The 933,079-nt window shown below is 37.6% G+C and overlaps 4 protein-coding genes and 1 non-coding gene across 7 annotated transcripts; 3 read left to right on the forward strand and 2 right to left on the reverse strand.

Annotated features, from left to right (window-relative positions):
* Positions 1 to 5,926: 5,926 nt before the first annotated feature.
* Positions 5,927 to 35,227, reverse strand: GPR180 (G protein-coupled receptor 180). 3 transcript variants are annotated; one of them, XR_004980568.1, is made up of 10 exons: positions 35,077 to 35,227; positions 32,544 to 32,702; positions 29,378 to 29,572; positions 25,782 to 25,962; positions 25,535 to 25,584; positions 21,808 to 21,965; positions 15,413 to 15,604; positions 14,997 to 15,074; positions 8,120 to 13,323; positions 5,927 to 8,030 (listed from the first exon to the last, which is right to left on the reverse strand). XR_004980568.1 is itself a non-coding variant. In XM_036387253.1 (9 exons), the coding sequence occupies exons 1-9, from the start codon at positions 35,222 to 35,224 to the stop codon at positions 13,165 to 13,167; spliced, it is 1,320 nt and encodes a 439-aa protein (XP_036243146.1). In that variant the 5' UTR covers positions 35,225 to 35,227; the 3' UTR covers positions 5,927 to 13,164. The 3 variants fall into 3 exon arrangements, 2 of the variants coding, with proteins under 2 accessions (XP_036243146.1, XP_036243157.1); XM_036387253.1 differs by having other exon boundaries at positions 5,927 to 13,323; XM_036387264.1 differs by lacking the exon at positions 15,413 to 15,604 and having other exon boundaries at positions 5,927 to 13,323.
* Positions 35,228 to 35,503: 276 nt separating this feature from the next.
* On the forward strand, positions 35,504 to 50,202 carry TGDS (TDP-glucose 4,6-dehydratase). The gene is made up of 12 exons (XM_036389543.2): positions 35,504 to 35,771; positions 37,233 to 37,299; positions 37,690 to 37,758; positions 38,982 to 39,072; positions 40,043 to 40,185; positions 41,674 to 41,772; positions 42,614 to 42,673; positions 44,290 to 44,333; positions 44,609 to 44,774; positions 45,326 to 45,384; positions 47,283 to 47,380; positions 47,754 to 50,202. The coding sequence occupies exons 1-12, from the start codon at positions 35,695 to 35,697 to the stop codon at positions 47,852 to 47,854; spliced, it is 1,074 nt and encodes a 357-aa protein (XP_036245436.1). The 5' UTR covers positions 35,504 to 35,694; the 3' UTR covers positions 47,855 to 50,202.
* A 3,204-nt stretch (positions 50,203 to 53,406) lies between these two features.
* TRNAF-GAA (transfer RNA phenylalanine (anticodon GAA)) lies at positions 53,407 to 53,479 on the forward strand. Its single transcript has one exon. It is a non-coding gene; the product is annotated as a tRNA-Phe (tRNA).
* Positions 53,480 to 64,463: 10,984 nt separating this feature from the next.
* Positions 64,464 to 84,077, forward strand: DCT (dopachrome tautomerase). Its single transcript, XM_036383779.2, has 8 exons — positions 64,464 to 64,932; positions 72,909 to 73,208; positions 74,617 to 74,717; positions 75,774 to 75,940; positions 77,565 to 77,744; positions 77,850 to 77,985; positions 80,045 to 80,246; positions 82,803 to 84,077. The coding sequence occupies exons 1-8, from the start codon at positions 64,632 to 64,634 to the stop codon at positions 82,982 to 82,984; spliced, it is 1,569 nt and encodes a 522-aa protein (XP_036239672.1). The 5' UTR covers positions 64,464 to 64,631; the 3' UTR covers positions 82,985 to 84,077.
* An 18,443-nt stretch (positions 84,078 to 102,520) lies between these two features.
* On the reverse strand, positions 102,521 to 825,122 carry GPC6 (glypican 6). The gene is made up of 10 exons (XM_054518587.1): positions 824,713 to 825,122; positions 605,668 to 605,826; positions 433,020 to 433,411; positions 304,469 to 304,634; positions 174,830 to 174,960; positions 166,916 to 167,059; positions 162,640 to 162,669; positions 117,242 to 117,378; positions 108,149 to 108,324; positions 102,521 to 107,715 (listed from the first exon to the last, which is right to left on the reverse strand). Exons 1-10 carry the CDS (start codon positions 825,098 to 825,100, stop codon positions 107,513 to 107,515), a joined length of 1,926 nt encoding a protein of 641 aa, XP_054374562.1. The 5' UTR covers positions 825,101 to 825,122; the 3' UTR covers positions 102,521 to 107,512.
* Positions 825,123 to 933,079: the final 107,957 nt, after the last annotated feature.

Genomic DNA, 933,079 nt, shown 5'->3' on the forward strand with positions numbered 1-933,079 from the left:
CCTGTTTATTTGGCATTAATTCTATTCCCTCTTATTTTTGGTGATCACATTCATCACTGACATCAACAAAGGAGGGAAAAGTTTAAGCAGTTACAATATGCAGCACTCCTCTCAGGACTCCATGTGGGTGCCAGTGTCCGTCCATGTGCTGTATCTCCCCTGGGCAAGCCTACATTTGCATGGAGTTGTGGATTACGGCTGGAAATAGGCCTGATTTTTGGAACTGTGTTCAAGATCTGTCCAAAACGTTCCCTTGAATTGGAAGACTCATCTCTATGTCTGATTCATAGGATTGAGCTGGTGTTAGTCTTTCCCTCTGGAATCGCCAGACTGGGTTTTCCTTCTTTACCCAACTGCCTATTTCCATAATAAAGGGCTGTGAGACCATCTTCCCTCAGCCAGATTTTCCTGAATTTGTCCAAAGAGATGAGCCGTTTTCAGGAGGGGACCACCAGAGAGCCCTACACAAGCACACTGTCAGAGAGTGCAACCTCTTCTCCATTACAAAACCAGCCTGAAAATCAAGAGATATCCATGAGATGAAAAATCTGAGAGAGATGGAAGAAGAAACACTCTATCAGCAGTGATCTGGTAGAATGTGATTTTTTAAAAATGGATTGTTTTAGAGTTTGATCATTCTGACAGACGAGCTAGGGATGAGATTTTCATCAAAACTAGTTTGGGGATGATGTTCTCACGAGTTATACGAGGAAATAAGTGCGTGGGGATGTTGCCCCCGTGGGATGGCTGGCAGCACCTGGGCAGCGAAAGAGCCGGGCTTCACAGCGCACAGAATCAGCCTGCGTCTGCTCAGCCCTAACCCCAAGTGTCCGCTCGGCTCCCCGCGCTGCGGAGAGCGCTGACTCCCGGGAAGCTGGCAGTGCAAGGCACACCGCGGGCAGAGGGAGCGCCGGGGGCGAGGAGGCAGCCCCGCAGGTGGAGCACTCAGCCGCGCTGTTCAGAGCTCAGTCCCAGGGCTCGGGAGCTCAGCCCAGCCGGGAGATGCCGAGGGTGGGGGGCGGAGGGGCCGGGTACCAGCGCCCCGGCCAGGACCGGCCCCGGCGGCCGCCGCCCGTGTCCGCTGCAGCCGGACCAGGGGGAGCCTGCTCCGGGCTTATCCCGAGCCTCACACCGGCTTCGCGGCCCAAATGCGGGTTTCAGTGCGTCTGGGGACACGCTTTCAAAAGGGGTGTGTGTGTGGACACGGATGTCTGGGATGAGACTCCTGTGCTCACTCCCTCCCTTCCCCCGTTCCTGCAGAACTGAGGCAGAGCCGTCAAAGGGCTCGCTGGTCCAGCCCCCTCGCCCCCCGCCTCCCGATGTGCTGATCGGGCCGCGCAGGCTGCGCGCCCCACCGCCTTCCTGCGCGGCTGCTGCACCAGCCCTGCCACGGAGAGTTTCCACGGGCAGAGAGGTTCACAGTGTAATGAACAGCTTTATCGTCGCTGGTATCTTTACAACTGCTTAGATGACTTTTTAATTGTGGCTTAATGCATTTAATTATGACAACTCTTCCCCATTTTCAAGTATGATGTATTAATATTACAGATCATTAACATTGCTAAATTACTGTAATGACACAGAGTCCTCAGTGTCCCAGTTAGACAGAAAAAAGACCCGCTCTTCTCATTTGGCTCTTTTGTTATTTGCCTTATAGGAAATTCATGCACGATTCTTGAGTCTTTAAAGCATGTAGGAGAAGCTGCTGCTCCTGCTGCTGCACCCTCCTTCTTAAATTATTGATAGAGAAAATCTCCCATGTAAAACTTCCCGAGCCCGAGACACAGCACAGGAGCTAATATTGTCTTTCTAATATCCACTTCATCAATGTAAAAGTTAGAAAGCCTCGGCTCTTGAGCGAGTCCCCCCCCCTCCCCTCCTTCATAATTAGAGCAGACCGTATTTAACATCTGCAAAATAGTCATGCTTATAAGGAATGAGAAATGCGAGATGTTCCATTCTGTTTGCAATGGTTAGACCGTTTTAATCTCTTAACTTCAATATATGTCCTCTAGCAGGCTATACTTCTTGGATTTCATTTTTAGATCCTTAAGGCTGCATATATCTGTCAAACAGACATAATGAATTTAAAGTGCTAATGCCTAGAAGACCAGAAAAAACATTGAAATATATCCTCGGATGATTAAATTACCACCTCTAGCTACTTTACCTCCTTATGTCCAAACAGATTTCCCTTTTTACTTACCAAGTACCGGATCTGGGAGATGTGGAAGATGTAATTTCATGGTAAAAAAAAAAAAAAAAGAAAGGGAAATGGAAAAAAAAATAACCCAAGCAACCAACCCAACCCCAAACCAACCCATGCACGGATCTTTAGACAAGCAGTTTTTGGATTTGGTTGTTTTGGGGTTTTTTTCTTTCTTTCTTTTTGGTTTTTTTTTTTTTTTTTTTGTTTTTTTTTTTTTTGTTTGTTTTTACATCGTTTCAGATATGTGCTTGTAAGATAGGACTTGCCACTGACTGGAGGTATTTTTCAATTGCACCCGAGCTCCAGGGGAAGCCTGGGGTGGGAGCCCGTGGCTTTGCAGCGCTCACCTAAAGGCTGGGCAAGGCGGGGGGATGAGGTGCGGCCGCGTCCGACGGCGGCGGGAGCGGCGGCTCTCCCTGCCCTGCCCTGCCCTGCCCTGCCCTGCCCTGCCCTGCAGCGCTGCCCCTCCCCGGGGCTGCCCCTGCTCCCCCGCCGCCGCTGCCGAGCGGGGCGGCCCCGGGGGGGTTTGGTGAGGGGACGTGGGGGCGATCCCGGCCCCGAGGGTGCCGCGCATCTGCGAGGGACCGGCGAGTGTGGGGAGAGCGGGGACACAGGGAAGGCGAGCAGATTTGTCGCGCTTTGAAATGAAACGTTATAATCCCTCCAACAATCCTGTTGACTGTGAGCTGTAGCGCCGGGAGTACAACACGGCGGAAGAGAAAAAAAAAAAAAAAAAAAAAAAAAGATACATTGTTGGATAAACAGCTCCTTATAGGTAAAAACTGAATGGGCCAAATAGATGAATAAGGCGACACAATGGAAAGTGGGGGGGTGGTGAAAGGAAACGAGTCGGTGGCAGTGGAAGAAAAAGGTAAAAGTGAACCGAGGAGACAAAAGGAGAGAAAAGAAAAAAATGTAGATGAGTGAGACAAAAAAGCAAAGAGAAAAAGAAAAGAGAACAAGAGGGGGAAAGAAGTAATATTTTCCTTGATAAAAATGCACAAAAGGGAAGATGAACTTTGTTCTTTTTCTCTTTCTACTCTCCTCTCTCTTTCTGCTTTTCGCCTCGCAGCACGCCAGCCTAAGCTGAGAGCTGTAATGTCATTAAATTGCAAATGCTTTTTCATTTCCGACACACACTGTTTACTTATCTGGCAAAAACATATGTTGGAAGGAATCCGTTAAATTCTGCCCATTGCCTTGGGTAAAAGTGCAATGGAAACGGACCCACTGAGCTTCTTCTTTCTTCTTCTTTTAGCACTTCCCTTATCTACAAGACTGCTTCGCAGAAAACTGGCTAGTTCAATGAAAAATGAAGATACAGCAGGAGATTAGAGAAGAACACTGAGCAAAAAATTCCTGGAGAGAGGGTCACTCCATTGCAAATGATTTCACTCCTCTAGATCTGCATAAATTACTATTTTTAAGGCATCTCCAAAGTCTGTATATTTTTCTCACTCTGTCAAACATTTAATTTCACGCCCCGTGTTCTGAATATGCTAAAATGCATATCTCTGATGCACCTTTAAGCCAGAAAAACGAATGCAAAATTGAAGATAAAATGATGTGATTTGCACTACAAGCCTATTACTTGAGGTATTTACATATAGTTTACCTCTGCAGTTCTGAGAATGATTTATTAAAAAAAAAATCTGGATTAAGCTCGTATAAATATGTATAAATCTTTGTTTAGAAAATAGATTTTGCAGCTGTTGTGTCAAAAAGTTCTTTAAGATTCTGTGAAGAATTTTCCTTTCAGCATGCTTTAAAAAAGAGGGGGAAAGGACAGTATTTGACATCCTGCTTTGGCAGGAAGGAAAACACACACCACACATACACACACACACACGCACAGAGACACACGTTCAGACGTTCAGGATTTTTCTAAGGACTCGTTTTGTTTGTTGTTTTTGTTGGTGGTGTTTTATTTTTCCCTATTTCACACTTATCTTCCTAAACTTCTCTGCTCACATCCTCTCCCCCTCACTCGGTGTCAGCCGCGCTCTGGGTTTTCCCGAGCTTGTGAAATAGCGGGTCAGGTGTACAGAAATAATCGTAAGCTGGGAAAAAAAAAAAAAAAAAAAGAAGAAGAAAAAAAAAAGAGAATAAGAAGAGAGATGAATCATAAATCATCCCTGGCCCGAAGCGGAGGAGCGGACGCCGGGCAGGCTGCTCGCCCAGCCCGGCCGTGCCGTGTCCCGCCGGGGCCGGGGCCGGGGCCGCTCGCAGCCGCTTCCCCGGGCCTGCGGCCGCGGCCCAAGTGCCCCCCCTGGCGGCGCCGCCCCGCTCGGCTCGGCTCGGCTCGGCCCCGCTCGGCTCGGCTCGGCACGGCTCGGCTCGGCACGGCACGGCCCGGCCCGGCACGGCACGGCCCGGCCCGGCACGGCTCGGCACGGCCCGGCACGGCTCGGCTCGGCACGGCCCGGCTCGGCTCGGCTCGGCTCGGCTCGGCTCGGCTCGGCTCGGCTCGGCTCGGCACGGCACGGCTCGGCTCGGCTCGGCACGGCACGGCACGGCACGGCCCGGCCCGGCACGGTACGGCACGGCACGGCACGGCTCGGCACGGCCCGGCCCGGCCCGGCTCGGCCCGGCCCGGCCCGGCCCGGCCCGGCACGGAACGGCTCGGCTCGGCCCGGCACGGCACGGCTCGGCACGGCACGGCACGGCTCGGCTCGGCACGGCTCCCGCTCCGCGCCCCGCCGAGCCCCGGGGACTCCCCCCGCAGCCGGCGGAGAGGCTTCCTTTGGCGGGGGCTTTCTTCCTCACCGGGGGAAGCTGTAGCTACAGAGCCGGCGCTGAGGAGAGGTGTGGGTGCTCACGGGCCCTGCACGACCACAGCCGTGCTCCCTGGAATTAACCTGGAGAGACTTCTAAGGCAGCTTTTCAGCCTCGACGCCGCTCGCATTTCTTTCCCTCTGGAACAGCAACAGCCGTGACTGGGGGTGAGGTGTGTGAGGAGTGAGGGTGTTTGCTTGGGAAAGCCTCGTACTCGACAGGGAAGAAGAGACTTTCCAGATAACTCCAAGGTTAATTTAAGACTTGGCCACGAAATCTAGACTTTGAATAATACATGAATTGCAACAATTCCACCAGGATATGGTGACCGGGAAGCGGTTTCTTCCTGCCCTGGTTCTATCATCCTATTTTCATCTCCAGAGCAGAAGCCCTAGGTTTGCTGCTTCCCCCAGCACAGAACTTAAAAAGTCACAACAGTGACATCTGCTCACATGCATACCGCTGCACATTCTGGTCTCTGTAACTCACCTCAGAGATAAGAAACTGAAACTCACTGTCTACATATCTCAAACTCAGTAGTAGAAAAAGCTTGCTTTTCTTTTTCTTTGAAGGTTACCAACCCTTCTGCTAAGTGCACGGCCATTCCCCCCTTGGAAATACTTGGGGCTGACGGCAGCTCTCAGCTCCTCTCCTGCCCCTGAGTAAAAGCTTCATGTTTTGTCCACTGTCAGGGCTGGGATGACTCAGGCTATTGACAGTGCCAGCACAGGTCACTGACCTGGAGGGATGGAGACCAGGTTTGAGCTCATCCCTTGCCCCCACAAAAGCAGGAAGCAGGGAAAAACCAACCATATTCAATTCTTGAGAAGCAGCAACAATCCTCCTGTAGCAATGCCATCAGTGACAATTGCACAGCAGTGAAGGGTCATGAAGGCCATTGCTTCACATTTGAACAGGAAAAAAGTGAAGACATGAGGGAAATTCAGGGTCTTGAGAAGCACTTTATTTTAGACAGCAAAGATCCATCTCACAGATTTCTCAGAAACAGGTCTGTTAAATATCACGTATATGGCACTCAAATCCAGCTACTTGTAAGAGGCAGAAAGATGAAACCAAGATGTAGAGGACAACCAAGTCTCACATGCCATGTAACTCTTTAAATACATTGAGGTGGATGGAAGCAGGGTATCCCTGCTTGTCCTTCTGCAACAGCCATTTGTGTGAGGGACATCTAGGTAGTGACCCCTCTTCAGACAGGGCTGCTTTGCTGAAGGTCCACAGGCTCAGTAGTCCTGAAATCGTGTGAAATCCTGTAGCCCATAACCTCCATTCCACACCACTCTTGCAGAAGGAATTTATTAATTTCTAACTTCCCAGCATATTCTGCTCTTTGTGTGTCAGGATTTTGGGTCTGTATCATCATTTCTGTATCAAGATGAGTGTTCTGAAGGTCTTAATCCTCACGAAATCAAGTGGAAGAGCTACAGCTTCTCAGGGCAGTGATGGCAATAAGTAAAGTTTCTGTCATTTGAAGTTGCAGTTATTTTGGTGAAATCCCTCACCAGGGATGCTGCCTTTTGTGTGAAGGAACAGACACACAGTAATGTGTGCACTGAAGGGACAGCTGCACATGTGCATGTGGAGGAGCTTTCAGGGACCCAAGCAGCTCTACAGACAGGACAGGCAAGGGATCAGATCATGGCACCAAACAAACATTTGCAAAAGTGTTGTATTTCTCAGAGACCTGAAAAGCCACAAACAGCCCTAGGGACTCCAAGGGGACACATCAGTGATGGAGTGACAGATGGTCCATCTTCTCCTACCAGTTTGCTAATGAAAAGAGGGTGATGGGAATTACAGATAATCCTGATGATACCCAGTTTAAGGCACAGTACTACCCCATCCCTCACCATGTGGAAGATCAATGCTTTGTTAATCTGGGGAGTTTGTCACCACTAGCTTGGTCTTCTAGGGGTCAGCAGAGGCTTCCTACCCTTGGCTTGAAGGCTAGAGATGAGCAGCTACCATAGCTCTAGATGATGAAATGTTTTGAAAGTATCTACTGATGCTGCTCACCTTTTCTATCTTGCAAAATAGTAATTGTAACCCTTCCCGAAATTCCTCCAAACTTCCTGGCCTGGCACTAGCTCCAAGCAATTTTAGTTCCTTTCTATGGAAAAGGAGCAATGCAGCCCCATCACTGGGAACTTGCCACGTTTTACACCAAAGTCATTTACCGTGCTGTGCTTCGATACAGCACTATCTGAATGTAGACATTAATATCCTTGATCCAACTGAATCCTGTGTAGTCTATCACAGGAATACATATCTGAGCTCTGGTACTGCACTGCCATATGCAGCGTAGGGAACCTTCCATATGGTTTCTGAAAAGTGGTTACAGCACACGTGCACCAGGCGCTTTTCAAAGTAAAACAGATCTGTTCATTTTTATTTTCAAAATACCAAAGCAGTAAAATCATGTAATTGAGTAATCACTTGCCAAATTTCCTTTTCTAATCTAATCTATTTTGAGTTACATCAGAGCCAAAATGCAAATTAAACTGGTAAGGTTCCAAGGTTTTTTTTTCCCCTTCCCTTTCAGAAAACACAATTTAAGGTAATCATAAGTAAAGAAATTTTAAAACCCCATTTGTTTTGTATGCTGTAAACTTTGGAAAACATGTTTCAGCCTGAAATAAATTTTCATAGGTAATAGGTTACATAGAAGTCTTATGTAAATTTTGATCTCTTCTTAACAACTCCAATGTTCATTTTATAAAATTTGATTTGAAAATAATGCCATTGTTTTAAAAGAGGCTGGAAGGGTGAGAAACTAAGCAAAAAATAGTATACATTAACAAGGTGCACATACACTCTTCTAGCTGTGGCTACTGTATTGAAGAAGGAGAGATTACTGAGATACCTTGTTTTCAGAGTCCAGTCATTCAGTTTTTGGAGGGAGTTGTTGCAGGAGCATTAGAAGCCACATTTGCTCACCAGGCAGGACAAACTCAGGAGCACTTGACCACAGGGTGAGACAGATCCTCCCCATCCCACCAGAGCCTCCTGAAGTCAAGCATCCCAGCTGAAAGATAAAGGCAACCTTCCAGAGCACCCGCTGCTGGAAACCTTTGCTCTTTGGGTTGCAGGTGTTTGGATTGAGTCTCTCCTTACCCATGGCAGACCTTGTGAAAAGCCATGTGACATCCTTGGTTGCCTTCTTCCACACTGTTACCATCTGCTGAAAAAAATGGCACCCACTCCAGTCGTGTCTGTTTTCACGATTTTTCTCTCCTGAAAAATACTTCCTTAAACTGGGGGCTGCTTGTGACACCTCCCAGCTCCTTTTTAAGGCTGCGAAGGCACAACTTCAAGTTAAAATACTTTAAAGCAGCTGAACAGTCTTCCTTTTGCTGGAACCACTCTACCCCTAATGACACACTCCTGTTGAAAGACAGTGGTCAAGGGCAGGGACAGTCCAACCCTCAGCATGCAAAATGCAGCAGGAGACCTAGAGAAGAGAGATGAATTAAAAGGCTGACAGCCTATGAAAGACTGACCAACCTTGCAGCCAGACTTCTAAAGGGTTTCTGGCCACTCTTCAATGTGCCTTTCCGCCCCCATCTCCAGCAGTGTCACCAGCACTCAACAAAGTTTGTTGAACCTGGTTTGCTGAGCTAAAACCACTGAGAACGAAATTGTTTTTTCTTTGGCTGCTGCTAAAGGCTGAATTGTTAACCAGTTTAACTCCTCGATTCCTCACTCAAACTGTGAGGTGACAGCCAGTGTCAGTTCAAGGGAAGCGAGAGCAGTGTGTAGCCAGGGGAACAGGGACACTATTTTTAACAGCTAATAGCCCAAATTAGCTGCAATGTCAAACCACACCCTCAGGTCTCTGATGGCTATGGAGACTAGAAAGATGGCACAGAGGGCAAAGGAGAGACAGGAAAAGCGCGAAATCAAAACAGGCCAGGAATAAAGAGGATACACACACACTACATGCAAAGCAGGGGCTGGACTGTGAGTGTTGATCGTGGGAACAGATGGAGAGATAGAGAGAGAAATGACACCCATTACACTCAAAATCATATGTATGAGAGAGGGGGAGAGGGGAGGGCAGGGAGAGCACAGTGGGAGAGAGAATTCACAAGGCAGGAAATAGATTTGCAGAAAATAATAGTTTAAGGAAAACTGGAATCGGAACTTAGCGTTCACTGGAAAACCACAGCCTGGTCAGATCAGTGCAGTTAGAAAAGAAGGATCCTTTGAAAACCAGCTCAGTAGTTTCTCTTTTCGTGTTTGACATCTGGAAGGAGAACCTGCTCTTTGTACACTGCATAGTCACACAAAGAGTTAAAAGGTATAGCCTAACATCAGTGTTGGCTAGCCCCATACATTTATTCTATCAATTAGAGGCAGGACATTGCACAGAATAAACTAAAACCAAATCAAATAAAGCATTCTTCCAGTTCTGTAGAGGACTAAGATGCAAACAAAAAGATCTTCATACTTCCATGGCTTTCCACTGGCACAGGAACCAGAAAGAAATATTCATTTAGATCTGGCTATAAACGTTTATCTTGTGTGGGAGGTCTTAGTATTGTAATATGTATTAGAAACTTGGTATTTTTCCAATCAAGTCTTTCCACTTCCATTTACATATATTTAATTGTAAATATTCATTTTCCTACCTGAAGCACTTTAAATAAATATACAATAAACACAGTCTAGGTGGAAGGGGAGTGAATAACTGAGGAGCCTTGTGATGGGGCCCAGAACTGCTCCAGTCTCCCCTGCTGGTGAGGAGCAATACAGGAAGATCCCTCCTGAGAGCTTGTGGGGGGGCTTGTAGATCGAGGTGGTGATCTCACCCTTTTGTCTACTGCACTGAGATCCTCCCTCCCAACCAGTAAATCACAGCTGACACAAACTGGCATCTGCAGAGATGGTGATGGCTGGCCAAGTGATGCCCTCTCACACAGAGAAGTGGATTTCTTCAGAGCACAACCAACTTCAGTTTGCAGTCTTGTCAATACACACTCCTATTTTGCAAGCACTGAAACACACAGGCCATAGAATGGGCAGACACTGTAACCCCAACTGTATTTAAAACAGAACTGCACAATGCACAGAAATTCTCAGGTGAGATGTTGTCCTCTGACCTCCACAGCGCTGCTCACCATGGTCAGCAGGGGCACTGCTGCCTTCAGGGGGACCCTGCTTCAGCCCCACGCAGCAGTGAGGTGTCAGGGAGCCTGGAACTGCTGAAGCTCTCCCTGAACATTCCCCACGTGCATGGCAGCAGGCACAAACCCACACCTCGTACACACTGGGGCTACGGGCGCACCGGAGGAGTGCTTCTGTCCCCTACTGTCACCTAATGCAGTCCTGATGTAGGGTGCAGCACCAGCTGATGCACACAAAAGCCTCAGTGTGTGACAGAAAATTAGTATTTTTTTTGGGGGGGTAACAGAAAGCACATTTTAGAAGTTTTCAAGTTGAGATGCACAGATTGAGGACAACTGGAAGAAGGCTGGAAGCTGTTTTTTCAAGATGAAGTTATGAAATCAAATTGATAGAATGGGTAACAGTGTGGATAAGCAGGAAAAAAGCAAGGTCTTATCAGCTGTTCTCCCAGGAGATGTAAGTTAGAAAGAAGAGAGAGACTTTTACATACTTGAACCACTCCTCAGGCACGATCAGAGGCAGTAAGTTACAACACAGAGTACAGGTTAAGTATGAAGCTTTGTCCATTAGTCATACTTGAAGATTTCCTACCTCCCCAAGATATCCTGTACCATATAAACTGAATATTACCGCAGTCATAGTGACATACTGCTACAGTGTGCATTTATTATTTAATAATAAATTTAAGATTATTTAAAGAGACCCTTTGTGCCACTTCCCCTGAGAAAGTGATACTTCATTGCTACAGTACATTAATAGCAAAATTAAAATTTATTTCCAAGTAACTGGATCCAATGCCAAACTAAGAAACTGTTGACCTATGGGGCAATGTGGGAAAGATGCAAAAGACACCACCTTATGTTTCATGCCTATACTAATGAACCATGATTTGTTGTGGGGTATATCTATAAAGTGAAAAGAAGGTAAATGGCATCATAATACTGACCAAGCCAAGTCAGAAGAACTACAGGAAGTAAGACAGTACTTCTGGAGAACAAAACAAGTGGAGTGCCTCTTCTGAAAGTCACATAGAGGTTTTTTTGCATAGATTAAAACTTTTATCATGATGGATCATAAACTGTAAAGCAGTACTTGTGTCTATCAGAAAATTCTATTTTATGTGTGAATTTGAAGTCTTATACATGAGGACAGATAGAACTCTTTTACTACATTATTGGAGACTTATCAAAACCAGGATGGTTTTTTCTTGAGAAGATGAAAAGTACAGAGATAAGCAAGGAAATAAAGACTGAAGTTTTAACCAATAATATTTTTGTGTGGTTATCAGAGGAATGTAATAATTAATCTTTTAATCATTCTAAAGATGGTGTGAAATCATAATATCTCATCTTTTCCAGCCTCAACCTGCCATTCTTGATCTGAATTACAAACAATAAGAAAGGAGATGATTTAATGAGCAACTTTGTCATGTTGCCATTTTGCCTTAGTCAAAGGCGAATATCTAGTTTTGCCTCTAAACTAAAATGGAACAGACTTATGTTTCAACTATGCTCACAACAGGCAAAGATAAATGGAAAACTTAGGGCTATTTTAAAGATAGAACCAGTGTCTTCACGTTTTCACAGAGACATAATCAAATGCACACTGTTAAGAAGAAGCAAACATTGATTTACTAGAAAATAAAATCCATTTTGTGAAGAAACACACATGTATGAAGTTTAAACTAAGCTAAATCCAAAATGAAAAATTTCACTCACAATGGCAATAGGTATGTTCTTATTATGAAAGAAAAAAAGTGTCAGCATGATTTAATCATACTCTATAAATAGGCACTTCAATAAAGTATATATTTACACTGGCTTTCTGGATGCTAGGGCATCACAAAGTAGAATGGCTTTATTACAATGGATGGAAGATGGCAACTACTTAGAACCCGGTGCCAACATGGATTATAACAAATCCAGTGAGTATTTTGTTTTTCAATTATTCATAGAAAATTTAATCCTGATTAAGTATCCTTGGGCAGGAATTCATGGGTAGTTGATGACTGAAACCAACATTTATTTGAAATGCTTCTGTTAATTTAATCTGTGTATATGGCTTAATTATGATTGAATCCTCAATGTAACAGAAATGAATTATATCAGGATTAAAATTCTAGTACCACATCACCCATTCCATTTTCTTTGCCTTTTTTTTCTCCTTTAAAAGATGCAAGGCTGCTGTTTTAATTACCTTTATGTTGCTATGTATTCCAAGCCTCAAAAACTGTTCAGACCTTGATTACTGGATGGAATTTTTAGTTACATTTACTTTTTTTTTTTTAAAAAGGAAGACATAAACCCTATTTACATTCCCATTAGGATTTTAACCAGTATGAACATTAGATGCAAAAAAGGCTTTTCTTTTACACCCATGATAAAGGAAGGTTTCTTGCAGTCAGTTGTGAACACTTTACATATGTTTTCTAGATGATTCTCCCTCCTTTCTTTCCCTATCTTTTACACTGATACATAAAATGCATTTTCTCTAAAGCACGAAAACAAAAAAAACCCTTTTACTCATCGTTATGCATCACACCAATTTCACAACTGGCCTATTTTAAACTTGTTTGAGCATGTAGATGTTTTAGGAACTCAATTTTATAAGACCTTCAAACCTAGTACTGACACAAAGTAATGGCATTTTTTGTTGAGCACGTAGATGTTTTAGGAAATCCATTTTATAAGACCTTCAAACCTAGTACTGACACAAAGTAATGGCATTTTTCCTGTCCGTGAATGGGAGAGAAAAGATTCATTGTACTCTTCTGTGATACAACTCAGCACCACTTGTTAAACAGTATCTATAAAACTCTTCAATATTTTTCAATACTCTTCAGTATTCAACTCCACAGTATTTTTAAACACATAAATCTAGGAATCTTGTCAAACCAAAGGTCTGTGAAGTGCTTTGATATTATCACTCAGTTTTCCAGTGAAACCAATGTATCATATACACTTGTGACAAAATACCTGCATATTCAAGTCATTATTGCACATTTATTATGTAATGTATTCTTCCTAAACATCTCAGAAGTGATGTCGATTTTTATGTCCAGAGGATATTGTTAGCGGCAATGTCACTGATGACAGTGAAGATACTTCCCAATATAGACTATGAGATAGAAAAAGTCTGTAGAGGATAACCATGGAGATGCATTGACAGAGGATAACACCTATGGTAATAATCTAGAGACAAAAAAAAAGAGAGAGAAAGAAATAGTAAGTAAAAAGAACTCTCTCACTAGCAAGCCACAATAAATTTCTATCAGCATGAGTGCTCGAAGTTTAACTTTAAACCCTTTAACACTGCTGCAGTTACAAAAGATTTGAACATGCATTTCAAGTCCAGGAATCAGACTCTCACACCTGGGTGTTTTTAAATCAGTGGATAGCCCTGGGCAAGTCACATAACCCTTCTGGCAGTCTCTGTTCTGGGGAATTTCAGACTTTCAATTCACCACCCATGCAGTTTCACAAGCAGAGGTGATGTTTAGATATTCTATTCTTACAACAAACAGACTGGGGGGGGGGGGGGGGAGAAAGCTTGGAAACACTTTGCACTAGCAAAATCATGGAGCTGAGGATAGTGATTTGTCAGTCTCACTTAGCCAGATCTCTTTCAGTTCAAGTCTCTTCATCTGCAAAAGCTGTCTAAGGCTGTATTTATCAAATGCCTAAAGGTGTAACTTGTTTCTGAGAAAGCACAAGTCTTCAGTTTATGTGCAGGCAATCCTTTAAAATGCATGTTTTTCTTAAATAAGTATGGTAGTTATTGATTGTGCATTTTATTGTATTGAGGTGCATTTGAAGAAGCAAACACAGCTGAATTATCATAGTGTAGGAATTGCAGCTGCACATAATGGTTAAAGTTGCTCAAATGCAAGAGCAGAGCAATTGTAGTCTACCTTTAGTAAGCTCAAAATACTGCAAAAATACTACCTTAATGATACATCTGGAGACTGTCCTCCTGCCCTGAGGATGTTTTCATCAAGCAAAACAAAAAGTCTCTTTATTAGTAACTCTAGAGGAATCAATTTTTTTGCCTAGATTTCCTTTTTTTTTTTGGTAAATCAAACACAGAATTTAATTTATTATTTATATTTAATAAAACCTTTTTCTTTCCCTTACATATCCTCTACACAAATAAAAGCTCATTTTCTGAATATATTTGCATACAAATGCACAGATGGTTATAAGCATAAAGAAAAGAAGCAAACCCTATGCTGGAAGGAGGTAGTCAATCACCTGAGAACAGTGGTGCACATCATCTGAACATGGCAGGCTGCACACACAGAGTTCTCCACTTCCCAATACACTTAAGCAACCGAGAAACTCTGCAAGTCCACCTTTGTTTTCACCTGCTTAGAGCTTACAAACCAAACAACATATTTGGACAGACTACTTGATCTAAGGAATACAGTTCAGCTACAGGTTCCTTGACCTATTTAGCCACATAAAGCTTTTAAAGAATGAAGACTAAAAAGCAAACAACAAAAAAAATCCACTGATTTATCTTTCTACTCCCTTTGTTAAAAGAATCTCCAAGGTGTTTTTAATTAAAAGCAAACAAGCAAACAATAAAACAAAACACCCCCTCCACATTTTCCTTTGACTTTGTAACAATCTCCCCCTCTCCCTCCCTTAACCCAGAAATGATTACCCTTAGATGATTCGAGCCCTGTATGCCTTTGTAAAATATGACTCACATTAGCATCAATGAGAGCTGTGTGACTAAGACTTTTCAAGTTGCTTTGGGGTCACAGGATTAACAGCCTAAGAGCATGAGTTTGCTAACAAACATTAAACATGAAGAACAACTACTATTCAAATTTCATCTCTTTTATCTTGCCTGTACATACCTTTTCTCTTTGATATTCTCTGAATATTACAGCAATGGTTGCAAGACATGGGTGGCACAGAAACCAGAGAATGCAGGCCTAAAAAAGAAGATGAGTGTAAGCTGTAAAATGACTACATGCCAGCTTAGAAGAAAGAGATGACAGTTACAGGAACTACATCTGTCTATTTTATGAACCCATTGTTTAATTTTCAATCAACATAACGAAAACCACACAATGAAAGGTGGGATTTCTGTTTTAAAAAGCTCTAAACTCCCTGTCAAATTAAAATGCCTGCTTCAGAGTATGATGACAGGGTGCAATGTAATCAAGTCAGACACTTTCTTATGGAGGGAAAGAGTTTAGTACTTCAGTCAACTGCATGCCACGATTGTATTTACAGACGAAGGGATCAGTTTGCTTGATGTAACCCATACTTTGGCAAAGGTGATGTAGAACTCCCTTTTCAGTGTGCTTCTCTCCACTGTGATAATCTGGTACAGCCCAGCAGCCAGGGACAGAGCTAGGCAGACTCTGAGGCCAATGAGCAGCCCGCTCGCCAAGCCATGGTGTGAATGGTAGCTGTGGTGATTTGTATCTTCAAACTGCTCCCAAATTAACAAAAAGCTCTGAAAAGGAACAACAGCAAAGTGCACTTAGAGTAAACCAGCTTACATTAACTCTCAACTAACCTTCCTGTCACAGATTAAGTTATCTGGTAATGCTCCAGTCTACTTGTTAGGGACTGCCATCCTAAGCAAAAAAATCCAACAAACCCTAGTCTGAAATGCTTTTTGCTGTGACCTATTACTCCAACTGCAACTGGCAGGAACAGAGCTCTCACTTCTTGGATTCTGTAACTTTTAGAAATCTTGACAAGTTAAAGTCTCCTCTAATGTGGAGAGAGGGAATGTAGCACCTTAGAAAAAAAATGTGAAATAATCACCTGCACACTCATCCTACTCTGCAGGAAGACCACTGAAATGATTTCACAGAGCTACAGGAGGTGTCTCCTTTCACTTGTGATCCACAACCTGTAAAGCTTGTTTCAAAGGCAGGCGACTACGCCTTTTCTTTCAAAATCCTAACAGGATTCACTTTTCTTTTCAAAGATGGGGAAGTAAGAGGGTGGTGCTGCTGCCCCTTTTATACAATAGCCTTAAGGCTCAAGCATTCACCCAGGTTGAACTTGGATCTCCCACAATTCCCTTCTTTGCCTAAAGGATATCCAATTCATATCTCCCACCTCCTTGGAGAGTGCTGCAACTGCCAGGCTATAGGGTGTTCTTGGGTGGGCCACTCTCCACCCCTTCTATTGAAGCTGTGCCATTGTGGAGAAAAGAATTCAGCATCAGCTAGGTCAGAAACTGTGAGCGAGCCTGACTCTGCAAACACCTGGCTCAGAAACCTCCTAGGGTCTAGGAAAGGGAGTGTCACAGGCACCAAATGCCATTCCAACATCTGGCCGAGCACTCCAGCCAACAGATAACTACATAAAAGATAGTAACCCCCTTCTTAACTCCCAGCATTGTATCCATCTGCTGTGGAATCCAATTTTCTGGGAGCACTGTGAGAAACAATATTGATATTCTCCAAGGAAAAACAGACTAACAAGCACCTAGTTTCTGGATTTTAGTTGTGAAGAAGGCCCCAACCAGCTGCATAAAAAAATGTGTCTTGCTGAAGAACACCTTTTCAGGACTTTGGGAATGCTAACATTATAAATTAGAATACACAAAGTTTAGACTCTCAGAGCATCATGTAGCAGCTGAATGGCATTTCATAACTTGAATATACACTGGAATCCAGTCCACCTACTGCACATATCTAACTTGCACTGAGGCTTCAGGTGCCTAATAAAGCAGGGTTTTAAAAGAAAAGTAGGCAAATTTGATGAGTGAAGTAGCTCTGAAGGCCTTCAGAAGCAGACATTGTATGGCTCAATTTAGAAATATAAATTAGTCAAATTCCTTTCTGAACACATTCAAAGGCTTTCTCACTACATAAAGACAAAAAGGTTCCTAATATTAACTTTTTAAAAAATGTGTAATCGACCTGAGCCTCCCAAAGGTGGGTGGCCTTGAGTCTCATCAGTTGAGTACTAGAATAATTTGTGCCAAGAATATCCTCAGAGTACTCTCCTCCTTTCCCCCTCCCTTACCTAAGGGGGACACAGCCCTGTCATTTCACAGCTGCTCTCACTTCAGTCACTCCTCAACCACCTGGATGGAAAATGGAAGGATGGGAGAGGGACAGACATAAAGCATGCATGTTTTCAACATCACGGACTACTAGCACACAATGTAACCAACAGGCTTTGAATGTTCTAAGCATAATGATCAGAAAAAGAGTGATTTCAAGCAAACATCTTCAAATGATCAAGTTACTTGACTGAGAATTCTGTCAAAGAGTAAGACTGAAGTAAGGCTAAACTGCTCCTGAATCCCTGAGATACAGCACAGTGTTTGGTAACGTTGTGTCTACAGCACTAGTTTTGGCATGAAATCGATGAATTCCTATCACAGAAGTTATTTCAGTCCAGTTAGAACATGCTTAGACAACGAACAACGGTTCTACCAGTTACAGAATCACTGCAGTTTTGTGAGCATTTTCCCTTTTGATATTTACATTTGGGAACAGCCAAAATATTTAACTTCCCTGGACTGTACATATTCTGCTTGAGAAAATAAAAGGCTCCCTGAACTTATGTATAGAATCTTCCTGACTCAAGCATCTGGGCGGAAGCCATCAGTAAAGGCTGATGGAGACAGAACTGTGATACTGCTCTAAAAAAGTATCACTGGAATCTACCTTACCTTAAAAGCCAGAGCTCATGAAGGCCTGAATATTCCTTAGTCTACACCAAGAGTAACAGCAAAGAAAAAAGGCACTTTCATGGGAAGATGACAAAGAGCTGGAGTAAAGGGATCATGAGAACAAAGCCCAAGTCCTCATAGGATAATAGTGGCTGAGAGCAGAGTGTGTTCTGGACCAGCCCTTTAAAGAGTGTAAACAACACAACATCAGTTGATCAAAGGCTGTGTATGGTGACAGGAATGTGAGATCACAGAAGTCCAGTTTCCTTCAGCTTCATTAGATTTTTCCAAAATAAGCAGAAGGCAGAGGTGTTAGAGGCAGAGATGGAACTGTCAGTGCAGCACAGTGTAAACTTGGACAAAGTAAATGTGTCATTGCCCCTTCTATGAGCTGGGGCTGTTCTCACTTACCTGGGAAAAGCAGGATCCCATAGAAAACTGTGCGTTCAAGTGTTTCTAGGGATAAATGGACTAGGCGATCTATTTGCAATGAAGAAAAACCTTCATACACAAGCATGATGTTGAAGTTAAAATCTCTTTGGTTGTGAAATAAAAAAAAAAATAATTAAAATTTGAGAAATCGAGGTCAAGGAGCCCTAAGGTCCCTTACCTTGACCACAGAAAGGCAAGTATCAGCTCACTTAGCTGCAATATCAGGAACAAACTTAAAAACACCAGACATCAACCTGCTGAAGTAGACATCAGAGACCTCTTTTGTTGGCAGTGAGCAGAATTATGTTTGAGGTCTGAGAAGAAATCAGGAGGGACAATTCTAATTCTTATCCAGAAGAACAACTGTGCTTAGGCTGTAGACAAAAGAACTGGATGACAGAGGAAGCTAAAGAGCTGACTCACACTATGCTATGTCCAATATTAAAGTCACTGCTTCTTCATAAGATGAAACAGAATGACCATCTCCTTGTTTACATAACACACTGTTCAAAATGCCTGACTTTACCTGTATATAATCCTGACCTATCCTGGCTCACAGGGGACATGAACCACTGTCCAGTACTGGCCTTCCTCTTCAAATACTAGAGGAATGGTGGCCACAGATATCATCCTGATGTTCCAGATATACAAGCAGAACCTCCACATCCATATGAAGAAGAACTCTTCCTTTATGTCATGAGAAAACAATTATGGTAGAACTCCTCCTTCCCTTCATGATGCCAACACTGACTTTATGACAAGCCGAGATAAGGTATCAATCTCCAGCAAAGACAGGTTCTCATGGGACAGATCACCCCTGAGAGGCAAGGGGAAGGGGGAAGCAAAAGGGAAATTAGAAGGAGCAGCAAGGCAAACTAGCTGTTTCCAACCATATCTAGTATACTGAGTTATCAGACGTCATGCAATGCAGTACAGCAAAAAATGGTTTAGATCTAATGTCAGAGGCAGAGCTCATTCTGAGCACACCTACGAACCCCTGTGTAGGGTGATGTCTAATGCAGTAAGATTCTATGCCATTTTGATCAGGTTCAGAGCAATCAGCTATCTTTCCAGAATCATTGCCTACAGTCTGATCAGCCTTGAAAGTTGAAACTACTCAGGTCTATGTGATGGGAAGGGCCTGCCATCAATAAAGTTCTGTACCAGGTTTGTGATTCAGCAGCAGAAAGTGGAATTTTTAATGAATGCACAGCAGCCTGGGAATCTTTTATTCTGTGGCTGAAATAAAGAACAAGTTAAGGCAAAGGGAGATGCTAAATGGCAGACTTGTCCCTCCTTTGAGATGTTGCCTCTTTGCAGCTGCAAAGACCACAAGACATTTGCTGACTAGGAGGCTGTGTCCACCTGACACTGAAGGCAACCCATGAACATAGTCCAGGAAATTGCTAGTGCTTCTGAAAGAACAATAAGAAAAAACCCATAGCATCAGTACCAAGAGGAGAAAAACCCCTGAAAATCTGCTGAGCAATTTGAACTAGTAGTAGGCAAACAGGCTCAGATAGCTTGCTAATCAAAACTGCATTTAAGTTGAAGAACAACATGTTTTCTCAGGCTGTCCACTTTCTTGACTTCCCTGAAGATGAGACGAGGACAGGTATGGGAGAATGTCAGTAAAACTAACATGGTGCAACCTCTATCTGCTGCACTAGGTTAATGCACATAGTTTCCAGCAGCCTCCACAGCAAGTCCTCAGAACAACTCTGATTATCCACATGAAGTTTGTCCAATCTCTGGCATAAGAGGAAGCTGGTTCTCCTATAAGAATCTCTGGGAAAGATCAGAACAGGAAGAAGGTTATTCCAAGTTTTTAGCCATTAAAAGGGCCAATTGAATGTTTATAGCAGGTCAAACACCCATGTCAATTTAGACAGACCAGTGAAAAACTGTCTAAATCCTGTTTCCCTGAGCCCAACAACTGCACTCTGTAATTAGGAGAACAAATCTGACAGAAGGTGTATTTTGTATGTACTGAACCATGAGATGGAAAATATCCTCTCCAGAAGGGATACTCTTGGTGTGAGGGAAATTTTGCTGGAGACGGTAAACACTGATATGGAGGTGCAAAACTACTTAGGCAATGACATATTCCAATATCCAGATTGTGTTCTGACAAGACTCCTGCCAACCTGACAATCCCAATGGTACAGAAGGAGATGTGGTAGAACTGTGCCTTACTTGTGAAAAGTAAGACAGACAACTGTGTGCTAATGCAGCTCCAGTGCTGCTCCAAGAACCAAAAAATGTCTAATGGACCAGTCTTTGGGGAAGCAGCTCACATGTATGATGCCTGCCCCACTTTTACCATAAGTAACAACCAAAATAAGATCAAGCTGATTATACTGTCTTTTCTATGTATAGTAAAGGGAAACAACAGTGAAAAAAAGTTTCCAGTCTCAAGCAGCAGAGTACTAACATACCCATACATATGCACAAGTGCAGAATGAAATTAAATACTTTAGAAGTCTTCTTTACTACCAGCATGTAAAATTTCTGGTGCTGGATAGGTTCATTCCACCTTACTTTGACACCCATCTTTAAATTTCAACAGTCCCATTGACCTTAACAGCCTTTGGTTTATATTCTTAATTAGCAAGAAATGCCAGCTGCCAGCTACTCTTAATGTTCTAGAAGTCCACTTATTTAGTTTAGAAGCAGCACTAATTACAGATACTACCCAAATGGCACAAAAATCTTCAGTATAATCTCTTCCTCATTACTGTCTCCAGTTTCTCCCTGCTCTTCTCTTTCTCAATGGTTTTCAGATTCTCGTCTTTATGATGTGATTTAAAAAAATTTGTTTACAAAAGGCACCACCAGGGTTGAATGATTTCCATTACAATTTACTTTTAACTTACTGGTTTACTTAACTTTCTAATTTATACTAATGGAAAATATTTGAATGAAATTATGTGTCAGACCATTTGTATATTTGCAAGACTAATCCTGCACATGAACCTTTCAAGAATTCCCTTCCTTTTATTGATTGAAAGGACCATTAGACATTCTATTTGAGTGCTTCCAAAAGGAGGGCACTGATGATTTCCGTGGTTTCATGACAAAGACTTTGTCACAGCAACTTTTTTTGTCCTTCCTCCCATGCTGCTGGTTGTCAACCTGCATAATGTAGTTCACAATGCCTCAGCTGTACTGATTATAACTATTTATAGGACCACATTGCAAATCAGATCAATAAAATGACTGTGTAAAAAAATTTTTTTTTACTTTTTTATTTCAGTCTAGGTTGTTCCAGTAATCTGGTTCACAGTATAATGCTACAAACAATTGGCACAATCAGGAGTTTGGGAAACTGTGGGAACTTCTTAAGTGGTTTTACTGCTAGACAAAAACATACTGTGGAGCTACATCTTAAATTGTTCAAGTAAAGAGAAGGTGGTGTTACCTATTAGACATACTGGGTGCACATTATGCTGTGGGCTTTTTTCCAGTCTTGATACTCCTCCCTCCCTCATAAAATTAAAATATTGAAATTATTTGGTTCACAGTTCTGTCATACTTAATAGCAGCTGTATACTTCAGTGTAAGAAAGAATATGAAATGCAAACCTGTGTAACAACAACTACTACAGCAATGCCGGTAGACGCTGGACTGGAATCCCACTGAAGAGGTCTGCCATGAGATTTCTTCATTCTGCCTATTGTCCAACCCATACACAGACTCAACAATAAGTACAGCATCTGTATCTGTGAGATTATGTCACACACTATTGAAAACAAAAGGAAAATGAATAAAATTATAACCAAAATAAAGTTTTGGTTTTTTTTCCTATATCAAAGAGAAATGTTCTCTATACCCGCAAATGAAAGATGGATGCTTATGCCTCTGTATCACTTTTAATTTTGATGAGTTAGATTAGATGAGGTTGCTTTGCCACAAAATCTGGCTATTTTGTGGAGTTTTCAGTGACCAACAGATCACTATCAAGCTTTCCTGCAGTTATGCTGCAGATCTGCAACAACATAGGCACAGTGCCATGTCTTTCCAAATCCCACTCTTGTGTCAGAGTAGTCTGGGCTCAGGAGTCCATCTGCATAAATAGACTTATAAATGCTAAAGAACTAAAATCATATGTATGTTAATCATAGTGCAAATATGCAACATGATGAAATGAACTCCTTTCTTCACTCTGAAGAACTTTTGTTCAAAAATCAGATAGTTACATTGTACTTTGAATTAATTGCACTTTGTCTAGAGGATGTAGTAGCTTCCAGAAGAGAGCACAAATATTTAGGACAAATTCCACTCTGAGATACTTAAAGGGGAAAATATAATGAATAACCCTAACACAAACTTCATTTAGATCAACAACTTGTCTGTATTTCATTTTATTAAATGCAAAGTACCTTTACCTCATTTTGCTATGTCCATTTTTACCTCTGTTTGGGAACAATTAACACATACTCCATAAAGTTACATTCTTAATCAGTGTCTCAAACTTGTGTTTAAAGCTGCATCAGAATAAAGAAAACTTTAAGCTAGGATATATTAAAGCCTTTATTTGTAGGCTTGCTGCAGCACTACTGACAGTAGAAAAACCTGAAGATTCCTTTCTGGGTAATTGTTAGCTTTAGACCTAGTAAGTTTTTGACTTAATGAACAATTTTAAAGATGGTGTTGGGATCTGACTCATTGTACTCGCATAGTAGAGACGTAAAAGAAAAATAGATTCTTACACTATGTATACTGTAAATTTGGTTCAGAAGCTAGAGATGGGGCACTACACACAGCAATGCTTTCTTTTTTGCTTCATTAATGTTTTAGTTCACTTAAATTTGTTCCTTATTTGTAATTTTCACTTACACTATCAGGTACAAGAATAATATTTCTGTCACAAAAAAAGAAAAGCTCTACTTTTAGACAACTGGACTGTATTAAAAAAGATAAATACTACATTTACTGAAGATATTGGCACAGGAAATGTTGCTACTGTACAGAAATTAATATGGATACAAGGGAAGCATATCAAAAGAAGATCATCTACAATATTTCCCTGACATCCAGCAATACTAGCAAAATAAAGAGTATAAATCAGACTTCAGAATGTAATTCCTGGGATATGCTTGGTATTCTCAGAGTTTACATGCTTAAATGTTTCTTAATGTATTAAGACACCTTTGCTATTTAAGATCTGTCAAGAACTTTTAGTAAATACAAAATTGGAAATTCTTTAATAAAATCAACCAGCACTGATTTTGGGCAAAAAAATGATCATGGAGTTATTTTCCAGTGCTATCTTATTGAGACAGTACTCACTAGAAAAAAAAATTGCTATATGAACCAAAGGCATGCCAAACCAGTGTCACAAATCTAAACTAGAAAAATGACTGAATAATTCTGTGTGTTCTAGGGAGCATTTTCTTTTCTGTCATTCCTTACGATAAGCTGCCCTATTATAGCCAGACATCATCTCTCCATCATATCATGGATATAGCTACTGCTCTGCTTCAGTGTGGTAGCAATTCAAGTGGATTCTCACATAAATTTGTGTAAGACAAAAATCCACAACCAGCTTTAATCTTTGCCATCCTATACATTGTGCTGGAAAGAAAAAGGGTAAGAAAAATTTTAAAGATTCGAATAATCTCACAATATTCAATGTCAGTGTAAAGTCACATTACTGAGCTGATACCAATTGTCTGATTTCATCACAGTTCACCTTTTTTGACTATTCAACAGACACAATAATGGTCTTTGACTCCTCACATTTTATTTTTACCAAAAGTTAAAACAACAGCATTTGCAATGCTTCTGAGTGCCAGCATTATTTGTGTGATTTATGAGATTGGACTAGGTGGTTAATTAGACTGAGGATCAGCTCTTTATACATGGCAAAGACTACATCATACTAGGAAAAAATAATTGCTTGAGATGGTACCTGAACAGGTTTTTAGAAAGATATTCTGGCCAAACTGCAATTAATAGAAATTTTAACATTGATTTTTAACTCAAATTTCTGCTCCCATATAGGAAAAATGGTATCATCTTTCTCCTTCAAACTATACTACTTGCCATCAGCCATTCTTCAGAACTGTAATTGCTACTGAAGCTTTCCACATTTTTATTACTTCAGCTCTCTTACTGTTTTGGAAACCACCAACATCAGAGACAGTAAGAAAGTAGAAACTTTCCTAGCTGAATTTAAGAAATTCAGCTACTGATTCAAAAATAATATTCATTATAATCTTATATAAATAAAAGTGGGATTTTTGACTACAACACATATACAAAAAAAAAAAAAAGAAATCTAACATGAAGCAATTCTCTCAAGTTCTGGCTGGATAGTTAACACTGAGGTGGAGTTATGACTACCTTCATATTCTCCATTTTATTTCATTTCATTTCATTTCATGAGATGAGAAGGAATGTTTAATTACACAGCTGCTGGAGTGGCTGCAAGGAGCTGCCAGCTCAAATGGTTAAAACAAGAAAGAGGCAATTATTGTGGTGCCAGGTGCCATCAAGAGGCTGATAATTCCAACTGCAGCCTTCTGAATGAACTCTGCAAAGGGGAATATTTCTCTGTATAGGCTGTTACTCCCAACACTATCACACTACTGCAGCGCTACTTTCTTGGAGTGCTTTAAGCCAGTCAAAAGGAAATGTATTTACTTGGAATGAACCCCCAATTCTTCAAAGGTGAACTGCAGGACAAAAACCCCCAAACTATCCAACAACAATGGAGAATGAAGAATGGAACAAGATTAAGTTAGTGCATTTTTGAAAGGTATGCTACAGGAATTTAGTTCCAGTGAGAACTTGGAATCTATATAGAGTGGAGAAAAATGCTTTGTTAGCATCAAACATTCACATAAGCATTTTTTGCATCATGATAATCATAAGATTTGTGCTGTAAAATACTTTTCCGTTTAATAATTGTTGAATTTGTCAATGAAATAACAAATTCTATAAAATATGATTAAGCTTCCTAAAAAGCTTGGCTTTCTAGATCTAACTCAACAAAACTCTTCAATGTACTGAAAGACCTGCTCAGGTGATATTCATGTCTTTAAGTGCTTGTAGTAAGGAATCTAGAGACAAAAAAACCGTTTGAAAAATTTGAAAAATCCTAAACAATATCACAGATGTGTAACTTCAAATACAGTTATTGTAAACACATAAACATTTTTTTTTTCTGAAGGAGCAATTTTTAGTATTTTATATTGAAAATCAAACGATGTGATCCAATATCATAGTATAGTCCAGCAACAGCATTTGCTATGTATTATACAGATTCAAGGGTAGGAATATGTAAGAAACAGAGGACAGACTCACATTCTGCCAGACTTCCCATAAAAGGAGCTCCTATCCCATCTCTAGAATAACTGAAACAAGAACAAAAAGATTGCATTTTTAAGTGGGTGTGTCTTAAATGGGTGTTCTCTCTCACAAGTACATTTAGATAATGACGCAGTTCAAAAGTCAGTCCTGTATTTTGCCACAATCCCTCCCAGGCAAATCATGTACTGATCTTCACAACACATTGCTCTTAAAGACTGAAAGCAGAAAGAATCAAAGGTACCTTGAGAAATGCAGGTAGTTGGCAAATGCTGAACCAGCCTGCAACAGTAATGCAATTGTCAACACCTTTAATACACCATGCATAGGTCCACGCTTCCTAATTGTTTGCCACAGGGATTGTGCATATATGCATGCAGTTATGAAGTATGCTAGGACAAGCAGGAAAAAGAATTCATGTAATCCTGTGGAAAAAAAAATACAGCTTAGTTTTACAAAGAAACGTTGCTACTAGGAGCAAATAACTAAAAAAAAAAAAAAAATCCAAAACAGTGGGTTTTCTTTAATACAATCATTGGGAAATACTTAACAACTGCTACCCAAAAGTGATAGTACACATAAAAGGTCTAAATCCTAGTCAATTTTATCCAAGAAAATCAGCGAATTTTATCAAAGAACTGATTATTATTTGATCTGGCAAAGTGTTTTTAATCAACAATACCTTTTCTGAGCAGAGAGGTTTGCAGCAATTACCAGACTAGTATAAAGTGCACAGTTTCTTGATACACACAAAACAATTGTAGCTCATTTGTTCAGTAAGTAACATCATTTATTAAAGGACTCCTTCTGCTTGTTTGTTTGATTCCATAAAGGCACAATCTGAGGTGAGAGAAACCCCAAACAGACTTCTGTTTAATCTTTCTAACCACTGGGTGTCACCCTTCCTCCACATAAAGCCACTTAAGAAGCACAGCTGATCAAGTCTGAAAACCTGAGATAAAGTAGCACAGAAAACTTGAGATAAAGTAGCACAGAAAAAACTTGAGATAAAGTAGCACAGAAAACAGTAATTCGTTCTTAGCATGCATTTTTTGCACTTGTCTAAAAAAAAATTCCCCCAATTTTTTTAGATTATTTATAAAACTGAAGTCCTCTAATTTTCAGTCTGGCAGTAGTCTGGTAGAATGCTTCCCTTAAGACCTGGAAATCTTTTCTATTGTCAGTAAGCGTGGCAACCCATCAGGAGCTCCCAAAGGGTCAAAGCCAGTGAGATATAAGCAAAAACAGGTTAGCAAACACTTCTCTCAGAAAACTTTTTTTTCATTCTCTAACCTTCTTTGAAATTTAGTGGTGCCCATAGAATCAGATTCTAAAAAAAGCTTTTTCTCCAGCAGCAAAATAACTCTGGTAAAAGCTCCCAGCCACCTCCCCCGAGAGATTGGGAAGAGCAAGTATACACATTTCAATATCTGAGCTGAAAAACATTAGAACTGGATGAGTTCTGAATAGTAGCTAGCATTATAGCTTCTGTGACTGAAATGAAGCATTTTGGACATACACACAGGAAAATGGGAGAAAAAGAGCTTAAGGTAATTAAGAGGATTAAAAATTCCAGGCCACTCTGCTTCTCTTGTACACCAATATATGAGCATGAATTATCAATGACAAATCCATCTATGTGGTATAGATCAAATCCTTCTTTCTGCTTCAGAAGATACCCACTGAAGTTGGCAAAGACCATGTAAGTAAAAGTTATTTCTCACCGTGAGGAGTGAGAACCCTTGGAAAATTCTTTAGGAAAATCAACTAGCTTTTAACAGACACTAAGCATTTATGATAGAACACTCCTTCCAACCATAGAGAGAGTGTAGATTATTGGTTTGAGACCAAAAGGCTTAGGAGAAAGCTGCACTGAAAACCCACAATAAAAAATACAATTTTCAACCTATCTCCTCTAAGTTTCCTGACTTTCAAGGAACCTAGCTGACAGACAAAGTAAAATATTACATGAAATATCTTACTTCAAAGCTCTTCAAAATGCCACCTGTTCATCTGCCTTTAGAAACCCTGGATTCCACTGACACAATGTCTTATGTAGAAGGCCCTACCATATAAAATAAGACTATTTGCCAGGGATTAGAAGTCAGGCCCCCTCATCTCTGAACACAAATGTCTTAATCACAAGCCTTAAGTTCTCTCTCATGCTTTCCTTCTTATTAATTTAATTTTTGAGATGTTCTGTGCCAGGCCACAGCCTAAAGTAATTCAAGTGAAGGAAGACCTAATTAAAACTTTCTGCAATTACAGAATTTTTAGTTGCCTGCATGAAATATGCAAGAAACGAAGCTGGATCTTCTCTCTGATACCCTCTCATTCTAAGTTTCTGTGGAAAAATGGCAAAGATTATTTCCCAGAAATGCATTAATTTAAATTAAAAAAGAGAAAAACAGAGAGATGAAATGCTCCTCAGCTCTTTGAAAATAGACCAGTGCACATAGCTTCAGGATTCATGGCAACAATGCAGGTTTTAATTCTGAATTAACAGAAGTGTTCTTCTGCAACTCTGAAAGACATGGCATGTACAGCTCACCTTGCTTCCTACTTGTTAGATTGAAATACATACATCCAGCACATTTACACACCTCCTTACTCAGCACATAAACTATTCAGAGTTCTGCTTCCCAGTGCTCAGTCTTCCTACAAAATTAATACAGAACTGAGATGCCTCTGTAGGAGGTCTCCACATCACTTTAGTGTGCCATATGATGCCATGTAGCTGCTTTGCCCCTTGACTTAGCAATTACTCCTTTAGCTATTACTCCTCTTTGAGAGTAAGTAAATTAACCTAGAATTCACTTCTGAAGGCCAAATTCACCAAATAAAAACTAGAAAGTTTATAGAACTTAAGAAGTTAAAGAGAGAGGTTAAGTCTGATTATGAGCCTTGAAATCCAGATTAATAATGTGCTACTTTCTTGCAGATTCTGCTAAATATTCCAGGGAATATTTTCTTCCTTTCAAAAACGGATCTGCATTTGTTGCCTCTATATTCTCTTGAGGTCATGAGTGTCAGCAGGGCATTTGATTCTGAGCACAGCAATTAGGCTCATCCTTGGTATATTCAGGTTTTAGGCCTATCCTTGGTATATTCAGGTTCTCTCTGTATAGGAAGGCAGACTAAGCCTTCAGAGCCCTTTCCTCACAACAGACCCAGGTGAGTGACATGTTGATGAGGCCTCAACATCTCAAAGAGCAGTGATGCTACTCACTGCAACCAAGAATACATTAAGCTGGATTGTCCAAAGCATACAATTTTATACAGGCATTTCTTTGGCTGCTGTCTTGAGTTTTTCTTTGGATGCTTAATGATTTAAAATTACATTTCTTAATTATAACAAAATCAGGCCTGACAAAGCTAATATTCAGCCTGTGACTAAGATACTTATAAAGATCTAAACACTGAACTGAAATTGTACTGGCAAAATGTTTTACCATGCATGTACTCTTGTTGCAGAGAATCAAGTTTCACACATTTAAGGAATTTCACTAATTAATTAAAATCAGGTATTAAGTTTACATTCAAGTGGAAGATTACAATTTCAACATGCTCAAAATACCTATCAGCAAGGATTTAACACTGACTTTCCTTGTGCATCTACACTTCTAGTTAGGCAAGTTTTGCAAAGTCAATCTGGGGAAAAGAAAGGATTTTTCTGTGATGACAGAAAACGAACTCAAGTTTACTCTTCCTACAAAACCAGAATATGAAATAAAAGAGGCTCTGCTATCCACTCCCCATACTCTTCCAAGCACAGTAAGTACTGATTTGAGTTATCAGATCCTTAACTTATAAATCTAATTTTAAGAAAAAAAATCTTACCAGATTCCCCTGCGCTAAAGTGATCTAATGGATTCCCTTCTGCATCTGGGTTTAGTAAGACCATTTCAAACTGAATATCCTCGGATTCAGAATAATTCTCTTCGCAGGTAAACTTGTCTACATAAAACACATACCATGTTTCCGGATAAGGAATCTGGGACACTGTCAGATTTTGCTCTGTGTGGTTCACAGTCACTTTGGAAGAAAGCACAAAAAAACAAAAATAGGAGTAAATACTTGATTAGTTTGGCTTTAGAAAACACATGTTTGAATGAAGATAAAACTTAAATCCACAGCATCATATAGAGGTTATAAACTACACACAGTAGAAAACACAGTGAGTTTTGAAAGCTATCCATAACACCAGAGAGCAGACCTCCAACTTCAGCTTTTGTTTCAAGTAGGTGCGGGCAAGGATTGGGGAGGACACTGCATCCCACCTTTCAGCTCTGCTGGGAGGGTTCCCTCCTTCTAGAAGCCAGAAAGGGCAAACTATGTTCTTGGCTTAGCATTTTCCATCCTCTAGTTCTGTACTGACAGGATTAGCTGTTCTCTACTACTCACCAGGTACTTCTGCAGCATGAAAAATACCTTTATGAAATTTATTTGAGTTTGCTTTTGAAGAGATTTACAACATCAAACAGGAACAGCTGCATGTGAGCTCAGTAAACAATACCATGGCATGCTTAAAAGGTGCAAATCAGTATTATTTCACAGGATCTTCCCCAAACTGTAATATACTCAATTTCAAATGACAGCTGAGGTCTGAAACCATTGTGTAATCAAACTACCCATTTCAAATCAGATTACATTTAAAAATGACTACATAAGATACTCATGTTTCATCTTCTTGCTGTCTTACCACTATTTTTGCCTAAAAACAACAGTCAACCAAGCACAGTCTCTTCAAAACAAACTCTTGATGCACATGAAACCTGTGGCTCCCTATGTTTGGCTGAAACTGCAAGAAACAAAAGTACTGTCACACTGGCTACTGAACTTGAGGGCTAATCAGCTCAATCATTTCTCTGCAGGAGAAATAACAACAACAGAATAATTCACCTTAACAGATAAAAATGACAATGGCTAAGGATGAAGAAAAAATATAATTAAAAATCCACAAAACACTTTTTTTTTTGTGAAGGGCCTTTCTAAATAAGAGCTGCAAACATAGAACCTCATTTTCCCTAAATATTTTGTAGACAAAATTTAGAACAAGTTTTTAACTTGAAGCCAACCTGTAAAAAACTTCAATGTAATTCCAATAAATGTGTTTCAACTACAAGAAGTTATTTTCTGTTCTCTTCAGGTATGAACTGAGCAACATTAGAATCCAGGAAGAATTGTAGTGTATGTGTCCTTGCAGCAACTGTCATGAGGTACAGATTTGGATGACACACAAACCAGTATTGCATATGGTGCTTAATCCAAATGAGAGGCAAACTGTGGCTGACAGGAGTGGCTTTATTCCCCATGTCACCTCTCAGCTGAGTTCTGACACTGTTGTTTGTACCAGGAGTATGGGATTACACAGTGTGTTTAATCAGTTCCCTCTCAATCTGTAAGCAGACTCAGAGGTAGAAAAGCAACTGATATTGTCCAAGATCAGCAAAGAAATCCAACTCACCCTGTGGTCACACAACTCCTAACGGAGCAGAAAACAGTGAGTACACTACTGGGACAAGTCAGGAACAACAGACCAACTGCCAGTTATTCCAGCAGCACTTCTGTCCAGCTCTGGTGAAGGGTAAGGAAACCACATCCCTACAAGTGACATCTGTGTAAGGTTTCATTATGACAAATGATCGATCTGTTACTCTTGGGATTCTGACTGCACATAGGAAATGTATTTAAAAGAGAAGCTTAAGTCAGTTAAAACACATTTGAATGGAGAGTCTAACACTAATTTACCTTCTTAGAGGAAAATTTATGCTTTGAGTACCACTACGATAAACAAATGATGCAAAAATTATTTGTCTGTCTTCTAGTTACATAACTCAATGCTTCAGTGTTTTACTATTCTTTCACATTTAGATGGATACTCAAGTTAAGTTTTATCTTGATTAGCTCACCTTTAATACTGTATTAAAAATTTTCTAGCATGTTTTATACATCGAAGCATGACAGATTTGTGCTGCCATGAAAATATAATTTTATTTTTGTTTTCTCTGCTTTGAAAAATGCCATTTCCATGGAACTGGAGAATGGGAGCCTCCTAACAAGTGAGAAATGTTCCTTTGTAAACAAGAGACAAAAAGACAATCCACATATTCTATACTGGTATAACTCTTAGCTCAAACATTAAAAACAGCTGAATGTGAGATTCAGTAACAAATATCAAGTTATAAAAGTAAAGGGTGAAATAGCATTAAGGAGGGAAGTTATAAAGTAAGGTAGTATGATGCAGATTAATTTTTGTAGAGAATAAAGACTTATTATGAGGTAGTGAAAGAGAAGGTTTACAGGTACAAAATTACCCTTTTACTTCGTACTTGGCCTACACACTCCCACCTTACAAGCATTTGTTTCAGAAGTTTAGAGGCAACTGCAGCAGGTTCCATCACTTTGCCTCTAGTTTGTTTTTCATTCCACTGCAATGAAAGTCACAATTCAAACACAAACGAGTCACAACTCAAACAAGTCAAACATCTGACTGTCCCAAACATCAAGCTTCTTTAGTTCTTCAGTTTCTTAGTACAAGGGTATTCTTTGCAAATTCTCTCTCATACCCAAGATAATCTATTTTATGGAAATTTTGAGATTAAAAAAACCAAACAAAAAGACATTTATTCCAAGCAGAGCTAAAAAAATTCTCTGTACTGAATGACTAAATGAAAACTTCAGTCAAGTATGTACCCTTTCTGAGTTGTGAACGTGTGAAAGCACGAACTGGAATGGTCATGAAGTTTGGCTGTTTCCACTAAAGCCATTGTTTGTCACAGATTTCATTTTCCAGTAGCACATTAAATCATAACTCGCAAACAAATTCTTCTGAAGGGATACAAAGAAAGAAATTTTATTTCCTTGTAGTATTTTTAATTGTAGAAGACCAAAGTCGTGGTTGATGCAAAGCTTAAATTCACTGAAATGAATATTCTAAACACATAGATAACAGAGTTCTAAATACACAGTAATGCTGTAAGGAGAAAAAAACCCAGTAACTCACTTGTCAGCTGAGCTTTAGAGAACTTCTCTGTACAGCTGTGGTCTTGGACACTGTTATCCAGCTTCTGCCATTCCTGTGCTTGAAAGAGGTGAAGTCTAGCTGCTTTTGCCACAGCTACTGCTACATTCTTGATTCTGACACACAGAACAGCATGGTCACCTTAATATTTAAAAAACAAAATCAACTATTCTGCCTTGATGTCAGTTACAAGCAAACAGTATGGCACAGATTTTTCTTGTACTTAGCTGCAACACACCTTCAAATTATCCTTAATTTTTTACCACTACTTCCTGCTAGAAGTATTTATGGTCTTTCAGGAACAATTTCTATGTCCTTCATTAAGAAATCAGTGAATGTACAATTGTCTATGATGGTACTTAAACAAACCTTAACTATAGCATAAGTGTCATTAACCTTCGCTACTACAAACAGCCTTCACTGCCTCCTCTTTTTTAAAACAGACTTCCAGATGTTTTTCCCTTCCTCCCTCCCACCCCAAATTTTATTGTTTTCAAGTTCAAGACAGTGCCTCAATAGTCTCAATATCTTATTCAAAGTCTAGTAGTTTATGATCTCTGTGGCATGACTATGAGCATCGCAGGGTAGCTCTTAAGTCTAACACCAGAAGAACTTACGTGAATGGACTTTCATATTATGGGTGGATTCCAGCTAAAATATTAATTATAGATGACAGATTGATGCAAAGAAAACCAAACTTCAAAAGTGTTCTCTAATGTGTCAGTCTACCTGTAGAATCAGAGAATGGCAGAATGGCCTGGGTTGGAAGGGACTTGAAAGACTACTTAGCTTCCAACCCCTCTGCTGTGGACAGGGACACTTTGCACTAGACCAGGTTGCACAAAGACCCATCCAGCCTGTCTTCAAAAACTTCCAGGGATGGGGCATCCACAACACCTCTGGGTAATCTGTTCCAGTGCCTCACCACCCTCACCGTAAATATTTTATATCGAATCTAATCCTACTTTTTTTTTTTTTCAGTCTGAAACCATTCTTCCTTGTCTTGACACTATAGGCTGCATCTTGACACACAGAAATATTTTAGCCCTTTTAGAACTAGCTCATTAGACAAAATTTATCTTGCCTGAGTAATTCCACAACCTTCAAACTTGTTGTCATAATTTCTTTCATATACTAAAATATGAAAGAAGACTAGAGTCATAGACTTTTTTAACCTAGGAGTATCCTAAATTAAAAGGTAGAATTTGATGGAGAAGAAAAGTCAGTAAAATGTTAAATGAACTACAGTTTAGCTAAGATTTTGAAATATTAACAGAAGGTTCTAAAGAAACCTTCACTGAGACCCAAAATAGTTGTTGGTATTCGTGCAGGAAGAGAAGTATTTCTATGCAAATATGCAACATCAATTTATACAATTATATCTGAACACCTACACCACTCATCTTCAATTTTGACAGTCTTTTCTCAGATTTAAACAGTGCAGTTTTTTCCTTCAGATCTATTTAGAGCACTCGTACAGTTAGCTTATGACAGTGACTTGAAAGCAGTTAATTAGCACTGTCCTAGAAGTTATCTCCACCCTATCCATCATTCCTCATTCAGTACTGGAAGATCATGCTCCAACTCTCTTTTGCTTATGTCACGTTCTCCAGTTTCCCGTTAGATTTTGAAGCATGTGCAGAACTGTTCTGCCACGAAGCTCAATGGGAAAGAAAAACAGCCTAAGCTACTGAAATGCTGAGCACAAAGGAAAAAAAGCAGGCTGACCAGCACAGCCTGGCTGGACATGGCACTTGTCATGGCTACACACATCTCTTTATGTAAAGTAAAACTTCTCTGGCAAGCACAGCGGGCCACTGCTAGGGCTCTTTCAGCAGGATAGTGGTCAGGAATTATTACTAAGTAATTACTGATTAACAGTCAGAAATTATGACTAACAAGGAGTTTTTAACACAGGAAAGAAAAGCCATTGGGAATAACCAGGCGAGAATTTTACATCCTGATGCGCGGTGTCACCAAGCCCACACGGCGACGTGAAGACTGCCATTTGGGGCAGTCCCCAGGGGAAAGGAGCGATGCGTGTGGCACCGAGAGCGCCTCTGCTCTCCGGGACAGCCGGCTGGGAGTGTCCGCACGGGCTGGGGACACGAAGGGAGGGAGGCACAGCGCTGCTCTGCTCCGCTCCGAGAGCCACAGCGGGGAGGGGCCGCTGCCAACTGCTGCGCCCGGGGCCGCCCCGCCGCGCTCCGGCCACGTCCTGCTGCCGGCCGGGACCCCCGGCCCCGCCGCGGCGCTGCCCGGACAGCGGATGGGACCTGTTGCACGTCCCGCAGAGGCGGAGAGAGAAGGAGGAAAAGAGGGAAGGAGAGGGAGAGAAGCAGGGGAGGACGGAGAGCTGGCAGGGGCTGACCCCGCTCCGCACCTCGCGGCCCCTCCGGCCCCCACAGGTCCCCCCGCGCCCCAACGGCTCCTGACAGCCTCCCCCTTCCCCACGGCGCCGCTCCAGGACGGCACAGCCGCGGCTGCCCCGCTCTCCCGCCCTCGGGGCACCCACCGTGGAACTGGAAGTGCGCCACGGGCCGCCACGGCTCCCGGCGGGCGGCGGCGCTGGCGAAGCCGCCCCGCAGCGTCTTGCCCGCGGCGAGGCCCCAGCAGCAGCAGCCGGCGGCGGCGCTGAGCAGCCACAGCAGCCGCCACCGCATCCCCGGAGCCGCCGGACGCCGGGATCCTCCTTCCCCCCTCCCGCGCGGCCCCGCCGCGTCACGTGACGGCCCCCACCGCCTTAGGCGCCAGCGGCGAGAGAGCCAATGAGGGGGCGCGCCCGCCCCTGGGGGCGAGACCGAGCGCCAGGCCCCGCCCCTGCGGCAACGTGTCCCGTTGCCAGGTCCGGCCGTAAGTTGAAAGGGCCAGAGTCGTAAAAGAGGCAGTCGGTTGCCGCTGAATGCGGAGGGGAGTATTGGTCTTTTTCAGATGCCGTGCCCTCCCCGCTGTCAGTGGCCTCCCAGAGGGTGACAGCTCCGCTCTTGGGGCCGCGCGGGGAGCGAGGAAGGCGATCTTCTAATGAGCCTCTTGCAGGCGCTGCGACTCTGCCTGTGAAACCCACGGGCGCGTGCCGCTGACGCGCAGCCGTAGGGGACAGGTAGTGAGGGGCCGGTGCCGTAAAGCGCGGACGATGTCGGGGCGGGCGGGCCCCGCGGCGCCGCCGCCGTTTGAGAAGCGGGTCCTGGTGACGGGCGGCGCCGGCTTCATGTGAGTGAACCCGCGGGGCCGGAGCGGGGGGCCCGCCGGCCTCCTCTCCGGGGCCACGGACGAGACATGGCGGGCGGGGGTCCCGCGGTGCTGCCGTCCTTTGTCCATCCCGGGCCGGTTCCTCGGCGCCGCTTGCTCGGGCCGCGCTCACTCGGGGGCCGCTGGTGGCTCTCCCGTGTCTGGGTTCGGAGGTGGTGAGTGCCGGGGGGAGAGCTGGGAGCCTGCCCTCGCCGGCCTTCGCTGCGCCTGGCCAGGAGGGGAAGGAGGGACCGCCTGGCGCTGGCGGTCGGTGCTCGGCCTCGGCCGGGACGGGGCTGCCCAGAGGAAGGCAGCGGAGCTGGGGAAAGGCCTGGAGCACAGACCTTACGGGGAGCGGCTGAGGGAGCTGGGGTTGTTTTGCCTGGAGCCTCAGGCGAAACAATCTTATCGTCTCTGCAACTCCCTGAAAGAGAGGTGTAGCCAGGTGGGGTTCAGCCTTATTTCTCAGGCAGCAAATAGACAGGACGAGAGGACACAGTCTAAGCTGAGCCTGCGGAGGTTTAGGGTGGACGCTAGAAAGAATTTATTCATAGAAAAGATGATTGCATATTGGAATAGGCTACCCAGGGAGGTCAGGAGTCACTGTCCTGCAGGTGTTCAGGAAACGACTGGACATGGGGCTTAATGCCGTGGTCTGGTTAACAAGGGGTTAACCCTTGTGTTTGGTCGTAAGTTGGACTCGATCATCTCGGGTCTTTTCCAGCCTAATGGATTCTTCGGGTTGAAGGTGGCAGGGCTTCGAGCCAGCTGCTATCTCCCGTATCAACCCCCAGTGCTGTGGGCTCAGTTTGAGTCAGAGAAGGGTCTGGCCCGAATTAAGCTTGAGCCCCTCACTGTGTGGAAGCTGTGAGAGGGTAAAATTTCTGTGTATGAATAACCCTGAACTAACCTGAACTCTCAGAATGAGTTTCATGTACCACAAGACCGTGCCAAAGGGGCAGTGCCACCTGGTTGTCTGGTTGTCACTTACACCTAGCAGCAGTGTCAGAGACGTGAGTGTGGCAGTCGCTGTCGTGGGTTAGGAGCGTTGACTGTTTGGTTTTCCCTGATACCTAATATGTACGCTTTAGATTGCAAAAATATTTTACAGTGGCAACTGAATATGCCTATAACAGGTTTTTTTGGTTTTTTTTATGTGACTGTGGGCAGTGCTGATTTCTTTCATTACAGGATGAACTTTTGTTCTGATTTTTAGTTTCTTAACCTTACATATAGAAAATTAGGATAATGTATAGAATATATATTAGAATAACGTTGATGTGTTAAAATATCTTTGAATTTTTCTTCCATTTGTCTTGAATATATCCCCTTCTTCCCCCTAAGACTTTTGAAAATGCTGAATTTATTTTGTATTTTTTCATCTCTTTAATACCTTAAAGCCAAGTTTATAACTGTAAAATATGTTTTTCTTCTATCCTGCAGTGCTTCACATGTAGTTGTCTCCCTTGTGAAAAACTATCCAAACTATCTGATTATAAATCTGGATAAGGTAATAATACCTTGTTTTCTTTCTTGATATGGACAACTTGTTTTAAATGATTTATCATGTAATCTATAATATGTTGAAATTTATATGGCTTATTGTTAGTTACTAATTTTTGTTTGATTTTCCATTTGTTTCTGTGCACAAAAAAACAGTCAAGTGGTGTTCAGAAAAAGAACAAGACTTCAAGCTCTAAACATCTGTTTAAGAATTTTTGCAGTTAGGGTTTCTTTTGAAGATTTGTGCTTTTAAAGCTTCTCATCTGCTTGTGAAGTAGATTTTTTTAAAATAAGTTTTCACTTTATTCTTAGACTTTCCAGTGGTTAGGTTGGGTTTGAGTAGCCTTTTTGCTTCCATGAAGCCCACTTACTGATGTTGTGTGGTATTTCTCTTTAGCTCGACTACTGTGCAAGCTTGAAGAATCTTGAAACTGTCTCTGGGAAGGAAAACTACAAGTTTATCCAGGTGATAGAACCTTTCCTTCCACAAAATGTGACTTTTTACAGATTTTTGGTGTACTGCTTTCACAGTTTTGTCTTCAGACAGGAGATGGATTTTGATTTATTGTTCAGATCAATATTTGGGCTTGTATGCTGAGGTTCCTCCTGTCTACAAAAGGCAGTGCTGATGCTCATCTCTCTGTCTTGGGGTCTGCCAAGGTTGCAGGACATCTGAGAAATGCTTATAGCTCAGTTTGCTGAAACAGCACCTTTCTCAGATGTAGTAGGTGTCAACTTGCCTTTTTCCTTAGATTTAGGTGAGGCTGGAAGCTGAATTTGCCCTGATCTGTTGGTGACCCCCCCCCCCCGATCTGTTGGCTGTTTATGTTTTTGTGCACCACCTCTTTATTTCAGTATGGGGGTTATGATCACAGCTTAACATCCAGCTGGTATGCAACCAAGCAGTTTACACTGACAGGAAAAAATGTGCTGGAAAGATAATTTCCAATGTGCAGCCCTTATAATTAGAACTGTAACATTGGTCCTGACCTTAGGAGACAGCAAGAAGGATGTGTTCTCTAGTGGTACTGTAGAAAGGAAGTCTGTTTTGGAAGTAGAACAGTAAGTTTAGAAAATTTGACTCAGGGACTGTATGAAACATATGTTTTAATCACAATTTCTGGTGCTGTTCAGCGTGCATGTACTAAGCTTGAATTTCATTAAAAAAAATCAGTAACTAGCCATTTAGTTCAAAATAATGTCTCTTAAAAAATATGTCAAAAAATAAATCACCCAAATAAACAGCAAACAGCAAAGCCCTTGCAAGACATAATCTAATCCCCCTTAGTGGGAATCTGCTTCTCAGATGTTGCAGTACCACTAGATGTCCCTGCCAGCTTGCCAGACTGGGAACTCTTACTTGCTCTGGAAACTTGGAATTTCAGCCTCAGTGCTTGAGCTCCACGCTGTACTTTTGTTTTGTGTATTTTTGACACATTGCTATTTCTAATGTTAATAGTAATATAAATTCTGAATAAGTTTCATTTAGGATTTTTTAAAAAATGGGTGAAATTTTATGTATGGTCTTATTTTAGACATGGCATTGATAAGTGGCCCAGAACTCAGTTGATAGTGCTGTTTATATCCTGTGTTCCCTTTGTAATGGTTTCTTATGTGACACTTGGTATAAAGGGAAGCTGACTATTTTCTATCAAAAATAATTTGCCTTTTCTTTTCTTTCCTGTTTAGGGGGATATTTGTGAACCTGATTTTATAAAGCAGCTCTTTGAAACTGAGAAAATAGATATAGTGCTTCATTTTGCAGCTCAAACACATGTAGGTGAGCATTGCTGCATGTTTTGGTATTGTTTTCCATGGCTATACCTGCTTGAAATATGTGCCAGCATACCTTTTGTCTTTTGTCTTCATATAAATCAAGGATCCAATTTGTCTCTACAAATCACATGACTGAGCATCTGGTGTCCTTTTTAACTCAGAGGGATTCACAGCCTTGATTTAAAAAGTTCTTAATCTAACTGTTGTCTTGTTTTCATTGCATATAAATGGCAATATACCTTTTTGTCTGCATTACATTTTTAAATTCTATCTAGACTGACATGTAGCTGACAATGTACTGAGGGAGTCATAAAGACAGTGGAGTGGGGCTTTGTACATAGTCTGAAGTTTTTACCTAATTGGCTCCAATGTCACATGAAGAAACAGTGTGAAAGCTGAAGGATTAGGCATAAATGCCACTGGAATCTTGTCTCCGTGCTAAAAAGAGAGAATGAATTATAAAGTGCATATTTCAGATGGCTGCTTTTCAGTATCACTGTTAGTAAGAGCAATCCCCACCATACTCCTTCCATCATGAGAAGAAATCCTCAAAGAATTCTCCAGGAAAGTACTTCTTGAAATTGTCAGATTTGATAGGCACAAAGTCATTAGGTCAGGGGAACAGTTGTGAGAATCAAAACAGCTGCTGATGAGTTATTAGTCATGGGTCCATATTACTGCATCTTGCAGCTGTCTTTGAATGACACTTTCCTTACTGTACTTAGCCAATGCTATTTTAGATGAAAAAAATCCATAACCAGCAAGCTTTTGCTCATGATTCCAGCCTCTTGTTGAGAACAAGGATTTTTGTCTTCAAGTAAGTGTAGAAGGGGCCTTCATTTAATAAGGACCTTGCTGTCTGACAGGTCTATATTGCAGCCTTCAAGTGGAACCTATAGCCCTGTCTTGCTAAATTTAATTTATAGCCCTTGTCTTGTAAATTTAATCAGAATTGTCTGTATTTTTTAATGTAGATCTTTCATTTTGGCATGCCCTGGAATTCACCTACGTGAATGTTTATGGCACCAATGTGCTGGTTGCTGCTGCACATGAAGCCAATGTGGAGAAATTTGTCTATGTTAGTACAGATGAAGTATATGGAGGTAGCACTGATGAGGTGAGTTTAAAAATGCATGAGGATTTTTCCAGTTTACCTGCTTTTAATAGTGAAAACAAAGTTGAGTCTAACTTTCCTTGGCCTCTGTAAATGTTTGACTTTTAAGTAAGCACTGGTAACTTCTAGAAAGCTGAGTACCAAAATTGTCCTGTTTTTTTTTTTTTTTTTTTTTTTGGTTTTGGTTTTTTTCATAGCTTGTTTTATATTGAGTGTTTATTGTGAGATTTGGGTCATGAATGGTGTCACTGCTCAGAGATAGTATCAAAGGAGTGTATTGTACAGGTTTTGTCCTGGAGCATTCATGAGACTTCAGTAATGTGCACAGCTTAACAGGTGGGGAACTGCTTTATATTCTAGCTAAGATATTAACAGAGGTGTAGGCAGTGACAGTTCAAATAGAAAACAATTCCTGTATTACTGTAATAAATATTCAGATGTTTCTTGTTGTTATGTGCACATCTTTGATTTTTGAGAATTTATACCTGACCTTAATTCAGGAAATGTAATTTAGCTCAGTAAAAAGGCAAATTATGCATATTCATCTTTTTAAAGGCATAAATAAAGTCAAGGAGCCTTTTGCCATAGTCTCTGGAAATATTAATGGACTTCAGAAGAGTTCTATGCATTTCCTTATTATCACAGTGTCTTTATCAGTTCCTTCAACACAGCTTCCATCTGTAGGCTTTTGTGACACCTAAGGGTGATATTTTCTTGTGTGTAGACCCGTGGCTTGGCTGATACCTTCAAGTGAATTTTTTCTGTCTCTGGGCCTTGAAAAGAGAACTTTAATCTTTTTTTTTCTTCTCTTTGTGAATCACACTAGAAGTTCTTGTAGAGGTTTGTTTTGAGGGGAGGAAGGCCATTTCATTTCAGAGGCAAAGGTCGGACAAGAACAGAGAGTGTTTTAATCACGTTAAGGTGATTGTTACCACTCACACCTTGGGTAGTATCCCTCCTTCTTTGGGTTTGTTTTTTTCTCTCTTCAAGTGAGAATAGATTAAAGTGTCAGGATAGTCTGGAAGATACCTGTGCTGGAACTGGTCAGAATTGTTGAAGCCTTGCTTTGGAAGCTTTTGGGTTGCAATTCTATATTTTTTACAGAAATAAAGTTACACAAAAATTTAAGAAAAGACCCCTTTTATTTAGGGCTGAAAGGTGAATTTGCTAATGGTGGCCTAATTGCTCTCTGAGGCAATATGAACCTGAAAAATATTAAGCCTGTCTAGCAACAGTGATTATTTAATAAGATAAAAATCTGAGGACCTGCTGCTGTGAGGTAACTCTGTTACAAGTATAAAAATATTACTGCTGGTACTCTGTCTGTCTCCTGTGTTCAGTAAATAGACTTTTTTGTTATGGTCTTCTGTTGTAAGGGGACTTTATTAGGCTGATGTGCTTGGATATTTATGGATTTTTATTTCTTTTGTAACTTTAAGGCTTATCTGGGCAAAAGAAATTGAGCAATGCAAATTTTTCTTTTCATTTTAGGAATTTGATGAATCCTCACCAAAACGTCCAACAAATCCCTATGCCTCCTCTAAAGCAGCTGCAGAGTGTTTTGTTCAGTCTTACTGGGAAAGGTACCAAGTAAGTCCATGGAAGCTTCAAAAATTCTGAAGCCTGTAATTTAGTGTCTGTATTTTGTATGTAAGAGTATAAAAGAAAAATCAGTACTAGTCCTCACAGTGCCACCTCTTTCCTTATTGTTAGTCTTGTAGTTCAGATGTGTTAGAGAATCTCCATCAATAAGTTATGAAGATACACTGCAAGACAGTGGGGACAGATCAAATGTTTTTAAGTTTTGTTTTTTAAATCTGAACTGTAATATCTAAAAATGTGCTTTGATAAAATGGTCAAAGAGAACATTAGGAATTTAAAAAATCAGTGCTAAGCTTGCAGGAATACCAAAGTATTACACATGCATAAATCAAATTTCATCAAGACTAGGCTTATGGTTAAAGCAAAAAAAAAACAAAACAAGAGAAATCGCTTCTAGTCAGATTGTTAAGCAAACACATTTATCCACATTTTGGATATTTTAGACTTCTATTCTTGATATAGGATGTTTTTGCTCTAAAGTGAACAAGAACAGGATGTTAATGACCTGTGAAACATACTGGAATAAGTAGGAGTAAGCCAGTCTTCAGTCAACCAGATACACATATGCAATGTCCTGCGGTGGTTCCAGAGCTAGAGAGATTTCAAACATTTGTCACTGGTGGTGCTCCTGACAGGCTGAGAAGGCTGGAGGCCTTTGCCTCTTCGACAGAAATACAGAAAGCTTAGTTCACTAATGTTTGTAAGGGCTTGCAGATTTTTGTGCAAGCACTGTGCATATGTTGGTTTGTTTATTGATCAGCAGGAAGGTACAGATTTTTACTGGTATATGCTTTCTTATGTAATCACATGTATGTTTAATGCTCTCCAGTTCCCAGTTGTCATCACACGGAGCAGTAATGTTTATGGACCACATCAGTATCCAGAAAAAGTAAGTTAAACTGTGCTTTACTCTGAGCTTCAGTGTACCAGAATTCAGGGTTGCAGTGATGTTACTTTTTTCTCATGTGCATGGGATGAAAAAGTGTGTCGAAGAGTGCTTTGAAAAAAAGCACTCTTGGAATTAATGTTATTATGTATTTTGAACTTGCACTAATGTGTCTTACCCTGAACACATATTTTTTGGTTGTTGATAAAACTTCAATTAGAGACTTGTAGTTTAAATTAATTTTATGACAGCAACTTTGTTTTGTAATTTTTCTATTTTTCGAAGGATATTTTGACAGAGTTCCCCTACAAATTACATAAACTCATGTCATGTTCTGTAATTGTGAGTGTTCAATAAGTAAGGGAAACATTTCAAAAAGTAAACTGAGAATACAATGTCTGGTATAGAAAGGGATGTTCCAACCTGCACAGAAAATAAGTAAGATGGAACTATAACATTCAGATATAAGGTGAGAAGTAGTGTAAAGTGATTTGTCTTTGCCTGTTTTCATACAGACCTTGCAGGATAACTATTTAAAGCAGTTATTTGTGAGAAGGAATTGCCTTCTTACATCAATACCTGAATCTGCTTGGTTAGTGAATGGAAATACACTGTTGAAAGTAATCATCACATGTACTCTTTGCAGTTTGGAACTGGTGGAAAATGTAGCTATGTTTTACAGTTCTGTGGAGCTGTTTTTGAATTTAAATTACTTTTTACCTTTTGTGTTTTTTTTTTTTTTTTTTTTTCCCCAAATACATTTATTTTCACCTGCATTATTGCAGGTGGATAAGCAATGGCTTTTAGAGTGCATTTTTCATTGATCTGTGTCTTGCTACAGGTTGCATGATTGTTGGGGGTATCTTAAGGGATGTATTTGCTAGCTTTTGACTTACCTATATTTTTCTTTGCATAGCAAATTGTAGTTACTGCTAAAAACACAGCACTAGGCTACATGAACTTTTAGTTTTATCTAGTATTCTGCTCCTGTCTTTAGAGCAGGAAGCTAAATTTAGGTAATTTGAGTACTTTTCTAATGGCTTCAGTTTAGGGACTTTAATAGTGGGGGTGACTGTTCTGAAGTATCTGGGGCATTATGAATGGACCTAAGCTTTTAGATTAACATAATGTAAATCTTTGTGCAGTGAGCACACTGTCACTTGATTTGTGTTTATCTGTTGTCTGGTTGTCTTAAAATTCTCTGCTGATTCTCTTCCAAATTTAACTATTTTTACAACTCTTTGTTTCTAGAATTACTGCAGTTTGTTGGATGTTTAAACCTTGTTCCGAACTGTTGGTAATAATATTTCTAGTTTGTAATTCACTGCCATGTGCAAAAGTAATGGAAACTTTTTTATTTTTGAAAAACTGTTACATTTGTAACAGCCAGAAAGATAAGGCTTACAATACAGTAAAGGCATGTACTCTTACAAACCAAAATCCTTGCAATTTCTAGGCTTGATATATTCTTTCATTATATTTAATAAAACTTAGAAGTATTTAAAGAATCTTATTAAAATACTTAACGCTTCATAACCATTGAAGTTCCTTATTCTTTGTAGAATAACAGCTTGTAAAATAGTGGAGTAATTTTTTTTTGTTGTTGTTCAATTCCTTAGGTTATTCCAAAGTTTATATCTTTGTTGCAACAGAACAGAAAATGGTAGGTAACTCACATTTTTCGGTAGTATTTCTGCTATAAAACTGTAATTGCAGTTATAAATACGTATTAGTTTGTAAAATGATAACTACAAAACAAAGTTCTGAATCACTTATTTTAATAGCAGGATTTCCTTAAAGTAAAGGATTGTTTGCATGTCAGCTACTTAAGGTACCTTCAGGCACCATCTAACAGCAAAACTGCTAAAAACAGTCCAGTAAATCGAATGTGTCTATTTGAGAACTAAAAAACTTCTTTTGTCTTTTTCTTGTCTTAAGCTGTATTCATGGTTCTGGACTTCAGAGAAGGAATTTCCTTTATGCAACTGATGTGGTAGAAGCATTCCTTACTGTCCTGAAGGAGGGGAAACCAGGTGAAATTTATAACATTGGAACTAACTTTGAGATGTCCATTGCCCAGCTTGCTAAGGAGCTAATCCATTTAGTGAGTAAAGAGTTCTGATGCTTTTTGTTACTGGTTTTCATTGCACATATAAATAATTACACAGACCTTCTGTAGCTCTGAAAGAGCTTAGACTTGTGGTGGCTGTTGGATGATCCTTGCAGCAGAATGATGTGCTACCCTTTCTGTGGCAGCTGGACTGTGTAAGTTTGCAGTATGGGCTATCCTGTGCTGGGCTGCTCTATCAGTTATCCTGACTGGCATCATGATTAATTACCCATTTTTTTCCATGCTGACTGCTTTAATTTTAGTCTGAGAATGTGGCACTATTAAAATCTAACAGTTTGATTATGGATGTTCTGGCAGTGCTCTGAATGAAGGAGATAGGTTGGAGATGTTCAAGATAATTTTGATAATTTTGGTGGTTTGAAGACTCAGCATTCAAAAGACCATTTCTGTTTGTGGTTTATATTTTTTTATTTGGTGGGAGTTTTAAGTAAGATTTAAGTTTGTTAAGAAAAAAACTGGTTTTTAAATATATGTTTAGATAGCACAAGATGTATGGGAGTGAAACTTGTTTTTCTTCTTGACAGATAAAGAAGACCAGTTCAGAGTCTGAAATGGAACACTGGATGGATTATGTCAAAGACAGGTGAGAAATGTGGAGGACATGCAGGAGGAGCTGCTCGTGCAGGATAGTTTTGTCCTGCAGGTTTTCTGAGACTCATAACCAACTAGTTTTTTGTGGAAGTGTTTCTGCTCTAAAGGAGGGAACACTTTTTAGGGAGTAAGAGCTGTTTTGCTTCCTTAATTTTTTCTTTTTTTTTCTAGTGGATTTGATATCTATGATCAGGATTCTGTATAGAAAACAGGACTTCCATTTATTATTTGGATCTGTAGGTCAGAATGAATGTCTTGAAGGGGAGCATGTAATGCTAATATGTCTTCAAATATACTTCATACTTGCCATTACTGAAGTCTGCTCTGGGAAGAGGAACAGTTTTACAGAGCAACTAAATCTTTCCTTAACTGTAGCTTGGACAGTTTATTCAGTGTACTTTTTATTCAGCATCACTGAGTGAGATGAATTCCATCGTCTGTTGCCTAGCCTTAGTATTTTGGCATTAATGTGACTAATTCAGACTTAGATGTACTTTGTAGTAAGACTCAGTCTCCACGGGCAGAAATATGTGCCTGTGGAGTGTAGTTAACTTTAGATTTCTATCTTAAGCTGAAGCTGCTATCTCAAAAGTAGATGTAAAGCTCTAAGGTACCAAAGTTAGGGCAGTGGAAAAATGGGTAGCTTTCATAGATATGCTTTTGCTGTGTGTTTCCATCCTTAATTTCAGGCTTGGTTTGGCTCTGCTCTTTTATATCCATTTCTTTTCTGCAGAAACAATGAGTCTCTGCTTACTTTAGATATCACTCTCTCCAGAGTGATTAGAAATGATGTGTCTACTGATAGCAGTTAAGTATTATGGCCTTTAGAATTCTTACTTTCTGATCACAGTTAGATTGTTATCATGGCAACTGAAGTGTCTTTAAAAATGTGCTAGCTTTTGTTTTTAAAAGGAAATGTTCTTCAGAATCCTATCTCAATGTATTACAGGACTTTAAACAAATTGCCTTTGGCTCACATGATGTGAGTGTTTAGGAGTTCTCAGTGTAATTAATTTTGAGATGTTTCTTCGCGTGTATTGGGCCTTGTCTGCTAATGTTTAAACATAAATGGGCTTGGGAAAACTAACCACATGGGAATACATGTTTCAGGAGTGTGGAGGTCTTATCAAAAATTGTTAATATACCTAATTTATGACTATATAATTCTATAATGAGTGACTTAAAGGTCATGGGGGTTACTTGCTATGGAAAAATTAATTCTGCTTCTGCTTCAGATTAGCATGTTATAGTAAAAGTGATAAATGCTCAGTTTGTGCCTGCACATGTACCTTGACTATTCAATATGCCAGTGCCAGTAGTGCAGGATGCTAGACTGGGCTACCTATCTGCCAGACTGTGGAAGTGAAAATTTCTGCCATGCTTAAATATCAGATGTATCTTTCTGTGTTGAATCTTTCAGCTTGGGATTCTACATATTCAGTATTACTAAGTTGATGTAGTTAATGAGCCACTGCAATGATGCCCCTTTGAAAGCCTGTGTGTTTTAAATCTGAAGTATGTGTAAATTTCTGGGTTTTCAGGATAAAAAACATGAATGCTAATATTAGAAAATGGTGGCTCTGTGTTGCAAATGCACTGATTTGTGCAAATGCGTTGGCAGTGATTTTTGTGTTCATTTTTGTGCCAGTAAAATACTTATTAATATTTATTCTAGTCCATTTCAAGTAGTTGACTGTACAAACTGAATTGTGTTGTTGTAGCTGCACTCAGCTGCCACATATTTTTTGAAGGCAATGCAACCTGTTTATGTTGATGGGAATTTTCAAAATTGAAGCATATCTAATATTCCTTGGGAGACAGTGTAGGTACTGCATCTCTAATTGAGGAAGCAGTATAATCAGATTCTGTGTGCATTTTATACTTTATCAGGCCTACAAATGACCTCAGATATCCAATGAGTTCAGAAAAAATGCACAGCTTAGGCTGGAGACCCAAAGTGCCTTGGAAAGAAGGAATAACGAAAACAAGTAAGACTGATGACTTTTACATTGATTTAGGAGTGATGGGAGGAGGGAGAGGGAAAAGGGGGGAAATGGGTATATAGCTTAGTTAATGAGAAGCTGAAGAGATTGAATATAACTCTTGAATTTTACATAAAATTGGCTGCTTTCTAAATAGTGAATTTGCATGACGTAAAAGAAAAAAGATAATCACTTTTTAGTGCTAGAATAAGTCTTGCAAAAAGAACTTTAAAAGTTTAAACTAGATTTTTTGTAATATTATGGGCTAAAATCTTCCATAAAGAACAATTAGCATGTTGTTAGTCGTATATTTGTGGAATATTTGGATTTCTCTGTTGTCTCTGGTCAGCTTGACTCATCAACATTCTTCCCATATTAGTTGAATGGTACAGAGAAAATTTCCACAACTGGAAAAACTCGGAGAAAGCTTTGGAGCCCTTTCCTGTGACAGACCCCTTTGCCCAGCTCAGTGGTCCATAGCATGGCACAGAACCTGAAGGAGTTTCTTCTACCTCATATGGTCTTTTCTTCAAAGCCTGCAATGAAGTGGCCACACTGGACTCTTAATGTATTCAAGATACATGAACCATGATGAGTAAAGAACCACAGTATGGCACAACTTTGGAATGGTTTCAGCACTTTATAAGTTGACCCTCTTAGTTTCAGCTTTCGGTGCAATACTCTATTCTCACTAGGTATTGATTTTAAAAAACTGTATGGAGTGAAGAATATTTATAATGTTATAAATTAATGTACTGAAGTAAAATCTGCCGTATTAAGAATAATTGTGATTGCAGCTTTTGAGACTTGGAGTTAAATTTGTTTTAGTACTGGAATTATTAATCTGTATTAGTTTGTTTTTACAGTGTAATAAATATAATTTTTTGTCACTTCAAAGAATTTGGTTTTATTTTTAATCAAGGGGAGAAATTACATATTTTTTGGAGACTATAAATTGACAAAATCTGGACACAGCACCTGTATGGTTCCGTCCATTTCTCTGCTGTTGCACTTTTAGCTTTTGAAGTTGACTGATTAAACTTACCTACACTATAACTTTAAATGCCCCTTTTAAGGGGAACAAGGGGGGAATGATGTCAAGAAGTAGCAGGTGCTCTCACTGAGATTTCCAGAAGTATTTCCTTAAACTTTGTACTCCTTTTACTGTATTACTGTCCATTACATGTTAACTCCTTTTTCTTAGCTGTAATTGTAACAAACTTGAAATACTGGAACACAGTTAACATTCCAATGATTTTATTTCCTGTGATATGAAGGCTACTTATGGAGAAAATTTTTTAAAACTCTTCTTTTTCTGTAAATTGTGGGTTGGCAGACCTTAATGCAGTGTATCAGCATTTTTTCTGTAATAAACATTTTAAAGATAAAACAGTATTTGAGTTTTAATATAAAATTTGGAAAAAAACCTGTAATTCTAGAATATGTCAATGAATCTTGTTCAAAGTTGATTTAATAATAAATATTATGGTGTATCTGGTTTCTCCTAATTAAGAAGAACATGCTGAAAAAGTAGATGGTGGGTTTTTTAAAAAAATATTTCTTAGCTCTTCCTCTATCCAGAAAAATTACCTTCACTTTTTTGTCTTTGAGATAATCTGACAAACATAAAAAGGACCACTGTTCTTGGTTTTGTCACTTCAGCTTCTGTAGTTGGCCCAGTCCCTGATCCTGTGTGGCCCCTGGGCAGAGCTGCAAGTGGCACAGGACTGGGATGCTGTGGTGTACTCAGAAAAAGCTGTGACTCCTAAAGGGTCTCAGAAACTGAGAATTAGCTCCTGAAACACAAGTGTTCCCAACTTCATCACGCCTTGTGGTGCACGGTGCTGTTGATAAAGTGCCACTTGTTGTTGGCAAGAGTCACTCTAAAAGAAGGCTAACCAGGAAGTTTCTAGGCTTACTCCAGTGCCAAGTATGGGTTTTAAAGTCTAGGGGCCTGTTATTGAAGGTGAGTTTTCTGTTACACAGTGGGATAATAATAGTAGAATTGTGTGGCAGTTACTGATGCTTGATTTGGAAGTAAAAGCCTCCATTTGGGACAGATAGAAGATACAGGATTTCATATGTAATGATCTGTTGCATACTTGGCTTACCAGATGTGCTTTTATGGATGAATCACTGTCAAATGCATGTTGCTGACTACATTCAAAGATTTCCTTAATTTTTGTACTTTTCTTGATCTATGACTTCCTTACAAAGTGCATCCTTCCTTATGATATCCATCTTACTGTTCTGTATTTTGTAAAAGTCAGTACCAGAAATAGCTAAAGTGCTGGAAATATCTGTCTTAGCTGTATTTGTCATTGCTGTGACAGCTGCTTTGGGTGGGTTGCATGAAAATATGTGTCTTTCACATCTCCTTATACTGGAATACTGGCTGTGTTGTGTTTTTAAGAGTAGAGATTACAGATAACTAAAATCTTACTATTTTAAACATGCATAAACCTTAACTTAAAAATATTTTAAACCTTTGAAAATAGGTCCAGTGTCTTGGAACATTAAAACCAGTGTTATCAGAAATACACAGAAGAAAGCAGTAAGGAGTGATTGGTTTATTGAACAGAACTTTTGAAGGTTGTTCTTAATGTATAGATGCTGAAGATGCAAGCATTGATATTTATAAGACTATCAGAAGAAGTGATATTACCTGGGGTGGATTTTCAATAGGGTCTATTAATTTTTTAGTGAAAGCTGTTCTAGTTTATTTAAATGTTTTTGAAGATTTAACTCATCCAATGGTTTGAGATTTTTGTCTTTGTGTTACTACTTGTATATATATATAAATAAATGCACATTTTAAAATACTGAAATGTATGTATTTAAGAAATGTAGGAGGCTTTTGCTTTGAGCTACTTTGATGTACAGCAGATTTTCTTAGCAGCTGAGTGATGTGGTAGGAGCATTTCTTTCACAAGGGAAAGTATTTTCTGTTATAGAAAACAGCTTATTTTGCCGTTGGCCTTCTGGCTTCTGTAGGAAGAAAAGGACAAAGGATCAACTAGTGAACTGTCAGTGTGGAGAAGCGTGATGCTTTCAGGTTTTGTTTCTCACTGATTTTACTGGGAAGCATTTCTGCAGAAGGCAGAGGTAGTGATGTAAAATACTGTGAACACTGTGAACACTGTAACCTTTCAGTCTACTCTTTTAAGGTTTGTGTCACAGAGCATAGTGAGGCCACACCAGTAAGAAAAATAAATGGAGTAAAGATGTATTTTACTTAACTGCTAAAACTTTCTAAGGGAGAAGGGCTGGACTTTGGCAGAGGTTTGGATTCAGGTTCTATCAGGAACTTGGGTGGTTTGCATCTCTTTTTGGGATTACTGTTCTTAATTGGATCATATCTTTGGGAAGCAGCTCCTGAAATCCCTTGTGCATTGGGGAAAACCAAGATTGCTACTCACTGTCTTGGTGTACCACAGCTGCCATTCAGTGCATCCCTTGCCAGCAGCAAGTGAAAGGATTTGGAAGATACCACAGTCATATTTCCTGGAAAAATCTCTTTGCCTAGCATCTTGCTCCTGGGAAGCTGAGAAGCCTCAGAGAAAAATGAAAACAGTAATTATCTGATTTGCTTCTGCTGTGTTTTGCTGCTTTGGAATGTGTTTGGAGATTGTTTACCAACAGGTGGTTGTTTCATTGGTTTCTGGTGTGAGTGTTTTCACTCATTGGCCAGTTGGGGCCAAGCTATGTCAGACTCTGGAGAGAGAGTCACGAGATTCATTAGTATCTTTTTAGCCTTCTGTCTGCATCCTTTCTGTATTCTTTAGTATAGTTTAGTATAGTGTTCTTTAATATAATATAGTATCATAAAATAATAAATTAGCCTTCTGAGAACATGGAGTCAGATTCATCATTTCCTTCCTGCCACGAGGGTCTCAAAAATACAACAGGAAGATACTGAAGTGGGCAGCTGAGGCAGGGCCATCTGCACTCACAGAATCAGAGTGATTCAGCCAGGAAAGGACCTTAAAGATCACCTAGTTCAAGCCCCCTGCCATGTGCAGGGACAGAGAACCCCATCCAACCTGGCCTTGAGCACTGCCAGGGATGGGGCAGGCACAGCTTACCCTGCCAGCTGTGGCCTGTGGCATTTGTGGTGTGTGTGTATCAGCTCCACTTTATGCAAGAAAGAGAGCTTTTACTTTCTCCAAGGCTTTCTCTGGTCTGAACTCAGCACTTGCTTAAATTTGTGTGCTGCTTGCATTAAGGGGTGTCAGCTGTGGTTTAGGCTAGTTTCCACTGTCCTAAGATGATGGACTGAAAATACGTTTGGTTTGTCACCCTCTACTTTCTTTGATGTAGGAGAAAGACTGTGGGTAAAAAATGTGGGGGTTTTTTTTCTTGGTTTGTGGGTTTTTTGACTCAGAATGCTCCATTTGGCTGAAACTGTGTTCTTCTGCTCATTAGGCAGGCATGAAATGCAAATATCTCTCTACACAAGGAGAAACTTAATACAAACCCCCTCACCAAATTCTGATAGGGGAAAAGTTGACTCTTATTAAATATGCTGTATCTGAGACTGAATTGTCTTTAATTGTGTTTTGCATTACCTTTAGTTTTTGGTTTTATTCCCATTGTCATTTCCATTTCATCTGGCAAAACAGAGATTTCTAAAAATAAGAATCAGAATAACCCATTGCTCCCTAGTACCTCTGATTGTTGTGGTAATGTATGAAAACTCTTAAGTCAATAGTGTTTTGACTTCTGTGCATGCCGTGACACATGTGGAGTTTATCTGCACCAGAGATCACAGATTGTGTTAGCTGCATCAGTAGGAGACATTCTTGTTAAGGGATTATGTTCATCATTTCTCAGCAAAACAATCATTGCCAGTGGCAATGGAAAATCATGAGAAGATGAGATTTTGTATCAGTATGTTGTTCACACACCTCTTAAACACAAGTGTGGGTGGATTTTTTTAACTTCTCCCTGACTGAATTTATTTTTGTGAAGAGTTTTTGTTTTCAGTCGCTAAACTGCTCGCTCAGTCCTCAGCCTTTGTACTTCTGAAAGCAGGTATTTGACTCCTGGAAACTTACCAGCTCCTGAAGAACCCACAAATATGGGACAACGTGAGGAAAAATACACTCTGAAAATAAAAGGAAACAGGGTGATTTATGTTACCACATATTCACATGACTGGCTTGGGCTGAGACTGCTTCTTCCCCCCTTGAAAAAGGAGGGGTTTGTTAAATTCCTCTAGTACTATGGAAGACAGTCTTGGTGTTTTTACTAACAGGAGGGAGCAGCAGTGGACAATTTTGCAAAGCAGCTTCTCTCCCCTCACAGTGTGCAGGAAGTGTGAGTAGGAGAAGCCCTCACAGGTGGCTTTTCCTACACCATGGGCTGTGCAAATCAGCACAAACTTGAGATGTCAGTGCCCACCACAGGCACTAACATGGGCACTCTGATGCATCCTATACCTTTTCCCTGTAGCCACAGGTGTGTGTTACCTGTTGAAATCAATGCATAATCCACAACGTGAATGTAGACTATTTTTTCTTCTTACACCACTTAGTCAGGATTTTTGATTTATGTGGACACAGGGAGCTTCTCCAGTGGAAGACCACGGACACAAGAAGGTGCAGGTGCCCTTCCTGTTCATGTATTTTTGTGACACCATCATCTTTGCACATATTTTTTCAGGCATTAAAATAGAATCCCTGAAAACTGAAGGTAAAATGTTGCCAATTCCATGCTCCTGAGTCCCACATGATGTTCTAGTTCCTGTTACCACCCGCAATAATCCACGGAGCCACTGCCAAAACACCTTCATTCTAACGTGTGCATTATGCATAGATATTTGTATATACACAATTTTGTGTTACTGCAGCTTTGTCTTTGGCTTACGGCGTAATTTTGTTTGCGGGGACCCGTCATTGATTCGTTTGCGGCATCTAGCGTCGCAGGACCGATAACAACCATTTTATTTAGACTATAAACTACGAGCGACTGGGTGACGGGTGTGGAGAAATAGATTAGTATTATCTCACCGCAAAGGGGCGACCACGGCAGCCGAAATAGCTCAGTTGGGAGAGCGTTAGACTGAAGATCTAAAGGTCCCTGGTTCGATCCCGGGTTTCGGCAGAGCCGTTTTCCTCTTTTCCTCGCCCTCCCGGGAGGCGGCGAGCGGATCCCGCTGCCGGCCCGGCCCGCGGGCTCCGAGCGCCCCGGGGCTTGGGCAGCACCTGGGAATTGCCTGCGGGCTCGTACCCACAGCGTCGCTCCTGGCGCAGCGTGCCCTGCCTTCCCGTTTCCCTTTTCGCCTCCTCTAAGTTCAAGCTTTTTATCTAGGGTGGAGGAAACGAAAGCAGCGAGCTTCCTTCCTGCTCCCTCTCTGCCCTTCCCTCCCTCAGGGCGGCAGGGACGGGAGAAGGGAAAGTGAAACTGCGTGATGAGGAGCGGGGTGAGCGGGAGGGAAGGGGCAGAGGGGGAAAGAGCGGCTCGAGGGGACTGGGACGGGGACAGAACGATTAGAGGTTGCTTCTTGCCAAAATCTGAAGCGCACTTCAAAACTTCCCGGACCTCACTGTTCCTCTACTCTCAATAGATGGCTGAAACTATTTTACTTCACAAAAAGTGTGAAAAGGGCATATTATATGGCTCTACGCAGATATTTACTGTATGTATTATGTTGTATTGATTAGTAGTGCTGTATTAACATTTTAATAGTATGGTAAATGTAGTTTTGCAGTTAAAATGTAACTTTTGAAATTAAAATAGGAACTATGAATGTGGGATATTTTTTTAAAGAGGGGAATGAGGTATTAGCAGCCACAGGACACCAAAATCTTTCAGAGAAAAAGAATTTACTGCTCCCTTATCAGAAGAAATGAACTTTTCCCACCTCACTCAGCCCTGAGACGCCGTTAGGATTAAGAGGAAGAAGTTGACACTGACCAGACAGAGTCATTTGTTTGAATGGAATTTATGCATCATGTATGAGATATATGAATATGCAACAGGCTATTGCTTTTAAGGGTTAATCCTCTGTTAATGTGTGTCCTTTTTCATGTGTCCTTTTTCGTGTGTCCTTTTCTGCCCAGAAAAAGGTAGCCGGACATCTGTAACTCTTTGTTTCTATTATCTCATATTGTCCTAATACAAATTGTCCAAATTTTTATTACTCTAATTGTATTACTATTTTTATAACCATTTCATTACTATTAAACTTTTAAAATTTTAAAAACAAGTGATTGGTGTTTTTCACAATATGTATTATGTTGTATTGAGTAGTAGTGCTGTATTAACGTTTTAATAGTATGGTAAATTTAGTTTTGTAGTTAAAATGTAACTTTTGTAGTCAAAATAGAAACTATGGATGTGGGATTTTTTTTAAAGAAAGGACTGAGGTACTTGCATCAGGTAGCAGCCACAGGACACCTAAATCTTTCAGAGAAAAGGAATTTATTGCTCCCTTATCAGAAGAAATGAACTTCTTCCAGCCTTGCTCTGCCATGAAGACACCGTCAGGATTAAGAGGAAGAAGTTGACACTGATGGAATCCTTTGTTTGAATGGAATTTATGCACCATGTATGAAGTATACGAATATGCAACAGGCTGTTGTTTTTAAGGGCTAAAACACTCTGTTAATGAGTGTCCTTTTTAGGGCTTATTTTGTCCAGAAAGAGGTACTCGGACTGTCCATAACTCTTTGTTCTTATTGTCTCATATTGTCCTAAATTCTAATTGTCCAAATTTTTATTACTCTCATTATATTACTCTTTTTGTAACCACTTTATTACTATTAAACTTTTAAAATTTTAAAGATTGGCGTTTTTCACAAGGCCAATGAATAACTTTGAGGCCAGGAAAGCTGGTGATTAATGTCACCTCGTCTTTACCATTCATCTGTTTCTTCCTGATCCTTTCTTTACATGTAAATTGAGAAAAATAATTTGGATTTGCTGAAGCATATTTTTAAGGAGAGTGTCTGGTTTTGATTTGAAGACATGAAGAGGCGGACAGTTCATTGGTTGTCTTTGGTAATTTGTTGCAATTTTTTCAAATATATACCTTTAATCTGGACCTACCCTTTGTTAAACCTTTTCTCTGCTAGATCAGAGACCTTTCTTGGTACCTGGCATTTGGTCATTACAAAACTGTCAAGTCAGCACCCACGTTTGTATTGGTAAGCTAAAGAAATTAAATTTTTTCTGTCTTTAAGACATTTTTTCCTGCCTTTGGTTTATTTTTTCTGGTGACCTTTTTAGTATGCTGACACCAGAACATGAATATACATGTTTTAATACGCTGACACCAGAATATACAGAGAAAGGACTTTCAATATTGATGTCACCAGTGCAAAACACAGCAGCAAAGCATCTCCTTTACTTCTCTGTTCAGCATCTTTCATCTCTTCATGAGAAGGTGTCACTGGTCCTTTTCTAATCACAGCATCACAACAAGCACTGGTATTGAATTACTTGTCCAATACAAGGAGCACTTGCTGCAGATGAATATCTAATTAGTACAAAGCAAGGGTAGTGTTACTTAGTTCCTTACTGATAAGACATGTAAGGGGTAGTATAACTGTTTATATTACTATTTTTCCTAAAGGATTTTTAAGGGTTTGAAATAACATTAAGACTGCACACTGAGTACTTGAGTACTCAAGGATGGAAGGAAATGTTAAGTAGCTTTTTTTTTGGCCAAAAGTGTTCAATTATTCATCAAAGACTTTTATAGTGCTTTGGGGAAGAGTTAGGGAGGTATTAATTTCCTGCAGATATGTGATCAAAGAAGCAAACCCAGAGAAGGGCTGTTTACTTTTTGGCCTTTCCACACTGCTGAATAAAGGAGAGTCATGGTGCAAGCTTGGGTGTCAGACCTCTGACTCTCTGCTTGGCTTGTGCACTGGCACCCTGAGGGACAGCTCAGGGTCATTTGCTATGAAGGGACTGCTTTTATGCAGTGGTCTGGCTGTAACCTCCCATGCTGCTCTGGAGGTTTGGTCTCCTCTGCTTCTGAGTTCCTCGAGGGCCAGGAAGGGTGTGGGTCTGATTTTTAGCAGGAGTACCCAGGCACAAGAATCTATGACAAATATGTGTTATGTTAGTGTCTGAAAATTCTATTTTATTGATAAAGATAATATTACCTGTAATGGCAATTCCAATCTCAGAGCTTTTGTGATGTTAAACAGAAATTTTGTGGAGCACTGAAATATTAATGGTGGTAGCCATGGGGAAGGGGGGAAGAAAATCTTGTTTTTTGTTTGGTGTGGGATTTAGGTTGCACACACTGAGTAAGGCCTGAAGTGAAAGAAGAGGATAAAATTAAGAGATAACCCCAATTCTGGAACTTTTTAACTCCTGTCTGTTTGATTTTGCGGGCTTGATGCAGATTTCTAATGTGATTTGGCAGGTTCTGTGAAAATAACCTCAAGTGTTGCTTTATTGCTTGTCACAGAATATTCAGGCAGTTTTTCATTCAGCTGTACCTTCTTTACACAATCTTTTTTTGCTGCACTCTGGGCCTCTTCTTGCCAGCAAACATTTCCATTTATTTTTCTATCAGCTTCTTCCCTCAAGATGAACCCCCTGCTAGGACACAAATACAGGCTGTCTGAGTAGGCCTTTATGATTTAGTCACAAAGTTCCTTCTCTGCAACTGGGAAGCTTCTCTGCTCCTACAGATAAATTCACATATGCTTTTTTAAATGTCCACCTAATACTGAAGTTAATACCTGGCAGGGATTCAGAGGAAAAAAACCTTTTCATGTGCTTTCAGCCTTAGGCAAAGATTCAAAATCTGGTGGATTTGGTTCATGGGCTTTTTCCATGGCCATCCTTGCCTCCTGTTTCAAGTGCATGAAAACTGGAGCAGAAGGAGAGGATCAGAGAGAGGCACACCCCACCTCCTGGCTCTGCTGCAGTCATGGAACATGACAAATAATGGAGAAGCTCAAAGCTTTACTGTGAAATACCTCTATTTGGAATTTCTGACAGTGGTGGGACAAAGTTGCTGTGCCTGGTGTTGTCCATAGGCTCAAGTTCAGATGTTTCTTGTGTGAAGTGCTCCTCCTTTTCCTCCATGTCCCCCTGTAGAGCTGCACATCTACATAATTTAAAAAGTCTCCTCCTTGTCCCTGAAGGAATTTCTGCACTTTATAGTTGTTACTGTCTTGTCTACCTCTCAGCAGTAAAATTTCCTTCTCTTTGTATTAAAAATTGGGTTTGTTTGCTAGAAAAGATTTGTTTCTGTCTCTTGACTGAAAGATTTCTGACTTTGTCTCCTTCACTGTTTACAGATATCTGGTAAATCTCATTTAGTTACATAATGGGACAGATACAAGGGGTTTAGAAAACATGAGTCAGGAGTCACATTTAGGTTTTTTATGTATTTAATGACAAATCTTAGTTATAGTCTATTTGGTTTCTGATCCTGTAGAAGAGCTAGAATGGTGCTTTTCAATTATCTGGGAAATAAATGCAGTAAAAAGGCAACAAAAATTTTCAGCTGATGATGCATTTCTAGAATCCAATAGTTTACATTCAAGTCTTTTATTTCCCCTGTCCCCCTGTGAGCGAGCAGAATAGGATATCTGTTTATCTTGTTTGAGTTCTGCTCAGGAACCTCATTTGATCTCATTCCTAGGGAGTTTTGGGCTGTGATTGTTTTTTTTTTCCTCCTCCTTTTTAATTTTTTTTTCTCAGTGATCTATTCCAGAGTTCCTACTTTATGCTTTTCTAATAATGTAGGACTCTTATTCCATTATATGTAGAACTATTGAATTTATGGTACAGTTACCAAGGCAAATTCGGGATGCCTAAAGCTTAGCCTTCAGTCTAGCTAAGATCATCAATGCTGCCTTTATCCCTCAGTGAACCCCAGGGGGAACATTATATTTTTTGTTTAAATGTACATACATCCTCTTGCTTAGAGCAAGGGAGCATTCATTACTTTGTTCACAATGGTCTTGGAATTTAGACCACATGACATGAGGGATGAATATATTTTGTTCCATTTTATATTTTCTGTTGGGATAAGTAGTAGCATTAGTATTTTGAATAAAAATGGTGAGAGAAGAATGTCTTCTGGATCAAGCTCTGGGAAGTTGAATGTAAGGTTCCGAAACAAACTACACTGTGACTATAATTTCAGATATTATTTCAAATACTTGTCCTATCTTTCAGTTTTTTAAAAATAAGGTACAGTCAGATCTGGATTTCTTTCTTCATATTTCTTCCCCTGTGACAGGGACAGTTTGTTTCATAGCTGAATTATTGAGACAAGAGACTCTGTCCTACCTATTTCACTTCACATTTTTGTAAACTGGCAGAGATCTGCTCTGTGTAGATCAGGCCCTCCCCTACCACAGCCATTTAGTGACATTCATTTGATATCAGTGACATTTAGAATTTCAGTGACTGTCTGAAGTCAAACTAGTCACCCTTACCTCCTTTTAATATCAAGGTAGAGAAATTGGGACAGAAGACCTTGCCAAGATGCCTGCCTGATAATGGGGTGTGCTGTTCCCTGGAGGTGCTTCTTTCCCTTCATAGAGTACTGGTGAATATCAGGGTAACTGAGATTTAGTTCTCTTACCTTCCAGATTCTGTCTTTCTTAAGTGAATCATGCTTTGTATTCTATGTCTGCCTTTATAGTAAGCCGAGGATAGAATCTTATTAAATAATTCTGAAGGTAAAACTGTCTTTGGATAGGTGGTCGCCACAGCAACAGTTTGATCTGCCAGTCAGCATTGTTTTAATCTAAATTATAAATGGTTTAAGCTTATATCCATGTTCCTACATAATATGGGCACTGGAAAAAGTGGGCTTGTTTAGTTAGGAAGTGACAGAGTACTGAGTCCCATAAACCAAATGATGATACTCAGTCACGATCACTGAAGAAGTTTCTCAGACATCTTGAACGAGGGAGTAGGATGAAAGAAAGATCTTACAAAAGAAATGAAAGTGCGCTCAATCTTTATCTCAGAGAGAAATGAATAAAACCGCAGTAAGGCAACACCTGACTTAAAAGTGTAAAAATGTGTCTGCAAATAATGTTTATTTAAGGCTGTGGAGAGATCTGGCAAAGTTGACACAACTTTGACAAAGTTGACAAAGTTGACATGTGCTGTACCAAAGCAGTTTATGAGTGTAGGACTTTCTATTCAAGTTGTGCAGGGTACATGCTTCAGCTGGCATGTGTCCTTGGGGAGAGGAGAAGCAAAGTGCCAACAAATTCGGAGCTCTGGAACTGTGTGTGTCTTTAAATAATGAGGAATTCCCACTGCAGTCAGATCCTGACCTCTGGGAGGCAAGTTCAGCTGGACCACAAGGCCTGGTGAGGAATCCATGAAGAATCTGGGGGGAATTCCTCTGTCTAAATGTAGCCCTCTCATGCATATTGTTCTTCTCGGAGTTGCTTTTCTCTTCTAACATGTGAACATGTTGTTCCATATAAATAATTTAAACCATATACGTTGGTTTTCAGGAAAATAATTCCGTGCATTAGAAAAGGACTGGATAAATAACTTAAATATGAGAAGCCAGGAGATGATGAGACTGTTCATAGCTCATAGAAGAGGGTTTCTATGCAATGGCAGGATCATGAGATCCTCAGAGCTGTTCTGACATTCCAGACTTTGACCTCATTCTCCCACATACCAGACAGGGAGACAAAGGGTAAGGTGGTGACAGGGCAGTAGCTTTTGTTGAGAGATCCCAAAGACATACATTTGCTAGGAGATTGGGGAAACCTAGAACATGAACAGGTGTCTGAAAACCTCTGCGACAGGTTTCCTTATAAAATGATCTTTCTTCTTGTTATCTCTAGAGTCATTATGAATTGTCATGTAATTTATTTACTCTTCTGTTGATATACTGGTTTCCATGCCAGTTTATATGTAGAATATTTTATTTTGACCAAAATTCTTTCCAAAATTCCAAAGGCCAAATACTTTTCTGGCTTGATACTAATCTGTGCTTGAGTACAGTAGAAGGAGCCTGAGAAACAATAGTGTCATTGAGGAAAAAAAAAGTGAACTTGCTGCCTACTTACTACTCAGGAATCCTGTATTACTTGTGTGAATTGTGTTTAGTGATTTCTTTGCCTGTAGTTTTGAGTATTCTTTTTCTTTATTCCCTCTCTTGCCACAAAAATATGTGAATGTATTTGTCCCAGAAATGTGTTGGCATATGGATAAACTTCTTTGCCAGCCTTTGATGACAGGCTGAGAAGTTTTCTGTGGGGGATCACCCTATGCATGAATCCAAACTACAAGGTAGCTGAAATACTGTTTTCCTGTACTTTCAGAGTAAATCCTAAAAACTGTAATTAAAAATTGAACACAGTTTCAGATGTGCCAGCCTTATCCAGTAGCTCAGATGTGTGGTGTGTTGGGTTGACTCTCACTGGATGCCAGACAGCCTCCAAAGCCACTCTGTCACTGCCCTCCTCAGCTGCATAGGGGAGAGAGAATATAGAGAAAGGCTTGTGGGTTGAGATAAGGGCAGGGAGAGATCATTCAGCAATTCCTATCATGGGCACAACAGACTCAGGGAAATTAGTATAATTTAGTACCAGTCAAATCAGATTGGGGCAATGAGAAATAAAATCTTAAAAACACTTTCTCCTCACAACACTTCCCCCTTCCTGGGGGGAAATAAAATCTTAAAAACACTTCCCCCTTCCTGGGCTTAACATCACTCCAATTTCTCCACCTTCTCCCCACCAGCAGTGCAGAGAGACAGTGAATGGGAGCTGTGGTTAGTCTATCATGTCTCTTCTGTTCCCTCCTCCTCAGCAGGAGAACTCCTCACAGTATACCCCTGCTTCTCTGCCTGGGGGGGTCCCACAGGAGACAGTCCTCCATGAATTTCTCCTGTATGAGTCCTTCCCACAGGTGCAGTCATGCAGGAACAGACTGCTCCACTGGGGGTTCCTGCAGGGTCACAGGTCCTGCCAGCAGCCCTGCTACAGCACAGCCTCCTCTCTGCACAGGTCCTGCCAGGACCCTCCTTCCCAAAGGATCACAGCCTCCTTCAGGCATCCACCTGCTCTGGTGTGGAGCTCTCCCCAGGCTGCTGGTGGGTCTCTGGTCCCCTGTAGACCTCCATGGGCTGCAGGGTCCCAGCTGCCTCACCATGGGCTGCACCAGGGGCTGCAGGGGAATCTCTGCTCTTGTACCTGCAACACCTCCTTCCCCTCCTTCTTCTCTGACCCTGGAGTCTGCAGGGCTTTCCCTCTGACATATTTTCTCTCCTCTCTCTGTCTGCAGTTGCCATTATGCAGTAATTTCTTTTCCCCTTTTAAATCTGTTATCCCCAAAGTGCTGCCACTTTCACTGATGGGCTCAGCGTTGGAGCCAACTGGCTTTGGCTCTCTTGGACATGGGGGAAATTTCTAGAAGAAATTTTTAGAAGAAATTTCTCACAGAAACCACTCCTGTAGCTCCCCATCTGCCAAACTGTGGCATGCTAGCCCAGTGCTTGTGGATAAGGCAGTGCAATCACAGTTTGGTTAATTAGCATGGCTCATGTGCTCAGATTGGCTGCCTGAAAAGTCCTTTGATGGTTCAGGGCAGTAGTACCAACACACAGCATGACCCATTTTTCAAGGCATAGTGAAACTCTGTAGTAAATAGAAAGCCATTCAGGTTACTAATTTGTAAACTGGTATAGTGCTGATTCTGTGCAGCCCCAAAAACAGCTCCTTTATTTAAGTGTGATTGCGTGGGAAAAACAGAGGAACTTCTCAGTAGTGACACACTGAAGAATGGACAGTGCCTGCTGTTTTCCAGTGATTAGTAGAAATACAATTGTCTTTTTGTAATTTTGTTCAGTGTGTTCCTCATGGCGTGTCATGCAGCAGCAGAAACCACCATTGCTGGCGACGCAGTGACGCCGGGATGTGGGATCTGTGCATCCTCCTTCTGTTTGTCTGGGTGTTCCCCCTCAGCCAGGGAAGACACTCCTAAAATGCTAATGCATTACTGAGGGCAAGAGACTGCTGCTACATCTGTGCCAGGACTGCATGCTCCCAGTGTTGTAGAATTATGTGGTTGTGACGGAGGGGAGTAATCATAATAAAATCTACACATGTGCCACTCTTCTACTCTCAGTTTTATTTTCCCTGCACACTAAGTAATTTCCATCATCCTCTACCTGCTGTTCCTTTTCCACACTACAACTTCTCTAAAAACAGCAGATTTCTCCTTCCTTATGTACTACATTAGAAACCTATTTTCTTGCCTTACCTTATCTTGCCTGCCTCAGTACCTCACCTTTCTCTGTGCTTACTCTTTCTGTCTCATATAGGGTTTCAAATAGATGTAGAAACCTTCCTATCAGTGTCTGAATTGAACCAGCTTTGATTAAAATTGTTGCTTGGACACATATTTTGCATATAGACCCACCAGTTCAGGGGTTTGATTGGTTAGCTGAATGCTATCTGTGTATTTTGAGTTTGTTTTGGTGATGCTGATAAGTGAGCGTTCACTTTAATTGCTTTCAGATATTATGTGGGTAACTTTGGTACAAGACCTTGTCTGATAGATTCAAAGACAGATCCTTCACACAGAAGAGAGATGCATTTTGGTGCTGAGAGGGATGGGGAGGAGTGTCTTTCAGAGGGATTTTGAGCCAGTTCTTTCATTTATAACTCCTGAGCTTCTTCAAGATATTTTTTCAGCAGCTATTCATACTTTCTGTCTTTTTCACATGTTGTGTCAAGAGCAGCAGAAAAAAGCCAGTTCCAGGTAAATTGAATCCAAAGTGAGGTGAGTTGAAACCCATTTCAGAATACATGGTATTGCTAACATGCTTTATGCCTCCATAAATGAGGTAGAATCATATTTCAGTTTGTCTGTCAAACAGTAAGTTTTTCATATAAAGATCTGAGAACCTAAAAGTGCTGATGACAGTGTTCATGGTGTGGATGAACTCTTTAGCTACATGCTGGCAATAATTTGCTGCATTGATGAAAAACTTCTTGTGGCAGAATGGTTGAACATCCATGGAAGTATTGAATACCACAGACACAACAACCATGGCTTTTTTCATTATATATGCTTATAAAAATGGCTAAACAACAGAGCCAGGGAAGGTGGAGGGGGAAGGAAGTGAAAGCTTTCAGTGAAGCAGGGGAAGTTGCCAGTTTTTATTTAGTATGGTGGATCTGAACTAATAGCTATTGCTTCAGACTCACAGAATCACTTATCACTACTTTATTTTGTTTATTAATTTTATTGCTGTAGGAGTTGCATTAAGAGCAAGAACTGCTGCACACTAGGAGCCTTTTGAGGATATTTTTGTCGGTGTACTGAACAGAACCACTGAAGTGCATGTCTGGTGTGTGTATTGATCTCAGAGACTGGCTCCTGCCAGGTGGGTAATAAATGTTCAGCTGTGACAGTTCTGAAAGTCTAACAGCCAGACCACCTCTACAACAACCTCTGGTGTAATGATGGGGAAAGGATTACAGAGCAAATAAGGACCATTCACTCTTTAAAACAATTAAATAATTAATTTTGCATGCAAAAAGGCTATTAGGAAGCAAACCCTTCCCCACTTGCCACTCAGATGTTTTTAGTGCAAGCAGTGAAGTTCAGTAGTTGGCAGGTGGAATCTCCATCCCAAATTTACCACAAATTACCACATTTATTAATTTTTGTTAATGGTGCATCTCTATCCTCTGTGCTTCCAGTTAGTTTTCCACTGCTACTGCTTTAATGGAAAGTATTATCTTGCAGTGAATGAAATAAAAGAGAAGAGGTTTCCTCTTTTATTTATCATCTGTTTACTGGGTTTTGATTAAAAGAATAAATGTGTTTCTCCAGCCACCTCAGCTAAAACAAGACCATCAATTTCTCAAAGCTCATAAAAGACTTGGAGAAATGAATCTGAGGCATTCACTCTCCTGACAAGCTGCCAGAACCTTGCTTTCACACTGGCATCTTTTCTGCCCTTGATGTCATGTGCAAAACACGAGGATTTGTGCCGTGCTAATCCCTCTAATGAGGGCTTCTCCCAACCTCTATATAAACCCTGCTCAAAGCTGTGGCTGCTGGGCAGGCACCACAGAGTCAAAGCACCCGTTTTTTGAGCTGCATTTGAGGCAATTAGAGGCTGGGATTAAACAAACACCCAGCACCAGCATCCTCAGCAGCAAGGGTTATTATCCTGGTTGGCTGGGGCATGGAGCTGTGGTGAGGCCAGGTTGTCCCACAGTGCACATCTCCCTGCTCTTTGCAGTCAGGTCCAGCAGGGAGGCACAGCCTGCACTCAGCAGTAATGGGAGCCCTGAGGTGGCTTTTCTGGGCTGGGCTGGGCTACCTGAGCTGCTGCTGTCCCCCACAGGCACAGGCACAGTTTCCCCGTGCCTGCATGACGGTGGAAGCCCTTCGCCTGAAACGCTGCTGCCCGCCCTTGGGGACAGAGCCAGGCAATATCTGCGGGTCCCTGCAGGGCAGGGGACAGTGTGAGGGGGTGCAGGCAGACACTCAGCCCTGGAGTGGCCCCTACACTCTCCAAAATGTGGATGACCGTGAACGGTGGCCCCTCAAGTTCTTCAACCGCAGCTGTCACTGCACAGGTGAGATGGGTGCTGGGGGGAGGGGATGGGGCTGGAGGGGCCTGCTAACCTTGCTCCAAAGGCCAGAGACATCCCTGGTGGTATAAGGCATCAAGAAGGCTTCAAATATTACTATTATCTGAAAAGTTCTTCCATTTTCATGATACTGTTAGTACTTCTTCAGAGCATCAGGGTCAAAGAAGTGTTTTCTCTCATGTGAACTTTTTGTGTTTTCCTCTTTGCCCATGGAGTTGTCCCTGTAGCCAGCAATCCCCTTTCTCCACAGGGTTTTGGACCCTTCAGTGCTACTTTCAAACCTCTATCACTGCTACTCACAGTGCACCTGGATCAGCATGCATTGTTTGAAGATTTATTCCTCATGGACAAATACTTTGCAGCATGACATAGCCCTGTGCACTAAGTCTCCCCATGTCAGGCCAGGGTGTTTCCAAGTTTGTTAACTAAATTTATGTCTTACACTGATCCAAAATGTGTCAGTACAACAACCAAAGAGGCCATTCCATCCTTTTCCTCCTCATCTCCAGCTGCTGCTTCTCACTGTGACTTACACAAGCTCCTGGGTTTGAGTGCTGGAGGTGAAACGGATCTAGGAGGAGATGTGCTTGAAGGCCACCCTGGCCAAAGGGATAAGGTTCTAATGAAACCAATTCCCTAATGCTGGCAGGAGGCAGTGAGCAGGAAGGTGAGCTCAGGGCACAATAAGGTGACAGGACCCTTTCTCAGCAACAGCCCTGGCTGAAGGGGGGTTAAATTGAGCAGGAACTGCAGCCTCAGCCCAGACTTCTGTGCAGGGCTGGCAGGAGATGGCACCACTAGTAGGACAAAAGGCACATCCCAGGCACTGAAGTTTCTTTCTAGGCACATTTCAAATGAAACCTGGAATTTCTTGTTGAAAACATCAATTTGTTTGAGTTTTTTAACATGAGAAGAATAAAGGCTTTGCATCAGCCTGATCCTTAGAATGAGCTGCACTGTTTTCTCTAAAATGTATAGTTTGTCTCACACTACCAAGAAAGCCCAGTTTTTCAATCTGGGAAGGCAGCACTGCGTAGAATTTCAGCTGAAGAGGTTAAATTTTCCAGTGCAGTTATCAACTGGAAAGAGAGGTAGTGGCAGATGACTTAAATGGATACAAGGTGTTAGCAAAACTTCTCAAAATAATAACAGTAGACTTAATAGTATACATCAATTTTTATCTCTTTCTTTGACTGGATTTCAAATGCTTGTATGAGAGGACTTTTCAAGATGGTTTGCAAAAAAAAGAAATTGGATGCCCATTTTTTTTCTTAAAGGTTCTTATATACTTCCAAAACTTAATTAAGGTGTCACATACAGACACAGATCCTGGGTCACAAGAACACTGGAGCACATTGGCATGCACCAATATTTACATAGTTGAAGCCATTAGAGCATCAAAACCTGGGAGAAAATTGAAGAGCAGCAGAGACAGACATGCCCTGCACAGGCAGACATCAATTTGCTTGTCCATGTAGAGATAAGCACTGGTATTTGATATTTGCAGGACTGGATTCCAAGTTATGTGAGCAGAATGTAGTGTCCTTTCCTTCAGCTTTGCTTCTTCTGAGCTGGCTGCTCCCCTTGGCTCCTCAAATCCCTTGGATTCCTCTTTCTCCTTGCAGTTTTTTTAAAATCTAAATATACCAGTGATAAAACAGTAAGAGAAATGTATCCTTAAGCATGATTTTCATAAAGTTTTCCTGGGCTGTACTCTGCTTGATGCTGTACACAAAACCATTTCTGGGAGAATGCTAAGAAGTTCACGGGGATTTGAATTAGATCTGATACTTTTACAATGCTGGTGATTGTGTCTCCTTGTCTATTAGGGGTTTTTTGTGTTTCTTTTCCACTTGGTTTAATACACTGGTGGCTGTCTTACAGCACACCAGCTGTAAGTGGCATGACATGTGGTATTTATTAGGCATCCAGAGCTATGCTACCTGTGTAACGTAATGCTAGATAACACGGGGTAATAGAAATTAAATATGGCCATTCAAAGGGACATGGAACAGCACACATCTCTGCTATTACGGTGTCTTATTTTCCAAGCTGCAAACTGCCTGCCTGGAATAGTTCCTGGATTGTGCAGACTCCAACCCTACCAACCCTACCCTCTTTCTAGCACTTTATAAACAATATGAACTAAACAATATAAACTCTTGTGTTCCATCTTTATAGTTTAGAATGATAAGCTGTGGGAAATCCAACAACCATGTAGCTGATTATTTGGTTAGACAGTGCCAACTGAACTTGTCACATAGCTGATGGCTATATGGTAAGGAAACTGGAGGAATGGTGAGGGACAGGGGCTGAGAGTTTCCAATGGTGGGATTCTGGAGTTTTCACAATAAATTTTGCTTTTTGCTAAAATCTTAGTATCTATGGAGAAAAGAAACAGAAAATGTTTCCATTTGTAGAAGCCGTTCACTGAGGAAAAATACCTTAACATCAAATTTATCCAGGTCTGGGTACTGAATATTTATGGAACCCCCCTTCCTCCCAAACAGCTTAACAAGCCAAAAAGAAAAAAGAAAACCCCAAACACAAATATGGATGAATGGCTCTAATGGGATCAGATTTTCCCCCTCATTTTTAGGCTTCAGCAGAAAATATGCATGAGTTTTTCTTTAATTGAGGACAAATAGAACAGGATTAGAACAAAAGAAAGCTCCAGCTTTGCTTCCCACTTTTTGTGCCCTGGGCCGTGGTCAACAAGCAATTGCAGGTTTGTTGTCAGGATGCTTCACATTTCCTTCAATGTGCTGTTGCAGCAAAAATATAATCTCTGTAAAAAAATATGGGGTTATGGCATGAACGTAGTTGGAAGGTAGCAAAGAGTTTTTAGTTCTTGACTAATTTCAGTTTTGAATACATTGAATGTGTTCTACAATTGGTTTGGGTGCCCCTCATGTTATTCAATTTATATAATTCTTAAACTGAAACGACCTGACAGATCCTGACAGTGTGCAGTATGTGTGAAGGGGAATATGCTAATTTGTTTTCAAGAAGGTGTACGTGTTGAATTAGACCAAGTGATGGATATGTGAGTCCAACCTTGAATATTGGGACTTGTAGTTGTTTACACAACAAAGCAGTGTTTCAGTGAGATAGTTAGTTTAGAAGAAAACTATTTTAGAAGACTTGTGAATTAAATGCTATTTTGTGTTCTAATCGATAACATTGTACTGCTGGGGTAGCAGTAGATAGATATGCAGATCTGGTATAGCGTTTTAAAAACTCAGTACAGAAGACTATTGTGAAAAACCACTGCAGTCAGTCATGTGGTGGCTAGTACAGATTGTGACTGTGATTAAACAATGACGTAGTTTGAGTTCACTGAGGAATTAAACATAATTATAATTCTTTTTTTCTGCTTCCACTTTCTAAGGTTTACATATGGGCATGTGCTGAACATTACTCTGTTTTTTAATAGAAGTTTTTTGAGAAAAAAAATAAAATCCTTTTGAATTCCTGTGCAATATATTCAAGCGGGGGACAGATGATTTAACATCTGTTCTTTAGCTGTAATCAAATTATCAGTAATGCCATGTAGCTGGTATGATGGCTACCCCATGAGGTAAAAACTGGGCTTTTGAAGTGATTACAAAATACATTTAATTTGTTTGTTGTAGGGTAATTTGCCTGTAGGGTAATACTAAATTATAGCCATACCTTGATGACCCTATTAAATCCAGTGTAGGTACAGATCTTCCACATTCTACAGCCTGTGAGGGTGTCCAAATGAAGAGCTAGAAAAGAGAGAAGAGCTAACCATTTGTCCCACATGTTAGCAGTCCTGATCCCAGCCTTAAGAAATTGCAGTATGCAGGTGTTTCAAAACTAATGTAACTCCTGTTTTAATGCAATAGCTAAAGAAATCTGAAAGGGAGTCCTTTCTCCCCATCCCATAAATGATGGCATTAAAACTGGTCTCTATAGAAAGAAGAGGCATGGCAGCTGCCTGGGTGTCATCTTGGTGAACTAAAACAAGGCAGAAGATGGCAAGTGTTGAGTGGGTGCATTTTTACTGAAAAAAATTACACTAAGTTGATGGAGTTATTAATTTGTGTTATGCTTGGTGACTGAAGGCCACCCACATGTTATGGCCACTAAGAGGGAGAAAATCCATGAGTTCAGGCAACCCCCAGGCTTGAGAAGCAGCTACAGTGGTGTGTGATGACTGGTGTTAGCATGCAACAGTGATGTGTATGAGAGCACATAGCGAGTGTCAGGTCATAAGTATTTTTTTTTTCTCAGTACCATGCCCATGGATTGACCCACTGGGAGAAGTAGTGAGGCCATAGTGCCTACAGAAACAGTCTTGATTGAGAAAGAACACTTTAAGTGTTGCTGAGATTGGGTGCAGAAGAAGGCAGCTCCCCAGGCATGTGATCCCATCTCCAGACATAAGGGTTAATGGAGAATACACAGATGATATTTTGACAGTGGACATTCCTGGAAACAGTGGAACAAGCTGGGAGCATCCAATAGTGATATGATCTCCTTCCTGTGTACCAGAATGACCTCCCAGACTATATTCTCTGGAAACCACAAGAGATGATAAGAATCTCTGTTGTCCCTGGCAGAGCCTCAGGAGGGTTGTGCACTGAGTTCCAATGTGTTAATCACTGAAGGTGAAAAGATGCTAAGGCATGAATCCTTGCGTGTTCCTAGAGTTCCTGTGTGCAAAAGGATCTTGAAAGGGTCTCACTGCCTTACTGAAAATATCTACTGTGCACTATATCCTGCTATCAGGAGGTTATTTTTCCTGCTCTCATAGAGCTGTACCATTGAAGTCCACCATCACTAGCATAGCAGACAGGGAAGTTAAGCTGTAAGAGACCAGCATTTCACAATGCTGTCATGTGGGAAGTGCACATGGCAGTAAATGAACTTTCTGGAAACAGTAATGCATAATTTCCAGGTCAGTGGCCTGGTAGAGTGCTTTAGAAACAAATGTTGAAAAAGTGGTTTGGGTGGGTCATAAAAAAAGCTGGGTCTGATCACTGCAGTAATTTCTCTTTGAATTATGGGAAATCCCACAGACCTCCATCATTTTCTTGCCATTTTAGCTGCTGCATAGCGGCAGTCCTGTGATGCATGGAGCATGTTGAAAGAAAATGACAAAAAGCAAGTTTTGATATAATGAAGTTTTGTGGTTTTGTGTGTTTCTGACAATGGAACGTTGCCAAATAGACCTGAGGACGTGACAAAAATGTTCGACACAATTGGCAGAGATATTGCAGTGTGAAATACCACTTTGCCTGGAAGTTGTCTCCTGTTTGCAAGTCTCCACTGCAGTCCTCCTCACTCAGTAAAAGCTCATGTCCCATTGAAAAGTGATTAGGGAAGTGATGGAATTCCTTCATCTATAGGATGGTTAAGGGAGAAAATCCTGCAGAGCAATTGGATATAATTAGCACCTGCCCAAGGGAAACAGGTGACAAGTCATTGGTCCACCTGGCTCCAGATAGAGTTGGAAAAAAGCTTTCTTTCCATGAAGATAACTCATGATTTCAGGCCTTTGCAAATTTCTTCTCAGAGCCTGAGGAGGTGCATGGAGTATACCTAAAATATAGATATTGTCTAATAAAATTATTTCAGGCATCAAGACCTGCAGATTCAAAGGGCCCTTCCTGAAAGAGGAATAGGCACCATCAGAGCCTCAACAAGTGACTGAGAGTGTCTTGTTCTGGTACCAACCCATACAGCACAGACCTGGTCCTGCACTGCCTCTAGTTCTGTTAGTGATGTATTTCAATGTGTTGCTTATCCAGCATTGTGACTAGAGGGGTCCCTTAAATGACTGGAGGAATAACTGCCAGTCTCCAAAGAGGTTGTTGGCAGATCTTTTCATGGTTAATTCCTGCTTTTTCCTCCTTCTCTTAAGGATTGAATTGTACCCAAGTGTGAGGGGTCAACAGGTGCGTTCCAGAAGTTCATGGTCCATGACTGAAACTTGAGCAGTATACATGGCCTAATTCAGCAATGTTGCAATATATTCTTGATATTTGTCATCTGGTCAGTTCAGGCTGGAGTATGTGATGGGCCCTAATAGCTAGGCTGAGTCATGAAGAATGAACAAGACACAGATGGAGGAGTACACTGAATTGATAACAGTAATTGTGCTGTTCTGATGGGACCCTGAGGATACTGTTATCAAATAAATCTGTTCACTGCCTCCCCCCCCCCCCGCCAATCCATACAATCCACACAATCCACACAACTATAACCTACTTGCTTCTCCTGGTGTATGTCTTCATCCCCTTTAGCCAGTACAGACACCTGGATTTTAGTGCCTTCCCTCATAGCTGGAATATGGCAGCTGAACCCAGCTGCTTCGACTTGCTTCATGACAAAATGTAAGCCATATATCTGGAAATTGCCCTCATGGGATGCCATTGGGATGTGCATGATCCAAAACCTCATTGAATCCTTCATGCTTGTGGTCCCTAAACTGAGCACTGATCCTCAGCTTCATGACGACATGTAAACTTAGAGATCTCAGGGGCTCTGAAGACAACATGTAAACTTAGAGATCTCAGGGGCTCTGAAGCAACCATAACCAACCTACACTTGGTCCAAACTCTGCAGTAAGAGTCCCTACATATTCTTGGCAGGTCTCACAGGAGTCTGCCACAGATGTTTACATTTCAGCAGCTCTTACCCTAAAAGTTAGACATAAGCTCCAGAGCCGTGTTGGTAACAGCCCTTGTAACCTTGAATTTGGTAATAAGCCCTGTAGCCCCCAACAATCTGAAATCTCGCTTTAATGTTAATTGTTGTTCTGGTCATAGGCTCAAGCCTACGGCCTGGGGACATCTGCCCATCTGGGAACATTTCATAAGATACTTCCTCATCCCATGTTAGTCCAGCAGTAGTATGTGTGGTGAGCAGTGAGATTCTGTGGCATTTTGGAAAGCAGTTGTCATGGTTGTTGTGGAATGAGTGTGTGGGGAGTTGGAGGGGAGGTTGAGAACAGGTTAAGGAGTCAGTGGAGATTTTTGATAGCAGTGTGGAGATCCCAGAGGAACCCTGTTGCCATCTGCTCCCCCCGTCCCTGGCAGCATTGCTCTGTGTCCCACACTGCTGCAGCCTGCCAGCACACGGGCAGGGGGTAGGTGTGTACTGTGGGAATGGCTGGTCGTTCCCTGGCTCCCCTAGAAACAGGGGAGCAAGATCCAGTAGGGCCTTTCTGCTGCTGCCAGCTGTCTGCCCCAGCATGCAAGAGGCCAAACTTAAAGCAAGCTCTGCTTTCCTGGGCTCTCCCATCTCATCAGAGAGTCTGAGCTAATATCCTAGAGCAGACCTGATTACTTGCCTTAGGAGTGATGCCAGCAGGGAATGACAGTACTGCAGTACTTCACAGGCTGTTATTGCAGCACTATTTAATAATGCTTAAAGTGTGACCAGCAGCAACCCTGGCGCTTTTCTTGGTTCGTGTTGGGCCCCAGATACACTGTTAAGAGGCACTAGCTTCACATAAGTTTTGTTCTTAAGAGAACTGTTTTGTTTAGGGATTTTTTTCTGTGCTTAAGGATCCATGTGAACTGACCCTGTTTTGGGTTTGATCCCGGGAGTAGAGGAGTACTTGAGAGCCAGTCGAGCAAAGCACTTCATCACAGGCTTAACCTCAATTGCTCAGCTCTCTGTTCAGCGAGAGTCCTCACGTGCCTGAGGGCTTTGCAGAGCTCTGAGCACCTCAGGGCGTCAAGCCCATTACCCAGCACTTCCCCAACTGGCTGACTGTGATTCTTGGCCCTGCAGTGGCTCTGGGAATCGAGCCAGTCATCCTTCTGGTTAGTCAATTGGCAAAGCTGCAAGTCTGCTCAGCTGCTGTCCTTTCCAGGAACTGGCATCTCTGGGGAAGAAGAGCACTAATTCTTCATTCTTCTACCTTGCACTGTTAGTTTTCTCTGATTCTAAATGTCATGACTGATTGTTCCCTCTTGATCCAGGAAACTTTGGTGGGTACAACTGTGGTGAATGCAAGTTTGGCTGGACCGGCCCCGAATGCAACAGGAGGAAGCCAGCAGTTGTCAGGAAGGACATCCACTCCCTGACAGCAGAGGAGAGAGAGCAGTTCTTTGATGCTCTAGACCGTGCCAAGACAACCATTCACCCGGACTATGTCATTGCGACTCAGCACTGGAGAAGTCTGCTTGGTCCAAGTGGAGATGAACCACAGATTGCCAACTGCAGTATCTATAACTACTTTGTTTGGCTTCATTACTACTCAGTCAGAGACACGCTCTTGGGTGAGTGCTTTTCTTTTCCAATGGGCTCTGCAGGTAAAGAAAAGGGTGAAAATGCCACTGCTGGACAAGGGTCCCAGTAGCAGGCACAGAACTGTGGAGTGAAACAGTGGATGGTGAGAAGCTGGTGGCCATCAGTACTCAAGGGAGGTGTCCTTTGGACCTCCATGGTCTGCTCCCCACACCCCCTGGCTGCTGGAGCACATCAGTTGCACTCCTGGTGCATCTTCAGTCTGACAGGGAGCAATGCAGAGTCTTCACTTGAGTGAACTGAAGTGTGGTCTGGCAGTGACTGACTTCAAAAAGATGTTCCCAGTCCATAGGACAAGGTAGGAAAGGGGGTCTGCAGTGGTGAAGGCACAGGCCATGCAGAGATATTTGGGACCAGAGTGCTAATGCTTTCAGTGGCTTTCAGCAAGTCACCAAGTCCCCACCAAGGGTGGGATTTGCCTGACTAACCACAGTCACCTTTAAAACCTAGCTTAGAGGTTTGGGTATCTAACCCCATGCTTGCTCCCAAATTCAGATTCCTTGGCCTCACTGCTTTTCTAGACAGAAGTACCTATACCAGCCCCATTTCACAAAGCCTGCCTGTAGGAGGTCCACCAACCAGTATGGCTTTTGTACCTGGCAGCCCCATGTGCGAGCTGAACAGCCCATATTTATCTCCTTGCTGGAGGGGGACTGCTGCTCTGCAGTGGGTATCATTCAGTTTGCCCTTCTGACACAGCTCCCTTTTGCAGGGCTGAAGGAAGCAGCCTCTGGCCTAGCAAGAGCAAAGGTTCTTCAGGAGACAGGACAGAGATGCGGAAAGGGGAAACTTCTAGTGCTACTGCAGTAGTAAATAAATGCATATTTGGGTTGAAGGTTTCTACAGTGATAAAGAAATCCATATGTGGTTTGAAGCCTCTCACCTCTCACCCAGCAAAAGCACTATGCAAGAAATAACAAGCAGAATTTGAAGAAATTTGGCAAAGGATTCTGGATTACTATTGGCATGGAAAATGCTGGGGTTCTCTTGGTAGATACATGGTGTAGGTCTTGCATGGTGTAAGTCTTGCAGCTGAGCAAGAGAATGAGGTAATGCACCTATTAGCAAGGAGATAGGGTTTTAGAAAGTACAATGGCTTTTAAAAATCAAAATCCACCAAAGTAAGAAGAAATCTTCACAATATCCAGCTTTTTAGGGAATGTGAAATTTTGATAAGCATTGAAGCAAATATCCACAGAGGAGTTTGTTTCACTTGTCCCAAGTAAGCTTATGTTCCAAGTAGCTTCTGATGTGTTCTCTCTTTTTAAAGATGCAGAGCTGAAGGTTCTTGTTTAACTCCACTCCAAGCTGGAAGGAAGTGCTGTCTTTCTCTCCAGCCTTGTTTGATGCCTAAATGCTTGTTTTGTCTTCCCTTTGTAGGTCCCGGCCGCCCCTTCAAAGGTATTGATTTCTCCCACCAAGGACCTGCCTTTGTTACTTGGCATAGGTACCACTTGCTGTGGCTGGAGAGGGAACTGCAGGTTAGTTGAACAGCCTTTTCTTTTCCTTGCACAGCTTCTTCCTTTTCTCTGTCACTTTGTTGAGCCAGCAAGGGTAAGCTACCTCCTAGGACATTTTCCCACCCAGACTCCCAGGAGTATTTGCTCATTGATCATTTTTTTGTTTTAAGTTAAATTAGTGCTTTTTGAGTGCTGAGGACTGAATGGTTTCTTACCATGAACAGTGATGTGTTATATTGGAGATTTTTTCCCTTTATCTCCACAACAGAGGATAGAAGTTGTGAAGTAATTGTATTTATTAGTAAAATTGAACTACACGTTCACGTAAAACTTGGTAGCAGATATTGTTGGCTGATGTTGAAGATGCTGTTCCTATGAAACCAGCTCTAAATATTACTCCCTTTAAATATGACATATTGTACATTTAATACATACATATATTTAGCAATATGCCTTTTAAACAAATATATGTTAACATGCCCGAGAGTCAGTTACAGAAGCATAGACTCATTTCCATTTGCATGACTTCTATATTGGCAGTGTTGCTGTATTTCAGCCTTACAGATCTCTAATGAAAACGGTTGCTTATCAAAATAGCTGCAGGATCTTGCTAGTGTGAAATTGTATCTGGCAAGCAAGCACAATCAAATGCACTGTACTCCCCTATTAAGAGAAGTTCAGATTCCTCCCCAGGGCCAGTTTTCTGGAACGAAAGCCAACCACACGCACAATTTTACCCATTACCCACTTACATCACTCAAAGCCTCTTGCTCAAGGCTCAATTCATTTCTGCTCCTGCTCTCCTGCCTGGTCTCTGAGTTGGCAGAAAGCCTAACATGGCCAAAAGAAGTGCAGTCTCACAGTAGGGAAACTAGTGATAGTGTCTTTGCTTAGATTGATTTAATGCCACAATCTTTTGGAAGGAGTTGGAGCGACACTGTGAAACGCAGGTAGTTGAAATGCAGAATGAAAAGCTGAATATTCAGTGAAATGTCCAGTCAAAGAGCTTGAAGGAGTCCCTTTCTTTCTCTTCCCTTTGGAGCTGATTCCCAACTAACGCATTTCTGTCCATTGCAGCGCCTGATGGGCAACGAGTCCTTTGCGCTGCCCTACTGGAACTTTGCCACGGGCAGGAGCGAGTGTGACATCTGCACGGACCAGCTCTTCGGGGCATCCCGGCCCGACGACCCCGGCCTGATCAACCTGAGCTCCAGGTTCTCCCGGTGGCAAGTAGTTTGTAACAGGTAGGAGGGCACCCAGGGCAAGCTCACATGTGGACAAAACCTTGCTGTCATTCAGCATCGACAGCATGGGCTGCTCTCTCTCTGTTTGAGTGAGTGGCAGGAAAGGAGCCAAGACCATCTTCTTTAAAACTGGAAATTGCCATCAGTTTATGTGTAGATGGTTCTGTGTAAACTTTCTCATATTGTGGAAGTGTATTTTTTAAAGATGACTCTTCTAGTACAGGATTTTTGATTTAGCCAATTTATGGCTGCCAGAGTCTGAAGAGTTTCCCAATTGGCAAGTATCTTTCTAAAAAAGAAATGCCTGTGTGTTGTTTCTCTATAACATACACCCAACTGATCTCAGCAGCAGAAAAACAAAATTGTTTTGGCATACAGGAAGCTAGAGATAGGCTGCAAAGTCTGCTACCTTGTTTTGGATGAGGCTTTAACCCTGATATATTTAATGCAGTTTGGGGATTGACTTTGAAATATCTGAGATTTCACATGAAAAACAGCACAGAGCCAGCCAGGAGCTTGCTGCCAGCTCCCTGTGGGAATGTGCTGACTTGTGTGAGAGCAGGGCTTTGACAGGGGATTCAGATGCAGGATCCGGGTGCTGTGACATAAAATGCTGTTGGTTACAATACTCATACATCATTCTTCTCTCAGCGCAGGGGCCGTGTGCAGTTAGTCAGACAGAGGTACTAAAAGCTCAGGGTTTTTCAAAATAGTCTTTTTTTCTGGATACCTAAAGAGATATTTGAAATTCCAGCTTTAGGCACCAGCTAGATTTAAGTCTTTCCCCTACTTTTTCCTCAAAGATAGATAGGGCTTTGGATTTTTCCTTGAAAACTTGAAGTGACTAAACTTTGGTCTCACCAAGGTTAAACTGAGAAGAGCTTTTGTTCAAAAGTTTCTGAAAATGCTGTTTAATTTCACACTGAATAGAGCAGATTTTTTTGTTTCACCAGTGTTACACTGTTTTTCTTCTTCTCTCTTTCTCTCCCTGGTATAAGGGATTTACTCCCCATTAGTTACTGGGTAACCCCTGCACCAGCAGGTTGTCCTGGAAGGCCCTGAAAAAAGAGGATGCAATGCATTGCTCTTGCTTGTCTTCTAAAGTGGATGAGAGATGGCAAGTGCGAATCTGTTTTCTATAATTTCTTGCATTTTCTGAGCTCATATTTCCCACAATTTTTTCCCTTTTTGTTAAGAGTTAAAAAAAATTAGTTTATAATCAAGAGTGAAAGTTTGTCAATTCAAAATTGAAGACTCTGTTTTACATTACCTGACAAAAACTTCTTCCGAAGCCCTTGGGAGGGTACAAGGCACGATCGGAGTTGTGCTTGCTTTTTCTAAAGCATCCTCTCTCTGTGGACAATGAACCTGGAAAATCTTGGTCTAAATGACTGATGGTCCACAGAGGATGCAGGGCCACAGAAAGCCATGTCATAGTGACAATTGTGAAATAAATTCATCTCCCAGGCTGTGGGAGGTGAACTGAGCTGCTCCAGGAGGTGTCCATCCCAAACCACTGCTCTCTCACATGTATAGCAGAGACTTCTTTGTACTGCATGAGAAAAAGCCAACAAACAAGTGCTCACCTTCTTCTGATTTGTGCTTCTGCCTGTTCCACGCTCAGTTTGGATGACTACAACCGCCTGGTCACGCTGTGCAATGGCACTGACGAGGGGCCCCTGCGGCGGAGGCCGCCCCGCGGCTCCAGTGAGCAGCTCCCCACTGTGGAAGATGTCAGGAGGTGCCTTTCCCTGCAGGAGTTTGACAGACCCCCCTTTTTCCGCAATTCCAGTTTCAGTTTCAGGTTTGTTCTTTGGCTCTTCTAGAGCTGGCTCGGTCACTGGTTTTCTTTATGAGCACATTTGTCAGCAAAATGTGGTTACTTGATGGTGCTTTTACCCATCCGCAGGAATGCGCTGGAGGGTTTTGATAAACCAGATGGAGCCCTTGACTCGCCGATGCTGAGCCTTCATAACTTGGTTCACTCTTTCCTGAATGGGACCAGTGCTCTCCCTCATGCAGCTGCCAATGATCCCATCTTTGTGGTATGTCTTTTACCCCCAGCGTGATTGACAATAACTGAGGCTCAAAGGCACCTTTCTCACAAGAGATTTGCAGAACAAGTAAAGTGAATTCCCTAAGAAACAGTTCTTTAAATAGAAAAGGAGGAACCCTTTATCTTTTATTGAACACTGCCACACCTGCATAAATGTTGAATTAAAAAGAAAAAAGATCTCAGGGTAATTTGTAAAATATAAAATAAGATTCTAGGGAGAAGAGCTGCTATTCCAAGTTATGCTGCCTTGAATAATTTCATTAGGTGGTATCTAAATCTAATGGCTTATATCAGACAACATCAAAACCTTATTTTACAGCAACAAGGTAAGGTGAAACTGGGGATAGTTATTTTAAAGCAGTAGATTGAGTGGTATGTTTCTTTGTTTTAAATTTTACAAGCTAAAAGGAAATCCATCTAATGTCAGGGTATCTTAAGAAATAGAAAGAATATGATTTCAATGGTGCATTGGAATAGTGCTGCACTGCCATGAGCAGCACAAACACCATTGTGCAAATGCCATTGTGCAAAAGCCAGTAGTTAACTCTGCTTATACATCTTTCTCCCCTAGTAAATGAATGCAAATTTATTCTCCTCTTTGTTAGATTAAACCACAGTGTTTACATTACATTTAAAAATTCTTTACATATTATACCTATATATTATGTAGATACACTTCTTTCTTACTTTTAAGTTTTCAACCTTTTTTTTGAGAAATTAGTCCACATACTTTTATAGTGGTTCTTGAGATTGTTTCCTTAATAATTATTTAATTCCTGCATTAGTTTTTTTCTTACACAGTGAAGAAAAATTCATTTCACTATGCTGTAATTTTGTACAAAATATTATTTTTACAGGATAGTTTCCAAATTTTTTCCAGGGTTGTAATTAAAAAAAAACATGAGTACATCAGAAATTAGTTTCAGACATTTGTAATAGTTGTCTGAAACAGCTTTCCTGTGTAAGTTAATTTTAGATCTATAAACTCACCTGATCAAAGTCATGGGCACCTGGAGATGTGGAGCTGGTGGCACATGCTCTAGAATGAGCATGATGGAGTCAACTTTCCTGCAACTTTCCATACTTGTTCAGAGATCAGAAGGATTAAAATAATGTTGAAAGGCACATTCACCTGAATGAGCTCAGTGGCTCCTCACTTGTGATGATTAACCTGCCCATTTGATGTCAGCTGATATTGAGATATCATCCCAATATTACCGGATGGAACGTGCCTGGGCTTGTCTGGCTCTTGCTGCTTGGCCACAGGCAGCAACTGAGATGGTTTTCACTTCAGAGACACCTTTGGCTGGCTGGATGTAGCAGCTGGGTGCTTGGAACAGGTCCAGGCATGCAGGAACCTCTGGTGGAAAGGCTTTAGGTGATGGTGAAGGGAAAAGGAGACAGATTCCGCTGGAGGGTTTATTCCAGAGCTTTATTCCAGGGTCACAGATCTCTGAATCTTGCAATAGCTCCAACAGAACCACAAACCGCATGGTCCTGTGTCTTTTAAGCCCAGGGAGAGGGGGAGGGAAGGGGTAGGTATGTCACCAACCAGGTAGGAGGGGGAAGGCTCAGGGGGCAGGTGACACTTGGATAACCCAATGCCCCCCAGGGCTGAGAGGCATCTTTTGAACTTCGCCAATCACACGACGGCCTTGCTGGAATGCCCAGATTGACAGACAGCTCTCAGCAGGAGGCAAGGGGAGGAGAAGGGAGAAGGTATTGGCACACCTGGGAAAGGGACTGGGATAGCTAAAACAGGATATTGCATCACACTGCAACAAGCTGGTGTTAAACTGTCTGGTGAAAGGTCTTATTGAGAACAAGCAGCAACAAGGGTGTATAAAGCAAAATGTCCCATGCAGAAGATTGGTTTAGTCTTCTCATAAGATTTCCTGATTTCCTATTCTGTGAATCCCATAAACTAGATTACCCTCTTCTCTCTCTTTCAAAAGCTCCAGCCACCTTGTGTGTTTGTTGCATGTTTTAAAGGTGGTTGATTTCCAAAAGAGCTTAATAAATGCGTGTGCCCATGCCTGGATTTGCAGGTTCTTCACTCCTTTACTGATGCCATCTTTGATGAGTGGATGAAGCGTTTCAAGCCCCCTGACAACGCTTGGCCCAAGGAGCTGGCTCCCATCGGGCACAACCGGCTGTATAACATGGTCCCTTTTTTCCCCCCGGTGACCAACGACGAGCTCTTCCAAACTGCGGAGCAGCTCGGCTACACCTACGCCATCGACCTGCCAGGTATGTCCCAGGATGCTGCTCCTGACCAAGTGATGAGGCAGCTCATATTTGCCATGGCACAGGCATATATAAAATAAGGAACCTGTCCTGGTTTAGGGCAAATTTGGGAGAAAGCCTCCAAGGGGGGCCCCTCCAGAAAGCAAACCCACACGGCTCCTCCCCCCCATCGGTTCGGGAAAGATTCCTCAGAGGGAAGTGGAAAGAACCTGTTTATTTAACAGGCACAGCACCCTCCAGTACACAACATGAACAATACCGGATGGCAACACTCTTTCACCGCTCTGAAGTGATGACAGATTCAGAAAGTCTCTCTTGGCGGTGGTCGCTCTGTTCTCAGTCCCTCCGGCGCTGGGGCAGCTGCTGCAGCCACAAGGTGCAAACTCTCGGTGTTCCCAGGTCGCAGTCTGGAGCAGGTTCGAGTAGTTCCAAAAAAGGGAAAGGAAAAACAGTCCAGGGAAAAATTCGGACTGCTTAGCTAAACTAACTAATGAGCAGAAACAAAAAGCAAGAGGAAAGCAGGAGCAAAGCAGAAGCAAGAGCAAGAGCGAAGCGAAAAGCCAAGCAAAATGCAAAAGCTGCACTATGTACTGCCCTGTCTGTGTCCCCCCAGCCATGCGGGAGCAGGCTGATAACAAAACAAGACATTCACTCTTCAGAGCCAGTCTTGAAGGCACAGAACATAATATCCAGCATAAGCAGAACACATGAATGGGGATACAAGCATCATAACGTCACCCTAGGACAGAACCTTTCACGAAAACACACAGGTCTATTCACCTGCTCACTTCCCAACATTAATATTTGGGTACCTGGAGAGATGTACCCAAAGGTGTTTTTTGTTGTAAACCTCCAATTTTAAAGATTTTCCATGACCATAGCTGGGCTGTTCCTTAGTGTTTGTCTATTAATTTGAAATTACCCTTGACACAAATTAGACAAAGACAAAATAGTAAAAAAGCAAAGTATTTATGCAGAAAATCCAAATTTTGCAACAAGATATTAAAATATTTGTAAAAGGCAGAAGAGTAAGATCTGTGTGAAAACCATGCTTCAGCTGCTTTTCCAAAGATTAAATCTGAGTAATTTCTTTCTCCATTTCAGTATTACTTTGAGGGCATAAGGTGCTTATCTAACCTGTGTGGGCAGGAATTTCTTCTAAATGCTTACCATACATCTCTGTTTTTAATCTGTGGAGACTGTTTAAAGGTCTATAGATTGCAAAAGATTGAAACCCTTGCCCTCAGGCTGCATTCATGCAGGGGATCCCTGATTTGTGGAGGCATGCTAGCTGCTTCTGCAGTGCTTTTCTCTGGGGCATCGCCATTTCCCTTCCCCTCTTATGGAGCTTATGGAGTTTTCCTCCCTTTGTATTACTGTCCCCCTCTCCTGCTTTGCAAATGTGGATGCCCCTTTGGCATGAGGCACCCAGAGAGTAACATGGGTGGCTTGTGACTCTGTTGCTTCTGACTCACACCTAAATAAATTTTTAGCTCTTTGTGAAGGAGTGTATCTATCCCTGTCTGCATGGCCTATGTTCAGACAATACAGCTTCTACATCCAAATCCTTCTCTTTCTGCCAAAAGAATAACTTATTAATTGTACTTCAGGTAATCACAATGGAAATAAACATATATTTATACATTGCTGGTTCTTATTTGAAAGGTGATAAAGCAGTAAGCAATCAATTTTGGGAATTTACTAATTTTTGTAATGATTGCACTCGACCTTTTTGAAGACTGCAGATTGAGGCACAAGACTTTTAGTTGCTTTTATAGTCAGTATGACATCTCCCTTAGCCATCTGGCTCCTCTAACTCATATATCTAGATAACTTTTAAATGTGTGCAGTCCTATTCAGAGATTTTTTTTTTTTTTTGGTGATTGTTTCTTCAAACGTGATTATTGCCATCTCAGTATATGTAGCATTCTTCAGAAAAGGAGGGCAGGAAATTTTTACTTCTGAAAGCACAGATGAAAACACAAACATTTAGTCAAGTGGAGCAATGTTATTATAGGAATAAGCAATATTATCTTTGAAGATAATGGTTCCTCAGAAGTGGTTCAAAATCAGCAGATGCAATCTGGAGCTGGTCAGCAGAAGTACACTAAGTAGTGGTTTCAGTTAAAAGTTTGACAGTAGGCTGCTTTGTGGTCTTTAAGAAAATTTGAGGGTTTTCTGTTGACCAAAATAGCTTAGAAGCAGCTGTCTTGAAATGTCACAAGAGAGAATTGCTTAGTTCATTCATAATTTTGGCCAAATTAGATGGAAGAACAGTCTTTTTGTCTTGTCAATGTTAATCTTTTCCATTCCCAACACTTAAATTTGTAGAAATTGTTGAAGTTTAAATTCAGCTGTAGCCTTCTCTGGCAGGAAGCATCTCCAGCTCTAGTATGTGTCTCAGTTATGTGGTGTGTTACGAATTTTGCCTGTGGCCAGTAGGTCACTAAGCTGCGCAAGTAATTGTAATTATCAGCATGTAGGAATTATTATGTCTTTTGTGTAGTTTGCAAAATTGAATTATGTACTGTCCTCACTTCAGTTGTTTCATATTTCCAGGTTCCCTTGACGAAACCCAAGCATGGGCTGTCATGGTTGGATCCACAATTGGAGGAGCACTTATAGCTCTGGCTGTGCTTGTTCTGCTGCTTGTGCTTTTCCAGCACCGAAGGCACAGAAGAGGTTTTGAACCCCTGATGAATGTGAGCTTCAGCCCCAAGAAGTACATGGGAGAGGCCTAGTGCCCTCACTTTCTTTGCTTGCTCTTGTAGGAAGCGACCTTGATCGCCTTACTGGAATCTTAGCTGAGACTTTATCACACACTCCTTTGGCAGCTGACTAAATTGTTCTCATTCAGGTTTTTCCCGTTATCTTGTGAATTCTAATGCATGAAGTCTCTGGGTACATATGAGAAAGGCCCAAGTCAGGCTGGATTTTTTCTCATTACTAAATGTTATCTGGAGTGTGTGACACTTGTAAATAATCCTCTAGAGATTTAGATCAAGACAGTTGAGAATCCAAATAGGAGAAAACCAACTTGAATAACCAAGATAATTTTTCACCTCAAGGTGTCCTTGATTTCATTTAGCAGCATTAGGATGTGCTGAAAGTTAATAATTCTACATGTATATTTGAATAATACATTATTTTACAGTTATCAATAAATATTCTGAATAACATAGTCTTGTTTTAAGGTTCAAAATGTTTCATTTGACAAAATACTATAGGAACTCCCTGGTTACAGTTTATTTCAGAAACATGATAAATTCTGTATGTTATTTCCAATAAAGTTGATGACAGCAATAGGTAAACTCCAAAACTCCAACTCCTAAAATTTAAGATCAGGAGTTCCTTGACACCTAGATAAACACTTGTGTTTTACCTCTGTGTTAGGGACCTTGGACAGAAGTTGATAGTGGGACTTAACTTTTTTGTCTCTGATGCACTGTTCTATGAATCTAGACATAAACTTCCAAATTTCCAAAGTCTAGGATGCAGGAATCAAGGTAACAAGACTAAGATGCCTTGCATTACTCAGGTGTGCAGATGGGGAATCAGGTTTGGATGTGGCAGTTGCTAGATCACATCCTATTCCTTTATACATTCCCTATAAATTTCTTTATTTAGACAGAGATTTGAAGCCCATTTGTGTGGTTCTCCAGTGTTATCTTGCAACAGGTCTTTTTACATAAAAATGACATCTTAACAGATCCTGTCATCTTTGGTGCTTGATATATTACATTAATGGAGTATTCAGACTTTGTGTATTGTGGGGTCTTGAGTCTTATAAAACCTTTGCTTTTTTAGCCTTTAATAAAAAAATTCAGTTAGTAACATTTTCTGGCATTCCTTTTAGGCTGCTAAATACTGCCTATGTGGACTAGAAAGAAGATGGTTTTCGCATATACTTAGCTTTGAATATGTGTAACTCACAAAACTTACTTCTAAAATGCAGAATTTTTGGGTCAAACAAAGCTGTGATTTGCTCACTACACACTCAGCCTTTGCTCCATCAGGGGGACAGCAGTCTGCTGCCATTTCTTCTGTTTTGTGGTGCCTTTGGGGGATCCAGTGCACTTGTTCCTGGATTATGTCCAAGACATCAAGGGTTGAAGCACTTTTTGTACAGCAGCACAGCTCATTACCTTGGTTCCCAACTCAGGCTGCCTTTTGGGGGTTTTGTATTTAGGGACTGGTGTTATCTGATGCTGAAGACAACAGATGAGGTCTCCAGAGATCTAACTTACACATGAGTTACATTAGTTGACCCTGATGTGTGTCAGAAGGTAGCTAGGTCTGAGATCTCCTGTGCCTTTCTCAGGGAGCTGTCAGCTGTTTTCCAGCACTACAAGGGTGTTCATATAGAATCACAGAACACTTTGGGTTCAGATCCTCTAGTCCAGCTCCTCTGCAGTGAGCAGGAACATCTTTAGATTAGGTTGCTTAGAGTCCTATTTAACTCAACCTTGAATGTTCGCAGGGACGGGGCATTCACCACCTCTCTGGGCAACCTGTGACAGTGTTTCACCATCCCCATTGTAATAACTTGTATTCCTTATCTCCAGTCTAAATCTACCCTCTTTTAGTTTGAAACCATTACCCCTTGTCCTATTGCAACAGGTCCCATTAAAAAATTTTGTCCCCATCTTTTTTATAAGCCCTGTTTGAGTATTGAAGGACTGCAGCAAGGTCTCCCTGGAGCCTTCTCTTCTCCAAGCTGGACAACCTAGAACATGCGCCAGTTCATGATAAACACTAATTTAGAAAGCTGCTGTTGGATGGAGATGGGCACATTTTTGTCCTTCATGGGATTTGGATGCCAAAATTTAGGAGGCACTCTCGACTGCTATTTCAATGGTGGTTGGGAATTTTCCTTGGGCTCAGAGGGTGCCCAACCACTTCATCAGCTTGGAGGTTTGGATGTTGCTGTCCCAAGGTTTGCTTTGCAAGCTGCCCTGTTTATGGGACAGTGGCAGTGGGGTAGGGGAAGGAAAGAAAGAGGGAGAAATGTAAAAAATGTAGCACAGCAGCTAACTTGTTAAAACAGATTTTGCCTAAGAGCCTGTGGGTAAAGCAAAGGAGAGTTGTTCCTGTCTCACAAGTAAACTGAGTGGAAAGGTATTTTCCTTTCCAGAAGAAGAGCAATGAGGGCATTAGATTGATGCTATGCACATAACAATTCCTAGGATCAAAGACCCATGCATTCCTCTTTTCAATGGCTGGAGCTTAGTTTGGTAATTAGGGCTTTAAAAATGCGAGGGGACTTAACAGCTGCTTATGAAAATCTGCAGCTGTATCGAGAGCACAACCTGCCCTCTCGTGGCTTACTGGAATATTACTGGTGACACCAGAAAGCTCTTTTTCTCACTCTTAAAAAAGTACAGTATTGTTCTAGCAACCAAGAAGAGTTGTGTCTTTGGTGAGGAAAGAAGCACAGGACAACTTTGTATGACGTGCTTAAAAAGAAAGGAAACCGAACACGGGCACTTTAAAGAACTGATGGAAGAAATCCTGCAGCCAAGTCTGACTGTAAAGCTTGGTATTACATGTTTTGATATTCCATTCATCCCAAACAACACAAGATGCATTTCTTATTGCTGTTTTATGCAGGTGTTATTAAATATCTGCCATCTCTATGTTGTCCTGAGGCTGCTGGGGTGGGATGAGGAGGGATGCTCAAAAGCTCCCACATATGCCTAAACTGATGGAAAGAATGTGAAAACACAGTATCCCAAATCTCCACAGAGCCCAGTACACCCTGGCATTTTCATCCTACAAATCAGTGCAAAGCATAATCTCAGCTGGTGCCCATGGACCACCTCTGCCTTCACATTTCCCCTTCACATTGATAATTACACAGCCACCCAGTCCAGCCCAGGGAGAAAGATGAAGGATCAGCACATCTGTCTTTGTGTGCTTTTTTACTCAAGGCACTTAGCTAACAGATGGGAGGTGCACTGCTGAATGGCTTCAAGCTGAGATGGGTGTAATCATCATCACCCCTTCCCCCTCTAAAATAATTCCTACTGAATTGCTGCTTTTTTCTGAGAAAATGCACACAGGAGCTACAAATGAGATGTTTGAACTCTGAGAAGTACTCAAAACCATCCCTTCCTCAGCCTTTTTTGTTAGCTAGACCCATGCAGCTTTCAGGTTTGTATGTAGGGCTTTTGAGTGGATCATCTTTCTGAGGAGTTGAATGCTCTCTGGTCACTACTTAATTGCTCTCTCACCTGGCTGAACTGGATCTGTGGGCAGCTAATGCCTCTTTCTGAGCCACTCAGTAGATTAGGTGCCTAAACTTTGACACTGTGGTGAGCTGATGAAAGCCCCAGCATCTCAATCAGTCGTGGCCTCTGCTTTTGTGAAAATTATTATCATGAAAATATTCTTAAGGGATTAGTGAGACCCTGTTTTCTGAACAAAACTAAATCTCATTCCTGCCTATTTAGCTAAATACTCGAAATGGAATTTGTTCCAATTTTGTCCTGATTTAGGAAAGAAGTGATGTAAAGCTACCATGTCTCATGGCTATTACTGTAAAATTTTAAGTTGCAATACCATTACTGACTTTCTTTTGGGGCATACACATGTCTATGCTTGTGATGGCAGAAAAGAAAAAGAAAAGAAACAGATTGAAAGACTATCAGCTAAATTTAGTAGGGAAGGTATACACTTACAGAACTAGGCATGTAGGCTGATAGCTACCAGGAAGGAAACTTTTTTTCCTGAAATATTGGCTGTGCCCTGTTGTGCAGTGATGTGCCCTGCACACAGGTGCCTGCAGTGAGTCAGGTTATGAACAAAGCTGTGTCTATGATCCTGCTCTGCTTCAGTGCTCCTGCAGCTGAGAGATAGCAGATATTCATTATCCAGGGCTTTTTACTGAAACTAGGCTTTCCAAGACCTGGGTGGTCAGACCAATGCTGCACATCTTCTTTTACACACCAGCCCCTTCCTTGTGAAGGGGCATTCACCTTCTCTTCCGTGGATAACAAAAGTACCTCTACACAAATCAGGATAACATATAAACCATTGCACTGTATAGATCCAAAATCATGCTCCAAGACCAACAGGATATGGATGAAACATGAAAAGAAAGCTCCAGGTATTCACCAAACTGCAGAATCTGCAGGTTATTTTTCCTCTCCTGATCTTCTTCATGAATCCTGTCTGCACTTATGATGATGTTACCATTGCCATGTGTTCCCACTTCAAAGGTCTCATTTGTCCTTGAGCCAGGACAGATAGGTTTTGAAGGATAGTGGCAAAGCTATTAAATCTGACTGTGAGAGTGAGAAACCTCAACACACCAAGCTTTTCAGTAGAGACCAAATAAGCAGTCAGGTCTCTTCCACATCACATAATCCATCCCTGTTTGTCTCTACTCCCTTCACTGCCTTGTTCTCTCTGGCCTCTTGACAAACTGATGAACCCTGGAACAACTTCAACAGGCAGGAGGGAAAGAAAGTATGGGTGGACTGTAGCCATTGCCCTTGGCAGCACTTCCAAGTGCCTGAATAAAGGAGGAAGTCACTTGGTCTCCAACCCTTATCTCTGTCCTCAGGCTTTCTCACAGATTAGATTAAAAAGACCCTTTCCAGCACCATCGTTTTGCCTGTCATGGATCTCCTTTTGTGGCTCCTGATTTTCTGTCACTGTGTAGCAGAGAGCTCAGCTGTCTATTCTGGAAATGGTGAGTTGTGTTATGTGGATTTATGACTGGGAGACAAATGCTTAAATGTTCAGTGGTAAAGCCACAAAACCTCCCTGGCAGCTTCCTTCACTGGGTGATTTCATTGCTGCATCCAGGCTGCTTCCAAGCCTGTTTTCCTGCCATCCATCTCGGTTTGGTCTATTCTCCCTTACCAGATTTTTTTATTTCTGTCTTAGAAGAAGGTCTCCTGAGATTTCTTTCATTTTTTTCCCCTTCTACTTGAAAACTTGTTTTCAGTGGCTTTGTATTTATGTGGAGGCATCATTGTTCAAGTATCTGTAAAAGTTTCACAGTTTCCTCCTCTGCCTGAGTGAACTGAAAAGCTGCTAAACATGTTAAACGCTCAGAAGCTGTTCTTGTCAGCAATAAGGCTGGTGACTGGCTTTGTTGGGTCTAGGTGCCACCAATTCCAGCTAGAGCCTGAAGTGCTTATTAAACCTTCTTCACTGGGTTTCTTTTTCATTTTTACCAGAGACTTCCAAACTCCAGCCCAGTTTGTATGAGCAACTTTTTTCACTCTCTTTCATGCTGCCATCCTGTGGTCAGTAGCTGCTCGGGATGGAGAGACCTTGCCAGAGAGCTGCTTCTTCCCATGGTGCTGCAGTGGGCTGTGCAGGGCCAGGGCATTCCAGGAGAGCCAGGGCATTCCAGGAGAGCCAGGGCACTGCCAGGAGAGCTGCTGTGCTCAGCCCTTGCAGAGGCACACCAAATATACTCGCAGTCCTCGGGACTGATGTCAACAGCCGGGTACATGGTTGGCAGGTGCTCTCACTGGTGCCCTTGGCATGGCTGTCTGGCAGAGCTGTAGTCCTAGGTTGACTATACTTTTATACCCAATTGTCTTGTTCTGTTTATGCTGAATAATAAGTTTTGCAGCTTTAAGACTTGTTCCAGAGAGTGAAGGGGGGAGAAGTGCACACTTTGTTTTCAGACACTGCACTCACTTCTCCACATTCTAGCTCCTGGACTGTGTTGTCTGCAGATGGACAGACAGCGGGACAGAGCTCTCCTTTTGTTTTAGTTAGTTTAGCTAGCTGAGGCAAAGAAGTTCCCTGGACTGTGGGTTTTTTGTCCTTTCCCCTTTTCTTTGGACCTGTTTAAACCTGCTCTGGACTGAACACCCAGGGGAGCACCGACAGCTCCACCTGTGGCCCACTGGGCCGGGCCTGGGCCACAACATTTCCAGCACTGGAGGGACTGATCAGAGACTGAGTGAGAGAGCTGCAACTCAAAGAAGAGACTTTCTGAGTTTGTCATCTCTTTTAGAGCAGCAAAGAGTTTTATTGTTTAATATTGTTTAGGTTTTATTGTTTAATAAACAATTTTTTCCCACTTTTCTCCAAAGAAGTATTTTCTCCTGGACCAGTTAAGGGGAGGGGCCTGATTGAATCTGCTTTCCTAAAAAAGCCCCTTTAAAAGTTCACTCCAAAATTTGCCCTGAACCAAAACAAATACAGCTGTGAACCAACAGCTCCACTGAGAGCAGCTCCAGGGCTGTTGGGATGCGTGTCACATCCCAAGGCGGCCTCATGTCCTCCCCAAGGCTGGGATGGAGCCTGGGTGAGCTGCAGCAAGGCTGCCTCCCCTGCAGATCTGCGCACCTGCCAAACTCATGGATTTAGAATTCAGCTCAGGGCTTTGAAAAATACCACTTGTGAAGGCAAAGCACAATCCTTCCTGAGGAAAGAAGAAGCTGGATTTTTTTAACAGAAGGAAAAGCTCTTGTTTTACTCCAACATTTTCCACATGTAATCTTAGGATAAGTTGATTTTGCAAAAGCAATGAGAGCATTTGTTTTAATATGGAATTTTTTGTTTTTAAGTCAACCCTCCAAAAAAAATATTTAATCAGGGACATGACACATATAGAGAGAGATTACAGAGCTCAGTGCTCATTTACACTATGTGTATCTGCTGGTAAGAAAAAAAGTATACCCTGGTGGCTGTGCTAGGACAGACAAACATAAAGATAAAAGGTATATTTCTACTTAAAATTGAAAAGGGAGGGAAAAAAATGGTACTTTTCGTTTCAGTCTTGAATATATCTAAATTTTTAAGCTTCATCTGGGGATTGCTAGTTGTGCTTTTGTGATGTATACTTAATTGTGTTATTCAGACAGATGAAATTGTGTCAGCTCATCACAACAGCCTGTCTCATGCCCATTTTTGCTTTAGTTGCTGTCAGTCTCTCAATATTGGTATGGTTTTTATCTGGAAAACACATCTCTAGTAGCACTTCACAAAATTACTCTCTATCTTTTCTCTAATATTCCATGATTTATTTCATTCGGACACAAGGAAGGGGCAGGTTTTACACAGCAAAGTGAATGGCAATGGGAATTTATCGAGCAACAAATGACTACTTGGAATATTGCCTTTGCCTGAAAAGTGTCAGTAAATTCAATTTGCAGCCAGGGAATGTCACACTTTTTTCCTTCCACATTTCATGGAATGTGTAGTGGAGATGCCTGCCCTGGAATAGAATGCCTTAGTTTTCAGTTATGCCTGTGGCATGGTTTAGGATCTTTGCAATTGTTTCAGGGAGGAGTCCCTCAAATATTTCAGGGAACAACAGCTGGGGAAAGAAAAAATCCAATCCTGAATTTCCAGCAAATTTGCATTTCAGTGCAAGATTGTCCCAGTTCTGTTTTCTGCTGGGAGGTGCCCAGAGATTTCACTTCTCTTTGTTCCTCTAGAGATTTCTCCAGTCTCCCTCCTCTCTTCCACATTGCTTGCCTTGTTCTTTGGCTCTTGCTTCCTTGCTTGTCAGATATATCTATTTCACCCTCCTCTAACTTATCCATTAATATTCATTCCATTGGGGGAAAGTAGAATGATGCTTAAACCTAGGCTGTATTTTAAAGAAGCCTCATAAACTGAGTAGCACAAATAGTTTTCCCATGTACTAACCATTTGTATTGTGTATACTCTGTTGTTTTAAGTATAGTCAGGGCTACAGTTGAAAGACAAAAGTTTTAGAAGTCTAATAAAGAGTGTGTGAAAAGTTTCTCTATAATTTTTTGATTGCTTTGAATTAATTAATATCTCTATCAAAACTAAATAAATGCATTATTGAAGAAAATAATTAACCAGAACAAAGAGAAACTTCATCACAAAAATTAAAATCAGGAGCCAGACTAGGCGTCTTTATCTGTTTCACTCTAAGGATATTTTTACTGATACTCACCTCAAATCTTTCCTCTTAATTCCATTATTCTGTAGCTCTTGGACTTCTTTAATTTTACTCTCCTCTTTCTCCCACACTCCTTATCTCATAAAATAATTTATTTGAAGTGACTATAAGTATCAAAGATGTCTCCTTGCAGTAGGCTGGTCTCTTCTCCAAGCCCCTCTGCATCCTCACGCTCCCTCACTGCCCTGTCCCCAGAGCTGCTGCCTGCATGGGCTGCCCAGCCCTCTGCTCCCTCCTGTGGGCTGGGCTTGGGCAGGTGAAGCTGATGGCAGAAGTGAGCATCATCCATCACACGAGCTGCTCAAAAATGGGCCATCATCCCTCTCTTTGTAAGACAACTTCATTCCTCATGCAGATCCCAATCCCAGGGGAGCTGTTTTGCATTTACCTCATACTGCAAGAACTCAACACCTGCACATTCTTTATATTAGATGGGAATCTGTATCTGATGGCTCTCTGGTATGCCTAAGCTTAGCAATGCATCAGAAAACATTTTCTTAGGCCACAGTTTTCCTTGGATTAACTTCAACTGTTTGGATTTATTAATGTTTGCCATAGACAGTACCCAGTCATCCAGGTAAATGAATATGCATTCCACAGATGCAAATGTAATATTAGGTTCAATAGTGTATTATACCAGGAGATAAATTTGCTAATAAATTCAGCAAAGCCTCAGAATTTAATATATCACTATAATTTCAGTGCTAAGGCTGGTGTTCAAATATCATCTCTAAATTGTAATAGAATGGACCAGAACTCTTACTTGACATTCAAATAAAAACATCTGTTGTTTTCAAACAGTTAGATGGTTGTATTTTCACTTTTAAAAATACTTTCTCACATTCCATTCTCCTTGAATTTTATTTGCATTCTGATGAGACAAAAGAATCAAAATAGACTTGCAATGTTTCATACAGTTATGAAACAAGTATCAGAAGTTTGGCAGAGAAAATGGTTGTGATAGTATTTCTAGACTAAAGGATTCAGTGCTGTTTGATTAGGCAGGTAAATTTTGACACTTAACAGAATCAAATCCCTGGCAATTCACATTTTCATTCTGTTCCAGAAGGATTTAAAATGAAGCACTATTAATTAACAGAATCTTCTCATAGGTGCACAGGAAAGGAATAATAATTAAAATATGTTATTAGTTGTCAGATAGATTTTCCATGATTCACAGAAGACTCTATGCACTGCTTCAGGTAATGCCTCTTCAAAGAAGTACCAGAATTTTAAATTGTTGATTTCACGAAACTCTTCTATGACAAGCGATTGTTTTTACCTTGTCAGGAAACATGCACAGTAAGGTTTGTTTTGTGTTAATAAGCTAAAGAATACTACAAAATTATTAGAAGCTGGAAATCATTCTTCAGCCTTCTTTAGAGGCTGAACACCATAAAGTATTTTTTTTCCTTCTTGAAATTGCAATGTTTTGGTTTAGGATGGGGAACACAGCAGTCCACTCTAAAGAAAGGAGTACATTTCCAAGCTTACCCGAACAATTTCTTCACAGAATCATTTTTAAAATGAGCTGGTTTCTCTCAGTTCAATGATAGACACGGCCAGAAGGTGTCAGGCTTCCCCTGTCTTGGAGAGCTGGTGTGGGTACCAGAGGCAGGTGCCGCAGTGCCACTGGAGATGCTTGGTGTGCCCTGCACTGGCTCCAGCTGCTATGCCAGGAAGCCACGGATTTCCTGCTGCTCTGTGTATTTGCCAGCTACACACAGATATCCTGAATGCAAGCTATGACTCAATGAACCTCACAAAAGTGTCCAGTGCTCTTCAATATATCCTAGAAATTCCAAGGCAGTGCGACTAGAAGATGTAAACACAGGAAGCTGAACCAAACCCTACCGTACCCAGAATGGCAATATTGCCTGTATTTAAGCAACTAAACCCCTTCTCAGGGTGAGATTTAGTTTGCCCAAATCTAGGTTTTTACCAGGTTAGAGTGGGATTCAGCTCACCTGAATTTAGGAAATTGGTTCTCTTGCTTAAACACAGGCCTTTAGTTTCATTCAAGGTCCATGAGACCATCCCATCTGGACAACTAATTGCTGGTCTGGAAGGATGCAGGGCTCTGCAGGTCCTATCATGTCTGCTGGCCCTGGGCAGATGCCTTGGCTGACTTAAACTCTTTCAAGTTTAATATGTAGGTTTAATATGTAAGTTTAATACTGTTTCAAGCAATATGTAGGCATCTGAACAACCCCCTTAAACTTGAAACCTGATCAACAGAAGAATTTTAAAGAGGCTGTACTGACACTCTGAAAACCTAGTATGAAATCTTAGACTCCATTGAATGCATTAGAACAAGCCAAACTAAAAAGGAGAAAGAGACCCCTCTAACTTGCCAGATCCCACATTTCTTAGACACCAAGATCGATTTACATTTTAAGACTCTTGGATCATGGGCAGTCCAATCCAAAAAAAAAAAAAAAGGAAAAAAGGTCTTCAACTATTTAACTATTTCAATAAAATACTGCCATTACATTAGCTCCTAATATAATTGACTTAGAACTAGAACTAATAAGTAAGTAAAAATAACAATCAAGTATAATTTTTAGAAGTGTTTTATGGGTAGATATATAAAGATCTTACCTTTTGCAAAAGATTAAATAAAGGACTCCTACCTGAAATTTATCCTTAGATGTCATGACTTTGGACACTTCCATGATATTTTTCACTTTTCTGACAGATTTTAGGGGAATATGACTGGCACATATGCAGCTGAAAAAAGAATGCTGTAGAATGAAGTCCTCATTAAGTTATTTTAAAGATTCATTTAACCTCATGATTCTCCAAAAGCTGACAATCATAGGATTAACACTGCTGGTCTGCAGAGAGCACTTTTCATTTTGCAGACAAGAAACCACAAGACATGAGGCAGGTTTTTACTTCAGATATTTATTGTAGTCCATCAGAGAATATCAAATACCTGTTTTTAAACCACCAATATACATTGCCTCCCTAGTGTGAGTGAAGGGTGATGGGAATGAGAAGAACTGATGAACATGATTTAGATTTAACAAAACTTGGATAAAAATGAACTGGACAATTTTAAGTCAGAACAGTTATAGTTTTATTCTTTATATGGGAAAGCAATCTAACAAAACCAATATCATAAAAATAACTAGAATGAATAAGGCATGTCAAAGTCTTCACTGAGGTGTCAAGTAGATATATACATACAGTACTGAATATTAAGTAACAGTGTAAAAGATAGTCCCACACTTTATTTCTGTTGTAATTATGAACTAGTAAGTGTCACCAGTGTTGTCTGAGAGATAGACACTGAGGATATAAACACAGATTTAAATGGTTAGTATCAAACTTGTTAGATGTGCTTTTCCTGGTACTGGAGCCAATGGCAAACTCTCACTAGCTTCACTGGGAGGAGGACCAGAGAGGCTGGGGAAGGTGTTTCTGATCCTCCATTGCATAGTCCTCACACAGCATAAATTACATTGTCCAGGTCGCTGGAAAACTTCTAAACTTTGAATTTAAATGAGTTACATTGGGAAGTCTTAATCCATACACTTAGTTACCTCACCAAAAATAATTACTGGTCACCTATATCTTAATACTTGGATTAATGGTCTGAGTGCAAACCACTTCCGATGGCATTGTGCACCTATTGAAAGGTTTCTAAGCTGAAGATGGCAATGAATCAGTCACAGAGCTTGTCATGCTGTGATGCCAGACCAAGAATACCCTTAATTGTCAGCAGAGAAAAGTCAGAGCAATTTACAGTATATATAGTTACAGCAGGTGGAAAGACTGTGTTTCCCTGTTTCTGTCTGTTGATTGTGTAGACAGTTGAAATCTCATGGCTCTGGGAAGCAGAGAGTTTGACTCTCTCTACTACATCTCACAGTAATTGTAGTACCTATAGAATACCTGTAGTAAATGGTCTGCAAGTGACTTTGTGTGTTGCATCAATAAGACTTCCCTCATGAGCAATCTGGTATTTTGTAGCTGAGTTATTCCTCTCTCTGCACAGAGAGTTAGTGAATCGTGAGTTCTATGTTTTAATGCTTTGCCAGTTACGGCAAGATTCATATAAAGGTCAATATATCTTCTTGTTTAACTCAGAAAATCTATTTATTTCTTATTATGAAGACAATTGGAAAAACTGTGTTTTCTGACATTTTTAACAAAATGTTTTAGTAGAGATTCATTGATAAGGAGTTTGCTGTGATTTTGAAAAGAATATAATTTCAATCCAACAATCAGAAGTGAATTCTCATGTAATAATCAGAATTTTATGTAATGGTGTCTTAACAAAAGAAAACTCTGGCTGGTAGTCAGTGACAATCAATTAGACTTTCCAACAAGCCATTGCAAATTTAAAATATGCACATGAATAAACAGTAGAATAACACTATGAGAGAAATAACTTGCCTTATGCTGTCACCAATGGAAATACATATTCATTAATATATGTATACTATGAAGCAGAGAAACTAACAAGGTAAAATCTGTCTGAAAAGCATTATGTGGATAATGTTTGCAGGCAAAAGGCAGGGCAAATAAAATTAATCTTTAAGAATGCTAGTTATTGTTTCAGTCTGTTACTGAATATTACAATCCTATTCCAGCTCTCAGATGTTCTAAGCATGAAAAAAGGAGTTTTCAGTAGGCAGCAAAAGAAGAATTGATTCAGAAAATAAAATGTATGACTTTTTCAAATGCCTTTGTCTACTAACATAATATTGCACCAGGCAAAATTACCTCAGCTGAGCAGTGAGGTCTTCTAATGTCTATATTTCAGGAAGATGCAATACAGAAAATGAGTTTAATAGAAGGACATTCATTATCTGGTAGTAATTTTAAGGTATATGAAAAAAGCAGGTGCAGCTCTACATATATATGTATATGTATATATGCATATAAATGACTGTTAATACAAACCTGCAAAGAAAATATCCCTCAAACTTTTCTTACTAATGAACAGAAACACAGCGGTTTATGTTTTAACTGTTCTGTGATTTCCAAATATCATCTTTGACATGAAAAACTGTGAGAGAAACAAGCTTAAGAAACATGGAATTCATTATAAATCCTGAGGGAAGAAATGGTATTTACATTACTGATCATTGTTTTGTGAAAAGCACATTAGCTGTTGTGCACTGGACTTAGTAAAGACTCGGGGGGAAATGGAAAAGCTATGGGCTGAGCAGCACCGTCTGAGATTGCCTGGAAAATGTCAAACACTTCCCTTCTTTTTATCCACAGGGAAATCTGAATGCATTTCTACTAATCAAAATTTCCTGGAGGAAAGTATGTGGAGAAGAAAGAAATGAAAAAGACCCAATTGCTGTAGGGTAATCCATTGGGTATTGTGTCATGTCATTCCTGGGTGATGGACAGTGGCAATATGATTATAAAGCTGTAATTCAGTTAAGGGGGGCCAGATGATATCATTAGAAGTTAGAGCCACTTTCCATGCATTATGAATTCACTTTTTAAAAAAATCCCACCAACTAGGATGATGGTTTTGATCACCAGAATTTTACCCAACTCGTTTTTAAAGAATATACTTCCACAAATGTAGAAAAGTCATTGTTTAACAATAATTGAAGCCTGAAAGGAAGGAAGTAAGGGTTCTGAAAAGCTTGGCGAGCTTCTACAGGGTTTTTTTGTGTGCACAAATAGAAACCAAGGAATAATGAAATTTGTATCAGTAAAGCCCCCAAATACCATCTAGGTCGCTGTTTTTATCTGGAAAATTGTGGGTTTTATCTGTTCCTTACTAGTAGCAGCAGATGTTGCCAAATTAACTTCTGCAGGCTCACTCTTTTCCAGTTATTTCAGAAAATTTTATCAACACTTATAGAGACAGAAGTTATAAACACATTTAAAGCACAGCTCCCTGACTGGGATTCTTCTCATTAGGTCTATGTCAAGTATTGTGGTAAAAGGAGCCTTTCCAATACTCTTTTATAGCATATATGTGTGTATATGCATACATAAATGTGCATACAGGGAGAGAGATGCATCCTCACATGCACTGTGTGCATATGCCATTCTCAGAAACGCAAAAGGAAAACAAGAGCAGGAGGCCTAGAATATTGGACTGAAATGGGTGCTTCACAGCTAGGGCTTTTGGTTTCTGCCACATTTCAAGTACCAACCCCCCAAGAAGTATTCTGGGGAAGGAAAAATAATTTCTTCATTTGGAGTCTCAAGAGATGGACGGAGATACAGATGAAGCTGTGCTTAATTATTGTTCAGCTTTTAATGAGTTATTTCTGTCATACCACTCAGCTATTTTTTAAGAAGTGTGTTAGTGGTTTGTCAGCATTAACCTGTAGGTATTAAGCTTGCTTTCTCTACCGACCTCTTAGATGTGTATTTTCCTTTCACTGATGCAGTAAGGGCTGAGACTGACAAACAACTAAGTGCATTAATGATTCAACCCAAGGGTTGTTTTTATCACAGTTCCTCACTCTTTGAGGCACTGCATTAATTTGCTTCCTGTCCTTTGGCTATGTGCATCATAATCTTTGCTAACTGTCTGAGCTGGCTTTAGCCCTGTGCACTGCCTTTACCAGCCTTGCAAAGACATCTGGGGACTTCAGAAAAGACCTGCGTAAGCTCCATCCCTTGTGCATATGTGCATTGAAGGCAGTCTCCTTTCCTGCTTGAATCTAGGATATTTGACTGATTCCAATGTCTTACAAATAAGAATACAAACACAGCAGTGTCAGGCAGCATTCAGAACAACAAATGCATGTTGGTTGTATGTCTGGTTACACCAGGGTTGGTTTGGCCCAGAAACAAAGTCATTGTACTGTGACTTCTCCAGGTGGAATTCCTCTCCAGGCTACTCACTCCAGCCCTGGTGTGAAGAAGAGGCATCATTGGGCCAACAAAAAAAAAAAAAGCACAGAGAAGGTCTGGGTGAAGTTTGGACCTCTTGTCTCACTAGTGGCATCTACCTCCAGGCACTTAAGTGAGATTTCTCCATGACAAACCTTGTCATCCCAGGCAGCCTGTGCTGGGAAGGGAGGTAAACCCCTTCCCAGGTGTGGAGGTGCCCATCTCTGCTGACTGACTAGAGATCTACAAAGACAATGTGCTCCCTGAAGTGCTTGGTGGAATGGTCTGAGGCCCTAAGTCACAGCTGATTTTCATGAAGCCAGGTGGCATGAGAGATAAAAGAGTCAGTTGCAAAGGACTGAGAGAAGGTAGGCATTGCCCACCAGGAAGGTCTTGGTGCTCTTGGCACTGTCACCACTTCTTGTTTCCAAGCTCTCAGTCTACAAGTGGACTGAAAGGGCATTCACAGCTAGTAAAGCAGAGCTTTCATTGTCTCTCTGTTATAGTTAGTAATCATAAGGCTGTATATCATTGCAGTGGAAAGAAAAGCCTAGTGTTGCATCCGAAGTGTTCACTATAAAAGGCTATATACGAAATAAATTCAATTGCGTTAGCCCTACGTAAAGTGATTTAAGGCATTTTGCACCAAAAATATCAGGTTCTGTGAAACCTATTTCACAAATGTATCAAAACGATTGTATATATTTTTCTATTTCTATTTCTCTGGTACAATACTTCTCTGAAGTTACAAAGCCATAAAGAATCTTTCCCTTAAAAGTTCAAACCCTGCCTTGATATACTGCTTATATATATACACACATACACTGCCATATGCTGCTAAATATTCTATCTTTGTAAGTAGTGCTTGGAGATGGGAGAACTTGGGATTTTTCTTTAACTTTCATTTTGATTGGAAACCCCCAGATCTGAAGCTACTATTTAGTTTTAGGTATGAGCTATAAACTAGTTTTGGGTTTTTGTTGTGCCAGATTAAGCTGAAATGTTAGAACCAGATCAGTAGAAAAGCAGGTTTAAAGTTTAATAATATCTTTTCAACCCAATCTCATTTCTAAAACTAATTTATTCTAAACTTGATTTGCATTCATATATCATCCCTGTAAATTCACATTTAGCTATGTTAAATACTAATCTAGAAATACAGCATAAAAACCAGAGCTAACAATTTGCATGCTTTCAAGCAATGTTCATATGTCTGGAGTCATAAGAGTTTAAGAAACATGTATAAATGTCAATTGATACCCAAGCCAAGAAATCTGAGCTACTTAAACAACACCTTTTCTTTGAATTTGAGAAATGTAACAAAATTGCTAGTGGAAATTAAATGATGTTGCTCATCAGCCAAAAAAAGTTACCTGGGGGGAGTCTGTCTATAAATGTCCATCAATTGATTTAGTTTGACTTCCCTGAACATCTGAATGTGAATTCCTCATTTGTAGATTTGTGTTCAGATTAGGCAGAAATTGAAAAGAAGCATCAGAATACTTCAGAGATGCTAATGCTCCCTTCTCCCCACTCAAGTACACTCACATATTCACAAATTATTTACAAAATATTATTGGAGCCTCAAACTCAACTAATAGCATGAAGCTGAAATCTGAAGAACTCTGACTACTCTTTGGGCAAATTTTTGAGACTGATAATCACTCTGTAGCTCTTAAAAAAACCTCTAAGATCAACCAACTGCTTAAAAATCTTCTGTGTGATCTAAAGACTGAAAAATTTATCTGTAGTTACATTACATGTCTACAATGTAATATACATGTAGCCGATGTGTGAAGTAAATGAAATTAAGCCCACAATGTTAAAATAAAATAAAATGAAATAAAAAGAATACCCAACACCAGACTTCAAAAGAATCAATTACAGAAGCAATATGAATTGTTTCCAGAAGTTGTTGCCTATTCAGTTAATCTTGCTATAGAAAATCCACAAGTTCTTTGGCATTGGCCTCCTAGCTCATCAGCTTACCAGACAATACCAAAACAGAAATTTCAGGCTATAGTTATAAGAAAGGAGTAGAATTTTGCCACAGCTGAATGAATAACCCAAAATATAGTCCATAAGCTCTAATTCTAGATGGAAGAAAGAGCAGGATTTATGTCAGATAATCCGGAATATACATCCACATAAGCATGTTTAGAATAGAGAATAAAAGCTAAAGGTGGGGTTTGATAAAGCCCAATAGAAACCTCCCAAACAAGTGCACCAAATCTCCCTGTTGCTACTTCCTCTCTCTGAACATAGAAGCTGTAGCTGCTACCAAAGGCACAGAAATCTGGTGAAGTGAGATAAAAAATCCAGTGAGCTAAAAATGACAGAAAAGACAGTTTAGCCTGGAGAAGAAAATTGTTATAGCCAACACTGGTGACTCAAAGACAGATAGGACATGTGGCACACAGGAAGCAGTAGTTAGAATTATTTATCATCAGGGAACATGAAGGCAATTTTTTTTTTTTAATGTACTGGCTGAAATGATGAAAAATTTATTTTGAAAGGTTTTCAAGGCCAGGATGATACTTTGAGGTGAGGAGTGAGAAGAGGAGGGATGAGAAGGAGCACTGTCCACCTGTAACCCGGTATTTGGGGTATTTAGTGGAACCTGGGAGACCTCTAAGAAATGTTGAGGGTTAATGGAGTTTGGGCTTTCTCCAAAGCCTTGTCTGAGTGTCATTTTCAGGCTGGAGAAGAAAACTCCTTAGATGCATAGTGAAATTGAGTAATTTTTATGATACATGTGAACAACTTTTGTACCTAAATAAAACTTTTTAAAAAAGGAAAACTGGTTAATGGAGTTTGGGCTTTCTCCAAAGCCTTGTCTGAGTGTCATTTTCAGGCTGGAGAAGAAAACTCCTTAGATGCATAGTGAAATTGAGTAATTTTTATGATACATGTGAACAACTTTTGTACCTAAATAAAACTTTTTAAAAATGAAAACCGGACTATTGACACACAGAAATCTGTTTTAGGCAGTAGGCTCTTCCTCAGACTCTGAAAGATAGAGAATTAGACAGTCTACCAGGAACATAAGAGAGAGAGAAATAAACTTTGCAGCAGACTACCAAAGCACTGCTGACTTGTGAAGCAATATTTATGCCTTTGCTAGGTCCATGAGTAGATAGCTACAATCAGACTACACTGAAAATTCATGGACAGTAGGTTGGAAAGAAGAGCTGGACAGATGTGAGCAGCTCCAGCTGTCCCTCACCTGATTTTATTGTAAATCCCCCACAGTCATATATATCTGCTGGGTCTCACTGTTGGAGTCACTCTGCCCTGACTCATTCCTCAGCTGTCCTTCTATTCATCTGGGAAAAACAAACTCTGTTGTTGGCAGGGACAACTTGCTTACCCAGGAGGCTCCCTGCCTCAGACAATCTGTGTGGGGGCTCAGGAGATCCCTGGAGAGCTACAAAAGAGCTGCAGGAGATGATAGAAGGAGAGTTGTCTAAATGGCTAGCTTCCCACTTTGGAGAAATCAAATTTCTTTCTAACTTCCTCAATGCTTGGAACTGAAAGCCACATATTCTGCATTATTTTCATGGAAGAAAATCATACTGATTTATGTTTTAGTGGGAGTAGATTTGTCTTCTCTGGAAATTTGACTTTAAAACATCTTCAGAAATGCTGACAGATGGATCTCCGCTATAGCTAAGATAAATAGTCGACATTCTTTACATCTTTTTTGGTAATGATAAATGGACACACTCTTTCCCTATTCCCTCTCAGGAAAAAGACAACTCCTCTTAGTAATACAGCTGTTCTGAATTTAATAAACAAACTACACACCAGATGCTGCTAACTGCTTTAAGTATTATACCACACAGATTTCTTGGTGGCAGAATAAAGGAGGAAAAGGAAGAAGGTTTTTTTATCAGTGTGAGACAAAAGCCTTTCATGTGTACTATATTGTTAATTATCAATGCTATATAATTAAATATGAAGGTGAAATAAGACTTGATTGAAATACCGACCCAATTTCTTGAAATTACTTGATTTAACTGTGTAGACTTTAAGCTATGGACAAACATTTCTTGAACTCCTGGAAAATCCAGAGACCTCGGCTGTGGGGGAACCAGGTGGAAAGACTGCAACTGCTTTGGAGTAAAGGTTGAAAACTTGCAGGTGACAATGCTAACGTCACTTCTTTTATAGACGGTGTTGTTGTTTTATTAAGAGTCAGAAATAAACCACATATGAACAGCTTCCAGAAAAAAGGGACATATTTTTTTCTCCCTGATTGTAGTCAAAATCCTTGTTAATGACAAAGCTCCCATTTGCTTTGTCATGGAACCAGGATTTCACACAGGTGCCATGCACAAGTCTGGTTATGACCTCATATGATGCACAGAATCATCAACTATATACTCAGCTTAGTAGAAAAACTAAGTAGATCCTGTAAGTGCGCACTTCATGTTACATTGGCAAATTACCTTCAGGTGATTGGTTGTTTGTACTGGTCAGCAGATTTGAATTGGACAGATTGTTGCAAAATGTTCAGACTAAATTAATTTGAGACCATCACTCTTGTCTGATGTTGGAACTTTATTTTAAAAATCAAAGCTTTTCATTCTCCATTGTATCTCCTACACTGTTTAACAGAGGAGGAAATTGTTACTATCATAACATTTATGCTTCACACACCCTGTTACCATGGTTGTCTGGTCTTTATCATTATCTTATCCAAAAAGGGTCATAATTACACATATTAATATGACCCTCACAGTCCCTCTGAGTAGTTGTAATGAAAACATTGCATGTTCAGTGCATCACCTGCCCTATTTTTCTTGAAAGTAGGCATTGCTGAGTCTATTATGTTTTGACAACATAATCTCAGTACTGACACTAAGACTTAGCCTTTGACTGCTGAATTTCCCTTAAAAATTATGTTTTTTTCAATTTTATGTAACATTCCACTATTGTTAACTCTATCCATTCACCTCTAGCAGGTTTGAACGTTTGTGGGTTAATATAGTAAACATAGTTCTGTGGTCTTTAAAATGTGGATTTCTTCTAAATACCCATAATGAAATCTATAGAAACCTGCATAATTGTTCTAAAATTTTCTGTATTCAGTTCTAATGGGTTATCTTTGGAAACAAATTAAAAACAAAAAACACAACATGCATCAGTGCTGTAATTTATTTTTTATGTTGAAATAATAAAAGTTTCAGTGAATAAGTATAGTTACATTTAATAATCATTCAAAATCAGTTAGTAAACTGAAGGCAACTGCTGCCTGCTGAGACACTGCACAGAGTCCACCTCCCAAGAACAGCTCCAGCTCATAGAATCACAGAATCACAGAATGGGTCAGGTTGGAAGGGACCACAGAGGGTCATCTGGTCCAACCTCCCTTCTCAAGCAGGGTCATCCTAGAGCACATGGCACAGGATTGTGTCCAGATGGTTCCTGAATATCTCCTGTGAGGGAGACTCCACAGCCTCTCTGAGCAATCTGTGCCAGTGCTCAGCCGCATGCACAGTAAAGCCATTTTGCATGGAAGCAGCTCAGACTGGTTCACACATCTGTGGGGATCATTCTCACTAAAAGTCCCACAGAACTGGGATGATTTGTGCATCTGAGACTCAGATTTTCAGAGCTTTCCATGGACAGAGGTCTATGATGCCTCTAAGGGAACTGGGAGAGATCAACCCTTACCAGAGCACGGAGGCACAGTTTCCTTTCCTCTTCCTCTTTTGCAGGAAATCTCTATTCTCTTTTTTCAATTTTTTCTGATTGTCTTTTTTTGAAATGCCTAAGTTTGGCCAGAGTCCAGGTAGTCTGCACTGCATTTACACTACTATGTACTGAGTCATCAGTAGAAAAATCTGCAGTACAATGAACATGAAAAATTTGGGGATGATGCAAAAACAATTCAGTTAATATCAAAAAGATAAAGCCTCACAGGGGTCTACAGCAACGGTTATGTAATTAATTGCATTTAATTTTTTATTAGCCTCCACTTTAAAAGAACATTACATGTGAAGAACTTCTAGATTGTGAAGCATAGAGGGCTTACACAATCAAAGGACATTTCCTTAGGACTTAGCTCCTTTTTCTTGAACATGTAATTGTCTTCTTTATAATTTCTTATTTTATCTGCTGCTAACAGAAGAGAAATATTAAAATTGTGGCACACCAAAAAATTACCTCAGAAGAAGAGCTATTGGATGCAAAGGATGTGCGAATAGAATAATTGGAAATTATGTAGATTCTCACATTTATGAACATGAATGCTTTTTCTTTTCTCTCCTTCATTCCCAATTTAATTTTCTCTGTAGATTTAATAGCTCTCTTAATCTCAGAAAAATGCAATGTATGAAGAGCGTATTCAACCTTTAGGGACTATTAAAGAAATGTATACACAGTAACTTCACGCAAAGGCATCTCCATCTCCTGACAAAATATCACCATGCATAGTAACAAAATAAGAGGAGAAATAATATGGAAGACAAAAATTTCTGGCAGAACTCCTGCAAGAATCACATTTTGGCAAAGATTAAGCTGGTGTGTTGTTTAAGTGGCAGTTTACAATACCCAGTTCAAGAGGAGCAGGGCAAGCTCCTCCAGTGATGAGCACCTTCAGTGAACCCCTGAAGGGGGTTCTTTCTTACTCCTTGTCCAAAACGATTCAACTTACTCCTTGTCCAAAAGTCCATGGAGGTGTGCAAATAGAGGAGAGCACCCTGGACACACACCTTGGCTGCACCAGCTGAAAACAGTCTTCAGATCCCATACATGTGTGCAAGGCTAACACAAAAACCTGATGAGTCCATCAGCTCCTTCACTAGCAGAGTGGAGCAAGTACAGCAGAGGACTTGCATCAGAGGGCTTGGACACTTTTGCCTGTCAATAAGCTTTCAGATCCAGAATAATCAGATGGATATAGAATCAGTTTACCACCAAATAAACACACAACCAGAGAAATCAAAATCAAACTTCTCCTGAAAGAAAGTTGCTGAGGATGTAGGGAGGATATGGAGATTGGTAGAAAGAGACAGATCAGGGGAGATTTTTAAAGGATTCTCCTTGTAGAAAACTGCATGTGCAAGTTCAGAAAGAAAATAAAAGCAAAGACCTTCTGCTTGATACGTGCTGTATCAGGGCAAAAGAAAAAGCCTATGAGAATTGGCTTAAACTTCCTGGACACAGTACAAGCTCAATTAGAAGACCTGCTCCTGGGGGAACATTTGGAGAAGTGGGAAGCATTGCTATGGCCATGTAAGACCCATGTGATCTGCACACTTAGATAGTGACATACTAATCGGGGCCCAGAAGAACAGACCACCTGTCAGGGCCAGGCTGGATGGGGCCCTGAGCAACTTTATCTGGTGAATGGCATCCCTGCCCATGGCAAGGGGGGAAGGAACTAGATGATCTTTAAGGTCCCTTCCAACTCAGACCATTCCATGATTCTATGATTCTATGATGCTATCTATCATTATGTTTCAAAGTAAACAAATGGGGAAAAAAAGGAATTGAATACAAGTGGCTCAAAACTTATGCTTTTTGCTATTAGACATACTATATAAATAGATTGTAAATACTTTTTTTGGTAAAAGTGCTTAAGTATACTTTATTCTAACGTGCTGTGTGTTTTCTATTTTAAATTCATGCCTAAATCAATAGCTAATTATAATTTGACAAGAGAAAGCGATTGCAATGGATATGATCTACCTGCTCTGCTGCTAAATTGGAATGTGGTTGGCTGGCTTTACAGTGTTACCACAATTTGTGTATACCATTTCCAGAGTCAACGTAAGAATCAGGAAATAAATTTATGGCAAATAATTTCAACACCACACAGAATTGCCCAAAAATCCTTTGTCTGTGGTTGATAAAACAAGGAAGATTTTGATGTCTAATTGTTGACACACATTGGTCCAGGATTTAAACAGCTTCCATCTTGGCTTTTATGACCAGATGCAAATTAGGGAAATTCTATCCCAGACCATAACCATTTAGACTATGATTATTAAAGCAATGTATCCTTGAAGAATCTGAAGTACAATTACCATCACAATTAACATCCATGTCCTTCTCTAGGCCTATCATACAAACTCACATGCTCCCCCCTGCCCCCTCCACCAAATACACACATATGAGAGAGGTTTTCTTCACCAACCTGCAAACTTTTTAGGAAATGGACAACTGGATATGTAAAAAATTCTCTTCTTTGATTTTCATGCTCACCAGTCATTAAAGGGTTACTTTTCAGAGCAGCAAAAAAAGAAGAGTTGGTTGACCAAACATTTTTTTTCCTTATAAAGAAGTGTCAACCCTGAGCTCGTAATTAAGAAGTTAAAATCTGTGATTTATATATATTTATATATATAAAAATAGATGATCATACTAAGACTAAAAAAGTGAAAGAAATCTCCATGTCAGTACTATATATTTGCTTGATCTGAAATTTTGTAGAAGAAATCCTTGCGACACTGAAATTAACTGATATGAAGGATGTAATTAGGTGTGAAACACGCTATTGATCCGGTTGCTGTTAGTCTGTTAGAGGATTGCTGTCTTGGTAGGGTAATGGACATAGTAGCAAAAAGTTCTAATCGATGTCAGAACAGGAACAAAAGGAAAAAGATTACATCACAAGAGATTATTTTCTGTCTGAACCCGTCAGGGGTCAAGAGAGTTGTTTAACATTACCATCATGGCTGGTGAGCTCACAGGGGTGAGCTAAGAGGAAAACTGTGACAATTCTATAACATGGATAAATCCTAAAAGAAACTAGGTGAAATCGTGCTACTACTCATATTTTTACTGGGCAATAAGATTCAAATCCTAAGCAACTGTAACATGACATTCTGAAGCTAGTGGAGCTACTACCATACTAAAAGATAAACTTATTTTTCAGCTTCTCTACCTTCATACCAATTTGATGTGGTTGGCATATGGAGTGCAAGACATTCACTGCTGAGACATACTTTTTTAGTGTTGGGGAAACAAAAAAATCCAGCCTTCCTCCCTATAACAGTGATCATTCTGATGACCTGAATCATCCTACAGAAGTTCCTAAAGGAAACCTGGCTGTCAGTGAAGAATGGTTGCATTTTTTTTGTTCCTTTCTTGTCTTTTTTTTGTTTTGTTGATATTCTGTTGAAATGCAGCAGCCTTGAGTCAGGCTTGATTCAGAAAGAAAACTTTCTTGGTTTCTTCCTCTGTCTTTTTTCTCACTGGGGAAAAACACATACTGTAGATCTTTTTTCCCTTTTGCAGCATAAAAGGAAATGAAGCTCAGAAAGTCTCCTGTAGTAAAGGATTGAGAAAGAATTCTCTCAAGAGTGGATATTGTCTTCAGAGATATCTGAAAAAAGCAGGAAGCAGTTCAGTCTGGCACCTGGTACTCTTTGGGAAAACTAAAATGGGAAGCAGGTTGCAATAACTGCCATCTTGTAGAAAACTGCAAGTGTTTGTGGCATGGTCCATTGTCCAAGAGTATAAGAAAAGAAGAAAGTAGGCTGTTTTTGTAGCTAAAACACAGTTTCTCTGACTAGATCCAGGATTATCTCCACTGTCCCTGCAGTAGGAGGCTGAGGAAGATGAGGAGCAATGTCTGCAGTGAGCAGCCAGGCTGTGTGGCTGAAGCCTCCACCTCCCTCCTGTCCGAGTCAACAGGCGGCGCTTCAGTGGTGACAAAGTCAAACTCGGTGGGGCAGATGTCGTCTGTGCAGCCACTCCCGCTGCCTGAGCCACTGGTTTCGTCACCTGGCACAAAGGAGGGAGGGAAACAGCGTGAGTGATACAGCTTACAGCTTTCATCCCTTTTCTCCCTTCCACTTGGCACCCCAGTGGGGATGAACACATTGGGAATGAGGAAGTGTTGGTGGTGCTAAATTTCACTCAGTAAAGCTTCCAAATGAAACCCACTGTGACTTAATTAGGTGATTAAGTGCTCTTCTGAAAAAGGATCAGACTGCTGGCATTATGGAAAGCCTTCAGTGTCTGGATGTATTAAACATGAAGATAAGCAAGAGAAGCAAAAGAAACAATTATATAACTGGAATTTCATGGAACAGAAAAAGACTTTTTATGTTGTCAGCAGCGCAGAGCACAAAGACCACAAAGTCATTGCAGCAGAGCCAATTTATAAATGGGTTCCAAAATTACAGCTATGTAATGACAGTTAATGGTTTCTTACTCGTGTCCTGGAAGTTGACATCATTCCCATTGTAGGCGTTCTTCAGTTTGTTAGTCATGACACGTAAGGCCATGATTTGCTGTCGAATGAAGGTGTCTGGCCTTGTGATGTCCACATCTACTTCTGGATTGTTGATCTGGTTGGTCAAGCCATCGTTCATAATCTCAGGCAAGTATCTAGGCAGCAGAATGAAAGATTAGTGTGAGGCACAGTAATTCCAGAAATAAAACACTGTGCAGTAAATGATGTGCTAAGAAATTCAATGTGCAGTTCTTAAACAGATCCATTAAAATGCTTTAAAAATATAGTTTTTAATTTTACTGACTCCAAAGGATCTGTTTAGTAGAACAGCTGCATGGGGAGCAGAAAGGATTTAGGTTTTTCAACCTCCTAACTCTCCATATACTCCCCAGCAAGAGCAGTGACTGTGTGAACTACGGAAAAGGTTCACAAGACAGCAGTAAGTCACCACATATTCATATAGTCTGCTGACATGAATGGCTGCACACTAAATTAAGCATCTAACAGTGCATTCTGCTGTTTTTATTTCTTTCTACTTAAAAAATATGAAGTCCTTTGTTGTATATAGCATATTTGTTGTTCTGAGACAGTTTAGAAGCCTATCTTGAGGTATTATGGCTTTCCTAGTTTAAAAGAGCACTTAATTTTCTACTTCAATTCTTCCTTGCATCTCTTTTTTAGACCACCATGAACAACATCTCCAGCCTACACGACATCCAGGCCCATAAAAAGCATTATAATTTTACCAAACTCCAGTATTCTCTTTCATTTGGTCATTATTCCTTTAAACCAGGCTATGCTTTCATGTCTCATGTACTTTGTGCATAACATTTAGGGTATGGCATTTCCTATCCATCCACAAATCTGAATCTTTTATTCAGGCTCTTACCTTAGAATTTCTTGATTACTGCAGCATTCCTTTCTCTGACCTTGAATAATGCAGTCTTAGGCTGCTTGCAGGCAGCAAGTGCAAGTGTGCTTTTGCACATCTTTCCCCTACAAAAAACAGCCCATGCCTCCAATCATCCTACAGTAAAAATCTCCATTACCCTTTGTTAAAGATGCACTCTTTGTCCCCTGCTGTTCTTTGTCCTCAGGAAGCTCTCCTTGTAGGCTTTTTCAAAGCTACATTTTTTCCTGCTTCGAATTTCTGTCAAAAATTATCAGTGCATTTTATAGCTGCCAGGTTGAAAAAAGGTTGACATTATTTCTCTATGCTGGCATGGCACCCTGAGAAAATAGTGCATCACAGCTTCCCTCTCCTCTCTTGTCTGCCTTTCCTACTATCTTTCTCTCATATTTAGGCTGCAAGGGATTTGGGGCAGATCTACCCTTTGTTTATGTTCTTTATAAGGATATGATCTATTTTGTAATTAGTTTGCATACCAGGCTGTCCTACTGATGTTTGTGGGAGTCCTTGTGTGCTTGTGTGCTCAGACAATAAGTAATGATAGCACAGTCTAGCCTACTAAAGACAAACTTTCATGATGTCTGGTACCAAATATAGTTTGAGAGAATTTCACATCACTCTCACTTGTGCATGCCCAATTCTCTACCAGCACTGAAGTTTGGCGTTGATGACAGCATTGTTCATATTGGTCTGGAAAAATAAATATCTCTGGAAAATAAATATCTCTGGAAAATAAAGGTGAAAGTAAAGGAGATGAAAGGACTTTATCTGTTGAAGTCATGGTGAAGGGAAAAGAAGCTCTGCATTGCTTCTGGAGGCTCACAGGACAAGCACACTTTGCTGCACCAAGGAAGGGCTCAGTCTCAGCGTAATAGGTCCTCGCTTTGCAAGATGAGACTCAATTGCCACCAGTGGCCTTTGAAGGCATACATGAGAATAATCCTGGGGGTGTGTGAAATCAAAGAACCAAACATGATTGCCAAAATACCCAGCCTCAAGCTGCATATCCTGCTGTTTCACTGGTACCATGATGAGAAATTACATTGCTATGGGGATCCCATCCAGACTTCTGCAGTCAGATTTACTGTGGTGAGAACACAGAGCTACCTCCCCCAGTATGGAAGACTGCAGGCCATGGTGTTATGAATCACTAAAGACAGAATAGGAAATAATTCTGCAGAGCTGCCTGGAGGCAGTAGGATGGAGACCTTGGCAGGCAGGGATGCTTTGGACTGCAAAGGAACAGCATCTCCATCTGTCACACGTCTCTACCAATGAAAGGGCTGCTGTAGATAAATTACTCAGCCTAGTAGTAAATCAGCAATTTCAAGGTGCAGTTGATTAAAAAAGCAAGAATGTAAGAATTGAACTACTGCCTCAGACAGGATGATTGTCTTGCTCCGTATCCTCTCCATGACAATGGCCATAGCTGTTAGCAGCTACAAGTGATCTGAAATTGCTAAATATTCATGCGGATTGATTTCCTTGTTTATGAAGGGTTAGCAGCCCTTTATTGCAAGCTGTCCATGAGAAGCTAAGGATAGCTCTGAAGGGCAGCTCACAGCCTTTCTTTGACTGATTTCTTTCTGATTTCGTTTTGTCTTACCATCAGCAATAAAGGAAGAATGCACTGACTTAAAGCAATTAGAGAGTGCTCTAGTGGGTGCATTTCATGGGGGTTTGTATTTTGCACTGTGACTAGTGTGCATCTGATGCCCTTCTCAGGATTGTTTAACTTACATAGGGCAGCCCATTCAGTGATTTTGCCTCACACCCTGCCACACACCCTGCTTTATCTGCCCAGGATCTGGTGACCCCTAAAGCATTCCTGGCAAGTGTACCTCACTTAGGTGTGTAAGGGACACATACTTGGTGTAGGTCACAAGAAATCCATAGCCTTAACTCTGCCTAACAGTTAGTTGAATGCTTAAATTCCCTTGGCATTTAGGACATAATAGCAAAAGAATTAGAAAGGCTGAAAATTAATCTTTAGGTTTACACACATACCAAATCTTGTGTGTTCAAATGCAAGTGTCTGGGCATAAGCAGAGTCCCACTCTCACCAGATCTAGCCACCACCGGATCCAGTCACAGCTAGTCAGGAGTGTATTCATCAGTGGAGCAGGGACAGCTGTTAGAGTCCCATGAGCCTTTGGCCAAATGACTAGTTCATTATGTTTCATCTGCTGGGATTTCCTTGCATAAACATAGACAGCTGGTGCCATTTGAATGCTCTTAGTTATTCCTCCTCTTCTTGTCACTAGCTCTGAAAGGTGAGCTCTGAAAGGTGAGGCTTTCTGGATCATATCTGCAGGCTTTAGGGGGAGGTCCTGTACATCTGGGGCATCTAAAGTTATAGTGTGTGTCTTTCTTAGGGCAGCTGAATTGAGTCTTGAATGCCACTTCAGCCACTAGGATGTGGGCTGCTTGGTGTCCTGCTGCCACTCCAGTAGGGTTTGAATATCCACTAGGTCCAGGGTCTAAATTCCCAGTTCCATGAAGGTGTCATGACTACTTACACCATCTTACATAGCAGTAGGTAAGTGTATTCAGGCAGTGGAAAACTGCCTCTTTGAGTACACTGACAGGATACTGGGCGTCTTTTCAGGCATATTAACATTGGTGCTTTTAAAAATGCTCAAGCAGTTTTAGCCCAGGCTCTGGTCCAGAGGGGAGGCAGTGTCCTGTGTCACACTCATCCCAGACAGCCCAAAGAATCTCCAGTGATACTACAACTGCTTGGGCAGCACACCCCTATTGTCTCACCCATACTGAGGTACCTGAATTTACATGTTTGAATGTGTAGCTGAATTCTGCCCTCATTACTGAACTAGTTCACCTGCTTCTTTGCAGGTGGAGGGGAAAGACAGAAAAGCCTCTATTGAATGAAATATCTTCAAATAATTTTCCTTTCTTTAAAGGACTGATGCAGATATGAGAACAGGCAGCCCAAGGTGTTTTGTGAGTGGCAGCCTCGGAGAGGCAGCCCAACACATGTTCTGACAAAAACATTTTCATGGATGTGGGGGAGGGTTGAGTCACACCGAATAGGAAGCCATGTCTTGGGACCATGATTTGACAGAAGATTTGTTGCTGGCTGGGCAAAGTTGTTGAACACAGCTGCTTTTGTTGCAGTTCCATAAGTTGAGACACCCTTGTGAATTTTAAGCTTTGCTGCTGCTTCTGCTCTCCTTAATGATCTCTTTGTAGGCTTGGCCATTACAAGAACTGTATGCCCATTATAAATGAAGAGAAGTGCCAACCTGAATCAGTGTCTGTTCTTTCCATCCTCCTTGCAAAGGAAAAAAAAAGAAAAAAAAAAACAACAAAAGAGAAGCAAGCTTTCTTAGCCCTCTGAGTATAGAGAAGCTGAACAATACTGTTTGTTTTGTGGTGTTTGCTCCTTGCTCAGCTATGTCAGGATTTTAGTGTAATTTACGTTGTTTTCTAAAATATTAATGCTTTCTGTTCCTCTTAGCCTTTCCACAGGTTCTTGCTTGTCTCAGCAGACACAGCAAAGATGTCTTTTGGCACATTATAGCCAAGTACCACAAAGCCTATTTAAAACCACTTCTCTTTTCCCACTCTTTTATTTTTTTTAATAACCTGTTAATGTTCCATGGTGTCTGCTTCCTTTTCAAGTCTAAAAATGATTGATGAATCAATCACATATATAAAGCATGTAGAGTTGTCACCCCATCCCCCCAAATAAAAAAAAAAAAGAGAGAAAAAAGAAAAAAGAAAGGAGGAATCTGATTTTTAAAAAGAATCTGTCTTTAAGGGCAACATTCTCCATACTTTGCTGCCACAGCAGCTGCTTACAGTACAACTGGGGCATGCCACCTAGGCAGTGCTGGAGTTATTCCAGGTGCACAGAATTGTAGGCAATAGAATACAAAATACAGCACAGGCTTACTCAGGCTGGGCTGGGTTTAGTCAGTCACATCTGGTCCAGAAAGATAAGTGCAGTGGAAAATTGGCTTGTTTGGCTAACTAGTTCACCTCATCTGATGCTGTTTGCTCAGGAGGTAATCCCCATAGGATGTTTTCAGTTTGGTTTTCCCCCTCCATCTTGGAGAAAAGCTTGGGCAGACACAAGGAGAGGGAGAAAATCCTCACTGCCAGTTTTTTTGAAGATATAAAAATAAATTAGAGCATCAATTAAGAATAAGCAGTTTTCACATTTAGTGAGAAGTGGTTTATTCCGCCTTTCGCTAGTGGGGCTAAACAGTCATCTATGCCTTCATCCAGCTAAAGGACACTCAACTCATTGCCACTTTGCTGGACAGCAGTGAGCAACTTTCTCAGGGCAAACACTGATCTGGTGAGTCTTTCTTCCCACTGAATTTCACCAGAAATTAAAAGCTCTCTGCCACAGAAGTAGACACTCCCACATTTGTGGCAGGAGAAGAGAATGTCAGGACAGGTGAGAATCTATCCTGTGCTTGCTTTGGTGACATACCTTGTAGTTTTGAGTTCGATATTGAAAATTATAGTGTTCAATTTTCCTTTTATTCCTTAACTTTGTCTAGGTTTTTCTGTTTGTTTTATTTTTCTGTCTCATATATAATTCTATTTCTTCTTCTGTTTGGAGGAGTGATAGGTTCCTTGTGGAAAGGAATGCAGGTCTCATCTATTCCAAGGATTACAGCTTTTCAGAGCTAAGACATATTATTTAGTCTATAGCCCTGGTGAGCATGAGCACAATCTCTCAGATGCTTTGGTTGGAATGAGCTGGCTGAGTTGGTTGGAGCAATTCAAAGTTTTTCTCCTTAGCATCAGAGGGTTCCAGATTTGGTTGCTGTTTTTACTTCAGTAAAAGTCATATATTCAAGGATTAATACCTTGGACTTGGTTAAGTCCTAAAACCTGATTTTCCATCATTCTTGGGAAAATTTCTTAATTCTAATGAATACCTATTAGTGAAGTTGCCATCAGCTGTTGTTAAGAATTTAATTGCATGTAGGGAGGGAGGTAAATTTTCAAAGTTTGATCTTAATGCTGTTTTTTAGATCCTAAATAGCTTTCAGAAATCTGTCTCTGCACATCTGGTAGAAGATGTTAATTCTTTAAACATAAAATTATGTTCACGTTCTTTTGTGAATACAAATATGATGGAGAAATCCTGCTGGGCATCTCTCTAAAAGGCACTCTGTCTGAAGTAGCTATTATTATTACCTTTAATATGGATTTTTCAAAAAAGAGAGATTAATCCATCTAATAAATATTTTCCCATTTCCACAGCACTTGGTTTCTACGTGATGTGACCTGATTAAAACCATTATTTGTACAGGATCAGCACTGAGCCAAGTGCACCCTTCCAGAACACCAAATGGATGGCTCTGTTATGCCATGATTACTTGTGAATTGGCGACCTTCAGTTGGTGACCTGGTGTCACTGTAAATTAATCATGGCAGCAAAGTGATATTTAGGGAGTGTAATAACCACAAATGACCTTGGTGTAATGCCGCTCTCAGGAGAAAGCCAAGCTCTTATTCTCTGTGCTCTCAGGTTTGTAACTCTTTTCCCCTGTAAAAGTAGCATCAAAAGGTGATGTGTAAAGTGAAACATAAGGTATAATGTCTCTCTGGCAATTCAAATTTTCCAATTCTTTATTCCAAAACAGGATTCGATTAAAACCCCAGCAATAATTTCCTTTCCCAATGGTAGCCAACACCGTGTTGTCTTCTTACTTACAGCACTAATGTCTAGGAAGATAGGAAGTGGCTAAGTTTCCTTTTTTTCTCATCACAGGCTTTTGTCATATTCTCTGGAATTCAACATGCAGCTCCTCATATAGCACAGGGTGCTTGTGACAGCTGACACAGTGAACACAGATAGATATATAGATATATAGATATATATATATGAATACTGGCCAGATTTTGCTATGCTCGTTCTTGTGAGGTAGTATTTGATAGTATTTGATATCAGATACTAATCAGTCTGATCAAGGAAACCTCTTTTTTTTTTTCTGCTGCAGTAAAAGTATTTGTCCACTGGCCAAGAGGTGATTTTGCATTTAGAGCTATTTATTTTCAATATTGTTTTTAAGACTATTTCATATCCAGCCATGGCATTCTGGGGTGTTTCTCAGATTTATTACTATTGCCTCCACCTGAAGCATTTATTGAATTCTGTTACAAAGACTATGACTATACATTTCCTTTGTGAATGGATATTAACAGAAACTGGGCAGAGGAGCAGTGGCTGGACTTGCTGAAATGGTATCTTCAGGTGATATTTTGAAGCTGCCACTCTACATCCAGTGAAACATCTGTGTTCAATTACCAAGGAGATTATTAACAGAGGACTGCTCTTCTCTCTCCAGAACATTAATCTCAGAAGGCATAATGAAGAAACCCAGGCTTCTCATAAGATAAATTCTGCAAAAGAAGGGTGAAAAACTGTATGCATAAAATGTACCTCCTTAACTCCCAACAAATGTGGAAGCTGTGCCAAACCTTCAGTGCAGGAGCAGGAGAGAGCTGCCAAGTATTTGCCAGATGTGGTACAGACACTAGTGTTAAGCATGGAAACCAGGAGGAATAGATAGATATTAAGGGATTTGGCTGCTCTTTTGTAGAAAGAGTAGCATATATCTCTTACTGATGCATGCACCCTGATGTGGCTCATGGCATTTAGCTGGCATGCCTTGAAACTCTGCTTAACTGCTGGCAGTGCACAGGCCTGAGCTCATGTCTTTCAAAGCTTATTACAAGAAGGGATAAAATAGAGAAAGAGAAACCACATATATTTGTTTCTCTTTTCACACTATTCCTTTATGATGAGTCCTGTAATATCCAGACACTCCTCCTAGTACTTCTCTGAATCCCCAGGGGCTTTCTCTGGATCTGGGACTTAGCAACTAAGCAGTGGCTCATGTTTCTGGGTAGATTTGTTCACATGCATCCATAAGTGGATTCAAAGGGCTAGCAGTATCCCAAACAAACCCCTTCTCCTGTCTACAAAATGAATTCCTTTGAAGGCTATGCAGTAAGGCAAGGAAAAAATGGTGTGCATTCAGTGTGAAACATCCTCCTGTAAACTGTGCTCCTTATCAAAATGATCAGATGATGAGATGGTGAGGTGGGTGCAATCTATTTATGCATCTGTCCATCCATACATCTTTCTAAAATGACACTGAGCACATTTCTAAGTTTTTTTCCTATGTTGTCTTACATTCACCGTTTTTATATTTTACATGCTTGTCTCATTTTTTTCTATTGTTTGTTTAATTTGTAGGTTGTTTTATCTTTTTGTGTCATTTTTATATTCTGTCTTCATATGTATCTTCAGGCAAAAGGAAATGAAAGATTCCAGTCCCTGAGTGCCAGAATGTGTCACTTCTCTCGAGATTCAGCTGTCACCAGACACTCAAACCTCTCTGCTCCCCATGTTTACCCAAAAGCACAGGATACTGCTGCACACCTGAAACCATGCCCCTGGCATGGTCCCTGAGCCAATTCCTCCCCCTCTCAGCAGGGATAATCACATCCTCTTCTCTGTCAGCTGATGAATCCACACTGGGACTTTTGGAGACACCTGCTCTGCTGCAGCCAGGGCCAAGTAAACTTCAAAATTAAAACTCACAGAATACTCATCACAAACATGGGCAGATGATCACAGTTATCTCTGAAGAGGTAACATAAGGTCAAATCTCCTACACAAGATAAGTAGGAATGCTACATTTATTCTCTAGTGGTGATTTTTCATTTTTTGCCTCCCCCCCAGTAAATAGCCCTAAGCTTTGCCAGCCAATAGCAAGCAGAGTTGAAATTCCAATTTCTATTTCATCCCAGTATGGTATCCCGAGAGTACAATTGCTTCACAAGCTGTCAGTCCCAACACAGGGATGCTAAATGGACCTAAAGAGCTCTTTGAAATCTCAGTATAAATTATCCTTCTGGAGCTGAACCAATGCACATTTTCTGCCTTCACATGCTGACCCTCTGTGCACATTTACCCAGACTCACACTCTGGCTTTAATGGCATTTTGACAATAAGTAATCTTGGCTACAAGGGGCGCGTGGACAATGACTTATTCTCGCCATTTCTGTTTCACCCTCGTAAACAGTTTTGTGAAAGACCCCCAGTTTCATGAATGCTTCAGGCCAGGTGGGGATTTGGGCTGGGTGGGGTGGAGAGGGGTCCACCTCACCTCGCCTTGGTGTGGCCATTCCAGCAGTCCTCCTCGACGGACGGACCCGCTGTCACCCGCTCATCCTTGCAGATTGTGTAGGGCAGTGTTGACCAGAACTTTTTAGAGAGCTTTAGCTTTTCTTTAATGTCTGTTACCTGATTAAGAGACAACGAGAGGGAAAACAGATTAAAAAAACATCAGCCACACTAATTATAATGTTAAACAATACATTGTATAAATTTGTAATGGTGATGATGGTGAAGGTTAAAAAATCTAAGGTGCTAAAACTTAATTTCCTTGTGTTTAAAAACAAGACACCCAGCATTTGAGTTCAGAACATACAAACAATCAAAGTCACCTTTTTCCACAGGCAAGACATTAACAAAAGCATGTTGCATCTTGCACTTCCTAGTTTCCATTTATCTAAGATTTTCTAAATATACACCTTTTTAAGAATTAATATGCCTCACAGTCTGCTGAATATGAATTCAGTTAAATAGTGTACATCAGATAAACCCACCAGCTTGGTCATGTCTTAGAAAAATATTATATAGACAGCTACATGTGCAGGTTCTAAAAAATGGTGCAGTGCTGAGCTGATGTTGAACTGATTTAGGATACACGGGCTGAATACATTGCAGTACATTTGGATCTCAGTTACAGTGAGAAGTCATGCAGAGGCTATATTCATCCTTGCTATTATGTGTAGCTAAATATCTGTAGCTGAATACAGAATCCACATGCAAGAAATGTTGGGACAGTATTGAAATGGTTTCTTTACCTTATGAATTCCTTGAACAATATTTTAATTTGGCATGATTCACGTGGCAAGCAGGAACAAACTGAATTTCCAGCATCAACTTAATAAATAAATGCTCTGACTAAAATGTTATCAGTTCTTGTTTTGTGTATGGTACACTAGAGTGGGGAAATCGACAAGAATAGATAAAAAAAACAACAAAGGACAGACTACAAAGGATGAATGCCGCCACTGTGTGTCTTATGGAAACAGATGCATTTCACATTAAGTTGCAATAGGATTTAGGGGAGCTTGTAGAATAGCTTTTAAAGGAAATCACTAAGCTTTGTTCTTTAAAAAACCAAGAAATAAAAGCTCTCCATTCCTCCATTCACTTTTGAAATTGTCTTTTGGCTTGTTGAGGTACAATATTTTACTTGGCTATTTATCTCTTTTATCTTTTTTTCTCAGGACATGATAGCTCTCCTTAGAAATGGCCTACGCTGCTGTGCCATGCTTAAACTCTGCAGAATGTCACTTTATAAGTCAGGAGATAGAAACAGCTGAGGATGTTATTTCAGAAGCACGGTCTGAATTTTCATCCACAAAAGATAAGTAGGACAGTATTTTTCTGTATGGGTTGTTGACAGTGTTTCTTGCCATGATAGACACCTTATAAATCTCCTCCACACCCCTTGCCAAGCCCTAGTTGCTTTGTTTTCACATGAGATACTAGTGGCATTTGCAAGCCTTTAAAGTCTCAATAGGGGAGCCCTGTCAAGCCAAAAATTAAATTCCAGTTTACAGGCTGTGAGCAAGGCTTTGGCAGAAGTGGAGATGGTCTCAGGGTGCCTGCCCTTTCTGATATCTTTGGTCCATAGGACCAGGGTTTTTGGGGAGATAGCAATCCCTCTCCTTCCCTTTCTGCCCATGCTTAGGGTAAAAACCCCACGGTCTCTACTGGGAGAGAGAGAGTTAACCAGCACAATCAACTCAGTTAAACTGCCCATTGTTCATGGTGTGTAAATTCCTGCTTGGACACAGTGAGAATAGAGGAATTTTATAGGAAGTGTAAGGAATAAAGATTATAGCGTGGAGGACCCATTAATATGAGTTTGCTAAACATGAAAGTCAAAGGGATAGATTTTCTTATTATTGCTTGTGCCTGGCTGACTATTTACAGGAGTAATCTGATTGATATTGGTTGTGAGTAATTAGCTTTCAGAGCAGTAACTTCATTGCTTGCTGGGAGTTATGTAAAGCTATTCAAAACTCATGTGTTTGGAGTTACATCCAGATTTTGCCCATATTCAAATTAGAGCTGGGGCTCTAGGACTTGCAGACTTCTGTTTTCAACAAGTGATTCAACACCTATTGGAAAGTGATTTTCCCCCTGATCCTTGTAAGGGCCGTAATTCGGAGCAGAAGCCATTCATTTTCATAGAACCCAGTAAAAGGATGTAGAGAGATTCTCACAGCTCACATGCTGCACATGCTCTCCAGATACTCCCTGAAAATCAAAATGAGGACTCCCATTCCCCAGTCTCTTCTGAAGATACTAAATGGTGTCTGCATACGCTATATTAGATAAAAATCATTAAACTTCCTAATGGATTTTCTTTTTAATTTGTGTTAAGGAGGTACACCTGATAAAGCAAGATGGTCTTACTTTACTCAGGATCATTGGTAAATGACAACTAATTAAATCTCAGAGGCATCCTTCTGAAGTGTTATTCCCATTTTAGGGCCTGGGGGGAAGCAGACATTTACATGACTCACAAAAGGCAGTAATAGTAAAAATTACTACAGCTTAGGGAAATGTTACCATTTACAGCCTCTCAAGATGCCTTCGATTCAGGTGGATTCTAAAATTTTTTTATGTCCTTCAGATGTTTCCCTTCACAGCTATCTCTCACCTCACACCTTCCTATTGCTTTATTTCACCATGGAGCTTTACACAACTTGTGTGGACTCAGTCTCTGGAGTCTTGCCCTTTCCTGCTATCTGACCAGACCTCTGTTAATCGTCAGTTTTTAGCACTGGAGTTTTCACATCTGTCTAACTGGTTCCTTGAACCTCATCCTGAAACTTTCTGGAAGTGCAGTGTGGGATCTGATGGCTTTGCTAAAGGAATTCTGAACACTGATTGATTCGCCTCCTCTTTTAGGGAGTAGCCTGATGGCCTGGTATTAATCTGTGAGATGAATATTTGGGCAGGCAATGACCTTGGAGTACTTTAATGTAACTTTAAATGCAGAATAGAATTAAGACATGCAATGCCAGCCATGACATGTTAAACTTTTGCCTGTGGGTTTCAGAGTTTTCTGGGATCTTGTCAAGCATGACCACAGAAATTCCCTTATTAGTCCCCATGGTTACACATGTTCCTCTGTACATTGTTTTGATTGCCACCAGCATTTAAAAACTATGCAAAAGATGTACAGACCCTTGAAAATGAGATAGAACCCACTAAAGACTCAGTTAGCATTGCTTGCTTGTGATTTATGAAGTCAGACTACCGTATTCCCTAGTGACCTGTGGCCTTGTAAATGATTCCTCGGTATTTCCCATTCTTTGAATTAAAGATTAACTTTCAAGCTTGGTTAGACTTCTGTGGAAACATTTAAATATGAGATATATGCAGTTTTGATATTTTACATATTTTCTTTCCACTTGCTCTAGCAGAGATTTATAGGGATTAAGACAGCTGGATATCTTTGGCTGTAGCTAGCCTGATTTTCCCTAGTTATCTTCCTGACATAGCCCTGATATTATATTGAAATACCCTTTTTTCAGCTACTTTGGAGGTATGAAACTTGTTCTGAATCACAATACTTTCTCATAAGAAAAAAGATATAGCAAGAAACACACAAAAAGTTAAATTTTTAATTTATTCAGAACATAAAAACTGGATATTTAAATGCTTTGTCTTGATCGATAATTGCTAACAGAAGAAAGGCATTAATGTGTGAGAAAAGTTAAGTATTTGCATAATTTGCAAAGAGAAACTCATATCCAGAGTTACAGGAATGGTCTAGCTACACACCCTACACTGAGAAATGCAGTTTATTTCGTATTTCTGCCACTGACTTACGCAACCAAGTCCGTCACTTGTCATGGAATTCCCCAGCAGAACTTGGAAAGGCACCCATGAGCTCAGTTCCAGGCCTATCAGCATGGGCTCAGCTATAAGGTGAATAAAGCTGACCCACGTTTCTGTCTTTACTCACCTTGCATGCCAAAGTCATGAAGTGAGCTAAAAGCAAACCTGTCGCTTTAGTAGGAATCAGACCATACATTCCTTGCTTTATTTCAGGACATTTGGGTAAAATGAGAATTCAAACTAAGTTTTGAATATACCATGTAAAAATAAAAGTGTGCTGAATATCAGTTTCATAAGGCATGAAAGATTGCACAAAGACCCTTGCTTGTGAACAAGGCAGACAATTGCCAATGGAATCACTTTGGCTTAATTTCTGATGGAAGAATGCTTCTTTGGCAGTGTGATAAAGTATGCTGAAAAGCAATTGGGGACAAAAAGCAAATTTTAAATGTGGAGTCCCTAAAATAATTTTTAAAAAGTAAATTCCTTTTTTTTTTCTTTTCATCCTGCTCTGCCAAATCTTCCCCTGTCAAGACCATCTCATATTCCTTCCAGATTTATCATCCCCACCCATATAATTCCTACTTTCAAGGATAAAGGACTATCAGAAGATGCTAAAATCATGTTCAAAGATGGTGAAATGCACACAAACCTGATGTAGGTTCAATGCAATAAATGAAATAAAATAATATGGAGTCTTTATGTTAAGAAGAAATGTTTCCCATTAACCTCTCTTTCTTCTTCCTGATGTTTTTGAATTGCATTTTTCCTTGTTTATTCTGCAATTTGGAAAGACTTTCCTTTTGAAGAGAAAGCAGAAAATTCAGCCTGCCTTTCTGTCAACACCTTCTCCCTGTGGATGCTCAGAGACGTCTTGATACAACATCCATTGTGAATTAAGCCTTTATGCCCTGGAAAAATGCACAAATGTTTCTGGTTGCTCCCTGGAAGTTGCTTCTCTGGGGTACCAGGGTGCCACGCCAGCTGTTGGCTGTGGGTTGTATGTGGCAGCAAAGACACTTGGCAGATGTTTTGAGTGGCTGCTTGGGATGAGGTGCTGTAATTTCAGGCACTTCAGGCCGTGTATGTAAAGTATATTCTAACAGTGTGTCACACTGACAGAACAGCTACAGACAGCAAGTGGAAAGAGGTCTGACATTTTGTTTCAGAGAACAGACATGAAAGCAGCCATCATGAGCCATGTTCGTGTCTGTTCAGTTTCTTTAGTCACAGACTCCTTTGCCCTTTCATTCACAAGCAGCATTTAACTAATGCCACTTTTTCATGCTACATTATTTTCCAGTGAAAAACCAGACAAGCTTTTTGTTTGCCTGCTGCTTGCTTTGCCCTAGGAGTGTCTAAGACACCCAGCCAGGCACTCAGCACCTTTGCAGTCCTTATTAAAAGTAATGTAGACCTTGTATAATGGTGGGCAGCTGGATAATGGATTTGTGGATATGGTGCTTGATTACCTGAACTGCATGTGGAATTGTGAGAGCCATGCCCTTCATCATGGGGGCAGCAGAAAACTGTGCCAGACTTTCATACATCGATTTATGTCCATCGGGATTTAACCTGAAAGCATTGTAAGACTAACAGCCAACAATTTGTTTAAAAGGACTAATCTAGCAAGAACATATTATATACTGTTTCCAACAAAGTTGTTATGTTTGTATGTCTGCTGCACCTGTGTGTCACAGTCAGGGCAAAAATCACATGTCACAAGCAGCATAGTGTAAGACAGCTGGGTATTTTAACTGACACACAATTTTCCTTGAAAAATGGGCTTAATGAAAAGCAGTTAACTAAGTTTTAGGGACTGTCCCCCAAGAAAGATGTGTCTCCTGTGTGTCTTTTGTTACTTCTCTCATCTTCATATAGATATCTCCGAGGCACTAGGCATTTATGTATGAGCAACTGAACTGGGCTCCCTCTATCTCATCCAGCTATTTAGCTATTTAGAGGATCTCTCTCAGACATTTTATTAAAAGCACCTTCATTTCTCCACTGATTAGATATAGGGAGCTTAGGCACATAGTTTTGTTTAGAATGGCTCATTAGGTGCCCCAAATTTCAATGTACACTAGGTACCTCAGTGAGGGTGACTTGCTTCGATTATAAAACAAACGAAGTAGAACTTTATTTGCTCTACATGGAAATTTTTCTTTTCATACATTATACATTTCCATACTTTCTCACACAAAATAAATTTAAATGCCAAGCAGTTGCCAAACCGCCATGCACTTGAAGGTGGATTATTTCCAGTTTTTTAAAAAGTGAGGCATGTGTGCCACATGGACTCAAGCAGGATCTGAGCATCGCGTAGCCCCAGCTGCCAGGGAGCACCCTGGGTTTGGGGGGCCCTCGAGATGGCAGTGTTGCTCAGTGTTGACGCTGCTGCCAGCCCCCCTCAGCACGCCCGCTGTGTTTCCCAGAGAATAAGACCGTAGATTGTTCCGCTGAATATAAAACTGACAACCCTATTATTTTAAACTCAAAAGTGACAGGCTGTTATTTTAATGAGGTCTGCCAGTGCCAAGGTTAACCAAAGCTTTATTTTCCCTACAAAACATTAAGGCTGCGGTTCTAAAAAGGGGGCTGCAAAATTTTATGGTTATTGATACTTTCTCAGGGCAGAGAAGTTCTGAGAATTTCACCCAGGTCTTCTTGCTCAATAAATGCTTTTTGTTTTCCACCCTTTTTTTTCCCCCCTGACTTTGTGACTTGAAATGGTCCGGAGCTTTACCAATAACTGCCTGCTCATGATTCATGTTTCTGAATCTGCAGAAAAGCAGATGACAGCTCTTCTAATCAAGAACTAATGCAGAATCCCAGTTATGAAGCACAAATGAGTGCCTGGGTAATTTGTGAAATAAAACAAATGAGCCAGGTGACTTTACAAAGCAAGACTTTTCTCATCAGAGCATTTTAAAGTAAAATGAAAGGAGTTTTTGCTGTCATTTCCTCTGAGTGCTATCACCTCTCTGACAAGAAAAAAGTTCAGGCCTTTAATAACAGTAAAGAAAGGCTATTAACATTACCAAATTCTCAGAAATAACACACATATAAGTTCAGAGAGTTAGGGTGCATTCAGCTTCCACACTAATACTCCTACACTTATGTATCTACATTCATGTCACAATCCCCAGAAACCCAACACAGACTCACTCAAGTTTCTAGTGCCATTTGAGACACATGCAGCAACCTGGGCAAGTCCCTGCAACTTGTGATTTATATGTGACCGCCCAGGGTGCTGTCTTGGACGCCCTAGCTGAATTTTATTTCATTGAGCTTTGACCTGAAACAGGCATTTTAAAACAATCCAGGTTGCCTACTGCATGTTTTTCAGGAAAATAATTTGCGGGTCTGCATGAGAGCTGACATTATCTTGCAGAAGGCTCCTTTCCATCTGTGGCCCAGAAATGCTGGTGTCACATCTCAGGTTTGCTGGCTCCAGGGGCAGGTGCCATTGCTCATGTAAGGGCTAATCACTGCTCAGAGCTGACAGCCTGGCGCTCCAAAAGAGTACAAGCAAACAGGCTTTGCCTTTGGCATTGCTGCCTTTCTGTGTCTTAACCCTCACCTGGGGATCCTACCTTCAGCAGTCTCCACAGCCTGCAGAGAGAGCAACGTTGTCTCACATCTTCAAATGGACCTTTATATTTTAATACAACATGGACATTTTTGCTTACAGCCAGGTAGAGCCTGACACAAAACTCCTGCCACATTCAACATTCATTTTGGCTGGGGAGAGATGAAGGGCAGAAGTCTGTCCAATGGTGGAGCAACCTGGCCCAAATGTCCTTTCCATAAATGTGTCCTCCTTTCCATAAATTCCACTTAAATTCCTTTCCATAATTTCCATTTGAACTCTGCACTTTGATCCCCAGTAAATAAAAATATTGCTTTTGGAAGGTAGAAGGTACTGGAAGTATCAGTGCCCTGAATGGAAATCTGTAGGACCTGAAGCAGCTTTCTTCTTCCCTGCAATACCTAGGAGTAGCACTAAAAAGCTGGTCTATAAATCTGATTCAAGCAAATCCAAAGCACTCGGAGGAATCAGCTTTTTATTGCAGATAAGTATTAAAGTAGCAACAGAAATATGTTGGAATCTTAAAGATAAAATGCCAGAAGCTTTTCTGTGGCAAGGCTAAGCCGTTAAGCACTGATTCTTTCTGAACAGTCCTTCATCTCTCCAAGCAAAAATGTTAATAACTAATGTAAACAATTACCAATAGAGTATTTCAAGCTTACATAGACTTTCATTTGTACTGGAAATGTTCATCTGGTACCTGAAGTGTCTGTTGCTTCTCTTAAAACTCAAGAGTTTAAAAGGAACTGCATGTGTTACAGCAGAAAAATAATTGAAGCCTCCTAAGAGCCGTGAGAAGTGTACGATTTCAAAGGGCAGCCAGAGCTGGGATATATCCTTTCATAACAGAGCAAGGATAATTGTACTTCATACTTGAAGTAGCCTTACATTTAACTTCACTTCTAGTATAGTTACTTCTTGACATAGCTCCTTTGCTTTCCAAACTGAAGAAGTTCTCAGAGGACTCTCAATGATTCAAGGCCAAACTTTTCAGGCCCTCTTATCCCAGGGGATCCCCAGGTCCCACAGACTCAGCCTGAGGGAGAGTAGCTGAAGAGAGCAAGGCATTAGAACAGTAGAGTGCTCTTCTCCACATCATAATCTAGATTAATAATGTTCCCATTATTATTGTTCTATGGGAACACTCCAAACTTACAGCCAGCCGTATCATGCAAACTCCTGCTTGTTCCAACATCACTATTTATTCCATCCAAAATTAATGCCTGATAGATTTCCCTTCCCTAACACTTCTGGTTGCCAGTCATTCTCTTCTGGAGCTGGAGCTTGGTTTCAATGGCCTGGATATTTTCCTTCTGGATTATTTTAATCCAAATACATACAAATCCGCATTATTACAAGTGGTGAATACATACAGTCAGGAAAAAATTAAAAGTCAGCATAGAGGCTTTGTGATATTGCAATTGCTCACTGTAGGAATGTGTAATTTTGTATTTTTCTGCCAAATTTTCTTCCTAGACTCTCCAAGGAAAATGCCACAATTTCGTTTTCAGAATTGTTTCAGGGATGAGAAAGATATCAACAAATTGGTGTTAAAACACATGCAATATAAATTGTTAAAACATCTAAGTGAAAATCACAAAATATTGAGAATGAAAAAGGTAATGTTTTCAGAGACACAAAGTTATGTAAAAAGATATTTCTAGCAGGGCCAGTGGGCTCAGCAGGGAAAGTGCTTATCGGGAAAACAATCGGAGTCAGAGAGAGCCTGGCAGTGTCAATCTGCTGTGTCATACACTAATGGCTTTCACTGCCTTCCTACTGAGCAGGGGAGCTGAGGTGGCCTTGCACTCTCTTGTCCTTTCACGATAGGGTTAAGTACCCCAATTACTGGATCCTCACAAAACAACTGCACACAGCTCCTCAGGGCTGCCCGGGACCCAGGCAGGTGCAGACCGGCGATGGAGAGGTTGGGTGTGGGTCCAGCTGCTGCTGGTGTTCAAGAAACACTCCAAAAGAGGGACAAAATTTAAGTCCAGATTGAAGTATAGCAAAGTAATGGGGTGTTCTCATAAGATTTTATCCTAAAGCAGCAAAAATATTATGAGACTAATCAACTCCCTGTTTTGTGCCACAGCTGGGTGTCAAGTCATGAATTTAGATACTCTTTAAAATTGGTGCTCAATCTAATCCTGAATCAGGAAATGGACGCCTTCTTTGGTTCTCTTTGAAGCAGATATGTTTTTCTGGAGTCCTCAGTCTGAGCCCTGTGACTGGGTGAGCAGTATGAATTCAAGGTGCACAGCTCACCTCTGCCATAAATTCAATACACTGCAAAAACCATTTGTGAAATCTAATCTGGACAATTTAAAGAGCAAACACTGATGGATAAGAATGAGCACAGTTTCCAGCACTTGAGACATACTGTGTGAATTTGAATGAGCTCTCTGTCCCAAAGAGTTTTTATTCCAAATAGAAAAATGAAGAGAAGAAAAAGAAGACCCCATATAGATGAAAAATAATCATATACCAAGCAAATTACTTGAAATCAGAGAGTTACTGGATAAGCAAAGCATTTCCCTGCATCTCTAGTACCTTCCTGATGATGAAAACTCTATTTTCCCTTCCTGAATTCTACATCAGGTAAAAACATCTCCTCACTTCTCCCAACACATCTACTAACAGCAGTGATAATATAGCACAATTCAAGCTCTATGTAAATCAAGCAGGTAAACACAGCATGCAATTAGGCTTGGTGTTACTGCTTGAGTATCTGTTGTGACTCTTGGGCAGGCTTTGTAGCTTGCCATCCATCTCCATGCTGCTGGCATCTGGGAACTCCAGTGTCACCGCACTGCTGAGGGGGACATACCTTCTGGATGCTGCCAAGGGAAGAGGCCCAAGTTAAGAAGAAGCTGTGCATCTGTGTATGTAAACTTGATTTTGGTGGGTTTTTTTTCTCCTTTCCACATGTACAGACCTTCTTTCTGTGCCTTTCCTCCCTCCCTTTAGTGCAAATGCAAGAGGCCCCAGCATCACAGAGGCTGTAGGGGGAAGACAGGCTGTGTGGTTCTGCCAGGACAAGGATGCTGTCACTGGGATATTTCCAAATAAAAATGGAAAATGGGAATGCATCTGTTTTGCATCTTCTGCTGTGGGCTGTGAGGGCAGGGTGGGTGGTGAAAGGAAAGCTACAGGACTCAAAGCAATCAATTTGCAATGGATATCTAGTGAGTCACTTCACAAAGAGCAGTAAAATATTCTCGTCTCATTCTTCCCTGGAAGCCCAGGCAATCCCGCCTGTTCTTCCCAGCTGTCTCTGAGAACAAACAGGTACAGCCGAGCTGCAGAGCTGCCTGGAGCTGGCAGGCAGCCTCCTGCCAGTTAGTGCTCCTGATGGAAGCAAGGAGTTGGACAGAAGATCGATGCTTGCTCCTCACACACAGGAGCTTAAAAGCAGCCCAGCTCCTGTGCCAGCCCCCGCTGGTTATTTGTTTGGCTTTTTTTTCAAAGTAACTACCCCACCTTTGTCTGCTGGTGCTTTTCAGCCACACCAGCTGTTTGGGGATCATGGTCAGGAGTCTATCATAAAAATAATGACATTATAAAAGTAATGACTGCTGTGGTTTATTTGCCTCCAAAATCGAGAAGCTTTGAAATCCATGTTTCAGGGAGTTTAGTAATAGTCACAAAAACTGGAAAATTTGATTTGTTTTACTATAAGAGTGAAGACTGCAGGTTTTAAGAAAAGCAGTTTCAGAGGATTGGGAGTGAAAAATCTAGAAAATTTGCAACTTTGTCTATAAAAATAACTCCAGAGTTCTTCACAGTGTAGAAAAAACTCAAAATGGAAAAAAAGAATATGCACCCTCACAAAGTGTAGTGTCATAAGGGAGCTAAAGATAATAATAGAAGCATTCATATTTTCTGTCTATTTTAGTTATTTTCCAGTCAGGGGCTCTTCAGCAGACAGAAGAGATTACTCTCACTGAGTCAAAGCTACCATTGATACCAAATGCATAAAATATAGGCCACTGCCTGAAGAAGATTTTCAAGATCCCATAAGGATTTTGAGCTTCACAAACTCTCACTTCTTATCCTCTTAATTGGAGTATTTCAAGAATGTCATTTGAAAAGCTGGGATTTGGTGACTTGGAGTAGAAAAGGATCAGGAAGGTAGTGGCACAATGTACAAGGATCCTAGTTACCCTCTAGGAGTTGATACAAGTGTGTGAGGAAAGGCCAAGCCTTGCCATCTCTGAACTACCTGTGAGAGTAGAGACACAAGCCCGACAGAGAAGAAATACGATTTTTGGCAAGGGAGAGGAAAAATTTCCCTTCTAAAATATTTTCCTCAAAGGGTTCAGAGCAGTTTGACAAGTTAAACTATAAGGAAAAATTATGAGGATTTACCTAAAGTAAAAAACTCACTTAATTGTTTTAAGCATCAAATCATTCCACGGTGGGGATTATGTTATAATTTATAACACATTTTTGAGTCACTGCAAATTTATTTCAGTACTTCCTTGAAAATTCCCTGACAGTAATTTATGCAGGCCAAAGTCATATTCTGTCAATTATGTCTCAAACTATCATATATCATCTGTTCATCAAAGCCACATCTACCCTGTGTAGACACAGGGAATTTGAAAAAAAAAAAAAAGAAAAGAAAAAAATATAATAGATGAACAGAATTATTTTATAATGAATAAGATAACACTTGGGATAAAAAAGGAAAGAAACAGATGAAAATGGGTTTCAGACAGACTGTTCCACTGCTATTCACTGCTCTTACAACTTTGCATACATGAACAGCAGTTTTCTTGAGGGGACCTGGTGTTTGTGGAGGAAAGGGAGCAAATGTACAATTGCTTTCAAATGTACAAATTCTCAGAGAGGAGTGGCTTGAAAAATTTAAAATCCCTGTAGAAAGAAACAGCCCAGCACCAGTCTTTCTTTATTTAATTGCTATGTACAACGGAATAAAGAACACGAAGCAATTGCGGTGTTCAGGGGAAAAAATAAAAGAGAAATTATACTTATTAGCATGCCTTTTATTCTGCACTGTTAACATCTTGCTGTTGTGTAAAAAGATTGCCACAAGGAAGAACAAGATGCAGGAGAAGTACAGAATTCTAATTGAGTTTTCCATGCTAAACAAAATACCACGATGATTGCTCATTCATTTGGCATTCCTGCTCTCGCTGAGTCAGCACTCTGAATGGCAACATCCATCTGTGCCTGACCTATGGGTCATTTGCCAGCAGAGCAAACAATTGTTGACTGCCCTGCTCTAAATATCAAGCAAGCAGCTTCATTCTCTCTGGTTCACATCCTGAGCCACAAATGGGCACATATGAGGAGGGCAAGTTATTCAGCAGCTATGAGAAGGGGCGATAAGGTTCAACTTTTTTTTTTTTGTCACAGTGGTAATAACTTGCACTGGAATATAATGAAAAATTCATTACTTCTTATTTTACTGGGATAATTTTTTCCTTTTGATTTTTCAATTTTATCTCTATCTCATTTTCTTCTTCCTTTGTGCAGCACAGTATCTCCTCTTCTGCTGTCTCAGTTGACTCTGTCTGTCCTGTGTGGTTGGGATAACCAGGAGGTTGTGGTCTGGTAACCAGCTCCCAGGGATGTGATAGCTCCAGCTTTGGTCTGTGAACACCTGAGGGAGACGTGAGTAAACCCTTGCAGGCATGAGAGGTGGCTTAAGAGACTCTTCCTTGGCACTCCACACTACAGGCCTGCCAGTGTGAGCATAGCTAAAGAGCAGGTGATGTGTTGGGACAAAGCATGTAGGGCTGTGCAATGTACACATGGGCTTCTGTTGGGCTGTTTTGCCAAGCATACCCATTTTTAGGACCAGCAGATCATTCCATGTGTGTACATATTAATATACTCCCCTGTACTTAACTGCAACTGCATGCTGAAGTAATCTAAGTCAGATACTACAGGAAAATAATTCCATCCAGTCTTCATATCCTGATTTCCTCTCCCAGAAACCAGGAATTACAAAAGTTTTGGGAGGTGTATATTTGGAGATGGTGCCAAGCCAGAGGTGTTAGATGCCCAGTGTGAGCATCCAGAGCAGATGGATGCTATTGTTTAGCCTTGTCCTGCGAAGGCTGTGTGTGAGGCAACCCACTTTTAGGTATGTCAAGTCAGCAAGCAAGAGGTTAAAGCATATTAAAAAAGGTTTCCCTAGAAACTAAAGTTGCCTGTAGTCATAGAGCAGATGTACTTCTTTGGAGCAGCTGTAAATCCTTTGAGTACCCTAATAAATACACTGCACATTCATTGGAACAATGTGCCCAATGGATTTAAACTGCATCTTATCACTTTTTCCTGAAAATAATTATCACACCTATTAGAGGCTATATTTGGGATTTTTACCCTTTTACATATATCTGCTTTCCTCTCTCTAGACAGATATTCTGCCATGAAGGATGTGTGCATTTGCAGCCTGATTTTCTCCCCAAAGAACAGAAATAACCCTATGACTATACACTGGGGCACTGCTTACAGTTAAATCAAGGTGCCCTTGAATATGGCTGGAAGCTACAGGCACTGAAAATCCTACTTTTAAACTCTTCCAGGAGCAACACAAACCTTGGTCTACAAAATAAATTTTCTGTCTCTTTTCATATCAATCCATTGGATGATCATGATGTAATAATGAAAAAGTGGTTGAACGAGAATTTCAGAGCAGCATAATCTTGGTGATATTTCTGTTAACTGCTTTTCCAAAATACTTTATTAGTCACAGTTGCTACTTCTGAATGACTTTCTGAGAAACATCTTCACTGCAAAACAAAGCCCAATGAAAGCTCCATACTTCAATATTTTTAAAGGCTTGACAAGCTAGCCTAGTTCAGTGATGCTGCCTAGCTCGGATTCAGATTCTTGGGACAGTTTGTAGATAATTTAATTTTTCCATCTGAATCAAACAACAGTCAGGTATCAGTGCTAGGATCTTTTTTCTCTGAAATTCAAAAGCAATGCAGGAAGTAGAAAAAAAAGTAAAAACCATTTAAAAAAAGTAGAAACAATTAAAAAAAGTAAAAAACAGATTGAACAACCTCCCATAAGGATAGCATAGATTTTTAAAAAATCCGTGTAGTCTTTCTAAAAAATCAGAGTATTCTTACTAAAAAGAGAAACAAGGTGTTATAATACTAGGGATGGGGCAAAGAATGCACAGGGTCAGCTCCAAGCGAGTCCAGCAGGCAAACTGTAAATAAATTCAAATAAAGAAAGAAAGATGTGCCTGATAACTCTATGAATAGAATTAAAAATTCCTTTTGATGAACGTACAGTGGATATGTGTAATCCTATGCAATGGAGAACAAAATTATTTTGTGCAGACTAAATTCATAGCATGCTGAAATCATTCTTCCTTGCATGAATTTGACTCCAAACACCAAGAGTTGGTCTTGCTTGAATATGATGAGTGGTAGCTTGCATTACAGCTCAGACCAGATGTTATTTTCATCATAAACATAATTTTCCCAATACAATACTAGGAGCAGATAGCTCTGGTTGTCCTTAGGGACAACAAGCTAAGCTGCTTTTTCTCAGCAGACAGATGATTCCTAGGTGTTTACCTCAGCAAAGAAAAAGTACTTTTCAAAAAAATAGTAGTAATCCAGAGTTGGGGATTACAGCATCCTCGAAAACCCAAGAGATATTTCCTCATAACAACCAAAATATTCACAATGGATACTGACATCCTGCAGATGTGTGGATAAGATGCCTCACATAGAAAAGTAATGACACTGTGAAAGGCACAAATACTCAGGTTTGTGGGAAGCTGGCAGTACAGTAGTTACAAAATGATCTGTGTATTCACTTGTGAAAAGAAAACTTGTTTATGAGCAGCAAAGCCATATGAAAGCATGGCTCCTCTACCAGCAGTGATATTCATGAAGTGTATTTTGAGCTGATATGGAAATACATCAGATATAAATTACCTATGATTTTCAGTGTTTAAAATTTTAAAAATGACAGCAAATGTAAGGCATATTCCCCCTTCCTCCTCCCCTTAGAAGTCAAAGCAAAAGTACTAATGTCTTTCTAATGAACACTGCTTTGTTTATCCAGAATCCAAATAACAACACATGTAGGCTGAGAGTCAGCATAACCCACAGCATGGCAAGAAACTTAAATCAAAACTGATATTAAATCAATGTCCTGATGATTTGCTTCCCCAGAGCACTCTCACTCCCACAACAGGAAGGCTGCTGAAAATTAAAGTAGTGGTGCATCATAATGCTCATTTAGATTAGCTTTATTGGAGCCAGGAACAGATTTTAGCCAGTATTAAGTGCTTAATTCTCACTGACTCTAGTTTTTGAGGGGCATACACATTATCCACAGACCATCTACTCTCCATGAGATGTAGGTTACTGTCACTATAGGACACAAAAGAACACACGCTCACACTGTTCTCAAGGTGGAAGAGAAAAAAAGGCTGTTTATTTTCTGACTCCAACATTTATAGTTTTCCAAAAGTGACAGTGGATTGGAGGGTGACAGTGGCACCTCTCCAATGCCACTGGTTAAACTAACAGTTTATCAACTTTTTCTTCTTCTATAAAGGAATGCAAAACAATGAGTTATTTACAGAAAATGTGTGAGAAAATTCACTACAAGAATGTCAACATCAGAAAGCTTAGAAAATCTTAAGAACTCAGAGTGACAGGTTACATCAATGAGTACACCAGCCTCACACATCTTGGGCAGGAGTGCTGTTTAACATAGTGCTTTATATGGTCTGCTAAGGGAGCTGACATGCTAAGTTCCAGGAAGACTGAGCAGAGTTGTTCATCTCATCCCTTCTATTGAACCTGGGCACAGTCCAGGATAAAATAATACCAAAATTTCAAGCACACTATAATGGATATTTCTCTTATATTTAAAAAGTTACGAAGGTGTGTGTAAGCATACATTTTTAAACCTAGTATCAATAACACAGACCGGTAGCCACTGAAGATAGATCTACATTACTTCATAAAGATAAGAAATGGCCCAAACATGGGACCTCAGGCAGTTCATGGTGCTAAATTGTTAACACGTTCCCTGGAACTGTGCTCAATCACCCCAAATGCTATCTCCATTGCAATGTCCTGCCATGGCTTGGTGGAGAGATCATTCCAGAGATGGCTCCCAGCAGGCAATGCACATGAGACTGCATATTTATGATGCTCTGTGCTCTGTACAGCTCTCTAATGATATCCTGGCAGGCTTTGCCTTCTCTTGCACAATTATAAATCTTTCCTGCCACGTTCAAGGGTGCAGTGACACATAGCCCAGTTCAGTGCTGCCACATGGATGGATCATGCACAGCTCTCACAATTATTTCACATTGTTTGAATTGGTCACACACACACACAGACAATCAGTATTTTCTAAAACTACAACAACACAATGCCTGACCCACAAGAGGTCTGGGACCAAGAGGTGTGGTCTGTGGGTGCAGGGAGTTTGCTTGTGTGGAAATGAGTCCTCATCAGTCTGAACAAGGCACAGTTTACACTGCATAGCCTCAAAATGCCAGGATCATATCCTAGCCTGTTCTCTATTTAGTGGCATCAATATACCCTTACAGGCAGCCCAGGTTGATATTTGCAATACAAATGGAAACTCCTCTGCCCAAACTTGGTGGATGTGTTCCAGTTGGTGGATGTGATCCAGTTGCCCAAATGTTGCCATTGCTGTAGGAGATGCTCAGAGAACGCTACCTGGATATCAGCTGTGGTTTCAGAAGGGTGCATGACTGCTGTCACACAGAAGCACTGCTGTGACACCTACCTTGTGCCACATGCAGGTGTCTCACATGATCTACATAATTTCAAATGGCAGTAGGTACCACATGTAAGCAAATGCATTGAGCTCTGACAGTGAAAAAGTTAGCTGCAATCTAAATGCTCAAATGTCTGATACCTATGTATCTCATGCTTGTCTGATGCTGATGAACAGCATCTAGGAAGTAACTCTAGGAAGTAACTAGGAAGTAGCTTTGCCAGTAACTCAGAAGAAATGGCTGGGTACAGACTACAGATGGACACAAGTAGGAAAGCTGGAACTATGAAGTTCACAGAGAGTTGGAAATTGAAAATGGTAAAAATATCATGCTTATTTAAGGCAAATTGGGATGAAAACTTAATTGCTGGTATATTTTAAATTTGAAAGGCTAGTGGTGAGTGGCTAGTGAGCTGAATGTATTTAGCATTTTTATTTGTCCTTTGAGGTTTACACTTAGACCACAAGAAATTCAAAACTGTGACTTCATGCTCTGAAATCTACTGAATCTTCATTGTGACTCACTCAAAACCTAAGAAAATGAATGGAAATTTTTATATTGACCTCACTGAACTTAATGTTAGGTTCTAGGCTCTAAGTTTCTTTTTCTGTGTACAGTTTGATTTGTGAACATTATGCCCAGGTTTGTTTTAAGAGGGTGTCTGAATTAATGTGCTATGTCCACATTTGCACGCTTTGGATGAAGGAGCAGAGACTTCCTGCAAAATCACTGTAACAGTCAGTGATCAATCCTGCTGAAAAACAAGGCCATTTGCTGAAAAAGCTGAGTATAGTGTTATTAGCCTAATTGTGGGCTCTAGTAAAGGAATGTGGTGTCTTGTATTAATATGTACTCTGCACCTCCTGTTTACCTGGAGCAAGAGTTCGTTAGTTTGCTCACTGATTCCGAACTCCATTAACATCACTCCAGAAAAGACAGTCCAATCTAGCTAGAATGAGTTAAAATAAATAGGCAAATAAAAAGATGCTTGCTATATCCTTATATGGGTATAGTTTCATTGTCTTCAATGAAAGTGCTGTTCCAAGCATCATGAGACCCACAGAAATTCCTGTGGCAGTACAGGCAGCCACAGGAAGGGACCACACATCTGGTGTCACTGCTATGAAACAGCAGGCTGTCCTTTTTACAGAATGCCATTTATAGTTCAAAGCTCCTCATGGAGGGCTCAATGCTTTAAATACTTATGACTGATGCCATAATGGCAGAGTCAATAATATCTAAATGACCTCATCTTAGTGTTCCTCGGAACTGAAGGCATTCCAAAATGACAGGTACCATAAAGCTACAATTTGTCAAAAATGGACAATATAATTTTTATGCTATACTTCTGTATCTTTTCTGCCTATCATTAGTTCTAATAGAATAGACATTACTGATGATGCATTCACAATTTAGTAACGTATTTCATCTGCCTTCCAAACCCTAACAAATAAGAAACTTTATTGGCAAGCTTTAATATTCTTTAATTACAACACTGAAACCATCAGTGTTTCACTGATAAACAGTTAAAGAAACTTGAATTTTTCACTCTTCACTCTCGCTGTGCTGTATTTGTCCATACTTCATGTAAAGGGGTGATAGTAAAGTATATGGAATCTGCTTCCAAGGATTGTTCAAGTGCTCAAGCTCTCAGTTCATCAAGTGCAAACCAAGCTGTTTTGGCACAGAGACCACCAACCAATGAACAGCTGGAAACTGAAAGGAGGGTAAGTCACCTTAAATGCTAACTAACTGGGACTATGGGAGATTTCTAATCACTGAACTTCACAGCCAGGCTCATTCACACTCCCACACTTTATCCCAAGACATCTTAATGCATTTCCTTCGTGCTACAGAGTTCATCAAGGAGGATGTTCGTGTATTAGGATGGATGACAGGTGATGGATAAGCCCCTTCTAGGAAGATGGGAGGTTTCAGTCTCATCAGCCGGGGAAAGGAATTAAACCTGGACTTTCCATGTGCCTGTGAATGCTGTCATAATGAGCTTTGTCACACTTGAGGTCCATTTTGGAAGACAACCTCTGCTAGTGGTTCAAGGTGATGCTATGGTGAACATATATAAATTTATGATCCAGGTTATATGTGGAGGTGCTTCCTGGTGCTGATGGGTAAAACACCAAATATATCAAGGAAGTCAAGATCTAAAATATTAGCCTGCCTAAGAAATGACTGACTATTTCTAGCTAGTGGCTCCCAGATATTTTCAGTCAACAATCACTGCTAAAGTTTACTTTCCCATGGGTAATTTTTAGAAACAAATTACTGAAAAAATTCTAAATGAATTTTTTTAATATGTTTCCGAGACCAAGCTTGCAGACTGTTGGTAAAAGTTCTGGAACTTATGTTACATCTCACAGTGAGGTACAAATCTGTTTCCAGATATAAGTAATGCTAATGCCTGACTCAAAGATTTGGATTCAGCTCTGGGCTCACTCAGTGTGTCCACTCTTTTTGCATCTAGCTCTACAAGAGCTGATTCAAAATTCACTGGCAGATTGCTATTGGCACTCGGCCATGTCCTAATGAACAGATAGATACACAGAGCCCCCAAACTGTCATTCAAGTTGTATCACTGGTGTTTACATTGAGCAGTACTGATGAGGTAAATTACAAAAAGGATAAACATTTAATTTTAGAAAATGAAGACTTTAATACCTCATTTTTTTGAGAAGAGAAGAAAGAATAGAAATTGAGAGAGAGAAGGGACATAACCTCAGTAAAAGAGAAGGTTCAGCCAAGAGTCAAAAGAGGGAAGTGATTTGGTTTTAAAATCTCTAAAAGGCATTGGAGCAAAGCTTAATCCTTGGACACTATGCATATATTAACCTCTACAAAGACTTTGATCAAACCCTTAAATGTCATCAGCCCCCTTTCTGTTTCTTCCGGGCCATATAACATCACACACATCACGAGAATTGACCTTTATTGTTTGCAGGCATGCCTGAGGATATTTACATCATCCACACACAGCCCAGAAATACCAGTCTCTGTTCCTTACAAGATCTAAATAACTCACAGTGCATGGAAAGCAGAATTGCATACCCATACAATAATTTGGATTAAAAGGGACTCCTGGAGGTCATCTCGTTCACTCCTGCCACCTCTTCTTCACATTCCCATTTAGTTCAAAGCAGAGAGAACTTCAAAGATGGCTCTATCTCCAAGTCAGATCAGGTTGCTCAGGGCCTTGCCTACATCAGGTTTTGAATATCTCCAAAGAGGGAGGTACCACAAGTCTTTCAACAGTCTGTTCTGATACTCAGTCAACTTCACTGCACCAAAAAAAAAAAATCCTAAAATCTAATTGGATTGTCCTGTACTGCTGCTTGTGTCCACTACTTCTCATTCTTTGGCCATGGAGCTACAATGAGGATATAGCTCCATATTCTTACTAACCTTTCATGAGGTAGTTGAAGGCAGCAGTATGATTCTGTCTTTGCTTCCACTTCTTCAACCTGAATAATGCTTCTCTCCTTTCCTTGTATGCCATGTGCTCCAGCCCCCTGACAACCTTGCAGTTAGAATTAGTTGGAAGTTTGTATGGGAACTCCCCTCTTTCCTATGGCAGTGAAAACAGCAGTCATTGAATGGATTGCTAATTGGACAGAGAACCCATTTGGCTGGACATGTGAGAGACTTATAATTTGTATTTTCCCTCCTTTTAATTATAAGGAAAGGCATTACTGTGAGAAATTTTGTGAGTGTGTGTATGTGAAGGAAAACAGATAACAAGATACTCTGAGGAATGGCTTAATTTCAAGCAAAGCCAGCCTCAAATTGCATTCCCTAACTTTTCATAAAACTAGGTTTTGAACTACACAGATTATCATTGGTTTAAAACACAGCAATTTTTTTGAAAAACAGGAGAGGAAGTAAACTTATGATGTTCACAGTCTTGCAGACAACTGTACATAAACTCATAAAACATAAACATTGAAAAATTATATATATATATATATATATATATATATATATTTGTATTTATATATACATATATGTGTTTTTATATATAAAAATACCTGGGTCTTTCTGTTGCACCAGCAAAATATATATGGGGATCAAGCATTAAAGACCAGTGTAGTCATCCATATGTAGGCATATCTTTTTCTTATTCAGACTATTCTTTGAAAGCCTTAAAAATAGTATTTGGCAGTTCTCCCCACCCCAGACAATAACATTAGAGTCAGGTGAAGATGAAATGGTAACAAAGACAGCTAACATTTTTTTTCTGAATATTTTTTGCCTGATGTTTGACTCCTTTTGTGAAGAAGCAAGAGACTGAGAAAATAGCTCCTCTGCCACCTTTCATGTCAGCATGAAGAGTGATATAATCGAAGTGATAGCTAATGGTCAGAATCCTTTAAATAGCTCTGTCAGGCGTGCTTGAGCTATCTGACTGATTTTTATTTTGGCTTTTTGACTCATTTGTCCATAATGGTTTGCTTTTGCATCCAGGAGGAATGTGATGCTCAATTAGGACTCAATCATGTGGTGCACTGAGAGGAAAGTTACGTGTTCAGTAATTGAAGGTCTTTGACATGTGTTACCTCTGTGTGCATTTTGCTCAGCACAAAGGAGTGCAAATGTGCTTGCCCGTGGGAGATGTGTCCCAGCAGTGCCTGCTGGTCAGGGGAGAGTGACAGCAGCATCATCTACTAAGAGCAGTGAGTGAAGCAGGTTTCTTGTTCCTTTTGTTTTAAGACAAAACAATTTGAATGAGAGCTGGCTCCCTTGCATTTCTGTTTGGAAGCAGAGAAGGTGTATTTAGGGATCCCACAGAACCCACTGAAGGGTCAGGCACATTGTAGGCAAGATGGTTTAGAGCTACACAATGGAGGAAACAGCTGTTTTCTTCCATTATTTTTTCTCAGAGCCCTCAGCAGTATGAAATTCCTGGGGATGCAGATATGAATTGACCTGGCCATCATTACAAAGGTGTTCTGTGTCTGATGCCCCCCTGAGCAAAATCTGACACATCTTGTTTGTGCTGCCTACTGAGGGGTTTGTGGGTAGACATCCTTTCCTCTGAAAAAAGAAACAGAATAATCAAAATTCAGAGCTTCCACTCACAACCTGTGGAGAAAATGCTTTTAGAGATTTCCAGCTGCTGTTCTGTGCAGGCAGAACGGGCATCACTGATAGAGTGTTCCTAGAGCATGTACTGATATCAAAGCACGGGCTTCAGCGTGAAGCTGAAGGAGGGTGTTTTGGTTTTGCTTTTGTCCATGACTATGTTGTTTTTGATGGACAAGTTGGGAAAGCTGCTTGTGCTAGATATTGAAATGCTGCTGTGGGGAATTTGTGCTCTTTCATATGTCCAACCAGTTGGGTTCTCTATCTTGGTAGCAACAGATTCATTCACCTGATGTAGGCAAGGCCCTGAGCAACCTGATCTGACTTGGAGATAGAGCCATCTTTGAAGTTCTCTCTGCTTTGAACTAAATGGGAATGTGAAGAAGAGGTGGCAGGAGTGAACGAGATGACCTCCAGGGTCCCTTTTAATCCATGGGTATGCAATTCTGCTTTCCATGCACTGTGAGTTATTTAGATCTTGTAAGGAACAGAGACTGGTATTTCTGGGCTGTGTGTGGATGATGTAAATATCCTCGGGCATGCCTGCAAACAATAAAGGTCAATTCTCGTGATGTGTGTGATGTTATATGGCCCGGAAGAAACAGAAAGGGGGCTGATGACATTTAAGGGTTTGATCAAAGTCTTTGTAGAGGTTAATATATGCATAGTGTCCAAGGATTAAGCTTTGCTCCAATGCCTTTTAGAGTTTTGCACACTTTTCACTTACCATGAGGGAAAAGTTTGAAGTAATCTGCTTGTTGATTGCTCATGGTCCTTACAATGACTCTTTTAGATGCTAAACCAATTCCAAGTCTTAGGAAATACAGGTGGGCCACAAGCACCAGCTGATACATGTGTAGATGTTGGCACAAATTTATATCTATTTAAAAATGTCTACCTTTGAGGACAAGAGCTCCAAACTAAACTTCCTAAGCTAATAGAAAAATTACTTAGTGCTTAGTCATAATCTCATACAGTTAAGGTACTTAGTGTCTGAAATATAAAATAGACTCCTCTCTTTATTTCTGTGGAGAAGAATATTGGATAGAATTGATCACAGGAGCATATGAGAAGGATATAGTTCCACTATATTCTTTTAGAGAAAGACCACACTCTCCATGTGTGGAAAACTAAAATGGCCATACAAAAATTAAGGGAATAACTATTACCTGATATTGCTTTCTAAAATTGGATGCAAGCATACTTACTATGGAGTGAAAACACAGGGAATGGAAAGTGTATCTCAGAAATGTTTTGACAATTTCTTTTTGACAAAATTCTGAAGGGATTCTGAGAAAAAGGAGGTTCAGTACACAAATTTACAGTGCCAAAAAGCTGATTAAACATTAAAGACTATGTAGCCATGGTGATGATAAAAAATATGGTATGGAAGGAGTGCACTGGGTTTATATGTACTGCTGGAGTCATACCATGCTTTAATCTTCTTTGACATGGGAATAATAATACTGTAATAATCATCATCTTGTCTTTTGTAACTAGAAGTTAAATTTGAAAAGAAATAAAAAAATAATTTATTCTCTGTGTTTCAACTCCATATATGAATTAAATAAATTTCATGTGTGTTGATAATGTTTTCTGGAAAATTCTATACCCAGATGCTTTACAGACATGAAAAGTTGAGAATTTTCTATTCTCTGTGTAAGCTACTTCTTGAGGCCTGGGAAGAGTGAAGAGAATGAGTGGGCAGCATTTCTTGCAGGGATTGGAGAGAGTTCTCTGAGCAGTGTTAGTGCATCTGTGGACTTCTAACTGGACAAGACAAGGTGTGTTGGTACTTTAGTGACAATTGAGGTATTTAGGGGATGAAAGAGAGCCACAGCCCATGCATTTAGAAACATTGGCAGTCAGGCCAAGAAAAATTACCCCTAATATCTGCCATACCCTGCATTAATCGGTGGGATGAGACTGTCCTTGTTAGAAGGGTGCACAGTTTGCTGCTTTTTTATTTTTATTAAGAGGGGCAAGGGAAATTTCTCTTTTGTTGCAAAGCTTATATGAAAATCCTGTTGCAAAATATTCCATTCTAAAAGAACTGAAGCCCTGTGGGGAGGTTGGTGGACAAAGGTAGCTCAGCAGGGCAGTGGCTGTGGCCAGCAGATTGTATAGCAAACACAGCTGGTGACAGCAGCTATAAAAAATAAATCCAGCTCAAATCTGCAATATTTATTCTTCTATGATGTATCTGAGATTGTCTGTCTGTGTAAGTGCAGTGTTAGAACAAGGAGGGGGTTAAGAACTGGGAAAAAAATATCTCTGGTAGAAGAAGTCCGTCATGCCATGCAGACGCCTTGATGCCACGTGTCCTGAGGAGCGGCTCAGGCAGAAGCCTCCCAAAACACTCTGCTCTCTGCATGGGGGTGGTTGCACTGCAGCTGGATGGGAGTCCTCCTGCCTCTCCTGAAACGTGCTGCCAGCCTGCCTGGGAAGGAGTAACTTTGCCCTGGTTACCTGTGTATGTTACTGGCATGATGGATCTCCACACATTGCTTGGTGTTTTTCACAACATTAAGCATCGTGCTCAGTTCTGATGACAAATCCTCAAAATGAAGATCACCGATCCTCTCTGAGGTTTACAATGATAAATGATTTGCAGTCCATTCCCTTTCTCTTAAAGCACTAATAATGGACCTTTTTTGTCAGCTGCTGTCAAATATATTTTTAAAAATTTAAAAATTACTGCTGGCACCACCCTAAATACCTAAAGATAAAATGTGTGATAAGTGTCAGTGGTTCCCATCACTCCCTCAAACCCTTTGAATACAGAGATTACTTTCTACTTGCAGAAAAAATTCTTAATTACACTCCTTTAGCCCTCATTTTCTTTTCAGAAGACAGAGTTATGATGACCTTCTCTTCTTGCAAGGCTGCTATATAAACCTGGAGTCTTCATTCATATTTAGCTGAGAGGATTTTCATCTAGTACTGTGCAACAAATCAAAAACCTGCAGCAACCTGAAGATATTTTACAGTCAATCTAGTAAGACTCTGCAGTTTTCATAGGGAGTAGTAATATATGACCTAGACAAGACCCAGACAAGGGCTTGTGAGAAAGACTGTGCAGCTTTAAAATTATTGCTTTGGATGTAGGAAAGAAATATGGATAATCTCTGCCATCCCCTGACCCAGGGTAGTCTTCTGAGAGATAAGTATACAGCTGGAGACAAAAAACATCTGGGAGTTGGCAGCTTTTGCAGCTGGGTCATACCACTTGAAGCCGAGACTTAAGCTGATGTATATATGAATAAAACTTTTGAACATTGCCTTGAGTGGAGATAAGGGGATGACTTGTTCTCCCTCCTGGGACAAGTGATTTTACATCTTTCCAGAAGAGAAGTGTTTGGAGACAGTGTTTACTTTTTAGGCTCCAAATGACCAAAATGGTTTAAGCAGTAAATCCTTGAAGAAATCAAGAGACGGTTTTGCATGGTTCCGAGCATGCTGTACTTGGAAGAGAAATTTATTTGTGAGAAATTTACCTCACTTCCCAGAGGTTCTCTGTTCTCTGTTTTAGACTTTTACACAGAGGAAAGTTGACTCCATGGAGTCTGTGTGACATACAGGCTGATAACCTGTCATTATCATTTGGCTGATAACCAAAATAAGCTGTGAGATATGGTACAACCACCGTGCAGAGCTGTATGTTTTGCATTTACATCCCTTCTGCTGCTAATAGCTGAATGGAAAGTGGGTCCTGGGCCTGGAGTTAGGCTGTGAGGGAGAGCAATCTTCACCAAGCTACTAATCTCTCTTCTGTTACTTAGTACAGCTATCCAGGAATAATAGAATCATAGAATCATGGAGTGGTTTGCGTTGACAGGGACCTTAAAGATCATTTTGTTCCAACCTTCTGCCATTGGCAGGGACACCTTCCACTAGACCAGGTTGCCCAAAGCCCCATCCAGCCTGGCCTTGGATGCTTCCAGGGATCGGATGTCAACAGCTTCTCTGGGCAACATCTTCCAGGGTTTCATCACCCTCACAGTGAAGAATTTCTTCTTAACATCCAATCTAAATTTTTCCTCTTTTAATTTAAAACTGTTCTCCCTTATCCTATCAAAATCTGCCTACATAAAGAATTGCTCTCTTTTTCTAAATTAAGAAATAATTCAAGACCTGCTTGAAAAGAGGCATAGTCACCCCAAAAGAGTTTTTACAGGCATCTGGGTGAGAACTAGTGTGGCTGTTTCTAGCGTAGCATTACCAAGTGTTGCACTTCAGAAAGCGCGACAGAGATGGACTGGTTGGAGTACGCAGCTCAGCAAAGCCAGGTGTGTCTAAAAGGCTACCCTAAAATCCACACTGTGGAAAGTGGGGCCCCCTGAACCTAGCCAGCTAGAAATGTGGGTACAGTGGGTATGTGCCCTGCTCTGCAAAGCAGTGGTTGAACCATTGTTAATATATTTATAGCCATTGTTAGTATTTATTATATACTGAGGTGTGTAGTTCCTATGGCAAGGTGGCACGTTTTTTTTCAAACAGAAACAGTGGACTCAAGTGTATATGTCTCCCCTCAGAAGGCAGTTTGGCTACTGCCATGATTTAATCCCAGCTGGCAATGAAGTACCATGCAGCTGCTCTCTCACCTCCCCCCTGCCCTTCTCCTGGTAGGATGGGAGACAAAATTGGAAAAAGGTAAAGCCCATGGTTTGAAGTAAGAACAGTTTAATATGTCAACAACAACAACAACAACAACAACAACAACAACAACAACAACAATAATAATAATAATAATTAAAAATGATGATGATGAAAAAAAAAAGGAAAGAGAGAAATAAAACCCAAGAGAAATGAGTGATGTACAGTGCAATTGTGCACCACCCACTGACCCATGCCCACCTGATCCCTGAGCAGTAATCAGCCCCTTCCAGCCAACTCCCCCCATTCTACATACTGAACATGATGTTCTGTGGTACAGAATAGCCCTTTGGCCAGAGCAGGTCACCAGTCAATGCACTTTCACCACTTCCTCAGCACACATAATTCTAAGTTTCTTCAGCTTTGCCTCCTTTTTTTCCTCCTTGACTCATCACCAGGATCCAGCTGCTTGAAGGCTTGGAAGTTTGGTGTTTCTGTGACATAATTTACAAGTACCTGAATCCTCTACTGGAATCAGCCCATGGGGATCACTGAGCAAATGACTTTTTCAAATGGCCTCTGATTTCCCTGCACTTAGTTGGTATTCCTATATGCCCACAACACTGCAGGCACTTTGTATAAAATTAGGTCATAAATAAAGCCTGAAAAAACATCTCTTTAATAGTGACATCATAAAGTTCTGTGGTTATTGCTTCTCAGTGGTTTCAAAGTCAAATTTGCTTTCTATATAAATAAAATGGTGTGAGATTTTTAGCTAATTAGCAGCCCTCCCTTGAAACGTGAAAGTCAAGCACTTTATTTCTAACTTGGGGATTATTTCCTGCTCTGAATAAATTGCATTACAGGCACAATAAAGAAACAACTGAGCTAGCTCAAAATGGGACTGGGGGAGTTGGTGCCTGCACACAGCATGTTGATGAAACTTTCCATATCTGTCCCATTGGCTCTAGCTGGTGCAACGAGCTAACTAACAGAGCACCCCCATGGGCAGGGCTGCTGAAGACGATTAGCTGCCTGCAGATGTGTTACACATCACCTGAGACAACTTGGGCAAACTGCAAAGTTCAGGTGAGATGCTGATCAAATATTAGATCAGCATCAAAACTGAAGGATGTGACTGTGCTCTGGGACGTGGCAGGTGGCCATTTGGGTGTGATATAAGACCTTAAGAATCTCCTGCATGCCTAGTTTGCAATTACAGCCCCAAATAACATAGCCATCTTTGCCTGTAAAGGCAAACACAACCTCTCCATCTTAAAAAAACTCGCCACGCACCTTTGTCAGCTCAAGACTGGATTATTGTAGTGTACTCTATTTAGAGTGAAATATAGAATTCACTTGAAAAATGGAGTAAGTATAGAATATAACCATAGCCTCACTGCTTACCAAGCTGAATGTTATGCCAAGAATGCATTACATGTTGCTTTGGGGTTTGCTGTACTATTATACTAGCAGTGAGCCTTTTATCAAGATCTATTCCAAATTTTATCCATTCTGCTGGAAGGAATATTTTTTCTTTTCTGAATTAACAGCCCTGGATTTGTTGATGTTAAGGCAGACAGAACACAGTCTTAACCTCTTGTCAAAGAACTTTCTCTCTTTGCCCTGGATTTTTCTAGAGATGAAAAAAGGCTAGAAAATGACAGAGGGAGAATATGACTCTTTCTAGAAAAGATCTCAAGAGTTTGATGCTGATGCATGTGGCAGAAACTACCTGCATCTGTTTTACACAGCACTTGGGGCAGGGTTTCCCATGGTCTGTATGTTACATACACTGAGGAGTGCCAGGGATATGGGAAAAGTATTCTGAGGGTAATACTGGCATAGCAGATGATAAGATGGAGTAGGAAAAGTATGCTGGATTGGGAGGCCAAAGGTAGATGGACTTTGTGCCTCATGTGCTGGCTTTGGGGAATGGTTCCTAATATCCTTCAGGCTATGTCCATGTCTTGGAGGATATTTATAGGTGTGGGCCAAAACTGTGATGGGGAGTGAATCAACCACCATCAGCTGATGAATCAGCCATCAGAGTGAACAACCCTTGGTCCAGCCCTTGATCACACTCAGCCTTTTTTTGTTCAGTGATCCAAGTAGACTCATCAGTTCCATATTCAGAAAAAGACATAAATCCTCAGTTACACCTCATGATTGGTGTGTGATGGCTAACTTTTCTTGCAACAGCAGCTGGACTTTTCTGACTTTTTCCTGCTATCTCCTTAGGTCTCTTAAGCCATTCCTTTGCAAGATAGTCTCACATTTTTTAGGTCTGGCAGGTAGTCATTGCTCCCATACACATGACCTTGTATCTGGCTCTATCAAAATATGTTTTATCTAAATGGACTAAAATCATAGGTGATTTAGATCACTGTCTTGGGCTGTCCTATGCTGTCAAATATGTATTATGGGACCAGTCTGTAAAGCAAAGCTCATATTGAATTTTACCAACATAAACACTGAATTCTACAAGATCTATAACTGGTTTTCACAGAGTTGCACAGGAACACATGGTTACATAGAAGAGCACAGTTGCTTGGTAAAATGGTGATTCCCTCTATTTGCTGAAATCAGTAAACCAGCTAGTCAGTCCAAATACTTATTTTTGAAATTACAGGAAGTGCTTATATATCTTGAAAAATCTGTCTCCATTCTAGAGGTTTTTAATATGTTTTCTCCATGTTTTGTAAAGGAAGATTTTAAGTCAGGATGCTGTATGTTGTCACTTAAAATAACAGGGATGCATTACTAAGCTAGATTACAGAACTGATCTTTGTGAAAAACAAGAGCAGACAGAGATGTTCTGAGTTGTCATCTGCAAACTGTTGTCTTCACAGCAACAGTTCTCATGTTTTGGGTTTTTTATAGGCAGCTGTACAAGATTTTTACATTTTCTACAAGACTGATCTTGAACAGTAAGTTCTATATAGGAATTCTGACTATTTAAGCAGCTATATGCTTAAAAGAAATGGTGTCAAACTGTTGCCATACTTCTTTTCCTGAAGTAATTTTTAGTGGAACAGTAATTTCTAGTATATATTTTAAAGTCAAATCAGCCTCTGTCAATAACCCTTTTGTGTTGCTAATTTTATATGCTTAATATTGTAATTTTATTCTCTCTTCCATGTCAATGCTATTTTGATTTACATAATTGAGCTATCTTTTCAGAAATAATTTAATTTTATTTGTTATTTTAGCAGTCAAAGCTCTTAGTTGTCTACCTTACCTTGGGAAAAAATTTTCCATACTTTCACAAGCTCACATTTACTTTTCTCACTCATTGTCTGATGACCTACTGCATGCTCTTCAGTCCTTTTGTATAACTGGGCTAAATCTGATTTTTCAAAATCACCAGATACCTGCATTTTTGTCCCTCAGCAATTTTATTTTCCAATCCTACACTATCCCCACTAGAGAGTTCATTTCTGCTCTTCCCCCATTTCACTGCATCTGTGAACTGAGGTGTCTGGACACTGCCTTCATCTACAGATGATTGTTTTGTTGGATATTTTTTACTTGCTTTTTTTTTTTTTTGTTTTTTTTTTTTTTTAAGGAAAAAAATACAGGACAGAGAAAGAATCACTGGGCCATGAGGGATCAAATAAAACTCTTTACCACTACTACTTTCTGGGGCCTAGCCTGGTAGTTCTTTTCTTCAGTAAGTTAAGAGTGCCAGGAACATCCCTGGAGACACTGAGGATTGATTGTCCATACAGATAGAGTGTGAGATCAGTCAAAGAAACAGTTTTGGCATGGGCCAGCTCTCCAGACCAATTTTTTGGCATGGTTTGGGAATTGTTGTAGGCTGGGTATCATGCTGAGAAACAGTTTTCATGAGGCCACCAAGCTTGGCCAGATTTAACACCATGATTGTTCCAAGTTGTTGTCTCATTACATTTCTACTGGGATCTTCCTGAGTCAGGAAGTCTGTGATTCCATCTCAGACTATGGAAAGAGCTGCCCTGTTGGTGACATCCATACCATGGGCAAGTTACCTAATTGTGAATTTGTGTTACCTAATGTGTGAATTTACAATTCACACATCAAACTGGACACACCAAAACCAGGCCCTGCACAATACATGCTTGGCTACAGCAGTGCTGTCTAACAGAAAACATCAACAGCATCAAGTATGTTCCTCCAGGAGACACAAAAGCTATAAATGAGAAAAAAAGTTACACAGAAAGCCCTTATTTGGAGAGGATTGAATGAGAAAGAGGATGGACAAGGACCACAGCTACATCATGGCAGTCAGAGATCCTTGAGATCACTCCAACCAGGCTCATTATAGACCTGGTGGATGGATGGCAGAGACACGTCAATTGAATGAATTAGTCCTGTGGAGAGGCAGGTCAAGGGCTGCAGAATGGTGCTAAAATATCTTTATTGCTTCCAGTGAGCTGGCAGCTTCTCATGCTGTGGCATGGTGAGTGGCAGGGTTACACCAGCTCACCCAGAGCTGGCTTCTGACTTTTTAGGCTGTGTTACTGCAGAGCACAGAGCTGACCTGTAACACATTTTTACTTGTAAAGTTCAAAACAGGAGGGAAAAGAGCAGTGATATCTCCCTGAGAGATCAGAAACCATTAAAGATTTTGCATAAAGAGAGGAGAAAAAAAAAGACCTGAAAGAGATGGCAATTTGCCAATAGGTTACTCATGGACAGTAATAACAAGTGGACCCACAGGACTAAAACAGCAGCCACAGGATGAAGTCTTGTCACAGAAAGACTCTGCTTCCCTCAGATGAAACCTCAGGCTTCTTCCCCTCTCCTACACTGTTCATGTCTATTTTAATTTCAATAAAGTATCATGGAAGTGTACTGGAAATTAGCCTGTCTCACTGTCCCCAGCTCTCTGTGTTTTACAGTACAAAGTGCTGTGCAAACTCCCGAGGCACACAACTCTCCTGCTTGTTTTGTTTTGTTCCCCAGCATTTGTAAGCCTCTTGCTTAGCTGGTGGCCACAGGCTCCCCCAGCCACCATTTGGGAACACTCACCCTGAAGGATGACACCTGCTTGCCTCCAGAACCTAGGGTTATCCTGGTGTGTCGAGGCAACAGCTCCTGGTGCAGTTTTTATGAAAGACTGTGAATTCTGAGACTCGAGCTCGCAGCCTGCGAATGCGGCGTGTTGTGGCTGAGCACTGACAATGAGATGATGCACAGCTTTGGCCTTAAGTGAGATTTATAGCTAGGGCTGTTCATGATGCAAAGAATCTGTCACTGTCAAAAGAAAGAGAGAAAACAGGCTCTGTTCATTTTAAACAGTTAATTGCAGAGGTTGTTCTCAATTGAATAGAGGAACAGGCATGGGATGTTAAAAAATTTCTTTTCTGGGTGCTCAAAACTTCTATGTTTAGACTGTGAAGTTTTCGGTCTGCAAGTTCTGAAAAACTCAGTTATATGAACATATGTTGTCCTTATATGATACAAATATATCTGTGCTTTTATCACATGAAAACATTCAGATAAAGACTTTCCAGATGCTCCCAATGCCTTGGATTTAACCTAATATCTTTCCTAAAAATAATACTCCAGCCTAGCTGTGATACATTGCCAATGAACAGCTTGTATAAATCTCTCAATAGTGATCTCACAGAAAAAAATATTTCAGTTTTTATTGATTTAAGTAGACATCAACTTAATTCTATAGGAGGGAACACATTGAATATGCTCTTTCTTTGGAAAGAGATGTCCAAGAGATAACACACTTTCTAACTTGCAATAAATGTTATTTACCCATAATCGTTCACTTTTTTGCTCAATTCAATGTAATTTCCTGGGCAAAATCCCCAATTTTTAGACAACGGTTTTGGACAAAAATGTATTGAGGCAGTTTGAATGTAAATGTTTTGTGTGTGAGAAAATGTACATGTGTGGTAAAATAAAGTTAAGTTGGATTTAATCACAGTACTTTTAGTACATCACTTATGCCAATCAGGAAATCTAAAGTTCTACTAACATAGAAATACCAGCATTGCTTTTGTTCCATGACAGGTGGCACAGAAAATAAATGCTTTTGTTTAAAATATGATTTGCACCATTTTCCTTTTGCACAAATTAGCTAAGGTCTGTAAATGAGAAAAAATGGATTTTATTTTCACCAGATTCACAATCCATGAAAAAGTTACTGCCACATAGCAGTGTAAGAAATCAACCTATTTCTGTGTCAGCCTGCTGCTCATACACAGAGAGTTCCTATGTAAGTGAAGGCTGTTCATAGTGTGAAACCCAGGAGCACCATGAGCTGGCAGCTGAGAAGCCTTGTGCTTCAGAAAAACAATAACAAGAAAATGTTGTTGAATTTCTCAAGGTGTGTGGTGAATAACAGCACACAGTGCTTCTTTTCTTGGGGGAATACAAGTGGATTCTGAGTTGTCATGCCCCAGCAGAGATATAATTGCTATAATTCATTAGAGAGGCTAATTTCCATTTTTCATTACTGGAGCAAAACTTCATAAACTGTGTTGAATGGAATCGGAGCTTTTATTTCCTGAGGCTGCATATGTAATCATTTTAATTCAAACAACCAGTCGAACCAGCCTATGCTGGTCATTACATCTCCTGTCTTCCTGTCATTTTGTAGTTTAATTTCTCCATCAACTCATGCCTAGTTCTACATGTTCTTTCAATTTCTCTGTCTTGAGGCATACAGCAAAGCAAACTTATTGGTGGTGGTTATTTTGCACAGTTTCTACAGTCTCGCTTTCAGAATAGACCAACATCTAACATTGATCTTACATTATTTATGTTTCAGCTGTGCAAAGAGAATACTTTTACACTGGGAATGACTTTAAACTATGTCCTATTTTAAGACAAACCTATTTATTTTCCTTGTGCCCTTGCCCCATTTGCTGATCAAAGCCACTTACATCTAAACAAGTTTTGTTTCTTACCTCTGCTTTGCCTGTCTTATTTTATTCTACAGTACAACAGCATGTGAAGATGAATTTATAACTCAGCTACTATATGCATGGCTTCATCCTGTGATGGAAAAGCCAAAGAGTTAGACCTCCACTGTAGGTTACAGAGGAAAGGAAATCTGTGTCACAAGAGTTACCAAAAAATAAGACAAACCCAAACCCCAAGCCACCAATAAAATCCCTGAAGGAGCCTTAAATCATTAAAATCCAGGGGAACTTTACCGTTCTGACTACAATTTCTTTAAGAATTACAATATGCACGAAGGCAATCTGAAAAACAGCAGAAATCAAGAAGAACCAGAAAGGTGAAAAGCAGTGGACTGCTCTCGGGGCAATCCTGCAGTTGGTCTCTAAATGGGAGTGACATTCTCCAGGATTCTTGCTTGGACTATGCAGACCTACAGATGTGTTCCAGCTTCTGCAGTGCTATGCACCAAAGCAAGGAGATTCCCAGTGAAGATTATTTTTTAAAGCTGCACTTTAAAGAACCACCCCAAAACCAGAGTACTTCATGTTTCTGAACCTTTGAAAGCTGTAAAATATAGCTGCAATTCTATTTCAACCTCAGATAGCAGGCTATGTCAGGAGCTTGCTTTACTTCATTTATTTGCTTATTTATTTGTAGTCCTGACCAAACCCAGATAAACAGGAAACAAAAAAGAACTGTCTGCCTTACTCATATCCCCTGCCTGTTTTCAAAGAAAATGTGGTTTGATAGCCAAGGGTTGGGGTGGTTGGCATCTGAATTAATTTCTGACTCAAGTTCTTGTTGCCAAAGCTGCGTGTTTGTACAACGATTAGATAATAGACCCTCTTGTCAGGAATCCTAGAAACAATTGTATCCATAAAAATAAATAAGAAAAAAGCAGCATGATTTTTTTGAATGTGCAAAATAGTTTAATTCAATGAGGTGTGGGAGAAAAGGTAAAATTACTTTTCATTTTATCTGAACAGGATTACCCATCCTCCTTTTTTGCTCTTATGCTTCTTGGGTTCAATTATTTTCAGAAGATATAACTTGCCTCACATCATCCCACAGATGGCTTCCAGCCCTTTAAGAAATGTACTATGCAAGCCAAATCTCTGTGATGTTTACACTTCCTTTCAAGGTGGTTTTAGCAATTTTTATCTCATTTATTTTCCTACTTAGAAAAACCTGGCAAACTATCAAAAGGAAAATGTGCAGATGAGTGCTCTTCATGGAAACTAGATGGATGCTTAGTAACAAGTGGACCCACAGGGACAAAACAGCAGGTTCCCAAGGTTCCCAAGGTTCCCAAGCCAGGCTAACCTTGGGTTTTCTGATTAGCTTGTTGAAATTCAAATTCATCTGATGCCTGTGGATCCTTTCAGGACTAGTACCTCTTCTGATGAAGAGTGAAGTTATCTCAAGCTGTCTTGTGCTATGCACCCCAAAGGCTAAAAGCTGGTGACTGTGTTGGTGAAAAGCACCTCTTGGCTTTTCTTCTATACGGATAAGCCTACACAAGGCTCATGATTTTGGCCTCCCTCCCCTGATTTTGCAGTGCAGGTTAACAGCTTGCTGCCCTAGTAGCAGCCAGCATAGCATGCTCCACACTTAAAATTGTGGGATATGTTTACCAGGCTTCAGTGCTTCTGCTGCCATCCCTTATGGTATAGACCAGCAGGTGCAGGGCACTGAACACTGTCTTGTGCTGTCCATACTGTCATGGCCTTTCATACATGAAGCCTACAGGCAAATTAAAAATTCTATGTACAGGGAAAAAGTAAAAAATTTACTGCATGCCCTCTTTGGCTGCTGGGAATAGGAGAGGAGAGCACACTTTGTGTTTCCAAGCAAAAGTCTCGAGTTTTAGTGTTCATGTACCTGAGCATGCAGCCAAATTCCTGACCATCTTGAACCTCTCAGCCTGCATGTTCACACATGGAGAAACGGCTTCTCCCTAGTATCCCCCTTCTCTCTCCAGTGCACCCTTGGTGGAAAATGCAGCATCTTTCTCTGTTGTCATAGTCCATGAAACAAGTTTTGCTCCCCACACTGGCCTATGAAAATCATACTGCTTTTCTCCTTCACAAATGACCCCCCAGGCATAGACAGGTACTGTAAAAGAAAAACAGGTAGGTTCCTTCAGGTTATAAATGATGGCATATGAAAGATGACTAGGACAATTTGATTTTCTTTTGCTGGGCTCCCCCTGGAAGACTGAGTGGAGAAGACAAATAGCTGTGACTAAGTTAATATGACAGTAGTCATATAAGGGATGGAGCAAACCATATGGAATATCAGAACCTTATTTAAATGAACATACTTTCTGAACCAGAATAATATTTTAACATTATGAATAGAAATTTAAAACACTTCTTGTTGTGCCTCATAACCCCATTTTTCTCTGTAATTCCTTTATAGCAACATATGCCTACAATTTCTATCTGAGAGACCCTTGCACCCTTGCCCTATTTACCTCTAGCTGAACATCAATCTGACTTTTAATATCTGCCTAAAGATCCATAGTTTGGAGTCTTTGCTCCATCTGGTTTCTGATAACAGGCAAAGCTTGATTAACAAATCCTGGTAAGTTACTATGGCAACTTCCACCACTGCAGCAAGAATTAACAGGTATGTTCTTATCATTGCTCTTTTCCCCCAACTATGCAATTTAATCCATTAAAATTAAATGATAAATTGTGCAAATAAAGTCTGAGCCTTGGACTCCTTGCTGGAAATTAGTCATTGGTCTCGATCATAGTGTGAGTATTACTTTCTTTGTTAGAAAACACTTCAGCAAGCCTACAGCTAGAGGAGTAAGGTCTCAAAATCAGATAGCATTGCATTCAGAAGTGCAATAAATCCTAAAGAAAACCTTAATGTTAATCCTGCTATGTGTCACTACTAATAGTGGAAAAGGATTCCCAGTTCCCAGTTCCTTTAGGGAATGGCTACCTGAATAAGTGCAAAACAAATTCAGAGGTTCTAAGCAGCAGACACTCTGGTGCTTCAAATGGGGAAAAAAAAATTGAGGTGTGCGTGTAAAGTCAGCTGTGTGATCACCATGCAGCATCAGAACCCTTCCTGAAAGCCTGATAAGCTCACTTGCATTTGTTGGAGAGCTTCCAGAGTGAGTGTGGGCTCTTTTCTGGGTGCAAAATTCAACAACTGGCTTGTGTCCTTAGCATCCCCTGAGTACCTCTAGAGGATGGCTCATAGCCTGTAGTGAGAGTCTGGTTTTGGTCACTCTGGTCTAGGAGGCCAGAGTTAAATTTTGGGTGGTTATAAGACATAAATGTCTTGCTCAGATCTTCCTTTTACAATGATGCTCTTCTAATCTCTGATTTTCAAAAGTGAATGGCTGAGAGCAGAGAGAGTGTTATAGCATGAGAATGAGTGGCCTTGAAGTGATTATGGTGCCTTTGCCATGGGGACACATTAAGGAACAAATGACATTGAAGAATATGTCCCTATATATCACTAACTATTTTCTAGATTTCTTAAAGCGTGTTTGCCAGCCATATTATTTCACATTTTAGCACAGAAATAAATCAACATTACAACCTGTGGAAAATAGGATTTCTTAAAAGTACTTCCACAACTAGCTTGAGAATTCCAGAGGTTTTGTCCCAGAACATTACCAAGTCAATTTTCAGCTAGTCACATTCCCAAGTGAGCTGCATGTTTTATAGGCAGTACTTTTTCTCCAATCCATCTTTCCCCTGTATGTCTATATCCGGCTGATTTCATGATAAAAGAGATTTTTAAGGGTTCCGGTTTTGCCACATTGATTTTTATCAAGCAAGGGGTGACTTGATAAAAGTATGATGAATCTAGGCCTCTCTCTGCAGACAGAAAAGAGCTGGGTTATCCATTTTCCATTTAACAATGAAGGTCTTTACCTAGGAGTACTAAAGTTGGACTGAGAATAAGAATCTGGATGGGATTGAGACAGGCTCTGTCCTCTTTTCTTTCCCAGCTATGTAAGCATTATAATCTGGGACACATGGGTTGGGTTGCAGCTAAAAACAGCCATGGTTTTCTATAGTAGAGGAAATGTATTAGAATATCTGTATAGAGGCTTTGCCCCAGAGGTCCTGGTTGCCCTTGATGGGCTGCAGCTGCGATGTCCTTAATTGGGCTGCAGCTGTAACCAATGAAGATAACTGGGATAAAAGGGGGTGGGTTAGCCAGTCAGGGAGAGCCTTGGAGGAGCCCTGGCCTGAAAAGAAGAAAGCATGCAGAAGAAGGAAACTGTGAAGATCTGCAGCTATGAGAATACACCAATGAGGTATGGACTTTAGAAATCTAATAACAACAATATAGGACTCTAGAAAAATAACAGAAGAACAACAGTTTTCCAGTCCCATCACTACATGTGAAAATTCTCTGTACCTGACAAAGAGGAGGATATTCCCAGTCTCTGGGAGTCTTGCACCCTGGACAGTATTCCATCTCTACTGCTCTGCACTTGGAGATTGCCTGAGCATAAGTGATAAGGGGAAGACTATGTACACTTTCTCCTCTTTCTCGTGTGAGGCAAACAGGTTACATTTCAGATTTTGCTAACTTGGTATTAGGAATATCACATTTACAGAGATAGCTGTTTTTTTTTTTTTCTGGCTCACTCCATTCCCATGGTGCAAGTGAATGATTAAAAAAAAACATAGAGAGGCAATGAGGAATGCCTGGGAATCCTGAATCTTTGTCTTCAGAAGAAAAGTTTTGAAGATAGAGCTCATTAAAGTGGTCAAGACAGGAACTGAGTTTTAATATGTGTTCAATGCTGAGCACAGTGTGACCCCTTGTTGCCAAACCAAATCAAGTAGAAATACTACCAAGGGGTATGATAGTAATTTCCTAGTCTATCCAGACCATGAGTTCCAGAAAGAAGAATCTGTGAATGAAATTCATCTGACATGATGTCATTGTTCCTGTCTAAGCTACAAACTCTTCCTCTGCAGACAATGGTGAGAAGCAGGAGCTGAAGAGTACAAGTGCTACTTAATTGAACAAAGATTTTTAAAGTAGCTCAGTTCAACTGTGCCCTGAAAGTGCCTATTTCTCTCAGCTGACACCGAAGGATACATTATCTGTCTGGTTCTGGGGTTAGATACCCCCATTTGGTCAACTGGATTTTTTCTGGATGAGGGAATAAGAGTTGAAAAGATTTTAGTGTACAAATTATTTCTAATATTATAAATATTCCCTGATGTTTTAATGTAAAAATTACTTCTAATACTATAAATGTTCTCTGATTTTTTAAGCCCATTAGCATTCATTGTGAGATCACAGAAATGGAAGTTTTTCACAGGTTCATTTATTATGCAGTGACTTTTTCCCTCTAAATGACTGATGCTTTTTTCAGCAGAATAAATACATTACTCAAATTCCAGTTATTTCTCCATATATATCACACTTTAATATAGGAGCACTGTAGGTATGTTATATTAAAAACACAATGCACTTTAAGCAATTAGCTTTTTACTTTACTTTCTCTAGCAGTTACTTAGGTAACATAGTTATTATGTACTGGATATTTTTATGGCCTTGAATGCGTCAAGAGAAAAACAACTTTCATTCTGGTCTGTTTTCATTTGCGTTCCTACATAGCATTTATGCTGTCCAAATATATAATAGGAAAGGAAAAGTCTCAGCACTTAAAGCAAAGGCAATTATCCTGGTGGCTGTTAAGAACTGGTTGAGTATCAGCAGTGTGGTTTGCTCCCATACAAATGAACAGTAATGTCAGCTGTCCATCAGGACCTGGCAGTGCTTTAGTCTTGCCTGAACTGAAATCCATCAGTATGGGTGTTGACAGGTCAGCTGGGTGTCTAAGAACACACCACAGATGGTGGAGACCTGGAGTTGAGGTTCAGCTGCCTGCAGAACAATATCCACTTCTTTGGAAACCTTCCCTCTCTTCCAGAGCTGATGTCAAATAGGTCCTGCACCATACCTGAGACCCTCATGTGAAGTTTCTCTCTGAAAAGGCTGTGACTTCTTAGGCAGTGGCATCTAGACATTATTCAAGTTTCCAGGTGTCTCATTTTGGTCTAATTTAAGATCTTATGAGTAGCTCCCAGCTCCCTCATTTAATATAGATACAAATGAATTTAATCCCATCTTGGAATCCTCTAGAGCATCTAGAAGATGGAAGAACTTCTGTAAGGCCTTTATCACATCTCTTAGCAGAATACTAGATAGTTCAGGGCATGTCACTTATCATGACACTTGTGTTTCAGCCAATGGCTTCTGCCTGTTACTGACCTCCTTGACTAGCTCTCCACTGCTACCATGGAAGATTAACAAATCCAGCTCCGTGGACTCCCTGTATTAGAGACACTGAGTCAGACAGAGTGAAGTCCATTTCTTTTGTACCAGAAATAACATTTACATGACATACATTCAGTACAGAAGCAGCGAGACCCAAGAAAACCAGAAAGACATGTACATGATGGTAATTTATGATTGCTGCCACCAGATCACAAAGCTACTGGAACAGGGTGAAATTGTGAGCTTCTACTGAGTCCCCAGTTGACCACATCTAAGTTCTTAATTCTAATAGTCTTAGTCACTTTCACTTTGGTGTAGGCCTGTTTGGGGAGAAGTCAGGTATTGACTGCTCAGAAGGAGCTAGATTATCTCAGTTTTAGCCCTCTAACCTAAATATCTTGTCAAGACTAAAGTTCTTCATAGCTGATAGAGGAACATTGGTGCTTCCACAGAGCTATTCATGCAATCTTTGGCAGATATCTACTTTAGACCGGGATTTACCCTCTGAAAATACCTGTTTTCTTAACCAGCTGTGCAAGGAGTCCATACTACTCAATCCTAATGCTGTAGGAGGAGTTTTTTGTTACTGTGTACCTCAGTACTTGGCAGCATCCAGAAGAGGATCTTTTGAAGTGTTTTGCAGTTATTCTTCCATTTTCCATGTTGACTAAGTATCTGAATACATAAATATAAATATCTAGCTACTCATTTTGCCCTCATGTGGACCTGTGAGGTTGCTAGGGTCTACACCCAGAGCTAGGATCCAGAAAATGCTGTTGGGTTTGCTCAGAGATACACAGTCTTAGGCTTGTCCTCTGTTAATGATGGATACAATTTGATGTGATGCTTTTCTCTTCCCCAGTATTATTAATCATCTTGACTTTGCCATCAAATATCTGTAGCTATCCACTCAAGATTTACTGCATTATAGAAGCTCTGCATAATTGAAGCATCCTGTATTGCTATCCCACCAACCTAAACTGATACATTGATATGATTGAGGGATGGTAAATATTGAAGGATGATAAGAACAGGAAAAAAAAATACAGGCAGTCTTTCCTAATGTAAAATATTTGGTTTTGACTAAAGAAGGGTCACAAAAGGGTCACCATTTGTAATGAAGATAAACCTTATTTTACTTCTTTTAGTCACTGTAATACATGTAAAAGTCCATTAAGTGTCATTTTCTGTCTATTGCCATCAAAGAAAAACATATGAGATCTTTAGTTTGGGAAATCAGTTTCAGTCTGCTGTAACCTACTATTTGTTCCAAGTGGAGTCCAGCACTGTGCACTCCTGTTATGAGTTCACAATATATCCATGTGCTGCAGTCTAACAAAATAAAATAATCTGTAAAGGCTGGAGAACACTCATTGCCAGCAATGCATAAAAAATATTTTTCTTTGTAGAGTGAGATTCACTATTTGCAACTAATTTAGAAATTACCAAAGTTTTAATTTCTCTCTTGGCATCTACACTTGTACACAACTGATTTTGTTGCAGAAAGACATTTTATGTTCTCTAGTCTCTTGCACAAAAAAGGACCCTCTAATTCTCTAGTGGTAGATGAACAGATGATATACCACAAATCCATTTTTTATGAAAACTTAGAACTGGTTGGCTGCACTCATTTTAGCAATGCAAGAATTCAGTACAGTGTAGCACCTTCCAGGGTGGCAGGCAGTTGTCGCTGCTACAGTGATATTTCTTGGAAGCATCTAAATGAGCATGGTTTATGCACTGCAAGTGGGGACACAAGCCCTGCTACTAATTTTTAAACCATATTTTTTTCCTAATGTGATATCAAAACATGAAATGCAGAAGATATATATAGTTCTATCTTTATCATGAACAAGAACATTAAGAATTGACTTTTCCTTCTGCACAGACACGTGAAATGAAATGTGATCTGTCTTCCAGCTGAAAGAGCAGTGCAAATGTATTTCCTGCTCAGATTATTCTTCCAGAGGCTGGCAATATAAACTTTCTGTATATTAGAAAAAATCCCATGTCTTTACTGAGTAGAAGCTAAAATGTCAAATGGAAGGAAGTAGATTTCAATCCAGATTTACAAGGTGAAATTTCCATTCAATAGAAGTTGTGCAGCCTTCAAATTGACAATTTTCATTTGAGTCTAGCTATCCTTCTAGGTACCTGATGATACCATGGCAATGAGTATGATTAGCAGTATGATAAGAGCTATGTATCAATATATCTTACAGCCCAAAATCTCCTTTGTGCACACCTGATTCATAGAGCCTAGCTCCAACCCCAAGATTTATGGTCACATTTAGACATCTACAAACTGCATCTCTGAATTAATCATCCCAATTTTATTTATCCTCAGCGGGGAGAAGGGGGTAATTCAGATTCTTGTCTTCTCCAAATGAGTATTTGTAGCAAGCTCTGGAGGTACTATCTCTATCATTAGTAAAGGAATGAAGTGATAGCTCAGACTTCAATTGTAACACTAGAAACATGAAAAGCTAGGACAAATAAATCCCACTTCATGTTAATCTGGTTTGATATGGCGCAGATGTTCAAACTTTAGCCTAGATATCTTACTTTTCTTTACCCTAACACCAAGTTCAGCAATCACATAGTAGTTTTTCAATGTACAGCAAGTGAAGACCCATAACTGTGCCATTTCTTCATCTTACTGTTTGCTGAAAGTCTGGTGATTAGGAGTGGATTTTATCTACAGGTTTTTTATTCCTCACCTCTCTAACTATGGTGATACATAGTACCATTCACACCCCCTATGACTTTCCTGGAAATGAGACGGTGACTCCCAAAGGGTCTTCATACCCATCAGGTAAAGGAAGTTCAACGAGTACTAAAAAGTCCATTTTAGAAGATGATCATGCAAGCACTGTGTTCCATGAGACAACACTCTTCAGGCAAGATAGAAACTGCCTGGCAGTCAAGATTAGTGAATTTTCTTTGATAACTAATTAATGTAGACATCTGTGGATCCTGTCACTGTTGGGGATGGCCTTTCCTTGCCCATGCTGGTCAGGGTCTGAGCAGCAGGCAGACCCATTCCACCTGAGGACAGAGGCAACCACTGTAACAAAGCTCTGTCTTAGCAACCACCTCACGCACGTTCGGAATGCAATGTGTCGGATACAGCAGCATGCACAGCCATTCACCTGGGGGACGGAATAATATCACCATTTTTAAAAACAGGACTCTGTCAGGTCTCCCAGGAGGGTTCTGACAACCACAATCATTCATCCACCTTTGCCACCTGGAACTGGTATTAACCATGAGGGAAAAAAATGATTGCACAGATTTAAACTTAGATATTGCTGCAAGACAGAAACTGAGATGAAGCAAAACTTGATATTAAGCAAACACTTATTTTGCAGAATCAATCAAAGCCTAAATCTAACACCAAATGACCACAATGAATGTGGTAAAACATATTTATTCCTTTTGCATATTGCATCCAAACAGCTAATAAGAAACAGGACTCTGTCTAAACATGCAAAATGTAAAACTGGAGGAGCTGTACACTTCAGGAATCATCTGCTGATTAACATCACGCAGGGTTATCAAATCCAACAGCACAGCGTCTAAGGGTTTTGGGATAGTAGCCTGTGGGAAGCCATTAGGCTTCTAAAACACTTGTGTGAGCCTGTCATCTTCAGCCTTAAGAGTGTGACCCAAAACTCCAGAGTTATGATGTATTGTACAGGCTCACTGTTTGTATCTCATGGCCTCAGTATGCAGATGATACTTGGAAAATTAACCTCAGAACTTTAAACCCTTTAAGACTTATACCTTCTGGATTTTATTCTAGGGTCTTTTGAGGAAAAAAAATCTTGAGGCTAAACATCCTATCCCAGGAAAATTGTGCTATCATGGCATATATTTAACGGTTCAAGACTGTGGACCAAACAGAGTCTAACAAAACTGAAATGAAATTTCACTTTTAGGAATTCCCTACAGGATTCCCTGGCCAATTCAGATCAATGTCTGATTTGTCTACAGTGCTGTTACTTTTAGTCTTTTATAGTTAAAATGCAAAGCAGATTATGTATTTTTAAGTAATATTTTCTATTTCATAAAGTTTTGGAGCAGTGGGAAAAGGTTGCTCACAACTGATTTGTTAGATTACATCACATTTTTTCACTGTAACAAAAACCATAGCACAGTGGAATAAAAAAGTTAAAAAGAGACTCAAAGTACATCAGAATTTATTCCTAAAAAGGGTAGTTCAGGGTATCTTCCTCGTGGCAATTGAGACTTTATCTGCTTTTACTTTAAGGAAATCAGAAGGGACTCTAAAAGGACATTTTCTCACAAAGTGTGACACAGTATATTCCCCTCCCCAGGGTAAAGAGCATAAAAGGTGCTCTTTCTCAGATGGGGTGCATGCTCATCCACTAATCTATGCAGCCACTGTACTGTGTGTGCATGCAAATCACCCATGTATGCCACAGCCAATTTCTCAGTTGCCTGTCTCCACAGTATGCATGTGCATTATGTATTATATGTTTAAGAGTGCATCAACTCCCTGGTGAAAAATCAAGAAAACTTCCGTGTCCTCGTGAAAGAAAATGTGGAATTATTTTATACACGTCCAGCCAGGTCAGGCTGCAGTATGTTCTCGGGAGAAATTCCAGCTGAATTAAGACAGCACTGCTGTACAGTGATGTGGTGGATACAGAGGGACTGGGGACAGCTCAAACATAGGAAGCAGCATGGCTGTATCAGCATGGTGCTCTCTGTAGACTAATTAGTCCTGCTAAGAAGCTGGACTATTAAGTCCATGCTAAATGCAAATCCGCGCCTTCCCCTTGGGCTGTGCTGAATGAGCTCTGCTGAGGAAGGCTTTTCTGTCTGGAACTGGGGACCTCTAACAGCCACAAAAACTTATGAAGCTGTAAAGCATGAGGAGATTGGCCAGTAAGACAGGGGCATTTTCAGGGAGAGAGCCCAGGAAGGCCTGGGAGCTCATTTCCTTGCTCCAAGCACAGGACTCAGAGCTGAATGCTACTGCAGTGTCTGCATTGCTCTACATGCCCTTGTGGGGTTTGAGGCTATGGGGATGCTTACACCAGTTTTTAGTTCACTGGAGGAATACATGGCTCCTTTCTGGGGAGGAGGCATCATCCTTGAGGTGAGAGAAAAACACTGGAAGGCAGCAGCAGCTCTGGGCACTCGGCAAAATGAAATTAGAATGCAAAATTACAGAAAGAACTGCTAGTATTTTAGCCTACAAGACAAACACACAAAGTAAAGATGGTGAAGATGAAACTTAAACAAGTGTTTTGTCCATCATTGTACAAAGACAAATGGGAATGAAGTGAAGAATAAGAATACCAAAGCTTACACCATGTTGCATTGTCCTCCAGATAGTCCTCTGGGAAGCAAGAGGGAAACAGATTCAGGGAACAGAAAAACAAAACAGAACAAAACAAAATAAACCACAGGTTATACCAAACAGGCAACCACAGAGAAGATAACGAGTCTTTATAAGCAGTTGATTTTAAATGAGAAACTTTAGATTATGCTCTACAGAATCAGGTGTTAAAATTATGTAATTTTTGACAATTTAAAGAATTTAGTGATCTTCAGGTATACTTGCTAGATGCCTGGACTGAGATTGTCACTTTTTGGCACTTTTTAATACAGGGATAAGGAAAGATTTCTCTGAGCTGTTCAAATGTATACTTTAGGAGGAGATGAATTGTGCTTTAGAAATATGTGATCTCAAATCAGTTGCCTAAACCCATGCTTAGATAACAGAACTAAGGCCTTTGTTTCTCTCTGTCAACAGTCAAAATGACAGTCATCTGGACTCAAATCAAGGCAGCTGGTTCTAAGTATCTGCACTATGGAATTCTACACTGAATCAGAAAAGTCCTCATTTTTGCTGCTGTTACAGCCAGTATAAGGTGGAATACAGCTATTGAAATGTAGGCAGAGCAAGTCTATTTAGCACCTCTGAGATATTCCATTTAACTTCCAACCTGGTCTCCTGTAACCTTGCTTTCACCTTTGGATGTCTTGGAGAGCACAGGCATCTCAAAGAGCATTAGGTGACTATGTTTATGTAGCTGAATTTCACAGGGTGCAACCTGCAGAGAAAGCTGGGGCTCAGTTCTGCTCTCCCACTTGGATGCCTCATAGTGAACATCCTCTAGGGTGTTCTATCCAGACTTCAGATGCCAATCCAGGGGAGCATAAGCATCTCAAATTACTGTTCTAGCTTCCTGCTCAGTTAGATGACTCAAATACTCCGAGGTATTTCAGTCTTGTCTATCTACATGTGCATATTCCAACTGAGTCTTTTATTTCCCAGTCTTTGAGAGAGGTCAGTGACAGATGGGGTGAATCACTCTCCAAAGATGTGTGTCTCTCTCCATTGGCTTCTGAAAGAGCCTGACTTTAGGCCCAGTGCTGTGAAGATGTCACTGAATTGTCAGAGCATAAGTGTCTTGAATTGCTTCTGCAGTATATTCAAGCCAGCTCCCCTCTGCTGCTCCAGAAGTGTGCTGGTCTCCTTGAGTCCCCTGCTGGTCCCATATTTCAGATACTCTAGGATGTCTCAGATGCTGCTTTTCATCCATGCTGAGACAAGTCTCCCAAGCTCTACATAGCTTCCTAAATACATCAGATACTTTAAAACCACATATATCACAGCTTTTGGGGGATATTTCGATTTTTCCACATTTCTTAAAATTAATTTTGATCTATTTCTTATTTGTTAAGCCTTATTTGTTACAGCTATGACAATAACAAAGAGAAATCACTTTCCCTCCTTTTGAAATGGAATAGCTGGGTTAATAGCATGAGCTCAGGCAAGGATGAAGGAGCACTTTTTCAGATGGGCTGAGTACCTGGTGGTTTCAGTGTAGGCTTCTTATGAGGGATGCTTTGTGCAACCTACCTGATAAAATATGCCCAACTGAATTAAGCTTATAAGCTTATAAGGAGATATGAGCGGGGCTAAAACAGAATTCAGTTCAGATATGCTGCATGTTTGTATAATATTGAGATGCAGAGGAAATATTTTCTAAACTTGGTTTCTTGTGCTGTCAAAGACAGATGAAAGCAGAATAGTTTGTCACTTCTTTTGAGGTTTTTTTAACTGTATGTTTGGACTTTATGTTGACAGTTTAAAGTCAAGTGGTCTGACAGTGTTTCATGAATACACACTCCAGAACAGACTTCTAAAAGCATTAAAGTAACACTGAACAGTCTTCTGAATCACAAGAAAAAACTTGTTTCTTATACCTGTAACAATCAAAATGGTCTTTAAGTGTTTGAAAATACCATCAAAGTAATAATATTGCAGTGTATTTATATGAAGTAAGCAACAGCAAATGATCAGTGGGTAGAGGAGAAAACTGCTGTGCATGGGATCCTCCTTACACCCTGTTGACAATGCAAGGATTAGGAGTATCCAAATGAAGCTGGTCCTCCAAGCCCTGGCTACAGTTAGTGAAGAGAGATATGTCATTCAGGGAATGATTCAGCACATGGAAAGCTGAGGTTCCAACACAGGTTAAATAGTGTTTCTGCGAGGCAGGAGTGTAGCATTTATATCCTTCTGGATAAAATTACCCAAGATGGTGTGAGAAGCAGGCAGTGACCTTTCCTGAGAGCTGCTAAGGGATTACAGCTCTGAAATAAGGCCGTCTGCTCTAATCCACATAAACTACCTTTCCTAGCTCTACTGAGATCAGCAGCCATCTCTGAATTGAGAGATGGCTGGTCCCAGCCCAGAAGGAGACAACACATTCATCACTGACATTTCAAGATGGATTTGATACCAGCACTCATCATTAACAGACCATAAATAGTAATTATTTTAGATACCACCAGCAAGAACAGGAAATAGGAATTTGATTTGAACATTTTTTAAATGAACAGCAGCAATGCTGAACTCCTTGTTTTTTTTTCCTGAAATAATGCATGAACAAGACTAGTTAAATCATATGGAGATAAGTTCCCCTTTTAAAGTCTAGAAGTCATAAAGAATTATCTGTATTGGCAACTTTCATTAATTTCAGCCTTTAAAGGCTGGCAGCATAGGACACATCTCTGCTTTATTCAGTGTGCTGTTCAGTATTTTGCAAGTTAGTATCTTAAAAAGGATATTAATGTGTTCAGAAGTATCTTCTTATGTCAATATGTAATGCATCTTAAACCTTCCTTATTCATTACAAAAATGCTTGAACTGTTTTTACATCATCAGACTAATCCAAGCTGAGCTGTGCTTCCAGCCCCTTCCTTTTTATGCTCTTTCTCCCATTTCAGCTGTTTGCAACCTTAAGATTAGACAAAGCATGATTGAAACCTAAAGGCTTTGGTGACCTTTCACTTCACCTTGGCCAATTCTACATTAAGATCCAGGCCTCTGCTCCAAGCAATGCAGAAGGACTGGTTCTCTGAATCTAAAGTGAATGGGTAAAATTAAGATTCTGTCTAATATAGATTGAGTATTGCTAGTCAGATTTTTAGCCTGAGATGTTGCACTGCACTATGATCCTGCTGTGGTTGGATCTACAATGGATGTAAGCATCTTCTCTGTTTCTCCTTTTAGTATAACCAGGCTACAGTATTTCCAGAAGTGCAGAGAACTAACAAATGTTGCTTTTTGCTGCAGGGTAATCCCAAGTCTTGATTAGAAATGGCATGTTATTTTCCTATTGGGTTGCCATGAAAATGGACAGAATAGAGTACATAGAGTACAACATAGACAGAAGTGATTGGAAAGACTTGGGACTGGGAAGAACTACTGTGACATCCCATGAATTTGATAAATGGCGGCGTCAAGAAGATACCTGGGTCTTCATTTGCATTGGTAAATTTGGGTGCTCTCTTTGGCAAGACAGACCAGTGCTCTGCAAGTGTGCAGCAATCAGCTGAGGAGGGCATGTGGTACAGCCTTTTTTAAATCAGAAGCTCTTCAGTTTTGCTCATCGGTTTTACCTACAGATTTCTGGGATGGTACTAATTATCCCTCTATAAATCTATAGATGTATAAATAGCAGGAACATTGAAGTCTGAAATGTGAATCCAATGATTGGTTGTAAAGAAAATAATCTTATGTTGAAGTATTGTTTTTCCAAAATGATTGAATAAGTAAAGCAAGATTAACGATCACTGAGGTTTTAACTGATTAAGTCAATTGTTGAGATGGATGGAAATAAAGCAGTGGTAATTTTATAATTAAGTAAAGAAGTGAAACAAATTGAGGTGCCTTTGGAAGGGTGTAAGTTAAAGAACTAGGTGATAAAAATGGCCTTAATACATGACTTTTTTTATAAGACAAAAAATATAAAATACTCTTGTAGATGACTTTTGATACATAATTTATACTGCAAAGTACCTGCAAAGGCTTATGTGGTTTCTGGCCTGTAGGAAAGAATTTATTCTCTCCTAACAAGTCTAACACATAAAAACTGAGCCATATTGCTCTCCTACAATGAAATTCCATACCGTTTCCAGTGGAGAAAAAAACTTTACTGAATGCTGGAACAGCTGGCAAAGAAATTATAAAGTGTGATTATAAAATTATTAAATCAGGAGATGACCATCTTCTAGTATATAGTCAAGCCTTTTGTACTAATCTGAAAATGGAATATATTTTGCCTTACCAGCCTATCCAAACTTGTGCCAGCAGCAGTTGTAGGTCTCTCCTCTGGGATATATGGTCTAAACCGGGTATTGAAGTTTTCAGGGACAGAACGGGAAGATCTCAGGGCAGGTGCTGGTTTAGGTTGGCCACATCCTTGGAAAACCTGAAGAAAGACATTCTTGGTTATATGTTGGTTAAATGAGAATCATAAAAAAAGGAAAGCTGATATTTTGTAGCCTCTTTATTATTTTTTTTGTACACTCAAAACAAGACTTAATTGACATTTTTATACTACCGAATTGAGTGCTTGGCCTGCATCAAAACTCAGGTTAATAATTTAGCATTATTAATCACTTGGTGAAGGTATGGAAACATATAGGGACCTTAAAACCCCCTTAATTTAAGAAGGTGATTATTATGAGAAATTAACATCTGAAAGCATCTTAATTGCTGTCTTCCCAGGAAGAGAAATACACAAAAGGGTGTCCTTTGTGGCAGGACATAGTTGATAACTGTTTTCAGTTTTGTTAAAATGCAGTATTTACCCAGAATCACAGGGCATACATAATCCCTACCTACAGCTCTTTGTACCTTGCAATCTTATTTGTAGTCTTAGAGAAAAGTCAATGATGAAATAGTTTTGTAACTTGGATAACTTTCTTATTCCCTCCCAATCTCTCCCTAGAAGGGTGAGGCAGACTGAGTGGGCGACAGTGATAATTATTTTCTGCTAGTGTGTTTGTTTTCTGGGTATAGAAAATAATGTTCGCAGTTATGAAATTTTTCATATACTTCCATCTGGAAAAAAGTTTCAATGTTGTGTATCTGGTAGGTACTAAAGGACACAGAAGGCTACTGGATATCAAGCATATTTCCCAGAGGCATTTTCACACAAGCTGCACATCTGAAAAAAGGTAGAAAATCACTGAGTTAAAATTTTCAAGCGCTCTCATGAAGTAGAATCCTAGTGTTTGCCTTCACACCAACTTTTTCAGTTTTAGAATCCCCCTTCTGGTTTTGTGACCATTGTATTTTGACTATTTCAACATTTTGCCTCCATTCAAAAGAAGATGAATTAAATGTCGGAATTTCTCATAAGTTATATTATACAAAACTCTTATGCCATACACAGACTGTTTGAATGAGCTTTGTGGGGCTGAAAACTGTGCAAATGCTGTGTTTTGGTTGTAGGACCAAATTATTCCTTTTTGTGTGGCTATGTTGGTTTCTGTGGCCAGGTTTTGGTAGTGGGGGGACTACAGGGGTGGTTTCTGTGAGAAGCTGCAGCAGCTTCCCCCATGTCCAGCAGAGCCAATGAGAGCCAGCTCCAGCACAGCTCTGCTGGCCAAGGCTGGGCCAGTCAGAAATGACAGTAATGCCTCTGTGATAACATTGTTAAGAAGGAAAATAAAGTCATTGTGCAGATGAAATTGTGGCCAGGGAAGAGGAGGGTGAGAACATGTGAGAGGAAGAACTCTGCAGACACCAAGGTCAGTGCAGAAGGAGGGGCAGGAGGTGCTGCAGGTGCCAGAGCTGAGATTCCCCTGCAGCCCCTGGTGCAGCCAGCCCATGGTGCGGCAGCTGCGTCCCTGCAGCCCATGGAGGTCCCTGGGGATACAGAGATCCACCCTCAGCCCATGGAGGACACCCACACCAGGGCAGGTGTGTGCCTGGGAGGATGCTGTGACCCCGTGGGAGGCCTGTGCTGGGGCAGGGTCCTGCAGACCCGTGGAGAGAGGAGCCCACACACTGGAGCAGGTTTGCTGGCAGGACTTGTGACCCTGTGAAGGGACCCACATGGAGCAGGCTGTGCCTGAAGGACTGCACCCCATGGGAGAGGGACCCAAGTCCATGGTGCAACTTCTGTTTCTCTCAGGATACATTAAATTGGCTCTCAGTTCGGTTTCCTGATGTTAATTTAGAGGCCCCAAATGATTCAAAGTTTGCTGAAATAAGCTGATTAATACTAAATATATGTCCAGTCATCAGGTCTGCTTTGGCTTAAAGTCCAGCAAGTCAGCTGTTGTATGGCCATTGGGATTTTTAATTTATGAGTGGAATAATGTTTGGTCTGGTTTGAGAATATCTGTTTTAAGAGTTTCAAGCCTCCCTAGTCCTGAGGACTATTGGACAGTAAATTAATTTAATCAACCAAGAAAAAAGATTTTAGCTTGTAAAGCTCTAAACCTTTCATCAGGAAAGAATCTTATTTTTCTTCTATAAAGAAAATTCAACTACGATTAATATTCAAGATTTGTACATGATTGTGTAGTACAATTTAAAGGGTGAAATCTGTACTTTAAGAGCGTGAATTATACTTACAAAAGTTTACTTAAGTGTCTTCTGACTCGAGATAAGTTATGCACTGAAAACATAAATGGTTTTTAGATATCTATGAAATCCCATTTACTCAATTAAGCAACTGGGTATTTTCCTATGAAGCAAGTGACAATTATACAAAACATACAACCAGATTCTCAGGAGAAAGGAAAGTGAGGGAATGTCTCCTTAAAAGTCCCAGTGTGTGATTGTTAAGCTACTTGTATGGCCATGTGGTGCTACTGCAAGTCTACATAATTTATATAACATCTTTCTTATGATGTACTGAAAAGAACCCAGCAGAGACTTTGTGGCATTTATCTTCATACAAATAGTTTCAGCAAGTGGCTTTATACAAACAAATTTACATACAGTCAGACAATAATAGAGATGGAAACTAGACAGTAATATTTACATGACAGAAAAAGAAATAACTTGCTTTTTAAATGACCTAACAGAAATGCAGTAAGGATACAATATTCAGTAACTGAATTTTGAGTGCAAAAGAGACATTTTAAAATTTGCATCCTGGTATTGACAGAACACAAAATGTAAAGATGATAACTGATATTCACAAATGCTTCCTAAGAAGAAGCACATGAAATACTTTTTTTACAATGCTACTGAGAGGTATTGAACAATTTTGGGGAATATATTCAGGTGTTTCATTACACATGCTGTGAATTGGTAGCATAAACCCACTCTCTAAAAAATTGGTGCAGTCCATTTAATCTGAATTTTGAGAATAGATTCCATTTGAAATTTAGAAAGATGACTTTAGTTGTCATCATATATGTGTCTACATTTAAGCTATACATCTAAGATAGGGGAGATCAAAACTTCCTTCTGTTTCTCTCTCATCAGCATCTACAGTCATTTGGGATGTTCTGGGATATCTAAGACACCTGTTATGATTTTATAACACAAAACCATTCCCCTCTGAACTACCATTAAAGCTCAAATGGACCAAATCTCTATGGTCAGGGATATGAACCAAGCCGTGAGAACAAGTCAACAGAGCCAGTGAAGAATTACATCTCTTGAGCTGACTAAATGGAAGTATCTACTTCAGGACTAGGATGTAGATACTGTAGAAAAAAGAGCCCTTTTCCCAGGAGAATTTGAAGTTTTGAATTTTTGCAGAAGATGAATTTTGTTCTCTGTGAAACCTTGGGTCATACTGTTATTTAGCCATGTGCTAGTGCTCAGTGTTTCCAGTTGAGTGTCTCTATATGATTCTGCTCCATTGACTCTTCAAATAGAATAGCATTGATTTTTTTACCTGAAATGCCATTATATTTTTCCTGCACAGAGCTCTGGAAAGAACACAGATAAATGAAGCAGTTTTCTTAGTATGAAACTTGTGGACTATTTTAAGAAGAACCTTGGATGTAGTTCTGTGAAGATATCCTCCTTATAAATAATGCATAGGTAGTCTGCTATGTCATGGAGCTCATTCATCCATTTAGCTGAAGTAATTGCCGAGAAGGAACATATATTTATAGGTTAAAATGGCACATCCATCAACTCAGATAAAAGTAGATTTAAGACTTACTAAGGAGAAACTCACTTATGGGATAGACTATATGAAAGTGGAAAAATATTGTCATGGCAGCCAAATTACTCTTTCAGCAGTCTAACATACTTGTATAGGACTAGACTGTTGCAGAAAATAGTTCAATATGTTGTTTTTTGAGCAGCAATGGAGACATGATTATGCTGATGCAACCAGATTAGGAAATTTCTCCATTGTGAAAAAAATTGGATGTTATAACATCTTTTGTGCTGTTTTTTGAGTTTTCCTCCACTTGTGAAGGAGCAATCTCTGCAGATATCAACTAGTAAACATTAATGTTTTTAAAATGGAGCAGATGTAGCATTTACTTTTTGACTTGAAGCAGGAACCGAAGGTGTTCGTACTGACAGCCTTGTGGGAAGATTGTGAAGGCTCTCAAAACATGCTTGTGTTGGCCAAGATTGAAGTGAGTATTTATATGTTATGACTCTGAATATGACTACCTGAATTACCTCAGGGAGAATGAGAATGACAATGAGAATAAGGTAAATGTATGCTATGACTAAGTCTTGGATATGAGCTGAACCTTGGGAAACAATGCACAAAATGTAAAAATTTTGCCTGAGAAATAATCAACATGTTGCTGAGCACTGAATTTGGCACTATGTTGTTCAAATACCAAAAAAGTGTCACTGGAGAATTACAAACAGATTTCAATAAAGACGACACCCTGTCTCAGCTACTATAAGCAGAAATCCAAGGTAAATCTACTGCACCATGACTTCTGCCAGAGGCAACTTTCAGGGAACATTAATCTGGGTAGACCCAGCCTGCAAGGTCTATTCTTAAAAGGTGCTGATGTCTTGGGAGGCATCTCAGGCAGCCCAGGCTGATTGTTTTGCACTCTCTCTGCTGTGGTTTGTGGAAGGAACTCTGTAAGAATGGCTGCAAGTGTTAGATGACGAATCTATGGAAACTGGTTTTGATGATCAGCAGTCCTTGTCTTCTCTTAGAGGAGGGAAAGTTTGGGCATATTCAGAGTACATAGATCCTTCCAGCAGCCTTGGAGTGTGACTTTCTATACCACTGCTCTTTTTTGACAAGCATCTCCAGTTGTCACAGTTGTCAGGAATGGGACTTTCCCTAAGGCAAAATAAGGACCTTGTGTGGCTGTCATTAAGGGACATGACAGGTGTGCAAGGTGAGCAGCCAAGAAGCCTAGAGATTTGTGGTCAGACTTCCTGGACAGCCAGTGCTGAATATGAAAAAGACTAAGAAAACAGAGAAAGATTACAGCCTCAGCATGAATTGGAGGATTTTAACATAACACTAGCACATGTTTAATGTGAAATGTGCTAGAAGAATTGACTGTAATCATCACACAAACAAGAAAAGCTAATGACCTAGGAACAGAGATGCTCCATTTTATGCAGTGAGAGATACTGGAATGTGTCTGAGTCTGAATGTCCTTGGTCAGCAAGACAAAGATAGAAGAGGTACATGTGGTATCTCTTTAATTCTCTGTCTCACTATTGATGCGCACCTATCAAAAGAGGAAGACAGAGGGTTTGTGTCTTCTAAGGAAATGAAAGACAAGGAGTGAACTCAAGCAATAAGCCTTGACTTTCTGCACTGATTAATTGTTAAGTCATTGGCTTTTTCTTGGGCTTTTGGAATAGGGCAATTTTATATCACTATATGAAACAGGAACGCTGGATTTTGGATTAAATAAATGGGTCTTCTGCCTACAAAGAGGATGAAGTAATTGAGAGCTCCTTGAGAAGAAATATTTTGTTTTCATATTTTAAACTCCTTTTAAAAGAAAAAACAACATTATATAACATGGCAGAAATATCTACTGAATACAGCATAGATTCTTCCCCCAGACTCAACCAGATTTTTAGATTGAAAAAGCTTCATGAAGTGGTGAAAAACAATCTACGTGTGGGTGTTGCAGGCATAAAATTATTAGTGCATCATCATTTTTCCACTGTAAAAAGGCACTGACTGACTTGTGGAAAAATAGCTATGATTCCTAGTCACCACATTTTTCAGTAGGTACAGTCGAATAAAAGGTACAAAATTGTCTGAAGAATGAGAAAATACAAAAGATCATGATTCCAACACACTGCTTGAAGCTTTCTGAGTGGCATCTCAGATTAATCGATGAGAGTGGTTTTTCTCCCACATTAGGTTTGCAGTTGCATTCCGTGCACCCCACTACATCTCGTGAGGTGTCTGTCATTTCCCCTGAAGCTCTAAGTGGTCAGTTTGTATAAGGGGGAAAAATTAGATGACAGAAGATGGATCAAAGTCTGCTTGTATATCATCTTTGCAAGTCTGACCTGGCATAGAAGAGGACAGCACTATACCCAAAGCCTTTGCCTTTTTATAAAAGGGTAAAGCATTTCCATGTTACATGAAAAAAGATGGCTGTAACCTAGGAGATCAAGAAAATCACATTTCACAGGAATAATCATCTACAGAGAACATACAAAGGTCCCTCAAGGATAGACAGCTCTATTATCTATGAAAATATAATGAAATAAATTTTGCTGATATAATTTCTTTTCTGTTCTACAAGATTAAAAAAATATTATCTAAGGTTTCTCTTAGAGGAAAAACTATTGCATTGCAAATGGCATTGCTATTAATCTTTACAGCAAATAAAATATTTGTGAGGGACAGGAGAAACAGTCTGCTCTGCTATGAACAAATAGTGAGATGAGCTCATGTCAAAACATCACTGGATTCTTGCAGGGGATGTAGCTTTCCAGCTAATGGAAAAACTGTGAAAACCAAACAGTAAAAAGTAAAAGGAAAATCAAAAGTAAAAAGGAAAACAAAATACACCTGGACCTGGGGTGAGTTTTAAGTGAAAATATTTTTTGTTTCTTTTTTGAGGTAAGAGCTGAGTTTGCTGAAGCTGACCTTTAATTCCCAAAATATTTGAGAGAATTTGGCTGTTAAACACCTTGATGACTGGTGCCAGAATAAAGTCTCATCCTGCAGGATGTAGACTGCTTTTAAAATCCAAGGAACTTCATGTAGGTTGAAAGCAAAAGGCATATTGAAGGAAACTCTTAGCAACCTGCAGCACTGGGGCCATAAAAAGCATCTAATTTTGGGTTGACAGGAAGAATGTAAACCTCAGGCTCCTGCTTTTTGTCCCCACTTTTTTTTTTTCCCCAGCTACAACAGCTTCCTTCCAAGCAATGGAAAATCACTGACTTAGATGGCAATCTGGCCAGCACCTGACTGGTGCTGTCAGCACCTGACTGGTCAGTCAGTTCACCTGACTGACTGACTGCTGGGAGTTAAATGGGAGGTAGAAGCTCCTAATGCAGATAGCTTGGCGAACTTTTGACTTTAGAATTTCAACCACAGTACACTGATGAATATTAAGGCAAAGCCATTAATTGTTGACTATTGGCTCAACAGCACCTGCTACTGAATTTGAAGGATCTTATTAACAGGGGGTTCGGAGGTGGTGGTGACCTGTGTGTACACACACATATTAAAAATGGAAAGGAGGCAGCCGGTATCATTAGCTCTGTTTATCTTTGTGTCAGAATCCAGACAAAACTCTATCAAACTGAGGTCTGGTAATCAGAGACCAGCCAATGTAGTATTTCCCTAGAGTGGCTATTAAAGGAGGTCAAATGGAACATTTTGTGTATTCACCTCAAACACATTGTGCTCAGTCTGACCTAGATAAATCAAAATGTGTTTGGAAGTTAATATGGAGAATCACAGATGAGACACGAGTGGAAGTTACCAAATATACTCCGCAGGATAATGCTTACAGAGTTACCACTGGCTTTCAGAACTGTCTATTTTCCTTAAATCTCTTACAGCTATTACTTTGAAGTTTAATAAATGGTAGCTTTCTCCCTTCCACTTCCTTTTGAAAAATTCAAGCTTTTTAACTAGTTTAACAAGGAATTCAAAGCCAGTCTGGTGAACTGTTGAACAATCAAAACTAATTTCTGGTGGTCTGGACAATCCTTCTTAAAGTCTAGACAGAAAAATTGGTGGAAATGTTTTTCCCCCCACTTGTGACATTCAATAACAGAGAAGGCACGACTGACACAGTACCTTTGCTGACACCTGCATGCTGTTCTCTTGCATGTTCATGATGGCTTCAGAAATCTTGACATCAATAGGATCCATGACTGATTCAATGTTGAATGGTCCCTCTAATCTCTCCGCTACCAGAAGCATAGCATCTGTTAAAACACAAAGCAGCCATTCCCTTAAAGAAGGGATACCTTTGGGGTCCTCAGGCAGAGCAGCACTGCCAGCTGTAGGTGCGGATACTGAGCACTTCTCAGCAGGAGTCTGGGGCAATGTGTGGCAGCAGCACTGTGAAGCCTGCAGGGCAGCTTCCCAGCTGTCAAAAATACCTTCCCCTACTGCTGCCACCACAGAAAGAAAAAGGAGTAAAGACTTTAAAAGTTAGATTAATATTAGTTGCCATAGCATTATCAAGCTTGGGGTAAAATTATTTTACACAGCTTCTTGAAGCAGCCAGTGCTTTGGAGTGTACTTATGTAATCTCCTTCCCAAGAAAAAGCAGGATGATAGAAATGAATCCTTGGGGTATGTTCTTAGAATTTGTGTGAGATGATGAAAATTTTGATATGATCTATTGGGGTGTTATAATTAAAGCAGCTGTTCTTTCTGACCTTAATGATCTCATTTTCTTGCAATATGAACAGCAGATGAATATTGGATTTCTGCCATAGTATATAGGTATAAACCATGTTTGCCTTGCTACATTTTCAAAACATGGCTGTAAGTTGTATGTAAGAGGATGTAATGACTGGACAACGGGTCATGGCTTTGAACTGAAAAATATATTGTTTGCATGTTTTGTATTAAAACTAAAAAGTTTGTTTAACTTCTGTTAGAGCCCCTCTGCAAAATAATTTAATCTTTTGATGTTCATTAACAAGTGAAAAGCAAGCAATTGAACAGAAATTCATGGCAATAATAAAGGTTTTGCCATGAATCAGGTACATTTGTCTATACACAGACAAAAATTTATCATAATTTATTTGGCAACAGCCATGTGATAAACTGGATTTACAGTATATCCTTTGAACAGCATATCAACAGGATCCTTGTCTCCCATGTTAGATTTAAAGTTTTCAGCAACTAATTAAATTTAAGCAGCTGATGCTTGTAACCTTAGCACAATAAACAAAAATCTTCACATGCTCTCTTCTTTATACATCAGACTTAAGCTCCAGAAAGTACCAAGCAGACTTCCTTCTGAAACAGACCCATGCCTGCTTTGCTGTTTTAAGCACCAGTCCCACAGCAGCTGTGTGGAGAAGGCATGGAGCTCTCCATAGATCTGATTGCAGTGCTTGTTAGCTTTACACTTGGGTGCAAGTCACAGAGGTTTGTTCCAAGATGTGGACATCTTCTCCTTCCCCATAAAAGTACAAGTGCAAGGAGGTGTGGGAAAAAGGGACTGGTCTCCCTCTAGCAGTCTAGACAAACACCTCCATGCACAGCCTCACCCAAGGACTGCATAAAGTTGTTTATATGCTGTCAGTGCATAACCAGAAATCCCACTGAAACTGGAATTGCTTGGCATGTAGCACCAAAGCACTTCTGCAAATTTACATCTAATAATTCACAGTACTTTTAGGCTGGAAAGAGTGTAATGCCAGTTATTTGGAGTGAGGTGTATAGCACTTGTTGCTAACTGTGAGAAATGCACAGATGATAGGAAATTGGTTTCAAGCAGAGGTGTTATTTTGCCTGCACCTTATTTTAAATTTCTGTACTTTATAGCCTTTCCAGTGGGAAGTGGAGAAAAATAGGAACTACCTCTGACAGAGAAAACAGTTTTCATATACACAAAGACACACACATCCATACACACATGCACACACACTTACAGATTACAGCAATAAGTTTGCAGTTTTTCCAAATGAAAAAAAAAAAAAGAGAATTTTTAAATATGGGCTCCTATGAAGTATTTTCTTCCTCGTGTTCAGAATGACTTGAATAAAACATTTATGATTTAGTACTTTGTGAGCAATGTGATCAGCTTAAATCGTAGGTGCCACAACCAGTACCAGGCCTTGTTAGGGCACAGGTCTTGGTGGCTGAATTTTGGTAGTTTACTTCAGGAATAGGGTTAAGATTAGGGTTACTGTGTAAAACAGTCAAAAGTATTTGTGTTTCTTTGTTTCTTGTTTCTTTTCTTTTCTTTTTTTTTTTTTTTTTTTTTTTTGGTTTGGTTTGGTTTGGTTTGGGTTTTTTTTGGTAGGAGTACACTACATTTACTACATTTTAAGCTAAGGACAGGTGCCTCTTTATATGAATCCACTTTATTTTGGCAACTGGAAGGTTGGAAAAATCTAGTGCTAAGCCCTAGTATGTGTTCAGGGACTGTGCTGAAGCAGAGTTCTGTAAATACATAATTGCTGGAGATCTCTTGTGGGAATGGGTGGTGGCTCCAGCCTATCTGCGGCTTCTTCTGATGGCATGGGGCAATAGCTCTGAATTAAACCTTGAAGTGAAATCTCAGCTATGTGGCAGAAAAGTGCATCACCTTTAACTGAACAAGAACCACAGTTTTAAGAACAGCCTTTCCTCAATGAAAGTGCCTTCAACTCCAAAATGAATAGCTCTAGGAGATGCAAACTAAAAATCTGTTCCTGGCCTAAACAGTTTTTATCTATGGGAAGATAGCCTTTAGCTAATCAGCTTCTATTTTCTGAACCTTAAGCCTATTCATAGACTTAGTCTTTATATATACATATATATACACACACATATATATCTGTATCTATATCATCTATATCATCTATCTATCTATATCTATATCCTATATCTATATCATCTATATCTATATCGTCTCTATCTATATATCTATATCTAATCTTTATCTATAATCTGTATCATCTATCTATTAGTCCTTGTTAAGGAAGAGGGCAAAGGCTGAGGAATGTGTATAATTCCTGGATGCAAAAAGTGAGCTTTTTGTTATGTTGAGTTCTTTGATATGGTATGGTAGAGGTCTGATGATGCTTTCAAAGCTGAGGTTCAAGTTAGCTTAGAGTCAAGTTTATATTTCAATCACATGGGCTATAGCTTTAAGCTATTGCTCTACATAAAGGAAAGGAAGAAAGTAAGAGAAAATAAAAGAAAACAAAATGAGAGAAAAATAATAAAACAGTAAATCCCTGCTTGTCCATATTCTTTAATTTCTGTCTCCTTCTCTGACTTGGAACGATTCTGGACCACTCCAGGTAGCTATTCCTATCTTAAGTCTATGGAGCAGTGAGAGGCTATGAGCCAACAGTGACATTTGACATTAGAGCCTTGTGATCTTTAATTATATCTTAAAGATATGCCTGGGGAGCAAGGGGTTAAGGGAAAAATAGAATTGGAAATATACACACCTTTATTGATGACAGGTACATCTTTATATCAGCAGTTTGTATTTTTGTTTTGGGGTTAGGATGTTTGGAGATAGGACTAATGCTGAAGTAGAGGCCTATACAGGGATATATTTGAAGAGGAAGAGTCTGAGAAACGGATTAAATTCTGTGACAAGAGATGCTTGAAGGGCTGAAGTAAAACAGGTTCCTCCTTCAACATTATTTCTGAGACTAACGCAAGTTATGCTTCCAGTTACTGCTCAGTTTAGGGATCAGCTCAGACTAGAAGTCTTGGACAATTGCACAGTGCAGATGAGTTCTTGCAGAAATGGAAATTTAATTAATATTTGAGGACTCATTTTTATTTCAGTTCCAGCAGCTTTGTGGGGCAATGGCTGACTTAGCAGTGACCAGGCTGCTGGGTTATTCTTGTCTCCTTCTGGTAGGAGTACTACAAGCTCAGTCTAGCAAAAGAGGATGAACAAGTGGCATTTCTATGAATGGCAAAATTATTTTCTTAGCCTCTTTCTGACTGGGCTCTTCCTTCTACCCTTTTTCTAACCATCATGCTGTTCCTGACTAAATCAAACATATCCAGATGACACCTGACAGCCACAGACTGAGAGAAGCCTGGAAGAACAAGGTAGTTTTATTATTGAATGTTATTAGTGAATGTTCAGGCCCCTTGGGAACAAACTCACTTGTGTATCTAACTAGCTTGATACTATAATTTTTTTGAGTTAGGCCTCAGATTTAAATTAAGACTGAATTTTTCATCCATAACATTGATTTCAAGGAAGAAATGCTGAACAGTGTTTAAGGTGAATTGCTCTCTTGGAAAATATTTCCTCAGGTCATTAGGTTGAGTTCTCTTTTTTGCCAATCCTAACTCTCACTACAGTGATAAACTTTATTATTCACTTGTACAGTTCCATATGAGCACATACATACCAGCTAGCCTGTGCAATTGAGTGAAAAGGAAGCTGTTAGGTTGAATACAGTGAAAATCAGATGAAATGTAATAAGCTGAGATTTATGACAGGGCAGTCAAAACATTTTAATGGTCCTCACCTAACTGTAGCTCTTCAAATCTCTAATCGTGCATCAACAAACACAACATTGCTGTCCCAAATACTTTTTTTTTTCCTTCTAAAAATGTTGTGAATATTATTACATGAGAAACTGGGAAGATTTCAATATGGCGTTCAGAAAATCTAGATGCTTTAGTCTTGAAATCCTAATTCTCAAGAACAGACCCTTGAACTGGACAAAAGCCTAGTTGAGTTCAGTGTAAATCTGAGTGGGCTTAATAATTTCTCAATCACCTCAAATAGTAGATATTGGGAACTTAAATATTGCTTGTCCTATAAAAAAATATGAAAACTGGGTGATCGACTCACCCGTATTTTATGTTGTTAATATACTTGGACTGTCTTTGTTCAATTACATATGTTCTTGATTTTTCCTCTTTTGTATTTTTTCAAATCTGCCTTCTTAGGTTCAGTATGTGTTCTTCATGTACTACAGCATCTGGCAAAAATCTGGCATCTAGCTGCCAGCTGGGGTGAGTGGATCAGGAGCTCGGTTTAGGTGAGTCATTCTCGTGCTGTGGGTTTGTCAGGGACTTGGAAACAATAGATGTGACTAATTGCTCGCTTGAGGACACAGGCTTGCCAATGGCCCTGAGAAAGTGCAGAGCAGATGGCACACCTGGGTCACCATCAGTGCTGCTGCTCTCAGCCTCTCCTGGATGCTGAAAACAAGAGTGGGGACCTTCCTGATGCAGTAACCCCCTAAAGTCTACTGAAGGCCTAGGGTGTGGTCCAAGGGCCCCCAAGTCTCTGCCAGATGAGCACAGCAGCTCTCTTTAACTGCTTTATATTCTGTTTTCCATATCAAGAAAAACCACAGGTATTTGTCAGCAGCTTTTAGAAGGACCTTGTTTCATTTTAAGCAGTATTTAAGAAAGAGATCCTGAAGAAATTTTTGGTTTGCTTTATTGTTTTTTTTTTTTTAGTGTTTATAGGTGCCATTTTAATGAGAAACACAGGAGAAAACTGGTCATCATGCTAAGTGATTTACTGTATAACTTAAACATTCAGAAGACCAGGTGTGAATTTCAAGATATGGAAATACTTTATGAGCCCTATGCATCTACAGGCAAAATAATGGATAGACTAACAATACAAATAGACAAGAATCTGCCTCTGTTTCCTTGTAAAAGCATCAAGCCACCCTCCTATAATCTTGATACCAAAAGTGATGTGTTCCTGTTTGTGTTATATTTCTTTCAGAGCAGTTTCCCAGAAAACTTCCTAGTGAATTGCAGATTGAAATAAAAGGAGTAGGGAAAATGAAACTGATGTATGAGACTTCTGACAAGTTATAGCCCCCTCTAAACTAGGCTGAAATACAAAGTTCTGGCAAGAACCATCAGTGCCTTCTTTTTCTTGCCCTCTTTCTAGCATCCAGAAAATGCAAAGAGGCTCTGATGGGGAAAATTTGGGAGGCTGATAAGGAAAGGCATTTTTAGGGTCTCTGTTAATTTGGCTGTGACATCAGTTTTTCCTTTCATGCACATTGTTGCTCTTCTACTTCAAAATTATCAGTGAGATTCCAGCAGTGGCTGAGCTTCCCCCAGGGGAATCCAAAAGAGAATCTATGGATGAAGTCTATAAATGTTGTTTCTTCATGGAAACAAAGAATGGTAAAATACTAAATTGCATGTCCTTCACAAAACTGTAAGGTATATTTTTTGGGGGGGAAAAAAAGGAGGAAGATCTTATTTTAAATTCCCCATTAAGAGTTCTCTATTTTTCTTCTAGACATATGGTCTTACACTTATCTATGGAGAACTGCAAAGTGCTTGTTCCCAAAGCTGCTGGTGAACAAAAGTAAGGACAAGTTTTTATTTGTGAAACTTCAAAGGATTTGTCTATGGACAGGACCATGGATTGCAGATTAAAAAGTTGTAAGCAGAGTGAGAAACCTCTTGCAGTTGACTGTGACCTTGAGAGTGGCAATGACTGTTTTGGGATAGGATATAATTGTTGATATGATGGGCTGCAAGGCAGGGATCATTTGGTAGCTTCCCAACCTTCTGACCAAGGGCAAGGGGAGGCAGGAGTCTGGATTGTATTTACTAGGTTGTGTAGGTAAAACTCAGTGAGTTTTCTATCATGACACTAAATATAAATAGTGGTCATAAAATCTTTAGAGCATTAGATGGTAAACTAATGAAACAAATTAAAAACTAAAAATTGAAAAGTGAAATATGGGTACATATTGACTTTTTACAAATATAATATCAGTGGAAATACATCCCTGTAATAATCTGCCAAAACTTTTACTGCTAGATTATGATTTACTAAAAAAATTCAAGAAGAGGAAAATAAATCTCTACCTCACATTTAAGGGAGATGATAAGAACTCTTCTCAGGAAAACAGAATAAGGCATGACAGAGATGCCAAAACTGCTGTTTTCCTTAGGGTTCACAGTCCCTTTTTCAAATTATTATTCATATTAGAATTCTATATGGTTCTATCCTGATGAGGCTAAACTGACACATTACAGATTTCCTGTCTGAATATCATCAAGCTCCACATACACTCCATACTATAGAATAATAACATTATAATTTTCTACATTCAGCTTTATTTTATTTTTTGTGGTTTTGTGGGTTTTTTGGTTTGTTTTTGTTTGTTCATTTTTGTTTTTTGTTTTCTTTTGTTTCATGGGAGAAGGCACTTTTCTTAAAATTCATGTTGCACTTGTGGAGAGGGAATTCAATATTTTTATTCGGCTATTCAGTTAACAATAACCAGTTAAGCTTCTCTCTGGAGATATGCAGGCAAATGACTTGTCAGTCCTTGCATGAGAAACTGCTGGATGTGGGGTAAGATTTTTCTGGAGGTGAAAATTATCAGCATACAAATCTGAAGCTGAACAAAACAGGGAGCAATGGGGAAAACATGTCTGGGGTGGGTTGTTTACAGGGAGAAAACAAGGGCAAAGAAAGATGGATTAAGGTGAGCTAAGGAACAAACATGGGAAAACAGGTGGAAGAGGGCATATGAAAGAGGCCATCTGGAAAAACTGCTGGTCAGCAAACTTGTCAGAGGCTTGATCACTGCAGTCTGCTATATATCCTTATTAAATTCTATTCCTCTATTAAACTCTTAACCATTTTCTGGTTGAGAATCACAGCATGGCTGTGCAGAATATTCTGTGTGTGTATGTGTGTGTGTGTGTGTGTGTGTGTGTGTAAAATGCAGCTAGCAAGGTTCAAGCCAATGTTCCTGTGAGTAGGAGACCAGCAGCAGGTAGGACCTCAGGTTTCTGCTGGGTTTAGTCTGGGTGCAGAGTCTGGACAGTCCTGAGGTCCAGCAGGCTATGGTTCAGGGGAGTTGGTTCAAGATGTGCGTGGGTGTATGAGTAAAGGGGCTGCATGCAGCTCCTAGATGAACTGCCACAGGGGCAGTCTGACAAAGATCCATTCACCCTCTTATCCCTTCTGAGCCTATCATTTCTGCAGATCATCCTTGAGCATGGAGTTCTTCAAAGGAGTAGTGCAGAAGGACGCACTCCTGAAGGTACACAGTACAACCAAGACATGGAAAACTCGACTTCAATTTCTTTTCCTGCTGTAAGCAGTCTCAAAATTTTACCTGCTGGAAAAACACCTTAACCACCTCTGCTATTCTAAAGTGCCCAATAGCTCTCTTTTTAAAGCTATTTCTATGGAATACTAAGCTATTCTGGACAGAAAGATTGGTATTTAAGGCACATAGTCAAGAAGGGGTGAATGCAGTTTTCTGGCTTATGCTTGAAGGGCTGATGTCTGAAGGATGATGTAATGAAATTATGTCCTAAGTTCTTTCAGGAGGGACTGGAATCCAGAATTAACCCTGCCAGGTTAATTACCAGCTAATTAAAAGGCAAACTTTATAAATTAGTGTAGAATATCAGATCTAGTTATTGATTATCTGTGTTTTAATTACCAGAATGTACAGATTTAAGAATTAAAATGTGGTTTTTGTTATTTCTGATCAGCTATGTAGCCATGTCAGTTCATGGCAGTATCGCTTACTCTTCCTTCAAAATAAAAAGGAAAAAAAGCATTGTCAACAGTATGAATAAACTAAAAGGATATTTTATTATTCCTGTTGGGATTGTGTCTAACTGTGTCTAAGGTAGAGCAGCTCAAGAAATTACAATAGATGTACGAAGAGCTATTGACACACAATTGCCATCTTTTTGCATCTGATAGAAACAAAATGACTTTTGTTGGGTGAACTGATGTTTTTGAGTATTTTACATACTATATGTTTTTCTTCCACGTATTGAAAAAAGGGCTTTGTAAGATTATTCTTCTTCTATGTCTTTCTATAACTTTGAGGAATTCTAAATAGTTTATACACTGTTATTAGATCATGTCTTATTTTTGTTCATGTGTGCAAAAATAAAATAGCAAAGACTAGGCAAAATGGTCATTTTTGTCTACTACTCTTATTCTTCCACCACCTATAGTAGCTGAATGCGATACATTCTTCTGAACTGGAATTTTAGCTAACATTATGTCTAAATGCTTGACATGCATCAATTAATAAAAAATAATACATTTCTAAAACCTTTGTCTTGTTGCTTTTTCCATATGCCAAGAGAGGTTTAAATGGTCTGTCAGTAGAAATGTTAGCAAATAAGGGAACCCCCACTGATGCCTGTATGCTACCTTCCATAGTTAATTTAAATTCGTATTAACATAGACTACTGTGCATAATTCTTTTAAGATAGGTGGAGTTTGAAACGCTGAAAAAAGTCCATCTTTCTGACTCTTTCTTGATGAGCTAGGCTGAAATGGTTGAAAAGAACAAATCATAGCCTGAAATCTCCTACTACATTGAAAGGTATCCTTAGTAAAAATCTCCTGGGTACATAGCGTGCATTATCTTTATACAGTCAAAGACATTAGAACCTCAAAGATCTTTTCAACCATTCCAAAGCCCATGCAGAGTTACAACCCTAGATATAAATTCCTGCGCATAAAATCCCCAGAGCTCTGTGCAGAAAAAAATTTAAAATACCTTTGCTATATTCTTCTGACTTTTTTTATGAAAGCTATTTCACTGTCTGCCATACATCACTATCAGAATATTTGTCCAGCTATGTGGTGTATTTTTTTTTGCTGCTTAATTTAACTCAACTATTTCTAATAAGCTGCTTCATATAACCTTAAACAGTTTGATTATTTTTCTTTGTTAAATCCCTCAGATATATGTAGATATTTATCATGTCTTTTAGTTGGTGCTTGGTAATATTTTCCATGCTAATTTTCTTATTCTGTTTTCACAAGTGATTTCCTCAGGTCTTTTCCTGTTTTCTTTATTTCCTTTAAAAGAATTCTCTAGTATTGTGGTGCCTAGAACTAATTAAACATTTAGAGTTGGATCTTATTCATGTTGTTTTGCAGAGGTCCTTTTTATTCCATATGTCTGACTCAGAACTAACTTCCTTGATTCCCTTGATGTATCTGATTTCCTTATCCCCTTCATCACAACTGATTTATAATTCTTATTTCCCATGTAAATCCTGACGCATTTTTCAAATGTCTCCTTATTCTCAGCCTTTACAGTGATTATAATTTCTACACTCTTTTTTATTTTCTTCCCCACTTCTAATTCTAAATTTTGTGCAGTAGAGATTTTTCCAACCTTTGATAGAATTTATGGTACCTTTTTTAACACATAATTAATGACCTGTCCATTGTCTCTTCTGGAAAATTGACACATATTTTACTTTTATAAAAAGTTTGTTTAAAAAACCTTCTAGTTATTTCAATAATAACTTCACCCTTTAAAAGTATCTTGTCTTAGCTTCTTATCATAGCATGGATTGGATTGGAAAGGACCTTAAAAATCATGAAATTGCAACCCCTTGACATAGGCAGGGACATCTTTCACTTGACCAGGTTGCTCAGAGCCCCATCCAGCCAGGCCTTGAACACTCCCAGGGATGGAACATCAACCATTTCTTTGGGCAAACTGTTCCAATGCCTCACCACCCTCACAGTAAAGAATTTTTTCCTAATATCTAATCTAAACCTACTTTCTCTTAGTTTGAAGCCACTTCCCCTTGTCCTGACTCTTCATGCTCTTGTAAAAAGTTTTTCTCCGCCTTTCATAATCTTTCTATTACTTAGTATGGTGGTATCTATGACTTTAATGTCTTCTGCAAAAATCCATTTTAAACCTATCAGGCTGATGTTCTTATTGGTAGTTTACTGCCTTATGGAAGGACATTGGTCATCATTCTGTTTTTTTCTTTTCTATGAATAATTTTTTCTGCTTCATAGTGTCTGTACAGCACTAGATGTAATGCATCTTCCGTGCTGCATTATCAATGAACTTTTAGCCATTTTTTGAGTTAAAAGGGTCCAGTGGATGACCAGCTAGATGATGAAAATTTTGGAGATAACTTTTGCTCCAGAGACATTTTTAACAGACTGCACAGGACCCCAACCCAAGACTTTCTTGTTGTTATCTTTTTAATAAAATGGGATTGGGGGTAAACAGTAAGGTGAAAATGGACACTAGTGTTACTGTTCAGGAGACTAAATATGAAGACTGACCTAGAAAATCAGAGAAGGACCTCATGATACTGAATGACTGAGCAATAAAATAGAATCAACTGATGAGTATAAGAAAACAAAAAAAATTTCCTAATATCTTTTAGGCAATGAAGGGTTTTGAGATGATCATTGTCACTCAAAACCAAGCTTTTCAGTTTATGCTACCAAACATTGTCTTAGCAATCATCAGAAAACCTCACACTGAATATTTGGAGAATAACTAGAGAAGGAAGAGAGCATCAAATAAAATAGGTTTATGGTTACAAATAAATCTACAATAAAATAACATCATGGATAGTGCATTTCAGAAGTGATAAATGAAAGCTTTAAGATATGACACGAACCATAATCTAACATCACACAGTCCTGAATCAGAAGAATTACCAGAGGATGCAACAGTGGCCAGCCAAATTGTTGGTGACATGAGGGTTTCTTGAGGTTCAGTGCTTATTCCAGTACAGGAAAAGAGATGTGGAATACAAAACTTGTGGATCACATTTTATTGATTTCTTGAAGTTACAATAATGATAATTTGTTAATTCCAAGTATATATGGCAAATTTTTTCAGTGTTATCATCTTTTCAGAGAATAACTGGATGATCCTCAGTTTCTTTGGTAAATTCAACCTTTATTTCCTTTGAATCAAAGAAAATCATTGCCTGTGTTTCATGTGGGAAGCCACAGTTGCTATTAAAGTCTGAAATACATACTTCCCAGGTACCAGTGCCAGGCTTTTGAATAGATATCCTACGAGTAACATCTTTCCTGCTACTTTGTCAGTAAGATGAGTTTATGCCTTTCCTTGCCATAAATAAACAATCAGCCTATGACCATCTTTGCTGGCATGAATCCATCCCAATGGAGCAGCTCTTAGGGAGGTGTCACACACAGTTGCACAGACAAAATTGATTTTTGCCTTTCATTTTATTGATTAATATGGAAATGTACTGTGGATATCTCATTGCATTTTAAAGCCTGCCACTATGCTGAGAATTTTGAGATGCCTAATAGCATTTTCTCCCAGCAAGTCTCAATGCAGCAAATAAAAACGGTGGGTTTTTTTCCCCCACTGATAAATGTTTGAATCCCAAATGATTGCATACATCAAGGCTGTCACAAATCAATGCTGTTGGCACGACTAATCTATTTATTGTTTTGACATTCCTCTTGAAAGGAAAGAGCAATTTCTCTATGTTTGCCTAGCTGCACTAACTATAATATTGGGATGGAACAGAACTAATCAATGGGATAGGGGCAACATTGTAAAAATCCTACACTCGAGCTTCTTAGTTCTTCCAAGCTATCTGTGTCCTGATCTTTTAGATGATTGGGAGATCAAGAGTAAAAATATTTGTCCAGTCTAGAGAAGGCCAAAGTACAATAAAAAGTCAATGTTCATCACAAGGCAACTTGTCTGATGTGCTGTAATCATCATAAATATTAATAATAATTCACAACAGTGTTTTGCGGAAAATAAAAAGTCTGTTCCCGCTAAAACTTTCACAGCAGAGAAAAAAAATGCTTTTAATAGAGGGTGAAAAATGAAAAAATGAAACATTTTCCACAGAAAGATTGCTGTCTGGCTGTACACTACTGAGGCTTCCAGGCCAGTAGCCAGGGAACCATTGTATTAATTGTCCCTCTAAAATTTTTGATTATCTAAAACGAACATTTCCCAAAAGCAAAAGTCAACAACAAAAAATTCATCCAACAGCTCCAGTTTCATCCAATGGGGATTTATGAATATGAATTAACTCTATTTCCCCATAAGACCGCTATATGCCATAAAAATGGACTACGAAATCTAAAGCGGTATAGGGATGTTTTGGGATAGACTTTCTATAACTTTGAATTTTAACCTGTTCTTTCCATTCTAAGCACTTAGTAGAACAGTCCTCCCTGGCTCCCTGAACACCAAATGTGAAGATGTAGTCAGCACTGGAGACCTCTGGAGAGATATTCCATCCTCCCACTTTATTTAGGGGTTAAGTTTGCTGTGAAATTTTCATAATGCATCCCCTCTTTGGGAGCTGCCTGGCTAAAGCAACAGCAACTTTGTGCATTCCAGCCTCTGCACTGCTCTGCCCCACACTCCTTTTCCAGCTGAGCTCCTCCTCTGCCACTGGTCTGTGCTGGAGACCAGCCTTCATGACATTCCTAATCTTTGCGTGCATCCACTGAACCCAGCTCCTCTTCTTACCAGAATAACAAATGTTGATGAAATTCTGCTATCACTTAGCCAGCTTTAGCCCTGGGACATGAACACTGATTTCATTGCATTTCTTCTTGGTCCTTCCAGACATAAGCAAGAACAGGGTGCAGATCCAGTAGCATGTTAAGGAAGAAATGTTAGTTTCTGTCCTATGCTATTGTACCCACAGTTTATTGCTGTAAAGAAATAACACTGACTTCAGATTTTCTGGATGTGATAGTGTAAAGCCAAATACATAAACACTCAATGCTACACATTTTAAAGAAGACATTAAGTTTACTATTAATACTTGTATCTGCTGAGAATAGGACATGACCCAAGGCCTAATAAAGTCACAAAGCATCTTTTCAACAATTTGTTTTGGAGAAGACTCTTCATGCCTGTTGTCATATTTTTATGAAAATATTAATTTTTTTCCAGTTGGCTGAGTGTATGGAAGGAAATAACTATTATTCCCATTTCTGCACTGTTATCCTGGACATTACTGTACAGAAATGAGCATGTTTTGGCATGACAGGACTAGGTGGTAATGAGGTTGATGATTTTGTTCCTATTAAACACAATAAGCCATGCCAATTTTGGCTCTGTTCAAAATATGGGTTAAAAAAAGGCAATGTTTGTATGTTTGTCAAAAGGAATAGGACAGTATCTATGGAGCAAATTGTTTTCCATGGTTTCAGAAGAGAAAAAAATGTGAGAAGACAGAAAAAAGAACAGCAAACACTCTTCTAAAAGTTGATACAGAAATGACTGCTTTCTTAAAATCCTGTTTACATGTATCATATTTTTCAAGAAAAAAATAGGAACAATGAAATCATCTGACAGTGATATATGCTGCACTGTACACTAGATTCTATCTGCTCTCTGGGGAAATCTTTTCACAGACACTTAACATTGCTGATATTCAGTAACTAAAAAAGGCCTTCAAAGTCAAGTGTGTTCTGCTTCAGTTAAAGGAAAATTTAAGATGCATTTTTTGTCCTCACTATTTCCCACATGCTCTATACAAAAAGATAAGAGCTGACAATATAAATAATGATGATTAACTTGGTAGTATCATGCTCCTCTACCAATCAGGAAGGAAAACCAAAAAGCTTTTATAATACTTACATCAGCCTAGAAACATCTGTTCACCTAAAGCAGGCAGATACCATTTATATATCCCAGCCTCAGGTGGGGTCTCTGCACTTGTGAGACCCAGCCTGGAGCTCTGCATCCAAATCTGGGGCTCCCAACATAAGGAAGGCCTGGGCCTGTTGGGGTGGGTGCAGATGAGAGCCATGAAGTTGAGGCTCATCTTGGAGAAGAGAAGGCTGCAGTTGGACCTTAGAGCAGCTTTCCAATACCTAAAGGGGCCTGCAAGAAAGCTGGAGAGGGAATTTTCACAAGGGGATGTCATGACTGGAAAAGGGGTCATGGCTTTGAACTGAACAAGAGTTGGTTTAGAATACAAATTAGGAAGAAATTTTTCCTATTAGGAAACAAGAGTAGTGAGGCACTGGAACATGTTGCTCAGAGGAGCTGTGGATGTTCCATTCCTGGAAGTGTTCAAGAGCAGGTTGGATGGGGCCCTGAGCACCCTGGTTAAGTGGGAGGTGGAACTAAGTGGTCTTTAAGGTCTCTTCCAAAACAAACCATTCTCTTATTCTATTATATTTTCTTTTGGAAAAGCAAGTTAGACAACTTTCCATTTCAAAAGCGAGTTGCACAAATGGAACTAGAACAAACCTGTCCTTTTGGTGATATTTACTCAAACCATGGAATAGAAATATTTACTTTGATTATTTCAAACATTTCTCTTTCTCTCTATGGAAACATAATAGACAATAAATTCAACTTACCCCTTTCCCTGACTTTATTGCTTAACTTTTTTTTATTTGTTTATTTTTTCTGCAAATGTTTGTGTGCTTAATGTTTGTTTGCTCAAATATCTGTAGAGGAACTCCCATTAATGAACAAATTATTGTGTCTGTGGTTCAGATGAGTTTGTTCAGCCTTGTCACGTGTCCAAGACCACAGTTTCTTGACGGAAATGAGACAGAAAAACTTTACTAAAAACATCAATAACTTAGATGTAAAAAAGAAAATATATGAAAAGACAGCCCTTTTTTGTTTGATAAGAATGAATCTCACTAATTTAAAATGGAAAAGGGTCTGGCAAAGAAAGAATATGAAACATTTCCATACCTCTACTACGCCTCTTACTACAAAGCTTTTCCTTCCTTAATTTGTGTTGGAAGGCTGGAATATCTAATCAAGGACTGGAAATACATTTGCTGTGAGCCAAGTGGCCAGTTACAAAAAAAAAAAAAAAAAAAGCCATGCCAGATGCCTATAACTCGTAGTTTCCTTTTAGTGTAAATGGTTCAGTAGAACTGAAAATTCTCTTCTGTTAATAAAAGCTGTTCTTTGAAATATGAATAAAGATTGCAGTCACAACGTGATCCTATACTTCTGGATAGCTGCCTGAAAGAACAACGAAGAACACAGGAGTGTTCTTGTGTCTCCTCAGGCACTTTCTCCTGTGCTTCTTTATCCTGGATGCATGAAAGAGTCTGGATATCTACATTGTGTAGTGAAAAAGAAGACTTGGACATGCATGGAGGAGGATAACTTCCAAGAGAGTTCAAAAATGAGAAAGCAGTGTCAGAAGACAGGCCAAATGTGCTGCTCAGCTCAGGATACAGGCATAAAACCCATTTGAGTCAACTGAAAAAGGTACTCTCCTCTACACCACTGAGGACAAAACTTTATCCTGCTCTGTGCCAGCACTGGTGCCCATGGAGTAGAGAGACAGATTCCGGGAGGGACGGAGGTGGTTGGAAACAATCTCGGGTTAATTTTCATCATGATGTGATCTGCTGCAGAGCAGACAAAAAGATGATGGGAATGGGAAGAAGCTTGCCTTACAAAAGGCAGCTTGCATTAGAGTGGCTTTTACTGTGTTCAGAGTGGTGCTGCCATCTCTGTCAGGTTCTCAGGTGGCTCCCACGAGCCCAGGGTTTGCAGGAAGAGGTGCCTGCCGGCCTGGGCTATGGGTGCACCCAGCAGCCGTGGGTTGGAAGGCTCTGACCATGTGACTGCTACTGATTTCCTCTGTAGCACCAAGCACAGCTCTGGAAAAGGATGTGCATGCTGTGAGGAGAAACATTTCCAGAAGATGTAGTGGGAACAGCATGCTGGAGAAAGGCGGCTGTGCTGAAGTTCTAATATAGAGGATTGCCATGGTGCTGGAAACAGCAGCCAAAGCCAGAACTGTTATAGCAATGTGAACCAGCTGCAAAACAGGAGCCACAGCAAAGGGTTGACAGAATGGCACCAGGACACTCTGAAAACAGTTCCAAGAAAAACTTCTAACCTGTTTCTCCTCAGCTGGGCCCTTCTTCTTCTCATCTGCTATTCTTAGACTTCTGTTTTTCTACAGTAACCACTGTGTGCTTTGAAAATGTTTAGGAAGTTTTGAATGCCACCACAGAACAATTTAAAAAGAAAATATGAGTAAAATGACATCTTGTTATGTTAAGACAAATATACGCCTTTCAGTAAATGCCAGATGTAAAAATTATTTGTTTTTAAAACAAAAATGTGCCCATAAATCTTTCTTGGTTTAAACAGTCAATGAGTTTTAGTTCTTTGTATTTTCTGAAGAAGCAGGAAAATATAACAATAAATGCTGATTGGAAAGGGCATTACAAGTTATGTACTAACTTATGTTCTTTTCAGCTCCCTAACTTCATTTGCTTGAGAAAATGGTGAGCAGGTTGTGATAGTAGATTGATGGTTTCTTCTAGATAACTAAAAAAAAATATTCTGCACCATAGGGGATGTCTGGAGGAATTTCTGTCCTGTCCACACTAAAGAACAAAACAATTATTTATTCATGGAGACATAGGCCATTAAAGGCATATTTATTCCTAAGTTTTTTTTAATGTTGTTGTTCAGTTAAAGATGGATTTTTTTTATCTTTATTGTCACTAATGATACATTTAAGGGTTTCTGATATGTGATTGCTTTGTAGAGCTTCATGCTGTTTGAAAGAATCTAATTTCTTAGATAAATACTGCCATTATGCAGTTATTTATCCCTTTGCCATTAGGGCATATTCCTTGATTAGTAGTTTCATGATTTGCTTACCAAAGAGATTGCACTGTGTTGTGCATGTTCTTGAGAATCAGATAAAATACCCTTGTTCACATTCAGCTTCATTGTTTCACACTCAGCTCTCCAGTTTAGACAAATCACTTCCTCACATTGTCCCTGAACTCTTAGATAAGTAATTAATAAAATAACTGGGAAAAATGGGTCTTTGTGTGCTTAGTATTTCTTTCCTTTCTCTCATAAGTACACAGTGTCAATCTCCAATTCCATCTTACCCAAAGCACTGCTTGATGGCATGGGAAATAAGATAATGATAGCCCAGTCTGAAGTGTACAGCACCTTGCCTCTTCCTACTGGCTTCCTGCAGCAAGCAGTGCACACATAGTTCAGGGAAAAGTGTATGATGGCAATTGCATTTCTAACTCTTGGGTCACACACTGAAAAAACTCATAGATATTACTGGAAGGTTTACAGTGCATTTAATTTTGTTTCAAAATTAACAGCAATTTCCTTCTCATCCCATTTCCCACCAGATATTATGTGCAAATTGGATGAGGTCACCAGAAAGACATTTTGCTTAACAAGAGTTTATCTGAGTTTGAGGCAAGAGAATAAATAGACACTTCTTCTTTTCCAGATTGGAAAAAAGTATAGGAGTCCACATATCCAAGGCTACTGAATTACTGGGTGAAAGTGTTTGTTTTCATAGCAAAAGACAGGTGTCCTTCAGTCCTTTAGCTTTCTATAAAATGCCTCTCTACAGGGCACCACAAGGCATGTGGATAGCACAACTTTGTCTGTTGCACATAAACCAAGAGAAAAGTTCATCCAAGAGAGGGAGGGAGGGCCACCCAGAGAGCCAGGTATCAGCTTCATCTCCCAGAAAAGAGTTATTCCACTCTTGCTAGTAATGTCTGCAAAGGAGCCAGAGATCTACTGGAAAATGAGTTCTCTCTACTGCAGAGAACTGCAGAGGACATGGATTAGGGCTGTGTTATGGGGATAAATGTCTTGCAGCTGTTAAGTAAAGCATCTCTCTAGCCAGAGCTGATGAATCCTGCAGCACAGAACTGCAGAACAGAGGGCTTTCCCCAAGTAATGATCCATCTGTCTTGTAACAGTTTTAAAAACTTAACACCTTTGTTTTAATGATTCTCTTATTTCATGTTGCATGCTGTCCATAATGCACTATTAATGGCACATGTCATGAGATCCTGCCTTCAGCTGTCATAATTTCTTTTAAAGAAAAAGATCAAAGAATTATAATTGCAAAGTCTACTTTGATTCATCTGTTACTTAAAATGCACAGTGAAGGGTGATAAAATAATTTCTTCTTTATACTGACTTTGGTGATACCTATTTTCATAATTTAGATTACTGAGGATTTGACTGCTTACAGTATTTCTGTAAAGAAGATTGGAGTTTTATCCACTTGGATGTAGATACACCTGTATTTTGTAGGGCTGTGCTTTATATGTGTACAACTGTTTACATACTCGTGTGCACACACACGTACATCTGCCAACATGTGCATGCAAATTTTAGAATTGAAAGTGCAAGTAAATAAACCCTTTAGACACACAGATGAATATCTGGCTGCAAAACCTAGGAACCATTTGCTAATTGCTAGTACCAAGCAACAGCAAATAAACTCAAAAGCTAAGTACATTTTATGAATTTTCACAGAAACTTCCAGCTCTCAAAAAGCCACTTAGTGGCTTTTTGTTGCTGTTCACAGTTTGGCTGGGATTTATTTAATGGAGGAAATATTATTCCATTCTTTTGTTAAATTTATAAGAGATGAAGGACAGGATGAGACAGATTTATCCACCTTAAATGTAATTGGCATATTTTGTGTGTTTGCAGGGTCTGATTATTTATGCTGCTTAAAACTGACCAGCACATGAGTCCAGCAAAGAAACTGAGTAGAGAAACGGGTTTTCATCCCTGGATAATTCAAGAATTTTGCAAATGTGCTTTTGGCTTGTACATTATTATGATTTACAACTACTACCCACAGAAAAGGGAAAACACTACAGAAAATAACGAGATGAATTATTTAATGATTTCAGCTTCATAATTTGCAAAATGGAGCAATTATCTGCTCTAGTTCCACACATTACAGAATGGGGCAGTGGGAAATCTCTCCAGCTGGATAGCAGAATATTCCCTTTCTCATAATGCAGAAGCCATATCTTGTCAACCCCCTGCCTAGAGCTGGGAGAACATGAGTTGCCTGATCCTGAGAACAAGCAAAAGCTGCACTGGTACTAAAATCTCCATGTAGGTAGCCTTGCAGGCCAGGGCTGAGCCAAATAATCCATGTGAGATTAATGAGCATCCTAGTAAAGGTGCATATATCCGCATGTTTTTGTGTGTTAATGAACCTAGTCCCGCACACATAAAGCAGAGTCCCACAGAATGAAACACACCCACATCCAAATTCTTAAAGCTGTAAAATGGAGATGAAATCATAGAATCATATGGCAGGGACCTCAAAAATGGTCAGGCCTAACCTTTCTCAGCAGTAGCACAATCTAAACCAGATGGCCCAGCATCCTATCCAGGTGAATCTTAAAAGTGTCCAGTGTTGGGAAATCCACCACTTCCCTGGGGAGATTTTTCTATGGCTGATTGTTCTCATTGTGAAAAACTCTCCTCTTGTGTTCACTCAGAATTTCCCCAGGAGAAATTTGTACCCATTATTCCTTGCCCTTTCCATGCAACTTTTTGTAAAAAGGGAGTCTATCTTCTTTGTATCCATCCCGTAAATATTGGAACATGGTGACAAGGTCTCCTCTAAGCCTTCTTTTCTCAAGGCTGAGCAAACCCAGTTCTCTAAGGCTTTTCTCATATGGTAGGCTTCCTATATGTGACACATCTGGTTAATTTTTTTTTTTTTTGACAAACTGGTTTGCCATAAGGGCTATTTTTGCCAACCATTTGGTTATTCAGTCCAGTTGGGAGCTGAACAACTCCTGCCCAATGTATAGCTCTCAAGAGACCATGTCCAAGTGTGTGTAAAAATTAAGCCTTTAAGTCATTATGGATGTTAATTAATAGCCATACTGTCAGGAAACGGAGGAGAAGTCCTCACCTAAGTTCTCCTGATCACAGAGGTTTACAGAATGTAGAGTTCTGCATTTTTTCCCCTTCAGTGCATTTTCAATGTAAAAAAAACCTCCGCAATGTAAGGGGTGAGCTGAGCAATGACAGCCTTTATGGCTGAGCTCTTGCGTGTGTCAGTGCATGCAGAACCTTGGACAGATGGGTGTGCATTTGCCTCCCACCAAGGCTGCAGAGGGGTTGCAGAGGTTGTTTTATGTGAATATTAGAACCCTAACTATATGCTACAACCTTGATTCAAAATGAGGTACAGGCCTGGTATATTGGAATAATTCCAGAAATTACTTCATTATTTTTAGAAAAGTTGGGGACAAAGTGTAATGCATCAATTCTGCCCATGAAAAACAATTTAGGGCCATGAGAGGGCTCATAGAGAGCAGCTTCAAGCACTGATGGATTGCTTGTGCATTATCCCTACTGATTACTGAACACTGCATCTGGATAAGTACTTTCACTTTGAAGATACAAGGTGGAGGCTTTGATCAAAATGAATTAAATGCTTACTCTGCAACCTTTTCCCAACTGCAGGCAGAATACAATGCATGCAGGAACTGGAATTGTGATCCATGTACAATGGGAATCAAGGGTTGAACTTGATAATGATATTTTCCAACCTAAATGATTCTGTTCTGTGAAGTCAAAAGTAAAACTGTGTAACCAACACAAATGTCAAACTGGTTCATTGGTAATGAGAGATTTAGTCTATTTGCACTTTAAAGTCACTAGTATTACATAAATATCAATTTTCTTCCAAGGCTGTGTTGGTGTAGGCACAGAGTAAGTTGGTTTCCTTAGCCATGAAATGAGAATTAGAGTCTTAGGGCAGTACAAGCTGCTGCTGGATATTTCTCTTTGATGTATCACCCTAGGAGCCAAGCTCAGAGGGGCATGCAAAAGGCAGGAGCCCTGGGCATTAGCTACCGGACTGTTGACACCCACTGACTGGAAAAGCAAGTGGCTTCCTGCTGGCAGTGGGAAATGTTGTGCATAAAGTTGCACATCTCTTTGTGGCCTCCTCTCCCTTACTGCTCTTCCCATGTGCATGAGGGCTGTGAGCTGTAACTGTGACTCTCCCGAGTGACTCACCAGCTGCCGTGAGACACCAGCCCTTCCCCAACAAGTGCTCAGGAGTTTCTTAGTGCTCCTCATGCACCTCATGCATGGCTGAGCCCCAGAAGCTCAAGCCCAGCTCCCCACATGACTGGAGTGACCCTTTATTGTGTGAGGCTGTAACTCAGAGCTGTCCCAGGGCCACCACCCACCACCCAGCACGGAGAGGTTGTGGGCAACTTCTGCAAGTCCCCATTCCAGGATGGCTGACATGCAGTGCCTCCCTGCACATCCCTGCTGAGTCCAAACCTGTTACAACCTCTTCCTCTTCCCATCTCATCTCTGCCTTTCTCTTCTGCTTTGATTTATCCTGCTCAAAGATTAGGCACTGAACTGAAGTACATGGGTTTAAAACTGGACTAAATCAGCAAGTGTATTAAAAGGTCACTGACACAAATGACTGTGTGGGGTTGTTTTCCTTTTATTTTAAGGGCATCATTGTGCACCTATGCTTGGCTGTAGAGATAAACCAAGTGCTATGCCTACTGAAGCTAAGTTAGCTAGATAGAAGTGCAGTGAGACTGCTGTGAGAATGGGCTGCTCAGCAAGGCAGTGGCAAGCAGTAATTCATCTGCCTTCTTGATTTTCCTCTGTTAAATGATCTCTTTAGGCTAATCTGTTGTGCAAATTGTCAAGTGAAACCCAAATTTGAAAACAACTTGTACCTTTCTCCTTTCATCAGGTTAGCTCCCTCTTAAAAAATGTTTTGCTTTTTTTATTCTTTAAGAAACAGCTCTTTTTGTGGAAGAGCTGCAGACACTGGGTTCCCAATAACTTCAGTTTTAACGCCCTTCCTTTTTCTCTGCTTCTATGATCTGTTACTTAAACATGGGCTAGGTTGAGAATAAAGAAAAAAATGTTGCAAACTAATTTTTTATGTACAACCCTGCTTTTCTGCTACAGATTCAGCTGCTTCCCGAAACTCTTTGAAAAAGCCTCTGCTTTTTTTTTGTTGTTGTCCCCATCATGAGAACAAATATCACATAGGATTACCTTATAAGAGTAAAATTGGCCTTTCTGGATACATTATTAGAATGATTGGTTTTGAAGGAGGATATACGAAGCAGAGGCTTTGCCTAGAAAAAATGGAAGGGTTGCAAGGGAATAAAGCACAAGGAGGCTTCTTTTCAAAATGGGTGCAAATTGTAGGAAACAATTTCTAAAAAAATAGATAAACTCACTCAGTAGTCCTTTGAAGAGTCTTAAATTTGCTCCATACTGCAATATAGAGGAGAGAGCTAGTAAGGGCTGTAAGGGCTATATCCAAGGTACCCAAGAAAAAAGCTCTAGAATGTGCAGCAGCAAACTTTGTTATTCATTTCAGTTGCTGTAAAATGGGCATGGAAATTGTTCCATTGCTGACTGAAGGCAATTTTGTTTGATCATACTTACTACATGCAATTTTGATACTCCTTTTCTTAGGCAATGAAATAAAGATATATGACAAATACTATAAAAAGACATAAGATTATATTCTAGGAAAAGAAAGTAAGAAGCCAAATCTCTTTAGCTCTTTTTAGTATTTGAATATTAAACTGCAACAATTTTAGTTTTGATTACATACAGGAAATGCCATCCTAAATTAGGTATCCAGTTTGAACAGAAAATTTTGTTGTACAGTGAAACAGTTCAAATTCAGTGGGTATATTTTTTCTGATGTTTTGGTGCAGATCAAGATGACTCCATTTAAGAACTCCTTGCCTGTCCTCACTTTGGTTCACTTTGCAGGGTGGGCTCAGGGACACACAAACTGGATCGCTTTGAGAGGCAGCAGTAGGGGAAGATGTACTTCAGGATCCCATTCCCTGCATTCCCAGCATCACTGGACACTGGTGCTGAGGACCAGGGCACAACTTTGAAATGTGCATGCTCTGAATGTAAGTGTCAGGCCCTCTGCACCAGCTGGTTTGCTTTGCAAAGCTCCTTCTATTGGTCCACACTCCTGGCTGATACAGAATGAACATTTTGTGCACAGGCTTTGGTCTTCAGTAAAAGATGAGGTGTGTCAGCAGAGACCTCTGGAAGGAGATCTCTGCCTGACTAAACCCAGATACCATAACCAGTCTGGCAAGATTTCTCCTGGGACGTTTTCAGAATCACATTTTTCACTACCTGGATCAGGAATATAACTGTTTATGCCCGGAGGTAAATCAATACCTAAAGTTTGGGTGCAAGTTGCAATGGAGTCCAACTTCCTTAGTGAGTGGTGGAAGCTTTTCTTTTGAACTCCCTTTAATCAATTAATTATTTTGAGCAGACATGATAATTAAAAAAATGAATATGTTGATTTGCCCACCAACTTTTCTTTTGGGCACAGCAGATCAATATTACTAGTGAGATTCTCCTCCTTTCAAAAGAAAAAACTAATGAACTAGAACTCCCTTTAGCATGTATTGATGATCATAAAATAAAACCCTTTTCAGAGGGTTTCACATCTTACTTTTAATTCATACTTAAGTTTTATCAAAAAGTTTTACACATACTGCCTTTTTAAAGCTGTCTTCAGATACTCTTCTGTTTTTCTGGTGTCCTACTTCCCTCTCTCTCCCTCTCCCTCTCCCTCTCCTTCTCTCTCTCTCTCTCTTATGTACATATAAATATTTTATGGAAAACAGATGGTCTGGTAAAGTTGCTATCCACTTAAAAAGGCAGAAGATGAAACAGAATGGATCATATTATTCCCTAACTTATGCTCATAAAACAATTCTATTAACATCAAAGAAGACACTCAAAGCTGTAGGATTTACCTCCACGTACTGAAGTGAGCTACCTACACAAAGCCTAAATCATAATTATTGTTCTAGGATGACAACTGTAGTTAACCAGGGAAACCTTGCAATAAGAAAACAATGTGCAGCCAAATGGTGTTTATACATGATCTAAGAAAATAAATATTGGCTGAAACGGACACTCCTCAGCCTGTTCATCAAGAGATGGTGACCTTTTATTCTGCATATTTAAAGGTCTTTCAAGTTGGTGAATCTTTGGAGTGCAGATCTGTTGATCTTCTGTCAGAGAATGATGGAGGCTTGGAAGGCAACTTTTAAACTCCTGGCATTTAAATAAAAAAATGATTAATCATAGTAAATGATCAAAGACCCATTTCTTTTCTTCATAAACAGTAAGTGTATCTCTTTGTTGGTTCTAATCTGAGGAGCTACCCTGAAGGTACTTTAGTCTCTCTTTTCTCTGTATGATACCAGCTGGACATGCCCTTAAAAACCTGGAGAATTTGAACAATTCACTGTGAGAGAGTGACCATCATGCCCTCTGAACATAGGGCAAGTAACAAGAAATCATGACTATAATAAATTAAGTCAGTATTTATTTCACGGTCAACTCAAATGTTGCTTAAATTTGAATTGTCCATCAACTGCCTATGTAGAAGTTCGTCACCAACATGCACTGATTAAGGGAAAGGATGATTATTACTTTCCACAAATAACTTCTCAGCAAGCCCTTATTTCAGCAAAGAGACAAATGCAAAGAACCTTTTCAAAGGACTGCTTTGAGCATGCCATTAGGAGCTGAATAAACTAATTTTTATCCTTTTAAACTTTTGGATGGAATAGTTTCTGAACTCTTGGGGGCTTTTCATGCTGATACTGGTTTTCTCCATTCATGGTGAAAAATGTATGGGATCCTACTACTGTAACTTCTCCTAAAATGAGGGAACTAATGTTATTTGTTTGTTTTCTGAGCTATTTATTGAACTGGCAAAGTGTACACTGCCAAAACCCTTTGTCCAATATGTATCAAGACTCAGTTCAGATTTTGAAAATATATATGATGCCTATTTCAGAATTTGATTCACATGTGCTCTTAACAATTTATAACAGTACTGGCCATACACCTGTCAAACAGCTGAGACCACACTTTAATCTGGTTGCAAGTTTTCTTTTGGAGTCTTCAGCAGATGTAGTTTTTCAACTTAAAATTTTACTCTTTAAAATACGTGGCTATATGCTATTATTTCCATTTTTATTTTGTAATTAAAGTATTTCTGATGAAAAAGTAACCTGCAAGCACTTTAAATTTGCTTTTTAACAGAAAAAAAAGTAATGTTTGCAATGTTTAAATCTGATTAATTTCATGCTGGTTTTTTGAATACATTGCACTAGTGGTCCTCAGACTCTTATAAGCTGGAAGTGTATAAAATTTTTAAAAACAGGGCTATTTTTCTGCAAAATATGGATTTTTGTGTCATTAAAAAATGCTTTACAAGCTCTCTGAGGTTACCACTGCTGGAAGAAGTCCTGTTGTTAATCTTAATGCCAATGAAAACATATTTAGAGACTCATAGCACTGACTTCTAGGATGGAGATTGTAAATGCAGATTTACATTGGATGATGTGATGGGAATTGGTGACATGTTTGTGTGCATGTATAACACCTAGGTTGGAAACTTATTTTATTTTAGTTGGAATGCAACCAAATAAAAAGGGAGAAATTTTGCTGGTTCCTGTTATAAGTTAAACTGAGGTCTAAACTAAACATTTTCTTATGAAAGAGGTTTTTGAAGGATGAATGGAGTAGTCAGTCCTCTATAAAAAAAGAGACTAATTTGAAATAAAACTGGTCTATCCATCCAAAGGAATCTGCCTGCACTAGAGATATTTTTCTGTCTTGAAAATGATGCTCTTTGAAGTTCTTCTGCACAAACTTATTTGAACTGCTTGGCTCTAGTTCCTCTCTGTGTACTCACTCCTAAGCAAAAATAGAAATTTTTATATGCATGTAATCACATTTTTCTACTGAAATATTTGCATGTGAATGGTTTTGACTCTTTCACTTTGAAATACACTTTTAAAAGTTCTTTTTTAATGAAAAGAAGCTTGCAAGGACTTCTTAGAACCAGCACTTTGTGAAAAGGATAGACCAACTTTACTTGAAAAAATAATGGTGAATTTACAATCATAAATAGGGGCACTTTCTTTGGCATCAATGATTGCTTATAAAATGTCAATATGACAAGAAGCACAATGGGATAACACCAAGAGCACCGGAGAAGAGACAAGTTTTGAACTAATATCAGAAACATGGTAAAAGGAGGTGAAGCAGAGGGCTGTTCTGCATGGTTGAAGAGGAAAAGTAGAAAGTTCTTACAACAGTTCCAGGCAGGCTATGTGAAAAGAGATCATTAATATTGGTTATGAATCTAATGAGTGGTTAAGATAGCTTGGATGGGACTTCCTAGGGTATGAAAACAAGGAAAACAATTCTAAGGAGAGATTTGGTGGGGGTCTCTTCTGACTGTGACAAGTAGTGAAGCAAGAACAGAAAAAAATTTCAGGGGTGAGTGCTCTAGTGTGTATACATTTATATCACAAACAAAGCAGCTGCAACTGTAGATATACCTCCAGAATTAAATCTGTCTCTGTTGAAACAAATAGCTAAACTCTGTTGTTTTCAAGCAAGCTAGTGTTTCATTTCTGGATAATATATGTGTGCAATAAAAGTAAAGAGATTGTTATCCATAGATCACAATTAACCACACAGGGCTATTTTTATTTATTTTGTGATTCTGTGTTTTGGGCCAGACAATCCAAGATAACTCCTAAAATACATTAAAAAAACCCAAAACCTCAAAAGTAAATGAGAATATTCTTTATCCTGTAGCCCCTGCTTGTATTATGAGGTTAAAAACTACTACCTAAAATAATATAATATTTTGTTTATCTTGCAGTTTAATTATCAAAAGCTATTTAAAAATCCTTCCACTACAAATGTTAAGTAACATAACAGTATGCATTTTATAAGAGCAAGATAAGCAAAACTAAAAGATAAATGATGACACTGAGTACAGCTTTTTAATTACCAAATGTCTTTTAAGCTGTCCTTTGTTTCTTTTATTGGGAAGTTCATAACAAAAACAAATCAAAAACTAAGATTAAAAAATTCATTGCATATAATACATTTAAAATATATTGCTCCTATAATTTCCTTCCACATTATTTTTTCTATGATTTGAAAAATCCAACATTTTAGGTTGAAGGACAAACTCTATAGACTCATATATATTAAAATAATAATAACACATTCACATATTTCTTACTAGACATGTGCTTAAAAGCTTTCTCAAATATTCTTTTTTTTTAATGGCAAAACTGAAGCAGAGTATTTGTACATTAGAACTTGAAAAATTGTTAGGGTTTATTTTCTTTTAAAATCTTGTTTCCCTGTCTCTTAAATTGTCAACTAAATCATGTACATTTTAAAAGTCTTAGACTACTACTATTGAAGCTACCTGTCTCAATTACTGCCTTCTTCACATTTGACTGGAAGGTAGCTGTTACATTCAGAGGACATTCATGCTAATTAAAGGAGAAGAGAAGAAAACAAATTTGATTTTAATAGCATCTAGGTAATTGAAAGTTAAATGTCCAATAAATGTCATCAATAGCCTGGCTAAACAAAACTTTTACATAAGTTAAAGGTGTTTTCTTTGAGGACATAATTCACATTTCAATGTCAGCATGCTTGTCCAGCTGGGATACCTCCTCTTTCATATTTTCTTTGCAGATGTCATGTTAAAAGGCAGATGAAATATGGTCATCTTAAAAATTGCAGGCTCAGGTATATTCTTTGTTGTTACTGAGCTTGCTTTCCTACAGGAACACTTGAAACGACTTGGTTCACAAACTCCTCATCAAATCTTCCCTTTTTAAAAGTAAGTGCCTTAAGTGTTTTATAAAGCTGGTCTTTTTGACTGTGGCAAGGTTTTAAAGACAATACAGGAAATGTAGCTGAGGAATGGACGGAAGTACTAATCTTTCTTCCACTGGCTGTAAATCTGATCTGTATTTTACAGCTTTTTACTTCTGTACCAAAAAAACCCAACAAATCCACATTTAGAAAATATTGTCGATAGTAGAAACCCAAATGTTTTAGATATGCAGTAAAATTATAAACTAACAAAGAACAAAATATGCAAAATGAACATACAAATTTCATAATGTGAGATTTAGTGTCTTTCCTTACTTCTCAGCCTAAATCCTGTCCAATGTGCTTAAATTTATACTGACAAGAATGATGTGGTCCTTACATGGGTATAAAGACATTGCCAAATAAACAAAACAAAACAAACAACCCTGAAAACAAACAAACAATCCTGTTTAACTTGCATAATAGTATGAAAAAATAACAGGTCTTTCATTCTGGTGCCCATGAGAAGGAAGGTCATGTATGCTTGTGCCTCCTGGCTCCTTTTCAGAGATGTACCATTCAAAACTCCATGGACTTCTAATTTTTATGACTGAAAAATAAGCCTGGCATGAAATCAAAATGTTTCCCAAGTTTTGTATCTTGCTTCTGTAAGTCATTTGTCTCCCCTCTACTCCCTGGTTTACGTGGAATGGAAATCAAAGATGTGGTCAAATGAGGGTCATGGGGCATTGCCACAGGTCCCCAGTCTGAATGACAAAAGATCTGAAGCCATCTGTTTACAAAAGCATGGTCTGGATTTGTTGAAGGGCTGATCCACGAGGTGAAGCTGCCTTGTGTCTGTGTGCCACTGAAACTACTGAGAAAGTCCTTAGAGAGAACAAGGGAGGACATCTATTCTCCAAGAGGTATTTCAGCCAAATACCTTAAAAAGAGGACTTGGGGCTTTAATTTATTTCAACAGTTGCTAATGGAACTATGATGTTGTAATACTAACGTGGATGTCCATTTCATGGCACAAAGTACCAGAAGGAAACAAGAACCAGAAATATATGAAATTCTGTACTGCTTAATAGCTTTGGAAATTGTCCGGTATAACAACAGGGGATGCTGACAAAGCTGGTATTTTGCTTCACTTTTCATCACTTAGAAGAGCTCTCAGTTTTCAGACTAATTTGAGAACAACTCAGAAAACAGATAATTTAAAAGCTCTCCTCAGTGCACTGCACTCTTGACCCACAGCAGACTTCACTCTTCACTTCTACCCCTACTGTGCAGTAGTTTTATGCTCCATACCAACATTCACAAGAGCACAGGTTGACACCACTCTCATGTCTGCATGGAAAGTGGGATTTTGACCTCAGGTTTCTAGAGATGAAGAGTTAAAACACATTCCTCAACTCTATTTGTGACTTCCTACACCGTCTTTCTGACATAATTCAGAAAACCCTTAATGCTGAATTCCAGCTGGACTAAATCAATCCATAATTAATATTTTATGGGTTTACTTCACAGTTTGGTAATGCTATATTATTCTTCAAAGGAATAGGCTGTGGGGGCCTATTCTATACCTGAACACAAGGATTTACATTGTTGCCCCCCCCGCTATTATCAGTGGATGAAATCACATCTATTGAAATAATATCAAAATAGAAAATGGGGTGGGATATAATGGAGGAGAGTTACCAAAAATCATGCAAATGAAAGCTGATACAAAAATATTACTTTGTACTGTATATGACACATACATAATTGCTACACTGATTTATGTAGCATTAAATACATAAGCAGGTGGTTTAAGTTTTGTGGATGCTAATATAGTTTTAGGAGCTGTAAATGGCTGTATCAGGTCAGACAAAGGTTTACATAATTTAATAAGCTCTGACAGTGAGTAGCAGCAGATGGCTAGGAAAGCATGGAAGAGCAGGTCAGGCACATAGTGAGGAGCATCTTTTTATTTCCAAGCCCTTATCTGATTTTACTTTAATGTGTCTGCTTAGCCTCCTTTCTAAACTCATGTAAACTCTGGGAACCACACCACCATCTGGCACTAAGGTCTGAGGCTCAGCCATGACATGTGTGGACAAGCACACTTCTGCTGATTTGCAATCTGCTATCTGTTGATTTAATCAGATACTTATCACCTCTTGTACTATGAGAGACAGAAATAATTTCTCTGTGCACATTCCCCTTGCTCCTTGGGGTTTTATAGGTCACTGCAGTATCTCCCTGGAGACGTTTCTATTCCAAGATGAAATGTGTTGGTCCACAGAGTGATTCCTAGCATAGAAGAATTCCTTTTTCTCCTTGCTCTGTTCTGTATCATATTTAGTTTTACTAAAGCTTTTTCAAGATTGGGAAGCCCAAGCTTTACAGAGTATTTAACTAAGCTAGTATTTCAGCTTAGATGCAAAGCTGAGTGATAACTTCCAGGCTTCTGAACAAATATCTTCTTTAGAATAAACTGTGTAGAGACGCAGTGCAATTATTATTTTTTTTTTTTTGTATTTTGCCAGCATTATAGACCCCAGGGCCAATTTATGTGAACAGTCTGTACCTAAAGCATTTTGCTGCCTGTGTGGTGAATTATATGTTTCATAAAACACATCACACCTTCAATGTGGTTTCATATTTTATACTGTTGATGTTTTATTTAACTACATATTATCCCAAAGACTTTCTCCTGTGTGGAAGAACTCTTAGCACTGTCTGTTTATACTCTGAAAAGATGGTGTTATCTGAATTCAGAGGAGGGAGGTGACAGATTTGTTCAGGAAATGTATGGCTGTCACTCAGGATTTATTTTCAGATGATCTCTCATGTGACATTGGAAAACACATCTCATTTTTTGGGGTCATTTTGAACATGAAAAGGTGACAAAAAAACAACTATATTTGGTTCTTTTTGGTATGTAAATCTAGGGACAGTTAGCCTGAATGCTCTAAATAATCCCAGCGACAGCAAGAATACCATCAATTTGAATAAATAGCTTCTCATGGCATATGAAATCATATTTTCTTCAAGGAGATGCTGAGAGATTGCTTTGCAACTGATATGCTACCTTATATTACACCTTAAGATTTCCTTTGTCCAGTGCTTCTCTCACCTCACCTGCAACACCAACTTAAGACTGCACTGGAGAAGAACAAACCACAAAATTGTCTGGATCTGATAAAAACAGCGTAGGCAGGCTCCCCTTTTCCATGTAAATTTAAGTGATCATCCATTCTGCAGGAGTGATATTCCGCAGGAGTGAAATACACCACTTTCTCTCCAGTTACAGGAGCCTTCAGTTCAAACTGATTTTGATTTCAGTGCCACTCATTCACACCTTGTGTGCCCTCTGCCTCCTAGAGACTAGTACAGCCATGAGAACAGCCAGGCCATTTAGGCTGAAAACCCCTTGATTCAAGCACCAGGGAGTGGTGTCAGTGCCCAGCACTCTGACAGATCTCAGCTGATCTGAGAGCACTGGAGAGTGCAGCAATGATTAAACAAAAAAGAGGTTCAGCCTGCTTACATGGGGAGCAGAACAAGGGGGATGCATGCCACAGCCAGAGTGACCAAAGTCCCAGCCCTTGAACTGACTGAAGAAATAAATAGCAGCTATTTTTATTGCCTGAAGTTGGACAAACAATAGCAATGATGAACACCTTTGATACTTATACCTGCTTAAAAAAAAAGTTTAGGTCTGCTTTAGAGATTCTACTCCAAAATTGCCATGTAATAAAAAAGTGGCTATGAATTTTCAAAGTTTAATTTTTTTCAAGATGCATGTGCATCTTAAATTCCTATTTATTATTCATATAAAATGAAACCTTAAAATACCATTAAATGATGCTCAGTGGTAACAGACACAATTATGATTAACTGAGAATGATTTACCAACCAAGCTCCTCAGAATCTAATGCTTCACATTACCATATTTATTTACTTAAATTGAGCATTTATCTACTTGTTCTTAGCATTCAGCTACAGAAAAGTCAGAATATAAAATTGTGTTCCTTGAGTTTATCTACCAGTACAATTTAATTCTCAAAATAGCAGTTTTTCATTCTGGTTTGAAGAACTAGTCATTAGTTTTGTTTATGACGTTCCACATTCCGAGCAGAGGCCATCACAAAGTGCAGTGTTTGGATGCTGGTCCCAGCTGGACTGTGCTCAGGAGTACTTGAGTCAAGGCTTAATCTCCATATTATCAGGTTACTCCCTTGAAAATGAGATTCCTGCCTCCTGCCTCCATGGCAGGATGTCTTGTCATTCTGATGATATTTACTAGGATAATTTTACCAATACTTTTCCTTTCATGGATGCTCTTATTTCTGGGTAATATCTGAATTTCTCCCACTTGGTGAGTTATGCTCTTTCTACAATGGCAGGATAATTATGCTTCTACATTTCACCACAGAAGCAAAATGCTAAGCTTCATTAAAAGTCTCCAATAAGTAAGGGTTATTATCTTTGCATGAATTTTTAAGAGGCAGTGAGATGTATCTGTATTTATCTAAGAAAAAAAGAAAAGACAATAAAACTTTTCAGACTTGTCTCTTTTTTGTAATAAAGCACTCTTACCACTCCAGTGACTATACAAATTGAACAAGTAACTTGAAACAGGTGTCCCAGAGTACCATAGTAGAAGACAGTGTAATTATCCTTGTTCTTCCTAAGGCCCTATATTAAATGAAAAGTCCTCATCAAGTCAGTGAAAGATATTTTTTTCTGTCCTAGGTTTGCATAAATCACAGAGAATTTGTGAAATGTTTGGGGGTCTTAAATATCTCTGAATGACACTTGGGCTACAAATGCAACAAAAAAGGTCCAAGGGTGGTCCTAGTAGAAGAGGTCCAGCCTATGATCTGGTTCCTTCAAAAAGAAGGAATTCTAAATTTGGCTGATTGAATGTTATAGTTTGAAAATTTTCAGGACTTTGCATAGATTTAAGTAATACTTAAGAACAAATCCTGTCAAAGTAATTTCAGCAGACCCTATCTGCGTGTCTGAAATCTTCCATTAGAATTCAGCATGCATCATTTCTCCATGATGAACAGACAGTCTAACTTCCCAGACAGAAGGTTACCTTACAACCTTACTGTCAGTGAAGCTCTGCAGATTGAATTCTGACTGAATGCTCACACCTGGTAAGATGCATGGACTCATGCTGGGAAGCAATTAGCACACATATTCTCATTTGTTATTGTCTCTTTTATCCCCATTCATTACTGTTTTTATTCAATCAAGTATTAGGAGATTTTCTCAAAGATGAAAATTTTCTCTATGCTTATTTCCCTACAGACAGCAGTAACCTGTGTTTAGTTTCAGGAGAAATATGACATTTCTAAAACACAAATAAGATCTCCATGGTATTTTTGTATCATGGAAATGGTGAAAGTACATAGGCAAAAGTGCTTTCATATTATTCAAGAACCATCTACCTTCTTCTCCAACTGAGAAGAACTGGACAGACTTGAAGAGACAGTGCACGTTCAGCAGTTGACATTTGAAGGGTTTTCCATGCTTAATATAAAATTTCACTTTAGAGCACCCTAGAAAAGGCATTGCTTACTCTGACTTAAAAGCATTAAATACTCCATATATATACTCCATATATATTTTTTTCTGATACATATGAATACATATATGTGAAAAAAATTGCGATTTTCTTATAACAAATATTTAACATTTTATACATCTTTGAATGAGATACAAACAAATGCATACAAGATGGGGGGGAATAGTTACATTTATGCAGGAGATTAAGCTTTTTTACAGTTCTCACAATTAATATTTTAGGACTGTATCTTCATCTGCATTTGAAAAATCTAATTAAACACTTCTATAAAAAAATGACCAACATATCAAAATTCTTATGCTTTCATTCCCTGAAAGGCTATGTCCTGAAAGGAGGTGTCTGGCACACTGGTGTCACTGCAGAATTCACTGCCTCAATTGGAACTCTGCTCATGAATCTCATCAATAATGTTTTTGCATGTAATTTTATGTTTCCAGTTTTTTTTTTTATTTTATGAAAATTCTGAAGAAATTTTAATTGTAAAGATAGTATATTGAAATATGAATTGAATTTATATTAGGGGTTATAGGCTCAGAGCAAAATTTCCTAGCCATTTCAACAGAGATGTCCCGCATATATGTGTGTCATTGCAGAAAAATTCTGAAATAATTCATAATCTATAAGGTCCATGCAAACAATTAACCAAAATTCCTCTTTCCTCTCTTTCCCTTTAGAGGTCCACCTACATATCTATTTTTATCCTCTCTTCTGTAAAGAGTAATTTGCAAAGAGTGGGAGCCAAAACTCAGGCCATGTGAATTAAAAATCTGAATTCCTTAGACATACAGTTCACAAAGGAAATTTTGTGAATTTCCCAGCCAGCCTTCACAAATTTCATTTGTAGTGCTGAGCTCTTAGAACAGTGTGAAAGCAGATATATTAAAGGCAAACACTGACAATAATTTATTGCATTGTATAATTTATTTTCAAATATCAGACTTGAGCAGAATCAGCATAGAGTGAGCTAGTACAGACTAAATTTATCCAAAAAAAGCACAAGAAAACTAGAAAAAAATAAAATTTCTATGAGAATTCTTACTATGAGTATTTATACTTTCTATATTTATTTGTGCAACCATACACATTTTAACATCAAATGGCTTGGAAGCAAGACAGAGTCCTCTTTAAATGAAGTTCTATGGAATCATTTAGATTTGAAAAGCTCTCCAAGAGCTCAGATTAAACTGTTTACTCAGCACTGCCTAGTCCACCACTAAACCATTACCTTGAGTGCCACATCTACATGCACTTTAAATACTGAATTTTGATCAGGGATGGTGACTCCACCAGTTCCTACGGCTGCCTGTCCCAATGCCTGACAATCCTTTCAGTGAAGAATTTTTTCCTAATATCTTGAGGCAGTTTTCTCTCTCCTATCACTTGTAACTTGGCGGAAGAGTCTGACCCTCACCTCACTCACCCACCTTTCAGGTAGTTGTAGAGAATGACAAAATTCTCCTTCAGCCTTCTTTTCTTGATCTTAAACACACCCAGTTCCCTCAGCCACTCCTCACAGGACTAGTGCTTCAGACCCTTTATCAGCTTCATTGCCTTCTCAGGGCATTCTCCAGGCACCTCAATGCCCTTCTAGTGAGTGATCCAAAACTGGACACAGGACTCAGGGACGTGACCTCACCAGTGCCGAGTACAGAGGGAGAATCACTGCCCTGGTCCTGTTGGCCACACGGTTGCTGATATAGGCCAGGATGCCATTGGCCTTCTTGGCCACCAGGCCACACACTGGCTCATATTTGGCCACTGTTGACCAGGTCATTTTCTGCCAGGCGGCTTCCCAGCCACTCTTCCCCAAGCCTATAGGGCAGCATGGAGTTGTGATTCAAGGGCAGGACCTGGCACCTGGTCTTGTTGAACCTCATACATTTGGCTTGGGTAATTGATCCACTGTGTCCAGATCTCTCTGCAGAGCCTGCCTGCCGTCTAGAAGCTCGGCACTCCCACCTGGGGCCATCGCCAAACTCACTGAAGGAGCCATTGATCCCCTCATCCAGATAAGCACTAAGGACATTAAACAGGTCTGGCCCCAGTAGTGAGCCCCAGGAAACACCTCTGGTGACCAGCTGGATGTCACTCCAGTCACCACCACTCTTTGGGCCTGGCCGCACAGCCAGTTTTCAGCCCAGTGAACAGTGCACCCTTCCAAACCATGAACAGACAGTTCCCCAGGAGAATGCTGTGGGAGACTGTGTCAAAGGCTTTACCAAAGTTTGGGTAGATGACATGCACAGCTTTTCCCTCATCCACTCAGTGGCTCACCTTGCCATAGAAGGTGATCAGGTTGGTTAAGCAGGACCTGCCTTTCACATACCCATGCTGGCTGGGCCTGACCACCTGGTCATTCTGCATGTGCTGTGTGACAGCATTTAGAACAATCTGCTCCATGATCATCCCTGGCAGTTATGTTATGGTTACAACTTTGTGCTTAACAAGTTAAAGAATAGATGCTAGGTAGGCAGAAAATTTGCTTTCATACTAGTAAAGTTATAATCCCAATGAAATACAGAAAGCCACATTTTTTTCCTACAAGCAGTTAGCAAATTTCCTTTTCTTTCACACAGTACATAAAGCTAAGTCAAAATGGACACAAGATCAAAACATTGCTGACTTTTATTCAGAATTTGGTAGAACCTGAGGAAATCACCTCTTCTGAGCAGCACTTGTCATGCAGTGTCCATAAGCCCACCCACCCTGTGTTAAATGTAAAGCAGTATAGATTGTATATAACAATTCTGCTGTTCCTCTTTCCATTTTCCAAAGTGGTTCCTTATCGCATAAATGATATCATTGCCCAAGTGTTTCAAGAAGTTTAATTAAATGTATCACTTCCAATAAATTCCTTGGGCAAATGGTCTACCATAGGGGCACATAAAGAACGTGAACATTAATTGCATTTGAGATTAGCCTTGCTGAATTGAATTCTCACACACTGATACCCTTTCTGCTTTAGCCATAAATATCAGGCATTTCTACATCCAGCTATTGGCAGGTTTACTGTAAAGTAATATTCCCACTGGACTGAAAGTCTACACGGGAAAAAGTTTGCTATAGCAGAACTACCTGCTTACAAATTACCAGTGAGCCAGACAGTACCTCTCTTTTGGTACTCTTTACAAATGTGGCATTTCTATTCAATATCATTCCATTAACAACCTCTGTATCAGAGAATTGCACATGAAAAAAAAAAACAACCTATAGTTTTATAAACCATCAGAAGTCTCTGGGTAAAAATACCCCCACCAACAAAAAAAAAAAACAACCAAAAGAAAGCCAAAGCAAGGACACCCGGTGAAAAAATCCAATTTGCTGATAAATTAATTAAATTCCCTACTGACCTAACCCTGAGTGAACATGCCTCATGTGAGAGAGACTTAAAGACAAATTTGCTAATTAATGTTAATGCAGGGATTGGAACAATTAGAAGAATAGGTTCATAGCAGAACATCTCTCTTTTGCTCAGTTAGTACAAGCATGGTAACTAGATATTCACATTTGCAAGAGCTATTGTGAATTAAACAATTTCATTACATGCAACACAAGTAATAATATTGCAGTCCCCTTATGGAGGGAAATGTAAAACAAGTAAGGAATAGCTGTTCTTTCTGGGTTTATATGTAATTGTGTCCCAATATCCTGAGTATCACGGGAAAAACTTAAGGGATTAGTACTACTGTGGCATTTCAAATAGTCTAAAAGATTATCATGCCTGAACATCTTTTCAAGGCATATTCTGATAGAGACTTAACCATTTGTAACTAGTTGATTATTATAATTGTATTTCAGCGAATATAGTTGTAAAATAGAAAATTGGATAAACTCACCTGTATGATATTACAGACTAATGAGAGACGGGAAAGCTCCAGATGAAAAAAATTAAAAGTGGCTGAATTCCCTTTACCAGTGCTTATATTCACTGCTGTTAATTTTTACAATGAGATGAAGACTGCATACATGGTGGTTACCTGCCCGACTCCTTCCTAGTTTTGATAGATCTGTTTTAAAAATTAATTCTGAATGAAGTAAGATTCTTAGCCTACACAAGGGAATCTCACAAAATCAGTTATAATTTTATTGAGTACATTGGATTCTATATGAAAACTAACATAGTACAAAAGATGTTCGCCAGTTCCTGATGATTCTACCATTTTTATAAATTATTTCTTTAAGATTATGTACCATATATTTCTATTTTGCCACCATGCTATCTCTTAATTACTGATCAATATGACTCTAAATATAGAGCTACTCAAATGGTAGACTACAAGGAGCCATAATGGACTACTGGATAACTAATGTCTGTTTTAACAAGTCCATAACCATGTATTTGCTATAGGAGATACTTTACTATGGCTCCAAAGGAGCTATTACAAGCTATTGACTTTGAGCACATTCCTACCCATCTAATTATGTATTAATGTTACTGCTGTTACTGTCACAACAGAGAAAACTGAAGCGAGACAAAAAGTTAAGAAGTGAAGTAAATGCAAATTTATCTAGCATTGAAAATTCTAAAAGAAATGTTTCTTCTCTGCTGTTTACATGTTTCTTGGTAACAAACATAAAATTGGTGAGCAACTGAAAGGAAGGGGGACAAACATTAGAGCATTCTAACACTCAGTGGATTCAGTTTCCAGTAAGGTAGACAGCTGTTTTGTTTCATTCTGCATTCCTAAACAGAGGCATCACACAAATTTTTCTTTTTAATACTGAGATGAGTGAAAGGAGCAAGTTTGTTTTCTTCTTCCATCTGTGTACTGTTGCACTGATTTTCAAACTAAATCCTTACTGAGAAAGGAGATAAATTTATTTTGATTTATCTGGGCTCAATTTTCAGTAATATAAGAAAATTTGAAGCAAGGAAATTTTCATTTATTCAATTTTACAGTGAAGAATTTGCACAGCTTCAGTCCTGGCTGCATGTAAGAAGGAAAGAAATAGAAGAGGGACATAATGAAATCTAAAAGGGGAGCAAAGTTAAAATGAAGGAACAACTCTCTCCAGATGAGCTAAGTATTCCTTCCACCTCCCAAAAGACAGCAAGACTTGAGCTATACTCTCAGATTTCCTGCATTCAGGAGTTTGACTGTATTCACATTTATAAAAATTAAAACTACTGTCTAAGGCTGATAGTGGAAAAGACTGTGGATCTGAGTGTGTGATCAAAACCAAGCCAGAGACAGTAGCATTTTGGGAGACAGCCAGTTTCTAAGTCCTTCTCTACCCCCTTAAGATTCTCATAAGAAATCTTGTGACTATGTGTATGGTGATGAGGCAATCCATACCTTGACATCTTACTTTTCTAACACAAAGCAGATGTAACCAATAAAGTGGCCAAAAGAGAATATTTTTTCTGAATTCCAGTTGAAAACTTCATCAGAAGCCTGGAATGCTGAATACTCTTTCCTTTAAATAACCACCACCAAACATATAATTTTTTCCTCAGTAGTGCATGTAGTTTTCAGTACCTCTAAATCAAGCCCTTTCCCAAAAAATGCAACAGTCCATATGCAGCAGGGGAGGGAATAGAAAATAGAATTTTCTAGCAAAATTACTCCTGGACATGGTTTGCTATGGCCTCTGACCAAAGACTTCCTGAACTGAAAATGAATCACCCTGACAGTTGCAAAAAAAACTAAGCAATAGGGCTTAGAAATGTCCACAGAATACATATTCTCTCAAGGTGCATGATTCTAACCATTACCCAGAATCTTAGATGGAATCAGTCTCACCTAACTTCAGAAACCTGTAATGTAGTTGTTTAGAGCTGAGCTAAACTCTTAATCCAGGCAGTGTCTGCTGTCATTTGAGAGGAACAAGCACAATTCATTTGACTTATTTTATCCATCTTTACCAGAATGATCTATAATATAAATATGAAAAATAAGCCTAATGTGCCCAGTTTAGATATGTAGTAATCCACATTTAGTTTGATTAATTCCTCTTAAAACAAACTTTAAGGAGTAGAACAGGCCACAAGTTATATATCTGAAAGAACTACCAAAGGAACAGGTAAGATAGAGAGCTTGCCAAGTCTCCCTAGACAGCATCTCACCCTTAAGCACTAGAAGTTACAGCCCACAGATCATATTGTATAAAACCATAAAACTGAAACACACCCAACCACAGGATGTCTCAGAAATATCCTGAATAACCTGCCTTTCCCTCAAATCTAAGAGATTTAATGAACCAAAATTCCAGAAGAAATTTCTTAATTCACGAACTACTAGGATGTTAGTCCTCATATTAGTTGGAGTTGAAGGAGCATCTAGAGGTCATTAGGGCTAATTTAAGATACAGCAGACACTACTTCAAAAGTAGCTCAGGTTGCTTATGGACCAAGTCCAATTGAGTTCTGAATAGCCTGTCTGGGACATCTGTTCAAGTGAAAAGTCTGCTGCAGCTGCAAACATTACAAAATATGGTGAAACAGCGATAAGACTTCTGTTAGCAACAATATTCTGCAGACCTTCATTTGATAGGCAGCATTTAATGTGAGAAAGAAAGTATAAAACCCCAACACAAAATATACAAAAGAATATACAAAACCCCAACAATCTGTTAATACTGCCTTGGCATAGTTTTGTAAGTTACTTAATTTGATTCAACATGATAATATAATTAGCTTTTTCAGTTCTACTCATTAAAGGAAAAAGAGACAAAAAAGACAAAAAATTCCCTTAAAGAAACCTGTGGGCAAGAGATGCTAAAATCCTTTTTTAGATCATTTTGCTAAAATAATGGGTGTTACGGGTACTCAATTATGCCTAATTGATAAGTAGCTAGTGATAGCTAGGAGGTCAGGCAGATAGAGTCTGATGTCCCCAGCTCAGTTCTAAACCTACTGCTGTAGCTATATTTGATCTTTATTTCACAGAAGAAGAGTGCATTGCAAGTGAAAGAACAGGAAAGAATGAGGAATTGTGGTATAGCTGCATATCTGGAACAGCTTCAAAGAAATTACAGACACTGCAAACATAAAACCACTGACTGAATTAATTAACTAATGAAATTTCATTTCTCATTTCCCTCCTTTTGCATTGTAATACTGCATGCCCTTGAACTGCTACCTGTACTCACAAGTCTTTATTGCTGGAAAAATAAAAGAACGAGACACACAATCATGCACTTTCTATTATATATGTTATGGGGGATTCCAAATTATGCCAAATAGTCAGAATAGGGTTGGGAAAATGCTGCAAAAGCAACATACATATATATATATATATATATATATATATATATATATATATATGTATATATATATATCTAATTCAGTATCAGAAAATGTTTTTGCAGTATCATCAGAGCACTAGTCAAGCTAATGGGTACAGACACAGTTATATCTTCATCCTCTGTGGTAGAATGGTTCATTGCCTTCCACTATATATTTGGAAGAGAAAATTAGGGCAGTTAGGCATGGGTGTTCTAGGGTGGGTAATATCACCGGCAAACAAATCAAACCAAAAGGATTTGGCCCTCATTAAGACAACTGAACCTTGTAATTACCCCCTTCAGAAGAGTTAAATAAGGACACCAAATAGTGGTAGATGTCCATGTGCATCATTTCCCTCTCCTTTCAGCTCATAGGAAGCAGTTTGAGCAGTTAGAGCTTTATGGTGATGAGGCAGAGCGGAGCAGTCCTGCCTAGGCCAGAGCCTGTGACCCCCATTACACAGGAATGTGCGTGCGGTGAATATTACTAAAGCATACTGGGCTGCACAGGATCACCAGCAAATGGAGAGTAAATGACAAAATGAATATCCAGTCTGAGCTGAGAATCATACAAGTTTCTGTTTGAAGCAGTAGGAACTCAAAATCCCAAAGGAATTTGGAAAAAAGTTGCAGCAACTGAACTCAATAGAGGTTTAGCAAAACTAGTCAAGAAGTCAGCAGAAGTTCTTACAAATCAAATATTAAGGCTGCAACCACAGATTTATTTTTTAAAACCTTTCTTGTAATGCAAACCAAAGAACTCTTTTAAAGACACTTGCCTTCATATGTCTCCTTTCAAGTTCTTTTTCTGATCAAGTAAAATTCCAACACAAGGATTGTGTTGTAAGGTGTCCTATGGTAGTAAAGCAATTCATCAGAGCTGAATTTATAGTAAATCAAGGTTGCATGGTGTTCTGTTCTTCCAGATCACCAGGATATCAGTAACAGTATTGCCAGCGAGTGAAAAAGTGCTAAGAGCTATATATAAATGATACATTTCCCAGAGCTCATATGAATGTCATGACACCTTTGCTAGAGGAACTGCTAGGTTAAAAGTGGTCCTTTCCTCGTTGTCATACTCCTCTGAAAAATAATTGTCTGATGAGTCAAGATGGCTTTTTCTTATTACCCCTTCATTTAATTTTGTTTGTTTTCACAGAAATATTCCCAGTCAGTAGCAGCATTGTCTAAATACGAAGCTGCGTCATGCTGATGTCTTGTGCACAGGAATCCAAAGATTTTGCTTTTAGTGTCAGCATGCATAAAAAAGAGGATTTTCATTGCATTGAGCGATATTTCTTAAGTGGCTTTGCTCATTATTGCTTTAAAATAACTGCATCTTTTGTACATTAATGCTGAATATGAAAGTGTACCTTAGGCTGGGGTTTCACTGTGATTTTTTTCACCCCCTGCACTGAAATGCTGAGCAGTGCTTCATTTGCCAAAACCCAGATGCTTCTTCCTGCTCCCGTTGTAGCCAAACATTTGATTCGGGTGGGATTTTGCATCTGTTATACCAGTTATGGGAATTGCAGGAACTCATTAGCACTCAAGCCCTATGTCAGCAGACTTCCTCCGGGAAAGAGAGGAAAATGAGTGCCCCACAAATAATCCACAGCAGGAGGTTTCATACCTTCAAAGATATCAAGACAGGTATTTGTAGTTCTGTAGCTATTTCTAAAATATCTATGTTTTTTCTTCATAAATATGCTTAGATTACCTTCTGCCAACAAACAAGTCTGATCATTGACTTCATTGGGAATAGAAATATTGGAACATAAATCAGTAATTTATTTTTAGGGGATCTCTTAAGGATTTGATTTACTTTAACATGAGTAATCTGTACTGCAGACATCAAAAATAAACTTTGAAGGCTGCTCTTCAAAGTCACACCATATGTACTGGCAAAGCTCTACTTTTGTTTTTTATTTTTTATTGGCATTTTCACAGGACAACACCTTCACATAAGAATACATGCAACTCCTCTCCCTCTTGATAAGATTGGCTTGTTGGTAGAATGGATACTGTCCAGGAATTTAGTGCAGTTGAATGTTTGTTGCAACTTCATCACTTCTTTTCAGCACTGACTTATTTTTAACTAGCATGAAAAAATGAGTAGAGGAATATATTGTTTTGTTTAGTTTCTCCAAAATTTACTTAGGGCACAAAGGTGCTGCCATTTGGATGCTTTTATGTACAAATAACACATTTGTTGCCTCTTATGCTGAATAAACAAACCAAGGTCCTATGAAATGTCAGATATATTCTTAGCAACTGAGCCATTTCTCATAAAGGATCAGGGAATCTAAGCATTTTTTTTCTTATTTATAATTAGCAGCTTTGCCTTTCCAGTCAATCCTATTCTACATGTTAACATCCCAGATGTTCTCTTCTGTTTTTTATTGTCTTTTGCTTGACACATATGAGATAATTTTTAAAATTTTGGTGCCATATTCCCATAGAAACAGGAATTACATTGTTATTTATTGACTGTTTTTGAGAACAGTTGCCCAACCACCACCTCTTAAAAAGCAGCTGGCTAGTTATGTCAGACCAAGTAGGGATTGCCAGTGGGTACTGTGAGTTCCCTGCTCTGAGATGAAGGACATTGCAAAGCACTTAAATACACTGTTGAGAATAAATAGGACCACTGAGGAGTGAATGGTTGTTTTCATACACATACAGAAATTACATAAGTGAGTGATTGTGTAAAGCAGTTCTGCTGAGCAGGGAAGGCTGTTCAATAATAAGTCCAAGAATTATTTTCAGAACTTTGGTTGTTAAATGAGTGGCAGCGTTTGGCCAGATTGTTTTTGATTTGACAGTTGTGATAAAGAATCCATTTTGTTCCAGTCCTTGTAGCAAGTTTCTTCCACTTATCCCAACCCAAGAAACCACACAGAAAATGACCAGATATAATTCATACCATAGCCTATGAGACCAGAGGCTTCTTTAATTTCCAAAACCATCCTGCTTCATGTATTATTCCTGCAATTTAATGTAATGACTTTCTTAATGTCTCACTTGGATTCACTTCAGTAAAATGTCCTTTATCCTCCCTCCCCCCAGTTTCCTGCTTAGAAATTGCAGATTAATGAGAATTTACATGGATGAAATGAATTCTACTCCATCAACTCTCAGCTATTTGTGAGCGGTTTACAAGTTGTGGGTTAGCTGAACTGCAGATGCAGGGACACTGAGCTGGCTCCTTGGAGAGACAACTCCAGTCTGGCAAGAATTATATGCGACTATAGAGTGCTGTGGGATGGTGGCTTTACAGTTTGCAGGGTCAAGTTGGCCCAGAACCAGTTTACAGAGCCTAAATTAAAATCATTTGGCCTCCCTGCACCATGCAGAGTCAACCAAACATCTCTGCATGGAGCTGGTCCAAGCCTGGCATGGCTGACTTGGAGAGGAGGTAGAGTTTGATGGGCACTGCATTATAGCTCATAGAGTTTTATTTCTCCATGCCTCTGTGCTGCTTTCCAGCAGCGGTCCTGGTCCAAGGGATGATTGCTAAAATGGAGAAGTGGAACTGCTGTACAGAGCCAGCATGGATCCAGTGCCATGGCTGAACTGGTACACGCTCCTGGAGTGGGAGTCTGGGACAGAGACACCTGAAGGGCTCTGCTAAAGTCAGCTGTGGTCAACCTGCCTTGTTGGCTACACCAGACATGACACTGACTCTCTTTTATTGTTCAATTATTTTGTATATCTCAGGTATCCTCATCCTCATTACTTGTGGTCAGCTGATAAATTCCTTTCTGAAATAAAGCTGGGTTTTGGGGATACTTATCAACTAACATTTGGGGAAGAGATGCTTTTTCTGAGTAAAAACTCCAATTTTCCACTTTCTGGGACATTGAAACAGCAGTGAGTGGGACCAGCCAGCACAGTAAGGGCTACCTCAAAGGTTTCCTTTATGCTTTCCTGCAAATTGGGAAAAATCTGCGGACCCTGTCAGACAAATTGCGCCAAGGAATTTAAGGGGAGGCTGCTTGTTACCACAGACCAAAGGCATCCAGACTTTGTTCAATAGACAGTGATATTTCTTGCCTAGGAATAGCTGTCTAGCACAGGGGTAACTTGAGGATGATTGCATAAAACCTCTGGCTTCAGGGGAACTAGCCATTACTGGTCTGGGGTCTACAAAGGGAGCCTCCTCATCCCCAGCTCCACAGAGGGCAGTCTGTATTCCTCTGCCCCCATTATGTATTTGCTCAAGAGACATTAAAATATCTCTAAATTATACTGTTAGTTTTTGAAAATAAGTTTAAAATGTTTTTGAAGAGAAGCATATGACAGGTGGTCTTTAATTTATAGTGTTTCTGGAGCTAAATGGGTCATGCCAGAGCAGACCCAGAGAAAGTGGAATACAACCTGCTCTTGCTGACTGCCAATGAGCATTACTGCCCATTTAGGAGTGCCAGAACAAAAGAGAAACTAAGTTATTACATGCATGTACTTGAAAAGAATCTTAAAGGTTACATCTTACTGCATGAAACTCTTTTATCAAACTCCACATGGACAGCTGTATGCTAATTCTTGAACATTTGTGCTGGGAGACTTCTTCTCATACCTCGTTTTTCTAATGTTGTCAGTTTTCTGATAGAATCTTTGGTGCACTGAAATGTTGAGAGAGCATTAAAAACCACCAGTTTATTCAAAACTAGGTTTGCAAAATTCAGTCACTGAATGATGGATCCTACATGAGTGCTGAAAAAGCTAAATGACATATGTGAAGGGCAAAGTTTATGTGAAACAAAGTCTAACATTAATTTAAATGTTATTTTACTGTAACAGAGGCTGGAGTATCTATCCCGTGCATCCAGGGAGACAAGAAGCTTTGGGAATCTTGAATTCAACTGTAATGTTGAATTTTAGGTATTTCTGCAACACTGACCTCTCTACATATATCTTGAGAGATGAGATCTCAAATGTCCTGCATGACATTCTTTCTCTTTGTATGACATATGTGATCTTAGAAAATACCTCTTTAAGATAATCCCTTATTTTTCAATGGTTTTTTTGGAAAATTTTCTAATGCATTTGTTCATTATATATATATAGAAGGCTTTTTCCTTTGCCCTTCTTGTGGGTATATCTTAACTTTCCTTTGGAGTAAAACATATCCCTTGAAACTGATGCATCCTAGTGCAAAGAAGAGAGTTCTAGAAGCATTATCCATGCCTGATGAATTCAGGCTTGTGGAATTATCTGTTCTAGATTAAAGGAAATTCAGGGAAAACCCAAAATTAAATTAAGGGGTTTTCCTTATGGAAAACTGATTTATGACTGATTTTTCAGCCTTTTTCTTCCAGCTGTCAACAAAAACTAATTTATCCCTTCTCAGCTGACTGTGAAGAACTAGCAACATCAAAGTGAATATCTGCTAAAGGTACTCCTGGTGAAGAGAAGCATTTCTTTGTCTTAAGCGCTGGCCAGTATTTGTGCACTGCAAAGGGAGTACCAACATCTCTAGAAGAGCGCCAGCTCATAAATTCCAGAACCTCTTATTCTTTCAACAAAGGTATTCCAAAGCTATGAAGATGTGTAGCACCTTAGAGGAGAAAAGTATTTATACAGGGAAAGCTGCTAGGGGAAAATAATTCCAATTAATTCAGAGAGCTTTTTGGTTTTTCCCCAAATATTTTTTGTGAGTGCTTATTATCCAGAAGAGAATCCCAGGGAAAAGACTGTTTTATTTCATTTTCAATCAGACTGACAATCTTCTTTTCTGTTTGTGAATATGGTAATAATATATTTTCTCCTGTCATTGCAATGCTCTTTTCTAAGAAAGCAGTGGTAAACTTCATCTGAGGCATGTTAATGAAGTCCTTCAACAGAAGACAGACTTCATAGGAAATTCCCACCTCACCTGAATTCAGCTCTCAAAAACAAGAGGATGAAGAGCTATATAACCTTTTTTACTTTGTAATGTTTTATTGTTGAATTTTGCTTTCTAAAAATATAAGAGCATGACAAATATGAAAAAAACCCTCTTCCATGTGTGTAGTTTGTTCAGTTTGGCCATCAGGTTTCACTCACAAGGCTGCCCTAAAGATCTCTCTTCCTCCAAATATCCTCTTAAAAACATAATATGTTACCCCATTAGAACAATCTATAAATTATGTCCTTAACTACCTCCCATTGAAAAAATGGGGAGGAGTGAGGAGGCTCTCAGAGAGCCTGGGGGGTAGTTTAGAAGTATTTCTCTCTGCAATGAGGGATAGGAATTTCCATCTTCCACAGAGACTCTAAATTGCTTTAGTCTATTTGAACTACTGTTAATAGATTGAGTGCATAGAACGAAGTTGTCTAGAATGACTGGAGACAAATTGCACATTTCAGATTAAAAAAGAGTTTCCATCTCCACTTTGGGGTCAGTGAGGGGATGTGCCAGGGTGTGTAATCTCAAGGAGCTTCTTGCTGCATGCTGCTTATCCTCAGCTGCCTGGAAGAGGGTCACACTCTGGCTGGAAAGGAAGCTCCTTTGCTCTTTTGTCATTGGTCATATCTGACCTGCAGTCATTGCACATACACTTAAAATATTGTAAATTAGAGCCAGTCTTCAGCAGCAGGGAGCCCAGCACACGCTGATAGAATATTTTACTTTTCTTGATGGGTGGCTCTTCCGAGACCATTCCTATCTGTTCTACCTCAGCTAAACAGCTATCAGTGTCTGAGAAAATAGATATAAAATAGCTTAGTTAATTCCAAATTACCTGCAGACTGTGCAGGTAATTGGGAATTAAAAGGGAGTAAAAGCAGTTTATTAATGTAAATATATTTTCTTAAAAACTTCTCCAAACAACAAGCAACAATAGATTGGAAGAGAAGTAAGTCACTGAGAATTGCTATTGTGAGTCTCCTACGATATAAAGTTTTTCATAAAATTATGAGGCTGCACCTTAAAAGCAATTAATTTTGTCCTCTCTATTTGAATGAAGAGGAATTCCAGAATCTCATTGCTCTAATTTTGCAAAGTCTTTCTTTAAGTTCCAGAAAGAAACATTGTGCTGTTGTTGTTCTATTTCTAGAGCCCCTATACTGTTGTTATCAGATTTCTAAAATCCATACCCCCTCAGTATGTTCTTATGGCTGCAGATCTTCACAGCACAGACTCCTCCTTCTGCATCTTGTTCTCTCTCAGTTCAGGGCTCCTCCAAGGCTCTCCCTGACTGGCTAACCCACCCCCTTTTATCCCAGTTATCTTCATTGGTCACAGCTGCAGCCCAATTAAGGACATCACAGCTGCAGCCCATCAAGGACAACTAGGACATCCCAGGGTAAGCCTGTATACAGTTATTCAAGTACAATACATTTCCTTTACTATATTTCCCCCTTTTCTTTTACTTACAGAACCAGGTTTTACATACAATACTTCAAGTACAATACACACATATTTCTCCATGACTCAAAGGCCATGTACAACACACATAGCTCCTTGTTCAAAGGCCATACTCTTTCACAGCTCCTTGACTCAGAGGCTATGTTCTTTCACAGCTGTTGGCTGCTACAGCTCTTGGCTGTCTTATCTTCTACCAAATATCACCACAGCTCTTGGCTAGCTCATCTTCTGCTAGCTATCACATTGGGGCTACCAATTGTTGTTGTCAGATTTCTAGAGTCCATACCTCCTCGGTGCATTCTCATGGCTGCAGATCTTCACAGCACAGACTCCTTCTTCTGCATACTGTTCTCTCTCAGTTTAGGGCTCCTTCAAGGCTCTCCCCAACTGGCTAACCCACCCCCTTTTATCCCAGTTATCTTCATTGGTTACAGCTGCAGCCCAATTAAGGACACCACAGCTGCAGCCCATCAAGGACAACTGGGACCTCTGGGGCAAAGCCTCTATACAGATATTCAAGTACGGATATTCAAGTACAATACATTTCCTCTACTATATTTTGCCATTATCCTCCAACTTAAATTTCTATTTTCATTCCTTGTTCTTGTTTCTGAGATAATGTACTGCTTGGTTCTGGCTGGGATGGAGTTAATGTTCCTCAAAGTGGCCCATATGGTGATTCGTTTGGATTTGAGAGTGAAACAGTGCTGATAACACACCAGTGTTTTGGCTATTGCTGAACTGTGACTACATGGCATTTGGGCTTTCTCAGTTTCTTGTGCTGCCCCCTCAGTGAGAGGGCTGGGGTGGGCAAGGGGCTGGGATGGGACACAGCTGGGACATCAGACTCCAACTGACCAGAAAGATATTTCAGGCCCTGTAATGTAACACTCAGCAATAAAAGCTCAAGGAAATGAGAGGAAAGAGACATTCACAGTTGTGGCTTTTGTCTTCACAAGTAACCACTACCTATGCTGAGGGTTGACTTTCCTGGAAATGACCAACCTTCTTCCTCCTGGTGGGAAGCAGGGAATGAATAACTTATTTTGCATTGCTTCACATGCAGCTTTGCTTCCCCTATTAAACTGTTTTTATCTCCCCCCCCCCCCCCAGTTTTTCAGCTTTCCTTCCAATTCTCTTTCCATGAATGACTGGGTGGGTGCTCAGCTGCTGACCAATGTCATCCAAGTACCAAGACTGACAACGAAAGCATTTTCTTACTCTCTTCCAGGCCTGATTTTTGTAACTCTTCTTAGAGCTGGGACATATTCAGCCATTCTCTACATATTCCATTTTGGACCCTTTGTCCTGATGACAAACAGCATTTCTTTATTTATTTTATTTATTTTTTTACTAGTGAAAATATTTCCACTGATACACCACAGGGTACAGTTTTATTTTTCATTGCATTATATGAATCCTACTCAGTTTCTGATTGCTACTTCTTGTGACTGTGAATAATGCTAAGTATTTCTTCTCTGGGCAGCACAGCTCAAGGAAAGGGAAAACATTGATTGTTTATGTCATCAGAGGTGTGTTGACTCTACTAAAAGTCAAATAATTTACTACTGTTTTGTTTTATGCCAGCATGCACTTTGAAGGAAACATTGGTGCTTGCTGACATATTTTGAAAGAACTGAACAGTGAGGTCAGGATTCAAATCTCTGACACATCAGTGGTACTTTGGAGAGAGCCAAGCATGAACTCTTCAACCATGTGCTTCAGGTTTTTACCTGTCAGATTTTGTGAAAAATATTAAGCTTAGAGGGGATAACACAAATCTTATGGTGAAGGGAAAAGTGTCATGTGGCTACTATGAACCATAACAAACTCCAAAATAAATCATGGTTGCTTAGTCAGTGGGTCTGGACACTTGCTTGTCACAAAGAATTTGACCTGAGTATGTTGTCTCAAAAAATGTACAGCTGAGATACCTCTGACAAAATCTATATTTTTTGTCATACTTTCCCCATCCTTTCCCCTTTCTTAGTCCATAGAGAAAGACAGGCACTGCTAAAGCAGAGTTCATCTCACCTAATGTAAGTAATTAAAGTTGTCTCTTTTTCTTTTTTAGGGATACACGGTTAGTTCAGTCTCAAGATAAAACCTTGATTCAGCTCAAAATTCAGACATATATACATGTAGACACTTACATCCTAGACATTTAAGTTGTCTGAATCTGGAGCTCTTAATATTAGGTGGTATGAATAGTTCTTTTGGATTATTTTGCCACTTGGAAAGGGTTTTCTAAAGAGCCTCTATTTCCACCTTGCTTTTCTTCTAGTTTTTATTAGATAGTTTAATAAGGTTAATTCGGGGTGTTTTTCAGATCTGAGGATAAATCAGATTTTTTGGACATATTAACATGAAATGGTAAAGAAAAGACCAAGAGTAACAGACTCAAAATGAAAACATAAACTTGATTCCCCCTCTTTCTTCCTCCTGCTAGGGAGATTTCTGAGTTCTTGCTTCCTGGAACATAAATTTTTCTTGCCCTGTACTTTAGCTTTTTAATTACTTTTTATCAGGGATGAACAGAATTTCTGTTAAACTAAGATATTTTCTTACTTGGTTTAAAAAAAGAAAAAAAAAAGAAGGTCATATACCTGGGAAAATTACAGAAAGGCAGTTTATGGGCTGTAGCAAGTGAGAACTACTGGTGTAAAATGATTATCAATTACTCATTTTCAACCAGCTATCTCACTGGATCCATTCCACCTACTATATGTCGTGCATTTATCAACTTAATTCAGGCAGTTAGTCATTTGATTTTCTCATTTCATTATTCTATGTAGAGAGCAATTGTTTTTTGTAATTATGGTAATAAAACTATATTTAGATCTGATTTAACCTCCCACTCCTTTAGGCATCTCAGTAAGTATGTAAGCCGTGATCCTATTCTGTCTTCTCAGTACAGATGTTCCCTTTACACTTGGAGGAAGAAGAAATGGAGCTGTCAGGGAAATTTGGACAATAGGAGGCCACCATGAAACACTTAAACCAGGCAGGTTTGGTTTTGGCCATGATCATTACCAGAGAGAGACATAACTATACACTGTTTTGAATTCCAGTTCTGGAAAATATGGCACTTCTTGAAATTTATTTTAAATTTCCCTAGTTTTACTCCTTTTTCTAGGTTGAAACTTTGGAAGATTTGAGCTTTCACAACTTCTGATGTTAGTCAAAGTTACATAGAAAACATATATACAGTGAAACTCTGAGGATTTGTGTTATTTAACTGTAATTTTCTACTGTTATTTTTATGAGGATGTTGGGCCAAAAACCAGGATAGAAATCAATAATTGCAAGAGGTCAATCTCCTAGTAATGTACCTGCTACCTATAAATCTACCCACAAAATTGGCTGCTTAAATGGCTTAAATTTAAAAGAGAAATTTAGAACTAATTTTAGGATTCATAGAGTCCCTGGCAGTATGCTGACAAAGTATTGTAAACAACAAATATCAGAATTGCAGTCCTCTAGCATGAAAATTTCTGCTTTGAACCCAAAACATCTTTGACAGTTTTTGTTCTTTCTTTCAGCATCTTGCACTTAATATATCTCTCCCAGTAATTATTTTGTTCTTTATCTTCTGATTACTTTCAAATTAAGAGGTTTTTTTTTCCCCTGAAAAAAATGAACTCTTAAAATTTTTAATGGAAAATGAACTCTCAAAATTTGTTGAATGTGCTATTAGCTTCCTCCCTGACCTTTTGTTTTTCAGCTATATTCATTTCATACAGTCCCTTGGCTATTGCTAGAGTGTATATTTTCAGGTTTGGGCTTCTTTGCTCATCAACATTAGCCTTCTTTATTTCTGGTGTATTTTTAGCTAGATTACATGCACAACCCTTGGGCATACATTAATTTATCTTTGAATGTTTTCCATTTCCCTCTGTGTCCTTTATCTCTATTGATTTATCCTGCTTGATTTCATCCTGTGCTTTTACATTCTTCTGAAACTCACTCTTTGAAATTTAACATCCTTCTTTTTTTTTTTTCCTTTTGTGGTTTTACCTGTGTCCTAATTACCACTCTAATTAGGTTATGAACACAATGGCAAAGAGCCCTTGCACTTCTGCAATACTTTTATATTTACCACACACAGACCTAGCCAAAGATTGATTTTTTCTTCTAAATTCTTCCTTTTTCCCTACTGCATATATAGTCTAGTGCTGTGCTTTAACCACAGAATTAAACATCTCTTGATTTATTTATCTTATGCAATGAGCCTGAATGTACTAATTCATAACTTCTACAATTTGCTTTAGATAATGTAGTGTTTACAAGTCCTATATTTTGCTATAGGTTTTTTCAAATGACAACTATAAATTTATCTAGCTTTTATTTTTTTTCCTTTGGTTTCATTGTAAAATATAATAAATTACTTTTACTGTGACATTTTCAAACATAAAGTATGTTTGCAATTTATTAACAAAAATATTACAACCATATCTCCCTTAAAATATTTCTAGATGTTGAAGATTTTTAAAATTTGTCTTACATCGTTATTCAAAACCTGCTCTTTATTCCAAATGACACTTGCATGAAATTTTTCTCCTCTTATCCTCCTTTGACTTCCTAATTTATCTCAGTTTTTTTATACCAATCCTTTGTAGACTTTCCCATCATTCATCTGATCAATCTTTAACTAATTTTATCACATGCCTTGTTTATTTGCATGCGCCCAAAAGTCTTTGCCATGGCGAGAATGTCATTGTTATTGCCATGTACAGGCAAAATTAAAAATTTTCAGGAATATTCTGGGGTATTGTAGGGCTTTAAATAATGAATATTTAATCTGCAGTCACTTATACCACCATACCAGCAGGTAAATCCAAACACTTGATGCTTCTGTGCAAATTTGTCATAGAAGCATGGAATGATTTGGGCTGGAAGGGACCTCAGAGATCATCTAGTTATGCACAGGTAGAGCAAAAAAAAACAACAAAACCCTACAGTTTTCTGCCTTCATATTTGTTTCTGCCTCCTCATCTAAGGAACTTTCCCTTGCTTAAAGCAGATGGGTTCCACAAGCATACTGTTCTTGCTCTTCAGCTCCTTCCTGCTGTTATTTCAGGCTAATGCACTTCAACCACCCAGTTGTCAGTTCTTTCACCCATTACATCTTTGAAGACTGGAAAAGATTTAAAGAGACTGAATATTTTATAATTTCATATCTCAGTTATACTTATGACTGTGTGTCCAGAAAATGGTTCTGTTTATTGGAAAATTATCCTGTTGTATTTTTCTTCAGATTACTTTTTAGCCACCAAAACCTACAGATTCTGAGATAAATTGGATTGCCTTCTTCCCACAGACATCAGTTTAAACCTCACAGTTAATGATGCAGTAACTTCAAAACAGTTCACCTGAAACTTCATTGCTAACTTTACTTTGCAACAGCATTGAACTGAATTTCAGAAAATATTAGGAACAATTTGAAATCTTGTAGTCTCTTCATAACAAGACCAAATCCAGTCCTGTAGTAAAATATTTCTGTTTGTGCTTTTCAGTGACAGCCTTTTTGTCTTTATTTCCCTTTATTAATTTCTGCAGTAGGACTGGGCCTGCATGTGTGTGACTATGGCTATTCATGCAGTGACCTCCCCCAGGAAAGTAGGGTAACTCTGGGAGGTGAAGAGGGAAGAAAGCAGTATATACATGTGTGGCTTCCTCCTTGAAATCCTGCTCACAAAATTTGGATATATCATCTGTCCACACCACATTAGCTCACTCCATTTATGTTGTTGGTGCAGCTGTTTCTAAAGCACCATGTTCTAAAGCATTTATATCTCTTATAATTCAAGTGAGTTAGAATAACAGACATGTAACCTGCAGGAATTTTTGGCATGAATTTTTGGTCCACATAATGTTTCTTCTTGTATACAGTTGTGCTTATTTCTAGAAGGTTTTAATTCTTTATCTCTTCAGGTTTCCCTCCCAGCAGAGCACCTCTTTGACCATCACACTGACAGGGAGTTGCAAGTTTCTGCATGGCTTGGTATCTATTAAAATCTTTCCTCAGCATCTTCCCTCTTTTTCTGCTGCTCTGTCCTCTCTTACTAGCTCTAAACCCAGGAACTCTTGATCTTATTCTTACTCTACTCATCTTTTCCACATATCCTTGCTATGAAATGGTTGTTCTAGGCACCAGGGAATGTGATAACTCAGTTCACTAGCTCAAAAAACTATACTCCTGTCAGATACTTCAGTTAATGTAGATACTGTATGTATCCATATTTCTCTTTAACTGTCTTCCTTTAGAAATCAGCATAACCTGCCCTAGTTGCAAACTTTACATTTTACTAAGTCTAAAGATATACAGTTTGTCACATTTTACAACTCACTGGGTTGAAGTAAAAGAGGATGAACACAATATGAAGCAATCAAGGGCTTGTGAAGAGGGCCCTCATCACACCCAGTCAGACCCCTGGTGTAATCCAATTAAATTGAATAGTTCAAAGGAAACCCCAGAGGATTAAACACACTTACCCGAGCAAACCCATTTCCTACCACTTGAGGGGTATCACTCTGAAAACATGCATCTCATTAAGTTCCTAAAATGGCAATTAAGGCTAAAAGGTTAGAGAAAGATAATAAAGCATTATAGGGATTCAGCAAACTCTACCACCCTATACCTCCCTCTTCTCCCCAGTCAGTGCCAGCTGTTTTCTAATTAACCCAATGGTAGCAAGGTGTCCACAAGAGGATATCTGCTGATTAGCCAAAGAACTCTCTTTTCTCAATGCTATTAGGCCTGTGCCTCTAAAATCCCTGCTTTAGGAAAGTCTGCAGCCAGCACTAAAGTTGTGTCTATGCAATATGCTACCACAGTACCTGTACACAAGCAGATGTGCCCAAATTCAACTAAAGCAATCAGCTCATGCTGGGCAGTGATAGTTATGCAACTGAGATCAAGGCAATGCAGGAAAATCATCAATATTCTCTTTCCCATCCATTTCTCAGCTTGTATCCTCTCTTCTCATCTCCCAACATGTTTTTTAATTATTTTTCCAACATTGGAGTGTCAGTTAGATTCCTTAGGGAGAAGCTCCAGGGTGTCTGAAGAGCGCCTCAGCAGTCTGTCATCATCTAGTTCCTCACACTAAGCAGAATCAGTTGTCAGGAAATAATTTACAGATAAAAATGTTTGAAAATACAAGCCCTCCCCTGCCTTTACATTGAATTTAGAATTGTAGAATCATTGAACAGTTTGGGTTGGAAGAGACCTCAAAAATCATTTAGTTCCAACCTCCCTGCCATGGGCGGGGACATTTTTGACTAGAGTAGCTTGCTCAGAGCTCCATCCAACCTGGCTTTGAACACTTCCAGTGATGGAGAACTTTTGTAAGCTGGAGGAGCAGTCAACAGAAGGAGTAGAAGTTATCCTGGCAGAGAAACAGGTACTCTGGAAAACCATTCAGCAAAGCCAAGATCTGGACTGCCCACTGGAAGTACCCACAGTATGCATTGAATTGTTAGATTTTCCCCTTAGGGGTCTACAGTTAGGGGGAACAAAGCAATTTCAGAATATGGGCACTAAATCTGGTCTAGTAATGTGCCTTTTAAGACTTAGGTAAAGAAAATTCACATTTATATGAAAGGGAGAGAAACAGATTTGCCTAGCCTTGGTATATTAAGAGGCATATTGGTAAAACTAACAATAAGATTAATTTTGCCTCCCTTAACATTGTTTTTATTTCTGTGTGTTTCATGTCCTAAAAGTAATTTCCTTATGCTTTAGTAGAAGGGAACACAATCTTCAAAATTTTCTTCTATTATTACTGGAATACCTAAGCATATGTTAAGAATTTTTTTGAGCTGACATTGGCAGATGATCTTTCATCTGCAGTTTTAATAGTGAGTTTGAAAGAGCATTTCTTCACCCTGTCTGTAGTCTTATCTTCTAAGACACCTTCTGAAAATCTGCTCTGAAGCATAGGCAACCACTTTAAGAATAATAACAGAACTGCTTTGCGATGCTAAGTTGATTTGACTTTGTGCATTTGATTGTAACATCCCCTGAAATTTCATATGCCACTTCTCAAATAACATCTTTTTATTCCTTAGAAGTGCTATGACAAATCCTGACCTGACATCTTTGCAAAACATGGAATGCCAAAGTTGGTGCACGTAAGCCACCTGGAAATGACAGTGATAGAGAAGTCATTTAATGAAATGCTGAAACTTAGTCCTGCTATGAAATTTTCATTCACCTGACAGTGTTCAGGTGGCTGGATAGTGCAGTATCTTGCATTGCTTCAGTATACTCACAGAGAGCTCTAAAGTCGAAAGGTTTATGTTGCTGTACACGAGAAATTTTAAGTCAAGGTTTTGTAACACTAAAATTAAACACCAAAACAGTAGGGAAATCAATACACTGGTTTAAATGCAAAATTAATTAGGATGCAAAAAAGTTTAGGGTTTTTTTCCTTCCTAGTGATATTCATTATCTACAAATAATTTACTCTTTTCTATTTGCACACCATCAGAACTAAAATGATATGGTTTCTTCTATTTTCAGTGTGAAAATCAAGCTCCTATTGCTGCTAATGAGAGCTATAAATTAAACATAGATGATATTACATTTTTTAAAAAAATAGTCCTTGGTGCAGTATATTAATCTCTAGATTTAAAATTCAGGTACCTCAAGGCATAACTTCAGTTATGATCTCTGTCCAAGAAGGTAAAAAGCAGCACATCATAGATTACAAAGCTGGTGATCATTTACTTGAAGAACTGCAATTTTTCAAACTTGATGCCAAATGTAAATCCAGATATGTCTTTTAAGAGTGTGCATTTTTGGCAATGAAAAGGTTTTGTTGCACTAATAAGAATCCATATAACTCAACTTCCTCCTGTGCAAAAGTATACAGTGCACACATAATTTCTTTTCTGTTCTATAAAGGCTTGTTTTAAGGTTTTTCAGAGCAATGATATCTTTAAAAAGAGCAATTGCTTGTGTATACTGGTTACAAGGTCAAAACCAATCTGAAAAGTTGAAATTTTGTTTTTCCAACTTCTAGTTGGAAAAGTTCCAACTTCTAGTTTTGTTTTAGAAAACATTTGTAGTTTTCACAATTGATGTTTAATAATCACAATGCTACAACACATTTTGCCTAATTTTATAGACACTTCAAATGAAAATTTTATTAAGAAATTAAAAACATTTGAACTAGAAATATAAAATAAATAAGGCTATAAAAAGGATAATAAAGGAAGAGGAGAAACAAGTAGAGAAGCAATTCAGAAATGGACACTTCTATATAAATTTAAGCTTTAAATAAAATGATGCATACAAAGAAAGGTAGTTTGAGAAACACTTCAGAGAAAATAATTGTGTGGGTGCTGCAGACCCTAGTAAATAATGAGCTAAAAGATGGAACTACAGTTTTTCACCTAGTAAATAATGAGCTAAAAGATGGAACTACAGTTTTTCACGCAGTGCAATTGTAGAGATCAAATTTAAATATTTTCTTCACGAGTCATAAGATCAGTGAAGATGGTAAACTTGAATTAAACTTATGGAGGCATTTGACTTGATGTAACATGACACTTTAATTAAAAAATTGTTTCAAAGCTCTGCAAGGGCTATTTTAAAATTATTAAAGATGGCTAAATGACAGGTCTCAAAATGTCAATGTAAATTGAAAGTGTTCTTATTCATCATCAAATCCTTTCACTGAACTCACTTAAGGACTGTTTCTTGGCACTTGGATGCATCATGTATTTATTGAAGATCTTTAAGAAGCTTAAAAATTTTTACTGGTACTGTGGGAGGAAGACCAGAGGCAGGGTGAATGATAAAAAGGGGGAAGGCTAACTTCGAGATGAAGCCCCCCATCTGGGGCTTGTCACTCAGGCTAGAGCCACAGGGCAGGACATGCTATGGCACATCCCACAGTCTTGACCACCCAAGGCTAAGGACCTGCTCTGCCACCTGGAGAGCCTTTTCCTTCACTAAGGAGCTAAGCAGCAGAAGGGGAAAATTATTTTTCCTCCTGATCTGTTCAGTTAGGGTGTAAACCCACAGCTAGGATCAGGGAAAAGGTCCTAAAAGACATGGTTTAAATTAAATGTGTTTGTGTTTCCTGTACATTTCTCTGTAGGCTAGAATATTATTTTTCCTTTCCCAACATTTGTCCCCTGTAGAAGAAGTCTTAGAATGAACAGCAGCACTGGCCCAAAATAGAAGGGAAAGGATATATAGCTTTTCTCTTTTGGGAGCAGTCTACTTCATTTCAAATGCAGATGTATTTTAAATAGTATAATGGCCTATATAAGCATTTACAGCAGAACATTACTTCTGTGTTTTTTAATTTTCTGTTATTTGCAGTTGTGTGATTACATAAAAATAAATCCTAATGCTATGACTATAAATCAGCAAAGTTCAGTTTATGTGAATATCAATATTTAAAACTAGAGTTCAGCATATGATAGTTTTATTTTTTCAGCATTATGCAAGGTTCTCAAAAAGCCACGACACCTTTAATGAGAAAGCATTGTAGAGTGCCATTTTTTCAGATTCTTGTATTTACCAAAATCCCTTTAATCTCAACACAATCAGTAATGTTCTATATCTTATAAGACTTTTTTATTATTTTAAACTAAGTCAATAAATTATGGGAAGTTACAGACCAAAAAGGAGGCCTGATGAAAGCTGCAGCTGGAAGTACCCTTGAGCGTTCAAAACCAAAGAGATATCAATTAATGTCTATGACATTCTTTTTTCTTCCAAATTGCTACTGTCACTGTTCCCTTTCCAGTGTTTAGGAAGTCGTTAGGGAACATATTTATCACCAACAAACAATTTGTCAGGAATACTGTAAGAGAGAGGGTTTGTAACTAAAAACAGAGCAGAGACCACTACTGGAAATATGACTGACACTGTAAACACTTCTGTTCAACTTTACAATAGCATAAAAAATGTGTTAAACCTTCCCTCACTGCCTGTGGGAGCCAAGAAGGATTCTGATCTCCTTGGAAAGTCAAACTGCCTGTCCCAGCCATGCTGTCTGCCTCTGGATGCTCTGCAGGGATCAGGTGCCCAGGGAGCAGCGCTGTCACTCACCCCTCTCTGATCGCTCTGTGATTCTGTGCAATCAGTGGAAGAGAATTAAGAGAAAAGTATTAGCTAATTAACATATGGGCCACATCCCTTTCTTCTCTTATTACCAGACCCTCAAGAAATACTCCAGTTCAACTATTAAACCAGCTGATTTCTTTCCCTTTCATCACTTGGAGACTGATCTTTTTCAGTGGAAAACAGCTCTCAGGTGATATCTCAATTGTTCACAGGGCCAGCACAGCTCTGCTGCAGTGAGCACTTTACAATTCCCAACAATGAGAGTGTGGTCAGGTTAAAGTTGGATGAGTATGTCTGAAAATTATGAGTGCAGCAAAGCTTTATTATTTGCAGAAGTTCACAATTTTGTTCTCAGGATTGACAATTAAAAAAAACAAACAAAAAACAAAACAAAAAAAAAAGCCCCAAAAACCTGACTAACAATTTTCTTTTAGGAATGATACACACATGCTCTGCTAGAGTGACAGATGTAAGTGTGAAATTTATCAAGCAAAAAGCAAAATTCAGCAGTCACATTTATATAAAACATCAGTTTCGGTTTAAGCTCAATATTTACTTATAAGCTTGCTCAATAGCTTTATCGTTGGTAGTTTACTTTTAATTTAGAACTGTGTTACAGCAGCCTTCCAAATATTACTTCTAATAAATTGATACGTTTGTGTCAGGTAGAACTAGATTCTAAATAGCTTTCAAAATGTTTAGAATCTGCCTTTTGGATGCCAGACACTATGTGCCCAAGAAATGTAATGCTTCATATAATTGAAGAGCCTAGAATACGTACTGCATTAACATGAATTTTTACTGAAGTCACCATGTACCTAACCTTTTCATGACAATGATCACACAATAAATAAAGGCTCTGCAAAGCTAAAATTTAAATTTAGTTTTTTAGATGGAAAATGAATTTCTAAAATTCTGGTCTAAAAAACAACATCAGAACTGACTTCTTCCAAAAGACAAAGTAAAAATCTCTAGTTACTACAGTAAGGTGTTTTGAAATTTAGACACTTTGATCCTAAAGTTCTTGATCAAGTGAAAATTCTCACTTCTGACATATATGTAGACATATATGCAGACAGTCTGACATTGACTAGAATTACTTGGATGCTTAAATATCCTCAAGATTGGGTCCATCTCTTGTGAAATGGAGACCAAGCAGAGATTGCTATATGAAGATATATTTCAGTTACAAACTTAATTTTTTTCAACTGCTGACTTTCTTTATAGAAAGAAACATCCCCAAACTCTAAGAAATACCATTAAGAATTCAGTGTTTTAAAGTCTATTTAGATGGTAAATCAACCTCGGTTGTTTTTGCTCTGAATATTTGAGATGCATTACCTGAGGGGTTATTTTCTGTCTTTAGCAGCTGGATATATTTTAAAGTTATATTCATCTGTTATGAAGTGTAAATTCACACAGTTCAGAATCAGAATGCAGAAGATGATAACAAAGTGCTGCTTTAATAGATGATCCATAGGAATCCTAGTATCAACAGGCAGCTGTCACATTTGCATGCATTTCTCATCCCCTGCTTGGATCTGAGATGGATAGCTGCCAAAGAGAATAAATTTGCTTTTATTCTCATCTAAGACCTTCTCCTTGTTGGTAAATAATATATTTTCATCAGGAAAGCATGAATATGTAAAACCCCGGAAAAAGATAACATATGTATTTATATAATCACTCATAGCCAGGCCATATTACTGCAATAAATTATACTGTTTGGTGTAATAGTGAGAATAAAATGATGATCATAATGAACAGAGAGGCCATTATTATTACTGTTCTTACTGTTCTGGCACCACGTCCATATTATTCTCATTTCAGTCATATTTTTCTCAAGGCAGATGTTGTAAAAATCATAAACCTGATGATGCAGGTCAGGTTCTTGCATTTCAGAATGAACTTCAGAGAAAAACAAGACCAGGGGGTAATAAAACCAGCAGATGACCACTCTGCTTTCCCCTTCAAACACTAGGACAACCTGACTTGCAGCTCTTAACTGCCTTAGTGTTAAAGTGTTGTTGTAGTGACTGGGGTGGCATGTTCCAATGTCATGGAAGGACTGAGGATACCCTATATTCACAGATGTCTGCATCAAGCACGAAAATCTATATTTTTTTTTTGGATCCTTGATTAGAGTACTGCAACATTTTTCCAGGCTGTAGGAAAGACAACTTTGTTTTTCCTCTTACTTTCATTACTTCTTTACTACTCTTAGTATTTATAAAGAAACCTGCTCTGCTGCTAGCCCACACTGACATTATCCACCTGAAACTGGTCACAGAGTGAGAGACCAACAGAGACGAGCAGAGTCACGACTCCAAGGTTCCCTGTAAGGCTCATGTGTGCAGCTACTCTCACTGGCTTTGCTCCAATGAGAACCAAAGGCCTTCATAGTCTTGTGGTGAATTCACCCCTGAAAATTTTCAGTGAACAGCAGATATTTGACTCTCTGTATAAATTGTTCCTGATATAGTTCATACATTGGTTCAATGTGAGCCTTGAGCACTTTATCATTAAAAAAAATTGTCACTAAGAACTTAAAAACCTAAATAAAATATATCTGTACAGAGTTTACAATGCAAGCATCCAAATTTCCTTTACTAAGATCACCCACACATCCTACCAAACTTCTTTTAGATGGGAGGAGCTGTGAGCATATATCTATAAAAATGTATTTCAGGAATTTGTTATGCAGATAATAGTGTGCCCAAAAAGTAATTTCAAGGTATTTACCAAGGACACAAAGCATCACACCCTTCTACTTCCTATGTAACTGGAATGTAGATCTTATACTTATTGAGGCAGGGATTGTATCTTTATCCTCTTGATCTGCATATGAAATTGCATCTGTAGATGCTAGATGGTCTGACTGCAAATTTGGCTGTTTTAACACCTCACAAAGCATGGAAAGCAGAAAAGCACTGAGCATCCAACACTTATCCTAAGTCTTGTCTTGTGAACAGATAGCATCATGAGATAACTTCTGACTGCTATCCTCAGGCATAATTCCACCACTAATTATTTTTCTTATTACCAACACTTGCAATTAAAATCTTTGTAATTAGAACACCATGTTTTTATAAAATAATTTGCATTTGTTTAATTTCTCATTACTCTATTTATTATCTCTATTTTCACTCCCTCCCACAAATCACAATGAGATGATCTCAGAATGAATTTTCAGAAAAGTTTAACTGGTGCTTCACTTGAAACCAGTCCTGATGTGCTCCCAGGTCCCCAAGGACACCAATGATTTTCTTGTATGCTGTTGATGCCATCTGTTGAGTGCAGAGGTGCAGTCCATTGTAGCTGCCCATGCCATCTGCTTTGCACTCCTGACCTGCTCCATGTGACATGTTGGGCAGACAGCAGGCTAGCATGCTGAACTGCACTGCATGAGTATTCTTAGCTTCCCTTTTCAATATGCTTTCCCATCTCAGCAACACAAATTGTCTCAGGTGGCTGCAGTCAACTGGTGAATCCCAGCAGTGACCACTGAGCAATTTAGAATAATTGCTTTAGGACAAGTCATCACTTCTGAGATCTGCTGGGCTTCAACTGACTTAACAGGAAATATTTTTTTTTTTTTGCAAAATGTCAGCATATATGTAGATTTCATTTTCTGTGCCTAGTTGGCACCTAAACTTCACTCAGATTTTTATTCCTCCTGGATCATGTTGTGAATTTATTCCACCTGGATTCATAAAGCCCACCAAGGTTCAGTGTCTCTATCCTTCATGTCATTCCTTGCAGCCCTTCACAGACCAGACATATTTTCAGTATACAGCTGAACATTTTTTGTGCAGGACTATTTTTTTGAAGGACCATTTTTTTTTCAGCAAAGTACTGGCTCTTCACAGTTTTTTGTACTCAAACAATCTTATCATTTGATGATAGAAATTTATCCTTCATGTTTACTGTCAGTTTTACTACACTTAAAATTAATGTACCATCTGATGACTTTCAGCAACAAACTACCAGGCTTGTGACTGTGCAGCACACTGGGTGTCTGGTCATCCAGGAATTTAAAATTAGTTAATCATTCTCTGCACCCAAATTATATCCATGTTCTCTGTGTACCAAATCAAACACAACCTGGACACTTTGAATTCAGTGCAGATATCTCATAGCAGCCCACATGGAGACTGGCTTCATTTGGGACTTTTAGGCATGAGCAGATCTGTGCACATACAGCATAGTCCAGATTGACAGCACATGCACAGATGGTTTTATGGACACTTTGGATTCCTACCATTTTCTTCATTAGAATGTTGGCGTGTATAAACTGTTCTTATTATGGGAAAATACAGAACATAGCTGTCACACAAAGCTTCCCTGGCTCCAACAGCAAAGGATATCGACGAAGATTTTTTTAGGGCAATTGTATATTGTAATAGTAAAAAAAGAATCTTGGTTATAACAACTCTCCATGTGGTGTTGTGCATATTAAACTGTTTACTCTTTCTGGAAAGATTAACTTTAATGGTCTGAAATTGTGTCTGGTATAAAAACACCATCCTCTGCAAAAACATGAAGAATGGAGCAGAGGAGCAAGCAGTTCCAGGGGCAGATCCATCTCATTAGTCTTACTCACCCATCTATCTCCATTTACTGTGAAGGCATCCCAGGTGGACACCTTGAATTAAATATCCAGGTTTTAGATGGCTGAAGAAATTGAAGTAGATGAATCCTCCCCTAGGTGGTCATAGCCTTTGTTCAGCTCTGAGGCATAGGATGAAGAAACTAGAATCTGCCAGTCAAACAGTGGGTTAATTAGAGATCAGAGCTTTTACCCTTGGGATATTTGTTGTCCCCAAAAGTTCCTGCACTAGAGCAGAAGTCAGACCATTGATTGGCTCTGCAGCTGCTGTCAAAAGGTGCTGTGCACCATCTCTAAGGTAAAGTTCTCTTACACAAGCACTGTGCAACTGCAGTGCCTGTGCCTGTGCTCTTTTTCACATTATTAGTCTGAGCTGCTTCTTAAAAGGTATGTGGGAAATATACAGTGACTGACCCGTGAAGTTAATTAACTTTGCCAGTGATACCTGAAACTACCATCTTGTATTAGTTTGTTCTTCAGAAGGAACTGCATTAGACATTTTCCTCACTTGTTTGATTAAAAAAATCCTGCTATAAAGTGTAAACTAATACCTGCTGACCATCATGAATGAGCTATCACTTCTGCTTTTGCACTTGCTCTTCACTATTAAAGCAACTAGGCCTTTTTTTATCAGCTAGAAATTAAGCAGACCCCTTTGTGCATTTCTTTCTTAAATGTCTACAAAAGGCCTATGCCATACCTTCTTAGAGAAAAGCCCCACTGGACAGTTTAAACACTGTGTGGAGTGAAACAATCAGAAAAGATATGGGTAAGTTTTATTTTTCTCCCTCTGAGATACTTCAATGACAGTAGAAATACCTTCATTTTGAGCAAGCTTTTTCTTGTCATTCAAGGGCTTTTTGATTGAACAGGTCAAAACCTGTTGAAAAAAATGATTTCAGGCTTTTTATAGGACTCACTGAATTCAAATGAAAAGGCTTTCCTTAGTACATAAAACTGCCCAAACAACCAACCCCATAAGTTGCTGGAAAAAATATGGAATTTTCACAGCTAACCCAAGAAGACTGACAGCTGACAATCTTGCAGAGGTCAAATGCCAGATTATACCAGAGATTTATTAGGTGAGGGCTGAAAAGATGCTTCTTTTCAAAGATCTATTCTCATGGCATTAACTTATTGTTCTGTTTTTGCTGAATTGGGGAACTTGAAGAGACTCACTGCTTTTCTCTCCCAGGTCTTGCTCATCAGGCTATAGCTCCAAACTCCACCATCCAGAACCTGCCAGTGCCAACTCCTTGGTGTTAGGCACAGATCAGCGAGCTCTGCAGTAGGCAGTGGCAGTATGAAATGGGAGGAAATGTCAATCTTTCTGTTTAGAGTTGCTCTTTTTGAAGCCAATTCATTGGATGCATTGCTTGCTCAGATGTGAATAGACGAGCACATTTAAAGCCAGATGCCAGACATCTGTGCCTGTGCAATCCACCTGTCTCTGCTGCAGGAACAAGGATAATGGGAAAAACTACCAGACCTAGGAGCTGTTGCACTGAAAACGCAATCTCTGATGAAATGTACTAATTGAGTTGACTTTGGCTCTAGCAGGTCTAATGGTACAGTAAAAATTATATAGTTCAGTCATGAGAAAATAAATTTGCAAGAGATTTTGAGGAAATGCACCCACAGTCCTCTGTGTACTTGCAGGAGAGAATCTTCTGCAAAGTTCTGTGATAGGTGAGAATCTGTAAAAAGGTGTAGAGAGCAAAGATCCAGTTCTGATCTCCTCCTATTCTAACTGGGAAATGGTATAATTGTCAGATTTGCATATCTATTTTCAAATAATGACCAGTAGGGAGGCAACTGGGTGAACAAGGTATCTTGCAAATCATGCTATATCAGCTTTCAAAGACCTGGTGTTTCTACACTTAGTACGAAGGGAGTTATGCAGGCACTACTGCAGCTCAGAGAGCAGCATGAGAGATGCAGGCTGAAAAGATGCTGGCTCCTGCCAGAAAGTAGATTATCCTTATTTTACATACTCCTCTTCACAAACCACATCTTTTTGGCCTTTTTTTTTTCTTTCCCTGGTCAAGTAGGGCAATTCAGGAATGTGGTTTGGACCAAATGAATAATGAGAGCTGGGGAGGGAGAGAAGTGAAGGCAGAAGCACCTTCTGTGGCAATTGCCGCAGGAAACAAAATGACACTGAAGGGGTGATAAATAGCTTGTAGTAGTGGAGCTATCCCATGGCAGGATACAAATTGAGTGATTTTTGACAGCAGGGAGCTTGTGAGGTGTAACTTCCCCCTGGGGCAAGTGCCCTGCCATTAAACTGCAGGAACAGTGCAGGAATGTGCTGAGGCTCTCCCCTCAGCTGAACAAATGTTCTCACCTGAGTGAGAAAGTACTCCCACACAGGAAGCAAAGTGGTGGATGCACCAAGACATGAGCTAGCTTTCAATTCTTCTCAATAAGCATGGACAGAGAAGGAAAAATAGAAATGCTGAGCAGACATCACCTGAGTGAGATTGGAATCAGCTCCCTCTGTTGTGGAGGGACAGGAGTCAGGCAAAGAATGGGAACAGGAAAGCTAGTGCAGGCTGGAAATTTGTAGTAATACGTGAGATGTAGAGTGAGAGAAAAACAATCAAAATGGTGGTGCTGCCAGACCTGTGACCATTGGGAGGTGCATCTCTTGGCCACTGCTTGTAATGAAATAGCAAATGAAACCAACAGTACCTGTGTGTGCTGCTGTTAATGGGTGGTACTCAAAAACTGAGTCCACTTGCAATTATGGGCTTCCCAGAGTTGTCACTAGTCTGTACTATTTTTGCTCTGCTCAGCCCCAAGACACAAGCACTCATTGGTTTTCTATTTCTCAAGTACCTAAAAAAACACAGGCAAGCCAAAGCAATAATTTAGTTTATTATATGGCAAAGGTACACTAGTCACTTGGGTCCTCTCTAATCACCATCCTTGGCCGTATTTATCTCATTTTTGAGATATTTTTGAGATAAAAAAGATTGGATCCAATCTATAACAAATGTAGCACCATAGATCTTTGGGGAAAACAGATCCAGGAAGCCTTAATTTTCTTAAGTGCCCAGCTAAATGACCCTCAGATAACAGAGAAGATGTGCTGGGTGAACATTTTCCTTGGTCAGGGATAACAGTCTTGCCTTTCACACTGAACTTAGCAACTGTTCCTACCTTTTTGCATCCTTTCATCTGCCATGGTCCATTAAATGTGTACCCACCTGCCCTGCACAGACTCCTTTACTTCAAGCAGCAATGACAGCCATATATCATCCTCAGCAGAGAAACTTGTGCAGTGCCAGGCTGCAGGATAAGGGCAGTGGACTATGGATCAGATTTACAATCTGCTGCATTGATTTAGCATGCATGTATGTATTTATCTATCCATGTAACTACATAATAATGCACCCCACTTATTTTTCTTAATGGATCCAGAACATACTAATTTTATAACACATTTCTTTTTAAAGAAATGGATTCACAGCTCAAGTGTATTTGACAGACAGAAAAGTTTGGTATATTGCACACATATGAGAGCCCTTTACAGCCCAAGTCAATCTGGTGTAATCTCACAGCTGGCCATGCTTAGATCAGGAGGCTGGGCAAGACCTCTTGAGGTCCTTCCCAGTCTGGGTAATGCTGGGAAAGCAGCCAGACACAGTTCTTATCTTTCTTTCAATACCTCATTAATTTGACAAGGATAGATTATAATTTCTGCTTTTCAGTTTTACTATATGTGGTCATTGCCTGTCTTTGAATCAATCTTCACAACCCTGAGATAACAGCATCTCCAGTGAAAATGAACAAAACTATATTTGGGCATTCAAATGTGTCATTGTTCTTGTCCCAAGCAGGAAAAAAATGAACGTGGGTGAATAGTATTGTAAGTGATTTCAGTTTTCATGCAGGAGGATAAGTTTACTTAAGGATGCTTTTTTTTTTTTTGTATTTACAAGTATCTCAGTCTTTGATTTTGCTGCTGTGTGGAAGGTGATCAACTTTCTGGGAACATGGCTCATAGGTGGAGGTGTTGGAAGCTTTTAGAGCTTGGGCCTGTGTCCACCTCACACAAAGTTAGGTACCTAATTACAAGAAAATTGAGTTTGGCTGCCTGGATACCAAAGGGATTGGGAAGCAGCTCAGCTTGAGGTAGCAATATGGACAAAATTGTATCCTGGCAGAAGGTGCTGTCACAATCACCAGCATATCTGCTTACCATAGATCTGAACTGAAGGTGAGTATTTTTAATGTGACACAAGTAAGAGTAAGTAAATTTTCTCCTGAGCTACTGAAGTAAATTTAGAAACAAATTGTAAGTACATCATATAATAACACTGAATTAGTATGTTCATTTCACGGGCAGTTAACCTTTATGTCTCTTTAGTAATTGATTGCCTTAATACTTTGTTAATATTATTAGTTTCATTAGTTTATGATCTTTTTTCTTACCTTTGGTCTTTTATTACATTAGGTCTATAAATTTTCATAGAATTGATTAGTCACCAGAATGAAGTTGTTATGCTCTAACACCATTCTGTCCTTCATGGCAAGGAAACACTTTTTTGTTACATATCTCTCTTCACCAGGATAATTGAAATACAGTGATTAATAATTAAATTAGTATAGCTATGCTAGCTCTGCCAAAATATTATGATTTATAGTTTTGGTCAAAAACAAGAGTAAAACTAAGCTAATTTTTATAGCTTTGATATTAATGAATAATACTGCATTTTAATCTTTCCAGTAATGTGTCATGACCTCTAAGTATCTCAAATTATGCTACTTAATCATGTAGGAAGAAATGTTCAACTTAATGCCATATAACATATAATGTTCTAGACAAGGAAAGAGCAGGTCAGGCCAAGCATTTCATACTGTATGGTTGCATCAGAATTTGAAAGTGAGAGAAACCCTGCAAAGTATCTGTAAGGAAGAATTAGCTAATACAATTAGTTTCCCAAAGAAAATGTGACTTTTAAAGCATTTTGAGAGGTGACTGAAATAAAATTTTCACATAAAAAGAAAGGCCCAGTAAGGTCAGCAATCAGATCTATTTCAGTGGTTTCTTTGTCTGTTTGTTGCTGAATTTTTCATCATCCGAGGGGTCTGACTTGTTTAGTTGAATTTGGTTAACTGCCTTGACTCATTTACCATTGCTACTGTCTAATATTGCTCCTAAATTGCAAATGAGCTTGATTCCAACACCCCCTAAATTGAATGGAAATGTTCCCAGTGGCTCTGGCTGATGCTGGAGCAGTTCCATGGTTTCTATCGTTTATTAGGGCATTTTGTTTGGCATCATTTGACAAGCCTGTTTGTAAATTCACACCTTTTTTATCTGCCTTAGGTTTAGTACTCCAAAATTCTGTCATTACTAAGAAGCTTTCTTAAAATCTGTAGAAAGTTAGATTACTTGAAGATTAATAACACAACAGTCTTTAAAATATATTTGCACAGCAGAGCTAAATCTAGAACAATCTGCTAAGAATCAAATTTCAGAGCATTTCTTATTGACCTCTTCAGCTTCAGTGGACAATTTTCAAATCATCTCACATGATTTGAACTCAACTTTCTGCAGCAACTGGGTTCAGACTAGAATTGTGACTTGTTTGCATGTTAGTACGCTATTAGAATTATAGACTCACAAAATATCCTGAGTTGGAAGGGATCCACAAGGACCACTGAAATCCAACTCATGGCCCTGCACTCAACAGTCCTGAGTAACACCACACACGCAAAAAAATAGTTTTGCTGGTCATCAGAGAATGGTCACCAAGTCATATTAACTGGATTTTACTTGTTCTATATGAAATACAAATAATTTTGATGCTGGTTTTTCCTAGACCAATAAAAGAGATGTTTCTTGGATCCTCCTGGCAAAAAAATCTCTATTTTGTAAATGTACCCAGTCCAAGGAAATTTGTGCTAATGGCCAGTAAACATATTTGAAATATGACTTATTTAATTACCAAAATTAAGCCTATTTCTCCCATATGTCAGTAAAAGGAGCTGCTTTAAGAAAGTCAGATTCTATGTGTAACATAATGTAGACTCTGGTCCACAAAAATTAATTTAGAACAGTTTCTATACCGTTAGAAAGAAAAAAGCCTTAAATGTATGCATTGAGATGTTTGGACAGTGGCCAATATAATGCACAGTAGCTGTCAATATGTGCTGTAGTTAGGGAAAACTCTTTCAAGTTCATGTTCATAGAATAACAGTTTCACTCTGGGAGCTTAAGAAGCAATTCTACTCAGATGGGCTAAACTTATTTATACGAAGCTTTACTTTTTCATCTAGACAAAAGAGATATTAAACATTTCCAGATATTATTCGTGATGCTTCCTTTTTGTAGGGGGATAGAATATAAGAAAATAAATATAGTGTAGAAAGTAATCTCACCCTTAAGGAGTTGCAGCTGGGCCAATGATCAAAGATTAGGAACAGGCCTGACTTTAACAGGCCACAGCTGTAACCAATGAGAAGCAGAGTGCTATAAAAGAGTGGGGTGGGCTGGGTGAGAAGGGAACTGGAGTCAGTTGGCTGCTGTGAGAAGAAGGAGTCAGTGCTCTGAGGAGCAGCAGCCCATGAGAAAACCCCAAGAAGGTATGAAACTTTTGTGATAAGGAGGCAACCGTATGGAACCCCTGGAATAAGATGACAACACCTTTTCTCAAATTAAAAGTTTTTCTTGTGCAGATAAACTGATGCAATTTGGCATTAACTAATTTTAAAGTGAATGTAGAGAACTGGTGACCAAAATGGAATTGATTTCATCTACACTTCTTGTGGCTCTTCACTGACTTCAGTAGATTCACTTCTTGACTGTAAATAGTAGATCAAAGTCAGATTCAGAAATACAGTCTGTATTTCATTTGCTAATTTTCAAGGAAGAGGCTCACAAACTATTCATATAATTTACATAGTAAGAAAAGTATAAAATATTTAAACTTAGACATATGGATTTTCTTTTTTTCCTCGTTTCTATAAACATATAGAATGGGGTTATGGTTTTTAAAATAATTTTCAAATATGTTCCAATTTATCTATGCTGCATCTTATAGGATGGATGTCTGTACTTAGATCATAGTGATTTCTGAAAGAACAAGTAAGAAAATAGAAAGGAGGAATTATTTTTTAAGAAATGATAAAGCTTTTGTTAGTTTTGGAAATTATTTATTTTCATCTAGTTCACTCTTAGGAGCAGGTAAGAGATCTTAAACCTAAACTTCCTACAGTGACTTGGGAACAAGGCAGTTGTTGTCATTGGGAGCTGATTGGCAAGGACAGAGAAAATGAGAAGATGCTGGAGGAAATTGGGCTTTTCCAGATTAGAAATATATCTGTTATGGCTGGGTGTGGGGAAAGGGTGACTGATTGGTGTATGAAAAATCTCCTTTCAGAATCACCGACTGTCTTGTTTGAAGATGCAGCTTTCAGGCACTATTTTAATTACTTGTTGGTCCCTAGGGAAAAGGGCTTATATGTTGAGGAATACATCTGGTGCAGGTAGCTGGGCTTGCGAGCTGCACATTGAGAGGCAGGTTGAGTTCTGGGTGAGAGCCTGAGACAAGAGGCTGGGAGCTGCCAACTTTTGGGATAACAAAGGGCAGGAAGATGGGTGCTGCCAGCCAGGTGAATGGACACGGAGAGACACAGCAGGAGCCAAAACTTGGGAAGATGAATGAGAGCTGTGTGTGCTTGGACTTGGAGGGGATAAAAGACCACCAGGGGTCCCTTGATCAAGGTCCCTCCTTGGAGCCACCAGCTTGGGCTGTGTCTGTGTTAGTGTGCCAGGAGTAAATGGAATGAGACACCCAAGACAACATGGAAACCTGGTCTGACCCCTAGGTGAGTGAGGAGCCAAGCTGGGCTCCCATCAGATTGCTGGAGCTGCCTGCTGGCAAGGGGCTTCAGTCCCAGCAGTGGAAGTCTGGCCTTGGGGAGTGTGACTGGTGGGGAGCCCCTGGATGGTCAGAAGGGGAAGTTTCCCTAGTATATAGGTGTCTGGAGACACCTATAGTTGTACTAAAAACAGATGGTGAATGGCATGGAAATCTAGCCAAAAGTGTCAGGACTGCAGAGTTACACATATGTAGCCTTGAAGGTAGTCAAATACCCCAGAATTCTTGTGCCAAATTACCAGGTCCAAAAACATTAATCTAAGTGCTGCCGTGAACACATAGAGACAATAAACAGAGCCCTAACGTGTGAGTGAAGCCTGGTACAATACAGTTGAGTCTTGACATTTCTAGTGGCATTTATAAATTTTAGAAAAGGGCTTTTTGTCAAACATTGAAGTACATACATAAACCCAAAATAAGTTATCTGGGTTGATTTAGTATTAAAAAAAATCTTCAAGAAGACACTTAAAACAATTTAATGATGAAATCAGAAAGGTCAAAGGATATCCAGCAATAACATTTCAAGTCTTCACTGGTAATTTGTGGCATATTGTACAAATCTTCTCTGCTGCACTCTGCATATACACACATGTTCTGTAACATCTGGAGTAAAGCAGCTTTTGCTAGGAACATAGCAGCCAAGGGATTTCTGAGATAGCATAGTTTTGTATCTGACTAAGTGAATAATTTCTGCTTTCCAAAGGTGAAAACTAGGAATGATATTTAGTATTGACTAATCATTAAGTCCAATGTTCTATTTTTTGAGCATAATTACCAAAGTCAGTAGAAAACACTCCAACCATTGCAACTACTATTTGTACCAATTTATGTATGGATATTTATTTTATGATTCTGTGTTCTTGTGATTCAGCTATAGAAGACCAGAAGCCCTGAGCTGACACAGAGACATTTGACTGAATTAAGGCATCTTTTATGTTGAGTGACAGGACCTTCCCTGTGCAAACCTCTGCATTTTATAAGTTACACTTAAAAAAGCATGAGGATATCAAAGCAGAAAAAACACTCTAACTAGTCTCCCATTATTCTGTACAATGATGTATTTATTGTCCTAAGGGATATTACTGGTTACCGTACATTTTAGTGGTTGCAACAGATTTTCTTTATAATAAAAAATAGATTTTTCCATTACATCACTCTATAATAAGCTCTGAGAGTAGCTAAACTATGGTAACTTAAATTGAGATCCCTGTTGTCCTGGCTGTGTTATTGCTCATGATAGGCATTTATCTGATAGAGGTGTGTTCAGCTGGAAAAGCATTTCTCGGGCCACTGAATCCTTTCCTGTTGTCCGTGCTCCCCCAGCCCTGATTAAGATAATGCTGTAATATAACATCAACTTCCAAACCACAACATCACAACCCTTCCAAACACCCTATTATAAATCTATACAGTACGAGACAGCAGAAGCCACAAGCTATAATGAGCCATGGGGGAGCTCAAGGTCATCACCCATGTCTGAGAGGCCTTCAGTGTGAGACTCTTTGTTAGCTGACAGCAGTGGATTTGGGATAACACATCCCCTTGAGAAGGCAAGAAAGGAGATGAGTTCTCATTGTCTAATATAATCTTCTTTCCTCAGTCTGTTAACCTTAAAATTGGAAATAAGGCAAGGTGGCTTCAGACCAGGCTAGTTGTGAAAGGACACAGGGCAGTGGGCTGTGAGCAGACAGATGAGCTTCACCAGCTGGAGTCCAGTCAGAAAGGAAGTGCACTGGAAAATTCATTGCTTGACAGACTGCAAATTAATTAAATAGCAATGATGTGATCCAATTAAACCTTGTCCCTTGCATTCTGTCCAGACATTCATGTAACTGGGAAAATGAATTTAAAAAAAGAGAAGAGCTGTTAATCTAAATATAAATAATACAAAAAAAACCTATAAATAGAAAAGATGTCAGCATGACATTTCAGCTGAAAAAGGAATAGAAAAAGAGTACAAAGCAAGTCCTACATAATGACTTCTCAAAAGAAAACTAGTAGGAACCATAAAAGCAACTTCTTCACCAGGCTTCTTATCTGCTGTGACTGTCCAAACACTTTAGCTTGCATTTGAGAGTGTTGTCCAGCTCCAGTTTGCAGCCTTCCTTCTGTATATTTTTCTGCTAATGCATTCACATTTTCCTTCAGGATTTTTTTCCCCTTCATTATCAATACTAGTCTAAAGTTCTAAGAGCGTTTTTTTCCTTGGAAAAAAGCTGCTTGTGTATACTGGTTTAACTGGGTGGGTGGTTAAACACCATACAGCCACTCAATCACTTCTGCCCCCAAGTAGGACAGGGTAGAGAATGGGGACAGCAACACCAACAAAAAGTAAAACCTGCAGGTTGATATAACAACAGTTTAATAGGACAGAAACATGAGGGACAATAACATGAACACTAACGCTAATACTGCAAAATGAGTGATGTACAATGCAAGAGCATTGTCAGAAGAATTCCTGTGAAGAGAACTCACCATCTGCTCACTGATGCCCAGATTGCTCCTGAGCAGCTGCCACTGGCCTGCATTGTTATATATTGCAGAAGTCCCATACCATCTCAGCAAATTCTCATAGGCAGCTCCTTGCAGCACTGACTCCTCCTTCCTCACAACCAACAAACTCCAGCTCCCAACTCACCCACCTAACCCACTCTTTTTGTGGCACTTGTCTTCTTATTGGACACAACTGTAGCCTGTTAAGGGCAAGCCTGTTCCAAATCTTTGGTGATTAGTACAGCTGCAACTCCTCAGGGGTGAGATTGCCTTCTGCACTATTTTCTTACATTCTATCCCTCTACTGGCCTGCTTTCCCCAAGGTTATGTACTGACAGTGATAGGGGATATCTCTTTGGCCAGTTTGGGTCAGCTGTCCTGGCTGTGACCCCTCCCAGCTTGCTGTGCAGCCCCAGCCTGCTCCCTGGTGGGGTGGGAAGCTTTCATGTCCTACACTCTGTATAAGCACTGCTTAGCAACAGATAAAACATCCCTGTGTTATCAACATAATTTCCATCCTAAATCCAAAACACAACACTGTACTGGCTGCTAGGAAGAAAATTAGCTCTACTGCAGCTGAAACCAGGACATTGTCTCAGTTTGGGCGAGGGTGGATGTAACTTTCGGGAATATTCACATCAAGTGAATATTAGTGTTCAGTCCCTTTATCTTCCCACTGTCTGCTCTGGAACAAAAAGATACACCAAAAAAGCCTCTTAGATAAAAAGTCCTTCTGACTGTGCAATGAAATGCCACTACAATAGCCTGCAATCAGCACTGGTGAAAAAGAGGATCATCAATGCAGAAAAACAGAATCATTTTTTAATGATTTTTCTAAATCTGGATGCCTAAAGCAAAGGCTGAGTCCCAGTGATGCTAAGAGAAAACCTTCTCTTAATTTCAGGCAATGAGGAATGTGGATATACATCTGACCTTTCATATTCTTTAGGGAAGAAGAGTGCAGGATGCTACAAAAGGTGACAAACAAATAAAATCTGCTACTTAGATCCTGGAAAACAATAGCAGAAACTTTACAGAGGGTGTTAAGGTAGGGCTCCTGGGAGATCCTTCTGATTTTAACACTTATGTTAGGGAATAAGTCACTTTGGACGTGATTTTAAACCCATGTCTATTTAGTCAGCCAGCTCAGGACCCCGATGTATACAGTAGTTACACACACCAACAGAACTATGCTGACATAAATATCTCCCTTAACATAGATCTTAATCCACTAAAGCAGCAGGAATTTGTTGTAACTCAAGACAAAGACCCTGTTTTCACAACAGTTAAAGAGTTACATCTACTTTGATTCACCAAGGATTGAGAATGAAGCTTACTTTTTTTTTTATCAATCTGTGATTTTATTTTATATTAAGAAGTATTTGTTCATCAGAAAACGAACATACCTCTCTATACTTTGCATTTATTGTAGGGGCTGGAAGGCATGAGCACTTCAGTGAAAATCACTTCATTGAAGTAATCTAGCCTTTTAGGAACCAGCATAGTTTCTTATATGTGAGAGTCTCTGAAATGAAGAATAAAGTGTGTGGGGGAGGGGTGAAATAAAAATAAACAAAAGGAAAAAACACTGATGTTAGATTTGAAGTACAATTAAAGCATTTTTCAAATCTAGATTTTGTACTTAGCATGGTTCCAAGAAAAACACCAGAAAAATATTGCTCACAGGGAGGAATCGGGTAGCTGAGATGAGGAAGGGACATAATATGTATAGTCAAAGATAGATTGAGTGTTTTATCCTAAGGACATAAAGTTTTATAGTCTCCTAAATATCCCACTACACATTCTGATTTTGATGAGGCACTATTAAACACTATGGCAGGTGAAGACTTCTATCAATACATGGGTTAATCTGGCCCTTGGGATGTCTGAAGAATTCCTGTGGAGAGAACTACAGAACTACTCAAACTCATAGAGAACAATTTTAAAGGTTTAAACTGGATGTTAAAGATTTCTGAACTTGTTTGCTATCACCCAATAAAGTTGAAACAGAGAATTTAAATAACAGTTTGACAGAATACTGTTCTTTCTAATCATATACTGCAGGGGAAAATTCCCAGGTAGAAGCTGAACTGAATTTCAGGGATGATGAAAAGCATAGAAGACAGACTGTTCCAGAGGTGGACAGTGAGGTTTTTATAACCTTATCCATTAGTAATGACAAAATAATTCACCTTTAGTTTATATAGAGTTATTTAACTACAGAAGAAAGAACCCCTGTGTGCCTGCACAAGAATTAAAAAGTATTTTCCCCTGGACATAAAGGTGTGCCTATAAATACATATCTAATCTGCATACCTCTTTGCTCAGTAATAATACACTAAAAGATATAGCATAGAATATAGACATAATCTGTTCAATTATAATGACCTGATCAATGGGTTCTTCAGGGGAAATTCAGGAAAGCATTGAAAACTCATCACCTCAAACGAGTAAGTATAAAAGTTTCTTTCCACATCACTTCATCACACATGGTTGGAAATTTTACAGAGGAAAACTGAGTATTTTAAAGAGAATTCATGCTTTCATGCTTTATGAGAAATATTCTTTCTCACTTTTCAGTCAGAAGATAGAGTGCCATTTTCAGCCCAGTGGCTTATGAACCAATGGCAGAAAAGAATACATTATTTAAAAAAAATCACACTTTTATCAATACAAACAAAAGAGGTAAATTTTGTAAGTGAAAAAGTAGCAAATCTAGAATCTATGATTTCGCAATTCCCAAATATTGCATATTCCTATTTTTAAATTATCATCTTTCTTGAATGGTTTCAAACTGAGTAGACCTGAAGTAGGCAGTGTGGAAACCAGGCTGTTAAGCATGGCAGATCTCACACTGACAATATCTTTCCTCACATTCTTGGTCTGTACCACTCAGGCACATTCTTGGATGCCTTGGGTGGAATTTAAAGAGAAGTACATGTTTACAATGTAGACTGGCACTGATGCTATTAAAAAAAAAAAAAAAGAGTAGTAATTCTGTACCTCATTTTTGCAAAGCAAATGATCTTTGTACAGCACAGTTTACTTTCCTGAGTTGTGTTCTCTCACTGAGAGGCTCTCTGGCATCAAGGCTCCGGTGGTGCTGCAGTGAGCAGCTCACTGAGCATGGCAAATGCTGATGGAGTCAGGTCAAGGAACTGCCTGCTTGCCTCTCAGCTTTATGAGATGGACGGCTTGTGGACTGAGTCAAGGAGCACTGATGTAAATTGCCCATTTCCTTGCTAAATCTGGATAGATAGATGGTTTTTCTCTCTGGCAATAGCTGCCTTTCTGTGGAGTAGAGGCACTTGCAAGTAATTTCGTTCATGTGGAAATGTTTGCTGACCTCCGCTTCTGTGCAGAGTTACTGGAGAAAAGAGAAGGAGAATCATACCAGACTATGAAAGGCCCAGGTTGCTCAGAGAAGTTAGAAACTGCGGATTACCAGAACATTACATTTCTATGTGGATTTCAGAGAAGAAAAGAAAGTCCTATATTGTGCATGAGTAGACATGTTAGCATAAATGCACCATTTTTAAAAATAACACCACTGATATCCCAGAACAGGATGCACTAGTAGGAATTTAGCATTGCATTGAAGCACAAATACATTTAATAAACTCATCAGCAATAGCTATGTTTGGCTTCTTTGTAGTGAACATTTTAATGTATAGTTAAATTACTACTCACAGCCATAGAAAGAAACTCTATTATTTGATTTTTAGAGCCTTACTATAAATTGCTAGAGGTGAATTTTACACTAACACTATAAAAATAAAATGGAAAACCTCTAAAGTGCTACAATCCAGAAAATATATGCACTTTATCGCTGATCTCAAATGCAACTACAGATAATTTTAAACACATGGTAAGCTTCTCCTTAAGTACTTGTATTTTAGGGAGCGTAACTGCTCTAAATCTTAGTGTATTCACAGAGTAATTTTGCTTTGAACATTTCTGTAGGTAAACTTAGTGCTGCTGGTGGTATTTATTGAAGCTGGATTGTTTTACAATTTGCAACTCATTAATTCTGTATATAATTCGAAGCAAACAAGGAGATTCTTGTGTAGCTCTTTAACTCAACAGCAATACGTTACTATGAAATATCAGCTATCAACAGTTGTTTCATGAGTAGCAGAACTAATGAGGTCAGTGTGTCTGTCAGTCACTTTCTGGCATTTCTCTACACACCAGTGTGCCTCGTGGTGTGTTCCACACCCTCAGTCTCTGGCTCTCTTTTCCCTCCACCACCTGTCTACTGAATGGCATCGAAATGGTCAATGGATATTCCATCCAGATACTGCCGAGGGCTGACTCTGATCTGACAATATCCCAGGAAGAGCCCTTAAGGGAATAAGACATCATTAAGGTGAGCCAAAGTTTGTAGGTTTTTTCAAGTTTTAATTATGTAAGGAAAAATATAAAGTAGAAAGCAAGAATCAAATGACAGAACTGCAGAATAGCCCAGGCTGAAAGGGACATTGAAAGATCCTCTGGCCCAGCCTTTCATGGGAAGGGGAGCCTAGATGAGATTATCTAGCACCATCTCCCAAAATGTCTTGAAAACCTCCCTGACAAGGTTGTTCCAATGACTGATTGTTCTCAGTATGAAAATTTTGTTCTTACATGAAGACAAAACCCCTTCTAGTGCAACTTGTACACGCTTCTTGTCCTCTTCATGTGACTACTCATGAAAGGAAAATATCTGTCCTCTTTAGGGGAAGATTTTAGTTTAAGGTTACTTTTAAATGTTTGCAGTCATTATTATTAATTTGTTGCAGTTTTTATTTTGTTTGCAATTTGAAAGAAAAACTCCCTTTAGATCAGATTTCTGTCAGACATTTATCTTAATGAGTGAGTTAGAGATGCTATATCCTGATTTTCAGTTCATTCTTTGAGATACAATGTGCACATTAAAATGTGCATGATCAGTGAAACAGGAGAGCCTTCTAATTCCTTATGTGATAAAACTGTCCATTTTTTCCATGCCTACTACCTCCTTCTTATCCAAATCTTGGTGTACAGGCTGACATATCAATTCCCCATTCTAATATTTCTTTTATTCTGAAGATTAATTTTTTGGGCCATCTCATAATTTTCAAGATATCCTCAAATATTCCTTAATGAATTCTTTTTTTAAAGGTCAGCATGCCTCTTCTATTTATATTCAGTAGCACAGGACTATGAACTGGTTCTGTCAGTTTTGAACCTGTTCAAATATCAGGCTTCTGGCCATCCAGTCCTTACACAAGCATAATTTGATTTGAAAATTGAATGACAGAAAACAAAACCACAATTGAATGGAAACAGAAGTGAAAATTTAAAGGACCGTGAGTAATGCAAAGAAAGGAAAAATAATTGAATTCCAGTGAAGAACTTAAAATGCTTTTATTTTTAATAATTTTATCATGGCACTAATTTGAATGCCAGTAATTGCAAAAAAAAATTAAATTATGCAATAAATTAATAATAGTAATAACTTCAACACTACAGAGTGCAAAGAAATAATAGGGGAAAAAAGTCAACATGGGCTTCTTGGCCACCTTCTCTAAAGGGATTTGATAAAGAAAATGTTGGTGTAGGTAGGAAGACACAAATCATGCAGTCTAACTATATGTAGTGTTTTGAAAGAAATATTGATGTTATTACTTTCCTTTAAAAACATTTTTGAATGAGGACAGTATATACAGGTGGACTTCAGATACAGAGAGGGTATGAAGTATTAAAATAATAAAGTAATCCAATGAGAAAAAGCTGAAGAGAAATTGAGATAAACACATAATGCAGGAGGTTGACTACAAGCCACCTCTCAGCAGCAAACATCGAACACGCAGTCACACGTTCTATGTGCCACTTTTCTCTCCCTGGTACATGGGACAGCTCCTATCTTCTCCCAGTGATGGAGGGTGCAGTGACACAGCTCTGAGACGAGGCTTTTCCAGTGTGCATTGTAATGCAGCCAAAGGCAGATGTTGAAAATACAAGCAGGAAAGTATTTCCAGATGTCTTATTATGCTTTTCTGGGTTCAGTTCTCAGTCCCTGGTTTGTATCATCTTAGCCCCATAAAGTCTTCACTGGAGAGGAAACCAGTTGCTTACCAACATGCTTTAACCTAATTAGAAATGTTAAGATAGGTGGCAGCCTCGGCTGAAGGGATCCCAGTCTTGAGGGATATGGGCCAGGCGTAGAGTTAGAACCCTGATGTTTAGGAGACTGAGCTTTGAGTTGTTAAAGTAATTAGTGGATGAACTGTCCTGGGAATTTGCCTGCAGAATAAAGGAGATGAGCAGAGCTGTCAGCTCTTTAAGGATATTTTTCTTAGACTCACAATTCCCAAATGGAGGAAATCAGGAAAGGAAGGCAGAAGATCAGCGGGGCTGACAAAGGATTTCCTAGTCTAACTAAAGTGTAAGAAGTAGCCCTCTGGAGAAGGACTTGTGCATACTGGTAGGTGAAAAAGTGTGATGAGTCACAATATCCACTTGCAGCCCAGAAAAAACTGTTGCATAAAAAGTGTGGCTAACAGATTAAGGAAGGTGATTTTCCTCCTTTACTCTTCTCTTTTATACCCCATGTGGAATACTCTGGGGTTTTTTACTGTTTTTCTTCATCAGAACATGTGACTCTGCCAAAAAAATTCTTGTGAAGAATCAATTTGAGCAAATTCATTCAAGTGATTTCTTAGGTCAAGGGCAATTTTTTTTTTTGTCTACAACAGCAGAGGAAAAGAGAACTAATGTCTTCAGGCTCTGATATGTTTAGCTCCCCGACCTATGTGGTTATTTTGAGTTCTGCTCCCTTGCCCTCCTCTCTGTCACAACTCCTTAGATTCCTTATTACATCATCTGTGGTGTACAAACCCCTAACTTAATCGTACTGTAAATTTGGAAGCATTTTAGAAAAATGTGAAATATTTTTAGAATTTTTATACAATTTAATTGCATAGGAGGAATATTGTCTAAGTAATTGAAATACTGAAAACAGAAGAATAAATCATTAAAAGTATGAATAATCATGACTTGGTGCATTGCCAAATACTAATAGCTTTAGTGGCAATGACATATCTTGCATTAAACAAAAGTATAAATATATACTCAGTGGGCTCCCACTCTCAGTTAGATGCATAACTGTGAATTATAACATTAAACTACATGGCATGAACAATGAGTAGTCAAGACAACTTTTGGATATATTGTTTTCCAAGCAAAAAATAGAAGTGCTGCTGCTTTGTGCCTTTTACTTCAAATATCTTTTGATACTCTACATCTTACAGATATCGGAGTAAAAGCTAGTGGTAGAAACCAACACAAAATATTTTACACAAAAAAAACACAATAGCTCACAAGTTCAGAAAGCGAACTGTGGAGCACGGAAAATAAAGACGTTAAATTGAACAATTAACATGAGGAATAAGTTGTAGATCATCATTAGCAAAGACTTTGGAATGTTCTTGACTGAAGGTCATTATTTACTGTCAAAGATTCAATTCAATTTCAGCAAAATCACACACTGCTAACGAAACCTGAGGTTACAGCTGCCTCAAAAGGGAATCATTATTATCTTGATACTTTAATTAAAGGAAAGAATGGCTAAGGTTGTTAAATACTGCATTAGTAATTTCACTTTTCTTCTGGAATCTGATGCAAGTCCTAGAATGTAAATCTGGTTTGAAAAAGGGTAATATGCAAATTTGAAAAGCCTGAATCATATTTGAGTAACTGGGTATATATAAATTAGTTATTTCATAAACATTTTACAGAATCATAGGATCACCAAGACTGGGAGAGATCAAGATCATCAAGGCCAACCATTAACCCAGCACTACCTCTGTAACATCTAAAGCACCCAGTGCTGGACCCAGACACCTCTTAAACACCTCCAGGGATGGTGATTCCACAACCTCCCTGGGCAGCATATTCCAATGCCTGACCACCATAACAGTGAAATTTTTTTTCAAATATCTAATCTGAATGCCCACTGTCTCAGCTTAAGGCCGTTTCCTCCATTCCACTCACTGGAGACACTTCCATAAGATTCTGTCTCATAAGTCATTCTTTGGATGAATTTTTACATCATGATGAATTTTTTTTCTTAAATATGTGCTTCAGTTTACACAATTTCTAAGTAAAAAATACAATGCAGAACAGAAGTGCCAGCTGTGGCAATTTCGAATGCTTGAGTCTCATTTAAGAAAGCTAGTCCAAAGTTTAATAAAGGTATCTCTACAGTTGGGTCAGTCCCCAGGTTTTTTTAGTTTAAAGGTGACTTCCTGAAACTCAGAGACTAGTTGGGATTTGCAGATGTAATTTAAGATGGTCCCAAGTTTATTGCAACTAAATTTATGGAGTGAATTGTAACAAATTTGTAGGAACCTTCTGAATTCAGGAATACAGCCTAGAAACACATCTCTCTCTAGAGGTGACTCACATCTAAAAAAGACTCCTGACTGTCTGTTCAGAAGCCTCAACAAGTGTTGAATTATGCATAAATAAACATGTATCTTTGAAATTTTGTCTGATTCCTGCTAGATAGCTTTGGAAATACAGATTTGCTAGGCACAACAGGGGTTTGCAGTGCATTTGCTAAACAAAACTGGAAAACTGCAAGCTAAGGTAGAATGTTTGAAGATTGATTATCCTCAATTTTTGCTTCCTAAGGAAGTCTCTGATTAATTGCTATATTTTTTATTTAGCCTAATTTGTCCAAATTCAAATGCCAGATCACTGCAGTGGTCTACTTATTTAAGTAGAAAAGCAGTATATGAAACATCATTTCTGAATACAGAGGGGGTTAAGGTTCTCCAAGTGGATACACTAACTGATAGGGAAAAAAACCTTCAAAACCAAAAATTGAGAACTGTAATTACCTATGTATGTATTTTCATTATTATTTCTACTAAAGCTAGATTACAGTACACTCCTGTAAGTATACTTCCCCCTTCAGTTGGAGAGTACAGGGGAGAAACTACTGCTTGTTAAATTTGGGTTATTTCTAAGCAGGGCTGTTTTTGCTTTGAATAGTCATAAACCTCCAAGATTTCTGTATTCAGTAATGATAGTCAGAATCCACAAACCAAAGTGAAATATGATTCATTATAAGAAAACTAAAATGCTTCAACATACTTTACAAAAAGAATGTATCTTTTTGCTTTTCTTTTGCAATGTTGCATTCTTTTATGCAAAAGCATCCTGTGCAAATAGGTCCTGGTGTTGTTTTGTTGCCCCTTGCGATCTATTGCCTAATAGCATTTTGTATGTAGGCCTGCATAATCAAAAGCATAAAGAAATTAGAGTGCCAGAAGCTGGACTATTTTAACACTTTCTTCCAAAACTAATACACATAAAAATAAAATGGTCTAAAAACCCTGTTGAGCAATTAAAAGTCCAGCAATTCCATCAACATTTTCTATTATGTCATAGTTTGGTATTCCATATTCTTTTTGGCAAAATAGTCAATCCCTCATTTTTTTTAGAATTGATTTAAATGGTTGTGGCTCTCTGCAAGTAATGAATCTAACCAATGGATATTGGAGCACCTGGTCTACAGTCTTGGCTCAGCTGAAGTCAAAGGGAAAAGTTCCTTTCACCCAGTAGTTTTAGGATTTTACTCACAGTTTTTAGGCAAATGATGTTTGGATTATTTCATGACACTGCCGCACATCTATTAATTCTGCTTTTTAATGTGCTGTTATGGGTGCTTATGCTCTGGGACACAGACAGTGGGGAGGAAGAATTTCCTTTGCAGCAAGAAGCAAGGGATAAATCATGAAGAAAGCAGATGCAGGACAGGGGAAGGAAAAGGCTCATTTGGGGACCAAATGAATGAGTTGGAGTGGTTTGTGCAGGATTGTCTCCTATGGGAGGGACCTTGTGCTGGAGCAGGGAAAGAGGGTTAGGAGTCCTCCCCTTGTGGACAAATGAGTGGCGGAGACAATGGGTGATGAACTGATCACAACCTGCATTCCCCATACCTGTCAAGGAGTTTTCTGTAGATCATTTGGAAAGGATCACTTTTCATGGGTCTCAGGAGGCCCTGTTCTGCAAAGCTTTGCCTCAGCACAATGCCTTTGACACACAGATAGCTCTGCTGCTAGCAATATGACAGCTTGTGTGGGCTTCAGCATCCCATCACTGAGATTTCTATCAGGGAACAGGTAAATCTATAAGTAATCTTTGAAAAACCTCCCAGGCACTTCCAGCACATATAACTGAGAGACAGGAAAGATTTATTTAACATGATTGAAAATATGAAAGCTTTTTTTTTGTTCAAAGAAGTTGTGATAGCAATTTAAAAATTAAATAACTCTCATGCCCCAGAATGTTTATTGCTGAATTATCCTTTTAGGATTTTGCTGGATCCTGCTGAGCCATTTCTCTCTCTAAGAAGCAATTTCTTAAAGATTTCACCATTACCTTCTTGCTGTAACAAAAGTGTGTTTACTTTTTACAACTTGAAAAAGGTATGTATGTGTGGAACACCTACACATGTAGTGTTTTTCTTCTGGGCAGAGATTTGAAGTAGAGAGAAGGAACTCACTGCTTTCTTTCTAGTATGACATATTTACAGACTGGTTCTGTGAAGAGCAACAGCCTTTCACTAGGAAAGAGAAGTGCTGTTTTTAGGTGCTTTCTCAAAATCTCTCCACAGGTCATGTTTTTTAGCTGAAACTGCTGCACTTGCAGCACCTGGGGGATATGTGCCTGTGCACCTCTCTTTCTTTGCTGCTGATGTTTACTTTGCCCTTCAACTGAAGCCTGTCCATAACACTGCAGAGGGTCAGGCTGGTCACCCTTCTGCAAAGGACCAGTGTCTGAAGTCACGTGTGCTTCCCTATGGAACTGCTCAGGTGGATCCCAGGGGATTGCTGAGATGGGCAAGCACCTCTGGACATGCCTTTGTCCAACACCTGGCTCAGAGCAGGGTCAGCTGCAGCAGGCTGACCAGCATCTTGCCCCTGATGAGTTTTGAATATATCTCCATAGATAGAGACTGCCTCTCTGGATAACCTGTACCAGTCAGTGTTCTACCATTGCCATAGTAAATTATTTTCTTCCTATTCTTAAATGAATGGGCACCAGAGGGAAGAGCCTGGCTCCAATTTCTTAACTTCCCTCACTTTAGGGATTTATAGACACGGATGAGTTCTGCCCTGAGCTTTCTCTTCTCCAGGTTGAACAGTCTCAGTTCTCTCTCCTCTTCTCTCCTCATGTTCCAGACACTTAACCACCTTAGCATCCCTTTGCTCCAGTTTGTCCATGACTCCTGTACTCCACATGGCAGTCCCAGTGAACAGCAGCATCAGGTGGGGCTGACCCACACATGGACCAGCACAGACCCACCAGGAGCTGCCTCACTGTCCGCCCCTGGCGAGGGGTGCTACACCAATCCCTTCTCCTGGCTTATTTCCCTGGAGCAGCAGCCAGGGATGCTACACCAATCCCTTCTCCTGGCTTATTTCCCTGGAGCAGCAGCCAGGGCAAAGATCCCACACACTGTCTCTGATGAGTGCAAGCAATCAATCTGACTGTCTTGCAGTGCCTACAGTTCTCTCTTATGAGATTTTTTTTAAGCTCAAATGGCAGCCTTTCTATTTTGTTCCAAACAGCAATGGATCTGAACTGTGAAATCTGCCAAATTCTAAGCAGAATCCAAGCTACTTATCTTCAGACATTGCTCACTAAGGCCTTTCTTCATTTGTTTGACTTGGATCACTGACACATAATTTCAAGTCAAAAGCACTAAACTTTTGTTCAGCACATTGAGGGCTCATCCTGACCTAAGTAAGGCAAATTCTGAAGATTAATGGATTACACAAGTTTAGTTTGAGTTTTATTAGGCATTTCTTAACACTATCCTTCTTCAGCTACTCAGATACACTCTCAGAAGATATGGTAATTTGCCCTTCTGCTCAGGCATCCTTGCTGCAGATGTTTTGAGACTGACAAGTGCTTCTCAATATAGTCCCTCAAGACCCTGTAGGTTTAAACTGAATCTCAAAGGTAATTTTCAGTCTCCTAATTTATATATATGCTGAGTTCAAGTTCACTGTACATAATTATATTCAGCACCCTGCCACAAAAGGGAATCAACCCAGCCATACTCTGTTAACTTGCACTGCTTTATGCTCAACACACAAAATATGTTTTGTGGTATTTTACAGATGGAACATCTAGAAAAGGCAGCAGGAAACACTGGAAATGGCCAGTGACCCAAAATACCCTGGAGAGCTGAAGTGCAGAAAGCACTTGCATCCTTTTATCTTGGATAAATGCTTTCCAATTTCTTTGCTTTGATGATTTGGGATTTTGCCAATGTACAAGTTATGAGATCTAGTCATTTGTTTAATACTACTGTAAAAACTCGGTGGTTTTTTTTTATTACAATCTGGGAATGTAGAATTTTGTCATTTTCTGAAAAGTTCTTTATCACTCACCAGATTATATACAATGATGAGTCATTAACCTTAATGATCACCCTGTCGACATGGAAGACAAGGAGGCAAATTAAAGGTAGAAGAGTACTTTTTTCCCCTTCCCATTTTCTATAAAAGGGAACAAAAGGTAAAAAACATATTTTCTTTTTGGGGCAGCAAGACAAAGCAACAGCAAACTTTCTTTTTGGGGCAACAAGATAAAGCAACAAAGTAGGGAATTAGAAATTATTCACAGAAGGAAAAACAAAGGAGGCTTCTGCCAGGAATGGAGAATCTGTGCTTCATCAACCACAAGCCTCAGCCTTGGAAAGCCTCTGGCCTGTGGGAGCTCTGGGGCAGTACAGGGAACTCAGTACCTGAGCTCAAGCAGCAAAATGCAGGCAAGGTTTCTTACTTCATCTGGGCACTTTATCACTCACCCTGTCAAGCAAAAACCAGATCTGAATGCCCACTGATCTATGAGTGGTCAGCAATGCAGAGCAAGAGGCACAGATGTATAAAATCATGCACACTGGATTTCAGTGTGCTTTGCCACCATGTCAAGTGTCAGTCTGAAAACAAGGGCAGAAAATTGGGCTCTGCACACTCCTAAAATGCAGCCATAAGGGTGATTCCTGTCCCTTTTCATTTCAGCCTCCAGTTTAAATAAGCCATCTCCATCTTTGGGTGAAAAGCAGAATAACCCACCCAATTAAGAAATCACTGCCCCAGAGAACATGCAATCTGAAAGGTGAGAAATAAAAAGCAGCACCAACAGTGCTTCTACACTTTTGTAGAAGTTCCTAGTGCTGCTCATTGCTTCACATAGTTTCCTGCTGTTTCCATCCTGGCTTTATTAAAATGGACTAATTTCATATGGCAGACACATAGAATAATTTCCAATTATTATATTTCATTCCTATTTCATACTTTTCATTTTATAAAGGCACATTATGCATTTATACTTGATACCATTTTAATTAATAATTTTTCTATTTAATCTCCAGCTCTGTTGAAATTATTAATGGTAAAACAATTATGAATTAAAAGCCTGTGTGAAAGTAAGGAGATTTGAAGTTTTACTCAAAATTTGGTTTTCTTAAGCCTGGAATTAGCATTTTTTATTAGATAGTTATGTGGAGAATACATGGATAAGGAAAAGAGAAAAGCAGAATAAGCTAAGTGAGTGTGATTTAAAGTTATATGACAGGAAAGAAAAACAAAAAAGCCCTGCCAGAACAAATGGGAGCTTCAAACCCAAATGTTAGTTCCATATTACCACCAAAGCCAAACCGCAGAGGCAAATATTTTTTGTGCTGCCATTGCATTACATCTAGCAAAACATGCAGTACAAAAAACCACTCTTCCACTTAGGCCTGAATCCAAAAATGATACTGAGATGTTTGTATCTTGTTGAAATTAATGGTCCATTTAAATTGGAGGGAGGAGGAATCTCAAACCTGATGCAATGTTGAAGCACTATCCATAATGAGAGGTATCAGGCAGTTCAGACATTTAGCACATTGGCTGATGAGGAGTATTTTTCCATGTATCTTTTCCTGTATTCTCTGTATAGATAGTGGCATCCTGGGAGCCAGACACCTGAAAATCAGATATAATGATATTCCCTGCACTGAAGTTATTTGTGCAACTTAAATTTCATATGGTTGAGTGAAAAACACTGGGAATCCTAACCTGTGTGCTTTGGTAAGGCTCTCTGCTAGGTTTGCAAAATATGAAAATTACTTTTCCATGAATGGGAAGAACCCTTATTTAAAAACTGCAGGAGTAAGGCAACCTTTATGATGAAAATTAATAAAAAATTAATTAGAAAGGAAATTATCTCAAATGTGTTACTTTCCTTACTGAATACCAAGTTTGTATCAATCCTTCTACGCACAGACATAAGGAGCTCTGGAAAAAGAAAAAAAATAGATGAGGCATAATAGGGTGTTAAAATTGGAGCATTGCTTTCATACCCATGAGATTGCTTTTTCTTTAAAGTATTCCAATTATCCTGACAGTAAAAGAAAGAACAACTACATTAGTATCATATTATTTCCATAACAGCTATCTTCAGTCACTTCTGATCTGACAAATTTCTACATATATTGTGCCTAATAAGCTTGTTTTGTTTTTTTGCAACCCCCTTGATGAAGTGTAAATCACACCACAATTGTCTCACTGGAGGCTTGCTATATGCATCATCCTACACGCCCTGGTGCTGAGACAGAGCATGTGGTGAGGCTCCACTGTGGCAGCAGCTACCAGCCCATGATGCATTGAAACCCTCAGCTCCTCAATGCTAAAGTTCATTGTGTCCTAAATAGGAATTCTGTAATCTGAGCAAACAGAAGTCTCCTGCTCCTTCTGGTAGTGGTGCAGTATCAGCAATTAGCTGCTGAGCCCCCGACTGTATCCCAGAAGATGAGAAGAACAGCTGCTTTGGTACATTAATGGCCACTGGCATTATACAGTCTGTTTTTAATTTAGGCAGCATACTGTTCTTAATTCCCCTCCAAGAGACAGAGGAATCTACAAAAATCATCAAGAAAGTTCAGTCATCTTCATGAATGCTTGTAAGAAGGCTTTTTTTCACCTCATCAAACCCTACAAGGCATTTTCTGTGAGGAGTCTTCCCAAAGTTGCTGGTTTCTCCCCTAGAAAGCTGATTTTATAAAGATTCAGTCATTGGAATTGTACATGTCACAGTGTAAGAAGTTCTGGGTATATCTTCCAAAACAGTAGATTCCCAAAAGAATGACAGACAGTATCTATATGGAGTCATTATGTCAAAAGATTCTATTATTAATGAGGTAAAACTGATGTTGTGTAAAAATCGATACACACCGTTAAGGAGAGCTGTCTGGGCTTTCAGGGGTTATAAATTCACTTTTTTCAGCAAATGTAAATACAAGAGATATAAATATGCTAAGCAGTTGAAAATTCTTTGATGAAAGCTAAAACTAATTTGTGTGCTACATCATTCAGTCTTCTTGAATGCAATCTTACAAGCCATAGCAATCTTGACCGGAGTGTAAAGGTATCCAGTCACTGAAATGATCATTAAGCATTATCTCAAGAGGCAGTTCTGTTTGCTAGAATGATCTTTTTTAATTAGTGAATTACAGAACCGCATAAAAACCTTCAGCTGTCGTTGCCTTCTGCTTACACAACATCTTTCTGCTGCCTAAGAACTAAATTGCTCTGTAATTGTATCCTCCACTGCAAATAAGCAAAAATGTACTTCAGGAAAGCCCTAGTGGTTCTTAAGAGGGTCAAAATAAAGATAAAGAGCCAAACACCTTACAGATTAATATAACCAAGTTTTCTTTTCCATCTTTCAGAATCTCTTAATGGTAGGTTTTTGTTGAGAAAAATGATGGTTGTTGAAACCATGTGAGTCGTGTGAAATCAAAGTGGCCTTCACCAAACAAAATGTTTCCCCCACAAAACTACAGGTAAAAGTAATGCAAAAATCCCCAAAGTGTGGAAGATGGAGAAATGCTAATTCTGGCAAGGAATTGTGTATTTCTGCCTGATCAAGCACTAAACATAGACCAATATGTCTTAGTACTAGTAACATATTACAGCCAGAGTTTTGGGATGTGTTAGACTTGTCTGTGGTAGACTCCTCTTTTGTCTTGATTAATCATTGCTCAGTGTCAGAATGATTGATTCTTGTATTCTTGTTGTCAGATGAGAGAAAGAAGCTGGGGATATTTTACTAGTAATTATCCATCCAATTATTTACTAAATGGTTCAAAACTGTAATAAAAAAATAATAATAAAAAAAGTAACTTCCAGAATATAGCTTCTGTCTGTTGACCATGGAAGACACTGATATGGGAAAATTCTGGTTTTAGCAAGAGATTGTAACTAGCTATGATATCTAATGATTGTGAAAGGATGCATGAGATTTATAGGGTGAGGTTAGCAGCACCAGTTGAATAGGTGTAAATAGCCATCAGTGCCATTCTGTCCATTAGTGAGTGTGCAGCAAACAAAGGAGAACAAAATTTCCAGAATAGTCTTTAGATTAAGCAAGTCAGCACTCCTGACATATAGTTAGCCTGCAGATATGTAATAGGTGCTTAGCTCAATAGGTTATCTGAATGCAAACACCCCCCTGTAATCTTGCCTGCACTACTGACTGTACAAGTTTTGAGCAAAGCTGTGACAACATCAATACACAGATACCTGTTGCATCCAAAAAACAAATCCATGAACAAACCAACCAACCAACCCCACAACTCAGACAACCACCACTTTTTCCATCATTATCAATATACACATGCCTTAACTGAGAGAAAGTGAAGGAAAATCATTCACAGCAATTTTCTGCATTGCTTCAAAATAAATGCACAGTGACTTCAGAAAAAAAAAAATCATCACACCACAGAACAAAACAGCAAAGCTGATGAAATCAAGTAAGAAGCTGATAAAAAAGCACACGGTCCATAAAGCTTCCTGAGAAAAATCATGAGGGAAGAGGGAAGCAGAGCTCTAGCAGTGTAAGGGAGGAAGCTGAAGAGGCTGGGGGCATCTCACAGTTTTATCGTCTCAGTTTTTATTTCCTGGGACTGAGTGACAACTTAGAATGAGAAGTAAGCCCAAGAATGCCCCACAAGGACAGCGGTGCAGAGGTAATAACACCTTGAGCAAATGGCACTTTTCTTTGCAGCTTTGAACATTCCTCTGCCAAAGATATTTTAAAATGAATTGTGCTTTGTTTCATGAACTTAGAAATTCAGTGACTCCTTGCAGAATCTGGCAGCACTGGGATTAGGAGAAAAGGATCTCAGCTCACCTCATCTTGTCAATACCTGGAGTAAAAACATGCTCTTCCCTCTTCTGATCATCATTTTTTCTTTCATATTTTAATGAGTAATGACTACATGAAATTTTGAGGATGAAATGTAAACGATGTTCTAATAAAAACCATGTCACAGGTCAATAGCTTCATGGACATGGGGAAAAATAATGAATTGCTTGACTTCTAATATTTGGTTTAAACTAAATGAGGGCATTTCTGAGGTCAGTTAAATGATGCTGCATCTTCACCTCATGCATTTTTGAATTAATAGTTACATATCCTTTAGCACAAGAATTTTGAGACCAGCTCTTTTTTTCCATCTCAGATACTGTACTGTTATGAAGGGTAATGTAAAGGAAACATTTTTTGGTCTTCTCATCTATCAACAGCTGATGAAAATCCTTTAGAGGAAAACACAGCTTAACAGTGCAAGTTTTCATCTACTACTACCCCTTGCCCTCATTTTCAGGCCTTCAGAAATAATGAAGAAGAATGGGAAAATCAGTACATTTTCAGAATTAAAGGTTATGAAGATATTTTATATACACATGGCCTTAAAAGAGTTAGTGTTTGTTTACTGTTACAACAATAATTGTAACATTTTCCTCCTCTGTCCCAAGAACAGTTATGGTGTTATACAGGATTTCTTTTAAAGCTCATTGAATGCTGGGAAAACTGTAATAACTTCAGCAAATGATAAATCAGAGGAAAAGATTTCACTAGTGAACTGGACTTCAAAAAGCATTATCTTTCTCTTCTTTGTAGATTCTTTTCTGCAAATATCCATATAGTATCTCTCTAGCACAGGTTTGGTTGACATTTCCTCAAATAATCTAAATTTCACTACAGATATTATAAATAATTGGAAAAAAAAATATACTCCTGGGATAAAACAGGAATTTTCTTTACTGCAGAAGACAGTCCTTCTAAGAGAATCAAGATGATTAAAAACAGAATAGAAGCAATAGCCTTGGCCCCTACCAATTTAGTAGTATATCCTATCCAATAAATCCTACTTAAACTCAACTCGGACTAAATAAAAAAAAGTAAATAGTAGTTTAGGTCAGATATTTTAATGGAGCACTGCAATGATTAAACTTTAAAAGGTAATTATTTTTATTTTTATAGTAATAGGAATTGCATTTCTTATTTTATTACAGAAAGTAAAAAGAAACCTAAGAGACAAAGACATTACTTCCAACAGCTACTGTCCTGTGTCTGGAAAGAATCAGCATCCCATTAAGGCAATTACTGTTCTCATTTGGGATCCTGATAGGCTCCTAAATAGTCTGTCATTAAGATATACACAGCACATCTCTTTAATAAGATCTCTTGATTTGATGAAGCCCTTATTAATACCATCGAAGGTCCCAGAAGTACACCTCCAGTTTTTTGTGAGTGTTCTGTTCAAGATTACTCTGGTGTCATTGACACTGCTCTTGGTATAATTAGGCTTGTACATAGAGTCCTCTTTGGTTTTCAACACAGCTTAGCAGTAGTATGCATATACCAATGTGATGAAGCTCCATTTATAGGAGCAGCTTCTAGCATGACAAGAATATATTTCTTTTTTTTAATATTTCATATTTTAAGAAAAAATAGTGTAGGTTCTGCATGATTATCTAATGAGGAGAAATTTTATATAGTGTTTTTAATAGCAAAAGCATACCACACTTTAAAAAAGTCTATTCTAAAAAACCTTTTTTTCCAACAGCCATATCCTTTTGTTCCTACTTTTCTTCTGTTACATGATGATCACACTGCACTGATACTTTGTATTGAGAAGAATAAAATACACTATAAAATGCTCATTCATAGGCTGGAGTTAATTGTATTAAGAACAAGTGGATACCTCCTTTGCTGTCTGGTATGGGACAGATTCCATACAGTGATTAAGTGCTATATCCCAGATAAAATCCTATTAGCCTGAGTTGAAAATGATTGCTTGATTTGGAGGGGAGGGCAGGAAAATGGAAAAGCTTGAATGGAAAAACATATGCCATTTAGAGATGCTAACAAGAGAAGGATCCCTCTGATCAGTGCCACAGCTGTGATGCACAGAAGTGCTGAGCTGTCTGAAAGCTGTCAGAGGGATCTGACAGATGCCTTGAATATTGGTCTTTCTGGAAAATCAGACTGCTGATATAGGTAGTGGATGCATGCTTTGGTAGCTAAGCAAGCACCAAAATTTGCCCAGCCTTTCCATCCACATGAACTCATCACCTCTAGAATTCCTATCATTTAATTTCACATGTCCAACAAATCCTAAAAAGACTACTAAAAATTGCTTGTAGAGTATTGTTGAAAATCTGCCCATTTCTTTGTATATTTTAGCAAGGCTGGGACTGTTCTCAATACCTCTTTACCTCTTTATATTTGCTTTGTGATTCAAACTGTTATGTTATGTAAAGCTTAAAATGCCATTAAAAACCAGGGAGAACGTGTACGAATTTATAGAACCTCCATGCTGTTTGATGGCAAAATTCCTCTGGGAAAACACTAGAGAAAAAAGTGTCCATTTTAGGATAATTGCCATGGTCCAAGAAGATTTTATAGTAACAGTGATTTAAAAATGAATTAAAAGTTACAATGTATTCAATGCAATTTTAGACACCATTAGTCCAGACAGTATTTGTGGAGTTATGCATGAAAAGGTGTTATTTTCTTATTGCTTATAATTCAGAGGTACTTTTGCATGCACTGAAAATTTTCCATATCCTTTCCTTCCATTTTTTTTTTCACTTACAGAGAAGTTTTCCACCAAGAAGAAAAATGTAGACATGTGTCCAATATTTCATCAAAATACCTAACACAAGACACTTTTCTAATTCTCTTTGACATGTGCAGGGCATTTTTTCTGTTCACTCTGCATAGCTTCCAAAATGTTAAGACTAGTGCAAAAGTGACTAGGTAATTCAGAATGCAGAAAGACAACCTGCCAATCTGACACAAGTTAAACCTGGGAGAACTGTGCAAGTGTCACAGCCAGCACAGTTGACCCTCACTGCTGCAGCCAAGCAAATGCACTTCCTGGGCTCAGTGGTAATATCCCATTCCCATCAAGAGATCTTCTGGAAGACCAAGGGGACACCTCATAGCTGTCTACATCTTCCTCACAGAGGGGCTGGCACTGATCTCTGTGTGGTGACCAGTGACAGCACTGAGGGAATGGACTGAAATTGTGCCAGGAGAGGTTTAGGTTGGGTATCAGGAAAAAGTTTTTCATCCAGAGGGTGGTTGGGCACTGGAACAAGCTTCCCAGGGAAGTGGTCACAGCAACAATCGTGTTCAAAAAGCATTTGGACAATGCTTTCAGGCACATTGTGTGATTCTAGGGGCTGACCTGCTCTGGGTCAGGAGTTGGACTTTGTTGATCCTTGTGGGTCCCTTCCAACTCAGGACGTTCTACATGTCTCTGGTTCTATGATGCCATGATTAATTGCAAATGGATGTGACGGAAGTTTGCTTTGATTGCAAGGACAAGGACAAGTGGCATCTGCACTGTTGAAAGCACTATGAAGGATGGGTTTACATGATTTCACTAACCCTGAAGCAAGAAAATTATGCTAGATTTCCTGAGTTCCCAGAGAATGGATGCCTTAACTTTTTTTCTCAGCTCCCTAAGGGCTTCTCAAATGAAGTAAAATCCATTCAAATGCTTCATCTGGAAATCTGTTAGGGTAGCTTATTGTATATGAACTAGTTCAACTTTTGTGCAATTCAGTGCTATTTGTCTCCTGGAATTCTTTATTATTGTTAAGAATATTGCCACAATTTAGAATAAAAAATGAAAAAGAGAGAAGTGATCACAACTAGTAATAGAAGCAATCTTTGTGATGGAATTTTGTCTTCAGTAATTCATCTGCAAAATCTTGTACTACCTCAGGTTTGGATTGCTCGGTTACTTTAAAAACCCTCAAGTGCTTTGTGCTTTCCTGGCGCTGTGCTTTGTCTGAGCATTTGCTCTTTTGCTGTTCTGCTTCTGGGTTCTCCTTTCATTTCTATGTGCCATAACAGAACAGCATCAAAGATATGAAAAATTTTCATTTTTACATGAGGGTTCCAGTATCCACCTTTTCTTCCTCAATCAATGCAAAATTGTAAAAAAACAGCACCTGTGCTAGAAAAAAATGCCACCTCCAGTTGTTTCACTGTCTTGTTCCTTTAAATTATTGGATGATTTTCCAAGTTTCTTAAAGATATGTGTTTTACTTCTTCCAGTAATGCATGGACATAAAATTATATACAATCAAAGCATATGCAAAATAATATTTATATTGCTGCATACAGATTTCCTTTCCATTGCTGAAGTTGCAGATGGGACTGCAGGTACAGTCTGTTCTGACTCTTTAAGCAAATTAGTAATATAGTCTGCTACCAATTAGTCTCAGAAAAAGAGCTTTTCAAAGGAAAAAAAAGCAATGTAGGAGTTAAAGTGCTCGAGTGCTATCAGGAAATAGTAATAAATATATTGCTAATTTATTTAAATAGCTAAATGTTCTGAGTCAGGCTGAGATGGAGTTAACTTTCTTGGTAGCAGTCTTTTAAGATACTGCATTCCAGATTTGGGACTGAAACAGTGCTGATCCCAAACCACAGTTTTGGTTGTGGCTGAACAGCGCCTGCACACTGTGAGGCTTTCTCCACTGCTCAGTCTGTCCCTCAGTGAGGAGGCTGCAGGTGGGTAAGAGGCCAGGAGGCAACACAGCCAGGACAGCTGATTGGAACTGGCCAACGGGATATCCATTTCCATATTAATTGTGCTTGGCAATAAAACTGAGTGTGCTTATCTGCCATGGTGGCCATAGCTTGGAGACTGGATGGTACCAGGCTGCCCGTGGGGAGTGGTGACTGATTGTCATTGCAACAATTGTGGTGGATTTTTTATCTCTTTCCTTTACTTGTCTTTAATTTGACCCCAAAATTTTTTCCTTTTTTCTCTTCTGATTGTCTCTTCTGTCTCACTGTTGGAAAGGGAATGAGCTGCTATGTGGATGCTTGGCTGCCGGCTGGGATCAAATGACAACATAAATTAATATTAAACTAGGGATCCAATAAAGGAAAATCACCATTCTAAATGGAATCACAAAATTTCTTAAGGCATCTCTCTTTTTTTTTCAAATGTATTTGATCTGTAAATTTTAGGACTCTAGCAGTAAAATAAATACAGTTAAAACTCCTTCATCTTGAGAACGGTAAAGGAAATTATAAGTTCGGGTTCAGTTTGACAAAACATTCACAACTTGCAATACTGGATCTCTGAACTCACTTTTTAAAAATTAAAATGAGCATTTCTACATTAAATAAAAGCCCAACTGGGAAGAAATAATGAAGTGCTAACAGTATGCCTTTGAAAAGGATTAATTTACAGGTGAAAGGATAAATATGTATTAGAACTAAGGAAAGGGGATCAGCGATGGAAAGAGAAGTGTTGCCAAAGCTACACTTTGTTGCAATTATAGTAACCTAAGAGCTCTGTTCCCTTTAGTCCAATTCTTGGTGCTAGAGTTAGTTCATTATTACTGGAAAAATACACACTACACTTTCCAGTGTTATGAGTTGGTCTCATGTTACTAGGAACTCTATAAACATTGCAGCACTTCTAAAAATTTTGGGCTGTGCTTTTAAAGAAGGTTCTCTGTGTTGGTAGGAGGCCCTGAGCAAGTGCCAGTTTACAGTAGTGAAGCACCAAATGTTACCAGAGCTTTGATTTTGATTTCAACAGTTTTTCAAAATGCACTTTTGTTGTTGCCAGTACTCCTGCTTTTCCCAGCAATACAAAAACATTTATGACCACTGGCACTTCAATATAATGTGCATGGTCACAACTACAGGTTGGTTTAAGGAAAGTAGTGCTTGGCTACCAGCCTCTTTTCTAAGTTAAGAAACATGGTTTGCTTTCAGAGAACCTAGAAGAGTCAGGGCTCCTTCCTCCCATAGTAAAACTTTGTTTCCAGTTGGAAGTCGATTCATGCATTTTAACACCCATTTTAATCTGTGATGTCATTATACAGACATTTGCAACTGAAGAAAACATTCTTTGGACACACCTTGATTAAGATACAGGTCTATCACAATGGTTGCATTTAAGCAACTAAATATTAGAAACCTATTCCAAGGTCACTTGGAAAACCATGAGTGTTTTACAGACAGAGTAAGGATGGGGGAGTTTTCCACCAAAAAGCTTTTCTTTCTTCAGTTTTTCCATACTGAGAGAGTGCAAGAGCTTATCTTGGACAGTGCTCTTAATTTCTGTGACTATGACAGGAAATGTTTGCCAGGGATTGTAGGACAGTGGTTCCAAAACCCAGTGGTCCTTTCCACTATTGTATTTGAAATTAATTTTACGCATTTTACAGATATGAAAGGTGCACATGGAGACTGTTGTAGAACACCTGTAAGCAAAGTCAAGAGAGGAAAAAAAAAGAGAGAGAAAGCGAACATTCTGGATAGGATAGCAAATGGAGCACTAATAGTGATACAAAGGAGGTATGCAACATGGGCAGCACTAGAAAGCAGGGTTTACAGCCTTCCAAAGGAATGAAGACAAGTGAGTTGGAGAGGCTCTGTTTAAAGAAAAGAGCGGACTTATCTAACAAAATATTTCCTTAGTTTTAAACATAAAGGCCAGCTTTGTGACCTTGCTAGAAAGATATTTGTTTACTGCTCAGGTTAGAGAAAACAGCCTGGTGTAAGTTTTGCTTATACCATAATTTAATTTTACATTTCCTTCCTTATTCAGGAGGTATTATCAAGCATCTGCAGTATATAAGACATATTTGTAGCTGTCACACAAATGGCTGAAAAGGATAAATGAAAGTACATCATTGGCCTAAGTGTGATGTACTGACCCATGCTACACACCTGGAAAAAATGGTTGGCCTCCGTGCATTTACATGTGTGGATCTAAAATCTCTGCAACACTCTAAAGGCACGATTCTATGTTAATTTTCCGCTTTTGTAAGACTATGCTATAACGTTTTAAAGCTGCAAAGGCAAAACCTTGAAAACCAGGAAATTTTATAATTAAAATAACACATAAAACTTTAAATCTATTGCTGCCCTCTGTGTGCATGTGGTATGACCATTTTTAATGCCCACACATTCATTTCCCAAAGCAGCCTGCTTCATCTAATGTGCACAATGGATATTGCTCAAGATACTCAGGAAGTGGTTTAATATTTTTTGTGAAGTTATAAGTCAGCCTTTACAAGCTTTTCAGCCCATCACTCAAGAACCTGCAAGACTGTGACCAATCATTTCATCTCCAATATGACATTATGTATTTCACAGCTGGAAGAACAGAGACAAAGTCTTTGTGGGCAACATATGGGCTCAGCAGTAAATGAAGGGTTATAATTTAGGACCACCTGACTGCCAGGCATGTGTTCTGACATGATACATTTCTTTCAAATGTGATGAACAGAAGGATGTTCAGATCAGACTGTAAGCTTGCATCCTGTCTCTGACCTTGGGGAGCCAACAGGACAGTCTGTGAGGACAGGCAAAACCTGTAGTGATATAAATACATAGTCTCTGTAAATATTGTAATATTTTCTGGAGACTATTTCAGTCTTGAGTGATGTCTGATTCTGAGACTTCCTGATACAGGAGTGATGGGATTTTTTTACTTAATGGCTACCAGTTTTCTTCTATGAATTGATCCTGTGTGTTTTTTGATAACATACAATATCTCATGTCCTAGTAAAATGAGTTGAATTTGTGTATGATCTTTATTTCTGTTGTGGAGATATCAAAATAAGTAGTTGGGATCTGAAGACACAATGTGGAAACCTGAAAAAAATGCTGGCTTACAGAATTTCTGGACAGGATGATGGGGTAATTGCCACCTGCAGATAGATGAAATTTTTCAGTGAGCTTCCAGAGCTGAATGTGAAAAAAGACCTTGGTGAAACTGAGATTAAAATCTGTATTCACCACAAAACCATGGATGCTGAATCTTTTTTAAATCAGAAACTTGATTCACTGTTCTGGCAGCTTGCACAGGGAAAAGACAGATAAAGTTACTGGGATAGAAAGACCCACTTAAAAGGGGATCAACCTAGAACATACCCTTAATTTTTTATTTGCTGTTACTGCTTTCTGCCAATTGGTGCCTCTTTATCTGGGACCCTAAGGTCACTTTGAGTCTGGATGCTAGATATTAATATTCATTCACCATCACACCATGCTTTTTGTTGGGATTATTAGCCTGGACACAACTTTACTGAATACAAATTACTGCTGTTACACGAACACACAGCTACTGCATTTGAACTTGGCTGGTTAAATCCTACCAGAACAACTCTGATGCACCAAAATTTATGAATTAGTGCAATTATTGCAACATTAACATACTTAGCACACCTATTAAAAATGCTTCTTTCCTTTAAATTACTTGCTAAGATTTATTTTGAACCTTTTTTAACTGCTAAAGCAAATGAAGCAGGGTTGCTACAGGCTGTCCCTGGTCATATTGGCTCCCATACTCTGAACAACATGGGACTCTCCTCTGGAAAGGAGTTTGTGATGAAAAATTGTGGGAAAAATCAGATGGTGTGAATAATTTACATTCTGATGACAAGTGGCTTGATATTTCTCATTTTGCAATTTTCTAAATATCCTTTATGATTTTATATTTAGTTGCTTCTTTTTCAAATAAGAAGAAAAAAATGTGAATACAAACTCCTGTTCAACCACAACAGCATTCCATAGTGTGCTCATTAAAAGCGCCTGTAAAAAGACTGTAAAATATGAACATGCCACTATTGTATTTTCAGTATGACACACAATGACCTCCTCATCTTGTTGAAGAATTTCCTTTTGTGGAAAACTGCAATATGCAACAGTGTTTTTATTTTTGTGCAATGCTTACTTTGCTGAAAAAATAAGCAATGTAATAAGGGTTGATGTACCTAACACAATGGTTCCTGCCATGGGTTTTCAAACAAATGTGGTAATCCATGCTAATCTGGCTCAGTGCTTTGAAAACTCTTACATGGTTTTGTTACAGCCTGCTTGCCATCTCTGCTAGTATTACAAATACCCTCCACTGCATACATGTTTTTATTTTATTGCACCTTTAGGCAAATTTAAAGCAAATAAAAAGATATAATTATGTTTGATTAAGGTAGCTTGGTGGTATATTTGTGTCAACTAGTTCAGTGTCTATAATTCTTTGTTCTTTTGGTTTCATTGAATATGTACAAGGGATAAATAGATCTCGGAAGGTGTTTTGTACTCTGCTCTGGAGATCTACTTTGTTCAATTTAAAAGAAATGATTGCAGTGTTATAGAAAAAGAGGAGAGACATGAATACCTCTGGTGTGTGATTCCCCAAGACTTGAATTACTCCTCAGAGATGCCTATCTGTCTCCATTGATTATACAGAACATTGAGGAAAACAACATGCTAAAGTAGACTCATCAGCTTTATACCTACATTGGCTGTAGGTGCTGAGGTTGTGCTGCTGGTGCTGACAGTGGTGGCTCCCGTGGGAAGTGTCCAGGGGCTGCCCCATGCCAGAGACTGCTGGCTTCAACCAGACCACTGCAGGGCACAGCTGAACCCCTCAGCTGTGATTGCTGAACCTCGGGTAAGGCAGATTTAAGGAGGGCTAAAAGTGCCAGTTAGGCAAAGGAAAAAACAGCTCTGCAGAGGTCAAGGCCAGAAAAAGAGACTGGGAAGAATGTGCTCCAAGCATTGGGGCAAAGTCCCCTGCAGCCCACGGGGGACATCCACATTGGAGAAGGCTTTTTCTTGAAGGTCTGTATCTCATGAAGACTCCTCACTGGAGCAGGTAAACCACATGAAAGGGAGGTATGGGCAGATATCAAAACTTTGACGTGGAACATAGGCCCTCCCCACTCCTCCTGTGCTCCTTGGGGATGAGGGGAATAAAGGAGTTTGGAGTCTGGAGTGGAGCTGAATGTGGGAAAGTGGGGAAGAAATGTGTTGTTTAAATGTTTCTATTTGATTCTTTTCCAATCTATTTTAATTGTCAGTAACTTAAATTAATTTTCCACATAAGCAATATCCCTGTCTTTATCTTGATCCTTGAACTTTTGCTTCATATCATGAGTCCTGAAAAGGAGGGGGAGTGAGAAAGAGTCTGAGTGGGAGTCTGGCTCCTGGCTGAGTTTAACCCTCCATGGTCCCTAACCTTAAAAGGAATGATATCAAGTAGTAAATGGGAAGAGGACACATGCCAGCATCCATATTATGAAAAGTGTTTGGATAATTTTTCTGAAAAGAAAAACTCTGTGCCTAAGATGAAGGCATGCACTTAATTCACTATTATTTCTGATTCAACTACAGTTAGGAAATACAGCAATTCTTTACTTCTGCTAAGGCATTATTTTCCATTAATCCTATTTGCGTGACATCCCACTGAACATAAGATATGCCACAGTCCAAAGATGCAATATGAGTGTGCACAAAATCATAAAGCTAGAAGACTAACTTCATCAGTTCCTTGCTGTTTTAATTTTCTTGAAAAAACATTATTCTAACTACTAGTACATATACATGCTAGCAGAAGAAGAAATAAATGAGTTTGGGGCATGGTTGGGCACATTCTACTTAGATTACACACTAGCCTTGAAATCTGATGGTCTAAATAACTTAGACTGAGCCAGTAGGACAGCAAGGATCCCTAATGTAGCCACACACTTAAATGGAAGTATGAAAAGGCCAAAACAAGACCCTACTATAGTCTAGGTCACTGTTGCTCTCCAGGTTTCCAAATCAGCTGTGTCTCTTTTACCTTTAGTAATGATAAATGCAGTTCTACCAATATTTGTACAAGATAAAAGGCATAGAGTCTTTGGAACTGAGGTGTGCTAACAGATGCACAATTATTTTAGTTAGGTTTCTTTTCCTTAACTTTTCTTGATAACCTTGATGAAACATATTGCTGCTGCTCCATTCCTCTGATTGCCTGTCTTGTTAAGTATGTACTGAGTAACAAGTGACAGCACTAGCTAAGGTGCTTTGGGGTACGAACACACAAATAATGAAATAAGCCATTTTAAGTGTTCCAGAAATGGTTATTATCTTCACGTATTCACTTTTAATTAAAGATGCATCCACTTAGAAGGACATTCATCATCATGCTATTGGCAAGGAAATCTCTCATTGTGAAAACTCTACCCTTACAAATCAGTTCCTTCTGGTACAATTTGAGGAGAGGTAACTAGAAATGCATAGAAAATTAATTCATCAACGTGTGTAAAATTTAATTATTTCAAAAATTTCATCACTCCATATTGGGTTTATGCTGAAACTTCATGTCACTTTTCACCAAGAAAGAAAAAAAACAAAACCACCCTGTTATTAAGTGCCTCTACAAATGATGGACTTCAGTCCCTCATATCTGATGTAGTGTTCCTGAGAGAACACAGGCTGGTGAAGTTTAAAGCAAAGCTGCTTCTTCCCAGAAAACATTTCAGTTGTAATGAACTAACATACATTGATTAAAAAAACAATAAAAATAATTTCATTCAGTTCTCAAATGCATCTGTGGTAAATGAGGCAGTGGAGGGCTAAGAAGGACAGGATGGGGCTGCATGTGCTCTGCCACATCACAGATTCACTTTCTAGGGAAGGCAAGTTTTCTTCCTGCAGCCACTTCTGTGGCAGGGATGGAGAATCAAAGATCCTTGCCCCTCAGTATTTCCATAAGCCAAGCTTTAGATCAGCACTTCTAATGCCTTATCTTCCCAGGATCAGTTTTGCTGTGAGAATGGAAACAGGACTGCTAACATTTGAAATATTTTATTTTAAAATATGTAATCTATCTTCAATGCCATAAGGGTTTGTAGGAGAAGCAAGAGCAGATAAAATGCTTAAGACAGTCTACCTAAACATTTCACTCCATGCGAGGGCCAGACCGATCTTAGCTATTTGTACTCAGCTCTTCTTCCAGCTGACTTAATAGTGTGAAAAAGAAGTTTGCAGATTTTCTGTTGGAAAGTTTGCCGCCATTGTTAAGTTCCGCTGGCATTTGTCTCGTTAAGGTCACGCCACCCCTGTGCTTTACAGTGCATACAAGTGCAAGTATCAGCATAGGGCTGGAATCAGTAATGGAGCAGAGAGCCATAAAGGCTTTACTGCCACTACGTCACCTGTGAGTTATGCAGGTCATCCCAAACAAGTGGCAAAACAACTTTTACAGCAACGTGAGCTGCTGTATTTCAGTCATGCCACCCAGAGTGTATCTCTGCTACGTTAAAGAAAAAAATTTAGCAAGCTTTTAAAATAAAATGTTGTTATTGAAACTGCTTTTATGTGACCCTCCACCTGCAAAGTGAGTTGCCTTGCTTGCCCACAAATCCCAAAGATTTAGGGAACTCTCTGCCTGGGTTACGCTATGTACATATTTAGTGTATGTATTTAGTGAAACTGTAATGCTGTCTACTTCTGTATATGTTTGCTACCTTATCTTTGTTGCAGGGTTTAACTTTTAAGACATGTAATTATATATCCATGTTCATAATGACATAAAATCCCACTTCGATTCCTCACAAATCAAAATTACTTTTTCTGCCACACTGTTATTTGCGGTCAGGCTTTAAATTTCACTTGCTGCCTTAAGCTAAAATATATGTGAAAAGAGGTGCAAGGTCATCTACACAGGATATTAACATTTTTACAAAACAGGTACCATTTCTACCCATATCACACTATGCTTCCAGTCCTATGGTATTAATAAACCCTGCTTACACACTGTAGTCATATCAGAACCTATTAGAATGCCAAAGATCACTTATCCAAACAGGGCTTTTATGGTTAATCAGGAAATTTAGCATTGATTATACTGCATCTGCTTTTAAATAAAGCAAATGAAATTTGCCCACTTAAGAGTCATAATCAATCCCTTTGGGACACCGAGGGGAATTAGCATATTTAATTACCCTGCAATAGATTCTTCACTCAATATTTAAGACATATTGTATTGCTGCAAAAGGAGACCACCTGCTTTATGAACTGCACAGGAGACCTGGTGTGGCTGTGAGGAAGGAGACTACTTTTATTTCACACAGCTACAGGATGATGAACATTTTCTTCTACTTCTTCAAAATTAGAAAGGCAGATATATCACCTTAAGAAGAAGCTGAGAGTCTGTGGCACTGTCTGCACATCAGCTATGGTTTTTCATCCTGGCAGCAGCTCAGCTACCTTATAGAAGTGGAGGTGGTTCATGGCATCACAGCTCTGTAATGTGGGAGTGTGGGGATTCAGCCCATGGCCCTGATGCCTCTGGGTCTTGCTGCACTCCCTGCTCCTCCAGAGAGCTTTCAGTGTTGAGCCCTTGGTCATGGTCTTATTGCTCATTTCCCTCCGCCCAGTGGCTGATTAAAAATGAGGGAAACTGTCTTTTCCTCATCTACCCTCTGTAAAGAATTTCTTAAACAAGGAAAAGGGATTGGAGTTTTTGCTGGTGATTATTTCTGGATTATTAATTACCTTTAATTACCATGTAACACCAAGATTAAAATGCATTCTAAAACTTGACACTTCAACCTTATTAGCTTACTACAAGAGTATGGTAGTTTCTAACAATTCTATTTATCAAAGGTAAACCGCTTATTAAGACCTTCTAATTATTAAGGTAGTGTAATCAATCTTCAGTAAAATTCCATTAGAGAGAATAAGCCCTTGAGGAAACTGCTTGTGACTCTTATGAACTTGAGCAAGTCTGAAATGTATAAGAAATGTCTTTTCAGCCACCGTGAGTTTCCTATACTCAAATCTTCTATCTTGACTCCATAGAAAGAAAGGCTTTTGGCTGGTTGTTTATATGCTTCTGGAGTGCTCTAATCATCTTGTAAATGCTGCTGTTCTTATTATTCATTTTTTTGGTAAAAATTTTATTCCACAAGCAGATAATTCGATGTCAAGGAAGATAACTCATAATTGCATTGGAAAGCACAATCTTTCTCCCACACATTTACTGTATAAATAGTTTAGAATCTATTCTGCCTCTAATTTGCCTCTTTACTGCATCACCTGGGTATCATCCCCCTCACACTACCTAATCTGATTGTGTTTTCAGTATACAGATGGACTTTTTTACTTAGGTCATCCACAAATTCTGCAAAACCTTAATTTCATCCATATTTTGAGTTTTTCACATGTTCTACCCTGTATGGTCTATGTTGCTGGACTGGAAATCCTTTCCATCTGCAGGTGTGTGACTGACTAGCCAGACTGGGATGGGAGGCAACCTGGGCTTGCAGCATTGCCCCTCCTCACTCTCAGAGCCATGCAGAGCTCCGACCTGCCTCCCAGGCTCTGGGAGGTTGTCATTTGATTGTCTTTCCTATGTGAAAAGAAAGCAGCAGACTTTTGGCTCTTCAAAAAATTCTGTCTGGGAGAAGGAGCAGGAGTAACCTGTCCAGCCTACAAAAGATGGAAATAATCAGAGTTAACTCTGAACAAAGCAGTGAGTTCCTTTATCCCAGATGAACTGTGACCTTCAGAGTCACAGCTACTCCTTTAAAGATTTCTTCATCATGGTGACAAGTTATTCAACATTGAGCTAAATTTTTTGCATTTGATTTCTGGTTTTCTCCTATTATCTGAATCAGACTGTATTTCTTTCAGTTCACACTAACATTCACAGTCTGTCCTCATCCCTTTCTGCTAGCATTTACCAGAGCATTCTGCATTTTTCCATCTCATCAACTTTATACCTCTCTAAACCTCATCAGAATTTTTTCACCTTCATATATGTCTCCTAATAACCTGACTCAATTTATTCCTTATAATTTATCCAACAAATGAATGTTTGTTTAGTCACCCTCAAACTAACCTTCCAACAGCTTCCTGCAATTTTTGGTACATACACTTCAGCATTGTTAAGAAAATAAATGTTTTGGAAAAGTTGAATGTAAAATGATACAAAGGCACATTACTGTTTGTGCTTTCTACAACAAATTAAACATGAAAATTATCTTTCTTTTAGTGGTTCTTCTAATAAAATTTTACAGAATAAATCTCCTTCTTAAAGAAGAAATAGAAAATGAAAATATTTTCTAATTCTCTACTATCTTATTTTTCAGTTGACTTAAAAACGCATCAGAATTTTATGCAAAAACATCATCTACAAAAGCAACACATAGCAATCCTTTTCACTTGCTTCCATCACAGAAACCTGTTAATAAAAAACTTGTTAAACATTAGAAGGGGCTGCCAATAATGGGATTGTTTTTCAAGTTCTTCAAGAGAAATTCAAATTCTATTTTATTATGGATACCTTTGGCCTGTTGAGCCCCGGACACCTGGAAAAAATTGGAATATTTACTTACTCCCTAAGTAAATAGTACTTAGGGAGGGTATTCTGAACATAATGGTAAAATTTTGGAATATGAAAGGAGATTTGTTTATGCTTATGTGTTTTCATAATAGCTTAAGATTATTTCTACTATAGAGCTGGGCTTGTCTTCCTAGTGTATCTTTTAATTTGTTTAATTAGAAAACTATTATTGTAGTAGAGTAGTTTTTTATTTGAATGAAGTTAGTTCAAAGCAAATAAACTAAATAAGACACATATACATTAAAGGCAACACAAGAATTTCTGTTCTGATATAATCATAAATTCTTTGAGTCATCCTATACATTTTGGAACTGCATTTTACCTTCTATGGTATAGAATCTAACTCCAGTTAAAGCCAGCAACATTACATTGCAGATCTCATTAAGTAGGATCTCAGTACTGCATACAAATACTTGATAGATTTCTGCAGAGCCTTGCTTGGTACTTCCACACCTATTGCTACGGAAAGAAGCAATTAAGAAATCAGATGTATTGAATGAGAATTTTTAGCAAGGTACAAATAGGTAACCTTTTTACTTATTTTCCTTTCTTTTTTTTTACAGAAAAGCATGTGTTACAAACAGGAGTGAAAGGTTTCAGGACATTTAACAAAATAAAAGACCAAGGGTTATGATATTTTATCCTTTTGCATCCTCTGTCTTTATTTTATGAGCCCCAGCTGGTACCTGTGTTCTTTCCCACTGGCAAAGTGATGTATTCTTTCCCCAGCATACAGGCCTCTTCAGCTTTGTCATTCATATAAGTAAGGTTTTCTTATAAGCCATTTTCTGCCAAGTTAATACACCAAAGCTTTAAAGGTGGAATACAAGAGCTTTTTAAAATGTTTTAGGGTACCTTCTTTCATACTGTCAAGAGTAACTGCAATCCATTCAAGTCAAATGCTTCATATAAAAAGAAGCATTTACAGCAGTAGGGTTGTTACAGAAGCAGTTTATTTCTATAATGGCTTTGGCCCAGCCCTTTAGTTTTCAAGCATTTAACTCATAGACAGAAGTCTTAACTTTCTCCCTCCAAGCATAAGTGACAGTTTCTCATGTAATGGTCCTCAAAGCTTGAATGACTAGAAATACTTATTCAGGCCTTGTTATTTGCTTCTGACTTGCTTGTAATGACTTAGTATTGTGAAAATGCAATTAAGTGCTGTGACTTACTACAAAGTAATGGAACATACAATTGTCATGTGGCTTAATTTGACTGTGGAATATGGCCAGTGCCTGTAATGGATGCTATTATTCAGAGACAAACGTGGATGTAAAATCACAAAGTGAGGGTAATAACTGATAGTCAGAACATCCATTCTCAGGAATCAGATCAGAGAAATATTGCTATTATTATCCACTCAATTACATTAGGTTTTGAGCTGCTCTGTCTTGACAGGCAAGAGAGATCTAAATGCTGCCATTTTAACTGCAAGTATATTGCTTAAACGTGAGATGCTGGAGAGTCCCTGAGGCCGTGGGGCTGCAGCCAGTCTATGCAACGTCTCCATCTGGGACGGACTGCAGATATAAAGGTCTTTTCCCTAACTTCTGACTTTCTTAGGAAGGATGAAAGCACAAAGATGTATTCTGGCACCTTGGCAGAAGGCAGAACACACAGAGGTGTGCTGCAGAGCGCAGCTACCCACAGCATGGCCCTAGCTTTTGCCACTGCAAAAATGGGCCTGATTTGATAAAAACACTTAAGTTGCATATTGTTTTCATCCTCCTGTTTATATACTCTTTAAAATTTGAGTAAGATATTTGGTGACGGGGCAGAACTGTTTAGAAATTTCATGTGGGATACATGGTCTTGCTTTCCTTAAACCCATTTTGTGGAGTCTTCAGAAACAGCTGACAAAGCCCTGTTGTTCTCTTGACCAAGCATTGAAAAATTAAGTATGAATATTCTTGGTTTAAAACATAACTGTTTACGTGGTAATTTGGCTTCCGAACCATCTACATTTTGGGAGACATTTTGATCAAATTTATCTCTAGATAATTTGATTCATTACTGCATCTTTTGGCATTAACCTATTTCCTTTTAAATGAATTGTCATTTCACCTGTTTCAAAATGTAAAAGTTTGGGTTTCATTCTTTTTCCCCAAAGACATGTCAATTCAGTTGTATTTATTTGTTTTTTTTTAGTAAGCTCTGAGTATATACCAGAAGGGAAATACAGATCTGCATATCTACGCATAATTCTGACATCTTCAAGTCTTTTTATAAAAACACGAAGTTATATTTAAAAAAGGCATTTAAAATGAAAATATATCACTTTAGACAAAAAGTTTACAGTTTGCTTATCCACATTACAACCATTTCAGAGATCCCAAAATATTTATTTTCAATATTAAACTTCTTTTTATGGTCAATCCACTCTCTTTCAAAGCTGTACAGTTTGCACAACTAGTAAATTACTTTTCCATAATTGCTGTAATTGCAGTCCTCCTTGTGCTCACTCTTCTTTCAGAACTCTGCTACAGTTCAACATTCTGGTAACAGAAGACCTCATGTTTATTTAGGAGGTAACATAGAACATTGTAAACTAAAATATCTAATTGGGAAGCTCTCTGTAATTGATGAAATGTAATATTACTGCAATTTAAAAGGCTGTAGCATCATTTCAGTTGTACAAAAACCTCTTAAATACAGGGTATGGCTCAATGAAACCTTGAAACGTTAAAATTTTTCCTATTAAAAATCAGGCTGAAGTTGTGGCTTTAAAAAGTGAAGAGAAAATATGCTAATAGTATGGGAAAAAAGGCATCTAGTCTAGATAATTCCTACAGAACATGGGAAATCCCCTTTTCCTGCTTAAGCATCTGTGGAGAGATTGTTAATGTAACTACTCAGGAGTGCACATGGTCTGCTTTGGCAAGAAATTGTGCTTTATCTTTCTTGGGTAAGTTTCATTGAAAATGGTAATTCCTCATGTGTACAGATTCTTGTCATTGTGTTCCTGTTCTTCCTAATATCTATGCAAAGAACAACTCAGTTGTTTAGAGCATACCTATGAGGAAATAACATTTAATTACCCAAAATAGTAATAATATGGAAGATGGAGAGGACTTCTTCCTTCTAAGTTATAACCTTTTTTCTTGTGCATTTAATTATAGTTTTCATTTTCAGCTCCTTTAGCAATGCCTTCGCTCAGTTTTGCTGTCAGCACCAAACATCCAAACCTGCTATTAGGGTACTGAATTCCTTCCTAAAACACCTCAAAAACACAAGGAAAAAGGATTTTCTGCTGTGATGAGATGGGCTGAAGCTGCATATCACAGAGCTTTCTGCACTGTTGACCTGTATTCACAACTACTTTGCTATTTTTTCATTGATACAATGAAATGAAAATATATTAAAAATGGCATTAATTTCAGTATACCGATTAAAGCTGACCTTGTGTAATGAAGTGACACATTTACTGCAAGAAACCACACAGACTTTGATTGTGCATCATATTTCACCATGGTCTAATACCTTTTTACTATCTGCTTTTTTTATTTTCCTTTTCATTTTGTTACTGTTATTCATGCAGGAACCTTCTTAAAGAGAGATTTTGCCATCTCTATCAGCTTTCCTACATATCCCTGCTTAGCAGCCCACTGTTCTAAATTGCAGAAGAAAACTTTTTATGTTCTCATTTTCCGTTATTTTAATTGCTCTTTTTCTTACCTATTTCTTATTTATTTCCAGTTCATAAACATAATTAGGCCTTTAAGACATTTTGATTAAAGTCTTTAAAATATTTTTGTCCATAACATGTAGGAGGATGTAGTATACATCATATTTGCATCATTCAGTATAGTGAGAAGTCTTTAATAAGATCACTGGAAAATTAAAATAAAATCACAATTTCTTCATCCTAGAGCATGAAACAATACAAATAACGGAAATGTAAAAGCAGAAATATATACATAACTAATTTTCTCCTTTTTAAAAGGAAGCTGTGAACCAGTTATCTAAAAATTAATAAAACTAGAATAATGAAGTGGTATATATAGTGAACATTTAAAGTATTTGACAATTTATTTTCTCTAAGGAGATGAATGTTTTTCGCTATTGTGCTGCATATATTCTAATGAAGGACTAAAAGCAAACACTTCAGATGGAACAACAGGTTAGAGCTTTTACTACCTGGTAGTAAAAGTCTAGAAGGACATCTTACTCTCCTACCCCACACCTCATCTGGCTTCCCTGTTATGAGCACCCACAGCTTTTACTTTGGCCCTACCATGCCTTGGATGGTGATCAAAGGGGGCAATAAGCCAAGACAACTCAATGAACACACTGAGAACAAAACTGATTTAAAACAACAATAACAACAACAACAAAAAAACCAAAAAAACCAACCAACCAAACAAAAAAAAAAACCCCAAAAAACCCAACAAAAACCAAAAAACCAAAAAACCAAAAAACCAAAAAACCAAAAACAACAACAACAAAAAAAAAAAAAAACCAGAAAAAAAAAAGTGGCAGGCATGATTATTTTATGCTTGGGCACTAGTTCTGTTCAGAAAAACACCTTATCAGCATCCAAATGAGTGCAAAGGAATCAGTGCAAATATGCAGCCATATGGGGTCAAAGGGATGCAGAAGAAATAAATTAGAAGACACCTTTCCAGCAATGGTGACCATAGTCATCTCATGTAAAGTTAGGATTTGCATTTCTACTTGAGTCGTCCACTTCTTGAATGGATGCTGCTCTGGCTGAGAATTCCAAACAACCTTTCCCCTCACAGTTCATGTTCTACCAGGTCAGTAGGCTGAAGAGAGCTTAGGAAGCAGGTCAGCAGATTGGAAGGAGAAGGAACACATGGCTGGGAACGAGTTCTCTGATTTTGTCAGCTTCCAGCTCTTAGACTGGCTCTTCAGGACCCTTAAGGATGCTACTTCAAAATGCACCTAAAGATCTACTGATGAAGATGAAATTAGCATTCCACTTCTTGTCCTGAATTATTTCTTTCTGCCATAAGTTGATATAGTGGCATATGAGTTACCTCAGGAAGCTGAAGGCTATCCCAGTTGAAAGCCTATCCTAGTTTTGTGGCTGGGGTAGCTTCCTGCTGGTCCTGGTCCCAGTCAGCTCTCCCTAGGCTGGCTGCCCCACTGCTACTGGAAAAAGCACGGCAGAAACCCATGGCAGGGCCAGAAATGTGACTGACCTGTTCACGGCAGCTGCCCATAGTTTCATATCTCTGTAGCATCAAACTAATCTCTTAAATCACAACCTGGCTGATATTTCAATTGACATCACTGGCCTAGGGAGCTCCTTTTCTCTCCTTGACACTCTCTTCCCACCAGCTCATTCCCACCAGTCCCTGTTTGTTTCTGTGGAGGATCCCACGGTCAGGGCAGAGTGGTACAAACACAGCTGGCTGCCACATGGGGATTGCCTGGGCTGGCTTAAGCAGGATGGGTGCCAAATGTGAAAGCATGACCAGAGAGTGATTCCCAAATGTAGCTTGCTCACACACTGCCTTCACAGGACTAGAAGTGTTTTCTGTCACACTTTCCCACTCTGTGCCAGACCATATGCTTAGCAGAAAACAAGGCATCAGCCCCAGTCGCCCCTCCCATACAAGACAGTAGGAACAGCAGTGGCAGCTCCCTCCTCCTTCACCCAGCAGGAACCACAGATGGGGGCTTTCAGGCTCTCCTTGTCTCCTCTGAGGGAGCTCAGCTGTTAGTTTTCAGGTACTGTGTTGATTCCTGAGTATCAAAAGGTGACTGGGCTACAACTACACCTCATCCTAGTGAATCCCTGAGGAGGGATTCAGGAATCCCTGTTGTGAGGAAAAAGTATTATAAGTTTTAAAGTAAAAATCTAGGGGAGTTTTCATTTGCAACAAGGAGAGCAACAAGGCTGGTGAGGGTCTTGGAACACAAGCCCTGTGAGGAATGGCTGAGGGAGCTGGAGTTTGCTAGCCTGGAAAAAAGGAGACTCAGAGGTGACCTTATCACTCTCTACAACTCCCTGTAGAGAAAGGTGGCTGTAGTCAGCTGGGGTTGGTCTCTTTCACCAGGCAGCAGCTGACAGAACCAGAGGACACAGTCTCAAGCTGTGTCAAGGGAAATATAGGCTGGATATCAGGAAAAAGTTTTTCATGGAAAGAATCATAAAGTTCTGGAATGGTTTTCCAGGGGAGGTGGTGGAGTCACCATCCCTGGATGTGTTTAAAAAACGACTGGATGTGGCACCTGGTGCCATGGTTTAGTTGAGGTGTTAGGGCATAGGTTAGACTCGATGATCTTGGAGGTCTTCCAACCTAGTCCTTCTGTGAATTCTGTGAAATTAGGATAGCTAATACAAAACATTGAAAACACAGAGCATTTTATGTTGTTGTTTTATTATTTTTTGATATCTCCTAGCTCACCACACATCCCCTCCCTTGCCTTGGTGCCAGAACCTACTGGGTCACAGGGTGACACAAACCAGAGAACAAACTCAGCTAAGTACACTTATTGAAAAAGTAGAAAAGAAAGTATATGTTGTTTTATGGACATCAGCTTTCTGGCCTTCAGTGCTGGGACTGGAACACAGGAAAGTGCAGGGAAGACTGTCTGTCATCACTGTTTTCTGAAGCAGCATCATTAGGTCACCTAATAATGAAGCCACGCTTCAGGCAACAAACAGAATTTTGCATAAAGAGCATGTAAAAATGCACATCTACTCCAGTGCTTGGGTGCAGTCTTCATTGGTCAGAAGCTGCTCAGACCCCATGAGATCTGTATTGTTTTCTTCCTATGCTCTTTTGGATCCTGCTACAGATATCACGTACACAGTGAGTTTCTGCAGAGAAGAAAAGTAAGACAGCTGTCCTAGGTGAGAGCTTCCTAAAGACAAAATTACCCATAGCGATTAGAAAGTTCAGATAGTCATGATAATTTCTCTGAGTGCACATGGAAAATTATGGCCTTAAATGTATGAATTGAATAAGCCTTTTCAGATTGAATGTCATCAATATAGAGACAGAGTCTGAATCATTCTGGGAATTTTGAGATTCCTTAATAGCAGTTTATGAGAACATAAACTGCAAACTGTGATACTTAATCTCTTTCCAGGTTTATATTTGCAGGAATTGTACATATTGGAAATCAAAATGATTACGATTGTTATTCAACATCTCTTCTTGCTGTGTGTTTCTTTCCTTTAGAAAGTCAGTCTCTTTAGCAAGAGGAAATTCTGCTTGGAAATATCCATTCCAACTTTATAGATAATAGATGTGGCTGCACCATCAGTGAACTCAGGTTACAGGAACCCACTTGGGAGCTCAGGGAAATACAGATAGCAAGCTTAGGCTCAAATCAGTGCTACTGTTTTATATTGTAGTTAGGACGTAAACCAGATTTCAGTACCTAAACTAAATAAAACTCAAGTTGCACCTTAATTGCAGGAAAAACATGTGGCAAAGCATCCTATTGATATCTGTGTTTACTGTTCTTTTAGCATTAAAGCTTTTTTCGATGTGGCCTGAATTTTCAACTCATGCAAACTTGTCTTTTTCAGCAAGCTTTTTTGGGAATTGACATGTGTTGATAAAACAAGGTGCCATTCTCACTTGGCAAACAATCTTACACTTTATGTTCAAATAGTAGGAAGCGATGTGTGGCTCATCATGATATTCCCCGATGACAGCAATTCACCCCACAATTTGCTGCAATAGTTAGAAAATATATTGTGAGAATCCAAGCACTCAGTCTGATCATCCAGATGACTCTGTGAAAATTGTCTAGTTTACACATTAGAAAAACAGGATAAAACCTGTTTTACTGGCCAATGGTCAATTAAAGAAAAAATTGTGATTCCTGTTAATCCTGTGAACTATGATGACCTTTTTTTTCATCCATCTCCATTTCTTTCTTCTTCACTAAAAGATGACACATAGTACTTGCGGTGTCGATTCATTCTTTCTTTCAAACAATAGTTTTGTACAAAGATGTTTTGGTTGGAATGGTGCCCATTCATATTCTTGGCACTTCTCTCAAATGTATGAAGGCAGTTGCTCCATTTCCCCCAAATGAACAAACTACAGCTGCTATTCTTCAAGCATCAGCTTGCTGCCTCTGCTGAAATACAGTTTTTTAACATAAGAACATTTTAACATTTTAAAATTTTGTTACTTGAAATGTTGTGTAGTGCACTTCTGGGAGCTCACTCAGCTCTCATACCCTTTCATTCACTAAATAAGAAGTATAAATTAAATACATCCATGTATATAATGTGGAATAGCTCAACTCTGCACCTTTTCTCTTACCTTTCATAAAAAATTACATTAAATTCTCCTATTTATTCTTGAATGAGATCACCTGTAATTTTTTTTAATTTGGTGAGCTTGTTTAAATGCTTTAGAGAAATATTCAGTCATCCAATTGAAATCAAACAAAATAATATTTCTCTTCTCTGTATCTGTTTAAATTAGAGGAGTCTGACAGATAAACAAAGCTCTGAGTAGCTGTGGAATTCAGACTCAAAGGAATTTCAATAGCTACCCACTTTCCATTGAAAATATTGATATTTCATAACTAACCTATTTGCCTTGAATCCTAATCCTGTTCTGCAAGGTGTTCTATGGCAATATAATAGTTATTTATTCTATTAATTTCAATAGAATTTCAGTATGAAGTAATGAAAAGCAGAAACTGCACATCCAGTATCTACTAATTCAGTACCATTTTTACTTTTTTTTTTGCACTTTATATTTTTACAAGGATTGAAAAGCAATTTGGTCTACAGGAAAAGATAATTAGTTTTCTCATATTCGCATTAGGGATCTTCAGTGCTTGGAATAATACTTTTATGCCTGAAGGTCTTGCAGTCTACCTTGAGAAATACTCTGAACTTGAGGGAAACTTTTCAGAAAATCTACTTTCTCACCCTCAAAACATCCTCTCCTGAAACACAGTAAGTCAGAGATCTGACTTTCTTTTGTCTCTTTTGTAACAGCTCAGCATGTTTGTATGGGATATATTGAGAGTCAGTTTCCAAGAAAAAGATGTCAGCAAATAAACTGAACTGGAATACCAAAATAACACATGAGATAAGTGAAGACTCATTTTAGATGGAACTATTTATTTTGTATGGTATTCCCAGATCTCCCGAACTTGGGTCTAGATTTATAGAGAGGCATTCAAAAATTTGAACAAGAAAGACTTCTAGGAACACAGAGGTTTTGTGACCAACTTAAAAGCTGAAAGATGTATTACTCTTCCTCATAAATGCTTATTATTTTCATGCATAACAAATGTAATGTTATTCAGTTTAAACATTTGTTTCAGAAGACCACAGAGGTGAAAGTGACAACAAAATAGAATGCTTTTAGAAAAATAAGCCATGAATTGTGGCAAGTAGAAACACATTTCCTACAATGCTGATTAAGTTATACTACACAAATCCTGTGTGCAACATGCTTTGCATATTTATTTAGAACACTAAAAAAGTAAGAGGTAAACAAAACTGGCAAAAAAGCCCACAAACACCACCAATGAAACTGCATAGCTGGAAAGGACTGCATTCTTGTCACTTACAGAGCACTATAAAGCCACAAGACTACACAATTTGGACCATTTGGACCAAATAAGACAAGAAAATTAAATGAAATGAAAATTCAGTGTCAAATACTTTGGAAAAGGCTATTTGTAACCTGTTGCTTCCCTCTGAGATGTTTATTCTCCAGAGAGTGCAAGTTACATGGATTTGATGGTTTCCCTCCCTGTAAAGAGTAGCTCTCTATTGGCTGGGCCCTGTAGTCTGTTCTGCTTGGACAAGGCAAATTGGGAGAGAATCTGTGGTGTCTCCATGTCAGCTCTGACTGGACTCATGCTTGGGCTTAACATCACCGGATTTCAAACAAATGTGAATTCACCTATTATACAAGACTACCCTTACCCTATACATTGGACTTTATTCAGTAATTCTGCTTTAGAATGTAACTAGACCTATGTAACTAGATATTCCAACTAACAAATTTCTTTTTGTAAGGGGAGAGAATTCTTCTACATCTTGAAACTGATAGACTTGATGAGGAGCTTGGAGGTACTTTACAGAAAGAAAAATAAGTACTTGCTTTTCTCATCTCTCAGTAACAAGAAGCCTGACAAAATGAAGTAATTTCAGAATTATTTCCTTATCAATACATTCAGTATAAGCAGAATTAGATCTTCATGTATTTCTCACTGACATACTTCCATTAGCAAATTATTTGCATCAGTTAAAGTTCTACCACACTGTCCTTCCGGATTTTGACCTGAGTAATTTGTAATCCTTTTATTATGCTTTTATAGAAAAGTTTGATTACAATGGAAATTTCAGAGGCTTCTTAAAATGACTTGCATATTACTATAATTTTGCTTATTTTTAATTTTTAAAATATTAATTTATTTTTACACTCTTCAAAACACACATCAGTTGGACAACTAGGCTCTGCATGTATTTTTCTAGCAGTTGCATTTGAAAAAAACCAAACCACCAAATATACACTTGTATCAATGAAAGACTGAAAGATACTGTAAGAATATTAATAGTATATGGAGAAGAAAAGCAAACTAAATATTATGAGATGCCTCAAAACTATCTAATAATTTGAAAGTGATTTATCTGGGTGCAGTCAACTCAAAATGAGAACATCAGTAATTAATATCTAGAATAGAAGATTTCTGTATTACTGAAATGTCTTTTTAGCCATCAGTGTAACTTGGAGCAGCCATCTCTTATTTATTACATGGAAATATTTTCCTGACAGAAAGTCTCCCAGGAAAAATTTGAAAGAAAACACAAATATTTTATCTTCTAATTTTTATGAAAAGCTAACCAAATAGTAAATGCAGTTCAAAGAGGAGAACCTGATTTAAACTATATTTTCAGCACTGCAGATGTTGGCAAAATTTCAACTGACAAAATATTAATGGATTAATTTTTAGTTTGTCATAAGAAATACATAAACCCCATATTTTGAGTGTACAAATGAAACATAAATCCCAAACTGTAGCTGTGTGTGACCAGAACTGTCACTCCTGTTCCTGCAGTAGAGAGAGTCTATATCCTGGTAATTTCCTTCTTTTCATCAATATACCAAAATAAGAAAGCTGAAGTATAGCTAAAGGCCAGTGGATCTGATTCTACAAGTTTTATCAAAAGAGCTAAATCTACTGGAAGACCTTTTGTATAATTTCATTTGTGAAATCCAAGCTAGAATCCTGTGAGTGCTCTATGTTTCATTGTCTCATGATCAGGATAATTTCTTGCCTTTTCAGCACTGTCCCTTCTCCTTGGTCCATCATTTGTTTTAGTGATGGTTTTCATCTTATTCTACAGTTGAATTAAGTGCAAGATGGTGTTGTAACTTATACACTGAGAGTGAAGACTGACCTTCATCTCATTTTCTAACATTACAGTGAGATGCATCGTTTAGTTGAAAAATTGGACTCTCTTCTGAGGTAAGCAACAAATATCCAGCAGAACCAAAATTCCATTCTTTATTTTTCAAGCTGCTAGTTTCTCCTTCATAAATGTATTTTAAGAGTTAACAAGGCAAGACAGATAAAAAGGCTCTTTGCTGCTGCAAATTGAAGTCTGATATTATGAAGGTGAGTTCCTACTGACATGGAAAGTTCTGGTGGCTAAATGAAAAATACATGTTATGGGAGTTTAAACTCCCATAGGTTAACTTGCAATATAAATGACATTAAGGAATGTTGAATGTTGTATTACAGGGCAGGTGACACTGAGTAACACAGGGAAATAAGAAATATAAGAGCAGAGTTTTTCACATTACTTTCTAAACACATTGAAATTTCCCAAATACATCAGAACACTTTTAGATTCCACTCTTGCAAAAATGCTCAATGAATTTTGGCCGTACCTGCTCTGTCATAGCATTCTGCATCAAACTACTTCTCTTGACTTTAGAAATGGCAAGATTTTCTGTTGATAAGGAAAAAAAAAAATCTATGTTTCTCCTAGTATTTCCTGCTTCTGATAAAACATTCTTTACATGAAAAAATGGAGGGTTAACCTATAACAAGAAGGGAATCCATAGGACCCTTATCAGAAAGAAATAATTACTTCCTGAATCTTTTGTTTTACTGAAATTCTAATCTCTCCAATGATTTCAAGTTTTTGCTCCACTAAATTTGGCACTGATATGGGCTACTACCTAGGGATCTTTATCACAGTCTCTTTGCCAAGTTCTGAGAAATTTATAGCTCAGCCAAACACTCTTCACCTTCTTCTACTAGCTTACCTTTAAAAAGTCTTTCCACAACAAGTAAAGTGACTGAGTCTAATCAATGCCCTTGTATATCTGTGTGGCTTCATTAGAAATAAAGAAAACATTTTGTTGACATTAAGGAACAAGAATATTTTTTTTACATTAAGAACATTAATCTTGTATTAATATTACATATTGTAATATATATGCATAATATGTATAATATGTATTATACATAAATATAGTATGTAATATTAATACAAGATTGTTGAGCAGGTTTTGCACATTGCTAATAATGTTTAGAGCTTTTGGAAGCTTAGGATAATATTTGCATAGCTCAAAAAAGTCCTGAAAAGCACTCAAAAAGTAAAGAAAATTCAATGATTTAGCCTGAGAGTGTCCACACATTTGAATTCTTTTAATGAGCTGAGTTTTGGGGTAATTTTTCATTTTCAAGAAAAATTGAAGCTTTCTCTGAAATTCAAGAACTAAAAAGCTTAAGAAACTGATACTAAGAAACCCCTAGACTTCTCATCAATGGAATCTGACAGAATGATTATAATCAAAGATCACTTTTTGTGTGCATGGGTTTATTGGTGTGCGCATTGTTAATTTGCAGCATTAAGGTTTATTTGTAAGGAGAAATTAAGGCTGGTTGCCAACACTACTTTATTTCTGTATTCCAAAAAGAAATCTCTGATTCTAAATGGATAATATGCTACCTCAGACATTATCATAAACAGATTAGCCCTCATAAAGCAATGGTTCAAAATTATAATACAAAGCAAATCAACGTCAGTTTTGCTTTGACATCATTGTGATACTGTATAAAAAACTCAGCAAAGCATTTTCAGATATAACCAAGTGTTTTGATAGTTACTTAAGAACAAATTTGCTCTGAGTTACATTTATCTCTCCATTACATTAGCCTGAATAATGGAGATTTGAATAATTTGACATTTGTTTCTAATATGAAGTTTAGAGAATCTGAAATAGTTAGTAAATTAATTTATCAGAAAAGGCATGTAATTCAAGATATTACATAGTTTCAAGTTTATTTTCAGCATATGAAAACTTTCTTATTTATGCAGTTTTCTAAAATGGATGCAGATCCAAAGATAAAATACTTTAAATGTATAAAATGGAGTCATGGTGCAACCAATAGTTTCCTCAGATTTTAAAGATTTAAGTAGAGCTAAATACAAGCAGAAAAAAATGCAAAAATATGGACAGAGAGATAAATTTTATTTCTACTAAAGTTGAAATAAAACTGTCAGTTCTCTTCTGGGCAACATTCTAATTATTGCACAATTATTTTTTTCTTTAAAAATAGGGGTGTTTGCCAAAAATAGAATTCAGAATATCTCAAGTTTATCAATACTGACCAAGTCAAATGGTGATTTAACCAAAGACATATTTTTAGAAATAACGTAATTTTCACCCTTGCTAGTGTAATACAGCATTGGCTCAAGTAAGCACAGCCAAAATAGCAAGTTCAAACCAATTGAAAGACTATTTAGTCCCACCTGCTTTGGGTAAAATGAAACTCTCATGTTCTTCATTTGGATTTGTAATCCTTAAAAAGAAAAAGAAAAAAGCACAACTGCATGGAGGCAGCTCTTTCAGGTAACTGAACTATAAAAGTACAGCCAAGTTCTGTAGTCTGGGTGTGCTCTTCATTTGTTTCATTTAAAGTCATATGCCAGAGAGACCCGCTGGCCCAAATCCCCCAAACCAGAAGGGAAACCAGATCAGGTAAGAGGCACAATATTCTCCAGCTGGTCCCTTGCCTGTGAAACAGGGAGATCAGCACAGTGAAGTGCCTGAGGGATATCCCAACAGGTAAACAGGGATTCAGCCCTTCATAAATGCCATTAATTGAGACATCAAATCCTCCACTGAAGAGAAAACTCTTTGAGGTGCTAATATGCATGGTAACCTAGGACAGAAATAGCAGCACTGTTTACTGCTCTCCTGGAAGCAAGGTGTCCTTTGGGAAGGCATAGCTATGGACTTGGAAAAGTATGAAATAATAGTCCCAGAACCACAGAGTATTTGAGCAATAAATAATGAACATATTTCCTGTTTCTAGATATATCTTATGCAACATCCCTTGGTTAATTCATAGCATTTTAATGGCAGTGGCAAAACAGCTTCCCCAGCACTTCCCGAATCTAAACAGAGAGAAACTTGCTGTTCTCTGCAACTTCCAAACTGTGCTCATGTGTACTAGACAGACATTTCCCTTTGATGTGAAATAATATGAAGGAGTTGGATATGAGGAATGAAAATGGAACTAAAGAGTCATCATTTGGGTCCAATGGTTTCATTAAAAAATCTTTTAAACTTTTTGACATTGCTGATCAGTCTTGCTATTTTCAAAAGAAGCTGTAGCATCTAAGTGCTGCAGTCAACATGGGGCCTGCTGAAAATGCTGAGTACGTGACTCTCATATCACTTCAAGTTTTGAGAAGCTTTTTCCTGCATGGGGAGAAATTATACAGTTCAAGAGAATTGTGTCTGCATGCCATAATTCTAGAATGGCTGAATTTGTTCCTGTATTTGTAGCTGATGTATGACATGATGGTGGGTGATGGGCACTAAAATCTTTTGTGCCTTAAAGAGGACGGCATAGTTAATCTCCATATGTGATTCCCACAAGACATGTCAAAGCTCACAGTCCCAAGAGATTTGCTGCTATCATTCAACTAAACATTTGCATTTTCAGAAATCCACAGTCCCTTTTTAGGAGCTGCAGTCTTCAGGAGTCACTCTGAGTGAAGCCATTAGCCCCCTTGCAGGATGCACCCCCAAGTAACAAGCTGTCACTGGCAAGAACAGGCCAGATAAGTCCCAGCTCTTTTGATCCAGTAACAGGAGCACAACCCCCATAGTCCTACAGGAGGGAATCTCTTTCTTCAGTGACACATCCTAAAGCAAACATACAGGGCAATGGATGCTGTGAATGCTTATAAGAATTTATATTGCCCCAGGGGGAGCACAGACATTTGGCAGGGTAAGTAGAGTTTAAGCAGCAGGGAAGTGCTGGTGCTTTTTGCATTCTGCTGGCAGTCCCACAACATCAGAGAGCTTCTCTCAGGCTGAATTCATTTCCATCTGAGGAATTACACACCCAGGTTGCCTATCCTTTATACTTCTGAGGTAAGAAAAGCAGTGGGAAATAAAAAGTTCTGTTCCCCTCTTCTACACATTATTTACCTTACTGAATGGTGATGTCCCCTTTATTTCAGGGGTGCTCCTGTACTCTAAGGGGCACTCTAAACTATCAGATCTTGGTATTGTATTTAAATTGTAGGCACTGATTATACTATTTTTGGAAAACAAGAGGAAAATATGGGATCATGGAGGTTACTGCTTACCAGAGAATTTAAAAAGTAAAATACTTTTAATTAGGCATTGTCAAGATGAATTCACTTTTCTTTTGTACAATTACATATCTTTAACCTGAGCTGACATAATTGTTAACAGGTGTTAAGCCTGTGTTTTTAATAGCAGTACAAATTCCTTCATGTTGCTACCTATGCACTATGGAGACTAATTGGCCTGAAGCACATGAAAAGATTTTCTCATAAAAAAGATTAGATTTACATCTGCAAATCTTGTTCTCAACCTCTGATCAACCAGATTTGCAGTTGTATAACATATCATACTCTACTCCTTGTCCCTTGTTTTTGTAAAAATAAGCTAAAGTAGGGAAAAATAATTCTGAACTAGGGGTCTCATTTTTTAATATATAATCACAATATGGCTTCACACCCTTTGAGCCATTCACCAAACCCTGACAGTTCAAGGGAAGTGTCCCTGATACTAAGGGAATAGATATTGGTGTATAACAGCTACTAGAGTCTGTAAAGAGAGGAGACTTAGAGAAACTATTACTTCTGCAAACTCTGGAGACACTCAAGTTGTTTTAAAAAGTGAGCAGAAAAGATGAAAGGCATTAGGTAAAGATAATTTTCCCTACTTTCATTCTGATAGTTGGCAAAGGTGGTTTCACTTAAGGCATCATGGTAACTTTGGCTCAGAAAGAAAACAAGGAAAGTTGGTTTTAGTCTAAAATTTTAAATACCTTTTAAGCATATAATAACTGAAAATAAGGCATTATACTCTGGGTTTGAGTTTTAGGCTGTCTTGGCCATGAATTCTATCAGTTTTTATATCAGCACAAGATGCAAATTACAAACTTTTAGTGTTTGTATTCAAGTGTCCATTCTACGCTCATCAAACTAAAATGGATGAATTTCTACCAGAAATTCTGAATTTGGGATAATGGCACCCCAGGGCTGCAGGAATCTTTTGCAGTGCTTCTCTGTGGAGGAAACAATAGAACTTATTTTTTCTCTCCAAGTCTTTGTGAAAGGCTAACATATAAAAAACAGCACAGTATACTTTCATAAGGATTAAGGAGGAGGGTGATAAAGAAAAGATATTCTAGTTCCACGTAACTAAAATTGATAAAACCTCTGATTTAGCTCTTACTTACCACGATTAAACCAGAACAAGACTTTTGCCTACTGAGCATTACAGCAGACTGACAGCCTTTGCTCTGTACTATGTAAAGATAAATAAAAGGGAAAGATGGAGCAGATTCTCCTGGAAATGGTGTTGAATCACATGGAGAACAAAGAGATAATTGGTGAGAGCCAGTATTGCTTTATGGAGGGCAAACATGCCTGATAAATTGGTAACCTGCTATGATGAGGCTACAGCATTGGGGGTTAGAGCAGAGCAACTGACAGCATCTGCATGGACTCATGGAGAGGGTTTGACACAGTCCTGCATGACATCCTTGTCTCCAAATTGGAGAGACATGGGTCTCATGGATGGACCACTCGGTGCAAAAAATAACTGGCTGGATGGCCACACACAGAGTTGTGCTCAATGCCTCATTGTCCATGTGGAGCCCAATGATGAGCGGTGTCCCTCAGTGGTCAGTACTGAGGGTATACTGAGGGTATACTGAGGTCAGTACTGGGCTGATACTGTTCAATTTCTTTGTAGGTGACAGGGACAGTGGGATTGAGTGTACCCCCAGCAAGTTTGATGATGACACCAAGCTTGTGTGCATGACAAGGCCAAGCTGGCACCAGTGTGGTGTGGTCAGCATGCTGGAGGGAAGGGCTGTGCCATCCAGGGGCTCAGAGGGGCCTTGACAAGTGGGTCTGCATGAACTTAATGAAATTCAGCAAGGCCAAGCACCAGGTTCTGCACCTGGATGGTGGCAGTGCCAGACACAACTACAGGTTGGCTGGAGATGTGATTGACAACAGCCCTGCAGAGAAGGACTTGGGGGTGCTGGTTGATGGAAACCTCAGCGTGATCCAGTGGAACCCTGGGCTGCATTAAAAGCAGCATGGTCAGCATGGCGAGGGAGGGGATTCTGCCCCTTCACTCTGCTCTTCTGAGACCCTACCTGGAGTGCTGCCTCCAGCTCTGGTGTCCCCAGCATGAGAACATGGAATGATTGGAGCAAATCCAGAGGACCACGAAGTTCATAAGAGGACTGGAGCACCTTCCCTACAAGGATAGGCTGAGTAAGTTGGGGCTGCTCAGCCTGGACATGAGAAGGCTGCTTTGAGACCTCATAAAAATCACAAGTAAATAGTTAAGGATTACCATTACACTGATTTTTCTCTGAACCAAAGTGAATCTTGAAGACAGTTAATCCTGTAATAAGCCATTAAAAAAGTCAAATCAGGGTAGCATCTTGAAGCATTAAAAGAAAATGTTTATCTTTGCACATGGAACAGAGAAAGCACAGGGACACAAGGACTTTTGTAAGCAGTAAATGAAATTGATTGCATATTTTTATCACTGAAACTTTCACTAGGAGTAAGTAGTTAAGGTTTCGTTGCATACTTTTTCTGAAAATAACCAAGGTGCTCTAAATGAGACTGCATGATGTACTCTTCCTCAGGAGAACTCCTAAGGTAAGTGTCTGAGTTATACTGATGGGAAGAAAAAAGGTATTCTTAAAGTACAACAAGAAGAATGCTAATTAGTAATGCAGAGCCATTGTAATGACAATAAGAGAAATAATTTTAACACTGTCAGGAGAATCTTTTGCTGAAGCCTTGCAGATATGATTTTCTCCTTTGGTGAAGCCTGGCAGGATGGGAGGCAGGAGGAGGTGTCTGGCTCTCAACTCTGCGGGCCTTGAATCCTGCAGTGTGAACACCCTGCATGCTGATCTGCCTTACTGCACAGTAGAGCTTATCAAATACACTCAGAGCAAAGCCACTTGCTCCCCACTCTAAGCAGAGGACATAAACTCTTGGCTCCTTTTCACAGGCAGGGATGCAGTCTCTGCTACTGCACAACTTCTCAAGTGTTTTCCACAATCTCCTGCCTCATAAAACATGGGGGTATGGTTGAGGCGAGTCTGATTTATCATTGAATAATTTGTAAGGAAAAAAAAAATAAAAATAGCCATGCAGTGTTAAACCTTCATGGATTGCATCTGATATACTGCTACACAGGCATTACACTGCATCACGAAGTACACCAACAAAGCATTTATCAATTACTTTGGATCTCCACAAAAAAAGCTCAGATACAGTAATTACTATGATTAAAACAACTATCTGGATTTTTATTCTTCTGTTGTGCTGAATTACTTCTATAAGGATTGTCATATTTGGCTCACAATCTTGCTAGATTTTCAGATTTAATATTGTCTATGTTTTTGTCTCAAGACAGAAGAAACTTAACTCTAAGGGCTAATTGTGAAAGAAATTCTCCAAAAAACAAGCGGGTTATGGCCACTTTGCTATCCTGAACCTGTAATTAAGGCAGCTGTCAGAATGAGATGCACTTGCTTCCATGGAAATGATCTTTTTGCAGCTGTTGATTCTGAAACTGAATGAGGATATGAAGAGAAAGTGTGGTGTCCGCTGAGGTGGGCTCATTCCTCAGCTGATATTTCTGCTGGAGAAAAAGAGCAGTTGAAGGGAAATAAATGACCAATTATAGGGAAAGCTAAGGTTAAGGAAAGTCAAAGAATCTCAAGATAGGAACAGGGACTTAAATACAGGTTAGCAAGAGAAAGAGGAGTAACAACAGTATTGCTAAAATTGGATGCCATTCCCTAAGATACAGGGGCTTTAAATTTTTGTAAGTGGGAATAATTTTATCCATCTCATCTGTTTTTGTGACAGAATGAACAGTGGGACGCCTGATTCTTACTGCTGTTAATTGGTATAGCTCCATGGAGAGAAGAATAATTTTGACTATATCTGTTGGGCCTTGAGAGAGAAAATCCCCTTTTCCCCACTCCACAGAATCAGTCAACTCCTCCCTGAGGCAATCTCCTTCCTCAGCAGTACAGTTCCTCTGCTCATGCATTTTATCTTGCATTTGCTAACTTTGCTTGAGACTGGTGCAAAGGAGATTATGATGGGTAACTGACAGGCAAAACATCAGAAGCAAGCTTTGCAAAATACACATTTTTAAAGTCAGTGTGGTGGGTTTGCTTTTAAATACCTCTTAAATATTTTATATAAATACCTGGAAGGTGCATTTTTTCATTACAGTTTTATAATTATAAAATGATATTAAAGACTGTCTTCCTTTCTCAGGCAAAATTCTGAGTTGCAGATGATCTGCTAGAATGAGATATGCAACATTTGGATTTTATCACACAGTAATATAGGCAACAAAATACAAAAAGCTTGTAATGAAACATTACACAAAAAGGACACAGACTTTAAGGTGACAAACCAGGAAATATACAATAAGCCATTCATGCTGCTGCAGCTGTTTCACCTCCTACCAATTTTCACAGTCTATAAAATCTTGGAAAGCACCAGATGTTTAGGGGAAGTTGTCCTACTCTCCCTAGCTTTGAAAGAAGAGGCAAGATTTATTAGTGCTATATATATGTGATTTCAGTCCTGACTTCTATATTTATAAACTAGGTGAAACACGCAACACATCCTGTTGTCAAACAGCTCATTTACTTTCCTCTGCTCCTCCTCACGTGCAGATCTTGCCTGTTGCTGGACCATTGCTGTAACTACAGAACAATTTCCGGACATGCAGTCCAAAACACTGGATTTACTTAGTTACTGGCAAACATATCTGAGAGTTTTCTCCTAGTACCAACTTCTATCAAAACAACCTTGCAATGCACAGATTATGAGCTAAGCAAAACTATCTTGTGTATGAATATGCACCAACATTTGGGATTCCTGCCTAGGCAGAGAATGTTAATGCACAAAATTATCTTTTTTTTCACTAGTGCATGGTTCCTAGTATTGGAACAGGGATAAAAACTGCTCATGCGTTATTTCCAATCTTTCATAGCTCAGCAGTGCTGTAAAATGCTGCTGTTCGTTTTAATTCAGTGAGTAGAAGTTTTGTTGTGTTTACCACTAAGGGAATTGCATGTGTTATTAGAAAGCCTCTGACAGCTGTCAGAGACAGAGACAACTTGCCTCATTTCAGTCTTTCATAAAGGAAGGACCCTCATCTTCAGCAAAGCTGTCAGAGGCCTGAAAAATGGGATAAAACAGAATACCTTTTCCAAACACATGAAAATCTTTGTATCTCCTCTATTTTCTTCCCCATAAAGTTACAGAGGGAAAGTTGTTTCATTAGGAGAAAGGGGAAATATAATTTGATGTATTTGTACTGTATACTGCCTTGTCATCACTGACCTGCAGGGATAATTGCATAGTAGCCTGCCTGACATGGTATTTAATAAATTAGCACTATGTTTTAACATAACATACAAGCTTTCATGCAGTTTTTATTTTCTGAGAGCAAGAACAATCAAAACCAAAGAGACATTGATGCAGACAAGGCTTTGCAGCAAAGATTCTGAAAGTCTGAATCTGTAAGCATTTCCACACTTTCCAACACGTCTCACCATGCCCAGGACTCTCACTGAATTTAAAGCACCAGAAAAGGAAATCTTCTCTCAACAGCTGAAACCTTAACTTCCAGCTTTTGATTTAAACTGGTACTTGTCTTAATAAAAACTCTCTTGTTTCTTTTAGTTCAAATGTTTTGGGTTTCTTTTCTTAAAAGCCTACATTATTAATTTTTTTAAATCAGAATTAGCGACATTTCAGCACTTGCTTATCATTCAGTGACAAGGGAAGTAGCTTGCAATGTCCTTAACAGGTTAGAATTGTTTTCCCATCAGCTCCTACTTAGCTTTCTTATTTAGAGTCTCCTTTTTACTCCAGTAATCCCACGGGTATTCCTCCATGCAGCACTGTTTCTGATGTCAACTCCTTTAACCAGCACGAGAGACTGGGAAGGTAAATGTATCAGCATCATTTGTTTAATATTGTTGTTTGCATGCTATTTTTATAGCATGCTCAATGCTCGTTTTCACTTTTCATACTCTGATTCATTTTTCATCCTGTTTTCTTCTCCCTATCCATCTTGCACTGCTGAGTAAAGCAAAAATCCATGAATGAGTCAGAGTCAAATTTTCAAAGTCACATTGGTCAGTGGGGTTTGAAATTAAGCAGAATGAGATTGCTTATGTTTTATCTTTCCAAAAATAGAAAATAAATTTCCTTTCTTTGACTGCAATAAAGTGTTATCACATTTTTTCCAGCTGCATTTATTTTTCCAAAATCCAGTCTAGACTATGACATACGCTAACTAACTGTTCCATTCCTTCCATATTATCATCAGCCTTGTCTAATTGTCATCCTATTCTATCACCAAAAGCAACTTAAAAGTAACATTTCTTGTTATATGTTATTCTTCTGGGAGGGTTTTTTTTTGGTTGTGGGATTTGGGCTTTTTTTTGTTGGTTGTTTTTTTGTTTTGCTTTGCTTTGCTACAGGACAGATGAATGGCTCTTTAAGGGACAATTCTTTCTTTCTTATTCTTCATTTATTTGAGTGAAAAATTATGTGAATAAATTGTGGGAGCAGTATTTCTTAAATATATATTCTACGCTCCATTCTAACGTGAGGTTGCATGTTTGGTACCTTCTATTCAGTACACTGGAAGTGAGACGTTAGCATATTTTAAGCAACAATGAGGAATTAATAATTTCTCATATATGTAACTTTTAAAGCTTTTTGACCATGTACTACCAGAATTAAGAACAGCAGCTGTTGTGATTTATGTTGACTGGATGTTATACAATGTTATTATCTTCTCAGCTTGCAAGGGCCTCGTTTTAAGTTGTAATACATACTATTTCTGCCATGTTAAGCTTGTTATCAAATCCTCAACCAAATCTTTCTCAACATTTCAAATAGCATGTAATAATTCAGCTCAGGAGCTGTAACACCACATCATTCCTTTGGAAATATGAAATGTGAAACGTGACTGGCTTAGGGCATGGTGAGCAGTCATTCCTTACTGCAAGCCATGAAGTTCAATTAGAAAGCGAGCTGCATCTGCAGTTGCTTCATTCTGAATATTGACCAACAGCGTCTTCTAACCTCACAGAACCCTGCAGAAATTTGATATTACCAGAGTTTCCTTGCACTAATATTGAAACTCTTCTTACCTATGAACAGATTCCACTCAGTATCCAAATCAGCCTGATTTGCTAGGCAGCCCTTCATTACATTGAGGCAATAGTTGTTGCAAGGTTTCACAGTGGGAAGTCCTCTGCAGTAAGGGCAGTACAACATCTTCATTAACGCCCGGATGCACCCTGGGGTGGGACTGACCTGCAGAGTTTAAGGCAGGGAAAGAAAAAGAAAAAGGAGGAAATCAATCTCCTGTTCTGTGAATCTCGGGGTGGCTGAGATTATGCCTCTCAAGCAGTAAATGCAGAAGGGGCAATTTGTGAAAAGAGCTCAACCCTTAATAAAGCCCTCCTATAGAGCTAATCAATTCCTGCCAATTATCTTCATTTAGCACAGCAGCGACTTTCAGGAATGCAAAAATCAACACTCCCCTACTGACAGCAGTGCTTGCCTCCCCAGCCCTCCCACACAAAATCTCCTGGAAAAGCAAAGGAAAAACATCCAGGGAATCAGCTGGGTAGTTAACTGACTGATCCTAGCATGGAGGATCCTGAGGAGGCTTCTCCCTCTTCGTATGTAAACTAGAACTGTCAGTCACACCAGCACTGGATTAAAATCTCCTCTTTATTAAAACACAGTAAATCCAGGATAATCTTGACAGTTTCTATAAATTTATTCTGAGCTACACGATGACAAAGGGATATCATTCCATTTTCAGACAAAAATAACCTTCTTTCTTCTCAGACAAATTCATAAAGAGATTAGACAGGGTTTGTTTGGGGTTTTTCTTTTTTTTTGTATGCTTTTGACATCTCAAGTGACAAAAAGCATTATAGACAATCTAACACATTTCAATTTTCACATCAGCATGGCACATGTCAGCACATGTGAACTTCTCTTCTGTATTTAATTTTCTAATCTCAGACTTTAAAAGTCATATGTACTAGTAAAATATACATTTTCAGGCCAGAGTTTCTAACATGGATTAAAATTGCACACTAGGTACTACTCACACTAGCATTTTGTCACGGTGCAGTGGAGCACAAGTATCTCATGCTGGATTGACAATCTAGAGCAATGACAAAGAGCTGCAGGTTCCCCAGTGATTTCAAAGTTCCTGGACAGGAGATTGCAAAGCAATGGCACTCCTTTCACTCAGCCTGTTGGTTTATGAATAAATGCATCTCTACTGATATGAATTTGAAGGGATTAAACTATTTTTCCATAATAATGGTAACTTGTGCTGAAAGCATGAATCTAACTTTGCACTACAGTGGTACAGGCTGAGCTGATTGATGTCACTCGTATTATCAGGATTGTACTAAAATTGTGTTTCTTTTCTTTTTCTCTGGAATTTGTTTCTCCCTTTTTGATGTTAAATCATTGATTTTTTGAGAACTATACAGAACATAGTCTTTACACAGGACATTTTTAAATTAAAATGGTTCTGAGATATAGCACATGCTTCTGAATATGCTCGGAAGGGATTTTTGCTTTGGTTTCCTAGGGACTAACTTCTGCACTTTACTAGCAGAACACTGATGGTATGTGTGAAGGTATATTTATCCATCCTTTTCCAATAGCTTTTGAACCATCAGCCAGTTTCAATCAAATTTAACTGAGCACTTCAGGTCTCAGAACATTAAGATCCTACATGTTTTTTCTTTTAAACAGACAGTTGAGAGAAAAAGAGGAGAGAGGCTCTATTATTGCCTTTATTGAGGAAAAGGGTGAAACATGAGGTCAACTCCTCATAGATATCAAAGAATCCACATTGAAAATGATGTTATGAATGACCCATTGGTTAGAAAAAGCACAAGGGGAAACTTCCTCATTGAACACCTTATTGAACAGCAGAAAATCCAAATTCAAAAAAAGGTGGACTTTATTATTTTCACTGCTCAGAACTACTTTTTAGAGTCACTTATCCAACTGCTGTATACCTCCAAACCTAGAACAGGTCAATTTTTACAAAAAGACTAGCACCATAGAAGGAAGAAAGCAGAATACTTATATTTACGGTCAAAAACAGAATCTTCAAATTTGCATTGAAATTGCTGCTTAAAGCCAGAGATATTTTCATTTGTGAGTATTGAGAGTTTTATCAGTTAGGTTCCTTTCATGCCTAAAGTTATGCTTCTTCCCTGTTCCAGTAGTCTTGTCAATGCCAAGTTATCAGCACCTAGTTGACCCCTAAATTCAGCTGGAATCCACATATTTTCCCATCCATACCTTCTCAAATCCACTTTGGTACTTGTGCTGACATATATCTATAAGATCTTCATCTTATACAAAAACTTCCTGTCAATCTAATTCTTGAAAAACACGTCTAAAAAAGAGAAGACAGTCCCTGTCTTTATATTATATATTACCTTTCTTATTTTGTCTTTATAGAGAGCAGATACTATCAATATTTATGTGAGCCTTATTTTATAGTGATTGTGCTTTACTCTGCCAGAGATCCAGATCATGTCCCAGATCTGCTTGGACAGGACCCTAAAGGCCAGTTAGAGCTATCTATTTATACAGGCCCTGTGAATCCTAAATTCTTGTCACATTACACAAGTCCTTTAACAGAGTACTCCTGGTCACACTTCCCTGTGAAGAAGTCAGGATAACTTCCAACCCCTCAAAAAGAATGAGCAGGACCCAGGTGTATCATATCTTGCCTGAGTGTCTTAATATATCAGACAAAATGGTGGCATCATTAACAGCATTTTACAAGAAAGCAAGGTGCTCTGCTTATGTTAGGAGTGAAGTAATACCTTTTTTAAGAGAAGCAGCCAAGAGGTGGGTCAAAGCAAAGAGCAGATGGAGAAGGTTTCTACAGAAGCCTCTGTCATGTTATTTATATCTGCATCTGACATATCTACGTCATCCTCTGACAAAGACTAGCACAAGCAGATCCTTGCTGATCAAGCTGGATGTTGCACAACTTGGTTTCAAAGTGTGCTATACTGGTGACATAAAATACAAGCACCGATGAATTGCTGTGCCTGCTGGCTTGCATTCACTTCCCTTACTGCTCACACCTTCTGCTTCAAGCTGGCCACATCCCATACTACCACATCGTATTGGCACTACACCTCCCCTGGGTTCCACTTAGTGCCTGAGTGACTAAAATACACAATTATTATCTTGGGTAGTTATTTTTCAGCTCAAAGTGTTCTGAATAATAGGAGTCAGTAGTGCAGGCAGTGGGAGTAAAAGGAAGCTAAATATAATCTTGTGTGTTTTGAAGTGAGACCGGAGGTTTCATAGGGCTTAGACTATGCTCTGCTCAGTGTTGAAAGAAGGGAGGGGGCCACAACAGGACAGGTTTATGCAGGTTTCTGGAGACAGTGTCTATCCTGCCTAAAGTGCATTGCAGGGGGAGAAAGGTGGAGAGGTCCAAAACACATCTGTGAAGAGGGCTAACAATTAAGCTGTGACTCAAGCAAGGGATGAGTCCCCTTCTCAATCCTACTCCATATTCACTTGTCACTTAGCAGTACTGGTGTGCCTTTAGGTATCCAAACTGTGGGTCAGAGAAATATTACCAATTGCACAGCTACTTTAGAAGTCTGAAGGCTAAAAGTTAAATGCTGTATAACAGCAGTTAAGTGCTTTTCTGAACCTAGTCTTCAGTGAGCAGCCAGATTTCAGCTCTGAGATTCAGCTGTTTTTTCTGTACCTTTGTTTTCAAAGAATACCGTTAGATCTTTTTCTTCCCTCAACAACAGCATATCTCTTGTGCAAAAAATAGTCACATTTTGGTATAAGTTTGTGATATCTTGGTAAGAACCAAAATATAAAAAGAATCCAACTTAGAGTGTGAGTATTTCAGAAAGCTATGAACTCCTGAAGTCTGGAGATATCACAGAAAGTTGATTTTGAACCACCTTCTTGCTGCTGGAAAATGCTATGAAATGCATTTTGAAAGCCAATTTCTCATTTCCATCTTAAAAGAAAATAATATTCAGAGCCTCTCACACTTAAGTACTGTTCTGCAGACCAGCCAAAAAGTAGATATTAATTTCATTCAGAGGTATTCAAAACCTCAAAACCTGCGTTTCCTGAGGAGAGGTGTTTCTCAGCTCAGGAGTTTCAACATTTTTTCTGTAATTAACATCTTTGCATGGGTACAACTTTGTTTTTTTTTCTTTTTTTTTCTTTTCAAACACGTTGCAATTGGCTCTACAATAATCGCAGCAGAGAAATTTGCATAGACTTCAAAGTTTAGAAATAACTGGTTCATACCTAAATCATACAAATCAGTTGGATCACACTGAATGACATAACTGGGGAAACTGCTATAGAGGAGTCATTCACTACTGCATGCTGTCTCCCTGACTGACTAGGACAGCTTCATTTTAGCATAAGCGTACGTGGAATACAGCACATCAGAAAAGTGCCTTTCTGAGCTTTGATTGAGCCTAGTAGCTTCAGGACATGTTACATTACTGCATTTTGTAACATTTTCTGACAGCTTCTGCTTTACCTAAATGCATGTTTTTGCATACATGCAAAACCCCCCAAAAGCAATATTCTTAAGGGCTTCATTACTGAACACTTGTTTTCCCCCTTCAGAAAGTCTAGGAGGAATATTATTTCATCTAGAAGAGAGATTTTGCAATGGTGAACTTGCAAATATAAATAATTGAGGAGAGAACTTATTTGGATAAAAGCCAGGAAATTTTACTCTCTTGTAACACTGCATTTGCAGACTGCTTTGTAATGTATTTGACCTGTTTTTATAATCAAAATCCTTGGCTTTGTCTAGTATACAAATATAAATCTTTTTTTCGATACAAAAAATCAGAGAAACTTATTAAACAACTGGTCACCTTTAGAAGGATCAAATATATTGAGACATGGTTTCTCTTTTATTTGTAGGAGATTTCTTACCAGAGTAGCTGGTATATGTTGTCTGGTAATAAGGTAGGGGTGTTCTTCCAAAGTTATATTGAATGTACCTAAACTCACAGAGTAAGTCCATACACCATACTTAGGTCCAAACCCTGTCATTTCTTGGCATAAAATAAAATTTGTCAAATATGAGCAAAATGAATCACTGCTGAGATCACATCAGGGAACATACATACTTCCTATGTTTCCTGTGCACCCAAAGGAACTCCTCCCACTTGAAATCATGGAGTCACTCTTTAGCATGAAGACCTTGTAGGGGAAACTGCTGGGAGGAACCAGCCGATCCAGCCAATTTGCCATGAAAATAGATATTCTTTAAAAATGGCTTTTTGAAGGAGAGGAGGATTAGATTTTATGCTTCACAAGCTCTACAAATGCATTTACATTCAAGCTGCTGGATTAAAATTGGAAATTTCTACTTCTTTCCCATTGGGTGTTCAAGATGAGGGTGAGGTATATTCCTGCAATCCCATGTAAACGGTCTGTAAGTGGAGACAATTTTGAAAGGAATCACTGTCTAACAACTAAGTGTTGGCTAAATCACCCAGCTTTCCTCTTAGCAAGCTGATGTATGTCCAGCAAAGGAATGGTGCTCACTGTCTGAGAAACTGAGGTACTGGCATCCTTGAATTATTTTTGGATCTCTGTATAGTCCATCTACTTAATGAGAGAAAAATGAATGTTTCCCAAGCATTATTTTATTCATGGCCTAAATATCTCAAGAGTTTATATAGGACTAGAATCACAGAATAACAGAACATGTTGAGTTGGAAAGGACCTTTCAGGATCACTGAGTCCAACTCCTGCACTGCACCATCCCAAGAGTCACACCTGAGAGCATTTTCCGAACACCTCTTGAGCTCTGTCAGGCTGGTGCTGTGACCACTCCCCTGGGGAGCCTGTTCCAGAGCCCAACCCTCTGGGGGCAGAACCTTTTTCTAATATCCAACCTAAACCTCCCCTGACACAACTCCAGGCCATTCCCTCAGTCCTGTCACTGGTCACCGCAGAGAAGAGATCAGTGTCTGCCCCTTCTCTTCCCCTCATGAGGAAGCTGTAACTGCAGTGGGGTCTCCCCTCAGCTCTCTCTCCTGGCTGAACAGACCAAGTGACCTCAGCTGCTCCTCATGTGGCTTCTCCTCCAGGCCCTTCAGTATCCTTGCACTATGAAATGCTTATGTATGAGGCCAGGTCAGAGAGTTTTAACTTGCATACATTTGAATGTCTTGACTAACTTCAAGAAGTCTCCTTACATTCTTTTACCAGAAAGTTAATCTGTAGAGAACTCCATAGTACAATTCTAGGGATTCCTGTCCCAAAATCCTCCACAGTTTAATTCTAGCATTACTATCAAATATTCTATTTAAAGATCAAAGGGGACATAAGGATTAGTTGTTCATGCTTGTGATTTCAGAAGAAAAGGAAGAAGAAAAAACATTTAATTAAGAATTGCATTCAATGTGCTAGTACTGAGGAAGTTTCTCCTGAGCACAAAACCTGTAATTTCTGACCACCAATTATAGCAATGATGTAACCAGGATCAGACTGAGATGTATCACAAAGCACAATTTATAGGGCATGCAAGATTATTAGAAACCTTTGGATCACACATCCTAAGAATTTTTTCTTTAATTTCATCTTTAATTTCATCTTTAATTAACTTCAGGACAATGACTAAACTTCAGCGCAATCAGTGACTATTTTTTGCCATATACCTTTGACATTTTCTTCTCCATATGTTACAATTACTCCCTATTGATTTTTTTGTTGTTGTTTATTTTTATTACTGGGAAAAGCGGGTAAAGCTTAGCTGGTAATGATGGTTTTGTTCCTTCTGCTCTTTCTTTTCTTCAGAGAAGATCTGCTCACTGTTGGATCCAAGTAATTAAATTTTCTTTTTGTCCATATTTTGTCTGTTTTCATGAACACTGTGTTATTGCTGATTTAATTTAACAGTCAAGGTATCAAGAAAGTTCTTTTCAGTGGATTTCAGCTGAAATTATGTCTGTATGTATCCAATTATAACTGCATAGAAATATTAACAAGATTTTGAATGCACTATTGAAGTACTTCTCATTGCTTCAGACTGGCTCATAGAAGCTAAGCTCAGTTCACTGCTTTCACAGATAGCATAATCTGATATAAAAATAGAAGTATTGCATCAGCCATACCTAGTTAGGAATTTATGTTGTAGAAGGTAAATTTGAGAATATTTGCTTATATTAACCAATCTAGTCTAGTCTAATACTAATCTCCTAAAGACAAAAATAGCTATCTTTTTAACAATTTCATCCCAGTTGACTGTAAGCTAGAAGAGCTGGTTTAAGTACTGCAGCTTTGTACTAGTACCTATGACTTTGTGCTTGAATTATATCAAACTGAAAATAAAAAACTACAGCCCTTTAAGCAGCTGCAAAATTCCCACAATCCTGGGATAGTACATCTTATTAATATGATGAGACAAAACATGGTCGTTTTAATTTTAATATATTAATATCCCACAAAATATTTTTCTAGCAAATGTATAATGTATAGTACAAGATGTTCATTAAATAATTAGAAAAAATTTAGGTCAATATAGTTGAACCCTAGATAAGTTTTATAATGTAACAATAAAAATGACACATTTACTACCTGATAACAAACCATGCAGCACTAAGAAAGAAGAGGAAGTTTTAGCCATTGTTATTGTCCAACTGAGATGTCCTTTGCCAGTATCCAAGGCTTTGAAATAATGAGAAACATGGCAACTATTTTTCTAAAGCCTGTTAAAATTAGAGGCATTTTTCTTACTTATTTTGTCATCTCAGTTGTGTTCCAATATGTGCATAATTCTGGAAGGTGTACTAATATTGCCCCTCTATTTAGCAGATGAGAAACCATAAAATATTACAAGGAATAAAGAAATTCCTTTATAAAGGGATTTAAGTATATAAACCCCTAAAAGTTATGCATCACAATTTTTGAGCACTACCTATGGGCATCACTCTTATCTATAATTTGCCTAAGTTATCACAACATGTAATTGTGAAAGTGGTCATATGAAAATAATGGCTGGAAGTCTCTAAAAGATTACAGCAGGAGGTTGAACATCAAATAATAAATAAAGGTTGGAGAGGTCAGTTGTGGAATTTCACAATTTCTCTACAGAAGTCAAGAGCAAAAAAAGACAAGGTCGAAATGTTCAGATGTTTACTTGGGTGAGACTGAAGCTCTATTTACAGAGAAAAAGAATAGCCTCCCCTATTTTTAGGAAATACTAGGAAATCTAGGAAAATTACTTATCAGATGATCTGAATACAGAAAATCTAAATTTAGAAAGCCTCTTGAAAAGCAGCAGTCACAAGATATTTTGTGTAAAGCTTATTTTTTAATCTCTTGATTCACTTCTGAATGACACTTTAAAGAATATTTTTACAAAATAAAATGTTTGAACACTCAGATATAAATATTAAAGTGTTCTTAAATCCTGTTTTACCTGTCAGAAACATAATTAAATTCAAACAAACTTGGTGGGAGTGAAAATTTATTTGACTTACAAACATGCAAGATGAGAAAATACTCCAGGATACAAGGATTTACATCCCATGAGGTATCACTGAGCTGAAAAATCTGCCCTGCAATTTTTGTGGAAGAATATTTATCTTTCTCATCTGTTTTTAGAGTAATCCCACATTAAACAGAAGTTGAGGTACAGATTCCATCTGTTGCTTTCCTAGAATTTTGAGGACAACACTAAGGTGAAAAATCTCAGAAATAATTTCTTCCATCCACTCCCAGAGGATGAAAGGTTTTCCAGTACACAGAAACAAAGAAGGAATCTCACAGCTGTTAGGCTTTCAAACCCCATCATTTCTTCTGGAATGTAAACTTTAAGACACTCTCTTAATAAAAAGTAGCTACTCTGCTTTCTTCTTAGAGCAAAAATATCTTAACTGCCTCTCACTTAAAAGAGAGTGGGCTCATTTCTTTCAGATTCCTGCTCCCTGTGAGGAAAAAAAAACCTGCTGTAGAGAAGTAGGTTAAGTATTGCCCAGGTACAAATCATAAATAGAAAGGGAAGTCCTTGATAATCTGGAAATCAAACCCCCAGATAAGCAGAAGGAAAAGCTCTGAGAGAAAGAGAACAGTCACAGCAGGAGATAATGATCAAATCGTGCACTTAGACGTTTTGTGCAGCAGTATGGGGATAAGAAAGTGATGTGAAGAATGGTCAAAGTCATCCTACTTGCAACACCCACGAAGTTTGAAATGCAGACTATATACCTGAGAGCATTCTTGCTGATTGCCTATGATTCACCATGCCAACCAAAAAAGCACCTGCGAAGAAAAGCAGTTCTCTCAGAGAGAGAGAGAGAGGCAAAACTGCTCTGATCACTCACAAGTACTCACAAGCACCTCTCCTTCACGGTCTACTGATGTGTGAATTGTTTCACTGACTTAAAAAGGGCATGAATCAGAGTGGTGGAAAGGGCTGTGGGATGTCTTATTTGTGCGGTGTCAGCAACAACACACTCATGAGAAAAAAATAAATGCATATATAATATTGGCAGTCTTGGCTGATGACAATTTATGCAATAATTCGAGGTGACAAGTGACAACAGATTGACCCAACTTGTTCCCGTTCCTTCCTGCTCTGAGAAACGTGGAGTCAAGATGCAAAAGACACTTTAAAGTTTATAGTAAGGTGGTCACTAAATAGTAATGTGATCACTATTGGAATTAGATGACAATGGCAATCTCTTAGAAACAGCAAGTAAGGATTTGTAGATTCCTTCCAGCTGTTTTCTCGTGTAATTAGTGAATTGTCTGGGCTGCATATTCACAGTGACAAAAGGTAGGAACTGGGTAGATCGGTACTAAAAGGAGGGTATTTTTGATAGAGAAAAAAAACCAACATGAGTAATGAAGCAGGAAAGTCCAAATTTGATGGCTTTGCCTACTTGTTAAGACTCATTATATTCTTATATTGAACATTTTTCATGTAAATTCAAATGGTAAAATTTCATTACTAGCCTGGGGCTACTGGGGAAAAGAGGCTAAGGAATATCCATAGAAATCAAACAAGATTTTTCAAGTTGCTCATGTTCTTGGTCCTGCTCCATGAAAATCAAAAGACCAAATAAAGAGTGCCCAGTTTTGAAACAAAACATTCACTCTGATTATTCCCAATAAGCTGGTCACACCGTGTCAGAGACAGGTTAGGTACAACACACAGTCATCAAGGCACGAAGGAATGAGAAACCTGCTTTAAAGAGGGACTGTTTTCTGAAGACTCTGCAGCCCAGTAAAAAGCAAGATGTCAATTTTCTGGGACCAAATAGAATATAATATTTTGCTTATTCTCCTTTTTAATGTTATGATGGGAATTAAGCACAAGATGGACCACAACAGACAGGACAGTAAAACAAATTCCATGTGAATCATAGGCAAGTACAGAAATATTTACAGATATGCAGAAATATTTAATGATTTTCTTGTGTTCTAAAGGGAAGAAGGATGTCAGATCTTGAAGGTATTCCAGCAAGGATCTAGTCAGATACCTTGCTATGTACCAATAATCAATCACAAAGTCTTGGTAATATACTCAGTGTAGCACAGAGGCAGCAATACTTTAAAAATAGTTCACCATCTATTTATAGGATCCATAAATTCCCACTGCATTCCGTGGGCCCAAGTCATGTGAGATCACCTGACAGCTCCATGTTAACATTTCCTCCTTATGGTCTTTCTAATATTCTTGTTAGGTTTTCAGAGAGCTACTTGTAAATATAAGTACCATATATAAAATATTTAGCAGATGCTCAAGTGCACCTTGGGATGATGACTATGGTGTGGAATGACCTGTTTATGGGATGTGTGCTCCCATTTCTGTTAAGTATCACACTTGTAGTTTTTAGAACTGCATAGCTGAGAGTAAATCTTCATCTCATAATTTTATTTTCTTTTATTTCCCTTTTAATCCCTTCCTCATAACTCCTTACCTATGGAAGAAAACATAAAAACAGAGGGATCCTCCCTAGTGTCTGTGTGTCCTACTTCCAAGACACTACAACAGAAACATAGGGAGATGATTAAAACAAGAATAGTTAGGAGAATAAATGTTTCTATGAACAATGATTCTTCTCAGAATTTTGTCTCTGAGTTGTACACTAGAGAAAAACATGGTCCAAAGTACTAGTACTGGATGACTACATGATAGGAAGTCAAGTATATAATTTCCCAGAGAATGTTTTGCATATTAAAACAAACTATTTGTGTGTAAAAGATTCAACTTTCCTCTTTCTTCATGCTCAGATCCACATAAACATAAGAAAACCTGAAATCATGTATGAAAAAACTAAAATTAGACACATTGTCTTTTCCCTGATAGAAGAAGGGTGAACTGCAGCAGCAAATTGCTTTTATGATACCTAGTATTATAATAATATACTTTGGATACTGTAATTTTTGGGAAACAATTCCAATGGAAAGTAAAGACATTGTAGCATCAGTTTGAAAGAAGCAAGTACCAAATAAGAGACAATTTGTCAAGTTTAAGCTGCTATTTGTTTTTGCCTGCAGGAAGCAGATCAAACCTAATGATTAAAATATATCTGACAATCAGATTTACTTTTTCTTTTATTTAGAGATGGACTGTATGTGAAATTTGCTATTAAATCTTCATTTAACTTACCCTGAATTTTAGGTTGATGTACAAACCAGAAAGAGTGTCTACAACCCTATGGAAATATTTTTAATATCCTGTTCCTCATAAATTCTCAGCAGGTAAGATGTTATTCAGTTAACTTTTTCCTTTACCCAAAACTGAGCAAGAAAAGTCATTTTGTGTAGGGCTGACTAGTATCTAAGAGGCAGCAGATCTATAAATTAGAAAAATAAAAGAAGATATTACGGAGGTAAACAATATAGCCTAAAATTATTTTCTTTTGCTTAGAAATTTTGCCAGAGTAATTTAAACCCCAGCAATTTCAGTTATCTCTATGAACTACTGTAATTGTATTGATTTACAGTTCTTACTTTCTCAGGTGAAGAAATCATTCTTTTATGCGTCATCTTTTAGATCTGTCAACAGCCCTTGGAAGTGCTGATATTATATCATCCTCAGTGCTCTGCAGTATTCACTGAAGCCCTGTCCCAGATGCACACTTCCCAGCTGTTGCCTTAGATCATGTGCATCATCTTTTCTTATCACTTTATTATCTGATACATCCCCAGCTTAATGATTTTATATTAAATGGATTTGGAAGACATGGGAAGGAGTAATAATTTCCTCCATCCACTCCATGCATCAGCCCAAAAGTGCGGTGCTTCCAGTTATTGTGGTCACATCGTGATTGCATGTGAGGATGGGATATCTATGCATAAACCCCCCTGTGTGCTTTCATCTTTTTTTTTAGGTGGATTCTGGATCTGTCATGTTTGCACAGATCCTCTGGTGATGAAGTCAGTGGCCACAATACCAGCCCTTGACTGAGGGCCTGATGCAGCCGCTGCAGTGATGCTCTCCATGGGGAAGGCTTGTACCTGGGAGTGCCCTTGTACCTGCTGGTGTCATTCTTCCCAGGTGACTGTCACACTCTTTCTAAAAAAAAAAATAGGGCAGTCTTGGTTGTACTGTTGACTGCACTGGTCTTAACACACCTGCAACTAGACCAAGGAAAGGATTTATGTATTTCTCCCTCAGCATACCAAGTTCTCCTTTAAGAAAGTGAAAGAAGCTCTACAGCTTGTAAAATAAGATGTCAGTCCTTGCTGGATGAAAAAAACCCATTCATCTTGAACCTCAAAGGACCACACAGATTGGAGTGAATAACAATTTGACCCATGTCTCTAAGTGAAAAATGACTGAATTTATTGCTGGCTAAGTCAGAAAACCCAGTAAAAGGAAAATATATCTAATGCTTTTTAATGGCTACCTGGCAGTAAATTTGTATTTAAGCTATTCCATTGTCATTTGTCTTTATTTGATTAAGCCACCTGATTTATTAAACATGCTGGAATACAATTTATGTACAGCAATATAATCCACCTAGTGGTCTGGTTTCCAGAACCACAGGGATAAACACTCTCAAACCATAAAGGCCCTCTCAGTGCCAGATATCCATTTATAATGCCTGCAGAATGATGTCTCTTCCTTATCATCTCCGGTATGGATGAACTGTCAGCTACTCTACCACAACCTCTTTCCAAACCTTTTAAAAGTATGGAAAGTCTGTCGTGTCCAAAACACAAAGGTATTTCACAAGATGGGAGAGATGCAATATTATTCAGTGCAGAAATATTATTCACCTTCAGTGAAGAAGACAACAGGAATACCACTGTGAAATCAGCACTGCTTTAAAGACAGCTTTGGCAAGTAACATTGGAACAAAAATGTACAAAACAATGTTGCAGAAATGCTCCCTTGTGCAAGATGACTTCAGGAAGTGGATTCGTACTATAAGCAGCCCTTTACAACCCATATATCTCATTCCCATTCCTATATCTTGTTCTACCTATTATACTCTTGGCTGGCTGTGTGGACACACAAAATGGTGAGATCAGTGACATTGCTGCTGCTAGAGATGGAACAAAAATACTGCTGGGCACCTATTACAATGAGAAAGAGTTCAAGAAATGAAAAAAAAAGACAAAAGAAAACACGCTTAGCCAAGACTGAAATCCTGAAGCACAGGAGTCAGCCTCTCTTCCCACTTCTCTCTCTCACCCTACAGTTGTCAAGGCCACTGAAAAGCAAGTTGAATCTGAAAAATTTCACTATAGCTGGATTTCTTCATTCAGAGGAAAAGTGCTAACAAAATGCTTTACATGTTATCACTCCAATTAAAGTCTATATATTCCCTCTGTAGTAGTTGAGAATGTGAAAATTTTAACACCATTGCTTATGAACATAGGTGCACAAGAGAGAAAAGAAATTTCTTCAATATTAACATAACATGATGGGCTTTAACATAATGATCTTGCTATATTATCATTTAATGGCCAATCACATGCTACTGAATGAGCAAGCAAACCTCTTATGCACTGCATTTTATTTGTTTATTTTTAGAATGCTTAAATACCAAGTGACAACTCAAGATGGTTACTAAAGGAAGCCATTTCATTAATTACTCCTCTAAGAAGCTGATTTTTCTCTTTCTCTCTCATAAGAGAAGTTTTAAAATGAGAATAATGTTCCAAATAGAAAAGTCCACAATATGAGCTAAGTAAGAGTTAGATATCTGACTTAGAGTACAGTACAGTCTTGCAGAGGCTGCATTTGTTTCGTTACATGTTTATCTTTTATGCTCTATAAAATATCTTGGTTTATATTCTTTTATTTAAAAAGAAAAAAATACAGTGTACAAAACAAAAAAGGACTTGTGGATATGAAGCTTTTTAAATATGGTGGGATACCATGAAAAGCAAATTAAATTCTGCAGATTGATTTTACTCATTGCTTTGATTGAAACTAAAAAAGTTAATTTTGCTCACTTTATCTGATTAATTGGAATTACCAGTTGGTCAAGGGAAGAGATTGTTCCTCTATAGTCTTAGTTGGTGCAGCCTCTCCTCAAATCCTGCGTGCAGTTTTGGGCACCATAATAAAAGAAATATATAGAGCTATTAGAGGGTGTCCACAGGAGGTGTCACAAAGATGGTGAAGGATCTAGAGGGGAAGCCATATGAGGAGCAGCTGAGGTCACTTGGGCTGTTCAGCCAGGAGGAGACTGAGGGGAGACCCCACTGCAGTTACAGCTTCCTCATGAGGGGAAGAGAAGGGGCAGACACTGATCTCTTCTCTGCGGTGACCAGTGACAGGACTGAGGGAATGGCCTGGAGTTGTGTCAGGGGAGGTTTAGGTTGGATATTAGAAAAAGGTTCTGCCCCCAGAGGGTTGGGCTCCGGAACAGGCTCCCCAGGGCAGTGGTCACAGCACCAGCCTGACAGAGCTCAAGAGGCTCTCAGGCACATGGTGTGATTCCTGGGTGGTTCTGTGTGAGATCATGAGCTGGATGTGATGGTCCTTGTGGGTCACCCAATATTCTTTGATTCTAAATCTCTCACCAACTCTTTTATGAAACTTAATTCCACTGAGCTGAGATTTGTTTCCTCAAAATGACTGTTTATTTAAGATTCTTGTTCTGAGCAGGACTGTGTTTTCACTGTATTATACAAGCACAGAAGTAAATACTTCCATGTTCTAAAAATGACAAGCATAATCCTGCATTTAAAATGTGAATTCTTCCCATTTTTACATGCTGCTTTTCAAACAGTAGCATTACAATGTCAACCAGTGACATTTTCATGGCATCATAAGGCTGGAAAAAATGTGTAAGAGTCCAACTATCAACATAGAACCATTGCAATTATTTTTCTCAATTGATGGGTTTTCAAATCTGTGTAATTTGATAAAAATGTGGGGCTTAGTCCACAAGACAAATTAAACCTGAATTAGTTACAAGTTTTATTACCACATATTTTCCAAACAGATCTGATTCAGAATCAAGAGAATTGAATATAAATATTTGATATTGATAATTCATAATATAAAATAGGAAAACAGTGCAATTTTGACTGTTCAGTGAATGTTGCTGCTATTCTGTGAATGCTTGAGTTTTCCCATATAGATTTTTATAGCAAAGCCTTGCTGTTGTATCTTAAGTCCCAATAAAGCAATTATTAGGTTCTTCTAGGTCCCAGTTAAGTTACTTCTTTTAGTATGAACAGTAAGTTTAGTTGTCTTCAAGAGATAGTGAAAGAAAATATTTTAAAACACTCAAGAAAAAAAGGAAAACCATTCAAACACTGATTTTTTTAAAAACAAATTTAGAGAAATTTTGCTTTCACAGTCTTCAGAGGCTTCTGTACCCAGATTTATTTAATATCAGAAACTGTTCTGAATAGAAGAATCAAAACATTCAGAAAATGACAGCATGTGAAGTACAATAAATGAAAATTTTATGGAGTGCTTATATTCATTCTCTACTTATTTATGGGCACAAAAGAAAAGTGAAGATGGAGCTGCCGACATCAAAATCAAGTGCAGTCTATTCTAGGAACCATTTATAGTGTAAGTAAAAGTATAATTAAATAATGACTTCATTTCAGCAGGATCCCATGATAAGAATCAATAGTCAGGCCACTGATCTTGCATTAATTTGGCCTTACATTGTCACTAAATCTTGTCACAGCCACACTTTCATGACACTCTGAATTAACCTCGACTATAACCTTCCCTTTAAAATAGGAGGTTTTTTTACCTTCACCTTTCCAAAGGCTTCAATGGCTGCTTCCTGGGATTAATGGTATGCAACAGAATTCACATTTACAAGACATGATATTACATTTTAAAAGGTGCAACAGATGTAACAAGCCTTGCCCAAAAGTATCTTCCACATAAAACCATTAAATGAAACTCTTACATGTTTAACTTATCTGAGCCTTTGCTGAAAAACAGTTTCCTTTTACTTTAAGCCTTGTGTATTCCTTGGAAGTAAATACTGCATTTTGATTACAGTCATAAATCCAAAAAAGTACTATTAGAAAAAAAACATACAGACACAGAGAAAATAAACAGAACACGACTAACATCCTGCAATATTACTTTCAAACTTGTGGCCCTGCTGGTGATGTGTATTTTTTTAACGTGCAAAGAACCTTCTGATCTTCTCCCAGTCAACGATCAGCACCTCCAATACAATTTCTTTTGCTTAGCTTGTATTTGCTGCCTAAGACTTTCTGCTCTTGCAAATAGAAAAGGCTTCCCACTCCTTACAACTCTTTACAGATTTACTAAAAAATGAAACACTCCAGAAAATTTTGTGGATACTTTATAGCTTTAAAAACCATATGAATGAGAGCATAAAGCAGCTCCCTGTTCAAATGATACAGTAGGATTTATGGAGAGACATCGTTTTCACTTCAGGGTTTGTTAGGAAATGTGAAGCCGCAATGAATCCTTACCATTCTGGAAATACAAAATGTGCTCTTTCAATCTTGTCTAAAGATTTCATATTATGTAACTTCTTCTCTGGTGATACTTCATTAAATCATAGAGAAAACTCAATGTCTGCCCTCTCTGAAAAAGTCAATACAATAACTGGATCTTTTCATAAAAAGAATCAGTTTCAGATTCTTTGCTTTCCTGGGGGATTAAAAGCACTCTGGCTTTTGAAGCTCAGTGTGCCCTTGTTCCGATATCCAAGGAAGGTCTTATCCTGTACGTCTTATCACACTCACCTTTAGCCTGATGCCAGAACTATTCTCTCAGATACTGGACTGTTTTCTGCCTTTGACTAAGCAATGGCATAGCCAGCTGACTACCAAAAAGGTGCCTTAGTGTTCAGACTCAACATTGTCCCTGAAGCTCAGCATTCAGACTCTGAAGGCAGTAGCAACAAAATAGAGACAAAAGGAAATTGGAGACCTTTGTATTTAATTGCTCTTTTATGGTCCTGTATCTACATGTTGTGAAACACAGAAGTGCAAAACCTTTTGATGTAATTTTTCACATCATAATATCCATCTCAAGGAACTCATGAATTTTTTTTAATGGCTTGGTTTGGATGGGACCTTTGGATGGGATAATCTGCTTCCAATCTCCCTGCCACGGGCAGGACACCTTCCACTACACCGGGTTGTTTAAAGTCCCATCCAGGCTTGCCTTGAACATTTTCAGTGATGCCGCACCCAGAAGTTCTCTGGCAAGCTCTCTGTTTCAGTGACTCACCACCCCTATAGCTCTTCCTTAGGTGTAATCTAAACCTACCCTTTTTCAGTTTAAAGCCAATTCCCTTGTGATATAACAGGCCCTTGGAAAAAGGCCTTTGCCAGCTTTTCTGTGAGTCCCTTTTCAGTACTGGAAGGCTGCCCAAAGTTCTCTTGGAGCCTTCTCTCCTCTGGAGTGAGCAACCTCAACTCTCTCAGCCTGCTCTCATATGGGAGGTGCTCCAGCCCTGTGGTCATCTCTGGACTTGCTTGAGCAGATCCACATCCTTCCTATGTTAGGACCTCCAAAACTGGACACAAGCCAGGTGTAGGACCTTTAGGCTGGCCATATTAAACTTCATGAAGTTCACACAGGCCCACTTCTCAAGCCGGTCAAGGTCCATCTGAATGGACCAGCATACTGACTGCACCACTCAGTCTGGTGTTTTAATACAAACTTCTAATCCACAGTACTATACTCCTTGTTAATTATATGTTTTGCTTTCCTGGATTCAAGATCATTCAGATATGAGAGGAAGCAACAGCTCAACCAGAAACTATACAAATATACAACATTCTTCTTTTTTTAGAAAATCTTTGACAGACAAATGTGCATTTACTTCTGTCTTAATCTTCATTCATATGGATTAATGCTTGGGTTTTTATGACCAAAGAAAAGGTTTATCTTTGTTACTTAGCTGGACAATGGTTCTATAATATTCAGTTTTAGAGGTTCAATAAAAGCATAATGGTGAGTAGTAAAGCTTAATCTACTCTACACCATTATCTAACATCCATATAAAAACATAAGAAAGCTTTAGGGAGAGTTTGAGTTGACAAGTCAGCTTTACAATGTGCTTTGTCCCTTTTCTCATTGCCAGACATCCAGAAAAGGACAGGCATTCTCAGTACTTAGCTGACATTCCATTCTTGTAATAGACCAGACAGGGCAACTAAATAAAGCAAAACCAGATGACATTGACATAATGTTAATAAACTGGAAGGCAATCTAGCAGCATTTTCATCTTCACAGCAGTCAGGGTATCCAGTAGCACCATGAAGAACCAAGCAGGAACCAAATGGATTTGTTGCCACTAAAGAAGTATCACAAGAGTGTTCCAGAAGGTGCATTGAATCCCATTTTCTTTTTAGTTTTTGACGTTATTGTATGGTAGAGAAAATACAGACAGGGGGGTGTACTTGTACACAGAACTGTGCTAAGACTTAAAGAAAAATATTCCCTGTTCCACAGTGGCAAACTAATTTTTTTTCTGTAAGCTAATGAGACAGAGCTAATATCTGCTTGTCCTTCATCCCGTAATACACTTATTATAAAACCACTATTCAAATTACAGTCACATCTTATTAGACAACAGATGGTCTTATCTAAATTGGTTGGTTAATTCAGGTTCATGATTTTGTATTAATAAAGTCACAACAATGAATCAAACCCTCCTAGAACTCTTCATGAAGTCAGCCATGTGTGGTAGCTATTCAGCAAGAAGCAACAAACTTGTGGAAAGGCCACTTGAGCCAAAGTTTCTTAGGAATCCTCATTATTGTGCCCTTCAAATGCATTTCTTCTACCACTGATAGGTACCAGAGTCTATTTCCCCATCATTATGTATAAATTAACTCCATGAAAAGCAGAAATAGGTAATTATAATAGGAAAACCTGTGAAACTGCCATGATGTTTGACTTTTGTTTTATAGAGAAGATTTATGCTCACAATAAAGATTTCCCATCAAACAAGCTTTTCTAAATATATAATAATTCTTCTGCTATAAACTTTCAGTTAACAAAATATTTTTAAAAAGATGAACAACAGACACCTCACCTCATACAATAATCTTCTGATTGTCATATGTGGAAGTTAAAAGTTTTTGCAACATCCTTTTATTTTAAATCTGAGCATATATGCGAAATTGAGCACAACAACTTATGCCTCATAAACTCTATTTTAAAATTCACATTCTTATCTCCATTATCCTTATTCTGCAAATACAAAACTGAACCACTCACTGAAGACAATATTGTGTAAATCTGCCCTTTTTCTGGTAACGTTAAGGAGGGGCCTAATTTCCAGTGTCTCACAAGCTCTCATTCCTGCAATGCCTTTTTGCCCGTGGTCTGAAGATCAGGTTCTGAAATAGTAGTACTGGCCTCGTCACAGGGCTTACATACCTCATAAGGGCTCCCTTATGAGAACAAGAGCCCTCCTGCAAGCTGACATCCAGTTTCCAGTGCCTGGAAGCTATTTAGGGAGAGGTTTCCCTCTCAAGCAAACACAGTAGCTGTATAAGCAGGCTAACCCACCACAACAGCAGATTAAAAAAAGCTGCAAACCCATGACAGCAAACCTAAGGCAAACACTGCCAGACAATGAAGTGTCCCAAATGCACAGCTGGCTCACTTTGTATGCAGCAGCCAGTGTCTGGTTTATGGCATGAATATTATGGCCATGCTCAAACAAGATCAGCAATAAGCCTGGACTTTTCACACCCAAACAAAAAAAAAAAAAAAAGAAAAAAAAAAGGACTAGTTCTTAATACAAGTCAATTTTTTATTTGTGCTTAGGGAGATCCCAGACAGACAGATTGTGCTCAGAACAATCTGCCCTGAGATCTCACTGTGGAAGTGTCAGAAGTTTGCTCTGGTGTCAATGGACTACTGTAAAGGAGCCCTTTCCCTAGGATTAACATGACCTGTTGCTGAAAGCCTGAGGTTGAACATACATAGAAGTTAATGGCAAGAGTGGTGATGCAACAGTTTTCATTGGGTCAGGAAAATAAAAAAGATGTGATTGAAATCACACCTTCAACATCCAGTAATATTTCTTGATTCAGAGATAAGCAACCTGGAAGCAAATGCAAAATCTAATTGAGAAATGCCAAGAGGAGAATTCGAAAAAATGCCTAACAGTTGATCCACCCAGAACTTCTGAGGACTACAAGTATTAGAATCCCAAGTGTCAATATCTTCCAAGCCATTAAACGTAACAGTTATGCTATACACACATACCAAAAATTGCATCTTCATAAGCATCCTATGCAGAACAAAACCAGCTGTAATGAAAGGGGATGCAGGTTTTGAAAGAGAGCTGCAGCCCTGCTGGTAACACTTGCATGCTACAGGTGTAACAGAAGTCCTCACTCTCACAGAAGATGTAAACCATCAGAAGCAGCAAAGAGGTTCTAAGAATGAAATCCTGAAACCCATGTGAATTTGAGAGGAAGACAGCACCTGGCTCCAAGGGCCAGACTGCCAGGTCCATTTGGAAATTCACCTAGGCTGTTAACAAAGAGCTCTGCAGTTAAATAATTGAAGCAGAAGCTCCTCTTGAAGAAAATGGGCATAGATCCTGAGTACTGAAAGAAGCAGTGCTGTTATTTCTTAAACTCACGAAGATGCACATTCTAATCACCTACACTACCCCCACTACTTCTTTTTTTTTTTGTGAAGATTACTGGTTTTCATTGACATGATGATTTATTTGCATTAGATTTCAGAAGCAAAGATGTCATGCGCATGAAAGAAAAAGGAATTTTGAGCCCACATGGTTCAATTTTTCATTTACATTAGACAATGCATATGACCTAATAAAGAAGATAAAAAGGCACATCTCTTTGTTGAGGTGAAATGCACTTACATTTCAAAGAGGAGAAAAAGGATTTGCAAATTTTGCACTTTGTCTGGAGGGTGCTACTGTATATATTTAGCTCATCTCATTTTACAGGACCATTTTTTTTTTTTGTTCTGGCATGATAACAATTCCCCTCTAGTGTTATTTAATTTAAATTTTATTTTCTTTACACTTGATGCCAAGTTTTGTGTTTTTCTGATTATCATCTGTAAATGATGAGGACAAGGTGGGTGTTAAGAGGAACAGATGATAAATTACAAGCTATCCATGAATTGCAACTCCTAATTTATGTGAAAATTGAGATAGGTATGTAGACCAAGGTTTAAAAGACAACAAAAATAACTATGAACTTGGAACAAAGTTGAGTCTTTTACTAATTTCAAACTGACCAGGCATCTAAAAAAATCCTACTAAGTAGCATGGAACAGACTGCTTAACCTCTGTGAAATCTAGGTAATTAAACTTAGGAATCCAAATTTGTGTTTAAGACCATCAGTCTCATATAATAAAACAGGAAACACACGAAGGTTTTCCAGTAAGCAGTTTTTACCCATTAGAAAAGACATTGACTGGTCTACAGAATTAAAAACAGGACTATCATTTAAAAGTGTGAAGAAATCAAAACAAAGAATGACATATAGAAAACCCCCCTAGACAGCTAAGAAAACACTTCATAGAAGTATCACATAAAGTTAGAGAAAGACTACCATAGTGTAAATGATTCTCTGCTGTTTTATCCTGTAAGTGTACAGTGTCCCATGCAATAGGCAAATGCAGCTTTAACAGAATCAACAGCCTTGAAAGCTTTTATACTTTTAGAATGCAATGAACTGCAATATAAAACAGGCTACTATAATGCACATGGGTAAAATATTTTTGAGTCATACAACCATTTATGGTGCCACAAATTTCATAAAAAAATTCCCTGAAAAATGAGAGAAATAGAGCAGTAGAGGAAGTGATTGCATATATAGGGGGTAAGTGACCAGTGACAGTAGTATGGTTATGTCTCAAGAAGGAAAAAAGTAGTTTCAGAGAAGTGAAACTGTTCCAGAGTTGTAGGGATGAGTAGTATGGCTGCAGTGTGTGAAGACCTATGGAGTTGGCTGTTTTTGTCTAGAACCTCTTTCTTCTCTTTGTTCAAATTAAAGAACCCCACCTCCCTCACCCACCCAAGTCCCTGAAACCAAGGGGATCTCCTGCAAAAAGCCCTCCTCAGGTTCTCCAGTGGAACCAAAACTTCCAAATGCTCTTTTTGACTACTCTTTCCTTGCTATTTGCACACATCTGTTGCACACATAAGGAGCTTTTGGGGTGAGGCATAGAAAGATTAGTGGTCTTTATGTTTTAAGGTGGCAGTGGGCCCTTTAGGCACCAGGCCTTAATCTACAAACATTTTTAGAATTACTTTCAAGCAGCTAAAACAAGTGTATGAAAACGCTTTTCCTGAGCACAATGAAATTAAATCCACATGACAAAATTATTGTGAACAGCTTTCTTCATATTTTGAATCCATCCTCTGATGCCACAATATCTCCTACCAAGCTTCTCTTATACAGATAAATTTACCTTGTATCTTTGCTTTTGTTACATGATTTTCCTACCCTTTTTAGAATTTCCTCATTCTGGCCAATACCTCATGTAAATAAGACACTTAATCAACTTTCTTAACTTCCAAGAACTCAATTTTTTAACATGTGTTTCTCTTATATTAATGCAGTTTTCATAACCTGTAATTTAATTTTTTAATTCAATGCTGGAAACATCTGTGATAACTCACTCAACATACATCATAACATGATATTATTAGTTTGAGGAAAAAGCAGAATGGTTGATCCATAACCTCATTTTTTGTCCCCCTGTGTCTTTTGAATGAAAAGCAATTAATCTTCAAATTAATGCATGTAACTTCATACATGTCACATGTAATATTGAAACATTAAATTAAAATCCTCTGCCATCCTTTCTTATTCTTGTCCTCTATCCTGAAGTTTGCTGATTTTATTATCCTTCCTCTAAAAGTGAAGATTTTAGAATAAAAGATGAAGTAATTAAATGAAATTAGGAATATTATAATAATTAAAAATAAGGTAACAATGTGAACATAATATGGAATGAACTCTCTCTTTCCCTTTTTTATGAGTTGAGTTACAAAAGACTGGTATGCCTTAGTTGATACTCCTCCTTAACAAAAGGGGAGTATCAGCTTGACAAAATTCTCCAAAGATTGACCATTTTAAAGACTAATCCAATGATCAGCTTCTTTTTTTTCTCATTCTTGTTTGATCTACAAGAAGCAAACACAAACTTCCTACAAGCAGCCCTGACATCTTGGGCTTAGGTAAGAAAACAAATACAATCTCATTTTCAATCTCCAGTGGGAAGGCAGACTAATAATGGCCATATTATGGTCCTGGTCCTGCAAAGCCTTTTCCCCACGCAGACACCACTGCAGGATCCTGGCTGGTGCTCACACCTTCAGGTGGCTGTTCAGTGGCCAATGTGAGAGAAGCAGACAGGTTAGTGGGTTCTGTCCCTCACACCACCACCATGTTTTGCACTGAGTGGTGTTCTGGCTGGCAAACTAACCTGAAAAGTCCTATTGTGGATGCTGAATCTGTTACCCATGCCAATCTCCAGAGAAAAATGCCAAACTGACAGATAAAAAGACTTTCGCTGCTGCCTTCATTCTCTGGCTAAACAGAGCATTTAGTTCACTGTGATATTAACATTGGCACTATTTGTAACTATGTAGTTCTTTAAATGCTTATAAAAGCTTTGTTAAAATTACATTGGTTGATCTTAGTCAAAAAATGGAAACAAACACAAGGTATATTCCATTCCTGGGGAAGAGTTATGTTGCACTGCAAAGAAAATATACCTGACACTAAGTAATTCTGAAGGGTTTTGCCTTTCTGTCCAAGAAGACAGACTGATGAGCTCTCTTCCACAACAGGAATGTAAGTCTGAATTGCACTGCATTAAATTACACTTGCTAAGATTATTGGAGAAACCACCTGAAAATGACTTACAACTCAATTTGTTGGGATAAAATGGCAAAGAATTCTGAGATAGTGAAATGAATCTTTCCTGCTTTGAAGTTTCTGGATAGTTTTTCACAATAACCATACAATTGAATAAAAGAAACAACAGATCAACCTTCTCCGTAGAGATTTACAGATAAATGTACTACTATCTTCTACTATTTACAAATTACGCAAAATATATAGGATAATTTATTGAAAAAATATTTTTTCAAGAAAACTTCTAAAGTTAAAAACCAAAAAACATTGACCATCTAGCCCATATTCTTGAGAATCCATATTTTTCTTTCCCTCAGTCCCAATCCACTTCATGACTCTTCTGCAGGAAGAATTGAATTCTTCATCATGTTTGGAAGGTTAGTACAAAGCTAGATAGGAAGTTTTAGTTAAGGTGAGAAGCAAAGCTTCCTTTTCTCAGTTATGTTTCTTACCTAGTTTTTATACCCTTTTGACAATTACAAAATAACTCATCTTTCTGCTTGAAATTTAGCTCTTTACATTAGCTATTTCTGTCTAACATAGTGAGTAAACTCATGTTCATTTAGCTTGTTCATTTCTTAAAATGAAATATTTTATATAATTTTATTGCTCACGAAATAGCTTTAATTTTAATATTTTTGCCAGGGAATTTGATTTGTTTGTGTGATTGCTCATTTTCCTTATGAGACCTTAGAAAATGACTTTTTGACTATGTTTTCAATGTCTATTAGCTCTAATTATTTCTCAGCCCTTCTCCCAGGCTAAAGACACGTACACATTTCACTAAGGCATAACACTGTCTCTGAGAAATGTTTGTAATAGAAGTGACTTGATTATCATAATAGTGTCCTCTGAAACATGAATGATTTTACCTGAATTTGCTCCTCCTTTTTCCTGTGTTCAGAAGACAATATTATGATGGTGGTTTTCATGTCCCTTGAACTATTAACCACCCATTAGATATAATTTATACTAACAAAATTTATTGGAAACCTCATTTTAGGAGCTCAGAGATAAGGAAGTTTCCAGAATGATCTCTATAGTCAAATTCCTCCTTTCCTTCCACTTTCCCCCAAAGAGGGGAAGCAAATGTCACTGTTTTTTTCAAGCAGACAGCAGCATTTTGGGACACTTTTTTCTTTGCTGTAATTGTGAGGGTATTTGTGTGCATTTTGTCTGCAGACAAAAGCACCTGAGTTTTACTCACTACCTGTGAAGGAAAAAGAGACAAAATGAATTCCCAATGACTTTGGATATTTCTAAGACACAGTCTGTTTGACTACAGGCCAGGGGATCATATCACCGTTATGATTAGTGCCCTTAGCTTAGGCAAAAAGAATCCAAATTGCTAGTTTCAGGTGCATAATTTCACTTTCACCAAGTTAAGTGATGATGATGATGAAAATGTGAAATGCCACATCCACCATGATGTCCATGCCAAGGCTGTGGGGACAAATCTGGAATATTGGAAAAGATCTGTTTGATGTTCATGAATGCCCAGGAACATACAGAGGGAAATAACTGAGATGTTTTGATGGCATGTCATGTAAAATAACCAGATAATAACAATCACTACCTTTTCCACATCAAAGAAATCAGTGTTTTTGTGGCAATCTTTGTTTCCCTCTTATTTAGCCATATTTTATTGGAATAGAATTCTAGCTATGCAATTAAGATAACTTGTTTTATCCATCAAAGTCTTTGTCCTTTTTACTCAAACTGACACAACTGAAAAAGTTCAAATAAGAATCACAAGAAAAAAATAATCAGCTTCTGCTCTCTGCAAAATAGAATACATACATTTGGATAAAAAATGTTTCTTCCCTACAGTGCAAAGCTATAAATGGCAAAGTCAGGTTGAACTGCAGAAAGAAAAGGCTTCTTTGCAAAAAAAACTCCAAACCAAACCCTAACTCAACCAAGCTAAACAACAAATACTTAAAACTGAAGGCAAGAAAAGGAAGTTTTATTTTTATGAAATATTAAGACTTGTTGCAGCAGCCTGGGCTTTCTTTTTGTGACACTGAAACAAAGACCTTTTTTGCCTGTGCACACAACACTTTTGCAGGCTGGTACATCATCACTGCTCCGTATGAATGCTTTCCTGATACAAACACGGCCTCGTGCTCCAAAGCTGCCATCTCCTGAAAGCAAATCATTCACTGCTTCCTAAAGGAGCATCAGGAGCTGTGAAATCAAATCAGACATAAAAAATGTGTATATTTTTCATTGCTCTAAACTGGAATGTGTTCTGCCATCTGAAATGTGAGTTTCTGGGCTCACATCGCAGGGTGAGGAAACCTGCATGTTGTTGTTTGGCACAGCAAAACAGAGAGAGACTGGCAGAAATAATAGCAAAGCAGTTAGGCATGACAATATCACCTGCTTTTTGTGCTAATCATACTAGAACTGCCAATTAAAACAATGTAAGGTAATGTTTAGATGTTGATACTAATTAGTGGCAGAAGAACTGAAAAGTAACCGCTTGTTATAAAGGTCAGCGTTATTGATATTTTGTTCTCTTCTTCCAAGGGTCAGAAGCTTCTTGACAGTAGTGCAGCATGGAGAATATTACATGCTGCTCTTAAGGAAACAACTTCTCATCCTATTTTTTCTATTTTAACCACATAAGTAGTGAAATTCACTACTACACTGTATCTGGAAGGTTGAAGTATGTTTACTTGGTAACAGAGCTTTGATTCTGTAGGACCTCAACTTTGGTCATGCTTTATGACCTTTAGAATGACTTCTAAAAAATTTTCTTCCTTTTTCTAATCAGGGTTGCCCTTCCAAAACAGAATCAGATTATAAGAAAAGTTAAGCAATATTAAACATGGTACTCTTAAGGGCAAACTTCTATAAACAAATTCTATGAATATATTGAAAGAAAAAATCTAATAGTTTCCAATTTTTTAGTTTCCACATAGAACAACCATTTCTATTCATATGTTGTTTTTGAAAAATCCAACTCACCCTTCAGACCACTCCAAATCAGAATGTAATCAGATTAAATTTCTATTGATGAAACCAAAAGAATTGTCAGCTTACACAACTTTGACTGCAAGGCTGCCATGGAAAGGAATAAAAAAAAAAAAAAGAATATTTATACTTAATGAAGTTTAAATGACAATGAAGACAAAGCTGAATAGGCTTCAATCAGAAGCAGTAATCCTAAGAGGGCCACCTGATGGTTACATTTAATATGCTAATGCTATTACAGTGCATGAAACTTTCTATTCTTCCCATAAAGGTCTTGTTAACAGTAATTAAATGTTAAGACATTCAGTCCCATAAAGAAAAGAGATATAGTGAATTTATTATCACTAGAATCAGTGGAAAACTTTTTTAAATTAGTATTTGAATAGCAAAAGATTGAATTCTTACTACTCAGGGACAACAAAGCTGATCAGGTCTCTGTTAAATTGAAGGCAATCATACTGTCTTCATTAGAACTGAAAACTTCAATATAAACCACTGGTTTTGCTACACAGCAGATGACAGGAGTTGATGCTCCACAGATGGCAGGAGTTCATACAAACCTCACCCCTTCCTACCCTCAGCACGTTTTACACCCAAGAGCAGTGAGTGACCTGTATTACCAACTTTGGAGATCTGCGCCTCAGCCCCCAGTGCTGGCCATCAGGAGGCCTCCTGACTGAGATATCACCTGGAATTACGTGAGCAGTAGGTCCTAAATGCTGAGAAAGCACTCCTTGAGTAGCCCAAAAAGGTGACTCACTGCAGAGTGTGCACTTCCACAGCAGGTTGGTCTGCATGAGATACAGGGCATGACTGTCCCCAGTATTATAACCCTGACACTTCCTCTCAAACTCTGACAGTTCATGGTTTTCAGTCCTGGAGGTCCCTGGCATTCTGTCAAAATGACAGGCATCACATTAGTGCAATAAGCTCTCCACTTGTAGAAAGAATATTTTGATAACCTCTTGCAAGTACTTACTTTTTTTTAATAGTTGAAGTAAATTCTTTACCAAGGGCAAGCACTGGAATTACGCAGCATGGTTTCCAATAAAGAATAACTGGATTCAGTCCATGAAACTAATTAAGATTGCCACAGCCTCTTTAGGATCCTAATGCTGGTTTTAATACTTGCTCATAGGATTTCAGAAAACATTCATTTGCAAAGACATTTATTTGCATATACAAATGTATATCAGCTAATTTAAACAAAGAAAGAAAAATGAGGTCCAGTTATTACTTAAACTAGGTAGAAACTTAAAAGCAAATTCATTCAGTTTAATATTTAATGAAGTCCCAAATCAAAACTGATGGGATAGGAATATAACTAGGAATAATAACCCATAAAGCGTGTCAAAGACTGCTATTCCTTAAAGTCTTGGCTCCAGTTCCATAGCATCTACCATTGTACAGAAGTACTTGTCAAATATTTGAAATGGAACTCCAAGAAATTACAAAGTGCTAGACAAATACCGCAGATTTAAAGTTTGCTGTGCATCAGTTCAAAAGCTCAACATATCAAATTCTGGTGATTGGAGGCAAACCCATTAAATAATGGATAGTGATATACAGTTTCAAATGCAAAAAGGAGGATACACCATGGGAAAACTGCTAAACATTAACTATATGGCATTTATTTCTATGTTTAACCCTTCTAACTCTAGCCAGTCACACAGAGTTTCTATTCTGTTAAGATGAACAACAGGAAGTTTTGGTCCATGGTTAAAAATGGGTCTGTTCCTTGTTTCCTCAAGCATTTCCAACTACCAACATGGTAATAAAGTTATTGTACTTAGGAACGGAGAAAAATGAACAAACACTGTTAAATTTTTGTGAATCAGTAGATAAATTTCATCAAATGCATCTTTCAATCAAACATGAACCAGTGTGAGTGATTGCCACTAAAATACAATTTCTTCACCTGACTTCCAATAGTAATGATAATCAAGATCTAATGAAACAAATGCCATCAATTCCATTGATCTACTTCTAAAATGATCTGAAATACTTGGTAACTTTATTTACAAAAGAGATGACATATCGTTTGTGCAATGAGAGGAGAGAAACCCTTCCTCCCCTTCCTTCCCACCCCATCTTACCCTTCAGCATTTAAACCTGGACAAAAAACTATGGCAGCTGTAACTACTGCACAGTTTGCAACCAGAAAAGGAGATAAAATATCTGCCAAGATTTTACAACATATGTTCCTTCCACTCCTGTAACAATTTCTGTATTCTCTTTTCTCATCTGTTTGCCAGACTCCAATATCCTATACCTGCAGTTATACCACCTCAGGTGGTATCAGTGCCACCTGATACCACCTTTAACCAGGAACTTGGCTAAATCTTGAGTGAAAGGAGGTGCATTATGTCATATGCTAATGTTTTCAAAGAGAGCAGCTGCAGACCTGTTGAACATACTAAGCTTCCTATAATGTATTCAATCAATTTTTTGTTTCAGGTTGGTAGAGATTTGATGGGAAAGGATTTAGAAACACTAAACCAGCACTTTTAGGTTAGCTGACTGGGAGTTATGGAGCAAGGTAGGAAAGCTGTCTCATTTTTGAGTTGGAGTTAAAATATCATCATGTATAACACAACGATGATTAATCATGAAAAGCCCAGAGATACTGATATATCTCTTAACATTAAATGCCTTCTTGTTCACCTTCAACAAATATTTTGTAGTACTATTCCCATTTATGGAAAACTGAAAGGATTTTAATCGCCTTTAGTTTTAGCATTTCTACCACTGTAGAACTTGTTTCTGGAAAAATACCACAAAAATGGCATTCTGTACAATTTCTGGACCGAGCTTTACAAGAGTTACTTTGAGAATCTCTAAGCAGAATATACTGGAAACAAAAAAATTAATTCATCTAGACTGAGACAGAATCTTGCACATGCTCTACAGCTTACCATTTTTCTAGGGCACTGAGAACTGCTCACTCTTCATGGAAAACCCAAGCAAAATAATTATTTTCTAATAGCAAGGAGCCTAAAAAAGGAAGGCGTGAAATTTACACTGCCAGTTTCTAGAAATGGTCTCCATATACAGCCTAACAAACTTTGCAAAATTAGCTGATGGTGAACCTTGTGCCATTTGACATAACCAGTCTCACCCTGATTGTTACAATGCTGCTGAGGAGGTGGGTGATAAGAAAGCCAGCAAGTTATTTCTTAAGTCTCAGCTTTCAAGTCTGGGAGGAAACATGTACGTGCACATTTTATACAAAACATGATAATTCAGAGGCTGCTAAACTTGTTTTAAAGCAAATATTTTCTCCTGGCTCAAGTCACATATTTGCTGACATGGAGATCTAGCACTCCTGCTTTGACTGTGTTCCAGGTCCAATACTAACACAACATCCTTTTAAGTGAAGATGAATGGAGCTAGAAGAGAAGGCGAACTAAAATTTTCCTTTTTAAGTGAATCCAGGCTGCCATATATCTTGGAAAAATACTGACTTCATTCTGTCTTGTGCCTCTGATCTTAGACCAAACTGATCAACAACACAGGAAATACCTGCTATATAGATGCACTTACTAACAGCAAAAAAAAGCACTTTTTTTTCCTTCATAATTTGTTTCACAATCTCCAAGCTAATAAATGAGACAGTAATTCCTCTCCCCTTTATATTTTTAATATTAAATAATAACCTTCTGACCCACATCCTACCCACAAAAAAATTGACCTGTGATGATAACCCACTGGCTACTCAGAAGTACTTTGTCAGTCTCCACAAATTGTGATACTTATGGCACCACCGTGTAATATAAAAATTCAAGCCACATTTCCTTTTAGGTTTTTTTCTCTCTAAAACCAAGGGAAATAGGAAATGCAAAAGAAAACTTCAGTCAGAATGATCAACATTTTGATGTCCTTAGAAAACCCAACTGATGTTTGAAAATAAATTTGAAAAAAAACTCCTGAAGCTGCTGTAGTCAATAACTCAAAATTTGTACAGGAGTTCTTCAGACATCTGAGAGATTTCTTAAACAGCTTTTATTAAAAATACATGAGTAGTTTAAAATAAACACCAAGAAATTTGAAAAATCCTCAAATTTGGAAATTACACTAATGCAAATGGTGTGCGCTCAGAGAAATAACTGCCTTTCACATTTGTAGTAAAATGTGATTTCTCACAGACATCTACATAGCATAATGTTTGTGAAAATTTTCATTATTTGAAGAGCTAATAAAACTTCTGTTCAGTTAAATCACTCATTCAGACCAACCTTTATCTGTGGCAAGTAAAATTTAAGTTCAATGTTCAGTTTTTCTTGAAAGGTAGTCTTGAAGACCGCAAATACTGAAAAAACCACAAGGTCTCGCCTACAGCTGAGCAATTCTTGTAGCTAACATCATAATATATGCTGAAGTTTTATATTTTGAAATTTCAATTCATATGGGTAATAAATTGGTGATTTTCCATATAACAGTCATCAAGCTAAGGTTGTGCGGCATTTCCAATGCTGGAGATTTCTGCCTTATCATCACATCTGGTTTTATTTTTAAATTATAACCTTAAGATTTTTATCTTCTTTTCCCCTTGGTGTTCACGTATATGGGTTCATTGAATTACACACCCATCAAGTGCTCTCAACTTATTGTGCTGTATGCTGCTTTGGAAAGAAAAATCTAGAAGAAGTTTTTCTTTGATACATTCTTTGACTCTTAATATCACAAATATCTGTTGGTGACATCCCTATCACTGATTCATTCAAATGACTTCCTGTTGAGGTTAGACTACCCTTGGCACTGTAAGATATTTTGGGATTTAGAGACCCTCAAAAGCATTCTTTTATACACTTCTACTGCTTGCATATGGTATCTGAAATCTGGAAGAGATTAGAAAAATATCTGTGGCTATCTTTGGGAAAATCTGTTTGGATTTGACTGAGCTGCAAAAAGGGCAATGTTGTCATTTATACTACTCAGCAGTGGACTTGCTAAACTACTGGAGTAGACACTGTGAACATTCTGCCTGAACAAAATGTGTTCCAGTCTCATTTAGGCTTCTGTTGCCATACATGATTCATGTAACATATAAACTTTATCACAGCAAGAGCCTGGATGTCTGAGCCAAAACTCTGCTGTACTATAATAAGGATTGATATGCACCGTAATTTTTTTGCATACTGAAACCCTGAGAAAATTAAGCAGACATATTTGAAAATTAGGGCTGAAAATTTGGTCACCAATCATATTATGTTACTTTGGAAAAAAATAGATGGATATATGCTCATCCTGCAGAAAGCAGAGACTATATTTCCTTTAAGGAAAAGGGAGAACATAACAAAGCACCCTAAACATTAACATTGGATAAGTAATCTGCTGACTTGCTGATGTGTATTGATGCTCAACTTTGAAAAGCCTCTTTTTTTTTTTTTTGGTATTCAAGTGGGTTTGAGACAAAAGCAAAATCAATCAATTTTGACAATATCAGTTCTGAGCCAGATTGTTACCCTGGATGCAGGTGGAATGGTGCTTTTTTTAGCAAGTGGTGCAATTGATTTTAATGGTATTAGTTGCTAAATAAGAAGCTCTTCAGGCTAAATGGGATATCAGAAGTCACCTTCCATAACTGAAAACAAAACAAAAAATTGATGACTGCCAGACATTTCATATATGCTGAAATACAAAGGGAAAGTTTTTAAAAAAACATAAATGCTCTTGTGTAAAGACAAAGACACTTTTTAAAAAGTAGTCTTTTACTAATTTTATTGCTTTATGTCTTTTGAGCACTTCAATAAGCATGGATAAAGTGACTTTTCATAAACCTATAATGGGGAATAAAAAGGAAAAACCAAATCCTAAAATTTATAGTCTTAAATGAAGGTACACTAAAATATACTTCCTATGAATCAGCATTAAAAAAAAAGCTTTGCTTTTGGCTGGGAAATTCCCTGTTTTTTTTTCTTTTATTCCTTAAAGAGATGTTTCTTGCAGAGGAATTGCTGTCAATGGTTTTATTACTAAAAATAACATCTCTGTAAACTGGCATCAGAGTGTGAACCAATTAGCACTATGAGATGCTGTGGAAGTTTAAAACCAAATGTGGCAATAACCATCTGGGTAGACAAAATATTCTTTTTACCTGCAGGTCCTTGAACATGGCAATAAACATATGGCAGGGAGTGCAGGGCTTGTTCAGTGCATTTCTAATAAAAATCTAGGTGACAGAAATATGCCATGATAGGTGTCATAGAAACTAGTATAATGACCTTTCACATCTGGATGCCTCATTTCTAATTAGGAATGAATAAGATATAACAAGGTCAGGTGACACTATCTAACATAGCATATTACTTGCATATGGATGAGGCATTTTGATAAAAAATTTCCAAAGCATTTTTGCCCATTATCTTACCTAACTTCGTGTGACAGCAGACTGTGTCCCCCTTAAAGAGGTTACAGATGTGAAAGGCCAGAACTTTTATCCTGGAGTATGCAGGTTATTCTTTTTCCAGATCTTTGTTACCTCTATATTAATGTCAAATGAAATCCAAATTTGTTCCCTCCACTTTACAAACCTTTTGAAATGCTGCCTTCAATGCATGCCACTTGTTCAAGCTCTTTACACCTCTCCAGCAGCATGAGCACGTTTCACCAGCCATAACACCAGACAGCCACATCCTGGCTCCCTTATTCTGAGCCTATTTGTACAGTCAGTCTCACTGAAACAATATTTTATCATAATCAACTTCCTTGGTTTATAACCTCCCCAAAAAATTACAAGGAAAAAAAGGGCATTTCTAGACCTTTGCAAACCACCTGAACGGTCAGACCCCTGTTGTCATCTTATCACAGGGGTTCCAGACTGTTGTCTCCTTATCACAAAAGTTTCATACCTTCTTGGGGTTTCTGACAGGGAGCTCTTCAGAGCACTGCCACTTTCCACTTCTCATAGCAGCCAACTGACTCCAGTTCCCTTCTCAACCAGCCACCCCACTCTTTTATAGCACTCTGCTTCTCATTGGTTACAGCTGTGGCCTGTTAAAGTCAGGCCTGTTCCTGATCTTTGATAATTGGCCCAGCTGCAACTCCTTAGGGGTAAGATTACTTTCTACACTTTATTTTCTTATATTCTATCCCCCTCGTGACTCCCAAGAAGAGAAGGAAATTTTACAACACCACACACTTAAATCAAGGAGCTTACCTCTACCTGCTGGACCAAGCTCAAGCATGGTAAGGGAAACAGCCGCGTCTTTGCAAACTTGACTCCCAGGAGGCCAGCCCTGGCTGTAGGGAGTGGGTTTGCACTGTCTGAGGCAGCTCCTAGTAGCCAGAACTCATCCCCACAGAGGTGCTCGTGCAGTGGGAGGGCAAAAGGGGAATATTTATGACAGGTCCTGACTCTGGGCACCAGCAGGCGATTGCCAGTGGTGCCTGGTTTCACATCATGCACCTTTCCTGGGGGTTTTGGGGAAATATTGGTGTTTGTTCTCTTGAGGGAGCACAGGTGCTACCAGGCAAGTGCTGCATGAGCTGTTCCCTCTGATTTGGTGTCACCTGCAGCTGTCTGGATATTATGGATCTCTTGCACTGGGAAGTTTCTGAGCAGTCTTCAGTCACTTTTTGCTGTGAGATGTCAATTAAAAAAAATAGACAGAATGAAAAGAAAAAAAAAAAAAGAAGAGGCAGAGAGATGGAAATGGTGCTTTCAGAAATGTACCAGTTTGCCTTAAAGATCATTCAAACAAGGTCATTATTGACTGAAAATTATAGTTCTTGCTCTTTCCAGGCACATGTAGATTTTAACAAATCAGAATATTGGCATGCTCAACTCTACCTGATGTCCCAGCCTGACAAATTTCTCATGTGCTTTTATTACTGTTTAAGATCAAATACAAGTCACCTTAATACACAGCTGAAAAGTAAATACATTTTGGCAGCAAAAGAAATAACAGAAGAGGAGAAAGATGATGTTTGAAAGCCATTGAAACCCACAGCATATTCTGGATAGCATGCAAAGGTTCATGGCTTTAGTGAAATCATTCTGGTGAGATATACCAGGAATTTTTCAGGCCCTCCTGGCTACCAGGGCACTGCTGACTCATATTCAGCTTGCCATTGACCACAGGGACTCTTCAGCTAGAAAATAAACTCTGGAACTTAGAGCATAGTGCTGTCAGCTCAGCTAATTAACCTTTTGTTATAAGTGTACCAGACAGTACAGGTGACACCAAACCAGAAGAAACACATCATGCAGCCCTCCCATGGTAGCACTTACGTTCCCACTTGAGGACAAACACCAAGGAAAATATAATATATGATGGAGCTCTCTGCACCATATTACACACACCTACAATGCCAGAAGTGTAGAACTGGGATACCCCTCTTTTTAGATATTCTGTTTTATGAGTGAGCTTATGCACAGAAATATTGAGCCACCAAGGCAGCTATTTTTAAATAAGTCATGCTTTTTTTAGGACTTCCTGCTTTTTTTTAAGACTTCCAATATGAAGTTAAGGCTTTTGAAAAAATACAGACTAATCTGTATTTAGATGCATCCTTGTTTCTTTATGTCCCTTACTGTTACACTCCTGCCTACTTACTTTTACTTCATTCATTTCATTTTTTTACTGAGTAACAGCTGAAATTTGTTTCAGTGCTTTACAGGACCAGGGATTGTAACCATGAGGACAGTGAAGTCTGGCATATCGCATGTGCAGCAAAAATAGAAAAATAGTAATAACTGTAAAAATTAGCATTCTATGTTAAAGTCCTGTTTTATTTCAAGTTCTCAGTCAATGCAAAACTGCATTTTGCATATTTGCTTTTAACACATTTCTATCTGCATTTTTCTAAATTTTCAAATTTGAGATGCAATGATGCTGCTGACATGGTTATCCTTCAAATGAGTATGCAAGTCTCAAAAGATTTGCCTGCCCTGACTACATAAATACAGATTAGTAAAGAACTAGAAAAAGGCAGTTAAGTTCACTGCCCCTGGCATTGGCAAATATGTCCCTTTGGTATGTCCATTAAGGGAAATGTTATCTTTACAAAGCAAACTTGTGTTATAGGCACAGCAAAAGATGGAAATGCTACAGGTCAGACTTGAGCCTCCGTCTGTGGTGAGGCCCAGAGGTCAATCAGGAGTCAGTGAAAGTTCTCCCCTCCATGTCACCAATGCTTTGACCTATTTCACTTTGTTCTGAGCAATGACAGTTACTTCAAGGATTAACCAACAAGGGGAGACTTCTAATTTCACACAGTCAGCACCCCGAGGAGGAGAGGTCATGATCCAGTCGCTTTCCTCCTCCCAGCTCTACCATGTAGTGAAAAAGCATCCTCAGCTGGTCTCAGACCATCACCTCTATTATGAAGATTTCCTTTCCAGCATAAACTAAATTCAAGAGACCAAGCTTGATGCCTTAACTCTTTATTTTTCTATTATCTCCTGCCATATTTGCATTCCCTTGCAATTAAATGGCCATGATCATGACGAACATACAAGATAAAGTTAAAAAAAGTCAAAAGCTATAAATATAAATATAGTCAACAACTGTTCTTTTCTGCTGAAGAGAATAATGAAAAGGAAAAAGAAAATTGATAAATGAAGCCTAATGATCTCCTGCAGATTTTAAAATAATTGTGTTGAAAATATTTATTTTTTTGTAGATGAAAAAACCGCAGACTTTTCTCAGTGCTTCATGGGACCAGAACAGCAGGTTCTGTGAGTCACAGTCAGTCACATAAATCTTTCTCTGTTTCTGATAATGGTTAAAGCTTTCAAATGCCACAAAATTGTAGTTCTAGTCCTTGAGCTCCTGCAAGGCTCCACCTACACTTGTTATTAAATTGCTATTAATGACCTGTCTGTGATGTTTCTGTCTATGTGGACCAAGAGGATGATGCACAAGAATTAAAAAAGGGAGAAAATGTTTGAAAATATCCAATGAAAAATTCTACAAAACCTTTCAGAAGATTCTAAATCAATTTTTTTTTAGGAATCTAAAACCTGAAAACTTCAATTTTCAGAGATTAAGCTTCAAGTCACTGGGACAATTTTGGAAATTTTATTTAATGCCCAAATGCACCAGGATATTGCTGGATTCTCCACAGAGCTAGTGGTGAAACACAGCACAAATTGTGCACAACAACACTGGAGCATGAAACTCCAGTGCTGGGCCTGCCCTTCCTTTGGCTTTTGAAAGTTCTTGGATATAGGGATAATAATGCTGCACACAGTGCCACCTGTGACTGTAGCAAACGTCTGACTTAAATTCAAGACTAATTTTAACCCGAACCTGTTTTTACGCATTTTAAAAAATATAATAATATTTAATTTCAAACATTTTCACCTGTATGTCTGACATGTTTCAAATTCCATTTTCAAATTAATACCATAAAAAGAGGGAAGGATACTGTATATGTTAAGAGTTAAGACCCTTATTTTGGCTCACAATAAATATTTCAGATTAATTTTTCCTTTTAATTTAATTAATTAAATTAAATTTAATTAATTTAATCCTTTCTTCCCCCCCTGAATTTTGTTAGTATGCTGCCCCTAGCTGACTGTCATCACATGATCTAGTCATGATCAGATTTACTACAGTTGATCAGAAGGTATTGTACAGAAAATGGTACGCTGTAATGATATTTAGAGATCCCAGACCACTGTAAAGGATATTTCTGATGTTACCTCTGTGCTGTAAAAAGGCAAGTACCAGATCTGTTTTAAATCTCCAATTACATTTTATGTATACAACTGTTATTTTACATAGTAATAAATTGTCAGCTGTGAGGACTAGCTTTTTATTTGTCTACAGAAATTATACCGCATATCAAAAAAGTTCATACTCATTTTACTCCTAATGTGGATAGTCAATTTCTGTACATACCTACATTTTTTTCAGATTCCCTTCTTACATCATCTGACTGCAGAACACTGGCACTAAAATCAACTAGCTTCTCATAGCATACTTTTTACCTCAGTCAAATTTGTCAACATCTCTTTTTGTTTTCCCTAAAAACTTGCATTCAGTTTTCACTGCTGCAAAAAGCTGTATCAGTCAAATTACCTTGAAGAACAGGCTACTGCTATGGTTCTGAAATAGAAATGGCTATTCAGCCCTTAACCTGTCTGTAGAATGTGACAACAAATGTACCTCCAGTGTAACTTCTGATCTTGATATTTTTGCACTGAGATCTGGATGGACAGCAGAATAGTTATAGCTTACCAGAAGGGATACATAGAAATACTTACTGACTTTACTAAATAAATAATAATAATAAAAAGATTGTAAATACTGTGGTCTCTTTTCAAAAGTAAATTGCACTGGGCAAGGAATTCAAGCAACACTTCAGGGGTCAGGCTGGTGTTTGGACTATTTTACCCACTACCCTGAAATCTTAATACAACATGGGTGGAGAAAAAAAAGAAAGAAAAGCTCTGTTCTATTTCCAATATATGGATCCCACTTCATACTCTGGAATGCCTTATTGATTAATAAATAGTACTTTATGTGGGGAGTTTTGATTGACTTATATCCTTTCAGTCATTTAAAGATGCTGTTGTGAATTTGCACATTCACACAGAGCACTGATGACTCGATTTCACCCTGAAAAAGACCTGGAGAATTCAGAAGTTGTACAACACAACACGGAGTAGCTGAGCCTGTGAGAAACTGAAGAGCAGTTTCAGAGCTGAAAGGCTAGGGTTCAAATCCCACATGACCATCAGTTTTATGAAGTAAGGGTGTTTTTGCCTCTGCATAATGACTTTTTTATCTTCCTTATAAAATAGAACAGCTAGAAAGCTAAGAAGCAGTGAATGTATTGTAAATCTCTTATTCAGGAAGTGGACAGTGAAATTTTGGTGCCTCTGAGTTCTGATTCAGACACAACAGGAATCTGCATTATTCTTCAAAGTTACAGTTATTCTTCAAAGAAGTCATCTATCCTTTTGGTTTCTGTGCCTTACCTTGTTAAAGATTTTCAGCAAAATCTTTATTAAAATCAGTTCTGTTATGGGCAAAGAGGAAGAAGTTTCACAAAAAAATTCTCATAATGGAGACACAAAAATACCTTTACATAGAAATAATTCATGGAGTGAGCAAAACAGCTTCTCTCACAATGCCTATTTAGTGTATTTCATTAGATGCCATAACCAGACTGCATTCCTATAGATCTCTTCTTGGCATTTTTCAAATGTGGAATTCTACCACTACATGTGTTGGGTATATTTAGTCTTACTGTTCCCAGTTATACTTTTGTTAACAGCACAATATAGGAAAATTCTCTCCTAAAGCTTAGTTTCCTTCACATTTCAATGTTAGATTTGAAGTTCATAAGCTTAAGTTTTGTTTATTGTATTTCTTTACTTCCAGTTGGGGATCAGGAAATGCTTGGTAATAATTATTTGCAAAAAATACCAGAGAGAGTAGCATACAGCAAAAATAAAAAAAATAAAAATGCAAGACATAGAGAAGGATGAAAAATTGATAATGTGCCATCTAAAATGATCAAGTTGTCAAGGATGACACTGATATAAATTCCCTTGTTATTGCAGATGAACCACTATAATACCAGGGGACTGAACATGAGCCAGATTTGATTTGTCAACTTGTTGCTATTATTTTGACAACATTTCAGCGAAATTGTCACATCTGTCGAAATTCTGTTAGAAAATTAGATGTAGCAAAGAACACCAAGCAGCCTTATTTTCTCCTACTGGGTGTGCTGGGATTTTCCTTCGGTGAGTCATCAGCCGGCAGCAACAATGAAGTGTCACAACAATCACAACGCTACCATCTGGTTAAGGGAGATGATCCAAGAGCAAACATGCATCTCCCCAAACATAAAATTCATCAGCATAAAAAAATGTAAACACACATGTGTGGCTTTGCATCTATCTATCTATATCTATCTATCTATCTATCCATCCATCCATCCATCCATCCATCCATCTATCATCTATCTATCATCTATCATCTATCTATCATCCATTATCTATCTATCTATCTATCTATCTATCTATCTATCTATCTATCTATCTATCTATCTATCTATCTATCATCAATCTCTATCTATCACAGCAATTCTTGCAATACTATCAAAACACCAAGATAGTAGCAATTACAAAATTTCCCTTATGGATTTCTATCATCAGCTAAAGCCACAGATGATATTACTTGAACTTTGTATCATGAGAGCTCATGACATTTGGAAATATGGGATGTGGTATTCATCACATGGTGCCTGTCACACCTGGTGCTTGCAGAAATTAGGCTTCGATAATTAGAATGCTACTATTTTTTTCAAAGTATTTTTAACAAATACAGGCACAAGGTACAGTTCTGCCTTGCCAAGAAGTCCTTCAGAGAGCTAACAGACTACAGGATGATTAGTGCGCTAGTTCTTATCCAGATGACCTTTATTTTTTTTTCCCTTTTCCCTTACTCTGTATGTGGAAGGTCTTGCTGCCTTTGAAAGTAAACTGTTAAGAAAATCTACTTCTCCATGTCAATCCTGGAAGCAATAATGAACGTCCAAAATGTAAAATTTTGATCAGTGTGGTTCTACAATGATAGAAAAACATTTCTGAAGCATTTTCTAAATTAAAAATGACAAGGAATTGTCAAATTAGGAAAAAAAGTCAATGATAGTTTCAAAATATGTGAAGTAAAGCTCAAGGAAACATTTGCACTGCAATTCATGAAAATATTGACAAGGAAAAGGTTATTACTGAAGAGGTAAAAATATAGATTACCAATATAGCTCCCTCAGTCTTGTTTAAAACAAATTTAATTGTGTAATGAATGAATAGGAATGCAAGTTTAGATAGAAACTTAAAATTATTTTTCTTCCATTTATACAATCCAGATCTTTTAAAAATAGCATAATAAAAAATAATGGTCATTAGGTGACAAATAGTGCATTGTTTCTACCACATACTCAATCTACTATCCATAATAAATTAGCACAATGGACCTCTTGAAGTAATTCCATAAGCACTGCAGGAATCTGCCTTCTCTGACTAAAGTATATCTTTCATATCTATTCTTTTGCCCTCCTTTAGAAGGTAAAATATAGTTTAAGTGACTAGGGGAATGTACCTGTAGAGCCAAAAGGAGTCCCTTCAAAAGCAAAAATCCCAGGAGGAGTAGTTTAATGACAAAACAATAATTGTAAATATTTTATTTATTTAATGTCTGTGCTTTGTGCTTAGATTTAAACAAAAGGCTTAGATATGAAGAACACCAAGGCTAAAACTTTTTTTGCCTAAATATTTACTGTGTTTCCCTGGTGTTTGTCTAATAGAGCAGGAAATAAATGCTACTGTTTTCTGCTAAAATTGTCTAAAATATATGCCAGTTTTCCCATCTGTCTTTCGTCTAGTATTCAAGTGATCTGTGGGACAGGAGTGGAAAAATTGTACTTGCCTTCACTTGGATATAAAGTGAAATATAAACATATGTGCTCTCGTGGGCATATAGCATACAACTGAACTTTACTGAACCCTCACCCCCCACCTCGCCTCCCCCCAAAAAAAACCCCAAAAACCTAAAAAGCAAACCAAAACCACCCAAAACCTCAGCTTATTGCAAAGGCATTTTCCTACTGATATTGATTGATATTATTGTGATTTAAATTTTGGGACTACACCTGATGATTTTATTAAGATTAAAATAATTTTCCCCACATTATTTAAAAAAAAGAAAAAAATAAAAGCCCCTTTGAGTCTGCCTCTGAATGCACGTACTGTGATCTATGTACTAAGAACATATAGCAAAATTTAAGCCTGTTTAGGGTACCTAATGGTACTTAAGCCCCACTTGTTCTTGCTGAATTCTCTGCAAAGGTTGCTGCAGAAAATATTTATGATTGTGGTAATGTTAGTGTCCTAAAAGGACACTCTATAGGATAGTGTCCTATCTTCACTGGTGAGAAATTTAGCTGTGTTTATCGTCAGTTAGATAGTGCACTGTAGGTCAGTTTCTGTCTCTTGCTCTCTGCCACATGCACACAAACATGCAGCTACACAAACATGTTCTGTTTTGAAAATTCCACCCTAAAGAGTCTAGGTGTAAAGAAGAAGTAGTCATAGATATTATGAAATATATAACAATTCCTTCACATATATACAATGACTTCAACAATAAGTTAAAATTTAAACATTCACCTGCCTTAAACAGACCAACATCAAAGCCAAAAACCCATCAAAATGTAGTCTTTAAGTAAGCACACTGGAAATGAAACACATTTAGAAAAAACATATTTTAAAATGGAACACAAATCATGTTTTCAAATGTGTTTCATCATTGGAACTAGATGAGGCATAACTGATGACAGAAGTTAGTTTTCTGTATGCAGTCATCAGAACTATGGCACTATGTCTGTCTCTTCATTGAGAGTGAAGATGAGTGTGGAATGAAAACAAAGCTTCAGATCAAAATGAAAGAGAAGTGATATCACATAGATAAACTTGTCTTGGACATGTCAGTGCTTGCTATTTCATTTCTCTGATATGAAGGATGGATGAAGTAAAACCAATTTTGGTTGTCAAGCGCTGCCACAAAATGGAAAGAAACAAGATGAACAACAAAAAGATGTCAAAAATAGGTCTATCAATAACACTAACTTATTTTACACATACACAATAAACCCCCATCCAGCTTCCAATTTCACATAAATAAAACACCATTTCATTTCTGGTGGTCACTGTAGTTGCTGAAGACATGTACTGCTTCACCCTCCTTCTCAAACTACAAGAATCACCTATTTGAGTATCTTAACATTCAAATACCACATCTGTATGGTCCTGAAATTTTTAATAACTTGTAGTAAAACTTGGAGGACCCAACTGACAGGTTTTTTGAAGAACCTGCACAAAGCTGCTGCTGAAGGCAATAGAAACTTTGTCTGCCTAGCATCTTTGAAAGCCTGTTCATATAATTTTATCACTCATTTAAATGTAAGTCCTGCAAAAAAATAAAAGACTGTCCAGGCAAGAATATAAATAATTCGAACAAACCTTTACAGGGTTTTGGAATTTATAGAAAATACATTTAAATTTAACACACAATATGAAATATAGCAATAAATACTGAAGACAACCCTGAACTCAGCTGTAAGAATGAGTGAAACTGTGATAGAAGAAAAATTAAAGAGCCTGTAAGAGAAAAAATGGGAGTGTAGGGAAACAAAGAAAACCCTTACTATGTGGAAAATCTGCTGAAACACTGTTTCTATAAAAATTCTAGTGTAATAAAATTCCGTCCGTTACCTTCACAGTAAATCTTATTTTGGAAAAAGTATAAGTAAGTTGTTATTGTATAGGCCAAGATTCTCTTTAATTCTTGTTTCATTAATAACTAACTAAGTAATACGGGATTGGGTCATGAATTAGATCTATATGAAATTGGTCTTAATGTATGTAAAACACCTTACAAGTTACAACAGAGAGCACAATAAAAACTGAAATAGCAAGGAGTGTGGAAGAAAGCATGTGATTTAAACATAATTGCAATAAAACCATTTGAAATGGTAGAGACAGCCACATGCAATTGATTCAAACTTCTACCTCCCTATACTATGTGTTCTATGTGTTCATACTGATTTTCTCAGCAAAAGGAGTATTAATAGCTCCAATTGGTACCTGCCAAAGTGATTCTGCTAAGTATTGAATCCTTGCCCATAAGGGTTTGATCCAGTTGAGTTGGTAGGAGTGACAGATAGCCTGGCATTCTCCTTCTATGACATGCTATAGAAAACTAAGCAACTCTTTCAAAGGCTTTGCTTTCCCTGGTTTGATAAGATGTTCTCTTCAGAAAATAAAAGCGAGTTTATTAGTTCAGCTGCTCTCAGAAGAGATACACCATATGACTATATAGAAAAAGCAAATGCATGTGTAAAGGAGCTCAACCTGGAAACTCATGATTTTGAAAAAAAATCATTCTCACACAGAAAATTTGTGTCCTTTCAACAAAGGAATATAATATAAGAGATCTATCTAAAGGGATAAGACTTCATATTGTCCTTGAGGATCAGGAAGTGAAGGTGATTTAAAATGTAACTACTACAAGGGGAATAAATTACAGAAGAATATACTGAATCAGTGATGCTATTTGCTATTTTTTAGTTATAATGTGTGTATCCATCCCATTTCCCTAAAGAAATTAAATTAAGAAGTTCCCTTTACATCTGAGTGAGCAAGAACAGCATTTTCTCTTTCTTTTCTACAAGGAGAATGACTGCTGCTCTAGAGACCAAATAAAGCAGTGCTGTTGGAGATGTGTCTGTTACTCCAATAATTACAATGTTTTGGGCTGGTAACTGCCTTATCTTTCATTAGGTCATGCAAGGAAATTCAAAAGGCAGCAAGTGCAGCCCCTTCAAATTTGAAGGCATAAGAACTCACCATGATAGGATATTTGGGAGAGGTTTAGAAGCTTAAGGTAGCATAAAAAGCTATCAGGACCATTTTGTTCAACTTTTTTTCCAATTTTCTTGAAATAAGGTTGTCTAATAACTTCGCATTCCACCTGAATTGCAGGATCAAATATGAATCTTTAACACGTGAATAAGCACAACAGTCTTGGATTTTCTTCTGCTTTGTCATAAGCTACAATCTTATTTTCCTTCCACTGTCTTGTTCAGACAAATGGAGAAAATACAAGGAGAGATGAAAAATGTCATTTTTCAAGAAACACTATTTGGAATGGAATTAGTAAATTGGACAACACTATCTTTAATCTGAATCTTGATTAATTCTCTCTGTCCTTGCATGTCTCCCTTTTCCCAGATATTATCTCTCTCACTCTTTGCATTTCTCCATTTTCAGTTAAAATATTCTCAACATGGAATGTTTTAGGCACACTGTACCAATGTTTCTTTTTGCCAACAAAGTTTCACACAATAATCAAAAACAATTTAAAAGCATTTCCTGTTGACATTTAGTTCAAGAAAATACAATGACTGTTCTCAGTAAACAAGTTGGAGGAGATGTTGAAATAGATAATAGTATTTCAGGGTAGACAGCTTAAATGGAAATGAGGCTACTCCACGGAACAACAAAGTGGAAGCAATTTGAATTTCACTTTGCAAAATCAGTTTGCTGATACTGCACCAGAATTCGAAGTCTTAATTCAGGCACCTGAAACTGTCTAAATGCCAGATGAGAGAGATGGACATGTCCGGGTTTGATATATCAGTCAGGTATTAGGACATCTAAATCAACTGAGAGAAAATCTCAAGAATCTTTTCCAGGCTAAACACTATTTCAGATTAGCAATTTGTTTGGCTTTATGTTTTAGGATTTAAAAGTATTTGAAAACATATCTTAGTTTTTATTGTTGTGTTAGTATTTCATTAGCCTAATGATAAAAATCTAGCCTGGGAAGGAAGTCACCATGGATCACAGCTCTTTCATCTCAGAGGCACCACACTATTTTGGAAAATAGCTTAAAAAGGTATACCACTTAAAAGTACATTTAGATAGAGAAGTATCTTAAATATGGAAGTGCTCACTTTCTACTGAATTTCAATTGGACTGAGACCTTACAAAGCTGTTGGAGAATGTGTGGAGATCTTACTCAAATTTGGGATTTTTTCCAGTAAACTAACTTTTCCATCGGGAAATGCTGAGTTATCAAAATTGAGACCTCTTGCTTTATGTGATTATACTGGATCCGGCTGGGATGAAGCTAAAATTCCTCACAGTGGCCCATATAGTGCTGTATTTTGGTTTTGAGACTGTGTTGATAATACACCAGTTTCAGCTATTGCTGAGCAGTGGCTTCACAGCATTGAGACTTTTTTGTTTCTCACGTTGCCTCACCATAAAGTAGCCCAGGTGTAGGCAGGAGGCTGGGAGAGGACACAGCCAGGACAGCTGACCTCAGAGATATTAAGAGACTGGCTATGCCTCAGTTTGCCTGTGGCATGGGAATTGATTGTCTTTTCAATCTCTATGTTTTGTTGGGTATTTTTTTAATATTTCCATCACTTATTAAATTGTCTTAGCTTGACCCAAAAGCATTCTTGCTTTTGCTCTTCAAACTGTTTTCCCCATTCTGATTGAGGACTAGTGGATGAGTGACTGAGTGGGTGGTGAGTTAAGGGCCAGGGTTAACCCACCACACTGATAAAATGATTATAGCAAGGACATTTTGAGGGCAAAGATGAGGTTTTGTAGTAAAATTAAAGCAAGGGATAATTCCTTTTCCAGTCAGTTCTGACAATCTCTCTCTTGCTGGTGCTTTTTCTAGTTAATACATTCACCTAAACACTCATTAGTGTAGAGAAAACATAGGATAAATTAATTCTAACTCTCAGAACATAGAGTTATCTTGAATTGTGAAAGTAAAGGCTTTCAAGGAAAGAAAATGCCTTTTCAAGGAAAGGGTTCATTACTTATCCAAGGTGCAATAGTTCCAATGGGAGAGGTTGCAATTTCCTTTCCTCTCTGGATATGGATTTCATTTAGAATGATGAAGGTGTAGGCTAAAGTACGTGGATTACAAATCAGTCTTTCTCATTCATATAAATTTGCTGGTCACTAATCTAGTGAGAGGATAAGACTGGAGAAAGTGTTTTACATCTTGAAACTTTGACTTGGCAGAAAGCTATTTGTTCTCCAGCTATATTCTGTTCTCCTTCAGCAAAATATCTCCCAATTCCTTTGTAGGGATATTGAAGCTTCATGGGATTCTTTAGAATGAAAGGTATTATAAAACAAAATAATTACATAATTATCTGAACATAAAATACTCTTACTCAATTCTTATTCAATTGAATTTTGAAAAGTGCAAAGGACAAAAATGTGAGTGTCCTTGGACCTGGATGGTCCTTGCATTGAAAATTTAATTTTCTTTGAAGGTCTTTCTTTTCCCTCAATGTCCATCTATTCAAAGTTAATTTAAGACATACTCTACTGAAATGCAATGGTAAAAGTACTATCTCTAATGGTGTCTTTGAAAGTTATGAAATGCTGCATAGCCCTCAGCAGTCTTCAGTAAATCTATTTTACTGTTCCTTGTAAGATTTATCACACTTCACTTTGTCTAAATAGGTATATGAAGAGCTGGAACACACATACACAGAAGTGCTCAAAACTTTTGCACCTCCTGCAATCAAAATGTTCAATGGTAATAAACCAGGCAAGTATGTGGAGTTTGCTTGACATATCCAAGTAAACAATTTATACTAAAAATATATCAACAAAAGTGAGACATTTTTTACTGGATCTCACAGAATCAAAACTTTTATATTGGGAATTAAAACTCCACTAAGGAGGAGACAAGCTTACACATATGGGTACAAGAATTTTTGTGTATGGTTAAATACAGGTAAGAAAGATTAATATTTCACAGAATCACAGAATATGCTGAGCTGGATGGGACCTAAAAGGATCATTGATTACTAAGTCTGTTTAATGCAATCTGTATAAATTAGAAGTAAAATGAATGCGTGTCTTTGGAGATTCATAGATACACTATCCCCACTTAGACCATAACCTTGATTTGGTGATACACATGTTCAATCCTGAATACCATCACTTTTATGAGTAAAGAAAAATCTGAGCTGATATTTAATGAAAATACAACATGAGACAGGCATCAATTTAGAAGTTATCTGGATAATATTTTGATCTACATAAACAAGCAGCTCACAGTCAGCCCTTGGATAGAGATTAGATAGTCTGAGATTTCTGGGTTTAATATTAATATAAAACATGCTGAGAATACCTAAGTTGTCTCTTAGGTTTGCATGTTCAACCTTGTATCAACCTTTGCTGCAATGAAAATATTCAGACTCAAAAGTTTAGTTTATCACATTATCTAGACCCCAGATTGTTCCATTTTGTTTTTTTCTCTTAGGAATTCTGTCTTGTCCAAAGAGAAAAGAAATTCCAAAAATTATATCAGATATTAGTATTGAATTTATTAGCAATACTTAGAAATATTGTATCTTGATAAGGTATGTGTTGCACAATACAAGTGAAATACTTTGGGAAGATCATTGAATTATATTTAAAGGGCCCGAGAACAAGGCTTGTAACAATGGGGAATCCTCATTGCCAAAAATCTAATGTAGGCCTATAATTTCTTCATTAAAACATATTATTTATATTAAAATATCAACTAGTTTGAAATAAAATTACAGAGATTAAGAAATAACTTTGGTACAGTTTAGATTTTATCAAGTGAGAAATTTATGATACTTTCCTTAAGGTTATTTTCTCATCACTTTTGTTGACCCACAACCACCTTTGCAGAGCTATTTACACAGGAAAGGTAAACATTGCTCTTTTAAGCTGAAATCAAAGTAACCAGCTGTGTTTCTGACTGCATGTTATCCCATCCCTTTAGTACAAACAGTATCCTACTGTAGAGGTTCTAAATGAGCCCTTGGCTGGAAAAGGATGTCCAAGGGTCTGATGTGAAGGTAACTGAATGAAGCAACAGCTTTTGGGGCTCCTGATGAGTAAAGAGCATGTGTACTATAGCACCAGCTTCAAGACCCAAGGCATGTTTTATTCATACACCTGGACAGAAATGCAAAACAGCATCTGCTGCCTTGTTTCTGTCCTTTCCCTCTTCCTTCTGGACTTGAGGAAACAATAAACTGCTGTTCCTGGGCTGACAGGGCAGAAATATGCTGGGCCTTTATTCAGCTTCTGCAAGGGAGAAAATGAAGGGAAAAGGCTTCTTTTTTTCCACATCACTCTAATTGTGGATGCCCTCATCCACAAAAAAAGCAGAGTTAGGTCATCCACAAAAAAAGCAGAGTTAGGTCATGCATTACAGAAGAGATGCTCCCCTGAATCTCTCTGTAAAAGGCTCTGTTGAATACAGCTGTGAATCTGTGGATGTCTATGATGAAGCATCACCAGGAGGTTTTTGCTACCCTCAGTGCTGATATGTACTTAGTAAAACTGCATACACAGATAATGCCCTTGAATTGCTATTCAAGATGCCAATGTTAATACAAATCTGGAATGTTTCTAAAGGGTAATAAAAATGTAAAATGAAATAATTCAGCAGACTTCAGGTGACATCTCTGTCCTGTGCAATTTACCACAGGAAATAAATCACTGAGACAGAAAACATATGCAGTGGCAAAACATGGGCACTTGTCACATCAGTTCAGCATCAATCCTTATCTGTCTAATTAATTCAGGCTTATATTCTCTTTTCTTCACTGTAAACTTTCTTTCTGTCAAAGAATTTTTATGGATTTTTCAGAGCCTATAAAAAGCTTTATATTTTGAATAACAAAATTGGTAGATATCTTGTTTATCTAGTAACAAGAGAATATCTTATTGTTTCCTAAATATGTAAAAATCTTAATTCTTTAGGCTACAAAGTTACCTATAGTGGCTTTTAAAGTACACCATGTTGTCAGGAGCATAGAGATACTACTGAGACAGCACTGGAGGAGCATTCAAGTGAAAATTTGTTTCAGAATTTTATTGACTGTGAACACTCTTAGGCAGTGCTTTCTCCCTGATGGCTTTTTCATGATTTCCCCACTGAATTTTTTTCTTAATACATTGGGATTAGTAAATAAGCCATTTCATTTTTATTTTCCCTTCCGTGAAATGCTTCCCAAGTAACTTGATTAATGTTCAAAACCAATATTTGAGCAGCCACATAATGTAATTAAAATTTCATAAAATAGCCATAATCATCCTAGCTTGGTAATAAGCAACCTTATTTATCACACAAATGATTTCTTTGGATTTTCAACAAGCACTTTATTTAGCTAACTAAATAATTTTTTTCTGGAGGAGGCTTGTGTTTTAAAACAGACAATTGAAGTCACAGCCAGAATGCCTTGCTGTACATACCCAATATTTAATCACAGGAGGTTTCAGCTGTGTGCACATTGAAGTTAGCCTGATTCATCCAGGAAAGTTGCTTGACTGAGTTCCATTTAAAAATGTCTGCCCAAACTGCTTTTTTTATCTTGAAGTGATAGTAAGTGCACAATGATCCAGTATAAAGGTAGAATATTATGTGAATAGAATTATTTTTTTCAAGCAATGTGCAGCACTGTACGGGTATCTTTAACACCATATGGGCCTTTGCTGCCAATAACAGTGACTGTGAGATCTGCTGGAGAACCTTAGAGCTGAAGAGAAAGGCATTTTACCTTTTTTTATTGCTCTTTACATAATCTCTATCTCCATACTGTCCCTACAGTCTAGTTCTTTTTGACACTGAACGATTTAAAGTGCAGTCCTACTTTAAAAGTGCTTTTGCAAAAATGGTAGCATAAAGTTATCTGTTATACCCCAATGATTTCCAGATCAAATTTTCTTAGCTTGCTGACTAAAATGTCATTTTTTTCTATGCATCTGTTCTGCAAGCCTTCCAGGAGTCTGGAAAGTAAACTGTGTTGTTTCATATAAGCACAATACAATCTGAAAACCCTTCTGCTGGGCAAATGCTTCCTTCTGGTACAACTGTGAAAGACAAAGCATTGCTTTCAAATCCTGCCCTCATTTACCTCCCTCCATGTAGCCTAGGGCCCACAGTGGGTTTGGAAAGGAACTTCTTAGTACTTGCTTGAAGCTATAACAGAGAGGATGCTGCATATTTAACTGTTCATAGTTATGCTGATGACATAAACAGTAAAAAACTGTCTCACTTTTCTACTGCTGAACACATTCAGTTCTGTAAGGATGACAGGATTGGAAAGGAAAGATGATTAAAAAAATAGTCCATTTTCCAGAAGTATAACTAGAAAAAGCTGCTTGTAGAGTGAAATGGTCCCTGTACACTACCAGTTTTTAGGAAAGATGCAGTCAAATATTATTCCTCAGTTCAGTATTACCACCAGGAAGATTTTCCTTTGTGAAAACACCAGTTGCAGCAGCTGATGATTTGTGACATTGTGCTGTAATCCAGGAGGAACTTGGAATATGACCAAAGGGCGTTACTAATATTCTGCATGACTAACTATTGAACCTTCCTCTGGGTTCAAACTTCCCAGTGTTTGCACAGATGATGCCTTTGTTCATCCATCATTTAAAATGTCTTGTAGCTGGAAAGCTAACAACATTCATAAAAGACCATTCATAAAGCCTGCTGGTGGCGGGGGAGGTGGAGTGACAGTTTGCATTTTTCTGGTCTTTTAACTTCTTTGCTGCTGACCATGATTACAAACTCTGTGTAGCTACAGCCACTGGGAAAGTCATATTTTTTAGTTAGAGAAGCTCAAATACATTACATTAAGGCAACAGTCAACAGACAAACCTAGTTCTGCTAAAGAAAGCCAGGTCCTGTCAAGCTGGAGCTTGTTGGATCACACTGCTGCTTTCACCAGGTCTTTACAAATGGAAACTGGAAAGTTACCAAATGGAGGAAGAAGTGAAAATTGTCCAAAATTTAACTTGACCTGGAGCTGGGATGCAGAATAGGTGTGCAGAGTTGGAAGCTGCTGGGTTCTATCCTCTAGCTTTATTTTCACTGATTACCATAGCATCAAGGAAAAAATTAAATTTGGAGGCACCTCTGGAAGGTAATCTGAAAAAGATGTTCTGCTCTATCTAGAAGGGAGAGGCTGAACAAGACTCTATCAATCACAAGATGTAAGTTCTGTGGAAGCTTGACTCCAGGACCAGTGTCCATTGATCTCAGTGGTTCCTTCTCATTCTGACCTCTGTGAATTGCCTTTATCTTCTTGAATTAATAAACAAGAATTCCTGATATTTTCCAGGTTTTATGCAAAGCTCCTGGAGAAAGGAGACTAGATTTAAGGATTGGTCTTAAACCTCATAAAAGCATCATAATGTCAACAGTTGTAATAATCCCTGTAGTTTGAAGTATGTCACTACGACAAAAGCATGATACCAAGAAAAGTATCTGAAATATCAGTATTTATTTTCATGGACTTTGCTTTGTAGAGAATCTTGGACATCAAGCTCAAAGCTCCAAGAAAAATACTCCCTTCAGAAAAAGAGGAGGCACTCAATTTCCTATCTTCTTTCAGAGTCTTTCTTCTACACTCAATTTCCTTTCCTTTTTCAGCAGCATTCTGATTAGCATTTCTCTGCAGAAAATCAATACTTATTTCATAAGAATGAAACTGACTTTGAATTTTAAATGGAAATTGAACCTTACAAACCTTTGATTCCTCAAATATGAATCTGTTAAATGGACCCCAAAATGGACTCCCAAAATGCCTGTTTCTTCCCCTATTTAAAGAATTATGTGCACAAAAACATAGAAGGAAGTTACTGGAGAACTCACGCACTTGCGGAGTAGATGAGAATTATCCATGAGCAAGTTCTGGGAAAAGCCTAATGCTGTGTTAAAAAAAGAGGTAATTATTGAACCACATCCCTCCTGATGTTCTTTTCTGTTTCTTATTTGAATGACAAAAAAAATTGTATGCAGTGTATGCAGTGTGCGTGGTGCGTGTTACATGCATATATGCATGCCTGCCTAAGTGCACAGGTGTCTGCACCCGTCACATGAGGAGTTGTTATGACTTCTGTCTTGAAATTCTTTCTGAAAAGAGAAAAGAATAGTGTGCTAAAAATAAAATACTGCTCAATGAAAGACAGATATTCGACGCACGATTTGTTGATATCTATGTAGTTATCTCAATACGTTTGCTAATTTTGGAAATGCAGGTGCTGACTGTGGGAGCTGAATACATGATTTTCACTGGCTACAGGGAAATGGGTTTTAGGATTTAATTCTACCATCTGAAGATCAAACACAATCAGTGGTGTGCAGTCCTTGCTGCTGCTTGCAACTTATTGGTCAAATGTTATTTACAAGTCAAGGCAAAAACACCCAGACCATGTTTATTATGTTTTTAGTAACTGGATATTGTGAAGCAGAAATTACAGGGGAGTGAACTTTTTCATTAAAGAACAGAAACAACATAGCCCCTCTTCATATTTCCTATATGATTATGATGTGTTTCATTAAGCTTTTCCTTTCATTTTTTTTTTCCTTGGGAATATAAGTATGATCTCATCTGTTGACACATGATCACAGAATCACAGAATCATTTTGGTTAGAAAATATTTAAAATATATTGAGTCCAACCCTTGATTGAATGCCACCATATCAACTGACCAGTGCACTAAGTGCAACATCATCACGTCATTTCTTGAATACTTCCAGGGACGGCAGCTCCACCACTTCCCTGGATAGTACTTTCAAATGTTTAGGAGCAAATAATTTTAGCCCCTAGAGTTCTAGGAAAGCTGTTTTCCCTGCTGGAGAGGAAATCTGTATATCCCCAGAACCTCCTTAGAGCCTTTCTTGTAGATGGATGTTACATTAACATGTTAACCTCCAGTCAACTGTGGCCTCCTGGTTAGTCAGGATTGCCAGTAAATGATGAAAATTAGTCCAGTGAATCCTTCTGCCAGCTCCCTTAATGCACTTGGGCAGATTCCATCCAGCCCCTTAGACTTTTGTGTGTCTGAGTGGTGTAACAGGTTGCTGACAATTTTCCCTTGGATTAGGGGAGCATCATTCTGCTCCTCACCCCTGTCTCCCAGCTCAGGGGGCTGGGTACCCTGAGAACAACTGGTCTTACTTAAAGACTGAGGCAAAGAAGGCATTAAGTACCCCAGCCTTTTCCTCATCCTCTGCCACTATATTTCCCCATCACCTAGTCCAACTGCCTGACCACCTCAGGCTGACTAAAAGTTAAAGTGTATTACTAAGGGCCTTGTCCAAATGTCTCACAACCATTGACAGCTTTGGGGCATTGACCAGCTCTCTAGGAAGCCTCCCTGGTTCCAGGTTTGACCACCCTCTTGGTACAGGCAAAGTCCTGCCTGTAAGAAGGAATAACCTCATACAGGTTACACTGGGGACTAAAAGGTGCAAAGCAGCTTTGCAAAGAAGGTCCTATGGGCCAAGCTGGATATGGAACAGTAATGTGCTCCCAGGGCAAAGATGGCCAGCAGACTTCTGGGCTTCATTAGGAAAATCACTGCCAGCAGGACAAGGGACATGATCCTTTCCCTCTAATTATACCCTACCTGTCTACCCCTAATTTGATGAAAAAAAAAATATAGTCAAGGGTAGTAAATATTGGCAACTACACTTTCCCTGTCAATTTTGATTGTAAATCAGTTTATTCTATGCTTTCTTCTTATGTATTTTTTATATCTAACAGAAATATTAGACATTTTTCTTATTTCTATCATATTTCCTAAACAAGCAGAATTTGAGCTATAATTTTCAATGTATTATCTCCTTCACCTTCCTCACATATGTCTATCATTCCTCAAACACTTCTTCGTCCTTTTGGTTCTGATTAAACTGTTTTCTTCTGTGCTAAAATAAGGGTGACAGTACCTAAGAAGTAAATAAAAAACCTGACAGAGAACCATGGAGTCATTCATCACTAGTGAAACAATCATCAGTCTTTTGATAATTCTAAAACAGAAATCTATGTGTTCACTGGTGCCCAAGTAACAAACACATACCTAGGTCTAAGCAATTTGACAGTTTCTGACCTGCAGATGTTAAAAACCATGTATGAACCAATAAATCTGGCTATTATAAAGAAAAAAGCTGAAGTGAAGCTGGGATTTTATTACTTCACTGAATCAGATCATTAACGTTGAGTTATAGCTCATAACAAACCAAAAGGATGAAATTATGAAATGCTGGTTCTTTGCCAAAAAAAATTAAAGCACGATGGGTTTATTTTTATCTCAGAAAGTCAATGCTCGTTCACTTAGCAGCTTTACCAGATGCAATGAAAATTTAAATGGAAAGCTCTAGGCAATATTATTAAATGATTTCCTCACTCTTTGATAGAGAAGCATGCACAACACAGATATCTTAATACAGAATATGTATAGATAATGCACCCACATAACCTCAGTGGGATAGAAATGGGCTACAATGAGGAGAAACAGATAGTTGTCTGTTGCAAGAAACTTAGTTTCTGTCTGTCATTCCAGTTTTGAAAGAAAACAGAGGAAACTGTGTGTAAATCCTGTCTATAGTTAGCTTCTGTTTTTTGAAAACAGACTAAAATCTGTCACTTGTCCTTCATGTTTTCAGTGGGACTTCTCTAGTGAGATTTTAATCTCTAAATCCTGCCAAGTATCACAGGATCTTCAAACATATATGAGAAAATACACATGATCAGACATGGCAAGGAATAATTTTTCTTTAGACTGTAGACTCTGTCTACAGTCTCCTGTTAGACAGAGTTTTACTACACTGGTGCATAGGAACCAGTAGAAGGGAGAGCAGATAGGAAACTACAGAAACTTGCCCTTGCACCAATGTATCTAGTATCCCTCAAGCCTTAATTTGAAAAAGAAATTTCTCACATGTGGACTTCTGTCTGCAGTGTTATCTAGCAGAATATGACTTAGAAGTAGTAGAATAGACTTTCCAATAATCTTCTTTTTTAGACATGGCTAATAACAGTGAACTTGGACCTAAAAAATCCTCTTCACTGTAAAGGGAACTGATACACCAGTCAACCTGGTGTAAAGATCATGTAATGCAGAACATTTTTAATTCATTCTTAAAATCAGGAAGGAAGCTGTACCCCAACCTTAATCATAAGGTCCCAAGGTCCACGTCCATGCACTCAAGCTGGAAATTGTAGGGATTTTCTATACTGATAAGAGAATATAAAACATGAGCTGTGAACTACTTGTACAGTTCATGGGAATGATTTACACTAGCAATACCTGTTTTGTTAGTGTTTTTGCTAAAATTAATTTATAATGTCCTATGGATTAGTGAAACAAAAAATCTGAGGAGAGGAGAGGAGAGGAGAGGAGAGGAGAGGAGAGGAGAGGAGAGGAGAGGAGAGGAGAGGAGAGGAGAGGAGAGGAGAGGAGAGGAGAGGAGAGGAGAGGAGAGGGTTGTCTTATCTGTACAAGCATCCTTACTTTGCAGTTCATGTATGGATTGTAGTTTAGTCCTGTGCATGTCCCAATAGACATTGGCCCAAGGTACATTTTTAAAATTACTTGTATGTCAAAGATTCAAAGCAACTGCACAGAACACATGTACCTGACTCCTTAATGCATCAGGCAACAAAATTTAGAGGTAAAACAGTACCACTGAGAGGACTAAAAAATATTTTAGCAAATCTGACATGCTTGTACAATGCAGAAATTCTATTCCCTTGTTCAAAACTGAAGGCTTCATTTCCACATATTCAGTCTTTTAAATTCTAAAAAAAAAAATTCTCTACTAGAGAAATAAAAATAAATCTGTCAAAACGAGGGCAGAAAAAGCAAAGATTGTTTTTTCTTCTTTAATTGACAAGTCTCTAACACAGACATTTTCTGCTTCATTTATCTGTGGCTGAGCTATAAAAAAGCATTTCAAAGTGTTTTCAGTGACCTGTAAGAATAGGATTGTAGAGTTTAATAGTCACAGCATTTCAGGACCACATAATACTCTGTCACCCAGCAGGGTAATGTCAGAAAGGGACAGTTGCCCTTATTCTTATAGCAACTGTGATAATTCCTCCTTAAAATGGTTTCAGTTCCCATGATTGCTTGATCCCTGGGCAAGATACCTGCCAGAAACATTACATTAGCCTCCTATATGCTTGAACTAAATTTCAGAAGTTGCTTTTTCATTAGGAGATATGTCTGTGAATAATTTTCAATAGGTTTCTAATTTCTCTACATGTTATTTAGTAAGTAGTACCAATAGTGCAAGTATATTATGAAAAGGGTTTACAAAATTCTAAATTTTGTGGTTCCTTCTGCATCTTAGCACAGTTTGTTTTTTTTTTTTTAATTTTAAATTAATTGAAAAAATAAAAACTTTGAATACCTTTTCGTTAAAAAAAACAACTCTGAAAGGAATTAATAAGAATAATCAGTTTGAATTAAAACTGGCTGTTTTTTTCTTTTGGCTTGGTTGCCTAATTTTTGTCCCTACAACATTTGGTCTATAAGTATGAACAATATAAGCTCAAAACTACCCAAGCCAGTCCACAAAGCAGAGAAATGTCCTGAATATTTGGTGTTGCTAGCAGTAGTTAGCTGTTATGGTAAAAATTGCAGAGCTCAAATATGGGCCACTCAATTTAAAACATGTCTCTCTTTGGGAAATAAAAGGACAGAGCACATCCATTGCTCAGAATTACTTTTTCACTGCTTTTGTTGGTTTGTGGTTTAACATTTCCATGCATCTTTAAAAACCCCAGGCATAAGACTCAGGCAAACTAAACACACAAAACATACCAAAGTCGATGTTTTGTGATTTCTTGCTTGCTTTCAGGGTATTGGAATTAATTAAACCTGAAGCTTCTCTGAAGTGATCATCCTACCCCAAAGTTAAGTACTCTATTTTTGTATTTGCTTGGAATAGTCCTCCCAACACATTTGCTTGTTATGTTTGCAATGAGCCAACCTGTCAGTCAGAAGACAGGTCATACTCCTGGTGTTTCACAGGCCCAGAGCAGTAGAAAAACACAAAGTATATGGGAAGCCTCCTAAATTCTTTATGCATCAAAAGTGCAAAACTGCTATCCCTGCAGTTCTTCACACTTCATTTGCTATCCCCATTTCCACCTTACACCACGACACTCCCTGAAAATATTTCCCTGTTCCTGCAAAGCTGGTCAGCTGTGCAACAAGAGCACAAAGGCAGAGACCTGAGCTCTCTGGTTTGTGAAGCAAAAGAGGGCTGGGATAGGAATGTGCCGCCTGTTGACGGAGTGACAAAACTATCCTTTGTCCCCTTAAAAAGGAAAGAAGCCCAGAAGTTTCTCTCCTCGATTAGGTGAAAAATGCATCTCATAGGCCTGGGGGACTTCACCTCAAACTTAAGGATAGATAATTGGACAGAAGCCAAAAAGTCCCACCTGGGCAATTGACTAGAAAAAGAAGAGAACAAAGAAACTAATCGCTTTTGTGAAGTGTTTTACCGGCAGCAAGAACCTCTTGCATCCGGCTCGGGTTTCCTCTGTTTGTTATTTTGTCTTTTATTAAACCTTTTTGTTTCCAACACCGCAACAGAAGCCATCCTGCTGATTTTATGCCTCCAAAGGTGGCTGAGCTATCTTGGGTGAGTAATAGACCTCCAAGAGCTAATGAGACCTGGCTGGAGGAGGCTACTATTACTGCTAGGGATTGATGTTCCACAAGGCTTGTGGCTTCAGTTATCTTCCCAGCTCATTGACAAGAACTTTACTCAGGACAAGTATCTTTTGCAGAGCAGCCTGCAGCTGGGAAACTAAGGGAATGGAGCTAGCAAAGTCAGGAGGGAAATACTGGAATAGGGTGTCTGCAGGAATATAACCTTTATCACACCCACTGTTCTTTGCATTTTGGTGCTAGCTCTTTGTGAACATTTAGGTGGTTGAGCAACTGCAATTGCTATAAAGCAATTGATATGTTAGAAAATGGTTATCTAGAGTCATGCATTGGGCATACACTGCCAATGAGAACCTTTACTTTTACACATGAATTTTAAACTCAATTTTCCTTCTATGTAGCCGCACATGTGGGGTTTTGTTGTGGCATGTTTGTTTCGATTTTTTGTTTGTTTGTTTGTTTGATGGTTTGTTTTCTTTTTTGGGGGAGATTAGTTCTATTTTTTTTTTTATTGAATACTCAGATTTAAGAGAGAGGTGAGTGCAAAGAAATCTTTAGATGGGCAAGCAAAATGGTTATAGCAGGGAATTTAACTAACCAAACAGGGCAGTAGAGAGATGACAAGAGTTATTTAAATGACATCTTTTTCTAAAATACTAAATTAGACATTGCAATATTCTAATTGTGAGATATGAGTTTATGTAAAAAAGCCTACAGAATAAATGTAGTATATATAAAAAAGAGCTAAAATAATTTATAAAATTTAATTTAGACCATGACTAAATCAGTTACTTTTTGCCTGGATTTGGAGAATTGCCTGCCTTCAGTCTGCATGTGCTGGAATTATTGTTCATAGGCAGTTTATCAAATAAATTAATTAGCTTGTTTTGCCTTCTTCCAAGGCCCTCTGAATTCTGCTGTTTAACAACTTGACTCCAATTCAAAGTGGCTTTTCATAGGTACTAAAAATGTCTGGTGAAAAAAAAAATAGGAGGGCAAAGGAATTCTAACAAAAAGATAATACAGTGAGAAGATCTTGTCTGTAGAAATCTAGTTGTTTAAAAGTAGGAAAAAAGAAAGAAAAATGAAAGTTGAATTATGCTTTTAAATCAGATGTAGAGAAAAAGAGTTTGTCCATTCCAAGAAATGATCAAACTATGATCAGAGTCTCTAACTCTCAAAGGTTTATGTGCCAGAACTTCAAATTAGTTTCACAGCTTCCTTACAAATTTTGGGAGTGAAAAACCTCTCTAATTTGATGGAGTGGCCCATTGCTGTAAAGTAGCTTCAGTTATGGAAGCCTTCCCTGTGCTTCACAGGATGTAAGATTTTCTGATTTATATCTTCACTCTATAAAAATAATTTGAAATTAGTCAGTACTGTTATCCTGAAGAAATAAACCATGCAATTGGTAAGATCGCATTGTTATGAAAATCCCTTTATAAGCACATTATAAGAGTGATTGTATAGCTTACACTGATTTTCACATCTGAGCAATTCAGATATTGAGAAACATATTTCTCATCTATATGGACTATTGGGTTTATGCTTCCTTTTCCAAAGTTTTGATTTAATAAGCATGGTTGCTGAATTCTGTTATTGAAGAATGGTAATTCAGAAATAACTCTTTTTTTGTCTAGAGGAGTTCTTGCTGCACTATATAGCACTGCACACAGAAATTGAAAAAATTCAAGTTGTAATAACACACAACACAGCTGAGCTGTATTGAATAATATTCTGAATCCACTGTCAACCAGGCAGACTGGATGCTACCACTTCAGGAACTATGAGGGTTGGGACAAATTTGTGATGTTGAAAGGAACATATGATCGCTATTAACCTTGTGTGTTCATTTTCAAGATTATGAATCTGAACACATTCCTTTTTTCATTATTATATTTTTCCTGACAGTAAAATTTTTCAACAGAATTTTTCATTGAGAAAAAATGAAACTACAGCATTGCAACACTATTTAAATATTCCTTGGCCATCAAAAGTAAGTAATTGTAAGTTTTTATGTAAAATAACTACAATTAGTTTCTAGTCCCACCTTGTTAACAATGTATCAATTTATATTACACCAAATCCTGCAGTTGTTCTCTATTTTTCTTTCTTTTAATTAATATTACTACCATGAATTCTAACTATAAATCAAGACTCTGCTGAAAAAAAATAAAAAAAGACTGGGAGAAAAAAACCAGGAGAAAAGAAATTATATAGATTGAGTGTTGTAGGAAAATGGAGACAAGCTGTTATTCAAAAGAGGAGAAACTAAAACTGGGAAGAATAATTGACAATAGAAATATGTAGCACATGAATAGCACAGATGATGACAATTTTGCTGTTTCTTTGTGGATATCATTTCAGTAAAATGATGAAAGAGGTTTGCTTTAGGATGCTCCTGATAAGAATCAAGATCAAGAACAATGATGGACGCTGGTTGTGAGACAGTTGTCTGTTTGAAATGATGAGAAGAAGGGATAAGCTATGAAGTCAACAGAAAGCTTATTTTAATTTAATAAAAAGGGAGATCCAATGGACAGCCACAAAGGGAAATATAAAAACCTCAAAAACAGAGGAAAACCAATCCTTACAGCATTCTGAAAATATTAGCAAGACTGCATTGGTCAAGGCCAGAAAAAGGATGACACATGACGCTGGGAGCCTGGATAAAAGTATGTCAATGCAAGAAAAAGAGGTTTATTTGGTATAATGTACAAGTAGTCTAAAATATTTGGATGTAGTCAGTAGTCTTTTCTGGAAGAAATTGCAAACAGAGACTGGTATCTGCAGTTCATACAACACCTTCTAAAAGGAGAGATGCTGCTGCAGAGATAGGTAATGCAGGTAAACTTTAGAACAGATCATGTCCTTACCTGGAGGTATCAGAGAAACAAGGTTTTAGCTCGAGTGGAAGGAAACAGGATTGGTATTGATAGTAAATTACACGCCTTCCCAGTAGAAAAAGAAATGGTACATTAGATTGCTGTTAGATGAGATTACCCTGAGGTATGGCACAGTGGAAGAAGGGAATGGACAGGCTCTACAGACCCTAGAGGACCTTCAGCTAAAACTAGTATATTGGAAGGGAAATAAAGAAGAAAAGAATAAGAAAAGAACATAGACCTGGGAGCAGAGATTGAAAAGATTTCGAGAAGAAGATAGAAGTGCTAAGAGTGAGGAAAAGATAGGAAGTAAAAACTAATCCTTATAGAATAATTCAGCTTGGAAAAATCATTCTCATGAGGGCTGTTTCATTAGAGTGGGATAGAGGTTACAGGAAAGAACAAGGCAATTGCCATGCATGTACTCTCTGATCTTACTTTACTGTCAGCATTAAGTGAGATTCAGCTGCTCAAAAATTAGACATCTAATTGTGAGCGACTTACCTTAGGCTCTATCTAGATAATTTATCAGATCTATTTTAAGAGATAATGAATCACACTGTGGAAGGAGCTTCAATTGACTTGAAGTGGAACATAGACAAAGAGCAATTATATGCATAAATTAAGGCAGAAATCCTACCACAAAGATCTCTGTAAATCTGGCTTCAGGTTATTTTTCTCTCCTTTTCCATGTTATTCCATGAGTTGGCTTTGACTATAATGTCTCTGGGAAGTGGATTAAGGAGTCTGAATTTTTTCCAGTATTAGAATTTTTTTAAATTAACTTAAGCACAGGTTTCAATTGCTACATTATTTGTTTCTATGCCCTTGGTCTGCCTCTCCAAATATTTTTTACCTGCCTTGCGTCTTCATATAAGGAGTGGCTATAGGGCAGAGGGGTGAAATACTTGTTGTGAACAAGAAAAAATCTTTAATTATCAAAAATAGTGGTAGCAATGAAAGAGAATATGTAATATCTCCATTAAGCTATTACTGTATTTTATTTTAAAAACTATCTGACCACCTGCTGCTGCAAAATTCACCCAGGTCTGCTTCGGGTGCCCTGAACTGATTCATTTCAGACACCAAATCACCCTTGCTGTGAACAGCACACTGAACAGTAGCTGGTGCAGTGCCTGCAAATTTTATGAGCGCTTAAGGGGCTGTTTCTACATTATTTTTTCATTATATCCCGTTTTTGTACAGAACTGCAATGATTTTAACTGCGAAGCAGTGATTTTCCTAGCACAGCACAAGTCTGACACCTGAGTACCATCATATCAGCATTGGTCCACTGCACAAAGCATCAACCTCTATTATTATCTGAAACTGTCATATCTGTTTTGCTTTTATCCCTGCCTGAACTGCACCTGTACTAAAAGAAAGAAAAATGCTGTGAACTTTGCCTCTGTTGCAAATGAAGGGCTAAACTTCAGTGTTCCTCTCACAATTCTGCTGAAGGGTTGGTCCACATGACGGTGAGAAAACATTCGAAGATCTGCAGCTTTTTTAAAGCAAGGGTATTTCTAACCAGTATGTGTTTACTCCAAATTTTTTTGGTTTTTATGGTGTAATACATTCCTATTATTTTGTTCATGGCACCAGATCTTCATTCAACCAAACTTTTCTTTTTGCCTGTCTTAGAAAATCTAGAATTTTCAAAACTAAATTAAACAAAAAAAAATTACTTAAGGTTACATCAGTTTCCATACATGTTTGCAATTACTTGAATCCAGTGAGCAAGAAACCATTGTATTGGTATTTTTCCAGAAATCAACAAGTTTAGTCAGAAAGTGAATAATGGGAATCTATAAAAACTTAACAGCAGTGGTAAGTTTCACTGATGTAACTACTCATTGATATCACTTTATGTTATCAAGTATTTGAAACAATCTTGCTTCTATGAAAATTTTCAGAGCTCCAGTACTTTGAAGTGTGAATGTTATAAAAATGTAGCTGACGTACATCTTCAAACCTCTGACTGAATTATGCAGCCTTTATAGTTAAGAATGTCTTTCTCATTATGACTGTACCTTTTGGTAAAGATATAGAGAATCTCAATTTTTGGCTTTTAAATTCCATATGCAGATCTCTTTCATAGTGTTCTCCTAAGGCAATGTTTTCTTTCAGCAGCATAAACCAAATTTCAGATTTTGTCTTCTGTGTCTACAAATACATTTTCAATGACAGAATAACAACATATTTCATATGGTTTTATGTTGTATTTGTAAGAACTTCATTTTGAATGAAGAACTATCCAATTTTCTGCAGCTGATATATAAATGAAAACAGCATTATTTTCTAAAATGTTGTAATGGCCTAGGTTTTATTGACAGAGAAAGGAAATTGAGCATCTGAACCAAACAATAGAGGAAAGGAAATACTTTCCTTCTATGCCTCTGATTTCAAGAACCTCTCGCCAAACTAATCTCTGACTAATCTCAGCCTCACTGTGCTGCAATACAATGTCTGCACACACAAATCTGGCTGAAGACCATTCAAGAACAGCTTCATGAAGAAAGTTTCTCTTTGAAAGACTGAAAACATGTCATGTAAAGACCAAGCTTGTAACAGAAAACCATAGGGTTACTGTCAGTGCTTCAAGTAAGGAAACTCAGTAGGTAAGCAATAAAAAAGGTGTTGATTATGCTCAGTGCCTACTCACTGATGGCTGGCCTACAAGATTAATTAGTAAGAACAAATGACATTATTTTAAACCAGTCTTTAGATGGTAAGTTTTTATCCATATACACATTTTTATGACACAATTCTAATGTGAAACAGTAAGAGGCACTGGCAAACAGTTACTTCATCTTCACTTATTAAAACCCTATAAGCTTTAACCAAATTTTAACTGGACTGAAGAGGAGTTTCTTTCACAGCAATCTCTGTGGTGTCAGAGTTGCACATCTCCAGAGAACAAACCTTTATGAGACCACATAAAGGTGACTTTAGCTGTGTTTTTCTGCCAAATCATGAAATGCTTCAGGGAATACAGGTGGTTATGCACCCAGGCAGCTGGGTGGAAGAAAGACAGTGTTGATTCAAATGTTGAGTCAGCTTCTCTCGTGCGTATCTACAATATACCCATGTGCTCAAAAAGGCAAAAAACCTCAGGGAAAGATTCCTTGGGATTTTTTTTTTTTTTTTGGTGATGGTAAGTAAAGTGCTGTTTGAACCCTGAACTCCTAGTGAATCACATATATGAGCACAGCACCACAGCAATGGACAGCTTGCATGTTCATTTGCAACTATTCCAAGGGACAATCAATGCTACAGCAAAAATATTATCTAAGGATAAGGACCTTTATTTAGGACATACCAAGCCATCTGTTCTTGTGAATTACAAATTAAAAAGGGATAACAAAAATAAAGCAGTTGATTTTAACAAACAAGATTTGCAAAGATCAGAAATATTTTAAACTTTCCTTTGCCTGTTTGTTGTTTTCTACAGTTGCTGAATGGCACATTGGCCATGACACATTCTTTTGTTTCTATGTTTTCTTCTCTCCTGTCCTTCCTTCTTGCCTCATATCTTCTGAACAATAGGTTACTTCTTTCCCAGTTTTACATATTCAAGACTGTACAGCAATTTAATTTTCTGACTTTATCTATGCAGCATTTTTGCCATTAAAATGTTGCCCTCAATTTCATAAAAAATACATATATTTCACCTGTCAGGTGTCAGCCTCTCAGCAGATGCCATCTTGCTCCATCACTAATGATGATTATACCAGAGGTCATTGTCAGAGACATACTGTCATTTCACTGATGTGATAAAAAATGTGCATAAAAGCTCTTCATTTATGCATTGCAAATTCCCTCCTAATCTCTCCAATTCCACTGTATAGTTGTAAAAGGAAAGCATCAATAAATTTTTTGACTACAAAGTTAATTTCTCCTCATCAGCAGGGATTTCAGGCTGTGTATGTTCTATTGAGAGTGAATTTTTGCCGAATGTGGTATTTCAGCCCTGCGATTCAGCAGGTAGCCTCATTTGGTTTCTAATTGCAGAGTATCAGTATCTGTTCAGTTTTTATCCTGAATCATATCTTTTCAGGCTCTTGTCCTTACCTGACCTTGATAAACTGATTGCATTTGTGAAGCTTACAATATGCTCTTTAGACTCCTTTTCTGATGAGTTATTGGTTGAGCAGTTGGATATAGCTGGTTAATCTTCCTGTGCCTTTGGGCAAGAAATCATCTCTGCTGAAAGCTGCTGTGATGAAACTTAGAAAATGTTCAGTTTTACTGGGGGAGGAAGGAAAAGCAGGGAATGGGGAATCTTTCAATGTCCTCCTATTAATTTTTATTTTGTGCCATTGTTGTATCTTCCAAAGAATTTAGAGTATATTGTTCCCTTTAGAATAGCAGCTTATAGGAATATGTATGGTAAGTTCTTTACTAGATTTTTGTGTCCCGAAGGAAAAGAAACTGTAACTGGCAGCTCATAATATTTATTCAAGTTATTGCTGAAGAAAGTTCTTCAAGCGGCAACTCTAGATGATAGAAAAGATATTTGACTAGCAGCTAGCTTCCACACTTGACATAATAAATTACTGGGTTTTATCTCTGATAAATTTAGATTTCTCTTTTTTAACTATATAAAAAATGCTGAGACTAGATTTTCACTGAATATCACTCTAAACAGTGTTAATAACTCTGAGGAGAACAGGAAGCTGTTGTGTCAGATTTCCACCAAAATGGTAATAGATGCCAATGGAGATGGGAAAATTCCAGACATCCCAGGAAACTGTATTGTGACCAGACTGTACCTTCACTGAGACACTGGAGTTGTTTGATCTCTTCTCTGTGTTGGCAACACTTATTTATCTTGTCAATAAAAAGTATTGTCAGATGGTGAGTGAATCAAACCCTTCTTTGTGATTTGTCACTCAGGAGCTAAGACTTATGGATGATGTGTTGAATGTCTCTGTAAAACTCCTCAACCAGAGAAGAATTATGGACATCACCCAGGATGCAGACAGCCCTCACTATGGTGCTACAAAGGCAGGTCTGTAAATTCCTGCTTGACTAGACAAAGTGAGTTTGTTACTGTGGATTCACTGGGCATCTGGGAAGAAGACCACAGATAATTTGTATTCACATCTGAGAGCACTGCAGGAAAAAAGCCTGCATCACCACCAGCTAAAACAATGGTGAGAAAGAACCACTCTTTAAAACAGTTCTTCAGCAGTCTCTTCGCAATTAATGTGGAAAAAGGATTTGTAGCAGCAGAGCATATGAGGGAGGCTCTCCTCTTCAGTAGAAGGAAGTATCTTCACAGAATGCTTTCAGTTGCTAGTTTGAAAAAACTCCACAAATGTCTTATATATGAAGAAGAAAAAGAGAAAGAAGTAGATAATTAGCAGAGGGTAATGCTGCTAGGCTTGATCTGCCGCACTGGGGAAAAAAATGCATGAAGAAGGTGGTAATTGAGATAAATTAGTGAAACACTTCAAGAAAGATACACCATCTCTGCCAGTATCACCAATGTCTTATTATAGCTAATTATTTTATGTAAAACTCCATAATAATAATTTGAATTATATAAACATGTGCATTGTAATTAATGTTTGAGGGGAAACAAAAGCTCTACACTGCAACTGAAAAACACAATAATATCAATTGCAAGTTGTCCTTTAGCAGGTAACAGCCTGATGCCTCCTCAGCAGGGCAGGTCCATCAGTTCCAGGCATCAGGGTTTTTACTATTATTTCAGGAGCACAGCACAATTACTTACAAGCAACTGCAGGTCATAGCCTTCATCATGCTGGGTGTCACATTACAAGAGCTTGACTTTCACCAGTGCCTCCCCCAAGGAAGGCTGAGGCAGCTGGACTCAGGGCTACCAGGAAATGGTGGAATGATGCAGAAGGTACACAGAGGAGTAAGTGGAGAGGAAAGAAGGTTTCAAGAGGAAAGGATCATTGCACAGGTTATAGCTGAGGGCCAGCAATTTACAAGAGTTTGTTTCTCAAGAATATCTGATTTGTGGAAATTCAAGTGATTATACAGATTAGCATTTATTATGCTTTGCCTTAGACTGGTACGATAAAGACAAATCCTTTTGCTTTTTAAAAAGTTGAATATACTTGCTTTTCCCTCTGAACTTCAAAGCATGTCACTGCATTGGACCACAGCTAATTTTTCTCAAATTACTTTCAAGAAATTATTGATTAATATTTAGTTGATGTTTCCCCTAATTAATTTAGATATATTTATGAATACCTGCAAATATTTTAAATCAGTAACTTTGAATACTTTTTAAGGCTGCTGGTTACCTGCTCATACACAAGTGATGGGAGCACATGCTTTCATTAGATATAACTATGACCTTGCTGACAAATGTATTTGATAAAACACTGGCTGCTGGGGAAAAGCAGCAGGACAAGAGTAAGATGAATTATCAGCCTGTTCATCTGGCAAAACACAGCAAAAATCTCAAAAATCTTCCAACTTTACATTTAAATATTAAATAAAATTAAATAATAATAAAAACAAAAACACCAAAAACCCTGCTCTCGCACTCAGCAAAGTACTAGAAAAATACCCAAAGTACCTTGCCTATCCATACAGCCATATTTTCCTCCATCAGTTGTACTCTGCAGCTCAAAAAACTTCACAGCCACGTAAGGGAAACAAACATGAAGGGAAAGCATGGAGATCTCAGTTAGCATGAAAGCAAGATGAAAAATAAAGCATTAGAATAGCCAAAATAGATAACAAGAAGGTCTGTTGAATGTCTGGCTTTCTGCTTTATGAAAGAAGTGGAAGCTTTAATTATGATTCATGGAGTCATTAATTTTTTTCTATGCAGGAAACTTAATGGAATAATGATTTTTAATCACTGTGGGATGATTCCTGATGTGTCTAAACAAAAATAGTACCGATGATGTATAATGCATAAAGAGCATTTCAAGAAAAGGAGTCTCACTGAAATGAAGGGACACTTAAGGACTAAATGTTCAAGGATGCCTTTTACAGTTTCACTTCAGGGCACAGGCACTCAGGACCTCAGTCTCCCAGGATCACAACCAAAGTGCAGCTGAAAGGCCACTTTTACTTCTGCCTGCTTTACATGAGCATAACAATTTGTACCAATTCTTTTGATGCTTTCTTTCCCCTCCATAGCTCTCTGAAATGTGATGACTCTTGCAGGGCTTTCTGCCCTGGTGATGAAAACCATGTTATTCGGGGCAGCCCCTGCCTAGCTACAGACTTCCTTTCAACTGAAGTGCACTGGTGGCAATGTACCAGTGAAATTTGACTTGACTGATTCATTTCAGCAGTCATCTTGTGTTCTTTCTGTTCTCATTCAATTAAAGTCATTGTAGCTAATTAAAAAAACATGTTCATTTTATTTGGATATAAGACATAATATTTTCCAAAATGAGGTATGATTAAAATATATGAGACAGCTGTGGAGCTTTGTACAGAACAGCTCAACAGTCTGCTTAGATTTCCTTGCACTGTAAAATATAAATCTGAGTCCTCTTCCAGCTTATTTTTTTATTCCTTTTATTCTTTTGTGGAGCTTGTGATAGATATTACTTTGTACTGTTTATTCCCATAGTTTTAATTCCTTTCTTCCCTACTTCTGTCCTCTCCCTCCAACATGTTTTTGGTTTGCTTTATGGAGCAAAACAGGCTGCTTGACACAGTGATATTTGCTTGCTGCTTCTAGGGTTGATTAAACTTTTATCTATTTATTTCCCTTGAGTGCCAGTTTATTGTTCCTCATTTCTGATGTCTCCAGTGTATGTATCTGATGCCTGTATCTGGTCTGGCCAATGGAAAGTCCAAGGCACCTCTGCAGCATCTCATATTTTTCTGTTTGAGCCACTTACATCAGGATTATACAGACAGCATGGGAAAGAAGAGGAAGGATTTGCAAGCCTTCTTTACAGGCATGGCCCCACCCTGTGCTCAGTTCTGATGCAGAATCAGTGCAACCTGCACAGGACAAGCATAAACACACTGGGGCCAGCTCACATCAAGGCTTGACCAGTGCAAGCAGGTGTGGAGTCTCGGAGATTGAGATAAGGATTATAGACATTACAGAAAAAACCAACAAAACCAACCCTTCTTGGTTATTTCAAGCACAGTTTTAAAATAGGCAATAGTCAAAGACACAAAAAGAAATAATCTCAATTCTTAAACTCAGTTCAGTTTCACATGAAGGGCAGAGTTGCCACTGGCACTCTCTTCCTTTTATATATGAAGTTAGGAAGTTAGGAAAGTTAGGAAATTCCTTAGAATTGCCATGATGGCTGCAGAGAAATCTCACAAGGTGACTGCCCTGTGTTGCAATAGGTCTTCTGCTACTGATGTGCAAAGGTGCTCAGCATGCTCTGTGACTCCTGATTTTGCTGGCAAGTTACAAACCCTCCCTTTTCTATAAACTAAGCACTTAAAGTTGAAAGGCAATAATGCATAAAAAGTATGATTTAATCACATTGTACAGCTTGTTTATTTACAGTGACCTGAAGATAGTCAGTGAGCAGCAATCGATGAACTATTTAATTTCCTGAGGACCTCTAAACAAAGCCTGCTAGCTCACTTCTACTAATAAAATTATATCTTTGAAATCCAGCTGCTCTAACTATCTTGTAGAACAAACTCCTAAAAATATTGCCTGTAGAACTGAAGATACAGGAATGTCACTAAAGGTGACATATTATTACACAATTGAGATAATTTTTAAAATATTTAGTTCTTTTGAATATTTCTAAGGACAGAGATTTCATAGCCTCCCAAAAAAAACCTTTTCTGGGGCTGACCTCCATCATGGGGAAAAATTTTCTAATGCATAAGTAAAATTTACAGTGTTGCAACTGGATTTGTTGCCTTTTGCTCTACCTTTAAGAAGAGTTTAGGTCCCTCCTGCAACCAACTATTGAGTGTTAGCAGCCAACAAGAGAGCCCTGCAAAGCCCCATCATCTCAAGATTGAACAAACAACACTCTCTACCTCATATCCACAAACATAGTAGGTGAAATAGACAAATAAAAAAGCTAATAAAATATTTATTTACTTTTGCACTTTTGGATTAAAAAGTGACCAACTGGAAAACTACTACTCCCAGTGAATAAATGACTGTGCCCAGAAAATAAATGACCCTGCACATTTTCAGAATCAAGTTTGTTTTCTAAGCAAAATGCATTTCAATTTTTAATAGTGAAAAAGAAAAACTTCAAAAAATAAGTGGAAATTCTTTACTGTCAACTAATCTTGTAAACCCAATACTGCTTGTAGATTAAGTTACTTTACTCTTTCTCATAGGTTATGCTTTGTTAGGAAAAACTGCAATAGTAAAATCAAAATTTCTTTTTAATTGTCACTCCAAAACATTTTTGAGTAGTTTAAAGGCACTGTAAATATTTTATTTTAAACTCCTAGGTCTCATCATTGATCATATCAGTGCTGGTTCAAAGGAGATAATGAAATTTTAAAACATATTTTTGTTTGTTTGTTTTCTTGCTTGCTCTTTTTTTTTCCCAGCCAGAGCAACCTGTCAGGTGGTACACCTTTCCTGGACACATGTAAGTCAGCACTGACATCACCAAATATGAGGCTTAATAGATGGACTGATGGCCAGTTAGAAGCTCCCCACAGGAGCACCATACACAGGCTAGGACTGATACCAGAAATAATTCTGATATCCTCCCATGTGCTCTTTCATGAAGGAAATGAAACTTTGGTATCTCTCTTGGATTTGTGTAATATCTGGTTAGGGGGCCAAAGGATCTCTAGCATAAATAGCATCTCCTCAATGGACGTTTGTTAACAGGAGAAGAGAAATAACTGATCATCCAAACTAAACTGCAGTGCAAAGACTTCCTTTTGGGACAAACTATAAGAAAGAAAAAAAAGATACAGAGATTATAGGAAACATTATTAAGACAGAAATATGAATAATATATTTAGACAGAAATATAAATTATATCAGATATAAATATCTGATTGACTGAAAAGCACACAGACAGAGGTGAACACAGGAAAAACACAAATCTAGGAAAAAGTTGTTCAGCAATTTAAGTGGAAAATTTTAAACTAAAAATTGAAAATTCTATTAGGTATTGTATAATTCATTTTGTTGTCTATGAGTTAAGGTTTGTAAGTGGAAATTTGCAAATAGCCGCCTTTATGGAAGGTTCCTTGATCTTCACTCATATGGAACTAGTATTATCATTATTTAATCTTTGTGCTATTTTGTACATTCACTATCCCACAAGTTTGTGCAGATGTTCACAAGAATAAATTGTTTCATAAACAGATTCCTACAAAAGTAAAGTTATTGTTCACTGACAGGAGTTATAGTAGGCTTTCTGCTGGATTTCTTTGAAATCTGCTTGTCCCTTCCACAGTCTGGATTTGTCAACCCTCCACTTCCACTGCAAAATCAGTTGTTACCTTGTGATTGAGAGGGAAGGGACATTTTAGTATAAGGAATCCCACTTGTTTTAAATGAAAAGATTTTTTTTTTTTCTGTGTGAGAGTGTTAAGGAAATTTCTCAAATTTTATTGTTTTTTCCAAAGAGGACTAGTATCCTCAGTGGAGTACATTTTTCACTGTACTCCAGTGTAATTAGATCTTCCAGCTCATCAAGAGAATGCTTGTCTGTCCATAGGCATAGGAAGGAAATGATTCATGTCTTCAACACTGTCCTCTTTCTCTCCCTGCTTTTAGTGCTGCTCATTGAATGTCTGAAATGCAATGACAGCAAGGAAAAGATCAATCCTACTAACACCAAGAGAGGTGAACACAAGAGAAAAGCTTTTCTAAACCTTTTATCAGAGTTATGATATAGAGAATACAATGGGGAATCAACTCCAGCCCTTGTGGAACTGCATAGCTAAGCAGTAACAGGTAGTGTCTGCCTAAGTTAAAAAAACATTCAATATTATGTATATATATATATATATATATATATATATATATATATATATATGTATATATATATATATGTATAATTATACATAGAAGAGACAACAAAACAAACAAACCCAGCAGTGTTTTCTCTGATTGATGTTATGCCTTCCTTTGAAAGAAGTTCTTTCCATAGGTTAATTGCCTCAGAGTGTGGTGCAGCTACACCCGTGCTGCTCCTGGCTCTAGAGGTCTCTGCTCTGCTCTGCTCTGATGAATCCTCTGCTCAGGATTCATCATGCAATGCAAGCTTAACACCTGCCTTTAGGGTTTCTTGCCTTACTCAAAGAACCAATTCAGACAATTTGCAGGGTAATCCCAATCCCAGATTGCATTTGTAATAGAAAAGGAAAGATATTTTGACTTTAACACATTGAAAAAATAATCTCAACTCATCTGGGAATGTGATGGACCTCCCAAACAGATACAATGCAATGGCTTAACTATTTAAAGCATAGATTAGGTGACACTACCATGTCCAAGATGGCAAATGAAGGGATTCTGGATTCTCTGGTCTCATATATTTCCCACACTCAGTTTAATAAAAAGAGCATAGCCCCAGAATTTTGTAGCTCTGTGCACTGTATAGATTTTCTGATGACGGATTTCTTTTTTCAAGGCAATAGAACAGAAAGAAGCAGCCAATGATGATATTTGATTCTCATCTATGTTCTGTATGCCTCGGTATCTCTCACCTTTTGACCCAACCATCCATGTTGTTAAGAAAATCCTACAGTCAGTAATGAGGACAGCCAATTCCTTTTTCTGAAAGGTCAAACTCAGAAACAAATCCAACTCCTAGTTTTCTGAAATGTTGGAATAAAACATTCCTTTCACTCGACTTCAACCCCAGGGCTCATCTGATCTGGAGAGAATAACTGCAAGTGAGGACTGGTGTAAGAGACTTCCAGCATACATGATTCAAGGGTTCTACAAATAGCCCCAAATAGGAATCCTCTTGTCTGAGCGTTTAAAATTCTTGAGAGAATCACTGATTCAGTGATAACACCAGGTGTTCATTTAAATGCTGCAGTTTAAAGCTGAACTTGCTCTCTCTTCCTTTATGGGTAGGATAGTGTAAATGACATATATTTTGCTTGCAATGGATATATATTTCCATGCCCTAAGGTACAGAGATCCAGGAAGGAAATGTGTGAATTAGCGTGCAATGAGATCTACAGTCTATGGACTAGGGGTAGAGAAAAAGAATCTTTGCACTGAACAGTGTCAATGCAGGGGCCATTATCTGCAGATTCTGTATCCTCCCTTCTCCCTGGTACAGTTAGTGCCTATCATCTCATCCAGGTTTTAGCCTCAAGTTAGGCTACAGGTATTCTGCAATATAACACTTACAGCATTCTTGAAGATTTTGGGTCAGGTTTGCCTGTTTGCAGTCATAGTCTGACTTTTTTTAACTGAGCTGGCAGCAAAAGGCAAAATATGCTGAGGAAAAAATGCTTTACAAAATCTGCAGATAAGAGAAGAAGTGTCAGAAGGAGAAATCTTATTCCCTTCAAGCTGAGACAGACAAGGACAGAATACAGAATTACTCCCTTGTTTCACAATGCAAAACACCCTACTTGAGGATAGCCATTTGAATATGACTTGTTTCCCCTTAAGAAATTAATATAACCTTTGAACCTTCAGAGTCTGCACACAGACACTTGCATATAGCACCACATGAAACTTCACATATTGACAAATTAGGATGCTATTTTTGACAAGGCAGTGATATGTCAGGTTAAATCTAAAACTAGAGAAAACAGCTTTGGTCTGTGTCTGCAGGTGTAATCTTGTAGTGTGTGACCAAGTCAATGACTCAAATTTATCGGCTTTCCAGCTCCATATTAATCTTTTAAATAAGGATATATGAAAATAGAGCAAACTCTTATTTATTCTGGTAATTCTTAATATAAGAGTAAAATGGATGTTGATTGAGACTAGAGACCTGTTGGAATGTTTGTTTTAAAGTGTCCTTGTGGGACTCAGACCAAAGTTTCACCAGCCCTAGGGCAGCATACACATACTGTGCACGTGCAAGCTAATGATCATATTCCCATATGCGCTTTCTGAACATCATTTATTCAGAGCTGAAAAACACTATCAACAAAAAGTTAAATTTCAGCAGTTAACTGGCTGTATGCTTTGTCAATTCTTTTAGGAGGAGGAAGGTGGTATGGTTGCACCCACTTCTCTGAATGGATTGCAATCCTGAGTACTAAAATGTACTGGGTTTATACCAACAGGTCTGGGGGCGTTTTGTGATCCCTTTATTCATTGATAAGTCAGAATTCCTTCAGACTGAAATATAAAGTAAATGGAGGAAACTTGAATAATTGATGACTTGAAACAGAAGTAGTCAGTGTTTTTACAAACCCCCTGGCACCAATTTTAAATAAAAGGAATGCTAATACTTGGGGGAAAAAAAAGTTTCTAAGGTCCTATTAAATGTTTCAAGCCACAGATTTAAACATCTGGCTAGAAGAGCTCATATTTGAGCATGGGAGGATTAGGTTAAACAAACTAGTCTCTGGGGACTTGAACAGTCAGCATACTGCACACCTGAAACACAGAGAGTCCTAGGAAAGAAGTTCCTGGAGAAGTTCATATGCTAATATGCATATGTGAAGCTGAAAATAAAACATAATGCCTGAAATTTACATTAAAAAAGAAAACATATCTATTATTATCAGTACATAGCTGCCTGTTACTGAGTGCAAAAACAGATTTCTTGCTCCTGCCACTCAGCCTTCAGACACCTCCTCCAGACAGAAATGAGAGTTCCATGGGCAGCCAGAGGAATTGAGAATACTGAGGGGAATCAGCTACTCATGTCCAGCCTACTGAAAAAAACAGAGAGCAAACCCCATGTGACAGCAAAACTACCAGAAAGCTGTAAAACAGTAAGGAAAAAACACAACCCCCAGAAAAAAACCTCACACTGATGAATACCTTAGTGCTCGTCCACCTCCACAGTTTTTATTTCCATTCCTTTCCACCTATTTCAACCTCCTATTTTTTTTTTAGCTTTTTAAAATTCCCATTACAGGACAGTGAGTTGTGTACAAAAGTCTACAAAATATATTCTTAAAGTTTGCCTTTCTAAATCTTTCTCTTTTTTCTCAAATGTCTGAAAACCCATGTCTAAAACTAAGCAGTATGCTCACATGAAGTTTATGCCTTTGGATATATACCGATTACAGTTTTAGAGGGGATTATTCACTTCCACTTACAGTTATTGTTTCTTTTCACTGTTGTGTCCCTTGCCTTATTGTCTTCTGTGTTCCATGCAAAATTGAGCTAAAACATATTGAACAACAACAAAAAATCCAAACAGCATAGCAATTGCTTATTAAAAATATGAAAACCAAAGTCTAAATCAACTACAACAAGAAAGCCTTGTTCCCTTCAAAAACCCATTCACAATTATGTGCTGTGGTGGTACCATGAGAAGCCAAACAGAAAAAGATGTGGCTCATCCAAATTTTACATTGAGTTATTCTGTAGGGCAGAAAAAAAAATCATAACTACTGCCTCATCCAGTGCAATGAATTCAAATCAATCCTTTGGAAAAAGGCCTTAAGGTTACAGAGGTAAATTGTTTACAATAGACCTAATAGATCTCTCCCAGACTTCATTGTAGATATTGCTGATTGATTTGCTGTATTCAAGTGCAGCAGAGATTGTTGTGATATGAATTAATATTAACTGGTGAATAACATAAATGTGTCACAATCTGTTTAAGCCACTGGATACCCCTCCCCTTTAATTAGATCTGGCGATCTCCAAACATAATATTTTAAATGAGAAAATGATAAGCAATGTACAGAATGAACACCCTAATTTATTTAGTGCCACTTTATTGGCTTCAATTTACTTTTTTTCTTAAATAAATGTCAAATTCAGTTGAAGACGATAAGTCTTGGCTATTGTTGAAAGTAAATTTTTGTGGTTAAAGTTACTAATAAAATGTTAATCAGGCTTATTTCTTGCCCTGCACTATTAGCTATTGCTTCAAAGCAAAGCTCCTAAGATTTAAAGACAGCTTTTGGACAGTCAAGACCTCCCTGTGGCATTAGAAATTACACTCACTTTTTCTTCCTCCTTTTCTCAGATTGCTTATTCCATCAGGAGTAATTTACTCTAATTAGAGTCTGTGTGTTCTGAAACTGTAACTGTTTCTCCAGGACAAGTTGAACAATATTGTCTCTCTAGTTGCTATGCCTCTATCAGCTTCATAAGCAAACTTTAAACCTGAATAAATTAAACCTAGAACACAGCATTTGTCAGACTGGATCAGACAACTGGTCTATCACAGTGCCCTGCCTGCCACGGGCAATGATGAAATGCTTCGTGCTCTTGAGCAAGACGAAGAATGCCTGGTGTACCCAAGGCAATATTCTTCATAGCAAAGGGAAAATTCCTTCCTGGCTTCTGTAGGTGATGGATTATTTCCCTGAAGCTTAGGATTTTATTGCGACTTTGCTTTGGCTTCTTTAACTAAAGAGGTAATAGATATCAAGTCAGAAATTCTTTTATGTAAAACCAGACACATGCTCTTTATTCAACCTGATTCTTCTTTCCCAATGTGGAAACAGGTGTTGGGAAGTGGGTCATGCATAAATTCACAGAAATCAAAACCACTCATATCAGTGAGTGCAGCATCTGAGGGCAGTCTGTGGCAAACTGTCATCTGTGCCTTCTTCTGTAGACTTCACCACGTCCTCATCAAGTTTTCCAAAGGGTTTCTTTTTCTTTTGGTAGGGTAACAGCCCCACTTCCCACTCAAGAATGTAAATGATTCATTTTTCTCCCTGTCATTTTCTATAGCTATGACTGCTTTAATAACGTGAGGGGAGTCTTGGTTTGGTTTTCCGTCCTTTTTTTTTTTTGGTTGTTTTTTGTTTTTGTTTTTGTTTTTTTTTTTTTTGTTTTTTGTTTTGGGGTTTTTTTGTTTGTTTTTTGTTTTTTTTGGTGTGGGTTTTTTTTGGTTTTTTTTGTTTGGTTGGTTTTTTTTGTTTTGTTTTGGTTTGTTTTTTTTTGTTTAGGCATATAGTAACTCCTACTTAGACTAAAGTATTCCTGGGTGATATTATTTATTTTATATACATCTTTGCAAGACAATTGATTCAGTCACAGCACCACTTGCCTTAAAATCATAGGATCAAAGTTATAAGACATAATGAAGCAAGAGAGTAACATTATTTCAGTCAAAATGTCATTGTTATGACTTTATCACTTTCTGTCTTTTTAAAAAAAATATTCTCTTGTTTGAGAAAATCCTCTGGGTTTTTTTTTAGCTAAACTGTCACAAACAACACAAGTAACATCAAGCAGAAAACTCACACAGGAAAGCTTTTTCCCTAGAAAAGCCATTCTCTCTATCCTTTCATGGTTTCTCTTCTTTCAGATTAAAAAAAAAAAACAAACCCACAAAACCCTACATAACAAACCCACAAAAGCTCAGTTATTCTCACACGTGAACACTATACTTGGTCAAATTTCATAGGCATCATGCTGCTCAGGGGCAGGGTGTCTGCATCTGCATAACTCTGGATTTTAATTGCCAAATCATGCTAATCAAGTAAAAAACCCTTACAGAATGTTATTAGCAAATATCCAAATCATTACATACTCTCTCATGCAGATCATTGGCCTATATGTAATGTGGCCCTGACCTAAGCCAACTCATTGATTTTTCTCCAAAACCAAGATTCAAAAATTGCCTTGTTCTCCTTCCTTTCACTTAAATATCCTTCTGTCTTAAGAAACAATTTATTATCTTTAAATTTTCCTTTGTACCAATAGTGCCTTACAATAGGCTTTATAGTCTTATTTGAAATAAAAACCAAAAGGAGTTATATTTTTGATCCTACCTTTATTTTTTCTTTTAAATAGAAACTGAAAAACACATGATCCCATCAACTAAATTACAAGCAATGTTTTGCTCCATAAACTTAGGATAGTATTACACTATGTCTCTAAAATTTAAGATAGTGTCCAGTGATCAAAACAGAAACAATGTCTTTTATACTTCAGTTTTGCCTTATCCCCTGAGCTGCTTAGATAATGACTTTCATTTCAGGGTTTATGTTTCTGGTCTGCTTTTCAGGTGAAGTTGCTTACGTTCAAACTTGGGAAAAGAACATTTTTAAAAGAAAACTTTTAAAATAAAGCTGTTACTCCCCTATTTTTGCTCAAATATGCATGTAAAAGTAGGAAGTTTTAAATATTTGGTAAAGAAAAAGAGAAACAGCTTTGAAAGACATAAATAGCTCAATAATAGTTGCAATCCTTCCATATAGGAGAGGTGTAATTATGACTGGTCCAGAAAAGAGGGTGGCAGTGGAAAGGTTATTAATGGGGTATTTATAAAGAAGAAAACAATATTTCAGAATGAAATAGCACTACACTGAAACAGTTGCAATGCTCCATAAAATCGCTGGAATTGAGCAGCATATTAAAAATGCCACGTATCTCTTTTTCTTATGACAAGAAAATACATCTAACTTTGAAGGATAATGGCATCTTTTATGGCACATCCTTCGTGCACACGGTTGCATCACCTTCAAGAGTGATGCACAAATTCCCTTTTAAAAGTTTGTACAGGGCCTTGAAAAATAGATTACACATTCAGTGAACCTGTTGTAATTCTAAGAGGAGTGAACAAATAATTTACAGTATTACTAGATGAGGCTAGAACCATCTTAACTTATGCAGGTGTTAAAATTTGCATTAAAAAGCTCAAAACAGATGTTAGGGGGTTTCTCAGCATATAAAGAATGCAAAGCATACATACACTTAGGCTTTTTCTTACATGAATAACTTTGCTCATACACATTGGAATATGTCTTCTAAATATGTACTTACTATGTTCACAAGGTAAAATTTTATGGAAAGAATTTCTGCATTGATATGACATTCAGCCCCTAATTTTTTTCCTAAACTTCACTTTTGGGGATCCAGATTTCAAGAAAGTAACCCCAAAACAGACATACTATGTATTTTAAATAAAAAATGAACATATTGTGGGTGATAGATCTATTTCTGAGCATGTCAAGTTTGCAAGCACAGAGCTCAGGCAGTAAGTTTTCTCTAATCCGAAATACTTTCTTATGGTTGAATGAATGTGACAAAAAACAACAAAAAAACCCCCAACAAAACAAAAAAAACTCCAAACAAGCAAAACCCCAAAACCAATAAACAAACAAAAAACCCATGAAGAAATCACTCAGTCCAGGAGTTATTCTTGACAGTCAAAAAAGACCTGTGGGCAAGATGCAGGACATCTTAAAAGCACTTGCTGTCCTTGGTGAACCCAGGACTGTGTTACTAAGTCTTTCCCTTAGTTAGAAGGAAGAGTGATTCCACACACTCTGCAGTATAACACACTCTTTAATAAGGAATGAACTTAGTAATGATGTGAATAACAAAACACAGTAACAAAGACAAAATTCACAAATCCAACTTTGCAAAGTTTTAGAGTGGCTAAAGTTCTGAAATTACTTAGTTTTTAAAAATCCCATTCAGTGAAACACTCAGCCTGTTTGAGTGCAATTTAGCTCTATTGTTATCTCTGGTTATTAGCTTGATGGAAGCTGATGAATGATAGCATCTTAACAATTTGGTAGTTCATGCTGTAGCACTGAATCACAGAGGACATTAATTCACATGGTGACTTTTGGAGCCAGACTATAAAACCTCATAAATATTATATATTCCACTATTTGCTTCTTATAAAGGGGATTACCATATAAAAACCCAAATATTGGCTGCATGTAGGGGAAAGAAATCAGAGAATGCAAAAGACAAAAGTTTGTAAATTTGGGAGGCTAAAGAAGGAAGAACACAAAGTTATTGATTTAGGCACTACTTTTCTCTAACAACTGCCTGGATGTTTAATGCTTGCAGTTGCAAACAGAATAACCCTCTGTCCACTCAAATTCACACCTTCCAGAAGATATATTGTCATTAAAGTAGTAAGATTCTGTAAAAGTTCAATAAATCAATCTGCAAGTTACCTTCCTGTCTGAGTGGAGCATTTCTCTAAATGTTACCTAATCATCTAGGTATTAATGCAGGGATGAACTGAGCCTTAGGACTTTAGTCTCAAATAATAAACTTCAGAATAACTACAGGCAAGGTGTGTATGTGAGTGTGTGTGCATGCATGTCTGTCTCTGTATATATTTACATTAAAAAATAGCTCATGTTCCACTGTTTGCTGATTAATCTCTCTCAACTAATCAATTGTTAATAAGCAACAGAATATGAATTATTTTTAAGTCAAATAAATAAGTGTCATCCTTCATTTGGTCCAAATTCCACCAGTGACTCCTGACCACTGATTTAAGGAATTTTTTTGGTATGTATATTTGAGCATATTTCTTTATCTTACCATTTCAAGCATCACTGAGGGTATTTGATTGTCCTCTCCTGAGCTGTTCAGAGAGCATAATTATCCTCTCTGATTATAATTCCCAGTTTAGCTGACTGTATCACCTTCAAAACTTTATTTGAGAACTTAGCTAATTAGCCTTTGAACCACTAATTGGCTATTATCTGCAGATCTCTTTGCTTTTTCTTTCACAGAAGGTTTTGTTCCTTTCATTATGGGAACACAGAAATTGCAATCCTGGAACAAAACAATGGGTCACATAGTCTCATATCCTCTCTCCTACCAGAGCAAAGACAAGACCTCTCAAGCAGGTGCTCAGCACCCTGAGCCTGCTCCTGTCATTATATCATCTGCAAGGCTTCCACTGAAATAAAAGGCACAGAACATTTCTCCTTTGGCTGCAGGTGTGCATTGAACAGATGTCTTCATTGAACTGTCCATAGTGACATTTTATTTTTTTTTTTCCCTGAGAGATTACAGCTAATTCAGAATCTAATCACATGTACAAATAGTGTAGATGCCATTCCCAAACAGCTCATATATACTGGTCTGGGTACCGTGCCCCTTAATGCTGCTAATTACAAGTTGGCTGTGCAGGAATACATCTTCTTGTGAAAGAAGCAAATTTAAGCTCTAAACTTTCTCCCAGCCAAGACATCTTTTTTGATTTCAATGCAAAACTTGCACTTTTTAGCCTTACAAGAAATTATAATTATTTTATCATTACAGCCTGATATATTTTGCTTTATTTTAAAGAAGAACATCTCTCATATTTCTTCAATGATAAACCATAAGAAATGACAAATCATCCTCTTTAAAACATTTCAAAAGCTTGATTCCCAGTATTGCCAACCTTATTTATTTCAACTTTTTGAACTAGGCTCCAGAGACTTGCAACCCACATGAAAAAACCCAAGTTTTTTTTTTTTTTAACGAGTGTTCAGTGGACTGCTGAAATAATGAGGGGATGGCTTATTTATTCACCTTCAGATATTTAAAAGTCTGAGTTATCCCTCTGAAAAGATAAAAATAAAGAAAAATAGTCAAGCACGTCTCTATTTCAGTAAAAAAAAATGAAGGGAAAGAAGAAAGAGGAGTACCCCTGGAACACTGATCCCCACAATTCAAGATGTGTACAGACTGGAGAGGGTCCAAAGAAGGGCCATGAAGATCATCAAAGCTCTGCAGAACCTTCCCTGTGAAGAAAGACTGATTGAATTAGGCCTTTCCTCCATGGAGAACAGAAATATAAGTCAGGACCTCATCACAATCTTACAGCATTAAAGGGAAAAGAGGGCAGAAGCTCTCTTTCCACAAGGTGCCACCTGGAGAACACATGGGACAACAGGTATGAGGTTGCAAAAAGAGGTTTCACACTGAAGAAAGAAATTTTTCTTTCACATAAAGAAATTTTTACATTGAGAAGAGTCAGTCAATGGAACAACCTCACCAGGGATGGTGCTGGAGGTGCCATTGTTGAATCAAAATCTGATTGCATCAGGTGCTAATTAATCTCATCTAGGCTCCCTTTCCCACAGATTTCTGGACCAAATGATCTGCTGGGGGCCCTTTCAATGTGGGCTTTTCTGTGACTGATTCCATGATTCTAGGAAAGAGTAATGGAAAAGAGAGAAAAATACAGAGGAAAAAAGAAAAAAGAACAAAAAACAGGGCAGGAAGAGCAACACATTTTTCCAATAGCACAAAGTGGAATACTGCAACAGGCTGTACTCAGATATATAAAGTTCTCCACAATGCTCCCTCCATACAAAGTATGAAATAACTGCGACCAGTGCTTGGGCTTCATCTGAACTCTAGATAAAATAAAATCTAGTGTTCACCTTCTGGTTGCCAGGGCTGAATAATTCCAGAGACCTTGACGTAGTTTCTGTAGGTCATTACACTAATTTAAATTCACAATGCTTTCATCTCTGCTTTGAATGCAAAGTACCTCGCAGTCAACTGTGCTGCATTTCCTTTTCTGTGCTTTCAGTAGATAGTTTCAGTTATTTCCCTCTCAAGTACCTCACAATTCATTCTCTTCTTGACTACCATTTTGTTCTCAAAAGAATGCTGAGCCACCCGGTTTAAGATTAAAAATAAAGAACCTGCAGGACTAAATTTACTGACCCAAATAACTAAAGTGGTATCTTTTGGCTTAAAATGAATTTGCTTCCATTTATGACATGGGAAATGTTGAAGTTAATGCAAAATAAATTACATTTAACCTAAGAAAAACTATATTGCAGTTTCAGCTGTCATTATCACTCCATGTGAACAAGTGCACACTCTTGATCTCCAGCATATACAAAAATATATGACTTGGTTTGACTAATGGTCAATTCATCTCAGCTCATACTTTTTGCCCAAGTGGGCAAAAAGTGTCTTAAATAGTGAATCTTCAGCCAAAATATAAAGCCTTTGTATGTGGTTTTCTCCACTTCTCACAAAGATGCTTTCCCATGCTTTTTTTATGCAATGTGCTTCTGCATAAAGTCATGTCCACCTGTAGAAGGTGGGGATGGTGTTTCAGTTCAGCCATCCTGGGACCCAAATAACCCCTGCCTAATCCTCAGCTCCTATTCTGGTAGGACAACATGAGAACCACTGCTCTCTCTAGTTTGGAAATCCTTGTGGAGATTTATTTTCCCTGCCCCACGTGGGCTGTGCCCATGGCCTTTACATCTGAACCAGAAGACAGGCTTAAAATTTTTAGTATATGGCTTTCAAATAAGGAAGGTTGGCACTCTTACCCAGGTCCTCTTCAAAATTATTAAGATGCTGGAAAGATGCTAAACAGGCCTGAACAGAAAATACAGTCCCACACACTCAATAACAGAAACATAGATCCTGAAAAACCTCCAGAATGAAAGTGTGTTGAAAATTGGGTAGAAAATTGGGCAGGGGAACAATTGGGTTTGGTTATCAGAGCTCCTAAGAAATCACCCTTTCATTAGCAGAATCCTGAAAAACAAGTGAAGAAATACCCTCAGGAGCCACATCTTTCTTCAGAGAAGAGATGAAAAATTTAAAGAAAACATAATAAGAAAAATGGAGAGAGGCATCTCTGAGCTATTTGAACAGCAGGAAAGAGAAATGGCACAGAGAAAGTCCATTGAAAAAAGAATCAAAATCAAATGAAGACTAGAAATTACCATTGCAGAAGTGAAGATTTGAAATGGTTTTCAATAAAACTTCGTCTTTTATCTTCCTTTTCCTTGCTTTCTTTTACTTTCACTCTTGCATTTTTTATAACCTTCTCTTTCCATTTTTACTTATATTTTTTTTCTCCAAATTCCCTTCTCACACCCTTGAATTTCATAACAGCATGTGCTGGTTTCAAATACATATTCCTTCCCTACACTACTCACTGGTTCCCACACTGTGTTCCCAGTGAACAGTGGGATATTTCTCTATCAAGCCTAATGAGAAAACAAAAATGTAAAATAACATAATATGCTACTTGTGACCTCTTACGCCACTGAATAAGGACAGGCTAAGCATACAAATTATTTTCTTAGAAGGCCCTTAAAAAATGCATATCTACTTTTTTCTTCCAACTGTCAGGTTTCATCCATTTAGAGAAATTTCTCAGAGTACTTATAGCAGTCATACATATCCAGCAAATAAATGAGCTTTGAAAATAGTCCCGGGTACAATTTCCTATAAGCAATATTTGGATTGTCAAACCTCTCCCTATGAATTGTTTCCGAATACTCCACTTCTGTAGACTAACAATGTCTTCCATCAGTTTTAGCTAGACAAATAAAAGATAGCTACTTTCCCCACCACCAAAAACATGATTCTGTCACCAAGATCTTCTTACTTTGTCAATTCTGTGAATTTGTAGATATATGTTTTTATTACATAATTCTTTCAAGTACTACAGGTGAACTAATCCCTTTAAAGGTTTTCATAAGCATTTGTTTCAATTCCTGGAAGTAAGAAAACTACAATTTAATGCCTCTATTCTCAAATGGTCTCCATAGTAACATATACTACATTAATTCTCATTATGAATATTTTTATTTATAATTTACGAAAGTGCATTCCTTAGAGGAGTTTTTTGTTAGAATATACAGGTTTACAAAACTGGAACATTTTTGGTCAACTGAACATCAGGTTTTTTAAAGCTCTATTACGCAAACAAGATTAACCTTTAGTTTTTCAGCTCTGCACAGTGTACTTTACTGTAAGCACTTCGATTTTAATTTCTACTTACGTGTGTAAAGCCTTGAGTAGACTTGTTTCAAAACCTACCATAACTTTTTGAAGGAATGAAAACATTTTTAGATGGCTGCCCCTGGTGTCATATGAAATACCTAACCATTTGGATGTTCTAATTCTTAAAACAACTAAATAACACTAGAACATTAGATGTATAGATATATTTATATATGTATGGTCCTAGCAACCACAGTTCCTCATTGTTTCTGATATTAGAACATAGGAAAACAATTTTGCTTAGGATAATCTGGATAGATTCAATTACAGTAAGCAGTTTTGTAAACTTAGAAGACTACATACTTCCTTTTACTGCAGTCTTGCAAGAAAACATTCCCAAAGCTGAAAGAAAAAATTGTTGAATTACTTCTATAACCTGAAACAATTGTGAATTTTACTCTTCTTAAAGGAAGAAAGAAGAAGATGTGCCCTGTCCTACAACTGCCTCACAGCAAGGTGGAAGGATAAATTGCTGGAAATGTGATAAAATGCAAAGACACATCTTGTGGGTCAGTCGTGAGGCTAAATAATTTCATTTTTACACTTTAACAGAGGTAATTCAGATTGATGACATCTTTTGAAAGGGATATTGGAAGAAACTCATTACAAAACTAGGCACGTTAATGCAACTCTCCTTGTATTTCTAAAACTTGGTTCCTAATTTGAGCAATATAGCCCCCCCCAAACCAAAGATATCTACAACATACTACGAAATGTGCTGTAATGATGTTCCTTTCACATTAATGTTGAGCTGTCTTAAGGCCATATTTCAACTGAGTGAAAACATGAGAATCAGTTAAAGGAATGAACACATAGAACTTCTATGATGTTCGACATGCATCTATTCCTCCTTCATATGGAAAAACACTTTTCATGGAGTTTTGAGGGGCTGTCCCCTCCTATCTTCTATTTGGGGTCTTCTGGTCTGCCTTGCCTGTCCCAGTACCGTATTGCTCAAAGTTGGTATTCAGAGAACATGAAAGGAATTTGTTTGTCTGCAGAATGCCAGGGGATGATTGCATTTTTCATCTGTTACTTGCTGGAAACAGAAGTTCTTTCCCTTACTCACCCCCATCTGTCCCCATTGTTCTGAAGTTGCTTACAAATAAGGTAAAAGGCACTTCACCAAAGCACTTTATGTTAGAGCTTACTTGTATGCAGAACACACAGTACTGAATGAGGTGCAGAAAACATTACTCAGTACAAAAAATATGCTATTGGAATTATGGCGTCATCTTCAGAATCTGACAAATTGCCTGACGGATGAAATGTTTAGACACTGGTGGCTTACTTGAGATGCACATGAGTGGCAATAAAATCACAGGGTGTCCAAGACAATGTTTGAATTTTGATTTGATTGCAGAAAATTTCTGGCAGGAATCTTCTCAAGCTGCAGTTGATTTCCTAAGTTAGAATTTGGCTTGTAAACAAAGAGAAGATTTTGCCATTTATTCCATTCCATATTTTTGGATTTCTGTGCTATCTCCCTGATGATAACTACTCTTTTTTCCTCACTCATAAACTGCTCATTTCTGCAGTGGCACCTGTGATGGATGGCAGACTAACAAGAGAAATACAAATGCTAAAAGAGAAAAAACCCACGAAGCCTGTTACAAAGTAATGGTGCACAGCATTTCTTGCGTCTGGACATTTTTAAAGAGAACTCACATCCTCAACTGTCATTTTTACTCCCAGATGATTCATTTTTCCTCTTTGGAGTAAAGACTGTGAAACAGGCCAATCAGTTGGTGTGGCTTTACATGGTGAACTTATTTCCTATTATAACTGTAAAGTGGAGGGAATTTGAAGCTGATCAGTGTGGAGGGTTCTGAGAGTCCATGCACATCCCCTCACATCAGTACTCAAACACACCTAGGTTGCTTAATTTTTCTAGAGTGCTCCTTAGTGATCCTGGAGCCATCTTTAGAAGAACATTCATAGGGTATAAGGTAACTTTAGAACTTTCTTTCCCGTATTCTGTTCAAGAGTTTCTCAAACATTCTCAATTTTGACTCAAAGTAATAAACCATTTAGCACAGTATTCAACCTTGTTTAAGGACTTTGTTTAAGTCTGCTAACAGGAATAACTGCATGCACAAAGTACTCCCTGGAATGAGCCTTCTTGGAGGTGGACTTCATTGTGAAAACAAAAATACTCTGTCCCTAGTGATGCTAATTGATGAGTTCCACTGGTTTTTCACTGTTTTTTTTTTTCTTTTTTTTTTCTTTTAATGAATTGTGAAGAGAAACCTGGTTTTAGTTTTAGGACTGTAAACTTAGAGATATTCTGCCTGAGCATAAATATTCTTTCTCTTTTTGTTGATGGCCTCTGAATGGAACTAAGAATCTGGTACTCAGGCAACCTACCATCCTCCTTTTTTTAAGGTAGTTTCCCTCAAATTTCATGGTTTAGTCACTACTCAACCTGAAAAGATAATAGGTGTTCATGGGTCAGAGGAGGGATCAGCTTTTTGTTGAGTGGTAAAAGCACAAAAATAATCCTTTTGCATTTTTTAATAGTAACTGCAAATTTAATTTGGGATGTGGTAATTTTGATCTTTCTTCCTTTTTAGAAAATATATTAGGCAAAACAAAATGTTTGCATAGGCATCTAGAAATGTTCTACACTTTCAAGAAATGTACACAAAAAACTTGCTAATTTAAAAAATAAAAACATTAACTAAGGAGAATGCATTTCAGTTCAATCTATATGCAACAATCTACTCCAGTCTGTGTTCATAAAACAATTAATTGTTGTATTAGCTTATTGAAATCACTAAGGCAATGTTGGCTCTTGCTATTAGATGCCTATTAACATTTTATTGGCTCAGGGCCATTAAGAGTTTCTTTAATATGAATGTTTATGCCACCAGTCACAAAAACCTGCCAGCCTCATTGCAAGCACCACAACATCCACTGAGCAGTGACTGCCTTTGGTCCACTTAAACTGACGAACCTTCACAAAATACTCACTAAAAATAAAAGAATTGCAAGACCCCCATTTGTTGCATGAGATAGAAAATTTACAATGACAGGACTTTTGCAAAGTCAACCAAAAAAACAAGCTCTGCCAGCCTCAGATGTGTAAGAAAGTAATCTTTTCAGTTGGACACTGAGGGTCAAAAAGATAGTCAGAAATTTTCTGCTAAATTCCAAGGACAGAAGGATTTTCAAGCATGAGAGAAAAGCCTGAGTGTCACAGGCACATATGGGTTTCTCATGAACAGATAAAACATTGGCTTTATCTTAAAGTTTTATCACATTTTCCTGTGCCTTTGGGATTATGTAATCTTAGCACAGTTTTATAAAAGACCCAGTGGGATGTCTGGTTCTTTCCATTTCACTGGGGAACCACAGTGCCGGGAAGAGAGAATGTGATTAGTAGAAATTCATATCTTTATTCCTGTTGAGTGACCTGGGCTTTTGCCTTAATGTGATTTTGGATTAATATCTTTCAGGGAGTGCAGACAGGAAAGAAGGTCTTTTTCTGGATTAAAAGAATAGATATTAAAGATGAAATGAAGGAGAGCTGTATGAGGATGTAGATTGTGAATATGCTAACAATCATGCTATCCTTTTCAGATTCTTCTTTTAGAAAGGCTTTTTACAAAGAAGACAACATGAAAAATATTGGATCTGCTGAAGTAAGGCAGTAAATAATGTAGCAATTTATCCTTCACAAGGTTAGTTCTCTCATGATATTTGAGAGCAAGGCATGTTTGGGAACAGACATAAAATTATTTGATGTCTCAGTTCAATAAATCAGCTTTTGTTTCACTAAAAAAAAAATACAGGTGCAGATTGCTGTAGACTTGAAGTCAAATGACCAGCAAGTCATGGGTGATTAAGCTGCACTTTAGACTTTGTGTTTTCCAAGTGTAAAAAAGAAACATCAAACCATGACTAGATACATGTGTTAGCAAATGTGGTGACACTGATTCTACAAAAACTTTTGTGGATAAGCAAATGGTTTCATCTTCTACTGCTGTGAGTCTAACACTCTTTCACAAGTGGTACATTTCACTCAGGGAATGTTAGCCGAAAGCTGAATCAATCTGTAACCTTAAATGATGCAATTCAGTTCCAGTGAGGGAGAAAAGAATGTTCTTGAATAGCAACACGATGGATTTGGAGAAACAAACACCAGATTGCAGCCCTACCTGAGTGCTGCCCTCCAGACCTGATGCCAGTAGGTACTAACGAGAATTTTTAAAGTGCCAATCCAGTGCCCTATCTATCAGCACAGCCAAACACAACTTCACTGCAGCTGACAGAAAGTGAAAAGAAGCGTGCTTTCCAATCCACATCCTTCCAGATTTCCTAAATTATAGCAATGTCAGACACACTTTAGATGTTTTCTGGAACACATGAGCCCCACCAGGTTTGTGTGAGTTCTTTCACAGACTGCTAAGCACACGTTTTTTCTGGCACCTACTCCAGGTGACATTGCCAAACAGGGGCCCTGTTACTTCATACACCACCTGCAACTATATCACAAGGTACATGGTAACCATGCAGTGCACTTTGCCTCCCAAAGAGTGTTTTTCACAGTTATAAAGCTTCTTCCCAAGAGATTATATTTCAGCCAGAGTATGAAGTCCTAAGTGTTATTTAAAACTACAATACTCCACAGCTGACAATCATTCAGGTGTCAGTCTTAATGAGGATTGATCACATGGTTAATTATCAGTTGCAACTGTGCTATGTCATGTATTACAATAACAGCAATGCCAGCAATGCCATTTATTTTGTGGTTCTCTTCTGGAATTACTATTACCATAAGTTAATGATTTGATAAAGTTCAGATTGCTGATAAAATCATATCACAGCTGCTCTGGTAATGAGTGCTTTAGAGATGTCTATAAGTAGACTATCTAATTAGGTATTAGCATATCCATTGCAATATCCATCTTTATGCTCTAATGCTGTCCTTCCCAAATATCCATTTTGGGAGTCCTTGTTAATACAATTTGCTCTGGAGCTCACCTGCAAAATGAAATAGATTGACACTTACCTAACAGTTATCCCTGTGGAGCATTTGCAGGTTCTGCTGGTACCACCACACAGGGAAAAAAGTGGCAGTAGGCTAATTGCACAGCAGGGGCTCCACTGCAGGTGCTCCCACTGATGCCCTGAAAACCAGGAGCCTTCAGCAATTGTGGGTCAGTTCCTCCAAAATCAGGCTCATTTTTATTCAAGAGCTTTCTATGTTTTACATTTGGGTAAAATACTGAGGGTTTTGGGGTCTTTCTCTTTGAGTTTTGGAATCTCTGGGTCTTACTGCAGACACAGTTTGTGGTTCCATTAATTACAAAGGTTAAAAACATATTTTCCCCCATTAATTACAAAGGTTAAAAAAATATTTTCCGGTGAAAGTTAACATTCTGACACATAGGTCAACAAACAATGGATTTTTAGAAAACACACCAAGATCAGAAAAGGACTCACAGAGGAATAAAATATAATTCAGAGCACTACAGGCACAAAAATATCAAAAAATGTTTTTTTCAAATGCATTAATGTTGAAAGGCAGTGTGGAAATAACATAAGGCCAGTGCAGGATGAGATGTCCTTGCAAACAGGGACAGAGACAAGACAGAGGTGTTTAGTGCATTCTTTGCCTCCACCTTCAACACCAATGACAGAGGCAGGTCTAAGTGCTCTGGGACGCATGATTATGATATAAGAAAGATAAACTCTTCAACTGTTCCTGAACTAATGTGGGAGTTACTGCTCCAGCTGGATCTCCCTAGAAATCTATGGGTTCTGATGGGATTCACTGGAGAACTCTAAAAGAGGTGGCTGACACTGCAAAGCCTTTCTTGATGATTTTTGAGCAGTCTTTGGAATCCAGAGAGGTCCCAGCTGACTGGAAGCTGGTAAATGCTGTCCCGATTTTCAAGAAGGGCAAGAAGGAGAACCCTGGAAACTACAGACCCATGAGTTTCACTTCAGTGCCCAGTAAAATCATAGAAAAGGTTATTCTGGGAGGTGTTGAAAAACACCTGGAGGGCAACACAGTCATTGGTCACACCTGGCACAGCTTCCTGCTTGTTGAACCTGACTTCCTTCTATGACAGGATAACCCACTCAACTGATCAAGGGAAACCAGTAAATAGAATCTTTTTGGATTCAGCTACAGCAAAGCTTTTTATATCTCATAGGATCCTTCTGGACAGTGTCCAGCACACAGCTGGATAAACACATGGGTGAGCAGCTGGCTCAGGGTTCAGGTACAAAGGGTTACAGTGAATGAGGTGACATCAGACAGATGACCTGTCACTAGTCTGTCACTAGTGGGGTTCCTCAAGCCTCCATCTTAGGCCTTGTGCTCTTCAAAATATTTAGTAATGACCTGGGTGCAGGACTCAAAGGGATACTAAGCAAGTAGTAGTGTTTTCTGACAGCAGTACTAGGAGGAGCTGTTGACTCCTTCAAGGACAGGGAGGCCCTGCAGAGAGACCTCAACAAATAAGAGAGCTGGGCTGTGACCAACTGCATGAAACTTAACAAGGGCAAGTGCTGGGTTCTGCAGCTGGGCTGGGGCAACCCCCTTGTTGTGTGCATAGACCAGGGAAACAGAGGCTGGGGAGCAGCGCTGTGGAAAGGGACCTGGGGGGTCCTGGTTGGTGGCAAGACAAATGTGAGTCAGCATTGCCCTGGCAGCCAGGAGGGACAAACCTGTCCTGGGGGGCATCAGGGACAGCATCACCAGCTGGGCAACGAAGGGGATTGTCCTGCTCTGCCCTGCATTGGGGGGTGGTCTCACCTCAAGTGCTGGGGGCAGTTTTGGGTGCCACAATATAAAAATGACATTAGAGAGTGTCCAAAGGAGGGCAGTAAGTACAGTGAAGGGTCTGGAGGGGAAGCCATTTGAGGAGTAGCTGAGGTCACTTGGTCTGCTCAGCCTGGAGAAGAGGAGACTGACAGAGGACTCATTGTAGTCTTCAACATCCTCATCAAGTGAAGTGGAAGGGCTGACCCTGATCTCTTCAGTCTTGTCACCAGGGACAAGATTCAAGGAAATGGCATGAAGTATTGGGGAGAGTGTGAGTCTAGGCTGGATATCAGGAGAAGAGGTGGCTGAGCGCTGTAACAGGGTCCCCAAAGAAATGTTCAGAGTACCAAGCCTGTGTGAGTTCAAGAAGCATTTGGACAATACTCTCAGGCACATGGTGTGACTCCTGGGGTGCCCTGTGCAGTGCCAGGAGTTGGACTCGATCCGATGGATCCCTTCCAAATCAGCATATTTCATGATTCTATGAAATAATGGTGGAACAAGCTAAGGAAGAAAGGACCTGGGTACAGGAATGGCATGGCACTCTGCCCTGCGATTTTCTGAAGACAAAAGACATGACAGCCTCAAACATATCATCCCACATGAAAAGAGTTTTCAAGTGGAAAGAATTTTGGGCTTTATAGTAATTTAATGAATAAATATCTTGGAAGTTTTGTTCTTAACTAAATAAAAAAAACCACACAGTGTCTAGGACATGGGCCATCTCAAAATATTTAAGCTTGAAAAGACTGAAGTCGTTAGAGGAGTGTTACACCCTAATTGAAACACAAAGACTGGTTATTCAAGCTGTAAGTGAGCATAGGCCATCCACGACATGGTCTGGATGAAACCCTAAGTTTGCATAAAAATGTAACCAGATAGTGTCATTATTTAGGCACCATGTGATGTATGAATCACAGACTCTACAATAAACAAGTGATACAAAACACTGGAGACATAAAATTTCCCCTTTCCTACAGTAGCCCTCCCTGGATTAGAGAAAGCACTACTATTTTTTTCTCTTAATTCTTCTTCCTTTTCTATAGTTTTCCTGCCTAATTGTTTTACCAGTTTGGTTACCACCAAGGATTTAAAGAACATATTCAGAGACTTACAGGCAGAATCTGTCGACAACTGTCATTGATATGTATGAGCAACAAATATGCAGAAAATAAGAGATCTATCTATGAAAGTGCTTAGTGTCTTGGAAATGCAGAGGATGAGAGAACCTAATGATGGGAGAGAGCCATGGCTACCCTAAAAATGAGGAAGAAGGTAAATGGGAGAGAATACAACAGATGCAAGACTTTTTTGTTTTATTTTAAACAGAGATTTTGTCTTTGCAGAGCTTCTGAAAATTTGGGGAGAGAGCATAGTAAGATTTTATATGAAAAGACATTCCTTGGCTGATTCATATTCTCTGCCTTCTGATTGACCACCCAAATGGCCTGGTTTATCTGCATTTTGCTGGCATGTTAAATAATGAATATAGTAAGTGTTTAGCAATACAAAATAGCATTAAAACTCTGGAGATTGGTGAATAATGCATTAAGAAATTTAATTTCATTATTAGAATGCTTTCTTTTTTTAATTATATAACATGCTCAATAGCTGGATGAAGAATAGAAGAGTTGCGTGACTTTCTTACTGATAAACTGAGCAGAATTAAGGGAAAAGCTACAGAAAAATAAATTACTGTTTCTGCAATTTCAACGATTGTTCTAGTTGCATCACAAGAATCTCTTAACAGTGAGAGTGCTTAGGCAAAGATATCCCCAGCTAGCAACTGGAAGCATCAAATTAAGTGAATGAGAATTTTTGTAGTTCATCTGTAAGAAGTCATTGAGAAAACTACACTGGGGCAATTAAAAAAGGAAATAGTATCTACAGGAACAGCAATAAGTTCTGAAAACATTACACTTACTCAAAAAGCTACAGAAATTAGTTCAGAAAGCTGAGGCAATAATGGATTGCATGGATGATCTGAGGAAGAAATTATTTTGTCAGAAGTTCCACAATTGGATAGCTGGATTTAAGCAACATTTTCTTTGGAAGCATCAGGTGTAAACCACCTAGAGTGAAGGAGAAGAGCAATTAAAAAGCTTCACTTGTTCACATAGGCAAGAAGTTAGTACTGAGTCACACTCCAAATACATAATCTTGGAAGTTTCACGTCCCAAAAAGCCCAATAACTGCCATCAAGCACTTGCAGAAAAGCATATGATCATAATTCCACATATTGTTAACCTTATCTACCTCAAAGTTGGTGTAGCATCTGCCATTGTAGCATCTTAGAGATACGCAGGCCCAATGTACCCAGTGCCCAACCACCTCAGCCTGCTGACAGAACACCTTCCAACTGAAAAAAAAAAAATCATATTTATGATACATCTTAGAAGGATGAAAAAGAAAGTCTGGTTCTAAGACATTCATTGCACTGGATTTCTTTTAGTATTTTATAAAGAGAGGAGGCTTTTAAAGAATTCTCCTTTGCAGAATTTTCACTCAAATTGATTTTACAAAGAGCCATAAATTTACTTTTAAAGGTCCTGTATGCTTGTCCCTTTGCATATCATCTATTTTTACTGTTGCTTTTGGGTTTTTTCCAATCTCCAAGGAAAGTATGTCTGGGGAAGATAAAAAAAAAGTAAAAAATGTGTTGGTACAAAAATGACTAGCAGAAGAAAAATGTTTTCCAACCATAGCCAGGTGACATCTGAGTTCTCTTAAAAGTTAAGATAGAGGTATGGTGGCGTTATACTGCAAATGCTGTCATATTAGGCACTGAATCTGTGTGTAAAGGAGCTACAAAAGTAAGATTCAGCTTGGGGGTTCAGATATTCAGCTTCAATGTCTATGTGTCTGTAAGGGAAGTCTGTCCAGCTCCCATAACAGCCAGAGGAGCCTAGTCAATACTGCAGTTGATGGAGGATGCAGACATATTGAGGTCACACAAAAACCAGACACTGATACCTGCCCAGCTGGATGGCTGCCCCTGATTTGTCTGTAGAGTGGAAAGGGACAACTTGCTTGCATGGTCTGTGCCTCCCATATCGACACTTGATGTTAGGGAAAACTAAATTCCTTTGACTTTCACTTATGGGGATGTGGCAGCCTGGCTGCATTTGATGTGCTGTTTGACATCTCAGCAATCCCTGGCATTGCAACACTTTCTCATAAGCTTTTCCCTTAGTGAGAAGGTGCTAGATTGAAGAAAGTCCAAATATTTTCCATTTATGCCCACTAGAATGTTCACTGTAGGTCCATGTACATGACTTACATCTGTACCTGTGTATTTGTATCAGGACCAGACTGTCTCCCTGTGCTAATGTTCTAATAGAAACTGTTCTGTCTTCATCAGACATCAATTTTTTTCATGAGTTAAGGATGCAAAGGATGAAAACTACTATGCAAATAATGTTTACTGAGAGGAAAACCAGGGCCAGATACTCTACCAATAACTGTCACCGCATACAATATACAGATGTTTCCATCTGCTTTGTTACTTCTGGCTAAATTTGTATTATTTAGGATATTACAAATTCAGCATGGATATGATTTCTAACAATAAGACACAGGTGTTCCCTTTAATTCCTTCCTTCCCTATTTGCTTGACAGCACATTCTACTTCAGCTGTGGGCTGTTATTGCTGTGGTCAGCCTAATGCTATAAAACAAACATAATGTATAAATTATATTTTGAATCTGCTGAAGCAAACAGCCTTTTAAGATGCACCATTTACATAAAAATACAATTAAAAAAAATATTTCCTGTTTTCTACTTCTTTTTTATTATATAAACTGAACCTGGAACACAAAATTCATATTTTGTCTGACTGAGTAGTTTGACTGCTATATAATGAAACACTGCACTTTTCTAATATTATTTTGAAGCCAGGCTGAAGCAGAAGTTCAAGTTCAACTACCAACTCCCCTGATCTCTGGAGATTTGTCAATTATTTAAATACAGAGACAAAATAGAGACATTAACTAATGCCAAGAGGGCAAATGGTCTCTGAGATGCGAACTACATCTCAAAATAAAAAGGAGATAAACCATATAGAAAGTAGACAGACTGCTTTCTTTTTTTGTTTTCTGAAGAGATTAACAAAAGCTTTTCTGTTTACAGCAAAGTAATTCATAGTCTATTCCCATTACTTTCTTCCATGCAGATCATTTACTCCACAGTCATTCCTCCCACAGTCTTGAACCAATCTCTTGCAACAAATTGGTTGACAAGCTTCAATTGCTCCATTTACAAATAACACTGTAATATTCCATAATTTGGGGAAGACTTTGCCTAAACTGACCCAAAATATTCAATATAAAGGATATAATTATGGGAAAAATAAAATTAATTTTTTCTTCTAATTCTTTGACTTGAGCATTTTAAATATGGCTACAAATGTTAGTATTCTTCTTTTAAAGAGTCATTAAAAATGAGAAAGAAGAGGAAAAACTAACCAGAGATGTTGCTGAAAAACTGTCTGGGAAGTCGACAGTAAAACCACCATTCCTGAGAGTATAATAAAGATTCTGTTGTGAGGGTACAGAGCAGAGCCAAATCTCACACTATTTCAAGAAAAAATAAACTTCAGTCCATTTCCTTCTCAGAATCACTTGCCTCCTTTCCTCTACATTTTTGAACCATTACTATAGCCAGATCTTAAACACAGCTGTATGGAGTCAGCTCTGCTTCCTAAAGGCAACCCACCCTTAGAGAACCAAAGCTGCAGTTTCCTCCTGGTGTAAACTAAAGGTTACCTCTAGCAAATACAAGCATTTCCCGACGCTTGGCTTTAGTTAATCATGATGGATAAAATTTAAATATGCCCTTTTGTCACATAAAAAGGATCAGAAGATATCATAATCATAGAACAAGGCTCATTTTCAGCTGTAAAAATGGAAGAAATGTGAGCTGCATTGTTAAATGTGTAATGACAGTGCTATTTCCTTCTGTGATATCACCACATATTTGAAAAATAATACAACATTTTTTTTCAAACTTCAACGATTTTATTCAAGGGACTACTGCATTTAAGAAGGCAATAATAAAGTCTCAGGTATCATAATATCTGACACGAGGCCTGAGATATCCCTAAATACCTTATATGAAACCACTTCCTGGCTAAGGAGGGAATATTCATATTAACTAGCACTGACTGTACAGTAAGCACCATTAAAGGGAGATCATCAAATTAAAATTGAATCAGTTTCAAGAGAAGAGTTAAAAGTAGTTCCAAAGACTGCATCTGTCCATTAATTACCCTGGCAATGGGCCTGATCTGGAGGAGAACTTCATACAGAAATGTTATTTTTTGAAGCATGCAAATAATATAATTTTCCTCAGCTTTTTTATGCTTACATTTAGAGCCAAGATTTAAAATAAATCTGGATCAAGAACAGGTAGTAAGGAGAGAAAGACACAAAAATTTTCACCTTGAAAATTATTTTCCTCTTTGTTTTGAACAAGATGTCTACAACTAAAGATGACACTGGGTAGCTGGGGAAACCCACTATATATGAAATTGCTGTCACACATGCTAAAAAAAGAGAACAACAGGTGAAATATTTCAAGCTCTATTACTTTTTATGTTATCATATGTTATCATATGTTATAACTTTTTAGCTATCATATCTTAACATATGCCTTTGAACAGTAAAAACACTTTGAGATGCAGGTGAGATTTCAAGTTGATAATGTCCTTAAAAACAATGTTTAAATCTATTAATATCAATCACTCATGTCAGTAACAGTTAACTTCCACCTATTTAATTGCACTGTTAAACCTTTGACAGTCACAGAAGCAATAGACACATGTGTGCATGTTTGTATATAATGAACACGTGCATTCACATGCATACACAGGGAAACATCTGCAGTAAAGTCCATGAGGATCAGTTATTTGGTTCTCTTATACAGCTCCCATTCCTGAATCCCTTACCACAGGCTTCAGGGGTGTCCTGGTTTGGCAGGTGACCAGAACAACATGAGCCTGCACATCAGTGCACTTGCAGTTACACATTTCACCTCATCCCTTTCCCAGGAAAGTGTGTTTGGAGCCACCCTCATTATTCCCCAGAAAAACCTCCTGTGAGACTGTGTTTCCCCAAGCTTGTGTTTTCAGCCAGAGCTCCTTACTTTATTTCTGTCAGTCACTGACTCCTCTGTGTAATCTTTGATACCCTACTGTGGGTTCTCTTTTTTTTATGCTATTCCATGAAGTGTGAAGAATTCATTGTTTTCCAGGAGATCATGTTCCTACCCAGCTGTGTTTTTATTTTCATTAAAACTGAAGGAGAGTCTCCAGCTGCAGGGGAAGATGAAAAATAAATCAAGAAATAATATTCCAGCAGAAATGTATCTTAGAGGTCCCATTCCACCTATGCAGTGGCCACAGCAATGTAACTTCAGATCCTGTGGCAGTTTTTACTAGCTACATCCCAATACTCTCTGCTAGAAATAATTTTCAGGCTTATTTCATAGTTCCAGTGCTGCTTTTGCTTGATCCCAGTTCTTTTGCTTGTAAAGTTTCACAGACTTGAAATTAGCACTGTTGTGCAGAAGCTTCTCAAGAGAAGATTTAAAACACTTTTAAGCACTTGCAATATCATGTTTCCTGGCTTTATGTCACTCTGTAAACCAGAGCTAAACACAGCAGGCCAAAACCTCTGCTAATGTCAGTCATATCAGGCTCTTTAAAATCAATGGAGCCAGGCTCATTTGTCTCTCCATCCAGTTTTTACTGATACAGAAAAATGGTGGGTTTATAAATATGCAAATTATATAAATGGATAAGCTTGTTTTCCTTAACTTTGATGACACAAGGGCACTGACTCCAAAGATAGCAGGGGTTAGTGTTCCAGATGTCATAGCACAGGATCCAATCAACAAGTAAAATAGATAAAGTTTGCAAAAAATTATTTCTGAGTTGGCGAGATCCCCCTCCAGACTGCAGAAGTCTGATGTTCAGTGAGTAGACACAGACCTACACATATGTTAAAAGAAACCATCACTGGAGTTGTTTATTGTCCATTGTGGACATAAACCTTGAAGACACAAAAATTATTTTCCCTTTACTCTTTTACTGTCATGTGCCCTCACCACATCACCCAATTCAGAGAACTGAAAGGCTGGAACTGGCAGAATTAATTACTGCCCACCACAGGAGAAGATCAAGCTCTAGACCATCTAAGGAACCTGAATGTGTGCAAGTCAATGGGATCCCATGAGATGCATCCAAAGATCTGGAGGGAACTTCTAATGAAGTGCTAGGTCACTAGCCATGTTTGAGAAGTCATGGCATGCTGGTGAAGTTCCCCTGACAGGAAAGGAGGAAACATAACCCCATTTTTATAAAGGAAAAAAGTACAGACCAATCAGCCTCAATTCTGTGCCTGGCAAATTCAAGGAGCAGAACCCCCTGGAATGATGGTGAGGCGCAAGGAAAACAGATGTGACAGGTTGGTGACAGCCAACATGGCTTCACCAAGGAAAAATGGTGTTTGACACATTCTATGGCAAATTTCAATGACAGTGTTACAGCACTAGTGGATAATGGAAGAGTGACTGACGCCTTCTACCTGGACTTGCGTAAAGCATTTGGCATTTCTCTGCACAACATCCTTTACTCTAAAATGGAGAGACATGGATTTAATGGATGACTTGATACTCAGGTGGACACCAGTGAGAAGTGGCTTGCCTCAGGGATCAGTGCTGGGAACAGCTCTGTTATTGGTGACATGGACATGGTTACCCAGAGAAGCTGAGGATGCCCAATGCCTGGAAGTGTTCAAGGCCAGGTTGGATGGGGCTTTAAGCAACCTGGTCTAGTGGAAGGTGTCAACTAGTCCAACTGTCCTGCAATGAGGAGAGGCACCTTTAAGTAAAACAGGCTGCTCAGAGCCTCATCCAACCTGACCTTGAATGTTTCCAGAGATGAGGCATCTATCACCTTCAGGTAGCAGGGCAACCTGTTTCAGCATTTCACCACCCTCATAAGAAAAAATTACTTCCTTCTGTCTCCTCTGAACCTATCTGATTTTATTTTAAAACCATCACCTCTTGTGCTGTCTCTACAGCTCCAACTGAAATGTTTGACCCTATCTTTCTTAGAAGTCCTCTTTAAATACCTAAAAGCCTCAATAAAGCCTGTTCAGAGCTTTGTTATCTCCAGACTGAAAAAACACAACTCCCTCAGTCTTTCCTGATAGGAGAGGTGCTCCATCTCTCTGATTATTTGCCTGAGTATGTTCCTTTCATAATTTCATTGTGTATCTTTTATTACTTACTAGGAGGTTTGTTTCAACAGAGTGGTAATGACCATGATGTACTTCCCATTCCAGAAATAATATATCACATTCTGCCATTCCTGTTGAGGCAATCGGCTTTGCAAGTAGCCCTAATATAACAAATGGTCATTTAATGCTTTATAATAATAATTTACTGTTCTTCATGAAAAAAAAGCAGACTCAATTTGCTCCTGATTTTCATCCCTTCTGAGAAGTTGCATTTTGAACTGCATGACAGCAGTGGACAAAGACATTATTTATCAATCAGGCAGTCCCACTGACCTTGAAGCAGAAGAAAGGAAGCATGTTATAACTCCAGGTGCAGCCCACTCACTCGCTTAATAGAGAAAGAGCAGCTCCCCGGGACACATGGTTTCCTCCCGCTACTTTAATCGAGGTAAAGTGGGACAAACAATGTTAACTGCCACTTCCAGTAGAAATAGATGTTTTGTAGGAGGAAGGAATAACAGGACAGCAATACTGAATTAGTTGCCCTGTCTCCTTGTGCAGAAAGGCAAAAAATGATAAAGTAAGACCAAAAGCGTTTCACACTGATACTGTAAAAATAGTTTTATCTTGAAGTTAAGAAAGATTATCTTCACTATTCTTTTGACTGAAATGAAGTAGCTTCAATTTTGTTAACCTTAAAAAAAAGCACCAGACAGGAACCTGTAAATAGCACAGTGGTTTTCAACTCAGGATAACCACGAAGAATAGTCCCTCTCAAAACACTTGTACAAAATGATCAGTGAGGACAGTGGGATTAGTTTTCTGGAAAGAGGATCTATTGCCAATTGACCAGATGAAATTCAGAGAAGCGAAGTCCACAGTTTATCTATGGATAATAGCAATTCCTTCTGATTTCTCAACCAAGCTTGACAACCTATAGAGCATGAAGAGAGTGCATCTGTAGCACAGAGTAGTGATACTGATTTAAACTCTGAAGTGATATCTGATGTTTGAAACTAAGAGCAAAATCCAGCACTTCAGAGTGAGATTAATTTTTGAGAAGTCCAAAAGGAAGGAACTTTAAAAGTCAAACTTTTCTAAGTAAAAATATATGTAGAAAACAGGAAAATAATAATGTTCATAATTCAAAAAGTGATTAGGGAAACTTTGACTTAAAGATGATGTTAATAGAATAGACACTGGAAGAACAGAAATCAGTGATCTGTTACTGACTTTAGGATGTCCCACTTGACATAAAAGCCACTCTGATATTTAATTGGATAGATGTATTAATGACCAATTGCTAGATGGAAAGAAACAAACAGGACAGAGGGCAAAATGTCTTTTAATTAAAGAGGGATGGCAGAAAGGAAACAGAGGGAAGGGCAAGAAAGCACTCCAGGAACATAAATTGTTCTGTGTCAAGGGACATTATGTTGGAAAAACAATGTTTTTATTACAGCTTATTCACAGTGCGAAAGATATTTTCCAAACTACTCTTCAATTTTTTGCAGTCAAGGGCAAGAGGCAATACAATGACAGATAAAATAACACAGGCTGGAGATAAGGCTGGGGGTGCAGCTAATGAAATGGGTAAGGAAAAGGATATTCTCAGATGATTCATGTCCTAGAAGATTCACATGAGAGGATGCAAGCATGCGAAAGGGGAAGGGGGTGGTGGTTACAAGAAAAAAATATGTTAGAAGGGAGAAATGCCCTGGTTGAGAACTAAAGGTTGCAGTGTTATAATTAATATAATTATTAATATATATGTATAGCTTTATAATATTTACCATGGTATAATACATGTACAGTGGGCACAGTTTGGGCTTAGATCCTAATTTGTTAAGACTGCACACCATTTGATTGCTGGGCAATTAAGCATCCATGTTGTGATGTCAAGGCACACGGCACAAGACAACAAGGCAAACCTGCCACCCAGTCAAGCTCTAATACACTGAGTAGAAGCCAAGTCTCAGCTCTCATCTGACCTCATCCCTTATCTGTCTTTTCCCAACAGAGAAGAGGACGTGGCTACAGGAGCATTTCCATTCATAGCAGACAATTGCTAACTGCCTCTTTAATCTGAGACTACTGCTTAAAGAGAAAGGTCTCAGGCTCAGAGCAGAGTGGAAGAGTGTCATCAGGCTCCTGCCCTGGGAGGCGCGAATTTTACAGCACCCAGGCCGATACCTCACTGTGCAAAGGCTTGTTCCCACACTGCTCCTGAGAACTAACCAGCAACAAACCCAAATGCTTTAACAGAGGCATCTGGAAACAGGAAACTCTGCGGGTCTGAGCTGAAAAGTGACAGTTACTAATGGCTGCCACAGCCCAGAGAATCTGCTGCCATCTGCCTCCCTGCTGACTTTGGATGCATTTCCACCTGGTAGGGCCATAGCCCACAGCTGAACCTTTGCTGAAAAGCAGGATGTAAACAGAGTCACATATTAGGATAATGAAACAAAATTAGTTCTCCTGTCCAGAGACAGCTTGGGAGTGAAGGGTCCCAAGGTTATATGAGAAAGTTCAACCTGAACCTCATTAAGGACAACTGCAATCACATCTTGCAGTATTAAAGGTTACCTGGTACTGTCTCCATGTCTTGCAGTGGGCAAGGTGACAGCACGTGGGAATTCTGCTTTTTAAGGTGCTGGTGTTGAAAATAAGCCCCCACAAGCTCTGTGACTAGTACAGAACAAAATTTTAAGCTTTATTTATATGCTTGGAGAGATTTACATAAAATCAGCCAGCATCTCTTCCCTACATCAACATTTATTTCAGTAGAACTACTTTTCAAACTTACAAATGCAGAAGAAAATAAACAAACATACAATGATCATAATTTTTTCTGAAATTACATTATCTGAGTACTTTAAGATAGTTACCTATTTGTCTTTCTTCCTACCTTCTTTTTCTGTGTGGATTACTTAAAAAACACCCTATAAGGAACAACTGGTCTTTTACTTTGCTAATATTTAATGACATTTCAAATACTTGTATTTGAAATACATTGAAGAGTAACTGTTTTGAAGCCAACTGCATGTTTTTCAATAATTTCAACCCTTTATTCTCTTTTATAATGAGCAAAGGACTGAAAATTATGCTTGGTGTTGCACCTAGAGCATTCAAGAAAGCTTTAGTCATAGCTTTAGTCTACACACAACTGATTATTGAGTACTTCCAAATATATGATAATTCAGTGTCTACAGTCTCCCACAGAGCCCTGATGCTGTCTTGCTTTCAACTGAAAAAAATTCCTGCTGTTTCCCAGCAAACAATACAAATATTATCATTTTTTTATGATGTACTTTTTTTGCTGAAAAAGATAAGCAAAGAGACCAAGTTTTACATGCTTTCTTCTCAGGCAAGTGCAACAAGATGTACAACTTGATACAGCATCACACATTGCAGTATGGATTACATTTACTTTTAATAAACTAGATGATCTTTAATGTCCCTTCCAACTGAAACCATTCTGTGTATTTGCAAATGCCATTTACATAAGTCTTTTTAATACCCTATGCATGCATTTAAAAAAAAAATGCCTCATTCAAATCTCCTATATCATTACTGGTGCAAAAATAAGTGACCTGGTTTTTTGAAGTACCAAGGATGGCGTCATTTATTGAAATGCTCATAAGGACTTTCAGGCTTATATACATTTAGGTTGATGTTTGTTTAAACCTTAGTGTCATAAATTCAAATTATTTTTGTAATCTGACATGCATAAATGACAGATTGTTTGTCTGATTCAAATATCTATGTTTGACTAGTCACCAATGCTAAATGCATATTCAAATTATCTTTTAAACTAATCTGCCTTCCTTGGAGACGTCTTTCTAGATCAGTTGACTCCATAATCATCCTTTAACTCCAGGATGCAGCTTGTGCACCTAACACTGCAAGAACTGACTCACTGAACAAGAAATATGTATACTTCAGATATCACAGGGGTTTCTCAAGTATCAAGGTGATTTTTCCAACAAAAAGGGGGTTTTAACAAGCCCCCTTGAAGGGGGAAAGAATTTGACAAAGATATTTCCCACTTGGCTGAACTGTTGGAAAGGTTTAACTGTACGGAAAGACTAGTTATTGTTCTTCCATTTCATTCAAGCAAAGGTTATATCAAAATCAAAAAGTTTTTATTGTTCTAATGATTTCTTTGAGAATACAGTACACTTTCCAAATCTGTGTATGCTTTGAAACTCCCAGCAGGGTATTCTGCTGCATAAATGCAGGTTATACTCTGCAATACAGCTCCACAGCTCCTGTTCAGTAAACAGGAAGGCCCTATATCTTATCACCAGGCTTACTCTGGAGATGAGGTCTTGGAGATTATGTTCTCCATGATCTAAAGAACTATTTTACATTATGAAATTAAAAGCAATAGGAAGGGATTTTTTATTTCATGGGTCATGGGCACAGCTGTTTCCATCTACTTAGCCTGGATGGAAAACAATATCCCTGAATTAGAAACAACATGAGGCATAGGCTTTGGTTTGAAGAGACATGGTTTGTCCTGATACAGGTATGCAGAAAAAGCAAGATGGAGATTTTTACCTCTACACACAGTTTGTGGAACAGTTTGTGGAACAAAAATCTGTATTTGTATAGTACCAAATACATGGGGTCTGTAGTCTAGGACTGAGGTCTTATACGAGTTATAAAATTACAGACTATCAGCATTAATAGTTGAGAGAGTTGGGATTGTTCAGACAGGGGAAGAAAACACTCTGGGAAGATCTTAGGGCAGCCTTTCCAGTATATAAAGGAGGCTTAAAACAAATATGAAGAGGCACTTTTGATACAGGCAATGGGTGATAGGACAAGGGGGAAAGGCTTTGAATTGACTGAAAGTAAGGCTATATTAATTATTAGGAAAAAATTCTTTATTGTGAGTGTGATGAGGTAGGTACTGGTTGCTCAGAGGATGCCCAATACCTGGAAGTGTTCAAGGCCAGGCTGGATGGGGCTTTGACCAACTTGGTGTAATAGAAGGTGTCCTTGCCTATGTCAGGGGTGTTGAAACTACATCATCTTTAAGGTCCCTTTCATTATGTGTTTCTATGTGATTGATAATAATATAAGGCAGACTACACAGGTTACATACCTTCTACTGTATTGCATGTTAAATTATTCTCTGAGGGTCTTTCTGTTCCCTTGAGTATAGGATCAAAATGCTGCAAAAATTACTTCAAGACAAATCTCCCTCACTGCACCTATTCTGTGCTGTCTTATGTAGGTGCTCCAAGTGGGGCCATGCTATTTAGCAAATAAGCTTGATCAGATTAAGTTTTCACTTATTAAAGTTCACTTTTCCTTTATATTGGTAGAATTTTAAAACCAGAAGGGGTCATTGCAGCCATCTGATGTCAAGACTAGCAAAACACTAGCCAAAAAATAACTAGGTTAAAGACACAGCAGAGCTTTTTGAGAAAGCTATTTCAAAAAATATCCAATTTAATATTCAAAACTTCAAGTGCTAGGGAGGCCATCATAGCCTTTGAATAGCTGTTTCTATGGATAATTACCCTCGCAATTAAAAATGTGTGTAGTGAATAGAGCCTGAATTTGTGTAGTTTCAGCTTCCAGCCGGAGGATCTTTATGTGTCTTAGTCAATTAAGAGAAATCATCAAAATGCCTATTCCACACTTGTGTGTGTAAAATCCATTATTAAACCACCTTCTATGCTTTTTTTTTCCCCCAAAGAAATAGACTTCACTCCTTCACACTCTTCCTATGGGACATATTTTAATTACTTCTAAATATTATTATGACATTCTTCATCACTCTCTCAGTATCCTTCTTGTGTTGTGGACACATGGAAACTGGGAACACTTTTTCAAATCGATCTAGGATGTGCTCAAACCTTTTTCAGACTAGACTAAATACAACACAGTTACACCAACTCATCTAAGCATTTTTATCCTTTCATTTTATGATCAATTAATGTTTATTTGTCAATACTCAATTCTTTTTCATCAAGAGCAACCTTTCTGAGTCAGGAAGTTGCTCACAGCTATTCTTCAGAAATAGAATTCTAATTTATTTCTGCACTTTCCACATAGGAAGGGAGGGCCCTATGCTCCTTCTCAATTTTTCTCTGTATTTTACTAACAATCATTTGAAAAGCCGGGTTTCTTTCACTGTAGCCATGCTGCCATAAGTTTTCTCTCTATAGAGATCCAACTCTGTTCTTCTAAGGGTAGCAGACTGATTTTACAGATAGAACAATTCATAATTAATCAATAAGAATTCTATGCTTTTAGCTTGGCTTGATGTTGGAGAAACAAAACAAAGCAGAAGTCAGAGTGGACATATCAGTCAAAACCAGCTTTATTCTAAGAACCTCCCCCTCTAATCACCAGGCTTGGTTCTCAAAACACCCCAACGTGTTACCTGACTGTTCTGGGAGAAGAATGCTCTGAGACTGTCAGGTGTAAATACACAAATAATTTCAAAACAAGGAGAAAGAGAACTTCCCAAAGTACCAGGTCAGCTTGCAAGCCCTAGTGAAATAAATATAGATCAGAAGTATAGGCATGGCTGTACTCTAGATAGTTTTGAATCTCCTAAAGTAAGGTTTACATAGTCTCGGGGGAAAAAAAAATCACCTTTGTCACCAGACAGTAATTTAGTGAAATTAGAAGATCCAGATGTCCAGAGAATGAGCACTTCAGTTTCCTAATTTTTAGAATCTAAGTAGTTTCAGTATGCAGTGAAACCCACTTCAGTGGTGTCTCAAACCAAACCACCCAAATCTCTACCTGTTTTAATACTCTTAGGATTAATGGCATCTGTGTAATACCCAAAAGTAAATCTTACTTTTGTGACTGCAATGTGTCCTGGTTCCAACCAGGACAGAGTTAGCTTTTTGCAGTAGCCAGAAGGAGGCATGGCTATGACACAGAGGTTATTCTACTCCTCCTGATGTTATTGACAGGGGTGGGGTGAACAGAGCCTCTTCCCAGGAGAAGGAGTCTCTTCCACTCAGGGTAGTGTGGCTGGGTCAGGCTCCAAGGAGCATTTTGCACGTGAATCAAATCAGTCTTTTGTGCACTTCTGTTATTAGTATTGTTGCTGTTACTATTCTATAGCTATATGTTATGAGGTTTTCTTACCTCATTGCTATTTCCAGTAACTTGTTCTTATCTCAACCCATAATCTTTACCTTTTGTGCTTCCAATTCTCTTCTCCAGCCACCCACAGTGGGAAGGGGGGACAAGGAGAGGGAGAAAGCAGCACCATGGTTTTAGTGGGAGCAATAAATTGGAGAATGCCATTCCTAAACCATGCCACAATGGAAGAGCAAAACTTTGTATTAGATAGATGCTGGCATCTCTCAAACTCTAGGAAAATCTCATTTTTAACAAAACATCAGGTTCATAATTCAATCATGTGTATTTGCAAGCATTTTATTTTAAGTATTATTGTAGTCCCAATTCTTGAGCACACTAGCCTCAAAAAGAAATTTTATAGTTTAAAATAGGAGGGATTTAGACTTGGCAATAATTTTTTTCTTTTTATCTATATAATAAAAAAAAATACATTTTATCTCTAATCCTTACTAATCTGCCATAACAATGAGCACGACAGCACTCTCTGAGCACTAATTATTTAACATTACTTCTGATAACAGTGCCATCTTGTACTGGCATGCTAAAAGCCATGAATCACTGGTTGTAGGAAAAAAATGTGTTTTTTGCTAAATAGTAGTGAAACACTCCAGAAACACGGTGTAAAAGTAATAAATCTCATTCACTTTTAAAAGGAAAAATTGATTTCCGCAAATTCAATATTCATATTACATTTTATTTGTGGACAGTCTGGCCCTGATTTAGAAAAATATTTAAATGATGCTCTTAGTTTTGAATTAGTATCTCAGATTTAAAGATGAGCAGGTTTTTAGGTCTTTTGCCAGGTCAGAATTTACGTACAAAGTCAACATACTGACATGTGTCACAAATAGTAACAGAACAGCAACTACAAAATACCACAGAATGCTCATTGTATAGAGAAATAAAATATGTTTTGAATCTTATATTCAGAGAATAAGTTTATTAAGAGATAATTCTGTTTCTTTTAAGCTATAACATCGTCTCAGACATTCACCTGAGATTCATAATACTGTTTTACATTGATTGTCATGCCTCCTGGTGTGTAATATATTGGTTCCTTATATGAATAACATCATCGGGATCTCTTGTATACAAGTGCAATTTTCCAGGGAAATAAAAAAAAAGAAACCCTACAAAAAGAAATTTACATTGCCACTGAATACAAATAGGATTAGTGTACAGTTAACAAGAACTGCATTTAAGAGGAGTCAACAGCATTTGCAAGATGTTTAACAGCCAGCATATGAAGTAATGCTGAGAGGCAGCTGCATCTGGATCATTTTATAGTTTCTTTGTTTTTAACAGGATTCTCTCATACTACTATTTTATGTGCAATTAATCAGCCTTAGAGCTCTTGTAAACTCATCATAACACCATTTTCATCTATGCAGTGGATCAAGAAATGTACAGAGAATCTCATCTCTCTCTTTAAAAGATAAAATAATTGACATCTATAATCCTTTCTGTGTGAGGATAGTGTGGAAAATGCCATAAAGCCATACTCTAATTTGCTTTAAAATGTTGCCAGAATTATTCATAGGCATGATGTCTCTCCTGGAAGAGCGGCTCAGTGGTCCACAGACAAGGATTTATCATGATGGGAGCAGAGAATGTTTAACCTTCCCATTAGAATGTGGAATAGGTACCTTCACACAATATCACTCCCATATCTCCTTGGATGCACAGTCCCACTCCCTGCAATTAGCACCATCTCTGCTCCCTGAAATAAAGGCCTAGCAAACTTGGCAAACAGTGAATGCTAATTCTCACAGTGAGTTCACCTTGTGAGCTTAGTAATGTGGGCTGACTTTATAAAACAAAGGGGCATAAACTTGAACACCACCACCTACTGAGATTTCAGTTATTTTAAAGAAATTACAGTCCTATGGTTTTTAAGCCTGATTTCTCATAACCTTATAATGCACTGTGAGCAAAGTGCTGACGGCATATTCCTTCCCCTTTGTAAATTTGTTGCTTTCTGGAAGGCCCAAAGATTTCATACTGTTTGCTCTGTGTTTGTGAGAAGCCTGCAGCTGGAGAGACTGCACTCCAGAGATCCTGAGAGCGGCTGGATGAGAGCCGCATTTCGGATGTGTCCTTCCACACGGGGTTCTGGTGTACTTGCCCACCCTGCTGTGAGTTTTCTCAGCCCAGCTGGCAGCCAGCTTATTGTGTATCACTGCTCTGCTGGCAGTTACAGCACAAAGCCCAGCTGAAATTCAACATGATGATCCTGATAACATTTTGCTGTGAAAGGACACAGAGGTGCTGAAAACTGGCACATACTATTCCCTCCTCCACCTTTTTTCCCCCGCCAGGATCCAAGGTTACTCACCCCTGTTAAAAAAAAAGAAATTTAGTTCGTGGATAAATGTGTAGAGACATCATTCACTCCACATGGTGACAGGCCTGTTAATGTGAGTTAATCTGTGCCACTTTGAAGGCAGGGTTCACTCCCCCATCCCTTTTTATTTATCCATGTACCTTGGCTAAAAGTACCTGGGAAAAATGAGACAATGAAAAAAACCCCACAATTAAAATGTTCCAACAATATTGAACAATTGAGGTGGGGAAGGCACTTTATTAGCCTTTTTCATAATAAAACTATGTGAAGCCAGTAATTTAAAACCAACCTCAACTTTCATATTTTCTAAATAATACCATGTCACAGGGAAAAGAGACTTTGTCAGCTGCCCAGAGATAAATAGATGTAGTATTTAGAAAAGGTCAAATAAAATTGCCCTAAAAGCTGTGTGATAAATCAGAATTCATTTCTAGTCTGAGAATACAGTATGCAAAAATGTCATCATGGTATTAGCATTCCAGCCAGCTATATGTGTTCAGTGTCTGGCAAGAAAAATCAAAACCCAATCTTTTTCACTCTTCTTAGCCCTACAAACTGCACGGAAATAAAAAGAATGAATTCAACTTTATTCTTGCTTTTAGGTGTCCATAACTGTTCAGTGTAACATCCTAATCTTTTTTGAAAATGTCCCATTCAGCTGGAGACAAGACAGAACTATGGAGGACCCTGGCTCAGTAAATCTTCATATGAGCCAAACTGAGCTTATTTTAACATTCAGGTTTGGTAATTCAAAGTTCCTTCTATTTTATTTTAGGAAATCTGTTAAAATATGATAAATAATCTATGAAGAAAAATTAATTCAAAATGTCTCCTGACACATTTTTCAGATCAAAATGACATTTTAAAATGGTAGCTAAGTTTTCCTAATATATGTTTTTCATTGCATTATTTAATTGCACTATCTGATTTCCTGGTTAAGAAAGGTATGGTCTGCACTCATGACTATGGGCAAGAGTCAGATCATTCATTTCTCTCCTACCTTTTGTTCTGAAAAGGCAGTGGTATGCAACATTTGTTTATTAACTTAGAGAACAGTCTAATTCACTACTGATGATAGACTGATTGTCAGAACACGGGTAAGATTTGATATCAAAGCCAAAAATGTTCAGTACATTTTCTGATTTTTCAATTAAAAATATTTCTGAAAAGTGCCTATTACTATGTATTTATAAAGGAACACAGATATCTGTGCTGTAAATACTGTATGGAGAATTATTCCTCAATTTAGACTTATTTATGGGTAAGACTGCAGGCAGTGTGCAATAGAGACTTCTGCATTTAGCAATAAAGAGAATAAAGTCTTCATGCTTCTAGCCAACCCAAATGACTTGGAATCAGTCCTTGAACGTTAACAGCTGATATTCATTTGTGATCATTCTGCTGCCGAGGTGCCTGATTGTCTATGGATGGCAACATGCCCCTGCAAGGTAACATGCCAGTTTTCCAGGACACAGCTGCCAGTCAACTGTGGGCTGAGGTGGTGAGAGCACACTGCACTGCCAAGGCCACCCCATCTGCATGAAGAATATTGTTTCCTCAGAGAGTGGCATGCCAGTGCCGAGCGCCCAAGCCAAAATGAGATACAGGAACAATAGAAGAGAGGATGATGTGGTGGTTTCGGGCACTTCACTCTGCCAGAGGGTGAAATACTGTAGGTATCCTGAGCAGCCCATGAGGAACACTGATGTCCAGCATGTCCAGCAAAAGGCACAATCTTCAAGTGCTTGCACATGTATTTTTATGGGAGAAAACTGTCTCAAGCACTGATATGCTATAGGAAAAGAACACAGGATTCACAGAACGCATTTGCTTGGGAAAAATTTCTAAGCACATGCTGCAACTGATTATATCAAAAAAAGGCTTCAGTAGATACAATATTTGCACCTTAGTCATGTTTCCAGTTCCTATTGGTCATGACTTTTTCTGCCAACCAAAGTTATGTATCCTTTTATGTACTTACATAACTTTTTACATAACTCTTAGAGGTTGGGTTTTAAAAATGTTCCCAGCAATATAAATTCTTAAGTTGTACAGACACGAACTATATTCCCAGGACACCTAACACTCATGCTAATGTTATGCTTTTTATGTAAGTGCTACAAAGACCTCTGTGCTAATTGCAGTGTTCACCACGAACACAGGAAAAGCCAGCACTAAAAAGATGAATAAAAACTAAGCACATCCAATGTAATCAACAAGTGAGGTACTGCAGTAGTACTGCATGAACTCATGTCCTGGTCTTGATCTATTTCATGACATACCTGCAGCATTGCTACACATGATTTATATCCATACTGCTGATTGAGTAACTGAGCTTCCAGTTAATAAGCCATCTAAACTTATTTCAGTTATCAGGTTCTTTCTTAAAAAAAAAAAAACAACCAACCAACCAAAAAAAAAAAACAAAAAAAACCCAAAACCCAAAAAACCCACAAAAACCAAAACAAAATGAAAGCCACCCCCACCCCCCACCAAAAACAAAAACCAACCTAAAAATGCAACTTAATTTCTGTTTGAGCCATCTAGTATGTGGAGGAGCAACAGGGAGAATGTGAGTTACAGACTGTGATGAAAACATAGAATATATTACTAAACAACTTTCATGGCTAGAACCACATACAAACTCTATGTCATAAACCTAATCAGGATATGTGATGAAATACCATTGCCTATTTTACAGGTTATAGGATTCAGGAGGTTTTTCTAATGCTGATAATTTTCTATTTGTGTTGATATCCTCATTATTCAGTAGTATTTGCAACCAGAATTTAGGAAATTATGTTTACAATTTACTTATTTGCAGACTATGTATTTTAATTAGATAATTTTATGCCTGACTAGGTAGCCATGTATTTAGATTTCTTATGTAAAAGCAAAATTCTTCAGCTGCTGACCAACTAACAGCAGGTTCCTCACAGAAATACTGTGATTAACTCATTTACAATTTCCAAGACTGAGCATTTTCAGAAATACTAATTTACATAAAGGAAAATTGGTCTACTTTTACTCAAACATATTCAACAATCTATTTTTTATTATTCAGTCAACTCTATTAGTACACCAGAACACTAAACTGCATTAAAACTGTACATTTGTTGCCTTTAAAGCAGCCAATTTCTACAGAAAATCATTACCTTTGTCTGCTCTCCTTTCAGAATAGTTTCCACGATGACTGACCAATAAATGCTGAATAAAATGTCGTTAAAAATTGTATTTATGTCATTTAAGAAGGAGCAGCTTTAATGTAAGTACCTAAGATAAAATCCTAACAATCTCTAATTGAACAGCTACAAAATACTATATTGCACATTAATATCAGCAGACTGGATTTTCTCTCCATCTAATGCCATGCACATAGTTAAAGATTGTAAAGAAGAGTTATTCTCTTCTCTATAGTTGGTAAAGAGAGAGAGCAGTGTCCTAAAGTTAATCGATGTGTCTGAAGATGAGAACTGCTTTTTGGAGATGCTCAACTCTTCTCATTGCTCATTTGAAGAAGCCTATGACAAACATACTCCAAACATAAGGTACCTTGGTTCACCAAAAGCAAGGATCTTCTGAAATTCTGTTACATAAGGTAATACACTTTGACTTAAAGAACCTGACTGGCTGGGCCAACCCAAGTGCCTCCAGGTTTGAAGAAATGTGGTTCTGAATAAATCTCTACAAAAATAAATAAGCCAACAAGATTGGCTTTCAACTACAAGTCTTTGTTTCTTAGCTTAGTAAGGTCACTGAGATTTTTTATTCTTCTGATGAAAAATGTGCACGAAAACTAGAATAAACTAGAAAAACTAGAAAAAATATAAATCTGTATAAGAGAAACAGGAATGCTTTCTTTTCACAGGTTATAGAAACAAAGAGGCAAGAAATCTTTAAATTTGTGTAATTAATCTCTAGCTCAGAAAGTAAGTTTTGGTGAATGGTAAGTTTTAGTCCCTTGAATAAATGACTCAAGCCATATTATCAGACATATACAATATTATCAGACCAAAGAAAAATTTTCTGAGTGTTTTTTAGTCCACTGCCTTATAAACCAGGATGACTGATAAGGCGTGGAGATGAGACTACATGATCAAACAGATTCTTCCCTCTCACAGTAAGGCCAAGCTAATGCAGGCTGTTACCTCCAACTACAGCTCCGTTTTGAATACCATGAAATGGTGGCTGATCTTCCACAGTCTACCATCTCCACAGCTTCCTGAGGCAAAAGAGACTTCTCTCTTTCTCTCTCACTAAATCAGTTTACACCTTTCTGATTAAGAATACAATTTATGGAACAATCTGAAGTCAATTCTCTCATTAGCTGAACCACATGCTTCAAGACGATACCCATTCAAATTTCTAAGCAGATCCCAAAAATGGCTGTTCACATTTACTGAGGCAGTAACTCCTTCACCAGGTTCATTTCATGTTCTGTAAAAAAGGAAAACCCAGTAATCTATCAACTCTTATAAAAACAAACAAAAAACCTAATAAATTAACAAAAAACCCAATCCAAAACCAAAGTAAACAAGCAAAAGTAACGCCAAAAGGAAATTATGGTCCCAGGGTGAAAAACAACCACTCTCCTCAAAGTGATTAATATTCAAAGGCAAATCTACCTGGCTAAATAGGGCATAAGTATTTGGAAAAGACAAAACACCAAGGCAGAAATGTACTGATATTGAAGTAACAAATTTATCTGCGCAATGTATCAGCACAGATTTTTTGTCGTGTGTGTGTGTATTTGTTTTAAAGAATCTTACATTTAGAAAAAAATTCCTCTTACAAATAGTTAAAATTACACCTGTTTTCAGATCCTACCAGCAGCAAACACTTCCATTTGAATATTTATAAGGGTAGTTCTTGGCTGCTTTATGGCTGATACATGCCAGAGTCTATTTCTGACCCACTTCATTCACAGTTAAGAGATGGGGAAGTGAGATTTTTCACTTTTTCCTGCTGTTATTGCTCTCTGACCACCATTTCAGTTGAGGGGACAGCTCAAATATCCTCCCTTTATATCATGCCAAAAAATCAGGAAGTATTTTTGACAGCAATCAGAACAAAATTACTCGTGTCCTAGTATATAGATTCCTATCTTTGGAAAAGAATAAGTCAATAATAATGCTGAAAAAGATTCTATAATCGGGCATTGCTCATCGCCAAAGGTAATAACCAACAGCTGTAATTTTTTTGCCTGTTACATTTCTAGTTATGTTTTAATGTCACCAGTTTAGAAATTCTTTTCTATAATGATTACTAAGAAAATCAAATTTCAATTCTGTCACAAGTATATATAGCAGCTGAACTCTATAAACCATATACTTCCTCTCCTCTTTTGTTGTGTCACCTATTCTTTGAGTTACAAAGTCTCCTTATTCCAGTAATGAATAATCTACATACACCTGGAGCAACAGATTAAAGAGGACATTTTCTATTTCATTTCAACAGCAGTCCCACTTTCTAAGTTAATTATGAAGCACCACATTTTACATGTAAAGAAATTATGGTTGATTCTGCCTTATTTAATCTTTATCCATCATCTGCAAAATTAACTTCTGATCACTGTGATGCTGAATACTTTGGTTTATAAAAAAAAAAAGTAGAATTTTGAGTTCACTCATACATTTTTTTGGTAAGAAAAACTGCTATAGATCAATATGTCAGGCAGAAACTAACCTTCTGGGCTTTTAAGAAGTGTGTGAACACTATTCTTGACTTCTCTAATGAAATCCTAAGCATGATAAATAAACATCAACTTACAGAGTAACTCAAAAACATGACCTAGAAGCCCATTAAAAAAAAATCACAAGTAAAAGGCACAGGTGTGTTTTCTACATTTGTGCAAAAAAGTAAGGAAAGAATTTGGACTTCTGCGACAAAAAGAAAACACCTTAGGCAATTCCCATCTTTGCATTTAGAGGAAGTTTTGTTAAGTTCATGGGATGTTCACATTATTGGGCAGTTTCACCTTGGACTAGTTAAAGGCTGGTCCATGCATTAAATGTCCTTTAGTGGCTCTCTGTTCCCTCTCCTTTGCTGGTGAGAGAATATCCACTCTAGAATATGATTGAACCTGCACAAGACATGATTTTCCCCTGGAGATGTCTGATTTTCTGCAGAGATCATAGAATCAGTATCAGGTCACTCTATTTTTAGCCTAGTTACCTCAGGTAAGCCCCGACAGACTGTAGGTGATATGAGTTTTTGGCTATTAAATATTATGCTTGATCTTAGCTTCCAAGAACATCTTTCCTCTACTTTCCCCCATCAAGCTTTATGCTTCTTAGCAACTTCTCAAGTCTTATAATACTCTCTGAATTATAAGCCCTTAGCTTTTCTTGCTAAAAAACACATTTATAAGCATTTTCATCTGCCAAAACTTCCATTCTTCTCAACCCCTGTCCTTTTGCCACTTTCACTCTAAACAAAACATTACATTTGAGTATCTTCAAGCATTTAGGAATCATTTTACTTCTGAGGCTTTTTCGATGATGCTGCAGATACATTTAGGTGAAAAGATAATAGTGAAAAATGGTTATATTAGAATGCATTTGTTTATTCTCATTGTTTTTATAAAATGTCAACTTGACAGCAAAGTATAATTGAGTCCTTAGTCACCGATAAAAATGACCAAGAAAGTGTGGCTCTGAACAATGCTACAACTTTGATCCAAAATGACAAAAATAAAGCTACAGAACCAAAAATCCACATAGTACAGAAAACCTAAAGTAATTTTCTGTACTTGTTGACTGTATTTTTTCCTCTGTATTAAGATTGCCTTCAAAAATACTGGACCGAGTAGTGCTTTCTGTGATCTATGTACAAATATATCAACATTTCATGATATATACATAATTACCTATCAGGTGATCATAACACAGACATTACAAGCTCAAATAGCAACATTTTTATGCCATTACCTGCAGCTAGTTTGGGTGCTTATAGGCTTATACACACACTTTAGTCCCCTCTTTCTATTAGTATTTTGAAATATATTTGATCATAAGCACAGGTGAGTGAACGTCAACAGCTTTGAGTTCGCGCAAAGGAAGATTGTCCCGTTCATCTCTCCTACAACACAGCAAGTTCTCCCACTGCTTCAGCTGCCCACATGACACCTGGGAATGTGCGTGTGTGTGTGTGTGTGTGTGTGTGTGTGCAGGAATGTGAAGGCAAGACAAGAGAAAGACGTGCTGAAATGGATTACTACTTGATTAAGCGGTAAGCTCAACCACTCTGTAGAAATCTAATCTTTCCTTGATAGGTACTTACTCCTCCTCCTCAGGACCAGTGCACAGTCACCAGGAAAATAATTTTGATAGTAAAAAAGAAATTAATCCAATACATTTTGTTAACGTGTTTCTTTCTCATGCTAAGTGACAATCTTTTCCATGTCATCTCTTAGTCAGCAGCAAGAATAATTTAGTGCTTTTCACACCCCACTGCATAAGGTCTACCTCACAAAATCAGCACTATTAATACAATATATCTGTCAAGGCTTATTAATTTTGTGTATGTGTGTGTGTATAGAATGGTAGAATCATAGAATTTGTGTAGGTTGGAAAAGATCTTTAAGATCATTGACTCCAGCCATTAAATTAACACTACCAAATCCACCAGTAAACCATGTGCATGAAGTCCACATCTACTTATGGTGACTGAACCACTTCCCTAGGCAGCCTATCTCAATGCTTGACAACGCTCTCCATTAAGAAGTTTTTCCTAATATCCAATCTAAACTTTCCCTTGTGCAACTGGAGGATACTTCCTCTCATCCTATTGCTTCTTACTTGGAAGAAGAGACTGATCCCCACCTGGCTACAGCCTCCTTTGCAGAGAGTGATAAGATCTCCCCTGAGCCTCCTTTTCTCTGGCTAAAGAACTCCAGTGTGCTCAGCTGCTCCTCACAGGACTTGTGCTCCAGAGCCTTCACCAGTTCCATTGCCCTTCTCTGGACATGCTCCAGCTCCTCAGTGTCTGTAGTGAGGAACCCAAACTGGACACAGCACCTGAGGTGTGGCCTCAGTACTGCCAAGAACAGGGGGACAATCACTGCCCTGGTCCTGCTGGCCACACTACTGCTGATACAAGCCAGGATGCCATGGGCCTTCTTGGCCACCTGGGCACACTGTCAGCCCATATTCAGTTCACTGGCAATCACAGGAATTGCCCTTAGAAACTGAACACTGTGCTCCCCTGTTTGGGGCATGCTCCTGGTGGCAGGTAAGGCTATAAGCTTCAGAAATCATTAAACTTCCACAGTATATTAAACTAAAATATAATGTGTCTGAAATTCCACTCATGATGACTTTATGCAAATTATACTACATACAGACAGTTTATAAACATTTTATCTATGTTTACATGTAGTACTGTTCTTGTGCCTTTAAATGGTCACTTACCGACTGAAAATCTCTTATTCTACCCAAATTTCCTTACCAATGGTTCCATCAGTAAGTTCTTCAATCTCCCTGTAAAGACCTTTGCCTTAAAACCTTTGTTTTCAACCTGATTTTACATAAATCTGAACAATCAGACCCTAATCAAGTTCACATTGAAGTCAATGGCTAAGGTACTTTTTACTGATTCAGTCAAAAGGAGTGAAAGTAGGAGGAAGAGCAGGAGGCACACACTGAATCTTAAATAGAGAATAGACTTCTACATTTAAAATGTGCATTTATAGGAATAAATGTATATTCATAGTTCTTCAGTACTAGTCTAAGTGTAGAAGACATTTCTCTCAAAAGCAGTTTTAGGGAATCAGACTGAAAATATGATATGGCCATAGGACCCTTTCTTTGGGGTCAGGATAACAGTAAGACAGTTGAGCCACTTTGGTATTAACATTTCACTGTCTGGGTCCCTACTCCTCTCCCTCTTTTCTTATTTTGAATAAAATTTATTGTATAAATTATTATTTCATACCCCTAATATATTTTTAAATATATTTCTGCAACCATATGGAAGAATAAGTATTTGCATAGTGGTAGAGACTGGCAGCCAGCTTCCTCTGTTAACTTTGGGACTGCAGGGTATAAATAAATCTGCAAACATTCTCCACCAAAAATTTAAACTCCGATTTAAGTGAAAAACTGAATGGCATTTATCTCCATTTGGCATATTCTACCATAGCCTTATATGTTGATGATATATAAAAACTTCTGCAACAATAAAAATGCTGTATTAAGAGATTTCTTTAACCATGCTCTTATGGCCAGGAAATATTCAGAGGGCTCACGAAAAAATTTCAGTTTTCAGGACCAGTGTGAAAGTTTCTGAGGGCAGTTTTTCTTGTGTTTTGGTTTCTATACAATGTCCTTGAAAAGCAGATGTGCATTGTTACTTACAAACAGATGTGAGATTATGAAAGATACACAATGGCTTATTTTTCCTATAAAAGTACACCTTACTCATGATGGGTAGGTTTCCAGGTGCTTTCTGAACATGCTTTTGCTCTGTCTTCCTATACCCTATGTGGTATCAGTTTGTCTTGTAGTTTACCTTAAGATCTCGAGGACCAAAGGCAGCAGTGTTCTGTGAGCTGTCTCTCTGCTGCATTTCAAGCTAAGTGTTAAAGTAGCCACCAGTTATTCAAAGAAAATGTCACTGCAAACTCAAAACTAACACTCAGTTTGAGGAAAACTGATGTTTTTTCCCCATTCATGCTATCCTTTGCAAAGTAGCACACAAAATTAAATTGTTGTTTCAAATAAACAATGGATTAAATGGACTCTAATATTAATATAGTCAGGTAAAGCCAGCAACAACAAAATACAGATTTAGCCTGAAGAAATCAGACAAATAAATACCTCTAAAAGTTCTTTCATTGACTAGGAAATAGGCAGGTATAAAAGGCATTGTGGCCAGACCCAACCTAATTCCCATAGAAGACTTTAGACCTAAAAGAAGATGGCAGTTGAGCTGAGCAGCTTTTCCATACAATTTTCCATGGCTCCTAGGCCTTAGCTGGTGGGATTTAATGCAGCTTGGATGCCACAGACCAAAATAGACCAATTATTGCATTCCCCAGAGAGAGATGACTGAGCACTTAGATCCATATGCATTCACTTGTTTTGGGACATGTCTGAAAAACAAGGGTTGATAACAGCTGACTAGGTGTTCCATCACATCTACACAGAGTGATGATAGTCCTGAATCAGCAAATTGCAGGAGGGAAGAAGAACATAGTTTGTCGTTTCTTGCTTTCTGGTACTTAAAGACTTAAAGCTACGTTTGTGAAATTCAGATAGTATCTTTGTCTGCTCAGGCTTCTCTCTACCAATTAGATGCATAAAACCTCCATTTGAAATAGGACAATTAGGTTGGTGTCTTCTCTGTGGAGAGAGCTGCTGATGGTTCTGCATAACAACTCAGTATGCAGAGAGCTGACTCAGGAACTGCAAATTAGGGTGCACTAGTCCTGCTCAGCTTTGTCAGCTTGCCAGCATTTGCCTTATACACACTTGCTTCTGGATCCACAGAAAATGCCAACACATGAACATGAATAAAAGGATTGTGGGATGAAGAACACAATAGGCAAGTGTAGATGCAATTCTGTTGTTGATTGATACTGAAGATCACATAAGTGGGGGTTAAGTAGAGAGCCTGTATGTGCTTCCTGAGGAAATGCAGCAATTTATTCACTGCTGTATTCATACAAAATTGCTACACCTTCTGAAATCAAAGACCAGAAGTCAGACTTGCACAGTATTGGGACAGTCCAGAATATCAAAACATCTCTGCCAGTTTTAAAAGAAAAAAAGACTTTCAAGAATGAGGAAGTTGTTTGCAGGCTAAAACTGCACTGAGGTGCTGGACAACTGCAAAGTCTTTTACACCAGTGGCCAAAGAATGCCAATGCATTATGAAGGACAAGCAGGCATGTGTTGAATTACAATCCTCACTCTATATTCTTAATTTCTGCTCTTGGCCACTTAAAGGTGACAGGTGTTCATCTGAGATCAGCTAAATCCTCCAATCTTCAAATCTCTTTTTTTCCCCAGATTGGTCTGGTAATTTTTTCTCAAGAACTCAATTCTTTTTAAGGGCTTTAAAATAAAACAAAAGGAGAAGGAAAAAAAGAGAAGAAGAAGCAAGAGCAAAGGTGTTCTTAAACATGTGAATCAAATGAAAGTGACATTTTATCTTTTCCAGAAAAGATTAGGGAAAAAACTCGGCAAGCTTGGGTCACAAAATCTCCCATAAAAAGCACTCACTGGAGTATGTGGATAAATTTAAAATTTCAGATGACCAGAATTATTTTCCTGACAATTAAGTTCTTAATTTTGTATTCCTATGTTCACACCATCTTTTTTTTGGTCTGGGATGTATTTTGAGTTGCAAGGCTTAAGCAGACAATGAAGTGAATTGTAACTGATCCCTGAATAACTGAGAATTGAACTTAGATCCACATTGTTGATTTCAGACTTAATTATCTGAAAGTCTCAAAGAAATTTGACTTCTTCCCTATTTTGCTGATGATTTTGTTGACTGCAACAATTAACAGATATGAATTTTAATTCCATTTAGTATTCCTGATGCATTTTAGGTAAATCAGAGTTTCTTGGCTAATGTTTTCCATAGAAACCTGAAGGCCAAATAACATATTAAGATTTGTTTTCTGCTTCAGGCTCACTTGAGAAATAAAATTAATTACTTTTCTCAAATCATGATTGAAAAACAGTGCATCCATAGGTTGTCTTTGAAGCAGAATTATACAATCTGTAAAAGGAGTCATTCTAAAAGGTCAGCAAGTTGTAAGATGATCTAGATCTCCTTACATTGGTTAACCTACAGACTTTTTATTTTCCTTCTTATTTCCATTTGATTCCTCTGAATTTTCTTTCACTTCCCTGTGCTAAAACAGCAAAAACATAAAACCTGCTTTAAGATTAATTACAGAATTTCTAAATATAGTGGTATCAGCAAGCTCCTAGATGAGATTTGTTTCTTCACCATTATTTTTATCATGACTTGACCATGTATCATGATATGCATTAGAATACATCCTTTTTTCCAGGAATACCTCTGAAAAAGTTCTAACTTTCTTCTTAATATATTTTCTTCAGGTGTCATATGAACACCTTTTGTATGTGGTAAATACATCTGATGTGAGAATTTTGAAGGATTGTGTGTAAAATATGCATTTCAGCAATCCTGCACAAAACCTTGATTAAAACAATTAATTTTCTAATGGGTCATGACAGTGTTTAATAATGTTAAATTAAAATAGTCTCATTACAGTTCTTAATTTATAGTTAGAAGTTTTCATGCAAAGCTGAACTAAAGGGTATCTGCTGTGCAGTAGTCATTGAGCAAAACCCAAACCACAAACTGAGCAAAAGAACTGCAATCAGAAAATCTCTGTTTATGAATGATACAAAAAATCCAAAAAGGCAGGACTGCTTTGGATTCTGAGATGTGATATGGCACACAGCAGGAATAAACCCAAACAACAGAGCTACCTAGAGGGATACTCAGCAAGACTGACTGTCCTACTGAGCAGCATGACTCAGTTAAACTTGGGTTATTGAGTTCAATACCAAGGTAGCTGAATGATATTTAAAGACCTGTGAAATGGAGAGGCCAGGCTGGATTATATCTGACAATTCTCATAGGTAGGACATAGACTACAGCTTTTGCACACCTCCTACTGCCTTTTTCCTTTTGTTGAAGCTGCTGTTTCATTTTAGGCCTTTTCTCCTGAACTGCTTTTCTGGAACATCTGATGATTCCAGTGCACACAAAGTGGAAAATAGATCAGTGCACCTGCAGTATGTCTGGGATATCTGCAAGGCATCTGTTTTATTTCTCCATGAAATGTGTGCAATTAACTAGATCAGTTTATGTGCCTTTTCTTTCCAAAAAAGAAGGAAAGATATTCAGCACAGCTGAAGAACCTCAATTCAAAGGATACTTCCCAGAAAGAACTGAAGTGTGGATAAAATTCACTCCTACTTTTGTGCCACAGACACATCACAGCTCTGAAACTCCCCTGGCTGGATAATCCTTGGGGTCCCTGCCTGAGGAACACCAAGGAAAAGAAAGAGGAAAAAAATAATGTGGCCCCATTCATGTCACAGTGTGATCCAGTTCTTGTAAATATATATTAACTCAATGAAAATTCAAATAATTAATGACTGAAAAAATCCTTAAAACAACAGACAGTGATATAATCATAAAAGCTTTGCTTGCTCAGCTGGGCTGTTCCTAAACCAACAGTTTGAACTAAGGATTAAAGTTTGCTGAATACCATTGTCTTTTTAGATTTCCTTTCCTTCTGTGGCTTTAACAAGCCAAATCTCTTCAGCCAATGAAGCTAAAATATACAGGACACATAGCTCTTTATCTGTCAAACCCTGCAAATCACATTTTCCAGGCTTAAAGTACAATTTGTTTTGGCTTTTAATTACCTGACTTATCACCATGTCATATTCCCTCCCCCCTGCAATAATTACATTCTGAATCACTGTGTCATTCAATATTGGCCTTTATTTATGCCTCTCACAAAATGTTGAATGTTTATTTATAAACCATGAAAAGCAGAGTTTGTAAGAATATTGATTCAGCATATTAGAAAAGCAGTGGCCTGGCATTCTGCAAGTAGAAGTAATCACAGGCAATTACTAGAGACTGCTTTTCACTACTAATCTTGGGTTTAACCTTATAATTGTATTACTGAATTTATTTCACTTTGCTCATATATCACCAGGTTCCTAATAAGAAGTCTGATATTAACATAATTTAATAATTTTCAGGGGATGAATGGTTTTAATTGGTTTAAAAAGAAGGAGATATATAGTCTATGCCATACAATTAGGAAAGTATTGTAACAGCCTCTTTTTATTTTGTAATAAATGATAATTAATATTTAAATGCATTAATGAAATAAGTTCTTAATGGCTGGGTCACAAATCTTTGATGTTTATGCCACTAACAAAATCACTAACTGCTCTTAATGATGCCCCTGAGCTAAGCTTCACTTTACTCCTGTTATAAAAGCTACTTTGGTTGCTGGTAGCATGAATTTTCAAGTGTGAAAGTCAAAGCCAAACTCAGAACAATTCTTCTTGTCCTTATTCCAATATACAATGGGAAGAAAGTGCTCAAATTCAGACAAAAAAACAAACCACAAAATGGCCAAACTTGGAGAAAAGCAAAACTAGGAAACGGTAACTAAACCCCTGGATCTCTGTAAATAAAAGTATTCGGCACTCACTTGCTGGTCCTAGTGAGGCAGGTTTAGTGCAAGAGCCAATGATATTTTTTTTCATTAAATAAGGAAGAGTTCTGAATCAAACATGGCATGTGTAAAACAGAACTGGTTCCTAAGGAAAGATTGAGTGATAATTGTTGTAATTCAGCTGTTCATATATATGGGAAAATATTTCAGGAATCACATGTGCCTGGAAATCCCGGACCCTCCTGTTTAAAAATTTTAATTCCCCATGTGTTTTTCTGCTTACACCCTCCACCACTCAGTGACAGTTCAAATGGATTATTGTGATAACTGAAAATGCTTCATTTGGAGTCAGAGAGAATAACTTAGCATTATTTTCTCACAAAGTGTCCAGAGCTCAGACACAGTAAAAGATGAACAAGAAAAGTATGCATATGTCTTTTCTATCACATTATTGGTAATCACAGCTAAGAGTAAGTACAGAAATATTTTCAGCAGCTTATCCAGCTTAACATTAGATACTAAATCACAGTTTGTCAGGAAGGCTTGGGGTTTTTTTTGTTTAGTTTAGTTTATTTATTTATTTTATCTAGGAAAATAGTTGATAACAAGCAAATTTAATAATGATAACATGCTAATATGCTATAATTTTACAGAGGAACAGGGAAGGACAGAACTATTTTTTTTACCAAATAGTATCAAAACAGAAAAACAGGTTTTTAGAACCTAAAAAAGTACTGAAAAAAACAGGTAGTGGAAAATTTAACGTTTTATTTCTGAAAATGTAGTTCAAAATGTCCACAAACATCTACTACCCATAGCTTAAGAAAGTATAGTAGTTGAGAAGCTCTGCTCCTATACTGACCTTTAAACTACTGCCACTGAGGTAAAATCAACTAAACAGACCTCTGACATACCAAAAATGGCAGTTCTGATGTTGCATATTGAATATTATATATTGAACCTGCATCAGGGCAAGTTCAGATTGCACATCAGGAAAAGGTTCTTCACTCAGAGGATGGCTGGTAACTGGAACAGTCTCCCCAGGAAAGAGGTCATGGAACCAAGCCTGTCAGAGCTCAAGGGGCATCTGGATAAAGCTTTTAGTCATATGGTTTATTTCTAGTTAGTCCTGCAAGCAGCAGGGAGTTGGACTCAGTGATCTTTACAGGGGCCTTTCAACTTGAGATATTTTAGGAATTCTTCTATATTAATGAATAAATTGATTTAAATTAAGAGTTAATATTCTCAATTTAAGAAATAATTACTTTTTGCTCATATGCCTCTGCAACTTTCTAGACTATATATATATAATTTAGCAAGCTGGTCCATTCAAGCCAGTGGAAATATACTGTACTGAGAGGAGATTTAAGCAGCATAAGAACATAGCACTGAGAAATTTAATGCATTAGAATGAGAAATAAAAAGATTTAAAAATCTCTGGAGATTAAAAATTGTAACTAGACTTAGAGATCATGAAAATACTGTTCAACTAAAACAGCGTAATAAAACTTCAGGCAGATGGAAGCAAATGTGTCTGCTTGTAACTGAAATACAATATTAGAAAAAATTACAAAAATAAGGTGTCCTAACCACCCTCCCTCCCCATTTATCTAAGTGTGACTTACTAAATTATAATCTCACTCACAAGCAAATTGCTAAACTGCAAAATCCTATTGTAAGAGGAAAATGTTTGTGATATATGTTGCCTCCTTTGAGTGTGCTTGAGGGCACATGTCATTGAAATAAAGGAAGTGTAGCTCCTTTGCAAGGAATACACCAACTGCATTGTTTTCAGACATTACAACCTCTCTGAGGAAAAATTAGAAAGGATATGTCCCTGACATTAGAGAGGGAACAAATCCTTCGTGTGTGACCCACCAACCCTCTACAGAAATGGTCCAGAAGATGATGAGACAATAAAGGCCCAGAGGAGATGTTACAACTTTCTCATTAGTCACTCTCTTTCTCATGGTGTTTAAGGTGTAGGCTCAATATTTCTCTATGTCAGTGGCAGTTCAGTGAAATAATGGGTCCACAAATAGAGAGCAAAAAATCTTTTAAGCTTGTGATGTTGCAGGTAGAAGATCCCCCTCTGTTCCGAGCCAGTGCAGAGAATGGACAAAGGATTTTATAGAAGAACTGCAACAGTTCTTCCTTTCATTTTCTGTCTTTATTCATTTCTCCTGACTTATCCAGATGTGGCATCCTTATCACAGAATCTCCCAATATTAGAGTACAATGAGACAGAAATCTGTGCTGAATTTGGATGACTTTCAAAATAACAACAAAAGATGTTTACCTGTCTCATTTTTTGCTGCAGTTATGTGCTAAGTCTAAGAAATGGTTGTAGTCTTTTAAAATTATGTTTAAAGAAAAGGATTTGTCATTTTCTACAGGAGATAAACCAGCATAAAAGTCCACAGTTATGATATGGCAACAAACTATTCATTCTCAGAGTAATCACATCCTTTCCACAGGACAATTATTAATCTTGAATATTTGGTGCCACTTGGGGCTCTTCATATCTGCCTCACCAGGCTGCATGTAACACAAAGTCCCTAGGGCCAGAAATTGTTTTGCATATGCTGTGGGTATGAATAAATCCACCAAGATTTTAATACCAAAGATAGTTCTGCAATCAAAGTATATTCTACACTTAAGCAAAATGTTGATCTTATTAATTTTTTAATAGGATCATAGGATAGTGATCCTAAAGAAATGTGACCAGCAGGTCACATGCTATGCTCTCAGAAGACCCCCACCTGGATTAATAAATCCACCTCTGGAATCCTCAGCATCAAAGGAAAGACATGGAACTGTTGTACTGGGTCCAGAGGAGGGCCACAAAAATCGTCACAGGGCTGGAGCACCTCTCCTGTGAAGACATGAGGGATTTGAGGTTGCTCAGCCTGCAGAAGAGAAGCTCCAGGCAAATCTCATTAGCAACCTTCTAGCACTTAAAGGGCACTTATAAGAAGATGGGGATGGGATTTTCATTAGGCCCTGCTGTGATAGGAGAAGAGAAAATGCATCAACTCACGTCCATCATATCACACCATGCCCCACTGTAAAGAGCTTTGCTGCATTTCTTTAATGACCTCCCTAGAGGCACCAGGAACACTGCTACTTGCCCTCGAAGTAGCCTCTTCTCCAGAATGAAGAAGCCCCAGTCCCACAGGCTCAAGGACAAGTAATCCAGTCCAGATCCTGAGGGCAGCCTCTACTGAACTTGCTTCAATGTCTTTTTTGTACAAGAAGGGCCAAAAACTGAACACAGTATTCTAGATGTAGTCTAATGGAGTATCACTATAAAGACATTATTTTGTCTTGCACCACCACTGAACCCTTTTAACGATGATTTCAAGTGTTTCCTTCATGTTAAAAGAAAAAAAAAAAACAACAGAAGCACTATTGAGCTATTGTTATCATCTTCAACTGACACTACGAAAAGACCCACTGTATCATTGCAGAGCTAGCAGCTCTCATTATAGGATCATAGGATCATTTAGTGATCTGGTTATAAACCCTTTTCTTGAGAGGGCTTATGTACCCAAAGCCCAGAGGCTGAGAGGAAAACATTTCCTGGATATGTGACAGAGGAGACACCTGCACAGTCTGTACAGTCATGTACGTACACAGGGAAAGTGACATCTCAGCAGACAATTCAGACCTTAATCTGTGAGGCATTCACAAATTATGCATCTATTACATGAATTACAAAGCTTACTCTCCACAGTCTGATCCAGCAAGACCTAATGCCTGCAGACAACAGTGACATCAGAGTTCTGTACTTTTACTTAGAAAGTAAGAGAGATGATGTCCCCTGACCCACAGGGACATCATCTCTCTTCAGAGGAAATCTGAGGCTGTAGATTTATGCATTCTGCACATTTGGAGGCTAAAAAGCTGCCCCAGCTAGATTAGGCAGCCTGGGGTTTCACTATGGTACCCTGCCACCATTCAGAAAGACTGCAAGAACTAACAGTGCCAGAAATCACAGAAAGGCAACCCTGAAGCTCAGGAAGGCACTAGGAGGAAGAGACTTTAGCAAGGATCACATATCTCATCCACTGAATTTTAAGTGAAAAATTACCTTTTTCTCCCATGCAGTCTCCTAGACATAAAATCAGGCTCTCCCTTCCTAACTACATTTTTAGCTCCATGGCTTCTCAATTTGCAATTACAAAAGATCACATAACACAGGTTAAGAAAAGTTTAAAAGCCCCATCTTATTGAGTGCCTGAGTTGCAGTCTACTGTACAAGGTATAGGCTCTACCTCACCTTCTGACTGTGGATTAAATGAAGCAAATGAGACAGTCCTCTTGAGATGGAGGAGTGGCTTAGGCTTGTAAATGTGGGAAAGTATTGGATGGGCCAAGCATCCAAATCACTCATGCACTTATTGATCAGAAGTGAGTATTTGAACATTTCACAGTGGATCTCATGAGAGTATTTCAGAATTCAAGGTCCAAATACACGATGAGGACTGTGAAACAGTGAGATCACAGAGCAACTATCTAGCTGGAACACCAATTCAGGAAAATTATACCTGATTTTGAAATACTCTATGAGAGAAAATCATTGAGGCACATTTTTGGTGCCCAGATGGTTTATTTTTGCATGGTTTTTTCTTTAATTATGTGAAGCCCTCAAGGATTATAATTGTCATAAATATTTGCATAGATAAATAATTAAACCTAAAATAAATGTGAGTCAAACCATCCTTTGGGAAAGCTCAAGCTTCAGAGGTGTCACTGTTTGTCTATTTTCTCGTCAGAAACATGACTAGACATTTCTAACAAAATCCATCACCCAGCTGCATGATAAATGAATGATGTGAGGGCTGTACTTTTCTAATGAACAGCAGAATAAATTTGCTTGAAACATTTAAATTCTGATCTAAATCCCCATCTTTTATATATGTAGCCAGCTTTGAATTACAAATGGCAATCATTACCATGCTATAACATTGATGTATATTGGTATTTCACTGTGTCCTAAGCACAGAGAAATGCTTTCCAGTCAGTAGTGCCTTAATATCCCCAGAAGGAACTGAAAACAACAGTTGCCCCTATTTATGAACTTATTGGTAGGCATAAAAACCAACCAAACACACCTCCTTGTACTAAAAACAAAAAACCAAAACACAAGTTGAGAAGAAATTCAAGATGAGAAAAACCCCACCCTGTTTTCAGATTACCTTGGATACTCTGTTTGCAACCTCTCTGCCTACTGTCAGCCCCTGAACAAAGGTGCGGGCAGCAATGAACGCTCGAGTCACTTGAACCTTCAGCTTCCTGGGCACATCTCCAAAGGGCTTCAGCTGGTCTGTGTACTTGCTCACACACTCCAGGTAGTCCTCACTGAAATGGTACTGGGGGTTTATAAGCTGGAACATCCGCTCCAGCAGCCGAGCCCAGAAGTCGTTCAGCATTTCCTCCAGGTTGACGTTGCCTCCCGTGTAATAGCGCTTCAGCTCGGCGAAGAGGTCCTGGAACACCTCAGAGTTCTGCATGTACAGCATGCCGTACGTCCGGACAAACATGTCGTTCAAGGATCGCTCCGCGTTCTCCAGAAGTTCTCGGAAAAACTCTGCAGGGAAAACAAGCAGGTGTTAGTGGCCATAACAGCAAGGTATGAGGGGTCTTCTTATTGCACTCCTAACTCATCATAATTTGTGTTAATAGGTTGATACCACAGCACTTTACTAGTGAAATTCATCATTTGGAAGTAAGGAAAAATAGAGTATGAACTGAATTCCCTATCAAGGTCAAAAGATGCAAAGCCTATAACACTGAGCAAAAAAACCCATTTAAAAGAACTTCAGTGCGGGTTGTTCCACTTCTTCGCATACTATTTGAACATAGCAATCCCTGTCCCTCCACAGCCATTACACTAAATCTTCTAAGCTAAAAGCAAAGTCACTAAATATGATGATTTAACTGAAAATGTAATGATTTTAGAATTTAGATTCCACTTTGATCAAGCCTTTACAATGTAGAAGCAAACCCTGGAAATAAATCTAAATACTTATTTGCATATATTCTTGAAGAGAACTAGAAAGATACTTGAATGGAAATGAGAAGGATCCTTCTTAAAAGTGTCACATGTCTAGGTAATGGTAAAAAATATGTTAGTATCTTCAATATTTTTTTGCTCTACTGGAGAGCAGTGCTAGAACCCTTCACCAGTTATGTCACAACCATCCTACTAATTCCAGTCTGTGTTAGTTGTTTATTTTGGAGATGCAGACATTAAGGTTCTCTTGAAAGGATTTCAGACAATTTCTTTGGTGCCTTTTATCTACTGAGGCTTAAACCATAAACAATTTCTAAATTTTGGCTTGTGGAAATTATTCTTACTGGAAACTGAGCCCATGGGATAAAGTACAAATATTTAACAATCTCTTCTATTCAGATTTTTTAATTGCAATATGTTACTTAGGATTTCCCAAAAAAATTCACTGAACATGTACAGCAGTTCTTTAAACCTGACCAAAGGAGAAATAGTATCTCCTGGCTTTCAGAAGATCCCATCTTTTTACAGGACTTGCTGTCAATCTTCTTAAACCACTTTGGAAACGAGTCCTGTGGTTTGTAAATGAGGCATTGCAGACAGCAAGGCAGAGATGGCAATATCTTTGGCAAAACGTGTAATGGCTGCAATTAAGTGATTTGCAGTGAAGCAGGATTCAATACACACCAGGTCTAGGATACCAGATTCTTAATTTGTGGACACTGCCCACAGACACATCTGTGTGTGCTAACAGCACAGACAGGACAAAAATTAAGACTAAGTAAGAAAAAATCTACACTAAATTTGAGGGTTTGCAACTGTGATCAGATGAAAACAGAATCCACCAAACACTGTGGACCAGTCTACAAAGACTCAGTAGGAAAAAAATCTCTTATTTCTGGCAGAAGTTGTGCAGAACTGCAGCCTTTTATCTCCCAGATAACTGGAAAGGGGTTATTATGGAAATGTATACACAGAACACTGAGAACATACTTGCTACATCAAAGCATTTATTAAAGGGAAATTATAGTCTAATAAATATATCAATGTCTAAATTGTCATTAAAACTGCAGCTCTTCATAAGGAATAAATTACTTTCAGAAAAGGATATGTTTTTGCCAAATAGTTTAGGTAGGGAAAAGGAAAAAAAAAAAGAAAAAAAAAGGGGGAAAAAACGACACCCATAATAAAAATTTTGTTGCCAAATGTAGTAATTTGATGTCCACAACATATACGCTTCTGTTTAAGAGAAAAATGAAACAAAGCTGTTTTTCACTGTTAGCCCTGATCTAGTGGTATCTTTGACATCTAAATCACCATGATTAGTATTTTGTACATTCAGCATTTCTTCTTCTAGAAATAATGCACACTGACTGTACTGCTGAATAAATCTAATTCTCTAGTCACACAACCCAGAAAGCAAAAACATGGCAGAGAACCTGGGGCTCAAATTAAAGTTTGTTTTAAGACTGGAGACAGGCTTTCCCACCAATGCAATTGAATTGACAACAGCCTATATATGCTGGGAGGCTGCTATAAACAACTCACATGCTGGCTCCTCACAATCCATAGCTATACTGGGAATCCCACTCTTTATTTTAAAGGATCATACCACTGCATAAGTCAGTCACAGCAAAGCTTAACTGAGTTTGCTGACAGCTCCTCTTGTCAGAGATTATTAGCTTATTCTTTCTTTGTGTGGGTGTATTATTTAGCAGTCTCACAGTCAGCTTGTTGGAAGCCAACCAAACTTTCCAGGGAGGAGTAGATATTTATTCTCTGCTTGTACAGCATCCAGCACAATGTGGTCCATGCTGGTCACAATCTTTATTTATACTGTGGTATAAACATTTCCAATAACTCCACAAGCTTAAATTTCATGCTAGTCCCAAATGTGAAGCCATACATATTAATTCTGTAGGAAAGCTAATGTCCTTTAAACAGCAGCACAGTTATTTAATTTTTAGTCTTACAGGTCTCTAGTCTTCGAGAGCTATTGCTAAAGGTAAATTATGCCATTAAAAAGTTGGAGTGTTAGTCTTTTGTACACTGACACAAAAGACAGTTAAGCGCGCTATCTGCATCAGTAACCCCATGCAGGATCAGAATAATAAATCAACAGCAACTGCAAAATTGGATACCTTTTTAGTTCCAGACAGAAAGAGATCTCCTATGTTGTGCTAATTTCTCAATCAACTCCCATCCAGCAAAATGAATGCTACTGTGAAGGATTGCTTGCTGTTTTAGTCTGCAAATCTCCCATATATCAAGAAGGTAGTCTGCTTTGCAGTGCTTATGTATAGAAACTGTGTCCTGGCGTAACTGAGCACTTGTTCACTTATATCAGTAGAAACTGTATGTGCTTCTGCAAAGGTCGAATTTTGCCATGGTCCTCACAGTAATGTAAAAATTTTATGTTCATTGCAAGGATGATATTTCATCAACTTGCAGGTAGTTTTGAAAAATAATGTAATTTTTCAGCTTCAAGTAAAAGAATGAAGATGAGACAGACATTAGTCATGTTGCTTAGTGTGCTTCTGGAAGGCACTCAAGTACTAGGGTGGGAGAGGAGAATCTATATGAGACAGAGCTGCGCAGTGTTTTAAAATATATATCTTGTGATTTTTTTTTGCTGCCAAAAAGGTTGTCATGAGCAGTGTTAATGCTGGAAATAATTTTTCCTAATTTGAAGTGATGATTCATTCATATGACAGTATATGTCCTATGTGTGTCTTTTGTTGCCAGTATGTTTTCATACAGATTTAATTTATTAACCAGAGGGTCTCAGGAAGCCTGATCACTTCTAAGAGGCAGTTGAAAAGAATAAGGCCTAAGGCACACTGAGATACTGAAAAGATGGAGAGAAGATTGCTATTGCAAGCCATTACATGCTCTGTATACGCTCAAATGGTGGATTTCCAGTCCATGGATCACACTTTAGCTAGTTTTCATTTTTAAACATTATTTGTAAACTTAGGATGCAAGATAGATAGTAACAGTCTGCAAATGAAGTCTGAATTGTTTTAAACTATTTTGGCCACGATAAGGCAACTCAGTCACAAATACAATGGGCAGAATTGCTAGAGTCCATTACTGAAAGGTAGGAACAGCTCACAGATTAAAAATAATGTCTTGTTAGTCCTCACAGTACTTTGCCAACTGCAAGCTGACATTCTCACATTATTTTGACATAGGCAAACTGGTGTCATAATGCAATTCAAAATGGGAGCTGGTCTATTTCCAAAGTGATAACTAGTTGTCACTGCAAGTCAGTGGATAAAGATTAGGGATAATATTGCAGCATGAATGATGTAATAATTGCTTTTAACAAAATCTATGCACAAACACCTAGAGGCAATTTTTACAGACACAAATTTGTATTATGTTTGAGTGGATATTCTATGATCATTCCCAGCCTGATAAGTTCCCTTGCATTTTCTTTTCCTCTGTAATAAGCAAAAGCAATGTCTGACTGTGGGACAAGGTGCAAAGCTAGAAACAGTTTGTTTTCTAATTCCTAAAACCAAAAATATATCCATGAGGTCTAAGACTAAAAAACCAAAAAGATAATTTGTCGTGAACGGCGGGAGAAATGCAATACACTATATGCGTGAATAGCAAATCTCGAAGTTTATTGAAAGCTTACACATATTTATATTGGTGTTAATGAAGCTTATACATATTGCAAAAGTTGAGCTCATCATTGGTTAAAGCACACTTAGATCAACTACACTTACTCCTATCTTTTAACAATTATTTTGCTTCTATACTTGCATTCTTCTAACTTCTCTATTTAAGATAGCTACATTTTTTGGCAAGCGATTTTCTTCCCCGTCTTCCCGTTTCAGGGAAGGTCACTGTGACCTTTGTCAGTGATTGGACACTGGTTGCTCAGTTCTCAGCTTGTTTCTCCTATCTTTATCCATTGGTATCACATCGAAATGTCCTTTCTCAGCTAACCAATTATCTAAAAAACTCTCTACAATAATTTCATTTAATTATCATATATTCTGCACAGCTTTCCTTTTTAGCAGAACTTGAGACCTGAAGAGATACTATGGTGCACCTGATACACGTTAGATGAGAAAAAAGCCAGCCCAGCTGCACAGAGCTCTGGACAGTGATATGTCTGATTTTACATCAGTCTTTACATAAAACACTGCTCAGGGTGACATCCTGATTTCATACATCATTGACTAACAACACCCAAACCCTACTGGCAGTTCCCCAACATAGCCTTGTTCTCCTTCTTGTGGGGGCCTTGCTTTTCCAAGAGCTCTAAGGACTTAGATATGTTAATTCTACCAGTCTTTACCATTCTACCATGATCTACCATTTACTGTGAAGATGTGCATGTATTTACACCCTATGCAGACTTGGTGTACCTAAGTTTATTGCAAATTTTTGAACTTCCCAGTCCTAATAAGGCTGATGGCAAGGGAATATTAGAATTCATGTAAACAGACTATGCTTTTTGAGAGAGTCTTTGGGGGTTCTTTAGGTACAGATACTTGCATTCATACATACATATTATACATATCAATGTCAGCCTTTTCTTGCATCCTATTTCTGTCTATCTTTCTTCAGGAAGTCATTAATGAAACAAAAATGTTTTAGTGAAATCTTCATCTTTTTTGTTGCAAAGGCTTTATTATTTTCTTTTCTCTTTCTTTAAAGATATTCCACAATGGCATCAATTAGTGAAAGTTGTGATTTATCTTAAGGAAATTCAAGTGAAATTAACCTCTGTGGGTTTTACGCTTTTTCATTTTCCAACTGCTTTAGGTTTCTAGAGACTTTCTTTAAACAATAACTAACCTTACACAGCAACAAGAAGTCAATTTAACTTCCTGATTGAGAAAAAATTGCTATAGGAGAATATTTACAGCAGATGATTTTTCTTCCTCAGTTTTGACATTACATTTGTTTTATATTCAAGAGCAAACAAATTGCTTGCATAGGGCTAACAGTGCACTGGTATTGCTTTTTAGTCAGCCTGAATAACTAATTTTAAAATTCCCTTATAGCTTTGACCTTTAAAAACACTCAACAGTCACAACTTGGAAAAAAATTTCATCTTCCATTAGAAAAAAACAAAATCTGCAATGTGATGAGATTCTTTGAAAACTGCTCTCCTTTTTAAACTAATTTTGAATATATATACATTGCATTTAAAGCCAAGAAATACAAATCCAATAATTAAATGTGCCCTAAAATTGAAAATTTCAGAATAGGTGATTTATATACTTGAGTTATGTTTTGGGTATGTGTGAAATTATCTAGCTGTCAATGGATAGCTTTCTAGACTGTCCCAGACCTGTAAATATCATGATATTTTGGATGCCTAAATTTTTGAGAAGTGCAGTCTCAAAGGTTGTGAGTGAAGATGAGAGTCTCTTCCCTCTTTAATCCCTCCATTTCTCAGACTGCTGCAAGACTTGTTAACAGCAGAATTCACTGTGGTCTTCTCCCTGACTCCCATCCAGAGTTTGTGACTTCTTCTCCCTTATGGGTCAGGATATTGTGGGAAAAAATGAGACATGGGGAAGGGAAACCACTGAGGCTTCATCCTTAACCACTCCCCACTGTGGAGCACAGAGACAGTGCAAACAGGACTGTCTAAGCTAAAATGAGGACATGAGGATGGGAAAGAAACACAAACACATCTATGATGGGCTGGGTTGGACAGGGTGGATCCAGTGCAGGAAAAAGGAAAAAAAGCTATGCTGCTTTTTATACATCAAATGCCATTATCAGATTAGGAACCTAATTTGACAAAGAATTTAAGGCATTATTTGATGCCAAAGCACAATGGATCTATTGTACAAATGAACATTGATATAGAGTTAAAGGATCTTTCATCTACTCAAAGCTGATTACATGCATCGATAAAGGCTTATAAGACTTTATTCTGCAACACCAAAATCAATGAGAAGATTATCAACAACTGCAGGGGATGCAGGTGCAACCTTCAAATGCTAAATCTGCTGTTCTTTAACTGCAAAAGGTCATTTGAGTATGCAGGAAAGGGAGACTTCATCCTGCCATTGATTCTATACAGACACTCCTGCAACTAGCTGAAACACATAAGTTTCACACAAGGAATATTAGACATTACATATACTTTTTGAAGTCTTTACTATACTCTAGAATCTCGATTCTGTTGCATGTGGAACTTTATACTGATAATATATCCTTGGCTATAAATATGAAACCTGAAATTCCCAAGATGCCCTCAAAAAACTCATTGAACTTGGAGAAATAACAAAGAAAGAAAATTCTAGGAATAAAAACAAAGCAATGAGATAGTTTTACACATAGTTTATAGATACACCAATAACTGTCCCTGAAGGTTCTGCTTTCATTATCAAGTGGAAAATGCCCAAGTGAAGTACTCATAAAACGTAAGCAAAATGTTACATGGCATCAGAAGATTGCATTCTAGAATATTTATGAAAGGGCATTTAAATGCTTACAGAAATGGTATTGTCATGAATATCCGTGACCAAAGAGAGACGTGTAGCACTTCATGGATATCTGTGAATTTCAGAATGATGAATTTTACATCATATGTTCATAAAAATGCATAGCACCTCATGAAAGATTCATGAGTCACCACAGTTTCTTCTGAAAAACATTTAAAGCTTTCATGAAAATATTAACAATATATAAACTATGGGACTCAGTGCAACAATTGTTCTAAAATATGGAGACTGTACCATTTTTCTCTACGTATCACTAGAGGCTATTAAACACCTAGTTCAACAGTTAAAGAGATTTACCATCTAAAATTTTGCATGAAACTTCCTTGTCTATAATCTACTACCATCTTCTAAGCATATTAAAAGTTTGTTGACTCTTGATACAAAGTGTAAGGTGGACCAGAAGACACAGGGGAAAATTAACAACAAATTGCCTTGTTACAGTCTAGATAAAATTTGATTCGGGATAATTTATATATTCTGTCAAAAAGCCAATTTTTTTTAAAAAGGAGGCAATTTTTTGACAAGCAGGTCTGAAACCAGAGGCAGTATTTGCTATCATCAGACTCGCTCCTGTGCTGCTCAGAGGTCCCAGGAGTTGTACTTGGGAGGAATGTGGCCCTGAAGTCACTGTGTGCCTTCATGTCTGTTCTCAGAGTAGACAACTTGAACTGACTGCAGCAAGGAGCCATACATGAGGAAGGAGCCTCTGGCTGGCCAGAGGAAAACACTGAAAACCTTCATAGAATTTTATTTATACTGGGATGATCAGCCGCGATTTGACAGCAGCGACACTGGGCTTTGGAGGCAGAAATCTCAGCCTCGGTTGAAGTGTGTGTGGGATTGAAGAGGGCTTGCTCACCTCTTTTAGCAGAGTGTCTTTGTTTTCTTCCTCCCACTTTAAATAAAGCAGACTACTGTGCAGAACCTTCACTGAGGTATTTGAAAACAATGTCTTGAGCCTTACTCAGCTTCAAGAAAGAGGTGTTTTCTGAAGCATCTAGCAGATTAGATGCATTCAGTGAAGTTCCCAGTAGGAAGTGCGTGTGTGAATCCCAGTGTAGAAAGGTGGGGTTTAAACAGGTCAAACTGGCTGCATCACATTATGTTTAAAATTAGAACTGCAGCTACTTTCATGTCACAGTTGCAAGTATAGAGAGCTAAAGCATATTTGCACAGTTGTATTTATATAATGTAACTGCAGTCAATTTGTTGCTGTTTGCCATTCAATCTCATTTCACCTTTTCCCCTTTTTGAAGAAGGTTCATTTTAGTATTTAGAAAAAAAATCAGTTTATTCCGTAAAAACCACCAAAATCTTTAGAATTTTGACCTGAGACAGAACTACTGAAATAACTGCAAAGACTTCTATTTGAGCTAACTAGCAGAAGCCTACTGTAAGAGCAGATTGAAGTTTGACTTCCTATGGTAATTATTATGTACATAAAAATCAATTTTTTATAAAAGTCTGAAGCTTATGAGGTAATGAAGTCATGTTGATGGTTTTTCTAGACACCTCTGAATGCAGGTAATAAGTTCTGTTATAGTTTAGCACTACTAACAAAAAATATAAAACTATCTCCAAGAAAATTTACCTATTTTTGAGTTTATACAATTTTTCTACATCTACACTCAAAGGAACCCCAGGTACCATTAAGGTCAAGCAGTATTAAATCCCACCTGCTTTCCCAGCTATTTCTTGACTATTTGGACACTGAACACAGTGTGTAATAGTGTACACACTATTTGTTACTGACATAAAGCCAATGTGATTGAATTTCTTGCTTGTAAATTGTGCTACATGTTCAAACTTCAGTGAAGCAACAAACTTAGTTTTATGACAGCAAATTAAGCTAACTTAAATGTTCTAAGTTTATTAAAGGGATGATCTTACCTTTTTTTCAAGGCAATAGTATGAAAGTTAAGGACCAGCAATGGTCCTACAGATTGGATTTGGGCAATCAGTGACTTAAAACAAGGCAATGTATAAAATCCTAGACTATGGATAAGGTTAAGGATAACAGAGTTGGCCTCAAATAAGCTACACATGTAAAAAAAACCAAAAAAAAATATATTACTTTTGGAAGAAAACTGTCTTTCAGATTCTAAATCTGCATTCATGTGCTGGTAGAAAGACTTTGGGTCCCCTAAGGAGGTTAGTGAAGTCAATAAACTTTCCTACCTGGATGTTTCAAAGATCAGGGATTAAAAAATGAAGTCAGTATTTGAATAGCTTTAAAGCCAACAGAAATCTTCATCTACAGACATCAGTTCACTGGATCAAGATGCTGCATGATTGATTTTTATCTGACCTGCCTTCTCAACAGAATGGTTTTTTTTCTCTTACAAGGCTGTCTAGTGGGAAAGCTTTCCAGTCAGAAGAAAACTGATATCTAAGATATGGCACAATGAACTGAAAAACCAGCTTTACAAGACCGGTATATATTTAGGGTTATGTTCGATTTCAGACAATATAACTTAATTTTTATCTGATTGAACTTCACAAGAGTGGCCTTAAAACTCCTAGGTCAAGTTTATTTGAGGAATTATTTCCATTTATTAGCTGCTGTGCTGCATGTGCTGTATCACCTAAATGCCTATGTTCATGTAGTGACACCAAAGTTTCATGCCTCTGCTGCTGGTGTGCTGGTAGTTGCTGAACATATTGACAAGAATATTTCAATGAATCCACAAGCTGTTGAATCTCTAAGCAAACAAATTACTGCTTAAGCAAACTTTACTGCTTCCTATGGTTTTGTGAGAAATAGGGTGGCTCAGTGAGAGGTAGGAGCTTTAGAAAATATTTTTAGATTTTTGTGTAGGGTCTTTATTTTTCTGTTGGTAGGTGCTTTTTGTGCAGAAGTCACTGGAATTCCAGGCCCCCTGCTTTTACTGCTTCTTCCATCTTCTCTGCAGTCTTGAGACCTTATTGTCTGCCTTCTTTGCTATACAGTCCTCATCCCTCTCTCTCAGTCCTCACATCACATGGTTTATACCTGGGAGATTGATGGGGAAGTGAAGGCATAAGCCATGTTTTTCACACTAGTGCCCAATGCTTCCTCCTGAGTTGGAAGTGAAGTGGAGACTCTGTGTCACTTCTGGTGGCAAGGGCTTTTCATTCAGTTCCTAGAACAGTTGCTGGACACTAGTTCCTTGTGTAATTTTTGGGTGTTACTCCAGTTTGTTTGGCCACAACAGTAGTGCTGTGGTGTGAGCATTTGGGAATAAAACCCCACTAACCACTTTTCTCATATAAATCTTGCCAGCTGAGAATTACAGCCCTCTGAGATGAGATTTGAAGAACAAGTTGAGAAGCTGATCAATCCTACTGGGCAGCAGGCAGTGAAGGGGCTTGGGTGACCTGCAGTAACTAAAGGCATTGTACTTGTTTTCCTGCACTACACTACTGCAGAAATCTTAAAATAAGCAAGGATAAGCACAAGTGAGGCAGTACAGGTGAAATAGGAAAGCAAAATTAAAGAGGAGAATAATAGTTGGAGAGAAGACAAAGAAACAGAGAAATGGCAACTGAGTGAAACAGACAAAGTGATAAGAAGAGAGCTCAACTTAAGTTTTCTAAATGTTTCTCAGAGTCCATCAATATTCCCAAAACCATCACTCTTGAACACAGAGGCAGAACAAAGGTCCCAAAAATTGAGTGTTCAGGCCACACATTGATTCTCTTCAGATACCCAACCAAGGAACCTTGGCATGAAGCCTTGCTCCAGCTCTGCCTTTATGTTCTCCATGGGGAGAGAAAGAAGGATTTAGATCAGAAGTCTGGCTTGGGCTTTAAATTGGGGGCTCCTGTTTACATCTTGCAGGAACCTGTCCTTTACATAAAACCCACTGGATTAGGGCTAGAATTTTCATTTAATGCATGTACAAATATATGTGATATTGCTTGATAATGTGATTTTAGGTCTTCCATTACTGCATTATATGAAATACTAAAATTTTTAGTGGTCTGGTGAAATACAGAAGCAAAATGAATGCTTATTTTAAGACATTGTTGTAAAATATTTTATCCAATAACTTCTTTCTTTGTTTCCCTGATGTATACATGCTTAGTCATTTGGGAGAAACATTCAGACATTGCACATGATTAGGGTCAAACAGTATATTTCAAACAGAAATAAGGATTCCTTTGAAAAGGACATAAGAGAGAACACGCTTCCTGTTTTTTAATTGAGACACCATTCAACATTCTTTAATGAGGACATTAATAATTGTGGAAGGACTTTCAAACTCACAATAAAACACTGATAACTTCTGAAAAATGTAAATGTTAGGGATGTTACATGTTAGGTGAGACTAATTACCCTGCTTCTCTGCCATAATAATAAACTTCATAAGTAGATTATAATTTTATGTAGCCTGGATGGCCTTAGATTTTAAGTGCTTCTACATTTACAAACCACGTAATTAGAAATGCGTTTCCAATAGGTGACTTTTATATTAGGGTTCAGCCTTAAATTGTATACCCATTATCTAGAAAATATTCTCCATTTTCACTGAAGAAGCATTATTTTTTTAGTCATACATCTCTCTCTTGCAAAGACCATATGTTCACTCAGACTTGCCCGTAATATGTGCATATATAATACATTTTAATTGAATTTTTTTGTGTTTTAATGTCACAGTAACTGCAATAGGTGTCATACTGCCTACCTAAAACATAGTTATTCATTAAGAATATCATGTATAATTAGTATCATGTATTAGGTATAGTTTATACTGTAAGTAATCTAACACAGTAAAACTCAATTAAGTAGCTGAAAATGTAATTGTAGAGGATACTGAAAAATCTTTTTTGCTGATTATACAGAAACAGCAGCTTTTGTCTCTGGAATCAAGACATACTGAAATATTTCATAATACCATGAATACTCTGCATTTTTTTTCTTCTTGTTTCTACTACCTGGTTTTGTTTTTAAAGTTGGTCTCCTCTAAATATTTTTATTTATTCTGAGGAGCCATCAAAATTTGTATACCTGTCACAGGCTCTGAGTAGTTCTAATCTAGCTGAAAGTAATTTTCATAGTGATTTCTTATACTCTGAACATCAATATACCTTATTAAAAATTTAAATTTTTTTTTGCATTATTTTACTTTGCTTTGTTTATTTTTTGGGGGTATTTGTTTATTTATTTGTTTTTTAATTTCTTACACTGTGGGTACTACCTAAGAAATAAAGAGGTTCCTACTTTGCAGAGAAACTATTTCTACTGCTTTAACATACCTCTATCTCTGAAAAATCTCAGAGCTACTCTCTATTTCTTTTTCCTTTGTGAAGTTAAGAAGTTTGACAGGAAATAAAAAATTCAGTCTCATGTTGTTTTGCTGCTGGCTGATACATTGGCATCAGGTCCAAGGGCTTCTTGTTATCCTTCAAAGCCAAATGTGAGAACATAAATACATGGTCTGCTCTGCACGGATAGAAAAGCCAGAGGCACAAATCCAGACCCACCAAGAGGAACTAAAGGATTAGAAAAATATACACATTTTAATTCTTTGAATTACTTCTATATTCTTGAAGCAATGCATAGGCCTGGACTTGACACAGGAAAATGAAGAATTTAATAATATTTCTTTTTTTAATACAAGAAGTAAGGTCATCAATGTTATTAATTTAATCACATATATAATTCAGAGCATAATATAAAATTTAGAAAGTTCAGGCAAACAAGAACATGGAAAAAGATGCCTATTCACTAAAGCTTTTTCCAAAATGTCAGGTAAGCTTTAAAAAGACATATAAGTAGAGAAATAATTTTTTTAACAGATGTAGGAGAGGAAGAACTTCTGAATTAATAAAAACTGAATTTTCTTTTTTTCTTTTTTTTTTTTTACACCACAGAATCTGATTCCTTCACTTCTATCTATACATATGAGGGTCACGAGCTCTGGGTCTTTCTATTTTATTATTGTCTCATTTACTCCTTTAGTCTTAGCTTTTTCTTGAGACATGCATTGAGAAAGTGACTAATATTGTAGCCTAGTAGGCAGCATCCATTTGGGTCAGCTAATCTGTGACATGAAAAAAAAGGATGGGAATAAGATAATATTGTTTCATTTAGATTATTGTTAATAGGTTTAAATCTTTGCTGATATTCTGCTCCTTTCATTTCTGCTATCCTGACCTGGACTGTACATGGTCTACAACATGAAGCAAGTTTACCCAATCTTTCCTTGAACTGCTGATGGTACTGAATCTCCTTCCTCCAGCCCCAACTGCTGCATTCAGTTATCATCAAGCACAGGCATCAACTAGAGCTCTAATCTTGCTCTGATGGATGGAATACTAACCTTTCACAAGATTAGAGACACAAGGTGCTCCAGAGATAATAAAATTCAAATAGGTTTATTTCAAAGGGCAACTCAATCTCAATTTTGTTCATGGGTCACTTGACAGATCATTTGCCAATGTAGTTTTTGTGTCCTTCTGCATCTGGCTTCTGTGCAGTGCTCCAACTATTTCATATTAAGTGGGCACCAACAGGCAGAGTTCGGCAAGGGTCTGGCTTAAGCAAAAATAGCAAGGAACCCATTCAGCATGGAGCTGGCAACTTTACTAAAAGTTCATCTTCTGAGGGCAGTGCTTGGATGGTGGGAAAGCTTTTCTTAGCATTTTCAGAAATGGCAATTTTGATAAACATCTTGAACACTTTGAATTTTAAATTCCTTTTAGATCAAAGAGGAAAAATCTTGCTTGCATCATGACAGCCAGCTGTGCAATATATGCAGTAGCTGTAACTTAAGAGATTTGTAGCTTGTGAGCAACCATTTTTAATGTGCTTGTCAAACCCTTCTATGCAAAATTGTTTACAAATCAAATATTTAAGTCAGGTATCTACAGGCAATGAAGATAAGGCTCTTACAGGTGCTAAAAAAAGATTCCTCCAGATGACAGCTGTGGTGTTACATACAGGAATTAGACTCTCCTAAAGGCAAAATAGGTGAAATTTCCTGCAACTTTCATGGTTGTAACTTGCTGCTATTAAATACACCAATTGACCTAGCTCTGTTGTTTAATAGAGCAAAATTAAATGATTACAACTAGACTGCTTAGAGAACAAATATTGTTGAAGCCAGTGAGCATAATGTCTGGCCTTCATTTAGGAGAAGGATAAAAATAATTAAAAGGCCCATATAAACCAGACAGCTAAAGCTGCAGGTGCATAAATTGCACACAAACTACAGCACATCAGTGAGTTAGCCAGGGATTTGGAGGATGGTTTGTGTGCATAGATGCTAGCAGCTGGACTTCTCTCCAGGAGAGGGAGAGAGAGAGAGAGAGGTAGAGAGAGAGGAGAAAAAGCATCATAAGCACACATGAAGAGAACCAGGGAAAGCTCACAGAAAGTCAGAGGGGTGTTTTATGCTCCAATCCAGGACAGCACTGAAAAATAGTATGCTCTAGGAATAAAAAAAAATAAAATTGTTCAGAAATATTAAACTCTGTCTTTTTTTTTCCCTACAGAACTTGCTTCTTGCATATTTGTTATAGGAGTGAGAGTTTAGAACAACAAACTCTTTGGAGGTAAGATTGCATGCTTTTAGAGTCCCAAAACAAGGATGACCATACTGGATTTAAAATTCAGTGGCTGATGAGTTTGCATGACAACTAAGTAGGACAGTAGACTTCATGGCATATGCATCTAAAATGTGTACTGGACTAACTCTGAAATCTGGAAATTGGAAAATAAAGTTCAAGATTTTTTTTCTGCTTTTAAAGCCTTAGAACTACATGAAAAATGTATTCTCATTTTTGATGCTTTAACTGTGACAGCTCATAAACTAGTCTATTCCTAGAATTGCAATCATATCTCTGGAGTCCATTTACAATGTTTAAATTTCATAATTGAGTGAGTTCTTAATATTTCAAAACTGTTTCTGTTTTCATTAAGTTTTCATAGAGACAGTTCACTTGTCATTGTTGTCCTTTCTAGTAAGAAGATCTTGAAACTAATTTTATAGTACATGTTTTTAAAAATTTCAGAAATAACTGACTACATATGAACCCTGTGATTGATCCAGGAACTTACGCATTTAAGTGTTTCTCTCTCTTGCCCCAGTGCTAGGAGTTAGGCATTAATTTTCTGGATATATATGCAAAAGTAATCTTTAGGCATGCAAGGTGGAATCCATACTTGAGGATTGAAGTCTTTTAGTTAGAGGATATGAATTTTTCAGGTAATCATCTGTCTTTGCCACTTCACTACCAATTCTATCAACCTGTATGCAATTTCCTACCCATAATAGATGCAAAATGGGCTATTAAATTCCCACAGGATCATACAGACTAGAGAATAGAGAATTAAGTTCTCTGTCACCTGAATTGTTCACACAAAAGGGGACTACATCAAATCAAGACCTTTCAGGAGTATCAAGGCTCCCAATCAGCTGCCATGGAGATGAGTGTGACAACTAACAACCCAGGCTGCAGGCTGTAACTCTCCATCACTGAGGGGCCAGGGTGGAGGAAGATGTCACTGTGATCAGCCTGCCAGACTAATCCCTCACTTGCCTCAAACTTTTAATTGTGGAATTTTTACTGGTGTGTTTCATCCTGATAGCATGTCTGCATGCTACAGGCTTTGAAATCTTCAGACAGTCTATGTGGGAGAGATAAAAAAGCTGAAGATACATAAAGCCGGACAGAGAAGTGTGACTGTGGAAATAATTTTAAATTATGTCTTGAATAGAGTGTATATTAAAACTTGGAAGACTTTAGCTTTCAGGAAAGCAGTCATTCAAATAAACCAGGTGTTTCTTCTTCCAATTTTTACAAATAAAAAATAGAATTTTACTGCAAATCAAAATATGCCACATAAAAGTACCAATACTACTCTGGCAAGCTGTCAGGAAATAAGTATACCTACAAATGAAAAAAATTTCAGAGGAGCTCATCCTCTGGTTCAAAGTCAGGACCAGCTGCCTGGAAGCATGAAATCGAGCATCAGACCTAGTTCCAAAGATAACTGCTGAGCTGACTGCTCAATAATCTTTTTTTATAAAGCCTGATCTGCAAGCACATACAATGAAAAGTCAAAGGACTTAATTTGATTTAAATGCAGCTGCCCTAATCACAGAGAAACAACCACGATAGTCAGAAATAGCCAGACTAAGCTCTTTTCCAAAGAGCAGCACTTGGCCTAAAACACATAACATTACCCTCTTCATCGTTAACTTTGAATTTTCTTGCTTTCGTGGGATTAAGTCAGACCCCTACCATTATGTTAATGTAGCTTTTTGTGGTTTAATTACAATGTTTCCTCTAGAGTGTAACATAATAACAATTAATCAGCTAGTTCTTAACTTCCACAAAAGGAAACATCATCTGTTATTATCTGTGCTGCTATCCTGCCACAATGTCAGCAGAACTAAAAACAATTATACCACAAAAGCTGCATGCAAATAGGGTCTGCAACTAAAAACAGATGAAAGCCAAAATCTCAGACTCATCCCTGAAGTTCACTCTTTGTGAAATCTTTTTATTCACTCTATTTTATATAAACACCACTAAAATCATTAAAATTAATACCAGGCAGTAGGGATGTCCTAGCAACACACAGACTGACTGATGCAAAGTGTGGATGGAAAGTCATCTAAAGAAGCAAAATTTGAACCTGATATTCTTTTAGGATTTACTGCCTTCTTCCATGGTATCTAGATATAAATTCTCTGGTTTATTTTTAGGTCATGCTTCTTTGCAGAGCCAGGCTGATTATATTTGGCAGAAAAAATCATTAATGGATGCAGATAGTAATCGACATGATAGATTAAAATAATGCTTTTGAAATACATGAACGTGAAATTCAAGAAATGCTTTAATAAAAAAAATGGAAACAAGATATTGGACAAAAACAGCAAATGGAGAAACAAAAAGTCACTTTCACATTTAGCATGTGAAAATATCAAAGACTCACTCCTATCAGCAGTGAAATATTCCCAGGTTAAAATTCTCTCCTCCGTGTGGACTGGGTACAAAGATAGAAACTATTTTTATGTAGCTGGATGGCAGTGGGAAATGAGAAGAGAAATTCTGCTGCTGTTGTTACTTTTCTTCTTCCAGAGAGCAGTTTTCTCTAGGGTGCTGTTTGACTCTTAGAAGTCACCACAAAAAATGGCAGTTTGAGTCAACAGATTTGCTCAATGACAAAATATGTTCTTAGCACTCTTTAGTCCTGTTAGCCCTGAAGCAATAACATGACAGAGGGGGCAAAGAATGTACTAGTAGCTTTTGTTAGGCATGAACAGTCTCTTCCCTCCATCAAAAAAAAAAAAAGACAGTTGTGCTAGAAAACAATGGGGATTCCCAGGAACTGCTTCCTAGTTCTAGGTATAGCTACTGCTAGCAATGTCTATAACATTACCTGTGCAATTAGGACACTGTACCTGTGCAAGTAGTTTCATAGCATGTTCAATTATTTTAGAACAGTTATGGTCTTTATCATTCATCGTATTTAATTTTCTTAGTTTTATATATCTAAGTATTTGGTGGGTTTTTAAAACTCCTGTTTGGAATGTTAGCAGATATCTGTAATGGTACCTTAACACTTGTTGTATTGCATTCTTTTATTTGTAGCTGCAGTAAGGTTCAAAATTGCAATCTAGCTAACAAATTTTATTTACTATTCCCTAACATTAACTCTGGTATTGCAGATATAAAGTCTAGCTACAGCCTTTCTGTGACTGTGAGCTGTTCATACCAGCTTTTCCAATGTAACTCACCTCCTCACTGCTGCACAAGTGACAAAGGAAGATAAATCTCGCATTCCAACAACAGCTATCACTTCATTCATTAGTAACAAACACCTGTAGCAGCAGGAACCACATACACTGTAACTGGCTTGGTTTTGCACCTTTAAATTGCTTGTCATCATAAAGAAATGCCAGCAGTTCAATGAGAGAAGAGTAATGCAGCAAGAAGGCTGAAGCCATTTCCAGTGTTTAATTGCCATTAAAAAAAACTAACAAGTGATTAAAAAGATAAATCAAAAGTTTGCAGAAAGACTAAAGCATCCAGTCCGTTTTACGGTTTCATTTGAGCTACAAGCACGTTATACATCCATTTACAAAACAATGAGCTCTTACAGTTTATGAAAGTTTAATCTCTTGGTTTATTGCTTTAATATATCTAACATTGGTAAGGTTTACTTTAGAATGAACTGTCTGACTATATGATGTTGATGTTATTTTTTATATTCAGTGTGCAAATGGAATGAATAACATAATAATTGTACTAATCTATGAAACAATTAAAGTAGAGGTAATTGCTGCTTCTCTCATATCTGCATGTAAAATAAAAGAATTAATATTTTATCATTTGGCAATGCCTCTTGTTAGCACAATATTCTGAGATCAATTTTTGTTTGGCCACGGGCATTGGAGCAAATGCTGGAAAAGTTATGCAGAGCCAAAATGCACATTGCTGGTAAACTTGTGCTTCAGGAACATACCATCTTAGGCTCACATGTCTGGTAAAACTTTGGTCAAATACTATCAACAACAGAAAAAAAACCAACCCAAACGAAAGAACCCCAACCATAATTCTTAAACTAATAACCTCATAGTTTCTGAAAATAAACAAACAAATGAACAAATGGGGATTTGATGACTTATGCCCCTCAAATGATACATTTATCCTAGACTGAACTACAAAATGACAAAAATTCATTACGATAATAAGTAACTGCTACAAAGCAGTTATTATTAAAGAGGGTTTTAAACACAGGTTTAAAAAGCTCAGAAAAAAAACTGTATATGTACTTTCACTGTTGTAAATTATTCTACCTATTCTGAAGGAAATCAAAAACCATCCTGAAAACCATTCCTTTTTCTTTCCTACGTTGTCTAAGAACATATTGATCTTGGTGTTTGAATTGATTTTTATTTTATTTTTTATCCCCTATTTCAGGAAACTGCTAATGACATGCTTTTAAATTCCTGAGTGTGTTTTAATGATGTGATGTGGGAGACTGTCTCTTCTGCGCCTTGGGTATTGGCTTGGGAGGAAAAGGAAGATCAGAGAAGGGAAAAAGATGCTCTGAAATGCCAGAGCTGTTTCCTACCTTTCAAAGTTGTCAGGTGTTTTACAGATTTGCTGTTCCATTCTGCTTCTCATTTGCACATCAAGTCCTGCAACCTGAATTTGGTTATCTTTAATAGATGCGCTACAAGGTCAGCAGTATGAGCCAAAGCTCCCGTGGTCTCTTCAATTCACCACGTGGACGCAAAGCAACCATTGCAGACCTCTGGCAAGACTTATTCTCCACATAACTACCAAGACAGACTTTCACTTCACCGTGTCTCTTAATGAAATGATGGAAATATTATGTGTGGTTTTTGGAGCAACTCACATACACACAGAGAATCACAGAATCATTGAATGGTTCAGTTGGAAGAGACCTTAGAGATCATCTAGTTCCAATCCCCCTGCCATGGGGGATCATATAGTATTAATTTTGAGTAAAGCATACTTTTCCCCATGGAAGTTTGCTAAAAGTGTTCATAATTCAAGATGTACATAAATAAAAGGAAAAAGAAAAGCATTTAGAAAATAAAATGCAATGTTTATACTAAATTATAGAAATAATATCATTTGCACAGTTCTTTTGGAGCTGTAACTCTGGAACCTTGAAGGAAAGATTATACTCAGCACTATCCAAACCAGTGAAAACCACCATAAAGTAGCAAGAATTATGATTAGTTTTTTACTAAGCATGTGACTGACCCTTTCTACACAGGAAAAATAACCTCTACAAAAACCTGTATCACAAACAAATAAAAACCAGGAACCCAGGAACTGAGGAAGAGGCCCAAATCAACATGAACTGTGCAGAATCACAGAATCAAAGCATTGATTCTTTCTCATTTTCCACTCAGTATGACTCCTAACATATAACTTACCCCAGTAAAGTCAGTGGTACAAGATTATGTGACTCTGAAACTCTGGGGAAGACATATCCTACTGATCTCCCTAATATTATTGTATATCTTCAATGCTAAGCTCACATGTGTGGATATTTATGTGCATGCTAGAGACATAACTTTTAAAATTAGTATTATACATTTTTATAAACACTAATGTACTTAACCATGGTAATCTTTAGTAAGTGAGCGTAAAAATACAGAACTGTGCATCAATCAGAATATTTCTTGATATTTTTAATGAAACCTCAGAAATTAATAAACCTATGATTGGTAAAAATAGAAATGATTAACAACTAATTGACATATTTTAAGATTACTGTTCCTTGAAATCCACACTTGTAAACTGTAAGTGCATATCTGTTAATGAAAAAATAAAAGTAGAGGTAAAAAATTTAAACTGACCACCCTAGAGTAACATGCATTCTAGGCCTCTTCTAACTGTTTAGACTACAAAATTTTAAAATTAATTCCTTTCCACAAAAGTGCCTAAATGGCAAGAAAATGTTTATTTTAACAAATACATCAGAATTTTCTGACGGATTTGTTATTTCCAGATTGCCTTTTTTTTTTCATTCATCATCATCAATAGTACTTTACATCTTTATAGTCAGTGACTCAATGTTAAATTTTCATTGAGTTCTTAACCACTTATGACTCCCCTTCCATTTTTTGTTCTGAATGTTTGTTTCCCCAATACAGGACTTCTAAACTATGTCTGGTGAAATACCTAATGAGAGTGATAGAGAATAGCATTTCCCTGTACGCTTCTCTATCATAGCTACAAAGAATCCGGATAAAAATGATCAGCTTGTAAACAAGAAAGAAAACACTGATAAAATTAGTAGAGGTAAAAGCTAGTAAAAATATCTTTGGTCATGTTTAAAACTAGAAAAAATGCCCAAACTTTTCTTTACTCTTCCTTTCATGTTAGAAGTTACCCATAAAGAGGGTAGATTTAGGCAAGATATTAGGAAGAAATTCTTCACTGTGAGGTGGTGAATAGGTTGCTCAGAGAAGCTATGGATGCTCCATGCCTGGAAGTGTTGAAGGGCAGGTTGGATGAGGCTCAGAACAACCTTTTATAGTGGAAACTGTCCCTGCCCATGGCAAGGGGGTTGGAATCAGATGATCTTTAGGGTCCCTTTCGACCCTAACTGTTCTAGGATTTTGTATTTAGCTAACAGTAAACTGTGTTGCACAGGGAAGAAATGTGCTTGTGGGGCCAAGGAATAAAGGTGGGTGAAGCTTGTGCTAATTCTGCATGGTTCAGTAAAGACATGCTTGCTCTCTGATATGAAATTCCTATTTGCATTACTTTGTCACAATTCATGACACAGGAGCACAGATAATGTAGTATTCATTTGAACAAGTCCGTGTTTATACTGCAAGGTAAAAAGTGAGTTTGGGAAAAGGTTTGATTTGTGACTTAATTATTTAAAAGATTGGTTTCACATCACCTAACTTCACACGCTGTTAGCACCGATACCTGTACCCAAATTGGTCACAGTAGAGCCCCTATTTAGTTAGTGAGTTTAGTTAGTGCTTCTTAGAATGCAGATGTGGAATGTAATCTAAAGACATAGAAATGGCACCCTGAAGTGCCTATTTGTCTTAATTGACTGTAAAAATACCAAGAGTGAGCAGTGCAGATGTCCACAATTTACATGGCCATGTGAATCCCACTCAGTGTTTGCTCTTCCTATCTGAAAGCGAAGGTTGTGATAAACTGTCAGACTTCAGCCCTTTTATTTACTTGATCTATCCAGAATGCTCAGATAAAACTTGGTCTGATGTTAAGAGTCCAAGTTGTAATCCCAAATTTTCCCTTCCAAGGGCATTTAAGCATATTAGAAGCTATTTTCAACTACGGGAGCTTCTGAAGCCTTTCTATAAAGGAAAAAGACCCAAAAAACCAAACCAAAACAAAATCTCGAACCAAATCAAAATGTTAGCTCTGGCAGTTGTTTGCACTTTTTATGGCATTACCATTGGGATTTTGATTCTGGCACTCACACTTCTGGTCAATGTTTCTAAAAAATGACAATCACAGTCTTGGAAATATGTCTCAGGATGTAAAGACACTTTGCAAATCCTGGGGGATAGGAAAGGCATGTAGGCATGTGCTAATTGGTTTGATGAACCAGCAAATATGCTTTTGTGACACGAGCCATTCCCTGCAAGGGACAGAAACATTGTTTCTAACTTCAGGCTAACTATTAGTTTCAGGATTTTCCATGAAACAGACCTTGTTGACCTGTAGCTGGGAAATACAGCAGGTGATAGCAGTTTGGGAAACAAACTGTCAAGGAATCACTGTGTTGGAGCTGGATTAAAAAAAGGTGAAACTTGTTGTACTGGAGTTACATTTGTGTGAAAGGCTCTAGCAGTTGCTGATTTGATGGCTGATAAAGAGAAAAGGGTCCCAGTAGGCAGCAACAAGCTGGTGAATCACAGCTGCCTCCTGATGTTCATTTGATTACAACCACAGCTTATGAATGTCATAATTGTGCAGGGGTTATTTGCTAGTTAGGGAATCTGGTTGTCTGTTAAAATAAGGACAGGCAGAAAGGTCAATTGAAAGGAATGTGCAATGAATGGGTTTAATTTATCTATGGTTGTCTTCTCAACACTTTGGGAAGAAATATAACAACAAATTAAAATTATCAGCAAGGGATTCATTGGTCATTTTCATGTGACCATTGGGATAAGCAAAAGAAGAGAGAACCTGTCAAAGCACAGGACTCTGGAAGAGCATGTCATGCTTAACCTAACATTATGAAGGTTGGGTCAGGGCCAGATATGATTACTCTCTAGTACATATGAGTGTTAAACACCAGGGAGAAAATAGAGGTATTTAAGATAATGGATAAAACAGGCATAATAACAAAAGGCCATTAATTCAACTTGTCTATGAATTAGATTATTTCTAATAAATAGAATAGAGAGTTTCTGCACAAAATTTCCAATAAAAACAACTGGACAATAAAGATGAGGCAGAAGGGGAGTTTGTCCTGTAGATATGGAAGACTTATGGTATTTAGATTTACACCGAAAACTGATGAGTATTATCTATACAAAATATTCCATTACAAATGGCTAAAAAAATTATCTTTACCCATTAATATTGTGACAATTGGAAAACACTGGCAACACCACATTACATTAAAAGAAAGACTGTTTTTCTGTCTAGTTTCCTTTCCTTGAGTTAGGAGAAGACAGTGATCCCTTAGTAGACAAAACCAGGTTATTTTACTCATTAAATTGTAACAGATGAAATATTTTGTCTATTCTTATAAATATTTTAAACTATTTTCAAGATAAATTATTTGCCTATGACAACAAGAAATATGCATAGAATAAAATTAAGCCAGTTTTCTAACTAAAATGGAGCCAGTTTTCTAACCTATTGCTTATGATGGTAACACAGACTTTGTTTACACTGATAATTGTCCTTATTTTACATAAAACATTTCACAAATTTGGTTCACAAACAAAAAAATTACAAAAAAAAAGCTCCACCTCCTGAATTGTAGGTATAACTGAGGAAAAGTATATTTTAGAAAATTTACCATTGCATAAAATATTCTGTCCAAGTACCAATTAGTTTTTCAGTCAGGTTGCATTGCACACTGTCATCGTTTTGTAATCTATTTTGCGTATGAGATTCAAGCTTTCCTGCCCTTCAGTATTTACTTCAGACACTTTCTGACAAACCTCAGCATACTGATAGCATGCTCAAGAGGTCTCTTCTATATCTCACAGGTGAAGTCGGGATCTCACTTTCCCACCCATCCCAAAACACCACTACTTTTAAGAGTTAATACTTGTGATAAGCCAGTAGATTCCAGAAGAAGGAAGCTTGTGTCTGTCTGGGGACATTATTATCTACATTTCAGGGAGGTGGGATCTAACTTGGATGTTTTATTTTGGATCAGGCATACTCTTTCAGTACACATACCCACACCTTCTTTCACATGGCAGGATGGTCTTGCCTGACTGTGCAACGAGAATCTTTTGAAATAAGACCAAACCAGAAGATGTTCTCTGTGAGTATAACTAACCTGCTCCAGCTGGTAACTGGATCTCAGCCAAGAAAACAGCATTTTACTTTTTTTCAGCTATGTGACTGAATTTGTGTATTTCAAGCACATTTTTGCTGGAAAATGTGAAGCTCCCACAGTATGCAAGAAAGAAAGAAACAAAGAAGTCACAGTAGCAAAAATCATCATTTAGCTTCAGGAACTGTGAAAAACATGTGTAATTAGTATTTTACAACAGTGTGATACCCTATGAGAAATCAACAGCAATTGTGATGCAACATCTGGTCCTTCCAAAGACATACATCCCGAAACAAAAGCTACTAAGAACTAAAATGTAGACAGAATAGCAATGCACAAGAAGGAAAAGAGATATGTATTAGCTCCTGAATTCTATATTTATTTGTTTGTTTGTTTGTTTTTGGGTTTGGTTGCTTTTTTTTTTTTCTATAGCACAAAGTAAAAACTTAGCATAAGAAATGTTTTATCCTTTGCAAATTTTCTCTTTCTAAATTTTTTTTCAGCTTGTTGATGCATGGTACAGATACCTATTTATCATTACTAAGTGTCTCTGATGTACTGTAATGAGAAAACAAAAAGCCCAGATCTCTGACTGGGTGGTTAAAACCAGAAGCACTAAGGCAGCTCATGTAAGTAATGGTGGCTTAAAATTTAAGGAAATGGTGATGAGTAGTGATTTTGTCTCAGAAATAAGCTGTAACTATGGAAAGGCCTTTTATGATGAGATTGTATATGTTATTTCAATTACCATCGGGTCACTATCTTTGGAGAAGGTAGTGACTTGCTACCATACATAATAAAATGTGAGTGAAATCACAGTAACCAGAGAGGAAAAGGATGTTTCTGTACACTTCCAGAGCATGTATTGACCATAAAAGGTGACAACTCATCCCTTTAATACATGTAGGTATGGAAATCCCATTATATGCAGCACTTCATATTGCTGCCCTTGAGTACTGTATGGCTATTTTTATTGCTGCCTGTGGCAAGCAACTACCCCTGTCTCATTTTACACAACACCAGAGAAAGAGATTATCAGGCACTCATGTAGCCTTAGATGTAAGTGTCCAGTGCTGAAATTCTAGCTCCTACTTTGATTTTCTCTGCAGCTTAGCACACCACCTCCCGCAAGCAGAGACAAGAAGTGTCTGTCTGCATTCTGCTTCAGCAGCTGCCAAGGTGCTGCAGTACATTGACTTTTCCTAAAGATCCAACTGAGGAGGCTATTTGTTGGCCCAGCAGAGTGAGATGTCTGCTTGCAAAAGATCTATACATAACTTTATGTTCATTTCCTCATCAGTGTAATGGGGTTAACCAGACTGTGCGTGCCTCAGAGAGGATTTGAAAGCTTTAACAACATAGCCAACCAGTCTATGAAGTACTTATGTATTACAGAGACAGAAATCATAAAGCATACTTCAGGAAGTTAAAAGTTAAGCACTGTACAAACATTTACTGCAGCCAAGCTTTAATACTTTTAATATAGCTTGAGGAAGAAACAGCAAACAAATTTGGGCCTTGGAGTAAAATGTAGCACCACTGCTTATGTGTTCCTTCTGTTGTAAAATCTAACAGAATTGGATTAAACATTATCACTTGCTCTTTAATCTTGGTTTTACAAGGTGTTGGTTCCTTGACCTGATTTTAAAGGATTTAAAACTCAAACCTGTTATCCTTAATAGCAATTCTAAACTTCAAAGCTTTGAAGGAGGAAGAGAAAATAAGATCTGCTGCATAGCGGTTGAGATTAGAATTCTCAGTGAGTATTCATTCCTGTCATGTTCAGAAAGACCTATATGGCTACATGCTGGGAAACATGACATGCTGTTTGTGTAATTGAAAACTGAGAATTGAACAGGTAGCTAGGAACTTTGGCTGTCCTGCTTGAAATTACATATGTACAATAATAGTAATACACAGATCTCAGCTTCAGATTAGAAAACAGAAAGAATGACAAAGAATACTTAGCCCAGTATTTTTCTGAAATGCTGCTTAAAATTACTGTGGGGAAATAAAATCCCTGCCCTGATAGTAATATTCTTTTCCATTTTTCTCCTACTCAGTAACCAGAAGCTAAAAGTGGCTATTTAGGACTTTTCTTCTTATTAAAAGGGGTAAACTGTACTCCAAGGTGGGGCGGAATTGCTAGCATTAGCAACAAAAACCTACAATGACATAGGTTTCTTTCAAGAGCCCTTTTATTTATCAAAAAGCAGGAGCTTTTGCAAGAACCACAGGGCTCAGAAAGCATCAAAAATCACTTTGCTTACAAGCTAGTTGTCCTTATCCAGTCACCATCTAAACCAGAAAACTTCTTTTTCAGTTTTTAATTTGGACTGTATTAACGATGCTTCTCTGTAACTTCTAGTGCCATGTTTCCTGAGTGAATCTGTTTTAAAATAGGTAATTTTCCTCAAGTTAGCAGCACTGTCCTGTAAGGATTTCCCAAATCCTCTGAAAAGCATCATATTGCAAGCAGCTCTGGTAGGCATAAAATGAGCTTTCCTATTTCCACTACAAAGTTTGAGCTGGTAGCTAATCCCAGGCCCATTCCCTGTTATGTACAACTCCAACACTAACTCTTGGCATAATATCAATCCCCCTTTCTGATTTAGGAGTATACATACTGGATAAGGACCTATCCCAGATTTTCAGTAAAATATTCTTAAAAGAACTTGTGAAATTTTAAGAGGTGAGCTAGGGAGTGCAGCTCCAGAGCTATCACAAAATCCCCTGAAGGGCGTTATTGTTATTTTTAACAATCCTTAGCAACACTTGCATGGCTTTCAGTGAGGTATCAGGTTTGTCATAGAAAAGAGAAGTGCTTCTCTGGGACCTGCTGGCCAGCAATTGATGTGAAAAACCAGGTTTTCAAACCAGGCTAGCAGCAGCAAAGAGCAGTGAGCTCCCTCTCTGGACATGGTGGTGGGTGGAAGAAGGCAGCAAGAGGTGGCTTTTCACATGGATATTGCCTAGGAAAACGTGCCTAGTCACATTCCCATTTCAGTATCTGACTTTGGCTGCTTGATCAAGTTCTCCAGTTACAATGCAGAGACATCAAGCCTTACCCTGAAGGCTTTGTGAAAGATAAAAAAAGAAAGGAGGGAGAGAGGCAGACAGTGGGAGAGAAGACTGGAGAGCACTGGAAGTGCAGTGTGGCACATAAGAAGAAACCAACAAAAAGAAACAAGAGTTACAGGAAATTTAAAACCTAGAAACAAAACCTGCAAAATACTAAAATGTCTTTCAAAATATGCATTAAACCTCTGACTAGCTGGTTTGCTTTAGTAACATAAAACTTCTTAGCTCTTTTATCATAGTAAATCTAGAGTGTGGTACAGGAAGAGATAACGTGATTTGGCACAGATTCTTAAAGTGAGACTAGGAAAAAATTGGGTCCTTCAGTAAGGGAAATAAAGGGGTTGCTAGTCTGTTGGATATTACTTCTTTATTTCATTTCTCAAAGAACATACGTCTGCTGCTGAGATATCACTTTTTCTATATCATAACCTCTAAACAATCTTCTGTACTCCACAAGATATTATTTTACAGAAACATAATCAACATCCCTAAATAAAGATATGTGATGGAAAACACCAACAAACCATAATAACACATCCCCAAACCATAATAGCACAACAACAAAAAGCCCCAACCAACCAAACAAGAAAACAAAACCATCCAAAAAGAACCCAAGACAAACCTAACCAAAACAAAATTTAAAAACCAAACCAAACTCAAAACCAAAAAAAAAAGCCCCAAACCCCCATAATTAGTCTGAAAGCATTATGTTAGAGTTGGTCCATATCCAGAACACTTGTATTAAACATTTTCATATATTATTAAAAAGAAACCTAACACTTCACAGAAAATGAAATGCTATCCACTGCACATTTCACCAGTATTAGAACACTTTCCTCACAGCTTCTGAAACCTTACAGGCATGAAAGACTGAACTTCTACTTTTGTCAAAGCTCTGAAACTTAAGGCCTATTGTTTTAACAACTAATTTCTGCATATTTTGTGTAAACATGTTTTCCCAAATGTCTTCAGTTTCTTTTAATTTCATCTTTTATAATTTAATTTTTGAGCTTTTTCAGCAGTCAACAAAATATAATTTGCATTATGACTCTTCCTTCAAATTCCTGAAAGCTAACCTTTTCCTTTAAAAAAAATCAATTTATATGTAGATTATCACACATTTTTCTATAGCCCTAAATATTTCTCCATGCAAACCTCTTCAGCACAGATACTCAGTGTACCTAAATCTACTGAGAGTCCATTGGTTTTGAGAATTCCAGTTTTCTTCCTTTCACCAAGACTTCCTGAATGAGGGAAACCAGAAAAACTACCAAGGCAAAAAAAACCCCTCAATCAAACACTCAATTTTTTTCTTTAATCTAAATCCTGCTGAAATATATGTACAGAAAGAAGTGAAATGGATACTAAGCCCCTAAAGTATCTATTGGTACTAGAATCCAATGAAATAGGAAGCATAAAAGGATTCCCAGTTGCACATCATATCCCATATCAAATGCTGGACGACAATCAAACTTGATAGCAAACCATCTAACAAAGTAACCCTGAAATGAGCTCCCATGGCAGTGCATTCAGAGATGCTCTCTTCTCTACTGTGAAGAAAAGTGCTGATTTCTTTGATTGCAACTGTTCAGACTCTGCTTTCTAAGGATTTGAGGACTTACAGGAATAGAATTTTGAGTTGTGGTAGATCACTGAGTCCACTTCAATATAAGGTTAGAATTATATGTTTTCTTAAAAATATAATCTTCAATAACAGTACAACACGTAGAAAAGTACAAAATAATGAAGTACATTACAAGAAATGTAATAGAATCGTAGAATAATTAAATCATAGATTCATAGAATGGCCTGGATAGGAAGGAACCTTAAAAATCATCTAGTTCCAACCCCTCCCTGTGCTCAGGGACACCTTCCACTAGGCCAGGTTGCTCAGACTCCCATCCAGCCTTGATGATTGATATAGACAAGAACTGATATGAGCTGTGTGAGTAACAACCATTTCTATTACATTACTGTTAGCATTTTAAGTACATTAATCTAATGGGTTCAGTCTTGGATGTCAATATGTTTGTCTGCCCTAGAGTATTCAATATTCAAATAAGTTAAATATTCCTTCTTGATATGTGGCTGGCAATATTATAAAACATCTATAGCATCAAAAGTTAAAGGCATAGAGCAGTATTTCCTCTTTTCAAGGTTCAAACCAACTCTTCTAAAAGAACATGATAACAGAAAGTGCTTGGCAGTGACCTTTTTCAGTCTGCCTCTTCATTTCATATTCATTTCCTTAAAATATATTTAAGGGGGTTAGAAGAGCAATGAAATGAACTTTGAAGAGATAACCTACTTAAAAACAAAAGGAATTTGTTTTACCTGGAAGCATTTCTTTGTACTGTCTTCCTTACAAGTGGTTCTTCACTGTCAATGTGCAAAAAAGTTTTAGCACCAAAGCTAGTTTGATCTACCTTCAAAAGTAACATTGAATGACCTCTACATTGCAATACCTAAGCAATCAGCAGAATGGCTCCAAGTGAACAGAGATTTTCATATTCTCATCAGTAAAATGGACAAGAGAGGAAAAAATTAATTTTAGTAACATTTCCATATCTTAATAAATATATGCTGTAAAGTCACAACTGACTTATTTACTCAAGAAGAAGATCCACAATGAAGAATACATGCTGAATGCTTATCATGGCAAAGCATTTTTGAAAGATAAGAAAGGGTGCTAAGTACTAATTTTGGTTACAGTGTGCTCAGGTCCCTCTCAACACAAATTAAGTTTATTTCCAGCATTTTATTTCAAAATAATATCAGCTATTCAGGCTAAAATGTAATTACCTTCAAAATGCACCTATCAAGTATGAGCAGCTACCCTTTCTCATAACAACCCAAAAAAACTGAGCCCTTAAAGAAAATTCAAAATGCAGGCAAATTGCCATAATAGTGGGCACTTCTGTTCTTCAGCCCTATGAAACAGAGACTGCACTGAATAGAAGCTTTTTAAGGCCTGGATTTGTAAAGGCTTGTGGAGAAATTCAAAATCCAGCTACTCACAGTGGGAGAAGTGACACCTCTGGTAAATTATATGTAAAACACATATCCCAATTACCTTACTCAGCAGCAGGTTAATCAATGGCAAGCCCAATGGGCAGCATTCATCTGTCTTTTGAGACATCTGAGCCAAGGCCAGAAGATTGAGCACAAGAAATTTGGAGTTGAAGTGGGATTTCTGACACCATTAAAGATTACACGAGAACCCCATAGTTAGGAAGATGTTTTCCACAGTAATGATGTTGAAGAATGAAGGGAAGATGAAATGTCAGTCCTTTCTTATACCTCAGCCTTCCTATACATAGGTTCCTGTGGGAAAGACATTTTGTGCTGTCCTTGTGAGCTAGCAGGGCCTCCTGAAGATAAGGAGAAGCCCTGTATCTCCCCTGAAGGAACGCCAAGGTCATTACCATGGAGATCAGAGAAGGAGAGAAAGTTGGGAGATACGGACTCTGGCTGTCTCGCAGAGTGATGTGGCTCTCAGGGTGTCTACTGAGAACCTTGTTTCTCTTTTATGGCCAATGGGCACTGTATATGTGTTAGATGGGTGTTAATATTTGGAGGAACTATAAAAGCTACGTTGGTTAAATAAAATCTCTCTCTTTCACCCTTCTGATGGAGTTGTGTATTATTGTACTGTGTCGTGCACTATAGCAACAGGTTCCCTCTCTGATTTCTCTGTACAACCAGAGAAGAAACACCAGTCCACTGGTATTGAAACACCAACATCCTCAGGACCTGAGCAACACAGAGCTGTACCTATGCATGCCAAAGAAGGTGCAGAAGGTAGGTTTTTCTAGGAAAGTGCTGCAGCTAGCAACAGTTACAGCAGAAACACTGTGATGTGAAGCAGAAATCACCATAGCCTTTTTGGGGGAACCACATCCTATAGGTTGCATTAGGGATGCTCTACAATTAAGCATTACCTGCAACTTTTGGTGATTTGGAGGAGTACCTATGTTTTGTGATTCTGATTTGGTCTGTGCTGTTTTCAGGGGTGTGGAACTGCAAAAGTTGAAGGTCAGAAAGTAAGGTGTACATGATGGAAGCTCTATTTGTCCAAGAACAGGGCAGCAAAATCATGTAAAACCTCAGAATCACAATTTCAAATGCACATGCTTAAAGCTCTCAACTCCTTTCACTGGATCTTGGTTTAAAAAAAAAACCCAAACCACCTTGAAAGATGCTGCATCTGGGGACTGTGACAATTCATATTTTTTCTAAGTGGGCATAAGATGCCATAATGCACTTCCACCAGAAGATTGGTATCTTCAAGGGAAAATTGCTCTTTGTTTTGCTCTCCTTATTTTATACAACACCATCAATTTAAAATTTTACTCATGTAAAAAAGGACTAGTTTAAAAGAGTACTGTGAAAATTCAAAAGGCATAAACTGTTCTTCATAAGTGGAAAGATTTTTATCAAAATTTTGGAGCTTCTTAGGCCTCTAAGACTCTCTTGACCTGCAGTACAGTCACTGGAAATGTCAGCAGAAGAATACAGTTTTGTATTTCAAAAGTCTGCTGCCAAACTCCAGCATCTTTTCCTTGTTGTATTTTGGAATGGCTCTAGACAAATATTGCCTGCTTCTCTGTATTCCTGAAATATCACTTTCATCATGGAAGTTCAGACAAGTTTTTAGTATAAAATTAAGATTTTGTGTAAGTGACTTTTACATTTAAAGATATAATCCATATAATTTCATACCTCTATTACCATGTCTGTCTAAATGCTGGAATTCGCACCATGTGTATGCAAAGATTGAAATGAATACTTTTGTTTACCTGAAATCTTGTATTACAGATTAGTCATTTTCATATGATCTGTTGTTATTGACAAGTATGAGAGCACCTTTCAGTACTTCCTAGCAATGTACAAGAGCAGGAAGCTGATTTTTTGAATTGAGAATATTTTACCTGGACTTAGTCCAAATGGCTCAGAGGCATATCAGAGCCAGAGAAGACACACATTTCAGAAGTTAACCAGGACAAAAGCGACACTATGTTTCTGCACAATAAGTAGTTTTGAAGTGCCATTCATCAACAACAAGTACATGTAAGACTCCCTGCTGCATAAACTCTTTCACCAGCTAACAGTTGATTGGTAGGTGCAAACTAATTCCTAGCTATGATTCAGAGTCAAAAAAATGCAAATACTATACAAGCTTTAAACCCCCTACCAAACAGTTCTCTGTTTTTGTTCTTTATGCTACACATAAATACTATACATGCAGAAAGTAGTATATTTACAGTATATGGCTCTCTACTTTTAGAGAGGGATGGAAAAGAATTATTTAATCTTAAATTCCATAGTGGTGCAATATGGAAGAGTGGCAAGTGGACATAAATAGATCTGGAAACGAAAACGCAGTTAACAGTAAATGCAGCCAAGGAGAGGGCTCTGTAAGAGTCTTCCATCAGAACTGGGAGTGGTAAAGGGAAGGGATCATCCTGCTAGCTGCTGATTCCTGGGGGATGGAGACTGTATTTCAGGTCACAGGTTTCAAGCATCTTGGAATGTGGCCATGAGAAAAAGGATTCTCTAGTAAATAGAATAATCAGACTATTTCAATTGGAAGGGACCTACACTGATCATTTAGTCCAAATGCAACGTTTCAAAGCTGCAAGAAGCCTCTTCCTTTTAATTCAGTGGAAAATTTCCCTCACAGAATGGAAAGCATTTTGAGGAAGTAACCAAAACTTGAACTTTGCTAAGAACATCAGTATAGGTGCCGCATGATTAAAGAAAAAACCCAACAACATTAAAATTAATTTTAATGTCCTGTCTTCTAGATAAAATAACGATTTTGTTTTTACCTTACCTTGGGACTGCTCACATACTACTCCTCACTAGCTGACTTAACTTCCTCATAGAATTAGTTTCCTGTTCTTTTCAATTATTAGTCATTTAGAGCACTCACTTAATTTAGTTCTGAACTAAATGACACTGGCTTGTTTTCACCTTAATATTACACTTTGCATCTGATATGTGATAGTTACCCCATGACAACAACCCAACTTTTGAGAGTGAAGCCCTAAATTATATTATACAATGTCTTCTAAAGAGGAAATAATTAATACACTAGCCCTACAACTGTCATCTTCCACCAAAACAGAGTGTATGTGCATGAAAATGTGCTGTCTCAATAATCACCTGTTTTTACAGAACAGGAAAGTTTTCTTACAAAGGTAATGCACTCAATATTCAGTTTCAGTCCTATTTTTTTGTTTTCCCTAGTTTTGCACAAATTCTTGAAGTCTAGTTTCCTATGATGAAAAGTGAAGACTGAAAAATATTGAAAATATGTAATTTTGTCAAAACTCTCATTTTAAATCAGCCATGAAAATGACAGGCTGTTTTCCCAAAATTTAAACAGCAAAAGAGCTGGATATGAACAGTTGCATTAAAATTGGTTATTTGCAATATGAAGACCAAAAAGCATGCTGCCTTCCTATAAGCTTTCATGGTATGGAATTCCTTGGAGAGGATACTATTCACAAACTACAAAACTAAAAGACTGATATTTTGGATGGAACGTAGCTGCCTCTTTTGAAAAATAAGGCATTTACACAAAATTTTGCTTTCTGCCTGGACATCTATTTTTGTTTCATTCTTCTCCACATCCTGATCAAAATCTTTACTGTATGTACAGGACCCTTGTGTCAATGACACACAGCCAATGAAGCCAAATAACTGGAGGGTTCTTGACTTTTCAGTGAGAAGGTTGAATTTTTAATTTCTTCCTCAGTCACTGTCCAAGAAATCTTAAAATCAAGTAATTACTGATTTTCCAGGCAATTTTCATTTTAATACTGTATTTTCATCATCTCAGCTACTAGGCCAAACAGTAAAAGATCCCTGAAAATGATGTAATTTTTTGATATTTGAAGTCTTGTTTCAACTGCCCCTTTCAAGTCAAAGGTCACCTCCAAAAGACGGCTCTGAAAGGAGATTCTGAAAGCTTTCTCTCAGTTATTTCAAACTGAAATCTGAGATGTGGAAAACAAAAGACTTTGTGGGTAGCCTCAATGTGAAAAATTTACTGTGTGTGCAGGTCAGAAAATCAATGTAGGCCACAATTTACTGGTGTTAACTTTCACTCATTTAACTGTTTTGTGTTCAGATTGAACAATCATTAGGGATGGGTCACTGAATATAAAGATTCCTGTAAACCAATGGAAAACAAATCTATACTTTCAGCAATTTATATTCTTACTAGTTGTCCATGTAGAAGCCTATTCATTTACAGGTCAGATATTAACAATGTTGTAATAATACATTTAATTTCTCCTTAAAGTTTCACCTTAGCCTCATCTTGAAGGGCAGATAAATACTTACTGCTTTTTCAGGACCATGCTTCAAATTTGTTCTTTATCCTGTAAACCATAATAATGTCATAACCAACAATTTACAAACACTTATCATCTGAACCTACAAAGCCTCTAGCTTTTACCAGCATATACTGTCTAAAAAAAGGAGTAATTCAGACACTAAGATAATCAGATTTTCAGTGAGGGTCTCTACTCACCTCAGCATTTCTGTATTCCTAGGGTGAGCATAACTGAAATGCTTCCACTGACTACCACACTAAGCCACGTGCTTTTGTGAATATAGGCAGCTGCTCCCCTTTCACTCCTTTCTCCCACTCTCCTTTAAAGAGAAGCTTTTAACACCACAAATTGCCCAGGGAGAGAGCACTGTGGTTTTGGCTCATTCAGTGTTCTTCCACGATCCTCTGCAGATACTCACTGCACCTCCTCTCTCTGAGGTCTGTGTTAGCTCTACTCTTGCACATAGCTTCACATCAACCAGTGTGCCAGCCTGGCTCGCTCACCAAGCCCAGTGCTTTTCTTTATTGAGTCAAGTCAGGACAAAAACTTAGACCCATGATTTCTTGTGTAGAATAACAATTTACTGTGTTGGGGATATTCAGCCACAGGCATACAAAATCGAAGGGTATAGGCTCTTTCTGTTTATTTTTTTTACTTTTCTGGGTCAGTGTTCCTGTTAAAAATGCCTCAGATCAGTAAAGCTTTTAGTGTGAAGCTGGTCAGTGCAGCTCCTGCAGATTTCACAACTCATTAAAACAAATTACAGTCTCAGACATATATTGTCTCCAACTAGCTTAATAATAATATAGATAGAAAACAAGGGGAGACAATAAAACCCCCATGCACATCTACTGAGTTTGTCCTCTTCCACAGCTATATCCTTGTTCTGCGAAGGCTGCAGTTTAGGTTAGAAACTTCAATTCGTAATGTGTGAAAGAGAAGGATTTTAATCCTCCTTTCTGTGAAAATAGAACCTCAACTCCAGAGTTGTGGCCTGACTTCTATAATCCTTTGGGTTTATATGCTTCTACTTTTCTGAAAAGAAAATAATATTTCCCTTCAGCAGCAAAAAAAATCCTGAAAAAATTCCTTACCTTGAAATGTAAGAAAGTGTGGTGATAGAATTTGAAGAAAATACAGAGGTTTTAGAAAAAGAAAAAATCCAAAATTTTATGGTACCTTTCACTAATATTAATCTAAAAATGCTAAAGAAGAGACAAAATGCAGAATACACATAAAATGAAGGGAGCCTTCAGTGAGGGAGTCTTCATTGCAATGGTGTCTGATTCTGTTTTTGTGTTGCTGAAGCACCTTTGTTGTGACCATTTATTTAGAAAGTAATTAAAAATACACTTACAGGATTAGGTGAGTTGGCTGTCTGTCCTGAACTCATTCACTCATGTTGGGTTAATATGCCAAATTGACATGGATGCCCATCCAGTCTGTTACAGTAAAACACAGCTTTCTTGATGGGAGATGCAGCTGGTGTGTGACAGATCTCATTCTCCTTCAGTACAAAGGGAAACAGCTTATTTTAAATTCTTTTCAGCTGAAATCCTCTAACTGTTAGATATGGCTAGGATCAGCCTCCTAAATCTCCAGTTATAACTCAAAATATCTGGTTTGACTTTGCACCAAATGGGATCGAAGCACTCTTAAGTCATGGAGATGGGATTTATCTCATCTACCTATAGATCAATGTAGACATCTACAACAAATTTGGTTTTCCAGGCCTATCTTTTTTTGTGTTAGTGAGAAGTAGGAACTTTTATAGAGCTATTAAAGTACTTTGTGCCAGATGTCTACCTAAGAAAGGAGGAGAATGGCACTCTAGAAGTGCCTATTCTTTTTCTATAAAGGAACCTTGAATGACTACTTCAGATACTGCCAACATATTAGAAGTGTCTACATGGATGAGAGATCTCTTTCCATGGATTTTTGTGAAAGAGAAAAGAGAGCTTTTGAAATTTCCTCCTACGCTTTCCTGAGTGAATGAGTATTTACAGTACCTTTCACAGTAAAGTCAAGCAGGTTAATTTGAACAACTGATTTCAGAAGCTGTTCTCACTTCACCAGCAGTTCACTACTAGCACTCTCCAGCTGACACTGGGGACTGGAAATTTCTGTTACCGACTCTCTGGAACTGATTTCTCATCTTCTACCTTTCCCCTTTGTGCTTTTGTCTTCAGTCTTAGTATGCACCTCACTGTTTTACCAGAGAACATAAAAAAATTCTTAGTGTAACTCAGAAACATCTGCAATTGTATGGATACACATCTCCTAAGATTTTTTTATTTGGAAGAAAACGTCTAGAACCAAATAAAGATACTAGTGTCCATTCTTCTGTATCATTATTATTATTATCATTATCACCCTTTTATTACTACAGCATCACTTTTACCTGTTAAATTAGACCTGAATAAAGAGTAAAACTAATTATAAAATAAATATGAAATGGAGAAATGTTATTCTCATAAATTTTTTTTTAGTAATTCCTCTTTAAATTTCTGGTTCTGGATCTGCATTTATGACTAGACTTTTACTAAATATGTAGAGACAGAATGTAGTTTAAAATCACATGCAAGCAGACAGTTCCTTCCACCAATATTATATTATATTGGCAACTTGGGAATCAAAGGGAATCTTGGGTAATGATCATTTAGCGTTGCTTTTCGTTTAGAAATTTATCTCTTGATTCAATGAGGGAAAACAGACAAAACGTGATAAATCTCTATATTGGTTTTATTTGGCTTATTTATTTTTTTATGCAGCCTTCAAGTTGATTTATAACATTACATTCACATAACTTGGTGGTGGCAGTCTTTGCTGCAAAACAAATGGATCAAATTAACTATCATGTGTATTACAGCTCTGGACAACAAAGTGCCAAGCAGTACATGGGTGGGTTCAGCACTTTTAAAATGTTTTGTATATACCTTAATGCTTACTTCAGCCACTGATTGATTAGACTATAGTTATCATGTAAGTGGATTGACTCCATTACAAGGAAGAAGAAGGAAAAAACCCACAGCTATCAAGTACTTGGACCTCTATTAATACCATCTGAGAAACCCTCACTATAAATGAGAGCCTGAAATGAGGGACAAAGGTGAATTTTTTCAATGCTAGTAATTAATTCTTGCTTTGCATAGGGTAATTGAGGGCAATCACAGAATATTGCATGTCATTTCATTATTGGGCCATCAGATGGACTTCTACTTGCATACCCTGGTAAATGTGTTAAATACCTTGGCTGCTGTACCCATGTTGAAGATAAAAGCCTCCTTAACCTTCCTGTCAGTCCCATCTCCCTTTAAATGTTGTCCTTTCCATTTCACTCTTTTTTTTTTTTTGTTAGACTTGGAAAGAAATAAAGAAACAAAATGCAAAACCACATGCTTTCTTTGCTTTAATATTAAAAAAGTGTCAGGATAACTAAAATAAAAACATTCTGGAACAGCACTAAATATGAACTTACATTGTAATGAAATTCCCTGCCTGGGTAGTTCATGCTGTTGTGGTCACTGTTGTCATAACCCTCAGGTTCCTATTCCTATGTCTGGGCAAATCCCTTACCCAGCTGCCCAGCACTCAAAAGTACACTGTGACAAAAAAGAAAGGCAGCTGCAAGATAGAACTAGAAAAATTTAAGCTCTGCCTTGAAAATCAGCAACCAGGTTGCTCATTTCTTCATTAATTCTGTGAACCCTCCTACAACACAAAGTACAATTCCATTGATAGCTTAAGTCACTTGCTCTGAAAAGTTTGATGTACACATTTTTAAACAGATCTTTCTGATAGTGATCTACTCAGTTGTGATACTTTCAAGGCCACCAGATGTTAGTTGACTGGATATACATATACATTTCTACAGTGCAATTTGTGAGGCATAAAGATATGCCTGCTTCAGAATTTTGAAACAAATCTTATGCTCAGTGTGACTGAGAGTACCTTCAGTTAAGTCCTAAAAATTATTTCAATTACCATAATTATACAAGTATGGTTGTTCAAAATACATCATTATACACTGGCATCAGATTCACCAGTGGCACCCACCTTTCAGGAGTTTAAATGAAGAACATAACTTCTGTAGAGCTCATGTACAATATGGAGTTTCTGCCATCTGCTAAAATATAAAATCTGAATCTCCAGAAGTGCATCTCTTTCTCCTCACTGACTTTGTGGGGTTCTGGGGAAAAGGTTTTCTGACTTCCATGTTCTGGAAAGATGCCTAGATTACTTAGAATTATCCTTGGCTCCAGTGCATCAATGAAGATAATAAGGATTCCTATGAGTCAAGTCCTTCTAAATATAACATAAATCTAGTGCTTTGAAAAGTTTCCACAGTATTTACAATATTGTGCAGTGATATTGTGTTTTCTTTGTGACCATGCCAGACCACAAATAGTGGTGTGATCAGAGAATTAGAGTTGATATCATAGATAATGAACAACAAAATCTGGATAAAGTAGGACCTTCTTTACCACTATAATACAAGAATTTTTGTTATTTTCAAAATATTTTCAAATAAAGTGGGCAATATTTGAATCCATGCTCACTTTGTGCCACACAGACAAAATACGCAGCCTTGGTCACTTGAGATCATAGAGTCACAAAATATCCTGAATTGGAAAAAGACACTAGAATCATCAAAGGCCAGCTCCTGGCCCTGCACGAGACAACCCCAAGAATCATACCATGTGAGTTGTCCAAACAATTCTTGAACTTTGTCAGACTTGATGCCAGGACTGATTCCCACTGTTCCAGTGCACAAACATTTCTTAATATCTAACCTAAATCTTCCTTGACACAGTTTCATGACATTCCCTTGGGTCCTCTACCACTGGTCACCAGGGGGAAGGGATCAATTCCTGTCCCTCTGCTTCCCCTTGTGAGGATAGTGAAGATCACAACACGGTTTTCCCTCAGTCTGTACTTTCCCCAGGCTGAACGAGCCAAGTGATCTCAGACATTCCTCATAAGGCTTCCTTTGGACTGTTCACCATCTTCATAGATCCTCCTTTGGATGCTCTCTAATAACTTTATATATTTTTTTATATTGTGGCGTCCAAAACTGCACAGAGGACTCGAGGTGAGCATGCATGACCACGGAGTAGAGCAGGACATGCAGAGATATGCATGTTTGTGAAAGCAGCAGAGAAATTCACACTTAGGAAAGAAGTTAAGAAAGTGTTGTACCGGTGAAAGCCATGATCATAATCCTCTGTTACCTCCTGATCTGGGACCTTCCCTTACCCCCAGCAACATATTTTGAACTTAGCCTTTGTAGTAGGCAGCAGTCCTTCTCACCGAGGACAGTCCTCATCAGCCAACTGGCTGACGCCTTCAGTTTGGTCAAGAATAGGTAAAAGAAAATTTCACCACAACCAGTCACAAGGAAAGTCCACCATGAGATGGTTATTTTTGAATATATTACACCTTCACTGAAAATGTATCATTTTTCTTGCTGAAGATTTTCTTGCTGAAAATTGATCAGCTTTACAGATCACATTAAATATATCTCTATTCCCAGTGGGTTTGGGTGGCTTGATTGCAGATCAAGCCATCCAAAATTGCAGAATGCATTCTGATTTCATTTCGTATATTCAGTGGCATATTTACCTGCTGTTCATCATGACACTGTGTATTTTACTACATGGAATACTGTTTGATGCATACTAGCAAAACAGCAGGATATAGGTACTGATGTATTTGGCTTAATATCTGATGACAAAAAAAAAATTAAAAATCAAAGAAACAAACAATCAATCAGAGAACTCCAAACTAGCTTATTCCTGTATTCTTTTCATGTCCCACAGGGCAGTTTCAGAATCCAAAAAATGCACAAATCAGAACAGAAAATGAGCTATTTGTTTTTAATATTAGCAGCAGCACATTTATTTCATTTTCAGTTAAAACAACATCCATTTTTTCATATAATGTTACAGGTGTTCTTTTTTTATTATTATTATCTAGATTAATATAAATAATTTTATTATTCAAATTAAAACAAACTAATAAATAAAAACATTTTACCAAATTTCCCAAAAGGGAATTATTTTGCAGAGTGATTAACATATCTTACATATCATACATTACATATCCTGACAATTTCAGTAATAAGAAAGAGAAGTGAATTAGTTTCATTTTCAGCACTAATCTCTTCTATTTGCTTAAAAAAATTCACAGTTTTGAAAATGTCAGGGAAGATTAACCCATCCCATTTATCACAATTACCAGAGAGGAACATTTCCTTGCTATAACTGACTATTTTTTTTCATGTACTGAAAGCTGTTCTCCTCAGGCCTCACTAAACCTTTCACACTGTTTTTCTGGTACTTTCAAATAGAAGGTGTTATCTAAATTATATCCTGTGTTCTCTACTACAATTTTAAAAATCCTTCATTCCCATCAGATGAATTTACACGTGCTCCAACAATACACCCTCATATAATACTAATTTATCTTTTTCCCACATAGTAATGTCATGGATTTCAAAAGAAACTGCACTTTTTACAGCAGAAAACTGAATTAAACACTACATTTTTTCTAGGAAAGAAAAGATTGCTAAAATTGCTATTCTAAAATATGACCATAATGCGTTCTATTTGTTAAATGGCATTATGTTCTTCCATAGTTATGCTGAGCAAAAAAGGTCTTTTGTTTGAATGTATAAAAAAAATCCCTTGATTTCTCAGACTTTGAGACCGTGAGGTCTCATAAAACCATAATACTTCTAGTAGACTAACTTCTTGGGATAGACTCTCGTTAATACACTGCTGAAAGATTGTTTTAATTTATTTTTAAACTTAAATCTGTCATCAGTGAAAGACAGGGGAGCAGGGGTAAGACTATTTGATTCAAATGTGTTTTATATCACTGGGATTTTTCTGATGTGGTGGGGAGGTATGTGTCTACAAGAAGAATGCAAACAACTTTCAAAGCATCATCGTCCCTGGTATGCCTCTCTTTTGTAAATCATACACGAAATCGATACTGAAAGTAAGGCTGTCAAAATTGCCTAGTACTAGCACACAAGTGACTCTAAATTAATCACAGATTTTCGATCATCCCATCACTGGAGAAGCATCAGTAGGGAATAACCAAATAGTTCGGCTTGTCATCAGTTCTGAGAAATGAAAAACTGGAAAACACACCTATCAAATGGACCTTGAATATAAATCCTTTCTGAGGACCTGCACATTATTCTCAGCCTGACAAGCCCACCTTGGCTGAAGGATTTATAGATTGTCTGCTTGCAGCAGAGGCAACGGAGCGTAATTACCAGGATTGAGTATTGCTCTAAAATAGCACAACGAAGGATAACATTTATGAATCACAATTACTATGAACCCTTCCACATAGGGGGATCATGGAGCTGCTGTTCATCAGTGCCACAAAATAAAGGAACAAAATGATCCACAGAGTATCACAGGCCCTGTCCCCAGTCTGAGAGAAACAAGAACAAATTAGCAGAATTTTAGTTGAAACCGAGACTCTAAACTACATCATTAATTGAATATCAGCATTAGCCACATGTTACTGTCAAATTTTTAAAAAATTGTTTAGGAGGACAGGGACAGTACTTATTATCAAACATTTATTTCCCTAATGTCAATGGAACTTCTCAGAGAAATGCATGGCTATTGATATGTGTATGCATCTATATCTGCGTACAAATATGTACGTATGTAGTAAATGAATATATGTACATATTTGTGTGCAGATATAGATGCATACACATCGCATACAAATTGCAATTTCCTAATTACTAAATGGCCATTTAGTAATTAACCATTTAGCAATTAAGAAATCTAAATTCAGTCATTATAAATGGAATTAAGAAATCCTCCTTGTAGTGTTCTTTGAGATCACATGGGAAAGACTTATCAGATATCTTTTTCTACTTTCCTTGCATAGGAAGCAGTGACAAAAATAGCCTGGGAGGAAATAAATATGTGCCCTTCAGCAATGGCTAGAGGAAAGACAGTACTGGCAGCAACTCAATCTGTCATTTGCCAGAGGCGTGGGGCCTCTCTCTCATAATAAATAATAAGTAATGATATTGCTGCAAAGATTGCATGTACTTCTTCATTTGTGAGAGTCAAAAGAGCTATAATCTGTCCCTGGCTCCACACACATGATCTAAGAAAGAGCTTCACCTCCACCTTCTTGTTCTCTGTTAGTAATTATTTCACACATAGAGAGGCAATGGATGTCACAAGAAGGAGATGATTTTCAGGAAACTTCAGTAAAAAAGATGATTAGACACTGTATGACAGGGTATAGCTGAACTTTAGTAAACAGATGCACAAGTAGTCCAATAAACTGATTGCATAGCTTCTGTTAGTTACTCATATTAAAATATCAGCATTTAATGAGGGAAGAAAAAGAAAACAGTTGCTGTTCTAAAGTTTCATGGTCATAACACCTAAGATTACCAGAGAGAGCAAGTTAAAAAGGTCCTAAAGAGATCAGATTACCCTAAAAAATAAATGGTAGGGATCAACAGCAGTTGAATACTCAAGCTGATTTCCTGGGTCTCTTTTATTTAGCAATGTCGATGTCTTTGATAGTGAATGCTATGTCTAGCATTGAACAGCAGAATGCAGTACTTTGAAAAAGAACATTTATTTTTCCATTTATGTAAAGTTGGATATTCCCAAACAAAAAAATTAACTATATTTCAGTCCACATTTGATCAGAAAATTAGCATTAGCCACGGATTGTTTTTATTTTTAATTGTTTTTAAGGAAAGGAGCTCAACTTATTCTTTCTGTTAAACAGCATTAATTTTCATTTACATGGAGAGAAATACTTATAAAACCAAAGTAATAACAACTAAGAAATTTTAACTTTACTTAAAAATATTTTCTCTTTCAATTCATTTTTTTGAAGTTGAGAGAGAGGGTCCACTCTTTTAACCAAAGGAAAAGCATTATGCTATATGACTCGCTATGACATCTAACACTATTAACTACATAGAAGTCTTAATTTTCCTGTTTATAGGGCCAAAGCTCTTAAAAATAAGAATCTCATGTCCCAGTACAACCTGGGATATTGAAGGACCTCTTCCAGCCCTTACGTTTTGGTAGCAGTGTCACTTCCAGAAGCATAAATGCTCTCCTTGAAGCCTGCAGTAGGAACTTTAGCTCTCAGGACTAACAGTTGCTCCTCATTATCCTCATACTGAGCTGCACTAATGAGTCACCGTTTGGGCTAGCCTGAGCCATCTTCCACAGTGACTTAAGTTAATACAGCTGGTTTGCCCTGAAACAGAGTGGGAGGACTCCCACAAGCTGTTATTGGGCCTCAGCTGCGGGGGCTGTAATGATTACCTAGAGAAGCAGCAATAAACAGCTGTGAAAAGTAAATTCAAACTGTTCTAGCTAGATCTTGTTTGTTTCTGCACTAACTTAATCAGCATCATCCTAAGCACAGATGAGTTTTTAGGATTTCATTCATCCAAAGACTGGGGAGGCTGGCCTGACCTTTCTTAGTTTATTGAACAAAATGAGATAACAGTCTATTGCTTCAGGGGAAAAATAGCAAGAGATTAGTTTTATGATGGAGACTTAATAGATTTGACATGGCCAGAGGGCATACCAGGTTTCTTACTTTCATCTTCTAGCATGCTTTTTTTTCTTTACCTTAATAGTGGGCAACTATAAAAGTAAATTTCTTGCTTTTTAAAGTAATGGAAGATGCGAAGCTGCAATAGGAACAAGTTGCTAGAAGTCCATGGAGAAGATTTTGGAAAGAAGCATGAATTCCTTAATTCATACCCTAGAGAAATCCCAAACCTCAAAGTTTGAAGACCTTATTTGTTAAAAGCACAGAGAAACAACAAACCTCAGCAGGGAGGAAGGAACGAGTTGTGAAACTTTAACAAGATCTCCAAGGAAACTTAGACAAAAAGGTAAGAATCAATGTTGCTAAGACTTAAAAAAAAAATCAGAGGTAAAGTTTCATTTTTATGAGCTACATCTGAATAACCTAGCCAGATTCTTGAGTTCTCAACAAAATACTTTCTTTAATTGGACAGTTTTAAAAAGACCAACCGTTTTTTTTAAACATTCTATTAATCAGGACTTAGAAAAGCAGAAGTAGAACAGAACATGATATAAATTGAAATAACTGAATTCTGTATAGCTCTGTATGTTCTTTTATTGTTACTGCAGTAGTTGATTTTTTTAGTTATCTGTTGCTCCTACTATGGTTATCTATTACTTTATGAAGACTGTAAGGCTTTCACATACCTGATACAAAAATCCACCATGCAACTACCCCTATATGTTATGCATACTTGCCAAGTTGAAAGAGTTAATCTAGAAGAAGGTTTAACCATTTCATCATTTCACGGAAAGGAATCTTTTAATTGTTTAAAATAACTTGAAAAAAATTAAATGTGTGTTTAAGTTCTGAGAATAAAACCTTTCCTCCTTCCCACAACCCTCCCCAAAGCAAACCTCTCAGTGTCTGTTAATTTGTTAGCATTAGTACAGCTAGAAGGACCATGATGTTTAAATGCGGGAAACCAAAGGAAAAAAAAATCTATTTCTTGTAAAAGTATTTTACATGCATTTAAGCTCTTGGAGTTTGCCTGGAAATATAAAGATTAATGCATTCAGAACCAAACTTACAAAATGTAAAAAAATCTTGTTGTACTATTACTGTAGGATGCTAAATATTTTGTGACTGGAGCTTGGAAAAAATTCCTTTGTGCTTAGCTGGAAAATCACATCAAAAATGAAAAATCTACTTGTATTGAGTATTTAATAAATTTTTGATCAAGAAAAATATACTTTATGCTGAAAGTAAGATCTAATTTAAAAAAAGAACTCTAAATTTCAGTTAATAAAAATGAAAGGAATTTAAATGAAAAATGGTCTTAGAACAAAGATTGAAAATAATTCAAAACAAAATTGTTCAGTTCAGGACCAGCCTGCAATTCTAAGTCAATTTAATGGTGTATTATCCATAAAGAAGAGAACTAAGTCAAATCTATTCTGTCATGCATGCTTAGGATGAATGATAATTAATTAAAAAAACTAGTTTTATTTAGTTTTATTTTGGTTGTTAAGATGCTTTTCCTGAAACTGTGTATAGAAAATCCTATTTACTCAAACAGGAAGGTTGGTTTAGAAAACTTTTGACTACATTTCCATCCAAATTCCCATAGGTACAAGGAGGGAATTCTGGATGCATTCAAATTTTAGATGAGTAGAAGATATTAAACCTCTTTCTTTACTCAACCTCTCCCATTTTTCTTCTTGCTTTTAGATCTGTGAGGAAGTCCCACTAGCTTATGAAGAGTTAAAAAGAATTTTAACATAAGGCAATCAATACAGTGTGTCCTGGTCTGCCCAGGCTGAAGGACAGTGGTTCTGATTTCTGCAGCCTCGCTAGGATTTTCAGATAGCAGACAGGATCTGCCACTCCCTGTGGTGGTGGGTAGCCTCATCCTTGGGATTCAGCAATAACTAAATGTTAAAAACACATCTTTTCCCTTCTTAGTCACCTCTGGCTGCTTACAGCACCTGAGGAAATGTAACAGGGGCCCAAACAGTAATGCTCACACCTGCAAATGGATTTCTTCATGTAAGACTGGAACATGGGGAGCACAAGAAAACAACATTTGGGAGACGATTTTCCTCTTGCATTTGCTTCTTGAGAATTGGCTGAATCAATATTGCTTACTGCACTGTCAAAATGTGTATCCTCATGCACATTAGACATTCTCAGAAGTCTGGATTTCTTGATTTATATGTCATTTAAGAAACTTGAAATGATGGTATTTAAATGCAGAGAGACTCAACAGCAAGAAAATACATTACTGGAGCTGTAACAAATTTTGTATGTTTTTCTTTAAAAATCTTCTTCCAGGCAACCTATTTTTAGGGAACTCCCTTAACATTTTTTAAGCCAGGAAAATCATGTTTCTCTTTTCAGTATTAGACATCTGCATTCTAAACAGAGCAAATAAAATTTTTTTCTCCATACATTAGGTCTTAATCAACCCAATATTATAGACTGTTATTTAGAAAACACTTTTCAGCTAATCTGTAAGGAAAGCAGAGGAATGCACTGTTTTCTTTCCCTGCATGGTCTTGCATTGATGACTGTAGAAGACTTCTATCCTTTCTCATTTCACCTCTCCCTGTGCCAATTTTTTTGTGACTCAGAGCAATTCCAGATGATGTTTCTAAGCTCAACTACCCAGTCAATGTCCTAAGTGGGTGAAAGATTAATTATTCCCACTGAGATCAACTATGTCAGGATATCAAAGGCCAATTACAGACAAAAGCTATCATGGAGTGGTCACTTCCAACCTCCTGCCAACACCTATCCCAAATGCAAAGGAAATCAGCGTCCTGCTGAACTGAGTAAGCTCTAGTATTAGTAAATCCCATGTAGCCAACATGCTGGTATTTCTTTTATTCATTTGCACAGCTGAGGAATATGCTTTGCTGAGCTGCATGACTCATCTTGAAATGTGTGGTGCCCAGAGCAGTGGCACTGCTGGGTGGGAGGGCAACAGACGGCACATCAAACGCGTCTCTGGTACGCGATGCGAGCAGAGGTTGTTGACTAATTGTGACTTCAAAAAAACCCTCTTTTGCACACTGTTTGTTGACAGCTGTTTTATTATGACATTTAATCTATAGTCATTATTTGGGGAAGCAGCTCAGCCAGGATTCAGCAGTCAGTCTGCTAAACCCACTTAGTGGATTACCTCGAGCTTTAGTTTCCAAAATTCAAGTTCTTTCATATTTTGTTGCGTGAGAGAAGAGCAAAAATCTTGATCAATGGGTGTCATCAAAAATGCCTCAATCTGTTAAGAAAGGAAGGAGGAGAAATAAAGTTGGGGGCATAATTCATGCGTGCCAGCAATCCTTATTAGAGCAGTCTCTGCTGAAGGCTGGAAAGGCATTGCGTAGGAATCCTGATTAAGTGAACTAATTTTGAACCATGTCAAATTAAGTTGAGTTAATTTTTTTGCTATCTCAGGTTTCATACAGTATTACCTCCACATGAGTTAACTTCTCTGCTTCAGTCCTACTGCCATCACTGTTTTGATGACTGCAGGGTGTGTCATTTCCAGCCATCAATATGATCTGAGTTATACCAATGCTTCCTGTTGCCTCTGGCTGGCTCAAGTCCAGTTTTGTTTTCCCATTCAGAGATGTTCAATTTGATGAAGTTACTGGATTTGGATCTGTCTTATTTATTATGTCTATTCCTTTTTGAAGCACTTCTACACTGGATAACCTTATTAAGGATAAATTCAATAGACAGGGGAGTTATTTGGGACATTGATAATTCTGACTCAAAAAATAATACCTGATGAGGCACACGAACTGGAACAGTTCCAGCAGGAAAACCTAGAAAAACGAATCCAGAATACTGAATAACCTGTTCATCATAGCATTCTCTTCTCATGTTGGAGACCACAATCCTCCACATAGAATTCACAGAATGACAAGGTTGGAAGAGACCTTCAAGATCATAAAGTCCAACCCATGCCCTAACACCTCAACTAAACCATGGCACTGAGTGCCACATCCAGTCTTTTCTTAAACACATCCAGGGATGGTGACTCCACCTCCCCAGGCAGACCATTCCAGAACTTTATCAAACTTCCTGTAAAAAACTTCTTCCTAATATCCAACCTATATTTCCCTTGACACAGCTTGAGACTGAAATAGGGTTTCTCTCTCACTACTGGTTTTGACCACTGTGGAGCTGAGAAGGCTTTGCCAGCAAAAGCCTTTTTATAATGGCACAAACCAACAATGAGTTTCTGTTTCAATTAATTGGATTTTCCAGCTAGAATAAACAAACAAAACTTTGTCATTAATATCCTTCTAATATACACAAAACAATTCCTGGATCAATTCTATCTCAAATACTAAGACTAGATACAAGTTAATGTATTAGTTTACTGCATTGATTTGAGCATTAATTCACAAATTTTGGAGGTAGGTTTGAAAGGTACGTTGCCCAGTCATGCTGTAACATTTCCCAGTAACTGTGCCACTGACTGTATCTGTCTTAGCAGTGATTGTCACAGTCCTTGATGAGACTGGGAATAATTTATCTTCCTATTTTGGGTCCAGAGAAGAGAATCATCTAAAATTCCTTTTCAAACCTGACCAGTTCTTTTTCACATCAAGACTTGGAATGCAAAGCCTACTTGATTAAGGATTCTTCAGCAGTGCAAGTCAGACCATTCACTGAATGAAAATTAGCTGAAGACAACTCAGTTTCTGTACAGATTAACCTTAAGATACTACTGCTAAAATGTAGTTTCAAAATGCAAATGCTGTATTGTAATGGCTTATCTCCTCAAAAAACCCCAATCACAAGATCTTGCACAGCTGCAGGCTCTCTCTTTTGTAACTAATGTGGGGTTTGTTGAACATGAAATCTGTGACCTTACAACCTTGACTTTCTCAAAGACCGCCCAAGTGAGATTTTAAATAAATGTCTAATAGAATGTAAGATAACTGCAGTGTAAATTAACAATACTCATTTTTTTATGCTTATCATAATGTGCAATAATTTGCCCAAGAATCACATAAGATTTACACTCAAGCCCTGTGGAAGAGCTTGTAAACAAGGAATCCATTGATTCACAAATATTTACAAGTATCAGTGTGATGGGACCAGGTAAACAAATAAAAAGCAAACAGAATTATGTCCTTTGGCAACGGAACTGCTAGATTGCAAGAAGCAGGTATATGCAGTTTAGGGAACAACCCTTTGATTGGAACTAATTACTAGAAATAGTGCTTCTATTTTACAATATTGCTGTGGTGAATTTCTATCAGCTGCATAATGGAAACCCAAGCCTCATGTCAATTCAGAGAATAATTAGACAAGCTCCCTATTGATAGGCACAGCAGTGACTCAAACACAGGTCAGGAAACAGAATTACTGTTATTCCTTCACAAGAGCAAACACCAAATATGATGCTATGAGTAAACTCATGTATGCCATCTTAACTTTGAATATCACAATTTTATTCACTGCATAAGGTTCTACAGAGTCAGATCATAAAGTAAAATTTCATTTCAAGAAGTGAAAATATTTTAAACTTACGTAAATGACACTTGATTTGATGTGAAATGGACAAAATGGCAAGTGGCCTGTAAATAACATCAGTATTTCTGGGATATCTTAGTAGAAACTGGCAACAAAATGACAAATATTTGGATGTGTAATTTAAGCCAAACAATGGCTTGATCCAGCCAGCACTTCAGCCAATACAGAATTTGCATGTGTGACTTCCTGAGCTGAATTCAATTAAATGTTTTTGGGCACTAGAGATTACACACATTGAAGTCTGAAGGACAGATGTCACCATTTGCAATATAATACTGCTTTTTTCAGGGCAGCTTTTAAAATCCACCACAATTGGCAATGCTTAATACTTTATTCAATTAATGGAACAATATGGATAGATTATATTGGGAGTCAGATCCTCTTAATTTGTCTTGATTTATCTTAGTGGCAAAATCTGTGCAATTTTTAATGCCACAAAATATTTAATTGGTTTTCAAAAATTGTCATACTGGTTTAGATGCTAAAGTGATGCAGGATAACACAGTTCAGATGTTTCCAACTCCCAGATGAAAATAATTTCATATTTCACAAATATGTAAGTGTTCATAAATTACTGACACATAACACATTAATTACACAATACTACTAAAATGAACTATTTGAAAGATTATTTTTTTTAGTGTTTTGAACAGAGACAATAGTTTTATACTGGAGGATTTTTTACATTATTTCTGTCTCTAGCATGTTGTGGTACACATGATAAAAAGTCAACACCAAGATACCATCCTTCAACAAAACCAAAACCAAGCCAAACCAAACCAAACACAAAAAGCAAAGAAATATAATTTTAGCTGTGAACAACTACACATTAATACAAATAGCATGCATTTCTACTGAAATGTGTGTAAAGATATTGCCCTACACCAGTCATGCACAATACAATTGTCTCAAAGAAATAACAGAAGTATTAAAAATATTGAGGTTTGTTTTCTATCTATTTATAACACTGAAGAAGCATCCAATAAAATTTTTGACACCTTTGGGAAGTTTTTATGAAAAGTAACTTTTGATGAAAAGTAAATTATGCATTATGGTTGTTAGGATTCTGTCAAAATTGTGAGGCATTTACAAGTACAGAAATACAGCCTTGCTATGAAGGAAGATATAAGCAGAGGCTACTATGCTAAGCTAAAGCTATGAAAAACATATTTGTTTTCTCTTTCTTTGCTTTGTTATAATTCTGAGTGTATAAATCTTCCAGCAGAAGGTTGTTTAGTGGTGTGATGGTTAGTTCCAATCAAAAATGTTACAGAAAGAGGTGATCTCTTCCAAACTAAAACAGCTAAAATTAATTATAATTTCATTCACTAATGGACACAGAATAGACAGCTTTTCTAGTGGTTCTTAGAGAAACACAAATAAGCTATTACTGATTTTTACTTTTTCCCCCAAAATCTGTTTCTATATGTTTACTGGGGTAATAAACCTTGTAGTGAGCCAGAGATTCAATTATTTCATTAATTTCATTCATTTCTCAGAAAGCAGAAAATTTGGAATTACTATTTACTATAAGGATAAACCTTTTTCTCTATGGTCTGACTTATGTCTCTTTAATATTTGACCCTGGGCATTCTCAATTTTAAATTTTTTTTAATAGATATATTTTTCCCCCTCAAAGTCAATCCTTAAAAAAAAAAAACATTTAGAAATCCTTATTTATCCTTGAACTTCACCATGAATCTCTTCTTATAGATTTCTCTTTATCGTCCACAAATCTTACATGTCTCCATAAAACAGAAGGAGTCAGATTGATACCTTAATGACATGGCATTTCAAGTTGTTGAGATTTAAGGCAGTGATGCACAGAAAAATAGAAGGACAGGGTGCTTCATTGGAGTGAAACATGGATGATACATCTTTGCATGCTTCCTTTATCATTATTGATTTTACAAAGGGAATTTAATACTGCTTGCAGCTGGAGACATAATATTAAGGAGAGCATAAAGATCAAGTGCATTCCTAAGCAAGTCTCAGGCTTGGGTAGAGACAGATTTGATCAATAGGGGTTTCAAACACAACAGGCCTAGGGTGTGTTTGGGGAAAAGCTAAAAGCTGCATTTAATCCCAGCAGGCTCTTAGTCTTAAGAGGTTCTTAAAACAGTCATGAAACATCCTGTCCAGAAATAATTGACTTTTTTTTTTGTATTTTTTAAATAATATTATATGTACTAACCCAATGACAAGGAGTATTATATATACCCAAGACCCATTGCATAAAATGTTTACAAGCAATAGAAGCAAGAATTCAAAATGCCAAAATAATTAAAAATATAAATAAAGGATGTTGATGTTCAATTTCAGACTCTCTCACTAGTTGGAGTGGAATAACAAAACATTTCTTCTACACTGCAATTTCAATCCTCCCTCTGATAGTTTCTTTATAACTCTTGCAGGTTTCTAATAGCTTTTTTCTTCTCTGCATTTTAGCAAGTACTCTGGACTTGCTTGCAAATAACCTCTCTGGGGACCTGTGGTTTATAAAGTAACATATAACTATATAACATATAAAGTAACTAAGAACTTTTTCATCAGTCTACCTTTCTCCAGTTGACAACAGGACTTCTCTCACATTATTTGATGAGAATTCCCTGCTATTTTCAGCAGAGGATTATAATGGCAATAATTTTTCCTGGACTTTTCACCTGTCAGGGCAGCAAGACCTCTTGCAGGACTTGATGGCTCAGTGCTTCGGAGTACAGGCAGAATATTCTTCCAGGTGTCTTCTCCCCTCTCGGTTTTAGCAAGCATTCTTCTGTTGGCATACTTTTCTGTCTTGAATCCAATACCTAGGGGCTGTCATTGTGCTGGGTTTATGTCAATTTTACATTGACCTAATTATAATGCTAAATTTGGGCTTATCTTTGGCTAAGTAGTTTTATCTTGCATGTGGTTGGATTATTTCCCAGTCTTTCAGAGAGACTACAGAGGAAATGGTGTCTACTCTAACTTTATTCAAATGAAGCTGGAGAGAAATTCACAGCAGAGAACCAAAGGAGACCATATTTTTGAAAAATTATTCTTTTAGTTGTCCAAAATAACAAAAATCCCCAACTTATCTACTTGCATGAAGTAATTTATAAAGTCAGTTAGCAATTACAATATGAAACCCAAGCTAAATTTTTAACATCTATCACCAAATAGTTATGAAATTAGTTACTTTAAATTGATATAAAATATAGGATCTAACAAGTGAACAAAGGAGGAGGGAGTGCACTAGTCATCAGGTTTTATAATCTGACAGTAAAGGAATGAGAATTACCCAGAGATCCTGACACCTGCTGAAGTTTCTTCTCCTCTCTTCTCTCCTACCCAACCTAACACTACTCTTCCTCACCCTCACACTTAGAAATTACCTGATCAGATCAAAATCAAAAAAGCACATAGAGGATTGCTTCTCTTTCCCTGCCTCAGTCAGATCTCCCACTTTATTTGAAATGTGACACTTAGGTTCCTAACTTCACTTGCTTTCCTGTATCCTTTTCATATTTACTTCATATTTCTCATCTTCAAACCTTTCCAGTTGCAGAGCCACACCACCAACCCTGAATATGTATTCCATCAGCATGAAAAGCACTGCAGTGGAAAACACATGTAAAATTATGTGCAAGTAAAACAAGAAGGGAGAAAGAGTGGACCAGAGCTTAGTACAACTGCGTTCACCAACTCAGTCACTTACTGATGTAATAAACAATACAATAATAAAAGAGTAGGGATTGTCTTCATAGACTGGGAGGCTAGAAACACTCAGCATTGAGGGTTTTGTTTCTTGCTAATGGCTGAAATATCTCTTTTTCAGCTACCACAGCTACATGCTGAGTGGCCACACTTTGTTAACAGGCAATGTCAAAACAGACGTGTATAGCAGATTATGAGTTGTAATCCATTTCATTGTGAGTCTGCTAGCCTTAGCCTCTCAAAATGTTCTATTTTTGTTCAGTTGCAATAAGCTTATCACTAGACAGGCAGCTAATGATAATATCTCAAAGAGTTTGACACTACCACAAGTTTGTCAAGTGTCAGACTAGCTGACTAGATTGTGTGTAATACCTGTCTTTCTTTCAAAAGTGATGATGCACAAGTCAGCCCTCACCACTGATGCTGTATTTTCTGCTCTGTTTCTCTCACTTCTGCATCTGTTTGATTTATTTAGTCTTCTAGGAAACTAGACAGAACTGGAGTAGTGAATGCTGTTGTCCTTCTCAGCTAACGTTTTACAGTAATGACTATCAGCATTACTACCTAAAAAATGTGGGGTAGAAAGGATTTTTTATTCTAGAAAGTCTGTAGGACACCAGAATTGCAAGAGTTGAGATTTTTACTTTTTTCATGTTTAATTAAAAGGGAAAGGTGGTTTCTATGATGGCAGCTTATCACAAGAGACTTGGGTCTTGGTATTTGAATCTGAAGTGGGTGTAGCTGCTCACTTGTGTGGGCACAGCTGTGTGAAAACTGGTGTGATGCTGAGCCCATTCCTGCTATCACAAACTATATGGCATCCTCTCATATACTGGGAACTTCTGCTCTGTGCCTAACAAGTATGCTGCCTATAAAGCTGTTAAGTGTTTTGCAATATACTAGCATGGTGAGGGCTGTAAATGCCTTAGCAAAATCCCCACCAGCTGCACTGGGTTTAGTCTTTTTATGTTAAGACCCTACAGACTTACACAGACTGGTTTGTGCCTGCAGTCGAGGTGCACCCCTGTATTTGTGGTGGCTCAGGTAGTGCAGCCAAAGAGAAAGGAAACCTCACCAGGCAAATGCAGATTCACAAGCTGTGTTTTGAAAGATTAGCACTGTGTTACCTAGATATTTCATTAGACAAATCAACCAATGTTCTCAACTTCTTTTGTCAAGTAGATGTGGAAAGAGAAAGTCATAGCTTAATTTGGAAAAAGGAATATTTCATAAGACTGGTTTCAAAGCCAAACCAGACCAAACAAAGTAATAAAACTAGGACACTGAGATATCTGGAAAACACTTGAAGGCTGGAATGCTTTCTGTACAATGTACCAAGAGAGATGGGTCCTTCACAGCAATTAAGAAATCAAACATTTTAGCCTGACATACAAGACTGTGTTTTGTTGTTGTGGCATTCTTCAGATGAGAACTCCAAAGGCAGAAACGTAGGAGGTAGGATCCATCTTCCATTTGTGATCTGATTATAACAAAAGCAGTGAAAATATTTATACTTACATAAAATCCTATCATACCTACTAGAATCAGAGGCCATCTGCACTGAGTTTTGGCAGCTCATGTTTCTACACACACTTTTGAATTCATTTATTTATTTTTGAAATAAAAAATTAAAGATATTTTGCTTAGTGGATTTAGGTATTCTAAAAATTTTTAGAGGGAAAAATAAGATGAGGAAACTGCTAGTTACAAGTGAGAATGGACTGTGTGATCAATTCTGTTGGGCAGGGGGTTGAAAATACTATCTGCAAGTTTTAGCATGCAAGAATGTCAACAGTGTGTTAGCTGATGCACAGCAACTGTTCTTTAAACCTATGGCAAAAGCCAAGTAATTCAGTATCCTTTTTCTGGTATCATTGAGAGGAAAGTGCATTCAACCTTGAAGAGCAGACTCATGTATTAGCAGTGAGACATTAGTTCTGATTCTTTCTTTGTAATTTTATAAGTTTTGATAGGAAATACTCCAAATAATTATAATGCTGATTTCTCTCCTTTTGTTTGACAGTGTTTCTCCAGACTGGCTATATGAGTGACAGCTAAAAATTGCCAGATAAGCAGCAAGATCTAAAGAATGGAATTTTTCTGTCTCATTTTTCTTCAAGGTTTGCTACCAGGTTACATGAAGTGCACATTTTAATACCTTTTTCCTGCAAACACTTATGCACATGTTTAACCTTTTATGTGAGAATAATCTGCATTGTCTTACTGGAAATAATATCATACCTGTGGATATGATGATCTAAAAAGATCTTTAAGGTCCCTTCTAATCCAAACCATTCAATGATTCTATTGTATGCAGGTCACTTTAACAGCTAATGGTCTCAAATTTCTTCTTATGGAGGAAATGACACGGAAGAAGAAATGTCATTACTTTCTTATTTCATTTTTCCCTGCATTTCATGAAACCATTAAAATATTCTGAAGTTTTATTGGATTACTACAAATATCAACTAAAAATTCAAAGGCTGAAAATTCAAAGTATAATTGGTAGGGGTTTTTTTCCCCCAAATGTATCTCATAAATGGTGATGTAATTAATTGTATAAATAAAATGTTTAAAAATTTTATTACTAAATATATGGTTTAATCTACCATACATTAAAATGGTGCAGTTGGTCTGTGAATATTTGCAGGTTTTTGCATATATGGAAGACTGCATTTGATCATAATAAATACATTTCTCTGGTGAACATAGCCATAGGGTAAGATTTTCTTTTACCTTAGTGCATGGAGAACATCAGAAAATCATGTTCTCCCTACTTTCATATTTCTACCTTATCTACTTCTTGCTGACATTCAACACAGTTTCTAAATTCAGCTTATCTATCTGCATGCTTAAATGTACTGCTCTTCATTTTCTGCTGAGACTCAAGAAATATGATGAGATGACTCTTATCTCGAAGGATCTGCTCTGCACTCTGTCTCTGATGCACAACATCCCAGTGGAGTATTGGATTGTTTATCTACTTGCACTCAGGCTTATCTTCCCCATCTCATAATGTAGTACATTAAAACAAGGCTGTTGCCCATTTGTTTGTTACTGTTTTACCACTGGCAGTGCCCTGGTCACGCATTGTGCAATGGTTGCACTGTGCTTTCTTAAGCACACATGTTCTGTAATTACCATGAATAACTATATAAATTCTCCGGTGCTTAAACATCTCCAGAGTAGGGGCCCTGAGTGTTATAGGCACTGTACAAATGGTCACAACTGAAATATCAGTGAAATTATTTGGGTTGGAAAAGACCCTTAGGATCATTTAGTCCTACTATTAACCAGGGATGACAAGTCCAGCACTAAACCATGTCTGCAAGTGCCACATCCACATATCTTTTAAACACCTTCAGAAATGGTGACTCAACCAGTTCCCAGGGCAGTCTGTTCCAGCTTGACAACTCTTGAAGAATTTTTTCCTAACATCCAGTCTAAACCTTCCCTGGTGCAACTTGATGTCAACAGCTGAGAAAAAAGAAATAAAGGAGTAGGTCATTGTCATAACTAGATTTCTTTCAGAAAGAAGCTTGCATTTTAACTGTAGCAATTAAATTGCATTATCTTATATACTCTAAAAAATACAATTTTAAGTGTGTATTATGGATCTTTGAAGTGTATGAAAATTTTTGTAACTTTAAAATGTAAATGTGTATATATAAATACATATCCTTGAGCACAGGGTGTTGTTCTGACCCTTATTTGTTGGCAGCCAGGCATATTTCTAAGTTTCCAAGGCAGCATAATTATTGCATGCCTATACAACCCTTCACATATTTTGAAGGTATTATGCTAATGTCTTTTAGGTAGTGGCTAAACTATGTCCCCTTATCAAAAACAGGCAATATGTATTTTTATTGTTTAATAAGAGTCCAGAAAAACTGTTTTCTGAAGTGCAATTTTGTGGAAATTTTTCCTTCAAAATAATCTAGTATATAATGATATTTTTAAAACTCCTGCTAAAATGACTATTATTTCATCTTTTTACACTTCTAGAGCTGGGAGCCTCATGGAGATCCAACCTGACTTATGACGGCGATTGCAGTTGCAGAACTCTCCTCCTGTCCTTACTACTCCTCCTTCTCCTTTTGAAGGCACCAGCAAAGCACAGTGGCAAATTTTTCAGTGACATGGAGAATCACTGCATGGGCATGGCTTCTGCCTTACTGCCTCCTTTTTACAGTAGTGCTACTCTTCCAGAGCTGGAAGCACTTGTGTGGAATAAAGGATAGTACGGTATTTGTTTATTCTCTGCATAGTAGGTTATGACTAGTTTATGCTTTAAGATTACTAGGAAAACTTATCAGAGAGCAAATGACAGATTGCTGGCTTGTTAACATTCCCATTGTGTAGTCTCCTGTCTGACAGTGATTCCCTTACACTTGTTTTAACAAGCTGCATAAAAATCTCCCCTATGCAAATTGCTGTGGCAGTAGACAGCAGTAAATTGTGACTGGAGTGACCCACATGAAATCCAACTCCTCAAAAGCTGTTCTCTGTACAAGAGCACTCATCTGCTCTACTCTGTAAAGGCTATCACTTCCATCTTTCTACCAGTGGATTGTGGCAATCAGGAGAGGTGAAGCAAAGTAGAGGTCAGTGATTTGACTCCTTATGCAAGTTAATTGTCCTAATCCAATCCTGTCAGTGCCATTTTCTAAAGCCCATTTATCCCATCCAGAGATAAATTGTAGTAATGTCATGGAAGTGAATTAATTCTATCAAATTTGCTAGATCTCTTGGCAGCTAACAGTTAAGCAAACAAGAGATGTCTTTCAAAAGTTCATCTTTAGTATTTTTATGCTGTTCTACTCAAAATAAAGGGTAAACAAAAGTAACCAGGTATTAAAATTAAACATGTAATTTCAAACTTCAGTCTTTTTGAGGGCAGCACTTTTTTTTTATCTCTAGTTTAATAAGACCATTTAGAATTTTTGAAATTGACTTTTCAGAATTTTACATATAAAAATCTGGAAACAGATTAGTATACATTTTAGTTTGTACCTTGCTTGAGTCAAAATAAAGACTGAACCTCTGATTTCTACATGGAGTAAGAACACTTTGTCATTGGAGCTTTTGGCTACTCCCCTTGTCATTCAGATATTTGTTCCTTGAGTGACACAAGGAGACAGAGTCTTGATTTCAAAGCATCAGAATTTTTGGGAAAGAAACAAACAAACCATGATGAAATGCTCTCTTTTTGGGGTGGCAGAATATCAGTGGCATTGGGGCTGTATTTGTCCCCTTCTTGACAAATACCAAGCAAACTATGCAGCAGAAGGGCCACACAGGACAAGAACAACCCTTGCAAAGAAGAAGAAAATCCTGTTTCAAGGTCAGAACTCTCTTCTTTAATGGGAATAAAGTTACTGCTACTTTCAGCATCACAGTGTTGTATGAGCAGAGTGAACTCCAAAGACTTACCAAAGTTAAAGGCTCTCTCCTCTCCTGAAGCCTATCCTTATGGCAATGGGTATTTTGAGTTGCAGCAAATATTTTTTATATATAGTCTTTTTTCGTTTCCTTCACTCTTCATTTAAAGCACATAAGATTTAGCAGAAAGGCTGGTGAGAGCAGGGGTAACACATTAGAGGACACTTAAATAGCTTAGTAAAAATGCTATTTGTCCTATTGATAGGACATTTTCAGAGTGGCAAGTGTACTCAGAACAGATGTGAGGAAAGCATTGCAGGCAAATCTTTGAGTAAATACATCTGCTTTTTAATTCTTACAGCCTTGACAATTTCTGGGTGAACACAAGAAAGAGATATAGTGGCATTTGCTGAAAAGCAAACATACAGTATAGGAGGAAAAATGTCACAAAACTATTTCCCTTTAACAACTACTTTTTTTCTCAAAAAATATAAGCCTTTTAATTTGAGAAATGGTGAAATTAAGGATAAGTAGAGTTGTTTTTTTTCTTGCTGATTTTCTGTGGCCTTTGACAAATTGCTACTACATATTTGCATAAAATATAATGAAGCTCATTCACCAGACAAATAACATTAAAGAGTGGTGTTTCATAAAAAGATAGACATGTAGATAGAATGTATTTATTAGAAAGCTGTTTTCACTTTCTTCTAGCCTATCTTCTTGTATATAAGTCTGTACACTGAAGCATACCTTGTTAACCATCTATTAAAATTATAACTGGTGTGATTGCCTCAACATTGGGGAGATAATGACTTAATTAGACTGTTGGCAATAACAGAGTCATCTTTTTAAATCATGCCAATTAGCATTAGTGTTTCTTCCCTCAGGTGTCCCAGGGCTCCCTTTTGGCTGCCTTTATTGCTTGAGATAAACAAAATCATTGTTTTTACCTATATCTCTGATAATTACTTGTTTGGGGTTTTTTATTATTCTTATTATTGTTGTCATAATGAGCTCGAGTAGTTGATTGCAGTGTGAACTGGTTTTGACTGGGATACAGTGTATTTTCTGCACAGTTGCTTGTATGGGGCTGTGTTTTGGATTTGTGCTGGAAACTGTTGGTAACGAGGGGATGCTTTAGTTATTACTGAGCAAGGTTTGCACAAAGTCAAGGCCTTTTCTCTCCTCACCCCACCCATGAGGAGGCTGAGGGTGCACAAGGATTTAGGAGCTGACACAGCTGGGACAGCTGACCCCAAATGACCAAAGGGATATCCCACACCATATGACATCATGTTCAGCATATAAAGCTGGGGGAAGAAGAAGAAGGAATGGGGGATGTTTGGAGTATGGAGTTTGCCTTCCCAATTCACCATGAGCTGTGATGGAACTCTGCTTTTCTAGACCTGGCCAATCACCTGCTTGTCCAGGTGAAGTGGTGAAAGAATTTGCTGTTTATCTTAGCTTGTGCACAGCTTTTGCTTTACCTATTAAACTGTCTTTATCTCACCCCATCAGTTTTATCCCCCTCTGATTCTGTCCCCCATCCCACTGGTGAGGGAGTGAGCAAGAGGCTCTCAGGGGCTTAGCTGCAGGCTGGGGTTAAGCCACAGCACACTACCAGCTGCAAACACTCTTGGAAAAGAGACCCTTATCCCAGCAGTATACCAAAATACTGTGTTCCTGAGCCTGTAAAGTACTGCTACCCTTCCTCCTGACCTCAATTTACAACAGCATACCGCCATGCTATTTAATAAAGTGTTCTGGAGTGTGTTAAAATACTGTGCTGTACTTTCTTCTTTGATATTAAAAGCTGACAGTAAAAATTATTAATAGTAAAGTTTCTGAGACATAAATTTGAAGTATAGTTTGGCTTGATCACTGACCCTCTATCCACACATTTCAGGCAGTTCTTTGTGTAACTGGCTTTTTTGCAATAGGAGGCAGAGACTGTTTTCTAAACAACTGGTGCTTCACCCAGCATGGCAAATCAAAGCATCTCAGAAACAGCATATTTGCCATACTACAAATAACATAAATGTGCATGTTTTTAACAAAGATAAGGGAACATTATTAATTGATGATTGATGATTCAGTTAGCTGTGGGTTATTAAAAATGAAAAGCAGTGTACTGAGACCAGTGTTTTGGAAACTGTGCAACAACAGTAAATATCAATAGACACAGTCTTTGAAAATATGTGAGGAATGGGTTTTGGGTAAGGGTAGGAAAGGACACCATATCACTCTTATTCCCTCCACCACCTGAGATTGGAATGGATATGTGACTTGCTGATGTCAGTTTTGCCAGCTAATACGGATATTTCCTCAATATAATGTCCTTCTTCCATGTCAACAAATTATTGCCTATGTTCTGTTTTCAAAAAACCCCATTAAGAAGAAAGGATCATTTGAAATTTACAGGATCATGATGAGATCTTAGAAGGATTAGGATCTGGTCCACTGTTCTATATGCCAAAGTTTACTTAGACATATGGCAAACTTACATGAACTTTGAAATAATTTCAAGTGGAAAGAAAAGAAAAAAACATTAAGTAGTACAGTGTTGTTACTATAGGTTATTTAAGCTTCTGCCTTTCTAACTCAAGGGGGATATCCAGCAATGAGAAAGATCCCCCTGAAGATAAATCCTGAGAAGGAAAAGTTTCCCGTTCTGAAAAAAAACAAAAAATACAACCCCCACCCCACCAGTTCTCCACTGTGCTGAAACCTATTTCCTTTGAAAGTTTCTAGATGGCCAGACACATGAGACTATGGAAACCTCATGAAGAGCAGGATGCCCAGCTATAAAGTTGGTGCTCTAAAAAATAGAATAAAATTAATACATGTGTTAATTGTTGAAAGATAAATTCTAAAATCTTTCATAAGAATTTCCATAAAGTCAGAGCTATGACCGGGATATAAATGCAAGATCCCAGTAGCCAAGAAAGAAAAGATTTGAGTTTATGTCACCCACCATCTAAGTAAATGCTGGATTTTGATTATTTCTCCTATTCCTCTAATAATCTCTTCTCACAGAAACACATATGCAATGTCACTGCTGTGCCTTTCATACCAGCTTTATTTGATATAGCAGAAAGTCCAACAGTATTGTGCACAAAGCCTCACCTTAGCCCATGTGTAGTCTGATCTCCAGTTTAATCCCATTAGAAAACAGAAATGCACCCACCAAGCCCAGCTGGTGGCAAAGAACAGTTTGCTTGTTGCATGCTGGTTTTCTACAGGAACACAGTGGTGTTTTGTTAAACCGAAATCTCACTAGTAAAAAAGACTGAAAGAAACCAAATGAAAATTTTTTTCGTCTAACTGCATTATACTAATACTTTCTACCTCATTTTCACTCTTTAAGATAAAAAAGCTTTTTTTTTAAAGATAAAAAATGACAAAGGGAAGTGCTAAAAGCTGCTCTACAGATTTTAAGCCTGGTTATTTTAAGCCCCTGTAGCTAATTGAAATTTATTGATCTGTACTCTAAGTGCCGGCTGCTACAGAAAAAAAGTAAGAGAGATTCATGCACCACCACAGGATCCTTATGTATGGTTGCACAGCCTTCACATCAGATCCATGAAGGGACTTTTTCAAGTCATCCCCCTCCCAACAAAACCCTCGAACCCCAGGTCTGAGGTGGGAGACCAAATACCTTGCCTTAAGGGAGCGTGGAGACCATTGGTTTCTGTTGCCTGTTGCTCTTTCTTGGTCTGCTCTCTGAAGAGCTACCAAACAACCAGGAGTTAGGAGGCTGCTCAGGCTGCATAAATCCAGAGGGCTTCCAATGAAAGTCACTGTGCCTCCTCTCCATGTGCAGGGGAAGGCAAAAGAGAGAAACTGGGGAAGGCAGAAGGACACAGTTGCCAGAGCTGTGCGTGGAAAATGAGGAAAACTAGAGGTGGTAGGAGAAAACCTTGTTTGGGCTGGTGCAGCTGTGCCAGAAGAAACATTAAAGAGAATCTGTGCTGAAGGTTAATTTTGTCATTAATTGTATTCACCTCCTGTTATCTTGCTCTTCATTGAGGAAAAAAAAATTGTTAAAACTTGCTGTGAAGCCAACCTCTTCAAGGTCAATGCCCCAACACAGGTTTCTTGCTAGCTGCCACCAGGGTTTTAAGTTAATTGGAGCTGACCCTGAAAGTCTGTTAGGTCTTAAGCAGGCACGTGTTCTTTGCAGACTAATATCTATATTGTCCTGATGTACTCATAGAATATTTAATGAACAGGATAGGGTACCCAAGCTGGGCATTCAGCTTCTCAGTGCCTTAGCATGGCACACTCTGTCTGGGGGAGCTACAGCATCCAAACCTCTCCCTATAGGAAAAAGAAGCTTCCAGCTGGCCACAGCTGTATGGCCATGATCTGGACTGTGCTTATCCACTGTATTTACAATCCTTTCAGTACTATTGAAATATCAAATATACATAAGAAATGCTAAAAAATAGAGTATTTCAATGATTTTTCTGTATAAAGGGTTGTCCCACAACAGTTCCACTTAAGTAAGCAGACAGCAGAGAGCAGGTCAGATTTAAGATAGTTACTGTGTCCATTCACAAGATGACAAATACTAACATCTATGCTTTTCACATCAGTATTAAGTTGTACGCTTTCAACATGAGTGGAAATCACAAAGTGAATGCAAGTTATAAATATTTCATGTAAGTAAAATCAAAGGAGGCAATCGTGCTGCATTCTATTTTTCTCTTCTAGCTCTTCTAAATATACTCTCCTTGGTATAAACAAAATCAGATACTGCTCTCTGCTTTTACTTGGACAACTGAGGATGGATGATAAAGTTGAGATATATCAGAGTCAGCCTATTTTTTTCCCTGGTACATCTTCTTAGATGCTGTGCTTTACAGTCCTTCACTGAAGAACAAACAGATGCTGATATTACATACAAGTATTCACCCCTCAATGAGTATGAACTCTGGATAAAGTTTTGCAAGTAACAAGCCACAGCAACTGGCAACACATGCTTGTCCTGGTGCAACATTTTTGTTCCTTTAACTTCTCCTTTATTTTACTTTCTGGAGTGAGCTACTGTACTGGCAGACTCTTTGTACTGATTTCTGTAGCAGCTTTCACTGGCAGAATTTTCTTACTAGATTGACAGGCTGCATCTTTGCACTGTGAACTGCACATTCAAATGGGGGCACTAGGTCTTTTTCTTTGTCTTCCTGTCTGTGAAAAGACCTTGAAAAAGAGCCTGGATCTGGTTATTCACCCTCAGACTTTTAAGCTAGCTTTCTTTTACAGGCAGGAGGTGAAATAATCTTTTAAATACAAAGGGCAGCATCCTCATCTGCTGAAACTTCACAGTGTCATGAGAGTTTCTTCTCAGTTCCCTATTGACACAGAGCAAGTCAGGCTGAGAAACAGAGAGCACAGTCTTGACTACAGAGGTTCCCTGGATTTCCCTTATTATGGATTAGCTCTGCCTTAAGCTTGAAGAGTTCAGAAAATAATCAGGAATTAACACAAAAAAGTTCTATGAATTAAAGAAAGAAAAAGTATTAGGCGTGTTGTGCAATATTTTAATGTGTGCATTCATCCACAGAGACATCACAGACTTCATTAAATAAATAAGCTTATGTACACTGTGTGCCAATTAATGCATTAATCTGCAGAAAGGATATGGTATTTAGGCTGCAGTCTCTAGGCTTCTAGGGTTTGGATGATGCAAGCTAATGATAAATTTATACCCAATGTAAACTCATCTACACTCATTATAAAAATGTTATGCATAACTTCTTGAGACTTCACAGATAAAACATATTTTACAACTATTATGGAAGCAATCCATTAATTATAATTTGATTTTCATTTCCTAATCTTTTTTAAATCAACTTAAAAGTATGCACTACAGGTACGCAGAATAGTTTCTGAGCCATCTCCTAGTTTCAGCTTTCATAACAACTTTCTGTTTTCATTAGGAAACATTTTAATTATAATTAAATCATATGCTTATTTAATGAAGGAGAGGTTCTACAAAAAGGCAAAGAAGTTCTGTTATTATGGTTATATAACAATAAATAGAATGCATTCTCCATTAATCCTATTTTAAATATTCATTTCCTACACACAATATTTTGCTAATAATACATGTATGTAATTGTCATATGCACGCAACTTCTAGTAGCAAGCAGCAAAAAACATGGTCGTAGGAGATCAGGGTCTCTAGTCCAATTTCCCACTCAAAGTAAGGTCATCCATGAGGTCAGGTAATGTTCTGGCCTCTGGGCTCTATCCAGTCTTTATCCAGGTTTTGAAAATCTCCACAGATGGAGATGCCACCAAGATTTATGTAATTTTGTTTAAGTTAGACTGAAGAAGAATTATAGAAATAGGCTTAATTTTTTGGCAATTCAAAGCATATTGACATACATTTGAATTTGCAGGAGATGATTGGAAAAGCAGAAAACAAACATTCTCACATCTAATATGTGCCACAGTAGTATCTTTTTATGATAGGAATAAACAGTGCTACATAGAAGCCTTCATTCAAATCTTGCCCTATAAGGTATTACATCTCAAAATATTATGCCCTTTGGAGACAATCATCAGGCCCTTCTGCACCTGAAATTCTTCCATCAATACTGCAGAATTAAGTTATCTCATTATCATGCAGGGGTGTTGGGACTTATACTTCATTAGCATCTTGAAGGCATTTTGTCACCTTCAGGAGGAAAGCACCGGTACTGGCAGCAGCAGCAGCAGCAGCACCTCAATATACAAATGAGGTCACACTGTTAGGGAGGATTAATGGCACAGTTTTACTTTTGCAAAAGATAGTAAATATATCTTAATGAGAGTTGGCACTGCAGGTAAGGATGGCCCCAAAAGATGATATAGAAGACAAAATATAGAGAGCAGAAATAATTTCAGAAGCTGGAAGAAAAATTGAAACTGGAAACACAGATCCCACTTCCAGCCTAGTGCAAGGACATGGAGTGGAATCTGCATAGTCTCTGTGCCAGTGAGGAATTTCTGTTACTGCTAACATAGATCTGTTACTGCTAACATTCAGTCAAAATCACAGGGTTCTGAAGTTTTTGGGGTTTTTTTTGTACATTTAGTAGATGCTTAGTTTCTTGACTTCTAAATTCTCAGGTGATTTAATCCATATGAGCATGGCACAATGCAGAGTTCCTCAGGAATTCTTTATCTTCAACTTCCAGCCGAAGTTTGGGGTTGCTGTGGGTAGGTGGGGGTGACTTTGGAGGTCTCCTCCTTTGTAATGCTCTCCAGCAGGCAGTACCAAGTTGGTTTTGTCTCTTTACATGGTACAATAATCAATAAATGTGCAAGAACACTGTATTTCACAGATTTCTTGCACCAAAAAGGATAAGCTATGAAAGGGTCCCATGGAGAAATGCCATGCTGTATTATGATCTGCACTGCACACATCCATTGCTCTTTGCTCTGAGGCTTCAGGAACTGAAAGGAAACCTTGCTATCTGCATCCAGTGCTACCACATCAGGCTTCCAGAGACCTGAGTTCATGGCCCCATATGACTTACATTTCTGATAATACAAGAATCAGATTCAAGAAGAATTTACTCCAGACCTGGGAAATATGAAATTAAATTCTCATAGTGTATGCAGGTAAGAGGATCCAGGTCTGCCACTTTTCGCCACACACCCTAAATGCTGGATTTTTGGACTTAATGATCTTAAGGATTTATTCCAACCTAATTTCTCCTAAGATTCTATGATAAAAGACATCAGATGCCTTCTCTGGCATAATGGCTTTTTCAAAGAAAAGAGTTAGGCAGTCATTTTGAAACGCATAGATTATGTCAAATCAAATGATTTCAAGCCTGTGATCTTTGGAAGACATCTGTAGTCAGTTTGCATGCACTTCAAAGAAAATGTAATCCCACATGTTGTTTTAATATCACCTTGGTTAAAAGTTAATAATTATCATCTAACTATGATTTTATAAAAAACTCAGGACAAACAAAAATTAATTTCACAAAACTGAGGAAGGTTAACATAGATTCTCAGTCTACCTGCACATGAACAAGAAAACATGAATTTCCAAGAAATAGCTAAATCAAATATTATAAGTAAAGGGACAAAATATTATGTTTCTGTCAATTTCAGTCCCATGTTGAAGTATTATTTTGCTTAATGAAGATATTTTTTTCTGCACAGGCAGTAGACCTATCCACAATGACTCGGAAAGAAAATAAAAATCTCTGATATTCTGTTCCACTGTTTGGTACTAGTATTTTTGCTTTGCAATGATATACAAACCTTGTGGGTCCTATGAGACATGCAATATGTGAATGTGGTGCCTCCACTGATAATTATCTTGATTATCTTAATTCTTTCCTCTACTTTTCCAAAACCACAATCACGGACAGGTAATACCCTGCTCTCAATGCCCTGGAATATCCTGAGTGGGAAGGGACCCTTAAGGATCATTGAAGTTCATCTCCTGGCTTTGCCTGCTTTGAATGCTACTCATGAGATATCATTTGTCCATAGGAAAGTGAGCCCATATGTCAGCTGTGTTCTTTTGCCCCTCATTTAACCCCAAATACAGCATAAGAAGGAAACACAAAATAAAGGGTATATAATGAGAAAAAATATATTCAAGCCTTTCCATTGCCCCCTTTTAGGCACCAAGTTGAGGAAACAGTGAAACCAAGAATTGAAAAGAGGATGTAAGTAGTAAGAGAAGGGATATGAGGAAAGCCAGAAGTATCTCTATGGATGAAGTTATCACTTGCTTCAGAAAACACTTCCTACAAAGTGCTACCTTCATGTTTCCCTGCTTCAACCAAAACCACATTCATTTTTCCCAGGCCTGAAACTATGTGCCAAAATCAATGCATTCTACAACAGTAGTGAGTAAGAAACATATAGGAACATTTCAAAGATGGAAAAAAAAAAGAATTAACAAGTGTATTCCCCCTACAGAAATAAGAACAATAAGAGAAGTGAAATAGAAATGTTCAGGTTTGAAACAGTTTGTTAAAATATTGTTTCAATTTTAACTCATTTAGCTTCTTGAAAAACTCCAGCCTAAATTCTAAATCACTTAGAATTTCAAAATGAAGTGTTTTTAATTTTATACCCGACAAGGCTTTCCAGTGAAACTGGCCCCACTGTGAAGTAAATATGCAAATATTCTAAAGTTGTACTTGAGATATGGCGATTGGCATTTAACTGCTGATAAGTTAACTTCATGTATAACTAAATTCAGTTGTTTCCATCATGCAGCTGATTGCTATTTCCCCCTTTGCAAACAGGAAATGACTTCATGGAATCAATCGGTGACTGCTGACAACTTAATGGAGACGACTATAATGTAATTCTGTCTCTACACGGCACAGCTGTTCCCTGAAGTATATATTCTATTGATATTTTATAAAAATGCCTTCCATCCAGTATACTCCTGGAACTGCAAAGCGTGCTTTTTCACCTGACAGCATCATGATGAAGTTGTATGGTGTCTGACATAGTATTTCTTAATGTTTACGAGGCAACACATGCAAACAGCAAAATGAAACCTAATCTTTTAATGAATGTCTCTTGCTAGCATGCCACTATCTCCAACAGTAGTACTTGCTGGTTTCATTTCTTTTAGCTTCATTTATTAAGGCTTATTAATTATCTCAACACTTCATGTAGACTCTACTTAGAAGTGAATACATATTTGAGCAAAGGATATAAATATGAAGCAACCAATAAAAAGCCTGACTCTGGAGAATATTATATTACCTGTGCAAAAATACTATAAAAAAACAGTAGTTGAATAGGGAGTCTCATTTAGATACACAGACACACAAAAGAAAACGTAATTCTATGTAGAATTGTGAACCAAAATATAGCCAGATAAGGAAGAGAAAACTGCTTCAACAATGTAATTTCAAAAGAAGCAAACAAAAATACTCCTGAAGGTGTCTCCTGAAAATCTATCAATCCAATCAGCTGTTTGGATTCACTTAGAAAAAGTCTCCTCTGTCCATGACTAGTACTTTCATTAACTATGAATAGCGCAGGAAAAAGGTCAAGGAGCAAGTTTCCAAGATATTCAGGATAAATTTAAAATCATCACAGAACACTTACAAGAGATATCAGTTTTTGCTAAAAATAGGAATAATAATAAAAAGATTCCTTTTATTTTATTCTAAGATCAAAGCAAATGTACTGTGAAAAGGACTTCAGTACAGTGTTATATTAAAGGACATTTGCCTTTTCAATCTTCATTTAACAGACTGTCTAATATTTTGTTAAATGAAAACTGGCCCTAGGGAAAAAAAATCCCTAAAAACAACATGTCCTAAACTAAATTAAGATGGATGTAACATAGCATAAAACCGTGTTCCTGTTATCTTAAGTTACCATGGCAATAATACATAAAGAATATATTAATCCCATGGGCAATTGCTGAAGAACATCTTTTGAGCACTGCTAAAAGCATTTAAAGAGACTGAAAATATAAACTTATTTTCGAAAATGAGCTATAAGTGAAACAAAGAGTGATGAGATGATAATTGCTAAATTGACTGGATGGGTTATCTATCTGTCAAGAATTCCTGCAAGCCATCACTATTGCTGTGTAGAGCCAAATGGTACAGTATCAAATTTAGAAGGAGGAGGTAATCACTTTGCTCTCTGAACTTCTCCCTAGCAGTTCTGATTCAATAAAACACTTAAGGCATTTTTAACATTAAGATCCAAACACTTTCAAAGGAAAGCTTCCAATTTTGAATACATTTTGCACCTATCCTATGGGTAATTCCATAGAGTCATTCTTAAGTTTATCCCTGACTTAAGTGCTTTGTAGAACTGTAGAAATACGGTGGATAAAAAATAAGCTGATCTGGATAGTACAATCAGGTTTTATGCCAGGCAGATGAGAGCATTTCAGTATTTATGTATTTATACATATGTATTTATATTTTACTTAAGAGGCAATATATACTGAGATGGTGATGAAAGACAACATGTGAACCATTATCCAACAGCACTTGGCCATCTGTGCCAAGCTATGGTTCTCTTTAGTTAATTTTATGCTCGTTACTTGTAGTGATAGATGACAAGAATTAGATTTTCTGAAATTCTGTTATGTATGGATGAAATTAAAGAACAATAAACGATAAATGGGTTAGCTATGGCCTAAATGACAACCATATGGATAATAAGATTTAGCATATGATAAGGAAAATTTTCAGTGGGGTGAAATGTAGTCTGATGTCTATTAACAAGGTATATTTTTTCACTCTCTAATTTCCAAAACAAGATAAGGAAGCATAAATGAGATACACTCACAGTGTGATCTGCTCTCCAACTGCTAAGCTCTGTGGGACATGTGCGGGGCTAAAGTGTCTTCTAATTACTTTTGTTCAATTCTAGTTTTTTGCGGTTTTTTTTTTTTTGGTTGGGGTTTTTTTTTGGCTTTTTGGGTTTTTTTTTGGTGTACTTTTTTTTTGCTACAACTTTCTACCCAAGCTCGTAAGTAACTTAATGAAGTTTAGTAAATAATGTGACAAACGTATTTCCTGGCTTGAAGGCATCATATGTATTTCTGATTTGCTCCTGACTGATTTCTGAACTGTTAGCTTGAAATGGGACCAATGATTCAAAGAACCAAAAAATTTTGCTATGTTAACTGACACTGATCTAATTATAAATTAGCTTTAAGTGTTTTCTTACTGAGCTGGAAAGTACTTTTCATAATTTAAAAAAAAATATGCAGTGTCTTAGAAATAATACTTGTATTAAGAATCAAGTTTTTTTTCATTCAGTGCAACCTCAGAATTTAGACAGCTGGAGTTAGACCATGACACTGGTAAAAGAAATGTAGGAAATCAGTAAAAAGAAAAATATGCTCTAATGCCTAATTGGTTAATTATATGGCTAAGTGATGTCATCTTCATATAATTCTAGTCATTAATGACTAGGATGTTATTTTATTATCAAGTATAGCAGACAACTCCCATGAAAAGATACAATTTATTTATGAATTTATATTATTGTTACATAGTACTTACTATTACTTGCAGCTTATTAAATTTGAAATTGCCTTGAGTAGTATGAACAAAGTTAAGTATGCAAAGGCTAACGAGGAAATATGATTAAAGATATATTCAAGGAAGTTCCCTCGTCAAAGAGGGACAATGGATATGCATTTTTCCTCTTATAGATCAATGCCAAAAGAATCCAGAGCTCAGGAAAACTTTGAATTGCATGTATTTAAAAGGTATGGTTTAGTAATGTTAAATTCTGATTGAATTATAGAAGAAATATGAACTAGAAGAAATTTCTTTAAAGCCACGAGTAAGGTAGTAGAGGAGCTTTATAACCTGAAAAATTTCAGTAAGAAAGTGCAGTTTCAGAAAGCTCTGTAGTAACAATTCCAATTTGCTCAAAATTTCCGGAAGTGTGAAAGCAACAAAGGAAAACCTTCAGTGAGTTCAGCAAGGCACACAGAATTTCATGGTATTTTATCTTCCTCCTTGAAATTGTGTTTCAAAGTCAGAAGTTAAATACTATGGTATTTGTTGTATAGTCAAGTTGTTTTCACTCTAGCACACAAGGCCATTTGAACATACAAAGCAATCTGTTTCCAAATAAAGCCAGGCTGCAGCCACACTTCTCAGGTTTATGAAACTCAAAATGAGCTTAGAAATCCCTGGAACTGGGTCTTGCTTTCCACCAAATTCCAAGGACTGGTTTGAGGCCTTGCCATAGCAAACCCCTTGATGGCAGATGCCTTTTAGGAAGGGGCAGTCAGAGGGTGATACATGGTGAACCTTTTTGTCAGAGCACCACTTGTGTACTGGCTTAGGTGGGGAAAGCTATTTAATGCCTATTCTTTTGGTTTTCGGGAATTTTCATTAGGAAGTTAAGCAATATGAGGATCTACCATCAATACCTTCTAGAGAAAACTGGAATTTCATTTGCTAATGCTTGGAAAACTCTGTTTTCCAGTGGTGAAGATATAGCATTTGTTGTCTTTCTAGTCAGGCTGTGTTTGCCATATGGTGTAAATAGGATTAAGGAAACTGGAAAGATCACCTTGCTATTCTGATGTTATGAATAATGTTATTGGACCCATGGGGAAAAACACTTATATGAATAATATTAAGTAGTTTAAAGCTGATTATCTGTCTGATTACAAAAGGGACTAAAACACTGCAGAGTAATTTAACTGCAAAGATAATTGTAAATAAAAATTGTATGAACAATATTTTTGTTATCAGAAAAATAAACAGGTGTGTTTTCTTGACTCTGAGCTGTCTTAGCAAACAAGAGCTAATTTTTATCCTGCTACTTCCAGTCACATAAAGACCATCTGTTCATTCTTTTAAATTCCAATTAGTGCTATTGACTGAACTTCTACAAATGCTTCTTCTAAGCTTTGCCTGCAGGAGTGTTCTCCTTTGATAAAATAAAACTGGAGAAAATATGGCTGCCTCCTTGAAGAAGCTAACTGCTTTCCCCACTCAGGTGTCCTTTTCAGCATCCCAAGGCATACAATATTAAGATATTGTTCTGAAACTTGTGTACTCCTTCTGCAAATATATTGTAGCTGTTCTTAAACATTCTTAAAAGGCGCATCAATAAAATGGATGATTTGTTCAGTGCACAGCTAAGCACATGGATAAATAATTTACAAAATTAAGGAGTAGCATACTTCTTCAGGGAAGAAGAAACTGTACTTATGGTTTAAAGCCTTCTTCCACAAGCCCCCTTTCTTATGGAACTGAAATAAATAAATAAAAAATGGCCAGGAAAAGATCATGTTAGCATGAAAAGAATGGTATACACACAGCGAGGAATGTGCTAAGGAAAGATACAGAGAAAAATTAGATGCAGAGTGATTGCCTTTCTTTTAAAGCACATGTCCCAAACTGGTTAGTTTAGGAAATCTCAGTCTGCTCCTTGGTAAAAAAAAAATTATAAATGAATGAAAATATCACCTGCATTGATGAGGAGAATGTATTCTGTTCTTGGTAGATGATGATCTGACATCATCTGCTTGTTTTAAAATTATGTCCCCACTTTAACAAAGCAACATTTTTGTAGACAAAGAAGCCTCTATGACTAAAGCAAATCCACCAAGAATGAAGAAGTGGTAGGTCATGCCTACAAAATTTGTGTTGCTCTGTTACGCTGGAGTGATAATGTACATTACTGATATATAAATCTGATGTACAACAGTTGCAGAGGTTGAAAACAAAACTTGTGCAACTCCTCAGCTGCCTTCTGGAAACAGGAGCATGGCAGGAAGACAATTTATTTTGACTGATGTTATTCTGCAGCTTTGACAATTAAAAAATCACTTCTTTTTTATGTAAAAGACCAACTTGCCTAAAAGAACCAAACAGACATGAAAACTGCTGAATTCCCTTATGCATTTTTTTAGGAAACTACTGTTCAATCTAAATCCACTCTTTACACAACTGAAGATTTGGTTGCTCTCCAGCAATTTATGCTGTCATTTCTCCAGGCTAGAAGGATGTCTTACTGCATTAGATATTAGAAATTTGCCACATAATTCCCTTTAGCCAAGAATATTTTAGAATATTTAAAGAAAGATTTACCACTCAAAAGAATGCTATTTAAGAATTGAGGTTATCAATATTTGTTAAAGTGTAGCCATGTTTTCTGTAATAAGGCACACAATAACATTATCCTAAAAGTTTTAAAACTTGTCTTTTACCTGCTACAATAGTTTTGGTCTGGATTTATATACCACCACTGACATAGCACAAGTGTTAGAAAATCTTTTACTTTTTGCATCAGATTTAGTATTGAAATCTTTCCAATTTTTAAATTGCTGCATAATTTAAATTTCATCATGAAGCTGTATATTTTTCAGTATTTATTCAGACTAAGAAAAGAACACAGGATATTTTAGTTCCTAAGTCAAATACTTAAAAATATACATATTATACAAAAGTAAAGTATAATAAGAAAAATATAGTTAAAAATATTACATGTATGTAAAGATATATAGTAAAACCTGAAGATTTTAAGCATTTCTGCTTATATCTGCTACATAAACATCATATTTTAAAATAATTTTTCAAAAGACCCTTGTACTTTGAAGTGCTAGGTCCAACTGTTAATCATCCCTGTGTGAGCCAGGCTAATCCAGTGTGTCTTCAGACTGCAAAACTGTTCAAACTTTGTTATAAATGAGGTGGATATTAGCATATCTCTCAGGAACACTGCTTCACCTTAATAACTAAGCTGTTTGCTGAACCTGGGACCACACCATAGGGGTTTATCTGTACAATTGTTCCAATAAGATAAGATTAAACACCTGAGACAGTGCAATTGGAAATTTGCTTTATGAATTTCCCGTTCTCAAACAAGGGCAAACTTTCTTCTGTATAAACAGAGAAATACAGCAGTTACCAGCAGACTCTCAGTATATAGTGTACCTTCAAAGGAACACTTCTGAAACAGCACAGTTCTCCCAACAGGAGAAATCCAAATAGCTATTGTAAAGGACTGTGTAAAAGTCTTAGGAATCCCACCTCCATAGAAAACAAAAAACACACAAAAACATATAGCAAGAGAACCAGAGCACCTGGAGTGAGACTGACTCCAGCTAAACTCAGCTAATAGCCTCCCCTGCAGCAGAATTCAGCTAATCCAAATTAGGCTGTTACAGTACAATAGGATTAATTTCACTGAGCAGCAAAGAGGCCATACCTACACTGCTGAATAAAACAAGGTCACAGAGAGTCCTCTGCCCTTAAAGACAAATGGCATTAGCTGACATATTGCATAAACCCATCTACTGGTTGTTATCTGGCTGCTTTTACATTACACTGCCATTTGCAGGGGTGGGGATTATAATTTCAAACTATATGATAAAGCACTGATGTTCATCATCCAGAGTGACATTTTTAGAGCAAAGAATGAATCTGAGGACTGTCAAGTGGAAGGAGTCCTGGTCCACATCAGGTGGGTTGGAACCAGATGATCTCTAGTGTCCCTTCTAACCCAACCAGGCTATGTTTTTGATTTGTTTTCCAAGTGCCAGAGGGCAGCGTGAGGACAGGTGGGACTCCACTGGTGTTGCTGTGGGACTGTGTAGGCTACAGAAAGCCAGGACTGGTGCAATCCTTCTCATACCATGCACTGGGAACTGCCCTCCAGGCATCCTCCACAAACAGCTCTGGGGCACTGTCTTGCAAAGAAAGGACTAGGTGGTATGGGCATGAACCATGCCAGGAATGAGCAGCACTCCAGTTCTCACATCCCCTAAGGCCATGCTTTGTACAGTACAGACATAGTTACCAGTCAAAAGTAGAGACTTGGGTAAATCTGGTGAGTAAATCAATAAAAACAGAAGCAGGAAGAAGTTAGAACTTTTTAAAGAAAGAAGTAGATATGGGATGCTTGAAGAAATAGAGTGAAATAAAAAGACACAGATACTTAGGAAAGCATATGCAAAGCCAATGAATCAACTCCCAACATTAATCAAACTCTCCAAATCAATTTATATCTTCTATGAAAGTCTCACATGTGCAACACATAATAAAGAGGGGTGCAACTAAGCCCTTTACTTGAAAATGACACAAGGTCCACATATGCACCATCACTAGCATTTGTATTGTTTAGAAATGCAGCAATTGTTTGGATCAGACCTTTTTATTTTTTATACATACTTTGTCTCTTCTACCCCCAGTTGTTTGAAGAAAATAGTTAAGACTGATATAATTGTTTTCCTGCTCTACACCCTGTAAAAATTTGGAAACTGATAAGACATTATAGATGTCTTTTGTCTATTGCCCTTTTTTGATTAAAAGGAAATCTTCCTAGAGAGAACACTTTTTTTTTTTTTTTAATTTGGTTCTATTTGATTTTTTTCTGGTTTAAATAGTAATGAGAATCTTGTAGTTGGAACACAACTAGTTGCACGTTTTCAAATATGAAGAAACAAGACATGATCCAAAATATGAAAATAAATAAAAAAATATGGGTTATTTTTATTTTCAGTTTTAAGCATTGCTGACTGTTTTCTTAGCAGTACTCTTCTCTATTGCCATCATAGACCTGCACACAGCAGTCTTACAGTCCCCTTTGCATTTAAATCCCAATAAAAATTATGAAGTGCAAATTATCAAGACAAGAACAGCTTAAAAATTTGGTGGTTTGCTTGTTGTTTTTTTTTTTTTTTTAACAGGAAATATTGATGCTTCTGTAGTCTCTATGGAGTTAATCTCTTCAAAAGCTCCTGTCAGAAAGAGAAGGGGTGAGAGACATGCACAAACTGCTACAATGAAATTCATAATGGGACACCTAGCAGAATTCATGTGCTCATATATGTATGCACATGTGTACACCTCTCTCTACCAGTCTGTCTGTCATCTATACATCACCAGACTTGCTCAACGCTTCTCAATCATGCCTTAAATTTTGTTTTTATTGATTAGTTAATAGGGTTGGTACCATACTAGGTAGATCAATCTCTAGAAGACTTTGTAGTGACACTTGAGAAACCTTAAATGCTCTCTGCTAAACGTTAGCAACCCCCTTTTATAACGTCCTCATACTTGAAGGCTTGATTGCTATTTTCAAAACAATGCATCGTTAAATTCAATTCAAGTTTGAAATGACAAAGGAGAAATGGATCCAGAAGCCTCCCAAATGCTACTCTGCATTGATGCAGCAGCAAAGGGGTAAGCCATCTGATGAGCACAGTCAAAGGCAGTGTATGTGGTACCAGCTCCATAAAATGTCACATTCTGAACATGCTGTCTTGATAAGTACAGCTTTCACTTCTCAAAAATCCATTTATTTAGTAACCTTCAAAGCTGGTCTAAGGAAAAAAAAAATCTCTTTAACTGAGGATTACTTGTCCCATCATATATATCAAATATTTTCATGGCTCTCACGACAGCTAATATTGGGAGTAATATTTGCAGGTATAAAAATTTAAGAAAATCAAGTGACCCTACAGAATTCATAAGGTAATAACATCTTTTCTGTAAGATTGCCTAATAGAACATGAAGCATTTGGCAAGTATCAGGATGGGAAAGGGAAATGGAACAAGTTTTGTCAAGGAAAAGAAAAACTCTTCTTAAATCATGAAATATCCTCTGATGGCACAACATGATTTGGAACTGAGTTTAGTGCTACCCTGTTGAAAGTTTCATCTGAGAGCTTTAAACTTTTTGGAAAGTTAGTTCCTTTTCATGTATGGTGTCATTCCCTAAAAAAAGCAAAATAAATTTAGTTCATTTATGTGTATAAAGCCATAAAAAAATTGTGTGGCATGGACAGCAGTCCCTTGTTTAGGCATGTGATGGTTCACATATCATATTTAGGAAGAAACTTCATGTATACTTGAGTGTAAAGCAGAGGTCTACAAGCTTCCCTAAACCAGAGAGGAATTTACTGGCATGCTTTCACTCAAGTTACTTCTAACTGAACTTCAAGTCAGCTTTGCTTTAAGCACCTTTGCGTATGTTTTCTTCAGAGGAAATATCTTTCTAAATCAGGATCTTTATAAATACTGTGTTTCAAACTCATATGGTAAACGGTCATCTTAATTTAAACTTATAAAACTGTGTCCTTTCCACAAAGTCGTTCCAGGTAGTTAATAAACATGTTCAATGAGTTAAGCTGTGTGTAAAAGAAGTTTATGACTTTCCCATCTATTCCATTAATACCCAATTATTCAAAATTTTCCAAGTCTCAGCAAGAGAAACATTTCTGTCTCTGAGAAATAATGATTTCTGTCCTTTCAAGTACACTCACCATATTCAGGAGGTTACAAAACTGTATTAAAGAACCTATGCTTAAGAATGAGTAATTTTACAGGATTACATGTTCATTACAGACTGTTCAGAAACTCTTATACCTTAAGCCTAGCAGCAAACTACTGCATGCTTTTGAATACATTTTCATAGACAAAAATACCTCAGCCTCAGCTATTAGAATATTAACAGCATAAGCTTAACATTTTTAATATAAATTTTAATAATTAGGCTTTTTGCTTAAACTTGCACTTTTTAGTAAAATAGTACCCAAACCCACCAATACCTACAGCATAAAGAAAAATAATTGTGTAATGAATATATAAAGAACCTTAATTGTATTTTAGTGTGCATCAAGATGACTGACCAAGTAAATTAAAGAAAAAAAGATTGTTAGATGGAATATCTAAAGGACTCTGCTCCCAGAGTTGTATTTTTAGAGATAACAAAGAAGGCACACAAAAGGCTCCTTCCTGGTAAAAATTTCCAGTACATCTACAGCTGGTCTACAGCCTTGCAGTCCATTCTTGCACACAAAAATGATTTCTTCAAGTGAAGCCTTTCACCCTGGTGGTGAACATCCAGGCTGAGGCCCTGTGAGACCCAGCTGCAAGGTGGCTGCAGGGTGCCCTGGTATGAAGGGCTCTGTGCTGGTGCAAGGTGTGTGTCTAGGAGCAGCAAAGAGGGAAAATGCCACCTTTTAAAGCAAAGATGTGGATGTACAGTCCTGAGGCTACCAGGACAAACTGAATCCCAGGTTTTCCCTTCAGGCTCCAAGGTGTTTAATAGAAAAGTGAATCCACGCTTCCATATAAATAATAAATGATGGAGAGCATATTTCTCCATGAGTATTTTGTCATACATGATCCATAGTGATTCACAATGATGACATCAGGAAGAATGAGTGCATCATGGCAACAGTTTTCATGTTTATGTGTAAAAGAAACAGGAGCAAATACCTTACAACACAACCTGATGAAGGTATTTATAGCTATAAATATTTTGGGGTTCATGGACAGAATAACCTAATTGTAAAGTAACTCCTAACTCAAATTTTTTAAAATAAGGTCTTTTATTCCTGTACCAATCACACAGAGGACAGCAATTTTTTCCTTCAACAGAAATAAGAAACCAATTCAACTCAGGCATGATTGAAGTAGGCAGCAGAAAGCAAAGCTGGGGACTCATCTATTGACTTTTCTTTATAATTCTGATTGCTGTTAAAGCCCCTCTGAAAACATAAAGAAAAATCAATATCAACTGATATACAGATTTATGCAAATGCCTCTTTTATTCTTTTATATATTTATAATACACTGTGCTCTTGTACATATTTAAGGTTTTCTCTTAAGATTTAAAAATCCAAGGACTGTTCAAGGAACGAGCAAGCATGATTTGGGTTTAGCTTTGGGTTTGTTTTTTTATTTTTTTTTTATTTTTTAATTTATTTTTGAGTTATTGAAATAAGGATTGAAAATATTGCAACATTTCACATCTACTGATGGTGGGCCCAAGCATTTTTCCTTTGTGGACATGGGAAGAAAGAAAGAGAAGGGGAAAATAATATATAAATCCACAGACATAAAAACTGTAACTATGAAGCAGGAAATTTTATCAGTTTCCCACTCATATAAAATATTTCTAGTTCATATGCAATTTCAGTGAATAAAGGTGATCTACTGTTAAAGCATTCTCATTTAAAATGAACAATTTGTTGGATAAATTTAAGTTCTCTCTCACTTTTCATTTATCTGCAAATAAAGTTCATCGTTTTAAGCTGACATAAGTTTTTGTGTGGACACTTATGGAAAAAAATATCTCTGCCTATTAGATTATGACCTTTATTCTGTGGCATGCAACCAAACTGTGCTGTTCTTTCTACTTGTAAGATGATGAATGCCACAAGACTTTGCTACAATTCCCACTCTGGTAAACAAAAGAGAGAGAGAAGAAGAATTTGGATAAACCACTGCTGGTGTGAAGATTTCTGCAAGCATATAAACACATTTCTTGCAATTCTAAATTCAATTGCCCTGGGACAACTTGAAAGAAAATGTACCTATATAGTTTCTAGGTTGAGAGAATCTTTATTTTTTGCTTCAAACAAATCTTAATATTTTTTAAGCTTGTGACTTCTAAAGTATAGAACAGATAATTGTGTCTTATCCATGGTTTCTGATAATTTCTGTATTCCTGTATTCTACCTGTCTTTATCACTTCTTCCCTTCCCTTTGCAGAGTTTTAATCCTTTCATTTGTATGTTTCAAGGGAGTAGCTCTTTTTTTTTTTAATTTTTAATTTTAATAGCTTTATCAGCTCTAGCCCATTCCATTATTCTCTCTGATTTCTTCAACAGAAGTTATTAGGTCTTTTGGTCTCCTCTTTTTCCTAATTCTAGAGCAATTAAGTTTGAGCTAGTTAAACACCTCACATATTCTTTAAGCAGATTCCCTAGCATTTCTCAGCAGTGAAATTATCCAAAACCATGATACCATTTCCTTAATCTTTCTAGCAGTCTTAGAGTTTCTACCCTTTTTATTTTTTTTTACATAGCCTGAATAATTTTTTATCACCTTCAAGTATGGAAATCTTTCTTCTAAATTACTAGTCAGACATCACTGAAGTTATTTCTGAATCTTATGCTTGACATCCTACTGCTAACAGCCACTTATGCAGGATCTCATTGGAGTCTCTTTCAATGTGAAAATGGATTATGACATCAAGTTTCTCCTCATCCACCACTTTAATAAATTAAATATTTTTTGCTGTAGAAAACATCTATATACATGCAAAATAGAAAAAAAAAGAATATACTTGTATTAGTAGAAGTATATATAAGTTATAGTTAGTTGGCTCAAGAGGTTGTTTATTTTGTGAATTCATGCTCTGTCTAGTGAGATTTAAAGATAAATAAGTCTTTAAATCTTAAATAATAACATTTAAAGATAAATAAGTTAAGCTATATATATGTACATGTGCAGAAACATAAAGTTATGAAGAAAAAGAGTGACACTTGAAAATTATATCCCCTCAACAATCAGAACAAGGCAGCCACTGTCCTAGACATGTTCCAAGGAAGATTCTATGCAACCTTCCCCTCATTGTTTGCCTTCTAATCAAAATCTTTTCTATTCAATATTTTTAAATTGTTAGTACAGAATTTCAAAGGAGTTTTATGGTAATCAGTGGTGATATACAGTGCTGTTGCTTCTCACTGTATTTAAGGAGCACTATTAATAGTCTGCTAAGATTAACTGGCTAATGTTAGCCCTGCATAGTTAAAAAGAAGTACATATTTTTACATGAATTTTGAAGCTTTTGCCAAAAACCTGCCATTCTTGATCTAGCGAGAGACCAATGTTCTTACTTCCAGAGGAACTATTTTCTCTCTAGATGTCTAAGGGTTGATTCTGGTCCAACTTTCATAGATAAAATGAGTTTATCATCAAATTAATGAACCTGGTGAAGCTTTCATTGTTAACTTTGATAAGCAAATGAATATTACTAACCACAAAATCACAGGTAGAAGGGAAAACATCTACAAGTTGTCTAAAAATGTAAGTCACATTTACATTATTATGAAATTTTTAGAGTTCCATGAAACTGATATTTCAGTCTTACAGCAAGAAAAAGAACCATTCAGTTCTTCATGCCTGCCACATTTCTAGAATTTTAAAACCAAGCTTTGCCCTCTGTCTATAGGCATATACATACATATAGATATATGTACACATTTGGGTCATGTGATTCCTGTGATATGCTCCAGGGAGTGACCCTTCCCCCAGCCAAATGAGTCCTGAATGATTCAAGCCCATCCTGCTCTTTCTGAATTAGTCTGCATGCATCTCCAGGCTATATATAATTTGGCTGTAATAGGTATTTCACAAGCCTTTCCAGGATACTCAGCACACCATGAATAGCATTTCTCTCGCTGTGCAACACCAGCTGTCATAAAGGACTTATCTGAGGTCAATTTAATTTTAGGGTATGAAACATTGTAGCAGTACTTTTACAATTCTTTAAAAATTGATATTTCTATATGGAAGGGACATGCTAAATGGCTTCCTTGGTACCTGTCAAGTTTTTGATTTGTTGTCTGGAAGCTGAAAGTAACTGCTGTATACCAAAAAGCATAGCAACCCTCCTGGCCTGGTGGAACCATCCTTGTGCCAGCCTGCAGAGACCTTGCTGATGCTTATCTACAGACAGACACAGTTGGTCCTCTCCAAAAGGGATTCCAGGAGTGATTCTGCATGCATGAAGTGTGAACAACCAGGAAGAGCAGGTTTCTGGATTGAAAAATTGAATGATTCAAACTGACAGCGTAGATGCAGCTTCTGTGACAGCAGCATAAATCCACAGCACTGGCATAATTGATTGCTCTCATCACACATCCCTCCTGCCTGATCTTGAAGGAAGGCTAAAATGTGTGACTCCAATCAAAATTAAAATCCTATAAAGTTATCCTCAAGACTTCATAAGTATATGCGATAAAATATGCATTTGTCTATAATTTTTTTGCTGTTTGGAATAATTACAAGATCTTCTCCTATGAAATTTGCACAATATCTAAAAACTTGCTACTCCTCTTTTAAAAATAGGATGTTAAAGTTATAACAATATATCATATTTATTAATCTTATACATGAAGGTTATATTTAATTTAGAGCAAAGTTTTATTCATTCAGTTATGGTTATTGAAAGCACATCAATGTCCACATCTGTCAGCATTTTACACCTTTTTAAATGCCTCCCTCTCAGAAACAGGATAATGGCAAATTGGACCTGTGGGGGTGACCATTAAAAGGAAAGAGAAATTCAGTCCTCTGCTGTAGAAATAGCTACCAACCACTCTGAAGAGCTGAGAAGTTCATATTAAGTAACAGACAGACAACTAAAACGAAATATTTTCAACATTTTGGAAATTTTGAAGTGGTTTCATTGCTTGTAGGAAAACTATTGATGAGGCAGACTGAAATGTGTCTAAGAAACAAAACATATTATTATGTCCTGACAGTTTCTTAGCTTAAAAGCAAATGCAAATTAGAAAGAGATACTTACATCTCATTTTTTCTTAGTCTCCAACATCTTTATCGACATCTTGGAGCATGTACAAATTTTTGCACGTCAAAGTAAAGGTGGATTTAAAAATTACCAGGAAAAAAAAAGTTTATTGAAGCAAAGAACTGAAAATGTGTCCTTCTAAAACTATTGACTCAAAAAAAAAAAAAAATCAATACTATTAGCTGGATTTAAGTGACCAAAAAGGTATCAAAACAATCAAAAGAAAATGAAGCACACAAAATTAGTCTTGAAGTCACTGAAGCACACAAATAGACTGTCAATGTATGGGAAAATTAAGTGCTCTAAACTTGAAAAGTACAGTTTCAGGGAACTCTGGGACTAAAGGAATATAGTTATTTAAGAAAAATTGAAAGCAACTAACACAATAAAAAAGAAATATTGTATTGTATTAGTCCAACTGACATAGCTTGCTTTGTTTATGTGGCATCTCATGGATCAGAAATGAAGAACTTTTGAAGACTTAAGAAGAAATGCTAAATGAACAATCAAAAATGAAATCCTGCCAAAGACGACAGACTGAAATACTTATTTTCTGTTCAGTTAAAAAATGAAAAATATCCTTTTTAAAACCACATGTCTGGAATGAATATGACAAGCCTATAATTCAGAACAATTTAAAAAAAGTTTTAAAGGAATTTTAAAATGTCTTCCTGTAATTTAAGTTTAAATTAACTTTTTGCCAAGTTGGCAACAGAAACTATTGGCCTTTTTCATGTTAATTTTGGATATATAAATCATCTAAGTAGGAAATGGCACTATTTCTTACAGTAACTGGATCCTGAATGTTGTTCCAGCATGGAAAATTTGGAACAGTTCCTTTTTGTGTCAACAGGGCACAAACATGGATCCTTACTCAGGGGTCTTCAACACAACCCATGTCTTTACATTCGTATCTTCAGTGGCCCTACGGATTTTACTTTAGGGGATAACAAATGCTCCACATATATGCAATAATAATTTACAACAACAGCAAAAACTCAAATGGGTCTCCAGGTGGCTTACATCAAATCTAGTGGATCCTGGAAGACACTTAGCTGTTTTGGAGAAATTAAGAGGAATATGTCTCTGGTGTCCCCAGGAAATTGAGATCAGATCATTTGTGTGCACTTTGTGCAGCAGCAGTGCAGCTAAGCACAAACACAGAAGGCAATGCTGTCGCAGCAACCCTGGATGGCCTGGGGGCATCATTTTTAATCAGTCCCAAATTTCACAGTAAGTGTAAGGACACAAGAGTTACTTTGTAAATGTAGTGTCTCCCACTGGATGTGAAGAGACAGGGAAGAGTGGTATTCAGCAAGCCCTGTAGGTTCCATCACACAGGAGCTCACTCCTGCTCAAACAAGGGTGCAGACACACCTAGAAATTCTGCAGGATTATCTGTTTATTATTTTATTTTGCAATCAGCCTGGCAACTCAGTGATTCATCTTCCACGGTCTTCAGGGTCTCTGAAGCAAAATCTGAGCAGCTTTCAGTCCTAAGCTATGCCAAACCCAGAATGTAGAAAAAATCTGAACAGTTAGCGGGAAAGGTCACTGAATGGTGCTAGATGGTCACACCAGTGGTGGTGATGTCAATAAATGTGTTTCTCTTTCTGACTTCAGAGCACTCAATATACTTCCAAAGCACACAGTTAAAGCAAAGCCAGATATTGAAAGCTGGTTTTACATTGCCTCTTACTTTTTTTTCTCTGCCTTTCCTCCCACAAATTTTCCCATATATGCCTCTGCTGCCATGCTTTCACTACAGCTTGGGACCCCAGTTTTTAGCATGTCAGAGCTTCTTGGCTCCTAAACATAATCATGTTGAGAAGAGCTTGGTCTTACCTGAGCTGTAGCAGTTTGTAAATGACAAAGGTATGAAAAATTCAGAGCAGTACAAAAATTGGATTTTTTGGTAATATGTTCCAGTTGGTTTTCTGGCATAAAGTCACTGAAAAATGTAAGTTGAGAATTTATGGTCGACTTGTTAGTTCTAAACTTGTCACATAACAAACCAGTTAGCTGTGCTTCTCTCTTTCTTATATAAGTACACATATGACCCTATATTTTGGTATGTTAAACACTTAACATGACTATTTTAAGAGAGAAATACTATATTGCGTTAATTTGCCTGACACATAACATATTAAGTTTTTAGACTTTCTTAATTTTAATTTGGATATATGATTTTAAAATAATGTATGGCTTATAAAAGAATCTGAAATCTGTACCTAATGGGCTTCAGGAAAAATTGTGGTGTCTTCCTAAATCTGTTTCAGCAGCTGTCTACACAGCAGGAGGAACAAGCTTCCACATTCCAGTAACTGCTAATTACCACTGATGCACAGCCCTCTCCTATGGCACTGCCACCTCATTTCAAAGCAGTGCAGGAATGGCTGTGGGCAGGACTCAAATGGGTGTTATCTCGGCCTTTGGGGGACCACTGTGGGTCTACTGAGTCTTAACTGGGGACATACCTTTTGCTGAAATTCAGGAGTTCTACCTAGTATGGGTGACAAGGTTTGCCTTCAGATTTCTACTGGATATTCTATGGATGTGTCATCTGGCTCCCACATGACTTTATAGCTCTTTTTAACATAAAGGTATTATTTCACTCTGATAAGCATTCTATCAGGGCTTCATGTTTAATACTTTACATTTAATATGTTTACTAGCAGTCACATTCTTTGGAAGAAAGCCTTCATTTGCAATCCAGAATGACACCACCAGCATGTAAAAGTCCATCCTGCACTGTCTTTCTCTTTTAACAGATCCAACATGGAGCAGTCAAAAGTTATTTAGCAATTGACATTGACATAACTTTGCCACAAGCAACTGAAGCAATTACCAGACCTGGGATGGGTGCAGCTGAAACACCTTGATAAGAAAGCAATGAAAAATGACACATCACACAAACAGAATGGTTTCATCAGTGCAACACTAAATCAACATGTATGTTTCTGGCACTCCCTATTCTTTTGATAATGGAATAATCAAAAGGAGAGGAGGACTGATATCCCCAATTTTTTCTGACAGACTGGAAATGAACTAAAATAAAGCATGCCTGTGCACTGTCATTTGACTGTATTTTAGTGAAGACAGTTTCAATTTAGTGCTCCATAAAACACTTCATATTTTAGTCTGGCTTGCCTGTGGCTGCTATAAGAAGATAATCTGTTTGTTGAATTTTTCCTTCATTCCCTAACAAAAATTAGTATTTACCAAGACCAGCAAAATCAGGCAGGATATCACAACAGCAACAGAAGAACAAATCAAATTTGGAAAACAGGTTACCTGATGTTCTGTCCCTTGTGCAGACAGTATACCTAAAGAGTGGCAAGAGTTAATGAGAGAAACACAACACTCTGACCACTTGGGCAGAAAAGGCATCTCTACACCACAGAATGAGCTGGTTTTCCCTTCCTATTAAAAGAATGAGATCTATCCACAAGAAATCATTTATTTCTGGGCCACTTCAGTTTCCAGAATAATTTGTATTTGTTAATTTCTCTTTCCAAAGTTAACCACAAGTATCATTAGATGAGTAAGCTGATTTCTCAGATGACATTTAGCATTCTTAATACTTCACTGTATTTTTCCCTTTTCACTTACAGTATCAGCAAAGTCTCTTTGATAGCATATCCAGATGAAATGTTTTCTCATCATTCAAAGGTTACCACACATTACAATTACAGGAGATTTTGTGAAGCAGTAAGGTGCTTTATTTTAACACAAAAGGCAAGCCTTACTTCTCATATTTCCATCTACTACCAGGCAAAGACATCTTCCTATTTGTGCATTTCTATTAGTGTAACATTATGCAGGGAAATATCAGCTACAATAAATAATGAAAACTCTTTATTAGAGAAGGTTTCCAAAGGTGTGAGTAGCAGAAGGAATGCACAATGGCAGTTGTAAAGTCATCCTTTCAAGCTGCAAGGATAGAGCTTGAGAAATGGAGATAAAACTAAATAAGTCTAGAGAATCTACTGAAGATAGGCATTTAAAGGGAGAGTGCAAGAGAGGGGCAAAGTATTAAGTGGTTTCAATAAAAAAAGTGAAAATTTGGTTCAGTGTGTAAGTTATGTTACATGTCTTTGGGAAAGAATCCAGCAAAATAGTCTGGCACTATAAATTTCTTCATAACAATATTTTTACTTTTTTTTCTTTTGAAATCAAATGTTCATGGTTTTTAGGTATGTCAGTAGGAAAGTGCATAGGAAACACTGCACATATTTTGATTGTTATATATAATAAGGTATTTTCCCACTTATTGAATTTTTCTGCTATTAAAATAAGAAAATAAGAAAACCTTCATCCTTCTCATCAGGAGAGTAATACTTCAAATTCAAGAATGTAAGGCATGGAAAAGGCTATAAAAAAGCTTGATAAAACTTTTTAAAGGCTAATATCTGCCTTATCTGTCTCATAACGACTCAACTTACTGAAAACATTGATTGTAATAGGAAACTTTAGCACCACTGTCAGCTCTGACTACAAAAAATTCACCAGAAACCTTATAAGTTCTAGTACTCACTTCATTTATTTGTAACCCTTTCTATATTTACTTCTGTATACAAAGCAGCTATTGATTTCTGCTGAAGATTCACTCAACTGACATGCTCCCTGCCTGGGCACTAAGCAATATAAATATTAGATCTTAAGACTGGACAAGACACGATCTCTGTCATTGTTTATTACATTATCACTTACAGCCAAAGACTTTTTCCTTTTAAAGGTGCTCTTACCTCATTGCCCCAAACTGCTGTATAGGATTTATGAGAAAGAATGTTAAAAGGGGTTGTTGAGAGAATACTTAAAATCTGAGATTAAAATCTTTTTAGCTATCATTTATTCCCAAGGCTTCTTTCATCATCATTATCATCGTTCTCCTCTTTTATCATCTTTTTATCATCATTGTCATCATTATCATCTTTATGCAATGTTTATGAAAACACATCATAGTTTTAGTTCAACCCCCTGAGATTTACAATCACCAGAAGCTAGCTTGTTTGTACTTTCAGTGTTAATTTCTTCAGTATGACAGGCAATGTCTAAAACAGCCAGTTATGCTTTTTGTAAAACAAACAAACAAACAAAAAACCCCACCAACCAACCCCCCCCTCAAAAAACCAAAGAAAAAACCCCCAAAAAATCTCATGACAGACACTGATATAAGATGTTGAGATATTTGAATTCAAGTGCACATAATCATTGCTGGACTGTACATAGAATAGCAATGTTTTCCTGTATAGAAAAGGATCCGAGGAAATTATGTTAACTACACTCAGCAAAAGAAAAGGAAAGCAGCCCACGGTGAGATGTAGGTAGATAAGCTTGAAAAGAGCACAGTACTGGAAAAAGAAAGAATAAAGCCTCCATCCTATAATAGAGAACCACAAGAAACCCTCTAATATAAACAATTGCCTGAAAGGGTAGTTGATGCCCCATTCTGGATAATTTATAACCCTAAATTTTATAAGTCTGATCACTTTGCTCTTGGCATAATTTTCAAGGTTTCCCAACTCAGGTTTGGAGAGGAAAGTGATAATACATATGGAAATTAACGTGGAGCTGACTCCTACTCATTTGAATGCCTTAAGGCACCTAAATTATGCCTTGGGCATGCTATTTCAGGTGAACAAGGACATTTATGCTACCCACTTCAAACTAGTAACTTAAACCCTCCTCATACTCTCTGCAGACAAATAGATTGATCTAAAAGGAAATCAATTTATTCTAAAATAAGGGTGCAAGTAGAGAAAGGCTTTTAGACATAGCTACCTTAAACCTAAATTTGTAACCCAAATTCCATAAATTTGGAATAATACCTCCAAATCAGATAATCCTGCATACTGGAAATAAATTATCAATACACTCATAAACACTATTATTTGATCTGGAAACAGTCTTTCTCAGTCTCTTCTGATAAAACATTCTGCTCTTCATAAAGATGGTCCCATCCCTGAATCAAGTACTTCAACACTGGGAAGGTATGTGTGAGAAAAAAAAAGGAAATGGCCTAGTCCTAGGTTACCTTAGCATAGCCAGAAATCTTTGTTAACAGAGAAGTCACCCTTTAGCCCAGATAGCAGGGAATAGAAAAATCACACAGTGCTTTATAACATTTTTATAACAATTTATCTAATTTTCCTACCTTTTAATGCTTTTTAATGTTATTTTTAATTCTATTTTGATTGCAGGCACTCAGATTCACTCAAGCTGACCCACCTGAATTGTTTGAAAGCAGTACCACAGTGACACAGCATGGTACAGTTATTTTGCTTTGAAAACTTTTTATTAGAATTTGAAGAAAACCTAACATACATTTTAAGAAAATTTTAAAAGTATTTGTCATTTTATAAGCACTTTGGCAAACCCACAGCAGGCATGTTATCATTATAGAGTTAATTAGCTGTTTTGATGCCCACACTGATTATTCATTATCACATTATTTCCAGGGAAACTCAGATCCTTATAATATGTGCTAAGAGAGAATGTATTTTGGTGCTTTAGGATGGGATTTCTGACCTAACATATATGCAATGTAATTTATATCTGTGCTAGTCACTGTAGGATTCTTGTATGCTTTATGGGGAGAAACAGGCAGTGTAGTCCTATAGTCAGATTTAGAAGATTATTTTTGGATGCAGTGAATCACACTCGAGAAGTTCTGTTGTTCTCCACAGATTCTAAGAGGAAGTAAGCATGATTAACTCAGATCTATACTTTAGATATCTCTTTTATCTATACTTTAGGTATCTCTGTTCAATTATATGAATTCACCCACAATAGGTGCACATACACATTCTCATATCTGGGTGTTATTCCAGAGCTTCATAAATCAGCCAAAAGCATTTCACCTCTTAATTAATGATCAGAGGAACCCTGTTTATTTTTCTTAAAGCAGTATTTCATCATGCATTCATATTCTAATCTATGACAAACATATTTGTGAGCACTCAATCCCATTTCCTTTAGCATATCTGTATTTTTAAATGGTACAGAAGCATATAAAGCATCCTTAAAGGAGACAGATTACATGAAGCTGGTGCAGCACCAGCTCAAAAAGAAGAAAAAATCCCAACACCTGAAGTCTCCAAAGCACTCTAAATTCATTAGCATGGTCCTAGTTAACTTTGCTGTCTAGAAAGAGTTTTGATGAGTTTGGATTCAGTTCTATACCAGCACAACTGTATAGCTCCCAGTTGAGGAACAAGTTAAGTCAGTTCTACATTGAAGTTCCCTGCTCCATAATTAATTATATGACAGAAGAAAGATTAATGACAAGCACAGCAAAACAGCCCACTGCACCAAACCTAGAAAGAGACAGATATTTCAGATTATTGAGTCTGTATTCATCAAATCTTTCTACACTCCTAAACTAAAAACTACCACATTCTAGACCTCCACTTTTATTTCTCCAATATTTATTTCATCTTGTAAGACACAGAATGCACTTTCAACTGTAAGTTCTTTAGCTGGAAAATTCATATCGCTGTGAGTCAAGATCTGTCTGAAGAAAGTTAACCAAAAGGGAGAGAAATGTATGAAGCCATCAACTGGTATAACCTTAGTATAGCTCTAGAAAGCTTAGATGTAGATTGATGGAGGATACAGGGTCAGATGCCACAGAAGAGGGAAAGGGAATGGTTTGAGCAGCAGGAAAGGAAGTAGCTACTCTGATCTGCTCTTCACTTCATCATGAAGGTCAGTATGCACTCTGCATTTATATGGGTGCAGCATGCAAAAGCCAGACCTTACTCTGCTAAGTCTGACCTAACCCTCATTCTGATGCCATTTTCTCTTTGTCTCCCTATACACAGTCAGCAGTGGGGGCTGCCTTTTTGGAAAGGGTATTTATGCCATTTTGTGTCTCTTTATTCCCATGGATTTTGTGGGATTGAGCAGTTTTATATCAAGCAATTATTTGTTGCTTTTTATTTGCCTATTGCTGTTTTGCATGTTCAAACTACACACCCATAATCTCAGCTCTATCATTTAATTTTGGAAGTCTTGTCTATGGCTTCAAGTCAAATGTAGTGTTCTTTTGGGAGTCAATGTCTGACAGCACAGAAAGTCTAAAATTCTCAGAATCTAGGTTTCCAAAAGGAAACTATTATATTTTCACTTATATCTACTTGTATTCATTCCTTATTCCTGACTGGCTGAAACTAAAGAGAGGTAACTCCTTTTAGAGTGTCCACCCCTCTAAATTGTCTTAAACCAACACAGACACATAGTCATGCTCATTTTTATCACAACAGAAAAGCATGGGAGGAAAGAAATGATGAGATTTCCCTCAGTAAATGAAAAACTAAACTTTGTAAACAGTAATAAAATTAAAGATGTTGTTACAATGAGAACTTTTAAAAGGAATAGCTTCAGGTCAAACTGTTGATACAAACATATGGTATTTGTCTTTTTAGAGAGTATTTTCGTGATTTTCAGTACCTAACTTTCATCTGTTCCATTGTATTTTGACAAGACCTCAGAAGTTTTCTCAAAATTATACAAATCCAAATTTAATTTGAAGAGAGAAATCCATATAAGCAGATTTAGAAGGGTCTGTACTCTTCAAAGTTACTATTAACTTAGAAGCAATTAGGAAGACTATTTTCTCTGAATAAGTAATATAAAATAATTTTGTCAAGTAGAAATTAATTGAAATTCATAAACTCATGCTTCTACATTTTCTTAAATAGATTCTTCTTTTTACATTACAGTAAAAATGAAAAAAAAAAACCTAAAAAAACAACCCAAATCCGAAATCCACCTCCTACTGTAGTATTTAGTCTGACAATGCTCACAGAAGGATTGTATAATTAAAGCCTGCCTGAACTTTATTATTTTCTGGTCTCTTGAAAACTTTATAAATATATTCAGACATTTCATGATTTAGTCTCTTTTCCTATACTTCTGGCATAAACAGTGTCTTGACTGTCCCTTTACCCACAGTGACTTTGTACATCATCTCAAGATAAAAGGAAACCCAGAAGTATGTCAGAAGACCCTATTTTGGAAAAATGGATTGAGTGTCAAAATTGCATGTTTTATATGTAAAAGAAAAATCTTTATCTGCAGAAAGGCCAGGGAAAACCTCCTTTCTGTTTTTACCTCTGAGAACTCTTAGCTCAGAAAAGTGATTTGTCCCATTCTCCCTCTCTGTGATCACTGCGTTTGTATTCTCAGTAGCTAATGTCTTATGATTGGTGGTCCAATTTTAAATTCCCTTTGACTTCTTTTTCTTATTGAAATTTCACACAGTGCATTATGATTGAAATATTTCTTTATCTGCATTAGAGTTTCAAATGAGAGCCATGCAGATGAAAGCAGATATAAAGTAAAAGTGATTTGCATAAGATTTTTTTAAAAGAAATTTGATGGTGAAGAAGAAAAATTCCATTGTGCAAAAACCCCACTTGGTGTGAAGTAAATTCTTTCAAGAATCATAATTTTTTCTGTAACTTGGCTTGCAAAACAAATTATTAGATCAGTGGCATGTTGTTTTCTATTAGAAGCAGAGATAAAAAAGCAAAAGGTATAGTTTATACCTCCTGAAATTTTGTCCAGAACATAGGTCCCTGAGTAGTTCTGTCATGTACGTTACCCATTTCCTGAAATTGGCCTCAGAAGCATTTCTAGGGTTCCTTTCTCCCACAGTCAAGTAGATGAGTCACTCTCTTCATTATAAAGGCAGGCTTCCATTGCCATTTGAGAAACCCTGCCATATCCTGAATAGTCACATCAGACTTTGGTTTAAGGTCTATAAAAACACCCTGGAGAAATATCTGGTGTGAGTGCAGGTATCAAAGAATAGCCCATGTGGCATTTGATCTTGTGGTTAGGTAACTGAACCTTTCCTGGATTTTGATTAACATGATTTAGATTTGACTTAATTGAAAAGTGTGTATTTCCCTTTAGACACCTCCATTTATCCAAGGTTGCATTATAAGACTGCCGAAGCTGTCACTTAGGTTTTTAGAAGCAGGCTGCATTGTCACAGAGCTGCACACTTAGATGACTTCTCCTAGAGCATCAGAACTCTATCAGTATGTTTAGCCCCTAAAAATAAGGGGTTTGCTTGCATTATTAATATATCATGATATAACTCTCAGAATGTATAACAAAGCTGGCTGCAGTTTTCCTGTTTATGAAGATAGATATTGAATGATCTTGGAATAAAAAACATAAATCCCAAAATTTAGTCATATACAACATGCTTTTATATGTGTTTTGAAGTAAGATGAAATCTTATATTTGTAATTTATTTTTATGTTGGTTTTCAATAGAAGTCAGGACTTTAATTTGTAGACCTGGAAATTAATTTCCAAGGCATAGAATTTCTGCTGGGTTTATAAGAGATCTGGTGTTGGGATATAAAACTTCTGATATCTGGCTTCACTCATAATTAACAGGCAGCATTTATGTTAAACAGTATACTCTTCATATATATTTAAATTTAGTCTCATGAAATCAGGGTGTGCTATGATTTCATGTGAACAACAAATGATAGCATTCAAAGATAAAAATGAAATTGATATCCACAAACTAGGATTTGATTTGTATTATCGATGCACATAATTACAACATTTACACTCCATAATTTTTCTGTCTACAGTGTAACTGGATATAGCTGGAAAGGTCAAATATGGAGTCATTTACTGTTCGTAACAAGAATGATGTAGTAGCTGCAAGGTCCCATCAAACTAAATGCCCATGACATTTTCATTTGAGTCCTGGCACTATAAAGACAAACAGTGATTAAATTAGAAGCCTACTGTTATTTAGAGCACATGATTTTAATCTGAATAAAGAGGTCATACAAACTGTCCCAAAACATCCTTAGTGATATATTAATCATATATACATCATCATCTCCTTATCATAGTCAACATCTGTCTCTGGTATTTCCCCCTCTGTAATCTGCACACCAGCACACCTGTATCTCCCTCTGAAAAAAGGCACCACCTCTCACAAAGCAGCAAGAGCTGCAGCATGCTCCTTGTGTGCTATATTAAGTGTACAATTTCAAATGGGTTCAGAAAGGACACAGTTCTGCAGGGATGGTATTATGTAACCAGATTAAGGGAATTTAAATTGTACCTTTTAATGAAAATTAATCCTACAGTGCCTATTTTAAGTACTTATTTGCTCTTTAAGAGAACTTGCTGTTAAGTCACAGATTATTGAAAATCTATTATCAGAAAATAGAATCCAATTTTCACTTTTTAAAAGAAGTTCAAAACTCAATCTAATCCCAATTTTCATAAGGCAGCTACTTTTCCCATAGCTGTAAAATATGTTATGTTCAAACTTATCTCTGTGATCTAATTATAACTCCTTCTGTACAATGTTGGTACTCTGTGATGTTCTATGAGGCAGAGCCTCATAGACAATCTCATTTCTGGACTGATGGAAAAGGTCTGTCACTACAATAGATCATGTAATTCCTTAACATTCTGTGTTATTTTTCATAGTTAGAGCAAAAAGTCTGAGTTGCTGCATGACACTGTCTCACATTTCAGCTGGCTTAATTAGCAAAAACATCCCAAAGGAATGAAATTATACCCAACTGGGAATGTCTTATTTCAGTCAAAAATATTCAAGCAGCTGAAATATCCAAATCAGAAATGTTTTTTGTAATACTATTAAAAGTTCTTCCCATTTTAAAATCTTTTCACAAACAAATCTTTAAACTTAGACTCTGTACTCTCTTCCTGCATTGGCTGAAAGCAAAACAGCAATAAATATTTTAAGACTTTAATAATTTCCAGACCCCTTACAGTTTCAATTAGCATATTAATGCAATGGTTCATTGGTCTTATTCAAGAAGTTAAACTTCTAAGTGACTAAATCAAAAGCTTCTATTATATCACTATGGGAAGACTGGTATTAATTGCAAAGGAGCAGGGACCAGAGTGGAAAAATGCAAACCCTGCATTTGATTAATTGTTCAGTCAAATGATTTCAAAGGTCTCTTGTCTTTCTCTAATTAGTCTAGCAATTAATATATACTGAAAATTATATTTGACTTCATAATTATGTTTTAATCTGCTAGTATCCTATTCAGAAAGATAATTTAATTAATTTCTACATATACTCATTATTTTGTGTGTCTAAAAACATTCAGTTTGCTTTCAATGAGTTCTCTCAAGGAAAAAAAAAACAAGCAAACAACTGTACTTGTTCATATTTGGTGAGCAATAGATTTTCCTGGTACAAGAACTCAGTGCTGGAAAATAGTATGGCTGGAAGTAGGAGAGAACTGGATGATGTGATTTACTGGCTAGCACAAATCAGCTACAATACCCATAAAGTAATACAGTGTTCCTTAAATTCCTGAGTTGTGGAAATCATAAAACTGATGACTCTTTGGAGGAAGATTCTGAAACTTGTCTGTCTTTGGTTATACCAAATGCACTACATGTCACCACTACCCCACGGGCAGGAAGAGTACTTGCCAGTTTTCTGAGTGCAGCTGTGATTTCCCATAAAAGCTCTACCTTGGCCACATTTTGCAGGTCTTACTGTCATTCAGGGCTACAAAGCTATGCATAAGAGATGCTCTAAACCCTGCAGATTAATCCACTGCACGGTAACATTTTTGTCCTGGGCTACAGAGGAGAGATCAGGAACAGTGATGCTACCTGGAAGAAAATTTCCATGAGTATGTGTTGTTCCAAGCACAGTACATGGCACTTGCTATGATGAATGCGTTAGCAACACAAAGGACTAAGGGCAATGCCAATGTTTAAAGCTTAAAAGTTAATTTCCTGTAGCAAAGGAAGAGATGTAGTAGAGGAAGGAATTTTTCTTTACATTAGTGTAGCTGCAGGTTATGAGGCTAGTGCTGCTATTGAAAATGTAGAAGGTCCTTTTGCAGGCAGAGCTACATAACAAGATTTCTTCCAAATGGAAACACCTGGTTCTGCCCTGACCTTTTATTACAATAGTTTTGTCTTTGATGATTGAGAAACCCTTACAAGACAAGGAAGGGTGCTCATACAGGTCTCCACTCTCAAGAGAGGTGAACACAGACTTGTAGCTTCAGAAAATGGTGATTTGCTTTTTAGTAAGAGAGATGGGAAAGGCTTAGTAGGTTACCAATTCTAGCCAGTTTTCTAATGGGATGAAGTACACTTTTGGTTCTATAAAGAGAGTCCTTAAGACACCGTAGCCAAAGGTGTACGTGTAAGATGAAAATGCACACCAGCACGGGTACGCACAGCAGCACAGAGGGTGAAATACATCCCATACTATGGAGACTCACAAAATGAAATCACAACTGGTATGGAGTCAAGTTGTCATGGTAGCAACAGCCAAACTTCTTCTGTTGAAATGTGTCCAAACACTTGAGGTAGGGATGTGCACCACCAAGTGATGAGACTGGCAAAGAGACTACCTAGGAAGAAGAGGAGGTTCTGAGAAGGCCTGAATAGATGAGGCAGCTGCAGCTTCTGATATAAACATTAGGGTCCCTCTGAGGCCAGCATAAGGGCATACATAAAAGGTCAAGGAAGTCAGATGCCAGATTGTCTTTTTGTTATTAGTCAATTTTTTGGTTCCATTTTGGACTCTTCTTTACAAGAAGGGAATGGTGTGGGAGGTAGTGAAGTCATAGGCAGTATAGCTGTGAGGAAGTCCATGTCACTTGTTCTCAGGGACAAGAAGTTCTTCTCTTTGTTTCAGCTGTCTTGGTCTGTCTCTAAGGCCCAACCGTGCTCTCCCAAAGGCCAGGGTGGCACAGGATGGCCAATCCCTGTCATTTCTCACCAGTCCACCACTCATCAAGCTCTGCCCTTGATGCTGTTCTGACCAAAAACCTGATAAAGAAGGGTGTCAGTTTGACAGAATTTGACTAAATTCCATTCTCTTTGGAGCAGCTGACCAACTGCTCATGGGATTGTCATTTCACAGTTTTAAGAAGATAGCAGTCCACGACTACTTAAGTTTCTAAAGAGGGAACACATGATTGACTGCTGGAAATTAGTGAACAAAGATGCTGAAATTCCTCTTCCTCCTCCTCCTCTCCCCCACTAGCAGCATTGAAGTTCAGGGTTTTTCACACGTTCATTCCCAGCAATAAGCAAAGTATCAGCTCTTTTTTCATGTCTCTCCTAAGGATTTTGGTCTAAATGACCCATCTTCTTTTAAGTCAAAACCAGCCACAACTCTCTGGCCAGCACAATCTGTCTTAGAAGTTTCTCTAGTTAAGAGTGGAGGATCCTTATGCTAGGGGTAAAGTTGCATCACATGGATGAAATAATAAAAGATAAATATAAAAGTCTATTGCCTCTATGACAGTTTAGTTTAGCATAGAATTTCAGCTCCTTGGAAGCCTGTGACCATAATAAAAATAGCAGCTGGCAGATAAATAAACCAGAAAATTTGTTATGTGAAGAGTAACTAATGAAAAGTGATCTATCCCAGGAATTAATTAGCATGAAAAGTTTGTGACATTGCTAAACAGCAGTAGTTTCTAATATCTTTGTGAAGTTACCAAATCTTCAATTGGTAGGAATTTCTAAATTCTTTCTGTAAGAAAATTTAAATAGGACATAAATTACATTTTCTTTCTTTTTTTTTTTTTAAATTCCCAAGTGCTTTTTTTTTCCATCAAAACCATGAATATAAACTCAGGTTCATTTCTTCAGATGCTACTTACAGAAGTGAAATCTTGGGGGTAGCCAGTTTTTTGTTAGTATCTCATCCCAGTCTTTACTGGGTATTGGGTCAGATCCTTAAAGAATAGAGACAATCCAATACTGTTGCCAGAGCTAACCATTTTGAAGTACCAGATTAAAAAAGAATGCAGAGTTACATGTTTAAAATAAACATGTGCCTGATATATAGACCCTACCTGATTAGTCAGCACCAACTTATTCTCTGTTATGAATTGCCTGTTAATGTTAACCTGCATAACATTTTAAATGCATTTTTCAAGTCCCTATCTGTGTTAATCTACTTCAGAAATTACCCAGGCAAACACCATAGCATAGTCAAATATGCTGAAACAAGAAATTATTTGTTCAAATATGCTAATAATCCTCAGACTCTTGTCATGTTCCTACCATCAGTACACAATTTTCTTGATGTACAATTTCAACAACAAGCATTGTTGGTGTCAAAGGAGTTTGACATTTGGTGTTTGAAAGTAGTTATAACACAGAAACATCTGTACCAGCTATTTCAAGAAGAACACTAATTTCATCTCCCTTACATCCTTCAGGAATAACTGGCTACAGCTCAGTGTACTTGCTAGACAAATACAACTCTGCTGACTGAAAGTCTGAGCTCTCTACTATGTTTGGCTGCCTTCTATTTCAGGAATAGAGTATAAAACAAAAGCAAGACATCTGTAAATGGTAGTGGCTGTCACAAATCTTGACAGCTTCCACTGACCTATAACATTAATATATCAGCTTTTCACTTTTTAAGACCTGAAGTGTAAAGAGCAGTTTCCACACTCCCTTTTGCAAAAAGATAAGTTCTAGTCAGCCCACAGGGGAAAAAATGACAGCTACCCAAAATGAAGGTCAGTGGTAGTTTGCATGCACACAATGCAGCTACTAAATATTGCCTGCTTCTGTTTTCTCATCACTATAGCCAAAGCACATAAATAAAAAAACTGGTGTAGATATTTAATTCTGCTATCTTCTGTCAACGACTGGCTGAGGCATTGCATTGATGTAACACACAACTGCACTATGTCAAAGCTAGCATTCTTCGTTGAACTGATTTAACTGCATCTAATCCTGTTCACCCACCTGTGGGATCTTCAGATTCTCATCTTCTCTCCACCATCTGAGGAACTATGGGGATCAGACCAAGTGGGAGATCACTTTCTACTGAGAATATTAATGACAGACAGACTTGAGCCAGCTCAACCTATCTGAACCTTCAAAACACAGCTGGATTTTAGAGGTACTTCTGGGATACCATGCATAGCCACAAGAGACTTCGTATTTTTCTGACACCAGAAAGTTTCCAGATACTGACTACAGTATATAGGGCATGAGGTGTAGTGGGGTTAACATAGAAAATATGTAGGGTTTATCCCAACTTATTTCACAAGGCCTGAAATCACCCAGCTGGTATGCACCAGCATACATCATGGTGTCAGTCTGCTTCTGCTGTCCTCAGTCAGCAGGAAAAAATATAAGCTCACAGTTGCATTTAATTAAAGAGAACATGAAAATAAATGTAAAAAACAATTTTGGATGCTATTGTGTGCATGTTGCACTAAGGGCAAAGGGGCAGTGATTGGAAGAAGGGACTGCTTTAAATCACTTGATTTTTAAATCTGAGGTCAGATAGCACACAGATTTACAAAAACTGCATGGTTCCTCCTTGTGTGAATAAGTCTCACTCAGCACCACATTTTCAGCACACCAACCCACTGACTTTAGTTTCAGAGGAAAAAAAAGCTGCACAAAAGTTGTAATTTCTCATGAAGAACAGTTTAATATGTCAAAGACCTCTGGCCAAAGCTATCCTTCATTTCATGTTGTCTGGGCATAAGTATGTCCCCATTTTCCACTAGGTGATATATTTTCAACAAAAACTGCATGAAACTATGTAAATTTACTACATCTGCTTTGATATGTGTTCAAGGTCATGTTGGTTCTTTCTGACTCAAGGGACTATTGCTACAAAAGGCCTGAGTACAGAAAGAAAGAAATGCATTCAAAAGGGCAAATTAAAATAGAAGAAAAAATGTTAAGAATGATTTTAAAATTATGAGGTCTCATCTTCAATAAAAAAATTGAACTAAAAATCTTTCTAGATGCCAGAATGTGTAATTTTAAGATCTTTTATAATACAAATCAACATGAACAGTGGACTCTCCATTAATCTTCAGCATCATTTGATTGAACAAGGACTTTCAGTTCTGTACTTTCCATCTGACTGTATACTGCACGTATGTATATCCCTACACAAACAGCACAAAGGTGTGAGCAATCTCTTAGGTGAAACAGAAAGTAAACTGAGTATATGAACTTTATTTTTTTTACAGAGTAAACAGCGAATCTATTTGCCATCAATATTTACAACTACTCAGAACTGTGTAAAAAGTGAGGAGGCTGAAAACTAAGCCAAGCATTTCCCAGGGACTGTATTTTGAAGAGTTGGCATGATGAAGCGAAGCCCTATGCTGCTGGGTGTGGGAAGGGTTTTTACATCGCCAAAACACACAACTGTCCTGTAAAAAGAGTATAAGGCATGTTATTACATTTTCACAGAAGAAAATAAGACAAACAGAAGGCAAGTTCAGCAACAAAAAGGTGCCAATTATTCTGAATTTATTAAAAGTTGGTGGAAAGATGTAATTTTCGGCATCACTAAAGGATGCTTCTATCTGTTGTTATTTTGCTGTGGAAAGTAATATTTCCCTGTATTTTTTTTCAGTTAACATCTATATTTGATGATACTGATAACAACTTAATCATACTTGCCCTTATGCATTATAGAGCACAACAGTATCAGTGTGAGCTTTTGGTGACTGCTGCAGATCAGCTGTTACCTGGAGTAACACATCACTAATTGGCAGAACCAGCCAGAAGGGCTTTGGAAACACAGTACATAGCCCAGACCTCCATTCAGTCATGTCTGCCTTCTTTCTTCTCTTCCTCCTTTATTAATTCTTTTCTAAATATCAAAAATCTTACAAAAGAGAGGGTAGGAGCTAAAATGTCATGTGCCTTTTGAGATAACTTTAAAGCAACTTACTCTTGCCTTCATCAACTTGTTAAAAATCAGTACTTGTTTTTTTATTTTAATTTTCTATTTTGTTTCAGTGGGTTTTGTTTGCATCGATTTTTTTTTAATTTCGAATGAAGATGATAAGGGTATATCCTTTTAAAAAACTATATTATCACCATATAAACAGAGATATTGATTTCACTTTAAATTTCTCTTGTTTCCTCCATATGCATGGAAGAAATCAAAGGATACTCTCATCTTTCTGTTGATGATTTAAAAACTCCTGCTAATGGATAGTGCAGTGAAATTACATTTTCTCTCCCTCTTCCTCTTTGTCAAAGTACTATTAACAGGTTCTTGATTTCTTTGGTAGGGAGAAAAAGGGCCACTATATGAATTTTTTATCATCTGATTTGTTTTCTTCTTGTAAAGCTATGTTTTTGGCAATGATAAAAACATTCCTAGCAGTAGAGCACAGCTAGGGAGCATTGCTATTCATGGGTAAATACAAGGTATCACAACAATTTAGATGTGTTTGATACACATAAACATAGATCAACATAACTTATTTTCCATATGTTTATTTACACTACTAATGCTTTTTAGACACCTTATGTGGAACTAAATTGTATGAACATGAAATACATTATTCCAGCATAGGACTTCTCAGAGAAAACAGTATTTTATCTTGTTTTGTTCTGCAGATAAACACTCATGTCACTGAGAGAATTACACTGATCTGAAATCAACACAACAAAGGAGTATTATATTTAAGGTCCTAAGGTGCTAAAATCTTTTGAACTTTTAAGCCCTTTTAAACTCTGGTCTGAGTATAGGCAAAATGCAAACTAAGCCTTCATTTTGTATTAGCCTGTACTTCATTTATGCTACTGCACAAATACAGCCTTTAGCTACCCAAAGGGAACCCAAAAGTCATATATCAGATTGGCTAGTTAATTGCTACTTTTCACAGATGAGAAAAATGTACATTAGTTAATGTTATAGGAAATTTGCTATATCAGTTACTCTCTGCAATTTTTATAACACCTCCGTTGATTATAGCATAAAGATGGTATTTCAAAAAGTCATGAGAAGCAGCTAGCAGACTGCTTTAAAATTATTCAAATGTCAAATTTCTGATTTACTGTAATGCAGATGATAGTTTTAAAAGTTGGTAGGAGAGGGAATTTTGACATGTTCATACATTAACAAGCAATACTTCCTATATCTATTAATGACATATAGTACTATATAGCATCTTGAAAATAGTACACTGCTGCATTCAATGTTCCAAATATTCCCATTACAATGTTGACAAGACAACATTTCAGAAGCCCTGCAAAAGCTATTAGTCTACAGATATTTGGTAGGAACCCTTGCATATTCTGAAACTAGCTAGCAAATATTTCCAAGGGAGCCAATTGCACCCATGGGAAAAGAATTGGGGTTGCACCAGCACTGACCTCATTCATCACTTTCTGACAGTGGCCTAGATAAAGTTTGCAGTTCTTACTGTAAATGCTGCTTTGGGAAGTATAAATGCACCAGGTGTGGTGACTAAGTTTCAGACTAACCCATTGTTTCAAACCAACAAGGAAGGTATATAGCTTTCACTAGTTGAATGCAGCCCATATGAACATATAAAAAATCAGACAAAGAAATCTATGTACGTGATGATGCCGACTTTGTTTTGGATCCCAAGCATATGATTATATGCTTATTATAAACTTTACCTGTACCATGTCCTAGATCAGTGCCCTCAGATCTTCTTTGAACTGTTTAATTAGAACACCCTTGGATGCTCTGATTTTCTGAGATACTAACACTAATTACTTGGATATACCAATAACTACAGTATATAACTTAGTAATGACATGTTTACAAATGACAATAGGAACAAATTGTGTGTCTGTGCTCTGTTCTTAACTACAATGCTGACTGAAGAAAAAGAGCTTTCTCTTTTCTCTTACTTCCTTATTACCCCAGAAACTGTTAACAAATTAAACCAGAATTTCTTATATAAAGGAAGTGGAGTCCTTCCCACACTGATGTGTTTTAATAGCAATTATATTTATATTCTTAGGCTAATGCCCATCAAAATATTATCTAAGTGTTCTCCAAAGATCCAAAGTGACGTATGACAAGAAGTATAATTTCCCCTTTTCTGACTCAGTATCTTCTTTGCTGATAAAGTATTTTTAACTTGCTTTCTATTTCCTTGTGCCTTTTTACTTCCATTTTTTTTGTGCATTTATATTTAGAATGTCTTAAAGGAGCAAAAATAGAAGAGAACACTACCCGTTTTACAAGGATATTTTTGTACATAAATGTTCTCTCTGCACAACTAAAAACACTAAAACCATAGAAAAAAATGTGACTGCAAAAGATGTGAAGGCAGCTTGCCCAAAAACTGTATTCAGTTAGAGGTGAGTTAAAATTTTAGCCAGTTTAGCTACTTGGTGCTAAAGGTAGAGAAGCAGTAGAAATTTTTTGCTTCTGAAGAGTTGTGAATACAGGGATCAGTGTATGAAATGAGTTGAGACTTCCTCCTTGCATCCTTTCATGTCTCCTTATAGACTACCTTGAAATACAGAATCGTAACCACCACAAAATTACTTCTCCTCCCTTGCTATCTCCTACACTCCAGATAGTCCCAGAGTGAAAGATAAAGTAAAATACTAGCCACGTTTTAGTCAGGATTTCACCACAGAAGAAAATGAAGATGGAAACTATACTTCGACTGTACAGTTTCCTCTGTGGGAAATAGGAAAAAGTGTGATTTTTTATCCAGCCTAAACCACATCCCTTCCACCACATAGTGCAAACATTTCTGATAAATGAAATGTCAGTGGTACAGGACTGCTGTTCCTGAAACTGTTCCTACAGTTCCTGCCCTGTAAATCAGCATAAGTGGACCATTTATGAGATATATTCTGAAAATGGTAAAGGAATGACTTTTCCTGATAATTCCTAGAGTATATTTAACTGTATTCTAGCCTGAACTAAAAATTCCTCTGAAACTTCAATACGATGCCACAAGGTTTGTTCATCTTTGCTTTATTACAGGATTACAAAATGGTGTTGTGATTTTGTTTACAAACTGTTTGATTCTGTTAGATTTTTTTAGTTTTTGTTTGTTTGTTTATGTTTCTTTTTTTTTGGTTTTCTGTTGCTTTCAAGTTCATTTTTATTCAGTTTCATTTGAATAAGGGGTAATTAAAAGAAACAAAAGCCATAAAAATATTTTTCTTTCTAAATTTCATTTTGCAAAGTATTTTTATTTAATAAGCTAATCTAGAAATGAACACTTTTGCCTACCTACTCACTATTCATGTGACATTTTTCATAGTAAACTACTATTTTTATTTTGATTATTCTTAGCCTGATTTCACAACTGTTTGTTATTTTGTCTTTCTGAACTGATAATCATCTCTTTGTATTGCATCATCTTTTTTATTGCAGGTTGGACCTTAAATTTCTGTATTCTTTAAACATTCAGGAATTCATATAGCTATTTAACTCATCATGTGACAGTAAAGATATTTTCTTGCTCTTATGTTTTTCTTTTACAAGATGCAAAACCTCTACTACCATATTGGAAGGCTACTTCTTTAATTTCCAGCATGATAATAACAATTAAATCTAAAGTTAATGTGTGGCTCCATGAAAGGAAAAACAAATCTTGAGAAAAATATATCTGAAAAGAATTTTGGTGAAAGCCAAATATGAACATTATCGTAAAAGAAAAATGCAAAATTATCATAAATGTTGGGAGAAAAATCTCTATAATTAAAAACAATGCTGTAAAGTATTTTAATAGTGTCTTAAGTAAAAGTGTCATATATGGATATAAATCACTCTTTTGAAAACACCGTTCTCATGTTTCAAGATCCAAGTTTCAAAATAATGCATTGGTGCACATTGATTAACAACAGAGATTTGGATTAATCTTTGCTAATTATACTCTTTGCTAATTATACTATAACTGATGGTAGTCACTCAAAACTGATCATGTAGGCTCGATACTGAATTAAGAGAGAAAGATTGCCACAATTGGTAGTATTAGAGAGTCTGCTTTGGAGCAACAGAAAGGCTTTAACAATATTTAGTGTCTAGTTTTAAGGCAGTAAATTGAAAGAATTCCTTGGCATCTCAGATCAAAATTTTTTCTTGATCATTTCCCACTGACTGACTTGATTAGATGTCAATGGCAATCGAATACTAAAATGTTTCTCCCATAAATCCTAATCTGCAAATTTGAAGGTAAATATCCCCCTCACCACAATTCTATACAAGGAAGGTTTGCAGAAGCTAACAGCTCCTGAAAGCAAGCATTCCATCAGGCTCTATCCACAGCCACGTTAACTACGATGCACTGTTGGGTTAAACCTTCCTTCCACTGCTTTGTCTCACTGCTCTTAGCAGGTACTGCAAAGGAGAGAGTAATTTCAGTCACTGTGTTTTACATGGTTTTTTTCTTATGTACTATAAGTATTTTTTAGTTAAAAAGAAGACTTCATTATTTAGGACAATCATTTGTGGTCTCAGGACCATAAAGTTCATCAAAATGTGTAAATGGGGGAAAAACACGGAGTAATTAAATTCACTATGAATTTTACTTCTAATGAGGCTACACTTGTATCCTGTTCATCTTTTTTCAATAATCATTGCCAATTTCAGTTGGAAAATAGGTATGAAGACATAGAATGAAAATAAATAAATAAATAAGTAGATGAGAAGATAATGATTCCTTATTAGATAATTAGATAATGATTCCTCTATTAGATCTTAAAATGTGATCTGCATATATTTTATGTAACAGTGGAGGAAATACAGTTTTTTAAAACTGTCTTCTAATCAGAAAATCAAGATACAGAATTCACAAGTTGAACCCATTTTCTCCTGTCCCAGTTGCTTTTTACCATCTCAGGATTGTCAACAACAGACAAGTTGTGTCAGCCAGCAGCTAAGACCATAAAAGGGAAAGTATGCAAAGAGAAGTATTGCTTACAAGAATGCCCTTCTCATTACAACATGATTTTCAATAATTTCCAATCTATGCTAATAAGCAGATCCTTTAAAAGTTTTGATAGTAGCAATGGAAACATATGTCAAATACCAAATTTTTATTATACTAGCAGGTTATTTGAATTTTCAGCTTGAAAGAATTGTGGAACAAATTCAATGACAAAAAACTACATATTATGAAGTCAAAACCAATTCAAAGTCTCAAACATTTTCAGCAGAGAGAGACATATATTAAAATTTTTATCTGCTTCCAGCTAGGCAAGACTCATAAAAATATCATGCTAAACTACTAGAGGTCATCTTCAAATGCCAGAAATAGTAATATTAGACTCTGATGACACTTTCTGTGCTTCTCTCAGTGTATATAACATCACAATATAATTCATACTTGTTATTTCAGTGAGATGGATCTTGCTCTTCCTATTTGAATATTACAACAAGGAAAATAATAATGAATTGCATTTGAACAAGTTGTAGCTACTAACATTGGTATTGCAAAAGACTTGTTTTAGAACTGGAGTAAAATGTCATTTTTGCAACAAGTATCCTCTAAGCTACCTAACTACTTGACTTTCATAGCCAGCAATTTTTATAAGTTCCAAGCCTTCAATAATTTCAATAATTTCATTTTTGCTCGTTTTTCTGGATGCAAATCCTACAGTTTACTTACACTTTCTGGCTAAAAGAAGGAATATGAAGAAGTACAAAGAGACTGCAGAGAAAGAGTGCAGCATCATTTATTTTTTGGCTACTGAGAGAAATTCCACCACTTCTTCATACTTTCTTTTAAAAATCAAGGTCATAAGATTATTATCAGAACAGTAAGACAGCTATGAAGCCCATCTTCAAAACTATCTTCTCTGTCAGGGTGGTCAAAGAAGTTTTTGTAATCTTTGAAATCAGCGTAGTGGAACTAATTTGTAAATCCTTCCTTACTTTTGGAGAATGATCTGGATGTTGAAAACAATATAATGTATGAGGTTCTGCTTACTAGTATTCCATTAAGTCAAAGGGAGATTGTCTCTTTAAAACTAGAAAGCAAATTCAGAATAAATTTAGTCTAATCAAGTTATCTTCACACCTTCAAAAGTCAATATCACACCTTCAGCTCACTGGGAAGAAATATTTCACTTTCCTATCACCTCATCTCTCATCATCAACTGACAATTCATGGAAGGCAAGCAATTCCTGGGGGTTGTTTCACTGCTTTTAATCTCTGGATATTGTGGCAGCCTTATCTGTGAATTTTCCTACATTGCCTAGGTCCTCAAAACCTTCAACATGATTTCAGCAGAGATTTTGATTGATGCTTTAATTTCCTTTATTAAAATAAAATATATAAATGGAAAGGAATCTTTTAAGCTCCCAACCAAAAAATGAAATTACATCTACATTGTCATAGGGAGCTAACTTCCTATTAATACAATTGTATTTGACATTTCCATTAAAAAATCTTCTAGTGTTATATATTATGTCTATGACAGCTCACTGTGGGTTCTATGGTTACATACTGATTTTAGATTATCACTTTACTGCATGTCTTTCAACATACATAAGAGGTTCACTTTAGAGAAACGTTAATTTGTTTTTGCTCTAAAGGGATAATGAAAACATATTTACTGAATTCAATTAAACTTTTGCATAATAAGTGTGGTACTTTTAATTTAAAGAAATTTAAGGAACCTCATGCTTAAGGGAAAATTGAAATTAGGCTCTAAAGTATAAAACCTTTTTGCTAATTTTATTAGCCAGTTAAATGTAGGCTTTTGGACAATGTAAAGGAATACCTCTCAAGAGACACTATGAAACACAGGAAGCCAGGCATAAGTGAAAAAGGAATATGCAAGGAAAGACTCTAGACTGGCCAAATAAAATCTCAGAAGGAGCTAAGTTTTGCTGAAATTCTTAAGAGTATGCTTTCTGTCATGTTCCCAACACAAGACACTTTTAAGCACACACACCTGCACAGAAAACAAAGCCTTAGGTTTCAAAATCGTAAGACTCTATACATGTATAACAATATCATTCTTTACTTTAGTAGCAGCATATGATTTCAAGTAGTACCTTATAAAACAACTCAGACAACAATTTAAAGAGCGTTAACAGTAACATTACAAGGTCAGGTAGGTATCTCAATAGCAAAAATTAGTTTTCATAGAGTATCATTAATACACAAATTATTTATTCAGCTACATGATATATTCTGTCTGGGAGCTTGACCTCTGCATTGCCATCTGGTGATTGCAAATTTTGCAAAAAACACTGCGCCAGCCTCAGATTTTTGCTTGTTCAGAAGATTATCCTTTCTACATTATTTAACTACCTGTCATTTGACCTTGTCTTGAAAATCATTGTATGCTTCTCATGTCACTGCATTCACTGTTGACAGCTGGTGTTTATCATTAGAAGCTGTGGGGGGAAAATTGCTCAGTCCCACTTAGAAAAGCAGATCATATAAAAAATAAATAGAAATGAGGACTACCTAAATACCAGCAGCTAACACTTTGCCAAACAGGGAGAATGTGCAGTGGTTAGATCAGGTTTCAGTGTACAGCTGTTGTCAGCATTCCTACTGCTCAAGAAAACAGCTGAAGTGGTACCTGTGGTTTCTAAAGCACTAGCTTTAAAATATGTCAAAATGCAGTATGTTAGTCTGCAGTACAGCTATTTTCTGTGGGCTAAAACCTAAACAAGGTGGTGAGTGATCACTGTTTGTCCCACACTTGTAATCATCCATTACTGGCAACTGTCAAGACAAATTCTGGGCTAGACAGACCTCTGTGCTCAGCCGTATGGCTTCTCCTCTGTTGTGATAAAACACCTGTCAGATGCAGAAAGCAGCATCAGGATGGTGATGTGGGGGACGTCTTATTTCAGGTGTGAAATACAATCCCAGATCTGGCCAAGCTTGCTTAAATAAAACTGCACTACAGATTTTCATTGAAAGGCATCAGCTTTTATATCATAGACAAATATAGGAATTTAGCCTTTGGTAACTGTAAATATACTTGGTTGCAGCTCAAAGGGGTATCCAGCTGATTTCCTGCCAATCTTTTCATACTGATGACATGAGCTGCTGGAATAGCCAAATTTCAGTGAAGGTACAATGGATGATTATATTTAGTTTTCATATTTATATGTTTAGTTTATTTTGAAAGCTCACTAGTGTTGTGTAGGAACAGAAGGGAAAACTTTTAAAACAGTTTCCCTAAATTCTGGTTCCTATACTTGGGAGGTCTCTTTCCTTAATTTGCACTTCTTTAGAACCTGTTGACCCATTTTTACCTATCATCAAAAAGAGCCCTATGGGTGGAAATTAAAATCTACTCAGTGATTAATGCAAAGACAATACCCTCCTCCTCTGTAGTACCTGATTATGGATCAGAGGGTTGTTGGGAAACAGTGTGAAGTATTGCAAAGGCTTGAGAGTATCTAAAAGAGTATAAAACAACTTCTATTCTTCCATGAATGCCCAATTCATGATGGCTATGCAGTTCTTTCTTTCAACACAATAAAGCTTTTGACACATTAAAGAGAATGTGAAATTATATTCTCTCCAATAAGCTTTAGTTCCACTTTCTTGACTCATCTTATTTGTTTATATTACACCTGATTTAGACTTTCAAACTGTTTCTGACACCGTGAAGCCTGCCTTGTTTCTACAGAACAACAAAAGACTAGCTCTATATCTAACCATAAAATTAATTAGGCTTTATGAAAAATTCCTAGATTATCACACAAATAACTAAGCTGGGATGGGCAGACATTACTTTGAACATGCAAAGCTGCAAACCTACAGAAGGGTGTGCATTGCATGGCTGTCATATAGCAGTACAAACTCTGAGGGGCTCAGCCACTGAAACAGGTAATCCTGTGTATAACAATACTCACACAGCATTCACTCCTAGTTGGTAAAACTAGAACAAAGAAGGCATAAAGGAATGATTGATGAGTATTCTTGCACATTAAAGGCTAGTGGGTTCACTCACATGTGACTTTCAACAGATTTTTCAATCTTGTGGACTGTGGGCTTGCAGAAAGTAAATAAGTGGCACAGGTTGCAATTCCTGTTGTAGGAGATAAATAGCAATTTTAATTATTTTTAAAATATGCTCATACGAATAGCACGATCTTTAGAAAGATCCTATGTATCTGGTTCTGTCATTAAATATGCTATAAGTATTCCATAAGAGAGCAAATAGCTATTAATTAACAAGATTTTTAAAATATCATTGGCAAAAAAATCCCACTGCATTTCATTTGCTTACAGAAAAGAAGTTTTGAAACCTGCGTCACTAGCAAAAAATTTGCATTTCATACAATGCTTCAAACATAGTTTTAAAAGAGGAAATAACACTTGTATGTTTCCTTGAAATGAATTTAGGTCTTCTCAAATAACATTTTGATTAATTACATGTAAATGAATTCTATGTTTATAAAAGGAATTCTTCAGTTGTCAAGGTGATTTTCATTAGCATAAAATGGGAGTCTCTCTCCTGGTTTACATCAGTACTTCTGCTGCTACTGGAGAAACTACAGCTCATCTTCATATGGCTCACTTAATGCTTTAAGTATTTATTTAGTTTATTTAAATTTAGAAATTAGGAAAAGAAACACTACTGAACTTGTCTCTTTTTATGTAAGAAATACTAATTCACAGCATCTAAATTCATGCTGGATGGATCATGAGCAACATAATAAAAATTTAGTTATTGTTCCTGTATGAACTGTGGCTAGACACAGCAGCAACACCATCTGAGAAGTGCAAGTTTGACCAGACAACTTCAGCTTCCTGAAGAAACCTTCAAATGTCTCAGCTCATCTTTCTAGGAATTTTTCAACAGGAAATTATTTAATTCAACCAAAAAAAAAAACCCACAAATCCATCTGACATCTGATAATTGTGATATTTTCTCACAAATATGAATCATTTTTTTGTTTTTAGCTAACAGAAGTAATAAAGGCAGATCTAGAAGCAAATTTAATTAGATGACTACAAGCTGCTGAGCTCTGCTGATCAGCAAAAATTAGTCATTTTTTGTATGTATTTGGGCTATAATTAAAAAGCTTAGGCATGTGGGATGAAATTAGTGAATACAAGTGAATTTTTGTCTTTTCAGCAGACCAATATTCCATCCACTTCTTTTCATGGGCTTTAGATTCCCATGTTAGTTCCAAAATCTGTGAACTCTCCATTCAGTTAGGTTTCAGAAGGTCCTCTTTCACAGAGCTTTAAGATTTAAAGGCCAGGAGGAACTCTTACAGTCATCTGGTCTTCTCATAACACAGGCCATAAAAAAGTCATGCAGTAATTCAGGAATTAAGGGCTTCATTCCTTAGGGTTATTGTATGTGTCTGAGAGAAATGTCGTGGCTGGAATTTGAAGTCATGGTGTAACTACAATATCAGTGAACACATTTTCCCAGAGACTTCATGTGAAAATATATTGCCTTTATCTAGACTGATTTTTTATCAAAGTTCAGTTTCCATGTACATGCTATTTTTACTTCTGCTATATTACAGAGCTGTTTATTGCCCAAAATAATCAAATTTGGATCAAATTCTTTTGGAGCCTTAGAATGAGACACCCTTCACTTTCTATTTGTTAAACCAGAAAGCTATTTTAAATTCATAATATGAGAGATAAATCTGAATTTAACCATTCTTTTAAATCCTATCATAATTCACCTCCATCAACAGCTTTTACAGCATCATCACCATAACTGAATGTAATACTTTGCCCACAATGTCACTGATGCTGAATACTAAGTAATACTCCTTCTGTAGTCCTACATTGGTAACTAATTTTCAAGGTTGACCTCAAGATCCTTGTCAGCGTCATTACATATAAGGATGCATCTAGCAGGAACAACATTTAGTGTTTATTTTAAGCAAATGTAAAAATATAATTAACTGTAGTATAGCAGATACTCCTCAAATAAAATTGCAGTTCTCAGATCAAAGATAGCTGATCATTCCATGGTTATTTCTTCTCTTTATTTTGTATTTCTCTTTTTTCCCCCTTTCTTTTTTTCCTGTTTCATTCTCTCCCAGGTTAGGAAAAGGTACTGGGTAATGTAGAATCACACACCCCATTTTATAATACACTACTCTTGTAACACCTAAGTCATCCAAATGCTATTTCAGAATTTATTAGTACAAAAAAATGTTGTTTTTTAAAAATAAACTGTGTTTTTAGGAGGGCCACCACAGTCCTTCTGCTTGTCCACTCCTTGGAAAGAATTTAAGAGAACTTTCCATCTATGCTTTTTCCTTGTCAAAGCAACCTTCATGCTGAAACTCTCCTGCTATTGCAATACCTTTTTCTCCCCTGGAGATAAGTCACAAGCCACAGTGACCTCAACCCCCTATACTGTCTGAGCAAGAGAAGTTTAGAAGCATATCCCTTGTCCAAAATTCAGTGAAAAAATATTTTTTTCCTACATGGTGGATCGAGAGGTACTTTGAGGGACCAGATGAAGATGACAATAAGATTCAAAATGAATGCAATTTACTAAGTACACCAGTCTGCAATTAATCTGGTTTAAATATCAGTAATTTCTTCTTACAGGAACTAAGCCTGTTCCCATATACAGTATGACTGACTTCAGTTATTTAAAGAATGGGGCAACATTTCAGGTTTTATAGAATTATCTTCATTTATTATTTTGGTTCAATTTTGGTAATGGTCATCTCAATAGCATTAAGACTCATTTTGTTACATTCAATCACTTTGTCTAATTAGGGAGAAACTTATTTTATTTTAAAAATACCCTGATGCCTTTTTCAGTTGTATCATGACAAATTGCCATTTGTACAGCAGCGTCTCTATAGGGACATCTATGTAGCCATGGAAATCTGACTGCTGGATTGGTCCAACTCCACTATTTCTTAATTACTTTTTATATTTTCTTGTTGTTTATTTTTTAATCCCCCGATCTCAACATTTTTGAAGACCCTTCCACAAAGGGAAATAAAAGAAGCAATCGTGCTTCTAGGTATAGGTTTTTAGATATGTCACCTGCTCCAGGAAATGTTACCTGTCAAACAATGGTAAAATGACAGCCTAAGAGAAGATTTTGGTACCTATATATTAGATAATATTATTTATTATTTCCTAAGGACTATTTTATGAGCTTTAATTGATGTTACTAGAACATTAAAAGACAAGGAGATCTAGGCCAACCAGCATGCTGAAGATCAGTCTGAGCCAGGTTGTGGGAAACACTGTGCAATGGGTACCTCTGCAGTACTTTCTTATCCTTTCTTGCATGGAATTTGCATGGATACTGTACCCCGGACTTTGGGAAAAACTCTTTGTTCATTTGCTTCCACCAGTATATACATATATCCTTGGCAAACCTTTCAGGGAAGTTATTTTTCTTTTAAACTGGTTAGAAATAGTTATTGATTTTTATATTTTCTGCCATGACTCTTTTATGTAAGATACAAAAGTTAATTCTTGCATCAAGCACCACTAAAAGTCCTTTATTATAGATTCTTTCCTTAATTACTGTGTTACAGCTTCATGTTTCCTTTTATACTCTTTCTTTAGCTTAACAGCACTTGAAGAAATTTTTTTAACAATGAAAGTTCTCTAAGAGAAGGTGCGAAAATTTTCTACACCCTGCCTACATCCCAGTCAGCTTTTGTTCCCTCTTCTGACACCCTCACTCCTGCTAAGCTTCGCTGTTGTAAAAAAGGTGCTGCCACACATTTATGCATCACCAGTCATACCTTTCTGTGTTTGAAACATATTCTGAGAATTTCTAAGGGTAGAAGGAGTATAGAGTCTCTGGAAAACATTTTGTTTCTCCATCAGACATCAAGGTGTATTTATGGAGTGTAGATATGGTGGAGACACATGCCTTTCAAGATCCTGCTCTGCACAGGCTGTAAGAAACTAAAACAGACTGAACAGTTTCAGCCTAAGGAGCCAGTTGAAAGAAGGCTCTCTGCTCTCTGACACTGAGATTCCTTCAACTTGCTGTATGTGGTTGGTAGCTCTCCCATGTGTCTAAAATACCAAAAGCAACTGAACCTCTCAGGAAGTTGGAGCTCAGAAAATTGCTCGATAAATCTTCTAAAAACTCATCTTCCTTTTTGAAAATACAAGAAGCATAACTTTCAATACTTTTAGGGTGACTGGAGAAAAACAAATATTTTCAGTGATGTATTTATGTATTAAGAAAAAGAGAAAACAGAACATAAATAAAAAATATTTTATTGAACTTGGTTTCAAGTACTAGAATGTCTGTATGTTACAGTCAATAAGCACAGTAGCCCATTTCAGAAGCTAATTTCAAATACATCTATGATGCAGTTGAGCAATGGGTTCTATACATTAAGGGAGAATAAATAAAATTTTCAATAAAGGGACTGCTAATGCCTATCCTTTTAAACAGATAAAAAATATATAGATAGGAAGGATGCAGAACCTGATCAACATTCATTCCTCAAAATTATATTTAGAATCTTTATCTTAAGAGTCAAGATGCCATTTAACTGTAAAATACAATACACAGAGGTACCTCTGGTAGTTTTTATGGAAGTAATGGAGAGATTCCAAATATTTTATAGGTTTTTTTATATATTTTATAGGGAAAAGAAATGAGATGCCAAGCACATAAAATAGTGGGATATTTTTATTTGAAAATTCCCTTTCCCTTTCCCCCTTCCATTCCTTTTCTTTCCTCTTCCTTTTCTCCTTCCCCTTCCTTATTGTGCATAGAAGAAAACAGATATTTCACTGCTCTCACAAGCAAAAAGACCTCATGGGACTTAAAAAGGTTTGAGAAATCAAACTAGATAAGATGCTTGGGAAAAATAGTATTTCAACAGACAATTATGTCCTCTGAAGTTTGGAAGTCAAAATTATGACTTCCAAAGTCAGTGTTAAGATTAAACCATAGGAAAATTAAATAGAGAAAACCAAATGGTTGGGGGTTTTTTTTGGTTTTGGTTTTTTTTTGGGTTTTGGTTTGTTTTTGGTTTTTGTTTTTGTTTTGTTTTTTGTTTGTTTGTTTTAAATTGAAAGCTCACAGGGTAGTCTATGTGGAATAATATAGATAATTTAAAGCAAGAAAAAAAAAGGTAATCCAATTTAGTCAAACTGCTGGAAATAAAAATGTCCTTGTGCTCCTCTGGATCTCTCAATTAAGTTTTGAAGGCTGTATGTTCATTGTTATTAAAGCAACCAAAGAAAAATGTATTTGGTATCACCCCCATTTTTATTCTGAGTTGCCATGAATGGAATCTGTCTTACTGAGTGTAGCAGTGCATTAACTTTAATCCATTTTTAAACATAAAGACTTTTAAGGTCATTGTTAATTAGAGAAAGGTCCCAGTTCTTCCTAACTTGAGGCTATGGATGCATCACTGTGGTTAAGCAAATTTACCTGTTTGGATTAATATAAACATTTGAGAATTAGACTAGCTGCCCCCACTGGGTTTCCATCATTTAACTAACACTTATTTTCTGGGCAGGAAGGAAGATAAACATCTTTCATCCTAATAATAAGCAGTGCTGCTACTAAAACATAATATTACATGAAACTAAGAGTGGCAACCTGTTAACCTGCTAGCTTCTTCACAGAATTATACAACAACCAAAGGGAATAAAATAAATGTCAGAGAAGGAACAATCAACAGTAGCATTATAAGGACAGAATCAAGGAGAAAGAAAATGTCAAGGGAATGTTACACCTAATATACTCCCTTTTAAATTGCTTCACTACTAGAAATTAGGCAATTGAACAATAACCTAAATGACTTGCAAGAAACCTGACTGCGGGGAATTTTGCTCTTCATAACCTGCACACTAGATAAGCAGCACAATTTGAAGAGTACTGTTCTATTCTGAATCTATAACCTCACAGGTAAGAAACTGTCACCTAGCCATTGCCTTTCCACCCTGTAAAGTCACAAAATACTGTGGAGTCTGTCCTCTCTTCAATGAACTCCATTTGGTTTGTGATAAGGCATTTTATAGTTCCTTATTCCTCAGCGTCATGGCTTTGCAAATTGCAAACTCATTTATATTGGACCGGGCTACCCAGCCACAGAGAATGGGTTTTACCTTTATTTTGCTCTCAGTACTAGTGAAAATAGACATATATCTTAGCAAATATTTTCCTGTGAAACCTCATTTTCAATGATCAGTGGTAAGATTTACTTCAGAATACAAATCAAAATTCAAGCTTAATAGGAAATGACCGATTCAGTTGCGGTTCCAAAGCCTTTCTTTCAAATATTCACCCAGCGTAGCACACATCTCTGGGTGAATTTCTCATTAGTCTTTGTCATTGCTTCTTGCTGGAAAATAAAAATGACTCAAAGTGGGGTTATGCAATAGAGGAAGATGGCAAGACTAAACATACTTCTCTAGCTGTTGTGCTCAAAATGGAAGATTCAATGACTCTCACAGCTTTACTCCTAAGAGGTCTTGAGCCAATACCCATTTAACAGCAAGAGCCTAAAATACAAGAAATACAAGAAAATGTCAGCTGGAAGTCTGTGGTGCTAAATCCTAACAGAGAAGGAAGACCAATATAATATTCTTACCCCAGATATTTCTCATGGATGGCAGACTTATATATTCTTCTCCTCTGAATCATTGCACACTTTTGCTTTGACATTTTTACACTTGTGAAAATACAGTTCTACAGTTCCTCTTAGTTTAATAAGGCATATATGGAAACTGGATTTATTCTAACTACACTAAAACTTGCATTAATTTGCAGAGACAAATGTCAGGTAGATTTTCCTCTCTGAGCTGTTCCAAAAATTAAGCAATTTGGATCAACTTCAGTAGAGGATTGATGAGTGAATTTCCATGCACGATATTATGCATAAGTTAAAAGCAAATGTTTTGTGTTGAAGAAATAAACTAAGAGCATTTAAAAAATACAGTGTGGATTTCTTTTCTTTCTGAAACTTCAGAAAGATTCTTTAAATATTCATTTCCATGGATACAAAACCATGCAGTTGAATATCTTCTTCCAACAGAAAAGAATATGCTGCTTCTTTGCTATGGTCTACTCTTCTCTGCAGTGGCCATTCTTCTGACCAAGTTTATTGCTACAGTCTGTACCTTCAATTGCTGAGAAGGAAGGGAATCAGGTAGCCAGGAAAATGTTTACATTAACATTATATAAGTCTGGCAAAGAGTGGGATTCTGTAGAGAAGAGTAACTTCCAAGATATCCCTTACTGCTCCACAGTGTTTTAAGACATGCTGCTGGTTTCTCCACATTCCAGTAAAAGCCAAGCCAAGAAGTAAAATGGTTATGCTTCAGTAACCAGATTTTTCTAGTTTCTTCAAGTGTATGTTCAGCTTCTCAGTAGCATTATTTTTCATACAGCATTAAATGCTACCTTTTTGCATAACTACATATATAATGGACAGTTCTTATTTAAATAAAAACTACCTTGCAAGGAGATACGCTAAGAATGAAATACCTTTAAAATAAAGTGCTCCCTTAAAACACTTTCTATGAACACCTAGAGACCAAATCATAAACCACAGTTCCCACAGTCAATCTGAATTTGTTTTTATGTTCAGCATTGTTCAGTAAAAGTAGAAATCTGCAAGAACAGTTTAATCCATTATCTTTTTCCCCACTCTGCTGTATAACTTGCTTTCAGAAATCATTATTATTTTACAAAAAGTATCAATTTTCATAATTATTTGATAAGGAATCTTTCTGAATCAGATATAATGGTTTTTCATCAATCAAAATTTTATTTTGTTCCATCTGACCTCTTTAGACAGTCGTGAAATACTGTTAAAATAATTCTTTTTCCAGATTTATTTGTATCATTTTATGTGAACAACAGTTAACACAGTTCAACTAGCAAAGTCATATGGACAGAAGCCTATTTTGTGTGAAAGGGTATTTAAGGAAAATAAGAGGTTTAGCTTTAATAGGAACAAGGATGAACAGCAAAACTCTAAGCCTTTTCTATCTTAAACCCCAGGAAATTTACTAACATTACTGGCTCAGACAGCCAAGGTATAGCTTCAGCTGCACTGACTTGTCATATGCTTCACATCCAAAGGCAAAACTAAGATTTTGAGGTTTCATGTTCTGTAGAAATAACTAGCAAAAACCAAACCAAACCAAACCAAACCAAACCATAATCACCCTTCCAAGAACATTAAAAAAATACCTATTGTCTTACCTCTAGGATTTCAAAGTAATGTCACCAGCAGCACCACTGAGACATCAGTGGGTTCTCCGTTATGAATGTGTTGTGGAATTTGCACTGAAGCAATGCTAGCCTTGCCAAAATTAATATAGGAGCATATGGTTGCCCAACCCACTGGCATTGCCAGAATACACACAGGAGGAGGAACTGAACTAATCCCAGACATTGTCAAAAGTCTGGATGAGCCAACATAGCACGTTTACACCTGAATTCAGAGACCATAGCAATAAATGTCAAGGGTTTGGAAATCTTCCTGAAACCTCATCAGGCTTACCCAACTTTACAGTTCTGAAATGAAAACATGAAAGGTTCATAGGGGTACTGAAGAGCAGTGTTAAATCACATTTGTGACCTTTTTTGCTTAATTGTCCATGACACACAAGTTTCCTGAAGAGCTACTTTCAAATTTGGAGCAGCATTTTTGAAATTCCCTCTCTTACTGAGTAACTATGATCCCCAACAAGACTAATTTCATCCACCAGTACATCACAGTATGTGAAAATGAGTGCAACACGGAGGACAGAAAAGAGCATGCAGATTTAGCATGTCTGCAACTTATATTCCCTTTTTTATTTATATTTGCAGAATCTTGCTAACCAGAGGGAATCATGAAGCCACCCCAGGTTCTTTTGGGAAGTACTGAATGGCTGTTACCAGCAAGTGCCAGGAGAAGAGTTTTTCCATACAGTATTGTTGGCTTATCATAACTAGGATGCTTGACACTTCACATAAATGCCCCTCAAAAATTCAAGATCATACTGGTTGCTAATTTAGGATCTGAAAGGAATCTCTTCCCCTCTCTAGGCAAAGAAACTGATTTTTTCCCCCCTGCTTTTCTTCCAAAAGGCAATATTTGCCACAATGAAATCTTCCACATTTCATCCAAATAATCTTCTTCCTTTGATGCATTTCTGATTGCACAGTTTCCTTCCTTTGGCATGCTGCCTAGTCTCCCAAGTGTTTCTATCCAATTAATGTCCTGCACAAGACTTATGGTGTCACATCCAGCTTTATAGACAAATATTTGCACTGCATTTGAGGTCTTGAGATCTACTGAAGGCTCAGATATTGCCAAGAGAGAGACCTAAAGGCCAGAATGGATATTTAACTGAATTTTGTGGGCTTAAGTTCTGTGATACTTTAGTAGATACACTGTGATGTAACAGGTAATAGTTACCACTGCTCTTTCTACCAACACTTACACATCTGAAGCTAGCAGCACATCTCTATTCTGTCATAGAGATAACTCTTGATTCATGGTTCAGAAACTTTAGAGGTTTGTGGCACTTTGCTAAGCTGATGGAAACAGACTGATTTAGGAATCAGTTAAGCAGTCTTTAAATAATGTCTTTATGTTGCCTTAATGAAATAAATAACAGTTTATTTAAGAGTGGATTTGAACATAAAGGTCACTTTATTTATTTATTTATTTATTAAGTTTCAATACAATATTCCTGTTGGTTACTTCCCCTTTTTATAATATTGTTTGAATCAAGACTGTATCACTGAAGGAGATAAAACTCAAACATGACAAAGATTTGAATATTACTTTAGGTAATTGATACATTTAATAATTCTCTGAATTAACTCTGTCTCTTTCTCATTACATTGTGACTTACATTTCAACATACAGGATACACAGCACACAAAATAATGAATTCATTAACAAATTTCTTGCTTACATACAGCAATGTAAAACAAATACAAATTGGATTTAAAGGGACTGGGAAGAGGCTTCCCTCCTTCCATAAAATAACCTAAATAAAATACTGATGAATCTACATTTATCTCACCCACTAAGAGGGGTGAGAGAGATGGATTATTGGATTAAAGAGCAAAAAAAAGATTTCCCAGAACAATTGACTAGTACGAAACACAATGTAAAATAATTTCCAGTTTTCCAAGATTTTTGAAAGAAACATTCTAATACAACTTGTAATCAGGAGTCAAAGATCAGAGCTTTAGAGTGAGATTATAGTCCACCAGGTTTTAAGCACAATGAATGTTCATCACAGGACATGGGATTAGCACAATGAAGTATCTGATTTTGACTGAAAAGAGTTGTGAAATGCATAAAAACATTATATGGGCAGAAGTACCCCTAATCAGTCAGGTACATTTCCTTAAGGAAATTGCAACTGAACTTCAAAAATCATTATTATTTTTATACTTTGGATTCCTTATTGCACATTATCCATACAGCTGGTACATAGATGAGGCATAGTCAACTACTTCTACTTCTTAATCTACTGCCTGAAGCTGAAGCAGTTTGCGGCACTGATTGGAAAAATGCTGATGATCCTAATTCATTACCAACACAGTTATAGCTGATCAGATGGCAGATTGTTTTCTAAGAAGTTAGAAATATGCAGGATTCTATTAATCTGCTGTATGCACACCCCTTTGTGAGCAGAATATCATAGTTATGTATTCAATCACTCAGAAGTTTGTCAGAAAAATTGCCTATGCATATGCAACTTTATAGCTTCTTTGAAACATCCATCAGAATATTTTAGTTACTTGACTCATTACATTTCTTCCTCTAAATCTTTAGTTGTATTTATTGCTATTCAAGGTAGTATTTTTTGTTCTTTATTTCATGTTTGTTTGACCCCATACCTTATTTAGCACACATTATTCAAAGCTTGAGTTGAAAGTAAAATTATTTTCTTCAGGACTGTTTCCATGGTGGGTTAGCTATAACGAATGAATGGTGAGTGAAAATTCCATAACTCATAACTCAAGAAATTATTAAGATTCAATTAGTTACAGCCATTTTTCAGCTTAAAAATTAAGTTTTAATAAGATGCCTACTAGGTTTGGGTATATAGTTTTGATCACTTGAGACCTGTCTTCTTCACACACTAATTTATAACACTGTCATCATTCAGAGCAGTTCTAATTGTGTTTCTTTACAACTGGAAACACAACAGTTCTTCAAATCTGACCCCATGTTTTTCATGGTGTACCCAGAAGGATGGAAACATCACACTTTAGATGAAAGATATCTTTTTGAAATTTAGGTGTAGGTTCCAGGATTTTCCTTTTTCTTCCCTCTAGACTCTGCCATGCTTTCATCTTTCTTACTCTCTTTGCCCTAAGAGACAACTGGTTTACCACGTCTTGTGGCTCTCTGCTCTGCAGGCCTCCTCTTCCTACAGAGATGGTCTGAGAGATATCTGAGAAATTGTACATTCTCAGAAATTGTACAAATAGTACAAATTCAACAGGAGTATTCAACTTTAAAATCTTCTGCTTCAATTTAAGAATGGAAAACGGGCATATCTTCCTGAAAGCTTGTCTAATTTTTCCACTTACAGAGATACTACTTTTAACATAGCTGCATTAATAATGGTATCATTCTGTTTCACAGTCATCAGTTCCATCTCTAGTGTTACACATCTTCTAACCAGAAATAAATGAATCAGACATCATACAGAGAGCATTTTCTTTCAATGCAGCCTGAGAGAACAAGACATTCCAAGAAGGCTTCTGTTAAAAATGTATATGATCATAAAAGCAAAGACTATATTATCATTCATGTGTGCAGACCTTAATTTTAGCATTCCCTAATGCTAGGTATTCTAAAACCTAATTCCAGATAAAAATACAGTCATGTCCACAGCTATATTTTTCTTAAAGTGTTTTAATACTTACATGTAAAACATTCATATCACAAACTATAAACAGACCTATACTCTCATTTGTATGTTTATATTGACTAGCTGTAAAAATAAGCAAATCTCACTGAATCACCTGGAAGTATATTTGCATAGAAATTTTGGTATTACCATTCTTATTGGTTAGCATGAAGCACATTGTCTTTTGAATTAATAAATAAATAGCAAGTGAATTAAGTTAAAAAGGAAGTCAGAATACACCGATAGGTAGAAGGGGAACTTCTATGTCAAAGAAAACATAACTGCCTACATGTATCAGTTGCTTGTACTTCAGCTAAATAAGAACTAACCAGACCAGCAGACAGCCAACCTCCTGTTAACTCTCCCCTGAATTTATGTTATTTGCTACCTATCACCTGTTATTGCCCACCATCATCTTCCCCCCAACATTTGTGATTTTGTGACACTTTGTATGTGCCTGTCTGGGTTTCTTGGACTTCTGAAGGTACACAGACCTGGTAGATTCAAACTTCTATATTTCTCATTTAGTCATTTGTAGATCCTTGTTTTTTCCCCATAGCTATGAATCTACGTTTCCCACCAGTGTCCCAGCCGCTGCTGGGAGAAGGAAAAGCTGCTGTCTTCAAAGTGAGAGCTTTCTACTACCAGGTGCCACAGGAAATCCCCTCTCCCTCCATGTCACAGGCTGCTAATATGATTGCTTTTTGACAGATTAATTCTTATCTTATGTCAGAATAAAAAGACCAGAGCTTGAGTAAAAGGAAAGAGGGGAAAACAGTAACTAAAATACTGTAAAGGTTAAAGAGGAGGAAATGTTTTTCATAAAATGTTTCCCTCTGTGTCCTGCAATACTCACATAAATACCATCTGCAGGGCTCAAGTTTGGCAGAAATCTGAGCCCTGATGAACTCCATGACTCCAAGTGTGTATAGTTGTTGATATTTATCAAGTGGGATAGCAACCAGGGTGAAAGGGCTGTAAATACCACTGCATTCCTTTGAATACATGTGGCAGTGATGGCTGATGAGGCTGGGAAAGACCATGCTGCTCTGTGAAAGCTGAGCAAGAGGATGAAGAGGAGGCTGAACAAGAACAAGTAATCTAGTTCATGAAATCCTAGTTAGGCAAAGCCAGAATGCCATGTTTGAGATTTGCATAGATGTCTGCAGGCAGCTTGTACCCATTCTGGTGGTCAAATTCTGTTTGGAGGAGTCAGAATTTGACTGAACTTGTTTGATAGGGAAAAAAATATGTTGCCATACTTGCAATCCAGTACAAAACCAAGACAGACAATGAGAAAAAAATTTAAAAAAACCCAAAAAACAAACAAAGAAAAACAAAGACATAGGAAGCTCATCAGCTGTCCAGCTGGGAAACACCTTCAGATTGCAACTGAGGTTGCATATTTTAAATTATCCTATATTTTGAGACAATAATACTAGACTAATACTTTTCAATTTCCTGTATCTCAGATACCAGAAAAAGTCCACGATTTACTGAGACTGTACGTGTTTTAAGAACCAACCCAAAACATGGCATGTAATCTTGTCAGATTAATGCTTATTATTAAATCATAAATTAAATCTTAGATGTTCCCAGTACTAAAATCACAGACTTCAAGGGCTTTCTTCACAGTAGACACTTTGTACTTGGCTGGCTAAAAACTCATTCAAAATCTCTGGCATACCTTCCATAAATGTAGACTGGAAAGACAGGATAGTGTCAATTTGCTAAATTTGGATCATAGGCTAACTTTATAGTCAAAGTTACAGCTGCAAAAAACTAAATCCAGCTGACAATGAGGACATTTAAAAGAACACTCCAATGCGTACATGCCTGTATGGAAACTAGTCCCATGTGGTAAAAAGTGGTCAGAGAGCCACAGCCTACCCAGAGCACTATTGTGGGAGCATTTGTAATGGAGGAAAAAAGAGCCACTTTTATGTTTGTAAGAAATTTTACAGAAAGCTAATACAGAGATTTTTTTAACAGGTGTAATGTAATGAGACGGATGAATAAGACAGGATTTAAGCTGCTGCATTTGTTATCAACTGATTCTCAATACTGCAATATTTTGAAGGTGAGAAAATGAGACTTAAGATACACCAAGCACCAGATTCTCAAAGACAGATTAAAACCCATAGCTTTCAGAGGGATTTTTTCACACCTAATACCTGGAAATGGTATATTGAGAGGATATTGAAAGGTATTGGCTGGGAGTGAACAAAGCTGCTACATATGCAATGGACAAAAAGCTGTTTGAAGCAGAACAGTGATTTCAAACAATTATTTCAAATCTGGAACCAGGTGACAGGTAGGCAAGACAAACAACTAGAATGAAAGAGGGTGTTAGCAGCCGCATTCATCACTTGCAATCAAAAACCCGGATCACTTGCACAGGGGACAGGTTATACCATAGTTTAGGATTTGAGATAGCAAAATAGAAGGCTGAGTTCACTCATGCATTTCCTGTGGAAGCACACATTATAATACAGGTTTTAGAATTCAGATTGGTACATGATGACAAGACCCTTTGCAATAAATGAGCTAAAGCTGGCCTTAATATTGGCTCAGCTTTATGTCAGCTTTAGCTGAAGTTGCTGGTTTCAGTTACTGAGTGAAATGCAATATGTAGAAATTCAGACTAAACTGTCAAAGACTGCCTTCTGCTTTAAATGATGGGATAGATTAGTCAGCCCTAGTTTAGACATCTCTAGATTGGGCTTTTATGTCTTAACAAGTCATTCTAGTCTCACTTTACAATCAACAACAAAGGGAAATTAATCTCATGCTAATAAAGGCATCTAAGAAGAGTAAGATAAATTACTCTCTGCAATGTTTATCTCTGCTGACTTTAAAAGAAACCATGGGAACTGGCTGATATTTACACACCTATGCTTTGGATGTTGTCAAGCCTGGGCAGATTAATTTCTCTTTCAAAGTTTTTTGTTTTCTTGGTTTTGGGTTTTTCTTCCCCTGACTTTGTGTTTAAAACATATGGAAGTATATCCATTCTTGCTACTAAATTCTCTACACCCTTAGAAACAAGTGAAACATCCATTCATTTTTCCTGTTCTTTGAAAAATCACTGTTTTGCTGTGTCTTTCTTTCCATCATTAAAATATATATAAATTGTAAACATAATTGCAGTAGCTGAGAGAATAAAGTGTTATTTTCACACATAAATATGTCAAAAGGAAAAACCACAACAATGAAAATTTAAGAGCTCAATATAGGAAATGTGCAAAAGGAGAGGATTGGAGAGAGCAAACTCCTTTTACAGCTGTCTTGTGATGAGCCTGGAACTCATCATGGGAAGGCAGAATGTGATTTGCATGGTGTCAGCAATATCTGACTCAGAAGCTTCATAGTGAGAGGTTATATCCATACCATCTGAAATTATATTTTGTTTTTCTTTTCAATTATTTGTAAGTGATTTTTAATATATCCTTATATAACTTATACAGATAAAAGTTTAACTGGGATGTCTTTCACCCAGAAAATGACCAAACAGCCTGCAAATGCACACTTATCACATACTAACAAGTAATGTTCATCTGCCTACATTTGGAAGATAATAATTCTAAGGAAGAAAGATTTGTGATAGCATCTTCTTTTGTCCAGTCTTTTGCAAATCTAGTAATAAAACAGACTTACAAGGGAAAAGAATGCCCCAGCAACGGCCTGATTACACAGAAGCTCTCTGTTCACTGCTGTCACTCATTTGTCAGTCAACAGGCTCTACAGCTCAGTGGGTGAGTTGGACATGGGTTTCAGTCTGAATTGTCACATTCTGTATCCTTGCACACTTCTGGTACATGTCACTTTGGTGGAAGGACTAACTACAAATACATACTGCTTTTCAAAATAGATATGGCATACTTTAAAGCTCTCTTGCTGGTTTTGTGACCATCAAAAGAAAAACTCCCTTCTTTTACAAGAGATGGTCATTGCTGTACATTGACCCCCTTAACACTGATATAATTATCTAAATATTATATTACAGTAATAAAAGTAAAGATATAAGTGTAGCATAACTGTGCTTGAAGGTGTAATAGGGTACTATAGAATTACTGGGTAAATAACTAAAACTGAGATTCAAATACAAGATGCCAGTGCTCTTATTATTGAGTGCTTTGGGTAATGATTAAAAGAAGGGATCTGTTCAGATGAACAATGGGTACATACCACTCTTTAGGTCTAGAAAGACTGTGAACAATTTTTCCATGGCAACCAACTAATGCAACAGTCGTAGTTCTAACAGATGGAGGCTTATTAACTCATCAAAAACAGGGACTCCATATTAAAGTTAGTCTCATAATCAAAACTGATCAAAAGAAAATTCTTTTTAAGTATGTAAATCAAGTTGGCAAAACATGAAGTAAGACAGCAGATACAAAAGATGATACTTTGGATAAAGTGCTCCTCCAGTCACCATTCTGTCTCATCTTCTGAGATTCCCCTGGAAGCCAATTGTCTAAATAATATAGCTAATGTTTATCTGGACTGCTTTTCTATAATTTGATAGTTTATTATTTAAATCTTAGACAGTTCTTGATATAATGTTAAGTTACACGAACAGAACCTAGTAAGGAGACCGAAAACCCACATCTATTTCTTAAACAAAATCTTATCTTGAACCTACATTAACTCTTTTTTTTTTTTTCCATCTGCAGCCCTAATCAGGTAGGGCTGCACATCCAGCATTTACCGATGCCTATGAAGAAGCAAACTATTGTACAGCGAGTTTCTTAAAAAAATTATTGTAGTTTCATTCTGTAATGAGATAAACTTGTGTAAGTCCTTATTTGCACAGCTAGATCATTTATCATTAATGGACTTTGTGGAAATTATTACAGAAAACAAACTTAATAAATGAAACAAAATTACCAAAGTGTAGCAAAAAAACCTCAGATATTTTTACGCAACTTGAGATCACTTGTCTCTGTTTTTCCGAATTAGCAGGACATGCAAAAAAATCAGATTACTGAAAATATTTTGAAATGCTACATAGTAGGCACATTTTGGATGCATTTTTATTACAAAATGGGGAAAATAACATCCAAAATTCCAGCAATACACATCAAGCCATCTCAGTTGTAAAAGTCTTTTTGTCTTTTGTATTAATGACATAAGCCAAGTGATATTTTATGACATTTCATTCTAAATACTGTAAAGACTCAGAATTGTTTTCAGTATTGTCACATTTCAAATATTAAGTTAAGCTTTTTTGCTCTATAAATAAAATACTGCATTTGTGTGCTTACTACACAGCATTTTCAGAAATAAATTCAGCACTTTTATTATAAGTTTGTGGGTTTACTTTTCAGGCACTTAATATATTGGTATGTATGGGTGACTGTCAGACTTTATGGCATTTCATTACATCCAAGCAAGAGGAGAGAGAGAGAGAGATTCTGAAATGTAAATGTGACAACTCATTGAAAATTACCAGTACAGCTTTGATTTTTCAAAGTATGTTTCTTGTTGCAAATGAAATTCAATAAAATTTGAAAACCACTATGGAGACTGCTGTATACTTTTGACATTTGAATTCTGCTCAGTCAAGTATAAAGGTACCACCCCACACCTTATTGTTGTCTGTTTAAATCTTTCATAAAAGATTAACTTGCAGTGTCAAGGCCACTGGCTAACATCCATTTTGACACTGATGAAATTACCTGGAGTGATGCAGTCTCCTGAGGCACACTGTCACAATTAATGAAATATGAAGGGACCAAAGAAAATTTCCTGGCTCTGCATAACAGAGCTGAGGAAGAAAAAGGTAAATGGAAAAGGCAAAGTAAAAAAGAAATAGAAAAACCCTTTGAAAAATATGAGTGAGGACACATATGCCTCCAAAGTAATCTTCAAATTCCACAAAAGCAACAGAGATTTGCCAACAGTCATGGTCTAGAACAGTTTGCATACAGCCTTTTGGCATTTTAGTCACAGTATCATATTCAAGAAAGGCAAGAGCAGTAGAGGGTAAATGATCCTGGCTGAGTTAAAGAAGGAAAAGAACAAGGTTCAAGCCCACTTCTCCTTGCCAGTACTTAAGTCCACCCGCCTTTCTCAAATCTTTCACCCAAAGCAGTCTTCCTTTTTATTGAAACTGAATTTGCCAACAGTCATCACACTTGAAAAAATGAAAAATAACTGTTTGCTCTAATTTCTTTACACAAGAGCTTATAACAGCATATGAGTCAAATGCAAATTACACTAAAGGCTTCCAGTAACTCCAGAGGACTTCAGATCAAAGCATATGAAGGAGTATCCTTGTGAGTCCTGAAACCACAGGCTCAGGAGACCTTCATTATTACGGAATTTAAGAACTTTTCCAGCAAGAAAAGTTGTGTTTATACAAAAGAAGACACTGATATAAACTTTTACAATGATATTGGCATAATCTCAATGCTATGGGCAACACTACTCTGGTTTCAGAATCTCTTGTTTTTTAATGAAATTATTGAGGCAAGAATGCAGTGTTAAACTCGTACTAGAACAGATAAGGGGAAGGGAAGGTGTGAATCCTGCCCAGTTGGCTAAGCTTTTCTGAGACAAGAATGAATGAATCAGTGCTGTTGACCTCCAGTTCAACTGCTGAAAATTTTTCCCAGCCATCATCTTACATATATCTATCTATCTATCTATCTATCTATCTATCTATCTATCTATCTATCTCTCTCTATCTATATTTATATATGAGTGCAGTGAAGAAACTCAAAAATACAAGGTACTTTTTTCCTGCCTTTTCCCTAACCATTTATCTATGACATTTAAAAGATTATTATCATTATCACTTCAAAGGTCTATATCAGGCCTTTATCACCACTTTCATCATTTACAGAGATCCAGAGTCTGAAGTGTACTAGATGTAGTTACTGAACAGGCATCTCTCTGTAACCTCCTTGAGCTTGCCTTGAAGCTCTTCATTAATTTGGTAACTTTTGAGTACTGCATTGCCTCTCTTAATTTCCAGAACCTTCACCACAGTAGATTTGTCATATCGACATATTAATTTTGGTAATTTTAGAATTCAGATGAATGGTGGGTTTTTCAATTGTCACTTTTAACAAGTAAACTACTTCTCATGCTTTTGTTACTAATATTCATTCCCTTAAATTCTTCAAAGCAATTGTGGGCAATGGGAAAGGTAACAACTGTAAAGAAGAGCAAGTCCTCAGCTGCTGGGTACAGTGCAATTCAGACACATACTAAGAACAGTGTGAGATTACTAAAAATTAGTTTCACTTTTTATACTTGCAAGCCTTACAGGAAACAGATTTTATGCTATCATTTTAGAAACTGGAACAAAGAATATTCACAGTGACTAATGAAAAGGCTTAAAAGCAAACTTTTGCCTCATTCTAGTGGGAAATATTATTCCCAGCATAAAAACTATGAATCAGGATTGAAAAGTATAGTTAAACTAAATAGCAAGTTACAACCCATTTATTCCTGTCTAGCAATAACAGATTTTGGGTACTACCAATGCATCATCATGAAGTAAAAAAAAAAAAAAAAAAAAAAGCAAGAAGCTTTTGATAAGCTTCCTTCTTCCTTCCATTATAGTATTTGCTGATCTGTAGCACTTACTAGGTGGAAAACTGAAGATAACTTCTGGGATCTTTTTATCTATTGTGCTCTATGAATCCAGGCATTGCATTACCAGTGCTTCAAAGAGCTCTGCTAATTCCAGTGGATAATTAAAACACCCAGTGAGACATAGCACTACCCCAAAAGTATTATTTTACCCAGAGCTGCCAGCATCATTATCACAGACAGTTCAGTAACCAGAATATATTTTTTACTACTATTTCAAACCTTTCCGCATTTCACACAAAGAGTATTTAATTTTTAAATGTAAGTTGATGTTGATTTCATTCAAATGAAAAAGTACAAGAAAATTTAGAACACAAAATAAAAATTTTACAATTTCTATATACTAATTTCTAAATAAACTTTAGTGCATTAATGATTGCTAAGCTGCTATGTTTCAAAGGGGACTGATCATTTCAGATGCCTTCATTTTAACTAGTTAAGTATTTTCCCTGAAGTCTTTCTGCAAAATTAATAGGATATTTCTTAAATTTCAGTGCACAGCTGAACACCTGTAAGCCTCTCTTGGAGTAGAGAGTTATAGTACCAGTAACCACATCAACAAAACCAAGAAAAAGTGACATAGAATTAGGTTCTCAAATGTAAGAACATTTGATTTTATGAAAACACCACCTTATTAGAACATTAAAACTCAGAGGAGGCTTTGGGGAATTATTGACCTGTCAGCCTCACCTCTGTGCTTGAGAAGGTCATGAAACAGATCCTCCTAGAAGCTGTGCTAGGAGCTTTGGAGGGACAGGGAGGTGATTTGAGACAGCAGCATGGCTTCTCCAAGGGCAAGTCCTGCTTAACCCAGCCAGTGACCTTCTATAATCGAATGATCGCATCAGTGGACAAGGGAAATGCTACAGAAGTAATTTACCTGGTTTTCTGTGAAGCCTTTGACACAGCTCCCCACAACATCCTTCCCTCTAAATTGGAGAGAGGTGGCTTTGATTGGTGGGCAGTTAGGTAAGGAATTGGTTGGACAGTCACATTCAGAGGGCAGGGTCCATGGCTCAGTCTCGATGAACACTGGTGACAAGTGGCATCTCTCAGGGTCCCTGCTGACACCAGTGTTATTTAATCATTAATGACAAAGGGATCGAGTGTACCCTCAGCAAGGTTGCAGAGGACACTGAACTGATCAATGTAGTTGCCATACCTTAGGGATTGGATGCCATCCAGTGGGACTTGGACAAGGTCAAGAAATGGGCCCATGGGAATCTCAGGAGGTTTAACAAGATCAAGGGCAAGGTGCTGCACCTGGATTGAGACAACCCCTGGTATCAGCACAGGCTGGGGATGAATGGATCCAGAGCGGCCCTGCCAAGAAGGACTTGGGGGTGCTGGTGGCTGAGAGGCTGGACATGACCCAGCCATGGGCACTCGCAGCCCAGAGAGCCAAACATGTCCTGGACTTTATCCAAAGCAGCGTGGGCAGCAGGGCCAGGGAGGGGATTCTGCCCCTCTGCTCTGCTCTGCTGAGACCCCACCTGCAGGGCTGCATCCAGCTCTGGGGTCCCAGCACAAGAAGGACATGGAACTGTTGGAGCAAGTCCAGGGGAGGCCACCAAGTTAATCAGAGGGATGGAGTACCTCTCCTATGAGGAAAGGCTGACTGTTTAGCCTGGAGAAGAGAAGACTTTGAGGTGGCCTTCCTGAAGGGAGTCTACAGATGGAGGGGCACTTTTTTCAAGGGCATGTACTGACAGGTCAAGGGAAAAGGGCTTAAAATGTAGGTTTAGATTAGGTATCAGGAAGCTATTCTTTCCTGTGAGGGTGGTGAGGAGCTGGAACACATTGTCCAGAGAAGCTGTGGATGCCCCATCCCTGAAGGCGTTCAAGGCCAGGTTGGATGGGGCTTTGAGCAACCTGATTTAGTGTCCTTGATCATGGCAGGGCAATTGGAACTAGATCATCTTTAAGGTCCTTTCTAACTCAAGCCATTCTATGATTCCATGATTCTAATAACTACAAGATGACCTTCAGCCAGTACTCCCCTGGCAAAACAGGTTTGTATCTTGGAACAGACCTAAGTTACACATTAATTCTATACAGCCTCATACTACTACTGTCTTCCAAGAAAAAAAATCCCTACCAAATTTAACTGAGCATTTTTAGTGTTACCTATCACCCTTCTCTGAAATCTATTTTTAAGAAAGTAATTAAGCTGTACCAACTGATCCAGAAAAGAGATTCATGCATCGCAAGAAAATTTCCTACACTCTGCCCTTTCCTAGACTAGAAAACATCTTTTAACTTTACGCAACAGGATCAGAGAGATAAGTGCCGAAAACTAACAAATATCAATGACATGAGACCACTATGGAGTAAAAGTTTTCAATTTACATTCTAAGCTAACACTTAGTTGGACACCTGAGTTATCAAAAGCTATCAAAAGCTATCAAATGCCCTAGAGCCATTCATCCCAGATTGTCACCCATTTCAGTCACTGCACAGAATGTCATTGTAGAAGCCATTCGGTTGAAACCAAAAGAACGCTACATCTCAAAGAGAAAAGCCAACTGGCAGAGGACAGAAACATCCAGTTGTCGTCAGAAACCATTTTTTCATGAAACAGTCTATCACTGTTCTCTCTGTCTCTTAAGTGAGACCTATAAAATACCTTTAACATATGAGCCTGGAAGCTAAAACCCATTTTTATACTGGACAGTAAAAGTTATAGACTGAATAAAGATATTGCACATTCCATTTTTCCCAGTGACACCCTGCCAACTAGCCTTGAATGTAACACAGGCATTCACCACCTGCTTCTGTCAGCTCCATGCAGAATAATGATCTTCCCACCTCTGCGTTATTAACCTCCCCTTCTTTCATCAACTGCCATACACCCTTTTCTCTCAGATTGCCTTACTGATTAGCAGAATGACACAACCAAACACAACTGCTTCTAACTGGTAGCTAATTTTTCACTTTTCTCTTTCTGATTCACATCTAAACATGTTTGAGTGCCCCATTTCAGCTAAGTCAGTCAATCTAACAAAAGACATATATTTTCTTCTTCTTTTTTTTTTTCCTGATTAAATTGTGATGATATATGGGCACACAGTTCCACAAAATCTTCCTGAATTGATTTAATAAAAGGTATAAATTTGCAGTTAGCTCTGTTCAGGGTAAGAAGTTAAATGGGAGTTGAAGATATGATATGAAGTACCATGAAGGATGTACAGATGAATTTAATTTTCAGTATTTCAATATTAAAAAAAAAAATCTCCTTTGCAAAAGATATATAGGCATTATGCATAACTATGTTTGGACTCAGGTGCAAATATAGAAAAATATTTGGAACAAAATGCTTACACTTTATTTTTTTATTTGTTTGAGGTACTCAATTAAAAAAAAACTAAAAAAAACCCAACAAAAAACATACTGAAATCACTGGGAGTTGTGGAAGTTTTCAAGGTAAAGTTGGATGAAGTATTGAATCACCTAGTCTAATGGAAAGTGTCTCTATCCATGGCAGGGGTGGATAGAACTAGATGGCATTTAAGGTTCCTTCCAACCTAAAACATGCTATGATTCTGTGAATCTACAATACTTGGCAACTGTGAGAATCATGTCCTTTCTTATTTATTACAGTTGATAACATCTTCAGAGTCATTTAACTATGTTTTAAAAGTGACATATCAGATGAAAAGAAATAAAATGTCTGAATCCCCATTATCAAAAAAACCCCAAAAAGTTGTAGCACCAGTTGTCTCCAGACAAAGTCAGATACAAAGTAATAACTTTCTCTTTGCAGCACCTGTATTCAATTTCTAAAGTACATCTGTCATTTTATTTTAACAAAGTCTAACAAGATCAGTTCACAGCCATCTGTGTCTCTCTACCTTGAAAGCAATTCAGATTAAGGCACTGCTTTAAAAAATACCATTCAAAGCAAAGCAACACAGAGCAGAACAAAACAATTGGGCAAGATTAGAGATGACATTTTGAAGTTCCTTACAGCCAACAATAGATATCCCCATGCACCTACAAATGTAAGGCACTCAGTGCAGAGCTTGCATAGGACACCCTAGTCTCTTTTCAGCAGCAGCTCTATTGCACCACCACAGAGCTAAACCTTCTGGAAGGGCTTACACATTTTTGACATCTCATGGCGCTCACGTACTCTTTTATTCAGTCATCCCCTGCTATGAAAGAGATTGAGAAGGCTTAGTATAATCAATGCTTCTATTTCCTGACAATCCCTGTAGTGGAAAGTGAGCTGACAGAGGAGTCAGGCTTTCTATAGCAAGAAGTCTCCAAACAATGAGACTCCAGCCACAGGTAACTTGGCTATAGGGTCTTCCTAAGCAGAACAGGCAAAGAAAAAGCAGAAAATGTACATTTAAGTCACTCAGGCATGATTTTCTAAATTCCCACTTCAGAATAAAGAGTCTTAAAGACTGTGTATCAAAGCATAATTATTTAACTAAACCTAAATGAATTAGGATAAGCCTCTGAGTCTCACTGGATATAGTCTCCCTGCCTTCTATAAATAAAAGTCTACTTTGATCCAAGTCCTTCACACATGGTATCAAATCACATCTGCCAGAATAGCAGGAGTTTGGAAATACAACAATGTGTGGCATTAGAAACAGAATTTCTGATGCAGAAATTAGGACCAAGGGAGAGACAGCCCATTAATTCAGTATTAAAAGGAGCCAATTTAAGGGAATGAAAACAAAACACAAATGGAAAATTATCAGATCAGAGCCAAACACTGTGGATTTATTTTAGTCCCTCTGTAGTCAAACAGAGGATTTATTTTTCCTCATTTTTCCTCATTTTTACAATAAAAAACTTTGCTATAAGTAATGAAAATAAGTTGTAGTCTAATTATAAAAGTGATACTTTTTGTCTAAAGACAGATGCACAGCTTGTAAATCAGGCAGTTTATTACAAATGCCAGTCAGGGTCTAAAGTCACCTACAGATAAGGAGCTAAGTATAGCTGAATCCTGTCTGTACAATGGAAAGAGCTGCTGCTGGGAACCAAGCTTTTGCACCAAGCTAAATGCTGAGTGCCAGAAACCTCAGGACACATGGAAAAGATGTCAAGTTCAAATCATTACTACAGAGTGCATCTGTGAGATCATGACAGACTCAAAGGAACAAAACCAACAGGGACATGGAAGCATGGAAAACACCTAGCCAGTCAATCAAAGCCCATAAATATGGCAAAAGCAAGGGACTGTTGAGAACTTAAGGCACTTTGTGCCAGGTTAACTGCAGAGAACTAGGCAGCAATTTGAAATGACGAGTAATGGATGGGTTGTAAACACATTCCAGTAGCTCTGTGCTGGAATGTAATGAAACCATAGACTCTTCCAAGTAGCAGCAGAAGGAAAACAACGTCTGAGGTTAGAATTCATGCTGACTTGGAATCTTGACAGGTACTTATGGCAGCATCTATTTGTGAAGTAAAAGACATAGACCTCTGAGCCCAAAAATGTCCTTATACTCAAATCTATTTTTATGCATCTCAACATCTGATTTTCTTTTTCCCATTTCACAAATACTCTATTTAAACTTTTAATGTCTCTGACTAGGAAAAAACATTATTCTCAGTTAGTCAACACCATGCCACTGACAATGCTACTATAAACACCAACTCTATCAGGAAACATGAAAAAACAGCATGTGCACTAAATAGTATAGCCAGGTATCAACATTTTGTTCAAACAAAAATTCTTCTTCTCTCTATAAAAATCACTGGTATCAGTGCTCTTTCTTTCCAATACCTCCTAAGAAAGCCACAGTACATTTCTCATATGTTCCCAGAGAAGATTCAAGTCTTTCCTTAAGTACTGTGACAGAGAATGCTACAGCAAATACAGCCAAGAGTGAAGCTGGCAGCATTGAACCCCTCATTTGGTGGGAAAACAATTACCTGTCCTTACACTCCTCAGCTTGTGCTCTTTAAGCATTCCAGATTGTCACTAAACTTTTAAAATAGTAACATTTCTGTAATGAATAGTAGTCTCTTTCCTTTTGGGTCATTGGTGTTTTGATTTGATTATTGCTCAGACAATAGAATCTTGGGTTGTTTACACAGTAAACAAATATGTGAATTTCACATAAATTGTGTATGATGGTTTGCCTATTTTTGTTGTGAAAATCTTAGTAAATTCTACTTAGGGGACACCCGATCTATCTAATTTATTGAAAAGATAGCACTTTTATGAACTGTAATTACTATTTTAAATGTGTGGGTATGTAACACTGATTTTATTTTTTTTCCCCATCCTGTTTCTAAATACCCTGAGGTCTTAACAAACTTACTACTAGTTACAAACTACTCGCCTTTATACTTCAATTCAGGGTCACTTTCAGATTGTGAAGCTCTTGAAATGTTATCACTTCATTGACATATATATTTAAAAATTTCTCACAGTTGCCTAAAGTGTCTAAGGCCCTTCAATATGTCCCTTTATCTGAGATATTGGCATGATCCTGATTGAAGCAATGCAAGATCTCTGAGAGATTCATGTCCTTTTGGGCTGCCAGCTAAAGGACAGGCAGTCTCATAGGGCAAAGTAATCCAGACATGAAGGATGAAATCCAACTCTCACATAAAGATACCCACATTTATTTACATGCCCTGGCTCCTACTATCATTAACAGGGATGAAAATTTTAATAAAGTTGCCTGAACCTAAGCATTCAGCACCATTTGAAATTTAGTAACATATCCCACCTGCCCCTCAGCTGCTACTCCAGAAGTGACATAAATGCCGTCTTTTATCTGGCAAAATGTCCCAGAAAGCCTACAGTGGCTTAAGCAACACCAAACACCTCTGGGCAGGAACCAGAAGGTATCCTTAGCCAATTCAGTCAGGGCCTTGAGAGCTAATTCCTGCTGCTGGTTCAACTACCAAAGCAGTGCCTGCTAACTTCTGGGATGTCAAGTAGGGACACTGATTTGATACTAATAAATAGGTTGTTGGAATTTATGGTCTGTATTTGCAAGATGTCTCCTGAATAGGATGAGAAGTCAGAACTTGGCCAGCTTGCAAGCACCTGTGTAGTACACAACTAAATTTGAGCATTCTAGTTAGCAACTCCCACCCAAAGAATACTGTTCCCTGTACATAAGCAACTCTATCCTTCTACAAGAGTCTAATATAACTTTGGTGTCAATTCAGGTGACTAAATAAAGATGTCTAGTGTTATTTGGAATGTTCTGTGACAGTCAAGACATGAGATGTCATGGGTTATACCAAGGACTATGCTTTTCTGAAGTAACAGCTGGAAGCTCTTAAAAGGCATCCTAGGTACTAGGTGACTACATATTAGGTTATTTAATTAGGCCATCTACATTTTTATTTTCAACATGATCACAGAATTTTTAGTTTAGAAGCCCCAAAAATCATGCATGGCTAGATGCCAAGAAGTGAAATGTTCCAAAATAAAGGCAGAAAGCATATAGAAAAGGCCAGCAAATAAATTTATATTTATCCTGACTTCCAAACAAAACTATTAAGAACATAAGCACAATTTATTAAAATACAAGAAACAGAACCTCAAAATTTCCCATTTATTATGAATTAATTCATCTAGAATTATTGGTTATCCATTCTGAATGACATGTTAGGACCTCAAACATCTCTTGAGATTAAATCTACAATTGAATGAGTTCTCTCCAACTAACACCCTGCCGCTTTGCTACCTTTATCACTTTAAATGGATGCATTTTGTTCAGACACTCTAAAATTGCCTCTTTTGGAAAACATAGGTTAATTAGTTTCTTGCGTGCTCTAGCTGAGCTGCAGCGACATGCCTAGTCAACAAGGAATCCATTCAAAGCTCTGTGAAACAATTTATAAGTACTACTTTTGCACTGCCTTAGAGAATTAAAGCAAAAGAGCACTAATAATAATAATGAAGAATTTTGCTAGAAATAAAATATATTCTGTTAAAAAAACCCCAAACAAACAATAAAACATCTACCAGCTAAAACAAAACTGCAGTGAAGTTCTTGATATAGTCACTTCATATCACTGTAACATTTTACTGAGAGAATACTTTTTCCTTTGGTCATGCATTTTACTGGCTCTCAATGTTACAACCTTCTAAGAAATTAAAGGGTCTGCATAATGGACACTTCTTGATTTCTTATCCTATTTCACCCCATTTTGAAGAGAAATCACCCAACCAAGGGTGTCAAATGTGGCAGAAACACTAGCTCACTCCATTCCCAGAGGCTTCAAGAACTTTCTCAATTTCATGCTTCTGTGCACAACTTTATTTACACTAAAACCATTCTGTTTTGTGGTTCAGAGAAAATACTTCGTCTTGATCTCCCAGCAAATCTTGGCTATATTATCTGAATACTCTGTGAAGCTTTGACTCTTTACTATAGACTGCAGCTGACATATCAGGTGAAACACAAGTGAACTGCATAATGGAAGTTAATGTCCCGTCAAAATGGGGTCAACAGGATACAATCAAATGTGTATATCAACTACTCACAGCGTGCAAGCTTTTCTTCAAAACAGTATTTAGATTTGAAGTGGACACACTAACACAAATATCTAATATACAGTGATGGGGCTCTGCTAACTATCTTTTTGAAATACAAGTTGGTGTCTCAACGAGATACTTTCGACAATGGTTTTAAATAATAATTAAACTTAAAAATTAATTATATTTTTTTTATATTTTAAAATCTAAATTTAAAATCTTGTGGTTTCTCAGTGACCTTCATTTCCATGAATAAACAGAGGTACAAATATAAAGCCAAATACTTCTGGGGCTGCTTTTGACATGCTTAATTACACAGCCTTTTTAAAAATTACTTTTATACTGTTTGTCTTTGTAAATTATCAAGTCAAATTCAACCATTCAGCATAGTGTCTCCATAATAAATCTTCAGGCATATATGTGAAGAAATAGATTTTCTTCTTGAAAGATACTTTCTTTAATTCAGTAAACACTACTGAATACCTATCTTTTATGCAGAATTTTGAGCCTCTCTTCAAAGCTCTTATTTAAATAAGTTAACTACTTAGACACTTTTCTAATGTAAATTGGCATGAATTGAAAGACACACTGAAAAGCATTTTTGCTGCATGACATTCAAAGTTAAATGTACCTACTTTGTACTTCTATAGAAGTACATCTATTCCTTGCTTGCCTGGAACTTTTCTCACAAGAATTTAAATTATAAGATGAAAGAGAATACTTGTATTTCACAGTGTGATGGAAGGGACCTGGTTCAATTTCTGACTTTGCTTGTTCTGACCCAGCAACAGCTGTTTCATTCAAATTAATCAGACAAAAATCTCAGCTATATAGAAAACAACAGCACAAAATTACAATTGTAGTACAAAATACTGCTGAGAAATCTTCATTACTGTCCATACAACTGCATTTTCTGAAGCCGTTTGTCCAAACTGAAAGTGCTGATGGAAGTTGTACTCAGTCTTCTAAGTACTGAAAGATCACCAGATGACTATACACTTCCATCTATGTGCAGCTGAACCTGGAATTCTGGATCTCTTCCAGCAACTTCATTTTGTACCTTTGCTATCACAGAACATTTTAGCAAGCAGCAGCCAAAAAAAAGTATTGGTGGAGATAATAATAATAATAAAATACTTTCCAGTTTCTTGCTTTGATGTGGAAATTTTATTCAAGTGTCTACAGTTGGCAAAGACTTCCAATAAAAAGCTTTTTAAAAACTCTTCAGAAATTTTACTCCATTTTTTCTCATGACACAAGAGACAGTTGTACAAACCACCAACATTAAGGCACTATGATCACAACATCAGAGAACAGCTGAGTTTTAAATGGACTGCTCGAGGTCAACTGGACCAACCTCCCTATTCAAGTGGGGCCATCTAGAGCAGGTTGCCCATGATTATGTCCAGACAAATTTTAAGTGTCTCCAGGCATAGACACTCTACCACATCCATGGGCACCCAGTGACAGTGCTTGGTTACCCTCACAGTCAAAAAGTGTTTTCTGACACCCAGAGGGAACCTCTTCTCTTTGAGTTTGTGCTCGTTGCCTCTAGTCCTGGTGCTAAGAGGAACTTGGCTACATCCTCTTTGCACCGTCCCTTTAGCTTTGTACAAGTTGATTCAATCCTCCTCCTGGACCCAACCTTCTCTGCTCCATGCCAAAACTGTCCCAGCTCTCTCAGCTTCTTCACATATCTCGAATGCACCAGCCTTTAAATCATCTTAGTAGTTATTCACCGGACTTGCTCCAGTGTGCTCATGTCTTATGGCTCCAGGTGCTTTTCTGCAAAGTTGGTTTCTATCCAGTCCTTCCTCAGCCTGTACTTGCCCATGGTGTTGTTATTCCCCAGGCACAGGGCTTTCCACCTGTGTTTGTTGAACTGCATGAGATTCCTGTTTTTCTTTATCCTTCTTAAAACAAATTACAGTGGGATAACACTCTGGAGAAATACAACCAAAAGGTCAAAACTATCAGAAAGCTTTAACTTCTTGGAGTTTAAGGTACTATGGCCCTTTGAAATGGCTTAAGGGATTTTACTTTGTAAACTTTCTATGTTTGTGAAATTTCTTCCTTCAATATCAAATCCATGCCTTCTTCTTCCTTTTATCCAAAGGTGAGACTGTCTAAATATGAACCTATATAATGAAAAACTTGAGTTAAGCAATGGAAAAGGAACAAAAATCCCATATGTGCAAGAGCATAAATCTTTGCTTTTTTCATTTTGAGTTATACCTTTTTTAAAGAAAAAAAACTTTTCTCTATAAACCAATGTGATATGTTTAAAACCACTCCACATTGGTGGATTTTCAATTTTATTTTTTGCTTTCTGTATGAGGTCAAGTGGCCATCATTTTATTATGTCATATAATCCCATATGACAATAAAATATGGAATATTCATCATGTAACAGACTTGCATCCAATCATATGAAGGAGAAAGAAGACACACTACAAATCTTCAATATTTATATAAGTAGTGTGCTAAATTGTTATATTCTTTCAAATCTTCCTTAGAACAATCTAACTACATGACCTGATTTCACTGCCTCAATCTACAGACCTCTCTGCATCTCTGAAAGCATTTTTACAACGTTTGCTGTTAGCTACCTGTTAAGCACCTGCTATTTTGACATTTATTAGTGCAATTTTTAAAAATATTTTTCTATCTCTCTGTCCTGAGATCAAAAATACCAGAATGGGATACATTCTTCTTTAGAGGAGTAAAAAATGGACAACAGTCTCTTGTTTTTCGAGAAGACCAGGATTAGATTACAATTAACATTTTAATTTCTTCATTTAGCAAAGTGATTGTGACATTATTCTATTTGATAGGGGATTACCTTTCCAGCCTTGACCTTGATTTGGTTTATCTCTAGCTAGCTTTAGATCTGTGGTGGCACAGAAATATTTATCATAATGTTGACTCTCACACACACACACAGACCTGTAATTAAAGGATAGTGACAGCAAGCAGTAAATTCTGTATTGAATTAACATTATCCATGGTTTTAAAATGTAAATGGCACAGAAAAAAAGGTATATTTGACTGTAGAATAAAGCATTATGTAGAGTGGTGCAAGCACAGGATGGTGGCACAGACTGTGAAGGTGCTGATATAGGATGACGATAAGACAGGCCCTAGACTTACAAATAAATCACCAATGGTTTGCTCCTGGTCACTACAGGGGTTCAGTCTCAGGAGCTGGGTAAAGCTGACTTCAGTTCAAGGGCAACAAACAAGCAAAGTTCAGGAATACTTATGTATTTGTCTTGGGACCTAGTGAAGGAAGAAAAAGCAAGCAAACTCAACAGAAGATTTAGGAAAACTTGCAAGCAAATATCCTCCCAAGAAAAATCAGGAGCAAGGAGGAAGCATTGCCCAGCACCAGCAGAGGCCTTCTGCAGTACAAAGCTGCAAGGCTGACATCACTCTTGAGGAAGATGAGTGCTGATTGCCCTTAGAACCAGAGAAGCAGAGGAAGGGAATAACCCCAGGGAAAAGAGGCACATTTACATATGAACTCATACTGGGAGTGTAGCATTTTAAATTGTATGAGTATTGGGCCATTTTTTTATTATTGTGTTCTTTTCTGTACCTGGAAGAGCAACCATTATTTGGTTAACTGGTAACCTTTGCACCATACTCACAATATATTTTTGGCTTGGTATGAAAGGTTTGGGTTTGCCCATAAAAAAATTTTGCATGAAACACCAAATCTGTTTAAGGAGAGTAAATGCTCTGAGCTGCCTTTCTTTGAAAGGCTGTAAGAATAATGTTGGCCATGTAGGTTTTGAGGTAGACAGAGTATCCTTCCACAGTCTCTTTCCAAGTCTTTCACATATTTTCTTGCTCTAAGTATCTATCTACTATGATTTTCTGCACCTGGTGTTCACCTTCATCTTCCATTTCAATATCTGAAAATATTTTACATTCAATGGCAACACTAATTTTCAGATTTTTTATCATTCCCAGAGAAGCTCTGAATTTCCTTCCAATGTCTTATTGCCCAAATATCTGGAAAATTGACTTTGGGATTCAATCCCTGACATATTTGAAACACTGACCCATCAAATTGGCGAACTAGTTCAGCATGCTAAAAGGGGCAAAATGTAAGCACTGGATTCAGCTTCATTTTGTGAGAAATATAGGGTTTACCTAAAGAAAAACATTCTTTGAATTTAAGGCAAAGTAAATTACTTGACTCAGAAAGAAAAGAATAATAAAACAAAGTGATATATTTTTCTTTTAAGTTGAGATCATTTTGTGCTTTGTAATTTCTCAGAAAAAACATTTTAAGCATTTTAAAATAACCAAATTCTCCACAGGATATTTAATTCAAAATTTTCATTTTAAAGCTATTAATTTTCAAATTCATTAAAAATTTACAGAAAAAAACCCCAACTTTTCAGCTGATACATATTCCTCTCACATATTTTGTCTAATCAGATTTCAAATAAAGGGAAAACTATAAATGTGATTTGAATAGGACAAGACAGACTAGGCCAGAACTACACTCTTCATCTTCAAGGAATGCATGGAAGCAATACTTTAATCATCTTTCCATAGCCCACTGATCCCTGTGAGATAAAAGTGCATGCTTAAGAAACACAGCATCCTGTCCTTGATGTTTCTGTCCCTGCACAAATCAAAACATCTTCAACCATTGTCATTTCCCCAACTCTCAAAGCTATCTGGATGTCTATATAACATATTCTACATCTATGGAGGTAAACAAAATGTAAGTACAAAGATCATAATATTGTCCACATCATTATGACATTAAAAATAATCCTGGTAAAAATATCATGGCAAAATACAAAATTTCCATGAATTTCCATTCCACTCTTCGTGGAATTAAAGAACACCCTCTCCCAGTGATGAAAATAAAAATCAGGCCATCAGTGTATTCAAACAGTAGACCAGAAAAATGTTTCAATAAATGCTTCCATCAGATTCTGATTAATCTAATTTTCTGTGAAAAACTTACTTATTACATCCATGTATCACAATTTCATAGCCAGTGGGTTAGTGGTAGGAAAAAAATTAATTTGTTAGTATTTTAATCTGCACATATTTGGATATGACACAGTCAAGTTTATAAAATAATAAACCGATAATATATTAATTATTGCTATTCCCAGTAAAAATGTAATCATAATCACTGGCACTTGGTGCCTATTCCCAGACCCTTCTTTCAACAGACGAAGCAGAGCCCCTCTTTCTAGAAAAAAATGTCTACAGAGATATTTCATGGATAGTTAGAGGAATGTTGGCCATGTCAAGTACCAGTTACATTCTGAAAATACTGTTTTGAACTTCTTTTTTAGATTTGCCTGTGCATTTTTGTCACACAGAAATATTTTCATCTTCTTCTTTGTCAGTGTTTCTCACTGTGACATGTTTTGGTTTTGAAATACATACAGTGTTCTTCAGGAAAATAAAAGAGGACATTTTTTCTTTATTCATTCCTGCAACTACTTTCAATAAGCATAACTGTACAATTAATTTATCAATGTTGTTCCAAAATTAGGCCTTCCAAACATAATATTTCAGAGTTTCAGTTTTAGGCTGGACAAAGTTCTAGTGACTTCACTGGGACTGCACTAATCAAAGAACTAGCATACGTAGGAATATTGACCTGTAGAGGACCTAGCTGCCAAAACTCAACATTATTTCAGCCAGTGTGGTATTCTTCCTGGCTTCCAGCTAGCTTCCTAGAAAAAGGCAACTTTCCTGGAGACCTTGTGCTCACTTCTGTAACCCTGAGCCCAGGCAGTCTGCTCTCTATGAGACAAGACTGGTTTGTCCCAGCCTGATGGAGCCTGATAGTTCATTAGCTGGAACATGCAATATAAGGAAAGCAAAACTAGAGATAGCTGACCAATTGCTAAGCAATTGTTTAGCTGATGAAGGACTTGAGAACAATAAAATCTGACATATGAAGGTATAAATCACTGTGGGGGGATAGAATGTAAGAAAATATAGTGCAGAAGGCAGTCTCACCCCTGAGGAGTTGCAGCTGTACTAATCACCAAAGATTAGGAACAGGCTTGCCCTTAACAGGCCACAGCTGTGTCTAATGAAGATGAGTGCTACAAAAGAGTGGGTTAGCTGGTTGAGAAGTGAGCTGGAGTTTGTGGGCTGTGCTGTAGAGAAGAAGTTGTCAGTGCTGTGAGGAGTTGCCCATGAGAAATCACCAAGGTATGGAACTTTTGCAATAAGATGACAACAAATCACGAAGGCAAAAAGCAGAAATGGTAACTCAGCAATGCTTAGCATCAGCCTGTCCCATATCTTAAGGCTGAGTGTTCACCAAGCTGAGATATCCAGACTGGGGTATCTCACTGCAGGATCATGCTAATGTCTAGCCTAGTAGCTCATTAGTCTCAGTTATCTGTTGTGTGTATCACTCAGCAAATAATGCTTCACACTCATAAATTATATGTATCATTCTTTGGTGTGTCTCTCTGGGTACAACAAAATTTCACAGATGGAAAGGCTTGGGTTGGAAAGGGAAATTTGTCCATGTAAGAGGAAAGAATGCCTGCACATCGTCTATCCAGTGTCTCTAGTGTCTTGACATCCCTCAAGATTATATGCCTGGCTTCCAGCTACCATGTCAGAATACTGTAGATTTCCACCCTATCTGTCAGTCCCATAATGATGTGACAGATAATCTAGGGAATTTCAAATACTCCAACTGGACAACTGACTCGGCTCATCTTAGCTCCAGGTTACCTGCATAACATGCAAGAACCATTTATTTATTATTTCTAGTCTGAAATTCTCTTTGGATGATCTTACTTTCCTCATTGACTATTCTGAATTTTAGGGAATATCAAGCCCTGAATATATTAAATTAAATCACTAAATACATCTCTTGGTGCCCACAACAAGATTAGCCTTAGACAGGAAAAATACAAATGTAGATGCCACCATAGCAAGTGTCTAATAAATGATCTAATTCAAAAGGCCCCAACACATCTGTGACATTGTCTTGGAATGTGGAAGCCTCCTGTTATATTAAATGAAGATCTGGGAAGTTTATGGGTCTCAATTTAGCTGCTGAAAACCAATTGCTAAAACCATTGAGATAACGGCGAATGTATCCTGGAACGCACAGGCCATCTCAGACAGAATTTGACACAGGCAGGTAGATGACTGTCCAATATTTCTATGTGTGTTTAGGTAAGTTATGCTCAGGCAAGTAAAGCAGTGGATCCAGAGACCTACTTAGTTTATCCCACTGTATAGCTGAAAAAATGACAACATCCACTGATGATTTTGGCTAAATTGCAAGACTCAGTTCAATTTCTTTATCACAGGCAACTACTGTCATTTGAAATACATTACTGTAATCTTCCTAGCCTCAAACTGTCACAGCAGAAGAATGTGGGTCTCCAAAATGTCCTGTGTCTTATCTTTCCACTGAAATTAATGGACCAATTCCTGTCAATTGCAACAAGCCTGGATCGGTGATCTCATGAAACAAACGGGGCTCATCAATGTCTCTGACCAGTCTTGTGTCATACCTACTATTCTGATAAGTTTTGATTACTCTGGAGGGTTTCTTTGCCCAATGAAAATGGACACTGATGCTTACATAACAAATTTGTGCCTCCTTTGACTTTATTGGAAGTTCAGGTAGCTAAAGCACTACTGGTTGTGCCATTGAATAAGAAGGTTTTTTTACAATTAATGTAGTTTCCTCAAATTATGTGATAAAAGCTTTTTCCAGGGAGGTGGGGATGGGACAAAATTAAAAAGTTCCATCATTACCCAACCTACTAAGTATTTTGGTGGCCCAGTTAAATAGAAAACCAGGACTGCACATTCCTAAACATACTGGTTCTTGTATGCATCCAAATAAAAGTTGCATAATTTCTTTGCGAATTCCTCTCTAAAAAAGTCTAGCCTTTATGCTGAACTTATGGAAAAGAAAACTTCTGAGAATAGGAAAGAGTTTACTTCCTTCCATCTTTGAGCTTACAATCACAACATCAGCAACTAGAGAAAGGAGATTTCTTCACACTCTGAAGAGAACAAAGACTTGTAAGGCTTGGTTATGAAGTTGGAAAATTTTATTTTGCATGAATTGCTCTCCTCCATGTTTCTTACTTCCCATAGTCTTGCGCACATTTCTACAGCATTTCTGCAGAAGAAACTACCTACATAAAATTAATCTTGATGACATCATGCGGTGCTAGTTAGTCGGAACATTTAAGGAGGATAAAGCACTATAGCCTTAAGGACTCTTAAAATGAGAATCATTTATTCTCTGTTGTCTTCTGTGAAATGGATTCTTGCTGTTACTAATGTAAAAACCTGCTGCTAAATGTTTTGACTGTACATATTAGCCAGCTGGTGGTTCAGTTCTCACTATTGAGTTGCCCAGAACTGAAATAATTAATTTAGCTAAGAAAAGTATATTGTGCTGTACCTTTTGGATTTGTGACTGTAATCTGTAATCACCAGGGAGTTTATGTGGATTTGCAATAATACTGGAGTTGGTAATTTATAACAGAACAGGAGCTCACTAACTAGAGCTTATGAAGCTTGAAGTTTTTCGATAAGTTGCAGAACTTTCTATAATACGGATGCTGTTAGCAGCTTACAGTTGGCTCAAACATTAATCTGTGTTATCCTAATAAACTGAAAGCAAAACCCATGGATTTGAAAGGTCCCTTTCTAAGCACAGGTATCCTTAATATTGTCTCTTCATACCTGTATAGCAAGAAATAATTCAAAGATGTAAGCATAGACTCCTATTTACTGTAAAAAGATTGGACTCAAATTCTCAAGAAAAAGAGTGTTTAGGCCAAAGAGATGCATTAATGACAATTTTTATAACTTTTCACAGCATAATTATTTCCTTTTGCTTCTCCTTGCTCCTTGTGTTGCAATAGGTTTCTGAGAAATGTAATGTGTCAAGATTACCTGACACTTGAAAACTGTAGTCAGGCAAATATTGCTATTAAAATATATTCATTCTTTATTTGATCCAAGCACTGACTTAGATTTTCTAAAGGAATCACGAAAAAAATGACATACAAACAGGAGATAACCACTTATATACTGCAGTTCTCCAAAAGACTGCTAGAACAAAGACTATTTGTCACACAGTATTCATTACGACAGACACTGTTGGTCTAGCTTTATTTTTTTGTTTGTTTATTTTGTTTTGTAGAACTTCCTTCATGGTCCAATATTTAGATAGAGATATTTATTTATCTTTCTTGCATAAGGAATGGACCCTCTCATATATCTAATGGAGCCAGATGCTGATCCACCCATTGTTGAAGAACTCAAAAGAAATGGAGGATTACAAAGGTTCTTAAAGCCATCTACCGAAGGCTTTGTTTTCTAAACAAACTGTCTCTACTCACAGGAATGGGTGGCAGACCCAGTGATTTATTGATTTTAATTAAAAGGATGTGCATTTATGAGACTTGGCATATGATAGATCCTGTACTGGTGCCAGATGAAGACTTAAAGGGAGGAGACCATCATATTCCACTGCAAAACAGAAAAAGTGAGAAAGCTGTAATGACATCAACAAACACTAATCCCTCTGAAAGGCAGCTGGTTTTTGTTATTGTTATTTTACAACAGTGAAGAATTTTATAGTTGTGCATCACTACACTGTGTTTTAATGACATTGTTCTATTTTTTTAAAATTTGATGCTAGTCTGTTAATGTACACTTATTCACAGATGTTTAATTACTGTTTACAGATGTAAAGCATCAAATTTTAGCAACTTCATTCTTTTTAGTACCAAGAAGTGGTTCTTGAATCATTAAAGACAGAAAAAAAACATTTGACAGTACTTAGCAGTCTCTTTCAGCCCAGGTGTGCCATGGGTTTCATAAAGTTACTAAATATTATCCCAATTTAAAAGTGACACATAGAAAACACTAGGTATGACTGTGAGCAGCACACTGAATATGTGTCATAGTTAAGAACAGAACCACAGAATCATTTAGCTTGGAAAAGATCCTTAACAGAGACCAACCATCAACTCAGCACTGCCAAGCTCACCACTAAGCCATGTCCCTAAGTGCCACATCTGCACATCTTATAAATATCTCCAGGGATAGTGACTCCAGTGTTTCCCTGGGCAGACTGGACATGTGGCTTGACAACCCTTTTCATGAAGAAATATTTTCTAATATCCGATGTAAACCTACCTGGCACAACTTGAGGTAATTTCTTCCTGTCCTGTCACTTGTTACCTGGGAGAAGAGACCACCCCACCTTGTTACAGCCTTTTCTCAGGTAGTTGTAGAGATTGGGAGGGACTCTCCCCAGCCCCCTTTTCTCCAGGCTAAACACCCCCAGTTCCCTCAGCCAATCCTCATAAGACTTGTGCTCCAGACCCTTCACCAGCTTTGTGAGTACTGAAAGAAAAAAAGAGTACTGAGAGTGGTACATTACTTTAATTTTGGTATACCAGAAGCTATTACTGATGCATTTTTTTTAATAGTAAAAGGAAATTAGAAAGAGAGTGGAGCACTACCATTTTATTGCTTTTGGATGAGTCCTCTTTTGGGTTCAACAAGTCAAAATTATTCTTTCTTTAAATAAAAATGCATGAAAAAACCCACAAAATCAAACAACAAACAAAAAAGCTTTTCTAGCTCAGTGTATTAACTCCAACATCAAGTAAACAATATCAGGCACCAAGAACAAGGAAAATATGTAGTAATAATCAATTAGAGGGGAAATTGGGATTAAGACAAGCAATGTCCTTGCACCATACTGGCAGACATACCAATGGCAATTTCCTTGATAAATATCTCATATAACAAGGGCACCAAAAATTCACACTTTTATTTCTCAAGCAGAATCCAAAATGAAATTAAGGACTAACAGAATTATGTTCTGTTTAAAAATTGCTTCTCATAAATAAAGATGTTTTGAGCAGCTTAGCTTTTAGACTAGTTCAAAAAATTTATGTTAAAAGATATATATGAGAGAGAGAAGCTGAATTATTGTTTGGTGAAGTGTTTATCCATTTTACCCAATAACAGCATTTTGATACTAAATGAACTCCGAGATACTCTTGCAGTCATTTTTCAAAATTTGCATTTAAATAAAATATTCTGGTTTATACTTCATTCAGTATTAAGTGTATGTAATAATATCATCCCTGGATGAGAAAATGAAATTTTCCTGTGGTGATGTTGAAAGACTGCCATTTATGTGCAGATTCTGGCTTTTACATCAGTGAAAATGCATTATTTCCAATTTGAGCAGGAAAATAAACACTGCTTAAAAAAAAATTCCCCCCAAAAAACTCAGGAAGAAAAAATGTCAGGTATAATCAAGCATGAATTAGCTTCCTATTGATGAGAAACCCCACCTTCTCAAGAAGATTTATTTTATTGCGATTTTATTTACTGAAAAAAAATATCAAAATATCCAACTTCCCTTCTTCTCATTACTTTGCCTTATCCCTACTGCTTATTGCTCTAAGTTATTAATCCTCCTGACCTCCATGGCTCTGGACTCTGAGATGATACTTTACTCTCTCTAGGTTTGAAAGTAGTATCTAACTTCCACCTCTCCGTCTTCCACAACATGAAGAAAGGCATGCAGACAAATGTCCCTGGATGCTGCCACTCTTGAATGCAGCTTAGACAGCTCCAGTTTGGATTCACTGCAGCATCCTCAGCACGGGACTCCTTGGTATTTGTATAATTGTTCCATAGACATCAGCTGAAACATTTACACCTTCCATACTCACCAATCCACAACAGAAATGTCAATCCATTCCTGCTGTGCTGTGTGTGCCACATGCTGGTAAATCCATGTGGCACACCTGACTACTCCACAGACACTCAAAACCCTGTCTGCTGTGTTTTGAGCTGATGTGTCCTTTCTTTTGCCATATGAGCATAGATAAAGATAACCATTTGTGCTGAAGATAACCATCATTCCTAGTTTTTCAGTCCATACCTCTTACTCTGCACTTGAAAAGCTGACCCTCCCTTCAGTTATTGATGTAGAGGAGTCTGGTGCCATTTGAGGTTTTTTAGCACATTTAAGTTTTCCCCACAGAGTTAATGAGGCTTACATGGGATCTCTGTCTCAACCATGTCCTTTTGAAGAGGTATCTGAAGGCCAGGAGGAATAACTTGTGGCATTTCATAAGGCATGAGCAATATTTATCAAAAAATGTTGCTCATAAGCAGACATTCAGCATATGAATCAGTTGCTGAAATATAAAGATATGCTATTATTTTCAACAATGTGAGATTGTTCCTTCTGACTGTAGCATTTGCCTAACCTCTGCATGTGTCTTGGGAATGCTGAAACATCTCAAATGGCACACATGTTTATTGTAAGGTGATAAGGTGAGTGAATTTCCCCCTTGTAATTCAGTGCGTGCAATCTGGAGGGAAAATAACACCCTGAGAATCTGAAAGAATAAAAGCCAACCATGGGAACATTTTTCTCAACAAAATAGTTTAAACATATTTGATTAACTTTGATAACCATTTAGCATAATAGCAGATAACAAGACAATTTAATTACACTGTATTTTCCTAAATCCAAATTTTCATTAAAAAAAACAAAACAGAATTTTCCTTTAGGGCCAAAATGCAAATATCCTTGCAAATATGCTATCACTTTAACAGAATCTTGTAGTTGTTCAAGAGTGAACTCCCAAATCAAGGAAGAAAGAATTTCCCAAAAACCGGCTCATTTTCCCCCACATTCCATGCCACTTGTGATTATGAGTAATGTAGAGGGATGGGGTGTGGTATTTTCTGGGTCCCCCATGGCAGGAAGGAAAGATGAATCTCCATGTTCTTAGAAGGCTAATTTATTATTTTATGTTATTATATTATATTAAAGAATGCTAAGCTATATAGTATACTAAGCTATACTAAAGAATAGAGGAAGGATACAGACAGAAGGCTTAACAAGATACTAATGAAAAACTTGTGACTCTCTCCTCAGAGTCTGACACAGCTTGACAGTGATTGGTCATTAAGTTAAAACAATTCACAGGAAACCAATCAAACAACCACCTGTTGGACAATCTCCAGACCACATTTCAAAACAGCAAAACACAGGAGAAGCAAATGAGATAATATTGTTTTCATTATTTTTTTCTGAGGCTTCTCAGCTTCCCAGAAGAAGAAATCCCAGTGAAGGGATTTTTCCAGAAAATATGATAGTGACAATGGGGAAACATGATGTGCAGGTACCTCAAGGGGATTTGATTTTTCGTGAGATTTTATAATATTGATTGCTGAATGACACTGCTACTGCATGCCATAAATACTATGGACAATGAGCATGGATAGCTCCAGCCAGGACAGAGCTTGTTTTTTACATTATGCTTTCCAGGGGAAAGAGATTAAAGTACCATTTTCAAAAATATGCTAACCCTCCTGTTTTTGTGTGCTGCAGAGGAACACCTCACTGTGGTTAAGCATTAACTTCCAGTCAAACTACCTACAGCAATATATAACAGTCAGAAAGGGAAGGGAAAAGGCTTCAGACTGAGGTGTTATTCATAGAAAGCACCCCAGCTATTTTAAAAGTTGTAAGGAAGCAGAAGCTTGGTTAACTTAAGTCATAAAAGCAGTGTTTTAAACATTGACTGACCACCTTGGCTCTCATGAAATACTCACACATCATCAGTTACAGTATGGACTTCAAAGTATTCAGTGTCTCTTTTGGAGCACAAGGCTTGTGCAGGATTGTTCTGCCATTCCCACAGGGCAGACCACCCTTACAATCAATAAGGGCCCTTCCTTGTTCAGGAAAAGTGGAATCTTCCAGACAGAATGGGCTGGAGAAGCCACAACAGTAATGTTTAAGCTCTGCAGTACTTGCCAACAGCACTGCTTCGGTGCATCACATTTGACTGAAACGAGAAACATTAAAATACCATAGAAGAGACTTATTCTTTGCATTTTACAGAAGCATTTGCACGTGGGATAAAACACAGACTGCAAAACCCAGAAAATATTCTTCCAGACAACAATGCTATGCAGAAGAGATAAACACAAATTCATATATGCATGCTGCAAAAAGGATCAAGTGAAGAGATATTTTTCTCTCTAGTGAAAATCTAAGTCAATATGCATGTAGACACTTCCTGAGCATCCAAAACATGGGGCTATCCCAAACACACTCCTGCATCTTTGTTTCTGAGAAAGATAAATATCAAGTTCCTCCAGTATAGCATCCAGCATTACTCTTCAGCAGCATTACAGCATCAAATTCCTTCTACTTTCACACTCAAACATTTTACCAAGAAGCCAAATGCAAAATAGAGAGCCTTGTAGCCTTTAGTTCTATATCTCAATGAGTTAAATGGGAATGAGCCATTGAGAATAGTGTTGTCTTAGAGGTAAAGTTATTACTGTTTACCAAAAGAGATGAGAAACTTTTCTTTTTGAGAGATTTTCCTGTATTTTCTGTGACTTGCAATCATCTCTGAATGTGTTGCTTACATGAAATTCATAAAAGGCAGAACAAAACTGCTTTTATCAGGCTGTTTTGTAAAATCCAATGTGAAAAGAGCTGAGTCGCTCTTTCACATTTAACTTTGTTTACACTGTCACTGAAAATGGCTTCTATTTCAATGATCTAAAACATGCAATAACTTGCAGGCCAAGTATTGCTCTAAGTTAACTTTTTCAATTCCAAACTCTTCAATAAAAGTGAAAGACAAATGTGTTCATATTTGTAGAATGTTATTTCACAACAGACCTAAGTTTGTTCTCACACATGCATGCAAATCATTTGGGCTGTATTTTGAGCAGTAAAGATGATTTAGAAAGGGTGAAAACATGTCTACAAAAAAAAAAAAAGACAAAAAACAGTCGGTCACCAAATTAATAAACAAATTCTAGGTGAACTTCTCCTCTTTTAAATCATAGTTCTAATGAAATCTGAAAGAATAGGAAACCTGATACCTGATGATCTCTTACCTCTCTAAAGCAGATGGCTTCATTATCATTTGTGATTGAAAAAGCTCAATGATCAGAGATTTCATGAATATTTGGAGAGAAAAAATTTGAAGGTTTGCTGCTATATCTATAAAATTAGCCTAATATCAATTTTCTGCTGCATGAAAATCTGAAGTGAGCCAAGTTTAAATCTGAGGAGTTTGAAAATAGTGCTATGGCATTGGCTATTCTATTGTAGATCAAAATAATCTCATTACATATCCATGTATTTGGGTTCCTTTCCTGTCCTCAGTCACATATAAGGAGAATGTGTCTGAAGTCTTGATCACTTATTACTGGAGTCCAGCTGCGATAAAGAGCCATTAAAATCTCATTGGCTGCATAATGTTATACTTAAAACACAGCAGAAGCATTTTGTACCAGCCAGATGCATTAAAATATTTCTCAGACTGGGAAGCATTGATAGTATTCAACATAACAGAGGCTAATGTGTTAACTGGAATATAAAAACTGTAGGAAAATAACCAGAAAATTAGTATTTAATCTATTCTGGTTTTGTTAAGTGAAATCTGCATCTGGAAATCCAACACTGAGATACCCAGTACTGTCATCCTTCAACAATTTTTTTTAGTATGAGAAGCAATTTTAGGGCCTGAAATCTCCTGACATATGCACAAATAGAAGCAGAGTAATACCCCCATACTCTGTGTCCATAAATTAAAAAAAAAAAAAACAACAAAACAAAAACGTGAAAAAACGTAAGCCCGCACAGAAATTTAGGTAGAGGACTCTGAACATGAAAGGAATGACATGTCCTTAAAACATGAAGAAGAAATAGCTTCTATTATCATGGGATAGTGGCAACATCATTCTTTCTGGTTGTGATCACTCTAATATATTGTGATATCACTGTACCTAACTTTAGATACCTGTGGCGTGCATCTGATAGGCTTCATCTTCATTTCTTGCACAGTCAATAGAGGAGACACCTGTAAGATGTATTAATCTAACCTGTTCTAAATTAGGAAATATGCTGTACCCCGAGAGTTCCTTTTTCTCTCCACTGACTATCAAGGGAATTGAGACAATTTGCTCAGTTGAAGCCATCTCACACTGACTGAGATCTCCACTCAGAAAAAAAAAAAAAGAGAGGGAGAGAGAAAGAGAGGGAGAAAGGGAGAGAGAAGGAGAGGAACCAAAGGTACAGAGGACAAGGAACTAAGCTAAATGGAAAAGGTGAGAAGGGTGACTGTGAGAGACTGGACTGCTAGTGATTAATGACTCAAACATTTGACTACTTGTACTAACCACCCAAGTTCCTCCCCTCCCAAGTACAGGGGCATTCACATATAGGATGAGGGTATTCATCTCAGCTGATGGGGTATTATGGGCCATGATTGACTCTATGCTGACATAAGACATGGCTGCAACATCTAGCGCGGCTCAAAACATTTTCCACCTACCCTCAGCATAATATAAACCCTATGGACCTGGTGTGGGGTGGACTGTCCTTCTACCACTTCATGCCCAGACTGCAGCCACTGAGAAGACTAGAAAAGGACCAATGGGATGTTGTCAGAATTTACGGAGTAGCGATTTTTCTTTTCTACTTGATCTGTTTCTCTATCGCTCTTTTTCTTTCTCTCAGTTCTTGTTTCTCTTTTCCCCATCTATCTCTCTACCTCACATTTACAGTTTAAAAAACCCTGTACTATTGACTTTGGCATATGGTCTTTTTTGTACCTTAATTTGGGCAGAGACTTCTCTTTTTAATAACTGTATCTTAACACTAACCTTTAACATTTAAGTCCCATGTAAAGAAGAAAGAGAATCATCAGGAAAGGAGAACAAAAGCAATCAACACAAATACCTTAATTAATAGAAAGTGATAGGCCAGTGTTTGAACTGCTTCTGGGAAAAGTATGGACAGGTATGCCATAATAAACCTTTGGACCGAAGTTCAAATTCTTAAGGATAGCCACTTCCCTTAACTTTGTGCCATGTAAAAAGTTTGTTCTGTGCCACCATTTAGGCTGCAGACGAACACTAAAGACCTCAGCACTCATCCCCTGGTGTGCTGGGTACCCTCTCTTCAGCAGCTGCCTGCTGGCCATCGAGCCACTGATCACTGCCCTTTGAGCCTGATAGCCTGGACGATTTTCTACTCACATAGCAATCAGATTAGGCAGCCAGGGTCTCCTCAGCTATCAAATGAGAACACTGTGGGAGATAGTGTCAAAAACCTTACCAAAGTCAAGGTATATTACCTCCACGGCTCTTTTCTCATCCGCAGAGCCAGTCATTTAGTTGTAGAGGCAATCAGGTTGCTCAAGCATGATTTGCCCTCGAATGCCTGCCGTGAACACTTGTGGTGCCTGAATGCAGCTGGCCTCACAGTCTTTTAAATTTAACACCTGCAAACTGACAATCTCAGTCCTGCAAGGCTGTTGAACCCCAAACTGATGTTGAAATGACACAGCCAACACCTGCTGCACTCCAGGACATCCTAGATTTGTATTCTTTTTTTTTTTTCAGAGTGCTGTTTCTAGGGACAGCAAAAGACTCCGAAGATCATACTTGCAAATTAACAAGCAGCAACAGAAATACTAAATTCTTTAATATATCCACATCTCATTCTTTGGGAGTGTCTTTTTAATTCTAAAATCAAGCCTTAAAACTAAATAAAACTAACTTGAAACTACTCAGTAATAAGGACAAAAAGTGTTTTTAGAGTAATTCAGACATTCTAAACATTTGTTATAAGACATCTGGTTAAAAGCATTTCTTACTGCAATTTTTCTGTGAGTGATAACAACTGTTCATGCTTACAAGACTGCAGAGCTATACACAATACATTTACATCTGGGACAGTTTTCCAGGTCACATAAAGGTATACCCAAGTAATTACTGCTGGTATTTTTGTTAATGCCATCACTTTTATTAAGATATCCTTCAAGAAGCATTTTCAAATACCAGATATCATTGTTTCCATTTAAAATAGCGTGTTTTGAATTTGTGTCAGGGCTACTTTATAAGACATGCATTTCTGTCTTTCAGAGGCAAAGAGAAACAGATAGTAACCGAACATTAAAGGTCAAAGCATAAATCAATCATTTCCCTAATAAGCCATCTTCAAGCTGTACAAGGAATAGAAAAATATTTAGCCTTGTATTCTCTGCACAGACATATAAGGAGAAAAGGCTGAAAATGACACCTGATTCCCATCAGTCCTCAGAGAGCAGAGCTAAGTGCTGTAACAGGCAGGAGCTAGGCCAGCCAGCAAACTAATAACATGTATTTTATGTGTCAGTGAGGAAATGGATGTTTAGGTGTCTTTGTAGTATCTGCAAACAAATTTCTTATCATCTTCATCTGTTGAAGACATAGAATACATGCATTTTCCCATATTTCTGTTTGTTTGTATTTATTTTCCTTAAACATTTCTGACCATAAGACTAGGTCACCTGTGCTTTGCTAGGTACACCTGCGCTTTTGCCTCTGGACTCACTAAGGAGATTAAATGGTTGGTTTTTGCTTTTCTATTCTTTCTGTAAATATTTTTGTTTGCTGCTTTGTCTGTTTGTCTTATATAGGTATGTGGACATCCTGAGTATGTAATCACAAGTGTTTATATCACATCAAGGAAACACTTAATGTAATAGTTAGGTCTCTCAGATAGCGTCCTTATCATTCAAAAAATATTATTAAGCAACAGCTGCCACTTTTCTGTACCTGTGGTATGGAAACACATTCCTAGAGGACAAATAACATGTCATAGTTGGAGAGGAGGAAGAAAGAATAAATGCCAGAATCTTCTCTTTACTAAGTGCATGTGTTGATAAGCAATACCCTTCTTCCACCTCTGAAATTTATGGGCAAAGCTGGATCTTGGAAATCATGCACCTACCAGAAGATAGAAGCATAAAATCTCTCTCCAGCTTAGAAGGCAGCTCTCTCTTGACTTTATGGAAAAGAAAATTTTAAGAGGAGTAATAATTAGGTATCACTGATCTGAACTTTTCACTGTTATTAGATATAACACTGGTTTTCCAGTTCTATATAATAATATGGTGAATATAATTTGTCAACTGAGCAAAATTTCTAAAAGATAAACTGTATTTGAAGTCCTTACCTACAGAATTTCTAGTCAGGAGGTTCTGCCTGGCAGATAAGAAGTGCTGAAAAATATGCCTAACTTCAATATTCCTAATTTACAGTTAGCTCACTACAGAATTGTTCTTGATGCCTGGGGCAGAATTCACTGGCTAAAATTAAAACCCAGCCAGTCCTAGTGAAATAATGCATTTATTTATTAATTTTGGAGAAAGTTAGAGGAAATCAAGTATGAGTAGCCTTTTATTGTTTTAGATATATATACTAGGCACTGTAATAACCAGAAAATAGAGTGGTCAACACAGTAATGGTACTCATGGAAACATTTTTAGTGACAGACAACCTTAAATGTTTTCATGAGAATCTAAAAAAGGCTGCAAGTCTACTGCAATTTGGTAACTGATCTGAAAAAAAAAGCCTGCTTTGTTTGATAAATAACTGGGGTTCAATGATCCACTTCAGCTGTGGGAAGCTGTCATGAAGTTGAGGAGCAGAAATTTGATATGAGAGCAGTATTGTTTTGAAAGATCAATGATGAGAGGATGTTATGGCAGAATTTCAGCAACCTAATTGGAGATGTTAGTAGTACATCCCAAAGAGCTTATGTCAGATAAAGAATAGGGTGGGTTTTTTTGCAAATGAATAGTCTAATAATCACCTGGATGAGGGACTAAGCAGCACAGTAATTAAATTTGTAAAATTATTTGAAAATGGGAGGTGTTACAACAACTTATATAGAGGGAAAACAAAAAGCCTGTAATGGCTGAAAATAAAAGCTGGCAGTCACTAGTGAAGTAGGTTCTATCTGGAAAAATGCAAGTGAATGCATTAAAGACTAATGAGAAAAAATTCAGCAGGAATACCTGTGGGACAATTACCTAAATGTAATGTGAAGGTGTAACACTGTTGCAGCATGGAAAAAATCAGTTTCATTTCATAAAGGAAAAGATATTGTACACAAGAAACCTATTTTATTGCAACATGGTGCACTCACTGAATATTGTGAATAGGTCTGGACATTTCTACAGGAAAAATCTGACCTGAAAGGAATTTAGTAAAAAGTAATAAAAAGTGCCTATGAAAGAAATTCAAACTTATGAGAGAAAAAAAAGTGTTTGCTTACAGCAAAAGCTTGGATCAATGAAAACTAAGAAAAACTATGTCTTTCTCTAAAAAATTTATGGCATTAACATCAAGAAGGTTGGGGTGGGTTATACATAAGGCCTGAGAAAATGCAGATGAAAAACACTGTTCCATTTGCAATTTTGTCACTACCAAATTTTGTGATATCAGGCAAGTCAGATTGCCTCTAGGTGCCTCAGTTTCTTCATCACCTCTACAATTATACCAATATACATACAATATATATTGTTAGAATATATACAATATATTGTAATAATTTTTTTCATTTCACAGAGAAGTTAGAAGACTTTAATTAACTAACCTTGATTTAGATTATTTTGAAAATGTAAGAGAAAATATGAATAGTAGAATGAAAATAAATGGAGTGAAAAAATATGGCTGAGATACTTTTATATACAAAAGATCTGTCAAGATCTGGGTAGATTTCACTGTTTGAAAGTTAGCATCCTCATCGTTCAAAGATTTAGAGATCTGTGATTTATGCTCTCATTTAACACCTATGATTTTCATCTCCGTCATTCTGGGAAAATGATCTTTTACATATTCATCCTTCTGGGAATAATCTGTATGAAGTCTTCTTATGTGACTAAAGAAAATTATGTATTTGGTTAAAATATGACAATGCAGCACAGCTCTGCAAAATCTGACTATAAATTTTCTTTTCAACAAAGCGTTTTGAGTCTAATTTCAGAAAGGTTGAAGCGGATGCAGAGTTGAAAAGAAACCTGTTGTTCAGAGAATGGATATAAAAATCATAATGGTCTTCTTTGATAGTGGATAGGTAGGGGATAGCAATTTTCAGACCACATTTATTTAGCTACTGAATTAAAATTGCTAGACTTGTTTTCATCCTTTCTTCATATCTCACCAAAGAAGACATGAAGGCATTAACAGGAAATCCTGACAATCCACAAGTGTGTTCTATACTCAACAGTTACAATATTACAGACAGATTTACAGCAGCATCAGAAATAGTTCTGTTTCCTCACTATCTGTGTGAATAATCTCAGAAGCATGCTTTCACAAGGAATGTGGCTTTGGAAGTGCTGTACTATCTAGACATTTCTAAACTGATCTCTAAATTCCTTCCCAAATGGCACTGAACTCTTTGGAAACAAATCAGATTATTTTCTTTCCCCTAGTAACACAAACTGACATCATTACTCCCAACTTTGAGCTGCTCTGGCCCTGGTTTACTTGATGTTTAAGCTGGCAAACAAAAGAGAAATGACACTTACTTGAAAGATAACTGCCCTCCAAGAAGGAACAGCATAGTAATAGCATACCAAATATGATAAGTATAACAAATAGCACTATTGCCTTATTAGAAAATGTGGCTGTTCCCATTGTAAAGCACAGTGCATCTACATAAAACCTAGATCTATTTACTGAAGAGACTCCAGGTCAATGCACCATGTGAATGTGATACTCCATTAACTCACACATGTTTTGCAAACAGAGGCTGAGAAGAAACCTTTTAGCTGTTGCAGAACTTGCTGCACTTGTTCACAGATGGTCTATTAGAGAATTTGATAGTGTGCTGTTTTTCTGGGTAGTCTAATGAAGTCTTTTAAACAGACTAAGTGCTAAGGCATTGTGGGAGTAGTGTCTGGCCCTTTCCTAGGAGCTTGAAATCTGCTGTTTCTATGTCACAGGTAAACATAAGCACCTACCTATTTCCTTCTCAAAATTTTGACCTCCTAGTTTTGTTACTCCCTTGACAGTGTTTTCTTCTCATGTCCAAAAGTTACTTGCCATACTACATGGACAGACCACTCAATTTTCACCGCTGTCTTTTTATCTCTTCAACCCCGTTCTTTTATCTGAAGGAGCCACAGCACATTTTTGCTGATTTTACAAGCTAAGCCAGTTAAGTTGGTTTAAAGTTGACTGGTGGTATGCATGACCATCAAAAAATTAAGGTGGTCTTGTGGTTGACCCTAAGCTTCAGCATCTACAAGTCTTGAACAACAGGAGTTTAACTATAACCAGATTACACCTGCTTATCATATTAACGAAGGAAATTTCAAGGAGGGACAATATCAGGTCTGAGTAGCAAAAGGAGATATTAAATAGAATTTTCAGAAACTCTACACGAGTTTCAGGCAAGGAAAACAAAGGTCATTGGCTCAAACAAGAGTAACTTCAGGCAGTATCTTATAAATCTTTGCAAGCAAAAATAATTTTAATTTGTCATTGGAAGTTTTTTATTTTAAATTCATTCTAATATTTTGATCTAAAAATGTACTTATTACAAGATTATTTTTTTCCCTTTATCTGTGCAGCCTTTAGCCACCTGAAAATTATCTTACTACCTGTAGGTCTAGCAATGATCCAACAATTAAAATGAAAGATCAGTATTTATCTCCTTATGTAAAATTAACAGCACTGCACAAACTCACAAGCAATATTATCACCTGAGTCTTAATTTGAGTACTGCAAATCCCCTGTCCAGGGATACTTTGTTTTGCACAACTACACCTCTGGACTAGGGATGCACAGATCATCCCTGTAAATGGTCACTGGTTCTGTCCTTTTTCCCCCCTGATGCTGTATATGTTTTTATTCCAGAGATTACCTAAAAAGCCTCTCACATCACTGCTGTTCCAAAATTAAATATGGATTATAGCTTTCCTGGCTATGCTTAAAATAGTAAAAAATAAATAAATACAATACAGAGTATCAATAAGGGCATTGTCAATCTGCATATTAACACAGTTTCTATTTAGGGAATTTGCAAAAAGCATCATTAGAGATGCAAATTAAGGAGATTAAGACATTTAGAAATTTTAGTCAAACCAGGGAAGTGCTATTGTCTTTATGATGTGCTAAGATTGTTTCCTTTCAAGCTGTGCATTTGAAGGCCTAATTACAGATACTTGCATTCTGCAGTCTTTTCTGAGTTGAAGAGGAAAAGCAGGTGGCAGGAGGGGGGCAGATTTATGTCCTAGATAATATTCCATAACAACTACAACTCCTGCTGGTAAACAATCCTCAGGCAACAGCCGCCTACTCCTGCTCATACCTTTAGACAATTCACCAGATCCTGCCTACTTAAACAAATAAATCCCTAGGCTGCAAGAGCAGTAAAGACCTGTGAATTGCTCAGTGAGAGACCTTTGCTGAGGTGGCCTTTGGGTTTCAACATTTACCCATCCTTTCATGGGACTAGGGCCACCATAAAAGTATAGTCAGGTCTCATCTGTCCTTTTCTCACCTCTGAACTTCTCTTCCTCTTCTGCATTGCTCTTCTTCCATGCAGCAGATGAACAAAACCATTTCCTCCTAGGCACAGCAACAGTGATAAAGTTTCAGCAAGCAGCTTACTGATGCGTAAGTAGAAAACCAGATCACGCTTGAGAAATGCATCTCTCAGCAACACAGCTACATAAATCACAAGCATAGCCCAGGTGAAGGTGAGGATAAGGACTTTCATTTCAAAGGGCTTTTTTTTTGTAAATGGTGGGCACAACATTGCTTTGGCTTGTTGCATTTTATTTCAAGCATTAGCTGAAAATGCAGTTGATCCCCATGCAAAGTCCTGGCATTAAGCCTGTGTATCCTTAGGCCCCGCACAGGCTTATCCTTGGGCTAAGAACAGAACAAGGATTTCTCTAGTTTTATGTAGCTGTGGATTTCCATGCATGTGAAAGAAAGCAGTTCAAAAAGCCAGTCACATTAAGAAAGATAATGTAGGAATATAAATTGCCAGAAAATCCAAATAAATCACTGTGCTTTTAGTGTTCCTTTGAACAGTTGAGCACGATATTATCATGGCATGTATAGTACTTTCTCTCTGGTTCCGTTGTTAGGACTGGTTGATTATTACTTTGAACAAACAGTAATATTTCTTTATTTTCAAAGAATTATGTAAAATTAAAGAAAAAGAGAATTCAGGTACACTCAGATTCCTGAGGCCAGTAATACCTTCCTTCCAGCTACAAGGAGAATTGCTGATGAGCCATTTGGAAACTTCTTTCTAGATCTCTTTCATTTTCTAAAATCTCTTGTTTTCATAATATTTTGTTTTGGCATAAGAAGAAGTTGCTGTACAAGGATATGCAGACAGGTCCTGCTCCTGTGATCCCATCTGTATGGAGATTACATGACACTGAAACTGCAAAAAATATTAAAGATAGGCCCATACTTACTCAAGGACTGTGATGCTACTAATGTGGGGGTTAGAAAAGTGTTGTAGGGTAATTTCTAATGTAAGCTGTGTAAATTCTTAGTTAAAATTTTCTTAATGTTCACTTCATATTTAACTTCTCACTGATACACAATTAGACAAGAATGGGTCAGCCTCTATACCTTTATTTAGACTTAAAATTCAATGTATGAATAAATAAATCTAAATAAATATAAATAAACTTTTAGATGCTGAACACCAATATGCTTACAAGTACATAGTGGCCTCTTAAAATGATGCATCATGTATTCTTTAGTATGAAAAGAGGAAGCTGAATTCCAAATATCGACTACATGTAGGAAAAGGATGTCTTTGGGCATTGAACTAAGAAGCAGAGTAATTTCAAAGCTGTAGCTCCCCACTAGCTGTAGCTGACCAGGCAGCAGATCTACCCAGCTGGGTTTAGGTAGAACCCAAAAATGATCCTGAGGTATCTGAGGCTCTGCATCTTCAGCTCATGGCCTGTACTTCTTTATGCACTCTTGAAGGTGGGACAAGGTTCCCCCTGCAAGTTATTTAATGAGATATTAAATTAATTTATTATTTACCTGTAGGAAAGTTATGGAGATGCATACAACAGTAGACACTGAAAAAAGCACGGCTTTCTTGGGAGTGTTTCAGATTTGCTTGTAAAGCTGACCAAGTGTTAACATCAGAAACTTGTAAAAATTAAAAAATACAGTGCTTATGTTTTTACACAAACTCACAGAACTTCACTGTACCACAGAATATACTACTGTAAAAGATTTGATAATAATTTGTTTCTTCATTTTTAATTGCAACGTTAGGTTTTTCAGCTGAAAATAACCATTAGCATTCCTTTGAAATCTTTCAAAATACCTGATTTTACTGAAATTCAAAACTAAATCTGTATAGTATTTTGTGGACATGAAATACATATTTCAGCTCCAAATCTTGCTTTGTGCTTTGTGGTGCTTGAAACAAGGTGTTTTCTCTAAAAATTGTTTCCAGCCTTTGAAAATTAAACAACCCAGATTGTCTATATTTACTTAGTCTTAGTAGCTACAGTAATTTCCTAGACTGCATACCTTCACATGCATTCTTTTCTTGTTATGCTTTGAAAGCTTGTTGCATTTTTCCCCTTAAGAGATTTAACATGCTCCAAAAACTAGTTCACATCACACAGAAATCACCTTGTCTTCCACCTACCAAACTTTGGTTCAACTTTCATACAACAAGCTTGTATAAATTGATGCCTTCCTTAAGCTGCATATCCCTGTGAAACTGCTTCAATGTCAGAAAAAGGAAAAAGGAGATAACAACAGAATTGATTTCCTCAGCACAGTTTTAGCACCTGTGCAAACCAGTTGCTCTTATCAGGGTAAAAATTAATTCACATACGTTGTGCCCACTCACTGATGTTAGCATTCAACAAGTACCCACTGCTGCCTTTTCCTGGACATGATCTTGATGAGATTTCATTGACTGAAGGTGTCCTACATTTCTGGAATGAGTTGTTTTCCCCTCCTTTCTGCTTTACATATGCCTAAGGTTTTCACTATGAGTATAGCTCTTCAAGAGCAAGGACATCCTTTTAGCTGTGAGTTGATGGATTTCCTAACTCAGGAATGGTGAATGGTTTCTAGATGTTCCTATAACAACACAAAAGAAGTATCAATTTACAGTAAATAATTTCACCTAGGAATGTTAAATTAAGAACCTGCCATATATTAAAGAAAATATATTTCAAGCCTTAAGTTTTGGTTTTCTTTTTATTAAGAGTCTTGGTGGAGATTCAAAGCAGACTTCAAGCAGCAGTGGTGTCCACCATCTGTCTCTCCACCAATGTGAAGACTCTTCCACAGAAGCTGCATTGTTACTCCTCTCAGACTGTTCCTGTAAGCCATATACTGTTCTTTACATGACTACAGTTTAACACATAGCTCATGACACAGTATTTTTGGTCCCCTCTCTCTGTCCCCCTCCCCACCAGCCTTTCCCAGTTCATCTCCTGCTCGAGGCTTTGCCCTTCCAATGTCTGATGTCAATGACAGGTAACTGACCTGTGCACTGCTGAAACACTTGACATTTTAGTGCTGTGCCATTCTGAATGCATGAAGCACACGGGTTACATCTAGAAGAAAATTAAAGGCTTTATTTCTGATAAAGCTTAAAAACCAATATATATGTATCCCAGAGTAAACATGTGATGCATAGACAATAAACACATTAAGCAAAAGCGTTTCAGCATAACTTTGAAAAGATGGGAAATTTGAAAATGAAGATTCCTATTTATGTAAAAATCTTAAGAAGTGAATGAGTGAGAACTATATCAGAAATATTCAGAAAAATATTCTTTATGAAGAATAATTCTCCATGGTGGAGAATCTGTGAAATTTAGAGTTTCAAGGTATTTAGGAAAACTGGAATATTTCAATAACATAGGTGCCATGCATTGTTTTAAGTTGAAAGTCTTCAGAAACAACATCTGAACATTCATGCACAGTAAAACAAGCAAGAAATACTGCAATATGGAAAATCTAATGGGGTTTGTGCCTTTGTGATCTGTGTTTATTTTACCTGTGGTAGCCTGGCCAGCAAAAACCGCACTCCTTGTGGTGATGTTACATTTAACAGCAGCTCGGTGGTGACAATGGTGTGGCACTAACCAGCTTTGTCAGCCCTCACCAGCACCTAGCAGGGCTGTCCATGCAGAGAACAATGGCTACTGCTTTCCAGTAGCACCCTCACAGACAAGACCACACTCTGGGAGTCCAGGCAGCAAGTGTTTATTTTTACCTCTCAGCCGTTGGTATAGAATGAGAGCTAATGAAAAGCTAGCAAGGAAGACTTGAGAAGCAATACCTCTTTGCCACATCTTCCTGAATTCTGATAGCTCTGATTTATATATGCAATTTTCATAGTTGCCACTAAGTACAGCACAAGTAGACATTCATATGCCTGCTTTTAAGTTATCTCTAGAAGTATTCCTATGGCACATAGGCATTTAGGCATATAGCTCACTTCTGTCCCTATCTCACTGCTGAAAGTGACTGTCCTCCCAGAAAAAGTGACAGTCCTCACAGATACTGCCCCTCCGAAAAAGATCCACCTCCATCTTTTTCTTGTAAAACATAAAACAAAGGTAAAAGGAAAAAAAAGGAAACAATTTAAAATAAACTCTAGAAAGTCTTTTAGGTAAGCAGAGAAACAGAGACAGAGAGTCATTAAATCATTTTTCAGTATTACAGGAACCTTTTCATGTTACACTAAGTTTCCTTTTAATTTCCCAGTTGTTTGCATGCACAGGCAAAAGAATTAGGGAAAGAAGGTCAGCAAAAAGATAACAATGCCTGTTTATAACAGCCATGAGATTAATCTAAAAAATAGTATTTCTGCATTTAATGAGGGTTGAGGACAACAAATGAGAAATTATAAGGCTACAGTTCCTATTATCCAAAATGCTGACAATATGTATGTATAGCATTTTTTCGTAGCCTGGGTTTTCTGTAGAGTGGCTATTTTTGATTCTCACAGCATGGTTTTGTCCTTGCTGTGTGTCAGGTGAGCAGCTACCATCAGAGTAAGAATCACACAGGGGTAAGAGAGTCTCTGTTGCACAATTGCAAGAAGACATCAGTATAATGGACTTGAGGCTGAATCCACTATTAATTCTAGTCTTGTCCACATGCATCTGAAACATCTTTAATCACATGGGGTTTAGTATTTGAAAATCAGTAATTTTACTTATGGGTTGATATTTTAAAGGATTGGACACTTAGAGAACAATTTTCATCATAAAATATTAAAAACCATACACTGTTCAGAGCTTTGCTGAAGATTAAATGCCATTTGAATTCAACAGGATAGTATTTTTTTTCAACCAGCATAAGATAATGACTGACCTCTATAGCTCCTACCTGTCTCAGTATTTTAAATGTCTTTTTCCCTACAGAATACACAAACAAAAACAAAAACAAAAACAAAAAAACCCCACCAAAACAAAACAAAACAAAAAGAGAGGATGGTTCTGCAAAAGAGGCAAAAAAAAACCGACAGAAGAGAGCCCCAAAGTATTTTAGAAGTTTCACTCCTTTATTCTGTTCCTCGGGGTGGAATTTATCTGAACAATTGTATAAGTAAGTCCAAAGTACAGGCATCTATGTCATTACTAAATACCCTTTCTAATCCATATAGAGAAAGTACTCCAGGGAATGATTTTTCCAGACCTATTTGAAGTGTAGACTTTACACTAATGTGACTTGCACCCCTCATTCCCTGTTGAATACTGAGGGAACCTACAGGAACACTTTATATCATGGATATCTAACCATCAGCAAGGCAAATTCTGCTTTCTGTTGCATGGCAAAACCACCATATCCCTGCCCTCTCAAAGCCTGTTTGGATTTGGCTACACCTGCACAGCATGTTTTCTAACAAGATCAATTTGAGAGTGGGTGAAACCCACCTACTCCAGCTCAGGGTACAGCTTGTTCTTTGCTTTGCAGGTTCATAAATTTGATGCAGCTGGCTAGAATGGTACTGTTCTTCTGACCAGCTGCATTTAGCAAATTAAACTGAGGAAGAGAAGAGCCCATCCAAATGCTTAAAGAGCATTTTCAACTGCAGGGAGTGTGCAGAAGACACACAATCTCAGAATGTTGCCTTTCAGTACTGGACTTGGCCAGGTGACAGGAATTAGCACCCCTGACTGGAAACTGTTCTTATAATTAGGCAAATCATTCCTATCCAAGTTTTGTAGGCTTGCCTCTTTCGGTTAATTAAAAAAATGAAAAAATTGCTTTAATGTAGTTCACAATTTTTGACATAATATGTGAAATGGATAAATAGTAATCTCAGGGTGAATCTTACAGGATTAGAGACTAAAATTGTTTGCAGGAAATAGAGGTTTCTCAGGCTATTATCAGCTCTGATAGGATTTTAATCAGGTGTAGAATATTTTATTTTCAAATTTGTGATTCCTGCCAAATTTAAGGTATGGCATCTCTTATTTAGAATCTCTTTACTGCTTAGAAACTTGTGCCAGATGTCCAATGAAGGCTTGCAAGCCATTACATGCTACAAGTCAACAGATGTTGCATTTCTTTAAGCTTTCTATTTGCTCTAAGGTATGTATTTTGGCAAACACAGAAGTTAGGCAGTGTGTTAAACCACTAGATGAATTATATGTAAACTGTAGCCATGCTAGCACTGTTAAAGCCAAGTAGTTGTGGATTTTAAAAATCCACCTGTCCTGCAGTGGATTTTGCATTTGATGTGAAACATGTCGCAAAGCAACACTGAAATATTGTAAAAGAAACAAAGTAAAACAAACATACAAACAAACCACAATCATCTTGCCCAGAAGGAAGCCCCAAAATATCTGGTAATCCAGCTTTGGTATGGTGTAGCCTACATGCTGCCTTGGGCATGGCAGCACTAGAATAATGTAAGTATTTGTTTATGTGACTTTCCCACACCCCGGAGAAGCCTCCTGGCTCCCAAACAGGTCTGTTGAAAAGGCAGTCCTTTATGACTTCCTGCTTCCAGAAACCAAACAACCAAGCCAAAAATCTTCATGTGGAAACACTGCTCTTTCGCTTTGGATGCACGGAAAGCAGAGCATTAAAAAATATCCTGCTGGAAGCCCATCCTTTATCTGCTGACCACAAGAACACCAGTGTACAAGTGTCCTTCTGTGTTGCTGTACTCCCCCTCCTCTGCAGAAATCCACAGAGGTGAGTGAGCCTGTAGCCATGAGCTATAGCTCAAGGTTGGCTGGCAGGCTGGGCAGCAAGAGTAGGAGGAAGAGGGAGCAAAGGGCAGGAGACTTACACTGGCCATGAAACTGAACTTCAGTGTATTCCAACTTCAAGCACCTCCCTTATTTCACTTTTCACGCTTTTTTTTGGCCAAGTTTAATTAGAGACAGTTACACCTGGCTATAATAGTTCATCCCTTTGAAAAGTTGTAACATTGTTGGAAACCAACTTCAAAAAACATACTTTTTTCAGCTCTAGTATCAAGGAAGGATTCAAACCTGCTATTTTTCTCCAAGTTCTTTCATAAAGTGTGCAAGAAGAGGGAATACAGGGTGTCTGGGATGTCAGCTATTCTTTTAGGTATTATTATGGGAGATCATCTGTGAAACTTTCTTTGCTGCCCTGTAATTTACACCACTACTGCTGGTAATGACTGTAAGATATATATGAGCAGCACTAATGGGTATGGATCACTGTTCTCCTAGACTGCAAATAAAAGGAGCACAGGGAATGATGACACTGTATGATAGATCAATGCAGCTGCAGATTGGTCCTAAGGCTATTCAGATTATTTTCCTTAAAAGGCATCATGCCTCACACATTCTGCTGAAGGCTATCCATATCCATTCAAGTCCATGACAGCTATTCTTAGACATTCCTTCATTTTTAACACCACTGCTAAGACTGCTAGCGTAATTTTTAATGAGAATGAGGAGACACTGTGTCTTTTATCAGGTTCTGATCTATTTAGCTTAAATTAAAACTCTTTGTCATATTTTTTCCCTATGCTTATTCAAAGGATTAGTGAGAAAATGTCACAGAACAGCTACTTGTGTCCTCATTAACATTCATGACAAAACCTTCCGGCCGGGCTGGTTTCAATTGCTGATGGAGCAATACTTAAAAGAAATTGGCTTGTGTGTGAAACAGCTGCTCAGCAATGTCACTATGCAAGGGAATTGGTGATAATAAGATGATACTATTACAGCTACACTAGGAGCATAATATATTTTAAGCTGCTTTGAGGTATACAGTGGAGGTCCAAGAAGTGGAGCATGATTACTTGTCTGTTGTTAGGAGAAGGAAACAGCTGATCATTAAGTGTCTGCTTACACAAAGCCTTGAGGTAAGAGAAAAAATATGTATCTGCTGGGATTCTTCACTTCCTGTGTGTTTTCTGTCTGCTGGAAAGGCTTTTTGTTTCTCCTCCTAGTGTTTGGAAGGGTATGTGTGTCCCATTGCTGAAAGAGGTATTGCACTCTCTGCCAGGACCATCGAGCACTTGTTGTTTCATAAGAACTTTTCTTATTTCAAGGCTTTATTTAATTGGCAAGATTCTTAGGAGAAGATTCTTTGGATCCTCACACATCTATTAGTGAAATCCCAGATACTGATTTTGCTTGAAATGACCATCCAGTATGTCAATGCAATGACAAATATGCAGATGATAGCAATACAGATGTAAACATCTGCACATAAGGCTCAGCCAAGAAACAAGTGGCAGCTGGCATTATGTGGTGCAGTGACTTATGCTAATGCACACCACTTGTCTAGAACATGGAAACTGGAGGAAGAATTATATTGTCAGATCTTTGGTTCTGAGACATCTCTGAATTTCATATACTATAAGGAATAAATAAGTCTAGAAGAATGGAGCAGTCAAAAGTTCCTTTACAGTGACAGCTCTTTAGAAATGTGGAGTACAAATGAATAAGAAATGAAAGATTATAAAGGGCTTAAATATGCAAGAACTGATAGGCAATTAAAAGAAAGGTATAATTTTTCTGATCATAGATGGTTCCAAATAGTTTAGTAATTTCTAAAGTTCTCTGTTACAAATTTAATCTTTAGCTGCCACTGCTTTTAACCATTACAAACATTTATTTCTTGTATAGATTTGGAAGTACCGCAGTTCAGGTGAAACAAAATATAAAACTGACACAGAAATTATATAGGCAGCCAGCAGGCTGAGGGAAGGGAATCTTCATCTCAGCTCAGCACTGATAAGGCCAGAAATGGAGAGTTACATCAAGGTCTCCACTTCCCAGTACAAGAGATATATGGACACACTGGTGCAATCCAAGCAAGGGGCAGTAAGATGAGCAGGGGACTGGGCTACCTTACCTAAAAGCAGAGGCAGAGAGAGTTGGGACTCTTCAGCCCAGAGAAGAGAATGAGCAGGGAATCCCATCAATGTGCATAAATATCCAGTGGGGGGATATATAGCCCAGTGACAGCAGTGGGTAAAAACTAAGAAAACCAAAACAAAACAACTCAGGAGATTCCATGTAAACACAAGAAAACACTTCATTGTGAAGATGGTCAATCACTGGCACAAGTTGCTCGAAGATGCTGTGCAGTCTCGATCCGTGGAGATATTAAAAATACGGCCGCACATGGTTCTGGGTGACCTGTGATAGCTGAGCCTGCTTGGAGCAGGAGGGTTGACAAAGCCATCCCCATCACATCTCAGCCATGCTCAGATTCTGTGATCCTGTGTAAAAATGTTTATCTCATCAAAGGCTAAAGAGACAATGTTCAAGTTACAGCAGAATGAGTTTCCTTTTAGATTAAATCATGAATAGGAATCCGGGAAAAAATCCTGAAAAGGAAAACAGATCTGAAATTGCCTCTCAAAATGGAAATCATAACATCATATCTACGCTTAAGTTATCATATCTAAGCTCTATGGTTGTGAGGCAGAAAAAAAATTAAGAAAGATAAGGCTTATGAAGGTCAGATGAAAATTCTAAAGAGCTCACACACCTCTAGATAGTCTTATGTTGCAAAACTTAGTATTACCCTAAGATGTCTAGTAAAGCATTGAAAAAACCCTGTAAAATCTACAAGATACCCCTTTGATGTCCTTTCAAGAGTTCTCAAAATTATATGAATGTCTGAACAAAAAAAAAAACTTGGCAGCAACTAGAGTTGAAATTAACTCCTCAAGGGACCAACACTAATATCTATCCCAGCATTACTTAGTATTCATATATTCTTTTATTGCTTGCATATGCTACTCTTGACAAACACAGGTACTGTGCAAAACTTCCATAAAATCATCACAATTGGCTGTATCTGTTTTGCTATTTGTGGTGTACTAGCATTAAAAGGCAGAATCATGCATCAGAATTCCTTTGTGCAATCACAGTACCAAATTAAAAAACAACAACAACAAAAAAATAGATTATGCTCAAACAGTTAAAACACAGACCTTAGCTATTGCTTTATACTGAAAAGCATCATAGCATTTTAAACTGCAAGAAATCTAGCTGCTTTTACACTGAAAGCCTATTAGGTGAATATACTTTTCCATTAATGTCTTTGCCCTTCTGGAAAGAAGCAATTTTTCCATACAAGTGAACAAATTTTGAATAGCTTTAAAATAGCATTGAAATTCTGAAAGCATACACAAAGTTCAAATGCTCTCTGACAAGACATCACATTGCAAATTCCCTTTAAAACATCAATAATAAGATAGAAGAAACAACTTAGTATTTTATTCCAATTTTCTGTGGAGCAGATCCCAGAGGGGAGTATTTACGCCCAATCAGGAGCCTTAAGCCATACCTTACCATCAGTATTAAGACACAGAATTTCAGATTACTGAAAAAGCTGTAATGTCTTTAAACTCAATGCAATACAGAGAGGCCTGAAGTTGACAAAGATTTAGCAAAGTGCTGTCTGAACTCTGTGGTCAATGAGCCCAGTGTTTTCAGTGTGCCACATGGTCACTGAACACCAGTTCAGTGATCACCCCAGTTTCCTTCCAGGAATAAAAAGCCCTGTGCATGCTCAAGATGGTTTGAAATGTCTGTTCTGCTGGCACACTCATCTTGTAATGATACACACAAATTCCAGATTTTTTTTAAGATCCTTTGAAAACAACCAATTTTTTTAAAATCCACTACTTAAAAAAATTATGCTTTTACATTAAAAAGGGAAGTCATCATAACTCAGAGCAGTGCACAGTCATCCCCACCTTCCAAGGACATTCTCTAAATTACATTAGCATCTGATCTGCTAGAGATTTTCTTCCAGCTCATCTTCATATTACACTTTTTCCATTCCTTTTTTTTATAATTCATTTCTTCTTCTGTGTCACATTGAGAGAATCAATATTAGAAAAAAAAATATTTAATTGGATAATAATACAGAATTACCCTAAGGAGTTAGAGTCATCTTCACTTCTTTCTGAATGGGATCGAAGAGTTTTGAAGCAAGCTTCCAAGTTCGGAGATAACACTTCCACAATTCTCCTAAATGTGTGCATATGATCCATTACCTGAGGTTAGCCAGCTTTACCCACCTATTTGCAGGATTTCCACCTACATGCAGCTCTGCAATTCTCTTTGCAATGCTGATTTACACCTCTTAATGCCAGACTCTTTTCAACTTACACATATGCAGAAATGCTCAGGGTGACACTTTCAATACAAATACAGATTTCATATTTAGATAAAACCATGATTTGAAAACTTGGACATAACCATAAAAACAACTTAATGTTCAGACAAACACTTAGCAAATTGTCAAATTGATCTCGAAAAGATCTTATAAAGGCTGATCAAAAGGAAATAAGGCCCTCAAACTGTTCTTTTCTGTTCTTTCTAGGTAGAAAAGATGTGTTCAATCACCTGCTTAAGTGGTTTGTATGATAATCTCTCTCAAACACAACTCGAGACCTTAGTGTTTGGAAGCCAGGAGCCCTCTTAGAGCCTCTGTACATCACAAGAAAATCATGCAGGAAAAAAACAGCCTTAAGGCTATAAAAAGGCAGACTACACAAATACTGCTCTGCAATAACAAAAATCATGGGAGATCCACCGTTCATCTTGCAACAGTGAACATAATTACAAACCTAAATTTTGCATTTGAAACTAGGAGACAAAAATTATAAACCTCTCTATGCATATCTAATCTCTTTTTTTCAACATTAGCCAAGCCTGCAGGCACTTAACAGTCTGATTCTTGATGTCATTGTAATTAAAGGCAATACTCACAAGGCTGATAAGCATACCAGCTGTATATTAACCCTTATCTTAGCAAAACTGAAAACTGCAAATGTGATATCTAATTGTAAAGAATAGAGCATTGGAATTTATTATGGATATTATGGCTTTTAAATCCCATAACCTTGAAAAAAAGTAAATTATATCCAGCCTACCATCAAACTTCTTGTGCCGGGATACGAAAGTCGTGCGTACAAAGTGACTTGTCTCCTCCACCAAGTTTTCAAACTCCAGTTTGCTCTGTTGGCTTAACTTGTCCTCCATTTCTGAGGTGCAGCATGTATATTCCTGAGGGCAGATTCTCAAATGTTCCCCTGGAATCACAATAACAGAAGAAATTAGAACTATTTGGAAACTGATAGAAATGTGCCAGAACCAAAAAAAAAAAAAAAAAAGGGTCTTCAGTTTTGGTGGGCTACCCAGGGAGCTCTTTAAGGCTAGACCTGAAGAGCTTGACAGGAAACATCTTGAATTTGTATCAACAACTTTGCTATAGCTGGGTATTCCTCGAAGGGGAGAGAAGACACTTTGCAGAGTTGTTTTTATACTTTAAAAAGTAAAATTGCCTCACACCAAAAGTGTTCTCCCATGCTGAAGAAGCTTTCCACATTTACTGAAGCATACTTAAAATTTGAAAAAAACAATTGCTTGCGTTCTGTTTGTATTCAGACTGCCTGGAGAAATATCTAGTGAGATGACCTATTACAAGCCTCTGGATCTGTCAAAAATTGCAAAACAAAAACTATGTTGTCAAAACCTAAAGAACAGAAATTATACATTTTTGTAGACAGGTCCCACTTGCCCAAGTGCACCAAAACATTGTTCCCTTCTCCCCCTCCTTCCCCTCTTCTTAAGTGTATTTTAATGATTGTGTTTGGGTTTTCTTGGGCAGCATTTCTTGTCAGACTGAGCAAGTGCTCTGCTGAATAGGAGAAAGCAGTGAATAGTTTAATTAATGCTTATGTTATATGGAAATGCAATGTAAAAGGTAATGAAAGCCTCTTATTTAATTTAATAGATTTATCTCTTGAAGCACTCTGCCAGTTCTTCTGACAATATTGCTTTCTTCAGTACAATTTGCACGTGGAAACCAATTCTTCAGCTCATGAAATTAAAATGGTCTGTTATTACATGAAATGTGAATTTCCAATTGACACTGTACTAAGGGTGTCAGAAACATTTAGCTTGGTTTGTACAAAGGCAGAAAATTCTACCATTTCCTCTTGAGAAATAAAGAGAATGATCTGCCTGTATGATTAAAGTTACTTGTAAGGCAATGAAAACATTTAGCTTTCTGTACACCGAATCCTGATTAAAAATCCCTCTGCAAATCTCTTAAAGGTGCAAATAAAATGATATACAAAGCCCAAGGGTTAAATAAATACTGGGGACCTGATTCTCATTTCCATTGAGGCTCCTTTCTACCACTGCTGAGCCATAAAGAAGACTAAAATGCAATTTATACCTACTTTAAGGCTTCTTTTCACCATTCTTATTATGTAGTGAGGAGAACCAGGCCCTAAGTTTTATGCTTCCCAGGGGTATAATACATTTAGCTGCTGCATCATTCTGAAGACAGCATCAAAAAGAGATTTGCACATGCTTAGAATAAACACTGTCTTGAGTTTGCCCTCACCTTATTCGAATTTATGTTTTGGTTCTCGAATGAAGTCTTTTAACTTGAAATTTAGTCATTTCTCAACCCTGACTCCTCACCCCATCTTAATTTGTTTTTTCTGCAAGAGTTTGTAATATATGAATTATAATGCCATAAGGTTTCTTTTAGCAGTCTCAAGACTTTTTAAAAGCTCATAGCTATAGATCTTCAGAAAGGATAATTTTATTATTATCAGTTACTGTTTGGCAGTACTACCTACAAGTTCCAGTCATGTCCAAATGAACCATGATATAAAATTTTGTATAAAACTGGGAAAAAATTATATCCCATGACCATCAAAATATTGTAAGGATTGCTTCCCATGTCTGCTACACCCTCCCACCACAAGAAATTAATTCCTCTCCATCCTCAAAGTCACACATCTAAGCCATAAACAACACATACAGGGACTGGTGAGCCAGCTGCTGTCAAACATAAAAGATAGTGGCAGACTAATGTTTGCCTTACCCTCTACATCTCTGTCACATTAAACCGCAACTATTCAACAGGTAAGGAAGGTGCCATAATAAGAAACAATAAAGGTTATTTCAGTAACAGTAATGTGAGTTTTTATTAGATGTCAGAAAGACAAGTAAAGTTGAAATATTGTATCATTAGAAGCAGTGCTGTGTGCTTGATTAAATAAAAAAATACCCCATCCATAATGTCTGCAACCCCCTTTCCTCGATAAATCCAGGGTTTTTTCCTTATTGAAAATACCTACTTTCCCAGTTCCAGTCAGAGTAGTAGTTTATGCTTTTTATTATGATAATATCCTTTGTGCCATTGCAACCGAAAATTTTTATCAAATTCACTTTTCTTTCCTCTCTTCAACTGAAGTTCTTATTCTTTTTTGTCTGGCTCTGTTTGTTTCTCACAATTGTCAGGCTATAAGATGGCCTAATGGTAATCATCATGTGCTTAGTAAGTAACAGCCACGAGTCTAAATTTTTAAGACATTATATTAGGCTGAGTATTATGACAAAATAAATTCTATTGAATGGTCATTTTTGGAGAAATAGTAATTTTTTCTTTCTCTGATTTATTTAGAGTCTTAGTTTTGCTTTGCTACAAAAATTATTTCTCACTTTGCCCACTACAAACTCATTCAGATTCCTAGTGCATTGTTTTCTTTTACATGTATTTGCATTAAGTTTCCTCCTTTTAGTTCAAGGGTTATTCTTTCATTCGTGAGAATCTTGACTGTAGAAACTCACATTTATCAGAAACACAACTCCTAGCTTACCTCACTGACTTTTTCTCCCAACAAAATGTCTTCTCCTAAATCATCTATACTAGCCACCCACCCTCATCAAAAACTTTGCTGTCCAATAATGAACTTTTTTCAAAACACATTTCTAATTCTCTCCTCCCTGTCCACAGAATTGCATTACTGCAGAAATAAATAATAATGGAAATATTGTGCTACTTTTCATATTCTGTTTCAGGATTTTTGCTTCCTTCTCTTTCCTGCACCAGAGGATCAGGTCAAACTACAGATAAAGTAAAAGAAAAAGCATTTTCCATTGGTTCACATCAGCAGAGTCTTAGTATGCCTAAGATATTCAAGCTAATTTTGTAAAAATAAAGATTTTAGAAATTTTTGCTCATAAGCCCTGAAATGTTTATACTGGCCACGACTGGCTGCAGTTTTCAGAAGTTCATAACTTGGACAAAAGTTCATGTGCTTTCCTGGGAATGGCAAAGGGAAACTCTCTGACAAAGTAATTTCTGTATGCTTAATCTGTTTTTTTTTATTTTTTAAAAGCATGATTCTCATTTTGTGCTTGTTATTATCAAACTTCCAACTAATGTCAGAATTGCCAGGTCATTAGTTCACTCCTTGTAAAAAAAAAATTTAAAAAATGGACACACTTTTCTTAGCATTAAAGTAGGGGGTTTGCTTGCTGGGTTTTTATGTTGTGTTTTGCTGGGAGGGGTTGTGGTTTTGATTTTTTCTTTGTTTAGTTGTTTTTTTGGTTAGTTTTTTTATTTGTTTTTTGTTTTGCTGTTGTTGTTAGTTTGGATATTTTTAATTAAGAGGTGTGTGCTTTATTTTGGATTTTCTTCTTCTTTTGTGATCTAAGAGGCTGTTTGGATTGAAAACAACTCTGCAGGCTAATTTGACTGTGCTTCCTCTGATTTTTTGAATTGGATCATTTACCATTTGCATTTTGTAAAACATTGTTCTATTACCACAGAAAGTGTTTAATCACTAATTTGTGTATTTACACACCTCAAGTATTTTGCAGGCTGAAAATGTGCTCATAACTAATGTACCAGTTCTTGCCTTGGGAAACTCCATATGGTCGAGGTTCTTATGCTAATTTTAGCAACAATTTCCATGGCACAAGTGGCATTGGTTATAATTGACTAGTTTTTCCTTGCTGCAAATGGTGTCTCCCCAAACAAGTTTGACACGAATGTAGTTACACTGCACCAGGCTGAACAGCTACTAACTCAATATTTCCAGCCACCTACCACAATTCTTCTAACCACTGTTTCCAGCTGAAGATGCTGACCTACATATCTCTCCTCATGTGGCTTATGTTATATAAATCAAATCAATTGCCTACTACAAATTCAGCTACCAGTATTCAATTTCAGTTTTATTACAGCTGTAATCTCACACCTGCCTTCACATGATCCAAATTGGCAAGTTTTGCAGTTGAATTTGGCAATCCTGCTAGCAATGCTGCTTTGAAGTGTGATAAAGCAATTTATAAAGCACTTGTTTTATATTCAGATGTATTACTGTTTGGTGTCCTTAAAATGTGCTACAAAACTCAGAAGTCTTTAAAAAATCGAAACTTACAGCTCTCAAGCTGAATAAATGCTTTTACTACATTTCAAAATGCCAGAACTGATCTGAGAGTGGTAACTGCTTGCAGAAGATATAGTCTGAAGGATTAGTAAACCCTATGGAATATAACATTACCCTCAACAATTTAACCACCAGATTTCCTTAACACCTTGGTTATATTATTAGAAATGGAAGTATTATCACATAACATATTTATTATCAGGCAGAATTTTTTATGGGTCATGCTGCAAGTTTAGCAATTTTGGAAGCAATTCTTTCTGAGGCAGTCAAAATTTTATAGTTCTTATTCTAATCATAAATTTCAAGCCGTGATAGTGGTCTGTTCACAGAATGGTAGGGCTAACTGTATGATGGGGAGAATAGAAACAGAGTCACCAACCTGCTTCATTAATCCAGAAATGAATAAAAATTATTAAATAAAAGGGGTAAATTAAAGATGTGCTTTTAAACTTGATCACTTTGTATGCATCAACAGAGCCTAAAAGAAGAAAAGGTAGCTCTACATTCTTCACCTAGCAGGTTACATTGATGTGATTTGGCTTTGTCATTAGCTGTGCTCTTTGAAACTTGAAATACTTGCTTCAGACCTGCTCATATTCAGCCACTTGTGGAGAAAGCAGTGGAATTTATTAACAGTATGAGCTTTAACAAAGACAAGTATCAAGCAGTACACCTGGAACAGAATAGCCAAAGAGCCCAGTACATGCTGACACCTGTGTGGCTGGGGAGCTGCCTTGCTGAAAAGGATGGGGGCTCCTAGGGGACATCCAGCCAACATGAGACAACAATACCCTGCAGCAGCAGATGTAAATCTGATACTGGGCTGCATCCCAGGGGCATTTCTAGCAGAGGCAGAGACATGATCATCCCACTATACTCAGTGCTTGTCACGCTGCACCTGGAGCACCGTGCCCCATTCTGGCCCCCACAAGACAAGAAAGATGCAGACTGGAGAGGATCCAAAGGAACATCAGGAAGATTATCAAAAGACTGGAGTGTAAAGAAAGACTGAAAGAGTCAGGTTTTTTTTTTTCCCTGGAGAAAGAGAAGGCTCAGGTGGGACCCAATCAAGGTATTACAGTTGTTAAAGGGAAGGTACAAAGAGGATGGGGCATCTTTCTTTACAAGGACCCACATGGAAAAGCAAGAGGCAAAAGATACAAATTGTACCAGGAGAAGTTTCATCTTGGCACAAGAAAGAAATTTCTTAAAGTGAGAACTGACGGACTAGTCACTGGGACAACCTCCCCAGGGCCATGGTGGATGCCTCATTGCTGGAGCTTTCCAAGATTTGATTGGACAGGGCGTTAGTTAACCCCAGCGGGGCTCCCTTTCCCTCAGTACCTGAGACCAGATGATCTGCCTGCATTCCTTTCAAAGTGGGCTCTTCTGTGGTTCTGTGATTAGTTATTTCAGAACTTCCTACCTCTCAGAATTATAAGGGACTGGAACAACTTGACTTTGTTTCTAAGTTAACATTTTCCACCCAATTTTCTGAATTTTTTATTATTGTAAAAGATTATTTTAAACCGATGATAAATAGAGTTAAAAGAAAAACCTCATTCAACTTTAACCCTTGCCCACTGTTTTGAGATTTGGATCATTTTCAGTATGGGTGATGATGTTTTTGAATGCCTACTTTTTGAAGTTTTCAAGGAGCATAGGAAACTCTTAATGATCACATTATTAATTTTCTAATAGTGAAAGCTATATTTCTCCAATACACTTACACCATTCTGTCACACATCTGCTAAGAGTGCTGTAGAAGAATTTGACTGACAATCATCTTTAATTAAAAAAAAAAACAAACCCAAACAGCACTATCATGTTTTCTACATTAACTTTTTTAGCAGTTAAAAATAAATTGGAAACATGAATTTTAGCATTTCAGGCAATATTAAAACAGCAAAAATTAAAATTTCATTTTGTTGGACAAAACCCTGTTCTCTAACCAAAAAGTCCTAAGGCTCCTTCTGACTTTGTAATTATCTTCTCTGTGGGGTATAACAGCCCTGCAAGCAGCCTCTGTAAAACTGCACCTGACATTCAAGTCACAAATTGAACTTTCCTACTCAAACTAAAAGGAAACAGATTATGTTTTAAATTAATTCCATCGTAATATTGGCCTGACAAGTGATGACAGGAGCAATATTTGCACAGAAAATGACAGCTGGAGGAAGGGAGGGAAACCTGTCTGTAACACACAGATCGTGCCATCAGACACAGCTCTCCTAATTTTAATCAAAGGAATATTGAATTTGAAAACCTTTTATGTCTGGTGGATTCCAATAAACCTGTGCAACTACCCCAAGAATAAAACTGACTCATTTGTTTGCCTCAGAACTCAAATCATCTTTGCTCAGATTCCTTTTGTTCCTTGATTTCTTTGAGGTCAATTAAAAAATGAATGCCTTCCAAACAGACTGATAATTAGTTAACAGTCTCTTCATTACAGGTCCCACAGGGAACACTCATTTACAAGAAGCCCTGACCCTGTTGTCCTTGGGAAGATTTCAGTAATAAGTTACTGAAGCCGAGGCCAAGGCAAACTTGTTCAGACTACGACTATACAGATGCTAAGGAAAGAACTGAACTCCCTTGAGTATTCCCAACTAAACTACTAGAAGCAGTACCACTGCTCCAATGCTCAGGATCATTTTATTTTCCAAGCATACACAGTCAGACAAATTGTTTTTTGATAACACAGTTTGTGAGAAGAATCTCTAGTTACCTCTTGGAGAGTGTATTACTGGCTTTGTGCTCAGTGCCTTGTGGAAAGCAAACAGCAAGGCTGTGATTCAGCACCAACAGTTTCATCATCTCACTGGCTACATGGCTGCAATTTTCTGACTTCAAAGCATGCTCCCACCTGGGAACAGCAGCCAACTCCCCCTCCCCCTGAATTGATTTTTGCTGTTTATTAAGTTCCCTACTATAACAGCAGAAATATCTTATATAGCATTATAGTGAGAAGTAGAATACAAGCAGCACATTTCTTTACCATGACCATAAAACACAATGCAAGGCAGGCTTTAAATTTAATCAGTCCTCAGAACAATTTAATGATTAAGGTAGCAGGATGAGATTGTACACATTCATGTATTTATAAAGATTTTAATCAACATTCTTCATGTAAAACTGAAATCCAAAGATGTGATTGTAGCACATGGTGTGTCAGACAGATTTACACCACTTAGGCCACATACCCCCTGAAATACTGTTGCAGAAGGAGAATATGCTGAACTTAGCTTCCTGGGACTAAGTGAGTATTCTGTACTACCCAAACCAGTCCTTAAGACAGTTATATCCTTATTAATATAGATACATCAAAGGTTAAAGCTGAATGGGATACAGTCATGCCATTTGACTGAATTGACAAGTGTATTTTAAAGCTGTGCAGATCCCTTGCTAATCACTGCATTGTCATGCATAAAATCCATGTTTCTAAAATACTAAACTTAACGACAACTGTTTAAGAGTCATTAATCAAAGTGCTCTCCTCTTATTCTCTTATATTGATGCCTTCAATCAGCCCAGTGAAACCTTTTTGTGCTACCATTAAGCAGATTAATCTACGTTTTTGTCTTCTGATTAATAATGACATGCTTTCCTGCAATGCCACTCACAGAAACAGCTCAGGAAGACAAACATGATAATGTTGAGTTGGTCATAAGTCATAGGCTGTAATGGATACACCAGTGGTTAAGACTCTGGTGCCTCTGCCATAAACTCTTTATTGAAATATTTTTCATCCTAATCTCTTTCTTAACTCCTTCAGGAAAAAGACAGGACAAAAAGGGAGGCTACAATTTGTAAAGGTCTGAGAGTCCTGCTATCATACTGATCAAGGTCTACCCATGAAATTTAGGGCCAGAAATGCTGGCATTTGACCTTTAATTTCTGTTCAGAGCCAACCACTGTGAAAAGCAAAATGCCTCTACCAGTTCCTAAGTATTAACCTTACTGTGACACAAGTTGTAAGGCAAGAAGAAGCAAAGCACTTTCTCCAAGTTTGTGTATCTTTTTGACTGTGTAAATTAAAAGTCTTTGGTGCACTTTTACAGATTTAATCAAAGCATTTAAATATAGAAAAATAAAGTAATAAGCTATACTTTTTCTATCAGTCCTTTAGGGAATTACTTTTACCTTCTTAATATAGCTTTTTTGGGGGCCCATTTCTTTAGTAAAATCACAGCTTTTGACTGGCACCTTACAGCAGTGACCAGCCTCTTGTTAATTTGTAGTTATTTTATAAGCCACACTTTAGGAAACCCAAAACTCCTGAAAAAACAACCAAACTTTAAAAAAAAATCTTTATTGAAAGAATATCATCTTCAGGATATGACAGGCATAATATTTTCCTTGAAGAAGCTTAATAATTATTGTTCATTATGATTAAATGGGATATTTCCTATAAAGAATACTTGGGACTCTTTGTTACTATTTACTCTGTGTACTTTGGCTGACATAACATGGACAGATACCATCCAAAGTGAGTACTTGTCTCTTGGAGAAAATTCTTTGCAGCTCTGTTGCAGACTGAGCCAGAAAGAAAGTTGGCAAACACTATGTCAAAGTCCTTTGTGCTTTTTGCTTTTAGTATAAATAAGACACTGAGGCATCTGTCTGAATTCAGATCACCTTGAGTACATTCCTGTCTTAGCTCCTTCTCTCAGAAGCTACTCAGAATAAAGTATTCCCTGGCCTCTGCTGCATGGATGGAGCCAAATTAAGGTATAACAGTAATGACAGGCAAAAATGTAAGGAAGTCTCTGAGGATGTCTTTACAAACCTAAAATGACTGCCCACCTTATCCCAAAAACTGTTAAAAACAGCTATAAAAATTCATAAACACATGCAAGCCAGCATTGCAGATGTAGATAGGATGATTCCAGGTTTTGTTATCATCTCTGAAGTTCTAGATGTAAGGATTTCTCATTCCCTGTGGAAGGGCCCATTGCCTTCCCCAGGTGCCTTGGGTTAAACCATTTGAATTTGCCTTCCTTTACTCTCTTCTTCCCTTCTCCTCCTCTTTGGAGAGAGCCCTGTGGCCCTGCCAAGGGGCTCTGTGATTGTGCCATCTGGGCAAAAGTGGTGCTTATTTGCACCCCTAATAGGGAGTGACTGTGATTATCTATAGAAATCCCCACAAACAGCAAGAATAAATCTCTAAAATAAAAGCTAGGTCAACATGCACATTATTCCAATATGATTCATGTATATTTAGGAAAGAGCAATATTTTGGATTTTTTTTTATTAACTGTGAACTATATTTCAAGCCTGGGCTCAACAGCAGCAGTAGTAAATACATTACAGCACTTTTTGGTGCTCTGTTGGACTAATATATGTCTAAAATCTTGGGCCTGAAATATTTTGGGTTTTTTCACCTTGGCAAAAAAATTGTAAAGAAGAAAATAGTTCTAGGCAATATTATTCTTTAAATATTAGTTACTAGTAATTTCTAAAGTCTATAAAGTTGACATTTTCAGCAATAGTATTGACTTTTACTGTCCTTACAATTATTTAAAATAGAAAATGTCCTGATAAAACTTACATTATCTTTTTCCTTATCACTGTCTGCATTGATTGTCAAAAGTAAGTAATATATAATGTATTTTCCTTGTATATCACAAATAGAGTTATAAAGGATGACTGACAAGTTTCAGTTTAGGAATACATCTAGTAAACCATAGATGAAAAAACATCAAACTGTCTTTCCCAGCCTTCACAGAGTAAATGTTGGCAAGTGAAGGTAATGTCTGCAATTGCCAAGGAGAAAAAAAAACAGTTATGTGGTAAAATGTGCAAACCATCTAAAAGAAGATCTCCACTCACTGTGATTTCTATGTGTGCTTTAAGTTACTGCAGAACTGTGTCACAATTGAACATCAACCTGCAAAGTCTCTCTTTCATGGTTTGATTCATGGGCAATAAGGAGACCCAGGAGATGGAACTTTCCTCTGAAGTGGTGATTTACACAATCATGATTTACACAATCAAACTAGAAATAGTATGGACAAGTTTATGAACATTTGCACAACACTGTACATGCAATTAAAAGCACGGAGTGACAAAAAGATTTTTTTCTTCTTGTGAAACTGTTGAAAGCCATTCTCTGAAAAACTGGAGTGGTTTGGCTGCTTCTGTGACAAAAAGTATATCAAGATCAGTCTGCTCATAGAGGGCTTATGAGATAAGGCAACAAATCACATTCTGCAAAAGAAGTCATCAGCAAACAAGCCAGAATGGTTTATGAAAAAGTCATATACAAAATATACACATCTGCCAGTAAATAACCTCTTCACTGAGCTGGCGCTTTTCTAAATTACAAATTAGGGATTCATGATCCTAATAAATACAATATACTACCAGTTGACAGGTTTCACAGCATTTTATGTTTCTGAAGGAGATTTATAGGTTTATAATGAGGAATAATACAATGCAGGTGCTATTAACTTCGCTAAAAGCCAGGTGCAAAAAAGGAAAAGGAAATCCTTTACATCTTGATTAAACAGAAAATACCAAAGCTTTTCTATTTTTTTTTTATTGTCTACTGTTTTCTAAGGAAAAATGTCCCTATTCCAAGGCAATTTCTAAGCAGTGTAATTAATGTGGTGCAGCTCACAAATTGCCTAATGAGTACTGTGTTTAATGAATATTCTTTTAAAGTTTCTGGCTATTTTCTACATTCATTCAGTGACAGCAGTTGCTCAACTGCAATAGCAGTTTTGAGCACTTGTTGCAGATGTTTCCAACCATTTTCTGCCAAATGCAAATTCAGCTACTTGAGTGATTGAATTATCAATGCCAATCTTAGCTGATACTACTTTTAAAAGATTAATGTCCTAAAGGGAGAATCAGATTACTACTAGCATTCTTTTAACGTCACTTTAGGAACACTCTAAATCCCCTTCCACAGAACAGAGTGCTTCTTAAAATCTATATAGCACATTTAAATAGATTTAGCCTTCCTCATAATATGGTTGCAAAGTATCTAGAGCTGTGGTGGGTTGACCCTGGCTGGATGCCAGACACCCACCAAAGCTGCTCTATCACTCCCCTCTGCAAGTGGATGAGGGAGAGTTTACGAGTTGAGAAAAGGACAGGACTCACTGATTGCCAATATGGGCAAAACAGACTCAGCTTGGGGATATTAACTGAATTTATTGCTAACAAAATCAGAGCAGGCTAATGAGAAATAAAATATATCTTAAAAACATATCTTCCCCTAACCTCACCCTCCTTCCCAGCTGTACCTCCTCCCCCTAGAAGTGCAAGGATATGGGTCCAGAGGTCTCTGCCAGGACCCTTCTCCATCACAGACCTCCCACAGGCTCACAGCCTTCTTTTGGGCTGCCATGAGCATCTTTTGGGCGTTCCACATGGGTCTCCTCCACGGGCTGAGGGTGGATCTCTGTATCCCCAGGGACCTCCATGGGCTGCAGGGACGCAGCTGCCTCACCATGGGCTGGCTGCACCAGGGGCTGCAGGGGAATGTCAGCTCTGGCACCTGCAGCACCTCCTGCCCCTCCTTCTGCACTGACCTTGGTGTCTGCAGAATTTTTCCTGGCACATGTTCTCACTCTGCTATTCTCTGGCACCCACTACAACTGCACAACAACTTTTCTTCCCCATTGTTTACTGTGTTATCACAGAGGTGCTACCACCAATCCTGGTTGACTCGGCCTTTGCCGGCAGAGCTGTGCTGGAGCTGGCTGCCATTGGCTCTGCTGGACATGGGGAAAACTTCTGGCAGCTTCTCACAGAAACCACCCCTGGAGCACCCCTGCTGCCAAAACCTGGCCATGCAAACCCAAAAGAAAAGTTAAATTCTATCTTAATGGAGTTGTCATACAAAATTAATGCTGCATAGTCTCTGACCAAGTTCTAAAACTACACAAAAACTAATTAAAAACAAGTTTAACAAAACAGCTATCTAGGCTACTCCTTGCTGTCATTTAATAATTCAGTAGTATCTGACAACTCATAAAGTAACTACCACAGGATAACATTACTTCCTAAAAAATGAAAACTACCCATAACATCCAACATAAACTCTTAAATGAGGATGATGATGATGACAGTAATAAATTCTGCAATAACTTTTGCATCTGAAAGTAGCACTAAACTCTATGTGATAACTTACACACCTGAAGTCCTTCATCCATAAAAACTGCCACCATTAAAATTCATAAGGACAAGCTGCTGAAAAATGTATTTTTATTGATATTTGGAGTTTAAATTTATAATTACGTTATTACTCATCATTTATATATTATCAAATCATTGATTTTCCTTTTATACACCTACAAAAATATAGGAAAATTTGGGTCTGACCATGAGCTCCACACTCATGATTTAAGCAAAGAGGATCTAAAATGAATCAAACATGCTTGCTTATAGTTAAGGTTGTATTTGGTATACAATGAAGTAGTATGATTCACCTATCAAATGCTTATAGTCCTTGATGCAGCCTTTGCCTATTAAAACATACAAGTGTGTGACTACTTACTCATAATCAGATGATGAATTCAGTCAAGACAACCTTAATGTATTGATATCTAAGATATGTACAAAAACAGCAAATTAAGCACCTTCACTGTCTTCTTCATTCAAGCAATACTCAAGAGCTTCCAGAGCAAGAAACTAGAAATCCTGTGTGACCAACTTCCTGCTGAAGTCCCTATAACAATCTGAAACTATTATTACTATTACCACTAACATAAAATTCTGTTTAAGAGATTAAAAAATGGTAGCCATATAATAATAAAGACTTAATAAAGGCACATATGCTAGAGACAAAATCTTGTAAGGTCCCACAATAATTCTAAGTTGATTTGCAATATAGTAGATCTATGAAAACGAAATAAGTAATAAAAAAAAAAGTTCAAAGCTTTAACCAATCTACCTCCTTCAGGAATGAATTCTAGAGTGAAGATAAGAACTGAATTCCCTGCATTTTTAAAGGTAGATGCTGCATACTTCATGTCAAGCTGCAGATCTGTGAGTACAGACTGCAAAGAGAAGCAGTAAGCAGTGATTTAATGCTAATTTGAAAAATCATTCAGAGTTGAGATAGTATCTAAGACTTGTTTGACAAGACACACCCAAAATACAAAATGATCAAACTGAAATTGTGTCAGTTATTTTATGAGCAAATTTAGGTCTCTGAGTGTTGCAGAATATCCTTTACAAGGGGCTGTATCATCAGAACAGATTAATTAGATGAAAAGTAGAAGTACTACAGGGAATGACATCCACACTGGTGAAAGTGGGATGGATCAAAGAAATAGAATGGTATCATGACATTCCCCAGGTGACTACATCTTACTTTATTAAATGTTCCCATAGCATGGCATGATCATGTTTGTGCTTTATTTCTGCTGCTCAGAAATGAACAAAGTTCACCCATTTTGTTTCACAGAGTCAAGCTAATATAATCTTCAGTTCTGATCTGCCTAAATTGCCGTTCTGCAAGTCTGAATGTTTCCACAATCTTCTAAAAAAAATGCAGTCAAACTTGTAAAATTTTCTTTACGTACCCACTTAATGTGTAAGTTTGCATAACAATGAGGCTCACCCAGGATTGGACTGCAATCCTTAGATTATCTCAGTTTGCTTTTGGATAGTGTAATTAAATTGTCAAAAAAAGGTCTAGTGCTTTTGAAATATGAGAAGGAAACGGGGACTGAAAGAAAGGGAAATGAAAAGAGAGAGACAGTCAAAGTGTATTAATAATGAGGGTATAAATAATGTAACATTTGTCCAGAAAGAACCATATCATTGCTATTTTAATTTTCATAAGCTCTCAACTAAAATAGAATATAAAAGCAAATCACACTAATTATTTAGACAGAACAAAACCTCACATTATTTCAGATACTTTGAACTGAAACAATGTCACCTGAATAAATGCACCAGTAATGCCACAGCATTACCCTCTTATGGGAGCACAGAAGAATGAAGGTTAAGGAATATGAAGTGTGGGATAAGTAGGCAGCTTCTGCTTCAAAAGAGGTAGAATAATGTGAGTATGAGCTTGACTATACCACATGCATTGGGACTGTATATTTGGCTAGCAGTTTTCTGGTTAAGCCAGGCAGGCAAGCAGAACATATCCTGGTGTTCTACAACTTCCTGATTCAGACATGGTTCTTAAGAAAGCACAATCCAGTGTCAGGATGAAGGGTTCTTAAGGGATGAAGGGATCTTAAAGAAGCTTTTTCACAGTTGGAGATCTCCAGGAAAAGACAGTTGTCCTTCCTGCAGGTTCACTCTGCAACACCCACATCCACAAACATGCTGTAGCTGGTAGTTACACTTTCAAGATTTTGCTCAATGTCGCACAGCTTTGCTGTGAATGCAATACATTGGTATTTTTCCACAGAACCCTTGCTTCTACAGCAACTTTTAAGAGGTTATGTCAATTAGCATTTTTTTTCCATGCCAAAACACAGCCAAAAGAGGGTAACAGCAAGCTTGTATAGCTGCATATGAGTGAAAAACCAGACATATGGAGTGTGAAAAAGAGAAGTGAAATCATTGAAGAAGAGCTAGCAGATAATGCTTCATATGAAATTCAGCCTTTTTTTGAAACAATGAAAAGTAAAAAATGTGGTGATATTTTTCTAGATGTAATCTGTAGCATCCCACATTTTTAGAATTCATTTAAACAATCTCATTCAGATATTTTGACGCTACTGACTGATGCTTGTGCCTTCACTTGCACTTAGATCTGATCTGTACCACAATAACAGAACCAAATACACAGAACTTCAAAAATACAATAAAATCTTCATATACAGTCTTCCTTAATCATATTGTCCTACATACATATGCCTTCAATCTTCAAAACTGACTATTTAGTCTCACTGAAATCTGCCACATGGGCTAAGTTTGAGGACAATTAGTGTTTTGAAATTGTAAGGTACCTAATGGTAGCAAGCTGAAACTTTAAAAATATGAATTACAGCTCAGTTTTAGACAGATACTCAAAAAACCCCAAATGTATCTCCACACATCCCCCAAGAAACTGAGCTGTTAAAGCTCAGTTGAAGCAACTAGGTCTTCATAAAAGCTGTGGGTAAAAACACTACAGTTCATCATACAGTATTTTAAAATAATACACTTAAGTACTGCTGCAAACTAAAATTTCTTTTCCTTGATCATAATCAAATGCATCTAAGAAATTAAAATAAAGACAGGAGTTTTCATTGTCAATCCATGGTAAGGACAGTGTCTTAACAAGATCCAAAGATTTACATGCTTTCTGGTACTACATTGCTGCAGAAACCTTCAGGGCACAATGCTGCCTAGGATGCTTCACTCACAAACTAAATTTAAATGCTTTTAAGTTTCACCAAGAATTGATGGGTGAAAATAAAGAAGTATTTTTCTTCTCAGTGCGCTAACTTTTTTTTACTGAGTAATATTTAATGAAAATAGAAAGAAAAGAGTTTTCTGGTCTGTATCTTCAGTTCAATTCTGTAGAACAGACTTCAGATACAATGATTGGCAGGACTCACTGGAAAACCTGAAAGACCTGCAAGATTGAAAACCTTTTTCTCTTACCAGTTTTCAAGATCTGCAACTTTATGAAACCCCTTCTGCACAAATATTTTCCACATGCACTTTTCTCCTTATGCCGCCTTGGAAAAACTGCCTTTCTGGCTCATAGTACTGTTTCCATTTTTCTTTCAGAAAACAGCCAACAGTTTGTATATTCACTTGGGACTGCTCTGCAATTCATTTTAAGCAATACATTTAAATACTAGGGAGATCTGAACATTTTCAATTCTTTTTATACTTTTTTACATCTGACTAAAATGAGCTGTCTATTAAAGTGGTAGTCTACGGGGCTCACCTCTATCCATGTTATGTGTCTTATAAATATTCAGAAACTTGTTTTGATGTTGAAAATTATTGTATTGTTTTTGTTTTATCTCACTGTCCTTGAAACAAAAGAGTGCATCATACTTGCAAAGAAGTTTTCACATATTGTCATTCTAAAGTTTCATATCCACTACATACTAGAGGATCTGCATGATTTCAATTTAATTGACATGTAATTCTCAGAAGCGTTTAGATAAAAGATTAGTTGGCTTTTTTTGGAAATAGTGTCTTAAACAATAAACTTATATCTATGAGGACTTGCATCTTCCCAGAGGAAAGAGCAAAGATTCTTATCAAAGCATTTTTATCAAGAATAAAACTGCAAGAAAGTACAACTAATACTGGTCCAAAGTTATTTTTTAAAAAAAATTAGAATGTTGAAGATATTTTCAGTTTGCCGTGCATTGAAATGTGTATTAAAATGATTTTAATTGTAAAAGAAAAAATAAAAACCCACATAATTTTTCAATATAATTTCCTTCAGGCACTTAAATGCATTACAATAAAGTCTATTTACTTAGTATTTACTGCAAATTCCTTCACTGGAAGGAGGACTTTACTAAGCATTCAGGAAGAAATAAATGGTAGGGGGGGGGAAAACAGAGCATCTAGATACATTAAAATAAAAATTTTAAAACAAAAAAACATGTTATCAACAAGGAAGCTAATGTAAGACTACGTTCTCTTAAAAATATCTAAAAAGAAACCTATATTGCCCAGCTTGAATATACAGCACTTGAGTTATGATTTCACTTCACGATGGTTTGTGAGCCCATACAATTTGTGAGGTACTCGATTACATTTTTTCTGTGTGAACTCTCTCAATCAATCAACACTCCAACACATGCAAGTCCTGCTAGTTAGGAGAAAAGCATCTCCCCAAGTGTAGTGCAAGAGTACTGTGGGGAACCCAACACAGTTTAGGAAGTTCCCAAAGCTTCCTTGACATTCTTTTCCTGGATTGGGAATCATGCTAGATCACCAGTTACTGTCTAACTATTAAATTATGTCTCAGTCACTGCAGAGAAAAAAATACGTTTTGTGTTGTCATTTTGACAACCAGCTCTGTAAAAAAATCTTGAAGTTAGGCAACATTTTTCATTTGTGTTAACCTTGATATAAAGCTTAGCAGAAAAGTCAGGACTTGTTTTCAGAGTTACGCAGAAATGAAGAAATTTTTTTTCTGAGAATTTGCTCTTTCTCAGGAATTAGGTGATTGTTCATGTATTTATTTACATTGGAATGGTAACAATACAGAATCACAAATGTCAAAAATCAAATGTGAGCAAATTTGCACTACAAATGCAAAGTAATGGCAGCTGAGAGAAACCTACAGGTGTTCTGCTTTCAGTTCATAAGTGTTTACATGCAAACCTGGATATTCTCAGAAGAACAGAAAGTCCTGTCAGTGGTAAATTGTTGGCATTTCCTAGGCACAGTGGTGCATAACTGGCTCATCATCTAACACTGCAGAAAGAAAGTGAAGACCAAAAACCTGTTTATTCAGTAGATGACAAAAAAGAAAAGAGACAACACCATAAGGCAAATGTCTTTGTGGCAATAAACAGCACTCTACTGAAATGTTTAAGTTTTGGTCTTGAAGGATGTGCTCAGTCTTTTGACAATACAGGATAAATTGTATAAATGACTATGCTGAAAAGAAAGCAAGACACATGGGAAAATGCTAAAGAAGTCATTCCTCCTAAATAAATAAATTTAAGGTAAATGCAGTTTACTGTGTGCTAATCCAATGGAAACATAAAAAAACTTTCTTGAGACCTATGTGAAATTATATTTGGATAGTCATAAAAAATTGAGAGTAATATTTTGTCTTGACTCATCTGCTATAAGGTTCACTATAAATAAATTTTTTAAATTTATTTTGTTAAGGTAAAATTTAAAATAAGTCAGTTAAGACAGTTTCACAGGCTGCCTCTCTGATGTTACATAACCCCCAAATTTTTTTGTGTTTGCCTTGATTTGATTTTTTTTTCTTTTAATAGGAAAAGTTCTTCTGCTTGGTGCAACACTACTCCCAAGTCAGATCTCTTGATATTGTTTAATTTATTTTATTTAGCTTGCATTTCCTTAACAGATGTGATGCCAACTTTGCTTCCATTAAAGCCATAGTACTTTTGCACTAACTCCCAACATCAAAAATAAGAGTTGCAGTGTAACTTACAGCACAATTTGAAATTATTTATATTTTGTAATTTATTAGTACATGGCCATTTCTTTTCCATTGAACATTTAATTTGATTTTAAAAAGCTTAAAAATTTCATCTTACTTTATGCAAAACATAGTAAATTACAGATGTTCACAGAGAGTATTACACAGACAAAAAAGACAGCCCCATGAATACTTAATTTTTTAAGGCCTGTTTTGAAATAATATGTATGATGATCTATTAAAAGTCTACCTCATTGCTTGTAAGTACATCTCACTGTAAATACTGTTTAAATATAGAACTAAAACTGTATTTTCTTATATTAGACTTTCTTATGGGAGATCAGTGCAGAACAGTCTGCACACAGCATTTGATTGAAAATTAAATGCTCTTATCCACAAATTTGTACTATCCCAACAAAACCCAATGGCTCTCTGGTGTTATAGATTAGGACTTTGATTTGAGGGTTGATGATGGAGCTTTACAGCCACATGACAAATTGATGGAGGGACTGTTATTTTTTTTAATAGAAGATTCTGAAAATTTATGACTAATTATATAAATAACTTCTGACTATTTAGGAGTTTTCATTAAAAAGTTGTGAAATATTAAGATTACTGCAACAATATTTTAAAATTTAAATCCATTCTAAAACTACTTCTATACAGCTATCAGTTACATTCTAAAAACTTCTTTGCTGGCCAAGAAATAAAATACCATCCATGTTAGCCAAAGGTATTGTGTAACAGTGTCATTCCTGATCATTGATTATTACTTTCAAAGAAATCATGACATATCTGATAATAGTGTTTTGAAAAATCTCCACTGGAGAAGGGAAAAGAGTTCTTTGGATAATACAGCAAACTGTGATTTTACATGTTTTAGTACATATGTTGGGAAGTGGCACTGAATATTACAGAATAAAATATTTATTTTACTGCAAAAACAGTCTCTGGGAACCTGCATATTCAATACTTTTTTTTGCAATATGGTATTTTCTCTTTATAAAGCACACTTCTACATTGTCTTAAAAAAGTTAACTGAGAAAAAAGTGACCTTTTATGTGGCATAAATATAGAAAGCACATTTTTACATCTCTCAGGTTTGTGCTTTGATTATTCAGGTAAAAGAGAATGTTTCACGGGCTTAGAAGTTAAATCCTTTATCTGGCACTTTGACCAATTTTTTATTGCATATAGAACTCACCAGTAAACAGTGCCATTAGGTTCACATGAAGGCATTAGAAAAAAAAAATTAAAAAATTGTAAAATACAGTTTTCTCTTCCTGAGCCAGTTCTAAGTAAATGTAGGAAAAAAAAAAAGACAAACTGAAAATTCCCCTCTCAGAGCTACATCTGAACAATGCTTTCCTTCCTGGTCTCTCATAAGGTTGCAGAATATACCATATTAAGCTTCATCTACACTTTTAACAGATACCTCAGATTATTTTTATTTCATTATGAATCAACAAATGTATTTTTGAGAAAAAAAAATGAGATATTCACTCTTCTCCAGAAGATCATAATAACCATACCAGTTAGGATTAGTCCATCAAAATTCTCATTTTTTTAATCAAGAGAAATACTTTAATAACCTCTTGTCACGGTTTAACCCTAGGCAGCATCCAAGCCCCACACAGCTCCTTGTTCATTCCACCCCCAGTGGGACCAGGGAGACAAGGGGAAGGGTAAAAGCAAGCGAACTCATGGGTTGAGATAAAGACAGTTAAATAGGAAAACAAAAGCCACGTAGGCCAGCAAAGAAAAACAAGGAATTTATTTGTCCCAGAAAAGCAGGGCATCATCACCTGTAACATGGGAAGACAAAATTCCATCACTCCAAATGCTTCCCATTCTTCGTTCTTCCCCCTACTTTATATACTGATCATGATGTCCTATGGTCTGGAATATCCCTTTGGTCAGTTTAAGTCACCTGTCCTGGCTGCATCTCCTCCCAGCTTTCCCAGCACCCCCACTCTCCACACCAGTGTTGCAGTAAGAAAATCAGAAAGGCTTTGGCTCTGTGTAACCCCTGCTCAGCAATAACAAAAACATCTCTACATTATCAACACTGTGTTCAGCAAAAATAAATCCTATACCAGCCATGGTGACGAAAATTAACGCTATTCCAGCCAAAACCAGCACATCTCCCTAAATCCAAGAAGTACTGTCTACTTGCCTGCAAGTATCTACAGGTATCTACAACTTTCTCTTTCTTGCTTCCAGAGTATTGAACTGTATAAGTTATCAACTCAGAGACATTTTTTTAAATCACAGTAGAGAAGCAGTTACAAATAAAGAAAATAAACATATCCTTTTATGAACGGCAGTGAAAAAGCCAGCATCAGCAGTTAAAACAGTGAAGAAGCAGCATTGTCAAAAACATCACTATCTGTGCTGATGTCCTTATTCTTGCAGAATCAGTGTCTGTCTCCAAAAGAGGACTCTCCCTATTTGTTGGTTAGACCTGTAGACAGCTAATGCTTCTCCAGTATGCTTTGTTCATGTTTTGAACAAAGGACATTGGTCCAGGAATAGAAGAACTGAAGTTTAGTGGCAAGCTTTGTGCTCTGATCTCCACTCTTCAGAATTCCACAAAGTTGCATATTTGCTGTTGTTAATTAAACACCAAATTGTTGTTGTTTTAACACTCACATCTCTTGTGGGATGAAGAGGTCAAGGAGAAGCCAAAAGAAATGTGTAGGCAGTCTCAAATGCATTTTTACATGGGTGGTTCTCTACCTCTGATGTGTATATTCTCCACTGACACAAACGCAGCAGACTTCAACTTGATTTATTGTTTTGATTTATTGTCAGGAAATTCTCATCTAGTTTTCATCCTGAGCTCCACACATAACCTGGACTGGTCTATGAAGAGATCTTGCACAGTTTTTTCAGCTTTTAAAAAATGTAGTTAATAAAGATATTGTACTGTGCAACTAATTCCCCATTGCAAAAGAACAGTCCTTATTTATGGAACATTACTCTCTGCCATGCTAATAGTTACAAGCAGAGGAGGAATCTTAGGCTTTGGGGGTGTTTGGCAGAAATTGAGCTAATGGTGTTCAAACTTTATAGCATCTTTGAACTGTACAGTACAGCTCAATTCTCAGTGCCTCAGATGGATTTCAGGGATTTAAGATATTGTAATGGTAATGATTTTCCTTTATTTCTAATTTTTCCAAGAGTTTCTCTGCATGCATCTTCCTGCTTTGGGGATGCTGAACTAAACCAAATAGATTTGCACAGTCATTTAACTCTTCCCATCAATAAGTGCTCTTCTGCACAATGGGGATGTTGCTTTCATCAATATCCAAACCAGTCTGGATATTACAAGTACTATTTCCTTTGCCTGCAGTCCTTCCTTTATACTATTATAGTCTTCAACTTCACATGATGATGATATCATAGATTTAATCTAAATTCCTCTTTGATCACAGAAATATGTGTTTCTTGTGGGGTGTATGGATGTCTACATTATGTGTGAGCCTGTGTGTTGGTGTGTCTTTGACCATGTATATGTGTCTATTCTCTAATTCTCTAATTAAAGTAGAATCTCATATGTAAGTTTTTGGTCATTCTATCATTCTATCATCCAAGTTCTTAAAGCAGCCTGAAAGTAATAAGTTTTCTAGAAGAAGGAGCCAGAAAACTGAAGGAAAACTGGTCCATTAAGCACTGTTTGCAGAAGGTAATCAGTTCACCAAATCATCAATTTCTCATTACAACCATTAAAAAATTTTAGATCTAATTAGGGAAATATTAAGCACATTGAAACATACTTGCTTATTATGTGCTTTTCATTAATTACTAAAAGAAAAAAATCTAATTCCATGACAGATTCAAGCTCATTGCCAATCGTTTTTCTATACTGATACTGTCAGGAGTCGAGTAACAGAATTTTGACTATCAAAAAGATCAAGCAATAGTATTAGAAACTCAAAAGTACTCAAGAGACAAACAGAATTATATGAAATATATTTATACCCTAAAAGTCTTGATTGCTCATTACCAAAAACATTTTTCTGTACCCAAAAGAAAGTTCTACTAGGAGCACTTTAGTACTCAGCTTAAATTGCAGAATTTAATTATATAAGCACTTTAACTCACCAGCTGTAGCTGCCAGAAGGCCAGGTTAAAGTAAGCAAAACCCAGGCTTCACATTACTGACATTGGGCTTACCTTTCAAAAGACTGATTAAAGCTTTCAGGTTTGGGTTCTTTTCAGAAAGCTTCAATTACGTTAAATTTAAAAAGAAGCTCAGATAAAATAGAACAAGAAAGGTGTTTGCTAATTAAAATACATCCTTCATCTTCAACTTTTTCTACAGAAAAAAAGAATTTCCCAAGGTACCAGAAGTATCTTTCACTATTTTGATTTTGTGTGTTTTGGCTTTTTTCCTCCAAATAATATATTTTTCAAGCAGTGCAAAACAATTAGTGCAGATGATTGGTTTCTTTTACCATTCTCAACTGACAGCTCCAGCAAACTACTGTGAAGACTTTTGTTAAAGGTTGGGTTTTTTTTCACTTAAAGGATTTTATTTCACTTTTTCTCTCCTTCATAGTTCTTTAAAATTCTCTTATGAGATCACTGAAAAAGCCAGCTTTTCCCTCAAGAGACAAACATGTTATCCAAAATTGTCCCCTTCTTATTAGCACTATGTTAACCAGCAACCTTCAGGGCAGGTTCCCAACTGGTCTAGATTCCATTTAAATGGAAAAAACCCATTTGTTGAGAGTATAAATTTTTTACTGTAGAGTGTCTACAGAATATCAAATACATCAAAGACAATAATGCAGGAACACTGTACTTCTTTATTTGGCAGCCAAGCAAGAGAAAAAATAGTTTTTCTTCATTCATTCATTTTATTTCTCTGGTGGGCTTTTTTGCACAGCATGAGTGATTCCCAGGTTAGATCAAATCTGTCATGTAGTTTTCACTGACCTAAATACCTACTTTTACTGAAGTAAATGTTTGACAACAACAATTAGAATCATAATCATACATGAAATTATCATTCAGGTGTTGGACAGATTGTTATCCAACTTCTTTCAGTGAACCTTTGGCATTTTTGAACCTTTAATTTTTCATTCTTTGCCACAAAAAACTGAAAATACAGTTGTTCAGCCACAGTAATACTGTGATCATTTTTAGGCATATTATTCACATAAACATGCATTAAAAAACCAAAAAATCTCCTAATTTCCAATGACCAAAAATTTGTTAGCAACTCTTCTCCTCATATCTGCAAATGATAATGTAATCTGCCCTAGGTCCTATATGAAAGGTTTGTATTGGCATACAGAGAAATAGCAATATAGTAATTTGGTTTATTTTCCTTAATGAGGGGCTTTATCTCTTTGTAAAATATGCCAAACAAGTTAACTCCCTTTGAAAGAGTCAAAGACTGAGATTACTCCTTGAAGTTTGTGCTAAAATGTTCTTTCAAAATGATAGCTGAAGGCTACTATTCTGAAAATCACTATCAATAAAAACTGAGATTTTCATCACAGATAAATTAGTGTAACAATTAAAATATTACTATTCCAGCTATTTTTTTGGACATTTGTATTTCAGTTTGAAACCCTTCAAGTTATTACTTAGATTATAGGTTTTTAAGACAGCAATCACCATTAAACTTTCAATTCCTGCTGCTCCCACATTTAGAACAAAGCTACCACCCTGAATGTTTCAAAATTCATACGTATTACAAAATGGGGATTTCTACCCAAATAATTTGCTTTCAAATCTTTAACTAAAAAAAGTTTGCTTGAATCACCACAATGGAGATGTAATAAGGGTGTGCAAGAAAGTATTAAGAGTAGGAAACATTCATCAACACTAATCACGTCCTGTAAATTTTTTGTCAACCATGAGCATGGTCTGAAATATAGCAGTCAGTAGGAACAAAACAAATGGTGAGTGCAGGGGTTTGGGATCTTCTGCACATCAAGTCAGGAAGCCCATCTGCTGGTGGGCTGGTTTGGAGCTGCTCTTTGAAGCTGCTGAGGAGTATCCCTGGTTATAGGTGCTCTGAGAATTGCAGTGCGCGGCTGCAGTGGCTGCACTTCAAAGCAGGGCTGAGAGAGCAGACACACATCTCTCCACTGGGTCCTGCAGCTCCGTGCCACTGGTTTTCTAAATAAAATGCTCTAACTGCCAGGCACTATTTCGTCATCTTGAGTGCTAGCTATACTTCAATTTTGCTGCAAACTTGACCCTCCTGAAAGACATTTTGAAAATAATTATATAAACCCAAGAGTTTGAAAAGGCAAAAAATTTTGATTCTCATGTCAAGCGGATTTTTTACTTGGTAGGAAATCAAAATGAAACTCAGCTATACAGTTTCATGTTGAGATTTTGTAAGCATTCTGTATATGTAAGGAAATGAAAAATATAATTTAGACTAATTATTCTTGACATTTTGAAATTATGAAAATACTGAACTTCAAAAGAAATTTTGCTTATGCACACACTGTGTGGTATTCTTAATGAGGATGAATGTAATTTTACACCACAATAACTTCATAATTATTTTGTAATTAAAAGGTCTACTCCTCTGATGACTTGTACTTACACTTAACACATAATTAGATGTAATATAATTGATTCCATAAAATAACAGAAAATGAAAGAAAGATTAATGTTGAGAAGTAGATAAAAAAATGTATTTGAAACTACACTGTTTTTTTTTAAAGAATCGTTTCAGTGGTTACTCTAAGATTTGCACACATTGCATGCTGAAACTAGTTTTTAAATAATTTTTTTGTGCAGTGAGATAATTCCTTCATCACATATGAACTTCTCTTCTTATTAGCAGGTGAAATTAGGATATACCCTCACTGACCCCCTTCTCTTTTGCCATACCCTATCCCAAAAAATACCTGAGCTGTCCATCTAAGATGATAGCCTGACTATTACAAGTGCATTTTTTCCATTTTAAGTGTTGGGGGAAAAAAGGCAGCTGTTGCCCACAGGCCCCCTTGAGACAGGGATTTCTGATCTCCACATAACTTTCTTGCATGGACATTTTTGTGCTGTGACAGCAAATGCTGCTCCTCTATGTGCCACTTTTGGACAGTGAGCATGTGTCCATTAAGGAAGGTTCTGCCCCTAAGGATGCACTATTCTGTATCCTGAAGTGGTGACAGCTGTGGATGTCTCTATGGCAGCAGGATAGCTGGAGCCTCTGAGGATCTTCTCTAAGACATCTATCTACTCCTACTGGTCCCTTAAATCTAAATTTTCTCACTTCTTTCTTCCTGCACACACTTTTTTTAGAAGTTCCATACTCACTTTTCTGAAAACAAATGAGGTCTACCTCCTGGGATCTGGGGTACCACTCTCTTCCAGAATAGCAATGTATTTGGGCCTCCCTTGACCTCCTGATTTTTTGTTTTGGGGACGGTTTCCAGTCTCAGACAATAGCAGTTCTTCACCCAACTGACCAGAGAGCTACAGAATCTTTTAAACATAGATACAGGTGATTCTGTCAACAGGATTAAAATACATGATTTATTTAATTGGCATTGGTTGGATCAGAAAAAGCAATGCGAGCCAAAATATGATATGGCTGGGGTGGTATAATCACCTCTACCAGGGTGTGTTGGTAAACTTTTGCATATACAGTTGTTGTGAAGATGAAGGGATTGATTTAGAATCACACACATTACAGAGTCATTCTGGGAGTACATAGGGAATAATAAATTGCTGTTCAAGTGCCAGCACAGTCCCTGGTGAGAGGCAGACTGGCCACACTCAGAATATGAAAACTTTGGATCAAGAATGGACAAGCTTTGAAAACACTTTCAGGAAATAACTTGGGGATATTTTGTTCCTTTTCAACTCACTTTTTTGCACAAACAAGGAAGCAGAGACATGGTAGTAGAATTGCTTCAAGCGACAAGAAGATGAGAGAGGTTTTCCTGTTGTGTTTGCATAAGCAGATGGCTGTTCTTGATGTGTTTCAGTGGGAACATAATCAGTGCATTGCAGAGGCATGCAAAGACGCAACAAAAGTGACAGAAGAGCAGCTGGGCTTTAAGACTGACATCACTGATGAAACTGGGGTGGCATGGCTTGAGATTTATGTGAAAGTCAAACTGTCAGGAGACTGTGAAGAACAGAGGCATGCAATTAAAAAAGCATGTGCTTTAACAAAGCAGATTTAAATGGGAATTTCACATTACAGGAGGTTTTTTTAATCAGATATTTTTTAACAAATAAGGAAACACATCAAGACAAAAAACCAAAAGATGGAAAAGAGTTGTTCAAGAAAATTTGCATGATTCTTGAAATACCAAGCATTTCTTGTTAATTTCTTGTAGCATCTTGCTACAATACTGTCTGGCACTTGGATGATGTATTGTTAGATGAATGGGTATAGCATATATTTTCCCACAAAGTTGATTTCCTTTCAATATGGATTGTTGAATTTGTTCACATAGTGGGTTAAAATGGGAAGAATCACACAAAATCAAAATATGGGGTTCTTTTTAATTATTATAGCTGAACATTCACAGTGAAGGAGCAATTAAGATTTTTACATCTTAAAAAAACACCCTGATACTTTGGCATGAGTGTGCTTACCAAAATGTTATCTTTAAGCTACCTTATGAAAGCATTTCAGTCAATATGTCATGAAAAAAATCAAAGTGCTTATACCATCTGCAAACCCTCCTTTAGAGCATGATAACAGTTTGAGCAAAAGTAACTATTATGCAAACCAGAAGCAAATAAAAAGAGTCAATTTACTATGGCAAATTAAAATGAGATCACAGAAATTTCATCTCCTCACAAAAATTATTTAGATGTCTCCTAATTGACTTACAAAAGTATTCAGAACAATTTGATTTGTAATTCTGTTCTGAAACTACATAAACAAAAGATTAATTTAAACATCTTTTTTAGAAGTGTCTCTTGAAAAAGCACATTATGTTTCTGTTTCCTGTTTAAAAATTCTCATTGAAGGCCCCTTCATAACCTGACATACCTGGCATTTTACTACCCCCAAAAACCCCATTAGACCCAAATAATACTTAAATAAATTTGTGTGTGCATATTTTTAATTTATGTCCACTACAGCAAAGTCCATCTTGGGAACATTAATACAAATTGCAAATTACAGACAACGGGAGAACTGCAAGCCAACACTCTTGGCTCACTTTGCTGTGCTTAATCTCACTGCTAGGCAAAATTAAGTATTCCACAGTATCTGCGACATATCTGTAAAGAGGTTAAAAAATTGACATGATGATACTGTTAATTAAGATAATATTAGTGGTGGAAAAAATATCAGGACATAATAGAGAATCTGAGAACATCAGCTCCTTGCCTGTTTCTCTCTTCTCTTCCCCTCATCTTAGCTAGAATTTTCTACTGAAAAAGAAATGACAGGCTCAGGATGGGAAGTGCCAGTGGGGTCTGTGTCTGGTGGGGCAGAAGAACATCAAATCATGACCAAGCAGCAGCGCCCTCACAACATTAGTGCACCATTCCATCAGGAGGGCAGACATGATCACAGCAGCACAACTTGGTTTTTATTTAGGGCTATTCTCACTCCTGCAGTAGCTTGGCTGTAATTCAAAAATTCTCTGATTGCAATTTGGTACAGATTACCCCATGACAAAGAAGATAAAACTCACAGTGCTATCTGTTTATGCCTATGCCACAGTATATACTCATTTCCCTGACACCAGGCTTGCTCTGAAAGTGCTAGAGAACTAACAGCAATTAGCACTTTGCTAAAGAGAAAGGGAAAACATCCAGACTATACGCTACATTTTTTCTTAAAGCTATGCAGCACCTGAGTTTTAAGAGCATTACCACTTAATATGTGTGATATTGCTCTAATTGACTTGACTTGCAGCTGTGACTTGGGCACTTCTGCAGCCATAATGCTGACATTTCCTAACATTTGAGGATGTGGCTTTTGAGCCTTTCCAGACCCTGTTTACAGGAGTCTAATGCTCTTTTAAAAGTCACTTTTTTTGCTGTATACAAACAAAGGAAAGTAAATGTCACATATGCTTTGTGAAACCATAATGAGCTCTGCACTAAATGTTAGATGCACTGGACGTCCTAGCTAATTATCAGTTGCTTTTGGAGTGTACATATATGCTAACAAGTAAATTGGAGCAACAGAACAGGATCAGCTAATCAAAACAGATGGCACTGTGGCCCCTGCAATGATATATCTGGTACAGGAGTTTTACCTCAGATGAGATGAATCCAGTTCCCTGGACTGAGTGCTCGCACCAAGGACATGGAAACCGACTGATCCAAAGGACTGGTCATGGGTAACAGCTCTTGCTCTCCAAAAAGGGGCAGACTATTTGGCTTGCATCTGAGCCAGGCTTGTATGAAGGGGGTATGCTTTGAATATTTTACTGTTTTCCTCTGAAACTACAAATAGCTCTGTGACTCAGTTCTCTGATGAGCAACATGTGAGGATGACCTGTGAGCTCTGCCCACAATTTCAGCTCTGCCTCAAAGCAAGCAGTGAGCATAGGCACAACCTAACAGAATCAACTGTGCAAGCAGAATGCTATTTTGTAAATCTGTTTGACAGATATTTTTCAGAGGAATATTGTTTTTTTCTACAACATTCTGAAGGAGATATGTGACTTTAGACCTCCCTGCTCTGTCCTTTCCATTTCCCTTACCTTTAACGTACTTGAATTTCCCCTTGTCATTTTTGCTACTTCTTTAGTCCTGCAAATTGCCAGTTACCTGATTGCCTCCTTCCACTTCTCCACTTTGTCCCACTATTTGAATGAGGCTTCTACTCCACACTGATCAGGTACCAAGCTAAGGAACAAGAACAGGATAAACCTTCATTTCCAGAGATTGACTCCAGGGTCCCACAATTGGGGCAGAGAAATTCACTTGTTCAACCTTGCTGCAGTCAGAGAGGTCTTGTAGTGTTAAAGGATTTGACTTTTGCAGTCCAGCTCCCAAGGAGACAATAAACTTAAGAAGGTGACAAAAATGTTAAAAGGAACGGAATATTTTCATACAAGGAGGAAATTGATAAACTAGGGCTAGGAAAAGAGATTACTGAGGAAATCATGAGGCAGATCTGGAAGATGACAAATAGCAGAGAGAAGAGCAGGGAACTCTTACTAGCAATGTGAATCCACATCAGTATTTTGTTTTGATCTGGAGAGCACTTGAACCAAATATCCTCTTTGGTTCACACTACAGAGGAGCTTCAATGCACATTAAATAGATTCCTTTATAAGGAAAATAAACTGAAAGATGCACTCCATATACTCACCTAAAATGAGTCAACCACTAACAGCTGTACATGTAACTAGACTACAGTTAGCTTGATGTAAAATCCCTTCAAATGCATATTGTAGGCTATCAGGTCATCAGCATGAATAATTTCATTCTACATATTCACTTTCATCCCACTGTACTACTTGCTAGGGAAAGCATATCCTATGTTGCAAAAACCAGAAAGCATCAAATCAAGCAGAGACTTTAAAAAGGAGATATTCTATATTTGGCTCATTGGTACGTTTCATTTGAGTGGAAAAATTCTATAAGGGTTCAGGAGTTATTGGACAAATAAGATGTCTGCAGAACATATTGACACAGATGCAATTTCCTGCTCAGAAAGCACCCAGATTGCAGACTATCAGCAAATCAAACCAGTGGACAGGTCATTCCATGCTTGTCACATTACTGTACCATTTTTGTCAAGCACATCACAAACTCCTTTTCTCTTTCAAGCTGGATACTCTGAACTCAGTTTCAATAGATCTGGGAGATTCAGAGTTCCCTAGCTACGTGATTTGCTTAATGACCATAACTTGAAAGATGGCTTTTCAGTGGTGCCTAGCAAACATTCCCTAGCATCCTCAAGGAGGGGCAAAACACCATGCACCAAGTACAGAGCTTCGCAAGTTTTTCAGTGCTGTTGCATGACTCTACACACAGCTGAACAGCACCTTGAACACATTTTGGAGTTGCTATGCTCTTATCAACAATCAGGGGACCTTTTTTCTTCTGAGAAAAAGAACATTTTTTTCTTCAGGTATTTTTTGCCTTGTTGAAGTCCTATACGTGTTTAATCCTTGGGTGTGCTACTTTAGCATTTTCATTTGGACCAGGAAGAATTTTGAAGAGAATATTGCAGTCTCTGCACATGTGATGCTTTGGTTTATGTCATATATCAGACAGCAGGCACAACTTGCATTTCCTTCCAAATAACTGCAGCAAGAGAAAAGTAGCACTCCAAGATCTTACCTTAAGTATCTAAGACAAATACAGTCCACAGAACCATTACAGCCCAAGTGAAATAAACACCCTGAAAATGCATATCAGATCCTCAGCAGCAGTTATTGCATTCTACAGACCCACTCTTACTGGACTGCACTTCTTGCTAACCAATAATGAGCTGTTTTGTTTCATTTTGACTTTGATAAAATTAAATGAAAGAAAAAAGAAAAAAACCCAGAAGGCTCAAAATGAAAGCAGTGATGGGAAAGTTAATGATGAATCTTCTCTTGGCTATCCTAGAAGTCACAAATTTAAAAGGCACCACTGACAACCAGGGCCAGCAATTACAAATTACAGACAAGATCCCAAGGGAGCAATTAAGGCATGTGTGAACAAGCTGGTTGCAATGACCAAATATTTCCTAAACTTGAATGAAAATTTGGTATACAGCTTAAGAAAGAATATATTTTATCTACACTAATTCAATTTAATTGTATATGTATATGTATATGTATATGTATATGTATATGTATATGTATATGTATATTTATTTCTGTTAAGGATTGGCTTCATCCTTTCCTGTTGTTGCACCAGGAACTGAGAAATCAAGATCTACTACTTATTCAGGATTTTACACTTTCCAAATTAAAAGGAGCTCAGATTATTACTTCTCTGTAAGTGCTCCACAGCCAAACATGCTCCTAATAAAGGTGTGGCAATATTACTTGATGCCAATGCAGTCAATAAGTTGAAATTTGTTCCACATTTTGGCCTTCTTGGTCAATTACACACAGACTTCATGAAAGAAATCTGTTGAAATTTGAGGAAAGAAGATTGGTCACTATTGCTCCATGAGTATTAGAAATTTTACATTGGCTGTATGCATTGGTAGGAATGCTAATGTTTGTTCCTCTTAAATAAATCTTCCAGTCTTGTAATTTACAAAGAAACTTGGAGAAATTTTTTGAGCCAGCTCAGTCTGAAAGATGCAAATTTATAGTGATTAGGTGCTGCAACACAAACTCTAAGACTAGAAATACAGCCTTGTGCTGTGACCAGCAACAGGGGAGGGAGCCTAGCACAGCTTAAACTGCTATGATTTTCAGAAGTTTGTCTTTAATGCCTGGTCCAGAATATAAATTTGCACAGATGAAACACAGATGATTCATAACAGCCCCTTTCTCCCACATTTTTTAGATTCTGTCTCTTTCCAGCCTTCATGTTCTGCTTTGTATTCTCGGATCCCTGGGTCTCATTCTTTGTGCATGTCTGCAAAACATCTCCTACAGCTGGAGCTGAAGCTGTACTGACATAGAAACAGGAGACTAACAGAGGTACAGAGGAGCAAAGATACTGACAACTGAAAGGAACAAAGGAACAGGAACAAGTTAACCTGACTGCAATGTAAATTCCTCCATGTTGGGAAAGGGTTCCTTCCCTGTTCATTGGAGTGCTGAATACGGTCCCTTCTGAAACAGCAAATGTAACATTCCTTTACAGCTGGAGGATGCAGTGTATTTAAAGCTGGATTCCACCCATGACACAAGATAGGTTAATTACACTTGATCAGCCAGTTCAGTTAAGTGTTAAAGACTGTTACTGAAAGCTTTAATTCTCCAACATTTGTTTGCTAAGCTCACCTGATCAAACAATACCTCAGACTCCATCTCCTCTTGACTTACTCATTTAGTCAAAGTAATGCAGAGGACATCAACATGATTTACTTTTTAAGTACAAATACATCATATGCTCTCAGGAGTCTGGATCTTAGGCTTCACAATTAGTGAGTACCTACTACAGAGAAACTGTAAGCAATGCTCTCAAGAATCTGATTGCTAGCTCTAATTTAGTAGCTTTATCTACTTCTCTTACTGTTTCAGCTCAATTGCTGCTTTTCCATGCATCAGAATCATTAGTGGTCACACAGAGATACTTGTCTCTGGGTTAAAATGTCTGCAAGCTGTCAAAGTGTTTTAGTGTAAACCTCTGTGACTGAATATCCATTGGTGCTCTCAGCATACAAGAGATAGGCCTGCCAATATTATTTACATATGATGATGAATGAGCAACATTACTCATTTTAACCTAAAGTAAAAAGTGCTTTTGGGATGCTAATTAAGAAATTTTTTTCCCTACTGCAGTTTTCTATTAAAGTGTTCTAGCTTTACTTTCTTTTTTTTTTTAATTTTTTCATATTAATTTTAGGCTTATCACACACGAAGAAAACCATATGGTTTCTCAAAAAAGAAAAAGAAAAAGTCACTAACCTGAAAAAAGGGATTAAGAGAAAAATACTTTTGGATGTTTTAATCTGCAGCAAGAGGAGAGAAATAATTCATGCCAGCAGCAACCGTAGCTCAGGGATTTTTTTCCTACCACTTCAGAATATATATTAGAAACACTTTTTTTCATTGTATTAAAAATATTCTCTGCTTTGTTTCTTTTTATCTTATTAAAGATACTTATATAAAATTATGGGGGGGTCAAAAACAGTCTCAAATCTTGGAGAAATTTGGGAAAAGATATCCTTTTAAAAAACATTTTGTTTTACTACTGTAATCCTTACCAAGGATGTTAATGTTAAGTTAGAATATTTATTTCCAAGAATTTGTTTGTTTCTCCACCTGCATCTTTACCTGAACTCTTAATCAGTTTTGTAACAGTGTAATTATTTCCACAGAAACCAGTTCAGGCACCACAAATAGAGGATTATGACTTCAGTGTACAAAAGAGCAGCGAGAAGATTAAGTTTTAGAAACAGCTTGGGGGAAGGGTGGTCTTACTTAATTTCCACAGTACTAAAGAATACAGGAAAATAATCAAATACATACAATCACAGAACAGTTTCTGAAGAAAAGGCCTGCAAGCAACTTTTCATGAGAAGTAGGATTATTTCCAACCAGTAATAATTATATTATTATGAAATCTAGAGTGGGATTTAAGTTATACATCAGACACCTAATTTACAGGCTATAGGAGTGGGTGGGTGGGTGAGTGGGTGTGGGTGTGGGTGTGTGTATGGGGAGAAATCAGCTCCCTAAATGTAGGTGCCAGGCTTCATCTGAGACATTTTGTTGTGCCTGGCATATCTGTCTGGGCTATCAAATAAGAGAGAAGACACAGGGGAGATGTGTGACCTTCTGAATTTGCAGCTGAAGTCAAGCAGGATGTAGTAGGACATCTCAGCTGGTACCAGATACCTGAACTGAACAGACACTCAAAGACCAAATTCTGGGTTTTGTAGCATGTGTCAGAAAAACCTGAGTATTTATGTTAGGCAGGTGGATTGAGTACCTACAAGGAGGTGCTTGAATCACAGCCTTGCTCCTGCCTTTAATGACAATTTAGAAATGTAGAGACGTGCTTCATTTCAGTGACTGAACTTCAGTAAAAAATCCCAACCAACCAAAAATTACCAAAAACCTAATAACAACAACAACAACAACAAAAAAAAAACCTCAACAAAATGAAACCAACAATGCTTTATCAGGGACCTTGAAGAAGTTTCTGATGGCTTTTAGAAAAATTTCTGATGGCTCTCTGGAGGGAGATTAGTCCTATCTGAGCATGAAAAGCATGGGGTTCAGATTTGGATTAAGGAGATACAAGAACACTGAAGATCAGTCTGTATTGATTTCCTAAGTGCCAGCCTATCTCATCGGTACTGCAGAAATCAGAAGGGGTTGTGCATTTACCAGGTATGTAGCAGGCAGGCTAACATTTTTAACAGAGGGACAAACAATCAGGTGAGAGCAGAGAAAAAACTGAGGAGGGAATATCTGGCTTAATTAGATGTTGCCAAATTGACTGAATCTCAGGAAATTTGCCTCAGAGAACATGAAACACTGACTACAACAATGTCAGAAGCATTTGTAGTTATCTTTCAGAATTTTGAGAGGACAATGACATTTCAGAAGATTTAAAAAGGCCAAGCACAAGCTTAATCTCTAGAAAGTGGCAAAAGGAAGACACAAGGAGTTATAAACTAACTACTCAACTTATGTTCAGTACCTGAAACAATACTGGAAGAAATTAAGAATTTTAGAAAATTGAAAGATAACACAAAGATGAACAACAGCCAACATATATTTATCAAGAACAAATCCAATTCCATTTTCCTTCTAAGAATAAGGCCTTATAAAAAAGCAGAAAATACATTAATTTAAAAAATACTTTTGGCATTGCTCCAAGATACATTTTGATAAGCAAATAATGTTACAGACAAAGCTATTCTGAGACCCATGCAATATCACTTTCAGAACTGCATTCAGGGAGCAGTTATCAATAGTTCATTGTAGGACTGGAAGGTATATGACAGTCAACAGATACAGATACAGCACTACATCAATAGTCTCATACTTAATTGACAACATAGTGACAGAGCAGAGAATGTAACTATTGAATTCACAGGCATCAAAATGAAAAAATGTTTCGGAAAACAAAACCAAAGGATTGACAAAGTGGTCTGAATGAAACAGGATTGGATTCATTATGAAAAAAAAAATCCCTATGCAATGTTCTCCAGTGAGGCAAAAAAAAAAAAAACCAGTTGCAAAAACCCTAGATGGGAAACAAGTGTCAGGGTGGCAGCTGTAAAAGGAAAAATCTAAGGCATATAATGAATTCTCAGGTGACAGTAAGCTGTAAATGCCAGCTGAGTGGTAAAAGGCTATCATACTGAGACATATAAAGAGAAATATTTTGGAAGCCACGTGGAATAAGTCTTTTGGATTGGCAAAGCCTGTTATCTCTACTGAGTCTTGTTTTGGGCCTTGCATTTCAAAAAAAAAAAAAATTGGCTACTAAGAGATCCTACTGGGTAGCACCCAGATGTCTAATAATCATAAACTATAGAAACAACTAGATTTATTGTTCATAGAAGAAGAATTACTGAAGCTGGAATATAAGAATGATCTCCAGTATTAAGAAGCAGTTATAAAGAAAAAGGAAATAAGCTACTTTCCATGTCCTCAGTGTATAAGAGACGAAATAATGGTACTACACTTCAGCAAGAAAAATCTAGTTAAGAAATATGAACATTCTCTAAGAGTAAAGCTATTTGAATACAGGAACAGATTGTCTGTGCAAATTGTGAAATCATAAAAGGTTAGATGTGCAGTTTTATAAGTATAGGACTCTGTTGGATGAAAATGGGGAACATGAACCTTTGAAGTTCCTTCTAGGAGGCTAGGGTTTCTGGAGGGGGAGACTTGATATTTATCTCTTCAGCTCAACAGCTCTAAAGCAAGGAACTGCACTTTTATCATCTAAGTCAGTTATTGTGAATTTGGGCAGGAATTTTGTCTATTCCAAATTTATCTAGTAGGTCAGTTTATTATTATTTAATTTCTTTCTTATATAATCATTTTGATACATTCACAAAGCCTTAGGAGAATGTTTAGTGCATCACCTGTAACTTGCATTAAACTAAAAGACCTGTTAGAAACAAACCAGCTAGTATTTTCTGAAACATGGGACAGAGAGAAGAGATGAGCAGAATTTGATGGAGTTGTACTCATTCACTGAAAATGGGAAGGACACATGAGAATGAGAAGGACACAAACATTGCAGTCTCACTGACAGTTTGAGAAATTTGGATGACAACACCATGTTTATACGTCAGAAATTCTGTCATTTTTTCACTGTACAAACTTATATTCTAAAACTTTGCTTCATACCTAAAATGCACTCCAGCACTGGTTTTAAATCCAGCCTGAAATGGTACTGGCATTTTACTGAAATTCCTGGCATAATTGTTCTTTCCAGGCACTTCCTCCTTCTTTAACATACAGGCTCCTAAATATCTTTCTTGCATATCTCAGGTTTCTTTTGAAAGCCCATATTAAAGTAAGTTGTTACTCTATTTATTAGTTCACAGCTTTACAGACTGAGTTTCCATTAGTTATGGTACTATTGCAGTTAATAGGCAGAGCGTTACCTTTCTTGTTATTTTGTTACCATTTTACTTCAGTGTTTTCACATTTCCCAATTTAATGTTATAACTCACATGCTTCATTCAATATTTATTTGTTGTTTCTTATATACTGTCTCCTCTAAAAAATGGAAAAAAAAGCTAGCTTTCATTCAAATGTCTGTACATTTGTAAAGCTTTGAGTAGAGTGACTCAGCTCATAAATATCCAGAAAGTTTGAAAATCATTGGACATTTAATAGCTGTTTATTAAATTGTAAAGGAAGTTTTCCTTGGGGCAAGAAAGAAATCCACCCAATGCTTCTGCAAATGGTCTAGGAAGGGAAACATAATAGTTGCAGACAAAATACTGTCAAAGCAGTTCTTTGCTCCATTTCAGTATCATCAGCTGTTTAATGATCTGAGAGAGAAGATAATGGCACCAAATATTGACATCTGAACTGCTCCAGTAGATATTAGTTTTCTGTATGCTATTTTGTTCTTTATCATTCACCTTCCCCTACTTATTTTTTTATTGTAATTGGTTACTAGGGTCTAGGACTAAAGAAAATGCAGCCAAGGAAAATAGTCCTTGGCTTGGCAACTGAGAACAAAATTAATGTCAGAGATCAGGATTAGCTGGAGAATTGCTATCTTTCTGAATGCTCAGTATGAAATGATTTGAGGGAAGAAATGAGGCTGTTACAATATTCTGCAAATGTCAAGACAGGGGACCAATGTTAAGTGACGGCTCCTGGCCTCCCAAGACCCTCTCCAAAACCATCACTGAGGACTGAAGAATAAGAGGTGCAATCAGAAGCATGAAGCTGATGTGCTCCTAGTTTCAAGTGACTAATTCAAGTGCACCATCAAAAATTAGCCCATTTGTATCCAGGTTTCCTGAACTCAGAGCATAAAGGTGACTGCATAAAGTACACAGAAGTCTTCAGTATAGGAATCATATTAACACAATTTCAATGACTAAACTGCAATTGTTGATTTTAGTGGCCAAAGCAAAGAGTTGTCCTGTTGAATATTTCTTTGTTAAAGACATATTCAAATATACTCACAGTCTCTGGATATACTTCCTTAAAAAAACCAACCCAAAACCAACCCAAAACCAACCCAAAACATCAAAAAACAAAAAATGCAAACCAAAATAAAAGCAGTCTTTTTAAAATAGGGACCAAAGAATATAGGTTCTTATGATCATCTTTTTGAAATGCATTAAGATATGGCAAAAATCCCACCCCAAATAAATCAGAAATAATATGCCAAAGACTTTTTGTGCTCACTTGATTTAGGAAACAGCTAGAACAAGTTTAGTTCATTAACATAGGGGGGCATAAGTATTCCAAATGGACATAAGCATTCAGGTCCCATTTCCTGAAATACCTATCTTGAAAACTAAGCTCCTCAAAACCCAGAGAGCAGTGCTGCCTAACACCAGCAGCACATGACTTCCCCAGGGCTCTGAAGCCCCACAGGTGTGTTTCCAGCCATGCAGCTTCCCATTCGGGCACACTCAGACTGCAGGCTCTGAGCAAAGCAAGCAGGCAGGTTTCTGGCACAGAGATAACCACTGCTGGGCTCACAAGCTCAGTATTCCTGCCCTTACATCCCTTAAATGACTAAAATGAGTACGTGCTTTAAGAGATGCTCTTTGTCAGTATTTAACTGGACAGTTACTCCAGATGAAAGAGAAGTTCAGTTCTCTACCTCTGCCTGAGAGAACCTTATCCAAATTCTTCTGGTACTCATTCCTTCTGGATACATCTCACCTATATTCAGTGGTACAAACATTGTTAATTGTCAATGCCACCACCTACAATAGCAATCTACTCTTGATGACCACTTTAGGATGGAGTCCTTTAACTTAGGCTATTTTATTTCTTTGCCATCAGCTAACTCCTTCTATTACCTAAATTACTACTGAAATCATTAATGTCTGTTTATTGCCTAAAGTTTTGTAAGTTGAATTCCAGGCAGGATATTTATTGCCAAAGTTGGTTCTCTATCGGTCTCTCCTCCTAAAACTGTATTCTGTGGAATAGCTTGACATATGTAAGACATGTAAGATATATAAAATATCTTATGTAAGACAGATAATGACAGCATTCAAGCATTTGTGCTGCACCAGAGTTTATAATACACAGGAAATCCTATGAAGAAAAGCTAATGATTAGAAAATATTTAGACAATTTTAGAAAATGAGAGTTTTTGTTTAAATAAGTGTTTATGGGCAATACTTGTAATTTTCTCTCATGCTGAAAGTATTGTTTTATTTCTCCTACAGGTGCATACAAAAGACGGCTGTGAAACTAATTTCTACTGTTTACACATGAATATTTTTGCACGCTATTTCTGTGCTTACTGAATATCCTTTAAAATAATTGCAAAGCAAAAGAAACATTAACAATAAAGCCACATAACTCATTTTGATACTGCTTTTGAATAAAATGGGTAAAAAGTTAAACCCTGTTTAAACTGTTCTTTTTCACAATTGTTCTAGCAGTATAATACATACAACTCATCTGAAGTGGCAGCAAAAAAAGTTCAAAATTTAGCTGTTTATACAATCTCTCATAAATCAATTGCTTCACTAATGATTTACTTAGGAAGATAATGAAAGATGAACCTGTAAAGCAGCTGATCTCAGCAGAAAGGTTATAGCATACTTATGATACAAATCAGGAGAGATAAGTACATTTATCCCTTAAGACCTCTACTAAGATCTGGATTAGTAGCTTTTGATACTTTTCCCAAAATGAAGAACAGTCCAAGTCTCTGCTAGTCTTTATAAGCCACGAGACAAATAAAAGTGAATATGAGGATAACAAGCTTAAAAATCATGTCAATCCTTCAGAATATTTCTCTAGAAAATACACAGTATGCTTTTAGTGAGGGCAGAAGGACAAAAATCCTGGGATAATTATCGATTTTAACATTAGAGTCAGTACCTGACTTGAATATTTCTAGGTACTTGCTCAGCCTTTTTGTCTGGGTACTTGTAGAAAAAACAAGGAGTGCAATGCCTGCACCATTCCTGAGAGAAAACCATAAGAAATTTGTTGCTTTCCTGATTATCTACTACATGTATTTGATACAGCTGAGTGTTAGCTTCTGCCTGTGCTGGTGCAGATTTACACAAATGAGTGAAATCAAATGACCAATGTTTAAATTAGAGTAAGGTGGACACTAAGTTGCAAAAAAATGAAAATAGATTATACACTTTAGTACGAAAATCACTATCATAAGAGAATAAAATAAACCCACAATAAGTTATTTAAAAAGGAAACGCTGTTTGCATTATTTTTCATTATCTTTGGATGTGAATTTAAATAAACAGAGGACAAGTTCTGAAATCAGAACTCAATAATAACATTTAAAAACATCATTAGTAATTTAGGGTATTGTGAATCTTTCAACTCTGAAGACCAGCTGATGACAGATATGCCTATTTATTTCTATTTTTTTCTGACAGCTATGGTTACATGCTCACTTTCAACGACAAGGAAAACTGCACCTTCATGCAGAAGAAAAATTATGGATGCTGTGAAATTTTCAATGTTGGCTGCTGATTTTTCTTTTCCTCTCTCCAAATGAGAAATTAGATCACAGTCGGTAAAATCCAGATACTGTTCCTTCAGGGAGAGTGTGCATAAGATACAATGCAGTTTGAGGTATTAAGGAGGTAACTTGGTGCTTTGGATCAGGATTTTTCTGAATCTCTCTCTGAAAACAGAACTATTGGTAGCAGACTGAAGGACTATTACAACTTTGCTGTAGAAGAAAATAGCGTGGTTTTAAGCTAAATTAACGCAAACTGAATGCCTAAAAAGTCTTACCTTAAAAATGCATTGTTTTTGAATGGTGGGGTAAATATTCTGAATCAAAACAGTAAAAACAAGTATTTCTATAATCATGTTAGACTCTCTTTCTAAAAAGAAATGGGCAACAGATGAGGACGACTTGTTAGTTGATAGAAAGGTATGAAAGTTAAAATGCTTTTCAACATCCAAAGCATCCAAGGATGGATTTAGACTGGAAATGCTTAGATTTCTTCTTACATATGCTGCTTATGGGCATATGAATAAAGACAAACAAAACATAATCTATTTAAAAAGACCAAAATGTAAGAAGCAAAATTAGTCTTGATATCAAAGTTAAGTAATGTCCAACACTATTAGGGAGCCAAAAGCAATGGCAAATATTTCTTAAAAGGAAATAAATATTCTAATATTATCTTGTTCCTCAATTATCACTCTTCATAATACCAGCAGTTTTCAGGTGTTACCTTTGCTATTTATGTATCGTAAGAGCACTTACTGCTACTACAGTAGCAGCATGAACACAGATTTCTGTTCCAACAGCTCTTCATATGTGTTTGAACTGGAAAATTAGGTTACATTTGAGAAAAAAAATCTCTAAAGTATGCCTAGAGTTATGTTTGCTGCTTTTTATGAAAGCACTTATAATCTTGGATTAAAGTTGAAAACAACTTGAGGAAAAGAATGACGAAGGCCTATGAATCTGCATTTACACTTAGGCTATTCTAATGGATTGCTCTTTATAATACATTTCAAATAAAGAAACTACACAATGAAATGAAGCAGGAACACGCTGACAAATTAGATTTTCTGAACCCTTCATGCATTGCACAAGGACATATCTTTAAAGCAATATATCTTCCTGTTACGTCTTGCAAAGCCCATGCAGATCTAACTGAATATCAAGGCCACTATTTTTATAAAAACACTTCTAGTTAACCAGTTATGTTACTTACATAAATTCAATTTTTCATTGTAGAATAAGTGAATCTCTAAAATTCAAGCTTCTGTTTCACTAATAATCTGATAAATAAACTACTGATTTCCAGTTTCAGCCACAAGGACTTAAAAGTCTCATTCATGCTCAATTTAAAATCCTGGATTTAGGTGCTTTAGGGCAGCTTGCCACGATTACCTATCCTACCAACTACTGGTCTGTCTTTTTCTTACTGAAACGCATTTTCCTCTTGGCTCTCTGCCCAAATACTGTTAAGAAGCATTAGCTCCCTAGGCAGGCCTCATCCTTTTCCAGTTAAACAGAGTAAGAAGTGCTGATTCTACTATTTTACTGAAATTCTCACTATATTGCTCTTTATTTTATGGCTTGTCTCAGAATGCTCCCTGACCTAAGAACTTGCTGTTCATAAAGTGACGTGATTGCTCCTTTCACACAATTATAAAAGAACCCAATAACCCTGTTACTTTTACTTCCACTTCACTGATCTGAGCACTGTTTGAATGTAAATTTGATAAGCCAGTATTTTGTCAGAAAAGCTAGAAAGATAATAACGTTTTAGCCTCAAGGAAATGTTCTGATTTTTTTCAGGATTTCTTTGTATGTGAAAATGGAATCTGGGAAGTGTAGTCAAGGCAATTCTCAAACATATTTTCTGTTTATTATCACTTACATGTTATTCTTGATTAATAATTCCAGAAAATCAAAGTGTAAATATTTTAATGCCAGGTGAGTTCTTCAGAATCAAAATCTTCAAAATGATGTGTCTTAGCTTTTGAACTAAATGGTGAAACTCATTCTGAATTAATTAAGGACAAAATGCTACTGCTGGTATACCTGCACCATTGCCTTTTTGCTACCACAGCCATGGGATGCCAGCTAATGTAGATAGTTTGGTAAGTGTGGTTCAAGATCCTGTTAGGTTTCAGGTGCTGATCTTCAGTAAGATATCCCAGATCCCTACAGACCTGAGATCTGCAATATAGCACCTCTCTTCACCCCTGTGATCCTACCTGCCCTGTGAGAGCAGTTAAACCAGTCCTATCTTGGTACTGGGTAGAGCCACTGTTTGTACCCAGCATCTGTGTAGCTACAAGCGCAACACAGGACTGTGCTACACTTGAAGGCATCAGTAAGAAAAGCTCGACACTCACACACACTCTCTCCATCCCCTAAACCTCCTCTGGGCTCTGACAAATAGGTGCATGCATCATGCAGGTTCAAAGAAGTTAGAGTAGTTCTCTCAGTCTTTCAAGGTAAGTGAAACAAGCAGCTCCTCAACAGATCTGAGTTGTCTGCTGACTGTGAGCAGATTTGCCTACCCTTGCTGATGTTCACCAGGACAAGCTATCCCACTGATTTCTCCTATCCAATCTGGTTTTTTTTCAGGAAGAAACTTTGTAATTCTCTATCTTGTTTTCTTGTGATGGTCTCACTTGTCTAGCAAGAAATATCAGTATCTTGCACAGTGTTTCATATGACTAGACATCATAAAACCTACGAGGAAGAGGAAAAAAGCCTTATAAGAATGTAAATATGCCTTGAGCATGAATATTAAAAAAGTATGTTTCAGAGTAATTTTTGAAAGAAAGAATATTTTAAAAGAATGCTTACAAGTAAAAAAATATTATAAAATTTATGGGCTAAGAATAGATGCCAGCCTGGTTATATATCTAGAAAATAAATTATTTAGAAAACATTAGTATATTTTGGAAAATATAGATGTATTTTTTACTGACTTCCCTAAGCATTAGATATGATAACACTTTAAAAATTGTTAGTTTATATAAAGATGTTTAACATTTATTACTACAATAATTGAGATGGAGACAAAATTAGTTCAAGGGAGGAAAGCAACATATTTTGCCAGAAGGAAGTTACTCATAAGTTCCTTAAGAATATTTTAAATAGTGATTTTGGCAATAAGAGCAGAAATACGCTAAAGAATGTTTTTCAAGAAACAAGACAGGAAGATATGAATACTACAGAGTGAGATGTAAATCTTCAGGAATAACAGAATTAGGAAGAAAGGTAACACGATTAGGAAATTATGTTACTGAGAGGAATAGCAGAATACATGACCAAAATAGGTTTACTCGTGGAAGAGAGGATAACTGAAAAATGCATAATGAAGGCTACAGCATGCATATATAACTTGTCATACTATGTATTTGCAGAATTGAGGAAAAGTATTACTGCAACTTTGTAAAGAAGAATATTTAACCTTATCTAGAATACTCCATGCATAATTCATTATTTACAAAAAGAAAAAGATGAATGCAAGCTAGAATAAGTCTGAAGCAGTGCTACCTGGATGAAAGAAGAGTTTTCAGAAGAGAATTTTTACTTTCATTTACATTTAATCTGAAAATATGAAAGCCTTGTGAAGTTTATGGAACAAGTCCCCACGGATCCATTTCCAAGCACATTAAGGACAACAAGTGACTGTGAACAGCCGTCACAGATCTACAAAGAGCAAATTGCACTTGACCAACCTGATTGCTTTTTGTGAGGAGTTAACAGCCTCTGCAGATCCTGGAGCTGGTCAGGAGGAAGCACTGGAAGAATTTTTTTTTTTTTTAGTAGAGCTTTTGACAAAGTCTCCTTGTAGCCAAACTAGGTGGGCTGCAAGTGTAAACTGCAGGGTGGACGAAAAACCGCCTGTGCAAATTAGAATCAAAGTCTAGTTCAAAGTCTAGCAGGCAACCAGTTTTGGGTACTGTTTATCAAGAGTTGATTCTGAGGCTAATGACTCAGCTGAATGAATCAATGAATCTTTGTCAGTGATGTGAATGATTGTTCAGAACAAACCTCCAGTACATTAACAAATGGCAGGTGGGGGAAACCTGTGATTGCTTGAGGTCAGAGCTACTATTCAGAAAGAGAGATAGAGAAAGGGTCATCATAAACTCCATGAAATTCAACAAAGACAAATAACAAGCTTGTGCATCTTGGGGTGCAGCAACAACGTGCAACTGCAGCAATTCTGAAGATGGCTTCAGGGTCCTGGTAGATGATATGTTAACATGACAATGTCTGTTTTGCACTGGGTACCCTAAAAGTGGACACAGTGTTCCTTATGGTTGCAGAGTAGACGGAATAATTATTTTCCATACCTGATGCCATGCAACCCATATTCTCCTTAGTATACCTGAAGAGCCTGTTCTGGCAGGTGACAACATAGTCTTTGTGTTATTTCAGACAATCTTATTAATAAAAAAAATGCATGCACACAGACACAAAATAAGAATTGTGTGCTAGGGCCACAGGAGAGCGACACAGGGCTGGGAAGGGACTTAGCCAATCTGCTCTGGAAGGACTACTACGAAAATGGACAGGAGCCTGTCTATGAGCTACTTACTCTTCAGAACCTTAGACCATTAGAGTAAACAGCAGATTACCTAGAGAAGTGTAAGAGCAGGGGAAATGTGCAGCAATACTTTTCTTCAACACTTTCCCAACTGTGAGAAATGTACTTGTGTTTCTTGCCAACTTTATGCCCAACAATATAATTGAATGTCAATAGCTTTTCCTTGTACAATAAAATATGATGACCCACAATGACCTGGCTATTGTCTCCATCTATTACAGAGATCTCCAGCATCTCCTTTGACCTCAATCAATCATTTCCTTTCAATGTTGAATACTTTTACTCTATTTAATAATTCTGTTTGCATGGAAGTCTGTATTTCTAATGATCTTTTTCCAAGCACCTTTGCACACTTACAAGATCTTTAGGGGTGGTTTTCTGGTGGTTTTTTTTGTTGGTTTTGTTGTTTTGGCTTTGAGTTTTTTTGGCGGTGTTGAGGTTTGGTTTTTTTTACTTTTGGTTTTTTTTTTAATGTGGCTTGTTTTTTGCTTTTTCTTCACTTAGATTATGAGCAGAATTAAATGAAATGTTCAAGATGACAGCAAAACATTTGTTTGGATACTGGTATAGTGATGCTTCTTTTTGACTGGCCATTCTTAAAAATCCCATAGGTTATGTCCTTTTAACAGCTGTTGAGAAGTGAGATTTAATAACTGTCCTCTAAGAAACTCTTTCCTGACTAATATCTAATCTATAGATCATCATTGTGTGCATTCTTATTGCTACATAATGCTATAAGTAAAATATAGATTAATTAGGTTTATTTTAATTCCATCACCCTTCATTTGAAAGGACTGATAATCACTTTAGTTTTATCTGCCTTCTGCTATCTTTTTTTTTTTTTATTTTGGTCAATCATAGAGAGGTTAAAGAGCACAAGTTTCATAAGTTTCAGCCTTTTAAGGTCATATCTAAACAGCAATTTTCCATTACTTTCCATGGGAGTTGCCATCTCCCACTACTCTGGAACTGTGGAACTATAAGCAGAAGAGTATACAATTCCTATTAGTTTTTAACAGCACTTTCTGCTAGCATGTAAAGTTAAGGCAGTTCCTTCTACTGCCATCGCAAGAAAAGAAAAACAGTAAAATTATATAAAAAGCAAAGTAATGTAACCATGAACTGGTGTTCTGGCATCACTCAACTGCAATTCAAATTTTCTCGCTTTTGGTTGTATTTCCCTCTGGCATGTTTTTCAAAAGTGTGTAGAGAAATATTCCAAAACAGAACCTAACCAAGAAGTAGTAAAACAATAATATACCTAATTCTAAATAAAAAATTATTAATCTTTTATTTCCTGCTTCCTTCATAGAATCATTGAGTGGTCTGTGTTGGGAAAGACCTTAAAGATCATTCTGTTCTAACCACCTAGCCATAGGCAGGGACACTGTCCACTAGACCACATTGCTCAGAGCCCCATCCAATCTGGCCTTGTACACTGCCAGGGATGGGGCATCCAAAATCATTCTTTGCTCTTTTTCATCACTTGGGCCACCTGAAGCTGGTACTCCCTGTTTGTCAGTCAGTAGAAATAAATGAGCTTACAGCTCATCAAGGAGTTTGACCATACCCACAGGTGAGCCAGGAGCATTGTGTTCTTGCAGCGACAGAGTATTTGCAAAATTATTTTCTTAGCCTGCAAGACTGATTTATTTACAAAGGAAATTTCTTGAGTCAGCTGCATCTCATCTTACTGATGATGGCCATGTCATCTCTCCTTGATCCCAGCAGAGTACTCTGTTCCACTACATCAACTCCCAGGAACACAGGAGAATAAAGCTGAGTATCTGTTTACGTACCAGTCTCCTTATTCTTTCTAAAAAACTACTTATAGTTCAGATTTCCTAATGCTCAGCTGCCCCTGAATACAGCCTCCCAGTCTCAAGGCAATGTTGCTGCATTAACTATATTCAGCTGTATTTTGTGATTTTGTGTCATCCCTGACTTCAGCTCTCCTTATGTAAATATTGTCCATAAGATACTTTCACTTATTTAAACAAAATTCAAACAAAAGATAATCTTGTTACTGAGAAAGAAAAACATTTCAAAGCAGATTTTTTTTGATAACAGGTATTTTTACTGCTGAAAACCTGAACACTGTTAGCACACATAGCTTTTAAATCAAATCTCTGCTTCAACACAGAGTGATATTTGAATGGATTCCTTTTAATGAAATAAGACTTAGAAACATATGAGTTTAGTTAATCAGCCCTCTATGGGAACACGTGTAGAAATGATCATTTTCAAATGGATAAACATAGGAATTAATAACTTTGACATATTAAATTATGGAAAATAATAACATTCCCCCTCAAATACATAAATATTCAATTCTTCCCCATCCTCTCACTCTTTGGAAAGGGAAGTACTGCTGCAGTTGCTACCTGATCCAAGTAACTTATTTTCTGAATTAAAAGTGTACCTGAATTTATTGCCACAAAACAGTGGTTGTTGGAAAAATATTTCTCAAACATCTCTCAGTCTAAAGGGATGGGAAATGTCTTATCAATCCTGAGATTAGTTTGCTTGAGGTTGACAAGTTTGTTTGATTTTTGCTTCCAATTATAAGTCTTGAACCATAATTATATCTTATACAATAACCATCTTATATGTCTGGCTGGCATTGGCTCTCCCAGACATGGGGGAAGTTTCTGGCAGCTTCTCACAGAACCCACCCCTGTAGCCCCATCCCCGCCCCCGACAAAAACTGGCCATGGAAACCCAATACAGCATCTTTTGGTTCTCTTCCACAAGATTTATATATATATGTGCATCCATCACTGTCGTTTCTCTGCAGTTAATGGGGATAACTTATTTGCTTTTAGAAGTTCCTGCCTGTCTCTCCTACCTACAAAAACATAGCTGACAACTTACACAAAATGAGTAATTTAAATGGATTAGAGATTAGATGAACTGAAGCATAGCGCTCACTTCTAGAAAAGAGGAGAAAAATAGGTCTTTTTGAACACATGCTAGTGTGCATTTGAATAATTCCTAACTGTTTCAGGCCCCAAGTAATCACTTCAACAGATAATATGGATCTCTGCTGATCTTAGTCATATTTGAACCAGTGATTTTTCCTATGTAAAACAACATAAAATTTTTGGATTCAGTTGCTCTGTTGAAGTTGTTCCCATGTTTATCACTGCTGAAACATTATTCTGAATTTTCACCAACCTCTCCTGTAGTGACTTAGACTGGCAAGAATCTAGTTTAAACGATTCAAGAACCTATTTTTAAGTACAAGCTACCAGGATCAAGGTCTTAGATTGTTTTTCACATTAACCTTCCTAATGATGACTCAATTAATTCAGAATATCAAATTCAAATATTAATGCACTGAATTTAGTTTGGCCTGAAGAATAAAAAGAATTATTCTTCATTATGTCACTAGAGTTTAGCAATAACTTCTAATGAACAATTTATTTGATTAATTTAATCCTTTTCTCTGGTCATGAAGGCTGCATACTCTTCTCAAAGTCCAGCTACAACAATCAAGTCTCAGCTACAGAAAGTTCATAATACATTTTTTGTAGTGTTATGAAAGATTTATGACTGATTTGATATTTCAGTATTTCTGTTTTCAACAAATTTTAACTAGAAATTTACATTATATTTTATAAGTAAGGAAATAGCTTGTGAAAAATTAAAATTGCAGTGTCACCTTTTCTGGAAATAATGTGTAGCATTTGTACACAATTCAGAAATTGCATTACACTTCTTTGCAGTTCAGTTGCAGCAATAGTTCAAAGTGAGAAATATCTAGTTAGAAAAAAATATTTCTGGCTTTGTCTTTTTTTAAAGAAACTTAATAGTTACTACAAATACCATTATGTTTCCAATTATTAGCAATATGAAATAAACGTGATAATGGCAAGCAATTACCTTGCTCCAATAACATAAAATGACCTGTTTCCTTTCATTCTTCCAAAGAATACAGAGACTTTTTTTCCCTCAGGGTAATTAGAAAATGTAGCACAAAGACACAGAAATTCATAATCAGACTTCTGAAAACTATTTTATCATGGAAGTGTAGCAATAAATTGTATTTAAAACATGAACAGTATTCAGTGGCAGTATCAAAAAGAACTCTCATTCTTCCCCATTGCATTGTACAGAGAACTTAAGACTAAATTTCATGTAGAGTGTTCACAGGTTTCTTTCTTTTTTAATATTTGCAGTCTTTGGGAACTCAGTTCCCATTTTTTGGTAGATCAAAAAATGCCAGCACAATCAGTATCAATATCTAGCAAGTGTTGAATCTCAGTAGGAAGGTACTGACAAATTTCTGGACAGTTAAATAAAAAATAAAATCATCAAGTCTTCATAAAGGACATCGATCAGAAGATGCCTTGATCACAATGTGCAGGACTTTCTAGCAGCTAATAAGTAAAAAAAAAAAAAAGGAAAAGAAAAACAAATGTGTATGACAGCTTTCAAAAAAATATATGCAACATCATAAAATGGTAAATATTTTGACAATTTTAATAGAGTGCTATATTTTATGAATAAACATCTTCAAATTTTCTCACTTTTCTCAAAATGAAACACTGGCCAACTGAAAACATTTAATATATCTGAAAATACAAAGTAAAAATAAAAATCTCTCAACTCTCTGCGCTATTTACTTGTGCTATTGGATTATAATCAATGGCATATTTACTAGCAACACTCTAATGCACTCTAGAGTACAAAATCACACTTATATAAGGACACAATCTCTCTATTTTGTGTGCTCCATAAATAGAGTACCTAAACGTAGAAGGTGTTGACAAATTAGTTGTTGAGTCTCTGTTTCCACATTACAAATTGAATTACATCTATCTAAATTTCAAATTATTTCCATGGGTAAATCCCTCCATGACACCTACTTTTCTAGGACAAAAAGGTCACCTTTCAAGGACATGGAGTAGCACTTGCTACACCAGGAATGTGGTGGCCAGTCAAAACTCAGTTCTTTTATCTGCACTAATTTTTAGGGTCTCTTTTAGCCCTCTGAAATCTGTGATATATATGGAATTGGATAACATTTATTTTAATATTTGAATAGTCACTAGAATTTACCAACGTACATATATACAGGTTCATATGCATATACATACACGAATACACATAAATATACACTCACGTATACACTAACATTGCATAATTTTTTCTTCTAAAGATTATAGCTGTTTTCAGGTAAAGGCACATTTTTCTGGGAAAGCCATGCCCCCATCTGAAGCCGAATCTGAAAACGTGCAGGAAAGGCCACAAGGACTTCTCAAGGTCTATCAACAGGTCTAGCAAATGAAAAAGTGTGGGCCTGCTCCCAAATGAGAATGGGTACCTCGTGACACAGGACATGGCAAAGGCTGAGGTGTTCAACACCTTCCTAACCTTGACAAGGTGATCTTGGTAAGACCAGCCTTCATTAATCCCTGCCCTGAGACTTATTGGAACAAGGAAGATTAAAGGTTGGTGGAGAAGGATCAAGCCAGGAGACATTTATACTGAATGGACAGAGACCATTCCTATCTGGATGGGATGCAGCCATGGGTGCAGAGGGAGATGGCTGCCACCATTCAAAAAATCTCTCAAATATTTTTTTAAGGTTAGGGCAATATAGGGGGGTTTCTGAAGTGTGGAAGAAAGCAAATGTCACTTTTATCTTCAGGAAGCGGAAGATGGAAGACCCAGGGAACTGCCAGTCTCACCTCAGTATCTGGGCAGGTGATAAAGCAAATCATCTTGAAAGCCATGTCTAAACACAGGAAGACCAAGAAAATGACTGGCTATAGTAAGCATAGATTTATGGAAAGGAAAGCATGCTTGATAAAATCAATAACTTTCTACAGTGAAAGTACTAGAACTCTGGATGAAGGAAGAACAGTGATGAATTTTATCTTGACTTCAGCAAAGACATGACCTGGATGATGGGACAGACTGCACCCTTTGGAAATTTGCAGATTACACAAAGCAAAGATGATTATCTGGAAGACCAGATGGTTGGGCTACCATCCAGAGGGACTTCAAAAGGATGAAGAAATGGACTAACAGGAACCTCATGAAGTTCATCAAAGAGAAGTCCTGTATATGGGGAAGAATAACCCCACGTGCCAGTATGGACTGGGGCTGACTGGCCAGAAGCTTTTCAGACAAGGACCTGACAGACAAGAAGTTGAATAAGAACCAGCAGTGTGCCACTGCAGCCAAAAAAAAAAAAAAATAATCCCAACAGCTTCCCAGAGCATTATTATGAGTGTTGCCAGTAAGTTGAAGGAAAATGACCTTGCCCTCTGCTCAGCCCTGGTGAGTCCACACCTGGAGTGCTAGGTTGAGTTCTGATTATCCAGGTCAAGAGGAACATGGAAACACAAGAGGGAGTAAACGCCCACAAAGATGATTAAGGGATCGGAGCATCTGTCATATGAGGAGAGGCTGAGTGCCACAACTGTTTAATGGGAGAAGGAAGGTTCAGGGTGATCTTCTCAGTGTGGATTTGACAGGAGTAAAGAAGACTGAGCCAAGCACTTTTCAGCAGTGTCCAATTGTAGAACAAGAGGCAAAGAAAACTGATATATTTTATTTAAATGGCAAAAAAACCTTTTACTGAAAGGGCGATTGGAAGAAGTTACCCAGAGAGGTTGTGGAGACTCCAACCTTGACATTATCCAAAGCCCAGCTGGACTACATCCTTGGCAACTTGTTCTTGTTGACTGTTTTGAAGCAGATGAGTTGGACTAGATGGTCTTTAGGGACTTTGTCCAACCTCAGCGATTCTGAAATTCTGTAATATATTGAAGCCTTCTTTAATTTAATGCAGGGAATTGCTGCTGCCACCAGAGGTATGGTTTCTCTGGCTTGACATTTTCGCCAGCAAGAAAAGAACCTTACATCTTAAAACAGAGTTCCTAGCACATGCTTATATGCACAGCAATGTGTATTTTTTTTTTCTGTGTGTCAACATGAGTCATCATCTGAATCAAATCTAACAATATTTTTTGTATAAAAGTTTCTAAAAGTTAGTGGTTTTCATGACCTAGGACTATCAGAACTTTAAAAAGTGGTTAACAAAATCATGGTAATTTTCAACAGAAATAACTCAAAATTTCATTTTGAACAAACTTTAAAATATTTTCTGCATCTCTGAATTGTTGCAATTTTTTCAAAGATGCATACTAATCATTTCTTATTTCATTATAACTCAAGGCTATTTTTTCTCCTTGTTAATCAAATATGCCCTGATCTAAAGCAGCAATCCTAACTAGCACTTTTAAACCTAATTATATTATTTTAATGGGATTCGATATATAGATGCTTCAGTAATTTAGTGCAATTTGCTCAGCTTGGTTACGAAAAAAAAGAAAGAAACAAAGCTTACTTTTCAATTTCATTATGCTGTCTTGAAAAGAAAAAATAAAGAACGATCAAATTTATATACAGTCTTGTTACAACTGAATATGTTAATTACTTTTTATCAAAACAAGTTGATGTTACTAGGAAACAGAGTGACAAAGGCCACAGGTGGTAATGAAAGAAGGATGCTTTATCAGAAGTGACTAATACTGCTTGAGTTGCCAAAGTAACCAGATTGTCTCCTAAAAATGTATGCTTTGACATTCGCTTATCAATGCTACTGAAATGCAGGTCTTATCATGACTGCATAGCAAATTTCATTTCCATATAAGTGATGAATATGCAGATTCTTCCATTATTTGAACATCCCATTTATTTCTTTTTCATGCACAGAAGAAAAGAAATGTTTCTTGTGGGTAGATTTCACCCCTTGAAAGGGATAGGCAGTGGCTTCCCTGATTTCTCTTTTGAACAGTTTTGCTTTTGGGTCTTGGGTGATTAAGCAGTAGTTTTGCTTTGCATTGAGGGGCTTCTCTCAGTTTCTCTTTCCTTTACCAATTTCTTTTTGCTGTATTTTTATACATCTCATTGCCTCTTTCAGCCACATACTGCTACCTAGATATCAGAAAACATTGTGAATGTGATGTTTCACAGAGAATCAAAGACTTTTGTTGCATATTTTTTTTTATATCTGTATTGCCATAAAATCTCAGAAAATTGTTTGGATCTGAGTCACTAGAGTCTTTGTTATACCTTTAGTTGCCATTTTCATCTGTGCAGTAAAGACAAATGTACATTTTTCTTAGCTTTCTCCTACAATATTATAGCAAATTATTCTTGTTCTATATGTTATCACAACATCTACACTACTGCACACAGGGCTCTAAAAAGGGAAAATGCCTTTTTGTCAGTCCCTTAAAGCAAAACCAGGCTACAAGAAATGCTCTGGCAGCAGTATGGTACTTTATAATAATTTATTTCTCTATTGACTCATTTTGTATCTGCAGCTGGTCAGTAGATCCCCGACCAGGAAGTGCAGCATTTGTGCAGGGACTCGTGGAGTAGGAGAGAGACCATGGCACCACATGGCCAAAGTACAGGTGTAGTGGTAAAGAAGCACAAGAAAATAATCAAAACAGAAGGGCAGGACTCTCATGTTCAGTGCATGAGATTTGACAGATCTGAGCATCATAAAGCCAACTATTTTGACTTGCTAAAGTTCTGTTCTTGGCACATATGTAAATGACTACCAATTGAAAGAGTAGAAAATCAAATCCTACTTCCTTTGTTGATACAAAACAAAAATATGACTTTCTCATCTTTGGAAATTGGCCATGAAAAATGTCTTTACAATTTTCAGCAACACAGGCACACAGTATCATCTTGGGAATAAGCGACTTCCAATAGTTCAGAGCAGAAAATCAGAATGGTTCTCAGCTGTTGAATACTGCAGGTTGTTCTCAGAAAAAGGTATGATTTAATCAGAAATTAAACCAATGAGTAATGGAGCCACCAAGAAAAACAGTTGAAATTCCAGGTAAGGCGTTTTCTGTTAAATAAATAAATAAATACTTTTCTCTGTGCAGTAGAGATTGTCTAAAGGGATAAGTTTTATCTTTCATTTCGGACATCTAGAAATTAAATATCCACATTTGGTGTTTGGATACATACAACAATGAATAAAACTAGACTTCTCCAGAAGGAAATTTGTTTGACCCCCACAGATACCTATCTCAGGATGAGTTTAATTACTCTCTGGAAATACCTCTTCCTTGACTTTAAAGGGAAGCTGGGAGTTGAAGCTTGGATATTAAAATTATAGTTGCTTAAATTATGGTGCGAAGTTATTCATGGTGACTGCAAGATACAAGACTGTTCAAACAACTGGCACTTGATGTGAATGCAAAAGCACTGAGCTGAAACAGTCTATAGTATGTCATTATCACAGAATGTAAACATTAATCTTGAGACAAAATTTATTATATATTAAAAAGTTTGAGAGCAATTTGAATTATGAATGGCTGAAACAGTGAGCCTTTTGTACAAAAACCTTGTATCAGTACCATCCAAATTTTAAAAGCAGTATCAAAATGTTAGAAAAGAGATATATTTTTCCCTAAGAAATCTGTCAGTTTTTGAAGACTTTAGTCAGAATGTGATCTGAAAACCTTATTGCTTCATTACCACTTTGATATAGTCCTATTGAATGCAGTGTCAATGCACCTACTTAGAGAACACATGGCTCCTCAGCCATTTTGTTTTCATTCAATTCAGAAAGGTTAGTCAAAGGCTGAAATTGAACTTGCAGGTCAGCCCCTGCCTTCTTCATGAAAAATCATGAGCAGACTGAAGGTGCCACAGAATAGGTAGGATATTAGCTCTCCCTGTGCTGATGTACTAGTAGTAGTAAATATTCAGTCAAGCATTAGTAAAGATCTTAGGCTTTCCATTCATCCCCATTCCATGTATCAATATTACTAACTTTTGGAAAAAAAACAAAGGAAAACAGACTGAATCATTGCAATTAATTCTTCTGGAATTCCTTCTCTCTCCTCCAAATGCTGTGTGCTATACAAAATCCAAGTTATTTATATGATTATTTTTATTATAGTTCAGATCCAATTAGAATTCTTTTGATAGAAGGTTAATACAATGTTATAAGCTTTAATATTCTTCTTGAATAGTTAATTCCTTAGTTAATGCTTTACAGTTAAGTTACTGGTCAAGAATGCACCAGAATCCTGAATATTTTTTGATTCCTACATGTTGTCCTATCTGAAAATCCTGACTGTGACTCACAATAGGCTCCCAAGAGGACCACTTAAATCAGCAAAACTGATTAGATTGGAAGCCTTAGTCTACTGAAATAATTCAGAAAAGCTACTCTACCTGAATATTCTACTGAGGGAATTTTGTTAACTGAAAATTGTTTCAAGGGATTTCATCCCTTTCATGTGCAGGCAATTTTTTTCCTTACAGTGCCTGCAAGTAATGGATCACTGCAAAGTTTATGTTTACTATGAATTACAAACTTTAAACCCAATACATTATAAAACTACCACATCAACGTTTCTGATTCAGAACACAAATGCATGTAAAATGTAAATACAAACCTGTATGTATACAATGGTCTGGGGATAATATGCCTGGCTTCTTTGAGCTATCACACAATATCCAGTGTTAGCAGTTAAAGCATTAAGTTTGCATGTCAATTGAAATATATAGAGAAAAAGAGTTTTATAATGCTTTTATAATGCTAGAAGAGATGAAAGATAACAGGACTTGGATTGCACAAGAAATAGAGGCAGACTACTGGAGTCAGTATTACAAAAGTTCTTATTCAGTTCCTTTTTATTGTTGTTGCTGTGAATACCACTGCAAGTGAAGAATATTAATATTTCAAATGGAATAAGCAAAAACCAGATTCTGGCTGAATAGTACTAGTCTTTCACTGCAAGACCTCATGTTTAACCAGACTACAAGTGTACTGTACCTTACAGACTTTCCTCTTCTGCCTTACATTGTTTTTGTTATTAAATAATAATAGTTCCCTAAAGTACCCAGTGGAACAAGGGTGGTCATGTTGTTAAACATGCAGTGAGATGCACTCCTTGCACTACTTTCTAAAGTATTAGCCTAGACAAAAAATTTTACTCTCAGTCAGTGACAAGTCAAGGGCAAAAGAAATAAAAATGCAGATCCTTTCAGTCTAATGTCCTGTCCTCTCAAGTCATTTAGCTCCATGTTATCATATGGCCTATTTGAAGCCTCACAGTTTTCTATAATAGCTATCCTTCATTGGCTAATGTGGAGTGAAAATGTTACTGTACTTGTTCTCAAGCATCTTACTGTGCTGTCACTAAGACAAACCAAACCACACGAATAAAAAAAAACAAAAACACACAGACTTTCACAGTAACAAATGCATTATTCCCATCTGCTTCACATGCATTATTATGTTGTCTGAAAATTTTCCAATGCCTTGGGAATTTGCTTAAAAGAATATGTGAATAGCTAAAAAGTGTGTTAGTCTCTCCATTTGGATACAAATTCAAAGTCCCACCCAAAAAGCCCACATAGCTACACTACTTAGTTCTTATTAACACATACTTCTACCATGAAACAATCACAGTAAAGTTTAAATATCACTGATTTATGAGGTCAAAGGTTTGGGCATTCTAATCAATTCCAAGTCCATCCTGAGGTGAGACTGTGGCTTACTGTCTTTTGCAAGAAGAAGAATGGTATCTGGGGTAGACAAGAAGTGCTCTTTGTGACAATGAATTCTCTCTGAGAACCAAACTCATCACTCTCATCTGTCTCCCATTTCTCAGTGTTTGTGCCTTCACTGAAAGATTTTTTGTCTAATCTGCTCATGAATTCTTACTCCAATGCTTCAACTGCCCTAGTATTAGAAAATTTGTGATTCTGAATGCCTATTTAATTTCCTTCTTGTAAACTTTGAGAACTTATTTGAATTTATTAAATATTTTTTTATATATTTGAAGATTATTCTCTTAACTGAGAAACATAAGTTTCCCTCACTTTTTCTCAGAGGTGTCATAATTCTTATTGCTCTGTATGGTCTATCTCCAATTGCTCTTTCTTGTACTCAAGTCTGGACAAAATTTCCCTGCCTCACAACACAAGGGAGATATATATATATATATATATATATATATCTTTCCAAAAGAAGGAAAGCTTCTGTGCATCCATCTCACCATATAATTTGGGAATTTTTTGGCAATATCATGACATTTTGACTTTTGACTTTTATTATATAAAAAAAAAATCTTTACCTTTAAAATGGTACACAATCAACCTTTCCCTAGCCCATACTTACACTACTCTTTCTCCTAGATTTCCTTTTCTCATTTATATTCCTCCTCTTTTCCCCCCAGTCACTTCTTTTAACATTTCAGTCTTTTCCTTTCATGTCAAAGGTTCAACTGTGTACAGGTTAGTATCATTGGAAAGTTGAATAAGTATTGCTCCTATTGTCTCATCCAAATCAATACCATGAATATTAAATAACCCCAGACATAGTACAGACGCTGCAGAACCCTTCCAACACATTCATACAAACCACCACCGAAGTGCTGATAACGACTCATTGAGAATGACTTTCCAATCAAGGTTATGTATAGCCAGATAACAGAGCTGATAAGCAGTAAATAAACAAAAATAGGATAAAAGCCCAGAATGGACCTCATGTGACGCAGACTGTGTTGTAAGTTTATAATTGCATGCAGCTTGACAGCACTGTTGTATATATATGTTAAGGGAACATGAACAGAGAAAGAATCTTTCTTATTCAGAACACTAGTCAGTCTTAGAGCATGAAAAATTATTTTCCAAGACTCTCTTATTAGCAACATCATGCATTATACAACAGCACTGCTTGTTCAAACTGTTTTTCTGATAAGAAACACTGCATTTTAAAAAGCAACCTCTATTTTAATATTTAATACCACAGCATATCTAGATCTCCAAAAGTAGAAAGCTATTTAGGCAAGTAGAGCACTTCGTGTAATGTTAAAAGCATTTCTGGCATTTTATGTTATCTACTTTTTAATGACTGTATTTTCCTAACATTAAAAATGAATTAATATCTTTCCTTAAGTAGTCTGCTGAATGCTGAAAGAGTAAATCTGACAGGGTTACTCATACCTTGCCTGTACTGTAGAGACCTACACATCAGTTTGTTTTCCATACTGTTGAAAGAAAACTGGTTTGCTTCAAAACTCAGCATCTCCAAAGCTCATCATAGATATGCCTGGGCACCAAGGAGAAAAACATACACTAATTACCTTCAAATTTCTTTAAACTCAAATGTCAAATGCTAAGTCACCACTGCTCTTGCTGGCATTCAAATCCAGTGAGGAATGAGCTGTATCCATTCTTCAAAATTGCATGTGGTCTAAACCTTGCAGCAAAGAAACCCTCAGAGTTGTGCAGTGAAGTCCTAGGAAAACTATCAAAACCACCAAAACAAAGATCAAGTGTCTCTTTATTTTATCGTCATCTCTAACATAAGTGACTTCACTTTCTGTGTTTCTACCTTCCTTTTCCTGAGGTTTTTGTCTGCCTCTTACAAGTACATTTTTTATTGATATAAAACAGAAGCAAAAATGACCATTCATAGAACTCCTACGGTAAAACAGGAATTCTGGGAGTATAATAAAATATTTTGTACTGTATTTATGTGGTTTCCTATTTTTTCATTTCTTCTCCTCATATTCACTTCAAGTTATATATTGAGATCTGAAAACAGCCTTCATTCCAAGCTGCTAATGGCCCTGTGTCTTATCAGCTTTTTTATCTTTACACCCTCCAGTTCTTACTGGTAAGAAGGTAAAAGAAACTGAAGCCTATATATCTCAAATGTCCAATTTTGCAGTGTTTTGTTAGACAAAAGTCAACATTACTCCAACATTCTCTAAAAATTAGAAGGATTGTGTCAGACAACTTATCTAAAAGCTATTGTAAGAAATAGTTCTCAATGACAAGGAATGTGAGAAAAAATATGGGAGACGCTATCAGAGCCAAATCAATAGTAAGGAAAGAAATTCCCTGACACGTTTTTTACATATTGGGAAGATCATGCTGCTGTCTCATAATTTCTGACTGACTTCCTAATTTTCTTAAGAAACCTATAATCAACTATAGCTGATGTTACAAAACCACATACCAGTATTTTTTCATCAACTTCACATTCTGTTCTGCAAATTATGGCAGTGTTTAATGGGAAAGAAATGCTCCACTGATGCCACTATATTAAGCTATTCCCTAAACTAGAACTGAAAACAGAACAGATGCAGTAGCAACAAAAACTGTGCAAAATAATTGCAGAACCCTGCCTCAAATCAATACCTAAGGATTCCAACACAGATCTGCTTGCCTTTTCCTCTTCTGAGACCACATGTGTTCACACCAGAGAAAGAAGAGAAAATCTTCCCTGACCTTGGTATGCAAGGTGCTAATAGCTGTGCAGCAGTTAAGGCCTCAGTCAAAAGCCTGATTGTTCCAATGTTCTGTAACCCACATAAAGCAGCTTTCTTCAAAATGCCTAATGCCACAGATTCAGAGAGTCTAACTCTATTATTCTGCTTATTTCTTAAAATGTATGCACAACAATAGAATTAATGAGCGTTTTTGTACAGGTACAAAGAATTTCCCATTTTCATTTGTATTTACAGACCTACAGCTCACTGTGTAAACCCAAAATGTAAGAGACAAAAGGGTTTTATGATGTATAAATGGCAAGACCACTTATAGCACCTATTCTTGGAGTGAATATTCTTTGTAGGCATATTATAGGGTCTTTGAAAATGTTGTCCCCCATTATACTGAAAAGAAGCTTTATTTTAATGGTTATATATTGATTTTCTTCTAGAAGCAATAAGTTCCTTCACACACATGATCTGTTATTCTCATGTATGCTGACATTTCTAATGCAGTATATTAAATAAAGCACATCCTACCCACTGGAATTACTTTCTGGAAGCAATGACAAGTATTTCACAGTATTTCACAAACTTCCTCAAAACCATCTACATCAGCTTCTAAGAAAAGCAGATATTACTTGCAGTTTTCCAGACTTACAAACAGTGCTTCATTATCTTGACCTAGTAGTCTACAGAAACTTTCCCATAAGGGAAAGCAACTACTTCTCATACTAGAAGCATCACTATAATTAGACCCCTACTGAGCTGTCCTTAGCCCAAGGCTCAGTCAAGAAATTATATCTGGAAAACAGCATTTGATTAGGATAAACTTATAAATTCATTATGCAGGTCTCCTAGCTATCATTTAATGTGGATAATTCAAACTCCTTTTCATAAGTTATTTAATGAGACAATAAGTATCCATGGGACAGGTTATTAGAAGTTCCCAGTAATACATTTGAGCTGGTATATGTCATATATATGCCTCGGCTCTGTGTTCAAAAATAGGTGCTTGAAGATAGACTAGGAATTAAAAGCCATCAGAGAGCATGAATATCTGTGTAACTGTAGCAACAAGGTTAATTTAAATAATGGAGTGGTACCTGAGTGATTCATGTAAAAATCAAATGTAAAGGACTAAGATTTCCTTCCAAGTATAATCCTTCCATCCTTAAAAATAAAAAGGATGACTTTCTGCCTGTGACAGACTCGCTACCAACGTTCTCAAGAAAATTTAAATTAGCACTAATAAGGAACAAATCTCAAGTGATTCAGAAAACTGTTAGGGCTTAATTCTGCATCTCAGAAACCGTGAGGCATATCCTGTTGGAGCAATTTCTGAGGCACCATACATGGGCCTGCATTGATTCATCTTTCTGATGTCAAAGAAAAGCAGCAGTGAAGGCTGCTTCCCTACCACCTAGGATAACTCATCCTAGTTATTCAAGATGTAGGTGTGGAAAGAAAAGGATTTATATTGCTCCTTATCAAGGCTGCTTCCCCTCCCACTCTGCAGCAAACATCTCTGTCACTATGTACTCCTTCCTGAATTCCATCCCATAGTTCTGACGTGAAGATGGGCACTAGAAGACAGCCCTCTCCAGTGGCCTTGCCACTCAGGTATTTGGCATAGCTTCTGACAGCAGGGAATTCCCTGCCAGCACAATCAGAACTACAACAACACTCTTTGAGGACCCATACTGCTTGACTTCTCCTGGATGGTGACATTCCCACGGCATTTGTGCTCCTCTAGTAACACATTTGTCAGTCTGAACCCTTGGATGGACTGGAAGGGGGCGTTTTTCACAGTGGTTGAGGGGTGTTCATGCCTGGGAATCTGGTTTCAACTTGCTGCACTGCAGCAGCCCCACTGTGAGAGAGGAGAGCAGGCAGGTCTGGCAGCTCTGTTTCGAACATTTGTGTTATTCCTACCACTCACTGATAATAGTGCAAGCAGATGGGAAGCCCTATATTGGTAGGTTTCTGCAACTTTATGCAAATCAAGACTAAAAAAATACAGTCTCAGGGTTAGGAAGGTCTTGCTGCCAGGAAAATATAGCTTCTGCAGCAGCACCTATGGAAAAAATGGAGTTAGGAGTGGCAAAGGGCAACCTTTGTTCCCATGGGCAAGTTGCATGAAGCAACACCTTGAGGTAGAGAACTGAATATAGAGGTGTGATGGCCCCCCTGCCACAGGACAGCTCTGGATAGACCTAATTTTTCATCACTTATGTAGCCAGAACCTAAAAGATTAGATGAAATAGTTTTTGTTCAAACATTTTTTTTCCCTTTTGTGCTGGATCGCAAATGGAATGAGTGGTTTTATTTTTATGTGATTCTGACTGAGATTTCACTCTACCTGGAAACACAGCAAAGAGCATGACAAGAAGTTAGTCATACCTCCCCTCGTACAAAAAGGATGAAGGACAACAGCAACACAATCAAAGGAGTGGTAAAACTCCCTGCCCAAGAGTCAGATCGAGTCTGTCTTCCCCTTCCTGATCTTCATTTTTCCAAGTGTTCCAAGAAGCCCTGGTGAAAACGAATTTACTTGGCTTCTCTGCCTGCCACTACTACCAGATCACTTTCCTCATGGTCCTCACACATGATGAAAGTGTAAAAGGCTTGCACGGTGCCTTTCACCACCTCCCACTGTGAGCAACAACATGGCAGCATCCTGGATTTAGGAGACAGTGAGAAGTTTTACATATGTAAACAGTCACTTCCCACTTATGTGATATACAATTGTTATTCAGAAAACAGCCAAGGACACTGAATCTGAAAGTAACCATAATTCTACCATGCAAGCACCATAACTTTATACGGTGAAGTTACCTTTAAAAATATGATTGGAGTATTATGTTTCCATGTTATTCTCTTGCCAGAACACAATAAATTCTTGTCAAGCCTGCTAAGATTGGAGGATTTTATTCAGCTAAAGCTTAAATCAGTCTGACTTATGCAAAATTTGAGAGGGATGAGAAAGGTGCCCTTTGCCATATCTCACTGGTACCTCATACACCTTGAGATCAATGTGCCTTTCAATATTCATTGTGTCAGGCTTTATTCTAAATCCCCACAGGTGCAGCAGGCAGTGGGAGTGAGAGCAGGCACAGTACTGTTCCACGTACCTTCAGCTTGGAAAATTAAGTTAGAGATGATTTGTCCATTACCATTTGCAGACCTGCAATTGGGGCTATTTTTGGTTCTAAGTATTTCTGTGCTCAGGCAATTGTCTTCCCTTTGCTATTAGCCTTTACTCTGCTTGATCATGCAGTCTGTCTTTTGGTACCTTCCTGTTGCTTTCTTGGCCTCACAAGTTTTGATAGGCTTTTATGGGCAGAAAGGTCTCATCATGCCTTCAAAATGTGAAATCCACATCTGCTAACTATTGGGGGAGGGAGGTCCAGACAAAATGGATAGCTGTAATTGCATGGAGAAGCTTTATTCTTTCAAATCCCAACTAGATGGCTTTGTGGCATGTAGCGTGCACAGTCTGCACCTGAAATTTTAATTAACTGCATAGGGAACAATCAGTCACTAATGCATGTGATGAAATGGTCTCACTTAAAAAAAAATGTATTGCAAGTGAAAAATAAGGTTCACTTTTACCATGAATAATCCCTTTCTTTCATCTGGAAACCCTGCTTAATGCCTTTCCTGAAAAAAAACCCAAAAAAATTCATTAAAAACTCTGATGCTCTGTCTGCTTTCTGTATGCTGTACAATTTCTGAAGGATTTTTCCAAGGATGATGAGGGACAAGATCCTTGTTAAAGAACACTTTGAATCTCATCCAACAAAGATGACAATAAATCTTCAAACCATTTCTGACCATATGTCACAACTCCTGAAGGGAAATGAAGGCTTTTACAGCTTTTAAATAATCGTTGGCAATGACAGCTGCTAAGGCACCCTCCTCCCTGCTCTTTCTTTTCTCACAAACGGGAAGGGAAAGTTGTGCTTTCATTTACTCTGCTCCCAGAGTCACACGTCATGACCTGGGTTACTGTAAACTAAACATTCAAAACAACATGAAAGGTCTACTTAATGTGTGCAAATTGAGAAACCTGTTATCCACAGAGCTCACAGCAGTTTTCAAAATAAAGATACTGCCTTACATTCCTAAACCATGGCACTTTTCAAGGGCAAACTGCATTTACTTTGGTGTTTCTAGTACTAAATCAGCCCCAGACACAGAGAAATAAGTAATTTTGTTAACCTCTGTATAGAAAACTTGCAAGGACTGAGTCCTATAAATTACTGTATTTACCATACTTAATAGTATGATTTTTGCATCCATTTTCTCCTGTTGAAAGGCTCAGATTAGTAAATCAAGAGTGTAAAGCAGGACCTGAATTTTAAGGAAACAGTAGTCCTTGTGACCTCAATAGAACATTTGTCTCCTTGCAGAGAATCTTGTGAGTTATGCAGATCAGTCTAGCAAGCCTGAGAGAGGGATGCTTTGAAACAGAATGCATTTATCCATGGGCACATTTTCTTATATCACAGGTTTCTAGATAAAAGAAAAAAGCATGCACTGCATTTTAAAATATTTGTAGTGGCAAACAGTGTATGCAAGTGTCCCCAGCTGGACTGGTCGGTATTCAGATACTGGAGATGGGTGGTTTCCAGAAACTGAAGAATTCCTCAGTACTGAAATGCAATATTTATTGCATTTTACTTGCCTTAAAACTACAGAGGGAATCCAAATACAAAGTGCATTCTGTGTCCAACCATATAATTTAGTTTTTTGATATTTCTTGAAGAAGTCTTAGTATACAAATCAGTTAATTAATTTCATAAACACACACATCTTTTTCTCAGTATGTGTAATAATATATGTGACATTCATGACTAATCTAATGACAATGTTCTAAATATTCTTTATCACATTTATCTGTCTCCAACATCAAGTTTTAAAAAGCCCAGAAAAACTAAAAACCAAAGCCCACAATACCTTGCTCTACTTTTTAAAATCTTACTTGACACCAGGCTTATTTTTATCATAATATAACAAATATCTACAGTTTCCTGTCCTGAATGGATGAACAAGTAAATGCCTTTCAGTCCCCTGTGTCTTCAGGAGCCTGAGTTCTACAGGTATCAAACAGTGATATCCTCAGCTGATGTTTGTTATATTTGCATCCTCAGCTATACAAAAACTGATATTAATATAATCTTTGGTACATACACGCTTTCAGAAGTCTAGCCACTGAATTTTGAGTGTTTTAATTTCACAAGTCTGATGCCAAGTTGGTTCAGAGCATGAGTTGTGTGAGTTTGTAGCAACCTATTCTGATCTGGGCTTCCCCACTGGTGAGGATAAAGAGAGTGTCTAGGAATAAGGCATCTATTGATTCTTGATTATGACAAATTAAAAAAAAAACAAAAGCAGAAGAGAGATGGGATCTAGAACCTGTTTGGGGACTTTTGAAATGGTGGGAGGAACAACTTGGGATTTCTGCAATGACACACAATGGTTTTACACATCTCATTTGAGGCAATTAGTTGATTTCTTAATTTATTTTTTTTTCAAGAAAGAGAAGCCAAGAAGCACCTGATGAATGCACTGATGGTTCTCACCTTAGAATCTACCCCTTAAATGGAAGATTTGGGTTCAACACTCTCCTCAGACAAAATATACCTAAACCTTTTACTTTCCAAGAACATGCCATCATCCATTCTGTATTTTGGAGTGAAGATTTCTGTTCCTTTTGCAAAACATTCGCTATGGTGACTAAAGTGATAGGAATATGTCACCTTCTGAAGTCTATCTCAGTATGAAAAAGTTAAAATAATGATTTAGGCCCCAAAAAAACACATTATAAATACACTCAGTTGCAAATTTATACATATATTTTATACATCTCTGCCGATATTTTCCTGCAAATTGCAATTACAGCTAATGTGTTTGGTGAAACAGGTGTCTTCACTTCCAGGACACAGTGAAACACATGACATAGGTCAAGTATTTGCTGACCAAACAAGCAGAAGCTGGCGTGCAGCATATACCTATGTACTTTCTATGGTGAACAAAAAGTACACGTGCTTTCAAATCCAGCCAAGTTTCTCTGAGCTGTATTTTATACCCCCATTAATTATGTAAGAGAAATGGGAAGATCTGGAACTGGAGCAGTTTTTAAGGACAGAGGCAAATAAATAATTGAATACTGCATTGCTTTGGATAGCTTCCACATTCTTTTGCCCTAAGATATCTCTTTCAAGCTTCAGGGAATTAATGAATTAGATCACTGATCCATCTATTACACCTGTTTTGGGGGAACACAAAAAAAATGGAAAAAAATATCCCCACAAGGTGGAAACATCTTGTAATTTATTCCCTTCTGTGACTGCTTGACATCTTCCCAACTGAGCGAAACAGTAAAAAGCTTGTTTAAATACATGAAACTAGAACTGGGTTTATTCATTTCTTTTATTGGATTACATGAAAATACTAAAAGTATAATGCCAAACATTCTCAGGGAACAGTTTATATCCATAGGCAAATTGCCTGAAATGCATATATATGTTTTAGGGAATACTCAAGTTTTTATCTAAGATAAACAACTTTTGATGAGTTATGTTAAATTATAAAAGTTACAGGAAAGAACATTATTTGAAAAATAATGAATTTATATTCTTGAATTTATGAGAAAGAGAAGGTCAATCTAAATTTAGCCAAAATTCATGAACTGTCTTTTTTCTAATCTGAGCTTGCACTCAGGCTGTGACCTGAGAACATGCACATGCTTCTATCCAGTCCTTCAGAGTCTGAAGCCCCCTCTTCTATGCTGAGAGATTAAAGTTAAATTTCCTTCTCTTTTAGGGTGAGGCAGGTGAAGGAAGAACTGATAGAACTGTCTTGTAATGTTGGCAATAATTTATTTCTGATGAACAAACACCATAATTTAGTAAAAGACAGTTCCTAGATGAGAAAGCAGAATCTCAAGACTGCCCCTTCCCATTAACATCTTCACAGCCAACAAGCTGTCTTATTGAGCATTTTCTTCAAACTCACATGCTGAAAATTCATACCCATGGCTTCAAACAAACTTTGAAATATATATTTCTGTAAAGATGTTTAGGCAGCTCTTGCACTGCCCCATTTTTAATCCCTAGTCAAGGAAACAGTGTACCCAAAAAAAATAATGTGAAGAAGCTCTCTCTCTCTCATTATAAAGCCCACCAAGAAATACCCTTAAATACCACTATGTGATATGGAGAAAGATTTAAACATTATTATTAAGCTTCAAACTGTCTAGTTCCAGATTTTGCAGGTTTCTTTCCACTGTTGTCATTTAATTATAAATGCTGAAGCTTTTAGCAGCACAGAATCAGTTATATTTGGTTATGAATGATTAAGTGTGCATGAAGTTTTTACCAGCACATTAATCATCAGGTACAGAAAGAAGCTCGACATTAGCTAAAAATTCACTTCTTTACTGCCCATGGGAAGTGTAAAGTCTTCACATACAGTCAGAGATTGCTTACCTTTATGACAGAACAAGTGCTGAGTAAGATGCATTGAATTTGCATCCCCCTAAAAAGCATTTCCATTTCGTCAAAGAGATTAGTTATCCTTGGGCAGTAAAAATGGCAGCAGCAGAAAGAGCAAAACAGCAGTGGCAAAATCAGGTTAGGGGTTTTAATTATGCTCTATTTGATGCCTGATGCTGGAACCTAAACCACACACTACAGAACAAACTAGTTCAGGGGAATGGGTATCTCCATGCTTCCTTGTATTTGCCTGCCTAGCTCTGCCCAAATTGCCCACTTCTACTCTCATGTGGTTGAGCTGAAATGGTTTTGTACAGCAGAGCAGCAGTGTGCAGAGGCTCGGGGCAAAGTGTGGCCCCTCTGTGGTAAGTTTTGAAAATACATTTTGTAAAGGGCTGTATTTCTATTTTCAAGTGTGAACAACTGTAAGGACCTTTGAGGTTTGGGACATTCATGTGAACTTTTTATTACTTTCACATTAGAAGAACCTTCCCAAATGTCGCCTATCTCTGAGTGAGAAAGTCCCTTTCCAGGCTTCTGAGATGCTGATTTTCAGACTGGGACAAGTTATGCCTGCGTGTCAAGCCTGAAAATAACTTGTTGCAAAGGTAGGTTATCATAAAAAGTGTCTCCAGCAGTCCAGGTTTTGTGTTCAAGATTTCCTTCTCCCTTAAAATTAGAAGCATTTTGACACACCTCAATATTTTCTTTAAATCAGTTAGGGTAAAATAAAAAAAACAAACTTTAAAGCAAATGTAAAATACAAAACAGTTGCAAATGTTTACAGTAATCTATATTTAAGCTATATGATGAACGAACACCCAATCTAACAGATTTCTCTGTATAACCAGCTCCCAGATGCAGCCTCAGGAATCCTGCTGTCCTCCATTCCCACTCTATGTCCTTAATGAGCATCTGTTCCTACTTAAACATACTGGGTTTATAGACTATTTCTCTGTGTGCTCTCCTGGAGTTATATACACATTCCCTTCTTCCCAATTCCCACATTTATTTACCTCTTTGACTTATTGCAGAGATGATTAAGACAGCCCTCCCATCCAAAGGAAGTTTGTCCTGCTGCTGCCTCGGAGGTGGTGGAAACACTGGTGCAGCAGAGCACTGTCGCTTCCTGCACTTGTGTGACCCACTACAAGCCTTTTGACTTATGAATAATTCCTTCTCCAGCCTGTGTAAAAATGTCAGAGCAGAAATTTCACTGGCTCGGTTTACATTTATAAAATCAGATGCATTTTTAATGGTAGCTTGGAGATTATCAAATATACTTGATACTAATATGAAAACAAGACAAATGTGTTAATTTCACTACATGACCTCATAGATAAATATCAAACTCTTGAATTAACCCTGCTGAGATGGCCACTATTTTGGAGTGACTGTCCATTAAACCTATATTTGGTAGTTAGTAACTTGTAAGCTGGAAAATTTAGTAGTGCACCAGCTAGCTAGGCAAGATGCACCAGAATAACCCAAATACAGCAGTACTAATTTTAAAACTGCAGAAATCCAGACCAGCATTTTGCAAGGTGCAAGCCTCCTATGCAGTGGGAAGCACTCTGAAAACACTGAAAAAGAAGAATATGTATTTAAAAATCCATGTAGATTTTCAGTCATTTGTCTGCACCTCTTGTTTGTAACTTGGATATAGAAACAGTTTGTCAAAGATTTTTCATTTTTATGTGGAAAGGTTAAATAAGGGAAAACAAAACTATCCATGGCTAGGAACTGTATCAGCTCTTTTTTTGATAGGCTTACTATTAGATAATCATGTTTGAGTTTCTTTCTAAAACAGCAATGAAGCCCGCGCAGTAGAGCTCCAGAAAAATATTAACAGAAAACAGGGAAACTTGAAGTAAGCAACAACAATTACCTTATGCATCTTTACACATAGTGACTGAACAGTCATAAGAAATTATTCACATAAGGTATTAAACAGACCATTAATAGTAATCCTGATTATTATTCTTTACTGGACAGGTGATGGTATTTGAGGAATCTTTATTGCTTTGCTTATTTGGATGAAAACATTTGGTTTTGCATGAAAATATGCTAAAGTATGACTATTAAGCAATTTCAGTAAAAGCAACTTTCGTGTTCTACTAAGTAAACATCTAAAGAATAATATAGTGTAAGAAAGTTTACAGCAGCACAAAATAAATATGTATAATGATGATGCAAATTAAGGCTATCCAGCAGAAAACAGTTACTTTAGCATAAAATTAAAACCCAACTGTGTTTTCTTTCAGCCTCTCCCTGCAGGACCAGCTATACCTCCTTTAAAGTGAACTTTCAAGATAATAAAGCAATGGCATGATGATGAATATTCTAAAAGGTCAATACTAATTAACTACATTAATGTATTTTACATAGAAACAGCTGTTTGAGGACACATTGATTTTTTTTCACATGCACCAGCAAAAGTTCCTTCAGCAAGATTTCTGTGATAAAACACTTGAAGAAAGGCAGAGTAGAGGGCTTTACAAACACTACAGCAGTTTGGTGTGCACGTGTTTGTTGTATGTGTGTGCATGTGCATATTTACTCATACACATGAATATGTTAAGTTTGCTCAGATCATTAGTTTAACAGTGTCAACATTTGCAAAGAAAACAAACCATATCCCCAAATGTACACCATTACTATCAAAGGAAATGAACCAGTGGCCCAGATGCTGTGAAGCCAGCTTCTGCACTGACTGAATTGTAACCTGCAAGCTTCATCTGAACACTTTGTAGAGTTTTAGTTACAAAGCAACTGCGACTACAAATGATCCATCACCCGTCAATTTCTCTCTTAAAAAGATGGGGATTTCCACCTTCAAATGGTCTGTGAATGACAAAGAAAATTAGTTCCTGTGCACGTGTGAGTTTGTTGTGGGTTGTCTTTTACATAGGCAATTCAGTGCACTGCAACAAGGTATTCTGAAGAGCAAAGCACTTTCTGTTGAGTTTTTAGAAGCTTTTACTACACATTCATTCTATTTCATTCTTGTGGCACACATAGGATTTGCAAAAAAACATCTGGTTAAGCTTCATCCAAAAATCCTTCACTTTCTACAATCAAGCACTGTTTCCATTATCCATGCTAGAATCTAAGAGGCAGTTGCTGTATCTTACTTTTCTCTCTTTCTCTATTTCTGTCCTTTTCTGCTCCTTATTTCTTCTTAAGGTTGGATGGATTAGAGTTTGCTAAGTCACTGTTTTGTGAAATGCATTGTTTTGATGGAATATTTGCTTTAAATTTTGCTTTAAACTTCCTGACCTTCTAAAGTTTGCCAGTAAAGTTTGTTTTTTTAACCTTCTGCGAACTTTGTTGTGTTTCTCCTGAGTGCTCACCTCAGGAAAAAGTAGTACCTTAAGCCCTTTTTAAATAAACACTCTGAGCAAGAACCAGGGCTTTACAAGGCCCCTTAAAGATGCAAGAAGCTATGAACATTTCTCTTGATATGAGTTTTAGACATCTCCATACATGAACCCTTCACAGCTCATTTTAAAACTCAGTACTCCTTGAAAAGGAATTAAGGCATAGTTTGAAAGAGCTTCAAAGATGCTAAGTCGGGCCCTGCCTTCTTTATGAATTAATAACTTTTCCTTTGCTTCCTCCTAGACACAAAAAGATTCTCTCACCAATTTCTCACCCTGCAATTCTTTTGGCTTTCCAAGTGACAAAAGACTGGTTAACAGCATGCAAAGTGTATCTGTACATTAAAACTTAATGAAGATATAGTCTGATTCTTGAAAAAGCAAGCATTTCTAATTTGCCTCACTCCTCTTATGGTATGCTTTATAGAGTGGCTTTGACAATTATCTGTACATACATCCTTGGAAAAAACTAGCAGCTTGAAAGCTGTCAGCTGAAAAAATGGCCACAAAAATGACCAAGGTTTTGGAGCATCTCTCATGTAAGTAAAAGCTGCAAGAGATGGGACTGTTGCAAAAGAAAAGGCTCAGGAGGATCTCATCAATGAATGGAAATACTTGAAGGGAGTGTGTAAAGAGGACAGAGCCAGGCTCTGCTCAGCGGTGCTCAACGATGGGACAAGAGGCAATGGGCAAAACCTGAAACATAGGAGTTGTCTCTGAACATTAGGAATGCCTTTGTCACTGTGAGGGTGACAAAGCACTGGCACATGTTGCTCAGTGAGTTGTGGAGTCTCTGCTTTCAGAGATCCTCAGAATTCAACATGAGTTATGCGCTGTAGCTGACCTCTGTTTGAGAAGTGGAGTTGTTGTAGTTGATCTCCAGTGGCACCTTTGAATCTCAAATATTCTGTGATTTCCTAAAGAACCTTCTAGGATTCATGTGAACTTTGGCCTTTTCTTGTGGAGGGATAGAATGTAAGAAAATAAAGATAATGCAGAAGGCAGTCTCACCCCTGAGGAGCTGCAGCTGTACTAATAACCAAAGATTAGGAACAGGCCTGCCCTTAACAGGCCACAGCTGTGTCCAGTAAGAAGATGAGTGCTACAAAAGAGTGGGAGGGGAGAGGTGGAGTTTGTAGCTGCTTGAGGGGAGAGGTGGAGGTGGCTGTACTGTGAAGAAAGTGTCAGTGCTGTGAGGAGCTGCCCCTGAGAAATCACTGAGAAGGTATGGAACTTTTTGCAATAAGATGACAATGTTCTCTCTTTTCCTCCATTCCTGTTCTCATGCAGAAGGGTGTGAATTTTCTTTCTTCAGCAGAATAAGGCATGTTCTGGCTCAGGAAATTATTTTAATTGATAATTCCTGCTTTCAGTTGAAGTAACTCAGACCTCAGAGTCTCTGCTGTAGGGCAACTATTCCTGTGGGTTTATAGTATTTAATATTTTTCTTAGAGCCACTGGCATCTGCAGTCACACGATTACATAATCCTTGCAGTTTTCTTTGAAGAAAAGATGAATCAACTCAGTTGTATACAAAACTTGATACTGTGCATTTTAATTCCCTAAAAAGGAAACATTTCTCTTAATGGTCCAACTTTTAAAAAATTGTTCCAGTTGAATGGTAGTCTGATTCTGGAGACAGAAACTAAATGCCCAGCTTCACCAACACTGGAACCCTGCAGCTGTTAACTCTTCCACTGAGACCTTAAAAAACTTTCCTGCACACAAGGAACACCAAAGTTCCATCTGCAAGTAAGTTCATTTAGAGCAGTAGCCTTTAGCCTTTTAGCATGAGTTTTCTCTCCTTAGCTGGAAAATCTTTACCTTGCTTTGCTGTCCTAAGGACTACTACAGTTATTCTAAAAATATGGTAGCTCAAGCATTAGAATTAGCTTAGCCTGTTGTGTGTCTGGAGGCTTCTCTTATTTCCTTACTATTTGCAAGGAACTAGCAAGTTTAAGGGGTGTTTTTGGAAAAGAAGAACACGAGGTGAACAGCCAATATTAACTCTTGCTATACCATGAGCATATATAAAAAAAAGGAAGAATGGATTTTGCCTCTTCCACCCACTGTTTTAGAGGAGGAAGTCCATCTAAAAAAAAACCAAAAAATTGAAGTAACGAACTTTTATTTAAATTAAAGCAATAATTAATTTTTCTAAAATATTGCTTTTCCTCCCCTAATATTCTTTGTCCTTCTTCAGTTCACTTCTGGCAATAAATGCAAACAAAACCAAAATGTAGCATTGCTATAGATTGTTCAGAGACTAAATGAGATTTCTCCTTAGACGATCACAATGGGGAGTTTCATATTTTTCAGACATCTAGTTGGCAAAATAACAATCAGCTTATTTAGCTCATATATAATATTTAGCACTGTGTTTTAAGCTGACTAGTCAATAAAGCCTCCATTTCATAAAAACTGAAGAAACCATTAAAATGATATAAAGAGGAGGGACATGACATAAAAAAAGCCTAAAAATCCTTCTTTTTTTTTTTCCCTTTGAGGGAGTATATGCCACTGCATTCTTTAAACAGACAGAACATGAATCACTTTCCAGAAAGCTTCTCTTTATTGGATAAAAGTATAAATAATGCCAGTGCCAAATCTTAAAGCAAAAGGAAAGTAAGAGTTACATTCTTCTTCAGAAATAGTACCTTCTTCCTAATGAAAGCTATTGAATTTATCAGCTAAATGTCAAAGAACAGAGAAAGAAGATTTACCATTAAAATCTCCAGACAAAAAGGACATTTTCATCATTCATTTGAACAAAGGGGCTTTACTGTTTTCTTAAGTTTTGGCTTTTCTAGAGGAGAGTACTTTTATTTATATATCACTATAGTGGTCAATATAGTAGAAAAAGGAACAAAAATCAACTGTTCAGTGTCATGAAAATAACTGTTCCATAGTTCTTTTCTGTTCTCAGTAGAGAATAAAAAAAGAAAGGAAGACAGAATAAATGGCAGCCTACAATATTGTTGAGTATTTCAGTTTAAGAGATGGTTGGAAGCTACCAAGTTAAAAACTTACGCTTGATTTCAGAGTGTAAATAGCCTCATCTTGTTCATTTTTGTGCACTGATGGTGTCCTGAATATTTTCCTCTTGTATATAATGCTGTCTTTTGTGACCTCTCTTTGTCCATACACAACTGTAAGGCATTTACAGTGATTTCCCCACACATACACAAAAATTATAACTCTAGGAACCTTTTGATATCTGTAACTGTGACAAAAACACTTATATGCACAGTATAAATGTGTAGATCTTAGATCTCTTTCTGTCTATCCTTAACTCAAAAAAATAGTTTGGCCCTTTATTTCTGTGAATGAGTGAAAACCAGTATAAAGCTTTAGCTTCCACAGGAGGATCCAGATATTAGGAAATGGAGTCCCCACCACTAACTGGCCTTGTGATATCACAGCTGAGACTTGCAGAGTGACAATACCACTACCACTTCTGGATGTGAAGTTTAAGTCCTAAGGAAAAAGGTAGAGGTGAAATTGATGTTGTTCTGGTTGCTTCAAGTTTCACACACCACAAACTAGCACTCCAATAGCTAATCTTTGCCCAAAGCAGCTCAGAACAGCAGCAGTGGGAACACTCTTAAAGCTGGTGGGTAGATCTGAAAAAAACACCTCAAGACCATGTCATTTATTAGTCTATCAGATTCAGAAGTGTTAAATCCAACTACAGTTCTAAACATAAAAACCAGAAAATCCAAAAGTTTTGTGGTGTTCAACCTCATTGTTGGGAGGAAAGGTTTAAAACTGGTAAGGAGAAGGGTCTCACTCAAACTAACCTTGCAGCTGGGAATGCTAAAAATTGCTATAAATATAAATGTCAGTGTGGGAAAACTCAGTTTTTTATGCTAATGTGGTTTATCCTCTGCCTGTTTTGAGAAGCAGAATTCCTGTAGAGAGATGCCACATTCTCACAGACACGTAGAAGCCTTCTGTTATCTTGGGGCAGGCAGTGAGGTCTCCCTCTCCCCAGTGCTTGGTGCTGGGATGAACTAAGCCTAACAGAGCCTGTGTCCCCATATGTCTCTGCTGCCCAGCATTGCTAGCAAGGTAATGAAATAAATCTACTCCTCACATTTTAGCTCTGGCTTGGTGGTTGCCTTGGCTACCTCCATGTGCTGATTCACACACTCACAATCTTCCCTCATATTACGAAGCCAAAATTATAAAAATCTGAACAGCACTGTCATTCTGTTGTTCATCTTTTCAGGTATATTTCTACAGGAAAGCAAGGTGAAGCTTTTTAATGCATCATGAAAGTGAAAAATAAATTCTAGAACCCCCTTTTTTTCCCTACAGATTTAAATTAATTATGTTTAAGGCTGGGTTGATTCTTACTCCTATTTTGTCAAAAGACACTTTTTCTAAAACTGTCTGTTATCTCTAAAACTATCCTTCCTGCTGGTTTTTGGAATCTGTCCTGGTCAACATTTTGGTAGGTCAGATTTTCTAGGAATATTATTAGAAAACCGTAAATTTGCTTGCATTCCCATTTTATCTGGGTTGCATTAAAATTCACCCAATATAAGAAAGACAATGATTTCTTGGAATGAGTCTAGAGAAGGCCACAAAGATGATCAGAGGGCTGGAGTACCTGTCCTATGAAGGTGTTGATCATGTAGGAGAAGTTAACCCTCCCAGAGACTTTAAGTAGCCTTCCACTTTCTCAAGGGCCCCTACAGGAAAGCTGGAGAGCGTTTCTTTTACAAGCGCAAGGGAGAATGGCTTTGAGCTAAAAGAGTAGATTTAGATTAGATATTGGGCAGAAATTCTGTACTGTAAGGGTGGGTGAGGCACTGAAATAGGTTTCCCAGAGAAGCTGTGGATGCTGAATCTCTGGAGTGGTCAGCCCAGTTTGGATGGGGTCTTGAGCAACCTTGCATCTAGTAGAAGATGTCACTTCCCACAGCAGGGAGGCTGGAACTGCAGGATCTTCAAGGCCCCTTCCAATCCATTCTGTGAGTCTATGAAAAAAACTTCACTTCAGCTGCTGAATACAACAGCTGAACTTACCACAGTCTTTGGCCTGACTATAAACACTGAAATCTTGAAAACCTGCTAAATACATTGAGCTAAAAGGCTAAAACTAAACTCTAAGATTAAAAAGAACTCCATACTTCAAGTCACCTAGAGTGATAAGGCTGAGGAAATCTAAAGTTTGGATGATTTTTCTCTTTGGTGCATTCTACAACTCTTCATTGAGTTTTGCTGCTAAAAAGAAATAACATTTTTTTTTTAATACCTAGTGGTGCTGTATGAATTGCTTCAGAATCTGTAACTTTGTCGTTGAAGGAAGACTCAGCAACTTAATATACATCCTAGGTACACTGCAGTCACAGATAATTCTCTTGGCCAGGACTTCATCCTTTAACAATTAAATTTATTTTAGAAAACTAAAGGTACTCTACTTAGGTGACAATTTTAAGAAGTGAAGGGGAAAAAGAAAAAAATTAAGTCTATTAATAGCTATCAGAGTTAACAGGCCATATAACCTCTAATTTTGACTGAGGACACAGCAAATCTTTAAATTTTCATTTACTCATGTCTGTTAGGACACCCAGCAAATGAAAAAACAGAAAGCACTGTACCAGCCTTAAGCATGCTACAGGCATTTTGCCACTTGTTATCTCACCTTGAATTTTTATAAAGAAGAACTGTTTCTGAGATATAGTGAATGAGATTTGCTGCTTATTATCACTGGGTCATATTTATGTGCCCTCTGGACACAGAGTGTTTACCTATTTCCTATATTTGCAAGTCATCACAGCTGAAATCAAGAATGAGGCTGCACTTGTCCAGCTGCAACATTCTACTCCTCTGGCAAAATGAGGATGTCTCAAGAGACAGTAATCATTTATGACACTGTTTACATCTTTCATTTCTAGAGGCTGTCTAATCATGCCTTCCAAGTAGAGTCTCATGAATGACAGGTTTGAGAACTTCCCCAGGTGAGTAGACAAATAACATCAGTAAGATGCTAGCAAAAAAATGTTGAAAATGCCTCTCCCAGTTAAAGCATGAAATCCAAATATCTTCTCGGTTCATCTGGAACAATCAGTATAGTGTGAAAGGCCTGACACACATTGTGACAGATATTTTTACTGCTGATAACCAGGAAGCTGTAAAGTCTGTCTATACACTTTCCTTTGGCAACAAAGCATCATTATGACTACATGTGATCTACTCCTGCTACTCTCCCAGGAGAGCTAAATGATGGTTGTCTACAGACATCCATAGTGCTTTCTGAAGCTTCAAGAAATAATGTAAAAATACAGCATGTGGTGAACCTTTCAGACCTTGTGAGTTACATTTGAAAATATTTCAGGCATTTTGGAACTGTTCTTCAATGAAAAATATCAGGGGAAAAAAATAAAAACAAATTTATGAAAACTCACATTTTGTGCCTACTACAGTGCACAAAGTTTTTCCATCTTTCACCCTTGTCCTGTCATTCTGAATATTTTTATTCCACTATTAATAATACACAGAACCATTCTGTGACATTTTTTCCACACATTACATTCCTCTAATGGTAATATCTTAGTGTATTTAGTATAAAATCTCTATAAAATCAAGTAGTTTAATCACTATGTAAAATCTTTGCATATATGGATAGACTTACATTTAGAAGGATTGCTGGACCTGTTATTTATATATTACTCACTGAAATAACCAGAAATAATTTTGTTTGTCAGTAGAAGGTCTTTCTTTTTTTTTTTAAACCATGTCCATAAATACAACAACATAAACAAAGACAACAATCTGAATGGTGATGGGTATCACATTTTGGTGTGTACTGTGCAATTCTGGAGTGCTCAGAAAACTGTGCTGTTTAGCTGATTGGCTGCTTCCCTTTAATTAAGGTGTGCTCTAAAATGACCTTAAATGGACCATAAATTCCTGACTTTCTCCAGTATCTATTACAGTTACATTAATTATTATATAGTTCTGTGGTTTAGACCGTTTACATTTGTTATGAAGTTTTCTGTATGTAGATTCACAAATGGTTTCAATTTGAAGACCTTGAACACAGACTTTTTCTGATTCCTCCCTCTTTGTTTTTTTGTCTGACTCTCTTTCATAAAGTGTCATGAGGGGGAAGGTGGGAAGGGCATTTGAAGAAGATTAAAGACATGAGAATATTTTGGTTTAGGAGGAAACTCTAAAATGTTGCTATTTTTATATGCAGCTCTTTTTAGCTGTTGTTCCTGGGACATGTTTTTAATTACTGTTGTGAAGGCAAATTACATCATCGTAAAAAGGTTATGAACCAATACTGGTGTCCATGAAGCACTTGGACATTCCAGTTATCCATGTTTGACTGACAGGGAAGGCTAAGCATGCATCGTTGGTTGACCTGTGCACAGCTTTTTTTGTAGACGTTACAGGAGGCTGACATTTGCATATGCAAACCCTTAATGAATTAGGGGAGGAAACTTGTATACAGAAGGCTAACTGAGGAATAGCTCCTTGTACACAAAACTCTCCTCCTAGGAGAGTCAATGCTTTCAGTCAAATTTTAACTCAGAATGGATATGAACTTATACACAGTTCCAGATGGCTGAAAACAGAATTGAAAGGAAGAGAAAGAATAAAAATATAACTGTATGGCTTGCAGTCCATGATGTAGTTCACAATTTCATTCAGCTCTGGCCATGATGACACAAGATGATGCACAGTGCATTATGAAAAGTCCATCTGCTTCTTAGTCAAGTTTTACAGCCTATGCTAAGCCCTTCATTGCTAAGGACAAGATTAAGACGACCCAACAGCTTTAAAATTATTCATGATGTATTGTCTGCTTTAACATTAACCTAAAATCCTACTTCTAATGGAAAAGCTAACATTAGAATTACACTGGAATAGAAAATAAATTTTTAATCTAAAGAGAAAATAAATTTTTAATTTAAAGATGAGGCACCTAAATAGGTAGCTCTATTTAAAGACAGAGCTACCATCTAGCAAGACAGATTTTTTTCCAAATAAACTTTTTATATTACAGTCTGGACTGAAATAAAGTAAGTTAATAAAAAGGGACAGACCATCTTGTAGATGTGAGACTGAGAATATCTGTTTATGTAACTTTTTAACAGAAGATAATAAAATCAATATCCTCTGGTTGATTTGAAAGAAAAAAAACCAATTTATTTAATACTATAGAGAGTCAACCCATATGTTTTATTACCTTTCCGTAGCAACTTTAATGTGTCACTAGCCTAGAGGAACTAGACTAAATAAGTGTGCAGTAGACATCTTCTTAGGCAAATGAGAGAAGAAAAGCAATAAACATTAATACATTTGATTAACACTTTGTCCTGAAGCCATCAGGGACAAACATGCACGTGATGAAGTTCTAAAGCAGCTCTCTGCACTTAAGGTTTCTTATAATATTTATGACATGTCTGTCTTGGGGAAATTTAATGATAGTGTACTCCCTGATGGTCTGCTTTAAGTCCAAAAATGGTTGCTGCATCTTTAAGGTGGGTGTGGAGGGAGATTTGGGGCTCTCCAGCAGCCATTTGTCCCTGACCTTCAGGGAGGTTTTTTTCTGGCATGTGTGTGTGAGGGTTCTGACATTTCAATAACTAGCATTTATTTGCCTTTTTCCCATGCTGTGTGGGTACTCTATTTGTCAATAAACAATTAGGGGGGGTTTTCCCACTTTTATCCACTAGTATTCATTCCTTATTGGTGGAAAGGGATTGTTGGAACCTTTTTTTAGAGGAAACATTCATTCCAGAGTCTTTTTCTCCTAAACTTGTCTCTAAACTGAGACAATTTCTCATAAGGAAGGAAAAAAAAAGTAGAAAATCTAATAATTTGCATTCACATGGTAACTCACATAATTTAAATATCACTTCTCTCTCTCTTCCTTACCAATACCTGTTTGAACTTCTTCTGTATGACCTTAGCTGGCCCATTTTTTGGTACTCAGGAGAAATGAATTACTATGACTTCCCTGAACAGACAAAAAAGAGGCAGCAATTGTATATTCTGGATCAATTTTCTGCATTGTTTGGGGTTCTTTAATATTTCCATTAATGAGTGTAAGAATCAAAATTCCTCCCAAGTCATGATATTGAGGCTGAACACCTCTGTCTCTCAGGTGTTGTGGTTTGTAGAAAAACAGAAGCAATTTTACTGCTTATATATAAAATTGAAGCTCATCAGGATGAAATAATCTAAACCAGTTAAAAATGTTATAGACCTAAACAGGCAACCTGAAAAAAATGTACAAGAAATCTCAATCCTTTTCCAAGCAGTTGTGTCCATCCAATATCTCTGTAATTTAGCTGCCTGACAATTTTCTTAATTTTCCTAAGCATGATGTAACTGTATACCTTTTCCTTATCTGCTTAAGTTCTTCCATCATGCCTATCCCTGTGAGAAAAATTGTGATGTAAAAAACCTATAGAAACAACACAGAGCACCCCGAAATCAACCAGATGTATGTATCTGTGACCAAGGCAGAAGCCTGACCACAGATCTGCTCCTGATAAAGACTAATAATGTGTGTCAAATTATTGCCACCTTGGGTGCAATTCAGCTCCAGCTTACAAACTCCAATGCTGGATTATGCACCTAAACAAAGACGTGTAGTCATGCCCGAGAGGCCCTGGGGTCCCTGAGCCAGCCACAGATACAACAGAGGCACAATGTGAGCACCAAGGCTTTCTGGACTGGCAGCTGGAGACCAGCTCTGATGTTCCAGGAAATTGAATATTTGCATGGCTGACCAACATATTTAGTGGAGACATCTTACACATATATTGTATATGTGTGTGATTTTATACATATGTTTATGTATACATTTTAACCATATGTACAATTTTATAGAGATACCTAAGTATTTTACCTTTCCTTTCCATTAGTCATTTTAGCTAAGTTAAATAAGCTTGAATGATTGGTTTGAATGGAATAAGGGAAAGCAAAAAAAATTAGCAGTTGAAAATAAATACTGTTCAGTACTGTCATAAAAATTTCAATGAATAAAATATTTGCTGCTCTGTTACAGCATGTATGGTAATTTCATTTGGCATATGAACCACTGAGGCATACAAATATTGAAGGATGATTTTTCAAAGAACTTACTGCATTGGCAGTTCTGTAACAATATTACAAGGCAAGAGGTCTTCAGAAAGTAATATGCTGAGATAGCATTTTTGTGCCAAGGCATTTTAATACAATTATGTTTGTGTAGCTGCTGTGATGTCTTTAGAACTAGACTGTATAGTTTAGAATACTTCTTAATGTCTCTTGATTTCATGCTTGTATTTCTTCTGATCAATCCTTTGTAATCTCAAAACATGCCACCTTCCATTAATGGGTTTTACTTCTTGATTTAGGAAGTATGTCTAAGTATATATACATTTGTAATGGGTAAGAAATGTGTATATAATATACATTATATATGTGTGTACATTTTAAAAGTAGGGGAAATCATGTATAAAGATTGAATTCTGATACCAAATTGCTTCTTTTTCTTTCTGATGAACAAAATTTACTTTGAAAAAGCGATCCACCCATCTGCTGTAACATGAAAGGAAACCCAGGCCTTTCAAGACATTTTCATTCTTTTCAAGGATTTGCTTGCTGTGTATCTAGTTATGCTATCCCTTTACAACTTACAAAAGGAATCTGATAATCAGTATTAAAGATCTAGTGATTTCAAATATGTAGCACATTTCTTTACTGTGTAGCTGAATAACAGCTGCTGACACAGCTTCAGTGACAATTTGTCTTGAATGTGGTCAAAACTTATCAAAAGTCTTTCCTTTATGCCAAGCTTTTCAATAAACTGCCAAGTTTAGACAATGCTGATAATAGCTAGTCCACTGGGATAGATACTATATTTTACTCTTATCCTCCAAAATAAAATACAAGCCTGCTTAGGTTAGCAGTAGAGATAAAGCTGTAAAACATCTGGACTTGGGCACTGACCACTGGGCTAGTGCAGAAAGGAAATAGTGACTCAGAATCTGGCCCTGCATCAGAATCACAGTCAGTCCCAAAACCTTGCATGAGGTCACCTGCTGCATCATTTCTCTTATCTAGGTCACTGTACCTGGGCAACAGTGACAAAACATTTTACTACTTTTCAAAGATCTATGCTTCACAGAAAAACACACCAACTTTTCCAAAACCTCTACAAGAGGTGTGGAAGCTACAGAACAAATATAATGAACAGTCAAGCCCTGATAATTAAAAAAAAAAGCTACAACTCATGTCAGGTCTTTTGAACTCTCTTGGTTATACATAACAGTAATTATTTTGTGATCTAATTAGATATTCAAAGACATGATTTTCATTAAATAAGTAAACAATATTGAGTTTTCAGAACAAACACACTTTTAACTGTTATCATTAGCACATTTAGCCTTTCTCTTTGAAAGTCAGTTACTTGTAGAGCTACTTATGTCACTAAGTCACTCCTTCCATTAGCAAAATTTTTGCCTTTGTCTTCTAAATTTTATGACTGAAAAAAGTTAGAATAAAGCAATATCATTTTCAGAATATGAGCTTTGAGACCATTTATAAAACATCTTTGTCTTAGAATTGCCAAAACTTCTTCAATCTAACATACTGTGAGCACTGCAGTATATTCTACAATTATTCTGATTTAATGTCTTTCTAGAAATATTCTTCAGGATCATGTTAGTCTTTTTCAGCTTACAAGCATCAGCAGAGACTCTTTGATAAGCTTTTATCATAACCCCTCTTCCTCTCCATTATGTGTGTGCCAGTGTCCTTTTTTCCAAAAGCAATCACTGTTACTCAAACAGATGACCCCTAATTTCATTATCTTGCAATTTATGTATTGAACAGACTATGTAATTTTCTATAATTACAGCAAATTTGAGTTGCTGAGGTGTGTTCATATGGTTTTGTTATGGTTTAATTTTCAGATTAATGGTTTTGTGCTATACAAACCTCTGATGCTTTCCTAATTAAAACCTTTTCAGGTAAAATATGCCTCATTACGCTTATAACAAACACATTAATCCATCAGGATTACCTGGTAGTCCAATGTTCCTCGACAACAAACAATTCTTCTAGAGTATTTTTAAAGTATTAATATGGATCATTACAACTGAGGTTTACAAATTACATTTAAAAGTACAATATGCAGTAATTGAATCAGTACAATATGAGCTGAAACAATTTTCAGGGGTTATTCTTGTAGCTGTTTTGACCAAAAAAAAAGCTTGTTTGCAGCTGGGCAGTCAATGTACACTGACAAGATGATGCCAGCTGAGATGGCTGAATTGACAATAAGTAGGTTAAGCACAACTGCTATTAATTCTCTGAAAGAAGAGAAATGAGTACTAATGCTTTGGTAAAACATGGAAATATTTTCCATGTTATTTATGACAATGGTCTATGTTTCTGCCTTTATAGGCAGTGTGCAGCCTAGAGAGACAGAAAAGTTGTGGGTGGTTTTGAGCCCAGGGAGCTCAGAGCATTTCTAATCCACATGACTAGCATCCTTTTTTTACTGAGGAACCAAACAGTCACTGAGTTAATACTAGGAATCAGCAAGCAAAAGAGAGCAGATTTGAGAGACCTGGTTTCATGTCCTGGAGACTCCTTGGTAAAACCCAACTCCCTCTGAGGTCCCTGCAGGACCAGAGGCATTTGTGGGCTCTGGGGGTCCCACAAGAAGAGCAGAGGAATCAGCACATGGAAACAGTCTGGTGTGCTGGCTGCTGAAGTGTGTTTGTAAACCTACCCAGCAAGTATGACTTAGAGATTCCAAGAGCAGAGAAACAGTCTACAGCTTTCCTTCCAAGGCAGGGAAAAAGCTGCCAACCAAATTATAACAAACTCTTCACCGAGTGACGCTTGCAAGGGAAGCAGCACTGAATATAAGAATGTCATGCCACACATCACATATACAGATATAATTTTTACTGTATCTCTTTTTCCTTTAAAATTTATCTATCATTTACAGATATTTGAAAACCTCATGGCTTAGTGCCATTAATAGTTTGAGCTTGTGAGGCAATCCATGTTTCCTTGTCACTGGAAATCTACTTTGGTTATTAGTGACCTCTCCCCTGGCATCAAACTGGTACCGTCTGCTATGAAAACACATCACAGCATCTAGCAACTGCTTGGAATAGGCAGGGATGTGCACAGAACAGTTGCAATCTCATTTATTCCAGAAAAAAAGCAGAGAGCATCATAATATGCAAGCAGTAGGCTACTTTCCTATTAAAATATATATTGCTCTCACAGTCTGAATAATAACTTATCAATTTCTTTGTACCTTCAGATTTATTAATAATATGTTTAAAACAGAATAATGGAGATAAATATCTTTAATTTTCTACTTCATTTTGCCTTCAGAATACTCAGGCAACCTGCAGCTTTCCTCTTTTTGCTACTAATTCTTGACACATTGTAATCTGAATATAAAACTTGAGCAGGGAAACCATTTAAACATTTAGAAAGACCACAGAAACTTTGAGAAAAGAAATTTTAAAACAGATGGACACTCATTGAGACTGAAATTGCACCCAGACTCACCGGCCTCACCCTCAGATTCACCCTACCAACTGCACTTTCAGATTAGAAACAACCTTTCTTTTGAAGTCACAATCTAACCCAAGACTGCACTGAAACCTCTGACAGCAAGATGAACTTGAATTGGCTAATTCATTCCTTGTATTCCACAACTGAAATTTGTCCATCTGGTAGTTGTCTTTTGCATATTTTGGGGACCTGCTTTTTCCATCTGTGTTTTTACAGCACCAAATAAAATTGGATCGTGATGCTCAGTTCATGCTATTAAACACTCTGAAAATACAGACACAAATTTAGTATACTAAATAGTCATAGAGAATGAGGTCAGGTTTCCCATTGGGTTTTAAAAAAGGAAAAAAAGGAGTTTGGGAGTTCTGTGGGTAATAATTTCCACAAAACAACATTTTTGAACAAGCATTTGAACAAACATTTGCTGAACAAGGAAAGAAACCTCCTCAACTACCTTGAAATACTAAATGCATTTTGACCTAAAATATCCAATCTGCCAGGATTTAAGAGAGATGAGAACTCCAAAGCAAAGGTAGAAGGGAAAAGATGATACCTACACTTTAGGCATTGACACTGTGAGATTTTTTGCATCCCAGCACACACCTTCCTCCTTCTGAGCCCTCATAAAACAGAGTTTGAACATCATGGTTTGGGGAGATACCAAGAGAGGATTTAAAATGATATGGGAACAAATGGACATAACAAATATATTAACTTCTATGCATTTTTCAGGCAGGCACTTTCCAAACTCATCAACCTTGCAGTGCTGGAAAGAAGATGCAGAACCAGGGTCTGAATATGAAGGGTTTTATTGGGCCATTCTAAAGCTTGTAATTTATGATACCAGCCTCCAGGATATGAAATGTTTACCTAGCCTTTTCTCCTCTGATGTCAGGGAAAAAGTATCTGGATGGATTTTAAATTGTATTACTCAAAATAAAGTAAAATGGAAACATGAAAACAACCTTAGATAAATTGCTTCAACGACCAGTTAAACTTGACAGCAGAGCAAATACTTTACAGCTGGATTTGGTTCTCTGACCCATTGCCTGAGAACATCTTTCTTTTTCTCCATTTTCTAAATTACAAATGTACATTTTTGACTTTTACAGGAAAAAAAATATTAAAAATTAAAAATCTCCTAGATTCTCACTGTTGTTTTCAAAGAGCCTTCCTGGCTTATATTTGTATTCTCAGAAACCCGTTTTCCTCCCCGTTTTTTTTTTTTTAATGGTTTTTTGCAAATACAAATGTATAATTATATAAAGATTACATGAAAACCTCTTGTTCTTTATACATCCATGTTTTCCTTTTAAATACACCAATATATAACTACTTCTAAAGCACATTAATTTATTATTTCATTAAGTCTTCGCTGTACTTATATTAACTTATCTGAACATCTGCATTAACTGAAACAAGCTACAGCTACATCCTCTTAATATTAAAAGCAAAGCAGCAGCTCATCTTATGAGGAAGCAAATTAAAGTTGTTTCAGCCCTTCACAGTTTACGATTTTTAGAGCAGGTACTCTCCCTGACAGTCCACTCCATGTTTACTGTTGTGGTCTGGAAAATACACACATACCTTCATTTACTATCTTCTTGATCCATGGCTAATTGCATCTATACATCTTTTTGCCTGTTGCAATCATCTTCCAGTTTCTAGTAAACCAACTTTCTCAGGAAACTTCATTGCATGAAATATGTTTTTAGAATTCTATGCTGAAAGTTTCTTTTTCTCATTTTTGTCCCTTTTTGACACATCACTCTCCACATACATCAGGCCTTCTTTAACTCTCAAGAGTACTTATGATTAAGTACTCTAAAACTTAAGAGCCTTAGAAGGATTATGACTATTCTGTTGGTCCTGCAGTGGCAACTATAAAAACATACCTAGATGCCTAACTACTGAGGAAAACTTTCAAAACAATTTTGTACCAACCTTTCTGAAGTTAGCTGCACATGTCCTCTACTGAAAAAATACAAAGCAATTATGTCCTCAATAAGACACTTGATTTTCATCTGCGTGGTACATATATATTATTCCCATAGTACTATGACAAATCATTATTCAGAATATTTCAGAATTTATGAATATAAGGTACTTTGCCTTATTCTTTTTTCATCTTTTGGGCTAGCTTGAAAAAAAAATACTTTTTAAGTATTTTAAAGTATTTAATACTTTAAATATAATACGTTTTTAATACTTTAAAGCTCTGTGTCCACAAGCTGGCCTTTGCTGTAATCTTATTTCACTTTTATATTTTAATCAATACTGAATATTAAATAAAACTTTAAGTATTATCTAAATCTACAACTGCTACCACAATGAATGTATTTAAAAGTTTGTTGACAAACACTTTGAGTTAAAGGATGTCCTGTATTTTACACATTATACCTAAGGTACTTGATTTAAAGCAGAAGACATATAGAAAGATCTTTTCCCAAAATTCAGTCCCAAGAAAAAGATTGCTAGTTGCTCCATGTTCTGTAAAATTCATGTCCCTTTAACTTTCCTGTTCTTAAAACACATTTTATATCTTTTGGAAAGCAGATTTTCACTTTTGTAGCCCAAGGGCATACTAGAGTTGTTACTGACCAATTGCTGCTTTGCCAGTGTCTGCTCCTCATTTAAGTACCCACAGGGACATCTCGTTTGACTAATTTAAACAGCCCTCTGTTCCCAGAGAAAACTGAGAAATACAGTTTCAAAATTCTGTAGCCTTTTCAGTACAGCCCTCAGGACTGCCCTTCTTCCTAAATAATTACTGTGGTACCTTCTTCTGGATCATGTAGATAAGGAGTTTCCTCTTAAATTCAGCAAAAAGCAAACACAGGTAACAAAGGTCACTTCCACCTGAAGAACCAAAATACACTGGAGAAAATCTTGACACAGTTGAGCATAGCAACATAAGCCACTCTATTTAGCCTTATAAACTGTTCCCAACCATGTCCAAAATCAAACTATGTCTCTCAGGTAAGCACACAGAGACACCCGTAACACTCAGTCAGCCCTTGTGTTTCTGCAGCACACAGGTTTCCTAATTCTGGGATGACACCTCTGCATTTAGAAACTCTCGACGGGATACATTTCATCAACTTTTTACTGAAATTGGCCCTTGCAGTCTTGCACAGTTTTGGTATCCATAATAATGGCAAGCAGTTTTACAGTTCATAAGGTAATCCACAAAGTGCAACATCTTTCTCGGTTTTTGTTGATGCTGTCTTTGATTTTACTTTTTTTTTAATCTTTAACTTTCTTACTGAGACCTCCTTTTGTGAGTGAAGTTGATGGGATCTCCCTTTCTCCAGTCCTGAAGGACTGATGACTGGGACTGTAGATGTGGCTCCTTTGCTCTATCCACTGCACTTTGACATTTTACCGCCAGACCTTGAGCCACTGCCCTTCTCAGGACACATCTCAAGGCAGGCAATACAGCACTGACCGTTCCACTAAGAAAACAGCACTTTGCTGAGCTGCAATTAGGCCTTCACTTTATTTCAGGGACTTCAAGAAACATCCATGAGGCAGTCATTGCACCTAAGCACACAGGGCACAGATGCCACTTCTGCAGCAGCAACACAGTCCTCCTGCTCAAACTCAGTGGGCACACAAAGGCTCCCTGTATCCCTTGGCTAGAGAACAAAGATCTCTTCCTGATGCAGACAACTATGGAAATTGAGAGATGGCTATGGGGGAACTCAGAGAAAATAAAAACAGGCTGATAAAGGTTCTCCCTTTTACTGATCACATTGAACTGCTGTGCTGTCTTGTATCATGTTACAGCTTGGACAAGGAACCCAAATGGTTTCCAGTTTTGACATACAATCACTAAAAAAATATATTGACTTTTTTGCTTTCCCTATTTCCTTTCACATTACATCATGTAGGTGCAATTTTTTACATTAAAATATTAAATTCCTTTGCCTTATTTTTCAAAATGACGTTTTGTAATTTTAAACACCTTCTAATACCATTCGCAAACATACATGAAGATGTTCTTGTGAGATTCAGAAGCTGGGGAGCAGACCCAAATACTTTTTGAAAAGGTCATGCTACTTCCTCTGGCAAATGTACAGCTGATTATTAGTTTATTGCACCAGGCACATAACTTACATGATACAAACTATTACCAGTGCATTTGCCTAGCTTCATCTTAAAATCATACTGAGACCCATTTCTCCCCACCTATCTGAAAAGAAACAGAACCTATTCTCAGGTCTTGTGAAAGTTACCATGTGAGCCATGATATTTTTTAGTTTTGTTTTTAACTTCTTATTTATGCCAGGGTCATTAGAGCGAAACACAGAAGTGTTTTGCTTTAGTATATGAAAATCTTTTTGTCAGTGATCATTTGTACTTTTTAGACAAGCCAGTCCATAATCTGTATTCCCTTTGAAGAATTTATCTTCAATGCCTACTCACATTCCCCTCTCATTCAGCAATTTCTCAGCTTTCATGGTTTATAAACCACAGAGATCAAGTGATTCCAAAGGAGACACTGTTTTTTCACCATGCAGGGTGTTCCAGCTATGCTTTGGATTGTGATGACATTGCAGGTAGCACTTCTAAATCTCTTTGCTTCATGATGCCTATGCTTCGAAAAAAATCAAAATAGTATTTCAACATTATTTCAGTGAATTAATTACTATGCAACTCTTTGAGAACTCTTGCTTTTAATGCTTTTTATTAAAAGATATCAGCACTGACAGACACCTAACAAGAACACTACATATAACACAGCAATGTAATAGCAGGATTTTTCCTGCTATTTTTTCAGTAAACAAATATGCAGGTTCCCCTTCCATATGTACCTGACAATAAAACATGATTGAGCAGTCAGCTCTGTTGATTTTTCAGAGCCAACAACATCTCATGTACCATTGCTAATGTTTTAATCAGTTGAAATAATTTATTTTTCTTTGGAGTGGTATCTCTCTGATATGGACCAGTTTCATCTGTGCTATTAAAAGAATAAAAAGCATGTTTTCAAGAGAACTGTTAAAAACACATACCATTTCTTCAATGTCTGGGGTTCACTTAAATAACATGACAAAATATCTTCTCATTATAAATTGTGACACAAACATGCAGACTTCCAAATTCACTTAAAAAGAAAGAATTTTTTAAATCTTCATAAAGCATAAGTGAATCCTCTGACTGCACTTAAGCCATTTTTAATTTTTGAAATATCTGCCATCATGAAAGCATTTATTACCCTTTTGAGGTCAGTCAGTTGAGGAGGTGGGAATACAAAAAAATAGTTCTACTTCCAAAGAATAAAAGATTAAATTTTCAATATTGAGATCTCATGATCCAATTAAATTGAAATTTACAAGCAACAAAAGAGACTCAGAAATTCTATTAAATCCGTAGTATCAGAAAAAAAAAATCTCTAAGAATGCTCTAACAGTAATGTAATAGCAGGACTGATGAAAACTGTTCTATTAGCCCGAGTGTGAAAATCAATTATAGGCATAATGTATGAAATAAGCTGAATGAACTTCATTTAGAATTCACTTTAATTAAAGTTCTACACCAGGTCTTCAGGCTATGAGCTCCCTAATATGTAACTACCTCTTTCACCAATAAAGCTTCCTTATGAATAGCACAATAGGTATATCTCCAATAAATGACAGAGGCATAGGCATTTTTTCACTGGCTTTTTACTTCTGTTGAATGACATGAACTAGCTATCAGAACAATTGTGGATATATTTGAGTATGAAGGTTGCTTCATCCCTAACCACACCACGGTTTTTATTGCATAGAAAATATTGTGGGAAAAAAAGACTTTTCTTTTCTTGCTCATTTCTTCATTAGTCTTGTTTTTTTACTTGGAAGAAATTTATTTCTGGCCTTACTTTTGATTTCAAATGGTGATCACCTGTGGAAGACCTACAGATTGTAACTTATACATTATTTTTAAAGAGGCTTTCAGCTGACTACCCAGAGAAGCTGTTAAAATTGGCAGATGGTAACAAAAATAGTATTTGAGCAGAGTGTTTTGGTGCTCCCACAATTAATTATGTGGTCAGGAACCTACTGATCTCCCTGAATTGCCCACATCTGAATTAATAAACTTCTGCCACTTCTCTTCAATGGGAGTGCTCTATCCCCATCATAGAGTTAACACTCCCATGGATAGGCTCCATATAAATACTGGAGCCAGGTGCACCTCTGTGGTACCTCTAGAAAAACAGCACTGAAGAGTCACATGTTGTTTGCATGCAGTAGGAACTACAGAATATCTGTCTTTTTCTCCTTCAGCACAGCAAACTTTACCTCCCTCTCTCTGTCCACTGGTGTGCTGTGGAGCTGGCAACACTGCACAGCCAGACACTGCCACGCTGAATTCTCTTCAATGTTGCACCAATGTAATAGATTTTGGGTTACCCCTTATTGTCTATCACTGAATTTCCTCCCATATTTGTCAATTTGACTGTGAGACTTCTGCTATACTTTAAACTCGTGGAAATTAGCAATTGGGCTTCAGACACAAGTGTGAAACCTGTGTGACTGCATAAACCCCCTTTCAGAATTCTCTAAAATCAGGTTATCATCTTAAACCCACCAAGATTTTACTACAATGAAGCAACAAATGCATCATCAAGTTAGATTTTTGAAGGTGGCTGAAGATTCTAAGAAGCACAAAAAATACTGTTGCTACTAATATCTCAAGAATATTGTGGAAGACTCTCTGCCTAGATATGGTTTTGAAATTTTTTTTGTTATTTGTAGTGAAACAAAAGAATATATTAGCTAAGTGAGGTGTAATTGCATCAGAGAGTTATTGTGAACAGCTAAATAGTGCAGTGTTGATATTACTTAAAGATATGACTCTGAAAAAGCTTTAAGAACAAAGGTAAATTAGCCTTTGCGTGGCTTAAAAGAAAAATAAGTGTAAGCCATAAATAGAATTTTTCCCATTAGTTTATTTTCCCTAGTCTTCAACATAATCAAAGTCCAGAATATGACAGCAGTGGACATGATTTTATTTTTTTGTCCCTCATAAGGCAGCTGGAAGAAAGATCTCTACAAACAACATTTATACACAGAAATAAGGTTTGCTTAACTAAACTCTTCTCTCAGTGGACCATAATTTGCAAGTTCCTGTAAGTCTGCAGAAGTCTGCAGCTATATTTGGTATGTGTTGTACACTTGGACCCACTTTGCTCTCATGCCTTTGCCAACATTGTGCGCTGAGAGATCTCACAGTCAAGCATAATACTTGTATTACCAGTATGATGAACAATAGCTTTTATTTGCAAGCTTCAAGCATAACTGGTAAATAAGATGAATAATCAGTGTAGAAATTAGTACAGAGAGAATGTTCAGCAGTGCAATGTGGGCAGTCAGTTACTTTTACATATGTAACTTCTGATTAGTGCCTTAAGGACTAAATGTCTGGTCACAGATTTTTTTTTTTTTTGATGTGCATGCCTTTGCCTGAAGACACTGACAAAGGAGGTTTTAAAAAGACAGAACATTCCTTCAGGAGGTAGATCTAATGTCTCATTAGAGATTTCCTTGATTTCTTTTGTGTTTTTAGATTTTTAATACTTGGTTATTTTAAGAGGTCTTTGATGGAATAATGTAATTGCAATTAAATCCTCACTAGATGCATTGAGATCTGCTAATTGAACATTCTGAGTAAGAGCCCGATGTATTAAGTATTGTGATTCTAAAATTAGGAAAAAACAAGCACTGCTTCATTTTCATTGCAGTATGATGAAAGCTTTGTCTTCAATTTCACAGCTAAAATCCTTTTCTACATTCTTCATTTCCAATCAACATCTGGTGTAACTGATTCCCCTTAAAAGCTTTGTGGAAAGATTTTTAATGAAGTAAACTAGTTAGTTCGTTAGTTGGGGGCTAAAAATACTTTGATATGGAACTTTGAGATGTCTTTACAAAATGAGGGTTTTTTTATTTTTTTTTTATGTCTTGGGGAAAACTGCTCACCAGTTTTGACCCATATTCATTAATCCTTTCACTCAGCTCAAACTGCTTATTAAAAAAAAAAAATTAGAATTAAGCATCCCAAAAAGTTTGGCTTAGTTACAAATATTATTAATTATCTACCTGTGATTTAATAGTTTTCTATTTCCATATGTTTTTATGGTATAGTAAAACCTAGAAGCAAACCAGAACAAATTAATATTTTTTTTCTCAAATGAATAACAGATATTTCTTTATCACTAAAGTTATGAGAATGCTTACTTGTTAGAATAAAAAAATAAGCTCAAAAGTGTCTGATAAATAACAAGGTGTCTATAATAATTGTCATCATTTGCTAAAATGGGTATGTTATTTTCTGTACTTTTGTAAGTGTTCAAACAACAATGTCATTCACAAATATATCTGTCTTAAATCCCTGCATAAAATTTCCTAGAACAGCAAATAAAATTATTAAAGAATCATATTGCACTTGTATCTTAAACTTCTACCCCACAGTAGTAAAGCCATACAATCCTGGACAGAGAGTTCTGGCACCATCATGAAAATAAAAATTCACAGTAAAAAGGGATCTTAATCTCCAAAATATTTGAAAGCTGTGTCTATTTAAATAAACAAATATTTTAAGCTCTTCTCTTGAGTTATGAGAAAGATTTCAGCAAGGTCAATATTCTCAAATATAACAACTAGTAGTTTAGAGGCCTTTTTTTCCCCTTGATATTCCCCTATACAATCAATTAACTACTAAACACAGATTTCCATAGCATCATTTAGAAATTTGTTTTTTTTAATAGCGATGACAACTACTTATTTCATAACCCACCATTCTCTAGGGATGAGACAGAATCTCTGAAGACAGCAGGCACGGCATTAAAATGACCCAGCTTATCTTCCTGGCCTCCTGAGATCTCTGCATGGCAATCCCTACACAGCCCCTCTGTGCACATCTTGGCAGACTTGCTAACATCAGAAACGACCAGGAGTGTGAAACACCTCTCCTCTCTAAATACTTAAGTATGAACTATTTGTTTCTACTGACATTTTACTGCCCTCTTGCACAATTTGGTAGCCTTTGTTTCATTTTTTTACAGTTGCAGCATTCTTGCTGCCTTTATTGGCTCAATTATTTGAAGTGATATGAGGTGATTTTTTCTTTTTTAGCAGAAATAAGTTTACACTTCAGCCACAAGTCAATTACAGATATTAGAAAATTCAGGTGTGTGTATTTGAAAATATCAATCCACTCTTGACCAAGTTATTGCTCAGTTAAAAAGAAATGAACAGAAGGATGCCATTCATCAAGCAGTGATTAATTAACTAAGCATATCTGACTGCTCATATTGGCTGTATTTTCACGATAGGAGCACAGTTCAATTTAGTTTATTGTCGTTCCCTTCCAGGAAGTTTCTCAGCTGTATGACAGCAATCCTCCTCTAGGCACTTAAAAGAAATAGAGTTAGCAAGCTGTTTATCTGAGATAACTTTCTGCAGCAGTGAGAGGAAACCATTACTGCTGACCAGTGGCAGGTCTTGCTTGTGTTTCTTGCAGTGCCTGGGTGGGCTTGCCAACAGAGACTGGAAGGACTGTAACATATAATTCTGCTCTCAGTGGAAAAGAACAAACCATTCATTTCAGTATCCCAGCAGAGGGGAAAAGACTGATGTAGAATTCGTGCATAATCTCAGAGTCACTAATTTCACTTATGCATAAACATGAGTACTAAAATAAGACAAGCAGGCTTGAAGGACAGTCTCCCCTAGGAATTTAAACTCTATGTTAATACCCAAATCTCAAGAACATCTCCACCCTAGATATTCTGTAATCAGAAACCAGTGCAAAAGCAAAATTCAACTTCTTTTCATAGAATCCCATGATAATTCAGTTTGGAAGGGAACATCAAAGATTTTCCCAACCACCTGCCCAAAGCAGTGTCAGCCACAAGCTGAACACTCCTGGACCTCAAGGGTCATTCTTTGTCCTCAGTATTAAGCAAGTGTTCAGTTCACTTCCTTGCACTCATATGTCTGGTGCATGTCCCAGGGAAGCAAACCCTCCTGGCCTCCAGCAGCTGATCCCAGAAAGACTCTGCCTCCTAAATATCACCAGCGACTTTCCTAAATGCCCAAGTTGAACCTACAGAACTATAAAGTGCTGCACACAAACTCCAGTGCCTCTGGGCTGCAAGGTGTGTATAGAAACAGCATGCACAGAGCATCAGGACCCTGTGTGCTTCTCTCATCTGAAAGACTCATAAAAAGTGCAAAGAATAAATAAATAGATGAAATATTCTATGAGATAAGGACATAAGGTGTGGGGGTTTTTGTTTTTTATCAGAAGACTAATTTCTATTTGGCCAGACAAATTCAGTTTCTTCTGAGAAACTCATACCATAATAACCAATACATAAATACTTAATTATTAGAAGAGGATACTTGTGACCGTGGTCACAGGGGTTCTTGAATTAGGGGAGAGATGAGAATGTTGACTCCATGTTCAGAAGGCTTGATTTATTATTTTATGATATATATATATTACATTATAACTATACTAAAAAGAAAAAGAAGGACAGGTTTTCTCAGAAGCTAGCTAAGCTAAGAATAGAAAAGAATGAATAAGATCTGTGTCTCGGACAGAGAGTCCAAGCTATCTGGTCTGTGGTTGGCCATTAATTGTAAACATTCATGATGGCCCAATCACAGATGGACCTGTTGCTTTCCACAGCAGCAGATAACCATTGTTTACATTTGTTGCTGAAACTTCTCAGCTTCAGCAGGGAAAATCCTAAGAAAGATTTTCACAAAAAGATGTCTGCGACAGATACTTTTATTAATTATTCTCATCACTTATTCCCTTTTACTCCTTCTCTTTTCTTCCTTTTATTTTTAACTATTACATTTATTACTAATTACATACAATGCATGGTAGTTTCATTATTGCAGGTCAATGCTTCCTTCACTGATTATAATTGCCTTCCTCATACAAAGGAGCAAACATGCTTGCTGAGATTGAACTAAGTAAAGCATTTATTAATAGTGAGCTATTGTCCCAACTCTGCAAATTTGCCTTTATCTGCTGGCAGGATATAATCACCACATTTATGTTATAGAATCACAGAAATATATACTCATTTTAGGTTCGAAAAGGCCTCCAAGATCATGAAGTCTAACTGCTAACCTGGCACTTCCAGGAATATTTGTGCAGTGTTTCCAGTTAAGTATTATCTGTACCTTTTAATCTGGTGATGTTAGCTTTATTTGTAACACTGGAAGCAGATTCACAATGTAAACTGCAGTAGGGGTAGCAACAGAAGAATAATCTGTGCCTTTGCTGTCAATCTAACTTGTCATTTAACCAAGCCACGTGTAAGCCTCTATGTGTTGTCACAGGCGTCATGGACAGAGGTGGCTTTCTTTGAGTAAGGATATTTTTGCAATTCTCAACATCTCTCCAGTGTAAGTGAGTCTGCACATGTTTTTGGAAAGGATTATGAAGAGTCAAGGAGACACCAGAGGGGTTTTATAAACCACTGGATGCCTCAAACAACTATGTCACCAGGAAAAGCAGAAGCAGGCTCTGATTGCAGCTGAACAGTCCCTTTGTCTCAACATGGTCTCCACAGATTTTTGTCCCCAGCTCACATAAACATTTTCCCTGCAGCATGGCCAAATTCTGAGCAGAAGAATCAATCCTCTTGACAAAAGGGTCTCACTGTTTTTTCTAAGCACAGAAGTGATGGTGGAAAAGGTTGTCTACACTGGCATTATCCCTAGGGACAACCTGGGAAAGATTAGAAGCAAAACAGCTGTTTCTGAATTCTACATATAAATAATATTTCTTTCTTTCTTCTTCTTTTTTTCCAAATAGCCAGTCTCTAATGTTTAAATTAGATGGTTACCTGTACCCCAAAGTATAAAAGAACCTGAACAAATATCTGAGAAATATTAAGATTTTCAAAAATTTTCTTAAAAATTCTGAAAAGTGTGTTCAAAAAATTCTTGGGATTCTTGGTTAGACTAATAACTGCTAGAGAAAAGAGAAATATGTTCCTAAATTTCATAATTATTTAATTACTTAATTTATATTTTTACAGTTTAAAAGTGAAAGAAGATTTTAATTTACCAAAGTATGAAAGAATGACCAACTTATTTTTATTTTTTTCTCAATTATCATTTATAGGTAAATTCAGAATTTTCTAATCAACTAATTTTATAAAAAATTTAAAATTGGGAACTTTTTTAACCATATCTGGTTAACTTTACACTGTAATTAGTAGTAGCACTATGTAGAAAAAGGAAAACAATCACATTTTTCGCTAAGAATGTTTGATTTAAGCAATTTGTGATCTATAACTATTCCCCATTTTTTTAGATCTTTCTATAATAATGTTATTCAAGAGGCAGGGATCACTTATAATGTCTGCTTTTTGAAACCTGTGTTGCACGGCATTTTTCCCTAGAACAATAACAACAAAAAACAGTTAGGAAAATTCACCAGCATTTGTGCATATCTAGAAGGTAGAAGTATTTAATTTCTCACATCATAATAATGCTAACATTTTCAATTTAATTTAATTTAAAGTAAATTATAGTTCAGCTCTCTAATGTTATTGTGTTACTTAATGGCCTTAATTCTGGCCTGATGTTCAGATTAGTAGCTTTGATTATTCTGTTTATATCAGCAACTGCTTCAGTTTACATACAAAGGACTCCAGAGCTTGGGGAAATAAAACTCATGATTCACTACACTTATCACATTAGATTATTATAAATAGGGAAATGATGTCATTAGGTTCAAAGCAAATGAACACATATTTATACAGATAGCAGATGCAAAATATAAAGGCTGCAGTTCAAAAATAATTTCCTTTGGAACAAATTTAAAAAAAACCCCAAACTTTAGAAACTTTCTAGTTTCTTGATTTGTGTTCCATCAAACTGCATGAACTTGTGTTATCAGAGTAGAAGCATCTTTTTTTTAAGTTCCTTTGTTTGACTACAACATCAAAATACGAAAACTAACCTGAACATGTTCTAGAAAATGCTTTTCTGTTTCCTTTTTGCCTAAATTTAGAGAAATTTTTCTTTTTATGCATCAACAATCACACACTTCTGTTCACTGCCTTCATTCTTGATGGCGGTTTTACACCAAAACTTCAGGACTAAGCTTGATAAACACTACTAAAAGGTCACAGAGGTCCCTGATTACTAGTAGGGAACTGCAATGTGCCCACAGTGGCTATAAAATGCTACATTAAACATGCCTTGACATCCACAGAAGATCTTTTCCAAGATATTGCTTTAGCAACAATTTTAAGTAGATTTAAGAAAATTTTAGCAGACCAACTTGTAGCCCACTGCTGCAGTTTTAGAAAAACTGCTAGTACATCTGTAAGAAAATAAAGTGGTTCAAAATTTTGCTTAGCATTATAATTAATCTAGTAATTAAAAATACTGATAATGCATGGTAAAAAGCACTGACAGAAGTAAAGAGCTGGCAGTCAGTCATTCTGAATATAAAACTTCAACATCCTGCGAACTGCTACTCCTTCTCTGACACCATTTTAAGCAGCAGTGGCTGCTGCTTTAAGAATCAGTGACTTTTTTTTTCTTTTCTCCTTGGATTTGTAACCAAAAATTAGTCAATTTCTCATCAGTCTTTGGAAGTTATCAGTCTACCATGTTCCTGTAACAACATCTAATTCCAGTCCCCTAGATAATATTCCATTAACTGCAAATAGTTAAACTGGCATCACCAACTTGAATAGTCAATTGGGACAAGTCATTTAAGGACTAGTATGTTCTTTTGAAAACTAAATTGGTTTTGACAGAATATTGAAAGATTATGTTAGTGTAGTGGAATGGGATTATAAAATAATTTAGCAAATGGTATTATCACAGATTCACAGAATCACAGAATCAATTAGGCTGGAAAAGAACTTTGAGATTATCGAGTCCAACCTATGACCGAACACCACCTTGTCAACTAGACCATGGTATTAAGTGCCATGTCCAGTCATTTATTGAATACTTTCAAGGACAATGGCTCCACCAGTTCCCTGGGCAGCCCATTCCAGTGCCCCATCACCCTTTCTGTGAATAAATTTTTCCTAATGTCCAACATAACCCTCCCCTAGCACAGCTTGAGTCTATGTCCTCTTGTCCTGTCACTGATTACCTGAGAGAAGAGGCTGAACCTCACCTGGCTACAATCAGGTAGTTGTAGAATGTGATAAGGTCTCCCCTGAGCCTCCTTTTCTCCAGGCTAAACAACCCCAGCTCCCTCAGTCACTCCTCACGCTCCACACCCTTCACCAGTTCTGTTTCCCTTCTCTGGACTCACTCCAGCACCTCAATGTCCTTCCTGATTTTAGGGGCCCAGAACTGTACACAAAATTTGACATCTATCTAGACACCTGCAGCAGAATCTGTGTCATACAAGTCAAGGGTTTGTTTTTGCGACTGGTACGTATAGCCTATAAAGCCAAAACTGTACCAAAAATGTGTTTTGAAATGTCCATCAGCAGTGCCTGGATAGTTTACAGTGGAAGTCAAAGTCATGTCTTTTTGTGAAAATGAGAGGTTAAATTTATACTGGATGGGATATATTAGGAGCTGTCTAAATGGGTGATGCAGTGCCTCTTACAGGAAGAAAAAGCTGAGGCTACAAAGCTGAAACGCCTGTAGTTTGAATACAGAGAAATAAAAATAATAAATATATCCAGGAAGGTATTTATCATTAATATGATTGTCTGTTTTCTTGTTTTCTTCTGCCTTGTTTGCTTTTATGTGTTGCTATATGGTAAAATATGTTCCACAAACCACTTATTTGAACATGGAGCTCCTAATTGTAAAGAAAGTCTAGATGCAAATGTCTATAGGGCACATTTAATGCAGAAAAGCCTTCAAAACTCTCCAAAGCACAGAAGATTTTAAAAAGGTACATTTCTCCTTTGTAAGGTGAGTCAAAAGTGATCAGAGTAGTGGCTTCTCCCAGTATTTTCTTTCAAGGGCAAAGAAATAGAACATAAACAGGAAAAGATTACAGACACAGGAGGAAGTGTTGCCTGGCAGAGCTAAAGGGCAACAGAAAAAAAAGCTTCAATTCAAGTGAGACGTTTCTATTCTTAAAATTAATGTAAAACTCACTGAAGCATGTACAAAATGACAACAGGTTTAATATGTCTGCTACTTGTTAGACTAATAAAGCTGAATTTGAAAAAAATCCTGTATGCATACATTTTTTAAAAGGTGTTGCACTATTGATGTAGTAAGAGCAGAAGGACAGTAACCTTCATTAAAACTTGGTTATGTGGTCATCTGCGTCGTTCTTGGCTGCAGTGCCAAGTGTGTTTTCTGCAAAAAAAGACTTCAGAGAGAGCACGACCTTTCTGAAGAATAGACTGGTATCCTGCAGAGCCAGGATCTGTGGTCAAGAATCAATACAGGCTTCTGGAGGTGTCTCGTTTGGTTTAATGGAGCGCGAGCAAAACGGCACGATGAGCGGCATAAATCCATAAACACTATTCAAATGTCATTTAAGGTGCCTTCAAGGTTAACAATCACTGCTATCAAATCAGCTGTCAGAATGGCAGGAAGCTTTCATTTGCTGAGAGGTCTAAGGTCTAATGCGGTAATTAAACCCAGAATACAAAATAAACTGTTCCCATGCAGTGTACCAGTGAGCTGGAGAATCCTAATGAACAGTCAGCATTGCTGCTGCTAATGGTCACAAAACTTTTACTTCTGCTCCAGCAGCTTTGTCTTCTTAAGCATATGGTGCATTAAGTGCTTTATCATGTTTCTAACACTGTTCCTTTGCAGTTTTCCAACCAAAATTCACTGAAAGCAATAAATTTTTTGACTTGTCACAACCAGTACCTGGATGAAGTACATCCACTTTTCAGCCAGCTCAGAGTGATTTAGAGGCTGTAACACTGATAGGAAGAGAAGCAAGTGTTACAGCACATAGGCCCTCAAATGTGTTCTATCTTGTGAGTCTGAGTTCAGGATTGTTGGCACACTGTGACTCTACAGGCCTATATAACCTTGAAAACACATTAAGCACCTTCTCTACCCTGGAAATCACACTGGTCGTTTATGAAAAGGCTACAAAATAGTCTAAAAGCTACTACTGCTCTTTCCCTACTAAACTTCCTGGGAAAAAGGAAAAGATTAAAAAACAAACAAACACCACCACAAAAAAGCATCTGCTATATAGATGGCTGTGTGGGGAATATTATGAGTAGGACTGCTTGCTGCATTCCCAAATTGAAAGCTGCTGGTAATAAAGAAAGATACCTTCTGTAAAAGCAAGTCCAAGCACTCCTGGCTGCCCAACAGCTTCAAGGGAAGCAAGGACTCGTTGGGATTTCCTATGCCCAAACTGCAATCATCACACTCACTGCAGGGCCAGCAACAGAACGATACGGGATACTACAAAATGTTTTAAGGGCAAAGTACCAGTGAATAAGCCTTTGCTGAGCCTTGTTTTACTGCCTGTCATCTTTACATTAATAAATCAGGCTGAATTTCCACAGTGTCACAAACCTGGCTGCAACCCTTAGGAGGACCAAGAAGTATCAGAAATTATTTTTCAGAACTGAGGCAGTGCTATTCAGTGATAGAAGGGGACACTGAAAGGACTTCTGACCCTGAGACTTGGCTTCATAGACTTAAAAATGCCTACTGTATCCAGACACAGTTAGCTTAAAAGCTTCTATGATTGAATAATTGAGTACATTTATATTGCAAACTATGAGAGGGGAAGGAGAATGCTCAGTCACAGGAACCCTCAACACCCATTTAATTGCTTAATTGTTAGCTCTCTCCTGGCTCTTGCTGTATACAGAAGACTTGATATGGAAATTGGGTTTAGTCTCAAGACTGGTGGATATCAGACAACAATCTAACAAATGCCCTGAAATACAGCACTCCAAGAGAAAAAGAACTTTCACATTTCTGGTCTTCGGCCTTATAAACTGTGTTTGCCTTAGGTCCTAAACCAACTACAGCATTATGTAGTTCCTCAAGAATTTAAGAAAAAGAAAAAAAAAATACAATATACTGGACTAAACATGGTATTTCCTTGAAAGAAGCAAAGTCTCAAACTTGGAAAATGTTAAGCTTTTAGAGAAAATGATTTAACAGTCTCTTAACTGTGGAATATACAGAGCAATAATTCTGACAAAAGGTGACTTATCTTTCTGGGACACCTATCAAATTGATCGTGCAGATTAAATACGTGCTCCAAACTGTATGCATACAGGTACTAAAATCACAAAGTACTGCTGAAAATGTCCAAAACCATCCCTTGTGTAACTCTATTGAAGCCAGGGGAATGACGCCTGGGAGACATTTGTCACGTTTATAGGCAGGTTTCAATCTCAGCGACAGCGGAACAAAGGCCCCTGTCAGCAGGAGCTCTCCAAAAGTTCTCTTACAGAGTGAACAAGTGCAAGGCGTGGGCATGGGAGCCCCATTACTGACTAATTCAGGCCCCAAACGAGATTGAACCAGAGTTAGTAGGAAAGGTTCAACCTACTGCCTCTTCCTATATATGATACATCCCTGTGGGATCCCAGGTGGGTTTTAAGGTTCCTCTCCAGGTGCGCCTTAGAAATATTAGTGGAACCTACACTCCTTCCATCAATTCAACACACACAAATGTCATGACTCAGATCAGATCAGCCATATAGTGGCATGAGGTAAAGAAAGAAATAACCGGTCAAGATATTAAACTGTCCAGTTATTTTTCATACAGTTCCCTCCCTTCATCCATCCCAGTTAGGACACATTAAATAGAAAATGTAAACCAAAAAATGGAGCTCTGAGTAAAAGAAATCACACATTAGTTTCATATCATTTGGGTAAAAAGCTTTCAATTTCTATCTAAAGATTTCTGATGATGCCTGGTTTTGAGTGACCATTAGGAAGTCAATGATAACAAACTGCATATACATCCAGAGGTGCTCCCATTGGAAGAGAAGGTACTGTTCCAATGAGAGGAAATTTTATCTGAAATGAACACATAACTTAAAAAGAGAAGGGTGGAAGTATGATGACAGCAACTACTGCACATGCTTTTTTACCTTACTCTGTTTCTCCCTTAATAAGGATTTGGCTGCTGAGCACTGAAATAACTGACCTTTCTTCCTATTTTCTACACCTTAAAATCATTGTGCAGACTGCAATTCCTAATGACCCCTGGAGTGGAAAGTAAAACTGTGTAGACAGATGGATTTATCAAGAGCAATGAAGATCACAGAAAATGGATGTCACAGATTACTGTATTTAATAAGACAAACAATAAAACTAATGGCAAAGTAAGTTTGAAAGTTTTTAAAATACACCTGGGAAAATACAGTAAGTGACATTCAAATGAAGAAATACTTATCTAAAAGAGATGGTTAACAAGCACAGTGGCTTTTTTTTTTCTTGTCAGTTTTCAACAGTGGGAGAGGAGTTGTATGCTCTCTTAAAGACATTTTTCTGGAACTGATCCTTAGAAACAGAAATCCCTAGGGAAAACCTTAAGTGCAGCAAATCACTGAGTGCAGATCTGATACTTAGATAGCTCTGTAAAAAGATTATTCACTACAGATTTGGTAATGCCATGAAGCCACAAATAATAGAAGGAATATAAGGGCAACATCCTTACAAAGGAGAAGTGTCCATAGCTCCTGAGACAGGCCATTGGAACAAATTAGAGCAGTCCTTGTGCTCACAGCTGCAAAAAACCTAAAATCAAACCAAACCAAAACCACATTTTTTAACTCATGCAAGTATCATGGATTGAGGCCCCTATTTCAATGAAAGTCCTTTTTGTCTATCTATTTAGCACAAAGAAAAAAATTCTTACTCCTCTGCAGTAATAAATACTGTACTGTAGATTACAGAGTCAACAGTAGAGTGCCTGCTTCTTTTTAGAAAAGGAGGCAAACAAAATGTGGCCTAGCATGCAATAGAGTATTAAAAATCATAATCTTGTGAGACTGTCACTTATCAAGGAAATAAAAAAATAAATTAAAATCCTGTGGTATTTAATAAAGAGTGTTCTTCTGAAAGAGACAGTTAATGTCAATATGCTAAGTAGATCTATTCATTAGTGTACTGAAAGAGAAAGTTGACTAAATAGTTGAAGCCTGCAGGTAATCATTTCAGTTAATGAAGTATGGAAGATTGTAAATAAGTTCACACAGATTTGCACAAGATAGGAGACTAAATGAGAAACACCAATTTCTGGCAAAGTAAATGATCATTTGTATCAGGAACAAAATGCCTAATACTTCTAGCTTGAAATAGGACATTTATCTAGAAATTACATTAAACTTATCAGTAAACAACGTGTAAGTTTAAAAAAAGTGCATTTTGTGGAGTTAAGATGTATTGGTATGACTGTTTTACAAAACTTCAGTACAATTTCAGATTTCCACAATTTTTCAAAATGCAAGAGAAGAATTTGAAAGATCCAAATTTCATATCGGTTTTTGTTTCAATTTCACTGACATTGTTTGCAGTAGGATTTATTTGCAATGAAATTTGCCTGCTTTGAGGCCCTTTTCTCTCTAGCTTGTTTTGGTTCTTATAAAGATGGAAGATAACACAAATAGGATTGAAAAGAAACCCCAAATATCTTCTGCATTTTATTAGGAAAGTGATTAGTAGAAAAATTTGCATAAAGGAAAACTATTCATTAAGCATGTGAGAGACTGGAAATAAACATCAATATCGTAAATGTAACTCCCAAATATCCAGTGAATGCAATACTACTCAAGCCCCTCCTATTCTCTGCTTTAAAAAAATGGATAAGAACATCACATATATACTTATATGAGAGTTTAGGTGCTTAATTAAAATCTTCATGTTTTACTATCACAACGACTGTAAAAGCCCCGTGCTGTTAAAACAGTTATTCATACATTGTGAGTTATTTTACTAATATTCAGAGTGATCCAGCTAGGTCACAAGACTCCTACTTGTGTATCTTTGAGAATTCAAACACACAGATGATCCACCACAGCGAGCCTTAGCATGATAATCCCCAGGGCACATGTTTTAATAATGCCTATTCTAAAAACACTGCTATTTTTTCTTTGCAGTGATAAAGAAAACACAAAATTTAATGTTTATGTTTAAGCACAAAATGTCTGTCTGTTAAAAATGCCTGTCTCTGTCAGCTATTACTAAGCAGGCCTAGGGCAGATAATTTCATTTGAGAAGATCAAAAGTATTCCTAAAACTAGGTGTTTGTGATGAAAAGTTCTAATAAGACAATAGATAGAGGAGAAAGCTAAATAAATGAAGTCACATATTTTCTAGGCTTATCTCCAAGTAGCCTGAACTGTTATCTTGGTGGGTGATCATGCATTTACAACAGGTGATCCAAGGATTTAGAACCTGTTGCCTGGAAGTCCCAACATGGCCTGTTTTACAAACACACAGAAGTACAGGAAAGTGTCAACTGTATCATAAAGCAGGGTCTAGAAATTTGCAAGAACAATTGAACATTCAACAACAAGGAAAAGAAATTAGGGGAGCTAATTTTTCCCCCACCCATATTTAGACAAAATGAGTCTAACATGGAGCTCTTACTTTGGACTAACAGTACTTCAGTCTGAAAAGGCTCTCTCTCCATTTTTAGTGTTAAGCAATTGAAGTTCTGTTTTCTCTGTTCTAACTAAATGTGTGCATGTGGGTTGCATGCCAGGACAAATTGTGCCCTCAGTCTCTCCCACAGAGACAGAAAAATCCCAGACAGATTGCTCACATCATGCCTTGCCATCAATATCATCTCCCCTTCTATCTGTACCTTCCCAGAGCCTGCTAGTCCTATTCAAGGCATGACTAAAACCTCTTGTTCTCATGCCCATCCATCAAGTGCAGTGAGAGCAAGAGCATAACCCTGCAGTGGGCTTTTACAGGAACTGCAGAAAATAAACCCTTAGGTGCAGGTTACACATGGCTAGGTGGTGGTAAATAGGGGTGGTAAGCAGTAAGTGGTTAAGTGCTCTTACTGCTAAGGGGGCTTCTGCCAGAGAGAGCTCAGCTGGAACACCAGAGCTGGGGCAGCATCAGTATGGCGGGCAGGTCTAGAAAAGTAAGATTTCTTCACTCTCCAGCTAAGCAAGTTTTAGCTGACAAATCTGGAAGACACATGAAATATGGGGGTCTACAATGCTACTCTTGCAAGTCACTGCCAACGTCAAAATCGCAATTTGAATAATCTGTCCTTTATGTCATTATTATGCAGGTTCTTTTTTACCCTGGTAAACTACCCTTCTTTCTCTCTATAATCTGGGATGCTTCATGGAGAGCTGTACCCTCACTATCTCCCTAACGTATCACTGTATGGATAGAACATTAAGAAAGAAAACTCTGGGATTCAGGAGCGGGGGGGGGGGGGCTATACCATTGATTTGATAGACTCAAAAGGTTAATCTTCAGCTACATCTTGTTCATTAGTCTGAATATACATTTAAAACATCAATGTGCTTTAAAGTACTTTGTCGGTACCCATTAAGAATGTGCGTTGCATATTTCAGACATCTTGATAGTAATAGGTGCTGAAAAGCAGGCAGTGTTCATCTTTTTAATGAGTGGTTTTCCCTCTGAGTGCACTATGGGGCTATGATGCAACATAAAGTGACCTTGTATGCCCTGTGGACATGCAAGAGCAACCCATCCTGTGAAAATCAGGCAGTTAAAAGGTGTAATGTGTGAGCGTGACTTCAAAGCAGCTATTCTTTCAGGTCTTGATTGCAAGCCCTACTTCTTCCCACTGATATAAGGGAAGTGAGGAGGTCTACAAAGATCTTTGTAATACTGGCCACCTGCACTGGAATGTGGACAGCTGAAAAAAAGGAGCCACTGTAAGGCTATTATTCCACCTCTGATACATGATACACTTTTTCACACCATGCTGCTAACAGAGCTACACCGTGCAAGTAAATATCCTGCAGGAAATAGATTAATTGCATCTGCCAGTTAGGGACAAAACTACATCTATTCTGCTAAACATCCCTGTGCCCCAGGCCATGCAGTGAATAAACTTCTTGGTTGGGCTGGAAGTACGACAGCCCGCAGCCCAGTCCCACTTGCTCATGCCATCTTTCTGCCTCTTAGAAATAATTGTTTGGGCTTTAAGATGTTTCAGTTTGAATACCTGAAATAACAGGAAGGCTGTCATGCAATCTGTCAGCACAGAACGGTGTGTACACAGCACGCTGCTGAGGGAAGGAAGGATACGGCATCGGAACATATGGCGTGTTTCAGAGTACACAGCCCGTTGGGATGGCGTAGAGGACTGTGTAGGGCAGAGGGAACCAAACCTGGCACGGTCCCGGCTGAGGAATGATTTGTCCTCAGGAAGAAGCATCTCCTGAACTGCACCTGGGCTCACCTTGGAGGGAGGAAACACTTTGATTTGCTTCACCAGAGAGCCTGAGCCTATGGTATCACCACATCGCAAAGAAGCATTTGATTTATTTGACAATGCCAACACATACAAGGCATCCTTTTCCACTGAAGCTGCAGGAACCAGTTGTGCAAGTAGTGCATCTGTTCTGCCAGCAGCTTTGTAAGATGTGAGGGTAGGAGCAGAGGGTTTCACAACAAAGGTCAGGGACAGCAGCAGAGGAATGGTGCCACAGTAGGAAAATTGTGGTTGCTGGTACTGATGGCAATGAGCTCCACCAACAGCTCCAACACTGCTCACACTGCTGCTGGGGAAATGCCATCTCCTGCTGCCCCTAACCACACACTGTGGGAGTCAGTGATTGTAAAGTATGTAAAGGAGCAGCTGACCTGGGAAATACGAGCATGACTACCAGCAGTCCACTGCTGTTTTCTTTAAAACATAAGTACCAGGACAGCAACTCAGTGCCTCCAGCAGGGGTTAAGCACAGTGCAGAGTAGCAACTGGATTCTACTTTCAACATATGGAACAAGAGGATTGCCAGGCTTTTAGCATGGTACCTTCTAAATGTTGCTATAAAAACGCTGTAATGTAAAACAGTACTTTAAACTGAAAAGAGCTTTTGCCTCCCCCGTGCACACACACACATGAGTAGGTGTAATGCTAACAGGATCATGGGGCACCAGGCTGGGCTCAGACAGCCCCCACAGTCAAGCACTGTCTCACACAATATCATCACTCCCCTTCAGTGGAGCCTAGACCACCCTGCATTCCTCCTCTGAGGAGTTGGGAATGCTTCAGGAACATGTGCATTTACCCTTGCAGATGTAGACTACAAACAACAAAAGCTGAACAAATGAGTATGGCAAAGGTAAGCTCAGACTCATGATGACTTGGGAGTGTCAGATAATGCCTGATCATACATTCAGGGGTTTCTCTTTTCTTCTCCCATTACTGATTTGATCATTTGCCACTAGGTGAGCACACTGCTCGCTAAGGAATTGCTCTTCTGCACCAGAACTGAGCACAGAACATAACAGCTACACAGATACCTTTAGGCATCTGTTTGCCACAGAGAGTTTGGGATAGATTAAAAAACACCACAATAACCTTTCCACTAATATCTCATGGTTAGCAAATGACTGTTGCTTGTTCTTTGGAAGATCAAGTGATTTAAATTTTAAAATAGTTATAATTCTACCTTTGACTGTAACTCCTATTGCTGTTCCAATACACTGCCCTCAAGGCTATCAATAACATCACAAGAAACCTCTGCCACTGCCTCTAGAAATTGTTTAAAACCATGAAGATGAAAGAAGAAAGGAAAGCTAGAAGAAAAGCAGAATGGAAATGTATGCCTTAAAAGCCAGTGTTTGAAAGAAATATTTGAAATAATGTCTAGAAACTTATAAAAGGATTAAGTGCATATTAATTCTTCTTAATAAATGAAATAAGAAAAAAAATAGTGTCAGAATCTTTGTAATTCATTGAATGCAGCTGAACATATGAAAAAATACTTGGGACTGTGCACTTCTGACTGGACTAGAAGATTTGGTATATCAAGCTCATTAAGAGTTGATGTCATAACAATGGAGCATTGCTAGGCAGGAAATATATCTATGAAGAAGAACATTTCATGTATCTGGAAACTTTTTTTTTCAGATGAATGCCAGCAGAGACTTACTCAGCTGGAGTTTTTAGAGAATTAAGATTCACTCAGCAATATTTTAACAATGCAACACTTTTTAGGAAAGAAAGCGGTATTTAAATTCTGAGAGTAAACCTTATAGTGAATAAACAAATATTCATTTAAAAGAAACCCTTTTGATAAATTAATAAGAAGAATGGGTTAGTTGGTATAAATGCACACAAATGTACTGCAACTGTCAATTTATATTTATTTAAGTAAATAGTATCAAAGTCACAATAAGATCCCATATATTTAGAATACTGAGTGATAACCAAAGTAGCATCAAGAGAAATACACAACTCAGACCTAGGCCTAGATGACCATTTGAACCCAATGACTTTATATCTGAAAACAATTTTATTTAATTCAGATACTTTCATATTCATCTATGGGTTTTAATTTTATTTCTCTGAGACATTTGCATTTCCTGGTAAGGAAACTGCATGCCTATAAAGCAGATCAAAATTCAAGGATTGATTTCACTTAGAATAAATAAAATGCATTTCACAAGCACTCTTGCAACACAACACATTCACAGGATATGTGAATTACATAAGAGTACTGGTGACATGAGCTTCAGAAATTGTGTCTTTACTTAGAGATATCTTTCACATCCAATATAAACTGCCTCCTAAAAAAGGGTATCCCTGTCTCCTTCCCATGTCTACCTTCAAACACGGAGCAAAATTCTCGTTTCCACTTTTTTGAGCAGCACTGGTTCTTTCAGGATGAATGTCCCCTGCATTCGCAACTGTATGAATGTATTGCTGTCAGTCTCTTTTTCTAACTTCTCATGCCTCTTAAGTTCATTTAATGCATTATTCAAAGCAAGGACCAAGCTTTTCTCTTCTGTTCAAGATGTCTATTACACTTCAGGAAATGAACAAGCAATAACTGCTTCCTACAAAGTCAGAAGCTTGCACTGACAAACTGGGATGTAACAACTCAGCTGACTAATTGGCTTTTACAAACTTTTGTGAGATTTGCTTTGGAGTTAAAACACTGGAAGAAAGAGTCTATTTTACCACAGCTACCTGTATTTTATAGCAATAAAGGGAAAAATGTCACCAGATCTTTAGCCTCTGAAGAGATGTGGATTTTACTGTTTTCTGCAAGTCTCCAGAAAGACTCTGTGGGCTGCTAGCATAGTCACTACACAAAATAAGATTGGTTCTCCTGAGCCACACTTCTATAAATTTTATTCCTGACAAGAGGACCAAAGGCAACAAAAACCAGTCTAGGGAGATGTACTAGGAAACAATAAACATAGTATTATAAAGCTTGCAAAAGGAGAATTATCCACTTTGAAACACACAGCCTCTACCATACTGCACCCACCTTCTATTCAGAGGCAAATAAATTCTCCATGACAGCTCCTAATGGTCTCCACAGTTGTTCACTGAACTTGCCCTCAAGTTACAGGGTAATAAAGGCATAACAACCCTTGGCTGACTAAATGAGGAGGTGGGTCCTCTCATTAAAGCCCATCTTTCATTACTTGCCCTTTTCTTTTGCTCATCCAGTGAAGTAACATTTCACAACTCCAACTAAATCACGAACAATTAATGGCCTAATATATCTTTATTCCAGTTAAATCCCTCTGTGGGGCATCACTGTGGTAATGCTCCAAAACTAGGTTATAGTTTGATTGAAAGTCAGCAATGTAGTAATAACAACAACCCTTACTTCAACTAAGCATATGGAGGAGGCACTTGGTATTACTATCCCTAAAACATCATGCTGTCAGCCTTCTTTATCGAGATTATTAAAATTTTTACACAACATATAATTGCATTTCTGCTGAATGCCGCTTTTCCCATTCATCTGTTATTAGCTTGTTAAATTTTGGTCACCCTCATAGGAGGCCACCTACATACATCCTGAAAATTTGAGAATTACATCTGTGAATACATGCTCTGACCTGCTTTCAGCCTGACATCCCCACAAAGAGGAATATAATCTAAATTTATTCGATACAAACAGACAAGAATTTGCCCAGATAACCATATTGCTACAGTGAATTTCTGCCAAAAATAACTATTAAATTTAGATGAAATACTATCTTATTCTGTTCTATTTTCATATATGCAAGCTTCTTAAAAGGACTTTGAGTATAAACTAGGGATCTGATCCTTCTAAATTCTGAAACCAAAGACGATGTGACCAGTTTTTAAGGGTACTGATGTCTACTGCACTTGAACATCACTTCAAAAAGGCTCTCAATGCACTGAGCACTAGCCAAAAACTCAAGAGATATTGAAGGCAATCACATAGCCTCTAATCTTATTAGACACAATATTCTTACCACAGCTGTCTTAAGCCTGTTTAACAGAAGTGATGGAACTCCTGTTTAAAACGGTTATTACACAGGAGTATGTTGTTATTGCCTTACACATATAGAAGCTGACTTACTGTAAACCCAAACCAAGCCCAACATAAGCTGAAGTCAATAGTCAGGGAAGTAGAATAAATAGAGGATTAAAATCATGATGGATTCCTTGTATGAAGAAAGGAACCTCCTCATGCACAGTCCTTGACACAGGAAAATAATGGATATGCCCACCTCCTTCTCTCCAGACATCCACTAACTGGGAATTTTGTATTTTATACAGTGATCAGCTTGGCAGGAAATTTAGAGAAGGAAAACCTACATTGCATGATTTCTAAAATGGCAAACAACCTGAGAAATCAACTTTCACTAAGACTTGCTGATGTTGATTTTGTTCTCATGTTGATGAAGTCAGCATGTTGATGTTGATTTCATTTACCCATGCAGATCATTGATTTCACCACATCCTCTGCATATTAAGGGCAATGAGATCCATTATAAGTGAGTGCATATTCTATCTAATAACTTGTGTGTTTTCCTCTAATTAGTTAGTATGCGTATAAACATATTTTTTAGGCTTTTTGCAATTAATATTCTATTACCAGGAGTCCCTTTTGTGGGTAAAAACTAGACTTCTTTCTAGTTAAGGATGGGAAGATTTTCACGTATATATGCTTCCTCCACTCAATTTCCTTTTTCACTTCCTTTGGGGTTTTTTTGGGGTTTTTTGTTTTGTTTTCTGTTTTTGTTTTTTTTTGGTTGGTTGGTTGGTTTGTTTGGTTTTTATTGGGTTTTTTAATTGGTATTTATTGGGTTTTTTGTTTTTTATTGTCCTCCTCTTTGAAATACAAGAGTCCTTTTTGCATAAGAGTAACAGGGCTTGCTATACCAAACTTGTAATGAAATTCAAATTTCACAGCATTTTTTTTTATTGGTAGATGCTGATCAGCTTTGCCATTGGAGAGTGGATATAGCTTTTCTCAATATATTTTAAAACAGAGTCTCTGACACATTTTATAGCCAGGATAATATGATGGGACATTTGTTTCTCAGTTACAGTGCTTTTCTGTTGACTTTGTAACTGTTTAATGAACATGAATGTCTTTAAAACTCCTTGCAATTAAAATATCATTTTCATTCTACTTTCTATCACATGAACTCACATGAACAAAGAAAATAATATTGTCCTAAATTTTCCACATTCCAGGAATAAGTACACTCCTTAATGGTGTTAAGGAGTATAGGCTGCATTACGTGTACTGGCTGATCTTGTTTTACTGACTGTAAAACAGGGTGTTGTAAAATGCACATATGTTGGTTGTTGTAGTGCATTTTTATACTTTGTAATACTTTGAAGTAGTTTTGTTTTGTATTCCCATATTTTTCCCAAATGGTTTATCCCAGACTGTACCCCCCTCCCTTTACCTGTGTAATTCCTCTCCCGGGATGAGATCATCCCCAAACCCCACCCTGGCTCTCTGTCAATCACTCAGCATCCCATCCCTCCATCCAGAAGTTTCGGTCCAGGTCGTCGAGTGATTTTCCAGAGGCTGGGAGTCAGCCCCCCAGGCCTTGCCCCATGCGCTGTCCTATATGTCTATCCCCCAGTACCCATCCCTTAGGGTCACTCATTGGTTAATAAAATGTTATCTACTTTTGGTTTCCGCCTCCCTTTAAATGTGACCTTGGCACATCTCCCGGGGCTCTCGGCAGGAGGCCCCCTGAGGTGCAGGAGCTCCTTTGGGACTCCTAATAAAGCCTTGGATTAACCCCTGCTAAGAGTCGGCCCTTTCTCTTCTACCGATGTCTCGGGTATCTCTTGTGCTGCAAAGGCGACCAGCCCAGGTGCCCTCAGTACCCTCGGGGCACACACAGAGAGTGTCTCCCTGCCAGCCCAGGTGCCCTCAGCACCCTCAGGGCACAGAGAGTGTTTCCCCGCTGTCGGCCGTGTCGGGGCTGCCCTCCCCGGTGTCTGCCGACTCGGGACTGGCCCAGGGTTCCTGAGAGGCTCGCAGAGAAACAGAGACAGTTGGTTATTAAGATATTTTGACAAGCTCTACATACATCACAAAATTTATTAAAAAACCTCCAAACGAACAAAACCAACAGAAAAAATAAGTCATTAGGGGGAAATTTTGAGTAATTTCTGAGGAAATGCCCATACTGATTCTCTGTGTTGCTAGAGGCAGAGTCCTTCATGTCAGATATGGAACTGTGGTTTTGGTTACTTCTAATTAGATGGTCCTAGAACACTTTTTTTGAGGAATTCAAGGAAATAAAGGCCCAGCATCCTGGCAAGACTCCAGTGCTGGTAATTACATTATATTTCTAATTTTTTTCCTTTAAATTGCAGCTGGGGAAAAAGAGTGCATATTATCTCTAATGCTGATAGGAAGAAAAACCAAAACCCTGCTGTCCTCATGCTGCTAATGGAAAAGGATGTAGTGCTTCTAATTCAAAATGAGTGTATGAAGGACCTGCAATTGCACTTTGAGCAGGGCAGGACAAGTGGGAGGTGCTGCTTTTAATCAAGAAGAGAAAATCTGGGTTTTTTTCCTATAACATAGTTATATTACTCATTTACTTTAGAAAAACAACATGCATTTATCATAGCAAAGCAGAAGAAGCAGGTAAGATTTTGCAGACTCTTCATAAAAAATCATGTACCCATTATAGGTCTGGTAATTTCCACAGAAGAGATTTAATTTTACTGTATTACTTAAAGTACTTGCCAGGTCTTAGAAGAAGTGTATTCCTGGGGTTCAGGTCTTCACTGCTTTTAATGTAGTGAAAATACTGTGGATAGTCACTCCGAGAGAGCTGGCAAAACTAAATTTGAGTAGTGGATGGAAATCTTCCTTTGTTCAGCTCATTTTAGGCCACTATATCGAGCAGCTACTTTTCTTTACTGTGTGTGTCATTTCAACACTTTTTCCAAAGCACTTTTTGCTTTCCACCAACCTGGATTTCTGATACAATTCTCCAGGAACTAATGAGAGCTAAGAAGTGAGTGCAATTAAAACATGCCACTTTGAGCAGCTGATGCATTTTTCAGGAAAACTTTGGTCATTTTTCCTTGAGGAGTATAAATGAAAAGAAGAATGCAATTGGAAGACAAAGTTATATTACAGATCTGGATTCAGGGTCAAGGGACATGCCCTGGCCTGAAAGGCACCTTAATACTGCTGAAGAAATTATCCACACTGTCCACATGAATAAAGGACCTGGGTCAGTTTTCTAGACCTGCATAAAATCTAGTACCTTCCAGCATTCCAGATGGTATTATTCCAAATCCCAGAAATACAGAGAGATTGCGCATACCTCCTTTACACATGTGTCAGCAACCAAATACCTCTAGGTTTCTTTGCATCCTCTATAGGTGGAAGTGTCAGGGTAGCAGGGAGAGCCCTACCTTGCTACAAGAGAATTCCTACTAGAATCAACAGAAAATCACTGAAAAGCACAAATGTACAGACAGAGAGTCTTACTTCGTCACCTCTGCTTAGGTATTTCTGTCCTGAATTATTTTTAATAGGTACAACTCCCACCTTTTTGCTTTCTGTATAGGTTTCTGTATTGTTTGAGGGCTATAAGGACATAAAAGTCATCTCTGTAGTTTCAAGTACTCGAGAAGAGAACAAATGCATTTTTAAAGCAGGAAAGAACTGAAGCTTGTTATTCTAGAGGTAAATTGTTAACCTTTTCATTATGTAATGGTCCATGGACTTGGAGAAAAGAATAGGATGTGATGGTCCCTTTTATTTTTTTCTCTTTATTCTTCGGAGATTCAATTCACCTCAGGTTAAACTGAAGTTCTTTCTTTGTCATTAAGTTTCCCAAAAATAGATCCTAGGGTTTAAATATAATTTACATAACAGTGAGAAGAATAATCACATAAATAAGAATATATATGATTAATCACAACTGCTGCTTTATTAGCACAATACTATTTTTAATTTATGGGGCCCACAATGGCATTTTTACTAACCTGCCAAGGGGCAGGTAGCAATTAAATAAGCACAGTGATTAACTGATGAGTCACTGCATAGGCATACAGAGATAGATTGATGGATTCATTGATTGATTGACTGACTGATGAATCCTTCCCCTGTGATCATGCCACAGCATACCTAAATGACGAGGAAACTCTTGTGTGATACACAGTGTCCTCAACAACAAAAAGATTATAAAAGTATCACAAATATAGAAAAGTATTGTTAATGTTATTTTTGCTGAAAGGGAACTATTTTGCTCTCAACAAAAGGGATGAAATCTAGACCCTGTTTCAGCTGCCATAATCTGCTGAGCACTTACAATTCAATGGGGAGAAAAGAGCTGTGTTGAAGTGCTCTGGTAATGATCCTTCTGCCTGAAGAGTAACTGAAACTTTCAAAACACTCAAGATGTGCCCATTTTTACGCTCCCGATAGTGAAAGGAAACACAGTGTTTTTCTTCTGAAAATGTCAGATAAGATACGTGCTCTGGTTTTGTACCTCTTTTCTTGTTTCCCTACCCAGATATCTACTAATTCATACAGCTCCATGGAAACAGAACAACTGACAAAAAACAGTTAAAGACTGGGGAGAAGATACAAAAGGGAATTTGAAGAAGCAGCTTTTGGTTTTGTCATTCTTTCAGGTAGCAACATATGAAACTTATCCTTAAAATGCATTTAAAAGCAACAAAAGATAAAAGCATGGAAGTCCATTTTTCTATGATAAATTAGGCTGGCATTTCAAAGGAAGATATTGCAGATGAAAGCAGTTAGAATTTTCAATCAAAATTCAGTTCTCATTTGGCTTGCAGAACCAAAAGTTTCCAGAGGGATGAGGTGTTGCTTTTAGCAAAGTTACAATGGCCTGTGAAAGGGTGCAACACACAGATCTATGGCCAGTAAGCAGCTGCTCACAGAGTTCATTTGTGATGTTTGAGACAGGTTGATACTGCTGTTCTCCCTGATTCAGACATGTAACTTCATCTTTATATTCTTGTTTTCACTTCAGAGATATTGGTTATACTTCAGTGTAGTACTGGGAAAAGCTTTTGAAATAGCAGAAGTGTCTTAGGAGTGCAAAATTTCTTTCCTCCTTACTTTACTTTCAAGACTTAAATATTACCTACAGATACAGAAAAATCCTGAAAATAAGTTTATATAATTTACAATCTGCTTTCTATTCTCAAATTACCAAGATAGGGTATTATGAAAAAGAAGTTAATAGCATGAATATTCATCTAAACTATACAACTGTATACTCTAAATTGTCTATCAAAGATAGAGCATACTTTATTGTAACATTCTACAGATTATTTAGTATTTTCTTTTATTTTTTTTTTCCTGTACTCAGACCAACCAAGACAATTTCTTAATACCAAAAGATGTGCAGAATACCAGAAGAAGAAAACAAATGAATAGACTAAACTTCAGGTATGAAGGAGGGGATGAAGATGTATTTATTTAGTCATCAGACCAGATGAGAATATAAATTAATATAGACAGCTCCTAGGACCACTGCTTCATAGTGTAATTGGAATTCATTAAGCATGTCTCTTAAAATCATATGTCCCTTCAAATTCATGCAGATACACTACTCCAATACCTACATCTATACCTGGAGATCAAGGGAGAGTCATACAACCTAAAGGAAGTGCTGACAGGGAGGTAGCTGGGACATTTCCACTGCTGTCAACAAGGAGGAAGGCAGTGTTTTGCTAAAAGCAATTAGATCTTCAGTAGGTCATTGTCTGGAGATGTGTATCTGGTTCCACTTTTTATGGGGATAGCTGAGGGCCACATTTCCCACTTCTCTACAGTGCTCAATCACAATCCCAGAATTACTTAGAGATTAGTTGAGGTTGGAAGGGACCTTTGCAGGTCATCTTGCCCAATCCCAAAATAGGTTCTCAGGTAGGTTATGCTTTGGTGAAATGATTTGGGAATGGAGAGCTGCTCTCAAAGCTCCATTTTCCTGACAGCTGGGACAGGCCCTGAGCAGTTCTTGGGAAGGAGAATGCTGAAACAGGAGATTCAGGGCATAAAAAAACAGGCCTCTTCCCTGAGCAAAGGCAGGTGCTAGGCAGGGATGGACAAAGTGCTTCAACAGCTCTTCTGGATGGTGTGAAGGTCTGCCCATCTCTGAGGTAGGGTGATTAAAAAAAAATGCAGAGTGAAACAGAGGCAGCAGGCAACAAAGCAGCCAGGTGGAAGAACGGAATCCGTGAATAAAAGCACATCTTACATACTGTGCTTCAGGAACAGTACTTTGACACAACCCTATTTATTTCACAAAGGAAGTACAAAGAGAGATTCAACCTCATTGTCATTTTCTCGTCTAACACAAAGGATCCTCGGGACTCTAATTACTAGCTAGCTTCTCGCATCAAGAAAGGGAAATGCTGGTAGGAGACATGGAGTTTATTTTTAAGAAGATAAAACTGTGAGCAGGTTTTTCTGATGAACCACAAAAGAGCAGATGCCAGCATGTTTAAAAAACTCCAAAACAGACACAGTAATTTTAAATAAGAGTAAAAGACAAGAGGTGCAAAAGGGGATCAAAGCAGCATCTGGTGATTTCTGAGAAAAAGAGAAGCTGACTTTAAAAACAGCTTTAAACCTTTGTTGGATTAGCTGCTATCAAAGGCATCAGTAGAAAAGCATCAGAGGAGCTGATGAAGTGACCAGCAGACTGCCTGTCATAACTAAAAAAGTTTTTTGTGAAGTACCCAATGCTAGTCAAACTTTTGTTCTGAATTTGCTAATGGAAGTGACCTATAACTTGAACTTCAAAGCTCAGAAATCATGTTTCATGACTACAGTGTAAGTCAGTCATCTGGATACAAAATTGAGCTTGCCATAGTTCTTTAACAGATTTTTTATTTATAAAAGACATCTATTCATAATATACTGACACTCAAAGAAAGAGACATGTGGCTGTTCCAACTGAAACCTTTTTTTTTTCTTTTCTTTTTTTCTTTTCTTTTGCCAGAGGAAGAGCTTTCTTTGAAATACAGCCAGAACAAATGGTTGTAGGGATCAGGAATGGGGTTCCTAACAGTCACTCCTAATCAGCTAAACATGCTAGACCCCTAGGGCACAAGGCAGTCTCCAAAAACTTGCCAATACTATGCAGATCTGGCACAACCCTTGTTATAGATGCCTCAGTCTAAGTAGTTAATTTGAGTTGGCCAAAGACCAAGCAAGAGAATAAAACTGCTGTCAGGCAAGAGAAATGAATGCGAAGGCTGTACTGACAAATTCAGCAGGGTACACTCACTACCAAGTCTATGTGCATTCAAAGAATTAAATGAAGAATCACTGGATGACTTGCTACTTTTAGCCTGGTTAGTAATGCCTAGACAAAGCTTCTGTACACTCTCTATACTAGAAGCAACATATTTAAAAATTATTTGAGGTAATTTACCCCATCTTCAAACTGAATGGAAATAGTCCCAGTTTGTTTCAAAGTAGTGATTCACACTGATTTCACCCATACAAAATGAACACTGAGGTGCTACAAAATGACTAGATTCAGCGGATCCTTGCAGAAATTAAGAGCTTTACATATTCTAGTCTTACTAGTGTAGATTTGAGTTTGCCACACTTGCATCAACTTCAGCACAGACTGCATGAGAAACCACTTCTGTTATGAGCAGAGAAAATTCATTCCTTAAGAGAACTCTTGCAGGTCCTTCTGTTTCAGCATTTCTGCTTTAAAGACCTTTCTAGAGATGGAAAAAAAATAGAGTACAAAGAAGCAATTATTGGATTTCAATGTACATTTTTTGTTTTGTTTGGGATTTTTGTTGTTTTTGGTTTTTGAGGGTTTTTTTTGTTCTTGTTTTTGTTCTGTTGGTTTGGGGTTGGTTTTTTTTTTTTGTTTTTTTGAGAAGAAAATCCAACACAAGATGACGTTAGGGCTTAAGTTAATACAGTGCTTCACTGCTTTCAGTGCTATGTATGTTGGGAGAAGCTTGGGGCCAGGGTGAGCTCTATTGCCTTTCAAGAACTCTGTTGACTGAAGAATCTTAGAAGGAACTTAAAAGAAATTTTACAGTGTTGCATGAATGTAACTAAGTAGGATAAGGTTAAAACTTTTTTTACCCACTGGACAACCACAAATATTACTATAAGTAGAAGAAAAAATAATTCATCATTTCAAGGAACACTTTTGCCTCTGAAAACATGGTTACTTGTCTCCACAATCACAGAACAGAATCTTCTTCCAAAACAAATGCAAGTACACTGCAAAACAGGCATGCAAGAAACAAAGAGACCAAACCAATCAACCAACCAAAACTTCAAAACTCTGATAGATTTGTTAGTAAATCTAAAAAAAAAATAGAGAAAAGCTTAGAAAACATAGTGACTTTAATCTACTAGGAGTAACTCAATCAAAATTTCCAACGGGGAAAGGAGAGTGTACTAGGGATCTTTAAATGAACTGCTTAATCCCTGAAGTGTCTTAAAATTTGTCTTGCATTGCTATAAAAGGCCTCTATCTGATTTTGTTATGAAGAGCAGTTTTCTGGTTTTCCAGAAGTATTGAGTAAACGATCAAGACCCTTCCTGGCATAAACATGCTGAAGAGCCAATTTTGCAAAGGCCTTTTCATTTTAAATGCTATGAATTTATTTTCTGTCTCCTACTTTTACAACTTCATCAAGACTCATCAGCAAGTTCTTGTAGAAGCAAGAAAAAAGTGGATTGTTAACAGCATAATATTGTCTTTTTTTGGGGCTTAAGATGAGATAAATTGCAATATTTGGATGCAAAATTTTAATGATTCATGATACATCAAGAGAAAGCTTAAGCAGTACTAAATATTCAGAAGTCTTATCCAGGAGTGGGTGAGAGGAAGCTCTGTTTATGGGTACTGCCACATGCAATGAAAAAAGGATCTGAACAAAGAAAGTTACAAACTTGTATTATGATTTAAAAATTGCTGGTGACACAGTCCTTCCAAAATCCTTTAGGATAAACACATTTTTCTGTTGCATGCAATGCTAACAGAAAGTTGATTATGAAGACAAGACTGCTATCATTAAAGATTTTGCTGCATTCAAAGGTAAGGATTATAAACACTAATTTATACAACAAGCTTTGAGATGCTTTTGTCATCCCTATGTTACCTTAAAATCAATAGAGACAAATTAGCTCCTCCAGAGGGTTATTAATTTTATTTTGTCTGAGAAATGTGACATGACTTAACAGCTTAAGACAGAACTGATGCAAGAAGACTGATCTAGATCTTTCCACAACACAGCTCACAAGAAAATAAGTGTGAACAGAATTGCTAAATTTTCACAATGAGTGAGAAAGTAGGAATTTTACAGAGGTCATCAAAGGCCTTCTGTGCTTTCAAAATTAGGTTGTGCCCTGGTGTGGTGGTTTGACAGGAAATGTGTTTTTTGGGATGCTGTGCTTTTGGCCAATGGATATTTAACCTGGCCATTGGGACATGGACACGCCTCTGAGAACACGGGGTTAAAAGCAGAGCTCTCCCCTGGGAGGGTCCTCTTGGGTTTCCGGCGGGAAAGAGTTCGGGTCTCTCCCCCGGCCCAGCTGCTGGCTGGGCATGGGGAGGGGAAAAGCCATGAGGCCGGGAGAGGTAGGCCTGAGCCCGGGGATGGAAGGGTGGAAGAGAGAGAAGAGAGGAGACACCGGGAGCCATCGGGCAGCCCCCCCTGAGAGGCACAGAGAGAGAGAGAGAGAAGAGCCGCTGCCTGGGACTGTAACCTTGAAGCTGGATAAACATGGGCCTGTGCTGGCAGCACGGCTGGGACGGAGAAGAAGGGGGGGGTTCAGCCGGCCGCTTGTAGGAGCTTTTAACCCCTTTTTGGAGAATGAGAACTTTACAGAACATTGACCTCTCCTGGAAGATAGAGTGGAAGATGAGGAAGGAAATGTGCAAGTGTGAGAGAGGTCTGGGTGAGCGAGAGATAGTAGAAGAGTAGAGAAGACCCTAGTGGGAAGAGATGATGGAGTGGCTTTTGCTGGACTCTTTTTGTACAGCCATGGACAGACCCATGTTCCTTGTGACACAGAGACTGCATTCTAGGGGGAGGCAATGGCCTCAGAACCAAGAGGGTTCAGTGTTGGTGCCCCTCGGCCCCAGGGAGTGAAAAAATATGGGGGGGGACAGGTGTCCCAAAGAGAGATTGTGGGGACAGGTGTCCCAAAGGAGAGACTGTGCCTTTTTTGGATCGGGACAGAGCATCCTTAAAAGACAACCCTAGAAGCAGCTCTGGTCCTGTGTTCAGTGGTGAGAGCACTGGACATGAAAAGGAAGAGGTCACGACAGCAGATGTACTCCGGGCAGGTGCCACGAGTGACACAGAAACACACGAGGCTTCAGCTGTGTTTCCAGGGGAAGCCCATGGTACAAGAAGGGCTCCTCTCCTCTTGATGAACTGAGGATTGATTGTCTAAAAGGTGGTGCTGGACGAGAGTTGGTGATTTGAGGAACAAATGCATTGTGTTGGAAATTTGGTGGGGGGAGGAGGAAATGCACTTGTGAGGTTTTCATTTTCCCTGTGTGTGTGTTCCTTTTTATTTGTAGTTGTAGAGTAGTTAATAAAGTTCTGGTTCTTTTTTCTCTAAGTAGGAACCTGCTTTGCTTATTCCTGGTCACATCTCACAGCAGAAACCAGGGAGAAGGTATCTTCATGGGGGCACTGGCATTGTGCCAGTGTCAAACCATGACACCTGGGTTCCAAGTCCCAGCTGAGTCTAATTCTCAGGAGTACAATGCACCTGGGCATTCAAATTGGAATTCAGATTCAGATTAAACAACATAAATGAGTTAAAACTTCTTCTCTAACAAAGTAACAGATCCACAGTCTGTTGATGATCTTTGGCAGAGGTCAGGTCATTCTTTATATGCACATACCAGATTAAGGTGTTTAATCAAACTCATCTATTTTTCAATTAAAACAATCTGCCTAGGCACCTCCTAACAGTCAAACACCTATTGGTGCAGCTAAGGTCACAAAGAATTTCATAGAAAACCTCCAGATTGAAAAAATATTAAAGTTAACAGGAGAATGTATTTCTCTTTACATAAAGAACATTAAAGAAGAGTTTATTTCTGACTTAGATCCTTACTGGTGTTTAACCACAATGCCATTCTCCACTGTGATGCTATTACATCTCAATGAGAAGCTTTGGAAGAAACTGACATTTCATCGGAGTTGTACATCAGTGTATGTGGTATATTGCAAAGCGAAATGTGCTCTTTTGCATTTAAATGGGCAAGGAGATGAAAACATTAAATTGTGCTTCATTACAAACAAACATAGGACTGTCCATTTGTTATACTTTCTTCCTCCGACTCAGCTGATGAACAACCAAATCACTAACACAAGCTTGATACCATTGGATAGGTCTGTGCCTTTACCACACTTACAGAAAGATGTTGATTTGCATCCTGCAGAGTAACTAATATTCTGTAGCTAATTGTGTGCACTGCCATGACAGAACATCTAAAGAAGGACATTACCACATACATCTCAGAGGGAATAGGAAGATACTTCATTTACAGCCACCCATCTGTCTAGTCACACACAGAATTACATACAAACACAATGCACAGATCACTATGTCCTTCAGGAACCACTGTCCCTTCACAAAAGCCTGGCTCTATGCACAACTCTATTCACACACCAGTTCTCTGTGTTGCAAGATTCTGTACATTGCATGCTTAATGACAGGCACAGAAATTTGAATTAGAGAATTAGAAGGGAGAAGATAAATGCGAAGGTTAATATAAGCATAAAGAGGAACAATCTAGCTTTATTTTTTTCCCAGCACAGTATTTATCTTGCTGATGTCTCCCAGTGGGACACTGTCCTGTGAAAATGAAAAATACTGCAGAGGTCCTGTCAAAATGCAGTTCAGCAAAGATTAATGTTCTGCTGGAGAACAAAAAAAAATAAGTTTCTTTTCAGATTTAGATGACTCAGAGACTTTTAACAGCAATTAACTGTTGAGAATATTGATAACTTATAATTCATCATAAACATGAAAGTAAAGGGAAGTATTATCACACTGACTTCTCAGTGGCACACTCAATAAACACATCTTTTTTGGAAGAGTCAGAGAAAGTACTCTAATGTATTAGCAAGGGACTCCACAGGGCATCCTTCCACCACGCTGCAAATCACTGAGGTCCTGAAGCTAATGCTGACCAAGCTCCTGTGTCTGCACGAGGCAGCTCAGCATGGTGCACACATCCTAACAAAAATGTAACATTACACCTAAAATAGAAGATTTCTCAGCAGGAAAACTGTCTGGATGTGGCATCATACAAATTCAGTTGCATTGCTTTTAAATTCCTTAGTTGTATGTTATATCCCATGACTCCAGAGCTGGTGTGAGATATTGCCCGCTTCAGCATTTCTGCAGTGGCTGCCATTATGCAGTACAGTCATCCAGTGCTGTCAATGCAAGATTAGATTAGGCTTGAAAAAAATGTCTTTATTGCACTTGAGATAATCTGTATTCTGAGCAACTGCCTTACCATCAATTAAAAAAAACAAAGTTTCTTCTGTTCTATATGCTGACATATTTGCTTTGGTGTATTTGCAAGTATAGATGTGTTTGTGGGAGGCATTTTCATGTTTATGTTTCTGGCAATAAGTGTCAGATCAATTCCTATCACCCCATATGGATTTCTGCTTTATGCAGTTCTATCTATTTAGTGTCTTCTTCTGGCTGTTCAATCCAGACCAGATTTCCTCCATTTCTTTTTAAAAAACAACTGCAATTTCAACCAAGTATTATTACTCTCATGATGTTATTCAGTGAAAACAGCTTAACCAAAATATACACAGACAGAAAATAAAACCCTCACTTTTGCTCATATTTCTAAAACTTTCATGACTTTTAAGAACTTACTTTACAGATTCATGTTATACCTCAAATTTTGTGCCTATAATGGGAATATTTTTAATGATCTTTGTTTAGAGAAAAAAGTTCTGTTCGATAAGGAAAACTGTCTTAGGTAAAACTAGAAGGCACTAACACAGACTTTGGTCTCCCTTTCCCAGTGGAAAAACGGGGGGAAGAGTGTCAGAAAATAATGAGCTGTCCAAAGAAAACATTTTATCCTTAAGTTGAATGAATCTTGAGAGACTACTCTGCATGGCCTCCATCACTAAGGACGTGGGGAATGGGAGATTTCCACAGGACCCAAGTGAGGCAGATTCAGGAAGCTGTTTCAGGGAAAGCTGCTGTATGGAGGTACATCTGAGTTTTTGGACATCCCAAAAGGGGAGCAAAGAAGACCCCTGAAAAGAGGCGGGGAGGTTGAAAACAGAATGGGAGGGGTTTAAACAGCACTGGGGGGGAAGGATGCTTACATGGAGCTCCTCACCTTGGTGGTGGAACACCAAGGGGGGGAGAGAGGTGGGAATGGAGGAAGGAGAGGTGGGAAATCAGGAGATGCTGCACTTCAGCAGGATAAAACCTGGTGGTGAGTTGGAGGGCTGACACATCAGGACCCCAACCATATGGAATAGGGGAGGAGGAGAGGAAAAAAATGAATGCAAGGAGTTATGGCTGCAGGCTGTGAACTTGAAACTGCTTATGAGACGTTATTATCCAAGTGAGGAAATGTAGGACACTGGAAGCATTTTGTATAAAATGTTGCATAACTGGGCCACCAAGATTTAATATTGCTACACCGGCCAGTCATTAGAAGTACCTATACCAAAAAATCAATCATGAAAAAAGCCTCACAGACCAGTAAATATAGTCTGCCCTAATTCAAAATATTTTGGAAATTAAGGGAAGGGTTTGTACAGGTTTTAAAAATGTACAGGAGTAAGTCCCTAGTTTTAGTGAAGCATATATGAGAGGTCCTTGTTTCAAGTACAGGATGTTTTATCTTAGATCATGCTACTTCAGCAACAAAACTAATTAGTGACACAGCAGCAAGACTGGGATCATCTATTTAAAAATAAAAAAAAAATTACAAGGAGACTGCTCAGACAAAACAACACAAAGAAAAACAAAACAAAAAAAATTACAAAGTTATAGAGGCCTTTGGACCAGAAATACAGCTAATTGCTTAAATATATCAGACACATACTCTTAATCTAGGCAAACGTGGTAATTCCTATCAGCTTCTATTCATTGGCAGACTTTGTGTTCTTTTTCTGGCATACAAACTACAGCATTTCCCAGGCATATCAGCCAATTAGTAAGAGGTCAACTTTCCAGGTTATGTTAAACTTAAATTTTCTTCAGATTTTAAAAAAAGCTACTGTGTCAACTAAAATTGTTGACAGGAAGGCATGCACTTAACCAGCATTCCTGTCTGACGATAATTCAGCTGTGGCATGTTACAAGCCTGTTTCTGAGGCTCAGTGCAGTAAATAGGAGCTCACAGTCCCAGAGGAATACAAGGCTTGCAAGATATTTTTTGAGATAACAAATATTCCATATGTGGCATCTTGTCACCAATCTAACAGTTAAAGAACCATAATTTTAAGCAGCAACCTCGAGCAAATGGGAATTTGTAGGTTTTCATAAAATCCCATAAAAAACGTGGGTCAAATTTCAGTAGGAAGGCAATTGCCTGAAATAATGTTGTGGTTTAACCCCAGCCAGCAACTAAATCCCATGCTGCCATCATGTCAGGATGGGAGAGAGAATTAGAAGGGTAAATTTGAGAACCCATGAGAAAACTCATGGGTTAAGAGAAAAGACAGTTTAATATGTAAAGCAGAAGCCATGCAGAGAAACAAAGCAAACCAAGGAATTCATTCACCCCTTCGCAAGGGCAGGCAGGTGTTTGGCCATCTCCAGGAGAGTCAGGCTTCATCACATGGAACAGATTATTAGGATGAGAAAAGGCTATCACTCCAAATGTCCCCCTTTTCCTCCTTCTTCCCCCAACTCCAAATCCTGAGCACGGTGGGAGCCATACCGTGTGGAATATCCCCTGTGTCAGCTGGGGTCAGCTGTCCCAGCTGTGTCCCCTCCCAGCTCCTCACACATCTCCAGCCCACTCACCGGTAGGGGTGGGATGAGAGGCAGAAAAGGCTTTGGCTCTGTGTAAGCGCTGCTCAGCAACAGCTAAAATACACCACTGTTATTTTGTTGACTTTATTGTTACACTGTCTTGGTCACAAATCCAAAACACAGACCCATATCTGTGTTACTGTGAAGAAATTTAATTCTACCCCAGCCAAAACCAGCATAAAGAATGGGCATTTTATTCCAAAGTTGATTTTCAAGATAAACAAGGCGACATGCCCTCAGTGATAGTAACAGCCCTAAAAGACTTCACTGCACCTAGTAGGTGCAGAAACCTTGTTTCTGCAACCCACAAGGCTGATAACTGGCAAAATTCACTTAATTTAGCAAAAAGAACTTCCAGCCATTATCTAATTAATCTTCTAAACCTGAAGATAGACCTCCAATAATGCCAGTGCAACTATTAGGAAAAGGTGATCCTTTCCAAGACAGGGAGATTGGAACTTGATCTTTAAGGTTCCTTTCAACCCTGGCCATTCTACAATTAAAAGCAATTCAGAATTTTCCCTTAAGCCTGCTGGTCCTGAGGAAAGACTTTGATGGGATATTGAGTCTTGTTACAGCTACTAAAAATAGAAACACTGTCACATGAGTGAGTAAAATTGAAGAAATCAAAGTATTTTAGGTTTGCAGAAGGACCCACCATTTGATTGGTGGATATAGGATATTAGGAAACAGTTTGCAGGAGATTTGAAGGAGCAGAATGCCCTGACTGTTGCATTTCCATGTCCCTTCCTGCTGGGCCACTTTCCCTGTTGTTCCTCAGGGGCACGAGAGCTATGGAAGTTAAACCCCAAGTATGAAGTTCAAGTTCGTCCACTGTTGCACCGTTGCAGCTGGATATCACAGCTGTGCGTTCATTCACACCCAGCAAAGAATTCCCTGAGAAGCTCAGGACTTCCAAGACCAGGCTTGCACACAGGTGAGCTAATGGACTGGCTGAAGACAAGGGACTGACTTCAAGCTAAGCGACTGACTGATTTTCGAGCTACCTTCTGTCACAATCAATTATGTGACTGAAGTACTGCAGATAAGTGAGCTCTCCATGGAGGAATTTTAAAGGGATGTAGAGATTCCCCCAGGCAGTTCCTTGGGTGCTTTGTTCAATTTGTGAGCTTAAATGTCTTGATTAATGTCCTGAGTATAGCGTCCCAGTTGGATCCTACTGGGGAATGAATCCAATCATCTGCAGGTAAGCCACATGAAAACAGCCTGTAGGAACTTGCTGCAGACACACAGAAATGTCCTGGTAGGACAGTCTTCAGCACATTCTGTTGCAATGGTTGGAAGATGTTTTCTATGTCATCTGAGATAGCACCTGAAAACGCACCATGCATACACTGGGGTTGCCAAGTAGTACCACAAGCCAGCAGAAGAGTGGTTTGGGGAGTCTTGTCCAAGATGACCGTACCAAAGACTTTTGCAATAAGGAGAGTTTCCCATTTCCACCCAGACCACTTCCTTTGGGTGATTTCATTCCAAACACAAGTATTACAGAATGCCACGGTCCAAAGTTTGGTGGGATTTTTCTTTTGTTTTGTTTTTTAAGCAAGTATTCTGTCCATTATACATGTCACAATACTTAGCATCAAAGCACAGTCATTCAGAGAAGGTGTGGATCTTGCTAAATTCTCCAAAGAGCTGGGGGAAAGTGTTAACATGATTTCTCCCACCACACACCCAAGAAGGATGCGTTGTGGTAAGGAATCACAGCAAGACGGGAACTGCGGAATGACTAACTCTGGTTCTCACCTTCCCATAGTTTGTGTTTCCACAGAACCCATAAAACTGTAAGATTATATACAGAAAGAGTAGGAAACATTGTATTTAAAATCCAGCTCAAATTTGGAAACTGAGAGCTTAGTAGTATTTGTTTAACAAGATTCAGCACAAAGCTAGGAACTGGGAAATGGCAAATCCTGCATGACATCTGCCAACAAACATAATCTCCCTAATTCTGCATTACTCTGTATTGTTAAAAACCCCCAAACCTTAAAATCCAATAAAGGTCTTTTTTTTTTTTAGTCCTTCTACTCCCATTGTTAATTTCCATCTACATTTTCACAGGAACCATCAGACAAATGTTTCCAAAACATGAAGTCTGAACAATTGAATTAAGTAATAAAGCCCCTGTCAGAAACATCAAGTTTGGAAGCATCACTGTTAATAGCACATCATGTCAGTTAATAAACTTCAGTGTATGTAAGGTAATCCTGCCCTATTTGGTATGTGCATGTCAAAGGGAAAAGTTAAGGGACTTGCTGATATTTTTTAAATTTTGAATTATCACAAAGACCACATTTGAATCATAGAGATCTGCTGTGTCTTATTATCAAACCTGTATTTCTAGGAAGAACTATAAAGAGCAGACTCACAGATGTATACACTTCCTAAATGAGCACGAGCACTGCAGTATTAAGTAAACTTTCAATGACCAATACCAGCTAATAACCCTTGAGAGAACTCTACAAGCCAACACATCTCTTTAATTCAGCTGCTTAAAATATGCAGCTTTGCTTTTTTGGATTATTAAATTTTACCTAACATATTTCTGTACCTGGAACTACCAAACAGTCAAGGATGCTTCAAGCTGGATGAGAGATAATTGGAGGAGAGAGATACAATAGAGGTCTCTTAAATTCAAAGCAGTTTGAAGAAGGTACATACAGACTGTTTATTCTTTTTTTCTCATACAGGGAGTAAGGGAATGTCTTACTACCAAAACAACCCCAGAAAAAGAAAGGAAGGAAAACAAACATGACTTGTATCACACAGCAAATTAAAGTGAGAGAGTACTTGCAAATTTTTACAATGTTTCAAAATTGACAGAAGAAAATTAATAGGAAAAAAGCTTGGTTTGGAATCATTCAACACAAAACTACCATCATGGCTCAGGAAGCCCTGGAAAAATTTCTGTGAAGTGTTACTTCCAGCTTAGACTCCTCCTTAGATTGTCAATACTCTATTACTAATCCATTTTATTCAAGATATGAATTGGCTGAATATTAAGGTGTAATCTGATATGAATATGTTCTTATGCCACTGTCTTGTGCTTTGAAATCTTCAAGCATTGTAAAACTACATATCTCCTGGGTTTTGCTATTTTTAAATTATCTTTGCCTAATACATATAGGAACAAAATTAAAATATGAACTTTTTCTATTCCAGAACTCACATGTGAAAATTTCAAAGAGAAAACGGATACATCCTATAGCTAAACAGATACACTTTAAAGAAACAAACAAACCAAAACAGTCTCAATCATCAGATGTCATCTTTTTAAATATCTATGTCCAGCAGCTGTTGTATCATCACCAGCTTCTCTCCTCTATGGTCACTGAACAAGAAGCCTTTTCCTGAAAAATACTTTACTGAAAATTACAAGAAATATAATAACATGAAAACAAAAGAAGGTTTATTTTTAAGAGCTTCCCTGCAGCTTAAGTAAGCACTAAATTCCTACATAAGGTATAACAAAGAAGACTCCTATCATTAAAACTGAAGATCCTAAATTGATATCAGAAAAACCTGCATTTTGTATTTCTAGCAGTGGACTCACCAATCTACCGCTTTCTTCTTCCTACATATGATACACTCACCTTCTAAAAAGGAAACACTGATAATATATATTCCATTAAGCATTTTTCTTTTCTTCCTTGCCCTGTTTTTTCATTTGGATTACTTTCTCACTTCTGCATCTTGATTACTTTTCTCTCATATTAAAACCAGACTTAAATGAACCATCAGCTTACCATGGCAATCCTGCAATATTCCTCTGAGTACAGCACTTGCATTTGTACTTCACAAACATCCTGACACCTTTATAGGGTTATCAAAAGAATAAACTTTGAATAAGGCTGCATTCTAAGTAGCGATATTTAGAAGGAGAAAAGATTTATGTATACTCATTATAATTCTTTTTCCAGATGTATTAAAAAAAAGCAACAAACAAAAACAAAACAAAAAACACAAATACAATGTATTCAAGTTAACAACAAACACATGCAATAGATTAATAATAGGAAGAATAATAAGAAGAATTCTATGTATTTATGGAAGTAGTGTGGCTAGGGAGCAGTGACCAGAAGAGATACATTAAACACTGTAAATCTGCAAAACTCTGTATAGGAAGTGTTACTGGGGAGCCAGCCTGTGAAAGAACGTTTCAGTAAGAAATTAAACTACACATTTACTCCCATTTGTTAACATGCACCAACCATAGCAGTGTGATCGGATATTATTTTTGCCTTTATGTATTTATTAGTGTGCTGAAGGCAAAGTATGTACAAAGTGTTTCCATACACATTGAATAAAAAAAAAGAAAAAAAAGTGGGTAAACCTTCAATTTGCCATGTCAAATGAGAGGCTGATACATCCTGGAGATGCTGAGCCTTTGCACAATTTCTCATCTATGAGTTTTGGACTAGGTAATCAAAAGCTGCACAACTCATTCCTGCACCTATAACCATCCCCGTGGCCCCTCCAAGAAGTCGATTCCACGCACTGGCCTCAACATGATTATTTTATAGGCGTTGCTCTGCTGAAAGACGTTTGCAAATACCATCCCATTTTCCAGCTCCTTCTAAAAGATCAAAAAGATGCACCTTGCATAGCAGGCAGTAATTTACACTGATGAGTGCCTATTGTCTTGAATACAAATGCTGCTCACAGTGTTTGCCCAAAGCTAAATGTGTATGACTGTAATAACTAACTGCAGTTAGGCCCTGAAAGCAGACTTGTATTGGAGATAAAAATATGTTTGTGCTGGAGAATAGCTTTTGCTCAAACAACCCTCAGGCTAAGATCTTCGGGGCCTCCTAATTAGGGAGGATGGCACTGAGCTTGAAACCTGTAATTCCAAATAAAGCAGCTGGAAAGGGCACGTAGCTTCTGGTTGGAAGCAGTAAAAAGTGTGCTAGGCTACTGCTGCTGGTAATAGATCCTGCAGGTTGAGATCCATTTCTGGCAGAGATCTGCAGATGGCAAACTACCCTGGCCCATGAGTTCATTCATGTAGTGGGAGGCAAGTTAATGGACTTAAGAACCAGAGCACAACCTGGCCAGGACACTAACTTATATTTTTTCACCTTTTTTTTTTTTCAAGTACAGAAATAACTTTGTATTGGGCTAAAGCACTCAAATACTGCCCCTTTCTCAATCAACCTATTGCATAGCCTTTACTGTTTTAGCTTTCCACATGAGACAGGTTGCTGCTCTTTCACCTGAAAGTCACACATCAAGGTCAGCAATAAATCTGATTTTATCATGCTACTCATTTGAACATTGTTAAACATTGAATATGTTTAACAGATGTGAAATGAATTCATAGTATTTCTTCAAAATTCTTCTAAGGAATAAATTATTTTCAAGTATCTCTCATAGTCTCTTATATTTTTGATCATAAAAAGGATTGAGTAATTTTAAAATTACTTGAGAAGAAAACTTGTAGGAATTCAACTATCATATGCTCACAAAATGATGCATATATATAAAAAAAAAAATCAAAGTTACTTGAAAAACCCAAAAAGCTGTATGATGGTCTCTGAGCTGCATAATGCATATAGTTGAGATGCCAAGAACAAAAGGGTGCAAAAAAATTCCAACAGGATATGACTAGCAAACAAGATACTTGAATATTTCAAGTGACAATGCAAAGCATGTCCTCTTGAATACCTTAGTGAAAATACCATCTCCTGCACAAGGTATGCACAAAAGTACTAAATGTGCCCTCATGTAGAAATGTATCTTGACAGTGATTTTAAGACTGTGTTATATATGTCAGATCAAAAAGCAGCAATACTGGAAACATTTAAGCACATGGCCAACAATGAACCTACAGCGATTCTCACAGCACCACAAACATGAAAATAAATTGTAGGCACCAAAATGTTTTGAGGCAATATTAGAGGTTGGCTTACATCATGTCTGATGTAATTATTTTACACCAGTACTTTTCATTTTGAAAAATCTAACTGCGCTGAACTACAAAGCAATTCCCAGAAATATATGTGTTTTAGATATTCAGATAATCTCAATATATGCAGATATTGTAAAAATATAAGCAGTATTGTAAAAACAGACTTTTCTCTCAGCACATCCAGAGTAGAACAAAATAACTTCTTTTTCTATTCTTGTTATTAATCCATTGCAGAACTATTTTATCATGCAATCCATTGCAGAACTATTTTACTTTTCATTAGAAGTTCTGATTTATTCTACTTAAAAGCATCAGTACAGAAAAAAGAAATCTTAAAAAATCATAGAAGAGGCTATGCATAAAACATTTTTAAAATAGGTATTCTTTTATGGCACTAGGAAAAAAAATGTTAAAGTATTTACCAACTCCTGAATATGCAGAAATCAAATAATCATTCCATTTTCTTGATGGAAATTACAATGCAACTAAGTTACCTCAAAAGACAATTTCACTGCCTTATCTCATGACCCATATCTGCTTTTTGGGGTTTTTTTTTCAGATCATTGGTTTTAATAGCACTTGATAGTTTTTACGACTGCAAGACAAAATAATTTGGCTTGTCTAGATCCATTTGCAGTGTTTTAAGTGCTTCACCCATATATACCCATATATTTAAGCCACATCCTACAATTTCCAACAGGAACAATAAGGTGGCAGACAATTTTCTCAAAGCTCATCTTCTGTTTTAAGATGGAGATATAAAAATACAAGCAGTATGTAGTACTCTCACACCTGAGTGACTTTAATAATGGGATTTTATGCTTTTCAGAAAATCTGCAGAAGCAACTAAACTCACCACTTAGAAGATTTCTTTTGTATTGAAAAGCTAATTTTCTTTAATGAAAGAAACAGAGAGCTGCTTATGATAGCCGTGATTACGGTGTAGTAGAGTAGAGAAAGCCTGAGAATTCAGCATTAAAAAGCAGTGTTTCAGGGCGTTAAAAACTAGGACTCAGGCTTGCATGGGGAGTGCTTCCAAATGGCATGTGTGGAAATGGCTGAAGCAGGGACCATCCTGGCTGTAAAATCCTCTCACAGCTGCAAGTTACACAGGGAACAGTAGAAAGGGAAACCTTCCCACTCCACTGGTCTTCACAATCCTGTGTATTTTCTAAGTTAAAAATAACAGCACTTTACATTAGTAAAGCTGAGTGTTAGGTATGGCAGTAAAGGAAAAAAAAAATAAGCATTTTTAGTCATCTTGAAAACTATCTGTGAACATGAGCCAGGGGCCTTAATACCCTCCTATAGACCATCATTTTGGCTCCTGCAGGTTATAAAATAATTCAAAAAGGGCGTAAGCAAACAGAAAATTCCCCAGAATTACAGTTTCAGATTATTCCACAAAACTGGAAAGTTGCCTGCCTTGAGGAAACAACTTGCATGTGTGGTAAGAATCTTCACAGGCTTTGGCAGGTTCTCTGCTGCCTATAAGGAGTTTCCAAGTGATTAAGGATTTCCTCAAATTGTAGGTTAGTAGTTTTACAGATTCTGTATATAGCAAAGTAAAATAATTGCTTTATATAACTCAAAAGCCCTCCAAGCAAACAGGCTATAACTGCCATGGTGTTAATAAAACAGCTACTTATAAATCAAGCATATTCTGTGAATAAAATACAACCAAATGTTATCAACTTCCTTAAATTAATTTTAAGTGTTGTCTGGCAGCTAACATAAAAATACCCTAAAACAGGCTGAACACAATGAAAATGATTCAGTATCTCCAAAGAATGACCTTAAGAGACATGGAAATAAATGGCTCCAAATACCATTTTTCTTGTATGTACAAACATTTACTAGAGGCTCTTCAAGTAACTTATACATGTGGTAGAAACTATCCATCCTTTGTTTGCGACAGCTTCAGGAATTTGCAACGCCTGCTACATTGCAGCACTGACTTTTATTTCTGCTATTGGCAATGTATTTTTCCAGCTACATAGCTTGTTTTGCATTCAAATGAGTGAAGAATGTGGCTGTTGTATTTTTCATGATCACATAAAGAAGGTCATGTTATTCATATACTAATCCTCAGTCCCTATATATTTTCTTAGTCCCACTATATTTGCTTTTTCCTTACTTCTACAGTTACTCTTTATCAAAACTAAAGATTCCTACACTGAAATTCCAAAAAGAGAGGTTTTTTTCTTTAAGAACGAATGAATCCCATAGCATTTCAAGCTTTTTGTGTCCCACTACGTTTGTGTCTCTCATCCTGATTCCCAGTAACACATTAAAGCTGGCAGTCTCGCTATTGGCGGGAGAGAGGTATTTTTCAAACACATTTACTGTTCAACATAGTGCTTCCCTGTATCAGCTTACTTAGGCCAAATGTTGTATATGTGGATATAACTCAGCTAAAGTGAGCTCTCTTTTTTCATGACCAAATTAGTATTTCTGAGAGTTCATACCAAACCAAACCAAACCAGACTTCTGACTGCATTAGCAATATTAGTTCTTTGAAGTAGTGGGAACAAAGTCAAAATTGGAAGTGTATGGCTTCAAAAACATTTCATTATCAACATGACCAGATTTATCAATACCAAAGTGAATTTGGTAACTTCACTCAAGTACAGGCCTATCTGCTATCAATGCCATGGATTACTGCTCCTTCTGTCACATCTTGCTCAAAAGGGATTGATTGGTTCTATAGACTTAGCTTCTTTAAATTTAGCTCACTACAACATTCACTGACAAAGCACAGGAGATCCTAAGCCATTCTTAAGATATGATGTTGAACTGCCAGTATATCCTGACTTTGGGAGCATTTGACACGTTTGTTATGATTCAGCAAAGATGGCCCAGAAGAGTTCCAAAAGCACACAACATTCTTCACCTCTCCAAGTCTTTACCATATAATACTTCCAATGAAGTACATAGAACTTCCCTGTAAAAAAAAGAGAGATCAACCACCAAAATACGATAGAAGGAAAAATTTGCTATTATATGATATTCAAGCACCATGTGCTCAGAAATGACATTAGATGCTTCACACTGTAGAATGTTAGGCAGTAGAATGGACTTGAAAGTTAGTTGGTTTAAGAAAAAGTAATGAGCTTGTTTTCAAAAAAACCACTCGAAAAGTCCCTCCTGAGAAATGACTCAGCTTAAGCGTTAACAGATTTTTAAAAAATAAAACTAACTAAAACTAAAGCTACTTAAAATAACACAGTCAAAATAACTCTTAAAAAAAAAAAAAGAAAAAAGAGATTCATTCTATTTCCAGCCCAGAGCAGTATGATGTGTCTTACATCACTCAACTGCTTTAAATAGGTTTTAAAGTCTGACACTAAAATACTGATTCTTAGACCAAATCCTTGAAATCTGACAGGTATTTAGCTATGTAACCACAGTTATTAAAGTCCAAAGCTACAAAGATATAAAAAAAGAACATGCAGTGACACAATCTTTTCTGTAAGACCTATCTCTTACTTTCTCATCTTTCACAAAACAAAGCCACGAAACCCTTATCTTTTGTCACCCTTTGAAATCCTGTTGACTCTCCTGCCTTTTCTGAACATGGCAAATCATAGTAAGTGAAAAAGAACAGTACTTTATACAAGGAAATTATGCAAAGACAAATGGACTGAGTCAACATCTTTAAAAGAAAGTTCTCTGCTGCAAGGAGAAGTTAGGGAGGACCACAAGTGAAATGTATGTCAGATTCTACTTGTAGCTATCATTTCAATAGAAAAATGACTGGCTTTGTCAGGCTATGCCCATCATCAAATCCACTGAAATGTGAAATGCAATGCTGCCTAAATCACAGAAGAAATTAATTTAAGAAATATTAATTAAAACACTAAAAACAAAGCCCCAAGACCTATAAACTGCTGGAGGCTGGGCAAGTACACAAACATCATTGTATGCTCCTTAGAACTTCTACCCCTCCTTAAGCAACTGATAGTGGTGGCTCTCAGATGTAAAGGAATATAGTAAAATGTCTCTTCAGAGTCATCCAGTGCTATCACTCATATGTTCTTATTGCTGACAGAGTTGCTCTTGTTATTGTTACTATCATCATCACTATTATTATTATTAATAACAGTGGTAGGAGTAGTAGTAGTGTATCTAATACTGCTCTGGATTCTGGAGCTGCAATGTTTATATGAAGCAAACTATGACTTGCATAGGCTGTTTTCCAGTCCTCACAGCATTTGAAGACAAAAGACCAATATGGTAACTTCTTTAGGCACATCATATCTGTCCAACTACTCAGTCATTTCAGTTTGATAAAAACTGCAACAGAAACAAGCCATAATCAACCATCTACATTTGCTGATGCCAGCACCTTAAATATTTTCGTACAGTTATCTCGGAGTTCTGAGTTTTCTCTAATTACTCTTAGTGTCTGTAGCTTCCCTACTTCAGCATAACTACTGTCCGTAAATTCCATGGACACAACTTTCTCAGAAAGAATGTTTTTATTTTTTCTTAGCCAAAAGCAAAATCCATGCTTAATTTTCACCCTCCTAATCTTCAAATGCTTCTGCCGCAAGTTGTTTTTTTTCTTTAAATACAGTCATGTAGTTTTTGGGATCACTCCTTTTGGCTTTTATTTCTACTTCTCTAATTTTGCTTTAGCATAACACCAATACATTTCAAAAAGGTCTTAACTGCTGACTTAAGATAATAATGGCTCAAAAGAGAACTCTTAATTTTACTTCCTGACCTGTGAGATCTTTACTTTCTTTTCTCTGTATCTGTGAATAACTCCATCCTCAGATATAAAGCCTATAACTTGTCTTAAGTGGTGTGTCTAGTTCCCTATACTCAGGCTATATCTTCACCTTGCACACTATTTCATCAAACTTTTTAAGAGATGTAGCCTTTCCCTTCCAAACATACAACCTGTGCGTTCCTCAGATTCTGACCCTGTCCCTTCTTTGGTGCAACTTTATTTTCTTTATCCCTTTTAAGTGCTGCTTCATCTGTTTATTCACCTCTCTATAACATAATTCTTTTCACTGTAAAAACCAAAAATTTATTAAAATAATTACATACACTTTACACTAGGGAAGGAAGAGTTTGAACAGTCCATTTTCAAGTTCCTTCCACTGAAGTCCTGAAGTACATATATCAATTTGACAGAGGGGCAAGATGCAGCAGAAATGGTCATGAAACAGATTTATTTTTTTTTTTAGCTTTAGTAATCAATCCATAAAATCCTAAAATACTGTGGAGGGGAAGGGTCCCCGTGAAAATTCTCTGACAAGATATACATCATAAAATCTATCACTCCTGTTACAGGCAATCAGAATGTTTATAGTCTTCCTTTAAGTACAAATTCATTCCTCTATTTAGAGCATAAAGTGAAAAGTACAGATAGAAAGCACTAGTGGAATATGATTGACTGGCTTCCTAAAGTATGCAATTTAAAAACTTGGGCACCTGATGGCATTCATGAGAATTCCAAGTAACTTTAAGAATTTAGTGAACTTTTTCCCCCTCAGATCACCTGAAGTATTCCTTTCTTGCTCTCTTCATGTATAAATATGAAGCAATCATGTTTCCAAATAGTTCTAGCTCATTCATTTTCCAGCTTTCCTGGCATAGCAAAAACCACAAAGTATCTTCCCAAAACTTGTAGTCAGACATGATCTTTGACTGCAATCCCCACAGGTAATAACTAAATTTTCCTCAGCAAACCCTAACTAAAATCTCATCTGCTACTCAGGAATGGGTTCACAAGAGCATTCTTTGAAAAAAAAATTAGTTACATTTACAATCTAACTTTTAAATTGGATAAATATCCATGGGATGACCTACTCAACACCTGGCCTATGGACACCTGATGTGATGCACATATCTCAGAAGGGAGAAAGATCTCTAGCACAGGAGATAGGTGTGGCTCATTGAGAGAGCTTCAAACTAGCTCAGAAGAGGGAAAGGGATTAAACCAGGCTCACCAGTGCTGAGCAACGGGATGATGTGACAAACAAGCACTAATGGGGTCCCTTAATCTGCTTCATGAGGTGGGCCCCAGGGCTGCACAATGTACTACATGGATCCTCATGTTTTACATCTCTGGCTGAAGAAAAGGCAAAAAGGCAATCAGGGACAGTAGAAACAAAAGATGCTGTAATTTCTTTCACTCTCCAGCTGAATCTTACTGCATTTAGTGCTGTCATTCTGCATTATTCTCCCTCATCGGTCTCGTTGAGACAACTGTAGCCCTCTTCTTCACTCTCTTACTACTTAAGTTAAACTATGGTTTCATTTCATGTCTAAACATTTGTGACACCTTAAGACTGAATTATGGTTATTCACATATTCACATTGCAGTTTTCATACTGCAACACTTCATGTTAACACACATTCAAGTGTTATGAACCTTAGAGCTATCTCTTAGATTTTAGATTCATTACTGGGTTATGGGATTCAGAATGGTATATTTAGAAAAGATAGGGTACAGATAGACAAGGATATAAATTGCTTGTCCTCTCAAAGTGGATAGCTACCATTAGCTACCACCAAAGTGGATAGCTACCATGATAGTCTAGGAACTATCATGACACAGTAATGACTACACACATTATTTCCCATGCATGTTTTCACCAATTGTATTCTTAGTACACAGACTCACAGATGACATAAGTGGACATAGAAGACATTAAGTCTGGTGGCTGGAGACTCTTTTCAGCAGGTCACCAGACAGGAGGGCAGTGCAAGAGCGCATCTCATTCTCTCAGAGGTGACCATCAAACAAAGGAATTGCTACCTGACTCATCACAGTTATTTTTGCTCCCTTAAGAAAATGTCTGTTTCAGTTGGAGGAAGAGTAAAACTAGGTCCTAACAAAAGTAGAAGTTAATAAGGCAGGAGGAACTGAAGGAGAACAAGTAAATCTATCCAGATGCCTACTAAAATCAAGCAAGATTAGCTGTAAAACTAACACTTCTGTTAGGAAGCAGTTGTCTCTCAAAAGGAACCTGAATGGCATGTAGAAAGTAAAATCTGCTATGTAATGCATACAGATGTATGCATTTCAGTTTTAATGCTGAAATCAAAAAACAAAGATTTTTTTTTTCTTTCACTTACTGATCAGTTTTTAGAAACATTTACAACATGCAAAATAGGCAGCATGGGAACCAACTTTTTTTAACATTTTTAATTTACACAGATTTGAGCTAGGCGTGCTTGCCAGGATTTTTCACCCAGGACTGCTTACCAGATTTCTAAGTGGGTATTGTGACATGTTAACAAATGCTTTATCTCTTCCACACAACTTCAGAATATCCAAAGTACAACAAAAAAAGTCTCTCCTTAGCAAATACCTAGATCAGCTTCAGAGCTTCCAGCAATAGGGATGAAGATGTGTCTTTGAGTGACTATAAAACAGAGCTTTACACTGGGGAATCCAAAGCAGTCCAAGGAGCTGGTTTTGGATCTCTTTCTTAACAGATGGATTAAGATCTGTTCACTGCATTTCTATAATCACAGGTTTGATAATCACAGAATCATGAAGTGGTTTGGGTTAGAAGGCACCTTAAAGATCATCCAGTTCCAACCACCCTGACAGAGGCAGGGTCACCTCCCACCAGACCTGGTCATTCCAAGACCTATCCAATTGGACAACTAATTTTGTGCTTGAAATAAAATTGTATTTACATGTCCGTATGTTTAGTGGACTGAGTATTGTGAATTCATTTCCACAAATCCCCCCCAAAAAATTAATCTCATAATAAAAAAAAGGCTTCTCATATTTTATAAATGAGACATAATTGAATCATTAGTTAACATATTTGTAAGCAGCTCTCTATGTGATCACTGAATTTTTATGTAAAACTGTTCACCTGTGCTATAAGAAGTCTGCAGAAATACATAGTTTTTAGCAGTAGCAGCAAAAGCAAGCTACCAATGACTGTCAATAACACTTCATCAACATATATATATTATTAATGCAGTATATCATCAATGCAAAATGATGTAATTGCTTCAGATGGCTGACCTTGAAAACACTAGATGTGAATTTCTGATTTTAGACAGCAATTTCAGAAGCCATGCAGTTGCACAGTCCACCAAGGATTTCCAGCATGACCATTGCCCATGATTGCATTCTTATTATTAAATTAATACATGTACTATCAGAGCTAAACAGAAAATTATAGGAAGGGCAAAAGTCTGCTTGAGATCATGAGCTACAGATTTTGAATCAGGCATGATAAACACTTGACAAACACTCCTTAAATGAAAATGAGCAGAAAAGTAGCAGACATTTTGGAACTTATTACTGCAACCATCCCCAAATGCACTGCAACAGGACAGCATGCCTTTTACAGCACTAAATTCAACCTTTCAGTGCAAGGCTGGATCTTTAACTTCTCCCTGAAACCTGTTCTGAAAGCCTGGACACTTATCTATGAGTAAAATGGCCTTATGTTTCCACTCAGTATTACCAGAGGAAAGAGAAGATCAGAATTATTGGCTTCTTTTTAAACCAGGCAAATTATGCATGGGGCAGCAAGAATTCAGAGGACAACTGAAAGAGAAGCCACAGTTATAAAGTTTCAAAAGTGTCAAGTATTTGAAAACACAAGCTCTTATTATAAAAAGTTACCACATCTTTTCCATGTGTCATCACAGACTGTACAGTTTATAGGCCCTAATTCAACTCCCTGCAGTAAAAGCTTCCTTCAAAATTGGATTCAAAGCCTAAAAATTAATGTCAGCATTTTTGAGAGATTCAGCTCTCACACAGGCAGATTCTGTGAAACTGGAAGTCAAAACAGGAAACTGAATTTCAGACACAGTCCTGAGATATCAATTAATAAAAAATACACATTTTTATAAACAGGCTCCAAAATAAATCCTCTTCCTTCCTAGCAGACCTCAGCATTACCTTGGTTACACACATTAAACTGTGCATATATTTTCTTTTAATCACACTGTTGAATTATTTCTCCAAACAATACTAAATGACTGAAGCAGGAAAATAAACGTATATTGTTTCAGCTATCTGCTTCCAAACCATAGGACTTTTTGCATATCCCTTTTTTTAGACAGCTAAATTGCTTACAGATTTAATGCATAAAAGCAGCAAAAATCAAAGACTGACCACAAAGAACTTGAAACTACAATGGGTGCTTTTTTATAGTTAATGAATGAAGCCTCACCTGCATGCAGTAAAAAAAAAATCTAAAACAGATTTCTTAAGCAATTAGCAGAGAAGACTTCAATACAGGGATTCAGTCCAGTTCTCAGAAGACAGAAGCTCCTATGTGTGTCCGTGTTCACCACACTTTTGAGATTGTTATTTGATCTGGATTCAAACTTCCTAGCACCACTCTTCTGCTAGGGCCACCCTCTGAGTCCCAGCAAATCCTTCCCTTTTGCAGCCAGCAAGCTGATTTTATTTCTTCAGCTATTCAGAAAGATCATATGAGATCTACTTGAACAAAAGGAATCTGATGATAATTTTATGAACACAATGCAAATGCTAATACAGCATCCCTGCTGTTCTGGAAGGCTTTAATGTATTGGTGCAGGAAGATAAGGGGAGAAATGTTCCAGAGACATTATGCAAACTTAACAAAAAACCCAAGAAAATTCTCCATGTGTAAATATTTTCACTGGTATTAACACCCATTTGCTGTTCCTTTACAGCAAATGCAATCCTCAGTGAAAATGCTTCTGCTTAGCATTTAGAATCTTCTACAAAAATTAAAATCTGCTCAAAGTAAGTGTAAATGTTTAGAAGTCCAGAACATATAACAAGCAAGACTCCAAAACTTCAGAGTATGGATAAACATATTTTGAAACAGAAGTACAATTATGTAATTATGAACAAAAAGATTTCTGCTTCCAAACTGTTTTGTGGTATATTGCATAGAAACGCCTTCTGCATTTTTTTTTAAAACAGTCATAAGGACCAGATGACAAAAAAATTGGTCTCATCCCCACTGGTATGCAAACTTTTTAGAATATACTAACCTTGTAGGTAGTATCTGCATGGTGTACCCATAGGCATTATTTTTAATCATTATTTTTTATCATTTCTCATTTACACCTTCAGGTAAAAAATTATAAACTAGCAAAAATATATTTTATTTCCAAAAAACAAGTCAGCTTGGCATTTTGGAAAGTATCTTTCAAACCCTGCCTGTAAAGAGCTAGAAATTAAATTATGCATGCCCAAATTTTTCTCACAAGCTGCACAAAGTATAGCTAGTTAAACCTTCTGATATCTCTGTATCAGGAGCATAACCACTGGCTCTTGCATAAAATTCTCAGAACTAACACAACTGTGCTAAATCCCACAGCTTGGGGAAACAGGAAACCTTTGGCCCACAAAATAACAAACACTTGATGAAGAAGAACATTGTTATTATGCAGTGACAGCACTCAATTGAACTTGGTCGCCTGATCTAGAGGGCAGCACATTCCACAATCGCCACATTTCACCAATGTGGAAAGGGAAAATCAGGAACAGATTCTTGAAAAACCTTTCTTTTTCTGCAGTATGTAATTAGGATGCATGAAATTTCAGAGTTGTCTCAAACATTATTTCAGGAACTTGGTAATTTGTAAGTGTCTTAAATTAAGTGGGAGTTTCCTGTATGTTTCCCTTTTGATTGCTCCCTCCTCTCATTTTCCCCATGTCTCAACTAATACACTGCTTGCATTGAGACTTACTGTAGCATGAGCCTGATTTTGATGCAAAATCCTCCCTCTCCAGGATATAGAGGAGGACTGTTTTTCAGGGCACTGTAGAGCACTGCTCTGTCTTTTGATTCCATGAGATTTTTCAAGTAAAAAAAAAAAAGAAGACAATCCCCCCCTTTGTGAGAGTCTGTATTTCTTTATCTTTTTGCTTTTTTTCTTACTCTGAAAACTTATTTCTAGGCCTGGGTATCTTGAGAAAAGTAGCAAGAAATATGGATTTGAAGCCACAGCTGGCATAAGAAAATTATTAATTAATTATCTTTCCTCCTTTTTAGTCACTGTAGTATTCCAACCATTCCTTAGAGCATGAAGAAAAACATAAAGAAAAGCATAAATATATTATATTTATAAAGTAACTTTTCCCCACACACTAACTACATGTTGCAGAAAAGCTACAACTTAAGTTTATATTGGAAAGCAGAATGAAAAAGTAACATGTAAGGACAGATCCTTACTTTATTTCAAGGGGTTTTTTTTGTTCCTTCTGGATTTCATGAAAATAGAAGATTCTATCTGAAGAGCCTGATAACTGTTCCAGCTCAAATCAAGAGATATTGTGAAACTGCTATTTCATGAAAGCCAGTTGAAATTAGAATGTCCAGACAATTAATTGCATCATCCTTCCCTTTCACATCCAACTCCATCTGATTTACATAAAAGTAAAATCCTAACTGTAAGACTTAGAAACCAAATCACAACCTTCTATGACACTCAAAAAATAATAGGTATTATCCACTGGGTCTACCTGAAGAGCACTCAGCAAAAGACGCAGCAGGATAAGAACAGCATAGCTTTGTGCCATGAGGGTTGAAAGGGGTTACCTTGAGATAAATTATGGTTGCAATAAAATAAAACAGGAAGGAAGGTGCCTACAGCAGCACACACCAGCCCATATCCTTCTTCAGTATTTCTTTTTGCCTCTTACTGTCTCTAACTGCCTGTGAAAGCTCTACAAAAATGGAAGGCAGATGGGCAAAGTCTGCCTGACCATTCCTGGAATTTCAAAGATTTTGCAGCACAAAGAATGCATCCGTATTATAACCCCCTAAAATCATAAAACTGATGTATGTTCCCAAAAAGCCTACGTTTCATTTTTCTCCTGTTAGCAAATTTTTTTTGATTGATCTTTTCCTTTCCAGAACACAGAGTAATGCAACGATCCTTTTCTTGAATTTCTTTATGTGACCATTCACCTTACACCAAAACTCTATAAAATACTGTGCACCTTCATTTGTCCTGTTTTATGTATGCAATTATCAGTATGCATTCTGTGCAGCTGCAAGTGCATACAGGACTATAAATGCCTGTATAATGTCAGCACGTCTGGCCTTTACGAGACGTTTGTCACTCCATCACATTTGATATATGTGGGTTGCCACTATAATAGCAAAGTCTTGTAAACTGCAAGAACAACTTGTGACTAATGAGCACAGGGCTGGGCTGCACAATGCAGCCCCTAACGTTTTCATCTGCTCCGTATTTTAACGCACCTGAATTTATGATGAATTGAAGCACAAACACAGGGGCTTCCACTTATCACTGGTGTGCCCATACCTGCCTGTTGTTACTGAGAAACCTTCAGTGTCCTCCTGAACTAACAGACTGCTTCGTCAGAGAAAATAATCAACACATTTTGATAGAAATCAAACTAATGTTAACACACTACACACCCCAAAAAAATTAATCTTTGCAAGGAAAGAGCGTTGACAACATTTGTCAGTTTAAATACTTCCTGGCAATAGCTCAGCTTGTTAACAGGCAATGAAAGACTGCTCTATTAAGCTCAGGGTGATGTTGAAATGGTTTCACATGAGACAATAGCAATTTTCCTTACCACCAAGTGAGGCTGCCTGTTGAGAAAGGCCATGGCACGCTGCAGGTCTTTGCTATTCATAGGTATTGATTGTAATGAGGAAGACATTTTATTGCTATCCAACATCATAGTGAATTACACAAACAGTTATGTTTTTATTAAGAGCTAGGAGTCATATAAAAATGACTTAGACTGCTGCTTAATTTAATGGCATTTGCTTTTAATTTTAACTGAAGCAATGCTCCATACAAATAATAAAACAGATTATAGAATCCTTTAGTTTTAATTTGAACCCAGACTTTGGACGGGAGAGAGTTTAATACATGCTGCCTCTTAGAATTTACCAAACTACCACTTCCATGAATAAAATAGTTTTCCTGATCAGAACTAGATTATTTTGTTCCTTAAGTGAAATTCTGAGTTCCTGGAAGTCACCCAAGTGTGTGTGAACCTGTCCTCAGTGTATACTGCAACACAAATCTATTGAAGCATAAAAGAATTAAAAAAGAACAACAAAAAGGAATGTCCACTAACAGAGAGGAAAGCATGGTTAGTGTCCAAAGGTGAAGAGAGAAGCGGCTTTTTGAGATCATTCTGTATTCTGCAGGCTCCAGACATCACACTGCAGAGTAGTATTTTTTATCTGGATATCAATGTTGCCAGTCTAACACAAACTTCTCTGAAGGGATGTTTTTAAACTCTGCAGTTTAAATATCCTGGTAGACAAAACTTGGTAAATTCAGGACATCACATGAGTTTTACTCTATTTCATAGGGCAGTTGTATTTTATTGCCTAAATTATCCCCTCTGCTAGAGGTGGGGGATCTCTGGTGAAAAGAAAACCTCAAAGGAGAGGTTCCTGCTGGAAGATGTTTTTAACAGCTCTCCTAGCTGTTGGTTATTATTTGTCCTTTGCATACACATTTCTTGAGAACTTGTCAGGAGTGCTTTAATCATTTGTATTCAATATCACTCTTCTATTACAGTGCAGACTTCTGGTTCTATAAAGGACTCCACCAAGTCCACAATGAAAGGAAGCCTTTTCTACAGAAAGTTATAACACCCACAGGTAGAGAGAATTATGCTAAAAGATAAGGCACTCTTGGTCACAAAATGATGCCTGATAATTTTCATGTTTAATACGAAATTATCTGTTTTAATTAAGTACCTTTGTATGATTTCAAAGGCCTGTGCTGGATTGCACCTGTGCTGATGCAGTTTAACTTCAGTTATTCCACTTGATTTAGCAGAATCAGACCAGTGTAAGGCTGCTATAATGAGAACATGAAAGAGGGACCAGCAATCTCCAAAAATTAACAAGCCTCAGAGTCAGTCTCAGTCTTTGTATGGCTGGATGTGCATGCTGGTTTCTCCATTCATTAGTGAGTAAAGAGATACTCTGCCCTCAAGAATACTTGCATACCTTTCATTATGTCACCATTGTGTATAAAGATGCATAGTTTTGAAAATAAGATTTAGCCTATATATTCTTGTATTCTCTCTTCTTTGGTTCCTGTCATGACAGAGAAGAACTTACAGGAAAGAGGTGGAAAATGTAGAGAATAAAAGTTTCCATACAGAGCCACAGAGTCCAGTGTCCCAAATGAGGCTACAGTGACCAACATTTACAAAATCTGAGCCATTTAAGTTTGAATATTCAAAGACCTGAAGTTCCTTCTAGGGCCAGTGAAGATGGATATGCAAGTCTTTCTCAAAGCATCTCAGGCTGTGATTCTCTCCTCTAATGGCAGAGAGCTCACAGCAAAGTACCCTTCTAGAGGTAGTGACCCAAGCAGCTGCCTGAAGTAAAGTTAAGGATGAGAATGGCCTGTGCTGGCAAGAGTTAAGAGTTCAAGTTTCTTTATACATGCAGGTTTGATACTAAAATTATATTTTAAATATTAATTCATACAGGAAAAGGTGAAACAGTATTTTCCCATGATTAAAGAACAAAACTAAAAGATTAAATATCTTGATTTACTCTTCAATTACTATTTACTACTCAATTTACTAATTCATAATTTACTAAATATTAATCTGCTATTACTATTAAATAGTAATTCTTATTTACTAGAACATATTTTCTTGATTTACTACGCATTATAGGTCTTTTTATTTTTAAACCCTGCAAAAAAAAAAAACTTAGTTCCAGCCTTTATTGGTGACAATCTATATACATTTAACCATGTGGTCTCCTAGACCAGATTGTGGATTTCAAATCCCAAACCCAAACATTTACTGCTTCAGGAGAGCAGAAGTTGTCCCCATCCAGCTCCTGCCCTATTTCTGCCTTGAGCAGAGCTGGGATACAGGGCAGTTTCTCTAAAAGTCATTTTTCTTCCTTAGTGCATAGTGTCCTCCAGTGAAAAGACTTTTCAAATATCCCCAGTGGCACAAAAGCAGTTCCTCCAAGGCAGTGTATATCACAGCCCTTAGTACCAGACCCCCTCACTGGTATCTTCACCCTCAGCTTTGCTAGCACTAGAGAATTATCTATACACAGCAGCTTTTCTTCCTGCTGTATTATTTCTATTGTATAAGACATGCTTGCACAATTTCTTTAATTTGAATCTATGGAAATGCACCCTGCATAGCAGAAGGCAGATCAGCCTTTGGTTTTTAATAAATGATCATACTGACAATTAAAATTCCTGGTGACAGGTGAATTACTGTTAAAATCTGTGACTGATTTCTAGCAGAAAAATCTGGAACAGCAGGGAGTAGAGCAGCTAGTAGAAAACCTTATTAAAAATCAAGGTAATAAACCTTCTGCAAATATCAATTTTAATTATTTTTTAAATTACCTTTTCCTCTTCCATCTCTTTCATATGGCCCAATCATGTGAAAAGTTAATCATATTTTATAATAAAAAAACATTTACTGTTCTTTTTTTCATCATCTTTAGTGGAGTTTTTCAACAATATGAGCCATTACACTAAAATGGGAATTTCTTCAGCCATCAGTGCATACAGCTGTTTTATAGTTAAACTGTTTCCATCAGTAGAGGTTTTTGCTCAAGTACTGCAGGTTCTGGAGCATGATTTTGCTACAGGGTTTTTATTTATAAAAACCAATTTTTAATTTCTAATAATATCTGTACAATGACTGGCTAATATTTTTGCTCTTAATAGGCTTCTTTACCAATAATATTTGAAATAACTGAAAACAATTCAAGCTTCTAGAACATGTATAAAGAAGTTGTGGAAATTACATGCCCAGCAGAAAGACATGTGAAAAGGAAAATTCTTCTTAGAAGACCAATGTAATTTATTTTCATCTCTTCCTCTCCCACGGGTTGAAAGGATTTTGTCAAGAAAAGGCTTTCAAGGTCCTTATTTTTGTGAACTGAGATACAGAGCCCTGCATCTTCATTTTCAGAGGTGAAAGATGTAGCAAATTTTTGCAAGTGATTTACTTAATGGAAGAAAAAGTGTCCTAAGGGCCACTGAAAAGTGTCACAGAGCAAGGAAACATAAAAACCTCTGTGTGCTTACCGTTCTAAGTTTCAGTCATCTCTCTTTCTTTCCAGAAGTCCTTTTTACTTACACTGTAATAATCTTTAAATGGGTGGTAATGAAGAATAATGCACTCGCTGATGACTGGAATTGGTCATCTCTAACTTGTGAGTCACCGTGGACAGAGTGTATATTAAACAGTACATCACAGTCAGGGATTTAATTCCAGCTCCTCTTATTTATTTGCCTAGAGTACATCCTGCTCTTCTTGCAGTTTGGGGAGACTGACCTGCTTAGGGGCAGATAAAGGAGTAACTCCAGACAACAGCTGTATGACTGCTCTGACATTTGCAGGGGCTTAGTGGAAGCACTAAACAGCCTGGTCTTTACACCTTTTTTTTCCACAGTAAATATTTTTTTTCCAGATGGGACATGAAGCCAACTGAGTGTATCTTTATTACATATTGAATACATATGTGCATGCAACCAGACAGATATAGACCAGTTTCTTCAGAAGAAAGACCACTTAATTTTACAAACCAGGACTTTGCATTGCCCAACTAATGCATTTTAAATTCCTACTCTTGGCTCAGATGCTTTGACTTTCAGAGTCACATATCTCCTTATCCTTATACCTTAGGATATGGTGGGTTGTAGCCCCTTTCCTGACCCAAGATGAAGGCTGCAGCAGACATCCAGCACTACTGGAGCTGTTAGGACTGATGCCTGCCCTGAGTGTGTGTGTGTATATATTTATACATATATATATTTATATATTTAGATTTATATATATTTATATATTTATTTTTATATATATATTTATATGCTGCCCACATCACAAATGAGCAGTGAGGACATTCAATTCAATGGAATGCTACAGCAAGCACGATTCACCTCTGGACCACAGTATCCTCCCTCCTCATCTCAAGCAGTGCTTAGGAACTGGAGGACTGACTGGCTTGATGCACTAAATGAAGTGTCTTAACAGAGCTCAAAAACTAATGAATTTGGGCTCACAATCCTGTGCAACATGCTCACAAAGTTCAGCAAAAAACAACTTGAGACTGCATGAGGCAGAAAACCTGCCATTTACAGAATGAGTTTATCAGAACTGATGTTTTTTCCTAGTAAAAGCTGTTGTACATATGAGCTCAATTTGATGCTGCATTGTTTAGTGACAGACAGAGATAATACAAAACATAATGCAATTTAACGCTTCATTTCTTCATAAAGTCTAACCTGAAACATTTATTGCTCCATGTTACAGTAGAGAAGGAGTTTGGCAAAATGAGTAAAGTAGGGAATCTGGAAAACTATAAATAGTGCTCTCTGCTTTCCGAAATATTTCATACTATACCAAACCTGACCTGAATTAATTGTCTAAAATTCCTAAATTCAAGTAAGTCACCCTGGACTAGACTTGTATTTATTGTTTAATCTATTAAAGAAATGGACAGCTCAGTCTGCTCTGCCTGTGGACTTTGATAACGGAGAAAATTTTTAACAAGCGCAATCTTAAGCTTCTGATTTTGTTTTTAATCAGAGCATTGCAAGTGCAGAATTTTGCTGGGGTTTCTTCGCAGCTGTCAATCACATAAGATTGACAATTGCAAAATTAAAAGCAAAACATTTTAAAACAAAGCAACACTGATGCTTTATGGGTGTGGTCTACTTTCCAACTTTTTCAATTGCAAAAGATTCCATTACTTCAGCCCCAAAACACAGAGCACCACATATATTCTTACTCACACACAAACTGTAGACTTCCTTTCAAATACTGGAGAGAAAAAAATTATAATCTCTCTGTTTTCTGGGCAAAACAGCTGATAACCTCTTCTTTTAGCTTCTCTAGTACCCTCCAAAAATCCCCTTAATGACTTGCCAAGCACGAATTTTGGAGTTTACTATTTTTATATTTCTTCCCACCCTGTTTTCGACCTCAGTTCTGGAAAACACATTTCTCTTTTAATACCTCTGTAAGAAATGATGGCTATCTTAGCTGCTGCAGTTAATATGCATTTTGGGATACCAGCTGGTGCCTCTGTAGAGCACTGCACTGTGACATGTGGTAGATGCAAGTCAGATTAAGGTTAGTAATCTTTGTTCCGTATTCTGTTCCACAAAGTATATCTACCTTTGGCTAGTCTATAAAAACAGATAGAATGAAGATAATTGCATACATTCCCCAATTCTCCAGAAATCATAAAAGACAGAAGATGAATTACCTTAGAGTGAAAAGTGTCACTTCATAAGAAGACCTCGAACTTCATTGAAGATTTTCCAAAACAGAAATTGAAAAAACTTATTCACAAAAACTGAAAATAACTCTTGGATTGTGCAAATTTAAGGAAGATATAAGAATGAGATAATCAAAAGAAGAAGGTAGATATAAAGCCAATCTGCAACCCTAAAGATAACCACTTGCAGCTACTACCACCACAGTTCCTTTTGATTTCAGATGATCTGAATCTACTGCCCCTTGACAGGTGCTCAGTACGAAAGAAGCTGATCCTGAATCAAAAGGACAATTTCCACAGTTCAGATATCCATACTGACCCTATGTGGCTTAGTTTCAAGACAAAGTTATTCAAAGCAAAGCAACATTCAAAGGCCTGTGGTTGATAACTTCTGCAAAATGTAGGCAATTTAACTGTAAATGCCTCACTCCTGCTGGTCAAACTTACCATCTCTCTATGCACAGGCACTCACTGACTTAAATGGATCTACATTAATTGATCAAGCCACTTCAATTAAGTTCCAAAGCAAACCACAAAGGACGTTACACGTGGATTTCAGTTTGTGCAGTAAGGATGTAGAACTGTCCACAGATCTATATCACATGCTCACACCTCTGCAGCTCTACAGCTAACTTAAAACCAAGTCATCTTTACTGTGATGCTCCCATGCTCCAAATTCATGTAGGGACATTTCAATATAATGGTCAATTAACACTGAAATCCTTTAAGTATTTCATCCAGATTAATCCCAACTGAGTACTTCATGATTAATTTTACTAAAACGAATTCCAAAGAAACTGTCAATGACCAAGTTCTTTTTGTAGAGCAACATCATTATTTTTATGTATTTGTGTGGAGGTGCCTGGTCTCTATACTGCACCTTTGAAAGATTTTTTTACAGACAGTGGCCAGCCTGACTTAAATGAGGTGTGATACCTTCATGTCTAAAATTGGGTAATGTGAATCCAGGCCCCAGAATCTAACTTGAATGTCACTAATCTGACAGAATTCTTCTTGACTGTACCAGTGAGCTTTTGGTTTCCCTTCCTGGTTCTCTGCACATCCTGCTCAAAGATTTTTAACAATGTTCAACTGTCTGTATGCACATAAATTCTGGAGTAGGAAAGTAAGAGGGAAGTGCCTTGATTCACCCTTTTTCCTCTGGCCTGGCTTCAAAAATGGAGCAATTAGAAGCGAATGCTTTGTCTCCTCTTAAAGAATATGGTGGTATTTAACTAACAAATATGAATCAGAGAGAATGCCTCTTTTCTAAATTTATCATTTATTTTGACAGAGATCGCAGAATTCTTGGGCTGACAATTTTCTTAGTTTACTCATGTTAGAGTAAGATTACCTAAGCCTCAATAAAATTTAAGAGCACCAACAAATTGTATCACTTTATTTGATGCACCTTTTTCAGTCTAGGTAAGCTTAACATGTAATTTTTACTTTCCCTTTTGTATTTTATATGAGATATCTCTTGGAAATACACTTTGCTCAAGCTGGCTGTAGTGGGAAAATGTAAACCATAGAGTCTATAATAACCACACACATAGAAATATCATTTTAACAGAAATAATAATTATTCAATTAGCAAAAGACTGTAATGATGTAAAGATTATTACAGTCTTTTGCTAATGGTGAAAATTTATGCCCAAAAAATCTGGGTTTGCATCCACCAGAGAGAATTTCTAGGGTATCTATTAAGATTTGATAAAATTTCTGGGGCCTTAACAGTCCTCAGAAATATATTTTAGAAAACTCTTGACTGAAAAAATTATGATAGCTGAACTTTTTTTTTTGTTATTAAAAATATTGCGATGCTGTAGTCTGAACTCAACAACTACAAACCAGGCATAATTGTTCAAGAGGAGCATGGGAAAGATGATAAAAATCTAGAAATCAAAATGTTAGGAGGGTAGGATGAAAATGTACTGGATTCTAAGTCTTGGAAAAAGGCAAATTATGTTTTCCTAAAATTCAAAAGCTTAAACTCCACCTTTCTTACAGCAACTCCTTGTAATAAATCAAAATTTAGGCCATTGGAAGACCTATATGTAATCTCCCCCATTTACCTTCATAATCAATTATGTACTGTAAAAGTATTCATTTACATTACTTGAAACTTTTCTTTAAAAAATGAAATTAAGAGTTATCATTACAATAATGGAGGTAATATTAATGACTGTAAGAGAGAAACCCAGATCATTGAAAGTTTAATTCTGAACATGTTTGTATTTGTATTTCTATCAGGATTTTTTTTCACTTAAAATAAGAACTTGCCTTCATGATCATCGAATTGTGGTGTTAAGTGGATTTTTTTTTTTTAATTTATACATTTTTGAATTCTCATCCATGTTGCTGATTCAGCTTATCCTTCTCTCCCACTGATTTTAGCAGAAATTTCATTAGATTAGTCTTTATTTCACTGTCCATACCATTACTAAAAATGTGCAATAGTACAAGATTGAGGGCATATTCCTACAGAACACACATCAGCTTGACAGGGAACAATACACTCTGAACAGCTTCCTTACTAATTATATGATCACATAATACAATGTATTTTTTTTTTTACACCTTCTTATGAAAATGTCATGTGAAATAACGTCAGAAGATTTATTTGTCAAGACAGATGACATCTCCCGGTTCATCACCTTCCCAAGAACTGTTATTCTGTCACAAAAGGATATGGGACTGGTATTACACAATTTCTCCTTGATAAATTCATTTTGGCTATAACTCATCTCCCCCTTATTCTGCAGGTGCTTACAGTTAATTTGATTTATTTGTTCCAGTTGTTTGGAAGTTTTTTTTATGACATGTAAATTATGCTGATGGGTCTGTAATTCCACAGCTCTTCCTTCCTCTCCTTTATAAATGCAGGCACTGAGTCAGCTCTTCTTGAATTTTTTGAAACTTTCTCCATTCTTCACAACTGAGAACTGCTAATGGATCTTGAGAAGGCTTCATCTAGTTACTTAAATACTGTACAATAACTTCATTAAACCTGGATTGTTTTCAAATATGTAATTGTTTTATATATTCTTCAGGAAGCTCTTTTAGCATTCCAATCTCCTATCTTAGCACTTTCATAGGCTTAGTAGTTGCATTAATGCACAGTAGCTCCAATTAAGGAAAAGTGGGAAAGATATTAAACATTTTTTCAGGCTTAATACCATTTTTCAATTTATTTCCTTCACTGTTTGATAGCACATCAACCTTCTTATTTACCTTGCTCTGATTATTAATGTTTTCTAAAATTTCTTAGTAATTATGCCTTTTATGGCATAGGCCTTTTATGTCCTTTTTCTTATGTCATGCATAATTTTGTTTCTTGCCCCTTCCAGTTTTGTCACCCTTCCTATTACTGCTATTTCATCTACAATAATTTGGTAATTTGACCCAATTTCCACTTTCAGTGGGCACTTTTTTTTTTGCCTTTTTTTTTTCCCCTGGGCCTTAGAAAAAAAAAGTCACTGAAGTTAAGGCTTGCTTATGGGAGCTGCTTCCTAGGCTTCACAAGTATTGAAATGGTTTGTGCTTCTCCCTTAAATATAATTTCTGAGGGGAACTGCCAGTGCTTGTACATGTTTTTCTCTTAGATTTATTTGCAATGAGATCTGACTCATCAGCCCTACTAGTTTGTTCTCTTATAATTTATTGGTTTTATTATGATCTGCACTTTCTGTTTCTTGATGTAATAAATCATTTTATGTCCTCCCTAAGCAGGTTAAAGAAAGTCAGAGCAAACCCCCTTCATATTTTCAACTACATTTTCTAGAGGCTTCCTGCTAGCTGCCTTCAAAGAACCACAGAGAGACAGAGGCTGGGAGGGACCTCTGGAGGGGATTAGTCCCAAGCTTCTGCTCAAAACAGCACTTAATGGAAAAACTGGATGAGATGGCTCAGTGCTTCAAGTCAGCAGATTTGAAATTCTCCAGGGAATAGACTGAAGTTGATTTCACTGCTTCCCTGTTCAGCTTTTTCCTCACTGTAAAACACTTTTTCCCTAAATTATTGCTATTCCTTATACTTGCCTGAAATCTTTTGCATTGAAGTTTACAACAGATCCTTCCATTGCACACTGGTGAAAGTCTGTTTTCTCTGGAATGTCCTACAGGTAGGGGCAAACTTCCAGAATCAGAGATCACCAGATGGTTTGTGAACAGGTAAACTAACATTTATTCTTGTGCACAAACACTGAACCTTGTATATTCCAGAGTCAAGCTTAAAAGGGAAATTGGGATACTGCAAACCCATCTACTCACAACACCTCACTTTAAACACTTCAAAAATTCCTTTCAATATTCAATTCAAATATTCCTGTTATGGCAAAGAGAAACTTAACTTTCTACCTAAACCACAAGCAAAGTAAGAAAGAAAACTTTACTATTGATATATCTTTGTTAAAACATAACCTCTATGACATAATACTACAATGAAGAAAGTAAAACTGAGGCACCCATATCTAAAATGCACAACTATCTTTGCAATTATTTTTTTTTTCTTTGTAAAACTGAATGTCTACTGCTGCACTACAACCAATGTAAAGGACTGCAAGGTCATGATATAACTCAGGTTTTTTTTAGGAAGCATCACATGAAGTTAATTTTTCCTCACACATGTACCACTTTAAGTATTTTGCAAGGATTTTGCCAACCACTGGAAATGAGTAAATAACAGAAGTCAAAACAAATGACTGATGAGATGGGACCCAGGACCCAAAGACAGCCTGTGATATTGTTTAACTCTCTGTCTGAATATGGAGCATCCCAGAGGGCTCTCTGCCCTACCACCACCACCAAGTGCCAGACTGTGCAATCTAGTGTCTCCACAGACAAAATGATTTTTTGGAACCTCTGAATACAGCAACATTAATCCACTTCATCAGTCATAAGTCCCACTTTTCCACTACAGCTCACAGAATACAAATCAGGGCTGGAGCCCACCAAGGCAACCAGAAAATGTCCTCTGAACATTTGGTCTCTCTCTCTTTTTTTTTTTCTTCCATGAATACTTCCCCAGTACATTGTAGAAAGGTCCTCGGCATTTGCTAAATGACAACAGTATGTTTTGGTTTGTGTCTGCTGTACAGGTGCTTTAAAATGTCTGTAAACATTAATTTCTCAGGAGAAACAGTAAAGACGCTGCAAATAAAATTCAGCTGTATTTTAGAACATACCAAGAAGCACAGTATGAATTTACCTTCAGATGTCCCTCTGCTATTTTTTTTTCTTAGTTTACATGGAGTTTCAACTCTTGAAAGCAAAAGTGATTTGGGAAGGTAAAAATGTCTTTATATGGATGGTAACTCCTAATGTTTGACAAAGCTTTCTCAGGTTCAGTAATAGGATCTCAATCAAATATTTAAAAGAATACAACTTCTAAGTCTCAGCAGTATCTACCCAATGTATAGCTAGCTCATTTAATCCCAAACATACTTTAACAACACTGCTCAGTCAGAAGGAAGCAATTTCACCAGAAGTAAAGTAATGGCTTCCATCAAAAAACAACGGAGAAGGCAGTGAAAGTGTAGTAGGAAAAGTACATTTTTTCTTTTTTGATCTTTGTTTTTTCAAGCTTTATTCAGCTGCATAAGGCCAATGCAATAATAAAGGCTAATTTCCTGTGGCAATCATCGTCAAAGGGATTTAAAATTAATGCAAGTATTCTGGAGCCATACTGATAAAAAAGGCTCAAACAATCCCTATTATTTCAAATAACATTGAAAAAATAAGTGGTTTTCAACTTATTTCTAGCTATTAATTTTGGATTAACATAAAATAAGCTACTTCAAGTTTTACTATCCTTGTGCAATGTATTTATATCAATGTGATTACTATCTTCAGTGAAAGGTTTAATATCAACATACATGTAATTACTGGAAATGTTTCAATTTATATTAAGAAATTAAACTGTAAGATCAGCAACAACTGCCTCAACTAAATCAAAAGGTTCTTCCCACAAGCCACATATAAATTTTCTCATTTATTGAAGTTACATCTCTTTCACAGCAAAAACTGAGCCACTCAGCTTCACTTCTAAAATTATCCTTATCAACTTTGCTGACTGCCTTTACAACATAAGGATTATACATAGTTTGAAAGGATCTTTTCTGAAAGCATTTAATCATTTTTAAAGGTAAAGAAAAGTTAAAGTCAGAAAAATAAAAATTTATCTTGTATAATTATTTCAATTTTTGCTTATGTGTGACAGCATTGTACATAAGACCTTGCAGTCTAATAATAATTCAGATAAGGTACTTAAATGTTTTGTGCGCAATGATTTCTGTATAGTGATGAGGAGATAAAACACAAAGTGTGTTTCTAATATCTAGGCCAAATAATATTTATTTTTAAATAATATGACTCTAAGAAATTAATGGTATAATGAAAAATCTTTACCAGTTGATCATAACAAAACATGTAAGTAAAGAAATCTGGAGCAAAGGCTACTTTTTCCACTTTTGATGAAAATAAGAAAACATGCCAAATGTCTCAAATTATACACATGTAAATTCTGACACCATGAGAAAACAAAAGTCCATTCACGGCAAATATTATTTGTTTTAAATAGGGCCAGGTATCCCAACACTTTAAGTCTCCAGAGACCAGACAAGGCTCACAGATATGACACAAACCTATTAAGAGCAGCCTACCCTGCTTGGCCAGCAGATCTAGCATTTGGAAGCCAGGGAGAAAACACAGGACCTCTCAAACAGATCTAGTGTTTACATGGTGGTGCAAGTGAGTGTAGCCCCAGACCACAGCGAGTTTCAAAACACGTTGAAAAACAACACAAGAAAAGCTGCTGGTGTTTCTTCATTGAGCTGTGGACAATGGGCAACCATAACGACCCAAGTCCACCCTAGACCCAGCTGCATGCATGGTGAAGACTGCAATGCAAGATGTTTTCAATTACCACCTGTGTAGCAGATTACCTTTGTCCAGTGGGAAATTTGCCTTATCTCTCTCTTTGAGTGACCACATTCACACCTCCCTCGGGAGGGGACATCTATTGATAACAGACTATTGAATGTCAGTGCATGACAGATAAGAACTACAGCATGCCATTGGGAGATGCTTCGCCCAGAGGGAGGAGCCAAGCATTGCTACTCAGATGTAATCCAGAAGCTTTTGAGACACAGGCATGGCTTTCTCCATGGGATTCCCCAGAGGAACAGCAGCTGCCTCTTCTTCCACTGGATCTTCAGAGGAAGAACACATCCTTCTCTTCAGGATCCCCCCTTTGCTCCAGCAGAACCACACCTGATACTTCAGGAGGACTGCAGCCACATTTCCAATTGGACTGCCACCAAGACCCTGACCCACAGGGTGGCAGGTTGGGTTCTGACTCTGGCAGTGTTATTCTAGTGTACTGCATTGTTTATTTTATCCTTCTTTTTTTTTTTTCCCTATTAAAGAACTGTTATTTCCTGCTCCCATATTTTTGCCTGAGAGCCCCTTAATTTAAAATTTATAGTAATTCGGAGGGGTGGGGAGGGTTTACATTCTCCATTTCAGGGGAGGCTCCTGCCTTCCTTAGCAGACTCCTGTCTTTCCAAACCAAGACAATGCAGCAGTGGTGCAGAGGAGACTTGGCTTACAGTGCTCACTGACTCTGGGGAAGGCTCAGCAAATTCATCCAGACAACCAGAATGCCACGTGAACCTGGTGAGCCTAAGAAATCTACTGCCACAGCCTCAAGTGTGATGCTAAAGCAAAGGGGGGTTAGGGGCAAGGTGTCAAGTATAACACCAAATGATCAAATGATAGGAAAGGTCTGGGGATTTGAAATGGCTCCCTAAAGGTATGAGTCATCACTAGCTGTACATGTCACTGCTGCAGAACAAAAGCAGGATCACTTTGGCTTTGTTAACTAACAAGTGTTTCATATGACACACTGGAAATATTGACTTTCTTCTACTTATCACTGGTGGACCTTTTCCAGAGAACTGTCACTGTTTTGGGGCAAGTTAACCTAGAAAAATGGAAGGGCCCAAATTAAAACAAGAAGACACTTAAAGACCAAAACATGAAATTTGAATGAAGGAAAGCCAAATGAAGCCCACAAGGTGCAGCCAAGAGGAAGTGGCAGCAGGGAGGAGCAAGGGGAGAGGTGCTTGAGTGGAGTAGAAAACAAAATTATCATCTGTTCCTTGTGACCATGGCAGATAACAAGAGATTATCTTAAATTGCAGCAAAGAAGATTTATGTTTGATATCTCAGGAAAAGCTTTCTCACTTTAGGAACAGAATATACACCAGCATCTGTCACATATGGATGTACTTGATCCTGCTTTCAGAGAGGTGATTAGATGATTTCTTCAAGACAGTTTGAGCTTTAGATTTCTCTGATTTAATGATCTCAGCTGCCTGAGAAACTTGTGAGCTTCAATATGAATATTTGATACAAACAATAGCTTCTACAGCAAATAAGCTGAAACCCCAAATTATATGAGACCAGTAAGAAGTACTAATAACAAAACATTCCTGAATTACGAAGGCAAAGCTTACTGTTCTTTATCCCATTTCTAATCCTGTGAGCCATTCCACCTCATGCCTGTCTGGATGCATCAAAACAGGATTTCTGTTGACAAATATTGCAAGTATTGTCATCACAAATGTTCAACTCATGACTTTAAAAATAACATCACTATGAAGTTTATTATGGAAGTTTTATAAACTATTATTCCCATGTGGATGGAGATAAACTATTATCCCTTCATTGGAGATGCACATAATTTCTTTCATTTGTTTATTACTGCAGTAAGCTTTCGTCCAAGGTGGAATTTCTACAGAACTATCTTAAATATTAGAACAGCATCAAATAAAACTGATACATTTTGCTATTCCTCTGAGAGAAAGATGATGGGGGATTTAGAGTACTACAGTTCCGTGAATTCAGTGGGAGCAGCAGCTAAGGTTAGTGCCTTGAGAACTCCTAAGAGAGGAGAGTTTTTCAGGAGTTACTTGCATAAATTATGCAAGTCTTTTTGACTGGCATGATCTTTCTCTGATGAAAGACAGAGTGGACTAGATTCAGAAAAAAAGCATTAAAAGCTTTTGAAGGCCGAGACTTACACAGTATAGGCTCAATCAGTATTAAGGAAAGTGAATCGGTTTTCATATGTGCCACTGAACTGGAGACCTGCACTGTACCAGAGGCTGGAAGCATACATGCCAGCACGTTCTCCTCTCTGTCCAGGACTTTTTCTACTCCCTTTGCACATTGGTGCCAACTAAGTAGACTCTCTTTTGCTTCTTCAGGTTGAGTATATTTTAATTCTTCTTCTCATGCATGACCTCAGAAAAGATAATAATGAAAAAGCCATGCTAAAATCCATTATCTTTCTCTCTGAGAATACTGTTTCTGGCCTCTCTTCTTCTCCTGCCAGTGTTTCTGTGCTTCTCAGGTGGTGCTGCTGGCCACCACGCCAGCACTACCACTGACCCTGCTCTGCTGAGGAGCTGACAGTCATTGGTATAGATGACACTCTTCTGCCAGTGGATCAGCACATTTCCTCTGCAATAAGCTAAATTTAATTCTGAAATTCATACGCATATGGAAAGGAGAGCATGTAATAGCCATTTTACTGCCCACTGCCAGCAGCTAATTGCACAAATATACATGCAAAGCATATATACACTCCAGTAAAATCTGTTAGAGGATGTATGGCTTATTGCTATTTCCCAAAACATTTGGAGAATTAGAGTAATAAGTATAAAATAAATGATGTATTTTCATCTTATCAGGGAAAATTAAGATCTGCTTTCTACCATATTTGTCATCTTCTTTCAGGAAGAAAGCCTATTCATTTCAGTAAAATGGCCTGAGAATTAAGGCAGCATTCATCTGAAGCAGCAGAGGTATTCAGCTGTTAATAAAACCAACAAGCTTTTATCAATGAGATCAGATGCTCCTTTCAATCCTTAACCCACTTTATCAACAGGGCATATATGAACAAGATCCATGTTTGAACCTTCACACAAATCAAGTGAAGAAGTGCACAGTTACATGCAAACGATTATTAGGAAGCACATCTGATTCTATAAAAAACGTTTAGCCTTTGATTGATGTTGGGAGAAGGGGTGATCCCTAAGCAGGTACATTTTTTATTCAGTATCCCAGACTGCTTTAATAAAATTTTATTTGTATCCTGTTCATTAATGACATGATCAAGAAATAAAGTTACAAGTAAACATATATTCAATACCCTATAAATTTTTCCTCCATCAGAGAGCACCAGCCTTTAATTTCAGTTCGCAATGAATATTTCTCTGGTCTTTTATTTCAACTGAAAAATCCTCTGGGATGCATTATAAATGTTTCTTATGTTAACTAGATCCTAGATATAGGTCTGTCAAAGACCTGCAGTGTCATAATTTGTGTAATTTAGGTATATCAATTATATAGGTTATAATTTATGTAAAATTACCAGTTTATAGTACATAATTGTTAATGAAAATAATAGTGGCTTAGAAGATGATACATCCATCAGCAGTAAGAGCAACATGCAAATAGACAGATGGACAGACAGAGAGAAACAGATGCTTCAGCACACCTCAAATGAACAAATCTCCTAGGAGCTGTAGGCAGACATGAGCTAAAGGTACCAGTATCAAGGAAGATGCAGTAACCAGTTCAAGCCAGGTGAATGGCTTTACCACCACAGTGCTGCAACAGCAACAATCTGCCTGGGAGAACAGCAAAGGAGAACTAAAGCTTATCAGCTGGGGCACCACATTGACCCAATGAAGGCTTCAGACTGATAGTGGCATGGCCACTATGAAGGGTTTCTGATGATTCTCAATAGATTAGAAATATTCTGTAAAGAACTCTTAATTATTGATATATGAGGCTTTACCATAGCTTCACACTTGACCAGAAGACATTATGAAAATTACTGCTCTTGGAATTTGTCAACTTGGAAAACAAAATTACACTCAACAACTTGTTGAAGAAGTTTCAAATTGTTAGACATGTCTACTAAACTTATTTTAAAAACATGATCTTTCTGGTATCTACATGAATGGCTTTGCCAATAAGCCTAAGAGCTTTCCTAAAACATGTTTGTGGTACATAGTCCCTGTTCGAAGAGTATGATTACTACCTTCTGTAATCACAGAATTTAATTTGTTACATTTGATTCAAACATTCTAATTTCAAATATTCCATATGAAAACCTCTTCTTTATCTGAAAAAATATGGAAAAAGAGAAGTGATTTAATTTTTTTTTTTTAATTCAAAGCTAAACATGCCATTTTCTCCACATATATTTGACACATGGCCAGAAGTTTTCAGAAGATGCAAGTAATATAAACTTACTGATTTTTTTACATTCATACTGCATTTAACTTGATATATACATTCTTGAAAATCAGGAGCTTGTAATCTTTTATGTATTCTAGAAAAGAGTGTGAATCTTGATTTAGTTCCCTATCCATGCTCTGTTGCTTACTACCTAGTGCTTCTGTGTCACTAAAACACTTCCATTTCATTTAATAATAACTTACTTTTGCATTCCAATAATATTTAAAGTATTTTACAAAGTAGGCTTAGGTTGGAATTAAAATATTACAACTTTATGTTATTCTGTCATTAAATGCAGAATCTGCTCAACTCAATCAATGCTCCCATAAACAAGATGAAAACTGATTTTCAGAAGCACTCATCTTTAAATAGAATTTTTAGTAAGAAGGAAAATATTTCCTAAATTGCACAAAGATATAGGTCATGTATGTCTATTTGCCTCTATTTATGCAAAATATAATTTAGCAATAACGAAGTGTCGTGAAGTCTGGAATGGGAATTTATCTGTCCCAATATTTATTCCATACACATCTACCTTTAACGAATTAATCACAGGCACTTTTTCCAGTCACAGAAGGGAAAAAGGCATCCCATCCTAATGATGACCAGATCAGCAGGGATCAACAGGAGCAACCTTGAATTCTGCTAAAAATTTTAGAGGTGTTTATTTCTTTCCATTACATGTAATTTACAGTTCATCTCTGATGCAGCCTTCTAAAGTAAGGTGGGAAGAGTTCTTCTTGGGTTCCTGCTATTTTGCCACCATTACTTCTTAGCCAGCAGAAGCTGAACTTCTGGCAAAGACAGTGTTCATCTGAAGAGCTCTATAAACTAATACACTGGGAATATTTTGTGAAGACAGAGTCCAAAATTTAACCCACATATCAAATCATAAGAAGAAAAATCAAGGCTTTAACTTACTGTTAGTTCCTAGTAGACTTTCATCTCTGCTAAAAATATTTATGTTTTCTGAGAATTTTAGACCTTTTGTTGCAAGATTTACAATGTAGAACATAAAACAGGTAACAAAGGTATTCACTGAACAACAGTTATTGGACCTAGCATTTTCAGGGAGGAGGAAGGAAAATAGGTAAACCAAGAAGTGCATCACCAATTCAGAAAAATCAAATTTAACAAAGTAGTTCTTTGCTGACAAGGAGTAATAGGAATTACCCCTATGGGACAAAACCAGCAACCAGATGCTAAGCGATAGTTTCACTGATCTCTTCTTTCTAAAGGGTGTGTAAACAGGGAAAAGCACCCTCTGCATTTTTACTAGTCTGCAAACCTCCTTGCATCATAGGGCCTCACAGTGCAGTGCCCTTGGAAAGTCCAAGGATTCTCTGAAGTGCTATTTCTTAAAAAGCAAAAAGCTTAAGCCATAACAATAATTATTTTCAAAATATTGTCTTTGGAGAGTTTCCTGTGAAACATATACAGTACACTGGAGGAAGTGTAGTGAATAAATGGAATGAAATGGTAGTTAACAAGTACACTTTTTCCTCATCTATGCTTATAAAACATAATTAAACCCATCTTATCTCACAAAACATCATCATTGATAATGCTTCCAATTTTACTTCTGGCAGAAGTTGTCGTACTCTAAGCTTTTACTATACAACAATGACCACATCACTAGATTTTATTACCCTACTTAAAACCCCTGTAACAAAACCTGAAGACAATCCTTACAAGAAGATTCAGCATTATCATTAAGAGTAAAATTATGTTCAAGAAGTGAGGAGGGATTATAAACAGATAACCTTGTAAAGCTACTGATGGGAAATTCCTGCTTGTGTGAAAAGTAAATGATCAAAGTTCTCTGTATTATGTCTTGAGAGAATGGAGAAAATGCCAGCTATCATTTCAGACCATAGGCTGAATCCTGATGTGAATAACTATTAGCAATGCTGAAATAACCTAGTTCAAGATGTAATTGAAAGTATTTATTTTAAGGCACAACAAGAAAATATGCTATAGCTGTATTCACATAGTTGGTTTGGGGTTTTTTCCCCTCCAGAGTAAAACTGAAGGGCTTTATCCCTTCCCCCCATGTACATAAACAAACTATTGTTCTAAGCAAGCCAACTTAGTGCAATAAAGAAGATGATTAAACATGCAAACTATTCTAGCACTCAGTATTGCATATAGATTCAAGAATCTGAAATTTAAAGTTTTAAACAGATGATTTAAAAAAATCCAGATTTGTCTTACTATTTTTCTTCTCAAAAGATACTTTGTAAGTAAATACAAAATCTTTCCACAAACAAACTGCATAAATATAGGAATATGCTTTGAAGAAACACACCAAATTATACACAAGCACTTTCAAAAGAGAACTTTATCAGTGTGGCAGTGGAAAATTATTATTAAAGCAACATCATACTCTTCTATCAATGTGAACCTGACTTAGGACTCCCCACAAAGTTGTGAGGCAGGGCTTAAAATCCAATATGGTTATGGTCATGATGAAGAAATAGGGTTTCAAAAATACTCTGTATCTACAGCCCATCAAAACTGGCCTTTGCTTTCTGGTAATTATGGCTGAGAAAAACTACAAATATTAAGAAACAGACAAGAGACTGTTAATGGGTAAAAGTTTAGAAACACTATTTGTCTTTCTTTTTTTTAATTTCAGCATCTCTTGTGAGAATCATTTGTTGATCTATGATTAGAGCAAAGAAACCCAAATTTCCCCTTTTATTCTAACTGCTAGAGAGCAATTGCTTCATGGGATACGGTTATGGCCAGCACAACACAGGACAGTATGAAGAGGAGAGTGAGTCTGGAGGTGGGGGATGTACCTGTCACAATGATTTCCCTTTCCCTTCCATTCCTGCACATAGTATGTCACCCCTCATCTCCCTCAGTAATTTCCTTGTCTCTATTCTTTAGTTCATCAAACACTACATACTCACACCACTTGCTCATCTCAAAAGAGGAAGGTCAAAAACTAAGCAGACATAAAAGCGTAAGCAGAAAAAGGGTTAATTCTGTCCATCAGAACAATTTTCAAACAACTACAGGGAACAAAAGGAAGAGCAGATATTTCCTGCATCAGCACAAAAAGGAATATACTATTTCTGACTGTACTGGGTGTAGATCTCAAGGCTTGTGTAGATGTGAGAGGCTGCAGGAGAAGGACTGTGTGGCAAGAGAACAGGGTGGGCATCTGACTTCTGGCAAAAGTTAACCCACCAGCTCATGCACAGTCAGGGTCACCTGATAATGTCACATCTGAACTAAAATATCCTGAAGCCTCTAGAAAAATCAAAGAAAGAATATTTAACAATGTTAACCTCAATTCCGCCCTCTTTAATAATGGGGTCAGAACATTTCCACTACAGATGCTGAAGAATGGTTTAGAAAAAACATGGGGAAAGAAATCACTATGTGAAATCAAGAGGAGTGCATTAGGGATAAGCTAAAGGAAAACCACTCCCTTAAGTATGGTTTCCTTCTAAATCTAACACTCATCAAAAGCCCTTGCAAACTTCACCACTTCTTCACTCAAGAATATTTTCCTTAACTGCCTCTATGTTATTGCAGAGATCTCAGTCACTCCTATTACTACTTTGTTTTCCATCCCAATTTATACATGACACCCTCATTTTATCAGTAATATGAAATCTTAGTAATGTCAGTGAGACATACGTAGTTCTTCATTGATACACATTTAGGTGTATAAATATGCACAAGTTCCCACCACTATAAACAGTTATGGACAGAATTAAATACTTCAATACAAGCATCTAAAATAATTTGAGAAACTGTGTAGCACCCTTAACACATGCATGGAGATGATAAACACAGACTCTGCAAAGACCTGTAAGCTTCATTAGTATTTATTACATTCCCATCATTGGGATAAACTGGGCTGCCTCAACTACAACTCATGATAAAAATTCTGCACCAGATGTTCTTGAAGACACAGGGCAAAGCATAGCTCCACTGCTCCAACCTCCCTCTGGGCCTTGTCACATTCACTAGCCTACATTCTGCTTCAGATATGGCAGGACATCTGAAATAGTGTTCAACGCCTGAACTGAGGTAACCGAGTCCAATTCTACCCTTGCCCACGGAGTTCACTTGCAGACACTCCTATTTAGGTGGCAATAACTTGAAGGCTCAGGCTTCCAAATTCAGTCACAACACTGACAAGCTCCTTCAACCAATCCCCCACTCTTCAGTACATTTGAACTCAATGCTGTGAATGGAAGTTGGATAACAAACAATGCATATGCTGAACTGAAAAACTTGACACACAACACAAACAATTCCACTGTTGTTTAGGTGTACTATTGTACAACTATTGCTTTACCCAGTAACTACCTGTCTATTCAGGAGGGCAGCCTTAGATTATTTTGGGGCATACCTGCTAGAGCTTTTCATAAGCTCAAGTCAACATTACTTTAATACATCATTTTCTGGTGTTATAAAATACACTACTATACTGTATGAGAGTTTAAAGTAATTGAACACAGGAGCTGAAAGTGCCCTTGGCAACCTTAACTCTGGAACAGACTTTTGGACCGCTAACGTAGACTTGCTAAGAATCACAGATCAACACCACCACTGTAAAAGTGCAATTTTGCCAGAAGGTAGAGGCATGCAGGACCAACTCTCTTGCTGTTTCTATGCCTCTTCCCCCCTCATCACTGCTGTCTGTGCACAGACCTAAATAGCATCTCAGTTGACAACCATACAGCTCACCAGCTCAAAACCCAGAACTTGTTCATACAAAAAACTCAAAAACTATTCATTACCATAATGTCTTGAGACACTCATGGGGTGGTTTTTCAAATCAGCCAGCCATCTGGAATCACCTACATTTTTATATAAATTCTGCTCATTCTATTGCTCATTATCCAGTAGTTTAGCTTTTAGTCAACAGGTTTTTAGTCAATGTTTAGAGCTGGTTTTGCAGAGAGCAAAATGGTACACACATGCAGATCTATCCAACAAGCAAGCAGGAAAATGCAGTTTCAGGAAAAAGGGTATGGCAAGTGGAAGTGAAGACAGAAAGGATAAAATACAGTGAGAACTGGCAGAAAGATAAGACATGGTAGGAAAGGAGACCAATGGAAATGAAACAAAACTGTGAGAGAATTCTGTGATGGCAGAAACGACAAAGTTTGTCAGAATGTGTGTATTTCACCAGAATAGACGCAGCTATCCTGCTTGTAGCATCTGGGTAACTGAAAACACTGGCAGTGGCTAGAGCAGCAGCTAAAAAACAGCTGAGAACCCAGTAAACCAAGCTCATCTGAGATTCTTGAAGACAGATGACAACAGCACACAAAAAAGTTATGCAGAAGTACTGGGTGTATGAATGACAAATCAGTGCCAGAAATCTTGACAGAAACTTAGCAAATGCAAAGCAATTCCTTGATCATATCACTGTCTATGAATTACATTTATATCTCTACTTGTAATAGAAACATTCTGAGACACAAACTACAGAAACAAAGGGAGCAGGGATGAAAGATGGGGAGATGAATCCTTCCTATAGGAAGACACAGGTCCTTTTACTATTGGCCTATGTATTTATTATTTCTCTTCTTGATATTTTTCAAGGCGCACCATGTTGCTATGAATTGACTGATTTTAACTGGAACAGGCACTTCATAATGGAAGCAATAACCCCAACACACATCTGAAGAATTAGTCATACAGTCATAGAATCATTTCTGTTGAAAAATACCTTTAAGATCACTGAATCCAAAAGTTAATCCAGTACTGCTAAGCCTATCACTAACCTATCCCTAAGTGCCACATGTACATGTTTTTATTTGGGGCAAGCGGAACCAAAGCAAGAGGTTAAAATTAGGCAGATGTTGAAGTGCTTTGCAGACTGGAGCTTGACTCCTGACACCCTGAACTCCCTTAGTCTTTCAGAATTTTTTTACTGAAGTATATTTCTTTGAGTGGTGGTCTTCTTGACTTTCACTTTATTTAGAAAAATAAAAAGAAGCAAAAGTGTCAAGGTTTTAGTACTTTTTCTTTGTTTAAAGAAACAATTTTATGAATTAAGAAATTTAACAAATAAGTTTAATTTGGGTGGAATAGTTGGGTTTTTTTAAAAGGGCATTGTTGCAAAGAACTGATACAAAGCACACAGTTAAAAATTAATATGTTAATCATAGATTATAAAGCCACAAAGATCTCAGTGATCCTCTAATCTGACCTTCTGCATAATAAAGGACAGAGGATTATCCTGACTTTATTCTAGTTCTTCATTCACATGCTTCCAAATGCTTTTTTCAGGGCTTAGAAATCCTTTTCTTTCTCAAGTGGAAATTGTTTAGAAGATACTTAAGTTTTGCTCCCTTCTAAGTACAAAGCAGTCATTTGTAAAGAAAAAGCATTAAAAATTAAAATAGTATTATTAGTATAAATCAGAACAAACTAATCATGGCTCTTTGTATCTTACTTTGATATGTGAAGTGCCTTTCCATATTAGATTTTATATAAATATATAAATATTTAGATACTTATCAACATCAGATTTTCCAAACGCCCATATTTCAATTTTCAGATGAAAGCAGAGGGACTTGGAATTTCTGTGGCAATACTGGCTTCAATATAATGTTATTCAAAGGATATGTAAGGCTTTTCTGGCTACAAAAGATACTCTCTTTGTCAAGAAGGCCAAAATGTGTTGATATATAATACAAAGGTGTTAAGGCATTGTCAGTCCTGATGAACCCACTGCACCTCTTTAGCATTTATCCATCCTGAATGAAATAGGAAGTCTTCTCCAAAGAACTGCTTATCTTCATCCTGGTTGTGGGGAAGACAGCCCACATAGTTGGGATAAGGAACTCCAGTCCTCTCACTGTACCAGCAGCAATTTTTGCTTTCATAATAAACAAAGACTGAATTATACCAGACATACTTGTGAATTAAGCATGTGCATAATTTATTCTTGGCAAACAGGAGTAGAGGAGTAGAAATAAATGACAAGAAATTACTTCAGCGTTGCTTAAAAACTGTCTGCATACTGCAATAGATACTCTACTAATCATAATGTCTAGAAATTTGTTGCCCAACTCTAGGAGTTAGCCAGCTGACCAAAGGCAAATGCTTCAGCTGCCTTCTCTGGAATTGTGTTTTAAGGTTTTATAGCAATCCAAACCACTCCAGTGCAGCTGAGGCAGGTAGGACACACATAACCTGCTAAACCAGCATCTGGGCATCTCAAATGGAACCACGGAAGCCAACTGAATCATATTCAGTGTGTTAACTTTATTGTGGCACAGTTAGTGCTCCCAGCCATGCTTACTGGTTTGCCTAAAAGTGTGTTTTCTACATAAGAAGACAGGACCTCTGGTTCATACTCAGATTTCTGTTCAGAAGCTGAAAAAAGTCTTTATTGAACCTTCAATCCTGTGGTAGGAGGCAGAGCAGAAAACTGAACTGCTGCTGGCAAGGGAAAATGCCATATGCACCAGTGCATGCAGAACATACAAGGGTACTACAGAGGCCAGGTACACACACCAAAGTACTGGAGATTTGTAGTCAATAGTACTCCTTAAAACATTTTAAGAGCTCTCTACTTGTACTCACTATGCCTATATTCCAGATGCTAGCGGGCTCCTTCCCAGCTCAGTCAGATCCTGTGGGTAAGAACAGGAAAGCTGTTGACTTGCTAGGAAAGCTGGGTGTCTTCACACACTGGGAGCCCTCTAGTGGGCTTCGTTATCTTCTATAAGCCAAAGCCATGCCAACTTCAGGGACCAGACATCATCCTGGTCCTACATTTTGCCAAGCATGATGGCTTGAAATCCTGTGCACAAGTCAAATGTCCATTCCAACAAGTGTTCCATTGCAGCTGGGGAAAAAGGAAAACCTGCAAAAACTCTAAGCAATTCAAGAAAATCAGTGTTTATTTTATTTTTATACAACCAAACCAAACAAGGGGGATTTAATAGGTTAAAATCCTTGTGTATAGTTCACAGGATCTGAAATTAATGAATTCTAACTTCCCTCCAGTTACTGGAAGTAACAGCTATGCTCTCTACCTTACATCAAACCAACAGAGATGCTGGCAGATCAGTGTTGGCTGCCTAAGAGCATTAACTGCAACCAACAGCCACTGTTATTGTACTACAATAATAGTGCAATGAAAGTAACTGAGCTGAACTTGCAGTTATAGGCTTTTTCAATTGGTCTTGCTAAGGGGCATTCTTTGTGACCTTTTTTTTAAGTCATAACACACAAATCATGAAGTGAAAGTTAACAGGAGGTATCAGCACTGTATTTATTTACCCCATTACCACTTCAGGTAATACAATCCTCCCCCTCCACCAACGCAATTTCCTCTTAATCATGTTATAAAATCTGGTTTGTGTTGTTCAGGTCAAATTGAGTCTGAGGTAAAAATAAGTAGAAGGGTCACCAAGGGATGGGTCAGTGCAATGGGTCAATACTTTCAGAATAATTGGTTCTCAAAGAATGTAAGCTAAATTCCTGGAAAATCAGTAAAATCACCAAGAAAGATCTAGGTTTGCTATAACTGAACAGAAAATATCACAAAAATTTAAATATAAGGCATCAGTCTTGAAACAAGATCTGCTGCATTCTACTTGTACACCTTCCATAGATAACGTCATTTAAACCATTAACACCTACATAATATCAGGATTGAATTTTTAAAATTTTTTTCACAGTTGCAATTTATGCTTTGACAAATAATACTGTGCACATTTACATAAGAAGATTGGAAATAACTCACATTTTTTTGTTTAAATTGCACACAGCAAAGGATTCTGTTTAATTACTTGTTCAAAGTACCTAGTCAGTTTGAGTAAATCCAGTAAGTCATATGTAAATGAAAATACAGCAAGACACTAATACAATTTCTATAAGTAGCAGTATTTATGAAAAAAAAAACCCAGCAAAGTCTAGACCAGCACATAACTAGAGTACGTTTTCGGAAGCCTATGTAAAAACACTCACAGTAATTTGTTGAAACTTAATTCATGACAGTATACAATAGAATAACCAATGTAAAATTTTACCTTGGCTTTTCTCTCTTATATTATCAAAAGTGAATGTATTTATTTATTACTATAAAAGTACACACACAAAACAAAGGAGTATTTAGGAAAACACAGGCCTTTGGTGCCAATAGATCAATCAACAGTCCTTCCTAAGCAGATAAAAATATGGTCTTTCTTCCATTATGCCTTATATGCAATAAAAGTTTCAGCAAAATGGCACTATTAGGATATTCTGATTTCTAACTTTTGTTTATATTATTTCATTCCAAAAATCTACAATCTAAGAAAATACAAAAAATGTAAAGAAATAGATCAGAAAGAGGAAGCCATGAAGCAATTAATGTTGCAATGAAAGATTTTACAAATCTTGTAATGATTTTGAAGACAATAATTTGAAGTGCAAAGGACACTTTAAAGAACAGAATCTTTTTTCCTGATAGATACTGTTCTGGAGGAACAAACACACGAGGAAAGAGTACTACTTTTGAATAAAGGTTAATGCAACTAGCATTACAGGCAAGTACTGGAAATACAAGAACAAGCATTTGGGTTTGCCAAGATTAATCCCAAATCAGGTATGATATATGACCTATCCTAGTTTTGCTTTTACCTGCCGAGAAGGAGTGCAGCCTAGAACTGTGTGTGTGTGGCTATATTGCTGTTCTATACCACCCACTCCTCCCTGTGGCACAGCTTCAGGGGGAAGAAAAGGTGAGCACACCCTGGAACCAGCACCATTTTATTCCATTTTCTTCCAAGGGGAAGTTGCCAGGACCAGCTCTGCAGACTCCATTCTTCTCTCACTGCTGCCCATCATCTCACTTCCCTCGGGAAGAACACAGCTTTAAGTGGCAAACACAGCTGAGCTCAGGGGAGCACTGGGGTATCAGTGCAGGCAACAGACACAGGGAACAGAGAGAGCTGGAGCTAAGCCCAAGCCAGGTGGAGAGGGGGAAAGACAAATACTGCCAACCACAGCCAATCCCAGTAGTCCAGTACTGGGTGGTGCAGCATGGACAAACTGGCTTTTGGGAGGTTTGTTCATAACTAGTTTTCACTGTCTCAGGCTCAGGGATGAGGAACACAAGCCATGGAAAGTGTACACCATCTGTCTTCATCTTGGTGGCCACACAGAACTAAGTCGAGGTGGTGAACACCTTTTGTGTGTAAAACACCTTCTCTTGTATATTTTTGGTATTAATATTATTGCTGATACTGTGTGTTTCTCATCCAATTGCTGTTTGTTTTCAGAAAAAGCCTCTCAACCTATAGTCTCTGCCTTAGTCCCTCTCTCCCCAGAGAGGGGTGAGGGGAATGGGAACAGCTTATTTGAAGCTTAATTAGCATTTGGTTTTTATACACCACCAGACATAATCACAGAATTATTAATGTTGGGAAAGCCCTCCTAGATCTTCAAGTCCAACCTTGACAATAACATAGGGCATAACACCGAGAAACACAGTATTTGTGGCCTCCTAGGATTTGTTTCAACAAGCTTCTCTGCCATGAATTGAAGAAGGCATCTCAGCAACATTCTCCATGACACCCATATGCAGTACAAGAAGGGTAGAAGAGCCTCATAAACCTCTGTACTACAGGAACTCTGACCTCCTTCATCAATCTCTTCAGCTACACTGAAGCCACTGCTGTTTTGACTACCAAAACTACCTGCTATATTTAAATCTCACTATAATCTGAAACCATGGATGGCCAGTAAACTACCATATGAAGACAGAAGAGAACACTTCTTGGACAAATATCTATACCAACTTTTACATCCCAAATCATGAGAATTATATTAGCAAAAGTATAATACAAGAATTGAAACAAAAACTATTTCAAAATATTTTTTTCATGAAGACAGTTAAGTGACTGTGTTCACAGGGGTCCGAGGATGAGGGAAGAGACTGACTCCATGTTTCAGAAGGCTTCATTTATTATTTTATCATATATATTATATTAAAACTATACTAAAAGAAGAGAAGAAAGGATTTCATCAGAAGGCTAGCTAAGAATAGAAAAACAAACAATGAATAACAAAGGCTTCTGTCTGGAACAGAGTCCAAGCCTGCTGACTGTGACTGACCATTCATTAGAAACAACTCTATGAGACCAATCACAGATCCACCTGTTGCACTCCACAGCAGCAGATAACCATTGTTTACATTTTGTTCCGGAGGCCTCTCAGCCTCTCAGGAGAAAAAAAATCTTAAGGAAAGGATTTTTCATAAAAGATACCTGTGACACAGTTAAACTCTTTGTATTCTACTCCTGCATTCCTCTGTTATTGTTGATGCAAACCTCAGTACCATGACAGTCCTGTTTAATCAGTTTATCTATGCCCAGAGTAGTGAAAGACATATCTGCTTTTTTTTAAAAGCACATCACTCAGTTACTTCACTCTGCAAGAGCTCATAGCAACGTCCATGGGCCTGCCTGTGGGTGATACAACACTTCTCTTTGTTCATTACTAATAATGCAAAAATTTCTCTGTGTGCTCCTTTAATTCCTTCAGAAAACTTTCAGACTTCAGTGATGCAATGTTCTTCCACAACACTAATGCTGAATGATCCCTACTACTTTATATTTCTCCACATCTCTCAGTTCCATATCAACACTTCCAGTAATTTGCCTGCTTATCTACTTAGAGCAAAGTGCAAACAAGCACTCTGCAGTTTCACCAATGTCAGTGTCCAGTGCTTTCCCTTATAGGATTGTTTCTATACTTTACTGTATCAATACAGTATTCATTTTTTTTAGGTTTTCAAACTGTTTACCACAGGTCTCTTGAAAATACTCTCAGTAACCTGGACAGACGCTCTAGATTATCCAAAACATGCAATACTTCAGCTTTTTTAAGCAAACATATTTGTGGTTCTATCTGCATGGCTACATTTACAGTTTTGTCTCTTAAAAAAAACCAACGAGAACTTAAATATTCTTCTTTCTAAACAGACATGAAACATATCTTTATGGACGCTCTGGCTTCACCCTGGGGCTCAAATAGATTAAAAAAAAAAAAGAGCAATACAGAATAATATATGTTATGGATATGAATATGATCTAAAACAAAAATCATAAAAATAAAAAAGATAACCAGCACTTAAAACATACCAGTTTTCTTTTCAAACCATAAAAAGAACTATGACTTTCAAAAGTAATTGAAAAAAACATACCCTGGCACAAGCACAGCTTTTTAATTGCACATAGCAAAGGTCAGTTAAAACAGAAAATTCTAAACTTGTCTAAAACGCAAAAAAAAAAAATTTCTCACACAGAAACTGCAGAACAGTTTTTGATCACCTCCTATGAACATCATCTCTCTGCCAACCAAAACAACACTCCCCACTACTATGAAAGACAAGTTGATGATCCACTGTTGTCAGCTTATTGCAGGGGTCCTATACTGTCATCTCCTAATCACAAAAGTTTCATACCTTCTTGGTGTTTTCTCATGGGCTTCTCTCCCAAGCACTAACTCTTCCTTCTTCACAAAGCAGCCAGCTGACTCCAGTTCCCTTCTCACCCAGCCACCCCACTCTTTTATAGCACTCTGCTTCTCATTGGTTACAGCTGTGGCCTGTTAAAGTCAGGCCTGTTCCTAATCTTTGGTAATTGGCCCAGCTGCAACTCCTTAGGGGTGAGATTACTTTCTACACTGTCTTTCTTATATTCTATTCCCCTACAACCCACAACTGGGAACAGAGCATTTGTACACAGTGTACACTGCTCTCCGTACAACAGGGACAGGAATGCTCACATTGCCTTTATTCCAGGTGATCCTGTACCAACAGTAGTAAAGAAATTATAACCATGAGATCAGCACAGCCAGGAAAGCCCAGAAGACAGTGAACCCACTGGCCTCACAAAGCTCACACCGAATCTCATGCCAACACATTTAACATATAATAAAAAGGTTTGATGACTTTTTCCACTGTTGATTTATGTGTGGTCTTGTGCAAGGCCAGGAGTTGGACTTTGATGATCCTTGTGGGTCTCTTCCAACTCAGGATATTCTATGAGTGAACAGCATAAGACACCACATAAAAATGCCTGGCAGCAGATGCTGGCACCTGCAAAGTGATGGAAAGTCAGAAAAAAGTACTTTACTCAGGTGTCACACTTCAAGATAAAACTGACACCACCTACTCCAAAGGGCTATAAGCAAACACTTGAATAACAAAAATTTACTATATTTTATGGCTATCAGAACATCTCTAGCTCTTTAGCCTTCTTCTGTCCTAGTTCCTACTAATGTTGTTCACCTACTGGTTGCCTCTTAACAAAGTCACTAGGGCCCCATAATAAGCACTGTCTGCCTAATTAGAAAGGTTGAGTGCCCCTGGTTTAAGATTGTGTATTTTACTTCACCAGTGCAGATGACTATGGCTAAAGAGACATCATGATTTCTCACAGCTTGCTTGATAGGCAAGTGTCATGAAGCTTTGGTGTCTTGATCCCCTGCCATCATCCAGGCACAAAAGATTCAAGATATTTTAAACTATGTGCTTGTCTTCAAGTATTTCCAAACTAGTGGAAAATTACAATAGTATAGATAAGAGACCATTTTAATGTGGGAATGACAGCATTTGCCTGGTTGAAGGGAAACATCAGAATATCATTATTTCTTGTTACTGCAAGTTAGATAGAACTTATTTTTGGTTGCTATGTAAGAAATAAGTTCAGTCTTGTAAGTGCTGATTTCCAAAGGTACCTTATCATGAGCTGCTCTAAGGCTAACTGATATTTAAGATGTAGTTTTTTGTATGTGTACAACTTTTAGATAACCTAGACATAATATTGCCCAAAAGAATAATATTCTTTATTCAAATCCAACAGTACTTACAGTTCTTATCTGCAATATTATATTTCTGCAGGAAATTCTTCCTATATCGAATGAACGCTTCAATATTGAAATAAAAATTCTTGCTTCTAATATAGCAAATTCTAAAACAGCAATACTTTAAAATGTCATCATCAAGTACAAAGAAGACTGTTCTATGTATAGAACCTGCAAGGTCATTTCACATCATAACTGGTTATCAGTTTAGTACCAGCATTTAACTATCAAGTGCTGATTATAATTGGGAATTTAGTTAATCATCTGGCACTGTTTAAACAAGCTGCCAGGCTTATAAAGACAAGAATGAGCTCTCCAAGAGTTAAAAAAAAAATTAGTAACTTATTTGATATCTGCCGATGTTAAAACTGGTAATAATATATAAAGCATTAGGAAAAATTCATAAATGTTTCTGCAACATGAGGCATCAGTAAGGCTGATTTTTGTAAATTTTGTAAAATTGTGGAAACCATCAGAGAGTTCTAGATGCAGATTCTTTGTATTAAATTCAGTTATTCAGAATTATAGCAGTATTCTATCTTCCCATGTATCCCCCTCTGCAGGCTGTCATGTTACGTTAAATCCACCACTTTATCCCAAGACTGATCTTGGAGAGAAACTCTATTTACAGAAAAATTTATTTTATTAGAAGTGTGGTGTGCTATTTCAAAATCTGACAGTAATCATGTTTTCAGTAGACTGACACTTAATTCCAGCATTGCTGGTGCCACATGGCCTTGTGAAGAAGGAACAGAGATGCAAGAATAAAGGCTATGATGCTCTGGCTCTTGCATAACTCCTCTGCTTGGCAGAATACTTTACACAGGTTTATTGCCTTGCACAAGCAAACTCTCTTTGTGACCAAGAGAAGCAAGAAAAAGTCCTTGTGTTCAAGTGATCACAGACCATCATATATAACTGATCCAGCTCAGACATCTAAAAGATGTCTAGCCTCAGCCAGTCATGAAGGATTTCTCTGCATTTAGTGAGAGTATCTTTAGCTCATGATTCATACTGAACTAAAACTGAAATCTGAGATGGGATGAATCACACACACTAGATGTCCGTCTTTTTCTCTCCACTTCAACTACTGTTTTAGAGAGGATGCTCACCTTTTAGGTGACTCATTATGAAATCCAGCCCAGAAGATTAGGAGATGGCAACATGAGAATGAAGGGGAGAAACAAAGCAAAAAAAAAAAGCAGCCAAACAAAAGCTAGGAGTACCTTAGGAGTACCTGGACCAGAAATCAAATTGAAGGGTCTGTACTCTTTCATAATGGTTCCTCTTTGGAATACGTTTTGCCGGATAGCCACATGGGTTGAATGGATGTCTTCATATCAACCAAGGACAGGGTGAGGGGGCATGATGGGGTGGAGCCTGGAGCACTCTGGGCACAGCCAAGATATGGTGTTATCTGACAGCATCCTATGTCATGGGCAGGAGAAAAGGACTGTCCCACCTCCATGAAGAAGCTTCATGGCTTGCAATTGATCATGTAGGGCCTGTCCACCATTTTTCATTGTCCCCAGCTTGGTGAGCAATTCTGAATGTAAATCAACCTCTCCTTGTATACTTCTGTTATATTATTTTTGCTATTACTGTTCTTTTTCTTATCTCATTTCTGCTTCCAGTAAATTTCTCTTATCTCAGCCCATAATCTCTGCCTTTTGTCTCCCACAGGAGGGTGGGGGAGGAGCAGCTTGTGTCTTGGAATGCCATTCCTAAGCCATGACAATGGGGTAAGCATGAAGGATAAAAAAATGGAAGTGGGGAAATTGTGCTTATTATTTTGGAAATATGGCAGTATATTTACAAAAGGGACCTCAAAATCTTCCTACTGTGGTAGATCCTGGACATGCTTACTCAGGAGGTAAGACCTAGTAATACAGTGTTTTAACAAATCTCTAAAATTCCCTTTATATGCATTCCCTATATTTCTCTGAACAGCAACAAACTATTAACAAAAGTGCTTTGAAGGTCTGTAATTCCATTTACATGAATGGAATTTGCATGAGAAAAATGGTGTCTTTACACTAAAAATTACCAGTTTATTATACTTTTTCATATGAAGCATCACTTTAGTGGGGGATAGGTAAAATTTATGGTGTTGTTTAGTACTGGTTTTCCAATAAAGCTGTTAAAACTATCTGCTGTGTTTCAGAACTCCACTTGGAAAACAGGAGTTTGAAGATAGAGCGGTAGAGATTAATGGTAGCTAAAAAATACTGGTTTCTAAAGGATTCAGGGAATTACTAACAACTAAATTAAAATTCTGCAAGGAAACGTCTGAGAAAAGCATTTCCATGTTTATTAAAAAACATCTACCCCTGTATTATGCTGAATACATTAAAAAATTATATCCCAGATCACACACATGACTCTCAAATACAAACTGCAATATCAGAGCCACCTGTCTCTCTTACTCTGCCTCTCTCCAGCAATTCTTAGAAACCAAGAAAGATTTTACTAATACAAATTTATATGTGCATATCCACATGTTAAAAGCAAGCTCAAAGGAGCTGGCAAGTGGACTAATCATTAACAGAAGCCTTGTTATAATCTTGTTACAGCTGGTAGATATTGTTACTAAGAGTGATTTGGCATGCAGTGATTTTACAAATGTCTTTAACATGTATGATACAAAAGGGTTTTTTATTGGTATACTACTCTGACACTTTTATAAGTGTATAAACAGAAAACAAAATAACAGCAGTCTGCATAAAGGAAGAACATTTTTTGTTTCACTTCTCTCTGTTAAGTCTTGGTAAACCCATGATAAATATATCACAGAAAGCAACTAACTACCATGGTAAACGTTTTTAAAATTCAAAAAACTCTAAACCTATAATAATCTTAATCTGAACAGCTAATAACAATGTGAAGCTATTCTAATGTGTATCCAATTATAATCAGCACTATGATAATGGCACTGTCATTAATCTCCTGTGTTATTTCTCATTATTTCTAAAGACACTGCTAGAAGCAAATTCATGGAGCTATTTAATGGAGATGGGAAGTTTCAGCCTTTGTATTGCTCAAAATTTTCTATGCCATTTCTTATTTTCAGGAATTTCAAATTTTGGCAATAAATTTTCAACAAAAAAAAAATCTTTAAACTTGTATCTGGTTGAGGTCTGTTGTTTAGGTATGCAACAACTTTTCCAATATTCCATTCCAGACTGAAATCAGATCAGAAAAGGCAGAAAAGATTTGCTATGCAATAGCTTTACGAATTTCTTCTCCGGTCTCATCAGATAACTTGTCACTTCACACTCTGGAGCAGCAGCAAACTGAAATGTGTCAACAAAGCTGCTTTTTGTGGTCCCTAGGAAAAAAAAAACTACTGCCTCTGAACAAAACACAAACTATTCTGGAAGATTTCTCTCCTGACACACACTGTGGAAATGGATTTGACAACTAGCTGCTCAAGAAGTCCCCCAGTGCCTGAATGTGCCCTCGTTCAAAGCCACTGTGCTTAATCAGAACATTAATAGGACCTGCAACAATAGGACAAGGAGCAAAAGGTTTTAAATTAAAAGAGAGTTGCTTCAGACTAGATAGAAGAAAACATAAATTGATAATGAGGTAGTGAAGACTCAAGCATGTTACCCAGAGAAGAGGTGGATCTCCCATACTTGGGAACATTCAGGCTATCTACACCCATATCCAACACATCCAGCTTCATTCATAATCATCCTGGACCTCTCTTCAGGTCTGGAGAGAGCTTGGCTCAAAATGGTCATAATTTTCCCTCTCCTCATTCAGACATGGAGAGCCAAGGATAAAGAGGCAAATGAACTTACAATATTAATGAGTTTTCAAAAAGAAAAATTGGCAATGAGGAAAGAACATCACAAAAATGCCAGGCTTTTTCTGGTCTTGCAGCTTTCTCTCACAGTGGTACTGGCTGCTTCCTTTTCTTTTGCCCTGTATACAGGCTCTGCTGAGGAGAGGGGATGACTTCTGCTTGGCCTCTGTGGCAGGTCAGGCTGGTAACTTGGACACAGAAAGCACAGGAAGAGGCTTAAATAAACAGAATGGTCACATAATAATGGCTGGTATGCTGCCTAAGGACAGAAATCTTCCAGTGCTTTGTGGTCCCACAAAAATCATATGTATTTTTGTACATGTATAACACAAACAGCAGTGACAGCCTGGCTCTACACTGCAAGACAGCCCTTCAGAAGACCTCTCCAGAGAGTTAAATACAGTCAATTTGGCATTGATTCAATGGAATTTTTTTTAAATGCAAAAAGCAGGTTTCAGGATTGGAACATAATGTAATTGTTTTGAAACCCAATGCTGAAACAGTTAATATATTCTGCATTACAGTCCATCATCCAATGGAAATAGGTGAGGGAAGCAGTTGCTGACCTTCATTTATCAACATGAATTTAAATGGTTTCTAATTTGTTCTCCACACTACAACCGGCATTTGAGAGGAAAACAACATCTGTCAAGAATATCTACCTGAAACACATTTTAAAGAAATGTATAAATTTGAGTTATCGAGAAAAAGAAAAATGTCAGGTCAAACTGATAGAAGAAAAGTTTGGATAAGGAGATTGAGATCTCCTTAGAAGACAGAAAAAACAGTGATGGGAAGGGAAGAGAATAAAGAATAAAATACTGTGGTAAAATAATTTTATAGACAAATAGTGGCAGATGTGACATAGACAGTGCTACTACTTGGAAAAATTTCAAGCCTGTGGGTTTGGTGGTTGGTTTTGCTTTGGTTTGGGTTTTTTTTTTTTTGATTATTATAACTATTAAGACTGGAAAGATACTGATCTTTCAGTATCTTCTTACTTTTAAGATAAAACACCATCAGCTAAACAAAACTAATCTCTGGTCTTGTTCTTCATGGGATTTGGAACATCTGAATGAACCCATTAATATGTTGGGACTAGCAGACCAGACTTCTGAGTAGCTGTTACACTGCATGGATAAATGCAGGTTTTAGCCTACACAATACAGATGAACTACAATTTTTTAGCTGTGATTAATTTCACAGACTGTTTTACACCCCATAAATTCAAGAAGCAAGATACCAAACCAAGGGAAGGGTTTTGTTTCAAGACAAGCTCTTAGGAAGGAACACAAATCTGCAGTTCTACTGCAATACACTAAAGTTTATGTATTTCAGTTCAGTAGCAATCACTGGCATACCAGCCCATTAGAAACTGCACACCAAGGGAATGTAAACCCATAAGAGCTGAGTGATATGCCTGAAAAATTACATACATATTGATTTGGTAAATGAACACACTTGTCTCTTAATGGATAAATAAGTAAGGGCCTGTTATCTTACAATAAAGTTTGAAAAATAATTAAAAATGGCACACAGATAAGTAAATTAATAAAAACATGCATGTGATACTTCTGCACAGAGCCAGTTTTCATGGCTTTGTTTCTCTGGTACTGGAAGCCTCCTGCCCTCAGCTGTCCTCCTAGGAGCATGTCCTACCTCTTTAATCACATCTTAAATGAGACTGCAATCTAAACAGCATTGCTTCCTGATCAGCACCTCCCAGGTCTCCAAACAGTGCACCCCTGACCATACAGAGTGTGACCAGTGGGCACCAACAAACTCCATAAATGCATGCTTAAGTGCATTTACCTTCCTCGGTGACGGTGGCAAATCATTTCTGGCTGTAAGCCAGCATGGCATTGCAGCCTCTTGTTACTGCACTGCAAGTCCTTCATCGGTTGATTTACTAGAATGGTTAAAAAATTCTAAACATTACTACTTCTGTAGCCTTTAAAAATTATGTACTTCTTTCAGATGTTTTGCTTATCTGCATTTTTCCTACTGCACAGTATCTATACTGTAAGACATGGAAAAAGCTTCCACATCACACAGCTCATTAGAGGCTTAAATGAACCAGTTTTAGATGTATGATTTTGACCTCATTACTGTCCTCAATCAATGAAATAAAAATGGTGTCTGTCATAACTTGATCTCTTAGATATGTTACTGTGGGAATCAGCAATCAGTCTGCTCCTCAGATGGCAAAACTGCTATTGAATATATTTGCTAGTACTAAGCTTGATTAAATAATAATAGAGAAAAAGGCTTTTTAGAACTCCATAAGCCAATCAAACTAATGCTGAGCAACCTGGAAAGAAAGATATATCCTACCTGTATCTTGTCATAACCTTAGTCCATTTGCAAAATGCTATAGAAAAAAAAAACTGACACAGTTCCTATGTCATTGCCTAAACACATCTTAATGTGCTTGTATGTGACACGCTGCAGACATCGCAGCAAAACTCACCACACGTATCAATTCCAGCTCTGAAGGTGAAACATATGCTTTAAGACCAGTGACAAATTTCTAAAATTCTCCCTATCTTCAGAATAAAATTATCTCTCTTTTTCACTTTTCCCCACATTCATGCCAGTCACACACTCAGCAAAGGATGAGCCACACTCTGGAGATGCCCCTTTCTCTTCGCTGCCTACAGAAGGAGGTGAGGTAACTGCAACTCACTTGAGGCTTGATGCTTAACCCTCAAACACCCAACTGCACTCAGCCCATCCACAACCAATTACGTGGATTATCTATGGCTGTATTCAATTTAAGAGTGTTTTCACTTACATGTACTCGGTCATTTTCAGAACTTTATACTTCCGAATGTATTACTATATAAACAATCATTATCTGAATTTCTAAAAATGTAGAGATGCTGTCAGTTTACTAAGCCTTTAGTTTGCATCTATTTATGGGTAATAAGCTGGTCTGTGTACAGCTTGCGTGTTACATGTATTGGACATAAAATGTATGTTATTTTTGTGAGACTTGAGTGACCAATACTTACCCAAAGACTCCATAATTCACTACCAGACCAGAAAAAAGATGTTGTACCCAGGAAAAAAACACAGAAGAAATTAGTGCTTAGACAAGTTTCCAACAGTCCTGCCAAGCCAAAAGTCTTGAAATTCTGCAGTGTTCAGGTTAAGCTGTTCTAATTCATTTGCATTTGGCAAATTTATTTGTATTTGGCAAATAGACTTTAACTGCTTTTTAATTCAGTTTCATTTTTACCATTAAAACAGTGGTAATTTTTTTCTCCTGGAAATATGATGTGAGATGTCCAAAGTCATGTTACTAAACAATTCAACACTGGTTTGTATGTAATAGTATTTTGAGGTGAAACTATTCTTAGAAGTTCCTGTTTCCCGAATCATGCATCTCTGTGGGATGCTGGGTTTTGCTAAGTCTTTTAGGATTAGGCAAACGTTCCTTCTTTCATTTTGACATATGTATCACATCAAATTCTACAACCAAGGTTTCTTCTTGCTGTAGTATAAAACTCTAAGGTTGTACCTTTGATTTCTTTCATCATGTACTTCTAATTAGTTTAATAATGTTCCCTGCACATCTGTAGAGAAACAGAACTTTGAACAGAGGCAGAGTGCAGGAAGAAGAAAAGATTTATCTGTGTCTTTAACAGCAGATAGGGAAGAAACGTTTTACCTTTCTGCAGTCCTCCCTTCTTTCATCTACTTTTCCTCCTCATAGATGCATGTAACAAGATGTCAGCCTTCATCCATGGGAGACAGCATGGAAAGATTTGGGCAGAAAAGGCTCTCCACAGCTGGATTACTCCTAGCTACTCCTGGTCAGGTGAAAAGCTTCTTTCTGACAGAAGGTGATGTGTGATTAGGTATACAATAAAACTAATTTACCTTAAAGTAATTTCTCCTGAGTATCCTCAACTATCTTATATCAACAGCATTCAAACTGGGAGGGGATTTTTTTTAGCAAAAGATAAAAGCTGACTTTTTTCAGGCTGTTTTTAGCCTGGTTTCCTATGGAAACAAGACTGAGCCACAATATAACACAGTCTGTGTGTCCTCTCCTTGTAATTTCTGAACTAAGTAGCCTGATTTCAACTAAATGTGACTGAGGAGATAGAAATCTCAAAGATAGTTACACTCTTATAAATTTTGAAAGCAGCAGCTGCTGGAGAGAAGAGAGACCAGGATCCTTGTATTAACATGCAGGGTGCTAACAATCTTATCAGCCCATTTCTGCTGTCAAGTGTGGCAGCCAGCATACCATCACCAGAATATACGCATACTCAGAGATAAAAGAAGACCTCTATAATTCAATTACTAACCAAGGGACATAAATCCACAAGAAACTGGTCCTCCTCAGTTTTGGTTTTTTTAGGCCTTTTCTCTTTTAACTAGACAGCCAAGATACCAGGCTGATGAGGGCGAAAAATTAAACAAAAAGAAGGAACAGTTTAAATGAAAACCAAAAGCATACAAAATCCATACTGTAGCAAAAGAGAAAAGTAAATTGATGGAATGGAGAGTTTGTAAGATTCTATATTATAAGGATGGACAGCTTTCAAGGTAATGTCCTACATTTATATACATTTACAATTTTACCAGGTTCAGAAGTCCCTGCACATAAACACACACACACACAGACAAACACAGATACAGGAAGGAGATTATGAGCATCACATTTAGATGCAACTAACTAACATATTGAATGATTCAGCTTTTGATGCAGATAAAAATGACATAAGGCTGAAAATCATTTTAATTTCCTATATTCCCCAGCCAAGGAAACACAGAATGGTTAAAGAACTGGGACTCCCCCACCGAAACCATTTTTACAGCTCTTGAGTGATTAGTTTGACATGGTCTAGCATAATTATCTATGCCATAATTTCTCTTTGCCTGTGTGAAAAATACTCCAAAAAACAGCACCAAATACTCATGGAGTCACTGTCAAAATCCATACATTGACTAGAGAAAGTGGTATGAAAAGTTATTTGTTACACAAAGTAGCATAATTGTTCATTATATATCCAATGTTCTGTCAGTGTTTACTATAAATAAGGCTGTTCTGTTCCAAGATTTCACAAGAAAAATACAAATTCCAAGCTTTCTGCCAAAAAAATTCAAAATCTAGAAAGTATTTCTCAGCTAGCAGCTCCTGAAATATAGTTCAAGTTTGATCACTACCTAATAATTATAAAGGGGAAAAAATTAAGGAAAAAAAATGACCTTCATTTTCTCTCATTTTTGCAGCAACTTTTTCTTTTTTTTTTTTTTTTTTTGGGGGGGGTCAGATCTCTTTTCCCTTGCATCCCCTCTGCTCCTGCTGGGAATCAGGTGCATGCTGCCAGCAGGACTTGTTAATTCAAGGAGCTGCTGCTGTCCAATTAAGCTTGCTGCCAGATCAGACAGCCAGACACTGAGGTACCTAATTCTCCTACCTAGTTCAGCAGTGAATGCAACACCATTAGCATAGTCTGGGTATTAATTCACTCATTTGTAGGCATGCTTTAAGGTTAATTCATGTCACTCCAAATGGAGAAAAAAACAACTAAAAGAAGTGAAGAAGGATATCAAGCACTTAAATAAGCCTCAGTAAAAAAGAGAGTTGCCTTTAGTCAAGAAAGTAATCCACAAGACCTGAACTCAGATGAAAGTTTACTCAAGCGATCTACTTCTACTATCTGAAAGTTCCTATGTGCCTAAAATGTCCCTTTAATACATCCACAGATCTTTTCCAGGTCTGGGAATGCAAAGAAGCCAGCATTTAGCTAAAATGAAACATAAAAATCAAGTTCATAATCTCCTGCCTACCTTCCATGAAAAACTGAATTCATTAGATATTTTTACGACTGGATCATGATCAAGCACATCTGAAGTACAGTGTTAACCAACACTTTTAAAATTTAACACAAGTGTTGGTTCCCCTTTTTTTTCAGTAGCTGAGCCTATTTTCAATTTGTAGTCTGCAGGCATTATACAAGAGCAGACTGTCTTGGTGAAATCCATAAAGAATAACTAAGAGTGTCTCAATCATCAATAAGATTTAAGTTTGCTATGGATGGATATACATCTCAGCCAAAATAGCATTTGAAAAAAATTTCAGAATCTTTATTCAGTGGGTATACTCTGATTCAAGGATATACTCAGGATATTTTCAGACATAACAGTTCAGCTCCTTTCTTTGGCTACTGCAATTCAAGCCCCTGTCTCCTACTACTCTGCAGGTTATGCAAAGCATCAGGCTATGTGACCTGAGAGAGAAATCAGGTATGGGATGCACAACTCCTTACACTGTACACTGTATTATGACAGAAGCAGATACTCAATCCAGGCTGATGGAGGATCCAATTAACCTCAGAGAACTGTGTTGAAGCAGCCCAAATGTAGCCAGCAATTAGCAAAGGAGACCCATACATATCTTAAGTGCTATCTCTCTCTAGATCACTACAGAGATATGAAAGCAACTTCCCTAAGATGAAGAAACTCCTTTTAAAAAAGGGCTTGGGATCACTCTTTTCCTTCAGGCAGCTCTGGTAAAAATCCATCTGATGTTTTCAGGTCCTCTACATACACTTGTCTAATGGATTCACTGCTTCTTTGAGGTGGGAGAGCTGAAGCTTTATCTGCAACATCTAATTTCCCCAGAAAGTGTCTCCACAAACGGATTGTACATTATTCTGGCTGGGAAAGAGCTCCCTCCAGCCTTTCCTTAGTCAAGAGGAGAAAGAAAAAAAGAGCATGATTCCGTAGCTTCGAGGGTAGAGCAGCCGTGTGAGAGAGAAGTATGCTCCAGATCCTCCTGTGATAACTGTTTATGGAATGTATTCAGTAACTGGTTAGCATAAGGAACTAGACAGATCCCAGAGGAAGGTTTAAAGCCCTCCACTCTTGTTTGCCCCAAGCAACTCTGCTCTCTTGCACTCAGTTCTCACCCTTGCAATATATATGTACATATACTTTCTCCAGTATAAGATAAAGAGCTGCTAACAAAGTTTCTAATCTTGACATTAAATATTAATCAGTGGCTATGCTCAGCACCCAGTAGCCAAATCTTCCTTTTATTTGTGGGTGTTTTGGTTTCTTGGGATTTTAAAATTCTTCTCATGGTGGCAAAAGCAACTTTATTTCCAGCCTCCTTAAAAAAGCCATCCAAAGAAATACATGACGCAACAACATTACAAAAGAGACAGAATTAGCAGTCATGAAAAGTACAGGAGGCTTGGAATAAAATATATATTTGCTGGGAATAAAAGCAGTGACAGTGACAGTGGCACTTGAAAGAGAGATCTGCAGGCAGGGTTTTAACAGACACTGAGAGCTGTAGGATACTGTAATTAACTTGCTGCACATTTGATTTCACCTTGGAAAGGTAGGGTAGGCGAGAAATGGATGCTGATGTGGAGTCCACAGCCAACATCATAACCCCACGATTAAAGAACAGGTTTACTGAAATCCACTGAACCTCCTCTGCACTTTGTGGATGCCATTTGAGGATTGGAGCCCATGTGTCTAATCCTCAGTCTGAGTGTTCCCCAGTCTAGAAAGAGCAAATAATCTATGTCAACTAGCAGAAAGAGCAAGAACAATATTAACTAGAAAGCTTGTGTGTTTATAAAATATATAAATACTTATCTATATAGTATTTTAAACCCAATATATAATGCAGGGGATAAAATACCTCAGGTAGCATGAGAAGTTAAAAGATAAGCAGAAAGCATAGTGTAAAGATGAAAGATGCCACCACTACAAAATCTATGTAACAGGTACTGACTGCTCCTCTCATTGTGTGATACATTTATTATCCAGAAATTGATGAAACCTGGTGTCACTGACCACTGGTTTTATCATGCTGGGAGAAACAGCAACACATTCATGAAGCTTTTATGATGCATATAGAAAATGAGGGACAACAGTAGGATCCAGCAGTCAGGAAAATGGAATTTAAGCACTGCCTAAGAGTTACTGCACTCTAGTAAGTATGTTTCTCTTGATAGTGCTTTAATCAAGTGCTCTTGAACTTGGGCAATACATCTGCTCTATTTCCCAAGCTATCACACACAAAGATTCTCAAGCTGCTATAATTTATAAATGGATCTCACACTGTCCTCCCAGATATTATTAAATCCAACCGAAAGTGGCCATTCCACTATGCACTCCACTATCTCTATAGCAATGACAACATCAAGTTAGAAAAAGGATACTGAGAAATTTAAATAATAAGAAAAAAAAAATCACAATTGAGTGAACAAAAGCAAACAAAATCAACTAAACCAGAAAAAAAAAAACCCTAAATACAGCCCAGGGCTCCCCAAGAGATGAGGATCAGGAAGAAGAAATGACAGTTTGCAATATTTTGAGGAGGCACAGTGAGCTTTGTGTGATGATGCTAATAATAAATACAAATTCAGAAAAGACCACAATTTCAACTTTTGCCCAGGGCTCTTTTGAAGGTCTGTATGCCCCTGAATATCTAATATGGCAGTGGTTTTATTCTATATGGCTAGTGATCTAGTACCACTTAATTAAAGCAATTACATTAGAAATTCATTTTCATGAAGGAATAACCCGTTTTGCTTGTTAGACAGAAGCAGACAACCAAAAACTGAGTTGATTTCACATGAGTTCAATTGCTAATTTTTAATTTTATGACAGTCCTCGGATGCTGTGGCAGCTTCCATTTCTGCGCTGCTTGCAGAATGCAGAAATGCCCCATGACAGAGTAAGGGCATACCAGTAGTGGTCACACAGGCTTTTCTTGGGCCAAAGACAGCCCAATCACATTTTCCCATGGCACCTGGAAAGCTCACATGTTTAGGGCAGATTTTCAAAAGAGAACTATTTTTGTTCCCACAGATTTTATGGAGGTTCCAAATAAGAGTTTTTTGCAAACTCCATCCTGAAAGTACAGCTTTTAGGTCACCAGTAATGGCTCATCAGCCATTTCCTTCAAAGCCTTTCCACACCTGAAAACCTTTTCAAGAAACTTCTTTATATAGAGACATCTCTTTTTTTAGGAACTACACATGCATATGAAGGGACAGAGTTTTTTTTCCCATTTAAAAGCAGTGCAGTCTACTCACAGCAAGCAATCAGAGAAAATGCTGTTGAAATTCCATCTCTTCTCTAAGGGTTTTGAAAGGGATCCAAAGGTAGATCTGGGGTATGTTTTATCCCATCTTGTTGCAAAAACTGCCATTAGATCATCACTTCAAATTTTGTGAGAAATCTGTGTTCCTAAATGGTTTTTGTTGGTGGAGAAGGAAGTTTGCTTAGTCTTTCCTTGTTTTAATATTGCTTGTCTGTGGCCATTGCCATTTACAGACCCTCTGGCTGAAATGGAAGCCTTTACAAGAGTCATGCAATTCTCCTCCATCTCCTGCAATCAGCTGAACAGCACCAGCATCTCCCTAACAAAAATAAAACCAGAGGCAATGCAAGGTGGGTGTCCCATGAAGCTTATTATGACATACACTAACTTGATGGACTCAGTGATAAGGGTCTTCCTCGTGTATTTTGTGATTGTGGGCTTGCTAATTTTGAAGAGTTGCCAGACAGAAATGGGTGAACTTTTATGGCCCAATTTACTGAACCACTCCCAAGAAATATACAGAAGCAAAACAGTGGCTGAAGGTGAAGGTTCCCAATTGCTAAAATGGCTTATCAATACTCAGAAATAAAATATGGAAAGATACAACACCTGCAGTACTGATAGCTAATCAAGATTATTTTTTCTTTTACATTTATGTACATTTCACAATTTTTTACACCTTCAGACTTTCTTGGTTTTGCAGTTACATTAATTTTTTTAATTTTTCCAGTCTGAGATTTTGCACTTGCTTTAACATTTTATTTTCTAAGGTGCATAAAAGCTAAAGATATTTCATCTTAAAGACCTAAAGAAACCTCAAACCCACATATTATGCCAATGCTTAGAACCTCTGTTGAGTCATATATTTAATACAAAAAAAAAAGGCACAAAATTCACTTTTCTGTGAATGACAGTCATATTATTAAGTCCATTAATCCCAGGAAAATCCTTACAAATTGTCTTAGCAATGGTTCTGTTATGAATTAAGCACACAATGTCTTCATCAGGCACTGCTTTGTTCACAACTCTGAAGTAAGCAGCCACTGAAGCATTACAAGAACCTTATGGAGAAAGTAAAGTAATCCTTTCACTTCTTCTTCAGTGAGTAAACAGAACTTTCTAGCTCAGGACAGCAGTAGCTTTTACTTGGAGATAATTTCTTCTGTGTAATCAAACTCAAATCAAGGGTCGGCAGGTAAGCTTCAATTCAGAGAGGGAGAGGCTGTATTGACAAAAAGCAGGAGCAATGAAATCTTTAGAGAGGCTGTAACAGGCAAGAAAGATTGCTCTTCTTAAGCACAGTCTAATTCTGTATTTAATTAATGAATCATTCTGTATTTAGGTCCCATTTCTGCAAATTCATATTTTAAAGACATTTTATTTAATCCTTAAAGTGGAAACACTGGCTGGGTGACCTGACAAACAAGAAGAAATTCCTGATGAAAGAACACAGTACACATATACTGAAACACTTAGAAGAGTCCAGCCCCACAATGGACTACTTCAAGGGCATCCAGGGAATAAAAAATATATTTTTTTAGAATGGGATATTTTAATAATCAGCACAACAAAAAACAGGAAAGAAAGAAGAAGCATTTTACAACAGTTTCCTGTCAATGGAGAGGAAAATCTGTCCAGCACGTTGCACAGAACATACTTAAAAGCTGAGCCAGTGTGTGACAGACAGAAGATTTAAAACAAGCTAATAAAATTCTGAGATGTGTACAACTTCCACCACCCTCCCTACCCCCTCAAGAATTTGAAATCCTGTCCAGCCTTTTAGCAAGAAACTGATCTAACTAGATTAAATTTTTCTGATCTCCATCCCATTACCTGACCTCAGACATTTCACTCAGTTTCTAACCTCACACTCTTCTGCAGTCCCAGCTGTAGCACCCATGCTGCTGCTCCAGCGTATGAAACACCATTACACAGAGAACACAGCACATCACTGTACTCCCTCTGCCTGCACAGCCCCTATCTCAGGTATGCACTTTGCTGCTCACAAGTTCACTGCAGGTAAAAAACCATTTCTTCTCAAAGAATTATGTACTTGAAAATTGGTAATTTCATTACTAAAGAAGATCCATCCTCCACAGTTAACTTGGTTTCAGTAATGGTCAGTGAAGCACTGCACCTGTGTCCCTTAAAGAAATTTGGGAAAGGGCCAGCTTTGATCCTACAGCAAACCCTTTGCTGCTTTCAGGAATCAGCAAAGAACTCTGACTGCCTGCTAAGAAAACTGCAAGGGACCAGAATCAGAGAAAGAGGCAGAGAAGGCTTCTCTGTAAAGAAGTTTTGTCAGGAGTAAGAAGGAAAGGATGAGGAGTTTCTTAGATCTACTTCCCACCTTAAAAAGGGGGTTTTAGCCATTTATTTTCTCAGCCTGATGAGTGAGGTCCTTCCTAATGTGTCTGATCTGTGGCCAGAGGCATCCCAGGTGAAAACACTATCTTTTGATGTTGTATATATGACAGAAACATAGGAATGGTCTGGGTTGTAGGGAACCTTAAAGACCCTCCTGCTATGTACTGAGACATCTTCCACAAGACCAGATTGTTCAAAGCTCCATCCAGCGTGGTCTTGAACACCCCTAGGGATGGTGCTGCCAAACAAGTTGTATTTCTTTTAAAAAAGAGCCCATAAAGAACTGGGGAGAAAATGCTGGGACCTAACCAACAAGAAGGTTTAGTCCATGAAACCCATAGCAGCTAACAAAGCAACCTCGAAGTGATGTCCATGTGTTACAAATTAGAGCTTAGGATTTGACATGCTCCAGTGATCTGAGAGCTGGGAGAGGAGGTTAACATAGTTTAGGAAGAAGGATACAACTCTGATAATGGATACAAAGAATGGAGAATTTATGGGCAACAAGGATATTTGGCAGGACTCCCAAAATAAGGAAGAAATTCATCTGAAATCAGCTCCAAGTGGTAAAAGGTAATTCTGGCAGTGGGGATCTGCAACCACCAACCCACAGACCACTGATCCAGGAAACCCACCAACCCAAAAGAAGAGAGAAACTGAACATGCCAACTACTTAGCATGAGAATTAAGGGAATTATTGACCAATAGAAGATAGAATAATAAGTACCAAGAGAACTTCTAACTTTTATGCAGTGAATACTAACTCCAGTGGGAAAAAATTCCTTTGTTTGCTAAAATGTATAAGTAATTAGAACTTTTGACAACTGGTGTACACATTGGGTGGAAGGATCCCCATGTACCTCAGTGCTGAATAAAGTAATGTCAGCTTTCTAACCTAGCAGCCTGGTTGGAGAACCTGTTTTCCAGTTTTTGGTGACAACAGGATATCCAGAGTTTCTCTGGGCAACCATTTCCAGTGTCTCATCACCTTCAGGGAAACTAATTTCCTCCTGATATATATATATATGATCTAAATATACCCATTTTCAGCTTAAAGCCACTCCCCTTGCCCTATCACTACTTGTAAAAAGTCCCTTTCCAGCTTTCCTGTGGCTCCCTTTTAGGTAATGGAACACTGCTTTAGGGTCTTCCCAGAGCCTTCTCTCCTTCAATTGGGGTTGAACAAGCCCAATTTGCTCAACCTGTCTCCACAGAAGAGGTAAGATTCTACGATTCTACACACACTCAGATATATAGGTATATGTACATACATGTGTGTATATATATATATACACATATATATATACATATATATATATATACACACACACATATATGCATGTATGTATATATATATTCCTATGCAAACCTATAGATATCTTCAGTGACCAGTTCAGAGCATTTCAACCACAGAGTTATTTGGTCCTGCTGCTAGGACTAGGGCTAGGATATTTTGGTCTATACGAAGGGTTTATACAAGGGCTGTCTAGTGGTCCCAAGACCCTACAAACTGGGAGGAGAGTGGGAAGATTCCACCCCTTAGGGATATCTGGTCCCACTCCATGACCCCTTTTACTCTCACAAATGTGGGGAAAATGAGAGCAACTGTTCCACAGTGCCTGAAGAATGATTTTAAAATTATTTTAGACTATGAACAAGGCATGATGAGCTGTTTTCATGAGCTGGTATTAAAGAAGGTGCTGAGGACTAAGCTGAGAGAAATCTCAGTCAGAAAGGAACTGACTGGATGCTGATCAAGGTTATATTTACTGGAAGGCAGAAAAGATGCCCAAGAAAGGAGAGACTGCAGGGGAAGTGTTAATACTGACAGAAAAAAAAAAAAAAAAAAGAAAGAAAAAAAAACCAAAACAAGGAGAGATATTTCCTCCCAAGAGGAAAGGAGCATTCAGCTGACTGTCAAAGGGGGAGAGGGGGAGCACTATCACAATGGTGGGGAAGGAGGATAAATTTCAATGTTAGTGCTATGCGAAAAGATTTAGGGCCACTAAATCACCTAGCAGTGTTCTCCATATATTTGGGATTTAGCATTTATAGCAAAATAAAATAAAATAATTTACAAAATAAAATAGAGGTCTATGTAGTGAAGTAAAGTACCAAGTATGCAGTGCTTAAATAGCATCTTGCTCCAAGACTATTTTAAACTGCCTTAACTGGACTCCTTCATGACAAACTTTTCTAGGTTAGGCTAGGACTCATACCTGCTATACCAAGGCACAGCAATTGCTTCTCAGTAATCTCTAGTTAAAAACCTTTTTAACTGGTTTGTGCTGCAGTAGTCCTGAGAAACGCTCACCGAGAGCCCAGATCACCATGGTAGTTCTTGCAGTTCCTACAGTGCTGGGTCTCCCTTTTACTATTTTACTATGTCTTATGACATACGTAAGTATTTTAAACCCCTGGTAGGTGATGACCAGGTAAAAAGATTACATCTGTCAAATCTGTCAGAATTACTTTGGGAAATACTCTTTAAAAATACTGGATCTTATGGCACATAATGATAGTGTCCTTGATTCAGATAATATTGTGGTTAAAAGACTAGGAGGTAGAGGATTGAATTTTGCATCTTTTATGTCCTCATCTTGTGGAAGTCGTAACTTTTTATCAGCACTTCAGATGTGGCCACATAAAAACACACTGAAAGCAGATTACCATTAATGCTGGCTAACAAAATCCCCAACTTAGCATACATTATTGAGTAAGGATGGAAGGTGGAATCTAGGGGAAAAAAATACCATACATGCCAATCATGTAATATAAAATTCAACAAAGCAAACACACCACAGCTGGATATTGTCATAAAATTTCCCAGAAACAGAGAAAGCAGATATACAAATTGCATACATTTGAAATTTGCATATGTCTTTTAGTGACATCATTTCAGACACTTAGAATTAGAGTGATGTAGGGCTATTCAGTGGGCCTCACATACCCTGTGGGGTTTTTTAATAAACAGGTTAAAGTATGGAAATCTTAAGTCAGAAAAAAACCCAAAATTTCCCTTTCTTAGAAATTCACAAGCCTCTTAAGACTGATACAGATTGGTGCCTACAAGAAGAGGGCAAAATCAAACAAATGATACCATGTCTCACTCCCTCAAGTTTTGCGTGGTATCAGCACTTTCACAGCACAGTTAATTCAATGTTACTAAATAACAAAAGAACTGAGGAAAAAGGAAAATACTTCTACTACTTCAGAACATAAATCTCTATATTTCTACACAGCAATTCTAGAATATTCTATCTGAGGACTTTTGTTGCTGAAGAAAGGAAATCTCCAAGTAAGCACAGTTATACACTTCTCCCTTCCATCACACTGTGGTCCATAAATCAACTGTGAAGCAATTTTTCACAGTTATGAGCTTGGAAAGATTTATCTTGCTTGGAAAGCAAGTTCCTACTCTAGTATGAAAATTCGAAACAAACTTTCTATATAATATACAATTTCTATTTTCCTCTACCTGGTATGACCAATAGCAGAACAGTAAATTGCAGTACTGGTAGCTGTGTATTCACTCCCATTGATCTCCAAATAGAAGTCATGACTCCTCTGCCTCAGATTGATAGTGCTGTTACAAAAGCTCTGATGCTTACCTGAAAGGAAAAAAAGCTACTTGGATTTACTTTGAAAATTAATGTTAAATGAGTTATAGCAAATATTCATCTGAATTAATAACATGATGCTATGTTTTTTTTGTGAATGCTTCTAGCTTCTAAAAAGATGTTTGTTTGAAGACTGTGCTCATACTTCTCTAGACAAACAAACCTCCTTACAGTGGTTTCTCTGGAAAGCTCACTCTGCTCTTCATCAGTCTATAAGAATAATGCTCTAAGTTTTTAGCTTTTCTGTTTTGAAATAAAAGAAGCAACCCTAAGACTAAACTTAATACTGGCAATGCTAAGAAAAAAAGCTTTTCTTTGAATATGCTTGGAAGACAGGGTGGCAATTTCACTTCCTACTCCTGTGCTAAGTCATGTATCTACAACAAGTCATTCCCACCAGTCTTCTAAAAACTATGTTTATTTTTATTTGTCATGGTGATTAGTGCACGGTTCTGGCATTTCTAAAAACAGTTGCATTTCTTATGCCTAATCATGGATGAGTTCAGCTTCTTGCCTGACATAACTTCCTCTGAATGAAGAATGAGATAATGCTCAGTCCACAAAACAGTGGTTTCCTCATTCTTCAGACATCTCCGATTCTCTCTTCTATAACTTGGACTGCACTCCAAACTAGTCTAGAACATGTGAAAGCACATAACACAACTGGTTTTGTCAGTAAAATCAAGCTCTGTGTCAAAGGAAGGCTGAAGATGTGGGAGAGGAGGATTTTTAATCTCCCTCAGAATTTAATAAACACTAAAAGAGGAATCCCAACCTCTATATCAGATATACCAACAGAAGTTTACCTAATGAACCAAATGAACAGAAAATTGTTGAATTCATGAGGATACGTCCTGTCTCACAAGTTACTACTTCTCTGGAAGAGTAAATAAAGTTTGTATATGACACAACTGATTTGCAAAAGGGAGTTGAATTTCCAAAAGCCTTATTTCAGATAGTGTACTTAAAAGAGCCTTAGACCTGAGTATTGTGGGAGGAGAGGCAAGATGTACTTCTGATCTGGTAACTGGTGAGCAGACAGGAAGCATGTTAGGAATAAAATGGTCACTATTCACAACAGAGAAGGAAGCATTCCCATCAACTTCTCTCAGGTCTCGTGGCACTGAACTTTCTTTTTTACCATGTGAGGAATGAGAATGGTACGTGAAGAGAAAGTCTGATAGTAAAGAATTAACCCGAACAGCAGTAAATAAAACTGCCTTTGAAGAGCCATAGCAGGATCTTACAATACTCAATCCCTTGGCAAAGAAATTACAGATAAAATTCAAAGTAGTTACTTGCAAAGTACTGCATATGCAGGGCAAGAAAGCACAGTCCTAACCACAGACAGTCATGGACTGCTGTGACTTTCATTAGTATTAACAGTCAATCTAAACCCTTTTATTACTGCTCTTCATGCCCAGTAGCTGTTTAAAAAAGTACATCATTTTAGGAATTATTAGGCAGCAAGAAACAAGACCAAAAGAGAAATTTATTTACTATGTGCAGCAGTGCGACTCAATTGTCAGCGTCCGGCTAGCTCCAGCACTGCCAGCAGCACGAGGGGGCACTTCTCCCGAGAGCTGCCTTCGGGATAGCGCCTAAGGCAGTGCCCAGCTTGCGGCTGTAGGCACACCTTGTGCAGGACGGAGTCTGGTAAAGGCTGCAACCAGCGGAAAGAAGACGGCGGACTCCAACTGTGGCAACACCAACAAGAAACATTCTGGGGAGGGGCCCCGGTTCCTCAGCCAACCATCGAACTCCCCTGCTGGAACATTCTAGCAGTAAGGGTGGGGAGTGAGAGTGATTGGCGGGGCACTGGGGAGGGATCAGAAGAAAAAAATACAAGGGTTTCCAGGGAAACCAGGGCGGAGTTTAGGGGATACATTGTTGGCTGGGGTGGAGCCAGGAAGACAGACAGCTCCAAAGGCGGGAAGGGAGAACTGGGGCAGAACCATTATCAGACAGGAGGGGATTGGAACAAACCAACCTAATAACTTAACAAGACACACTGCAACAACTATGTAACCTTATAATGCAAAACATCTGCACAATTTCAACAGGATGGTATACTTAGAAAAGGTATAGAGAAGACCACAATGAGTTAACTTCATATTTGAAAATATTAAATAGGTTAAGAAACTTGAATTAAAAGAACAAAAAACCAGACAGCTTTATATTTTATTTTAGCAATACTGTCTGCTGTATGCATGTCTTGGAGTAAACCATCTAGTTCTGATTTAGTTCTGCCTTTTCAGGATGTCTCTGCCTATATTCAGTTGTATGTGATTATCGGTATTAAGGATGGAAACTAAAGGGAAAAAACACATTAGGGTGTTTTTTATTTTGTTTTTTTTTCATTTGTTTGTTTGCATTTTTGCCTCTAGTATGCTCCTTGAAATCTACAGGGGCAGCAGCAACTACAATTATGTCAGAAGACAGGGGAGGGAAAAGAGAGAAGATGAAATTTCTTCAGCAGTCAAGGAAGGCACAAATGGAATTAGATGTGGGCAGTGCAGACATTTTAGAATTGTAATTTGAAATTAAGCCTTCAACACGAAAGTTCTGCTTCTGGGAAATCCATCTGAGCTAGCAGTTTCTGTGGAGATAGGTAAAATTATGAAGGAGGAGCATCTGTTGCCAATGAGTGACACCTGTTACTGACAGTACGTGCAAGGTCACAGTACTATGGATAGAAGCTGCATTCCATGCTGCAAACTTCACTATAATGAAAAGTGTTCCCAAGAACACTGAAAACAAAACCTTAACAAGACTGAAAAAATAATAGGAAAAAAGCTTCCTAAGCAGATATGTGAAATGGGAAAAGTGGTAATCAGTAATACAGGAGAGTTTTGTACTAAGTCAAAGGTATTAGGTGAAGGGGGATCACAATATGGTATGTCTCCTAAACCTTGCCAATTGCTCATCTCACGTAATTCAATCACAGCTGTAACATCACTAAACAGCAAGGAGAAGGAGATAAGCCAGGCTTCTCCCTCTCTTGGAATTTTCAAGGAAGTTCTGAACTCTGCAGTACAATATCTAAAGCTACCCTCAGAAGGAAACAGAAATAATAATAAACTACTCAATAGTAAACCAAGAGTCTAGTCTACTAAATCTTTCCAAGAGAAACATTTAAAATAAATGAACACTTTAGCTTTCAACTTTGAAGAACTGTTCTCATTTTCATGGAGTGTTTAAAATAAGTGTGTGTCCCATATGAACCTGGCACTTGAATACAGTTACAGCAGTACTTCAGCAGCTGCCACTCGATCTGAACAAACTGTGGTTTTCCCCTCTCTAGAAGAGCTCAGACATAAACCAAACATGCATTTTTCAACCATGCCTTGCCCAGTCTTTCTGCTGCCGAGTCCACTCCACATGCAAACCCTGTGTTCACACTGTCAATTGTCTCTTGGGCCCTCAGTTGCAAACACTCTTGCAGCAGAATAGGCTTCATGAAGAAGAGGACCTGTGAGTCAAATCCCAAACCATCCTCTTCATGAATTTATGGACCTGAATACAAGTCCAGTGCTCAAGAGAATCAAACTCTACACCAGCTCCTTGGCTTTTTTTCCTGCAAATGTCCTTCTACAGTTCCTCCTAACCTTGCTAGGGCCAGAGAGCCATAGTGTATCCAGTGGTGCTGTTCTGGGTATCATTTGAAGCTCCAATCCTATCAACCAAGTCACAGAACACTTCAGTGTGCATCTAATCTCACATTTTTCAATTAATGCCATCATATTTCCTGTCCATATTAATACCATTAAGCTGCTACTGTATGAATACCAGGAAAATTCATCACAGTACAAAAGGTACATAAAGGACTTTTTAAAAGGAACCAACATGTGTTTTGGGCAGAACAAAGACCACAGGGAAACAGATACAGAGTGAATTTTATGCAGAAAGCTGACATGGCAATAAGAAAGTCTAAATTCACCTGCACTGTAACTTTGACATGCATCTAAGGAGTCTTGTTTAAACATAATGAAGAAAGTTGGGAAACATTCATACAAAAAACCCTATACCTACTGTCCTGCACATATTTGCATCACAATGGTGGATGGAATAAGTTTAGTGTGAGCAAGAGTGGGTAGTGTTCAGTCTGTAGGACAAAAGCTGGTTTGTTTGTTTCTTTTTTTTTGCCAAACTTGGAAAGAGCTCAGTGAATAGAGATGAGAGTTGCAGCTACAAAAATGAGAATCTCCTGAGTATCATGGCAAGAGCATTTCCATGGAGAACTGCTTGGTAGCATTCTTCCTATTATAGGTTACTGTATCTCAGCCAGACTTTCACAAATGATTCCCCATTTACATTAATCACTTCCTGGTGTCCAAAACCAGACACAATAGAGCCTGTTATGCAGAAGATCTGCTTGGAGACTGCAGCTAAAGCCAGTCAGTGAGACTCTGAAAATACAAAGTACGAAGTGTTAAGTACTTTTACAATACAAGTTGAGCATCTGAATATTTAAAAATGCATTTCTTTCTCACATGTAAAAGGAAAATAATAGCTCAGGACAGATTATGAAAATAAAAAGATTCAATTAAGTTTCTAGATATAGTAGCTGTAAGAGAAGAGGCTATGAGAATACTTATAGCTTATCTTCAGAACAGAATTTGAATAAGGTCTAGTATACAACAGAGAAAATAATTAATTGTCTAAGTACAATAAGTGATCCTGTATGAGGATTTGTGCATGAGTATACTTCTAGGAATATCTTTACTCATAGGTAGCCAAACAAAGCTCCTGCAACAATCATAATTATCTAGATTTTTAAAGTTTGATGGTACAATTCTAAATTTCTAATAGTAAGCTAGCATATTGTCTTTTTGTTTTTTCCTTGATATTAGCTATAAGCTAGTATTTTTTGATGTTTTAAGTAGAAATATATGCTACAAATGCTGAGAGAATCAGAAAGTAATGGAAAAAACACATTACTTAAGTCTGCACCATTCCATACTTGATTTATCATGGCCTTGACATAAGAAATAGGTATTTATAAAGTAGTCTCTGAATGAACTGAGATGTCTCTGTTTTCTGGGAGGGAGAAACAATATCTTAACTGACAGTGAGACAAGATTTACCAAACAGCTTTTGAGAGAACATGCTAGAAAACAGGAGTTAAATGCTAGTAACAATTTAGCAGGTTTGCTTAGTAGTCCTAAATACAAGACCAAAGTATTTGTTTTGCACTAGCCCAGTGATTACAAACAGCTGAATACAAGTGTGGGGAAGGGTGTGTTCCAAAAAAAGGAGGATTTTGCCTATTTTCTATTGTTTCATTTTTTTGGTAATATAATGATGTCTCTCTAAAACAACAAACAGTCAAGAGCTGGATTAGCACAGATGGGGTGCAATCCCATCACATCCTGCCCAAGGCAGGATAACTCACCAGAGGAGACTGAACCTTTAGACAGCTAATATGAGTTTTCAGTGCCTCAAATTTAGGCATCTTCTTGCAGCAGAGTGATTCTGACTACCTCTGCTGAGGACCCAGACTCACCCTGTAGCTAAAAGAGAGAAATCTTTGAAGAAATTCCTGCTTGCACCTAGAGAAGCAAGCAGAGCAGTTCAGTGGAAGAAACTCCTTAGGGTAATGCATGGCTGATGAGAGGCTGACATCCACACTATACTTATTAAAGGGTTTGGATTTATTTTGATCTGGGACTAGGAATTTGATTATCTGGAAATGGTTGGAGCACATTGTCTGGTTACCCTCAAAAATGTCCATCTTGTGTTCTCTAAGACCACTTAATAATGTGAATCCAAGCACAGCAAATAGAGACAATGGGGAGCTTTACTTCAAAAGCAAGTACCTAATTCATACAAAAATGCTAATGCAGATATGTTCCCTGAATGCTTCCAGGGAATGATGTAGAACATCTTAATTAGAAGTCTTCCCTTCTCCATTTACTACAAGTTTACTACAACAGAAAAAATAATTTAAAAAAAGACACATATTATCTATTTCCTTGTCATGTACTATAACAAGAAAAAACAAAACATAAAGACCATAGAAATCTATATATTTCCAAGGGAAGCTGCAGGATATCCACACACCAGAATACCAGGCTCATAAACCTGATTAAGCAGATGCCTAAATCCAGCTGGATTCAAAATGACAAACACTTCTTTTTGGGTAATGAACATACACAGGAGAATAGCACTCCTCTCTCATGGCTAGCACATTGAAGTTTCTGCCTCAAAACAGCCAATACAACTGCCTGGGGCAGGGGAACTGATTTTTATGGGTTTTTTTACAGAGATCTTGGGGTTCTTAAAAAGACACTGCCTCAAACTGCTTTCTAAGATTTTAATATCTAAATCCTTCATAAAATCCTTCTAGGACCTTTTCGAAGCCTGCATACTCATAATTTCTGTGTAAGTGTATTACTGGATTTGCATGCAATAAAATATTTGCAATGTAGCCTTCACTTCTGAGTAGAACACCACCTTTCACTTCACTTGCCCTTTTGTTTGCTAGAATCACACATCACTTCATATGCTGAGACCTTCTGATGTCACATATATAGTAAAAAAACATTGTTTCACAAATGACAGCGAATTTTTTGCTTTAATCATCTCTAGATAGATAGATAGATAGAGGGACATATATATATATATATAAACATGCACCTAAGATACAGACTTCTATCTTTCATTAATCCACTCCAAGTTTTTCAAGTATTTGGATATCTTTACACCTTAAGAAGGTGTAAAAAAATTCCCTAAATGATCCTAAAATGGAAGTATCTTGGAGCCTGGCTTTTTGTTCTTTCTCACATAGTCATGGTTCTTTTCTTAGCTGAAACATATACTGTGAATCAAAACCTTTAGAATTGTCTTTTCATTATGGGATCATGAAGAATTTATATTTCACAATTTCAGTCCTTGAGAAATGTACTTGATTGAGAATGACTAATTATGAAAATCAAAGCAACAGCAGGGAATATTTATTGAAGGAACTAATGACAGCTATGAAGTTCAAACACTAGGAATACTGTCAGAAATACTCCAACAACCACTTGTGCCTGGTGAAATTTTGAAAGCAAATAAAATTCTACAAAATTCATGTGCAAAAAATGCAAAAAAAGATTAAAGACTCACATCTGAAGGGAAGCTGCCACATGACATTTCCTTCACCTCCACAGGCTGCTGCACGCTGTTATGGAGCACCTCTTCTCCCTCACTCTCCTCTTTATTTCCCATTTACTTTTCCTTTTGATCCTATCACCAATGGGCTTTCAAGTACATTTTTTTTTGATCCATCCCTTTGACTTGTCCCTAGCATCATACAAAAATACAAAGTATCTCTGGTTTTATCAAACCAACATCTCAGCCCCAATGAACAGATTTCTCTCTCCTGGTTTTTTAATCCAGCTCTGGTTCTGTTCAAAGTAAAGCTTTTTCTACCAGTATCTTCTCATGAGTCATAGTGTAAGAAATAAGTTTTAAGCAACACTCCTCACCACACCTGGTTCATTAAGTGCATTTGTTTCATTTATGTCCAGAATCTGCATCACTGGTAACTATCAACTTTCTGTAAAGAATAAGTAAGTGGATTTTTCATTTTTAAATAAACTATTTCCTTTCTCTACAGCATGATGCCAAAGAAAAAACTCCAGGCTGTTCTGCCTACCTGAGTTACTAAAATAGCTGTATCTTGATCATGTGGGGTTTTTATATCGTGATTATAAATGCAAAATAGCCATGGGTAAAAACAGTGGCAAGGAGTACCATCACTATTCACATACAGGATCATGAACAATTTCTATTTCACAATTTCAGTCTTGAGTCCTTACCACCATTTAATGTTAACCCGAGAATATAGGATAAGAAAAATTTTGCTGATATAATACTTTTCACATCAGGTTACAGCCACAATATGCTACTATGTTAAATTACATCTTATTTACACTGTTAAAAAACCTGTTTTGGTGTTTCTTTCCTAATTTTGGATTTATTTGCTGCTACTAAAAGCACAGTTAACATAAAAAATGTCAACAAATAAAGTTTGTGCCTGTTGGCCATGTGCAGGCCAGTAAAGGAGATTAGAGCAGCAGTAAATATATCAGTGAGCCCTGTGGCATCACACACTATGTGCTTCCTCAGTCCTGATTCAGGCTGAAGTTGCATTTACCTCTGGTGTTCCAAACTTTTAGGCAGCAGCAACTTATTCCATGCATTACTCTGAAACTGTATCTTTTTTTTAATTTTTTTTTATTAAAAAAAACCTTTTTCTCAAAGCCTGTGTATCTGTATAAATCAAAACAAAACAAACAAAAAAGCCAAATCTTTGGCAATTTCCTATTAATTTTGTATTTAGATTTCATTACTTTGATTCCTTTTCAGTGCTATTTGATAAGATGAAAAAGCTACTGGCAATGCTAAATGTCCCTACTCTAAACTTTGTGGAGTAATTATGAAATAATGACATTAAAAATTGCCATGCTAATGAGAAAGAATTAATTTTCCACTCCCCAAATACTCTATCACACTTTTCATCTTAAGAGTCAACATCATGTTAAATGGTGGATAAGCAGTGCTTTGCTTGGGTTAGCTTATATTCACTGCAATTTTGTCAGGCTTCAGTCTAGAAGACGGTCATTTTTCATTCCTGTATTCTGATTTTGACTTTTCTGACTACAGCAGAATGGCAAAGGCAGTCCTTTTCAGCACATCCCGCCACTTCTATCTTATGGCTGCTTTTTTCTTGTTTTGTCCTTTGCCTGTATTCTTCCCAAAGTGCTGATGATTGAGAAGCAAAAATACATCTCTACTGCTGTTTGCCATTAATATTTCTCCCTCCTCCAGAAGTGAGGAAGAAAAAGTTCAATAAACCTCTCATTCCTAACATCTTTATTTGAAGTCATGTCCTACATCCAAATCCAAACCAATCCAATACCTTCTTCTACTCCACAGAGTACTAAATTACTTCACAAGGCAACAGGTGCTGTTCCTCAGTGTAGGTCACATCAGGCAGGGCATCCTGACCCACCTGGGCAACACCACATCATTTGTAGGTGGGCTGCAAGGCACTGGTGCCTGGAGTGCAGCCACCTGAGATGCCAGGGGAAGCTCATTACAGTAATGACTCATGAAGGGCATGGATTTGCTGGAGCATGTCAGAGGACAGCCATGACAATAATCACAGGGCTGGAGCACCTTCCTGTGGAGACAGGCTGAGAGACTTGGGGTTGTTCAGTCTGAAGAAGAGAAGGCTTCATGGAAAACCTATATCAGACTTCCAGTGCCTAAAGAGGGCCTGGAGAGGAACTTTTTACAAGGACATGCAGCAACAGGACAAGGGGGGAATGGCTTTAAACTTTTTAATGACTTTAAACTGAAATATCTAATCTAGGATTAGATTAGATATTAGGAAGACATTCTTCATTGTGGGGGTGGTGAGACACTGGAACAGGTCACCCAGAGAAGCTGTGACTGCCCCACCCCTCCAACTCTTCAAGGCCAGTTTAGGCTCTGAGCAATGTGGTCTACTGGAAGGTGTCCCAGCCCAAGAAAGGCAGGCTGGAACTAGATGATTTTTGTGGTGCCTTTAAGCACAAAAACATTCCATGATTTTTTAATTACTCACCTCACAGCACAGTGAGGGGACAACTGTGAAGCTGTTGCCATCTCCTACCTGAAGCTCTCACAGACACAGATGCCCCATCTGCTGGCTCACAAAGGATGCCTCTGCAGCTCTTGTGAGCATAGGAGAATTTTAGCAGAAAACTCCTGGAGCCTTTGCTGTGGCAGGAATATGGATGGACAGCTACTGGTTTTCCTTTTTTAAAAGGAATTCTGGAGCGGTGTGGCCGATGGAGAAACACGCCCAGGCTAGAATGACCAGCCCGTCTCCAGCCAAGGGGGGCGCTTCCCCAACTCAAAGCTGGGTATCGCACCTAAGGCAATAACCTGCCTTCAGGACGGTGGCTGCTATAAAACTCCGAGCCGCAGGATAAAGAGGCGTCTCGCAGTTCCTTTGGTTTTATCGGGTTTATTAGGTCCCGGGGGACCAAACACTCCCAATGAAAGCAAGGGATAGGAGCAGGGAACTGAGAGCCCCGAGGTGTGGAAGACCTCGGGTTTTAAAGGAGATGGGAGGGGTGAGAGGTAACAAATCAGGAGAGGGAAGGGAAAGATACATTGGGGATTGACACAACAACAGAACCAATCGCGTACAACTGAGGGAGGGGCCCCGGTCCCCGAGCCAATCACCCAACACCCTGGCCAGAAGCTTCTGGAAAAGGAGGCAGGGGTGCCGAGTGACAGGCAGGCAACCGGGGGTGGAGAACAAAAATGATACATGTTGAAACCATAGAAACCAGGGAGGGGTTTGGGGATTGACAGATAACTGGGATTGGGGCAGGACCTTTCAACATGAACAATGGGGGGAACTGAACAAACGAAAAACGAACCACAGCAGAATTCCATGGGGTTTAACTTACACGGTCTAAGAATAAAATACTAATTACAGATGGACTGTAAAATTAGAGTTTGTAAACAAGAAAAATTACAAAATATTACTTTAGTTATTATGTCTTTTGTTCCAGCAAAACTCAGCCTGTGTTTCTTTACTTTTACATAGCTCTGCAGAAGCAAAGTTGTGTACTTTTTCTCCCCACTGCTTTGTTCCTTCTCAAAGACTGAACTCACTGGACTCCTCTCTATATCCCTAGGAGTTTCTTACATATGGCCTAACTTTCAAGAAAATGATCTTCCAAAATAAATAATACAGAAAATAAAATTCTGGGCAAATAAAGAAGTCCTGGCCCTTCTAAAATCCAATAGTCTTGACAGGCTTTAGTCAGAAAGTACTCCAAGAAAAGGCTGACAGAAAATTCACTGAAAGGAGGCTAAATCCTAAATATAAGAAGACCACACTAAATGATATATTCTTTTCAGTAACTGGTGGGTAGAACTACAGTCTGAAGTTGCAGAAGCACAATACTAAGAGCAATTTTAAAAAAGCAGGAGGGGAAAGGAGAGGGGGGAGCGGGCAGGGACAGGACTGTGGACATACACCAAAAAGATCCAACAAAAAGATCAAGCAGCTGGGAAAAGGTAACATGGAGTGAAGCTGTTGGAAATCTACTGTCAGGTTATCTTTATAATAAAGGCAACCCAAATTAAATACTAACTCCTGGGAAGGACCAAAGAAACAATAAAGGTGAAAGAATTCTAGTAACCTAGTCAGTGAAAACTAGAGGACACTAGGTCAGCTACTCATGAGTGCCCAAGAAGAACGATTTCTTGACGAGATTGTTGTATCTGATATGAAACAAAAAAAGAAGTCAAAGAAAGAAACTCTTCCTCCAGCATGCTGTGCACATGGAACAGGGTAATTGTGTACAGAGGTGAAGGACTGCTGACAGGATGTTTGCAGAGGCAAGAGCATTTTGAGACTGCATCAAGCTCTTTGAGATGTGCTAAAGGGGGGCTGCAGAGATGCTGAAAACTTAGGGGATGTTCAGGGAAGGACCAAAGGAAGTGAAAGACAAGACACTAATGGGAGGGACTTTCAGAAAGACATCACACAAGACTGCTGCAGTTGTTAGTCACTCTCACAGTGAGGTAAGTTATAGCAGTGTCACACTCACTTTTGAGTTCAGTACTAAGCCCCTATAAAATGACTACAAAATTTTAGAAAGAGAGTTTTTATCCTTGTTTTATTTTTGGAATTGATGGTGACAAGAGGAATTTATACTGAAAGTGAAAGTAAAAAACCAATCTCAGAAAGCCTTGTAAGTCTACTCATCAGCTTTCCACCAAATATCCACCTCCTCTGTCAGTTATGTCTATGTAACTGCACAAGAAATGCTTCTTTAGTTCCTACATCTTCCTACATCAGAGTTCTGAAGGAAGCTAAATGCAGATATGCCCCAATTTTCCCAACCCACTCTGCATCCTCCTTTCTCTCAATATCAAATGTATTATTAGTTCTGTGTCTTTTATTGCTTTTGTCATGTTGTTGTTACACTGCTCCTCTGAAAACTGCTGTGTAAGTCTTGAATGAATATAATATCCTGAATTAATATAATGTCATAAATGAATGAGAATATAATGGTGTTAATCACAAAGAAAAGCTGTTCTCATTTATTTTAACTGTTCCCTGAAATAATCTTGCCAATATGCTTTTGGTGTTGTTAAAGTTTCATTTTAAGTACTTACTTAATTTCGTATTTATATACTGCTTAAATTGATGTTTGTGTTGTTTTTCACCTGAGAAGATATTTGAAAAGGAGGAAGAACCCACTTGTGAGGGTCAGCAGCGTATAATCGATAGATTAATCATGTTATGTATGTGGAATTCATCAGAACTTAATTTCCTTAAACTTTGTGATATTTGGAACACCTCTTGCATTTTTGATGAGCAGCCCAATTAAAAAATAATGAACCTGTTTTTTTCTAAAACTGACTTATTATCTTGGTGGTTTCTAACAGCAACCTAGAGCTCAGTTTTATATCAAATTATTTTGTGCCTGTTGGCCAGCAATACCTTTGCAACCTTCTAAGGTGCTCCAAAAGTCAAACAATTTCCCCAGGAGAAAGTTTTAAAGCTGCTACTATTCCCAATACCAAGTTTATATCTGGGCTCATAAAGAAAATAAAACTTGTACTGGAAACAGACAGAACCCATGGGATGTGCAAGACCTCTCTTTTGTACCTTAACCTTAGTGTAACACCTTAGGAGAACAGCTTCATCTTTAGCAGATAACACCAAGATTTCTGCTGCTGACTCTTCATGGGACATTTTTGTTTGTTTTTACAGTATTACTCCTAAAATATAAATATTCCTTTAAAAATATATATTTATAGAGCACAAAATGTTGAACCCCTCGTCAGGGTATAGAAGGAACCATTCTGAACCATCACCGACTCCCACTAACACGAAAATAAAAACATCTTCCAAGAATGTTTTCTGTTTCATGCACATGTTTGAGGAATAATCAAACCATTTTTGGAACTACAGCCTACCCAAAACTCAACTTCAACAATAATCATGTGCACTTCCAATAGTTAACAGGGATGTGCTTAAAAACAGGCACAAAATAAAACATCCTCTGTTGTGCTGTGTCTGTATAAGTTGGACTGTTCTGTTCCCCCTTATCATGTGGTGGTTCTGCCCAGGTTCTCCCAACTCCTCCCCAGTTGCCTTGGAGACTAATGTATCCTTTCTCAAATCCCTCCCCAGTGCCCTGTCCATCACTCGGCGCTCCCACCCTTCTCTCTAGAACTCTCTAGAAACTTCCAGCTAGAGCGTCAAGTGATTGGCTCAGGGGCCGGGACCCCCACCCTCAAGTTATCCCCATCAGGGTTTTCCCTAAGTCAATCTTTTGTATCCCACTCCTCTCTGAAACCCTATTCGTCCAAGGACTGACTCCTCCCCTGTTTCCCTCCCTCCTTATAAGCTGTTGCAACCCTCACCCTCTTCAGTTGTCGGTTTCCCCTGGGACCCAATAAATCTGGATGCAACACAGCTGGAGAGCGCTTTCTTCTTATTTCTGCTGACTGCAACCATAAGCCAAGCCACGTCCTACCACAAGGTTACTCTGTTGTTATAGCACAGAGTGTTTGCCTTAGGTGCTGTCCCGAACCACAGAGATCAGGATAGTGCCGCCCGTACTGCTAGCGGTGCTGGATAGCTAGCCGGGATGTCCAAGAACGACAATCTTTCTCCAGCTGGACCACTTCAATCCTCTCTGTCTCAATGAACACAGAATCATGGAATTCATGGAATTATTTGGGTGCATGAAATTACCTGGGTTGGAAGGGACCTTGAAAATCACCAAGTTCCATCCCCCTGCCATGGATAGGGGCACTTTTCAGTAAACCAGTTCTTCAAAGTCCCATATAGCCTGGCCATGAACGCTTCCAGGGATGGAGCATACGTAACACTCCTGGGCAACATTTTTCAGTGCCTCACCACCCTCACAGTAAGGAGTTTCTCCCCAGCATCTAATCTAAACCTATCCTCTTTCACCTTAAAGCCACTGCCCCTTGTCCTATCACTGCTTGCATATTGTAAAACATCCTTCTCCACTCTCACGTTATTCTTGTTATTATGAGACACTATTTATGCACAGGGGAATTACTTCAAAAAGAAGCAATTGCTTCAAAAAGAAGCAATGCATCACATGCATCCTTCCAAAAACCCGCCTTGAAGATGTTGTCTCAAAAGGAGGAGGGAGGACTCAACTCTCTCACTCATCAGCAAGCAGAACACACAGAGTTTTTGTCCTACATCACATTCACTGGCTTATTACTCAGTTGTTCTAACTAACTTCCCTCGTGCATTGTATCCTGTAGCCTTAAGCACCCGTATGAGAAATTATCTTGCAAGGCAGGCAGCTGCCTAAAATAAGGAACTGTATCAGTAAAAACAGTGATGGCCTAACTCCTTGTGGAAGCAATAAGTATTTCAGCAATGACAAGAAACTTTAGAAACTGAATTATCTGTTATTTTTTTCTTATTTTGAAATGGGGATGTATATATGTGTCTGTGTAGCGTAAACAAGAAGTGTTGTGGACAGAATGAAAAAGAATGATTTAGAAGAGAGAAGTTCCCTGTAAGGAACTGCGAAAATGTTCAGAATACATTCTATAACTTGCCTTTGCAAATTAATTCCTCACTGTTAAAAGACATGCCTGCAGCTCACTTGTAAAATTAGATCAACCAAGACACTTTTTCCACAAAAATTTGTTTGAATATTTTGTTCCTGTTATATCTAATGCAACTTGATAAGTTCCTTTGCTCCAAAGGGTTCCAATGATTAGCACTTGCAGATCGCAGCAGGGTGAAATAAAAATGAGACAAATATTTGTGGAATAAATATTGGTAGTGTTTACAAATTTGCCTTTCATATGAGTGTGTCAAAAATACAAATATGTATTAATCAGAAAATGTGGCTGCTAGCTGTTAGTATCAACTTCCCAAAATGCTTATTGTTGAAAATTTTAACTGGCTCATGTCATATTTGCCCATTTCAATTGATCAAGATTTTCTATCTCTGTATCCCTATATTGGATTTACATAAAGGTATAGAAACATTAATACCCATTTTGAGAAGTTTTATTTTGCTACATCAGTCCTTTTCTTATGACTCATCTGAATAGTCCCTGGATGCAACAGGTTGGTCAGCTCCAAACATCAGGCAAGCCACAGAATGGAACAAAAAGATGAGCACTTAGGTAACAGCCGTTAAAATGATGATGATCCTAATTTTCCAATGCCATTACTCTTTCTAGAAAGGTTTATTGTCTGTGCTGTACAATAAATGTAATAATGATGGTGAAAGGACTATAAAAATAACCCAGAAGTTTATAAATCAATAGCAAAGTGACACACATGATTCTTCAAGCCAGCTGAAGTTTATGAACTGATATCAGATTTGTTTGGCATTACAGAATAAAATCTGGATGAATCCATTCTTAAGTGTAGAATTTGCTTCATCTTGAGTTGGCTTTTTGCTCTTCTTGCAGTTGAAAAGGACAGGGAACTTCTGTAGCATTTCCTCTTTAGAGAAAAATCAGATTTAGCTGGAAGTCCATTAGGCATGGAGATAATGGCATCAGTGACCATCCTGTCACTGAAAAATGGAAATTACTCGAGAACACTCAAAGAAGAAAAAAACTAACAATGACAGGAAAACGATGCAACTATTAAAAAGACAATTGGACCTCACTTATAATCCAAATTTGTAATCCACTTGTTATCCATAGTGTTACATATAGCTCAGAATGTGATACAATCTCAGCAGACTTTCTGAATGTAAGGAGCTGTCTGGATGCAGGGGTTTATGAATGTGTGTATATATATATATATATATATATATATATATATATATATGTTCATACACTGTGGACATAATACTTCCATGTATTCCTCTAGGCTGAAGAGACAGAATTAGTCTGTTGTGAAAGGAGCAATTTAAATACGTTCATCAGATACAAAAAGCTTTACTTCAGCACGGATCTGTATTTATGTGTTTAAGTATTCACCAGCAACCAGATTTTGGTATATGAGGTGGAAAGAGTTTGTGGTTTGGCCAGTTTCTGTGCTGAGCATAGACTGTGCTTTAGACAATGATTTACAGTGTCCAGCTGGAGCTGCTTTAAAAAGCAAACTCAAACTCTAAATTGCTAATTAACAAGGTACAAAGATGCATCCACAAACGATCCATCAATTACTGTTGAATCTCACCAGGATATGAAGCTGGCGTCTTTTAGAGGGACATCTAAAAATTAAGCAGATTTATTTGCATTATGTTTGATGTCTATGTAACAGAGAAGGTTTAAACAGTACGTACATAACTATGACATTATGATTTTGTAAGTCTCATGAAGAAATACTGACATAAATGTGAAATGGAACCTCTTTGGAGATAGGACTGTTTCTTCCTTGCATTTATTCAGTGTTTCTCACAATTAAATTGCAATTTTAAATTTTGATCATTTACTGTTTTATTTACTTTTGTAAAAAAAAAACCTCTCCAATTAATCCTCAACCAAATTCCTCCACCAGCTACATTTAATGGAGGCAGATAGGCAAAAATCAGGTTGGGGTGTTGGGGGAGTCTTTAACTCAAAAAACTAAAAAAGAGAAGCGTGCAAGTGCCTCAGAGCCAATCTGACTACAATCAGTTCACACACGGCTTTTAGTATGCTGTCTCAGTAGTAAAAAAAGAAAAAGGCTTTGGAGTTCTCATTTAAAGAACAGTACAGGACTTCTGAAGATCAGCTTTAAGAACAAGCTAATCCCTGTTTCAGCATTCAGTTTCAGGAAGTCCTTTCTGGAAGTCCTTCCACTTCATCAGCCATGCTACATGGCAAAGACAGGTGTTTGTCTTTAATCAGTGAATATTAGCTATGTTCCAGGTATTGCATTAACAGTGCTTATTGCCAGGCCATAGTCAGCACAAAAAACATCTCTTGGAATAGTAATGGTCAAGGAATACTGCTCCTGCTTGTTATCAATTCAATAAATAAACATCCCCTGTGCCATTCTTTTAAATACTTTCATTTTTAAATTAGATTTTGATTTTCGGCTCAAAACCACATAAACCTCTAGGTCTAGCCAACACTACTTACTTTGCAATTTTGAATTGAGTTACCTGTCGTCCCTGTTTTATTTTGCAACAGGACTGTTAGGCAAGGATAGACTATTTCACAAAATAAAAACTGTTTTATTAAGGAAGGTTTTACTGTGAGTTGACATCAAATTTTGGAAACAGTTTTAAATACATGCATGCTATGCAAAGATTGGACCAGATAAGAATACTGTAACTTAAAATTACTCTAACTGGTTAAAGGAAAAATGGCCTGACTGAGAAACTGTTCAATAGGTATTTTCCATATTTCTTTACAACAAAGATAGTGCTGACAGATTAAATGATATATATCTATTCTCATCAAAGGAGCCTAAATTGCTTATATGCAGTATTAGCTTATATGTTAAAGTTGTAAAGCCAAAAGCTAATATCAGAGAACTAAATATTCATATTTTGTGTTTACTCTGTGAATCAATTCTGTGTAACTACAGAAGATGAAGTTGCTGTTTGTATTCACAGCTCCTTTCCCTCTGTAACAGACAGAAAACTGATCAGGTTGAGCCACTGAACACTGCTGTTCATCAGCCCTTGCCTTTGATTTGTCACTGCATTGTTTACACTTCTTAAGGACAAGCACTCATTTAAAAACAAGGTTACTAAGAAACTGGAAGGCATTTAGAAATTGTTCAACATCTGAAGTCTCACGGCTGACAATTGGATACTTAGGACATACAAAGAAACATTTTGCCACTGCTTTTAACCATCTCTATTTCAGTGCTACTGTGAGCGCAACTGTAAGGTCAAAGGTGCTCAGAGTTGGGAATGGTCACCCTCAGGTGTGGAAAAGATTTGAAACATGAAAACAGCGATAAATAACAGTATACAAACACGAGGTCTAACAACCTAATCCCTTTGCCTCCTAACCTCCAAATTCAACATGCCATAAAATCAGCAGACACCCACTAAACTGACCACATTAACTATTACACACTGACATGATAACAAACAAGAGTTTCCCTAAGGTAGTAACATCCTCTAAGTACATTTCCTCATCCCAGGCAAGTGTTCAGCTCCATCAGTTTTGGGAAACAGATGACTTTGCTAGTATGGCTTGTAAAGTTGATGGTGATGCAGTTAGAAAGCCAAGAACAGAAGTGGAGATAATAGCCAAGAATGTTCAGCTGCTAATAGTTTCTTCTGAACTGTACTGCTAAGAGCACTATACTACTGCCATGCTGTGTTTCAGTAACACATGAGAAGAGATGGACAAACTTTCCCTAGCAGTTTCAACAGAATTGTAAGACATCTACCTGAAGGACACCAAAAGATCATCAACCCCATGTTCTCATCATGACTTCAGGTATTCCCACATTCCCATATTTTGGTGGATTTGCTATCAGATCAGTTTTCCAGTTCAGGTCAGCATCTCAGAGAAACATTTCCTGAAAATGGGAAACCTGAATCCTGAACTGAAAAGAACTTACAGGAAATGTACCCAGAATATGACAAGAGCCTCCTTGGCCATCTGACCATCAGGCACCACTGTCATACCTTTGGTAGGATACTGCACATAAAGATCTATTCCCCACTGCTATGCTTCACTCCTCAAAACATAAATCCTGTTTAAGAAAGCCATTTTATTTTCCTGTATTAATTACTGCTCTCAAAGACAAACTCCAAGGTCATAAGGGATGCCAACAATAACTCAAAAGCCATCCACAGCCATTTGACATGAGAACCACAGTGAGGCATTTACAGAATGCATTTTGCCAGGTCTGGAGTACTTGCACACACCTCCACAGTTCTCCAGCCACAGCAGTATCCACATACATTCTCCCACTATAGTACATCACAATCTGATACCGAGATGTACGAAAGCCTCACCCCATGCAGTGACTTCTCTCCAAGGCCAACTCATACAAATGCCAAAAAGATGATCCTGCAGTCCCTGGCATGTTAGAAATTCAACACACGAGCCAAGGGACATGGCTAAAAACATCAGATAAATATGTTGCTACCATTACAAACACATCAAGAGCTGCACAGACTGGCAAAAAAAACTATTTCTGGTAACAGAGAAGTCTAGCTTTTGACTTACAGGGCAGGTTATAGGACCTACTGCTTAATCAAGCATCAAGCTTGAACTAATTGGACTTCCCAAACAGTAGGATTAGCATGGTTGACTTAGCCTTTGATCTTTCTGATATATATGAAGTGAGTCCTGTGTAGTTTTTTATTGTCCCTAATGTTTGCATTCGGGTACTGGTCAGATGGGCCCATAAAACAAAGTTTCAACCTGGTTTGCAAGCACCTGTTCTGGTAATGCACAACTTCCCTAGCTCTTTCAGTCCTTAAATGGGACTTTGAAGCCACCCCAGGTAAAAGCTGTAATTTTACCCCTGCATGCACATACATATACACACAGAGATACTGTGTGTTACTCTGTAAGCAAACTTATTTAATGCCACTCCACAGCACCTGCTAAAAGCAGTTGACACTTCCACTTATTTTGGGGAGATTTGCCCTGCTATTTTAAACTCAACAGGTCAGTGAACAGGTTCAAGGCTCTACTGTTTGTCAAGCATCTGTAGAAATGCTTCTTTCAGGAGTAAAAAAAAAACCAGCTCGAGATGCTCAGTACCCTTTACATCTGCTGCTCAGCTGGAGACACTGTTAAAAGGCCATTAGAAGCACAAGGTGAAAGACCTCACAGGCCAGGTGAGCTGGAGAGCAATTTATTGTTAGCATTAGGAGTATCAGCCCTGGCTGCTTCTTTCTGGTGCACTGAAAGCAGATCCTGTACCCAACCCTGAAAATCAGGACCAGGACAGGTGGCCAGCAGGTCTCCATCCCATCCCAGAGCTGGGGTTGTGCTGCAGAGCCTCTCCCTGCACATTCAGGTTTCACAGTGGCTGGAGGGGACAGCAACCCTCCCAGCACAACCCACAGCCCCTGACTTTGCCCACAGAGACTGGCTCTGCTGGGCAGATGTCACAGTGGACACAAATTGCTGTCACCTGTGCAGTCAGAGGGAACCTCTTCCAGCACATCTTTGGCAGCACCTGCCTCCAAATGCCACGTGCCTTCTGTGTTCCACAATTGCTCAACAGAATAAAGTGCTGCTGTTCCACTTACTGGAAGGAAAAGGTCACATTAGCCAAGAGAAACTCACTGGAGAGAGCTGATGGTCTTTGTGACAGCCTCCTATAACAACAGCTAGAAATGTTCTTATTAGGGGAGCTAATTTTTTGTATGTGTGCTGGAGCTCTAGAGCAAGAGGTAGGGAAGAAAGCAAATCTTGGTTTCAGTAGGTTTTTAGGCCTTTTTTACATACAGAGGAATAAAGTGCTATGAATTTTACCAGCATATGTTTTCTTACCATCTGCAACACATTTTAAATTCCTTTCGCATCTTATAATGTATTCTCTCTCTTTAGCATAATAACAACTCTGCCTTTAAAAACCAACCTTTATATGCTTTTCTTAGGAATTTCTGAGGAAGTGTTAATTCTTTTACACATATTTAAACTGCTAAAATAATTATGGCTGGTAGCATGAACAGTCAAAACCACAGAATGTGGGTTCCCTTCCTAGGGAGAGAGCACCCATTAACCAGGTACAAAAGGGGGCATACAGTCATAGTTCACTAGAAAAGTAATTTCATTTTGCTAGTAATGGGAATGCTGATACTTTGATACCATAATGGAGTTTTAAGCACCAAGCCTGTTATTTCAACTAGAAATTTTAATGTAATTATGCATTTTTACTTTACTAAGCAGAAAGGAAGATTAGTATGCACAGTTTTCTTAGATGTATCGTGGGGAATAAGACAGAGATCTCCAAGTGATATTGCAAGATGCTCAAGTCATTCAAAAGAAATGGCAGGTAGTAGTTTTAAAGACAAATTACCCAGAAAAGCTTTTATTGTTGATCACTTGTTATAAGATTTGCCATTTGCAAGTAATTGTACATTCAGCTGAAACTGACCTTTTATGAGAGCCAAGTGGTAATATGAATGAAATGAATATATTCTTTATTGCAGTAATATAAAAAAGAATGGCCTGAGCTTTTAACATAGTGCTTGACCTCTGGTGTCTAAACACCACCTAATCTCAGGAGTATTTCACAACAGCATATGATGAAACAAGTACTAATACAGCTTTAGAACACATTAGTTTTACAGCTTTAGTTTAATACATTAGCACTTAGAAGTGTAGAAAATATTGTACTTTAGGTATGTTTTTGATGATAAATCAGACTGACAACAGAAATAAAAGAGATGATAAGAGACTATAGACTGAAGTTCATAATTACATTAATTATTAAAGCACTGCCTTTTCTATTTTAAAGTCCCTCTTTCCAAAATACTCTAGCATAAAGTCACACTGGGAAACTCCAGATGCTGAGATATAAAATTCTCATTCAAAATTGAATTATTTATAAGCATTAAAAACATGCTATTTCTTCTCAAAGGCCAAGATCTTACAAACATCACCTTTCGGTTTTAGATGTGCATACATAAGTTGTATTCCCCTTAATGGCATCAGTCACATACAAACCAATAAATATGTACAGAAGTGACAGTAAAGATAGGTCTTAGGAAGGCTGCACTTCCAAACACTCACATGCACATGCCAATTTATTAGCATGCACCATGCACTCACAACTGGAAAATAAGGGAGGCCATAAGGAGAGGTGATCAGAGAGACTCTCGATGCTGCAATTACTGCAACTTCAAATGGAGGTGAGAGGGGATCACACACAATGTGGAAGATACAACTACAACAGTGTCCAAACAAAAAGAAAGTTTAAAGTTTACATGAAATCCCATGTCCATCTTCACTGCCATCATGGAGATCAAGAGTGAATTAATGTCTAATGGCCCAAAAAAGATTTCACAAATTTGCACTGAATATGGTATTTATTTTAGCAAGGCTATTTCTTTTTTAATACTGCTGAGGCAACCTCACAAGGTGTCTGTTTGTGAATCCCCATCTACCTCCTGGTCTACAGGCACTTTCTTCTCACAGCTCTCAGTGAGAGCAGCAGAGAAACAGTAAAAGAAGGTATTAATGAACAAGTACTTGGATACAGACTCAGTCAGGAGGATTTTCCCTATTTTGTCAATCTATTACTGCATTTTAGAGTACGAAAGCAAAACATTCAGAAAGAATACCTTGAGAACATCTGACATGGACTAATAGCTCCATTGCATGCATGACTACAGAGGTATTTTTTTATTATTATTATTATTATTATTATTATTATTATTATTATTATTATTACCACTTAGGAGCTACAAGCAACTGTGTTATGTGTGCTAGCTGGCTTCAGTCAACGCCTCTGTATTATGCCAGTATAAAGCCTATTCATCAAAGCACAATTTCAAGTGACTCCTGACCTTCAAAATGAAGGGTTTGTTTCTGCTTTCATTTCAGTCACTTTGACTATGGTGACTGTGCTGCCAGAATCTCGTCCATCATCTGTGCAAGAGAACAAAGTTCACATGCCTCTTACACAGCATTTAGAATTCAACAATTCAACACTTTTACTGCTGGATGCTTTATCAGAACAGTTTTAGTTTTTACCTAAATAAACTATTATTCAGCAAATAGTAAAAACCCCCCAAGCAAAACAAAAAACCAAATACCGAGCAAAACCACAACACACAAAACCCCCACATCCTTCACCTTGGAAGTGGAAAGGCACAAAGCAGACACAGCCACTACTTTACACAGACATTCACTTTCATTCAGAAAATTCTGAGGCAAGGGCACAATCCAACCTTAACTTTGACATTTCATTTTCATGGCTTCCTCTAAGACCATGTAAGTTACTGAAGGCACGGCTGGAGCTAAACAAGTATTGCCAAAATATATGTTCTATGACTTTTCTCTTGTGTGTTGACTTTCAAATTACGAATTTTCCCTCAGCAAAGCATTTCCTGCAAAGTCCTCAGGAGCTCCACTAATACTCATGAATGCTGGGTCATGGTAACCTGAGTCTCACAGTAGAACTCTTTCTAACACACGGGACACTCCACTCGGAGAGTAGCCAGAGTAGCTCCTCTCAGGCAGGAGCCCGTTGCAAGGACAGCCAAGCGCACACTGCGAGCTCCAGCTACTCACCCTGCGTATGACTGATGCACAGAATTAAGCCCGCAGCAGCATACCAAGTATACTTCAAATTTTCTTCCTCTGCCCCCCATTCTGAGGTAAAGTTCATTTATTGAGGACTTACTTTGCTAAGCTATGTCAGAAAACAACTTTATGTGCTGTACTCCAGTGAAGGTCACAGCACCAGAATGTAGACAATTAGACAAGACGTCAGAAACAGAAGGGTGATTACAGATATGTTCTATAAAATCACACAGAACAATTTAGCATTGTTGTAAAAGTACAGTGAACAACTGTAGTCACATTACTGCCACATATTTCAACATATTTCACATGCAACAAAATACCATAGGAAAACTCTTCCTTACAGAGCAAAAACTGACAACTTTTTTCATCTGTAACTTCTACCATCTCTGTGCAAAAGTGAGTGACAGTATAAATAACGCTACAGAAGTTATCTAACAAGTCTCTTGCATTGCAGTTCCATTCAACAGAGAGAGATCTCTCTATGTCCAGAGCCTCTTTAATTTAAACAGATTCTTCACAGCTCTTTACATCACTACATATACACTTTGCCTTAGTACATACACACTGTCTTCAGTTTACCATTTCAACAGTTGTAGCTAGAAAATAGCTTTTAGACAAATTACAACAAAAAACATGACTACTGTTAAATCAAAGCACACGGTGTATTACTATTTATCATCATATTATCAAGACATTGATGCAAAATCTTTTGAAAACGCAATGTTTGTTCAGAAATAAGACTGTAATAAAGTTCTTTGAACTCCTTAAAACATGAGGCCTTTGATGGACTACACTTCTGAAACACTAACAAATTGCTTCCTTAACCAAGTCAGAATGATGGAAAAAAGACAGAATGAAGAAAAAAAATATAAGAAGAAAAAAGCTTCTCAAACCTGTACATTGACTGCTTTAACTACACTTCCAACATCACACCAGGTAGCAAATACAGAGCTTTAACATTAACAAGAGCCCATGCTGTATGAACAGCTATTACTCCACCTTGCAGCACTGTACAAGAACACACTTAGAAACACACTTTAAAGCAACCCTAGTCTTACAACAACTCATTTGAACAGCTACAAACAGAACTGCTCAAAAGTTGATACACCAACTAGCAAAAAGGAATATAAACCACAAAAAAACCCCAAACTGCTTCAACAGGAAGCTCAGAAAAAATAATTCACACCCCCATAAGTCATGTACTTAATCATAAAAGCAGATTTAGTTATAAAACTTAGCAGGAAACTGTGGAGTAATTTTGGATTGAACTACTATCAAATATTTAATTACTCTGAGTCTTTCTGTACTGATACATGTCAACAGAAACTTGTAAATGCTGGGCTTACTTAAAAATTGCATGTCGACTTTGCACGGTACATTCAGAAAATATATGAAACAATAAAACTTCTCAGTGAGCTGAAAGCAACAAGTGTTTACCCAAAGTTATTAGAAGTCTGAAATTTATTAAAATTTCCTTTTTTAATGTAACCGAGGATATCCTACCATTCTGTCTGAAAGCAGCTGGTGTAACACTGAGCAAAGGGAAAGCATGACTGCATATTCAAAGGATCTGTGGTTCACAGGAGAGATTTCATGATTTCATATAACTGATGAGCAACCTGAATATAAATTACAGGAAAAAGTACAGAAAGACCAGAGAATCAGTAAGCCTGAGGGATGAAGGTGCAACACGGAACAACCTCCCCTGTATCTTTGTGAACTACAGCCTCGCTGTCCTGAGATTTTCTACATTTATCATTCCTCATGTAAAGTGCTAAATGTTACACAGTGAATAACTGTGGCATTATTTCACCTCAAGGAAGATAAATCTACTGCTTCCAACTTTCAAGAGGAAGCGAGCAAACCGAGGAGCATCTAATTCACTCTACAAATAGCAGGACCTAACAGCAAAGTGCCAGTGGCGAAGCATAAACCTTTTTTGAGGGCTCAAGCAGTCCGATTTAAGCAGCCCTGCTCGTATCTTCACGTATAATAGCTCTCTTTTTGTGGTGCTTTCCGATTGCTAAATGAATTTCAGCCCCAAACGTATTTTTATTCATTCAGTCTTAACGATGCAATACTGATAAGGTTGTATGGAAAAGTAGGGAAATAGAATTACAACAAAAAACTGTTCCCAACACCTTCGTAGGCGGATTGCGATATAACCTGTTGTAGGCATGTTTCAACAGACGGAAGAGCCAAGTAACAGGCTGCCGGGCGGCTGTGCGTGCATGTGTGTGGGTGCCTCTCCCCGGCAGCCGGTGCCTCTGCTCCATCCGTGCTGCGGCGGAGGCGCCCGGCGGCGCCTCCAAGGGGCGACCCTGCCGGCCTGGGGCCGCGGAGGGTGCGGAGGGGAGCAGGACTGCCCTCCTCGCCCTCCTCCTCCTCCTCCGCCGCCTCCATCACGCCCTGTGCCCGCGGGCAGAGGGCAAAGTTTTCTCCCCGGCACAGGGCGGCAGCGGCGACAGCCGCCACTGCGGACCTGCCCGCTGCCTCTCGCCGCCCGGCTGCAACTCTCAAGAAGTTTCAGCCAGCGAACAGAAACGCGGCTGAGCCTGCCTGCGTCCCCGTCATTCTCACCCCTTTTTATTTACCCCCCACCCCCTTAGTTTCTGTATTTATTATTCTTTATCTAGACGCACACACCCGCTCCTCCGGGAAGCCCCCGGGTGCCACCGGGCGGGCAGAGCGGCTCCGCTCCGCGCACACAGCGCCGCGATCCCGGCCGCGCTCCGTGGGGCGTGCGCGCAGCCCGGCGGCGGCGGCAGCACCGGCCCCGCTCCGCCGTCCCTGCCCGCTCCCCGCCGCGCCCGGCCCCGTCCTTACCTGCGATCTCCTGGTAGGGCACGCTGGCCAGGCTGAAGCCCTTGGCGCTGTACGCCTGCCGCACCTCGCCGCAGCTCCGCGCCTTGCCCTCGGTCCCCGCGGCCGGCAGCACCGGCAGCAGCAGCAGCAGCAGCAGCAGGAGCAGCGGCGGCGGCGGCACCGGCACTAGCGGCCCCGCCAGGGCGCAGCGCCGCGCAGCCCCCCGCGCCGCCGGCATGGCGCGGAGCGCAACTCCCGCGCGGCGCGCAAGTCCCGCGCCGCCGCCTCCGCCGCTCCGCCGCGCCTCCGCCGCGCCCCCCGGCTGCGGGGGCGGCGGCCCGGGAGCCCCCCGGCCGCCCAGGCAAACTTTTGCGAGGCGGGGGGGAGATGGGCGCGCACACACACACATGCGCGCACGGCGGGGGCAGGAGAGCGGTAGCCTCGTCCCTCCGGCTCCTTCTCCAAACGCAGAGCGCTCGCCCCACGCCGAAAGAAAAAAATAAAAATGGAAAAAAAAAAAAAAAAAACCAAACCAAAACCACAAGAAGATACCCCACAGCCAAAAGAAAAAAAGAAAAAAGGCAAAGGAAAAAAGAGGGTAAAAATTTGTCTGTAGCTTCTGTAGCTTATGAAGATTAAAACCGCGGGCGCGTTGCTGCGAGCGGAGTCCCGGGGCAGCGTCAGCACGATCCGCCGCGGAGCTGTGCCTGCCGCCTCTGCCAGGCTGGATGGAGACGGTGGGGAAAGCAGCCGGCGTGGGGATGGACTGGACAGCGGCTCGGAGCGTGCCTGTGTGCCTCTGTGTGTGTGTGTGTGTGTGTGGTGTGCGTGCGTGTGGTGCACTGGATGCGTGTGCCTGTATTTACGGGAGCCGGGGAAACCTCTGCTCCGCGCAGCGCTGGAGCAGCCTCCGGAGCCAGGCAGGGAGAAATCCTGGAGACAAGACACTGCGAGGGAAAGCTGCACATGCATACACACACACACACACACACACACACACACACACACCAGACATATACACACACATACACACACACACACACAGGGAGAGAAACGTGCTACACATTGCATCGCCGAAATACTGAATACAGGAGCAGAAAGCAAATCCTGGCGTGGATCGCTGTTTGCTGGCAGAAGGAAGGAAAAGCACCCTCAGCCCCGAAAACTTCCTCCTCACCACAAATCCAGCTGCTCCTAGACCCAAAATTACAAATTGCCTGCTAGCAAGATGTCAAAAAGGTACTACTTCTCTGCAGTATTGCTCTCTGTAGTACCAGGGTTTGACTGGGCCCCTTAAATACTTTTTCCCCATTATTATTTGTTGCACACCTGAGGTGACAAGCTAGAATGAGGACTAGTCCATTTTCTAAAGGAAAGAGCAAAGGAAAGATGTTTCTGTGCATCACACAAAGAATGAGAAAACAAGAACGATAGTCCTTGACCTGGATAATTCCTGCCAAACCTAGGAGAGGAGAGCAGGGGAACAAAACCATAAATTTCTTTTCTGCAAATGAACATCTGCAAAAAACTGAATGGGGTAAGTGAAGAAAATTCCTGCAAGGTGAATTGTTCTTGGGTTAGGGAGAGAGAAAAATATTCTGTAAAGTATTTGATAGCAAAATCCAAAGGTACAGTTTTAAAAGATATTGCAGTGCTTTTTTATGAGTATTGTAGAGAAGTGTGATAGCTTGTCCAAAGTATAGAGAGAGATGTCAGACACAGAAAGAAGTGAAGAAGGCCCAACAGAAGAAATAAAAGACCATGATCTTGCAGACTGACTTATCAGTGAGGAGCCACAGAGCAGTTTCATGACATATCATAATTCAAGATACATAATTCACATTTAGACAGAAATTTTTAGGTGCCAGTACTGCTGTGGTGTCACATTAGCTGCCGTGTAAGTTCTGGGTCTGAGCCAGTGTATGCAGCCTGGTCGCACCTGGCGTTCTGTGTTCCTCCAGCCTCCCTTCCTGTTTTACCTCTCCCACATTGTCATTCCTTCTTCTTCCCTCTCCTTTTCCCTCCCATTCCCCAGCAGAATGACACTGCTCTGACACTGCTTGTGCACACGGTGGGTAAGCAGTGTTTGGGTGTGTTGTAACAGTGTCAAGTGCTATCACCCAGCTTCTTCTGCCAGAGGACAGGATACAAGTGGAGCCCTCTATACAAGCTACAAACAGAGAGCTCAGTGTCTTAACCTGCCCACTAAAAATGACAAGCTGTTAGTATGTGTTAGTGCCCCCTATTAGTGAAAAGTTAGACACAGTTTGTGTATTTACTGCGCAGAAAATTTCTGAGAGATCTGTTCCTAAGATCTCAGGGTGTGCAAGATACATGGAAGATACACTCAGTTCACCCCAAGAGAGGATCAGAAGGGTGTTACAAATGTTGAACATACCTCAGTTCTTCAGGATTGCTCCAACTGTCTTCTATGCTGTGGTGAAAGCCAAGCATTAGTTTACCACATATTGAGCATGACACTCCCCCACAATCCAATCTTCAGCATTTCTCCAACCCACAGGAAAGTTAGTTGACACGGATTCAAATATGCAAATAAGAAAATCAGCAAACTGTTCTGAAGTGCACAAATCACTGAAAAAGAGCAAAAGAGATCTGTGATTAATTTAGGGGTGCCTCTAGGTAATTATTTTATAAGAAAAATGTGAATCTGCCAGAAAAAAAAAAATGGAGCATATTCACTCCTTCATTTTTTGCAAATACCAGTTGAATTCATACCATTGTTAGTATAATTAGCACTTTTACATAAGACAATGGCAGCATGATATAACCTTTATATAACATGGGAAACTTGCTATGGGAAAGTCAGGCTTAGTTCCACCTTTGAATCCTGCCTCAGATGCAAGTGGCCTAGACAGCCAGTGGTGTTATAGTCCTGAATGTGGAAGGAATGCCTGACTCTCCCAGGAGCTCACATTTAAACACAGGTATTTCTTTGGCTTCAACAAATCTCCTACTCATCACATGGGAGAATCACTGTGTGTTCTCAGTCTGCATGTAATTAATTTTCTACCAAGTGTAAGAGCTCCAAAGAAAGCCCAGGTCAGAATGCACTCTAAGCCAGTGGCTTTAGCAATCACTTAGAAACATAACACCTTCTGCCAGGCAGATCATAGGCATGAGCTAAAAGCTCTCCTATTTCAGGACTCACACTAGGAGGCTGTTTGAGGTGGCCACATCATACCCATCCTTTTCCAGCTGAACCGTAGAAATAAAACCATAAAACTGGTGTGTTTCACAACTCTTGACAAGATCTCTAACTTTGTTTTAAAGCTTTCCTTTCTTCTCCTTAACGTGGTGATTAGTGTCTTCCAACTTGAAGCATTCTCTGGAAAAGATGGACTTGATCTTGAGTTGGTGTGCATCAGTGAAGGAGCTTAGACTGCTAAGTTGTTGGGTAAAATGCTGGCTTTTCCTACATTTTGGGTAAGAATACTTTTCAACAATTTTGGGTATGAATACTTTTCAACAACTCAATTCATTTGCATAAGCATGAAAATGAAACATTTTATTTTAGTTATATGAAATATTTTGATCACCAGGGAAAGTTTCAGTGTCTTTTGTATTTCTCCGGAAAGATATAATAGCACTTAAAAATAAATTTTTAATGGTTTTCATACTTGGCAGTGAGACTGAAAATCAATCTTTTACCCTCTTGGAGAGCCCCCTTCATCAAACACATTCAATGTGGTAACATAGGTGATTGCTTAGAATGAAGACTTTGCAGTGCATCTGCTGGCCACGGTTACCACTAGTGGGCTTTTTTTTTTCCTCAAGTTATTCCAAATAGGTGTTCATTCATTTGAAGTTGTACTGATTGGTTTTTTTGCAAAGTTTATCCTAAAGATCTGCAAAAAATATAGAAGACGTGATTTTTAACCTTTGTTTCCAAACACTTCTATAAAAAAGTGAATTAAAACTAATGATTCACACCCAATCATTATAAAAACGTCAATTGAAAGTGGAGCAGCAGCCAGAATTATTTCCTTCATCCACTGGAATACTATGCCTCACATGGCTGAGACAGTTTCGTGGTTTGCAGTAAAGGACTTATGGAATCTCTAAACAATAAGGAAAAAAATAAGTATTGAATTGCTGCATCATTTGCAAAGCAGTCATCATCTTGAGCTCTGAACAATTCAGGGACATGGTGGAAAAACATGATTATAGATCTTAAACATTATAGTGTGTAGTACATAGGCATGAGATTGAGATTGTACAAGGAATTTTTGCTCCTTTTTTCATGTTTTTGAGTTATTTCCCTTTAGAAACAGGATAAATGATGTTACTTTGAAAGATACACTGATTTATTTTCAGGTGTTATCAAAAAACTCTCCTTGTTGTCATGGGTATTAAGGGGACTGCATAGACAAAAGCATCTTTCACCTGACTTGACAATAAAGCTTTGGCAAATGTCAAAATGCTCCATAACTCAGCTTCACAAAAAAGAGAAGCTGACTTCTCGATTCTCCCTTAGACCTATGCACTCCCTAGATTTGCAGCTTTCACATCATGGATTTCTAGCATGAATGTTTCAGTGGTGGAGGAAATAATCAGTAAGATTCTCAGATGTCTGATAGAATTTCTGTTGGTGAAGTGGCTCTGACATTCCAGCTATTTCTGCAGGCAGATGATGGCCTCTGTTCACACCACCAGCCCCTGCACCACTGCAGTTGCTCTGGGGGTGGGAGGGTTTTTAGGATCTTGCCTTAATTTTAGGGGAAGTTCCATCCACACACAGGTTGCCAAAGTACAGAATTCAGAGTACAGAATACATCCTTGATATTGAGGACCAAGTCACTCACACTCCAGGCTTTGCACACCCAAAGGGAAATCCAAACATGCTCCTTTTACTGTAAAACCATGAGCACAGGTATGAAGGCACTTGTTCTTTTTTTAGGTTTACAGTGTCTACACTAGGTGGATATTGTTCTTTAGAAGTCCGGAAATGGTTAATTGCAATGAGGTAACATTTTGATTGAAACTGAGCTATGAGTTTGTCCCAATAAAACTTTTCAAAGAGCAGTTCAATGAAGGCATACATTGCAGCATCAAAAGGTGCCTTTTAACTGTTTTTTCATGTTCTATCCAGAGCCTTCATAGAAAAACTTTCTCCACATAGCACAGACTGCTCTTCCTTAGCAGTCTGTGCTAGAAGGTGAAACTTCAGGTTTTTTCTTTGTAGTGAATGGTATTTGCTGCAAAATTAATGCAAAGCCCAATTGTTTCCAAAAAGTGAGCTCCAGAGGCACAGGTGTGAAAAACTCATCTTTCTCTAGAAGTTGCACTCAAAAATAGAATTGTCAACACAGCTGCTAGGTAAGTCCTCTTAGAAAACGTTTTCAGATTCCTGGCCAAGAAAACAGACCTGCTACATACACAGAATAATGAAATATGATTAGCTTTCTTTCTTCTGAAAATTTTTAGAGACAGAAGGCAAAAAATGATCTAAGATTCCATATGCTCAGTTATGCATAGTATAGGAGGCTTAGGCTCCCATAAAAAAGGTTTATAAGTGGTAATCAGTGATGTCATATTAATTATAAGCAATAAGCAGTAGTGGTTGCTCTTGAAATCTGCAGGCTATGCTATTTTGGGAAAATAGCCACTTTTTATATTAGCTGCTCATTTTATGAAAACTTTTGTGAACAAATAGTAGAAGTTAATGCACAGAAACTGAATGGGTAAGTCAAAATATCTGGACAGAACCATTGCTCCTTTCAGGTGAGGATTACAGCAAACAATCCAGGGCTGTTGTTCATTGTAATAATTTTCTTAATTTTTTTCTATCTACTTATTTAAGGTAGTGTCATTTAGTCTGCCTAAACCTGGATGTATAAAACACTGAACTACAGAGTACACAGAAGCAAAATCACAGAGTCAAAATATTCAATTTGCAACACCTTATCACTAGAAAAAAATTTAGCTTTATTTAGATCATATTCTTGAGTAATGCAAAAAAGCCATAGGTATTCATTGGGGACAATTTTCATTCATATTTTATCAATTTGCAGTTCAGCTGAAATTTAAAGCGATAATTTGCAATAGACAGAATATGGACATTATTTCTGATATAAATGTACAGCATAATATATGCATTAAAGCTGTGAATGTAAGGTTTATAGTTTCTGAATTACCATTTCCGAGCAATGTGTTTAAAAGTATATGATATGTTCTCTGACAAAGATCAAAGGGCTTAATATATTTTGTAAGTTACAGCTATAATGATTGCATTTGCAAAAGCTGTAATTTACTGGTCTATTTCCATAATGAATGGGAGCCTAACGAGTCACACAAGCTGATACATTCAGCAAAAATACGGGACATCTTAGACTTTACTTGGAATATGCATTATGATAATAGCTGCAGTTTTACTGGAGAGTAAATTTTCTTTTATTTCTTGGCATGCTTACCTTGTCAGTCTTCTTGGGTTTTTCAGTTTTCTAAACCAAAATATATTTTAGGAATATAAGCAAATGAATGGTGGGAGGAGGTTGCAATGGTGCATTCATTCCTGTACACACATGTGTTCTGAAAAGCTGTGAGAGAAGAAAAGCCACATTCGTAGGTAAAGACAGGCAAGAAACCTGAGGATTAAAGGAAGATACACCTCAGGCACAGTAATATAATTTCACTTTCCTTGGTACTCTAAATGGAATTATGTAATCACCTTGTTGTCATGCAGTGGGCACAACATGCCATAATCAAAATAGAGTACTGTATAGCATGTAAAAGAATTGCTACTATGGTCTCTTTCCTGTGGACGTTTAATACAGATTTACGTGGTTCCATGGGAGATTAGACAAGGCAATAGAAAAGAAATTACCTAAGAATTGCTGAATACACAGCTGACTTCTGGCTCAGGAATAACTTCAGCAACCAAATGGCCAAGATGAGAGATTATCTGTAGAAATTTGTCCTCTCCTGTACTTTCCATTGGCATGTGCTTTGGGACACTGTTGGAGAAGAAACAGCCTGTTAGCTCTACCCTCTGGTCAGAGACAATACAACCATTCAAACATTACATTCTTCATTTGGTTTTGATCTTAGATACCTAGAACAGAAGGTAACCTAAATATAAAGTAAATACTTATATCTTTGGGAAAATTACCAGTTTATAAAGTGCCTTCAGTGAATTCAGACTTCCAGCAGGAAGCAGTGCAGAGCTCCACTGAATGTGCATGCCTTGTAAATCCCTCATAAACCTCCAGTTTACCAACTACACCCTGCAAGTATTACAGAGGTTGTCAAAACCTATCCTTTTTTCTACTTCCCACAGTCAGGGCAGTTCACAGGAATTACCATATTCTACAAGATCCCTGGCTCAACAGCCACTTCCTTCTAAAAGTATGGTTTGCTTCATGGGAAAGCGCAGTTCCTCCCTATCATCCCTCCTTTTCAGCTCCCTCTGACTTGTTACTGAGTAGTATTCCATGGAAGGGAAACTTTCCTAAGTCCCAGAAGTACTTTGTAGCTTGATTCAACACAGCTCATGTCTGTCTGACCTTTAAATGGCAAAACTCAGAAGGTTTTATATAAAATCAGTGTGTAAGTCTTAGTTTTTTGGGGTTTTTTTCTGTCCTCAGGACACTAAATCCCACATATGTAATTAAATAAAAGAATCACTCCTCCTATGGTTATTTGTTCAGATAAATAACCTTATGTTGCTGTTCAGCAAGCTACAAATCCAATCTTAGAGAAGGAAAAAAAATTCATGCAAACTTTACCCCACTTTTTTCAAAAAAATTTTGGAGATATTACAAAGAAAAGGTCTGTATTCTCTTAACAATGCTCATGTTCTGGGAGTTCTGTTGATTTACAGTTCTGATACAGAAAAATCAGTTATGGGTATTGATCTGTCCTTCTTCAATTCTTTCTTGGTTAATTTAGTGGCAGCTAGCTTTTCCTGTACTGCTTCAACGCTGCTTTGTAGTTCCCAGCATTACCTTTAACTCTTCTGTGAAACTTAGACATTGTATTCAGCCTCCTTCCAATCTTCACAGTAGCTGGCTTTAATTATAAAATGTGCATTTGTTAAACAACTCAGATGTTTTATTTTTATTTCCAGGCTCACAGGTTTTAGGAGAATGCCTTTTTCTCTGGAGATTATTTTCATTATCCTCACATGAACCCTTCATCAAAATGCTACAGCTTATCTTCCTTTGATAATTTTCACCTCTGTCAGCAAAATTATCATTAGTATAACCATATCACCACCTTTTTTTTTTGCCCAGAGCTCAGAGTCTTAATGTTAAGATTTCAAAACAGTGCTAAGAGTGGGAAGGGCAGGAGTTTATTTGCAGAAAGCAAGAAGGAAAAAAAAGGGACACTTTGATTTCCTACTGCAGTTTTCTCTGCAGCAAGTACAAAATTTTGACCCTTAAAAATACATCAGTTCCTAAGCAGATAAAACACAGTAGAGAGATTGTGGGAACCCAGCAGATAAAGGGAGGAATATTTGTATAGGAGCCATCAATCTACCTACTTCTTATGAATGGTTTGTTCCCCAGTGATGCCTAAGGAGCATCAGACCCTGTGGGCACTAAGGCAGCAGGACAGGTGGCCAGTTGCCTCCAGGCAACTTTTGAAAGACCATTTGCCTAACCTGACAAGGCACAGATAATTGACTAACACACTTCAGTTATCTGACAAATTCTTAGGGTTGTGTATTTGTGAGGACAACAGGGTTGCACCCTTCGTTCCCTAGTGAAGAGAAGGTGCCGAAGAGAGAGCCTGGAAATTTGTTGCTATAGAGTTGCTTTCAGCCTCAAATCTTTGGAGACAAGCTTCTCTGCAGTCAGAAAGTCAGGTGTCAATTCCTTAAGAATAAACAGAAAAAAATGTAGAAGAGATTTTTCTGTGTTATCTGTAATTCCAGTGGGAGTTTTGTGTGTGAAGATTGATGAATATGCAGAAAGTCATTAAGCCTGTATTGTTTTCCATTATTGTTAGAAAAAAAATTGGGATTCTTACCCTTTAGTATTGATATTTTCAGTAGGGGTGAGGCCAGATGATTTTCTGAAGTCCCTCATAACATATATTATTCTATAACTCCAAGTCCTCAATGTGATATTCTAATTCCTGGGTGAGAAATAAAGTTGTACAAAGAAAAAAAAATTCAGAAAATTTCTGAAAAGAGCTTGGCACCCAGCTCCATATTTCTTTGTTCTTCCATAGCATAGGTGTTGCCTATAGGAGTCACAAGCATGAACAGCAATGGCTCCTTTTTTGTGGCTTGTGAAACTGGAACAATGAAACTGGTTTGGGATGACTGAAACTGGTGCATACTTTTTTGAGGTTGAGCAGAAGAACAGTGCTGTGATGTCTACACCTAGAATCCAGTCTTCTGTATTTCCTTTTTCTTTCCTGACTTTTTTATTGGATACTATTTTCTTTCAGTGCACATGTAGTGACTGGACTCTTCTTGATTCAATATAAAAGCTTCAGCTCATATCCTTCTTATGCTTCCTTAATAAGTATTCTCTTCTGTCTACCTAAAAAGGCTTCCTGCTGCTTGCTTTCAAGTTAAAATGAGTAGAAATCCTACCACAATAAATATTTGCAAAGTACACAGCTGATAAAACTCATAATTGTGAAGAGTGGCTTTGGAGACCTCCCTAGAAACGACAGATATCTTAATGTCAGTTTAAGTGAGCCTTGGTATCTTGGCATAGACACTGTGCAGATCCTTTTGTAAATTTGTTATTTCCAGAGAAGTGTTACAGAATAGTCTTATGATGCTTTTCCTACATCATGTATCTTTTTTTTTAAATGCAAAGTTAAAAAAAACCAAACAAGCAAAGGTTGAAAAACCAAGCAAAACTCTTCCAGAAATCATGAGTTTAAAAAAAAAATCAAAATACTCTAATCTCAGTAGAACTATGGCAATTGATTTCCTCACAGATACTGTCCCTGCTTGTAATTTCCTAAATGTATGTAAATTGCATATGTTTAAATGAATGTGCTAAATGTTGTATAGTTAGCCTGGCCATGTGCAGTATATTGCATTTGGGTGTACATAAACCACCCACGTGCAGAGTCCTTTTGTGTGGATTTCAGTTTAGATTTACTGAAGTCTTACGACTCCAGCTGCTGAAAGATTCCAGATCAATAGCCAGGGAAAACTCAGATAAGTAATAACAGGCAAAAACATATTGCCAAACAATGGAGAGTAACAACTAGAACAATTGACATGTATAGAATGGGCTAATGCACCTGCCATATCTAACCACACATTATAACAAAATATGTAAAGAATGAAAATGAAGGAAAATGCAAAAAGATTCCTTGTTATTGCTAGAATTTGCACGTTCCCCTTCCTAATGAGTCTGTGCACTCTTTCAGTGAAAAACTAGTGTTCCAAACCAGTCCAGCCCTTGTTTCTGGTAGGGAAGAAGTGTCATTCCCCTAATCCCCAGGGCTGCAGTCACGAACTTTGAGGAGCCCCTGAAGTTGTGTTTGTCCATATCCTGTCTGAGTCCTGGTAATTCCCCTCTGTGCATCAACTCAAGGACTACATCTGCATGCAACCTAAAAACTTCATACCATCTTGTCAGAGAAGCTTAGGGGAGAGCTTTGCTGCATTATATCTGTAATCTACAAGTCTGAACATCACTCGAATACCAAACCATGCACATCTTGCAAAAATGCAGGGATTAAGCAAGAGACTTAATAACATAAGTCAAAACACCGGGGACGTGTAAGGCACATGCAAGTATTTAGCTGAAGAGCACATTTCCATACCCTTATGCTATCTGTCCACCACAAGATCTTCTCTTTTTTTTTTTTTTTTGTCAGTTGGTAATAAAGTTACACTGGCATTTTGAAATACAGGGCAATTACTGGAGTGAAAATGAGCATGATGAATACCATGCAGTGTACATTTTCTGCTGTGGTGGGTAAGAAAGATTTCACTCACTAACTCCATTGTTATCCTGAATTCATCCCTGAAATACATTTTCAGAGCTTCTAGAAATATGTTTATGTGCTCTCATAAAAGTGGCAGATCATCTGAATTTGAAAACCACAACTTCATATTTTTTAAAATATATGTAGAAGCAAGCACAGCTAACACAAGGAAGAATTTTGCTTCGCACCTGCAGAGATAGTGTCAGGCTTCTGAACATTAAAATATATAGGGTATTGTTTTAAAGATAATTAATGACAAAGTACTGAATAGTGCCTTGAACACTGCAAATATGCCTGTGGCTCTTTATAGAAACTATGCTCAAACCTAAGAAGTTTATGCTCAAATTGCTAGCTTAGATTATCAATGATAAATTGTTTTCAGAAAAGAATGAGAGTTTACCATGAATTTATGAAGCTGTAGACATAATTATCATATTTTTGTTTATTTGATAAAAAAAATCAAGAAAATATGTTCAAAATCATCAAGAGAAATGATGCCTTTCCTTGGTTTCAAAGGTGATTCGAATGATAAAATTACTTCTTTAAAATGATGCTTTAGATGCAGAGTTTTCAAACATGTATTCTATACATGATTCATTAAATTAAATTTGTAATATTAACTTTGAATTATGATCTGAGTTTGGGCATTTTTTACATAGAAAGATTTATTACTAAATTTTTGACTAATAAAGAAATCAAACTTAAGACATGTATCCATTTTTCTTTCCCTGAAAATTCTTGACAGTTGCATGCAACTTCTATGAAAAGAAACAAAAGAGTTGGAAGTCAAAATCTCATTTACCACATTTAGTACATGGGAGTTTTATTTGATTTTGTTGTTCTTGTTTGGGATTGGTGTTTCGTTTCTCAAAGACTTCAAAAAAATGAGGGAAGAAAAAGAAATTTTAGGCTTAAGAAAACATAGGGAAGTTAGATGATTTTATAAATTGTGGGAAATTGTGGTTTTATATAAGGTTTATGTATAATAACAGGATAAAAATTTTTATTTATTAATTGAAAAGCAAAACAAATATACAATATCTTTGTTAAATGAAAGTAATTGATCACTTTCTAGAAAGGCTTTAAGTTATGTGGGTACCTGAAATGTTAAGTTACAATAAAGTTATAGTGAAGAATGGTGCAAATTTCAAATTAGTGTGCATAACTCATTTGTCTACCAAATGAACCCATGGTAAGAAGCAGAAGAAATACATACAGAAAAAAAAGATTAATCAAGTAAATTAAAGTAATTTTTAAAAAAAACATAACTTAGAGGATCTATTAGGTTTTTTCTTTGCAATGTTTATTAATAATTGCCTATTCAGTTCTGCCAGGTAGTGCTACAGGTAAAGAAGATAACAGCCTAAAGTCTTGATGAGAAATAATCACCAGATTTTATCAATAGACTTTTAGTCCCCACCTATATTTCTTCACAGTATCTGCAAATTTATTGATTACATTTCTCTGTTTATTACAGAGTCTGTGATTAAAGATCCAGCTGGCAAAGGTGACCAGTGTTAATCAGACCCTATCTCTCCTGACAGTGATCACTGCAAAAATATTCTCAGTGTAAAATAACCATCGGCCCTGTACCAGGGAAATATTTATGAAGGTATTATTTTAGCAGTAGGTGAGATGTTCTGCAGCTAGCAAATCTTGGCTAAAGAATTAGCGCTTGGGAATTTTAGGGGAGAGTTACTTTCCAAAAGAACCAGGATATTTAGGCTCAGTAGGAGAGGATGATGCTGACAAAGTATCTAAATAGGAAGACAGGGACCTCAGTTAAAATGATGGCTTACAAACCTTTAGTGACATATTCTACAACCTCACGCTGTGACCCCATATATTTCCACTTCACTTTATCTATTAAGTCACAAAATACATGGTCAAATGGTCAAATCTGGAATATTAGGGATTTTAGCTGATGAGTGAAGCCAGATGATGAGTGAACCAGTCAAACGGTCAAATCCAGAATGTTACTGATTTTAGCTGATGAGTGAGGCCAGATATTTTCATCTAAATCATCCCACAAAATATAAACTGATAAGTCTTTCATTGTATAAAGCTCCCAGTGTCTTTATTCCATCTTGTACTTTTGAAGGAAAAGACTGCATGTAATGTATGTGGAACTAATATTCCTCCTTGGGGGGGCCGCCCTTCATCATATGAGAGTTATCTCCTTTTCTGGTTTTCTTATAGATGGTATTCTGTGAATGTCACAAAACATAAGGTACAGAGTTTAATCAACATCAGCTTAACAAAATAGCTTTTCTTTTCAGGAAGAAAAATCCTTTTAAAACTAACTGTCTTAAATTCATTCAAGATGCTACTTCTCACTAAGGAGTATGCTGATGAAATGAAATGTTGACAGACTAATAACAATATTCATTTTACTATTACAATTGAAAATATATAAAATGAATATTCACAGCAGGAGATCAAAACCTTGGATTACAGGAGGAAAATGGAGAAAAAATATTTATTCCTCAGAAGTAATACTATACAGGATGAATCAATCCTTTTCTTTACTAGACCTTCATAAAAAAACAAAGAAGAAAAAAAAAGTGCTTAAGGCAGATGTTCTTTTGATTCAACTTTTAGCATCCATGCAATAGAAATGTTCCTCTAACAAATTTATTACTAGAATATGATTTTATCATCTTAATCTCTGTGATCTCTGAGAAAAAACCTTCTGTGGGTGGTAGAATAATGCCATTTGAGTCACAGCATATTTCTGCAGATGCTGGAAAAGGACAGTTTTACTGACAAATATTTACCTATTTAAAGCAGCCAACAAAAGTACATAGTATTAAATCATCTCAATTTTATTACTCATCTGAGGTGGTTTAGTACACCAAATCCCAACTTAAAAATCATTCAGAGCTCCAACACAGGAACAAGTGTCAATGATTACATTCCATCTCTGCGATACAGGAAACACAGAATGTAAATTTTACGTTGGCAACACTCTTCCTGCTTTCACTTTTTTAAAGCCTTTATTTGCAGATAACTGAGCTGTGACAGAAACTGCCAGTGGTAGTAGTCCTCTTTACAGATAGAAAACAGAATTTCTCACATACATGTGCTCTATCAGGGTGGATGTAAGCCCCTTGTCTCTCCCTGATGCAGTGAAGCCTTCTGACATGCTCACAGCGAGCAGGTGAGAGCATCAGTGACTGAAAACATTACTCCAGCAGCAGAGAACTCTTGGCATTTTTTTTGTGCCTGTTCAATGACAAAGTAATTGTCATGCAAAACAAGGATTCATTGTACTTTCTCATACTTTCATGTGGCAGACATAGAATGGTTTGTTTTGGGATATGTCCCACTTTTTAAAGGCTTCAACAAGAGCTGGTTTTATTTTCTTCATACTGCATACATTTTAGAGAATTTGGACAAATTCTGCTGGATGTGGCTTTTTAGATATTTAAATCTTTCTTAAATGTCTCTTTTTCATCCTTCCTGAGGATGTAATCATATATCTCACTCTGCCTCAAGGTGAACATTAATTGAAGGTGTTTTCATTACTTCCACCCCATTCACTTTCCTGCTCCTCCCACTCTGGATCACCAGTATAGGTTGCTCTCCCAACTGATGTCCTTCTGCAGTTCCATAATGTCACAAAACAAACTTTGATCATGCTTTGGAAAACAGAAGTGACGGAAATGCAGCAATGTAAAAACAAGGAAAAGGGCTACTAAGATAGGCGGTGGTGGGTCTGCATCCCATTTTTCTACCCCAGAAAACTTGAATGAAAATACAGATTCGTGCATATGCCCCAGTGAAGGGAATGTATCCTAATTAAAGTAATCTGGATTTCCACACACAGCCAGCAAGTCTGAGCTCCTCTTTTGTCAACAAATACCAAGCAGCAGCAAAACGTGATAGCCAGTAGCCTTTATAATGGGAGAGGGAACAATTCCTCTTCCCACCCAACTCTGTATCACATTTTCTTCTCCTCCCCTCAGTGGTCTGGCAAAGGGAGCATCCTCTTGACACAGATCCACTCCCTCCCTAAACTTTTCCCCACAAGCTGATTCAGATAATTTACCATCTGTCCCTGCTGTAACCTCAGATGCTGCAGCTTGCAGTGTGAGGTTGTTAGAATGTGTCACATATTGACATACTAACATTTTCAGAGTTAAAGGTAATAGTTAAAATAGGTCAAAAGATAGAGTGCTTATGCTTTACAAAACAGATTTTATCAGATTAATCAGTTTATGAAATATGGTTTTGCAAAGCAATCCAGCACCTGAAGAGGAGTGTGGTAATCAGTACATGAGAAATGTACAGGAAAGATTTTTTAGAGAAATCAGCAATCCCAAATCAGAAAACTTGTTATACATCTTTCCACACCTACTCCTTATTGTCCTAAATAGCAACACTTCCCTTTTGTCTGCTGAGAAGAGACAGACTTGAACCACCTGATCAGCCTCAGGTTCTCTGACTTTTTAGACAACAATTTTTCCAGATAATATTCAATACTTTTTGAGGCTGGGATTTCTTTATCCTGTTCTTACAATTTTCGGTTCAAGTATGTGGTCAGTACAACAAAACCAACAAAGACACTATTCACTTACCTGATGCAGTCTGATATAATAAAATTTTAACTCAGCACTTGTGCTTCAGTCAGTAATAAGAAGATAACAGAAAACAACTCACTGGGCAGTACATAATGTAAAAATACATTGGTAGCTTAAGACAACACACAGAAGCAAACCCTTGAGAGAAACACCAGTAACTCATTCTTGCCAGAACAATATTTCAAATCAATTTATTTCATATCCATGTAACTTTTTATCCTTGACTGTACTGTGAGGTTGTAAAGACTATCACTTACCGACATAAAATACGTTGTGGATTCAGTTAAATAGACTGGGGGGATTTAAAAGATATAAGCAGATACTTTGAAATACTTCCTTTTACTGAACATTCAGAGTTCATCTAGTAAATGGGGAGATAGAATTGTTAATCAAGCAACAATGAAAAATATGAGCTGACCTTAATAAAATCAGTAGGTAAAGTTATGAAGTAGTTTAATTAACAGAAATTTAATATTAGCTGATTCAGATAATTTACCATGTTGACCATTCAAGCTTATTTCAGTAAGGGAGAGAAAGAATCAAAAAAGGATGCAGTACAGCACAAAACTTTGGCATAATTTCATGGTTTTTTTCCAAACCCCTTTAGGAAATCACATATCTTCAAATGAATTTCCATTTTGTGTTCACACAACAGGATTCAAACAGCACAGAAACTTTGAGGTTGTTGGTGACCTACTTGCATAATGCAAATTCTGTAAAAATACACAGGATCTGTAATGAGTAAAACCAAGGACTTGATTTGTCATTGAGACAGAAAGGAAAGCTGGAAACACCAAGCTGTGTTTTTCCTGCTTATAATTGCAAACATACATTATTAAATCATCTCTTTACACCAAGTAAAGCCTCTCAAACTTTGCAAATCAAACATACCAATGATTTTTCTAAAGCTCAAGGTTCACTTTGGCTGCCACACTTGCAGCCTCCCCAACACACACCAAGTCATAGGAAATAACTTGTCAACAAGTTGACAACACAATTTCTGCCTAAATTCCAAGTAAATGCATGTGTACAAGCCACACAGCGCATGCATGAAATTATCACACAAATAAGAAAATAAGGTAGTAATGGGTGCCTCATGTTTTTAAGACTAGAAGACTAGTCAAAAAATTATTTTTGTATTTCTTTTGTCTTTTTCTCTTGAAGAAATACTTAATAGATGTGTTTGAAAAGTTTGCATGTACATTATTTCTCATGGTCTAAGCAGCCTCCAAGTTTTATATAATTCATTTGAATTTTCTCACTTATTCTTTTATTCTACTTTTGAGCAAATGAAATTAAAATTAAGGCAGTATAAAATATGAAATTGCCACTGTTGTTCTTGCTTTATTAGTTTCGACCATGCTTCTCATTCAAAGAACTTTTTCTGGCTTTCAGACACATAGTTTCTGCTTCATCCCTTGGAGCTTCAGTATCTCAAAGCCTTCTAGAAATTCTCTTTGCAACCACTGCTCAGGGATGCTTGTGACTCCACTGTCCACACTCAAAAGCAGAGCACTATTTGCTGGCTTGATGGATTTGTGCTCTTGAGAGCATTTTCAATCCAGCCAGCATGGGTAACGACAAATTCCCAGGACTGTCTGGCAACATCAGGATTGTCAGGGGGAGTTTTAGAGAACTGACTGAAGGTCTAACCTGCTTTGGATACTGTGCTGCTATGTACTATCTTGCAGCAACTTAAGGCTCAAAACAGGACAAAACTCAGAAAGCATTATAATTTAGCATTAAAAAAACCAAAAAAACCCACCTGAACCTACATGACTAATGCATTCGTAGTTCCTTCAAGGAGTCATGGGGCTGTGATTTGGTTGGATATTTCCATTGATTTGGGGTTTTTTCTTGGTTGGTTGGTTGCTTCTTTTGTCAAATAACATTATTTAAAAATCATGACAAATGTAGGATTCTTCCTTTTGATGTTTTATTTTAGCATATAATGCAGAAAAGGACCAAAATCATAAATTTCTAATAAACTAAGCCATGACTAAAACCACAGTAAAAGATAACAGGAAAAGATTAGTCTTACTGAAGATGAATCTTATTCTGCCATGTTGCCCTTATTCTGCCCTGCCCTGTTGTCAAATAGTATATTTGACAATATACTATTCATCTTTTATTTTGGCTTCAAATGCTTTGGTTTTTTGTCCTTGTAGTCCAGGCTGAAGCTTTACAGAGGTACTTATGGGTTAGGAATGGCATTATTCAATTTAGTAGTCCAGCTAAAAAAAAAAAAAACCCCATGCCACCACTCGCTTCCTCTCCTGTTGGAAACACAAAACACAAAGATCACAGGTTGAAATAAGAAGACTTTACTGGAAACAGCTATAAGATAGGAAAACAAACAGTAACAGCAACAATATTAATAACAGATGTGTGCAAAAGAAAGAGTGTGGAGCTCAACCCTAGCACAGCCACAGCACCTAAACCACTCCATCCAGTCAGGACCAGTGTTACCCCACCACTCTGTTCACTCCAATTCCTTCACCAGGAAGGAGTGCTCTTCTTGGAAGGGAGAGAGAGTGCCTTTCCCCAGCCTCTGGCAAAGACGTGAGGTGATACCAAATAACAGTAGGGTCTCAGCATTCCCACACAGCTCCAGCCTCTGCCCCCTCACAGGTACTGCAAAAAACTCCCTCTGTCCTTGGCTGAAATCAGGACACTACTTCAGACATGAGACAAGTGGCAGACCAATAAGCAGGCTGAGACAATTCTCCAGAGATAAGTCTTTACACAACAGATGAATGTAAAATATATCTGCTGCATGAAAAGGCATTGCTTATTAATAAAGCCAATATTAGGACATCTTAAAATCCATGCTGCAATTTTATTCCAATAAAATGATCTCTATTCTAAACCAAAGCAATTTTAGCTTTTTTCATTCAACATTAAACTAAATGAAAAATCATTAGTAAATTACACCAATAAGACAAGATAATTGCTTCTTTATAAACATGGAGCTATTCCACAATTCCACATGGAAAAATTATTAACTAGAAAATCAGTTTATCTGCCACATAATTGCCAAAACCTGATCATTCTTCCATCACGTCCTACCCCTCTGAGTATTAGTCCGTCAGAAACAATGCAGCATACCTATTTATTCAGCAACCTGTTCCTGCTGAAAACTTGTCTCCTCACTTTCCTTCTGAAAAATGCCACCAAAAGCAAGCAGTCTGGGAAAATCTGGGGCAAGGGAAGAAGAAACATGTAGAAGAGTGCAGCACCTCTGAAGGACCAAGACTGAAATGCTGTGGTACTGTACATGGTATTGGAGGGAGCCCACGGAGTTTTCAGGAAAGCAACAGGAATTATAAACTGCAGGTTGAAAAAAGCTGTACAGAAAAACACTTTTGATATTTTTAAAGGCAAGAAAAAGTCAAAAATTGAGATGGTTCATGCTTAATTGTCCAGAGTGCCATATGAACTAGACTGGGCAAAAAATTACATTGTCTAAAAAATAAGTTCCCTTTAAGGAAAGATAAGGTAGACATGCGTGTTTGCCTTCTTTTCACATCCTTAGAAAATCTTGTTTCTGCTGGCATTAGGAAAGTTGTCCTATCAGTCTGCTCCAGCATCCTTGCAGAACCTCAGGGGCCAGCCCCAGCCCACCACAGTAACCATGAGGATGTACAGTACAGTACAAGAGACAGTACAGAAGGTCTGACCCAAAAATAACAGAACTGGGAGATCTTGTCCAGATAGGCAAAACCAGGAGACTTCACACTACGGGATGTATACCTGGAGCCACTGCAAACAGTGCTAGATGAAGCTTAGCCCTGTGCACAACTATTCCATCTCTGCAGCAGGATAAAATTGCCAGTTGCTTCCTATCTGTGAGATGCAGACATCACCAAAAATCAGGCAAAGTTACCTATTCAGACATAGCCATTCTATTATACCTGGGAAAGCAGTGAGAGATCCCATAAAACCACAAGGCAATGTGACCAGTGTACCAATGGAGAAAGGTTGCACTGCACATAACAGAAGAATTGAGTTTTATTAATTTGCACCCACATTTTTAACTCAAGTAACTACACACGGACAATCTATAGTAATTCTGTCCTTGCCATTTTCTCTTCAATTTGGATGCCAATAGGAGAATACAGCAAAGTAGGCTGTTATTCCTTTTTTGTTATTTTATTGACACATCAAATCCCCTGAAAAAAAACCCATTTGCTGTTTTAATGTTTAACAGTTGTAAATAATTTATGTACTTCTTTTTATTTTTGTTTTTGTTTTCATGTGTGTTGCCTGAGGACAAAACTCAGGGTTATTATTGCTAGTACTGGGAGAAGCAATCCTTAGGGTATGATCTTTGTTTTCACTCTCTCTGAAACCCTCCAGCTCACTGACTGCAGTGATGCTGAATGCGAAGATGGTACCTGTCAATCACCCAGGGATTTAAATCTATCAAACCCTGCTTTTTCACTCACACAAATTTTAATAAAGCCTTGGACCTTGAAAAACATGAATATAGAGATATTCAGAAGCACAAACATAAAAATTAAAAGAGAAATTCAGTTTTCAAAGGCAAACACAGCAGTGGGGTTAACCTGTTCCACAAATTTCTCATTTATGAGTGTGTGAGAATATAAGACCAAAAGGAGGCTATTTATAGTGTTGAGAGTGCTCAGGACTCCAGATTTCATTTTCGTCTGAATGGGTGCCTCATAACAGTCAATATCCAGGGAATATAATCACAGAATAATCCATTTTGAGGGAATTGAACCCTATCTATGAAAACTTCAAACAAAGCTTATTAGAACACAATTCTGTAAGGGTAAAGTGTGAATCTATAAAAAAAAGAAAAAGGCTTTTTACTATGGTTAAAAAAGGAAAAAAATAGAAAATATGTTCAGGTAACTATCTCTATCCTCATGTAAATTGGATTAATTAGTATTTTTGTAATCTTTTGGGAAAAGCTGATAATAGGAGCTACGTTGTTTATGCAAATAGTATCCAAATATGCAAAATGGACATCGCCAGATTATAAATTAAACTTCAGCAAGCTGATTAGCCTGATTCTATCTTTAGAAAGCAGAAAACATCATTAAAAACATTCCCTCTATACTAAAAAAATTATTTCCTTTTTTTCCTAGCAATATGTGGGGATAGTACATACAGAAAAGTAATCTTAGCATAATTTTAAATCTTTGTTTTTCTTCTATTTGGAATTGATTTTGAATAATTGGAAATTTTTTGACAATACCCATCTTCCAAAGGATAAGCATAATTTGATCTTTAAATATAATAAACCAAATCTTTGCAGCAGATAGAAGTCATCTGAATTCTGAGTTGAGTATGTAGTAATATCCTCCTTTCCAAAGAAAAAATATCTATATTGAAATAATTTTATGGTTTAACAGAACAAACTCATCAGGAAATATTTACAAAAGTTTGTCTGCTTATTTTCTCATTCATTCCCTTTAGGAGGAAGTGCAGAAAAACTGGGAGATAACATTTTATTCAACTATGAATATTTGTGCATATGTGTTAAATTGTGTAAAGAGTAATGGTCTTGGCTGCTGAACCTTGACCTTCCTATAAACTGACTGTCCTTCTGAAATGACAAAATCAGTACAAAATCTTCATTCTTTTCAAGATTTGAATCAAAACTTCAAAATTTATACACATTATTGCAAATTGAAAAGACCATACGACTGACCTTAAAAATCAAACTTACCTTCCTGCTTTCCTATGTCTATGATTTTAGTTTTATAAATTCCCTATTCATCATAATTCATAAAATAAAAAAGATTAAATATACAGGAGGAAATACATCCCATCATGATTCGAAGGCTGGGGAAAAAACCAGCATGACCAAGTATGTTTAACACAGGGAGCAATCAATGAGCCACACAAACTTGCATCAGCAGTGGGCCACAATGAATTGTGAAATTCAGCCTCAGTGCCAGTAGCTGGTTTTGGAAAAATTGTTGATCCTAACTGTAAGAACTGCCAAAACTCTTCAACAAGGAAAGTGTAAAACACAGCTTGATCCCCTTCATGTCAAATGTGTAATCTCCTAGATGTAACCTAAGAACTTTATTTTCATTTTTCTGTGAGCAAATAGAATGAGTTTTTCACCAAGCTATAAATAGAGGGAATGATAAACCAGTACACCAAAAAGAAAGTTGTTCCTTCCTATATCAGACAGTTTTATATTTCCAAATAGAGCCCTAGTGGTATCAGTGTCCTTTCTTTTCCAAAAAGTTACTTCAAAAAGTATTTATAAAAATTTTTAAAAATTAAGTATGCTGTAATAATTCTGCAAGCTTCTAAAGTTAGGAGGTTTAATATAGAGTGGAAAAGTAGTGCAACTCAGTAAAAAGAAAATAATAAAAAAAATTAAAAACAAATTTGTACCTATGATAAGCTGCACCTTATTCCAGTTTTCTATTTTCCTAAACTCTGGAAAACAAATTAGTTCTGAGTTTCTAGGGTTTTGCTACTCTCAGTCCAGCATTGATTTTACCCCTAACTAATACTTAAGCAATTTTAGCTTGAGAGTGACTTATTTTTAGTTTGTGAACCTAACAAGAATTGAAATCATGTTTTTCTTTATTTTTTTTGTGCAGTCTACATATGCACGTTGTATTTTTAGAACAAGAGTGTTTTATTTAGACATCCATGAAATGTTGCTATTTCAGATGTTATTTTTTTTTCATCTTGAACTGCAAAACAATCCCAGACTACCTGCCCAAATCAAATTGGGGGTGGCAGAGATATTTTCCTACCTAAACGTATTTCTTAGAATGATTATGGTACTTAAGAATTTGGAGCAGAGGATCAATATTACTGCCATTATATTTATATATGTCTTTTGAAAATGTGGCTACTTTGAAAGACATGACAGGAAAAAAGAGAATAAAGAAGAGAATTAGATCTAAATAGGTTTCCTTTCGTAATTACGGGATGCAAGCATTAGGAGCTTCTGTTCAATGCTGCTAACCATTTCACCACTGTCTACCAATAAAACAACAAATAGGAGTCAAAAAGGCAACATGGCAAGTAATAATACTACAGCAATTAAAGCTCTCAGATGTAAGAACATGCAAGTGTTTCTCAACATAAATACAAGTTATATTTTCAGATTTACAGCTGGATGACTTGGGATGAGAGTATTTGACTGCCTTTCAATAACTCAAGTACTCTACAGTCATACTGTCCAACTCATATAGCATGTAGAAGTATAAACAGGGAAAGCCTGTCAAAAGCAAAGATTAGCCTCCACTCTGGAAAGACAGCTAAGCCAAAAAAAATGCAGTTCATAATAAGATCATGTTTATCCATAATATGCAAAACCAGCAGGAATTAATAGCTCCATTATACTCGGACCTAGAGGCCTGGAAATAAATACCAGACCCAGAGCCCAGTGGCAGCTTTCTGAAGTTCAAAGTGTCCAAGCACTAGACCAGCTGTATCTAATGTCACTAATTTCAGTTATGTTCTAGGAAAACAAAAGAATGTATAAATGCTTACTACAACACAGCTTCTGGTTTCTTCAGGCAGCATTTCTGATCTGCATCTCTCTCCTACTCTGCCCAGTCCACTATCCTCTATGATTTTTGATAGTGGGCTTTTAGATCGTCTTGAGGCTTCCTGCCCTGTTTGCCTGCCTGATTTGGTAATGAGGCTCAGTAGCCCTCGGTAAATGTGTACCAGCTGAGGATAGATTGATAAAATTGATCTTCTGTGAGGTGCTGAAAATCTTCTCTTGAGATCCTGACATCGGTCACAAATCTCTACTGACAGTGCCTGAGGACTTTATCCAGGCAGTTGAAGGAGAGCTTTCCTTCATGTTGGAGATTGCCAGATTGACTTGGCAATCCTGCAAGATCTTTTACATCACTCATGGGAAAAATAGAACCAGCCCCTGTTTCTTAAAAAAAACATTGACACATACAAATATTGGATAATCTAACCACTGTGGCTTTTAGTCTTTTGGAGGCTCCTCCAAGTGTGTTTGTGAGGAGTAATTAATAAGAGAATGACATACAGGATCCCTCAGCTCATCTGTAGGACAAGTAGCTTTTACCGAAAGGTAGGGGCTTTCTGTTTACATACTGCATGTCAGTGTATAGGGACTTGCATTTTTGGTTGTTGGTTGGATTTTTTGTTTTGGTTTAGTTTTTTAATCAGTTTTTTGTAAAGGTCCTAGCTAGACTTCTTGTTGGAAGACTGAAAGACTACAGTGAGCTGATGAAGGATCAGGAGAACATAGCAGTGACACACTTTCCAATTTTCAAGACTTTTATTCACAAAATAATTAAACCATTCAACCACAAAATAAAAAGCCTGGAGTCTGTTCCCTGCTCAGATAAAATGAAATCAGAGCATCATCTCACAGTGAAGATGTGAAGAAACATCTCTTGTTTTCTGGCCCCTGGAACTTAATATTCTTCAACTGCCACAGCCTCTTCAACTTTATATTCTATACTGCCATAGCCTCATTGTATAGAATGGAAAATAGTTTCTCTCTTGATGCTTTAATAGTAGCTTTAAGATGTGGATTTATTACTCCTTAGTTTGAAGGAGGAGATCACCTACATCAATTTGGTAAGCTAGTGGGTGTATTCATCCTTAGAATTTTTTTAAGGAAATAATTGGCCTTTGGTAAGGTCTGTGTACAAGATGTGTTTCAAGCACAGCTTCTTCATCGGCCTTGCAGGGATCTAAGGTGCTGCTGCTGCTGCAAAGCCAACTTGATGGTGAAACCCTCAGATGTAGGCAAAGTAGTGCCCAGCTGTAAGTGCTTGTAGAGGTGGCCAACTCTTAATTTTGCACCTGGACATTTAAATTTGCCTTATACTGATTTAAGAAGAATAAGCCTTTCTTGATGCTGGTCCAGATTTGTCTTCTGACTCAACTGGTTTTAGTCCAGCACATCTTTGTCAAAGACAAGCAAATATGGAACAAATAGGTCAGTGCTTTGTTTGACTGTCACAAGATCATTTTACACTACTTCAGATTTGCCAATGGAGCAGTAAAAAAGGAAGATTTTCTCGGCTATGTAAATTCTTAAAAGCTTACTGGAATTGAGTATAAGATCTAATGAGAATTGTTTCAAATATGCAGAAATAAACAGAGTTAACGTGCTTTAGAAAATTTTACTGTTTCTTTGGGAATAATCTGCATAGAAAGAAGGAATTAAAATCTGCAGAAAGCACTCATAATGCAATTGCTAGCCAGTTAAGTCAGACTAGAGGCAGTGGTGTTAAGAGATGGGTAGTCAGTGATAGTCATTTACTGATAGTCATTTATTTTTCTCAGTTTCATGATAACTAAGGCACATAATGGAATGGAAAAGATGCTCAGTCTTTGAGTTTTCAGATTCTGATGGGATGATGCTTTCATTTGAAAAGTAACTGCAGAAACATTTATCATTAATATAAAAATCATACATGAGAAGTTGAAGAAATTATGAAAAGAATTCCTACTAACTCTTAGAAATTTATTACAAATGAAGTTTCATCTTTGATGAAAGTTGAGGTCAAGTCCAAATTAAGAACTTGTACCTTCCAGTGTTTTTTATTCCATCTGAAATAATTATTTAGCTGACATCAAGAGGAGTATGTGGTGATATGGAGCATGTTCAGCCATTGACTAAGCCCTTAGCTGCAAAGGAAATGTGAACTTCCACATGTAAGTTTCATGAGTACATGAAATTCATAACTACTGTAAGGTTTTCATATAAAAAACACTGTAAATCCAAAAATAATTTCTTTCTTTTTTCATTGCAGTCCCCTTTTTACTTTTGCTTTTCCCAAAAGAGAGAGAAATAAAGAACCTTCCTACAGACCTAATTTTACCAGGCTTCCTCCAGGCTGTCCATTTCTTGCTAATTAAAGATCTCACATGTCTCACTGAGAGTTCCAGAGGCTGTAGTAAGTAAAACAGAAACAATTGATTATTATACTGTTATAATAAGTTATTATAATATTTAAAGAGAACATCAGAGCCAAGTGATGCAGACTGTCTTGCCTCCAGACCTCTTGATTCTATCTGTCCCTACAGGAGTTTTGTCTTGAAAACAGCTAGCTGGAGACATGAAGGAATGGTTTAAAACATAAGTGCCACAGATAATGAAGGGCTAAGTTATAAGTTCTGTCCTGACAGTGTTTGTTGGCACTGCCCAGAATTTTGATCAGTGTGACATTCAGAATGGTGCCAAACTTAAAAGCACCAACTTTGTATCAAAATTTAGACAATGGTAGGGCCTAAACCCAGTAGGAGGTACAGTGTTAGATGATTTAGCACCTCATTTTCAAGTATCTGGCATATTCAGTAGGATTCACATCCTCCTACGTAAGTAACCCTTCCCAGAAGCATAACTAAAGTACTCCAAAGGGCATGGGGCTACAGAGAGTTTCTGTTCAGCTACCCAGAATTTAAAAAATCTGGTTTGTCCTACTGGGCCTCTAATGAAGAAGAGTGATAGTTTTCTGCCTGATACTAGCCATGTGTTGTATCTACTAGCATGAGAACTGGGGAAAATTAGTGTGGCTGTGGCCCTTACCTGGTGCCTGCCTATCTCAGTTTGGTCTTTGATGCAGTGTCCTAAGGGGTCTTTGGAGCTGAAACTCTCCTCTCTCCCACACACTCCATGTTTTGGTGCTTGCTCAAAGCCTGGATACAAGACTAGTTTAAACTTGAATGCAGTTAGTCATAACAACAGAATATGAGAACTAAGATGTGGCTTCTTGGCAGATTAGGACCACACAAATCACATCTGACACTATTTTTGTCCCTTTTTTTCCTGAGCTATTATGGTTATATGGCCAGACAAGCAATTTCTTCAGGCAACTGACTTGGCTTAAAAAATATTTTTTTCAGGTTAGCTTTTGACTGACTGTTCACAATCAGATGGCAAGAATCCCAAGGATGAACTTCTTTTCACTGGGATGACTGACAAAAAGAGTATAACTACTCTGTAAGGTGCATGCTGTCTCTAGACAGAAAGATCTGTTTGTTGCATTGAACTTTCTTGAAAGCTAATTTTGAGGTAACAGACCCAGGAAGATGAAAGCATCAGTTTTGACATCTGAAGGTAAATTGTTAAAATACCAATATATGGAAGACTATGCAGCTAATTAACTTTTACAGCCAATATATAGGCAATTAACTTTTTCACATTTACCATATGTTTATCCTCCTGCAGGGAGTATTTCCAGGAGGAAATCATAATGGGAAATAGCTCTGCTTTTATATGGGAATAAGATCTGTTGATGATAGCTACAAATTCTTACATAGCTCATGGTATCTTCAAGGGAAGGTGCTGTTGAAAGCTAAGTGAAACATAGGAATTCAGCAATTAATTTCGTGATTTCACACTGTTCATTTCCATAGATGGTTAACTATAAATGGTCCTTTGTCTTTTCCTTAGAAAAATTCAAAGCAGTCAGTATCAGCAGTACTCAGGAAAGAACAGCATATCAATTTAACAAGACTCTAGCTGAATTAATTGCCACAGAGAGGTACAGTGTGTTTCTAAGTTCCCAGATTACACCTCCCAGGAATAACCACATATTACCTGTCTACAGTAAATGTACAGTCCCAGGTCATGGCTAAGCCTCTCTTGTTGTAATGAAGACCTGTACTCAAGTTTTTTTAATGTTGGGACTTGTCTCCTAAAGTACTGATAAATATCTGCTCTTTCCACACAACCAGTTGTGGCAAATATTTCAGCTGTAGATAATTGTTATACTAGTGGCTAGTGCTCCTGCAGTCCTCCTCTCTTCACTGTAACCAAATGACATTTATCCTGAGGTAGCAGTAGTAGAATATTTATTGGGAGAACAAAGAATAAGAAAATGAAGGACTATTTTAGTTATGTCTGCCTTAATCTTTGATCCCAGAATTGGACTGTATTATTAAAAATATGATTTTAAATATCTGACATGGTTTCTGTCCAAGTATAACTCTAAAAATACTAATTTTACAATTACCAGTATTTAAAAAATGTGAATGGGAATTTTCTGATTGCAACACTGTGATGTGACAGTGAAAATATAATATCTAAGATAAATAAGACAGGATTTTTTAAATGTTTGTTTCATAGTAAATTTTTCTCCAAATAGCTGTGGGAAATGCATTTCTCATGTGTCAAACTGCTGTGTTTCCCCCCTTTTCTTTTTGAAACATGTTAACTATGCTAATCTGACTAATAACTATGATAATCTGACTAATCTACACTTTATTTTTGTCATATGAGAACATTAGTTTAATTTTCAAGTTATTGAGCTCTTTCTGGTTTTAATGGAGATAAATATTCAAAGGAAACAGTATGTTAAAACTCTTAATTTAAAATATGACATATATTGGTTTGAAGACAGAACAATTTATTCTGAAAATAGATCTTTTAATGTTTTTATTTAAATCAGTCTAAATTAGTAAATTATTTTGACTACTCCAAAGTCAAAAGTGTCACTCCTTGCCGAATTAAATATTGAGCACTGACATTGATAATGTATCACCATATTAATTTGCTATTTCAGAAATGTTATTTTCTATCTCCCTCGTTTAGAATATTGTCTAAATATTTCATTTTGGAAAAATAAATTCTTGGTGCTAAGTGTTTAAATTTGAATGTCTTGAAACACTTCATGATAGAAGAGAATATATCTTTATCACCTTGGAGTTTCTCAAAGCACACTGTTGGATAAGATTTAAACCCGTAATTTTCTTGATAAACTGCATAATTTGGAAACTGATCCTGAATTCAAACAGGGAACAGCTCTCCAAATTTTGCATTACTTCACCAAAATGAGAATGCTAGCCTTGGTAGCATTATGCAAAAATGTGTTAGGATCGAAGATAAACAACAGTGACTAATGTAATGCGATTGCAAAAAATGTAATTATCGTTTTTTTATCAGGAAATAAAAATAGGAAAACTGTCCCAATGGCACGGGATGTACCCCTTTTTGCTTTTTTGGTAGAGCTCCTTTCTGTGTGGTCATGGCAGAAATGCTTTCACTTGCACTGCAGAGTAGATAAACACCAGGTAGAGAGTCCAGAAGGCTGCAGTTGTAATGATCCCTCAGTGAAATGCTCCCGTAATGCAGCACAAGCATGCTAAGGTACAATTGCGAGTGCTAGATGTGAAGGAAAACATTTTCCATCTGTTTAATACACAGACTGTGTGGGGTTTCATTTTAATTTAAGAGATGTACTTTACAATATGAAAATGTCCCAGTTTAAACACTGAGGAAACCACAGAATCTGCATTTTGGAACTTTTAAAGGACAAATGTTTTGTCAGGGACTGTAGATAGAGTTAACGGAAATCAAGAACAGAGCCAGAAATATTTCTAGATACTTGTAACCAAATTTATTGCCAGACTTTTTGTCTGTGAATATCTTTTCAAAGGTAACACATTAATCACATTAACAAAACCAGGCATTTAAAACTGCCTTGAGACACACTGAGAATAATTTTTTGACATTTAAGTATGCGCTTACCCTTTTGTTCCATAACATTTACAATAAGCTTATGGTTTTCTCCTCAAGTTTCATATCTACAGTAACATAAAAGCAAATGCATCTGTTAATTATGCATTCATTATGTGTGTTTGTTAATTAATCTTGAAAATAAAATGGCAAGGAAACTGAAGGTCTGCAATAAAGTTGTTTGCAAATTGGAATTGGAACTATCAGAGAGCTGTCTATATGACAGTCAAAAGCACTCTTTTTTTCAATTTTCCAAGTTGATTTTAATGGCTGTGTCAGAATAAAACCTATTCATCTATCAAAAGTGACTGTAAGAGGACTGAATTAGTCTTTTGTCATGAATTTTCTGAATGAGAACTCAGCAGTCATGGATGTTAAGGCCCAGACAGAAGATACATTACTCGAGTTCCAAGTTCAGGAGTTGACTCTTGTTCACTTGTCAAATAACTTGGTGCAATCTTGCTTTAATCCTACACACATTTTTTCATTATGGGATTAACTCTTGCAGTTCTCTGATATGGCAATTTTTTTGGCTTAAATATTCTTGATGTCTGTTGTCTCAAATAGCAATTCAAGACTTTCCACTAATAAAGCAAAATTAAAAAAAATAAATTCTTCCTGTGTTTAGGCATAAAAATATTTTGAAAAAGATAGGAATATAGCTGCAGATAGACAGTCTGTTTTATTTTCACTGACATAATACTCAGTCTTTCAGGACAAAGTAATCTGTTGCATAGAATGTGCAACAAGTGAAGATTCCTTTTACATATTTAGCAAATATCCACATTCTTGCTGTTAAAGTGTCCTTAATGGATGCATAGCTTTGTGAAACAGTTCTTCCACTTCACTTTGAGTTTGTCCATCCCTAAATATTCAGTTGCATCAAGAGCTTATTCCTGTGCTCATTTATTTAAAACCAGCTACTAATGATGAAGTACTTTAATTGCCAGCAGCTTTTTCACTACATTGCTTTAGGAAAAAATGCAGAAAACTGATCACTGAATATGTTTGTTAACCACAAACTGATCACAAATATATTTGTTAATAATAATGAAACACACCATAAAAGTGCATCTTTGTCTTCTGTTATGGGGAAGATACACAAAATGCGGGTACAACTTCATTTAGGAAAACAAATGGCTAAGTTAACTTCAGAATAAAATTAAATAGAATCCCCAAAAGCCATATAATCTCCAAGTGCCATAAAATGTGATAATCCACAGGGGAATCCTGATGCTGGATTTCTTTCTTGATACATGTAGCTGAAGTACATGTCTACTACAGCTTGTCTTTTTCTCATTTGCACTTGGTTTGACAAAACTAAGAGATTTTAAGTCTTGTTGTATATCCCTTTTTCTTCAATCCACAACATTATAAGGTTTGATGACTGAACTGCCACTTTTCTTTACATTTGTTTCTGAAATTCTTCCATTGACGTGTCACGCTCTTCATATGACTTCTGCTGAAAACATTCCTCAAAACCTAATACCTTGATTTAATATTTATTACCTTCTGCTGCCTCATTCACAGAATGACAAAAGTACAGAATTCTTAGGGTTGAGAAGGATGTCTGGAGATCATCTAGACCAATCCCCCTACCAAGGCAGGGTCACCTAGAGCAGGATACACTGGGACGTATCCAGATGGGTTTTGACTGTGTTCAGAGAGGGTCTTCTGTGACCCCCCCCTTGGCAGCCTGTTCCGGTGCTCTGCCACCCTCAGTGTAAAGAAGTTCTTCCTCATTTGAGGTGAAACTTCCTGTGTTTTAGTTTATGGCCATTGCTCCTTATCCTGTCTCTGGACACCACTGTAAAGAGTCTGGCACCATCCTCTTGGCACACACCTTTGAGGTATTCATGTGGATTGATAAGGTTTCCTCTCAGTCTTCTCTTCTCTAGACTGAACAGGCCCAGATTCAGCAGTGTCTCCTCATAGGAGAGATGCTCCAGACTTCTCAGCATCTTTGTGGCCTCCTGCTCCAGGAGTTCCTTGTATTTCTTGAGCTTTCATTCCAAAATTCATTTCTGACTTTGCAAATTGGGCAGGACTAGACAGGAGTGTTTGAAATAGGATAGAGGTGTGTAACTTTTTTTGCACTGGGGACAATTATTGTTTTAAATCTGTGCATACTGTATTTATCAATTTAAATTAAGAACTAATGAACCTAGATGTAGATATTTAATCCTTCCTTTTATCTTATATTTCTCTCCATTCCATACTTCATTTTTACTTATTAGCTTAATCATTGTTTCTATTCTATGACTTTATAGCTGTTCACCACTTAGAGACCTACTAAATCAGAACTTATTTTTTCATATTTAATTTAGTGTAATTTTAATATGGTTATTTATAGGTGTAGTATTATTAAAGTTGTGGTGCAATTAGTTCAGATAATTTTGCACAGAAGCCTTTTTTTAATATAAAGAAGCCATGTCAGTGTCATTTTAAAAATAGGTAATGCACAACAGGAGACAAATCTCCGGGTTTGATTTTTCTTCAGTTCTATTATACACCAGCTTTTCTTTATTTCTATCACTCATTTTTGAATTAGTTGTATTTCAGCAATATTTAACAGTTATAGGCAAATTGAAACAAACATTCCTAACAATGCTAAGAAACAGAGATGTTTTGAACAGTTTAGTGGGGGTTGCCTGAATGTATCGATGGCTAGGTACTCAGGATACCACAAAATGCAGTTCAATGTACATATATAGTTTCTCTGAAAGACAATAGTTTATATTTGGGCTAACAATGGGCAGTCAGATAAGGAACTCAGAAAAGCAGGGGATTTGCAAGAGAACTTAGAATGAATATTTTTGGCCAATACTGCCATTTTCAAGGCAAAACAAAAAGATCATTAATGGAAGTGAGAGATGAAAAAAATGAAATCAAGTTGTTTACTTGTTTTCTTTTGCAGATGGATAAGGAAAGCATCAGCTAAGAAACATTATGCACAAGAAATCTTTAAATAATAAAGGTAGCTGTCTATTTATTAGCTATGACTGACATTATAACCACTTCTCTGGCAAAAGTTGTGTCAGTTATTTCCTGCCATACAATTGTATTGCTTTCTTCCTCTGCCTTTTTTGTACATTTAGGTTTCATTATTCACTTTTGATCTTTTTATTGACCAAGTGACCTTCAAGGCTCATGGAACTGGCAGAGGCAGTTGGGCTGAAGTGGGAGCTGAAGATGAAATGCCGACAGGGGCAGACCTTGGAGGCACGACTGGAGCCTTAATGGGCCGGTGCCAGGGTGGGCTACACTGGCTGCATGACAATTGCCAAGGAACCCTGCACAATGCACAGTCTCAAAATTTTTCTCGAGGTGAACTGGGAAAGTCATTTGAAAGCAGCCTAGGAAGAGATATGGCTTAGAGTAAAAATGAAGGCTCAATCTGGTCCAGGGCGTGGATTAATGCGAGGAAGAATGCACTGCTTCAAGGCTGACCAGACTGTCCCAGGGATCAAATGCCAGTCAGGGCTGTAGTTAGGCAGCTCATGCTACATCTACAATGCTCAAGAGAGAGATTAAAGATAAGTAAAGTCTGATTTATGAATTCAGTTAGGGACATGGTTATTTATAATACAACATTCTTGTTTGATGTTCCTGTCTACATTTAATTTTATTTCTGATAGTGATATCTCTTGTTGCTGTTACTCTTCCAAGCCCTGCTCATTTTTCCTTTCCTAGTCATATATAAAATATTTTTGCGAGGTTCTGCTTAGACATAAATATTTTCATTTGGTCCATGTCCATTTTACTTAAAGGAACAGCTACAGATATGTTCTACAGAGGTAACACTGAAGTGCTGTTGTCGTCTAAATTTTTTTTTATATATCATAACAGGGAGTAGTTTAAATAATGCATTTTAAAATATAGTTCACTTAGTTCTAAATCATATTGTTTTAATAGTTTAGATTTGTTGCAAAAATTCAGAACTTCTCTGGGTAGTTAATAAATACAAGTTAAGGGTTATTTCAGAGAGAATATCCTTTCAAAATATGATCTGAAGATGGTTTGCATCTTGATTGAGGGACTAAGAGGAAGGTGCCACATATTAGAAATTTTCACATGCACTAGTTTGGCCGAAAAAAGAAAAAGAGTCTGCATTTATGGAGAAGAAAGCAAAGCTATAGAGATCAGTATAAAAGATAACTGACTGACTTGTCTAAATAAATTATAAAAAAATTATAAAAACAATGGGCTATTTAAAGTACTGAGGCTATACACATTCTAGAATGCTTACCCCTGAAGACTTCTGAATGCTTACCCCCTTAAGGTACTGGGAGGTTGCAGTGAGGTTTCTCCCTCCTTTTCTTCGGGCTAAACAACCATAACTCTCTCAATCTGTTTTCATGAGAGAGGTGCTTCATCCCTCTCATCACCTTCATGGCTCTTCCCTGGACCAGCAATCTTGGTCTGGTCCATATCCTTCTTTTGCTGATGATCCCAGACCTGTACACAGTACAGTGTCACAAGATCAAAGAAGGGGAAAAATCCCCTTGCCCAGCCTGATGCCCACACTTCTTTTGATGCAGCCCAGGTTGTGATTTGCCTTCCAGGCTGTGAGCACACACTGTCAGATCATGTTCAGTTTTCCATCCATGACAACCACCAAAACCTCTCCAGAGGGCTGCTCTCAATCACTTATTCTTCCAATCTGTACTCATATCTGGGACTGTACCAACCCAGGTGCAGCATCTTGTATTTAGACACACCAAACTTCATGAGATTCTTGTGGGCTCACTGCTCAAGTTTGTCCCCCTAGACTGCATCCTGTCCTTCTGTTATCTCCTTGAAGACAGCTTCATAAGGTGAAGGAATTTTAACAGTGCTAGAGAGCACTGCTCTTACCATGATATGCCTTGGTTTAATAAAATATGTGCAGCATATTTTCACTTTTTTTTTTCCACTTTCTTTGTCATATGGTTTGATTTTTTTCCCCAGATAAACATCTTCTTTCCATCAGTATACGTTAAAATAATGTTCATGTTTTCAAATCTGGGTGAGCTTTTGTAACTCTCTGGCTGTGATGTTTCAGTGCTGTGCATTAACCTGAAAGTTAGGTGTCACAGGAAAGTTCAGATACATGAAAAAATTTCTACTGTGTACAAAGTTAATGAGACAAGGCTAAGCTAGCTAGTTACTTCAGCATAAGCTAAGAGCCTCTATACAAGCAGCTGCCACAAATCAGGTGAGATGGGTGAAACTGTTGCACCACACCTGGTTCATTTATATCAGCCCTTTACTGTGCTTTGAAATCTACTGTTTTGGTATAGTAAGCATCATAGGCTGCAAATGCATAATTAATACACTATTTCTCTGCCATTTTTTACTGTTCAATTTTCTCTGTCTGAACTGCATTAAACTACTGTATTTAAAAAAGAAAACACTCATATTCCTGGTGGTGTTATGTTGATTTCATTTGAAGTCCTTAACTGATATCTATTATTTTGTTTAGTGTTAGATTACTAATGTGTATATACAGTGATACATAGTAGTGATATTGAGTATTAATAATGAGTCAGCCTAGAAGTAGTTAATTTAATACTCTTTACATTGTATACAACCCACATCTCCAATTCATACTTTCTTTAGCACACAGCCTAGTAAAGTTTCACATACAAGTTTTATGTAACTAGTAACTTGTAGAGTGCATTATTCCATAACTCCAAGCTTGCTACCTGAACAAAGTGTAGATATTTAGGATGTGCCTTCTTCACACTGCTCTGATGCTGTTTACTCAGTATGAGTCATGTGTTTTGTGCTCCCAGGCTGTGTTAGACTTCATGAGAACTTGCTTTGAGCTTGCCAGTTCTACTCTGAGCACCAGAGGCTGAAAAGCAATTTAGCCTCCTCCACTTCCATCACTGAACTGCAACATAGCTCAAGCAAGATAATTTTCCTTAAGTACAGCATGATTAATTTGTTTTAAATGTCCTGGACATGGGTAGTGTTATGAAAGGGAAGACTGGACTGCCCTATAGGGTATGGTCCCACAGAGTTTAAATACAGTCTACACCTACAGTCTGCACTGCCACACCTCTGTTTCCACCAGGAGTGTCTGAATTAATGTAGGGCTGTGATGCAGCTCTGTGATGCAGAGTGGTGTCTTAGTGAGAAACTAAAGTGTTGGTTTCATGTCTTGGGGAAAGGATAAGGGCTTTCAGGTATGTTTGAGACTGCAAGGTGTCCTTGGATTGTGTTGGAGGATTTATGAAGGGAAGAAAGTGACCCTAGTGTAGGCTTGTCCTTATGTTGTTGGGAATTGACTACATCCCTCCTCCAGCTCAGGTTTAATCTTGGAAAAAAGCTGGTTGGTACAGTTTGAAAGTTGATTAGTGAGCTAGTGGGGTGTTTTGATTATGTGAGCGGGTACTTGAGTTTGCTCCCCATCCTCTTGTGCTTTCCAACACAGACAACATGCAGCTCTTCTTTAGGATTCAGGAAAAATAGGTGGCCTGATTCATGCTATTAACCTACTATCTATTTGTAAAATGGTCTGAACTTTAGCTTCTAGGCAAATAAAGTGATTCCCTGAAAGCTTTGACGTGCAGTTTCACACTGTTACAGGAATTATTACCTTTAATCCCTCTGAGGGCCTAAGTGAGACACAATGCTGCTGCCATGAACCAAAAAGTAACAGATCCCAACCAAGAGTTGCCACAGTTTGTTTATAATTTGGCAAAACTCTCCAGTGTTTAGGTAAATAGGCTTCAAGGAGCTCAGGATCCTATTCTCCTGCCACAGCTGGTAATGAAAGCATAAAGCCTCCCTCCTTCTCCTTCTTCTCTTTCTCCTTCTTTTTCTCTGTGAGGTTTCTGGGAGATATTAACAACTCTATTAGTTTGTCAGACCCTGGGAGATTTTCTACAAACTGCCACACCTGCAAAGAAGCTGGAGGAAGCCATTCTGTCTAGCTTCAACAAGAATAGCTTATCATTAAAATTAGACTGGCATTGTCCTTGTCTAGTAAATACAGAACTGACAGCCTGTGGTGTATTACACTGTGTGCTGCTGCCTTCTCCTGTAAAACAGATGGTTTTTAAACAGCAAATGAACAAACAGCCTTTCAAAGGCAGATTCCCTTCACAAAGCCGTTTGTTGCCCTCATTACCCTCTCTGATATCACTTCACTGAGACACACATATATAACATATTTCAGTTGCAGTAAAAAATTATTTCAAAATTTTAGTTATGAACCATAAGTTGTACCAGTAAATTCAGCAGACTCTAGGAACTCTCAGGAGAGGCTGAGGTCAGCTGTAGAGCACAGCATTAGGAAGGATGAATCACTCCTATCATCCCATTTATCAAGGCTGATACCCATGACAGGCTGAAGGAGAACCAACAGTTGTAGGAGAATATTTAGCCTCTAAATTAAACAAACATTTTGAATGTTTGCCATCAGTGCCTAAGTTTTCACAAAACTTCCTTCCCCCCATTCTTTCTTTTGTCAATACTGATAAAGCACCAGCCTAGGTCTGTAGCATCAGTCCAGGTTTCTTTTCAGCATTAGAAACTTGCTTTCTGTTCAGATATTTGAGAATTTTTTATTTACTCTCAGAATAACATGTTAGGTACATTTGTAAGCCTTAGACTTCATAGATGAGGAAGACTTGAGCTTAAATACTGTAACAAAAGGAATTTTGGTAGGTCCTATCCAGTGCAAATAAGACCAAGTGGTCAAATTCTAAAATGCAATTACACTTGCTCTTGACAGGACATGAGATTATGGATACTGCTCTTTGTGGAATGCTGCCTGGAACATCTGTAAGCATTCAACTGCTTTGCAAGGAAATAACTTTTATCATTAAAACTGTGGAGTCATGGTATGTATGAACCTTAAAAAAATCCACAGAGCAGGAAAACATATTTCAGATTTGAATTTCTAAATCTTGTTGTAATACAGGCTGGTTTGTATATTATGCAGTTGCAGGTGAATCAGGCAAGAGGGAAATAATTAAGATTCTTTGTTTCTTTTGACCTCAGCTTCCCTGATGCTGATTAGGGAAGTTTCTTCTAGGGTAGCAGGCCAGGAGTTTTCAGATGAAAAAAATATTGTACACAGACATGGCATAATATTATGTAACCAGTCACACAGTAATATGCCCTCAAAGGAGAATATATTGCAGTTTTCATTTACAAGATCTTTTAACAGTTGCATATGATAAATGTCATTTTGATTTGGTCTGGTATACTGTTCTGTCTTGAGATGATAATTCTTTGCAGTTTAATCTTATTAATGTAGCAAGTTAGAAAATGGTGTTCTGGATCCACATAGTGAATTATTCATTGCATTTCAAATATTAAGTTGCCATCAAATGCTTTCTGATCTACATTACATAAAGTCATGCTGAATCTCTAATGTCTGGAATGCCTGGGTAATGAAGAACCTCTCAGACAGTGTTCAATCAAAATACACTTGAGAGAAAGCAGACACAGTATTTTTGATAAGCATCACTAGTACCCTATAGTGTTATTTTGTTTGGGTTTTTTGTTTCCTAAGCAGGAAGAATCCAGAGATCATCACATCTCTTCTTAGAACAACCTGCTCAAGCACAAGAATTTTGATTTTAAAGCTGTTGCAATGAAAACATTAAGTGAGTTTCTAGGGCTGCTGTTACTGGTAAAGCTGTTAAAATAACTATTTAAACATCTCTAATTTTACTCAAGCAAAAACATATTCTCACTATTCTTTGTAAGAAATATGATAAAGAGTTCAAAAAGTGAAACATGTCTGTAACATGGCCTTAGATGGCAGTCAGGAAGACGTGCTCTTCACCACTTTTTGTGTTCTCTGAGAATGTAAAAATAAAACAAATTAGAATTCATATGACTAAACCCACGACTTTTAAGAGTTTAAAATATATGGAGATTAAGAAGAAAGTTAACTAAAATGTTTAAGAAGTCTAAGTCAGAAGTGAATGTTTGTTAGTTTTAGACATTGATTGAATTTATTCCTTGTTGTTTTAGCAGATATGCTGTCTTGCTTTTGTTCTTGCTGTTATTTTAATGTCTGAGTCGCCTGATCTCTGTTTTAGTGCTCCACAGCCACAAGTACTGGAAGACAAAAAATTTGCATCATTCAGGTACACCGGATTTTTTTGCTTTGCTTCTTTGTCCTTGGGAGTCTGGGAGAGAAATTGCTCTCAGAGTAAAGCTGTGCTTCATGCTCTGCATTCAGTTGTTTCCGTGGCCAGTTTTGCATCCTTAGGCATTCGGAAACTCGCACGTGTCCCCGCGGCACGCTGTAATTGTCAGTGTTACTGGCTGTAAAGCTGTGGTTCGGTGTTAGGTCGCTAGGTGGCATGTGGCAATGAAGGAGAAGGAAGTTAATGCCGAGAAGTTCTGGTGAGCGCAGTTGGCACCGGGCTCCTTGGAACAAACACGTCAGAGTTAGTGTATTGCCATCTGCCTCTGTCTTATTCACTTGTTGGACAACAGACCACAGTTGTCTATTGCTCAACATGCTTTTACTCATAAATGATACCAAAATCTGTTCAAATATTTCCTTTTGATAACTTCATAAAAATCATTCTGTGTGCCTGTTTGTTGTGGAAATAGAGTCTTTTCCTCCGCTCCCATCCTCTGCCTAATAAAAGCAGACACAGACTGCGTCCTCTCAACAACATAACTGAAATATACTAAAAAAAAAGAGATACATTAGGGAGATACTGTGTGTGTGAGAGAAGGAGTAGAAGATATCAGTAGTCTATTGCATATCTAGCCATATTATTCTGTGAAACTTCAAATAAAAGATTATTATTCCAAGCATTAAGCCTACAAAAGAAAAGTTTCTGTCCCATCTGTTCATGCAATTGAAGGAAAATGGATCTGCCAGTTTTCAGAGTTCTCTATCACAGAAATCAGTGTAAACATGGTAGTTCTGCAGATGGAGGCATAGGTAGGATACATCTCCCTATAGGAATAAGTGTTAGAAGAAGCAGACAGGTGCAAAAATTGTATCTATTCTATCTGTCAGCCTTTAAAATTTTCTACACATGTTCTAGAATGACATTGATTATACAGAGACAAAAGCTGTATTTTTGTAACAATGCCTTAGTTCACTTTAAAGTGTCGGAGGCAGTGGGGATCTATGTCAAAATATGTGAGGAAGCTGTAGACTAAAATTTTTGGTCTTGTATGCCATCCCTTGTCTTAAGAAAAACAGATTTCTTATTTCTAAATTTTAAGCAGCATCAGTTTGCAGGTAGCCTATGGAAGGCAGTTGTTTAGCACTGATGTAATCTGGTCCTGTGAGATGTGTTCCCTTCTCCAACTACCTCTGAACACTCTCTGTGGAAAGCTTTAAAGACATGAGAATCACAGGTGGTGTATGGGTGAAAAGACACAAATACCTTTCCTGATTTTTGTTGCTTCATTTGCTGCCACACCCATTTGCAGATGTAGAAGTTACAAGGCTGTGAGGTACACAGGAGATCTGAATTTGGGGAAGGGAAATTTTAAGGTACTGAATGCAGAGTCGTGATCAACTCCAAAAGCTCCCTGGAGAAAAAAGGCTCAGGAGAGACCTTATTGCCCTTTACAACAAACTGAAAGGAAGTTATAGCGATATGGGTGTCAGTCTCTTCTCCCAAGTGATAGAATGAGAGGAAACAGCCCCAGATTGCACCAGGGATGATGTAGATTGGATATTAGGAGAGACTTCTCTGAAAGGTTTGTCAAGCATTGGAACAGGTTGCCCAGGGAAGTCACCATCCCTGAAGGTATTTAAAATATGTGGAGAAGTGGCACTTAGAGACATGGTTTCAGGGTAAACTTGGCAGTGTTAACTGTTGGAGATCTTTTTCAATGTAAATTCTATGATTGTATGAATCTATGACTCTATGATCTTGTATCTTCTCTCTGCAGAAGCTCTCATCCTTTGAGGGGGGCTCAGACGGGCTAAGAGGCACAGACCTGCCAATGACCCCCAGCTGATCAGCTGAGAGTTGAATTTCTGGTGCATTCTCTGTGATCCAATCCTTTCCTTTGGACCATTAGCATCAAGGAAGGTACTAATGGTCCAAAGGAAAGGATTGGATAGCTGTCTGGGCAGTTATGACTTTCAAGTTAGTCCCTACAGCCAGCCTTTATCAAGGTATTATTAATGCACAAAAGGAATATGAACAAAGAAAATGTCAGGATTTGTCCAGTTTCATGGTACACAAATTCTTACCCATTATTTGGTGTTTGCTTTTTAAGCACAAAATAGGGTTCATTAAAAAGTTTTCCTTGGGAGCCACCTGTATGCCAGAGGGAGCAAAATGCCATATGAATTTGGCATCATTAAAGAAACATATCAGATGATGACTGAAGACATAAAAAAAGAAAAAAAATGTAACTTCCATTAGTCAGAGAGAAAGAAAATACTTGGAATTTAAGCAGTCAACTGAAGTAACTGATTATGTCTCAGTACAAGCCTTGTCATTAGCATAGCAAAAAACCCCATTCCCTCTTATAATGAATTAAATGTTCTTCCTTTCTGGATAATTTAATTGCAGAGCAAAGAGGTCACTTAAAGTTAAGCAAGAGATTCATAAAACATAGTCTTGCTCTGCCTGTGTTGAGGCATAAATTACCCCATGTCTGTGTTTTTTACTTTTACTTGGGCTGTTTGTTTGTAGTTCTTTCTGCTTATGCTTGAACTGATGCATTTCATTCTGACCGTGACCTTGATGGCTGCCCTGGGTTTTTATTCAATACTATGTCCCAATTTTTGGAGATGGTTAAAATTAGGTTTCTCTTTAATAAGGTAATTTGTCTCAGCAGACATTGATTATCTACTTAAGCAAGTATTTAATCACTCTTAATAGGACTGCAAAGTATCTTCATAATATAGTGAGGAATAGGAATTTGTGAGAGAGAGAAAAAGAAAAGAGAGATGCCTTTGTTTGTCGCTGCAAACATTGTATCTGCAATCAGGAATGCATTTAAATCCAAATAAGTGAATTAGGATGTCTACATTTGATTATTTGTCCAGACTGTCTTCATAGGCAATGAGTCTGATTCAAGATGCCTATTTATCTCTATTAACTCTTAAGTAAGCATTGCAAACTACTTCAATTGAGGTTGTCTAAACTTAAGTGAGATGTATCCTACCCACTAGGACAAAACGTTTCACTACTGAAAAACCTTCCTTGCTGTTAGATACTCAGCAAGAGGAACAGCCTAAACAGAACTTGTTTCAAACTCACACAGGGTGAGATATATACTTCTTAATTTTGGATGTCTAAGTTCAAGCTGAACACTTTTAGGAAGAATTAATCTGGTTTTGACACTTATATAGGATGAGTTGAATCACAGCACAGAGATGAGAACAGAGACTTGTGCCATTTCATTGTCTTCCCTTATAAGAACCTTATTCAATGTTCATTGCAATGGTTGCTTGCAAGGGGTTTATCTTCAGATGAGCAACAGTCCTGATTATTTTGACTTCAATTGTATGAGAATTGGTACCCAGCAGCAGTACCAAAGGGAGCATTTCTGATATCAAGCCCCCCCCAAAATTTGAGCTCCTAAAGATTTGGATCAAACTTTGCAGTTTTTTTTTAGTTGTTAATCAGTAGCTATAGATGAGCAGTTATGATAAAGCAATTGCACTGTGCACACTGTGTGCTTGGCTGATCTTTGGTTTTAAGGAAGAGTGAGGGCAATCCCAAGATGTCTGGGTGAGCCATCAGGAGAGTGTGGGGCACTGTGGAGCAGAACTGGGGGAAAGGTAAGCTCGGAAGGGTGGGTTTGCAGCCACTGACTTATTGACTGCCATCTCAAAATGTACCCCAGGCTCAAATGGAAGAAGGAACTTCACATGAGGACTAATTAACACGAGAAATGAGAGATATAGCTGGCAAATGGTTTGAGTACTCATTAATAACAGTTATGTACCCTGCAACCAATAAATGCTGATGAACTTGTTTGTTAAAGTGTAAAAATAGTGTAAGGTTTTGATGATGGGTAAGTTAGCCATTTGTTGGTTACCATCCAGCTTTGTGCCAACTAGAATGAAAAATAGAAATACCTCTCCTTGGTGTGTGAATTGGTGCTGCCCACATTTGGGACAATGTCTCCACCACTGTCATGGGGAGTTCAAAGAGACTTAAATATGGAGGTAGTTCAGTGGAGACTGAAGTTCTTCTCATGCATATTTCCAAGTGTTTCCAGCATTCAATGACTTGAATTTGTACTTAGTTCAGTGTCATGTTTGTTGTATTAACTTAACTCCACTGAGACATGCTCAGGTTTTATTAAATTTATTTTCTTTTCTGCTGATAAATTCTTAAGAAGTGTGCTTTTTGGCTGCAGTGAAAAGCAAAGATAGTCCAGAAAGAGCTTTGATGTATAGTCTTGTTAATGTTTGTTAAAATTTATTATTAAGAAATAAAGTGATTGTCTCTAATATAAATGTTAACATAGGACTTTACAAATGGGACAGACTGTTACTTTTAATATGTTCATTTTCACAGCTCTTGTTTTGACTTAGGATATAGTTGATAAAACACCCAAGAGTCGTGTAACACATTATATTTCTCCTTTCATATATATTACTCCTAACTATATTGCCTTATTTTTTCCAAGTTACAGTCCTACAAATACATGCAGAGAATTTAGTCCATTGTTTTTCTTTTCACAGTCTAAAAATTATTTCCTTTATTCAAATGCTGTTTAATTACTTAAAAACTGACTGGGCATTAGATGTGTGAAGCCACTAAACAAATCAATGCTCATTAATAAACAGAGAAAATGTCATTGTTTCATTTCAAGTAATTGATCTGAGTTACTCATGAGCATTATCTCTTTAGAGAAAGACTATTTTTTGACATGCAAGGCTTCCCAGTATTATCCATGGTTACACCCTCAAATTAACAGATCAACTCCAGTCAAATTGAGACATTAATAACGTTCACTATACTGTCATATAATATAAGCATTACTAATAACTGAAACGTCCCTTGAGATTCTTTATAAGAATACATTTACTGTTGGGCTAAATAACACACTCACTCGCACAAACCCACACACACACACACAAATACACACACTGTGTATTAAAGAACTGTGTTAGAACAGAATGATGCCTGTCTTAGTATTCCTGACAAAAAATTTTCATTTTAAAAACATGATTTTGTTGCTCACTACAATGTTCTCCTACTGGTAAAGGTGCCAACATCCTATTATAAACAAATTGAGGAACATAAAGAACTGCATAATACAAGAAGTCCTACACCAATGAAATAATTGTAATTAACTTTTAGCACTATTAATTATACTCTTTACATGTCTTAAGACTGAAGTATGATTTACTTGGTATTTTATTGGATGATATCAAAAGGATCATAATTTTGTAATATATATTATTTCCTGTGCAATTAAGAGTTTAAATAAGTATATATGTATATATGTATAAGTATATATGTGTTCTAAATAGAATATAATGTATTTATATTGTAAGAGTTTATTCTGTTGGCACAAAATGACCTTGCTAATAGAGCTGAGCAAAAATGTGCAGTAGGAGCACTTCAGGATGTCAGAATGCAATCCTGTTTCCAGTCAGAAAGAGAAGCTCACTTCTGGGCAGCAGGGAGTCCTAGTTGATGCAGAACCAAGAGCTTAAACTTTGACTGCTGCAGGCTTGACATTTTGCTTCTGCTTTCCACAGCAGGTGGCTGGAAGCCATAGCCTGATGTAGTGGGACACATGATTATAACCTATCTTGTTAGGGGGTCTGTCTGGCAAGCAAAACTTCCCAAATTTTGCCAGTAATGATACAGTTCCACAGGACAGCCATTTTGGTTGGTGAATCATGGATACAGTGACCTGGGGAATTTGTCATGTATTATAACTTGCCTGCACAAGCATAGATATAACCAAATGTGAAAAATTCTATGTAAGTGACCTTGCTGTTAGTGAAATGCTTATTTTCTGAAAGTAATTGGTGAGTGTCTTGACAGGAAAAGCAGGAAAAAATATGTATAAAAAACTTTGTATCTGTGTCAGAGACATGGATTATTAAGACTGCTTATAGACATCATACATTCACCCTTGCATTTTCATAGAAATGCAGAATTGAGTGCCACTGGAGAAAAATCCCTTCCATCTGAAAGCAGCCTTCATTTCTCTATGTGCGATTGAATGCATATTCAGTGCAGCTCCAAATACCTGTATCACTGACTAGAAATGCATCTTATTCCAACTGCCTCAGAAGAAAACAACATCCAAAGCAGAACTTTTCAATCTTTCTAATCATGAAGCAAAACACTCAATGCAGCTCCAAGTTCATAGAATCATGTTGAACAAAAATTTTAGATTATCTGCTTTCTTGAAAATATTTGCCATAACCATATGCAATTAATTTACATTTGATTGGATCCTCTGGAAGTGGAAGCTTTGTATTTTTTCAGTACAATACTGGTTATTTAGAAAAAATATGTTCACAGTCCTGTTTCTCTCTACACAACTGGAATAAACATGCAGAAAGGCTTGACAATTTGAAGCAAGAAAATTCCTGTGCTTTTGAATGAGTCATGTGTTCCAAAGCACTCTGTTCTCATAATTTTGAAATACTCTGTGTGTATCCTTTCCTTTCAGTCCATGATACAGACTGCTACCTTTTCCTCTGCCCCCTCCCTTTGCAGCTCTGTCCCTACAACCAGCTGTCACACAGGGCTGCCTGCATTAAGGAACCACTGAAGAACCATCCCATGATGTGACATCATCTAGAGTCATGGTTCAATTAAGTGAAAGGTCTTCTTAAGGATTAATTTGTGCTTAGAGACACTGATCTTAATTTCTTCTTTCATAGTCAATGAAGAGAGACAAAGGCTTCTTAGCTGCTAATTTAGTCTATAAAGTTGGGTTCTTACAGAGGATGATTCAAAGAAGGACCCTGCCTTTCTCTCAATCAGTTATACAAGGGACTGGACTTTCTTCAGGGAATATCTCAATAGTGCTAACACTTGCCTTTTAACAAAAGTGAACACACAGTAAAAATGTGCTAACACTTGCCTTTTAACAAAAGTGAACACACAGTAAGACTTGTCAAAAAGCTTCCCAAGATTCTAGTCTTTATGTACACTTCAAGCTTTCTCTCTTCACCTCTTGTTCTGTAAGATATTACCTCCTGGTCCAACAGTAAAAGTTGCGTGTATCATTGCTGTACATATTCATTCTTTTGGTACAAAAAGTGTCTACTTTTTACTGGAGAGAATCATTCAAATTTAGGGCAATTAGGGAAAAATCATTTAAAGCAGGAATATAATCAGTTTTTACTGGAAAACTATCAACCATCTTAGCCCACTCTGTTCTCTCTTGTCTTGGCAAAAGGATTTTCATGCTAACCATGTAAGCAAGCTCGTATTACTAAACCATCTTTAGTTCATCTCCTGTTGAGGTTGTTTATCTTCTTTTTCCTTTTTTTTAAATTTTTTTTGGTCAAGTCTAAAAGCAGAGTACTTAGGTACAATTTCTCGTTCAAAATTACTGCCAAGTCAAAACCTATGTTTTTAGTTCAAACCAGATGTCAATTCTTTAGCCCCAGAATATTTTTCCACTTTTTTTTTATTTCTTGTCTTTCCAATAATCAGAGGAATACAATTTTTTACAAATGTCAGAAGTTTATAACACTCTGCCTCTACAATTGATGAAAATACATAATTCTTTTTAATCTAAAAATGAATAGTGCTTTTAAAAGATCAAGTTATATTAGATTGTTTGTATTTTTCAGCGTGATAGTAGCATTTGAATCACTTAGACATTTGAATCACTTAGACTAAGTATATATAACTGTGTATACTGCTGACACAGTATACACAGTTAAAAATTAAAGATACACAGAGATAAAAGTTTTAATTTCAAGGAAACTCATTAGTCACTTCAAAATAAGACGCAGATTTTTCAGAAGTGATTAACATTAATTTAAATGTCCATAATGCTTTTTAGAAGTAGTTCAACATATTTCAAGGTCAACAGATTCACTTCAGAAAATAAGGATTCTTTCAGAGTTGTTAGCCTGTGCACCTCTCTTGTAACTACCAGTTATGCACAGCATGAAGAAAATGACACTTTTTTATTATCATGTTGTTTTTCTTAAGATAGCAAGGTGATAAGTTCAAAGGTGCTCTAAGTGAGCAGCTAATTGCATATCAACTCCTCTCACTGCCAGCAGAGACTGTGTAAATGGAGATTAAAGGAAAAATAGATTATCTAAAGTTCCACTAGAGAAGTCCATTGAATAGTTTTTATCTGGAAGAAAGAAGCACACACAATATAGCAGTCTCACGTAACTGGCATGTCACACCAAATATAGATTTTAAACAAGCATCTTATGACTATTATAGTTTAACTAAATTACTAGATTTTTTTTTGCCTTAAGAAAAAATACTTTCCATCAAAACTGTGAAAACCACGTAATTTAATTATTACTTGTTCATTGGAACAATTTTTTAGTGGAAATAGAACCAACTCCAAGACTTTAAATCAACCTTTAACCTTCAGTTAATCACTAAATTAAAGATTAAGCTATTCTGCTTCTGAAGAGATAACCACCCAAAGGAAATAATCTCTTTGAAGGCTCTAGTATAGTCCTGCCACAATCACTGAGTATCAGTAGAAACTTTAGAAAGGAAATAGGTTAGATAACTTAAAAGAAAAAAATAGTAACATTTATTTTAGGATTCTTTCGTGGTGGGGAAAGAAATGGGTCAAGTTAAAAATATATGGAAAATTACTGTTAAAAGGGTAAAATTTTAGTATTAAGCCAAGGATTGAAGAAGTTTTAAAATCTGAAGGTAAAGAGGAAATCTTTCAGATTACATCTACAATCTCGTCTTTCCCATACATTTGTTCAGATAAAATGGTTGATTTCTCGGTTAGTGAAGATGGGAAAACCTTTCAGTTTTCCATAAAAGTGTATTTGCAGATTAAGAAAATAATTGTGGGTTTTATTTTCGTTTTGTTTTGGGTTTATGTGGAGTTTGGTATTGTAGGGTTTCTTTGGTGCTTTTGCATAGCTTGTAATATTTTTTTTAGTAAAAAAGAAATTAGTTACAGATTATGAAAATTACCTACTACAGTTGGCATCATCTGACTCTTAATTTTATTTGAAAGAAAGAAATCAAGATACATTGTTTTAAGCACTATGACAAAATGTTAAAAGAAATGTAAAAGAAAAATTGGAAAAATTTACAAATATCAAATTAATCAGCAAAGGTGAAATCTATCTCAGTAAGTTTTAACCCCGCTGAAAATGGAGGTTTATTTATTTTAAGCTCTATATGAAAACCTAACTTCATAAGTGAGGCACAAAGAGATCATCCAAAAAATCTAGTAATTTAATTAAACTTCCACATTAATGTTATCTTGCTTTTAGGTAATTTCTAGACAAAACCAAATGAAGTTTAAAATGTATCCCACCTAGTGTATCTGAAAATCATTGAATCAGGAGGATTTTCATGCTATTATGAATATATTTTTCTGCTTTTAATAAATATAAAGGAAGAATAATTTCAGGTGTCTGGATGCTAGGCGCTCACCAAAGCACCCTTCTCAACTGGAAAAGGGAAAGGAAACAACACAGAGCTCATGGATTGAGATAAGGACAGGGAGAGATCACTCACCAGTTACTGTCACAGACAAAGACTTTACTTGGAGAAATTAGTTTAATTTACTGTCAATTAAATCAGAGTATGATAATGAAATGAGCTGCTGGGGCACAGCTGCTTCACCATGGGCTGCACCATGGGCTGTGGGGGAATCAGCTCAGGTACCTGGAGCACTTCCTGCCCAACCTCTTTCTCTGACCTTGTTGTCTGCAGGGCTGTTGCTCTCACATGTTCTTACACCTTTGGCTGAATTGCACAGGGTTTTTTCCCCTTCTTTGATATGTCATCCCAGCATCGCTGATGGGCTCAGCCTTGGCCAGCAGTGGATCTGTCTTGGACCTGGTTGACATTGGTTCTGTCAAACGTAGGAAGCTTCAAGCAGCTTCTCACAGAATCCACTCTGCTACCAAAACCCTGCCACAAAACCCAAATGCATTCCACCCTTTGCCTCTGCCTTATCTCAGATTCCTCATGTCCCTGTTTGTGAGCCAAAAAGGACTGTGGTATGTTGATTTTGGCTGGACCACTAACATGTGCTGTCATTGCCTTCCTCATCAGGGCAGGGGGGAGGAGAAAACATGGGAAAAACCTCATGGTTCAAGATAAAGGCAGATAAATAAAGGAAAAAAAAAAGGCTGTGTGTGGAAGCAAAGAAAATCCAAATGATTTATCCTCTACTTCCCAACAGCAGGTAATGTCCAGGCACTTCCCTGGAAGCAGGGCTTCAGTGCACATAACATTTGTCCTGGAAGTCAATTGTCATAATAGCAAATGCCTCCCCCCTGCCTCCCAATTTCTCCTCTCCTAGTTTTCATTGCTGAGCAGACACCATATGGTATAGAATAACTCTTTGGCCAGCTGGGATCAAATATCCTGGCTGTGTCCCCTCCTAAGATCTTGCCCACTCCCAGCCTGCTGGAGTGAGAGAGTAAGGTTGGAGTTACAGCCTTGATGCTGTGCAAGCACTGCTCAGCCAAAGCCAAAACACTGGTGTGTGTTGCCAACACCTTCCCAGCTACTCCTCCAAAGCACAGCAGGATGTGGGCTGCTATGGGGAAAATTAACTCCATCTGTCAGACCAAATGCAACAGGTAGAAGACAAACTGAAAAAATAGTATTCACATTTTACTGAAGAGTTATTCTTGGTGGTATCATAGCCTAACAGAAGGTGGTTTAAACAATTCAAAAGAAGTAAATAACTTCATTTATTTTTCTAGTCTAAACAACCACTGTATTTATAGACATTCTATTTTCTGAAATATATTTTCAGTCTTAAAGCATATCAGTTGTTCTGTTGAGACTGTTGGTTCAAATATTTCTTAGGTTAATGCAATAAATTTGCACTAATTTCTGTTTTCCAGCCAGATGTCTCCACCAGACTATGGAATCCTTAAAAAGTTTCTCATAGCTGACTTCAAAGCCTGAGGTAATTGCTTTATCACAGCAGGTTAGGAAATCTATGTCTGACACAGAGGTTGAGTCCTGAAAATAGTACAGGCTTATGTTTTATGCATATTTTGAAGACAAATTAGCTTGTTTCAGGAATTTTGATCTCAAAAAATTTAGCTCTTGAAAATATGGATGTTCCTTTATCACTCATTCCAATTGATGCTTCTGTTAAACATTTTATTAGAAACAATTCTAAGGCAAGAATCCTACTTGCCTTAGAAGCATCAGCACACAGAATATGAGAATAGTGGACAATCTTTTGAGGACAAAAGAATAAAAAATAGTGAAGGAAATTTCACTGTTTTGTTTTGTGAGCCTGCTCGTGTCTATTGAACTCTATACATCCTGGTCCTTTTAAGACTCCTTTTGTCTGTCAAAGCAACATTTAAAAGCCCTCCACATCTTAGACATTTGGGAAGTCCCATTCCAAAATGATCCTTTGTAACTGGAGGCAGATCTACTAGGTCTCTAGAACCCTCCTTTCTCTTATAAGCCTGAGAGCACATAAAGAAATTACTTAGGCAAAGACCCTTGAGCAGTGTATCCAGTCCTCAGCTGGAAAATGAGTTCACTGCTTACCCAGCCACCATTCTTCTTTTACCCATATGATGTTGTCAGATCTCAAAAAAATTGCTCTTTGCCTGACAGGGATTAAAAATAAAAAATACCATTATGTTAAAGAAAATATTACAAAAGAAACTTTAAGGCAAGAAAATGCAAAAGCAGATAATCCTTGAAATACTTCCTGAAGGTCCTCAGTGTCTCTTAGCTAATTTAAGAGTGTGTGCTGAGTCTCATTTTCTTTCCAACATATTTAAGCTGAAGTATCCAACTTGCTGTTACAAGAATTTGATTCCTACTTTTCTATTACTGGGATTTTGGACAATCCTAATAAGTTTCCTTATTTTTAGGCTGTGTCTTTTAGCTTTTTTCACCAACATTTCCTGATTTACATTTTCTGCAGTAGTGTCTGATTTGTTTACAATCTTCTCAAAGGTTTTAGGCTGTTTTCTCACTCTTATCTTTCTAAAGACATGTTTGTGAAACTGTATGGCTGATGTCTCAAAAACCAGCAATTTTTAATCACCATAGAAGACTTCAATATTAATTTTTGCTGTAAGTGTTTAAAGACCTATCATCATTCAACAGATGGTGAATTGGGAACAGTATCATTACAGAAGTATGTAACTGCCTAAACACAGTGTTGGAGAACAAATGAAAATGATAATGGTATTAATATTGAATAGCCTTGGCTATTCAGATTTCTGACAGCTGGCAGATTTCATTGCTAAGTCATTAGAAATCAACAGTGCTAAGTTTATACTGATCTGGATATCCTTGTATGGATTTAATAGAGAATACCTTAAAAATTCAATTTAAATTAATTATATGAATAAAAAATGAGTTCTGTAAATGTTACCAAATGCTTTTGGTTTGAAGTGGTCAGATTTCAGCAAATTTAGGAAATTAGTGATGCTAATGGAGGAACTAAGCATATTGATTCACAGAAATTCTGGGACTCCTTCACATTCAAAAAAATTATCAGAGTCCTGGAAAAAAATTTGTGGAAAGGCATTATGGCCTTTTCTCACTGAAAGATCAGCTGTAAGGCTGTCAGGAGTACACTTGGAAGGAGGAAGGAAGAAAACACTAGCTAGGAAAGAAAAGCAGTACATATAGGTATAAATTTTCTGCTGTAAGTCCCAGTTAGACTGCTTCACAAATGGAATAAGAACAAAACCCCAAGGCCATTTTAGTTTTATAAATAAACATGAATCAAAAAACCCTACCAAACCAAAAAAAAAACCCCAACAAAATAGACCTAACCCAGCTTGAAAGACCTACCTCATACACCAGAAGCAGTCCAAGGGCATTAGCACTGCACTTGACCAAAGCCCATGTATTGCTCCCCCACATTTGCTCTTAGGCAGACAGCATAAAACACATGTGGAGCAGCATATGGAAGTGTGAGTGTCCATGCACAAAATCAAAGGCAAAGATGCAATGTCTAACGTCAGAAACACTTGATCATTTTTGTCATGGGACCTTAATAATCAGGTATCTATAAGATAGCAATAATTAGGTATCTATAAGATAAACATGTAAGATATTTGCCAACAGATAACTTACATTGATCTACAGAGTTATAACAGGAATTAGTGAAAAATTTTTTTAAAAATCTAAAAAAAAAAAATTACCCATCCCAGTCAAAATCAAACAAACAAAACAACCAAGAAAACAAATCAAAAATCCCAATTCCAAACTTCCCACAAACACCCTATTCAAGTGCAGGCCTATTCAATGGACTTATGTAGCATGCAGGAAATAGAGGAGTCTCAATAAAATCATCCAGATGATGATTATTTGCAACAATGAGCATTACTGCATCTGCAGTACGTGTTTTGATCTTAGTTGCTGCTAATGTTAACTGTTTACCCATCCATTTTTTATGATAGCAAGATAATTAGGGTAAAGTGGAAAGACATTGACATATAAAGCTTAAACCTGAATTTAGGCATAAAGATTTTGGAAAGGCACATCTTCTCTGGTAACTTGTAGAAATGGGACAGCTGCTTCTTGTTTTATTGTATTCAAAAGTCAGTAAGAGTAATTTTCAAAGATTTTTGTCTTGACCAGTATATTAAGTGAGATATTTCCTGGATACAGTCCAAACTTGGCATGCATAATACAGAGATTAATGGCTTTCATTTGTAGCTACTGTCATCCACTGTTTTTCAAGGAAGTAAATCATTACAGATATTCAGGTAAAAGAAGAGATTAAATTATCCCTAAACTTTTTTTATTGTAACAAAGGAACTTCTCTGGTAATAAAAATAAATTAAAGAGATCAAAGAAAATTAGGAATATTGGTCACACAGATTATATTTTTAAAAGTTACAGTACCAAAAACTTTCTCATTCATATTTAAATCAGATTTCACTCATTAGAGCCTAATCATTGGCTGTACTTGTATTAAGGAGAAAAAGAGTTCAAGTATTAATCAAATGAAATAAATATTCCCATCATTTCCCAATTGTAATTCCATATTAGTATTATCTTGCTTTTAGGTAATTCCTAGACAAAATCAAATAGAGTTTAAAATACAGAATAGGAAGAAGTAAAATTCTATAAATTAAAATAAAAGATAGCATTTTATATATAACCCTGATATTCATTTACTTTGGATTATGCAACAGAGAAAAACCCCATAGGTAACAGGGCCATTGCAGAAATGGGTTCACCACTGAATCATAAGGGGAATTCCTCTGTTCTCAGTCCTATCCCTACCACGTGTGCACTTGGTGTGGATCTCTGAGTCCCCTGTGTGCCCTGAACATTTCAAACACAGATCTCTCAAAGCATTCCAGGACACTGGAGTAAAATTACTGCTAAAAATAAAATTTGAGGGAGGAAGAAGTTTCTAGATGTTGTGGGAGACTGTGGGAACCCAGGACATTCCTCTGGCTGTCCAGGATGGCCAAGACCCCTGCCAGGGGGCTCAGAAGCCCTGGCACAGAGCCCAAAACGCCTGTGGTTTTGATTATGACCCGTGGAGCAAATCACCAACCTTATATGAAGATCAGCAAGCCATAACAGTTTAGGTAGAATAATAGTGAAGTTATCATGGGGTGGAAAAGTAGATTTCAGGGTTTTTGATATGGGGTTCAGGAGGCAAGATGGAGGGAACTGGGTGTGTCCAGCCTTTCTCCTTCTTCTTCTTGGCCTCCATCTTCTGCTGTGATGTTGGCACTTACAGATTGGTTTAGAGTAGAAGCTCACTGTCTAACATAGGTGATAGGTATTGGAAAGTAATTGTAAACATTGTATGCATAGTTTTTAGTATAAAGACGTAACACCGCCCCAGGGGCAGGCAGTGTACCTGGAACTGTCCTGCTGGACAGACCTCAGCAGGGCAGGAGAAAATTTTTTATAAATAAGATACAATAAACAACCTTGAGACCGAGAACTGAAGATCTCCAACTCATTCTTCAAGCGCTTGGGCTGGGAAAAGAGACTTTTAACATTTTCGGGGTCTCAGCGACCCAAAAGATCCCGAGAGGAGACATGCTGTTGACACCATGAATTTTCCTAGTTCTTTGTGATTGAATGTTTATCTATTTATTTCTTCATAAAAGCGCAAATAGAACAACATGAACCTATGTTAATAAATGTATGCCTTTATTGTAAAAAAAATAATCCAAACCAAACCAACAAAAAGAGACTGAATGCTTTGTTCAGGATACTATGTTCATAATAATAATAGATAATGGATAATAATGGTGTTCACAATGTTGAGTAATTATATCTAGAATATTTGCCCAAGTTTTAATACTATTTAATGTTTTCTTTTTATACTGCTCCAGGGAAATAAAACTGATACATTGCATGCTTTAAAAATGTAATGGAACCTATCTAACACCTAATTTCTGTGTGTGTCTTCTCTTACTTACAGACAGACATCTAAAATGCAACTTTTGTTGTACAAACTGCCAGTTTTACACCTTTTTCCAAGACATTTGCCTTGACTGGCAGAGCTGCTGCTAACTCATGCTTGAGGTGAGGTTGAAAGCAAAAATAAGTTCCCTTATACCCGCATCATCAGCTGGTCTACATAAACATTGTGTACTCAGATGATTTGGCCTCAAACAGTTTCAGAGAAATATGGAATCATTTACAATATCAACCCCTGTGTGAGCTGAATACCAGTGTATAGGAGAGACAAGTATTTCAATGAAAACCTTTATTTCATACAAAATAAAATTAATGTTAACAATATGACATAGAGGAGATGAGGAAGCATTGTATAATTCTGGGTAAAGGATTTTTCCAAAATGTTACACCAACAAAGTCCATGAAAGCATTACTCAGACTTACCAGATTTCATAAAATCAATTATTTTCATTTCCTATGTTCTCACTTCTGTATTATTACCTAAGAATGTGAGCTTCTAACCAAAACGAGGCAAGAAAACATTAAATTAAAATTTTTGGATGGGAAAGCTTTAATACATAAATCAAGAGGACTGAAGGCAAAAGCAGAACTAACAGAGCTGCTTTTACCTTGTGATTCAGAATGATTTTCGAATGCCAGAGGATGACAATGGCAGACCAACAACAGTAACAGATTGTTTTATCCTGAGGTGAGAACACAAGTACAGATCTTTAATAAAGAGTAAAAAGAAAAAGTAGTAGTTCTGGTAAATCATTAGGGAGAGAAATGGTGGTCTGCAGTTTTGGACAAGCGATTTAGCCACCTGCCAGGTAGTCCAATGAGCACTACTCATTTTGTTGTTCAGGACCTGTATTTAAGCCCTCGCCCTTCTTCACCTGCTCAAGGAAAACTTCCCAACCCAGGAGAGGAGTAGTGAGAGCAGAAATAGTAGCTGCTCTGAATGTTACTGCCTCTACTCCCTGCTTTTGTGCCAAATCCAAAAAGAAGGGGACAGAGCAGTGGGCTATTGCTGGGGGGGAGAGTGCCCAGCAGTATGTGAGCAAAAAGAGCAGAGCAGGACCACTGATTGTCCCCATGGTCAGACGAGCCCTGCAGTCACTGTGTCTTGGGGCTTTGGCTGGTTAGAGTGACTTTGAGATGCGTTAGAAAGTTTCTTTTCTTAGCTTGGCAGTTGAAGAAGGAGTCAGAACTCTTCAGTTTTCGTTCTTAAGGTTGTTTATTATTTCTTATCTATAAAATTCTTTCTTTTGGCTGGTTGAGGTCTGCTCAGCAGGTCAGACAGAGGCACTCTGGCCACCCTCGGGGCGGTGTTATCTTTTTATACTAAAAACTACATGTACATTATTTACAATAACTTTTTAATACTTATCACTTATGTTAGACAGTGAGCTTTTATTCTAAACTAATCTAAAAGTGCTAAGATCACAGCAGAAGATGGAGGCCAAGAAGAAGAAGGAGAAAGGCTGGACACACTCAGATTCTTCTGTCTTGCTTTTTGAACTTTCATTTTAAAAACTTCAAAAAATTTATTTTTCACTTTGTGACAAACTGATTATTATTTTACTTATACTTTTGTGTCTTGCAGATCTTCATATAAGGTTGGTAATTTGCTCTATGGGTCCTCATCAAAATCACAGCTGTTTTGGGCTCTGTGCCAGGGTCTTTGAGCTCTTTGGCAGGAGTCTTGGCAATCTAGGACAGCTAGAGGGATGTTTTGAACTTTGACATCTGTGCTGTCTGCAGGAGTGCAGTCTGAAGTGGACACATGCAGTTGAGCCAGCAGGTTTGCATGGCCATACCCATGGCACAGCTCAGGCAAAGGCCATGACTGTGGGTTTGAGCAGAGGGGCAGCTTCTGTGCCGTGGGGTAGAGCCCTCCAGCGAGGCCTCCGTGAGCTCCTTCTGCCACCCAAAGTCCTCTCCCAGTGATCTGTAGAAATATTAGGCAGCTGCACCACATCAGCACTGGTTTTGAGCACAGTCAGCCTGACCTCTAGAAGGGGAGGGAGCTCTAGAGCCCCTGTGCAGATTCATCCTTGTGATGCCAACCTTGGCCTTTTCCAAATAAGGCCATTAATGAAATGAGGGCTCATGTTCATGTCAGGGGCGATGAGCTCAGGGTAGCATTAAAGCACAGGAAGGGCACTTAACTACAGTAAGTAGGCAGTACTTACCTTCTGCCCTCATTTGATGAAATCTCTAAGAAAAGCCAAGCAAAGAACGCAGAAAAAAAACCCCACCCAAAGAATTTAGAGAAAAAAATGCTATGACCTTATGCAAAACCCTAGAAAAATTAAATTTTATAATAGAAATTAGACATGTCAAGTAAAAATTTGGGCTCTCTGATATATTCATTTTATCTACAGTTGAATCTACAGGCTTGTTGAAAAATATTTAAATCCCGCATAACTACTGAGATGCCTCCCAGTATATAAATTTAAACCATTCAAAATTATCATTTGTATTAACAAATAAAACAGCTGAGATAATGCTATCAAACCAGATATTCAGCTTTGTGTTTAAATTTTAAGTCTGCAGTGTTTGCCTAGCTACCTAAGACCATTTTCTATTAGGTCCAAATTTGCTATTAGGATCACCTTTGCTAATTACATCTACCTTTGGTATTAGAAATGTAAAAATACTGCAGTGTTTTTACAGTAAATTCTCAAACAGCTGCTAAATTTTACTGGTCTTCATGTTACACACCTATTAATTTCTAAACCTATTAATTTACAATTGTTTCCATGTGTTTATTTTATTGTTGAATAATAACTGTTTTTGCTGTTGTGAGGAGTGTTAATTACTCTCCTGAACCTTTCTGGAAGGCAGATAATAGAGATAATGGAATAGTTTAATTATAGACCATTGTTGCAGGTATATATGGTTCATTTCAGAAGTGCTAAGTGAACGATAAATTTAATTCAGTACAGAATTCAGACATTGAGATCAAATACTGAATTTATTGTAGTAAAGAATTTTTTATTGTTGTTCTGAGGACCTATAATTTTTGGAAGAAGTTAATTATAATTATTTAATCCATAGCACATCTCATCAACTTCCAGCTAACACTTAGAAGAAAAATTTTGTTCTTAGTTGTCCCTGAACAAGTAGAGTTGCATGGGCTTATTTGGTTGTTGTTTGATACATAGTTTTTATCTCTAATTTTCAAAGGTGTGTACTTTCTTTTTCAGATGTGTAAATTTTTTACTGCAGAAATAATTTGTGCATATTTTTCCATTAAGTGGCTAATTTATATACTTGCACAAGACCATGCTATACGTTGCCCCATATATTTGAATGAAATCCCTAGGGAAAAAAAAAAAAAGAAGTTTAATGGTAAATGGCCATAAAATTTCTTTTATGGTAATGCTTTTCAATGTATGAAATTTTAAAGGATTTTAGCTCTTAAGTCTTGTTTTGAAATTACAGTTATTCAAGTATTTTATGTGCATGGCAAAACAACAACTAGGTATTGCTTCAGGTGCTTTAAGGTATATTACTTTTTTAATCAGGGATCATGATGCCCAGCCTGTTGTTGCCATTCCAGAGGCACAGGCCTGCACACATCCTCTACCTTCATATTTGTCTGCCAACTCTGTGCAAATGTTTCACATAATCTCAAGTGATAGCAGTTGTTGATGTTTAGGCATATTGAAAGAGACTCAGGTTCCTGAAAAATATTAATTTAAAAGTGATACTGCATGGCATTCCAAGAAACAATTGGGAAACTTTCATAAAGGTTTCAGTAGCTGCTAAGCTATTTATTGCCTGAAATAATGCATGCAAAAATCTATTTAATAGATTATCAGTATCACATTTTTAGATTATGTAGAAATTCTAGTTGCTGGAGCAAAATCCTATGAACAATGTTTCTAACACGAGTGGAATGAGAACAATACTCTGTCAGGATGAAAATAAATCTTAACCCCACAGTTAACTCGAGAAATGAAATATTTATTTAAGTAATTCTTGTAAGAAATGTGAGACAGAGTATTGAAATTGTGAAACTTTACTGTTGCAATTCAAGAAAATACTGAAAAAACTATCTCACATACAGAGATTGTAACAAGGACACCACCCAGGCATCGTGATTAGAAGACAAAAATCAAAACACACATGCAAGGCTGGCATTGTAACTGGTCAGAACAGACAGATAATGGAGTCTAATAAGGTCTATTAAATATAATATAAAATGTGCTGATGTAATGGTGATCTTACAGCTACAGGCACATGAAAAAGAAACAATCTCCATATCCTTGTGAAATTCCTGAAGCATAATTAAAAATCTGCTTGATTGTATTCATAGGGAAGCTATTAGATAAGGTTTTCTTTTCAAATTCTTATTGAACAGTGTGGAAACTGCACTTGCGCTAACAGTCCGTGATTTTCAAGATTCTCTTTAATGTGGCACATTAGGGAACCAAGAGCAATGTCCATCCACAGAACTGACATTTCTACTTTCTAGGAAGAAATTGCATTCAGCAATACTCTCACACTATGGCATAACATTGTCATTGTAGCCAATAGAGGTGTCAAGTATCCCAGATGAATTGACTTCAGTCCAAGCTTCCAGGGCTTTAAAGACAAGCTTACAAGAAGTAATACCCAGAGTTATGAACACCTCAGCTAGCTCTAAATGATGCAATGTGACTGCACAGTGCAGTGCCATACTCTGAATGCAGATTTATGCTACGTTAGACCTTGGAAGCAGCATAAGTACAATAAGGTAACCCCTGGCAGGCATAGGCTCAGCACGAAGGTGCCTCCATTCCAGAACTAGCTGGGACACAGCCTCTGCCTGGCATTGTACTGTGCTGTGCTGTGCAAATATAAATTATGCATTCTCATGTGAGGAACTCTTCAGGAGGGCACTTTTGTTCAGCTCTGTTTCTGAGGATGAATAATGCACAGAATATACTCTTTGTGCTCATGAGCTTTAAAGCTGTAGCAGGAATTTCCTCAGACTTCAAACACCAGGAGCTGCTGACCTAAGTACAGCCCCTCCCTTTTCCTTTTGTCTCCAGGTTCTAAAATATCTAAGTCAGCCCCTGTTGCCTTTTTCTGTAATTTCAAATCTGGACCTGAAATGCAGGCCAGAGCAACTTAGTGTACATCTTGGTGCATTTGAGATTTTATTGATGTTAAAATCATTGATAAACCTAATGAAAAGAAAGCACCTATACATCCCTGAAGAAAGATTTGAAATTTGTAAGTACTAAGCCTTTGCTAATTTAAGAGTGTTGATAACCATTCCATAATTATATATTGACAATAAAAGCAGTATTATTTAAATTACTACACTATTTAAGTATAGAGAACTAAAAAGCCCCATTTTTTATCTAGAAATGAAACATGAAAAAAAAGTAAGAGAAGTTACACATTGAATATTTGCAGCAGTAAAATAAAAACTTTACTAAAGACTTCTATGTATTGTATTCAAGACCGCACATTTTTTCGTTAAAGGCAATAATTTCTTGACAACAATATATTAGTTTAACTGGATGGATAGTACAGTTAAGTGCCTCATTAAATGACAGTCTATTGTATATTCTATCAGCCAAAGGTGAGATTCATTTATCTAACTAGACACATTCATGAGGAATCTGTCACTAGGTGATGATTTAGACCTCAGAGGTTTGGTATTTAGACTATCATCTTTAGGCCAGGGAGAGATTAGGTAGCTGCTTCTGCAGAATGCTGCAAATCCTTCAGCTGAGGAAGGACCTTCCACACCCAGCAGAAAGGACTGGCTTATCCCAGGTTAAGTGTAAGAGTGATGAAGCATGGGAACAGATTGCTCAGAGAAGCTGTGGATGCCCCATCCCCAGCAGTGATCAATGCCAGCTTGGATGGGGCTTTAACAACTTAGTCTAGTGGAAGGTGTCCCTGACCATGGTAGATTAGAGGATCTTAAGGTTCCTTCCAACCCAATCTGTTCTACTTCCATTCTAGCTTAGTCTAGTCTAGTCTAGTCTAGACTAGTCTATTCTCTATTATTCACGCTCTAGAGAATGAGTAAGTGTCTAAAATAACTCACAAAGATTCTAAGTTTCCACATTTTTATACCAGCTTTCCCTGGAGGAGTCTCAGTCTCTTCTTTCCCCTCCTAAGGCAGTATCCTAAGTAGTAGAGTATTTTGAAGACTGAATTTTCCTGTTCTACTTTTGAAAGCCTCTTTACCTCTGTAACCTGTGATATAAGAGACATTGACCCAGAGAGGAGCAGCAAAGAGAGGACAGGTGGTTGTATGGTCTGAGTGTAAAAACAACTTCTATACTACTTGACACTGTCTGAAATGAAGGGTCCTTAGTGAACAGGCATCAGAAACCAAATCTGCATGTGAGTGAACCTGTGGCAGTAGTGTCAGAAGACTCTCAAGAGAATAACAATGACTATAGCAGCTACTCAGGCAATAAATATGCAGTCTAGAAGAAAATACACAAAGAAGGAAGCACTCAAGCCAGAAAATCTATTACTTACTACCTATGTGATACATTCAGGTTCATAAGTTCAATCACCTAATTGCAGTAATTAAGTGTATATGCATTGCAGATAAAACAGTCATGCCAAGTTAAATAAATACAAATAGTTAATACAAAGCACCTGAAGTCAAAGGCAAACATGCAGAAAATTGAAAATCTGGGTGAATGCTATGAATAAAGCAATGCCTTTTAATAGAACCATTAAATGTGAACTGTAATTGCAGACAATGAGGGCAAAATGCTTGAACTTTGCTAGAATTATTCCAGGGATATGTAAAGACACAGAGCTCAGGCTGGGTAAAAGGTAATTCACCAGGATTAGATCACGACTGCTGAGCACAGACCCACTGACTCAGAAACCCACTGACTCACAAGAAGAGAAAAATTGAGCAAGGGGATGAATTAGCAATAGGAGTGAGGGAATCATTCAGCCAATAGAATAAGATAAATGTTTGGCCATTAATTCCGTTGTTTTGAAAAATGTATAAATAGTGACAAATTTTTAACAACCTTAGGACCAACTGCTACCAGGAAGCCTGGGGTGAAGAATGGCTAACCATCTTCTGGTGACCTCTCTTTCTCTCCCCTGTCTCTCTGTCCTTCTCCCCCCCTTACCCCTTCTACTTTTATATTTCTTTTTATCTCTCCACCTCACATTTAATGTTAAATAAAATCCATACTTTTAGCTTCAGTATGTGGCCTTGTTTGCCCCTTAATTTGGGCAGAGGTATCTCTCAATTGTATCTCATCAGGATACTTTACAAGGTTTAAAATTAAATGTAGCATTTGAGAAGAAGCTGTTTGTGAAGAAATTGTACTTTCTTGAATATATTAGTACAAGGCTGTATATCTGAGTATAATGGTAATTATAAACAAACACTCCACTAACTGACATGCACAAATTTTGTGGATCAGACCTTAGAGTATTTCTAATGGAATCAGAATCTGTCGCTTAAGGGAGAAGAACATCAGAGTTTTTCCAGCAAAATTGCATTTTATGCTTACCCTAATTAGTCTAAAAATTCATCTAGATCTTAGCATCTTGAGGTGTGATGTAGAGATATATATATATACATATATATATATCTATATCTATATATATATACACGTCTTCACATATACTATATATAATATAGGAGTATGTGGTGTGTCTAGGTCTCTATGTACCTGTATTCAGGTTATTTAATGCACATTATTTGCCCATATTGCCCATAGCCAATAAAGTATACACTTTTGGTAACTGACAATGGAAAGATATGAAATATTATAATTTCTTATGTCATTCATTATAATAATTTCTTCTTATTATTCATAATAAATTCAGTTTATACTATAGAGCACTGTTACTGACAGTCTGCTTAGAGCAATGGCAACAGGCCCAGCAGTGTCCTATAGAAAGCAATGGAAAAGAACTTACATTATATGGACAATTTCCTAAAAACAACTTTCCAGTATATCACAGTACAGAAAGGGGTATCTTGATAACTACATCACAGATTAACACCACTACAGTCCCCAAACACTACTTAAATCTCCCCAAACTCCTTGACATCATCTTCAAATGAGGGTGACACGACCATGTAATTTTATAACGCCACAAAAAATTCATCTTGATCCTTCTGTGGCTCACAAATCCCCCTCCTGCCATCTCAGCTTTTTCTCTGGGCAGATGGAAGGGAGAAAGCATTCTTAGACATTTTAAGGTTGATTTCTTAGTCTTGTGTCTCCATCAAAATAATGCTCAAAATTTTAATCAGTAGAGATTTCATAGCTGAGGGTGTGAAAAAATCTCACTCCTTACTGACACTGTTATGTTAGAAAAATACTTTATGGAGAGACAGTTATGCTGACAGAGTCGTTGTCATACTTAGTTTATGTCATTGAGAGGATTAGTGAGACCATGATGGCAGAAAAGCACTTTCTGCTGCCGTGCCCTGTGTGTACGCTGGGGGCTCTGCTGACAAAGCGCTTGGTGTAACCAAGCCAGTCACTGAAGGCATCAGCTCAGATTTGTGAATATCTCTCCTCTGCCCACATTTGGTGTGCAATCAGCACCACATAAATTTTAATCTGCTGTGGGTGCTGAAGAGTCTCACACAGCAAAGGTGAAGCATAGAAACTCACAGGATGAAAAAACTGAGACATAGTCTGAGACTAGTTTGCCATCCTACATCCTGTTATTTTTCAAGGATTTTCTCTTCATTCTCTTAATCTATGTACAAGTCTTTGGATGATTTATGCATGATTGTCTCTATATAAAAAGCGAGGAAGATGAAAGAGAAACAAGATACTTTTAGATCTCTAAAAACATGTTTGTGGTACACATTACTGAAAGTGAAAGTTGTCTTTTTTATGTACTTTAGTCATGAAGAAAACACTGAATCTGATATCTTTTATCTAAGGATTGAATTGGCAGAGGCATTATGATACATTCTTAGTAGCACCTGAAACACTTTCTACTTTGACTACTGCCAGGACTTGGGACTAGCACTTTCAGTGTCTTCACTTATTTGTGTTGAAAACAAGCTCTCGAAATTCTTGCAGTCACATAATTTACTTTCAAACTTCTGGCTTCCATCTCCATTTTTTGTGATTTTCTTTTTACTTAAATGAAAACTATTAATGGGATTCAATACTTGGGCTCTCCAGACCTCTAGGGAAAATATGCTAGTTGTCCACCACAGTTAAAACACATTATTATTTGCTTTTGACAATCCATTACAATAAAACTCTTTCAATAAACTGATTAACTTAAATACTTCCTGCTTGACATAAAAGCATCTTCTGCATCTCTAACAAAGATGCAGTTGAAATGCCTAGGTAAACAGACATACCCTTTCTCTCCAAACTTTCATGTGTTCTTCCCCAGGAATCTGACCCCATACAATTCTGCACAATTTTTCTTTTTTTTTGTAAAACTTTGGGAAAATCAAAGGAATCTATAGATATTAAATATTTAAGATTATACATATAAAAAAAATTTATGATCTCCACAACTCCAAATCACTGTTAGTCCTACATTTATGAAATGAATTTAAGTATAGCAATTCTTCTGAACATTCAATTTACGTTTGCATCAACAAGACTTTCATAGGGATTATTTAACTGACTGAAATTAGTTCCTTTCAAACAAAGTATTAACCATAGATTTGAATATCTCAGGTACCTAAATCATCTCAAAATAAAGTTAGATGATGAAGCTTGAAGACAGGCACTCAAAAGACCTCATATGAGAAGAGGACATTTTGGTTCTAAAGCTGTCAATATGTCCTGCCACTCCTTTTAAACTGGCTTACAACTAACTCCACTCTCAGGACAGCTGAGCAGTAGGGGCCAGTGAAAGTTCAAGGGAAGGAAATGACCCAGAGAAACAAGCACAGACCTGTCCAAAAGCTAGGTAGGTTTCCTTTTATGTTCAGCAGCACTTAAGAGCTTGTCCTAGCAGACCATACCTTAAATGATCTGAACAAAGTCAACTAAGAGCGTCATAGGAAGGTGCCAATTACTGCAGCCAGTTCGTGTAGTTTGCGGTCATTAGGTGAGGGAAGTTCAGCACACAAAAGTATTCTCTTTAGACACAGAGTGGTTTCAATGGCAATATCAGATCTACCTATCCCTTTTGCAGTATTTCATCTCTCAGCAGGATGAACATTTTTCGGATCAGTCTACTTCAAGAACCATTTATATTGCTGTGTGTGTAATGGAAATGCACATGCAACTAAGTTACAAATATACTGCAAATGTGAATTTACAATGTTCTCTATTTCACTTGACACTGGCCTTGAAACCACGCATTCAATTCTGTCAGAGACAATTTATAATCACTAGTAAGCAGCTAAATTTGTTGTTGATGGTAGAAACTGTTTAGCAGAAATTTTTTTGTTCGTTTGTTTTCTGTTTTCTACTCTTAACTATCCAGTTACCTATACATCACAGATACTTTGTGAGGAAACTCACAAAGTACAGTTAAAAACTGTAGTTCTTAGGTGCAGATATCAAAAGGAAATGTTTTTCACTGAGAGTAATCAGCAAACTTATTTTTGAAGCTTTGGACTGTGTTGCTTAGAAGAGATGAGAGGAAGATTTAGATTGCAAGCCAGTACTAAAACCTGTTTTTGCTAGACAGCAAAGGTAAACACCTGTGAGCCAATTCAATGCACAGATGCAAATCAGAATGCATATGAATTTCTCTGTTATGTTGAGTCTCAAAGGGGATCCATTAGAGCTCAATTAAGAAACAGCTTGATGTAAATTTTCTTCTTCCATTTACTTGCTTATGTTTTTCACATTAGCTGCAAAGGAGAAAAAGAGGTATCTGTGAATTCTTGAAACTATGCCAGTCTCCCTTTGACCATTTCATTTTAGACAGCTTTCTGTTTATTTTTCTCTTGTGTGTTTTTCTTGTAAGTGTGTACTTTACCTACTAGATCTTTATGGCAGTTTGTTAAAAACAAAATCACAACCATCAAATTATTCCAAAACTCAGACCTTGGTGAGGTATATGAGTATAACATAGTAAGCAAAAATGAATTATTTTGAGACTTTGTGGAATGCACAGCAACAGAAGAATAGAAAAGCTTTTTTTTGGTCTTAATTTTAATGGTGAACACAAGCATAATTGCAGATAAGAAAAGATTAATCAAAGTGAAGTAAATTTGGATGCTTGAGAAGTGTGATGGTTTTGGTCATTTATATTTTCTGTCATTTATCTTTAGTGACCTCTTAAGAAAGCAGCAGCTCAGTGCCTTTAAGACAGGGTGGTGAAAACTGGCTGTAATTACAGGTGACAAGTGTTATTTGCTTTACTTTGTCCTGAAGTATTTGAACTGTAGCTTGCAATTAAAGGTTCTGAATAGTAATTAACTTTTACCTTGACTGTTGGTGTGAAACCTTAAGTCAATATACTACAACAAAAGAGTTTAATAAAGCTACAAAGACCTTTATTATTACCAAAGCCAAATTAACCCGGGGGGGAAAAAGTCAGAAAAGCTTCTATAAAACAGTAAACTGACAGCATTGAATATAATTGTTTCTCTTAATCTTCAAAAATTGGATTTTTTCTTCAGAGCTAATTTATATGCACATCAGATGGGATATTATTCAGTGTAAATATAAGAAAATTAAGTTTTGATGAGAGTTTATGCACCTGAGGGGTTAAAGAAAAAGTTTGAGACACAGTTTTGTAGTGGACACAGAACCGCCATAACCTTTTTTTTCAGAAAAAAAACATTTGGTCTGACTGCTGATTTGTCAGAGTTACAGAGTGAGGAAGTATTCTAAATGGGAATTCTGAGTTTTACACACAAGCATGTAATGTTAACAAATTAATGGGCACAGATATTTGTAGAAAATTAATCTTGTCAAAAAAGGCATAAAAACCTTAATCCAAATATACCACAAATATGCAATTTAAATACAGGGTGAATGCACAGATGTACTGTAAAGTGAGTCCAGGAGACCAGCAAGAGCCGTATCTCCTGGGCATTCAATTAATCCTGCCTGTTCCATCATTTTCCACTTCTTATTTAAGCTGCCATAAAAAACTGAACTTTCCATTAGTGTTGAGGAAGACAGTAGTAATAGAAAGAGATTTATATCCTCAATTTAATATGCTGTACTACTTTCTATAGTCTGTTCATTATTAGAGTGTAGGTAGGTCATCCAATCATTATCACTCAAGTACCCATAACAATTTCAGAGAACCATGTTCAAGTAAGTCTGCTCCTACTGAATGAAATTATTTAGTTTACTCTTAACTAGACAGTGATGGGAAGATACAATGCAAGCAGATCAATGGGGTTTAGTATTGTTGTTCAAGATAGTAAACTATGTTCTGTACGTTAGAACAGCATAAAAATGATAGGTTCTTTAAAGGAAAAAAATATTTCTATTACAGTCATCATATTTTGAAATTCCAAGGGCAGATTAAATTAGGCTTAGGTCTTACTTTCCGCGTCTGAAGGATTTTTGAAGTGTCCACTTTTCATTAAGGACAAAAGAATGCTATGAAGAAAAGGGAAAACAATCTCCCTTTATTATGCCCAGTTTCGAATCCACACAACACTAAAGAAGGTACTAAAAACCTGTACTAAGGCCAGCCAATGCAGTGGTGTCTGCCAGGGTCCTTACATATTTGGAAGTAGTAGTCTTGAGTTTCAGTGGATTTGTCAGTGAAGCAACAAGCCTGACAGCTCTTAGTAGTCTTGTCACAAGACTTTTCACTCAAGTGTGGCCTCCTTTCAACTGTGCATAAGCCCTGAATTAAGCAGGAAAGAGTTATTGATATAATTTTCCAGTTGAACAAATTAGTCTTATAGCTCACTTTCCTTGTAATCATTCTCTCTGACTTGCATGTGAGGACCATTGCATGATGTAATTTGTCTTGTTTTGCTCTGATTCTTACTTTATTTCCTGGATGGGCCTTTCTGATTTGTGTTCAATTAAGCCACAAACTCCTTGAAAGATAAAACAGGTTTTTGAATCACAGATTCATAAGATAATTTACTTGGAAAGGACCTCTGGAGGACATTTTCTCAAAAAATCCAACTCAAAGAAGGACCACATTTTCCCAAGTGATAGTAAGACAACTGTTTTTTACAGTAGCTCTTCCCAAATTTATTATGGCATTTTCCATAATAGAATCCTGATTGTGATTTCTCCCTGTGTTAGGTTAGTTCATCTACTGGGTGGGAAGGAGAGGAATAACTGAATTCTCAAAAATCTTTAAAATTATTATAAAAGATGTTGTTGAAACTGCAGAGATAAAATTAAGGTACAAAATTTTGTAGGCAGTTGTGTATAATTTTTTTTTTAAGCAGTTATGAGGACAACATAGTTTTGATCAGCTTATATTCTCATTATTGATCTACAGCTGACTACAGACTATTTTTTAAGAGGGCTGTGGAGCAACCTCTCATAATCTGAGTCTCACCTTCCTTCCAAGTGGAATGGGGTTGAAGCTGAGTAAGGTAGCTTGGACTAATTTTCCAGTGTTTTAGTGAAAAGGGATCGTTTTTAGGTTTTTAGTGTGCTTGGAAAAAAATCTAGCATAATTATTATCTTCCAGATTCCCAGCTCTTCTCCAAACAAGATTGAAACATCTGTAAGTTTTTTCAAGCTGTGAAATGAAGTCTTAAGAATATCAGCATAAGTTCCCTTCAGAGGAGAGGATGTCTGCAGGAGGCACATACAATGCTAATTTAAAAACTATCAAGCAGGAGTCTTGAAAGATATCAATGCCAAAGACTTTAAACTAAGATGAGGAAGTAATACAATGAAACTATAGGGCGATTATAAGGAAAAAGAAGAGACAAACTTGTATCTTCTCGAATGGTCTGTGGAGTTTTGTTTTGGTTTTTTGTTTGTTTTGTTTGTTTGTTTGTTTTGTTGGTGGTGGTGGGTTTTTTTTTTTTTTTGTTTTTTGTTTTTTTTTTTCCTTTTAATTGGGCCATTGAATCAAGTGCTGTGCACTTGCTAGCAGTAAAAAGAAATCAGATGCTGACTATAACCATCTGCTACAAAACAGCTGCAGGTACTTACTGTACTTTAGTTGTTGTGGTGCATAAAAAGTGGTGACTATCTAGCATAAAGAATAAAAGATTCACTTTCCTATCTACTTCAAACTGAACAAGAAATTCAAAAGATGAATTGATAAAATAAATTTCGTTTTTTGATAATTTTAAATAAAAAAGGAAAGAAGTATTTTTGCTTTTGATTCAACAGATACAAGATGTTGTCAAGAACAAATGCCATGAGGTACAAATAAGGAGTTCTAGGCAAAGTGATTGAGAAGTTTCTTGTAAAGTAATTGAGAAGGTCTCCATATTTAATGCTTCTTGTAATCTTGGATCTGTAATTAACAGTATCTCAATTTAGATTGCATTACAAGGAAGTTTTTTTCTGCAAAAGAGGTAGTTTTAATAACAGTTTTGATTATGTTTTATTTTTAATTCTACTATAATTTTTGTCTTAAGGATGATTTTGTGTAGTGTGAGCTGATGCTCTGATTTCAATTCATAGGGACTTGCTAGCCAATGACTGCACAACAGTAACACAAACACTGTGCACTGTAGGGACATTAAATGTAATGAGTTCAATTTTAAACCAGCTGGTTTGTGTTCACCTTTATGGAGAAAATAAGACAACTCTCAATGTGGGCATGCTGCAAAGATTTAGACACCTACATTTAGATGTCCATTAGTAAGCTAGTGTCCAAGATACAACTGTATTTTTAGAAGATTTTAGTTTTGATTCAGATGCCCATTCAAAGGCTCTCAGTGCCTTTTGATATGTCAGACACACTGACAAACCTTACACAAGGTCTACAGAAGTCCCATGTCCTTTGCAGGAGTAAAGGATTAATAGAATAAAGTATGGTATTTCAAATGGGGTCAGTCATCAATGTCTTTTCCACTGCTTTACAGCCAGTAGTCTACAGAATGATCTAACTGATGAAATACCAGCTCCCTCTGTAATAGAAAGGCTTGAGTGAACAATAACTTTAGATTAAGATTTGAGTGCCTGTACACAGGCACCAAGTACCGTTTTGAATATTCCCATGCCTTTCGGCTATCTACACAGGGCCAGCTGATATGAGATCTATGGATAGCTCATGAGCTTTTAAAGTGTCTAGGAGGACTATCCCAAAGAATCTCAAATGGCACTTGAAGTCTGTTTGGTCAACTGAATTTGACCCTAAAAATATATGGTTTTCATTTACATAAAATCTTTCAATACTTGTATTTTGGGGTTAATATCACAGAATCACAGAATCTCCTGAATTCTAAGGGACCCACAAGGATCATTGAGTCCAACTCCTGCCCTGCACAGAACACCCCAGGAATCACACCAGGTGCCTGAGAGCATTTTCCGAACACCTCTTGAGCACTGTCAGGCTGGTGCTGTGACCACTGCCCTGGGGAGCCTGTTCCAGGGCCCAACCCTCTGGGGGCAGAAACTTTTTCTAATATCCAACCTAAACCTCCCCTGACACAACTCCAGGCCATTCCCTCAGTCCTGTCACTGGTCACTGCAGAGAAGAGATCAGTGTCTGCCCCTTCTCTTCCCCTCATGAGGAAGCTGTAACTGCAGTGGGGTCTCCCCTCAGTCTCCTCCTGGCTGAACAGCCCAAGTGACCTCAGCCCTTCATCCTCATGGCCCTCCCTTGGACACTCTCCAAGACCTTAATGTCTTTTTTACATTGTGGTGCCCAAAACACTATTCAAGGTAAGGCTGTACCAGGGCAGAGTAGATTGGGACAATCACCTCCTTCAACAAGCTGGTGATGCTGTGCCTGAATATGCTACTGCATTACACAGAATATATTCTTTATATGTTAATACAAATTTATTTTATGTGTAAGGTGTTCCATACTGATTAAAGGGAATTAATGTTGATAGGAAATAAAATACACTTGGGTATAGATATGACTAAGCATAATAAAATGTTCATTCATAGACAAGTGAGTGTAATGCAGTATATAAAACAGAATTTCAAATGAAATGAATAAAAAACACTTGAAAATGAACAAAATATTCTCATAGTTTATAATTTATGTCAAAATGTTTTTACCTTTTTTCACATGGTCATTAACTGCTTATATATATATTTATGTGTGTGTGTATTTATATAAATATATCTACTATGAAAATATATTGAAAAATCATTATGGTAACAGTTTGTGAATCCATTTGATCTACTAATTTACTAATATAGATGAAGGAAGATGAGGGTCATGGTTGCCTTCTAAAGGTCTTATGAATGGGCTGTAAGACTGTTTTTCCTCTCTCCTACATTGCAGTAATTCAGGAATCACTTTATGTAAAAGTCATTATAAGGGTTTGACGCAAGGGAACGTGACAGGGAAATTCTGGACTTCAAAGTCATTTCACTTCATTGAACAATACTTCACTATTTTGCTGAGGTGAAAACATTTTTTGTGTCATACCAAACTCCATTTCTTATGGAATTGAAAGGCATCTTCACAATTAGTCCAGCTACATGTCCCAGCTACTCACAGTTTTCTAAACAAACAGAGTGAATGACACAAATTTGACTTTCCTCTGAATTGTCCTTATAGTTAACTAAAGAGAAATTATAATCATAAAAAAATCTATACTTCATTGACTTGTGTCAAACACAAATGTGGTTAACGTTCTCAACCACAGAATCACAGAAATATTGAGGTTGCAAGGGGCCTCTGAATGTGATCTTGTGTAATCTCCCTGCTCAGTCAGGGTCACCTAGAGCCAATTGTCCAAGACTTCATAACCAGAGTCACAGACAGAAATAAAAATCTTATAAATACTTTTCCCTTACCACCTGAGATCTACTTTTGTGTTTGGAAAATCCTGTAGGACTTTTATTTTGTTTGGGGTTTTTTTCTCATATTTTGATATTGTGACTGCAGTAAGGATCATGTTTTATAGAATTACCAATTTGAAGTTTCACTGAAGAGCAATATGAAAATCCACTTTCCCCCAAAACATCAGTTCAACTTATTGAGTTCCAAAACACTTCTCTCAGCCCTTCTGCTGTTTTCCAAGTTTTCTCTGGCACCACAAAGAAATTTTTAGTGATGACCACTTAACAAAAATGTCAAAATACAATGAAACAAAAACATTAAAAAGAAGCCCTAAAACATAAGGCCAAATCCCATGTGATATTCATGTTTGTTTTCAGACTAATTTTTCATTCTTTTTTCAGAATTGTAATCACTTCATCTGTATAATGAGATCTATGGGGATTTTAACAGGAAATATTTCCCTCATGTCAATCTATTTCTTGCACAATTGTTAAAACAGTACAAAAGTCCATCTCATAATATAGTGAGTATAGAACAAAATAATTATTAGTTTCCAGTACTTTATGAATTCACATGAATGCCAATCTTTCTGCTAACCCTCCTTACTTTGATATAAGAATACAGTTCAGTTTCCATGAAGTCTGTAAGAAAAATCACAGATTTCATAGTTGCAGAAATGCACTTCTAAACATGGGATCCGGTGTGATATGATATGGATGCATTTTACATCTTTGAAACCCTTAGTACCTTAAAAGAGACCATTAATGTCTTAGCACCAAGTCACAAAGAGCACCTATTTAACTGATCAGCTTCCATCAAACCTCCAGAGAAAACATTGTGAAATACCTGCATGTGTATTTGTGTATCTGTGTGAAGATGAGCAGGTATACAATAACAATTTAGCCTAACACTGATCTTGGTCCCTTACTTCATCAGGAAAACCAGAATAGCTCCTCTACATTTACTTGTGACACTTCATCTAGAGTAGGACTAATCAAAGGAGGTGCAGGAGCAGCAAATCCAAGGCTATTTCTTACCTCATGACCTCTGTATAATCAGTGATCTGTAGGATCCAAGCAAGTGGTTCACTAAGCAGTTTGTGTTCACATACAGGCAATGAAACAATTGAAATGGAAAAATGCAAAAACAAAATTTAGCATCCCATGCTAAGTTTAGTTTTTTTCATATGATGTAGATGAAAACCATTTTTCCAACATTGCACAGGATAATTTTTTGTATTTTTAGAACAGTAGTTAGCTTTCTGATTAAGAAAGGCTGTGCTTGAGGGGCACTGGTCTAACAATTGTAGTGTAGTGTTTCTGTAGTGCTATCTTCTAATCTCTTATGACCTTTCTGTTGAGAGAATTGCATCATGAAATTTTCATACTGTGAATCCCTTGATGTATAGCTTTTATAGGAAAGATCTTGCATTTCTGCACCATTTTTACATGTTTAGTTTACTAGAGGCTCTGTTTTGTTCATAACCTCTGCTCAGATGATAGCAACTCATTGACAGTTGCACGTCTCTCTGCAGACTCCTTCACCTCCTCTGATTTGTCTACAGGAGTGTAAGGAGCATACTGAATTATTCAAACAGTACAATCTAACACATATGAGCAAGCTGCATAAATGGCAAGTGTGCATAACTTCATTCATTACCTGAGAAACAACAGAAGAAAATATGCTGTACACTGTGAAATTACTTTCCTCCCATGTTGTGTAAGACAGAGAAAACATCCAGCAGAATACATATCTTGACTGAGTAGAAAAGGAAGTAAGCTAAACAACCAAGGAAAATATAGCTGGAACTTTTATGTATTATATTACATCCTCTTTCCAATCTCTGTATGCCCTTGTGAATCAAGGTCTTGCAGAATACTGACTAAAATTACTTTATAAAAGTTATAATCATGAGTGCTGAGCTAAGGGGAAAATGAAATGAATTGCATGATGATAACAAAGGTTATGACTATCATAAATTATTATCTCAGTAGGACTGAGCCATGTAGGATCCAAGTTTAAAACCTAAAGAACCTATATTGTTATTTAACAACAGTGTCAGAATACTTCACTGCCCCTCTTCATAACTAAAGGCCCCAAAGCATTATTAACTATCCTAATGGCTAGGAAACCCACATGGGAGGCACTCCTTTAAACTACTATGGGTGTTTTAAAATCAATGACTCTTAAATGTAGAACACAAAACATGGAGCATAATCCAGGAGTCCACAGGCTGGCAAAATGTTTTAAGCACTACACTGTGAACTGAAGATCCCTTTTATGCTGCAAATCTCTTCTGCTTAGCATTTGAATGCTGCATTTTCTACAGGAAGTCTTCTCCATGCTTGCCTCTCCTTTACAATCTTTCAAACTGAGTGTGGGGTAGACGAAAGAGGACGTTATTTGGGTGAATTTGAGTTTCACAGGAACACAAGAAATCCTCTCTCAAGACAAACCAAAGGTTCTTTGTGACCTGTGTTTTAATCCAAGAGCATTAGGAGTTTTCATTTAGAAGGACTGTACAAATCAGCCCATTTTGTGCAACTAGAGGATTCCCCTGAACTCCCCCAGGATCGCTCTGTTGCATTAAAGGTGCTGGAGGACACTTCCTTGCCTAAACGCTGCAAAGAGCAGCAGTTGTTGATGAAGGCCACTTTGTTCAGAACCTCTAGTAATACACTGACATTACTAAAGCCAGCCTGAATGTTGTCTTAGATATGATCTAGCAGACACCTCTATGACAGATCCTTCTTTCAAGAATTAAAAACTCTGAAACAGCCACATAGAATATTCAGGTAGAACAACTTTAGTGTGGCTAGAAGTGTATTATGGAGCCTCCTATATTTTGCATTATATTCTCCTTTGTTGTCTGTTGTTACCTTTTAATATATTTTGAGAGGTAGCAGTGAGTTCATTTTAGACTCAGATTATTCAAGCCAGCATAGGCAAGTTAAGGAACATAAACACTGGAAGAAGCCTTTGTCTAAAAAGTCACAATAGGAGGTTAAAAAGACAGAGAAATGAGAGGGAAAGGAGAACAGTAAATTCAAAGATGTTTCTGAAAATTCAACAACAAAAGTAAAATGTTCCTTCTGCAGCCATTTCAAGTGATTTGCAAGTACATCAAAAACACTTATACTACAATGAAGCCAGTTGAAATAATGAGAGATGTACCTTCACCTTGTAACATGTTCTAAAGTGGGCAGGTGTACTGTGTCATTGTCATGTAATCATCTCAGGTTTAGTTTCATTTTCAGCATTAATTTCACTAAGAGATACCCTCCAGTATAGTGTTCTACACATAATGAGATGTGAGGACAGGGTAGCAGTTCTAACAAAATGTGACACTTCTGCAGGCTGCTCAGCAGAACTTGTTCTGTGAAGACACTTACCAGTATCCTCTTCTAATAGAGTGTGTCACATTCCTGACAAATCAAGGATGCATTCTGTTAGAAAAGAAGTGTTTGAGTGCTGGAAGGTTGTACCACATATGACAGGGCAACTCTGTGGGCGATGTGACTGCTTTCATTTACGAAGTCCCTTGTCTCAAACTGACCTTCAAGTTCTTCAACAAGTTATTTCAGTTCCAGTAAATTTTTAGAAACATTTGTTTGTCATTATTGATATAATGGTGCATATTCTCAAGCATTTACCCTTTTATTAAACACAGTCAAGATTTTTTGTTATTTTTATTTCTGTCAAACACGTCATGAATGCAAGTAGGCTTGGAACTTTGCTTTTTTGACTGGAAAGGCACTACATTTACAAAAAAAGTTTATTTGTTTGGAAATACATCTGTCATTTTGTTATTAGTTCTGAACTAGTGAAGGTATCTGAATATATCAGCGTTGTACAGCTTGCAAAAGAAATTAGCCCTACAAAGTTGTGCTGTGCTCTCAGTTGTCCAAAGCTGCTAAAAGCTGAGAGATAGAACTGTGGGCTGGCCTGTGAAAGAGATTAAAAACTACATCGTCAAGCTGCTATTCTATGTAAAGTGACGATAAACATATATTAAAGTCGGGGATTTTGGTTACAAGCAATCATTAATTTGAATGAAATAAATGTGGAGGATGCACTTTATTTTTTAGTGCATAATTCACTGGATGTTCTCAAACTGTTCAAGAAAAAAAATTAAAGTTGTATAAATTATTTTTTCCAAGGAATGGGAAGAAAAAAATTAACAAATTCTTACATTTTGTTCATGGTTTTCATATTTTCTCTAATTCTGTGGAATTATAATGCTGGTTTCTGCAATTACATTATTCTCCTGAGTGATCCAGTTAGTCTGACGATAGTCTTCTAACTCTTTGTGATTGCACTGGCAGTAGATGTTTTGCTGATTCAGTATATGTGTGCCCATATCTGTATTTGAGACACATATATATCCAAGAAAGAGTCTGTTTAAAATTGAGGTTTGATAAATCCTTAAAAAGATAAGCTACTGAAAACAAAGTAGGTTTAAAGATAAAATGAAAACAAGTTTCTACAGTTAACGTAGTATTTCTGTTTTGTTCTACTTTGCTATGGCTGAAATATGAATATTGGTCTGAGGCAGTAGCAAGCATTTGTAGCAAGCATTGATGTAAGCATAAATTTTTTTTTTTAACTGTTCTAACTTTATTTTCAGATACTCATAAGGAAAACATTTATGGACTGAGGATGAGAACACAGACCACTAATTACAAAAATGCCTTTTTTTTTGGTTTTGTGGCTTTTTTACTTAATTTAGTGCAAATATTTTTACTGCTTTTTCTTCCTACAAACAACAAAGAGAGGTCCACTAGTTGATTTCCTTGTGTATTCAAATTTTGTACTTAATAGTATCAAATTATGGATAAATATGACATCTAAATTCAGAGCAACACTCTTCAGAAGCATTTAGCTTTTCTCCTTAATTCCTGGTGATTTTTCCTCTTACTTTGTAAAGAATAATACTGTGATGTTAAAGTTTCCATCTGCATTTCCTACCCATCAAAACCTGGGCTCAATATAATGAAGTATTTAAAAACAGTCAAACAGTGGAAACATTCTTTTAACTTGATCAGAGTAGAAGTAGGTAATCTTTATGCAAATTCCCTTGCTTATTTAGCATTACACTTAAGGAGAGTGGAGCTTACACTTGGTTTCTGAGAAGAAGCAAACAAAAGTCAGGAGAAGTAGCATAGCTGAATGTGAAGAGGTGTTTACATAAGTTCGTAAAGTAATTTTGTTTTACAGTGTCTCAAAAAGCAGGATTCGGTTTCCTAAATGTAGACTTGCAGAGCTCTGTCAAGTACTCATCTGCTGCTCCTCTCCTTAAATTATTCTAGATCCATGTAAATATCTGGAAAAATATTAGAGCATCTTTAATGACATTAGTTACCCACTTTTAAAGAACCAAACTGCTTTTTTCTGAGTTGGAAATAAATGCTGAATATATGAGAAATATGTCAATAATGAAAGTGCAAGAAAGAAAAACATCTGTAAAGATTAATCAAAACATTCTGCTTCAGTTATTTCTAAAACATTTCTTCTCGGTTTTGGCTTTTATTTCTTATTTCATAAATTCATTTATGTTTTAATATTAAAAGTATTTTTCTTCTGAAGACCAGAAAATAGATTTTAAAAAGCTATAAAAACTTTAACAGTCATAAATTTATTTTTACCCAGAAAATTCAGTGACAATTTTACTAAGACATTGTTTCAATAAATCATGGCTTTCTAAATTGAAAAATTTAACATGAAAGTTTGTGACTAATTCCATTTATGATATTTCTTTCAGATGTCACAATATACAGTACTTCTATGAGATGCAAAGAAGGAATTTCTCTGTCATTGAGTTGGTATTTGCTATATTAATATAGACATCAGCTGCTTCTCATAAATTTCAGTGTACTTTGTGGGAAATACCCACTTGTAACATGATATATTTAATGGAATAGTTATTATTACTTAATTTTTTAATTATAAAAAGAAAACATTTATTTGTTTCTTTGTTTTCCTCCTAAAACCAGGTGCTTTCTTCTTGGCTCCTGCACTGCTTTTCTAATTACTGTGAGTAGAGGAACGCTCTGATACAATTCTTTCCTAGGCAATTTTTGGTTTTTTTGTATTTGCCTTCTGTAGTTCTCTATAAAAAGTTGTTTGACCTTTCCTGACAGGAAATACTTTCTTTCAACATACCAGGAAGTGAGTAATTGAAATAAATCTGTGTGTTCTCAGTACACATTACAATTGTCATAGTTCCTTTGAAAGTCTTGGTGTTTCAAGATTTGTGTTGATTATCTTGCTTCTTATCCTTTCTTTTGCACTATCTGGGGGGAAAAAAAGTAAATTGTGGAACTCAGCCTTACTATGACTGAAACTTTCTCCCCAAAATATCTCAAAGCTGACCCATATTATTACCTACTCTGTGTACAAGAGTGTTCTAAGCTCCTGAATAGAACATTGTAAATTCTCTGTGGAGTCATCTTCCCAGTTCCAAATCCACTGACATTCTAAGTAGTCATATATATTAACCAAAACTTCACTGCCTCATGCTTTTTTCACATGGAAACCAAACATGGAGACACAGGACTTAGTGTACCTGAGACCTAAATAGCTTTGACAACCTAGATAAGGAAACACTGTTCACCATTAGAAGCATTTTCTTATTTTGTTACAGTAGCAGCATTATTTCCAAGTATCTATCAAATATTTTGCATTTTTCAAATATTATAGTGCAATATTATTGTTTCCATTTTTCAGACAGAGGGCTGGGGTCAAGAAGAGGTAAATGGCTCCTTCCAGATAGCTGAGCCAGCTGTGGCAATCTCTGTCACCTTCATCATGTGCCCCAGGAAGCCATCCTCGTTCCCTTCAGAGAACTTTACTTCCATTCTTTCCCTTTTAGTTCCTTTCTAAAATGAGCTGGACATTTCTTCATGGGAATTGCTCCTACCTCTGAAGGGCTGAAGCACCAGCCCTTCCTGCTCCCAGGCCTCCCAAGAATATTCCTCAGTACCCTGAGTGCCCTGAGCCTCCAGTGTGACCAAATAATCTCCCAAGCTTTAGAATTTGAATTCTGCTCAGACTGTTGTATCAGCACAGCCACTAAGGCCTGGTGAGGAGTGGAGGAACAATGGGAACAATGTCAGGCCAAGGACTCCAGTGACTCCCCGTGCACCAGGAGGCTCTGCTTGGCCCTGGAGTTGATGAGAATGGTAGCAGTCCCCATAAGAGGTGCTGCTGATGTACAACTACCTCACAAAGTGTCAGAGAAGGATGTGTCAGATGTTCAGAGTACCACACACCAAGCAGAGTCTGAAGGCAGGAAAACATCTCATAGGAAGATATGAGATACAGGAAACATGCAGATATTAATTTGCCTCTGGTGTTTAACTTGAGATGTTCTGTCTGCATGAAGTAAGTCTACTTTATTTTCCAACCTAAAAAATGTGCAGAAGGGAGAACCTACCAGTGGAGTTGCTACAAGACATAACATTTTTGATACCTGAAATACACTGAAATGTATAATCAAACTAAATATTTTTTGGCACTTAGGTGAATAAAGTGCCAAAAAATCAAATATACGGGTAGAAGATCATGTCTATATGTAATGCCACTTCTAAAAATTAGGTCTATACATGAGTGCATTGCTGAGTTAAATATGATTTTAAAAATGTGTTTTCTTGAATGCATTATGCAGATTCTATATAGAATTTGATAAATTATTACATAAAGTATACACATTTTAGTGCAGCTCCTTAGAAAGTAAAAGTATGAAAGAGATTTCTTCTAGATTGCTTAATTCTGGAGGTGAGGAGGTTCTTGAAATGAGCTGAGGCATTGACATATCTTCAGATGTCCAAATTGTTACGGATGATTTTATTCCAAAAGTCCATTAGAAAAATACCTTCTCAGATAAGACTATCTTTCCTTAATAATATTTATTTTTTTAATTACCCAAGGCATACAATGAACAAAATTGAATTCTTATGTTCTGATCACCTGTTCCAAAGTTATCTGAAAAAGCTCATTCACAGAACAAAGTGGAACTTTCTGAAACACTGGTTCTGCTTTTGCAGTAGCTCTGAAGATCAGACAAAATGTGTCAGGAATTCCTGCTGTATTGAAACCTATAAAATACAGAGACTGATGATGAAATCAAGAAGTTAATGATGCCCACTGATAAGAATTTTCTCCATTTTAATTCTAGTTCAAACTCATGCTTAATCTTGAAAGATGATGAAAAGGACTTTCTTTTGCATTTTTCCACAAAATGTTTCTGCATAAGAGGTTTTCATCAGGACTAGCATATTGTAGGGGACTTTGTAACATGAAGCAGAAAAAAGATAGGCTTTTCTTTCAGCTTTATTATCTACTTCAGGAAAAGAGAGAGGGAAATCAAGCTTTTATATTTTATCATTTTTTAACCTGAAAAAGTTTTTGATAGGACTTTGTTCCTGAATCTGAAATAGCTCCTGATCTTTTAGCAGGTTTTAAAAAGGAGAACTTCATTGTATCAGTGCAGTGATCAATATAAGGGATTGGGATCTTTCCATATGCATTCTCAAATAGCTTAAATACGACCTCTGTGGTTACTGGTCTTGCAAACCAGAAAAATAAACTTGCAAATCAGGTTTCTGTTTTCTCTCTCTCTTATGGCAACATATGATATTATGCTGAAAGTTAAATTATTTTACGTATAATAAAAGGCAATTGGCTGTCACCTTAGCCCCTCAGAAGGCTCTCAAGCAGGCATTTTCACCTTGTTTGCAGGGGAGTGGTACGAGGTACAGAGTTTTTACTGCTCCCACTCCTGACAAACAGATGCTTAGGCATGGTTTGCCCATGGTTCCTGATACCTTGTTCTTCATGTGCCTCACCAAGGTTTCCTGGAGAATTTAGCCCATAGCCTTTCCAGGTTTTGAAGTGAGTCTGCCTTCTTGTCTACCCTAAAAAGGAGTGTGAGTGATGTCTGCTTTTTTTTTTTTCCCAGACAGGAAAGGCAGACTTCACTGATGTTTCTGCTTTTGAATGCCTTAGATTGTTAGTTTTGCTTTTAAAAGATAAATCAATGTCTTAGACTCATCGTGCATGAAACTGCAAGTCTTTTTCTGTAGATGTAGCAATAATAATTTGTAAGAAGGGCACTCAGAGTTACAATTAAAGGTTCAGATCACTCATTGCCATGAACGCTGTTTGCAATAATTGAAGAACTGCTAATACTTGAAGAGAAAGAAACACACCAGGAGAGGAAAGGTAACTATAACAGTCTTCAAATATTTGACTGAATGATAAGTTTTCTTGAATGCTTACAGTATTCACGATGGGAAAATATATGAAGAACTCTTAATGATTTATCATGGGTTTTAATATTTCAGTCAAACTGATAATTCTGTATTGGCTTCTAATTTCCTTATCAGCTATCTCTCAGACAACTTCATATATGTTTTCTGAAAACAGCTGTAGGAAGAAAACTTCTGAATTACACTTGAAACTGAATTTATGTGTAAAATAAATTGTTGCTGGATATATTAATTTGCATCTAAGTCACATGCTGTAAATAGAACAAGTTTTAATCAATAGGACTTGTCTCAGCACGTACAGTTGTACGTAATCATAAAACTGAGATTAGTATGTGATTCCAATGGATGAAAGGATGCAGTGTTATGTGAACTGCTTGCATTATTTTAAAGCAAAAAACCCCCTCTATTATTGACTCTTCTGCCAAAACCTAGCCACTGAGTCTCAAATTCTTGAAAGGGCCTGCTCAGTTGGAAAGCATAGACTAATATTTATTTGAATTAATTAGCCTAGAATTAATTTGAATTAATTTAATTTGAAATCATGACTTTGAGTTTATGTTCAGTTACAGAGAGATTTATTTTGCAAGCTTTCAATATTTCAATAAGAGACATTTGCTTGAAGAGCCTTGTGCAAACCCCAGGAAGGGGAAGATAGTATGTCTATGTGATAATTCTGCAAACTGTCTTCTTGTTCCACTCACAAAAGTGGGATTTTAACCAGTGCTATTTGCAGTCTACAGTAGACTATCACATGACAGCAGCTCAAATAAAAGACTTCAGTCCTATTTGTTTGCTTCACTCTAAGACTGAGAAATGCAAGAGCAAACACGTAGAGTAGTACGATAGAATGCTCTGAAAAACACAGATATTTATGGAAAAAGAAATGGGAATAAAACCCAAACAACTACTTCTTTTGTCTAATTACTTTTTACAAATTGCCCTCTTAGTACTAATCTCTCTTGACTTATGTTTTCCCTGAAAATAATATGATGGCAGTTTCTGCAGAATAAAAGAAGTAATCTTACATTATATTAAATAAAATTGGCATAGATATATTACAATCAAGTAAACAGTCCATAGAATGCTAGTAATTTTAAATGCATTACATTATTTTTTATTCTTTCATCTCAAAATACACTTGTCAATAAAAGAAAGAACATTGAAATTCCGTGAAATGTCTGAAACAGTGTGGCAGAGAAAAGGGCAAAAAGAGTTTTTCATAAATAAAGCAGTTTTATTAATTGAATGATTTTTGGCTATCTTTATTAGTAATTAGATATATAAATATCATTTCAGTATGAATATAAATTATTTAAGCACCTTCATAGCAACAGTTATCATAGTTTTAATAGGTACGCTATATAGAGCACAATATTTATTTAATTAAATATATATATCAACCATGAATCATTAACTCAATATTTAGCATTCACCTTCCTCATTGACTTCAATTAACTAAGGTTTTCAACGATTAAATGTTGAACTTCAGTACTGTGCAACTAGTTTTAGCTGTTTCTCTGGTGGGAGTAGCTGCAATATAATCCCTATGGAATAACTGCAATGCAACATCTTCTTTTTGTACTTAATGACCTGTCCTTTCAAAGTCTGAGATGAAGAAACAGGTGACTTAAAAAATGAAGTTTGCTTCTCTCCAGGGGATTTCTGACTCATGTGTGAGAAGTACTGCTCTGAAACTTCTGTGTGACTAAATGTTTTCATTATTTATTATGCCTTCTTTAACTTCTTGGTCTTGTGAAATACTGGTTTGTCTTTGAGTTAGAACTTTTCAATTTTGACCTTAACAGCCAGCAGAACATTTGAAGATGCATGATTTTCCTATATGAGCTACACTCTTGAAACATTTTTTGGAGAAAACTTGAGTTGTCTAATATTCAAGTTCATCAAGCTCGTGTGCCAGAACACTAAACTAAGATTATATTTTTTTTTTTTTACTTCATATTGGTTTTCTAAATTAATTTCCTAGAAACTGAAATCTCTTGAGCTGTCTTGGCCAAGTCTTGCCTGAATATCATACCAATGTGCAGTGTTCTAGGCTCCCCTGTTTCTGTCCAGAGAGGTGCAGAAGAGGCAAAGGCAGTATTTTCTCTTAGCATAAGGTTTGTGTTCCCTTCAGGCATAGTCTTGGAAAGAATCATCATCAAGCTAAAGAAGGAGCACCTTGAGTATCTTCCCAAAATTAGACAGGATGTTTCTCAGCTGAGCTATCTGAAATGACTGGATAGACATTTTCTTTGCACAAAATGACCAAGTTATCACCTGGCAGTGTCTTGAGTTTCTGTCCAGTAAAGAATGTAACATAGGAAAAAAGAAATTTTGCCATTAGAGATTACACAAACCTCTATCAAGTATACAAATGTTTTTGGTAGAAATCAGATGTAAAAAATGTTGTCAGCTTTGTTGAATTTTTTCATACTTTTTTTTGTTGATGAAACATTTTGGTTACCTATTACTGAAGAGTAAAACCTTGTACTCTCAGCTAATATTAAGATCTAAATCAAACTTTTCAATTTTTTATAGCTCTTTGCAGATCTTCTGACATGATAGATGATATATTTAGCATCAATACAATACCTAATTCAGAGTCAATACTTAGTGGTTTGTATCATAACCACTGTTCAAATTGGAGTACCACCTGGGATATAGAACTTCTTGCAGATTTTACCAAAATGTTGGGGGTTTTATATTTTTAAATTTTACTTTAATGGAGGTAAGAGTTACAGAGGTAGAGTCAGTTAAAATAAATAAGAAAACAGAAACTGTATAGTAAATTATTATGATTTTGAGTCTAGATATGATTTTAAAAAAACCAATAATTATTTTATAAATGCCTTTTTTAACTGTGTAAGTATATATGGCACACTTAAATTATCACAAGAACAAGAGATCACTGAATGGCCTGGATTAGAAGTGGCCTAAAGACCATTCTTTTTGCCACTCTGCCATGGTCAGGGACACCTGCCACTAGACCACATTGCTCAAAGATGTCCCTGCTCATAGCAGGGGGTTTGAAACAGACATTATTTAAGGTCTCTCCCAACACAAATCATTCTGTGATTGTATGATTCCATTCTAAAATTTATGAAGTCTTATACCTTTTAAAATACACCAAACATCCACAATCCAGAAATTTTACAGAATGGGAGTACTCTTGATTTAAAGAAATGTGGCCCTTAAAACAAATTCTGATTTGTAAAAGGGAACTTTTAAAAATTGTTTTCTGTTTTGCATTCTGTGTAGACTAGTACAAATAATTTATTTAGTAATAGTTAAGGTAAGATGCTATTAAAAAACCCCATTACTTCAGTGTTTAATACTGGAACTAAATTTAGAAATAATGAAACTAGCCTAAGCTATAGCACTTCATTAAACTTTGGCTCCAAGGAGTCTGAGCTATTCTAGCTTACTTGAAATGAAATTAAAGGAAAATTCAAATTAAAGTTGTTCATATATGTATGTTTGTAGTGAATGATTAATTCTGCTCTATCTATGTAACAACCAGAAGAATAAAAGTATACAATATTCCAAGTAGTTACTAATTCAGCATAATTTGTTCAAAGCACTTTGTGGGACAATTTCTTCAAGAGTTTCTGGGACATGTGCTCATTGTGTAATAATCACATATGCTTAACCCCTTTTCTTTCGGAAGGAGTGGTGAGCAGAATGTCTTCCTGGCAAACAATCCAAGACTTAGATTAAAAGACTGAATATTTTTTTATTTTAATTAAGAACATACACAGAAGAGGCCAAGATATAAAGTGAAGACATTTTGGAGTGAGATCAGCAGGGAGATACCAAGATTACTGAGTAGGTTGATCCATGCACCATGGAGGGAAATGCTGAAAAAATGGGGAGTGTTGATCCTACAAGCTAGGGCAGACCTACAAGGCAGGGCAGACCTACAAGCACCTCATGCAAGAAACTAAAGAAGACAGAGTCAAACTTTTCAGCTGTGCAGATGGAAAGCAAGAGAAAAGAGACACAAGCTGGAAAATAGCATAAGAAAATGAAATAAAATCTTTCTATGTAAGAAAAAATGCCATAAAGGTGGTCAAGCACTGTAACAGGCTTCCTAGAGACTGTGGAACCTGCATCTTCAGATATATTTAAAAATCAACTGAACATGGCCTGCTGGATGTGCTCTGAGTAACTGGTTGGACTACCTGATGTCTGGAGATATTTTCTGACCTCTGTGAGTGTGACTTCATCTTCCATGTAGGAAGAATCTTTGAGAAACATGGGAGATTTTAATTTTATTCCCTTTCCTGTTGCAGAGGGTAAGGAAAACAACTGTGGAAGCATAAGGCCAAAACGAGGCATTGACTACTCTTTGGCTTATGCTTCTAGTCTCTCAAAAGGTAAATAAGACAAATCAGATTTCATGTAAATTGCTGAAGATCTTAAAAAAGGTTAAGAGCAACTCCAGATTAGCAGAAGAATTCTGAACTGTCAATTGCTTTGCTAACAAATGGATTAATTCCAGCAGGCTAGATCCAGGCAAAATAGCTCTGACTGCACTGAGGTCAAAAGTTGAAGGTTGAAGGTTCAGCCCTAGGTAAAAACACAGACTCTCTACCCTTGAGACATAGCCTGGTCTTAAAATTCTCTCATTGCTGCAGGCATTGTAAGTGCTCAAGTAAACTCACACATGGATTTTTTTATGTGGTGACATAACTCGCAGTTTGTAGACCAATGGAATTAATGGAGTATCCTTTACATGCCATTCACTGAAGCAGCATACCTGTATATCCTACAACATAGGACCTGCAGTATCAAGAAGAAACCAAGGTGCAGACCTTGATGAAGGAATAACTTGCCCCTCACTGATGGTTTAACTCCTAAGTAATATGAAAGAATCTCTTTTACAATCATAAAGAAGCAAATATTTTTTTCCCCAAAAAAGTTATTTCAGTTTGCGATCTAATAACTTCTGGGATTTCTTAGTTTTAATGTCTTAGAGGTGTTTGCCCAGATGATTCCATTTAAGCAATCTAATTTAGATTACTCAAAAAATTCAAACATCATAGCTCCTTTTTTTTCCATATTGACTTTATGAAAAACCTAGGCAGAAGAGTTAGATAATCAGAATAGCCATGGCTCACATTGACATCTGCTCTTCAAATATGGTAGTATCTAATTTAGGAACATAAAATGGAGTGCATAAAGTTTTCATCATCTTGGCCCATTCTTATAAGCAGAAAAAGAATGATTCAATAAGGAGCATTTTTACCAATGCCTGCAAAGAAATCTACTGGTTCTACTGGACAGAAAGGAGTAAATATGCAGCTCAGTTGCAAATCATGTCTTTAAGTCTTGATTTTGAGGCTGAACCCCAAATTTTACCCGTGTGTAAAATCTGAATGAGATAATTTTTCATACTTTTCATAGTTCTTAGATCATTTTAAGTACTTTCAAAAGATAGTTCTCTCTACTTGTTTTAGACTTTGGTTTTGCAGGTTGTGCTAGGACAGTGCATCTACTGTGGTTTTTTTCTGTGTAAGACTTTTCTGCCCACAGCCACATTTCCTTCTGTCTTCTACCACTAGTTATTGCAAAACTTTGCAAGACATAGGAACAGTACACCCATTGAATCCATCTTCTTTCAGAAAATGGAAAAGCATTTTTGTGATTTTGAGTAAATTCAGCTGATTTTGAATTTAATCTTTTTGCCTAAAATGTGTCTCTTACGAATGTAACAACTTCATTCCCATTAAAGCTTTTTCAAGAGAAAAATATAAACGAGATTGGTAGCATGATTAACACTATAGCTGCAAGTATACTTTGATGTTTACTTCTGTGTTTCTGAACTTACTGTTTAATCTCAAATTACACAGAAGTTTGTGTTCAGGCCAGACTTCTGTAGCAGGGTTTCATGGAAATGGTGGTTTTGGCTCTTTTGTTTCTAAATTATTTCCTTATTTCTAGCAAACCATTTCTTTCTCTTTTCCTTCTGCATTCCTGAGCAACATCTGGAGAAAACAAGAGTCTGGATGACTTCCAATTATTTTTTCCCATATGTTTTCTTATTCATGGCAAAAGTAAATGCAAAATCAAAGAAACAAAAATTTCTATATTGGGTCAGATACTCAGGCAATGTAAATCAACCAAATTTCCAAAAGAGATCTTCTCCCTTTTACATTTGCCATATTGCCCATTTAAAGGGCACAGTTTCTCTTTGCCCATTTACCATTTTATCACTGTAAATGGCATTTCTGGAAGATAAATTTAACATAAAAATATTTTATTTAACAAAAAAAAGCATTCCTGAAGAAGAGGAAAGTACACAGTACACAAAAAAAAATGTTGTTTATTTCAGGAACATTGATTAGTCTACACAAATTAATAATCCTCACTATTTTAATTGCATCTTGAAGTGCTTTCCAGAAGAAACATTTGCAACTCCTTTTTCATCATCTTGAAATGGACATATGAATAGTTTTAAAGAAAAGTTTAGAGGAGAGAAGGAAAGAAGAGTCCTGATGTAAAATAGCACCTGGGATGTTACTTCTATTCTTTACCATTAACAAATTCAGTTCATTTACTATCTTCCTTATTTCATTCTGCAGTGCATTTCTGAGATACACACACCTTGTCATGCTTTCCTTCTGTACTGTAACTTTCACTATAAATTGTCTTTAGTGATGTAAATATCTTCCACATGATAACATCTATTTTCACTAAGAAATGCATTTTCTAAGTTCGTAATGAATAAAAAGGCATTTGTATATAATTAGTCACCACCTCTACCTTGCTTATCAGAACATTCAATGATTCATAACATAGGATTCAGGATCCTGTATTCATATACAGCTGCTGCAGTATATAGATAACTCCTCAGAAATTAATGTGGAAATAAAGTCTTCAGGTTCAGCTTCTTTCTGTCCCTTTCAAATTGTAACTGGCATTCTTAACTTCACATTTGACTATAATACCTGCAGTTTGAATTATATTGCTAAAATGATATTCCATCCATGTTATGCTGTATAGCATCTGCTACAGATTTCTTAACCTTGAAATGCACCATACAGATGATTTATTCCTGATTTTCCTCTCTAATGAGGTCAGTGTCTTCTATAGTCTCAAACAGTACGGGGAATAACATTAGTAGATGCACACTGTAATGTGCAGAATTAGAAACTGAATTAGAAAGCAGAACTAGAGAGAATCCTTCCCTTTCCTACTCTTCTCCTTCTTCCTTCTCCTCTCCTCCTCCCTTTCCCCTCTCCCTTTCTTCTCTTCCTCTCTTTGTCATGCCCCATCTCACCTCTTGCTTTAGTCATATTCCCAGGGCACAGTTTCTCATTACTTGTCCGTCATTTCAATATTTTAAATGACATTTATTTTGGGGAGACTGAAATGTTACATAAAAACTGCATTGCCAGAGAATAGACAATACACAGCCCTATTACCATTTTGTCCTGTGTGTCTCTGTCCCCAGCCCTTTGTCTTTTGATTGTTTGGATATGCACGAGCCTTCTTAAAGGTAACGCAAGTTGTTCTACAAATTGCTGGTTCCATCAATTTTAGCCTCGGGTTAAAAATGCCCTCACAGAATGTGATGGGAAGATGAGATCAGAAATTGATTTGAATTTAATTTAAACTCCGTGACAAGAAATGAATGATGTTTTGAATCAAGTCCATCCAATGTTTTTTTTCTTTTCTATTCTATTAAACTCTCCAAAAAACACTATAGATTTTGTCTTTATTGGATGTTACTGAGTTTTGAATTTTGTGTGTGCATGTGTGTATTATGTTCAGCATGTTGTTCCAAAATGCTTAGGTATAGAGTGCTTGTGACTTTTGTCCCTTTATGGGTTTGGAGGACTTTATTCTCTGGATTAAAGTCTGGATTTTATAATTTAATTTCTAGCAAAAATAATAAAAACCATGTGGTGCATTTCATCTTCTGACAGGGGTGATCTGCACAGAGCAAATTGTACTTGAGAAGATTAAATTATTTTCTTCTTTTATAATAATGAACCTTACTCTTGAAATTATCCTTTCAGTTGCAAGAAATAGCTTAAGGGCTGAACAGAAGATTTTAAGACAACCATTTTCAATCAGTGTGCATTGTACTTAAGCTAAGTATATTATTTAAGGCGATTCATTGATAAAAGCTCTATGAATGGTAACATAACCTGAAAAGTGGGACTATGCTCTGGGTATTATACCAGCACAAATAACAGAAAGGCAGAATGCTCAATAACAAGATAACCTCACTTGCAGCTTATTTCCCATGCCAAGTAACCTGCTACAGATGTGTGAAAGAATGGCTGCACATTCGTTATCTTGCTACTTCCTCAGTTGTTATAAATCTATGATTTGGAAGTTCTGGGATTTCTGGTTACTATTGCCAGGTGTTTTTACTGCCATTTCATGACTCCCTCTTGGAGCTGTCTTGTTTATTTGCTGACACTCATCATCTTGCCCGGCATGTTCTTGAAGCCAGAGAACATAAACATCACTGGAAGGCAATTTTCAATATTATTTTAGACACTCAAATCGGCCACTTCCAGAGTTCATCCTTTCTAAACTGTTTCCCTAATCTACTCCTCCTGCAAAGACAAATTGTCTGTCTGCTTCTTTTCAAATAATCTTTGGATTCCAGGAAGAGGAAATCAGTAAACTACCGAAGCACAAAGACTGTTAGACTGGAAAGATTTTGCAAGTAATGAGACATTGTTTAATTGCAGCTTTGCTATGGCAAATTTGAAACTGTAGACAACACCACTCTGTCTTGTGCTTCTTCTCTCCACAAATTTTAACATCTGTGTAGAAGAAATCTTGGCTGTATAAAAGGCTGTTTGAACTGTATTGCCCATTAATAAATCAACTGTAAATGGAAAAGGGTCTTTCAAAGAATACAAACTTTGGTGCTATTTGTAGGGAAATAGGAAAGTCTCTTGCATTGTTTATATAAAACGCAAAATCTCATCTTCAAACTCCTTGGTTATATTCTTTTCTTAGTTGACTATGAGATGAGTTAACTGTCCATTTTTTATGTGCTAGTAGTAAAACAGTATTCCCAAATTTGGATGACTTCCCAGAATTGCATTATACCGAGTCAGTGTAGCTCAGTTTTTATATACTTACATGTTCCAAAATATGAGTTGGTGTGCTGGAAAGCAAAAGCTTATGAATTGGGGTATTAATATTGTCAGCTATAATTTTATTATTTCAACAAAAGCAAGAATGAAACGATTAGTTTCATTGTTTTTTGCTGTAAAATTCATGTCAGGATTATCAAACATATTTACATATATTAATGACATATAAAAAACTCTCCAAGATTATCAGTTATAACAGATAAAAAGGATGCTCTTGTTAGGTTTCCCTAACCAGGTTTGAAGATTAACAAAGAAGTTAATAAGTCTGAAATACTTGGCTACTGGTAGATTATGACAACAGTCCCTAAGTGTGGTGTACACTCAAAAATTGTATTCTGCTAATGCAGCATTATATTTGTCCCTGCAGTGCAGTGGTGTGCTGGTGTTGGCTATGAAACTCTAGTTTGGCTAGAGATAGTCTTCTTCACAGTAGCTTGTGTGGGGCTTTGTTTTGGATTTATGTTGAAAAAAGTGTTGATAAGCCTGTTCTGCTCCAGCTGTTGCTGAGCAGTGCTTGTACAGAGTCATGGCCCTTTCTGCTTCCCATGCAGCCATGCCTGCTAGAAGGCTGGGGGCTCACAAGTAAATGGACAGGAAAACAGCTGGGACAGCTGACCCCAACTGACCCAAGGGATAATCCATACCATTGGATGCCTTGTCATCAAATCAAAATAGTATTAGAACAAAAAAGTAACAGAATAGTTTTGGCATCTGTTATTGAACAGCAGATAAATATTAGGGGAAAAAAATGATAGCTGTGCTTCATTGAATAGGACAAATTTGGGCCTGGACACAATTATTTTTCAACTAATCTCATTACAGCAAAGTTAGGGCTATAGGTATGACATTGATACAGCATGTCCTCTTTTAAATGTTTTCTTACTTAATAAAAAGCACCTGAATATTTTCTACTTTTATGCATATGGAAGACGTTCCCTATGGAAGTCTGTACTGCAGAAATACCACAGAAATTTTTGAAGCAGTCTAAATTATTCGTTTATTAATAGAAGACAGCCCTTGGACTACCATTCTTGACTACATTGTAGCACAGATTGACTTCTGCTCTTTGCTACCCTATATCCATTACTTGTTTGTTTTCAGAGCAAAGGCAATTAAATCTGGAGTTCTGGAGTGCTCCTGCTCTCACTTTCTCTTACAGTAGACTCAAAGTGTATATGCAGAGAAAAAAGAAAGCTTTGGCTCTTTTCAGTGCTGGTCATTGTCTTTAGCTTTCTGTGGCTCTCACCAGCCTTTCTGTTGTTGCATTCCCAAGCTTTGTGTCCTAGACAAGCAGGTCTGTACTCCTTCAACAGATGATGCCTCCTGTGCTCCAAAGGCCCACTTTTGTGTAACTGGGAGTACAGAAGAAGCGTTTTACACACTAATAACTTGTCCTAATATGTGGCTGGGGTACGGCTTGGGCATTGACCAAGACACAGGAACCAGAGAAAATACGTCTTTTGTAGTAGTGTAGATGTGGCTTCTATTTGCTTGAAAGAGATGGAATTTGGTGATGAACTAAATGAAAATTTTGTAGAACAAAGCTTTTATTACTATAACATGGGCAGAGGTAATTAAGATACAAATAAGAAGGGTCATGTGCCAAATTATCTCAACCTTGAATCACAGAAGCAAATTTTAAAAAATGTCCCATCATATGGTTTAGCTTTTAGCTTTTCTTTTGTGATTACCATCAATAGTGTTAACTGTGTTTGTTACTTTATAACACATAATTTTTTGGGTTTTTAGAAGATCATAATAGATCACAAAGATCCCAGCTCCATTAATTCACAACTGCTTCTTTAGAGTTTTCCCCACTGAATGTCTGCTACAACCTTCTGCTGTTTCAGTGGAAAGAGAGTACCTTGTGCGCATTCCACTCAAGAATTCTTTGTCTTCAGCACATTCTACATGACACTGACCATTTTCTGTTAGGAAAATTAGCTAATGGATTCAACAAATTAAGGAAAACAAATAAGTAATTTTCAGAAGCATTCGAAATTGAACCGGAGATACTGATTCGTTACATACAGCCTTGTGAAATAAAGCAAACACAACTAGAAAAAATTAAGATGAACATATCCAGCAACAAAATCACAGGTGAACAAAACCATCTGAAATTATTCTCCGTATTATAGCATTGTTGGGTTTTGCTTGTTTGTTTGCTGGTTTGGATTTTTGTTCGTTTTTGCGTTTTTTTTCCTAGATAACTTAGAAGTAATAGAATATTAGTTAGTGGAAGTGATTGGAAAAAAGCCATACCAGGTGAAGTAGCCCAAACATTTCTACAAAAGAAATCAAAAAAATATGGGTTTGTCCTTCACACTAGGAAAACTCTTTTCCCCTTTCTGTCCCCAAATGCAGTTTCACAGGTCATTCTGATCTCTATCTTCCTAGATATAATCAGTTTTCAAGGTGATTTACAGAGATCACAAGTATTTATCAAATCCTTTTTGCTGTGCAATATGAATTATTGACAGGCCCAAGGCCCACCATGCTGGTTATTTCACTCAGTGTAAATAGGTGATGATGTGCTTATGTGTGTAGAGAGCAGATTGACAGAAATGGGAACAAAAGGATGAGGACAGTGAGAGTGTGGTTATAAATATCGAAATAAAAATGAAATGACTGAGGGAAGACTGTCAGACACTATACTCAAAAAAAAGAAGTATGCTTTAAGAAAAACATTAATTTATTTTTTTAAAGTATGTTACGGTTTTGAAAAATAAAACCAAAACTATTTTAAAATTTTCAACTTTAGGTAGTTCCTGTGTGAGACGATCCCTGTCAGGGCTGGATCCATAAGGATTATGGTTTACCAGGCAAAATCCAGCCTGTACATATAAAGCTTTATAAGACTTTTTCTTTGGCTTTTGCTGGGGTTATTTCTATAATGACCAAGTTAGGTGTCATTCACTTTGGTTGGTGTACCAGCATTTTCAGCCATTCTGTCTGGTACTAAATGAACTGGGCTATCATAATTACATGTCCTAATGAAATAAATCTGTATTTACTTTACTCTTTCCTTTCCCTGTTATTGATGCACAGAAAAACGGAGGAATTTTACTGATGGCAACAGAAAACATCACAAAACACTGCAACTATCTTATTTCAAAAGAAATAAGTTTGAGCGTTCTAATTTTGCATCTTACATGTTTTTAGAGAATGTTTCCTTTCCAGTGATTGCCTACCATGACAGATGCTTAAAATGCACATTGGAATTCTTATTTTCCATTTCATGCCAAAAAAGCTGGTGTGTCTTTAGTGAAACAACATACAAAAAAAATACAAAGGTCTATTTTGCAAATACTATGTCATCATAATTCAGTTCTTCAGACATTTCTTAGTGCTGCTCATTAAGTTTATTATCACAAATGAAGTTTGTACAATCCCTGTTTTAATGCTGTGTTGACTCATGCATAATAGAGTAAGAAATGTCTAATGGTGATGTAATCCCATGGGGAGCATCTTTTTTACTTTTGAAGCAATGCAAATAATATTCTGTGTTGCATTAAATTAGCATGAGGCTGATAAAGGGCAAAACCTATCAGCTGTATCCTTCTCAATTTCGCTGTTCACTGGTAGTGCTAGCAGTTGCTGCAGCAAGTTCAGAAAGATAAACCTGATGAAAAAGTCCTTTAATAGGAGCTCTACATCTAACAATTCATGTCATGTAAAAAAAAATTAAATAATTAAAAAAATCATTTATGTATTCATCTTGATTATGTGAAATATTAAATATAGAAATACTGTCAATCTTTAAACAATATCTGTCATAAGCCATATGTATCATTGATCAGCTTTTGCGAACTACTTATTTTGTGTATTTTTGCATAGGCTATACAAACTTGCTTTTCTAAATTTTTTGAGGGGGACTTTTTTTTGGTTGTGATTGTTTTTTAAAATTTTTTTCTATTTTAAGGTAAGTTGCATGGCATGAGGGCTGAGATATACTAAAGGACATCCATAGATTGAAAAAATTAATTATGTGTAAAGATCACAACAAATTGACCATACTGGGGGAAGGAAACATCTACATCCTTATGTCATGATTTAACATGGCAGGCGGCTAAATACCACACATTAATTTTCTTACACCCTGGCCTCAAAGTGGGATAGGGAGAGAATCAGAAAGAGTGAGATTTGTGGGTTGAGATCGACAGTTTAATAGAACAGAAAATAACTTCTTCTACTACTACTCCAACTAACATCGAACAACAACAAAAGAATTATACAAAAGAAGTGATGAACAACAAAATTGCTCACCACCTGCTGAGCAGTGCCCATCGTTACCATGAGCAGCAGCTTCTGGCCAACTCTCCCCCTGGTTTTCCTAGAGAGTATTCCTTTTGTTCATTCCTTTTGTTCATTTCCTAGAGAGTATTCCTTTTGTTCATTGGGGCCAGTTGTTCTGGCTATGGATCCTCCCAACTTCTTGTGCCCAGTAGCCTCCTCACTGGCAAGGCAATATAAGCTTAAGAGCCCCTGTCTTAAAGTAAGCACTGCTTAGTAATAACTCAAATATCAGTGTGTTATTGTTCTCATCCAAATAAACACAGCACTGTACAAGTTACTGGGAGGAAAATTAATTGTATCGATACTGATACCAGGACACACAGCTAAATAAAATCGGTCATCCAGTTATTCTTGACTTAGCTAGACTAATCATAAACTAGTTGTTCAATTAGAATTTTTATTTTTAAATTTTTACCTTTACTGGTATAAAGTATCAAGGACTGTTCTTTCTGTTTTCCCATGTTTTGAGTAAGAATAAATGAGGTTGTACTATTCTGAACTGCTTAACTTTCTTTAAAAGTGTACCAGCTACACCTTCTAGCATTTATAAGTTTGGTTCCTGGCCCCTTTTCATCCATTCCCTGTCAAACTCACACCATCTTCCTCATAGTGGAAACAACAGAACTATTTCTTGAATATACCAGACCAAGCCAGGAAGTATAAATAGGCCCTCCTTGCCCTAAATATCCTTAAGAAAACGTATGCTTACTCCTACAGGTGTACATAAATGCATGAAATAATGTTATTATGTTAGCAATTTCATCACTGTGGATAAACAACTACAGTAGTTTCACCACGTTTGGCACTTTCTCTTAACTGTTATAGCCATAATCACAGAATCAAAGAATCACAAAGAATGTGCTGAGTCGGAAGGGACCCTCTGGGATCATCAAGTCCAGCTCTTGCCCTGCACAGCACCATCCCAAAGAACCATACCGTGTGCCTCGGACTATTATGCAAACGCTTCTTGAATTCTGTCAGGCTTGTTTTTCAATCCAGCACTTCAGGTGCCCAGAAATTTTCTCTTCATATCCAAAGCCAAATCAAATGAGGTGTCAAGTCTCTTTGAAAGTTGTGTAATAAAATAATGGAATGAATTAGGGTTGTTTCCAAACAGCTCAATTTTACTATTTCTCACCTAGTCATTCTGATAATATCAAAATATTCCATCGGCTTTCAAAACTTGGTGAACAGTTTGGCAGAAGGTACATCTAATTTACTAATACTAGCAATATTTCAAATAAAATTATATGAAATGTTTCCTTTCTTACATATGACTTGCAAGATTTAAGACTTGTCTATTTTTTATTCTCCTATTATTTAGTTTTTCCTGCTCATACAGCCTGAAAGTCATTGAGTTATTTATCATTCACTTCCAACATCTGCATTGTGGCAACCAGTCTACCTTTTTTGTAACAAAATAGAAAAATGCTTTAGATTAGATAGATGGCATACACCTGACTGTGTACAGAATAACTTGGTTGTGACTTTATTTGATCTAAATGAAGTGAATATACTTACCTTGATCAATCAGACTGAATAATAATGAGGCACTTTACAGTGACAAAAATCAGTTTTCCCAGAACAGCACCATGTGGTTTCATCCTCCAAACCAGACTGGAAAAAATGCTCCACTGCTGTGACACCTGACAACTTCATTCTCCCATTGCAAAGCTCAAAAGGAATTCTGGAAGTTGTCTGTCTCATAAAACATTAACTAGGTCTCTCTCCAGGAAAATTTTTCCACTGTAATGTTCCAAAAGAGTGCAAAATAAAATGGACAAGGAAAACACAGTTATTTGAATAAACAATCATATTCACTAGAGATTGCTTATAGGCACACAGGGTATAATAAATTTTACTTTACACTCAATTTAAAAAAATGATAGCTGTTGCAAAGGAGGAAGAAACTGTTCTATGATATTGACCTAATGTATAAGCCTGATCTTATATTGCTCTGAATGTAAATAGAGTTCACTTTGGGGCTTACTTTAAATTGTATTCTGACAAAACACCAAACAAAATCACATGTTCTAGTAAGAAATGTTTCAAGGAAGTAAAGTTTACCAAATGCCAGCTCAAGCCTTGTTAAACTATGTGTATGACAAACAAGCAAACTCACAATATAAAATTTACCTTTCCCCAAAATACACTTTAAAACATTTATAAATATTAAAAATTAATAATATATGTTAGGAATTATATGGCACAACTGCATACTTTTTTGACAATTCTAGATGATGTAAGCGGAAATTGTTTCAGCTAAAATCGATGATGATTAAATTACTCATTTAAGTAATTATTTAGTTATTATTTATTAAGATTTTTATTAACTATTCTTTCCCCTTCCTGTTTCTTTCTCCTTTCAGCTTTTTCCTGATGATAAACCTCTCTTTTTTATGGGGAAACATTACAAAAAAGAGCACTTAGAGCAACACTATCAGTACCAACACTTTAAACAACAGCATTACTTAATGAAGAGCTGAAGAGACCCAATGGTACCAGACAGGTATGTCAAAAAGATGCTCACCTTTGCAGAATTATTTTCTCCTAAAGTGTTCTAAAGTACTGTGCTAAAGTTTTCCAGCGGCCATGTTTGCTAAGCATGCAGCCATTTTTTATATTCTTTAAGACATTTAAAAATGCCCTTTAAGAACATCAATTTCTTTAACAGGGTTTCACTCAAAATATGAAGAGAATTTTTCCCTTCTTTTTCCTTCTCCTCTGCTGAGATGGCCTACCCTACCACATGATGCCCAGTGTCTAATAGTACATTGAGTGCAAATGTCATATCCAAAAGACAAAGTTGCTGCTCATGGAAAGTAAACATAAAGTCTTAATTCAAAACTCACTGAAACGCTGAAATCCCTGGAAAGAAAAAAAAAAAAAAATACTGATTTCAGTGACCATGGAGAAAGCCAAGACATGCAAAAAAATGTATCAATTCTAATAGTGCTGTATAGAGCATTAAGGTACATTCATTGCAATGAATGCAAGCAATGGACAATGGAAGCCTATAACAATACACTTAACAGGGAGAACAGTTCTCACAGTGTAAGAGGGGTTGAGGGAACAATTTGACAAAGGAGAAGGTCACATAGCGGATTATTACCAGCTTGCTCTTGCAACACAGAATGTTATTTAATAGAACATGAATGGTGGATTGTGTCAGGACAAAAATTCTCTGATTTTAACAGAAAGGAATAAAAATGAGAGGTGTAGTTACAAGGGCTTCGAAAAGGGTGAATGTGAAATTAAATTAGGGTAGTCAGTGACCATATTGCAGAAAGATAAAAAAAAGTTTATGAGTGACAAAACACAATCTAATTTTACTGTCAGCATGTCAGACTTCCAAAGATGGATGCTGATGGAATGATCACAGTTCTAAAGACAGAAGATAGGTACACCATTTAGAGCTTTAGGTGTGATGATTTTTCTTCCCTCTGGTTTTGAAGGAGCTCTAAAAGAAAATTGTATTACATTCTGCTAAGGGACTGATATGATGAATGACAAATTAAATAAATTATAGGTAACACCAAGTTCTTGATTCTTGGACTAAAATATTCAAATAAGGATTTAAAATTTTTTTATAATGTCTGACATTTAAGACTGCAGATTTCATTGAGTAGCTGATTTCCCTGTGTAATATAAATGAAGACCTCAAATTCCACACATTGTGCAAGAAACTGCCTTTTGGGTGAAGATAGAGATATATCAGAAATCCCAGTGTCCTGTAGGGCTGCACATGTTGGTGTGTATCTCTTCAAGAGCCAGAGATGGTAAGTGAACCATGGGTACCAGTTGACTAAAGGGGACTGTGATGGGTTCACTCTTACTTGACAATGAAGCAGGTAGAATGACTGATCTCTGAAGGACTCCTACATCTACAATTATGAGGATCCAATTTCATGTCCTTTAGGATCTGTGACCTATTTCTCAAGCTACAACCAACCCCATTCTAAGATGGGGATAATGTGCATTTCTAGGTCTGAAGTGCTGCTCCTGCAAGCAGCTGCTGCCAGAGAGAGTGGCACTGAGGCCAAAACCAAGTGCTGATTTTTAGCTGGTTGAATTTCCAGGGAATCAACAAACTGACCAGCCTCACTGCTTGCCTAGCCAAAATGCAGAAGGCAGAGGGAATGTGCTGTTGCAGACATGGAGGAGGTTGGCACTTTCAGCAGGACACTGTCTCACATGGGCTTGAGCCACTCAGGGAGCTTCACTGCTAGCGGGGACAGGAAGAGAGCAGATCACAGTTTATCACACTGAGCAAGTACAAAAGGAAAAAAAGAGCAAATGAGCTAAATAGTACAACTGAAACAAAACAGCAAAGCAAATGCCAGAAGCTGGTGGATTTGAACAACGTACTTAGAAAAAAAATTGTGTTATGCTATATTGAAGAGTAACTACATAAGGGAGCACATGTATGACAGGTGGATAGTTACCAGGAACAACTGTTATGGCTGCAAATGGAGGCAAGTACAAAAGATGAGGTGACACAACTTGAAATCTTACAGAAAGGGAGCCTTGCAGAGGAAAAGGAACAAAAGGAAAAAAAAAAAAACTGTTTTCTTTATGTTTGTACATCAGGAATTGAGACATATCTGCAGTAATACATATCTTGCTATATTCTGATAAGTGAATAAAAGGAAAGGCAGAGAATAGAGATTTCCTTTTACAATGTAACAGAGGCATCCAGAAACAGTGTAGGTGAATTCATGAATATGAAGATATACCAGTATTTGTACCAGATCCATGAGCTGTTCCTACATGATTCCCTTGTGTCTTACTATAATTTGAAAATCAATTTTATTTGATTGACTTTGCTTGATTTGTGTCTTCTATTAAAGAATAAAATCACATTGCATTAATTTTGCATATTGTACTGATAAAATTTATTTTCTAGTAAAAAACCACTTACAGTGTTAAAGGTGTTGATCTGTAGTTTTTAAATGTAAGATGGACAATATATAACAGCATTGATGCTATGTGGTTTTTACGAAGCAGGTGCATGTACATAATTTGAATATGTGACAAATTGGAAATAATATTAAATTTTTAAATATATTTTAGAAACATTTTTCAGATGTTCTATGGAAGGGGAGATGTCCTGGAAGTCCTAAATGGGATACTGTTTAGTTTAGATGGAAGGCAGAGTACATCCTGTGTAATAACCTATTTCTTTGTTTTTTTCGACTTGGTTCTAACTTCTGTCTTTACAATCAGAATGCAAATTTTCTTTCTAAATGATAATTGAAAGAAAAAATATTTAAAACAAAAGAAGGAAGAAAAGCCCACCAATGCTACATACCTTCATTGTTTGCAAACACCACATTTTGTTACAAATTTCATTTTTCAGGATCTCATAAAGACAGATATGTATATCAGAAATATAGAGTAAGCAGAAAAATAGAGTAAGACTGAAAGTAAATGATGCAGATAATAGAGATTGAGTATCTCTCTGCAAAATGTACACTCTCCTTATTGTTAGACCCAGATGTTTTCAGAACAAGGAAGCTGTATTAGAAAACAAGCAAGTTGGTGGAAAAGTATCCTTAGATAGATTTATATAAGATTTATTAGGAAGATCTTTAATGTGCCATGTGGTCAGTTGGTTCTTCCAAGAAGCATTGATCTGTACATGAATGTACTGAAGTGTGCTGAGCAGTGGAAACACTGATGCCATCCTGAAGAACAAAATGCTTTCAGTATTTTTCACCAGGGTCACATCTGATGCATTTCCAGGTAGCCCATTTTGGCCAGGTATGCTTCCAATCAAATCAGTGATTTCCATTTAGTTTGCTGTTTAGAGGAATCTCCAGACATCTTGGTTACACAAAATGGAGAGCACTCACAGGGGTCACCACGTTATCTAACACGGGTTGCTTGTCTCAATATATTCTATGCAGGAAATACAAACAAAAGGATTCACAAATGTTTTGGGAGCCTTTAATTAAGTCAACAGAAAATAGGCAAAACACACTGCTCAAAATTTTGGGCAACTCAACAGAAATTTTTATTTTACTTGAAAAAAAGATAATATAGGGGACTTTTAACCTATTATCCAAGGATAAATGTTTTTATTGCAGCATTTTCTGTGTTTCCTTTTTATGAGGGAACTATAGGATTTTGTGGTTGCTTTTTACAGAAATTTTGATTATGAACTACAACACATATGCTAAATTCATCCTCAAAGTATTAACTATAGTCTTACCTGCTCTGTAAAACTGTTAGACCTTATCTTGTATTATATAAGTGTCTCTTTTATTGCAATATGTTCTTTTAGTGCCCTGTTACTTGACATCTTGCAATATTAGCCATCCACTGTAGATCCTAAAGGGAAAAACCTAAAAGGTGCCAGTGAATTAATAGGCTTAACCTGCCTCTGAAGGCAGCAGAAAAAGGAAAGTGGAGGTTGCCTCCCTTCTCTGACAGTGTAAATGTGTAGAGAAAATAAATGTTACTGTTGCCTATAAAATATCATTAGCTTTAAAATCAAGGAAATTATTATTTTCATTAAATGGGGATTGGTCTGCTCTACCATGTCTCAAGTAAAAAGACAAGAGGAAATGGCATATGTTGCAAAAAGGGAGGCTCAGATTAGATATTAGAAAAAAAATCACTGGAAGAGTGTTAGGCATTGTAACAAATTGCCTGGGGACATGACCCAGTCACTGTTTCTGGAAGTGTTCAAGAGGTGTCTGGATGTGGCACTTGGGCATAGGGTTTAGAGGTGAATACTGGTGTTGATGGTTGGACTAGATGACCTTTAGGAGGTCTCCCAAACTTGTTGAGTCTGCAATTCTGTGAAATGCACTATCAACCAATAGAACACCAATTGTTCACAATATCACCGAGGCAAAATCTTAACAAAAGCCAGAGAGTGGGATATTTATATGAAAAATGTTCTGAAATAGATAGTCAAGAGATCTCTCCTCTCCCTTCTTCCTTTTGTCCTCTTTCCTTTCCTTGACTTTTCTTGCCTCACCTCACCTTCTCCCTTCCTTTCACCAATCTCTGCCTTTCCCTCATTTGCTCTCTGCCCCATCCATCCTCCCAATTTTCCTCTCTTTCCTTCTCTCTCTCCCTTCTATCTTCTCCTTCCCACCCCTCTCCTTCCTGCTCCTGCACCTCTCATTTATCAACAGCTCTTAATATGTGTCACAAAAAAAATTTCCCTGGAGATATGGTAACTTTATGGTAAGGAAGAAAATACATTGTCAACTCTACTTTTTGGCAGAGACAGGTCTCTAAATTCAGACTTAAAACAAGCTGTTCCAATAAAAAAATCTATTGCTTAGTAGGTATAATTAAATTCACATTATGTTTGTTATACAAGCTGATCTTGACTGTTTAACAGAGAGAGCTTTTGGGAGATACAACACAGGGTAATGCAAATAACTCTCTTTGCTCATTTCTACTCTGTCCTAGTAAACAGTTACTCAGTATAAAAAACCACTTCCTGCCACTAACTTTTATATTCTTTTATGGGGATTATCCTTCAATAAGGGTAGCAACAGTTAAAAAAAATACATCTTACAGAAATAAAAGTTTTATTCATCCTTTGAAAAGATATTTGTAATAGTGGTGTTATCAGGACATTTTTGTGTTTGAAGTGGGCAAGCCTTCTTCCTTCTCTCAAGGAATTAAACTAAAAATCACTTCAAAATATTAAGACAGTTTTAGATTGCCATGTAGTCTTCTTTATTCTTAATTTTCATATCCAAGCAAACAGATTTCTTGACTCCATATTTTGGAAAAGTTTAACTTTCATATCTTCAATGATAAATAAGAATTGCAAATATTAATTATCCTGTCACAAAAGCACTTAGAGATTTGACAATTCTACATGCCATTTTCATAGCAATTGATATTTCCCTAGAAGCAACACTATTGGAATTTATCAGCTATTGAATGAAGAAAAATAGCCAGCAAATTAGCAGTAATATAGAATTACTGTTAGTTTTGCCACTGGCAAATAGTGTTTTCAGTACAGGCTCATTAGCCTTTGTATAAAGCATCTCCAATACTGAATCATATCCTGGGGCAGCCTTACTTTGTAGTCTTGCTTCAAGCAGAACTTTACAAGCAAAAACCTTTTATTATTTCTGTTTTGGTTTTGTTTGTTGTGGTGGATTTGGTGCTTTTTATATTACATTTTAGAAAACAAAATGAGACATGTTCAGATCTTCAGATTCTTAGCCAGTCCTACTTGTCAGTGGTAAATAGTGTCTGAAACAAGAAAGAACCTCATCAATCCTTTGGAAATGGACTGCTAATGTAATATTTAATCCATTACACATTATGGCTTTGTTCATTAATTTCATTAGCAAAGATCTAAAATGCACCAACCTTTCCTTTTAGATCCAGACTTTGTCCATTAATATCCATTGGAAATGTCTTTGGGTTTTTTGAAGTTTACAGTTAGTAGCAGAAAGCAGAATTTATGTGTGCTCCTGTCAAATTGGGTTTGTAGCAAAGCTAATTGTTGGAAGCTAGAAGGCCAGGTTTCTGAATATTTTTTACTTTCCTGTTCCAATCATGGCCTCATGAATATAACTAATCCAAAGTCCCATTCCCAGGTCATTTCTGATGTGGGGCTGATATAGCTGCAGAGTTGGCTGGCTATAATCAACAGATTGGAAGAAAACTGTGTTCATAGATGCAGTTACATTGATGTTTTTTCTTTAGTCTTTGGAAAGGCAGCAAAATTTTAACCTTTACATTTATCATTAATTTCCTTGCATATAATAATAATAATCTTTCTAAAACCATTTTAATAATTATAATTATATTTATTATAATATATTCCTTGTGGTCATTAAGGCAGTGTTACTTCTCTCATTCCTGCTGGACACCGGCGGTAGGGATGAGTCTTGTTATTTACCATCCAAACACTTCAATACCTTATGTAATTTAGTCATAAAAGTTCTTTTTAGAGAGGGTTGAAGAAGATGAGCATCTCCAGGGGGCAGTTCATTTTTCCTGTCATATAAGGTGGAATTAGAATGACATGTACTACAAATGTTTCACAGATGAATAAGAGAATGTTTGGACAAGTTTGGACCAAATGCTTTATTTTTGGAAGAATGAACTTAGGTGAGATGACGCCTATATCTTCTCCAACAAATTCAATTTATTTTACATTCCCAGCAAGGTCTTTAACAAGGTGTTCATTCAAAGATTTAAAAATACAAGTTTTATTAAGGTAGTTTTCTGTGAATAGTATGCTTCCTTTAAGCAAGACAAAAACCAGTCCAAATCACTGAAATTTTGATCTTTGGTGGAAAAGAAATATGAATTTTCCTTTTTGAATTGATTTCTCAAAGTCTTTCTTCAAGAACTCAATTTTTTTATTCATTGCATAACTCAAAATTAAGTCTTCTTAACTTCAGCATTAGCTAAGCTACTACTCCCTGGTTTTAGACTGGCTGTGTGAGTTGGGCTGCACCTTGTGCATTGGAGGAAATCCAGTTTAATGGTAGCTAGAAAGAATTAGTGTGTATAATCTAGTGGGTTCTAGACTTGGGAGCCAGAAACCTTTCACACTGATCCTGTTATTCTAAGTTATTTTCAAAGGAAGTAGAGGATAAAGTTTCTTAAAACTTACTTTTATTTCTCAAAAACTTTTTAGTTATAGTTGGAAGTAGGGAAATATTCTGATATTCTAAAATGTTCACTCATTCAAAATGCCCCAACATAAATGTAAATTGACGTTCAGAGGTAGAGAGAAACTTTAGCATGCTTTCAAAGTTTTAATTAAAACATGAAATATAAAACAGATCAGGAGGTATTGTACAAATCCTGAGTATGACTAAATGCACAGTGTTAAGGATTAAATATAATCTATACCACAGACAAACAATAAATAACTTCAGTCTTTTCATGGGAGGAACCACCAAGTGCTACATACTTGTGTTTAAAGCCTTAATCACTTCAGTAAAATCCCAGACCCCACACACAACACTTCAGTAACTTCATACATCTTGAAATTAATAGGATTTCATTGAACACATTGCAAGTTATGGGTACAATAATTTTCAGTCTGTGGAAAAAAAATTGCTATAACATTCTTTGTGGCCTCCTGGATGCTGGACTGGAGTAATTTCATACATGATTCTTTTCATTGTCTAAACCTGGGCCATGAGCCTGTATGGCATCAAGGATTGAAGATAGCTTCTTCTCTTAGAGGTGATAAGAGGGAGTCTTACAGGAATTTTTATCTACTTGAGGTTGTCAGCAAAAGAAACTAGCTATTGCTTACACTGTGCTATGGAATTTCTTTTTCAAATTGAGTCTTTTTATGAAAAAGGGTATATAAGATCTCACAATGTACTTACTGTGTCATAAAGGGTAGGGCAGCGTTAAAAGGGATATTTGAATTTGAGAAATTCTATTCCATTCAGAGACTCACTGTTTTGAAGCTTTTTGAAAAAATAAGATACAGCCTGAAGGGAAGAGAAATAAAGGGCAGAGCTAAGTTTGTATTTAACCTCACAATCTGAGAGAGTCTTCATGCACATAAATCATATAGCAAAGATATAATTTGGTGAAAAGCCAGTGTTGGGCTTTGCTGCAAAGCCATTTCAATACAATGTGCCATAGATCAAAAATCCTCAAGAACATTTTGTTTGAACCATCTAGCAATGTTTGAGAAATGATAATTACCTTCATGAAATGAAAATTTAATTTTGCCTTAGCATTTGACAGCTTTATGGGTCTTTTCTAGAAACCATTTTTTCTGAAATGTGTCAGACTGACAGTTGTGAGGACTTAAAGAATGCATTGCATGTCTGAAAACACTGTACCCGTAATAGAAGCCACCACAATGGAACTTGAAATGAACACGTAATGCACAGCAGGAAAGAGTTAATTCCAGGCCTAATGGTGTTAAAGGCAGGCCTAATGGAGTTAAAGGTTTGGTTAGCATCCAGGTAAAAAATTCCCACTGTGGCAAGCTGTTGGAAAAGGAGGAAAGTGCTTATGCACATGCCATCTCTAGTTATGGGAATGGGATCTTCACCCCATGGATACCCAGGACCTGGACTGGATAAACACAATACTTACAGAAGAATGACTCAGGGATCAGCAGAATGCCACTTGCAGTGGTGATATATTTACTTAACCTCCCTCCCACCCCCTTCCTGCAATAAATCCGTGGGTCTCTGGGCTAATATAAATCCAGATCTGGCTTGCTCAGGACTAAAGCCCACACGGAATTGCAAAGACGGAAGGTAAAAGACGAGAAGCGCTCTTTGCCACATGGAGACGAGTATCCAGTTTATTAGCTTGAGACAGGACACTAGCAGCAGCAACCACGCAGGTAGCAAAGAGACCAAACCACACCTGCCGTAGGGTTTTATGCCCAGGTGATGGCGGCGGGGAAAGAGGACCGCGGCCAATGGGATAACATTGGGGAGGGGCGAGGGGAGGGACCACCTGTGGGACAGACCACCAGGGCATACAGAAACCAGGGGGTTATGTGAGGGAGAAACCATGTGAGGGGGAATATACCATCCACGTGACCCAATAACATTTTTTTCAACACCCAGTGCAAACAACTAAATAGCTATTTAGTGCAATACAACACCTTCCTATTTCTTTCTATGTGTCTATCTCGCATTTACTGTTAAATAGAATTTGTACAGTTGACTTTGGCATATGTTCTTGTTTGCACCTTAATTTGTGCGGGGGCATCTCTTCTGTTTGGATCATAGCAACAGCGCAGGAATCCAACAGCTTTTATCTAGACACTGAACAAAAATCCACAGCAGCACTGCAGGCTTCCTGACATTACCCTGTCAAAGACTTTTCTTCAGCTCCATTCTGAAAGAATCAGTGAGAGAGGTTGGTGTAGTTAGCTGCTGCTTGTTCAAACCTCAGCCTCATTGCTGAAACTGCCAATTAGATAGTGTGCTAGTCACAGAGTGCCTAAATATGCAGTGCTCTTCAATGTAGTCCAGCTAAAAGCTATCAAATAAAGCAAATGGTGGTGCTCCTTATTTGCTTAAATGTACTAAAACTGAAATAGCTCTTAATCACCTTATCAGTTCCTTGGCTCCTGTGACAACATTCCCTGAAAAAGGCTGGCATATCACAGAATTAAATTTGTCCTTCTTTTCTAGGGTCTCTGATAGGATGGAGGCTAGGGTCTCTGATAAGATATTTGGTATCACCTTAATAAATGAAAGTAGAGTGAAAGTGGAAAAGATCACTGTGATGAAGAAGACAGTGTATGGAAACAGAAATGCCAAACATGAATTCCTGCAAAAATATGTATGGTGGCTATATGGAGAGTGTAACCTATCTAGCCACTTAGCAATGGATGAGAAGATGCTATTTTCCTTCTGAGACTGAATAGTGTCTGAACTATTTGAAATTCCACAATGTTACTTGGCTTATTCTCAACAGTTTGATACCTATTTAACAATGGGTCTTCTAAACAGCTTTGAGCAATAAATATCCTCTGACAGTCATTGTAGGAGTATCAGAAATTGTAAGTTGGGTGCTGGATCATGGAGTTGGAAAGCAAGTGTGAACTGTTGTGACTGGGAAGTACCTCTGATCCATGACATGTAGCTCCCCTCTAGCTGAGGCAATCCAAATAATATAATCACTTCCCTAAGCATATCCAGGTCTATATGAAAAATATGATGTTTAGGTTTGGGATTTTAATGTTTTTCCAATTTGCCTCATCAGGAGATTTGATTAATAAGTTCAGTTCTCTGAATTTAGATGATTCTTCTAATTTCTCACCTGAAGTCAATTAAAATTAGAAATTGATGTTAAATAAAGTATCAGTATGGAAGCAAAGGCTGAATTTTGCATACCAGCAGTAGCATCCTGTACCTGATGTCATGATAGTAATTCTTTACTCATCATAGTAATTTTCTAAGCATTAATTTTTGAAGTAGACTCTCCAAGCCTAACAATATTGGGATACCCCTTCAGTAGGCCATGAACAAACCTACAAAAAAATGGACGTCTCTGCAATTCTGCAGCTGGATTAGAAAAAAGTGCTAAAATTGACAATTATATAGAATAGTAGATAAAATTAGCATGCAAAAAGAGCAATAGGGTACAATGTGAGAGAGAAAACAAAATGCTTATGCAGTTGTGGGGATGAAGTATACACATACCAGTTAGTGGTTATACATCTGTGCTTTCATCTGTTTTTCCAGAGAACAGATAGAATTCATATTTGTGCAGGGATTTAAAAAAACATTTAGGGTAACATTGTTTTCCATGTTAATTACTACTTTTGCCCACTGTTGTTTAAGTTTTACTGGGGAAAATAAGAGCAATGGATATTGACAACATTGGATCTTTTTCAGAGTCAAATTATGGCCTTTGAAACCAGATGTTTTCATGCACTGATGCATGATAAGCAATGCTTTTTTTGTTAAAGATTGGTACATGGGCTCCTGACTGAAATAGCTATGAAGTGTGCTATTGCTGTAGACATGAAATGCAGAGGTAAATATTTTTATCATCTTTTTTCCTGAGTGTTCAATCAGTTGTAAGTTGCTTTTGTTTCTAAAACAGAAGAATTCTCTTCCAAAATCAGTTTATGACTTAAAGGAAAGAGACCATTTGTTAAATAAAAAAAAAAAACAAAACCAAAAAAGATTGTGCTGCTGATCATTATCTGCTTGTTTGCATATAGAGGCAAGTGTATATATATCACACAATTTTACTTTTTTAAATTTCAGGTGAATGCAGTGCTTGGCTAGAGTTTCAATGCTCAGGACTCTGATTCCCATTAAAAGAAAGCTTCCACTAGTTCCAGAGAAATTACTGGTTCTTCTATCCTGGAGATCTCTGTGTTTTCAGCAATGATATGAGTGTCTGTGCCACAGCAATTTAGACCCTAATGTGTTTCTGCAAATTGCTAGGCTGCAAGCTGTGGCAACTTAGGAGCAGGCAGACATGATACATTCTGGGGGACAACAATAGCTTTTAGAGGCAATAACAAAAAAGCTTCTCCACCATCAGAACTCAGAGACAGTGACTTTGTTCACAGAGAGTATGAAATCTTACTGTCTTCTCTCTGGACCATGTCAGGATTTTATCTGGGAACAATTGCACCTAAAATGCAGAAACCACTTAGGGAACAGGAATGAGATTTTTCAGGACGTCCATCACAGATTTCTAAGTATTGGAATAACGTCACATTGGAGGATTTTTGTTGTTGTTGTTGTTGTTGGTTTGGTTTGGTTTTGGGTTTGGTTTGGTTCAGTTTTTGGCTATGATTTTGTTGATTAATCAGTAAATTTATTGTCAATCAGTAAATTTGACTTCAAGATTTTTCATTACATTAAGATAAAGCTGAAGATAAAATCTTATTAGACACAAGCAAATTTCACTTGCCTATGGTACAGAATGGTTTATTTTCTTTGTTATTACATAGAAACAGTTCTGAAACAGAACTGATCATTGCTTAGATAAGCAAGTATGTTTGTGGGTTTATAAACTCTCAAATATGATTTGAAATTCCAGTAGTTTTCCAGAAATGTACGGAGAGTACCTTTCCCTGGCTTTCTTACTTTAAAAAGAAATGAAAGTTTTAAACAGTTTTAGACTCATGCTGCTGTAGAAGGCTATACAGCAGATCCAGATGGTGCCTGAGTATCAGGGGATGCAAAGGACCAGTCCTGCTAGAGTAAATATTCAAATTCCCTGTCCAGTTAATGAAGAGAGGTAACACTTAAGAAGTTTTTGTTCTAGAAGGAAGAGATTGAAGGACTTAACTGGATTGAATCTCACAATAAAAGTAATTTTTTTCTCTTGTAAATTCACATATTAATTTTTAGATATCCTTGAACTAATCCCTTTTTTATCAGAAGAGACATATGTGATCCTAGATTCCTTTCTCAGGATGAGAGGAATCACACTTTCAAGATGACCCTTGATCCAGAGGACTCAGTTGATCTGGCCATGCTGAGGCAGATGTCTCAGACCATCCTGGTAGAAATGTGTAGCCTTGGAATATGGCATTGCCATGGCTAAAGTGGCCCTTATGTCTTTGTATGGAGTTGTCAATCCCTCCAGACTGGCACTCCTCAGACTGGCTGTCTGAATGCTTCTTTACTTGTCTGCAGCTTTGTTTTGCTCACTTTATCTGTGACTGACCTGATGACTATGGGAAATTTGGTTTACTTTCATTTATCTTTGCATGAGAAAACAACAGTTTTATATAGATAGCAGTAACAAGCAGTTATTCCATGCAGAATGAGATATTTATGACTCTAAGAGAATGTTGTAACCCAGAGCAATAGAGGCTTAGTGCAAGAGCAGAGAACTGCAGACACAGATTATGGTGTAGAGGAAGCACAGACAAGGGATGCTAAAGACAGGGAACAGGGTTGCTACTGAAGACCCCATAGCTATAAACAACAGACCTGTGGTCTTTGAAGAAATGTTGCTCTGGAGC

Source organism: Molothrus ater, chromosome 2 (assembly GCF_012460135.2).
Source record: "Molothrus ater isolate BHLD 08-10-18 breed brown headed cowbird chromosome 2, BPBGC_Mater_1.1, whole genome shotgun sequence".
Taxonomy (NCBI): domain Eukaryota; kingdom Metazoa; phylum Chordata; class Aves; order Passeriformes; family Icteridae; genus Molothrus; species Molothrus ater.

Coding starts and splice junctions, on each gene's coding strand:
- GPR180 (XM_036387253.1), bottom strand. CDS start 35,224: ATGCGGTGGCGGCTGCTGTGGCTGCTCAGCGCCGCCGCCGGCTGCTGC. Junction 25,963..29,377: donor CTTTAGCGCAGGGGAATCTG/GTAAGATTTTTT, acceptor TTTTTTCCACAG/GATTACATGAATTCTTTTTC. Junction 25,585..25,781: donor AACTACCTGCATTTCTCAAG/GTACCTTTGATT, acceptor TTCTTGTTTCAG/TTATTCTAGAGATGGGATAG.
- TGDS (XM_036389543.2), top strand. CDS start 35,695: ATGTCGGGGCGGGCGGGCCCCGCGGCGCCGCCGCCGTTTGAGAAGCGG. Junction 39,073..40,042: donor TGCAGCTCAAACACATGTAG/GTGAGCATTGCT, acceptor TTTTTAATGTAG/ATCTTTCATTTTGGCATGCC. Junction 45,385..47,282: donor ATGGATTATGTCAAAGACAG/GTGAGAAATGTG, acceptor ATACTTTATCAG/GCCTACAAATGACCTCAGAT.
- DCT (XM_036383779.2), top strand. CDS start 64,632: ATGGGAGCCCTGAGGTGGCTTTTCTGGGCTGGGCTGGGCTACCTGAGC. Junction 74,718..75,773: donor GGCTGGAGAGGGAACTGCAG/GTTAGTTGAACA, acceptor TGTCCATTGCAG/CGCCTGATGGGCAACGAGTC. Junction 77,745..77,849: donor AATTCCAGTTTCAGTTTCAG/GTTTGTTCTTTG, acceptor ACCCATCCGCAG/GAATGCGCTGGAGGGTTTTG.
- GPC6 (XM_054518587.1), bottom strand. CDS start 825,100: ATGTGTGTGTGTGCGCGCCCATCTCCCCCCCGCCTCGCAAAAGTTTGC. Junction 304,635..433,019: donor TTGCAAACAGAGTATCCAAG/GTAATCTGAAAA, acceptor TAAACTCTGCAG/GTCAGTCCCACCCCAGGGTG. Junction 117,379..162,639: donor GGAGGACAATGCAACATGGT/GTAAGCTTTGGT, acceptor TCTCTTAATCAG/GTAACAGACATTAAAGAAAA.